Source organism: Dendrobates tinctorius, unplaced genomic scaffold (assembly GCF_039654945.1).
Source record: "Dendrobates tinctorius isolate UK_male_01 unplaced genomic scaffold, ASM3965494v1 ptg000127l, whole genome shotgun sequence".
NCBI classification, from domain to species: domain Eukaryota; kingdom Metazoa; phylum Chordata; class Amphibia; order Anura; family Dendrobatidae; genus Dendrobates; species Dendrobates tinctorius.
In genome coordinates this window covers 19893204-21009518 of record NW_027361795.1, presented here as the reverse complement: position 1 = coordinate 21009518, position 1116315 = coordinate 19893204, and the positions used below count along the sequence as shown (strand labels likewise).

The following is a 1116315-nucleotide window of genomic DNA, read 5'->3' as shown; positions in this document are numbered from 1 at the left end:
ACAGGACCTGAAGCATGTAACTGCCAAGGGGCGGAGCTGGCCAGATAAGACCTGAAGCACCTGACTGCTGGGGGCATGGCCTAAGCTCCAGAGAACTAGGAGCTGAAGGAAAACTTCTAGAAGGGTAATTACAGGACAAAGTTACCAAGGGGCATAGACATGGACGTAAACCAGATCAGGCCGAGGTCAAAGCACGAGATAGCACGACAGTACCAAAGGATTAGACAGAAAGGATAGTCAGGACGTAGCAAGAGATCAGTAAACCAGAACGGGCAAATACACAGTACCAACACAGTAGACAAACTCACAACGAAGAGACGGACCGGGTCAAAACCAAACAAGCAATAAGATATAAGGCACAAGGCAGAGGCACGCAAGGGGTCAACTAACTCAGCCGAGGGCAGGAGTATAACTGACAAGTGACCTAGGTCGATTGGCAACTAAATAGCCGCCCTCTGCCAGAGAGAGGCAGAAACAATTAACCCCTGTCTGATCAGGACGGGACAAAGACAAAACCCCGTCCTGGATCATGACAGTTATATGCAAACAGTCGTGTTTGTTTTTACAGCTAGTGCACACAGTCACATTATATTATGTGGGGCTATGTCAGGGTTTTTTGTACACCATGGTCCACTTTGAAAAATCAAAGCAACATCCTACTCTGGTCTGTTTTACAGACAGAAATTGGTCAAATGTTGTTTTTTTATGGACACTAAATTGTGAATAAGGTTTTAACCAAAGATTGCTGCAGCCAGAGACAGGGCTCATTCAGACGTCCGTGTATCTCTGTCCGATCCCAGACAACAATCCATGGACTGGCCACAGGTCTCCCATCACAAGTATGACTCCTACATAAATTTTTATGACGCTGTCACGCTCAGACAGGGAGACCCCTTCCAGTCCATGCATTGCGGTCTGTAATCGGACCAAGATACACAATGTCTGCATGAGCCCAAAGGCTGAAGACCTCTGTCAAATCTGACTTCCAACCTGCATGTCACAATCCCTTATAGATGTAGTAGTTATTTTAAACCTTGGGAACAATGATTTTTTTAACTGCTTTATCACTGCCTTTCCAGAGTCATAAATTTAGTTTGTTTTCAATTTCATTATTTTGGCCTACATATAATGTATTAAAGAAATATATTTGGGGGTATATGAGGGAAAAAACAACAATCTCACAGTTATTTTGTTTTTACAGCTTTCATCATGTGACAAAAATGACATGTTAACTTTATACTGCGTGTCAGTACAATTACTGATTATTAGTATGGTATAGATATTATTTTTGCACAGTTAAAAAAAAATAATTTTGGGTAACCATATTTTAAGATCCATAACTTTTTTGATGTAGTGGTGTGAGGGCTGAAGCCATGTTTTCTTTGGTATCATTCGGAGATACATTATTATACAGGTATTTAGCTTGATTATTCGGCTAAAGTGCGATTAGTCAGCAGCTGTCAGTCACCGATGAAAGGGGCAGGAGAAGGGAAGTGTCTGTTAGGACTTGTAGCTATTAATTAGCTGATATTAACCAGAGAACAATTTGATTTTGTATAGTTTGGACAAAAAGTGCAAGTGAACCGATCCCCATATTATGCAGGTCAGCATAAGATAAACACTCAACATATAAACTATGTACAGGGTGGGCCATTTATATGAGTATACCAAAATAAAATGGGAATGGTTGGTGATATCAACTTCCTGTTTGTGGCACATTAGTATATGGGAGGGGGGAAAGTTTTCATGATGGGTGGTGACCATGGCGGCCATTTTGAAGTTGGCCATTTTGGATCCAACTTTATTTTTTTCCATGGGAAGAGGGTCATGTGACACAAACTTATTGAGACTTTCACAAGAAAAACAATTGTGTGCTTGGTTTTAACATAACTTTATTCTTTCATGAGTTATTTATAAGTTTCTGACCACTTATAAAATGTGTTCAAAGTGCTGCCCATTGTGTTGGATTCAAAGGATACGATAGCTAGCACTCAACTTAAAGATTAGAATGACAGTGCTAGTGAAGGGAGCCAGTGGTCCCATAAACAATAGTTCAAAAAATCACTACACACGTACGAGTTGGAAATTATGCTTCAAGTGAGCATTAATAGTGATTGCTGAAGCGACAGGCAAAATGATGTTTCGGCCAGTTAATAGCCTTGATCACATAGTCGCCCATTTAATCAAGCATCTTAAGTCAAAGATAGTTATTTTTCCTGTGGTGTAGTATTTCATACAATATGATATGGTGTATCCCCACTGGTAAAGACTGGACCTGTGTCAAGGTGAGGTACCCAGAGTAATGGGTTCTATATTGGACAGGGATCTTTTCACAGGTGCTGACAAAAGAAGGTTCCACACAGTAGGTTCTGGTGTGGAGCTATCGCTATCCATTGGTGGCAGAGTGGTAGAAGCTGACACTCCATGCTTAGACACAGAAGTTTCAGCTTCTACCAATGGATAGCGACAGCTCCACACCAGAACCTACTGTGTGGAACCTTCTTTTGTCCGCACCTGTGAAAAGATCCCTGTCCAATATAGAACCCATTACTCTGGGTACCTCACCTTGACACAGGTCCAGTCTTTACCAGTGGGGATACATCATATTATATTGTATGAAATACTACACCACAGGGACAATAACTATCTTTGACCTAAGATGCTCTTTAAATGGGCGACTATGTGATCAAGGCTATTAACTAGCCGAAACGTCATTTTGCCTGTTGCTTCAGCAATCACTATTAATCCTCACTTGAAGCATAATTTCCAACTCGTACGTGTCCATTGTATTGGATTGTCAATGCAACCCTCTTCTCCCACTATTGACATACTGATAGCAACACCGCAGGAGAAATGCTAGCACAGACTTCCAGTATCCGATGTTTCAGATAACGCACATCTCGTGTCTTCACAGCATAGACAATTGCCTTCAGATGACCCCAAAAATAAAAGTCTAAGGGGGTCAGATCGGGAGACCTTGGTGGCCATTCAACTGGCCCACGGCGACCAATCCACTTTCCAGGAAACTTTTCATGTAGGAATGCTCGGACCTGACACCCATAATTGATGGTATGGTGTGGTATATGGGGTACAAAGATAGTGGGGACGTTCTTCATCAATGGAAACCTCAATACCACTGGATATCTGAAATTGCTACATGATGATGTGTTGCCCTCTTTATGCACTGAAGATGGCACGTTCCCTGAGTTTTTCCAGCAAGATGGTGCACCACTACATTATGGGTGTCAGGTCCGAGCATTCCTACAAGGAATCTGACCCCCTTAGAATAGTATTTCTACTGCGGTGTTGCTATCAGTGTGTCAAAGGTGGGAGAAGAGGGTTGCATTGACAATCCAACACAATGGGCAGCACTTTCAACACATTTTATAAGTGGTCATAAACTTGTAAATAACTAATGAAAGAATAGTTACATTAAAACCAAGCAAACCATTGTCTTTCTTGTGAAATTCTCAATAAGTTTGATGTGTCACATGACCCTTTCCCATTGGAAAAAATAAAGTTGGATCCAAAATGGCTGACTTCAAAATGGCCACCATGTTCACCACCCATCTTGAAAAGTTTCCCTCTCCCATATACTAATGTGCTACAAACAGGAAGTTGATATCACCAACCATTCCCATTTTATTTAGGTGTATCCATATAAATGGCCCACCCTGTATATATGTAACTTCCATATAAAAACAAAACTGTATTTTATATGAGACTGTAAGGGCACATGCAGGCAACCTTTTTAATCGGAAGCATGCTATCCGTGGTTTTGATGGATAGCTAGCCCTTTTTTTTCACAGACTGACATATTGAAGAAAGTGGGAAAACTTTTTTGTCTTTCCACTTCCTAGAAAATCGGATTCCACTCTTACCACACTCTCAACAAACTCTGATCAGAGTGAGATTAGCATAATCGGACCAATTTTCCTAGCCATATAGTTATTGATAAGGCCCCGTTCACAGATCAGTATTTGTATTGATGGATTCACATCGCAATCTTTTCTTCTCAACACTCCATTGGGGGTTTCCATTGAAATCCTTAAAACTAATTCAGTTGTGCTCCCAACAGAGCGACTAGCTTTGCTACTAGAGGTACATGGATTCTAACATATGAAACTTCACATGCAGATCTCCTTTCCATCGATGTCCATCTTTTTGCCATAGTAGTGTAGGGTACCATGCCATAATATCTGACACAACCCAAAATCAGGAGTGGAAACAAAAGAGAGAAAAACCATATTGGAAAGATTCATACTTCCTCTGTGTTTTGGAGCCACTCCTGGTTATAGAAAAAATAGAGTAACTGGATGAGTTGGAATCAAGTTTTTGTCACTCCTGGTTATGACTTAGAAATACTGTTGAAACACTGACCAAAAACTAATGTGAATAACTTGCCTTCCCCTTCCTAAAGCCAGGGCTATGGAGTTAGGAAACCAAGGTCCCGACAACTCATGTTTTCAACACTCTGACTCTAGCTATGGCTATTTCATAATGAGCCAATGCTTATTAACAAAATTAGTAAAATGATAACATCAATGGATTTTTGATAAATAAGGGTCATAGATTGAATGAACATAAAATACATTTATAGTACTAACATTTCAAAACTTGTACAAAATGTTATTCTCTCTGAATTTGTTTCACCATTCTATAATGGGTGGTACATTTCCTTCATTTATCCTGATTATCTTGTATCAACCTTTATATAATTGGTTTTCATTGTATTTTTCAATAAAGAATTTTCAAAAAAACTAGTAGAAAAGTCGATGATACTTAATAAACTAAATAATATCCAGAGTTTTTGTTTATTTGTTTTTTAAAGTGGAGTTTCTACATTTCTGCTGACTTCATTTAAAAGTAGAAGAACCTTTCGGCACCCCATGTAATTGAAGGTGAAAGACGTGTTTTATTGTTGACACACTTAGCATGGAAAACCAAACCCAATGTTTCGGCCTTTATCAAGGTTATCTAAACAAAACATAAATGCTATATTTATATCAAATGTAACAAAATGGTATCAGCTAGATACATAGCGTTGTGGTCATGGAGGACAGCATAGTGAAAAAAAATCAAAATTAAATACATTTAATTTTGATGTTTTTTATGTAACCTTGATAAAGGCTGTTTTCCATGCCAAGTGTGTCTACAATAAAACTTGTCTTTCACCTTCAATTACAAGGTGTGCCGAATGGTTCTCCTACTAGATTTAACTTCTCTTCCGGACGGCACCTTTTATGGGATTGTGGTTCCCCTTCTCTCTTATATTTTATTTAAAAGTCGCTCTAACTCCATGACTAACTCCTCAGTGAGCTTACGATAACACGAAAGTAGCTTCTTGACCACTCTGACCCACGGCTTGGCCGTGAGAAGTGACTAGCGTCACAATAACATGAAGTGACCTACAAAACGAATGGCAAATGGCAGCTGGGGTGAAGTGAACGGCAGGAACAGTTCGTAACAGGCTCCTAGAGGCAGGGCTCAAGTCATGTATGTGACGAGCGTCAGCTTACGGTCGTTTTCCTTTTGAATGAGTGGACCCTCTGGGCCGTGGCACCCACCCACCTAGGGTGAGCTGACCTAGTGAGAATCCACCCCCTATACAGGGAGTGTCAGGGGCAAGACCAAGGGGGTGAGCCACCACAGAAGCTAGACCAGACGGCCGGGTCAGGGAAACAAGACAAGGCGAGACAAGACGTTAGTTCAAGGAAACTTCATTAAGGAACACTTCTGGGTACAACAGGTACAAAACATGAACACACAAAGTACATAAAGCAAGATGCGTGCAAGGGCATGCCGAGGTCCAAGGCATGAGGAACACTTCAGGGTATAACAGGTGCAAAACATAAACACACAGTACATAGAGCAAGGTGCGTGCAAGAGCACGCCGAGGTCCAAAGCATGGTACGGTGCAGATGGTAGACAGGCACGAGGACATCGGACTCCGGACAGCAGGCAACGATCAACCGGGACATCAGGTTCTGTAACTCTGAAAGTGATCGGCAGGTTCTGGACATCCGGAAAGCAAACCAGGGTTACATGCAAGGAGACAAGACATAGTTAGAAACAGGATGCGTGTCAACGAACACGCCCGGGTCAGGTTCACAGGACGGAGGCCTGCGCATGCCAAGGGGCATGCCAAGGACAGGTACGGTACAGGGACGGTGGCCTGCGCGTGCAGAGGACACGCCAGGGACCAAGACACGTCAGGGACAGAGTACAGAGCGGAGGCCTGCACGTGTAGAGAGACAATCAGGGACAGGGTACAGAGCGGAGGTCTGCACGTGTAGAGACATGACAGGGTACAGAGCGGTGGCCTGCACGTGTAGAGTCACGTCAGGGACAGGGTAGAGCGGAGGCCTGCACGTTGTAACAACCCTGCTGGCATCACTGCATGGCCTCCCATCCCCCGCACACCAACTTACTTTCTGCTTCAAGCCACGCTGTGAATTCTGTCTGTTGCCAGTCCTGTGCCTCTGCTCTTCATGTTTCCTGACTGTGTGTATAGGGGGGCGGCGCCTGAACTCTCTGGTTCTTATGCAGTCAGGGTGCACCTGTGTAATATGTCCCTGACCAATCACCTAGAGCCCTTGACTATTTAGTTTCGCCACACCCACTGACCTTTGCCTGTGCAATGTCTAAACTCAGTTAGCTCCTTGCTGCTGGGCCAGCCAGGCCCTGTCCTATGTCTTGCCTTCTCTGAAGGCTCTTACTGCGTATTCCTGTGTCTTGGTACCTTGCCTAACATTTCTCTGTCCGCCTGCCAGGAGGCAGAGTATCCTGGCCCTTGAGTCTTGTTCCCAGTGCCTTGTCTGTTCTCTGTCCGCCTGCCAGAAGGCAGAATATCCTGGTCCTTGTGTCTTTGTCCCTGTGTCTGTCTGAACTCAGTCTTACCTCTGTCTGTCTGTCTCCTTGTCTGTGGTTCCTTCTCTGCTGTGTCTTTCCTTGTGTCCTCCTTATCAGAGGCTCTGCTCCCTGGCCGCTCTGTCTGCACGGCTCCCTGGCCGCTCTGTCTGCACGGCTCCCTGGCCGCTCTGTCTGCACGGCTCCCTGGCCGCTCTGTCTGCACGGCTCCCTGGCCGCTCTGTCTGCACGGCTCCATGGCCGCTCTGCACGGCTCCCTGGCCGCTGTCTGCACGGCTCCCTAGTCGCTGTCTGCACGGCTCCCTAGTCGCTCTGTCTGCACGGCTCCCTAGCCGCTCTGTCTGCACGGCTCCCTAGCCTCTCTGTCTGCACGGCTCCCTAGCCGCTCTGTCTGCACGGCTCCCTAGCCGCTCTGTCTGCACGGCTCCCTGGCCGCTCTGCCCGCTCGGCTCTCTAGCCGCTCTGCCCGCTCGGCTCTCTAGCTGCTCTGCCCGCTTGGCTCCCTTGCCGCTCTGCCCGCTCGGCTCCCTTGCCGCTCTGCCCGCTAGGCTCCCTTGCCGCTCTGCCCGCTAGGCTACCTTGCCGCTCTGCCTGCTCGACTCCCTAGCCGCTCTGCCTGCCTGGCTCCCTTTGAGTCCAGCCTACTCCGCACTCCTGCGGCTCTGCCTACTCCGCACTCCTGCGGCTCCGCCTACCTGCACCTCCTGTGTGAACAGGTCCAAACCTGTTCCTTCATATTCCACTCCTTCCTGCCTATATCCATATCTGCACCTCATGTGTGAACAGGTCCAAACCTGTTCTCTCATATACCACTCCTGCTTGCCCAGTGTCTCCAAGCCGTGCCCGCTTGCCCAGTGTCTCCAAGCCATGCCCGCTTGCCCAGTGTCTCCAAGCCGTGCCCGCTTGCCCAGTGTCTCCAAGCCGTGCCCGCTTACCCAGTGTCTCCAAGCCGTGCCTGCCTGCCTGTGTACCAAGCCGTGCCTGCTTGCCCAGTGTCTCAGCCTGCCTGTTAGTCACACCTGTCCAGGTGACTTGTCCCCAAGTGGGATCAGCAGCCACAGCCAGACACCACCCTGGAGTGGCACCCGACAGCTACCTGCCGCACAAGCCTGACCTCACCATCAGAGGCTCCAGCGAAGACCGAGGTAGCTGTCGTAGTCACGCCCCTTCCAGGGTAGTCTGGTTTGTGGCACAGTGGGGCCACAACCCCCCGGCTCACGCCATTCAGCCAAGGCGCGAGCGTGACACACGTTTAGAGAGACACGTCAGGGACAGGGTACAGAACATAGCATAACAAGGAAGCATAGCGAGGACAAACAAAGCATGAAGGACAACACAAGACAAAGCATGAGACAAGAGACGGAATACGGGCAAGAAGCGTGTGCAGAGACGCACGACAGAGAAAAGTGCAAGGGCACAGAATAGAGGGAGCAACCCAGCAGACCAAGCAGCTATGCAGGGAAGCAACATAATACTCAGGCCCTGAGCATAGGAAGGGGCGGTCTGATATAGGGCATAGCACCTCCACTTCCGGGTCAGGACCAGGGAAGAACTTCCAGTTCAGGTCCTCCAGGATCACAGGCAGCAGTCACATGATTAGGATTCCAGACATGCAGGGATGATTGCAGAACCAGTGCTGAAACCTAGGCAGGTCACATGATCAGAGTTCCAGACAAGCAGAGATGATTGCAGAACCATCCTCTGCTGGAACATAGGAAGGACACATGATCAGGGGTTCTAGACATGATGAGACAATCACAGAAGGCAGAGCAGAAACGCAGGCATCCCGCAGCTCAACCGTCATGAGGTGAGTGTGCACACTGCTCTAGGGAACATGCAGGATAGCAGACATGAGATGCGCGTGCACACCGCTCCAGGGGTCATGAGGCAAAACAGACATGGCGGACATGACAGACATGGCGAGCAAGACAATGTAAAGCTAGGAAAAAAAACTTTCATCAATGAGAAGCAAAGGAGAGCCAGACTGCAGTTTGCCAAAGACCATAAGGATTGGACCATAGAGGACTGGAGTAAGGTAATCTGCTCTGATGAGTCTAATTTTCAGCTTCGCCCAACACCTGGTTGTCTAATGGTTAGACGGAGACCTGGAGAGGCGTACAAGCCACAGTTTCATGCACTCACTGTGAAATTTGGTGGAGGATCAGTGATGATCTGGGGATGCTTCAGCAAGGCTGGAATTGGGCAGGTTAATCTTTGTGAAGGACGTATGAATCAAGCCGCATACAAGGTTATCCTAGAAAAACAGCTGATTCCTTCTGCTCACGCAATGTTCCCCAACTCTGAGGACTGGTTTTTCCAGCAGGAGAATGCGCCATGCCACACAGCTAGATCAGTCAATGTGTCAATGAAGGACCACCACATCAAATCCCTGTCATGGCCAGCCCAATCTACAGACCTGAACACTATTGAAAACCTCTGGAATGTAATCAAGAGGAAAATGGATAGTCTCAAGCCATCAAACAAAGAACTGCTGCTTAAATTTTTGTACCAGGAGTGGCATAAGGTCACCCTAAAGCAGTGTGAAAAACTGGTGGCAAGCATGCCAAGATGCATGAAAGCTGTGATTAAAAATCATGGTTATTCTACAAAATATCGATTTCGGAACTTTTCCTGAGCTAAGACATTACTGTAGTATTGTTGTTTCTAAATTATTAAGAACTTGTTTTTTCTTCGCATTATTTGAGGTCTGCAAGCACTGCATTTTTTGTTATTTTGACCATTTCTCGTTTTCTGAAAATAAATAAAAAAATTTAGTGCTTGGAAATTGAAAGACATGTTGTCAGTAGTTTATAGAATAAAATAAATTTACATTTTACTTAAAAATATAACTACTGTATAAAGAGAAAAATCAGACAAACTGCAGTGGTCTCTCAATTTTTGCCAGAGCTGTATGCTGCCTGTATATTTAATATCAAGTAAAGAAAATCAGACATTGCTTTTGAATTGTGGTTCAACAGAAAATTAAAAAGAAAAAAAAATGAAAAAGGCATGGTAAAAAATGATGGTCCCACTAGAAAAGATTGAAAATAATTTGACATATAAAACATAGGTGTGTCCTGTAAGTAGTATCACAGCTTACTACCATCTGGTAATCAGTCAGTCTGTCTATTTAACCCCTTCAGAACTGGGTGATTTTTCGGTTTTGCCCATTCGTTTTTTTTCTCTGCTTATTCCAAGAGCCATTACTTTTTTACTTTCCTATTGACTTAGCTATTTGAGGGCTTGCTTTTTTTGCTGGACAAGTTGTACTTATGAATGACACAATTCATTTTATCATGAGATGTACTGGAAAGTGAGAAAAAAATTCCAAGTGTGGCAAAATAGCAAAAAAAAAGTGCAATAAGGGTGCTTAGTCACCAGAAACGCATTGATATCGCATTTCATGAACTGTTCACGCTGATGTTTTTATCCTCTATCAAGCATGTTTTCTAGTGAATAAAGGACCGCTATTTTTCACAATTTCATTGAGCTGGATCCTTCTCATTTATTGATTGCATAAAAAAGAACCTAGACATGTTTGGTGTCTATGAACTCGTAATGATGTGCAAAATCATAATGGCAGGTCAGTTTTAGCATTTAGTGAACCTAGTAAAAAAAGCAAAACAAAAAACTGTGGGATTGCACTTTTTTGCAATTTCACTGCACTTCGATTTTTTTTCCTGTTTTTTTTAGTGCACGATATGGTAAAACCAATGGTGTTGTTCAAAAGTAGAACTCATCCCGCAAAAAACAAGCCCTCACATGGCTATATTAACGGAAAAATACAAATGTTATGGCTCTGAGAAGAAGGGGAGCAAAAAAAACCGAAAACGCAAAACCGAAAATACCTCCGGTCATGAAGGGGTTAATATTATACATGTATGTGCTACCTATCTTGAATTATAATTTGCTTTTAGTAGCCGTCTTGGTAGATTACACACTGACGATAATCAAGTCTAAATTTTCTATGACTTACTGCTAATGGCACATGTAGTCAGATTTATGGCACTTGCCACTTTATACTCTATTACAGCTCTGTAACCAGACCATATACATTACATATACATGTTATTTATTAAGATACTGATTGGTCATGCATTACAATGTTTGATCACTGATTGCACTTGTCAGTTTATAATCGGTTACATATATGGATGATTGATCATGAATTACAATGTTTGATTACAGATGGTTTAGATTGATTGCACTTGCCACCGGAGGAGGAGAAAACAAAAATACAAGCTAAGTCCAGAAAACCGGAGAGGTTGGTAGCTATCGGATTGCAGACCCCTGATCCTATACACCACAACTAACAGTAGCCGTGGGGGGTTTCTACGGTGCCCTAGACCCCTCGTCACAGCCGGAGAACTACATAAGCCTAAAGAAGGAAAGGGGAAATCTAAACTGCCCCAGAGCAGACCCCAAAGCAATAGACAGCCCCCAACATGTATTGTCGGTGAAAAACAGATGAAAACACAAACACAGACAGAAAGACAAGCTGAGCAAACGATGGGGCCCAACTAACTAGATAGGACAGGACAGAAAAGATGCTGGCTGCAATCCGCAAAAAACCCTACCAAAAATGTCCCAACCGTCTGATAGGGAAAAAGGCCGTGAAGTCGCTCGACTTCAAAATCACTATATCAGCACTCAGGTATATTCTGAAAACAGAGCAAAGAGATCAACTGATCAGACAAAAATGGAATTCAGCCAGTCCCAACCAGGACTGGCTGAACACAAACACTAAGTAAACTAGACAAAATCTCATGGAACAACAGCAGGGCAAAAACTTAGCTTTTAGTAGACAGGAACCAAGCTGGATGCAAGAGCTCAGAGCAGAAAGGATCACCAGCAGCCCTGCAGGGCGTCGGCTGCCTTATATCCACTCAGAAATTCCAGATGTCCAATCACACTCCGCCTGTTCAGATGACAGGTTCTTCCCATCCCAATCAATTTCACTACCTCTCTTCACCAGCAGAGGGAGTTCATCAGACACCAAAGGTGAAGGGGAGAATGAACTCACAACACTGGATGTTGTGCTTTCTTCAATGCCCGTATTTATTTTGCAATGTGACTGGGGTAGCGCGGGGAACGGAGATGCATGCCACTCCACAGAGGTGCCAAATTCATTTAATATTGTGCACCTTTTAATGAATTTGGCACCTCCAGTACGCTACCAAGATGTACTCAAGTGTGAACTTGTGTAGGGTACAATGAAATCTCAAAGACTATCAATGCGTTCTGGAGCTAAATGTTTTGCCCAGTATCAGAAAGTGCTACGGCTGCGGCCCAGCCAATGCTTCCACGTCGCCAGACCACGACGGCGTTGGGCATGCGTCCCGGATGGTAACAGAATGTGGACCCACTGGACCACAGAGGGAGACCTGGACCTACCCAGACTAGGGAAGGGCAGCGACCAGGATCTGTGGCAGCTGAGCATGTGGATAAGGTGGCAAAATGCAGGACTAGATGACACCGCACAACTTCAGGTATGAAGAAACATGAAGTTTACTTAAACAAAGACTCAGTACATAAGCAAAACATAGCAATGCCAGGCTCCCAATTCCGCACAACAAGGAAGGGTACTCGTCTCAGGTTAACAGACGGTGGCAGGAGGTCATCACGGATTGATGCAGTCCAGGGTCATCTGGCACAGGCATACTGGGAGGACCTCTCTCAGGCCTCAGGCATAGCACAGGCACAACAGGAGAACATCAGACACCGACCTCGGACAGACGTCATCACACAGGGTGGACCCTAGGGAATCAGCAGGACATCAGGACATAGGCAAGACATGAACAGCACGGGATCAGGAAACCCGGCGTGGCAACTCAGGTCATCGGCTGGTCAGATCCAGGCAGAGCCGCCACCGAGAAACAAAGCTGGAGACTCCCCAGGAACATGGAAGAGGAGTCCATCCAAGAACACAGGCGGGACTGAAGTTGGAACACAGGCTGGACCACCAGGACCACGGACCGGACATCTGGACACAGGCTGGTCAACCAGGACCACGGACTGGACATCTGGACACAGCCTGGACAACCAGGACCACAGACTGGACATATGGACATATCAGGACACAGGCAGGATGTCGGAGGACATCAGGACACAGCCAGGACATCAGGACACAGACAGGACAGATTCAGAAACACCTTTCATGGCAGCTCAGGTCATCGGCTGGGACATGGACGGCACAGGACCAGGAACATCAGCGTGGCAGCTCAGATCATCAACAGAGATACAGACGGCAGAGGACCAGGGACACTGGCTTAGCAGCTCAGGTCATCGACTGGTCAGATCCAGCCAGAGCCATCACCGAGGAACAAGGCTGGAGACTCCCCAGGAACACAGAGGAGTCCATCCAGGAACCCAGGCTGGACCGACTCTGGAACATAGGCTGGACCACCAGGACCACGGACCGGCCATCTGGACACAGGCTGGACATCAGGCACAGACAGGACAAAGGGACACAGGCAGGACATAGGGAAGCGGTCGTCAGGTTCTGGACATGAGACACGACCTTCAGGCACCAGTCAGCGATTGTCCAGCTCCAGGCACCAGACATTGGACACCATCTCCAGGCTGCGGTTGTCAGGTTCCGGACGTGGGACCTAGGAAGGAACTCTAGCGGGATCGTGCAAGCACCACCGGATTGGACCAGAGCCGGACGGAGCTAGCACCGTATAACAAGCTGAGCATAGCATAGTAGACGCTCAGCAAAAACACCGGACTCCAGCTTCAGAAGACGAACCCAGGTTTGTTCACAGGACACCAGTTACAGGAAACTCGCAGTCGCTGGGTACATGGTTCCAGACACAGAGGGACTTCAGGACCATAAAACAGCAGGAATCAGGACAAAGACTTTGGTACCAACACGTAGACAGGACAGATCCAGGAACAAAGGACATCAGTATTCCTAGAACTGATCGCAAGCAAAACAGGAGCTGAACACAAAACACACATGGCTAGATTCAGGAACTTAATGCGAAGCTCTGGCAATGCCCAACAGAAAAGAGGAACTTTATATAGGAGCTGCCCCTCAGCAATAAGCTGGGGACAGCAATTTAATTGCACACACTAACCCTAATCAAAGCAGGGAAGGTGTGGCTGCGCGCACCCTAAGCACAGACAGAACACCAGTACAGCTTCGCCAGCACAGGGACTATGGCTTAAGGCACATGGCAGCAGCTGAAAGCCTAGACACACGTGGAAAGTCATGCACCAGCTGCAGAGGACCTCGCAACCCGCAGATAGCTTCCACAGCGGCAGCCAGAGACTGCACATGCGGAGGGTCATGCAGCGGAGCAGGAACTCTGCAACACATGTACGGCTACGCAGCAGATCCGGGAACTGAGCAGCATCCAGACAGGTAACCGACAACAGTGCCCCAGCTAGTTAGGGGGAAGGAGCAAAGGGTTAAAGCAGAGACATGCAGAGTAACACCAGGGAAACAAAGTACAAACACACCGGCGTTACAGAAAGCTTGGTTCGAGACGCAGGTCATGGGTCCTCCAACAGTATAATAACCCAAAACACACAGCTAAACAGATCCAAGAATGGCAAAAGCACTGCACTATTCTGTATTGGCTTCTATGAACCCTGATCTAAATCCTGTTGAGCATCTCTGGAAGGAGCTGAAAACATGCAGTCTGGAGAAGGCGCTTTCACACCAGAGACAGCTGGACAGTTTGTCCATGAGGAATGAGACAAAATACTCATGGACCAAGGCAGAAGTGTCATTGACAGCTGCAGAAATTGTTTGCAGTGATTGCCTCAAAAGGCTGTGTAACAAATTAAGTTAAGGGAACCATCATTTTTGGACAGGCCATTTTTATTATTTTTTTTAACTTTTCTGTTGAACCACAATTGAAAAGCAATGTCTGAATTTAATTAAATGATATTCTAAAATCATTTTGTCAGTTTCATGTTATTTTAATGACCATTGTGGGTTTTTCTTACTTTAATAGAAGGGTGTCAACAATTTTTTCCAAGTCTGTATCCCTAACATTCTTCTGCATCTCGAACAGGGACAATGACTCTGTCACGCACCTGTATTGGGTATCCCGGGCTCCGCTTCCTTCCCCTGGGACTACTGTACTCTGTTGTGCTTAATGTCGGGTTTTTCAAGTTGCCCAGCATGGCTGGATGACATAATTTCCCTAGACATATTTAAAGTCTACTAGAATTAAAAATCTAGTGTCCTGTGTTTAGTGTGCTCCACCATTTGTAAACCCTCCTAGATACCTTGAACTCAGCAGGTTAACCCTCGCTTTGTCATCCTTCGCAAGTAGAGCTGAGGCCTCGACTAGGGTATGAATTTCCCAAGGGAAAGATTGCCCAGGGATAAGAAACTTGAGGAAGACCCCCAGGAGAAAGCACCTAACCATTACCCATGGTGGTCTCGCATTGTGGGGAGCCTGGCACTATGCTGGAGCAGCAAGCTGGGAGATGGTTGACTGCCAACTAAAAGTCATCTGCAGGAAGGAAGAATACTATGGAGTGCATGGTGTTTCCTCCCTGAAATGGTGTATAAAAGGTGGGGGGCATCCTCACCACATGGAAAAAATAGGAAAAATGAAAAAAAAAATTGGGCAGACCTGATACAAACTGTCTCTGCCTAAAATGTATATAATGCTAAAACTGAGTTGCCAAGTGTCTGAGGAGAAAGTATAACCCACCAGGCAAAGCCATAGCCAACATAGTTGTTTATTCACCTAATATTATACTTCCTGGTGGTAGGGCATATACCCCCGGTCTTGGGTCCCCTAATAATATTAATGAGAAAGAATGAATGGCACAGCTAGAACAATGCTACTTGGATTGCTACTTTAAAATGTGGCTTTTAATATCATTGTTTTTCCCACTAAATTTAATATGGAGGACCAGATGCTATTATAATGGTCCATGAGATCCGCTATACCCCAGCATCCCACTTATTTTATATAGAGGTTATTTTCTTCTGTAAAAAGACATTGGCATGCTGTATGACAAACTACTCATACGGTGATTTTCCACCCATGAATCACTGCTTCCTACAGCTGCATTTACTATTAAACATCCGTGTATTCAAAACAAAGTACGGTATATCGTTCTTATACCGGCCCAATAATACTTGTGTAATATAAAAAAGGCATTTTATATGTTAGATAATATTGGTTTAATTAACATTTTCAGAAATGACATTTACAAAGTAGCAGAGAAGTGCTTTAAAACAAAAAGATAAGGCTAGAAAAGATTCCTCCAACGGGATGATACTGGCAACACAATATTGTCTTAACACAAGCAGGATAGGTAACATGTCCTCTTAAATGAGCTACTAATGGATGGGACTGGATACATCCCCCTCTATCAGTGGACATATTTAATCTCAAACATCAATCTGTGGATCAGACTAATACAGGGGTGAGATGATTATTATAGAATATTATTTGGCACTTAATTTACAACAAGTTTGTGAAAATATCAAGAAAGTAACCAATCCCTTTAAGAAAACAGCAACTGAGCAGAGCCTCTTAACAAGGACTGGAGTTTGTAAATGTGAGCATTAGGCTGTTTTCACATGTCTTTGAAACAGGGAATGGGGTCAAATTGGAAGACTTAGACTAATCGGCAGACTACGGAGCGGTTGGCTCAGATCAGGAGCCCAACAATCAGGCTCAGTCTTCAATCTGAAGACGGTTTGTGTTTCTCGGACATGGGAAACCAGTCTTATATCCTGCATTCTAAAATGCCCATCATCATGAGTAGACTATTTGCTAAATATATATGATTTTGAAATTTTCTCCAATTACTTTTCTTCAATCCTGTAATCTGCATAAGATTTTGCATTCTGCTTTTTCCAATGCAAACATAATAGTATTGGTTAAAGGGAACCTGCCATCAGGTTTAGCATCCCCAAATTGTCTCCCCCGCCATAGATGTCGCTGAAGTACCACCCTTCCATAGGGCAGTGCAGTCAAGTCCTTTTGAGAACCTGACTATGGATCTTCGCAGGTGTCACCCCAGGGAATGGCCTTGCCTGCCCAAGTCACCAGAGGACAGCGATGGGGAGAGAAAGAGGGAGAGCGGCCAGAGAGCTGTGACTGCTGGGCCAAGCCCATTTCACTTGTGGCTCATTCACATAAACCTTGGAAAATCAATTACTGGGAAATGGAATAAAGGACTGAAAAGAAAATGTACACATTTAATCTGCATTATGGCTAATGAACAGATTACCACAGTTGGGGGTAGTAAAACCTGCTAACAGGTTCCCTCTAAAAAAGAACAATGAAAAGCCCGAAATCTGTAACTTTTCTTTAGGTTACATCAATCTACAACTTGATCAAACAGTAAAAAATTACAATGTGACTGTTCAAAACAATTCTTCAGTTTATGAAGTAGGATCTCCCACTGTGTAACTGCACAAAGTATTTTCGATTTCAGTTTTGCAAACCATAAACTCTTCCTGTGGAAAGAAAACAGTGTAGTATGAATGGTTAGTTCATCACACGGTAACAACTATTCAGAGCTCCTAATTTTACACTCTGCCTTCTGCACACAGAGCTGTACCGGTATATTCACACTCTGCAGATTTGCTGTTCAAAACAGCTCACCGCATGAGCCCACATCAAAGCGGGGGTGCTGCCATCGGACGTACTATTCCGTCCGATGGCAGTAAGAGGTGAACAAAGGGACAAGTCCGTCTTAAGGCCCCGTCACACTAAGCGATCTCGATAGCGAGATCGCTGCTGAGTCGCAACTTTTGCGACGTAACAGCGATCTCACCAGCGAGATCGCTGTGTGTGACAGCGATCAGCAAGCGGCCCCCCTGCCGGTATCGCTAATCGCTGGAAGAAACCTCTGGACATTTCTTTGGTCGCTGGTCTCCCGCTGGCCAGCACGCATCGCTGCGTGTGACAGGTGGGAGACCAGCGATCAGGTGTAAAAAATAAAAAAATAAAAAATATAGTTATTCTCACCTTCCGACGTCCCGTTCAGCCATCCTGCCTCTCTCCACGCTCCAGTCCCAGTGATCCTTTGCACGAATGACCGCAAGACTTTGTTATCCCTCGAGACCGTGACATCTCGCGGTCATTCTCGCAAAGGATCACTGGGACCGGAGCGTGGAGAGAGGCAGGATGGCTGAACGGAACGTCGGAAGGTGAGAATAACTATATTTTTTATTTTGATTCTATTTTTTACAGGGATGGCCAGCGATGCCGGGCGCTCGGCGTCGCTGTGCTGATCGCTGGTGAAGCTGTCTGTGTGACAGCTCACCAGCGATCACATAGCGACTTACTAGCGATCCTGACACCTTGATATCGGTGTCGGGATCGCTAGTAAGTCGCTTAGTGTGACGGGGCCTATAAATTCTGAGATCTAAACACAGCTCTTTTTTAGCCCTACTACCCATAGACAGCTCTTATAAAACCCTACTACCCAAGGAATGCTGTCTTATAGCCCTACAAGCCAGTAACAGCTCTCTTAGCTCTAACACCCAGGGACAGCGCTTTTAGCCTTTCTACCCAAGGTCAGCTTTTAGTCCTACTGCCAAAAAACAGCTTTCTAAGCCCTATTACCCAGGGACAGCGATCTTAGTCCTACTACCCACAGACAGCTTTCTTAGCCATACTACCCACGGACAGCTCTTTTACAGCCTCTGCCAGTCCCGACATTGCAGTCTGTACTCCTACCGTGTTGCATGAACGTCTGCATGATCCCTTAGAATTACAAGCGGTCCTATGAAGGCAACCATAATACTGAAGTGGCCCTGGATGAAAATGAGTCTGACACCCCTGCATAATTCAATTTTGACTTTTTAAAGAGCCTTTCCACATGACTTAGGAAATACAGCCAAAACAAGGACATCCTTTTGCAGGTACGAGTTTTGGGGTTTTCACTCCTCATCAGTGCAAATCCCTTGTATCTCCCTCTGTCAAGAGGTTATTTGCATATCTAACTTCCCGGGGAGAATTGCATGGCCTATAAGTTTCCCTATGGCAACTTGGTATTCTCTCCACAAGGAAAAACTTTACCTTTTAGGGTATGTGCACACAATATCTTTTCAAGTGTATTTCATCAGGAATCCGAATGCACTGCTAAACCACAGTAAAATACCAACATAATACACAACAACTTTGCTGTACACATGTTCAATCTTTTATTACCTCTATTCATAACTTCGGGGTTCTGAAACCGTGAACGTGAAGCAGGTAAAAGTAGTAACATGTTCATTCTTTGCTAAGAAGCCGCACATTCTTTACAGCTAAACAATAGGAAAAAGATGCTGGAAAAAATAATGGTAAATTCGATTCTTCTTCAAGAAGATCACTGTTTTTTTCGAAATCGACTTCACCATCAGAATTGGGGGCTTTGTTTGCACATACCCTTAGATCCCCTGTCAAACGCCTCTCCTCCAGCCAAACAATTATCCTTCTTTGTACAAATGAAGAAAAAAATACTCAGAAACAAGTGTTTGTAAATGGCACTTCTGGTTTATGTGAAGCCAAGTGGTAAAGCTCTTTAAAGGGACCATGTAGAGTTCTATGATTGTGGCCACCACTAGATAAACTCTTTTCCTATGTGAAGAGGCTATTTGCATAATTAATCACTGGAATTTATATCTAAGCCAAGTTTCTAAAGTTATCTTGGCGGTTCTAAAAAATATTTCGGAAATTGTTTCACTAGGACATTAACTGGTGAATATATTTTTATGTCAAGCAGCAGCTTTTACTTTGGCAGACTTGGCCCATCATTCCAAGGATGACCATTCCTCTGAATGCTTATAATCTTTCACATTTCACACTCGTATTTCCTGTTCTTTTTCAAGACAAGTTCCATATAATCAGAGGCAAAATTACAATGACTGGTTACACCTCTATGCACAGGTGATAACACCGTTATCACACACATTTTTGCATACGCTCATAAGATGCTTCAATACAAAAGATAGGATCGAGATCCAACCATTGTGGCTATGTACATGTGTTGTTTCCTGAAACAACAGGAAAATAGTCTAAAAAAGCCTCAGTAGCCAGTGTGAAAATTGCAAGATCTCTATTTTTTATTACTAATACACATTGTGATATGCAAAAAAAAAAACCGGCAAAAAATACATGTAACAAAAAAGATCTAAAAATAGGTAATTTTCTCAAAATAGTTCCCATTTAAAGGATACCGACGCCATAAAGATTTGTGCCCATTTGAATGACCGACATGAAATGCTACATTTCCCTTGCGGGGACTGATTTTTATGTCAACGGCTAGCTACATCAGGATTTTGATTCCAACAGCCAAGCAAAACCAGTCCTAAGGATGGTAGAGTGCTTCTGTAAATGTGAATGCTGGTCACTACTCACTACAGTGGTTTCAGCAATTGATGAAAGATATACATTCATTTCACCAGCATGAGACACAATCAAACCCAGGTCACAAATGGATTTTCCAATACAGACTGCGGCTAATGTTGATGGTGCGTACTTGAAGAGAGCACATTCTGTTGAAAGACAAAACAAGGAATAAAATGCTTTGATAACGTCGGATGCACACTATAAGGGCTCATTCACACAACCGTATTATCGGCCCAAGTGCGGTATGTGGAAAAAACGGACAACACTCGGACCAATAGTAATGAGGCAGTGCAGAGAAATGATTTAATCTCAGCACGCACTTCCACAAATCGGATGAGACTCTATGCAATAGGAAAGAAAATATGCCTCTAACGGACAAGCAATCTTATTTTATTCACATGGATGTGACACAGAGGGCATGTAGTAAAACGTCATGTCAGGATGGCGCGACCATCTCACTGACACCGGTATCTATGTGTTGCGACACACCTGAAATGCATAGATACCAATATCAGCAAGATGGTCGCGCCAACATAGGAAACGATGTTTTATACGCTTGTGTGAACCTATCCTCTACCACAAAATGCTGTTGATAGTCCTACAAAAAGGATACATACATAAGACAATTATGGGGGCCATACGTACCTATAGTGCAGAATGTCAAATACCCTACTGTACTGACACGCACAGATAATCGCGTTTCTTCAGAAATAATGACTCTATCCAACATGTGGTCAATAAAGTCATGAGGGATTATAATTGCTAAATCCCAATGCAGATGCCCGATGATGCAGAGTTCCCATTCCTACAGAAGACGGAGTAACCGACATGAGCAACACATAGTAAAAATGAAAAAATGCACCATGAAGAGACAGAAATGAAAATACATTTAGGATCACAGCTGAAACTTGCACTGATCTCTGATTTGGGGGTCACAAAATTCTGTGTGAATCGAGTGGTAGTGCATATTGCAACCACCAATCCATTCACTTCTATGGTACTGAGAAGTATAGCTATTCTGGCAGTCCCATAGAAGTTAATGGGGCAGTGGTTCAACATGTACACTGTAAGCACGTTGAACACCATGGGTCAAATACTTCTCAACTATCTTATGGACGACAAATAAATTTAGTGGGAGAACTCTCTTAACCTGTAAGATTAACAGTACTTTAAATCTTATTGTGCAGCAGCCTGTAATATCCCTTTAATTGTCTTGCAAACTTTAAAGTGGTCAAATTGGCCAGTTTTTTTTTTTTTTTATTCCTGCACTTCAGTATTTAGCTGTTTGTTTTTTGAATCGGCCATATGACATTGCCTATATAAGCAATGACCAGAGCTAGCTCCGATCGCTGCCATTTAACCATATAGATGCTGCTGTCAATCACTCACAACAGCATTTATATGGCTTTATTGTGCATATAGGTTCTCATTGTGTCCCACCTGAAATGCGATTGTGAGAAGCCGATGGGTTAGAATGGCAGCTGGGGATCGGCTGAAGGCCCCCCATGTCTGTCATATTAGTCCTCCTATGAAAGTCAGCCCCGGGGTGAACTTCATAGAATGTCAGTTGTACTATATACCATATAGTGTGGTATTGCAATATAAAATATGAGTGATCAAAAGATTGCAGGTTGTAAAAATATTAAATTAAAATCACCACACTTTCCCCATTCAAAAATAAAAACATTTAAAAAAAGTATGATAACAGCTGAAAAAAAAGGAGACTGAAAAAACTGAATTTTTTGTACACTGCACTAACCCAAATAAATAATTAAAATGTCACATGTATCTAAATCTTACTATTCTGTCACTTTTACCATACAGTGACTGCCACACACAAAACAAAAAACAATAGTGGAATTTTTTTCCATTTCACCCCACTTGGAATTTTATTCTAATTGTTCAGCACAATATATAGTAAAATAAATGGTTTCATCGAAAAAAAAAACAAAAAAAAAAAAACAAGCCCTCATATGGCTATGTTGATGGAAAAATAAAAAAGGTATAGCTTTTAAAAGAAAGGAAGGAAAAACAAAATAAAATCTGCAGGACAACCTTTATAATAATGCCTGTGGATTTAGATTGTGTAGGTGGTAGAGCTTCCCCATGAACAGCAGCAGGTGTCAGTAAATCTGCAAGCAGAGTGAAGAGGAGACTTTTGGAGGCTGATGTGGTGTCAAGAAGGGCAGCAAATAAGCCACTTCTCGCGAAGAAAAACATCAAGGACAGACTGACATTCTGCAGGAAGTACAGGGATTGGACTGCAGAGAACTGGGGTAAAGTTATTTTCTCTGATGAAGCTCACATCAGACTGTTTTGGAACATCTATAGTGAATGATTGTCCGGAGAAGAAAAGTGAGCCTTACGCTGGGGGCAGACTTGCGAATGTGATGCGAGAAGGTGCTGCCGCCGGCACTCGGGGCCGGAGTATGCGGCTGCACAGAAATACATGCAGCCACACACTCCGGTCCCGAGTGCCAGCGGCAGTGCCGGGTATGTATTGAAGCGAGAGACTCGCGTGAATTTCTTGCATCACACTCGCAAGTCTGACCCCTGCCTTACCATGACTCCTGCTAACAGTAAAACATCCTGAGGACATTCATGTGCTCAGTTGCTTGTTTTTCATCAAGGCAATGGACTTAATCACAATAATGCCTGAGAACACTGCCACGAATACAGAAAGGTAAAGTATCACAGAAAAAAGGCAGCCGTATTTACCAACACCAAGGCACCATACTAATGCACCAAAGGATGCAGCAGACCTAATAATAAAGGTGGAGGAAGCACAGATGCAAAATACTGATGAAATAACCACTCACACACCTACCATCCACAGAGGGGGTGGCTGCCTACTATTATATATGCTTATGGATAAGGCTTGTATAGGGCGTAAGTCACACACATATCTGTAAAGTACAGTGACTGGCTCACAGTCTATCAGTTACTCGCATATTATTAGATCAAGCTTAGCATTAAATAAAATTAGTAAAAAGTGTTATCCAATTATCCTCTAAGAGAAACTTCACCCAACCATAGAGGACCAATTTGGTGAAGAACATCTGACTAATGTGAGGAGTCAGCTTTAGCTGAGTCGACTTTTCTTTAGAGTGGACCCTCTGGGTCGTGGCACCCACCCACCGAGGGCGAGTTGACCTTGTGAGGAACCACCCCCTATACAAGAAGTGTCAGGGGCAAGACCAAGGGGATGAGCCACCACGACTGCTGGAAGCAGACGGCCGGCTCAAGGAAGACTCAATGTGAGTGTCTGACGACCAGGGAAGGGCAGGAAACAAGACAAGACGTTAAGTTCAAGGTATCTTCATTAAGGAAAACTTCAGGGTAACATCAGGTACAGGAGGTGAAAACACAGGGAAAACACAGCAAGGTGCGTGCGGGGGCACGCCAAGGTCCATGGCATGATACGTGCTAGATGGTATGCCTGGGTACAGGCAAAGGCACGATGACGTCGGACTCCGGACTCCAGGCAACGATCGACAGGATCAGGGCATCAGGCTGCGGACATCAGCTTCAGACATCAGGCCGCAGTCATCAGGCTTAGGATCTCTAGCAGCGATCGGCAGGTTCCGGGCATCCGGCAAGTAAACCAAGGTTCAGGCAAGGAGACACGACAAGGTTCAAGACATGATGTGTGTTAAGGAACACGCCAGGGTCCAAGGCAAAGTTCAAGGCAGGGTGCGTGTGTAGGGGACACGCCAGGGTTCAAAGCACAAGATAGGGTGCGTGTGTAGAGACACACCAGGGTTCAAGGTCCAAGGTCCTTGGCGCGCTAAGGAAGCCGCCAGGATTCAAGATTCAAGGTCCTGGCCGTGCTAGGGGGCACGCCAGGGTACAAGGTTAGCAGCGGGTCCCACACGTGCTAGAGAACACGTTGGGCTTTGAAGGTCAGGACAGGTGTCCTGCGCGTGCAGAGGGGCACGCCAAGGTCAGGGTTCAAGGCAAAGAGCAAAGCACAGAGCAAGGTACTAGCAAGACAAGGATACAAGACAGGTCATAGAACTCAGAACACGACAGAGAGACAAGGTTCAGGACAGAGCAAGGAAAGCGAAAGACTTGTGCAAGAGTAGCACGAAAACGCACAGTGCGAGAAACAGCGTGAGTGCAAGGGAGCACGGAAACCACAACTGGGACACCGGCAGGCAGTACCGGCTGGAGGCACAGGCAGGCGGGCACGACTAAAGGCGGCACGGCTGAGGCACAGACAGGCGGAAACCACAATAGCAATGGAAGGCGAGCACGGCTGAGGCACACAGGCGGGCACGACTAGGGGCGGCACGGCTGAGGCACAACAGGGGGGCACGGAGCGACCAGGCGCGTGCAAGAGGGCACGCAGCCACAAGGCAGGGCTAGGCAAAGGTACAGGACAGAGACGCGTGCGATACAGCACGGCAAAGCCTAGTACGAGAGGTGCAAGGGCGCACGAAAAACGGAGGCAAGACATAGCGTTCAAGACAAGGTCCTGTGCGTGCAGAGGGCACGCCAGGGTCAAGGGTTCAGGACAGAGAGAGGAACTAGCAGCGGAGCGTAGGCCGAAGCACAGAGCCGGGTCAAGGCAGAGCCTTGAGACTAGTCCGGTACAGAGACATAGAACTAGCAGCGGAGCGTAGGCCGAAGCCCAGAGCCGGGTCAAGGCGGAACCTTGAGACTAGTCATGGAGTGTGCTAGAGAGCACCATAGAACAGAGTCTAGCAGCGGAGCGTAGGCCGAAGCCCAGAGCCGGGTCAAGGCAGAGCCTTGAGACTAGACACGGAACACAAGACGAACAACAAGGCAAGACATAGCGAGACAGGCTAAGGCAGAGAACAGAGGAAGTACTACAAGGCAAAGCAAGGCAAGGTCTAACATGGCACGAGAGACAACACAAGACATGGCACGAGACAAGAGGCAGAGTACAAGCACAGGGCGTGTGCAGAGATGCACGACAGGGCAGAGTGCAGGGGCATAGAATACAGGGAGCGACCGAGCAGACCAAGCAGCCATGCAGGGAAGCAACACGATACTCAGGCCCCGACCATAGGAAGGGGCGGTCTGATATAGCACCATAGCACCTGGACTTCCGGGTCAGGACCAGGGAAGGACTTCCGGTTCAGCTCCTCCTGAGTCATAGAGAGCGTTGCTAGATCAGACTGGCTGGACCATAGAGAAGGTCACATGCTCAGGGGTTCCAGGAACACAGAGGACCGCAGAATCAGACAGCGCCGGAACACAGGAAAGGCCACGCAACCAGGGGCTCCAGGAACACAGAGGACCGCCAAATCAGAGCAGAGACGGATGGCCACCCAGCAACAGCGTGCAGCCATGATGTAAGGCGTGCATGCACACTGCTCCAGGCGTTTTGCGGCATAACAGTCATGAGGTGCGCCTGTACACACAGGCGAGACCCGCGGGGCGCCCTCAGGGACAATGAGGCATGACAGGCATGACAATGGGGATCATGCAGCGCAAGCAGCATGGCCGGCATGACAACTAAAAGATCTATAAACACTAAAACAGCAAACTTTATGAAAACCAAAGCTTGTGTCATTCTTAAAACTTTTGGCCATGAGTGTATTTACTGTGTATGTATTTGTACGTTCTTGTGGTATAACCTGACTGGCCACTACAGAGACCTGACCTAAACTCCATTGAGCACATTTGAGATGAAGTAGAATTGAGAGCCAGGTCCTCTCATCTAACATCAGTGACGGACCTGACAAATGATCTTCTTGATACATGAACAAAAAATCCCACACACTCCCAAATCTTGTAGAAAGCCTTTCAAAACAGTGGAAGCTGTAAAATTTGCAATGAGAGGCCAACTTCATATTAATGTCTATGTATTAATGGACACTGGAGCTAAAAATATGATGAACAAAAGAAAAATAAATCAAGGTCTGCCAGAGCCACAGGAATTGTTCCAATATCCCCAAAGTTCCCCACTTAAAGAGACATTCCCCACTGCCAATTGGACAGAGAAGCCAATTTGGAGTAGGAGTAATGTGCTGGTGACATGGTATCACAGAGCAGGTTGCAATTAGACAGAGGGGCAAGAGATAAGACTTATATCCCAAGAATGCATCTCAAAGGTGTCAACGTACCGCCCTGTCTCCGTGTAACCTCCTATATTGTGATAAACAATAAGGCATATAGCAAAGCTTGATACCTAAAATTGTCCGTCATCCACTTCCATCCGGACGTCCTCGAATCCCAAAATCCACCGCGCCACACCGGAAGTACACCGACCGCCATTTCGGAATGCCTAAGTGATGAGTACTCCAATATGGCACCCGTTGGTGGTACCAGGCCCTTCCGCAGTACCACCAGCGGGACACCCCTGCCGGACCCCCCCGCCACCGGATAGCCGCCAGAACCTGCCGCCGGAGAAGCCAGATCTGCCACAGATCCAAAAATGGATCGTGACAGTTAGTTTTTCTTAAAGAAGCTCTCCTGAAAATAATCGAACCGTTGGAAGATGATAACTTTATTGTATTTTATGTATAATGATAATATATATTGACAATATACCATGTAATGCTGAAAATCTTTGTTCTACTGATGTCTTTTTGAAAAATGTTATTGTGTAATTTTCTTTATAAAAATGATTATTTAAAAAAGAAGCTGTCACGATATGTGACTGGCCCTGAGTGACCCGACACGACGATCGGTCGGTCACCAAAACAACTGGAAAAACAAGGGGACACTGGGTACACAATTACAATGGTGGGCCCTGCTATAGGGAATGGGGAAAGGGACACCTCCTGCACACTGCTGTGGCTGAGTCCTGGACTAACTTGAAGTCCCTATACAGGTTCTTTCAACCTGTCACCGAGCAGGATACCTTGTCCCTCACTTACCCTGCACCTATCCCTCACTAGGGAATTGGTAAGTGCGGATACTGGTCCCACCGCTGCACTAATAAAATACAAAGGGAAGATACAACAGACAGGGTTAAACAAAACAACACTTAGCTTTCTCTGCTGCAATGCACCGCGCAGCAGAGTAAGGCACCAGATCAGCATTCAGCAGAAGCACCACTGCTCTCAGCCAGCTCCTGTCTTGACCACGGTTGGTATCCAAAAGGAAGTGTATCACCAACACCAGCTGATGCCTCAGGTGACCTTATATAGGAAGGTGGGAGTGGTCACCACCAGCAAACTAATTAAACATGTAATATACCATACAATATAGCCTAAATAACTTACTATATATTGCAATCAACCAAAAACAGAGGGAAGTTTTAACAGTAGTAAAAAAGACATTTTATTAAAACATCTCTATCCCATAGTTTTGTCTTTAAGTGATCCTGTTGTTGGCAGTTACCTTTTTTGCATCTATACATCTCTGTTTAGGACTATTATGATCTTTATGAGTACTAATTTTATCAAATAAAATGTCTGTTTTAATAAAATGTCTTTTTTAGGCAACTTTCACACTTGCTTTTTTTGCGCTGCGTACCGTGCGCAGTGCAAACGCACATAAAAAACGCATCACGAGCTTGTGTGCGTTTTTTTGCGGGTTTTAAAAAAAAACGCATGCTTTTTTCGCATAAGTGCGCATTACCATGCGCACGTATGCGCACCCATTACACCCATAGACTATAATGGGTGTTTGGGTGAAAAAAAACGCATTGCGTGCGCATGCGTTTTTGGGGGGCAAGTCGGACGCACAAAAAATGCAACAGGATGCATTTTGTGCGCCCGATCGCACACTACAAAAAAACGCATGCGCATACAAACGCGTACAAACGCACCCATGTATGCGCACCCATGTAAAGTACAGGGAAAAAAACGCACGCGTTTTTTGCGCAAAAAAACGCAAGTGTGAAACCAGCCTTACTACTGTTAAAACTTCCCTGTTTTTGGTTAATTAAACAATTAAACATGTATTAACACCAGCGGCCACGGGGGGGGGAACGACACTGACATTAACCCCCCGATGGACTGAAAGGAAAAAAATGTATATCTGAGAAGCCCAAACTGACACAGATCCAAAAATGGATTGTGACAGTACCCCCCTTACAATGAGGGGCCTCAGGACCCTCAACACCGCACCTCAACAGAAAACCATCTACAGTGAGGACGCCTAGATCCACCAGAGTTTACCTCAGCAACCACCTGACTCTCAGGTTTATGGCAAATGTGGGCTGATGGAGGTGACAACGTATGCTCCGGAGGCACCACAAATCTCCAGAGCGCCGACCTGGGGAATGAGTTGAGTATGGGCATTACTGGGGGTAACTCCAGCTGGTAAGTCCCTGGGCTGTGAATGACCGACACCCGATACGGCCCAATCACCCGAGAACTCCAGACCCCAGCAGCACACTTCCACTGGATGTTTTTGGTGGACACCCATACATACTCGTTCACACACAGGTCCGGACCTGAACGTTTATTGCCATGCACATGTTTTCCACAAGATGGTGAACTCTTTAAGCAACTGACAACATAGGAGTCCCCCAGTGTCACAACACTCACACCCCCACAATTCAGAGGGAACCACCACCCTCATCTGACCCCTCCTCCTACGAGGACTCCGCCTCTCAGGGTTGGCTATTGGTGAGGGATGAGACTTGCCCCTACTCCCTAGCAGCACCTCTGCTGCCCCCACTGGAGAAGGGGATGGTTGTAGAATGATGACAGAGACAGTAGCCCCTGGGCAGCAGCCCTCACATGACTGATCCCAGCTGACTACTTCCCTAGACCGCCAATCTATGACCGGGGTTGTGTTTTTTCAACCAAGGGAGGTCGAAAACGATGGGTGATGGCATTCCCCCCAAGACATAGCATGACAGGGACTCATCCTGATGAGTCCCTATATGCAGATGTATATTATCCACGACTTGGGTCAACCTCTCCTGGCTCAGTGGGACAGAGTCAGTGGCCTGGACGATTAGGGGTTTTGCTAGCGTCCTACACCTCAGGTCATGGGTCTGGACAAAGTGAGCATCCACCAGATTGACTCCTGCTCCACTGTCCACAAGCACTGATATACCCTCAGTTACCCCGCCAATCACTTCTGCTGACAAGGTACACTTAGGGGGAAAAATGTAGGAAATAAACACTCCCTGGTCACTTCCCACCACATGACCAGGGGGACACGGCTTCTTAGGTGGTACAGATGTTTTGGCGCGAGCTGGGCAGACCTCGATAAAATGACCAGTCTGCCCACAGTATAAACATGCCCCCACACCACAACAAACCGCAGTCGACACCATTTGGGAACTTGCTCCTCCCACCTGCATGGGTTCATCCATCAGCACTGTTGTGTCCTCCTCCCTAGCAAGGACTACAGGGGGCACATTTGGTGCATGCCTCTCCCTGAGGCATCTATCCACCCGGATGGCAAGGAACATGGCGGCCTTCAATGACCTGGGGGCGGCGTAGTGCACCAGAGTATTCTGCAACTTTGAGGACAGACCCTGCACAAAATGACTCCTAAGGGCAGGATCATTCCACTGTGTGTCAGTGGCCCACCTCCTAAACTCTGAGCAGTACTCCTCATCAGGCCGGCCCCCCTGCTTGAGCTTACGGAGTTGGGTTTCCACCAGGGAGACGCCATAGGATCTCCATACACCAGCGCCAATGCCGCAAAAAACTCATCCACTGATCGTAGAGATGGTGAATCGACCGGCAGGGAGAAGTCCCAGGATTGGGGATCACCCTTAAGAAGGGACATAATGATTCCTACCCGTTGTTCCTCACTGCCAGATGAACGAGGAAGGAGTCTGAAGTATAATGCCCCCTTGACCCAGTTCAGGAAGTAGGCGACAGGAGGATACTGGCCAAGGTGAGCTACATGGTGCAGAGTGATTCCCATCCCATGCATGAGACCGTGACAAAGATGTGCAGTACTGTCAGTGACCGGCTACTTCATCCTAAATGTGAGAGGGAGCGCTATCGAAAGTCCTTCCTTCCTGCTGCAGTTAGGCTGTATAACCAGCACTGTCCAAAACGGAGAACGACCCAAACAGAGAACTGATAGATCCAAAGTTGTGTCAGTCCGGTTATTTTTTTTTTTTTTTTCTTCGTATATGTACCTACCGTCAATGTAATGCCTTTATGCATCTGTATCTGTACTTGTTCCTGCCTTGCTGCTGTAATGCTCTGAATTTCCCCATGGTAGGACGATTAAAGGATTATCTTATCTTATCTTATAACTTGCAGGCCTCCTGAAAAAACTAAAATTTATCTCTCCCTCCAGAAAACCTGTCAGGGAGAGATATCTTGGGTTCTGATTGAGCCTGCACCTGAACCAAGGCCCCAAATCCAACCAACTGCTGCAGCTGCTGCACCACACAGAATCCTAAGCTCTTCAGTGAGGGTCTGAAGCAGTTGGGCAAAGGCCTGCATTTGGGCCATGGCTCACCAGACAAAAATGGGACGGTGGGTGATGTCACGATATGTGACTGGCCCTGCGTGATGCGACACGACGATCGGTCGGTCACCAAAACAACTGGACAAACAAGGGGACACCATTACAACAGTGGGCCCTGCTATAGGGAACGGGGAAAGGGACACCTCCTGCACACTACTGCGGCTGAGTCACGGACTAACCTGACGTCCTTATACAGGTTCTTTCAACCTGTCACCGAGCAGGATACCTTGACCCTCACTTACCCTGCACCTATCCCTCACTAGGGAATTGGTAAGTGCAGACACTGGTCCAACCGCTGTACAAATAAAACACAAAGGGAAGATAGAACAGACAGGGTTAAACAAAACCAACACTTAGATTTCTCTGCTGCAGTGCACCGAGCAGCAGAGTAAGGCACCAGATCAGCATTCAGCAAAAGCACCACTGCTCTCATCCAGCTCCTGTCATGACCACGGTTGGTATCCAAAAGGAAGTGTATCACCAACACCAGCTGATGCCTCAGGTGACCTTATATAGGAAGGTGGGAGTGGTCACCACCAGCAGACTAACTAAACATGTAGTAACACTAGCGGGAACCGGGGGGGAACTGACATTAACACCCAATGGCCTGAAAGGAAAAAAGTTTATATCTGAGAAGCCGAAACTGACACAGATCCAAAAATGGATCGTGACAGAAGCCCTTCTACTCTGCACTCATTACCTGTAATTGCACCTGTTTGAACTTGTTACCTGTATTAAAGACACCTCATCACACTCCAACATCTCCCCCATGGCCAAGAACAAAGAGCTGTGTTGGCACAGTTATTAGAAAATTAAAGAAACACAAGATGACCGTAAATCTTCCTCGGTCTGGGGCTCCATGCAAGATCTTTCCTCGTGTGGTAAGGATGATTCTGAGAATGGTCAGGAATCAGCCCAGAACTACAAGGGAGGACCTGATCAAAGACCTGAAGAGAGCTGGGACCACAGTCTCAAATATTACCATTAGTAACACAATACGCCGTAATGGATTAAAATCCCGCATGGTATGCAAGGTCCCCCTGCTCCCACCAGCACATGTCCAGGCCCATTTGATGTTCACCAATGACCATGTGGATGATCCAGAGGAGGCAATGGAGAAGACCATGTGGTCCGATGAGAAAAAAGAACTTTTGGTATCAACTCCACTCACAGTGTTTGAAGGAAGAAGGATTAGTACAACTACATGAACACAGTCACAACCGTGAAGCATGATGGGAGAAACATCATACTTTGTGGGTGCTTTTCTGCAAAGGGGACAGGATGACTGCACTGTATTGAAGGGAGGATGGACGGGGTCATGTATTGCAAGATTGTGGCCAACAACCTCCTTCCCTCAGTAAGAGCACTGAAGATGGGTCGTGGTTGGGTCTTCCGGCATGACAATGACCTGAAACACAGCGAGGGAAAATAAGGAGTGGCATAGCCAGTCTCCAGACCTGAACCCAATAGAAAATCTTTGGAGGGAGCTGAAACTCAGCGACAGCCTCCACACCTGAAAGATCTGTATGGAGGAGTGGGCCAAAATCCCTGCTGCAGTGTGTGCAAACTTGTTCAAGAACCACAGGAAACGTCTGACCTCTGTAATTGCAAACAAAGGTTTCTGTATTAAATATTAAGTTCTGTTTTTCTATTGAATCAGATACTTATTTCATGCAATAAAATGCAAGTTAGGCTAGTTTCCCATTTGCGCTTTTGAGCGCAGCGACGGCCCGCGCACGGCCGCTGCTAAGCCCCACCCCCTGTCGCGCCTCCGCCGGTAGCTCCGCCTACCGGCGCATGAGGCTGCATGCGTCCCCTATCTTTATCACTGGGGGCGCAGGCCGTGCGCAGTATGCGTTTGGCGGCGCATGCGTCCTTTTCACGGTGTGCCGACCAGCGCCAAACGCAAGCTGCTGCAGTTTGGTTGCGCTCGGCGCACCGTGAAAAAGACGCATGTGCCGCCAAACGCATACTGCGCACGGCCTGCGCCCCCAGTGATAAAGATAGGGGACGCAGGACACATGCAGCGTCATGCGCCGGTAGGCGGAGCTCCGGCGGAGGCGCGGCAGGGGGCGGGGCTTAGCGGCGGCCGTGCGCGGACCGTCGCTGCGCTCAAAAGCGCAAATGGGAAACTAGCCTTAGTTATGTAAAATTCATACAATCTTATTTTCTGGATTTTTTTTAAGATTCTGTCTCTCACACTTGAAGTGTATGTAAAGACCTCTCCATTCTTTGGAACTTGCAAAATCGGCAGTGTACAAAATACTTATTTTCCCCACTGTATGTATTTGAAGGAAGTTCATCTTCTGAACGGGAACAAGCTTTTCCTTTCAAATAAAGGTTTTCTTGGGTTCAAAACAAAAAGACAGGTAATTGTGAGAAAAAAGGACTCAACAAGAATGCTCCAAAAATCACCAGTTGTCAAAAAAGTTGAAAAAGCGATCAGGAAACAACTAAGAAAATGCTAAAAGAAAAAATGCTTCAGGAAAAAAAAAGGCTGATGTTTTCTGTAGCATTTTCCTCTAGAAAAAATCTTTGGGCTCGCCTGCCTGAAAAACTTGTTGTGTGCATGTACCCAGAGATAAAAACTGCTTCCTCAGCTACGCCTTGCCAACTCCGAGCTGGCGCTTCATTGCTTCGAAAACTATATGAAAGGGAAGAAATCACAACATTTGTAGATGTCCTCACACTTCTAGCTTTTGTTATCTCGTTGTACAAATGTGACACAATCTTAATATAAAGACATAAAGCTTCAAAGGTTTCAAAATTATCTGAACGCCGGCCTCATTTCCCTTTAGTATGAACTTGTGTTAGGTCGGGAATGGCAAGTTATTTTAAGCTTTTTCGTAATGTTTTAAAAATGAGTTTTGATCCACTCCATATTTAAAAAAACTAAAATATTTTCAAAAACAGGTAGACATTTCTAAATTATCATAACAAAGCTGTTAAAATAAGAGTATACCGTAATCAGGTGAGTGCTGACGGTGTAGCCGGTGTAATGTTCCAATTTGGAAACAGACATTGGCCTCTCGGTCCTCATCTTTGATGCAATGAGAAGACATATGCAGCCTAGCAGCCTCAAGTGACTCCGACATAACGGAAGCAAGGACAAGTACCTTTGCACGTAGCTCATAGCAAGAGGGAAGACCCCCTCTTCACAAACCTCGAGTTTGCACACCTGGAAAATAAAGATATGGGAACAGAATTCACAATATGGATGTTTTCTATAGGGACAAAAGGGTAAGTTCACACACGACTGACTAGAGCACGCCGAAGATAAGATAATACTTTACCCAAGCACGCTCACTCATCACTAACGTGTATAGGTGCTATTATGTCACATGGGGGAACTATGGTCATTGAGAAGGGGATATCCAAGTAGTAGAAAACCCCTTTAAAGGATTTGTCACCAGATCAAATGTGGTCAGTTTTTTTACTTATTTTATTCCCGCTGCAACTGAAAGACCCAGAGGTATGGGCCTTTTTATTTAGCGCTAGTTTTTACTGTCATCAATGACGCTTAGTTTCATGGTGGGGACAGATGCTGCAGCAGTGACTGCAGGCTCTGCACCATGATGACATCCCGTTTGAGTAGCATGCATTGAGGATTCCCAAACTAAGCATCATCAAACAGGAATAGGTAAAAAAATAAAGTCGTTAGATCAGAGACAGAAGGGTAGGGACTTTTTAATTACACTCTATCAGAAAAATTGTCAGGATCCTGTCAGCGCCGGCGTGCAGCCTCCACTGAGCAGGTACTCACCCGCACTGTAAGGGGGCCCGGGGTCAGGTACAGCCGGAAAGTACAGGTACACAGGACCTGTGGACACTGAAGTTTAGCAAGCAGTCACAGGACCTACGGTCATGTGACTGCAAGGGGGCGGGCCTTAGCGTCCTGCTTTCAGAGATGGCAGGACACTATACAGAAATACTCAGTCAGGCAAAACGGAGGTCATACACAGAGATATCAGTAAAGCACCAGGGATAAGACAGAACGGAAATGTCATGGTCACGTGTGTCGGGACGCAGATGATACCGCAAGGCGAACCCATAACACACGTGACCCTGGATACACCGCCTCCAGTGGGGCGCATTTAAATAATAAAAACGTGCTGGTGGATACGCCGCCTCCACCTGGCGAATTTAGGTATTACACGTTATACATACAATATCTGGAAACACCGCCTCCAGTAAGGCGCATTTAAATAATAAAGGGGGAACCTGGGTAACTTTAACAATGGGGGGCCCTGCAATAGGGAAAAGGGAATTGGAGACCTCCTGAGCCAGTGTCCCTGCACTCCTAACGTTCCCTATGCCGGTTTCGCACCGGGCGCCGCACGCGTACCTCAACGCCCTAGCTCGCCCTGAACCTAAACCCTCACTAGGGAATAGGTCGGTGCGGAAACTAATCCCACCACTGCACTAATAACACACATGAGGAAAGAGACAATACAGGGGAAACACCACTTAGCTTTGCTCTGTTGCGTGCGCTCCTAGCAACAGAGCCCACCACCTGTGTGCATCTTCTCCTCCACCCTGATCCATCACATAACTGGATCCGTCACCATCGTGCAGCCTGGGAGCAGAGTCCATCACCACTTGCAGCAGTCCAGTACACAGAGTCACAAGATGAGTCCAGCCTCTGCCAAGAATCCAAGCATGCTCGAGTCCAGTTCTCAGCAACCAAGTCGAACATGCTGAGTGCAACTCTCTTCCTAGTCGCCACTCCTCTAAGCCATGCCCGCACTTCCCGCCGACACCATAAACTGCGACTCCAAGCCATGCCAGTCCTTCCTGCAGACACCATTAGCTGGCACTCATACTCTCTGGCTGACTGCGCAGGACTCCTATCCCGCTCCATCCTTCCACCAGGCTCTCCAACAACTCAGAAAGAAATATCACCAGCCGTGAGTGAACCCCCTAAGCACACCTTTATAGGGAGTCACACCTGATCCCTAATTAAGTGAACATTAACCTAAACCTATGGTGCGATACCGCTAACCACCACCGGGGACAGTCAAAACACCTTTAAACTCAACCAAAGTAAAAAAAGTTCACTTTGTGCTTTTAATACCGCCAGATCCAACACTGGATCATGACAGGATAGTCAGGGCCAAGCAGAAGTCAAAACCAAACAGACATAGAAGGTACCAAGTAGAATCCAAAGCAATATCCAGAGAACAGACCGAGTCGTACACAGAGAATCAAGCAACCAGAACACAGCACAAACACACTCAGGGGTCACCACACAATGCCAAGGGCGAAAGTATAACTGACGGGGATGGGAGCGTCCTGAGGCTATAAGAAGCCTCTCCCAGAACCAGGGAGAGGCCACAATCATAGCCCCAGGTGTGCAGGTAAGCCTGCACTGGGATCACAACCTTTAACCCCAGAAATGCCAGTCATCAGCACTGGTTCCAGACATTAACCCCACGTGTGCGAGTCAAACCCGCACTGAGATCATGACAGTTATTACTGGTGTATATTATTAAAATCAATAGATACATTTCGAATAAAAATCAGTATTAGTTTCGGACCCCCCTTTTAATAAAAAAGACCATTATCTCTAGATCAGTGTGAAAAATGTAAAACAAAATGTGGATTACACAGGGGAGCAGAAATAAAATACAATAAAAAAAATGTACACTTTAGACTTAATGACCTGTATTTAAAACTAGTCTGTCATGATCCAGGATGAGCTTTGTCTTTGGCCCGTCCTGGTCAGACAGGGGTTAATTGTTTCTGCCTCTCTCTAGCAGAGGGCGGCTATTTAATGCTCACTTGACCTAGGTCTGGTGTCAATTATACTCCTGCCCTCGGCTGAGTTAGTTGACCTCGTGCATACATGTGCCTTGTGCCTGACATCTTGCTTGGTTGTTTGGTTTTGATCCGGTTCTGTCCCTGTTACGAGTTCTGCCTGTCCCTCTTGTACTGCGCCACCTCTCTGAGTATGAACCTCTGCCTGTGACTTGACTATTCTCTGCTCGTCCCTCTGGTACCGCACAGCCCTCTCCGTGTACGAACCCTCGCTTGTCTGACCTGTTTTCCACTACTACAGTTTCCTTGCAGTAGGTAGATTATATCATCTGCAGCAGTAGTATGCTAAGCCCCGCTCACTGCAGTCACATGATCTAGGTCCTGGGACTCCTTACTATTTTCAGTGCCACAGGTCCTGTCTGCTTGAACCGTCACTACTGTATTGGACCCAGTGCTCTCTCATAGTGGGGTTAAGTCACCCTGCTCGGCGTGGCAGTTTGCCGACGCTGACAGGGTCCTGACATTTGAGTCCTGTGTGTGTGTGATGGATCTTATGCACGCTCTTTCTGAGCAGGTAAAGCACCCGACTCAGATGTCTCAGAGACTCCTGGGGGAACAACTCGCCCTGGCTCAGTCTCAGCAGTTGATCGCTGACACTGTGCAGGGGGTTTTATCATCGGGGGCTCGGGATGTTACATTAATTTCCCCTGAGTGTCCGGTTGAGTTACCAGATACCTTTTCTGAAGATAAAAGGGAATTCAAAGTGTTCAAGGAGGGCTGTAAGCTTTTTTTTTTCATTGAGACCACACTCTTCTGGGGATGAAAGTCAGAGAGTGGGGGTCATTATGCCTCTGATAAGGGGAGCTTCCCAGGCTTGGGCTTTCTTCCTTCCGACCACTGCCCCTGAGCGTATGACTGTGGATGCATTTTTTGAGGCCCTGGGGCATATTTATGATGAGCCTGATCGGATGCGTATGGCTGAGGACAGGGTGATGAGTGTGTGCCAGGGGAAGCACTCAGCCGAGTGGTTTTGCTCAGAGTTCAGACGCTGGGCTGCTGAGGTCTGCTGGAATGATGCCGCCCTCCGGTGTTTGTTCCGTAGAGGCCTGCCTGAACGTCTGAAGGATACCTTGGCTCTCCACCCTCCGCCTGATTCCCTGGAGGACGCTATGACACAAGCCGTCCGAATGGATCGCAGGCTACGGGCCAGGGGAGTGATGCAGATTGAAACCCCGTTATTTTCCCAAGGAAGGGGAGCCAGTCCTACATTGGAAACCATGGAGATGGGAACCATCGACGTCAAGGAGAAAGAAAAGAGACAACGGCGCTTGGGAAAATGCTGTTTTCACTGTGGTGATTCCGGACATTGGAAAAAGGATTGCCCCTCCTGTCCACTGACCAGCAAGCGACTGAGCCCGGGTGATTGTCGTGGAGGTCACCCAGGCTCTCAGGTACCTTTTTCTCCATTTTCAAAAATGTTATTGCAAGTGGAACTTTGTTGTGGGAGTGTCTCCACACCCACTTCTGCTTTCGTGGATTGCGGATCGTCGTTGAACTTTATTGACTCTGACTTGGTGTCCAGGTGTAAGTTAGGGACAGTTAGGCTGGAGACTTCTATCCACGTTGTTGCCATTGACAAAACACCACTGGCTAAGAATGATGTCATATTTCTTACAGATGAGTTTCTCCTTAAAGTGAGCTCCTTGCACCAGGAACATATTTCATGCTTTGTTATGGACAACCTGCCTGCGGGACTGGTGTTGGGGTTCCCCTGGTTACAATTCCATAATCCAGTGATTAATCTGGAATCTCGGGACATTGTTAAATGGGTCCCTATTGTTCTGAAAAATGTCTTGCTACTGTGTCTGTGTCGTCCGTGGGTCTGGAAGGTATTCCGGAGCACCTAAAAGACTATACGGACGTTTTCTCCGAAAAAGGGGCTGAGGTTTTACCACCACACCGCCCATTTGATTGTGCCACTGACCTGGTTCCAGGTGCTAAATTGCCCAAGGCCCGCTTGTATAACCTTTCGGGTCCCGAACGGGCTGCTATGAAGGAATACATTTCCGAGAGTCTCCATAAGGGACACATTCGTCTTTCTGTCTCTCCCATGGTGGCGGGGTTCTTTTTCGTAAAGAAAAAAGACGGTGGTTTACGCCCATGCCTCTATTTTCGAGAGTTAAATAAGATAACTGTGAGAAATACGTATCCCCTCCCATTTATTCCTGATTTGTACAACCAGTTGTCCGGAGCTAAGTGGTTTTCGAAATTAGATCTACGGGGAGCATATAACCTTATCCAAGTCCGGGAAGGAGATGAGTGGAAAACTGCTTTTCTCACTACTGAAGGATTGTTTGAAAATTTGGTCATGCCTTTCGGTCTGACTAATGCTCCAGCGGTCTTCCAAAATTTCATAAATCACGTGTTCTCTGATTTTATTGGACGTTTTATGGTGGTGTATTTGGATGACATACTGATCTACTCTCCTGATAAACAGGCTCACATTGGTCATATTCGAGCAGTCCTCCAAAGGCTTCGGGAGAACTGTCTCTTTGATAAACTAGAGAAATGTTTATTTTTTGTACAGGAACTGTCTTTTTCTGGGGTTCATTGTGTCTGCTGAGGGGTATCGCATGGATCCTAATAAGGTGCAGGCCATTATCGATTGGGTCCAACCTTGTGATTTAAAAGCTATGCAGCGTTTCCTAGGATTCACCAATTATCGCAAATTTATAAGGGGGTTCTCACATGTGGTTAAACCCCTCACAGACATGACTCAAAAGGGGGCCGATATCAAGAATTGGTCAGCCGCAGCGATAGCGGCGTTTCAGTGTTTAAAAAAATGTTTCATGTCTGCTCCGGTTCTTATTCAACCGGACCCGTCTGAACCATTTATTGTTGAGGTGGACGCCTCAGAGGTGGGGGTGGGGACGGTATTGTCCCAGGGACCTGCCACTTTGACTAATTTGAGACCTTCCACCTTTTTCTCAAAGAAATTCTCCCCTGCGGAGAGAAACTATGATGTTGGGAATCTAGAACTTCTGGCCGTGAAGTTGGTCTTTGAAGAATGGAGGCATTTTTTGGAGGGGGCTGACCATTCTATAGCCGTAATTACAGACCACAAGAACCTAGCTTACATTGTGTCAGCTAAAAAGGTTGACTCCTAGACAGGCTAGATGGTCACTTTTTTTTCCCGATTCCACTTCTCTATCACTTTTTGGCCAGGATCCAAAAATATCAGAGCTGATGCCTTATCACGCAGTCTAGATCTGGTTTCCCTCCCCCGAACCTCCATCCTCCAAACTTCAGCCCGGGGTGGTGGTGGCAGGTATTTCTAATAAGTTGGAACGGGAGATTCGGGAAGCCCAGCCTCTTGCACCTCCGGCTAAGCCAGTGGATAAACTTTTCGTACCAGCTCAGTTTCGTCTGAAGGTCCTCTGGGAGTTCCATGACTCAGTTCTGGGTGGACATCCAGGGATCTCGGCTACCCAGAAGGCCATTGCTAGAATATTCTGGAGGTCTTCTTTAGCCTCTGATGTTGGGAAATATGTGTCTGCGTGTGATATTTGTGCACGTGCGAAAACCCCCCCATAACCGGCCGGCCGGGGAATTGGTACCACTGCCAATTCCTGAGAGACCATGGACTCATTTGTCCATGGATTTCATCACCAACCTTCCCCCCTCCAAGGGTAATACCGTAGTTTGGGTTGTGGTGACCAGGTTTAGTAAGCAGGCACATTTTGTACCTTTGGCAGCTCTATCTAATGCGGAAACGTTGTCCAGATTGTTTGTTGAGCATGTGGTGTGGTTGCATGGGGTACCCTTGAATGTGGTGTCTGATAGAGGAGTACAATTTGTATCCAGATTTTGGAGGGCATTTTGTAAGAGGTTGGGTATTGGTCTGTCCTTTTCATCCGCTTACCATCCAGAGACTAATGGGCAGACCGAGCGGACCAATCAGTCTCTGGAGCAAATTCTGCGTTGCTTGACCTCAGCCCGACAGGATGATTGGTGTACTGCATTACCTTTGGCTGAGTTTGCGTTTAACAACCGCATTAACCAGTCTACGGGTACGTCTCGCTTTTTCTGCAACTATGGGTTTCATCCTCATTTCGGAGAGTTTTCCCGTTTGGACTCTGGGTGTCCTGAGGCGGATGAGACTAACCAGCGGTTGGGGGAGGTATGGCGGGAGGTCCAGAGTAACATTATGAAGGCCCAGGATAAATATAAGTTTTTTGCAGACAAAAAACAGTCCGCGTGGCCGGTGTTCCAGATTGGGGATAAGGTATGTTATCTACCAAGAATATAAGGCTCAAGGTCCCCTCTGCGAAGCTTGGACCTAAGTTTATTGGTCCCTATGAAATTATCGAAGTGGTTAACCCGGTGGCTTTTCGGTTGCGTCTCCCGCCATCTCTACGGATCCCCAATGTTTTCCATAGGGTCCTTTTGAAACCTGTGAGGTCCTGTGGGGAGGGATCATCGTCTTCCCCACCACCGGTTTTGGTAGACGGGCAGTCTGAGTATGAGGTGGAACGAATTGTTGACTCTAGGTTGACACAAAATCATTATATAGAAAAAGGAATATAACATAATATTTTAGTGAACATGTATTCCCATAAAATTTAATTTTAATCAATTGAATTAAAGAACACCTATGCCCGTGAGTAAATGATCAAAAAAGACAAAAAATTATTAAAAAGCCCCGTTAAAGGATACAATAAACTATCTGCACCCTTCCTTGCCGTGGAGGTTGGCACCCTAATAGATACGATTGTTTGGCGCCCCCACTCAACGTCGACTGACCCTGTCTCCCCTGTCTCACCCTATTCTCACAGGTGGGAAAACAATGCCAAATAGATAAGATATGAAGGAAGGGAAAAAAAAAGGAGTTAAAAACCTTAAATATACACAGAATGCAATGCGAGAGTAACCAGGGCAATAGGCCCACAATGTAATTATAATAAAGGTAACCCTAATTGGGGCTACTGATGCTAGCCCTCACAAAAAAGCAATAATAATTTGCCTATTCATACACAATGAGCCAAAACCACCATAAATTGCTATCAGCATGATTGGTAAAATAAACATGCAAAGAGGACATAATGTCCAAGCAATATATTAACAATATATGGCAGAAAAATAGATAATCGCCTCTATTAATAACAATGAAGAGACCACTGATGGTGCACTAGAATAGTCATAATATTAAATTGTTCCATAGTGGACAAATAGATGAAAAAATAAATAGGACACCACCTAGTGGTTTACTTATCATAAAAGTCGCCCCGACGCGTTTCCCCGGTGTAACGGTTCATCAGGAGGCCACAGACTTTAGTACCACTGATACTGGATATGCTCCATGATGCCCAAGATAACAGGATGTAAATAGGCATGGCGGCGGTCTCAGGAAATAAACTTAAATAGCCCCCGCTATCATGTATCAGCTAAGCCCATTGGGTGCACGGTCACAGAGGATACAAGTCATCCACTTTGCCCAGCCAATCGCTAAGTGTTATTCATTCTCTCATCCTATTGCGTTCCACCATTAGACCAGCGTGCGTGTCAAGCCAAATGCGCATGACCGGAAATTATGTACCCGGAAATAGTCAGGGCCTGTTGCCTCGCAACCAGAAAGAAACACCGGACAAGCACGGTGTTCAGGCTGTGACCGATTCTCACGCAGGCGCACAAACGCCAAGATGAATACATATGCCCAAAAGCGTCAACATATATAAACACAATGCCCAGGTTATACCGCACTATCGCGCATGCGCACAATAAACAAACACTTGGCGCATGTGTCAAACTCAAGTTGTACATAATAATAATGATAATATGCCCATAACTGAGCTAGATGACTAAATATATGACTAGATATGAACAACAACAGGAATATTTTATCTCTAGGTATAGTAACACTAGAAAAAGTGAATTTGTAATGATATGCTCAGAGGACAATAAATAGTAATATCAGATAATTTATTAATAATAAAACTCATAATAGAGTTAGTGCGAAATTATTACGCACTACTTACAAACAGACTAGCTACACATTATTTAAGGGAAAAAAATCAGGTTTTTAGTGGACAGAGAAAGCCATTTGGCTTGACACGCACGCTGGTCTAATGGTGGAACGCAATAGGATTAGGTAATGAATAACACTTAGCGATTGGCTGGGCAAAGTGGATGACTTGTATCCTCTGTGACCGTGCACCCAATGGGCTTAGCTGATACATGATAGCGGGGGCTATTTAAGTTTATTTCCTGAGACCGCCGCCATGCCTATTTACATCCTGTTATCTTGGGCATCATGGAGCATATCCAGTATCAGTGGTATTGTTAATATATTGCTTGGACATTATGTCCTCTTTGCATGTTTATTTTACCAATCATGCTGATAGCAATTTATGGTGGTTTTGGCTCATTGTGTATGAATAGGCAAATTATTATTGCTTTTTTGTGAGGGCTAGCATCAGTAGCCCCAATTAGGGTTACCTTTATAATAATTACATTGTGGGCCTATTGCCCTGGTTACTCTCGCATTGCATTCTGTGTATATTTAAGGTTTTTATCTCCTTCTTTTCCCTTCCTTCATATCTTATCTATTTGGCATTGTTTTCCCACCTGTGAGAATAGGGTGAGACAGGGGAGACAGGGTCAGTCGACGTTGAGTGGGGGCGCCAAACAATCGTATCTATTAGGGTGCCAACCTCCACGGCAAGGAAGGGTGCAGATAGTTTATTGTAGCCTTTAACAGGGCTTTTTTAATAATTTTTTGTCTTTTTTGATCATTTACTCACAGGCATAGGTGTTCTTTAATTCAATTGATTAAAATTAAATTTGACTCTAGGTTGGTCCGTCGTGCCCTTCAGTATCTTGTACATTGGAAAGGCTACGGTCCTGAAGACCGGTCGTGGGTTCCTGCTCGGTCGGTTCATGCGGATCGGTTGGTCCGGGCCTTTCACGCCAAGTATCCTTAGAGACCCGGGGGTCCAGTGGCCCCCCCATTGAGAGGAGGGTACTGTCATGATCCAGGATGGGCTTTGTCTTTGACCCATCCTGGTCAGACAGGGGCTAATTGTTTCTACCTCTCTGGCAGAGGGCGGCTATTAATGCTCACTTGACCTAGGTCCGGTGTCAGTTATACTCCTGCCCTCGGCTGAGTGAGTTGACCTCGTGCATACATGTGCCTTGTGCCTGACATCTTGCTTGCTTGTCTGGTTTTGATCCGGTTCTGTCCCTGTTACGAGTTCTGCCTTTCCCTCTTGTACTGCGCTACCTCTCCGTGTATGACCCTCTGCCTGTGACTTGACTATTCTCTGCTCGTCCATCTGGTACCGCACAGCCCTCTCCGTGTACGAACCCTCGCTTGTCTGACCTGCGTTTTCCTCTACTACAGTTTCCCTGCAGTAGGTACATTATATCATCTGCAGCAGTAGGATGCTAAGCCCCGCCTCCTGCAGTCACATGATCTAGGTCCTGGGACTCCTTGCTATTTTCAGTGCCGCAGGTCCTGTCTGCTTGAACCGTCACTACTGTATTGGACCCCGCGCTCTCCCATAGTGGGAGTAATTCACCCTGCTCGGCGTGGCAGTTTGCCGACGCTGACAGGGTCCTGACATTTGAGTCCTGACATAGTCCTTATTATGATAAGACTCATGGTAGCACTCAGCATTTTTCTCCGGACAAGCAATCTTCCAGATAACCCAAATAGTCACCAGAAAAAGTAACTTTAGCTCTGCAGTCCCATGCAGCCCAATCTTTGTACTTTCTGCTAAGTACTTTTCTCTGATGAAGTCTTCTTCAGACTTTTTGGGACAACTGTAAAAATGATTGTCTGGAGAAAAGGTAAGATCTACCATGGTCCTGTTTCTGGCCAACAGTAAAGCTTCCTGAGACCATTCATGTTAGTGTTTTGTTTTATCAATTGATGGGGCTCATTCACAATTTTGCTTATGAAAAAGAATGGCACCTAAACATCATCCAAGAGCCACTTCTCCTGACGATCTAGGAGCAACATGGCGATGAACAATGTTTTTTCCACCATGATGGAGTGCCTTGTCACAAGGCAAAAGCGCACGCTAAGTGGCTCAGTGAACAAAACATTGAAATTTTGGATGCATGGCCAGAAAACGACCCAGATCTCAATCCTATTGAGAACCTGTAGTCAATCCTCAAAAAGTGGGTGGACATAAACACAAACATTGTGATAAACTCCAAGCACTGATTATGCAACAATGGGTTGACATTAGTCAGAATTTGGTCCATAAACTGATATCCAACATGTCAGGGCGTAGGCCAGAAGTCTTGAACAATAAGGGTCAACACTATAGATATTGAGCCTTTACATACACTTGATGCATTTGTCAATACAAGTGTAAAAATGTATGAAATATTTATGAATGTACATCTGTAACCATACAAACATCTGACTAAAAGATCTGAAACACTGAGGCTATGTGCACACGTAATTTTAGGTGCTGTGGATTCGTCCGTCGGATTGTAGAAAATCCGCAGGTCAAAATACCTGCGGTTTACCTGCGGATTAGTCTGCGGTTTAGCCCTGCGGTTTCACACCTCTACAATGGAGAAGGTGTGAAACCGCTGCGGATTCCGCACAAAGAATTGACATGCTGCAGATCTGAACCCGCAGCAAATCCACGCGGAAAAATCTGCAGCATGTGCACAGCGTTTTTCATTTTACCATTGAAAACAATGGTACTGTACTACGCAGCTAATTCTTCTGCGGACCCGCAGAGCCTGAAACGCTGCGAATCCGCAGCAGAATCCACAACGTGTGTACATAGCCTCAAGCAGCAATCTCTCTGAAAACCAAAATTTGTGTCAGTCTCAAACCTTTTGGCCATGAAAGTCCTGTTCTAGTTCAGTTGCACGTTTTCACGCACTTATTATTTAGTATTGAGCATGAGAGCAACGTGCAGAAATACACACATTTACAAGCCTTGGAATGTTATCAATAAGGCTCCAAAGAGTCCATGGAGCAGATTTTTAAGACAACACCTGCCTGGCCGCATTTTACTCCTGCTACTGTGAGCTGCCTACGTGGCCTACACGTGCTAACATAACCTGTGGTGTCTCCGGAATTGTCTCCTATCGAGCACAACTGGGATGTCACTGCAACGGGAGCTGCCAACATCGGATCTTGATGACTTCCATGCCCAAGTGTATTCAGCGAGGCAGAACGTTCCTAGGTGAGTGTATTTCTTCACGTGATGTTCATACTCAAAACTGAATAAATCAAAATGTGAAAATGTTTACATGTTTTCACGATTTGCATATCAGGTACATGTTTGTCCATCCTATGATTTCAATAATTTCACAACTTTTCCTTTTTGGTGCTGCAATTTCAATGCTGAGAAGGGTACACCTAGTGTGTGTGAATGCCTGCAGCTGACATCTAATGCAGTATAGACGTGCTTTCACAGAACTGAAGACCCCTTCAGAGGTTTGCCACACACAATGTCCATTTTGCAAGAGTTCAAGCCTCCACCCCTCTTGGAGAAGTAACGACAAATCAGTGGAATTGGGCCTTGCACAAATCCTTCTGTTTATTCATATAATACCACACAGACTGGACGATGTTGAAATCTATGCTCGTGATAGAGCCAGGACTCCTTGTTCTTGTTGATGGTAATTATTGATGGACAAGTGTCTTCCTGTATTTCTCAGCATTGAGGACACCAAGAAATGGCAATGTTGAGGACTGTAGGCGAAGTGCTCGGCCAAGGAGATTTAACATAGTAACATACAGTAGTTATTAAGGTTGAAGGAAGACTTTAAGTCCATCTAGTTCAACCAATATCCTATCCTAACTTGCCCTAACATGCATTTAGTGCAGCAGATGAACGACACATCGTGCTATACATCAAATCCAGAAAATGTTCAACAGTGCCATCATCTCAGAATTGACAGCCACCAGTGGGACCCAGCTAAACACATCTACTGTTCAGAGAGATTAGTCCAGAAGGGGTCTTCATGGGAGAATTGAGGCTAAAAACCATACCTTCAATATGGAAACAAGGCCAAGTGACTCAACTATACAAAACAAGAACAGAGGCGACCAAGAAGTGCTCTGGATGGATGAGTCAAAATGTGAAATATTTGGATGCAACACAATTGTGCTGACTTCATTCCCTTCTCCTATGGACGTTATTGACAGGGGTTGTCCAGTCCTAAACTACAGGTCTGCAGTCTCTCTATGTGACTGCAAACTTGTGAATCCTCATACTCCCGGTCACAATCTGACTACGGCGATTGCGGCCTCGTTCAATGCACCTGCAGTGAGCAAGACTTGTGCCCATGTAGTTGAAATGTGGCATATGCATATCACATACCTGCGGTCAAATGACCGTGCATTATCACAGCGGGCAGTGCGCAGGTGGTGAGGATTCACAAGTCTGCAGTCACAGGACTGGACAACCCCGTTTAAGATTTTGATATCATTATCTTCAATGACCATAGGTTAGAGGATAATTTTAATTTTTGAGGATAACCCTTTAAAGGGAAACTGTCATGTCCCAAAACACTATTAACCTGTAAATGGAGGGTGGGAGAAAAGTGGAGGAAACCCACACACACATACTGTTAGTCTGCAGGTTAACAGCTTCCAACATAGTCCAGCCCCATTACTGAATACGGAGCAATCAGCGGACCCCCAGTGATCATCAAGTTACCCTCTTTCCTGATAACCCTTTAAATCCGGGACAGCCGCTTTCTAGTAAATCCATACCTACCAAATCTCCTGTTCATCAGACGAACAGTAAAAGTGGAGGGCACTAATGATATGGACCGCCCTGCCGGTGACAGCGCCTCTGTTCTAGGCTTTCTACAGCGGTCGGGCTGATATCCCACCCTGTGCTAACAGCCACACTGCACCCCCTTATCTACATGCACCTTGCCCTGTGTAGTGGGCACATGGGCTGATGACAAGGAGACACAAGGACCTGTAGAGCCAAGCACCGGTGAGGAGGCCTGATACTTCTGTGGCCCCTCAGCCTGCAGCTCTCCTCCTAGGAGCTATGGCACTCTCCGGCACATGGGCTCTTTACCTGCAGCATCCAGTGTGCGAGCTCACTGCGCATCACCAGCGTGATGTCGGGCTGCGAGCAGGCATTCTCCAGAATCTCTGCTCTTTGTATTCTTTCATGAGCCAGGAGGTTCATCAATATCCTGGGGTCCCTGAGCAGCTGCACATCGGGGGCGCCGCGGATCACAGGCATAGCGCCCATCGCAGCCAATCGCGCTAATGGCGGTGCGCGGGTTATCACCTCCGCATGTAAACAGTGGGCGTGTCCTGCCTGCGCGCCCGTACGCGGTGGGCGTGTCCTAGCGTCATTGGTGGAGAAGTAGTGACCGGGAACGTGTGGCGCTCTGCTCTCATCTCCGCGGAAGCAGCGTGAGCGTGGAGGTCGTGTGAAACTCACGACCGTGCCCACCGGGAACGTTAGACAGTATATCAAGGACCCCTCCGTGAGCTCCCAGCCCACCCTTGGCTATGGGGCAGCATTTGGGTTCTTGCACTTCTATTATTTGCTGGAAAGGTTCAGGAACCCAATGTAGAACTGGGCAATATGTAACAGCCGCCTCCATGCCATTACTTTACTGGTGACTCGTGGTACTGAGGGGTGGGTCCACGTTTACTGTGGAGCATGGACGGTCTCAGATAATGGCATGGTTTTTTCATTTTCTTTAGACTTAAAGGGGTTGTCCAGGACTTCTGATAGGTCATTGATATGAGATCGGTGGGGGTCTGACATCAAGGCCACCCACCGATCAGCCGAAAACTGACTATAAGCCATGCACGGGGCAGAACAGAACTATGTTGTTTGCTGCTCATTATTTTCCACCCCACACTTGCAGTTGGCAGCTATTTGACGGGGTGCTGGATGTCGGCCCCCCGCTCTGCGGAGGGTTGCGTATTTCCTGAAGCTCCACCCACTTCTGCACTTCTTCCATTTAGGTCCACCTACTTCTGGATTTGTCCTGCATATCTATCTTTATCATTGGGTACACAAGACATGCGGATGCGTTGTTTTGATGCGCCCGCTGACCGCACGGGAACGCAACAAGTTGTGTTTTGCGCAGACGGCGGGCTCGTCAAAACGACGCATCCGCATCCATCCGCATGTCCTGCGTACCCAATGTTAAAGATAGGTACGCAGGATGCATGTAGAAGTGGACGGGCCTAAATGGAAGAAGTGTGGAAGTGGGCGGAGCTTCAGGGAGGAAGTACGCAGCCCTCAGCAGAGCCTTGGTACACTAATGTGAACCTAGCCTTATATGGATTACTGATACTACAGGCCATCAGTTGTAAAGTCCCAGTGTCATGATCTCAGTGCGGGTTTGACTCGCACATGTGGGGTTAATGTCTGGAACCAGTGCTGATGACTGGCATTTCTGGGGTTAAAGGTTGTGATCCCAGTGCAGGCTTTCCTGCACACCTGGGGCTATGATTGTGGCCTCTCCCTGGTTCTGGGGGAGGCTTCTTATAGCCTCAGGACGTTCCCATCCCTGTCAGTTATACTTTCGCCCTTGGCATTGTGTGGTGACCCCTGAGTGTGTTTGTGCTGTGTTCTGGTTGCTTGATTCTCTGTGTATGACTCGGTCTGTTCTCTGGATATTGCTTTGGATTCTGCTTAGTACCTTCTATGTCTGTTTGGTTTTGACTTCTGCCTGGCCCTCATTATCCGTTCTGTCTCATCCCTGGTACTTTACTGATATCTCTGTGTATGACCTCCGTTTTGCCTGCTGACTCTGAGTATTTCTCTATAGTGTCCTGCCATCTCTGAAAGCAGGACACTAAGCCCCGCCCCCTTGCAGTCACACGACCATAGGTCCTGTGACTGCTTGCTAAACTTCAGCGTCCACAGGTCCTGTGTATCTGTACCTTCCGGCTGTACTTGACCCCGGGCCCCCCTACAGTGCGGGTGAGCTGCACGCCGGCGCTGACAGGATCCTGACACCCAGACAATCCATTCACAATTGACTCATGTATTATCTACAGTCACGATAAATCCCACAATTTTGGTTTGTGGTTTAGTCTGGCGGTAACAATGTTTTATTTTCTTCTGTATTTTTTTCTATAAACCATGTACCCTCCATTAGATATTTAAAGGGTTTATCCGGGACTATGGTTTTTCTCATGAAGCTAAGAACAAGTAGTTGCTAACTACCTGCCTGCCTGCTTTCCCTGGGCTCACTGACCGCTCCTGCCGGCGATTCACCTGCTCCACGTCAGCAAAGCAACTGGTGATTGGATGCTGATTGACAGCCATGGATCCCACTCTGAGCCAGCAGATATCAGAGCCGGGAAGAGCAGGTAGGTAGTTAGCAACTAACGGCCTGTAAGTCCTAAGACCCATAAAAAAGAAATAAAATGGTCCAGAATAACCCCTTTAAGGAGTTTTCCATTATATATTATCATACAGTATAAAGAATGTCGCTTTACCATCATGTCGACAGCGTTGCAGTTCATCAATCAGGTTAAACAACTTTTAGTTGAGCATTCCTTTTGCATTGAGATAGCAACTGAGCTCACTGATTAGCTGCTGTACTGTGAAGGTGACATCAGCGCTGCAGCCAATACCAGACACAGAGCAGCAGTAGATAGTCAAAAGTTAGAACCTTGGAAGGTTAATAAAGTACGGTTGATTTGTCTGTTTGTTTTTCTTATAGCAAACTACACTCAGGGATGAAATTTAATTGAAAAGGAATAGCCCTTTAAAGGGGTGGCCCGAAACTAGCATTGATTTTAACCCCTTTCTGCCATTGGACGTACTATCCCGTCCATGTGCCCTGGGACTTAATGCCCATGGACGGGATAGTACGTCATAGCAATGCTATTGATCAAGCTGAGAAAACCTTATTGGCATTGAACCAAGGTCAGGATGCGGCAGAGTTATATTGTCAAAAATTCCAAAAGTGGGCGGTCCTTACTAAATGGAATGATGACGCCCTAGCAGCTCTCTTTCGGAAAGGTTTGGCAGAAGCCGTAAAAGATGTTATGGTGGGATTTCCGGTCCCCTCTGGTCTTAATGACTCTATGTCATCGACGTTTATGTGAATGTAAAACTACGCGAGAGGTGGTACTGCCTTTTGAACAAACTTCTGAGCCCATGCAATGTGATAGGGTTTTGTCTAGGGCGCAACATCAAGAGTTCAGAAGGCGTAATAAGTTATGCTTTTGTGGGGACTCCTCATGCTATTTCTGTTTGCCCTTAGCGGGAAAAAGTTTTGCCCCTCATTTGCTATGGGCAGTGTGCAGCCTAAGTTCCTTTTGGCGGTTTCCTTGATCTGCTCCTTGTCTTCATTTTCTTCTAAAGCTTTTGTTCAGGAGCAGCTCTGAATCTGATGGATTTTGACTTTGCTAAACGTTGTGGGTTTCCCATGATACCCCTGTGGACCCCAATTCCTTTGAGGAGTATTGATGCTACCCCCTTGGTGGAGAACAAACCCCATTTTTGGACTCAGGTGATAATGCGGGTCACCCCGAACCACCAAGAGAATTGTAAATTTTTGGTGTTGCATAATTTACATGACATTATTGTACTGGGTTTTCCTTGGTTGCAAACCCATAATCCTGTTTTGGATTGGAAATCTGTGTCTGTGGTGAGTTAGGTTTGTCAATGTGTTCTTGGTGACACTCCTCTTTTCTCCATCTCTCCCCAGTCTCATGATGTTCCTGATTATTTGGCTGATTTTTCTAATGTATTTAGTGAAAGTAAGTCCGCGTCTTTGCCTCCTCATAGGAGTTATGATTGCGCAATTGACTTAGTGCCCCGTTGTAAATTTCCCAAGGGTCGGCTTTTCAACTTATCTGTACCTGAACATGATGCTATACGATCTTATATCAAGGAGTTTTGGAGAAGGGTCATATCAGACCATCCTCTTCACCTTTAGGTGCTGGGGGGTTTTTGTGGCCAAGAATGATGGTTCATTAAGGCCATGTATTGTTTATCGTTCTCTTAATAAAATCACTGTTAAATATCAGTATCCGTTACCCCTGATTTCTGATTTATTTTCCAGAGTTAAAGGTGCTAGTTGGTTTACCAAGCTTGACCTTAAGGGGCCGTATAATCCTATTCGCATCAAGCATGGTGATGAATGAAAGACCGGCGTTTAATACTCCTGAGGCACATTTTGAGTACCTAGTGATGCCTTTTGGGCTCACTAATGCCCCTTCCATCTTCCAATCTTTCATGAACGATATTTACCGGGACTTTGTGGATAAGTTTTTGATCATTTATTTGGACGATATTTTGATTTTTTTCCAGTGATTGGGATTCTCATGTGGAACATGTACGGACTGTGTTCCGGATTTTTGAGAGAAAACGCTCTGTATGTTAAGGGATCGAAGTGTCTCTTTGGCGTACAAAATATTTTGTTTTTGGGATTCATTTTGTCCCTGTCTGCTATTGAAATGGACTCGGCCAAGGTCCAGGCCATTTATGATTGGGTTCAGCCCACTTCCTTGAAGGCCCCCCAGAAGTTTTTGGGTATTGCTAATTTCTACCGTAAATTCATAAGTATTTTTTCTGGTATTGTAAAACCACTGACGTATTTGACCAAAAAGGGCGCTGATGTGGTGAATTGGTCTCCAGAGGCAGTTTCGGTGTTCCAGGAGCTTAAGCAGGGATTCACTGCTGCTCCGGTCTTACGGCAACCTGATGTTTCACTCCCATTTCAGGTGGAGATAGATGCTTCTGAGATTGGTGCAGGAGCCGTTTTGTCTCAAAGTGATCCGGTAACCTCTAAAATGAATCCTTGTGCCTTCTTTTCTCGAAAATTTTCCCCATCTGAACGTAACTATGATGTGAGGAATCGGGAATTGTTGTCCATGAAGTGGGCTTTTGAAGAGTGGAGACATTGGCTGGAGGGAGCCAGACATCAAGTTGTGGTCCTTACCGACCACAAGAACCTGATCTATCTCGAATCAGCCAAGCGATTGAAACCTAGAAAGGCTAGGTGGGCATTGTTTTTCGAGCGTTTTAATTTTGTGGTCTCCTTTCTTCCGGGCACTAAGAATGTTAAGGCGAACACCCTCTCTAGGAATTTCTTTGCTGATTCTCTTGATGTGACCAAACCTACTACCATTCTAAATGAGGGTGTGGTTCTTTCCGCCATTTCACCCGATTTGAGACTTGCCCTGGAGAAATTTCAGGAGGACAAACCTGAACGATGCCCTATGGGGAAATTGTATGTCCCTGACCAGTGGAGGAGAAGAGTAATGTCTGCAATTCACTGCTCCGCGTTAGCTGGTCATCCTGGTATTTTTGGTACCAGAGACTTGGTGAGTCGGTCTTTTTGGTGGCCTGCTTTATCTCGTGATGTCAGGAATTTTGGGCAGTCCTGTGGGACTTGTTCTTGGTCCAAACCCTGTTCCTGTTCTAGTGGTTTGTTAATGCCCCTGCCGGTGCCCAGGAGGCCATGGACCCATATTTCAATGGATTTTATTTCTGATCTCCCTGTTTCTCACAGAATGACGGTTATCTGGGTGATCTGTGATAGATTTTCTAAGATGGTCCATCTTGTACCACTCCCAAAGTTGCCATCTTCTTCTGAGTTGGTGCCCTTGTTTTTACAACAGGTGGTTCGTTTGCATGGTATTCCTGAGAACATTGTGTCGGACAGAGGAGTTCAGTTTGTTTCCAGATTTTGGAGAGCTTTTTGTTCTAAACTGGAAATTCAGTTGTGTTTTTCCTCTGCATTTCATCCTCAGACCAATGGGCAAACTGAGAGAACAAACCAGACTTTGGAAACCTATTTGAGATGTTTTATATCTGCTGATCAAAATGACTGGGTCTCATTTTTGCCCTTGGCCAAATTTGCTCTAAATAATAGGGCTAGTTCTGCCACTTTGAGGTCTCCTTTTTTCTGCAACTTTCGGTTTCATCCTCGTTTTTCTTCAGGGCAGGTGGAGGCTTCGGCCTGCCCAGATGTTGATGCTGTGGTAGAGAGAATGCAGCAGATTTGGGATCAAGTAGTGGATAAGTTGTCTCATTCTCAGGAGAAGGCCCAACGGTTTGCCAACCAGCATAGGACAACTGGTTCCCGGTTTAAAGTGGGTGACATGGTTTAGTTGTCGTCAAAAAATATTCCTATGAAAGTTGCGTCTCCAAAATTCAAGCCAAGGTTCATTGGACTTTATAAGATTTTGGAAGTCCTTAATCCCTTTTCTTATCATTTGTCTCTTCCAGGAACGTTTAAGATTCACAACGTTTTTCATAAATCTTTGTTGAAAAGGTTTGTGGAGCCTGTGGTTCCCAAGGCTGTGCCCCCTGATCCTGTATTGGTTAAGGGTAGTCTGGAGTATGAGGTAGAGAAGATATTGGATTCTCGTATGGCTAGACGGAGACTCCAGTACTTGGTCAAGTGGAAAGGTTATGGCCAAGAGGATAATTCTTGGGTCTCTGCTTCTGACATTCATGCCGAGAGATTGGTTCGTGCTTTTCACCAGGCCCATCCTGATCAACCTGGTGGCGTGGATGAAGGTTCGGTGACTCCTCCTCAAGGAGGGGGTACTGTTGTGAACTCTCTTGATCTGACTTCTGAGTCGGGGCTCCCTCTGGTGGTTGATGCGGGTAGTGGAGCTGGTCGTGTTGACAGAAGTCTATCACCTGAAGACGATGATTGGAAGTCAGCGGTTACAGACTGGGAGGATTTAAGTGAGCAAGCTTCCTTCAGTTGCTGCTGGTGATTTGGTTTCTCTTCCTGTGCATTGTGAAGTCTGCTTTTTCCCCTCCTTGGTCTTGCATCATTCAGATAAGTTACTTGTTTGCTGGAATATTTTGCATTTGATATAGTTTTTGCCTTTCTCTGCTTTGCTGTGTGGGTTCAGCATTATTCCCTGCTGGGATTTGTGCTGGACCCCGCTTATATGTCACAGCTTATGTCATTCTGTTCAGTATTGCTAATTCCCTGTTATATTTGTATCTTTTGCTTCGCTTCCAGTTCACATCAGAATGCTGATCTAGTGGGGGAGAGGTTGTGTGGCCTCAGTGTTTTTGTATATCAGACGTGTTGGATTTTTTTATTGATTGCAGACAGTATCTTTTCTGTCCTGTCCTATCTAGACAGTTTGGGCCCCATTATTTGCTCACTCTATTTTCTGTCTGCATTTGTGCCTCATCTTGTCTCACGGACAATATATGTTTGGGGGCTATCTATTCCTTTGGGGTTCTACTCCGGGGCAGTTTACCTTTCCCCTTTCTTGCTTTAAGCATAGTTAACTCTTTGGCAGTGCCGAGGCATCTAAGGCATCATAGGCACATCCCACAGCTAATGCTAGTTGTGTTGTTAGGTTTAGGGGTCTGCAATCCGCTAAGTTGCCAACCTTTCTGTTTTCCTGGTTGCTTAGCTGATTCCCCGGTAATCCTTCTCGGTGACCGAATCATAACAAGAGTGATGGGGAGGGGATTTGGATGCTTCGCCCCCAGCAGTTCGCCCCCAGCAGTTCGCCCCGGGTACATTTCGCCCCCGCACATTTCGTCCCCAGCATTTGGCCCCCGGAGGTTTCGCCCCCGCACATTTCACCCCCGCACATTTCACCCCCAGCAGTCCCCAGGAGTTCGCCCCCGGATGTTTCGCCCCCAGCAGTTCGCCCCCGGATTTTTCGCCCCCGGCAGTTTGCCCCTGGATGTTTCGCCCCCAGCAGTTCGCCCCCGGATGTTTCACCCATAGGCCGGTGAGTCTGACTTCTATACTAGGAAAGATCTTTGAACAAATTATTAAACAACATGTATGTCAGTACCTAGATAAGAACGAAGTGATTAAACAGAGTCAGCATGGGTTTGTAACTAATAAGTCATGTCAGACTAACTTAATTTCCTTCTATGACGGAATCACTGATTGGGTGGATCAAGGAAATGCTGTAGATATAGTATATCTTGACTTCAACAAAGCATTTGACAAAGTATCTCATACAATCCTTATTGAAAAAATGACTAAGTATGGAATGGACAAGGCAACTGTTAGGTGGATTCATAACTGGCTTAGTGATCGGACCCAAAGAGTGGTCGTAAATGGCTGCACATCCAGTTGGAAGAATGTCTTCAAACAGAGGCTGGACAGACATCTGACTGGGATGATTTAACGAATGCTGCTTTGAGCAGGGGGTTGGACCAGATGGCCCAGGAGGTCCCTTCCAACTCTACGATTCTATGATTCTATGTTCTCACCCCCAGCAGTTCGCCCCCGGATTTTTTGCCCCCAGCAGTCCGCCCCCGGCAGTTTGCCCCCGGATGTTTCGCCCCTAGCAATTCGCTCCCGGATGTTTCGCCCCCGGCAGTTCGCCCCCCGGATGTTTCGCCCCCAGCAGTTCACCCCCAGATGTTTCGCCCCCAGCAGTTCACCCCCAGATGTTTCACCCCCAGCAGTTCGCCCCCGGATTTTTCGCCCCCGCAGTTTACCCCCAGATGTTTTACCCCCGGATTTTTCGCCCCCGGGTGTTTTGCCCCCGGCAGTCTGCCCCCAGATGTTTCACCCCCAGCAGTTCGCCCCCGGATGTTTCGCCCCCAGCAGTTCACCCCCGGATTTTTCACTCCCGGATGTTTCGCCCCCAGCAGTTCGCCCCCGGATGTTTCGCCCCCAGCAGTTCGCCCCTGGCAGTTTGCCCCCGGATGTTTCACCCCCAGCAGTTCGCCCCCGGATGTTTCGCCCCCAGCAGTTCACCCCCGGATTTTTCACTCCCGGATGTTTCGCCCCCAGCAGTTCGCCCCCGGATGTTTCGCCCCCAGCAGTTCGCCCCTGGCAGTTTGCCCCCGGATGTTTCACCCCCAGCAGTTCGCCCCTGGATGTTTCGCCCCCAGCAGTTCGCCCCTGGCAGTTTGCCCCCGGATGTTTCACCCCCAGCAGTTTACCCCCAGCAGTTCACCCCCGGATGTTTCACGACTGGATTTTTCACCCCCAGCAGTTTGCCCCCAGATGTTTCACCTGCAGCATTTTGTCCCTGGAAGTGTCACCATCTGATGTTTTTCCCCTAGCATTTTGACCCCAGATGTTTCACCCTCCGCTTTTGGGGTCAACATACAGGGAACAAAACATCTAAGGCTGAACATACCTGGGGGTAAAATATACAGGACCCCAATTGCTGGGGATTCTTGTGGCTGCCTTTTCAGTAGCTCTATTGGCTGGCCTTAAAGGAGTATTATCACCCTAGAACACAAAAAAACTGACATACTTAGGCCGGTTTCACACTAGCGCATTTTCAACGCGCGCACGGCCGGGGGTAGCTCCGCCCCCGATCCGGCTCTCTGCCCGGCGTGCCCGCCCCTTCCTTGTAGCGCCGCCTCCTAGCGAACAGCGGCGCCTGCGATCGGCGCACCCTATCTTTAGCATAGGGTGCGCCGATCGTGCGCAGGCCGTGCGCTAGTTGCGCTTTGACCTGCGCTGCGCACTTTTGACGGTGCGCCGTGCGCGCCAAAATCCGAAAAGTTTGATTTTGGCGCGCACGGCGCACCGTCAAAAGTGCGCAGCGCAGGTCAAAGCGCAACTAGCGCACGGCCTGCGCACGATCGGCGCACCCTATGCTAAAGATAGGGTGCGCCGATCGCAGGCGCCGCTGTCCGCTAGGAGGCGGCGCTACAAGGAAGGGGCGGGCACGCCGGGCAGAGAGCCGGATCGGGGGCGGAGCTACCCCCGGCCGTGCGCGCGTTGAAAATGCGCTAGTGTGAAACCGGCCTTACCTGTCACAGCTGCAGCTCTTGGGTCCCGGAGTGCAGTCTAGCGGTTCCCCATGACGTCTTCTGCTTCTGGCTGTCTTTTCATCTTGCCTGGATCACTGATCCATGAAGCATGAATAATGCCGCGGCAATGAGGCCGAATGTCTCCTGGCCGCTCACTGACATGACGTCACTCCTGCCCCATTCATCAGTCAATCCAGGGGGCAAGATGCCTCTGCTGTCACCAAAACACTGCTGCACATGCTCAGTGCCGTGATGAGATCAAGCAGAAGAAGAGGACCCTGGGAAGAAGGAGAGGACTTGTGGTGGCCTCCGGATCCAGCATAGCGATCGCTAGCCTACACAGTCAGGAGAACATCAGGCAAAGATGAGCAGAAGTACCAGGAGGGGAAGATTGGCAGCATGCTTACCACAACATGATTGCTGAAAGCATGCCGCCTTATTTTGCTGTTCGGCATGAGAATACCCCTTTAATGCAGGCTATGTATGGAAGCAGGGGGTGTCATGATCTCAGTGCGGGTTTGACTCGCACACGTGGGGTTAATGTTTGGAACCAGTGCTGATGACTGGCATTTCTGGGGTTAAAGGTTGTGATCCTGATGCAGGCTTACCTGCACACCTGGGGCTATGATTGTGGCCTCTCCCTGGTTCTGGGGAGGCTTCTTATAGCCTCAGGACGCTCCCATCCCTGTCAGTTATACTTTCGCCCTTGGCATTGTGTGGTGACCCCTGAGTGTGTTAGTGCTGTGTTCTGGTTACTTGATTCTCTGTGTATGACTCGGTCTGTTCTCTGGATATTGCTTTGGATTCTGCCTGGTACCTCCTATGTCTGTTTGGTTTTGATCTCTGCTTGGCCCTGATTATCCGCTCTGTCTCATCCCTGGTACTGTACTGTGATCCTGTGTATGACCTTTGGCTTTGTCTGACCTCCCGTCTGTTTGTCCCTCCTGTACTCCGTTTGCCCGTACTGTTGTGACCTCCGTTTTGCCTGACTCTGAGTTGTACTGTCATATCTGAAAGCAGGACGCTAAGCCCCGCCCCCTTGCAGTCACATGACCATAGGTCCCGTGCAAGCTTGTTCATTTTCAGTGTCCGCAGGTCCCGTGCCTCTTTACTTTCCAGCGCTGACTGGACCCTGACACTAATAGTTGAAGCACGCCTGGTCACCTCTGCTGCCCTGCTCCCCAGGTAACTCTTAGCACTGCTTCTGTACTCAAGACACGCGCACTGGCTCTATGAGCAAGTGTAGTGCGGTGTCTCTGACAGGGGGACTGTTGACAGACTACAGGGTTAATCCCACCAACTATCTCTGCAGAACTGAGATATTAGCTTTGCTGAACTAAAGTGGTGGTTAACCAGCTTCTACAGAACCTCTTTATCAGGTCTTCAGAAGGGGGGTTTTGGGATTAGCTGTCACAGAACACTCTGCCAGTACACCAAAGAATGGAGCAGCAGATAAAAGTGGTATTCTCACTTCAGGATCCCTTTTTCTATTGATGCCCATTCCTCAGATTAGGCCAAGAATAGGGTCCAGTTGTATTCTGCATTGAACCAGCTGTTTATCAGCAGCTTTCAGCACCAACGACAAGGACAAGTGACTGAAAGCTGCAGCCATAGCTCTCCATGATTTCAATGAGATCCAGGGAAGATGTGACAGCGCTTGGTAAAGAGCTGATCCACCGTGACATGCCTTATACAGGGGCATGCACTGCTCTGTGCAGAGAAATGCATGTTCTGGACGGGACTCGATTGTGTGCATCTGGTCTGTCAGTAACAAACGGCCCTTTAGGGACAACCATTAAATTGGTGTGGCCCTTGGTGAATATGAGTTTGACACCCCTGATCTAAGACAAGTGACCATCATTTTACTGATGTTGTTACACTTAATGGCTTCTTTTTGTCATCCATTACATATCATACTATACCTAGTGATGAGCAAACCCGATCTGGAAAGTTCAGGTTTCGTATCGAACATTGCCTACTCGGGTTCAACCACACCGACCCAAAACAGGCAATGTTTGGAGTTTGCTCATCAGAAAATAATCGCTTCTCTCCCCTTTGCCGAGGTCCCTACCTGTGTGGAGAGTCTTCTTAACCAAGGGAATTCCTAGCTAGGAATAATGAAAGGGATTCCCTCGGGAACGATGACATATTCACACAATGTGGAAGTGCATGGAAGAGGACCCTCCGCGTCTGTCAGTACCTCATAGAACCATAGGGAAAAGGATGATAACAAGGCAATTATTTGTGTGTATAAAAATATAATTTTTATTGAAACAAATTCATTAAAACCATACTGCCAAAACTGGGGAAGTAGGAGAGTACAGAAACACTCATTGCTCACAGTCACTCATTAAACGCGCAAATCCAGGAAGAGACAGCTACCACAAAAATGGATAGACACAGGGACTGCCAGCAATATATTGCAGCTACAAGGGGCAGAACTGAAAAAGCCCTAATAATAAACTACTACAAATATTAATATAGTCATAATTATATCGCAAGCTGTATAGGCCACATCACAGATTATGATCTAGATGTCAACCATAAAACAATGCCGCTTGCCTGGCAATAACCCTCATACCTATAATTACAATAATACTCCGCAAATATAATCAGATAACCGTGGTCACTTCTAGTCCGCGCGACTGGAAGTAACGCTCACCACCCGGATGTGACGTGTCACATCCGGGTGTTGAGCATCATTTCCGGTCGCACGGTATACCACGCTGCGGCTGGGAGATATAAATAATGGAGACACATGGTTGGTAGCAGGCTCTTTGAGAAAGGAGCCGAAACGTGCGTCGGGGCAGACGCGCTAGTCCAGGAGGTAGCGGCATCCTGTATAAAAGATACCCAATGGTAATTTTACCTGATTATATTAAAAAACACACTTCCTTTGAAAAAGCAAATGCGAAACGCGCGATGGGGTACCGCCACTACTTAAGGTAATGTAGCAACACTTTTTCTTTTATATATCTTCCTTATACCTTAGGTTTCAAATCTCTAATACGTACTCTGGTCATTTCTGCCACATGGATTAACTTTTCTCTACCTGGAGTTGCATATTTTTTCTTGGACACTTAGGCTAGTTTCACACTAGCGTTACTGGGCGCAGCGCAGGGCCGTGCCTCCTCCGGTCAGCTCCTCCTCCGATCACATGACGCTGCATGCGATCAGCATACCCTATACTTATCGTTGGGTACGCTGGTACACTTTTGCCCGCGCATCCGCCCTTTTTGTGCTGCACCGCGTGCGCCAAACGCACTGTTACATTTTTGTGCGCTCGGTGCAGCGCAAAAAGGGCAGATGCGCGACAGAGAATTTTGGGATGAATTCACAATAAATTTTCCTAATCAGAAGCATCCATTGTTCATATCTCACATTTAGTTTCAGATTTTCTGATTTTATAACAAAAACATTAAATTGAAGCAAAATCTGGTGTGAAGGAGCTAAACAATAGTTTTTTCTATGACATGTATTGTCCCAGTGGAAAATGATATATTCCAGTTTAAAAATGCTTCCAAGCTTCAAAAATGTCACATTTTCAAAGTCATGAAAGGAATAACGGCAGCAGAAACTAGCAAAATGCAGAATTCCATGATAATAAAAGGTTTACATCAGGAAAAATGAGTAAACATGTAAGAAGCATTTGTGAAAAAAGCATACTAACTCAACGGTTCATTAGGTCGGGGTCATATGCAGCGTAAATGTCTAAATCCCATCCACATGCTCATGAAAAAATGCACAGTTAAAAAAAGTGACATGCAGTGCAGTAGTGGCGTACCTACCATGTAGGCAGGGGACACCACTGCTCCCAGGCCGCCAGGGGCCTGCTGCCAAGGGGTGTAATGCGCCCATGAACAGCGGGCCCCCTGGATCTATCATGCTCTAGTAGGTGCCTGTCTCCTCCTGGAGCATGGCAAGGATAAACTAATACCCCCTGCTGCTGCGCTGCTTTCCTCACTCTGCTTCGATGCAGATCCTGAGATGTGAGCGATCACATGATTGCATACATCATTCCAGGTCCTGTATCCAAGCAGCGTGTGGCAGCAGGTAATATTAATTAACCCCCTGCCATGCTCCGGTAAGTGACCGGCACCTACCGGGGCATGGTGTACCCTCTTCCCAGCACTAATTCAGCATTGGAACTTCATTTCAGGCCGTTGGCAGGGAGCATGGCTAAAGGGGCAGGGCAGAGGTTAGGAGACATGTTAATGAATCCTTAAGGTCCATTCACATGCACTAAGTAGTTGCAGCAGACAATCTGCAGCTAATTTATAGCAGAAAATTCTACACTAAAATTGACATCTAGTGATACGATTTTGATGCAACAACTTTGTCCTATGGCTGTGATTGACAATGGCTGGATACCTGCAAATCATGGTTGGTGGACAAGGTTACCACTCTGCTTATGAACATGGCAGACCACTGTATCTCAAAGGCAGGACTTCTACTTTGAAGCTGAGCAGAGAATCAGACTGCAACTAAACAAGTGAGGCATAGTTGGAATCAGTAGGCCTCACCCTACATTACACTATCCTCAAAGTTTCCCTTTAAGGTAAAATAATCACATAGTATTCTATATCAGCACTTTGTAATAGATATATTATAATTGATCACATTTGTGCAACATAAACTTTGCAATCTAATATTTAAAGCTCAAAGTGTGTATGTATATGTGTGTGTGTATGTCCGGGATAGGCATCCGCACCGTCACAGCTACAGCCACAAAATTTGGCACAGTCACACGTCTTGACCCCGAGAGCGTCCTAAGCTATGTTGTGAGGCGAAATTTTAACCCCGCGCCCTCCAATTCACCAAACAATTTTGTGTGTGCGTCAAGCCCCGCCCCTCATGATGTCATAATGCCCCTATTTGCATTATGGGGAAACAGTGTGTGCGTATCAAGCCCCGCCCTCATTATGATGTCACAATGGTTGCTATGGGATGGAGAATATATATGATGGGTATATGGGCACTCGACTATGGGATGGAGGACATGTATGATGGGAATATGGACACGGGCCTATGGGATGGAGGATGTGTGATGGGTATATGGGCACGGGCCTATGGGATGGAGGATATGTATGATGGGTATATGGGCACGGGCCTATGGGATGGAGGATATGTATGATGGGTATATGGACATGGGACTATGAGATGAAGGATGTGTGATGGGTATATGGGCACTCGACTATGAGATGGCGAATATGTATGATGGGTATATGGGCACGGGACTATGGGATGGAGGATATGTATGATGGGTATATGGGCACGGGACTATGGGATGGAGGATTATTATAATTTGCTTTAACTAACCACAGTTAGTTACTATGCCCGGGCAGCGCCGGGCTCTTCAGCTAGTAATTCTATATAATGGAAATGTTAAATCCTTACCAGAGTCATGCAGAAGGAACTGCTGCTGGATACCATCAATACTGATCCCCTGGAACTCCTGGGGAATAACAAGTTGATCAAGGGTTTGGGGCAACCTTGGAACATTGCCAAGTTGCCTTGATAATCGTATTGTTCTCTTCAGTGATGCTTTCTTTGGGAGAAGTGCTACAACATTAGAATGGGCTCCTGAAATGACTTCTGTGAGAATCTGTTGTGGTGTCTGATGTGTTGTCCTTGCCCTGGTGACCGCCTCATTGACAAGTCGGATTGCTTTAGGTCTTGCTGCTTGTGCTGCGTGGTTGTGGGGATTGGTTACTTTCACCACTTCACCAGATGCTTCTTTGGTCCAAACACGTCCCTTGCAAGTCAACCGTTTTTCACACACCCAGATGGAATGGACATCGTCAGCCGTTCGTTTGGAAAATACATAAATGTGATTCTCGTAGACCAACTTCTTCTTCCCACGTTTGGATAGAACTGAATTCATACTTGTAGAAAGTGAATTGCTGTGGAAGCTGACTGATTTTTTGTGCTAGTACACCTCTCTCTTTGTAGAGATTTTAGACACTGCTATATTCTGATGTAAAGATGGAATAAAAGCTAGTCTAATGTAACTTGCAGGACACCTGACATGAAAATTGTTACATCTGCAACAAAACTTGCAAAAAAGCAGCTCAGTGCTGGGTCAGGTAAAAGATCACAAAATGTTTTGAGTTTAGAGTGATTTACATTCTCCACCTAAATCAGGTCTTATTCACACTGCATTTTTTTAATGTTTATTTTTTTCGTGGTATATTTTTGTAACACAAAAACGTTTTAGAAACGTTTTGGAAAATGTCTTGTTAAAATTGCGGGCAACATGCAATCAGTTGTGAGGTTTACAGATGGAAACAGTTGATTTAAAATGTCACAAAAGTGCAGCACTCTGTACAGTACTTTTGTGACATGTGAATTGATGACGGATGGGAATTCATGAACCACAAGGACAAACTGGCGAAACATCTAAACACAAGATTCTGGGGGCAAAACAGGGTACACACATCTGGGAGCAAACTACCGGGGGTGAACTGCTGGGGGCGAAACATCCGGGGGCGAAAAATCCAGGGGCGAAACATCCAGGGGGCGAACTGCTGGGGGCGAAACATCCGGGGGCGAACTGCTGGGGGCGAAAAATCCAGGGGCAAAACATCTGGGGGTGAACTACTGGGGGCAAAATATCCGGGGGGCGAACTGCTGGGGGCGAAACATCCGGGGGCGAACTGCTGGGGGCGAAAAATCTGGGGGCGAAACATCCGGGGGCGAACTGCTGGGGGCGAAATGTGCAGGGGCGAAATGTACCTGGGGGCAAATTGCTGGGGGCGAACTGCTGGGGGCAAAACTTCCTAAAACTGATGGGGAGAGGGCTAAGGATGGGAGTGATGGGGAGAGGGCCATTGATGGGGAGAGAGACAATGATGGGAGTGATGAGGAGAGGGTAATGATGGGGAGGAGGAAATGATGGAGGTGGTGGATTGGGCAATTTCTGCAAGAAGGGGATCATGATGGGGCATATTTCTGCATGAAGGAGATCATGATGGGGCATATTTCTGCATGAAGGGGATCATGATGGGGTATATTTCTGCATGAAGGGGATCATGATGGGGTATATTTCTGCATGAAGGGGATCATGATGGGGTATATTTCTGCATGAAGGGGATCATGATGGGGCATATTTCTGCATGAAGGGGATCATGATGGGTCATTTATGCATGAAGGGGATCATGATGGGGCATTTCTACATGAAGGGGATCAAGATGGGGCATATTTCTACATGAAGGGGATCACGATGGAGCATATTTCTGCATGAAGGGGATCATGATGGGGCATATTTCTGCATGAAGGGGATCACGATGGTGCATATTTCTGCAAGAAGGGGATCATGATGGGGCATATTTCTGCATGAAGGGGATCATGAGAGGGCATTTCTACATGAAGGGGATCATGATGGGGCATATTTCTACATGATGGGGATCATGATGGGGCATTTGGCATGTGTTGGCACTTTGTCATAAATAATTGGGTTTTAGGTTGCATTTTGGGCACTCGGTCTCAGAAAGGTTCGCCCTCACTGATATATATGGATCACCCCCAGGGCTGTGGGTTTTACTCAGAACCGGGCCGGTGTCTTAAAGGGGATGTGTCGAGTGGCAATGACCCGGTCCATGTGTCACACCGCCTTGTGGGATGCAGGCCTATTATCTCGGAGGGTGGATCAGTCACGGTGACTCCGTTGGCTCTAACAATCCCTAGGTTAGGTGGCAATTATAAAAGGGGGAGTTTACGGATATATGAGACTGAGGGTTATGTTGATGCCTGCAAGGTATGAGGCCGCGGAGGAAAGAAGCATACACAGGGGGTCCTGTGCAAACTTGAAACATGAATTTTACTGAAGGCTTGAAACAATTCATATGTTTTTCCATAAAACAGTCATGGATAACAGATACAATTTTCCTTAAGTATTGTGTTAGTCAAAGCCTTTTCTCGGTCCCGGCCTTGGGAGGATGGCAGTAACTTTTCATAAAGCTCACTGTGCTGTGTGAAGGGGGAGGATTAGCTGACCTTAATCGGATCGGAGTATCCGCATAATCTGCAGCTCTGCAGCTCCTTCACTTGTCTCAGCACTTTGTTGCTGTAAACGCAGGGAACTCCAAGAAAAAAGGTGCTTTGTATTACCCACTTGTCCTAGAAGAGGAGCCTCATTTTCCCACCTCCTCTCACCACCAAAACCGCACGTAACAATGTTTTCAGTCTCCCACACCTCCTCCAACTGCCACTTATTTTCCAATCAGAAAAACAAATTGTAATGCCAAACTAAGGCAGAAGAGGGCAGCATAGTACTACAAGTTGTAATACTAAAACAAGGCAGGAGAGGGCAGCATAGTAAGTAATTTACCTCCTCCCAAGGCAAAACAGAAAACCGTTGACACAAATGCAATCATATATTAGTAATGGTTTTTCATATATTAGTAATGGTTTTTCTGGTCACTACATATACCCCCCTGGTTTAAACAGAGCCGTCCCCAGCATTTGCCACCATATATATTTTATAAAATAATACAGGTCAAAGTCTAGTTTGAACCAAAGTGCTTTTATAGTAATTCCCAAACAGCGGGGTGTGACACCAGCGTCTACACCTCCCCAGTACGGGGTGTAGACTGGTAACTGACCAACATGTAAGTTGCAGTGGGGCGCTAAGTGAGGGCAGAACCCAATGTCTATAGCTAATCTATGGGGTCCATACAATACTTCCCCCCCATAGGTCGCATCGGAACTCCAAGATAGAATTCCGTCAAAGGTAAATTGGCAGACCAGTAAATATATCGGTGGAACCCGGAATGACTGCAAAATATGTACTGAGGTAGATGTTGAGGTACCAGAAATACAGTACTATTCTCCCTGCCCCCTGTACAAACCTGGGGCACTAAATAATCATGAAAGTATTGTAGCATCCGATAAACATGCATTTTAGTGCAACAATAAACTTTATAACCGAAACCTTGGTTTCACTGTAACAGGAAAACTTATCAAGCTACTAGAGTCCTTCTAGAGGTAGAATATCTTCTTCTTGTAGCAAATCTTCCTGCTCATAGACGAAAGTAACAGTCTTAACCCCTTAAGCCCCAAGGGTGGTTTGCACGTTAATGACCAGGCCAATTTTTACAATTCTGACCACTGTCCCTTTATGAGATAACTCTGAAACGCTTCCATGGATCCCGGTGATTCTGACATTGTTTTCTCGTGACATATTTACTAGTGGTAAAATTTCATACAAATAATTTGCGTTTATTTGTGAAAAAAACGGAAATTTGGCAAAAATTTTGAAAATTTCGCAATTTTCCAACTTTGAATTTTTATGCCCTTAAATCACAGAGATACAGCACACAAAAAACTGAATAAATAACATTTCCCACATGTTTACTTTACATCAGCACAATTTTGAAACCAAAATTTTTTTTTGTTAGGAAGTTATAAGGGTTAAAAGTTGACCAGCGATTTCTCATTTTTGCAACACCATTTTATTTTTACGGACCACATCACATTTGAAGCCACTTTGAGGGGTCTATATGATAGAAGATACCCAAAAGTGACACCATTCTAAAAACTGCACCCCTTAAGGTGCTCAAAACCACATTCAAGAAGTTTATTAACCCTTTAGGTGCGTCACAGGAATTTTTTTGAATATTTAAAAAAAAAATGAACATTTAACTTTTTTTCACTAAAAAAATACTTCAGGTTCAATTTTTTTTAATTTACCAAGGGTAACAGGAGAAATTGGACGGCAAAAGTTATTGTGCAATTTGTCCTGAGTACGCCGATACCTGATATGTGGGGGGGAACCACTGTTTTGGCGCATGGCAGACCTCAGCAGGGAAAAAGCGCCATTTGACTTTTTTAATGCAAAATTGGCTGGAATTCAGATCGGACGCCATGTCGTGTTTGGAGAGACCCTGATGTACCTAAACAGTGGAAACCCCCCCAAGTGACCCCATTTTGGAAACTAGACCCCCCAAGGAACTTATCTAGATATGTGGTGAGAACTTTGAACCCACAAGGGCTTCACAGAAGTTTATAACGTACAGTGGTACAATTAAAAAATCATATTTTTTCCACAAAAATGATCTTTTCACCCTCAATTCTTATTTTTCCAAGGGTAACAGGACCCTAAAAGATATTGTGCAATTTGTCCTGAGTGCGCTGATACCCCACATGTGGGGGTAAACCACTATTTGGGCGCATGGCAGAGCTCGGAAGGGAAGCAGCGCCATTTGACGTTTTTGGCTGGAATTGAGATCGGACACCATGTCGCGTTTGGAAAGCCCCTGATGTACCAAAACAGTAGAAACCCCCCATAAATGACACCATTTTGGAAACTAGACCCCCCAAGGAACTTATCTAGATGTGTGGTGAGCACTTTAAAACCCCCCAGTGCTTCACAGACGTTTATAACGCCCGTGCGTGAAAATAAAAATATCGTATTTTTTCAACAAACATGATCTTTTAGTCACCAATTTTTTCATTTTCCCAAGGGTACAAGGAGAAATTGGACCCCAAAAGTTGTCCAATTTGTCCTGAGTATGCTGATACCTCATATGTGGGAGAAAACTACTGTATGGACACACGTCGGGGCTCGGAAGGGAAGTAGTGACTTTTGGAATGCAGACTTTGATGGAATGGTCTGCGGGTGTCATGTTGCTTTTGGAGAGCCCCTGATGTACCTAAACAGTGGAAACCCCCCACAAGTGACCCCATTTTGGAAACTAGACCCCCTAAGGAACTTATCTAGATGTGTGGTGAGCACTTTGAACCCCCCAGTGCTTCACAGAAGTTTATAACGACCGGGCGTGAAAATAAAAATATCGTATTTTTTCAACAAACATCATCTTTTAGTACCCATTTTTTTATTTTCCCAAGGGTAACAGGATAAATTGGACCCCAAAAGTTGTTGTCCAATTTGTCCTGAGTACGCTGACACCCCATATGTGGGAGAAAACTACTGTATGGGCACACGTCGGGGCTCGGAAGGGAAGTATTGACGTTTTGGAATGCAGACTTTGATGGAATGGTCTGCGGGTGTCATGTTGCCTTTGGAGAGCCCCTAATGTACCTAAACAGTGGAAACCCCACACAAATGACCCCATTTTGGAAACTAGACCCCCTAAGGAACTTATCTAGATGTGTGGTGAGAACTTTGAACCCCCAAGGGCTTCACAGAAGTATATAATGCCCAGGCATGAAAATAAAAAAATCGTATTTTTTCCACAAACATGATCAATTAGTCTCCAGTTTTTTTATTTTCCCAAGGGTAACAGGAGAAATTGGACCCCAAAAGTTGTTGTCCAATTTGTACTGAGTACGCTGATACCTCATATGTGGGAGAAAACTACTGTATGGGCACATGTCGGGGCTCGGAAGGGAAGAAGTGACGTTTTGGAATGCAGACTTTGATGGATTGGTCTGCGGGTGTCATGTGCGTTTGGAGAGCCCCTGATGTACCTAAACTATTGAAACTCCCCACAACTGACCCCATTTTGGAAACTAGAACCCCCACGGAACTTATCTAGATGTGTGGTGAGCACTTTGAACCCCCCCAAGTGCTTCACAGAAGTTTATAACGCCTGGGCGTGAAAATAAAAAAATCATTTTTTTCCACAAAAATGATATTTTTGCCCCCAATTTTTTATTTTCCAAAGGGTAACAGGAGAAATTAGACCCCAAAAGTTGTTTTGCAATTTGTCCTGAGTATGCTGATACCCTATATGTGGGGGTAAAACACTGTTTGGGCGCATGGCAGAGCTTGGAAGGGAAGGAGCACCATTTGACTTTTTCAACGCAGAATTGGCTGGAATTGAGATCAGACACCATGTTGCATTTGGAGAGCACCTGATGTGCCCAAACAGTGGAAACCCCCCAATTATAACTCCAACCCTAACCCCAACACACCCCTAACCCTAATCTGAGCCCTAACCCTAGCCCTAACCCTAGCCCTAACCCTAATGGGAAAATGGAAATACTTTTTTTTAATTTTATTATTTTTCCCTAACTAAGGGGGTGATAACGGGGGGTTTGATTTACTATTTATGGCGGTTTTTATGTTTGGGGCTGTCGCACGCTAAAAGACGCTTTTTATTGTAAAAATAGTTTTTGCATCACCACATATTGAGAGCTATAATTTTTCCGTATTTTGACCCACCAAGTCATGTGAGGTCTTATTCTTTGCGGGACGAGTTGACGTTTTTATCGGTACCATTTTTGGGCACGTGACTTTTTTGATCGCTTTTTATTCCGATTTTTGGGACGCAGAATGAACAAAAACCAGCGTTTCATGAATTTCTTTTGGGGGGGTGCGTTTACACCGTTCCGCGTGCGGTAAAATTGATAAAGCGGTTTTATTCTTCGCGTCGGTACGGTTACAGCGATACCTCATTTAGGCCGTTTATGTTTTGTCGGTTTTTTGCAATGAAAACAATTTTATATAAAAAATAATTATTTTTGCATCGCTTTATTCTGCGAGCTATAACTTTTTTATTTTTTTGCGGATGATGCTGTATGGCGGCTCGTTTTTTGCAGGACAAGATGACGTTTTCAGCGGTACCATGTATATTTATATGCGTCTTTTTGATCACGTGTTATTGCACTTTTTGTTCGGTGGTATGATAATAAATCATTATTTTTTGCTTCGTTTTTTATTTTTATTTTTTAAGGGGTTGGCTAAAGGGGTTAACTAATGGGACAGTTTTATAGGGCGGGTCGCTACGGATGCGGCGATACCAAATATGTGTACTTTTATTGTTTTTTTTTTTTATTTTCAAAAAATGAATTTATTGGGGAATATTTATTTTTTTTTACTAATTTATTTAGCGATTTTTTTAAAATTATTTTTACACTTTTTTTTTTTTTACTTTATTACATAGTCCCAGGTGGGACATCACTGTCTTGTGACAGATCGCTGATCTGTCACATCACAGATCACTGTGACAGATCAGCAATCTGTCACAGGCATAGACGCAGACTTCCTCATGCCTGCGCTTTGCAGGCAGTGAGGAAGTCAGCTCCCTACAGGCCCCCGAAGGCCCCCGTCGCCATCTTGGATCCGGGGGCCTGTAGGGAAAGAGCCCCCGGCAGCAGCGCTGCACATTGCGCTGCCGTGGGGGGCTCAGGGAAGCACGGAGGGAGCCCCCTCCCTGCCGATGCTTCCCTTTAACTCCCGGTACACCGCAATCGTGTTTGATCGCGGTGTACAAGGGGTTAACGTGTCGGGGGTGGTCCGTGACCGCCCCTGACACATTGTGCCGGGTGTCAGCTGTGATAATCAGCTGACACCCGGCCGCGATCAGCGGCGCTCACCACGTGGCTGCACCGTTTTGTTTTGTTTTTTTTAAGCATAAAGTAGTCCCGGTGTTTCAAAAAGAAAGGTCATAAAATGTGTTAGAACCAACAAAAATTAACCAAAAATTCTCTAACAGACTGAGGAAAAGTCACAGTAATTTCTCTGTGCTTATGTAGTATTTCCTAGAAGTAAAAAAGTGGGAAAAAAAGCGTGCAGTTCATTCTACAAGTTTTAGTCCAATATCTAGCTGGTAACTGACCTTTGTTGATCCTTTGAGAGCGTCAAACCAGAGTGAATTCCTCCATAGGGTCAGGATATATCTCTTCAAGGTCAGTTCTGATTTTATTTGTTCTTGCAAGGGGCAACTCTTGATTAGGAGTCGTCTGTCTTTGTCCACAGGTAGGCATCACAGGACCAAAACACCAAGATAAGGGGTCATTGATATCGAATTCTGGAAAAGATGAACTGTGGGATCTTTTGGACTCCGGAAAAGGTTCGCACTCAAATAATTCGTCCTCAGGTGTTGAATCAGGATAGAGGTATGCTGACTTACAGAGTTTTAGTCGATTCCTGTGAACAACCTTGGGTTGTTGAGTATCTCGCTGGATACAATAAATGTCATTCCCCAGGTATGGGATATCTTGGATGATGTAAGGTTGTCTCTCCCATTGTGTATCAAGCTTTCCTGTACGATGATTGTTTCTCAACCAGATCTTATCACCTACATGTAAAGGTGTAGCTTTCGCTTGTTTATGAAAATCATGTTGCTGTCTTTTGCGAGCTTCTTCCATACGGGTATCCACAATTTCTTGGGCTTCCACTAGGCGTCTTTGATGATCGCTCACCCAATCAGTAGCAGGCAGAGGAGTAATTTCAGCGGAGACAGTCACTCCTAGAGCAAGGTCAGCGGGTAGTTTACCTTGGCATCCAAACATCAGATAATATGGGGTGTAACCCGTAGAACATTGCGGGGTATTATTATACACATAGATGAGCTCTGGGAGTAGTGTTGGCCAGTCAACCTTTCTGTGAGCTGGAATAGCTCTTAGCAAGTTCAGGATGGTTTGATTCATCTCGCAAAGCCCATTGCACTGAGGGTGGTATGCCGTAGTCCTGAACTTCTGACAATTGTAGTACTTGCACAATTCTTGGAAGAGTTGTGATTCAAAGGCGGGACCTCGATCGGTCAAAATCTTTTCTGGGCATCCATAAGGTAGCCAGAAGGCTTTCCAGAGGATAGCAGCGGTAGTCTGGGCAGTTAAATCCTTCACAGGGACGGCCACTACAAATTTGGTGAAGTGATCGATGATGGTTAAGACATAGCTATGGCCTGTCCTACCGGGTTCTACCTTCAGATGATCAATGGCTACTATTTCTAATGGACGTCGACTCACAATTGGATGCAGTGGTGCTTTCTGATCAGCTTTCACTGCTTTCCTAGTCACACACGTGTGACATTCTTGGCACCATTTTTCAATGTCTCCCCCTCATGCGAATCCAATAAAATCGTCTACGGACTGTGGCTTCTGTCTTTTGCACTCCAAAGTGACCAGACTGAACATGATAGGCGGCGAGAACCATGTCTACATCGCTCCTTGGGATCACAATTTGATGGAGACGACTACCTGTGATGGGATCCACGCTACTGCGATACAGAAACCCTTTCTTCACAAAGAACCTGTCACGATCTGGTTCAGGTTGGAGCCAGTGTTATTGTAACCACTAGAGGGAGCAAGGCAGGAAGCGTAGTCAGGTGAAGCCGAAAGTCAGTACACTGGATAAGCAATACTTTAGCAATGGAGCAGGCAGATAGCGAAGTCAGAGGAAAAGCCAGAAGTCGGTACACGGGATCAGCGATACTTAGCAGATGGAGCAGGCGGATAACGAAGTCAGAGGTAAAGCCAGAAGTCGGTACACGGGATCAGCGATACTTAGCAGATGAGCAGCAGCAGCAGCAGCAGCAGAAGGAGCTTGACTACAGGCTGGAAGCACAATAATCACGCAATGAGGAAGTGTACTGGCTGAGGTTATATAGGGTCGGCAATTAGCAATCAATGGGCCAATTAGGAGAGCACAGGGTGGAACTGATCAAGAATCACTGGTATCTGGTTTTGCATGGGATCTTCCAAGCAGCCGCATAGCTCAGATGGCTGAGCTGCTGGCCAGCAGACAAGAGGTTCCCGGTTCGATTCCTGACAGTACTCCCCTCCTTCCAGGATGGCCTCTGGACATCTCAGGGGCTGGTTTATCTGGATACCTCTGATGGAAGATTCTTGTTAACCTAGAAGCATGAACATTTTCCCATGAGTTTTCTTCCGGTCCGTAACCCTTCCATTGCACAAGATACTGCAGGTTACCTCTGATTCTCCTAGAGTCCAGAATCTTCTCCACAATAAATTCTTCCTTGCCATGGACCCTTTCAGGTGGAGGAGGAGGCGGAGTTCTTCCTGGAAATGGATTTTCACAGAATGGTTTGAGCAGAGATACATGAAACACTGGGTGAATCTTAAGACTGCTGGGAAGTTCCAACCGGAAAGCAACTTTGTTAATTTGTGCAGCAATTTGGAAGGGTCCTATGAATTTTTGTCCCAATTTAGAAGATGGCACGTGTGTTTTTAGGTTTTTAGTGGACAACCAAACCTTGTCACCCACGTGCAGATTAGGAGGTTCTCTACGGTGTTTATTTGCTGCTTTTTTATAGTCTTCTTGGGCCTTTTGCAATATCTCAATTAATTTCTCCTTGGATTCCTTTAATCTGTTGAGTCGGTCAGCAACCGCAGGGGTAGAAGTTTCAAAAGGAAGATTAGGAATACATACTGGATGCAAGCCATAGTTAGCATAAAAAGGACTTTGGGCTGTAGAGCTGTGTTTAGCGTAGTTATAGGCAAATTCCGCTGTTGGTAAATAGTCCACCCAATCATCTTGAAGATAAGAAATGAAGCAGCGGAGGTATTTCTCGAGAGTCTGGTTCGTCCTCTCCGTCTGGCCATTTGATTGCGGATGGAAAGACGTAGAAAGATTCACAGTGACTCCCAGGGCAGTACAGAAGCTTTTCCAGAATTTCAATGTGAACTGCACCCCTCTGTCGGAGACTACATTATCAGGAGTCCCATGCAGCTTAAAAACCTCTTTGATCATTAACTCAGCAGTTTGTTCCGCAGTTGGAATTCTTTTAGTTGGGATGAAATGGGCCATCTTTGTGAGTCGGTCTACCACAACGAGAATCACAGTCATCTTTTTAGATGGAGGTAGATCCACGATGAAATCCATTGAGATTGATCCCCAAGGTCTGGATGGAACTGGAAGAGGTTGTAGAAGTCCTAAAGGAGAGGAACGTGGTGTCTTATTACGTGCACATGTTACACAGGAGGACACATATTTTTTCACATCCCTTCTACAATTAGGCCACCAAAAGGAACAAAGTAGTAGTTCTTGGGTTTTCATGACTCCGGGGTGTCCTGCAAGTTTAGAATCATGGACTAATTTGAGGACTTCGAGTCTCACCGATTCTGGGATATAAACCCTGTGGTTCAGCATCCAAAATCCCTTCTTGAAAAAAAGATTGACATCTTTAGGAGGATGGTTAAGAAAAGGGTCGTTGTGGTAGCCATTTTTAATCTGAGCAAAAAAAACTTTAGAGTCCAATATTCCCAAAAAATTTTTGGGGCCCAGAATAGTACTGTCAGTATTAGAACTGTCCTGAGGTTCAGAACAAATCCTGGACAGGGCGTCAGCTTTGCCATTTCTCGAACCAGGCCGATAGGAAATTACAAAATTAAATCTTGAGAAAAACAAGGCCCACCGTGCCTGTCTCGCAGACAGTCTTCTTGCTGTGCGTAAAAACTCTAGATTTTTGTGGTCAGTGAGGACGGTCACCAGATGATTGGCACCTTCTAGGAGATGTCTCCACTCGGAGAAGGCGACTTTTATGGCTAAAAGTTCTTTATTTCCAATGTCGTAGTTCTTTTCCGCCGGTGACATAGTATGAGAAAGAAATGCGCAAGGATGAAGCTGCATCTCATCTCCAACCCGCTGAGACAGAATGGCTCCCACTGCAGAATCCGAGGCATCCACTTCAACAACCAATGGTAGTTCCGGATTTGGATGGACTAGTAGTGGTGCAGAAGTAAAAAGATTTTTTAATTTGTCAAAAGCCTCCTGTGCCTCTGTAGACCAAAAACAAACTTGGGTTTTCTTGGTTAGCAAGGTGATTGGCAGAATAATTTTTGAAAAGTTTTTAATGAATCTTCTGTAGAAGTTGGCGAAGCCAATGAAGCGCTGAACGTCTTTCAAATTCATTGGGGGTGGCCAATCCACCACTGCATTGATCTTACCAGGATCCATGCTCAGACCTTCTGGGGAGATGACATATCCTAAAAATTGGATCGTGGGTTGTTCGAATTCACATTTCTCAAGTTTTATGTAGAGATGATTCTCCTGTAGATGTTCCAAGACTAACTGGACTTGCCTGCGATGCTCCTCCAAGGTATCTGAAAATATAAGAATGTCATCGAGATAAACAACAACAAATTGATCCAAAAAATCTCGAAACGCATCATTAATGAAGTGCTGAAAGGTGGCTGGGGCATTGCTAAGGCCAAAAGGCATCACTAGGTACTCAAAATGTCCGTATCTTGTTCTGAAGGCGGTCTTCCACTCATCTCCAGGGCGAATCCGTATGAGGTTGTAGGCCCCTCTCAGGTCCAGTTTAGTAAAAATTTTAGCAGAGCGGAGTCTTTCTAATAACTCTGGAATTAACGGAAGTGGGTAGCGATTTTTTACGGTAATTTTATTAATTTCCCTGTAATCGATACATGGCCGCAGAGTTGAGTCTTTCTTTTCAACAAAGAATAAGGGTGCCCCAGCTGGAGATGTAGAAGGTCGGATGAAGCCTTTCTCTAAGTTTTCATCCAGATACTCTCTCAGTACCTTCAGTTCTGGTTCAGAGAGATTGTAAATTCGCCCGAATGGAATAGTTGTTCCAGGAAGCAGCTCGATGGGGCAGTCATACGGACGATGAGGAGGCAATTGATCAGCTTTTTTCTTGCTGCAGATATCAGAAAATTGTTGGTATTGTGGTGGTAGTTTATCTTCCTTCGTATGAGAAATCTCAGATACTTGGATTTGTTTAGGAACAGGTGGATCACTATGGCAATTGTTCTTACAGTATTCTGAAGGGAAGGTAATGGTCCTTGAAGCCCAGTTGATAGAGGGGTTATGAGTTGAGAACCAGGGAACTCCTAGGATAACGGGAAATTTTGGAGAGGAAATCAGATGGAAACTGACAGTTTCGTGATGATCAGGTTCCATACAAATCTCAAGTTCAATCGTCTCATGAGTAACAGGTCCAGAAGATAAGGGTGATCCGTCCACCGTTTCCATTTCGATTGGTATGGATTTAGTTCTGCTTGAAATATTATTATCCAATGTGAATTTTAAGTCCATAAAATTCCCTCCTGCTCCAGAATCTAACAAGGCCGAACATCGTACTGTTTGGTTGCCCATTATGACCTGAATGGGAATGACAAAATGAGATGATGATGCACACATCTTGTTTTTCTCCTGCGTTACTGATTAAATCTTCTGCATACTAGGATATGGCTGTTGGGAGAGGTCTGTATCACTTGCAATCATGTCGCTTATGAAGGCTATAGTCCTCTTATTAGGACAATTGATGGCGAAATGACCTGAGCCCCCACAATAGAGACATAAATTTTCAGCCCGTCGCCTCTGCTTTTCTTGTGCTGAGAGCGGTTTTCGAATAACATCGATTTGCATCGGTTCAGACACACTTTGCTTCTTTTGTTCATGATTAGACGAAGAGAAAGAAAAGGCAGGGTTATTTTCCAGTACTCGAAGTCTCTCCTTTCTCCGCTCGGTGAGCCTCTGGTCTGTTCGAACACATAGGTGAATAAAGTCTTCCAACTGATCAGGGGTTTCGCCCCTGGCAAGCTCATCCTTTACTGACTCTGATAATCCTCGTCGAAACTGACTTCTCTGGGCCGCTGAGTTCCATGTGGTGTCGGCCACCCAGCGACGGAACTCTGATGTATATTCAGCGACCGAGCGTCGTCCTTGGCGTAAATTATGCAATTTGGTTTCTGCTGTGGCACAACGGTTTGGATCATCAAAAACTTGATTCATAGCTGTGATGAAGGAATCTAAGTTATTAAGGATGTCATAGTTCTTTTCCACATATGGTGAGGCCCATGCAAGAGCTTCATCAGTCAGGAGATTAATCAGAAAAAATACTTTCTTCCTATCGCTGGTAAATGGAGCAGGTTGCATTTGGAAGTATATCCGGCATTGGTTGAGGAATCCTCGGTACTGCTGACGATCCCCACTGAATTTTGCAGGCAGCGGCATTCGTGCGTTTGATTCTGGGCTTGAATTGCGCATGTCAAGAAGTTGCCTTTGTAATTCAATTATTTCCTTTTGTTGGCCTGATACTACTGTTTGTAGTTTAGAATATTTTTCTTGGTAAGTGGTACAAAAACTTTGAAGTTCAGAAACTTGTTTTGTCAGGGTGGCTACAACGGACTCCATTTTGGCGCGTGATTATTCTGTCACGATCTGGTTCAGGTTGGAGCCAGTGTTATTGTAACCACTAGAGGGAGCAAGGCAGGAAGCGTAGTCAGGTGAAGCCGAAAGTCAGTACACTGGATAAGCAATACTTTAGCAATGGAGCAGGCAGATAGCGAAGTCAGAGGAAAAGCCAGAAGTCGGTACACGGGATCAGCGATACTTAGCAGATGGAGCAGGCGGATAACGAAGTCAGAGGTAAAGCCAGAAGTCGGTACACGGGATCAGCGATACTTAGCAGATGAGCAGCAGCAGAAGGCGCTTGACTACAGGCTGGAAGCACAATAATCACGCAATGAGGAAGTGTACTGGCTGAGGTTATATAGGGTGGGCAATTAGCAATCAATGGGCCAATTAGGAGAGCACAGGGTGGAACTGATCAAGAACAAGAATCACTGGTATCTGGTTTTGCATGGGATCTTCCAAGCAGCCGCATAGCTCAGATGGCTGAGCTGCTGGCCAGCAGACAAGAGGTTCCCGGTTCGATTCCTGACAGAACCGCTTTCGCTGTCTCCACAGACGAATCAATTCAGGGTCAGCATCGCCTCTGCGAATTCTCCCGGAAGGTTTCCCAGTGATTAGGAATTCTGAAATTTCTGCAATAACTCTACTTTCAGTCTGTACTTGTATCCATCTAGTTTCTTCTAGCGGAGGGTCTGAACTAACTCCCTGGGATTGGGAGGTGGAAGTCTCCTGCCAAATGGCACTGGGCACATTTTGTTGAGCAAAGCGGGCATAAAAGTTCGGCATCTCCACTTCCTCCCAGTGATCTTCATCTGGCACGGGATCTGAAGAGGTTGGTAATCGGGACAAGGCATTGGCATTTTCATTGGACTTCCCAGCACGATACTTGATGATAAAATCATAGTTAGCTAGTCTTGAGGCCCATCTCTGCTCTAAAGCTCCCAATCTAGCTGTGCTCAAATGAGCAAGAGGATAGTTGTCAGTGTAGGCGATAAATTGAGAGGCAGCTAGATAGTCCCTGAATCGCTCCATAATGGCCCACACAAGAGTAAGAAACTCTAGTTTAAAAGAGCTGTAATTTTGATCATTCCGTTCCGCTCCTTTAAGAGATCTGCTAGCAAAAGCGATTACTCGCTCTTTTCCATCTTGCATCTGGCTTAGGACTGCTCCTAGCCCCTTTGGACTTGTGTCGGTGTAAAGACGGAAAGGCTTGCTTTAATCCGGGTAAGCTGGAATAGGTGGAGTGGTAAGCTTTTTCTTGAGATGCTGGAAGGCAAGTTCCTGCTCTTCTGTCCAATGACTGATAATAGATCTTTTTCCTTCCTTTTTTGGGTGACCAAGTAAAAGTTCTTGCAATGATGCAGCGATTTGAGCATAGTTAGGTATAAAGCGTCTATAGTAGCCCGTAAATCCTAAGAAACTCTGGACTTCCTTCAAGGTAGTAGGTGTGGGCCAATCCGTGACCACAGCGGTCTTGTCCGGATCAGGTCTCACTCCTTCAGCACTCACAATATGTCCTAGATAGCGTACTTGGGTCTGCACTAAGTGACACTTTGAAGGTTTGACTTTGAGGCCGTGTTTGATGAGAATCTGGAGAACTACTGCCAGGTGCTGTAAGTGATCCTCATAAGATTTTGAGTAGACTATGACATCGTCTAGATAAAGCAAAACAGTCTCAAAGTTTTTGTGGCCCAAACAACATTCCATTAGCCTTTGAAAAGTTCCTGGGGCATTGCAGAGTCCGAAAGGCATGTCATTGAATTCAAAGAGGGCCATTGGGGAGGTAAACGCCGTTTCCTCACGATCTTCCTTCGAGATAGGCACTTGCCAGTACCCACTTGTTAAATCTAAGGTGGATAAATATGCAGCAGACCCCAGAGCTGTTAGTGACTCTTCGATGTGTGGTAATGGATATGCGTCTTTTTGGGTAATGCTGTTTATCTTGTGGTAGTCCAAGCAGAATCAGATACTGCCGTCTTTTTTCTTTACCAAAACTAAAGGTGCAGCCCATGGACTATGAATTTCGCGAATTACTCCAGCAGCTTTCATTTCTTGCATCATTTTTTGACAGGCTGATACATGGCCGGTGGTACCGCTCTTTAATGGGAGGATGAGAACCAGTGGGGATGGTATGCTTTATCTCCAGCGCTTCACCATAATCCATAGGATGTTTTTGAAAAACTTGATTGAAGTCTCGAGCAAGCCTCAGTACTTCTTCGATTTGTTTAGATGGGGTGGTTACCTCTCCTACATGTATGTCAGACCACCACGGGGCTTCTGGAGCTACACTCTCCCCCTCTACTACTTGAGTCGCCTGTTGGGCTTTGTTTTGAGTTGGACTCACTACATCCTGGTAGGAAATGATGGATAATTTATCTACAGGATACTACCTTCTCAGTTCCACTGCAGTGTCACCTAGGTTTAGCAGACGAATTGGTACTTTTCCTGCAGATACCGTAACAAGACTCCTTGCAGTCATAAGCATAGTATGCTCTGGCATGGGTAGGGCGTCTACTAGGGCATGATAGTCTTGTCCTTGGATCCCTGGTTGAGTACGACACCACAGCATAGTTTCGGTGTTGGGTTGCAAAATGACAGGACGTACATCACGTATGCGGGCACGACAGATCTCACCTTTAGCATTACTGAACTGCTGCTGGGCTGACAACACTTTGATAGTTCTCTGCAAAGCTCTTTGCTGTTCTTGTGAAGCAGTGGGTACTGATTTGCGAAGAGCCTCTAGAATTTTGCCATAACAGTTGCACAGGACGTTCATGCCTAGAATTACAGAGGTGTCTGGCATTTCTGGGACATTTACAACCAGAACTCCCTGTTGTGGAAGTTGGGTTTCTCCTGCACAAATGGTGGTTTCCAAATACCCTGTTATAGGTACAGACTGTCCATTAGTAGCTATGACATCTAACCAACGATCTAGAGGTTGCATAAGTAGGTTAGGGTCCCACTGTCTTTCAAAGGTATCTTTGGTTATTGTGGTGACCTGGGAACCAGTGTCTAACAGTGCGGTAAATGGAACTCCATTAATGCGAATGGTCACTAAGGGTGTTTTCACATTAGCGTTTCAGGGCGCAGCGACGGCCTGCGCACGGCCGCCGCTGAGCCCCGCCCCCTGCTGAGCCTCCTCCGGTAGCTCCGCCTACAGGCGCATGATGCTGCATGCGTCCTGCGTCCCCTATCTTTATTACTGGGGATGCAGGCTGTGCACAGTATGCGTTTGGTGGCGCATGCGTCCTTTTGACGGTGCGCCGAGTTCAACCAAATTGCAACAGGTTGCGTTTGTCGCTGGTCGACGCACCGTCAAAAGGACGCATGCACCGCCAAACGCATACTGCGCACGGCCTGCGTCCCCAGTGATAAAGTTAGGGGACGCAGGACGCATGCAGCGTCATGCGCCCGTAGGCGGAGCTACCGGAGGAGGCTCAGCAGGGGCGGGGCTTAGCGGCGACCATGCGCAGGCCGTCGCTTCGCCCTGAAACGCTAATGTGAAACCACCCTTAGTGACTCATTAACGTCTTGTTTTTTTCCGAAAAAATGCATTTTTAACTGTGCTGCAGAGCGGACCTCAAATATGCTTTCTAACCGCTCCAAGATTTGTTCTACAGTCCTTTTCTGTACTTTGGGCCATCACTTGATTTCTCTTAAAGCTGCACCTTGGAGTTGGCCACTCAGGATTTCCACTTTTTGGTCATTGGTCATGGGGTACAGGCGAAACAATGCAGTCATTTTTTCTCTAAAGTTCGTAATGTGTTGGTTTCCCCATTATAATGTGGCATCCAAGGAGCTCCCAAATAATATGGCATGGCATAAATGCAGTGGAGGCTTTATCAGAAGTGCTGTTGCAAAGATGCTCATTTTCACTTTCGTCTGCCATTTTGAGTGTAGCTTTTAGAGTAGTGAGCTCTGTTAACAATCTTAGTAAACAGTTAGACTGCATACAGGCATAGAAGGTAAATCCTGTTTGTGACGCCATTTTAATTGTCACAGCGCCTTGTGGGACGCAGGCCTAGTATCTCGGATGGTGGTTATGTCACAGTGACTCCGTTGGCTCTAACAATCCCTAGGTTAGGTGGCAATTATAAAAGGGGGAGTTTACGGATATATGAGACTGAGGGTTATGTTGATGCCTTCAAGGTATGAGGCCGCGGAGAAAAGAAGCATACACCGGAGGTCCCGTGCAAACGTGAAAGATGAATTTTACTGAAGGCTTGAAACAATTCATATGTTTTTCCATAAAACAGTCATGGATAACAGATACAATTTTCCTTAAGCATTGTGTTAGTCAAAGCCTTTTCTCGGTCACGGCCTTGGGAGGATGGCAGTAACTTTTCATATCACTCACTTTGCTGCGTGAAGGGGAAGGATTAGCTGACCTTAATCGGATCGGAGTATCCGGATAATCTGCAGCTCTGCAGCTCCTTTGCTTGTCTCAGCACTTTGTTGCTGTAAACGTGGGGCATGCCAAGAAAAAAGGTGCTTTGTATTACCCACTTGTCCTAGAAGAGGAGCCTCATTTTCCTACCTCCTCTCACCACCAAAACCGCACGTAACAACTTTTTTAGTCTCCCACACCACTTCCAACAGCCACTTATTTTCCAATCAGAAAAACAAGTTGTAATGCCAAACTAAGGCAGAAGAGGGCAGCATAGTACTACAAGTTGTAATACAAACTCATAAACTTGGGGATGAGCTCTGCTCTAGCTCCAATCCCCAGCTCTTCCTCCACACGTTCTGTCCTTTCCTTTCTATCCTTCTGAAGAACTGATCTTTCTCTTCCTTTCCTTGCCAACAGCTCCAGCTCACAGGAGGCTGCTGCATATACGTCCTCACTCCATCCCTCTCTGGGGAATGCTCCAAACTTCCTGTCAGCTTTCCCCTCTTTAGTGCAACCTAAGCTCCACCAACCTCCCAGCACCCTTCATGAACCAAGCAGGGGTCATAGAGGGTGCCCTGCTGCTCTAAGGTTTCCGTGCTGGGTGCAGATGCTGGATTCTGGTCAGGTGTCTCCATCTTACCTGGATAGTGAGGCACTACACCTCAGGAGGAGGTGCAGCACCTCTGTGGTGGCTGAACCCTCAGGGGCTCTATATATATTGTAAGGTAGCGCTTGTCATTCAAGTAGGGGATACTCACTAGGCAGCCGATAAATCACATCCGGCACAGGTTTCTTAACATAACTCAATCCATTCGGTTTATTATGCAGCATAAACCAAAGCAACAGTAACAGAAAGTTCATATAAACAGCATAGCGTCCATGATGGAGCTTCACTCTGTTTATCCTGTGGTCACACAGGTTGTGCAATGTCCAGCACTCAGGCTCTCTGGCCTCACAGTTATATCCCGTGTGTCCGGATTACCTCATAGCTGCTTTTCAGTGCAGACGTTCATTCCCTCCAGGGAACTCTCACACACACGTCTCCACGTGTACAGGAAGGCAGCCAGGTCAGCCCAGATGAGACCTTCCATACGGACCAACCGGTCCAAGCATTCACTCATGTGACCTACCCTGGCCACCTTATATGGTCCGTAGCCACACCCACCGGATCACATGGCTATGACCTCATCACAGGTCCTTCAATCATTCACATACATATACTTTATTATGGCATTCTAAACACCCGCCCCTAGGTGGGTTTGTAGTTGATTGATCCCACCCGTCTCACCAATCACCTGAAGGATTCTACCTAACACATTGGCATGAAAGATCAGCTCTGCTGATCAGCACATCAAGCCTTCATCCCAAGGCCACCCACCTTGGGATACATAACGATCCTTTAGCACCCTGCTCCTGTTACCACTCTGGACATGGCTATCCGTCCGTCCTGGGACACCCACACAGCGCCCCCTAGTGGACACAGTGGTCACTGCACCACTATATATATATATATATATATATATATATATTAAACCATATCAATATTTAGTAAAATAATTAATTGGAGTGTTGAAACCATTAAAAATAACTCGTACTATACAAACATCGAGCCCACAACTTAGTAATGGAGAGGTGTCTATTAGATGCCTATCCATTGCTAATCCTATAGCTATGTGGTAAATAAAGACACAACCAGAATAAAGTCCTTTAATTGAAAAAATGACACAGACTCCTTTAATATTCTTAATTAAACCATGCTTACAACCTCGCCTAATTCTAACGAAGCCCTCGATCTCCTGTAATAAAAATAAAATTAAAAAACAACATTATACCATACCTGTCTGGGGGCTAAATAGTTTTCAACCTGGACAGTGCCAAGATGTGACCGTCCCGGCTAAAAACCACTGGTGAATGAGCTGCTGAGAGCGCAGCCGCAGTGACGGCATGAGCCTTCTACAAATCCTATCCACTGTCGGCTTTTGAACGCAGGAGATTCCACATGGGTTCATTGAACCATGCGTAATCACCGCGTCCTATACATCGCGTCTCCACAAAATAAATTGACATGCTGTGGTCTGGAAAGATGCGCTGCATGTCCGTGTCCGTGAGTGATCCGCTGGCGTCTCAGCACGCATAGTGGACATGGGATTTCTTGAAATCCCATCCACTATGCTGTAACATCTGGCTGCTGTGAGTTGGACGCTGCGGATGTACGCAGCATCCAACCTGCAATGTTACTGACTGTGGGAACCTACCCTAAGATGCTGTGTTTTTTGCTCATGGAAAATATGCTATGTCTAAAACTAATCTTGAGAACTTAACCTAAGGCCAAGTTCATATATTCAGTATTTGCCCAGTTTTTTACTTCAGTATTTGCTTACTGATGTGAAATGCTGACCAAATACTGAACATGTGAACGTGGCCTAAAGGATAGAAACTGCTTGTAGGTTGACTCTCGACAATAAGACCAATTTAGAAATGTCATTCCTTCCCACTACAGAAAAATTTCATTTTTTTTTGTTTTATTAGCCCTGCTTCCCAAGAGGCGTAATCTTGGCTGGACTAGTCAGTCTTGTGTAAACTTACCCTTTTGTCCCCATAGAAAACGTTCATATTGTGAATTCTGTTCTCATATCCTTTGTTTTCCAGGTGTGCGAACTCAAGGTTTGTGAAGAGGGGGTCTTCCCTCTTTCTATGGAGCTACGTACAATGGTACTTGTCCTTGCTTCCGGTATGTTGAAGTAACTTGAGGCTGCTAGGCTGCATATGTCTTTTCATTGCGTCAAAGATGAGGAACGAGAGGCCATTGTCTGTTTCCAAATTGGAACATTACACCGGCTATACTGTCAGCACTCACCTGATCACGGTATACTTTTATTCTAACAGGATTATTATGATAATTTGGAAATGTCTACCTGTTTTTGTTTATTTTTAAATATGTGAAAAGTGGATCAAAACTGACTTTTTAAACATTGTGAAGAAGCAACACCTAAAATATCTTGCCATTCCCAATGTGACTGACCACAAATTCATATAAAAGGGAAATTAAGCCAGCGTTCAGATAACTTTATGTGTTTATATTAAGACTACAAAATAACAATTTCACTAACAATAGAGATGTCTCCTCTGTGGTTCATTCCAAATTAAGATATGACCTGTGCCGAACTGGCAGTTGCCAGATAGCCTGGTACCTGCACTGTGCCTCTCTGTCACTTGATGTCTCTTGGTATCTTCTGCTGCGCAGGGATCAATGCTGCACCCTTTCTTCCACTTGTGCCACGTGACCTCCTTTTCATCACATTCATGTTATGCAGGTGAAGGATGAAAGAGGAGATGTCGCCTCAGCTAGTAAGCATGATAATTATCTACGGCCAGCCAGTCATGCAGGACAGGCTGAGGTATGTAGCTTCCACACACTGAAGAGCATCAGCACGTTAGTGCAGCAACCCTCCCCCGGTCCAGCTGGTGAGAAGGACTTTTTCCCGGTTTGCGGGAGGACTTGTTAGGTGAAATACTTGTCCTCTGTCTGTCCAGCAGCTCCTGTCTCTGATCTGCTGCTCTCATCTTGCTACACATGATATTCAGCGTATTAGCCGTGGCACGTGATGTCGCTACTATGTTCCCCCAGACAAGGGCATGCCGATGTCAGCTGCCAGCCTCTGATTTGCCAGCGGCGTATATTGCAGTGTAGAGAGCCAGTGGGTTCACTGCATCAAAATACATTTCAGTTGGGTGTGTACCGTTGTGGCAGGACCCCTCCAAATATGGGCTCTGGTGCAGCTGCATCGGCGATATGTCCTCCCCTACCATTACTGATCCTTGTGGTACCACACTGTTAACTTTCTGTTTCCTGAGCCAGATGTTAACCCAGTTACATATATTTTCCTCTGGTCCCATTGTTCTCATTTTATGTACCAAGCCTTTATGTGGCACAGTGTCAAACTCCTTTGAAAAATCCAAATATTATTATTATTTATAAAGCACCATTGGTTCCATGGTGCTGTACATAAGGGGTTACATACAAATTACAGATATAACTTACAGTAAACAAACTAACAATCACAGACTGATATAGTGGGGAGAGAGGACCCTGCCCTTTCGGGCTTACATGCTACAGGATGGTGGGGAAGGAGACAGTAGGTTGGGGGTTGCAGCAGCTCCAGTGATGGTGAGGCGGTAGGTCCAGTAGTGGTGAGGTAGCGGCGGGATCATTGCAGGCTGAAAGCTTTCCTGAAGAGATGGGTTTTCAGGTTCCGTCTGAAGGATCCGAGTGTGGTTGATAGCCGGATGTGTTGGGGCAGGGAATTCCAGAGGATGGGGGCTATTCGGGAGAAGTCTTGGAGGCGGTTGGGTGAGGAGTGAATAAGTGTGGAGGAGAGAAGGAGGTCTTGGGAGGACCGGAGATTACGTGAGGGAAGGTATCGGGAGATTAGTTCAGAGATGTATGGAGGAGACAGGTTGTAGATGGCCTTGTAGGTCAGTATTAGTAATTTGAATTGGATACGCTGAGCGAATGGGTGCCAGTGAAGAGATTTACAGAGGGGAGAAGCGGAGGAGTAGCGAGGAGAGAGATGAATTAGTCAGGCGGCAGAGTTGAGGATGGACTGGAGAGGTGCAAGGGTATTAGCAGGGAGGCCACAGAAAAGGATGTTGCAATAGTCGAGGCAAAAAAGAGAGAAAGAAATAGGCCATAAGCAGGGGATCACCCTAAATAGGACATAGCATATGTAATACAAATTTTATTAAACACAGCAAACAGAAAAAATTCTTAAAAGCATTAAAAATGGTCACAAATGTGACACATACACAGATAATGCAATGCTCATAATAGAGCAACCCACCTTTTTGTCAAACATATGTTCTATTTAGGTCTAGGTTGGATCCCCTTAATTATCTTTTTGGTGGTGCCCCCATTTCTTTGCTTCGCAATAGTCGAGGCGGAAGATGATGAGGGCATGCACAAGTACTTTAGTAGATTGAGGGTTGAGGAAGGGACGGATTCTGGAAATATTTTTGAGCTGGAGGCGACAGGAGGTGGAGAGAGCTTGGATGTGTGGTTTGAAGGACAGGGCAGAGTCAAGGGTTACTCTGAGGCAGCGGACCTCCGTTATGGAGGAAAGCGTGATGTCGTCAGTTGTTATAGAAAGGTGGGGTAAGGAAGATCAGTGAGATGGGGGAAAGATGATTAGTTCACATTTTTCCACATTGAGTTTGAGGAAGCGAGAGGAGAAGAAGGAGGATATGGCTGATAGACACTCCGGGATTGTGGCGAGCAGAGAGGTGACGTCTGGGCCAGAAATGTAGATCTGAGTATCATCCGCATAAAGGTGACAAATAGACAACATCCACTGTGTTTCCCTGGTCCAGTCTAGAAATTACGTCCTCATAGAATCTGATGAGATTAGTTTGCAGGAGAGATCCCTCATAAACCTATGTTGATGTTGGGTGATGAGATAATTCTTATTGAGATACTCCAGGATAGCATCTCTTAGAAAACCCTCAAAGATGTTACCCATAGTACAGGTTAAACTTATTGGCCTATAAATTCCATGCTTAGATGTTGTCCCCTTCTTGAATATTGGTATCACATTTGCTATATGCCTGTAGTGCTTGTGGGTCAATGTAACCCTGGTGGATGTGGACCCACGAGCTGGGCTTACGTTGGAGGGGTGTGACTAGGTGTCTACTGAGTCTCCACTAGAGCCTCTGGTGGTGAGGATAGGCTCGGCTCCTGTTAGAAATCAGGTACCACTCCAGGGAATTCCCCAGGACTGCAGCAGCAGATCAGAGGCTCAGATGTGCGGTACCAGGTACAGGAGTACCAGGTACAGGAGGGCGAAAACAAGAATGAGGTCAGACGGTCTGAGGTCAGAGCAGGCAGGACAGGTTCAGGATACGTAGCCAAGGTCAGGAGTGGAGAGATCAGACAGCACGGGGATATGAGCCAGGTCAACAACGGGGGAAACTAAACTCACATAAATAAAGCCAGCTTGCATGGGATAGGCCAAGGAACCTAATCTCTGCAGGACATAGCAGGGTTAAATTCCTGCAGAGACTGTCCACACCCTCCTAAAGCCAAGTGGAAACAGACTCATATACAACAGTGCTGCAAGAGGCAAAACTCAGGAAGCTGACAAAAAGAGAAGCTGCCTGGTGACAGCGGTAAGTAGGGCGGCACTAAGGAGGCATGGAAGTTACCGCCATGACAGTGGCAGTCCTGTCATTCAAACCATATTATAATAGCATCTTTGAATAATTTAAATAGCTGTCTGTCTATCACGATACTTAAAGAAACATTCCCGTCAGTTTTATCCTGTTAATATATTGCAGTCATCCTAGAATGTAGCACAGTGTACTTACAGTTGCTCATCTTGCCTTTCTACCCAGTTAATTCTTGTCTTTTTTTTCTGATCTATGTAGAACAGGACGTTTCTTGTGTCTGCGTGAATCACTTCCCTCTTCACCTCCTGACCCAGCTGTTCATTCCATCCCCCCCTTCCGCCATACACTTTTGCAGTGACACTTTACTTGTGCAGAGAAAATTGACCTCCTGTTTATACAAAGAGCTTAGAAGGATTTTTTTATTGTTAGGTTTGGGGTTAAGGTTGGGGTTAGGGTTGTGTTGGGGTTAGGGTTGTGATGGGTCAGAGTTGTGGTTAGGGTTATGGTTAGGGTTGGGATTAGGGTAAGGGGTGTGTTGAGGTTAGGGCTGTTAGGGTTGGGGCGTTTCCACTGTTTAGGTACATCAGGGGGTCTCCAAACACGACATGGCGCCCGCCGTTGATTCCAGACAATTTTGGGTTCAAAAAGTCAAACGGTGCTCCCTTCATTCTGAGCCTTGCCATGTGCCCAAACAGTGGTTTTCCCCCACATATGGGGTATTGTCGTACTCTGGAGAAATTGCACAACAAATTTTGTGGCCATTTTCTCCTGATACCCTTGTGAAAATAAAAAAGTTTGGTTCTGAAGTAAATTTTCTGTGAAAAAAGTAAAATGTTAATTTTTTTCTTTCCACACTGCTTTAGTTCTCGTGAAACACCTGAAAGGTTAATAAACTTCTTGAATGTGGTTTTGCGCTCTTTGAGCGGTGCTGTTTTTAGAATAGTGTCACTTTTGGGTATTTTCTGTTATATTGACCCCGAAAATTCACTTCAAATGTGAGGTGGTCCCTAAAAGAAATGGTTTTGTAAATTTTGTTGGAAAAATGAGAACTCACTGGTCAAATTTTAACCCTTATAACGTCCTAACAAAAAAAAATGTTTCCAAAATTGTGCTGATGTACAGTAGACATGTGGGAAATGTTGTTTATTAACTATTTTGTGTGACACCACTCTCTGATTTAAGGGTATAAAAATTAAAAGTTTGAAAATTGCAAAATTTTCGCCAAATTTCCATTTTTTTCATATATAAATGCAAGTTATATCAAGCATGAAGTACAATATGTCATGAAAAAACAATGTCAGAATCAGTGGGATCCATTGAAGCGTTCCAGAGTTATTACTTCATAAATGGACAGTGGTCAAAATTGTAAAAATTGAATTAGTCATTAAGTACAAAATTGGCTCTGTCACTAAGGGGTTAATACATGTCCTTTCTTTTTAAAAAGGTCGCATCTCTAACCTAAGTAGTGCATCACACCCCAATATTAAATCGAATTCACAACCAAGCCCCAAGTGTTTTACAGCCTCAACACCGGGCAATGCGCTTGGTTACATCTCCTCTTGATTGGGGCGTGCAGCCATTTTTTGCACCCAGGCATCACTGCACACAGTATCCTGATGATTGTCTGAGAAAGAAAGCATCTGGTGGTGGGAGTTAGGACTTAGCTATGCTATGGCAGAGCGCCCCCTACGGTCTTTATCATGGTAAACAATGCATGTGTTTTCCTATTTTGGACTTAAGTGGGATGAACCAAATAAAGTCTGGAAGTTCTTACATGGTCTTCTGGAACTGGAGAAACTTTATTAAAACGTCTGTGACAATATAAGTTGGCTGTCACGGGGCCAGTGTCATTGTTTTCTATAGTTTGCAACTAAATCCATGTCCTGAGGATGCAGATACAGGTAAAATTTGAACTCGTTAGCAATTCCATGTGTTGGCGCCGTTCTGATCCGGAGACAATGGTGCCTCAACTGCCACAATCTGTAAGAACTATATAATCCCCAGCTCCCCATAATACATAAAATCTATACGTCGCTCCCCTACACAGAGGATATAAAGAGATACCAGTCCTCCAGGAGCAGATGGGGTCAGAGTTCTCCTCTCCATGCAGGGGTGAGGTTTAGGGTATATGCACATGTTGCGGATTCGTCTGCGGATCCGCAGCAGTTTTCCAAGTGATGTACAGTACCATGTTATCCTATGGAAAACAAAAAACACTGTGCACATGCTGCGGAAAATTCAGAGCGGAAACGCAGTGGTTTATTTTCCACAGCATGTCAATTCTTTGTGCGGATTCTGCAGCATTTTTACACCTATTCCATTATAGGAATCCGCAGGTGTAAAAACGCAGGTGAAATCCGCACTAAATCCACTAGAAATCGGCAGTAAAACGCAGGCATTTTGACCTGCGGATTCTGCAGATTCCGCGTGGAAAAATCCGCAGACAAATCCGCAACGTGTGCATATACCCTTAGGCTTCCAGTGGAGGCTACTACATGTCCCTGAGCTCTGTAACTTCAGGATGATTGCAGTGTTAGACAAGGGACAGTAATTATTTTAATTAAAAATGCACATTTCAAAGAGATGTCAACATTTTTTTTCCTCTACTTGATTTGTTAAAAAAATAAAATGCATTTTCATTTCAGATGTTTGAGGTAGCTGGGTAATCATTCTCTGATCATGATTACCGTATATACGCGAGTTTAAGCCAAGATTTCCAGCCCATTTTTTAAGGCTGAAAGTGCCCCTCTCAGCTTATACCTGAGTCATATACCAACGGGTCGGCGGGGGAGGGGGAGCGTGGGTGTCAGATCATACTTACCCTTTCCTGGCATGGTCTCTGCAGCCCCCCTGCTTCTCCCATGGTCTCCGGCGCCTGTGTTCAGCGGTCACGTGGTACCACTCATTAAAGTTATGAATATGTGCATATTCATGACTTTAATGAGCGGTACCACGTGACCACTGAAGGAAGGAAGATCTGCAGTGCCGGAGACCATGGGAGAAGCAGGGGCTGTAGAGACGCGCCAGGAGGGGGTGAGTATGAAGAGAGGACGGGGGGAGCAATGCTATGTTCACCTGTCCCCGTTCCACCGCCCCGTGGCACTCTCTCCTCCGCGTCCTCTGGCTGTGATTTTCAGGTCAGAGGGCGCAATGGGGCCTATTCTAAGGAGCATCTTATGGGGCCATAACCTTTATGGAGCAGCAAATGGGGCATAATCTATGGAGCATCTTATGAGGCCATAACCTGGAGCATCTAATGGGGCCATATTCTTTATGGAGCAGCATATGGTGCATATTCTATGGAGCATCTTATGGGGCCATAACCTTTACGGAGCATCTTATGGGGCCATAACCTTTATGGAGCAGCATATGGGGCCTATTCTATGGAGCATCTTATGGGGCCATAACCTTTATGGAGCAGCATATGGGGCATATTATTCTATTGAGCATCTTATGGGGCCATAACCTTTATGGAGCAGCATATGGGACATATTATTCTATGGAGCATCTTATGGGGCCATAACCTTTATGGAGCAGCATATGGGGCATATTCTATGGAGCATCTTATGGGGCCATTATTAACCTTTGTGCAGCATTGTATGGGGCGTATTTTGTATGGAGCATCTTATGGGGCCATCATGAACTGTATGGAGCATTATATGGGGCTACTGATTCAAAGTGGATATTCAAAAACATTTAATCTGATGTCTCAATTAATTTTACTTTTATTGATATCTATTTTTATTTTTGAAATTTACCAGTAGCTGCTTCATTTTCCACCCTAGGCTTATACTCGAGTCAATAAGTTTTTCCAGTTTTTTGTGGCAAAATTAGGGGGGGTCGGCTTATACTCGAGTATATACAGTACATCATTTTTGCCATGGATTAAAATAGGCAGAGGAACATAAAGTATGCAAAATATCACAGATGATGATTAGTCCTTCTTGAGCATTAAATGAAATCTATCACCAGGTTTTTGCTACTCCATCTGAGATCAGCGTGATGTAGGGGCAGAGACCCTGATTCCAGTGATGTGTCACTTACTGGGATGCTTGCTGCAATTTTGATAAAATCCCTCTTTCATCTGCACCAGATCTAGCAGTTCTCTGAATGCTGAGCTCTGTATAAACCCTCCCACACCACTGATTGGCCTGCTTTCTGTGTACATATAGTTGTGGCCAAAAGTATTGACACCCCTGCAATTTTGTCAGATAATACTCAGTTTCTTCCTGAAAATGATTGTAATCACAAATTCTTTGGTATTATTATCTTCATTTAATTTGTCTTAAATGAAAAAACACAAAAGAGAATGAAGCAAAAAGCAAAACATTGATCATTTCACACAAAACTCCAAAAATGGGCCAGACAAAAGTATTGGCACCCTCAGCCTAATAATTGGTTGCACAACCTTTAGCCAAAATAACTGCGACCAACCGCTTCCGGTAACCATCAATGAGTTTCTTACAATGCTCAGCTGGAATTTTAGACCATTCTTCTTTGGCAAACTGCTCCAGGTCCCTGATATTAGAAGGGTGCCTTCTCCAAACTGCCGTTTTTAGATCTCTCCACAGGTGTTCTATGGGATTCAGGTCTGGACTCATTGCTGGCCACCTTAGAAGTCTCCAGTGCTTTCTCTCAAACCATTTTCTAGTGCTTTTTGAAGTGTATTTTGGGTCATTGTCCTGCTGGAAGACCCATGACATCTGAGGGAGACCCAGCTTTCTCACACTGGGCCCTACATTATGCTGCAAAATTTGTTGGTAGTCTTCAGACTTCATAAGCCATGCACACGGTCAAGCAGTCCAGTGCCAGAGGCAGCAAAGCAACCCAAAAACATCAGGGAACCTCTGCCATGTTTGACTGTAGGGACCGTGTTTTTTTTCTTTGAATGCCTCTTTTTTTCTCCTGTAAACTCTATGTTGATGCCTTTGCCCTAAAAGCTCTACTTCTGTCTCATCTGACCAGAGAACATTCTTCCAAAACGTTTTAGGCTTTTTCAGGTAAGTTTTGGCAAACTCCAGCCTGGCTTTTTTATGTCTCGGGGTAAGAAGTGGGGTCTTCCTGGGTCTCCCACCATACTGTCCCTTTTCATTCAGACGCCGACGGATAGTACGGGTTGACACTGTTGTACCCTCGGACTGCAGGGCAGCTTGAACTTGTTTGGATGTTAGTCGAGGTTCTTTATCCAACATCCGCACAATCTTGCGTTGAAATCTTTTGTCAATTTTTCTTTTCCGTCCACATCTAGGGAGGTTAGCCACAGTGCCATGGGCTTTAAACTTCTTGATGACACTGGGCACGGTAGACACAGGAACATTCAGATCTTTGGAGATGGACTTGTAGCCTTGAGATTGCTCATACTTCATCACAATTTGGTTTCTCAAGTCCTCAGACAGTTCTTTGGTCTTCTTTCTTTTCTCCATGCTCAATGAGGTACACACAAGGACACAGGACAGAGGTTGAGTCAACTTTAATCCATGTCAACTGGCTGCAAGTGTGATTTAGTTATTGCCAACACCTGTTAGGTGCCACAGGTAAGTTACAGGTGCTGTTAATTACACAAATTAGAGAAGCATCACATGATTTTTCAAACAGTGCCAATACTTTTGTCCACCCTCTTTTATGTTTGGTGTGGAATTATATCCAATTTGGCTTTAGGACAATTCTTTTTGTGTTTTTTCATTTAAGACAAATTAAATGAAGATAATAATACCAAAGAATTTGTGTTTGCAATAATTTTCAGGAAGAAACTGAGTATTATCTGACAAAATTGCAGGGGTGTCAATACTTTTGACCACAACTGTATGCAGAAAGCAGCCAATCAATGGTGGGGGCGGGGTTATACAGAGCTCTTGAATATAGAGGACTACATGACAGCAGATTTACTAGTTCTGTAGTGATAATCTGCTTATAAACAGTAATTTTATAAGAACTACAGAAAGCAGCCCAGTGACAAAACACTGTAATCAGAGTCTCTATCTATAAACAAAGCGAATCTCGAATTTGGTGTAAAAAAACATCATTTGCTGCCAGAGCAAATCAGTGATACTGTTCAGTTGTCCTTTAGCACCAGCACAGAACGGATTTATTATACAGCGCTTATTCATATCCATGGATTGTCGGTTACTGCAGGGGATAACAGCTGTCCAGAGGCGAGAGCAAGACATTGTTCTTTTTAACCTCACTGACCACAAGGGTCACGGACAAAGGACACCCCTATATTCCCTAGTATTCTTCAAGAGATTATATCAAAATATTGTATTGCTTTTGTTTGTTTTTTTTAGCTAGAGAACCCCCACAATTCAGACCACAAATTCTCTCCCATTGGCAACTTGTCTGTAATCACCCCCATCTCATAACCACCCACATTATCCTTTAAGGCCATGTCTTAACTTCACCTAAGGCCGGGGTCACACTAGAGAGAAATACGGACGAGTGAGAGGCGTAAAAACCACGCATTGCACACGGACCAATGATTCTCTATGGGGTAGCTCCCATCAGCCGTATATTTCTCGCGCGTATTTTACAGTCCGAGCCAATCGCAGCATGCTGCGATTGCCAGCGCATTCTGGCTGAAATACGCCAATGCAAGTCTATGGGTGCAGAAAAAAAAACGCATTACACACGGACCAGATGTGTGACTTGCGAGAAATACGCACCTGGTGTCCTTTAACAAAAGCCGGCAATTAAGTGCGCGATAAAGTAAAATCACACTGACAGGTTTAATAAAGAAACAAAAGAATAGCTATATACATATATATATATATATGTAATTGAGACACGTATATATATATAAATATATATTTATATTTCATAGAGTTCTACATAGTAGAATAGCCGCTAATTCAATTGCCGGCTTCTGTAAAATCAATTCCAAACCCGACATGAAACGACCCATGGTTTACATACAGTAAACTATTTCATTTCATATATTTTTTATATGTCGCTGACTGATAATTAAATTAGGGTTTGGGACGTCTTGATGTTGAATTAATGGGTTAATTCATTTGAAAAAAATGTGTGGGCTCCCGCGGCAAAATCGCAACCAGAGAGGTAAAGCAGGTGAGTGAGGGCAGATTTTAATAGCCTTGAGAGAGACCATTGTTTTTGGCACCTCCTGGCTACAAAAATCTGCCCCCAGACACCCCATAAAAGGCGCATCTATAGGATGCGCCTTTTCTGGCACTTATCCTCTCTATTCCCATTGCCCTGTAGCGGTAGCTAATGGGTTAATATGAATAGGCTAATGTCACCTTGCAATTGGAAGGTGACATTAAGCCAGTTAATAATGGATCGGTGTCAATAAGACACCGATCCATTATTAACCCTAAACTATTAAAGGGTTATGCCCGGAGATGAACTAATGAGCGTGGAAAAGTTTCTGAATTTTTTTCCACTCTTATTAGTTCACCTCAGGTCAGCCAGTGACATCAGTGAGGCGGCGCGGAGTCCCTGGCTGACCTGTTATCAATGAGTCACCGTAGGAGGCAAAAACAGAAATGCTAGCTAAGTCCAGAAAACCAGAGAAGTTGGCAGCTATCAGATTGCAGACCCCTGAACCTATCAACACAACTAGCAGTAGCCGTGGGGGGTTCCTACTATGCCCTAGACCCCTCGATCACAGCCGGAGGACTATATAGCCTAAAGACAGAAAGGGAAATCTAAACTGCCCCAGAGCAGACCCCAAAGCAAAAGGCAGCCCCTAACATATAATGACGGTGAAGCAAGAAGAAAGAACACTAACACAGACAGAAAGATAGACTGAGCAAAGATGGGGCTCAAGCTAACTAGATAGGAAAGGACAGGAAGGCTGCTGTCTGCAATCCGTGAAAAACCCTATAAAAATAAGAGCCAACAGACTGACAGTGAAAAAGGCCCTGAAGACGCTAGGCTTCAAAAAGACTATGTCAGTACTCAGGAATATTCTGAAGACAGAGCAACCGGCAAAAGGAGATTCAGCTCACCCCAGCAGGGAATGGCAGAATCCAGAAAAGCAAGGCAAAAAAAAACAAAACACAAATGCGAAAAGGCAAAGCAGAAAACTTAGCTTTAGAGGAGCAGGAATCAGACTGGTTTCCTAGAAGTCCACAGAGAAATCACCCGCAGGGCAGAAGGGCGTCGGCAGCCTTATATCCAGTCCGTGACTCCACTCAGCCAGTCATCATCATTAGGCTCAGGTCTGATAATCAGGCTCATTACCTTCCTTTACCAGAATAGGGAGTTCACCAGACCTCAGTGATGAAGGGGAAAATGAACTCACAACAGTACCTCCCCCTTGAGGAGGGGTCACCGAACCCTCAACCACGCCACCAGGGCGATCAGGGTGAGCCCGATGAAAGGCACTCACCAATCTTTTGGCATGAATATCAGAGGCAGAGGCCCAGGAATTATCCTCCTGACCATAACCCTTCCACTTAACCAAATACTGGAGTCTCCGTCTAGCCAGACGGGAATCCAGTATTTTCTCTACCTCATATTCCATGTTACCTTCAACCAATATAGGGTCCGGAGGTGCCACCCCAGGAACAACTGGTTCAACAAACCTCTTCAACAAGGACTTATGGAACACATTATGGATTTTAAATGTGACAGGAAGAGCCAAACGAAAAGAGACCGGATTAATAATCTCCAAAATCTTGTAAGGTCCAATAAATCTAGGCTTAAACTTAGGAGAAGCCACCTTCATAGCAATATTTTTTGATGATAACCACACCATATCACCAATCTTAAACTGGGGACCAATGGTCCTATGTCGATTGGAAAACCGCTGGGCCTTTTCCTGGGAGAGAGATAACTTATCCACCACTTGGTCCCAGATCTGGTGCATTCTCTCCACCACAGTGTCAACACCTTGGCAGGCAGAAGGCTCCACCTGCCCTGAAGAAAATCGAGGATGAAACCCAAAGTTACAAAAAAAAGGTGACATCAAAGTGGCAGAACTAGCTCTATTATTTAAAGCAAATTCGGCCAAGGGCAAAAATGAAACCCAATCATCCTGATCAGCGGAAATAAAACATCTCAAATACGACTCCAAAGTCTGGTTTGTTCTCTCTGTCTGCCCATTGGTCTGAGGGTGAAAAGCAGAGGAGAAGAACAACTGAATTCCCAGCTTGGAACAGAAAGTCCTCCAAAATCTAGGCACAAACTGAACTCCTCTGTCAGATACAATGTTCTCAGGAATCCCGTGCAAGCGAACCACCTGTTGCAAAAACAGGGGCACCAACTCAGAGGAAGACGGCAACTTAGGGAGTGGTACAAGATGAACCATCTTAGAGAACCTATCACAAATCACCCAAATAACAGTCATTCTTTCAGAGACCGGCATATCAGAGATGAAATCCATTGAAATATGGGTCCATGGCCTCCTGGGTACGGCAAAGGCATCAACAACCCACTAGAGCGAGAACAAGATTTAGACCGGGAGCAAGTCCCACAGGACTGCACAAAATTCCTGACATCATGAGACAAGGTGGGCCACCAAAAAGAGCGACTCACCAGATCTCTAGTACCAAAAATACCTGGATGACCAGCCAATGCAGAGCAATGAACTTCAGACATCACTCTCTTCTTCCACTGGTCAGGAACATACAACTTTCCACTGGGACAATGCTCAGGTTTGTCCTCCTGGAACTCTTGCAGAGCAAGTTTCAAATCGGGCGAGATGGCAGAAAGAACTACCCCTTCGCCTAAGATGGTAGCAGGCTTGGTCACCACAGGAGAATCAGCAAAGAAGCTCCTAGAGAGGGCGTCTGCCTTGACATTCTTAGTTCCAGGAAGAAAAGAGACCACAAAATCAAAAAGTGTAAAAAACAAGGCCCACCTAGCCTGTCTAGGGTTCAAGCGTTTAGCCGACTCTAGGTAAATCAAATTCTTGTGGTCAGTGAGGACCACAACTTGATCTTTAGCTCCCTCCAACCAATGTCTCCACTCCTCAAATGCCCATTTCATGGCCAGCAGTTCCCGATTCCCCACATCATAGTTACGTTCAGATGGAGAGAACTTTCGGGAAAAGAAAGCACAGGGATTCATTTTAGATGTTACAGGATCCTTTTGGGACAAAACAGCTCCTGCACCAATCTCAGAAGCATCCACCTCTACCTGGAACGGGAGTGAGACATCAGGTTGCCGCAAAACCGGGGCGGAGGTAAATCTTCGCTTCAGCTCCTGAAAGGAAGCAACAGCCTCTGGAGACCAAATCAACACATCAGCACCCTTCCTAGTCAGATCAGTCAATGGTTTGGCAATACTAGAAAATTTTGCTATAAATTTCCGATAAAAATTAGCAAAACCCAAAAACTTCTGGAGGGCCTTCAAAGAAGTGGGCTGAACCCAATCATAAATGGCCTATACCTTGGCCGGGTCCATTTCAATAGTTGACGGAGACAAAATAAATCCCAAAAAAGAAATCCTCTGTACTTCAAAAAGGCATTTCGATCCTTTGACATACAGGGAATTCTCCCTCAAGATCCGGAACACAGTCCGAATATGTTCCACATGAGAATCCCCATCCTTGGAGAAGATCGAAATATCATCCAGATAGATAATCTAAAATTTATCGACAAAGTCTCGGAAAATATCGTTCCTGAAGCACTGGAAGACAGAAGGGGCATTAGTGAGCCCAAAAGGCATCACCAGGTACTCAAAATGTCCCTCCGGAGTATTAAACGCCGTCTTCCATTCATCCCCATGCTTAATGCGGATAAGATTATATGCCCCCTGAGGTCAAGCTTCGTAAACCAGCAAGCACCTCTAACTCTAGAGAATAGATCCGAAATCAGGGGTAACGGATACTGATATTTAACAGTAATTTTGTTGAGGGCATGATAATCAATACAAGGCCTTAAAGAACCATCTTTTTTGGCCACAAAAAAAAAAACGGCACCTAAGGGTGAAGAGGATGGTCTAATATGACCCTTCTCCAACGCCTCCTTAATATAGGATCGCATAGCCTCGTGCTCGGGTACAGATAAATTGAAGAGCCGACCCTTGGGAAATTTACACCCCGGGCTCAGTTCAATTGCACAGTCATAACTCCTATGAGGAGGCAAAGATGCAGACTCATTATCACTAAATACATCATAAAAGTCCGCCAAATAGTCAGGAACATCATGCGACTGAGGAGAGGTGGAAAAAACCGGAGCCTCACTAAAGGCACACCGACAACCCCAACTCACCACAGACACAGAATTCCAATCCAAAACTGGATTATGAATTTGCAACCAGGGAAACCCCAGAACAACGGCATCATGCAGACCATGCAACACCAAAAATCTGCAATTTTCTTGATGGTCTGGGGCAACCCGCATGTCCACCTGGGTCCAAAACTGAGGTTTATTTTTCGCCAAAGGAGTAGCATCAATCCCCCTCAAAGGGATAGGCGTCTGCAGAGGTGTCATCGGAAATCCACAACGTTTAGCAAAATCCAAGTCCATTAGGTTTAGCGCTGCTCCCGAATCCACAAAAGTCTTGGCGGAAAATGTGAACAGGGAGCAGATCAGAGTAATTGCCAGAAGAAACTTAGGTTGAACACCACCAACAGAAAACGTGTGTGCAAAGCGTTTCTCTCGTTTAGGACAAACAGAAATAATATGCGAGGCATCTCCACAGAAAAAACACAGCTTATTACGCCTTCTGAACTCCTGACGTTGCGCCCTTAGCAAAACTCTATCACATTGCATAGGTTCAGACGTCTGTTCAACCGGTGGCAACACCTCTCGTGCAATCCTGCGTTCACGTAAACGCCGATCAACCTGAATGGCTAATGACATAGAATCGTCCAGACCAGAGGGAACAGGAAATCCCACCATAGTATCCTTTACGGTGTCTGACAAACCCTTCCGAAAGAGAGCAGCCAAGGCATCATCATTCCAGGCAGTAAGGACCACCCACTTTCGGAACCCTTGACAGTACAACTCTGCAGAATCTCGACCCTGGTTCAATGCCAACAGGGTCTTTTCAGCCTGATCAATAGCATTAGGTTCGTCATACAACAACCCCAAGGCTTGAAAGAATGCGTTCACATTAGTCAGAATAGGATCATCTGGTTTCAAAGAAAACGCCCAATCCTGGGGATCGCCACGCAGCAAAGAGATGACAATTTTAACCTGCTGCGCAGAGCTCCCTGACGAGTTAGGCTTCAAGGCAAAAAATAATTTACAATTATTTTTGAAACTCAAAAAATTAGATCGATCCCCAAAAAATACATCAGGTGTAGGGATCTTTGGTTCAACAGCATGCGAATGAGCAAGGTAGGCGGAAATTCCCCGCACTCCCGCAGCGAGCTGCTCCACACGATCAGACAATTGCTTTATCTCCATTGAGAGAAAAAAAAAAATTCCCCCTACGGCCTCAGAGATATAGAGGAAAGAATATACACACTCTTTTTTTTTATTAACACAGTTCTTTCCTGCTATTGAGTACCCTAGGATCTGCGGTATGGCGGGTGTTATGAATGAGTCACCGTAGGAGGCAAAAACAGAAATGCTAGCTAAGTCCATAAAACCAGAGAAGTTGGCAGCTATCGGATTGCAGACCCCTGAACCTATCAACACAACTAGCAGTAGCCGTGGGGGGTTCCTACGATGCCCTAGACCCCTCGATCACAGCCGGAGGACTATATAGCCTAAAGACAGAAAGGGAAATCTAAACTGCCCCAGAGCAGACCCCAAAGCAAAAGGCAGCCCCTAACATATAATGACGGTGAAGCAAGAAGAAAGAACACTAACACAGACAGAAAGATAGACTGAGCAAAGACGGGGCCCAAGCTAACTAGATAGGAAAGGACAGGAAGGCTGCTGTCTGCAATCTGTGAAAAACCCTATGAAAGTAAGAGCCAACAGACTGACAGTGAAAAAGGCCCTGAAGACGCTAGACTTCAAAAAGACTATGTCAGTACTCAGGAATATTCTGAAGACGGAGCAACCGGCAAAAGGAGATTCAGCTCACCCCAGCAGGGAATGGCAGAATCCAAAAAAGCAAGGCAAAAAAAAACAAAACACAAATGCGAAAAGGCAAAGCAGAAAACTTAGCTTTAGAGGAGCAGGATTCAGACTGGTCTCCTAGAAGTCCACAGAGAAATCACCCGCAGGGCAGAAGGGCGTCGGAGGCCTTATATCCAGTCCGTGACTCCACTCAGCCAGTCATCATCATTAGGCTCAGGTGCCTGATAATCAGGCTTATTACCTTCCTTTACCAGAATAGGGAGTTCACCAGACCTCAGTGACGAAGGGGAAAATGAACTCACAACACTGACCTGAGGTGAACTAATGAGTATGGGAAAAATGCAGAAACTTTCCCACGCTCATTAGTTCATCTCGAGGCAGCCAGGGAGGCTGCGCAGAGATGAAATAATTCATTCTGGCGGTGGTTTACATCAGGCTGGTCGCATTAGCACCGGTTCCTGTCATAAGGTTGTTATTCATGTTGGGGACACTCGCTTGGCAGCCGATTAACCAGGTCCGCCACGGGGTTTTTCAACATAAACAGTCCATGCGGTTTATTGATCAGCATAAACCATATACTGCAACAGGCTTATATCCAACAAACAGAATGTTCATGATAGAGCTCCGCTCTCTCAGACCTGTGGTCACACAGGCTGTGCAATGTCCAATAACCAGGCTCTATAGCCTCACAGTTATTTCCCCCTGTCCGGGGTTACCTCTTAGTTGCTTCTCACTCTGGGCATCCATTCCCTCCTGGGAACTGTCACACACACGCAGGCCATTATACACAGGCCTCCCCGGGTCAGCGGCCTTCGACGTCCTCTTCAGGAAGGCAGCACCTTTTCCAACACTTCGGCCTCTCGGGACCTTTCCACATGGACCAATCAGATCCAGGCACTCTCTCATGTGACCTACCCTGGTCACCTTATATGGTCCGTAGCCACGCCCACTGGTGAGATACGGATCACATGGCTATGACCTCATTACAGGTCCTATTTCAGACACCCAGCCATACACATATATACAGGCTTACTATGGGTGTTTAGACACAAGCCCCTGGGTGGGTTTGTAGGTGACTGGTTCCACCCATCTCACTAGCCACCTGGAAGCTCTCCCTAATACAGAGTAACAAACCCTCAGCAGAATATCTGCTGATTAATAGCGGTTCCAGCTTCCATCACAAGGCCACCCACCTTGTGATACATAACGGTCATTTACCATCCTTTCTCCATTACAATAATGGACATGCCTGTATGCATGTCCTGAGATGCCCACACAGCGCCCCCTAGCTGTCACAGCGGTCACTGCACCATATAGTGTAAACCACTTAACGCTTTCAGATGGATTGCAGCGGGGGACCTGACTGAGCAGCGGAGAGGTAAGGATATAGTTGTTTTTTTGCTTTTTTTGTTACAGGTCGATGGCTTTTATTTGGATTAGCAGAGGAATAAATTTTGTCAAAAACAAGGTGTCTTTATTTCATTAAAATCTGTGGTTTTTTTACCCTTTAATAGTCTAGGGTTAATAATGGATCTGTGTCTTATTGACACTTCTCCATTATTAATCCGGCTTAATGTCACCTTCCAATTGCAAGGTGACATTAACCTATTCATATTAACCCATTAGCCACCACTACAGGGCAATGGGAATAGAGAGGATAAGAACCAGAAGAGGCACATCTTATAGATGCGTCTTTTCTGGGGTGTCTGGGGGCAGATTTTTGTAGCCGGGGGGGGGCAAAAACAATGGTCTCTCTCAAGGCTATTAAAATCTTCCCTCACTTACCTGCTTTACCTCTCTGGTTGCGATTTTGCCGCGGGAGCCCACGCATTTTTTTTCCAATGAATTAACCCATTAATTTAACACATAGACGTCCCAAATTGTACACACAAACCCTAATTTAATTATTAGTCAGGGACATATAAAAAATACATGAAATGAAATGGTTTACTGTATGTAAACCATGTGTCATTTCATGTCGGGTTTTAGAATGATTTTACAGAAGCCGGCAACTGATTTTGCGGCTATTCTACTATGTAGAACGCTATGAAATATAAATATATATATACTGTATATATATATATATATATATATGTGTGTGTGTTTCAATGACATGTATATATATGTATATATTATATATATATAATATATATACAGTATATGTATTCTATGTGTATATATCTATTCTTTCGTTTGGGATTTAACCTGTCATTGGGCTCCTTTATATGTCCATTTTGCAAGCCTGCGAGAAAATCTCAGCATACGGATGCCATACGGATTACATACGGATGCTTACATGCGCAAAATACGCGGCCACACCTTGACAACGGATGACATATGGATCACTATTTAGGGGACATTTCTCCGTATTACGCATGTAAAATACGGACCGTATTTCTTGTCGGTTAGTGTGACCCCAGCCTAAATGAGCGTGTCACACTCACATGCCGCAGCTGGTTGTAAGTGACGTGCGGACAGGGAGGCGACTATTATAGAAGTGATCATATGCTGCAGTCTGTCCTGGGGAGGGTAAGGAAAGGACAGATTTTTTTTTTTAAAAAGGCAAATCGGGGGACAGGGGTTTCTGACCTCTCAAACTATCAGGTCAGTGAGGATTTAGGGTACAGTTAGTTACACGGCGATTTTTTTACATCAGTATTTGTTACCAGAAGCCAGGAGAGGATCCAAAACACAGAACAAGTGACAGTGATCCAGTTATTATTTCTCTTTGTTCCCCTCTAGTTTTTATCTGACAAATACTGATGTAAATGACTGCCCCAAATACTCACTGTGTGAATGAGGCGAGGAAGTTGCTGGTAATCCTGTAAATATACTGTCAGTCCTTACTCCAAGAGTGAGTGAACACTCACAGGTGATGCGGCAGGCAGTTGTCCAGCCTATGACTCTATGATGTGTGATGGTGATGGACCTTCGACTCCCAAACAGAATGAATCAGACAGAAGCACAAAATAAATTCACGGATTTAGTGTCAAACATTCTCAACTTTATTTACATAAACATAACACCGAAAATGGAACAACCCCCGACTCACGAAAAGTCACCCCCAGCACTCAGGAGTGGAAAAGTCCCTGTGGATGAAACCTCTAGGGAACCATGGCTGTAGGATCGCCCTTCCCTTGGGCTTAGCGAGTTAGTGTCGATATAACAGATGGAACTGAAGAATTTTGCAATATGTACATTTTACTAGATTTACAGAGAATGACATAACAAATATAGGCTATGACAGGGGTGAGCTGGGCCGGGTGGCAGGAATGCATATGCCTCCCCAGGCCAGTGCCTAAGCAGCTGCTCAGGGCCCTGGAGGACCGGAAGTGATTTTAATACATAAGTGCGCGGTCGCCTCCTCCAGCCAGCCGGCCCGACATGCAGGCTGCAGCAGTATTTGATGAGCAGGCCGGGGAAGGGGGCATGCAGTATTGAATAGTTCCAATATCAGGGGCAGAGGATACATATTCTTAACGGTGATAGCATTAAGACTCCTGTAATCGATGCAGGGACGTAGTTCTCCATTCTTATTCTGGACGAAGAAGAATCCCGCCCCCGCTGGTGACACTAACTTCCTAATGAATCCCCTTGCCAGATTCTCCCTGATATACTTAGACATGGCCTCTGTCTCTGGGAGAGATAGGGGATAGACTATCTCTCCCAGAGATAGAGACTATGCATTGCGCGAAACACCGCTGATGACGTCGCCCTCTCTCAAGAGTGACATCATCTCCGGTCTAAGGCGCAATGCATTACTGGGACCATGAGGCCAGGCGCGTGGAGTGGAGATCGCGGGCCGTCGGAAGGTGAGTATATCCTTTTTTTATTTTAATTCTTTTTTTTACAGAGCTCTGCGCCCGACTGCACCTGCCACTGACCAATCAGCGCCGCGGGATTTTGGTGACAGACAGACACAATAAGACGATTATATATATAGATATGAAGTGTGAATAGCATAATGGCTTTTGAAATTTAGTCAAAGCACAATATATAGGCTTTACCAAGTTATTAGCCAGAGGTAAGTGTTTAAACTAGGCAGTTAGATTAGGGACCCATTCGATCATGAGATTACCTTGACATTGGTGAATGGGCTCACATTTTTTGGTCAAATTTTGTGCTAAGCATCTCATGTGTTTTTCCTGAATTTCAAAAGCCATTATGCTATTCACACTTCATATATTTCATATTGACATGTCTTAATGCAATTGAGTGCAACCATTTTTCTCATTCTGAAACATGTCGCACGGACCCCATCCTGCATCGGACCCGAGCACAGCACGATGAGGAGGACGACACCGAGGATTCCGGAACCACAGCGGCAGGAGGGAGGTCACCTCTCGGGCGGCCTGGTAAGTATGATTCAATGTTACGTTCGTTCTTTTCGCTTGACACTTTGCAGGGAAGGAGGCAGAGACAGGGACCCCTGGCAGTAATGCACAACACTAGTATATCCCCCACTGATTCACCCAGCAGAGAGTTGATAGCCCTATTTACAAGTCTGTAGGATAGGGTTGAACGCTTGGAGGGGTCTGGGCCAAGTCACTTAGCAGCCTGGACTACTCCCAACACTCTTCACAGGGGGTCCACAAGTGGGAGTGAAGGGTGTCGCACCTGAAACAATACAGTAATAGTGGGGGAGGAGGAGAATGGTCATTTAGATGACAGGGCACGGGGGAGGTATAAATTTCTTTCTCCGGCCCCCTTGGCGCCCACCTTAAAAATGAGGTTAAAGAAAAAATTTGGAAAGATGAGTACATCGATATCTTTTCATTGCTACCAATGGATAAGACGGGTTTTGAGAGACTTGGAAGAGGGGGTGGGAAAAAAAGATGACGAAGTAGAGCGACGAGTTCAGGCAGTACCACAAACGTTCACAAACTGGTGGCAAGCCATTGCGATATTGGCCAGTGTTATAGGGGAGAAGGCACCTCAAAACTGTTTGCAATTGTTCTGTTATATGGACTTAATTGAGGAAGCTTTTAGAGCATATGGGGGGCAAGGGTGGTTGCGATACGATGAGCAGTTTTGACAACGTAAGGCTATTCGCCCGACCATTAGATGGGATCAAAAGGATATTGGGCTCTGTCGAAAGTTTATGGCCCCAATACAGACACATTAACCCCTTTCAAGGTTGGGCCGGTACTGCCGGCCAAACAGGAAACAGTTCTGGAAATCTGTCGCGAGGGAGCTGACAGAAATTGGGGTTGTGTTGGCCATTTAACAATAGCCAATGCAGGTTCGGTCCCAACAACTGCAAATTTAGACACCTATGCCCATTGTGCAGCAGTGCCACACACGGGGCCAACAGAGGTTTCAGAAGGAATATGGGCAAATCAGGTGGCAACGGATATGGTCAAGGGGCAAACATCAATCAAACTGCGCACGATGCTCTCTTATCTAAATAGATAGCCTGATAGAATCAAGGCTAAATTACTAATCCATGGCTTCAGAGACGGCTTCATAATTCCCTCCCCTGCATTCCATATACAAAGGAGGCTAAAAAAATCTACGTTCAGCATATCAGCACTCCGAGGTGGTGAAAGAAAAATTAAGTAAAGAGGTGCTGCTAGGCCGAATGGCAGGTCCATTTAATTCACCGCCCATTCCATATTTGGTGGTCTCCCCGCTGGGTATTGTGCCAAAAAAGGAACCAAACAAGTATCGCATGATCCACCACCTTTCTTACCCACGGCACGGGGCAAATCTGTGAACGACGGCATTGATCCTGACTTATGCTCCATTGTATATGCATCCTTTGATGTGGCGTTGAAATGGGTGAGGAAATGTGGAAGAGGGGCATTAATGGCAAAAACTGACGAGGAGTCAGCCTTTCGGCCGATGCATCCGTCTAGTCAGCGACTGCTCGGCTGCTATAGGGAGGGGGAGTACTTTGTTGACAGATGCTTGCCCATGGGATGTTCCTTGTCTTGCGCAGTGTTTGAGACTTTTAGCACCTTTTTGGAGTGGGTTGTGAAAGGCGTATCCGGCTGGGATTCATTGATCCATTATTTGGATGATTTCTGGTATATAGGCCCACCCAAGACGCAAGTGTGTGAAACCATTTTGAGAAGCCTGGAGGAGGTAGCAAAGGAATTCGGGGTCCCATTAGCTCCTGAAAAAACAGTTTGTGCATCGACTTGTATTTCTTTCCTTTCTGGGTATTGTGATAGATACAGTGAAATGGGAATGTCGGCTACAAGAGGAAAAAGTGTCAGCGCTTAGGGCTGAAATAAGTAAGGCACTGAAGGTTAAAAAATTGAGGTTAACCCCTTCATGACAAAGCGTATTTTGATCTTAATGACCAGGCCATTTCTTGCAATTCTGACCAGTGTCCCTTTATGAGGTAATAACTCTGGAACGCTTCAACGGATCTTAGCGATTCTGAGAATGTTTTTTCGTGACATATTGGGCTTCATGATAGTGGTAAATATAGGTCGATAATTTTTGCGTTTATTTGTGAAAAAATCCAAAATTTGGTGAAAATTTTGAAAATTTCACAATTTTCAAATTTAAAATTTTTATTCTGTTAAACCAGAGAGTTATGTGACTCAAAATAGTTACTAAATAAAATTTTCCACATGTCTACTTTGCATCAGCACAATTTTGGAAACAAATTTTTTTTTGTTAGGAAGTTATAAGGGTTAAAAGTTGACCAGTGATTTCTCATTTTTACAACAGAATTTACAAAACCATTTTTTTAGGGACCACCTCACATTTGAAGTCATTTTGACGGGATTATATGGCAGAAAATACCCAAAAGTGACACCATTCTAAAAACTGCACGCCTCAAGCTACTCAAAACTACATTCAAGAAGATTATTAACCCTTCAGGTGCTTCACAGGAACTAAAGCAATGTGGAAGAAGAAATGGACATTTTAATTTTTCCAACAAAAATTTTCTTTAGCATCAATTTTTTCATTTTCACGTGGGCAACAGGATAAAATGGATCCTAAAATTTGTTGGGCAATTTCTTCTGAGTACACCGATACCTCATATGTGGTCATAAACCACTGTTTGGGCGCACAGCAGGGCTCAGAAGGGAAGGAGTGCCATTTGACTTTTTGAATGGAAAATATGCTGGAATATTTAGTGGTTGCCATGTTGCGTTTGGAGAGACCTTGTGTGCCTAAACATTGGAACTCCCCCACAAAAGACCCCATTTTGGAAACTAGACCCTCCAAGGAACTTATATAGATGCATAGTGAGCACTTTGAACCCTCAGGTGCGTCACAAATTGATCCGTAAAAAAAAAGTACTTTTTTTCACAAAAATTTTCTTTTAGCCTCAATTTTTTCATTTTCCCATGGGCAACAGGATAAAATAGATCCTAAAATTTGTTAGGCAATTTCTCCTGAGTACACCGATACCTCATATGTGGTCATAAACCACTGTTTGGGCACACGGCAGGGCGCGCCATTTGACTTTTTGAATGGAAAATTAGCTCCAATCGTTAGCGGACACTATGTCGCGTTTGGAGAGCCCCTGTGAGCCTAAACAGTGAAACCCCCCCCACAAGTGACACCATTTTGGAAACTAGACCCCCAAAAGAGCTTATCTTTATGTGTGGTGAGCACTTTGAACCCCCAAGTGCTTCACAGAAGTTTATAACGCAGAGCAGTCAATATAAAAAATCTATAGGATCCTCCTGTTGCAGCCACTCCTGTGGATTAATCTGTGGGTCAGCAACCCAGAAGCTTACCTTGCATGACCCTTCAATCCACACAAGTGCCATTTCCTTGCTGGACCATATATACACCTCAAGGTAGGCAGGCGTTTTCTCTCATTTATCCGTATGCCACACTCCTATGACCCTTTTTTTTAGTTATTACTTTTCTGATTATATTTTGATTAGGTATACCTGGCTTATGCAGCAGCAAATTCAGCGCGGTGCTCTCTTTTTGTTTTTGAAAATAAAAAATCATTTTTTTTACTCAAAAATGATTTTTTTTAGCCCGCTATTTTTTATTTTCACATGGCTAACAGGAGAAATTGGACCACAAAAGCTGTTGTCCAGTTTGTCCTGTGTACGCTGGTACCCCATATGTGAGGGGAACCACTGTTTGGGCGCACAGCAGGGCTCAGAAGGGAAGGAGCACCATTTGACTTTTTGAAAGGAAAATTAGCTCCGATCGTTAGCGGACAACATGTCGTGTTTGGAGAGCCCCTGTGTGCCTAAACTTTGGAGCGCCCCCACAAATGACCCCATTTTGGAAACTAGACCCCCTAAGGAACTTATCTAGATGCATAGTGAGCACTTTGAACCCCCAAGTGCTTCACAGAAGTTTATAACGCAGAGCCGTGAAAATAAAAAAATCATTTTTTTTCCTCAAAAAAATTATTTTTAGCCCACAATTTTTTTTTCCCAGGGGTAACAGGAGAAATTGTACCCCAAAAGTTGTTGTATAGTTTGTCCTGAGTACGCTGGTACCCCATATGTGGGGGAGAACCACTGTTCGGGCACACATCGGAGCTCAGAAGGGAAGTAGTGACGTTTTGAAATGCTGACTTGATGGAATGGTCTGCAGGCGTCATGTTACGTTTGCAGATCCCCTGATGTGACTAAACTGTGGAAACCCCCCACAAGTGACCCCATTTTGGAAACTATACCCCCCCAAGGAACTTATCTAGATGAGTGGTGAACACTTTGAACCCCCAAGTGCTTCACAGAAGTTTATAACGCAGAGCCATGAAAATAAAAAATAATTTTTTTTTCCTCAAAAAATGATTTTTTAGCCCGCAATTTTTTATTTTCACAAGGGTAACAGGAGAAATTGAACCCCAAAAGTTGTTGTCCAGTTTATCCTGAGTACGCGGGTACCCCATGTTTGGGCACACGTCAGGGCTCGGAATGGAAGTAGTGACGTTTTGAAATGCAGACTTTGATGGAATGGTCTGCGGTCGTCATTACGTTTGAAGAGCCCCTGATGTGCCTAAACAGTAGAAACCCCCACAAGTGACCCTATTTTGGAAACTAGACCTTCCAAGGAACTTATCTAGATGCTGGTGAGCACTTTGAACCCCCAAGTGCTTCACAGAAGTTTATAATGCAGTGACGTGAAAATAAAAAAAATCATTTTTTTCCACAAAAATAATTTTTTAGCTCCCAATTTTTTATTTTCCCAAGGGTAATAGGAGAAATTAGACCACCAAAGTTGTTGTGCAATTTTTCCTGAGTACGCCGATACCCCATATGTTGGGGTAAACCACTGTTTGGGCACACGTCGGGGCTTGGAAGGGAGGGAGCACCGTTTGACTTTTTGAAGGCAAAATTGGCTAGAATCAATGGTGGCACCATGTCGCGTTTGGAGACCCCCTGATGTGCCTAAACAGTGGAAACCCCTCAATTCTAACTCCAACCCTAACCCCAACACACCCCTATCCACAACCCCAACACATGCCTAACCCTAATCCCAACACTAACCATAACCCTAACCCCAACACACCCCTAACCCTAATCCCAACCCTAACCATAACCCTAACCACCCTAACCACAAGGCTAACCCTAATCCCAACCCTATCCCCAACACAAACCTAACCCTAATCTTAACCCTAATTCCAACCCTAACCCTAATTCCAACCCTAATTCTAACCCTAATTCCACCCTAACTCTAATTCCAACCCTAATTCTAACCCTAATTCCACCCTAACTCTAATTCCAACCCAACCCTAATTCCAACCCTAACCCTAATTCTAACCCTTTTTCTAACCCTAACCCTAATTTTATCCCTGATCCTAATGGAAAAATAAAAATATTTTCTTTATTTTATTATTTGTGCCTACCTATGGGGGTGATTTACTATTTTTTTTATTTTGATCACTGTGATAGGATCTATTACTGTGATCAAAATGAATGAATGGAATCTGGCAGATTCAACGGGCGCACTGCGTTTGCGTCCGCCATTTTGGAAGATGGTGGCACCCATGATCCGAGATGGCGGGACACCGGGAGCGACAACAACACCGGAAGGTGGGAGGGGGGTGATCGGAAGCTGGGGGGAGCGGAGGGAAGGCGGGGGGGCGGGGGGAGCAGATCATGACTGCAGCGGCAGATCGCCGGTGTCATTCGGTGGCAGGGGTGGCGGATCGGTGTTTTCAGCCATGCCCCATGCTACTGCAGCATCGGCCATGGCTGGATTGTAATATTTCATCAAATTTCATTGATGAAATATTACTATCGCTCTGATTGGCTATTTCACCCCTGGGGTGAAGCACAAAGCCCCCTGTACCTGCGGGTCGGGTGACCTTTCATTGACCCCGGTCACCCGACCCGCAGGGGGGCTTTCAAGTCATGACACAGCATATGCTTCATTGGTCGGATTGGCACTGACTTTCATGACGCATACGCTGTGTCACTGGTTGGGAAGGGGCTAAGGGAGGTTCAGTCCTTGTTAGGCAGCTTAAAACTTTTGTTAAGAAAGTTAGCTGGAGCCACGGCTGGGGTTCGGTCGCCAAATCATTACATCCGGTTATCAGCCGAAAACAGAGCAGATCTATTAGTCTGGGGCCAATGTTTGGAGAATTCTAATGGTCGTTCCTTGTTGATGGATGACTTATGTTGCAATGCAGATATTGATCTATACACGGACACGGCTGGCAGCTCAGGTTTTGGGGCATATTTTTGGGGACAATGGTGTGCGGCTAAATGGCCTGAGAATTGGGTCTGCGAGGGGTTGGTAAAGAACATAGCGCTATTGGAAATTTTCCCTATCTTCATAGCTGTGTCATTGTGGAAGGAAGGGGTACAGAACAGAAAGGTTTGTTTCAAATGTGATAACATGGGAGTGGTGATGGCCATAAATAATATTACCGCTTCTTCCCCTCCAGTCATCAGAGTGTTGCGCCAGTTGGTGTTGGAATGTCTATCCATCAATGCTTGTGTTACCGCGTCGCATGTACTGGGCGAATATAACTCAATAGCTGATGCACTTTCTCGTTTTCAGTGGGAACGGTTCCGGGCACTGGCCCCGGAGGCGGAAGAAGAGGGGTTACCCTGCCCACTTGAACTCTGGAATGTGGTCTCAAGGTTACTGAACCTCTAATCAGGTCCTCTTTAGCAGGTAGCACCTGGACAGCATATCAATGGGCCTGGCTGCTTTGGGAACAATGGTTAGGGAGAGAGAAGGCCACTTAACGGAGGAGGAGCAGGTAGGGGTATTACTAATGGGAATCAGGCAAGCAGCGGATAGTAAATGGTCATCAGCAAAAATAAGTCAGTTAATTAGTGGGTTAGCCTTTGGTTTTAAAATGAGGAACAGAACCGATGTGATGAAGAATTTTTTAGTTAAACAGGCGCTTAAGGGGTTTAGAAAAAGGAAACGTCAAAGGGACAACCGAAGACCAGTGTCATTCGAATTATTAGAAAAGTTAGGGCTGCAGCTACAGGTAGTCTGCAGGTTGGGTTTTGAGATAGGGCTGTTTAGGTTAGCATTTTCATTGGCCTTTTTTGGGGCCATGAGAATTGGAGAATTGGTAGTGCTGGGAAAAACCAGGGTAGGGGGCATTCTAGCCAGCGATATCATAGTTACACAAAAAGGGTTCGAATTTTGGATCAGAAAGTCAAAGACTGATCAAATGGCAAAGAGAAAGAGGGTAATTTGGGAAAGGTGCAGGGTTCTATTATGTGCCCGTGGCGAGGTTTTGGAATTTTTGCGGCCTCCAGGCCCAGGCAAGCGGGACCTCTGTAATGTCATGAAGACGGATCCTTCTTGTCAAAATATCAGTTTATCAAGGTGTTTCGTAAGTGCTTGGAGGAAGCGGATATGGAGCCTCGCAATTATGGAGGTCATTCGTTTCGAATTGGGGCCGCTACTGAGGCGGCGGTAGGAGGTTTAAGTACAGAGATCATAATGAAAATTGGCCAGTGGCAGTCCCAATGGTACCAGTCCTACATACAACCTCTCGAATATGAGATGTCCAGGGCTTCAGTTAACTGAAACAGAGCATTAACTTTCGTTTGTTTTCTTACAGAGCGAGTTCCACTACTAGTTTGGATTCTGGGCCATTCTTTCATTCACTGGGGAGCGCTACAAGCAGACAGACTGACTGACGGGAGACAGATGGGTTTCAAAAAGAATACAGCTTTAATTAAGTGGCTAGGGTTTAAGGGTTTAACTTGGGGCCGGGCAATCCACGAGTTTCAGGGAGCGGTTCTTCGTCACGGAACTCCCGATATATTGGTTTTGCATGTAGGAGGTAATAACCTGGGAGTCCGCCCGGGGAAGCGATTGGTTTGCGACATTAAGAGAGACTTGAAGCAGCTGTGGGTGGGGTTCCTGACGTTAAAAATAGTGTGGTCAGACATAGTACCCAGAAAATTTTGGCGGGGGGCCAGGTCAGTACAAAAGATCAACAAAGCACGCATTAAAGTTAACAAGGAAGTATCCAAATTTGTTGAACTGCACGGGGGAGTGGCGGTGCGCCATGCAGTTTTTGATCATATGGAAAAGGGGTTTTGGTTGGCGGATGGAATACACCTGAATGCGGTGGGAACAGATTTATGGACTTTAAGACTAAAAAGGGGATACAAGAGGCCACCGCAATGCCGTTTGGTGGGGTCTCGAGCACTTGAGGGGGTCAAGGTGCTCTCAGTGTGGAGCTGGTGGGTCCTCGAAGTTGGCTAAATTATGGTTTTGGGGATTCCTGAAATACATGGATCTCCTTCATTGGACGGTGTTGTGGTGGTGGTCTGGTGAGATGATACGCGGTGGTGGAACGTCGGATTCACATTAATGGGAAATTGGGTGATACCCGGTGATGGAATGACGGGATCACATTGTCAAGAGAGAAACCTTTCCCTTGGTTTAATGGTGCTTCTGGGTCTCGCGGCTAGAAGTAAGGATGAGAGGGAATGGGCAATGCCCTGGAATAAAAAACTACCAGACCTTTTTAGCTTCAAGGACCTTACCAAGTGTCTGAAGTATCAAAATATCAATAAATTGGCTGCTGTGGCCGTTTTACACCCAAGAATGGTTGTGCTTGTCTTTGTTTGGGGGGGACAGGGAATTATCCACGAGGAATCGACCTTACCAGACATGGGTGTGTGTTTTCCTGGGTGGATGGGTGTGTGTGTATATGTGTATTTTCCTGGGTCTGTGTGTATTTTCCTGGGAGGATGTGTGGTTTCCTGTGTGTGTGGGGGGGGTTGTTTTCCTGTGTGTGTGGGTATGTGTTTTTCCTGGGTGTGTGTGGGTATGTGTTTTTCCTGGGTGTGTGTGTGTTTTTCCTGGGGGGAGGGTGTTTGTTTTTCCTTTGTGTATGTGTATATATATTTTCCTGGGTGTGTGTATGTGTATTTTCCTGGTGTGTGTGTTTATGTATTTTCCTGGGAGGATGTGTGTGTTTTCCTGTGTGTGTGTGTGTGTGTGTGTGGGTGTTTTCCTGTGTGTATGTGGGTGGGTGTTTTCCTGGTTGTGTGTTTTCTTGGGTGGGTGTGTGTATGCATATTTTTCTGGGTGTGTATGTATGTATTTTCCTGGGAGGATGTGTTTTCTTGTGTGCGGGGGTGGGTGTGTGTTTTCCTGTGTGTGTGTGTGTTTTTCCTGGGTGTGTGTGTTTTTCCTGGGTGTGGGTTTTTCCTAGGTGTGTTTGTGTGTGGGTTTCCTGGGTGTGTGTGTGTTTTTCCTAGGGGAGTGTTTGTGTGTTTTTTTCCTGGGTGTGTGTCTATGTGTGGTTTCCTGGGTGTGTGTGTGTGTGTATTCCTATGTGTATATGTGTGTTTTCTCAAGTGTGTGAACGTGCATCTGTGCGTGTTTTTCCTGTCTTTGAGCGTGCATGTGGACAGCCCGTAATTTCACTTTCAAATATCAAATTTGTAATGTGTATATGTATCAGTCCCAGAGTACCCCATATGGCGGATAGTCGTCGGCCCCGGTGTATCCCGCGTGGCAAATAGTGGTCGGCCCTATGGAACCCGCGAGGTGGATAGTTGTCGGCCCTATGGAACCCACGCGGTGGATAGTTGTCGGCCCGATGGAAACCGTGCGGTGGTAGTTGTCGACCCTGGCGTATCCCTTATGACATAATTAAAAAGTGTCCCTGTCAGAAGGATTGTGCGCAGTAACCTACACCTGGTGTCAGGTCGGCGCCGTTATACTGATTACAATGATACCTGGGGTGATGAAATCCATCTTGTGTGTGTGGTTGTGTGTGCATCGGGGTCCAGCCTCTGCACAGGAGGAATCTCAAGCCTTAACTGCTGTGGTCTCCCATTCATTCCCAGCCGCAGAGGAGCCTGCTCAGCAAAGACGTCATTCCCGATGTCTTGCTCAAGCTAGTGCTGTCTGGTTGATTGCTGCTACCATCCCTGGTTCAGTTATAGCAGCTTGCATTAGCCAGCGACCAGCTTCTGGGACTAAGTCCCTATTTTGCTCCGCTGAGCATGCCCGTCAACCTCCCATTGGAGCTCAGGGGTCACATGCTCAGGTCCCGTGCCTGTTCCGATTGGACCATTAGGAAGGTCCCGGAAGGATGCTGCTATAAAAGGTTTGCATGGCCACTCGGCGATGCGCTAGTATAGATGGTAGTTTGTAGTTGTGTGAGTGATGATGGATGCATGTTTCTGGTGACTGACTTATTATGACTCCCCTCCCTTGGATACGCAATGTGATAGGGCTATTAGAGTCAGAGTCAGCGCCTAGTAGTGACATTGCCTCAGCAGCATGCTTAGTGCCGGATTGTGCCATCCAGCACAAGGCACTACTGTGCAGCATCTACTGCAGCGCCTGTCCGAGCGGCGCCGTGCGCACTTCTGTGCTATTAGAGTGCGCTTTCCAGTCCTAAGTCTAGGCTGGTTAGTGGCGTCCGCCAGTGCGGCACTGTATGCACTTAGTGCGGTTTCTCTGTAGTTTGTCCTACCTGGCACCGCCGCTGCGGCGCCGAGTGCTGGTCAGTCTAGAAGGACTCCGACTCTGTGTCTTGGGGTGGAGTCCTGTGGCTGTACACTAGCGCTCACTTTGCCGAGTTCTGTGAGTTTAACAGGCTCCGGCATGTATATTACGCGGTAGTGCGACTCTATGAAGCAACAGAGTTCGCCCCTGTACACACCGGGTGATGTTAACCCGCGTGTGTTCATTATTAGACCGCCATATAGCGTCCGCCATTACCGAGCAGCAGTTACCATCTCTGCACAGAGAACCCCGCCAGCCCCTAACAGTGTGTGTTTTTTCTGGGGGGGGTGTGTGTGTTTTCCTATGTGTGTATGTGTGTTTTCTCAAGTGTGTGAGCATGCATGTGTGCGTGTTTTTGTGTTTTTCCTGTCTTTGAGCGTGCATGTGTGCGAGCGTGTGGACAGCCCATAATTTCACTTTCAAATATCAAATTTGTAATGGGTATATGTATCCGTCCCAGAGTACCCCGTATGGCGGATAGTCGTCGGCCTCGGTGTATCCCGCATGGCGAATAGTGGTCGGCCCAGGCGTATCCTGCGTGGCGAATAGTGGTCGGCCCGATGGAACCCACGCGGCAGATAGTTGTAGGCCCCGGCGTATCCCTTTTGACATAAACGTCATAATTAAAGCGCCCCTGTCAGAAGGATTGTGCGCAGTAACCTACACAGTGTCAGGTCTGCGCCGTTACACTGATTACAATGATACCTGGGGTGATTAAATCCATCTTGTGTGGGTGGGTGTTTTCCTGGGTGTGTGTTTTTTTCCTGGGTGTGTGTGTTTTTCCTGTGTGTGTTTTTCCTGGGTGTGTGTGTGTTTTTCCTGGGTGTCCATGTGTTTTTCTTGTGTGTGTGTTTTTCCTGGGTGTGTGTTTTACCTGGGTGTGCTTTTCCTGTGTGTGTGCTTTTCCTGTGTGTGTGTTTTTCCTGGGTGTATGTGTGTGTTTTTCCTGTGTGTGTTTTTCCTGGGTGTGTGTTTTCCTGGGTGAATGGGTGTGTGTGTTTGTGTATTTTCCTGAGTCTGTATGTATGTATTTTCCTGGAAGGATGTGTGTTTTCCTGTGTATGTGGGGGGGTGTTTTCGTGTGTGTGTGTTTTTCCTGGGGGGGTGTATTTTCCTGGGTGTGTTTATGTATTTTCCTGGGAGGATGTGTGTGTTTTCCTGTGTGTGTGTGTTGGTGGGTGGGTGTCTTCCTGTTTGTATGTGGGTGGGTGGGTGTTTTCCTGGGTGTGTGTTTTCCTGGGTGGGTGTGAGTGTATGTGCATTTTTCTGGGTGTGTGTGTATGCATTTTCCTGGGAGGATGTGTGTTTTCTTTTGTGTGTGTGGGGGGCGGTGTTTTCCTGTGTGTATGTGTGTGTGTGTGTGTGTTTTTCCTGGGGGGGGTGTGTGTATGTGTATTTTCCTGGATGTGTGTATGTATTTTCCGGGGAGGATGTGTGTGTTTTCCTGTGTATGTGCATTGGTGGGTGGGTGTTTTCCTGTGTGTATGTGGGTGGGTGAGTGTTTTCCTGGGTGTGTGTTTTCCTGGGTGGGTGTATGTATGCATTTTCCTGGGAGGATGTGTTTTCTTGTGTGTGGGTGTGTATTTTCCTGTGTGTGTGGGTGTGTGTTTTCCTGGGTGTGTGTGTGTGAGTGTAACATAGTAACATAGTTATTAAGGTTGAAGGAAGACTTTAAGTCCATCTAGTTCAACCTGAGGCGCTCGCGGCCGTGCCCGGCCGCGCCCCCGCTCCAGCGGCGCCGGCTGTTGCCGCCCCCCGCCGGCGCTCCCGCCACAGCGGGATCTCTTACCCAGGCCTTCGTCCTCCGACGTCCCTGCGCCCCCTCCTTAGGTCGTGGGCGCGCGCCAGCGCTCTCTCTTCTGTCAGTGGTGGGCGGCGCTGAGGGCGGTGCGTACCGCCCACTTCCGGGTCTTATGATATTTCAGGCGTTCTCTCCGTAGAGAGGACGCCTGAGGATAGTGTGTTGCCTTACACTCTGTTCTGGCCCCCTCTGTCGTGTTAGGGATCTAGTTTAGGTCCTCTTTCCGTCCCCCTGCTGGTCTGTTCTGTCTCGCCTCCTACTTGTCTCTCCTCTCCCCGCTCCCTAGGTCTCGTAAGCAACCGTCCTTGTTCTTCCATCTGTTTCCTCCTAGTGTGCACTCCCTCTGCTCCTGTGCCTCCTCCTGTGTCCCCACTAGTTGCGGCTGCCTGCCGCCTCCTCATCCTATAACCCTGCTCTGTCCAGTAATCTTGGTTGCGCTGTCGCTCCGTGTCCCCGAGCCGTCCCTCCTGGTACCGGCTGTCGCGGTTCTGTCCTCTGCGGTTTTGCCCCTAACGATCCCTGTATAGGGGTCGGTCATCACCTGGCGCGCTCGACCCAGGGGCTCCAGATCCGCGACCCAGAGGGTCCACTATCGGACATTGTCCTTCCCTGTCCGTTACAGTATCCTCAGGCCATGGACCCCGCCGGTGCCGCGGCCGCCACGCAGAAGGAACTGCTGTTCCTGCGCGAAAATCAGACCCGGATAATGTCGTTCATGAAGTCCATGGACACCCGGTTGTCTGCTCTGCAAACCTCAGACCCAGGACACGCCCCCCTCCTAGTCAGCCTTCAGCAGGAGCTCACGCTGCAGCGCAATGCCCAGTCCCACATTTTGGGTTATATGGCGTCCGTTGACGACCGACTGCTTGCCTTGCAGTCTGCCGCGGCCGCCGCTACCCCACCCAGGGACGCAGCCTCGTCTCCGCCCCCCCGACTGGGAAAGCCACCCCGGTATGGCGGAGATCCTAAACTTTGTCGGGAATTTTTGAATCAGTGCAGACTGCACTTTGAGCTCTTGCCCCAACAATACCCCACTGATCGCACCAAGGTGGCCTTCATTGTTTCCCATCTTGAGGGAGAAGCCCTGGCCTGGGTGAATCCCCTATGGGAGAGGGACGATCCTGTCGTGTCTAGTATCCAAAACTTTCTGGAGACGTTTCGCAAAGTTTTTGATGAGCCCGGACGCTTAGCGTCTACTACAGAGGCCCTCTTTAACCTCCGCCAGGGGGTCTCTTACGGTGGGACAGTACGCCATCCGCTTTCGGACTTTGTCGTCGGAACTTGGATGGAATAATGAGGCACTTGTGGGGGCCTTCTGGAGAGGTCTCTCAAGTAAGATTAAGGATGAACTTGCCGGTCGGGATACCCCAAACACCCTGGAGGATCTCATATCTCTGGCCACGCGCATAGACCTGCGGTTCCTGGAACGCGCTCGAGAATCGGTTAGGGAGCGCAGACCCTTCAGGCTGTATCAAGCGCCCATTCCGCGCCCCTCAGCTCCCCCTACTGGTACCGGTCCCGAGCCTATGCAGGTAGATCGGATTAGGTTGACTGAGCAGCGTCGCAGGGAGAGGATGACGAACGGGCTCTGCCTGTACTGCGGTGGAGCCAATCACTTTGTGCGCACCTGTCCGGAGAGACCGGGAAACGCCTCCACCTAGGTCAGGTAAGAGGGGTCTCCCTAGGTGATCATAATTCCTCTCTGCCCCTTACCCTTTCAGCTTTAATTGTTTCAGGTCAGGAGCGCAGATCTGTGGAGGCGTATGTGGACTCGGGTGCGGCGGGTAATTTTATCCGGCAAGATGAGGTGGATAAACTCCGGATTCCGGTGGTCATCTTAAAAGATCCGCGTGCTATCACCTCTGTTGATGGAAAACCTCTTCCCGAGCTCGTCACCATGGTTACGGCCGAAGTAGACCTACAAATTGGAGCGCTTCATGTTGAAAGCATTGCCTTCTATGTCCTGCCTAATTTGTCCCACGCTGTCCTTTTAGGATTACCCTGGCTCCGGCTGCACGAGCCAGTCATCGACTGGCGCTCAGGGGAGATCCTACACTGGGGTCATTCCTGCCATGCACGGTGTTTGCAGTCTATCCTGCATCCTCGTCTCCTGCCTATGCCAGCCAATCTTCCTGGCCTTCCCGCACCGTACTACGCGTACGCCGACATATTTAGTAAAAAGGAAGCCGATTCCCTGCCCCCGCATCGGGCCTATGACTGCCCCATCAACCTGATTCCCGGAGCCACGCCGCCCAGAGGGAGAACGTACCCCTTATCCCCAGCTGAGACCACAGCCATGACTGAGTACATACAGGAGAACTTGGCCAAGGGGTTTATTCGGAAATCCGCGTCCCCAGCAGGCACAGGCTTTTTCTTCGTTCGGAAGAAGGACGGATCCCTCAGACCATGTATCGACTACCGGGGCCTGAACAATATCACGGTTAAGAATCGATACCCGCTCCCGCTGATTCTGGAATTGTTCGACCGACTGAGAGGGGCTCGGATCTTCACGAAGCTGGATCTACGGGGAGCCTACAATTTGATCCGGATACACGCAGGGGATGAGTGGAAGACGGCCTTCAATACCCGTGACGGCCATTATGAGTATTTGGTCATGCCGTTTGGTCTCTGCAATCCTCCAGCCGTGTTTCAGGAGTTCGTTAATGAAGTGTTTTGGGATCTCCTGTATTCGTGCGTAGTAGTGTACCTAGATGATATTCTTATCTTTTCGCCTGATCTATCCTCTCATCGGAGAAGCGTTCGCATGGTCCTGCACCGACTCCGGGAGAATCACCTCTACGCCAAAATTGAAAAGTGTCTCTTCGAACAGACCTCGCTACCCTTCTTGGGGTATATCATCACAGACTCCGGTCCTCCGGTCTAAAAATGGATCCCGAGAAACTCTCCGCAGTACTCAAGTGGCCCCGTCCTGTCGGTATAAAGGCCATCCAGCGTTTCCTTGGATTCGCGAATTATTACCGACAGTTCGTGCCGCATTTTTCCACGGTGACCAAACCCCTCACGGCTCTGACCCGTAAAGGAACTAAGCCAAACAGCTGGTCTCCCGAGGCTGAAGACGCCTTTCTGGCGCTAAAACGCTCCTTTGCCTCAGCGCCAGTCTTACATCGGCCGGTGGTCGGTAGACCTTTTGTTCTGGAAGTGGACGCCTCTTCCACCGGAGCTGGGGCGGTTCTCTCTCAGCAAGCCTCCTCAGGTCAACTGGTGCCCTGCGGGTTCTTTTCCAGATCCTTCTCACCTGCAGAGTGCAACTACTCCATTGGAGACCGGGAATTGCTGGCCATTAAGATGGCTCTAGAAGAATGGCGGTACTTGCTCGAGGGGGCGGTGCATCCCTTTACTATCTTCACGGACCACAAAAACTTGGCCTATCTGCAGTCCGCGCAGAGGCTCAACTCCAGACAGGCCAGATGGGCCTTGTATTTTTCTCGGTTTGATTTCAAGCTGCACTTCCGGCCCGGCGATAAGAACGTCAAGGCGGATGCACTCTCCAGGTCCTTACAGTCGCTTGAGGAGGACGAGGGTCCATCATATATTATCGAGCCTACCAAGATGATCACGGTGGCCCCGGTGAACTTTTCTGCTCCTCCACCAGGCAAGACCTTCGTGCCTCGGAATAAGCGTCTGGAGGTGTTACGCTGGGGGCACTCCTCCAAGGTTGCTGGGCACGTCGGGACCAAGAAGACCCTCTCGCTCCTCGCCCGTTATTACTGGTGGGCCACCCTCCGCCAAGACGTGGTGGATTACGTTGCTTCTTGCACAACCTGTGCTCGGAACAAGGTCCCAAGGACCCTTCCCTCCGGCCTTCTCCATCCGTTGCCTGTTCCGGAGGCTCCATGGCAGCAAATTGCTATGGATTTCGTGAATGACTTGCCTCGCTCAGCCGGTTGCACCGCCATCTTAGTCGTAGCTGACCGCTTCTCCAAGATGGCTCATTTTGTCCCCCTGGCCGGATTGCCGTCAGCTCCGAAATTGGCCGAGATCTTCATCCACCAGATCTTCAGGTTACATGGTCTCCCCCTACGGATTGTGTCTGATCATGGGGTTCAGTTTACGTCTCGCTTCTGGAGGGCTCTCTGCCGACTTATGGGTACATCCACCGATTTTTCCTCGGCTTATCATCCACAGACTAACGGGCAAGTGGAACGGATAAATCAGGGCCTGACAACCTATCTTCGTCACTTTTCCAACGCTCATCAGGACAACTGGGTCTCACTTCTACCTTGGGAAGAATTCGCCCATAACAACCACCCCAGTGAGTCGACCACCAAATCTCTGTTCTTTGTGGTTTCTGGTCGCAATCCGGGGGTTCCACTGCCCTTTACCACATCATCAGGAGTCCCGGCAGCAGATGCTCTCGCCATAGAATTTTCAAAGATTTGGAGGGAGACCAGAGAGTCCCTCGTGAATGCCAGTGCTCGAATCAAGAAACATGCGGACAAAAGACGAAGGGACCTTCCTCCGTACCATCCTGGCGACAAGGTCTGGCTCTCGACCAAGCACATCCGCTTGAGAGTTCCTTCCTATAAGTTGAGTCCTCGTTACATCGGTCCCTTCGAGGTGCTAAAACGCATCAGTGAGGTGGCTTATAAACTGAAGTTGCCGGCTTCACTCCGGGTCCCCAACGCCTTTCATATCTCGCTCCTGAAACCTGTAGTTCTGAATCGGTTCCAACCAGCTTCCATTGCCCCTCCTTTGCCTGTTGGCTCGGATGACATCTTTGAAATAAGGGACATTTTAGCCATGAAAAAGGTCAGGGGGAGATCCCTCTTTCTTATTGATTGGAAGGGGTTTGGTCCTGAGGAGAGGTCCTGGGAGCCTCGAGAAAACATCAACGCCCCCCTTATTTTGGAAAGATTTCTGGCCAATCTCAGAAAGGGAGGATGTAAAGGGGGGGTACTGTGGCGCTCGCGGCCGTTTCCGGCCGTGCCCCCTGTCCAGCGGCGCCGGCTGTTGCCGCCCCCCGCCGGCGCTCCCGCCACAGCGAGATCTCTTACCCAGGCCTTCGTCCTCCGATGTCCCTGCTCCCCCTCCTTAGGTCGCGGGCGCGCGCCAGCGGTCTCTCTTCTGTCAGCGGTGGGCGGCGCTGAGGGCGGTGCGTACCGCCCACTTCCGGGTCTTATATTTCAGGCGTTCTCTCCGTAGAGAGGACGCCTGAGGATAGTGTGTTGCCTTACACTCTGTTCTGGCCCCCTCTGTCGTGTTAGGGATCTAGTTTAGGTCCTCTTTCCGTCCCCCTGCTGGTCTGTTCTGTCTCGCCTCCTCCTTGTCTCTCCTCTCCCCGCTCCCTAGGTCTCGTAAGCAACCGTCCTTGTTCTTCCATCTGTTTCCTCCTAGTGTGCACTCCCTCTGCTCCTGTGCCTCCTCCTGTGTCCCCACTAGTTGCGGCTGCCTGCCGCCTCCTCATCCTATAACCCTGCTCTGTCCAGTAATCTTGGTTGCGCTGTCGCTCCGTGTCCCCGAGCCGTCCCTCCTGGTACCGGCTGTCGCGGTTCTGTCCTCTGCGGTTTTGCCCCTAACGATCCCTGTATAGGGGTCGGTCATCACCTGGCGCACTCGACCCAGGGGCTCCAGATCCGCAACCCAGAGGGTCCACTCTCGGACATTGTCCTTCCCTGTCCGTTACACAACCCATATCCTATCCTAACTTGCCCTTTATTATTAATCTTTATTTTTATATAGCACTAACATATTCCGCAGCGCTTTACAGTTTGAACACACATTATCATCACTGTCCCCGATGGGGCTCACAATCTGCCCTAACATGTTGATCCAGAGGAAGGCAAAAAAAAACCCATGTGGCAAACAGTACACTTCACATTGGGGAAAAAAATTCCCTCCCGACTCCACATACCGCAATCAGACTAGCTCCCTGGATCAACGCAATATTAAGGAAACTAGTGTATATACCCTATAATATTATACTTTTCAAGAAAGGCATCCAGTCCCTTCTTAAATTTTAGTAAAGAATCACTCATTACAACATCATATGGCAGAGAGTTCCATAGTCTCACTGCTCTTACAGTAAAGAATCCGCGTCTGTGATTATGCTTAAACCTTCTTTCCTCCAGCTGTAGAGGATGCCCCCTTGTCCCCGTCACAGGTCTAAGAGTAAAAAGATCATTAGAAAGGACTTTGTATTGCCCCCGCATATATTTACACATTGTAATAAGATCACCCCTAAGCCTTCGATTTTCCAAACTAAATAACCCCAAGTGTAATAACCTGTCTTGGTATTGCAGACCCCCAGTTCCCTAATAACCTTGGTCGCTCTTCTCTGCACTCGCTCCAGTTCAGCTATGTCTTTCTTATACACCGGAGACCAGAACCGTACGCAACATTCTAAGTGTGGTCGCACTAGTGACTTATATAGAGGTAAAATTATGTTCTCATGAGCATCTATGCCTCTTTTAATGCATCCCATTATTTTATTTGCCTTTGCAGCAGCTGCCTGACACTAGCCACTAAATGTGAGTTTGTCGTCCACCCATACACCCAAGTCTTTTTCAGTGACAAGTGTTGCCCAGTGTTCTACAATTAACCACATAATTATACATCTTGTTTGTTCTACCCAAGTGCATGACCTTACATTTATCCCCATTGAAGCTCATTTGCAATTTATCAGCCCAAGCTTCTAGTTTACATAAATCCTCCTGTAATATAAAATTGTCCTCCTCTGTATTGATTACCCTACAGAGTTTAGCGTCATCTGCAAATATTGAAATTGTAGTCTCTATGCCCCTACAAGGTCATTAATAAATATGTTAAAAAGAAGCGGGCACAATACTGACCCCTGTGGTACCCCACTGCTAACCGTGACCCAATCCGAGTGTGCTCCATTAATAACCACCCTTTGTTTCCTATCCATGTGCCAGCTCTTAGCCCACTTACACATATTTTCCCCTACCCCATTGTTCTCATTTTATGTATCAACGTTTTGAGTGGCACCATATCAAAAGCTTTTGAAAAGTCCATGTACCCCACGTCCACTGCATTCCCTTGGTCCAGTCCGGAACTTACCTCTTCATAAAAGCTTATCAGATTAGTCTGACAGGAACGGTCCCTTGTAAACCCATGTTGATATTGGGTCATGAGGTTATTCTTCTTCAGATACTCCAGTATAGTATCTCTTAGAAAACCCTCCAGGATTTTACCCACAGTTGAGGTTAAACTTACTGGCCTATAATTTCCAAGTTCAGTTTTTGTCCCCTTTTTGAATATTGGCACCACATTTGCCATACGCCAGTCCTGTGGTACAGACCCTGTTAGTATGGAATCTTTAAAGATTAAAAATAATGGTCTATCTATGACTGTACTTAATTCCTGCAGTACTCGGGGGTGTATCCCATCCGGGCCCGGGGATTTGTCAATTTTAGTGTTTTTTAGACGCCGCCGTTCTTCCTGCTGGGTTAAGCAGGTGACATTTAATGGAGAATTTTTATCACTGATCATGTTATCCGTCATGGGATTTTCTTGTGTAAATACTGTTGAAAAAAAGTCATTTAGCATATTGGCTTTTTCCTCATCCTCATCCACCATTTCACCCAGACTATTTTTAAGGGGGCCAACACTATCATTTTTTAGTTTCTTACTATTTATGTAGTTAAAGAATATTTTGGGATTATTTTTACTTTCTCTGGCAATGAGTCTCTCTGTCTCAATCTTTGCTGTCTTGATTTGCTTTTTATAGAATTTATTTAATTTTCTGCATTTATTTAATGGCTCATCATCACTACCTACTTGCTTTAATTCTCTAAATGCTTTATTTTTGTCACTTATTGCGCCCCTTACAGCTCTATTTAACCATAGTGCTTTCCTCCTATTTCTAACATGTTTATTCCCATACGGTATATATTGTGCACAGGTTGTATTCAGGATGCTAATAAACGTCTCCCATTTTCTTTGTGTATTTTTATGTCTCAGGATATCGTCCCAGTTAATTGCACCAAGATCATCTCTCATCCATTGGAAATTTGCCTTCCTGAAGTTTAGTGTCCTTGTAACCCCTCTACTACACATGTTATTAAAGGATACATGAAAACTTATTATTTTGTGATCACTATTATCCAAGTGACCCTCAACCCTTATTTTTGATATGCGGTTGTCATGATCCACGCTGGATCACGACTGATAAAAAGCACAGGTAACCTTTTTTTTTCTTAAGCTGTGCTTAAGTTTGGTTTTTGCCCCCGGTGGCCATTGGGATTATTGCACTGTGGTGTCTTTTGTTCTGAGTTTGCCCCCGGTGGTGGTGAGCGTCATTGCACTCTGGTTTCTTTAGTTAGTGCACATGATTATAATGCAGGTGTGATTGCTCTGGCTCTGCTATAAAAGAGTCACAGGTGTTGCAATCAGTGTTGGTGATAGTGTTTATTTCAACCATCCTTGGTGGAGGAAGGAGCTGGAGAGCGTTCCTTGCAGCACTGTCTTAGCCCTGGTGTGGAAGGAGTCAGAGGGGATTTCCTTGTCGCTCTGACAGAGCTTGGTGGCAGCTATTCAGTAGGAGAGCTGCATTCTGGTGGTGGACTCTGTTGCCAGGAGCAAGTGCAACAGAATAAAGCGAAGTGGTGTTTCCCTGTTTGTGTTTTTCCTTAGTGTGTATTAGTACAGCGGTGGGGCCAGTGCCTACACCACCCAGCTCCCTAGCAAGGGATAGGTGTAGGGTGTGCTAGGGCGACAGGTTCCTGATCGGCGCCCGGTGCGGAACCGGCATAGGGAACGTTAGAAGCGTTAGGGACACTGACTCAGAGGAGTGCAGGAGGTCTCCACGTCCCCTTTCCCTATCGCAGGGCCCACCGTTGTAACTGTTTCCCCTTTCCCCATGTCTTGTTGTTGTAGTACCGGCCGCTGGCTGTGTCACACAGGACAGTATCACATGCCTCGTCTTGTAGTTTCAGTTACCAGCCTGCGGGCCGCGTCACACAGGACGGGTCATTGTGACAGTGGTCTGGCCTGTTGGTTAACCCCTTCCCGACCAATGATGCCACATAGGCATCATGAAAACCTGTGCCATTATGACCAGTGACGCCTATGTGGCGTCATGACTTCAAAGCCTCCCTGTGGGTCGGGTGACCAGGGTCACTGAAAGGTCACCCGACCCGCAGATACAGGGGGCTTTGTACTTCACCACAGGGGGCGTGGCTTCGCCCCCACGTTGCTACGATCGCTCTGATTGGCTGTTAAAAGTGAAACAGCCAATCAGAGCGATAGTAATATTTCATCAATGAAAATTGATGAAATATTACAATCCAGCTATGGCCGATGCTGCAGTAGCATCGGACATGGCTGGAGAAAGTCACCCGACCCCCCACACACCGGCTGGTGGGAGCGATCGGCCCCCGCTATGTGCCGCCGCTGTCATCATCTGCTCCCTGCCTTCCCTCCGCTCCATCCCGCAGTCCAATGACCCCCCCAACCACCCCCCCCCGGTGCTCACCAAGTGCCGCTGTCGCTCCCGGTGTCCCGTGGTCCCAGATCATGGGCGCCGCCATCTTGGAAAATGGCGGGCGCATGCGCAGTGCGCCCGCCCGAATCTGTCAGCTGCAGATTCGATTCATTCATTTTGATCACTCTCACAGTGATCAAAATGAAATAAAAAGTAAATAAACCCCCCGTTTATCACCCCCATAGGTAGGCACATATAATAAAATAAAGAAAATATTTTTATTTTTCCATTAGGGTTAGGGCTAGGGTTAGGGTTGGAATTAGGGTTAGGGTTGGAATTAGGGCTAGGGTTGGAATGAGGGCTAGGGTGCAATTAGGGTTAGGGTTGTAATTAGGGTTAGGGTGGAAATAGAGTTAGGGTTGGAGTTAGGGTTAGGGTAGAATTAGGGTTAGGGTTAGAATTAGGGTTAGGGTTGGAATTAGGGTTAAGATTAGGGTTAGGCTTGTGATAAGGGGTGTGTTGGGGTTAGAATTGAGGGGTTTCCACTGTTTAGGCACATCAGGGGGTCTCCAAACGCGACATGGTGCCACCATTGATTCCAGCCAATTTTGCGTTCAAAAAGTCAAACGGTGCTCCCTCCCTTCCAAGCCCCAACGTGTGCCCAAACAGTGGTTTACCCCAACATAGTATCAGCGTACTCAGGACAAATTGCACAACAACTTTGGGGGTCTAATTTATCCTGTTACCCTTGGGAAAATAAAAAATTGGGGGCTAAAAAATTATTTTTTTATTTTCACGTCTCTGCGTTATAAACTTCTGTGAAGCACTTGGGGGTTCAAAGTACTCACCAGACATCTAGATAATTTCCTTGGAAGGTCTAGTTTCCAAAATGGGGTCACTTGTGGGGGTTTCTACTGTTTAGACACAGCAGGGGCTCTGCAAACGTAACGGCGACCGCAGACCATTCCATCAAAGTCTGCATTTCAAATGTCACTACTTCCATTCCGAGCCCTGACGTGTGCCCAAACAGTGGTCCTCCCTCACATATGGGATATCAGCGTACTCACGACAAATTGGACAACAACTTTTGGGGTCCAATTTCTCCTCTGACCCTTGTGAAAATAAAAAATTGCGAGCTAAAAAATCATTTATTGAAGAAAAAAAAATGATTTTTTATTTTCACGGCTTTGTGTTATAAACTTCTGTGAGGCACTTGGGAGTTCAAGGTGCTCACCACACATCTAGATAAGTTCCTTGGGGGTCTAGTTTCCAAAATTGGGTCACTTGGGGGTTTCCACAGTTTAGTCACATCAGGGGCTCTGCAAAGGCAACATGACGCCTGCAGACCATTCCATCAAGTCGGCATTTCAAAACCTCACTACTTCCCTTCCAAGCCCCGACGTGTGCCCAAACAGTGGTCCTCCCCCACATATGGGGTACCAGCGTACTCAGGACAAACTGGACAACAACTTTTGGGGTCTAATTTATCCTGTTACCCTTGTGGAAAAAAAGTTGCGGGCTAAAAATCATTTTTTGGAGGAAAAAAATGATTTTTTATTTTCACGGCTCTGCGTTATAAACTTCTGTGAAGCACTTGGGGGTTCAAAGTGTTCACCACTCATCTAGATAAGTTCCTTGGGGGGTCTAGTTTCCAAAATAGGGTCACTTGTGGGGGATTTCCACAGTTTAGGTACATCAAGGGCTCTGCAAATGTAACATGAAACCCCAAAGACCATTCCATCAGTCAGCATTTCAAAGTGTCACTACTTCCCTTCCGAGCCCCGAGGAGTGCCCAAACAGTGGTCCCCACTTACATATGGGGTACCAGTGTACTCAGGACAATCTGGACAACAACTTTAGGGGTCCAATTTATCCTGTTACCCTTGTGAAAATAAAAAATTGCGGACTAAAAAATAATTTGAGGAAAAAAAAATATTTTTTATTTTCACGGCTCTGCTTTATAAACGTCTGTGAAGCACCTGGGGGTTCAAAGTGCTCACTATGCATCTAGATAAGTTCCTTAGGGTGTCTAGTTTCCAAAATGGGGTCATTTGGTTGGGAGATCAAAAGTGTAGGCACACAGGGGCTCTCCAAACACGACATGGTGTCCGCTAACGATTGGAGCTAATTTTCCTTTCAAAAAGTCAAATGGCGCTCCTTCCCTTCTGAGCCCTGCCGTGCACCCAAACAATGGTTCCTCCCCACATATGGGGTACCAGCGTACTCAGGGCAAACTGGGCAACTTTTGTGGTCCAATTTCTCATGTTTGCCATGTGAAAATAAAAAATAGCGTGCTAAAAAATCATTTTTGAGGAAAAAAAAATGATTTTTTTACTTTCACTGCTCTGCATTATAAACTTTTGTGAAGCACTTGGAGGTTCAAAGTGCTCACTACTAGTGTTGAGCGATACCATCCGATATGGAAAAATATCGGATCGGATTGGCCGATACCCAAAAAGTATCGGGTATCGCCGATTCCGATACCGGAAGTCCCATTCAAGTCAATGGGACAGAAATATCGGAATTAAAAAAAACCCTTTCTTTCCTTGTAGGTTAATTCTACATGAAGAAAAACAACTAAGAATAATGTAGAATGTATTGGGGGAGGGGGAGGAGACAATAAAGGCATAGAGGCTTAGCCCAATCAAATGGAATAACAGGAATTAATTTTTTTTTTTAAGACGTTCGGAGTTACAAAGATATTGACTATGTTAACCTTTTTTATATTTTGTCAGATATGTATGTTTCACTACTTCCATGCTCTTCACCTTCTTTTTTACTTCTCCCACACTTTCTCCTTCATGATCCTCAGCAGCAGCAGCATCTTTTTCATCAACTTCTTCTTCACCTTATTCATCTTCTCCTTCTTAATCTTCTTCCTATTATTCTTTTTTTTTACATTATTCATATTCTTTTTATTCAACTACTGTATTATTCTTCTTCATATTCTACTTCTTCATCTTCTTCCTATTCTTCTTCTTCATCATATTCTTATTTGTGACAGGCATTCCTATATTTGTTATATATCAAAGTTTCAAGATTACACCTTCCGTTCTGCCTGTCACAAAAGATTTACAACAGGATTTGTCCGCGTTCAGTTTGGCCTGCAGCAGCAGGCATTTTCAAGGGGCACCACGAGGAGAAACGAACTCACCCCCATACACTGCTTAGTCTTCTTCTGCTTATACTTTAGATAATATCTTTTGCTCTGATTTTTAGTCTTATGCTTAATGTTGTTCTGCTTTTTGTTCTGCAGCTTCTTGGTCTTCTGCTTCTTGGAACTCGGATACCGAGAAGGAGGCACCTCAGCCAAAAGCAATGCCGAGAACCATCTGACAGTGCTGGAACCCGGATGGGTAGCAGAAGCTGCAAAAGCAAATGGAACTAGCGAGGACCAGCTGACGGTGCTGGAACCCAGAGGGGCAGCAGAAGGAACAAGAGCCAATGGCACTACCGAGGACCAGCTGACGGTGCTGGAACACGGTTACTAAGCAGGAGGTACCTGTGCTAGAAAGCACTACCAAGTACCAGCAGACGTTGCTGGAACTCGGATACCGAGAAGGATGCACCTCAGCCAAAGGCACTGCCGAGAACCAGCTGACGGTACTGGAGCCCGGATGGGTAGCAGAAGGTACCCATGAAAAACAAAGTTGCAAGGCCGCGAGCCGGACACAGTTACCGAAACCCACAGTCCTTACAGGGGGTGCTTGTCCTATTGTCACTACAGAACCAGCCTTTATTACCAGAACCCGCAGCCCACATAGGAAGCACCTAAACTGCAGGCACCATAGACTCGGCTAACCCGACCGCAGCACGACAGGACAACGAGTTGGTGGCAAAGTGACGCTGACTCTACCCGGAAACAGCAGGCGTGCTGAAACCAGGCTGGGCAGGAGGGAGTACCCGTGCCAAAGTGGGAATGTGGACAGAGCAGGAGACATTGCCGGACACACATCAGGGGATCAACTGATGTGACTGAACCCCAGTAACACAGGAATAAGTGTTGATTGTGCAGACCGCACTTTTGAGCAGCAACTGGCAGTGTTGGAGGCCAGGGTAAATACTAGAGACAGTGGAGCCAGAGGCCTAATTGGAGCACGGTTAAAAATCAGTAGTAGTGTGAATGTGGAGGCAGCAGGAGACATTGCCGTCCACACAGCAGGGGAGAAGCTGGCATTACTGAACCCCACTAACACTGGAGTATGTGTTTTTCTCTGTGCAGTCGGCACTTCCGAGCAACAACTGGCTGTGTTGAAGCCCAGGATCAAGCATGGAGCAGGCTGAGGCCTACTTGGAGCAAGTTGAAAATCGGATGTAGTTTGAATGTGGAGGCAGCTGGAGACTTTGCCGTCCACACAGCAGGGGAGCAGCTGGCGTTATTGAACCCCACTAACACTGGAACATGTGTTTTTCTCTGTGCAGACGGCACTTCCGAGCAACAACTGGCTGTGTTGAAGCCCAGGATCAAGCATGGAGCAGGCTGAGGCCTACTTGGAGCAAGCTGAAAATCGGATGTAGTTTGAATGTGGAGGCAGCAGGAGACTTTGCCGTCCACACACCAGGGGAGCAGCTGGCATTACTGAACCCCACTAACACAGGAGCTAGTGTTTTTTTCTGTGCGGACGGCACTTCTGAGCAACAACTGGCTGTGTTGAAGCCCAGGATCAAGCATGGAGCAGGCTGAGGCCTACTTGGAGCAAGTTGAAAATCGGATGTAGTTTGAATGTGGAGGCAGCAGGAGACTTTGCCGTCCACACAGCAGGGGAGAAGCTGGCGTTACTGAACCCCACTAACACAGGAGCTAGTGTTTTTTCTGTGCGGACGGCACTTCTGAGCAACAACTGGCTGTGTTGAAGCCCAGGATCAAGCATGGAGCAGGCTGAGGCCTACTCGGAGCAAGTTGAAAATCGGATGTAGTTTGAATGTGGAGGCAGCAGGAGACTTTGCCGTCCACACAGCAGGGGAGCAGCTGGCGTTACTGAACCCCACTAACACATGAGCTTGTGTTTTTTTCTGTGCGGATGGCACTTCTGAGCAACAACTGGCTGTGTTGAAGCCCAGGATCAAGCATGGAGCAGGCTGAGGCCTACTTGGAGCAAGTTGAAAATCAGATGTAGTTTAAATGTGGAGGCAGCAGGAGACTTTGCCGTCCACACACCAGGGGAGCAGCTGGCGTTACTGAACCCCACTAACACTGGAGCATGTGTTTTTCTCTTTGCAGATGGCACTTCCGAGCAACAACTGTCTGTGTTGAAGCCCAGGATCAAGCATGGAGCAGGCTGAGGCCTACTTGGAGCAAGTTGAAAATTGGATGTAGTTTGAATGTGGAGGCAGCAGGAGACTTTGCCGTCCAGACAGCAGGGGAGCAGCTGGCGTTACTGAACCCCACTAACACTGGAGCATGTGCTTTTCTCTGTGCAGATGGCACTTCTGAGCAACAACTGGCTGTGTTGAATCCCAGGATCAAGCATGGAGCAAGCTGAGGCCTACTTGGAGCAAGTTGAAAATCGGATGTAGTTTGAATGTGGAGGCAGCAGGAGACTTTGCCGTCCACACAGCAGGGGAGCAGCTGGCATTACTGAACCCCACTAACACTGGAACATGTGTTTTTTTCTGTGCGGACGGCACTTCTGAGCAACAACTGGCGATGTTGGAGCCCAGGATCAAGCATGGAGCAGGCTGAGGCCTACTTGGAGCAAGTGTAAAATCTGAGGTAGTTTGAATGTGGAGGCAGCAGGAGACATTGCCGTCCACACAGCAGGGGAGCAGCTGGCGTTACTGAACCCCACTAACACTGGAGCATATGTTTTTCTCTGTGCAGACGGCACTTCCGAGCAACAACTGGCGATGTTGGAGCCCAGGGTCAATCAGGGTGTAAGCTGAGGCCTAATTTCATAGTTTAATATCTGTTGTAGACTACTACTGATTTTAAACGTGCTCCAATTAGGCCTCTGGCTCCACTCTTGTCTCCAGTATTTCCCCTGGCCTCCAACACCACCAGTTGCTGCTCAGAAGTGCCGTCTGCACAATCAACACTTCTTCCTGTGTTACTGGAGTTCAGTAACGTCAGCTGATCCCCTGATGTGTGTCCGGCAATTTCTCCTGCTCTGTCCACATTCCCACTACACTGTACAAGTGTTGATTGTGCAGACGGCACTTCTGAGCAGCAACTGGCGGTGTTGGAGGCCAGGAGAAATACTAGAGACAGAGTGGAGCCAGAGGCCTAATTGGAGCAAGTTTGAAATCAGAAGTAGTGTGAATGTGGAGGCAGCAGTAGACATTGCCGGACACACAGCAGGGGAGCAGCTAGCGTTACTTAACCCCACTAACACTGGAGCATGTGTTTTTCTCTGTGCAGACGGCACTTCTGAGCAACAACTGGCGGTGTTGGAGCCCAGGGATTACAATTCAGGTGGTAGAAACATGAACACAACAGGATACTATTGCCAACCATTTATTCTGGAAGAGGACTGGCAAATTCTGGCGAGATCCAGGCCTTGTTCATTTTCAGAAAAGTAAGCCGGTCAACGTTATCGGAGGATAGTCACGTGCGACGGTCTGTTAGTACACCACCTGCGGCACTATAGACGCGTTCCGATAATACACTAGCAGCAGGGCAAGCCAGCACCTCCAATGCATACTGGCTAAGCTCTGGCCATGTATCCAGCTTAGAGACCCAAAACTTGAAGGGGGAAGAGCCATCTGGGAGAAAACTGACAGGGCAAGACATGTAGTTTGTCACCATCTGACGGAAATGTTGCCTCCTGCTGACTGGAAATGTCTGTGATGGTGTAGACATTTGTGGCGGGCACACAAAACTTTGCCACATTTGGGCCATACTGGTCTTGCCTTGTGCTGAGGCGCTGCCTCTGTTCCCTCTTTGTGCAGAGCTTCCTCCACTGCCTCGACGCACTGAGCTGCTTTGTAAAGCACTAGCAGCACTGCTCTCGGGTGGAGTGGAGAATATGATGGAATGCACCAGTGTCTCTTGGTACTCCCGCATTTTACGCTCCCGGTTCAACGGTGTTATGAGGCTTTGTAAGTTGTCCCGGTAGTGAGGATCTAGGAGGGCGTACACCCAATAATCAGCCGTGTTGAGAATGTGGGCGATGCGGCGGTCGTTTCTCAGGCACTGCAGCATGAAATCAACCATGTGCTGCAGACTCCCAACTGCCAAAGAAACGCTGTCCCCTGCTTGAGGCGTCATATCTGCCTGTTCTGCATCACCCCACCCTCACTGTACATACTGACTAGAGCTTTGTGTACCTCCCTCCTCTGGAGAGATGTCTTTGTCCTCCATTGACTCCTCCTCATCCTCCTCACAAAGTGTCCCATGCCTAGGCCTTTGTGAGGAACCACGTAGCGCAGACTGTCAAGAAGCAGATGGCATTTGTGACTCCTCATCCTCCACCTCTTCCAAAACCTCCTCCCTTAGTGCTTGCAGTGTTTTTTGAAGCAGACAGATAAGGGGGACAGTCATGCTGACTAGTGCAACATCTGCACTCGCCATCCGCGTGGAATCATCGAAGGCACGCAAAACGAGGCAGATGTCCTTCATAGAGGCCCACTCAGTGGTGCTGAAGTGTGACCGGCGCACAGTGCGACTTGTTTGCGCCTGATGCAGCTGGTACTCCATTACTGCTGCCTGCTGCTCACACAACCACTCCAACATATGTAACGTTGAATTCCACCTGGTGGGTAGGTCACATATGATGCGATGTTTCGGAAGGCGTTATCGGTGCTGCAGAGCTGCAATGCGCGATCTTGCCATGCTGGAACGCCGCAAGTGAGCGCACTCTATACGGACCTTGTGCAGCAGTGCATCAAGATCCGGATAGTCCCTCAGAAAGCTCTGCATGACCAAGTTGAGCACACGTGCCAGGCATGGGATGTGAGTGAGGTTGCCTAGGCCCAGAGCTGCCACCAGAATTCGGCCATTGTCACACACTACCAAGCCTGGCTGGAGATTCGCTGGCACAAACCACACGTCGCTCTCCTGCTTGATGGCATTCCAGAGCTCCTGCGCTGTGTGGTTTCGATTCCCCAAAGAAATTAATTTCAGTACGGCCTGTTGACGTTTGGCCAAGGCTGTGCTCATATCGGTCGTAACAGGCTCCTGCAGCGCTGATTCTGAGGAACTGGAGTATGCGGAGGAATCAATGTGTACAGACTGGATTCCTGCAATCCTTGGAGTTGGCAGAACACGTACAGCGCCACTCTCAAGATCTGTACCCGGCTCCACAACATTGACCCAATGGGCAGTGAGGGAAAGGTATCGTCCCTGTCCATGGTTACTGGTCCACGCATCGGTGGTCAGGTGGACCTTGCTACTGACGGCGTTTAGTAGCGCATGTTTAATTTTTCCCTCCACATGCTTTTGCAGGGCAGGGACGGCTTGCCTGCTGAAATAAAAGCAGCTGGGCACGGTGTATTGTGGGACTGCCAATGCCATGAAGTTCCGGAAGGTGTCTGTCTCCACCAGCCTGAATGAGAGCATTTCAAGGGCCAGTAGTTTGGCAATGCCAGCATTCAGAGCCTGTGCTCGGGGATGGTTTGCCGAGTATGTCCGCCTTTTCCCCCATGCCTGTGCTACCGATGGCTGTAAAGTGGCCTGGGAGTGGGAGGATGAACGGGAAGGTGGTGCTGTGGGTAGAATGTCACTGGGTCTCTGGACAACAGTGCCAGAGGCTCTTCCATGGCGATCCTGTGAGGAAGCCAAACCAGCTGTGTGTGAGCTGGATGAAGAGGCTACAACACAAGCTGAACAGGTGGTAGGTGGTGCTGTAGGTTGGCCTATGTCTTCAGGGTGTCTTTGTAACTCCACCACGTGCTTGGTCCGCACATGTTTCCACATATTTGTGGTATTGAGGTTGCTGACACTTTTCCCTCTTTTGACTTTCTGGTGACACAGCTTTCATTTGACAAAGCAAATGTCATCTGCAACTGTGTCATAAAAGGACCACGCACTGTAAGTCTTGGGAGCGCCCGTTTTGGCTTTAGGAAGAGGAATGCTCCTAACGGGTGCCGAAGTGGAGGCTACAGGCAACCAAGTCTGCCCCCTCCCTCTCCCTCCTGTTTTGGCCGTTCGGGGAATCTCTTCCTCAGAGCTGCTCCCACCACCTTCCTGTTCCTCACGCCATGATGGGTCAAGGACCTCATCATCTACACTCCCCTCTTCAAATACCTGCTTCTCCTGGGTAGTCTCAGCAGCACCGTACGCACCAGAAAGTGGCACCTGAGTCTCATCATCTGATGCGTACTGAGGTGTGCTAACCATAGGCACTGGCCCACCCGCCTCTTCAGATTCAGAGGGACAAAGCAGTTGCGCATCACTACATACTCCCTCTTCTTTACATTCTTGAATGCTGCTTGGCTGGCCCCCTCTTTCCAAGCCAACAGATTCAGAGAACAGAAGTAGAGACTGAGATGGCTCCTGTACAGGGCTCTCTGACTGCCTGGGCAATAGGGCAGGTGGTGAAGAGACAGATGGTTGCTCTTCAGTGCTCTGGCCCTGAGAGGATGTGGAAGTCATTGAAGTCGATGCGTTAGCTGCCATCCATCCGACAACGGCTTCAATTTGTTCCTCCCGCAGCAGTGGGGTACGGCGAGGTCCTACAAAGCTGCACATAAAGGACTGTTGCCTGGTAAAACTGGGGGATGCTGACTCACTGGTGCCCGCAGCAGGCACAGAATCCCCACGTCCTCTCCCTGCTGAATCCCCACGTCCTCTCCCTGCTGCAACTCCATGCCCACGACCACGTGCCTTACTCCCTGCCTTCTTCATCTTGGTAGACTGATAAAGATAAGCAGAAAAGTACAAAAGGGGGGCTTAGTGTGCTTATTCCTGAACAGCTGCTAACAGGTATAAGAAACACTAATTTTATAAAGTGTGTGGACTACACTTTAATATGAGCTAATGTGGCCTACACAACTGTCAAGTGGAGTGTTTGGTGAACTTTATTTTGTTTTGTTTTTTTCAAAACAACAAAAAAGATGTGACCAAAGATGTGAAAGCGATAGTATCACAAACTTTTTGGAGCTATTACAATGCAGGAAGGTAACCTACAATGCAATAGATGAGGCTCCAAAAAATAGAGTAATACTAATCTGGCTGCAGCCACAGGGCACAAGCCAGAAAAAAAGCTCCTCTATCTACTCCTATATAGTGTTTGCAACCAACCAATGTATATTGATACGGATGGATGCACACTAATAGGAGAATGAATGAAAAATTTGCAGCAATGAAAGAAAAATATGTATGAGGCAGTGACGCATGCTGAGCGGCCTACAACCAGAGGTGGCTGCAGGACACACTACACAGACCTTGCAGACAGCTGTGAACAGCGCTGCAAGGCAAAAGAAAGCTACACTGATTGATAATGTAGCCTTAGTAAAGCACAATATTATTTTGAAAATCGCTATCTCTAACTGTCCCTCAGAGTCTTGAACAGCAGCCTGTCCCTAACTGAATTCACAGCAGAGTGAACCCGAAATGGCGGCGGCGGCGGCTTTTATAGTGCATTATGACATAATTTCAGCAGCCAATCACAGCCATGCCATTAGTTAACATGCCTACATGCCTAACAGGATGTGCCCACACTTCTGAGAATTGTCATTTGCTGAATCAAATCAAACTGGCTCATAGCATTAGCATTATAGGAACTTCCGATTCCGGTATTCGATATGCAAAAAGTATCGGAACTCAGTATCGGAATTCCGATACCGCGAATAACTGCCGATTCCCGGTATTTGCTGTATCGGAATGCTCAACACTACTCACTACACATCTAGATAAGTTCCTTAAGGGGTCTAGTTTCCAAAATGGTGTCACTTGTGGGGGGGTTTCACTGTTTAGGCACACAGGAGCTCTCCAAACGCGACATGGTGTCCGATAACGATTGGAGCTAATTTTCCATTTAAAAAGTCAAATGGCTCTCCTTCCCTTCCGGACCCTGCCGTACGTCCAAACAGTGGTTTATGACCACATATGAGGTATCGGTGTACTCAGGAGAAATTGCCCCACAAATTTTAGGATTCATTATATCCTGTTGCCCATGTGAAAATAAAAAAACTGAGGCTAAAAGAAAATTTTTGTGAAAAAAAAAGTGTTTTTTTTTACAGATCAATTTGTGAAGCACCTGGGAGTTCAAATAACTCACTATGCATCTAGATAAGTTCCTTGGGGGGGTCTAGTTTCCAAAATTGGGTCACTTGTGGGGGAGCTCCAATGTTTAGGCACACAGGGACTCTCCAAACGCGACATGGCAACCGCTAAATATTCCAGCATATTTTACATTCAAAAAGTCAAATGGTGCCCCTTCCCTTCCGAGCCCTGCCGTGCGCACAAACAGTGGTTTATGACCACATATGAGGTATCGGTGTACTCAGGAGAAATTGCCCAACAAATTTTAGGATCCATTTTATCCTGTTGCCCATGTAAAAATGAAAAAATTGATGATAAAAGAACATTTTTGTTGGAAAAATTGAAATGTCCATTTTTTCCTTCCACATTGCTTAAGTTCCTGTGAAGCACCTGAAGGGTTAATAATCTTCTTGAATGTAGTTTTGAGCACCTTGAGGGGTGCAGTTTTTAGAATGGTGTCATTTTTGGGTATTTTCTGCCATATAGACCCCTCAAAGTGACTTCAAATGTGATGTGGTCCCTAAAAAAAATGGTTTTGTAAATTTTGTTGTAAAAATGAGAAATCGCTGGTCAAATTTTAACCCTTATAACTTCCTAACAAAAAAAATTTTGTTTCCAAAATTGTGCTGTTGTAAAGTGGACATGTGGGAAATGTTATTTAGTAACTATTTTGTGTCACATAATTCTCTGGTTTAACAGAATAAAAATTCAAAATTTGAAAATTTGGAAATTTTCAAAATTTTCGCCAAATTTCTGATTTTTTCACAAATAAAAGCAAAAATTATCGACCTAAATTTACCACTAACATGAAACCCAATATGTCATGAAAAAACAATCTCAGAATCGCTAGGATGCGCTGAAGCGTTAAAGATACCTCATAAAGGGACACTGGTCAGAATTGCAAAAAATGGCCTGGTCATTAAGGTCAAAATAGGCTTGGTCATGAAGGGGTTAATATTAGGTCTAGCAGTGCCCCCCCTCTGAACCAGTTGTGAAAGGTAATTGTCTCTCATAGCTGTCAATAACCCATTACCTTTGCTGGAACTGCAGGTTTCGGTTCCCCAATGTATACAGGACGATTTTCCCTCCTCACTGGTTTCACTTTCCATAGAACACTGTTCAGTGTGTGTCTGGGGGAGGAGCAGCTGCTCTCTGCAGTGAGGCTGCTAGAGGGGGAGGATTTGTTACTGTGTGATGAGGGCTTCTTCATGTGGACGGGGAGGGCCTGTATCTATGGAGGGTGGGGTTGTTGCTATAGAGGGCATGTTTGGAGTAGAGTAGGAGGTTACGACTAGTTCTCATTTCAATGCCATAACACACCCCCCCTGGACGTTCTGTTCAGAATATCTAGAAAACTGTGCAAACTAGTGACAGAAAGTAAATTACTTATTGTCATAATTCTGCAGCCCAGATATGTACTGAGATTATGTGAAAAACCCGGACAACCCCTTTAACTGTTCTAACCCCACCCCCCCATGCCACCCCCAATTTCATTATTTGTGCCCAGGTCTCTATCTGCACTGTCTTCCCCTCCTAAAGGAACACCCTCCCCCCCAGTCCCTAGTTTAAACACTCCTCCAACCTTCTAGCCATTTTCTCCCCCAGCACAGCTGCACCCTCCCCATTGAGGTGCAGCCAAGCCCTAGCGTAGAACCTGTAGCCAACTGAGAAGTCGGTTCAGTTCTCCAGTAACCCAAACCCCTCCTTCCTACACCAATTCCTGAGCCACTTATTAACCTCCCTAATCTCCCGTTGCCTCTCTGGCGTGGCACGTGGTACAGGAAGTATTTCCGAAAATACCACCTTGGAGGACCTTGCTTTAAGCTTGCAGCCTAATTCCCTGAAATCATTTTTAAGGACCTTCCACTTCCCCTAACTTTGTCATTTGTGCCAATGTGCACCATGACTGCTGGATCCTCACCAGCCCCTCCCAGTAATCTGTCAACCCGATCACCGATGTGTCGGACTTGAGCGCCAGGTAGGCAGCACACCGTTCGACGATCCCAGTCTTTGTGACAGATAGCCCTATCTGTTCCCCTAATAATTGAGTCCCCCACTTCCAGCACCTGTCTGGCCTGCCCTACTCTCCTATTTCCCCCCTTACTGGAGCAGACACTCCTCCGGCTTTCAGAGGACATGCCTTGCTGCAGCAGCGCTACTCCTGCACTGACACTCCCCTCATCTGCCAACTTAGCAAACTTATTGGGGTGTGCCAGATCAGGACTAGCCTCCCTGGCGCTCTTCCCTCTACCCCGCCTTCTGTCACCCAGCTAGCTGCCTCATTGTCCTGCAGCTCCAACCTAGCATCCCCCCCCTCATCTATCCCATTGAGCGTCTGCTCAGTGAGCAGAAGACTGCTTTCCATATTGTCTATGGATCTCAGTGTTGCCAGCTGCACATTTACATCCAGTATCTGGGCTTCCACATGCACAACGTGCTCACATCTCACACAGCAGTATGCACCCTCGACCGGCTGTTCAAGGATTTCATACATGCGGCAAGACGTACACTGGATGGCATTGGCAATAGTGGAGCACATCCTAATGGGGATTGCACCAAACAGAAAAGATAAGTAAAAATAAATAAAAAGTATTAATAAAATATAACAGCAATTCAGTAATTTCTCCCTTGGAAACTCTCTGAATCCAAAGCCACTGAATCACAAGTCACACACTTACCACAGTTCGCACTTACACTCCGGTCACACTCAGCTCGTTCACAATCGCGCAGGCAAAAGATTTAAAAGAGATTTTTTTCTTTCCCTTTTACCAGCAAACCACCCTGCTGCTCAATGCACTTCCTGCTCAGTGTGTACTTTTCATGGGTGTGTGTGTGTGTGTTTTTCCTGGGTGTGGGTGTGCTTTTCCTGGGTGTGTGTGTCTTCTTCTTGGGTGTGTGTGTGTGTGTTTTTCCTGGGTGTGTGGTTTTTTTTCTGGGTGTGTTTTATTCCTGTGTGTGTGTGTGTGTTTTTCCTGTGTGTGTGTGTGTTTAGCTGGTGGGTGTGTCTATGTGTGTTTTCCTATGTGTGCATGTGTGTTTTCTCAAGTGTGTGAGTGTGCACGTGTGCGTGTTTTTCCTGTCTTTGAGCGTGCATGTGTGCGAGCGTGTGGACAGCCCATAATTTCACTTTCAAATATCAAATTTGTAATGTGTATATGTATCAGTCCCAGAGTACCCCATATGGCGGATAGTTGTCGGCTCTGGTGTATCCCGCGTGGTGAATAGTGGTCGGCCCTGGCGTATCCTGCATGGTGAATAGTGGTTGGCCCGATGGAACCCACGTGGTGGACAGTTGTCGACCCCGGTGTATCCCTTTTGACATAAACGGCATAATTAAAGTGCCCGTCAGAAGGATTCTGCACAGTAACCTACAGTGTCAGGTTGGTGCCGTTATATGTCAGTGGTGGCCTCAGCGCTGCAGCCTGATCGCATATGTACTGTGTATATAATTAATTTGTTAAAAGTTTTCCTGAAATTCATTAAAAAAATTGCTCGCAGTGCTGTGGTTATTCGGCGGATGTGTGACTGCAAGTTTGTGATTTGCATGCATGCAGTCACATGCCGACTAGACTTGCATGGCCTAATGCAACTGTATTGAGCAAGGTCAGAAACAGTCTAGTCGGAATGTGGCTGGGAATATATATATATATACATATTGCATGCTTGCGGCCACAAGACCACCTGTTCCCGGCGCCGGTATCAGAGAATCCACACAGCGCACACAATATGAGGATTCACACATAGTGACTGTAGACATGTACCTTAAGATCCGACAACCCGCTACTCACAGGCCACTGCTGTGTGCTTGCCCCCAGGCTAAAATTTGCCAGTCAGCCCCTGGGCTATAAATCTGATAAACTGGATGTGGCAGAGATCTGGCTGCTATACCCAACGTGGCTGATCCTGCTCCAAGTCCAAAAAGAAGTTGGACACTTGGTTAAAAGGATTGTTCGTTATGGATGACCCCAAATAGGACAAATACCCCCTCCCCCATCCTCCTCCTCATCCCATTTTATCACTCATTAATCTCATAGATCCGTCCATGAACTCCCAAAGGAGAGCAGAGGGTAACAGAAGGGGATCCTGTGCTGGGGACCCCCCTCTGTTACCTGCCCATGCCTTGGGGTGTCTAAGCAGACAAGCCCTTTCCATGCTAGAACCTCCAAATTACCCCAAGGTGGGCACATTACGTGGGGTGGTCAAGCTCAACATCCTCAGGCGCATCAGTAATGGCGCTGATCGTGGCAGGACACCCTTCTTTCATGGAATCTACTATATGACCCTTGTTTATGACTAAAAAACAGTTGTCATGGTTACAACAGGAGCTATTACTGACGTAGGATCTAAGTATTAACCCTTTCATCATTGGTAATTCACTTTCAATATTGAGGCAAATAAGTGCACTTGTTACCAGCAGGCGCCGATCATCATGGCTTCCCTAAAGCCCCCGTTACACACAGCAAGATCGCTAGCAATATCGCTGTAACGTTACTGGTTTTGTGATGCAGCAGCGATATTGCTAGCGATATCGCTATGTCTGATACTTACCTCCGACCGGCTCCCCCGCTGATTATCGCTGATCGCGCGAGAACGTCCTTGACCATTTCTCGTCGTCAGCTTCCTGTGGCGCCGACGAGCGACACGTGGGCGGGAGGACGTCAGGATTGCCGCGTCTGACAGGTAAGTAGCAACCCCCAACCGCTGCTATGTCGCTGGTGAGATCTGCCTGTGTGGCAGCTCCATATTGTTGTCGGGATCGCTGGTGCATCGCTTAGGGTACATGCACACGCTGCGGATTCCGCTGCGTTTCTGCAGCGGTTTTGGCCGCTGCGGACCCGCAGCAGCTTTAGCTGCGGTGTACAGTACCATTCTAATGAATGGGAAATAAAAACCGCTGTGCCGACGCTGCGGAAAAATCAGCGCGGATTTGCTGCGGTTTTGAATCCGCAGAAAGAATTGCATGTCAATTCTTTCTGCGGAAACCGCTGCGGGTTCCTATCTCCACCATTGTGGAGATGGTGAATCCACAGGACCAAACCGCAGGCAAAACCGCAGATAATCCGCAGGTCTTTGGACCTGCGGATTATCTGCGGTTTTTGCAAAATCCGTGCGGATTAATCCGCAGCGGAATCCGCAGCATGTGCACGTACCCTTAGTGTAACGGTACCCTTAGGCACCATAAGAAGTACAGATTAGAGTTGAGCGACTTTGGTCGGATCGGGTTTCGTGAAACCCGAATGAAACAAAATAAGTTTCAGATGAAACTCGTCCGACTAGAGCAAAAAAAGTCGGAGTTTCGTCCGACTTTTATTTCCCATTGACTTGCATTGGGGTCGGGTTTCGGACGAAACTCCGACTTTGTTTTGCTCTAGTCGGACGAGTTTCATCTGAAACTTATTTTGTTTCATTCGGGTTTCACGAAACCCGATCCGACCAAAGTCGCTCAACTCTAGTACAGATTACAGATAAACATACAAGTGATTCAGGAGGGTGTTGCACTTTTTAGATGCAGAGATTGGACTTATAATTAGCACTTTACAAGCAAAAATTAAGAGGAAATTACTTGTAAAATAATATTATAGGGAATTGTATTTCAATCATTTTCCTAAGGCCGGAGTCACACTACCATAGAATACGGACGAGTGCTAGGCGATAAAAAATCGCCTAGCACTCGTCCCAATGTTAATCTATGGGGCAGCTCACATCATCCGTTTTTTTTCTTGCCTGTTTTATATGTGCGAGAGAAATCCCAGCATGCTGCGATTGTTCGTGTATCTCGGCCGAGACGCGCCAATGCAAGTCTATGGGTGCGAGAAAAACCCGGATTACACACGGCAGCTTGCAAGAAATATGCGCAGATGTCCTTTCGAAAAGCCGGTAATTCAGTGCGCTATATACTTTAAAATCAAACTGACAGGTTAAAATAGAATAGATAGCATACATATATACACATACTATAGGTATATATACTAGAAATAGGCCTGATGCTGTTGCATCGGGAGTGCGGTGAAATGAACATCTGTTTATCCTTAGTGGCGGGGGATTCAAATCCCGCGCGGCACCGCTCATTGGCTCAGCCGCCGGCTACACACATTAAGAATAAAGACATTTAATGAATTAAACACACATTTTTGTCATCTTTATTAAACTCCCAATCCAATCGAAGCCCTTGTTCTCCTGTAAAAAATCCATAAAGTCATGTCCCACGCTGCAAACCATCTCAAGGGGTTAAATAATTTACAACCGGGAGCAGTGCTAATGCGACCGGCCCGGCTGTAAACCACGGAGCAATGAATGAAAAGCTGCCTGCGCAGCCTCCCCGCCTGTCCGGACATGAACTCATTAGCGTGGGAAACTTTCTGAACATTTTCCCACGCTGTCAGTTCACTTCAAGTCAGGAGGGGAGTCTGCGCAGCCTATGTGACATCAGTGGTAGAGGGTATTCCAGGCATCTTCTGAGCCTTCTCATTGACTTCTATTATAAAGTATAGAGCATATTCAGCGCAGAAAATGCCAGAACGTTCCGCTCACTTCATTTCAACACTTGGTGTTTTTGGAAAATTGAAGCAATTAAAAAAACACAAAAAGCCTGAACAGCGAGTCGTTTTTATATAGAAGTTCATATGCTCATTTCTGTTTAGTTAGTGCTTTTTCACTGGGGGGGGGGTTTTGAAGCATAATCTGTTTGAAAAAGAAGTGTGCGCAAACCTTCAGGCTAAGTGCACACGTACCGGAACTCTCGCGGAAATTACTGCGAGAATTCCGGAATTCCATTCCGCGGGAAAATCGCATTTTAAATTCCCGCGATTTTCCCGTGGAAAAACTAGCATTTTGCAAGCGTATTTAGCTTGCAGAATGCTAGCGTTTTCCAAGCGATCTGTAGCATCGCTTGGAGAACTGATTGACAGGTTGGTCACACTCGTCAAACATAGTGTTTGACGAGTGTGACCAACTTTTTACTACTAAGGCCGCCTATGCAGCATCAGTAGTAAAAGATAGAATGTAAAAAAAAAAATAAAAAATGGTTTTATTCTTACCTTCCGACGTCCCGCGCAGCCGTTCCCAGTAATCCTTTGCGAAAATGCCCGCGATACGTCCGTTCTCGCGGGATCGCGAAGGATTACTGGGAACGGGAGCATGGAGAGAGGCGGGAAGGCTGCGCGGGACGCCGGAAGGTGAGAATAACATTATTTTTTATTTTACTTCTATTTTTTACAGGGATATGGTCCCCAGAGCCCGGAGGACAGTCTCCTCTCCTCCGGACCGTGGGTACCATCCGCAATTGTTCTGCTTACTTTCCGCATGGTGTGCACAGCCACATGCGGAAAGTAAGCGGAACAATGCATTCCTATGGGTGCGGGATCGCCGCGATTCCACAAAATAATGAGCATGCTGCGTTTTTTACAGTGAAGCGGATTCAGTGAACCCATAGGAATGCATGGGATGCTTATTTTTCGCGGCAAAATCGCGCGGTTAAAACCGCCGCCGAAACGCAAAAAAAAGCCACGTGTGAACTCAGCCTCAGTGTTCTATCAGCACTGTCCTTTCTATAGCTATATAGGTGTCAGGACCCCAGGAGTGCAGCGCAGTGTGTCCGGGCACTGCACGGCTCTGCTCACCCCGCTGGCTGGACAGCTCTCAGCCACTGACTGACGAGCTCGAAAGACTACATTTCCCATCAGCCCTTACGTCGTGTTACGTGAATCCAAGATGGCGGAGAGCTCGGTGGCTGTGGCCAGTTCTGGGAGCTCCGGCACGGTAACGTTACACCTGTGAGAGATGGGCGTTGTGCAGTGGGCGCCGCAGTTACCTACTAACAGGTGGCAGCTGCGGATGTATCAGTGACGGCCCTAACCCTCGGGATTCCGAGCTGTTTACATAGAGCACAGTGCACGGAAGTCTCCGATAGGCCGACTCTAGTCACGTGTGTCACGTCGGGGATGAGACGCTGGGCTATAGGGGGATAACAGTGTTAGGACTGAGGATGCCAGTATGTGCCCTAATGGCGGGTTATGTGTCTGGGGTGAATGTGCGGCAGCGGAGGGGGCGAAGTCTCAATGTGGTCAGTTCTCTTGTACCCCTGTAACCTTCCACTCCTGACAGAAATGCAGAGGTCAGGACAACCACACATCCACCCAGCGCTCCATTCACTTCTATGGGACTGACGGAGCACTGTACAGGTCAGGACACCCACACTTCCACCCAGCGCTCCATTCACTTCTATGGGACTGACGGAGCACTGTACAGGTCAGGACACCCACACTTCCACCCAGCGCTCCATTCACTTCTATGGGACTGACGGAGCACTGTACAGGTCAGGACACCCACACTTCCAGCCAGCGCTCCATTCACTTCTATGGGACTGACGGAGCACTGTACAGGTCAGGACACCCACACTTCCACCCAGCGCTCCATTCACTTCTATGGGACTGACGGAGCACTGTACAGGTCAGGACACCCACACTTCCACCCAGCGCTCCATTCACTTCTATGGGACTGACGGAGCACTGTACAGGTCAGGACACCCACACTTCCACCCAGCGCTCCATTCACTTCTATGGGACTGACGGAGCACTGTACAGGTCAGGACACCCACACTTCCACCCAGCGCTCCATTCACTTCTATGGGACTGACGGAGCGCTGTACAGGTCAGGACACCCACACTTCCACCCAGCGCTCCATTCACTTCTATGGGACTGACGGAGCACTGTACAGGTCAGGACACCCACACTTCCACCCAGCGCTCCATTCACTTCTATGGGACTGACGGAGCGCTGTACAGGTCAGGACACCCACACTTCCACCCAGCGCTCCATTCACTTCTATGGGACTGACGGAGCACTGTACAGGTCAGGACACCCACACTTCCACCCAGCGCGCCATTCACTTCTATGGGACTGACGGAGCGCTGTACAGGTCAGGACACCCACACTTCCAGCCAGCGCTCCATTCACTTCTATGGGACTGACACAACACTGTATTGGTCAGGAACCCACACTTCCAGCCAGCGCGCCATTCACTTCTATGGGACTGACGGAGCGCTGTACAGGTCAGGACACCCACACTTCCAGCCAGCGCTCCATTCACTTCTATGGGACTGACACAACACTGTATTGGTCAGGAACCCACACTTCCAGCCAGCGCGCCATTCACTTCTATGGGACTGACGGAGCGCTGTACAGGTCAGGACGCCCACACGTCCAGCCAGCGCTCCATTCACTTCTATGGGACTGACGTAGCGCTGTACAGGTCAGGACGCCCACACGTCCACCCAGCGCTCCATTCACTTCTATGGGACTGACGGAGCGCTGTACAGGTCAGGACACCCACACTTCCAGCCAGCGCTCCATTCACTTCTATGGGACTGACACAACACTGTATTGGTCAGGAACCCACACTTCCAGCCAGCGCGCCATTCACTTCTATGGGACTGACGGAGCGCTGTACAGGTTAGGACGCCCGCACGTCCAGCCAGCGCTCCATTCACTTCTATGGGACTGACGGAGCGCTGTACAGGTCAGGACGCCCACACGTCCAGCCAGCGCTCCATTCACTTCTATGGGACTGACGTAGCGCTGTACAGGTCAGGACGCCCACACGTCCACCCAGCGCTCCATTCACTTCTATGGGACTGACGGAGCGCTGTACAGGTCAGGACACCCACACTTCCAGCCAGCGCTCCATTCACTTCTATGGGACTGACACAACACTGTATTGGTCAGGAACCCACACTTCCAGCCAGCGCGCCATTCACTTCTATGGGACTGACGGAGCGCTGTACAGGTCAGGACACCCACACTTCCAGCCAGCGCTCCATTCACTTCTATGGGACTGACACAACACTGTATTGGTCAGGAACCCACACTTCCAGCCAGCGCGCCATTCACTTCTATGGGACTGACGGAGCGCTGTACAGGTCAGGACACCCACACTAACAGCCAGCGCGCCATTCACTTCTATGGGACTGACGGAGCGCTGTACAGGTCAGGACGCCTGCACGTCCAGCCAGCGCTCCATTCACTTCTATGGGACTGACGGAGCGCTGTACAGGTTAGGACGCCCGCACGTCCAGCCAGCGCTCCATTCACTTCTATGGGACTGACGGAGCGCTGTACAGGTCAGGACGCCCACACGTCCAGCCAGCGCTCCATTCACTTCTATGGGACTGACGGAGCGCTGTACAGGTCAGGACGCCCACACGTCCACCCAGCGCTCCATTCACTTCTATGGGACTGACAGAGCGCTGTACAGGTCAGGACAACCACACATCCACCCAGCGCTCCATTCACTTCTATGGGACTGACACAACACTGTATTGGTCAGGACACCCACACTTCCACCCAGCGCGCCATTTACTTCTATGGGACTGACAGCGCTGTACGGGTCAGGATGCCCACACGTCCAGCCAGCGCTCCATTCACTTCAATGGGACTGTCAGAACGCTGCATTGGTCAGGATGCCCACACGTCCAGCCAAGCGCTCCATTCACTTCTATGGGGCCGACACAGCGCTGTATTGGTCAGGATGCCCACACGTCAAGCCAGCCAGCACTCCATTCACTTCTATGTGATTGACGGAGCGCTGTACAGGTCAGGACGCCCACACGTCCAGCCAAGCGCTCCTTTCACTTCTATGGGACCGACACAACGCTGTATTGGTCAGGATGCCCACACTTGCAGCCAAACGCTCCACACACTTCTATGGGACTGATGGAGCGCTGTACAGGTTAAGATGTCTACACGTCCAGCCAGCAATCCATTCACTTCTATGTGATTGACGGAGCGCTGTACAGGTCAGGACGCCAGCACTCCATTCACTTCTATGGGACTGATGCAGCGCTGCACAGGTCAGGACACCCACACGTCCAGCCAGCGGTCTGTTCACTTCTATGTGACTGACGGAGCGCTGTACAGGTCAGGACATTCACACGTCTAGTCAGTGCTCCATTCACTTCTATGGGACTGATGGAGCGCTGTACAGGTCAGGACACCCACACTTCCAGCCAGTGCTCCATTCACTTCTTTGAGACTGATGTAGTGCTCTACAGGTCAGGGAACCCACACATCCAGCCAGCACTCCATTCACTTCTATGGGACTGGCGGAGCGCTGTCCAGGTCAAGACGTCCAGACAGCACTCCATTGACTTCTATGTGACTGACGCAGCGCTGTACAGGTCCGGGCGCCCACACGTCCAGCCAGTGCTCCATTCACTTCTATGGGACTGATGGAGCGCTGTACAGGTTCGGACGCCCACACATCCAGCCAGTGCTCCATTCACTGCTATAGGACTGATGGAGCGCTGTACAGGTCAGGACGCCAGCACTCCATTCACTTCTATGGGACTGATGCAGCGCTGTACAGGTCAGGACACCCACACTTCCAGCCAGCGGTCTGTTCACTTCTATGGGACTGATGGAGCGCTGTACAGGTCAGGGAACCCACACATCCAGCCAGCGCTCCATTCACTTCTATGGGACTGATGGAGCGATGTACAGGTCAGGACGACCACACATCCAGCCAGCGCTCCATTCACTTCTTTGAGACTGACGGAGCGCTCTACAGGTCAGGGCACCCTCACATCCAGTCAGCACTTCATTCACTTCTATGGTACTGACGGAGCGCTGTATAGGTCAGGACACCCACACGTCCAGCCAGCGCTCTATTCACTTCTTTGAGACTGACGGAGCGCTGTAGAGGTCAGGACGCTCACGCCCAGCCTGTGCTCCATTCACTTCTTTGAGACTGATGTAGTGCTTAACAGGTCAGGGCACCCACACATCCAGCTAGCGCTCCATTCACTTCTATGGCACTGACAGAGCGCTGTATATATCTGGACGCCCACACATCCAGTCAGCACTCCATTCTCTTCTATGGTACTGACGGAGAGGTGTATAGGTCAGGATGCCCACACATCCAACTAGCAGTCCATTCACTTCTATGGGACTGATGGAGCGCTGTACAGGTCAGGACACCCACACGTCCAGCCAGCGCGCCATTCACTTCTTTGAGACTGACGGAGCGCTGTATAGGTCAGGATGCCCACACGTCCAGCCAGTGCTCTATTCACTTCTATGTGACTGACGGAGCGCTGTACAGGTCAGGACATTCACACGTCTAGTCAGTGCTCCATTCACTTCTATGGGACTGATGGAGCGCTGTATAGGTCAGGATGCCCACACGTCCAGCCAGTGCTCTATTCAATTCTATGGGACTGATGGAGCGCTGTATTGATCATGGAAGTGAATGGAGCACTGGCTGGGCGTGACCTCTGTTCTCACAGCTGTGGGGACCATGAAGGAATTAATTAGCATTTTCCCTTTCTTTTCTCCTAAGCGCTCTGGTCGCGGCTCCTCCACCCCTGCGGATAACTACGTACTGGCGCGTCGGCGGACCCTCCAGGTGGTGGTCAGCTCTCTGCTCACAGAAGCAGGGTTTGATAGTGCAGAGAAAGCGGCAGTGGAAACGCTGACTGAGATGCTGCAGAGCTGTAAGTGCTGATGCTGTGTGTCACCGGGCCCTGGTCGCCCGGATGTACGGAGAGAGACTGTGTTTTCAGAAAACTTTACAATTTTACTTCCATTAGTTATTACAAAACGCTCCGAACCATTACTGTGGCGTCAGAGGCTCCCTCACCTGTACAAGCGCCCGAGAATCCTGAACACCTGATCTGTTGGAGGCCGTGACTCTGGAGCTTGGGAATCGCTGACCTAAGTATTCTGATGTGTTTTATCCTCAGACCTTACAGAAGTCGGTCGCAGTGCCAAATCCTATTGTGAGCATACGGCGCGTACACAGCCCACTCTGCCGGACATTGTGGTCACCCTGATAGAAATGGGTGAGTCCCTGCGCTGTCAAGTTCCAAGTTTGATCTTGGTGCTATGGAAGTGATAGTAATTCTATTGATTGTTTACAGGGTTTAATGTGGACACACTGCCCGCATACGCCAAGCGCTCTCAGAGGATGGTGATCACTGCCCGTAAGTCTTCCATGTGATTGGTTATCTGGCTGGATTTCCGCCTTTTCCCGGGTTTGTAGCTGACCATGCACATAGGGTCAATACGTGGCGATAAGAACGGATGCACGTTTTTTGCGTCCTGTTCTTATGTTTTTCCTGATGCCATTTTGGGGTAGGTGCAATGTTTTCATCGCCTCTTATTGCAATGCTGCTTCAGCCAAAAAAGAGAAAAGGTACCCTCTTTAATATATTTTATCTTTTCTCATTACTTTGTTTACCAAACCACAGTCGCGCCAAATTTTTATATTTTGATTGGACTCTTACGAACGCAGCAATACAAAATATGCTGTATTTTTTTTTGCTCTATTTTTAATGTGGCAAAAGACGGGTGATTTCAACTTACATTTTTTTTTGTCATATTTAAAACTTTTTTTTTTAAATACTGTATTTTCATTTGGCCCATTAGGGGACTTGAACCTGTGATCAATCCATCTCTTGTACTATACACAGCAGTGCTACAGGCTCTTTCACAGGAGTACCTTAATGACAGGCACAAGGGTCTTCAGCAGACCGCCCGCTGTCATGGCAATCCACTTGTGCCTTACGGTTACGTCACTGGCGCAGTGATAGGCGCATAGAATGCCAGATCAGTGTCAGAGCTTGACAGCAGAATTTACCAGGTTAACACTCGCTCCACCCGTGGCTGTTAGAGGCAGATGATGGCTGAATATTTCAGCCCCCATCAAAGTCAGTCATCATATGTCGGGAAGGATTTAAATCAGTTCTTACCATTACTTATCTTTTTGTTTCCACGTATTGTGCTTATGAATGCAACGTTTTTACAATTGCTTTATTGTTGGAGAAATTATGAGGTTGATCCACGGTAAACTATATGCACAATACTTCCAAGCCTTCTAATAACAAAATGTGCATCTATTCCTGATGAAGACTCTGCTGTAGTTTCGAAACGCTTTTGTTTTAGCACATGTAATATTTCTGAGCAGGGGGGCACCATTTTTAAGAAGTGATTGTAAGGGACTCTTGTGATTGTCGTTTGCTTTATTTTTCTTTCTTTTAGCCCCTGTGACAAATAATCCTGTTGTCCCAAAAGCATTGATTGCTGGGCAGAACAAGCCGCATCCCGCACATATTCCAAGTCATCTACCAGAATTTCCAGATCCTCACACTTACATTAAGACTCCGGTAAGAAGAGTAGGAAAATAAAATTTCCTATTGTGTGCAAGTGCTGTTCTGAACTGAGACAGTACCCGTGTGCCGTGTGTGGAGGAGGAGAGCCTGACGTCAAACTGTCGGACTTTCCTAGCCTTATTAAAACTGAGTGACGTGCCAGGAGAAGGTCATTTACAGTGCACTTGGTTTTTATGATTCTCTTCACACTAATTTAGCTACTTCTTTTGTTTTAAGACTTGTCGTGAGCCAGTTGCAGATTACCAAGTCTTAAGGGAAAAAGCAGCATCCCAACGGAGAGACGTGGAGAGAGCCCTTACTCGATTTATGGCCAAGACCGGCGAGACGCAGAGCCTTTTTAAAGATGATACGAGCACTTTTCCATGTGAGATAATATTTTAGTATTAACTTTTTGTTCAATCCATACTTTCAGTACAACCTTATGGGCATATGCGCAGACAGTGGATACAGTTGATTTTCTATTTATTTTTTTCCAGTTGGAAAATCTATTGTATATTATTCTACCGGCTAAATGGTCACCCCCCCGAGTAGAAAATTTGCAGCAAAAATTTACCGTTGCTGCACATTTCAAATCAACATCATGTCAAACTATGCTACAGAATTTGCTTTGTAAAAGGTAAATCCGAAGCAGTTCCATAAGAAACCTACATTGGATAAGGCCTGTCTGGATTTATCCTATAGGATCTACATAAACAGTCAAATAACAGCACTCCCCAATTCTCTAGAGATCACTGGGTCCGAACGGGGTCTAATATGGATCCCCTGTCCATTGGATAAGGGATAAATATTGACATATGGAACACCAATTCTAAGTACTTCCTGTGCTGTTTGCTTCCTGCTGTACCTAGTGATTGCTGCTCGTCCCATGTCCATTCCATATTTGAATGCTCTCCTCCCATCGGAGCTGGAATTACAGCAGATTGAGGAAACGGACTCCTCTGAGCAGGACGATCAGACTGATAATGAGAACCTCTCCATGCACCTTCACGCGGTATGTGGTTTGTACGTTGTTATTTTTTTATACCAACAGCTATTAATAATTGAGATTGGAACAAATTATGGTTTTCACAGAGATGCCAGTGGTCAACTGTGTCGAAGGCAGAGGACAGGTTTAGAAGGTGGAGTAGAGAGAATTGTCTGTTGGCTTAAGTTTGGTCAGGGCAGTCTCAGTGGAATGGCGGGGACGGAAGCCAGATTTTAGGTTGCTGAAGAGTGCGTTAAATGCAAAGTGAGAGGAAAGTTCATCACGGATGTGCTGCTCAAGAAGTTTAGAAGGAAATGGGAGCAATGGTATGGGGCAATAGCTGGACTTAGCTGTCAGGTCAAGGGATGGCTTTTAGAGGATAGGCGTGATTGTGGCATGTTTGAAAGCAGAGGGGAAGGTACCAGAAGTTAGTGATAGGTTGAAGGGAGGGATAAGTGTAGTGGTGAGGTTGGAGAGGAGATGGGATGGGGTCAAGTGCACAAGTAGTCAGGTGTAATTTGGAGAGGAGATAAGTAAGCTCTCCTTCAGTGATTTTGGAGAGGGAAGCTCTCTTACCAAATGATTCTAATTGTACTTCAGTAACCATATAAACATCCGACTAAAAGATCTGAGAACACTGACGCAGGAAACTGAAACCAAAATTTGCCAGTCTCCTCTTGGCCCCATTTCACTTCTTTTTTTTTTTTTTTTTTTTTTTCAGCGTTTTCTTTTATCACATTTCAGACAGCTCTCATTTGATTTTCAATTCATACTGTATAACTTTATTTACTCTATTACCATAAAATCTGTATTAACCCTTAAACAGGTGCTGCAACTTGAATCTCATGGTTAAAGCTCAAATCTTGGTGCATCATTTAGGATTTAGCAGATGAATCTTGCACATATAAGCAACGGTTGGGCCTAATAAGGCTCAAATGTTTGTTACTATTTGGATTATTGAGTTCTTGTATGTGAAGATAACAGTATTTGCATGTAGGCATATACATAAGCTTTATCTACGATCTTTGCTTTGCTTGGGTTAGGCTTTTAGCCGCAAACCTGAATTTGCATGCACATGTTAATTAAAGTTATTAGCCATTTTATTTTTATTGGAACAAATTTGTTGGGTACATGATATTGTGGTACTTACCGTTTTGGGGGAAAATGGGGGTGCATGTTATAGTCGGAATATACTTACAAATACTGTGGCAGCAGGAGTTGGGCGATTCTGCGGTGGTCCCAGTCCGACGCTGCCGGGCGATGATCACACTCCTTTCCCAGGCAGGTTCGGCGGTGGTGTGGGGGGCTCCGCCAGCATTTTGTGAAAGCCCGGAGGCCCTCCACATCTATTGCTGCGATGGCCAGATGGGAAAATGGCCGCCGGGGGCGGCGCATGCTCTGATTGAGATCTCAGTAATGAGATCTCGTCCCGAGATCTTGGGAAGAGATTTCGTTGTCGAGATCTCAATCTGAGCATGCGTCAGCCATTTTCCCGGAGGCCACCGCATCGCAGCAATGGATATGCGAGCCTCCGGGCTTTCTCAAGATGCCGGCGGAGCCTCGAGCACCACCGCCTGGGATGGGATTTCCCAAAGGCCACCGCTCCAACCTGGGATGGGAGTCATATTGCCAGACCACCGAACATCTGTGACCCCACTCCACCAGCGCTTCTGATCCCCCCCAAGTAAGCTGAATTCAGACTGTAAGACGGACTGAAAATTTGGGGTGCATCTTATGGTCTGGTGCGTCTTATAGTTCAAAAAGTTCACATGCTACAGAAACTGCCCTCACTAAAGTCTACTAACACCTAAATCTAATGGTCACTGCTCTCTGCTGATTCTCGTGGATCTCTGTGCTGCGTTTAACACTGTGGATCACCAGCTCCTCCTCACTATGCTCACCTCTTATCAGCCTCAAAGACACTGCTCACTCCTGGTTCTCCTCCTACCTCTCTGACCTTTTAGTATATCTTTTGCTGGCTCTTCTTCCCTTCATAATCTGGTCTCTCCTGTCACCTCCCTCCATGCATGCAGTAGTACTTTGTATCTGTGCTTATACAGATACTGACTGGTGACCGACTCATGCATCGTTATTTGAAAACCCCTATTATATTGATGGCTGCATGCCCAGAGATGCAGCAGTAATACAGGACACCACCAGCTGTTACTTGCTCATAGGAATGGTGATGAAATGATTAGTGGGGTGATAAGTCTGTGCTAAACAACGCTAGTCGTAGACTAGTGGCCCACTAATTAGTATATCACAGTTATAAAATTGGTTTTACGCATATGCAGTTATCAATAAGCCCCTAAAAGAGCTTGTTAGCGACGATATAAAGGGATCAATTTATACATGGTGTAGGTTTGGACGGCCTGGGGAAGCTATCAGGTTCCCATTAACGCTTTTGAGTCAAAATTGCATGAAGATGGCCATGACAGTTCAAACTTGGGTGGTGTTTTTCCTCTTTGAAAAAAGTAGTTTTCTTCCCGTTTTCCAATCATTTTGTTAAATCAATCTCCATTAAAGTGAATAATTGAACAGCGTAAAAGATTTATAGAAATCTATGATTATTATTTATTTATTTTTAATCAGATCCTTTTTATTAAGAGAAAATATACAGAACAATTTAACAAGCCAGCCAATTAACAATAACGTGTTTATAATTACATGATAGGCCATCACAGTATTGGTATTCATTAAATTTAAACACTACCCTATTAACATCTTTATCTCTTAATTATTAATCATTCTAAACATATAAACCGATAACTCTCCCAACACCCGACCAGATAACATGCCAAAACAAACTACTGTATGTACATATTTCAATATACCTCATATATCCTGAATTGACTGACATTCAAGAGTCAGCTCTGAACTTTATGACCATTACCCCGGAATACTGTAACCTTCTAACCTGGAATCATTAACTGCCATAATCTATGTCTCATCACTGCACCAGGATGATAGTTAGTGTACACACCATCTGGGGAGTGAGGTACTGGTGGAACGGGCTGCTGTTGATGTGAAGCCTCAGATCTGACAACCCCACTGATCAGCTGAGATATTTGTTATATAAAATGTTTTCTTCTCTGACGGCATCCAGATGTGAACACTTTAAACTTAGTTGATGAGCGTAGCGCCATGCAAAGTGTAGCCCAGAGCCTAGTACTGCAGCACAGCTCCTGTTCTTTTGGATAGAGGCTGTACTGCAATAGTCATCAACCGCTGCTACATTTTAAATGGAGTTGTGTTCAACAACACTGATCAAAGGCCCCGATTCATCAACGCTTTGATGCCAAAATTTGTGAAAAAGCTTTGGAAAGCAGCAAAAATTTCTCTACTCCAACAAAATGAGCAAAGCTGTGACCGGACGGGGGTGCAGTGGGGACTGGATGCCATAGCTAGTCTACTCCATGATGAGCTGTTGGAGTGGGATTTCTGGCATGGCGTATGGAGACGCACACCACTTATCTGGCTCCCCAGATTCATGAAAAGGCATGCACCTCTTCATAAATCGGGAGCTTCTGACACCAGCATGCCCTCTCAAAACCAGCGTGAACAATCGTTCCCAAAGTGTTTACATCTGGCCACCTTCGGAGCAAAGATCAGCTGATCCTTGGACACCTCGGGTGTCAATTCCCCACTGATCTGCTATTAATGACCTGTGCTATAGATAGTTCATCAAATATCTATGCCTGGACAACCCCATTTATGTTATGCTTTATGGGGAATGCCATAAGTTTGAAAATGTCAATATTCTATATGAACACAATCTGCAGCCTAATAACAATTTGCTGTAATTGCTCTGGATCTACATTTCTCCAGATCAAGTGTGGACACCTGTGTAACATAAGAACAAGAGACGGGTGTGGAGGATTTTCGGTCAGTGACTCCATTACTAACTGTAGTGATATTTTTATTTCACCTGGTAGGATGATTTGGGTGCGGAAAAAGAAAACTCCTCGGTTTTGCAGCAGAATTCAATGAAGGGCAGCGAAGAGACGCTGATAGATAATCCTTACCTGCGACCTGTGAAAAAGCCTAAATTGAGACGTAAAAAGTAAAAGCATCACACGCGAGAAAAGAAGATTTCTGTGGATACATGGAAAGTTTAAACAGAAAAGTTTCACGGAGTGTGTGGTGCCGCTCTCACTACCCACCACATGCAGTTGGGATTTCTCATTTATTTGAATGTTTAAGCAATGGCTGAACTGTATTGGTTTGAGGAATGAGATGCTGAAAGCAAGATGGCAAGAATATTTTTGGTAAAAAGTGGGACGGGTCCCCTACCACTGTGGATAAGGAAATGTGCTTCATTGGAGATGAGCAGTGTGATGTTTTATTTCTTTATTTTTTATATCAATATATAAGTGTGCCAAGTTTCAGGCATAATATTCATTGTATTGAATTTCATAATAAAACAAACAAGAAAAATGTTGTCCCAAATCTTTTGTACACAAGACTGCCCAGGAAGGAATAAGAGACTTAACCTCTTAAAGGGAACTTGTCATAGCCCTAAAAAATATGAAATACTAAAAAATATAGGGTTAATAGCATTCCAATGTTGTCCTTCCACATTTAGTGAAAACAAGACTACCAGGAAAAAATGCACAATATTCTCCCTAGAAATCTACAGCTTGCGGTCATAAAGGCATGTCCAAAGCAGGTACTGTCGCCTCTCTCAGCACCCCTCGCTTTTATATTAACGGCCTGTCCATAAGATAGGTCATCAATATCTAATCTGTTGAGGCCACACTTTTGCCAATCGCCTGTTTCCAGTGACAGTTGTGGCCACATTTCACCAGTTGCAGAGCAGAATTGCACAGCTTCGTCAACTGCATATTGGCCAGGTACTACACATCTGCCCCCTTTTAATTTGAATAGGGGGGCACATGTGTCGTACCCGACTATGGCCACCATATAATTCATGAAGCTGTGCTGTGAAACTCCGCAACTGATTATGACATTCTGACAGGCTTTTAACAAGCGCTTCTGGCAATCGAAAGGAAATACTCACACCGGTGACCCACGTCAGGTGATCGTGGGTCACTGGTGTGTTGGCACGACAACCGGAGGTCTCCTGGAGACCTCTATGATTGTCAGTGCCGGATTGCTGTGAGCACCACCCAGTGTTCGGCGCTCATAGCAATTGAGCAATTCTACTACACAGAGGCGATTTGACCATCGTCTCTATGTAGCCAAGCTGATCGGGCTATGGCAGCTTCTAGTCTCCCATGGAGACTATTGAAGCATGTCAAAAGTAAAAAGAAAATGTTTTTAAAAAATATAAAATGAAAAAAATATAAAAGTTCAAATCACCCCCCCTTTCACCCCATTAAAAAAAAACCAATAAAAATAAAATCAAACATACACATATTTGGTATTGCCGTGTTCAGAATGGCCCAATCTATCAATAAAAAAAAGGATTAACCTGATTGCTAAAAGGCATAGCGAGAAAAAAAGTCAAAACACCAGAATTATGTTTTTTTGGTCACTGCGACATTGCATTAAAATGCAATAATGGGCGATCAAAATATCATCTGCACTGAAATGATATCATTAAAAACGTCAGCTTGGCACGCAAAAAATAAACCCCCACCCAAGCCGAGATCATCAAAAATGGAGACGCCACACAATTGGAAATGGCACAATTTTTTTTTTTTTTCTAAACAAACTTGAGAATTTTTTTCCACCACTTAGATAAAAAAGAACCTAAACATGTTTGGTGTCTATGAACTCGTAATGCAAAACAGAAGCCGCGGAGACACCATCACGTGTTTCTCAACGCAAGCAATGACCAGCCAGGTCTTTGTCTGGGAAGGAACAACCACGGGAAGGGCAGTCTCCAATGAAGGAAACCACCTATGCATATTTCCCATAAGGGATGGGGGCAGTGCTCTAGAATCACTGCGTTAAGAAACACGTGATGGTGTCTCCGCAGTGTCGGATGTTGATCTCCATGAGTTCATTCATCCTCCTCTTCATAGTCTTTTTACTAGGCATTGCTCCTACCAGCCAGTTTCCTACTCCACACTGATGAGGGGCAATACCCCGAAACAGCTGTATGTGGATGGATACCATGTTTTGGCATAGGTGGTTTCCTTCATTGGAGACTGCCCTTCCCGTGGTTGTTCCTTCCCGGACAAAGACCTGGCTGGTCATTGCTTGCGTTGAGAAACACGTGATGGTGTCTCCGCGGCTTCTGTTTTGCATATTTCCCATAAGGGATGGGGGCAGTGCTCTAGAATCACTGCGTTGAGAAACACGTGATGGTGTCTCCGCAGTGTCGGATGTTGATCTCCATGAGTTCATTCATCCTCCTCTTCATAGTCTTTTTACTAGGCATTGCTCCTACCAGCCAGTTTCCTACTCCACACTGATGAGGGGCAATACCCCGAAACAGCTGTATGTGGATGGATACCATGTTTTGGCATAGGTGGTTTCCTTCATTGGAGACTGCCCTTCCCGTGGTTGTTCCTTCCCGGACAAAGACCTGGCTGGTCATTGCTTGCGTTGAGAAACACGTGATGGTGTCTCCGCGGCTTCTGTTTTGCATGTTTTGCATATTTCCCATAAGGGATGGGGGCAGTGCTCTAGAATCACTGCGTTGAGAAACACGTGATGGTGTCTCCGCAGTGTCGGATGTTGATCTCCATGAGTTCATTCATCCTCCTCTTCATATGAACTTGTAATGACCTGGAGAATCATAATGGCAGGTCAGTTTTAGCATTTATTGAACCTAGTAAAAAAGCCTAACAAAAAAACACTGTGGGTTTGCACTTTTTTGCAATTTCACTGCACTTGGAATCTTTTTCCCGTTTTCCAGTACATGACATGATAAAACCAATGGTGTCGTTCAAAAGTACAGTCATGGCCAAAAGTTTTGAGAATGACACAAATATTATATTTTCTCATGATCTGCTGCCCTCTGGTTTTTATGTGTGTTTGTCAGATGTTTTTATCACATACAGAAATATAATTGCAATCATATTATGAGTAGCAAAAGGTTATATTGACAGTTAGAATGAGTTAATGCAGCAAGTCAATATTTGCAGTGTTGACCCTTCTTCTTCAGGACCTCAGCAATTCTCCCTGGCATGCTCTCAATCAACTTCTGGATCAAATTCTGACTGATAGCAGTCCATTCTTGCAAAATCAATGCTTTTATTTTGTCTGAATTTGAAGGTTTTTGTTTGTTCACCCGTCTCTTGATGATTGACCACAAGTTCTCAATGGGATTAAGATCTGGGGAGTTTCCAGGCCATGGTCCCAAAATCTCTATGTTTTGTTCCCTGAGCAATTTGCTTTATGGCAAGGTGCTCCATCATGTTGAAAAAGGCATTGTTGATCGCCAAACTGCTCTTGGACGGTTGGGAGAAGTTGCTCTTGGAGGACATTCTGGTACCATTCTTTATTCATGGCTGTGTTTTTAGGCAAGACTGAAAGAGAGCCCATTCCCTTGGCTGAGAAGCAACCCCACACATGAATGGTTTCAGGATGCTTGACAGTTGGCATGAGACAAGACTGGTGGTAGCGCTCACCTGGTCTTCTCCGAATAAGCCGTTTTCCAGATGTCCCAAACAATCGAAAAGGGGATTCATCAGAGAAAATGGCTTTACCCCAGTCCTCAGCAGTCCACTCCCTGTACCTCTTGCAGAATATCAGTCTGTCCATTAAGTTTTTTCTGGAGAGAAGTGGCTTCTTTGCTGCCCTCCTTGAGACCAGGCCTTGCTCCAAGAGTCTCCGCCTCACAGTGCGTGCAGATGCACTCACACCTGCCTGCTGCCATTCCTGAGCAAGCTCTGCACTGCTGGTAGGCCGATCCGCAGCTGAAACACTTTTAAGAGACGGTCCTGGCGCTTGCTGGTCTTTCTTGGTCGCCCTGGAGCCTTTTTTGCAACAAGGGAACCTCTCTCCTTGAAGTTCTTGATGATGCGATAGATTGTTGACTGAGGTGCAATCTTTCTAGCTGCGATACTCTTCCCTGTTAGGCCATTTTTGTGCAGTGCAATGATGACTGCACGTGTTTCTTTAGAGATAACCATGGTTAACAAAAGAGAAACAATGATGCCAAGCACCAGCCTCCTTTTAAAGTGTCCAGTGGTGTCATTCTTAATTATGACAGATTGATCTCCAGCCCTGTCCTCATCAACACCCACACCTGTGTTAATGGAGCAATCACTGAAACTATGTTAGCTGGTCCTTTTAAGGCAGGGCTGCAATGATGTTGAAATGTGTTTTTGGGGGATAAAGTTAATTTTCTAGGCAAATATTGACTTTGCAAGTAATTGCTGTTAAGCTGATCACTCTTTATAACATTCTGGAGTATATGCAAATTGCCATTAGAAAAAATGAAGCAGTAGACTTTGTAAAAATTAATATTTGTGTCATTCTCAAAACTTTTGGCCATGACTGTACAACTGTTCTCTCAAAAACAAGCCCTCAAACGGCCATATTGACAGAAAAGTAAAAAAGTTATGGCTCTGGGAAGGAGGGGAGCGAAAAACGTAAAACCGAAAAATGCTCAGGAGGTTAAATAAAAAATAGTGCCGTGCAGAGCCCAAATCACGAAGAATATGTAATTGTACAGATATTTCTGAGCCTAACTGTATAAGTAAGCTGAAATCATAGTATGCAAAGGTTAAATAAGGTGCAAGTAATAATAATAGGTTGAGAGGGCACAAGTGCTAATAGTCCCTACAAGCATCCTCTCCTGCTGAGATGGAGCCCACCCCACCGTGCTTTTCAGCATCTCCCTTCACCACCCCACACTCTTTATCTACAATTGTTCACATTGTTTCTTGCTGCAATCTTTATTTCTACTATGCTGATAAATTTACTTGCAGGTATATCAATGTATTTCTTGTTATATAATTTGAGTCTCTTTTCTATGACACTTTGCATAGTATGGCCCATGTTTTTACCTACCCTTTAACATAATAAAGATTACTTTGTTTTTATTTAATATTGTGTTATCATTCACAGACACGAGCGGTTCCATTGGTTCTTATTTGTTTCATGTTTTTTTGTCACTTTTTTGTTCTTGCGTTTTAGTCTGTCCATACCGATAGTATATACGGTACCTTATTGGAGATTGCATCCATTACATGGTATAGTGGGGTAAAAAGTATTTAGTCAGCCACCAATTGTGCAAGTTCTCCCACTTAAAAAGATGAGAGAAATACTTATTTTCCACCATAATTTGCAAAATAAATCTTGTACAAATCAGACAAGGTGATTTTCTGGATTTGTTTTCTCATTTTGACTCTCAGAGTTGTGGTCTACATATGATGTCAATTGCAGGCCTCTCTCATCTTTTTAAGTGGGAGAACTTGCACAATTGGGGGCTGACTAAATACTTTTTCCCCCACTGTATATAATATATTTGAATCATCAAGGTGTATTTTCTCCTGTTTGTTTTTGTCTTTCATTCTATATAAAATCATTTGCTTTTTATTCTTTTCTTGCAGATCGTTTTAAAAATGTAGCAAATGTTAAGTAAAGAAGCATGGCATGGCACAGCGGTTCATTTAATTTGTATTGGACATCATAGATGATCAAATCTGCAAACACTTGAATATCGTAAATGACGTGGATTTTACAGGGAAATTTAATGCAAATTGAAAAATTCCTTATTCTGCTTTGGGGTCTCCACAGACCCCAAAGTATAATAATTGAAAGATACATACAAAAAAAGTAATAATTAAAGAAGAAATTAATACTCTCTTTGCAGCCGGGCCCACCTTTCCCGCTGACCCTGCAGGCTGCCGTAAGGTCCTCAACGCTTCTTTTCCCATTCACCCGTCGCTCATATCCTCTCTAGCCGCTTACCTCCAGGATATGGACTCCACATGAGACTAGACTTCTGATGGCATTGAGCTGACTAGGCCATGGGTGACGGATGTCATAAAGTCCCAACATGCACAACGATGTGACGGCACGCATTAATGTCGACAGCATAGAGTGAATCGGTCAAAGAGGGTGCACACAATGAGGAAAGGGCAAAAGAAGAGGTGTGGAGAATCTGGCAATAAGCTGAAGGGGCAGATGCGAGAGGTAATTGGTGAGTAGTATTATTTTATTTTTTTTTTTAACAAACTGCCTGGTCCTTTACAGGTCAATAAAATGGAAGCCGCAGCTGGTCACCATTTTGCTAAATTCCGGCTGAAAAGCAAAAAATACATATTCTGGAGAATATGAATTTTCTGTAAAGTTCAAAGAGAATTCAACTTAAAGTGATAAACTCACTTATCTTTAAGTGGAGATTGTAGTGGACAATTGTTTTTGTCATGACATAGCCATCACATTTTTACAGAATCTACATACCTGCTATGTTTTCGTACATGGTATTGGACAATTCACCGCGACCATGTTTTCTCCTGTAAGCAATAATCAGAAGATTAATTATGTTTTATTTATTTAAAATACATTAACCCCTTAACGAAAGCTGACGCAATAGTACGTAATACCGCTGATGTAACACTCCGGCGGTGAACCCACCTCGCGATCCGCCCGCACCTATTAACTAGTTAAATCCCACTGTCAAACGCTGACAGCAGGCTTTAACTAGAGCTTCTGGACACACGGCCGGAAATTAGCGCATCGCCGACCCCCGTTACGTGATCGGGGGTCAGCGATACGTCGCCATAACAATCTGAGGTCTCACAGAGACCTCTATGGTTGTTGATGAGTCACTGCTATGAGCGCCACCCGGTGGTCGGCGCTCATAGCGATGCTGTAGTTCTGCTAAATATAGGCGATCTGCTCATCGCCTATATGTAGCAGAGTTGATCGAGTTGTGGATGCTTCTAGCCTCATATGGAGGCTATTGAAGCATGCCAAAATTTTTAAAAAATGTTTTAAAAAAATATGAAAAAAGTAAAAGTTTAAATCACCCCCCCTTTCGCCTCATTCAAAATAAAACAATTAAAAAAAAAAAATCACACATACGCATATTAGGAATCGCCGTGTTCAGAATCGCCCAATCAATAAAAAAAAAGGATTAAGCTGATCGCTAAATGGCGTAGCAGGAAAAAAAAAACGAAGATTACTTTTTTTGGTCACCATGACATTGCATTAAAATGCAACAACGGGCGATCAAAAGATCGTATCTGCACATAAATGGTATCCTTAAAAACGGCAGCTCGGCATGCAAAAAAATAAGCTTCACCCAACCTGAGATCACGAAAAATGGAGACGCTACGAATATCGGAACATGGCGCAAATTTTTTTTTTTTTTTTTTTTTTTAGGAAAGTTTGGAATTTTTTTCATCACTTAAATAAAAAAGAACATAGTCATGTTTGATGTCTATAAACTCGTAATGACCTGGAGAATCAGAATGGCAGGAGAATCAGAATGGCAGGTCAATTTTAGCATTTAGTGAACATAGCAAAAAAGCCAAAGAAGTGTGGGATTGCACTTTTTTTGCAAGTTCACCGCACTTGAAAATGGGAAAAAAATTATGAGTTCACGACACGGTAACACCAACTCGTCCCGCAAAAAATAAGCCCTCACATGGCCATATTGAAGGAAAAATAACAAGTTATGGCTCTGAGAAGAAGGGGAGCAAAAACATAAAACTGAAAAAAGCTCCGGGGTTAAGGGGTTAACTACAGTACATTTACGAGGGGCGTTCATTACAGATTTCCCGTGACCCAATTCTATTTATCACAGAATTCTGAAACTACACGTGTAATGATATAAGTTTCTATAGGTTACGTGCCAATTTGCAACTCAGAGCTGATATCGGTCTTGATTTTCCAGGTGCTGAAGTGGTGTGAGGTTTGATAATGGACCCAGTGGAATACAGAGCAATCATCAATTTCCTTTACTTGAAAGGCCCCACACCAAAGGAGACGTTCGATGAGATGAAAGAGGTTTATGGTGATGAATCCCCATCATATGATGTAGTCAAGAATTGGCATCATTTCAAATGTGGTCGGACTTTGGTGCAAACAGCTAAAAAATTCCAGGCTTTCCCCACTCTGCTATTGATGAACACACCATCCAGCAAGTGGAGGTCACCATTTTGGAAAATTGCCATGTAACCATTTGCCACCTACCCAAAAATGTCAAGATTAGTGTGCGGTCCGTGGAAAAAATCATCCAAGACCATCTTCATATGCATAAGGTGTCCGCTCGCTGGGTTCCCCGGCTGCTCACACCTTTCGAGATGCAGGAACGAGTCAAATGCTCTCAGGCTCTATTGATAATGTCCCATGGAAAAAAAGGAGGACTTTTTCAACAGACTGATCACACAGGATGAAAGCTGGGTCCATCACTATGATCCTGAGACTATAGTCCAGTCGATGCAATGGAAGCATCATGACTCACCACCTCCAAAGAAGGCATGTGCCCAACCCTCTGCATGCAAGGTCATGCTCACAGTATTTTGGGACCAGCACGGAGTAGTACTGACGGATTTCCTAGCAAAGGGTACCGTAATCACTGGGTGTCCGCCTTCTTCAAGACAATGCAACAGTTCACCCACAGGAAGTGGGTCAGGGGAAATCTTTAATGATTGCCCCTCTTATCTATAAGAAAAACATGGATTTTTGTGATAACTCACCGTAAAATCCTTTTCTCCGAGACGCTCATTGGGGGACACAGGACAGTGGGTGTATGCTACTGCCGCCAGGAGGCTGACACTAAGTGGATGAAAAAAGGTTAGCTCCTCCGTAGTATACACCCTCGCCTCTATTGCAGGCGGAACCAGTTCGGTGCAAAAGCAGTAGGAGATCTACAAGACAAAATCAGCCTTAATGCTGATAACAACATGTCTAGAAAACCCACCTGGTATCATAAATACCTATTAATAAACAAAACAAGAGCCAATTGGCTAGCAGGGTGGGTGCTGTGTCCCCCCAATGAGCGTTTCGGAGAAAAGGATTTTACGGTGAGTTATCACAAAAATCCATGTTTCTCCTTCGCCTCATTGGGGGACACAGGACAGTGGGACGTCCTAAAGCAAAAGCAGTCCCTGGGTGGGAAGTCGACTCACCGGTCCAAGCTACATGCACCTACTGTCAAAAAAAGTGCACCACCGCTGCTTGGAGAACCCTTTTACCCAGGATTGCATCTGCTGAAGCATGGGTCTGGACATTTGTAATGTTTGGAGAATGTGTGCCGGCTGGATCAGGTTGCCGCCCTGCATACCTGCTCCGCCGATGCCTGGTGCCGAAGAGCCCAAAAGGCGCCCACTGCTCGAGCTGAGTGCGCTCTGATCTCTGCTGGCACAACTGCGCCTCCGATACGGTAGGATTCCTGAATCGTCAGCCGAATCCACCTGGCTATGGTCACGCTTGAGGCAGCAAGTCCCTTCCTGCGACCCTCAGGGAGCCCGAACAGTGTGTCTGGCGAAAAGATGCCGTCTGTGACCCGTACCTCCTGGGAGCTCTCCCCAGGTCCAACGTATGAACAGCCTTTTCCACCCGGTGTACCGGTGCCGGAAAAAGGAAGGGTAAGGCAATATCCTCGTTAAAGCGAAATGAGGAAACGACCTTCTGCAGAAAAGGGGGAGCTGGCCTGAGAACCACCTTATCCTTGTGAGGTATCAGGAACGGAGCTCGGCAAGATTGAGCTGCCAGCTCCGGGACCCACCTGATTGGTGTTATTGCCACGAGGAACACCACCTTCCAGGGAAGGTATATCGAAGCGACCACTTGTAGTGGCTTGAATGTACAGTAGCTTCCTGCGGAACGCTTAGGACCAGGTTAAGGTCCCAGGGGTCCTGAGGGGTCCTATAGGGGGATACCAAGTGTGAGACCCCCTGGCTGAAGGTCTATACCTGCAGATTGGTAGCGATTCTGTGCTGGAACAGGACGGATAAGGCAGATATCAGTCTCCTGAGGGAACTTGTAGCTAAACCCGAGACCCAGCCAGACTGGAAAAAACGCCAATATGTTGGGAATAGGGAATCTCAGTGGAGACCGACCGTGGTCCTGACACCATGAAAACACAATCTTCCAGGTGTGATGGAAAATACGTGCTGAGGCGGGCTTTTGGGCGCTAACCATTGTAGCAACCACATTGCGTCTGAACCCAGCCTAGGTCAGAATCCAAGATTCAATGGCTAAGCCGTCAAACACAGGGCCCCTGAGTTCGGGTGGAAGATCGGGCCCTGGGAAAGTAGGTCTGGGCGCTCTGGCAGTCGCCAGGGAATGTCGGCGAGTAGCTGCAGCAGGTTTGCACACTACGCCGCCAAGCCAATCTGGGGCCAGTAGCATCACTTGAACCCCTTCTGCTTTGATCCTCTTGATGATCCTTGGGTGTAGCGGCAGCGGGGGAAATAGGTATGGGAGGCAAATACTGGTTCCATGGCAGAACCAACGAATCACCGGTGATTGCCTGCGGGTCCCGGGAACGAAGCGACAACGTGGCCACCTTGGCGCCTACCTCGGAGGCCATCAGGTCCACGGTCGGCGTTCCCCAACATCAGCAAATTTGCCAGAAAACTTCAGGGTGTAGTGACCATCCCCTGGATGCAAGACCCTGCAGACTGAGGAAGTCTGTCGCCCTTTCTTTACGCCCGGAATAAGGACTGCCGAGATCACCGAGTGGTACCTCTCGGCGCAGTGAGGGATGTGCCTCACCTCATGCATGGCTGCCCTGCTGCGGGTGCCCCCTGGAGATTTATGTCAGCCACGGCTGTGGCGTCCGATTGAATCCGGACGGGGCGGCCTGCTGGAAGATGCTGAAAACGTTGCAGAGCCAGGCGGATTGCTCGAATCTCTAACAAGTTGATCAGGAGGCGTGCCCCCTGCGGCGACCACCGTCCCTGGGTCGCGCGATAGCGAAAAAACTGCTCCCCAGCCGAGGAGAGCGGCGTCGGTTGTGACCATCAACCAATGGTCCAGGGGAAAGGGTTTCCCCTGAAGATGGGAGGAACTGACTGTCTACCACCCGAGTGCCTGTCTGACCTGCATGGACAACCGGCACTGGTGGTCGAGTGTAAACCGGTTCTTGTCCCGCGATGCCAAGAGGGCATGCTGCAGGGGGCGAAGATGGAGTTGGGCACATGGAATTGCTTTCATTGCTGCCACCCTCTGCAAAAAACGAATGGTATGAGGGGCTGGCTGGCGAAGTGCCTGGACTCCCTGCCAAAGGGCCAAGGCCTTGTCTCGAGTGAGAATTACCAACCCTCGGGAGATGTCGAAAATCATCCATAAAAAGGAAATCCTCTGAGCTGGAACCGGGGATGATTTCTTCAGGTTTACCAACCACCTTAAGCGGGCAAGAGTATCTAGCGTGATGCTGATACTCTCCTCGTATGCTCGACATGAAGGGCCCTTCATCAAGAGGTCGTCTAAATAAGGCAAGACAACTATGCCCCGGGGAGTGCAGGATGGGCATGACGACCGCTATGACCCTTGTGAACACTTCGGAGGCGGTAGCTACCCCGAAGGGGAGAGCTGCGAACTGAAAGTATAGGCTGTTGATAGCGAAGCGTAGAACCTTCTGATGTGTAGAGAAAAAGGGGATGTACAGGTACGCGTCTTAGATGTCAATAGAAGCCAAATATTCTCCCTGTTTTACAGTAGCTATGACCGAGCGGAGAGACTCCATCCGGAAATGTCCGATCCTGACAAATCTGTTCAGAAGCTTTAGGTCCAGAATGGGCAGAACCGTCCCTTTCAGGGACCGTGAACAGGTCGGAATAGAAACCCTGACCTCTTTCGCCTTCCAGCACGGGATGACAACGCCGTTTTTCCTGAGCAATTCGATGGCCCTGAACAAGGCATGTGCCCGGGATTCCACTTTGGGAGGACGAGAAAGAAAAAACTTAGCCTCGGGGTACAAGATAGGCTTTGTCAAACAGCCCCCAGGACATCAGCTCCCTTACCCATGTGTCGTGCATGATGAAGAGCCAGACATGGCGAAACCAGAACCGGCGACCGCCTACTCTGCTGGTGTAGCCCGGCACCTGCCTCAAGCCATTTGGCTGAAGTTCTTTGGGACCTAGGTCCCCTTGATCTGAGCTTGTTGGGATCGCATTCTCCCCAATGGGGTGGCTCTATATGATCCCAATCCTGGTTGGGGCACCCTGCAACGGCGGAGTTGGTTGCTGAAGCCCACCCGGGTTGCGAAAGGACCGAAATCGTGTCTGAAGCAGGTGACGACAAAGCTGTTTAACCCTTTATTGAGGGAGAAAACTGCTCCTGCCCCCTGTGGAGTCAGAGTTAAAGTGGTTCAACCTTTCACGAAATAGGCGAATGCAGCCACGCTCAGCCTAGAATGGCCGGTGGCACCCAGATAGGCGGCAGCTCTAATAAGGTAAAGTAGTTAAGGACTTCTTGGAGGTTGAATCTGCATGCCAAGTTCTCAACCACAGACCCTTAATAGAAATTGCATTTGCGGCAGCGAGTGCTGCGCAGCTAGCCGTATCCAAAGACGCATTAATCAAGTAGTCTGCGGCCAACGCAATCTGATTAGCAATGTCTGCTACCTCCGCAGGCAGGTCCATACACTGCAAAGCTCTGTTTAATGATTCGGTCCCAGAGCCAATGGCCTTAGCTACCAAAGTTGCAGCGAACGAGGTAGAGTGCTGAACCCGACACCTCAAATACTGAGCTAGCCAGGCTCTCTATGAAACAGTTGGTGGGATCCTTAATAGAGGAACCGTTATGTATGGACAACAGGGCTTTAGAGGCCAAGCAAGACATGGGTGGATCTACCGCCGGGGATTCCACCCACCCTTTACGGAGATCAAGGGCAAACGTCGACCGCTTTCTGGCCTAAGAAACGCCTGTCCGGCCGTTCTCTAGCTGTACTATGTCGCCAACTCTGGGTGAGCGGCAAGTACTCTGAGGCCGCTTGACCCACCTAAATGGCACCCTGTGCCCTGAGGTCAGGGTGGATTCATTGTCAATCCCTAGGGTCTGGTTGAGAGCCTCGATAAGGCTGTCCACTGTTTCCTGGTAACCCGGAGTAACTATGTCAAGAGGCTCGTCTGAGTCGTAATCCAAGTTCTTGCTCGTTATCGACTACTGGCGAGGGCGCGCGAGAGGCAGAGCATACGGATGCCGAGGCACCGGACGGACCAGGAGACGCTGTGTGGGTTCGATTCCCCCACGTCTGCCTAGTGAGAGAGTGGCCCCTGCAGGCTGGAGGCTCCTGTGAGGTGGAGGACCCCTCCAAGACAGGCGAGCCACTATCCCTGCCCCTATATGGGGCTTGAAGGGACTCGATTGCTCTCGTAATGCCATGGACTGCGACAGAGACAGAGCCCATTCTGGGCGGTCGCAGGGGAGGGCTCCTGGGCATGTTCGGACCTGCAGGCTTCACAGATTTGCCTACTTTGTGCATGTGGAAGGCAGACCGACAGGAGGTGCACGCAACATACAGAACGTGTGTGTCTTCAGGACATGGTGGCCCTGCCAGGTGATATGCCTGCGGGGTTCTACTGCTTAGCCTCTGACAAAAAACAGAGGGTGACCTTCCTCCCTCGGGGGTAGCACTTACCCCAGTCCTGTATCTCCAGTCCTGTATCCCCTTAGGTGTCCAGCCTGCCGAACCGCTGCACTCTTTTTCAGAAAAGTGCGCCTCGGCGTGTGGGCGGTCTTGCAGGAAGAGACGCCGCCGGTGACGTCCTATGAGCTGAGCCTGCTGCTCGCGGCCTAGCGCCGGCTGAAGCCGGGGACTACATTTTTCGGCACCCGCCCAAGGCTCCGGGGGCGGGTCCGCCGTAAGTACACACGTCATGGGGGCGGGACTTCCGCCTGCGGCCTAGTATCGGCAGAAGCTCGGGACTAAATTTACGGCGCCCGCCTGAACATGGGGACGGGTCCGCCAAAAAAAAAAAGAGGCCTGTCAGGACATGCGCTGCTGAGCGCCAGTGGAATGTCGACCCTGGGGGTTTCAGGAGCCCTCCCAGTCCACCTCCTTCCGCGCCTCACCCCTGGTTCTCCAGCTGATCCTCAGGTTACGGGGGGAAAAGGGGGCTGCATTCAAATCAAGGACGGTGCAGGCACCCTAGCACCATCTTTCCCTCCAAGGGACGAGGAGAGGGACCGACTGCCTCCTTCCACTACCACAGTCCTTGCATTGGTGGTGCAGTGGGAGGCCGCATGGACTGTACGTGTGCCTCTGTACAGCCTAGGGTTTCAATACCTTAGGGTGGTCAGGGCGAGTCCAGTATCCCACGTCGCGGGAAAGGATACGTGGAGGCGACACTCACACGTGCTCACCCGTTGTTGGTTTGGGGAGATCGGACCCCTTCAATAGGGTCCGTCACTCCTGTTTCATCTTCATGGAAGGCAGAAAAGAGAAAAAAAAGAAAGTCTGGGAAAAAAAACAGACGTGATCATGTCCCACGTTGCGGGAGAAGATACGTGGAGGCGACACTCGCACGCCCGTTGTTGGTTTGGGGAGATCGGACCCTTTCAATAGGGTCCGTCCGTCTCCCCTGTCTCATCTTCATGGGAAAAAACAGAAAAAAATGAAAAGAGTCTGGAAAAAGACCAGACATGTGTGCCTCCTAGGACACTAAGCATGAACTGGTTCCACCTCCAATCGAGGCGAGGGTGTATACTGCGGAGGAGCTAACCTTTTTTTCATCCACTTAGTGTCAGACTCCTGGTGGCAATAGCATATACCCACTGTCCTGTGTCCCCCAATGAGGCGAAGGAGAAAACCCTATGGACCTATATTGTAGTTAGCCATTTGCTATTTACAGTGGGGAAAGTAAGAATGTGATACACTACCAATTTTGCAAGTTTTCCCACCTACAAAGAATGTAGAGGTCTGTAATTTTTATCATAGGTATACTTCAACTGTGAGAGAAAGAATATAAAAATAAAAAAACAGAAAATCACATCATATAATTTTTAAATAATTAAATTGCATTTTATTGCATGAAGTAAGTATCTGATTACCTACCAACCAACAAGAATTCTGGCTCTCAGAGACCTGCTAATTTTCTTTAAGAAGACCTCCTACTCTGCACTAATAGCCTGTATTAATTGCACCGGTTTGAACTTGTTACCAGTATAAAAAAAACACCTATCCATACACTCAATCACACTCCATCCTCATCAAGGGCAAGACCAAATAGCTGTCTAAGGACAAAACTGCAGAGCTGCACAAGGCTGGGATGGCCTACAGGACCATAGGCAAACCGCTTGGTGAGAAGGCAACAACTATTGGCACAATTATTAGTAAATGGAAGAAACACAAGATGACTGGCAATCTTCCTCAGTCTGGGGCTCCATGCAACATCTCGCCTCGTTGGGTAAGGATGTTTGTGAGAAAGGTCAGGAATCAGCCCAGAACTTTCCAGGAGGACCTGGTCAATGACCAGAAGAGAGCTGGGATCACAGTCTCAAACAATACTGTTGGTAACACAACGCTGTCATGGATTCAAATCCTGCAGGGCATGCAAGGTCACCCTGCTCACAGCAGTACATGCCCAGGCCTGTTTGATGTTCGCCAGTGACCATGTTGATGATTTATATGTGGCATGGGAGAAGGTCATGTGGTCAGATGAGACCTAAATAGAACTTTTTGGTAACAACTACACCATGTTTGTAGGAAGAAGTAGGTTGAGTACAACCCAAAAAAACACCATCCCAACCATGAAGTATGGTGGGAGAAACATCATACTTTGAGGGTGCAGGACAGTATGACTGCATCGTCTTGAAGGGAGGACGAGTGAGGTCATATATGACGAGATTTTGACCAACAACCTCTTTCACTCAGTAAAGAGCACTGAAGAGGAGTCATGGTTGAGTCTTCCAACATGACAATGACCTTAAACACCCAGCCAGGGCAACTAAGGAGTGGCTCCGTACGAAGCATTTCAAGGTCCTGGAGTGGCCTAGCCAGTCTGCAGACATTAAATCAATAGAAATTCTTTGGAGGGAGCTGAAACTCAATGTTGCCCAACAACAGCCTCGAAATCTGAATGATCTGGAGATCTGTATGGAGAGTGGGACAAAATCCCTTCTGCAGTGTGTGCAAAATTGGTGAAGAACTACAGGAAAGATCTTACCTCTGTAATTGCAAACAAAGGTTTGTGTACCAAATATTACATTTTGTTTTTCTATCGTATTTATTTCATGCAATAAAATGCAAATTAATTATGTAAAATCATACAATGTGCTTTCTGGATTTTATTTAAGATTCTGTCTCACACCATTCAAGTGTACCTACGATAAAAATTACAGACCTCTCCATTCTTTGTAGGTGGGAAGACTTGCAAAAGATTGGCAGTGTATCAAATACTTATTTTCTCCAGTGTTTATGCATACATCATAGTGTGGTTAATTACACTTTACCAAAACGTAAAATCTGTTTCTGCATTGACTGACTGCATTAAAACAATAAAATACTAGTTTAACGTTAATACTGGAAAAAAAATAAAATTAAACATTATAGAAAACGTACTGTGCTTTTGTATGGCTACTGGCCCTTCGACTTGGTGGTTACTAAGTTTTCCGAACCATACAATGATTCTGTTCTCTCTTCAGGATTGTCCATTGAATCCTTACTTTCAGGGATATTTTCATCTATGAAATTTGGAACGTTATGACAAGTTTCTTCGTCAGACTCTGTTTCTGAGAACCGGAGTCTTTTGGTCCTTTGTGAAGAGCCAGGTTTTACTGGTTGTTGGTTTTTTTTATTCAATTCTGCAAACAATAAAGCCAAGCTGTATTATTTCCATACGAATATAGGGACTAAAACAGTGACTCCAATAGCAAGCTACACTGACGAGGGAGTAAGGAGGGAACACAAGCAGTAGAAATGAGAAGGACAATGTCAGAGGCACATTTAGGAGGAATTGTAGTGAGGGGCCATTCTTCACAAGTCTTATCACGAACATCTCATGCATTCAGTTGGATTTGGGATGCAACTTACACATCATGGTGAAAGTGTATGAAAATATGCAGCATGATCCATCAGATATTGGATAGTGTGCTAATTTAAGAATTACTTCTAGGAATGATTTCTTCTTTTATCCTAAGTCATAGTTACCAGTAAGGTAACCAAGTATGATTTTAAAAGTGTTTTTTCCACGCAGATTAACCAAACACCTGCAGGTAAATAGTGTTTCTGGATGTGACAGGTTCACTATTAATGTATTTATTACTACACAGTACCGTGATATTTTCTAAAGAAAACAATGAATCCAAAATACACTTATCATGAGCTTGAACTTACTTTGTAAAGTAGAAGATTTTGATAAATTGGTCCCATTATCCCTTCCAGCTTTCAGGTTGGTACAGTCTTCACGTCTAGTAAAACAACAAATATGGTAAAAAAAACATAGGACAATGTTGCTTCATTTCTTTATTTTTTATAATTAGTTTGAACAACCGTGACTTATATTAGAGGTCTCCCTGCACATAACGGACTACAGATGGAGGTGATGGTGTCATCAGCTACTACCTCATTTCCCTGAAAATAAGCCCTACCACGAAAATAAGTCCTAGCAGGAATTTTCAGCCTTTTTGGAATAGGCTTGAAATATAAGCCCTTGTCCAAAAATAAGCCCTAATTGTGTTTCAATAAGAAAGTGTCCAGGCAGATAAGTTAAAGAATACAGCAGGACAATTAATTAATGAAAGCAGACACCCCAAAAAATATTGCACTCACCAGTCCCTAAACAATTATGGCTGGCAAGTGCAGACAGTGGATGGGCTCTCGCACAGAGATCTGTCAGGTCACTCGACATTCCACCTGCACTGCACTGCAGCTCTCAAACAGATGTCCCAATATCACTCTGCTCTCACTAAATCCGCACAAGTGATACTGCTTTCGATCAGCAGGGGGAGCCAACTGCTGTGGAACACAGGGAGACCTGACTGGGACACATGATTGTATGTGAGAGTCCAATCACTTCCCAACTCTATTGTTTAGGGTCTGGTATGTGTAATTCTTTTTTTTGGGGGGGGTCTGCTTTCTTTTGGGGGTAAACAGTAAATAGAGAATAAAAATGGAAATGAAAATATAATTACTGCATATACCGGTATTTAACCAGTAGAAGGCACCACATACAACAGAGAAAAAGCAAGAGAGTAGGAATAAATGCCCACCTCAAAATTCATAGGGAGGTTAATAAACAGCGGGAGCAGAAGAAGTTCAGTTTTGGAAAGTTTGAGTTGATGTTGATGTTGGAGACTGCGGACAGAAGTTTATAGCTGTGTGTCATCAGCATAAAGCTAGTACTGAAAGCCAAATCTGCTGATGGTCCATCCAATTGGGGCCATGTAGAGAGAGAAGAGAAGGGGGCCAAGGACTGAGCCCTGTGGGACCCCAACAGTGAGAGGAAGAGGAGATGAAGTGGTGCCAGTGAACAAAACACTGAAGGAGCGGTCAGAAAGATAGGAAGAGAACCAGAAGAGAGCAGTGTACTTAATGCCTAGTGACTGGAGACTAGAGAGTAGGAGATGGTGGTCAACAGTGTCGAAAGCTGCAGAAAGGTCGAGGAGAATGAGCAGAAAGTGGTCACAGTTACATTTCGCTATCAGAAGGTCATTGGTCACTTTGATGAGTGCAGTTTCTGTCGAATGTAGGGGCGGAAGCTGGATTGTGAAGGGTCTATGAGGTAGTGAGTGGAGAGGAAACGGGTAAGGCGGGAGTGTTCCTGGGGCTCCAAGAGTTTAGAGATGAAGGGGAGATTAGAGATTGGTCTGAAGTTTGTGCAGGATGGGTCGAGAGCGGGTTTCTTTAATAATAGAGTAATGATAGAGAGTGTTTGAAGGAGGAGGGGAAAATGGCCGAGGAGAGGGAGAGATTAAAGATTGTAGTTAGGTGAGTTGTGACGACTGGAGAGAGAGACTGGAGGAGCTATGAGGGAATGGGGTCAGTAGGGCACATAGTCGGACAAGAAGAAGAAAGGAGCCTGGAGACTTCTCCTTTTGTGATGGGATCAAATGTGGAGAGTGAGCCAGGAGAAATGCAAGGAGGGATGGGAGTCGCAGCACCTGGTGACTGGGAGCGGATTTCCTGACGGATATTATCTATTTTGTCTATAAAGTGGGAGGCCAGGTCATCAGCACAAATGTCTGTTATAGGGGCTTGTGCTTTCGACCTGAGGAGGGAGTAAAAGGTGTCAAAAAGTTTCTTGGGGTTGCTGGATAGAGAAGAGATCAGGGTGATAAAGTACATCAGTTTGGGGAGGTGAAGGGCAGAGTTATAGGTTCTTAACATAAATTTGAAGTGCTTGAAGTCTTCTGGTGTGCGAGTTTTCCTCCATTAGCGTACAGCACGTCTAGAGCATCGCTGGAGAAATCGAGTTTGCGATGTGAGCCAGGGCAGTTTTACTCTGTGCTTGGAGGTTCTGAGGGTGAGAGGAGCTACTTGGTCAAGGGTTCTTCTGAGAGTGTCATTGTGGTGGTGTTCAGCCAGATCAGGACAGGAAAAAGAGGAGATCGGGGACAGTGATGAGTGTAGGGAGTCTGAAAGTGTATCAGAATTAATGGTTTGTAGATTTCTGAATGTGTGGTAGGTAGGAGTGTGCTGGGCTGGGCAAAGATTTCTGAGCATAAAGGAGAGAATGTTGTGGTCATCGAGGGGAAGCGGTGAGTTATCAAGGTAGGAGATTGAACAGAGCCAGGCAAAGATCAGGTTAAGGGTGTTACCGTCTTTGTGTGCTTGAGAGGCCGAGAGAAGTGGTTACTGATAGAAGCTGGGATGCAGATGTGGTAGTCTCTTAGGATAAGGGTTAGGAGTTCTGAGGACATGAAGTGCAGCAGCCAGGCAGAGAAATGGTCAAGGAAGTGGGTAGGTGAGCCTGAGGGCCGGTATATGACCGCTACTCTGAGGGAGAGGGGACAGAAGAGCCTGATGGTGTGCACCTCAAAAGAAGGAAATAAGAGTGATGGAACTGGGGGGATGACCTGGAAAGTTCATTGTGGGGACAGGAGTATGCCGACTCCACCACCAAGTCTATTTGTGAGTCTCAGGGAATGGGAGAATTGTAAGCCACCATGGGAAATGGCAGCAGGGGAGACAGTGTCAGAATCCTGAATCCAGGTTTCAGTGAGGTCAAACTGATTAAGAGAGCTGTTCAGAAAGTAATTGTGCCAGAAAGGAAGTTTGTTACATACAGACTGTGGATTCCAGAGGGCACAATTAAAAGAAGGAGAAGAGGGAGTAAAAGTAATATTAATAAGGTTAGTAAGGTTTCGATGTGAGGTAGGTTAGGGGTTGATGGGGTTTGTTGACCAGGATTGGGGGAGATGTACCCGAAATCAGTAGAAGTAGGAAGATAAAGAGCAAGTAGTTATTGGAATTGTCAGAAGTATTTTTGTGTGATGTGTTTGGGCAAGATGGGCTGAGGTTTTTCAGGAAGGTGAGAAGTGCCTGGGAGCTGTACATGGGAGAGGGAAGTATAGAGGGGCTGATGTGAATGAGTCGAGATGGAGGGGGGGTGAATGTGGATGGCATGGCAACACAGGAGGATAGAAATAAAGCACATGGCTAAAAGGGAGAGCAAAGTGTGGGCTACCTGTTCCCTGCCCTGACTAACTGCTATGGATACCGGCCCGGTACCGAGTATCCCCACTGCCCTGGCGGGCGATCCATATATATCTCACTTATATAGCTCACATAGTTGTTGTCCAAGCCACCATACACAGGTAAAGGGGAAGAATGGTGACGAGATCAAGGGGAATGTGCATGACTATTAGTCTCTACTACTAGCATTTTTTTTAATTCATTGTTTAATTTTTTATTTTGCACAATATTTTTGTACAGTAGAAACTTACAGGGTACACATGCACATACCCCTTGTCAATAATAATACATTACAGCACCTTTATTTGTAATATTATATAGTATTTCACTCATTGGTACTTCTCAAATTTCATCTATCACATTATCCTAATGCCAAGGCATTTTACTTATTTACAATAACTTTTTTAATTAAGTTTTCACAAGACATCATATACTTACCGACACTTTGACACACGTTTGGTAATAATCCCCCACATGTACCAAAATATCTCTCCTTCTCCTTCTTCCCCTTATGGGTTTAATGCATTTGCCATTCCAGTTTCACCATATGGTGGTGCACATGCGTGAGCGGTCAGCGCATAGAGAATTCTTAGGCTATGTGCCCACGTTGCAGAAATGCTGCGGAATTGTCAGCAGTAGAGTTGAGCGAAACGGGTCAAAAAATTTCAAAAGTCGCCGACTTTTGGCAAAGTCGGGTTTCATGAAACGAAACCCGACCCTAGGATGAGGTCGGCCACGAGGTCGGCGACTTACGCGCCAAAGTCGCGTTTCAAAAGTTTGTTTTGCGCTCTTTTTCAGCCAATCAGGATCCACGGACACTGTGGGCAACGTGATGACATAGGCACGGGTCACCACCATCTTTCAGAAGGGCATGCAAGTGATTGGCTTGCTTTGGTGGGCGTCACAGGGGGTATAAAAGGGCGTGCACGCCGACCGCCATGTTACTCATGCTGATCTCAGAATAGAGAGAGCTGCTGCTGATGATGATTTTGTAGGGAGAGCGTTAGTCAGGGAAGAAGACACCAAAAACTGCTTCTGCTGCTAGCGATTTTGCCTGTACAACACACCAGTCACTGTGTGTGCAGTGCAAGGGGAGGCTATATAGTGGTGTATCAGTGGTGTTGGTTGTTGGGCTGCCTTCTAAGGCTTCCTGGCATTCCTGCATTGCTGTTTACCCACTGCTCCGCAAACTGCTTTTTTAAAAGCAATCCCAATTTTTTTTTTTGTCCTGCTGAGAAGAAAAAAAACCTGCTTCTGCTGCTAGCGATTTTGCCTGTACAACACACCAGTCACTGTGCAGTGCAAGGGGAGGCTATATAGTGGTGTATCAGTGGTGTTGGTTGTTGGGCTGCCTTCTAAGGCTTCCTGACATTCCTGCATTGCTGTTTACCCACTGCTCCGCAAACTGCTTTTTTAAAAGCAATCCCAATTTTTTTTTTTGTCCTGCTGAGAAGAAGAAAAAAAAACTGCTTCTGCTGCTAGTGATTTTGTCTGTACAACACACTAGTCACTGTGCAGTGCAAGGGGAGGCTATATAGTGGTGTATCAGTGGTGTTGGTTGTTGGGCTGCCTTCTAAGGCTTCCTGACATTCCTGCATTGCTGTTTACCCACTGCTCCGCAAACTGCTTTTTTAAAAGCAATCCCAATTTTTTTTTTTTGTCCTGCTGAGAAGAAGAAAAAACAACTGCTTCTGCTGCTAGCGATTTTGCCTGTACAACACACCAGTCACTGTGCAGTGCAAGGGGAGGCTATATAGTGGTGTATCAGTGGTGTTGGTTGTTAGGCTGCCTTCTAAGGCTTCCTGACATTCCTGCATTGCTGTTTACCCACTGCTCCGCAAACTGCTTTTTTAAAAGCAATCCCAATTTTTTTTTTTTGTCCTGCTGAGGTACTGAGCGTGCATTTTTTCACACCATACAGCGGTGTACGCTCCTCACACAGTACCGTGTAACGGCTGTTATCACAGCCACAGTGAAGCTATCAGTGTGTCACTCTGTGAGAATAAGTCGAGGACATGTTCCGTTCTTACAGACCTGCACTCTAGGGAGATTCCTATTCTGCCCAATTCTACATACACCTTGTAGTTTGTGATACACTAGCCAATTTCTGCCTGTGACATAGCGCTCAGATATTCAGTGGGCCTCACACAATCTATAAGTGTCCAGTGTCCACAAGTGTGTGCAGAAATTAAAAATCTCCCTTATCCTCTAGTGACTTTGGTCACAGCTCTGCCATCGAGCCTGTGACAGAGCGCTCAGATATTCAGTGGGCCTCACACAATCCATAAGTGTCCAAGTGTCCACAAGTGTGTGCAGAAATTAAAAATCTCCCTTATCCTCTAGTGACTTTGGTCACAGCTCTGCCATCGAGCCTGTGACAGAGCGCTCAGATATTCAGTGGGCCTCACACAATCCATAAGTGTCCAGTGTCCACAAGTGTGTGCAGAAATTAAAAATCTCCCTTATCCTCTAGTGACTTTGGTCACAGCTCTGCCATCGAGCCTGTGACAAAGCGCTCAGATATTCAGTGGGCCTCACACAATCCATAAGTGTCCAGTGTCCACAAGTGTGTGCAGAAATTAAAAATCTCCCTTATCCTCTAGTGACTTTGGTCACAGCTCTGCCATCGAGCCTGTGACAGAGCGCTCAGATATTCAGTGGGCCTCACACAATCCATAAGTGTCCAGTGTCCACAAGTGTGTGCAGAAATTAAAAATCTCCCTTATCCTCTAGTCACTTTGGTCACAGCTCTGCCATCGAGCCTGTGACAGAGCGCTCAGATATTCAGTGGGCCTCACACAATCCATAAGTGTCCAGTGTCCACAAGTGTGTGCAGAAATTAAAAATCTCCCTTATCCTCTAGTGACTTTGGTCACAGCTCTGCCATCGAGCCTGTGACAGAGCGCTCATATATTCAGTGGGCCTCACACAATATATAAGTGTCCAGTGTCCACAAGTGTGTGCAGAAATTAAAAATCTCCCTTATCCTCTAGTGACTTTGGTCACAGCTCTGCCATCGAGCCTGTGACAGAGCGCGCAGATATTCAGTGGGCCTCACACAATCCAAAAGTGTCCAGTGTCCACAAGTGTCTGCAGAAATTCAAAATCTCCTCTGTCCTATAGACACCTTGTACCTTGTTTTACATTACTATATAGTTTGTTGGATTTTGTCTACATTTCTACCAAAAATGAGGAAGTCTGGTGGAAGAGGCCGTGGAATTGGGCGGGGGTTGGCAGCTGGTAATGATGGTGTTGGTGGTGGATCTGATGGTAGTGGCAAGAGCAAAATAGGACCGAATGCAGGAGGTGTTGAGCCTGCGTCATCGTCTGGCTACATAAGGCCTCGAACGCTTAGTTTTCTAGGCGTTGGCAAACCGCTTTTAAAGCCAGAGCATCAGGAAAAAGTTTTGTCTTACATTGCTGACTCAGCCTCCAGCTCTATCGCCTCCTCTTCTTCAGTTGTAAAAAGTAAAAGCACTGAGTCGTCATTGGAGGCTCATGTTCATGAACCACACCTTTCCTTGTGTCCTTCACCCCAACCAAGATTGAAGGATGACGCAGGCCATACTACTGATTACTCCATGGAGCTGTTTTCACATACCATGCCTGGATTATCAAGTGAAATGGTGAATTACCCAGGCCAAGATGAATCTGACATGGAGTGCACTGATGCACAGCCGCTGATGGATGATTCTGCTGGTACATTCACTCAGAGCACTACATTGTCCTCGCAGTGTACAGAGCCAGATTCTTACCCTGATGAGACTCAGGTGCCCCTTCCCGCACACTATACCACCAAACACGGTGACACAGAGGAAGGTGCACATGACATAGAAGAGGAGGTGATGGATGACCCAGTTGTTGACCCAGATTGGCATCCATTGGGGGAAGAGGGTGCTGCTTCCAATAGCTCAGATGAGGGGCATCCACAGCAGACATCGACATCGCAACAGCTGTTATCTGGCAGGCCCGGAGCACTCCAAAGACAGGTTCCAAACATCAAAAGAGTTGCTGGACAGCTTGTCCAGAGGGTCAAAAGATCACAGCGTGCTAGGCCACAAAATGTCTGCCAAAGTAGGAAGAGTGCAGTGTGGCACTTTTTTGAACAAAATCCTCATGATCAGGCCAAGGTTATCTGTAAGAAGTGCGCAAAGACCTTTAGCCAAGGGAAAAATCTGAAAAATTTGAATACCAGTTGCATGCTTAGACATTTAACCAGCATGCACTTGCAAGCGTGGACACAACACCAAACCTCAAGTGCCACATGTGCAACTTATCACAACGAAGGTAGTCAGCAACACTACATTGTTTCCCCCACTGTAAGCCCACCGGTTAGCACAGCAGAAAATGTTGAGGTGTCGTTGCAAGGCCACAGCAGTCAGGGAATCCCACTGTTATATCAACGAAAGACTGATTCTAGGCCATCAGAAAGAACACCAACTCCATCACCATCATCAACCCTCTCTCAGTCCGCCCTGTCCACCGCTACTTCCACCATATGCAGCTCTCAAGTCCAGCTCACCCTCCCAGACACTATGAGTAGGTCAAGAAAGTACTCAGTCTCTTATCCGCGTACACTGGGTTTGAACGCCCACATTGCCAAACTAATCTCGTTTGAGATGATGCCCTTTCGGTTGGTGGAAAGCACAGCTTTCCGCGAACTCATGGCCTATGCAGTACCACGCTATGACCTACCCAGTCACCACTTCTTCTCTCACAAAGCCATCCCAGCCCTCCACCATCATGTGAAAGACCGCATTGTCCATGCACTCAAGCAGTCAGTGAGCGGAAAGGTGCACCTCACAAATGATGCATGGTCCAGTCGGCATGGCCAGGGCCGTTACGTGTCCATCACTGCGCACTGGGTTAATGTGGTGGATGCAGGGTCCACAGGGGACAGCGGTGGTGGGACAGTGCTGCCTAGCCCACGGTATAGGAAACAGTTGGCTGTAGGCGTTCGACCCTCCTCCTCCTCCTCCTCCAGAAGCGAAAGCTCGTCCACAGAGCGCAGTCGTACGAGCACTCCATCTGCAGCTGCCACTGTTGCACACGATGTGTCCCCCTATCGAGCAGCTAGTGGAAAGCGTCAGCAGGCTGTGTTGCAGATGATGTGTTTGGGCGACAGACACACCGCCGAGGTGCTGGCCGAGTACTTTCAGCGACAAACTGAGTCATGGCTGGGCAGTGTACATCTTGAGGCAGGCAAGGTAGTTAGTGATAACGGCCGTAATTTTGTGGCAGCCATAGCCCTTTCAAAACTCAGCCACATACCTTGTATGGCTCACACCTTGAACCTGGTGGTGCAGTGCTTCCTCAAAAATTATCCGGAGTTAACAGCCCTGCTCCAGAAGGTGCGAAGACTGTGCGTGCACATCCGCCGGTCGCCTGTACACTCCGTTCGTATGCTGAAGCTGCAGCGATTGCTCCACCTTCCCAACCACCACCTCATTATCGACATTGCAACAAGGTGGAACTCCACCCTGCACATGGTGGAGCGGCTGTGCGAGCAGAGGCAGGCCATAATGCATTTGTGGGAGGATACACGGCCAGGCACTTTGAGAGCAGACATGGAGTTGACAGGTGTGCAGTGGTCGAAGCTGAAAGACCTCTGTAAAGTCCTTCAGTGTTTTGAGGAATGCACACGGCTGGTAAGCGCAGACGACGCCATCCTAAGCATGAGCATCCCACTTATGCGTCTGCTCATGCAAACTTTGACGCACCTTAAGGAGCAGGCGTCTGCAGCCAATGTTGATGAGGAGGAAGAGGAGGAGGGAATCCTTGATGACATTCAGCCATTGTCTGCTCAGGGACCTCTCCTGGACGAGGTGGAGGAAGAAGAGGAGGAGGAGGATGATGGGGATGATTACTTAGGGGAGGAGGATGCATCTCGTGGGGCAAGTGAAAATGTTGGCGTGGCAAGGTCTGGTACAGGGTTTGTGCGTGACTGGAGGGATGTGGATTTGCCAGAAAGTGCTCCTCCAACCAGCACTCGCAGTGCATCATTGACACCGGGAACACTGGCCCACATGTCAGATTATGCCTTGCAGATCCTAAAAAGGGACCCCCGCATTGCCAAAATGATGAACGATGATGACTACTGGTTGGCCAGCATCCTGGATCCACGCTATAAAGGCAAATTACAAAACATCATGCCACAGGAGAACCTTGACCTAATATTGGCTAATAAACAAGCAACTCTGGTAAATCGGTTGCTTGAGGCATTCCCAGCACACAGCAGCGGTGATGGTTCTCACACGAGCCGTACGGGCCGGGGGCAGCTTGGCAGAGGTGTTCGTGGTGCACACAGCAGAAGTGGCGTTGGAGACAGGGGTTTCATGACAATGTTGTGGACTGATTTTTCAAATACCGCTCACACAACTGGTAATACTGCATCGATGGAAAGTGACAGGAGACAGCAGTTGTCAACTACGGTTACAAACTACTTTTCCTCCCATATCGATGTTCTCCCACACAGGTCATTCCTCTTTGACTATTGGGCCGGTAAACTGGACACCTGGCCTGAATTGGCCCAATATGCCTTACAGGAGCTCGCTTGCCCAGCTGCAAGTGTGCTATCGGAAAGAGTCTTCAGTGCAGCTGGATCAATCCTGACAGAAAAATGGACCCGTCTGTCAACCCAAAATGTGGATGATCTAACCTTCATTAAAATGAACCATGCATGGGTTTCCAAGGATTTTGTCCCACCTTCCCCTGATGACACATAGGGTGACAGAAAAATGGCTTGCTTTGGTCCACCTCTTCCTGGGACTTCACCTATTTCGCCTTTTGCATCAGCTGAATGTCCAACATCAACATATGCCACTTTCTAAAACTCCCTAACTGTGCTGCCTCCCCCCCCATGGCCGGGGTCACCACCTAGCGCACGACACCGTGCGAGTGCCGTTGCCCTGGACAGGTGGGTAGGCCGACTCTTGGGCGCGGGCACTGGCACAGGGTCCCTCATAGTGCAATCAAGTGTCTCTGACGGTGGTGGTGCACACCCGCCGTCAGACACACCGCTGTACTATGAGGGGCCCAGTGCCAGTACCGACGCCCACGAGTGGGCCCTCCTTGATTGGGCAGGGCCCCAGCATTTGCAATCTTTACCTCTCCCTGCTCCTCCGCTGTGTAATCTGGGCCGTCAAATCCATACTGTGCCTGACACCGTCTGAGCCTGCCTCCTGATGTATAGACATATATTTTGAATGTGTACGCTATCCATACATGTTATCCGGGGATACGGTACCCTTTCTCACCTTTGTGCAATCACCTGCAAGCCATACTGGGCCTAACACCGTCTGAGCCTGCCTCCTGATGTATAGACATATATTTTGAATGTGTACGCTATCCATACATGTTATCCGGGGATACGGTACCCTTTCTCACCTTTGTGCAATCACCTGCAAGCCATACTGGGCCTAACACCGTCTGAGCCTGCCTCCTGATGTATAGACATATATTTTGAATGTGTACGCTATCCATACATGTTATCCGGGGATACGGTACCCTTTCTCACCTTTGTGCAATCACCTGCAAGCCATACTGGGCCTAACACCGTCTGAGCCTGCCTCCTGATGTATAGACATATTTTTTGAATGTGTACGCTATCCTTACTTGTTATCCGGGGATACGGTACCCTTTCTCACCTTTGTGCAATCACCTGCAAGCCATACTGGGCCTAACACCGTCTGAGCCTGCCTCCTGATGTATAGACATATATTTTGAATGTGTACGCTATCCATACATGTTATCCGGGGATACGCTACCCTTTCTCACCTTTGTGCAATCACGTGTAATCCATACTGGGCCTGAGAACGGCTGGCGAGCTGTTAAGCAAGCTACAGCACCTGTGGTTTGCACACGTAAGTTTTTCTTTTTTTCAGGAATGACGGTTAGGCCTAATTCCGGAACTGCGGTTGACCTGCACTTACTGGGAAATCAGCGTTCGCGGGTAATAATTGTAATCACAGATCCCCATCACTAACGTTGTTCAGCGGGTTATCTTCACCTGTAAGCGACAAACGCTGGCCTTTTCAGTGTAGCGCACATGCAGCCACGGACATGTAAGGGCATGACACACCAGTTATTGGCCAATCTCATGTGCCAGAGCCTCACGTGTCCCTCTAGTAAGCCGGACTCGGACCGCGGGGCATGACGGAGTCTCGTTCGTTAACGGAATTAAGCTTGCAATATGTGCATCTTTTCTGTAGCTTGCATGGTTGAGGTTTCCCAGGTGGAGTCGAATTAAACCGTAGGCTCCACTCCTGGTGGTGCCCTTCTGGACATTCCTTTAAGGCTCAGCTTAGCAACCATACTGCCCACGTAAAACAAACACTTTGCCTTCATGAACGCTGTTTGGAGGGTCATGACTCGTGGGAATAACGCCGCCCAATCAGTTAACCTGCTAGAGAGATCCTTCGTTGCTCCCAAGCATGACATCACACTCCCTAGGAGGAAGGTAATGCCACTGTGGCGACCGTACTCCTGGGGGCGACACAAGTGCACTGATGCCCAGCCACTGCTCGATGAATCTGCTGGTACATTGACCCAGACCACTACATTCCCCTCGCACGCTACCCGGCCTGAATCTGACCCTGATGAAACTCAGGTTACCCTTCCCATATACAGTTCCATCTTACACGGTGACAAAGAGGAAGCTGCAGATGAAAGTGCAGGTTCGGCCCACCCGCCATCAGACACACCACCGTACTATCAGGGGCCCTGTGCCAGTGCCGTCGCCAACGAGTGGGCCCCCCCTGCTTGCTCAGGATCACAGCACTTGCATGGTTGAAATACTGTGCAGTGAGATGGAAGATGGGGACGACGAGGAGTCCAGACTAGTACAGGGATTCCCTAGCAAGGAGACTTATTTGATTGTTTTCAATGTTGGGACAGCAATTTTTGGGGAGCACTATACTCTGGAGAATGATAGATGGGGCCCACCATACACTGGAACATTCCAAAGGTGGACATCAGACACTGGAGCAGCATTTACAGGGCCCATTATACACTAGAGCATTAGAAATGGGGCCCATTATGTTTGGAGCATTATTTGGGCCCATAACACAGTGGAGCTTCATCCATGGGGACCAACATATACTGTAGCATTATGTGGAGCTCATCATATACTGTTTCAAACATTATATGGGACCAATGATTCTGTATGGAGAAATAGATGGGCCTCGTCATGAGATGTAAAAAGTGAAGTATTTTTCATTGTACTATACCGCTATTTCTCTGCCGTATCGGAGCATGATGAGTTGTGGTATGTGTTAAAGGGGCGCTCTTTCGCCCAGGGCACATGAAAACCTGGAGCCAGCCCTCTCCCCCCACAACTTTAGCCAAATAACCCCCATTTTTCAGTGCGTAACTTGTATTATGAAGTTAATTAAGGTTGACAAGCTTAAGTAAGAAGAATTGATGCTTTTGGCATTCAAATGGGCACTGTAGGTGTGTTTCCTGTCCTCCTCTCACTGCCGACTTTTATTCCCCATTTGCTTACATTCGGTTTCGTGTTTCGGGACGACCCCGACTTTTCCCTATAATCGGACGATCTTGCTCAACCCGACTTTAGGAAAAGTCGGGTTTCACGAAACGAAACTCGACCCTAAAAAACCAAAAGTCGCTCAACTCTAGTCAGCAGCATTTCTGCAACACCCCGACGCGGGTAAAACGCATGCGGAATTCGCATGCATTTTCCAGCAAAGCACAAGCATTTTGCAAGCGTTTTTAGCTTGCAGAATGCTAGCGCTTTTCCAAGCGATGCTTCAAATCGAAGTGATTAACAGGTTGGTCACACTTGTTAAGCATAGTGCTTGACAAGTGAGACCATTTTTTTTACTATTGATGCTGCCTATGCAACATCAATAGGAAAAGATAGAATGTTAAAAATAATTTTAAAAAATATGGATATACTCACCTCCTCCTCACCGGCGCTGCCGGCAAGTTCCGTTCCCAGGTGTGCTTTGCAAAAATTACCTTTGTGACGTCACGGTCGCGTGACCGCTACGTCATCAGAGGTCATTCTCACAAAGCATGCCTGGGAACGGAACTTGCCGGCAGCGCCGCTGAGGACTCCGGGGGCCAACAGAGGGTAAGTATATCCCTATTTTTTATTTGAATTCTATTTTTTACAGGAATATGGTACCCAGGGCATGGAGGAGAGTCTCCTCACCTCCAGACCCTGGGTACCATTCGCACATGAAGCGCTCACTTTACGCATGGTGGGCATAGCCACATGCGTAAAGTGAGCGTTTCAATGCAATCCTATGGAGGTGGAATCGCCGCGATTCTGCAAAATTAATGCACACGATGCAGCTTTTTCTCCTATGCGATTCCACAGCGGAAAAATCAGCAGCATTGGCACAGCAACTGCGGAATCCCATAGGATTGCATGGGATGCGTTTTGTTAGCTTTTTGAAGCGTTTCCGCCACAGCAAAAACGTGGCGGAAACGCTTAAAAAATGCAACGTGGGCACACAGCCTAATAGAGTAACCTTGATACAGTGGTAATAGGCCGGGGTCACACTTGCGAGTGCAATGCGAGAAACTTGCACCTCAATACCCAGCACTGCCGCAGGCACTCTGGACCGGAGTGTGTGGCTGCATGTCTTGCTATGCAGCTGAACGCTCCGGTCCGAACCGCCGGCGGCAGTAGCGGATATTGAGGCGAGAGACTCGCGCGAGTTTCTCGCATTGCACTCGCAAGTGTGACTCCGGCCATATGTTGCTGCCCTCATCGAAAAAAAGTCTCTGACATTGAATTGTTACTAGACTTTAATTGCAGTTTTCTATATAAGCATAAGGACAAGTACTTTATATATTTTTGTTATAGGGCGCCATCTGGTGGCTAACTATAAATTTAACATTGACTGATATAAAATGACTGTTTTCTTATTTAGGTATAAAGATCTATTGCCATGCATTTATAATCATATAACATTGCTGCTATTCATACTTATATTATGTGAGTTCTTCTTGCCTCTTCTATTCCAGTACCTATTCCTGAATTTTAATTTATAAACAACAATTTTTAACATGTACTGTATAAATAAAATATATTATGTTTTAATCATTTTGGTCACTTCTACTTTTTGCTTACGGATACCTATTCGTGATATCTATGGCAAATATTTTGTGAGTATATATACACTCACTTTATGAGGCCATAACTCTGGAATGCTTTAATGGATCCCACTAATTCTGAGATTATTTTTTGTGACATAATGTACCGTACTTCATGATAGTGGTAACATTTATTTGATATGGCTTACATATATAAAAAAAATCACAAATTTGGTGAAAATGTAGAAAATTTTTCAATTTTCTAAATGTAATTTTTATGCCCTTAAATGAAAGTCATGTCACACAAAATAGTTAATAAATAACATTTCCCACATGTCTACTTTACATCAGCACAATTTTGGAAACATATTTTTTTTGTTAATTTTCTTAGGAAGTTATAAGGGTTAAAAGTTGACCAGCACTTTCTCATTTTTATGACAAAATTTACAAAACCATTCTTTTTAAAGGCCCACATCACATTTGAAGTGACTTTGAGGGGTCTATATGACAGAAAATACCCAAAAGTGACACCATTCTAAAAACTGCACCCCTCAAGGTGCTCAAAACCACATTCTAGAAGTTTTGAATGTTGAGCTGTGAAAATAAAAAAAGTAATTTTTCCCACAAAATGTTTTTTAGTCACAAGAGTAACAGGAGAAAATGGACCCTAACATTTCTTACGGAATATCTCCTGAGTTCACCGATACTTCTCATAAGTGGTCGAAAACTACAGGCACAGTGAAAGCTCAGAAGGGAAGTAGCACCATATTACAGTGCAGATTTTGCTGCACTTTTTTGAGGGTGCCATGTCACATTAGCACAGCCACTGAGGTGCCAAATCAGGATACCACCCCAATAAGTGACACCATTTTACAAACTACACCTCTCAATGAATTTATCTAGGGGTGCAGTGATCATATTAACACCACAGGTGTGTCACAGAATTGTATACCATTGGGCAGTGAAGATTGCACCTAATTTGTCCCGCAATTTCTGCTGAATGTAGAAATACCTTACATACTGTATGGCTGTACAGTACTGTTTAGCCACTCTCGGGAGAAACTGAGCGCTATTTGCCTCCTAGAGGGTAGATTTTCCTAGACTAGTTTGTGGATTCCATATAAAGAGCCCCTAAGTGCTAGAAAAGCAGAATTCCCCCTCAAGTGACCCCATTTTGGAAATTATTCCCCTTTGGGTATTTATCTACAGGTGTAGTGATGAGTTTGACTCCATTGGTGTTTTTCAGAAGCAAGCAGCAGTGGATGTTGATGAATGAAAATTGAAAACTGCCATTGTAGTGACCAATATGCTTAAGTGACCAGTATGTTGTAGTGACCAGTACATTGTACTTAGCTCATGCTTCTGGAGACACCAATCCATAAATTAGGCGGGCTCTCAACACTGCAGAAGTGCCAAACATATGGGCGCTAAATGTAGACGCACTGGGGCTCAGAAGGGATGGGGCATTTCGATTTGGGAGCGCAGAATTTGCTGAATTTCTTTTGGGGGGGTGAGGAGCTATAGCGCTTTTTCAGAGCCTTTGTACTACCAGTAACGAGGAAGCCCTCTATATTTCTGTTAACAGATGACGAACCTGAGTGGGGACTTGCTCTTTTTGTGGATTGAGTTAATAAGTAATAATATTTATTTTTATATAGCACTAACATATTCCGCAGCGCTTTACACTTTGCACACATTATAATCACTGTCCCCGAAGGGGCTCACAATCTAAATTGAATCTTTTATTGGGATCATTTTACATAGCAATTAGGATCACATTTATCTTGCTCTACCCTGAACACTTACTTTCGGGTTTCCATCTAAATGTCCGAGTGACATGACAGATGAAACCCCAGAGGGATCCATTCACTGTAATGAGGTATCAGAGTTACTCTGGACTCCTTCTGGCCTCTGCTGTCAGGATTCGCACCCAGCAGCTCTTGTGCACCAGGTGGCCGCTCTCCCCTTTGAGCTATTCAGCTCACTGGACAGTTCCATGCTAACCCAGATACTTGAACCTGTGTTGTTTCTGATTATCTCCACCCTGAGTTCCTGATTGGCTCCACCCTGATTGAACACCCTACCTGGCATTGCACTCCCTTCCTTGGGAGATTATTGAGCTACCTGTCATGGATGTGTCAGAGGCTGCAGACTGTTGCACTGCATCTGTCTGCAGAAGGTCTCAGTAGTTTGCTTTGCAGATGAGTGGCCACCTCCCCTGGTGCTAATGGCCACACCTGGACCTGAGTGTTCATATACTTCCTGCTTGCTGCTTGCAAGCACGGGTGATATTTTCTATTTGCATTTCCCTGTTGAGGCTTGGAGCAGTAGCAGTCGGCTATCGTCCTTTTTGGAGTTTGGAGGACGTGGGTGTTTCTCTGAGTCTTCTCAACCTAAGTGTTCCCTTTTTTTTGTATGTCTATCCCAGTTGTCTTTAGCGGCAATGAGGATTGACTAGCGCACATCCTGTCCTCATCGCCAGGGTCAGGCAGGGATTAGGTATCCTGCTCGGCGATAGGTGCGGAACCTACACTATATAGGGACAATAGGAACAGGGCCAGGCAGACCAGGTAGATGCCTGTGGCCCCCAGATACAAAGGGGGCCCCTGCATCTGCAGCCCATTTATGAAGTGCCCAGAGGGTGTACAGCAAGTGAATAATGCTGTGCATTGCTCTGAAGTCTTGGAGTGTCTCTCGCAAAGCCCCTTAAGCCCCCCTGTCTCTTTCTCCCTGCAGTCAGGTTAAAAGTTGAGAGTGAGGGGGAGGGGCCGATTACAGCACAGTGACAGCCAGGAAGATGCCTGCAGCTCTGTGTGTCTCCTCCTGAGTCCTGATCATGGCTGCTCCTAGCACTGTCCTGAGAATGGATATGCCTAAGTGAAGCCACAGAACCTGGTAAGAGCAGCAATAACAGGTCAGAGTGCAGTGATTTACTCACTGTGGTCCGGAGCTCTGTGCTGATCGCTGCAGGATCAGGATTCACAGCCACATACAGCAGCAATCGGCATCAGCTCTGACCACAGTCACTAATCACTGCTTGTAATCTGACAGGGCGACCTCCTGTCACTACTGTCTGGATGACACAAGACAGGGATATTGTCTGCTGAATCAGGGGATTTATGATATAGAAATAAATGACTTCCCATGTGAAATAATAAGGGTAAACCATACATATATATAGTATTAGTACAGGTGTGCATTTGAATCAGCGTTTTTGGTGCATTTTTTTTTTTTGCTGCCAAAGCCTGCTCTCTTGGCAGTAAAACCACTGCTTTCAAAACACCTATTTTTTAGGGTATGTGCAGATGATCCGGAAATGGCAGCACTTTGGACGCAGCGGACATGTTCTCCGTCCACAGTGTTGCCATCTTACGCAGGTGATTCCACATGTGTTCATCCCATCCACTATGCTGTAACATCTGGCGGCTGCGGGTTGGATGCTGCGGATGTACGCAGCATCCAGTTTACTGATTGCAGACACATACCCTTGGAGCTTTTGCTGTTTTTTTTTTGTATAGTATTCATTTTGTCTACAATACATGTTTAATAAAGTTCGTTTTATTCACCAAAAACACAGCGAAAAACAACGTTACGACATTTGCAGCTTTTCTTAAACTTTTTCATTGCTTTCTACGGGTGAAAAAAATTGCTGAAAGAAGTGATGCTGCGGATTTAAAAAACGCTGCAGTTGTGAAATTCAGTCAGAAGAAAATAAAAGGGTGTGCAGGAGATCTCTGAAAATCTCAGTCTTTGCTTGTGCTGTAAAATGCTGTAAACTTCTTATTTGCAGAAGAAAAAGCTGCAGAAATTCTGCCTATGAACGTGGCCAAAAGCTGCTTTTTAAAGCGCCAGCAAAACATGAGATTTCCTAAATCATGCGCTTGTTTTTTTTCTGACTGAATTTCTGAACTGTAGCGGTTTTTAAATCTGTAGCGTGTCACTTCTTTCAGTGTGTTTTCACCTGTAGAAAGCAATGAAAGAATAAAAGAAAGCTGCAGATATTGCAACGGCAATTTTCTCTGCAATTTTTTAAGTGGTTTTGGTGAATTAAACTATTAAGTCTCGTTCACACGTTCAGTATTTGGTCAGTATTTCACATCAGGATTTGTAATGCAGAAACAGCAGTGGAACAATCAGAGGAAAAGTATAGTAGAAACACGTCACCACTTATGGATTTCTCACCCTCCTGGTTTTGACTTGCACATACTGATGTGAAATACTGACCGAATACTCAACGTGTGAACGTGGCCTTAAACATACTGTAGACAAAGCAAACATCCGCACTTTAAAAAAAGCTGAAAAAAGTGTAAAGAACACCAGATAACAAGCTGAAAAACAGGTGTTTTGAACGCAACATTTTTACTGCCAATAGAACAGGTTTTGGCTACTGAAAAAAATGAGTGTGAACATAGCCATAGCGTTTCAGAGTAAGACTATCTGTGGTGTTACATAGGACTGCAGGTGATATCTACTACATTATCTGTTCTCAGAGAGTTATTACTGCTCTCTCTGGTGTTACGTAGGATGAGGTCACAGTCATGGAACTGGTCACGTGAGCCGGGGAGGGCTTCTGTTCTGGAGTGTGCTGTGCATAGAGGGAATTGTATGGCGATCGGTACACAGTCCCTTCTGAAATGACAGGTGGGCGTGGCGGCTGATTTGCATTGCGGGAAAACTACAATCCCGCAGGTGGGAGTGTCAAAATGTTATGTCCTGAAGGGTCTCCACACTCCAGTCGTTCTGGGTTTGGAATGGTTGGTGAAGCATAATACAACCGTGGATTGGCAATCCAGAGAGATTTTAAAGTGGGGTGATTACTGTCATGGTAACTGCCTAAACGTTTCCTCTTCTGCTGTATCTACAGGGTCCTTATTGGAATTTTTGTCTGACTTGGATGACCCTGTCCCAATTTTGCAGAAGGGGGTAGGCATCTCGGCCTTGTACACTAACCTGGAGGATAAGGTGTTGAAGCCTCAGGGGGATGCCTCTGCCATTCGGAGAAGTTATTTGTGCCGTCTAAATTGCGCTGCAAAGTAATTAGAAAGTTTCATAACTCTGTACTTGGTAGCCACCCAGGTGGTAAGGCAAACGTGGACCTCCTTTCTCGTCGTATGTGGAACCCCTTGGGCCCTCACTCCTACCGCCTACCCAATTATGGTTGATGGAAACCTAGAGTTTCAAATTTCGAGGAATGTAGATTCTCACTTTCCTACAATACTTGGTGCATTGGTGGAGTTATGGTCCAGAGGAAAGGATGTGGGTTTCTGCATCAGAGGTGAACGCCCCCACAGATGTGTCAGAGGCTGCAGATCATTGCACTGCATCTAATAGCCACACCTGGACCTGAGTGTTGATATACTTGCAAGCACGGGTGATATTTTCTATTTCCATTTCCCTGTTGAGGCTTGGAGCAATAGCAGTCGAATATCGTCCTTTTTGGAGTTTGGAGGATGTGGGTGTTTCTCTCTGAGTCTTCTCAAGCTAAGTGTCATGATCAGGGCCGGACTGGGACTAAAATTCAGCCCTGGCATTTGAAGTTACACAGGCCCACTAGTCACATGGTGACTATATAATATCTTTGTACACGTGTAGTTTACAAGAAGTGAGAGGAGATTAACACGACTATATAACATGTAGTCATAGCTGTGCCCAGTATTTCAGCTCAGTCCTATTTATTGCTTTTAGGTACAGTACTCCTCCCAAATCTCTGTCCCCTTTTGTATGCATGATTACAGAATTCCTGGCAGAACTGCTCTCTATTGGGCAACCAGACCCCCTGGTCATAGCCGCCCCTATCATACCTCCCAACTTTTGAAGAAGGGAAAGATGGACAAAGACTGCGGCGCGCACTGCAAATTTTGGCCACGCCCAGCCACACCCATTTCACAACTAGTCACACCCATGTGCACACCTAATCGCACCCATTTAGCACTGCTGATCACACTGACTGGTACTGAGGGCACAGTGCCTGGCATTATGGGCACACTGACTGGCACTAAGGAAGAGCGAAAACAGAGAGAGAGAGAAAAAAGAAAACAGAGAGAGCGAGAAAGAAAGGGGAAAGAAAGAAAGAACAGTGAGAGACAAAGAAAGAACAGAGAGAGACAGAGAAAGAACAGAGAGAAAGAAAGGGGAAAGAAAGAAAGAAAGAACAGAGAGAGACAGAGAAAGAACAGAGAGAGAAAGAAAGAAGTAAAGAAAAGAAAGAAAGAACAGAGAGAAAGAGAGGAAAGAAAAAGAAAGAAAGAGGGGAAGAAAGAACAGAGAGAAAGAAAGAACAGAGAGAGAAAGAAAAAGAGAGAAAGAAATAAAGAAAGATTCTACAAAGATACTATAGCAGCCCGGCTCCCATTGTAGTGCCCACCTGAGCCTCCCGGTGCAGGACCTATCATGATCCGCTCACATGGCCGGCATCCCCGATTCCAAGGCGATCCTGCTGTCTGCGCTGTCGGAGGAGGACACGGTGATGGATCTGAAGCATTCCTAGTTCCGTCACAATCTCCTCAAGAAATTATCTCATTTCCGGTCAGCTTCCAGCACATCACTTCAGGTGGAACGTCATGTGTGTTTTAAAATGCTCTTCGGGGCTCCGCCGTGTACTCCTGTGTCCGTGGGAAAAGCACGCTTTGTATGCTTTGTACACACTTGGCTCCGCTCCGTACATCCCGTACACATATGGCTCCACTCCATACACACACGGCTCCACTCTGTCCACCTCGTACACACCGCTTCTCTCAGTACACCTCATACACACACGGCTCCTCTCCGTACACCTCGTACACGCGCGGCTCCTCTCCGTACACCTCGCACACACGCGGCTCCACTCTGTACACCTCGTACACGCGCGGCTCCTCTCCGTACACCTCGTACACACGCGGCTCCTCTCCGTACACCTCGTACACACACGGCTCCTCTCCGTACACCTCGTACACACGCGGCTCTGCTCCATACACCTCGTACACACGCGGCTCCTCTCCGTACACCTCATACACACACTGCTCCTCTCCGTACACCCCGTACACACATGGCTCCGCTCCGTACACCTCGTACACACACGGCTCCTCTCCGTACACCTCGTAAACGCGCTGCTCCTCTCCGTACACCTCGTACACACGGTTCCTCTCCGTACACCTCGTACACGCGCGGCTCCTCTCCGTACACCTCGTACACACGCGGCTCCTCTCCGTACACCTCATACACACGGCTCCTCTCCGTACACTTCGTACACACATGGCTCCGCTCCGTACACCTCGTACACACACGGCTCCTCTCCGTACACCTCGTAAACGCGCTGCTCCTCTCCGTACACCTCGTACACACGCGGCTCCTCTCCGTACACCTCGTACACACGGCTCCTCTCCGTACACTTCGTACACACACGGCTCCGCTCCGTACACCTCGTACACACGCGGCTCCGCTCCGTACACCTCGTACACACGCGGCTCCTCTCCGTACACCTCGTACACGCGCGGCTCCTCTCCGTACACCTCGTACACACGCGGCTCCTCTCCGTACACCTCGTACACACGCGACTCCGCTCCGTACACATCGTACACACGCGGCTCCGCTCCGTACACATCGTACACACACGGCTCCGCTCCGTACACCTCGTACACACACGGCTCCGCTCCGTACACCTCGTACACACGGCTCCGCTCCGTACACCTCGTACACACGGCTCTGCTCCGTACACCTCATACACACACGGCTCTGCTCAGTACACCTCGTACACACGCGGCTCCGCTCCGTACACCTCGTACACACGCGGCTCTGCTCCGTACACCTCGTACACCCACGGCTCCGCTCCGTACACCTCGTACACACGGCTCCGCTCCGTACACCTCATACACACGTGGCTCCGCTCCGTACACCTCGTACACCCACGGCTCCGCTCCGTACACCTCGTACACACGGCTCCGCTCCGTACACCTCGTACACACATGGCTCCGCTCCGTACACCTCATACACACACAGCTCTGCTACATCCACACTGTAAATCCTGATACATCCACACTGTAAATCCTGACCCCACACATACTTACCTCAACCAGCACCATGACAACAGCAAAGCAGAGTCTTGCAGACGGTAGAGGCAAGGCTGAGCGCACAGGACCTGTGATGAGGTCACAGGAGGGGCGGAGTCAGGGGTGACATGATCGGGGGTCTGGACAAAGGCTCCTGATCATGTGACCCTCTGACTCCTCCCCTCCTGTGACCTCATCACAGGTCCTGCGAACAGAGCGAGCAGGCAAGCGAGTGCGACGCTGTGAGTGGCTGTGAGTGGCTGTGGGGGGAGGGGGTCTCATGCTAAGGCGAGGATGGGGTGCAAGGGGGGGCGTGGCGGCTTATCTCCCTGCAGTGCGGGAGGAACTTGAAAACTATCACCGCTGTGCCCGCAGAGGGCCGGCGGCAGGAGCAACAGTGGCCGCAGCAGCTGGCAAGCGGCCAGATGATTGGGCGCTGCCGCCCGCGGCCCACGTGACAGCGGCCCAGCGGGAAAATGCCCGGTTGGTTATATTGCCAATCCGGGCCTGGTCATGATCCCAGTGCAGGTTTTTGAGCTGCACGTCAGGGGTTAATGTCTGGAGCTCAGTGCAGGTTTTGACCTGCACACCTGGGGTTAATGATTGTGGCCTCTTTTTGGTTCTGGTAGAGCTTCTTAAACCCCTGGGAAGCTCCAATCCCTGCCAGTTATACTTTTGCCTTTGGCCGAGTGTGCTGACCTCTATGTGCCTGTTCGTTGTTATAGCTTGTTTATATGGTTCTGACCCGGTTCTGTTTCCCGTTGTGAGTTTACCTGTTGATTCTGTACTGCGCTACCCTCTCTGTGTATGACTCATTGCCTGTGATAGAATCATAGAATCATAGAATCATAGAGTTGGAAGGGACCTCCTGGGCCATCTGGTCCAACCCCCTGCTCAAAGCAGGATTCGCTAAATCATCCCAGTCAGATGTCTGTCCAGCCTCTGTTTGAAGACTTCCATTGAAGGAGAACTCACCACTTCTCGTGGCAGCCTGTTCCACTCATTGATCACTCTAACTGTCAAAAAGTTTTTTCTAATATCTAATCTGTGTCTCTTCCCATTCAGTTTCATCCCATTGCTTCTAGTCTTTCCTTGTGCAAATGAGAATAAAGTTGATCCTTCTACAATGTGACAGCCCATTAGATATTTGTAGACAGCTATTAAGTCTCCTCTCAGTCTTCTCTTTTGCAAACTAAACATTCCCAAATCCTGCAACCTTTCCTCATAAGACAGGGTTTGCAGACCGGTCACCATTCTGGTCGCTCTTTTCTGAACTTGCTCCAGTTTGCTGATGTCTTTTTTAAAATGTGGTGCCCAAAACTGGACACAATATTCCAGATGAGGTCTGACCAAAGAGGAGTAGAGGGAAATAATGACTTCACGTGATCTAGACTGTATGCTTCTGTTAATACATCCTAGAATTGCATTTGCCTTTTTTGCTGCTGCATCACACTGTTGACTCATATTCAGTCTGTGATCTATTAGTATACCCAAGTCTTTTTCACATGTGCTGTCACTTAGCCCTATTCCTCCCATTCTATATATGCTTTTTTCATTTTTATTGCCCAGATGTAGTACTTTGCATTTCTCCCTGTTAAAAACCATTCTGTTAGTTGCTGCCCACTTCTCCAGATCTGATCTGATCTGACTACTCTCTGCTCGCCCCTCTTGTACCTTGCAGCTATCTCTGTGTATGACTCATTGGCTACGTCCTGACTATCCTCCCTGTCTATGCCCCTTGGTAACTTTGTCTCGCAGTTACCCTGCTAGGAGTTCTCTTGCAGCTCCTAGCTCTCTGGAGTTTAGGCCACGCCCCTAGCAGTCACATGCTTCAGGTCCTGCTGTTCTGAAGTATGCATCTACTCGGCTGCTGCCCGCTCCACAGGTGTCTTTGAGCACAGTTCGCTTTACTCAGGACATGCGCACTGGCTCAGTGAGCAAGTTCAGTGCGGTGTTCCTAACATTATAACTGGCCTACAATTTTTTTTTCTCTCCTCACTTCTGCAGCATGGACCCAATGTGTGCTTTATCTGAGCAGGTGAAATGCTTGACTCAGTCACTGTAGAAGCTTAGTTTGGAACACCAAGCTCTGGCCCAGTCCCAACGGCCGGTTGAGGACTCAGTTCAGGGGGTACTTTCCGCAGGCTTCCAGCAGGTGGGGAATAGAGATGTCATTTTACTCCCACCCGAATCCCGGTTAAATTGCCAGATACATATTCTGGTAACAAACATGAATTCAGAGCATTTAAGGAGGGCTGTAAGCTCTTTTTCTCTTTGAGACCCCGCTCCTCTGGGGATGAGAAGCAGAGGGTGGGGGTGGTTATGTCCCTGCTTAGGGGGTCCCTACAAGCCTGGGCATTTTCACTTTCCTCTTCTGCCCCTGAGAGAATGTCTGTGGATGCATTTTTTTGAAGCCTTAGGGCTTATTTATGATGAGCCTGATAGAGTGCGTTTAGCTGAGGACAAGGTGATGAGCGTCTGTCAGGGGGAGCACTCGGCCGAGTGATTCTGTACTGAATTCAGACGTTGGGCAGCTGAGATTTCTTGGAGTGATGCCGCCCTTTGGGGGCTGTTCCGTAGAGGCCTGTGTGAACGTCTGGAGGATGCCTTGGCACCCCATCCTCCGCCTGACTCCCTGGAGGATGCCATGACCCAAGCGGTTCGCATGGATCGCAGACTACAGGCTAGAGGCGTTATGCAACTGGAAACACCATTATTCTTCAGTGGAGATGAGACCCGGACTCTTCCTGTGGCTATGGAGGTGAGCGCTGTCACCTGTGAGGAAAAGGAAAGAAGACGCCGCTGGGAGAAGCAGTTGTGCTTCTATTGTGGGGAATCTGGACACTGGAAGAAGGACTGCCCCTCCTGTCTGTCATCCTCCAAGATGGCGGGAAACGACTAGGTCTGGGTAGTAGTCGAGGAGGCTACCCAGACCTTCAGGTACAATTTTCCTCACGTGCAAAAATGGTGCTGCAGGTGGAACTGGAACTTGGTAATGGTCCGGTTCAGACTACTGCTTTTGTTGACAGTGGTTCTGCTGTGAACCTGATTGATACCAAAATTATGACTCGTAATAAGATAGGGACAGTCAGGCTTCAGGATCTTGTTAATCTTGTGGCAATTGACTCATCCCCTCTTACCCAGGACGGTATCTGTTGCAGGTCTGAACTTTTTTCTCTAAAAGTGGGTTCCACTCATGTGGAAAAACTAAGTTGTCTTGTGCTAGATAACTTGCCTGCAGGACTGGTACTGGGGATGCCTTGGTTTCAATTCCATAATCTTACCATTGATTGGGTTACAGGGAAGATCACTCAATGGGGATGCAAGGATAAATATGGTAACCTGGGACATCTTTTTAACGCTGTTAAATCCGTATCTGTGCCGTCTGTCGGTCTGGAAGGTATTACGGAGTACCTGAAGGATTTCGAAGACGTTTTTTCCGAAAGTGAGGCTGAGGCGCTGCCACCACATAGACCCTACGATTGTGCCATTGATTTAGTATCCGGAGCCAAGTTACCTAAGGCTCAATTGTTCAATTTGTCTGGGCCTGAGCTCCAAGCCATGAAGGAGTACATAGCTGAGAGTCTCCGCAAAGGGCATATCAGGCCTTCTGTGTCACCTGTGGCAGCAGGATTCTTATTTGTGAAGAATAAAGATGGTGGTTTGCGGCCGTGCCTCGACTTACGGGAACTGAACAAGATAACGGTTAGGAACACTTACCCGCTTCCCCTCATCCCAGACTTATGTAACCAGTTAGCTGGGGCCCAATGGTTCTCCAAGTTAGATCTCCGGGGGTCCTACAATCTGATAAGGGTTCGGGAAGGGGACGAGTGGAAAACTGCGTTCCTCACATCAGAAGGACTCTTTGAAAACCTGGTAATGCCGTTTGGGTTAACTAATGCACCCGCTATTTTCCAGAATTTCATCAATGTTGTGTTTTCTGACCTGATAGGCCGTTTTGTTATTATTTATTTGGATGACATTTTGGTGTATTCCCCGGACAGCCAATCTCACTTGCAACATCTACAGACAGTTCACCAGAGACTCAGGGAGAACCAATTGTTCGCTAAATTGGAAAAATGTTCGTTTTTTGTACAGGAACTGTCTTTTTTGGGGTTGATTGTGTCCTGTGAGGGGTTTCGTAAGGATCCTAAGAAGGTGCTGGCGATCGCTGACTGGGTTCAGCCTCGAGATCTCAAGGGGCTCCAGCGCTTCTTAGGATTTGCGAACTATTATCGAAGATTCATTAAAGGTTTCTCACAAGTGGTTGAACCACTCACGGATCTTACCAAGAAGGGCGCTGATGTAAAAAATTGGTATGTACTCGCTAAGGAGTCCTCAGCTATTAAGAAATGTTTCATGTCTGCCCCGGTGTTGGTACAACCAGACCCTTCCAGACCGTTCATTGTGGAGGTGGATGCTTCTGAAGTGGGGGTGGGGGCTGTGCTGTCCCAGGGTCCGGCCACCCTTACCAATCTCAAACCCTGTGCCTTCTTCTCCAAGAAGTTCTCTTCAGCCGAGAAAAACTATGATGTAGACAATAGATAACTTCTTGCGGTCAAGCTGGCGTTTGAGAAATGGAGGCACTTTTTGGAAGGGGTGGCTCACCCTATCACGGTTGTGACGGATCACAAAAATTTGGCATACCTTGAATCTGCTAAGAGGCTTACTCCTAGACAAGCCCGTTGGTCACTTTTTTTCCACGATTTCAGTTCTCCATTACTTTTTGACCGGGGTCCAAAAATGTTAAAGTGGATACCCTGTCCAGAAGTTTTGAACAAGTGTCTCCCCCTGAGCCGCCGTCCTCCATTCTTCCCCCAGGGGTGGTAGTGGCGGGGGTCTCAGCTGAGTTGGAACAAGAAATTCTTAGGGCTCCGGCCCTAGCTCCAGCAACCAGGCCAGGGGATAAACTGTTTGTTCCAGATTCATTGCGGCCTAGACATCTGCAGGAGTTTCATGAGTCTAGGCTGAGTGCTCATTCAGGTATCACAGCCACTAGAGAGGCAGTAGCCAGGGGTTTTTTGTGGCCTTCACTAAGGTCCGATGTCAAGAAATTTGTTTCTGCTTGTGGCGTGTGTGACTAAGCAGCTACCTTGGTGTTCACTAGAGCCTCTGATGGTGAGGTTAGACTTATGCGGCGGGTAGCTACGAAGTACTACTCCAGGGTGGGGTCTGGCTGTAGCAGCTGATCCCACTGGGGGACAGAACACTAATGACAGGTGCGGGCAAGTACAGATGGGCACGACTGGAATTCTGGCAGGCACGGCTGGCACTCTGACAGGCACAGCTGGCACTCTGGCAGGCTAGCACGGGTATGATGATAGAACAGGTAGGAAACAATGAAGATTGGAGGGACCGGAACCATAGGACACGGGATGGGAGCAGAGAAGAACCGCAAGGTACGGAAAGGGAGCAGAGCAGAACCGTAAGGAGCAGAGCCACAGGGTGCAGAGCGAAAAGCAGAGCAGAGCCGCAGGGTGTGGAGCGAAGAGCAGAGCTGCAGGGTACAGAGGGAATAGCAGAGAAGAGCTGCAGGGTGTGGAGCAAAAAGCACAACTGGAACTCTGGCAGGCATGACTGGCACTCTGGCAGGCAATTGGGCACGGATGGCACTCTGGCAGGCATGGCTGGCACTCTGGCAGGCAGGCACGGGTAGGATGAGAGAACAGGTAGGAACCAGTTCAGACTGGAGGTAACAGAACCGTAGGATGCGGGACGGGAGCAGAGCAGAACCGCAATGTTGTGAATTCTCTTACTTCTGAGTCGGGGCTCCCTCTGGTGGTTACTGTGGGTAGTGGGGCTGGCCAGATTGACAGAGGTCTGCCACCTGATGATGATTGGAGATCTGGGGTTGCTGATTGGGAGTATTTAAGTGAGCAGGCTTCCCTCAATTGTTGCTGGTGATTAGTTCTTCCTGTGCAACTTGAGGTCTGCTGTCTCCTGCCTGATCCTGCATTTTTCAGCTAAGTTGTTCATTTGCTAATCCTTTGCTTCTGATCTGGTTTTGCTTCTTTCTGCTTTGCTTTGCGGGTTCAGCGTGCTCCCTGCTGGGGATGTGCTGGACCCTGCTCCATATGTTACAGCTTGTGTCAGTTTGTTCAGTCCCCTGTTATATTACTCTCTTTTGCTTTGCTGCCAGTTAACACCAGAATGCTGATATAGTGGAGGGGAGAGGTCGTGAGACCTCAGTGTGTTTTGTACATCAGACGTGTTGGATTTTTTTAGGGTTTTTGCGTGATTGCAGACAGTGTCTTTCCTTTCCTGTCCTATCTAGACAGTTTGGGCCCCATCGTTTGCTCAGTCTATTTTCTGCCTGTGTTTGTCCCTCGTCTGGTCTCACCGACAATATATGTTTGGGGGCTATTTCTTTGGGGTTCTACTACAGGGCAGTTTAGATTTCACCTTTCTTGCTTTAGGCCTAGTTAGTTCTCCGGCTGTGTCGAGGCGTCTAGGGCATCGTAGGTATGCTCCACGGCTACTGTTAGTTGTGTTGTTAGGATTAGGGGTCTGCAATTCGCTAAGTGACCAACCTTTCTGGTTTCCTGGTGGCCTAGCCTATTCCTGCCATCCTCCTCGGTGACCTGTTCATAATACCGCAAGGTGCGAAACAGGAGCAGAGCAGAACCACAAGGTACGAAACAGGAGCAGAGCAGAACAGAACCGTAAGGTGCAAAGCGAAGAGCAGAGCCACATGGTGCAGAGCGAAAAACAGAGAAGAGCCGCAGGGTGCGGAACGAAAAGCAGAGCAGAGCCGCAGGGTGTGGAGTGAAGAGCAGAGGTGCAGGGTGTGGAGAGCAGAGCTCCAGGGTGCGGAGCAAAGAGTGGAGCAGAAGGAGTAGACATAAGGCCACACAAAACTGACTAGAGAAGGAAACAGAAAAAAAACACGATCAAGTACAAGAAACGGACTTGTTACAGACAAGGACGGACATGGGAACAAGCTCAAGACACAGGATTCAGGCCTGATTATGCAGCCCTCAGGGAAGAAGTATACAAGACACAATGAGCACAGAAACGGGTCTGGGTATGCTGCCCCCAGAGAGGCGGAAACAGGACAGGACCTGTCATCTCAGCAGCAAGGTACAGACTGACAGGGGAGCGTGGCTATGTAGCCGAGGAAGGAGGATGCACGCTGTGAGAGCTCCTGATCATCCTGCTTATATCCTGTACCTGACGCCTTGCTACCGTAACATACCCGGTGGCATTCGGGACCTCTGGATACCGGGACCCCCGCGGGAGGACGCAGGACGGCTCTGGTGAGCTGGCGGCCGGAAAGGCCGGGACGGGCAGCGGGGCCTGCACGAGGCGACAGCCATCTTAGACGCGCTCTCTATCAGTGAAAGCGGCAGCGTCCAGCTCCCATTGCTGCAGCATTACCGGGCGGTGACCTACATCCTGAGGAATCGAGGGGATACGCGGTGAGTGCCCTGGAAAAATTGGGCCCCGTGTTACCCCCTCCTATTGATAGACTCATGGAGCGTCCGACCAGGGCCGGCGGGGTACTCGGTACCGGGCCCGTTGATCTCAATGGGAGTTGTCACGGAAGCTGTGACCCGGTCCGTGGCCCTGGGGCTCCATGGCAAAAAGGGGTGAATAGAGTTTATGAATAGTTTGTGACGCCACCTGTGGTGTTCGGCAAGTGAGATATTAGGCCGACGCTGCATGCAGATCCTCTGGGACTGGTGGTGTGTTGCAGCCAAGATGGTGAAGCTCCCCACAGGTGGAGCTGTAGTCCCAGGGCAGTGTAGATGTAGGGATAGCTGAGAGGCGCAGGCAGTGTAGAAGCTGGCACCCAGATGCAGCAGCACCAGGGGTGTTGGTGCAGGAATGAATGGAGGACACCAAGGCTTGCAGTTCCAAAGCTTTACTCACAGTCTGTAGTACACACAGGTGCCTGCCTCCGTGCTGTGTCCTCCGGGTCAGGGGCCCAGTCGACCTCCAGGCAAGATAGAACGCTCCCTTCCAACACTCCGCCAACATGTGCCTTTCTGAACGTCTCCTCTATAGCGCCTTTAAGTGTGAAGATCTCCTAGTACTGAGTTGCACTGGAGTTCCTCCTGACAGATGTTCCCAAGAACTCTACTTGTACGGCAGACAGCTGTAGCCTGCTTCGGGGACTCCTTACTCCTGAGGCCCGGCTCACTATCAATGTTGCTGTTGTGCCCCCAAGTCTTAGATGGGAGTAGTGCATTTACAGCCCACTACTCCACCGGTGTCTGCTGCAGAACCATTAGTGACCATACAACCTCGGGGACCGGGCCCCGGCCTTGCGCTTAGAACTTCTAGGCAGGGTTCTTCCTCTAACCCACGTCCTCTGTTCCCTTTTACTCCTACGTTCCGTACTATTCTTTCCTTCTTATGGAAGATCAGGTTTCAGTTCAATGTCTTTCTCCTTCTTTTCTTTCCCGTGCCAGCTGGCTCAGATCACTGAGGCAGCTGCAGCACTCATTCCTCCATCCCTCTTCCAGGGATCTCCTTTCATCACTCCTCTCTGAGTGACTCTCTGACTGACTGACCTTGAACTAACTGAAATTCTAAACCTTCCCTCTCTATTATGTATTCTAAACTCCTCCCACCTCCCAGCACGTTTAGTGTTCCAAGCAGGGAGCCACCAAAGGTGCTCTGCTACACTCCAAGCAGGGAGCCGCAATGTGGCTTTGCTGAACTACTGTGTTGTGTGGGATGCGAGTGTTGGAGCGTGGTCTGGAGTTCCCACCTTACCTGGATGGTGGGGCACCACACCTCAGGAGGAGGTGTAGTACCTCTGTGGCAACTGAACCCTCAGGGGCGCCACACTCACTCTACCCATTGGCGCCATTACTGTGGGGACTTCTGCTCCCCCCATCGCTGCTGTCTCTGCAGGTCCTGCAGATCTCCCCCCCCCGGCCACAAGAAGTCTCGTTGGTATAACACCAGGCATCGCGCCACTAATCTATGTGACCCCCTCTGCGTGGGAGCTGCTCCCGGGCCATAATCATTAAACTTTATCCCATCTCTGCTGTGTTTAAAATTGGAGGGGAAGAACCCCCAGAGTATACACAGAGTTATCCTGTTGTGCCGCACTGCCATTGATCATGAATCGATCTAAAGGATTAGCAGCAGCAGAAAAAATAAAAGTTTGCCAGACCCAACCCCTCTGAAAGTGCACGGTCTCTCAGAAATAACCCTTCACAAGCTCAGCGTAAAAATCGTCCCTCTGGGGGTGAGGAGGAGAATGAGCAGGAAGAACTGACGCTTAAACAGGCGTCTGAACAGCTGATGCAGGCCATCTCCCTAACTAGGACATCCCTGTCTGGGAAAAAAAGAGGACGTTTACACTGAGGTGGGGAGACTTCGACAAGATATGCAAGCCATGAGAGGACGCATTACGGAAGTGGAGACAAGAGTATCCCAGGTAGAGGACACCATCACACCTATGGAGGCCAAGTTATCAAACATGGCAAGCTCTATGAACGCCTGGAAACAGAAGGCGGACGATCTGGAGAACAGAATGCATCGGAATAATATCCGTGTCATTGGTCTGCCGGAACGCTCAGAAGGTCAGCATCCTGAGCAATTTCTGGAGGGCTGTCTCAAGGCCTCTTTGGGGGATGAATTCTCCTCAGTATTTGCCGTTGAAAGGGCTCATAGGGTTCCTACAAAACCCTTTCCTCCGGGAGCCCCACCTAGACCTTTCCTGGCAAGTCTCCTCAGCTGTAAAGACAGAGATACCATTCTAAATCTCGCACTGCAAAAAAGCCCCATCAAGTGCTATGATCTCGATTTTCCCAGATTTTTCCATGGAACTTCAGAAACAGCGGGCACAATTCGTCAAAATTAAGAAGCAGCTCAGGGAGAGGAAGATTAAGTATTCAATGATCTATCCGGCCCGGCTCCGGGTTGTCCACGGCGGTTCCTCTGTGTTTTTTATGGATCCAGCGGAGACGACTGAGTGGTTGCGGTCCCATAAGGGATCCCTTGCAAAGGAATCCTAATGTACTAACTGTTAACCTGAATCCTTCAACTAAAGGCCTAATTGGGGCTTTCTCGGCAGGTATCCAGTTTACCAACAATACCGGACACAGAGTTCAGTGATGGTATCCCCTTGTTTGCTTTTTGATAGAGCGTGGGACTTTGCTCCTATATTGTTAGGTTCTTATTCTGTTTTCTTTTTTTCAATAGTTTTAGTCTTAATTGTTATTTAGGTAGAAGTCGCAGTCCTGTTATCTATGTGATGTCTTTAAATTTTGCTCGAACACCAATATGCACCATATCCAGATAAGCAAATATTGGGTCTGAAATAATATGCATGACCTGGAATGTGAGGGGTATTAAAACCCCCCGGAAGAAAATTAAGGTGTTCTCACAGATTAGGCAATATCGCCCCCACATTGTGGTCTTAGTTGAGACACACCTGACCAGAGACACAGCTCGGTGTGTGCAAAAACCGTGGGCACAATGGTTTATTCATGCATTGCATACCATCTATTCAAGGGGGGTTTCACTACTGATACATAAGGACGTTAGGTGGGAGGCCAGGAGGCCCGGAGGGATCCCGAGGGGCGTTTCATATTTGTGCATGCACTAATTAACTCTAGGAAATATGTTATGTTGTGTATTTATAACCCCCCAGCGAATGTCAATTCTCCAGAAGGCGATGAGTTTTGCCCTGAACTATCCAGATGCAGACGTCATCTGCAAGGGAGATTTCAATCTGGTCATGAATAATCGTCTTGACAGACTGAGACTGGGTGATGGGATACAGGAAGAGACCCCCCCGCCGGCTACATCCCAACTGTCACAATTCATGAAAGGTAGTGGATGGCTGGATCTATGGAGAACACGACACCCCGAGACGAGGGAGTATACTTGCCATTCATCCACTAAGCGCTCCTTGTCGAGCATAGATTATATATTCGGACCCAACGGTCTAGCAATGTGGGTGGATAATATAGAACATGGCAGTAGGGGGATTTCAGATCATAGTCCTGTCATTCTTAAACTTAAATACGGACCGTTAAATAATAGGATAGTATGGAAATTGAACCCTTTCTGGTTGAAGTTGGTGGAATCGCCCAATAGAACGATTGATCAGTTGCATTGCTTCAACTCGTCCCACCCTGAACCCCGGAATATTAATTTATTTTGGGATGCCCTTAAGGCATATTTGAGGGGTTGCTTATCCTCTACGATTTCTTACATCAAACGGGTGACATCAAGGGAGGATGATGAGATGGAGCAACGTTTGAAAGATTCGAAGGCCGCTTACATATCTGATCAGACTATTGGCAATAGGGTGGAGTGGTTGACTGCTCAAAGGTTATATACTCAACACACAGACACTAAATCCAAGCGTAAATTATTTTTTGCCCGTCAATCCTATTTCGAGTTGGGGAATCAGGCAAGTAAATTCTTGGCCTATTTGGTGCGTCAACATAATACTACTAATACAATATTACAGATTTGCAGCTTAGATGGTACTTTGGTATCTTCAACTGAAGAAATACTGAGCTGTTTTCATGATTATTATAGATCATTGTACAACTCTAAAAATGACGTTGATAGCCAGGGGTGTCTAGACTACCTGTCAGATATAACATTTCCCAAATTAAGACCTTCCCAACGAGCCTTTATGGACGCTGAATTCACTTTGGAGGAGATAGAGAACGCCATAATGGACATGGCCTCTGGGAAGGCCCATGGATCAGATGGGTTTCCCATCGAATTATACAGGAAATACCGGGAGATATTAGCGCCACTTTTGCTGATGGTGTTTCGGGGGATCCATGCCCGAGTACTTCTATGTGGCTAATATAATAGTGCTTAAAAAGGAGGGGAAGGACCCTTTAGACTATGGATCTTATCGCCCCATATCATTAGTAAATGTGGACTATAAAATTTTACGAAAATCTTAGCCACCAGGTTGACCTCAATTATTCTGGAACTTATACACCCTGACCAAACCGGTTTTATGAGCACTTCCATTAATATTAGACGCGTCCAGTCGGTGGTCCAATATAGCTCTCTGATACCAGACAATAAATGGGCATTGGCATCGCTGGATGCGGCCAAGTCTTTTGACTCTTTTGAGTGGCCTTTCTTCTGTGCATGTTTACAGAAATATGAATTTGATGACAGGTTTCTAAAATGGGTTAATATATTATATTTGAAACCCAAAGCCCGTGTCATTGTGAATAGTTCCATATCTGAGTCCCTTTCACTAAATAGGGGAACCCGTCAGGGGTGTCCCCTTTCCCCGGCCCTTTTTGCTCTTACGATCGAGGCATTGGCGATTCACATAAGATCTTCCCCTAATATTGAGGGTATAGAAATAACGGATCGGGTAGACACCATAGGCTTATATGCTGACGATATGGTAATATTTATGGATAGAGAGGAGGAAACACTGACACGAGTGATTGCCACTATAAATAAATTCAGTAAATATTCCGGCTTGTATATAAATTGGGAGAAATCTGCCCTGATGCCTCTCTCCCATGCTCTGATGCCATGACTTGAGACTCTCTCCTCATTGCCTATTGTACCCAGTTTTAAATATCTGGGTGTCCATATATCTCAAAGCAGCACGCTTGATTTGCGGCTTAACATACACCCATTGCTAGAGATGGTTAAAGTTAAATTCACAATTTGGAGCAAACTTCTGCTGTCTGTAGCCAGACGCATTAACTAAATCAAAATTATATTACCCCCTAAGCTCAGCTATTCTCTTCAACACAGTGCTGTGGTGGTGCCCAGGTCCTTCTTTGCGAATTTGAACTCCCAAATTCCATCCTTTATATGGGGGAAAACTAGGCCCAAACTCAAGCTGTCCACCCTGCAAATACCTAAAAGGGGGGGGGCAACGTTACCAGACTTTTTTCTATATTATCTGGCAGGACAGGCCAGAGCTATAAATAAGTGGATGCCCGGTAATTATCTCCCTAACTCTGAAAATCACCTGCTCCATGCCGCACGTGCTAATTGCCCACTGGGCTTTCTGGAATTGGGAAAAATAAATGTCCCCCGTTTGCTGGCCCTACTTCGTCTGGCGTGATCAGTGTGGAGACAGATGAAGAGGGTGTTTGGATTTGGGGACATTGTAGCTGAAATGCCCTTGTGGAATAATAGTTATCTTCCGATACTACTTGAACACCCATCCGCCGAATTCTGGACTCAACACAATGTCTCCTGGATAGGTGATTTGCATGACCCTGTTGTTTTCTGAAAAATTACAGGTTAAATGCAATGTCTGTTATGAACGGGTCACTGAGGAGGATAGCAGGACCAGGCTAAGCCACCAGAAAACCAGAGAGGTTGGTAACTAAGCAGATTGCAGACCCCTGATCCTATCCACACAACTAGCAGTAGCCGTGGAGCGTACCTACGATGTCCTAGACACCACGTCACAGCCGGAGAACTAACTCAGCCTAAAGCAAGAAAGGTAAAATCTAAACTGCCCCGGAGCAGACCCCAAAGGAATAGACAGCCCCCAAACATATATTGTCGGTGAGACAAGATGAAAACACAAACGCAGGCAGGAAAATAGACTGAGCAAATGATGGGGCCCAAACTAACTAGACAGGACAGGAAAGGAAAGACACTGTCTGCAATCACGCAAAAACTCTGAAAAATCCAACACGTCTGATGCACAAAAAATACTGAAGTCACACGACTTCGCCCCCACTATATCAGCACTCTGGTATATACTGAAAGCAAAGCAAAAAGAGACCAATATAACAGGGGACAGAACAAACTGACACAAGCAGTAACATATGGGCGGTGATCCAGCACAGCTCCAGCAGGAGCAAGTTGACCCGCACAAAGCAGTGACAGACAAAACCAGATCAAATGCAAAAAGATTACCAAATGAACCACTTAGCTGAACCATGCAGGAACAGAGCAGGAGACATCAGACATCAGACCTCAGAAGGCACAGGAAGAAAGTCACCAGCAGGGATTGAAGGAAGTCAGCTGTCTTAAATACACCAGTCAGAAACCCCAGATCTCCAATCGTCATCATCATTATCAGGTGGCAAGCCTCTGTCAATCTGACCAGCTCCACTACCTTCAGTAACCACCAGAGGGAGCCCAGAAAGAGAATTCACAACAAATGTCCCGAGAACCCAATTCTTCCGCTATTTGCAATTAAGGTCGGCTTTTCAGTCACACATGAGATGTGTGGGTGTAAACAATGCTATTTCGTCACCCTTGATAGTAATCCTTAAATCGCAGGGTCCCCAGGGTCTCATCTCCTCTCTGTATACATACATGCTGTCAGTAGGGGCAGAATCCGCCATAAACTCTGTTAAAGGGAAATGGGAAAGGCTCATCCCCGATATACAGGGAGAGGAGTGGGAAGAAATTCTAGAGTCTCCGATCGGGGTGTCTCCGTCTATTAATAACAGAATGATACAGCAATATATCATAAACCAATCATATCTGACTCCGACTCAAGATAGGCCGATTCCAATCATCAGAATGTTTAAGATGTCATTCATTAGATTCAGACTTTATTCACATGATCTGGCAGTGTCCTATTATGGCACAATATTGGAAGGAGGTGACTTCATTATTAACTTCCATGGTACAAGCTCCTGTTCCCCTTGAGCCACTGGTTTGTTTGCTTGGGGAATGGGATGAGGAGACATGGGATCTTTTTGCGGGAGACGCTATTTATGGCACGAAAGGTACTGGCACTGCAGTGGATGGGGGGCTCATGTCCCTCCCTTAGGATCTGGATTGATTTGGTGAATTCGATTATCCCATATGAGCGTACACCGTATCGAAACAGAGGATGCCCGGATAAATTTGGGAAGATCTGGGAGAGGTGGAATTCCTCTCATCTTACTCTGTAGAGTGGGGATGTCACATAATAAATAGTTGATTGTGTGGAATCAGGCTGCGAAATAGTAGTTTTGTAGTTATAGTTGTGGTTTAGAAAGTTAAATAGGTTTTATTACTTGAGCAATAATATAAAGTAGAGTTGAGCGACTTTGGTCGGATCGGGTTTATTCAGGGTGCAGTTGGGCCCATCTGGTCTTGTAAACTGCGGCATCTGTACATATGGCATGCATTTTGATAGCGCTGGGCCAGCCAGCCTGAGCTAATAGAAGGGTGTCACTACTAGGCTGGCCTGGATGCTGTGCATGGCCTTAGTGTTAACAGCGCCGCATACAAGTGTTTTGCTGTGCATTAACATACCAGGCAACCGCCCCCTCCATATATTGGTAGGTTGTGAGCGGTTGTTTTATATCGGTATTCATGCACCTGTGTTGCCATCTTAACTATATGGGTCCACTGCACCCTGATAGTGCATTTGTCTGGAGGCCTATACGAGTAAACCTCTTTGCTCTTTTTGCTGTTTCATCGGATCGGGTTTCATGAAGCAAAATTTGTTTCAGATGAATCTGGTCCGACTAGTGCAAAAAAAGTCGGAGTTTCGTCCGAAACCCGACCCCAATGCAAGTCAATGGGGACTAAAAGTCGGCATTGAGTGGATGAATGTCATCCGCTCAATGCTGAGATTTATTTCCCATTGACTTGCATTGGGGTCGGGTTTCGGACGAAACTCCGACTTTTTTGCCCTAGTCGGACCAGTTTCATCTGAAACAAATTTTGTTTCATGAAACCCGATCCGACCAAAGTCGCTCAACTCTAATATAAAGGCTTTTATAATTTAATTGACATTACGATTTATCCCGTATGTAAACCGGTATGCACATTTTGCTTTGCATCTAATACTATGTGAAATATATATAATCTATACAGTACCTATCACCATATGCAAGTATGTATGCTGTATATTCTGTTTGTGGTTTAATAAACAAATTTAAAAAAAGGTACAGACTGACAGTCTTTTGCCCTGGCAGCTCCCTATGGGTGGAGATGCCTTAAGTACAGGATGCCTCTTGGCAATAGGCTGGGGCCAAATTAGGGGCGTGCACACTGTCTTTATAAAACTCAGGAAGTGCCGGCGCCACTCCCCTAAGCCTTCAGCCAGGAAGTATGCAGCAAGCAAGGACAGGAGGCCCACAGCATGGAGCAGGCAGGGGACAGAACTCACAGCATGGCCTGGAGTGGTAAGTAAGATGGTGAAAGTGCCTGCTGGGAGATGGAAAACTCACGAGACAATTGAACTTGAAAACTGTATTGAATTGAATCATCATAAAACTGTTAGTTTTCTTCTTATTTCATCTCCAACATTACCAGTTATTCCAGGAAGGAATTTCCTCATTTTCATTCCATAACCTGTGCATCAACTGGGCATCGAAGACCATTACCTTTCCCTCTGAGTACTGTAAGAACAATTGCCATGCTAATCTATCTGTTTACCAACAAATTTAAGTATCTGAGATTTGTCACCAGAATTATGATAGACCTCAGTACCAGCAGTTCAGTAAGGTCTGCAGTAAGAAGAAAGCCGATCAACTGCCTCCTCATCGTCCTTTCGACTGTCCCATTGAATTGCTTCCTGAAGCATCCATTCTGTTTGGGAGAATTTATAATTTTTCTGAGGCAGAATTAAAAGTACTAAAAGAATATCTAGACGAAAATTTAGATTAAGGCTTCATTCAACCTTCTTCTTCGTCATCTGGAGCACCCTTGTTTTTTGTAGAAAAGAAGGACTCAACCCTGTGGCCATGTATTGATGAGAAATTAATAAGATTACCATTAAAAATCGCTACCCACTCCCCTTAATTCCTGAGTTGCTGAAGAGACTGCGTTCTGCCAGAACTTTTACTAAACCCAACCTACGAGGGGCTTATAATCTCATACGAATCCGGAGATGAGTAGAAAACTGCCTTTAGAACTAGATACGGACATTTTGAATATCTGGTTATGACTTTAAGCATTAGCAACACCCCTGCCACCTTTCAGCACTTCATTAATGATGTTTTTCGAGATTCATTGGACCAATTTGTTGTTTATCTCGTTGACATTCTTATATTTTCAGATTCCTTGGAGGAGCATCGCAGACATGTCCAGTTAGTCCTGGAACATCTACTGGAAAACCATCTCTATATCAAATTAAAAAATGTGAATACGAACAAACCAGAACGCAGTTTCTGGGATATATGATCTCCCTGGAAGGTCTGAGCATGGATTCCAGTAAAATCAGAGCCGTAATTCACTGGCCTACCCCAAGAAATTTAAAAGATGTTTAGCCCTTTATAGGATTTGCAAATTTCTACAGACGATTCATTAAAAACTATTCAAAATTCATTTTACCAATTACTTCTCTCACAAAGAAAACCAAAATGTTTTTCTGGTCTCCAGAGGCAAAAGTGGCTTTCGACAAACTAAAGACAATTTTTACTTCTGCAACATTACTAGTCCATCCATATCCTGAACTGCCGTTTGTTGTTGAAGTAGATGCCTCAGACTCTGCCTAGGGAGCTATGTTGTCATCCATGTGCATTCCTTTTTCACATAATGTCATCTACAGAAAAGAACTGTGACATTGGAAATAAAAAACTTTAAAAAAATTAAAGTCGTCTTTACTGAATTGAGACATATTTTGGAAGGGGCCAATCATCTAGTGACTGTTCTTACTGACCACAAAAATTTGGAATGTATCTGTACAGCTAAGAGGTTGTCTGCAAGACAAGCACGCTGGGCCTTATTTTTCTCCAGGTTTAATTTTATAATTTCTTATCAGCCTGGTTCAAGAAATGGCAAGGCTGATGCTATGTTCAGGATATTTACTGAACCTGGACGTTAGGAAAGGTCTAACACTGACTGTAACATTCTATGTCCCAAAAATTATTGGGGAATACTGGACTCCAAAGAATTTTTAACGAAAATTAAAGATGGATGCCAAACTGTCTTTTTTCTTAATCATGCATCTAAAGACATTGATATTTCTTTTAAGGAGGGGTTTTGGATGCACAACTACCAAATATGTATCCCCAAATCTGCTCCACTTGAACTCCTCAAACTTGTCCATAATTTTAAACTTGTAGGACACACTGGAGTCACGAAAACGCAAGAACTACTGTTTCGTTCTTTTTGGTGGCCTAATTGTAGGAAGAATGTGAGAAAATATGTTTCCTACTGTTTACCATGTGCACAGAACAAGACTCTACGGTCTTCTCCTCTAGAACTCATCCAATCTCTTCCAGTTCCATCCAAGCCTTTTGAGATCAATCTCAAAGGATTTTATCGTGGACCTACCTCCATCTAAAGAAATTACTGTTATCCTTGTGGTGGATTGGCTCACAAAGATGGCCCATTTTATTCCACTTAAATGGATTCCTACTGCTGAACAAACCACTAAGTAATAGTCAAAGAAACATCTAGGCTTCCTTTCAATTCCTGAGTGTCACTATATATATACAGTATATATATATCGACCCAACGGGGGGGGTCGGTCAGCGGACGGTACGACACACACACACAACGGGATAAAAATAGGGGGGAGGAAGGCCCTACTGATAGGGAAATGGGGGATGGTCACCACTTGAGCTCAAACCTGAGCCTGTCCCTGCACTCCCCTAATGCCCTAAGTGGGTCTTTCCCCCCACCGCAGTCAGGAACCTTGTCCCTCGCTGTCACCTAGCACTGCCCTGGCTAGTGCAATGGCCGGCAAGGGCGCTAGCCTCACCACTGCAGATGGAACAACACAGGGTACAGTAACAAACAAAGCAGACAAGGAAAAAACACCAAACTTAGCTTCCAGACTCTGCTGCCAAGCTCTACACCGCAGATGACACCAAAAAAGGACTCAAAACTCCAGAAGTAGCTGACACTAGAGAGCTGCAACTGCATGGATGGTCTCCATAGAATAAATCTATCACCAACAGTCAGCTGATGCATCAGGTGACCATTTAAAAAATGGTGGGAGTGGTCACCACCCACATCAGTTGACCTAACAACTCTGCATGCAACAGATTGCCAGTGAGGGACACTGATATCAACTCCAGCTGGTCCTGAAAGGAAAAAGCTACATTTAAAACATAGCAGAACCAGAGCGCTGCCATGAATCCAAAAATGGATCGTGACACCGACAATGTAATTTCTGATAGAGGTGTTTAGTTTACATGAATATTTTGGAAAAGCTTCTGTACAGCTTTAGGAGTTACTGTGAATTTTATCTACTGCCTTCCACAATCAATCCAAAGCGCCATTGACCTTTTGGATTGCTACATCTAATAGGTGGTGCTACAGTTTGTCAGGAACTAGGGGTGTTTGGTTGCCCCCCCGGTTAGTTTCAGCAGGGATTTATGTATATCCCGCTTTCCAATTTCCGGTTTGGACTTTGCAGCTCTCCGGCCCCCTCTTACCCTCAGGTCACTGAGGGAACTCCACCTAGGATAAGTAGTCGCCGGACGGGCCACCTCACCGTGTATGGGCTAATGGGAAGGCTGCAGTGAGGGAGATGACTAATCCCAATCCTAGGCGGGATGTACACTTATCAAACTCTGTCCGTCACTGCTAGGGTCTTCCCCAAAAGCCCAGAACACCCTTCGCTGTCTCCAGCTCCTGGTCCTAGAATATGGGGCAGGAGCCACCCCAATCAGTAGCGAATTTAGCCTCAGAGGACGTGAAAATACGTTATAGAGCAAGGAGAACCAAAGCTAGGAATTTTAAAGATATTACTCCAAAAGGTAGACAGTGTTTACAACAGGTATAAAAGATATTTACAAAATGAGACAATTGAAATATGTACAAGCGATTACAAAATAACAGGGATTAAAAGGAGAAAAAAACACTTATAGTTGCTTTAGTCATTTCATACCAGACCATGCAGTGCGGGGGAGGGGCGACACATCACAGTGCATCACAGAGCCTCTCTGTATCAGGCTTCCAGGGCAAAGACACCTGCAAAATCAGCTCCCACTATCTTATACGCCCCTGGTCATGACATCACTGAGGGGGCTGAGTTATGGAAACCCTCTTTTCAGAAATGCCTATTAAACTGATAAGCATCATATCGTAGGGAGGGAACTTCGCACAGCGACGAACAAAGTATCATCTTACTCAGCATGACATTGGCGTTCATTTAAGTCCAAGCATGAAGTGCCTGTATGAACCGGTTAAAGGGAATCTGTCACCCCCTCCAGGCGATTTTAAGTAAAAGAGCCACCTTGTGCTGCACTAATGCTGCATTCTGTCAAGGTGGCTCTTTTATTTAGGGTACCTTCCACCGCAGAAATAATCTTTTTTAAAATTGGTCAGACATACCTGATATTTGACAGGGGGGCAGGTCTTTCCTCATCTGACCGAGACGCCTCACATCCATCACTCATGTCTTCCTGCGTTGTTTGCGCCGCCTCTTCATTTTTCTTTTCAAATCCTGGCGCCTGCGCTGTAGTATGTATTTTGGGGCCTGGACAGCGTGGAGTCCTTCCTTCCTGCCCTCATTGGCGCTGGCAGCAACTTCTGCTCCCAGGGATGCATTACGTGAATGACCTCTGATGACGTAGCGGTCTCGCCAATGAGGGCGGGAAGGACTCTGGGGGCCGACAGAGGGTAAGTATATCCCTATTTTTTATTTGAATTCTATTTTTTACAGGAATATGGTACCCAGGGCCTGGAGGAGAGTCTCCTCTCCTCCAGACCCTGGGTACCATCCACACATAAAGCGCTCACTTTACGCATGGTGGGCATAGCCACATGCATAAAGTGAGCGTTTCAATGAAATCCTATAGCGGCAGAATCGCCGTGACTCCGCAAAAATAATGGACATGCTGCGGATTTTACCGCTATGTGATTCCGCAGCTGTAAAATCCGCAGCATGGGCACAGCAACTGTGGAATCCCATAGGATTGTATGGGAATGCATTTTGTAAGCGTTTCCGCCGCGGCGGAAACGCTTAAAAAACGCAACGTAGGCATACAGCCTAAAAGTGACAATTTGCATGTTGCTCAACAAAGTAATCCAGAAAAATGTAAACGAAAAAGAAAGGAATTACAAACAGTTTGATAGAACTTGATAGAAAGTGTTATTTAAGTGTATGACTCATGTAATGACTTAATCTACCACAAGAAAAAAACAGGGGCATTTCAAAAGCATCAAGAGTGAATATACTAGTTTAACCGGCTATACTAATCTGTCATAATTCACGTATCATTGCTAAGCACCGTTCTAAAAATTAACTTCTTATTGTCCAGTCTGAAACACTATCAACAACATAATTTGCCTAGTTTCACAAAAATAATCTTTTTGTGCTATTAGAAACATGCATTTGTTTCATGTACTAGAAATAAAGGTATGGAACTGTACACCATACATTGCTTTTTACTGACTTGTCAAATGGATGTGTTTGATGGATCCTTTGATTTATTTTTGAAAGTGAAATGTAGGTTTCTTTTTGCCTGTCATAACTTATAATGTCTGTTATGTAGATCTCTTTGAAGAAAAAAAACAAAAAACCGCTTCCAGATGTACACTTACCAAATAGGAAACAATATTGGCATGTGCCTTCCCAATAGAGACTTTGGAGTACCTTACAATATATTATCTGTATACTTGATTTATCCAATATATGGGCATAAATAGATCAGTCTTCACATTAAAGCTTACATACTATACCTTTGAGCAATAGTGTATAGCAATAGTAAAAACTTTTAAAATTCAAACATTTTGGGTATTTTCATTTGTTTTTCGCATGAGAAGTCAATGGAAAAAAGCTAAAAAACAAATCAAAATACCACATGCCAAGTACCCAAAAATCCACAAAAATGGTTTCAATAATAAAATACACAAAATAATGCACTGTTTGATGTACATTTAATATTTGCTTAATTACTTACAGGTAAAATCTGGCTGCCATGTCTTGCAGCAAAAAGAGTCAAAGATGTCCCCCAAAAAAAACAGCAAAAAAGGAACATTTTTTGAAGAAACTGCTGATGGTAAAGTGTTTCATCAATAGTTGTAAACCAAAATCCAAAGTGCAACCCAAAGAGAGAAAAAATATAAGGCTACATTCACACATCCATGTTAACTTTACATTCGTGAGAAATAGACCGTTTTCATCCATGTGGCATCCGTTTTTTGTCACCCATTTTTAAAAACTGTAGGAAGTGAGTTGTCTGAACTGTTCTTTTCCTCCACTGACACACATTTTTCTAGTGATTTTTGCTCTTCAATGTAAAACATAGAGAGGGGGCGGCTTTCACTCATAAGAATAAGAATGCTTTTACAGCGCTTTTTCAGCCGGACTCCACCTGAAAAATAAGTGGCGTGCATACAGCCTTTCCAACCTTTTTTGCCTAATTATGGTGGATATTTTAATGAATTTATTATTACATTTTATGGGCCAGATGTTAACGTTTATATTACTGAGAGGGGTTGTGTAAGGTAGGGATCCCACAAGAGTATCACATCCGATGTGAGAGCATGGGATGTGATATGCTAATGACATTCGGATTGCATTTGTCCGATTTAATCACAAGGGTGAGCGAGCCCTAATACTGAATAAGCTTTTACTAACGAGCCCAGGGAGGTGAAAAAAATAAAAAAAAGTTGAGACTCACTGCTTTGCCATACTCAGCACTACATCCCCCCCTGGTCTACTGGGATCAATATCTGTGAGGGTATCATGTGAACACTGCAACCAAAATTATTTAAATCAAAAATTTGGCAAAGAACAATTCAATTTACCAATATTTTGATATTTAACAAACTGTGCAAAATTTAGTTTGTAAAATAAAACTTATTTTATATCTCAGTTCTTAATCATATACCTACAGTGGGTACGGAAAGTATTCAGACCCCTTTTTAAATTTTTCACTCTTTGTTTCATTGCAGCGATTTGGTAAATTTAAAAAAGTTATTTTTTTCTCATTATTGAACACTCTGCACCCCATCTTGACTGAAAAAAAAATCACAAATGTAGAAGTTTTCCCGAAAAAATGACGCCACATAGGCGTCATGAACAGCTGTGCCAATCTGACCAGTGACGCCTATGTGGCGTCATGAATTAATTGCCCTGCGGGTCGGGTGACCGGGGTCACTGAAAGGTCACCCGACCCGTGCACACACAGAGGGCTTTGTACTTCACCACAGGGGGGTGGCTTCGCCCCCATGTGGCTACGATCACTCTGATTGGCTGTTAAAAGTGAAACAGCCACTCAGAGCGATAGTAATATTTCATCAATGAAATTTGATGAAATATTACAATCCAGCCATGGCCAATGCTGCAGTAGCATCAGGCATGGGTGGAGACACCGATCCGACCCCCCCCACCGGCTAACGGGGGCGATCTGCCCCCCGCCACTGAATGACAGTGGCGATCTGCCACCGCTGTCATCATCTGCTTCCCCCGCCTTCCCTCCGCTCCCCCCAGCTTCCGATCACCTGTCCCAGATCATGGGCACCGCCATCTTGGCAAATGGCGGGCGCATGTGCAGTGCGCCCGCTCGAATCTGCCGGCTGCAGATTCCATTCATTCATTTTAATCATTGTGATAAATGCTCACAGCGATCAAAATAAAATAAAAAGTAAATAAACCCCCCTACCCCATAGGTAGGCAAAAATAATAAAATAAAGAAAATATTTTTATTTTTCCATTAGGGTTGGGTTAGGGTTAGAATTAGGGTTAAGGTTGGAAATAGGGTTAGGGTTGTAATTAGGGTTAGGGTGGAATTAGGATTAGGGTTGGAATTAGGGTTAGGGCTGGAATTAGGGTTAAGATTAGAGTTAGGGGTTTGTTAGGGTTAAGGTTGGGATTAGGGTTAGGCTTGTGGTTAGGGTTATGGTTAGGGTTGGGATTAGGGTTAGGGGTGTGTTGGGGTAAAGGGTTATGGTTAGGGTTGGGATTAGGGTTAGTGATGTGTTGGGGTTAGGGGTGTGTTGGGGTTAGGGTTGGAGTTAGAATTGAGGGGCTTCCACTGTTTAGGCACATCAGGGGGTCACCAAATGCGACATGGTGCCACCATTGATTCCAGCCAACTTTGCGTTCAAAAAGTCAAACGGTGCTCCCTCCCTTCCAAGCCCCGACGTGTGCCCAAACAGTGGTTTACCCAAACATATGGGGTATCAGTGTACTCAGGAAAAATTACACAACACTTTGGGGGTCTAATTTCTACTGTTACCCTTGGGAAAATAAAAAATTGAAGGCTAAAAAATTATTTTTGTGGAAAAAATGATTTTTTATTTTCACGTCTCTGCGTTATAAACTGCTGTGAAGCACTTGGGGGGTTCAAAGTGCTCACCAGACATCTAGATAAGTTTGTTGGAAGGTCTAGTTTCCAATGGGGTCAATGGGGTCACTTGTGAGGGGTTTCTACTGTTTAGGCACATCAGGGGCTCTGCAAACGTAACGACGACCGCAGACCATTCCATCAAAGTCTGCATTTCAAAACGTCACTACTTCCATTCGGAGCCCTGACGTGTGCCCAAACAAGGGTTACCCCCCACATATGGGGTACCAGCGTACACAGGACAAACTGGACAACAAATTTTGGGGTCCAATTTCTCCTGTTATCCTTGTGAAAATAAAAATTACGAGCTAAAAAATAATTTTTTGAGGAAAAAAATGATTTTTTATTTTCACAGCTTTGCGTTATAAAGTTCTATGAAGCACTTGGGGGTTCAAAGTGCTCACCACACATCTAGGTAAGTTCCTTGGGGGTCTAGTTTCCAAAATTTGGTCACTTGTGGGGGGTTTCCACAGTTTAGTCACATCAGGGGCTCTGCAAACGTAACATGATGCCCGCAGACCATTCCATCAAGTTGGCATTTCAAAACGTCACTACTTCCCTTCCAAGCCCCGACGTGCGCCCAAACAATGGTCCCCTCACATATGGGGTACCAGTGTACTCAGAACAAACTGGACAACAACTTTTCGGGTACAATTTCTCCTGATACCCTTGTGAAAAAAAAATTGCGGGCTAAAAATCATTTTTTTGAGGAAAAAAAGGATTTTTTACTTTCATGGCTCTGCGTTATAAACTTCTGTGACGCACTTGGGGGTTCAAGGTGCTCACCACACATCTAGATAAGTTCCTTGGGGGGGTCTAGTTTCTAAAATGGGGTCACTTGTGGGGGATTTCCAAAGTTTAGGTACATCAGGGGCTCTGCAAATGTAACATGACGGCCACAGACCATTCCATCAAGTCGGCATTTCAAAACGTCACTACTTCCCTTCCAAGCCCCGACGTGTGCCCAAACAGTGGTCCCCCGCCACATAGGAGGCACCAGCATACTCAGGACAAATTGGACAACAACTTTTGGGGTCCAATTTATCCTGTTACCCTTGTGAAAATAAAAATTTGCGGACTAAAAAATAATTTTTTGAGGAAAAAAAATATTTTTTATTTTCACGGCTCTGTGTTATAAACTTCTGTGAAGCACCTGGGGGTTTAAAGTGCTCACTATGCATCTAGATGAGTTCCTTAGGAGGTCTAGTTTCCAAAATGGGGTCATTTGTGGGGGAGTTCCAAAGTTTAGGCACACAGGGGCTCTCCAAACACGACATGGTGTGTCCGCTAATGATTGGAGCTAATTTTCATTTCAAAAAGTCAAATGGCGCTCCTTCCTTTCTGAGCACTGCCTTGCACCCAAACAGTGGTTCCCCCCACATATGGGGTACCAGGGTATTCAGGACAAACTGGACAACAACTTTTGTGGTCCTATTTCTCCTGTTAGCCATGTGAAAATAAAAAATAGCGTGCTAAAAAATCATTTTTGAGGAAAAAAAAATATTTTTTATTTTCACTGCTCTGCGTTATAAACTTTTGTGAAGCACTTGGGGGTTCAAAGTGCTCACTACACATCTAGATAATTTCCTTAAGGGGTCTAGTTTCCAAAATGGTGTCACTTGTGGGGGGTTTTCTCTGTTTAGGCACACAGGGGCTCTCCAAACGTGACATGGTGTCTGATAACGATTGGAGCTAATTTTCCATTCAAAAAGTCAAATGGCACTCCTTCCCTTCCAAACCCTGCCGTGCGCCCAAACAGTGGTTTATGGTGCTGGATAAACCCGGTCGGAAGGAGCACAAAGAGAGGGGGCAATAGATTTAAATTTAAAATCTTCTTTTATTATTGTAGTCCACAATGAGTTTCGACAGAATCATCTGTCTTCGTCAGGTGTTGCCCATGTGAAAATGAAAAAACTGAGGCAAAAAGAAAGTTTTTGTGAAAAAAAAAGTTATTTTTGTTTTTACGGATCAATTTGTGAAGCACCTGGGGGTTCAAAGTGATCACTATGCATCTAGATAAGTTCCTTGGGGGGTCTAGTTTCCAAAATGGAGTCACTTGTGGGGGAACTCCAATGTTTAAGCACACAGGGGCTCTCCAAACATGGCAACCGCTAAATATTCCAGCATATTTTCCATTCAAAAAGTCAAATGATGCTCCTTCCCTTCTAAGCCCTGCCCTGCACAAAAACAGTGGTTTATGACCACATATGAGATATTGATGTACTCAGGAGAAATTGCCCAACAAATTTTAGGATCCATTTTATCCTGTTGCCCATGTGAAAATGAAAAAATTGATGCTAAAAGAACATTTTTTGGGGAAAAATTAAAATGTCCATTTTTTCCTTCCACGTTGCTTTAGTTCCTGTGAAGCACCTGAAGGGTTAATAATCTTCTTGAATGTAGTTTTGAGTAGCTTGAGGGGTGCAGTTTTTAGAATGGTGTAACTTTTAGGTATTTTCTGCCATATAGACCCCTCAAAGTGACTTCAAATGTGAGGTGGTCCCTAAAAAAAATGTTTTGTAAATTTTGTTGTAAAAATGAGAAATCGCTGGTCAACTTTTAACCCTTATAACTTCCTAACAAAAAAAATGTGGGAAATGTTATTTAGTAACTCTTTTGTGTCACATAACTCTCTGGTTTAACAGAATAAAAATTCAAAATGTGAAAATTGCAAAATTTTCAAAATTGTCGACAAATTTCTGATTTTTTTCACAAATAAACGCAAAAATTATCGACCTAAATTTACCACTAACAAGAAGCCCAATATGTTATGAAACAAAAACAATCTCAGAATCGCTAGGATCCGTTGAAGCGTTCCAGAGTTATTACCTCATAAAGGGACACTGGTCAGAATTGCAAAAAATGGCCTGGTCATGAAGGGGTTAAAAAAGAAAAACTGAAATGTCACATGGCCATAAGCAGGGTCGGACTGGCCCACCGGAGAATCGGAGGATTCTCCGGTTGGCCTAGGCACTGACACTTGCTGGAATACTGGCCACTGCTCCAGGGGCCCCCAGCAAGTGGCCATGGGGCCCCTGAGTCAAGGGGGCCCACCCTTTGCCAGCAGAGCAGCAGTGGGTGACAGGAAGCCACGCCTGTCCCCGCTGCTAAAGAGAAATGAACATTCACGTTTCCCCACGCCCCCATCGACGTGGAAAGGAGTGAATACGATTTCTCTTTAATAGCGGGCAGGATTAGCCGCAGGCTGCAGCTAGCACTGCCCGCATGTAAAGCCCCACCACCGCATCACACACACACGCACGCAGACACACACAGCACACTCACCTCTCCGCAAATTCCCTGCAGCACATGCCGGCTTCCTGCCCGGCGCTTACTGTCTGAGACAGCCCAGCTGGATGACTTAATCATCCAGCGCGCTGTTTCAGACAGAGAGCTGCCGGCGTGGAAGAGGCTGCCAGGATGTGCTGCGGGGAATTTGCTGAGAGGTGAGTGGTGCAGTGTGTCTGTGAGAAAAGCAATGAAGGCGGTGGGCAGGAGGCAATGATTGAGGTGGTGGAATGGGCAATGATGGGGGTGGTGGGGGAGAATGATAGGGGTGGTGGGGAGGAAGGCAATGATGGAGGTGGTGATGAGAACAATGATGGATGGGGTGGAGGGGGAGAACAATGATGGAGGTGGAGAGGGGCTGCATTATACCCTATGAGGGGGGCTGCATTATACTTTATGAGGGGGCTACATTACTGTATATTCTGTAGGGGGACTGCATTTTTCTCTCAGGGGACTACATTATATTCTGAGGGTTACAGTATACTCTATGAGGGGGCTACATTATTCTCTCACGGGACTACATGATATTCTGGGGGGGCTACATCATACTATATGAGGGGGCCACAGTATACTCCATGGTGGGGCTGCATTATACTATATGAGGGGGTCTGCATTATATTCTATAGTGGGGATTACATTATACCTTTTGAGGGGGTTGCATTATATTTTGTGGGGTGCTGCATTATATTCTATGAGGTGGGCTGCATTACATTCTATGAGAGGGGAGGCTACATTATTTGAGGGAGGCTACAATGTATTCTATGAGGGGGCTACATTATATTCTATGAGGGAGGCTACATTATATTCTATGACGGGGCTACATTATATTCTATGAGGGGGCTAAATTATATTCTATGATGGGGCTACCCTAACCCCTGCTACATAATTAAGATTTAAGACCTGTACTACCTTATATTACACCCTGATATTAGCGTGTTTTACCACACAATTGGTGGTCTTGTATTTTTTTTCTATGTAGCTACATAGTGGGCCCCAAGAATGATTTTCTATGGTGGGCCCAAGGTGCTCCAGTCCGACACTGGTCATAAGTATTCAGACCATTTTCTCGGAATTGAAAAGAAACATTCTTTTGAGCTAGTACAGCCATGAGTCTTCTTGGGAATGATACAAGTTTTTCACACCTGGATTTGGGGATCCAATGCCATTTTTCCATGCAGATCCTCTCCAGTCAAGTCAGGTTGGATGGTGAACTTTAGTGGACAGCCATTTTCAGGTCTCTGAAGCGAGTAATCGCGAAACGGCCATAGTCCGGCACCTCCCTCCCCTAGCATTCCTCTAACGTCCTGCATGTCCACACATTTGATGGAAATTATGTGAAATAAAGACGCACAGTTTTTCAGCTATATCGGTGAGTGCTGCATATTTCTTCTTTTTTTCGCTTCACTCTGCCATAAAGGATTGACTGGTGGAGGGCTGCAGTGATAGTTAACTTTGTGGAACTTTCTTCCATCTCCCTACTGCATCTGTGGAGCTCAGCCACAGTGATCTTGGGGTTCTTCTTTACCTGTCTCACCAAGGCTCTTCTCCCACGATTGCCCAGTTTCACTGGACGATCAGGTCTAGAAGACTTCTGGTGGTCCCAAACTTCATCCATTTAAGGATAATGGAGGCCACTGTGCTGTTAGGAACCTTGAGTACTGCAGAAATTCTTTTGTAACCTTGGCCAGATCTGTGTCTTGTCACAATTCTGTCTCTGAGCTCCTTGGCCAGTTCCTTTGACCTCATGATTCTCATTTGGTCTGACATGCACTGTGAGCTGTGAGGTCTTATATAGACTGGTGTGTGCCTTTACAAATCAAGTCCTATCAGTTTAATTAAATACAGCTGGACTCCAATGAAGGAGTAAACCATCTCAAGGATGATCACAAGGAAATGGACAGCATGTGTCTTAAATATGAGTGTCTGAGCAAAGGGTCTGAATACTTATGACCATGTGATATTTCTGATTTTCTTTTTTAATAAATATGCAAAAATGTCTACACTTCTGTTTTTTTTCAGTCAAGATGGGGTGCAGAGTGGACATTAATAAGAAAAAATGAAGTTTTTTGAATTTACCAAATGGCTGCAATGAAGCAATGAGTGAAAAATTTAAAGGGGTCTGAACACTTTCCGTACCCACTGTATATACGTCATCAGCAATTGAATTCCTGAACTGTAGAACTAACCTGTGAAATAACCTTTGATTTGGCAATAGTATTGCTACTTGCAAAAGAATGTCTAGACAGGAAAGTCAAATAGTCATTGGGTAGTGAAATGACACTGGCGATGGGACCAGACTGCTAGTTTTCACCTTTGTCCTTAGTCTTTCGATTCAAAGCTGTGCTCTCAATATGTGTTAATGAATTAATCTTACTTGCACAGTATATGAGTCTGCAATTAATTGTTATGGAGATTATTTTAGGTATTTCACACACTTCTCTACTGTATGCCTAGCAGAGTCATACAATCCCAAAATATCTGATCATGCATATGGCTGTATCAAGATTACGTACATGCTATAGACTCATATGCATCTCTGATTTTCTATAGACAGTTTCAAGGGTGAGTAATACAGATCCATAGGATAGCAACTCTGTGCCACCTAGGTGCAATTGGCACACTGTAAGGATTCCCCTGTATTTCCAGCTCGACCACACATTATGTGACAGTTTCATGCACAGTTTCTACTCCATTTCTCTCAAAAGAACTTTGAGATGTTGAAAAGCTGCTACTCGATACATAACTGCCAGTATGCAAAATGCCTACTTTTGTGGGGTAACAGCGGCTCAAGCTGGCAATATAGCCAGCGTGATAGAGGCTCTGAAGAAATTTGTGCTCAATCCAGAAAACCGTTTTAAAAACATGGGTTTTTTTAAGCGTTTTTCAAGCAGTGCTGAGAAGATGATGGGAAAACAAATCTTCTTTGTTTCACACATCCGTTTGTCACCATCAGTCAAAATCCGCCGTTTTGCAAAAAAAACGGATCCGCCATTTTTGTTGGCAGATCCGTTTTTTCCCCCATTGACTTGCATTATCGGCGGATTTTGACTGATGGTCGTCCGTTGCATCCGTATTTCCACGGATCCGCCAAAAATTTGGCGTCCGCTAACATCACTGGACGGACAATGCAACGTTTTTTGTATGGCCGGATCCGTACTTTTTCCAGTTGCTGGAGATTTAACCCTAAATTCTGATCTGCCTACGCCTCCTGGAGTCTCTCTCTCTCTCTCCTTACCGCGAGATGCCGATCCTCCCCGGATCCCGCGAGATGCCGATCCTCCCCGGATCCCGCGAGATGCCGGATTTTTTTTTTCAGCGCGGTTCCTTTAAAATTCACATATCGGCGGATCCCAGCGCACCAACGGTCCGGTGGCTCACGTTGGTGTATCGTCGCCCGCGGATCCGTTCTCTGCCTTTTTGGCGGCTACCAACTCACAAGGAAAACGTAAGTGTGAAACAGGCCTATGTAGTTCAATTAGTAATGCACTAGAGACTTAAACAGCTTCCCAACATGGCAATTTCACAGGAATACCGCATGATAGGCAAGGCAGTCTTCAGTAGACCTCTGGCTGTCACAGCAACCCATTAGTGCCCCGTCATCATGTTGTTGGAGCACTGATGGGTGATTAGAACTGCGTGCCCCCCGGGACGTGAATTATAAATGTTGCTGTCACAGCAGCTTATAACAGGTTAACAGCCATACGTGGAGTTCACTCCATGTGCAGCTGTTAGGGCTTGCTCACCTCACATGAGTGTATACATTGGACGAGTACTAACAAATGTTTTATAGCAGTAGGACCTATGTTATTCTATGTGGCATAGCATAAAAGAATCGCAACATGCTGCGATTGACAGAGCAGATCGGATGGCACGTACCTATTCAATTTTTTGGATACTTGGAAAACATTGGAATGCACTTGTATCTTCATATGAGTGCAATTCGATTTCCACAGACTCACACAATGGAGATGGAGAAATCTTGTTTTCAATTTTCTCCTCGCCTATGCTACCATTCTCTCATCTGACAGAATCAGATCACACTAATTGACACTCTCATCAAACTTGATCAGAGTGTCATTAACATAATCGATCCGATTCTCTCACATGGGAGAATCTACGCTTGTGTGACCCTGGCTCCAGAAGCAGATGATGGCTGAATAATACGGCCTGCATCTGCAGGAAAAGATGCGGACTCAGGAACTGAAAGTGAGGGAACCAGCATACGACATTAATACCTCTTAAGTCCTATGTTTGAACACCATGCATTGAGAACTCTCATGAGCTGAGCCCACATCATACCAAGCAGATGACGGCCATGTTAGATATTCAGAATCTGCAAGTCACCTCCACAACTGGAGTTTCCTTCGACTGCTGTAGTTTAACAGTCTAAATGCCGCTGTCAATCTGCCATGGCCTGTGAGGGCACGGCCCTCATTGGTCCCACGCAACGTGATCACAGGAAACTGATGGACTGCTATGGCAGCCGGAGTCCTGCTGAAGATCCCCCTAACTTTTACCTCTTGCAAAGCCCAATCACAGGCTAAGCTTCATAAGAGAAATGCAGTTTTGCTATATACTGCAATACTATAGTATGCAGGTGAAGAGTTATGTAAAAAAAATAATCTGGATGCAGCACAGGTCGGACACCATAATGTCCCTTTTCAACTAGCTGTGGGTTTCAACTAGCTGTGGGACTGCTGTCCCCTGTGATTAACTGTAGCCTTCAGGTGACTTGAGCAGCACGTCATAAATGGTTAATTTTAATTTCCCCTTCAACCAAGGAGAGTATTGGCAGGAATTCACCTTTTGGATAATTACTTTTTCTTCTGCCTGACATTGACAAATCATATGGAGGAGGTGCTATGCAGGGGAAAAAAAGAACATGCCCCCAAATAATGTCATATCAAACTTCCTCTAGATGAGATATACTGACACACAGCCCTGCTCTCCTCACTGATCTCACATCCACCACCTATTGTGATTACAAGTGGGGGGAAAGATGTAGAATTACAACCAATGCTTGTAGCGCTCCTCTCACAGCAGTCTTATGGAGTAGCTGGAGTAGAGTAAAGCTGGCAGCGCCATGAGAGGTGAGCTGTAAGAGGTGTTTGTAATGACCCACAACTCTGCTCCCGTCCCAAACTTGCATTCACAGTAGATCCCGTTAGTGAGATCAGGGAATAGAGCTGTCACGGTCCTGTTAGGGTCGGGGCCAGCTAGTGGTCAAAGCCAAACAGACATAGACGGTACCAAGCAGACTCCAACAAGCAGTATCCAGAGAACAGACCGAGTCATACACAAAGTATCAGGCAAACAAGAACACAGCACAAACACACTCAGGGGTCAACACAACTCTGCCAAGGGCAAAAGTATAACTGACGGGGATAGGAGCATCCTGAGGCTATAAGAAGCTTTCCCAGAACCAGGGAGAGGCCACAATAATAAGCCCCAGGTGTGCAGGTAAGCCTGCACTGGGATCATAACATTTAACCCCAGAAGTGCCAGTCATCAGCACTGGTTCCAGACATTAACCCCACATGTGCAAGTCAAACCCGCACTGAGATCATGACAGTACCCCCCTCTCAACGGGGCGCCTCTGGACCCACTTGCCTGGGTACTTAGCATGGAAAGCCCGCACCAGGCGATTCGCATGCATCAACTGGGTCGGCACCCAGGACCTGTCTTCCGGTCCATACCCCTTCCAATGAACAAGGTACTGTACCGACCACTGTAAAAACCTGGAATCTACGATATGACCAATCTCGTACTCCACCTGCCACTCGACCAAAACAGGAGGAGCAGCGGACTCGGAGTCTCCCAGGACTGCTTCAAAAGGTTTCAGTAGAGATTTATGGAAGATGTTAGGGATTTTGAAAGAAGGTGGAAGGCACACCCTGTATGCCACTGGATTGATTTTTTCCACAGTCTTGTATGGGCCAATGAATTTGGGCCCCAACTTGGCTGAAGGAACCTTTAACTTAATGTTTCGCGTGGAGAGCTAAACCTTCTCTCCAACCTGAAACGTGGGACCTGGTGTTCGTTTCCTGTCCGCGAAAAACTTATACCTGCCATGAGACCTAGATATATTCCGCTGGACTTCCATCCACGTATTCTTTAATCGCTGAACAGAGCACTCAGCCCCGGGACACCCCGAGTCCAGACGAGAAAACTCACCAAAATGAGGACTGAACCCATAATTGATCAAGAAAGGAGTCATACCCGTGGATTGATTCACCCAACTGTTGAAGGCAAATTCAGCCAACGGCAGTGCATCGCACCAGTCATTCTGTCTAGCAGAAGTTAGACACCTGAGGATCTGTTCCAGGGACTGATTAGTGCGTTCCGTCTGACCATTGCTCTCAGGATGGTATGCAGACGAAAAGGACTTAGACAACCCTAATTTTTTGCAGAAAGCCCACCAAAACTTAGCCACAAACTGCACACCACGATCAGACACCACATTCAGGGGTACCCCATGCAACCGGATCACATGCTGCACAAACAATTTGGATAAAGTCTCAGCTGACGGTAGTGCGGACAGGGGTACAAAATGAGCCTGCTTAGAAAATCTGTCCACCACTACCCATACCACCGTATTACCCTTAGATGGAGGGAAATTGGTAACAAAATCCATGGACAAGTGAGTCCATGGTCTTTCGGGCACTGCCAAGGGCATCAGCTCCCCTGCCGGCCGGCTATGAGAGCTTTTAGAACGAGCGCAGACCCCACAACCAGAAATGAATTTTTTTATGTCCGAACCAAGTGTAGGCCACCAAAAGATCCTAGCCACCGCCAGATGCGTGGCTGATATACCAGGGTGAGCACTCAGCTTGGATTCATGGAACTCCTGCAACAGTTTAAGGCGAAGTTGCTCTGAGACAAACAACTTACCCCCCGGCTTGGCCGCCGGAGCCAGCGACTGGGCCCCCTGAATCTCCCGTTCCAATTCAGATGAGACCCCTGCTAACACAACCCCAGGGTGAAGAATGGAGGACAGTGCCTCAGGGTGAGACACCGGCTGAAAACTGCGAGATAAGGCGTCAGCCTTGACATTCTTAGACCCTGGCCGAAATGTAATAGTAAACTGAAAATGGGAAAAAAAAGTGACCAACGGGCCTGTCTGGGCGTTAGTCTTTTAGCAGATTCAATGTATGACAAACTTTTGTGATCAGTGATCACAGTAACCGGGTGACTGGCCCCCTCTAACAAGTGCCTCCATTCTTCAAACTCCAATTTGACCGCAAGAAGCTCTCTATTGCCTACGTCGTAATTTCTTTCCGCAGCAGAGAACTTATTGGAAAAGAAAGCATATGGCCTGAGGTTGGTTAGAGTGGCAGGCCTTTGGGACAACACCGACCCTACCAACACCTCGGAGGCATCCACTTCCACGACGAATGGTTTGGACGGATCTGGCTGTACTAACACAGGAGCAGACATAAAGCATGTTTTCAGAGTCGCAAATGCCTCTTTTGCGAGTGAGGACCAATTTCTTACATCCGCACCTTTACATGTAAGATCTGTGAGTGGTTTAACCACCTGTGAAAACCCCCGAATAAATTTGCGGTAATAATTGGCGAACCCCAAGAAGCGCTGAAGACCCTTAAGGTCTCGGGGTTGCACCCAATCCGCAATGGCCTGCACCTTCTTGGGGTCCATGCAAAAACCCTCACAGGACACAATTAATCCCAAAAAAGACAATTCTTGAACAAAAAACACACATTTCTCCAATTTGGCATACAGATGATTTTCCCTCAGTCTTTGGAGAACGGTTCGTACATGATTCAGATGAGACAGACTGTCGGGAGAGTATATCAGAATATTGTCTAAGTAAATGACAACAAAACGACCAATGAGATCCGAGAATACCACGTTGATGAAATTCTGAAATACGGCTGGGGCATTGGTAAGACCAAACGGCATGACTAAATTTTCAAACAGTCGAGGGGTCGTGAGGAACGCGGTTTTCCATTCATCCCCCTCCCGGACCCTTATCAAATTATATGCCTCCCGAAGATCCAGTTTGGAGAACCATTTTGCCCCCGAAAGTTGGTTACACAAATCGGGAATCAACGGAAGGGGGTACGTGTTCCGTACAGTAATCTTATTAAGCTCACGAAAATCGAAGCAGGGACGTAAATCGCTATCTTTTTCCTTAACAAGAAAAAAACCCTGCCGCCACAGGTGAGACTGAGGGACGTATGTGTCCTTTGTGAAGACTCTCACCAATGTAATCTTTCATGGCCAAGCGCTCAGGGCCAGATAAATTAAACAGACGGGCTTTAGGCAATTTAGACCCCTGGGACTAACTCGATCGCGCAGTCAAAGGGTCAATGTGGCGGCAACGTCTCGGCCTCGCTTTCAGAGAATACATCTTCGAATTCTTTCAGGTACTCCGGAATACCTTCCAGCTCGACAGATGCCACAGACACAGATTTAACCGGTTCGACCAGTAGTGCAGATTTATCACATAACATTGAATCATTAAACCCCCATTGAACAATCTCTCCTGTTTTCCAGTTAATAACTGGGTTATGGCTTTGTAACCAGGGCATGCCCAACACCTATCCTGCTGGTAGATTGTCCAGAACCAAACAACTTAAGTTTTCCACATGGGTAGCGCCCACTCTGAGCGAAAACAAGTCAGATATGAAGAGAATTCCCTCTTTAGTGAGGGGGGAGGAGTCAATGGCCACCACCTTGATCGGAACCTTGAGTCTAACTGTCCCTATCTTACAGCGTGTGACCAATTGGGAGTCAATAAGATTGATGGATGATCCGCAGTCCACGAAGGCTGTAGAGGGAAAAAAACAACCGTCCACTAACAGTTCCACATGAAGCAACACCTTAGAAAACAAGGAAAAAGGTACCTGGGGGTCTGAGTAGTTTCCCCGCTGACTACCCAGACCTAGTCGTTTCCCGCGAATCGGGTCGAGGATGGACAATCAGGACACTCCCTTTTCCAATGTCCCGTTTTACCGCAGTAGAAGCATAACTGCTTTTCTCTCCGACGTTGTCTCTCCTTTTCCTTCAGGGAGAGAGCCCCTATGTCCATGGGCACAGAAACAGTCTCTTTTCCACTAGATAACAATGGAGTTTCCACCTGCATCACCCCCCTGGCCCGCAACCTGCGGTCCATCTGGTCGGCCTGGGTCATGGCGTCCTCGAGTGAGTTAGGTGGGGGATGTAGTGCCAAGGCATCCTGTAGCCGGTCGGACAAGCCTCTGCGAAAGAGTCCTCGGAGTGCGTCGTCATCCAAGAGACCTCTGCGGCCCAGCGGCGGAATTCTGTACAAAACCACTCAGCCGAGTATTTCCCCTGACAGACACTCATCACCATGTCCTCTGCCAATCGCACTCTGTCCGGCTCATCATATATGTGCCCGAGGGCCTCAAAAAATGCATTCACAGACACTCTCTCAGGGGCAGTGGGAGGAAGGGAGAAAGCCCAAGCTTGCGGGGACCCTCTTAATAAAGACCCCTACCTTATGACTTTCGTCCCCAGAGGAACGTGGCCTCAAACTAAAGAAGAGTTTGCACCCCTCCATGAAGACCTGAACTCCTTTTTATTCCCAGAAAAGAAGTCAGGCAGTTTAACAGGTAGTTCTGGAGACAACAAAACAACATCACTCGCCCCAGCCCCCAGAGACCCAGCAGCTAAAGCCCCCCCGCACTGTCTCAGAAACCTGCTGCTGAGAATGAGCAAGAGCTTGCTGCTCCAGAGATAAACCCTGAAACATCTGACTCAGATTTTTCATCTGTTCAGCCAGAGATTGTATGGGATCCATAGTTCTCAGCAGAGAAAACCCCCCCAAAAAAACGGTCAGTTATAATGTCACGGTCCTGTTAGGGTCGGCATGCTGCCACCGCTGAGCAAGGACTCACCCACACTGCAGAGGGGCCTGGGGTCAGACACGGCCAGACAGTTCAGGCAAACAGGACCTGGAGGAGCTGAAGTCAGTGACTAGTGAAGGACCTACGGTCATGTGACTGCAAGGGGGCGGGGCTTAGCGTGCTGCTGCCAGAGATGGCAGGACACTAATAGAGGAATACTCAAAGTCAGACAAACCGGGTCATACACAGAGATAGCAATAAAGTACCAGGGATGAGACAGAACGGAGAGTCGGGGCCAAGCAGTGGTCAAAGCCAAACAGACATAGAAGGTACCAAGCAGAATCCAACAAGCAGTATCCAGAGAACAGACCAAGTCGTACACAAAGTATCAGGCAAACAAGAACACAGTACAAACACACTCAGGGGTCAACACAACTCTGCCAAGGGCGAAAGTATAACTGACGGGGATAGGAGCGTCCTGAGGCTATAAGAAGCTTTCCCAGAACCTGGGAGAGGCCACAATAATAAGCCCCAGGTGTGCAGGTAAGCCTGCACTGGGATCATAACATTTAACCCCAGAAGTGCCAGTCAGCAGCACTGGTTCCAGACATTAACCCCACATGTGCAAGTCAATGACTTCTCTTGTTTATGATTGTTCACTGTCATGGAGGGGAAAAAGTAAATGTCCCCAGAGAAAAATCTCTGCTAACATCTCCTTGGTTAATTAAATGGGTTTTTCTACAAAAAAATAATTTTAATCAATAGATCTTTGAATAGTAATTTCTTCAATTGGATGTGTTTAACCCCTTTCTGACATTGGGCGTAATAGTACGCCCATGTCGGACTCCCCCTGTTTGGTGCGTGCTCCGATGTTGAGCCCACACCTTTTTGGGCACATGACTTCTGATCTATATAGCTGACATGTGCTCGCAACAGCCGCGGGTGGAATCACAATCCACCTGTGGCTGTTAACTAGTTAAATGCTGCTGCCATTCTCTGACAGTGGTCAGTTTTAGCATTTTTGCACAATTTTTTGCAATTTCACCACATTTGAATTTTTTTTCCTGTTTTCCAGTACACAGTAAGTTAAAACCAATGGTGTCGTACAACTTGTCCCACAAAAAAAACAAGCCCTCACATGGCCATATTGACCAAAAAATACAAAAAATATGGCTCTGGGAAGAAGGGGAGCAAAAAAAAGAAATTCAAAAACTGAAATACCCCTGGTTGTTAAGGGGTTACAAAAAATAATCCTGTGATGAGATAATCTTAAAACAGAAAAAGTGACTTATTTAAAACTAAAGTCCCACACTTTTAACAGCCGCTTAACAGTTGCTCCCACCAACTGGCTATAATCCATACAAAACAGAAAACTGTCCAAGTTGTTTTTCCTCAAAATTTAGCCAAAATTATTTCATCCAGTATGTATATACAAGTAATAGAAATAACTGTACAGTAGATTCACCACTGTGAACAAATTATCCAGACTGCAGTTCGGGCTTGAGCAAGCTTCTGACTTGCAGACAGATCCTGGGGGTGGGTGATACCATAGCAGGAGAGCAGAGATACTGACTAAAGGCTCTTACTCAAATGCGAGAAACTCGGACGAGTCTTGGACGTCAATACCCGGCACTGATGCCGACACTCGGATCGGAGCGTTTAGCTGCACAGAAATACATCCGAGATCCGGTGGCAGTGCCGGGTATTGACGTGCGCGACTTGTCAGAGTTTCTTGCATGTGAATATGAGCCCCATGGGTTATAGAAGAACACCTGTGGGGACGTCTTGGGAGACCTCTCCCTTTCTCTTTTGTATGGACTGAGATAATCTTATAAATGTGCCCCTGCTGTGTGCTGGCTGTGTCTAAAGGCCCCTTTACATTTTGCGATGCACCAGCAATCCCAACAACGATGCGACCCGGTCAGGATTGCTGATGCATCGCTAAATGGTCGCTAGTGGGCTGCCAAACAGGCAGATCTCACAGCGATGCAGCAGCGATCTAGCGGTCGTTACTTACCTCTCAGACGCGGCGATCCTGACGTCCTCCCGTCCGCGTCCACACATCGCTCGTCAGCACCAGCAGGAAGCGCCCGACGAGAAATGGAGCTGCGCGATCAGCGATGGACAGCGGGGGAGCCGGTCGGAGGTATCACACATAGCGATATCGCTAGTGATATCACTGCTGCGTCACCAAATCGGTGATGATTTAGCAATATTGTTAGCGATATCGCTATGTGTAAAACCCCCTTTACCGTGCAGGGACATGGTCTGATCATACCACAGCTCCTGGGCAGGGGAGGAAGCAAAAAGCACACAGACAGGACAACAGGGGATCACAGCTAATTCTTTCTTTGAGGTAATACATTGCTTGAAAACAGGCAGACAAATGTTTTATCTAACAAAAAGAATCAGCGGTGATCCTATGCTGTCCTGTCCAAGATCTAATAATTAAAATATGCTTTGTTGGTGGGAAATCCTCTTTAAAATCTAAACTTTATAAGTTACTTTCTCACCAACAGACAAAATCTAAGATAAATTAAAGACAACATGAGCAAATACCCTGAAGTATATAAATAAACAGTAATAGTGCATGTAACTAACACAGTACTTAGTTAGCAAAATTTTGATAAAAAAAATAAATAAATAAAAGCCAACTCACTGTCAGGCTATGTGCCCACGTATGCAGAAATTTCCTGAGCAAAACCTGATTCCTTCCCAGGAAATCCGCATTTTTATTTTTCACGTTTTTGTCACGTTTTTTTCCAGAGCATCCACATTCTCATTGAATATAGTTGGAAATGCGTTTTTTTTCCTCAAAATTAATGAACATGCTGCGTTTTTTTCCACGATGCTTTTTTTTGCAGAAAAAAACGCATCATGTGCACAAAAATTCCAGAATGCATTATAAGAATGGGATGCTTAATGTATGTGTTTTTTATGCATTTTTGCATGGAAAAAACGCTTAAAAAACGCAAAAAAAAAACGCTTACGTGGGCACACAGCCTCAAGGTGAACCTCTCTCACCAACAGAGATGAAAAATTACAAAAAGTGTTTTATTTTCAGCGCTCAGTCAATAGTCAATGAAGTGTCCAGTATAATATGCTAAGACTGGTGAAAGGTCTTTAACCACACAGCTAATTTTCATTTTTGCTCTTTTATTTTTCACTCACCTTCTTCCAAGAGCCATAATGTTTTTATTTTTTCCATGGACACAAGACAGGGATTTTTTGTTGTAGTAAGAGTTGTAGTTTTGAATGATTCCATTAGTTTTAAAGGGAATCTGTCATCAGGTATTTGCCACCCTGAGAGCAAAATAATACAGGGGCAGAGACGCTGAACTGATTTGATTGATTTGTCACTTATTGGACTGCTTGCTGTCATTTTGATAAAATCAGTTTCATCTGCTGCAGATCTAGTTCTTTGAATGCTGAGCTCTGTATAACTCCACACACACAGATTGGCAGATTTCTGTGTACACTGTGCATAGGCAGAAAGCTGCCAGTCAGTGGTGGGGGTGGGGTTATATGGAGCTCATAAAAATGCTTGACTACCTGGTAGAAAAGACCCCAAAGCATTTGCTTAACTTGTACACATCTTATTTTTTATTGCATGTTCCCTGGAATTATAAAACAGTGCATATATAACAGAAGTGAATCACAGAGTAGTTTATATCCACTGTAAATGTAGTGAAGTGATGCAACAAGGACCATTTCACACTGTGTTCTTCCCTGCGTTCAATGATCCTGTTGAGGCTCAAAACCAAACCCCACGCAGTCTCCTATGTCTGGGTGTGCCCCTCAAGTAGGCGTATATGCCCGAAAATGATGCAGGATTGAGCACACGGTGACTGTCACCACCAATAGAGTATGTTTGCATGGTCAGGAAACGCTGCGGATTGAACGCTGCGTACAGCCGCAGCATCTAGATGTTACGGCATAGTGGAGAGGATTTCATGAAATCCCATCTCCACAATGCGTACAAAGACGCAGGTGGCAGACCTACGTCACCGGACATGCGGCGTGTCTTTATAGACCGCAGCATGTCTATTTATCTTGTGGAGACGCTCAGTCTCCGCAAGATAAATAACACAGTCTATGTACAGGATGCGGTGATTATGCATGTGTTCAACGAACACATGCGGAATCACCGCACGTACAAAAGGGGGGCAGCGCTTTGGGTGGAGCTGCATCCAAAGCGCTGCCAATAGGCCACATGGAAACATACCCTTACAATCAATGGCCCTATCGGTGTATACGCCCAATGCCCGATTTGTAGGGGGCTCGGATTTTAGCCCCAGTGGGATCACAGAACGTGGGGAAGTATGCAAAAGCTGAAGAAAAGAGCATGCTAGACAAAGGAGTCACCAGTAGAAATGGGCGGGTTAGGCCGAAGTGTTAAAAAGGGGGTCCAAACATCCAGTGTTTGCCACGCTGTGTCACTGGTGTCGCCTGATGGGACTTCTGTTCTCATCAGCCAGCGACGGCAGCAGCTAATAACAGTGAGAGCGGGAGCAGCTGATGGGAGTATTCATCAGCCGGGGCCTGTGCTCTAAATAAGAGTTCCCCAACTCCAGTCCTCAAGGCCCACCAACAGATCATGTTTTCAGGATTTCCTTAGTATTGCTCAGGTGATAATTGGTTCACCTGTGCAATACAAAGGAAATCCTGAAAACATGATCTGTTGGTGGGCCTTGAGGACTGGAGTTGGGGAACCCTGCTCTAAATAAATAAAAAAAAACAGCATGGGTTCCCTGTATTTTTTATAACCAGCCAGGCAAAACTAACAGCTGCAGGCTGCAACCATCAGCTGTCAGCGTTAGCAAGGTTGGTTATCAAGAATAGAGGGGACCCCGTTTTTAAAAAAAAATGGCATGGGGTAACCCCCATTTTTGACAACCAGACTTGCTAAAGCAGACAGCTGGGGGCTAGTATTCTCAGGCTGGGAATTGGCCATGTATATTGCCACCCCCAGCCTAAAAATAGCAGCCCCAGATGTCAGTTTTTTTCTGGCTGGTTATCAAAAATACAGGGGAACGCATGCCGTTTTTTATTATTTTATAATTAGAGTGCAGGCGTTGGCTGATGGGACCTGTAGTGCCATCAGCTGACACCAGTGACCGGAGGTAAACTTTATACCTTCGATCACCGCTGCGGGATCATGCTGTCATTTCACAAAGTTGGAACCGCGGATGTCTGAATGGCGGTAATGATTTTACCACCGATCAGAAGCAGCGTTTGCCACGCTCTCATGTAATAGGGACTTCCGGACACCAAACAGTAATGCAGATTTCCTGGTGAAGTCCGTGTTCGGTGTCCATGCCCGAACAGTAGGTGTTCAGTATGGACACCAAACTTTACTGTTCGGGTTAACCCATCCCTAATCACCAGAAAGATTATTTACATAAGTTCTTTATTAACACAAGCTACAACAAATGTTTAAAAACGATTAAAAAGTCTGCAAAATCACCCAAAATAGGGCGACAACCCGTCATACAAAATGCAAATAATATTCTAAATTGCACAACATATATGTCAGATCCAGGCAGTAAATGACAAATCTTATTTACAAATATTCTGAAAAAAATAAAAAATATATATATATACTGTATAAATTGTAAATAATATGATGCAATACCACTTGTGACTCAATGTATTTTTTTTCTATGTGAAAGGTGTATAGCATTGATGTGCTGTGACATACATTTCATCAGCTTTCTGTGCTGCTATCACGTGGAGTATTGCTGTGTTTCAGCCACGGCAGTACATGGTATTATTTACAATTTATACATATATACAGTATATTCAGAATATTTGCAAATAAGATCTGCTATTGACATCCTGGATCTGACATATACCGTATGTTGCACAGGTTAGAGCAGGGTTCCCCAACTCCAGTCCTTAAGGCCCACCAACAGGTCATGTTTTCAGGATTTTCTTTGTATTTCACAGGTGAAGCAATTATGGACTGGAGTTGGGGAACCCTGGGTTACAGTATTACTGGCATGCTGTATGACAGGGTTTGTCACCCTATTTTGGCTGATATTGTTTGCAGTCTTGTGTTTTTAAAGAACTTATGTAAATACTCTTCTTTGTGGTGATCCGCCCTTTCTATAGCACGCTCTATTCTTCATACATTGTCCTTTTCATGCTGTAGGTGATCCCGGAGTTATTTTCCATGGTGACCTCCGTTTCCTTTTACATGGAACGTGGGGAAGAACGCAGTGTAAAAGCGCCCCAGTGAGTACGGCACCTGATGGGCTTTGTGGCTAAAGCACCCCAGTAGATATGGCACCCGGCAGGCTCTGTGGCTAAAGCGCCCCAGTGAGTACGGCACCCGGCAGGCTCTGTGGATGCCCTGTCCATTTTCACCTCCTATAGTTTCTATGTTGGTGAGCAGTGGCATCGGGCCAGCACAGGGTGGTCACTGACCCATATTGGCTAAACCTAGCACATGTCGCCTTACAACCCAGCAGTAACTGTGGGCTGCGAGGTTTGTTACCGCTTCCCCCCTCCCCCACTCTGACAGTCCCACCCTAAGGGTGTGTGCACACGCTGCGGATCCGCAGCAGTTTTTGCTGAGGTGTACAGTACCATTAAAATTTATGAGAAACAAAAACTGCTGTGCACATGCTGTGGTTACTAATCTGCAGCATGTCAATTCTTTGTGCGGATTCCGCAGCGGTTTGTCACCTACTCCATAATCAGGTGTCAAACCGCAGGCTAATCCGCAGCAGAATCCGCAACGTGTGCACTCACCCTAACCGCTGCGGTTTCACCTGCGGGTTTTTCCACGTGGATCCGCAGGTAAAGTGACCTGCGGTTTTCCTGCGGATTAGCCTGCGGTTTCACACCTCTACTATGTTAAAGGTGTGAAAGCGCTGCGGAATTCGCCCAATTGACATGCTGTGGTTTGTAAACCGCGCAGAAAAAAACGCAGAGTGGGCACAGCGGATTTGAAATGCCATAGCCTAACATGGTACTGTACCATGTCTGCAGAACTGCTGCGTTTCCGCAGGGCCAAAAACGCTGCGAGAATCCGCAACGTGTGCACATAGCCTGACAGTTTTAGGCCAGGTCCAGACCCTCCAGGTGGAATGCTGGACCCTGCCGCAGGGTGACCACACACGTACAGGCAGGCTCTTGTGGTGACTGTATAGCCTGCTGAGCTGTGACGTCGGGTCGGGAGGTGCAGTCACGTGACTTGCTCCCAGCGCAGGAAATGTGACCCCACAGACACGACCTCCAGTGACCTGTCTGCCAGCCAGGCAAGCAGCGGCAGAGTGCAGCGCCGCTCCATGCACCCACTCACACCTCACTGCTGCACCTCCCTCACTGACAGACACTCGCTCCTGCACTCGGACCATGCTCCAAGGCACCGCCCCCTCAGCTTCCTATTGGTCGCCATCATGCGAGCCGCGGCTGGGAGCGCGCCGGCTCTGGGGGCGGGGCTGTGAGGTGAACGCTCTGAGGTAACCCGGATCACACCACTCCACAGGCGGAGGGGCAGGCTCGGAGTGAATGGGATGACCCTGCGCTCACACGCTGCAGTTGGCCTCCTGCGTTTTCATTCATTGGTTGCTGTGTTGCGGCAGGAGACGCGGATCTGACTGCAGGTGAGATTGTGGCGTCTGTGCTGTGCGCTCTGGCTGGAAGGGGAGTGCTGTGTGAACAGTGACATACACTGCATGTCCTCCCACACACTGACATGCGGGCACACGGTGACAGCGTCTCCATATTCGGCAGGTGGAGCTGAACATCACTGATGCTGCCTAGTAAACAGGAACTCCATCCATGCCTGCTGTTGGGGGTGATGACAGCGATCTGTCAGATGTCAGCACTGGGCCCCCCATAAGTACTGAGGGTGCTCTCTCTAGCCCCTACAGTCAGGGCTCTCCCAGCTGATGGGAATCCTCTGCAGTCTCCCTGATCCCTACACGGAAACCTGCAGAGACGTTGTTCAGATTCTGCGCATCATGGGAGAATGACTGACCGCAGAGACCGAGCGTTTCCACATCTGAAGAACCCGTCAGGCAACTGGTCCGGGCTGTGGCCGAGTAATTATTGGTCCTCGTTCACATGTCTCTCGTAAATCACACACATACATGTTCTATTAGATAAGAAGTTACCCCCAATGTCTGATTCTTTAGGCCCGATCTCTGTGGTCAGATGTGACTAGGGGCTCCCAGTACTGGATCTCTGTGGTCAGATGTGACTAGGGGCTCCCAGTGCTGAATCTCTGTGGTCAGATGTGACTAGGGGCTCGCAGTACTGGATCTCTGTGGTCAGATGTGACTAGGGGCTCCCAGTGCTGGATCTCTGTGGTCAGATGTGACTGGGGGCTCCCAGTGCTGGATCTCTGTGGTCAGATGTGACTAGGGGCTTCCAGTGCTGGATCTCTGTGGTCAGATGTGACTAGGGGCTCCCAGTGCTGGATCTCTGTGGTCAGATGTGACTAGAGGCTCCCAGTGCTGGATCTCTGTGGTCAGATGTGACTAGAGGCTCCCAGTGCTGGATCTCTGTGGTCAGATGTGACTAGGGGCTCCCAGTGCTGGATCTCTGCGGTCAGATGTGACTGGGGTCTCGCAGTGCTGGGAGGGATCTCTGTGGTCAGATGTGACTAGAGGCTTCCAGTGCTGGATCTCTGTGGTCAGATGTGACTAGAGGCTTCCAGTGCTGGATCTCTGTGGTCAGATGTGACTAGGGGCTCCCAGTGCTGGATCTCTGTGGTCAGATGTGACTGGGTGCTCGCAGTACTGGATCTCTGTGGTCAGATGTGACTAGGGGCTTCCAGTGCTGGATCTCTGTGGTCAGATGTGACTAGAGGCTCCCAGTGCTGGATCTCTGCGGTCAGATGTGACTGGGGTCTCGCAGTGCTGGGAGGGATCTCTGTGGTCAGATGTGACTAGAGGCTTCCAGTGCTGGATCTCTGTGGTCAGATGTGACTAAAGGCTTCCAGTGCTGGATCTCTGTGGTCAGATGTGACTAGGGGCTCCCAGTGCTGGATCTCTGTGGTCAGATGTGACTAGGGGCTCCCAGTGCTGGATCTCTGTGGTCAGATGTGACTGGGTGCTCGCAGTACTGGATCTCTGTGGTCAGATGTGACTAGGGGCTCCCAGTGCTGGATCTCTGTGGTCAGATGTGACTGGGGGCTCGCAGTACTGGATCTCTGTGGTCAGATGTGACTAGGGTCTCGCAGTGCTGGATCTCTGTGGTCAGATGTGACTAGGGGCTCCCAGTGCTGGATCTCTGTGGTCAGATGTGACTAGGGGCTCCCAGTGCTGGATCTCTGTGGTCAGATGTGACTGGGGGCTCCCAGTGCTGGATCTCTGTGGTCAGATGTGACTAGGGCTCGCAGTACTGGATCTCTGTGGTCAGATGTGACTAGGGGCTCCCAGTGCTGGATCTCTGTGGTCAGATGTGACTAGAGGCTCCCAGTGCTGGATCTCTGTGGTCAGATGTGACTAGAGGCTCCCAGTGCTGGATCTCTGTTGTCAGATGTGACTAGGGGCGCCCAGTGCTGGATCTCTGTGGTCAGATGTGACTGGGGGCTCCCAGTGCTGGATCTCTGTGGCCAGATGTGACTAGGGGCTCTCAGTACTGGATCTCTGTGGTCAGATGTGACTAGGGGCTCCCAGTGCTGGATCTCTGTGGTCAGATGTGACTAGAGGCTCCCAGTGCTGGATATCTGTGGTCAGATGTGACTAGAGGCTCCCAGTGCTGGATCTCTGTTGTCAGATGTGACTAGGGGCTCCCAGTGCTGGATCTCTGTTGTCAGATGTGACTAGGGTCTCGTAGTACTGGATCTCTGGTCAGATGTGACTAGGGGCTCGCAGTGCTGGATCTCTGTGGTCAGATGTGACTGGGCGCTCGCAGTACTGGATATGTATGGTCAGATGTGACTGGGTGCTCGCAGTGCTGGATCTCTGTGGTCAGATGTGACTGGGTGCTCGCAGTACTGGATCTCTGTGGTCAGATGTGACTAGGGGCTTCCAGTGCTGGATCTCTGTGGTCAGATGTGACTAGAGGCTCCCAGTGCTGGATCTCTGCGGTCAGATGTGACTGGGGTCTCGCAGTGCTGGGAGGGATCTCTGTGGTCAGATGTGACTAGAGGCTTCCAGTGCTGGATCTCTGTGGTCAGATGTGACTAGAGGCTTCCAGTGCTGGATCTCTGTGGTCAGATGTGACTAGGGGCTCCCAGTGCTGGATCTCTGTGGTCAGATGTGACTAGGGGCTCCCAGTGCTGGATCTCTGTGGTCAGATGTGACTGGGTGCTCGCAGTACTGGATCTCTGTGGTCAGATGTGACTAGGGGCTCCCAGTGCTGGATCTCTGTGGTCAGATGTGACTGGGGGCTCGCAGTACTGGATCTCTGTGGTCAGATGTGACTAGGGTCTCGCAGTGCTGGATCTCTGTGGTCAGATGTGACTAGGGGCTCCCAGTGCTGGATCTCTGTGGTCAGATGTGACTAGGGGCTCCCAGTGCTGGATCTCTGTGGTCAGATGTGACTGGGGGCTCCCAGTGCTGGATCTCTGTGGTCAGATGTGACTAGGGCTCGCAGTACTGGATCTCTGTGGTCAGATGTGACTAGGGGCTCCCAGTGCTGGATCTCTGTGGTCAGATGTGACTAGAGGCTCCCAGTGCTGGATCTCTGTGGTCAGATGTGACTAGAGGCTCCCAGTGCTGGATCTCTGTTGTCAGATGTGACTAGGGGCTCCCAGTGCTGGATCTCTGTGGTCAGATGTGACTGGGGGCTCCCAGTGCTGGATCTCTGTGGCCAGATGTGACTAGGGGCTCTCAGTACTGGATCTCTGTGGTCAGATGTGACTAGGGGCTCCCAGTGCTGGATCTCTGTGGTCAGATGTGACTAGAGGCTCCCAGTGCTGGATCTCTGTGGTCAGATGTGACTAGAGGCTCCCAGTGCTGGATCTCTGTTGTCAGATGTGACTAGGGGCTCCCAGTGCTGGATCTCTGTTGTCAGATGTGACTAGGGTCTCGTAGTACTGGATCTCTGGTCAGATGTGACTAGGGGCTCGCAGTGCTGGATCTCTGTGGTCAGATGTGACTGGGCGCTCGCAGTACTGGATATGTATGGTCAGATGTGACTGGGTGCTCGCAGTGCTGGAGCTCTGTGGTCAGATGTGACTGGGTGCTCGCAGTGCTGGAGCACTGTGGTCAGATATGACTGGGGGCTCGCAGTACTGGATCTCTGTGGTCAGATGTGACTAGGGGCTTGCAGTACTGGATCTCTGTGGTCAGATGTGACTAGGGTCTCGCAGTGCTGGATCTCTGTGGTCAGATGTGACTAGGGTCTCGCAGTGCTGGATCTCTGTGGTCAGATGTGACTAGGGTCTCGCAGTGCTGGATCTCTGTGGTCAGATGTGACTAAGGGCTCCCAGTGCTGGATCTCTGTGGTCAGATGTGACTAGGGGCTCCCAGTGCTGGATCTCTGTGGTCAGATGTGACTGGGGGCTCCCAGTGCTGGATCTCTGTGGTCAGATGTGACTAGGGGCTCGCAGTACTGGATCTCTGTGGTCAGATGTGACTAGGGGCTCGCAGTACTGGATCTCTGTGGTCAGATGTGACTAGGGGCTCCCAGTGCTGGATCTCTGTGGTCAGATGTGACTAGAGGCTCCCAGTGCTGGATCTCTGTGGTCAGATGTGACTAGAGGCTCCCAGTGCTGGATCTCTGTTGTCAGATGTGACTAGGGGCTTGCAGTGCTGGATCTCTGTGGTCAGATGTGACTGGGGGCTCCCAGTACTGGATCTCCGTGGTCAGATGTGACTAGGGGCTCCCAGTGCTGAATCTCTGTGGTCAGATGTGACTAGGGGCTCCCAGTGCTGGATCTCTGTCGTCAGATGTGACTGGGGGCTCCCAGTGCTGGATCTCTGTGGTCAGATGTGACTAGGGGCTCGCAGTACTGGATCTCTGTGGTCAGATGTGACTAGGGGCTCCCAGTGCTGGATCTCTGTGGTCAGATGTGACTAGAGGCTCCCAGTGCTGGATCTCTGTGGTCAGATGTGACTAGAGGCTCCCAGTGCTGGATCTCTGTGGTCAGATGTGACTAGGGGCTTCCAGTGCTGGATCTCTGTGGTCAGATGTGACTAGAGGCTCCCAGTGCTGGATCTCTGTGGTCAGATGTGACTAGGGGCTTCCAGTGCTGGATCTCTGTGGTCAGATGTGACTAGAGGCTCCCAGTGCTGGATCTCTGTGGTCAGATGTGACTAGAGGCTCCCAGTGCTGGATCTCTGTGGTCAGATGTGACTAGGGGCTCCCAGTGCTGGATCTCTGCGGTCAGATGTGACTGGGGTCTCGCAGTGCTGGGAGGGATCTCTGTGGTCAGATGTGACTAGAGGCTTCCAGTGCTGGATCTCTGTGGTCAGATGTGACTAGAGGCTTCCAGTGCTGGATCTCTGTGGTCAGATGTGACTAGGGGCTCCCAGTGCTGGATCTCTGTGGTCAGATGTGACTGGGTGCTCGCAGTACTGGATCTCTGTGGTCAGATGTGACTAGGGGCTCCCAGTGCTGGATCTCTGTGGTCAGATGTGACTGGGGGCTTGCAGTACTGGATCTCTGTGGTCAGATGTGACTAGGGTCTTGCAGTGCTGGATCTCTGTGGTCAGATGTGACTAGGGGCTCCCATTGCTGGATCTCTGTGGTCAGATGTGACTAGGGGCTCCCAGTGCTGGATCTCTGTGGTCAGATGTGACTGGGGGCTCGCAGTACTGGATCTCTGTGGTAAGATGTGACTGGGGGCTCGCAGTGCTGGATCTCTGTGGTCAGATGTGACTGGGGGCTCGCAGTACTGGATCTCTGGGGTCAGATGTGACTGGGGGCTCGCAGTGCTGGGATCTCTGTGGTCAGATGTGACTGGGGGCTCACAGTGCTGGATCTCTGTGGTCAGATGTGGCTAGGGTCTCGCAGTACTGGATATCTATGGTCAGATGTGACTGGGCGCTCGCAGTACTGGATATCTATGGTCAGATGTGACTGGGGGCTTCCAGTGCTGGATCTCTGTGGTCAGATGTGACTAGAGGCTCCCAGTGCTGGATCTCTGTGGTCAGATGTGACTAGAGGCTCCCAGTGCTGGATCTCTGTGGTCAGATGTGACTAGGGGCTCCCAGTGCTGGATCTCTGCGGTCAGATGTGACTGGGGGCTTCCAGTGCTGGATCTCTGTGGTCAGATGTGACTAGAGGCTCCCAGTGCTGGATCTCTGTGGTCAGATGTGACTAGGGGCTCCCAGTGCTGGATCTCTGTGGTCAGATGTGACTGGGGGCTCGCAGTACTGGATCTCTGTGGTCAGATGTGACTAGAGGCTTCCAGTGCTGGATCTCTGTGGTCAGATGTGACTAGGGGCTTCCAGTGCTGGATCTCTGTGGTCAGATGTGACTAGAGGCTCCCAGTGCTGGATCTCTGTGGTCAGATGTGACTAGGGGCTTCCAGTGCTGGATCTCTGTGGTCAGATGTGACTAGAGGCTCCCAGTGCTGGATCTCTGTGGTCAGATGTGACTAGAGGCTCCCAGTGCTGGATCTCTGTGGTCAGATGTGACTAGGGGCTCCCAGTGCTGGATCTCTGCGGTCAGATGTGACTGTGGTCTCGCAGTGCTGGGAGGGATCTCTGTGGTCAGATGTGACTAGAGGCTTCCAGTGCTGGATCTCTGTGGTCAGATGTGACTAGAGGCTTCCAGTGCTGGATCTCTGTGGTCAGATGTGACTAGGGGCTCCCAGTGCTGGATCTCTGTGGTCAGATGTGACTGGGTGCTCGCAGTACTGGATCTCTGTGGTCAGATGTGACTAGGGGCTCCCAGTGCTGGATCTCTGTGGTCAGATGTGACTGGGGGCTTGCAGTACTGGATCTCTGTGGTCAGATGTGACTAGGGTCTTGCAGTGCTGGATCTCTGTGGTCAGATGTGACTAGGGGCTCCCAGTGCTGGATCTCTGTGGTCAGATGTGACTAGGGGCTCCCAGTGCTGGATCTCTGTGGTCAGATGTGACTAGGGGCTCCCAGTGCTGGATCTCTGTGGTCAGATGTGACTGGGAGCTCGCAGTACTGGATCTCTGTGGTAAGATGTGACTGGGGGCTCGCAGTGCTGGATCTCTGTGGTCAGATGTGACTGGGGGCTCCCAGTACTGGATCTCTGTGGTCAGATGTGACTGGGGGCTCGCAGTACTGGATCTCTGTGGTAAGATGTGACTGGGGGCTCGCAGTGCTGGATCTCTGTGGTCAGATGTGACTGGGGGCTCGCAGTACTGGATCTCTGGGGTCAGATGTGACTGGGGGCTCACAGTGCTGGGATCTCTGTGGTCAGATGTGACTGGGGGCTCACAGTGCTGGATCTCTGTGGTCAGATGTGGCTAGGGTCTCGCAGTACTGGATATCTATGGTCAGATGTGACTGGGCGCTCGCAGTACTGGATATCTATGGTCAGATGTGACTGGGGGCTTCCAGTGCTGGATCTCTGTGGTCAGATGTGACTAGAGGCTCCCAGTGCTGGATCTCTGTGGTCAGATGTGACTAGAGGCTCCCAGTGCTGGATCTCTGTGGTCAGATGTGACTAGGGGCTCCCAGTGCTGGATCTCTGCGGTCAGATGTGACTGGGGGCTTCCAGTGCTGGATCTCTGTGGTCAGATGTGACTAGAGGCTCCCAGTGCTGGATCTCTGTGGTCAGATGTGACTAGGGGCTCCCAGTGCTGGATCTCTGTGGTCAGATGTGACTGGGGGCTCGCAGTACTGGATCTCTGTGGTCAGATGTGACTAGGGTCTCGCAGTGCTGGATCTCTGTGGTCAGATGTGACTGGGGTCTCGCAGTGCTGGGAGGGATCTCTGTGGTCAGATGTGACTAGAGGCTTCCAGTGCTGGATCTCTGTGGTCAGATGTGACTAGAGGCTTCCAGTGCTGGATCTCTGTGGTCAGATGTGACTAGGGGCTCCCAGTGCTGGATCTCTGTGGTCAGATGTGACTGGGTGCTCGCAGTACTGGATCTCTGTGGTCAGATGTGACTAGGGGCTCCCAGTGCTGGATCTCTGTGGTCAGATGTGACTGGGGGCTCGCAGTACTGGATCTCTGTGGTCAGATGTGACTAGGGTCTCGCAGTGCTGGATCTCTGTGGTCAGATGTGACTAGGGGCTCCCAGTGCTGGATCTCTGTGGTCAGATGTGACTAGGGGCTCGCAGTACTGGATCTCTGTGGTCAGATGTGACTAGGGGCTCCCAGTGCTGGATCTCTGTGGTCAGATGTGACTAGAGGCTCCCAGTGCTCGATCTCTGTGGTCAGATGTGACTAGAGGCTCCCAGTGCTGGATCTCTGTGGTCAGATGTGACTAGGGGCTTCCAGTGCTGGATCTCTGTGGTCAGATGTGACTAGAGGCTCCCAGTGCTGGATCTCTGTGGTCAGATGTGACTAGGGGCTTCCAGTGCTGGATCTCTGTGGTCAGATGTGACTAGAGGCTCCCAGTGCTGGATCTCTGTGGTCAGATGTGACTAGAGGCTCCCAGTGCTGGATCTCTGTGGTCAGATGTGACTAGGGGCTCCCAGTGCTGGATCTCTGCGGTCAGATGTGACTGGGGTCTCGCAGTGCTGGGAGGGATCTCTGTGGTCAGATGTGACTAGAGGCTTCCAGTGCTGGATCTCTGTGGTCAGATGTGACTAGAGGCTTCCAGTGCTGGATCTCTGTGGTCAGATGTGACTAGGGGCTCCCAGTGCTGGATCTCTGTGGTCAGATGTGACTGGGTGCTCGCAGTACTGGATCTCTGTGGTCAGATGTGACTAGGGGCTCCCAGTGCTGGATCTCTGTGGTCAGATGTGACTGGGGGCTTGCAGTACTGGATCTCTGTGGTCAGATGTGACTAGGGTCTTGCAGTGCTGGATCTCTGTGGTCAGATGTGACTAGGGGCTCCCATTGCTGGATCTCTGTGGTCAGATGTGACTAGGGGCTCCCAGTGCTGGATCTCTGTGGTCAGATGTGACTGGGGGCTCGCAGTACTGGATCTCTGTGGTAAGATGTGACTGGGGGCTCGCAGTGCTGGATCTCTGTGGTCAGATGTGACTGGGGGCTCGCAGTACTGGATCTCTGGGGTCAGATGTGACTGGGGGCTCGCAGTGCTGGGATCTCTGTGGTCAGATGTGACTGGTGGCTCACAGTGCTGGATCTCTGTGGTCAGATGTGGCTAGGGTCTCGCAGTACTGGATATCTATGGTCAGATGTGACTGGGCGCTCGCAGTACTGGATATCTATGGTCAGATGTGACTGGGGGCTTCCAGTGCTGGATCTCTGTGGTCAGATGTGACTAGAGGCTCCCAGTGCTGGATCTCTGTGGTCAGATGTGACTAGAGGCTCCCAGTGCTGGATCTCTGTGGTCAGATGTGACTAGGGGCTCCCAGTGCTGGATCTCTGCGGTCAGATGTGACTGGGGGCTTCCAGTGCTGGATCTCTGTGGTCAGATGTGACTAGAGGCTCCCAGTGCTGGATCTCTGTGGTCAGATGTGACTAGGGGCTCCCAGTGCTGGATCTCTGTGGTCAGATGTGACTGGGGGCTCGCAGTACTGGATCTCTGTGGTCAGATGTGACTAGAGGCTCCCAGTGCTGGATCTCTGTGGTCAGATGTGACTAGGGGCTTCCAGTGCTGGATCTCTGTGGTCAGATGTGACTAGAGGCTCTCAGTGCTGGATCTCTGTGGTCAGATGTGACTAGGGGCTTCCAGTGCTGGATCTCTGTGGTCAGATGTGACTAGAGGCTCCCAGTGCTGGATCTCTGTGGTCAGATGTGACTAGAGGCTCCCAGTGCTGGATCTCTGTGGTCAGATGTGACTAGGGGCTCCCAGTGCTGGATCTCTGCGGTCAGATGTGACTGGGGTCTCGCAGTGCTGGGAGGGATCTCTGTGGTCAGATGTGACTAGAGGCTTCCAGTGCTGGATCTCTGTGGTCAGATGTGACTAGGGGCTCCCAGTGCTGGATCTCTGTGGTCAGATGTGACTGGGTGCTCGCAGTACTGGATCTCTGTGGTCAGATGTGACTAGGGGCTCCCAGTGCTGGATCTCTGTGGTCAGATGTGACTGGGGGCTTGCAGTACTGGATCTCTGTGGTCAGATGTGACTAGGGTCTTGCAGTGCTGGATCTCTGTGGTCAGATGTGACTAGGGGCTCCCAGTGCTGGATCTCTGTGGTCAGATGTGACTAGGGGCTCCCAGTGCTGGATCTCTGTGGTCAGATGTGACTGGGGGCTCGCAGTACTGGATCTCTGTGGTAAGATGTGACTGGGGGCTCGCAGTGCTGGATCTCTGTGGTCAGATGTGACTGGGGGCTCGCAGTACTGGATCTCTGGGGTCAGCTGTGACTGGGGGCTCACAGTGCTGGGATCTCTGTGGTCAGATGTGACTGGGGGCTCACAGTGCTGGATCTCTGTGGTCAGATGTGGCTAGGGTCTCGCAGTACTGGATATCTATGGTCAGATGTGACTGGGCGCTCGCAGTACTGGATATCTATGGTCAGATGTGACTGGGGGCTTCCAGTGCTGGATCTCTGTGGTCAGATGTGACTAGAGGCTCCCAGTGCTGGATCTCTGTGGTCAGATGTGACTAGAGGCTCCCAGTGCTGGATCTCTGTGGTCAGATGTGACTAGGGGCTCCCAGTGCTGGATCTCTGCGGTCAGATGTGACTGGGGGCTTCCAGTGCTGGATCTCTGTGGTCAGATGTGACTAGAGGCTCCCAGTGCTGGATCTCTGTGGTCAGATGTGACTAGGGGCTCCCAGTTCTGGATCTCTGTGGTCAGATGTGACTGGGGGCTAGCAGTACTGGATCTCTGTGGTCAGATGTGACTAGGGTCTCGCAGTGCTGGATCTCTGTGGTCAGATGTGACTGGGGTCTCGCAGTGCTGGGAGGGATCTCTGTGGTCAGATGTGACTAGAGGCTTCCAGTGCTGGATCTCTGTGGTCAGATGTGACTAGAGGCTTCCAGTGCTGGATCTCTGTGGTCAGATGTGACTAGGGGCTCCCAGTGCTGGATCTCTGTGGTCAGATGTGACTGGGTGCTCGCAGTACTGGATCTCTGTGGTCAGATGTGACTAGGGGCTCCCAGTGCTGGATCTCTGTGGTCAGATGTGACTGGGGGCTCGCAGTACTGGATCTCTGTGGTCAGATGTGACTAGGGTCTCGCAGTGCTGGATCTCTGTGGTCAGATGTGACTAGGGGCTCCCAGTGCTGGATCTCTGTGGTCAGATGTGACTAGGGGCTCGCAGTACTGGATCTCTGTGGTCAGATGTGACTGGGGGCTCGCAGTGCTGGAGCACTGTGGTCAGATATGACTGGGGGCTCGCAGTACTGGATCTCTGTGGTCAGATGTGACTAGGGGCTTGCAGTACTGGATCTCTGTGGTCAGATGTGACTAGGGGCTCGCAGTACTGGATCTCTGTGGTCAGATGTGACTAGGGGCTCGCAGTACTGGATCTCTGTGGTCAGATGTGACTAGGGGCTCGCAGTACTGGATCTCTGTGGTCAGATGTGACTAGGGGCTCGCAGTGCTGGATCTCTGTGGTCAGATGTGACTAGGGGCTCGCAGTACTGGATCTCTGTGGTCAGATGTGACTGGAGGCTCGCAGTACTGGATCTCTGTGGTCAGATGTGACTGGGCGCTCGCAGTACTGGATCTCTGTGGTCAGATGTGACTAGGGGCTCGCAGTGCTGGATCTCTGTGGTCAGATATGACTGGGCGCTCGCAGTACTGGATATCTGTGGTCAGGTATGACTGGGCGCTCGCAGTACTGGATCTCTGTGGTCAGATGTGACTAGGGTCTCGTAGTACTGGATCTCTGTGGTCAGATGTGACTAGGGGCTCGCAGTGCTGGATCTCTGTGGTCAGATGTGACTAGGGGCTCGCCGTGCTGGATCTCTGTGGTCAGATGTGACTAGGGGCTCGCAGTGCTGGATCTCTGCGGTCAGATGTGACTAGGGCTCGCAATGCTGGATCTCTGGGGTGAGATGTGACTGGAGGCTCGCAGTACTGGATTTCTGTGGTCAGATGTGACTGGGCGCTCGCAGTACTGAATCTCTGTTGTCAGATGTGACTAGGGTCTCGCAGTACTGAATCTCTGGTCAGATGTGACTAGGGGCTCGCAGTGCTGGATCTCTGTGGTCAGATATGACTGGGCGCTTGCAGTACTGGATATCTGTGGTCAGATATGACTGGTCGCTCGCAGTACTGGATCTCTGTGGTCAGATGTGACTAGGGTCTCGTAGTACTGGATCTCTGGTCAGATGTGACTAGGGGCTCGCAGTGCTGGATCTCTGTGGTCAGATGTGACTGGGCGTTCGCAGTACTGGATATGTATGGTCAGATGTGACTGGGTGCTCGCAGTGCTGGAGCTCTGTGGTCAGATGTGACTGGGTGCTCGCAGTGCTGGAGCACTGTGGTCAGATATGACTGGGGGCTCGCAGTACTGGATCTCTGTGGTCAGATGTGACTAGGGGCTTGCTGTACTGGATCTCTGTGGTCAGATGTGACTAGGGTCTCGCAGTGCTGGATCTCTGTGGTCAGATGTGACTAGGGTCTCGCAGTGCTGGATCTCTGTGGTCAGATGTGACTAGGGGCTCCCAGTGCTGGATCTCTGTGGTCAGATGTGACTAGGGGCTCCCAGTGCTGGATCTCTGTGGTCAGATGTGACTGGGGGCTCCCAGTGCTGGATCTCTGTGGTCAGATGTGACTAGGGGCTCGCAGTACTGGATCTCTGTGGTCAGATGTGACTAGGGGCTCCCAGTGCTGGATCTCTGTGGTCAGATGTGACTAGAGGCTCCCAGTGCTGGATCTCTGTTGTCAGATGTGACTAGGGGCTTGCAGTGCTGGATCTCTGTGGTCAGATGTTACTGGGGGCTCCCAGTACTGGATCTCTGTGGTCAGATCTGACTAGGGGCTCCCAGTGCTGGATCTCTGTGGTCAGATGTGACTATGGGCTCCCAGTGCTGGATCTCTGTCGTCAGATGTGACTGGGGGCTCCCAGTGCTGGATCTCTGTGGTCAGATGTGACTAGGGGCTCCCAGTGCTGGATCTCTGTGGTCAGATGTGACTAGAGGCTCCCAGTGCTGGATCTCTGTGGTCAGATGTGACTAGAGGCTCCCAGTGCTGGATCTCTGTGGTCAGATGTGACTAGGGGCTTCCAGTGCTGGAACTCTGTGGTCAGATGTGACTAGAGGCTCCCAGTGCTGGATCTCTGTGGTCAGATGTGACTAGAGGCTCCCAGTGCTGGATCTCTGTGGTCAGATGTGACTAGGGGCTTCCAGTGCTGGATCTCTGTGGTCAGATGTGACTAGAGGCTCCCAGTCCTGGATCTCTGTGGTCAGATGTGACTAGAGGCTTCCAGTGCTGGATCTCTGTGGTCAGATGTGACTAGAGGCTTCCAGTGCTGGATCTCTGTGGTCAGATGTGACTAGGGGCTCCCAGTGCTGGATCTCTGTGGTCAGATGTGACTGGGTGCTCGCAGTACTGGATCTCTGTGGTCAGATGTGACTAGGGGCTCCCAGTGCTGGATCTCTGTGGTCAGATGTGACTGGGGGCTTGCAGTACTGGATCTCTGTGGTCAGATGTGACTAGGGTCTCGCAGTGCTGGATCTCTGTGGTCAGATGTGACTAGGGGCTCCCAGTGCTGGATCTCTGTGGTCAGATGTGACTAGGGGCTCCCAGTGCTGGATCTCTGTGGTCAGATGTGACTGGGGGCTCGCAGTACTGGATCTCTGTGGTAAGATGTGACTGGGGGCTCGCAGTGCTGGATCTCTGTGGTCAGATGTGACTGGGGGCTCGCAGTACTGGATCTCTGGGGTCAGATGTGACTGGGGGCTCGCAGTGCTGGATCTCTGTGGTCAGATGTGACTGGGGGCTCACAGTGCTGGATCTCTGTGGTCAGATGTGGCTAGGGTCTCGCAGTACTGGATATCTATGGTCAGATGTGACTGGGCGCTCGCAGTACTGGATATCTATGGTCAGATGTGACTGGGGACTTCCAGTGCTGGATCTCTGTGGTCAGATGTGACTAGAGGCTCCCAGTGCTGGATCTCTGTGGTCAGATGTGACTAGAGGCTCCCAGTGCTGGATCTCTGTGGTCATATGTGACTAGGGGCTCCCAGTGCTGGATCTCTTCTGTCAGATGTGACTGGGGGCTTCCAGTGCTGGATCTCTGTGGTCAGATGTGACTAGAGGCTCCCAGTGCTGGATCTCTGTGGTCAGATGTGACTAGGGGCTCCCAGTGCTGGATCTCTGTGGTAAGATGTGACTGGGGGCTCGCAGTGCTGGATCTCTGTGGTCAGATGTGACTGGGGGCTCGCAGTACTGGATCTCTGGGGTCAGATGTGACTGGGGGCTCGCAGTGCTGGATCTCTGTGGTCAGATGTGACTGGGGGCTCACAGTGCTGGATCTCTGTGGTCAGATGTGGCTAGGGTCTCGCAGTACTGGATATCTATGGTCAGATGTGACTGGGCGCTCGCAGTACTGGATATCTATGGTCAGATGTGACTGGGGGCTTCCAGTGCTGGATCTCTGTGGTCAGATGTGACTAGAGGCTCCCAGTGCTGGATCTCTGTGGTCAGATGTGACTAGAGGCTCCCAGTGCTGGATCTCTGTGGTCATATGTGACTAGGGGCTCCCAGTGCTGGATCTCTTCTGTCACATGTGACTGGGGGCTTCCAGTGCTGGATCTCTGTGGTCAGATGTGACTAGAGGCTCCCAGTGCTGGATCTCTGTGGTCAGATGTGACTAGGGGCTCCCAGTGCTGGATCTCTGTGGTCAGATGTGACTGGGGGCTCGCAGTACTGGATCTCTGTGGTCAGATGTGACTAGGGTCTCGCAGTGCTGGATCTCTGTGGTCAGATGTGACTAGGGGCTCCCAGTGCTGGATCTCTGTGGTCAGATGTGACTGGGGTCTCGCAGTGCTGGGAGGGATCTCTGTGGTCAGATGTGACTAGAGGCTTCCAGTGCTGGATCTCTGTGGTCAGATGTGACTAGAGGCTTCTAGTGCTGGATCTCTGTGGTCAGATGTGACTAGGGGCTCCCAGTGCTGGATCTCTGTGGTCAGATGTGACTGGGTGCGCGCAGTACTGGATCTCTGTGGTCAGATGTGACTAGGGGCTCCCAGTGCTGGATCTCTGTGGTCAGATGTGACTGGGGGCTCGCAGTACTGGATCTCTGTGGTCAGATGTGACTAGGGTCTCGCAGTGCTGGATCTCTGTGGTCAGATGTGACTAGGGGCTCCCAGTGCTGGATCTCTGTGGTCAGATGTGACTAGGGGCTCGCAGTACTGGATCTCTGTGGTCAGATGTGACTGGGGGCTCGCAGTGCTGGAGCACTGTGGTCAGGTATGACTGGGGGCTCGCAGTACTGGATCTCTGTGGTCAGATGTGACTAGGGGCTTGCAGTACTGGATCTCTGTGGTAAGATGTGACTGGGGGCTCGCAGTGCTGGATCTCTGTGGTCAGATGTGACTAGGGGCTCGCAGTACTGGATATCTATGGTCAGATGTGACTGGGTGCTCGCAGTGCTGCATCTCTGTGGTCAGATATGACTGGGGCTCGCAGTACTGGATCTCTGTGGTCAGATGTGACTAGGGGCTCTCAGTACTGGATCTCTGTGGTCAGATGTGACTAGGGGCTCGCAGTACTGGATCTCTGTGGTCAGATGTGACTAGGGGCTCGCAGTACTGGATCTCTGTGGTCAGATGTGACTAGGGGCTCGCAGTGCTGGATCTCTGTGGTCAGATGTGACTAGGGGCTCGCAGTACTGGATCTCTGTGGTCAGATGTGACTGGAGGCTCGCAGTACTGGATCTCTGTGGTCAGATGTGACTGGGCGCTCGCAGTACTGGATCTCTGTGGTCAGATGTGACTAGGGGCTCGCAGTGCTGGATCTCTGTGGTCAGATATGACTGGGCGCTCGCAGTACTGGATATCTGTGGTCAGGTATGACTGGGCGCTCGCAGTACTGGATCTCTGTGGTCAGATGTGACTAGGGTCTCGTAGTACTGGATCTCTGTGGTCAGATGTGACTAGGGTCTCGTAGTACTGGATCTCTGGTCAGATGTGACTAGGGGCTCGCAGTGCTGGATCTCTGTGGTCAGATGTGACTGGGCGCTCGCAGTACTGGATATGTATGGTCAGATGTGACTGGGTGCTCGCAGTGCTGGAGCTCTGTGGTCAGATGTGACTGGGTGCTCGCAGTGCTGGAGCTCTGTGGTCAGATGTGACTGGGTGCTCGCAGTGCTGGAGCACTGTGGTCAGATATGACTGGGGGCTCGCAGTACTGGATCTCTGTGGTCAGATGTGACTAGGGGCTTGCAGTACTGGATCTCTGTGGTCAGATGTGACTAGGGGCTCACAGTGCTGGATCTCTGTGGTCAGATGTGACTAGGGGCTCGCAGTGCTGGATCTCTGTGGTCAGATGTGACTGGAGGGTTGTCGTACTGGATCTTTATTAGTGCCAGCTCAGTGGTTGCAGGTGGTCCTGAGATACTCATGTTATTTTGACAAGCAGATACTGGGAAGTGACAGCATTCCCTGGTTTCCTTATGAATGAGTGTAGTGATTTGGCATTGAATAGCAGCAGGCACATGCACGTAATACAGCAGCAGTGACATCCTATTGCCTGTCAGTGATATCACTATTTTTTCAGTGCTAAATGATGTACAATGCAAAATAATATTGTGGTACCGTGTTAGCCAGAAAAATAGATGTAAATACTTATGTCCCCCCTCCAAAAAATTGAGAAAAGTATTCAAGCAGTGATACCTTTATTGGCTAACAAGAGAAATTATATTTGCAAGCTTTCAGAGCTTTTTTTTTGGGGGGACATAAGTATTTAGTGCTATATGAAGCTGAATTTGAGTGTGGAAATCTATAGTGTAATACACTTAATGTTAGATATTTGACATTGACCTGGGCTCCATGTCACTTCTTTCTCTGGCGTTTCTCACGTACCGTATGCAGATTTGCTGCGGATATATTGTAGAAAATCAGAATCCTCCTCTCCCCTATGTGACCCTTCTTAGTGAACCTGTTATTTTGAGACATGTGATGTTCGAACGTCTACTTTATTTTTTGTTAGTAGTTGTCCATCATAAATCAATGCCGATTTTGTTTTCTGAAACTCAGGATCCCATCTTCCAACAATAGAGGCTGTTCATGTTTCATCACAGACCACATAATAGACAAGCGTGCCATCAGTGGTCAGTTTCTCTCTTAATCCATCGTTGACTTTAAAGAATGGAGAATTTACAGCTTTTTCCTGACTGAAGCCACCGGGATGTTGTTACTATTTTGTTATAAGTTGTAGGTTTAAAATTGAAAATGACAATTTTAAATATTTGTTTTGATCGTATTCCCTTATTACAACTACAAGGCGGCTTCCGCTGACGAACCCCCGGTCTTTCTACTTACCGTATAGCATGAGAGACCCTGCCGGCAGAGCCACCGATGATGATGACCGCTGGCTGCCCTGCCGTCTATTAGGCTGTGTGCACTTGGCTTTAAACACTTGGAAATTGATATCTATTCATTTCCTTTTTGCTGATCATATGTGTAGTTTTTTTTCTTTTACCTGAAGAGGGTTTTGAAAAACATAAGGTGGTAAAATGTGCACGTCGTGTCTCTAAAGCAGATCCTGATGGAATCTGCTCCAGTTTAGGCACTGTCAGATATGCTCATGTTCACACTGCATCTAGTTCAGGCTTTCTTTTAACGCTTCTACTGCTAAAAACCGAAAAAGTGCTCACACAATGTTAAAAGGAATCAACCTGTTTATTTCTATGGAAAAATGACTTCAGGCTTTTTAACGTTTTTTTTAATGCTTAAAGAGAATCTTGTCAGCAGGTATTTGCTATGTAATCCGAGAGCAGCATGAGTTCAATGATGTATTTCTTATTAGACTGCACCAATCTAATAGTTTTGATAGAATACCTGTTTTCTCTGCTGTACATGTAGCAGTTCTCTGAATGCTGAGCCCTGTATAACCCCACCTACACCACTGATTGGCAGCTTCCTGTGTACATTATAAACTGCCAGTCAGCAGTGGGGGTGGGGTTACACAAATTAGCGGGTCTGTTTGGCATGTGAGACCAAGTGCTGAGGTGATAATCTCCTGCTGATAAAACATTGTTTGAAATTACAGCATACAGCCTAGTAAGTGACACATCACTGGAATCGGGCCCCCTGCCACTCTATTGTGGGCAGATTTTCCCCATAGACTTGCATTAAATGCGGATAATCTGGAGGTATAAACAGTGGAAAAACATAGAAAACACATGTAATTTGCACATGACTTTATCAATAAAGTTTTGTCAAAGCCAAATAGTAGGTAATATAAGAAACAAAGCAGCTTTGTTTTTTATAACATGACATACTAACGAGACAAATAACACAGAGTCAAAAACACAAGTAACCTAATTTGCTTAATAGAGTAGACCCCGGAGTCGGGAGGAAATGAACCCGCCGGCATGGGCTCTGTCACTGCTTAGTGTATAGAGAGAAGCAGCTGTAACTGCGCCCCCTGCCCTGACTGACAGCAGCTCAGTATTAGGGCCGGTCAGTGCTATCCCCATGACTGAGACCCGAATGCTTCGGAAGGTTAAGAACGCAATTAATCTTCAGATTAACCCCATATCTGCTGGTTAACAGCGTTTTACCACATGACAGGTTCCCTTTAAGTCTGCTACATCTATATAAGACAAAAAGGAATTCTATTCTATGAAAACTACAGCAAACAGCCCAGTAAGGGACACATCCTAGGAATCAGACTTTCTTGCTCTATGTAATGCTGTTCTCAGATTACATAGCAAACACCTGCTGACAGGTTAATGTTCACTTAAAGAGATCCTGACACCTTTTTTGGCTGCTGTAAGATGGGGCCACCGCCTTTCAGGGCTCATCTACAGCATTCTATAATGCTGTAGATAAGCCCCGATCCGACCTGCAAGTGAAGAAAAATAACTTTTATTATACTCACCTGCAGGGTGGTCCGTTCCGATGGGTGTCACAGGTCCGGGTCCGGCCCCTCCTATCTTATTGTGATGCCGCCCTCCTGTTGCTTCATCGCTCCCCGGCATTGCACTCCTGCGCAGGCGTACTTATCTGCACTGTTGAGGGCAGCGCAAAGTACTGCAGTGCGCAGGCGCTGGGCCTCTCTGACCTTTCCCAGCGCACTGCAGCACTTTGGTCTGCCGTCAACATTGCCGAGAAGTACGCCAGCGCAGAAGTGCGATGCCGGGGAGCCATGAAGGAAGCAGGAGGACGGCACCCATGAAGGAAGATGGGAGGCGTCAGACCCAGACCTGCGACACCCACCGGACCGAACCGCTTCCCCCAGGTGAATATAATAAAACTTATTTTTTCTTATCTTGCAGGTCGAATGCTGTAGATAAGCCCTGAAAGGCACTGGCCGCATCTTATAGCGGCCAAAACAGGCGACAGGTTCGCTTTAAGGAGTCTTCCAAGCTCCTTCAATAGTAATTCTGCCAGCAAGAAACATATATGCGATTGGTTCAGTGGCGGATTAAGTGGACTATGGGCCCGGGGCTGTTCATAAAACCTGGGCCCCTGTACCCCCCTTCCCACCTGAGCGCTGCGGTCCCCGTGCGGGAATTGACAGCCGTACGGACCGCAGCACTTGGTTTGCTGCGGGTCCATACGGAAAACCCACCACCATTCCACCACGTGTGGACATGGCCTAAAAAGACGTTGCACATAAGCTGTAGGCCTACGGCCAATACGCACAAAATCGCCCAACGTGATCCTGGCCATAGGGGATCTACTTTAATGTCCCCACTTTAATTTGAAGTCCTCTTACTTCATCCATTGCAGTCCCCTATCACCCACTTACTTCATCTGCAGTGCCGCTTCATCATTTGCAGCCCCTTATCCCCCCTTCCATTTCATCATGTGCAGTCCCCTTCCCCCCCAACTTCATGTGCAGCCCCACTCCCCCATCATCATGTGCAGTTAATTTTACCCCCACATCATGTGCAGTCCCCCTTACCCCCACTTCATGTGCAGTGCCCCTTACCCCCAATTCATCATGTGCAGTCCCCCTTACCCCCAATTCATCATGTGCAGTCCCACTTACCCCTTAATTCATCATGTGCAGTCCCACTTACCCCTTAATTCATCATGTGCAGTCCCCTTATCCCCCACTTCATCATGTTCAGCCCCACTCACCCCCCCTTCATCATATGCAGCCCCACTCACCCCCCTTCATCATGTGCAGCCCCACTCACCGCCCTTCATCCTGTGAAGCCCCCACTCATCCCCCCTTCATCCTGTGAAGCCCCCACTCATCCCCCCTTCATCCTGTGAAGCTCCCACTCATCCCCCCTTCATCCAGTACAACCCCAGTCACCCCCCTTCATCCTGTACAACCCCAGTCACCCCCCCTCATCCTGTGTAGCCCCACTCACCCCCCTTCATCCTGTGAAGCCCCCACTCATCCCCCCTTCATCCTGTACAACCCCAGTCACCCCCCTTCATCATATACAGCCCCCAGTCACCCCCTCCGTCATCATATACAGGCCCCAGTCACCCCCCCCTTCATTGTGTACAGCCCCCACTCACCCCCTCCCCCACTTAATTCATTTTATAAATAAAAAAAAATAAAAAAAGTTCCCCATACTTACCTCACAGCCGGCTCGCTTCCCAGCAGCGCCTCTGCTTTCAGCATCCTCCGGGACATGTCGGCGCGTGAACGATGACGTCATCGCGCACGCCCGACATCTGACCCGGAAGTACAGCCGGAGGGAGCCGGAGCTGAGCAGCCGTCAAGGTGACGGCCGTGCACAGCTCCCGGCCCCGGCCTCATAGAATGTGACGTGGGCGGCTGTCTGCTGCCGGCAGCGTCACAGCACAGGGCATGGCCGGCACTGTACAGGTGCTGGGGGAGCGGCCCGGGGGGCATTTGCCTCTCTGACACCCGGCCCAGCCCGCCCCTGGGCCCCCAAAAAACCTTGGGCCCGGGGCGACCGCCCCATCCGCCCCTATTAAGATCCGCCATTGGATTGGTTTCTGGGTGTGTATCATTATATCAGGTATAGGTCTGTACAGTAACTCCTCCCAAGTCAATTGCTTAAAGGGAACTTGTCAACAGGTTTGGCTGATACATACACCAGGTTTATTATACTCACGGTCCGATGGGTGTCGCTGTCCCGGGTCCGGCGCCTCGTGTCTTCTTGCGATGCCACCCACCTGCTTGCTTCATGGGTCCCCGGAATCGTGCTCTTGCGCAGGCGTACTTATCTGACCTGTTGAGGGCAGAGTAAAGTACTGCAGTGTGCAGGCGCCGGGAAGGGTCAGAGAGGTGTGCTTTGCTGTGCCCACAACAGGGAAGAGAAGTATGCCTGCGCAGAAGCGTGATGCCGGGGAGCCATGAAGGAAGCAGGTGGGTGGCATCGCAAGAAGATGGAAGGCGCTGGACCAGGATCTGCGACATGCATCGGACCAGACTGCCCCCTGGGTGAGTATAATAAAACTCGGATCGGAGACTTATCTACTTCATTATAGAATGCTGTAGATAAACCCTGAAAGGCCGTAACTCGTATTGGCCAAACCTGGTGACAGGTTCCCTTTAAAGTTGTGTTATGTCACCAATCCCTTTTTAAGTGAAAACTGAACATCAACCACTGCATGGGGAATAGTCTTTCTGCCCCTCTGTAAGTTCTGTCTCCTAGAAGGCAGTCCTCTGTGGTGTTTATATGCACTAATGGGGCTTATGAGGCATACACTGGCTCAAATGTTTTCTTCGGCCTTCTGCATTTTCCCCGCTTGCTGCGTACCCCAACTGTCTTATTTCTTCGTTCTGTGTGACTCTCTGCCCTGCTTATGTGCTGTGTGTGAACCCAGACCATTCCCCTGTCGCAGCTGTATTTCTATGCTGGGTTTCCTGCTGTATTTCTGTTCTGCTCTCATGAAGTATTGAGAGATCTAACCTCGTAGACTGTGAGCCCTCGCCGGCAGGGTCCTCACTCCTCCTGTACCAGTCGTGACTTGTTTGTTTTTATTATGTGTATACCCCTCCTCACATGTAAAGCACCATGGATTAAATGGCACTATAAGAATAAATAATAATAACTACTGTATATGTTTTTCCCAGACTGTATATTTCAAGATCTTCTTTCATTTCCTTCATCTCATTCTCTATTTCATATTATTCCTGCAGAATTATTTCAGAACCTGTTGACTGATCCAGCTACTCTGCTGTAAGTAATATCATTTTTTTTGTAAAATTTACACTAAGCTCATAAAGGATATTCACTGTAACTGTAATCTGTTGCCTGGAAGTATAACCTACAGTATGTGCACCTCTTGCACTATGTCAGATGGTACAGTGGTTCTCCAGGCATTTTTTTCCCTATTCCTTCAGAAGTGTGTGTATTAAAATACTTTCTCTGATTTCTCGTATCGCTCTGGTCCTCTTCTGGCTGCTGTTCAGATGTGACGCACCCTCGGTGTTCACTGTGTGCAGCGACAGCGGTTTGTGAGCCTGCTAGTCTGACCTGAAGTTATGTGGTCCAGAAGAGGACCAAACCCGATGCTGAAAAAATGGTAAATCTGCCATCAGTAAGTATTTTAATACACTTTCACTACATAGTTAGAGCGGACTCGGAGAACATGCTGGGAGAGCTCCTTTAATTCATATTGACCCTCTTGATTTTTCTTTTTAATCCGTCCTGCAGAAAAATGGAGGAAGCTAAACCTAACTTGAAAATATTGGATCTGAATTGCCATTCCCGCTTCATTATTGGGTCTGTATCGGAGGACAACTCTGAAGATGAAATTAGTTCCATGGTTAAAATTGACCTTCTAGAAGACAAGGAGCGATCTTCTTCCCCAGCCTCTATATCCTCAGACACCATTTCTGACATGGGCTTATCTAGCTTTCAAGAAAACCTTGCGTTGCAAATGCGGTATGTGAACTTTCCAACACTTTCTTTGCTGCAGTTATGGGCACACTGGTAGCATAAGCTGTTCTTTAGCTTTGGAATAAAATCAGGCGGGTTATCTCATTGCCGTGGGCCTTGCTGATGGCTAACAGTGAGAATTCTCTTAGTAAAGTGTCATGTCAAATCATAGAGTGATGGTAAGTACTTGTGTGTCATAAAAGAGAAACGTATTCTAGGAGTGATGCCTTCATTGGATAACTAGAAAGATATTTATAAGTGCTTTGGGAATTGAGGACTCTTCATCCAGGCACTTTACCAATAAGTGTGCACCACATTTAATAATAATAATAATAATAATCTTTATTTATATAGCACCAACATATTCTGCAGCGCTTTACATTTCCAAAACACAAGTCATAAGTAACTACGTTAACAATGCAATAATTAAAGCAAAATTAGACGACCCTGCTCATGAGAGCTTACAATCTACAATGAGGTGGGGGAGATACAAAGCACAGGTGTGTATTTACAGTGATGTATTTACAATGATGGTCCAGCCATCTTGAGGGAGTGAGGGATGGATGGAGATAGTGAATGGGCTACACACGCACACTTGCACATAAAATGACTTTGACAAATGTGTTTTGAGGGAGCGCCTAAAACTATGCAAATTGTGGATAGTCCTGATTTCTTGGGGTAGAGCATTCCAGAGGATTGGCGCAGAACGGGAGAAGTCTTGGAGTGATGTTAAACCACGACATTGTAAACCTGATGATAAACAATAACATAAGCCAAGGACATAAAACTCAGGTTTTTGCTATAAATGGAAAGGCATGAAGGTATCAAGCGTAGAAGTTCAGATATTTGAGGTCAGTCAGCGGCACGTAAGTGTGAATTCTGTCCATGCAATGCCTGAAAGTCTTATCTGCTTCTATTCCCAGATTTATTTTCTGTCATTCTTAAAATTACTTTCTAGTATTAAAGGGAGTCTGTCACCCCTAAAACTGAAATTGAACTATTTAGATATTTGTATAAAAATTCATACTAGTACTGTAGGTTTTAGTGAAAAGTTTAATTACGGCCAAGCACCTGTATACACTGTGCCAGGTTGTTACTAGGCACCTCGGCATATGCATCGTGATCTCTCTCTTTGTATATAGATGACTGATGCATCTTTTGTTTATTCTCTTTACATATGATTTATTATTATTTATTGTTATAGCGCCATTTATTCCATGGCGCTTTACATGTGAGGAGGGGTATACATAAAAACAAGTACAATAATCTTAAACAATACAAGTCATAACTGGTACAGGAGGAGAGAGGACCCTGCCCGCGAGGGCTCACAATCTTCAAGGGATGGGTGATAATACAGTAGGCGAGGGTAGAGCTGGTCGTGCAGCGGTTTGGTCGATCGGTGGTTACTGCAGGTTATAGGCTTGTCGGAAGAGGTGGGTCTTCAGGCTCTTTTTGAAGGTTTTGATGGTAGGTGAGAGTCTGACATGTTGTGGTAGAGAGTTCCAGAGTAGGGGTGATGCGCGAGAGAAATCTTGTATGCGATTGTGGGAAGAGGAGATAAGAGGGGAGTAGAGAAGGAGATCTTGTGAGGATCGGAGGTTGCGTGCAGGAAAGTACCGGGAGACGAGGTCACAGATGTATGGAGGAGACAAGTTGTGGATGGCTTTGTATGTCATGGTTAGGGTTTTGTAATGGAGTCTCTGGGCAATTGGGAGCCAGTGAAGGGATTGACAGAGGGGAGAAGCTGGGGAATAGCGGGGGGACAGGTGGATTAGTCGGGCAGCAGAGTTTAGAATAGATTGGAGGGATGCGAGAGTGTTTGAGGGGTGGCCACAGAGCATGAGGTTGCAGTAGTCAAGGCGAGAGATGATGAGGGCATGGACTAGGGTTTTTGCAGATTCTTGGGTGAGGAATGAACGGATGCGTGAAATATTTTTGAGTTGAAGTCGGCAGGAAGTGGAAAGGGTTTGGATATGTGGTTTGAAGGAGAGATCAGCGTCAAGGATTACTCCGAGGCAGCGAGCTTGTGGGACTGGGGAGAGTGGGCAGTCATTTACTGTAATTGATAGGTTCGTAGGGGGGGTCACGTGAGATGGGGGAAAGATGATGAATTCTGTTTTGTCCATGTTGAGTTTCAGATATCTAGTGGAGAAGAAGGATGAAATAGTGGACAGACATTGAGGGATTCTGGTTAGTAGGGAGGTGATATCTGGTCCAGAGATGTAGATCTGTGTGTCATCAGCTTAAAGATGATACTGAAAGCCATGAGATTCTATGAGCTGTCCCAGGCCAAAGGTGTAAATAGAGAACAGCAGGGGCCCAAGGACTGAACCTTGTGGGACTCCGACAGATAGGGGGCGAGGTGAGGAGGTGGTGTGTGAGTGGGAGACGCTGAATGTCCGGTCTGTTAGGTATGATGAGATCCAGGAGAGGGCCAAGTCTGTGATGCCGAGGGATGAGAGGGTCTGTAATAATAGGGAATGGTCCACTGTGTCAAAGGCAGCCGACAGGTCCAGGAGGAGGAGGACAGAGTAGTGTCGCTTGCTCTTGGCAGTTAAGAGGTCATTGGTGACCTTAGTAAGGGCAGTTTCAGTGGAGTGGTGTGACCGGAAGCCAGATTGTAAGCGGTCGAAGAGGGAGCAAGAAGAGAGATGGGAGGACAGCTCAAGGTAGACGTGTTGTTCCAGTAGCTTGGAGGCGTATGGGAGAAGTGATTTCAGTCTTGTATTACTGCAGGAGATCGTAAATGAATATTCAGCACATTGTATTGTTACTAATATTATGGTTGCCTTATCTAGTGTGGATTTATTTATGTTTTTATATTTGACTTGTTTGTTTACTGGTGTTAATAAAACATTTTCTATTTATTAATTGGGTATGAATATCTTACCTGTATTGGGCTTTCTTCTCCTCTTTGGTATTGTCGTTTTCATACATGATGTAGCACCCTTATGATTTGTTATGCGTACTATTTAGGCTATACCTACCGTTGTTAAGGGGCTGTCATTGCAGGTGCGCTTTGACCTCACTCTCTTGTGTGTAGCAGCCGCTCACTACTCACAGGATCACACAGCAGCTGTCGGCCACAATGCACAGGAAAGGAAGGCGAGAGCGAACATACACTGATGGGTGCAGGTTCTCATCCCTCTCCTGTAAGCATCAGCAACCAATGCTTTGTATTTTGGCGTGTAGGGAATAGATGCTGTACACAGGAGAAAGATGAGAGCTCGTCACCACACACACTGACACTGTGTGCAAGCGCTCAGCCATCTTAGCGTCATTATATTCAGGGCTGGGATAGATCAGACAGCGCTCCAAAACCAGCGCTGCCAGTCTCCATAAGGGATGGGGTGGAAGATTGTATTCAGGGGGCTTCACCAAGCCATTGGCCACGCCAAGGTTGCACTGCAGTTCACTTATTTACTTGGTTACATAATAAAACCTTTTCTCTAAAACACATCTACTAAAATCTTCATTAACTGTGATTTTTTTAGAAGCTAAGTCCCCTATATGAAGGTCTAAATAGTTCAGGTTCAGTTTTGTCAGTGACAGACGTCCTTTAAGACTTCAGTCTCTCATACTGTTGCCTGTGTTTTACAGCTCCTTGTTTTTTATACTAATTTTCAGCTGCTTTTTACAGTACCAGCAAAGCCTATGACATTTCTGAAATCTCATACACACACATTGTTTTTTTTGTGTCATCAGGATTTTGTGCTTTGCTGCGTTTTTTGGACATGGATCATGTCGCTTCTTTCAGCATTTTTGCAGCGTTTTTCACCCATTGCCTTGAATGGGTGTTGAAAAAAGTCATGGACAAAGAGAGGAAAAAAACGCACAAAATCTGTACCAAATCCGCATCAAAAACACGCCTAAACCTGCCTTTTTGACGAAACTTCTGTCCTGCCAAGAAGATCAGGTTTTGCTGCAGGAAAAAAACGCAGCAAAAATGCCCTGTGTGAACTTACCCTACCTCGTGTACCTTTCCACAGTTTTTCACATAACACCCTCAAACTTATCTTTGTTTGTGGGAAAACCCCTTTAAGTTAAATCAACATTTTAATCCATAGACCTTTGAATAATAATAAGTTCCACAATTTGATGCGTTTAAAGAAAAAAAAAATGCCACTGTGCTGGGATAATCTTATAAATGTGCCCCTGCTGTGTAATGGCTGTGTCTGACCATACAGGGACATGGTCTGATCATACCACAGCTCCTGGGCAGGGGACAAAGTCAAAGAGAGAATACAGACAGGACAGCAGGGGATCACAAATTATTTTTTCCTTGAGGTAAAATGTTGCATAAAAACAGGCAGGGAAATTTTTTTTATCTCACAAAAAGAATCAGTTGCAATCCCATGCTATAATGTCTGTATACTTTCTTTTGCTTCGTTTCCTTACCAGGAGATGTGGTATGATCAGACCATAATCCTGCACGGTCATACACAACCATAACTGACTGTGCAGGAATATACTGTAGTTTGATCATGATCTGGCAAACATTAAGAGACCACTGCAAAATTTTCGGGTTTGTCCGATTTTTCTCTTTATAGTTATATTTTTGAGTAAAATGTAAATTGCTCTTTTATTCCATAAACTATTGACAACATGTCTCCGAATTTCCAAGCACTAAACTTTGTTTTTATTTTCAGAAAATGAGAAATGGTCAAAAGAACAAAAAATGCAGTGCTTGCAGACCTCAAATAATGCTAAGAAAACAAGTTCATAGTCATTTAGAAACAACAATACTAATGTTTTAACTCAGGAAGAGTTCAGAAATCAATATTTTCTGAAATAAGCTTGATTTTTAATCACAGCTTTCATGCGTCTTGGCATGCTTTCCACCAGTCTTTCACACTGCTTTTGGGTGACCTTATGCCACTCCTGGTACAAAAATGTAAGCAGTTCTTCTTTGTTTGATAGCTTGTAACTATCCAGCCTCCTCTTGATTACATTCCAGAGGTTTTCAGTGTGGTTCAGGTCTGGAGATTAGACTGGCCATAACAAGGATTTGATTTGGTAGTCCTTCATCCACACATTGATTGTCCTAGCTGTGTGGCATGGCACATTGTCCTTCTGGAAAAACCATTCCTCAGAGTTCGGGAACATTGCCTGAGCAGAAGGAATCAACCGGTTTTCCTGGATAACCTTGTATGCGGCTTGATTCATACGTCCTTTGCAAAGATAAACCTGCCCAATTCAAGCCTTGCTGAAGCATCCCCAGATCATCACCGATCCTCCACTAAATATCACAGTGGGTGCAAAACACTGTGGTTTGTACGCTTTTCCAGGTCTCCATATAATCATTAGACGACCAGGTGTTGGGCAAAGATGAAAATTTAGACTTATCAGAGACGATTACCTTACTCCAGTCCTCTATGGTCCAATCCTTATGGTCTTTGGCAAACATCAACCTGGCTCTCCTTTGCTTCTCATTGATGAAAGGCTTTTTTCTAGCTTTACATGCCTTGAGCCCTGCCTCTAGGAGTCTGTTATGAACTGTTCTTGCCGTGCACTTCACCCCAGCTGCCATTTGCCATTCCTTTTGTAGGTCACTTGATGTCATCCTGTAGTTGCTGAGTGACATTCGAATAAGATGACGGTCATCCCGGTGAGTGGAGAGTCGTTTTCGCTCTCTGCCGGTCTGTAGCTTTGTTGTCCCCAATGTCTTGTAATGGATTGCCGTCTTAGAAATTTTAAGGATAGAGGCAACATGACGCTCACTGTATCCCTCTGCTAGTAATGCCAGAATTGAGCCCTTATTTTCCTCACTCAAGACTTTTCTTTTCAACTCCTTTGGCATGGTTAAAAGTTATTTATTCATTCCTATTACTTTTGGGATATTAATAGCACTTGTTTTGCCATCCAACTTTTCCTATTGCAAGAGGATTGTGAACACTACAGCATGGTTTTTTTTTATACTTTCCTTTGTTAAATAAGATTTGGTTCAGGTGATCATCTAATCAGAAGCACATTAAGTAGAATGAGGTGTACTCTGGTTGGAATTCTACTGACACTGGAATGTAATGGCTGTCAGACATGTAGAGAAGCTGATTTTTATATACGGTATTTGTGCAGTGGTCTCTTAATTTTTGCCAGAGCTGTATATAGTAGGGTCACATTTATAATATTACCTCAGTACAGGAATATTTTTTTTTAACACGTCCAATTGTGAAACTTATTTTTATTCCAAGAACTCTTAATTAAAATGTGCTTAGATCATGGGAAAACCTCTTAAAATGTATTTTATGTGATCTACCAACACAAAGGAGCAAGTGTAAAGGAAATGATACATGGTTATCTATTTATTTTAAAAATATAAATATGAAAATTGTGATGTTCATTTGTATTTGGCCCCCTGTAGTCAGATACCCCTAAATAAAATCCCCTGTAATTGCATACCCCTAAATAAAATCCTGAGTGACCTATTGCTTCCAGAACTCCACACTGTTCTTGGAAGAATCAGAGTACTAGAATTGGTTTCTTGCGTCTGCAAGTTTTTAGGAGGTTTCCACCCCTCTCATGTTGGCCATGCACATATAAAGCCGTCTCACACAGCATGTCCACAACAGACATTGCTTCTCTGAACCCTGCTCATATAGGTACTGTTCACATGGTCAGGTTTTAAATACATCGGTTAGGGACTGCTCTGATGGGTATACCTTGGCGTTGGTAGAGCGGCTTAGCATACATTTTTTTGCAAAAAACGTATCAACTAAATACCCTGTTTTGCTATCATCTTTGTTTATGGTTGAAAAATTTTTTCTTTACAGCAGAGTATTTTTTCACGTTTGTTGTGTTGTGTTTCTCTGTGTTCCTGCCTCCCCAACATGTTTCATCATTGATGGCTTCTTCAAAGTAGCAGATTTCTTAGCCTATCCCTCGGCCTAAGCAGTAAAGCTTATAGCCCACTCTTACTCCTTGTATAGCTCGGCACGTCCGGCTCTTTAGTTGAAAAATTGGTCAGGTGATCTTCAGTCAGAAGTAGATTATGTGGCATTCCTTGTCAAGGAAAATTCCTTTTCAGGCCAGTCCTGGATAAGATGCTGGAAAAGGCAGCAGTCATCATGGAAGGATTCCCCCCTAGTTTCTTTCAGAGATGATTCTTTGATCCATCAGGAAAGAGACAGTTCTTGTACCCAAGTACCAGACAGCCAAGATGGAAAGTCCCAAGAGCAAAGCCTTTCCGGCTTCATGTTCGATTCCATTCCCGCTGACACCCCAAAAAGCTCTGGTTGGCAATAATGCCAGGCTCCAAGTAGGCTAAAAAGGTTTCTTCCTGCCTGGCAAGAAATCTCAGCTAGCAAATGGATTCTAAACACAATAGGTTAGGGATTAAAGTTAGAATTCAGCTCTCACCCTTTCAGAAAGGTTTCTAGTCATACGTATCCAGTCCTTCGTTATTTCCTTAATGCAAAAGGGGGGTCTTTTCAGCTGTCCCGGAATCACAAAAGGGGAAAGGATTCTACAGCCCTTTATTTTATATCTCTAGTGAATAAACCATACCTCTCCTTCCTGGCTATTTTGAACCTAAAGGACTTGAATCTATGTCTAAAATTCAAGCATTTCAAAATGGAAATGGTGGGAACGCCAGTGAAGCTCCTTTTCAAAAAGTGCTACATGGCAACCCTAGATCTCCTGGATTTCTAAGAGTAGCAGAAGGACTGGCATCATTTGCAGTTTCAAGTGCCACTGGTTTACCACGACAGAGGAGCCAGAAGACCGCCGCATCTGATTTCTCCTCCTGCATTGATTAGAAGCACTTCACCTTCATACAGGTTTTTTTTAATCAGGCAGGGACAACTGAAAACAGAGTCATGACATTGGCTCTGATCAAAACCGATTTTTGGGCCTGCGTTCCTATAGACTAATGCGTTATTTTGTCGCATTCCGTGCGCATGCGTTTTTTTGACACCTTTTGGCAGACCCAAAAATGCAACAGGTTGCGTCTGAAGCGCAAAGGCGCACACCTTGAAAAAACACATGCGCACGAGAACGCGTGCAAGCGCAAGACCATGCGCCCCCCCCCCCCTTGTTAAAGATAGCCACAAACACTGCGCAACAAAACACCAATGTGAAACCGGCCTAAGAGACAGAAATGCTTTATACAAAAAAACTAAGAGGTATTTTAGTATCCATAATGTCCGGAACTATAAAATGGTTGTCATTTATCCCATGCAGAAAAAAAAATTTAATCAATATTTAGTAACAATAAGTCATTGTAACATTGGAAACAATAATTTTAATTTGCATGTAATACCTGTTCACTTGCATGACTATTATGCAATACTGCAGTATTACCTTCTCATAATTTGGATATGGACTTGTATTATCAACACAGTTTTTTAGCAACAGTATTATTCCTGTTTATTTATTTGTGTAGGGTTGGAGTTGTCATTAGCTGGAGTAGTGTTTATACCTTCTATGGGGCAGTTTTGCAATTTTTTTAATGTACTATGTCACCACACCTGTGATACTATATGTGATTCAGGTGTATTTTGACACATTTTAGTCTGGGTTGGCACCTCAGGACTTTAGGGTTAGCAATAAATCAATGTAAAACAGTATTTATATCCAAAATGGTGCCCTCCACCGAACCGTGGGGATCCTTCAAAGAGAAATCCAGACCTCTCAATGCTAGTGTGAACTCCATCTGTTGTAAAGAGCAGAAAAGCAAATCTTCTAAAGAAAATGGATCAGTCCCATGACGGACCTGCATGGCATCAGAGGGACTTCTTTGACTAGAATGGGGACCTTTTGGTTTCCACATTGGCAACACCATGCTGTGATTTATTTTTTTTTTCTTTTTTGTATTAAGTAATTTTTTTTTAATTGAAGTTTTCAAATAAACCAAATACAGATAAAAAAGATCCCCTCGTCAACATAGACCCTATATTTCCATATGTGATAAATGCGTCATCGGAAATATAAAGGCGAAATAAACTATTAGGTATGTTAATAAATTGAACAAGACAATTCAGTCATATATTAACACAGAAATAACTCAATATAATGAGATCTGCTGGTCAACATACCAGACTACTAAAGGACATATATCAAATATCAGCAGTATCTTGCAAAAGTAAGACAAATTCCAATAAGAAAAATACTCTCATTCACTAATTACTAAATGATCTTAAATTTGCCACCAAAAGGCTCCATAAAACGCTATCTCGTACGAGCGTGTCTGGTGTGCCTAACCATGGAGCCCATAGCTTATCGTATTTCGTGCAGTGATTCTTCTTCTGGTGAGTTTACATTCACACAATCCTATTTTTGGTCCAATTGCTGTCCGTGAAAAAATCGGACAGCACTCGGACTATTGTTTATCAATGGGCTGATCAGATGACCTTTTTTCCCCCGAATGTCTTTGTGAAAGATATCGCAGCATGCTCTAATATTCTGTATATTTCAGATGAGGCTCTCCTTTTAAAGTCTTTGGGTGCAAAGAAAAATCGGATCAACTCAGTATCATTTGATTTTTATGGTTACATTCCAATTCTTTATACATAAGAGAGACAGAAGATTCGGCACTGCTCCTTAACCTCAAAGCAGTTCCATGACTGCTATTCAAGTTGAAAATCACACACCTGGACCGGCCGCCAAAATATCGTCTGAACGGGTGCTCAATCCAGAAAAGCAAACATGTAATCTGATTTTGTACAAAAGAGAAAAAAAACTGATGGCACTCACCGTTCTGTCGTGAAAATTCTCAGGACCCATTGAAGTGCAAGTGCGTGAAACAGCCGTTGTCCACTCTCTGTACGTTCCTCCCGTGCCAATGCCTTTTAATTAATAAAGAATTTTCACGACTGAACGGTGAGTGCCATCACTTTTTTTCTCTTTTGTACAAAATCAGATTCCAATTCTTTAACATAGGAAATGGTATTTGGTCTTGTTAATTTTAATAACTATCGATGTATAAAAATAGATACCATCCGGATCACATTATTTTTTTATCTGTTTGTATGAGCGTAGCCTGAAAATCACTTATCTTTCATTGGAACAGTGTAAAGTGTGGACCTGACCTTTGAACTCCGCTATACAAGTACACAACATACATGGAGTCAATAGCATCTACAATTTTGTGGACATGACTTTCTTTTTTAATACGGTTGTCTGAACACAACCTTAAATTGTATATGAAAACGAAAACTTTTTTGAGGCGGTCATATGCTTTAATTTTCCATTTTTTTAAGACCAGGGTGTGAAATGCTGGAATTAACTCTTTTACCTCCAATCATGTATTGTTAGTGTTTAATTTTTAAATGTTGTACTGTCTTCAGGCCTAGCATGTCTGGATTGCATCTAGTCAAGCAGGGACGTGAACGAAAAAAAATAGATTTGCAGAGAGATTTCACTGTGGCTTCACCAGCAGAATTTGTCACTCGTTTTGGAGGAAATAAAGTTATTGAAAAGGTATATTTCTCCTAAAAGTTGCTTTCTTATCGCTCATTTATCCTTATGCATCTATATGAACTACAATGACAGATCTGAATAACTTCTGTATTGTACCAACAGGTGCTTATCGCTAATAATGGTATAGCTGCTGTTAAATGCATGAGATCAATAAGACGATGGTCCTATGAGATGTTCCGAAATGAAAGAGCAATTCGATTTGTGGTTATGGTAACTCCAGAAGACCTGAAAGCAAATGCAGGTACATAGCAAATTTTAATTTTTAATCAGTTATTAATTTTCTGTGTTTATCTAATTGTTTGCAGTTGCTTTTTCCATTGTGCAGCCCAGCCGGTGGCATTCTTTCTACATTCAACTGTATTCACGTTTTACAGACGCGAATACTCTTGAACACTGGGGAACAGGGGCAGAGGAGTTCTTGACAGCTTCCTTCTCTGACATACAGAAGCATGTCACATAGTCAATGTCGTGCCGCAGAGGCAGCGGAGATTGTTGGCTAGTCAACCAGTAAATGCTCCATGGAGGAGCCGAAGATTAAATGTCATATTATTGCAGGCGGTGGTTGTTATTGTGAGTTTTGTGTTATGAAGATAGGGCAGTAGTGAGAGGTGGGAGTGACATTATGGCGTGGTGCCAGTGCGAGGGATCAGTATGAAGAGGTGAGGCGGTAGTATGAAGTTGTGGGGAGACAGAATGAAGCTGTGGGAGTAGTATGAAGTTTGCGGGAGCATGGGGGGTCAGTATAGAGTCTTTGGAGCATGGAAGGATAGTATGGAGTGGTGGGGGAAGCATGGAGTAGTGAGAACATGGGATGGCAGTATCGAAAGGTGGGAGCAAGGTGAGACACTGAAGATGGGACCTGCATAAGGGAGGATATTGTTGAGGCCATTGTTTTTTAAGGAGCATTCTATTGATACTTTTATTTTTAAGGGCACTTTTTGTCAGGAAGAAAAGTGGAGAACAGAGAAGGCTGGAACTATGGGCTCTGAAATCTCATCATGGCCTATTTACTACATGGAGATAAAAGGGATGGGAATGATTTAAATTAGAAAATATGTAATCTATAAGGTACCTGCTTGTCAAAAGATTATTAGTGATACAGCCCGCAAGTCATCACTACTGTGGATCCTATATGGTCCACAGTCTGATGATGGCTGGAAACGACAACTCCCAGTATTTCCTTAACATTGTTAGGGACATACTTGGAGTTGTAGGTTCATGTAATTCAATGACCTGACATTACATTTCAACTCTGTACTAAGCTTGTTGATGTATTCATGTACTGATAGTGGATCTGGTGATACGTTCCTTTACTGATGGTAGTTCTGGTGCTGTATTACTGTACTAGCTGATTTTGTGCTGACAGTGGTTCTGAGGCTGCATTCATGTACTGATGGTTGTTTTGGTGATGGATTCATATATTGACGGTGGTTCTAATCTTCTACACATGCTTTGAGACATTTAATTTGATTACTAGTTCACATGCTTACTACAATTGATACCTGTATTTGCAATTATCTTTATATATTCGGAGAAATTTCTCTGCTTTTATGTAGGTAAGTTTGGCATAGTATGGGTGTATGAGGTTATTGGTTTTTTTTTTTTCATGTTTTCTCATAATTTTAAGGGTTTGGTAATTTGACGTTTTCACAGAACCTAGGATCAAAACAAAATGAGCAAATACCTTTTTAGCAAGTAAATGAATATTAAATATTAAAACAACATTCAATGCTTATTTTAATATTTACTTACTGCAGGGTATTTGCTCATTTTCTTTTGATCCTAGATTCTGTCTGTTAAATGGCCGCAGTATCAGTGTGCACCCACATATTGCACTTTTACCAACATATGTTCCAGCCTATTTCTTTGGATTTATTTTGTGACATTTTGTATAAATAAAGGTATTTACGTATTAACTTACATATTATACATTTAAGTATTTCCCTTACCCGCATATATGCTTCAACTGTTGATTATTTCTATAAACTAAGAACCTGGTACAATTTTAAGAAAAAGGAATTTTCACACACCTCACTTTAAGACAATAATTGGACATAAGTTAAAACTTTTTTTTTGTATGTTTCAGAGTATATCAAAATGGCAGATCATTATGTACCTGTTCCTGGAGGTCCAAATAATAATAATTATGCAAACGTTGAGCTTATTCTTGATATTGCAAAAAGGATTCCAGTACAGGTAATATTTTTTGTATCTGCTTTAGAAGATCCTTTCCATTGCATGCATCATGTGCAATTTTCTGAAAACGCAAGAATGAAGGTAGAATTTTGCAAATGTATAAGATGTTTTACAATCTATATATATATTTTTTTCTATTTTTAGGCTGTATGGGCTGGATGGGGTCATGCCTCTGAAAATCCAAAACTACCTGAACTTCTTCACAAAAATGAAATTGCTTTTATGGGTAAGATTAAAATATGTTAAAGGGATACTGACAGCTTCCTCAGGTTCCCCAGACGGCCATAATGTATTTATTGATGCCTTTATACCCTTACTAACAAGCCCCTTGTATTGGCTTATTGAGTTCGGCATGTACCAAAAAAACAAGTTTAAAACTGTGGTTGCGATGTGCTAATTAGTGGATGACTACTTGTGCTGGCGTTGTTTTGCCTAGCCTAACCATCCCACTGTTTTATGTTGTCATGCTCCTGTTGACATAAGTGACTTGATTTGCGAGAGTGGCATCACCACTGCTTCCTTGTAAACCTCTGCCTCCTTAGTAACGTGTAGTAAAGCCATCTTCAGTGGTACACTGTACGTCCCCAGGGAGGCAGCAGGGATGTAGGACACAGGCGCGAGATTTCTAGGGCTAGTTGTGCCCTGCGTCACTGCTGCTCAACTCCCCTTTGCTCAACACTGCTGGCTCAACTCCGCATTGCTAGGGAGATAGAGATTTTCAAAATTCCAGCAGTTACATTGCACTTGCAAATTATGTCGCTCACACCCACAGGAGCGTGATAACATTAGTCTGAGGAAAAACACCCCCAGGACTAGTCACCCACTAATTAGCACATTGAAACCACACCCACTAATAAACAAATGAAAACCACAGTTCTAAAATTGATTTTGGGCAAATGTAGAAATCTATAAGCCACTAAAAGGGGCTTGTTAGGAACCGTATTCAGGGATCAATAAATACAGAGTGGTGGTTGGAGAGCTTGTGGGATCTATAAGATTTCCCATAGGATGAGAAAAAGCAAAGGCAGATTCTGGCAAATATTGGATTTAGTTCTCTAGCTGATGTATAGGAGGTCAGTTTGTGGATAAACCCTGAGGGATACAAAGAACATGCATATGCATGCTCATTCAAAAGAGATAAACAAGCTTACAGGAATATGAACCAGTAAAGAAATATTAATATATATATATATATATATATATATATATATATATATACACACGTGCATGTATGTGTGTGTGTATATATATATATATATATATATATATACACATACACACACGTGTATATGTGTGTGTGTGTATATATATATATATGTGTGTGTATGTTTAAAAAAGTACAAGTGTATTGTAACATGAGCTCCCTCTCAAATTAGGAAAATCCAAAAGAGTTTATCTGCATAAAACCAACATATTTGCTAAGAAGTACTGTTGTGGCCAAAAGTTAAGAGACAGGCGCATTTTTTTCACAAGGTTTGTTGCTTTAGTGTTTTTAGATCTTGTTTAGTGAAATATATATTTCGACCTTTCCAAAATAGTGTGTAAACAGCTTTGTTTCAAGCATGTGAAGCTCTTTCTAACTCATCTGTGGCAAGTAAAGTATGGACAATATGAAAATCACACCTGAAACCAGACAAAAAGGGGATGTGTGGACTCAATCTTTGCACTGTGTGTCTGTGCCATCCTAAGCATGGAGTAGAGAACTGTCTGAGGACTTGGGAATCAAAATTGATGAAAAATTTCAATAATCTCAAGGTTACAAGTCCATCTCCAGAGATCTTGATTTTCCTTTGACCACAGTGTGCAACATAATAAAGCAGTTTACAGCTCATGGCACAGTAGCTAATCTCCCTGGATGTGAACAGCAGAGAAAAATCTATGAGAGGTTGCAATGCAGGATTCTACGGATGGTGGTTAACCCCTTCCTGCCATCCGACGTACTATCCCGTCCACGGTACCCGGGCCCGTATGACCGGGGACGGGATAGTACGTCGGCGCGATCAGCGGCGCCCACGTGGTGAGCGCCGCTGATCGCGGCCGGGTGTCAGCTGATTATCACAGCTGACACCCGGCACAATGTGTCAGGGGCGGTCACGGACCGCCCCCGACACGTTAACCCCTTGCACACCGCGATCAAACACGATCGCGGTGCACCGGGGGTTAAAGGGAAGCATCGGCAGGGAGGGGGCTCCCTCCGTGCTTCCCTGAGCCCCCCACAGCAGCGCAATGTGCAGCGCTGCTGCGGGGGACTCCCTTCCTCCAGGCCCCCGAATCCAAGATGGCGACGGGGGCCTTCGGGGGCCTGCGGAAGCTGGCTTCCTCAGTGCCCGCAAAGCGCAGGCATGAGGAAGCCTTCTGCAGTGCCTGTGTCAGATCGCTGATCTGTCACAGTGATCTGTGATGTGACAGATCAGCGATCTGTCACAGGACAGTGATGTCCCACCTGGGACTATTTAATAAAGTAAAAAAAAAAAATAAAAAAAAGTGTAAAAATAATTAAAAAAAAATCGCCAAATAAATTAGAAAAAAAAAAAAAATATTCCTCCAATAAATCCATTTTTTGGAAATAATAAAAAAAAAAACAATAAAAGTACACATATTAGGTATCGCCGCGTCCGTAACGACCCGCCCTATAAAACTGTCCCATTAGTTAACCCCTTTAGCGAACCCCTTAAAAAATAAAAATAAAAAACGAAGCAAAAAATAATGATTTATTATCATACCGCCAAACAAAAAGTGTAATAACGCGCGATCAAAAAGACGCATATAAATAGCCATGGTACCGCTGAAAACGTCATCTTGTCCCGCAAAAAACGAGCCGCCACACAGCATCATCAGCGAAAAAATAAAGTTATAGCTCGCTGAATAAAGCGATGCAAAAATAATTATTTTTTATATAAAATAGTTTTCATTGCATAAAACCGACAAAAACATAAAAAACGACCTAAATGAGGTATCGCTGTAACCATACTGACCCGAAGAATAAAACCGCTTTATCAATTTTACCGCACGCGGAACGGTGTAAACGCACCCCCCCCAAAAGAAATTCATGAAACGCTGGTTTTTGTTCATTCTGCGTCCCAAAAATCGGAATAAAAAGCGATCAAAAAATTTCACATGCCCGATAATGGTACCAATAAAAACGTCAACTTGTCCCGCAAAAAATAAGACCTCACATGACTCGGTGGGTCAAAATTCGGAAAAATTATAGCTCTCAATATGTGGTGATGCAAAAACTATTTTTACAATAAAAAGCGTCTTTTAGCGTGCGACAGCCGCCAAACATAAAAACCGCCATAAATAGTAAATCAAACCCCCCGTTATCACCCCCTTAGTTAGGGAAAAATAATAAAATAAAAAAAATGTATTTATTTCCATTTTTCCATTAGAGTTAGGGCTAGGGTTAGGGCTAGGGGTGTGTTGGGGTAGGGTTAGGGTTAGGGCTAGGGTTAGGGCTAGGATTAGGGGTGTGTTGGGGTTCGGGTTGGAGTTAGAATTGGGGGTTTCCACTGTTTGGGCACATCAGGGGCTCTCCAAATGCAACATGGCGTCTGATCAGCCAATTCTGAGTTGAAAAAGTCAAATGGTGCTCCTTCCCTTCCAAGCTCTGCTATGCGCCCAAACAGTGTTTTACCCCCACATGTAGGGTATCAGCCTACTCAGGACAAATTGCAAAACAATTTTTGGGGTCCAATTTCTCCTGTTACCCTTAGGAAAATAAAAAATTGGGGGCAAAAATATCATTTTTGTGGAAAAAAATGATTTTTTTTATTTTCACGTCCGAGTGTTATAAACTTCTGTGAAGCACTTGGGGGTTCAAAGTGCTCACCACACATCTAGATAAGTTCCGTGGGGGGTCTAGTGTCCAAAATGGGGTCACTTGTGGGGAGTTTCAATAGTTTAGGTACATCAGGGGCTCTCCAAACGCACATGACACCCGCAGACCATTCCATCAAAGTCTGCATTCCAAAACGTCACTGCTTCCCTTCCGAGCCCCGACGTGTGTCCATACAGTAGTTTTCTCCCACATATGGGGTGTCAGCGTACTCAGGACAAATTGGACAACAACTTTTGGGGTCCAATTTCTCCTGTTACCCTTGGGAAAATGAAAAAATTGGGGACTAATTGATCATGTTTGTGGAAAAAATACGATTTTTTTATTTTCATGCCCTGGCATTATAAACTTCTGTGAAGCCCTTGGGGGTTCAAAGTGCTCACCTCACATCTAGATACGTTCCTTAGTGGGTCTAGTTTTCAAAATGGGGTCATTTGTGGGGGGTTTCCACTGTTTAGGTACATTAGGGGCTCTCCAAAGGCAACATGACACCCGCAGACCATTCCATCAAAGTCTGCATTCCAAAACGTCACTACTTCCCTTCCGAGCCCCGACGTGTGCCCATACAGTAGTTTTCTCCCACATATGGGGTATCCGCATACTCAGGACAAATTGGACAACAACTTTTGGGGTCCAATTTCTCCTGGTACCCTTGGGAAAATAAAAAAATGGTGACTAAAAGATCATGTTTGTGGAAAAAATACGAATTTTTTTATTTTCACGCCCGGGCGTTGTAAACTTTTGTGAAGCACTGGGGGGTTCAAAGTGCTCACCACACATCTAGATAAGTTCCTTGGGGGGTCTAGTATACAAAATGGTGTCAATTGTGGGGGGTTTCCACTGTTTAGGTACATTAGGGGCTCTCCAAAGGCAACATGACACCCGCAGACCATTCCATCAAAGTCTGCATTCCAAAACGTCACTACTTCCCTTCCGAGCCCCGACGTGTGCCCATACAGTAGTTTTCTCCCACATATGGGGTATCAGCATACTCAGGACAAATTGGACAACAACTTTTGGGGTCCAATTTCTCCTGGTACCCTTGGGAAAATAAAAAATGGTGATTAAAAGATCATGTTTGTGGAAAAAATACGAATTTTTTATTTTCACGCCCGGGTGTTATAAACTTCTGTGAAGCACTGGGGGGGTCAAAGTGCTCACCACACATCTAGATAAGTTCCTTAGGGGGTCTAGTTTCCAAAATGGTGTCATTTGTGGGGGGGTTCCACTGTTTTGGTACATCAGGAGTTTTCCAAACGCGACATGGTGTCCGATCTCAATTCCAGCCCAAAACGTCAAATGGCGCTGCTTCCCTTCCGAGCTCTGCCATGCGCCCAAATAGTGGTTTACCCCCACATGTGGGGTATCAGCGTACTCAGGACAAATTGCACAATAACTTTTAGGGTCCTGTTACCCTTGGAAAAATAAGAATTGAGGGTGAAAAGATCATTTCTGTGGAAAAAATATGATTTTTTAATTGTATGGCTTTATGTTATAAACTTCTGTGAAGCCCATGGGGGTTCAAAGTTCTCACCACACATCTAGATAAGTTCCTTAGGGGGTCTAGTTTCCAAAATGGTGTCATTTGTGGGGGGTTTCCACTGTTTTGGTACATCAGGGGTTTTCCAAACGCGACATGGTGTCCAATCTCAATTCCAGCCCAAAACGTCAAATGGCGCTGCTTCCCTTCCGAGCTCTGCCATGCGCCCAAATAGTGGTTTACCCCCACATGTGGGGTATCAGCGTACTCAGGACAAATTGCACAATAACTTTTAGGGTCCTGTTACCCTTGGAAAAATAAGAATTGAGGGTGAAAAGATCATTTTTGTGGAAAAAATATGATTTTTTAATTGTATGGCTTTATGTTATAAACTTCTGTAAAGCCCTTGTGGGTTCCAAGTTCTCACCACATATCTAGATAAGTTCCTTGGGGGGTCTAGTTTCCAAAATGGGGTCACTTGTAGGGGGTTTCCACTGTTTAGGTACATCAGGGACTCTCCAAACGTGACATGGCGTCCAATCTGAATTCCAGCCAATTTTGCATTGAAAAAGTCAAACGGCGCTCCTTCCATTCTGAGCTCTGCCATGCGCCGAAACAGTCGTTCCCCCCCACATATCAGGTATCTGCGTACTCAGGACAAATTGCACAATAACTTTTGCAGTTCAATTTCTCCTGTTACCCTTGGTAAAATAAAAAAAATTGAACCTGAAGTATTTTTTTTATGAAAAAAAGTTAGATGTTCATTTTTTTTTTAAATATTCAAAAAAATTCCTGTGATGCACCTAAAGGGTTAATAAACTTCTTGAATGTGGTTTTGAGCACCTTAAGGGGTGCAGTTTTTAGAATGGTGTCACTTTTGGGTATTTTCTATCATATAGACCCCTCAAAGTGGCTTCAAATGTGATGTGGTCCTAAAAATAAAATGGTGTTGTAAAAATGAGAAATCGCTGGTCAACTTTTAACCCTTATAACTTCCTAACAAAAAAAAATTTTGGTTCCAAAATTGTGCTGATGTAAAGTAAACATGTGGGAAATGTTAGTTATCAAGTTTTTTGTGTGCCGTATCTCTGTGATTTAAGGGCATAAAAATTCAAAGTTGGAAAATCGCGAAATTTTCAAAATTTTCGCCAAATTTCCGTTTTTCTCACAAATAAACGCAAGTTATTTGAATGAAATTTTACCACTAACATGAAGTACAATATGTCACGAGAAAACAATGTCAGAATCACCGGGATCCATGGAAGCGTTCCAGAGTTATGACCTCATAAAGGTACAGTGGTCAGAATTGTAAAAATTGGCCCGGTCATGAACGTGCAAACCACCCTTGGGGGTGAAGGGGTTAAAGGGAATCTGTCACCCTTTTTTTCGGCTTGCAGCTGCCGGCACTGGGCCTCTCTGTCCTTTCCCGGCGCCTGCATGCTGCAGTACTTTGCTCTGCCCTCAACAGGTCAGATCAGTACGCCTGCGCAGGAGCCGCAACACGAAGCAAGCAGGATGACTACATTGCATGAAGATGGGAGGCGCCGGTCCCGGACCTGCGACACCCATCAGACCGGACTGCCCCCGGGTGAGTATAATAAAACTTGTTTTTCATATCTTTCTGGTTAGATCAGGGGCTTATCTACAGCATTATAGAATGCTATAGATAAGCCCCGAAAGGCAGTGGCCGCATCTTATAGCGGCAAAACGAGGTGACAGGTTCCCTTCATCTGGATTAGTGTTAAGCCTGCTATGGGGTAGTCTTGCTTTTTTTTTTATGTATTTAAAAATGTACTATTGTTTTATATGTGTACGTACATGTGTGATACTACACTTCAGTTGCATTCAATTGCATCTCAGTTGTTTACTTTTTAAATTAAAAATAGTGGCATACCGAGCCAAAAATCATGAAAATGTGGTCATTGTACAAATATTTATGGACCCAAGTGTATGTGTGTATATATTAAACAGTGAGGGAATTTTATATTATTTTATAGGTCATCAGTTGGACCAGCTAATATTATGTATCACTAAGTGGTAGGATTGCTTTCTAATTGCTGATAGATTTCAGCTGGTGTCATGACTTTCCATGGCTTCTTGCACGTCTCTTTCTTCGTGTCATTTCCCTATGTCATTTCCCATTATTACATATAACTTACTTGATGGACATCTATGATTTGATTTCTTGCGCTGTCTGGAATAGGATTGGTTGTTACCGACATCTGATTAGAATTTCATGTCAATAGCACCTTTTAGAAATCTATCTACTTAGAAAATTGGTGACGTGTTCAATACTTATTTCACTCCCGATTTGTGTGCATGAGATAGAATGATATATTGCCTTGAAAAGTATTCATGCCCTGTGATCTCTTCCACATTTTTTTCACTTTACACCCACAAACTTAAATAAATTATTGGGATTTTATGAGATATACCAACACAAGGTTGAATGTATATGTAAAGTGTAAAGGAAATGATATATGGCTTTCTAAATATTTTAAAAATAATTTTGAAAATTGTGACATGCATTTGTATTCAGCTCCCCTGAGTCAACATTTTGTAGGAACACTTTTCACTGAAATTATTGCTACAAGTACACTGCTCAAATTAAAGGGAACACTGAGGCTATGTGCACACGCTGCAGATTCACCTGCGTTTTTTTCCGCGCGGAACCACAGGTAAAACCGCAGGTAAAGTGACCGGTTTGGTCTGCGGTTTTGCCCTGCGGTTTCACAGGGCGCCAGTGGCGAATTTGCCAATCCTAATGTTCTGTGGCAAATGCCAAGTATCCTGCATGGTGTTGGGCTGTGAGCACAACCCCCATCTGTGGACGTCATGGAGTCGGTTTCTAACACTTTGTGCAGACACATGCACATTTGTAGCCTGCTGGAGGTCATTTTGCAGGGCTCTAGCAGTGCTCCTCCTGTTCCTCCTTGCACAAAGGCTGAGGTAGCAGTCCTGCTGCTGGGTTGTTGCCCTCCTATGGCCCCCTCCACGTCTCCTGGTAGCGCCTCCAGCCTCTGTTTGGTTTGATTTCACAGAAGTTTGATTTACTTGGAGTTATATTCTGTTGTTTAAGTGTTCCCTTTATTTTTTTGAGCAGTGTATTTTAGGGGATGTCTCTACCAACTTTACACACCTGACATTTTTGCGCACTCTTCTTTGAAAACTAGATCTGGTTCAGTGAGACTGGATGGAGATTGTTAGTGAACAGCAATTTAAAAGTCTTGCAAGAGATTCTCAATGGGATATAGGTCTGGACTTTGACTGTGCCATCCAAACACATGAATATGCTTTCACCAAAATCATCCAATTGTAACTATGGCAGTATGTTTAGGTTTGTTAACATGCTGGAAAGTGAATCCATGTCCCATTCTCAAGTATTTTGCAGCCTCTAACAGGTTTCCCTCCAGGATTGCACTGTATTTAGCTGCATCCATCTTCCCATCAAATCTGACCAGCTTCCCTGTCCTTGCTTAGGAAAAGCATCCCCACAGCATGATGATGCCACTACCATGTTTGATTTTGGGGTATGGTGTTTTCAGGGTTATGTGCAGTGTTGGTTTTCTGCCACATATGGCATTTTGCATTTAGCCCCAAAAGTTCTACATTGGTCTCATCTGACCAGATTAAGCTTAAAACTAGCCTTTTTATGGCTTGCTTTCAAGTTTCAATAAGGTCCTTTTTTTATCCACTTTCCTATAAAGACCTGATTTGTGGAGTATATGACTAAGCGTTGTCTTGACCATACCCCTGTAAAAAAAAGAATAGAGTCACGCGAGACTACGTCATCACAGGACCTTGCCGCAATGCATTACTGGGAACGCTGTGGCCCGGGATGGCAGCGCGGGACGTCGGAAGGTAAATATACCCCGATTTTTTATTCTTTTTTTTTACAGGGGTATGGCACCCAGGGCCTGGAGGACAGTCTCCTCTCCTCCACACCGTGGGTACCAACCACACATGAGACGCTTAACTTCCCCCATGGTGGGCATAGCCACATGCGGGAAGTAAGCGATTCTCATGCATTCCTATGGGTGCGGAATCGCGGCAATTCTTTGCGATTCCGCACAAAAGAATGATCATGCTGCGATTTTTTCCGCGATGCGATTCCGCCGCGGAAAAAAGCGCAGCATTAGCACAGCATGTGTGGAATGCCATAGTAATGCATGGGGGGCGTTCTGTACACGATTTTTAAAGGTTTTCGCGCCGATAATCGCGGCAAAAACGCTTAAAAATCGCATCGTGGGCACACAGCCTTAATTACAATCGCCTAAAGATGTCAGATTAGTAAATATAGTGCACAGCGCAACAGAAGTAATGGAATTGTTCTGCCTGTTATTCCATATCATTTATTTGCCCTAGGCTATGTTCACATGTTGATTTTTTGCTGCCTTTTTTAACCCCTTCATGACCGGAGCTTTTTTCATTTTCGTTTTTCGCTCCCCTTCTTTCCAGAGCCATAACTTTTTTATTTTTGCGTGAATATGGCCATGTGAGGGCATATTTTTTGCGGGACGAGTTGTACTTTTGAACGACACCATTGGTTTTAGCATGTCGAACTCGAAAATGGGAAAAAAATTCCATGTGCGGTGAAATTGCAAACAAAAAGTGCAATCCCACACTGGTTTTTGTTTGGCTTTTTTGTTAGGTTCACTAAATGCTAAAACTCACCGGCCTTTATGATTCTCCAGGTCATTACGAGTTCATAGACACCAAACATGTCTAGATTCTCTTTTATCTACGTGGTGAAAAAAAAATCCAGAGTTTGCAAAAAAAAAAAAATGCGCCATTTTCCGAGACCCATAGCGTCTCCATTTTTCGTGATCTCGGGTTGGGTGAAGGCTTATTTTTTGTGTGCCAAGCTGGTGTTTTTAAAGATACCATTTTGGTGCAGATACTTTCTTTTGATGGCTCGTTATTGCATCTTAATACAATGTCGCGGCGACCAAAAAAAACCACGTAATTCTGACGTTTTGATTTTTTTTCTCGCTACACCGTTTAGCGATCAGGTTAATCTTTTTTATTGATAGGTTGGGCAATTCTGAACACAGCGATACCAAATATTTGTAGGTTTGTTTTTATTTTTAATTTTATTTTGATTGGGGCGAAAGGGGGGTGATTTGAACTTTTGTTTTTTTTAATTTTTAAACACTTTATTTTTTTTACTTTTGGCATGCTTCAATAGCCTCCATGGGAGGCTAGAAGCTACAGTAGCGCGATCGGCTCTGCTACATATAGGCAATGCTCAGATCACCTCTATGCAGCAGAATTACAGCATTGCTATGAGTGCCGACCACAGGGTGACGCTCATAGCAATCTGCCATCAACGACCACAGAGGTCTCGAGAAGACCGCAGCTTGTTATGGCAACTCACCGATGACCCCCGATCACGTGACGGGGGTCGTCGGTGCGCGTATTTCCGGTCGCGTGCCGGAAGCTCTAGTTATTAAATGCATGCTGTCAGCGTTTGACAGCGGCGTTTAACTAGGTAATAGGTGCGGGAGGATCGTGATTCCGCTCGTGCCTATTGCGGGCACATGTCGGCTGTTGAAAACAGCCAACATGTCGCAGCTTTGAGGTGGGCACCGCAGGAGAATGTAAAACTCATTTATTTTAGTGATTTTCCCAAGTTTAAAGCATAATGTCTTGGTCTCCTCACCTGAGAATGGCAGGTAGGATTAGAACCGTTTTAATTAAATTAGTGATATGTGTAAAGTAAACATTGGCCGACCAAGGTGTGAATGAACAATGCCTGACCAAAATATGAAAGTAAACAATGTCCTACAAACTCAATTCTCTGCCAATATGTTACATCAACTATTCCAAACCAGTACAACTCACCCCACTGTTAGATTTGCAGTTGTGTATTTTTTTTATGAACGCATATGAACTTTTTTCTTCAGAGTAGTCACTAATTTTTTGGACATAAATAATCTGATCAAATTGCCCTTTTTTCCCCAAAATGGTTTTATGGATTCACATATGTCTTGCTTTGGTGACCTAACACCTTACATTGTTCATACTTCTGTTGTGGAACCAAAGTTGAACTTTGGGATCCTGAAAAGCGCAGCAAAAAATGCCCCAAAACCTGCTTTTTGTAATCCGCTTCTCAAAAGTGGAACTTGTCAACATCGCCTTATGGAGTTTTTCACGAACTTGCAATGAGATCCTGAGTATATAGGAGAATCTATTAAACCCAGCAGCCACTGTTAACAGTATAGAGGGGAATTCCATCACATCTTTCAGGAAACTTATCACCTTTGCTCTGCAGCCTAGGGTGAAGGCACATGGATATGTTTATCATTCTGTAGATTAGTGCCATCTGGTAATTTGTTTTTTCCTATGGCAGTAAATATGGCTGATGAATGTGGCAATCTTATTTATGGTAATTCTAGAAATGCCTGCATTGAAGCAATATGGTTGGTAACAAGAATATTCCTAACACTACAGCCTTCAAAATAAATACGGCAGTAAGAACAAGAATGTGAAATCATCACTGTAATCGAGCCATTGCCATTTGACTTGGTAATAGGTTTTCCTATGTATCTTCACCTTGGTAATAGTATTCAGGGAGACTGAAGAAGGTGTAAAGCATTGAGAACTGGCTAGTTAGTTTGGTGAATGTTGCATTGTGACGGTTTACAATCTCATTACAGGTCCGCCAAGTCAAGCCATGTGGGCGTTAGGAGATAAAATTGCATCCTCAATTGTTGCCCAAACAGCTGGAATTCCAACTCTACCCTGGAGCGGCAATGGTGATTATGAATACCTTGTATACATATTTTATTGTGGTAACATTTTTAGGTCTACCCCTTTTGATGAATGCTAGTGGTGAAATGACTTGGAATGGGGCTGTGTACTTTTCACTTATTTATTTTTTTGTTAAATTATGGATAGTAGTAGACATTAACCCTTTCACTTATTAGCGCTTGGCATGAGCTCACAAGAATGGAGGGGACTCAGCTCATGGTAGATGTAGGTTGTATTAGGCCTGTTTCACACAACCGTTTGTCACCATCAGTCAAAATCCGCCAAAAACGGATCAGCTATTTTTCTTGGCGGATCTGGTTTTTCCCCCATTGACTTGCATTATCGGCGGATTTTGACTGATGGACGTCCGTTGCATCCGTATGTCTGCGGATCCGCCAAAATTTTGGCGTCCGCTGACATCACCGAACAGACCATGCAACGTTTTTTCTCTGTCCGGATCTGCATTTTGTGTTTATCAACAGATTTAACCCGCAATTCCTTCTGGCTGCTGGATCGCGCGATCTCCCCGCCTGCCTCCATCGCGCGATCTCCCCGCCTGCCTCCATCGCGCGATCTCCCCGCCTGCCTCCATCGCGCGATCTCCCCGCCTGCCTCCATCGCGCGATCTCCCCGCCTGCCTCCATCGCGCGATCTCCCCGCCTGCCTCCATCGCGCGATCTCCCCGCCTGCCTCCATCGCGCGATCTCCCCGCCTGCCTCCATCGCGCGATCTCCCCGCCTGCCTCCATCGCGCGATCTCCCCGCCTGCCTCCATCGCGCGATCTCCCCGCCTGCCTCCATCGCGCGATCTCCCCGCCTGCCTCCATCGCGCGATCTCCCCGCCTGCCTCCATCGCGCGATCTCCCCGCCTGCCTCCATCGCGCGATCTCCCCGCCTGCCTCCATCACCCGATCTCCCCGCCTGCCTCCATCGCCTCCGGTGCCACACGTTTAATCCGTACCCAGGCGGATCCGTTTTCCGCCATTTTTAGCGGATTTCAACGGCCAGAAAAAACGTAAGTGTGAAACAGGCCTTACATAGCCTGGATCGGTGCCTAACAGCTGCGGCCTTGGCTAAGCTGTGACCGCAGCTGCTTACCACTTGAGATAGCGGCATATAAATATATAAATGGACTGGTTGCAGATTTTCTCACTCACCGGCTCCCCACAACATGATCACTGTTGAGTTACCATGGCAGTCGGGGGGCCTCAGTTACCAAGACTGCCATCTTGGTTTTCCTGTGAAGCTCAGTCATAGGCTGTGCTCAGTAGAAGATCATGATTTTTCATATATGTTGCAATTCTGTGGTATTGTAGTTTTTAGTAGAAGCGCTTTAATGGACTATAAAAAATAATGTAAAAAATATAAAAGGCCCTTTTTCAGACGTTGAAAATAAAATATAAACAAATTTGGTATCGTAGTGTCTGTAAAAGTCAAATTTATCAAAGTATAAAATTAAACAGAGACACCAAAGAAAAAAGACGCTTTATGACGGGCAAACAAAATTTATTGAAATACTGTGGGTACGGAAAGTATTCAGAGCCCTTTACATTTTTCACTCTTTGTTTCATTGCAACCATTTGGTAAATTCAAAAAATTAATGTCCACTCTGCACCCCATCTTGACTGAAAAAAAAAACAGAAATGTAGAAATTTTTGCAAATTTATTAAAGAAAAACTGAAATATCACATGGTCATAAGTATTCAGACCTTTTGCTCAGACACTCATATTTAAGTCACATGCTGTCCATTTCCTTGTGATCCTCCTTGAGATGCTGCATTCAGTGGCTTACGCAGAAGTCCAGCGCAGCGTAGCAGGCAGAACAGGGGAATACTAAGTGGGAAGCGTGGTGGAAGGATCTGTGAGTTACATGTCTTAAAGGGAATCTTTTAGCAAATTTGTCCTATATAATCTGACAGCAGCGTGATGTAGGGGCCGAGAGCCTGATTCCAGAGATGTGTCACTTTCTGCTTGTTGCAGTTTTGATAGAACACCTGTTTTCTCTATTGTAGATGTAGCAGTGGTCAGAAAGCAGAACTCTGTATAATCACTCCCCACCACTTAGTGGCAGATTCCGGTGTACATTGTGCTTTAGCAGCAAGCTGCCAGTCAGTGGTGGCTGGGATACACAGATTAGCTGGACCGGCCAGCACATGAGACCTAGTCCTCTAGAATTAATCTTCTGCTGATAAAACAGTGCACAAAGCCTAATAACGGACACATCCCTGAAATCAGGTTGTCTTGTTCTATATTAAGCTATCAGATTAAACAGCAAAAATCTGCTGATAGATTCCCTGTACTCTTACCTTTCAATGCTTGTTATAATTTTTCTACTGTATATTTTTCTTCTAGGTTTAAAAGTAGACTGGCAGGAAAGTGATTTAAAGAAGCGACTTTTAAATGTACCCCAAGATATTTATGAGAAGGGTTATGTGAAAGATGTGGATGATGGATTGAAGGCGAGTTACCTATTTAATGCTGATTAAACTAAAAATTATAACATTGCATTCAATTGAATTTATTTGCTGTTTTATAGAACAGGTTTCTAATAAATAAGTCTCTTTCAAAGCCTGGATGAGATCTAGATTTTTAATTTTCTACTTTATAGATGTTGCTGAGATTGTCTTGGTGATCTGAACCTCATGGAACAATAATTCTTCAGACTGTAAAGAAGCTGTCCAATGCTTGGAAAACCCCTTCTCAATTTGTATGTTTCCTCCTTATAACATAATGACACTTTTACTCCTCTTCGGAGCTGGTGCCGTTCCAGTGGTGTCTGCACTAGCTCTCCTGAGGATCGCATAATTACGTCAAGCTATCCCTGCTACCAACTAGGGGCTACTTCACTCTCCTGCCTTTGGACAAATTGCATACATCTAGATGAAGTGAGAGAGCAGCAGGCGGAGAGAGTGATACGGATGCTGATTGGTGGCAGTGATTGCATCACATAATGTTAAGTGATCCTTGGGAGAACCATTGCTGACACCGCTGAAACGACACCATCTCCAAAGAGGAGTATAAGTGTTATTATTTTTAATAGGGAAACATACAGAATGAGAAGGGGTTTTCCGAGTAGTGGGCAACCCCTTTTTAATGTTATGTCTTCATCCAATCATATATTTTTTGTCATTGTATCCAAAATGCAAAGGTGAAACAATTCTGCAAAATCAATAAAATATACTTCTGCTTGTTTCTACAGCTCCTATGTAAACCTTTTGCTTAAGGAAGCACTCCCATCAAAATTTTTATCATCTTAATATATTGCAATCGCCATATTATATAGCACTGTGTACTTACAATTGCTCATTTTGCCTTTCTACCCAGCTAATTCTTCTCTTTTCCATTAGGTAAATGACCTCACAGGATTAAATACTGACGAGCTGAATCCTTCTAAGCTCTATGTGGAAACAGGAGTATGAGTCATAAGACACTGCAAAATTCCCTGGCAGGGGAGGAGGGAGCAGCCAAATCAGGAATTGAAGAGGGGAATGATAAATGCAGGGACAATAGACTTCTACATAGAGTAGAGAAAAGAAAATAATTAGCTGGGTAGAAAGGCAAAATGAGCAATTGTAAGAGTACAGTGCTGTATAATATGATGATTGCAATGCATTAATAGGATACAAAATGTTGATGAGTGCTTCTTTCATTCGTAGCGGACAGCATGCTAACCTTGTCTAGACCGATTCTGCAGTTTTACACTCTTTCTTTCTATGCTATATTTCTTCCTTCCATGCACCGTATAGGTACACTATATGGCCGCTTTTCTGAATTATTGAGTTTAGATGTTTTCGTTTTACCCGTTTGCAAACAGATGCCGGTGTTTAAGCACGCAGTCGTATGAGTCAATCTTAACCGCTCATTGTAAACTCAATGTCATGGAAAAGATGGTATTCTAGAAGTTATTTTTTGCTAGATTACCCTGTTCAACTAACTGTGCCATTATTGTGGATTGGAAGCTTCAAGGAATAACAACTCTGAACATCGTGAGCTCTTTTTCCATGTGAAGAGAAATGTTAGGGCTATTTCATACAATGACATTTTGGCCAATTTCAACTTGCCATGAACTACAAGAGTTAGGTACCGTCCCCATTGGGTTGCTGTGGGATGGCTTTTAGACTTTTTTGATCAAAATAGTATTGGCTAAGTACCCTATTTTATTTTCATAACTGTTACTATTCTATTGCTTATTACAAGGTATTTGCTTATTTAGTTTTTATCTCCATCTCAACTTTGTAGCAATAGTTTTGGTTAAGTTTCATGACTGTTCCAAAATGACTGTACCTTAAAGCACAAAGCAGAGCCCATCAGTTATGATCCAGACCTACTCATCCAATATGAGTGCTTGATCTCCCAATTTTTTTTATTGAATTGGCACACTCCAAAATCTTGAGGAAAGCTTTCCAAGAAGGGAGGATGCTGTTATGGCTGCAGAGAGGCCCAAGTAGAGTTTTAATTGCATGAGTTTTAGAATGGGAGGTCCAACTAGCTGAAATAGATGTGGTGGTCAAATCTCCTTGCAGTTTGCTATGTAGTGTACGCTTGTTATGTTAGCCAGAAGCGAGGAACACATGGAAATTAGTTAGGGTGCACTTACACTGACCGATTATCGGGAAAGAAGTGTTCTCCGCTCACTAATGGGCCAATATAAACAGGCTGTAAATCACCAGAACAAAACGCTCGTTTGTCTACTTAAATGTTTTTTTTTAGCACTTGACGTGTTTGATTTCTTTGACCTGAGGTCATAGACTGCAGTTATAGTCTCAAAAATATAGATTTTTTTTTTTTTTAACAAAAACCTATTAAAAGTTTGTTTAATTTTACATTTTTTATAAAGTTAAGGTAATAAAGGATTGTTATGAAAATGGACATAGACTGTAAGGCTGTTTAAACCCTTTAATGACCAGGTTTAAAAGGGCAATAATGACTGGCTAAACACTCACTCTACACAATACTTGGTCCTGGTTTCCTTTTATCCTCTAGGGAAACCCAACCTAAATCCTGTCCCTTTCTAATTTTGAGAGCAGTTACCACAACAGAAATGTCTGATGAAGGGTGCGGTATTTACCCGAAACATTACGATTTTGCTATACTAATGGTGGTGTAATCTATTGATATGAGATATTCTGCATTAATCCTAATTAGCATCTCCACGTGCCATGGTGTGCAGTTCGTTCCTTCCATTTACTACGGATGTACAGTCAGTCAGTGGTTGGCTCTAAAGAAATTGGCACCCGACACAAGTTCAGACTGTCCATTAAGGGTGTGCCACCTACCCTATTGATTATACTATGTGATACTGAGGTGCAGATACACCTGTTCAGCGGACTGTATCTTACATGATCGGATTAGATACATGACTCAGCAGGCTATATCGCACATGATCAGATTAGATACATGGCTTCGCAGACAATAACTTTGATCTGAGCAGAGCCGTCAAGTCATTGGGGCTGCAGTGTTCAGATCCACGTAATGACCTTTGAGAGCTCCCCAGATCTGTGGATCAGGGCTGCAGTAGTGACATGTCATTGAATGAAGACAACGTCACAACCTTGGTGCCCTGACCTGTGATCACAGGTTACTGTGATCTGAGTGCTGCAATGACATGACTTCTCCTCTCAGATCAGTCATTACAGATAATAGAGAAAAATGGGAAGATAGTGCTGGGCTAGTAAGTAAAAATGGTCTCAGGCTGCACCTACTGCAGTGAATTGGGTGTGCTCAGTTTGCTGATCCGGCCACAGTGTTATGCTCTGCAAATAAAAATGGCAGCCCCCAGCGGCTGCCATTTAAAAAGGTTACATAAAAAAATACTCCATTTAACTTTATGTTAAAAAGTTTATTAAAAAGTATATAAAGTACAAAAATTAGAAATGAATAACTGCTTTTATTGTCCCCTAACGTTATAAATCCTTGATCTTATAAATGATATAATGTAATTAATTTATGGCAGCATAACATTGATAAATTTTGGTTTAAAACTAAATTAAAAGTGCTCGGTTATTATAAATCTTGGCCTGACTCTCAACACAAGGCAAAAGATGAGGAACGCATTTCTTCATCATTGTCTGGGAACATAAATGCTTATTTGGCAAAGAAATGGATAAACAATTTGGGCAATTAAATGGAATTTATTGAATGTGTGTTCACTTGATATCTGTGTTTGCTTGATATAGTTTGCAGGTTCTACAGCAGATTAAACTATATTAATCTTCTAGAGTTCTAGGTATTTGGTGGATTTTTAACTTGCTGTCATCCAATTTTTTTTTTAATCTTATATGGTTTATATGGGACTCTGGAGTGATCTGTTTTAATGGAGCTACACTCTTCTATGTGTAACATCACTCCATTCATTGTCTAATGGACTGCTGGAAATAACCAAGTAAAGTGCTTGGCTGGCAGCTTCATAGGCAATGACTGGAGCCATTGTGCACATGTTCGATTGTGGCATTATTCAACCAGGGCACTGTAGAGACCTTTTCTTGGGATCGTGGGGGTCTGATCAGTGGGACCCCTAGTGATCAGCATGTTATAATCTATCAAGTGGATAGCTTGGTATTATTGCATCTTTCCTAATAATTTTGCACTAATTTAATTTTGTTAGGGGATTTGTCCACTTCTCGACCAACCCCTTCTCAATCACTATGTTGCCCCCTTAGTAAATAATGACAGCTTTACTCCAGTGCCGGCACTGTTCCAGTGGTGTCGGCACTAGCTCTTCTGGGGCTTGTGTGACATTGGCTGCAGGGATTGCATAACAATCGGTGGCTGCTTTAGTACCCCCTTCTTGGAGGAATCCTACATCTGGAGGAAGTGAGAAAGCAGCCGCAGCTCTCGCCTCCTCCGGTTGTCAGTTACATCCAAAGGAAGGGAGAGTGAAGCAGTGACCATGTCATGCGAGTCCCAGGAGAGCTAGTGCCGGCATCTAAAGTGAGAATAGCAATTATTTTATAAAGGGGAATATGGTGATTGAGTAGGGGTTGTCCGAGTAGTGAACAACCTCTTCAAATAATTGTCCGTACTCTCTCCTGTATCACAGTCTAATAAATAGAATGTGTTTTCAGAAGCATTCAAATGATTTCCATTCATTGTATGTGTATTCCATGCACTGTCTGTGTTGTAAAGTTCACAGCATACTCCAAGGTGGAAAATATTATTTGTGCACCTAAAATATCCCAACTATGTCATGAAGGTGTTACTCAACTACATCAATAAATATGACTTTTCGACTCTCTATGATCATTATCCAGGAAGTTAATAGCTCTGGGTGAACTCGTAAACGGAGCGTGGATAAGGAGAGTTTTTGCTGGGCTTCACAATGGTTTAGGTCTTGGTTTAGGAGTTCATCAGTTCATCCACAGCTTTTTTCTTATGCCGCGACTCATCGAATTGGATAAAGACCTGTGGAGGTCGAAACATCTTATTTATTGCTGGTATAGCCCCAGGCTCACTAACTCCTTCACCAGAGTGGTGTGATATTTTTGGTGTACAGATACATGTTCCACTTTTGCATCATAAATTGGAGTGTGCAGTGAACTTCTTGACACTGTTTTGGGTCCTTTCCTGCGCTACCGTCACCTCCACCAACTATTTCTTGAGTGCACTCTAATAATCTTTATACTATGTCTGTGTTGTAGGCAGCAGAAAAGGTGGGATATCCTGTTATGATTAAAGCATCTGAAGGAGGAGGTGGAAAAGGTATTCGGAAGGTGAACAATGCAGAAGACTTTCCCAACCTTTTTCGACAGGTTAGATTTCAGTTGTTGAAAAGTAACATATTGTTATGCATTATAGGAAGCTGTCATGGTGAAATGGTCTGTGATCTGGAGGCAGAATGTTACAGAGCAGGAGGAGCTGATCAGAATAATAGACATTTTTATGGAAGAGATTCAGTATAACTTGTGTTTTACTCATTGAAATCCCTGGTGTCTGCACTCAGGAGTCCAGTGGGCGGTTCTATCCAGTTTTGAGAGTCTTCCCTGTATGACTCTGCATGCAGATAGCTGTCAATCACTGAGTAGGACTACTTACTGGTCTCATGCACACAAACAAGAGGGATTTTAATTAATAAAATGCAAGTTATTTTGAATCTTCTCCTACAAACCTATATATAATACTGGTCAGCTTCTTCTCTATACCATGCTGTCCATAAAACTGACTGGTTGCCTTTAAATATGATTCAATATAATTCTACTTACTACCATTGTGCAAGTTTTGTAAAACCATGAACATGGAAGAGCGCAGCATGAGAAGCACCTGGGTTTATTGGGGAAATTTCGATGGAAGGTGGGGGGATTAGCCCCTCACCTAGAAGGGTTGTGCACCTGAGGAAGGTAGCGGTCCACTGCCGAAACGCGTAGTAGTTTAATGAAAGGTTTATTTACCACTAACCTATTGCAGTGTGCTCTATAGCCATAGCGTTCCTTAAATTGACCACATATATATTTTTTTCCAAAAATATTGTGCACGTTTTAACATTTTCCCTTTTAGACAGAACAGTAGCAGCTATAAAACAAATCTGATATGGTCTTTAGCAAACAAACCAATTACAACTTCCTTTGTAAATAGTTGATGTTGATGTTGCAAGTGAGTTGCAGTAATATTGATGTGAAAGGCCCCTGCTTAGGTTGGAAAGTTAGTTTTCGAGTTACACAAACATCAGATAGTGCCAAAGTGGTTTGAGTGTCTTTTGTTCTGGACTTTTGTTTTTGCAAAACAGTTATTGGCAAAGACCTTGAACATATTCATTGTGTTCTTTTGCATTTGTCTATCATATAGTCAGTAGAGTACATTGCACATAAGAGCTCTGGTGACGTGTACTAGAAAGCATGACTAATTCCAGCATTTATCTCTTGCTGTTTTAAGGTCCAAACAGAAGTACCTGGCTCTCCTATATTTGTCATGAGATTGGCCAAGCAATCCCGTCATCTGGAGGTACAGATTCTTGCAGATCAGTATGGAAATGCAATTTCTCTTTTTGGACGAGATTGTTCTGTTCAGCGGCGTCACCAGAAGATTATTGAAGAGGCTCCTGCTTCAATTGCAACAAGCACAGTGTTTGAAGAAATGGAGCAGGTAAGACAAATGTCCTTCCCGACATTGGCAGCATATATATGTCATGTCAATCATGCAACCTCAGTGACTAATCGCTCAGTGATCGCATGATTGTCCCTGCTGTTTCTCACAGCAGGGAATATAGTGCCTTCGTCCTGGGGGGTGACGACACCCCCGTAACTGCAACTATGATCATTGTGATTCAATCCTACACGAAGATTTCATCCATTATAAGTTTATGCTTAGAACATACAACACTGCCCTTCACCTCTCCAAACAAACCTATTATAACACCCTCATTACCTCACTGTCCAAGAACCCTAAACGTCTCTTTGACACTTTTCATTCCCTACTCAAGCCAATAGTGCAGGCCCCAACCACGGATCTTCAAGCCGACGATCTGGCCAATTACTTCAAAGAAAAAATTGACCATATCCGACAAGAAATTATCTCCCAATCACCTCATACCATGCATCTTCCTTCCTCCCCCAGTGCAGCTAGCTCACTCTCTGATTTTGAATCAGTCACAGAAGAATTAGTAAGCAGGCTCCTTGCATCTTCTCGCCCAACCACTTGCACCAGTGACCCAATTCCGTCGCATCTCCTCCAGTCCCTGTCCCCTGCTGTCACCGCCCACCTAACTAAAATATTTAACCTCTCTCTCTCTCTTCTGGTATCTTTCCCTCCTCATTTAAGCATGCCGTCATACATCCATTACTTAAAAAACCATCCCTCGACCAAAAACTGTGCCACTAACTATATACTTGTCTCTAATCTTCCCAGCATCTCTAAACTCCTGGAACGCCTGGTCCACTCCCGTCTTATCCACTATCTCTCTGATAACGCGCTTCTCGATCCTCTACAATCCGGTTTCCACTCTTTACACTTTACTGAAACTGCTCTCACTAAAGTCTCTAATGATCTACTAACAGCTAAATCTAATGATCACTACTCCATGCTAATTCTCCTGGATCTCTCCGCAGCATTCGACACTGTGGATCATCAGCTACTCCTCACTATACTCCGCTCCATCGGCCTCAAGGGCACCGTTCTCTCCTGGTTCTCCTCCTATCTCTCTGACCGCTCCTTCACTGTATCTTTTGCTGGCTCTTCTTCTTCTCATCTTCCACTTACTGTTGGGGTTCCTCAAGGATCGGTTCTAGGCCCCCTTCTATTCTCTTTGTATACTGCCCCTATTGGTCAAACAATCAGTAGATTTGGTTTCCAGTACATCTCTATGTTGATGACACACAATTATACGCTTCTCCTGACATCACGCCTGCCTTTTTAGAAAACACCATTGATTGTCTAAACGCTGTCTCTAACATCATGTCCTCTCTGTACTTGAAACTGAACCTGTCAAAGACTGAACTCCTTGTGTTTCCTCCCTCTGCTAATGTACATATGCCCGACATTGCCATTTCGGTGTGTGGTTCCACTATTACTCCCCAGCAACATGCCCTCTGTCTTGGGGTCATACTCGACTCCGAGCTTTCATTCACCCCCCACAACCGATCACTGGCTCGCTCTTGTTGTCTGCATCTCAAAAATATTTCCAGAATTCGATCTTTTCTTATTTTTGATTCTGCAAAAACTCTTACTGTTTCTCTTATTCATTCTCATCTCGATCATTGTAACTCTCTACTAATTGGTCTCCCTCTTACCAAACTCTCCCCCCTCCAATCTGTCTTAAATGCTGCAGCCAGGATCATATTCCTCCCCAGTCGTTACACCGATGCCTCTGCCTTGTGCCAGTCATTACACTGGTTACCCATCCACTTCAGAAGCCAGTACAAACTTATTACCCTCACCCAGAAAGCACTCCACGGCTCAGCACCACCCTATATCTCCTCCCTCATCTCAGTCTACCACCCTACCCGTGCCCTCCATTCTGCTGATGACCTGAGGTTAGCATCCTCAATAATCAGAACCTCCCACTCCCGATTCCAAGACATTACACGTGCTGCGCCAATTCTTTGGAATGCACTACCCAGGTCAATACGATTAGTCCCCAATCCTTACAATTTTAAGCGTGCCCTAAAAACGCATTCATTCAGACTGGCCTACCGCCTCAACACATTAACTTAGCTATCCCTGGGTGGCCCAGTCAAAGGTTTTACCATAACCAGGTTCCCCCGCATCACGTTACCACATGCTGTATGCATCTATTAGCCCTCTGCGTCTGTACTGTTACACACTTAACATTATGGCTGGTCTGAACAATGAAGGCAACTGTCACCACCCACTTTTCGTGCCTCCCTTTTTTTCCTCATAGATTGTAAGCTTGCGAGCAGGGCCCTCATTCCTCTTGGTATCTGTTATGACCTATGTGATTACTGTTATGCTGTAATGTCTATCGTCTGTACAAGTCCCCTCTAAAATAAAAAAGTGCTGCAGAATATGTCGGCGCTACAGAAATAAAATTATTATTATTATTATTATTATTATTATTAATATTAATCCTGAACAGTTAATCGCAGCGTTTCTCAGTGTTTCATGCTTGAAACACTGATGTCCATCCTAGGATCAGTGGTGTAAGAGCATCGATCGTAGGCTGGAGCCTAGCAACCACAACATCACCAGAGCCAGCTCTGATTGGTTCAATCGACGATGACATTGATCGCATCAGTCAGAGCGCACAGACATTCTGTGACCTGGCCGTGACCATCCTGTACTTCCTCATTCTAGCTTGCGGATTTGTAGTGGGCGGTCACTGTGTAACTATGTGTGTTGTGCTGGCCTTGTGGTTTCTCAGAAGCCTGTGCCACCACTGTGATTGCTCCTCCTGCTGAAGAAGAATGACGAGTTCCTGATCCCTCCATGTTCCTTGCCTGATCTTTTCTTATCTACCCTTATCTCCCTCTTTTACGTGCGATCTGCAGACGCCAAGCACTGATCAGTGACTCCGAGCACTGATCAACATCTGTGCTCGCTGTTTTCCAGGACTTTTTTGTCCCCTTCTATTTTTTCTCCTCTCACACTTTTCACCACCTCCGTGCATACATCTTGCAGCCGCTAAGCGTTTATCAGTGATGCAAAATGACTAATCTGTGCTCGTGCTCTTTTTTTCTCTCCACACTTTCTCCCATGTCTACATCATAGTTCCCCCTCTCTCTCACCCTTTCCTCCCCCTTCTATCACCACTCTTTTACTTTTACATCTCTCCGCACTATCTTTCTTTTCTCTCATTTCCCTCAACCCTCCCACCATTCTCCTTCTTTTTTTTTTCTGCTCTCTCATTTCCAGCTTACTTTCCATCTCTTTCCCCCCTTTCTCTCTTTCCCCCCTGACTCTCTTTCCCCCCTGACTCTCTTTCCCCCCTGACTCTCTCTTTCCCCCCTGACTCTCTCTTTCCCCCCTGACTCTCTCTTTCCCCCCTGACTCTCTCTTTCCCCCCTGACTCTCTCTTTCCCCCCTGACTCTCTCTTTCCCCCCTGACTCTCTTTCCCCCCTGACTCTCTCTTTCCCCCCTGACTCTCTCTTTCCCCCCTGACTCTCTCTTTCCCCCCTGACTCTCTCTTTCCCCCCTGACTCTCTCTTTCCCCCCTGACTCTCTCTTTCCCCCCTGACTCTCTCTTTCCCCCCTGACTCTCTCTTTCCCCCCTGACTCTCTCTTTCCCCCCTGACTCTCTCTTTCCCCCTTGACTCTTTCCCCCCTGACTCTTTCCCCCCTGACTCTTTCCCCCCTGACTCTTTCCCCCCTGACTCTTTCCCCCCTGACTCTTTCCCCCCTGTGCCTCTCTCTTTCCCCCCTGACTCTTTCCCACCTGACTCTTTCCCCCCTGTGCCTCTCTCTTTCCCCCCTGACTCTCTCTTTCCCTCCCCGCCTCTCATTATTTCCCTTTTTGCTCCTTTACCCCCGCTCGTTCTTTTGTTATATCTACAGTACTTCAAACATTCACATACATCACAGGAGGGGCTGGAGCTGCCAATGTCGGTGAGACTGGAGTGCTGACTGCGCCCACAAAGTTTGTCCTGACATTGGCCCGTGTACTCACGTAATCCTTTATTGCACGCGCCACAGCGGTCAGTAGTGAACGTTACGTGCTCATGCCCACAGTGTAAGAAGTAGTTAAAGGGCCTGAGCACTGTTATCCAAACCCTGAGTACTCTGCCAAGGGGCAGGAGAAAAGGACATAATTTACAGCCTGCGAGCAGGAGGTTATACACCCATGTATGGGAACAAAGACCATGTATATACGGCACATGCTAACAATTAGGAAACATGCATTCTTACTTTATAATGTTTTCTATCATTGAACACTTTGTTTTGTAAATGTAGCTTATACTTACAACTGTACTTAAACTGATTTTAAACACTGACCTTTGTATTTTAGGTGTGCTGTAGCTACAGTTTACAATGTAAAATTACCACCTGCCTTCCAATTGTACATGGTTTATATTTAACCATGTTATGTATTCCTTGCTTTCAAAGACATACAGACTGCACGGGATCTCGCGTCATTTGTATTGTTGCGGTAAATTGGAGCATTTAAACAAATGTGCAGGTTGAATAACTTGTCTATCCAACAGTGTATGTGCACAATTATTAGGCAGTTTGTGTTTTTGATTAATTTTATTATTGAACGCCTACAGTGCTGTCGATCAATCCATGAGGTTAATAACCCTGAATATTTAAGCAAGAACAAGTGAAGTTTCGTCTTAGGAAAATATTATTGGGCAACTATTAGTGCAGAGAATTATTATGCAACTAAATGAAAAACATAATTTCCCCATTTCAGTAGTTTATTTTCATCTGCTAAAGTGAGAATATGGTCAGTAGAACAAAATTCAAATGGCACATACCATAATCCTTATTTAAGGAATATGACTAGTTTAGTGTACCCCTTTAATATGCCATTGTTGAACAATAAAGCAGTGGAGTCCTCCAAACTATAGACACTGAAGCAAGAAGATCAAAAAGAGTAGCCATAAACCATCAATGAAAAGAAGATCATTTATTGAAGCATTGCACATTAAAACATTTTTTACTCATTACCATTGAATACAAAGATGAGTTTGCTAAGGAGAAATGATAGCTGGAGGACTGCACTGAGATCCTATACATCAAGCGGCACATAATTTGCAAAGCACCCAGTCTCTAAATGTAAATGCACTTTTGAGATAGGCCAAGTGGCCATAAACATAGATTGAGACCAGGAAAGGTTGGTTAAATAGAAAATTGCTTACCCATGGTTCTGGAGGATGCAGTGAGGCCCACCAGCACTGCCCCAAAGTGCGTTTCGCGTGTTGAGATAGCAAGCCATTCAAAACGTATAAAAATACATTTGATAGGGTTTAGGCCAGATGAGGAAGGATGCCTTTGCATTATTGTTTCATCTTTGAGGTTTTTATTGGCTAGCTAAGCTGTGAAATATTCAGATGCATGCAATGTCTTGCATAAAAATCATAGTTTTCTTGACAGATGTAGGCTTTTTCCTGTACCATTACATAAAGAGTCTTCTAAAAACATACAGTAGGATTGGGAGTTATTTTGAGTAAATCTTCAACCTGAAATAGTCCATCTATCTCATCATTACTAATACCAACCCTTAGCAGTACTCCACCTCTGTCTTGCTGGCATTAGAGTAAAAATGGAGGTCTGTGCGCAATACTGATCCAGCTACTAGACCATCCATCTTGTCCATCAAGAGTCATTCTCATTTTATTGGTCTAGAAAACCTTTGAAAGAAGTGATATTTCTAGGCCCAGTCTTGAAGATTCCCCTTCTTGCCTTAGTCAGTGGTGATCAGTAGAGTTGAGCGAATTTCTTTGGTTCCCCGCTTATTCGGCCTGTTTGTTGGGCTCTCCATGCATGTACTGTGACAGGGAACACAGCCGTGACACATGCAGCTTGGCAGCGATCAGCTGTTCATCTGGCACAATCCAGGAAGCCGGGTTCTGGCTGTAGCTTATTCGGAAAGCACTATAGCTTGCCAAATAAGCGGGGAACTGAAGATATTCGCTCAACTCTAGAGATCAGGTTTCAGCCGTTTTTACCTTGTACCTCTGGGCGCATCAGGGAGGTTACAGTTCTGGAATATGAGAGCTCTGTAGGGTAATGGGTTCCTAGGTCGCTTCACATTTGATTTCTCTCAAATTTTTAGCAATTTTTTTTTTTCCTCAACGCGTTTTTTGCGACTCTGTTGACTATTTACACATCACCTGAGTTGCTTCAAACCAAGAAGCATTCAAGTTTATACATCTTGGAGTTGGAAAATCTGCAGAAAAATATGATATGGTTAAAGTATACCACCAGGTCCTGGAACTGGGGGGTCTAGCAATTTATTAACTGTGGCCTTGTTTCCTATCATTACAGTGTGCAGTGAAACTTGCTAAGATGGTCGGGTATGTCAGCGCAGGTACAGTTGAGTATCTGTACAGTCAAGATGGCAGTTTTTACTTCCTTGAACTTAACCCTCGTCTGCAAGTGGAGCACCCCTGCACAGAGATGGTCGCAGATGTTAATCTTCCTGCTGCACAACTTCAGGTATTAAATGACTTCCATATGAATAATAGAGGTAGAATCCTGAATTAGGGAGGCCTCTCTGTACCTTAATATATCTAGCAAGGTCTTTAACAAGGATGGTCTGACTTTTTTTATTATTATTCACCCAGTACTGTCATTTCTTAACATGTACCCAGGACCCCAGCACTGCAAGGCTGCACTGATAACCACTGAGCCACCTTGCTTTTTGAAGAAAAAAAAATCAATTTTGGCATTGTTTTATGGGAATTTTTTTTACTGTACGAATGACCTCACAATTTGATTCTGCTCAGTCATTGCAATTACAGCAATACCAAACTTGTCAGTTTTTTTTGTTATTTTAGTGTAAAAAAAATCAGAAATTTAAAAAAAAAAAATGTTTTGAGTTGTCGCCACTCTCCAAGACCTCTAAGGTTTTTATTGACATCATTTTGGGATAGATGGGACGTTTTGATCACTTGTTGTTTGTGGAATTTCAGCAACCAGAAAAATGTATTTTTGGCATTCTTGAATTTTTGTTTTTTTCTGATCTGGCTCTTTGTTTTTATATTTTGATAGACTGGACTTTTCTGAACGTGGTGGTACCACTTATGCACTTTAAAAAAACTTTTTTTTTTTTTTTTTTTTTAACTTTTCACTGTTCTTGTTATTCTCCTTAGGGGACTTGAAGCTGCAAATCATCTGATTGCTTGTGCTATATACGGCGATGCCACAGCAATTACAGAGAACACCTTAGTTTTTACATGTTCCTATGGTGAAGTTAGCTTCAAGCTTTTCTAGGGGTACCATCATGTTTGTCCAGGCCAGTTTCATTATTTTTTTTTCTGGTAAACCTCAATTCCAAAGAAATGTCTGAATGTTATTAGTTGATATTATGTAAATTTAGATTCAAAATTACTTTTGTCACTTTCAAGTCTTCTCTGTGACCATGAGATTTTCTTACTTTAGAGGAATGCCAACAATTTTGTTCATGTATGTGTCTTAATAATAGTAGACACCATTACAAAGTTAAGTCATTTTCTTGCATTCATAAATTTCCGACAGATTGCTATGGGAATCCCTCTTCATAGAATAAAGGATATTCGTATGCTTTATGGAGTCACAGCTTGGGGAGACACACTAATTGACTTTGACAACTCTCTAAATGCTCCCTGCCCTAGAGGACATGTAATTGCTGCACGCATTACGAGTGAAAATCCAGATGAGGTAACACATGTTATGTCACCAGTGTTTTTTTTTTTCCTTGTGTGTTTGACTAATAGTTTTAAAATAATGCTGAATATAATTTATACCCACGCACTTATTTTTTTATCTAAAGACTTAGTCTACATATTTTGTTGCACAAATGTTTGTAAAAAAAAAAAAAAAAATACATTGATTTGGGAATTAACAATATCCTTTGTGAACATACAGTTGTGGCCAAAAGTATTGACACCCCTGCAATTCTGTCAGATAATACTCAGTTCCTTCCTGAAAATGATTGCAAACACAAATTCTTTGGTATTATCTTCATTTAATTTGTCTTCAATGAAAAAAACACAAAAAGAATTGTCCTACAGCCAAATTGGATATAATTCCACACCAAACATAAAAAAGAGGGTGGACAAAAGTATTGGCACTGGTCGAAAAATCATGTGATGCGTCTCTAATTTGTGTAATTAACAGCACCTGTAACTTACCTGTGGCACCTAACAGGTGTTGGCAATAACTAAATCACACTTGCAGCCAGTTGACATGGATTAAAGTTGACTCAACCTCTGTCCTGTGTCCTTGTGTGTACCACATTGAGCATGGAGAAAAGAAAGAAGACCAAAGAACTGTCTGAGGACATGAGAAACCAAATTGTGAGGAAGCATGAGCAATCTCAAGGCTACAAGTCCATCTCCAAAGACCTGAATGTTCCTGTGTCTTCCGTGCCCAGTGTCATCAAGAAGTTTAAAGCCCATGGCACTGTGGCTAACCTCCCTAGATGTGGACGGAAAAGAAAAATTGACAAGAGATTTCAACGCAAGATTGTGCGGATGTTGGATAAAGCACCTCGACTAACATCCAAACAAGTTCAACCTGCCCTGCAGTCCGAGGGTACAACAGTGTCAACCCGTACTATCCGTCGGCGTCTGAATGAAAAGGGACTGTATGTGTGGAGACCCAGGAAGACCCAACTTCTTACCCCGAGACATAAAAAAGCCAGGCTGGAGTTTGCCAAAACTTACCTGAAAAAGCCTAAAACGTTTTGGAAGAATGTTCTCTGATGAGACAAAAGTAGAGCTTTTTGGGCAAAGGCATCAACATAGAGTTTACAGGAGAAAAAAAGAGGCATTCAAAGAAAAAAACACGGTCCCTACAGTGAAACATGGAGGAGGTTCCCTGATGTTTTTGGGTTGCTTTGCTGCCTCTGGCACTGGACTGCTTGACCGTGTGCATGGCATTATGAAGTCTGAAGACTACCAACAAATTTTGCAGCATAATGTAGGGCCCAGTGTGAGACAGCTGGGTCTCCCTCAGAGGTCATGGGTCTTCCAGTAGGACAATGATCCAAAACACACTTCAAAAAGCACTAGAAAATGGTTTGAGAGAAAGCACTGGAGACTTCTAAGGTGGCCAGCAATGAGTCCAGACCTGAATCCCATAGAACACCTGTGGAGAGATCTAGAAATGGCAGTTTGGAGAAGGCACCCTTCTAATATCAGGGACCTGGAGCAGTTTGCCAAAGAAGAATGGTCTAAAATTCCAGCAGAGCATTGTAAGAAACTCATTGATCGTTACCGGAAGCGGTTGGTCGCAGTTATTTTGGCTAAAGGTTGTGCAACCAAGTATTAGGCTGAGGGTGCCAATACTTTTGTCTGGCCCATTTTTGGAGTTTTGTGTGAAATGATCAATGTTTTGCTTTTTGCTTCATTCTCTTTTGTGTTTTTTCTTTTAAGACAGATTAAATGAAGATAATAATACCAAAGAATTTGTGATTGCAATCATTTTCAGGAAGAAACTGAGTATTATCTGACAAAATTGCAGGGGTGTCAGTACTTTTGGCCACAACTGTAGCTCTAATGCTGGAATTAATGAAGTTGCTGCTTAAATCCTGTATGTACTCTGAGCCTTCAGTCATGTATTTTCCTTTTTTTTTTATGTCACAATTTTCATTGATAAGAATAAATGGTAATCATGTAATTTTCACACTGGTCCTGTTTTTTAAATTGTAATTTTTATTGAAATTTTTTAATTTTTACAGGAAAAGAAAAAAACCAATTTTAAATTTTTCACTATAATTTTATAGGTTGTCAACCAATATTATGCTAGAATAATACTTTTGGTTAAACTTTTTCAAGTATATAAAAGAGTAAAAGCTCGTGAACGAACAAACACACAGACTCCGACAGACAGAAAAAGGGAGGATATGATATAGAATGCTGTGACTAGATAGAATTGAGCGAATTTTTCAATGTTCACTTTGGATTAATATTGCCGGCGATTAACATAGCCTAACGCCATTGGTGTCAAGCGGAGTAGAAATGAGCGACTATGTTAGGAAACAATCGTCAAACATAAATTCTGCACAAATAGGGTCCCAATATGGCACGAATATGGCAAATTCGGATTTGGCGATCGTTTTTCAAACATATTCACTCATCTTTGGTTGTGACCCATTAATATCCATCTCTTACAGGTCATATATTTAACATGGCCCAAAAGAAATCCCAAAGAACCCAAATAAGGTTAAAGCTCTCTACAGTATTGTCATTAAGGGCTGCTCGGTACATTTGCCATGGCAATTTAGTGCCCAGAGTGAAGCGGTGTCACACTATTCCAAGTGGTTATATTGTGTTGATTAAATTTTTAACATATTATTAAAAAATCCTCATTTGTTTCTCTCAGGGATTTAAACCTAGCTCCGGGACTGTTCAAGAACTAAATTTCCGCAGCAACAAAAATGTTTGGGGCTACTTCAGTGTTGCTGCTGCAGGAGGTCTCCATGAATTTGCCGATTCTCAGTTTGGCCACTGTTTCTCCTGGGGAGAGAACCGAGAAGAAGCCATTTCGTGAGTGTCTTTTTGTAATTAATTACAGTGCTTATTTTTTTTCCCACTGTATCAATGAGTAAAGTAGGGGATGCGCCTACTATAAATCTACAGGTGTAGGCAGTTGTTGGAATTTTCCCTATGTTTAGCTTGTCTGTACACTTATTTTGATAGTTGTATTTCCTCCTCAGTAATCTGGTGGTTGCTCTAAAGGAATTGTCCATCCGAGGAGATTTTCGAACGACCGTAGAATATTTGATAAAACTTCTTGAGACTGAAAGTTTTCAGCACAATAGAATTGACACAGGTTGGTTGGACAGACTGATCTCCGAAAAAGTGCAGGTAAGAAAATCATGCCGTCCAAAAGTTCCTATATAGCACAGCTCAGAATATATATTTTGGGATTTCAGTTGCCACTGTGCTTTACTGAAAACAAACCTCAGACACAATCTGTGGTTGTACAACAGAATTGTCATTTGCATTCATTTGGGTAACATTTTGCATTAGTAGACTTGGGCAGAACACGGCATCCAGCATCACTCGCGGTTATGTTTCCTGTTTCCTAGGCTGAACGCCCTGACACCATGCTCGGAGTTGTATGTGGAGCCTTGCACGTGGCCGATGTGAGCCTTAGAAATAGTGTTTCCAACTTCCTACACTCTTTGGAAAGGTACACTTTAAAGGCCTTGGTTATATTATGTATATTGTAAATGATTTATTACATTGCAAAAGAAAAACATATGTTGGCTCCAGTTTTTAAAGGGATCACATCCGCTTTCCTGAAGCCCCATGAAATACTTCCGAAGGGTCTACAAATTGTACATTTGAAGTGGGTTCTTTATTCATTCCTGCTGAATATTTCTGTGTATATTTGGCGATACTATTTCTCTTTTCAAAGTGGTGTGTTCCGTGCTGACCGCCTCCAGCATAGGCATATACGGCTGAAAAAAAATGTGTGCAGAGCGCACTGTGACTCCGTCCACATCACTATAGTCAAATGACCTCAGCGGGACTGAGCATAGCCTTACTCCGATAGAATAAATGGGAGTTATGCTGTTTCTGCAACTCGGGAGTTATGATTGTAAGCTGATTGAAGGTGAAATGTGAATCTCTTACCTTTCCTTTAATTTCAGGGGTCAAGTCTTACCGGCACATACTCTGCTAAATACTGTAGATGTGGAATTAATCTACGAGGGGAAGAAATACGTGCTTAAGGTAATCTATGGCTATATTTTGCTGTAATTCCCCACTCCCATCCCCCCAAACTCCTCCTCCCCCACCCCAAAAAAGAAAAAGAAGAAAAAAAAACAAAACAGAAAAAGCGAAGAAAAATTAAGTGTTTCAGAAGTCTATTTCACAAATGTTATGATTTTGATTACAGCAGTTATGTCGTCTTTGTCATTTTGTATCAGCACTAAAAATGAGGGGAAGAAACAGCTTATTTTATATGGCTGATGCATTAGGAAAATTTGCTGGTTTTACTTTCCTCCAAATTCTGCTGGTCTTTTTAAGAGAAAGGAAAGTAGCGCCATCTATTGGACAAAACACTAATTGTTTCCAGTATTGAATATTTTATTTTATGTTATTGCTTTGTTTATTCATATTAATCCTTTTTACTAAATAAACGTGTAGCTCATTGCTTGGTTCTGGTGCTAATTTTTTTTTTTGTGATGTATCTAATGCCATGGGATTTTTTTGTACCATTATCCTGACTGATCAACTGATGAACTTTCAACACTGAGATCCCTTTGTTGTGTTGTAAGCTGTTTTTTGACCATGGCTTTTTCTGTAAAATGCAAGTAAGAAAACATCAGTAAAATCCTACAAGAACAGCTAAACTTCCTATAGTTTATAGGAATCACTCCAAATCACTGTAAATGATGGCAGCTGTTTACTGACTACTATGTAACACAAGTTTAAGTGTGACTGGCTAATCTTAAACACAACCACATCCCCAAATAATAACACTCTTATGTAACCACATTACTTTAGTTATTTTTATTTTTCCCCTCAAAGTGATTTTCGTTTGGTTCTCGATGGATTTGTACAGATTATGGGTGACATTAACCCCTTCACTACCAAGGGTGGTTTGCACGTTAACTACCGGGCCAATTTTTACAATTCTGACCACTGTACCTTTATGAGGTCATAACTCTGGAACGCTTTCATGGATCCTGGTGATTCTGACATTGTTTTCTCGTGACATATTGTACTTCATGTTAGTGGTAAAATTGCATTCAAATAACTTGCGTTTATTTGTGAAAAAAACGGAAATTTGGCGAAAATTTTGAAAATTTCGCAATTTTCCAACTTTGAATTTTTATGCCCTTAAATCACAGCGATACGGCACACAAAAAACTTAATACATAACATTTCCCACATGTTTACTTTACATCAGCACAATTTTGCAACCAAAATTTTTTTTTGCTAGGAAGTTATAAGGGTTAAAAATTGACCAGCGATTTCTCATTTTTGCAACACCATTTTATTTTTAGGGACCACTTCACATTTGAAGCCACTTTGAGGGGTCTATATGATAGAAAATACCCAAAAGTGACACCATTCTAAAAACTGCACCCCTCAAGGTGCTTAAAACCACATTCAAGAAGTTTATTAACCCTTTAGGTGCGTCACAGGAATTTTTTGAATATTAAAAAAAAAATGAACATTTAACTTTTTTTCACAAAAAAAATACTTCAGGTTCAATTTTCTTTATTTTACCAAGGGTAACAGGAGAAATTGGACTGCAAAAGTTATTGTGCAATTTGTCCTGACTACGCTGATACCTGATATGTGGGGGGGAACCACTGTTTCGGCGCATGGCAGAGCTCAGAATGGAAGGAGCGCCGTTTGACTTTTTCAATGCAAAATTGGCTGGAATTCAGATCGGACGCCATGTCACGTTTGGCGAGCCCCTGATGTACCTAAACAGTGGAAACCCCCCCAAGTGACCTCATTTTGGAAACTAGACCCCCCAAGGAACTTATCTAGATATGTGGTGAGAACTTTGAACCCACAAGGGCTTCACAGAAGTTTATAACGTACAGCGGTACAATTAAAAAATCATATTTTTTCCACAAAAATGATCTTTTCACCCACAATTTTTATTTTTCCAAGGGTAACAGGACCCTAAAAGTTATTGTGCAATTTGTCCTGAGTACGCTGATACCCCATATGTGGGTGTAAATGACTATTTGGGCGCATAACAGAGCTCGGAAGGGAAGCAGCGCCATTTGACGTTTTTGGCTAGAATTGAGATCGGACACCATGTCGCGATTGGAAAACCCCTGATGTACCAAAACAGTGGAAACCCCCCACAAATGACACCATTTTGGAATCTAGACCCCCCAAGGAACTTATCTAGATGTGTGGTGAGAACTTTGAACCCCCAAGGGCTTCACAGAAGTTTATAACGTACAGCAGTACAATTAAAAAATCATATTTTTTCCACAAAAATGATCTTTTCACCCTCAATTCTTATTTTTCCAAAAGTAACAGGACCCTAAAAGATATTGTGCAATTTATCCTGAGTACGCTGATACCCCACATGTGGGTGTAAACCACTATTTGGGCGTATGGCAGAGCTCGGAAGGGAAGCAGCGCCATTTGACGTTTTTGGCTGGAATTGAGATCGGACACCATGTCGCATTAGGAAAGCCCCTGATGTACCAAAACAGTAGAAACCCCCCACAAATGACACCATTTTGGAAACTAGACCCCCCAAGGAACTTATCTAGATGTGTGGTGAGCACTTTGAACCCCCCAGTGCTTCACTGAAGTTTATAACGTCCGGGCGTGAAAATAAAAAAATCGTATTTTTTCCACAAACATGATCTTTTAGTCCCCATTTTTTTATTTTCCCAAGGGTAACAGGAGAAATTGGACCCCAAAAGTTGTTGTCCAATTTGTCCTGAGTACGCTGATACCTCATATGTGGGAGAAAACTACTGTATGGGCACACGTCGGGGCTCGGAAGGGAAGTAGTGACGTTTTGGAATGCAGACTTTGATGGAATGGTCTGTGGGTGTCATGTTGCGTTTGGAGAGCCCCTGATGTACCTAAACAGTGGAAACCCCCCACAAGTGACCCCATTTTGGAAACTAGACCCCCTAATGAACTTATCTAGATGTGTGGTGAGCACTTTGAACCCCCCAGTGCTTCACAGAAGTTTATAACGACCGGGTGTGAAAATAAAAAAATCGTATTTTTTCCACAAACATGATCTTTTAGTCCCCATTTTTTTATTTTCCCAAGGGTAACAGGAGAAATTGGACCCCAAAAGTTGTTGTCCAATTTGTCCTGAGTACGCTGATACCTCATATGTGGGAGAAAACTACTGTATGGGCACACGTCGGGGCTCGGAAGGGAAGTAGTGACGTTTTGGAATGCAGACTTTGATGGATTGGTATGCGGGTGTCATGTGCGTTTGGAGAGCCCCTGATGTACCTAAACTATTGAAACTCCCCACAAGTGACCCCATTTTGGAAACTAGACCCCCCACGGAGCTTATCTAGATGTGTGGAGAGCACTTTGAACCCCCAAGTGCTTCACAGAAGTTTATAACGCCTGGGCGTGAAAATAAAAAAAACATTTTTTTCCGCAAAATTATATTTTTGCCCCCAATTTTTTATTTTCCTAAGGGTAACAGGAGAAATTGGACCCCAAAAGTTGTTTTGTAATTTGTCCTGAGTAGGCTGATACCCTACATGTGGGGGTAAAACACTGTTTGGGCACATGGCAGAGCTTGGAAGGGAAGGAGCACCATTTGACTTTTTCAACGCAGAATTGGCTGGAATTGAGATCAGACGCCATGTTGCCTTTGGAGAGCACCTGATGTGCCCAAACAGTGGAAACCCCCAATTATAACTCCAACCCTAACCTCAACACACCCCTAACCCTAATCTGAGCCCTAGCCCTAACCCTATCCCTAACCCTAACCCTAGCCCTAACCCTAGCCCTAACCCTAACCCTAGCCTTAACCCTAGCCCTAACCCTAGCCCTAACCCTAACCCTAGCCCTAACCCTACCCTAACCCTAACCCTAGCGGGAAAATGGAAATAAATACATTTTCTTTTAGTTTTATTATTTTTCTCTAACTAAGGGGGTGATAACGGGGGGTTTGATTTACGATTTATGGCGGTTTTTATGTTTGGCGGCTGTCGCACGCTAAAAGACGCTTTTTATTGTAAAAATAGTTTTTGCATCACCACATATTGTGAGCTATAATTTTTCCATATTTTGACCCACCGAGTCATGTGAGGTCTTATTTTTTGCGGGACGAGTTGTCGTTTTTATTGGTACCATTTTCGGGCACGTGACATTTTTTGATCGCTTTTTATTCCGATTTTTGGGATGCAGAATGAACAAAAACCAGCTTTTCATGAATTTCTTTTGGGGGGTGCGTTTACACCGTTCCGCGTGCGGTAAAATTGATAACGCGTTTTTATTCTTCGGGTCAGTACGGTTACAGCGATACCTCATTTAGGTCGTTTTTTTATGTTTTGTCGGTTTTTTGCAATGAAAACAATTTTATATAAAAAATAATTATTTTTGTATCGCTTTATTCTGCGAGCTATAACTTTTTTATTTTTTTGCGGATGATGCTGTATGGTGGCTCGTTTTTTGCGGGACAAGATGACGTTTTCAGCGGTACCATGGATATTTATATGCGTCTTTTTGATCGCGCGTTATTGCACTTTTTGTTCGGTGGTATGATAATAAATCATTATTTTTTGCTTCGTTTTTTATTTTTATTTTTTAAGGGGTTCGCTAAAGGGGTTAACTAATGGGACAGTTTTATAGGGCAGGTCATTACGGACGCGGCGATACCAAATATGTGTACTTTTATTGTTTTGTTTTTTTTTTATTTTCAAAAAATGGATTTATTGGGGAATATTTTTTTTTTTTAACTAATTTATTTAGCGATTTTTTTTTAAATTATTTTTAACACTTTTTTTTTTTTTTTTTTTACTTTATTACCTTGTCCCAGGTGGGACATCACTGTCCTGTGACAGATCGCTGATCTGTCACATCACAGATCACTGTGACAGATCAGCGATCTGTCACAGGCACTGCTGCAGACTTCCTCATGCCTGCGCTTTGCAGGCACTGAGGAAGCCAGCTTCCTCAGGCCCCCGAAGGCCCCCGTCGCCATCTTGGATTCGGGGGCCTGGAGGAAGGGAGTCCCCCGCAGCAGCGCTGCACATTGCGCTGCCGTGGGGGGCTCAGGGAAGCACGGAGGGAGCCCCCTCCCTGCCGATGCTTCCCTTTAACCCCCGGTACACCGCGATCGCGTTTGATCGCGGTGTGCAAGGGGTTAACGTGTCGGGGGCGGTCCGTGACCGCCCCTGACACATTGTGCCGGGTGTCAGCTATGATAATTAGCTGACACTCGGCCGCGATCAGCGGCGCTCACCACGTGGGCGCCGCTGATCGCGATGACGTAATATTCCGTCCATGGTAATTAGGTCCATGGTCACATGGACGGAATATTACGTCAATTGTAGGTAAGGGGTTAAAATTGGAAAAAGTTCTGAAATTATACTTCTTGGTCTCATTTTTTTATTTTTTTTTTTTAACTTTGTAAAATCCTGATATTTTAATATGGGTATTGTGAGGCAGTGACCGGTGTTACATATAGGGGTCGCTGTGTGTTCCCCCCATGATGCGCACGGAGGCGTATTGAGGCCATGAGAGTGCATTGCAGTCACAAGCGTAGTTGTGATGGGTGTGCAAGTTAATAGTAAGTGTGGGTCTTGGACATACTAGTTGTCCAAGGCAGATTTAGGGAAAACTTGCTTTGGGCTTTTGTGTTTTGAAAATAAAGATGGTATTAGTGCAGTCCATTTCATTCTTGGGCTGGGTTTTCCATGTGGTCCATAGCCATAGATTCCAGTTAAAAGCCTTGCAGTAAAGGGTTTGGGTGTGTCAGGGTCCGAGTCACTTTGGTGGTTGTAAGAGTGCAGTGCAGAAGGGTCTGCAGAGCTCCACCTTTGTGAGGCAACACAGGCAAGTGGAGCCAAACTGCCCAGGTAGCTGAAAGGCCTGGCACCCACAAAGTATACAGCGGTACAGTCATCCACGGCAACCGGTTACGTAGGTGGACTGGCGTGTTTATTGGCTGCAATCTGACGGACTGTCTTGTTTCCCGGCTGCGATCCGGAGGATATCCTTTTGTTTTCTACTTTGTGAGTACGCTGAGCATTAAAGAGAGTTTTGTTTTGAACTTTGCTGGATCACTGCCTCATTACTGCTCAGTGTGGATACCGCTGCAATACAGTATGTAAACTCTGTATATGATCTGTGGATTGACTATTTACCAACCCCTTTACAATCGTTCTGAATTCATAATGGCTGTGACCCATGGCGTTAAAATGTTTGGATTCATACCTTTATACTCTTTATTGACCATCGTTAATGTATGCATTATTCTTTTTGAAATTTCAGGTTACACGTCAGTCTCCAAATTCCTACGTTGTGATAATGAACAACTCCTATGTGGAAGTAGATGTACATAGATTGAGTGATGGTGGTCTACTCTTATCGTATGATGGCAGCAGCTATACTACATATATTAAAGAGGAAATTGACCGGTACTACATTTCTATTCTTTTTTGCTTATCCCTAAAAGTCTGCTCGTAGCAGGCCCTACCCTTTCAACCCTCACTGATCACTAAACTGACTTCCTGTTCTTCAACCACTACTCCATATCAAGCTCCTACTCATTGTGGTCATACAGTGAGAAAACATTTTGATGGAGTGGTGGTTGAACAGAGCTGAGTAAAATGCTTTATTGTCCTTTGCCCAATAGACCTTTAAGGTTGTATCAATACTCGACTGCATTGTGACCTACAGATATGTCATGGTGATTATGCTGGCAGAGGGAGCTGTGCTTGCACTCCAGAAGCTCGGCTTACCTGGCAGCCGAGCTCCTGCAGTAACATCCGGTGCCGCTGCCAGCACCCTCCCTGGCTGTTTAACCTTGCAGATGCCATAATCAATAGCAATTGTGGCTTAAAAGATTTTCAGAGAGAGTCCTCTCTCTCCCTTTCCCCATCAGTCCCCCTCATGCCCCCGATGGTTGTCCGGGTCTGCAAGGTACGATGTCCGTTAGGCCCTGCCTAACACTGCCTGTACAACTGACAGGTCTAATACCCTACAATATGCCAGACCAATGACCAGATAAATGAAAATTGAATTCCCATAATGGTACTAGGTTAAAAAGTTGAAAAATAGCGATTTTTGTGTACTCACCGTAAAATCCTTTTCTCCGAGCCACTTATTGGGGGACACAGGATCGTGGGTAGCCAAAACCGTGGCTGCCTCTGCAGATTCCCTGCATAAGGCCTTCTGAAATAAGCTGGTCCAGCTTTTCTCTGAATAAGCGGCCGCTGTGTTAAGGGAGAGAGGTTAAAGATTTTATGGATGCAGAGTCCGCTCAACAGTCTCTGAGCCGTAGCGCTTTTCTAATAGCTACTACGTTAGAGGCTGCAAGCACAGATCAATTACCCACATCTAGGGAGGCGTTTACCAAATAGTTGCCAGCTAAGGAAATCTGATTGGCCAGATCCGCTACCTTCGGGAGGAAGATCACTCTTCTGTATGGCCTTATACAGGGAATCTGCCCAGGAAGCCACGGCTTTGGCTACCCAAGGTCCTGTTGTCCCCCAATGTGGCGAAACAAAAAATATAGACCCGCGGTCGAAAATAAAAACCGTAAAAATCACTGAAAATTGTTTTGCTAATAGATTTTTTTTTTATGTAAAAACATAAGTAAACAATTGTTTGGTATCACTGCCTCTGGAATGACTTGTGCTATCACATGGTCACCTTATTTAACCTCTACAGTGGACAGTGTAAAAACAAATGTGTAGGAATGCTGCTGTTTAACATTCCACTGCTCAAAAACTGGAATAAAATGGGATAAAAAAATTAAGTGATGGCTTAAATTTTTTTTCTACTTCCTGTTTACGGTGCAACAGTAGCAAACCATAATCTGTATGCATGTGGAAAATGTTGCTAATAAAAATTGAATTTCAATTTTTTTAATTTCTTTTTTTTTTTTTTTTTTTTTTTATATATAGTCACTTCAAAAGCTGAGTGGTCCTTAAAATAAAAATAGGTTTTATAAATTTCTTTGACAAAATGAAAGATTGCTGCAAAACTAAAGGGAATCTGTCAGCAGGATTTTACTCCTCGAACTATTTATATGTCGATATGTTTCTTTGAATATTCTTTTGCCTGAACTCAGAAGCTATCAGTCAAGAATGAGGAGGCGGTGCTGGGTGGGGAACTGAGCTGGAGTGACAGAGGCTTCAGATCTACCATAGCCAGTAGCATATCAATTCAAACACTGAATTCTCCGTAGCAGAGAAATGGACTGGCCAAGTAAAGATATTACTGCACTTGTCTTTGTAAGAGCTACATGAGCATATAAATAGTTTGGCGGTTGAAATCTTGCTGACAGATTCACTTTAAAGTCTTTTAACATCCTAACAAAAAATAAATTCAGAATTGATGCTGATTTAACAACTACATATGGTAAATGTTGTTCATTAACTGTTTGTGGTATGACTATCCATTTCAATGGATAAAAATTCAAAATTAGCAAATTGCAAATTTTCAAAATTTGTATTCAATTTGAAATAATTTAATAAATAAATGCAAATAATATAGACCTAAATTTACCAATAACAAAGTGTAAAGTGTCACGCAGAACATCTCAGAATCACTGGAATGTGTTGACGCATTCCAGAGTTATTACCACATAAAGTGACAAAAGCTGGTCAAATTTTAAAAACTTGTTCTGGTCAGGAAGGTGAAAACAAGCTTGGGCAGGAAGGTGTTAAAACTGCTCCTCACTGTGGTTGTGCAGTGCACAGGTAGTGATCAGTGCGGTCCCAGCAGCAGTCAGACATTTCTAATTCCTCCTGTGGATAAGTGATAAATGTTCTTTGTCAGTCAACCCTTTTAACCCAGAAAGCAATGTAAACGTTGATTTTAACTAAGCCAAGAACCTTTAGTTTAGGTCTACACAGTGACACATTATAACATTGGATGTAAAGACTTATTCTGTGCCAGGAATACATTTTTTCAAATCCTAACTGTGTAATATGCAGACTGTTAGGATTCCGCTCTGTTTTAACAGTTCTAGTGGTGCCAACTAGGGTTGATCGAATGGGTTATCTGAATAGCTCTAGCACTTACCGAATAGCTGCATTGGGAACCCGGATACCTGGATCACTCCCGATAATCAGCTGTTCGGCGCTGAAGCTGCATGTGTCCCGGCTGTGTGACAGCAGTCACAACAAACAGACTCTGCATGCATGTGTTGTGACTGTCACACAGCCTTAACACATGCAGCTGCGGACCTGAACAGCTGACTATCGGGAGCGCTTCAGGTATCCTGGTTACGGAGACAATTATTTGGTAAGCGCTATAGCTATTCAAATAAGCGCTTATCCGAAGCTATTCGATCAACCCTAGTGCCAACTGCTTTTTCCTTCTGTTTCTCTCAGTCCTCCATCCCTGCAACATTCCTGACCATGTTCATGATCACTGTACGGACACTTTGGGAATAATGTCTTTATTGGAAAATTATGCAACATTTATCTACAGAGTATTGTGGATCTTTTTCAGTCCAAAATTATCTGTAAGCTTAAAGAGGTTGTCCACTACTTTTAACATTGATGACTTATCCTTGGGATAGGTCATCAATGTCTGATAGGTTGGCGTCCGACATCAACAAGCACCCCCCGCCAATCAACAGTTATCAGTGCCAGCACTTGCTGACTACTGTCATATTTTTTACTGCAGGGTATTTTTTGTACATTAGTCATTCTGTGTTTTCTTTTTGTGTTTTAGTTATCAGTGTCCGCAGCGGCCGCGGGCTGGAAGTACTCCCTTTTGGAGTCACTCCGTGTTATGATAGTAGTCGGGGCTTGGTACTACAGATCCGTGTCCTATTCAAATCAATAGGAGGCAGATATACAGTACCCTACGGCGACCACTACCATAAGACGGCTAGCTTCGAAGGCGAGTAGCTCCAGCTTGTGGCCACCAATAACAGCTGATCGTTGGGGTGCTGGGTGTCAGACTCCAACCTATCAGACATTAAGGATAGGTCATCAATGAAAAAGTAGAAGACAAAACCACTTTCAAAAATAGCAGGAAATGTGGCCGAGGAAATGGGGGCTACTTCAGCTAAATAGCAGTTTGTCATTAGTGATGGAGCTTGATGGCTTTTCCTTACTAGTTTATCTGCCGAGAAGGTTTGGGCTGCAATAAGCTCTGAGGTCTGTGTTTCTGTGTTAGGTGGTCTCAATGAGAAACATCCAGAACACTGTGTCCCCTAGTACACATCTTGTATGGTTTTCCTTTAGGTTTAATATTTTTTTTCTAGGTACCGTATCACTATCGGAAATAAAACATGTGTTTTTGAAAAGGAAAACGATCCTTCCATTCTTCGCTCTCCTTCTGCCGGCAAACTTATTCAGTATGTGGTGGAGGACGGAGGCCATGTCTTTGCAGGGCAGTGCTATGCTGAGATTGAGGTACTGCCCAATAATAATTATTGCTGTTTTTGAAGTACAAGATATTATAACTGCAATGGAATATTGTCTTCTTATAAATAGTTCTTGCTTTAAACCTTACCATTAGCAATCCAAGTAACCAGATTGAAACCTGCGGTAACTAAGGAATCACTTTCAAGTACTAGCAAGCGATTGCAATCTGTGTTCAAACACTTATGTGGGTACGCAGTAGGAAATTGCATAATGACATGTGAAATAGGAATTGATTTAATTTTAAGTTGTATACTATTTGACAAACTAATATTAGACAGTCCGTACACTGTTTCTTTCCTTTTGAATGGGTGGTAAAGTAATTCTATATCACCAGAGTGTAACTTCACAAATGTGCTGGTGAAAACTGACACAGATCACTTCAGAATGATTAAAATGGGGCATATAGCATTATACGTTAGGGGAAACTATCTGGACATGTTAACTCATTAAATAGTGCGGACACCTGTGTTTTTGTTTTTATTTGAAGGTTAAAGAAGTTGTCCTGTCTAGTCTAGCCTATCTAGTGTCTTGGGTCACTATGTGTCTGCAGACTTTTGGATCCTCCCTGCGCACGTACTGTGCATTGGGAGGATTCTTGGATTTTCTGCAACGGTCAGGTACGCGATATCCATACTCCTGGGCGGAACCCCTCTAGTGGGTGTGGCCTCACTCCATACAAGTATATAGAGCGAGGTCGCGGCCATCTAGTGGGCATGGCCAGTCAATACAAGTGTCTTGAGCAAGGTCATGCCCAATAGACTGGATCTGCCCAGGATTATGCATTTTGCATACCTGACCGCCCTTCCCAGGGCAGAGAATGGCAAATCCTCGCAGTGCACAGTGTGTTCTCTGGGAGGATTCACAAGTTTGCAGCCACACAGAGTGACCTAACACTTCTCATCTTACACTGGACAACCCCTTTAAAGGGAATGATGTCATAATTAACCTATTGTTTATAACAGGTTTTTGTGTTATATGTATTTTTGCAAGAAATTGTTGGCAGTATTTTTTTCTTTTATCACAATCTTAATTAAAAATGCATCTTATGCATTTTTCACACTTGCCGATGGGGTTCACATCTAACAACCTGTTTCAGGAACTTCATATACATGACCCCATCTTCTGTATTAGAACTTTTAATGAGCGTGTGCAAAGGTGATTGTGAAGCGAAAAGGAGCATGGTCAGCTGTGATATCCCCTATTGTGATTGGTATGCCCTGTATAGAGGAGTTACCTGACATTATACTCCTGGCTCTGCTGATAATGAGCGTGCTGAAAGCCAGTATGAAATTTGCAAGATTAATTATTGTTGTTTGTTTAGTAATAATAAAAAAGCATCAATGGCCATAAATGTTTAAAAAATTAATGTAACACCAAAAAACTGATTTAAACAATAGGTCCTTTTCTGGTGACTCATTTGCTTTAAATGTATGCATTTTTGTGTAACAAAACCCCCAACACAGTTTGATCTGTTCGATACCTATTAAAATGATCATCTATTCACTGTATAATGATAGTAAGATCCTTGTGGGTCGCACAGCTCTGCTAAGACTCCTGCTGCAGATTACACAATAATCAAGCCCCATGCGTCTCCTTCATGCCACGGTATTGCTAGTTCTGATGATCGACACTATTCTAACATTATATCACCTATCATCTGGATGCATAATACATTTAGAAGGCCAAAATACCCATTTACCAGGTTTGTATAGAAAGTTTTATAACTTACTAGTATTGTTTTATTTGCCCCAGTTCCCACAACCACTTGTATCTGCAGCCAGTATCGTAGCCTCTTAACTTTTTGCTTCTGCGCTTTTCCTGTGTTGGCACGTCAGTGCTGAGTGTATTAGGCTCATTTCAATAGCTAAGCCACCCCCCATGCTGACTGTACAAATAATCAGTCAGCAGTTCACAAAATGCTCCAGTGACGTGATGCCACAAATCCTGAAGCAAAGCAGCACAAATTTAGTTATTTTATTTAAAAATCTCCTTCATTATTATTAGAATTTTTAATTTTAAGTCAACTGGACCATTGGTTAAACCTGTAACCAGCTACATAGAAATGGTGTGGTCTCTGAGACCCTGTTTTGCTCCTTTTTGTGTGCCGTTTATATCCCATATTTATCATTTTATACAATCCCAAATCCCCATAAGTTGGGAGGCTTTGTAAAATGTCAAGAGAATAAGAATACAAATATTTGTAAATCTCTTATAGCCATAATATATTCTTGAAGAACTCCAATCAAAAGTTGAAAGTTAGACATTTTTCCATTTTATTTGAAAAACTAGATTATGGCCCGATGCTACCGCATCGGGAGGATGCGATAGCATCACACCTTTTGCCATGTTAACCCTCAACACACACACTCCTCTCACGTTTCACCATCTCCACTCACTCTTTCACTCCACATACGACCCCTTCTCTCACTCCGTCTCTCATACTCACGCCGTCATCGCCGCTGCTCCACGATCCCCAACATTTTCTTCCGCCGGCGCCATCCTGGATCCAGACGTTGTCCACGCCGGTGACATGTTCTTGCGGCGACGCCATCTTGAGTATCGTGAAATCCCGCGATAGTCAAGATGGCGTCGCCGCAAGAACATGTTGCCGGCGTGGAGGACGTCGGGATCCAAAATGGCGTCGGCGAAATCTCGCGAGTTTTCGCCGACGCCATTTTGGATCCCGACGTCGTCCTCGCCGGCGACATATTGTTGCGGCGACGCCATCTTGAATATCGCGAGATTTCGCCGATCCAAAATAGTGTCGCCGCAGGAACATGTCGCTGGCGTGGATGCCGTCGGGATCCAAAATGGCGTCGGCGAAATCTCGCGAGATTTCGCCGACGCCATTTTGGATCCCAACGTCCTCCACGCCGGCGACATATTCTTGCGGCGACGCCATCTTGACTATCGCGGGATTTCGCCGATCCAAAATGGCGTCGCCGCAAGAACATGTCGCTGGCGTGGAGGACGTCTGGATCCAGGATGGCGCCGGCGGAAGAAGATGTCGGGGATCGTGGATCAGCAGCGATGACGGCGTGAGTATGAGAGACGGAGTGAGAGAAAGGGTCGTATGTGGAGTGAAAGAGTGAGTGGAGATGGTGAAAGGTGAGAGGAGTGTGTGTGTTGAGGGTTAACATGGAAAGAGGTGTGCGGTGATGTCACCGGTTACAACTGGACGGAAGTTGTTACAACCGGAAGCTGCTTAGGGCAATTATTTGAAAAATTAGTTAGTTTAGAAATTGATGGTAGCAACACATCTCAAAGTTGGGGCACGGTTAGCAAAAAGGTTAAGTGGTACTAATAAACAACTGGAGGGTCAATTTTCAAATGTGTATAAAAACAAAAAAAAAAATGTGAAAGAGGCAAAGTCTCTCAGGAAGAAAGAAGGTCAGAGATCCACTAATCTGTGTATATTGTGGAACAATTCCAGAAAATTGTTCCAGAGCGTAATATTGCAAAAAATGTGCATGTCCTACCATCTACAGTACATAATATCAAAAGATTCAGAGACATTGGAGAAATCCATGTGCACAAGGGAAAGGGACAAGGTCAATATTAGATGCTAGTGATCTACAGACCCTAAGGTGTCAATGCATTAAAAATGGGCATGCAAGTTAAAATGTCATCATGCAAAGAAGAAGCCATATATCAACACAATACAGAAACACTGCAACTTCTCTGGGCCAAGGCTCATTTAAAATGGGCTGAGGCGAAATGGAAAACTGCTCTGTGGTCAGATGAATCAAAATGTGAAATTCTTCATGGAAATCACTGTGATCTCAAGAGGAGAGGAACCATCCAGCTTGTTAGTGCACAGTTCCAAAACCTTATTCTCCTATGGCATGGGCAGCTTACACATCTTGAAAGGCACTAACAATGCTGAGCATTATACAGAGATCTTAGAGCAACCTATCCTCCAATCCAGACAGAGCCTATTTCTGGGAATCTCTTGCATTTTTCTGCCAGTCAAAGCTAAACCACATACTGTATCCACCACAACAGCATGGCTTCTCAGAGGAAGAGTTTGGGTGATGACCTGGCCGCCTGCCTGCAGTCCAGACCCTTTACCAATAGAAAACATTTGGCGCATTAAAGTCCAGCAAAGAAGACTCAGGACAGTTGAGCTACGAGAATCCTACATCCGATAAGAATGTAACAACATTCCTGTGCGAAAACTCCAGCAATCGGTCTCTTCACTTCCCAGATGTTAACAGACTGTTGTAAATAGCTAAGGGGATGCTACACAATGGTAGACATGTCTCTGTCCCAACTTTTTGAGATATGTTGCTGCCATCAATTTCTAAATTAAATGGAAAAATATCACTTTCTCCTTGTGTTAAATGTCCTATATTCTGTTGTCAATATAACATGGCTATAAGAGATTTCAAAATCATTGCACTCTTGTTTTCTTTCTTTTTTTTACTCAGCTTCCCAAGTGTTTTGAGTTGGGGTCATACTATGACAAAGCCATGTTTTGCAGGCCAGTTTTCAAGTATACTGTAAAGCCACAAATTTGCACTTATTGATGAGAAAGGTTATATTTTCACTAAATACCATGATTAGTATACTTTTTAATACAAAGGGCCAAATTAATCTCGATGAGTGGATGTGCTGGAGTCAGAGGCTCCTGATTCATGAAGAGGTGCACACTTCTTTATGAATCAGCAGTGTGTGATGAGTTGTGTGCGCCTCTGTGCGTGCCCCATAAATTTTACTTCAGTCAGGTGCTGGAGTGAGATTTCTAGAGTACAGAACGCCATAACTTGTCAAAAATTAGTCAAGCTGTGGTGTTACATCCCCGCTGCACCCCATCTCCACCCATTTCTATGGAGCTGCGAGACACTGGCAAGAAAACTGCAAAAGTTCCCAAATTTGGGCACAACTCTGAGTTTGCAACTTTCAAAGCTTTTACATCAGACTTCTGGCAAGAAAGCTTTAATGAATCGTGCCCAAAATATCTTCCATAACTGGCACTCAACTGCTTTTGCATTTCCCAGTCTACCGGCATTGTAATACATGTATTTCACATAACATAGTAACTGGAATCTTACATTCTATAACAGGTCATGAAGATGGTGATGACCCTGACAGCCATGGAGTCAGGATGCATACATTATGTGAAGCGACCTGGGGCTGTTCTTGAGCCTGGCTGTGTAATTGCTAAACTTCAGCTAGATGACCCCAGCAGAGTTCAGCAGGTAGGACATTATATAAGTAAAGCTTCATGGTGACTGGGTACTGCTTAGAAGTTTATTTTGTTAAAAGTAACTTCAGAACTTTAGGTAACCATCTTAAAGTGTAAGTCACCATCTACTGTATCAGCTTGAAGGTGTCACAGGGCTCACAGATCCTAATTGGCATGTGGTCACAGTCGTTGTGTTATGCAAGCTGGGTAGCAATGGGAGATATTGCTTCTACCGGAAGTTAAAGAAAACCTGTCATGTAAAGAAAAAACGCTATTAACCTCATACTGTGCGGCACTTGCACGGAGAGCCCCGCTGCCGGGAGGAAATGTACTTTATTCCCTCTGACATCTTTGACCTTTCAGTCACAAGGGTGTTGCCAGTTTGTCATCGCTCACTGTTCCCTTGGCACTGACTAACAGCAGTTCATCATTAGATCCAGCCGTCAGTAGATGTTGGGGACGCAGCGACAGTCACCGATCTCTATACACAGGGCGGTGACTGAAACCGTGTTGACACCACCATTATGACTGAAAGAGCGAAGCTGCTGGTGAAATAAAGTTAAGTTCCATCTGACAGTGGGGCTCTCAGTGTGAACGTTATTCACCTGATTGTTAAATGTCATAGCTGCAGGTTAATAGCGTTTTATTTTACATGTCCAATTGCCACTAATGACCGATAACAGGAGTTCTGCTTGATGATGGAAACAATGAAAATGAGAGAACACATCACTGTTTCCTTGATAATAAGCATTTATATCAGGGGTTGGCAACCTATGGCTCTCGAGCCAAATGTGGCTTAATTGATGGTTGCATCTGGCTCTCAGACAAATTTTTAACAAAAATATAATAAAGGAAACCGCTGATTTCTGAAACGCTGTGCATGATAGCACAGCAAACACCACTTCTGATCGGCGGATAAATCATCCCCGTCGGTCAGAGAGCCGCCGTTCTCAAACTGTCAAAAGACAGCATGAGCTTCAGCTGTGAACAGAGGTATAAAGTTTACCTCCGGTCACTGGTGACAGCTGATGGGACAACTGCTCCCATCATCCGACACCTGCTGCCGCTAATAACAGTGAGAGCAGGAGCGGCGGATGGGAGTATTCATCAGCCGCTCCTGTGCTGTAAATAAATAATTAAAAATCCATCCATCCCTCATCTCCACATCTATCCGTCCAGCTATTTCTCAATCCATCCATCTCTGTCATGGAGTAACTCAACCCAACGGATGGTCGGTCAGCTAACGGCACAACACACATATAACGGGGATGGGTTAGGTAAGAGGAAGGCCCTACCAATAGGTAATGTCACCACCCGAGCTCCAACCTGAGCCTGTCCCTGCACTCACCTAACACCCTATGCGGATCCTTACCCTGCCGCCATCAGGATACCTTGTCCTTCACTGTCACCTAATCTGCTCTGGCTAGTGCACTGGCGGGCGTAGGGTACTAGCCTAGCCACTACAGATAATAACACACAAGGGATAATGACAAACAAGTAAAGGCCCCGTCACATATAGAGACGCACCAGTGATCCCGACAACGATATGACCTTGATCGCTGGTGAGCTGCCAAACAGGCAGATCTCAGCAGCGATCAGGACAGAGACGATGCGGGTAACAAGTGCGCATGTCGCTTAGTTACCCGCTGTGTAAGTTAGATACCAGCGCTCTGGTGCAGGGAGCTGGTAACCAAGGTAAACAGCGGGTTTCTAAGCCCCGCGCTATAGCCATAGCTGCAGGGGAGAAATGTTAGACATGTTACTATTTCTTTTTCACCTCTTTCTAGGCTGAACTCCACACAGGAGCTTTGCCAGTAATACACAGCACTGCTTTGCAAGGAGAGAAGCTTCATCGGGTCTTTCACTGTGTTCTTGATAACTTGGTAAATGTCATGAATGGATACTGCCTTCCAGAACCTTACTTCAGTAACAAGGTAACTAGCCGAAAATACAATTGAATGGCACTAGTTCTGAAGTCAAACCATACCATGGCATGCTGTGCATAATGAGATACATTTTTCCTGGGGATAAAGACAATCTGTCAGTTTTTGCTATGGAATCTGGTAGCAGCATAATTTAGAAAAGCTTGAATCCAGGAATGTATAACTTATTAGACTGCTTGCAGTTTTGATAGAATCCCTGTTGTGTCTGTTGTAGATATAGTAATGATCAGAATGTATAACTCTGCCCACACTCCTTACTGGCTACTTCTTGTGTGCACTGTGGATTGTCAGTAAGCTTCCAATCAGTGGTGATGATGGGGTTACACAGATTTGAAGGACTATCTAACACATGAGACCTAGTCAGGCAGTGATGATCTCCTGCCCTGCAAAAGGGGTGCTACCAGGTACTAACCATGCAGGGTGCCAAAACTTTTGCATCTGTCCATTTTCCTTTGTGTAATGTTTAAAATGTAAAAGATGATTGAATGTATGAATGTGTATGTGTGTGTATGTATATATACTGTGAAGGGTTGACTTGCTCTGCTGCTTTACAAAGGTAGACATAGGAACAGTCCTAGTAGAAATTCACCTGCTGATTTATTTTAGACAGCATAAACCTTCGCAGGGTTTAGGAAAAACAAACAAAGCCTTTCTAGCAAAAAGGTAAAACAAAAATAGTCTCTCAGAGTCCTTGTCCCTGGAGGCTTCACCATAGGTAACGCACACAGCGTCCTTAGCTGCTATGGGAGCCACGTGGGAGTTCAACCTCTCTCCCAACACACACCCAGACTGAACCACAGGTCCAGGTATATCCTCACATGTACTAGTCATGTGATCATGACATCACTGCAGGTCCTCATACACCTGCAGGTCCTGCAAGGAAAAGGGGTACGGTAAGCACCTCACATAAAACCGGCCCATTAAACTCTGTACCAGCCTCTCAGCACCTAGTGTGCTGAAAACACAAAAACATTCTGGTTTTACATCTCTGACCGCTGCATGCGCAGTGACACGTACCTCCCTTCCTCCACAAAGCCAGTGACTCTGTCACAATACATGTACACAGTTGAAACCAGAAGTGTGCATACACTATATAAAAAGACCCATATGCATGGTTTTCTCAATATCTGACATGAAATCAGAATAAACCTTTCCCGTTTCAGGTCAATTAGTATTACCATCATTATTAATATTTGAAACCACTATGCTAGACCAGCACCCACACAAAACACCTGGTTAAAAGGGGGGTGCACAGATGTATATAAGAGCCAGCGTGCAAAACATAGAAGATCAAAAAAGGGAAAAGCAAAGCTCATCCAAAAGTATCAAAGTACAAATTTTATTGAATATACAACCACAATATACAAAGACATATGATAAAAGAACAGAACGGCTGCTTAAGGTAAAACCTTTTTGGGCACTTATACTTTACCCTGCTTACTTGTCTTGCCTAGTTATTTTCGTGGAGTTCTACCCCATTGGACTTTCCACTGTAATCTTAGTACTGGCTTATATAAATAACATTATACTCCTACCTCTTGTGTAGGTCTCTTTTTCAGCACAATGCACTTAAAATTTTTATGGCGGACTTTTCTTATAATCATAGATTTGCCTCAATCGGTTTACCGTGGCTCTCCCTTGTTGTCTGTACCATTGTCATCCCTGTTCTTTTCTCATAAGTCTTTGTATATTGTGGTTGTATCTTCAATAAAATTTGTACTTTGATACTTTTGCATGAGCTGTGCTTTTCCTTTTTTTGATTTTCATTATTAATATTTTACAAATGCAAGAATAATGAGAGAATGTTTTAAGGCATTTTTATTTCTTACTGCAAAGTCAAAAGTTTACATACGCTAAGATTACTATGCCTTTAAACAATTCTGGACTTAATTAGAGATACCCCTGTGGATGTATTTTAACCCCTTTCTGCCATATGACATCCTATCCCGTCCATGTGCCCTGGGACTTAATTCCATGGGACGGGATAGTACGTCATAGCGATCAGCGGCGCCCACGTAGTGAGCGCCGCTGATCGCGACCGGATGTCAGCTGATTATCACAGCTGACACCCGGCACTATGTGTCAGGGGTGGTCACGGACCACCCCCGACACGTTTGTAAAACCCCTTTATGGCTGCCACTGTACCCTGGGTGTTATGGGGGGGTCTCACCTCTTCTGTACGCAGTGCCTCCACCCGAATTTTGATTGGAGCTCTGTCTCTGGGCTGCAGAAGGACAGTTATCTTCTGCCAGGGGCTGATTCGGGAAATCCTTGCCACAGCTCGGTACACACTCAGGAAACAGGAGTAAAACAGTTTAACAGATTTATTGCTATGCAGCAGAATTAAAATGGATTTAAAGGAATAAACATACAATGCGATTAACTGTGCTCTATAAAAGTCTTATACACATCACAGACTAATTAAACCCCAACCCTGCAAATTTAACGTGCCAGATTCCCCTTCTTTTGCATTTACTCAGTCCAACCGTTGGGGCCCAGTTGCCGCGGATGTTGGCGCGCAAAGGAAGGTTGGCGCGCAAGGTAGAAACCGTAGGTGCACTTAAATGTATGTTGCTGTCAATGGTCTCGGTTGCAGTGTACTCATTGTAAGTTGCGCTGATAGAATCATAAGTCTCAGAAGAACACTCACTGTGTCTCCAACAATCGGAGGATTCTTTAGACTCCAGCTGAGGGCTGCAGGATTTAGACCTTTATCCGATGGAAGTGCCGGCAGGACTCTCTGGATCTTTGCTCTCTCCAGCAACATGGGTACTCCGCGGGGTCCCCCACACTCTGCAACTTAGGGGAATCAAGATCCACACCGCTCGGTTTCTCATAACCAGCAGCAGCCACGTTTTCTCTCCTCTCCCTTTTTACTTTCACTTCTCCTCAGAGTCCTGCCCCAAGTCCCTCCTCCTCCCTTCTTCTATCATCTCACTAGAACATGGATCCCTGGGAGTTGTAGTCTTCTGCCACTCAGGAGAAAAACAATTAGTGTCTGTAGGTCCCTGTTTAACAGCCACTGCAAAACTCTCCTTAGAGTCTGTAAGCTCCAGCATGCTGGTGGATGCTCTTGACAGCTCCCTGTGCAGGTGTTATACGTTAACCCCTGGCACACTGCGTCCAAACGCGATCGCAGTGTACCGGGGGTTTAGGGAAGCGGTCCCATTAGTTAACCCCAATAGCAAGCCCCTTAAAAAATAAAAATAAAAAACAAACCATAAAATAAAGCTTTATCATCGTACCACCGAACAAAAAGTGCAATAATGCGCGATCAAAAAGACGGATATAAATGACCATGGTACCGCTGAAAATGTAATCTTGTCCCGCAAAAAACGAGCCACCATACAGCATCATCAGCGAAAAAATAAAAAAGTTATAGCTCGCAGAATAAAGCGATGCAAAAATAATAATTTTTTATATAAAATTATTTTCATTGCATAAAAGCGCCCAAACATAAAAAAGACATAAATGAGGTATCGATGAAACCGTACTGACCTGAAGAATAAAACCGCCTTATCAATTTTACCGCACGCGGAACGGTGTAAACGCACCGCCAAAAAGAAATTCTTGAAATGCTAGTTTTTGTTCATTCTGCGTCCCAAAAATCGGAATAAAAAGCGATCAAAAAATGTCACGTGCCCGAAAATGGTACCAATAAAAACGTCAACTCGTCCCGCAAAAAATAAGACCTCACATGACATGGTGGGTCAAAATATGGAAAAATTATAGCTTTCAAAATGTGGTGATGGCAAAAACTATTTTTACAATAAAAAGCGTCTTTTAGCGTGTGACAGCTGCCAAACATCAAACCCCCCTTTATCACCCCATTAGTTAGGGAAAAATAATAAAATTAAAAAAATGTATTTATTTCCATTTTCCCATTAGGTTTAGGGTTAGGGCTAGGGCTGAGATTAGGGTTAGGGGTGTGTTGGGGTTAGGGTTGGAGTTAGAATTGGGGGTTTCCACTGTTTGGGCACATCAGGTGCTCTCCAAATGCAACATGGCGTCTGATCTCAATTCCAGCAAATTCTGCGTTGAAAAAGTCAAATGGTGCTCCTTCCCTTCCAAGCTCTGCCATGTGCCCAAACAGTATTTTACCCCCACATATGGGGTATCAGCCTACTCAGGACAAATTGCAAAACAACTTTTGGGGTCCAATTTCTCCTGTTACCCTTAGGAAAATAAAAAATTGGGGGCAAAAATATCATTTTTGTGGGAAAAAATTATTTTTTTATTTTCACGCCCGGTCGTTATAAACTTCTGTGAAGCCCTTGGGGGCTCAAAGTGCTCACCACACATCTAGATAAGTTCCGTGGGGGGGTCTAGTTTCCAAAATGGGGTACTTGTGGTGGGTTTCCACTGTTTAGGTACATCAGGGGCTCTCCAAAAGCAGCATTACACCCGCAGACCATTCCATCAAAGTCTGCATTCCAAAACGTCACTACTTCCTTTCCGAGCCCCGATGTGTCCCCATACAGGAGTTTTCTCCCACATATGAGGTATCAGCGTACTCAGGACAAATTGGACAACAACTTTTGGGGTCCAATTTCTCCTGTTACCCTTGGGAAAATAAAAAAATTGGGGACTAAAAGATCATGTTTGTGGACAAAATATGATTTTTTTAGTTTCACGCCCAGGCGTTATAAACTTCTGTGAAGCACTGGGGGGGTTCAAAGTGCTCTCCACACATCTAGATAAGCTCATTAGGGGGTCTAGTTTCCAAAATGGGGTCACTTGTGGGGGGTTTCCACTGTTTAGGTACATCAGAGCTCTCCAAAAGCAGCATTACACCCGCAGACCATTCCATCAAAGTCTGCATTCCAAAACGTCACTACTTCCCTTCCAAGCCCCGACGTGTGCCCATACAGTAGTTTTCTCCTACATATGGGGTATCAGCGTACTCAGGACAAATTGGACAGCAACTTTTGGGGTGCAATTTCTCCTGTTACCATTGGGAAAATAAAAAAATTGGGGACTAAAAGATCATGTTTGTGGAAAAAAATATGATTTTTGTTATTTTCACGCCTGGGCGTTATAAACGTCTGTGAAGCCCTTGGGGGTTCAAAGTGCTCACCACACATCTAGATAAGTTCCTTGGGGGGGTCTAGTTTCCAAAATGGTGTCTTTTTTTGGGGGTTTCCACTGTTTTGGTACATCAGGGACTTTCCAAACGCGACATGGTGTCCGATCTCAATTCCAGCCAAAAAAGTCAAATGGCGCTGCTTCCCTTCCGAGCTCTGCCATGCGCCCAAATAGTCGTTTATACCTACATATGGGGTATCAGCGTACTCAGGACAAATTGCACAATAACTTTTAGGGTCCTGTTACCCTTGGGAAAACAAAAATTGGGGGTGAAAAGATTGTTTTTGTGGAAAAAATATGGTTTTTTAATTGTACGGCTGTACGTTATAAACTTCTGTGAAGCCCTTGTGGGTTCAAAGTTCTCACCACATATCTAGATAAGTTCCTTGGGGGGTCTAGGTTCCAAAATGGGGTCACTTGTAGGGGGTTTCCACTGTTTAGGTAAGTCAGGGGCTCTCCAAACGTGACATGGCGTCAGATCTGAATTCCAGCCAATTTTGCATTGGAAAAAGTCAAACAGCGCTCCTTCCCTTCTGAGCTCTGCCATGTGCCGAAACAGTGGTTCCCCCCCACATATCAGGTATCAGCGTACTCAGGAGAAATTGTAAAATAACTTTTGCAGTCAAATTTCTCCTGTTACCCTTGGTAAAATAAAAAAAATTGAACCTGAAGTAATTTTTCTGTGAAAAAAAGGTAAATGTTCATTTTTTTTTAAACATTCAAAAAATTCCTGTGAAGCACCTGAAGGATTACTAAACTTCTTGACTATGGTTTTGAGCACCTTGAGGGGTGCAGTTTTTAGAATGGTGTCGCTTTTGGGTATTTTCTATCATATAGACCCCTCAAAGTGACTTCAAATGTGATGTGGTCCGTAAAAATAAAATGGTGTTGCAAAAATGAGAAATCGCTGGTCAACTTTTAACCCTTATAACTTCCTAACTAAAAAAAATTTTGGTTCCAAAATTGTGTTGATGTAAAGTAAACATGTGAAATGTTATTTATTAAGTTTTTTGTGTGCCGTATCTCTGTGATTTAAGAGCATAAAAATTCAAAGTTGGAAAATTGCGAAATTTTCGCCAAATTTCCGTTTTTTTTTTTCACAAATAAACGCAAGTTATTTGAAAATTTTACCACTAACATGAAGTACAATATGTCACGAGAAAACAATGTCAGAATCAGTGGGATCCATGGAAGCGTTTCAGAGTTATTACCTCATAAAGGGACAGTGGTCAGAATTGTAAAAATTGGCCCGGTCATGAGCGTGCAAACCACCCTTGGGGGTTAAGGGGTTAATGCACACCTGAAACATACTGCTTCTTTGTTTAGCTTCATGGGAATGTCTAAAGAAATCAGCCAAGATATCAGGAAGAGAATTGTGGACTTGCACAAGTCTGGCTCCTACTTGGGCACAATTTCAAGGTACCTGAAGGTGCTTTGTTCATCTGTACTAACAATTATACGCAAGTACAAACAAGATGGGAATGTCCAGCCATCATACTGCTCAGGAAGGAGACGGGTTCTGCGTCCCTGAGATGGACGTGCTTTAGTCCGTCATGTGCATATCAACACTAGGACAAAAGCAAAAGACCTTGTGAAGATGATGGCGGAAGCTGGTAATATTGTGTCAATATTTATAGTGAATCGAGTACAGTATCAACATGGGCTGAAAGGCCACTCTGCCAGGAAGAAGCCATTACTCCAAAAGAAACATAAAAAAGCCAGATTAATGTTTGCAAATGCACACAGGAACACAGACCTTAATTTTTGGAAACGTCCTGTGGTTTGATGAAACTAAAATTTAATTTTTTGGCAAAATGACCATCTTTGCATTTGGAGGAAAAATGGAGAAGCCTGGAAACCTAAGAACACCATCTGTGAAACACGGGGGTGGCAGCATCATGTTGTGGGGGTGTTTTGCTGCAGGAGGGACTGGTGCACTTCATAAAATACATGGCATCATGACAAAAGAAGATTATGTGGCAATACTGAAGCAACATCTGAAGACATCAGCCAGAAAGTTAAAGATTGGGCGGAAATGGGTCTTCCAAATGGACAATGACTCAAAGCACACTGCCAAAATGGTAACAAAGTGGCTTAACGTTAGCAGTCAATATTTTGCAGTGGCTATCACAAAGCCCTGATCTCAATCCTATTGAAAATTTATGGGCAAAGCTGAAAAAGGCAGGTGGGAGCAAGGCGACCTACAAACATGGTCAGTTACACCAGTTTTGTCAGGAGGAATTGGCCCAAATTCCACCAACTATTGTGAGAAGCTTGTGGAAGGATATCCCAAATGTTTGACCCAAGTCATTCAGTTTAAGGGCAATGGTACCAGATACTAAAGAAATGTATGTAAACTTTTGACTTTGCAGCAAGTAATAAAAATGCACATATGTATGTTTTTCTCAATAACTGACATGAAATTAGAATAAACCTATCCTATTTTAGGTCAGTTTCTTAAAATACAAAGAATGTGCCATCTTTATTTAACTTTAGGCCTTCTAAAGATCATTTCATCTTCAAATTAACTGTTCACAATAACAGTAATTTTGACCAAATTGTACATGCCACTGTAACTCAAGACTCATATTGTATGTCTGTCTTCTTGTAAAAAGGTCTGCAGTCAACTTTTTTCAATACAAACTTTACTCAGAGCTATGTAAAAATGGTGGCTGCATGTGGAAAGGTGGTGTGAGTTAGGCCTTAGTGTTACTGATGAGCAATGGCCACAAGAAAACACGCAAAGTCACTTCCAAGTTGTGTCCAGCTCACTGAATAAATGAATATATGAGAATGAATAAATGAGAATAACTAATATAATGAGTGGGTCCATGGTATGAATGGACAACACATTGATGCCATCCTGGTTCTGTTCATTTCAAGCACGGACAGGTGAATTCAGCCTTACAATGGCCATAGTGTTATAGCCATCAGAATGCTGATATTACATAAATCGGGAAAATCTCTTCCTAAATCTTCTTGAAAATGCCTTATCCACGTAACCATGACAGGATATGGTGCTGGTATTTGTACTCCAGTATCATTCAGGAATAGTATATTTTACACTGCCATTTGAATTTCAACCTCATTCAGTTACACATTTTCTTTTTGGCAGATAAAAGACTGGGTTGAAAGACTAATGAAAACCCTCAGGGATCCATCACTTCCTCTGCTTGAACTTCAGGACATCATGACAAGTGTATCAGGGCGTATTCCACCAAATGTGGAAAAGGCAATAAAAAAGGAGATGGCACAATATGCCAGTAATATCACCTCTGTTCTGTGCCAGTTTCCAAGCCAACAGGTAATGTTTCAGTGTAGAAGATTGTGCATTTTTTTCAGTACTAAAATGTTTGGATATCACACTACACTTTTACACTATACCAGATGAAGAAAAAAAGGTTACACAGTGTCGCTCTGCACAGTAATAGATAGAAAAAATAGGATGCACCTCCATAAATAAATACTAATGATAGGGTGCTGCACCTTGTTGGAATGCATATGCTACAAAACAAGGAGAAAAAAGACCAAACAAAAAATGGCGTGCACACCTGATACAGTACAATATATACAAAATAAAAAGTTCATGGGTCTTCCCACATATCCCTGCTGCATGTGGACTGATTGCCCACTTGGCCTTGATGATGGCTCCTTTTCCTTTCAGCTACTCGGGTAGCTACTATTAGGTTTACTTCCTTCTTCATGAACTTTCAATCTTTTTCAGAGCTATTGGTGTGTTCAGATTTGCTCGTGCTTTCACTTAAACACTGGCATTTTTTGTCTCGGGTTCTATATCCATATCATGCAATTCTTGAATTATTATTAGGCTTTCTATTAAGTGACCTTACAGGTTTAGCCTTATAGGATTGTGTATTATGATTAGTCATCAGCATTTTTTGGAGGTGGATGTTAATGATTTTTGCTGTATTATCATAATTACTTAATGTTTATGGAGCACTGTACAAATATTGTCCCATGTAGATGTTATTGTTGTCAGCAGTGTGTTTGGATCATCATGCCGTATCCTGGTTTTAGATGTTTTTAACATTTGTTGTTTGTCCTGGGTTTCCAATAAAAGACTTTGTATATATTGTACTGTATCAGGTGTGCACGCCATTTTTTGTTTGGTCTTTTTTCTCCTTGTTTTGTAGCTCTGCACAGTAATAGAACAGCCCCCCATTTAAAACCGTGTTGTCAAAAAATAAAATAAATACATCATTGCAGTAATAATATCCCTTAATTAGCCACTATGGTAATAATAGCCGCCATCCTGGCCCCTGTGTGTCTCATTCCTGGCTCCAGCTATATGTTCTCCCATCCTGCCCCCATGTGATGTCCCATCCTGCCCCTTATGATCTCCCCATCCTGCCCCATCTGTCCCATGACCCTGCCCCATTTGCCCCATGTTTATGGCCCATGATCCTGCCTCATCTCCCCCATGATTCTGCCCTATGATCCTGCACATCTGTCTCCATCCTGCCCCATGATCCTGCACATCTGTCTCCATCCTGCCCCATGATCATGCACCATCTTTCTCCATCCTGCCCTATCTATCTCCATTCTACCCCATGTTCCTGCCCCATCTGCCTCCATCCTGCCCCATCTGCCTCCATCCTGCCCCATCTATCTCCATCCTGCCCCATCTGTCTCCATCCTTCCCCATGTGCCTCCATCCTGCCTCATGTCACATGGTGCAGGATGGGGACAGTTGGGGCAAGATGGAGACAAATGGGCCATCTGTCTCCATCCATTCGTCAAAACATATTGCGGCTTGCCACTTTCAATAAAAATAAAAAATTTTCTTCTTACCTGGCCGCTATCCAGCGGTGATGTTCCCTCCAGGTATTTATAACCGCAGACTAGCCGGCGAATGACAGTGACGTCTTACACCGTCGATGTACGTTCTGACGTCAACTGTCAGCCTCCGATTGGCTGGCGGCTATTAACTATTGCCGTGCGGGTCCGCACGGCAATAGAGATTAACTGAACCTACGTCTCGGACACACTGGGGCCCAGTGAGCAGAAGAGACAGGGCCCAATGCGGGCCCCCTCTCCTCAGCCGGCCCATATGCCAGTCAAGGCAGTAATGCCCTGATGGCGGCCCTGATTGTATGCTTCCAACTTTGAGAAAACTATTTTACAGAAAGCTCTTTTCTGTTCCACAATAAACAGTGTCAAAGTGCACAAAGCACCGACCATTAAGGCATTGAAAGGCAAGTTTGGAGTGGAACCACTTGAGTAGCCCACACAGAGTCTTGACTTCAAGCCATCAACCATATGGGATGAACTAAAATGAAGAATTCATTCCAGACCAACATCAGTATCAAATGTCTTCTAGATTAAAACTTTGCCAGAAGAGTCAATGCTGTTTTAGCTGCAAAGGGCAGACTAATTCCATATTTATGTCTATGGATTTAGAATGGGATATCATAAAAACACCTGTAGGTGTAATGTGCAGGTGTCCCAATACTTTTGTCCAAAGAGTGAATTTTTGCTTTATGAAGATGCCTCGTAAAGAAATATCTTTATTGTATGCTCTGTTAAGAGGACGTTGTCAGTTACATTTGTCTTAGATAAGCAGTACCGCAGGCAAATGAAGTGTAAAAGCTTCTGTTACGGATCGCAGAGGGGAAGGGGGTGTCGACTTTGCTCACCTCGAGGGAGGGGAGAGAAGGACCCAGCAGGGATCGGCTCTCTGGCGTCACCACTTTCCCCAGGTTAGTTAGGGAACTGCACCAAGGGCAAATAGTCGTCGGAAAGGCTTCCTTTATAGATACGAGTTATTGAGGCGCTCCCAGTGAGGGGGAATATATATCACCAGTCCAGGCTGGGGATATATATATAAACCGCTTGGTCATCACTGTCAGAGTTCCTCACTAAAACAAACATGCTGCCACCAGTTCCTTGTTCGAAATAAGCCCCGTCCGACAGCAGGCTTATATCAGGTCAGAAACCAACCTGGGTAGCGTATAATAACCAATGGAGCGTGCGGACGTTGGGATACGTGTATCGAGATAAAAGAGCAGCCTAAGATTAATTTTATATTTAATCACCGAAAGGCGCACTAGAAATATACAGGTATATATTTACAGAACAATATACGGGTATTCAGTCAAGAGTGTAGTACAAGGGTAGTGTATAGATAGGTTGCAATTACCGTGTTATGTAGCATGTGACCACAGGAAGGAGCTGATGGATTACAGATCCAAATCTTAGTTAGGGGCTTTCCTGGCCGCGTCAGCTAACGGACCCTCCTGCCAGTAGAAAATTAAGCTCAGAATGAGGAGCTGGCTTTTATCTCCTAGGCTGCTCCCTCCCACACTCTGTGCCCACCCTTGGGCTTGTGCAGCCTCTCTCCCATATCTGAGAGTTTGATTTTCTGTCCAGAAAACCGTGGAGGCTCATAACTTTCCGCCCGAAGCTCTGAATGGAATGGCAGTGATGCCACTGGATTCTGCTGGATTTTATCTGCGCAGGGAGACCAAATATGCTCTACCGTATGTAATCCCTGGTAGCTATGCTTCATAACTCCATAACGCAGGGGTCTACAGGTGGCTGCCGGGCACGGATGTGTGGGCGAAGGAATGCCAGTTCCGAGAATGTGCTCGGCTAGGCTCAGAGATATTGCATTCTCTTATTATAGGTCATTTTCCAGATTCAATACCTCAGAGCCTTGCTGTGACTTGTGGTGCTTGAGTTAAGGGCCTTTCACACATAGCGAGATCGCTAGCGATCTCGCTAAAGCGACACCGATTTTGGGATGCAACAGCGATATCGCTAGCGATCTCGCTGTGTGTGACACGTACCTGTGACCGGCCCCCCGCTGGATATCACTGATCGCGCTCCAATGTCCTGTGCCATTTTTTCGTCGTTGGCATCCCACTAGCGCCGACTAGCGACGCATGGACGTAGGCGGAAGTCGTCATCATCGCTGCGGTGTGAAAGGTAACAGCGACCACCGACGGATCGCTTATCGCTGCTGCATCGCTGGTGAGATCTGCCTGTTTGGCAGCTCACTAGCGACCATTTAGCGATGCACCAGCGATCCTGACCAGGTCGTATCGTTGTCAAAATCGCTGGTGCATCGCTAACTGTAACGGGACCCTTAGACAAAGGAATCCAGTGTGGCTGTGCCTGCAGGAGAGTTCACACTCCTGTGCTAATTGCTAGTCACAGAGTTTCAAAGGGCTTGTTCCTGGAGTTGAATTAAATAAAATCAATGATCCTGTGGAATCCCAAGGGTGGGGGCACATTTCAGGAGTGGAAGGACATCTACGTTGTCCCTCACAGCTTCCTAGGATATCTGTTTCATTGCTCCCTTGCTTTGAATTTAACCTTTTCGTCACATGCAAATTAGCCCCTAAGTGCACTGGTGGGTGTGTCAGTGCCCGGGGGGGCGTGCCATTGCACTTGCATTCCTCAGCTCCTCTTCGCTTCTCTCTGGTTCGCTTCGCTTCCAAAAATGCTGTTTTAGCTGTAGTTTTTTTTTCTTTGCAAATTTTCGCTACTCACTAGAGCGGGTGGAATCTACAGCAGAAATACCAAGTAAATTGACATACTACAGTTTGTTTTTTTCATACAAACCTGCTGCAAATCTACAAAGACAAATAAGCAATGTATGTATGGGACTTTGGAAATCTTATCCAATTTGCTGGCACTGGGAAATCCTTCAGGTTTTGAGACAAAGAAAGGGTGCCACAAACTTACACAGACCCTTACTGATATTCTTCTCTCTTCCTATTGTACATGTAAGCTTATGGATTCTTTATTTTTTTTTTTTACCTTTCTTTGTTTTTTTCTTTCTCACCATATTTTTAGTTCCACAGTAGAAGATCTGTTTTAACATTTTATCATTGGTGCTGGAACCCAGTCCTCCTGGACCTTCTCTCCAGTTTTTCAGAATCTCTAGTTGATGTAACAATATTTTTTATATTGCTTTTTTTTTTTGTTCTTTGTTTAATGAGAGCCATATGTAACTTCATATGTAATATTTTTTTTATACAGATTGCAAATATATTGGACAGTCACGCAGCTACACTGAATCGTAAATCTGAACGTGAGGTTTTCTTTATGAACACACAGAGCATCGTGCAACTGGTGCAAAGGTGAGACAAGATGCAGAGCAGTTTTCCTTGACCATAGATTTGGTTCTACCTTTGCATCTTTAATTTTGTAAATTCATCTGAAAGCGGAAAGAGAAAATATGTGTCATATGAAACATTATACCGTTTTGTCACTACATCTCTTATAGAGATCTAATGCAGATTATAATAAAAATGCCACCGTTCAGTCTTAAGGTAATATTCATGTAATTTTGCATCAAGGTTTAACATTTTCAAAAAAAATACTTAAAGGGAATCTGTCACCAGATTTTTGCTACCTCATCTGAGAACAGCAAGATATAGGGAAACAGACTCCGATTCCAACAATGGATCACTTAGATAACTGGATGCTGCAGTTGTGACACAATCAGAATTCTTAGATGTTGAATACAGCAGAGCTCAGAAAGCTAACCCCACCCACACCACAGCCTTCTATGTACATTGTATATTGACAGTGAGCAGCTTATCACAGGCGGCGTGGTCGGACTTTTTGGCACAAGGCAGCTAGTGTGGGCAATGATAATGTCCTAGTGATAAAGCCTGCATTGTAAGTAAACACCAGCACAAAGCCTAATAAGTTACGTGCTGCTGAATTCAAAGTTTCAACCCCTACATCATGCTGTCCTCAGACTACATAGCAAAAGACTGGTGAGATATTCTTTTTAAAGGGGTTCTCCTCTTTTAGAAGACTGTGCCCTCCCAGGGCCCGGCGCCAGTTCTCTGCTGCTGCCCTGATGTCTTTTGTTTGATTACAGCAGTCACATGACATTGACATTACTGCAACCTGTGAGTGAGCACAGTGGCTCTGCCTGTGTATATGACACAAGCCACTGAGCTCAGTGATTTGGCCATAGCACGGTCGACAAGGTCCCCGCTGCAGTCAATAAGTGACTGTGGCAGACGTGTAGAGTCCGTTCTGGATCCGGGGAGGAAATCCAATATTCAGTTTGTTTTTATAGAAGTATTGCACCATATGGCATAAGATTTTACTAAGGCGGAGCTCTACTTTAAATGGTTAATTATGTTTTTCAACTAACTTCATCTGTTTAGACATGAACACTGGCTCTGATGCATACAGAGCGATTATTCATTTAGATTGTTCTGTGCACATAGGCTGTCATGTTTGCACAGGAGTAGAAATGGTGCAGATCGGTTCGGTGGGTCCCCGTAGATAATCTGTTGCCGCTGGATTGTATCCCTGCAAACCGTGTCTTGCCTGTAGGCATCCCTGGCTCTTCTGTTCATTTAGCTGGCATTGCTAAAAATTGCAGCATGTCGCACATGTCATCATTACAGCTTGATGCACATGTGACTCTGCGCTTGGCTGGATAATCAGAAGAACAGCCACGGGTGCTGAAAAGTAGGAGGTGTTTTGTAGGCCTCCCTTTCATAGATTACTTACACGACCACTGGACCGGGTCCGGACAATCCATTTGTACCATATCTACACAGGACGATTTAGTGTCAAGAATGATGATTTTCATGTTAGCTTAAAAATCATTTTGCCTAATGAACTAGCATGCTGCACTGTCTTACTGTCCTCTTCCGAACACATACTCCATAAACCACAATATTATTAGGCTGGTACAGGTATGGAATTGTATATATATAAAAAAATCCTGCCCGGAGCATATAGTGTGTATATATAACAACTATTATAACAATATAAATTGTCCCTTGAATGGGCTACCAACTCAGGAAACAGTCATGTTATATTATATGTAGATAAGTCATCATACCCGCTATTATGAAACAGAGACCACATTACCTAAGTACCCCAAAGCACGTTTCATGTCCCCCTCTTCAGGGGAGGAACTGGAGGAGTGCTAGCAGCCGTTTAAATAGTGCCAATATTTGAGTAATTTACCTGTTTAGCTGGACACACATCTGCCATTAGTCACTGCATCTCTTTACGTGGCTGGTGTCTCGGAAGTCACACTGCGTTTGTCCGCTCAGCTCGACCTCTGATTGGACGGGGGTGGGGAGGCATGTTATCTGGTGGCAGGCATCTATATGAACATGGTCTCACAATTCAACTGGCTTAATGAATATGGATAGCAAATGCTGAACAATAATATATATAGTCATTTCCGAATGTGTTGGCATCCTTGAAATTGTTCCAGAAAATGAAGTATTTCTCCCAGAAAGTTATTGCAATTATATGTTTTGTTATACACGTGTTTATTTCCTTTGTTAGTATTGGAACAACACAAGAAAAAAAAAAAAACAGGAAAAAAAAGCAAATTGGACATAATTTTACACAAAACCCTTAATATGAACCTGACAACATTGTTTGCATCTTTCCAAAACTGGGGTTAACAGCTTTGTCTAAGCATGTGGTGCTTGTTCAAACTTGCCTGTGGCAAGTAACAGGTGTAGGCAATATAAAAATCACACCTGTAAACCAGATAAAAGGGTGTGACCAAGTCACTGGTAGAGTGCTGGCGTAGAGATACGTGTCACTACGCTTAATGGCGTCAGTGATGTAAAACCCAGAGTCATTTCCCTCCAGCACATTAAAAGTGGTGAGGATTTAGTTAAGTTGCATAATGGGCTGGTTTTTATGTGGACATCCATAGAGTGGGTGGATGTCCACCTTATCTTCCCCTTTAGAGCCTGCATGGAGGTGTGCTGACAGGACCTGTGTCATGTCACAGTCATGTGTTCAGTCACATGGTCTGGGGCTTAAATGGCTTGGCTCAAGAGGCAGTCTTTGGTGTCAGCAAGACTGGATTCTCTAGTGGTTTGTGTCCTGAGGAGGAAAGACTGAACCTGTGTTGCTCCAGAGCGGGCTGCTGCCCTCAAATGTATGGACTCTGTTACAGCATTTTTTTTTTTCTATGTTGTTTTCTTGTTTTTGCCGGAAGGGCTGTGTTTACTTTCCCCTTCTTGTTGGTTTATGCTGCAATATAATAAACCAACTGAAGATTTAAAGAGAGAGTGTTCCAATTTTCTACCTCTGTGTACCACCAAGTAAGTTGAACTACCACAAGGGAAAGAAGTTGACTCAATCTCTGTGTGTCTGTGTGTGCCACATTTAGCATGGAGAACAGAAAGAGAAGAGGAGAACTGTTTGAGGACTTGAGAACTAAAATTGTTGAATATCTACAATCTCAAAGTTACAAGTCCATCTCCAGAGATTTTGATGTTCCTTTGTCCACGGTGTGGTGCACAACATAATCCCCAAGAAATTTACAACCCATGGCAGTGTAGCTAATCTCCCTGAGGTCCAAAATAAATTCAAGCTGTCCTGCAGGCTCAGGGTACATCAGAGTCAGTGCGAACTATCCGTTGACATTTGAATGAAATGCTATGGCAGGAGACCCAGGAGACCTAGAGACATACAAAATGCAAACTGCAGTCTAGCTTTTTTATGTTAGTAATATAAAATCCTTCTGGGAAAGGGTATTGTGAACATATGAGACCAAGATAGAGATTTTTGGTAAAGCACATCATTCTTTCTACTGTTTACCGAAAATAGAATGAGGCCTACAAAGAAAAGAACACAGTACCTACAGTCAAATATGGTAGAGGTTCAAAGATGTCTGGGACTGGGAGACTTGACTGTGTGCAAAGCATTATGAAATCTGAAGATAATCGAAGGATTTATTCGGACTCCCATGACAGCACCACGAGAGAGGGGATCCGCCCTATAGGAACAGGAAACCTACAGATACAAAAGGGCGGCACCTCTCCCACGCATCAGTTGGTTTCCTGTTCCTGAGAGGACGGGATCCTACAGAAGATTTGGATCCCAGGCCGGCCAGCCGACTCCGGTAGCGAGGGGGTCTCCTACCTCGGCCTGGTTCGGATTTCCTGGAGGACGCCACGGTGGCCCAGGATGGGTGTCACGGCGGTGGCGTGGACAGCAGGGAGCGGCGTCCGGAGGATGTCCGTCTCCAGGAATTTAGCCGCCGCCGGTAAGTATACCCCCCCCGGGGATTCCCGGCTCCGGCGGCGCACAGGTGGCAGCGTTGTGCAGGGGGCTGCGACCGGGCGCTGCTCCGGAGCTCCCGGGCGTCCCGCGGGGCTTCCGGCGTTTCCGGGGTAGCGGTGACGTCAGGGGGCGGGCGGAGGAGGCTCTTCCGGGTCAGCGCGCCACTGCGCATGCGCGGCGATTCCAAGATGGCGGCGCCCATCGGAAACACCGATGGCGTGAGTTCGGGCGCCAGCTGGGGTAGGGAGCTCCGTTAAGGGGGGGAGGGGCGCGGCATGGATACTGCTGACCGGAGGAGGGGGTATTTAGGCGGGACCCGGGCAGGGTTCCTTGCCTTGGCCACACTACTACATGCAGCAGTGTGCAGCAGCAGCAGTGGTAATGGAAAGCGATCGAGAGCAGCGGCAGCAGCAGCAGCGGCAGAAGCAAGGGCAGCAGCGGCAAACATCACTGCCGCCCCTGGATGACCTTCGGCAGGTCAAACAGAAAAAGAAAGGATCCCGTGACAGTAATGCGGGACGAAGTGACCAGTCCACTCGTAAGAGCTCCTCCAGGCAGACAGGAGCATCGGCTGAAAGAAATCCCCCTCGTTCTCCGGTACTTGATTGTGGCACTGGTAAGTGATCTTCGTGAAAGTTCACTCAGTGACGGGACCCCCCTTCTGTGTTTTTTCTTTTTCTAGGGAAAAAAAGCGACAAATAAAAATAAGCATAGGGAATGCGCACTCTGTGCATGCCCATTACCGGACGCGTGCCTCAAAAGATTGTGCCCTCCCTGTATTCAGCAGACGGTGGCAGAAGAGTCGCCTGCAGTAGCGGCGAGTTTGAGAGACATTGTCAGGGTAGAAATGAGGGAAACCCTAAAGTCCTTGTCTCAGCCGCAAAGTCTAAGGGGCGAGGTCCCGGCGGAGTCTGATTCCTCGACAGAGTGGAGAAAAAGCAGAGACTCCCAGGCTTCATCTCCCTCGTCCTCCTCAGGAGAAGAGGACTCGGGGCGATTTTGTCTGCCTCTTGACCGGGTAGACAAGCTGGTCAAAGCAGTCAGAGGGACAATGGAGGTAGAGGAGCCTAAGCCCCATTTATCCATGCAGGATGTCATGTTCGGTGGGCTGGAACAGAGAAAGCGGAGAGTCTTTCCGTTAAACCAAAAGATACAGGATCTGATCCACAGAGAGTGGAAAAGACCGGACAAAAGAGGGTCGCTACCACCAGCCCTCAAAAGGAGATACCCCTTCGACGATCCGGCAGTAAGTTCTTGGGACAGAGCCCCCAAGTTAGACGCGGCCATTGCGAAGGCATCAAAAAAATCCTCGCTCCCCTTTGAGGACATGGGATCCCTTAAAGATCCCTTAGACAGGAAAGCTGATACTTTCCTGAAAAACACCTGGGAGATGGCGGCCGGGTCCCTAAGACCAGCAGTGGCTTCAACGTGCACGGCCAGGTCCATGATGGTCTGGTTGGACCAGTTGGAGTCACAACTAAAACAGGGTACATCAAGACAGACAATTCTTGGGGCCCTACCGACCATCCAAGAGGGAGCAGCCTTCCTAGCAGATGCCTCAGCGGATGCGGTGAGAATGGCCGCCAGAGCAGCAGGTCTCTCTAACGCAGCTCGCAGAGCCCTGTGGCTAAAGTGCTGGCAGGGAGACATCCAGTCCAGAGCAAAGCTCTGTGCGATTCCATGTGAGGGCGAATACTTGTTTGGAACTGTCTTAGACGAGCTGCTTGAAAAGGCGGGGGATGACAAGAAAAGGTTCCCAAACCTTTAATCAACGTCCTACCGTCGCCCATTTGGTAGAAGGAGATTTGGCCAGGGGAGAAGGCGCAACTCTTCGCCTGTTAGAGATCGACCCAGATGGGAAGACAGAAGGAGACGAGGTACGGGCTATATGTTTACACGCTCGTCGAGAGATCAAAAGAAACCAAATCAATGACTAGCGGTTCCCGTAGGGGGTAGACTGTCATCCTTCTTCCTGGCATGGTCACAGATTACGAATAGTGACTGGGCGCGCAAGGTAATATCCACCGGGCTTAGGTTGGAATTCTCCCAGATCCCGCGGGACACCTTTAAACTGACCCCCTTAAGATCTTCTCATCTCGAACAAGCGGCTTTAGAAGCGGAAGTCTTGAGCCTATGTCAGAAAAATGTTCTGGTAGAGGTCCCAGAGGCTGAAAGAGGAAGAGGGTTTTACTCTCCCCTGTTTCTAATCCAGAAACCTGATAACACATTCGGAACGATTATAAACCTTCGTTCCCTTAACGAATTTTTGATTAATCATAAATTCAAAATGGAGTCCATTAATACAACAATAAAAATATTGTTTAAAGGTTGTTTTATGGCAGTCATAGATTTGAAAGACGCGTACTATCATGTACCTATCCATACAGACTTCCAGCAGTTCCTGAGGGTGGCAGTTTCAGTAGAGGGCACAGTACGTCATTTTCAGTATAGAGCCCTTCCCTTTGGTCTCTCAGCAGCACCCAGGGTTTTTACAAAGTTAGTGGCCGAGGTTATGGCTCACTTACGGGAGGTGGACGTCTTAATCATTCCATATTTAGACGATTTCTTGATTGTAGGAAAATCAGTGGGTCATTGTAAATCCCAGATAGAAAAAGCTAAATCCAGGTTAGAAAACCTGGGATGGATTTTAAACTACGAGAAATCCCGACTCCAGCCCTTAAAAATACAGAAATTTTTAGGGTTGATACTAAATTCAGACACTCAGCGGTGCCTGCTACCACTAGATAAAATACAAAAGATACAGGAGCAGGTTCTTCGGGCAATGGATAATCCATCTATGACCCTCAGACAGGCCATGTCCCTGTTAGGTTCTCTAACTTCATGCATCCCAGCAGTAAGGTGGGCACAGTTCCATACCAGAACCCTTCAAAACGACGTCTTGATTAATAGCAGGGCCCTTGGAGGCTCCTTACAGGGTCGGATGTGTCTAAGCCCCTCTACTGTTGCATCACTGAGATGGTGGCTTGAGAGCGAGAACCTAGCGTCAGGGGTGCCCTGGATAACACAGATAACCCGTATTATAACCACAGACGCAAGTTCCTTCGGGTGGGGAGCCCATATGGGGGACATAGTGGTACAGGGCCAGTGGGATTCTAATTCTGAAATCTCATCCAACCAGAGAGATCTATTGGCGATAGAGCGGGCAGTCAAGAAACTCATTATCTACCTGCAGGGCCATCATGTGAGGATACACTCGGACAACCAGGTAGCGGTAGCATATGTCAACCACCAAGGTGGAACCCGCTCCAGCGCTCTGATGCAGATAACAACGGCTCCTCCAGATAGCAGAGAGAAATTGTCTATCTTTGACCGCGCTCCACATCAGCGGAAAGGACAATGTAAGAGCAGACTTTTTAAGCCGCAAGGCTCTGAGGCTGGTTTCACATTTGCGTTTTTTAGCGCTGGAAAAAAACGCATACCTGCGCATGCGTTTTTTCCCCTATATTTAACATGGGTGCACATACCTGCGCGCTGGTAAGCGCATGTATGCGATTTTCATGCGCTGCGTTTTTTTGGGGTGTGCGTTGGTATTTTCCAGACGCAGCATGTTGCATTTTTTGGCCCTGCAAAAAAGCGCATGCGCACATATGCGCACGTTTTGCGCTAAAAATGGCCATTATAGCCTATGGATGCGCATATGTGCGCACTGGCATGCTCATGTATGCGTTTTTTTGCATATGCGGTTTTTTTTTTTAACCATGGAATTTAGGGGTTTGGGTTAGAGTTAGGGTTAGTTAAGGGGGTTTAGGGTTAGGGTCAGGGTTAGGGTTGGGGTTTGGGTCAGGGTTAAGTATGGTTTGGTTAAGGGTTAGGGTCAGGGTTAGGGTCAGGATTAGGGTTAAGTATGGTTTGGTTAAGGGTTAGGGTCAGGGTTAGGGTTAGGGTTAGGGTCAGGGTTAGGGTTAGGGTCAGGGTTAGGGTTAAGTATGGTTTTGTTAAGGGTTAGGGTCAGGGTTAGGGTCAGGATTAGGGTTAAGTATGGTTTGGTTAAGGGTTAGGGTCAGGGTTAGGGTTAGGGTCAGGGTTAGGGTTAAGTATGGTTTTGTTAAGGGTTAGAGTCAGGGTTAGGGTCAGGATTAGGGTTAAGTATGGTTTTGTTAAGGGTTAGGGTTAGGGTTAGTTAGGGTTTAGGGTTTGGGTTAGGGTTAAGTATGATTTGGTTAAGGGTTAGGGTCAGGGTTAGGGTCAGGGTTAGGGTTAGGGTCAGGGTTAGGGTTAGTAAAGTCATGGTTTGGGTAGTGTGAGGGGCCACCTAAAAATGTTGGAAAAAAACGCAAACGCGGTAAAAACGCACTAAAAACGCATACAAACGCATAAAAACGCTGCGTTTTTTTCATGCATGCTCATAAAAATGCTTGAAAAAAACGCAGCAGTTGTATGCTTTTGTATGCGTTTTTTCAATGCGTTTTTTTGCGGGAAAAACGCGCTGCAAAAAAAAGCAAGTGTGAAACTAGCCTGAGACAAGGAGAATGGGCTTTGAACAAAAATATTTACCGCCAGATTGTCCGCAGATGGGGCCAGCCAGAGGTAGACCTCTTTGCCACCAGAAAAAACAGAAAAGAAAGATTGTTCTGCTCTCTGAACCCCAGGGAAAATCCCCTGGCGGTGGATGCCCTACTGATAAGATGGGATTTTTCTCTGGCATACGCCTTTCCACCATTGAATCTTCTTCCTCTGGTAGTCAGGAAGATCAGAGAGGATCAGGCAAGAGTCATACTGATTGCCCCCTTTTGGCCCAGGAGGACCTGGTTCGCATGGTTGAGGACCATGTCGGTAGGCGATCCCTGGGTACTGCCGAACCTTCCGGATCTCCTCCACCAGGGGCCAGTCAGCCACCCACAAGTAGCGGGACTTCATTTGACGGCGTGGTATTTGAAAGGTCACTATTAAAAAATAGAGGGTTCTCCAAGAACTTAATTGACACCCTCCTAAGAAGCAGAAAATTAACCACCACTAATATCTATGCTAGGACCTGGAAACGCTTCCTGTCCACCTTTCGCTTTGACATCAGAGATGGAATTCCCACGAAACATATTCTGGAATTTCTCCAGAAAGGTTTCGAATTGGGTCTCTCCACAAGCACGCTAAAAGTACAAGTTTCAGCCTTAGGGGCCCTGTTTGCAGCTGATATTGCAAAAGATTATTGGGTAGCAAGGTTCATCAGAGCAGCGGCCAGATCGAGACCTATACACAAAGATAGATGCGTACCGTGGGACTTAAACTTAGTCCTTACAGCCATGACAGAAAGTCCGTTTGAACCTTTAGATTCCGCCTCACTAAAGATTATATCCCTTAAAACAGCATTCCTGGTAGCAATAACATCCGCACGTAGGGTGAGCGACATACAGGCACTCTCCAGATTGCCTCCTTACACAGAGTTCTTACAGGATAGAGTGATCCTAAGGCCAGATCCAGCATACCTTCCCAAGGTAGCAACACAATTCCACAGGACACAGGAGATAGTTCTGCCTTCCTTCCTCCCTAACCCAACCAACCCTAAAGAGCAGAAACTCCAGACGTTAGATATTAGAAGATGCTTACTGACATATCTAGCAGCCTCGGATCCTTGGAAGAAGGAGAACGCATTATTCCTATCCTTCCAAGGTTCCAGGAAAGGATACAGAGTATCAAAACGCACATTAGCAAGGTGGATTAGGGAGGCTATCTCTCTTGCCTACACAGCAGGTGGCGGTCCGGCTCCACAGAATCTGAGGGCACATTCCACTCGGGCCATGGCGTCATCCTGGGCGGAGAGATCTGGAGTATCAATTGATCAAATATGTAAGGCGGCCACCTGGTCATCTCCTTCCACCTTTTTTAACCACTATCGGTTAGACATGGGTGCCTCCTCAGACCTCACCTTCGGGCTAAGGGTGCTGCAGGCTGTAGTCCCTCCCTAAGGTAGTTTACATCTCTGTAATTCTCTCGTGGTGCTGTCATGGGAGTCCGAATAAAGTATTAAGTTACGTACCGGTAACGGTATTTTTCGGAAGCCCATGACAGCACCCTTAGTTCCCTCCCTTGTTCACGTATAGGGGTGCACTCCTTTAGAATGTTCATAGAATCACCATATGTGGGAGAGGGTATGATATAATTCGGTTAAATAGGGTAGATAGGTTGTATATATCATATGTTGTGTACTAACCATGGTAGCCTCTCAAGCTCTGTAATCCAACTGATGCGTGGGAGAGGTGCCGCCCTTTTGTATCTGTAGGTTTCCTGTTCCTATAGGGCGGATCCCCTCTCTCGTGGTGCTGTCATGGGCTTCCGAAAAATACCGTTACCGGTACGTAACTTAGTACTTTTTGGGTCACAATGTACCGTAATGCCATGTCAGAAAGTTGGGTTTGTCTCCTAGGTCATGGGTCTTTCAGCAGGACAATGACCCCAAAATACTTGAAGAAGCACCCAGAAATGGAGGGAAACAAAGCGCTGGAAAGTTCTGAAGTGGCCAGCAATGAGTTCAGAAGTACATTCCATTAAACACATGTGGAGAGATCTTAGAATTGCTGTTAGGAGAAGGAGCCTTCAAATATGAGACCTGGAGCAGTTTGCGAAAGAATAGTCCAAAATTACACTTGCGAGGTGTAGGAAGCTTGTTATTGGTAATAGGAAGCAAATGATGGTTTTTATTTATTCCAAAGGTTGTACAAGCAAATATTAAGTTGCCAACAATTTTGTCTAGCCATTTTTTGGTGTTTTATGTGAAATTATGTCCAAATTGACTTTTTTTTTTCTCATTTTTTTTATGGGATTCAATACACACAAAGGAAATAACGTGTATAATACAAGTTGTGTAATTTTCAGGGAGAAATGCTTCATTTTCTGGAACAATTTCGAGGGTGCCAACATTTACAGCCATAACTGAGTAGATAATATATAACACATACAAGAAATATGTCGCCATCTTGTGGGGAAATGTTATTACAACTCCTGAAAAAAAATCAATAAACAGAGATAACAGAGATTATAATATTATTATTTATTATTATATTATACAAACAGTACATATGGTAATAGATTGCAAGTATATAGATATCAGTGGCCAAATAAATGGCCATTTAAAAAAAATAAATAAATAAATAAATATAATAATTATAAAGTGAGTGGTATAGAAAAATAAAAAAATACAAAATATAACACTACATGTGCAGAATATATTTTGCAGAGATCGTCCCATTGTTTGTAATTAAATTTACTCTGCTATAAATAACAAACAAAGTCTAGAAACAACTAGTTTACAAGGCATCAGTTAAACATTGCAACTATTTCTGGATTCTCAATCTTCTAAGGTGAATTGCCAGGAGTCATCTCCTTAACATAAGAATTTGTCCTGTGCTGATTTCATGCATTGCATATATGCCAATCTATGTATTTGGTTTAAATACATTCTTGTTCTCACTAATTCACCAGATTTTATTGTTAACATTGAGTTTTAAAAGGTAACACTATTAAAAAATGGTGATTAAATGCCTTGACAGGTGAATTTAGCTCCACACATTATCCATAGCTTGTCAAGATAGCTGAACCTGATGGATATCCTGAAGAATGTAAAGTCCCAACCTAAGTTTCCAGTAATGATTACCTTCTCGAGAAGTGTTGCATTTTCCTTTAGTTTTGGGTAGCTTTCAAAATTAGCTGCCGGAGTGCATGATGAATAATAATTTTTCTGGACAGTATATGACTTGTAGTCTGCGTTCATACCAGTTTTCCATTATGTAGGCTTTAGCTCTAAATTTCAGTTGACACTGAACTAGTGCGGGGAAACTAGGTGCTAAAGTGTCTCCCAGACATGAGGGGTTATACGTTCCTTTCTCCCTGTGGCACACGTTCAGAAGCAGCTGTATGGATGACAGTATAAAGTAGTACTATGCAATTTTTTTATGCAGTGCAGACCTTTATCTTTAAGGCATAAGTGTTTTTTCCTCTATGAAACACAATGTAGAAGAAGATGAATTTTAGATTTTTGTTTTCATGTGCTGCTGCAACATTCTTCATAGAACCAGTAATAAACATTTTCAGACATCACTGTTCTTTAACTTGACTATGATGACTTCACCCGGTTCCCTAAATGATCTATATATATTTGTCAGATACCGAAGCGGCATTCGTGGTCACATGAAAGCTGTCGTCATGGATTTGCTTCGTCAGTATTTGAAAGTTGAAACCCAGTTCCAGCATGGTATGTTCTGCACAATTACCTTTTTTCCCTCATTGAGTAAGAAAATAAAACTCTGTTCTTCTTATTTCACATATTTTTTTGTTATTAAAATCTTGACAAATGTCTCATTTTATCTTCATAGCAGTGCTTCTGAAAACTGTAAAGCCTCCCCCCAAAACACAGTAGATGGCTGTATGCCGAACAGTCCCTCCCCCGACTCTCGGCTCAGCCGTGCACTCCTGTGCTTTCTGTGAGAAAGCCTCTGCCTCACTTACATCATTGTGTCTTATTTACTAGAGAACGCAAGGATCGGTGGTCCAAAATCGGACATATCGAATCCTTCCCTCCTCAGGTCATCATCTGTTGTAGGAGAGCCCCATACACATTAGACTGTCAGCCAAATCCGCCAATACCGATGGATTCCGACATTCGCTCTGCCGGCACCAGTATAGTCTATGGCTCCGTAGGCGCATACATCCGAATCCCGTTTTTCAGACTTAAAGGGAATCTGTCACCCCTTTTTTGAGATATCATATAATGATATCATTCAATTGTGTGTCACATAAGGATTCTCTTAGTACTTTTGCTTCCTCCTGACCCCGCACCTTTCATGCATAAATACCTTTTTTATATCGGTTCAGATGTATGTAAACTGCCGCTGTCCGGTCCGCTGGGCGGGGCTTATTCACCTGCTCCCCCCTCCCTGTCTTGCTCTACACATTTCTTCTTCTGATGGGCCACCAACAATAGAATAAGTTTAAGAACTCTTCCACTGAGAGATCGTTAATTAAAAATGGTATTTTGCTCATTTGCTGCCATCTTCTGGTGAAGTCTGGTAGTTGAGGAGAACTACTGTACAGACCACAGTCCTGGCCAATTTTAGTTAGATGTTTCTATGGTTACTGATCTACAGTTGTAAGCATTTTAACATGTTGTTAAACTTTTATTAATAAAGGTATCAAGTTTATGCAAAGGCTCAATATTTACAGTGTTAACCTTTTAATTTTTAAGACTTGTGTAATTTGCCCTGTCCTTGACTACAGGTTCTCTATAGGATTGAGATCTGGGGAGTTTCCTGGCCATGGACTCAAAATTTCAATGTATTGTTCACCACACCACTTAGTTATCACTTTTGTATTGTGACCTAGTCCTCTGTCAATCTGGAAAATCACAATGTTCCTGGATCGTTGGGAGAAGTTGCTCTTGGATCATGTTTAGATGCCATTCTTTATTCATGGTAGTGTGCTTGAGTAAAGTTGTGAATGAACCCCCTACCTTGGAGGAAAAGCATCCCCCATACATCAATGGTTTGATGATGTTACCGTTGACCTGACACAGGACTCATGGTCGCTCACCTCTTCTTCTCCCAACAATCATTCGATGGATATAAGGCTGGAAAATTCCCTGGATCTCTACCCCATTAAGAACCTGTGGTCAATCCTCAAAAAGTGAATAAGCAAACAAAACCACAGAGATTGTATTAACCCCTTAATGACCGCTGATGTGCATTAAAACGGTGGCCACTAAGAGGTCTCATTCCTTTATCACCGTTTTTGTTTTTAAAGTGTGCCCGCTATTAAAAAAAATTCTCTTTCCTCTGATATGATATACATGTCAGAGGAGAGAGAAATGAAGTTCCCAAGATCCCTCAGTACTTCTGCCATCTCCTGGGCTCTCCTGCTTTATCTGCATTCTCTTTCTGAAAAAAAAATGGCTGGTGCATGTGCAATGCACCCACTGAGCTCTACCGGCCCGCAACACCAGGGAATTTTCCTATTGGTTCCTGACTTGATCACTCTGATAGACTCTATCACAGTGATCAAAAGCCAATTAATTATTAAATTATCCCCCCCCCCATTCCCTCGTGTCATCCCCTTAGTTGGTTAAAAAAAAAAATTATTTCAATCTTTGCAGTTAGGGTTATGAGTGGTCTCAGGATAGACAATGGGTTTGGGTTTTTTCAAAAGTTTTAAAAAAACAAACAAACAACTGATGACTATATGACGAATAGTGTTAAGCGCAGGTGCTCACTACTCTGCTTTGCATTGGGTGTTTAGGTATGCACCAAGTATCGAGTCACTTGCTCTAGTCCACACCCCGCATATTTTAGACAATCAAAATAAGATGCAGGGATATCCTGCCAATCCCCACATGTATTCTGGCTGTTTAACCCCTTAACCCCCATGGGTGGTTTGCACGTTCATGACCGGGCCAATTTTTACAATTCTGACCACTGTCCCTTTATGAGGTAATAACTCTGGAACGCTTCCATGGATCCCGGTGATTCTGACATTGTTTTCTCGTGACATATTGTACTTCATGTTAGTGGTAAAATTTAATTCATATCACTTGCATTTATTTGTGAGAAAAAAGGAAATTTGGTGAAAATTTCGCAATTTTCCAACTTTGAATTTTTATGCCCTTAAATCACAGAGATACGGCACACAAAAAACTTAATAAGTAACATTTCCCACATGTTTACTTTACATCAGCACAATTTTGGAACCCCAATTTTTTTTTCTTAGGAAGTTATAAGGGTTAAAAGTTGACCAGCGATTTCTCATTTTTGCAACACCACTTTATTTTTACGGACCACATCACATTTGAAGCCACTTTGAGGGGTCTATATGATAGAAAATACCCAAAAGTGACACCATTCTAAAAACTGCACCCCTTAAGGTGCTCAAAACCACATTCAAGAAGTTTATTAACCCTTCAAGTGCTTCACAGGAATTTTTTGAATATTTAAAAAAAAAAAAAATGAACATTTAACTTTTTTTCACAAATAAAATACTTCAGGTTCAATTTTTTTTATTTTACCAAGGGTAACAGGAGAAATTGGACTGCAAAAGTTATTGTGCAATTTGTCCTGAGTACGCTGATACCTGATATGTGGGGGGGAATCACTGTTTCGGCGCATGGCAGAGCTCAGAAGGGAAGGAGCGCCGTTTGACTTTTTCAATGCAAAATTGGCTGGAATTCAGATCGGACGCCATGTCACGTTTGGAGAGTTCCTGATTTACCTAAACAGTGGAAACCCCCCACAAGTGACCCCATTTTGGAAACTAGACCCCCCAAGGAACTTATCTAGATATGTGGTGAGAACTTTGAACCAACAAGGGCTTCACAGAAGTTTATAACGTACAGCGGTACAATTAAAAATTCATATTTTTTCCAAAAAAATGATCTTTTCACCCCCAATTTTTATTTTCCCAAGGGTAACAGGACCCTAAAAGTTATTGAGCAATTTGTCCTGAGTACGCTGATACTCCATATGTGGGCGTAAATGACTATTTGGGCACATGGCAGAGCTCAGAAGGGAAGCAGCGCCATTTGACTTTTTTGGCTGGAATTGAGATCGGACACCATGTCGCGATTGGAAAACCCCTGATGTACCAAAACAGTGGAAACCCCCCACAAATGACACCATTTTGGAAACTAGACCCCCCAAGGAACTTATCTAGATGTGTGGTGAGCACTTTAAACCCCCCAGTGCTTCACAGAAGTTTATAACGACCGGGCGTGAAAATAAAAAAATCGTATTTTTTCCACAAACATGATCTTTTAGTCACCAATTTTTTTATTTTCCCAAGGGTACCAGGAGAAATTGGACCCCAAAAGTTGTTGTCCAATTTGTCCTGAGTACGCTGATACCCCATATGTGGGAGAAAACTACTGTATGGGCACACGTCGGTGCTCGGAAGGGAAGTAGTGACGTTTTGGAATGCAGACTTTGATGGAATGGTCTGCGGGTGTCATGTTGCCTTTGGAGAGCCCCTGATGTACCTAAACAGTGGAAACCCCCCATAAGTGACCCCATTTTGGAAACTAGACCCCCTAAGGAACTTATCTAGATGTGTGGTGAGCACTTTGAACCCCACAAGGGCATCACAGAAGTTTATAATGCCCGGGCATGAAAATAAAAAAATCGTATTTTTTCCACAAACATGATCATTTAGTCCCCAATTTTTTTTATTTTCCCAAGGGTAACAGGAGAAATAGGACCCCAAAAGTTGTCGAATTTGTCCTGAGTACGCTGATACCTCATATGTGGGCGAAAACTACTGTATGGGCACACGTTGGGGCTCGGAAGGGAAGTAGTGACGTTTTGGAATGCAGACTTTGATGGAATGGTCTGCGGGTGTCATGTGCGTTTGGAGAGCCCCTAATGGTACCTAAACCATTGAAACTCCCCACAAGTGACCCCATTTTGGAAACTAGACCCCCCCACGGAACTTATCTAGATGTTTAGTGAGCACTTTCAACCCCCAAGTGCTTCACAGAAGTTTGTAACGCCCGGGCGTGAAAATAGAAGAAAACATTTTTTTCCACAAAAATGATATTTTTGCCCCCAATTTTTTATTTTCCTAAGGGTAACAGGAAAAATTGGACCCCAAAAGTTGTTTTGCAATTTGTCCTAAGTACGCTGATACCCTATATGTGGGGGTAAAACACTGTTTGTGCGCATGGCAGAGCTTGGAAGGGAAGAGCACCATTTGACTTTTTCAACGCAGAATTGGCTGGAATTGAGATCAGACGCCATGTTGCATTTGGAGAGCACCTGATGTGCCCAAACAGTGGAAACCCCCAATTCTAACTCCAACCCTAACCCCAACACACCCCTAACCCTAATCTCAGCCCTAACTCTAGCCCTAACCCTAATGGGAAAATGTAAATAAATACATTTTTTTTTATTTTATTATTTTTCCCTAACTAAGGGGGTGATAACGGGGGGTTTGATTTACTATTTATGGCGGTTTTTATGTTTGGCAGCTGTCACACGCTAAAAGACACTTTTTATTGTAAAAATAGTTTTTGCATCACCACATATTGAGAGCTATAATTTTTCCATATTTTGACCCACTGAGTCATGTGAGGTCTTATTTTTTGCGGGATGAGTTGACGTTTTTATTGATACCATTTTCGGGCACGTGACATCTTTTGATCGCTTTTTATTCTGATTTTTGGGACGCAGAATGAACAAAAACCAGCGTTTCATGAATTTCTTTTGGGGGGTGCGTTTACACCGCTCCGCGTGGGGTAAAATTGATAAAGCGGTTTTATTCTTCGGGTCAGTACGGATACAGCGATACCTCATTTAGGTCGTTTTTTTATTTTTTGAAGTATTTGAGGGGTGCGGTATTTAAAATGGTATCACTTTTGAGAAGCTTCCAATATATGGGCCCCTAAAAGTCCATTGAAATCTGAATAGGTCCCTAAAGAAACAGGTTTTGTACATTTTTTGAAAAAATGAGACATTGCTGCTAAACTTTTAACCCCTCTAACAAAATTAAAATAAAATGATGTTTGAAAAATGCAGATGTAAAGTTGACTATGGGAAATGTTATATATTGATTATTTTCTACATGACTAACTAGTTTAATCATATAAAAACTAGTTGAAGAGCCCGGCGCTGCCCGGGCATAGTAACTAACTACGGTTAGTTATAACAAATTATAATGATTATTTCTATATTTATATAAAGCTGAGTGTAGAGCCCCGCCCACTCCACATAGCCACATTCACTATAATATCACACATCATCCTGTCAGCCAGAGCTACCGGACTACTACCCCTAATATCCCACATCATCCCGTCAACCAGAGCCACCGGACTACTACCCCTAATATCCCACATCATCCCGTCAGCCAGAGCTACCGGACTACTACCCCTAATATCCCACATCATCCCGTCAGCCAGAGCTACCGGACTACTACCCCTAATATCCCACATCATCCCGTCAGCCAGAGCTACCGGACTACTACCCCTAATATCCCACATCATCCCGTCAGCCAGAGCTACCGGACTACTACCCCTAATATCCCACATCATCCCGTCAGCCAGAGCTACCGGACTACTACCCCTAATATCCCACATCATCCCGTCAGCCAGAGCTACCGGACTACTACCCCTAATATCCCACATCATCCCGTCAGCCAGAGCCACCGGACTACTACCCCTAATATCCCACATCATCCCGTCAGCCAGAGCTACCGGACTACTACCCCTAATATCCCACATCATCCCGTCAGCCAGAGCTACCGGACTACTACCCCTAATATCCCACATCATCCCGTCAGCCAGAGCTACCGGACTACTACCCCTAATATCCCACATCATCCCGTCAGCCAGAGCTACCGGACTACTACCCCTAATATCCCACCAGCCAGAGCCACCAAACTACTAATATTTCACAGCATCCCATCAAAGCCACCGGACTACTACCTCTAATATTGGAATAGCGGCTTCTGCAGTACAGTTCCTCTTCCAAAGTATAGGGACAGTGCTGCTACCGCATATAACAGTACTGCTACGCAAAGGTATAGGAATAGTTGCTGCTGCTAGGTACTGCAGAACAGCTCCTATTTAAAAGTATAGGAATTGCAGCCGCTGCTGGATACTGCAGAACAACTCTTATTCTCGAGTATAGGAGCTGTTTTGTAGTACCTGGCATCGGCTGCCATACTACTCAAGGAGCTACGTTCTGCAGCGCTGTTCCGTGGAGCATATATTGGTGGGGGTGTTGGATATTGAACCCCCACTGATCTCATACTGATGGCTTATCCTGTCGACAGGTTATCAGTATGATGCGACCAGACAGCCTGTTTAATGTCTTTTTCGTTGTTTGCTTGTTTTTTATAGTCTGCTTTATTTTTCTGTGAACTTGTTTAACGCCTCTCCGATATGTTATGTGCTGTACATGTATTATGATCACACTTTGAGTGTGGGCTATAGGACGGACTCTAGAAACTGAGCCTACCCCATGTAAGCAGATGCTATCTGTTATACAGGAAGCATTTACACCCTTTAAATGCCACCATCAGTCTCTCCCAGCAGCATTTTAAAGCGTACAGTCCCAGGTACTCAGCTGCCTGCTGTCATTGAAAGTAAAGGCAATGAAAAAGCTGATTTGGTATCGCTGTGTCAGTAAAAGTCTAAAGTTATCAATTAAAGTAAAAATATAAAATTGCCAGAATTTCCGTTTTTTTGGTCGCTGCAGCATCTACAAAAAATGCAATAAAAAGCCATGAAAACCTCAAAAGTGCCCCAAAATGTTATCAATAAAAAAAATATATCTCATGACTCATGGCTCTTCACAGCTCCTTTGCCCCAAAATATCAATAAAATAAATTAATGAATATATAATTTAAGAGAATGCAAATATAAGCAAATTTATTATCATTTATTAAATTTTTACAAGATGTTTTTTCTTTTTGACTGCTAAAATATAAGAAATAAAAATACAATTTTAGCATGACTGTAATTGTCCTGACCTGAAGAGATATGTTGCTGGGCTGTTTTTACTACACAATGAATGATGTAAAAATAAAGTGCAAATAAACAGTAGCAAAATTGCAAATAAAGAAAGTGTGGATTTTATGCCTTAAAAACCAAGCCTAAAATGGAGTAAAGTACACTTGTAATACACAGAACCCAGCAGATAGTCAGGCAATGTATAATTGAACATTTTTGCATTTAGGGGCACCGCATGGTCCATGTTCATTTGTTGCAGTGCTTGTGATTTTGGAATTCGGGGCACTGCTGTATAAACTAGATCGTAGTGACCCGTCGAGAGAGATTCACAGAGAAACTCCTACCCGAACTCTCTGCATGTGAATCATACGAATGGTTTTGTGTGTGCTGGCCCATTAATACTACAGAGATTTTGCAGGTAGAAAATGCGTTTTTGGGTGCTGGCTTTCACAGGAACACTCTGAGCCATGGTCTGGCTATCTATCAGCAGTATTAATGTGTGATATCTGATGCTCTGATTTTCATCTTCCAGGTCATTATGACAAATGTGTCTTTAGTCTCCGCGAAGAGAATAAGAGTGACCTGACATTGGTGCTGAATTATATCTTCTCCCATGCGCAAGTCACCAAGAAGAATCTGCTAATTACTATGCTGATTGTAAGTCACCTATTATAGTAATTAACAAGTAACTGTAGAATACAGGAAGAAAAACGGTGTACAGAAAAGTTGTTGTTTTTTGTAACTCGTGATGTTTTCATTTAATTGAAAGCTGCACTGAATCTTACATGGGACTGCTGTGCCCATCGTGTATTAAAGAAGCACTCATCCCATCAAATTTTTATCCTCTCAATATATTGCAGTCATTATATTATATAGCACTGTGTACTTACACTTGCTCATTTTGCCCTTCCACCCTGTGATTGCTCTAGATGTTTGCACCCTTAGACCAGTTGCCATGTTGACAGAGGAGCTGTATGTGTAGCGTGCATGCCCACATCAGTATGAAATGTCCAAGTGCTGTGATTTTTTTTTTTCTCTTAAATCTGATGGCACTCTTACCCATAGAATGTCAAAAGCATGCACACATTTGTGAATATGTCCTCTGTCCTATTGAGCAAGAAGAGGAAGTCAGAGATCAGCTGCAGCCCAGACTTCCTCTTCATGTACGATTTGTCCGAAGGCAGGGACAGTGACGCCACCGTCACAACAGCAGCACGGGAGGCCCGGGACCGTGACTGCCAACACCGTGGGAACAGAGCCAACACCGTGGGAACAGTGCCAGCACGGGAAGGCAGAATAAGCTTTATTATTTTATTGGGGCCAAAGATTTTGATCAAGAAGGGCTTGTCCTAGTAGTGGATAACCTTCAAAGAGTAACAGTCTCATATCTCAGTAATGGGAAAGTCTGTCATCACTAAATATAGGTTTTACCTCGAATTGTGAATTTTGATAATGACTGATTACGGTAATTCTGGGAGAGAAACAAATTTCTCTGATAAGATATATTACAAAGTAGCTTATTTTCGTACAGTGACTTGCGAATGTATTCACTCCCTTGGCTTTTTACCTATTTTGTTACATTAAAACCTGTGTTTGAATATTTGTGTAATCTGATTTGTGTGTGATGCATCAGCACTAAATAGTCTAAGTTGGTGAAGTGATGTGAGAAAAATATAGACATAAATTAAATTTATGGGATCAAATAATTAAAAATTGTCATGTGCATATGTATTCACCCCTTTTGCTATGAAGCCCCTAAAAATTTCTTGTGCAAGTAATTACCTTTATAAGTCACATGCAAGGAAGTCCGCCTGTGTACACTCTAAGTGTCACATGGTCTGCTGTGTATACACCTTTTCTGAAAGGGCGCAGAGGCTGCCACACCATTAACCCCTTAGTGACTGAGACAATTTTCACCTTCATGAGCAAGCCACATTTTTTAAATCTGACCAGTGTCATTTTATGTGGTAATAACTCTGGAACGCTTCAACGTTTTTCCTTGACATCAGGTTAGTGGTACATTTTTGTCAATTACCGTATATACTCGCGTATAAGCCGAGATGTTCAGTCCATATTTTTGGGCTGAAAATCCCCCTCTCAGCTTATACGTGAGTCATATACCGGGGGTGGGAGGGGGAGCGGGGGTGTCAGAGACCATACTCACTCTTCCTGGCATGTCTCTGCAACCCCTGCTTCTCCCTCGGTCGTCTTCTTCCTGTGTTCAGCGGTCACGTGGTATCGCTCATTAAACTTATGAATATGCGCATATTCATGAGTTTAATGTGCAGTACCACGTGACCGCTGAACACAGGAAGAAGACGACCGAGGGAGAGGCAAGGGCTGCAGACAAGACCATGTGCCAGGAGGGGGTGAGTATAACAGGGGAAGAGCAATATTCACCTGTCCCCGTTCCATCGCAGGGCACCGCTGTGTCTCCGGGTCCTCCTGCTGTGACGTTCAGCAGAGGGTGCGATGACGTAATCAGTGCGCGCCCTCTGCTGAACGTCACTGCAGAGACCTGGGAAACAGAGCGGTGGACGGCGATGTGACCGGTAAATATCGCCAGTGGCGGGGGCTCAGGACACCGGTACCTGGCCCCCAGCGACGGAGAGGTGAGTATGTCATTTTTTTTTTTTTTTAATTGCAGCGGCAGCAGCAAATAAGGGGTATTTATGGAGCATCTTATGGGGCAGCATTAACCCTTGTGCAGCAGCATATAGGGGGTATTTATGGAGCATCTTATGGGGCAGCATTAACCAGGTCCGGATTGATAATCTGCCCATCCGGGCAGATGCCCTCTGGGCCTGCAGCTCTGAGGCACAAAATGGGCCGCAGGACCTTTAAATCTTCTGCACAGGCCATGATGCGCTCACGCTCTCTCGGTGCACGTGCTGACCAGGGCCGCGGCGGCCCTCATCGGCTGCCCTCGTTAGTGCGGCCAAGCAGAAGAGCGCACGCATCAGGGCCTGTGCAGAAAAGCCCACCACTGTGTTTTTGCCGCGCTGGGTTCAGCCATTCACAAAGGGGGCGTGGCGTGCAGGAGAAGACTGGCCAATGAGCATCAGATTAAGAGAAGGGTTGATTGGCCAGTGCTCCTGCTCCTGTCCTCCAGCACTGCGTGCCTCTGAGGGACAGAGCCTGCGACGTGCGACCAAGCTACAAGGTCCAACCATATCTACCTGTTTGTGCTCCCAGGGAGAGATAGACAAGCAGCTCAATTCTCCAGGTCAGATCTCCTGCTCTGGTCCACAGCCCCGGCAGAGAAGGAGAAAGCAGGGGGAGGTGCTGGGAAAGTTCTGCTGTGAGCAGGAGGAGATGCACATGTATATCAGCCTCTCCTGCAGCACAGAGGAGTGTGTGTGTTGTGTGAAGTATCTGTAGTGCGTGTGTGAGGTGTGTAGTGTGTGTATGTAACTTGTGTGTGAAGTGTCTGTAGTGTGTGTGTAACTTGTGTGTGAGGTGTCTAGTGTGTGTGTGAAGTGTCTGTAGTGTGTGTGTAACTTGTGTGTGAGGTGTCTAGTGTGTGTGTGAAGTGTCTGTAGTGTGTGTGTAACTTGTGTGTGAGGTGTCTAGTGTGTGTGTAACGTGTGCATGAGGTGTCTGTAGTGTATGACGTGTGTGTGTGAGGTGTCTGTAGTGTGTGTGTGTGTAACTTGTGTGTGAGGTGTCTGTAGTGTGTGTGTGTAACTTGTGTGTGAGGTGTCTGTAGTGTGTGTGTGTGTGAGGTGTCTGTAGTGTGTGTGTGTAACTTGTGTGTGAGGTGTCTAGTGTGTGTGTAACGTGTGCATGAGGTGTCTGTAGTGTATGACGTGTGTGTGTGTGAGGTGTCTGTAGTGTGTGTGTGTAACTTGTGTGTGAGGTGTCTGTAGTGTGTGTGTGTAACTTGTGTGTGAGGTGTCTGTAGTGTGTGTGTGTGTGTGTAACTTGTGTGTGAGGTGTCTGTAGTGTGTGACGTGTGTGTAACTTGAGTGTGTGTGTGTAACTTGTGTGTGAGGTGCCTTTAGTGTGTGTTTGTAACTTGTGTGTGAGGTGCCTTTAGTGTGTGTTTGTAACTTGTGTGTGAGGTGCCTTTAGTGTGTGTTTGTAACTTGTGTGTGAGGTGTCTGTAGTGTGTGTGTAACTTGTGTGTGAGGTGTCTGTAGTGTGTGTGAGGTGACTTGTGTGTGAGGTGTCTGTAGTGTGTGACGTGTGTGTGAGGTGTCTGTAGTGTGTGTGTGTGAGGTGTCTGTAGTGTGTGTATGTAACGTGTGTGTGAGGTGTCTGTAGTGTGTGTGTGTAACTTGTGTGTGAGGTGTCTGTAGTGTGTGTGTGTAACTTGTGTGTGAGGTGTCTGTTGTGTGTGTGTGGTGTCTGTAGTGTGTGTGTGTGTGTGTGTGTGTGTAACTTGTGTGTGAGGTGTCTGTAGTGTGTGTATGTGAGGTGTTTGTAGTGTGTGTGTATGACCTGTGTGTGAGGTATCTGTAGTGTGTGTTACTTGTGTGTGAGGTGTCTGTAGTGTGTGACGTGTGTGTGTGTGTGTAACTTGTGTGTGAGGTGTCTGTAGTGTGTGTGTAACTTATGTGTGAGGTGTCTGTAGTGTGTGTGTAACTTGTGTGTGAGGTGTCTGTAGTGTGTGTGTAACTTGTGTATGATGTGTCTGTAGTGTGTGTGTGTGAGGTGTTTGTAGTGTGTGTGTGTGACTTGTGTGTGAGGTATCTGTAGTGTGTGTGTTACTTGTGTGTGAGGTGTCTGTAGTGTGTGTTACTTGTGTGTGAGGTGTCTGTAGTGTGTGTGTTGTGTATGAGGTTTCTGTAGTGTGTGTGTTACGTGTGTGAGGTGTCTGTAGTGTGTGTGTTACTTGTGTGTGAGGTATCTGTAGTGTGTGTGTTACTTGTGTGTGAGGTGTCTGTAGTGTGTGTGTGTAACTTGTGTGTGAGGTGTCTGTAGTGTGTGGCGTGTGTGTAACTTGAGTGTGTGTGTAACTTGTGTGTGTTTGTAACTTGTGTGTGAGGTGTCTGTAGTGTGTGTGTGTGTAACTTGTGTGTGAGGTGTCTGTAGTGTGTGTGAGGTGTCTGTAGTGTGTGTGTGTGTGTGTGTGTGTGTGTGTAACGTGTGCATGAGGTGTCTGTAGTGTATGACGTGTGTGTGAGGTGTCTGTAGTGTGTGTGTAACTTATGTGTGAGGTGTCTGTAGTGTGTGTGTAACTTGTGTGTGAGGTGTCTGTAGTGTGTGTGTAACTTGTGTATGATGTGTCTGTAGTGTGTGTGTGTGAGGTGTTTGTAGTGTGTGTGTGTGACTTGTGTGTGAGGTATCTGTAGTGTGTGTGTTACTTGTGTGTGAGGTGTCTGTAGTGTGTGTTACTTGTGTGTGAGGTGTCTGTAGTGTGTGTGTTGTGTATGAGGTTTCTGTAGTGTGTGTGTTACGTGTGTGAGGTGTCTGTAGTGTGTGTGTTACTTGTGTGTGAGGTATCTGTAGTGTGTTACTTGTGTGTGAGGTGTCTGTAGTGTGTGTGTGTAACTTGTGTGTGAGGTGTCTGTAGTGTGTGGCGTGTGTGTAACTTGAGTGTGTGTGTAACTTGTGTGTGAGGTGCCTTTAGTGTGTGTTTGTAACTTGTGTGTGAGGTGTCTGTAGTGTGTGTGTGTAACTTGTGTGTGAGGTGTCTGTAGTGTGTGTGAGGTGTCTGTAGTGTGTGTGTGTGTGTGTGTGTAACGTGTGCATGAGGTGTCTGTAGTGTATGACGTGTGTGTGAGGTGTCTGTAGTGTGTGTGTGTAACTTGTGTGTGTGTGTGTGTGTGTGTAACTTGTGTGTGAGGTGTCTGTAGTGTGTGTGTAACTTGTGTGTGAGGTGTCTGTAGTGTGTGACGTGTGTGTAACTTGAGTGTGTGTGTAACTTGTGTGTGAGGTAACTTGAGTGTGTGTGTGTAACTTGTGTGTGAGGTGCCTTTAGTGTGTGTTTGTAACTTGTGTGTGAGGTGTCTGTAGTGTGTGTGAGGTGTCTGTAGTGTGTGTGTGTGTGTGTGACTTGTGTGTGAGGTGTCTGTAGTGTGTGACGTGTGTGTGAGGTGTCTGTAGTGTGTGTGTGTGTGAGGTGTCTGTAGTGTGTGTGTGTAACTTGTGTGTGAGGTGTCTGTAGTGTGTGTGTGTAACTTGTGTGTGAGGTGTCTGTAGTGTGTGTGTGTAACTTGTGTGTGAGGTGTCTGTAGTGTGTGTGTGTGTGTGTAACTTGTGTGTGAGGTGTCTGTAGTGTGTGTATGTGAGGTGTTTGTAGTGTGTGTGTGTGACTTGTGTGTGAGGTATCTGTAGTGTGTGTTACTTGTGTGTGAGGTGTCTAGTGTGTGACGTGTGTGTGTGTGTGTGTAACTTGTGTGTGAGGTGTCTGTAGTGTGTGTGTGTAACTTGTGTGTGAGGTGTCTGTAGTGTGTGTGTGTAACTTGTGTATGATGTGTCTGTAGTGTGTGTGTGTGAGGTGTTTGTAGTGTGTGTGTGTGACTTGTGTGTGAGGTATCTGTAGTGTGTGTGTTACTTGTGTGTGAGGTGTCTGTAGTGTGTGTTACTTGTGTGTGAGGTGTCTGTAGTGTGTGTGTTACTTGTGTATGAGGTTTCTGTAGTGTGTGTGTTACGTGTGAGAGGTGTCTGTATTGTGTGTGTTACTTGTGTGTGAGGTATCTGTAGTGTGTGTGTTACTTGTGTGTGAGGTATTTGTAGTGAGTGTGTGTGTACACAGGTCCAGCATGCATAAGAGGTGTAATGCATCTAGAGCCTGTCACTCAAGCACATATCCTCATCAAGCCCTGAATGAACAATGGTCTTGATGAATCAAGGCTATATTAGCTGTTGTCTTGCCTTAAAGGGGTTGACCACTATTCAGACAACCCCTTCTCGTCTGTATGTTTTATTGAGTACAATATTATCACCTATAGTCACCTCCGGTGCGGGGGTCTTCCAGTGGTGTCGGCACTGGCTCTCCCTAGGATCGTGTGAGATTATTATGTCATATGATCCCTGTGGCCAATCAGCGCTGGCTTTATTCTCTTCTCCTATGGACATAATTGACATCCGATGGAAGTGAAAGGGCAGCTACGGCTCTCGCTTCCTCTGGATGTCTGATTTGTCCGCAAGAGAGGAGAGCAAAGCCAGCACTGATTGTCCGCAGGGATTACGTGACATAACAATGTCTCGTGATACCAGGGGGATCCAGTGCCGATACCGCAGGAATGGTACCAGCTCCGAAGGTGACTACAAATGATATAATTATACTGGGGGAAAGAGAGATTCAGAAGGAGTTGTCTCAGTAGTGGACAAAACTTTTAAAGGGAATTTGTCATGTTAAAAAATGCTAATCTGTAGATATGGGTGTAACCTGCAGGTTAATAGCATTCTAAACATGCCCTGCTGCCAGAAGAAATTTAACATTATTACATTGTATTTCAGTCATAGAGACGCACCTTAAGTCACCGCTCAGTACATAGTGAGTACATACTCTGAGGCTCTATTGACATTTCTTACCCACACCAAACCATCCAAAACCACCATGCAGCACTCAAAACGTTCATACAAATCATCCCACCACCTGCTTTTTCTGTTTTTTCTCCTTTTAATAGTTGCAGGTGACATCTCCCCCAACCCTGGGCCTCCCTCCACCAGCATACGTTACTCTCCTCCATCTGCATATAGAAACCCTGCTAATCTTATTAACATTCAGTGCATGCCTTCTCCTCTCACTTTCCAATGTGCTCTCTGGAATGCACGGTCTGTGTGTAACAAACTGACTTACATTCACGATCTTTTTCTCTCTAATTCCCTTAACCTTCTGGCTATTACAGAAACCTGAATCCAGCATTCAGACACCACCGCTGCTGCCGCTCTCTCGTTTGGTGGGCTAAAATTTTCACATACCCCCAGACCTGAGAACAGACAGGGTGGAGGTGTTGGTTTGCTCCTTTCATCACAATGTGCTTTCCAGGTCATCCCCCCGGTTCCCTCACTTACATTTCCTTCCTTTGAAGTCCACGCCGTCAGACTCTTTAAGCCCATCTCCTTACGAGTGGCGGTCGTTTATCGCCCTCCAGGCTCCTCCCGCCAGTTTCTAGACCACTTCACCACCTGGCTTACTCACTTTCTATCCTGTGACATCCCCACCCTCATCATGGGAGACTTTAACATCCCCATCAATGATCCGCTCTCCCAGTCTGCCTCTCATCTTCTTTCTGTAACTTCTTCATTCGGCCTCTCACAGTTTACTAATTCTCCTACACATGAGGACGGGAATACTCTGGACCTGGTTTTCTCCCGTCCCGGCTCGCTGCACGACTTTACTAATTCACCCCTCCCGCTCTCGGACCACAACCTTCTTTCCTTCTCTGTCAAGAATTGTCTCCTCACCCGGAACACCCCCACTTACCACACTTATCGGAATACACGTACCATTAATACCCAACAGCTTAGGGACAATCTCCACACATCTTTAGCCCCCATCTCCACCCTCTCCTGTCCAGACATAGCATTGTCACACTTCAATAATACACTGAAGAATGCCCTAGATGAAGCAGCACCTTCTATACGCAGAAAGACCCGACACAGACAACGGCAGCCCTGGCACACAACGCAAACACGCTTTCTTCAGCGCTGCTCGAGGTGTGCAGAGCGGCAGTGGAGAAAATCTCTCTTAACAGAAGACTTCATCCACTATAAGTTCATGCTCAAAACCTATAACTCTGCCCTTCATCTGGCCAAACAATCCTACTTCACCACCCTCATCACCTCACTATCCAACAACCCAAGACGACTTTTTGAAACCTTAAACTCCCTCCTGAAACCTAAAGTACAGGCCCTCATCACCAACCTCAGCGGTGAGGATCTGGCCACTTATTTCCTAGAAAAAATCAACCACATCCATCAGGATATCTCAGCCCTATCTCCTCAGTGCCTGGATCCCCTTCCCTGCCGCACCTCAAGCTCACTAGACATCTTTGAGCCTGTTTCAGAAGAAGAAGTTTCCAAGCTCCTCGCTTCTGCTCGGCCTACAACCTGCAACAGTGACCCTATTCCTTCACAGCTCCTGCAGTCTCTCTCACCAGTGGTCACCACTCACCTGACTAAAATATTTAACCTCTCTCTTTCTTCAGGTATATTTCCCTCCTCATTTAAACATGCCATCATAACCAACCCCTTTACTTAAAAAGCCATCCCTGGACCAGAACTGCACTGCTAACTACAGACCTGTCTCTAACCTTCCCTTCATCTCTAAACTCCTGGAACGCCTGGTCCACTCCCGTCTAATCCGCTATCTCTCGGATAACTCTCTTCTCGACCCCTTACAATCTGGTTTCCGCTCTTTACACTCTACTGAAACTGCCCTCACTAAAGTCTCTAATGATTTAATAACAGCTAAATCGAAAGGTCATTGCTCCTTGCTGATTCTCCTGGATCTCTCTGCCGCATTTGACACGGTGGATCACCAGCTCCTCCTCACTATGCTCCGCTCTATAGGCCTCAAGGACACAGCCCTCTCCTGGTTCTCCTCCTACCTCTCTGACCGCTCCTTCACTGTATCTTTTTCCGGCTCCTCTTCCTCTTCTCGTCCCCTTACTATCGGGGTCCCGCAGGGCTCAGTCCTAGGCCCCCTCCTCTTCTCTTTATACACTGCCCCTATTGGACAAACAATCAGCAGATTTGGGTTCCAGTATCATCTCTATGCTGATGACACCCAATTATACACTTCTTCCCCTGACATCACCCCTACCCTAATTCAAAATACCAAGGATTGTCTGTCTGCTGTCTCTAGCATCATGTCCTCCCTCTATCTGAAACTAAATCTCTCTAAAACTGAACTTCTTGTGTTTCTCCCCTCTACTAACCTCACTCTACCTAACATCGAAATAACCCTGGAGGGTTCAACCATAACTCCCAAGCAGCATGCCCGCTGTCTTGGGGTCATATTCGACACTGAACTTTCCTTTACTCCGTACATCCGATCACTCAGTCGCTCTTGTCACCTGCATCTTAAAAACATCTCCAGAATCCGACCTTTTCTCACCTTTGAAACTGCTAAGACTCTTACTGTCGCTCTTATTCATTCTCGCCTGGACTACTGCAACTCTCTTCTGATCGGTCTCCCTCTTACCAAACTTTCTCCTCTCCAATCCATCTTGAATGCGGCAGCCAGGGTCATATTTCTGTCCAGCCGCTTCACCGATGCCTCCATCTTGTGCCAGTCATTACACTGGCTACCTATTCGCTACAGGGTCCAGTATAAACTCATCTCTCTCACCCACAAAACTCTCCACTGTTCTGCACCGCCTTATATCTCCTCTCTCATCTCTGTCTATCGCCCTACACGTGCCCTCCGTTCTACAAATGACCTAAGACTAACATCCCCCGTAATCCGAACCTCGCACCTCCGCCTCCAAGACTTCTCTCGTGCTGCTCCAGCTCTCTGGAATGCACTTCCCCAGGCGATCAGACTGATACCTAGCCCTGACCTATTCAAGCGCGCTTTGAAAACCCATCTCTTCAAACAAGCCTACCACATCAACTACCCAGCAAGCTAACTTTGCCCTGTTCCCTCCTTCCAAATATTATTCTGAATCTGCACCCTACTATTCATCTGTCTCCACACCCTTCATGCACATGATAACTGCACTTGATACTTGTCTATTGCACTTAAACACACGGGCTGATGACCGGATCATGCAGCTTTATATGAAAATCCCTATTATAATTGCCAGACCTGAATTAACAAGCATTTTTCACCTACTGTGTCCCCCCATTTCCTTGTAGATTGTAAGCTTGCGAGCAGGGACCTCACTCCTAATGTCACGGTTTGAATTGTCTTAACTTGTATTGAATTTATTGTCTGTACATGTCCCCGCTTAATTGTAAAGTGCTGCGGAATATGTTGGCGCTATATAAGTAAAAATTATTATTATTATTATAGTGAGCGGCAGCTAAAACCATGCTCCGGCACTGACTGACCGCCGGCACTGACTGACCGCCGGCTCTGTACATAGTGAGCAACCGCTGTAACCATGCTCCGACACTGACATCCGGCTCTGTACATAGTGAGCAACAGCTGTAACCGTTCTCCAACACTGACTGACAGCCGGCTCTGTACATAGTGAGCAGCAGCTATAACCATGCTCCGACACTGACTGACAGCCGCCTCTGTACTGTTGCACTGCTGAGCCGGGTATCAGTCAGTGCCGGGGGCTATGTACTGAGTGGTGCCTGAAGCCACACTGGCCGCTTCTCTGTGACTGAAAGCTTGAGGCCTCTGGGAATAATAAAGTTCAAATAACCCCATATTTGTAGGGTTAATAGCATTTGGGATGTGACAGGTTCACTATAAAGTGGTTGTGCCCCAGTGTGTTGAATAAAATACAAGCGTACTTACTTCAGGACCAGCACAGATATCATGACCTTGTTTATGGCACAATAGCAGCCTGTTATCATCAAACCATAATACGAAGGCTGCAGATCATCAATGTCCTCTGATCGTCTGCAGCGTTTATGTCACGTAAACAATGTCATGAGAATGCTGGGGGACACAGCGCTCAGAATGGAGGAGTGTCACCTGTCCAAGTGGTGAGAAGGCTTTTTTGTTTTATTGCGTACATTAGGAGCATCCAGAGGGGGTTGTCTTCTAGTGAACAATCTAATGTGGAAACAATGCATTTTGTGTGATCAGTGCTGTATTTTTTAGCATATTCTACAGTGTGATAATAGTCTGCAGGCCGTCTGTATTGAACTGATGTCTATTCCCCCTATGGCCACTGAAGATTACATATGTAAAGCGGTTGTTTAACACATTTGATTGGTGGTGTAAAGAAAAAGTTGTCACAACCTGTCAGTGTTCTACGAATTCATTCTACGACATTTGTATGTGGGCTGGTTAATTTTTCTTTGTGCCAGGGCTGATTTTTGGTTGCAGTCCGGCCCTGGCATTAACCCTTGTGCAGCAGCATATTATGGGGGGTATTTATGGAGCATCTTATGGGGCAGCATTAACCCTTGTGCAGCAGCATATTGGGGGTATTTATGGAGCATCTTACGGGGCAGCATTAACCCTTGTGCAGCAGCATATGGGGGGTATTTATGGAGCATCTTATGGGGCAGCATTAACCCTTGTGCAGCAGCATATGGGGGATATTTATAGAGCATCTTATGGGGTTATGGGGCAGCATTAACCCTTGTGCAACAGCATATATGGGGGTATTTATGGATCATCTTCTTGGGCCAGCATTAACCCTTGTGCAGCAGCATATGGGGGTTTTTTATCTATGGAGCTTCTTCTTGGACCACCATTAACCCTCGGCTTATACATGAGTCAATAAGTTTTCCAAGTTTTTTTGTGGCAAAATTAGGGGATTTTATCCGGGGGTGTAGTGAGGATTTTTAATCCAATTGTGCTACACATAATTTGATAATGTTAGGTCATCATGTTTAATATGTCGTCATTAGTGTTGAGCACATGTGCTCGCTACTTGAGTTTTCATCAGGGTGCTCCAGTATGCACCAAGTATTGCGGGTGCAGTTAGCGACCCAGATGCAAACTCGAGTAGCGAGCACTTTCACTCAACACTAGTCGTGATATCGTCATTATTTTGTTTTTTGACTTTCGAAAAAAACACTAACCCTAGCCCCTACCTCAACCCTAACAGTAAAGAATGAAAAAAATAAAAATTATAAAATAAAAAAAAGTAATAATACTAAAGGAATGACACAAGGGTTATGACTTACTAATTATTGACTTTTTATCACTGTGATAGGGTCTATCACAGTGATCAAAATGAACCAATAGAAAAATCCCTGCTGTTGCCAGGTGTCAGCTGGCAGATCTTGGCAGGCGCACTGCACATGACTAGGCGGATGTTCCGGGGGTGGCTTGGAGACCTCATTTCTCTCTCCCCTGACATGTATATCATGTCAAAAGAGAGATAAATGTTTTCAATAGCAGGCACACTTTTTTTTTTTTTATGTGATCGCCGTTATTATCATATGATTTGGTGACCAAAAAACCCAGCCCTGATCATGTTCTCCAGGGCCTCAGCTACCCCTGGAGATATTCCGATGCTGGGGGGGGGCACTACAACCTTATTGCTGCTTTAAAAACGGCACCACTAACCAAACAACACCATGAAGACCAAGGAGATCTCTAGACTTGTGAGTGTTTGGAGAGACCTAGTCAAAGCCCAGACCTTAAAGGGAACCTGTCACCCCCCCCCCCAGGCGTTTTTAAGTAAAAGAGCCATCTTGTGCAACACTAATGCTGCATTCCGTCAATGTGGCTCTTTTACTTAGCATCCCTTTCACCGCAGAAATAATTGTTTTTAAAATTGGTCCAAAATACCTGAATTTTGGCAAGGGGGCAGGTCTTTCCCCCTCTGACAGACACCTCGCATCCATCAGTCATTTCTTTCTTCAGTATTTGGCGCCGCCTCCTCAGCTTCTTTTGAAATCGTGGCACCTGCGCTGTACTATATCTTCTTGGGCATGGGCAGTTAGCGCTGCCCGTGCTCTCACATCACATCCCAGCCTTCCTATCACGCGGCCAGAGATCCCGCCCCGCAGTCGCTTATGATTTATTCACACTGCGGGGCTGGGAATCTTGGGCATGCGCAGTAGTTCTCTGTCTCTCTCATGCCCAAGATTCCCAGCCCCGCAGTGTGAATAAATCAAAAGCGACTGCGGGGCGGGATCTCTGGTCGCGCGATAGGAAGGCTGGGATGTGATTTGAGAGCACGGGCAGCACTAACTGCGCATGCCCAAGAATATATAGTACAGCGCAGGCACCACGATTTCAAAAGAAGCTGAGGAGGCGCCGCAAAATACTGAAGAAAAAAATAACTGATGGAAGCGAGGCATCTGTCAGAGGGGGAAAGACCTGCCCCCCTGTCAAAATTCAAGTATTTTTGTCCAATTTTAAAAACAATTATTTCTGCGGTGGAAGGGATGCTAAGTAAAAGAGCCATATTGACAGAATGCAGCAATTAGTGCTGCACAAGGTGGCTCTTTTACTTAAAAACGCCTGGGGGGGGGGTGACAGGTTCCATTTAATCCAATTGAGAATCTGTGGTCAGACTTGCAGATTGTTGTTCGCCAGAGGAAATCATCTAACTTGAAGGAGCTGGAGCAGTTTTGCCTTGAGGAATGGACAAAAGTCCCAGTGGCAAGATATGAAAATCTCAGAGACTTATCAAAGTGACTTGCAGCTGTAATTGCCACAAAAATATGGTCTACAAAGTACTGACTTTAGGCGGGTGAATAGTTATGCACACTGAAGTTTTCAGTAATTTATCCGATTTGTTGTTTGCTTCACAAGAAAAAAAAATGTTTAAAGTTGTAGGCATGTTCTTTACATGTACTGATGCAAACCCTTAAAAAAGCTGTGAAATTCCAGGTTGGGAGGTAGCAAAACGCAAAAAACACAAAAACAGTACCCTGCTAAAAGTTAAAAAATGGATACTCACCCGCGACAGGGCATTCTTGTGCCAGCTGCAGACAATTAGAAGCTTCTCGTCGGTTGCATCCTTTACCACTAGAGTTGAGCGACTTTGGTCGGATCGGGTTTTGTGAAACCCGAATGAAATTAAATTTGAGTCGGATGAAACTGTTCCGACTAGGGCAAAAAAAAAACGGAGTTTCGTCCGAAACCCAACCCCAAAACAAGTCAATGGGGAATAAAAGTCGGCATTGAGTGGATGAATGTCATCCGCTCAATGCCGACTTTTATTTCCCATTGACTTGCATTAGGGTCGGGTTTCGACGTCTTTTTTTTTTTTGCCCTAGTCGGACCAGTTTCATCCGACTCAAATTTTGTTTCATTCGGGTTTCACGAAACCCGATCCGACCAAAGTCGCTCAACTCTATTTACTACTTGTTCACAGCGGATATCCATCCAGAGTATTGATGAGCTGCAGCTGATGAGCGGCTGCGCATTGTCTGCAGCCGGCACATGACACGTTGCATGTCCTTTTGAAGCAACAATGCTGATATTGCTAGAACATCGCTGGTCTACCTATTGTTTTATTTCAATACAGGTACTGAATTTATTGAGCTGTAGTTTTTCAGTAGTGGACCACCTTTTTAAGTCTGTTTTAAAATAGCAACATTTCCAACTTACTAAAACACTTCAGTTAATAAAGGCTCTCCAGTCTCCAGATATCTCTCCTGTACTACGTCCAAGCAGTACAGACGAGCTTGTCTGTCGAGATTCAAATTTGCCAGATCCGCAATATTTTACCAGGAAATTCGACTCACTTAAAAAATTTTCTCTGCAAATTGAATGTCTCTTAATAGTCGATGAAATTTGGAGAAACCTCAAAGCATAATAAATGTAAAATGGAGAGAGAGTAAGAGAAAAACAACCAATACTCCACTCAGCTCTCACGTCCATTGCTTACTGTTTCCCATGCAGTCTTCAGTGGCTCTTCTTCCTTCCTCCAGGCAGTGAACACCAGAGCATTCACACTAGGCTAGGATGTCCGACCACGACTAGGCACAGGATATCACATGCGCAAAGATATCCCATCCTAGAGTTCATGTTGTAAGGTTGCGGTGAAACTAGGAAGTGACCACGACCTTATGACAAACCCTAGGCCAGTTTAAGGTTTCAGTGGTAGATACTAGTATGTATGGGCTCCTGTTAGGTATGATGTGATTTGAGCACATGTAAACACATGTATGTCAATACCTGGATAAGAATGAAGTGATTAAACAGAGTCAGCATGGGTTTCTAACTAATAAGTCATGTCAGACTAACTTAATTTCCTTCTATGACGGTATCACTGATTGGGTGGATCAAGGAAATGCTGTAGATATAGTATATCTTGACTTCAGCAAAGCATTTGACAAAGTCTCTCATACAATCCTTATTGAAAAAATGACTAAGTATGGAATGGACAAGGCAACTGTTAGGTGGATTCATAACTGGCTTAGTGATCGGACCCAAAGAGTGGTCGTAAATGGCTGCACATCCAGTTGGAAGAATGTCTCAAGTGGGGTACCACAGGGCTCTGTCCTGGGCCCTGTATTGTTCAACATCTTTATCAACGATTTAGATGAAGGAATTGAGGGTAAACTGATTAAATTTGCTGATGACACAAAGCTAGGAGGGATAGCTAATACTAGAGAAGAGAGAGAGAGGATTCAAAAAGATTTAAATAAACTGGAGAAGTGGGCAGCAACTAACAGAATGGTTTTTAACAGGGAGAAATGCAAAGTACTACATCTGGGCAATAAAAATGAAAAAAGCATATATAGAATGGGAGGAATAGGGCTAAGTGACAGCACATGTGAAAAAGACTTGGGTATACTAATAGATCACAGACTGAATATGAGTCAACAGTGTGATGCAGCAGCAAAAAAGGCAAATGCAATTCTAGGATGTATTAACAGAAGCATACAGTCTAGATCACGTGAAGTCATTATTTCCCTCTACTCCTCTTTGGTCAGACCTCATCTGGAATATTGTGTCCAGTTTTGGGCACCACATTTTAAAAAAGACATCAACAAACTGGAGCAAGTTCAGAAAAGAGCGACCAGAATGGTGACCGGTCTGCAAACCCTGTCTTATGAGGAAAGGTTGCAGGATTTGGGAATGTTTAGTTTGCAAAAGAGAAGACTGAGAGGAGACTTAATAGCTGTCTACAAATATCTAAAAGGCTGTCACATTGTAGAAGGATCAACTTTATTCTCATTTGCACAAGGAAAGACTAGAAGCAATGGGATGAAACTGAATGGGAAGAGACACAGATTAGATATTAGAAAAAACTTTTTGACAGTTAGAGTGATCAATGAGTGGAACAGGCTGCCACGAGAAGTGGTGAGTTCTCCTTCAATGGAAGTCTTCAAACAGAGGCTGGACAGACATCTGACTGGGATGATTTAGCGAATCCTGCTTTGAGCAGGGGGTTGGACCAGATGGCCCAGGAGGTCCCTTCCAACTCTACGATTCTATGATTCTATGATTCTAGGTCACTTGCAGGGTCTTAATTGCATCAATGAGAAACTGAAGGTCATGCTTCACAAGTTGTAAGAGATGATGAGAGGGCATGGGATTTTGGGGGTGTTTAGTGAGGGGATTGTCTGTGGTGAGATTTGTAGGGTGTATACTAAGGAGATATCTTTGGGGTGTATAATGGGGACTGGTGTTTGTGAAGGGATTTGTGGGGTTTATAATGAGGAGATTATACACCAGATCTGATATATGGGAAAAAAAGAGTTGGGTGGTTGATTACTCCTTCATACCCATCTTAAATGGGCAATCACTGTAGAAAGTTATGTCCAATCCAGCAGACTGTAAGGGTATGTGCACATGCTGCGGATTCCGCTGCATTTCCGCAGCGTTTTTGGCCACTGCGGACCCGCAGCAGTTTTAGCTGCGGTGTACAGTACCATTCAAATGAATGGTAAAAAAAAAACGCTGTGTAGACGTTGCGGAAAAATCCACGCAGATTTGCTGCGGTTTTGAAACCGCAGAAAGAAGTGACATGTCAATTCTTTCTGCGGAATCCGCAGCGGGTTCCTATCTCCACCATTGTGGAGATGGTGAATCCGCCGGACCAAACCGCAGGCAAAACCGCAGATAATCCGCAGGTCTTTTGACCTGCGGTTTATCTGAGGTTTTTGCAAAATCCGTGCGGATTAATCCGCAGCGTCTGCACACACCCTTAGGCCCAATGGAGGGAGTATCAAACGCAATATCTACCTAGCCTAAGGTCTAATAGCAGTAGGTCGATAACACAGTCCTTTGCTGTCAGTTCCTGGAGAGAGGGAGAATGTCAACTTTGAGGTTTCACATATGTAGAGAATGGCAGCAGAATGTGTGTGGTTCTCGGAATGGAAATTGAGCTGTACTATAACACCAGAATGTGTGGGCTTTAGGGAAGACCTTCCAGGAGGTCCTACAATAAGGACCTACTAGGAACCCATAAATTCTAGACACTTCACTAGTGTACTGCCTATAATGTATGGGCTCCAGGAAGGATATTTCCATGAGTTCATAAAATATGGACATATTAGGAGCCCATATATTCTAGACTCTTCACTACTGTACTGCCTAGAATGTATAGGCTCCATGGAGGACCTTACATGAGCTCATACAATAATGACCTATTACAACCCCATACATTCCAGTCACCAATGGCGTAATTAGAGTCTGATGGGCAATGGTGCAGAATTTGGACCTGTGCCCCCCTACCTGCATATTGGTCAGATGTATGGGCCCTTGTAATGTTTTAGATCCTATAAAGACATGCGTGTTCATCCCCTGTCCTCGCTATTTCTTGTAATAATCTCCCTAAGAGGTCATACTCGCATGCGAGAAACTCAGACAAGTCTCGCACGTCAATACCGTGCACTGCCGCCGGCACTCGGTTCAGAGCGTTCAGTTGCATAAAAATACATGCAGCTGAGCGCTCCAATCCGAGTGCCGGCGAAAGTGCCGGGTATTGACGTGCGAGACTCGTCCGAGTTTCTTGCATGTGAGTATGAGCCCTAATTCTGAGCCCCTTCCAGTAATAATATCCCCCATCCTGGGCTCCATGCCATTACATTTTCCCTCATCCTGTGCCCCTTCCTGGTATAATGCCCGCCATGTTGGTATAATGCCCCCCATTCTGGTATGATGCCACCCATGCTGGTATAATGCCCCCCAATTCTTGGTCCCTTCCGTTCTTTTGCAGCACATTCTAGAAAGAAAAAAAATTATTCTACTAACCTTCCCCTGTTCCCATGCTATGCGGCATCCTTTTCTGTAGCTAGCAGCTGATGTTGGCTTGCTGACACAGGCAGCGCATGACTTACGGCCATGTGCCTCTTATTGACTGTAATGTAATGCAGTGAGCTGGGGGTCCTCTGCTCCGCAATACATTTCACCTGAATGTTTATCCGTAGGAGCACATCCCGGTGATATTGGGGTCGGCAGTCCCCCCTCCCGCACTGTCCTAGTTGCAGTTTCGCCTTCTGCAAGCATCATTGTTACCCCCCTGCTACTCACTTCACTATTGTACTGGCTAGAATGTATCGGCTGCATAGAAGTCCTAATAGGTTATTTAATAGCGGTTGGTATTTCCAATTGGGATAAGTAGGAAGTTGGAACTAGTTTATCGGAATCCTGTGTAAGTTAAAACTTATATACTTTATTAAGGAGAATTAAAATATAATTTTAAGGTGCACGTGCAAAAGACAGACAACAATTAGAGTAAGTACTGCACACTACTAGGCAGTGTAGGCCTTAAACATATATAGAACATAGACACTGCAAATCCATGTTTGGATACCTGTACTCATGGCCAAGACTACCTATAATAATAAATTCTTAAACAGAGTTCCGACAGGAGAAAAAAATTAAGTGTGGCAGTCCAACAGGGACATCGGCAAAAAACCACTACTGCATAGCATATTTTTAGAATAAACAATAGTTATAATAAGCTTTTTGCAGTTGATAGTACAGTTAGTGCCTATAAGAGCATTTTTTATCTTATTATTTATATATACTTAATAAAGTATATTAGTTTTAACTTACACAGAATTCCGATACACTAGTTCCTAAGTCCTAATAGGAGCCCATACATTCTAGGCTTAACTGCATTCAGCACATGATGGTGGAAAGTGAAGTCTGGAAGACCATACGGGGAGAGCGTGTAGTGAAGCTGAGTGGGAAAGTTAGTACTATTGTTATTTTATTATTATTTTATTTATTTATTTTTTACTTTTAGCAGGCCCTCTTAGGTTTAGCAAAATTGCGACTTGCTTGCAATCTTGCTGAATTCATAATGGGCAAATTACAAAATATCCGTATTCTGGAGCTTAGCATTTTTGAAAAATTCAAGTAGAATTAAATTCCACACTAATAAATTTGTACATCTGTATTCGGCAGCTCTAATTCCAGCTCAGGTTTGGCCCAGTAGTGTTTTCTGTGTGAGCGCGTGACGATTTCTGTCTGTGAAGGGACTGTCCGTTACGTCAATCAGTAAGCCAGCCCCCTTCACTGTCATGGCCCATGCATTCACATTTGTTAATGAGTCACATGTCCCAAACCCTTCACCACATAGTAATTATTGATTTAGGTAAATGAATTGGCCGTTATGGAATAAGTTTTCGATTTGGTATTGGGGAGTTACAATAAATATATCAATATATTATGTCTCGTATCGTCCTACCATTGAATACCAGGCCGGACTTCTGAGAATACAATCATCTTGCTTATGATGAAGGCTGTGATCTTGGGCTTGAATCTCATATGTTTTAATTTGTGTGCGGGGCGAGTGCTCGGTTAGCTAGTGTGATTCTAAGTAACGCTTGCCTTAAGAATCTCATTATTCGAACACAGAGCTGTATTTCCTCTGAGAATTCTGGAGTAGCTTTGAGCTGGGCCTGTTCATTTCTCAAGCAATCATAGCTGCGTGATGGAGAGAGAAAATGGCAGCTGTTCCTAGCTCAGGCCTTCAATTTTCTTCAGTGTCCAGCCATTCAAGTGTGTAATTACACAGGGATGACGGCAAAACGTCAGGCCTTGTAAGGGAACTGCTTGCAGGCTTGTGCTTGCAGACTGTGAGAATGAGGACAAGAAAAATTCAATTAATGTGCCTGTATTTTGTGTGCTTCGTATATAATTATTAATGTATGCTGTACACCACTATAGAAAGGTCTAGCATGTATTGTAATTTAATCCTTTCCACCCTCATACACTTCTGATGCCAAATGCGAATACATTCTTCTGGATGGAATGGGCTGAAATTAAACAAGGCGTTTTGTATGGCCTTCTTTTAGCAGTTTTGACATTTAGGACTATTGGTGCAGACTGTAGGGAAATATTATAAAAATTCATGAAGCTTTGTTGCTCAGAGTATCACTATTAATAAGAGTTATTAGAACAGCTAATATTAGTGAAAAACTTATTAGCCGATCATTTTTTTTTTTTTGTAACAACCAATCAGTATTTCTCTTCACACCCCAATCTGGATCTTTTACATGGATATATTGGTCTTTTTTGCTGTCTGCAAAGTTTCCATACTTTCCAATAGCAAGTTTTTACGTGTCACCTTCAATGTAAAGTATCAAAAGGAGAAAAAAGACCCAAGACAATGAGGTATGTGATCAATACATATCAATTTTATTAGAAGATAAAAACATGTTTTTATTGAGTGTTTTTGTCTTCTAATAAAATTGATATGTATTGATCACATACCTCGTTGTCTTGGGTGTGTGGTCTATATACTTGGGTCTTTTTTCTCCTTTTGATCATTTGTCTCTGCCTATGCATTGTGCAGCACCCCTTACTTATTTTCTAATTTATATATTTTTTTTACCCCTTGGTGGTGCTCCCTACCCCTTCTTCTTCACACTTCAATGTAAAGTAATTCAAAATTTGGCCATTCACATTCTGAGTCACTTATGGGTTGGTCTACTACGCTGACGACCTCTTCTCAATTAGTATAATTCGCCATATAAAATAAAAACGTCTTATACTCCCCTCCAGTGCAGTTCTTGCATTTTCTGTGCATGTTCTCCCAGAGCTTGCATGACATTTTCCACAGGGCTCATGTGACATAACAATCAGCAGCCACTAATGAGCTGCCATACTCTCAACTCCTTTAGACATAACTGAGATCCAGAGGAAGTCTGAGAGCAGTAGCAGTTCTCACTTATTCAAGGTGTCAGTTTTTGTCTGAAGGAAGTGAGAGTGAAGTGGTTGTTGATTGGCTGCTGGACTCACTTGGCATAACAATGTCATGCAAGCCCTGGGAGACCAGATGCCGAAGAGGCGGTGACAACATCAGAAGGGAATGTAAGCTAATGTTATTGAGAAACTTATCATCCTATCAATAGTTATTTGTAACGACCAATCAATGTGGTCAAGATAGTGGACAACCCATTAAATTCTATCTAGCTGCCTTTCACCTTGGCTGCACAGACTTACAAAAGAAGATACATGTGGCCTTAGCTCTTGAATTGAGCCTTAGCCTTTACTAGTGTTAAAGGACATTCCCCAGGACCACATGACAAACCATTAAAGAAGCACTACTGTTAACTTTTTTTTTATTCCGGTATTCCTTAAACCTGTGTAATTGTTAGTGTAGTGTAAATGTCAATGTGTTAAAAAAAAAAAAAATCACCTACCACGGTCTTCTGCTTCCCCTTGTGAGTCACATGACTGCTCTTCAGATTCTCCTGATCATACTGCACTCTGTGTGAGAACGAGACATCATATGCTTACATTGTAAAAGAATAGTGATGACCAAGGGTGAAAAAAGAGGGGTGGGTTTCCACTGGTGACTCGCTGCGCTGTGGCCAGTAGGAGCAAGAGGCGTGCTCACACACGTCACTCTTCAGCTGGCAGAGGAACTTTCTTGTTCTTACCATGCAGCACACTAAGGAAGGTCTAATGTAGACCGAAACGTTTGTGAACCTAATTTTTGGATGACAATCACAGGTGAGGGTGAGTTTAATTTATGCACTGAGCAGAGAGACATGTCCACGCCCCTGAGGAAGAGGCGACAGAAGCCCTGATGTGTCGGGATGGGTGGGAGCTATGCTACATGTACATATAAATAGTTTGGGTGTGAAATCTAGCTGACAGATTCCTTTTGATGGAGTTTTCTAAGCACATAGCTTATTAAAGCATTGTAAAGTGTATTAGAAGTGCCTGAGCTGTCACATGTGGTGATCTGTCCTCTAGCTTATTACTTTCTGTTACAGTCTGTTTAAAGAACATAGACAGGGCCGGCGTTAGGGGCAGGCAGACCAGGCAGCTGCCTAGGGCCCCCGCTCCCCCAGGGGCCCCCAGCTAGCGGCACATCACACAGCTGCTATAGGGCCCCTTGAAGCAGGGGGCCCGCTTTCCCCCAGTGCAGACTCCCCCCGCCACCGCATTGAACTATACCGGCGACTGCCAGTACAGTTCAAAGCAATAATGGAGGAGAGAGCGTCAGCCAACGCTCCCTCTCCCATCATTCCCCGCTCTGCCACTGACACAGCGGGTGCGCGATGACATCATCGCACTCTCACTGTGTGCCGGCAGAGCAGGAGACAGGAGCAGCCAGCAGCGCGGGCACAAGGAGAAGGTGAGAATAGTTTTTTGTTTTTTTTTAATATATCAGTGTGAGTACTGGACTGTGGGGCCATTCTGGGGGGGAGCGGCTATATGCTATGCTGGGCTATACTCTGTGCTGGGCTATATACTATGGTGGCATTGGTGGGCTTTATACCATGCTGGGCTGTATACTGTGCTGGGTTATATACTATTGTGGCATTGGTGGGCTATATACCATGCTGGGCTATAAACTATGGTGGGCTGCATACTATGCTGGGCTATATACCATGCTGGGCTGTATACTGTGCTGGGCTGTATACCATGCTGGACTGTATACTATGGTGGGCTATATACCATGCTGGGCTGTATACTATGGTGGGCTATATACTATGCTGGGCTATATACAATGCTGGGCTGTATACTGTGCTGGGCTATATACCATGCTGGGCTGTATACTGTGCTGGGCTATATACTATACTGGGCTGTATACTGTGCTGGGCTGTATACTGTGCTGGGCTATATACTATGCTGGGCTGTATACTATGCTGGGCTATATACTATGCTGGGCTGTATACTATGCTGGGCTGTATACTATGCTGGGCTGTATACTATGCTGGGCTATATACTGTGCTGGGCTATATACTGTGCTGGGCTCTATACTATGCTGGGCTATATACTATGCTGGGCTGTATACTATGCTGGGCTCTATACTATGCTGGGCTCTATACTGTGCTGGGCTCTATACTGTGCTGGGCTATATACTATGCTGGGCTGTATACTGTGCTGGGCTGTATACTATGCTGGGCTGTATACTATGCTGGGCTGTATACTATGCTGGGCTGTATACTGTGCTGGGCTATATACCATGATGGGCTATATACCATGTGGTGCTGGGCTACATACCATGCTGGGCTATATACCATGGTGGGCTGTGCTATATACCATGTGGTACTGTGCTATATACCATGGTGGGCTGTTCTATATACCATGGTGGTGGTGTGCTTTATACTATGCAGCTGAGTTATATACCAAGGGGGTACATTTTACATTATAATCTATGGGGGAGGCTGTGTTATATAATATGGGGGCTTACATTATATTCTATGGGGAGGTGGGCAGTATTTTATTCTATTTGGGGCTACATTATATTCTATGGGGGCTGTATTATATTTATTATATTCTATGGGCGGTGATTGCATCATACTCTATGAGGGGGCTACATTATACTATATGAGGAGGCTACATTGTATTATATGGGGGGGCAGCATTATCTGTGGGGGCTAGATTATATTGTATGGGGGCTTTATTATATTCTATGGGGGCTGCATTATACTATATGAGAAGGGCTACATTATACTATATAAGGGGCTGCATTATACTCTATGAGGGGGTTGCCATATATTCTATGGAGGGGCTGCATTATATTCTGTGGGGGGTTACATTATATTCTGTGGAATAGCTGCAATATACTCTGAGGGGTAGCTGCATTATGCTCTAAGGGGTGGCTGCATTATACTATAAGAGGGGGGCTGCATTATATTCTATGGGGATTACATTATATTGTATGGCGGGGCTGCATTATAATCTGTGGGGTGGCTGCATTATGCTCTATGTGGGCTGCATTATACTGTATTGAGGACTATGGGGAATACATTATATGATGAACTATGGTGTGCATTATACTATGGGAAGTGAATTGTACTACATGGATGACTATGGCGGTGCATTATACTATATGGAGCACTATGAGGAGTGTATTATACTATATGGTGGACTGAGCAGTGTATTTTAATATATGGAGGACTATGGGGAGTCTATTATACTATATTGAGGACTATGGGGAGTGTATTATACTATATGGAGGACTGAGGAGTGTATTATACTATATGGAGGACTATGGAGTACATTATATTATATGGAGGACTATAGGGAGTGTACAATAAAATATGGAGGACTATGGGGAGGGAATTATGCAATATGGAGAACTGAGGAGTTTATTATACTATATGGAGGACTATGGGGCACATTATATTATATGGAGGACTATGGGGTGTAAACTGTAGATGTGCTGCTGATAACATGATACTGTATGGTGATTTGTTAGTGATCCATTAGTGATTGTTCTGTCCCCATCATTCTTTCTCAGACGGTGGAAAGAGGCCGGGAAACAAGTGTTGAACGACTTCAATATTGTCGATCACACTCATTTAGCGGCCTGAACTCAGCGCATATAAATACAACCGAAATGCTTCTGTGTGATGTGCAATATGTTAGCTTTTGGGGCCCCATTTTAATCTTTGCCTAGGGCCCCACTTTGCCTAAAACCGGCCCTGAACATAGAGCAGAGATTTCCTGTCTGTGCTATGAAAGGTTCAACCCGAAACGCTGCTGAAAACTCAGCATATATCATGTGGTGAATGGCCTCTTATCCTCTGCAAGCTGTGAGTGACTGAAGATATGCACAGGGAGGGAGATCAGGTGGAGGACACAGAGCAAGTAATCTTCTCAAATAGTGACTTTGGCCAAAAGGGGGGTGCGGCTGGTTGTTCCAGAGTGCTGGATTACATGATAAGAAATGACTCTGATATATGATTCATTGCCCCCTGTAGTACCCTGAGGCAGCCAGTGACACCACATGTAACATTACTGATGGCAGGAGAGTGTCAGGGTAGTGCACAGTAGGTGAAGTGTGAGGAAGGCTGGGAAGTGTGTGCAGCGATTTATCTATCTGTAGACTGCATGGAAGTCTCAGGATGGCGGAGTGGATGAGCACTGAAAGTGGGCCTGAATGAGCTATTGGAAGATACCGCTCTGCCTCTTGGGAAATGTACTCTAGAATCACAGAAAGAAGGCTGGCAGGAAGTTTGGGGCATACACACTAACAAGCTACAAGGATGGCTGCAGGGGGATGACCGAAAAATAACCTCAAATTAAGGGTTTGTGGACTCATTAAAGCAACAGCCAGATCATAATTTTTTGGGGGTGACCGGAAAAGGAAGCCCTTAAATTATAAATGACTAAAGTGAATATAATGCATTAAGTAAAGTCTTTTTTAGATAAATGTATTAGACTCCTTCCACACAGTGTTTTTGCTCCTGTTTGTTGGTCCCATTGCAGAACAGGATTCGAGAGTGTGCGCCGACACTGCAATAGGCTACAGTATTGCTGGCAGTGTCAGCTTGTGCTCTGACATTATTTTTGGGCGTATGCGCCTACTGGAGGCAGACTGCGTAGTAGACTGCGTCTGGGCCTCCACGTCTGGTAGGCGTGTACGCCTGAAAATGATGCACATCAGAGCACATGTTGTCACTGTTGGCACATACACCCAAATCTCAACGGAACCAACTAACGGGGGCAAAAATGCTGTGTGAAGGGAGCCTAAGGGTAGGTGCACACGTTCATTAAACTCTGTGGGTTGGGCTCTGTGTACTTGCGCAGCGTCCAGATGTTAAAGCATAGTGGATGGGATTTCAAGAAATCCCATGTCCACTATGCTCTAACATCTGGACGCCCACAGATTACTTGCGGAGACGGACATGTGGCGCGTCTTTCCAGACAGCAGCATATCTTTATCTTGCGGAAACGCGAGTCTCCAAAAGATAAATTTCACCTATCCAATATCTTGGTCGCGGTGAATCCGCACAGTTCAATGAACACATGCGGATTCACCTGTGTTCAATAGACGGCAGTGCTTTGTACCCAGCTGTGTCCAAAGCGCTGCCATTTACTGACCGTGTGCACATACCCTTATAGATGACTTTTTAGTTCTATATTATGCATGCAACATCTCAAAACTAGAGCTCTAAGATCATAACTCCAGCTTCTTATGAACTGTTGGCGGTGTAGTAAAAATATCACCCTTATGTCCGATCCAAAAGCTGCAAAATACAGAATTTTTTTTTTAGGTATATATTTTTGTGTGTATGTGGAGCTAGTTAATGATTGTTTTTGGCCACTGTAAGTTTTCACTGAATGAAATTTGTTTAATCTGTTAGAAATGTATTAGACTTTTCTCTCTAATGATAGCCTAGTAATATGACCGTCGCTTATAGTGGGTATCATTAGAGGAGTGGACAGCATACTAAAGCTTATTGATGATGCCAATGTGAGGATGAGGTAGGAGGAGGCTGAATGGAATGGTGCTGCACTTCAACTAGCTATATTTCAGGCTAAATCATGGTTATAAATCTTGGTTATTAAACCAGATCAAGATTGCAGCTTTATGTGCGGTGCGACCTAGCCTGAGATGTTCATTAAGAGCTCTTTCACACGAGCGTATAACACGTCCGAGTGCTATGCGATAAAACATGGCATAACATTCAGCCTAATGTTCTACAATGGGGCAGCTCAGATCTGCTATTTTCTCATTCCGATTTGGTATGAGAAAACAAAAGCAGCATGCTGCTATTGCATCCCAGAATCTGATCGCACTCACCCACACAAGTCTATGGGTTCGTGTGAAACGTCGGACTGCACTCAGATGTCTTTGAAGTGCAGTCTGATTACTGCCGGCAATGGAGGAGATGGAGAAATTACTTTCTCTGTCTCCTCTGCACCTGCACTGCGATTCTCTCATGTGAGAGATTCGGAGCACAGTGCACTGACAGAGTTTGAGCAGAGTGTCATTTGCTTAATTGGCGCTGATTCTGAAGAACAAGAAAACATACGCTCGTGTGACTCCAGCTTTATACCCTGGGTGGTATTGTGAGTGCAGGCGTATGCAGCTCTCAATTCAACCTGCTCTATCTCATGCCGGATCACTACTACAGTCTCAATCCTGGTATTGTTTTAAAGCCATGATATTTAGCCTTCCCTTTATTGTTTCATCTTTGCACAGCACTCCAACTGACTGCGTATCTTCATTCATGTGAAAGGCGCTACTGCAGTCTCATGTTATTTTGTTTCTGCACAGAGTCACACATGGCTCCCCTGCTGGAAAGCTCTTCAGATCGGACTCCTGATGCATGCCACGGTCAGTGGAGAGGTAGCTGGAATTCCCATTCTTTTGTATGAGAATTCTGACCACCTCTCTTTACTGCCAGCAGTGCACAGTGAGGACCTGCTCTCCACTTAGATGCGGGTTCCATTGGTAGGACCCTCATGCAAACCAATGGGCAGAACGCTGCACCAAGTGTACACTGAGCAGGCTAAGTAGCATGTTTGATTACGCAGAAGTTTCGGCAAGGCTATGTGCTTAGTTTGTACTGTCCGTGTAGGTTGACAGACTCTCTTTAAGCCCATGTGCACACATTCAGTATTTGGTGAGTTTTTTACCCCAGTATTTGTAGGCCAAAACAAGGAGTGAAACGGTCAGAGGAAAAGCATAATAGAAATATTTGCACCACTTCTGCATTTATCACCCACTCCTGGTTTTTGGCTTACAAATACTGGGGTAAAAAACTCCCCAAATACTGAATGTGTGCATTTGGCCTAAAAGAAACATTTTCGCTATATTATTATTCCTGTTCTGAGTTGCCATAGATTGAAGTTGAATTGTCAGCACTCCGATGGGTCCTATGTAGGAAGGATAGGTGTAATGCAGGCAGCACATCCGCAAGAACAGACTCGATGTTCTTTACAAGAAAATGGAATCTTGTATTTTATCGCTTTATCCTCCAATTACGTAATTAACCTTTGTTGTGACCACTGCTCTTATTGTTTTGAATTGTTTTTAATCGTTTCTACTAGCATTTGTATATTTCTATGAATTTATAAATATATAATAGTATCTTTTGCACATACTCATTTCCTGAGTGTATACATTTGTTTGGAATTATTCTTTGTTTATTTAATGTCCAAATATCCCTTGACTAAAATTTTATTGGACAGAAGCCAAATACGGTCTACATGGCTTTTTATAACATAATGTCTATGACAAAGATTAACAATAAGGTCATCCAACAATATACGGTAATCCATCTGGTAACATACACTCAGATCTGATAACATTATGGCTATTAATATTTAATTCCACCTAAAATGGAAAAAAAATCTTATTGTAAATGTCTTTATATTTAGGATCAGTTATGTGGACGGGACCCTACATTAACAGATGAATTGCTGAATATCTTAACAGAGCTCACTCAACTGAGCAAAACAACCAATGCAAAAGTAGCTTTGCGGGCCCGTCAGGTATGCCTCTGATTTTCAAATATGAGCAACCAGACCTATTTCACGGACATTCTAGGTGCAATATTCAATTTTTCCATTTAAATTCCAGGTCCTTATTGCTTCGCATTTGCCTTCTTATGAACTTCGTCATAATCAAGTGGAATCCATTTTCTTGTCCGCCATTGATATGTATGGGCATCAGTTTTGCATTGAAAATCTGCAGGTAATTTCTGACATAGCCTTGATGACAATTCATGTTGTACTTAAAGGGGTATTCTAATGTTATTAAAGTGCTTTAGTTAAATAGCATGAAAATAAGCAAGTTTTCAATTGACTTGCTTTTTCTATCTGCCTTGTGTCACGGTCCTGTCAGCACCGGCGTGCAGCCACTGCTGAGCAGGGACTCACCCACACTGCAGGGGGGCCTTGGGTCAGATATGGCCGGCAAGCTCAGGCAAACAGGACCTGGAGACGCTGAAGTTAGCAAGCAGTGAAGGTCCTACGGTCATCTGACTGCAAGGGGCGGGGCTTAGCGTCCTGCTGCCAGAGATAGGCAGGACACAACTACAGGAATGCTCAGGTCAGACAAACGGGGGTCATACACAGAGATAGCAGTACATTACCAGGGATGAGAAAGAACGGATAGTCGGGGCCAGGCAGCGATCAAAGCCAAACAGACATAGAAGGTACCAAGCAGTATCCAGAGAACAGACCGAGTCGATACCAAACAAGAACACAGCACAAACACACTCAGGGGTCAACACACTCTGCCAAGGGCGAAAGTATAACTGACAGGGATTGGAGCTTCCTGAGGCTATAAAAAGCTTATCCAGAACCAAGGAGAGGCCACAATAATAAGCCCCAGGTGTGCAGGTAAGAGCCTGCACTGAGATCATAACATTTAACCCCAGAAGTGCAGGTCCACCAGCCCATACCCCTTAGTAATAATAATAATAATCTTTATTTTTATATAGCGCTAACACATTCCGCAGCACTTTACAGTTTGCACACATTGTCATCACTGTCCCTGATGGGGCGCACAATCTAAATTCCCTATCAGTATGTCTTTGGAAGGAAACCCACGCAAACACGAGGAGAACATACAAACTCCTTGCAGATGTTGTCCTTGGTGGAATTCGAACCCAGGACCCCAGCGCTGCAAGGCTGCAGTGCTAACCACTGAGCCACCGTGCTCCCCTTCCAATGAACAAGGTACTGTACTGACCGCCGTACCAACCTGGAGTCTACGATATGATCAATCTCATCTTCCACATGTCCCTCAACCAAAACCGGAGGAGCAGCGGACTCGGACTCTCCCCGGACTGCTTCAAAAGGTTTCAGTAGAGATCTATGGCAGACGTTAGGGATCTTGAAAGAGGGTGGAAAGCACAGCCTGTATGCCATTGGATTGATTTTTTCCACAATCTTGTACGGGCCAATGAATTTGGGGCCCAACTTGGCTGAAGGAATCTTCAACTTAATGTTTCGCATGGAGAGCCAAACTTTCTCTCCAACCTGAAACGTGGGACCAGGTGTTCGTTTCCTGTCCGCGAAAAACTTACACCTGCCTTGAGACCTAGATATATTCCGCTGGACTTCCGCCCACGTATTTTTTAATCGCTGAACAGAGCCCTCAGCCCCGGGACACCCCGAATCCAGACGAGAAAACTCACCGAAATGAGGACTGAATGTCTAGCAGAAGTCAGACATCTGAGGATCTGTTCCGGAGACTGATTAGTGTGTTCCGTCTGACCATTGCTCTCAGGATGGTATGCAGACGAAAAGGACAGAGACATCCCTAATTTCCCTTACGTCCCTCCGGACAGCACCATGGAGGACGTCCTTCCTTGCCCTATAGTGGGACAGGATCAGAGAGAGGTTAAAAGGCCCCTCCCACCTCGACCCTCCAGTCTTTTTCCTGTCCCAGCAGGGGACGATTGTATGAGAGGTTGCTCTTAGAGTGAAGATAGCCTGTGGACGTTTATGGCTTTCCATTCCCCTGGCAGGCGGTCCGTGGCTGATTCCTCTTTGGGAGAGGTCCCTCAGCCGTCATTCGCTGTACCAGACGGGATTGGGGGTCTCAGCCCTCTCTTCCCCCCTGTCAAGCGGACCGTGGCTGACACCTCTTGGAGAAGTTCCTCAGCCAGCAGCCAGCCTGCATGATGGGCTCAGGGGGATCGTGCGGCGCATCCAATCCTTCCCCCTGTCAAGGGGCCCAGAGCTGATACTCCCCGGTGGGGAGTCCCTCTGCCCCAAAGACCAGTCGAGCGGACGTGCTTCTGGGTTGAGCCGCTCCTCCCGGTGGGAGGCTCTCGGCTCGGACGCCGGCCGTCAAAGCATCGCTACTTCCGGAAAAAACGCGGTAGAGAAGGCCGTCGCGCCTCCGGTAACGTCAGCATAAGGTCAGCGTGCGTTCCACGGCAGAACGCGGAAGTGCAGAACGAGACAGGCAACAGCCTAGTTTCTTGGATCTCGTGGGGCACAGGAGAGGAAATCACTGGCAGGAATACAACATTCCTGACCGAACGCCACTTCCCTCCATGGTAGGCTCTCGGCGTTACCAGCTCCCCCTGTCTTTCTAGCAGGTGTGGAGCCAGCACAGGTGAGTGCACGCTGGAATGTTGTGTTCAGGGCCTGGCCTCTGGGTTGATACTAACCTCATGCCTTGGTGCCAAAGCTGGGCCTAGAGCCTCGTGTGCTGAGATGTGTCTTCACATATAAGCAGCTAGGCCATGGACCTCTAGGCTATAGTAAGGCCATTTGTCCAAGCTACATCTCATAATGGGACCTCAGTTAGTTGCAGCCCATGTCTGCACAGAGCCTTATGGCTGGACACATGGTGGAATGCAGCACATGGTCTCCAGGGAGACTGCTCTCCACCTGCGGCTCATTAATTAGCTCCTTCAGGTGGAGCCGGTCTGACAATTGAGTTATACTATTCAGAGCGGAGGTTTATCCGGATCTCTGATTGCTCTCTTGGAGGTAACTGGGGGCCTGGTCTCTCGTTTGGCACCTTCAAGCAGGGCCGTAGTCTGTGAATCATATTACATCATAGGGGTATCGTTTTATCTCTGTGCATCGTATCGCTGCTGGGCACGATATGGCCGCTGGGCACGAGATATTGCCACTGTGCGCGAGATATTGCCGCTGGGCACGAGATATTGCCGCTGTGCACGATATTGACGCTGGGCACGAGATATTGCCGCTGTGCACGATATTGACGCTGGGCACGAGATATTGCCGCTATGCACGATATATGGCCGCTGGGCACGAGATATGGCCGCTGGGCACGAGATATGGCCGCTGGGCACGAGATATGGCCGCCGTGCGCCATACGGCCGCCTTGCACCATACTGCATCATTGTGCTTCATATGGCATCATTGTGCTTCATGTTGCATCATTGTGCTTCATAGTACCTCTGTGCATCATATGGCTTCATAGTACCTTGGTACATCATACTTCATCATATGGCTTCATAGTGCCTTTGTACAGCATATGGCTTCATAGTTCCCTTGTGCATCAGACTGCATGCATCATGGGGCTGCATAGTACCTCTGTTCATCATACCGCTTCAGGGGGCTTCATGGTGCCTCTGTTCATCATATGGCATCATGGGGCTTCATAGGGCCTCTATGCAGCGTGTTGCACTATGTGGCTTCATAGTGCCTTTGTGCATCGTATTGCATCATAGCGCTTTATAGTGTCTGTGCATCATACAGCATCATATAGCTTCATAGTCCCTTGGTGCATCATAAGCCTTCATAGTGGCTCTATGCATCATATTGCTTCATAGCTCCCCATAGTGTCTTGGCACATCATATTGCGTCATAACGCTTCTGTACAGCATAAGGCTTATGTGCGTCATATGGCGTCATAAGGCTTGGGTACCCCTGCGCCTCGGGGTCATTTGTGGGTCTTAATACCTCTGTGCTTCATAGTACCTCGGGTGCTGTGGCTTTGAGCCTCTGGCTGTGGGCCTCTGGCTTAGACCTTCTGACTTGTGCCTTTTTGTGCGCCGCACCTTGTATGGTCGGCCTACCACTTCACATTTTGTCTCAGGCCCCAACTCTGGTCTTCGTGTTTCGGGACCCAGACCCAGTTTCTATTGCTTCATTCTTGGCAACTGGACTTAGCCAGACGAATAGTTATGCTTGAATTGGCCTAGTAACTTAGCATTTCTTCTATTTGGAACAGAACTCTCAAATGAGTTACTGTCTTGGGTGCTAAAGGCAGGGCCCCTTCATAGTTAGCTTTTAATGGGGGACATACGTCTCTGGGGTTCATCCTTTAAGTGGACATATTTTGGGTGCAGATAATCCTATAAGGTGGAAGAAAACAATTCTTCCCGACTCCACATAGAGCAGTCGGACTAGTTTCCTTGATAGACACCCGGTAGGCAGATTCTTGTCCCATAAATCCGTTGTATTATGTTTACCAAGGGTGGCATCACTACTTTTTGTACCTGGTGGCGGTTCAGCAGCTCTCCGTCAGGTGGCAGAGGTTCCCATACTCGCTGCTCTTACAGGAGTCAGGGCTCCTAAGGTAAAGAACCTGTATCCAGGACTCTCGCAGTTGAGAACCCATAGTCCCTCTGCCTCGCAGTAGTCAATCCCCTCTGCGATGGGAGGAAACCTACCTCCCTCTAGTTATAGAGTTTGGTTCCTCCCACCATAGCAGTCAGGGGTATAAATATCTCTAAGAAGATTGCCTTTTAGGATATAACATATAAATAAGTTGACACATTTACAGTGTCTGGGCTAATGACTTGTATAGAAGCACACACACACTTACTCTCCTCAGTTCCAAAGTCCAGACTCCCCGTGTCTAACATCAGTAAAACAGGGGTGAGGATCCACATTTCCCTTTCAATGCTTCTAATGAAAAGCCAATGTTGGTAGTGGCAGGAGAGGTTACCTGCCAGATGGAGTATTTCCTTAGTCTTAAATAATATCCAACCCTTTCTTGCGGTTTAGACATGTAAATGATTCAGAATACACATGAACTCCTGGATGAGTAGGGTACATACGTCTCAATGCTCCGCTATTTTCCATGTACTGTTATTGCTCTGATCTTCCAGCGGTGCAGGGTCTCTGGCCTGCAGGTCTCCTTGTAGTATGGTAAGCTGGTCTCTAGCCAAGGTTTAAGCCGAGCCCAGGAGGACCGACGAAGGAACTATCCTGTGTGATAGGCACATACAGCGAATTACTGCTCTGTACAGTCCTCTTTGTGTTGTGGCTGTGGTTATCACCATACCTTTTGCTGGGCAATAAGGTTTTAAACCTATTTCTGTGACTGCGGTGTTCATAAGTATCTATCACAATAACTGTAATTCACTGCGGTTCATTAGTGGTATTGGGGTGCAACAGGTTGTTCCACTGCAGATCTTGTTTGCCACATTCATGCTGAAATTGGCCATTATAGACATATATCAGACACTCACTACGGTGATTATCTTTGTAGATCCCTTTCGATATCTATATTCTCATCTTATAGATAATTTCTATATCTAGCCTGGTTCTTACCTAGAACTTTGATCCTGGGGCTTCTGTACCCACCCTGAGACCTTTGCTTTGGTATTCTCCATGGTGCTGTCCGGAGGGACGTAAGGGAAAAAGGGAATTAGACCTACCGGTAATTCTGTTTCCTGTAGTCCCTAAGGACAGCACCCTTAGTTCCCTCCCTTATGTTTGTCTTTAGGCCTGCATGGGATAGATCGGCAGATTGTTCATCCATCAGGTCATCGTGGCTCGAGATTGGGATGGAGCTGCTAAAGGGTCTTACATACTCGTTTGTAAGGGCGCGTTTAGACCATTTCCATCCATCCTCGGTGGTACTTTGAAAAAACACTGGAGGGTGGAGGTGGGAGGGGCCTTGTAACCTCTCTCTGATCCTGTCCCACTATAGGGCAAGGAAGGACGTCCTCCATGGTGCTGTCCTGAGGGACTACAGGAAACAGAATTACCGGTAGGTCTAATTCCCTTTTTTTGCAGAAAGCACACTAAAACTTAGCCACAAACTGCACACCACGATCAGACACCACATTCAGGGGTACCCCATGCAACCGGACCACATGCTACACAAACAATCTGGATAAAGTCTCAGCTGAAGGTAGTGTGGACAGGGGTACAAAATGAGCCTGCTTTGAAAATCTGTCCACCACTACCCATACCACCGTATTACCCCTGGATGAAGGAAGATTGGTAACAGAATCCATGGACAGGTGGGTCCATGGTCTTTCGGGAACTGCCAAGGGCATGAGCTCCCCCGCCAGCCGGCTATGAGAGCTTTTAGAACGAGCGCAGACCCCACAACCAGAAATTAGTTTTTTTATGTCAGAACCAAGGGTAGGCCTCCAAAAGATCCTTTGCCACCGCCAGACGCGTGGCTGATATACCAGGGTGAGCACTCAGCTTGGATTCATGGAACTCGTGCAACAGTTTAAGGCGAAGTTGCTCTGGGACAAACAACTTGCCCCCTGGCTTGGCCGCAGGAGCCAGCGACTGGGCCCCCTCAATCTCCCGTTCCAATTCAGACGAGATCCCTGCTAACACAACCCCAGGGTGAAGAATGGAGGACGGTGGATCAGGGGAAGACACAGGATGAAAACTGCGAGATAAGGCGTCAGCCTTGACATTCTTTGACCCTGGACGAAATGTAATAGTAAACTGAAAACGGGAAAAAAAAAAAAGCGACCAACGGGCCTGTCTGGGCGTTAGTCTTTTAGCAGACTCATTGTATGACAAATTTTTGTGATCGGTGATCACAGTAACCGGGTGACTGGCCCCCTCCAAAAAGTGCCTCCATTCTTCAAAAGCCAATTTGACCGCAAGAAGCTCTCTATTGCCTACATCGTAATTTCTTTCAGCAGCAGAGAACTTCCTGGAAAAGAAAGCACATGGCCTGAGGTTGGTTAGAGTGGCAGGCCCTTGGGACAACACTGCCCCCACCCCCACCTCAGAGGCATCCACTTCCACAACAAATGGTTTGGACGGATCTGGCTGTACTAACACAGGAGCAGACATAAAGCATTTTTTCAGAGTCGCAAAGGCCTCTTTTGCAAGCGAGGACCAATTTCTCACATCCGCACCTTTGCATGTTAAATCTGTGAGTGGTTTGACCACCTGCGAAAACCCCGAATAAATTTGCGGTAATAATTGGCAAACCCCAAGAAGCGCTGAAGACCCTTAAGATCTCGGGGTTGCACCCAATCCGCAATGGCCTGCACCTTCTTGGGGTCCTTGCGAAAACCCTCACAGGACACAATCCCAAAAAAAGACAATTCCTGAACAAAAAACACACATTTCTCCAATTTGGCAAACAGATGATTTTCCCTCAGTCTTTGGAGAACGGTTCGTACTTGTTTCAGATGAGAATGACTGTCGGAGGAGTATATCAAAATATCATCTAAGTAGATAACAAAACCACCAATGAGATCTGAGAATACTACGTTGATGAAATTCTGAAATATGGCGGGGGCATTGGTAAGACCAAACGGCATGACTAAATTTTCAAACAGTCCCTCGGTCGTGAGGAACGCCGTTTTCCATTCATCCCCCTACCGGACCCTTATCAAATTATATGCCCCCCGAAGATCCAGTTTAGAGAACCATTTTGCCCCTGATAGTTGGTTACACAAATCGGGAATCAACGGAAGGGGGTACGTATGCCGTACAGTAATCTTATTAAGCTCACGAAAATCGAGACAGGGACATAAACCGCCATCTTTTTTCTTTACAAAAAAAAACCTGCCGCCACAGGTGAGACTGAGGGACGTATGTGTCCCTTGCGAAGACTCCGCAATGTAATCCTTCATAGCTAAGCGCTCAGGGCCAGATAAATTAAACAGACGGGTTTTAGGCAATTTAGCCCCCGGGACTAGCTCGATAGCGCAGTCAAATGTCTATGTGGCGGCATCATCTCGGCCTCGCTTTCAGAGAATACATCTTCAAAGTCTTTCAGGTACTCCGGAATACCTTCCAGCTCGACAGATGGCACAGATTTAACAGTTTCAACCAGCAGTGCAGATTTATCACATAACTTAGAATCATTAAACCCCATTGAACAATCTCCCCCGTTTTCCAGTTAATAACTGGGCTATGGCGTTGTAACCAGGGCATGCCCAACACCAACCCTGCTGGTAGATTGTCCAGAACCAAAGAACTTAAGTTTTCCACATGAGTAGCGCCCACTCTGAGCGAAAACAAATCAGACATAAAGAGAATTCCCTCTTTAGTGAGGGGGGAGGAGTCAATGGCCACCACCTTGATCGGAACCTTGAGCCTAGCTGTCCCTATCTTGCAGCGTGTGACCAATTGGGAGTCAATAAGATTGATGGATGATCTGCAGTCCACGAAGGCTGTAGAGGAAAAAGAATAACCGTCCACTAACAGTTCCACATGAAGCAAAACCTTAGAAAACGAGGAAAAGGGTACCTGAGGGTCTGAGTAATCTCCCCGCTGACTACCCAGACCTAGTCATTTCCCGCCGACCGGGTAGAGGATGGGCAATCAGGACACTCCCTTTTCCAATGTCCCGTTTTACCGCAGTAGAAGCATAACTGCTTTTCCCTCCGGCGTTTTCTCTCCTTATCCTTCAGGGAGAGAGCGCCTACGTCCATGAGCTCAAAGACAGTCTCTTTTCCACTGGAGAACAATGGAGTCTCCACCTGCATCACCCCCCTGGCCCGCAACCTGCGGTCCATTCGGACGGCCTGGGTCATGGCGTCTTCGAGAGAGTTAGGTGGGGGATGTAACGCCAAGGCATCCTGCAGCCCGTCGGACCAGCCTCTGCGAAAGAGTCCTCATAGCGCGGCGTCGTCCCAAGAGACCTCTGTGGCCCAGCGGTGGAATTCAGTACAAAACCACTCAGCTGAGTGTTTCCCCTGACAGACGCTCATCACCATCTCCTCTGCCAATCGTACTCCGTCTGGCTCATCATATGTGTGCCCGAGGGCCTCAAAAAATGCATTCACCGACACTCTCTCAGGGGCAATGGGAGGAAGGGAAAAAGCCCAAGCTTGTGGGGACCCTCTTAATAAGGACATAATGACCCCTACCTTCTGGCTTTCGTCCCCAGAGGAACGTGGTCTCAAACTAAAAAAAAAAGTTTGCAACCCTCCATGAAGATCCTGAACTCCTTTTTGTTCCCAGAAAAGAAGTCAGGCAGTTTAACAGGTGGTTCTGGGGACACCAGAACAACATCACTCACCCCAGCCCTCATAGACCCAGCAGATAAAGCCCCCCTGCACTGTCTCAAAAACCTGCTGCTGAGAACAAGCAAGAGCTTGCTGCTCCAGAGATAAACCCTGAAACATCTGACTCAGATTTTTCATCTGTTCAGCCAGAGACTGTATGGGATCCATAATTCTCTGCACAAAAAAAACCCAAAAAACTTAATGGTCAGTTATAATGTCACGGTCCTGTCAGCGCTGGCGTGCAGCCACCGCTGAGCAGGGACTCACCCACACTGCAGGGGGGCTCGGGGTCAGATACGGCCGGGAAGCTCAGGCAAACAGGACCTGGAGACGCTGAAGTTAGCAAGCAGTGAAGGACCTACGATCTTGACTGCAAGGGGCGGGGCTTAGCGTCCTGCTGCCAGAGATCGGCAGGACACAACTACAGGAATGCTCAGGTCAGACAAACGGGGGTCATACACAGATAGCAGTACAGTACCAGGGATGGGACAGAACAGATAGTCGGCGCCAGGCAGCGGTCAAAGCCAAGCAGACATAGAAGGTACCAAGCAGAATCCAACAAGCAGTATCCAGAGAACAGACCGAGTCGAAACCAAAGTGTTAGGTAAACAAGAACACAGCACAAACACACTCAGGGGTCAACACACTCTGCCAAGGGCGAAAGTATAACTGACGGGGATTGGAGCGTCCTGAGGCTTTAAAAAGCTTTCCCAGAACCAAGGAGAGGCCACAATAATAAGCCCCAGGTGTGCAGGTAAGAGCCTGCACTGAGATCATAACATTTAACCCCAGAAGTGCAGGTCCACCAGCACTGGTTCCAGACATTAACTCCAAGCGTGCGGGTCCAACCCGCACTGGGATCATGATACCTTCATTCTCTTGGTCTGAGAGCTTTTATCTTTATAGTGTACAGCTCATTTACAAGGTGCTCGACACCAGAGCCTTAGGCGAGTGTGCTTAGTAGTTACATTCCAGTAAACCATAATATCCAACAATGTCCCAAAGTAAAATAAGCTATGGCACTTCACATAATACGTATACCAACAAATTCGGACTTGCATAAAATAGCTGAAAGAAGAGAACCATATATAATAAAAAAAAGGGAAAAAAAGCTAATCTTGTCCAGAAGGATAATCACATCAAGGAAAGAAATTAGTCCATGGATATCAGTATTAACAGCACGGGTTAAGTATAGAAAAATACACAGGGTTAATTAACCATATATCCCTTATGCTGTGTAGTATGTCAAACTAAAACAACCAGGGGATTGTGCAGGTAAGCACAAAAGTGTAAATACTATGCAGAGCATAGATTGGTCATTGATTCAATATACCAGTAAATAATTTATATTGTATAGTGCACATTACCTAGGCACGATAAACTACTAGAACAGATGATCCGGACTGATTAGCCATCTCCCCTCACCCCGACGTACGTTTCGCCCGTTGCCTCTTTCGGTGCTTACTTGCACGATATCCTGGTTGTTTTAGTTTGACATACTACACAGACTGTAGTTTATAGTTTATTACATATCTATTATGATTATATTATTATGTATAAATACGACTTTATTTGACTTTTGACATTTTAATGTTTCATTAATCTGAAACGACCCAGTTCAAGCATGAAACTCCTTTTCAGTCACAAATTTCTGTTACAAAATCTGCCGCATGTAAATGTACCCTGAAAAATACACCCTGCTGGTTGGGAAATTTGTGTCAGAGTTGGAGGGGCAATTCGGCTGTTATGCATTAATTTGTTTTGTATTCTTGTTTCAGCTACAAGAAAGTACTTTCAATTGTATGATTATAAATGTCTGTAAGTAATGTTTTTTCTCTTTTGTGTATCAGAGCACTGACTTCTGGGTTGTTTTTGTTTTTTTAAGAAACTGATTCTGTCAGAAACATCCATCTTCGATGTCCTTCCAAACTTCTTTTACCACAGCAACCAGGTGGTCAGAATGGCTGCATTAGAGGTAAATGTTTTTTTTCACGTCCTTGCCTATAGGATTCAAGATTTAGTGTATTTAACCCAATGGAAAGTTGTACTATCTTGTCAAAGGAATTTTGTGAGAAAGGGAGTGAGGTAAGTGGCAATGCTGTGTCTCTATTGTAGCTTTGGTGATGTACCGTAGTAAAGGCTCCTTTACGCGAACCAACCAGCAGCATTAAACGAATGCCGATCAGTAAATATTTGCAGATCAGCAGCCATTTAATAACCTGCTTACACAGGCAGACCACAATGAACTATGCTCACTTAGTGATGTGTAATCGCTTAAATGAAAGCTCATAGGCTGTCATTATTCTCAATGCGCTACCAAGAACAATGATCTTTTGTACAGCACAAAAGATCATTTCACCCGACTAACGAGCATTTTGCTTATTTATCGTGTGTTTGGCAGCCAGTTTACTCTGCAAGATATTTGTTGTGAAGATCTGAGTGGGTTGTAATAATCACCTAGGCAGGTTAATGAGGCAACTATTTTTTCATTCCTTCCATGGTTTTACAACAACTCTGGATAAATGGAGAAATAAAAAAGTCCACAAGATCGCCTCCCTGGGATCGGTAGTTCCACTGCCCCCGTACTAGGCAGTACTCACTGTCTCACAACTTTTGGTTGGCCCACAGATTTCGTATCTCCCACCAGCATTGTCTGTAGTCACGGTCCTCGCTCCTCCAGACAACAGATGACATGACCGTAGCACATGTATACAGCAACAACAGTCCTTCAGATAGATCCTTAAATACAGACATTATGTCCCCCATAGCACTTGTGTCCAGCCAGGCCAGCAACCGATCTCCAAACTCCAAAGGCCATCCATATGCGGTCACCAGGACCTCAGCAATAGATCAATGCCACTTTACAACCTCACCAACTCCCTAACTAAACTTGTGGCTTATTATTCTCCCTCCATGGGATCAACTCCCTGAATTGGCAGAAGTGTTCACACCCTCCTCCTCAAAGCTAACTGCTTTGGTGGAGGTATTATCCTCATGTGGAACCCATCACCTGGGACTGCGTGTGAGACCGCCAGCAACACAATGGGGACTAGTGGATAGGAGAACAATGGCTTGAGGCCCCTGAGACAGTAATTAGAGTAATGGTAGATTGCTTTCCTTGAGTACTAATCTTGGGTCTGGACTTATGTATGCATAAGATTCAGCCTGCATGTCTTCCTCTGCTTACTGTCACTGAATGGAAATGTTAATTATTGAGTCTGAACTGTCGAGCAAGCAAATCTCTACTAAAGCACAGCAAGCAAATCTCTAATAGAACAGCACAATAAGATTGACGTATCAAGTGCTCGGTGCTGAAAAAACTCTGCATCCCTTAGAGCCGTGGATTCCACTCTACATTCATTGATCCAGTAGTCTTTAGAACAAGGTCAGCTCCTCACAATTGTGAAAAAGCATTCTCGGGAATACTCCTTCACAATTATTTTGCAGTCAGGATGGACTTTTTCTGTAGTTGTCACTTCTGCCATGTAAACTAAAACTTGTGGAATACAATAGGATTTAGCGCTCCGGGGGATTTAACAGGGGATTTTTTTTTTCTTGGACAGTACATATCATAGTTTTAAAATATAAATCATATTCTTTGTGGCAAGAAAAGCCGAGGACACTTGTTTTCACTGTGCATGTCATTTGCTAACATGTGCGCAATAGATGAAGTATTTTTCACCTGTCAGAAAGTCTGCAAAAAACTTTTATATTTTTTTTTCTGCTGCCCTGTCTGCAGATTTATGGATGGTTGTCAGCAGGGTTTGGTAGGGTCACTAAATATAGAGTAAGGTACTGAGCGTTGCACCCAGCCATCAGTAGCATAGTCCCCAGCCCATCAGCGATAGAAGGCTGTGTGCCAGTACCATAGATATTACCTGAAAAATATATCTTTATACAATGTTAGCCAGTGGAAGAAAATATTCAAAACTGAGAGTCCTCAGTGCTGCCCTTTATAATGGTAGCCTTTGTTACCTTGTACTGCTGGAGAGCATTGTCTCTGACACTGTTGGATCTAAAGGTACTGTCACACTTAGCGATGTACCAGCGATCCCGACCAGCGATATGACGCGGTCAGGATCGCTGGTACATCGCTACGTGGTCGCTAGTGAGCTGCCACACAGGCAGATCTCACCAGCGACATTGCAGGGGTCGGGGGTCGTTACTTACCTGTCAGACGAGGCGATCCTGACGTCCTCCCGCCCCCGTCCACGCGTCGCTCGTCGTCACAGCAGGAAGCGCAGCAGGAAGCTGACGACGAGAAGCGGTCCAGGACTTTCTCGCGCGACCAGCGATGAGCAGCGGGGGAGCGGTCGGAGGGAAGTATCAGACATAGCGATATCGCTAGCAATATCACTATAACGTCACAAAAACCAGTGATATCGCTTAGTGTGACAGGCCCTTAAGCTAATAGGAGTTAGGCTGCAATGAATGGTTTGGAGAAAGACAGGCAGGGTAAGCGAGTAGCTCCGGCTTCGGGGTTTGGGTAGAAACTCTTCCTAGTTCTTCCATCTTCGTCCTCTGATTGCACAGCACGTGGCAGCTGTTTTAGTGCACACGTAGTTCAAATAACGGGAAAAAATTGCACTCTGGACTGTTTGTAGATTTACAGATGGTTTGCAACCCAGATGTAGGACAATTCCATGATATGCTCAGTAGATCACCAGTGCGCTATTTCTTAGCTCTGTACTCTGAGTATGGATCTTCAGTGTTCTGCACATTCATTGTAGCTGAATAAAGCCTACAGTATAGAGAGAAAATGGCAGCGATCGTTATTACCATAATTAACAGGATACTTTTCTTTTGGTCCCTATTCCCTTTACTAGATTACCAATATCTTGTGCAGAAATTATAGTGACCAGGTGTTATTAGTGGGTACTTTCAGTGATCCACTTAAAAACCTTTTAGGATATGCATCTGTGTGTAAATTAAAGTTTGTACTTTACATTTAAAATATAAAAAAAATATAAGACTCTGTGTTTCATCAGCTTTATTTACTCGTAAGGCCCTTTTACATTTAGCGATGCACCAGCGATCCGACCAGCGATCCCACCCGGTCAGGATCGCTGGTGCATCGCTAAATGATCGCTAGTGAGCTTTCATACAGAAAGATCTCACAGCGATGCAGCAGCGACGCAGCGCACGATACTTACCATTCACACACAGCGATCCTGACGTCCTCCCGCCCGCCTCCAAGCGTCGCTCGTCGTCACAGCAGGAAGTCTCAGCAGGAAGCTGACGACGAGAAATGGAGCCGGACATTCTCGCGCGATCAGCGATGGACAGCGGGGGAGCCGGTCGCTGGTAAGTATGACACATAGCGATATCGCTAGCAATATCGCTATAACGTCACAAAATCAGTGACGTTTTAGCGATATTGCTAGTGATATCGCTTAGTGTAAAACCCCCTTTAGGCTAAACACTGTTTAATCCTAGTGAGAGGGGCTTGCATTACCGTACCCTTTACTTGCTTCTGGATGATGTCCGCTGCAGTAGCAGAAGTATGGATAGCTCAATAGATAATTGGTGGAAAGACTTAAATACTAAAACTGAGCTGGACTTTCAACACACTTTGCGTAAATCAAGAGTACGGACATTTATAAGACACTTTGTCATGTATGTTATCATAGAAATCGGCGTTTTTCCCTTCACCCATGACAGCACACCTCAGAGAGGGATCCGCCGCGCCAGGACAGGAACCTACTGAGATATAAGGGGCGGCACCTCTCCCCCGCTTCAGTTTGGGTTCCTGTCCTGGAAGGAACCCCACGGTCGGCGGTGCCTGTCATGGGCAAAAGGAAAAAAAAAAAGAAGGAAAAAAAAAAAGAAGAGCCCAGCCCCGTCCCGGCGCAGGAAGAACAGGTATCTTACCTGTACCGCCGGCCGTCGGGTGTTGGAAGCACAGTCCCCGAGCCCTCCGGGGTTCCGGGTTCGTGTTTGCGCAGGTGGGATCCTCGGTGGCTCCGGGGAGCCCCCACCGCGCCGCCCTCCCCTCGCGCACGCCGCATCTCGATCCCCGTGGCAGGGGAGAGACGCTGGCTTCTTCCGGCCGCTGAAGTCAGCGGCGTTAGGGATTCTGGGTGCGCCGGCTGACGTCAGCAAAAGGCGACGGTGTAATGGCGCTGGGTGTGACGCCGGCCGGCTTTCGGAAGCGGTCGGTCGGTCGCGGGGGCGGGAGGGGGAGATGCTCACCAGGACGGAGGCGCGTCATTTAAAAGGGGAAGCAGCGGCAGGCCGAGCGGTGCTAGATGGAGTCATATCAGGAGCGTTCAGTGTCCCTGCCTCTCTCACAGCCCTCTGGCAGAAAACATGGAAGCCGTTGAAACAGCAGTCGCCCCAGCTGCAGGCCGGGGGACTCCTCAAGGTCCAAAGAGCACAGGTCACGTGCTCCGACGCAGCCTCCGAGTCCGGTACCCTTGATCTCGGGTGGTGAGTGATCTTCGTGAATGCTAGCATTTTTTTAATAGGGTTTCTCTGTCTATGCTTGACCCCGTAGGAAAGGCCCAAAAAAGCAGGAAGCAAGAAAAATAATAGGGACTGCGACATATGTAAAGCGGCCCTAGCAAGAGACTGGCAGAAAGATCTCTGTGCCGGTTGTATTCAGCGAACTATGGCGGAGGAAGCGCCTAGTTTCGCGGCTAATCTCATATCTGCCCTTAGGTCGGAAATGGAGGGTTCAATTAAGACCCTATTGAAAAAAGGAGGAAAGGTAGAAAGGATCCCCCTAGTTCTCCCTCGAATTCCTCTTCAGCCTCGTCCCAATCGGAACAGGCGTCCTCATCAGACTCCTCAGACAGTGACACAGGGGGTAAGCCATGTTTTCCGGTGGAAGACACAGATGCCCTCCTAAAAGCCATTAGGACAACAATGGGCCTACAGGAAGAGAAAACGACAAAAACCCTAGAAGACGTTATGTTTGGGGGCTCCAAGAGATGAAAAAGCGTACCTTTCCGGTGAATGAAAGGATTCAGGCACTCATAGAGAGAGAGTGGAGGAAGCCTGAAAAGACAGGGGCTCTTCTCTCCACCTCTAAAAGGCGATACCCTTTTGAACACAAGGACGCGGAAATATGGGACAAAGTCCCAAAAATAGACGCGGCAGTATCCAGGTCTTCAAAAGAATCGGCTTCCCCTAGAAGATTCAGGGGTTCTTAGAGACCCACTAGATAAGAAGGCAGATTCATATCTGAGGCATGCATGGGAAGTGACAGCAGGAGGACTAAAGCCGGCGATAGCGGGCACCTGCACAGCACGCTCCCTCATGATCTGGCTGCAGCAGTTGGAAGAAAAATTAGCATCAAGAGTCCCAAAAGAGAAAATATTGGCAGATATGTATCTCTTGCATGGGGCAGCAGCTTTTTTAGCGGACAAATCGGCGGATTCTGTGAGGTTAACAGCCAAAGCAGCAAATTTATCAAATGCTGCTAGACGAGCACTTTGGCTTAACCCCTTCACCCCCAAGGGTGGTTTGCACGTTCATGACCGGGCCAATTTTTACAATTCTGACCACTGTACCTTTATGAGGTCATAACTCTGGAACGCTTCCATGGATCCCGGTGATTCTGACATTGTTTTCTCGTGACATATTGTACTTCATGTTAGTGGTAAAATTTCATTCAAATAACTTGCGTTTATTTGTGAGAAAAACGGAAATTTGGCGAAAATTTTGAAAATTTCGCAATTTTCCAACTTTGAATTTTTTTGCCCTTAAATCACAGAGATACGGCACACAAAAAACTTGATAACTAACATTCCCCACATGTTTACTTTACATCAGCACAATTTTGGAACCAAAATTTTTTTTTGTTAGGAAGTTATAAGGGTTAAAAGTTGACCAGCGATTTCTCATTTTTACAACACCATTTTATTTTTAGGACCACATCACATTTGAAGCCACTTTGAGGGGTCTATATGATAGAAAATACCCAAAAGTGACACCATTCTAAAAACTGCACCCCTTAAGGTGCTCAAAACCACATTCAAGAAGTTTATTAACCCTTTAGGTGCGTCACAGGAATTTTTTTGAATATTTAAAAAAAAATGAACATCTAACTTTTTTTCATAAAAAAAATACTTCAGGTTCAATTTTTTTTATTTTACCAAGGGTAACAGGAGAAATTGAACTGCAAAAGTTATTGTGAAATTTGTCCTGAGTACGCAGATACCTGATATGTGGGGGGGAACGACTGTTTCGGCGCATGGCAGAGCTCAGAATGGAAGGAGCGCCGTTTGACTTTTTCAATGCAAAATTGGCTGGAATTCAGATTGGACGCCATGTCACGTTTGGAGAGTCCCTGATGTACCTAAACAGTGGAAACCCCCTACAAGTGACCCCATTTTGGAAACTAGACCCCCCAAGGAACTTATCTAGATATGTGGTGAGAACTTTGAACCCACAAGGGCTTTACAGAAGTTTATAACGTACAGCGGTACAATTAAAAAATCATATTTTTTCCACAAAAATGATCTTTTCACCCCAATTTTTATTTTCCCAAGGGTAACAGGACCCTAAAAGTTATTGTGCAATTTGTCCTGAGTACGCTGATACCCCACATGTGGGGGTAAACCACTATTTCGGCGCATGGCAGAGCTCGGAAGGGAAGCAGCGCCATTTGACGTTTTTGGCTGGAATTGAGATCGGACACCATGTCGTGTTTGGAAAACCCCTGATGTACCAAAACAGTGGAAACCCCCCACAAATGACACCATTTTGGAAACTAGACCCCCTAAGGAACTTATCTAGATGTGTGGTGAGAACTTTGAACCCCCATGGGCTTCACAGAAGTTTATAACATAAAGTCATACAATTAAAAAATCATATTTTTTCCACAAAAATGATCTTTTCACCCTCAATTCTTATTTTTCCAAGGGTAACAGGACCCTAAAAGTTATTGTGCAATTTGTCCTGAGTACGCTGATACCCCACATGTGGGGGTAAACCACTATTTCGGCGCATGTCAGAGCTCGGAAGGGAAGCAGCGCCATTTGACGTTTTTGGCTGGAATTGAGATCGGACACCATGTCGCGTTTGGAAAACTCCTGATGTACCAAAACAGTGGAACCCCCCCACAAATGACACCATTTTGGAAACTAGACCCCCTAAGGAACTTATCTAGATGTGTGGTGAGCACTTTGACCCCCCCAGTGCTTCACAGAAGTTTACAACGCCCGGGCGTGAAAATAAAAAATTCGTATTTTTTCCACAAACATGATCTTTTAGTCACCATTTTTTTATTTTCCCAAGGGTACCAGGAGAAATTGGACCCCAAAAGTTGTTGTCCAATTTGTCCTGAGTATGCTGATACCCCATATGTGGGAGAAAACTACTGTATGGGCACACGTCGGGGCTCGGAAGGGAAGTAGTGACGTTTTGGAATGCAGACTTTGATGGAATGGTCTGCGGGTGTCATGTTGCCTTTGGAGAGCCCCTAATGTACCTAAACAGTGGAAACCCCCCACAAATGACACCATTTTGTAAACTAGACCCCCCAAGGAACTTATCTAGATGTGTGGTGAGCACTTTGAACCCCCAAGGGCTTCACAGAAGTTTATAATGCCAGGGCATGAAAATAAAAAAATCGTATTTTTTCCACAAGCATGATCAATTAGTCCCCAATTTTTTTATTTTCCCAAGGGTAACAGGAGAACTTGAACCCCAAAAGTTGTTGTCCAATTTGTCCTGAGTACGCTGACACCCCATATGTGGGATAAAACTACTGTATGGACACACGTCAGGGCTCGGAAGGGAAGTAGTGACGTTTTGGAATGCAGACTTTGATGGAATGGTCTGCCGGAGTCATGTTGCCTTTGGAGAGCCCCTAATGTACCTAAACAGTGGAAACCCCCACAAGTGACCCCATTTTGGAAACGAGACCCCCTAAGGAACTTATCTAGATGTGTGGTGAGCACTTTGAACCCCCTAGGGCTTCACAGAAGTTTATAATGCCCGGGCATGAAAATAAAAAAATCGTATTTTTTTCCACAAACATGATCAATTAGTCCCCAATTTTTTCATTTTCCCAAGGGTAACAGGAGAAATTGGACCCACAAAAGTTGTTGTCCAATTTGTCCTGAGTACGCTGACACCCCATATGTGGGAGAAAACTACTGTATGGACACACGTCGGGGCTCGGAAGGGAAGCAGTGACGTTTTGGAATGCAGACTTTGATGGAATGGTCTGCGGGTGTCATGTGCGTTTGGAGAGCCCCTGATGTACCTAAACTATTGAAACTCCCCACAAGTGACCCCATTTTGGACACTAGACCCCCCACGGAACTTATCTAGATGTGTGGTGAGCACTTTGAACCCCCAAGTGCTTCACAGAAGTTTATAACACTCGGACATGAAAATAAAAAAATCATTTTTTTCCACAAAAATGATATTTTTGCCCCCAATTTTTTATTTTCCTAAGGGTAACAGGAGAAATTGGACCCCAAAAATTGTTTTGCAATTTGTCCTGAGTAGGCTGATACCCTACATGTGGGGGTAAAACACTGTTTGGGCGCATAGCAGAGCTTGGAAGGGAAGGAGCACCATTTGACTTTTTCAACTCAGAATTGGCTGGAATTGAGATCAGACGCCATGTTGCATTTGGAGAGCCCCTGATGTGCCCAAACAGTGGAAACCCCCAATTCTAATTCCAACCCGAACCCCAACACACCCCTAACCCTAACCCTAGCCCTAACCCTAGCCCTAACCCTAGCCCTAACCCTAACCCTAGCCCTAGCCCTAACCCTACCCCAACACACCCCTAGCCCTAACCCTAACCCTAATGGAAAAATGGAAATAAATACATTTTTTTTATTTTATTATTTTTCCCTAACTAAGGGGGTGATAACGGGGGGTTTGATTTACTATTTATGGCGGTTTTTATGTTTGGCGGCTGTCGCACGCTAAAAGACGCTTTTTATTGTAAAAATAGTTTTTGCATCACCACATATTGAGAGCTATAATTTTTCCATATTTTGACCCACCGAGTCATGTGAGGTCTTATTTTTTGCGGGACGAGTTGACGTTTTTATTGGTACCATTTTCGGGCACGTGGAATTTTTTGATCGCTTTTTATTCCGATTTTTGGGACGCAGAATGAACAAAAACCAGCGTTTCATGAATTTCTTTTGGGGGGGGTGCGTTTACACTGTTCCGCATGCGGTAAAATTGATAAAGCGGTTTTATTCTTCGGGTCAGTACGGTTACAGCGATACCTCATTTAGGTCGTTTTTTTATGTTTTTGTCGGTTTTATGCAATGAAAACTATTTTATATAAAAAATAATTATTTTTGCATCGCTTTATTCAGCGAGCTATAACTTTTTTATTTTTTCGCTGATGATGCTGTGTGGTGGCTCGTTTTTTGCGGGACAAGATGACGTTTTCAGCGGTACCATGGATATTTATATGCGTCTTTTTGATCGTGCGTTATTACACTTTTTGTTTGGCGGTATGATAATAAATCATTATTTTTTGCTTCGTTTTTTATTTTTATTTTTTAAGGGGTTCGCTAAAGGGGCTAACTAATGGGACAGTTTTATAGGGCGGGTCGTTACGGACGCGGCGATACCTAATATGTGTACTTTTATTGTTTTTTTTTATTATTATTTCCAAAAAATGGATTTATTGGGGGAATATTTTTTTTTTTTTTCTAATATATTTGGCGATTTTTTTTAAAATTATTTTTACACTTTTTTTATTTTTTTTTTTACTTTATTAAATAGTCCCAGGTGGGACATCACTGTCCTGTGACAGATCGCTGATCTGTCACATCACAGATCACTGTGACAGATCAGCAATCTGTCACAGGCATTGAAGAAGACTTCCTCATGCCTGCGCTTTGCAGGCACTGAGGAAGCCAGCTTCCTCAGGCCCCCGAAGGCCCCCGTCGCCATCTTGGATTCGGGGGCCTGGAGGAAAGGAGCCCCCCGCAGCAGCGCTGCACATTGCGCTGCCGTGGGGGGCTCAGGTAAGCACGGAGGGAGCCCCCTCCCTGCCGATGCTTCCCTTTAACCCCCGGTACACCGCGATCGTGTTTGATCGCGGTGTGCAAGGGGTTAACGTGTCGGGGCGGTCCGTGACCGCCCCTGACACATTGTGCCGGGTGTCAGCTGTGATAATCAGCTGACACCCGGCCGCGATCAGCGGCGCTCACCACGTGGGCGCCGCTGATCGCGGTAGACGTACTATCCCGTCCACGGTCATACGGGCCCGGGTACCGTGGACGGGATAGTACGTCGGATGTCAGGAAGGGGTTAAAGGCTGTCCGGGTGACCTGCAATCTAAGGCTAAACTGTGCTCTCTCCCCTGTGATGGGAAATTCTTATTCGGAAAGAACTTGGACGACATCCTGGAAAAAGCAAGCAATAGGAAAAAAGGCTTCCCCAGGTTCCCAATAGAGCAGAGGAGACAGCCCTTTCGGAGGGGCGGAAGGTTCGGTAGGGGGCGTCCTCCGGCCGATAGAAGAAGATGGGAGTCCAAAAGGAAAAAAGAGTCAGGCTTTATGTTTGGTGGAGGTACCTCCACCTCAAAAAAGTCACCACAGTGACGCCAGTATTCCAGTAGGGGGGAGATTGGCACTCTTTTCCCAGGCCTGGGAAGAGATCTCCTCCAATACCTGGATCCTAGGCATCTTAAAAGAAGGCCTGAAAAATCCCCTTTATTCACCAACCCGAAACCCGTGTTCATAGTTACCCCTATCAGAAGAGCGGCCGAAGAACAATTGGCCTTGGAAGCAGAGATCCTGAACTTAATAGACAAACAGGTCCTTTACGAAGTCCCAGACACACAGAAGGGAAGGGGGTTCTATTCACCACTTTTTTTGTTCAGGAAACCGGACCAATCGTTCAGGACAATTATAAACCTCAGAGGAATCAATCGGTGGATAAGAAATCAGACCTTCAAGATGGAGTCAGTGACTACGGCCATAAAGCTACTACATCAAGACTGCTTTATGGCTGTAGTCGATCTGAAGGACGCATATTATCATATCCCTATCCATCCAGATTACCAAAAATACTTGAGGGTAGCACTTTATATCCAAGGCATACTGAAGCACTTCCAGTTCACAGCTCTTCCGTTTGGTATATCCATAGCCCCGAGAGTGTTCACTAAGGTCATAGCGTAGGTAACAGCTTTCCTTTGGATTCAAGATACAGTCATAATACCCTATCTGAACGATTTCCTCATAGTGGGCAACTCCGAGGACCAATGTACTGCGCAGTTAAGTCAGGAGTCCGACATCTTACAAGAATTAGGGTGGATAATAAATTTCAAAAAATCTAAACTACAACCCCTAAAGCAACAGACCTTCCTGGGATTTATCCTGGACTCAGAACGACAGCTGTTTCTGCTTCCGAAGGCCAAAAAAGAGAAGGTGTGGAACATGGCTTAGTCAGCCCGAGACCAACCTCAGATGACGTTGAGGAAAGCAATGTCTCTTCTAGGCACCCTGACGTCCTGTATTCCGGCTGTCAGATGGGCTCAATTTCACACCCGTCAACTCCAGTGGGAGATATTAGCAGCACAAAGAGCGCTAGGAGGGAGTTTAGAAGGAGGTCTAGAGCTTTCATTACAGACCAGAGACACTCTCAACTGGTGGCTGGACAATACAAATTTGGCCGCAGGAATACCTTGGGACAGACAGGCGACAGATGTGATTCTAACGGACGCAAGCTCCCTGGGGTGGGGGGGCGCACCTAAGGGGTCACGTAGGGCAGGGGTCCTGGACACCTCAAGAAAGGAGGGTATCCTCCAATCTCAGAGAATTGTGGGCTGTGAACAAAGCCCTAACCCACTTCTTTCCCCTACTCAGGGGTCGCGAGGTCCGTATCATGTCAGAAAACAAAGTGACGGTGGCATACATCAACCACCAAGGGGGAACAAGATCATACTCCCTCATGAAAGCAGCAGACAACATCCTGAGCAAGGTAGAGCAACACTTACACTCTTTAACAGCCTTACACATAAAAGGGGCAGAAAACATAGAGGCCGATTTTCTAAGCCGCAATACTCTGAGGCAGGGAGAATGGGTCCTAAATCGGTCCATTTTTCAAAAAATAACGCAGCTCTGGGGGGAACCAGTGATAGACCTCTTTGCCAACAAGCACAACAGGCAAACACAAAGGTTTTGCTCCCTAAACCCAAGGGAAGATCCATGGGCAGTGGACTCTCTGCACATTGATTGGGAATTCAAGCTGGCCTATGCGTTTCCCCCAGTCGCTATGATCCCAACAGTGGTCAAGAAGATCAGGACCGATCGAGCCAGAGTGATTCTGATAGCCCCATTCTGGCCAAAAAGGCCCTGGTTTGCTCTACTACGGAGAATGTCCGTCTCCGATCCATGGATTCTGCCAGAGATTCCGGACCTTCTAGCCCAGGGCCCGATACTCCACGCACAGGTCAAGGGATTCCATCTGACGGCGTGGAATTTGAAAGGTTGCTTTTAAGGGGTAAAGGGTTCTCCCCGGGGTTGGTGGCCACCCTGCTTAAAAGTAGGAAACCAGTGACAACTAACATCTACGGCAGAACATGGAATAAATTCCTACAGTTCCTAGGTAAGCCGTTAGAACAAGAACCCCCGATTAGTGCCATCTTGGAGTTTTTACAAGCAGGTTTGCAGCTAGGATTAGCGATAAATACACTTAAGGTTCAGGTATCTGCACTAGGGGCACTCTATAACTGCAACTTGGCAGCAAATAGATGGATAGCCAGATTCATCAAATCATGTCATAGGGCTAAACCTATTCCAATACCCAGGATAGCTCCTTGGGATTTAAACCTAGTACTAGAGGCCCTTACAAAAGAACCATATGAACCATTACATCAGCTCCCTGTAAAATTTCTGACCCTAAAAACAATCATTTTAGTGGCTTTTACTTCAGCCCGTAGAATAAGCGACCTGCAGGCTCTCAGTAAATCCACCCTATACACAAGTTTTTCAAGACAGGGTGGTGCTAAGGACAGACCCCACTTATCTGCCTAAGGTAGCGTCAGATTTGCATCGAGGTCAAGAGATTATTCTCCCATCCTTCTGTGATAATCCAAAGAATCCAGGGGAAGAAAAGTTCCATAGTTTGGACGTTAAGAGGGCCCTGCTAGAATACATATCTATCACTAGCCAGTGGAGGAGGTCCCAGTCCCTATTCGTAGCCTTTCAGGGTGCCAGGAAAGGCTATGGGGTTTCAAAAGGGCCTATTGCTAGATGGATTAGGGAGGCCATTAGTGTAGCCTACTCGGCTAGTGGTATCCCGATTCCTGACGGCATCAAGGCTCATTCCACCAGAGCCGTGGCAACCTCCTGGGCTGAAAAGGCAGAGGTATCGATTGAACAGATTTGTAAGGCCGCTACCTGGGCCTCACCTTCAACCTTCTTTAAGCACTGTAGATTAAATCTATCCTCCTCTGCTGACTTAACCTTTGGTAGAAGGGTGCTGCAAGCGGTGGTCCCTCCCTAAGGTGTTTCAAAGTCTCCAAAAATCTCTCAGGTGGTGCTGTCATGGGTGAAGGGAAAACCACCATGGTTACTTACCGGTAGCCGTTTTTTCCGGAACCCATGACAGCACCCGTATATTCCCCCCCCCTTTTCACCGTATTGGTGTGCACAATTAATTGGGTGCTTTTGAGTGATGTGGTGTCGGATTAAACATGTAACTAACCGGGAAGTCCTCTCAATGATCTGTAACCCAACTGAAGCGGGGGAGAGGTGCCGCCCCTTATATCTCAGTAGGTTCCTGTCCTGGCGGGGCGGATCCCTCTCTCAGGTGTGCTGTCATGGGTTCTGGAAAAACCGGCTACCGGTAAGTAACCATGGTGATATTTCCTCCTTATGTGACATTTCTTCCCCTGTCTCCTGGACTTCCCATCCACTACGAAAAATCAGCTCAAGTCCCCCTTGCTCGTGGGAGACTGCAGAAGTCATGTGACACAGCTATTTACTCTTTATTGAGAGGGAAGGCGGAGGAGGAGTGAGCCACAAACCATAGAAGGAGACTGAAAAAGATGTTACAGAGCTCTATATCAAGTGCTTTACCTCACAGTAGAGGTTGATTCAGATCAACCTAGCTGAGCTCTGCTGTATAATGTCCTGCATGTTTCTTCAGGTTGTATTTATGAGCTAAAAAGTGAATGAAGAACAGGCATTAGCCTCATTGCTGTGCTCAGAGATCACCACAGCTCTTTCCATCCCACCAGCTACCAGCGGATTGCAAGTTACCGATAGCACATGGAGAGGGGAAAACCTGTAAGAATGCAGAACTTAATGGCCAGGAATGATATTATTCCTCATGTACACACACAGGACACCTTATTATGTATAGTTACTTGTAAGGACAGTTCCCCTTCAGGAAAAATGGTGTACATGAGGCAAATTTGCATGATGAACACTACAGAACTTCAAAAATGGCAATGATGCATTTTAACCCCTTACAACCTTAGTCACATCCATACGTCCAGGTTGCCTGGTACTTAACGACCTTAGACGTATGGATACGTTTAGCAGATTTTGCGTGCACAAAGGCTGTGCGTGCACGATCGCTCCCGGCACTTTAACCACCACACAGACAGAGCGAAGTAAGAACCTCTGCCCTTGGATCGGAGACCCCGAGATGTCATTGTGGGGTCCCAATCATTGGCATAGGAAACCGATGTGAAGTTAGTTTGATTATGCGCAGTACATGATCTAACTAACTTGTTTCTGCAGGGCTGACAGGCTGTAAGGTATAGCAAGTCTTCTGCATTGCTATACCTTATAACTGCAATCAGAGTGCAGAAAGTGAAAGTCCCATAGTGGGAATAAGTAAAAAAGTAAAAAAAAAAAAAGTTGTAAAAATATTTTGGAAAGAAAAAAATCACAAAATAATGAAAAATATATTATACCCATAAATAAATATTATTATGAAAAAATAAATAAACGTACACATATTTGGTATTGTCGCGTCCGGAACAACCCAGCCTATAAAACTGTCCCAGTAGTTAACCCTTTTAGTGAACATAGTAAAAAAAAAAAAGAGGCAAAAAATGATGATTTATCATCATACCGCCGAACAAAAAATGGAATAAAACGCGATCAAAAAGACAAATGTAAATAAAAATGGTATCACTAAAATCATCTTGTCCCACAAAAAAAGCTGTCATTCAGCTCCATCAGCCAAAAAAAATTAAAAAGTTATAGCTCTCAGAATAAAGCAATGCAAAAATAATTATTTTTTCAATAAGTTTTTATTGTGTAAAAGTGCCAAAGCATAAAAAATGCATAAATGGAATATCACTTTAATTGTACTGACCCAAAGAATAAAGCTGCCTTATCAATTTTACCATATGCGGAACTTCATCAAAAAAATAAATTAAATAATTCCTGAATTGTTGGCTTTTATTTATTCTACTTTTCAAAAATTGGAATAGAAAGCAATCACAAAATATCATGAGCCTGAAAATGGTACCAATAAACACATAAACTCTTCTTGCAAAAAATAAGCTCTCGAACGTGACTGTTTTGGACAAAATATGGAAAAATTATAGCTCTAAAATTATGGCGATATAAATCTGGTATCGCTGTAATCGCACTGACCCGAAGAATAAAGTAGTTTACTCACTTATACCGCATGAAGAACGGTGTAAAAAATAAATAAAACCAATTCTTCCCCTGCTGTTGATATTTTCATTCTGCCTCCCAGACATTGCAGTAAGTCTCTGCGCGTATTCATCATGTGTTCTGCGCTGATCGCTTGCATCTGGGTTTCCATGTAAATCTCTGAAATACATGATTCAGTTGGAACCCCTGGCTGAACATTCCCTATAATGAGGCAGATGGAGGAACTGTGGATGCTGTCTGACCTGTGATCCAGTGTTGGCAGTCTTTTTATTAGGAGTAGAGATGAGTGAATTTGATTGTGTTCCTGCTTATTTGGGAACCCAGCTTCCTGGATCACTCTGGCTGGTCAGCTGTTTGGCTCTGCAGCTGCATGTGTCGCGGCTTTGTGACAGTCACGACTAGTGTTGAGCATTCCGATACCGCAAGTATCGGGTATCGGCCGATACTTGCTGTATCGGAATTCCGATATCGACTTCCGATATTTTTTCAATATCGGAATTCGGCATCGGAATCGGAAGTTCAAAGTTGATTGACAGACTGACGTCATCATGATGTGCGGTGTGTGCGCATCATGATGCGCCGTCATTTCGGGCCTTCCGGGGGTCTCTGCCGGCCTGCCGGGGGGCTGTGCCGGCCTGCCGGGGGGCTGTGTGGACTGCCCGGGGTCTGTACCGGCCTGCCGGGGGGCTGTGCCGGCCTGCCGGTGGTCTGTGCACCCTGTGGGGGTCTGTACCGGCCTGCCGGGGGGCTGTGCCGGCCTGCCGGTGGTCTGTGCACCCTGTGGGGGTCTGTACCGGCCTGCCGGGGGGCTGTGCCGGCCTGCCGGTGGTCTGTGCACCCTGTGGGGGTCTGTACCGGCCTGCCGGGGGGCTGTGCCGGCCTGCCGGGGGGCTGTGCTGATGTCCGGGGGTCTGTGCAAGCATCGTCCGATGGGACTACAAGTCCCATCGGGCGATGCCTGCTACCATGACAGTGATTGACACATTAGCCAATGATGGGACAGTAGTAGTCCCATCATCCGGCTAATGTGTTAAATGTTAAAAAAAAAAAAAAAAACTACATACATACTACATGCATGCTACATACATACTACATGCTACATACATACTACATATATACTACATACATACTACATACATGCTACATACATGCTACATACATACTACATACATACTACATACATACTACATGCTACATACATACATGCATGCTACATACATACTACATGCTACATACATACTACATGCATGCTACATACATACTACATGCTACATACATACTACATGCTACATACATACTACATATATACTACATACATACTACATATATACTACATACATACTACATACATGCTACATACATACTGCATGCTACATACATACTACATACATACTACATGCATGCTACATACATACTACATGCATGCTACATACATACTACATGCATGCTACATGCATGCTACATACATACTACATGCTACATACATACTACATGCTACATACATACCACATACATACTACATACATACTACATACTACATATATACTACATGCATGCTACATACATACTACATGCTACATACATACCACATACATACTACATACATACTACATGCATGCTACATACATACTACATGCCACATACATACCACATACATACTACATACATACTACATGCTACATACATACTACATATATACTACATGCATGCTACATACATACTACATGCATGCTACATACATACTACATGCCACATACATACCACATACATACTACATACATACTACATACATGCTACATGCTACATACATACTACATATATACTACATGCATGCTACATACATACTACATGCTACATACATACCACATACATACTACATACATGCTACATACATACTACATATATACTACATGCATGCTACATACATACTACATATATACTACATGCATGCTACATACATACTACATGCTACATGCATGCTACATACATACTACATACATACTACATGCTACATACATACCACATATATACTACATACATACAATACATTCATACAATACATACATAGACATACAGTACATATAACATAGAGTAACATACTTACCAATACTTGTCACATTGTTCCCCGAAGCCATTGTCTTTTCCGGAATAAATATTAACATAACAAACCACAAAAATACTCACCCACGATCCGAAGCAGTCCACGAGTGTGTCCCATGACGATCTTGGGTAGAGAACGGCAGCATCAGATGATGCTGCCGTTCTCTACGGGCTGCAGGAATCCAATGACGGAAGGTAGGTATCCTTCCGCACTGTATTCCTCCGCCACTTAAAAAAAAAAAAGTCCCTAGTCTCACTTTATGACATTGCTGCGTGGGAAATTCCCACACAGCAATGGCATAAAGTGAGACTAGGGACAGTGCGGAATCCTTCCGCACTGTATTCCTCCGCCACTTAAAAAAAAAAAAAGTCCCTAGTCTCACTTTATGACATTGCTGCGTGGGAAATTCCCACACAGCAATGGCATAAAGTGAGACTAGGGACTTTTTTTTTTTTAAGTGGCGGAGGAATACAGTGCGGAAGGATACCTACCTTCCGTCATTGGATTCCTGCAGCCCGTAGAGAACGGCAGCAACAGCTGATGCTGCAGTTCTCTACCCAAGATCGTCGTGGGACACACTCGTGGACTGCTTCGGATCGTGGGTGAGTATTTTTGTGGTTTGTTATGTTAATATTTATTCCGGAAAAGACAATGGCTTCGGGGAACAATGTGACAAGTATTGGTAAGTATGTTACTCTGTTATATGTACTGTATGTCTATGTATGTATTGTATGAATGTATTGTATGTATGTAGTATATATGTGGTATGTATGTAGCATGTAGTATGTATGTAGTATGTATGTAGCATGCATGTAGCATGCAGTATGTATGTAGTATGTATGTGGTATGTATGTAGCATGTAGTATGTATGTAGCATGCATGTAGCATGTAGTATATATGTAGTATGTATGTGGTATGTATGTAGCATGTAGTATGTATGTAGCATGCATGTAGTATGTATGTAGCATGCATGTAGTATATATGTAGTATGTATGTAGCATGTAGTATGTAGCATGCATGTAGTATATATGTAGTATGTATGTAGCATGTAGTATGTATGTAGCATGTAGTATGTATGTAGCATGCATGTAGTATATATGTAGTATGTATGTAGCATGTAGTATGTATGTAGCATGCATGTAGTATATATGTAGTATGTATGTAGCATGCATGTAGTATGTATGTAGCATGCATGTAGTATGTATATGGTATGTATGTAGCATGCATGTAGTGTATATGTGTTATGTATGTGGTATGTATGTAGCATGCATGTAGCATGCATGTAGTATGTATGTAGCATGCATGTAGTATATATGTAGTATGTATGTAGCATGTAGTATGTATGTAGCATGCATGTAGTATATATGTAGTATGTAGCATGTAGTATGTATGTAGCATGCATGTAGTATATATGTAGTATGTAGCATGTAGTATGTATGTAGCATGCATGTAGTATATATGTGTTATGTATGTAGCATGTAGCATGCATGTAGCATGCATGTAGTATGTATGTAGTATATATGTAGTATGTATGTAGCATGTAGTATGTATGTAGCATGCATGTAGTATATATCTAGTATGTAGCATGTAGTATGTATGTAGCATGCATGTAGTATATATGTAGTATGTAGCATGTATGTATGTAGCATGCATGTAGTATATATGTGTTATGTATGTAGCATGTAGCATGCATGTAGCATGCATGTAGTATGTATGTAGTATATATGTGGTATGTATGTAGCATGCAGTATGTATGTAGCATGCATGTAGTATATATGTAGTATGTATGTTGCATGTAGTATTTATGTAGTATGAATGTAGCATGTATGTAGTATGAATGTAGCATGTATGTAGTATGCATGTTGTATGTATGTAGCATGTAATTTTTTTTTTTTTTTTACATTTAACACATTAGCCGGATGATGGGACTACTACTGTCCCATCATTGGCTAATGTGTCAATCACTGTCATGGTAGCAGGCATCGCCCGATGGGACTTGTAGTCCCATCGGACGATGCCTGCACAGACCCCCGGAGCCTGCACAGACCACCGGCAGGCCGGCACAGCCCCCCGGCAGGCCGGCACAGCCCCCCGGCAGGCCGGCACAGCCCCCCGGAGCCTGCACAGACCACCGGCAGGCCGGCACAGACCACCGGAGCCTGCACAGACCCCCTGGCAGGCCGGCACAGCCCCCCGAAAGGCCCGTACAGACCCCAGAGAGGCTGTACAAGGGCAGGAAAGGGTTTTTCTTATTCCGATACCGGAAGTCCCATAGACTTGAATGGGACTTCCGGTATCGGAATCGGCGATACCGATACTTTTTTTAAAGATCGGCCGATACCATCCGATACGATACTTTGAAGTATCGGACGGTATCGCTCAACTCTAGTCACGACACATGCATGGTGAGCCCAACAAACAGGTTCACCATGTATTTGTTGTGACTGTCACACAGCTGCGACACATGCAGCTGTGGTTCTGAACAGCTGATCAGCCAGCGCAATCCAGGAAGCTGGATCCCTGAGGAGTCTAGTTTCCAAAATGGTATCACTTGTTGCCAGCTTTCACCGTTTATTCACATCAGGGGCTCTCCAAACTCAACATGACATCCGCTAATTATCCAGCAAATTTTACATTCAAAAAATCAAATGGCGCTCCTTCTCTTCTGAGCCCTGCCATGAGCCCAAACAGTGGAGAAATTGCACAGCAAATTTTTACGTCTATTTTTCCCCGTTACCCTTGCGAAATGAAAGATAAATTGGGTCTAAAGTAAAATTTTTGTGACAAAAAGTTAAATGTTCATTTTTTTCATTCCACATTCCAAAAATTCTTTTAAAGCACCTGAAGGGTTAATAAACTTCTTGAATGTGGTTTTGAGCACCTTGAGGGGTGCAGTTTTTAGAATGGTGTCACTTTTCGATATTTTCTGTCATATAGGCCCCTTAAAGTCACTTCAAATGTGAGGTGTCCCTAAAAAATGGTTTTGTAAATTTTGTTGGAAAAATAAGTAATTGCTAGTCAAATTTTAACTTCCTAACAAAAAAAAAAAAAGTTTAAAGAATTGTCGTGATGTAAAGTAGACATGTGGGAAATGTTATGTATTAACTATTTTGTGTGTCATATCTCTGTGATTTAAGAGCATAAAAAATAAAAGTTTTAAAATTGCAAAATTTTCATCAAATTTTCAATTTATTTTTTTCACAAACGCAAATCATAACGAAGAAATGTTACCACTATCATGAAATAAAATATGACACAAAAAACAATGGCCGAATCGCCAAGTTCCGTTGGAGCGTTCCAGAGTTATTTCCTCATAAAGTGACAGTGGTCAGAATTGTAAAAATTGGCCCGGTCAGTAACATGTAAACAGCCTTGGGGGTTAAATAGGTTAACTGACATAAAATCAATTTTTAACAACAAAGGATTTTTAAAAAAATTTCTGTATTTGCGTCTTCCAGTTACTGGTATGATTGCATGTGAAAATGTAAATTGTAACAATAGTGGAAAATAAGTCATAACTTGTTTTCATCTGACAACTCCTTTATCAGCTATCCACAGGATAGACGATGATTTGTTGCTCAGGGGGTTCTGACCACCACACCCGCATTGATTGGCAGAATGGGACACTTTTATCCCCACTAGAATGGAGTGGCTGTGCGCATGCTCCACCGCAGCGCCATTCAATTCCTACTAGGCAGTTGATTGCTGCTTTTTCCACTTTTAGGCTTTAAAAAATCATAAATAGAAACCTGTCTCATATTATCGTCACATACAGGATTACATTGAACGGTAATATACAGAAAATCAGTGGTCTCCCAATCTTTCTGACCTTGAGAGCCACATTCAGCTTTGAGAGAAGGTCGCGACCCACATTTAGGTCTAAGAGAGAGTTGCGGGCCACATCCAGCTCTCGACCCCATCACAGTGGCGACACACAAAGCCCTATTATGGGTATAATGACAGCCAAAGCTTTTCCACAGAAACCACACAAAGGCAGTACACCAAGATCCAGAGGTTCCCTCAATACCTCCATTCAGTATTCTCTTATCAATCACTTTCACCACACTGTCGCAGCCTGCTTCAAGCACCTCTTCTGACACTTGGTATCATCCTGTCTCCAGCTTACCATACTTAAATTATCTCCAAATCTCCAAGGCCAGACTATGCACATTCAGATCTGCTCTTCTGTGCAGGGTTACTCATAATATTCGCCATATGAAGACCTGCTCTTCATTGTTGTTTTCTGGAAGTGGTGCTAATGCACCAAGCTGGTAGGCAGCCGCTAACCACACATCATGGGCCAGCGAACCTCTTGAGCCACAGGTTGGGGAGCCCTGCAGTAGACCTACATGCCCGTATAGACGGCTTAGGAGAATTGATCTTAATAATAGATGACCTTTAAAAATTCTAATTTTCACAGAGCTTTGTGTACACTTTAGGGGCTTGTAGATGTAGTGTGCCAATTGATGCAGTATGTGCTTTATTTGTATTCGCTGTGTAGCTAATAACCAGATAGCAGAAACGCATCTGTAAATTCGCTGTAAAACGTCATTACGTTGTGCCAACTGATCCCTGGTCTCAGTCATGACCTATTGCTGTGGACCTTCAACCTTTTGTCATTTTGTTTTATTTCATCGTACTTTTGTCTTTCAGGTGTATGTTCGGCGAGCATACATTGCCTACGAACTGAATAGTGTGCAGCATCGGCAGCTAAAGGACAACACGTGTGTAGTTGAATTTCAGTTTATGCTACCGACATCCCATCCAAACAGGTTAGTGCTTCCCCATTTAATAAAACTCTAAAAATATTAGCATCACTTCACGCCTGTGATGGTGGTATGGTATAGTAGTTATCCTAAATTGTTGTCAAATTTCGAAATATTATTGTCACTTTTAAGTTGAGGTGCCCATACTTTTGCACCGGTCAAATTTTGTTTAAATGCAGATTGCACATTTTCTGTTAGTACAATAAACCTCATTTGAATCCAGAAATATAACTGAGTCCATCAGTTATTAGATATATGAAACTGAAATAGCTGTTGCAAAAACCAAAATTGTTATAAAGAAAAAAGGTTAACATTTATAGGGGTGCCCAAACTTTAACATATGACTGTATATTTTCATAGACTGGATGTTTATTAACACAGCGATAGCACATATGTGAAGTTTTTATTTTATTTTGAATTGGGCAAAAGGGGGGTGATTTGAATGTTTATAGTTTGTTTTATATTTTTAAAACTTTTTTTCTACGCTTTACTTGCTTCAATAGTCTCCTTAGAAGATTTGAAGGTGCGATCTTTTGTTCGCTTGTGCTGCACAAAGCAGAGCTTCAGCCCTGCTATGTGTATCAGAAATCATCGTCACCTACCACCTCCATCCTCCTACCACCACCTGCTGGCGCTCACAGGAGATTTGCATTGACAAGCACGGGAGTCTCCTGATGAACCCCGGCTCTCATGACAACCCAACGGTGCCCCACGATCACTTGATAGATGCACTGTTGGGTGTGTCTTGTGACGTGCTTCCACCAGGCACCAGTTAAATGCTGTTCTAAGTGATTGACCGCGGCATTAAACATGACACGTGCGCCGGAGCCCGCATCAAATACAGGGACACGACTCATGATGTACCTATACGTTGTAGGTTGGGAAGGGGTTAAATACATGTTGGTGATACATATTCTTTCTAATTGGATTACTTTACAGTTTGAAAAAAGAAAAAGTAATGCTCCTGGGTGAAAAATCCACTTTATTGTAATATTTCAAAATGAAATCCAAAAAAATACATGGCGGAATGAAAGAGAAAAACTGTGTGCTTCAAACACTATCTGACATTCTTTATCAAAGCTCAGTGGGAAAATGTTCCCAGCAACCCTAAATATCCCGGTGAAAGAATCAAAAATGGATACTAGGAGCATGGGATGGAATGAATCATCATAGTAAAAACACAGATGTGAAGAATTAAAACACAAATCCAACAGGAAAATAGAATAAATATACAGTATGATGAAATTCAGACTTTTCAGTAGTGATACATGATTTGATCTGGACCAAGATTAAAAATCCAAAAGGCTTCTCTTGTTAATAGGCGTCTCCTTATGTCACCTCCGTGTGCTGGTCTATTAACCTTTACATTGCCAATAATTGCTTGAAAGGAAGAAAGCTTTCGCTGCTGATTAAAAATGAAATGTTTAGCAGAAGAGGAGATATGACAGAGTACTGCAGCCAATAGAACGTTTCTGTCATGAGTACAAATAACCGCATATACTACATATTCAGAATTACAATTAATATATTATTTGATGCTGTAAAATGTTCGAATTCTTAGAATTCGGAAACTGGGTGCACTGCAAAGCATACATTGTTATTTTTTAGTGTTAAGTTTTAAGTTACAAAAGGTGTTTTAAATACATTTAACATAAAAATACAATTTTAGGAGGCTGTGTTATCACCATAAATGGGTAAACTGTTAAAAACATTCAACTTTTCAATCTGTTATCAAGAGGGATTTTACATTTTACTGCTCATGGCCTATGTTACCAGCCGCCACTGTAGTCTCAGAGGCATCATTAGGCATTAAAACATTATTTCAGCAGCTACTATGCACATATACTGTATATATTTGAGAATTTGTATTGAATTCTGTTCTATCTTGGTACAATTACAATGTGAACTTGCTATACTGTACACCCGTCTTATGGGCACTAGATGGCAGTGTTTCACTGCGGTTAAATATTGAGAAGCGGTCATTTTCCTTGCGGTCAGAAAGAGAAGGGTTTGTTGGAAATGTCCACCTCGATTTCATGCAGAACAGTCTTCATGAACTCATCACAGTGACCTTCCGATTGTGTTTCATTGACCTAGCACCGTTAAATGTTATTTTGTTTTAGTATAATTTGTGTAGCATACCCGCCATACAATGCTCATACCCAGTATTGTATTGCCTGAATCAAGTACTGTGCTGAAATTAGATTTAATATTACTCATCCAACATTAGGAGGAGGTAGGCCTTGAATATTTTAAGAAAAGGTTTGAAGATGCAGATCACTCTAGTGCTTGAAATGATATAGCACCTTGGGAAATATATGGCTGCTTCTGGTCTTAGCGGAGGGTCCTTTGTTTTAGCAGAAGTTATATGGCGCTGTGTATATTTATTTTTATGATTTTCATCCGTTTTTGACCCTCTATGTGGCACCAAAGCCCATAGACTATAATAGGTCTGTACTATCCGTGACGACAGACGGAACACACATGTGAAGTGCCAAACACGAGAATGAGACCTAACCAGTAAATATTCCGTTCGTTTAATATATTAATAAAACGATCTTATGCTGTGTTCAGCTGGACGTATGAATGGTATATTGTAATGGATCTGTCATAAAGCATATTGATTGTTATATAAGAGAGGAACAGGACATTGCCTTCAGATATCGGACCAGCCTTTTCTCTTTTATTCAATTCTCCATCGCTTCTTTTTGCCTGAAATAGTCTCTTCCCTAAGAATGTTCTCTACTTATTTGTCGCCAGGCTTATTCTACTAGTGGAGTTTTCTTGGCTGAGCAGCAGTCCATTAATTTTAGTGTAGCGTTTTTTAGGATGGGGTAAGCCTGCAATGAATAAATGAGCTGCAGACACAAGGAAAGTAATCAGAATTGGAATAGGACACACAGCTGGGTCCATCTGCTCTCCATACTCTCTGCACTCTTTAAAAAAAAAATGCAATCTTATTTTAATGCAATTTCTTCATAATGATCTTCTTTTTTCCTGTTCCCAGCACCATTTAACCAAGTTTTTTTTTTTTTCTTTAGGGCAGTCAGCAATGGGTATTGATTTGCAGGGGGTACAAATGAATTTTGCATAGTTTGCTTCATACCAGATAAATTAGTCATTCCAACTTGAAATGTTGAGATCATGAGACGAATAAGGAACCAACTGATGAAATAATTAATATCAGTGTCCTCCTTTTATAAAATGTATAATTTTTATCGTGTCTCTTAGTATGAGCAGAAGTCTTGCTTGGATGTAAATTCAAAAGATGTGTCAAGCTCTAAATAATGTTTATCACAGGATTCGCATAAAAAACAGCTCCTGTAATAATCGGTCAAAGATATTCCTAACATACACGTATAGAAGCCAGCAAACGTCTCGTTTGTAATACAATATCTTCATAGGTGTATAGAGGCCCATTTCCAACAACCATCACTCCAGTGTTCTTATGGTACTTTGTGTTTGCTCACTGTGTAAGAAGGCTAATGGATGGTTAGAATACCCTTGAAAACCCTTGTGCAAGTACGTTAGCACAGCTGAAAACAGTTTGGCTGATTAGCGAAGCTATAAACATGACCTTCCTTTGAGCTAGTTGAGAATCTGGAGCATTATATTTGTTGGTTCCATTAAACTCTCAAAATGAAGCTATAAACATGACCTTCCTTTGAGATAGTTGAGAATCTGGAGCATTATATTTGTTGGTTCCATTAAACTCTCAAAATGGCCAGAAAAAAAGAACTTTCATGTGAAACTCGACAGTCTATTCTTGTTCTTAGAAATGAAGGCTATTCCATGTGAGAAATTGACAAGAAACTGAAGATTTCCTACAACGGTGGGTACTACTCCCTTCAGAGGAGAGCACAAACAGGCTCTAACCAGAGTAGAAAGAGAAGTGGGAGGCCCTGCTGCACAACTGAGCATCAAGACAAGTACAATAGAGTCTGTAGTTTGAGAAATCGATGCCTCACAGGTCCTCAACTGGCAGCTTCATTAAATAGTACAGTGTCAACGTCTACAGTGATGATGTGACTCCGGGATGCTGGCCTTCAGGGCAGAGGGGCAAAGAAAAAGCCATATCTGAGACTGGCTAATAAAAGGAAAAGATTAATATGGGCAAAAGAACACAGACATTGGAAGATTGGTAAAAAGTGTTATGGACAGACGAATCCAAGTTTGAGGTGTTTGGATCACATAGAAGAACATTTGTGAGATGCAGAACAACTGAAAAGATGCTGGAAGAGTGCCTGATGCCATCTGTTAAGCATGGTGGAGGTAATGTGATGGTCTGGAGTTGCTTTGGTGCTGGTAAAGTGGGAGATTTGTACAAGGAAAAAGGGATTTTGAATAAAGAAGGCTATCAATCCATTTTGCAATGCCGTGCTATACCCAGTGGACAGCGCTTGATTGGAGCCAATTTCATCCTATAGCAGGACAATGACCCAAAGCACACCTCCAAATTATGCAAGAACTATTTAGGGAATAAGCAGGCAGCTGGTATTCTATCTGTAATGGAGTGGCCAGCGCAGTCGCCAGATCTCAACCCCATTGAGCTCTTGTGGGAGCAGCTTGATCGTATAGTACGCAAAAAGTGCCCATCAATCTAAACCAACTTGTGGGAGGGGCTTCTGGAAGCATGGGGTGAAATTTCTCTAGATTACCTCAGCAAATTAACTGCTAGAATGCCAAAGGTCTGCAATGGTGTAATTGCTGCACAGTGAGCATTCTTTGACGAAAGCAAAGTTTGAAGGAGAAAATGATTTCAAATATGAATCTTTTTTTAGAACCTTGTCAATGTCTGGACTAGATTTTAAATTCATTTGCCAACTCATTTGATTAATAAAAGTATGAGTTTTCATGGAAAACACAAGATTATATATATACACAGAGAGAGAGAGGGCTACATATATACAGTGTATGTAGTCCTATAGGTCTGTACAAAAAACATCTAATTTCCTCCACCATTATTGTGTGTGTGTGTATATAGATATGTACATGCGCACACACACACATATATACTGTTAATTTATAATGGTGATTGAAATGAGAAGTATGTATATATAAATGTGTGTATGGCTATATACACACAAACTCTTCTGGTGAAATTCTGTGTATTCATCTGTATTCCACTCCACACATTCTTCACTGCTTTTTGAAGAGAATAAGCATAGTTCAAACACATACACCTTTTTTTTCATAGGACTCGTCTTTAGGACCCATAAATTTGCTCCCTGCTGTGGTTTCAACAGGCATGAATAAGAGGAAGTGTAAATGCTTGGCATCCATTGTTCAGCTGTCCCTTCTCGGCGTAGTCTAGATTTATTTTTCACATATTGCTGATGATTGCTGAAATGTGTGTCTTTGTAAGCACAAAGGTCAGTCAATGTACTGGAAAAGTAGTGTATTTTTATCAGAACACTCCTTTTCTCCAGGTATTTGCCCATTTCTATAGATCGTGAGTTTGTTCAAGCTTCTTCCAATTGCATCTTGTGTTTTTCAATCTCTCCATTATTAGTTGTATTGTTACTTTATTATATCTTATATATTGATGCTCTAAAACTAATTTGATGATATAGTTAGTGGATCAACTAGTACAGTTAATATCTTAACTAATCAATCTAAAAATCCTGGAACATGCTTTTAAGTAAAAAAAAATAAAATAAAAAATAATAGCAACCCAAAAACACTACGTATCAGCCAACATGACCTATAGTAGATTTAGTTTCCTCCTTTCTTATGGGGCTTTATGTTCAATGCACAGGCAACAAAGTGCGGTTGCCTTTAGTGGGGAGACTTGTTTGCAGCAGGCCAGTCTAGGTTCGCAGACACTGAACATGTAAACATATAAGACCCGCTGACCACACGAGAGCAAACTACTTGACCAAACATAAGGCATCCTTTTGTGGATGGAACATAAGTGCAAATTTTGGGAGGTCACTCCATTTCATACCTCTGCAGACAAGTCTCGTCAAGATGCTCCATTTCTTTGGTCGCCAAATACTAATGGTTATAAAGTTATAAAAAAAAAATCAATAGAAATCTCTTTTAATATGATTACAACCAGATTTTTGGACACATACGAAAAATATTGAATTGACCTAAATAATCAAAAGTGAAGGAGGAGAGGTGCTCTAGGTGTGGGAAGTGAAGTGTTAGACGATATTAGATAAACCCCAAGTCTAGTCCAATAAAAAAAAACCAGGAATTTTAAGTGAGATTTATTTACTTATTTGTTAATTTACTTATTTTACTTCTATAAAGCCATAAATTTCCACAGCACAGACATCATCAAGTTACGGTACTACTGTAAGGCTGTAATCCGATGATCCCCAATAACACACAATATTGAAAAAGTCTCCACTATGTTGAGGCACATTAGAGGTTAATATGTGCCCTCTTGGTATATGGATAGTTAGAGCTCCACCAATACACTGTGTATGAAATAACCTCTCCCATCAGTCTATTTCCTTTTTCACATTTTTTTTTTATAAAAAAATACTAAAAAATAGAAATAATATTCATATTATGCACAAAGGAGTAATTTGACATTTTTACTTTTCTAATCATTTTGTTTACTTCACTCTAAGTTCCTGTAAGACTGAGGACTGAGGCATTTATCTCAAGTAAAATATTAGCTCTATAACAAAGTTTTTATTTTTTTTCTTATATAATCCAACATTGGATTTTAATCCTTTCTCAGTCCACAGTTCAGGCATTGACATGACCTCCCTGCCTCTCAGAAGTGCAGTAACTTTTTGTGATGGGTGAAATATGGTGGTCCAAAATGGTTCTGACTAGTGATGAGCGAACGTGCTCGGATAAGGTGTTATCCGAGCATGATCTAGTGATAACAGAGTGTCTTCGGCGTGCTCAATTAATATGTTTGAGTCCCCGCACCTGCATGTCTCGCGGCTGTTCGACAGTCACAACACATACATGGATTGCCTATAAACCAGGCAATCCCTGCATGTGCTGCAGCTGTCTATGAGACATGCAGGTGCGTGGACTCAGACATATTATTCGAGCACGCCGAAGACACTCTGTTATTGATCATGCTCGGTTAACACCTTATCCGAGCACGTTCGCTCATCACTAGTGCTGGCTCTTTGATGAGGTGTAGCATTTTGAAAATTCCCAATGAAATCTAAATACTGTTATCGTGTTATGTCTTTATTGGTTGTGAGTCTTCCATTGGCTTTTCTGTAATTTGTATATATATTGCTGGTTTTCTGCAATGTCGTAGACCTTTACTTATGCATAAAGCAGAGTCTACATCATTAACTTCCCAGCGAGTGAATGTGTTACTGGTGTACCTCTCCCCCGATCTTCTCTACACCCCATTAGTTGCTGCTTTTTGTGCAAAAAAAATGGTTTAACATAATACACAGTGAAGAGTAATCATCGTCTCATAGCTTCCGTTTTGCATATCTGTGTATTTTCCTCATCTTTGCTGGTTCATAGATTATTAGACATGTGTGAAGATGTAGGCAAAGATACCATTTTCCAAGTATTTACTTTAGAGTTACATGTAAAGACCAAATTGCACATTTGCATATCCTCACACAACATTTCTCATTGTGTAACGTCCTTTGATATTTGCTTTTAAAAGTTACCGATAAACATTATCGTTTATGTATGTAATGTGGTTTAAAGGCGTAGTCCGCTATAGGCCAACCCCAGCTAAATCAATTTGAGAGCGAAATAAAATAACTTCCAACGGTGCCATTCTAGCGATGTCAGTGCGCGTTTTCAGTAGTGATGTGAGATTATGTCACTTGCCAGCTGCAGCCAACGAGTGGCTTCTTGTCAGCCACAGCTCATAATTATTCCATCAGAATGGACATCCGCAGTGATGGAAGGCTGCTGCTGACAAGGGTCCACTCATTGGCTGTTGCTGGCACATGACACATCAATATTGCGTCGTAGCCAGATTCACTGGACTGTGGCCACTGCGGGAGGTGAGTATACACTGTTTTTATTTTAATTTAGTCCTGAATCGATTTGGCTGTGGTTCTCCAGTTTGGGGACAACCCCTGAAATTTATGTTTTGAAATTCTAATATGATTTTAGTAATTGTTTTTAAATATTTTTTTAAAAGAAATAATCTTCTGTGTTTGCTTACTTTGACTCCTGAAGAACAATCCAACGTAGATTTAAAAAAGCAAAAAATAGGGCTGGGTAGAATTTAAAAATTATATTAGAAATATGTTTGCTGATTTGTCAGATTCAACCATGCATATATTGCACTGGCTATTATTCCGTGGCCTTAAAGGTTATGTTCACTCTCGGCGGTTTTGTGGTAGAAATATCCATATGTTTGGTATTGTTTCGCAGCATGCACATTTGCTTTTGAAAAACCTATTCAAACGAATGGGATGGTTGTAGACATTTTTGAAACTACTTGGCAGCTTATGAACTTAGACGTTAATCAGTGTTACGGGAAAATTGACATTCCGAACTCTTGCATGTGCTTCACTACAAGTTACTTGGTTTCTGCTTTGTTGGGTTTTGTTTTTCTATTACTAAATGTTTCTTCTTGTTTGATTCCAGAGGGAACATCCCTACTCTGAACAGGTATGATATTTGCATTATTTACTCAAACCGATAATCTATATCATGAGGTTCATTATGTAACATGCTGATTTACTCTACTTTAGAGCAGAAATAGAATAGTACGAGTCTAAGGGTATATACTTACATGCCGCAGTTTTGTAGATTTTTTGCAGAACTCTTTGTAACTAAAACTTTTCAATGTATCTGAATATGGTCGTTTTGTCGACCAGCACACGGTTTTCTGCAATTTATAAATTTCTGCAACTAATCTGTGTGTGAATATACTCTGAGTATGATTAAGTGAGAAATAAGTCACAAGCTACGTATTACAACTGCACAACTCCGCTTCATTGAGATGTTAACAGCAGAATACATTGTATAACCATTATATGGCTCAATGTCGGAGCCATACATTTAGTGCCAGAAACTGGATATTTATGTCTTTAGAAAGTATAGTAATTCTAGAAGCCAGAAACCAACATTAGTGATAAGCCAGGGAAATTAATTTATGCATAGAAAGCTGAAATCATTGGAAGAGATATGGAGCATGGGCTATGGTCAAATGGTCTAAGAGCGACAGCTCTGGGCTGCAGGTATCAGACACTAGCTATTTGAACTCAGCCAGCTATGTTTGACTCTGAAATGCTTCCGGGTTTTAGAGAAAACATAGTTCAATAGCTGTCGAGGGGACTGAGCTGTGCTGTTGAATGGTCGGACAGGCAGGTCCCCACCAGATTTTTCCCATCCACTGCAATGGATTGACAGGTTTCTGCCTATATGCGCATGTAGTCAAACACCTATCACTCCAGGTCAGCGGGCAGGGATAAGTCACTGTGGACCCACCTGTCCAACCAGTCTACAGCACGTCTCTTTTCGCTCAATGGCTATTGAACTATGTTTTTCTCTGAAATCCGAAAACGTTTCAGGATCATACATGCCTGGATGAGATCATACAGTCAGTACCTGATACATGCTGCCCATGGCTTGGTAGCATGTATCAGCTGTCAGGTTATCTTTAATTGATTTTATTTTCTTATTTTATCCATCAGAATGTCGTTTTCTTCCAATCTCAACCATTATGGGATGGTGCATGTTGCTAGCGTCAGTGATGTTCTACTTGATACTTCATTCACTCCTCCATGTCAGAGGATGGGTGGCATGGTTGCATTTCGGACTTTTGATGATTTTGTCAGGTATGTTTTGTTTTTGTGAACTTTTGTGTATAAAAATAATTGAAAGTCTATGGTTAATAGCACTTTGGCCCTAACTCATCAAGGCTGACACATCCTGCTCAATAAATTAGTTGCATCTTATCAGAAATGTGCACTGTGCCAGAAATGTTAATCCAGTCAGAGGCCGGAGTAAAGGGCCTGTCACTCTAAGCGATATCGCTAGCAATATCGCTATAACTTGTGACGTTCTAGCGATATTGCTAGCGATATCGCTGTGTGTGATACTTACCTACAACCCGCTCCCCCGCTGGTTATCGCTGATCGCGCGAGAACGTCCTGGACTGTTTCTTGTCGTCAGCTTCCTGCGGCGCTTCCTGCTGTGACGATGAGCTATGCGTGGAGCCGGGCGGGAGGATGCAGGATCGCCTGGTGTGACAGGTAAGTAGCGACCCCCGTCCCCAGCGATGTCGCTAGTGAGATCTGCCTGTGTGGCAGCTCACTAGCGACAACTTAGCGGTGTACCAGCGATCCTGACCGCGTCATATCGCTGGTCGGGATCGATGGTGCATCGCTAAGTGTGACAGTACCTTTACTCTTCCTTCGTAAGAAACTATACCACTTTTTATAAATTTGGTAGGCGAGCGTAGCCACGACCCATCTCCTCAGCAGCTCTGCCCATTTTTGGCGGGGCTGCTTGAAACTGGCAGGAAAACACCAAAAGATGCAAAATTTGTGTAGCTCTGCCTTCTGCAAACATTTTGCAACTTTTCTAAGTGTTTTATGACAATTTTCTGGCAAAAAAAAAATTGATTTATCAGTGTGTTTTAAGTATTAAAGGGAACTTGTCACCAGGTTATTACCATATAACCTACGGCCACCACCTTTCAGCCCCATGTGACAGCATTCTATATTGCTGAATATATGACTCCAATTCGCCCTGGAAGGCAAAAGAACACCTTTTATTACATTCGCCTATAGGGCGGTCCATTCTGATGGGCTTTGCTGGTCTTGATTCAGCACCTCTGTTCTTGATTCAGCACTTCACTTCTTGGGATGCTGTCCTCCTTCTCTGCTTAGTGTTGATGACGCATCCTATGACATCACTTATTCCACATGAAGCAGAGAAGGTGGACGGAATTGCAAGAAGAGATATATAGTATGAAAAATATAATTTGTGTGTTTCCATGTTCTTTGAGATTTTTTTTTATAGTGGCAAGATGTAATTTTCTGGTACATATAACATTTTGACCACTCTTTATTACACCGTGTGAAAGGCAAAATGGAATTAAAGTGCATTTAAGAATTTTTTTTAAAACTCTGTTCACTATTTATTTTAATTGACACGTTAACTTCATTGCAACACAAACTATAGTTTTCACTGGTGTGATTTGTGGATACACATAACTTTTTGAATGCTTAAGATAAAAATGTAGACTGTAAAACAAGGGAGAACAAAGTTTTCTGGTTCAAAGGCCACATTGTCATATTGAACTACTTATAAGCTAAGCAATAAAAATTAAAGGGGGATTACTGTTTGAGAAGTTTATGGCTCATCAAAAGGATATGCCATAAATGTCTAAGGGATGCAGGTTCCATTACGATTACTGCCACCTACCTGGAAAATGGGGGTTCCTTTTTCCCCCAAACAGTACTGTAGAGACGAAGAGACCATGTAAATATCTAACTAGCTTGAAGACTATGGAAGGAATTAGTAGCTATTTGCATTTTACAATCACCTTAAAATAGAATAGTTAGAGCTGCATGTATATGCAGCCTCTACTTTAAAGGGAACCTGTTACCAGTTTTGACAGATATGAGATACAGCCACAACCATTCAGGCTTGATATACAGCATTCTATAATGCTGTATATCTGCCCCAAGCCTGACCTGAAAGACAAGAAAAACAGCTTTTATTATATTCAACTGGGGGAGGATGGTCCAGTCTGAGGGGTGTCGCTGGTCTTGGTCTGGCGCCTTTTTCTTGTGATGCTGTCCTCCTCCTTGCTTTGTGTGGATGACCCGTCCCTACGTCATCCACACAGTGTCCCCTGGCATTGCGCTCCTGTGAAGGTGTACTTCTCTGCCCTGACCCAGGGCAGAGTAAAGTACTACAGTGTGCATGCATCGGGGCTCTTTGACCTTTCCTGTCGCCTGAGTGCTGCAGTACTTTGCTCTGCCCTAGTCAGGGCATAGAAGTACACCTGCGCAGGAGCACGATGTTAGGGAGACTGTGTGGATGACTTCTTGCCTTGTGTGGACTTGTCATCCACACAAGGAAAGAAGAAGGACAGCATCGCAAGAAGAAGGGAAGCACTGGGCCAAGACCATCGACATCCCTCAGACCGGACTGCCCCCCAGGTGAGTATAATAAAATCCGTTTTTCTTGTCTTTCAGTTCGGGTTGGGGGCAGATATACAGCATTATAGAATGCTGTATATCAGCCCTGAAAATTGGTGGCCGTATCTTATAACGGTCAATCCTGGTGACAAGTTCGCTTTAAAGCTACATTGATACATACACATTCACACCAACACTGTGTTCTGTCCAATTTTTTAGCTTGATAGTTGGTGAAAATATATTTTTAAAAATGTAATTATGGAAAGAAATCTAAAAAGAAAATACAGAAATAAAAACAGGGTGTATCATATATTTAAATAATGTCACTCCATGCCTGAGTCAGGTTCATGTATACTCAGGCCTATCCTGTTTGAGGTGCATTATGTGTCCTCACCCTGAAACTCGTTTTTTGTTTATTATGTACAATTTTTTTCATGTATATATTTTGGAAAATTTCCTGGAACATGAAATTTCTTAATATTGTGCCCCTGAGATGGCATTTTTAACTGGAAGGCTGGTGGGGTGGCACTAATACTCCCCACATGGAACCGGGTGGGTCAAGTAATTTTCTTTATTTAGAGCTCAGCCCATACTTTTATTATAGCTTTCCCCACTATTTACCATATGAACTTTCATATAGGGAGTCAAAGAATAAAAAGTTGTACATGCTATAATATACAGCAATCCAGGAACAAAAGGTATTTTCATTCACCAAATAAATATATTCTGCAGATCCGGTCATCTACATCACTGTTTACATCATGTCTTATTCCTTTTGATTGCTCCCCACTTATAGATCATATGGAAAGGTGCATCATATTCCACTGTTAGTCATGCACAACTGTCCATATACAGATAGTGGCATCACTGTGACTGCCTGGAGAAGATGGGTTCACAGCAGTTTACAGATTGTGTGATTTCTGTAACCATCTACTGGCTCCAACTCTGTTCTTTAAAGGAGGTTAGCAGGAAGGTTACATGTGAACAGATTCTAACAGCTCATAATGATAAATGTCCAGTTATGTCAATTAAGGTTTTGCAAAGATATATAGACAGGCCATTAATGGATGCCATACAATGTTATAACATATTCTATAATTTCTTTTAGGCTTTTTTTCTGCAGTATATACTGTTAGGTCCAGAAATATTTTGACATTGATACAGGTTTTGGCATCATATTCAAGATACAGTCATATAATCAATAGGGGCTTTAATTCAAAAGTATTCACATCCTAATTGGAGCAAGGGTTTAGGAATTACAGCTCTTTAATATGTAGCTGCCTCTTTTTAAAGGGACCAAAAGTAATTGTACAGTTATCTCAAAAGCTCTTTAATGAGCTTCATGGGCTATTCACTTATTAAACCATCATCAATTTAACATTTAACAGGTAAAAGGTCTGGAGCTGTTCCAGGTGTGGCATTTTCTTTTTGAAACTGTTGCTGTGAACCCACAATCTGTAATCCAAAGGCGCTCGCAATATAAGAGTAACAGATAGTGATAGTCATTAGGCTGAAAAAAAAAAGAAGAAATCCATTAGAGATGGCAGAAATGTTAAGAGTGGCCAAATCAACTGTTTTGGTACATTCGGAAAAAAACAGCAACTCACTTTTGAGCTTGGAGACTCAAAAAGACATGGATGTCCACAGAAGACAACAGTGGTGGAAGATCACAGAATCCTTTCCATGTTGATGAAAAACCCTTTTGTTACATCCACCCAAGTGAAGAACGCTCTCCAAAAAGTAGGAGTTTCAGTATCTAAGTCTACCATAGATAGAAGAATTCATGGGAGCAAATACAGAGGATTCACACCAAAGTGCAAACTATTAATCAACCTTAAAAATAGAGGCCATATTAGGCTTTACAAAAAAAAACATCCATAGAAGCCAGCCCAGTTCTGGAAAAGCATTCTTTGGACGTATAAAACTAAATTCAACCTGCATCAGAAGAAGAAGAAAGTATGGAAAAGGCTTGGAACGGTTCATGATCGAAAGCACACCACATCCTCTGTAAGACTTTGTGGAGGCAGTGTGACGGCATGAGCATGCATGAATTTCCAATCGCATGGGGTCACTAGTGTTTATTGATGATGTGAATAAAGACCAAAGGAGCCGGATGAATTCTGAAGTGTACAGGGCTATATTTTCTGCTCACAATCAACCAAATGCAGCAAGGTCAATTGGACGTTGCTTCACAGTACAGATGGACAGTGACCCAAAACATACTGCGATAGTAACCCAAGAGTTGTTTAAGACAAAGAAGTGGAATGTTCTGCAGTGGATGAGTCAATCACGAAATCTCAACCCCATCGAGCAGCATGTCACATTATTAAGACAAAACTTAAGGCAGAAAGACCAACAAATAAGCAACAACAGAAGTCAGGTGCAGTAAAGGTCTGGCAAAGTATCACAAATGAGGTAACCCGGTGTTTGGTGGCATCCCTGGCTTCCAGAAATCAGGCAGTCATTGCCCGCAAACGATTCTCTACAAATTATTAAAAATTAACATTTTATTTCTGGATAAGTTAATTTGCCTAACAACTTTTGAGCCCCTGAAATGAGGATTGGTAGAAAAATGGTTGCGATTCCTAAATGTTTCACAGAATATTTTTGTTCAAACCTGAAAGTCTACACTTGAGTTGCATCTTAGTTCATTTTAAATCAAAATTAGTAGCGTGCAGAGCCCAAATCACGAAGAGTCGGTCAAGGTCCAGATATTGCTGAACTGTAAATGTGCACTGGCCAGATGGAGACGAAGAGGACACTTTTTGTTCACCTGATGAACACAGGAGCAATAGAGGAAAACACAAAAAGCCACAGTATTGTAATACAGCTCAGTAATCTCTCTCTGTAGAACAGTAGTGAGAACAATCCTCAGAAAGCATGGAGGCTAATTACTACTTCAATGATGTAAATAGAGCTGGCAAACCATCTTTTAGTTGGGCGCGTACGTTATTGTGCCCAGAAGTCTTTGTGCTTGTTGCTTTACAATGCAGGCTCACTGACCAGAAGAAACACAATGGGATGTAGTAGGCTTTGAATATATCTTAGATATTGAAACTCTCTAGTATATTTTAAAAATGAAGTGAGTGAAGCTAAATGGATGCTGCTAATGTTTCTTCTGTTTCTGCATCACTCGCCACACACATTTCGGTTGTGGAAGCTGGAGTCTGTTTTGGGAGTGGGGAATATTGGAATCTGCTTGCACAGTAAGGAATGAAATGTCAGGAAGAATTAGGCATAACTGTCGACTATGGCCCAGCAGGGACTATCTTCTCTTGAATCAATGAGTGTGGCATCTGTCTTTCCATGTGTGCAGATGCACGACCCCTGGGAAGAGAGGTGATTACACAGCTCTCATTGCTCACGTCATAAGCTTTTCTGTTATTTGCCTAATAAAGGCTGATTAGATTAATGCAAGCTTTCTGCATATCAGCCTCTAAAGCTTTACAATTTTAACTTTCTTAAACATTTCAAATGAAGTTGAGCAGGCTTTACAAAGTACGGCGAGGGATTGGGGGAATTGAAAGCACTTTGCAAGGATAGTGTACAGAATTCACACAAAATGCAGCTGATTTGAATGGGTTATCAGGTTTTGGAAAACAAATGTCCCCCTGCTGTAGTTTAAACTCTTGGTGACCACCAAATCACTATTCAAAGTCACTAAAAAACTTTAATGGGTCCCTAAAAAAATAAGTTTTGTACATTTCCTTGGAAACAAAAGTAAAAAAACATACATTTTTAAAGCTTCTAAAATGATAAATAAAAAACATTTTACAATTGGTGCTGATGTAAAGTAGACATGAGGAAAATGCTATTTATTGATGTTTTTGTGTGTTCTGACCGTCTGGATTAAGGGATAAACTTTCAAAGTAGAAAAATTCTTGCTCTGCCTGACTTCATCGCTGCTGACGTCATTGATTGGCTGCAGCAATAATAGACCGCAGGTGAAGGATCAGAGACTGGGGCCACGGTGAGAGGATGAGTAAAGCAAAGATTTGTGTAGTTAAAACAAACCACAAATAGGTGATAGGGGTTTTTCCAAAATTAGAAAACCCCTTTAATGATTCTTTTCAGAGTATAAAAGATAATTTATTTATTTATTTTTTCAGAATGTTTGATGATGTCATGAGTTGCTTTTCTGATTCTCCTCCCCAAAGTCCAATATTCCCTGAGGCAGGTCATCCCTCATTATATGATGAAGATGATAATAAGGTATGTACGTGGAAACACATTATCGTTTTAAATTGTTGGCAATGGACCCAAGTAATTATTTTGTCTAACTTTTTATTGTACAGTTATAGGGGCTAAAAGTCATAGATTAGCAATTACTCTAATTTACATATCAGGTATGCGATGGAAGGTGTGAACCACAACTAGGAAAAAGATTACTTACATTTAAAACTTACCTTTTACAAGCTATAAATTTCTACATTGATACAAACTATTGAAATGGAAAGCAGTTAACAACCAATCAGTGATAAGTATCCAGTTACACAGACTGACCAATAATGATAAGTTATTTCTATAGTGCCAACATATTCCACAGCACTTCAAAATTCGAAGGGGACATGTACAGACAATAGAGACATTCAACAGTTACAGGAGGAGTGAGGGCCCTGCTCGCAAACTTACAATCTATAGGGAAAAAGGGGGAAACACAAAGGAAGAAGTAAAGAATAAGAATAATAAACACAGGTCACCATTCTTGCTATAATGGATGGGAGTACAAGGATTGTCTGTGAAAGACATATTAATGATATGAAACCTGTAAATTTGCTCTCCCCTACATGTGAATGCCGATGAATCACATTTGAATCCTGAAATATGACTTCTGTTTGTGCAGTGGTGATGAAGTCCGGCCTCAAAGGGGGTAACCTGCATGGCCAAATGCGGCACTTAATGATCCCACGTTACTTGCTAATCAAGCATGCATGACACGGAGCATTGTTTTTCATAAAAAGCATGGTTTTCTTAGATTTAGACTTTTTCCTGTCCCACTGCTTAAAAAAACTGTCTTCTAAAATCTTGCAGTAGGTTTGGGAGTTGATTTTGAGTCCATCTCAAACCCGAAAAGTTCAAACTAGTTCATCTTTAATAATACCAGCCCATAGCAGTATCCCACCTCTACCTTGATCGAAGTGGAGATCTGTGCCTATTACTGATCCAACCACGGAACCATCCATCTGTTCAATCAAGAGTCACTCTAATCTTATCAATCCATAAAACCTTTGAAGAATCTGTCTTCACACATTTCCTGGCCCCATCTTGACATTTCTCTGTCTTGTTCAGTGGTGATCAGGTTTAAGCCTACCTTACCTCTGCCATGTCTCTGAGCACTGTGTATTTCTGGGTTCTCCAGGGATGTTGCAGTGACAGAGAAATGTGACAGTACTGGAGGATAATGGATTCCTAGTCGCTTTACATTTTATTCTTCTCAAATCTTTGGCGGTTATTGTGCATCTCTTTTTCTCAACATGGTTTTTCTGAACCTGTTGGCTGTTTGCAGCCAAACGTTTGGTTCTGTGATCACCCTCAATTTCTTTGCAATTTGAAGCGTGCTTCATCCATCTATAAGACTTGAAAGGTTATGTACCCACATTGCAGAAATGCTGCGGAAATTTCCACAACATTTCCACACTCCCACCGCGGGTAAAGCGTAAGCGAATTCGCATGCATTTTTCCCGCGGAAAACAACCATTATAGGCTTGGATTTTTTCCAGTTTTTTTTTTAGTAGTGTTTTCAAAATGCTAGCTTTGCTTTCAGTGTGTAGAGAAGACGTGATCCCATTATTTTGCACCAGTCTTTTTCATTTCTTTATCCCATTGCTTCCAAAGCCAATTTTCTTTTCTTTGAAGAGTTGATGGATTTGTTTATACCAATTGAGGTATAAAGAACGTTGACTGTTTTGTTTTTTTCTGAAAAAAAAACCCTGCAAATCTAGCATTTTGATTTTTTATCTGTTTCTGGATGTGTCTGTATGGGTTAATTTATTTTATATTTTGATTGACCAGACTTTTACATGCCTTCATGAGCAAGGGGAAGTATTTAATTGTTTTTCAGCACAACATAACCAGGCCCATGGAGCACATATGAGATGTCATTGGTCAGCAATTGTAAAGGGAGCTTCAAGCAGTGTATCCTGGTGATTTGCCCAAGTGCATTAATAATGGCAGAACATTCCTCAGACAACCATTTACACCTTCACCCCCCCAGCCTGTTTTCAACTTCATGACCAGGCCAAATTTTACAATTCTGAACCTGTGTCATTTTATGTGGTAATAACTCTGGAACACTTCAATGGATCCCACTGATTCTGACATTGTTGTTGTGATGATACATTGTGCTTTATGATAGTGGTAAAATTTGTTTGATACAAATGGTGTTTGTGAAAAAATAGGAAATTTGGCAAAAATGTTAAAAATTTTGCTTCACAGGAACTGAAGCAATGTAATGTGTAAGGAAAAAATGAACATTTAACTCCACAAAAATTTTACTTTAGACCCATTTTTTTTTTATTTTCACAAGGGTAACAGGAGAAAATGGACTCCAAAAATTATTGTGCAATTTCTCCTCAGTATAATGATACCCCACATGTGGGAGAAAACTACTGTTTGGGCTCACGGCAAGGCTCAGAAGGGAAGGAGCACCTCTTGACTTTTTGAATGCAAAATTTGCTGGCACCAATGGCGGACGTCATGTCGCGTTTGGAGAGCCCAGGTTGTGCCTAAACAGTGTAAACCCTGTACAAGTACACATTTTATAAACTAGACCCTCGAGGAATGTATCTAGATGTGTGGTGTGCACCTTGAACCCCCAGGTGCTTCACAGAAGTTCACAGTGACTTGCAAACGTATTCACCCTCCTTGGTATGTTTCGTATTTTTCTACCTCACAAACTGGAATTTCACTGTTTTTTTTGAGTGTTTGCATCTGTTCATGTAATGAACATGCCTACAATTGTGAACTTTTTTTATTGTGACGCAAACAACAAATAGAATAAAATACCTGAAAACTTCAGTGTTCATAACTATTACCCCCCTAAAGTCAGCACTTTATAGAGCCTCTTGTGGAAATTACAACTGCAAATCACTTTGGATAAGTCCCTATAAGTTTCCCACTGTGATATTTGCACATTTCTTAAGGCAAAGCTGCTCCAGCTCCTTCAAGTTAGATGGATTCCTTTGGTGAACAATAATCTTCAAGTCTGACCACAGATTCTCATTTGGATTAAGATCTGGACGTTGACTAGGCCACACCAAAACATTTTCATTTTTCCACTTAAACCACTTCAGTGTTGATTTATCAGTATGCTTTGGTTCATTGTCTTGTTGAAAGGTTAACTTCCCAGTCTTAAATCACTGACATACTGAAACAGGATTTGCTGCATTTCGCACCATCCATCTTCCACTCGACTCAGACCATTTCACCTGTCTCTGCTGCTGAAAAACATCTCCACTCCATGATGCTGCCACTACCATAGTTTCTCATTGCGGAGATTGACATGCTAAGCATGCTGAGATGAGGAGACTTAAAGCCGCAATGATCCTCTGGGAAATATGAAAATTGTCTCTTCAGAGAGGAAGAGGACTAGAACTCTAGTGCCACCTATTGGAAGTAGCAATCCTAAAAGTCAATGTCGACCCTTTAACGAGCCTTGCTATATGACTTAGGATAAAAGCCAAACCAGAATCTCAGTTTGCAGACACTGTGTTTCAGGGTACTGCCCCTCGTCAGTGCAAAAGTGTGAGATCTGGTTTGGCTGTGTGAGAGGCGTTTGACCGAAATCCAAGAAGTATCGTTTCTCATTGCGGAGATTGACATGCTAAGCTTGCCGAGATGAGGAGACTTAAAGCCGCAATGCTCCTCTGGGAAATATGAAAATTGTCTTTTCAGAGAGGAAGAGGACTAGAACTCTAGTGCCACCTATTGGAAGTAGCAATCCTAAAAGTCAATGTCGACCCTTTAACGAGCCTTGTTACATGACTTAGGATAAAAGCCAAACCAGAATCTCAATTTGCAGACACTTGCATATTTCCCAGAGGAGCATTGCTCGTTAAAGAGTCGACATTGACTTTTGGATTGCTACTTCCAATAAGTGATTAGGCTACTTTATTCTTCGGGTCGGTGCGATTACAGCGATGCCAGATTTACCGAATATACTCTAGTATAAGCTGAGATTTTCATCCCATTTTTTAGGCTGAAAGTGACATTCTTGGCTTATGCTCGAGTCATTGTCCCAGGGGGGAGCACAGGAGCCGGAGGCGGTCAGATCATACTCATCCCCACCTGGCGCGGTCTCTGCACTTCCCTGTTTTTCCAGATGGTCTCCGGCGCCGCAGCTCTTCCTGTGTTCAGTGGTCACGTGGTACCGCTCATTAAAGTAATGAATATGCACACCACTCCACTCCCATAGGCGTGGAGCGCATATTCATTGCTTTAATGAGTGGTACCACATGACCGCTGAACACTGGAAGGAGCTACTGGAGACCATCGGAGAAGCAAGAATTGCAGAGACCGCACCAGGAGAGGGTGAGTATGACGGGGAGAAAGGGGGGAACAATGCGATATTCACCTGTCCCCGTTCCACCGCCACGTGCTGCTGTCTTATGTGTTCTCTGGCTGTGACGTTCAGGTCAGAGGGCGCGATGGCGTGTTTAGTGCGTGCCCTCTGCCTTAATAGTCACTGCAGAGATCCGGAAGACAGAGCGGCGGGTGGCAGTGGAACGGGGACAGGTGAATATCGCAGGTGCCGGGGCCCTGAGCCAGCAGTGACACCCGCACCTGGCCCCCATAGCGCGTAGGTGTCCCCACCTGCTTAGGACACTGGCACCTGGCCCCCAGCGACGAGAGGTGAGTGTCATTTTTTTTATCGCAGCTGCAACAGCATATGGGGCATATATATCTATGGGGCATTTTATGGGGGCCATCAACCTTTATGCAGCATTATATGGGGAATCTTATGGGGCCATCAACCTTTATGGAGCAGCATATGGGGCATATTATTCTATGAAGCATCTTATGGGGCCATCAACCTTTATGGAGCAGCATATGTGGCATATTATTCTATGGAGCATCTTATGGGGCCATCAACCTTTATGGAGCAGTATATGGGGCATATTATTCTATGGAGCATCTTATGGGGCCATCATTAACCTGTTATGCAGCATTATATGGATCATCTTATGGGGCCATCAACCTTTATGGAGCAGTATATGGGGCATCTTATTCTATGGAGCATCTTATGGGGCCATCATTAACCTGTTATGCAGCATTATATGGAGCATCTTATGGGGCCATTATTAACCTTTGTGCAGCATTATATGGAACGTATTTTGTATGGAGCATCTTATGGGGCTCCTGATTCAATATGGATATTCAAAAACAACCTACTGATGTCTTAATTAATTTTACTTTTATTGGTATCTATTTTTATTTTTGAAATTTAACAGCTGCTGCATTTTCCACCCAAGGCTTATACTTGAGTCAATAAGTTTTCCCAGTTTTTTGTGGCAAAATTAGGGGCCTCAGCTTATACTCAGGTTGGCTTATACTCTAGTATATACAGAATTTTTTATGTTTGGCTTCTATCACACACTAAAAGACACTTTTTGTTTTGTAAAAACAAGTTTTTCCATTGCCATATTTTGAGAGCTATATTTTTTTACGTTTCTGCCGGCAGAGTCGTGTGAGTGCTTGTTTTTTTGCTAGAAGTGTCGGCATTTTTATTGATTCTATTTTTGGACGCATGATATTTTTGACTGCTTTCTATTACGATTGTCGGTAAAAAGAAACAAAAAACAACAATTCAGGATTTTTCCTTTTTTTAATGGTTGTCCGGGTGTAGTAACATTTTTAAGGCAGCTTTATTCTTCGGGTCAGTACGATTACAGCAATACTACATTTCTATAATTTTTTATGTTTTGGCGCTCTTACACAATAAAAACTTATAGGAAAAAATAATTATTTTTGCATCTCTGTATTCTGAGAGCTAAGTTTGCCCACTGACAAAGACATGAACACTCTATAATTTTAAGGGTAGGTTAATTTTAACATTGAGAGATAGAATAACAAAAATAAATTCCAGAAAATCACATTGTATAAATTATATATTTATTTGCATTTTGCAGTGAGAATTAAGTATTTGATCCCTCTGGTAAACGAGACTTAATATTTGGTGTCAAAAAGCTTGTTGGCAAGCACAGCAGTCAGACTTTTTTGTAGTTGATGATGAGGTCTGTGCACAATTTTGGTCCACTCCTCTTTGCAGATCATTTCTAAATCCTAAAGATTTTGAGGCTGTCGCTTGGCAACTCGGAGCTTCAACTCCCTCCATAAGTTTTATAGGTTGTGTCATTCCTGACGCGGCAATACCAAAGATTTGTTCTTTTTTTTGTCTTTTTTTCCCCATAAAAATATTTATATATATATATATATTGTGACAGGGTAACTGGTGAAGTGATAGAGGGGAGATACGTGTCACTGCGCCTGATGGTGACAGTGATGTAAAACCAATTAGTTTCTTCTAGCACAGTACATGTTGAGAGGATGAAATGAGAGTTAGGTTATGCGCTGGATTTAGAGGACCTCCATAGAACGGGTGGCAGGAGGGCCACCTTATTTCCACATGCAGAGTCCCTTGTTTTAAAATATATATATATATATATATATATATATATATATATATATATATATATATATATATATATATTTTACACTTTTTAATTTTTACTTCTCTACTTAGTCCCACTAACAGCACCGGACCAAAAGACCTCGAATTTATGGTCCAATTTAAAAAGAACCCAATAAATAATCCCATAAGGGCTCCATACTAGGCAAAGTGAAATGTGCAATGATAAGTTAAATATATATTAAAGCCAACATATACAGATAATAGCATGTGAATGCAAAAAGTGCCAAGTGCCAAAGGTGCAATGGAAGCAGGGGGGAGCAATTGAGGGTATATAACTTTAAGGCCCGCCGATCACAGAGCAGCACAACCCCACTAAATTGCTTTGCTTTATGACGGTCAGTGCTGCACTGACACAAGTTAGTTAGATCATGCACTGCTTATGATATAACTAACTTGCTAGCCCTGGTGACCCAGATGGCGTTATCAAACATTGGGTCACCATGCCAGCGATCAGCTCTCACAATGACATTGTGGGGGTGCCGATCGGGCAGCAGAAGGATCCTCCCTCTTCTTGCCTTCTAAATTCTGCGATTGACATTGATTTCCTTATTTAGATTGTTAATCTGCTGGGAGTGAAGCGGGCAGTGGTGCGGACAACGCTTTTGGCAGTGAGTGCTGTCAGCCATCATGTCAGCTGAACATCTGACAGTGATTGCGTGCACACATTTCCGGTGCACACAAAATCACCTAGATGTTTCCATATGTCCAAGGTCAGGAAGTACTTCCCAACTTGGATGTATGGATACGCCTAAGGTTGAGAAGGGGTTAATACCATCATTGATGGTAGCCAATACATGTAAGCGTGTGTACTACTGCGCATGCCGTTCATACTAGATACGGAATAAATTTAAATATTTTGAAAATTTTTGGTTCCGTTTTCCATCATTTCCATATCACCAACAGGTCTATCCATCCTGTGATTTCCATAATTCCATGACTTTTTCTTCTTGGTTCTGCAATTTCAATGTTGAAGAGTGTTTTTCTTTCTATTTTTATAATATATATATTAGAATTTTTCCTAGCATATTAACAATTTCAATCCGGTTTCAGTGACACACTTTTCTTTACTCAAGTCTATCTAGAACCATGTGTCACCTAAGAAGTATTTAGTGTCACAAAATGTTAAGTGATTTGTAGCAGCTCTGGGTCTGTTGGAATTTAAAGTTTTTTTTTTTATTCCTTTGTTGCCGCAAGATTTAGTTGATGGCAGCTTCTTTTAGGCTGGTCAGCTGATGTTGTTTTGTAACCACTCCCATATCCCTTTAAATAGCCATATGACCCATCAGCTGGTCGTCTGTTATAGAGTTACTTCTATGCAGACCAGCTAGGGGTGTGGAGTCCCTACTTTGTCTCTAGCGTCTTTACCGACGGCCAGTGCATTAGCTAGGGTTAGTAGATGTGATAGTCCATTTTAGTGATTGGTAAGCATCTAAGCACCTGGACCCCCACTGATCTATGATGTTTCAAAAGTTTATTAAAAGTGCAGTTACTCTTTAGGACGTTACTTACATGCTGGTGGCCATAAATCGTCAGACAACGCTTGCATAAATGCCCTTTTTCAAAAATAAGCTTTTGATTTGTGTAATATACCGTAAGCCTCAAGAGATGATTGTATACTGAAAATTAGTGTTCATGTGCTTTTATTTGTGCTCTGTACCTCTAGATTATTGTACCTGTATTCTTTCTACTTTTCCAGAGTTTTGAAATTTTATTCTTAACTTTTATTCTTATTTTTTGTGTCTAATTATCTTTTACAGAGCAACCGAGATGAACCTATCCACATCCTGAACATTGCTATCAAAACTGACTGCGATATAGATGATAATAGTTTGGCTGCCATGTTTCGAAACTTTACGCAAAATAAAGTAAGAACTTTATATTAGTTTGATGCTCTAATGATGCATAACAAAATTAGTATGTTAGATGCATTGTTTTACTGTTCTTTATCGCATTTATTGCATCATGCAGCTACTAGTGATTGCAGGTGGAAAAGACTAGATTGCTGCTCACTTTTTTACCAGTTGATTTTAAAATCCTTGAAACTACTTCTCTTTCCCCGCTGGGAGAGAAAAAAATATCAGTATTTCTTTTCTTAAAAACAAATAGAAGCGGAAAAGATAGTTTTGATTTTCATCTGTATCAAGCCTCAGGCAGTAGGAGGGAAAAAAACATTTAAACATCTACTAGAATAATCCCAATTGTCCAAATAATATCTCAGCCGCAGCATGTTTATAGAAATTAGGATCATATACTTGTAAATGACTTGCAGAGGAGATGGAAGCAGTCAGCGTTAATGGAGTTTCTCCAGGTGCTGCTGCCTAATCGCCTGCTTATAACTGTAGACTGACTGAGAAGCCCACATTATCACAATGTAATCAGAATCCTGTTGCTATGCTGTCATTATATGCCACTTGTGGAATTTTAAAAGCAATAACAATTTTGATGTTAAAACTCCAAGTATTAGAGTTATTTTCTCTACCGGACAGTAATATTATGGCAAATGCTTGCTATCTGAATGTATTTTTTTCCTCTAATTGCAATTCTCCTTCTCTGAATGCTGAGTGGATTGAGCTGTTAGCTCTTGTGATTCTCACTACTCTGAAATACAATAAATGGAAAGATGATAATTACTTGTAGTTAGCACATCTCTCATGGGTGTGTTTATAGGCTGACCCTTAAGGTAGCACTGTCCATTATGGTTGTTAACTTGTGATGAGCGCAAGATCTCGTTACTAGAGTTTGACTAAGGTGCTCGGGTATGCACCAAGTATTGTGGGTGCTCAAGTGACACGTTCGAGTCCCCATGCCCACATGTTTCGCGACTGTTAAACAGCCACAAAGCTTGTGGGAATTCTCCATGTTTGTCAGGCAATCCCTGCATGTTTTGTGCCTAACAGCCTCGAAACGTGCGGCCGCTGGGACTTGAACATGTCACTCGAGCACTCGCCATTCTTGGTGCATACCCAAGTAACCTAACCAAACTCTAGTAATGAGCACTTGCGCTCATCACTAGTTAGCAACCATAATGGACAGTGTATTTGGCAGGAGTCCTTCAGCTGCGACGCTCATGAATGAATCTTTAGTTATACAATCACCTTTAAATTTTTAAATTACCTTGGCTATTAGCCAAATGGAGTGCAATACCGCCCTACAATGTAGACCAGGATATGAACTAAGACCCAAAACTTAAATGTCCAAAAGCTACAGGTAAAAACTCAAGGTAAGCAACGTATCTCAAAGGCTAAGAAATTTCAGTGAAGAAACCATTACCATTAATTTAATTCTTAGAGCAAATCTAGTGCATTTGGAAATGCCTTGCCTATAGATCAAAAAGTACATTTACAGCTTTAGGCCGGAGTCACGCTACCGTAGAATATGGACGAGTGCTATGCGAGAAAACATCGCATAGCGCTCGGCTCAGTGTTAATCTATGGGGCAGCTCATATCACTGTATTTTTTCTCTGGCGTATTCTACGTGCGTGTAAAATTGCAGCATGCTGCAATTTTACGCGTATATCGGCCGAGTCTCGCCAATGCTAGCCAAAGGTACAAGAAAAAATCGGACACCATACGGACCATGCAAGTGCCAACATACCACCAACACTGTGTGCCAACCTTGTGAATACTTACAGAAAACATTTGACTTCTGTCATTGCCAACAAAGGATATATAACAAAATATTGAGAGAAACTTTTGTTAATGATGACCAAATACTTATTTTCCACCATAATTTGCAAAATAAATCTTGCCAAATCAGACAAGGTGATTTTCTGGATTTGTTTTCTCCTTTTTGACTCTCATTGTTGTGGTCTACCTATGATGTCAATTACAGGCCTCTCTCATCTTTGTAAGTGGGAAAACTTGTACAATTGGTGGCTGACTAAATACTTTTTTCCCCACTGTATATGTATATATATATATTGTATAGATAGATAGATAGATAGATTAAAAGCCAGCAAATCATCTACCGCGTACAGTATAATCACAGAGTGACAGGTTAGAATAGACAGAATAGATATATACACATATACAATAGATGTAATATATATATATATATGTGTGTCAGTGACACACGCATATATAGAAAAATATTCAGAATTGAGAGTCATCAGTGGTTGATACCTTTTAATTGTTAACTGAAAAGATGGTAACACATTGCAAGCTTTCGAGACTACTCAGGTCTCTTCTTCAGGCTAGACTAATACAAAATCTGAAGAGTCACATATTTATGCACAATACAACACAGAAAAATAGCCAACAAAGGCTATGCACACAGCTTTGGGCTGATATTAATAGCCTTGGAAGGGGCCATGGATACTGCCCCCCTCCTGGCTAAAAATATCAGCTCTCAACTGCTCCAAAAAAGGCGCATCTCTAAGCCTCGCTCTTCCCACTTGCCCTGTAGCGGTGGCAAGTGGGGTAATAGTTGGGGGGGTTGATGTCACTTTTGTATTGTCAGGTGACATCAGGCCCAGAGGTTAGTAATGTAGAGGCGTCCATTAGATTCCCCCATTACTATCCCCATAGTCACATTGTAAGAAAACAGACACCCAGAAAAAAGTCCTTTAATTGAAATAAAGACACAGACTCCTTTAATAATATCAACTAAACCATACTTACAACCTCACCTAATTCCCTCGAAGCCTTCGATCTCCTGTAATAAAACTAAAATAAAAAAAAGCAATATACCATACCTGTTGGTCGTTCTGTTCCACGCTGTAATCCATATCTGGGGGAGAATTAGTTTTCAACCTGGACGGTGCCAAGATGCGACCGGCCTAGCTGAGAACCACTGGTGAATGAGATTGTCACGTCCCCTACCGGCGCCGTCACCTACCCACGCTGGCCCGGGCGCACCTCTCGCCGCGCTCCCACTCCACGGCGCGCCCCCGCTCCCGATATTCGGCCTCCTAGACGTCGGTCCTGCGCTCATGCGCCCGACGTTTCACCCGGCGCTCAGACTGATGGGACCTCTGATGCGCTGGCTCCGCCCCCAACATGCTGGCGCCCACCGGCCATATCTTCCCGGCGTCTTCCCAGGTAAGACGCCTGTTAACCCTGCGGTGTCGCTGTCCGTTCGGCCAGCGTTCGCCCACTCTTCAGGCCCTATATTCCCTTTGTGTGTGCCCTGTCGGTCCTGTGTTTAGCAGCCACTGTGTCCTTCTCTTGTACTCCTCCTGTGCCCCTGTTTCCCTGGCTCCTGTGTCTCGCTTCCCCTGCTCCTATCCCCGCTAGGTTCTCTGGGCTTCCCTAGCCTATGTGTGCTTTGCTTTGCTTCCCTGAGCTCTGTGTCCTTTTGTTACCTTATACCTCCCTCTCTTGCAGCCTCCGTACCCCGTCAGAACCGGCTACTCCCTGCCTCTGGATCTGCAGCCACTGTTAGCTCCTCCGTTGTAGCCCTCGGATTCTCTACTTCCGATTCCCTAGTTCCTACCCAGTCGTCCCTTTGGCTCCGTCTGTCACGGTTTCATCCCTTGTGGGCCTGCCCCTAACACTCCCTGTATAGGGGGTGGCTCCACCTGGCCAGCTCGCCCGCAGGGGCTCTGGAGCCGTGACCCAGAGGGTCCACTCCGGGTTGTACCTCTCTCCTCTCCTTAGCACAACCGTAACAGATTAACAGGCCATGGACCCCGCTGGAATCTCGGCTACGCAAAAAGAGTTAGTTTTCTTACGGGAAGACCAAACGCGTATTATGTCCTTCATGAAGTCTATGGACGCACGCCTTTCCGCCCTCCAATCGTCGGACCCTAGTAATGCGGCCTAGCTGGCCAGCTTACAACAGGAGCTGGCGCAGCAGCGCGATACTCAGACCCACATTATCAGCTACATGGCTTCGGTCGATAGTCGGTTACTTTCGCTGCAAGCAGCGGCGGCTGCTCCCCCCCAGTCACTAGCACCTACCCCCAACCGCGTTTGGCCAAACCGCCCCGGTATAACGGGGACGCAAAACTATGCCGGGGCTTCCTGAACCAATGCCGTCTCCATTTCGAATTACTACCCCAGCAATACCCCACGGACCGGTCCAAGGTGGCCTTCATAATCTCCCATCTGGAGGGGGACGTCTTGGCATGGGTGAATCCCCTCTGGGAACGGGACGACCCCCTGGTTACTCATTTGTCATTTTTTTTGGATACTTTTCGGCGGGTATTCGACGAGCCAGGCCGTCTTGCCTCTACTACTGAGTCTTTATTCAGTCTGTGCCAGGGTTCTCAAACTGTGGGTCAATACGCCATACATTTTCGAACGCTCTCGTCCGATCTAGGCTGGAATAATGAGGCACTGGTGGGAGCCTTTTGGCGAGGTCTGTCTGGTCGAATAAAGGACGAACTCGTGGGCCGCGATACTCCCACTGCCCTCGAGGATCTAATTTCCCTGGCCACTCGAATCGATCTTCGGTTCCAGGAGCGGGCCCGTGAGAGAAAACTTGCGCGCCCAGTGCCACCCGCTCGCAGACCGCCCAGTCCTCGACCCAGAGCTCTAACTTCTGTTTCTATACCCGAACCGATGCAAGTAGAACGCTTGAAGCTCTCCGACCAGCGACGTAATGAGAGAAGCACCCACGGTCTCTGTTTCTATTGCGGCACTGGGTCTCATTTGCTCCGAACCTGTCCGGAAAACTTCTCCGCCTAGGTCAGGTAAGAGAGGCCTCCCTAGGTGTACATGAGTCCTCTCAACCCCTTTCCTTGTCTGTCCTCTTGCATGTTGGTGAAAAGCGGGTTTCTTTGGCGGCCTATGTGGACTCTGGCGCTGCCGGTAATTTTATTAGGTACGATGTAGTCACCAAATTTTCGGTCCCTGTGAGGACTCTAGACAATCCCCAAGTACTTGCTTCAGTGGATGGTAACCCTTTGCAAGAGACCGTTACCCTAATTACTCATGAGATCGAGCTGCAGATTGGGGCCCTGCACAAAGAGAGAATTACGTTCTACGTTTTAGCTAATATCTCGCATCCCATCCTCCTCGGTCTTCCCTGGTTGCGGCTTCATGAGCCCACTTTAGATTGGCATAGCGGTAATGTTTTGCGCTGGGGGGTCCTGTCAGGTTCGGTGTCTGCTGCCGGTGCGACCTGTAGGTGCCCTCCATCCTTCCCCTGCCCTCTCCGGATTGCCGCCGGCGTATAGTGCCTACTCGGATGTCTTTGACAAGTGAGAAGCTGAGATGCTACCGCCACACCGACCCTATGACTGCTCCATTGAGCTCATTCCAGATACCACTCCTCCTCGCGGGAGGGTTTGCCCTCTCTCCCTAGCTGAGACGCAAGCCATGTCCGAGTACATCCAAGACAACCTGGCCAGAGGTTTTATTCGGAAGTCGTCTTCACCTGCGGGAGCGGGGTTCTTTTTTGTGAAAAAGAAGGATGGGTCCCTTCAGCCGTGTATTGATTATCGAGGTCTCAACCGCATCACGGTGAAGAATAAGTACCCACTTCCGCTCATCTCTGAGCTCTTTGATCGCCTAAGGGGAGCACGAGTGTTCACCAAGCTTGACCTACGTGGAGCTTACAACCTTGTTCGCATACGGTCCGGGGATGAGTGGAAGACCGTGTTCAACACACGAGACGGTCATTATGAGTATTTAGTCATGCCATTCGGACTCTGCAATGCTCCTGCAGTGTTCCAAGAACTCGTCAATGACATCTTTCGTGATCTCCTCTATGTCTGTGTGGTGGTCTACTTAGATGACATCTTGATCTTCTCCCCCGACTTGTCTACCCACCGTCGCGACGTCCGTCAAGTCCTCCACCGCCTCAGAGAGAATCACCTTTTCGCGAAGTTGGAGAAATGCCTCTTTGAGCAGACTTCGCTACCATTCCTTGGTTACATCGTTTTGAGCGCTGGCTTAGAGATGGATCCTGAAAAGGTCTCACTCGTCCTCAAGTGGCCGCGCCCCCTGGATGTGAAAGCCATCCAGTGCTTTTTGGGCTTCGCCAACTATTACCGGCAATTTATTCCCCATTTTTCCTCGTTGGCCAAGCCCATTTCATCTCTCGTACGCAAAGGGATCAAACCCAACACTTGGTCTGCTGACGCTAAAATAGCCTTTGAGGCTCTGAAACAAGAATTCACCAAAGCTCCAGTACTACACCGCCCTGATGCCAATAGGCCCTTCATCCTGGAAGTTGATGCTTCGTCCGTGGGTGCAGGAGCAGTCCTTCTACAAAAATCCGCCTCTGGACGCATGGTCACCTGCGAGTTCTTCTCAAAAGCTTTCTCCGCCCCAGAGCGAAACTACTCTATTGGAGACCGGGAACTTTTAGCCATCAAGTTGGCCCTCGAGGAGTGGCGCCATCTACTTGAAGGGGCTATCCATCCTATAATCATATTCACCGATCACAAGAATCTGGCCTACGTTCAGTCCGCCCAAAGGCTCAATCCACGTCAAGCTAGATGGTCGCTTTTTTTGGGCGCTTTGATTTTGAACTCCACTTTCGACCAGGAGATAAGAATGTCAAGGCTGACGCCCTCTCTCATTCTTTCTTGTCGGTGGACAATGACGAGGGTCCTACGCACATCATTGATCCGGCCAAAATCCTTACCGTGGCCCCGCTAAGCGTACTGACCCCACCTCCGGGTAAAACCTTCGTTCAAAGTGGAGACAGGTCAAAAGTCTTGCGTTGGGGACATTCCTCTAAATTTTCCGGACATGCTGGAGTCAAGAAGACTCTCTCTCTCTCGTCTCCCGCCACTATTGGTGGGCGTCCCTCCGCCAAGATGTCGTGGACTTCATCGCTTCTTGTCCTTCGTGTGCCAGGAACAAAGTCCCTCGACATCGTCCTCCAGGGCTTCTACATCCGTTGCCCGTGCCCACGACCCCGTGGACCCACATCGCTATGGACTTTGTCACCGATCTACCGCCATCCTCCAGATGTACCGTTATCTTAGTGATCGTAGATCGATTTTCCAAGATGGCTCACTTTGTTCCATTGTCCAATCTGCCTTCTGCCCCTGAACTGGCGAATATTTTCTTGCTCCATGTCTTCCGACTCCATGGCTTCCCTCAGCACATCGTCTCGGACCGAGGCGTTCAGTTTACCTCCCGATTTTGGCGAGCTCTCTGCGGACTGATGAAGATAACCCTGGATTTTTCTTCAGCTTATCATCCACAGTCAAACGGACAAGTGCAACGAATCAACCAAGTCCTAACTTCCTACCTCCAGCATTTTTCCAATGCCCACCAGGATGACTGGGTCTCCCTCCTTCCGTGGGCCGAATTCGCATACAATAACCATCCAGGTGAAGCTTCTTCCAAATCTCCCTTTTTTATAGTTTTTGGGCAACATCCCGGCATCCCCCTTCCCGTTTTCCCCACCTCGGGTGTACCGACGGCGGACTCCGTGTCTGTGGACTTCTCTCAGACTTGGAGCGACACCAAAGAGGCTCTTGATAGAGCCAGTCTCAGAATGAAGCGTTATGCCGACAAAAAACGTTTGGACGCTCCTCCGTATATCCCAGGGGAAAGAGTCTGGCTATCGTCGCGGTACATCCGGCTAAAGATCCCCTCCTATAAATTAGGCCCACGTTACATTGGTCCCTTTGAAGTCTTAAAACGCATCAATGATGTGGCCTACAAGTTGAAATTACCCGCCTCGCTAAGAATTCCCAGTGTTTTCCATGTATCACTCCTCAACCCTGCGGTCTTTAACCGCTTCCACGTGGCCCCTTCTCGAGATCCCTAACCTTGCAGTTCAGATAATACCTTTGAGATCAAAGATATACTCGCCAGGAAAACGGTCAGGGGAAAAACTTTATTTTTGGTTGACTGGAGGGGTTTCGGACCTGAGGAGAGGTCCTGGGAGCCACGAGAAAATATTGATGCCCCTCTTATCATGAAACGATTTCTCAACAGCATTAGAAAGGGGGGGGGTAGAGGAGGGGGTACTGTCACGTCCCCTACCGGCGCCGTCACCTACCCACGCAGGCCCGGGCGCACCTCTCGCCGCGCCCCCGCTCCCGATATCCGACCACCTAGACGTCGGTCCTGCGCGCATGCGCCTGGCGTTTCACCCGGCGCTCAGACTGATGGGACCTCTGACGCGCTGGCTCCGCCCCCAACATGGCGGCGCCCACCGGCCATATCTTCCCGGCGTCTTCCCAGGTAAGACGCCTGTTAACCCTGCGGTGTCGCTGTCCGTTCGGCCAGCGTTCGCCCACTCTTCAGGCCCTATATTCCCTTTGTGTGTGCCCTGTCGGTCCTGTGTTTAGCAGCCACTGTGTCCTTCTCTTGTACTCCTCCTGTGCCCCTGTTTCCCTGGCTCCTGTGTCTCGCTTCCCCTGCTCCTATCCCCGCTAGGTTCTCTGGGCTTCCCTAGCCTATGTGTGCTTTGCTTTGCTTCCCTGAGCTCTGTGTCCTTTTGTTACCTTATACCTCCCTCTCTTGCAGCCTCCGTACCCCGTCAGAACCGGCTACTCCTTGCCTCTGGATCTGCAGCCACTGTTAGCTCCTCCGTTGTAGCCCTCGGATTCTCTACTTCCGATTCCCTAGTTCCTACCCAGTCGTCCCTTTGGCTCCGTCTGTCACGGTTTCATCCCTTGTGGGCCTGCCCCTAACACTCCCTGTATAGGGGGTGGCTCCACCTGGCCAGCTCGTCCGCAGGGGCTCTGGAGCCGTGACCCAGAGGGTCCACTCCGGGTTGTACCTCTCTCCTCTCCTTAGCACAACCGTAACAGAGATGCTGCGAGCGCAACCTCAGTGATGTCACTGAGGCTGCGCTCCCAGGCGGCCTGAACTGCGATGACTTCTGGACTGTGGGAAAATGCCAGTGATGAGGTCACCTCAGTTGAAGCTCAGTGTTTTCACAGCAGATCACCGTGAAGAACTATGTGCTCACCAATAATTATAGTTTAATACGGTTATCACTAATTAGATAACAACTGTCAACACCATTTGTAAAATTTGTGGTAGGATTAACACATGGCAAAAAGACGCTCTAGAATTATTATGGAATGGGGAATACAAGTATTTATTAAATAGACATTTCGGAAGACAAGACAGGACTAGATTAACACTGGGTCCACTTCTGCGTGTGGGAATTCCATTTGTCTGTTCTATTCTGCAGAGAAACTGTATCAATGCCCAAAACAGATCAGTCTCATAACTGATGGAAATAGAAGCAGAAGGGCCCTATTGTTAATTCTGGGCACTGTTCCATCAGTTTGACCTTTTTTTTTTTCCCTTTATTCTAAAAACGCACACATAACTAAACCTTGACGGATTGTAAAGTTGCTAATGGCACCCGTCTACTTCTGTTTGCATCAGTTACACAACTGATCTGTTTTGCACATGAATTTAATTGTTCTATTTCTAGAATAGAACAGACTAACTGAATTCTTAAACCCAGTTATGAAGAAATGCTAATATTGACTTTGGTGTCTTGAAGGTTTAAACATACTTAGTATACGGTAATTATGGCAACCTAAAGTATACCCACTATCAGCAGAGAATGACTGTAAATACCAAGCACAGACGCTTGGTGCACCCTTGGAGCAGGCCGGTAGTTCAGATCACATTTCCACTAATTTTACATCTGTCACCAATCGTATGTTCCTTGATTGGCAACTCTGGTTTTACAGGAGCCACAGAAGGCGGAGATGGATACAAAACAAGTAAATGTGATGGCACATGAACACCACGGCCAACCCAAGGGTGCACCAAGCGCCTCTGCTTGGATTTATCATGATTAGACACCTTTTGGACCCAAAATAGATGGGTTCCTAAAAGGTCAAAGGCCATGTTTAAGTTATACAGTGGATCCAAAACTTCTCTCTATACTTTTGTTTATCCAAACCTGCATAATTTACTTTTTTTTTTTTTTTTTTTTTTTTTTTTAATCTTAAAAACAAAAACATGTTGCTTTTTTTTGTTTGTATAGAAAGCTGTGCTAATGGATCATGGAATTCGTCGGCTGACATTTTTGGTAGCACAAAAGGTGATGTATTGTTTTTCTATCCATGTGTATTGTAAGATGTGTACTCTCATTCTGCGTGCAGACAAAAATACACATTTTATGCAGTTTTTGTTACGTATAACAATGGTTTTCCCAGAAAAGACATTTATTGCCTATATACAGGGATGGGTGATAAATGTGTGATCAGCAGGACTCGACATCACAAAAGCCAGATGAAGACATTTTTTTTAAGATGATCCTCAGAAAACGTACAATTTATAATCTAAAACAACTTTGCACGGACTACAAATTTTTTGCACCTTTCTCTCTTATCATGTGTTTTTAGACTTTCTGCACACATTTATTTCCAAATGTCTTAAACACTTGTAAAAAAAAAATGATTACATTTGGAAACTGCTGGTTTTGGGGAGGACATTTTTCAAATTCTGTAGAGAATCCTATGAGGAAAAAATCTACTATTTACTATCAATCACGGGGTCTGCTGCTCTTTGAAAATAACACCATTGTTTTGAACTAGATATCAAAACAAAACTTCTTAAATGTAGTCCATTTATATTTTAATATAGATTTTAAAGTAGAAAATTGCTTCAGAAATGTTTAGCCCCCAAAACATCGTGAGAAACACCACTAACACATAGGAACCAGTCTTAAGGCAAATCAGTTTCTGCTTCCTGTAGGACCAACTATACCATATTGTGTTTTTTATATTGCAATTATTTTCTTATGTTAATGTTATATTTGGCAACTGTGTTTAAATTATTATTATTGGTAGTTGTAATTATACTAAACTTCTCTTCATTTGTTTTCCTGCAGGATTTCAGAAAGCAGATTAACTGTGAGGTTGACCAAAGGTTTCATGTGAGTCTGCACAAGTAAAATGTCCTGCTGATATTTTCTTTTGAAACTTTTGAGATACCTAGTTATGAATCTTATAATACCTATAGTTTATTAGCAGTTGTACCCGTTTTTTGTTTGGTTGTTTTTTTTGTTTTGGTGTTCAGTTCAGATTTTCATCCTGCTCATTCTCGGAGCGAGAATAGGGAACTGAAGTCAAATCGGCAAGCTTGCAAAAATTGGCTCAAGAACAATTGTGTATAAAAGGGTTATCAGACGTAGAAACTTTTTTATGTATAGAAATGACTGCCAATGCTGTGAAAATGGTCATGTGCTGTTTTACTGTCGTCGGTGGGAGCCATTATGCTAGTACTACACATGTGAGCGGAGATTAGTAGAGCTGTAGGGCCAGCACTAGGTTACTGGGGAAAAGAATAGGTGATTAGTAATTATTTTGTTGTTGAATAACCCCTCTAGATTCTGCCAGCTTTTGAAACAATGTAAAATTTTGGTTCAAGTACGATTGCCCTGTCAGATGAGCACAACTTTTATTGTAATTGGTTCCTTTTACTTGTAATCACAAAGACGTTTGTCCATCAAAAGTGCATTTTTTAGAAAGAATTGCATCATAGCCTCAGCCCGTTATGCACTGTGAGATACCTCTCCTAATACCGTTTTTAAGTAGCACAGTTTGTGCTGTTTTATACCTGCTGAATGAGAGAATGGGAGGAGTGTTGATTGTTAAAGAAGTATTCCAGGCTCCAAATACATCTCTGCAATCACTCGTTTGATTGTGGATTGTGAAATTCTGGCATTGTGCACTTTGCTGACTGTCAGGATTCTGTTGGTTTGCCAGCTTGAGCAGTTACTGCCCACTGCTAGGATTCAGCATTATGTTGTCCTATAATGTGACTGCAGAAAAAGTAGCCTGGAAAACCTCTTTATTACAGTACATCATTTTGTCTGAGAGGATGAATTGTAGCTGCATCAGCAACTGTTTAGGTAAAAGGACTAAAAATTTTCAATTTTTCCCACATAGAAGATTTTTAATCTATATATATTGTATGTATTTATCTCTTATGTTGGTATGTAGGCAGACATTGAGTTATTTTACAAATTATTTTTTGTTATGATTTATTACTTTTGTTTTTGGGCATCTTTTTTCAAGGATGTGTGTACTTTATCATTTCTTTCTTTTTTGCCAAAGGCCTGTTTAAATGTCAAGGAATGCTACTGGTATTGGCAAGATGCACTGTTAATATAATATGTACTGTATATGGCAGGCTCTAAGAAACATGAAAATCATGCATGTTGCATTGTATCATGCCCAATCCAGTGTTCTGCTGAAAGATAAGCCACTACCAGAAGAGATTGGCATGGAATTTGTATTTTCCTTCACCCATGACAGAGAGAGATGAATCCACCCTATCACTGGACAGGAGGCCAAAAGCAAATAAAAAGGCAACTCCGACTTTCTCCCTCTGTAGTTACCTGTCTTTCAGACAGAGGAGCGTTGAGTACAGTGCTTAGGGTGCTCTATAGCAATTTCTAGCAAGAATCACCGTGAGTACATTGGTCTAGTTGGGCATTGAAATGTTATCATTAGCAATGGAAAAGCTAGATTTCTTGTCCACAATACCAACTGCCTCAAATCTGATATTTGGTCAACAGCTTCATGGTGTCTGTGGAGACTGTGGCCTAATGGTTGGTGCCGGGTCTGGTGTAAGCTGTGCACGACCTGCATCCTGGTGTTTAGCTGTGACCTTGTGTTTGCTGTATGGCCTGCTGCTTTGTGTTAGCTATATGGCCTATGGCCTGGTTACTAGCTGTCGCTTTGAGTCAGCTGCGCAGCCTTCAGCTGTGTGTTTTGGTCTGCTTTCTCTGCCTAATTGCTTGGCTTGATGTGGCCTTTGGCTGGGTATGACCTTCAGTGATATGTACTAACTTTGGACTGTGTGGCTTTGCCTGTTTAGCCAGCTGACTCTTGGCTTGATAGGTCTGGTGTTTTCATTAGGGGCTCACTGTGTTTTTCTTTTACCTGTTCCTTGCTTGCGGCTCAGTGCCACTGAGCTTTGGGAAGGACGACTTCCAGATGATACTGGGGATCTGTTGTAAGTAAGTAGGGGCCAAAATGTGGTCTTTCAGGAGGCTGCTGAGTCCAACAGATTCCCAGTCTATCACTCCTACTTGAGATGTGCATGTTGCACTAAATCAATTCATAAAATGTACTGGTAACATTTATGTTGCTAAATATCAATGTCCCAGTTTATTTTCCTGGTTGGACTTTTAAGATGGATACGGTTGTGCTAACAGGAATAAAACCACTGTAAATCCAGTTAATGCTACTAGTCTGGAGTCAGAAAGTTGACTAGTTAACATTTAGGTTGGTAAACATATGTGTCCTAGTTTATCCTCTTGGATATCATTGTATGATTAACCTGCTTGTGCTCAGGTAAATTAAACCATAGTATGTCCAGTTAATCTTCCAAGTCTAGAGTCAGAAAACGGACTGCTCGGCATTTGGTTGATAAAGGTCTAGGTCCCAGTTTATCCTGCTGGTTGGAGTTGCAAAATGGTCATGTTTGTGCTCAGATGAATATAACCATAGTAAGTCCAGTTAATCCTCCAAGTCTGGAGTCATAAAATGGGTTGGTCAGCATTTAAGTTGATAAACACCTATGTCTCTAGTTGTTGGTGGAAGAGGGGCACATTGAAGTTAAGTCTCAGAGGTCTTGTAAACAGTCACTGTTCCTGGTTTGAAGTCATAAAACTGGAAAATTTGGCTAAGTTTTGTGGCACTATTAAAAGTCCAGTAAATGCTCTTTTTGGAGTAATAGGAGCAGCAACTCTACAATATGCCTATAAAGGGAAGAGTCACTGGACGTATTTCCTTACCGGTCAGACTCATCTAGCAAATGATGAACGTCTTTGCTAGTCAAGATGAATTCCTAGGGATTGAGGTAAGACTGTTAGGGATATTACACAAAACTGGGATGAACATCAATAAATGAAAATATTTGAAGGTGTAGAGTATTAAGTCCCTCTCAGCTTCGATCAATGCCATATGAGGTCTCTATCTCTACCTGATTCACTTCTTCATGCAAAAGAATAGACTAAGAGGTAATGTTTAAAAAAAGGGAAGGAATATGTGCTAAATCAGGATACAGATCCAGCTCACCAGTCGTGACACTCCAACATCGGAGCACGAGACCGCTGTGTCCAGGTGCTCAATCCAAAGTAATGAAGATGAATGTCCAGCTCCACGATATAGTGAAATATAATTCTTTATTCACTTAGTCCATACAAGTGAGGTTAAAAGCCAGCATAAATTACAAGGCTTGCGATCTACGCGTTTCAAGTGACTGGGCACTCTTAGTCATGATACCATGATTATCATGATTAAGAGTGCCCAGTCACTTGAAACGCGTAGATCGCAAGCCTTGTAATTTATGCTGGCTTTTAACCTCACTTGTATGGACTAAGTGAATAAAGAATTATATTTCACTATATCAAGGAATATGTGCCCCTCAAGTCCTATTTGTATTTTTATAGGGATTATGGTTAGTTCTTGGTTTGACGGTCTCTCTCTTGGCCCGGAGACTAATCTGTTTCACATTAAGCCTTTTCAGCTAACAATCTTCATGGTTGGACTACATTGTAGGCATCCATTGACGTTGGAGAATTGATGTCATTATAGAAAAGAGGATAAACTCTTATGTCTGAGTGTTTGGTCGTGGTTCTTCTTTACATTGAATATCTTAGACCATTTCCTTCCTGTTCTAGTTGTGTCAGATCATTGTGCGGTAATCAGAAGTTCTCCAAGATGGAATTCTTTGACTGTAGTAGATTGTTTGGCTTAGGCACTATTTAACTTTCATAAGGGACTTACTGAGTGGTGCCCTAATGGACATACCAAAAAGAGAAACCTATAATATGGATTAATCTCCCTTAGGCTAGTTTCACACTAGCGTTTAAACGACGCGCGCACGGCGCCGCTAAGCCACGCCCCCTGCCGGCTCCCTGCCCGCCCCTTCCTGTTATCGCCTCCTCCGAGCGCAGAGGGCTGCATGCGTTATGCGCACCCTATCTTTAGCATAGGGTGCGCAGGCCGTGCGCAACTATGAATATAGCGTGCCCTGTGCATTTTTGGAGGTGCGCCGAACGCAGCATGTTGCATTTTGGCGCGCACGGCGCACATTCAAAAATGCGCAGCGCACGCTATATTCATAGTTGCGCACGGCCTGCGCACCCTATGCTAAAGATAGGGTGCGCATAACGCATGCAGCCCTCTGCGCTCGGAGGAGGCGATAACAGGAAGGGGCGGGCAGGGAGCCGGCAGGGGGCGTGGCTTAGCGGCGCCGTGCGCGCGTCGTTTAAACGCTAGTGTGAAACTAGCCTTAGCTACCTTTGGTAATACTAATCTTTTGGTTTATGAAACCAGGATATTCTTTGTATCTTTTTTCTGGTGTAAGATCTTACAATGAGTGCTCCCTCCCTATCAGAAGATTTTTATTATAGTCTCTCAGGTGTTGTCATGAGTCAGGGGAAAAATGATAATCACTTACCAGTATTTAGATTTTCCAGAAACGCATGACCGCACCCCTATTTATTCTCTCCGTCTGGCTTGTTGTGGTTGAGGTTTTGGTCGTTTTCTTCTCACGTGAAGAATGAGCTTGATTGTATGTATAAATCATAACAATCAGGATGGTAATAAATTTGGGTGACTCCTACTTGACTACTTGTAAACCACTGAAGGAGGAGGGAGTTGGCTTTTTATGTGTTCTTTGCTTCCTGTTCAGTGATAGGGGCAGATCACAATTTCTCAGCTGCTGTCATGGGTTCTGGGAAAATCAAATTACGATTATGTAATTATTATTAGTTTGAGCAAGTATACTCCTTGCTCTGGTTTTTCCGAGCATCCTCGGGTGATCTCCGAGTATTTTGGCGTGCTCGGAGATTTAGTGTTTGTCGACACAGCTGCATGATTTGCAGCTGCTAGACAGCCTTGAATACATGTGTGGAATTCCTAACAAACAGGCAACCCCCACATGTATTCAGGCTGTCCAGCAGCCGTAAATCATGCAGCTGTGTCGACAAACACTAAATCTCCGAGCACGCCAAAATACTTGGAGATCACTCGAGCAACGAGTATACTGGCTCATCACTAGTAATTATCACTTTTCTCCCAAAGTAAAAAACATACATCTGTGTTTATATAGATTATATATTAGCAAGGCATGCAGGTTTGTTATGTAAAAACAAAACCCTAGAAATCTTCATAATTTTAGTAAATTTATTTAGTTTTCTTTAGAATAAATTGATAAAACATATCTGACTAAAAGTATTGTATGGCCCTAATGAGTAAATCGGATAAGGAGAGCTTTTCAGTCTACTGGATGGATATTCTTCTCCTCGAGGCTACAATGAGTCATTACAGCTGCATCACGTTATCACTTTAATGAAGTTATTTTCTAGAAATTGCACTGCTAGTAAGGGCAGATATCACAATCAAAAACATCTCATTGCTTTTCAACATGAAAAAAACAACAACTTCGCTTCCCATGAATGCAAATTATGCCCCTGCTGCGATCAAATAAGCCAACCATCGTCAAGATAATCAAAATAATTTGCCTAAATTAGCCAATCAAGACATCCTGCATATTAGAGAATGTGAAAACATGCAACACAAATCATCATAGCTGATTATTATACTAATAATCATGGTAAAAACCTAATGAGATGAGAAAATGGAAGTTAGCTGGAGCAAAGCTTTTCCACCTAAACATGCTGGGAAATAATTATATTGACTGTAATTAACACACTAAAGAAAATATTGGTCCTTTGAAAAGTTACAAGGAACTCTTACAGGAAGGTTTGGGGGTTAGAATATATATTAAACATACATGCTGTCCTAAAGTTATAGTCAGTGTAATGCTAAATACTAGAAATATACCATTTTACATTTGTAAAGTTCAAATTGAGGGCCTCATATGAAACTTGTAATTTTTTTGTTTGATTTTTTTTCTTTCTTAAATGCTACACAACCTCACTTTTAAACATTGACAAATTTGGGCATGTTATGAACTTTTAGCCTGGAATTTTTGGATAAGAAAACATTAGCAAAGAGTAAGGCTATGTGCGCACGTTGCGTATTTGGTGCGTTTTCGCTGCGTCCTTTTTGCTTAAACCTCAGAGTAAATGTTGTTCTTTCATTGAACTTTTACTCAAAATATGGAACTTTTGAAAAATGAAAACACACAATAAGAAACAAACCAAAACAAAGCCATTTGGTGTGTTATACTGTAAAATTGGGTCCAATCAACGAGAGTCACTCCTTCTGCAAGAAATACGGTAAGTTCTTCTTGATGCAAGGAAGACTGAGATCTTCCTAAAACATTGTTTTTTAAAAAATTGCTACTTATTTACTGCAATTTTGCACAACTACTTTAACAGTAAATGAACATCAAAGCCAGCATATGCAAATAAATCCTGAGTACAATTCATAATCTATAACTGTATTATATGAATGCATTTCTTGTAAGGGCAATGTCCTAGATGTTTGTTTAAAAAGGAACTTGTCATGTTGAAAATTGTATCTGATCTGCTTGCAGAGATGTCAAACTGTGCCTGATGACGGTTGCACATAGAAAAAATTTTAAGTTGGCGAGCCACATTCCTGGAAGAAAGAGAGAACTTTTTCAGTGATACCATTTTTTTCTATATGACTCATTGATCACTCTTCATTCCATTTTTTGTGTGTCAGTATAATAAAACTACATTTTCGGCATTTCGGCATGTTTTTTAAAAATTTTTTATTTAAAAGGTGTTCATTGTATGGATTACGGTACAGTTCTGTATCTTAGGATAGGAAACATGCTTTTTTTCTGCTTTTGTTTTTACTTTAAAATAGCATTTTTTTGGTACAATGCCGAGAATGCTTGAGAGCAAAACAATAATATTGAACCCTTGTTTTGCTCTCAAGCATTCTTGGCATTGTACCATCATTGGCTAACAAGCGCCCTCCAGTACCATAAACTACATTTAGTATGTAACTGATGAAGGTTAATTCGACCGAAACTTTTTGATTTGGTACTACAATAAATATGCTTCACAGCACTAAGTTGAGTGCCAGGTTTTCACTTGCTACTCATATGGTTGTATGACACGTGCCTGGTGCCCAGTCAGCGCTGGTATCACTGTCCCCACCTTTGGACGAATTAAACATGAACATGAAGAGGAAGTCAGGGCTGCAGCTAATCTCTGACTTACTTTTCATGTTCAATTTGTACGTTGACGGGGACAGTGGCGCCAGAGTTGACTTGACGCTGGGCACCGCGTGTTATGCAATCGCACAAAAGCCCCAGGACCGTGAGTGCCTAATCTGCTGGAACAGCGCAAGCATGGAAAGGGAGCTTAAGCATTTTTATTTTATTGAAGCCAAACATTTAGATCAAGAAGGGGTTGTCCTAGTAGTGGACAACCCCTTTAACTTAATCATGACTGAAACAGAAAATTTCTCTTTCCCCCATGACGGCACCACGGAGAGAGAGGGATCCGCCCTCAGGGACAGGAAACCTACAGATGAAAGAGGCGGTACCTCTCTCCCACATCAGTTGGTTTCCTGTCCCTGACGGGGAACCTACAGCACGTACCTGCAGTCGACGCGGGATGCCGGGGACCGAACCAGTCCGGTAATAGGCAGCGGGGCTCCCTGCCTCAGCTGGTTCGAGGCCTCACGTAGGCTTCCCCCGTAGCACCACCTCCGGGGTCGGCGGGCCTTGAGGGTGAGTAGGGAGAGGCAGTGAAGATCCGAGGACGAAGCCTGCCGGTCCCGAAAAAAAAAAAAAAAAAAAGGGGGGTTTGCGGCCTCATTTAGGTGAGTGGCGGCGGTCACTCAAGGAGAGCCCCCCGCCGAGCGCCAGACCCAGAGCGGCCTGCGGAGGATGGCGGCGGCCACCGGGACCACAAAAGGTACAGGGGTCGGGGCGGGAGCGGGGGGTGGCGGCGGCCACCGGGGGCCGTGTGGTATAAGCCCGCAGGGCTTGCAGCGATGGGGGTGGCGGCGGTCACCAGGGGCTGTGGCAGAGAACTGAGGGCGCAGGACGCCGGTTCCGGGTGCGCGCGCACAGTAGCTTCCTTGGGAAAAAAAAAAAAAAAGGAGGCGCAATGCACTGCTGGGAAATGTCGCAGTGCGCATGCGCCGGCGGTCACTTCCGGTGGGGCCTCAGACAGCGGGGAGGAGGCGCCAAATTTAAAAAAAATTTTTTTATTTAAAGCCCGACTAAAAGAGGAGAAGGCGATCACCATGAGCGTAAAGCCTCAGAAAGAGAAGGAGACACGGCGGCGGTCCCCGAAGCAGGGGCGGCGGCAGTCACAAGAACAGCGCCAGCGCGACTCCTCCCAGCAGTGGTCATACAGGATCACGGCGCAGCCAAAGCTCCACCATGGCGGCACAGCCCGAAGTGGATTCAGCGGTGGAAATAATCCCTACGCCCGAGACGGTATCTCTCGTTTCACAAGGGGGTGAGTGATCTCCGTGAGCGCCCGCTTGATAATATGCGATTATTAATTTTTTCTTTTCAGGGGCGCAAGTGCACAGCAAAATCCAAGCACATGGTATGTGCTATATGCACCGAGGAGCTGCCTCCTACATGGCAGAAAAAGCTCTGTGCGGCGTGCATAGAGCAGACGATACAGGAGGAATCCCAGAGGTTTGCTTCAGACCTCAAAACACTGATAAGGACCCAGGTAGAGGACGCCCTCAAGGGCGTTAGAACCACCAAGAAAAAACATAGATCTCCAGTCCAGTGTTAGTGAGTCAGGGAGTGAATCATCTAACTCGAGTTATTCATCATCCTCCCAGTCATCATCAACATCCTCAGAAAGGGGACGCAGCTGCTTCCCTATTGAGGAGACAGACGCACTGGTAAAAGCCATAAGGACAACTATGGGGCTGGTAGATGAACGCCCTAAAAAAACGGCGGAAGAGTTAATGTTCAGTGGACTAGAACAAAAAAAAACGGAGAGTTTTCCTGGTGAATGAGAAAATCCACTCTCTAATCAAACGAGAATGGAAAAAGCCAGACAAGAAAGCCCTCCTAACACCCAAGAGGAAATACCCTTTTGATGATCCGGCCTGCTCCCTATGGAGTAAAGCACCTAAACTGGATGTGGCGGTTGCAAAGGCTTCTAAGAAATTTGCCCTGCCCTTCGAAGATATGGGTACCCTGAAGGACCCAATGGATAAAAAGGCAGAAAACTTTTTGAAAAACGCTTGGGAAGCGGCAGGAGGGGGACTAAAGCCAGCCATAGCAGCCACATGCACGGCATGTGCCTTAATGGTTTGGTTAGACCACTTAGATTCCCAAATAAAAGAAAAAGTCCCAAGGGAAACAATACAAAGGTCAGTTTCCGTAATAAAGTCAGCAGCAGCTTTCCTGGTAGATGCGTCAGTAGACTCAACTAGTTTGGCGGCCAGAGCAGCCTCCTTCTCAAATGCCGCGAGACGCGCCTTATGGCTAAAATGCTGGCCGGGGGATCTGCAGACTAAAACCAAATTGTGCGCAATCCCATGTGAAGGAGAGTTCTTATTTGGCCCAGCGTTAGACGACATCTTGGAGAAGGCAGGGGACAAGAAAAAATCCTTTCCCGGATTCCCTAATCAGGCATACAAACGGCCTCTTCGGAACAGGAGATTTATGCGGCGAAGACCCCCAAAAGGGAGCAGAGAAGGTTGGGAGGATAAGAGAAAGAAGAACAAAGGCTTTATGTTTAACAAGCCCCCCGATAACAAAAAGCCACAATGAGGGTGCACCCCGGGTCGGGGGAAGATTGTCCTACTTCTTCCAGGCCTGGGAAAAAATATCCGCGAGCCCATGGATTCTGAGCATAATAAAAGAAGGACTGAGACTAAAATTTAATACCCTCCCCAATCATTTTTTTGTGATAACGCCCCAAAGAACATCACACGAGCAGCTGGCTCTGCAACAAGAGGTCGCGAAACTAAGGGAAAAGGGGGTACTACAAGAAGTCCCCTACCAGGACAGGGGCAAAGGCTTCTACTCCCCCTCTCTTTCTCCGCAGAAAGCCAGACGGATCGTACAGGGCCATAATAAATCTAAAGAGACTGAACAAGTTCCTTGAAATTCAGCGTTTCAAGATGGAAACAATAAAATCTTGTGTAAAATTGCTTCCCCCATCATGCTTCATGGCTGTATTAGACGTAAGAGGCGCATACTACCATGTACCTATTCACAGAGACCACAGGAAATACCTCAGGGTGGCGGTGACAATCCAGGGGGAGATAAAACATTATCAGTTCAGAGCTCTCTCCTTTGGGCTAGCTATTGCCCCAAGAGTATTTACAAAAATAATGTCGTAAGTAATGGCCCACATAAGAGAGCAAAACATCCTGATAGTCCCATACCTGGACGATCTCTTAGTAGTAGGCGTCACCTTTCACCACTGCAAACAACAGTTGGACATGGTCATGGGATCTCTAGTGAATCTAGGATGGATGCTGAATTTGCCCAAATCCAGACTCGTACCAAGTCAGGTACAGGAATACTTGGGAATAATACTGGACCCAACCGAACAAAAATGTTATCTTCCACAGGCGAAGATTCAAAAGATGACGCAGATGGTGTCACAAATGATAGCTTCCCCAGTAACTACCCTGAGAAAGGCAATGTCTCTATTGCGGTCAATGACAGCCTGCATTCCAGCAGTACAGTGGGCACAAAGCCACACGCGAGTCTTACAGTGGGAAATATTAGATGCAGACGTTTCCCTACACGGAAATTTAGACAGGCGGTTAAACATCTCACCAAACACAATACACTCTTTAGCATGGTGGACAGACCCAGCCAATGTAACCAAGGGGGTCCCTTGGGCATTACCAACGACAAAAATCTTATCCACAGATGCAAGCCCCTGGGGGTGGGGTGCACATCTAGACAGCCAGGTAGCGCAAGGGCCCTGGGCTCAAAAAAGAGAGTCAGTTTCCTCAAACATGAAGGAGCTGCTGGCAGTGAAACTAGCTCTCGTTCATTTTCTAGACTCACTTCGCTCCCAACACACAAGGGTCTTCTCAGACAACCGGGTAGTGGTAGCATATCTAAACCACCAGGGGGGCACCAGGTCTCGAGCACTGATGGAAGTAACAAAATCCATCTTTCACCTAGCAGAGCACAATCAGACATCTAACTGGGATGATTTAGCGAATCCTGCTTTGAGCAGGGGGTTGGACCAGATGGCCCAGGAGGTCCCTTCCAACTCTACGATTCTATGATTCTATCTGGAATCCCTGACAGCCCTCCACATAAATGGGTCAGAAAACCGAACAGCAGACTTCTTGAGCAGAACACGGCTAAAGCAGGGGGAGTGGGAACTAAGCAGTCAGTCTTCAACCAGATTGTGAACCTCTGGGGTCGACCAGAGATAGACTTATTTGCAAACAGTCAGAACCGGAAAGTGGAAGCCTTCTGCTCAATAGATCCCCGGGGGGGCCCAGTAGCTCTATATGCCTTCACGGTTCCCTGGGATTATCATCTGGCTTATGCTTTCCCTCCAATATCTCTCATCCCCTTAGTACTGAGGAAAATACGGGGGGACAAAGCGACGGTAGTAGTAATAGCACCGTTCTGGCCCCGGAGAATATGGTTCCCCTGGCTGAGGAAAATGTCTGTCACAGACCCTTTGGTTCTACCAGAAACCCCGGACCTTCTATCCCAGGGACCAGTGTATCACCCCCATATAAAAAATCTACACATGACAGCTTGGCTTTTGAGAGGGAACTCCTGAGCAATAGGGGCTTCTCGTCAAACTTGATAACCACGTTACTACAAAGTAGAAAGCCAGTAACCACTATGGCATATGGGAAGGTATGGAAAAAATTCCTATCAATTTCAGATTCTGACCCAATGGGAGAGATCCCAATAGGGGAAATTCTGGAATTCCTACAGAAAGGGTTGGAAAAGGGACTAGCCACAAGCACCCTGAAAGTACAGGTGGAGGCCTTAGGGGATTTGTATAATCATGACTTAGCCGGAAATCGGTGGGTTAAGAGATTCATGAGGGCCGCAAGTAGATCTAGGCCGATCCCCCTACGCAACACCCCCCCTTGGGATCTAAACCTGGTATTGAAAGCACTAACCAAATCTCCCTTCGAACCCTTGGCGGAGGATCCCTTAAAAATATTGTCCCTTAAGACCTGCCTCCTCGTAACCTTAACTTCTGCCCGCCGCATTAGTCACATACAAGCCTTGTCTGCCCACTCACCCTTCATGCAAGTTCTGGATGATAGGGTAATTCTTAGAACCAACCCAGCATATCTCCCCAAGGTGTCTTCACAGTTTCATAGGACCCAAGAAATCTCCCTACCCTCCTTCTGTCCCAATCCCAAAAACAAAACAGAAGAGGTATGGCACACTTTAGATGTAAAAAGATGCCTGGTCCAGTATATAACAACCACGAGGGAGTTTAGGAAGGATAGGGCTCTGTTTGTCTGTTTTCAGGGTCCTCGGAAGGGTCAAAAAGCATCGAAGGCCACGCTGGCGAGGTGGATAAGAGAAGCCATCACCCTATCCTACTCCTCCTGCGGGGCAGCCATCCCAGAGGACATAAGGGCCCATTCAACCAGGGCAGTGGCATCATCCTGGGCGGAGGAGACCAGATATGTAGAGCTGCCACTTGGTCTTCCCCCTCTACATTTTTCAAACATTACCGTCTAGACTTGACCTCCTCTTCAGATCTCACCTTTGGGAAAAGGGTTCTGGAGGCAGTGGTCCCTCCCTAGATGTACAATCTTTGTAATTCTCTCCGTGGTGCCGTCATGGGGGAAAGAAAATCGTAGTTACTTACCGATAACGGTATTTCTCTGATCCCATGACGGCACCCGTACATCCCCTCCCTTTCACACACACAGGTGTGCACATTAGAGTGAGTTAGTTAGCTTTGATACTTAGCCACACGGTGCCTCTTTTAAGCTTAAGTTGAATAATTTGATTAATTGTGGATTTTTATAACCATTTGAGTTTCAGCTGAAAATTCTGTGTAATGCTCTGTAAACCAACTGATGTGGGAGAGAGGTACCGCCTTTTTCATCTGTAGGTTTCCTGTCACTGAGGGCGGATCCCTCTCTCTCCGTGGTGCCGTCATGGGATCAGAGAAATACCGTTATCGGTAAGTAACTACAATTTTTTTCTACTACAGTACTTCAGGATCCAATACTTCAGGATCAATGGTGAAAAGACTGTCAACCCAAGGAAACCAAACCCTGTGGAATGTAAAAAGACATACTATTATTATGGAACATAACTCCCATATGACACAATAGTATTAACCAATGCTTTCCGTTTACCAACAGTTGGGGGTCAGACAGTTCACCATCAAAGGGCAATTGCCTTCCCGTCTCTAATCTAAAGATTTGAGCATGACAATGCCATTGTTCCTCATCCAGCAGCCTAAACAGTGCTATCTTAGGCTCTCTATGTAAAATAACAGGGTCAGTTAGGATAATGACCCAAAACATACAGCTAAAAACACCAAAGAATGGCTAAGAGGAAAACATTGGACTATTCTGAAGTGGCCCTTCTATGAGCCCTGACCTAAATCCTATTGAGCATCTTTGGAAAGAGCTGAAACATTCCGTCTGGAAAAGGCAACCTTCAAACACGAGACAACTGGAGCAGTTTGCTCTTGAGGAATGGGCCAAAATACCTGTCGAGAGGTGCAGAAGTCTAATTGACAGTTACCGAAATAATTTGCAGTGATTGCCTCAAAATGTTTTGCAACAAAATATTAAGTTAAGGGTATCATGTCCAAAACTATTTCATGAGTTTTATTTTTTAAACAATTCTGTGGAAGCTTTGTTGAAAACAATATCTGACTTTCGTTTGTTCATTTTCATAGATTTTTGATTTATTATTACTTTTGTTAGATTCAAGTTATTTCTGTGACCATTGTGAGTATTTCTGTCATTAAACGAGGGGTGCCAACAATTTTGACCACGTGTGTAGATCATGCTCCACTGGCATTGGATAGGAGTTAATCTTAACTGGCAACAGGTGCGTGTACAGGACAGGAAGCTGCCCCTTGGGGCCTTTGAGTCCTCTTATTGGTATTCTTCAGTCTTAAGTAATATGGGCATTGGCTGGTGAGAATTGTGTATTCACTGCATTTTTCAATTAGAAATATCTAAACAAATGCAAATCCGAGGAAACCATTACCACCACTCTGATAGTATGGAAGTAGTCTGTAACGAATGGAAGCGGAGGCAGAGATGGTGACGTTCACATTCATTTTTTATTTTTAAAGTGGAACCTCGGGACCGCGGTCCGGGGGGCTCCGAAGGGGGCGTAACTAGTGACCCCTGGGTACCCGTAGTAAAGTCCCTCAGACAGGACCAGAATGGAATACCCGGAGGACACAGGTGCTACCTCCAGTTAGACCCCGGAAACGTGGCAGCTGTCCCAGCAGGATGAAAAGGGATAACAGAAATAATAGCAGAGTCTGTAATGAGGCGAGTCCTGGATCCGGGTAGTTGGTAGATGGCTGGCTCCAGTAACCTTGTCACAGTCCTCGGACTCGGATGGCTGTAGGTGGAACGGGATTGCGTTGGCACAGATGATTGTCGAGATAGCCAGGGTTATCAGGATACTGATATTCTGTGGAGACAGATGGCATGAGAGAAGGCACAGAGACTGCAAACGCAGCGCAGACAGATTAGCAACAGAACCGGATATAGCAATGATTGATACTCGTTGCTCCGGAGCTCTCCCTATGGAGGAGAGGCCAGAAATAGCAGCCAGTGCATTACCCAGTTTGAAAAATGCACGCTGTCCCTTTAAGAAGCCAGAGGAGCGCGTGCCATGATAGCTTTAGCTGAAGACCTGCCGACGGGATGCCAGGAGGTGGGGGAAGGGGAGAGAACTGAACGCTGAGAAGCGGCATGGGACACACAGGGAGCCGGCTGCTGAACAGGGACAGGGTGCGATGCACGAGTTGAGTGCCCTGAATGGGGGGCAGCGGCAGAAAGGGACGCAGAGCCAGGACAGGGACCGGGTGTAACATAGCCACTGGAAGCGTGTGTAACTGGAACCACGTCATAGTTTTTGTAACTGCGCCACCAAATAGTTTAAGCAAAAGTCTGAACAGTGTCATTCTAACACAATTTTAGCACATTTGTATTAAAGTTTGTATACGCCTAATATTAGTAGTGGTGGACTTCCTGGGCATAAAACCCTTTTGGTCTGGCTGGAAAATAGAAAGGATTATACGGTTAAATATGAAGTCAAGTTGCAAAGATGTTAGTCGGTATTTTGTAGTCTGCATTTCCCAAGGATATTGGTCTGTAAAAGGCACAGTCTAGCAGGTTTTTTCAGGCAGCAACATCACAATAATGGATATTTCATACAGGGAGGAAGAAAACTGGTCCACACAAAACCATGCTCCAATGTGAAGAGCAAAATTGGGATAGAATTTTTTGGTAGCGTTGATAGATTTCGATTGGGAGCCAGCAGGTGACTAAATTGATTACTTAATGCAAAGTAAGCTTTTTTTTAGAGGAAAAAGGGTATCACGGGTTTACTGCAATAGAGAGGAGCCAGAAGACTGCAGCTGCTCATTTCTCCTAATCTTGCACTGATTAGAAGCACTTTACCTTCATATTAAATGGTGTAAAAAACATTTTTAGCAGTGCAGGGGTAAATATGCTCAGTTGAGAGCTCCTGGAAGCTTTCCTACATTAAGGCTCAGCTGTTCACTGTTGGCCACTCCCATCTCCTATATAATCTGGATCCTGGCTAGCTCTCATTGTCAGACATAGCTTTTGCTGCGTGATTGTTATTGGAGAAGGTGTTTGATGGATTTATTTGTGACTGTTGCTAGGTTTTGAATGTGTGATAATTCCCTTTATTCTCCTACTTTGGTTTAACCCCATCCTTCACTCCCCAGTGCATTCCACTGTTGTCTGTGTTAGTATATCACAAGACCAAAGAAAGCAAATATTTTATTTGCAAAAGAATTGTGAAGGTTATAAGGTTATCAGCAAAGCTTTACTTATCAGTCTGGATACTGTAGCAAAAGCGATACAAAAGTTTAACAAAGGTGGTTCTGCAACAATCTCACCATAGAGGTGAACACCTAAACATAAGTGTCTTCTGATGAGAAGGGTTGAGGAAAATTGACTTGTAAGTTTACCTGTTATCTAAAGAAATAGAAATCCAAACTGGTGTAAGTGTTTCCTATGGCACAATACGGCGTACATAGCAGAGGAATGGCATGCATAGGTGCTATCTACGATGTAAACTTACTCTGAAGCGCATGCACAAAAAGCCCCACCTGCAATTTGCTATTAACTTGTAGATATGGGGGGTTAATCTGCATATTAACATTGTTCTCAACCTGCCTGCTGGTTCAGTCTCTGCTGTGCGTATAGAGAGTGACAGCTGTAACCGCATCCCTGGCATTGACTTACAGCAGCTCAGAATTAGGGTCGGCTGTCAGTCAGTATCGGGGGTGTGGTTACAGCCACCACTCTCTATACACAGAGCTGTGGACTGAACTCACGCTGGTGCCGCCCCCATGACTAAAACTCGAATTCTACAAGGAGAGAGAGTCAATTTCCTCCGGTCAGCGGGGGTTCCAGCACTGGAGAGGTTCAGAACACTATTAACCTGCAGATGAACGCCATCTCCACCTTGGGTTTTTCCATTTTAGGCCTCTTTCACACATCAGGTTTTCGCCGTCAGGCGCGATCTGGCGCTTTTGACAAAAACCGGATCCGGCGAAATGCAATGCCGGATCCGGTTTCCCCCCCATTGACTTGCATTAGAGCCGGATCGAGCCGGATGGCCATGCGTTTCATCCGGTTTTCGCCGGATCCGGCAATGTGTCGCGATTCGGCGTCTGGAAAAAACGGCTACTGTAACGTTTTTTGTCTCCAGCGAAATGAAAAGCCTGAATGAAAGCCTATGAGCGCCGCAATGCGCCTGATCCGGCGACAGCCGGATCCGGTGGCCGGATCCGGTTTTTTTGGTCTGAGCATGCTCAGTAGCTCTGCCCACAAGACATATATAAAAGCAAGACAGTGGGACCCTCAGCCACACCCAACATGCCACCCAAGACAGCAACCAGGTGCAGGAGAAGGCAGGAGACATCTGCAGCAGCACCATCAGCACCACCCCAATTGAAACAGCATGCTGAACAACGGGAGGGGAGTCCAGCAGCAGATGAGAGACGGTAATTATCAAATCCCCCATTCCTCCAAACTAGGGCCATGGAATATCAAGATATTCATTGGCCCTTTGTTTATCTTTATTCAACAGCCGCCCAATAGATGCAGCAGCAGCAGCAATGGCAGCAGCAGGAACACCACCCACAGCCATGGAGTCTGGCCAGCAGGAAGACAGCACATCTTCTTCTGGGAGCCCTCCCTCGCATCGTCAGCGTTTGACGGTAAGTTTTTATTTCCAAAATCCATCATCTCTGTAATATATGTCTATTCATTGCCTTTTATTTCAAAACAGGAATCACAAGATGAAGAGGAGCTCCCAGAAGAAGAAGGAAGGGGTGGACAGACACCTGGAGTGGGCTCACAATTGGTAAGATTTTGGCATCAAACGCAGAAACACAACATCACACTACACACAACACATAGAAAACAATGTTCTGCAGACCACACACAGCAAACAAATGCCTACATCCAAAGACATAACATTTTTTGTTTTCTTCTCTAGTCTTCCCAATCTGGTGCTCGGCTAAGAGGTCCTCGCAGTGCCTTCCAGGGTCGTCGGCGACAGCAACGCGGCGGTCACCAGCGTGTAAGTATAAATATTTTTGCTTTGTTTTTTTGCACTTTTTATTTCATTTCTTTTGTGGAGGCTAATTATGTTATTTTTGTCTTTTTCTATAACAGCCTTCACAGCGTGCTCCCGACTGACGGTGAGGATGGAGGAATCGATGTGGACCACCTCATCGATCTCGTCAGAGAAAGGGAGCCGCTCTGGAATATGGCTGACCGCCGCCACGCTGACCTGATCGTTACCCGACGACTCTGGGAGGAAATCTGTTCGCTCCTTGTGGGCCGCTGGGAGGACCTCGATGCTCGGGCCCAGATTAAAGAGCGTAAGTATATACAGTACCGGTTGCTTGATGTAAACCAGTGTTTCCCGAACTCCAGTCCTCGTGGTCCCCACGGATCATGTGTTCAGGATTTCTATTTACTATGGAAATCCTGAAAACATGACCCCTGGGGACCATGAGGACTGGAGTTTGGGAAACACTGATGTTGTATACTAACCACTTTGTCCTTTCTCGTTTCAGGGGAGAGAATTGTGAATCGGTGGCGGTCTGTGAGGGATCGTTTCAAGAAGGAGTTCAATAAAGAGATGCGGGCCCCGAGTGGATCTGGAGGACGCAGGAGCAAGTACAAGTACGCACAAGCCCTGTCGTTCCTCCGGGAAACAATGGTCACTAGAAGGTAAATATTACACACCACATGTGAAAAAAAATGTTAGATGTAACTTTTTTTTTTCAGCCAGGGCCATACCATGTCACTATTTTAATTGTTTTTTTTTCTCTTTCCACAGCACGGTGAGCAGCACTCGGGAGCCTGCACGATTGGACCCTTCTGAGGCGATCCCTGAGGAGACCGGCACCGAGGGACACTTCGACCGCCCCGGTACATCTGCACCTTCCCTGCCTTCCCACACATTCGACCCATCTGTCCCATCCACCAGCACAGGAGCATCGTGGCCGCCTACATTACATGAAGCTGCTGGTGAGGAGATCGCTTTCCCTTTACCCCACCCTTCTGCCCCTGCCGCCTCTAGTACACCTGCGGGTACTGGGCGGCAGCGGCAGAGGGGTCAGGAAAAGAGTTATGCGCAAGAGTTATTGCATCTGAATGCATCTTTCCAGAACTGTCAAAGTCTTGTCAGAGCAAATCTCCGCAGGCTTTCAGCAGATCAACTCCAGCATTCTGGAGGTGAAGACACTTCTGCAAACCATGCATTCAGAAGCAAGATCTTCGCCAAACCACACCTTTTTCAGGTCTGTTGTGGAGCGCATGGAAACCTTATCTCCTACCCAGCAGATGCATGTAATGCATTCATGCCACGGTGCTCTCCAGCAAGTTACCTCCCAACCTCCTCCTCCCACCACAGTAGTTCCTCCACCTGCACCCCCTCCAGCCACTTTCCATCCTCCCCCTCCTATTACATCTGCACCCCCTCCAGCCACTTTCCATCCTCCCCCTCCTATTACATACCATCCACCTCCCCAGTACCAGCAACCTCCCCAGTACCAGCAACCTCCCCAGTACCAGCAACCTCCCCAGTACCAGACATCTCCCCACTTCCAGCAACCTGCCCCGTACCAAACTCCTTCCCCGTACCAAACTCCTTCCCCATACAACTTGCCATCAACATCATCTGCTCCTACAGTCCCTGCCCAACCCTCCACTCCACTGCCCACCACCTCTTCTGCCTCCCACATGTCCACCCATTCTGTAGCTTTTTCCACACCATCACCTCTAACTGTTCCTTCCCCACCACGATCCCAGTCCTCTCTCCACACTCCCATTGTCGAAGTGTCCCGCAGCCCCTCCAGCAGTATTTCCACCCTACACTACACAGATTTATGATGTGTTTTGTAATAAAAATGCCCAGTTGGTTTCAAACCTTTATTAAAAAAGTTTTTTTAACTTTAAAAACAGTTTACAAAAAAAAAATATTTTAAATAAAAGTTAAATTATTGTTTACACTGGTTGTCTGTCATTTCTTTCTGCGGCGAAATATGTTTTTAAAAAAGGTTAAATACAGGGTATTTAAAAGGTAAAAAGGTATTCAAAACCAGGTATATAACTGGGTAAATTTTAGCTTTTTGCCACAGTTGTGTTCCTGGGTGTGTTTGAAGCAAAGTATTTCACCTAAAAAGTTGTGTTTATTGTTGGTGATTTCCTAGCAATGTACACAACTTTTGTTAAAAGGTGAAATACTTTGCATAAAACACAACCAGGTACACACCTGTGGCCTAAAGCTAAAAATAGAGACCATGACAAGATAGCCAACTTTGGTTGGCAAAGGTATATACTGTTGGTACAGAAGGTACACAAGTTTGGTTAAGGGCACAAATCTTTCGCACTCTGTCATCCTGCCAGTGTACTCTGCCTTGAGGTGACATAAAGTATAGTGCAAAATTGTCCCTCATTACTGAAACCGTCACAGAACTTCTAGTGGTAATGTCATGGTAATCTTGCAAGGTGGTTTCTTCAGAGGTGTCCTCAATGGAAATGGGTTCCTTGCAGATAACAAAATTGTGGAGTACCACGCAAGCTTTGATCACCTCGTCCACAGTTTCTGTCTTGAGGTTGATCGCAGTCAATAGGACCCGCCATTTGGCTGTCAGAATACCAAAGGTACATTCAACCATTCTTCTTGCTCTTGTGAGGCGGTAATTAAAAATGCGTTTTGTTCTTGTCAATCCTCTGCTAGAGTAAGGGTTTCAAAAGGTGTTCTGACAGCTGGAAGGCTTCATCCCCTACACAGACAAATGGCATAGGTGGACCAGATGTTTGCGGCAGCGGTCTAGGTGGTGGGAACTGGAAGGTGTTTCCATACAGTTTACGCCCCATGGCAGACAGTTTGAAAACTTGAGAGTCATTGGAGCGGCCATAGGCCCCAATATCAACAGCAATAAATTTGTATTCCGCGTCAGCGATGGCCATGAGGACAATTGAAAAATATTTCTTGTAATTGAAATATTCCGATCCCGATCCGGCTGGCTTTACAATGCGGATATGTTTCCCGTCCACAGCGCCCAAGCAGTTGGGAAACTGACATATCTGTTGAAACTTTTCTGAAATTTCAATCCACCTCTCTGTTGTGGGCTCTGGTAAAAACTCTTCAGCTAAGGAGTCCCACAGTGCACGGCATGTGTACTTCACTATTCCAGATATGGTGGAAATCCCGAGTCTGTACTGGAAATGCAGTGACGAAAGGGATTCTCCAGTTGCAAGAAATCTGTGGGGAATTAAAAAAACAATCAATTAGTTTTAAATCACGGCATTACATACCAAAACTCAGCTATAACACTTGGAGATACAAACTACCACCAACAAGATTGCAGTGAAAGTGTGCTCTGATGCGAGCATATCCAATAAATGTGGCTTACCTTAAAGTCACCATCAGACGCTCTGCGGGTGAAACAGAGAAGCGGCAATAGGTGTCCGCTTTTCTTATGAGGTGTGCAATGCGCTCCACCAAGTAATCAAAATTCTCCATTTTCATCCGAACATATCCAAAAAAATTTATCCGGGTTTCGTCGAAGGTCCATGCAGAGTGTAGAATAGACCCCACGCGTCATTCTCTTGGCTGTGATGGGGTGGATCCACAAACGTCGTCTACGATGCCTGATGCGCTGCTGTCTCGCTCTCTCCTTCTCCAGAACAATCACCCTCAAACGATTCGCCTCCGCTGTAAAATCCGCCAAATTCTTCAAAATATTTCCAATGACCACATCCATCTTCGCCAGTAACTTGCTCTTCTCTCCAACCTGCACTTTCTCCTCTACAACCTGTCAAAGAAGCGCTATAGGAACACGCTATATATAGTTTTCCAGTAGCCAATCCCGTTCGGAAGGCCACAAGGGGTGTTTTTAAAAACCGGATCCGGCGTAATCCGTCGAAAAACGGATAGAAAAACGGATGAACCGGATGAGACGGATCCGGTTTTGTCTGTCAAGAACAAGACGGATCCGGCAGAAAACCGGATCCATCACATCCGGTTTTACAAAACATTTGCCGGATCCGGCGTTCCGGCACGACGCCGGATCGCGCCTGACGCCGAAAACCTGATGTGTGAAAGTAGCCTTAGAGTTTTTGTTTTTCGCTCCCCTTCTTCCCAGAGCCATAACTTTATTTTTCTATCAATACGGCCATGTGAGGGCTTTTTTTTGTGGGACAAGTTGTACTTTTGAACGACACCATTGGTTTTACCATATAGTGTACTGGAAAAATGGAAAAAAAAAATCAAAGTGCGGTGAAATCGCAAAAAAAGCGAGATGCCACAATTGTTTTTATTTTTATTTTTTTAACCATACTCACTAAATGCTGAAACTGACCTGCAATTATGATTCTCCAGGTCATTGAGTTCGTAGATACCAAACATGTATAGGTTCGTTTTTATTTAAGTAGTGAAAAAGAATTCCAAACTTGGTAAAAAAAAAAAAAAAACCCCCGCCTTTTTCCAAGACTTGTAGTGTTTCCATTTTCATGATCTGGGGCTGAGTTAGGGCTTATTTTTTGCATGCTAAGCTGACGTTTTTTATTGATACTATTTTGAGGTGGATGCAATGTTTTTATTTTCTGATATTGCATTTTATTACAATGTTGTGGTGACAAAAAAAATGTTATTCTGGTGTTTTGTTTTTTGTTCTCATTACTCCAATTACAGATCAGTTATTTTTTATATTGATTTATTGGGCGATTCTGAACGCAGATATACCAAATATGTGTAGTTTTATTGTTTTATTTGAATGGGGCAAAAGGGAGGTGATTTGAGCTTTTATTTTTTTTTAATTTTTAAATTTCTTTTCTTCACTTTTTACAGGCTTTAATAGTCTCCATGGGAGATTGGAAGCTGCTATCATCCAGTCTGTGTTACACATAGCCGGGCATCAGCCCTGCTTTGTGTAGCTAAAATACTACAGGGCGGCACTCCGGTAATTGACAACCACAGGGGTCTCCTGCAGATCCTGGTTTGTTATACCATCTCATCAGTGACCCGCGGTCATGTGACACGGGTGCCAACGGAGCTATAGATGTGCTTCCGGCGCGATCATGTTAAATGCCGTTATCTGAGATTGTCAGCATTTAACATGCTAACAGCCGTGAGTGGATCGCGATTCCACCCGCAGCTGTTAGGGGCACATGTCAGCTGAAGAAATCGGCTGACGTGTTCCAGACAAGTTGCAGGCTCAGCGCTGGAGCCCGCATCAAACAGGGGGAGGAGGTAACCATTGACGTACCTATACGTCATAGATCATAAATGGGTTACGTAGTAACCTAGTTAGCAAGGCCGAAAAAAGACATTTGTCCATCCTGTGCAGCCTATATTCCATCAGAATAAATTCCCAGATCTACTTCCTTTTAAAAAAAAAACCTAATAACTGTAAGATAGAATATTGTTACGCTCCAGGAAGACTTCCAGGCCTCTCTTGAACCCCTCAAAAGAGTTCTCCATCACCACCTCCTCAGTCAAGGAATTCCAGATTCTCACTGCCCTAACAATAAAGTTAAGAGCTTTTTTTCACGTGACCGGTTAGCTTTAACCTTATTTTCATGTTATGTCTTAAATAATATTCTTTGAAAATAAGTCTCGGCAAAATTTTTGGAAATTGTTCTTGTGCTCAGTTAAATATTGATTAAAATCTGACTTTTCAAATGGGGTGTACTCATTTATGCTGAGCACTATATATAGACTCTGGACAGATTACCAGTTATTATTACCAGAATTTCACGGCCATCTTCTTTTGTGCTGCTGTTCTTTTTACAAAGGAGATAGAGGATCTGAGACCTCCTTTAAGGTACAAGGGTATTGCAAAATAGTAGAATAAATTATAAGTTATACTGAACCTTTTCTAGCATGTCTGCATAGCATTCTGCTCAGCCTCTCCTCCATACCATGCTTTTCCACAGATCGTGCTGCATGTATAACATGACAGATTCCCTTTAAGTAGTACGATGCTTATAAATTATAGTGACCTTCATTTGTTATAGTTTATACATTAATATTTTGCTGTTTTCTTTTATGTGCAGTGTATTATTTTTCTATTATTAATAATTCTTAACCTCATGTTTTGTTTTTTTACAATCCTTAGAGGGAATTCCCTAAATTCTTTACTTTCCGGGCAAGGAACAAGGTATGTCTTCCGTCAAAGTTGATTTTTTTTTTTTTTATGTTTTAATTACAGAATTTTAGAATGAATAAAAGTATTAGACGTTATCCAGATGTGAAGACAATAATCTGATCATGAAGCAAACAGGAGCCATAAGCATAATTAAAACCTAAAGGAATCCTGATAAGTGAAACATGCTGCCAAAATCGAGGTCAGCATGTATCAGCCACTGGCTGTACCATCACAACCATGTATGCCTACGCGTGTAGGCAGAGACCTGTCAATCATGGTTAGTGAGCAGGGAGAAGCTGTCAGGGTCCCTCTTGTATGACTACTTCACATTGTGGCTCGGTCCCCGGCAGTTACTAAAAGTATGTTTTTCTCTGAAACACCGCAGCTTCAGAGACAAACATACATGGCTGAGATCTTACAGCCAGTGGCTGATACATGCTGTCCATGGTTTGGGTAGCATTTTTCACCTGTCGGGTTCCCTTTAAAATATACCTGAGAAAGAAGTAATGTTAGATGTTGACAGGACACAAAATTCATGATTTCGTATTACAGTGCATGATTTTTAAAGTAGAAAATAATTATTTTCTTTTTAAATGATTCTGTCAAAATTTGTGCTTTTAAAGTTTGAAGAAGACCGAATCTACAGACATTTGGAGCCTGCCCTTGCCTTCCAGTTGGAACTGAACCGTATGAGAAACTTTGACTTAACAGCCATTCCATGTGCGAACCATAAAATGCATCTTTATTTGGGGGCCGCTAAGGTAGAAGAAGGAACCGAAGTGACAGATTATAGGTTTTTTGTCCGCGCGATCATCAGACACTCAGATCTAGTTACCAAGGTGGGTATGGCTGTATTTTTCATTTTTATGAACACTGAATACAGTTAGGTTCAGAAATATTTGGGCAGCGACACAGGTTTTGGTAGTTTTGCCATTTACCTAAACATATTCAAGATACAGTTATATAATCAATATGGGCTTAAAGTGCAGGCTCTCGGCTTTAATTTGCAGGTATTTACATCGTAGTAGAAGTAAAGATTTAGGAATTACAGTTCTTTAATATGTAGTTTCCTCTCTTAAAGGTACCAAAAGTAATTGGTCAATTATCGCAAAAGCTCTTTAATGGGCTGCATGGGCTATTCCACCAATAACCCTTTATCAATTAAGTAAGTAAAAGGTCTGCAGCTGATTCCAGGTGTGGCATTTGCATTTGGAAACTGTTGCTATGAACCCCACAACATGAGATCAAAGGAGCTCTCAATATAAGAGAAAAAGACCATCACTAGGATGAAAAAGAACAACAAAATTCATCAGAGAGATTACATAAATTTTAGGAGTAGCCAAATCAACAGTTTGGTAAAATCTGAAAAAAAGAGCTCAACGGTGTGCTTGGGAGCTCAAAAATGCATGGATGTCCAGAGAAGACAACAGTGATGGATGTTCTTAGGATCCTTTCCACGGTAAAGAAAAACCCCTTCACAACAGCCACCCAAGTGAAGAATACTCTCCAGGAAGTAGGTGTTTCAATCTACTATAAAGAGAAGACTTCATGAGAGCAAATACAGAGGGTTCACCACAAGGTGCAAACCATCAGTCAGGCTTAAAAATAGAAAGGCCAGATTAGATTTTGCAAAAAAAAACAAACATCTAAAGGAGCCAGGCCAATTCTGGAAAAGCATTTTTTAAATAGATGAGCGAAGATCAGTCTTTACTAGAATGATGGGAAAAAGAAAGTAAGGAGAATGCATGAAAGGGATCATGATCCGAAGCAGACCGCATTATCTGTAAAACATGGAGGCAGTGTGACAGCATAGGCATGCATGGCATCAAATGGCACTGGGTCGCTAGTGTTTATTGATGATATGACAAAAGCAGCTGAATGAAGTCTGAAGTGCACAGGCTATAACTAAGTGCACCAAGGTTGATTGGGCTGCAGCTCAGAGTAGAGATGGGCAATGACCCACACTTCAGAGTGCAGATGGACAGTGACCCAGAACATACTACGAGAGCAACCCAGGGTTTTTTTTTTTAGGCAAAGATGTGCAATATTCTACAATGGCTGAGTCAATCATCAGATCTCCACCCCATTGAGCATGCATTTCACATGCTACAGCAAAACGTAAGGCAACAAATGAAGTCAGTTGTAGTACCTGAAAGACCTGGCAAAGCATCACAAAGGAGGAAACCAAGCGTTTGATGTTTTGGTACTATTCCAGATGATATGTTATTTAGCCACATTGATGAGCTTCCTGTTTCTTCTTTTTTGTTAAAAATGAACATTTTATTTATGGTGAAGTTAATTTGTCCAATTACTTTTGAGCCCCTGAAATGAGGAGGCTTTGTAGAAAAATGAATGTGCACAACCTCAAATTGTGAGAGACGAGGTAAGATGATAAATTGCAAGAGTTTGAAAGATTAAAAATAACCTTTATTTATATAGTGCAATTAAAATATAGAGATGAACATATTATAAAAAATTAAGCTTCCGGAACAAGAAGGAGCACGAGAGCATGAAGATAAATGGTAAGTACCAACAATCTGATGCACAAGTAATACTCAAAAAAGGCTCAAAGGAAACAAAAATCTTGCTTTGTAATGATAGAAAATGATATGGGAATAAATCAACACCTATTCTTACATGAAATGTAAAGTGCATAGTGCAATAAATAAATATTCATTAAGAATTAGTTAAATTCCCAAGAAAAAAATGACTGGATCCATATGTAAAAGTGATTGGTGCATGGTCCAAATTTGGCCAATAGTAACTCATGATAAACAGTTTGGCCAAGATAAATGCAAGTTACTATGAATCATGGAGCAAAGAAAGAAACCAAAGTGTGAGAGTATACCTGTAAAGTGCTTCAGCCCAGAGTCTCCAGCTGTACGTGCTCCCACCCCACGTACAGATGGAGAAATTGCAACCATTTTTTGTAGAAAAATGGTTGCAATTTCTAAATGTTTCACGTTATTTTTCTGTTGAATCCTTTTAATTAAACCTGAAAGTCTACAGTTGAATTGCATCTCAGTTGCTTCCTTTTAAATCCAAAAGAGTGGCATTCAGAGCCCAAATCACAAAGATCGGTCACTGTCCAAATATTTCAAGTCCTATCTCTATATACATTTAATGCAAAAGAATGCAGGACAAAATCCAACATTAAAAAGTCAGTCTGTGCGCCAAATATGCCACTGACACCAAGAAATACAAAAGTAGTGCTACAGTTTAAGTTGTAGAGGCAACTATAATACACCCATGTAATTAGCCCGTGCTCATTTGTAGCTGCATTTCATCTTAAATAAGTGTTTACAGTGTTACTCTTCCCCCAGACTAAGCATTCTTGCAAAACGTGTGGGTACAATGTGTCCCTTGTGTATTTTCTTTTCCACAGAATTCTTCATACCTGTAATATACTCTGTTTTTATGGTTGCTTCTATGACTTAGACTATAGTATTCCTTTTGTACTTTTGGGTATGGGTGGCGTGTTTGGTATACAGATTTATGATCCACTCCACTTAACTAAAAATACTATCTATTTCTGTTTGCTGATTTCTTCTTGACATATTTTGTGTGGACCTTTACACATTTACTATATTTATGCCAAGTACATGGAAGGTTTACCAGGTACCGTATTTTGTGGATTATGAGATGCACCAGACCACAAGACGCACCCAAAATTTCGAGGATGAAAATGGGGGAACGTTTTTTTTTTTTTAATAAAATGATGGTGCATCTTATAGTTCGATTTTACGGTGGCTTTCTGGGGGAAGTTGGCTGCAGTGGAGTGGGGTCACAGGAGGCAGGATCGCTGCTGCAGGAAGCTGGCAGCACCAGGAGAAAGGTGATTCTGGGGGCCCCGAGCTGGTAGGTGTCCCGAGGCTGCGGGTTGTCAGAAAATGTTGGCGCTGAGTGGAATCCCTACACTTCCCATTGATTTCCCTGTGGTGGGCATCGGGTAAATGGCCGCTGGAGGCCATATAATATTTGTTGTACCCTGCACATTTTTTTCCCTTCTTTTTCTTGTCTTCCAGGCATCTTTTTGAATGCCTAATGATAGGTTATCAATGCAAATTAGTGGACAACCTCTTTAGTTTACGGGTGCATGTCTCCAGAATCGGGAGGTGGGCACAATGTACCGGCACTACGATGGCAGGTATGCAATTTTCACTCCAACCCATCCATTGTTACTTGTTTCTGGAAAACACCAGTGGAGTCAAAATTGTTAGTACACCTGTAGATCAATTCCCAGCAGGGTGTAATTTCAAAAATGGGGTCACTTGAGGGGGGATTCTGCTCTTCTGGCATCTGGGAGCTCTGTATATGGAGCCTGCAAACTGTTCTGCAAAAAGTTGTTCTCAAAGAGACAAATAGTGCTCCTTCCCTCCTGAATTTTGACATGTGGCTAAGCAGTACTGTACAGCCACATATGGGGTGTAGCCACATTCAGCAGAAATTGAGTGACAAGTTTTGGTGCCATTTTTACCCATTTTCCATTGTGAAAATGTAAAATCTGGTAAAATCTGTGGCTAAAACTAAATTTTTGATGTAAAATCTGAAGAAATTGCACAGTAAACTTTGGTCCATGTTTTATAATTATCCCTTATAAAACGTTAAGATTTGGGGCTAAAATATTATTTTAGTGGTAACAATGTAATTATTCCTTCTTCACCACTCAGTGGTATAACATTCTGTGAGTCACTTGTGATGTCAACATGCTCACTGCACCCTAGATATACTGAGGGGTGTAGTTTGTAAAGTGGGGTCAATTAAGGGGGTTTATGCTATTCTAGCACTACAGAGGCTCTGCTTATGTGGCATGGCACCTGTAAACCATTCCAGCAAAATCTTTACTGTAATATGGCGCGCCTTCCCTTTTGAGATTTGCACTGTGCCCCCAAAGTAGTTTTTGAAAATTTCAAATTTTACTGTTCATTTTCTCCTGTTAAACCCTTTTAAAAATTAAAAACTTTGGGCCAAAGTAACATCTTAGTGGAAAAAAATGGTCACTTGCTCAGCCCAGTGTTATAAAATTCTGTGAGTCGGGTATGGGTTAAAAATGCTCACTACACCACTAGATGGGGTGTAGCACGGTGGCTCAGTGGTTAGCACTGCAGCCTTGCAGTGCTGGAGTCCTGGGTTCGAATCCCACCAAGGACAATATCTGCAAGGAGTTTGTATGTTCTCCCCGTGTTTCCTCCGGGTACTCAGGTTTCCTCCCACTTTCCAAAGACATACTGATAGGGAATTTAGATTGTGAGCCTCATCGGGGACAGTGATGATAATGTGTGCAAACTGTAAAGCGCTGCGGATATGTTAGCGCTATATAAAAAAAAAAATAAAGATAATTATTATTAGATAAATTCCTCGAGAGGTATAGTTTCCAGAATTGGATCCTTTGTTGAGGTTTCTGCTGTTTTGCCAGGGTCTAATAGCGCTCCTTCCCTACCAAGCCCAAACAGTTTTTTCCACCACATATGGGGTATCCATCTACTCAGTGGAAAGTGCAAAACAAATTGTGTGGTCCAATTACTTCTTCTCTTGTGAAAATGATAAATTTGGGGCTTAAACAACATTTTTGTGTTTTTAAAAAAATTATTTTCATTTTTACATCACAATGTTATAAAGTTCTGTGAAGTGTAGTTTCTAAAATGGAGTCATTTATGTGGACTTTCTCCTGTTTTGGCATATTGGGTGCTCTTCAAATGCAGCATGACGTCCACAATCTATTCCAGCCAAAATTGTGCTCCAGAATTGAAATAGCGCTCTTTCCCTTCCGAGCAGTGCCATGTGACCAAACAGTAGTTTTCCAACATCAATGGGTTATTGGTGTACTCAGGAGAAATTGCATACCAAAATTTGGGGTTATTTTTTCCCTGACACCCTTGTGAAATTGAAAATCTTGGGGCTAAAAGCAACATTTTTGTGTGAAAAAATAAAATTTAAATTTTTTAGACCATATTGCTTTATTTCCTATGAAGCACCTACAGGGTTAATAAAATTCATGAATGTGGTTTTGAGCACTTTGAAGGTTGCAGTTTTTAAAATTATGTCGCTTTTGGGTATTTTCTGTCATAAAGTAGGCCTCTCAAAGTCACTTCAAATGTGAGGTGGTCCCTAAAAAAAAAAAAATTGCCAGAAGTTAGCATTGCTTTTTTTCTAGGGTCAATACTTTATTGCAAATCCATGTGCACAAATGACATAAAGTGCGGTTTTCTGTACATCTTACACATTTCATAATCATTCCAAAATGCGTAAGATGTATTGAAGAATGCACGATTTGTCATTTGTGCACATGGATTTCCAATAAAGTATTGATCCTAGGAAAACGGAGTGCCGACTTCTGTTGCTGATATATTTCTTTGCCTGCTCAGGCTGTTGTGCACCCAAGATGCAAGTGATGCGGGTGTGGTGGGCTGTCATTTTCTGTGTTTGGATCTTTAAAAAAAAATTGTTGGAAAATGAAAAATTGCTGATAAACCTTTAGCCCTTCTAACGTCAAATAACAAAATATATATATTATACAGCTCTGGCAAAAATTAAGAGACTACTACAAAATTTTCATTTTGTCTGATTCTTCTCTTTATAGGTATATTTTTGAGTAAAATGTAAATTGCTCTTTTATTCTATAAACTACTGACAACATGTCTTTGAATCTCCAAGCACTAAATTTAGATTTATTTTTTTTTCAGAAAATGAGAAATGGTTAGAATAACAAAAAAATGCACTGCTTGCAGACCTCAATGCTAAGAAAACAAGTTCATAATCATTTAGAAGCAACAATACTAATGTTTTGACCCAGGAAGAGATCAGAAATCAATATTTTGTGGAATAAACATGATTTTTAATCACACCTTACATGCATCTTGGCATACTTTCCATCAGTCTTCCACACTGCTTTTGGGTGACCTTATGCCACTCCTGGTACAAAATTGTAAGCAGTTCTTTGTTTGATGGCTTGTGACTATCCATGTACCTCTTGATTACATTCCAGAGGTTTTCAATGGGGTTCAGGTCTGGAGATTGGGCTGGCCATGACAGGGATTTGATAGAATCATAGAATCATAGAATCGTAGAGTTGGAAGGGACCTCCTGGGCCATCTGGTCCAACCCCCTGCTCAAAGCAGGATTCGCTAAATCATCCCAGTCAGATGTCTGTCCAGCCTCTGTTTGAAGACTTCCATTGAAGGAGAACTCACCACTTCTCGTGGCAGCCTGTTCCACTCATTGATCACTCTAACTGTCAAAAAGTTTTTTCTAATATCTAATCTGTGTCTCCTCCCATTCAGTTTCATCCCAGTTCTTCTAGTCTTTCCTTGTGCAAATGAGAAAAAAGTTGATCCTTCTACAATGTGACAGCCCTTTAGATATTTGTAGACAGCTATTAAGTCTCCTCTCAGTCTTCTCTTTTGCAAACTAAACATTCCCAAATCCTGCAACCTTTCCTCATAAGACAGGGTTTGCAGACCGGTCACCATTCTGGTCGCTCTTTTCTGAACTTGCTCCAGTTTGTTGATGTCTTTTTTAAAATGTGGTGCCCAAAACTGGACACAATATTCCAGATGAGGTTTGACCAAAGAGGAGTAGAGGGAAATAATGACTTCACGTGATCTAGACTGTATGCTTCTGTTAATACATCCTAGAATTGCATTTCCCTTTTTTGCTGCTGCATCACACTGTTGACTCATATTCAGTCTGATGTGGTGGTCCTTCATCCACACATTGATTGTCCTAGCTGTGTGGCATGGTGGCGCATTGTCCTTATGGAAAAACCAGTCCTCAGAGTTGGGGAACATTGCCTGAGCAGAATGAATCAACTGTTTTTCCAAGATAACCTTGTATTCGGCTTGATTAACCTGATTAACCTGCCCAAAGATTAACCTGCCCAATTCCAGCCTTGCTGAAGCATCCCCAGATTGTCACCAATCCTCCACCAAATTTCACAGTGGGTGCAAGACTCTGTGGCTTGTAGGCCTCTCCAGGTCTCAGTCTAACCATTAGACGACCAGGTGTTGGGCAAAGCTGAAAATTACACGCATCAGAGAAGATTACCGCACTCCAGTCGTTTATGGTCCAATCCTTATGGTCTTTTGCAAACTTCAACCTGGCTCTACTTTGCCTCTCATTGATGAAAGGCTTTTTCTAGCTTTACATGACTTGAGCCCTGCCTCTAGAAGCCTGTTATGAACTGTTCTTGCCATGCACTTCACCCCAGCTGCCATTTGCTATTCCTTTTGTAGGTCACTTGATGTCATCCTGCGGTTGCTGAGTGACATTCAAATAAGTTGACGGTCATCCTTGTCAGTGGAGAGTCGTTTTTGCCCTCTGCCGGTCTGTAGCTTTGTTGTCCCCAATGTCTGCTGCTTGACCTTGTTGTAATGGACTGTCGTCTTAGAAATTTTAAGGACGCTCATTGTATCCCTCTGCTAGTAAAGCCAGAATTGAGCCCTTCTTTTCCTCACTCAAGACTTTTCTTTTCAACTCCTTTGGCATGGTTAAAAGTTATTTTTTTCATTCCTATTACGGTACTTTTGCAATATTACTAGCACTTGTTTTGCCATCCAGCTTGTCCTATTGCAAGAGGATTGTGAACAACACAGCAGGGTTTTTTTTTTTATACTTTCCTTTGTTAAATAAGATTTGGTTCAGGTGATCACCTAATCAGAAGCACATTAAGTAGATTGAGGTGTACTCTGGTTGGAATTCAACTGACACTTGGAATGGCCGTCAGACATGTAGAGAATCTGATTTTTCTTAAACTGTGCAGTGGTCTTAGTTTTTGCCAGAGCTGTGTGTGTATGTGTGTGTGTGTGTGTGTGTGTGTGTGTGTATAATATAATTTTTTTTTTCAGGAATGATGCTGTAAAGTAGACATGTGGCAAAAGATATTTCCTAATTATGTTTGGTAGTATGACCATCTGTTTTAAGGGCATAAAAGTTCACATTTAGAAAATTGCAAATTTTCCAAAATTGTTATCAAATTTCCATTTTTTTCATACATATACACAAATCCTAACGACCTAAATTAATGATTGTCGTGAAGCACAAGGTGTGACAAAAGAACAATCCCCGAACCAGTGGGATCCGTTGAATTGTTCGAGTTATTGCTACATAGTGTGACAATGTTTAGAACTGAAAATATTTGACCTGGTCAGGAAGGTGAAAGCAGGCTTGGCAGGTGAAGGGGTAATATTTACATTTGCCCTGCATTCTTTTGCATTATGTTAATCTACGTCAGTGTTGCTTATTGACTTATGGATTGCAGTTTTTGTGAACAACACTATATAGTCATGGTTATAAGGCACTGAAGGGGACAGACTTCTTAGTGTGAGTTACACATTGTATTAGTTCACCATTCATATATAGAACTAAATTCACATTTCTGGCTTCCGATAATAAGACAGCATGTATAGTTGGAACTAAACTCTGAGGTCATACCATAAAGTTTGCAAGGGTAGGCAAACAGACCGTAGCTTAACATCAGTTTAAAATCAGTAATGCAATTTCTCTTTTTTCATAGATTTTAACTGTGATTTTTTTTTTTTTTTACATTAAATTACGCAATTAACTAAATGTATAGCAATGTAATGATTGCCTTAGCAATCTGTAACCAAGTTAAAAGACAATTTGTTCATCATCGACTTTTGGAACGTTAAACCTCTATTTGCTAATGTGTTCTCTTTAAGCTCACATAAACATATAAAATGTCACTCTAAAGGCCCTGTCGCACATAGCGATCTCGCTATCGAGATCGCTGCTGAGTCACAAGTTTTGTGACACAACAGCGATCTCACCAGCGAGATCGCTGTGTGTGACAGCGATCAGCGACCGGCCCACCTGCCGGTATCGCTGATCGCTCTGGGAAAACTCTGGACTTTTCTTTGGTCGCTGGTCTCCCGCTGGCCAGTATGCATCGCTGCGTATGACAGGCAGAAGACCAGCGATCTGCTGGTAACTAACGTACACATCGGGTATCCAAGGGACGTGCGTCCCTTAGATACCCGATGTGTACGTTAGTTACCAGCGCGCTGATGCAGGAACGCACGTCCCTTAGAAACCCGATGTGTACGTTAGTTACCAGCTCCCTGCATCAGTGCGCTGGTAACTAACGAACACAGCGACGCCGCTCGCTCGGCGTCGCTGTGCTGATTGCTGGTGAAGCTGTCTGTTTGACAGCTCACCAGCGATTATGTAGCGATTCACCAGTAATCCTGACACGTTGATATCGTTGTCGGGATCGATAGTGAGTCGCTATGTGTGACGGGGCCCTAAAGATAAGTTCCCATGTTGAGTTGTTGACCCTGCCTAATCTTGTAGCACCCAAAAACGAAACCTAGGATTTATAGAAATCTCATGCGCACGGTGCTTCTTTTTTTTTAAATTAGCATAAACTGACTTGCGATGCATGGTTAAAATCTGCAACAGGTCCATTCATCTTTCAGTAAATATACGTTATAATTGCGAATTTTCTAGATAGACGAATGAAATGAGAAAAATTTGCAGGTAAAAAAAACGCATCATTGCTTTTAGTGGGTATCTGCAAAGTAGTTTTATCAACGCTATGTAACAAGAAGTGTCCAAAGCAGTTTTATCTAAAGATGACAAAAACCACAGCTGAAAAAATGCAATAATTCTGCATGTATAAAAACACAAGTAGCCTAATTTAACTAATTGATAAGGACATGCTGCAGAACGTCTGCATCATCAAAAACACACCAAATACTCATTTTGGGAAATTAGCCTAAATGACCATGACACAACGTAAAAATGACATTATGCAACCAACCTAAAAATCCATGCGAAAATCTGCAATGAAGTCTACACGTGTTCCTCATACACATTTCATTATTGAATTTGCTTCAAATTTGGAAATCTGCAAATTACATTCAGTTTGTAGTTTTTTTGATACACTGTGAATGAATAACTTTTTTTAAAACCTATTCACTAACATTTTATTGTACTTTGCTGTGGAATTTTAGTGTGGATTCTGCATCCAAAATTCCACAACTGGAATGCATAATGTGAATCAACTTTAATAGCGGCTCGTTGGTTCAGACGGCCATACTACAAGGTCCAAAATGCAGTACTCTATAGATGTTGGACACTGTTGTCGTCTGGGAGCATGTAGCACTAGTCAGTAACTGGAGCCCTATTATCAAAAAACTCATATCTTCCTAAGATGCTCCACTTTTGTTTTTACTAATAGGAAGCTTCATTTGAGTACCTTCAAAATGAAGGTGAGCGGCTTCTTCTGGAAGCCATGGATGAATTGGAAGTGGCATTTAATAACACCAATGTCCGCACAGACTGCAATCACATCTTCTTAAACTTTGTACCTACTGTAATCATGGACCCTTCAAAGGTATGTTTCCTTATTTATGTTATTTTTTTTTATCTTTACATGCTGTATATAATAAAAGAACATTCTATTTCTATATATTAAAGAAAAGAATGTCTCTCCAGGTAATACATATGTTTATGCTTTTGTTTTTGAAACATGTTTTTATTGCATACCCTCCCTTTCCTCCATATCAGAAATGTATATGCTTTTTGTTATGCCCAACGGTGGCGCACCTGGATTTGTGGACCTACTGTGCCACAGGGCCGGGTCTGCCCACGAATGGGCGTAGTTAAGCAGCTACAAGGTGTTCACTGGAGCTCGTGATGGTGGAGACACACTGGGCTGCGGGTAGTCGCCAGGTACCACTCCTGTGCAGACCTGATCCTGCAGCTGCTGACCCCAGAAGTCAGGTTCACTGACACTGATTAGTTCTTTGTTCAGAAATGCCTGTCTAGGATACTGCGTCAGAGACTGGCCACAAACAGACGGATGGACAATGTTCAGGCTGGCCGCACTAAAATCAGGAGACTGACAGGACAAAATGTGACAGGACAAAAAAATGTGCTGAAAATTTCGGCTTATACACGAGTATATACAGTAATTAAAAAGTCCTCTTAGTCCCTCACTACGCTATCTAACTGCTTTTAGATTTTTTTTTGTTTGTTTTTTTACCTACTTCCTGTTTGATGACGCTTCATTTGGGAACCCCCAATTCATGCTGGGATAACAAGACGTCATCAGGGGGCAGAGGCTACGGTCACCCTGAAACAAAGTGTCATCAGTGATGTCCATTTCAGGGGCTGGACTAGTCCCTGCTCTTCTGTGCATGCATTGGTTGTCAATTCCAGCATATGCTCATTAGGATCTTGTCACAGTGACAGTGCGCTATGGCCTCAAAGATTCTGGTATGCTGATGTGATCAACATCCTGGCAGACATTCTGTGAGCTTTCCTGGACCGTCCACATCTTCTTTCCCAGGGTAAGTCTTCCATCAGATTTTACAATCTTTCAGTCTCACGGCATGGCTGATGAAGCCACAATTCTAATAGCATCAGGACTGTGGGATCCAATTATTCAGACTATGATTAAGGCACCAACATTTTCCTTGTTGCGTATCTACCATTGCACTTGAAAGGCCTATTCTTGTTGGTGTGAATCCAGCGTCTTTGCGCCAACCTTCTTGTTGGTGCTTTTCTTCTTTCTGCAATCTGGTCTGGAGTCGGGACTAGTGCTTAGCTCCCTTCAAGGGTCAGGTTTCCCCCTTGGCAATACTATTTCAGAGAGATCCGGCTTCTAAGCCACAAGAAAGAAATTTTATGGCGAGTACCAAAAATCTTAATTGTTTTGGCCATATAACAGACAGATCATATAATGGATATTATTTTTGTCTATTTATGTTGTAAAATGTACACCTACATTTTATTGGATAGGTATGTTCATATATACTGTATAAAAGCATATACTAGTGTATTACCTGGAGAACGTTTCCTTTTTTTTTTTTTTTTATTTGGTTGCAGGGCATGTTTAAATGTACATTATAATAAAGCATGTGGGGTCTGTAATGACTGTCCTGACAAAGTGCTGGAAATGTGATCCCCGTTTTCCCGAAATATGTTGTGGATATGCATTAAATATTTTAGAAGGAAATACCCTTTGAACGCTGTTATTAAACTACAATTGTCGTCACTGGTTCAACACAAGTACAACATGAAGGTTTTGCCCATTATCTGGACTACCTCTATTTAAATGAAGTGGTCCTCCTTGTAGAATAAAAATAGCAAAGAATCACCCACCGCACCAGCGCCATCCCATTGATGTCAGCACCAGGACTCAGCATTATACCACTGTTATCTAAAAGGTACTGTTCTCATTGTAGAGCGTGACATGCTTGGCATGTCGGTGTAAGGAGGCTTATATGCCATGCAATGCTCTTCTGGGAAATTAAATATGTAAATTACCTCTTCAGGAAGAGGAGACTTGAACTCTAGCGCCACCTATTGCTCGTTTCCAATATCAAAACACGTCTGCAAATTAAGATTCTGATTTGGCTTTTATCATAAGTCATATGGCAAGGCTCATTTAAAGGGTCGACATTGACTTTTAGGATTGCTACTTCGATTAGGTGGCGCTAGAGTTCAAGTGCTCTTCCTCTCTGAAAAGGCAATTTGCATATATCATGTGAGCCCTGCAGCCAATCAGTGGCTGCTATTTCTCTGCTGTGCTTTTACATCCAAGGGAAGTGAAAGCGCAGCAGCCTAATAGGAGACATCACTGGAACGGCACCAATGCAAGTGGTGAGTATATGGTTTGTCTGTTTTTTATTTTACAAGGGGGATTTCTTCCCTTAAAACGGGTTACATAGGTAGTGGACAACCCCTTTAACCTTTTTATCATCAGGGCTTGTAAAGGTAACCTCTTTTTAACAAATATTTTTCTGATAGATTGAGGAATCTGTTCGGAGCATGGTCATGCGCTATGGAAGTCGGCTGTGGAAACTGCGCGTCCTACAAGCGGAGTTAAAAATAAACATTCGTTTAACACCAACTGGAAAACAGATTCCAATTCGCTTATTTTTGACTAATGAATCTGGGTATTACTTGGACATTAGCTTGTACAAAGAAGTGACGGACTCCAGAACTGCACAGGTAGGTAACGGGTGGGCGCAGACGGTGCCTGTTGGTAGTACTGTTTTTTTTTTCTGTTCCACAATAGGCTAAGAATTGGACACAATCTCAAAAATCCTAGTTTTTTTGTCCCAGATTTCCATGAAAAGATAAAGGAGGTTTTAAACTCAGTTGATATTTTGGTGGTACTGGTCGACAGTCTAATGTGTTTATACCCATAAATTCACTGTGAGGACCTCAGAAGATGAAAGACTAATCGCTATAAACTCTTCATTAGACAAGTTCACTGACGGATTTTCAGTCCACTCAATCTGCAGCCAGCAATAGACATTGTTGAGGTTGTAGAAGGCAAACAGTACATTACATTAGCGTATCGGGGCTCTGCGGAGGGCTGCGTGCTGCCTCCCTGAAGCTCAGCCCACTTCCACTCTTCTTCTGTTTAGGTCCGCCTACTTCTGCATGCTTCCTGCATAACTATCTTTAGCATTGGGTATGCAGGACATGCAGATGTATGCGGATGCGTTGTATTAACGTGCCCGCCGACCGCACGGGAACGCAACAAGTTGCGTTTTGCGCAGACGGCGGGCGCTTCAAAGCTACGCGTCTGCATACATCCGCATGTCCTGCAGTTTGAGGATCTAGAACAAATGCACCCTTTCATTTCTCTAGGAAAGTTCATGTGAGGTCTAGCTTACCAAGCACCAAAACTGGTTAGAAAATTGTTTTCTTGTTTATTGATTCTAAATCTAACTTTATTGCCATTCACTGATGCTTTCATATTTTCATTTATCAAATCTGCTGTTAATTGTGTTGTTTTTTTTAAACTAGATTATGTTCCAAGCATATGGAGATAAGCAAGGACCACTACACGGGATGCTCATTAACACACCTTATGTAACAAAAGATCTCCTGCAATCAAAAAGGTTTCAGGCACAGTCCTTAGGAACAACCTATGTGTATGACATCCCTGAGATGTTTCGCCAGGTAAGGCTTGTATTCATACTGTGTTACGGTAGCAGCACAGATCTTATGAAAATTGATCAAATGCAGCATAAAGAAGGAGCAAAAGTATTCAGAAAAGTTGCCCAGCAGCAGCGGCAACTCTTTCCTCTCCCTTTCTGGCGTACTTTATGTTATACCTTTTGCAGGCAGCCTATGTGTTCTTATAATTGCATTATGCACTAACTTTTAGCTTGCTTGTCTTTTGCACTATGCCTATGACTTTATATGTACAATTTTTTAGGGACTGAGGATTTTCCATATCGTTATGTACCACTATTTTTGTAGGCAATTTGCATATATTTAATTGATACACTTTGTTTGTACTTTGCATTATGCCTTTTTAAGTAGTGTATATATTATTGCCACTTCATGATTGGAGCTTCTGCGGGCTTTCTATGAAAGGAACTTTTTTGAATATAATTTCTTGTTATTTGCATATCTATTTGGGATTTTTATCTCCTGGGAGCATTCTTTATACTTTAGAGCTCCATAGATTGATTATTGGATTTGCATTTGTATACATATTCTCTTCATGAATTGTGCTGTACCAGGTCTATAGGCCTTATCTTTTGCATCAATTGCTCCTACATATATTGCATTGTATTCCAATGCCTTTTAATTGATTTATAATAAAAATTTTGTTGATTTTATGGCATATAGTTTCCATTTTTCTTTGTATGATTTATCATTCTATTGAAATGCCATTCTTATTAGGTAACATATAGTATTGTGATGCCATTCCTAATGTACATGAACCAGTCTGTAGAAAAGAAAGCATACATGTATCATAAATTTATATGATTATCACTTATCTCCTAAAAATAACAAAACACCAAAATATAAGCCTTTGTACATTAGTTATTCAAAATCCAAATTTGTACAATAAGGGTTCTTTTACACTTGCCATGGTTTTGTGAGTCGTTTTTGCGGCCCCAATAGATTTCTATGGTGCCGCAAAAACGGCCCGCAAAAATTCATTGAAGCACCGTGCGCTGTATGGCCGTGAGGGCCGTATATACGGCCGTGAAAAAATATCGAGCTTGCTCGTTATTTTTCACGGCTTACGGACACGGCCGCAATTGTTTTTGCTGCACCATTGAAATCTATTGTAGCTTGTTTTTGCGGTACACCGTATTTACGGAACGCTGTATTTTTCTTTATCGCTTCATTGATGGACAAAGATGTGTATGCTGCTGCTGCTAGGAGGCTGACACTATGCAAAACACAAGAAAATTAGTTCCTCTCCAGCAGTATACACCCACCGACAGGCACCAAGTACCTCAGTTTGTGCTTAGTGTCTGTAGGAGGCGGACCGGGATCTCCCCAGATCCGCATTTAACGATTTTCCTTTTTTCTTTTAGGGTTTGTTGTGTGTATTAATGTTTTCTCATTTATTTTTCAGATTTCAGCATTGGGAAACAGGTTGTAAGTGTAGTGAAACCTCCACCAGGGGGAGCTGGTGAGGGAAGAGAGGTTACACACTAAGAGCAGCAACCCTGAGCAACAGCACAGGTGCCACAGGTAACGAGAGAGAATAGTCAGACGAACCAGGTCAGAAACTAGCAGGAGCAGACGTACCAGAAGGAGCAGCAATACACGTAGTCAAAATACCAAGCCGAGAGTCAGAAAGCCAGAACATGAGCACGGGGTCCAAAACGTGAGACAAAATACGTGGTCGGGGTACAAGCCGGGGAGTCAGATGCCAGAGAGGGAACGTAACAGCAGAGACGAATACCAAGAGACGGGGTCAGAAAACAGTCCGGGTCATACACGTGAATATCAGTCAAAGGCAGGAGGAACACCAAGGTAAAAGGGTCAGAGGCTCTAAACTGGAAGCTTGAGCTATCACTAACACTGGTCAGCAGGCTGTGAGAGACTGAAATTGCCCAGCCTAGCTCCAGAACGAGGCTGAGGAGATTAACTCCCGCATGACCAGTCCAGAGTGAAGACAGCAGAAAATAAACTCCGGACTGGACCATGACAGTACCCCCCTCTCAATGGGGGGGCCACTGGACCCCCAGGCTTCCCTGGATGACGAGCGTGAAAGGCCCGGACCAACCGATCCGCATGGACCGAACGCGCCGGCACCCATGACCGATCCTCAGGACCGTATCCTTTCCAATGGACCAAGTACTGAAGTGAACGACGGAGCATACGAGAATCCACCACCTGTTCCACCTCGTACTCTGTCTGACCATCTACCATAACAGGCGGCGGGTGCGAGGGAGACTCGTCAGAGGAAGGCACCGACGGCTTCAGAAGCGCTTTATGGAACACATTAGGAATCCGTAATGACGGAGGCAAACGCAGGCGAAAGGCCACAGGATTAATCACCTCTAAAATCTCATACGGACCAATAAACTTGGGACCCAACTTAGCAGAGGGAATTCTCAGCCTTATGTTTTTGGTGGATAACCATACCTTATCCCCCACCTGATAAGTCGGCCCCACCGAGCGTCGTTTATCCGCAAAAAATTTATATTTGCCCTGAGCCTCCCCAATGTTTCTCTGAACCTCCCTCCAAACCTCCTCCAACCGCAAAAAGGCCGAATCAGCCCCTGGACACTCCGAATCTAGTCTGGAGAATTCACCAAAATGAGGGTGAAACCCATAGTTGCAGAAGAAAGGAGAAGTACCAGTAGACTGACTGACACGATTATTGAAGGCGAATTCCGCTATAGGTATCACAGAGCACCAATCATCCTGTCTGGATGTGACAAGACACCGCAGGATCTGCTCCAAAGACTGATTGTTCCTTTCAGTCTGACCATTGGTCTCGGGATGGTAGGCCGATGAAAAGGTCAGACTGATGCCCAGCCTTTTACAAAAAGCTCTCCAGAATTTTGCCATGAATTGCACCCCTCTATCAGACACCACACTGACAGGCACACCATGCAACCGAATCACATGCTCAATGAATAGCTTAGATAGAGTCTCAGCATTAGGAAGGCCCATTAAGGGTACAAAATGTGCTTGTTTACTGAACCTATCCACAACTACCCAGATCACTGTTTTGCCATTAGAGGGTGGGAGATCGGTGATAAAATCCAAGGACAGGTGAGTCCACGGTCTATCCGGAATTGGCAGTGGCACCAATTCCCCGGCCGGCCGGTTGTGGGAGGCTTTAGCGTGGGCACAAGTTTCAGAGGAGGACACAAAACCAGTGACGTCAGAAGTCAAAGAGGGCCACCAGAACAGCCTAGTGATGGCTTTACAAGTGGACGAGATTCCTGGATGCCCACTCAGAGCTGAGTCGTGGAACTCCCGAAGCACCCTTAACCGATACTGGACAGGCACAAAGAGCTTATTTTCAGGTATGGACGGAGGAGCAAGAGATTGGGCCTCATGAATCTCCTGCTCCAATCTCAGGGACACCACAGCCACCACCACCCCGCTCTGAAGAATGGAGTTAGGAGGCTCCGGAGGCGATACCGGATCTAGGCTGCGAGACAAGGCATCCGCCTTCACATTCTTGGCACCTGGTCTGAAAGTGATGGAAAACTGAAATCGGGGGGCAAAAAAGTGACCACCTTTCCTGTCTCGGAGTCAGACGATTGGGGGATTCGATGTAAGACAGGTTCTTGTGATCTGTAACTACAGTGATACGATGGACAGCCCCCTCCAAAAAATGCCTCCTTTCTTCAAAAGCCAATTTAATGGCCAACAACTCTCGGTTACCCACATCATAATTCCTTTCAGCAGAGGAAAATTTTTTAGAAAAGAAGGCACAGGGTCTTAAGTTAGTTAATGTGGTGGGCCCCTGGGACAACACAGTCCTCACTCCCACCTCAGAGGCATCCACTTCTATGATGAATGGTTTAGACAAGTCAGGTTGCACAAGTACCGGAGCAGTCATGAAACGTTCTGTTAACAAAGAAAACGCCGCCACAGCTGGAGCTGACCAGTTTTTGAGATCCGCCCCCTTTTGGGTGAGATCAGTGAGGGGTTTGACCACTTGAGAGAACCCCTTGATGAATTTTCTGTAATAATTGGCGAAACGCAGAAATCGCTGAAGACCCTTGAGATCTCTGGGTTGCACCCAATCCACAATGGCCTGTACCCTCCTAGGGTCCATACGAAACCCCTCAGCAGACAGGATGACCCCTTGAAAGGACAATTCTTGAGTAAAAAATGAACATTTCTCCAATTTGGCAAAGTGTGAGTTCGCCCTCAGCCTATGGAGAACCGCATGAAGATGACCCATATGACTTTGTCTATCAGAAGAATATTTGAGTATATCGTTAAAGCGTCCAATAAAATCAGAAAAAACATGGTTAATGAAATTCTGGAATACCGCTGGTGCGGTAGTCAAACCGAAGGGCATAACCAAATTTTCAAACAGACCCTCAGATGTGAGAAACGCAGTTTTCCATTCATCCCCCTCCCGCATACAGATGAGATTGTATGCTCCCCTGAGGTCCAACTTAGAGAACCACCTGGCCCCCGTCAATTGATTGTACAAATCAGGTATCAGTGGGAGAGGGTAAGCGTTTCTTATGGTTATTTTATTCAGTTCTCGAAAATCGAGTCATGGGCGTAAACCACCATCCTTTTTTTTTTCACAAAAAAGAACCCCGCTGCCACGGGAGAGACAGATCAATCAATCAATCAATCAAATTTATTATCGCCAAGTACATATTACATATATACAAGGAATTCTTTGTGGCAAAGAGGCAACATAATATATAACAACAGATACAACAAGTAACATCTAACAAGACAGATACAGTATATAGTCTACACATGACGATTTAATTGTTGAACAGAGAGTGGATAGAAGCTGTTCATATGGCGGTTGGTACTGCATTTGGGGACTCTGAAGCGACGTCCTGAAGGGAGTAGTTGGAATGAGGAGTGTCCCGGGTGAGAGGGATCGGATGAAATTTTCAATGCGTGGGATCGAATACTCTTATCATAAAGATCCTGGATTTTAGGCAGGGGGGAGCCTATAATTCTCTCTGCTGTTCTGAAAGTCCTTTGTAAGCGGAGTTTGTCATGCGCAGTGGCTCCCCCATACCAGACTATCAGAGAGGAACAAATCACAGATGGCCGTATATGCCCTTTACGGAGGCTCTCAGAGATATACTCCTTCATAGCAGCCCGCTCAGGGCCGGAGAGATTGTACAGCCGGGCTTTGGGCAATTTGGCACCGGGAACAAGATCCACGGCACAATCGAATTGGCGGTGTGGTGGTAGAACCTCAGCCTCCTTTTCGGAGAACACATCCTCAAAATCCTTTAGGTACTCCGGAATACCCTCCAGACTGACGAATGACATAGACACAGTAGCAAGACAATTTTCAGAACAACCAGGTCCCCATTTTACAATATCCCAGGACCCCCAGTCAATAACCGGGTTATGCCGTTGCAACCAGGGAAACCCTAACACCAGGCCAGCAGGGAGGTTATCCAAAACAAAGCATGACATGTGCTCCTGGTGTAGGGCCCCCACCCTGAGGGTGAATTCTTTCGAAATGAAATGGAGACCATCCTTAGTGAGAAGTGTAGAGTCAATAGCCACAATTTTTAAGGGAGTCCCCAACCTAACTGTTCCTAATCTACAGAGAGCCACCAGCTTAGAGTCAATCAGGTTCAGGGATGAACCACAGTCTACAAAAGCCGAAGTATGGAAAAAGCCTTTCTCAACACCAAGTTCCACCTTTAGCAGTATCTTTGAAAAAAAAGAAAAAGGTACCTGAGAGTCTGGGTGACCTCCACGATTATCACCCAGACTCAGCCGCTTGTTAGTCGGAGGACAGGAGGGGCAGTCTTTTTTCCAATGTCCGGGATCTCCGCAGTAAAAACACAATTTTCCATCACGTCGCCGTTTCCTCTCTTTCTCCTGGGGGTTGGTGGCTCCCACCTCCATAGGTTCAGATGGAAGCAAAACATCAGGGTTAGCAGGGAAAAACGGAAACCCTCGCTGAGTAACACCTCTCTCCCGCAGTCTCCGATCCATACGGATAGCCTGCGTCATAGCCTCCTCCAATGAGCTGGGAGGTGGATGGAGAGCCAAAGCGTCCTTCAAGCAATCCGACAGTCCCTTCCTGAACAGACATCTCAGTGCGGAGTCGTCCCAGGACACCTCAGTGGACCATCGACGGAATTCGGAGCTGTACCATTCGGCTGAGTGCTTCCCTTACCCCAGACCCAAAATAGGGTCCTCTGCCACCCTAACACAGTCCGGTTCGTCATAGATAAGTCCTAGGGCCTCAAAGAACCTATCTACCGACATCCGTTCAGGGTCAGTAGGGGCAAAGAAAAAGCCCAGGATTGGGGACCCTCCCTAAGTAAGGAGATAACAATCCCCACCCGCTGAGTCTCATCCCCAGACGATCGGGGTCTAGAGAAAACCATAATTTACAACTCTCCTTGAATATGTGAAATTTATCTTTTTCGCCAGAAAATGTGTCAGGAAGTTTAACTGAGGGTTCTGGAGAGTGCAAAATAAGATCTACAGAGTCACCTGGTGGACAAACAATATGAGACGTGTTTTCCTGCATAGTCTTAATAGTCTCAGTCAGTTCTTTCTGTAAGTGGGTATGAGACATGACAAGGGACTGATGATTCACAGAAAAGTCCTGCGCCATCTGCGTCAAACTGGACACTTGATCTGCCAAGTTATGTAGCAGATCCATGACCAAAGAAAAAAAAAGTGCAAAATCCCGTTTAAATGTATGGGTTAGTGATAATGTAGTGAAACCTCCACCAGGGGGAGCTGGTGAGGGAAGAGAGGTTACACACTAAGAGCAGCAACCCTGAGCAACAGCACAGGTGCCACAGGTAACGAGAGAGAATAGTCAGACGAACAGAGTCAGAAACTAGCAGGAGCAGACGTACCAGAAGGAGCAGCAATACACGTAGTCAAAATACCAAACCGAGAGTCAGAACATGAGCACGGGGTCCAAAACGTGAGACGAAATACGTGGTCGGGGTACAAGCCGGGGAGTTAGATGCCAGAGAGGGAACGTAACAGCAGAGACGAATACCAAGAGACGGGGTCAGAAATCAGTCCGGGTCATACACGTGAATATCAGTCAAAGGCAGGAGGAACACCAAGGTACAAGGGTCAGAGGCTCTAAACTGGAAGCTTGAGCTATCACTAACACTGGTCAGCAGGCTGTGAGAGACTGAAATTGCCCAGCCTAGCTCCAGAACGAGGCTGAGGAGATTAACTCCCGCATGACCAGTCCGGAGTGAAGACAGCAGAAAATAAACTCCGGACTGGACCATGACAGTAAGTTCATCCTGCTTTCCCATCTCAAGCGGCTGAGCTAGCAATGTGGTGTTACCCACATCGCAACTCTCAGTTCCGCAGGCAGGACCTTTTCCCCTATCACCCTCGGGTGCTATGGGCGGACGACAGGTGGCCGGTCCTCGCCGATTTCCCTCCTCACCCCTCTCCCAGGACAGGGCTGAGAGGAAGACGGCGGTCGCCAGCGGTGACTTTTCCTTCCTGGCAAGAAGTTGGTGCTGTCTTCTGCACCATGCGGACATGGTGCGGGTACAGAGGATCTTCCTTCCCAGCGGCCTGCTCTCTATAGTGGGCCCCTGCGGTGATCCTCTTCAGGGACGTCAGGTAAGCGGTCTGAATGTCCCCTCCAGCCCCGCATTAAAAAAAAAAAAGTGACCAAGCTAACTCCTCCAGCCCTGCAGCCTTCTCACAGGCACCTCTGTAGCCAGACATCTGCCCCTGTTTTGAAATTCCGCCCTCCATTCCTTCACATGGAAGGCATCGGGGTTGGCGCTTCTGCTAGCCTCTGCACTGTCCCTGTTTGAAATTCCTGCCTCTTTTTTATGCAGGCGAGCGCTCCTCTTCCAATCGCTCACCTCTGGGGGGGTTCAGCAGCGATTTCGCAGGCAGTGTGTTACCCGGTATCCTCCATCACCCCTGCGGCTTTGCGGTCCCCGAGTGCGCTGTCAGCCATAGGGTCTCAGGTGGTAACCGAGTCTTTTTTACTTTCGCTTTCACTTTGAAAGCTTCCTTCTTCCTGAGCGCGCGCTCTTTTCGCGTCTTTATTATCCTATCACGGGGCTTCTTCCTCCTCGGCGCTGTCAGTCTCCCCTCTCAGCCGCGCCCCCCCCCCCCCCGCTGCTGTCTTCCAATCACGCGGCTCGGCCGCTAAGCCCCGCCTACCGCTATCATGATTCTGACTTCCTGGACATTGCTCTCTCTCTCTTCATCTGCTCTCTGCATGGGGGACACAGCGGCGCCCGGCAGCGCATCTGAACCTCGGTAGGCTCTGCTGCTATTGTTCTGAGGCTCCAATTAGCTCCCCTCAGCAGTTCCCTCTCACATACGTGCGGACATACTGCCATACTTTTTCACATATGCCCAACCCTGCAGGGGCTCTCTGTGCTAGACCCACACCTATTCACTACGCCTGCGCCCGGTGTAAAAAGAAGTGGGCGTCAAGTCAGTCGTCTCCCTTCTGCCCATCCTGCAGCCCTTCCATTATGTCTGCCCCTCATGAGCACTCCGAAACCCGAAATGAAAGCACTCCACCTCCCCCCAGAGTGGGCTGTTGCAATGTCTCAGTCGGTCTCTGACCTGACTAATGTTTCTCAGTCTCTGGTCCAGGTCTTAGAACGGATACCTCAGCTATCTACAGCCACCTGTGCGCCGACCGCCTCTCACGGTGAGTCGCCCGCAACTGACCGCGACCTTCAGACGGACAGACCGGGTAGAGGGTCTAGGAAGTGGGCTCTTTCAGGCTCTTCTTCCAGCTCACAAGGTCCTTCCGCTTCTCCCAGGCTACGTTCTTCATCTCCTTCATCGGTAGACGACCTTAGGTCACAACGTGTCTAAAACTCGGGACATGGTTGATAGCCGTATAGCAGCTATGTTTCAAACACTCAAAATAAAGGACGATAAGGCACCTCTTCAGAAATGCTCCATTTCCTTTAAGCGAGTAAAACCTCCCCCTCGAACCTTTCCTAATCACAAGGAGTTTGACACTTCGTTTGTCAGACACTGGGAACACCCTGAGAAACGTTTTTCAGGCCGCAAGTACTTAGATGTGCTATATCCCTTTGATGCGGACCTCCTCACAAAATGGTCCAAGGCTCCCGAAGTGGATCCACCAGTTTCCTGTCTCTCTTCTAAAACGGTTCTATCCCTTCCGGACGGCTCATCGCTTAAAGATCCAACGGACAGACAAATAGAATCGCTGGCTAAGTCCATTTTTGAAGCATCCGGCGCCTCCCTCTGTCCTATTTTCGCTTCCGCCTGGGTGGAAAATGTCATTTCAGCTTGGGCAAAAATTCTTCGCAAGGGCATCTTAGCGGCCGCTCCGCAGGAAGAGCTAGCAGATCTAGCAGACCAAATTAATCATGCGGGTAAATATCTTTTGGCCTCATCCTTGGATGTGACTGGGTGCGTAGCAAGAGCTAACAGTAATATAGTAGCCATATGCCGTAACATTTGGTTGAAATCATGGAATGCGGACACCACTTCTAAGAAGTTTCTCACTAACCTGGCATTTCACGGTTCTAGGCTCTTTGGCGCCAAGCTAGATCAGATAATCTCAGATGCCACTGGGGGCAAAAGTACCTCTCCCACAATCTCGGCCTAGATGATTTTTCAACAGAAAAGCTTCTCGGCCATTTAGGTCCTTTCGCCCCTTCTCTTCCACAGAAGGATATTCCCAGCAAGACCGATCCTCCGCTTCCAGGGAGCGGAGAAAACCATCGTATAGACCCGCTCTCCACTGGAAATCAAGAGGCCAAGCTTCCAGATCTTCAGGTTCCCGGTCCGGTAGATTTTCCTCCAAGTGACGGGTCACCCCCACCTGGAGATTCTTCCAGGGTGGGAGGAAGACTTTCCTCTTTCATGGACGCTTGGCTGTCTGTTGTCGACGACACTTGGGTCAGGGAAATTGTCATATCCGGATACAAAATCGAATTTTCTCCCCCCCCCCAAACAGGCGCTTCTTCCAGTCGCGACCCCCAAGACAGCAGTCCCAGATCCCAGGGTTCCTTCAGGCCGTCTCCTCCCTGCTTTCCGCCATTCCCATTCCTTCAAACGAACGGTTTTCAGGGTTCTACTCGAATCTCTTCGTAGTCCCGAAAAAAAAGACGCCTCCCTTCGTCCAATCTTGGACCTCAAGTTGCTCAACCGCTACGTGAGGATCCTCCACTTCAAAATCGAGTCTCTGCGCTCGGTGATAGCCTAGATGGAACCCAGAGAGTTCCTCTGCGCTGTGGAAATACAGGATGCCTATCTTCACATCCCTGTGTGTCGGCAACATCAGAGATATCTCCGCTTTGTGATTCAAGAGAACCACTATCAGTTCACGGCTCTTCCCTTCGGCCTAGCCTCCGCTCCCCGTGTCTTTACGAAGGTGATCTCAACAGTCATGGCTATCCTTCGCTCCAGGGGGATTGTCATCATCCCTTATCTGGACGATCTCTTGATCAAGGGTTCATCCCGCCAATACTGTCTGCAAAGTCTTCAGATAACCCTGGATACTCTCGGCCGCCTCGGATGGATAGTCAACAAAGAGAAGTCCATTCTGCTCCCTACTCAGTGTCTGACATTTCTGGGCATAGAATTCGACATGAATCTAGCCCGAGTGTTTCTACCGAGGGACAAATTTACAGCCCTTTGCAAGGGAATCCGACCCCTAAAACGCTCAAGGCCCTTTGGTCCTGCATGAGAGTCCTGGGGAAGATGATAGCTTCCATGGAAGCAGTGCCTTTCGTGCAATTTCATACTCGCCCTCTCCAACTGTTCCTCCTTTCAGTCTGGGACAAGACCTTGGTTTCTCTGGACCGTCCCATACTCCTTCCTCTGAGTAAGGCAGTCTCTGACTTGGTGGACATTACCGGCGTCAGTTCTCCAGGGAAGGTCTTTTCTTCCGCCTTAGTGGCAAGTCATCACCACCGACGCCAGTCTCCTAGGATGGGGGTGGTTTTCCATCTGAAAACGGCCCAAGGGCGCTGGAACGCCCAGGAGACTCTTCTACCCATCAACCTTCTGGAAATCAGAGCGATCTTTCTTGCTCTCCTCCGCTGGCAGCCTCTCCTTGTAGGCCAACCAGTCCGCATTCAGTCGGACAACGCCACGGCCGTGGCGTACATAAACCACCAGGGCGGTACTCACAGCAAGTAGGTAATGTCAGAAGTGGCAAAGATACTGCGTTGGGCAGAGCGTCACATTCCGGGGATCTCCGCCGTTCACATTCCAGGGGTGGAAAATTGGGCAGCCGACTTCCTAAGTCGCCAGGGCCTAGCATCAGACGAATGGTCCCTTCACCCCGCAGTCTTCAATCAGTTGCGGCGCCCTGGTAATTCTGTGGTCCCAGTTCCAACTGCCTTACCTGTTTCCTCCCCTTCCAAGAGTAGTCAAGAAAATAAAATCAGAAGGCATCCCAATAATTCTGGTGGCTCTGGACTGGCCAAGACGTCCTTGGTACGCGGAGCTGGTGAATATGCTTGCCGACGTTCCCTGGAGGCTTCCGGACCGTCCAGATCTTCTCTCTCAAGGCCCCCTTTACCACCAGAATTCTCAGTCTCTGAGTTCAATGGCATGGCCGTTGAGGCCGCGATTCTAAGGGAATCAGGTTTTTCCAACCGGGTCATTCAAACCATGATCAGAGCTAGGAAGCCAGCATCCTCTCGCATTTACCATAGGTACTGGAAGGCTTTTTTCCGTTGGTGTGATGGTAACGATGTTTTCTCTAGTCACCTTCCACGACAGCCACCTTGGAGGTTGTCTCCCCGCCCTAATAGGGGACAGGAACACAAAGAGATTAAATAACCCTCCCCTTTCTGCTACCTCAGTGTTTTTCCTGTCCCCTATCGGGGCATGAAGAGGTCACAAGGGGCTGCCGTGGCCAGCGAGCGGAGCCCCTATATACTTACAAAGCTGGGCAGCCGAGGTCGGGGGGTTCGCCTCTCCTCCTCCAGGTGCTGCTCCCGTCTCCACCGCGGTGTGACTCGGGACATGGCCGCCCCTCCCGCGCCCTCCGGGGTAAAGCGGGGCGGTACGGTGCCTGCCGGGGTCCTGCACAGTTCCCTGGCTTCCTCCTTCCTCCCAGCTCCACATTGGAGCCAGGGCGTGCGCGTCAGAGGGGGCGGGCAGTCGACCGGAAGTGGCAGTGACGCGCACTTCCGGTTTGTGGCCTCCGGCGCCCTAGGAAGGGAAAACGCGCGCCGGCTCCCGGGGAGACCCGGGAAACGATCACAATGGCGGTGGGGGTCGAGCATATCCTCCCCAGGGAGGAGGGAGGAGCACCAGGAATGAACGCCCCAATCACCCTTAAAAGGGTGCAGCAGCTCCAGGTAAGCGCAGAGTGTGTGTGCAGAATGGACGGTGAGAAGCTCTCAACTGCAGCATCTGCGGAGCCCAGCGTTCCCCCTCCTAAAGTGAGTAGCGGGGCCGGTCCCTTGCCTGTCAGACGAACCAGTGGCACAGGTCTGAGTAAGCTTTCTCTTCTCTTGCAGCTAGACAAAGCCTCTGCCCCTAAAAACCCCCGCAAGTGTGGTATATGTGGTGCCAGGTTTCCTTCTGATTACAGAAAGAAGTTATGCCAGCCGTGTACGCAAAATATACTGCGTACTGAGCAACCCTCCCTGTTTGACAGCATAAAGACTCTCATTAGACAAGGAGGTTCAGACCTCCATAGCAGCCCAAACCCCGGCCCAGGGCCCTGCCCCAAAAAAGAGGAAGAGGGCACCTATAGAAGCCGACTCAGACTCAGGAGAGGTCCATTCCTCCGGGTCGGAGGAGATTTGGGAAGATGAGGGCTCCATGTCCGCCTCCAGTCATGATACAAAAAAATACTATTTCTCCTCGGAGGATATGGAGGAGTTAGTTTCCATGATAAGAAATACCATGGGATTGGAGGAAGAGGAGGTTAGGCTCTCAGTCCAGGATGAGATGTTTGGAGGGTTGAAACCCAGAGGTTGAAAGGGTTTCCTGGTTCATGAGGTTATACAGGATTTAATAGCTCAGGAGTGGTCCTCCCCCGAGAAAGCACTTACGGTGCCCTCTGAGCTAAAAAATCGGTTCCCCCTAGAAGGAGAGAGTTCCATTTGGGAGATCCCTAAGATAGATGTCCAAGTGTCTAAAGTCACTAAAAAGACATCCTTGCCCTTTGAGGATGCCTCCCAATTGAAGGATCCGATGGATCGCAAAATAGAGAGCCATCTTAAAAAGTCCTGGGAAGCCTCTACGAACCTGCTCAAAGCAAATATTGCATCCACCTGTGTAGCCAGATCATTGTTTTTCTGGCTACGTACGTTGGAAGACCACCTTTCCAAGGGAGGAAATCTTAGACTCCCTGTCAATCCTCCAAAAGGCAACAGGCTATTTAGCTGACGCTTCGGGAGAAACGGTACGGGTGGCAGCAAGGTCCCTAGTCCTCTCAAACTCGGCCAGGAGAGTCTTGTGGCTGAAGTCATGGGGAGGTGACATCACTTCCAAAACGAAACTTTGTACCATCTCCTTCCAGGGACACCACGTGTTCGGGCCGGTCCTCGATGACATCCTTGAGAAGGCTTCTGACAAGAATAGGTCACTGCCGGAACAGAAACCCACAAAAAGGCGGTTTTTTCGTCCCTCAAGGGAACAGACTTCTCAAAGGGCGTTCAGAGGGAAGGGCAAAATGGGTCGATGGAGCTACCCGAAAGGGGGTAAAGGAAGAAACATCCTTGTGCCCCAACAGCAGCAGCCCCCGGAAAAGCAGTGACTCCCGGGTAGGGGGTCGACTCGCACAGTTTTTTGCCCAATGGCAGGCCACGACCTCAAACCAGTGGGTCCTGCACACTATACAATTTGGGCTAAAACTGGAGTTCGAGTACCCCCCCGCATGCCCTAAGGATTACCCCAGCGCATTCCCCAAGTCTGCAAAAAGTTCTGTGGCTTCAGTTAGAAGAACTGCTACGGGAGCAAGTGGTCTCGTATGTACCTCCTCAGGAGGAGGGCAGGGGACATTATTCTCGCCTGCTCCTGATAAAGAAACAGTCAGGAAAGCACAGGCTCATTATAAATCTAAAACCCCTGAACCACTTCATCAGATACCGTCGATTCAAGATGGAGTCAGTAAGATCAGCGATTCCTCTTATCGGACGAGGCTGGCAGATGGCGACAATAGACCTAAGGGATGCGTATTACCACGTACCCATTCATCCGGACCACCTGAAGTTTCTGAAGTTTGCGGTCACCCACGACCGAGGAACCAGCCACCTTCATTTCAACGCCCTGTCGTTTGGGGTATCCCCAGCACCAAGGGTGTTCACGAAAATCATGAAAGAGTCAGTCATCTTCATTCGGCTTCAGGGGATATGCATTGTACCGTACCCTGACGATATGCTTATCGTCGCCCCATCAATAAACCGGCTGAACCAGGACGTATCAAGGACCCTACAGATTCTCGAAACTCTAGGGTGGATACCAAATCTCCAGAAGTCAGCCCTCTGTCCTTACCCGAGGAAAAGATTCCTGGGGATACTCTTGGATTCAGAGAACAGGACGTCCTTTCTTCCCGAAGATCGTCGAAAAGACCTTCGGCAGAAAATAATCCGGTTCAGAGACCAAAGGGCGCCGACGCTGAGGGATGCCATGTCCATCCTGGGCTCTCTGACAGTGTGCATTCAGGCGGTGTCCTGGGCACAAGCTCACACTCGAGTCCTCCAGTCGTATGTCCTGACAAATATGACAAAATATCCAAACAACCTGTCAAAAAGGGTTCTACTTCCAGGACATGTAAAATCGGCCCTCTGGTGGTGGCTGAGCTACCGAAACCTGAGGCGAGGAGTAAGCTGGGATCAGCTTCCTCTAAAGATACTATGCACCGATGCCAGCCTGAGGGGCTGGGGAGCCGTGGTCGAAGATTCATACTTCCATGGACAATGGCCCCAGAACATAAAGGCTGGATCTTCAAACCTAAGGGAGCTGACTGCAGTGGAAAAGGCACTGAAGGCCGCAGCAGCCCTTGTCAAGAACCATCATGTCCGGATATACTCCGACAATGTGACCACGGTGGCATATCTCAGGCATCAAGAGGGCACAAGGTACGCCAGCCTAAAGAAAGTAGCAGCAAGGATCTTCCTCTGGGCAGAGAAGCACCTGTTATGCATTTCCGCGGTACACCTGAAGGGGTCGGAAAACATCCAGGCAGACTTCCTGAGCAGGAAGGACGTCCAGCCAGGAGAATGGTGTCTTCTGAACCAAGAGGTGTTCCAGGCTCTAGCCTCAAGATGGGGGGATCCAGAAGTCGACCTGTTCGCAAATGCACAAAATACAAAGGCTGCGACCTATTTCTCCCTCAGTCCCACGTACGGGGCCAGGGGGACGGATGCATTTGCCCATCCATGGGTCTTCAGACTGGCCTACGCCTTTCCACCAATCCCGATGCTGGCAAAGACCCTACAAAAGATCAGGGAAGACGGAGTCAAGACGATCCTGGTGGCTCCGATGTGGCCAGGACGAAGCTGGTACAGTGCTCTGTTGGACATGGCCCAGGAAGGTCCCTTGCTATTACCCCAGAAGACCGACCTCCTCTTTCAAGGTCCGTTGCTACACCCGGACCCAGCCAAGCTATCCCTAGCAGCCTGGTTATTGAGGCCAACATTCTGAAGGCCAAAGGGTTATCGGATGAGGTAATCCGGACCCTTCAAAAGAGTAGAAAGCCGATAACGAATGCAATCTACGGGAAAATATGGAAAAGATTTTCCTCCTGGTGCCTCCCGAATGTCCCTGACCCCTCCCATCCAAATATTGCCCAAATACTAGACTTCCTAGAGAAAGGGTTAGATCTAGGGCTTACTCCGAGTACATTAAAGGTACAGTTATCTGCCCAAAGTACCTTTTTTGACCAAGACCTAGCCAAACACCGCTGGGTCAAGCGGTTCATGATAGCAGCAGACAGGATTCGCCCTTCGCTCCCTAGCCGGGTTCCCCCCTGGGATCTTAATTTAGTGCTTAATAGCCTAAAGGTACTGTCACACTTAGCGATGTACCAGCGATCCCGACCAGCGATATGACGCTGTCAGGATCGCTGGTACATCGCTAAGTGGTCGCTAGTGAGCTGCCACATAGGCAGATCTCACTAGCGACATCGCTGGGGACGGGGATCGCTACTTACCTGTCACACCAGGCGATCCTGCGTCCTCCCGCCCGGCTCCACGCGTCGCTCGTCCTCACAGCAGGAAGCGCCGCAGGAAGTGACCGACGAGAAACAGTCCTGAACGTTCTCGCGCGATCAGCGATAACCAGCGGAGGAGCCGGACGCTGGTAAGTATCAGACACAGAGATATCGCTAGCAATATCGCTATAACGTCACTAGTTATAGCGATATTGCTAGCGATATCTCTTAGTGTGACTGGCCCTTAACACAGGCCCCGTTTGAGCCCCTGTCAGATGTTCCATTAAAAATGCTCACACTGAAAAGTGTTTCTCGTGGCGATCACATCAGCTAGACGGGTGGGGGAGCTACAGGCCCTTTCAGTACAGGAACCTTATCTCCTACTCAATTCAGACAGTATAGTACTACGCCTAGACCCCTCCTTTATGCCCAAGGTGGTGTCAGACTTTCATAGAAGCCAGGAGATCGTGTTGCCCTCATTCTGCCCAAATCCTTCTAACCCGAAGGAAGCGAGATTGCATACCCTGGATGTTCGCAGGGTAGTTCTCCGTTACCTCGAAGCAACCAAGGATTGGAGAATTGATCAGAACCTGTTCCTTCAGTATTCAGGAAGAAATAAAGGGAAGAAGGCGGCAAAGAACACGATAGCGGGCTGAATCAAGCAGTCCATCTCTCTGGCATATTTTGCAAGACATATCTCTCCTCCGGAGTCGTTAAAGGCCCACTCCACTCGGTCAGTCGCTACGTCCTGGGCAGCAAGGGGAAATACGTCTTCGGAGCAGATATGCAGAGCTGCCACCTGGTCCTCTGTGCACACCTTTACTAGACACTATAGACTGGATTTCAATAGGGATCTGACGTTCGGCAGACGCGTCTTGCAAGCTGTAGTCCCTCCCTAAAAAAATTAACGTTGGCATGACTCCAAGGTGGCTGTTGTGGAAGGTGACTAGAGAAAATAGAATTAGACTTACCAGTAATTCGGTTTCTAGGAACCTTCCACGACAGCACTAATTTCCCTCCCTATATGATATGTTTGCCTGATGATTCCTGCTCTACTGGTGGTAACTATTCATGCTAGTATGTTTAGAAAAACACTGAGGTAGCAGGAAGGGGAGGGTTATTTAACCTCTTTGTGTTCCTGTCCCCTATTAGGGCGGGGAGACAACCTCCAAGGTGGCTGTTGTGGAAGGTTCCTAGAAACCAAATTACCGGTAAGTCTAATTCTATTTTTCCATTATCGTTCTCCATTCCATCCATACTTGGTTTCCTCCAGTCCAGTTTAGATGCGGGCCTGTCCCTCAGTACCCTCAAAGGACAGGTATCTGCTCTGGCAATTCTCTTCCAAAAGGATCTGGCCTCCTTACCGCAGGTGAAGACTTTTCTTCAAGGGGTCGCCCATGTGGCTCCTCCTGATCTTTCTCCTATAGATCCGTGGGATCTCAATCTTGTTCTTGGCGCTCTCCAAAAGGCGCCGTTCGAACCTATCCAGGACATTCCTCTGTCCCTTCTCTCGTGGAAGGTGGCTTTCCTAATCGCCATTACATCCATCAGGAGAGTTTCTGAGCTGACTGCCTTATCCTGTCGTTCCCCGTACCTAATCCTCCACCAGGACAAGGTCGTCCTCAGGCCAGTTCCGTCCTTCCTTCCTAAAGTGGTATCCCCGTTTCACATTAACGAGGGTATCGTCCTTCCCTTGTTTTGTCCTGCGCCTGCTCACCCTCTGGAGAAGTCGCTCCACAAGCTGGATGTAGTGAGAGCCTTGCGTATCTACCTTGCCAGGACTGCTTCTTTTCGCCAATCCGATTCCCTGCTTGTCATCTCTGAAGGTCGCCGGAAAGGGCTTCCAGCATCCAAATCCACGATCGCTCGCTGGATTCGTTCTACCATTCTGGAAGCCTACCGACTTCAGGAAAAACGTCCCCCTCCAGGAGTGAGAGCCCACTCCACCCAGGCTGTAGGGGCTTCTTGGGCTGTACGACACCAAGCTTCGGCCTTGCAACTTTGAAGGGCCGCGACCTGGTCATCTTTGCACACCTTTGCGAGGTTCTACAGGGTTCATACCCAGGCCTCGTCTGATGCAGCTTTTGGTCGGAAGGTTCTGCAGGCGGCGGTAGCTCATCGACCGACCTAAGCCCTTCCTCCTTTCGTTCCTTTATTACTGTTCCCACCCTTGGGACTGCTTTGGAACGTCCCATGGTAATTTGTGTCCCCCAATGAAGCGATAAAGAGGGATTTTGGGTTCTTACTGTAAAATCTCTTTCTTGGAGCCTTCATTGGGGGACACAGCACCCTCCCTGTTTAAGTTGTACCGTGCTGGGTCTACGAGTCCCTTGTTGGGTTGGTACATATGTTGAGTGTTTTTGGTTGCTTCTCCTACTGCTTTCTCACCAACTGAGGTACTTGGTGCCTGTCGGTGGGTGTATACTGCTGGGGAGGAGCTAATTTTCTTGTGTTTTGCATAGTGTCATCCTCCTAGCAGCAGCAGCATACACCCATGGTAATCTCTGTCCCCCAATGAAGGCTCCAAGAAAAAGATTTTACGGTAAGAACCCCAAATCCCTATTTTCCCACCATTTTGTTAAAACCGGGAAAAACGGCAATCTGAGAAGTTTTTTTGCGGCCTGTTTTTGCGGGAGACCGCATAAATCACGGCAATATGGCCCGCAAAAAAGGCCCGCAAAAACGAACCGCACAAAACACGGGAAGTGTAATAGAAGCCTAAAACATCCTTGTGCATCTCATCACGGAGCTCCTTTGAAGCCTAGCCTGTGTCTGGGCTTCAGAGGAGACCATGATTTTTACTATGTGCAGCAATGTTGTGATATTTCTGTGAATAGTAGAAGCGATCAGAAGATCACAGGTTCAAGTTCCCTATGGGGACTAATAAAAGTGAAAGTGAAAACTAAAGAAAAAAATAACAAAGGTTCAAATCACCCCAATTAAAAATAAAGATAATTAAAAAACACACATGGTATCACCAGTGTCCAACAATGTCAGATCTATCAAAATATAAAAATAATTAACCTGATTGGTAAAACACCATAAACAGAAAAAAATGAAAACAGTAAAATTTCAGTTTTTTAGTTCACAGTGAAACAGGAAAAAATGCTGTAAGAGATCAAAATGTCATATCTTTCCCAAAATGGTATCAGTGTAAGGCTGTGTTCACACACAGCGTTTTTTTAGCGGTTTTTACCACGGTTTTCACTATAAAACCGCTAAAAATAAGCTGCACAGTCATTTCTATGCATTTTGCACTTTTTGTGCACATTGATGCGTTTTTTACCGTGAAAAAAACGCATTGCGTTAAAAACCGCAGCATACACATTAATTTTGCGTATTTTACCGCAGTTTAGGCTTCTCCCATGCTTTTAGAAACCGCTGCGGAAAAAAACGCATCAAAAACGCATCAAAACCGTGCAAAAAACGTGATAAAGGCGATCGCCAGTATGTAGCAGAGCTGATCGGATTATGGCAGCTTCTAGTCTCCTATGAAGACTATTGAAGCATGCAAAAAGTTAAAAAAAAAAAAAAAAAGTTTTGAAAAAATCTGAAGACTCAAATCCACCCCCTTTTTGCCTCATTCAAATTAAACAAAAAAAATTCAAATAAGCCCTCGCCCAAACCGAGATCACTGAAAATGGAAACGCTATGGGTATTGGAAAGTGGCTCTTTTTTTTTTTTTTTTTTTAAACAAACTTTGGATTTTTTTTTTCACCACTTAAATAAAATATAACGTAGACATGTTTGGTGTCTATGAACCTTGTAATGACTTGGAGAACCATAATTTATGGTTAGTTTTAGCATTTACTGAATGTGGTGGGAAAAAACCCCAAAAAACAAGTGTGAGATTGCAATTTCACCGCACTTGGAATTTTTTTTTCCCGTTTTCGAGTATGCAACATGGTAAAACTAATGGTGTCATTCAAAAGTACAGCTCATCCCGCAAAAACAAGCCCTCACATGGCCATATTGACGGAAAAATACAAAAGTTATGGCTCTGGGAAGAAGAGGAGCAAAAAATGAAAATGCAAAACCAAAAATACCTCTGGTTGTTAAGTGGTTAATGTGACCAACCTTTGTCTTCAAAACAGGATTAATAACTTCTTAGGTAAACTTTCACAAAGTTTTTGAAGACTCAGTAGGGAATTTGTTCCAAACTTGTAGAACTAACCACAGATCTTCTGTTAATGTGAGCTTGGACAAATGCTTGTCTCTTATTGGATTATGCTGAGAGCAGGACTTTTTAGAGGCCATATCACCACTACTAGGACTAATTGTTATTTAATATGCTGAAGGTAGTTCTTAATGACATTGGCTGTATGTCTGGTGTCCTGCTGCAGAATAATTTAGAGCCAATCAGATGCCTCTCTGATGGTATTGCATGATGGAAAAGTATCTACCTGCATTTCTCAACATTGAGGACACCATTTGCCCTGACTGAATCTCAAACTGCATCTGTTATTATGCAGCCCCAAACTTGCAAGTAACCTCCACCATGTTTCACTGTGGTCTACAGACAATTATTAACGTACCACTGTCCAGTCTTTCAACAAACAAGCAGCCTTCTATTACAGACAAATATTTCATATTTTGGTTCATCAGTGCAGGGCATCTGAAGTTGTTTTTTCTGCATCCTAGTATTTTTGGTTTTGTACGTAGCGGAGTCACTTGTGTCGAAGGTATATATTTTTTTTTTTCCACAATTCTTCCATGAACACCAATTCTGGACAGACTTCTCTGAACAGTAGATGGATGTAGCTGGGTCCCTCAGATTGTTGCATGGTCTATAATAATAATAATGAATTTTATTTCTATAGCGCCGGCATATTCCGCAGCACTTTACATTTCAGAGGGGACTTGTACAGACAATAGACATTACAACATAGAATCATAGAATCGTAGAGTTGGAAGGGACCTCCTGGCAGGGCTGTGGAGTCTGAGTCGTGGAGTCGGAGTCGGAGTCGGTGCTCATTTTGGTGGAGTCGGAGTCGGAGTTGGAGTCGGTATAAAATGGACCGACTCCGACTCCTAAAATATATAATAAATTGGGTACAGTAATTCAATGCAGAATGTGCTGAATATTTTTTCATAGGAGTTTGGGAAAGTTATGAAATGTCCTATAAATGGCTGTTCTATTCCTGATCTAAGGCTACATTCACACACAGCGTTTTTCCTGTGTTTTTTGAGGATACTTTTTTCAGCTGCAAAAGCTGATCATCTTTTTAAAAAACCGCATCACCTGAAAGGTTTTTGAGCTCATAGATAATGTTTTCAATAGCAAAAGCAGATTAGAAATCTGCTCTATCTATCCATTTATCCATATCTGTCTATCCATATCGTATCTGTACCAAAAAGAATGAAAACCGGGTAGTACACCAATATATATTCTGTTCTATCTAAATATCTTGATTATGGGATCATAAAAATGATTAAATGTCTGAGGTTCACATTGTACTACAATAAATTTTTCACTTAAATATAAGCAATATGTGTGGGAGTCGGAGTCGTGGAGTCGGAGTTGGAGTCGGAGTCGGTGTAAGGGAAATTGAGGAGTCGGAGTCGGAGTCGCAGGTTTGGCTTACCGACTCCACAGCCCTGCCTCCTGGGCCATCTGGTCCAACCCCCTGCTCAAAGCAGGATTCGCTAAATCATCCCAGTCAGATATCTGTCCAGCCTCTGTTTGAAGACTTCCATTGAAGGAGAACTCACCACTTCTCGTGGCAGCCTGTTCCACTCATTGATCACTCTAACTGTCAAAAAGTTTTTTCTGATATCTAATGTGTCTCCTCCCATTCAGTTTCATCCCATTGCTTCTAGTCTTTCCTTGTGCAAATGAGACTAAAGAAGATCCTTCTAAAATGTGACAGCCGTTGAGATATCTGTAGACAGCTATTAAGTCTACCCTCAGTCTTCTCTTCTGCAAGCTAAACATTCCCAAATCCTGCAACCTTTCTTCATAAGACAGGGTTTGCAGACCGGTCACCATTCTGGTGGCTCTTTTCTGAACTTGCTCCAGTTTGTTGATGTCTTTTTTAAAATGTGGTGCCCAAAACTGGACACAATATTCCAGATGAGGTCTGACCAAAGAGGAGTAGAGGGAAATAATGACTTCACGTGATCTAGACTGTATGCTTCTGTTAATACATCCTAGAATTGCATTTGCCTTTTTTGCTGCTGCATCACACTGTTGACTCATATTCAGTCTGTGATCTATTAGTATACCCAAGTCTTTTTCACATGTGCTGTCACTTAGCCCTATTCCTCCCATTCTGTATATGCTTTTTTCATTTTTATTGCCCAGATGTAGTACTTTGCATTTCTCCCTGTTGAAAACCATTCCGTTAGTTGCTGCCCACTTCTCCAGTTTATTTATAAGTGGGGTTTATATTTATAACTAGATGTGTATTTCCTGAAGGAAGTACAGATAGTGGTTTGAAATAGTGCCTGGGCTGCCCCTTTAAGAGAGACTTGGCTGCTGCCCCTGCAAGACTTTCAACTCAGGATCCGTTTTAAATGTGGGTGCCTCTCAGGGGCCACTTTGGCCTCCGGGTCTGATTTGGTGGGTGGGGCCCCTCAGGGTCCGATTTGGTGGGTGGGGCCCCTCAGGGTCCGATTTTGTGGGTGGGGCCCCTCAGGGTCTGATTTTGAGGGTGTGGCCTCTCAGGGTCCGATTTTGTGCGTGTGGCCCCTCAGGGTCCGATTTTGTGGGTGGGTCCCCTCAGGGTCCGATTTTATGGGTGGGGCCCCTCAGGGTACGATTTTGTGGGTGGGGCCCCTCAGGGTCTGATTTTGTGGGTGTGGCCTCTCAGGGTCCGATTTTGTGGGTGTGGCCCATCAGGGTCCGATTTTGTGGGTGGGGCCCCTCAGGGTCCGATTTTATGGGTGGGGACCCTCAGGGTCCGATTTTGTGGGTGGGGCCCCTCGGTACGATTTTGTGGGTGGGGCCCCTCAGGGTCTGATTTTGTGGGTGGGGCCCCTCAGGGTACGATTTTGTGGGTGTGGCCTCTCAGGGTCCGATTTTGTGGGTGTGGCCCCTCAGGGTCCGATTTTGTGGGTGGGTCCCATCAGGGTCCGATTTTATGGGTGGGGCCCCTCAGGGTCTGATTTTGTGGGTGGGGCCCCTCAGGGTCCGATTTTGTGGCCGGGACCCCTCAGGGTCCGATTTTGTGGCCGGGGCCCCTCAGGGTCCGATTTTGTGGCCGGGGCCCCTCAGGGTCCGATTTTGCGGTTGGGGCCCCTCAGGGTCTGATTTTGTGGCCGGGTCTACTCAGGGTCCGATTTTGAGGGCGGGGCCCCTTAGGGTCCGATTTTGTGGTTGGGGCCCTCAGGGTCCGATTTTGTGGGTGGGGCCCCTCAGAGTCCGATTTGGTTGGCGGGGCCCCTCAGGGTCCGATTTGGTGGGCTGGGCCTCTCAGAGTCCGATTTTGAGGGCGGGGCCCCTCAGGGTCCGATTTTGTGGGTGGGGCCCCTGAGGGTCCGACTTGGTGGGCGGGGCCCCTCTGGGTTCGATTTTGTGGCCGGGGTCTCTCAGGGTCCGATTTTGTGGCCGGGGCCCCTTAGGGTCTGATTTTGTGGTTGGGGGCCCTCATGATCCGATTTTGTGGCTGGGGCCCCTCAGGGCCCGTTTTTGTTGGTTGGGCCCCTCAGGATCCGATTTTGAGGGTGGGGCCCCTCATGGTCCGATTTTGTGGCCGGGGCCCCACAGGGTCCGATTTTGTTGTTGGGGCCCCTCAGGGTCCGATTTTGTGGCCAGCACCCCTCAGGGTCCGATTTCGTGGACGGGGCCCCTCAGGGTCCGATTTCGTGGCCGGGGCCCCTCAGGGTCCGATTTTGTGGCCGGGACCCCTCAGGGTCCGATTTTGTGGGTGGGGCCCCTCACGGTCCGATTTTGTGGCTGGGGCCCCTCAGGGTCTGATTTTGTTGGTTGGGCCCCTCAGGATCCGATTTTGAGGGTGGGGCCCCTCATGATCCGATTTTGTGGCCGGGGACCCACAGGGTCCGATTTTGTGGTTGGGGCCCTTCAGGGTCTGATTTTGTGGCCGGGCTACTCAGGGTCCGATTTTGAGGGCGGGGCCCCTCAGGGTCCGATTTTGTGGGCGGGGCCCCTGAGGGTCCGATTTGGTGGGCGGGCCCCCAGGGTCCAATTTTGTGGGTGGGGCCCCTCTGGGTTCGATTTGGTGGGCGGGGCCCTTCAGGGTCCGATTTGGTGGGTGGGGCCACTCTGAGTCTGATTTGGTGGGCGGGGGCCCTCAGTGTCCGATTTGGTGGGCTGTGCCACTCTGAGTCCGTTTTTGGTGGGCGGGGCCACTCTGGGTCCGATTTGGAGGCCAGGGTGGCTCAGCCTCCGATTTTAAGGCCGGGGTGGCTCAGCCTCCGATTTGGAGCCTGGGGTCACTCAGCTTTCGATTTGGCGCGTCGGCCCTTTAAGACTCATTTCGGTGCGGCGGCCCTTTAAGAATCACTTTGGCGCTTCGGCCCTTTAAGAGCCAGTTTGGCTCACTGGGCTTCTAAATACACTTTGGCGCACATTCTCTCTCAGGGGCATGTGTCATGTGATGAAGCTAGATTTGCATTTGTGCTGTGGGTTTCGCTTTAAGAGCTGATATTATGTGGCAGAAGCTCTGTTCTGGAGATGTCATGTGACGTTCGTAGGCGTTGGCATAGTAACTGGTTCTGCCTGCGCATATCAATGAGCTCAACTGCCATTTCAATCGCCTCAGGGCACGTTTTGCCATTTCCCCATTCAAATGCATTGGAGACAGTGCATTCCAATGACGGGAAAAAAAATTTTCTAACGCAAATTGCGCAAAAACTACAAATCTGATCGACACGAAAAATACTTAGCACACCTCTCATGAACGCTGGCTTCGAAACGACACCTCAACGGAGTCTGTGCGTGTAGCGGTTCGGGCCGCATTAATTGCGGAAATCAACTTAATAATAATAATAAGAAGAAGAACTAGATGTGTATTTCCTGAAGGAACTACAGATAGTGGTTTGAAATGCTGCCCAGGCTGCCCCTTTAAGAGAGACATGCCTGCTGCACCTGCAAGACTTTCAACTTAGGATCCGTTTTAACTGTGGGTGCCTCTCAGGGGCCACTTTGGCCTCAGGGTCCGATTTTGTGGGTGGGGCCCTCAGGGCCCGATTTTGTGGGTGGGGCACCTCAGGGTCTGATTTGGTGGTTGTGGCCCCTCAGGGTCCAATCTTGTGGCCGGGGCCCCTCAGGGTCCGATTTTGTGGGTGGGGCCCCTCAGGGTCCGATTTTGTGGCCGGGGCCCCTCAGGGTTCGATTTGGTGGGCGGGGCCCCTCAGGGTCCGATTTGGTGTGTGGGGCCCCTCAGGGTCCGATTTGGTGAGCGGGGCCCCTCAGGGTCCGATTTGGTGAGCGGGGGCCCCTCAGGGTTCGATTTGGTGAGCGGGGCCCCTCAGGGTCTGATTTTGTGGCCGGGCCCACTCAGGGTCTGATTTTGTGGGTGGGGCCCCTTAGGGTCTGATTTTGTGGGTGGAGTCCCCTGGGTCCATTTTGGTGGGCGGGGCCCTTCAGGGTCCCATTTGGTGGGCGGGGCACCTCCGCTTCCGATTTGGTGGGCGGGGCCCTTCAGGGTCCGATTTGGTGGGCGGGGTCAATCTGGGTCCGATTTGGTGGGCGGGGCTCCTCAGGGTCCGATTTGGTGGGCGGGGTCAATCTGGGTTCGATTTGGTGGGCGGGGCTCCTCAGGTTCTGATTTGGTGGGCGGGGCCCCTCAGGGTCCGATTTGATGGGCGGGGCCCCTCTGGGTCCGTTTTGGTGGGCGGGGCCACTCTGTGTCCGATTTGATGGGCGGGGCCCTTCAGGGTCCGATTTGGTGGGCGGGGTCACTCTGGGTCCGATTTGGTGGGCGGTGCTTCTCAGGGCCTGATTTGGTGGGCGGGGCTCCTCAGGGTCCGATTTGGTGGAAGGGGGACTTCAGGGTCCGATATGGTGGGCGGGGCCACTCGGAGTCTGATTTGGTGGGCGGGGCCCCTCAGGATCCGATTTGGTGGGCTGTGCTACTCTGGGTCTGATTTTTTGAGCGGGGCCACACTGGGTCCGATTTGGAGGCCAGGGTGGCTCAGCCTCCGATTTGGAGGCCAGGGTGGCTCAGCCTCCGATTTGGAGGCTGGGGTGGCTCAGCCTCCGATTTGGAGGCCGGGGTGGCTCAGCCTCCGATTTGGAGGCCGGGGTCACTCAGCTTTCGATTTGGCGCGCTGGCCCTGTAAGACTCATTTCGGTGCGCTGGCCCTTTAAGAATCACTGTGGCACGTCGGCCCTTTAAGAGCCAGGGTGGCTCACTGGGCTTCTAAATCCACTTTGTCGCACATTCTATCTCAGGGGCATGTGTCATTTGATGAAGCTAGATTTGCATTTGTGCTGTGGGTTTCACTTTAAGAGCTGATATTATGTGGCAGAAGCTCTGTCCTTGGGGCGTCATGTTATGTTCGTAGGCATTGGCATAGTAACTGGTTCTGCCTGCGCATATCAATGAGCTTAACTGCTATTTCAATCGCCTCAGGGCACGTTTTGCCATTTCCCATTGAAAAGCATTGGAGACAGTGCATTCCAATGACAGGAAAAAAAAATTTCAAACGCAAATTGCGCAAAAACTACAAATCCGATCGACACGAAAAATACTTAGCACACCTCTCGTGGACGCTGGCTTCGAAACGACACCTCAACGGCGTCTGTGCGTGTAGCGGTTCGGGCTGTATTAATTGCGGAAATCAACTTAATAATAATAATAAGAAGAAGAAGAATAAGTTAGCAGCGTTCGGATTACAATATAGTGTTTTTTTTACTCTTCGCCACGACAGCACCCACTGGAGGTATCGGATCCGCCCATTTGGAACAGGAAACCCTACAGGAAAGATAAAAGGGGCGGTCCGCCTTTCCTCCTCAGTTTTGGTTTCCTGTTCCAAATGGAGCAGGATCCTGCAGGATCTTACCTGGGCCATGCATCCGCCTGTGCGGTCTCTTCGGGAACGGCAGGGGCTGCGGTCCGGAGGCAGCGTCGGGGGAGACTCCGTTTGACGGCTCCCCCCTCGTCTGGTGGCACAGTGGTAATGGCCGGGTCCGGGGAGGGCCGCCCGGTCTTACCAGGGAGCGCGCCGGTCTGGCATCCGGGAGATTTCCCCCCCCCCATTCCCATCGGTGGGGGTATAGCGTGGATGGTGAGGCCATGTGCGCGCGAGCCGCGTGTGTTAATAGCGGTGGCGCGGGAGCAGGCAGGCGCCCGACGCTCCCATACCCCGGAAGTAATGGTTGAACTTCCGGGGTAAGATGGCGATGACGCGGCGCATGCGCCCTGTGACAGGGCGACTTCCGGGGCAACGATACAGATAAAACAGCGCTGCAGCGCTGCAACATTGGAACATGTCGTCCCCCGCAGAGTCGCAAACCCCAGCAGGGGATTCAGCTGGGGGCAACTCCACCAGGGACCGCAGCGCCAGGACGGAGACTGCCCGCAGGAGCGAGGCAGCAGAAACCCGATCCAAACCGTCTCAGCCATCTGAACCGGTATTAAGCTTCACTGGGTGAGTGTGCAAAGCATATGCTCTACCTATTAAGCTAACCTCCTCTCCTCCCCCCCCCCTCCCCCCTCTCTTTACCTTTGACCTCCCGTTTCAGTCAAAGAAAAAAGGAAAAACAAAACATAAAGAATGTGCATTATGTTCAGAGCCTCTCCCTGACTCCTACCCCAAAAAACTCTGCAAACAATGCATGAAAGAGACCAGGCAGGGGCCGACGATATCTTCTCAGGATATCCGAGCCATAATTAGGGAGGAAATACAAGCCATCAACCGCGCCAGCACTCCCGCAGAGTCCAGGCATAGAAAACAGGTTATTGTCAGTTCAGAGTCAGAGGAAGAACAGGGGTTAAACTCAGGCTCCGCATCCACGTCCTCATCATCATCCTCGGAGGCGGAAGGACGCGCATGTTTTCCTCTGGACAGCGTAGATAACCTGGTAAAAGCGGTTAGGAATACTATGGGGTGTGAAGAGGAAAGGGGAGCCCAGACCGCGCAGGACATTATGTTTGCGGGATTGGCAGAAAAAAAGAGGAGATCATTTCCAGTAATACCGGCAATTAAAGATCTCATCAAAAGGGAATGGGAAAAACACGACCAGAGGGGTTTTCTCCCATCCGCTTCAAAACGGAAGTACCCGTTCACTGATGAAGATCTATTAAAATGGTCTAAAATACCAAAGGTGGACGCTGTCATATCCTCCACTTCCAAACAAACCTCGATCCCGGTCGAGGACGCAGGATTGTTAGCAGACCCATTGGACCGAAAGGCTGAATCCTCGCTCAAAAGGTCCTGGGAGTCCACCACCGGGGTATTCAAACCCGCAATAGCCAGCACATGTACTGCTAGGTCAATGCTGGTATGGCTAGATCAATTAGACCAGCAGATTGAGCAAAGAGTGTCAAGGGAGAAACTGCGTGCAGCCATCCCGTTGATAAGAGGGGCAGCTGCCTTTATGGCAGACGCTTCAGCGGACACCCTAAGACTTGCAGCAAGGTCGGCAGCCCTGGTGAATAACGCCAGACGCGCGCTTTGGATAAAAAGCTGGAAAGGGGATGCACAATCAAAATCCAAAATTAGTGCAACCCCATGCGAGGGTGAGTTCCTCTTCGGAAAAGCCTTAGACGAAATTCTCGCCAAGGCAAAAGAAAGGAAAAAGGCCTTCAGTGATTCTCCCATTCCGTTTTATAGGAAAACCTTTAAAAGACGGCCATTCGGGAGAAGAAGACAATCGGACAGAACGAGATGGGCCACGAAAGACGAAAAGCAGAAGGGTACCATCTTCAGAGGGCCAACATATAGGAGAGAAAAAAATTAAAAGTTTAGACCCACCGGTTGGGGGCAGATTAAAATTTTTTTTTACCAAATGGGAACAAATTACATTAAACCCATGGATTTTGAATATAATCAAGGAAGGAATAAAGATTGAATTCCTTCGAATCCCCTATGAGTTCTTTGTTATAACTCGCCTTAATTCCTCACTTCAGCAAAAGGCTCTCGAAGACGAGATTCGAGTCCTGCTAGCTAAAAAAGTTTTAGTTGACGTCCCTGAGGAACAACAGGGTAGAGGCTTTTACTCTCCCCTGTTTTTGGTGTCTAAACCAGACGGTACATTTAGAACCATTATTAATTTAAAGAAGCTAAATTCATTTATAAAAAATTATAAGTTCAAAATGGAATCGATTAGATCCACTATAAAGCTTCTTTTCCCAAATTGCGTAATGGCAGGGATTGATTTAAAAGATGCTTATTATCATCTCCCTATACACAACAGATTCCAGAAATACCTAAGAGTCGCAGTGGAAGTCGAGGGCAGGATTCGTCATTTCCAATACGCGGCCATGCCCTTCGGGCTTTCCACGGCACCAAGAATATTTACCAAGGTGATGGCAGAAGTGATGGCCTACCTTCGCCAAAAGGACACACTAATTGTACCATATCTAGACGACTTCCTAGTAATTGGGAATTCAGTCAAACAATGTACTGAACGCGTGACTGACGCAGTCTCCTCTTTTCAGAGCCTTGGCTGGATCATCAATATCCAAAAGTCCAGACTCGATCCGCAATCTCTCCAGACATTTCTAGGATTTCAACTAGATTCCTTGACCCAGAGATGTCTACTACCCCAGGTAAAAATCATCCTCACAAAACAAAAAATACAAGCAGCTATAGATAAACCACGTGTATCCTTAAGAGGAGCAATGTCACTATTAGGATCACTAAATTCTTGCACCCCGGCAGTCCGGTGGGCCCAGTACCATGTCCGTACACTACAACACCAGATCCTCCAGGAGGATAAGCGACATAGTGGTCGTTTACAGAGCAAAATAACCCTGTCACAAGAAGTCTTGACTTCCCTAGAGTGGTGGTTAGACGATGACCATTTATGTTCAGGAGTCCCATGGGTTATAGTTCCATCCTGTATTGTAACCACCGATGCCAGTCCCCAGGGCTGGGGAGCCCACATGGAGAATGGGTTTTATCAGGGAAGGTGGAGTAAAGAGGAATGTGATTACTCATCTAATTTAAAAGAACTGACTGCAGTGTTCTATGCTCTATACAACTTCCTTCCGCAGCTCCAACAGAAGCATGTAAGGATCCTGTCGGACAATACCACCACAGTGGCATATATAAACAGACAAGGAGGAACTCGATCAGAGACTCTGATGTCTTCAGCGGCAAAAATTTTAAACTTAGCAGAAAACTATTTTTTGTCCCTCTCGGCCCTTCATATAAGAGGCGAGAGCAATCAAAAGGCAGACTTCCTAAGCCGTCACACTCTACGACAAGGAGAGTGGTGCCTCAATCGGAAGGTCTTCAGGGACATAGTAGCCGCATGGGGACAACCCGAGGTGGATCTTTTTGCCACAAGGGAGAACAGGCAGATAAAAACCTTTGCTTCCCTATCTCCGTCAGATCACCCAAACATACTGGACGCCTTTCTAGTTCCATGGAATTTCAACCTAGCGTATGCGTTCCCTCCATTGATCCTCCTACCTCAAGTAATTCGGAAGATCAGAGACGACAAAGCAAGAATAATCTTAATAGCACCGTTCTGGCCAAAAAGACCGTGGTTTTCGTGGCTGCAGATTATGTCGATAACAGATCCTTGGGTCCTTCCGACTGCCAATCTACTCTCCCAAGGCCCCTTTTTCCACCCTCAAGTGCTCAGCTTGCACTTGACGGCGTGGAATTTGAGAGGCAGTTATTGAGGACAAGAGGATTCTCGGAGTCCTTAATTGCTACACTAATACAAAGTAGAAAACAGTCCACGACCCAGATTTACATTAGAATATGGAAAAAATTTCTTCAATTCCATACAGTACCTCATACAACAGAAGTTCCGATAATCCCAATCTTGGAATTTCTGCAGAAGGGGAAAGACTTAGGCTTAGCAGTAAATACGCTGAAAGTACAAATATCGGCATTAGGAGCACTATATGGCCATAATATAGCAGGCAACAAATGGATAACTCGTTTTATTACAGCATGTGAACGAATAACTCCAATCCACATACCCTCCGTCCCTACATGGGATCTAAATCTGGTCTTAGACGCCCTAACGGTAGACCCCTTTGAGCCGATCGACACAATACCCTTCAAATACTTAGCACTTAAAATGGCCCTCTTAGTATCACTAACCTCAGCTAGAAGAGTGGGTGATATTCAGGCCTTGTCAATAGATCCACCTTTTTTTCAAGAATACCAAGACAGATTGGTATTAAAACCAGACCCTGCCTACCTGCCAAAAGTGGCAACAAAATACCATAGATCTCAGGAGATACTCCTCCCAACCTTCTATAAAAATCCCTCTACTCCGGAAGAGCAGAGGTTCCATACTCTGGACGTCAAAAGAACTGTCCTAAAATGTATTGAGAGGTCCAACAGTTGGAGGCAGAGTAGGGCCCTATTTGTTTCATTTCAGGGCTGTAAGAAGGGGTATGGAGTCACGAAGAGCACCATTTCCCGGTGGATCAGAGAGGCCATTCGTTTAGCCTACTCCGCAAAAAACGAATATCCTCCAGGGAACATCAGGGCGCATTCCACCAGGGCAATGGCAACCTCTTGGGCGGAAAAGGGAGATGTTCCGATTGAAACTATATGTAAGGCGGCAGTTTGGTCATCCCCTTCTACCTTCTATAACCACTACAGACTTGATCTTTCATCAACCTCTGACTTAAGCTTTGGCAGGACTATCCTTGGCACGGTGGTCCCACCCAGGTGATGGTCTCTGGAATCTCTCCAGTGGGTGCTGTCGTGGCGAAGAGTAAAAAGCCGGATTACTTACAGGTAATGCTCTTTTAATGAGTCCACGACAGCACCCGTTCACTTCCCCCCCTAAAGATATCAATAGTTAAAGTATTACCAAATAATGGATAAGAAAGATGTTAAAATAAGAGAACATTGCCTAATCCTTGGCGGTCCTTCTGGTACTCTGAAACGTAAAACTGAGGAGGAAAGGCGGACCGCCCCTTTTATCTTTCCTGTAGGGTTTCCTGTTCCAAATGGGCGGATCCGATACCTCCAGTGGGTGCTGTCGTGGACTCATTAAAAGAGCATTACCGGTAAGTAATCCGGCTTTTCAAACCACTATAATAAGAAGAACTAGATGTGTATTTCCTGAAGGAACTACAGATAGTGGTTTGAAATGCTGCCCAGGCTGCCCCTTTAAGAGAGACTTGCCTGCTGCACCTGCAAGACTTTCAACTCAGGATCCGTTTTAACTGTGGGTGCCTCTCAGGGGCCACTTTGGCCTCAGGGTCCGATTTTGTGGGTGGGGCCCTCAGGGCCCGATTTTGTGGGTGGGGCACCTCAGGGTCCGATTTGGTGGGTGGGGCCCCTCAGGGTCCGATTTGGAGGCCGGGTCCCCTCAGGGGCTGATTTGGTGGGTGGGGCCCCTAAGGGTCCGATTTTGTGGCCGGGGCCCCTCAGGGTCTGATTTGGTGGTTGTGGCCCCTCAGGGTCCAATCTTGTGGCCGGGGCCCCTCAGGGTCCGATTTTGTGGGTGGGGCCCCTCAGGGTCCGATTTTGTGGCCGGGGCCCCTCAGGGTCCGATTTGGTGGGTGGGGCCCCTCAGGGTCCGATTTGGTGAGCGGGGCCCCTCAGGGTCCGATTTGGTGAGCGGGGCCCCTTAGGGTCCGATTTGGTGAGCGGGGCCCCTCAGGGTCTGATTTGGTGGGCGGGATCTATCAGAGTCCGATTTGGTGAGCGGGGCCCCTCAGGGTCTGATTTGGTGGGCGGGATCTATCAGAGTCCGATTTGGTGGGCGGGGCCCCTCAGGGTCCAATTTGGTGGGCGGGGACCCTCGGGGTCCGATTTGGTGGGCGAGATCCCTCGGGATCCAATTTGGTGGGAGGGGCCCCTCGGGGTCCGATTTGGTGGGAGGGGCCCCTCGGGGTCCGATTTGGTGGGTGGGGCCCCTCAGGGTCCGATTTGGTGAGCGGGGCCACTCTAGGTCTGATTTGGTAGGCGGGCCACTCTGGGTCCGATTTTGTGGTTGGGGCCTTTCAGAATCCGATTTAGTGGGCGGGGCCCCTCAGGGTCCGATTTTGTGGCTGGGGCCCCTCAGGGTCCGATTTTGTGGCTGGGGCCCCTCAGGGTCCGATTTTGTGTCCAGGGCCCCTCAGGGTCCGATTTTGTGGCCGGTGCCTCTCAGGGTCCGATTTTGTGGTTGGGGCCCCTCAGGGTCCGATTTTGCGGCCGGAGCCTCTCAGGGTCCGATTTTGTGGTTGGGGCCCCTCAGGATCTGATTTTGTGGCCGGGGTCCCTCAGGGTCCGATTTTGTGGCCGGGGCCCCTGAGGGTCCAATTTTGTGGGTGGGGCCCCTCAGGGTCCAATTTTGTGGGTGGGGCCCCTCAGGATCCGATTTTGTGGTTGGGGCCCCTCAGGGTTCAATTTTGTAGGTGGGGTCCCTCAGGGTCCGATTTTGTGGCCGGGGCCCCTCAGGGTCCGATTTTGTGGCCGGGGCCCCTCAGGGTCCGATTTTGTGGCCGGGTCCCGTTAGGGTCCGATTTTGTGGTTGGTGCCCCTTAGGGTCCAATTTTGTGGGTAGGGCCCCTCAGGGACCGATTTTGTGAGTGGGGCCACTCAGGGTCCGATGTTGTGGCCGGATCCCCTCAGGGTCCGATTTTGTGGGTGGGGCCCCTCAGGGTCCAATTTTGTGGCCGGGGCCCCTCAGGGTCCAATTTTGTGGCCGGGGCCCCTCAGGGTCCAATTTTGTGGGTGGGGCCCCTCAGGGTCCAATTTTGTGGGTGGGGTCCCTCAGGGTACAATTTGGTGGGCGGGGCCACTCTGGGTCTGATTTGGTGGGCGGGGACACTCTGGGTCCGATTTGGTGGGCGGGGCCACTCTGGGTCCGATTTGGTGAGCTGGGCCCCTCAGGGTCTGATTTGGTGGGCGGGATCTATCAGAGTCCGATTTGGTGGGCGGGGCCCCTCGGGGTCCGATTTGGTGGGCGGGGCCCCTCGGGGTCCGATTTGGTGGGCGGGGCCCCTCGGGGTCCGATTTGGTGGGCGGGGCCCCTCGGGGTCCGATTTGGTGAGCGGGGCCACTCTAGGTCTGATTTGGTGGGCGGGCCACTCTGGGTCCGATTTGGTGGGCGGGGCCCCTCAGAGTTCAATTTGGTCAGCGGGGACCCTCAGGGTCCGATTTTGTGGGTGGGGCCCCTCAGGGTCCGATTTTGTGGTTGGGGCCTTTCAGAATCCGATTTAGTGGGTGGGGCCCCTCAGGGTCCGATTTGGTGGGTGGGGCCCCTCAGGGTCCGATTTGGTGGGCGGGGCCCCTCAGGGTCCAATTTGGTGGACGGGGCCCCTCAGGGTCCCATTTGGTGGGCGGGGCCCCTCAGGGTCCCATTTGGTGGGCGGGGCCACTCTGGGTCTGATTTGGTGGGCGGGGCCACTTTGGGTCCGATTTGGTGGGCGGGGCCCTTCAGGGTCCAATTTGGTGGGCGGGGACACTGAGTCTGATTTTGTGGGTTGGGCCCCTCAGGGTCCGATTTTGTGGGTGGGGTCCCTCATGGCCTGATTTTGTGGGTGGGGCCCGTCAGGTTCTGATTTTGTGGTTGGGGCCCCTCAGGTTCTGATTTTGTGGGTGGGGCCCCTCAGGGTCCGATTTTGTGACTGGGGCCCCTCAGGGTCTGATTTTGTGGTTGGGGCCCCTCAGGGTCCGATTTTGTGGCCGGGGTGTCTCAGGGTCCGATTTTGTGGCCGGGTCCCCTCAGGGTCTGGATTTTGTGGCCGGGTCCCCTCAGGGTCTGGATTTTGTGGCCGGGGTCTCTCAGGGTCCGATTTTGTGGGTGGGGCCCCTCAGCGACCGATTTTGAGGGTGGGGCCCCTCAGGGTCTAATTTGGTGGGCGAGGCCCCTCAGGGTCCAATTTTGTGGGTGGGGTCCCTCATGGTCTGATTTTGTGGTTGGGGCCCCTCAGGTTCTGATTTTGTGGCTGGGTTCCCTCAGGGTCTGATTTTGTGGGTGGGGCCCCTCAGGGTCCGATTTTGTGACTGGGGCCCCTCAGGGTCTGATTTTGTGGTTGGGGCCCCTCAGGGTCCGATTTTGTGGCCGGGGTCTCAGGGTCCGATTTTGTGGCCGGGTCCCCTCAGGGTCTGGATTTGTGGGTGGGGCCCCTCAGGGTCCGATTTTGTGGGTGGGGCCCCTCAGGGTCTGATTTTGTGGGTGGGGCCCCTCAGGGTCCGATTTCGTGACCTGGGCCCCTTAGGGTCCGATTTTGTGACGGGGCCCTCTGGGTTCGATTTTGTGGCCGAGGTCTCTCAGGGTCCGATTTTGTGGGTGGGGCCCCTCAGGGTCTTATTTTGCGGCTGGGGCCCCTCAGGGTCTGGTTTTGTGGGTGGGGCCCCTCAGGGTCTGGTTTTGTGGGTGGGGCCCCTCAGGGTCTGGTTTTGTGGGTGGGGCCCCTCAGGGTCTTATTTTGTGGGTGGGGTCCCTCAGGGTCTGATTTTGTGACCGGGGCACCTCAGGGTCTGATTTTGTGGTTGGGGCCCCTGAGGGTCCTATTTTGTGACTGGGGCCCCTCTAGGTTCGATTTTGTGGCCGGGGTCTCTCAGGGTCCGATTTTGTGGGTGGGGTCCCTCATGGCCTGATTTTGTGGGTGGGGCCCGTCAGGTTCTGATTTTGTGGTTGGGGCCCCTCAGGTTCTGATTTTGTGGGTGGGGCCCCTCAGGGTCCGATTTTGTGACTGGGGCCCCTCAGGGTCTGATTTTGTGGTTGGGGCCCCTCAGGGTCCGATTTTGTGGCCGGGGTGTCTCAGGGTCCGATTTTGTGGCCGGGTCCCCTCAGGGTCTGGATTTTGTGGCCGGGTCCCCTCAGGGTCTGGATTTTGTGGCCGGGGTCTCTCAGGGTCCGATTTTGTGGGTGGGGCCCCTCAGCGACCGATTTTGAGGGTGGGGCCCCTCAGGGTCTAATTTGGTGGGCGAGGCCCCTCAGGGTCCAATTTTGTGGGTGGGGTCCCTCATGGTCTGATTTTGTGGTTGGGCCCCTCAGGTTCTGATTTTGTGGTTGGGGCCCCTCAGGTTCTGATTTTGTGGCTGGGTTCCCTCAGGGTCTGATTTTGTGGGTGGGGCCCCTCAGGGTCCGATTTTGTGACTGGGGCCCCTCAGGGTCTGATTTTGTGGTTGGGGCCCCTCAGGGTCCGATTTTGTGGCCGGGGTCTCAGGGTCCGATTTTGTGGCCGGGTCCCCTCAGGGTCTTATTTTGCGGCTGGGGCCCCTCAGGGTCTGGTTTTGTGGGTGGGGCCCCTCAGGGTCTGGTTTTGTGGGTGGGGCCCCTCAGGGTCTTATTTTGTGGGTGGGGTCCCTCAGGGTCTGATTTTGTGACCGGGGCACCTCAGGGTCTGATTTTGTGGTTGGGGCCCCTGAGGGTCCTATTTTGTGACTGGGGCCCCTCTAGGTTCGATTTTGTGGCCGGGGTCTCTCAGGGTCCGATTTTGTGGGTGGTGCCCCTTAGGGTCTGATTTTGTGGGTGGAGTCCCCTGGGTCCATTTTGGTGAGCGGTGCCCCTCATGGTCCGATTTAGTGGGCGGTGCCCCTCATGGTCCGATTTGGTGGGCGGGGCCCCTCATGGTCCGATTTGGTGGGCGGGGCCCCTCAGGGTCCGATTTGGTGGGTGGGGCCCCTCTGGGTCTGATTTGGTGGGCGGGGCACCTCCGGGTCCGATTTGGTGGGCGGGGCCCTTCAGGGTCCGATTTGGTGGGCGGGGTCAATCTGGGTCCGATTTGGTGGGCGGGGTCAATCTGGGTCCGATTTGGTGGGCGGGGCTCCTCAGGTTCCGATTTGGTGTGCGGGGCCCCTCAGGGGCCAATTTGATGGGTGGGGCCCCTCTGGGTCCGATTTGGTGGGCGGGGCCACTCTGTGTCCGATTTGATGGGCGGGGCCCTTCAGGGTCCGATTTGGTGGGCGGGGTCACTCTGGGTCCGATTTGGTGGGCGGGGCTTCTCAGGGCCTGATTTGGTGGGCGGGGCTCCTCAGGGTCCGATTTGGTGGACGGGGCCCTTCAGGGTCCGATTTGGTGGGCGGGGCCACTCGGAGACTGATTTGGTGGGCGGGGCCCCTCAGGATCCGATTTGGTGGGATGTGCTACTCTGGGTCTGATTTTTTGAGCGGGGCCACACTGGGTCCGATTTGGAGGCCAGGGTGGCTCAGCCTCCGATTTGGAGGCCGGGGTGGTTCAGCCTCCGATTTGGAGGCTGGGGTGGCTCATCCTCCGATTTGGAGGCCGGGGTGGCTCAGCCTCCGATTTGGAGGCCGGGGTCACTCAGCTTTCAATTTGGCGCGCCGGCCCTTTAAGACTCATTTCGGTGCGCTGGCTCTTTAAGAATCACTGTGGCACGTCGGCCCTTTAAGAGCCAGGGTGCTCACTGGGCTTCTAAATCCACTTTGTCGCACATTCTATCTCAGGGGCATGTGTCATTTGATGAAGCTAGATTTGCATTTGTGCTGTGGGTTTCACTTTAAGAGCTGATATTATGTGGCAGAAGCTCTGTCCTTGGGGATGTCATGTTATGTTCGTAGGCGTTGGCATAGTAACTGGTTCTGCCTGCGCATATCAATGAGCTTAACTGCTATTTCAATCGCCTCAGGGCACGTTTTGCCATTTCCCATTGAAAAGCATTGGAGACAGTGCATTCCAATGACTGGAAAAAAAAATTTCAAACGCAAATTGCGCAAAAACTACAAATCCGATCGACACGAAAATTACTTAGCACACCTCTCGTGGACGCTGGCTTCGAAACGACACCTCAACGGCGTCTGTGCGTGTAGCGGTTCGGGCTGTATTAATTGCGGAAATCAACTTAATAATAATAAGAAGAACTAGATGTGTATTTCCTGAAGGAAGTACAGATAGTGGTTTGAAATGGAGCCCGGGCTGCCCCTTTAAGAGAGACTTGCCTGCTGCCCCTGCAACCCAGGATCCGTTTTAACTGTGGGTGCCTCTCAGGGGCCACTTTGGCCTCAGGTTCTTATTTGTGGGTGGGGCCCCTCAGGGCCTGATTTTGTGGGAGGGGCCCCTCAGGGTCCGATTTTGTGGCCGGGGCCCCTCAGGGTCCAATTTGGTGGCCGGGGCCCCTCAGGGTCCGATTTGGTGGCCGGGGCCCCACAGGGCCTGATTTGGTGGGTGGGGACCCTCAGGGTCAGATTTTGTGGCTGGGGCCCCTCAGGGTCCGATTTGGTGATTGGGGCCCCTCAGGGTCCGATTTTGTGGCCGTGGCCCCTCAGGGTCCGATTTTTGTGGCCGGAACCCCTCAGGTCCAATTTTGTGGGTGGGGCCCCTCAGGGTCCGATTTTGTGGCCGGGGCCCCTCAGGGTCCGATTTTGTGGGTGGGGCCCCTCACGGTCCGATTTGATGGGTGGGCCCTCTCAGGGTCTGATGTGGTGGGTGGGGACCCTCAGGGTCCGATTTGGTGGCCGTGGGCCCTCGGTCCGATTTTGGGGTCGAGACGCCTCAGGGTCTGATTTGGTGGCTGGGGCCCCTCAGGGTCCGATTTTGTGGATTGGGCCCCTCAGGGTCTAATTTGGTGGCCGGGGCCCCTCAGGGTCTAATTTGGTGGCCGGGGCCCCTCAGGGTCCAATTTGGTGGGTGGGGCCACCTGGGTCTGATTTGGTGGGCGGGGCCACTCTGGGTCCGATTTGGTGGGCGGGGACACTCTTGATCCGATTTAGTGGGCGTTGCCCCTCAGGGTCTGATTTGGTGGGCGGTGCCCCTCAGGGTCTGGTATGGTGGGCGGGGCCCCTCGGTCTGATTTGGTGGGCGGGATCCCTCAGGGTCCAATTTGGTGGGCGGGGCCCCTCAGGGGTCGATTTGGTGGGCGGGGCCCCTCAGGGTCTGATTTAGTGGGCGAGGCCCCTCAGGGTCTGATTTGGTGGAACGGGGCCCCTCAGGGTCTGATATGGTGGGCGGGGCCCCTCAGGGTCCGATTTGGTGGGAGGGGCCCCTCAGGGTCCGATTTGGTGGGCGGGGCCCCTCAGGGTCCGATTTGGTGAGCGGGGCCCCTCAGAGTTCAATTTGGTGAGCAGGGCCCCTCAGAGTCCGTTTTGGTGGGCGGGGCCCCTCAGGGTCCGATTTGGTGGGCAGGGGCGCACTTTGGCGCACATTCTCTCTCAGGGACATGCGTCATTTGATGAAGGTAGATTTGCATTCGTGCTGTGGGTTTCACTTTAAGAGCTGATATTATGTGGCAGAAGCTCTGTCCTGGGGCGTCATGTGACGTTCGTAGGCGTTGGCATAGTAACTGGGTGTGCCTGCGCATATCAATGAGCTTTACTGCCATTTCAATCGCTTCAGGGCACGTTTTAAGTTTCCCATTGAAAAGTATTGAGACAGTGCATTCCAATGACGGGAAAAAAAATTTTCAAACGCAAATTGCACAGAAACTACAAATCCGATCGACACGAAAAATACTTAGCACATCTCTCGTGGACGCTGGCTTCGAAACGACACCTCAACGGAGTCTGTGCGTGTAGCGGTTCGGGCCGCATTAATTGCGGAAATCAACTGAATAACTTGTGATTGGCACATTATAATTGTAATACTAGATGTGTATTTCCTGAAGGAAGTACAGATAGTGGTTTGAAATGGTGCCCGGGCTGCCCCTTTAAGAGAGACTTGCCTGCCGCCCCTGCAAGACTTTCAACTCAGGATACGATTTAACTGTGGGTGCCTCTCAGGGGCCACTTTGGCCTCAGGGTCTGATTTTGTGGGTGGGGCCCCTCATTGCCTGATTTTGTGGGTGGGGCCCCTCAGGGTCCGATTTTGTTGGTGGGGCCCCTCAGGGTCCGATTTTGTGGCCGGGGCCACTCGGTCCGATTTGGTGGCCGGGGCCCCTCAGGGTCCGATTTGGTGGCCGAGGCCCCTCAGGGTCTGATTTGGTGGGTGGGGCCCCTCAAGGTCCGATTTTGTGGCTGGGGCCCCTCAGGGTCCGATTTTGTGGCTGGGGCCACTCAGGGTCCGATTTTGTGGTTGGGGCCCCTCAGGGTCCGATTTTGTGGCCGCGGCCCCTCAGGGTCTGATTTTGTGGCCGCGGCCCCTCAGGGTCCGATTTTGTGGCAGGGGCCCCTCTGGGTCCGATTTTGTGGGTGGGGCCCCTCTGGGTCCAATTTGGTGGGCGGGACCACTCTGGGTCCAATTTGGTGGGCGGGGCCTCTCGGTCCGATTTTGTGGTTGGATCCCCTCAGGGTCCGATTTTGTGGTTGGGGCCCCTCAGGGTCCGATTTTGTGGCCGGGGCCTATCAGGGTCCAATTTTGTGACTGGGGCCCATCAGGGTCCGATTTTGTGGCCGCGGCCCCTCGGTCTGATTTTGTGGCAGGGGCCCCTCTGGGTCTGATTTTGTGGGCGGTGCCCCACTGGGTCCAATTTGGTGGGCGGGACCACTCTGGGTCCAATTTGGTGGGCGGGGCCTCTCAGGGTCCGATTTGGTGGGCGGGGCCCCACAGGGTCCGATTTGGTGGGCGGGGCCCCTCAGGGTCCGATTTGGTGGGAAGGGCCTCTCTGGGTCTGATTTGGTGGGTGGGGCCACTCTGGGTAAGATTTGGAGGCTGGGGTCGCTCAGCCTCCAATTTGGAGGCCGGGGTCGTTGAGCTTCCGATTTGGAGGCCGAGGTCAAAGAGCCTCCGATTTGGAGGCCGGGGTCGATGAACTTCCGATTTGGAGGCCGGGGTCGATGAGCCTCCGATTTGGAGGCCGGGGTGGCTCAGCCTCCGATTTGGAGGCCGGGGTGGCTCAGCCTCCGATTTGGAGGCCGGGGTGGCTCAGCCTCCGATTTGGAGGCCGGGGTGGCTCAGCCTCCGATTTGGAGGCCCGGGTGGCTCAGCCTCCGATTTTGAGGCCGGGGTGGCTCAGCCTCCGATTTTGAGGTCGGGGTAGCTCAGCCTCCGATTTGGAGGCGGGGGTCGATCAGCCTCCGATTTGGAGGCCGGGGTGGCTCAGCCTCCGATTTGGAGGCCGGGGTCGATCAACCTCCGATTTGGAGGCCGGGGTGGCTCAGCGTCCGATTTGGAGGCCGGGGTGGCTCAGCCTCCGATTTGGAGGCCGGGGTGGCTCAGCCTCCGATTTGGAGGCCGGGGTGGCTCAGCCTCCGATTTGGAGGCCGGGGTGGCTCAGCCTCCGATTTGGTGTGTCGGCCCTTTAAGACTCATTTAGGTGCGCTGGCCCTTTAACAATCACTTTGGCGCGTTGGCCCTTTAAGAGCTAGTTTGGCTCACTGGGCTTCTTTTAAATCCACTTTCACATTCTCTCTCGGGGGCATGTGTCATGTGTTGAAGCTAGATTTGCATTTGTGCTGTGAGTTTCGCTTTAAGAGCTGATATTATGTGGCAGAGGCTCTGTGCTGGGGTTCAAGTGAAGTTCGTAGGCGTTGGCATAGTAACTGGGTCTGCCTGCGCATATCAATGAGCTCAACTGTCATTTCAATCGCCTCAGGGCACGTTTTGCCATTTCCTATTGAAAAGCATTGGAGACAGTGCATTCCAATGACGGGAAAAAAAATTTTCAAACGCAAATTGCGAAAAAACTACAAATCCGATCGACACGAAAAATACTTAGCACACCTCTCATGGACGCTGGCTTCGAAACGACACCTCAACGGAGTCTGTGCGTGTAGCGGTTCGGGCCGCATTAATTGCGGAAATCAACTTAATAATAATAAAGAAGAAGAACTAGATGTGTATTTCCTGAAGGAAGTACAGATAGTGGTTTGAAATGGTGCCCGGGCTGCCCCTTTAAGAGAGACTTGCCTGCTGCCCCTGCAAGACTTTCAACTCAGGATCCGTTTTAACTGTATGTGTCTCTCAGGGGCCACTTTGGCCTCAGGGTCTGATTTTGTGGCTGGATCCCCTCAGGGTCCGATTTTGTGGGTGGTGCCCCTCAGGGTCCGATTTTGTGGCCGAGGCCCCTCAGGGTCCAATTTTGTGGGTGGGGCCCTTCAGGGCCCGATTTTGTGGCCGGGGCTCCTCAGGGTCCGATTTTGTGGTTGGGGCCCCTCAGGTTCCGATTTTGTGGGTGGGGCCACTCTGGGTCTGATTTGGTAGGCGGGGCCCCTTAGGGTCTGATTTTCTGGCCGGGGCCCCTCAGGGTCTGATTTTGTGGGTGAGGCCCCTCAGGGTCCGATTTTGTGGTTGGGACCCCTCAGGGTCCAATTTGGTGGGCGGGGCCTCTCAGGGTCCGATTTTGTGGTTGGGTCCCCTCAGGGTCCGATTTTGTGGTTGGGGCCCCTCAGGATCCGATTTTGTGGCCGGGGCCCATCAGGGTCCAATTTTGTGACTGGGGCCCATCAGGGTCCGATTTTGTGGCCGCGGCCCCTCAGGGTCTGATTTTGTGGCAGGGGCCCCTCAGGGTCTGACTTTGTGGCAGGGGCCCCTCTGGGTCTGATTTTGTGGGCGGAGCCCCTCTGGGTCCAATTTGGTGGGCGGGACCACTCTGGGTCCAATTTGATGGGCGGGACCACTCTGGGTCCAATTTGGTGGGCGGGGCCTCTCAGGGTCCGATTTGGTAGGCGGGGCAACTCTGGGTAAGATTTGGAGGCTGGGGTCGCTCAGCCTCCAATTTGGAGGCCGGGGTCGTTGAGCTTCCGATTTGGAGGCCGAGGTCAAAGAGCCTCTGATTTGGAAGCCGGGGTCGATGAACTTCCGATTTGGAGGCCGGGGTCGATAAGCCTCCGATTTGGAGGCCGGGGTCGATAAGCCTCCGATTTGGAGGCCGGGGTGGCTCAGCCTCCGATTTGGAGGCCGGGGTGGCTCAGCCTCCGATTTGGAGGCCGGGGTGGATCAGCCTCCGATTTGGAGGCCGGGGTGGATCAGCCTCCGATTTGGAGGCCGGGGTGGATCAGCCACCGATTTGGAGGCCGGGGTCGATCAGCCTCCGATTTGGAGGCCGGGGTCGATCAGCCTCCGATTTGGAGGCCGGGGTCGATCAGCCTCCGATTTGGAGGCCGGGGTCGATCAGCCTCCGATTTGGAGGCCGGGGTCGATCAGCCTCCGATTTGGAGGCCGGGGTCGATCAGCCTCCGATTTGGAGGCCGGGGTCGATCAGCCTCCGATTTGGAGGCCGGGGTCGATCAGCCTCCGATTTGGAGGCCGGGGTCGATCAGCCTCCGATTTGGAGGCCGGGGTCGATCAGCCTCCGATTTGGAGGCCGGGGTCGATCAGCCTCCGATTTGGAGGCCGGGGTCGATCAGCCTCCGATTTGGAGGCCGGGGTGGATCAGCCTCCGATTTGGAGGCCGGGGTGGATCAGCCTCCGATTTGGAGGCCGGGGTGGCTCAGCCTCCGATTTGGAGGCCGGGGTGGCTCAGCCTCCGATTTGGAGGCCGGGGTGGCTCAGCCTCCGATTTGGAGGCCGGGGTGGCTCAGCCTCCGATTTGGAGGCCGGGGTGGCTCAGCCTCCGATTTGGAGGCCTGGGTCGATCAGCCTCCGATTTGGAGGCCGGGGTGGATCAGCCTCCGATTTGGAGGCCGGGGTCGATAAGCCTCCGATTTGGAGGCCGGGGTGGATCAGCCTCCGATTTGGAGGCCGGGGTGGATCAGCCTCCGATTTGGAGGCCGGGGTGGATCAGCCTCCGATTTGGAGGCCGGGGTGGATCAGCCTCCGATTTGGAGGCCGGGGTGGATCAGCCTCCGATTTGGAGGCCGGGGTGGATCAGCCTCCGATTTGGAGGCCGGGGTGGTTCAGCCTCCGATTTGGAGGCCGGGGTGGATCAGCCTCCGATTTGGAGGCCGGGGTGGATCAGCCTCCGATTTGGAGGCCGGGGTGGATCAGCCTCCGATTTGGAGGCCGGGGTGGATCAGCCTCCGATTTGGAGGCCGGGGTGGATCAGCCTCCGATTTGGAGGCCGGGGTGGATCAGCCTCCGATTTGGAGGCCGGGGTGGATCAGCCTCCGATTTGGAGGCCGGGGTCGATCAGCCTCCGATTTGGAGGCCGGGGTCGATCAGCCTCCGATTTGGAGGCCGGGGTCGATCAGCCTCCGATTTGGAGGCCGGGGTCGATCAGCCTCCGATTTGGAGGCCGGGGTCGATCAGCCTCCGATTTGGAGGCCGGGGTCGATCAGCCTCCGATTTGGAGGCCGGGGTCGATCAGCCTCCGATTTGGAGGCCGGGGTCGATCAGCCTCCGATTTGGAGGCCGGGGTCGATCAGCCTCCGATTTGGAGGCCGGGGTCGATCAGCCTCCGATTTGGAGGCCGGGGTCGATCAGCCTCGGATTTGGAGGCCGGGGTGGCTCAGCCTCGGATTTGGAGGCCGGGGTGGCTCAGCCTCGGATTTGGAGGCCGGGGTGGCTCAGCCTCGGATTTGGAGGCCGGGGTGGCTCAGCCTCGGATTTGGAGGCCGGGGTGGCTCAGCCTCGGATTTGGAGGCCGGGGTGGCTCAGCCTCGGATTTGGAGGCCGGGGTGGCTCAGCCTCGGATTTGGAGGCCGGGGTGGCTCAGCCTCCGATATGGAGGCCGGGGTGGCTCAGCCTCCGATATGGAGGCCGGGGTGGCTCAGCCTCCGATTTGGTGTGTCGGCCCTTTAAGACTCATTTGGGTGCGCTGGCCCTTTAACAATCACTTTGGCGCGTTGGCCCTTTAAGAGCTAGTTTGGCTCACTGGGCTTCTTTTAAATCCACTTTGGCGCACACATTCTCTCTCAGGGGCATGTGTCATGTGATAAAGCTAGATTTGCATTTGTTCTGTGAGTTTCGCTTTAAGAGCTGATATTATGTGGCAGAGGCTCTGTGCTGGGGTTCAAGTGAAGTGCGTAGGCGTTGGCATAGTAACTGGGTCTGCCTGCGCATATCAATGAGCTCAACTGTCATTTCAATCGCCTCAGGGCACGTTTTGCCATTTCCTATTGAAATGCATTGGAGACAGTGCATTCCAATGGCGGGAAAAAAAATTTTCAAACGCAAATTGCGCAAAAACTACAAATCCGATCGACACGAAAAAAACTTAGCACACCTCTCATGGACGCTGGCTTCGAAACGACACCTCAACGGAGTCTGTGCGTGAAGCGGTTCGGGCCGCATTAATTGCGGAAATCAACTTAATAATAATAAGAAGAATAAGTTAGCAGCGTTCGGATTACAATATAGTGGTTTTTTCAAACCACTATAACTAGATGTGTATTTCCTGAAGGAAGTACAGATAGTGGTTTGAAATGGTGCCCGGGCTGCCCCTTTAAGAGAGACTTGCCTGCTGCCCCTGCAAGACTTTCAACTAAGGATCTGTTATTACAGTGGGTGCCACTCAGGGTCCGATTTTGAGGGCGGGGCCCCTGAGGGTACAATTTGGTGGGCGGGGCCCCTCACGGTCCAATTTTGTGGGTGGGGCCCCTCTGGGTTCGATTTTGTGGCCTTGGTCTCTCAGGGTCCGGTTTTGTAGCCGGGGCCCCTCAGGGTCCGATTTTGTGGTTGGGGCCCCTCAGGGTCTGATTTTGTGGTTGGGGCCCCTCAGGGTCCGGTTTTGTGGTTTGGGGCCCTCAGGGTCCGATTTTGTGGCCGGGACCCCTCAGGGTCCGATTTTGTGGGTGGGGCCCCTCAGGGTCCGATTTTGTGGCTGGGGCCCCTCAGGGTCCTATTTTGTTGGTTAGGCCCCTCAGGATCCGATTTTGAGGGTGGGGCCCCTCATGGTCCGATTTTGTGGCCGGGGCCCCACAGGGTCCGATTTTGAGGGCGGGGCCCCTCAGGGTCTGATTTTGTGGGCGGGGCCCCTGAGGGTCCGATTTGGTGGTCCAATTTTGTGGGTGGGGCCCCTCTGAGTTCGATTTTGTGGCCGGGGTCTCTCAGGGTCCGATTTTGTGGCCGGGGCCCCTCAAGGTCCGGTTTTGTGGTTGGGGGCCCTCAGGGTCCGATTTTCTGTCCGGGGCCCCTCAGGGTCTGATTTCGTGGTTGGGGCCCTTCAGGGTCCGATTTTGTGGCCAGCGCCCCTCAGTGTCCGATTTCGTGGCCGGGGCCCCTCAGGGTCCGATTTCGTGGCTGGGGCCCCTCATGATCCGATTTTGTGGCTGGGGCCCCTCAGGGTCCGATTTTGTGGATGGGCCGCTCAGGGTCCGATTTTGTGGCCAGGGCCCTTCAGGTTCCGATTTTGTGGCCGGGGCCCCTCAGGGTCCGATTTTGTGTCTGGGGCCCCTCAGGGTCCGATTTTGTGGATGGGCCGCTCAGGGTCCGATTTTGTGGCCAGGGCCCTTCAGGTTCCGATTTTGTGGCCGGGGCCCCTCAGGGTCAGATTTTGTGGCCGGGTCTACTCAGGGTCCGATTTTGTGGGTGGGGCCCCTTAGGGTCTGATTTTGTGGGTGGAGCCCCCTGGGTCCATTTTGGTGGGTGGGGCCACTCTGGGTCTGATTTGGTGGGCGGGGCCCCTCAGGGTCTGATTTGGTGGGCGGGGCCCCTCGGGGTCTGATTTGTTGGGTGGGTCTCCTCAGGGTCAGATTTGGTGGGCGTGGCCTCTCTCGGTCCGATTTAGTGGGCGGGGCCCCTCAGGGTCCGATTTGGTGGGCGGGGCCCCTCAGGGTCCGATTTGGTGGGCGGGGCCCCTCTGCTTCCGATTTGGTGGGCGGGGCCCTTCATGGTCCGATTTGGTGGGCGGGGTCACTCTGGGTCCGATTTGGTGGACGGAGCTCCTCAGGGTCCGATTTGGTGGGCAGGGCCCCTCTGGGTCCGATTTGGTGGGCGGGGCCCTTCAGGGTCCGATTTGGTGGGTGGGGCCACTCTGAGTCTGATTTGGTGGGCGGGGGCCCTCAGTGTCCGATTTGGTGGGCTGTGCCACTCTGGGCCCGTTTTTGGTGGGCGGGGCCACTCTGGGTCCGATTTGGAGGCCAGGGTGGCTCAGCCTCCAATTTTAAGGCCGGGGTGGCTCAGCCTCCGATTTGGAGCCTGGGGTCACTCAGCTTTCGATTTGGCGCTTCGGCCCTTTAAGACTCATTTCGGTGCGGTGGCCCTTTTAGAATCACTTTGGCGCTTCGGCCCTTTAAGAGCCAGTTTGGCTCACTGGGCTTCTAAATCCACTTTGGCGCACATTCTCTCTCAGAGCATGCGTCATGTGATGAAGTTAGATTTGCATTTATGTTGTTGGTTTCGCTTTAAGAGCTGAAATTATCTGCCAAAAACGCTGTCCTGGAGAGGTCACGTAAAGTTTGTAGGCGTTGGCATAGTAACTGGGTGAGTCTGCGCATATCAATGAGCTTAACTGCCACCTCACGGCTGTCCCATGTTTTCCCTATGGCAACATTTTCCCATTGAAATGCATTGAGGAAAATGTTTTTTCAAACGCAAATTGCGCAAAAACTCCAAATCCGATCGACATGAAAAATACTTAGCACACCACTCGTGGACGCTGACTTCGAAATGAGGCCTCAACGGAGTCTGTGCGTGTAGCGGTTCGAGCTGCATTAATTGCGGAAATCAACTGAATAGTAATAATAATACTAGATGTGTATTTCCTGAAGGAAGTACAGATAGTGGTTTGAAATGGTGCCTGGGCTGCCCCTTTAAGAGAGACTTGCCTGCTGCCCCTGCAAGACTTTCAACTCAGGATCCGTTTTAACTGTGGGTGCCTCTCAGGGGCCACTTTGACCTCAGGGTCCGATTTTGTGGGTGGGGCCCCTCAGGGTCCGATTTTGTGGCCAGGGCCCCTCAGGGTCCGATTTGGTGGGTGGGGCCCCTCAGGGTCCGATTTGGTGGCCGGGGCGCCTGAGGGTCTGATTTGGTGGGTGGTGCCCCTCAGTGTCCGATTTTGTGGCCGGGGCCCCTCAGGGTCCGATTTGGTGGTTGGGGCCCCTCAGGGTCCGATTTTGTGGCCGGGGCCCCTCAGGGTCCGATTTTGTGGGTGGGGCCCGCTCAGGGTCTGATTTTGTGGCCGAGGCCCCTCAGGGTTCGATTTGGTGGGTGGGGCCCCTCAGGGTCCGATTTAATGGGTGGTGCCCCTCAGGGTCCGATTTAATGGGTGGTGCCCCTCAGGGTCCGATTTTGTGGGTGGGGCCCCTCAGGGTCCGATTTGGAGGGTGGGGCTCCTCAGGGTTCAAATTTGTGGTTGGGGCCCCTCAGGGTCTGATTTTGAGGGCAGGGCCCCTCAGGGTCCGATTTGGTGGGTGGGACCCATCAGGGTCCGATTTGGTGGTTGGGGCCCTTCAGAATCCAATTTGGTTGTCGGGGCCCTTCAGGGTCCGATTTGGTTGTCGGGGACACTCAGGGTCCGATTTGATGGGCGGGGACACTCAGGGTCCGATTTGATGGGCGGGGCCACTCAGGATCCGATTTGGTGGGTGGGGCCCGTCAGGGTTCGATTTGGTGGGCGGGGCCCCTCGGTACGATTTGGTGAGCGGGGCCCCTCAGAGTTCAATTTCGTGAGCGGGGCCCCTCAGAGTTCAATTTCGTGAGCGGGGCCCCTCTGGGTCCGATTTTGTGGTTGGGGCCCCTCAGGGTCCGATTTTGTGGGTGGAGCCCCTCAGTGTCCGATTTTGTGTCCGGGACCCCTCAGGGTCCGATTTTGTGGCCGGGGCCCCTCTGGGTTCGATTTGGTGAGCGGGGCCCCTCAGGGTCCAATTTGGTGAGCGGGGCCCCTCAGGGTCCAATTTGGTGAGCGGGGCCCCTCAGGGTCCGATTTGATGGGCGGGGTCCCTCAGGGTCCGATTTGGTGGGCGGGGTCCCTCAGGGTCCGATTTGGTGAGCGGGGTCCTCAGAGTTCAATTTGGTGAGCGGGGCCCCTCAGGGTCCGATTTGGTGGGCGGGATCTCTGAGTCCGATTTGGTGGGTGGGGCCCCACAGGGTCCGATTTTGTGGCTGGGGCCCTCTCAGGGTCCGATTTTGTGGGTGGGGGCCCTCAGGATCCGATTTGGTGGGTGGGGCCCCTCAGGGTTCGATTTGGTGGCCGGGGCCACTCTGGGTTCGATTTTGTGGGTGGGGCCCCTCAGGGTCCGATATTGTGGTTCGGGCCTTTCAGAATCCGATTTGGTGGGCGGGGCCACTCAGGGTCCGATTTGGTGGGCGGGGCCGCTCAGGGTTCGATTTGGTGGGAGGGCGCGCACTTTGGCGCACATTCTCTCTCAGGGGCATGCGTCATATGATGAAGCTAGATTTGCGTTTGTGCTGTGGGTTTCGCTTTAAGAGCTGATATTATGTTGCAGAAGCTCTGTCCTGGGGGCGTCATGTGACGTTCGTAGGCGTTGGCATAGTAACTGGGTGTGCCTGCGCATATCAATGAGCTTTACTGCCATTTCAATTGCCTCAGGGCCCGTTTTAAGTTTCCCATTCAAATGCATTGAGACAGTGCATTCCAATGACAGGAAAAAAAATTTTCAAACGCAAATTGCGCAAAAACAAAACCGATCGACACGAAAAATACTTAGCACACCTCTTGTGGACGCTGGCTTTGAAATGACACCTCATCGGAGTCTGTGCGTGTAGCGGTTCGGGCCGCATTAATTGCGGAAATCAACTGAAAAATAAGAAGAATAAGTTAGCAGCGTTCGGATTACAACATTAATACTAGATGTGTATTTCCTGAAGGAAGTACAGATAGTGGTTTGAAATGGTGCCTGGGCTGCCCCTTTAAGAGAGACTTGGCTGCTGCCCCTGCAAGACTTTCAACTCAGGATCCATTTTAAATGTGGGTGCCTCTCAGGGGCCACTTTGGCCTCATGGTCTGATTTGGTGGGTGGGGCCCCTCAGGATCCGATTTGGTGGCCTGGGCTCCTCAGGATTTGAATTAGTGGCCGGGATTCCTCAGGGTCCAATTTTGTGGGTGGGGCCCCTCAGGGTCTGATTTTGTGGGTGTGGCCCCTCAGGGCCTGATTTTGTGGCCAGGACACCTCAGGGTCCGATTTTGTGGCCGGGGACCCTCAGGGTCCGATTTTGTGGCCGGGGCCCTCATGGTCCGATTTTGTGGCGATTTTGTTGGTTGGGCCCCTCAGGCTCCGATTTGGTTGGCAGGGCCCCTCAGGGTCCGATTTGGTGGGCGGGGCCCCTCAGGGTCTGATTTTGATGGCGGGGCCCCTCAGGGTCCGATTTTGTGGGCGGGGACCCTCAGGGTCTGATTTGGTGGGCGGGGCCCCTCAGGGTCCAATTTTGTGGGTGGGGCCCCTCTGGGTTCGATTTTGTGGCCGGGGTCTCTCAGGGTCCGATTTTGTGGCCGGGGCCCCTCAGGGTCCGATTTTGTGGTTGGGGCCCCTCAGGGTCCAGTTTTGTGGTTGGGGTCCCTCAGAGTCCGGTTTTGTGGTTGGGCGCCCTCAGGGTCCGATTTTGTGGCCGGGGCCCCTCAGGGTCTGATTTTGTGGTTGGGGCCCCTCAGGGTCCGATTTTGTGGCCGGCGCCCCTCAGGGTCTGATTTCGTGGCTGGGTCCCTCAGGGTCCGATTTTGTGGCCGGGGCCCCTCAGAGTCCGATTTTGTGGTTGGACCGCTCAGGGTCCAATTTTGTGGCCGGGGCCCCTCAGGTTCCGATTTTGTGGCCAGGGCCCCTCAGGGTCCGATTTTGTGGCCTGGGCCCCTCAGGGTCCGATTTTGTGGTTGGGGCCCCTCAGGGTCTGATTTTGTGGCCGGGTCTACTCAGGGTCCGATTTTGAGGGCGGGGCCCCTTAGGGTCCTATTTTGTTGTTGGGGGCCCTCAGGGTCCGATTTTGTGGGTGGGGCCCCTCAGAGTCCGATTTGGTTGGCGGGGCCCCTTAGGGTCCGATTTGGTTGGCGGGGCCCCTTAGGGTCCGATTTTGTGGGCGGGGCCCCTGAGGGTCCGATTTGGTGGGCGAGGCCCCTCTGGGTCCGATTTTGAGGGCGGGGCCCCTTAGGGTCCTATTTTGTGGTTGGGGGCCCTCAGGGTCTGATTTGGTGGGCGGGGCCTCTCAGGGTCCGATTTTGAGGGCGGGGCCCCTCAGGGTCCGATTTTGAGGGCGGGGCCCCTGAGGGTCCGATTTTGTGGCCGGGGCCCCTCAGGGTCCGATTTTGGGGTTGGGGCCCCTCAGGGTCCGATTTTGTGGTTGGGGGCGCTCAGGGTCTGATTTTGTGGGTGGGGCCCCTCAGGGTCCAATTTTGTGGGTGGGGCCCCTCAGGGTCCGATTTTGTGGGTGGGGCCCCTCAGGGTCCGATTTTGTGGGCGGGGCCCCTGAGGGTACGATTTGGTGGGCGAGCCCCCTCTGGGTTCGATTTTGTGGCCGGGGTCTCAAGGTCTGATTTTGTGGCCGGGGCCCCTTAGGGTCCGATTTTGTGGTTGGGGGCCCTCAGGGTCTGATTTTGTGGGTGGGGACCCTCAGAGTCCGATATGGTTGGCAAGGCCCCTCAGGGTCCGATTTGGTGGGCGGGGCCTCTCAGGGTCCGATTTTGAGGGCGGGGCCCCTCAGGGTCCGATTTTGTGGTTCGGGCCCCTCAGGGTCCGATTTTGTGGTTGGGGCCCCTCAGGGTCCGGTTTTGTGGTTGGGGCCCCTCAGGGTCCGATTTTGTGGCCGGCGCCCCTCAGGGTCCGATTTCGTGGCTGGGGCCCCTCAGGGTCCGATTTTGTGGCTGGGGACCCTCAGGGTCCGATTTTGTGGCCGGGGCCCCTCAGGGTCCGATTTTGTGTCAGGGGCCCCTCAGGGTCCGATTTTGTGGTTGGGTCCCCTCAGGGTCCGATTTTGTGGTTGGGGCCCCTCAGGGTCCGATTTTGTGGCCGCGGCCCCTCAGGGTCTGATTTTGTGGCAGGGGCCCCACTGGGTCCAATTTGGTAGGCGGGACCTCTCAGGGTCCGATTTTGTGGTTGGGTCCCCTCAGGGTCCGATTTTGTGGTTGGGGCCCCTCAGGGTCCGATTTTGTGTCCGGGGCCTATCAGGGTCCAATTTTGTGGCCGCGTCCCCTCAGGGTCTGATTTTGTGGGCGGAGCCCCTCTGGGTCCAATTTAGTGGGCGGGACCACTCTGGGTCCAATTTGGTGGGCGGAACCACTCTGGGTCCAATTTGGTGAGCGGGGCCTCGGTCCGATTTGGTGGGTGGGGCCACTCTGGGTAAGATTTGGAGGCTGGGGTCGCTCAGCCTCCAATTTGGAGGCCGGGGTCGTTGAGCTTCCGATTTGGAGGCCGAGGTCAAAGAGCCTCCGATTTGGAGGCCGAGGTCAAAGAGCCTCCAATTTGGAGGCCGGGGTCGATGAGCTTCCGATTTGGAGGCCGGGTGGCTCAGCCTCCGATTTGGAGGCCGGGTTGGCTCAGCCTCCGATTTGGAGGCCGGGTTGGCTCAGCCTCCGATTTGGAGGCCGGGTTGGCTCAGCCTCCGATTTGGAGGCCGGGTTGGCTCAGCCTCCGATTTGGAGGCCGGGTTGGCTCAGCCTCCGATTTGGAGGCCGGGTTGGCTCAGCCTCCGATTTGGAGGCCGGGGTGGCTCAGCCTCCGATTTGGAGGCCGAGGTGGCTCAGCCTCCGATTTGGAGGCCGGGGTGGCTCAGCCTCCGATTTGGAGGCCGGGGTGGCTCAGCCTCCGATTTGGAGGCCGGGGTGGCTCAGCCTCCGATTTGGAGGCCGGGTTGGCTCAGCCTCCGATTTGGAGGCCGGGGTGGCTCAGCGTCCGATTTGGAGGCCGGGGTGGCTCAGTCTCCGATTTGGTGTGTCGGCCCTTTAAAACTCATTTGGGTGCGCTGGCCCTTTAACAATCACTTTGGCGCGTTGGCCCTTTAAGAGCTAGTTTGGCTCACTGGGCTTCTTTTAAATCCACTTTGGCGCACACATTCTCTCTCAGGGGCATGTGTCATGTGATGAAGCTAGATTTGCATTTGTGCTGTGGGTTTCGCTTTAAGAGCTGATATTATGTGGCAGAGGCTCTGTGCTGGGGTTCAGGTGAAGTTCGTAGGCGTTGGCATAGTAACTGGGTGTGCCTGCGCATATCAATGAGCTCAACTGCCATTTCAATCGCCTCAGGGCATGTTTTGCCATTTCCTATTGAAAAGCATTGGAGACAGTGCATTCCAATGACGGGAAAAAAATTTTTCAAACGCAAATTGCGCAAAAACTACAAATCCGATCGACACGAAAAATACTTAGCACACCTCTCATGGACGCTGGCTTCAAACGACACCTCAACGGAGTCTGTGCGTGTAGCGGTTCGGGCCGCATTAATTGCGGAAATCAACTTAATAATAATAAGAAGAATAATTTAGCAGCGTTCGGATTACAATATAGTGGTTTTTTCAAACCACTATAACTAGATGTGTATTTCCTGAAGGAAGTACAGATAGTGGTTTGAAATGGTGCCCGGTCTGCCCCTTGAAGAGAGACTTGCCTGCTGCCCCTGCAAGACTTTCAACTCAGGATACGATTTAACTGTGGGTGCCTCTCAGGGGCCACTTTGGCCTCATGGTCTGATTTTGTGGGTGGGGCCCCTCAGGGCCTGATTTTGTGGGTGGGGCCCCTCAGGGTCCGATTTGGTGGGCGGGGCCCCTCAGGGTCCGATTTGGTGGGCGGGGGCCCTCAGGGTCTGATTTGGTGGGCGGGGGCCCTCAGGGTCCGATTTGGTGGGCGGGGCCCCTCAGGGTCCGATTTGGTGGGCGGGGGCCCTCAGGGTCCGATTTGGTGGGTGGGTCCCCTCAGGGTCCGATTTGGTGGGCGGGGCCCCTCAGGGTCCGATTTGGTGGGCGGGGCCACTCTGGGTCCGATTTGGTGGGCGGGGCCACTCTGGGTCTGATTTGGTGGGCGGGGCCACTCTGGGTCCGATCTGGTGGGCGGGGCACTTCAGAGTCCAATTTGGAGGGCGGGGACACTGAGTCTGATTTTGTGGGTTGGGCCCCTCAGGGTCCGATTTTGTGGCCGGGGCCCCTCAGGGTCTGATTTTGTGTCCGGGGCCCCTCAGGGTCCGATTTTGTGGCCGGTGCCTCTCAGGGTCCAATTTTGTGGTTGGGGCCCCTCAGGGTCCGATTTTGTGGCCGGGGCCCCTCAGGGTCCGATTTTGTGGTTGGGGCCCCTCAGGATCCGATTTTGTGGCCGGAGCCCCTCAGGGTCCGAATTTGTGGGTGGGGACCCTCAGGGTCCAGTTTTTTGGCCGGGGCCCCTCAGGGTCCAATTTTGTGGGCGGGGCCACTCAGGGACCAATTGGTGGGCGGGGCCACTCAGGGTCCGATTTGAGTGGGGCCCCTTAGAGTTCAATTTGGTCAGCGGGGCCCCTCAGGGTCCGATTTTGTGGGTGGGGCCCCTCAGGGTCCGATTTTGTGGTTGGGTCCTTTCAGAATCCGATTTAGTAGGCGGGGCCCCTCAGGTTCTGAATTGGTGGGCGGAGCCCCTCAGGGTCCGATTTGGTGGGCGGGCCCTTCAGGGTCTGATTTGGTGGGCGGGGCCCTTCAGGGTCTGATTTGGTGGGCGGGGCCCCTCAGGGTCCGATTTGGTGGGCGGGGCCCCTCAGGGTCCGATTTGGTGGGCGGGGCCACTCTGGGTCTGATTTGGTGGGCGGGGCCCCTTATGGTTCGATTTTGTGGTTGGGGCCCCTCAGGGTTCGATTTTGTGGTTGGGGCCCCTCAGGATCCAATTTTGTGACCGGGGCCCTCAGGGTCTGATTTTGTGGGTGGGGCCCCTCAGAGTCCGATATTGTGGTTGGGGCCCCTCAGGATCCGATTTTGTGGGTGGGGCCCCTCAGGGTTCAATTTTGTATTTGGGGCCCCTCAGGGTCCGATTTTGTGGCCGGGGCCCCTCAGGGTCCGATTTTGTGGGTGGAGCCCCTCAGGGTCCGATGTTGTGGCCGGGGCCCCTCAGGGTCTGATTTTGTGGCCGGATCCCCTCAGGGTCCGATTTTGTGGCCGGGGCCCGTGAGGGTCCGATTTTGTGGCCGGGGCCCCTCAGGGTCCAATTTTGTGGTTGGGGCCCCTCAGGGTCCGATTTTGTGGGTGGGGCCCCTCAGGGTCCGATGTTGTGGCCGGGGCCCCTCGGTCTGATTTTGTGGCCGGATCCCCTCAGGGTCCGATTTTGTGGCTGGGGCCCCTCAGGGTCCGATTTTGTGGCCGGGGCCCCTCAGGGTCCGATTTTGTGGGTGGGGCCCCTCAGGGTCCAATTTGGTGGGTGGGGCCACTCTGGGTCTGATTTGGTGGGCGGGGCCAATCTGGGTCCAATTTGGATGCCAGGGTGGCTCAGCCTCCTTTTTGTAGGCCAGGGTCTATCAGCCTCCGATTTGGAGCCTTGGGTCACTCAGCTTTCGATTTGGCGCACCGGCCCTTTAAGACTCATTTTGGTGCGCCGGCTCTTTAAGAATCACTTTGGCACGTCGGCCCTTTAAGAGCCAGGGTGGCTCACTGGGCTTCTAAATCCACTTTGGCGCACACATTCTCTCTCAGGGGCATACGTCATGTGATGAAGCTAGATTTGCATTTGTGCTGTGGGTTTTGCTTTAAGAGCTGATATTATATGGCAGAAGCTCTGTCTTGGAGAGGTCATGTGACGTTCGTAGGCGTTGGCATAGTAACTGGGTCTGCCTGCGCATATCAATGAGCTTAACTGCCATTTCAATCGCCTCAGGGCATGTTTTGTCTATAGCAAAATTTCCCCATTCAAATGCATTGGAGACAGTGCATTCCAATGACGGGAAAAAAATTTTTCGAACGCAAATTGCGCAAAAACTACAAATCCGATCAACACGAAAAATACTTAGCACACCTCTCATGGACGCTGGCTTCGAAACGACACCTCAACGGAGTCTGTGCGTGTAGCGGTTCGGGCCGCATTAATTGCGGAAATCAACTGAATAATAAGAAGAATAAGTTAGCAGCGTTCAGATTACAATATAGTGGTTTTTTCAAACCACTATAACTAGATGTGTATTTCCTGAAGGAAGTACAGATAGTGGTTTGAAATGGTGCCCGGGCTGCCCCTTTAAGAGAGACTTGCCTGCTGCCCCTGCAAGACTTTCAACTCAGGATACGATTTAACTGTGGGTGCCTCTCAGGGGCCACTTTGGCCTCAGGGTCTGATTTTGTGGGTGGGGCCCCTCAGGGCCTGATTTTGTGGGTGGGGCCCCTCAGGGTCCGATTTTGTGGGTGGGGCCCCTCAGGGTCCGATTTTGTGGCCGGGGCCACTCAGGGTCCGATTTGGTGGCCGGGGCCCCTCAGGGTCCGATTTGGTGGCCGGGGCCCCTCAGGGTCTGATTTGGTGGGTGGGGCCCCTCAAGGTCCGATTTTGTGGCTGGGGCCCCTCAGGGTCCGATTTTGCGGCCGGGGCCACTCAGGATCCGATTTTTGTGGCCGAAACCCCTCAGGGTCCAATTTTGTGGGTGGGGCCCCTCAGGGTCCGATTTTGTGGCCGGGGCCCGTCAGGGTCCGATTTTGTGGGTGGGGCCCCTCTGGGTCCAATTTGGTGGGCGGGACCACTCTGGGTCCAATTTGGTGGGCGGGGCCTCTCGGGGTCCGATTTTGTGGTTGGGTCCCCTCAGGGTCCGATTTTGTGGTTGGGGCCCCTCAGGGTCCGATTTTGTGGCCGGGGCCTATCAGGGTCCAATTTTGTGACTGGGGCCCATCAGGGTCCGATTTTGTGGCCGTGGCCCCTCAGGGTCTGATTTTGTGGCAGGGGCCCCTCTGGGTCTGATTTTGTGGGCGGAGCCCCACTGGGTCCAATTTGGTGGGCGGGACCACTCTGGGTCCAATTTGGTGGGCGGGACCACTCTGGGTCCAATTTGGTGGGCGGGGCCTCTCAGGGTCCGATTTGGTGGGCGGGGCCCCACAGGGTCCGATTTGGTGGGCGGGGCCCCTCGGTCCGATTTGGTGGGCAGGGCCTCTCTGGGTCTGATTTGGTGGGTGGGGCCACTCTGGGTAAGATTTGGAGGCTGGGGTCGCTCAGCCTCCAATTTGGAGGCCGGGGTCGTTGAGCTTCCGATTTGGAGGCTGAGGTCAAAGAGCCTCCGATTTGGAGGCCGGGGTCGATGAGCTTCCGATTTGGAGGCCGGGGTCGATGAGCCTCCGATTTGGAGGCCGGGGTGGACCAGCCTCCGATTTGGAGGCCGGGGTGGCTCAGCCTCCGATTTGGAGGCCGGGGTGGATCAGCCTCCGATTTGGAGGCCGGGATGGCTCAGCCTCCGATTTGGAGGCCGGGGTCGCTCAGCCTCCGATTTGGAGGTCGGGGTGGCTCAGCCTCCGATTTGGAGGCCGGGGTGGCTCAGCCTCCGATTTGGAGGCCGGGGTGGCTCAGCCTCCGATTTGGAGGCCGGGGTGGCTCAGCCTCCGATTTGGAGGCCGGGGTGGCTCAGCCTCCGATTTGGAGGCCGGGGTCGCATTTGGAGGCCGGGGTGGATCAGCCTCCGATTTGGAGGCCGGGGTGGCTCAGCCTCCGATTTGGAGGCCGGGGTGGCTCAGCCTCCGATTTGGAGGCCGGGGTCGCTCAGCCTCCGATTTGGAGGCCGGGGTCGCTCAGCCTCCGATTTGGAGGCCGGGGTGGCTCAGCCTCCGATTTGGAGGCCGGGGTGGCTCAGCCTCCGATTTGGAGGCCGGGGTGGCTCAGCCTCCGATTTGGAGGCCGGGGTGGCTCAGCCTCCGATTTGGAGGCCGGGGTGGCTCAGCCTCCGATTTGGAGGCCGGGGTGGCTCAGCCTCCGATTTGGAGGCCGGGGTGGCTCAGCCTCCGATTTGGAGGCAGGGGTGGCTCAGCCTCCGATTTGGAGGCAGGGGTGGCTCAGCCTCCGATTTGGAGGCCGGGGTGGCTCAGCCTCCGATTTGGAGGCCGGAGTGGCTCAGCCTCCGATTTGGAGGCCGGGGTGGCTCAGCCTCCGATTTGGAGGCCGGGGTGGCTCAGCCTCCGATTTGGAGGCCGGGGTGGCTCAGCCTCCGATTTGGAGGCCGGGGTGGCTCAGCCTCCGATTTGGAGGCCGGGGTGGCTCAGCCTCCGATTTGGAGGCCGGGGTGGCTCAGCCTCCGATTTGGAGGCCGGGGTGGCTCAGCCTCCGATTTGGAGGCCGGGGTGGCTCAGCCTCCGATTTGGAGGCCGGGGTGGCTCAGCCTCCGATTTGGAGGCCGGGGTGGCTCAGCCTCCGATTTCGAGGCCGGGGTGGCTCAGCCTCCGATTTCGAGGCCGGGGTGGCTCAGTCTCCGATTTGGTGTGTCGGCCCTTTAAGACTCATTTGGGTGCGCTGGCCCTTTAACAATCACTTTGGCGCGTTGGCCCTTTAAGAGCTAGTTTGGCTCACTGGGCTTCTAAATCCACTTTGGCGCACACTTTCTCTCTCAGGGGCATGTGTCATGTGATGAAGCTAGATTTGCATTTGTGCTGTGGGTTTCACTTTAAGAGCTGATATTATGTGGCAGAATCTCTGTTCTGGAGATGTCATGTGACGTTCGTAGGCGTTGGCATAGTAACTGGGTCTGCCTGCGCATATCAATGAGCTCAACTGTCATTTCAATCGCCTCAGGGCACGTTTTGCCATTTCCTATTGAAAAGCATTGGAGACAGTGCATTCCAATGACGGGAAAAAAAAATTTCAAACGCAAATTGCGCAAAAACTACAAATCCGATCGACACGAAAAATACTTAGCACACCTCTCATGGACGCTGGCTTCGAAACGACACCTCAACGCAGTCTGTGCGTGTAGCGGTTCGGGCCGCATTAATTGCGGAAATCAACTTAATAATAATAAGAAGAAGAATAAGTTAGCAGCGTTCGGATTACAATATAGTGGTTTTTTCAAACCACTATAAATAGATGTGTATTTCCTGAAGGAAGTACAGATAGTGGTTTGAAATGCTGCCCAGGCTGCCCCTTTAAGAGAGATTTGCCTGCTGCACCCGCAAGACTTTCAACTCAGGATCCGTTTTAACTGTGGGTGCCTCTCAGGGGCAACTTTGGCCTCAGGGTCCGATTTTGTGGGTGGGGCCCTCAGGGCCCGATTTTGTGGGTGGGGCACCTCAGGGTCCGATTTGGTGGGTGGGGCCCCTCAGGGTCCGATTTGGTGACCGGGTCCCCTCAGGGGCTGATTTGGTGGGTGGGGCCCCTAAATGTCCGATTTTGTGGCCGGGGCCCCTCAGGGTCTGATTTGGTGGTTGGGGCCCCTCAGGGTCCAATCTTGTGGCCGGGTCCCCTCAGGGTCCAATTTGATGGGCGGGGCCCCTCTGGGTCCAATTTGGTGGGCAGGGCCCCTCAGGGTCTGATTTGGTGGGCGGGGCCCCTCAGGGTCCAATTTTCTGGCCGAGGCCTCTCAGGGTCCGATTTTGTTGGGGCCCCTCAGGGTCTGATTTTGTGGCAGGGGCCCCTCAGGGTCCGATTTTGTGGGTGGGGCCCCTTGGGGTCCGATTTGGTGGGCGGGACCACTCTGGGTCCGATTTGGTGGGCGGGACCACTCTGGGTCCAATTTGGTGGGCGGGACCTCTCAGGGTCCGATTTGATGGGCGGGGCTACTCTGGGTCCGATTTGGTGAGCGGAGCCCCTATGGGTCCGATTTCTTGAGCGGGTCCACGCTGGGTCCGATTTGGAGGCCGGGTCGATCAGCCTCCAATTTGGAGGCCGGGGTGGCTAAGCCTCCGATTTGGAGCCTGGGGTCACTCAGTTTTCGATTTGGCGCGCTGGCCCTTTAAGAATCACTTTGGCGTGTCGGCCGTTTTAGAGACAGGGTGGCTCACTGGGCTTCTAAATCCACTTTGGCGCACATTCTCTCTCAGGGGCATGCATCATGTGATGAGGCTAGATTTGCATTTGTGCTGTGGGTTTCGCTTTAAGAGCTGATATTATGTGCCAAAAGCTCTGTCCTCGGGGCGTCATGTGACGTTCGTAGGCGTTGGCATAGTAAATGGGTGTGCCTGCGCATATCAATGAGCTTTACTGCCATTTGAATTGCCTCAGGGCATGTTTTAAGTTGCCAATTGAAAAGCATTGAGACACGCATTCCAATGACGGGGAAAAAAATTTTCAAACGCAAATTGAGCAAAAACTACAAATCCGATCGACACGAAAAATATTTAGCACACCTCTCGTGGACGCTGGCTTCGAAACAGCACCTCAACGGAGTCTGTGCGTGTAGCGGTTCGGGCCGCATTAATTGCGGAAATCAACTGAATAAAAAGAAAAAGTTAGCAGCGTTCGGATTACAACATTAATACTAGATGTGTATTTCCTGAAGGAAGTACAGATAGTGGTTTGAAATGGTGCCCGGGCTGCCCCTTTAAGAGAGACTTGCCTGCTGCCCCTGCAAGACTTTCAACTCAGGATCCGTTTTAACTGTGAGTGCCTCTCAGAGGCCACTTTGGCCTCAGGGTCTGATTTGGTGGGTGGGGCCCCTCAGGATCCGATTCCTTGGCCTGGGCTCCTCAGGGCTTGAATTGTTGGCGGGGATCTCTCAGGCTCCGATTTTGTGGGTGTGGCCCCTCAGGGTCCGATTTTGTGGGTGGGGCCCCTCAGGTTCCGATTTTGTGAGTGGGGCTCCTCAGGGTCCGATTTTGTGGCCGGGGCCCCTCAGGGTCTGATTTTGTGGCCGGATCCCCTCAGGGTCCGATTTTCTGGCCGTGGCCCCTCAGGGTCCGATTATGTGGGTCGGGCCCCTCAGGGTCCGATTTTGTGGCCAGGGCCCCTCAGGGTCCGATTTTGTGGCCGGGGCCCCTCAGGGTCCGATTTTGTGGTTGGGGCCCCTCAGGGTCAGATTTGGTGGGTTGGGCCCCTTAGGGTCTGATTTTGTGGGCGGAGACCCTCTGAGTCCGATTTGGTCGGCGGGGCCACTCTGGGTCCGATTTGGTTGGCGGGACCACTCTGGGTCCGATTTAGTGGGCGGGGCCCCACAGGGTCCGATTTGGTGGGCGGGGCCCCTCAGGGTCTGGTTTGGTGGGCAGGGCCTCTCTGGGTCCGATTTGGTGGGCGGGGCCACTCGGTAAGATTTGGAGGCCGGGGTCGATGAGCTTCCGATTTGGAGGCCGAGGTCAAAGAGCCTCCGATTTGGAGTCCGGGGTGGCTCAGCCTCCGATTTGGAGGCCGGGGTGGCTCACCCTCCGATTTGGAGGCCGGGGTGGCTCAGCCACCGATTTGGAGGCCGGGGTGGCTCAGCCTCCGATTTGGAGGCCGGGGTGGCTCAGCCTCCGATTTGGAGGCCGGGGTCGATCAGCCTCCGATTTGGAGGCCGGGGTCGATCAGCTTCCGATTTGGAGGCCGGGGTCGATCAGCCTCCGATTTGGAGGCCGGGGTGGCTCAGCCTCCCATTTGGAGGCCGGGGTGGCTCAGCCTCCCATTTGGAGGCCGGGGTGGCTCAGCCTCCCATTTGGAGGCCGGGGTCGATCAGCCTCCCATTTGGAGGCCGGGGTCGATCAGCCTCCCATTTGGAGGCCGGGGTCGATCAGCCTCCCATTTGGAGGCCGGGGTCGATCAGCCTCCCATTTGGAGGCCGGGGTCGATCAGCCTCCCATTTGGAGGCCGGGGTCGATCAGCCTCCCATTTGGAGGCCGGGGTCGATCAGCCTCCCATTTGCAGGCCGGGGTCGATCAGCCTCCCATTTGCAGGCCGGGGTGGATCAGCCTCCCATTTGGAGGCCGGGGTGGATCAGCCTCCCATTTGGAGGCCGGGGTGGATCAGCCTCCCATTTGGAGGCCGGGGTGGATCAGCCTCCCATTTGGAGGCCGGGGTGGATCAGCCTCCCATTTGGAGGCCGGGGTGGATCAGCCTCCCATTTGGAGGCCGGGGTCGATCAGCCTCCCATTTGGAGGCCGGGGTCGATCAGCCTCCCATTTGGAGGCCGGGGTCGATCAGCCTCCCATTTGGAGGCCGGGGTCGATCAGCCTCCCATTTGGAGGCCGGGGTCGATCAGCCTCCCATTTGGAGGCCGGGGTCGATCAGCCTCCCATTTGGAGGCCGGGGTCGATCAGCCTCCCATTTGGAGGCCGGGGTCGATCAGCCTCCCATTTGGAGGCCGGGGTCGATCAGCCTCCCATTTGGAGGCCGGGGTCGATCAGCCTCCCATTTGGAGGCCGGGGTCGATCAGCCTCCCATTTGGAGGCCGGGGTCGATCAGCCTCCCATTTGGAGGCCGGGGTCGATCAGCCTCCCATTTGGAGGCCGGGGTCGATCAGCCTCCCATTTGGAGGCCGGGGTCGATCAGCCTCCGATTTGGAGGCCGGGGTCGATCAGCCTCCGATTTGGAGGCCGGGGTCGATCAGCCTCCGATTTGGAGGCCGGGGTGGCTCAGCCTCCGATTTGGAGGCCGGGGTGGCTCAGCCTCCGATTTGGAGGCCGGGGTGGCTCAGCCTCCGATTTGGAGGCCGGGGTGGCTCAGCCTCCGATTTGGAGGCCGGGGTCGATCAGCCTCCGATTTGGAGGCCGGGGTCGATCAGCCTCCGATTTGGAGGCCGGGGTCGATCAGCCTCCGATTTGGAGGCCGGGGTCGATCAGCCTCCGATTTGGAGGCCGGGGTCGATCAGCCTCCGATTTGGAGGCCGGGGTCGATCAGCCTCCGATTTGGAGGCCGGGGTCGATCAGCCTCCGATTTGGAGGCCGGGGTCGATCAGCCTCCGATTTGGAGGCCGGGGTCGATCAGCCTCCGATTTGGAGGCCGGGGTCGATCAGCCTCCGATTTGGAGGCCGGGGTCGATCAGCCTCCGATTTGGAGGCCGGGGTCGATCAGCCTCCGATTTGGAGGCCGGGGTCGATCAGCCTCCGATTTGGAGGCCGGGGTCGATCAGCCTCCGATTTGGAGGCCGGGGTCGATCAGCCTCCGATTTGGAGGCCGGGGTCGATCAGCCTCCGATTTGGAGGCCGGGGTCGATCAGCCTCCGATTTGGAGGCCGGGGTCGATCAGCCTCCGATTTGGAGGCCGGGGTCGATCAGCCTCCGATTTGGAGGCCGGGGTCGATCAGCCTCCGATTTGGAGGCCGGGGTCGATCAGCCTCCGATTTGGAGGCCGGGGTCGATCAGCCTCCGATTTGGAGGCCGGGGTCGATCAGCCTCCGATTTGGAGGCCGGGGTCGATCAGCCTCCGATTTGGAGGCCGGGGTCGATCAGCCTCCGATTTGGAGGCCGGGGTCGATCAGCCTCCGATTTGGAGGCCGGGGTCGATCAGCCTCCGATTTGGAGGCCGGGGTCGATCAGCCTCCGATTTGGAGGCCGGGGTCGATCAGCCTCCGATTTGGAGGCCGGGGTGGCTCAGCCTCCGATTTGGAGGCCGGGGTGGCTCACCCTCCGATTTGGAGGCCGGGGTGGCTCACCCTCCGATTTGGAGGCCGGGGTGGCTCACCCTCCGATTTGGAGGCCGGGGTCAATCAGCCTCCGATTTGAAGGCCGGGGTCAATCACCCTCCGATTTGGAGGCCGGGGTGGCTCAGCCTCCGATTTGGAGGCCGGGGTCAATCAGCCTCCGATTTGGAGGCCGGGGTCAATCAGCCTCCGATTTGGAGGCCGGGGTCAATCACCCTCCGATTTGGAGGCCGGGGTCAATCACCCTCCGATTTGGAGGCCGGGGTCAATCACCCTCCGATTTGGAGGCCGGGGTCAATCACCCTCCGATTTGGAGGCCGGGGTCAATCACCCTCCGATCTGGAGGCCGGGGTGGCTCAGCCTCCGATTTGGAGTCCGGGGTGGCTCAACCTCCGATTTGGAGGCCGGGGTGGCTCAGCCTCCGATTTGGAGGCCGGGGGGTTGATCAGCCTCCCATTTGGAGCCTGTGGTCACTAAGCTTTCGATTTGGCGTGTTGGCCCTTTAAGACTCATTTCGGTGCGCCGGCCCTTTAACAGTCACTTTTGCACTTCGGCCCTTTAAGAGCCAGTTTGGCTCACTGGGCTTCTAAATACACTTTGGCGCACATTCTCTCTCAGGGGCATGTGTCATGTGATGAAGCTAGATTTGCATTTGTGCTGTGGGTTTCGCTTTAAGAGCTGATATTATGTGGCAGAAGCTCTGTTTTGGAGATGTCATGTGACGTTCGTAGGCGTTGGCATAGTAACTGGTTCTGCCTGCGCATATCAATGAGCTCAACTGCCATTTCAATCGCCTCAGAGCACGTTTTGCCATTTCCCATTCAAATGCATTGGAGACAGTGCATTCCAATGACGGGAAAAAAAATTTTCAAACGCAAATTGCGCAAAAACTACAAATCTGATCGACACGAAAAATACTTAGCACACCTCTCATGGGCGCTGGCTTCGAAACGACACCTCAACGGAGTCTGTGCGTGTAGCGGTTCGGGCTGTATTAATTGCAGAAATCAACTTAATAATAAGAAGAAGAAGAATAAGTTAGCAGCGTTCGGATTACAATATAGTGGTTTTTTCAAACCACTATAACTAGATGTGTATTTCCTGAAGGAAGTACAGATAGTGGTTTGAAATGGTGCCCAGGCTGCCCCTTTAAGAGAGACTTGCCTGATGCCCCTGCAAGACTTTCAACTCAGGATCCGTTTTAACTGTGGGTGCCTCTCAGGGGCCACTTTGGCCCCAGGGTCCGATTTTGTGGGTGGGTCCCCTCAAGGCCCGATTTGTGGGTGGGGTGGGGCCCCTCAGGGTCCGATTTTGTGGCCGGGGCCCCTCAAGGTCCGATTTGGTGGGTGGGGCCCCTCAGGGTCTGATTTGGTGGGCGGGGCCCCTCGGTCCGATTTGGTGGGTGGGGCCCCTCAGGGTCCGATTTTGTGGCCGGGGCCCCTCAGGGTCCGATTTGGTGGGTGGGGCCCCTCAGGGTCCGATTTTGTGGGTGGGGCCCCTCAGGGTCCGATTTTGTGGCCGGGGCCCCTCAGGGTCCGATTTTGTGGCCAGGGCCCCTCAGGATCCGATTTGGTGGGTGGGGCCTCTTAGGATCCGATGTGGTGGGCGGGGCCCCTCAGGGTCCGATTTTGTGGCCGGGGCCCCTCAGGGTCCAATTTTGTGGTCGGGGCCCCTCAGGGTCCGATTTTGTGGCCGGAACCACTCAGGGTCCGATTTGGTGAGTGGGGCCCCTCAGGGTCCGATTTGGTGGGTGGAGCTCCTCAGGGTCCAATTTGGTGGGCGGGGCCACTCTTAGTCCGATTTAGTGGGTGGGGCCCCTCAGGGTCCGATTTTGTGACTGGGGCCCCTCTGGGTTCAATTTTGTGGCCGGGGTCTCTCAGGGTCCGATTTTGTGGCCGGGGCCCCTCAGGGTCCAATTTTGTGGTTGGGGCCCCTCAGGGTCCGATTTTGTGGTTGGGGCCCCTCAGGGTCCGGTTTTGTGGTTGGGGGCCCTCAGGGTCCTGTTTTGTGGCCGGGGCCCTTGAGGGTCTGATTTTGTGGTTGGGGCCCCTCAGGGTCTGATTTTGTGGCCGGCGCCCCTCTGGGTTCAATTTTGTGGCCGGGGTCTCTCAGGGTCCAATTTTGTGGTTGGAGCCCCTCAGGGTCCGATTTTGTGGCCGGGGCCCCTCAGGGTCCGGTTTGGTGGGCGGGGCCCCTCAGGGTCCGATTTTGTGGTCGGGGCCCCTCAGTCTGATTTTGTGGGCAAGGCCCCTCAGGGTCCGATTTCGTGGGCGGGGCCCCTCAGGGTCGGATTTCTTGGGTGGGGCCCCTCATGGTTCGATTTTGTGGCCGGGGCCCCTCAGGGTCCGATTTTGTGGGTGGAGCCCCTCAGGGTCCGATTTTATGGGTTGGGGCTCAGGGTCCGATTTTGTGACTGGGGTCCCTCTGGGTTCGATTTTGTGGCCGGGGTCTCTCAGGTCCGATTTTGTGGTCGGGGCCCCTCAGGGTCCGAGTTAGTGTTTGGGGCCCCTCAGGGTCCGATTTTGTGGCCGGGGCCCCTCAGGGTCTGATTTAGTGGTTGGGTCCCCTCAGGGTCCGATTTGGTGAGCGGGGCCCCTCAGGGTCCGATTTGGTGGGCGGGGCCCCTCAGGGTCTGATTTGGTGAGCACAGCCCCTCAGAGGTCGATTTGGTGGGCGGGGCCCCTCAGGGTCCAATTTGCTGGGCGGGGCCCCTCAGAACCCGATTTATTGAGCGGGGCCCCTCAGAGTTCAATTTGGTGAGCGGGGCCCCTCAGGGTCCGATTTGGTGGGTGGGGCCCCTCAGGGTCTCATTTTGTGGCTGGGGCCCCTCAGGGTCTCATTTTGTGGGTGGGGACCCTCAGGGTCCGATTTTGTGTCCGGGGCCCCTCAGGGTCCGATTTTGTGGTTGAGGCCCTTCAGAATCCGATTTGGTGGGCGGGGCCCCTCAGCGTCCGATTTGGTGAGCGGGGCCCCTCAGGGTCCAATTTGCTGGGCGGGGCCCCTCAGAACCCGATTTATTGAGCGGGGCCCCTCAGAGTTCAATTTGGTGAGCGGGGCCCCTCAGGGTCCGATTTGGTGGGTGGGGCCCCTCAGGGTCTCATTTTGTGGCTGGGGCCCCTCAGGGTCTCATTTTGTGGGTGGGGACCCTCAGGGTCCGATTTTGTGTCCGGGGCCCCTCAGGGTCCGATTTTGTGGTTGAGGCCCTTCAGAATCCGATTTGGTGGGCGGGGCCCCTCAGCGTCCGATTTGGTGAGCGGGGCCCCTCTGAGTTCGATTTTGTGAGCATGGCCCCTCAGGGTCCGATTTGGTGGGCTGGGCCCCTCAGGGTCCGATTTGGTGGGCGGGGCCCCTCATGGTTTGATTTGGTGGGCGGGGGCCACTCTGGGTCTGATTTGGTGAGCGGGGCCCCTCAGCGTCCGATTTGGTGAGCGGGGCCCCTCTGAGTTCGATTTTGTGAGCACGGCCCCTCAGGGTCCGATTTGGTGGGCTGGGCCCCTCAGGGTCCGATTTGGTGGGCGGGGCCCCTCATGGTTTGACTTGGTTGGCGGGGGCCACTCTGGGTCTGATTTGGTGAGCTGGGCCCCTCAGGGTCCGATTTTGTGGTTGGGGTCCCTCAGGGTCTGATTTTGTGGGTCGGGACCCTCAGGGTCCGATTTTGTGTCCAGGGCCCCTCAGGGTTCGATTTTGTTGTTGGGGCCCCCTCAGAATCCGATTTGGTGGGCGGGGCCCCTCAGGGTCCGATTTGGTGGGCGGGGCCCCTCAGGGTCCGATTTGGTGAGCGGAGTCCCTCAGAGTTCGATTTGGTGAGCGGGGCCTCTCAGGGTCCAATTTGGTGGGTGGATCCCCTCAGGGTCCGATTTGGTGGGCGGGGCCCCTCAGGGTCCGATTTTGCGGGTGGGGGCCCTCAGGGTCCGATTTTGTGGCTGGGGCTCCTCATGGTCCGATTTTGTGGCCGGGACCCCTCAGGGTCTGATTTTGTGGCCGGGTCTACTCGGGTCTGATTTTGAGGGCGGGGCCCCTTAGGGTCCTATTTTGTGGTTGGGGGCCCTCAGGGTCCGATTTTGTGGGTGGGGCCCCTCAGAGTCCGATTTGGTTGGCAGGGCCCCTCAGGGTCCTATTTGGTGGGCAGGGCCTCTCAGGGTCCGATTTTGTGGGCGGGGCCCCTCAGGGTCCGATTTTGTGGGCGGGGCCCCTCAGGGTCCGATTTGGTGGGCGGGGCCCCTCTGGGTTCGATTTTGTGGCCGGGGTCTCTCAGGGTCCGATTTTGTGGTTGGGGGCCCTCAGGGTCCGATTTTGTTGGTGGGGCCCCTCAGAGTCCGATTTTGTGGGTGGTGCCCCTCAGAGTCCGATTTGGTTGGCGGGGCCCCTCAGGGTCCAATTTGGTGAGCGGGGCCTCTCAGGGTCCGATTTTGAGGGCGTGGCCCCTCAGGGTCTGATTTTGTGGGCGGGGCCCCTCAGGGTCCAATTTTGTGGGTGGGGCCCCTCTGAGTTCGATTTTGTGGCCGGGGTCTCTCAGGGTCCGATTTTGTGGCCGGGGCCCCTCAGGGTCCGATTTTGTGGTTGGGGCCCCTCAGGGTCCGGTTTTGTGGTTGGGGCCCCTCAGGGTCCGGTTTTGTGGTTGGGGCCCCTCAGGGTCCGATTTTGTGGCCGGCGCCCCTCAGCGTCCGATTTTGTGGCTGGGGCCCCTCAGGGTCCGATTTTGTGGCTGGGGCCCCTCAGGGTCCGATTTTGTGGCCGGGGCCCCTCAGGGTCCGATTTTGTGGTTGGGCCGCTCAGGGTCCGATTTTGTGGCCGGGGCCCCTCAGGGTCCGATTTTGTGGGTGGGGCCCTCAGGGTCCGATTTTGTTGGTTGGGCCCCTCAGGATCCGATTTTGAGTGTGGGGCCCCTCAGGGTCCGATTTTGTGGCCGGGGCCCCTCAGGGTCCGATTTTGTAGTTGGGGCCCCTCAGGGTCTGATTTTATGTCCGGGGCCCCTCAGGGTCCGATTTTGTAGTTGGGGCCCCTCAGGGTGCGATTTTGTGGGTGGGGCCCCTCAGGGTCCGATTTTGTGGCCGGGGCCCCTCAGGGTCCGATTTTGTGGGTGGGGCCCCTCAGGGTCCAATTTGGTGGGTGGGGCCACTCTGGGTCTGATTTGGTGGGCGGTCCACTCTGGGTCTGATTTGATGGGTGGGGCCACTCTGGGTCCAATTTGGATGCCAGGGTTGCTCAGCCTCCTTTTTGTAGGCCAGGGTCTATCAGCCTCCGATTTGGAGCCTTGGGTCACTCAGCTTTCGATTTGGCGTGCCGGCCCTTTAAGACTCATTTTGGTGCGCCGGCTCTTTAAGAATCACTTTGGCGCATCGGCCCTTTAAGAGCCAGGGTGGCTCACTGGGCTTCTAAATCCACTTTGGCGCACATTCTCTCTCAAGGGCATACGTCATGTGATGAAGCTAGATTTGCATTTGTGCTGTGGGTTTTGCTCTAAGAGCTGATATTATGTGGCAGAAGCTCTGTCTTGGAGAGGTCATGTGACGTTCGTAGGCGTTGGCATAGTAACTGGGTCTGCCTGCGCATATCAATGAGCTCAACTGCCATTTCAATCGCCTCAGGGCATGTTTTGTCTATAGCAAAATTTCCCCATTCAAATGCATTGAGACAGTGCATTCCAATGACGGGAAAAAAATTTTTCAAACGCAAATTGCGCAAAAACTACAAATCCGATCGACACGAAAAATACTTAGCATACCTCTCATGGACGCTGGCTTCGAAACGACACCTCAACGGAGTCTGTGCGTGTAGCGGTTCGGGCAGCATTAATTGCGGAAATCAACTGGAAAATAATAAGAAGAAGAATAAGTTAGCAGCGTTCGGATTACAATATAGTGGTTTTTTCAAACCACTATAACAATAATCACATAGATCATAACAGATACAAAGAGGAATGAGGACCCTGCTCACAAGCTTACAGTCTATGAGGAAAGAGGTAGACACGAAAGGTGGGTGGTAACAGTTGCAAGCTATTGTTACTGCTGAACATCTGATTACAAAGGGAAGTAATCATGATGCATCTTTCATCAGCTGCATTGTTATTTTAAATCGACCACTGCGTCTAAGTTTCACAAGTTTGCCAAGTTTGTGGCAAGATGGTTTCCATCTACCATTGGGGAGTCATCTGATTTGACTCCAAGTTTGTTCTGAATGAGGACAATGACCCCCAACATACAGCCATTGTCTTTAAGATCTATCATGGAAGTGAAGATAAAACATCAAATTTGTCTGTAAATACATGAGAAGACAGAAGTATTTGTGTGAGCCTACATCCACAAGAGATCTGTGGTTAGTTTTTCAAGATGTTTGGAACAACCGCCCTGCCAAGTTGCTTCTAAAACTGTGTGCAAGTGTATCTAAGAGCATTGATGCTTTGATGCAGTTTTAAAAGCAAAGTGTGGTTGTACAAAATGTTACCATATATACTTGAGTATAAGCTGACTTGAGTATAAGCCAAGGCACCTAATTTTACCACAAAAAGCTGGGAAAACTTATTGAGTTGAGTATAAGCCTGGTATGCATTGTCCCTTCATCCCCATCCTGGTCTGCATGGCCCCCTAATCCCCATCCTGGTCTGCATGGCCCCCTCATCCCCATCCTGGTCTGCATGGCTCCCTCATCCCTATACTGGTCTGCATGGCTCCTCATCCCTAGCCTGGTCTGCATGGCTTCCTCATCCCTATCCTGGTCTGCATGGCTCCTCATCCCTAGCCTGGTCTGCATGGCTCCCTCATCCCTATACTGGTCTGCATGGCTCCTCATCCCTATACTGGTATGCATGGCTTCCTCATCCCTATCCTGGTCTGCATGGCTCCTCATCCCCATCCTGGTCTGCATGGCCCCCTAATCCCCATCCTGGTCTGCATGGCCCCCTCATCCCCATCCTGGTCTGCATGGCTCCCTCATCCCTATACTGGTCTGCATGGCTCCTCATCCCTATACTGGTATGCATGGCTTCCTCATCCCTAGCCTGGTCTGCATGGCTCCTCATCCCTATCCTGGTCTGCATGGCTCCTCATCCCTATCCTGGTCTGCATGGCTCCTCATCCCTATCCTTGTATGCATGGCTCCTCATCCCTATCCTTGTATGCATGGCCCCCTTCAGAAACACATATATAAAAAAAAATAAACCACCATACTTACCATCTCTGCATTTCCTCGCAGCGTCTTGTCACGGTGCCAGTAGCTGCAGCTGTGGAGTGATCATGTGTGCCCGCTACTTAACGGAATGAATGTTCATTTACTTAAGTAGCGGGCACACGTGATCACCCGGCCGATGCAGGAAGCCGGCGGCTGCGACTACTGTGCCCGCTATTACAGAGAAATTAATATTCACTTCCAGCGCAGTGAATACTCATTTCTCTTTAGCAGTGGGCACAGGCTTTAGCGGCAGTAGCTGGCTCCTGCCTTCTGTGATCCGCTGCTCCGCTGATGCCGCTCCCTCTCCGTCTTCTGGGACCCTCACTCAAGCATGAGCCGAGGGGGGCTTTTTCAGGACAAAAAATGTGCTGAAAAACTCTACTTATACTTGAGTATATGCGGTAATTTGATTTGCATGTCTCTTTAGTTCATTCACTTTGCATTCTGTTGATAAAAATAAACTATAAACACTTCTAGTACTTAAAGCATTCTTCTTTTCTTGCAGTATTCTTTCCACACCTACCTAATACGCGTGCACAGCACTGTAATATATAGATGGATACATACATAAATAGAATGAATATCTCAAAAATTGTATTTGCTTATTTACCAATAGGCTTTAATCAAGTTGTGGGAGTCAATGGATGCAACTGTCGATATTCCAAAGAGTCCTCTGCCGTCCGATGTTCTTATTTATACTGAGCTGGTACTGGATGACCAGGGCCAGTTGGTACACATGAATCGGCTTCCTGGAGGTAATGAGGTAATCATATTTTTAGTTCTTTCAACATATCTCTAATCTATCTATAAATGGTGCTATAATGTATCCTGACAAACAGGTTATCAGTTGGATAAAAAAATAAAATACAAACTCTGAAATTATTGAAAAAAATTCAAGAGCCTATTTATAATAAAGAAAAGGTTTATTAAGAAACATCAACATAATAGGAATCTTACTAAACTACTGAAGGATAATTAATCTGTATACATACAGTTCCTACACCCTGCAGGTTACCTGTGTCAAAATAATGCCCATAAAACTTACCTTACAAGAGAATTGCTAGCCTGAGAGAATACTGTGTATCATTCTCTTTTGTCGGATATGAAATACCTATGTTATTTTGTGCGACTGGCAACTAAAAGACAGACAGATTGCTAAAATTTGCCATATTGGATTGTTTGCTGCTACCATATGTTTGGATGGTCGATGGAGCTCCTCTCGGAGACTGGGGGGCAGAAGAGACAGGGGAAACATCACTACTCCCTCTCACCTCCCCTTGGAGACCCTGATCCCACCCTATGTTATGATCGTTTTCATTATTGTGTCTTAACTATTAGATGGGTTAACATTTTGCGAAGAAAATTGAGATCTGGTTGTTCAAAGACTAACAGTAATCTGTACTCCAGCAGTTGTAATAGACGGATACAGGTAGTTTAATAGTTTTTTAAGCTTGAAGGCAGACTTAAAGGGAAGGTGACATCCCAAAAAAAATTTTTCAGCATTTGAAAAAATGTAAAGAAATAATGTTTACATTTTCTTAAAAAATATTATCATTTGTTTTTAATTTTGTAAAATATGAAAAATAATTTTAAAAAGTTTGGCATTTCCACTTGTTAATACTAGGGGGAGCAGCTACTGAAGTTTGGCACAAAAACCGAGTGCAACTAGCTCACATTACTGCACTGGAGTAAATATGGGCGGAGTCTGCTGACATGGATGTGGTGTCACTCCTCTCCTCCCCTTCTGGGTGTTTGCTAAGAGAAAAGAGGATGACATTTAGGAACACAGTGAGCAGCCATTTTGATGGGGCCTGCAAAGTTACTGACGGTCTTTGCATGTAAAGTATGCATCAGAACAGGTCATCAATCAGCCAAAATGTTTCCTGGATTTCTGTGGAGCAGACAAGCAGACGGTCCATCCATGTGTATAAAACACAGCACTCTATGTACAATCCCTGGCACTGAACAGGGTGCCCCCCATAGACCAGCACGCTGCTCTCCTGAAATACTCTGTGCTGCTGTCACCCTGCTCCTTCCACCATATATCAGGCCCCTGTCGCCTCGCTTTCACACATCGCCAGGACAGGATCTGAGGAGAGGAATGGGGTCTTCGGTCACTGAGGATGGCAGGCAGCAAGGATTCTGGGAGCAGGGTGACAGCAGCACAGAGTATTTCAGGAGAGCAGTGTGCTGGTCTATGGGGGGCACAGAGGGAGATATATGGTGGAGGAGCAGGGTGACAGCAGCACAGAGTATTTCAGGAGAGCAGTATCACACGGGATAGGATTAGATACACGGCTCAGCAGTCAGTATCACACAGGATAGGATTAGATACACAGCTCAGCAGTCAGTAGAACACAGAAGATTAGACACATGGCTCAGCAGTCAGTATCACACAGGATAGGATTAGATACACGGCTCAGCAGACAGTATCACACAGGATAGGATTAGATACACGGCTCATCTGACAGTATCACACAGGAGAGGATTAGATACATGGCTCAGCAGGCGGTATCACACAGGGTAGGATTAGATACACAGCTCAGCAGACAGTATCACACAGGATAGGATAAGATACACAGCTCAGCAGACAGTATCACACAGGATAGGATTAGCTACATAGCTCAGCAGTCAGTATGACACAGGATAGGGTTAGATACACGGCTCAGCAGACAGTATCACACAGGAGAGGATTAGATACACGGCTCAGCAGTCAGTATCACACAGGATAGGATTAGATACACGGCTCAGCAGACAGTATCACACAGGATAGGATTAGATACATGGCTCAGCAGACAGTATCACAGGATAGGATTAGCTACATAGCTCAGCAGTCAGTATCACACAGGATAGGGTTAGATACACGGCTCAGCAGACAGTATCACACAGGATAGGATTAGATACATGGCTCAGCAGTCAGTATCACACAGGAGAGGGTTAGATACACGGCTCAGCAGACAGTATCACAGGAGAGGATTAGATACACGGCTCAGCAGACAGTATCACACAGGATAGGATTAGATACACGGCTCAGCACACAGTATCACACAGGAGAGGATTTGATACACTGCTCAGCACACAGTATCACACAGGAGAGGATTTGATACACGGCTCAGCAGGCAGTATCACACAGGATAGGATTAGATACAGGGTTCAGCACACAGTATCACACAGGAGAGGATTAGATACACGGCTCAGCAGGCAGTATCACACAGGATAGGATTAGATACACGGTTCAGCAGTCAGTATCACACAGGAGAGGATTAGATACACGGCTCAGCAGTCAGTATCACACAGGATAGGATTAGATACACAGCTCAGCACACAGTATCACACAGGAGAGGAATAGATACATGGCTCAGCAGTCAGTATCACACAGGAGAGGATTAGATGTCCAGCAGATTGCCAAGTGTTTTGAAACAGCAGGGAGCAGCTCCTCCTATGTTTTGCAAGAGCAGGGGCTGCAGCTGGTCGGGTGTTTTGGAAAGAGCAGCTCGGCCTCCAGCAGCTCGTCCTGGTTCCTCTCCTGCAGCTGGTATGTGCAGAGTGAACATCCAAGCCATTATGCTGGAACAGTACAGCATCCATGGCTTGCAATAGAGTGTAAATGGAGCTAAAAGGAAAGCACTGGGCTCTAATAAGATGGCGCCTGTCCACACCTACAGCTGTGAATTGAGCTGCACACAGAGGCGTGGCCAGTTCACTCCTGATGCAGCTGCAATGAAAGAGATAGGGGTCGGCAGCTGACTATTATCTCTTATGCCCAGGGACTGCCGTAAATGAGCATGGAAAGTGTCGTTCAGCAGCCAGAGAGGTAAGATGGCAGCCCCCAGTGGCTGCATTACTACAGAAAAAAAAAAATCCATACACACCACTGAGTCAAGCTTAGGGGACAATATCTTTTTATACTATTTTCTTTTTTACATTAAATTATGAAAAAACACGGCACCTTCCCTTTAAGCGATATTCCTATCTCCAAGATCCTATCCCAATGTGTAGTAAGTGTAATGATTAATCGCATTAGCAAATACCTCAAGTAAGAAATGAATAGTTCTTCTGATTCACCGTGTCACTTACCCCATGTGCAGGCATTGCAGTAGCTTAGGTGGTTGTAACCCTGGATACTTAAGCTACTGCAATGCCTGCACATGGGTTCATAAGACCTATACTACATTTCTAATTGGAGTTATTTGATATTATTATTACACCTACTACACTTTGGGATAGGATCTTGGAGATGGATATACCCTTTTAAGTCCACAAGCTCAGCCTATAGCATAACATGTCAAACAAAGCATTATGAAACAAAAATCAGCTGAATAAAGTAGAATTTTGTAACCACCAATAAAGAAAAGGAGAGATGATGTCATGAAGAACTGTCAGATTGAAGATGAAATGCAAGACGACCCAGGAGTCTCACAGAACTGGAGGAATTTACCAAGGAAGAATGGATGAAAATCCCCCAAACAAGAAATGAAAGACTGTCTGGCTACAAAAAGCGTTTACAAGCTGTGATACTTTCAAAAGCGGGTGCTATTATGTTATAATCATGCAGGGTGCCCAGAGTTTTGCATCGACCCATTGTCTTTATTATAATTTGTAAAATGTAAGAAATCACAATATATTTTTTGGCTAAAATACAAAGGAAATGTGTCAACTTTAACTTTAGGCCTGTTGACAACAACAGTAATTTTAACCTGGGGTGCCCAAACTTTTACATGCCGCTGTATAAGTGTAGATCTATGTACATTTCCAATTAAAGTTAACATATATGTAAGAAATTTACGGTACTTACTTTTTCCACAGATTGGGATGGTGGCATGGAAAATGACATTGAAAAGCCCAGAGTATCCAGATGGCAGAGACATTATTGTAATAGGGAATGACATTACATACAGGATCGGGTCGTTTGGGCCTCAGGAAGATTTGTTGTACCTCCGAGCCTCCGAGCTCTCCAGATCACAAGGGATTCCACGTATATATGTTGCAGCCAACAGTGGTGCAAGAATAGGATTGGCGGAAGAGATACGACATATGTTCCATGTTGCATGGGAAGACGCTACAGACCCTTATAAAGTGAGTGTGTGTCATGGCATGGCAACATTCTCTGCCTCCTCATTCCTTCTGTAGCTTTGGAGTTGAGATTGTTTGTAATTCATTGTTTGTCTAAATTTCTAGTAGCTTGGACACTTAAGGGGTTGTCCGATACTTTTATATTGATGGCTATATTACCAGATTGGTGAGGGTGTGACACTCCACCGAACTGGCATTGATGACCTATCCTAAGGCTAGGTGCAGATGACCGTGTATTCTTCCATCCGAGAGATTATGCTATTCATCCTCTGCTCAGAGTTTGATCCCATTCTCTCAGATGAGGAGAAGATGGAGGAAAAAAATATCTCCATCTTCTCCATTCTGTCAGTCCGTGGAAATCGTACCGCTCTCAGCCATCCAAGTGCAGTCCGATGACTTCCATAGACTCACTGATTTGCAAGGCCGAGTGCAATCCACATATCAGATCAAACTAGGGCATGCAGCAAATGTTTCCGGTGCGGACTGATGAAAAAATCTGACACGTGCACGGCCCCATAGAGTGACACAGGTAAGTGTGCAGTACAATGATATGTCAAATCTAACTCCGACCGATAATACGGTGGTGTGACCGAGCACTCAGGATAGGACATCAATATTAAACGGACAACATCTTTAATATGAAAAGTGAAAGATACCAACTGTCTTTATTCTGAGGGAGGGAAGGAGGTTTTTTTTATTGTAGGCTTGTGTCCCAGTGCTTAAAAGATTTATCCTATCTCTTTCATGGGTGTCTGAGATGTAAATATTCCCTTAAAGGGAACCTGTCAGCAGGATTGTGCTCAGTAACCTACAGACGCTGTCACGTGGACTGCACCATATTTTTCGAGCACAACAAAGACACTCAGCACGTTTGCTCATCACACCCGATCACAATCACAATGCTCTGGAACACTCAGATTTTTAAACCTGTTAGAAAATAATCATTGTGCAGTTAGCAGTCAGTCATTTTAAGGTCATTGGATCAATTTTTAGCGCTGTACTGACCTACAAAAAGTAGAACTATAAATATGAGCTTAAAGGGAACCTGTCCGCAGGATTGTGCACAGTAACCTATAGACAGTGTCAGGTCGGCGCCGTTATACTAATTAAAATGGTACCTGGGTGATGAAATCCGTCTTGTGGTTGTTGTTTAATCTTTATTTTCAGTTTTCTTATTCAAAATTTAATTGTTTTATAATACACAGCAAAACAAACATATCAACAGGTTCAAACGAACACACCATATGTCATAGTAACTACTGAAAGAGAGAATTGTTTAGTTACATGAAAACAAGCAACTCCATACGGTATCAACAGTAGTTAGCAAAAGAAAATTGACAACCTGTTAAACTAAATAACAAGAAGGATAAAAGAGAAGATTTGTTTATAAGAGACTACGAGGACAAATCACTAAGGCAGACGGAGTATGAACTATGATACTGGCATATCAAATATCGTAAAAGGATAAAGTAGTAATTACTGTATATACTTGCTTATACTTACCCCCCCGGCGCGTCTCTGCAGCCCCCCTGCTTCTCCCACGGTCTCAGGCTCCTCCCTTCAGCGATCACTTGGTACCACTCATTAAAGTCATGAATATGCGCATATACTTTAATGAGCGGTACCACGTGGCCGCTGATGGAAGGATTAGCTGCCGGAGACTGTGGGAGAAGCGGGGCTACAGAGACCGCACCAGGAGGGGGTGAGTATATGCAATATTCACCTGTCCCCGGTCCACCGCTGCGCGCCGCTCTGTCCTCTGCGTCCTCTGACTGTGACGTTCAGGTCAGAGGGCGTGATGACGTAGTCAGTGCAGAGGACCTGGAAGACAGAGCGGTGCGCAGCGGTTGCTGGGGACAGGTGAATATCTCAGGTGCCGGGGCCCTGACCCAGCGGTGACACCGGCACCTGTCCCCCATAGCGCGCCAGTGTCCCCGGCACCTGTCCCCCATAGCGCTAGTGTCCCCACCTGCTCAGGACACCGGCACCTTGGCCCCCAGCGACAAGAGGTGAGTGTCTTTTTTTTTTTTTATTGGCAGCAGCAGCATATGGGGCATAATCTATGGAGCATCTTATGGAGCATCTTATGGGTGCATAATCTATGGAGCATCATATGGGGCCTATTCTATGGAGCATCTTATGGGGCAGCATATGGGGGCATAATCTATGTCACATCTTATGGGGCAGCATATAGAGCATAGTCTATGAAGCATCATATGGTGCATAATCTATGGAACATCTTATGGGGCCATAACCTTTATGGAGCAGCATATGGTGGGGCATATTATTCTATGGAGCATCTTATGGGGCCATTATTAACCTTTGTGCAGCATATAATCTATGGAGCAGCATATGGGGTATAATCTATGGAGCATCATATGAGGCATAATTATGGAGAAACATATGGGATATAACCTATGGAGCATCATATCAGGCATAATCTATGGAGCATTTTATGGGGACATAATCTATGGAGTATCTTATGGGGCAACATATGGGGGCATAATCTGTGGAGCATCTTATGGGGCAGTATATGGGGGCATAATCTATAGAGCACCTTATGGGGCAGAATATAGGGCATAATCTATGGAGCATCATATGGTGCATAATCTATGGAACATCTTATGGGGCCATAGCATTAATGGAGCAGCATATGGTAGGGCATATTATTCTATGGAGCATCTTATGGGGCCATTAATTTTTGTGCAGCATTATATGGGGTTTATTTTGTATGGAGCATCTTATGGGGCCCATCATGAACTGTATGAAGCATTATATGGGGCTCCTGATTCAATATGGATATTCAAAAACATTTAACCTACTGATGTCTCATTTAATTTTACTTTTATTGGTATCTATTTTTTATTTTTGAAATTTACCACTAGCTGCTGCATTTTTCACCCTAGGCTTATACGCGAGTCAATAAGTTTTCCCAATTTTCTGTGGCAAAATTAGGATGATCGGCTTATTCACGAGTATGAATATGAACGTGATGAGTAGGAATATGAATGTGATGTAGCAGCAAAAAAGGCAAATGCAATTCTAGGATGTATAAACAGAAACATACAATCTAGATCACGTGAAGTCATTATTGCCCTCTACTCCTCTTTGGTCAGACCTCATCTGGAATATTGTGTCCAGTTTTGGACGCCACATTTTAAAAAAGACATCAACACACTGGAGCAAGTTCAGAAAAGAGCGACCAGAATGGTGACCAGTCTGCAAACCCTGTCTTATGAGGAAAGGTTGCAGGATTTGGGAATGTTTAGCTTGCAGAAGAGAAGACTGAGGGTAGACTTAATAGCTGTCTACAGATATCTCAACGGCTGTCACATTTTAGAAGGATCTTCTTTAGTCTCATTTGCACAAGGAAAGACTAGAAGCAATGGGATGAAACTGAATGGGAGGAGATACAGTTAAGATATTAGAAAAAACTTTTTGACAGGGTGATCAATGAGTGGAACAGGCTGCCACGAGAGGTGGCGAGTTCTACTTCAATAGAAGTCTTCAAACAGAGGCTGGACAGACATTTGTCTGGGATGATTTACCGAATCCTGCTTTGAGCAGGGGGTTGGACCAGATGGCCCAGGAGGTCCCTTCCAACTCTACGATTCTATGATTCTATGAGTATATACGGTATCTTAGCATATTTTGGTACATTGGTGAGGATAAGAAGGATTTCCAATGAAGCCACTTTGTTAGCTGTTAGTTTATGAGCTATCAGTGATTCCATCTGGTGAACTTTAGCTTCCTTTCCAAACCATTCCTCTAGCGAAGGTAGGTCCAAGGACTTCCAGTGTCGTGGAATTACCACCTTAGCGCAGCTTGAAGAAGGTGTCTCAATAACGATTTCTTAAAAGCATTCTTAGGCATGGGAAACATAAATAGTAGAATTGCTTTCGGGCTTTTAGGGATTGACACCCCTGTCATTAATCGCTTTAAGAACATCTTCCCAGAAGGCCACCAAGGGCCGGGCAGCCCACCATATATGTGACATTCGAACCCACATGGGCCCCACATCGCCAGCACAAGTTCACTACTCCTGGGAACCATTTTATATAAGACTGAAGGAACGCGATACCATCTAGATACTATTTTATAACTAGTTTCTTGAGCTTTAGTGGCTATATTAGATTTATGAGGGAGATTGAAACATTTATACCGTTGTTCTCTTGTAAAGGATTGATGGAGCTCCCTTTCCCATGCCTTACAAAAAGGGGGAAGCATATCCGGATCACTATCTAATAGAAGCTTATAGATATCGGAGATTGCATGCACAGGATTAGTGGGAGCCATACATAGGGATTCAAGTGAAGAAAGGGATGCACTAATTCTAAATGATTGGCTCAGCGGGGACCTCCCTGCCGCAGGCAGGATCTCGCCAGGGACCCTCCTACCGGTTACCTGGTGGTTTGAAGACGCGTCCCCAGGCTCTGATGCAGAAACTGCACCCTGTGTGCGAGGACCTCCTGACTCCCTCTGTTCCAGGGGGATTGGTGGAGACGGTGCCTAGTCCGGTCTCTGTGCCCTGGTGAGGAAAGGCTCAATATCACCCTGGGGGGATGCAGAATGGGTGAATGTTCAGGTCCTTGTCTTTTTAATACCTGATTTGTCCATGCTGAGGTACTGGAACCAATTGCTAGGTGGATGGTGGTTAGGAGCAGCAGATAGCACATCTTCACTCAACCATATCCCCCCTCCTATTTTCAGTTTTCAGTTAAAGGAATCTGTCACCTCATTTTTCGCATATAAGCTGTGGCCACCGCCATTAGGGGCTTATCTACAACATTCTGTAATGCTGTAGGTAAGCCCCCGATGTAACCTGAAAGATAAGAAAAACAAGTTACAATTCCGACCATTGTCACTTTATGAGGTAATAACTCTGAAACTCTTCAACGGATCCCACTGATTCTGTAACAGGATTTTTGTGACATATTGTACTTCATGATACAATGCTACGATTTGTTTGATACAACTTGCAGATATTTGTGAAAAAATTGGAAATTTGGCGAAATTTTGCAATTTTGACAATTTTAATTTTTATGCCCTTAGGCCAGAGTTAAGTTACACAAAACACTTAATAAGTAACATTTCCCACATGTCTCCTTTACATCGGCACAATTTTTTTTAAACCAAATTGTTTTTTGTTAAGAAGTTAGAAGGGTTAAAAGTTGATTACTGTTTTTTACAACAAAATTTACAAAAACATTTTTTTTCACACCTGAGACCTTGCACCACTAATGAGTCACACGACACGGGGAAGAAAATGGCTAATAGTGCCCAAAAGGACTATTTCCCATAGGGGTGTACTCACTTTTGTAGGCAGCGGTTTAGACGTTAATGGCGGTGTGTTATTTACAGGGCGCACCATATTTACACTGTTTTACAAGCGGTACACTGACTACTTTACATTGTAGCAAAGTGTCATACCTTCAGTTTTGTTCCATGCAAAGATAAAATAAAAGAATTACAAAAAATGTGAGGGGTGTATTCACTTTTGTAGGATACTGTATATGGTAAATCTGACCTGGAAATATGATTTTCCAGGTCAGTATTATAACGCAGATGCCAAACATGTATAGTTTGTTTGTTTTTTATTTCAGTGGTGAAAACAAAATAGTAAACTTGTAAAAATAAATAAAATTTGCTCATGTCTCCATTTTTTGAGACCTATAACATTTTCAGTGCTTTGAAACTGTGAGAGGGCATTTTTCTTTTTGCACCATTTTAGGGTAGATGCAATGTTTTGATTTCCTTTTATTGCATTTTATTGCAATGTTGCAGCGAACAAAAAAAAATGGAATTCTAGCGTTTCTATTTTTTTTTCCATTATATATGCTGTTTACTATCAGATCGATTTATCAAAATATAAAATAAGTTAGACACTTATGAACACAGCGATAATATCAAGTTTGTATAACTTTTTTGTCAATGTTTTATTTTTACTGGGGGTGATCTGAATTTTTGTGGAATTTTTTTCCATTTTTTATTTATTTTTACTATTTACTGTATTTAATAGTCCCCTAAGGGGTCTTGAAGCTGCCATTGTCTGATTGCTTATGCTATACATATCAATACATCAGCAATTCTCTGTATAGCGAAAATGATGAACTCTGGTTTCCACAGGATGGTCGTTATGACAAGCAGAAGACTCTTATAGCCAACCATTGGAACCCCTCGAAAACATGTTGGGCGCATAGAAGGACGCGCCCCACTGCAGGCTTGTGTTAAATGCCCCTGTCAGAGATTGACAGGGGCATTTAATAGGTCAGTAGCCTGGAATGGGGCAGAGTTCTGACAGCGGGTATTTGAGGAACATGATAGCTGATTAAATCAGTCATCATATGCTGGGAAAGATGCAGGTTCGGCGTGCAAGCCCTCATCATAGTCAGGGACATAACATGTTGTGAAGGGGTTAAAGAGAACCAGTCATCTGATTTATGCGCCTCAAAAAACAGGCATGGGGGCAGAGTCTGGCTGTACAATTGCAGTCATGTATGTTGTATTCCGAAACACTGCAGTATTTCAGAGTAAAACAACTTTGAGGGTGTGTGCAGACGCTGCGGAATCCGCTGCAGATTAGTCCGCACGGATTTTGCAAAAACCGCAGATAAACCGCAGGTCAAAAGACCTGCGGATTATCTGCGGTTTTGCCTGCAGTTTGGTCCTGCGGATTCACCATCTCCACAATGGTGGAGATAGGAACCCGCTGCGGATTCCGCAGAAAGAATTGACATGTCACTTCTTTCTGCGGTTTCAAAACCGCAGCAAATCCGCGCGGATTTTTCCGCAACGTCTACACAGCGGTTTTTTTTTACCATTCATTTGAATGGTACTGTACACCGCAGCTAAAACTGCTGCGGGTCCGCAGCGGCCAAAAACGCTGCGGAAATGCAGCGGAATCCGCAGCGTGTGCACATACCCTGATTCCTTTGATTAATGTCAATCAGTAGTCATGACCATATTCTATTCTTTTACATTATCTTCTGATGATAACTGATATATCTTATTTCTAAAACTTACTTTTCTTTCAGGGATATAAATATTTATATTTAACACCTCAAGACTACAAGAAAGTCAGCGCCCTGAATTCTGTTCATTGTGAGCACGTGGAAGATGAAGGAGAATCAAGGTAACTACATTTATTTGTATCTATAATGTGACCTACAGGTTTCTGAACTTTACAAACAACTGATACATGTATCTCAAGATAAGTTTGCATCATGGTCCAGTAAACCTAAAGGCTATGGGCATATTTAAAAAAAAAAAATTGGTCTATATACCTTCTATTGCTATTAGATACATTTTTCGCAAACGATCAGAGCCTCTGTTGTGTGAATGTGGCCTGAAGGTTGTGGATTAGCATGGAATATTAATTGGTAAAAGCTGAATATTTCTGATGTGCTATTTTTGGGAGGCTAGCTGTCTTGTACTGGTGCAGAGTATTGCAAAATGTTTTTGTTATGTGCACAGCTGGTCATACATGGAGGATTAAACTCTAGTGATGATTGAATCTTTTGAAATTCGATATCGACAACTTTGACAAATTTTTCAAAAAATTTTGATTTGACTCAAGTCAGAATACTGCAATGCCTCTAATTGCCTGCAAAAGACATGATTAATACTCCTAGGACTGTATTTTCAAGTTCCATAATGCAAACAAAGCCTTAAGGTACTGTGACACTAAGCGATATCGCTAGCAATATCGCTATAACTTGTGACGTTATAGCGATATTGCTAGCGATATCGCTGTGTCTGATACTTACCTACAGCCCGCTCCCCCGCTGGTCATCGCTGATCGCGCGAGAACGTCCTGGACTGTTTCTCATCGTCAGCTTCCTGCGGCGCTTCCTGTGGAGAGATGAGCGTGGAGCCGGGCAGGAGGACGCAGGATCGCCTAGTGTGACAGGTAAGTAGCGACCCCCGACCCCTGCGATGTCGCTGGTGAGATCTGCCTGTGTGGCAGCTCACTAGCGACCACTTAGCGATGCACCAGCGATCCTGACCGCGTCATATCACTGGTACATCGCTAAGTGTGACAGTACCTTTGGAAATGTCCATGTGAACAATATCTGACTAGGGGGAAACAGATGGTAAACACTGGTAACTAACTAGTGACACACTGCAAACAGAAATGTCTGGGGCTTTGTCACGAGGGTTAGAGCAAAATTTATCTGTTTGGAATGTATCTATCAAATACTTTGTGCTTTGCTAAATGAAAAAGTCACCGATTTTCACAAGCCATTGATCTAAGACAGGGGTGGGGAATCTTTTTTTCTGCCCAGGGCCATCTGGATATTTATACCATCCTTCAGGGCCGTACAAACTCCACCCACAAAGTACATCCTGACTCTGGCACTGGTGTCAGGACGTAATCTTTCATTGCATGCCCTTCAGTGTTCAGTAGGGAACACTGTGTGTGTGTGTGTGTGTGTGTGTGTGTGCTCACAGAGCAAGAAGAAATTAAAGGGAACCTGTCACCTCGTTTTTCAGCTATAAGCTGCGGCCACTGCCTTTGGGGGTTTATCTACAGCATTCTAGAGTGCTGTAGATAAACCCCCGATGTAACCTGAAAGATAAGAAAAACAAGTTTTATTATACTCACCCGGGGGGGCAGTCCGGTGCTGTCCGGTCCGATGGGTGTCGCAGGTCTGGGTCCGGCGCCTCCCATCTTCATGCAATGTCGTCTTCTTCCTTGCTTCGTGTCGTGGCTGCTGTGCAGGCGTACTGATCTGCCCAGTTGAGGGCAGAGCCAAGTACTGCAGTGCTTAGGCGCTGGGCTTCTCTGACCTTTCCGGGAGCCTGCACACTGCAGTACTTTGCTCTGCCCTCAACTGGGCAGATCAGTACGCCTGAGCAGGAGCCATGACACGAAGCAAGAAAGATAGCGACATTTCAGCATGAAGATGGGAGGCGCCGGACCCGGACCTGCGATGCCCATCGGACCGGACAGCGCTGGCCCGGCCCCGGGTGAGTATAATAAAACTTGTTTTTCTTATCTTTCAGGTTAGATCAGGGGCTTATCTACAGCATTTCTAGAATACTGTAAATGAGCCCCAAAAGGCAGTGGCCGCAGCTTATAGCTGAAATACGAGGTGACAGTTTCCCTTGAATGAGCTGATGGCAGTCAAAATACAGGTGCTTGCCCAAGCAGTACGATCCCTGAGAATCTGCCCAGGGACCGGATAAAAGGTAATCGAGGGCCGTAAATGGCCCAGGGGCCTGGAGTTCCCCACCCCTGATGTAAGGGGTAACATTTTTGTTCGTGAAGAGTGATATGCCTTACCTAGCATGCCAGTGTGAGGAGGCTTATAAGCCCTGCAATGCGCCTCTGAGAAATTAAATATGCATATTGCCTCTTAAGAGCGGAAGAGTCCTTGAAGTGTAATGCTACCTATTGGAAGTGGCAAGCCTAAAGGTTACTATGGACCCTTTAATGAGCATATAATAAAGCGTAAGGAAGACAACTTGAGACTTGCATTGATTGCTGGCAGACTTGATCTTCCCAAATAAGTGGTGATGTAGTTTCATGTGCTGGCACAGAGCCCTAGTTCACAGTCTATTGGAGTCAGGATGTCCTACGGCTTATTTTCCTCCTGCAAACTTGCAAAGATTCCTTTTTCAGTAACGTGCAAAAGAACTAGCACATGTGAGATGCCCGCAGAAGCAACTAGCCACCACTGCAACCAGATATTTCAGGCATTGTTGAACATGTTCCAACAACAGCACGTGCAACACCACATGCCCCAGAACCAACCGCAGAGCAAGCAGATTTTGCCCCACAGAATCTTAAGCAGCGTATCGCTTCCACTGTGTATCTCCGAGAACGTTTTATTTTCTTTTAATCTCTTCTCCCGATTACAAAAAAAACAGTAACCTGGAATATTACGTTGATTGGTAGGAACACATCTGGAAAGGAAGATGTGTGATCAGCCAGCAGTATTATTGTTGCAGTTACGGTTGATAAATTGGACTTTTCTTGTGTATATAATTTTTTTATTTCTTCCTAACCTTCTAGATAGGTACACACCAAGAACGAAAGGTGCGGCAACAGTACTCAGTATTTTTGAGGAGAGTACGGTTGTTTTTTGTCAAGACAATCCACTGTAGCACTATAAAACTAGGCATTTTTTCTGCTGTTTTGTCACCTAAGGGTCTTTACAAATGCAGCATTGCATCCCCAATCTGTTCCACCCAAACTTTCACACCAAAAGTCAAATAGTGCTTCTTCACTTCCAAGCTGCTACCGTGTCCCCAGACATTAGTTTCCAAGCACAAATAGGTTGTTGGTTTCTTTTGTGCTCTAAAAATCAAATAGTGACCATTCGCTCCCAAATGCTATCGCGTATCTAAACACTAGTTTCTAAAAACATATGGGATATCAATGTACTCAAGAAAAACTGCACAACAAATGTTGTTGGGGTCTCTATTATTCTTTTACCATTGTAAAAATGAAAAATTTGGGGCTAATACAAAATTTTAGCAAAAAAAAAAAAATCATTTTTTTTACCTTCCAGTTTGCAATAGTTCCTGTAAAACTATAAAGCTGTAGCAATAATAATAAAAACCCCTGAAGGGTTAACAAATGTTCTTAATGTGGTTTTGAATATTTTGAGGGGTTCAGTTTTTAAAAAGGGGTCTTGTTTGAGGGACATTTGTCAGAAAACCTGGAAAGTCAATTGAAAAGGTAAATGGTCCCTAGAAAAAAAAAAAAACAGGTTTTGTAAATTTGAAAAAATTGCTGCTGAGCTTGTAACCCTTCAAACATCCTAACAAAAAGTTGTGAAATAAAAAATGCTGATTTAATGCCTTACTGACATCGGACGTACTATTACGCCGATGGCCGTATCCCCCGCTTTGAAGTGGGCTCTGGCGGTGAGCCCACCTCAAAGCCGGGACATGTCAGCTGTTTTGAACACCTGACATCTGCCTGCTATAGCCGCGTGCTTCTTCCTTCTAAGCCCTGACGTGTGGCCCAGCAGTATTTTCTGACAATGTATAGGGCATCACCTCATTTGGGAGAAATTGAGCAATAAATTGTGGGGTCCAGTGTCACTTATTAACTCTTGTGTAACTAACACATTTGCAGCTAATAAAAAAATTAAAATTTTACCAATAAAATGTTATATTTCCACGTCCCAATGTTCTAAAATGGGGCACTGCCACTTTCGGTAAGAATTGCATAGCAAATTGTCCTGTCCATTTTCTCCTATTGTGAATTAAAACTTTGAGACTAAACCAGGGGTGCACAACTCCTGTCCTCAAGGGCCATCAACAGAGCATGTTTTCAGGATTTCCTTAGTATTGCACAGGTGATGATTCCAACACCTTGTGCAATGCTAAGGAAATCCTGAAAACATGCTCTGTTGGTGACCCTTGAGGACAGGAGTTGTGTAGCCTTGAAATAAAGTAAAATTTTAGCAAAAACTCCTCTCCATTTTTCGCTTTCAGGGCTCAATCTGACACAATTCTATGATGTAGTTTGTGGGTTAAAATCACTTGCCACAACCCTAGATCAATTCCTTATAGGGTTTTTTCCCAGATGGGGTCATTTGTGGGTGTTTCCGCTTTTTTGACACCTCAGGTGCCCTGAAAATGCAACACTGTGTTCAATTTGCATTTCAAAAATTAAATAGAGCTCTTTAGGTTCTGAGTTTTGCCATGTAGCCAAACATCAGTTTTTGACCACATATGGGGTATCATTGTGTTCAGGAGAAAATGCATAACATATTATGAGTTCCGTTTTCTCCTATTATCCTTTGTATAAATTATATATTTGTTGCTAAAACAATATCTTAGTTGAAAAATGTAATTTTTTATTTTCCAATCTTAATGTTATAAAGTTTTGTGAATCGCTTGTAGCTTAAAAATGCTCAGTATACCACTAGATGGAATTCCTTGAATAGTCTAATTTCCAAAATGGGGTTACTTATGGGGGATTTCTGCTGTTTTGACATGCCAGAGGCTCTGCAAATGCAGCATGACATTTACTATCAAGTTTCCGCTGCAAAAAATTAAATAGCGATCTTCCTTTCCAAGCCCTGCCTTATGCCAAAACAGCAGTTTTTGACTACACATGGAAAGTATCGCGTTCAGGAGAAATTACGCACCCAATTATGGGTTTGTTTTCGCCTATAACCCATTGTAAAAATTATGAATTTGGGGCCCAAAAACATTTTAGTGGAATAAAACATCATTTTCATTTTCACATCCATATTTTAAAATGTTCTGTGAAGCACTTAGGAGTCATGTTCAACACAACAAAACTCAACACACCCCTAAATGGTTCTAGTTTCCAAAATGGGGATTCTGCTGTTTTGGTGCCTTGGGGGATTTGCAAATGAGACATTGTGTCTGCAATCTATAATGGACAAATTTACATTCCAAATACCAAATGTCGCTTCATCCCTTCCGACTCGTGCTGCGCTCCCAAACAAAATTTTGATTACATGTTGAGTATTGTCACCTTCAGAAGAAAGTGGGTAACGAACTGTGGGGTCCACTTTTTTGTTTTACCTCTTGCAAAAGGGAAAAATTGGGGGCTAAAGCAACATTTTTGTGAAAAAAATGAAAATTTTCAATGTGATGACAATGTTATCAAAATCTGTGTAGTACTTGGGAGTTCAAAATGCTCACCATACCCCTGAATAAAGTCCTTGAGGGGGATGTAGGTTCCAAAATAGGGTAGGTTGAGGCGGATTTCTGCTATTTAGACACCTTAGGGGCCATGCAAATGCGACATGTGCCTTAATCTGTTTCAGCCAAATTTGTGTTCAAAAATTCAAATGGTGTTCCTTCCCTTCCAAGCCCTGCCATTTGTCAAAGCAGAGGTTTCTGACCATATATGGGGTATCAATGTGCTCAGAAGAAACTAGGTAACAAATGCAGTCTGTTTTGTTGTGCTGTCCTGCGTAAATGTAAAAATGTTGGGGCTAAAGCAACATTTCAGAAGAAAAATTGCAATTCATTTTTCATTCCACTTTGCATTAATTCCTGTGTAGCACCTGAAGGGTTAAAAAAATGCTGGCGGCAGTTTTGAAGTATTTAAGGGGTTCTGAATTTAAAATGCTATTCTTTGTGGAGAGTTTTCAATATAAGGGGCCCTCAAAATCCATTTAAATCTGAATAAGTCCATAAAGAAACAGGTTTTGTAAATTTCTTAATAAAATGAAATTTTGCTTCTAAACTTTTAACCCCTCCAACATGCTGACAAAATAAAGTTGAAAATGATGCAGATGTAAAGTAGACCCATGGGAAGTATTTTGTATTAACTATTTTGTACAGCATGACTAACTGGTTTAAGGATATAAAAATTAAGTTTGAAAATTGCGAATTTTTCAAAATTGTTTTAAAAATTCCGATATTTTCACAGATAAACGCAAAAAATGTCAACTTAAATTTACCACTAACATGAAGTACAATGTTTGTCAATCAAGCAATCTTAGAATCACTGGGATACGTTGAAGTGTTCCAAACTTATTACCACTTAAAGTGACACTGTTCAGATTGCAAAAAATTGGCCTAGTCATTAAGGTCAAAATTGGGTGGTTCACTAAGGGAGTAGTAAGGTTGCGTTTACACTGAAGAGCTCAAAAGATATACAATTAAGTCTTAGGAGAGACCTGTAAGTGTTATTCACCTGTTTTCATGGCATTAAAGGCTTTGCAGTATTGAAAATCGAATCTCTGGGGAAAATTCAGCAAAGTTAGTCCATCTGAATTTCATACTATTTGATAATCTCTAGTGGTTTAGTTAGTGTCCCTGATTTTCTGTAAGGACCCATATGATACCCTGTTTCCCCGAAAATAAGACACCGTCTTACAGTATATTAATTTTTGCGCTGAAAGTTGCACCATGTCTTATTTTCGGGGGGGGGGGGGGGGTGTCTTATTTTCATGAGAAACATTCCAGCGCGCTCTACCCTTACATAAGGAACGTTCTGTAGCGTAAAACCAGTAGTCAGACATATAGACCGTTCAGCAGAAAAGCAGAGAACAAATCAAAGTAACACACTACGGTACGGTACTGTAATTTCCTGACTCAAACACAGAGCCACAAAACATAAGGGCTCTAAAATGGCTCCCACACACTTTCTGGACACTGTACCGCTACCGTAACAATCACCCACAGCAGTTCCTTTACCGTAGCAGCCCCATCATCATTTTGCAGCCCCAAATATTCCCATCATCCCATTGCAGCCCTCATCATCCCTTTACAGTCCCCAATACAGCAGCCTCATCATTCCATTACAGCCCCCATCATTCTACAGTACAGTATTGCAGCCTCACATCATCCCACTGCAGCCTCCCATTATCACAGTATCCCACTGCAGCCTCCCATGATTGTACCGTACACACACAGACACCCCCATACACCTACACACACACACACCCTTACACAGACACACCCATACACCTACACACACACACACACACACCCTTACACAGACACACCCATACACACACACACACACTTTCACTTTCTTACTGGTTTCCTCCGCGATGCTGCTTTCAGTGCTTTGGTGGTGCAGGAGCCCTGGGCCAATCAGAGCGCAGGAACAATCAGAGGCTATGGATGACGTGGAAAAAAGCCCTGTGTGCTTTTTTCCACTAGTCAGCTAACACCTTCATCATCACTATTTTAGTGATAGGGTGGCTGTTTTCATCAGTGGAGGGCACCTGTTCGAATTGCAAATTGTTCAAATTTGCGGGGACCTGCGAATTTCATGAAAATTTACTCAGTCTATTCACAGTTGATCAGTTCAATCATTTCTATTAAATACAGTAGGTTAAACATTTCTTAGAGATTTAGCTTCTTTCATGAACTTTGATGCATGTTAAAAGTATGGTCAGTTCTTTTTAAAAAATATATTTTTTTTTACTGAATATTTTCAAAAGTACAGTACAATTAAACCCCAAACATTACCCACCTTACCTCCCCATCCCTCCTTAATGTCCATATACTACTGTTGAGAGACGAATACATTCAATAGATACAGTACCTATATAACCATTGGCGATTACATAAAACCAACATACAATCGTATCAATATCGGCACTTATAATAACATACCCTTGTGAAGAGAGTCACAGATTAATCACCCATGCTGCTCATAGTTTCACAGCATTCGTAAGCCTATTCTAGACCATGTTAAAGTCGGGGGCAGAATTGGTCTGGGTGCCCATATATCTTCAAATTTCTGATACCGCCCCCTTTTTTTGGTATACATATTTCTCAAAACGTATAGTGTTGTTTAACCCCTTAACGACCGCCAATACTCCTTTTAACCGCGGCAGTTAAGAGTACATAAGCCTCAGCGCCGCTTTTTAACGGCACTGATAAATAAATGTGTCACGCCCCCCAGAGTCGGAATTTCTCCGGGTCTCGGCTACCGAGGTATCTGAGACCCCAGTGAACATGATTTGGGTCAGTTTTTACCGACCCCAATGTTGCAATCGCCATTATTAATGGTAAGTCAGAGAAGAGAGAAATGGAGTCCCCTGATTTCCCCCCCCCCCAGTACCTCTGGTGTCCCTGCATCCCTCTATGAAGTCCCCCGGGCCACCGGCATCTTCCGGGAGAAAATGGTGGCCGCATGCGCAGGGTGCCCACCGAGATCTGCCAGCAAGCACCAATAAGAAATTTTTCTAGTGGTTCATTTTGTTCACTGTGATAGACCTTATCACAGTGATCAAAATTACAAATATAGTAAATCAAACCTCCCTTTATTACCCACTTAGTTATATAAAAATAATAAAATTATTTATTTCCATTTTTTCTTTAAGCTATAGTGAGTTGGACTATAGTGGGTTGGGTTAAAGTTAGCATTGGGTTAAAGTTAGGGTGGGGCTAGAGTTGGGGTTGTGGTAGAGTTGGGGTTGTGGTAGAGTTGGGGTTGTGGTAGAGTTGGGGTTGGGGCTAGAGTTGGGGTTGGGGCTAGAGTTGGGGTTGGGGCTAGAGTTGGGGTTGGGGCTAGAGTTGGGGTTGGGGCTAGAGTTGGGGTTGGGGCTAGAGTTGGGGTTGGGGCTAGAGTTGGGGTTGGGGCTAGAGTTGGGGTTGGGGCTAGAGTTGGGGTTGGGGCTAGAGTTGGGGTTGTGGCTAGTGTTAGGGTTTGGGCTAAAGTGAGGGCTGGGTTGGGGTTAGAGTTAGGGTTGTGTTTCTGGTTCGGATTACGGTTAGGGTTGGGATTAGGGTTAGGGGTGTGTTGGGATTGTGGTTATGGTTGGTGTTATGGGTGTGTTGGGGTTTGGGTTGGAGTTAGAATTGGGGGGTCCCACTGTTTAGGTACATCAGGGGTCTCAAAACGCGACATGGCCCCACCATTGATTCCTGCCAATTTTGCATTCAAAAATTCAAATGGTGCTCCCTCCCTTCTGAGTATGAAGCTGTACTCTCTGGGCCTGATGGAATATACGTGCGATAGACAGTCGATGACTCTCAATCACAGGGATTTCAGCTGTGTACCCAAGAACACAAGTCAAAATTTCCGGAGATATCTGCCAATCGTACACAGAGTCTATAAGCTCTCTCAAGTCCCTCTAGTACCTCCGAAGATGTGGGCAGTTCCACATTAGATGTATTACATCTGCTTCCGTCATATTAAATTTCCAGCATCGTGAGTCCGGTTTCACCCCCAATTTATATAGAAGAGGTGTGCTATATACCCTATGAACTTAAAATAAATAATAGTCTATGTGACTCAATAGTCATTTCTTGAGGACTGTTTATTTTGTATTCGTTAGGCCTCCACAGGTATTATTTTATTAGAATATTTTTTTCTGTCTAGTTTCTGGGGTCTAACATTATTACGCTATTCAATAGAAATGTATTACTCTGTTTAGTAAAGCATTGTATCTGCAATTGCATTATTTTTCTCAAAGCACAGTAAATGCATACTTGTTAATATACAGACCAAGCCCAACAGAAACATTATTTCTTGTACCTTTGTGTCTTCTTTCATCTCCATTTGTTCCTCTGTGAGCATCCACCCTCACAGCTGAATGGGTGGTCCTATACTTACACTCCTAAAATGACATTTCCAGCAGCACCCTGCTTCTGTATGACAGTGGAATATCATCCGCCATACGCATCTCAGCACTACTTGCGTCAGCTCTGCAGTGCTCAGTGATGCAGCGCAGCAGAGTGGACTGCAGGGCTATTGATCTCTGCAGGAATCCAGCTAACAGCTCAGTTATGTAAAAACACATATGCAGCTTTGTTGAAGATGAAATCTGGCTGTTAGAGTTGTGTAAAGGACCAAACAGTGCACAGAAGAATAGTGTGAACTCTTAACATAGAATTCACTGTGTTGGTGGTGGAGGCATAGCCGTGCTACGCTGGAAGCCAGCTGGGAGACTGCAGTCACTGTGCATGCTTAGCGAATTCTAGTGCTTCTACAGCAGGACAGATCCAATGGCGTGTAGAAGGGGCATCCTTAGGGGGGTGCTATGTGTAAAATGGGGCAGATTTAACTTGTTATATTGGCACAAATAAATAATTACATATGTACATTATTATGAGGCCACATTATCATTTTAGGAACATTCTTTTAACTTCTTTGAAAAAAAAAAAAAATTTGTCCGTATGTACAGTTTTTACTTTATTTTCCTCTCACTACACCCAAAGTGTCTTGGCAAACGTGAGAGCAAGGGAAACAAGTCAGTGTGCTTGGTTTATATCCTTTACCTTATCACAACCTGGGCATGATGACAGGTAAAGCTGTATTCAATTCAGATTTTGTCCAAATGCCAACAACTTTTCTTTTTAGGATATTTTAATGAGTGTTAGTCTAATTCTTAGAATATGTATTTATCTTATAACTGATTAACATAAGTTACCTCTCACTTTGGGGTTATAATTTTTGTTATTTTCTCATTAGGTACAAAATAACAGATATAATTGGCAAAGAGGAGGGTCTTGGAGTGGAGAACCTCCGAGGATCAGGCATGATTGCTGGAGAAACATCACTGGCTTATGAAGAAGTCATCACCATTAATCTGGTAATCATAAGCATAAATTAATTATTTGGCTTGAATTTTTTGTTTCTTTACTATATTTGTTGGACTAGAAGACTGTTTTGACCAAAAAAAAAAGTCCCTTTAGCATGTCACCTGAGTACAGTTACTACTGAATATTACTGGTATATACAGTGTAACAAGACGAGGAGAAAAGTGCTTGGTATATACATTTCCTCTAGGTCCCTTTCTTAACCCCTTAGTGACGGAGCCAATTTGCAGCTTAATGACGCGGCTGTCACGCTCGCGCCTTGGCTGAATGGCGCGAGTCGGGGGGTTTGTGGCCCCACTGTGCCACAAATCAGACTACCCTGGAAGGGGCGTGACTACAACAGCTACCTCGGTCTTCACTGGAGCCTCTGATGGTGAGGTCAGGCTTGTGCGGCAGATAGCTGTCGGGTGCCACTCCAGGGTGGTGTCTGACTGTGGCTGCTTGTCCCACTCGGGGACAAGTCACTTTGACAGAGGCTATAGACAGGCAGGCAGGTAGACACGACAGGCACGGCTGAGACACTGGGCAAGCAGGCGTGGCTAGGAGACACAGGGCAGGCGGGCACGCCTTGGAGACACAGGGCAGGCGGGCACGGCTTGGAGACACAGGGCAGACGGGCACGGCTTGGAGACACAGGACAGGGGGGCACGGCTTGGAGACACAGGACAGGGGGGCACGGCTTGGAGACACAGGACAGGCGGGCACGGTTTGAGACACAGGACAGGCGGACACTGCTTGAGACACAGGACAGACTGGCGTGGTATGAGAAGGGGCAGGTAGGGGCCTGTTCACACAGCAGGTGTAGGCAGGAGGGAGTGGTGTATGTTGGAACAGGATTTGGACCTGTTCACACAGGAGGTGCAGGTATGGATATAGGCAGGAGTGTGGAGTAGGCGGAGCCGCAGGAGTGCGGAGTAGGCTGGGCGGCTAGGGAGCCGTGCAGACAGAGCGGCTAGGGAGCCGAGCAGGCAGAGCTGCAAGGGTGCATATGCACAGACAGAGCTGCAAGGGTGCAGATGCACAGACAGAGCTGCAAGGGTGCAGATGCACAGACAGAGCTGCAAGGGTGCAGATGCACAGACAGAGCTGCAAGGGTGCAGATGCACAGACAGAGGACACAAGGAAAGACACAGCAGGGAAGGAAGCCACGGACAAGGAGAAAGAGAGACTAAGGTAGGACAGAGTACAGACAAGGTACTGGAACCAAGACTCAAGGGCCAGGATATTCAGCCTCCTGGCAGGCAGACAAGGTACAAGGCAAGACGTATTCCTCCAGAGAAGGAGGAAATACAGAGGACAGGGCCTGGCTTCCTCAGCAGCAAGATACTAATTGAGATTAGACATTGCACAGGCAATGTTTCAGTGGGTGTGGCGGAGCTAAATAGTCAAGGGCTCTAGGTGATTGGTCAGGGACAGATTAGACAGGTGCACCCTGACTGCATAAGAACCAGAGAGTTCTGGCGCCGCCCCCCTATACACACATAGCCAGGAAACATACAGGAGAGCAGAGGCAAAGAGCACAGGACTGGCAACAGACAGAATTCACAGCATGACCCGGAGCAGTGAGTAAGTTGATGTGCGGGGGATGGGAGGCCATGCAGTGACGCCAGCAGGGTTGTTACAGTGGCCAATTTTTACAATTCTGACCAGTGTCACTTTATGAGGTTATAACTCTGGAACGATTCAACGGATCCCGCTGATTCTGAGGGGTTTTTGTGACCTATTGTACTTCATGTTAGTGGTAAGGTTTCTTCGATATGACTTGTGTTTATTTATGAAAAGAACGGAAATTTGACAAAAACTTGGAAAATTTAGCAATTTTCAAATCTTTTAATTTTTGTGCCCTTAAATCAGATATATGTCACACAAAATACTTAACAATATTTCCCACATGTCTGCTTTACATCAGCACAAGTTTGGAAACAATATTTTTTTTGTTAGAAAGTTAGAGTCAAATAGTGTGTTGAAGGGAACTAATGATACAGTGACACCTAATGGTGAAAAGTAAGATTGTGTAAGCTCATGCGTGTATCTACTAGACTTTCATTTCCACAGTCTACTCTGTATTTGAATATCCAGTTTGTTAAAAGGAAAAAATATATTGCCCTGGCGGGATGACCTTCTGACATTGCATATCTCAAATAAAATGTAGACGTTTGCTGCAAGCACCAAAGATGACCAATTGCATCTTTCTCACAATTACTGTATATTGATATGGATATGTTCTCTGTATCTATATTGCTATCACAGAAAAGACGGGTTCCAGTATAATTTTCAATGCCTTTATATGTTTCCGGGGGGTCTACAACCTACGTTTACCAATTGGATATTTTGCACAACTTCAGGTGTTTTGAATGCAATGGCTAATTCATAACAGATGCATTCTGGCTTTGCCTGGCAGCTGTGATGCTGTTGGGCTCTTGAGCCATTACACCTTTGGATAGTCTAATGTGCTGGCGGTGTGCACTATGCAGTGCTGCACTTATTAGGGTAATGACCCCCTTAAAGAGGTTACAATGACGTGGCAGTGGTTTATATGCTTTATTAATAATGTTAGCTACCATGTTGATTTTTGTACGGTTTGCTTAGTTCCAGTAGATCAATGTATACTATTTGGATGTTTCTTTCCATTGGTTTTCCATTGGTTTTCTTTAAATTGTATAATCATTATGTAGATGAGCAGGAAGCTCAGAGATATACAGTGAGTACGGAAAGTATTCAGACACCTTTAAATTTTTCATTGTTTCATTGCGGCCATTTGGTAAATTCAAAAAATATATTTTTTTTTTCTCATTAATGTACACTCCGCACCCCAACTGAAATGTAGACATTTTTGCACATTTTTTAAATAAAAACTGAAATATCACATGGTCATAAGTATTCAGACCCTTTGCTCAGTATTGAGTAGAAGCACTCTTTTGAGATAGTACAGCCATGAGTCTTCTCGGGAATGATGCAACAAGTTTTTCACACCTGGATTTGGGTATCCTCTGCCATTCTTCCTTGCAGATCCTCTCCAGTTCAATCAGGTTGGATGGTGAACGTTGGTGGACAGCCATTTTCAGGTCTCTCCAGAGATGCTCAATTGGGTTTAGGTGAAAACCTCTTCCAGAGTGCTTTGGACCTCAGACTTGACCGAAGGTTCACCTTCCAGCAAGACAATGACCCTAAGCACACAGCTGAAATAACAAAGGAGTGGCTTCAGAACAACTCTCTGGCTGGGCCAGTCAAGAATGGTCACAGAGTTGTTCTGAAGCCACTCCTTTGTTATTTTAGCTGTGTGCTTAGGGTCATTGTCTTGCTAGAAGGTGAACCTTTGGCCAAGTCTGAGGTCCAAAGCACTCTGGAAGAGGTTTTCATCCAGGATATCTCTGTACTTGGCCGTATTCATGTTTCCTTCAATTGCAACCAGTCGTCCTGTCCCTGCAGCTGAAAAACACCCCCATAACATGATGCTGCCACCACCATGTTTCACTGATGGGATTGTATTAGGCAGGTGAGGAGCAGTGCCTGGTTTTCTCCACACATACCACTTAGAATTATCACTAAAAAGTTCGATATTCGTCTCCTCAAACCAGAGAATCTTATTTCTTATAGTCTGGGAGCCCTTCATGTTTTTTTTTTTTTAGCAAACTCTATGCGGGCTTTCATATGTCTTGCGCTGAGAGGCTTCCATCGGGCCACTCTGCCATAAAGGCCTGACTGGTGGAGGGCTGCAGTGATAGTTGACTTTGTGGAACTTTCTCCCATCTCCCTACTGCATCTGTAGAGCTCAGCCACAGTGATCTTGGGGTTCTTCTTTACCTCTATCACCAAGGCTCTTCTCCCATGATTGCTCAGTTTGGCTGGACGGCCAGGTCTAGGAAGACTTCTGATGGTCCCAAACTTCTTCCATTTAAGGATTATGGAGGCCACTGTGCTCTTAGGAACCTTGAGTACAGCAGAAATTATTTTGTAACCTTGGCCAGATGTGTGCCTTGCCACAATTCTGTCTCTGAGCTCCTTGGCCAGTTTCTTTGACCTCATGATTCTCATTTGGTCTGACATGCACTGTGAGGTCTAATATAGACAGGTGTGTGCCTTTACAAATCAAGTCCTACCAGTTTAATTAAACACAGCTGGACTCCAATGAAGGAGTAGAACCATCTCAAGGAGGGTCACAAGGAAATGGACAGCATGTGACTTATATATGAGTGTCTGAGCAACAGGTCTGAATACTTATGACCGTGTGATATTTCAGTTTTTCTTTTTTAATAAATTTGCGAAAATTTAGACATTTCTGTTTTTCAGTGAAGATGGGGTGCAGAGTGTACATTAATGAGAAAAAAAAAATAACTTTTTGAATTTACCAAATGGCTGAAATGCAACAAAGAGTGAAAAATGTAAAGGGGTCTGAATACTTTCCATACCCACTGTATATGTTTGACTTTATCGAGTGTCTGTGAGACCCATCAGCCCTTGACCTAAAATGTGTTTAGATCATTACCTTAAAGAGCTATTCCCATCTTGTACGTGTATGGCGTATCTCCAAGACATTCCATGAATGTATAGTAGATGCAGGTCGCACCACTGGGACCCACATCTATCTCAAAAATGAGGCCAATTGCTGTCAGTGAAGAGGTAGTCAGAGCTCTGATACAGATGAATGGGAATTCCGACCACCTCTCCACTCAAGGCATGTGTCAGGGCCTGGTTCTCAGCACTCATACATATCCAATTGGTGGGATCCGCATTTATTATACACTCATAACATATTCTGTGGATATGCAATAAATATACCAGAAGGTAAAAATAGGTCTGCAGAATACTTCAACATTCACATCTTTAATGCACCCTGATAACTGTGACCACCACAGTAGGTCCATAGCAGACAGCTGCAGCTGATTCTCTCCTATGTTGTCCTGTTCCCTTCGAACAGGCAATTTCTATCAGCTGCCATGATAGAGTAATGCGTTCTGAGACAGTGTGATGGTACCACAACATGCACAGGACAGATAAAACTGTGAGGCCAATAGCACAGTTTTATTTCATGAGCCTGTTTGCTTCCTACCTTCGCTCCTCTAAAACCTCACAAAAAAGAACCATAGTGACATGAAATACGGAGATATTTCAGCTTAGTTATATGTTATTTTTTGTATCTTTTTTCATGAAGATTTTACTTTTTGTTTCATTCCAGGTGACATGCAGAGCAATTGGCATCGGAGCATATTTGGTGAGATTGGGTCAAAGAACAATTCAGGTTGAAAACTCGCATATTATTTTGACTGGTGCTGGAGCACTAAACAAAGTAAGTAATATCCCTGTAAAATTAAGAATTATTCTTTACAATTGCCAATTAATATAACTATCGCTTTATCCTAGATTTAGTCAAACCTTTCATGTTAAATTTCTGTACCCATTTATTAAAATTTAATCAGAGGTCTGACGTGTGTTGAAAGGATGAAGAAGACCCACAAATAGCTTATCATGAAGATGGAATCGATGCATTAGTAAGGAGGAAACTTACCCCTTCGATCCCAATCTTAACCTCCCACCCTGTCAAATCAGATATCACACTTTGCACTGATGAGGGGCAATACCATGAAACACTGTGTCTGCGAATTGAGATTCTGATTTGGCTTTTATCGTCAGTCATATTATAAGGCTCGTTAAAGCGAAACTGTCAGCAGTATTTTGCTAAGTATTCTACAGACACTGTCAGGCATTGATAAGTGGATTAAAACGATACTTGGGGTGAAGAAATCCATCTCCTGGTTCTTGTTTAATCAGTGTTAGACATTTTCAGTTAATGATATGCGCATGGTTTGGAGTTGGACTGTAGGCAGTCTCATCTTCCTGCTCTAAGCCAGAGAAACCAAGGAAAGACCTAGCCACATGCCGCCCCGAAGCAAAAACATGTTCCTCATCATAGAGACAGACTGGTTGTGCCTGTGAGCAGGTGTTTCCTTGGTTTCTCTGGTTTAGATAAGGATAAGACTCTTCCTATAGTCCTACCCCAGAGCAGTACATCTCAGTAGCTGAAAACTGCTAACACTGATTACATAAGAACCAGGAGATGGATTTCTTCACCCCAGGTACCATTTTAATCAGTTTAACACTGCCAGCCTGACAATGCCTGTAGTTTACTTTGCAAAAACCTGCAGACAGTTTCGCTTTACAGAGTCAATATTGACTTTTAGAATTGCAACTTCCAATAGGTGACGCTAAAGTTTTAGTACTCTTGTTCTCTGAAGAGACAGTTTTCATTTTTAATTTCCCAGAGGAGCATGCAAGTCGTTTAAGTGTCTTCATACTGGCGTGGCAGACAATCATGTCAGTCTCCAAAAAGAGAGAACGTACCCCTTAGATCTTCAGCTGCAAAACTCGTGCAGGAAATCTCCATATATATGTATCGCTTTTAGCGTAATAAAGCCAAATTTTTCTCCAAGTCGACTTGCTGTACTGTAAATTATGCACATAGTCAAACACGCAATATTTTATAGAATGGCTCCATATTTTTGCACTGTTTGATCTATAGTGATCTATAGTAAACAGCAATAGCACAGAAATAGGACTTAAAAATCCTCCAAAAAATCAAAAACACAGCAAAAAAGGCAGAGATGCTTACATACCCAGGCCTCCAAACAAATACGCTATCAGGATGCAGTGGACCCATATAGTTAACATGGCGGCAACACAGGTGCAAGAATTCTTGTACCTGTGTTGCTGCCATCTTAACTGTATAAGTCCACTGCATCCTGCATTTATTTGGAGGCCTGGGTGTTGTGTTTTTGATCTATAGTGACTAAACTTCCACTTCTAGCCTGACTTCTCGTACAGTACGTACAAAAGTAAACCTGTTATAAAAGAGATTGTAAAAAAAAAAAACTCTATTACAGTATAAGTCGATAAAATTTAATTTAATTTTTTTTGCCACCATAAGCCTTCATTGGTCTGTTTAGAAATGTCAGCCAAGGAATCCATTGTAAGTGACCATTTATATGTGATGGGCAGCATCCCAGTATGTGATCAGTAGACCCAACTATGGTGCAACTCTAAAAATGGAGGTTTGGAACAGTTGCTAAAGATGTGGAGTCTTGCCAGTTATTTGTGAAAAATTTAATGTGTTTATCAAGAAAAGGTAAATAATCTTCTTTAAGAGTGAACCATTTATTAGTAATTGGTTTCAGAAGATAATCCAGAAAAAATGAGACGATGTGAACACTAGCAGTTGGTATGGTGTGAGAATGTGTCGCAAATTAAACATGGAAAATAAAATCTATCAAGCTGTATAACTTTAATGTAAAACTGAAAGAAGTGCAATCACTCGCAGAAAGTTTATGACCTGCACTATCTAAACAGAAAAGCAAAAAGCAACCATCCGTTTATCCACAGTCCTGCCGAAGCTTTAAATGGTGGTTTCTCACCGTAAAAGGGTTTTTGTTGTGGTTAAAATATCTAAAAAGTTATCATTACCCATGTTGTTTTATGCCTAAATTCCATAAGCTATGATTTTTTTTTTCACCTTATTTTCCCTTTCAACTACAAACACAGTGGGTACTACTACTCCAGACATGGCACAATAGTCTGCCCTACTATTCCAGACACAGCACAGTAGTCTGCCCTACTATGCCAGACACCGCACAATAGTCTGCCCTACTATTCCAGACACCGCAGAGTAGTCTGCCCTACTATGCCAGACACCGCACAAAATTCTGTCCTACTACGCTCGACATCGCACAATAGTCTGCCATACTATGACAGACACCGCACAGTAGTCTTCCCTACTACTCCAGACACAGCACATTAGTCTGCCCTACTATGCCAGACACAGCACAATAGTCTGCCCTACTATGCCAGACACCGCACAATAGTCTGCCCCACTATGCCAGACACCACACAATAGTCTGCCTCACTATGCCAGACACCTCACAATAGTCTGCCCTACTATTCCAGACACAGCACAGTAGTCTGCCCTACTATGCCAGACACCGCACAATAGTCTACCCTACTATGCCAGACACCGCACAATAGTCTGCCCTACTATTACAGACACCGCAGAGTAGTCTGCCCTACTATGCCAGACACCGCACAAAATTCTGTCCTACTACGCTCGACATCGCACAATAGTCTGCCATACTATGACAGACACCGCACAGTAGTCTGCCCTACTATGCCAGACGCCGCACAATAGTCTGCCCTACTATGCCAGACACCGCACAATAGTCTGCCCCACTATGCCAGACACCACACAATAGTCTGCCTCACTATGCCAGACACCGCACAATAGTCTGCCCCACTATGCCAGACACCGCACAATAGTCTGCCCCACTATGCCAGACACCACACAATAGTCTGCCCTGCTATGGCAGACACCACACAATAGTCTACCCTACTATGCCAGACACCACACAATAGTCTGCCCTACTATTCCAGACCCCACACAATAGTCTGCCCCACTATGCCAGACACCACACAATAGTCTGCCCTACTATGCCAGACACCACACAATAGTCTGCCTCACTATGCCAGACACCACACAATAGTCTGCCTCACTATGCCAGACACCGCACAATAGTCTGCCTCACTATGCCAGACACCGCACAATAGTCTACCCTACTATGCCAGACAAAGCACAGTAGTCTGCCCTACTATGCCAGACAAAGCACAGTAGTCTGCCCTACTATGCCAGACAAAGCACAGTAGTCTGCCCTACTGTGCCAGACACCGCACAATAGTCTGCCCTACTGTGCCAGACACCGCACAATAGTCTCCCCTACTATGCCAGACACCGCACAATAGTCTGCCCTACTATGCCACACACCGCACAATAGTCTGCCCTACTATGCCAGACACCACACAGTAGTCTGCCCCACTATGACAGACACCGCACAATAGTCTGCCCTACTATGCCACACACCGCACAATAGTCTGCCCTACTATGCCAGACACCGCACAATAGTCTGTCCTACTATGCCAGACAAAGCACAGTAGTCTGCCCTACTATGCCAGACACCGCACAATAGTCTGCCCTACTATGCTAGATACTGCACAATAGTCTGCCCTACTATGCCAGACACAGCACAGTAGTCTTCCCTGCTATGCCAGACACCGCACAATAGTCTGCCCCACTATGCCAGACACCGCACAATAGTCTGACCTACTATGCCAGACACCGCACAATAGTCTGACCTACTATGCCAGACACCACACAATAGTCTTCCCCACTATGCCAGACACCGCACAATAGTCTGCCCTACTACTCCAGACACCGCACAATAGTCTGCCCTACTACTCCAGACACGGCACAATTGTCTGCCCTACTATTCCAGACACAGCACAATAGTCTGCCCTACTATTCCAGACTCCACACAATAGTCTACCCCACTATGCCAGACACCACACAATAGTCTGCCCTACTATTCCAGACTCCACACAATAGTCTACCCCACTATGCCAGACACCACACAATAGTCTGCCCTACTATTCCAGACCCCACACAATAGTCTGCCCCACTATGCCAGACACCACAAAATAGTCTGCCCTACTATGCCAGACACCACACAATAATCTGCCCCACTGTGCCAGACACCACACAATAGTCTGCCCTACTACTCCAGACACAGCACAATAGTCTGCCATCCTATGCTAGACCCCACACAATAGTCTGCCCTACTATGCCAGACACAGGACAATAGTCTGCTCTACTATGCCAGACACCACACAATAGTCTGCCCTACTATGCCAGACACCGCACAATAGTCTGCCCTACTACGCCAGACATCGCACAATAGTCTGCCGTACTATGCCAGACAAAGCACAATAGTCTGCCCTACTACTCCAGACACAGCACATTAGTCTGCCCTACTATGCCAGACACGGGACAATAGTCTGCCCTACTATGCCAGACACCACACAATAGTCTGCCCTACGACTCAAGACACCGCACAATAGTCTGCCCTACTACTCCAGACACCGCACAATAGTCTGCCCTACTACTCCAGACACCGCACAATAGTCTGCCCTACTACGCCAGACATCGCACAATAGTCTGCCGTACTATGCCAGACAAAGCACAATAGTCTGCCCTACTACTCCAGACACAGCACATTAGTCTGCCCTACTATGCCAGACACGGGACAATAGTCTGCCCTACTATGCCAGACACCGCACAATAGTCTGCCCTACTATGCTAGATAATGCACAATAGTCTGCCCTACTACTCCAAACACCGCACAATAGTCTGTCCTACTATGCCAGACACAGCACAGTAGTCTTCCCTGCTATGCCAGACACCGCACAATAGTCTGCCGTACTATACCAGACACCACACAATAGTCTGCCCCACTACGCCAGACACCGCACAATAGTCTGCCCTACTACTCCAGACACCGCACAATAGTCTGCCCTACTACTCCAGACACCGCACAATAGTCTGCCCTACTACTCCAGACACTGCACAATAGTCTGCCCTACTACTCCAGACACCGCACAATAGTCTGCCCTACTACTCCAGACACCGCACAATAGTCTGCCCTACTACTCCAGACACTGCACAATAGTCTGCCCTACTACTCCAGACACCGCACAATAGTCTGCCCTACTACTCCAGACACAGCACATTAGTCTGCCCTACTATGCCAGACACGGGACAATAGTCTGCCCTACTATGCCAGACACCACACAATAGTCTGCCCTACTACTCCAGACACCGCACAATAGTCTGCCCTACTACTCCAGACACTGCACAATAGTCTGCCCTACTATTCCAGACACAGCACAATAGTCTGCCCTACTATGCCAGATACCGCACAATAGTCTGCCCCACTATGCCAGACACCGCACATTAGTCTGCCCTACTGTGCCAGCCAACGCACAATAGTCTGCCCTACTATGCCAGACACCACACAATAGTGTGCCCCACTATGCCAGACACGACACAATAGTCTGCCCTACTACTCCAGACCCCACACAATAGTCTGCCCCACTATGCCAGACACCACAAAATAGTCTGCCCTACTATGCCAGACACCACACAATAGTCTGCCCCACTTTGCTAGACACCACACAATAGTCTGCCCTACTATGCCAGACACAGGACAATAGTCTGCCCTACTATGCCAGACACAGGACAATAGTCTGCTCTACTATGCCAGACACCACACAATAGTCTGCCCTACTATGCCAGACATCGCATAACAGTCTGCCCTACTATGCCACACACCGCACAATAGTCTGCCCTACTATGCCAGACACCGCACAATAGTCTGCCCTACTATTCCAGACACAGCACAATAGTCTTCCCTACTATGCCAGACACAGCACAATAGTCTTCCCTACTATGCCAGACACCGCACAATAGTCTGCCCTACTATGCCAGACACCACACAATAGTCTGCCCCACTATGCCAGACACAGCACATTAGTCTGCCCTACTACTCCAAACACCGCACAATAGTCTATCCTACTATGCCAGACACCGCACAATAGTCTTCCCTACTATGCCAGACACCGCACAATAGTCTGCCCTACTATTCCAGACACAGCACAATAGTCTTCCCTACTATGCTAGATACTGCACAATAGTCTGCCCTACTACTCCAAACACCACACAATAGTCTATCCTACTATGCCAGACACAGCACAATAGTCTTCCCTGCTATGCCAGACACCGCACAATAGTCTGCCCTACTACTCCAGACACAGCACATTAGTCTGCCCTACTATGCCAGACACAGCACAATAGTCTGCCCTACTACTCCAGACACCGCACAATAGTCTGCCCTACTGCTCCAGACACCGCACAATAGTCTACCCTACTATGCCAGACAAAGCACAGTAGTCTGCCCTACTATGCCAGACAAAGCACAGTAGTCTGCCCTACTATGCCAGACAAAGCACAGTAGTCTGCCCTACTGTGCCAGACACCGCACAATAGTCTGCCCTACTGTGCCAGACACCGCACAATAGTCTGCCCCACTATGCCAGACACCACACAATAGTCTGCCCTACTACTCCAGACCCCACACAATAGTCTGCCCTACTATGCCAGACACCACACAATAGTCTGCCCCACTATGCCAGACACCACACAATAGTCTGCGTCACTATGCCAGACACCACACAATAGTCTGCCCTACTACTCCAGACACCACACAATTGTCTGCATCACTATGCCAGACACAGCACATTAGTCTGCCCTACTATGCCAGACACGGGACAATAGTCTGCCCTACTACTCCAGACACCGCACAATAGTCTGCCCTACTGCTCCAGACACCGCACAATAGTCTACCCTACTATGCCAGACAAAGCACAGTAGTCTGCCCTACTATGCCAGACACCGCACAATAGTCTGCCCTACTGTGCCAGACACCGCACAATAGTCTGCCCCACTATGCCAGACACCACACAATAGTCTGCCCTACTACTCCAGACCCCACACAATAGTCTGCCCTACTATGCCAGACACCACACAATAGTCTGCCCCACTATGCCAGACACCACACAATAGTCTGCGTCACTATGCCAGACACCACACAATAGTCTGCCCTACTACTCCAGACACCACACAATTGTCTGCATCACTATGCCAGACACAGCACATTAGTCTGCCCTACTATGCCAGACACGGGACAATAGTCTGCCCTACTACTCCAGACACCGCACAATAGTCTGCCCTACTACTCCAGACACCGCACAATAGTCTGCCCTACTACTCCAGACACCGCACAATAGTCTGCCCTACTACTCCAGACACCGCACAATAGTCTGCCCTACTACTCCAGACACCGCACAATAGTCTGCCCTACTACTCCAGACACCGCACAATAGTCTGCCCTACTACTCCAGACACCGCACAATAGTCTGCCCTACTACTCCAGACGCCGCACAATAGTCTGCCCTACTATGCCAGACACAGCACAATAGTCTACCCTACTATGCCAGACAAAGCACAGTAGTCTGCCCTACTATTCCAGACACAGCACAATAGTCTGCCCTACTATTCCAGACAAAGCACAGTAGTCTGCCCTACTGTGCCAGACACCGCACAATAGTCTGCCCGACTGTGCCAGACACCACACAATAGTCTGCCCTACTATTCCAGACCCCACACAATAGTCTGCCCCACTATGCCAGACCCCACACAATAGTCTGCCCCACTATGCCAGACACCACACAATAGTCTGCCCTACTATTCCAGACCCCACACAATAGTCTGCCCCACTATGCTAGATACTGCACAATAATCTGCCCTACTACTCCAAACACCGCACAATAGTCTATCCTACTATGCCAGACACCACACAATAGTCTGCCCCACTATGCCAGACACCACACAATAGTCTGCCCTACTATGCTAGACACCACACAATAGTCTGCCCCACTATGCCAGACACCACACAATAGTCTGCCCCACTATGCCAGACACCACACAATAGTCTGCCCTACTACTCCAGACACAGCACAATAGTCTATCGTACTATGCCAGACACAGCACAATAGTCTTCCCTACTATGCCAGACACAGCACAATAGTCTTCCCTACTATGCCAGACACAGCACAATAGTCTTCCCTACTATGCCAGACACCGCACAATAGTCTTCCCTACTATGCCAGACACCGCACAATAGTCTGCCCCACTATGCCAGACACAGCACATTAGTCTGCCCTACTACTCCAAACACCGCACAATAGTCTATCCTACTATGCCAGACACAGCACAATAGTCTTCCCTACTATGCCAGACACAGCACAATAGTCTTCCCTACTATGCCAGACACCGCACAATAGTCTTCCCTACTATGCCAGACACCGCACAATAGTCTGCCCTACTATTCCAGACACAGCACAATAGTCTGCCCTACTATGCTAGATACTGCACAATAGTCTGCCCTACTACTCCAAACACCGCACAATAGTCTATCCTACTATGCCAGACACAGCACAATAGTCTTCCCTGCTATGCCAGACACCGCACAATAGTCTGGCCTACTACTCCAGACACAGCACATTAGTCTGCCCTACTATGCCAGACACGGGACAATAGTCTGCCCTACTACTCCAGACACAGCACAATAGTCTGCCCTACTACTCCAGACACCGCACAATAGTCTGCCCTACTACTCCAGACACCGCACAATAGTCTGCCCTACTACTCCAAACGCTGCACAATAGTCTGCCCTACTATGCCAGACACAGCACAATAGTCTACCCTACTATGCCAGACAAAGCACAGTAGTCTGCCCTACTATTCCAGACACAGCACAATAGTCTGCCCTACTATGCCAGACAAAGAACAGTAGTCTGCCCTACTATGCCAGACAAAGCACAGTAGTCTGCCCCACTATACCAGACACCACACAATAGTCTGCCCTACTACTCCAGACACAGCACAATAGTCTGCTATACTATGCTAGAAACCACACAATAGTCTGCCTCACTATGCCAGACACTGGACAATAGTCTGCTCTACTACTCCAGACACCGCACAATAGTCTGCCTACTACTCCAGACACCGCACAATAGTCTGCCCTACTACTCCAGACACCGCACAATAGTCTGCCCTACTACTCCAGACGCTGCACAATAGTCTGCCCTACTATGCCAGACAAAGCACTGTAGTCTACCCTACTATGCCAGACAAAGCACTGTAGTCTACCCTACTATGCCAGACAAAGCACAGTAGTCTGCCCTACTATTCCAGACACCGCACAATAGTCTGCCCTACTATGCCAGACAAAGCACAGTAGTCTGCCCGACTGTGCCAGACACCGCACAATAGTCTGCCCTACTATGCCAGACACCACACAATAGTCTGCCCCACTATGCCAGATACCACACAAGAGTCTGCCCTACTATTCCAGACCCCACACAATAGTCTGCCCTACTTTTCCAGACCCTACACAATAGTCTGCCCCACTATGCCAGACACCACACAATAGTCTGCCCCACTATGCCTGACACCACACAATAGTCTGCCCCACTATGCCAGACACCACACAATAGTCTGCCCTACTACTCCAGACACAGCACAATAGTCTGCTATACTATGCCATACACCACACAATAGTCTGCCCTACTACTCCAGACACCGCACAATAGTCTGCCCTACTACTCCAGACACCGCACAATAGTCTGCCCTACTACTCCAGACACCGCACAATAGTCTGCCCTACTACTCCAGACACCGCACAATAGTCTGCCCTACTACTCCAGACACCGCACAATAGTCTGCCCTACTATGCCAGACACAGCACAATAGTCTACCCTACTACTCCAGACACAGCACAATAGTCTGCCCTACTACTCCAGACACCGCACAATAGTCTGCCCTACTACTCCAGACACCGCACAATAGTCTGCCATACTACTCCAGACACCGCACAATAGTCTGCCCTACTATGCCAGACACAGCACAATAGTCTACCCTACTATGCCAGACAAAGCACAGTAGTCTTCCCTACTATTCCAGACACCACACAATAGTCTGCCCTACTATGCCAGACACCGCACAATAGTCTGCCCTACTATGCCAGACACAGCACAATAGTCTACCCTACTATGCCAGACAGAGGACAATAGTCTGCCCTACTACTCCAGACACAGCACAATAGTCTGCTATACTATGCCATACACCACACAATAGTCTGCCCTACTACTCCAGACACCGCACAATAGTCTGCCCTACTACTCCAGACACCGCACAATAGTCTGCCCTACTACTCCAGACACCGCACAATAGTCTGCCCTACTACTCCAGACACCGCACAATAGTCTGCCCTACTACTCCAGACACCGCACAATAGTCTGCCCTACTGCTCCAGACACCGCACAATAGTCTGCCCTACTACTCCAGACACCGCACAATAGTCTGCCCTACTACTCCAGACACCGCACAATAGTCTGCCCTACTATGCCAGACACAGCACAATAGTCTGCCCTACTATGCCAGACACAGCACAATAGTCTACCCTACTATTCCAGACACAGCACAATAGTCTGCCCTACTGCTCCAGACACCGCACAATAGTCTGCCCTACTATGCCAGACACAGCACAATAGTCTGCCCTACTACTCCAGACACCGCACAATAGTCTGCCCTACTGCTCCAGACACCGCACAATAGTCTACCCTACTATGCCAGACAAAGCACAGTAGTCTGCCCTACTATGCCAGACAAAGCACAGTAGTCTGCCCTACTATGCCAGACAAAGCACAGTAGTCTGCCCTACTGTGCCAGACACCGCACAATAGTCTGCCCTACTGTGCCAGACACCGCACAATAGTCTGCCCCACTATGCCAGACACCACACAATAGTCTGCCCTACTACTCCAGACCCCACACAATAGTCTGCCCTACTATGCCAGACACCACACAATAGTCTGCCCCACTATGCCAGACACCACACAATAGTCTGCGTCACTATGCCAGACACCACACAATAGTCTGCCCTACTACTCCAGACACCACACAATTGTCTGCATCACTATGCCAGACACAGCACATTAGTCTGCCCTACTATGCCAGACACGGGACAATAGTCTGCCCTACTACTCCAGACACCGCACAATAGTCTGCCCTACTGCTCCAGACACCGCACAATAGTCTACCCTACTATGCCAGACAAAGCACAGTAGTCTGCCCTACTATGCCAGACACCGCACAATAGTCTGCCCTACTGTGCCAGACACCGCACAATAGTCTGCCCCACTATGCCAGACACCACACAATAGTCTGCCCTACTACTCCAGACCCCACACAATAGTCTGCCCTACTATGCCAGACACCACACAATAGTCTGCCCCACTATGCCAAACACCACACAATAGTCTGCGTCACTATGCCAGACACCACACAATAGTCTGCCCTACTACTCCAGACACCACACAATTGTCTGCATCACTATGCCAGACACAGCACATTAGTCTGCCCTACTATGCCAGACACGGGACAATAGTCTGCCCTACTACTCCAGACACCGCACAATAGTCTGCCCTACTACTCCAGACACCGCACAATAGTCTGCCCTACTACTCCAGACACCGCACAATAGTCTGCCCTACTACTCCAGACACCGCACAATAGTCTGCCCTACTACTCCAGACACCGCACAATAGTCTGCCCTACTACTCCAGACACCGCACAATAGTCTGCCCTACTACTCCAGACGCCGCACAATAGTCTGCCCTACTATGCCAGACACAGCACAATAGTCTGCCCTACTATTCCAGACACAGCACAATAGTCTGCCCTACTACTCCAGACACCGCACAATAGTCTGCCCTACTACTCCAGACACCGCACAATAGTCTGCCCTACTACTCCAGACACCGCACAATAGTCTGCCCTACTACTCCAGACACCGCACAATAGTCTGCCCTACTACTCCAGACACCGCACAATAGTCTGCCCTACTACTCCAGACGCCGCACAATAGTCTGCCCTACTATGCCAGACAAAGCACAGTAGTCTGCCCTACTATTCCAGACACAGCACAATAGTCTGCCCTACTATTCCAGACAAAGCACAGTAGTCTGCCCTACTGTGCCAGACACCGCACAATAGTCTGCCCGACTATTCCAGACCCCACACAATAGTCTGCCCCACTATGCCAGACACCACACAATAGTCTGCCCTACTATTCCAGACCCCACACAATAGTCTGCCCCACTATGCTAGATACTGCACAATAATCTGCCCTACTACTCCAAACACCGCACAATAGTCTATCCTACTATGCCAGACACCACACAATAGTCTGCCCCACTATGCCAGACACCACACAATAGTCTGCCCTACTATGCTAGACACCACACAATAGTCTGCCCCACTATGCCAGACACCACACAATAGTCTGCCCCACTATGCCAGACACCACACAATAGTCTGCCCTACTACTCCAGACACAGCACAATAGTCTGCCCTACTACTCCAGACACAGCACAATAGTCTATCGTACTATGCCAGACACAGCACAATAGTCTTCCCTACTATGCCAGACACAGCACAATAGTCTTCCCTACTATGCCAGACACAGCACAATAGTCTTCCCTACTATGCCAGACACCGCACAATAGTCTTCCCTACTATGCCAGACACAGCACAATAGTCTGCCCCACTATGCCAGACACAGCACATTAGTCTGCCCTACTACTCCAAACACCGCACAATAGTCTATCCTACTATGCCAGACACAGCACAATAGTCTTCCCTACTATGCCAGACACAGCACAATAGTCTTCCCTACTATGCCAGACACAGCACAATAGTCTTCCCTACTATGCCAGACACCGCACAATAGTCTTCCCTACTATGCCAGACACCGCACAATAGTCTGCCCTACTATTCCAGACACAGCACAATAGTCTGCCCTACTATGCTAGATACTGCACAATAGTCTGCCCTACTACTCCAAACACCGCACAATAGTCTATCCTACTATGCCAGACACAGCACAATAGTCTTCCCTGCTATGCCAGACACCGCACAATAGTCTGGCCTACTACTCCAGACACAGCACATTAGTCTGCCCTACTATGCCAGACACGGGACAATAGTCTGCCCTACTACTCCAGACACAGCACAATAGTCTGCCCTACTACTCCAGACACCGCACAATAGTCTGCCCTACTACTCCAGACACCGCACAATAGTCTGCCCTACTACTCCAAACGCTGCACAATAGTCTGCCCTACTATGCCAGACACAGCACAATAGTCTACCCTACTATGCCAGACAAAGCACAGTAGTCTGCCCTACTATTCCAGACACAGCACAATAGTCTGCCCTACTATGCCAGACAAAGAACAGTAGTCTGCCCTACTATGCCAGACAAAGCACAGTAGTCTGCCCCACTATACCAGACACCACACAATAGTCTGCCCTACTACTCCAGACACAGCACAATAGTCTGCTATACTATGCTAGAAACCACACAATAGTCTGCCTCACTATGCCAGACACTGGACAATAGTCTGCTCTACTACTCCAGACACCGCACAATAGTCTGCCTATTACTCCAGACACCGCACAATAGTCTGCCCTACTACTCCAGACACCGCACAATAGTCTGCCCTACTACTCCAGACGCTGCACAATAGTCTGCCCTACTATGCCAGACAAAGCACTGTAGTCTACCCTACTATGCCAGACAAAGCACTGTAGTCTACCCTACTATGCCAGACAAAGCACAGTAGTCTGCCCTACTATTCCAGACACCGCACAATAGTCTGCCCTACTATGCCAGACAAAGCACAGTAGTCTGCCCGACTGTGCCAGACACCGCACAATAGTCTGCCCTACTATGCCAGACACCACACAATAGTCTGCCCCACTATGCCAGATACCACACAAGAGTCTGCCCTACTATTCCAGACCCCACACAATAGTCTGCCCTACTTTTCCAGACCCTACACAATAGTCTGCCCCACTATGCCAGACACCACACAATAGTCTGCCCCACTATGCCTGACACCACACAATAGTCTGCCCCACTATGCCAGACACCACACAATAGTCTGCCCTACTACTCCAGACACAGCACAATAGTCTGCTATACTATGCCATACACCACACAATAGTCTGCCCTACTACTCCAGACACCGCACAATAGTCTGCCCTACTACTCCAGACACCGCACAATAGTCTGCCCTACTACTCCAGACACCGCACAATAGTCTGCCCTACTACTCCAGACACCGCACAATAGTCTGCCCTACTACTCCAGACACCGCACAATAGTCTGCCCTACTATGCCAGACACAGCACAATAGTCTACCCTACTACTCCAGACACAGCACAATAGTCTGCCCTACTACTCCAGACACCGCACAATAGTCTGCCCTACTACTCCAGACACCGCACAATAGTCTGCCATACTACTCCAGACACCGCACAATAGTCTGCCCTACTATGCCAGACACAGCACAATAGTCTACCCTACTATGCCAGACAAAGCACAGTAGTCTTCCCTACTATTCCAGACACCACACAATAGTCTGCCCTACTATGCCAGACACCGCACAATAGTCTGCCCTACTATGCCAGACACAGCACAATAGTCTACCCTACTATGCCAGACAGAGGACAATAGTCTGCCCTACTACTCCAGACACAGCACAATAGTCTGCTATACTATGCCATACACCACACAATAGTCTGCCCTACTACTCCAGACACCGCACAATAGTCTGCCCTACTACTCCAGACACCGCACAATAGTCTGCCCTACTACTCCAGACACCGCACAATAGTCTGCCCTACTACTCCAGACACCGCACAATAGTCTGCCCTACTACTCCAGACACCGCACAATAGTCTGCCCTACTGCTCCAGACACCGCACAATAGTCTGCCCTACTACTCCAGACACCGCACAATAGTCTGCCCTACTACTCCAGACACCGCACAATAGTCTGCCCTACTATGCCAGACACAGCACAATAGTCTGCCCTACTATGCCAGACACAGCACAATAGTCTACCCTACTATTCCAGACACAGCACAATAGTCTGCCCTACTATGCCAGACAAAGCACAATAGTCTGCCCCACTATGCCAGACACCACACAATAGTCTGCCCTACTACTCCAGACACCACACAATAGTCTGCCCCACTATGCCAGACACCACACAATAGTCTGCCCCACTATGCCAGACACCACACAATAGTCTGCCCCACTATGCCAGACACCACACAATAGTCTGCCCCACTATGCCAGACACCACACAATAGTCTGCCCCACTATGCCAGACACCACACAATAGTCTGCCCTACTACTCCAGACACAGCACAATAGTCTGCTATACTATGCTAGACACCACACAATAGTCTGCCCCACTATGCCAGACACCACACATTAGTCTGCCCTACTATGCCAGACACCACACAATAGTCTGCCCCACTATACCAGACACCACACAATAGTCTGCCCTACTACTCCAGACACCACACAATAGTCTGCCCTACTAAGCCAGACACCACACAATAGTCTGCCCCACTATGCCAGACACCACACAATAGTCTGCCCCACTATGCCAGACACCACACAATAGTCTGCCCTACTACTCCAGACACCGCACAATAGTTTGCCTACTACTCCAGACACCGCACAATAGTCTGCTATACTATGCTAGACACCACACAATAGTCTGCCCCACTATACCAGACACCACACAATAGTCTGCCCTACTACTCCAGACACCACACAATAGTCTGCCCTACTAAGCCAGACACCACACAATAGTCTGCCCTACTATGCCAGACACCACACAATAGTCTGCCCCACTATACCAGACACCACACAATAGTCTGCCCTACTACTCCAGACACCGCACAATAGTTTGCCTACTACTCCAGACACCGCACAATAGTCTGCCCTACTACTCCAGACACTGCACAATAGTCTGCTATACTATGCTAGAAACCACACAATTGTCTGCCTCACTATGCCAGACACAGCATATTAGTCTGCCCTACTATGCCAGACACGGGACAATAGTCTGCTCTACTACTCCAGACACCGCACAATAGTCTGCCTACTACTCCAGACACCACACAATAGTCTGCCCTACTACTCCAGACGCTGCACAATAGTCTGCCCTACTACTCCAGACGCTGCACAATAGTCTGCCCTACTATGCCAGACACAGCACAATAGTCTGCCCTACTATGCCAGACAAAGAACAGTAGTCTGCCCTACTATGCCAGACAAAGCACATTAGTCTGCCCTACTATTCCAGACACAGCACAATAGTCTGCCCTACTATGCCAGACAAAGCACAATAGTCTGCCCTACTATGCCAGACAAAGCACAGTAGTCTGCCCGACTGTGCCAGACACCGCACAATAGTCTGCCCTACTATGCCAGACAAAGCACAGTAGTCTGCCCCACTATGCCAGACACCACACAATAGTCTGCCCCACTATGCCAGATACCACACAATAGTCTGCCCTACTATTCCAGACCCCACACAATAGTCTGCCCCACTATGCCAGACACCACACAATAGTCTGCCCCACTATGCCAGACACCACACAATAGTCTGCCCCACTATGCCAGACACCACACAATAGTCTGCCCTACTACTCCAGACACAGCACAATAGTCTGCTTTACTATGCTAGACACCACACAATTGTCTGCCTCACTATGCCAGACACAGGACAATAGTCTGCCCTACTACTCCAGACACAGCACAATAGTCTGCTATACTATGCCAGACACCACACAATAGTCTGCCCCACTACGCCAGACACCGCACAATAGTCTGCCCTACTGTGCCAGACACCGCACAATAGTCTGCCCCACTATGCCAGACACCACACAATAGTCTGCCCTACTACTCCAGACCCCACACAATAGTCTGCTCCACTATGCCAGACACCACACAATAGTCTGCCCTACTATGCCAGACACCACACAATAGTCTGCCCCACTATACCAGACACCACACAATAGTCTGCCCTACTACTCCAGACACAGCACAATAGTCTGCCCTACTATGCCAGACAAAGAACAGTTGTCTGCCCTACTATGCCAGACAAAGCACATTAGTCTGCCCTACTATTCCAGACACAGCACAATAGTCTGCCCTACTATGCCAGACAAAGCACAATAGTCTGCCCTACTATGCCAGACAAAGCACAGTAGTCTGCCCGACTGTGCCAGACACCGCACAATAGTCTGCCCTACTATGCCAGACAAAGCACAGTAGTCTGCCCCACTATGCCAGACACCACACAATAGTCTGCCCCACTATGCCAGATACCACACAATAGTCTGCCCTACTATTCCAGACCCCACACAATAGTCTGCCCCACTATGCCAGACACCACACAATAGTCTGCCCCACTATGCCAGACACCACACAATAGTCTGCCCCACTATGCCAGACACCACACAATAGTCTGCCCTACTACTCCAGACACAGCACAATAGTCTGCTTTACTATGCTAGACACCACACAATTGTCTGCCTCACTATGCCAGACACAGGACAATAGTCTGCCCTACTACTCCAGACACAGCACAATAGTCTGCTATACTATGCCAGACACCACACAATAGTCTGCCCCACTACGCCAGACACCGCACAATAGTCTGCCCTACTGTGCCAGACACCGCACAATAGTCTGCCCCACTATGCCAGACACCACACAATAGTCTGCCCCACTATGCCAGACACCACACAATAGTCTGCCCCACTATGCCAGACACCACACAATAGTCTGCCCCACTATGCCAGACACCACACAATAGTCTGCCCCACTACGCCAGACACCGCACAATAGTCTGCCCTACTACTCCAGACACCGCACAATAGTCTGCCCGACTGTGCCAGACACCGCACAATAGTCTACCCTACTATTCCAGACCCCACACAATAGTCTGCCCCACTATGCCAGACACCACACAATAGTCTGCCCTACTATTCCAGACCCCACACAATAGTCTGCCCCACTATGCCAGACACCACACAATAGTCTGCCCCACTATGCCAGACACCACACAATAGTCTGCCCTACTATGCCAGACACCACACAATAGTCTGCCCCACTATGCTAGATACTGCACAATAATCTGCCCTACTACTCCAAACACCGCACAATAGTCTATCCTACTATGCCAGACACAGCACAGTAGTCTTCCCTGCTATGCCAGACACCGCACAATAGTCTGCCCTACTATGCCAGACAAAGCACAATAGTCTTCCCTACTATGCCAGACACGGGACAATAGTCTGCCCTACTATGCCAGACACCACACAATAGTCTGCCCTACTACTCCAGACACCGCACAATAGTCTGCCCTACTACTCCAGACACGGGACAATAGTCTTCCCTACTATGCCAGACACGGGACAATAGTCTGCCCTACTATGCCAGACACCACACAATAGTCTGCCCTACTACTCCAGACACCGCACAATAGTCTGCCCTACTACTCCAGACACCGCACAATAGTCTGCCCTACTACTCCAGACACCGCACAATAGTCTGCCCTACTACTCCAGACACTGCACAATAGTCTACCCTACTATGCCAGACAAAGCACAGTAGTCTGCCCTACTATGCCAGACAAAGCACCGTAGTCTGCCCTACTGTGCCAGACACCGCACAATAGTCTGCCCTACTACTCCAGACCCCACACAATAGTCTGCCCCACTATGCCAGACACCACACAATAGTCTGCCCTACTATGCCAGACACCACACAATAGTCTGCCCTACTACTCCAGACACCGCACAATAGTCTGCCCTACTACTCCAGACACCGCACAATAGTCTGCCTTACTATGCCAGACACCGCACAATAGTCTGCCCTACTACTCCAGACCCCACACAATAGTCTGCCCCACTATGCCAGACACCACACAATAGTCTGCCCTACTACTCCAGACACCGCACAATAGTCTGCCCTACTACTCCAGACACCGCACAATAGTCTGCCCTACTATGCCAGACACCGCACAATAGTCTGCCCTACTATGCCAGATAAAGCACAGTAGTCTGCCCTACTATGCCAGACAAAGCACAGTAGTCTGCCCTACTGTGCCAGACACCGCACAATAGTCTGCTCTACTACTCCAGACCCCACACAATAGTCTGCCCCACTATGCCAGACACCACACAATAGTCTGCCCTACTACTCCAGACCCCACACAATAGTCTGCCCCACTATGCCAGACACCACACAATAGTCTGCCCTACTATGCCAGACACCACACAATAGTCTGCCCCACTATGCCAGACACCACACAGTAGTCTGCCCTACTGTGCCAGACACCGCACAATAGTCTGCCCCACTATGCCAGACACCACACAATAGTCTGCCCTACTACTCCAGACCCCACACAATAGTCTGCTCCACTATGCCAGACACCACACAATAGTCTGCCCTACTATGCCAGACACCACACAATAGTCTGCCCCACTATACCAGACACCACACAATAGTCTGCCCTACTACTCCAGACACAGCACAATAGTCTGCTATACTATGCTAGAAACCACACAATTGTCTGCCTCACTATGCCAGACACAGCATATTAGTCTGCCCCACTATGCCAGACACGGGACAATAGTCTGCTCTACTACTCCAGACACCGCACAATAGTCTGCCTACTACTCCAGACACCACACAATAGTCTACCCTACTATGCCAGACAAAGCACAGTAGTCTGCCCTACTATTCCAGACACAGCACAATAGTCTGCCCTACTATGCCAGACAAAGAACAGTAGTCTGCCCTACTATGCCAGACAAAGCACAGTAGTCTGCCCTACTATTCCAGACACAGCACAATAGTCGGCCCTACTATGCCAGACAAAGCACAGTAGTCTGCCCTACTATGCCAGACACGGGACAATAGTCTGCTCTACTACTCCAGACACCGCACAATACTCTGCCCTACTACTCCAGACGCTGCACAATAGTCTGCACTACTATGCCAGACACAGCACAATAGTCTACCCTACTATGCCAGACAAAGCACAGTAGTCTGCCCTACTATTCCAGACACAGCACAATAGTCTGCCCTACTATGCCAGACAAAGAACAGTAGTCTGCCCTACTATGCCAGACAAAGCACAGTAGTCTGCCCTACTATTCCAGACACAGCACAATAGTCTGCCCTACTATGCCAGACAAAGAACAGTAGTCTGCCCCACTATGCCAGACAAAGCACAGTAGTCTGCCCTACTATGCCAGACACCGCACAATAGTCTGCCCTACTATGCCAGACAAAGCACAGTAGTCTGCTCGACTGTGCCAGACACCGCACAATAGTCTGCCCCACTATGCCAGACACCACACAATAGTCTGCCCTACTATGCCAGACACCACACAATAGTCTGCCCTACTATGCCAGACACCACACAATAGTCTGCCCTACTACTCCAGACCCCACACAATAGTCTGCCCCACTATGCCAGACACCACACAATAGTCTGCCCTACTATGCCAGACACCACACAATAGTCTGCCCTACTATGCCAGACACCACACAATAGTCTGCCCCACTATGCCAGACACCACACAATAGTCTGCCCTACTACTCCAGACACAGCACAATAGTCTATCCTACTATGCTAGACACCACACAATTGTCTGCCTCACTATGCCAGACACAGGACAATAGTCCGCCCTACTATGCCAGACACCACACAATAGTCTGCCCTACTATGCCAGACACAGGACAATAGTCTGCCCTACTATGCCAGACACCACACAATAGTCTGCCTCACTATGCCAGACACCGCACAATAGTCTGCCCTACTATGCCAGACACCACACAATAGTCTGCCCCACTATGCCAGACACCACACAATAGTCTGCCCCACTATGCCAGACACCACACAATAGTCTGCCCTACTATGCCAGACACCACACAATAGTCTGCCTCACTTTGCCAGACACCACACAATAGTCTGCCCCACTATGTCAGACACCACACAATAGTCTGCCCTACTATGCCAGACACAGCACAATAGTCTGCCCTACTATGCCAGACACAGCACAATAGTCTGCCCTACTATGCCAGACAAAGCACAGTAGTCTGCCCTACTATGCCAGACACCGCACAATAGTCTGCCCTACTATGCTAGATAATGCACAATAGTCTGCCCTACTACTCCAAACACCGCACAATAGTCTGCCCTACTATGCCAGACACCGCACAATAGTCTGCCGTACTATGCCAGACACCGCACAATAGTCTGCCCTACTACTCCAGACACAGCACATTAGTCTGCCCTACTATGCCAGACACGGGACAATAGTCTGCCCTACTATGCCAGACACCACACAATAGTCTGCCCCACTATGCCAGACACCACACAATTGTCTGCCTCACTATGCCAGACACAGGACAATAGTCTGCCCTACTACTCCAGACACCGCACAATAGTCTGCCCTACTATGCCAGACACCACACAATAGTCTGCCCCACTATGCCAGACCCCACACAATAGTCTGCCTTACTATGCCAGACACCACACAATAGTCTGCCCTACTATGCCAGACACAGCACAATAGTCTACCCTACTATGCCAGACAAAGCACAGTAGTCTGCCCTACTTTTCCAGACACCACACAATAGTCTGTCCTACTATGCCAGACACCACACAATAGTATGCCTCACTTTGCCAGACACCACACAATAGTCTGCCCTACTATGCCAGACACAGGACAATAGTCTGCCCTACTATGCCAGACACCGCACAATAGTCTGCCCTTCTATGCCAGACACAGGACAATAGTCTACCCTACTATGCCAGACACCACACAATAGTCTGCCTCACTATGCCAGACACCGCACAATAGTTTCCCCTGCTATGCCAGACACCGCACAATAGTCTGCCCTACTATGCCAGATACCGCACAATAGTCTGCCCCACTATGCCAGACACCGCACAATAGTCTGCCCTACTATGCTAGATACTGCACAATAGTCTGCCCTACTACTCCAGACACAGCACATTAGTCTGCCCTACTATGCCAGACACGGGACAATAGTCTGCCCTACTATGCCAGACACCGCACAATAGTCTGCCCTTCTATGCCAGACACAGGACAATAGTCTACCCTACTATGCCAGACACCACACAATAGTCTGCCTCACTATGCCAGACACCGCACAATAGTTTCCCCTGCTATGCCAGACACCGCACAATAGTCTGCCCTACTATGCCAGATACCGCACAATAGTCTGCCCTACTACTCCAGACACCGCACAATAGTCTGTCCTACTATGCCAGACACAGCACATTAGTCTGCCCTACTACTCCAGACACAGCACATTAGTCTGCCCTACTATGCCAGACACGGGACAATAGTCTGCCCCACTATGCCAGACACCACACAATTGTCTGCCTCACTAAGCCAGACACAGGACAATAGTCTGCCCTACTACTCCAGACACAGCACAATAGTCTGCCCTACTATGCCAGACAAAGCACAGTAGTCTGCCCTACTATTCCAGACACCACACAATAGTCTGCCCTACTATGCCAGACACCACACAATAGTCTGCCCTACTACTCCAGACACAGCACAATAGTCTGCCATCCTATGCTAGACACCACACAATAGTCTGCCTCACTATGCCAGACACCACACAATAGTCTGCCTCACTATGCCAGACACCGCACAATAGTCTGCCCTACTATGCCAGACACAGCACAATAGTCTGCCCTACTATGCCAGACACAGCACAATAGTCTGCCCTACTATGCCAGACAAAGCACAGTAGTCTGCCCTACTACTCCAGACACCGCACAATAGTCTGCCCTACTGTGCCAGACACCGCACAATAGTCTGCCCTACTATGCCAGACACCACACAATAGTCTCCCCCACTATGCCAGACACCACACAATAGTCTGCCCTACTATTCCAGACCCCACACAATAGTGTGCCCCACTATGCCAGACACCACACAATAGTCTGCCCTACTATGCCAGACACCACACAATAGTCTGCCCCACTATGCCAGACCCCACACAATAGTCTGCCTTACTATGCCAGACACCACACAATAGTCTGCCCTACTATGCCAGACACAGGACAATAGTCTGCCCTTCTATTCCAGACACCACACAATAGTTTTCCTCACTATGCCAGACACCGCACAATAGTCTGCCCTACTACTCCAGACACCGCACAATAGTCTGCCCTACTATGCCAGACACAGCACAATAGTCTACCCTACTATGCCAGACAAAGCACAGTAGTCTGCCCTGCTATTCCAGACACAGCAAAATAATCTGCCCTACTATGCCAGACAAAGCACAGTAGTCTACCCTACTATGCCAGACACCACACAATAGTCTGCCCTACTATGCCAGAACCACACAATAGTCTGCCCCACTATGCCAGACACCACACAATAGTCTGCCCTACTATGCCAGACACCACACAATAGTCTGACTCACTATGCCAGACACCACACAATAGTCTGCCCTACTATGCTAGACACCGCACAATAGTCTGCCCTACTATGCCAGACACCGCACAATAGTCTGCCCCACTATGCCAGACACCGCACAATAGTCTGCCTCACTATGCCAGACACCACACAATTGTCTGCCCTACTATGCCAGGCACCACACAATAGTCTGCCCTACTATGCCAGACACCACAAAATAGTCTGCCCTACTATGCCAGACACCACACAATACTCTGCCCTACTATGCCAGACACCACACAATACTCTGCCCTACTATGCCAGACACCACACAATACTCTGCCCTACTATGCCAGTCACCACAAAATAGTCTGCCCTACTATGCCAGACACCGCACAATAGTCTGCCTCACTATGCCAGACACCACACAATAGTCTGCCCTACTATGCCAGACACCACACAATAGTCTGCCCTACTATGCCAGACACCACACAATACTCTGCCCTACTATGCCAGACACCACACAATACTCTGCCCTACTATGCCAGTCACCACAAAATAGTCTGCCCTACTATGCCAGACACCGCACAATAGTCTGCCTCACTATGCCAGACACCACACAATAGTCTGCCCTACTATGCCAGACACCGCACAATAGTCTGCCCTACTATGCCACACACCGCACAATAGTCTGTCCTACTATGCCAGACAAAGCACAGTAGTCTGCCCTACTATTCCAGACACAGCACAATAGTCTGCCCTACTACTCCAGACACTGCACAATAGTCTACCCTACTATGCCAGACAAAGCACAATAGTCTGCCCTACTATTCCAGACACAGCACAATAGTCTACCCTACTATGCCAGACAAAGCACAATAGTCTGCCCTACTATTCCAGACAAAGCACAGTAGTCTGCCCTACTATGCCAGACAAAGCACAGTAGTCTGCCCTACTATTCCAGACACAGCACAGTAGTCTGCCCTACTATGCCAGACAAAGCACAGTAGTCTGCCCTACTATTCCAGACACAGCACAATAGTCTGCCCTACTATGCCAGACAAAGCACAGTAGTCTGCCCTACTGTGCCAGACACCGCACAATAGTCTGCCCTACTACTCCAGACCCCACACAATAGTCTGCCCCACTATGCCAGACACCACACAATAGTCTGCCCTACTATGCCAGACACCACACAATAGTCTGCCCCACTATGCCAGACACCACACAATAGTCTGCCCTACTATGCCAGACACCACACAGTAGTCTGCCCCACTATGCCAGACACCACACAATCGTCTGCCCTACTACTCCAGACACAGCACAATAGTCTGCTATACTATGCTAGACACCACACAATAGTCTGCCCCACTATGCCAGACACAGCACATTAGTCTGCCCTACTTCTCCAGACACCGCACAATAGTCTGCCCTACTATGCCAGACAAAGCACAGTAGTCTGCCCTACTATGCCAGACACAGCACAATAGTCTGCCCTACTATTCCAGACACAGCACAATAGTCTGCCCTACTATTCCAGACACAGCACAATAGTCTGCCCTACTACACCAGACACCGCACAATAGTCTGCCCTACTACACCAGACACCACACAATAGTCTCCCCCACTATGCCAGACACCACACAATAGTCTGCCCTACTATTCCAGACACCACACAATAGTCTGCCCCACTATGCCAGACACCACACAATAGTCTGCCCTACTATGCCAGACACCACACAATAGTCTGCCCCACTATGCCAGACCCCACACAATAGTCTGCCTTACTATGCCAGACACCACACAATAGTCTGCCCTACTATGCCAGACACAGGACAATAGTCTGCCCTACTATTCCAGACACCACACAATAGTTTTCCTCACTATGCCAGACACCACACAATAGTCTGCCCTACTACTCCAGACACCGCATAATAGTCTGCCCTACTATGCCAGACACAGCACAATAGTCTACCCTACTATGCCAGACAAAGCACAGTAGTCTGCCCTGCTATTCCAGACACAGCAAAATAGTCTGCCCTACTATGCCAGACAAAGCACAGTAGTCTGCCCTACTATGCCAGACACCACACAATAGTCTGCCCTACTATGCCAGAACCACACAATAGTCTGCCCCAGTATGCCAGACACCACACAATAGTCTGCCCTACTATGCCAGACACCACACAATAGTCTGACTCACTATGCCAGACACCACACAATAGTCTGCCCTACTATGCCAGACACCGCACAATAGTCTGCCCTACTATGCCAGACACCGCACAATAGTCTGCCCCACTATGCCAGACACCGCACAATAGTCTGCCTCACTATGCCAGACACCACACAATTGTCTGCCCTACTATGCCAGGCACCACACAATAGTCTGCCCTACTATGCCAGACACCACACAATACTCTGCCCTACTATGCCAGACACCACACAATACTCTGCCCTACTATGCCAGTCACCACAAAATAGTCTGCCCTACTATGCCAGACACCGCACAATAGTCTGCCTCACTATGCCAGACACCACACAATAGTCTGCCCTACTATGCCCGACACCGCACAATAGTCTGCCCTACTATGCCACACACCGCACAATAGTCTGCCCTACTATGCCAGACACCGCACAATAGTCTGTCCTACTATGCCAGACAAAGCACAGTAGTCTGCCCTACTATTCCAGACACAGCACAATAGTCTGCCCTACTATGCTAGATACTGCACAATAGTCTGCCCTACTATGCCAGACACCGCACAATAGTCTGCCCTACTATGCCAGACACCGCACAATAGTCTGTCCTACTATGCCAGACAAAGCACAGTAGTCTGCCCTACTACTCCAGACACCGCACAATAGTCTGCCCTACTACTCCAGACACCGCACAATAGTCTGCCCTACTACTCCAGACACCGCACAATAGTCTGCCCTACTACTCCACACACCGCACAATAGTCTGCCCTACTATGCCAGACACCGCACAGTAGTCTTCCTGCTATGCCAGACAACGCACAGTAGTCTTCCTTCTATGCCAGACAACGCACAATAGTCTGTACTACTACGCCAGACAACGCACAACAGTCTACCCTACTACTCCAGACACGGCACAATAGTCTGCCCCACTATGTCAGACACCACACAATAGTCTGCCCTACTATGCCAGACACAGCACAATAGTCTGCCCTACTATGCTAGACACAGCACAATAGTCTGTCCTGCTACGCCAGACCTCACACAACAGTCTGCCTTACTACTCCAGACACGGCACAATAGTCTGTCCTACTATGTCAGACACCGCACAATAGTCTGCCCTAGTACTCCAAACACCGCACAATAGTCTGTCTTACTATGCCAGACACAGCACAGTAGTCTTCCTGCTATGCCAGACACCGACAGTAGTCTGTCCTACTACGCCAGACATCGCACAACAGTCTGCCCTACTACTCCAGACACGGCACAATAGTCTGCCCTACTGTGCCAGACACCACACAATAGTCTGCCCTACTATGCCAGACACCACACAATAGTCTCCCCTACTATTCCAGATACCGTACAATAATCTGCCCCACTATGCCAGACACCACACAATATGTGATAAGTATAGCGTGGCACTACCGCAGGGCGCACAAGTAGGTTACCCTGACCGAAATGAATAACAAATAGTAACTTGGCACTCAACTTGAATGATCCTTTTTGAAAGAAAATTATATTATGTGAAGTCTCAGAGACTGAGACTGCACATAATAAAATTTTCTTTCAAAAAGGATCATTCAAGTAGAGTGCCAAGTTACTATTTGTTAGACACCGCACAATAGTCTGTCCTACTATGCCAGACACAGCACAGTAGTCTGCCCTACTATGCCCGACACCGCACAATAGTCTGCCCTACTATGGCAGACACCGCACAATAGTCTGTCCTACTATGCCAGACACAGCACAATAGTCTGCCCTACTATGCCAGACACCGCACAATAGTCTGCCCTACTGTGGCAGACACCACACAATAGTCTGACCTACTATGCTAGACACCGCACAATAGTCTGCCATACTACTCCAGACACGGCACAATAGTCTGTCCTACTATGCCAGACACCGCACAATAGTCTGTCCTACTATGCCCGACACCGCACAATAGTCTGCCCTACTATGCCAGACACAGCACAGTAGTCTGCCCTACTATTCCAGACACAGCACTACAATAGTCTGCCGTACTATGCCAGATACCACACAATAGTCTGCCCTACTATGCCAGACACAGCAAAGTAGTCTTCCCTGCTATACCAGAAACAACACAGTAGTCTGCCCTACTATGCCAGACACCGCACAATAGTCTGCCCTACTGTGCCATACACTGCACAATAGTCTGCCATACTATGTCAGACACCGCACAATAGTCTGCCCTACTATGCCAGACACCGCACAATAGTCTGCCCTACTATGCTAGATACTGCACAATAGTCTGCCCTAGTACTCCAAACACCGCACAATAGTCTGTTCTTCTATGCCAGACACAGCACAATAGTCTGCCCTACTATGCCAGACAAAGCACAATAGTCTGCCCTACTACTCCAGACACCGCACAATAGTCTGCCCTACTATGCCAGACACCACACAATAGTCTGCCCTACTATGCCAGACACCACACAATAGTCTGCCCTACTATGCCAGACACCGCACAATAGTCTGCCCTACTATGCTAGATACTGCACAATAGTCTGCCCTAGTACTCCAAACACCGCACAATAGTCTGTTCTTCTATGCCAGACACCGCACAATAGTCTGCCCTACTATGCCAGACAAAGCACAATAGTCTGCCCTACTACTCCAGACACCGCACAATAGTCTGCCCTACTATGCCAGACACCACACAATAGTCTGCCCTACTATGCCAGACACCACACAATAGTCTGCCCTACTATGCCAGACACCGCACAATAGTCTGCCCTACTATGCTAGATACTGCACAATAGTCTGCCCTAGTACTCCAAACACCGCACAATAGTCTGTTCTCCTATGCCAGACACAGCACAGTAGTCTTCCCTACTATGCCAGACACCGCACAATAGTCTGCCCTACTATGCCAGACAAAGCACAATAGTCTGCCCTACTACTCCAGACACCGCACAATAGTCTGCCCTACTATGCCAGACACCACACAATAGTCTGCCCTACTATGCCAGACACCACACAATAGTCTGCCCTACTACTCCAGACACTGCACAATAGTCTGCCCTACTACTCCAGACACCGCACAATAGTCTGCCCTACTATGCCAGACACCGCACAATAGTCTGCCCTACTATGCTAGATACTGCACAATAGTCTGCCCTAGTACTCCAAACACCGCACAATAGTCTGTTCTTCTATGCCAGACACAGCACAGTAGTCTTCCCTACTATGCCAGACACCGCACAGTAGTCTGCCCTACTATGCCAGACAAAGCACAATAGTCTGCCCTACTACTCCAGACACCGCACAATAGTCTGCCCTACTATGCCAGACACCACACAATAGTCTGCCCTACTATGCCAGACACCACACAATAGTCTGCCCTACTACTCCAGACACTGCACAATAGTCTGCCCTACTACTCCAGACACTGCACAATAGTCTGCCCTACTATGCCAGACACAGCACAATAGTCTGCCCTACTACTCCAGACAGCGCACAATAGTCTGCCCTACTATGCCAGACAAAGCACAGTAGTCTGCCCTACTATGCCAGACAAAGCACAGTAGTCTGCCCTACTATTCCAGACACGGGACAATAGTCTGCCCTAATATGCCAGACACCGCACAATAGTCTGCCCTACTATGCCAGACACCGCACAATAGTCTGCCCTACTATGCTAGATACTGCACAATAGTCTGCCCTAGTACTCCAAACACCGCACAATAGTCTGTTCTTCTATGCCAGACACAGGACAGTAGTCTTCCCTGCTATGCCAGACACCGCACAATAGTCTGCCCTACTATGCCAGACACCGCACAATAGTCTGCCCTACTATGCCAGACAAAGCACAATAGTCTGCCCTACTACTCCAGACACCGCACAATAGTCTGCCCTACTATGCCAGACACCACACAATAGTCTGCCCTACTACTCCAGACACTGTACAATAGTCTGCCCTACTACTCCAGACACTGCACAATAGTCTGCCCTACTATGCCAGACACAGCACAATAGTCTGCCCTACTACTCCAGACAGCGCACAATAGTCTGCCCTACTATGCCAGACAAAGCACAATAGTCTGCCCTACTACTCCAGACACCGCACAATAGTCTGCCCTACTATGCCAGACACCACACAATAGTCTGCCCTACTACTCCAGACACTGTACAATAGTCTGCCCTACTACTCCAGACACTGCACAATAGTCTGCCCTACTATGCCAGACACAGCACAATAGTCTGCCCTACTACTCCAGACACCGCACAATAGTCTGCCCTACTATGCCAGACAAAGCACAGTAGTCTGCCCTACTATTCCAGACACGGGACAATAGTCTGCCCTAATATGCCAGACACCGCACAATAGTTTGTCCTACTATGCCAGACATCGCACAACAGTCTGCCCTACTGCTCCAGACACGGCATAATAGCCTGCCCTACTATGCCCGACACCACACAATAGTCTGCCCTACTATGTCAGACACCACACAATAGTCTGCCCCACTATGCCAGACACCACACAATAGTCTGCCCTACTATTCCAGACACCACACAATAGTCTGCCCTACTATGCCAGGCACCGCACAATAGTCTGCCCTACTATGCCAGACACGGGACAATAGTCTGCCCTACTATTCCAGACACCACACAATAGTCTGCCTCACTATGCCAGACACCGCACAATAGTCTGCCCCACTATGCCAGACACCAGACAATAGTCTGCCCTACTATGCCAGACACCACACAATAGTCTGCCCCACTATGCCAGACATCACACAATAGTCTGCCCTGCTATGCCAGACACCACACAATAGTCTGCCCTACTATGCCAGACACAGGACAATAGTCTGCCCTACTATGCCAGACATCACACAATAGTCTGCCCTGCTATGCCAGACACCACACAATAGTCTGCCCCACTATGCCAGACACGGCACAATAGTCTGCCCTACTATTCCAGACACCACACAATAGTCTGCCCTACTATGCCAGGCACCGCACAATAGTCTGCCCTACTATGCCAGACACGGGACAATAGTCTGCCCTACTATTCCAGACACCACACAATAGTCTGCCTCACTATGCCAGACACCGCACAATAGTCTGCCCCACTATGCCAGACACCACACAATAGTCTGCCCCACTATGCCAGACATCACACAATAGTCTGCCCTGCTATGCCAGACACCACACAATAGTCTGCCCTACTATGCCAGACACAGGACAATAGTCTGCCCTACTATGCCAGACACCACACAATAGTCTGCCCTACTATGCCAGACACAGGACAATAGTCTGCCCTACTATGCCAGACACCGCACAATAGTCTGCCCTACTATGCCAGACACAGGACAATAGTCTGCCCTACTATGCCAGACACCACACAATAGTCTACCCTACTATGCCAGACACCACACAATAGTCTGCCTCACTATGCCAGACACCGCACAATAGTCTCCCCTACTATGCCAGACACCGCACAATAGTCTGCCCTACTACGCCAGACATCGCATAACAGTCTGCCCTACTATGCCACACACCGCACAGTAGTCTGCCCTACTATGCCAGACACCGCACAATAGTCTGTCCTACTATGCCAGACAAAGCACAGTAGTCTGCCCTACTATGCCAGACACCGCACAATAGTCTGCCCTACTATGCTAGATACTGCACAATAGTCTGCCCTACTACTCCAAACACCGCACAATAGTCTGTCCTACTATGCCAGACACAGCACAGTAGTCTGCCGTACTATGCCAGACAAAGCACAGTAGTCTGCCCTACTATGCCAGACACCACACAATAGTCTGCCCTACTACTCCAGACACAGCACATTAGTCTGCCCTACTATGCCAGACACGGGACAATAGTCTGCCCTACTATGCCAGACACCACACAATAGTCTGCCCCACTATGCCAGACACCACACAATTGTCTGCCTCACTATGCCAGACACAGGACAATAGTCTGCCCTACTACTCCAGACACCGCACAATAGTCTGCCCTACTACTCCAGACACTGCACAATAGTCTGCCCTACTATGCCAGACAAAGCACAGTAGTCTGCCCTACTATTCCAGACACAGCAAAATAGTCTGCCCTACTACGCCAGACACCGCACAATAGTCTGCCCTACTACTCCAGACACCGCACAATAGTCTGCCCTACTATGCGAGACACAGCACAATAGTCTACCCTACTATGCCAGACAAAGCACAGTAGTCTGCCCTACTATTCCAGACACAGCACAATAGTCTACCCTACTATGCCAGACACCACACAATAGTCTGCCCTACTACTCCAGACACAGCACAATAGTCTGCCATCCTATGCTAGACACCACACAATAGTCTGCCCTACTATGCCAGACACCACACAATAGTCTGCCTCACTATGCCAGACACCACACAATAGTCTGCCTCACTATGCCAGACACCACACAATAGTCTGCCCTACTATGCCAGGCACAACACAATAGTCTGCCCTACTATGCCAGACACCGCACAATAGTCTGCCCTACTATGCCAGACACCGCACAATAGTCTGCCCCACTATGCCAGACACCACACAATAGTCTACCCTACTATGCCAGGCACAACACAATAGTCTGCCCTACTATGCCAGACACCACTCAATAGTCTGTCCTACTATGCCAGACAAAGCACAGTAGTCTGCCCTACTATGCCAGACACCGCACAATAGTCTGCCCTACTATGCTAGATACTGCACAATAGTCTGCCCTACTACTCCAAACACCGCACAATAGTCTGTCCTACTATGCCAGACACAGCACAGTAGTCTGCCCTACTACTCCAGACACCGCACAATAGTCTGCCCTACTATGCCAGACACCGCACAATAGTCTGCCCCACTATGCCAGACACCACACAATAGTCTACCCTACTATGCCAGGCACAACACAATAGTCTGCCCTACTATGCCAGACACCACACAATAGTCTGCCCTACTATGCCAGACACCACACAATAGTCTGCCCTACTATGCCAGACACCACAAAATAGTCTGCCCTACTATGCCAGACACTGCACAATAGTCTGCCTCACTATGCCAGACACCGCACAGTAGTCTTCCCTGTTATGCCAGACACCGCACAATAGTCTGCCGTACTATGCCAGACACCGCACAATAGTCTGCCGTACTATGCCAGACACCGCACAATAGTCTGCCCTACTATGCCAGACAAAGCACAATAGTCTGCCCTACTACTCCAGACACCGCACAATAGTCTGCCCTACTACTCCAGACACCGCACAATAGTCTGCCCTACTACTCCAGACACTGCACAATAGTCTGCCCTACTACTCCAGACACCACATAATAGTCTGCCCTACTACTCCAGACCCCACACAATAGTCTGCCCCACTATGCCAGACACCACACAATAGTCTGCCATACTATGACAGACACCACACATTAGTCTGCCCCACTATGCCAGACACCACACAATAGTCTGCCCTACTATGCCAGACACCACACAATAGTCTGCCCTACTATGCCAGACACCACACAATAGTCTGCCTCACTATGCCAGACACCACACAATAGTCTGCCTCACTATGCCAGACACCACACAATAGTCTGCCCTACTATGCCAGGCACAACACAATAGTCTGCCCTACTATGCCAGACACCGCACAATAGTCTGCCCTACTATGCCAGACACCGCACAATAGTCTGCCCCACTATGCCAGACACCACACAATAGTCTGCCCCACTATGCCAGACACCACACAATAGTCTGCCCTACTACTCCAGATATAGCACAATAGTCTGCCATCCTATGCTAGACACCACACAATAGTCTGCCCTACTATGCCAGACACCACACAATAGTCTGCCTCACTATGCCAGACACCACACAATAGTCTGCCTCACTATGCCAGACACCACACAATAGTCTGCCCTACTATGCCAGGCACAACACAATAGTCTGCCCTACTATGCCAGACACCGCACAATATTCTGCCCTACTATGCCAGACACCGCACAATAGTCTGCCCCACTATGCCAGGCACAACACAATAGTCTGCCCTACTATGCCAGACACCACACAATAGTCAGCCCTACTATGCCAGACACCACACAATAGTCTGCCCTACTATGCCAGACACCACAAAATAGTCTGCCCTACTATGCCAGACACTGCACAATAGTCTGCCTCACTATGCCAGACACCACACAATAGTCTGCCCTACTATGCCAGACACCGCACAATAGTCTGCCCTACTACGCCAGACATCGCACAACAGTCTGCCCTACTATGCCACACACCGCACAATAGTCTGCCCTACTATGCCAGACACCGCACAATAGTCTGTCCTACTATGCCAGACAAAGCACAATAGTCTGCCCTACTATTCCAGACACAGCACAATAGTCTGCCCTACTACTCCAAACACCGCACAATAGTCTATCCTACTATGCCAGACACAGCACAGTAGTCTTCCCTGTTATGCCAGACACCGCACAATAGTCTGCCCTACTATGCCAGACACCGCACAATAGTCTGCCCTACTATGCCAGACAAAGCACAATAGTCTGCCCTACTACTCCAGACACCGCACAATAGTCTGCCCTACTACTCCAGACACCGCACAATAGTCTGCCCTACTACTCCAGACACTGCACAATAGTCTGCCCTACTACTCCAGACACCACATAATAGTCTGCCCTACTACTCCAGACCCCACACAATAGTCTACCCCACTATGCCAGACACCACACAATAGTCTGCCCTACTATGACAGACACCACACATTAGTCTGCCCCACTATGCCAGACACCACACAATAGTCTGCCCTACTATGCCAGACACCACACAATAGTCTGGCCCACTATGCCAGACACCACACAATAGTCTGCCCTACTACTCCAGACCCCACACAATAGTCTGCCCCACTACTCCAGACCCCACACAATAGTCTGCCCCACTATGCCAGACCCCACACAATAGTCTGCCCTACTATGCCAGACCCCACACAATAGTCTGCCCTACTATGCCAGACACCGCACAATAGTCTGCCCTACTACTCCAGACACAGCACATTAGTCTGCCCTACTACTCCAGACACCGCACAATAGTCTGCCCTACTGTGCCAGACTCCGCACAATAGTCTGCCCTACTATGCCATACACCACACAATAGTCTGCCCTACTATGCCAGACACCACACAATAGTTTTCCTCACTATGCCAGACACCACACAATAGTCTTCCCTACTATGCCAGACACCGCACAATAGTCTGCCCTACTATGCCAGACAAAGCACAATAGTCTGCCCTACTACTCCAGACACTGCACTATAGTCTGCCCTACTACTCCAGACACTGCACAATAGTCTGCCCTACTATGCCAGACACAGCACAATAGTCTGCCCTACTACTCCAGACACCGCACAATAGTCTGCCCTACTATGGCAGACAAAGCACAGTAGTCTGCCCTACTATGCCAGACAAAGCACAATAGTCTGCCCTACTATGCCAGACAAAGCACAATAGTCTGCCCTACTACTCCAGACACCACACAATAGTCTGACCTACTACTCCAGACACTGCACAATAGTCTGCCCTACTATGCCAGACACTGCACAATAGTCTGCCCTACTATGCCAGACACAGCACAATAGTCTGCCATACTATGCCAGACACCACACAATAGTCTGCCCTACTATGCCAGACAAAGCACAGTAGTCTGCCCTACTATGCCAGACAAAGCACAGTAGTCTGCCCTACTATTCCAGACACCGCACAATAGTCTGCCCTACTATGCCAGACACGGGACAATAGTCTGCCCTAATATGCCAGACACCGCACAATAGTCTGCCCTACTGCTCCAGACACGGCACAATAGTCTGCCCTACTATGCCAGACACCACACAATAGTCTGCCCTACTATTCCAGACACCACACAATAGTCTGCCCTACTATTCCAGACACCACACAATAGTCTGCCCTACTATGCCAGGCACCGCACAATAGTCTGCCCTACTATGCCAGACACGGCACAATAGTCTGCCCTACTATTCCAGACACCACACAATAGTCTGCCCTACTATGCCAGGCACCGCACAATAGTCTGCCCTACTATGCCAGACACCACACAATAGTCTGCCCCACTATGCCAGACACGGGACAATATTCTGCCCTAATATGCCAGACACCGCTCAATAGTCTGCCCTACTACTCCAGACACCGCTCAATAGTCTGCCCTACTACTCCAGACACCGCACAATAGTCTGCCCTACTACTCCAGACACCGCACAATAGTCTGCCCTACTACTCCACACACCGCACAATAGTCTTCCTGCTATGCCAGACAACACACAATAGTCTGTCTCACTATGCCAGACACCGCACAATAGTCTGCCCTACTATGCCAGACACCACACAATAGTCTGCCCTACTATGCCAGACACCACACAATAGTCTGCCCTACTATGCTAGACACAGCACAGTAGTCTGCCCTACTATGCCAGACACCGTACAGTAGTTTGCCCTACTACTCCAGACACCGCACAATAGTCTGTCCTACTATGTCAGACACAGCACAGTAGTCTTCCTGCTATGCCAGTCACCGACAGTAGTCTGTCCTGCTACGCCAGACATCGCACAACTGTCTGCCCTACTACTCCAGACACGGCACAATAGTCTGCCCTACTGTGCCAGTCACCACACAATAGTCTGCCCTACTGTGCCAGTCACCACACAATAGTCTGCCCTACTATGCCAGACACCACACAATAGTCTCCCCTACTATTCCAGATACCGTACAATAATCTGCCCTACTATGCCAGACACCACACAATAGTCTCCCCTACTATTCCAGATACCGTACAATAATCTGCCCTACTATGCCAGACACCACACAATATGTGATAAGTATAGCGTGGCACTACCGCAGGGTGCACAAGTAGGTTACCCAGACCGAAATGAATAACAAATAGTAACTTGGCACTCAACTTGAATGATCCTTTTTGAAAGAAAATTTTATTATGTGCAGTCTCAGAGACTGAGACTGCACATAATAAAATTTTCTTTCAAAAAGGATCATTTAAGTAGAGTGCCAAGTTACTATTTGTTAGACACCACACATTAGTCTGCCCTACTATGGCAGACACCGCACAATAGCCTGTCCTACTATGCCAGACACCGCACAATAGTCTGCCCTACTATTCCAGACACCGCACAATAGTCTGTCCTACTATGCCCGACACCGCACAATAGTCTGCCCTACTATGCCAGACAAAGCACAATAGTCTGCCCTACTATGCCAGACACGGGACAATAGTCTGCCCTACTATGCCAGACACCACACAATAGTCTGCCCCACTATGCCAGACCCCACACAGTAGTCTGCCCTACTTTTCCAGACACAGCACAGTAGTCTGCCCTACTATGCCAGACACCGCACAATTGTCTGCCATACTATGCTAGACACAGCACAGTAGTCTTCCCTGCTATGCCAGACAAAGCACAGTAGTCTGCCCTACTATGCCTGAAACAGCACAGTAGTCTGCCCTACTATGCCAGGCACCTCACAATAGTCTGCTCTACTGTGCCATACACTGCACAATAGTCTGCCATACTATGCCAGGCACCGCACAATAGTCTGCCCTACTATGCCAGACACGGTACAATAGCCTGCCCTACTATGCCAGACACCACACTATAGTCTGCCCTACTATTCCAGACACAGCACAGTAGTCTGCCCTACTATTGCAGACACAGCATAGTAGTCTGCCCTACTATGCCAGACACCGCACAATATTCTGTCCTACTACGCTCGACATAGCACAGTAGTCTACCCTACTATGCAAGACACCGCACAATAGTCTGCCCTACTATTCCAGACACCGCACAATAGTCTTCCCTACTATTCCAGACACCGCACAATAGTCTGCCCTACTATGCCAGATACCGCACAATAGTGTGCCCTAGGGTGACCGGATCTCATATGGGGGGGAAAAAATGTCAGAATCTTGTTCGTCTGGACCCCACAAAACGATTCCCCTTTCCAGATATTGAGAGAGCCAAAATTTGAGCTCGATCAAACGACGTTAACCCGTGCCGCTCGTCGCTCAAAGTTTGAAAAAATCCAAATTGAGGTATTTTAAGACTTAGGTATTTTGCATAGTCTGTTAGACTATAAAGAATGTGACAACAACATTGCAGAAATAGCCCTGACCAAATTTTCGAACCATTTGTGGTATTTGAATGCAGAGTTGGTGGGATTATCGTTTTTTGATCCCACCATTACAGACAATGAAAAGTTGTTAATGGCTAATAAATTGCTCAGTAGCACACATGAACCATCAGAGCACGCTAACCTACATGAGTTGATAATTTTACATAGTTATCTAATCTATTCTAGAGCTTTTGTTAAAGTAGTTTTTGAAACGTCAGAATATAATGCTCGGCATTTGCTTACAACTTGCAGGACATATTGCTTTTGTTCTTCATCTTTTGTCAGAAGGTCGTTAAAGTCGGTTACTTCCTACCTCTTTTAATTTTTCTTTCCTAACTTTTGCATTTACAACCCTAGCGTGCTCTGATGGTTCATCTGTGCTACTGAGCAATTTATTAGCCATTAACAACTTTTCATTGTCTGTAATGGTGGGATCAAAAAACGATAATCCCACCAACTCTGGGAGCAGGGATAGCTATGGTGCCCCTGGCGTTAGGGACAGGGAAGGTGCCCCTGGCCCTAGGTATTCCGACAACAGAACTGTGACATTAGCCATCAATATAATAGAGTATTCACATCACGCTGAACTGGTCACCAGCCAGTATGTGTACAAGTACAGACACAGAGGGCAATTAAGTGCCTGTGCAAACAGATGCTAAAAGGGACCAGATTTGGAAGAATATTTTGTAAGGGCAAAATGGGAAAACCGTAGTGAGGTCAGGTGATAAGCCAGTTTAAAGAAATGCATTTTTTGGGCAAGCATAACACTGTGGGTATTGGGAGTTAATTGAATTGTCCAGGGTAGTGCATTCCAGAGAATTATCGTAGCACATAAAATATCATATAGTTTTGAAATATGAATATATGGAATTAAATGACATCCATTTCCTTGTAAGTATAAAAGTATTTTTTGCACTTTTAATGCACCACTTAAATTAGTCATTTTTATTTATCTTTTTTATTTTTATAATGTTGCTATGTAGCTCATAGCATTCTATAAATTTAAAAGAAGTGACATTATAGTAATTTTCTTATTGAATTGAGTTAAAAATTAGGAATTCTACTTCAACAGTAATAAGAACCAAAATCGCTGACAAAGTTCGATTATGTTTTCTTGGCATTTCCATTGCCAGTTCTTTTTCTTAGGTTAAAACTGATGCGATTAGATGTTATTTCAGCATAGAGAAATACGGTATATTTAAAAAAAACTCTCCATACAAAGCATTTTGGTTTTCTGTTTTTTCTTCGAGTCAATAGGGTACATTTTTACTATAAAAAAAACGCGAAAGAAACATTTCTAAAATATTTTGTCGTTTTTTTTTTTTAAAAAAACCGCTCCAACAAAAATTATTATAAAAAGTGGAATGAAAAAAGTTAAGTATTTGCTTTGATTTTTTTTTAACCGTCATTTAAAATGCTGAAGAAAGGGTTCTTTCAGTTTTCTTAAAAAATAAAAAAAGCAGTGGCAATCACCTAATTAATTTATCTTCTTTTATTCCCAACTCCATCTTACAGACATGCAGGGAGGAAGATAGCTTGAACGCTGAGACAACGTAGATGGTTTGTTAGATGATGTTGTGAATAAAAAAAGATAAATACATTTGGTGAGTGCCACTACTTTTTTGCTTTCGTCTTGAAGATCTTTAGCTGAATGATTAGATGGGTTGTCCGCTTTCAGACTTCTTTCCCTTATATTTCCCTCTTTGACCTTGTAATACACTTACATTTGTGTCTCTTCTCGTTTTTCTGGAGTACTATCATATGACCTGAACTCTTTTGTTGTGATCTAGCAGGGCAAACTATTGTGCGGTGTCTGGCATAGTAGGGCAGACTATTGTGTGGTGTCTGGCATAGTAGGGTAGACTATTGTGTGGTGTCTGACATAGTAGGGTAGACTATTGTGCGGTGTCTGGCATAGTAGGGCAGACTATTTTGTGGGGTCTGGCATAGTAGGGCAGACTATTGTGTGGGGTCTGGCATAGTAGGGCAGACTACTGTGTGGGGTCTGGCATAGTAGGGCAGACTACTTTGCTTTGTCTGGCATAGTAGGGCAGACTATTGTGTGGGGTCTGGCATAGTAGGGCAGACTATTGTGTGGGGTCTGGCATAGTAGGGCAGACTATTGTGCGGTGTCTGGCATAGTAGGGCAGACTATTGTGCGGTGTCTGGCGCAGCAGGGAAGACTACTGTGCTGTGTCTAGCATAGTATGGCAGACTATTGTGTGATGTCAAGCGTAGTAGGACAGAATATTGTGCGGTGTCTGACATAGTAGGGCACACTGGGGTGACCGCAAAAAATCGATGTCGGAATTTTGTCCGTCTGGACCCCACAAAACAATTCCCCTTTCCAGATATTGAGAGAGCCAAAATTTGAGCTCGATCAAACGACGTTAACCCGTGCCGCTCGACGCTCAAAGTTTGAAAAAATCCAAATTGAGGTATTTTAAGATTTAGGTATTTTGCATAGTCTGTTAGACTATAAAGAATGTGACAACAACATTGCAGAAATAGCCCTGACCAAATTTTCGAACCATTTGTGGTATTTGAATGCAGAGTTGGTGGGATTATCGTTTTTTGATCCCACAATTACAGAAAATGAAAAGTTGTTAATGGCTAATAAATTGCTCAGTAGCACAGATGAACCATCAGAGCACGCTAACCTACATGAGTTGATGATTTTACATAGTTATCTAATCTATTCTAGAGCTTTTGTTAAAGTAGTTTTTGAAACGTCAGAATATAATGCTCGGCATTTGCTTACAACTTGCAGGACATATTGCTTTTGTTCTTCATCTTTTGTCAGAAGGTCGTTAAAGTCGGTTACTTCCTACCTCTTTTAATTTTTCTTTCCTAACTTTTGGATTTACAACCCTAGCGTGCTCTGATGGTTCATCTGTGCTACTGAGCAATTTATTAGCCATTAACAACTTTTCATTGTCTGTAATGGTGGGATCAAAAAACGATAATCCCACCAACTCTGCATTCAAATACCACAAATGGTTCGAAAATTTGGTCAGGGCTATTTCTGCAATGTTGTTGTCACATTCTTTATAGTCTAACAGACTATGCAAAATACCTAAATCTTAAAATACCTCAATTTGGATTTTTTCAAACTTTGAGCGTCGAGCGGCACGGGTTAACGTCGTTTGATCGAGCTCAAATTTTGGCTCTCTCAATATCTGGAAAGGAGAATTGTTTTGTGGGGTCCAGACAGACAAAATTCCGACATCGATTTTTTGCGGTCATGTGCCCTACTATGTCAGACACCGCACAATATTCTGTCCTACTACGCTTGACATCGCACAATAGTCTGCCATACTATGCTAGTCACAGCACAGTAGTCTTCCCTGCTGCGCCAGACACCGCACAATAGTCTGCCCTACTATGCCAGACACCGCACAATAGTCTGCTCTACTATGCCAGACCCCACACAATAGTCTGCCCTACTATGCCAGACAAAGCACAGTAGTCTGCCCTACTATGCCAGACCCCACACAGTAGTCTGCCCTACTATGCCAGACCCCACACAATAGTCTGCCCTACTATGCCAGACACAGCACAGTAGTGTGCCCTACTATGCCAGACACCGCACAATAGTCTACCCTACTATGCCAGACACCACACAATAGTCTGCCCTACGATGCCAGACACCGCACAATAGTTTGCCCTGCTAGATCACAACAAAAGAGTTCAGGTCATATGATAGTACTCCAGAAAAACGAGAAGAGACACAAATGTAAGTGTATTACAAGGTCAAAGAGGGAAATATAAGGGAAAGAAGTCTGAAAGCGGACAACCCATCTAATCATTCAGCTAAAGATCTTCAAGACGAAAGCAAAAAAGTAGTGGCACTCACCAAATGTATTTATCTTTTTTTTATTCTCAACATCATCTAACAAACCATCTACGTTGTCTCAGCGTTCAAGCTATCTTCCTCCCTGCATGTCTGTAAGATGGAGTTGGAAATAAAAGAAGATAAATTAATTAGGTGATTGCCACTGCTTTTTTCATTTTTTAAGAAAACTGAAAGAACCCTTTTTTCAGCATTTTAAATGACGGTTAAAAAAAAATCAAAGCAAATACTTAACTTTTTTCATTCCACTTTTTATAATAATTTTTGTTGGAGCTGTTTTTTAAAAAAAAAATAAATCATAAAATATTTTAGAAATGTTTCTTTCGCGTTTTTTTTATAGTAAAAATGTACCCTATTGACTCGAAGAAAAAGCAGAAAACCAAAATGCTTTGTATGGAGAGTTTTTTTAAATATACCGTATTTCCCTATGCTGAAATAACATCTAATCGCATCAGTTTTAACCTAAGAAAAAGAACTGGCAATGGAAATGCCAAGAAAACATAATCGAACTTTGTCAGCGATTTTGGTTCTTATTACTGTTGAAGTAGAATTCCTAATTTTTAACTTAATTCAATAAGAAAATTACTATAATGTCACTTCTTTTAAATTTATAGAATGCTATGAGCTACATAGCAACATTATAAAAATAAAAAAGATAAATAAAAATGACTAATTTAAGTGGTGCATTAAAAGTGCAAAAAATACTTTTATACTTATAAGGAAATGGATGTCATTTAATTCCATATATTCATATTTCAAAACTATATGATATTTTATGTGCTACGATAATTCTCTGGAATGCACTACCCTGGACAATTCAATTAACTCCCAATACCCACAGTATTAAGCTTGCCCAAAAAATGCATTTCTTTAAACTGGCTTATCACCTGACCTCACTACGGTTTTCCCATTTTGCCCTTACAAAATATTCTTCCAAATCTGGTCCCTTTTAGCATCTGTTTGCACAGGCACTTAATTGCCCTCTGTGTCTGTACTTGTACACATACTGGCTGGTGACCAGTTCAGCGTGATGTGAATACTCTATTATATTGATGGCTAATGTCACAGTTCTGTTGTCGGAATACCTAGGGCCAGGGGCACCTTCCCTGTCCCTAACGCCAGGGGCACCATAGCTATCCCTGCTCCCCAGTTTAGTTCTGGTAAAGACGCCAAGGCCCTATTTTCCCTTCACCCATGACAGCACCACATGAGAGAGGGATCCGCCCCGCCAGGACAGGAACCTACTGAGACATAAGGGGCGGCACCTCTCCCCCGCTTCAGTTGGGTTCCTGTCCTGGAAGGAATCCCACTGTGGCGGTGCCTGTCATGGGCGAAGAGAAAGAAGACCCAGGCCCGTCCCGGCGCGGGAAGAACAGGTAGCTTACCTGTAGCGCCGGCCGTCGGGTCCTGGAAGCGCAGTCCCCGGGGTCCCTGGGGCTCCGGGTTCGTGCGGGCGTGGATGGGATCCCGGTGGCTCCGGGAAGCCCCCACCGCGCCGCCCTCCCCTCGCGCACGCCGCATCTCGATCCCCGTGGCAGGGGAGAGACGCTGGCGTCTTCCGGCCGCTGACGTCAGCGGCGCTTGGAATGCTGGGTGCGCCGGCTGACGTCAGCAGAAGGCGACGGTGTAATGGCGCCGGGTGCGACGCCGGCCGGCTTTCTGAAGCGCTGGGCCGGCGGTCGCAGGGGGGAGGGGAGGAAGACGCTCACCAGGCGGAGGCATGCAAATTAAAAGGGGAAGACAGCGGTAGATCGGCGGTGCAAGATGGAGTCCGAGCAGGAACGTTCAGCGTCCCTGCCTCCCTCACAGCCCTCTGGCAGAAAGCATGGAAGCCATTCAAGCAGCAGTCGCCCCAGCCGCAGGTCGGGGCACTCCTCAAGGTCCAAAGAGCGCGGGTCAGGTGCTCCGACGCAGCCTCCAAATCCGGTACCCTTGATTACGGGTGGTGAGTGATCTTCGTGAATGTCAGCAGTATATTAATAGGGGGTTTTTCTATTGTATGCTTCACCCTGTAGGAAAGGCCCAGAAAAGCAGGAAGCAAGAAGAACAATAGGGATTGTGCTATATGTAAATCTCCCCTAGCAAGAGACTGGCAAAAAGATCTCTGTGCTTCGTGCATTCAGCGAACTATGGCGGAGGAAGCGCCTAGTTTCGCAGCCAATCTAATATCTGCCCTCAGGTCAGAAATGGAAGGCTCAATTAAGTCCTTATTGAAAAAAGGGAAAAAAAGCAGGAAGGATTTCCCTAGTTCCCCCTCAGATTCCGCATCAGTATCATCTCAGGCGGAAAAATCATCCTCCTCAGACTCCTCAGATAGTGACACAGGGGGTAAGCCATGTTTCCCTGTAGAAGATACAGATGCCCTCCTAAAGGCCATTAGAACCACAATGGGCCTACATCAAGAAAGGGCGGCCAAAACCCTAGAGGACGTCATGTTTGGGGGGCTTCAGGAGAGGAAAAAACGAACCTTTCCAGTAAACGCGAAAATCCAGGCGCTTATTGAGAAGGAGTGGAAAAAGCCTGAAAAATCGGGGGCCCTTCCATCCGCTTCTAAGAGGCGATACCCCTTTGAATACAAGGATACGGAAATATGGGACAAAGTCCCAAAAATAGATGCAGCGGTGTCCAGGTCTTCCAAAAGGTCGGCCCTGCCCTTGGAAGACGCAGGGGTTCTTAGAGACCCGCTAGACAAAAAAGCGGACTCATATTTGAGGCACGCATGGGAAGCAACAGCAGGAGGTCTTAAGCCGGCGATAGCGGGCACCTGCACGGCACGCTCCCTCATGATCTGGCTGCAGCAGTTAGAAGAGAAGCTGGCGTCAAGGGTCCCAAGAGAGAAGATCTTATCAGACATGTATCTCTTGCACGGGGCAGCGGCTTTTCTGGCAGATACCTCGGCGGACTCTATGCGATTAACAGCCAGAGCAGCGTCACTATCAAATGCTGCTAGACGCGCGTTATGGCTTAAAGGCTGTCCGGGTGACCTTCAGTCCAAGGCCAAATTGTGCTCTCTCCCCTGCGATGGCCGATTCCTGTTCGGCAAAAACTTGGACGATATTCTGGAGAAAGCAGGCGATAAGAAAAAAGGCTTCCCCAGATTCCCTATGGATCAGAGGAGACAGCCCTTTCGGAGGGGAAGATTCAATAGAGGACGTCCTCCCGCTGACAGGAGAAGATGGGAGGATAAAAAGAAGAAAGAATCAGGGTTTATGTTTGGTGGAGGCACCTCCACCTCCAAAAAGTCACCACAGTGACGCCAGTATTCCAGTAGGAGCGAGATTGGCACTCTTTTTCCCAGGCCTGGGAAAAGATCTCCTCCAACACCTGGATTCTGAGCATCCTAAAAGAAGGCCTGAAAATCCCCTTTATTCGTCAGCCAAAATCCGTGGTCGTCATCACACCTATCAGGAAGATGACCGAAGAACAACTGGCCTTAGAAACAGAAATCCTGAGCCTGATAGACAAGCGGGTACTTTCCGAGGTGCCACGCTTACAGGAAGGAAAGGGGTTTTATTCGCCCCTTTTCCTAATAAAAAAACCGGATCAGTCATTCAGGACAATCATAAATCTCAGACGCCTCAATCTATGGATAAAGAACCCGACCTTCAAGATGGAATCAGTAACTACGGCAGTGAAGCTGCTACATCAGGATTGCTTCATGGCCGTAGTCGATTTAAAGGATGCGTATTACCACATCCCTATCCATCCAGATTACCAGAAATACCTGAGGGTAGCGCTTTATATTCAGGGCACACTAAGGCACTTTCAGTTCAGGGCTCTTCCGTTTGGCATATCCATAGCCCCGAGGGTCTTCACCAAGGTCATAGCGGAAGTGACAGCCTTTCTCCGGATTCACGATACGGTCATAATACCATACCTGGACGATTTTCTTATAGTGGGCAGTTCAGAGGACCACTGTACAGCACAGCTGACTCAGGTGATCAACACCTTGCAAGAGTTAGGGTGGATAGTCAATTTCAAAAAATCAAAATTACAACCCCTAAAGAAACAGACCTTCCTAGGATTTATACTGGACTCAGAAAGGCAAGAGTGTCTGCTCCCAGAGTCCAAGATAGAGAAGGTGCAAAATCTGGCCTTGGCGGGCCGAAACCAACCATGTATGACATTAAGAAAAGCAATGTCCCTGCTAGGTACCCTAACATCCTGTATTCCGGCGGTCAGGTGGGCTCAGTTTCACACCCGGCAACTCCAGAGGGAGATACTAAGAGCACAAAGATCGCTAAGAGGGCGTTTGGAAGGAAAGCTGGAGCTTTCCTTAAAAACCAGAGACTCTCTCAACTGGTGGTTGAACGAGACAAATCTGACCTTAGGAATACCATGGGACAGACAGGCGACAGATATAATTTTAACAGATGCAAGCTCCTCGGGGTGGGGGGCACACCTAAGGGGCCTCATAGGTCAGGGTTCCTGGACACCTCAAGAAAGGAAGGCATCCTCCAACCTGAGAGAACTGTGGGCAGTGGGCAAGGCCCTAAACCACTTCATTCCGCTACTCCAGGGTCAAGATGTACGCATCATGTCAGACAACAAGGTAGCAGTGGCATACATCAACCACCAAGGAGGGACAAGATCACACTCCTTAATGGAAGCAGCAACAAACATTCTGAGCAGGGCAGAGGATCACCTACACTACGTGACAGCCCTACACATAAAAGGGGCAGAAAACATAGAGGCAGATTTCCTGAGTCGCAATACCCTGAGGCAAGGAGAATGGGCACTAAACCGATCCATTTTTCAAAAGTTAATTCAGCTTTGGGGGGAACCGGTGATAGACCTCTTTGCAAACAAGCACAACAGGCAAACAGAAAGGTTCTGCTCTCTAAACCCAAGGGAAAACCCATGGGCAGTGGACTCATTGCACATCCAGTGGAACTTCAGACTGGCTTACGCGTTCCCCCCAGTAGCTCTGATCCCGACTGTGGTAAGAAAAATCAGAAACGATCAAGCCAGGGTGATTCTAATAGCTCCATTTTGGCCAAAAAGGCCCTGGTTCGCTCTGCTACGGAAGATGTCCCTCTCCGATCCTTGGGTTCTGCCAGAAATCCCGGACCTACTAGTTCAGGGTCCAATATTACACGCTCAGGTCAAAGGATTCCATCTGACGGCGTGGAATTTGAAAGGTCGCTTTTAATAGATAGGGGGTTCTCCCCTGGGCTGGTGGCCACTCTGCAAAAAAGCAGGAAACCGGTGACTACTAACATCTACGGCAGAACATGGGATAAGTTCCTACAGTTCTTGGGTAAGCCGTTAGGGAAAGAACCTCCGATTAGTGACATCCTAGAGTTCTTACAATCTGGGTTGCAGATGGGGTTAGCAGTAAACACACTTAAGGTTCAGGTGTCGGCACTAGGGGCGCTCTACAATTGCAAACTGGCATCAGATAGGTGGATAGCCAGATTTATTAAATCCTGCCATAGAGCTAGACCTATTCCAATACCTAGAATAGCCCCCTGGGATTTAAACCTGGTGTTAGAAGCCCTTACAAAAGAACCGTATGAGCCATTACATCAGCTACCCCTAAAGTTTTTGACCCTAAAAACGATCCTGTTAGTAGCCCTCACATCAGCCCGCAGGATAAGCGACTTACAGGCTCTCTCAGTAAATCCTCCTTATACGCAAGTCTTTCAGGATAGGGTAGTGTTAAGAACAGACCCCAGTTATCTGCCCAAGGTAGTGTCAGATTTCCATCGGGGTCAGGAAATTGTTCTTCCATCCTTTTGCGAAAATCCAAAAAATCTGGGGGAGGAAAAATTCCATAGTCTGGATGTTAAAAGAGCTCTTGTAGAATATATATCTGCCACTAGCCAGTGGAGGAGGTCACAGTCCCTATTCGTAGCTTTTCAGGGTGCCAGGAAAGGCTATGGGGTTTCAAAAGGGACTATTGCTAGATGGATCAGGGAAGCCATTAGTGTAGCCTATTCAGCTAGTGGTATCCCGATTCCTGACGGCATCAAGGCTCATTCCACCAGAGCCGTGGCGACCTCCTGGGCTGAAAAGGCAGAGGTATCAATCGAACAAATTTGTAAGGCCGCTACCTGGGCCTCACCTTCAACCTTCTTTAAGCACTATAGATTAAATCTATCCTCCTCTGCTGACTTAACCTTTGGTAGAAGGGTGCTGCAAGCGGTGGTCCCTCCCTAAGGTGTTTCGAAGTCTCCAAAAATCTCTCATGTGGTGCTGTCATGGGTGAAGGGAAAACCACCATGGTTACTTACCGGTAGCCGGTTTTTCCGGAACCCATGACAGCACCCGTACATTCCCCCCCTTTTTCACTGTATGGTGTGCACAATTAGTAGGGTGTTTTGAGTGTTGTGGTGTTGGATAAACATGTAACTAACCGGGAAGTCCTCTCAATGCTCTGTAACCCAACTGAAGCGGGGGAGAGGTGCCGCCCCTTATGTCTCAGTAGGTTCCTGTCCTGGCGGGGCGGATCCCTCTCTCATGTGGTGCTGTCATGGGTTCCGGAAAAACCGGCTACCGGTAAGTAACCATGGTGGTATCTGTCCCCCTATGTCCAAGGACGTGGGGAGTAATAGTGTATGTATATGCACAAAACTATACTAACAAGGGATGATGTACAGAGATAAGTGAAATACCAAACATACAAATATACACTCACAGACAACAGAGAGGAACACCAGGGAGATGAGGGAGGTAAACAAAATAGGAGCTGATGAGGAATTTCACACAGCAGAAACACAAAGCATCAATCACAGATGAACACTCCAAACACCTCTACCAACAACTGACACCTCCATGCCAGGCAGTACAAGACTAACACTGGCATTCCAGATTGCTAGAGGCTAATATCTATGTACGGAAAGTATTCAGACACCTTTAAATTTTTCACTCTTTGTTTCATTGCAGCCATTTGGTAAATTCAAAAAAGTTATTTTTTTTTCCTCATTAATGTACACTCTGCACCACATCTTGACTGAAAAAAAACAGAAATGTAGAAATTTTTGCAAATTTATTAATAAAAAAAATCTGAACTATCACATGGAAAACATGAGTTGTGTGTTGCTGCTGCAGGTCGCAGTATGCAGACAGTTCGAGCTATGCGAAATTTAAGCTGGCCTTGATGTAGTTCCTTGTGTCTCTGGTGAAATCTGACCATTTGAAAAAAGCCTCTGAGCTGATCAAAAAGGCGGCACAGCAAGGAGCGCAAATCGTGGCTGTGCCCGAGTGCTTCAGTTCTCTTTACGGTACCACATTCTTTCCTGAGTATGCGGAGAAGATTCCTGGCCGGTCCACACAGATGCTGTCAGACATCGCTAAGGAGTGCGGGATCTATATTATTGGAGGTTCATCTCCAGAAGAGGATTGTGGGAAGTTGTGCAACACTTGCACAGTTTTCAGCCCAGATTGTAACTTGCTGATCAAGCACAGAAAGGTCCACTTTTTTGACATTGACATACCTAGGAAAATATGTTTTCAAGAGTCAGAAACACGAGATCCTGGAGACAGTCTTTCTGTATTTGATATACCATTTTGCAAAATTGGAGTTGTGATCTGCTATGACATGCGATTATCAGAACTAGCCCAAATATATACCAAGAAAGGGTGTCAGCTGTTGGTGTACCCGGGGGCATTTAATATAACTGGTCCGGTACATTGGGAATTACTACAAAGAGCTCGGGCTTTTGATAATCAAGTCTTTGTAGCCACAGCGTTGCTGGCTGGAGATGATAAACCTTCATATGTAGCTTATGGACACAGCACGGTGGTCAGCCCATGGGGAGAGGTCATTGTAAAGACTGGAGCAGAGGAGGCTGTCATTTCTGCAGATATCGATTTGCAGCGCCTGTCAAATATCGCAACATCTACATGATCACTACGGCATGGAGGAGAAGTGAACAGTTTATCCACCATGATAGAAGTTCACATCATTATATTAAGAGTCACAGGGAAGATCTAATAAATTGCTTCTGATGAAAAAGACAATTTTTTTTAAATGAAGGGCACCTTCACATAATTGCGTTTTTCTTCTATGGTACGGTCTTACATTTCTTGTGGATGAGGTAAAATATGAGGGTAATCAGGATCTGTGCCGGTTGTTGGGGGCACGCATCCAGATATCCAGTGGAAATCTACATATGGCTGTGTTTCCATATGAGGCACGTGTATGGCAGAGCTTTGGGGGCTAAAGTACCTTAGGGAAGGAACTAGATCAATATATGGTAAGTGATCTAGACATTAACTTATTGAAATCTGGTGCACAAATGATTTTCTCCGGATCTTCCTGCAAGGAGATCTCCAGCTCATGTAGCTCTAAAGAAGAATCTGGCATTGTGTAATCATTGCAGTCTCTACATCTGCCTGTTACAACATCTTATGGAAATCAAGCACAGCATTATTTTTAATAAATCATATAAACCTTTGAAAAAGAAAAAAAAAAGAGAAAACACAGTAGTTTGACAATAAATGGCTTCAACCAATCACTAACCATGAGTTTTGGTGTTATCATTCATATACTCTGAAAAAAGGACAAGAAAGCAAACATTCTGCTGGGGTATGTAAATTTTTGAGCAGAACTGTATATATGTGGCCAATACTGAACAGCTGAGATCATCCAAGCAGGAAAGCTTCAGAGACTCTAAGCTGAACAGTTTAACCCCTGCACTGCTAACAGAAACCGGCACCATTTATTATGAAGTGCTTCTAATCAGTTCAGGAGTGTGTGAAATCAGACGCTGCGGTCTTCTGGACCCTTCTCTGTCACGGTAAACCTATTTTAGCTGGACCATACATGACAAGAACTTTTTACTATTTACCTTTCGTGTCTCCCCTATTTCCTCATAGATAGTAAGCTTGTGTGCAGGGCCCTCACTCCTTTTGGTGTTTGTTGAATTATGTGTTATTCTGTAATGTCTTTATTATCAGTAAAAAAATCCCTTCTATAATGTAAAGTGCTGCAAAACATTTTGGTGTTATTGAAATAAAAATTATCATTAATATTAATGTACAGTTGTGGCCAAAAGTATTGACACCCCTGCAATTCTGTCAGATAATACTCAGTTTCTTCCTGAAAATGATTGCAAACTCAAATTCTTTGGTATTATCTTCATTTAATTTGTCTTAAATGAAAATACACAAAAGAGAATGAAGCAAGAAGCAAAACATTGATCATTTCACACAAAACTCCAAAAATGGGCCAGACAAAAGTATTGGCACCCTCAGCCTAATACTTGGTTGCACAACCTTTAGCCAAAATAACTGCGACCAACCGCTTCCGGTAACCATCAATGAGTTTCTTACAATGCTCTGCTGGAATTTTAGACCATTCTTCTTTGGCAAAACTGCTCCAGGTCCCTGATATTAGAAGGGTGCCTTCTCCAAACTGCCATTTTTAGATCTCTCCACATGTGTTCTATGGGATTCAGGTCTGGACTCATTGCTGGCCACCTTAGAAGTCTCCAGTGCTTTCTCTCAAACCATTTTCTAGTGCTTTTTGAAGTGTGTTTTGGGTCATTGTCCTGCTGGAAGACCCGTGACCTCTGAGGGAGACCCAGCTTTCTCACACTGGGCCCTACATTATGATGCAAAATTTGTTGGTAGTCTTCAGACTTCATAATCCAATGCACACGGTCAAGCAGTCCAGTGCCAGAGGCAGCAAAGCAACCCCAAAACATCAGGGAACCTCCGCCATGTTTGACTGTAGGGACCGTGTTCTTTTCTTTGAATGCCTCTTTTTTTCTCCTGTAAACTCTATGTTGATGCCTTTGCCCAAAAAGCTCTACTTTTGTCTGATCTGACCAGAGAACATTCTTCCAAAACATTTTAGGCTTTTTCAGGTAAGTTTTGGCAAACTCCAGCCTGGCTTTTTTATGTCTCGAGGTAAGAAGTGGGGTCTTCCTGGGTGTCCTACCATACAGTCCCTTTTCATTCAGATGCCGACGGATAGTACGGGTTGACACTGTTGTACCCTCAGACTGCAGGGCAGCTTGAACTTGTTTGGCTGTTAGTCGAGGTTCTTTATCCAACATCCGCACAATCTTGCGTTGAAATCTCTTGTCAATTTTTCTTTTCCGTCCACATCTAGGGAGGTTAGCCACAGTGCCATGGGCTTTAAACTTCTTGATGACACTGCACACGGTAGACACAGGAACATTCAGGTCTTTGGAGATGGACTTGTAGCCTTGAGATTGCTCATGCTTCCTCACAATTTGGTTTCTCAAGTCCTCAGACAGTTCTTTGGTCTTCTTTCTTTTCTCCATGCTCAATGTGGTACACACAAGGACACAGAACAGAGGTTGAGTCAACTTTAATCCATGTCAACTGGCTGCAAGTGTGATTTAGTTATTGCCAACACCTGTTAGGTGCCACAGGTAAGTTACAGGTGCTGTTAATTACACAAATTAGAGAAGCATCACATGATTTTTTGAACAGTGCCAATACTTTTGTCCACCCTCTTTTTTATGTTTGGTGTGGAATTATATCCAATTTGGCTTTAGGACAGTTCTTTTTGTGTTTTTTCATTTAAGACAAATTAAATGAAGATAATAATACCAAAGAATTTGTGTTTGCAATCATTTTCAGGAAGAAACTGAGTATTATCTGGCAGAATTGCAGGGGTGGCCACAACTGTATATACTTGTCTATATAGATAAACCACTCAATTAGGTGATAAATATGACATCTTTAATATTAAAAATATAATGAAATCAAACTTTAATAATGAAATTAGTGTTTGTCCACTGCTAAGACAACTCCTTTTCAATCTGAATGTTTTCCCTTATGAAAATCAGAAAGGTTGTACTCCGTGATTGAATCCCGTGGAGCCGCTGTTCCAGTGGTGGTACTCGTATTCTCTGGGCTCACTTGCTGTTATTATGACACGTGAGCCCTGCTCCCCACCAGCGGTAGCTTCAGTGTCCCCGCCTTCAGATGTATTCGTAATCAAGAGAAAGGGAGCGGCCAGCCGCAGTTCTCACTTTCTCTTGATTCCTGATACGTCCAAAGGTGGGGACACTGAAGCTACCGCTGGTTGGGCACGTATCATAACAATAGCCTGTGAACCCTGGAAACGTGATTACCACCACTGGAACAGCGCAGACACGGGACGCTAGTATAACCTATTTTTTCATGAGTGCAAATATTTACTGTAGATCAAGATGGGGTTGCCTAGTAGTGGACAACCCATATAATCATCACCTTGTCAATTCATATCCAAAAGATCATGGGTTATAGTAGCATATTGTAAAGTTTGTACATTGATATTCGGTGTATTCCCAAGACATCCATAGTGGTCTGGATATACATTCAGACAAATTATATCTAATACTAGATTATGGCCCTATGCTATCGCATCGGGAGGATGCGATAGCATCACACCTCTTGCCATGTTAACCCTCAACACACACACTCCTCTCACCTTTCACCATCTCCACTCACTCTTTCACTCCACATACGACCCCTTCTCTCACTCCATCTCTCATACTCACGCCGTCATCGCCGCTGCTCCACGATCCCCGACATCTTCTTCCGCCGGCGCCATCCTGGATCCAGATGTTGTCCATGCCGGCGACATGTTCTTGCGGCGACGCCATCTTGAGTATCATGAAATCCCGCGATACTCAAGATGGCGTCGCCGGAAGAACATGTCGCCGGCGTGGACGACATTGGGATCCAAAATGGCGTCGGCGAAATCTCGCGAGTTTTCGCAGACGCTATTTTGGATCCCGACGTTGTCCTCACCGGCGACATGTTCTTGCGGCGACGCCATCTTGACTATCGCGGGATTTCGCCGATCCAAAATGGCGTCGCCACAAGAACATGTCGCCGGCGTGGAGGACGTCTGGATCCAGGATGGCGCCGGCGGAAGAAGATGTCGGGAATCGTGGATCAGCGGCGATGACGGCGTGAGTATGAGAGACGGAGTGAGAGAAAGGGTCGTATGTGGAGTGAAAGAGTGAGTGGAGATGGTGAAAGGTGAGAGGAGTGTGTGTGTTGAGGGTTAACATGGAAAGAGGTGTGCGGTGACATCACCGGCTACAACTGGACGGAAGTTGTTACAACCGGAAGCTGCTTAGGGCATTTATTATTATAGATATAAAGCTCAATGTGGGTGTGTATGTCCGGGATTGCCATCTACACCGTCGCAGCTACAGCCACAAAATTTGGCACAGTCAAACGTCTGGACCCCGAGAGCGTCATAGGCTATGTTGTGAGGCAAAATTTTAACCCCGCGCGTTCCAATTCACCAAACAAATTTTGCCCCTATCTACATAATGGGGAAAAAGTGAAAGGAAAAGTGTTGGAGGCAAATTGACAGCTGCCAGATGTGAACAAGGGGGACTTAAAGAATGAGAGCGATGGTACCAAAGAGTATATACCGTACAGTTGCTAAGGTGGGGCCCTGACATGGGATACTCACCACACACGGGGATATGAACACACTACCACGTGCTTCAACACATATACCACCCTCAGCACACATTTCACCACACTTACACCAACCTCGCCACATAAAAGTCGAAACACAAAAGTTTCCGCTCAAAACTCACCATGCTGTCCCAGAGCTGTTTAAAAGATGAAAAATGAGCTGTGATTGGTTGCTATCAGCAACAGTTTTCTTTGTAGACTGTTGTGGTAACTGAGGCCTATTATTCTTATCATTTCTATGGTGTTATCATCCTTCTGTAAAGCTGGAAATAACACAATTTATTACCGTGCCTACACAGACCACCCTCTGACTCAGACTGCAGGGGGAGCCCAGTATCACACAGGATAGGATTAGATACACGGCTCAGCAGTCAGTGTCACACAGGATAGGATTAGATACACAGCTCAGCAGTCAGTATCACCCAGGAGAGGATTAGACACATGGCTCAGCAGGCAGTATCACACAGGATAGGATTAGATACACGGGGAAAAAAAAAAGGAAAGAGAGGCGCAATGAGTATACCTGTATTAAAATTGGCTTCCCTAACTGAATAAACAGGGTGCTCACCTTAGGGGGTTGTGCCACCCTTGCACAACCCCGGTGTAAACGTTAGTGGTGGGTGGGAAACGTATCCTCTCACCTCAGGAGGGCACTGCATGTGACTGTCAGCAAACTCAGCTCTCCTGTTCGGTCTGTCTCTCGCTGGCTTCCGGACGTAATCCTGTAGCCGGCCCCAGCCATAGGTACGATACCAAGGATCCTGGAGTTTTTAAGTATCGCCCAGCAACCGCAAGTCCTCTCAAAAACAACTGCCCTCCAAGCTGCTCCTGCCGCTAGTCCTCAAAAGAGGAATTTTGTTAATGTGCTGCAAAAAAAAAGCGGTCTTTAGGAGCACTAAAGGAGAGGCAGAGACCAATAAAAAGGTAAAAATTCAGCTTTTAATCTTCCTCCAATACCCACAATGCGTTTCCACGGTGACAGCCGTCTGGCATTTCACCTGAGGAAGATGGCTGTGACCGTGGAAACGCGTTGTGGGTATTGGAGGAAGATTAAAAGCTGAGTTTTTAACTTTTTATTGGTCTCTGCCTCTCCTTCAGCGCTCCTGTAGACCGCTTTTTTTTTTTTTGCAGCAGGATTAGATACACAGCTCAGCGGTCAGTATCACACAGGATAGGATTAGATACGCAGCTCAGCACACAGTATCACACAGGATAGGATTAGATACACGGCTCAGCAGACAGTATCACACAGAATAGGATTAGCTACACGGCGCAGCAGTCAGTATCACACAGGATAGGATTAGATGCACAGCTCAGCAGTCAGTATCACACAGGATAGGATTAGATGCACGGTTTTTATGTGCAATATAATCATTAGAATTTGTTATAACTAACCACAGTTGGTTACTAGGCCCAGGCAATGCCGGGCTCTTCAACTAGTTAATAATAAAAGTGCATAAAGAATGTTCTCTCTCCAACCTTTAAACTTTTCTTTAAATGCACTAGAACACTTTTTCTTCTAGTTTGGGAGAGAATGGTTGGCGCTTTTTTTATTGATTTATTTTGTCTGTATATAGCTATGTGGAGACCATCATTGATCTATTATTTAATTATGACCATAAATGGCACTTTGTAATGTAAATGATATCTGACACAAATAGGGAATTATTGGTTATTTCATTGGGAAGTTGGATTTGATTTGGGATTATTGTGATCACGAATATAAAAACTACAGCATGTTACTATAGACCAGTACCTTTGCATATGAATTGACAATGTGATGATTATCTCCATTTGTAAAGTTTTATTTAATTGTACTTATTTAATATTTAATAAAGATGTCATTTTGATAAACTATTTGAGTGTAGTCATATTGTAGGCTTATGTATGTGATTTTATTTTGACCATTCTTGAACATACTATTTGGTTTATTCTTGTCCCATTAAGGGGGGTTTACAACAATTTGTAGGTTTATACTGATTTGTATGTAGTTATGTTGATTTCAGTAATATTGTATTGTAGAATTCAAACCGGAAATTGTGGCAGCTGTGTATTCTTTTCAAGATAGGGAGGAAATAATGGTGCAAAATGTATCAATAATTAGCAGTACTATGATGATTAAAGTGTTTCAATTATTGATTTTAATTTACAATATTTGAAATAAATATTCATCTTTATAAGATTTTTTTCAGATACATGTCAATAGGAAATCAGATGATTATTCTCAGTATTACAGTGGGGCAGGTTTTATTATTATTTTACCAGAGTGAGTGAAAAGTCTGGTGAGATTGTTTAATCTGTGAGCAACCTACTGTAAAGGCCCCTTTACATTTAGCGATGCACCAGCGATCCTGACCACGATACAACCCGGTCAGGATCGCTGGTGCATCGCTAAATGGTCGCTAGTGAGCTGCCACACAGGCAGATCTCAAAGCGACATAGCGACGCAGCAGCGGTCCTTACTTACCTTTCAGAAGCGGCGATCCTGACGTCCTCCCGCCCGTGTCCACGCGTCTCTCGGCGGCGCCACAGGAAGCCCAGCAGGAAGCACCCGACGAGAAATGGAGCTGCCCGATCTCGCGTGATCAGCGACAGACAGCGGGGGAGCCGGTCGGAGGTAAGTATCACACACAGCGATATCGCTAGCAATATCGCTGCTGCGTCACAAAATCGGTGGCGCTTTAGCGATATTGCTAGCGATATCGCTATGTGTAAAACCTCCTTAAGCGAGGAGGAGCTGATTCTGTAGCATCTAAATGGTATATGTTAGATCATAATCTCTCCAGACTCCCTCATAAACATGTGTGCTGCTCTGAGGGAGATGTAAGGTGCTGGCAGAGAATTGTCTGGCTTTATCTCACTTAGGCTAGGTTCACATTAGCATTTGAGTCCGCAGTGTGGTCCTGCGGACTTCCTTCCTTAAGCTCCGCCTACTTCCGCATGTGTCCTGCATAACTATCTTTAACATTAAAAAAGAAGAAATGCCAGCTTACCCGGTTGGTTCAAAAGATAAGCTGCTATACTGTATAGGCTCTCAGCAACGGATAAATGACAGGAGCTCTTGTCAACAATAAATGCGAAAAGGAGATGAATCCAGCGAGCCAAGTTTGAAGTACATTGGTTTTGACGTACCCACCGAACGCAAGACAATGCAACATGTTGCGTGAACTCAGAGGGCACTTCAAAATGACGCACGCGGATGAATCCGCATGCAACGCCTGTCCCTGCGTACACAATGTTAAAGATGGGTACGCAGGATGCATGTTGAAGTAGGCAAAGCTTAAGGAAAGAAGTCTGCAGCACCACGCTGCGGACTCAAACGCTAATGTGAACCCGGCCTAAGGTCAGCAAAGGAAGGTATTTGAGTTCAACGTACCCAATCCTTCTTTCTTCCAACAGCAGTTTTCAATAGTGCCTTGAGACAAGAGAAAGTCATAGGTCTAGTCTAGAGATGAGCGAATTTGTTCGGATTCGGTTCCGAATACAATCGGAATCGAATATTGTTTTTGCAATATTCATCGAACACCACAGCTGAATATCATTAGAGTCAATGGGAATAGAAATTATCGAATATGTTGGTAACCGATAATAAGACACACATTCGGCACGAATATTGTTCGAATATGGCTCGAATATGTCAAAATCAGATTCAGGGCTAAAATCCAAACAAATTCGTTCATCTCCAGTCTTAATCTGATTACAAATCTACAGTTGTGGCCAAAAGTATTGACACCCCTGCAATTCTGTCAGATAATACTCAGTTTCTTCCTGAAAATGATTGCAAACACAAATTCTTTGGTATTATTATCTTCATTTAATTTGTCTTAAATGAAAAAACACAAAAAGAATTGTCCTAAAGCCAAATTGGATATAATTCCACACCAAACATAAAAAAGAGGGTGGACAAAAGTATTGGCACTGTTCGAAAAATCATGTGATGCTTCTCTAATTTGTGTAATTAACAGCACCTGTAACTTACCTGTGGCACCTAACAGGTGTTGGCAATAACTAAATCACACTTGCAGCCAGTTGACATGGATTAAAGTTGACTCAACCTCTGTCCTGTGTCCTTGTGTGTACCACATTGAGCATGGAGAAAAGAAAGAAGACCAAAGAACTGTCTGAGGACTTGAGAAACCAAATTGTGAGGAAGCATGAGCAATCTCAAGGCTACAAGTCCATCTCCAAAGACCTGAATGTTCCTGTGTCTACCTTGCTCAGTGTCATCAAAAAGTTTAAAGCCCATGGCACTGTGGCTAACCTCCCTAGATGTGGACGGAAAAGAAAAATTGCCAAGAGATTTCAACGCAAGATTGTGCGGATGTTGGATAAAGAACCTCGACTAACATCCAAACAAGTTCAAGCTGCCCTGCAGTCCGAGGGTACAACAGTGTCAACCCGTACTATCCGTCGGCATCTGAATGAAAATGGATTGTATGGTAGGAGACCCAGGAAGACCCCACTTCTTACCCCGAGACATAAAAAAGCCAGGCTGGAGTTTGCCAAAACTTACCTGAAAAAGCCTAAAACGTTTTGGAAGAATGTTCTGTGGTCAGATGAGACAAAAGTAGAGCTTTTTGGGCAAAGGCATCAACATAGCGTTTACAGGAGAAAAAAAGAGGCATTCAAAGAAAAGAACACGGTCCCTACAGTCAAACATGGCGGAGGTTCCCTGATGTTCTGGGGTTGCTTTGCTGCCTCTGGCACTGGACTGCTTGACCGTGTGCATGGCATTATGAAGTCTGAAGACTACCAACAAATTTTGCAGCATAATGTAGGGCCCAGTGTGAGAAAGCTGGGTCTCCCTCAGAGGTCATGGGTCTTTCCAGCAGGACAATGACCCAAAACACACTTCAAAAAGCACTAGAAAATGGTTTGAGAGAAAGCACTGGAGACTTCTAAGGTGGCCAGCAATGAGTCCAGACCTGAATCCCTTAGAACACCTGTGGAGAGAACTAAAAATGGCAGTTTGGAGAAGGCACCCTTCTAATATCAGGGACCTGGAGCAGTTTTGCCAAAGAAGAATGGTCTAAAATTCCAGCTGAGCATTGTAAGAAACTCATTGATGGTTACCGGAAGCGGTTGGTCGCAGTTATTTTGGCTAAAGGTTGTGCAACCAAGTATTAGGCTGAGGGTGCCAATACTTTTGTCTGGCCCATTTTTGGAGTTTTGTGTGAAATGATCAATGTTTTGCTTTTTGCTTCATTCTCTTTTGTGTTTTTCCATTTAAGACAAATTAAATGAAGATAATACCAAAGAATTTGTGTTTGCGATCATTTTCAGGAAGAAACTGAGTATTATCTGACAAAATTGCAGGGGTGTCAATACTTTTGGCCACAACTGTAGGTGCTCTGGATGTGACAGAGCACTTCTCAAGTCTCAGCCTTTCAAGCTTGTTTCCCAGCACCCGCCTTTTAACTTGATTGATAGCTTTCTGTAAAGGGGGTTTTACACTAAGCGATATCGCTAGCAATATCGCTAAAACGTCACTGGTTTTGTGACGTTATAGCGATATTGCTAGCGATATCGCTATGTGTGATACTTACCAGCGACCGGCTCCCCCGCTGTCCATCGCTGATCGCGCGAGAATGTCCGGCTCCATTTCTCGTCGGGCGCTTCCTGCTGAGACTTCCTGCTGTGACGACGAGCGACGCTGGACGCGGGCGGGAGGACGCCAGGATCGCTGTGTGTGAATGGTAAGTATCGTGCGCTGCGTCGCTGCTGCATCGCTGTGAGATCTTTCTGTATGAAAGCTCACTAGCGATCATTTAGCGATGCACCAGCGATCCTGACCGGGTCGGATCGCTGATTGGATCGCTGGTGCATCGCTAAATGTAAAAGGGCCTTTAGTGTGACCTCAGGCACCAGGCAAGGAAATCAAACTGTGAACAGATGCCTGAAGTGCTTTGTTACTCCTTGAAAACTTACCACCTCGTTTGCATATGAATTAAAATGCTTATTTCTTGGGAGTACAACCACTGATATAGATGGAAAGGTGTCAGTGGATTGGGCTTTCAATGACTTGCCTACCTATATATTCAGTTTTTTTTGGAGGGGGGGGGTTGATCTTACTGACGGCTTTAAAAGGAATCAAATCCAAAACCAAAATTATCTCTTGAGGCTATAACATATTGGTGATATAATCAATCTTTAGGTTCGAAAGCTCTTTACATTGCATTCAACTTTGTAAGGCTCAACAACCTTTAACCGAAAACCCAATTTGTATTTTTTCCCATACTTGCGAAAACAATGACTTGCATGCGTGTGCATTACAAAAGAATAAGGTCATCTGAAGACTAATGCAATTCTGCTGATTTTAATCTTTGACTCATAAAATCAAATGACCCATTTGCACGTTCTCCTCATGTCTGTATCATCAGAATATTCTTGTGATTTCTTGGATCCTAGCATAATGATACACTGAAATACACCCGATAAATGTCTTCTTTTGTTGTCCCAATATTGTTTCATTTTTAATTTTGTATTTTATTCGCTCTGTGATATAAGGTAGCATTCAGTTCATTATTATATATTTTTTTACAAACCCAATAAAATGTGGACTTCAATACGACAGATCTTTTGCACCTCCTTTCATTCTTTTTTTTTCTTTCCCGATGAACCTGCTGATCCCCTTGAAAATTGAAATAATGATAATGCCTGACTCGTAGCCGCATCAACTGTATCAGCACATAAAGAGCCAGGAGGCATAAAATGCAAATGATAAAGTGAAAGCATATGGATTGTGCATGATCGCCTGACGTCCAATGAATTTTAAAAGGTGCTGTCTAGCATGGAAAGGGAGGAGGAGATGGAGAGGGAATGAAGGGGGCTGAAATAAACATATTATCCCTGCGCCTTTTTTTTCTTTCATTCCTGACAATATTTTTTTTCCACCTCACTGAGCACTGGCTCGATTCCTCTCTCTTCTCCCTTCCTTTCTCTTGGTACACCTCACACACATCTCAGGTCATGTCACTGCAGCTCCAGTGGAAATAATAAGATATAAACCACAAGGTTGTTATTTGCATAGAAATAGCATGGGGGCCTCAGGCTGCAAAAGAGAAGGACACAGAGATGGTTTGTCTAATGAAAACTTTTGCTGATGCAGATATTTTTTTTTTTTAAACCTTGAAGTGCACCTTAAACCTAATCTGCATTCTCCTACAGGAAGTTTTACAATGAGCGGAACTTTGACCATTGTAGTATTAAAAACAATTGCAAAAATACATGCTTCGCTTCATTTTGTAATATGTAAATATATTCAGACATTCGCCACGCCTAAGGCGCTTTTCACACCTGCATTTTTCATTTCTGTTTTGCTGTTTTCTTCAAGGAACACAAATTTAGAGTTCATGTGGAAAATGGGTCCATTACAGGGGGAGGACACGTCAGTGGTGCAATCTGTGCAGCCGCAGAGGGGCCCAAGATATAAGGACCCTTTCCACCTTCAACCCTGCAAGATGTGGTCTTTCACAGACACATACAGGGGCCCTATTCCATTTGTGTCTGCCCCTGGTCCTTTAAATAACTAATGCAAATTGAAGAGATCCATCTGGTTTCCGTCATGTGGCCATTTTTATAATGAAATAAAAAGTGCTGCGTGCTATGCTTTTTTTGTTTCAATCTGAAAACAGACACATAGCCTAAACCACAGTTTTTTGACCCCCTTCACCACCTTGGGATTTTCCGTTTTTATGATTTCTAATTTTTTTTGCCCCCCTTCTTCCCAGAGCCATAACTTTTATTTTTCCGGCAATATGGCTGCTTCAGGACTTGTTTTTTTGCAGGAGGAGTTGTACTTTTGAACGACACAGTTGATTTTACCATATAGTGTACTGGAAAGCAGGAAAATTCCAAGTGGTTAAATTGCAAAAAAAAAAGTGCAATTCGACAGTTTTTTTTGTGGTTGTTTTGATACGGTGCCACACAAAAGGTTGATACATAAAATGAGAACAATGGGGATAGGGGAAAATATGTGTGGGTGGGTTAAGAGCTAGCTCAGGGATAGGAAACAAAGGGTGGTTATTAATGGTGCACACTCGGACTGGGTCACGGTTAGCAGTGGGGTACCATAGGGGTCAGTTTTGGGCCCGCTTCTTTTTAACATATTTATTAATGACCTTGTAGGGGGCATAGAGAGTAGAATTTCAATATTTGCAGATGACACTAAACTCTGCACGGTAATCAATACAGAGGAGGACAATTTTATATTACAGGAGGATTTATGTAAACTAGAAGCTTGGGCTGATAAATGGCAAATGAGCTTTAATGGGGATAAATGTAAGGTCATGCACTTGGGTAGAACGAACAAGATGTATAATTATGTGCTTAATTGTAAAACACTGGGCAAAACTGTCTCTGAAAAAGACCTGGGTGTATGGGTGGACGACAAACTCACATTTAGCAGCCAGTGTCAGGCAGCTGCTGCAAAGGCAAATAAAATAATGGGATGCATTAAAAGAGGCATAGATGCTCATGAGGAGAACACAATTTTACCTCTATATAAGTCACTAGTACGACCACACATAGAATACTGTGTATAGTTCTGGTCTCCGGTGTATAAGAAAGACATAGCTGAACTGGAGCGGGTGCAGAGAAGAGCGTCTTAGGTTATTAGGGAGCTAGGGGGTCTGCAATACCATGACAGGTTATTACACTTGGGGTTATTTAGTTTGGAAAATCAAAGGCTTAGGGGTGGTCTTATTACAATGTATAAATATAAGCGGGGACAGTACAAAGACCTTTCTAATGATCTTTTTACTCTTAGACCTGTGAAGGGGACAAGGGGGCATCCTCTACGTAAGAGCTGTGAGACTATGGAACTCCCTGCCATATGATGTTGTAATGAATGATTCCCTAATAAAATTTAAGAAGGGCCTGGATGCCTCTCTTGAAAAGTATAATATTACAGGGTATATACACTAGTTTCCTTAATATTGCGTTGATCCAGGGACCTAGTCTGATTGCCGTATGTGGAGTCGGGAAGGAATTTTTTTCCCCAATGTGAAGCTTACTGTTTGCCACATGGGTTTTTTTTGCCTTCCTCTGGATCAACATTTTAGGATAGGATATGGGTTGAACTAGATGGACTTAAAGTCTTCCTTCAACCTTAATAACTATGTTACTATGTTTTGTTTTTTTTTTACCATGATCACTAAATGCTAAAACTGGACTAGAGTACAAGTTGGTATGCATGCGAAATAGGAGCATTTTCACACTGACCATCAAACAGACAAAACCAAAGACACAAATAAAATTAACAAATACCCTACTGTAAATAAATAAGTAAAATCAATAGTGCATATAAATAACATTGGGTACTTAGTAAACACAGTTTTTGATTAAAAAAAAAAAACCTAAAAGCCATCCAACCAACATCAAGGTGTACCCAAGTTTGGGATGGCCATAACCTCTAATATTAAAACTTTACCATGCGTCATAGGGATGTCCAGTGTAAATAAAGACTGAGCAGGACCGGGTCTCAAACATTGGCACACAGTTAGCGGGGAGCTTTTCAAATGTGATATCCAGCTCAAAGGAAGTATGGCAACATGTTTACCTGCACAAAACGCAGAAACCTAAAACAGAACTGAAAAAAATGAACAGGAGTACAAGTTGGTAAACATGCAAAATAGGAGCATGTTCACACTGGCCATCAAACAGACAAAATCCAAGACAGAAGCAAAATGCTAAAACTAACCTTCCTCTACGATTCCCCAGGTCATTACTAGTTTGCAGATACCAAACATGTATAGGTTCTTTTTTATTTAAAGGGAACCTGTCAGAAGGATTGTGCACAGTAACCTACACAAGAGAAAAAAAAATGTTCAGCTCACCATTTGTTTGCCAAGATGATTTCCCAGCACGGACCACGTTTCTGTCAAACTGCTACTGAATGATTCAAAAAGAGGAAGGTCCAGCTAAGGAAGGTAAAATCCAAAAAGTTTATTTCGATTTCATAAAACTTGAAAAACAGTATACAAAACCCGACCGGTAAAACCGGAGGGAATGTTGCAATGGGGAGACTGGACGCGTTTCGAACAACAAGTGTTCTTAGACTCAGAAGAACTCTATGAACACTTGTTAGAAATGCGTCCAGTCTCCCCATTGAAACCTTACCTCCGGTTTTACCGGTCGGGTTTTGTATACTGTTTTTCAAGTTTTATGAAATCGAAATAAACTTTTTGGATTTTACGTTCCTGAGCTGGACCTTCCGCTTTTTGAATCATACTGTAACCTACACACAGTGTCAGGTTGGCGTAGTTATACTGATTAAAATGATACCTTGGTTGATGAAATCCGTCTTGTGGTTGTGTTTTCATTTTTACTTTCAGTTTTGAGTTAATGATATGCTCGTGCTCCAAGACGGGACTGTGGGGGTCTTCATGTGGTGCTCTGATTAGGTATTCATACTGATGGCTTCTGACAGGTCACTGAGTGACCTACCCCCTAGTTTACATTATATATATATATATATATATATATATATTATATTGGGAGAAAAAACCCTTCTGTAGGCAGGCGGTGGCACCTGCGTTGCAGCATGATCGCATATGTAATGAACTATATACACATTTGTTTGATGTAATTCCTAAAAAAAATATATAAAATCACTTTGAAAATGGCGCTGGCTGGAACAACGCAGACGCTCGTGGTGCCATCTTGCTAGAGCAAAAAATAATCCTCCAAGATGGCACCTTCTGCGCAGTAGCATCTATCAGCGATCGCAAAATTGCAAATAGCAGCTACTGGGCAGGCGCCATCTTGGAGGAGGCAATTGTTTTTTCTTCTCTAGCAAGATGATCTGATCAGCTGACGTGCCCGGAACAGCCATGGGTGGAATCACAATTCACCCGCGGCTGTTAATGTTAAATGCCACTGTCAAACGCTGACTATGGCATTTAACATGCACGCTCAGGAAGCGCGTTATTATCTCCTCCCATCCGCGCCTGTGTCACATGACTGCGGGTCGTCGATGGGTTGGCATGACAACCCAGGGTCAGCAGGAGACCCCTGTGGTTGTCATTGCTGGATTACTATGAGTGCCGCCTGGTAGTCAGCGCTCATAGCAAGTGAGCATATCTGCTACACAGAGCAGGGCTGCAACCCTGCTCTATGTAATCTCCCATGGAGACTATTGTATCAAGTAAAAAATTTAAAAAATGTTTTTAAAAAAATAAAATATAAATGTTCGAATCAGTTAGCACTACAGCTTTGCAGTTCTGGAGTCCTGGGTTCAAATCCCACCAAGGACAACATCTGCAAGGAGTTTTTATGCTCTCCCCGTGTTTGCGTGGGTTTCCTCCCACATTCCAAAGACATAATGGTAGGGAATTTAGATTGTGAGCTCCATCAGGGACAGCGATGATAATGTGTGCAAACTGTAAAACGCTACAGAATATGTTAGCGCTGTATAAAAATAAAGATTATTAAATCACGTCCCCTTTTGCGCCATTCAAAATAAAGCCATAAAAAAATCAAATATGGTATCTCCGCGTTCAGAATTGCCAGAGATATCTCTATATATAAAACTGAATGTGTGTGTGTGTGTATCACCAACCAGTCACAAAGCATCTTTCATTTCAACAGAGCTGTTGAAGCTGAGCTATGATTGGTTGCTATGAGCAACAGTTTTCCTTGCAACCAATCATTAAGCATCTCTCATTTCACCAGAGCCTGGTTAAAAGAAGCTGAACTGTGATTTGTTGCTATGAGCAAGTTTTCCCACTTGACAACACCTCAGCAGACACATGGTGGGAGAAATCTAGCATATCTGGAAACATAAGCTCCCAGCCATTGTCTGCCCCCCAAAAAGGAGCTCAGAGCACGACAGAAATGAATCCCCCCTCCTGTGTCCATATACACATCACACATCCTCCATCATATAGGCACATCTTCCCTCTTAAAGGGATCATTGGTATGGAAGTCAGAGCAAATCCATCCAGCGCTTTGGTTTTGACCCCAGGCCACTCTTAAAGGGATCTCCGGTATGGAAGTTAGGACCGTTCCACTCGGCTCTGTGGTTCTGACCCCAGTTTCTCTTAAAAGGATCATTGGTATGGAATTTAGGGCAAATCCACTCTACGCTTTGGTACTGATCCCAGGCCTTTCTTAAAGGGATCTCCGGTATGGAAGTCGGGGCAATTGCCTTCAAATGCTCTGGTACTGACCCCAGGCCTCTCTTAAAGGGATCTCCGGTATGGAAGTTATGGTAAATCCCCCAGCGCTCTGATTCTCACCCCAGGCTTCTATTAAAGGGATCATTGGTATGGAAGTCAGGGCAAATCCACTCAGCACTCTGGTTCTGACACCATGCCTCTCTTAAAGGGATAACCGGTATGGAAGTTAGGACCGTTCCACTAAGCACTCTGGTTCTGACGCTAGGCCTCTGTTAAACGGATCCCGGGTATAGAAGTTAGGGCAATTCTACTTAGCGTTCTGTTTCTGACCCCAGGCTCTCTTAAATGGATCCCCGGTATGGAAGTCAGGCAATTGCCTTCAAATGCTCTGGTTCTGACCCCAGGCTCTCTTAAAGGGATCTCCTGTATGGAAGTTAGGGCAAATCCCTCAGCGCTCTGATTCTGACCCCAGGGTTCTATTAAAGGGATCATTGGTATGCAAGTCAGGCCAGGGCAAATCCACTCAACGCTCTGGTTCTGATCCCAGACTCTCTTTACGGGATCCCCAGTATGGAAGTTAGGGCAAATCCACTCAGCGCTCTGGTACTGACCCTAGGCCTCTCTTAAAGGGATCTCCGTTATGGAAGTTATGGTAAATCCCTCAGCACTCTGATTCTCACCCCAGGCTTCTATTAAAGGGATCATTGGTATGGAAGTCAGGGCAAATCCACTCAGTGCTCTGGTTCTGACACCATGCTTCTCTTAAAGGGATCCCCGGTATGGAAGTTAGAACCGTTCCACTAAGCACTCTGGTTCTGACGCCAGGCCTCTGTTAAAGGGATCCTCGGTATGGAAGTTAGGGCATTTCCACTCAGCGTTCTGGTTCTGATCCCAGGCTCTCTTAAAGGGATCCCCGGTATGGAAGTCAGGCAATTGCCTTCAAATGCTTTGGTTCTGACCCCAGGCTCTCTTAAAGGGATCTCCTGTATTGAAGTTAGGGCAAATCCCTCAGCGCTCTGATTCTGACCCCAGGGTTCTATTAAAGGGATCATTGGTATGCAAGTCAGGTCAGGGCAAATCCACTCAATGCTCTGGTTCTGATCCCAGGCTCTCTTAAAGGGATCCCCAGTATGGAATTTAGGGCAAATCCACTCAGCGCTCTGGTTTTGACCCCAGGCCTCTCTTAAAGGGATCTCCGGTATGGAAGTTATGGTAAATCCCTCAGCGCTCTGATTCTCACCCCAGGCTTCTATTAAAGGGATCATTGGTATGGAAGTCAGGGCAAATCCACTCAGTGCTCTGGTTCTGATCCCAGACTCTCTTTACGGGATCCCCAGTATGGAAGTTAGGGCAAATCCACTCAGCGCTCTGGTACTGACCCTAGGCCTCTCTTAAAGGGATCTCCGTTATGGAAGTTATGGTAAATCCCTCAGCACTCTGATTCTCACCCCAGGCTTCTATTAAAGGGATCATTGGTATGGAAGTCAGGGCAAATCCACTCAGTGCTCTGGTTCTGACACCATGCTTCTCTTAAAGGGATCCCCGGTATGGAAGTTAGAACCGTTCCACTAAGCGCTCTGGTTCTGACGCCAGGCCTCTGTTATAGGGATCCTCGGTATGGAAGTTAGGGCATTTCCACTCAGCGTTCTGGTTCTGATCCCAGGCTCTCTTAAAGGGATCCCCGGTATGGAAGTCAGGCAATTGCCTTCAAATGCTTTGGTTCTGACCCCAGGCTCTCTTAAAGGGATCTCCTGTATTGAAGTTAGGGCAAATCCCTCAGCGCTCTGATTCTGACCCCAGGGTTCTATTAAAGGGATCATTGGTATGCAAGTCAGGTCAGGGCAAATCCACTCAATGCTCTGGTTCTGATCCCAGGCTCTCTTAAAGGGATCCCCAGTATGGAATTTAGGGCAAATCCACTCAGCGCTCTGGTTTTGACCCCAGGCCTCTCTTAAAGGGATCTCCGGTATGGAAGTTATGGTAAATCCCTCAGCGCTCTGATTCTCACCCCAGGCTTCTATTAAAGGGATCATTGGTATGGAAGTCAGGGCAAATCCACTCAGTGCTCTGGTTCTGACACCAGGCCTCTCTTAAAGGGATCCCCGGTATGGAAGTTAGGACCGTTCCACTTAGCGCTCTGGTTCTGACCCCAGGCTGATGGGATGATGTGGGATATTAGTGGTAGTTGTCCGGTGGCTCTGGCTGACGGGATGATGTGGGATATTAGGGGTAGTTGTCCAGTGGCTCTGGCTGACGGGATGATGTGGGATATTAGGGGTAGTAGTCCGATGGCTCTGGCTGACGGGATAATGTGGGATATTAGGGGTAGTAGTCAGATGGCTCTGGCTGACGGGATAATGTGGGATATTAGGAGTAGTAGTCCGGTGGCTCTGACTGATGGGACGATGTGGGATATTAGAGGTTGTTGTCCGGTAGCTCTGGTTCACGAGATGATGTGGGATATTATAGTGAATGTGGCTATGCGAAGTGAGCAGGGCTCTACACTCTGCTTTATTTATATATATATAAAGCAGAGTGTAGAGCCCTGCTCACTCCGCATAGCCACATTCAACTCGCTCATGAGCAACGGGAGACAATCAGGAGGCACATTCCTTTAAAAGTTCATGGGGTTAATTGCTCCATAACCCATAAACCAGCACATAACATAAGGAATAGCCTTTAGCTCAGGCGAAGGTAAGTATGTGTCCATTGTTTCAGGCTCAGTCCTGGAGCCTCAGCAAGCACAGGAGGCTTATCCCTCCTCACATACAGCCAATATACAGTACATAGGCCTCCCCGGGTCAGCAGCCTCAGCACGTGGTCTTCAGGAAGGTAGCACTCCTTCCTCCACTTAGGCCTGCTGCGACCTTCCACATGGCCCAATCAGATCCATGCGCTCTCTCTCATGTGACCTACTCTGGTTACCTTATATGGTTCGTATCCACGCCCACTGGGTCACATGGCTATGACCTCATCACAGGTCCTACAAGCATTCATACACTCTATTAAGGCGTTCTAGACACCGCTCCTAGGTGAGTTTGTAGGTAGCTCTCGCTGACACAGTCTAACAACAGCTCAGCAGTGCCTCTGCTGATCAACACACATATTCAAGCTTCCATCCCAAGGTCACCTACCTTGGGACACATAACGGTCATTCAGCATCCTATACCCATTACCACAATGGATATGCCTGTAGGCCCGTCCTGGGACACCCACACAGCCCCCCCTAGTGGACATAGTGGTCACCACCACATACCTCCCCCCTCTTTTCAAACTTGTTGGGTTGAACACATGACATCACCCAGGGATCTTGAGACCGGGCACCCATGTCACCTTGCCCTACAAGTCGAGAGGACTGTCTCCATCTGTTTCGACAGTCATACTGCATCATATTTACGTTAGGCTTCCCCCGCCCCCAGCGGTCAGTATCTCGGCCTTGGGCTTTGGCCTTCCCGTCAAAGTCCGTCAGCGTGACCAGACACTCTTTAGTCTCCTGACCTTTCTCTCACTGGCCGGCTCTCCCGGTTCATACGATCATGAGTCCCACGTCCAGTTGGGCTAACTGGCTGGTCTGAGTCTGACCCTCTGTCGCTACGTCCACCACCGGGTCTCGTGCCTATGCTACTAAGATTAGAACTGCCACTTGCGGACTCTCGACGTTCTTGCCTTTGACAACCTGTCCTTTCATTATTTGGAGGATCCCTTCAGGTCCTTACACCTTGGGTTGGAGGTGGATGCCACCTGAAATTCTGTATCTGCTTATTCATCTGCAGTCGATCCTGTCTTAGCTGTTCTATCTCCTTCAGGTACGCTACCCGATATTCCAGGAGCATGTGAAGCTTCCCAATGCTTTCCATCGAGCCAACCACAATGACTGGAACCATGTCATCTTCAACAGCAACTTGGATTTCCCCAGCAGGTGGGATCCTCACTCTCTTCACACAGGATCGATTTACCATCTCCTGCATCACCTTTCCAAGACTGCCAACGACTTTCCCTACCAGATTTCTGGGTAACGGAATTTTGTCTTCCACAAAGCCCAGCACACTTTGAGCTTCCCTCGCAAGCTCCAGACGTCGAGCGGCTTTCCTATTACGCACCACGAGCATCTGTTTCGTGCGGAGACATTGTAGGTGCATCTCCTTCAGGACAACCACCCTTCTCTCTGTGTCTTCCGTTTCTGCCAGTATCACCAACTGGTCTGTCTCTAGTGCCCAGTTCACACTATAGGCCTATACTGCCCTTTTAAAGGTCTCATGCACACCCTCGCTGGCACATGCTTCTCGCAGGTCTTAGGGTACCTCCATCACGCTCTTGAAGGTCGTAAACTTGCTCTCATCCTGGACAGACGGCTCTGGGTTCCACACGGACACTTCCCTCAAGATATCTGCCACGACCGGGTGACTATCTTGTGCAGCTCTTGGCTCACCATCTTCCTGAGATTTACAGTCTTCAGGACCCTTTTCCAAGATGGGCTTTGGCAGTTCTGTCTTGTTATCACTCGGGCCCGGCCGCTGTAAGTCTTCGCCCATCAACAACTTCTCCCGCAGAAGACCTCCTACAGTTTCTTTGAGCACTCTCACATCTTCTCTGAGGGTCTCATTCCCACTTGCCACGTTGTCAGGTGACCTCTGAGCTCCAAGACCTCTTTCTCCAGCTCATCCACTCTGCGCTCGGCCGTTTGTCTCAGTGCCTTGACTGCCAAGAGCTTGGACTCTAGGTGGTGCAGCCGCTCCAACTGCGTGGAGTTGGCAACTTCCATGCTTGCCGCCTTTAAACATCCTTTCGCCAGCTGTTGACAGATCTTTTCGCGCTCTCGCTCCGAGTTTCGTATGTGTGCTTCTACCTGGTGAAAACTGTCATTACACTGGGTTCGTGCTTCTAACTGACAAACACTGTCTTCAGCCCTAGTGGTTGCTACTGGCAATAACATATTACAGTCACGCCCGGTACCTGTGTCACACCCCACCATATGGGAAACGCTCATGTTGCTCTCTGTTCGGGTGTCAGGTCCACTCTTTTTAATTACCATACCACTATCAGTCCCCCTGTGGTACACGTCAGGTGACATCATGTCCGTAAGTTGGGCCGACGCACTGTTCTCTCTGGTCATGCTTAACTTAGGACTGTCAACTTTAGGGGGCGGACTTTCCACACCATTACCTCCCATACACATTATTTCAACAGATACTTCTCCTTTTGTCCACCAGTCCCACAGGGCTTCTAAGTCCCGCCCTATTACCATAGTACACTGTAAGTCCGGGACTACTGTCACTACATGGCACGTGGAACTCTGTCGTGTTAATGTAGAGGTATGCTGTCAAAAGTTCTTTATCGTCCCCACCAAAGCCATTCACTCTCGTCACCGTCCCAGGCGACACAGAACGCCCAGGAGTGGTTCTTAGCACAGACACCCGACTCCCCGGGTCTAACAATCCCATCACCCGTTCTCCATCCAGCCAGAAGGGGCACTGTAGTGTCGGTTCACTGACCAAGCTACCCACAGTACAGCACGAACTTCGCTGCTCCCGGCTCCAGTCCAATGGCGCCTTCGCCGCTGCCTCTATTTTTGCCACCATGCCAATTTGGCTTCCCGCCCCCTTTTGGGACTCCACCCCCTTTTGGGTCACTACCCCGATTTGGGCCACCGCCCCCTTTCGGGATCTCCCCATGTCCCCTCTTCAGGGATTCTTATGCCACAGTTCACACAGTATAGTTTGACTTTTTGGGCTGGTACTGGTCCTTTAAGCACAACACCACACCAGTTCCTTCCGGCACTGGCACAGCTCCTGCTGTCACAAATCACCGGCACCTCCGGCTGCCATTCACAAGCAGCTACTGGTGTCACTGCAGCTCCTGCTGCCCCGTCTCCGTGGACCCCCTGATCCACCGCAATCTTCATAACCCCGCTGAGTTACCGCTAGCTACTGAGCCACAGCAAGCTACCTTGAAAAACAACACCTTCAGCTCTTATAAAGAGAGAAAGAAAAAAAAAACACATGCACAGTCTCTCACTGACCCTGGTCAGTGCAACACTGATTCCTGTCCGTTACCTGCTGATGTCGGCCACACAGGTTCTCGGGTACCTCTCATCCACAGAGGCACCCTATAGCGACTTCTCAAATAGTCTTTCCCTGACCCTGGTCAGCATACCACAGACTCCTGTCTGTTACCTGTTGATGACGGCCACACAGGTTCCTGGACACCTCTTCTCCACAGAGGTATCCCACAAATATCAATACAGTCACTTTCTCTGACCTCGGTCAGTATTACTCACGATTTTCCAGACCGTCTGCTCTCCTGGATCAGAGCCGCCAGTATGGCAACATGTGCTTCTTGGAACCGCTGCCTACAGTCTGTCACCAATTGTAGGGATTCAACTCGCTCAGGAGCAATGGGAGACAATCAGGAGGCACGTTCCTTAAAAAGTTCATAGGGTTTATTGCTCCATAACCCATAAACCAGCACATAACATAAGGAATAGCCTTTAGCTCAGGCGAAAGTAAGTATGTGTCCATTGTTTCAGGCTCCGTCCTGGAGCCTCAGCAAACACAGGAGGCTTATCCCTCCTCACATACAGCCAATATACATAGGCCTCCCCGGGTCAGCAGCCTCAGCACGTGGTCTTCAGGAAGGTAGCACACCTTCCTCCACTTAGGCCTGCCGGGACCTTCCACATGGCCCAATCAGATCCATGCGCTCTCATGTGAAATACTCTGGTTACCTTATATGGTCCGTAGCCACGCCCACCGGGTCACATGGCTATGACCTCATCACAGGTCCTACAAGCATTCATACTCTATTAAGGCGTTCTAGACACCGCCCCTAGGTGCAGGGCTGTGGAGTCGGAGTCGGAGCTCATTTTGGTGGAGTCGGTGTCGGTATAAAATGGTCCGACTCCTAAAATATATAATAAATTGGGTACAGTAGTTCAATGCAGAACGTGCTGAATATTTTTTCATAGGAATTTGGGAAAGTTATGAAATGTCCTATAAATGGCTGTTCTATTCCTGATCTAAGGCTACATTCACACACAGCGTTTTTGCTGCGTTTTTTGAGGTTACGTTTTTCCGCAGCAAAAGCAGATCATCTTTTTAAAAAACCGCATCACCTGGAAGGTTTTTGAGCTCATAGATAATGTTTTCAATAGCAAAAGCAGATTAGAAATCTGCTCTATCTATCCATTTATCCATATCTGTCTATCCATATCTTATCTGTACCAAAAAGAATGAAAGCCGGGTAGCACACAGACTAACACTCCTTGTTTTTTTAGCACCAGTCAGGTACACCTCATAGCTGCCCAAAAGGACGCCCAGGACAGTCATTGCTCGTCTTCAGTAACACATCAACATCAATTAATAGTTGGAATAAATAGACTGCATTCACCACATCTTAAGGTGCAGGCTTTATTTTCAAGTGTATGGGTGTGCAGTATAAGGTTCTGCAGCAGCTGAGGTGTGCAGTATGAGATTCTGCGGAACAGTATGAGGTTCTGCCCCCCCCCTAGTTTTGATCCTGGCTAAAACCATTTCTTAAAGATATGGCGAACCCTCAGGTAACCCTAAACGAAAGTCAATGGACACAGGTGGCTGAATTGACAGAATTGCTTAATCACCTATTTACCGTGACTAAAAAATTACAAGCTGAGGATTTAACTCCTGGCATTTTCATAAGGGAGTGGAAGAACTTTTGCCTGTCCCAAAGAGGAGATTTAATCGCAGATGACATTTCTGCTTCAATGAAACGGAGCGAGACACAGCTATTGGAAAATAAAATTTTTCTGGCAGCTGTTTATGTGGACCCAAGTCATCGTATATTGCTTGATGATCAACAGCTTTCTAAAGGAAAAGAAGCTCTGACTGAGGTAGCAGTTAGGATGAGTGGCCTACAGGAGGACTGCCAGGCGCACGAGGACTTGGGTCCTGACAGTGCTACTGCTGACATATCTTCATCCTCATCAGATGAGGAGTTTGACTTTGACAAGTATTTGGATGATATGGAGCAGGCAAAGCAATGCTGCAAGGAAAAAGATTTCACTCCGTCTCCTATAGCAAGCAGATTGACCATATTTCAGCAAAATGTTTCACTTGCTCTCAAAGAAAAAGAAAAATTCAACCGTTCATCAAAACTGACTGTGCTTTATACTTGGAAATTGTTAGAGATGTTGCCCATGTGGTCACAGCTGTCTCCAACCCAAGTTAGTGTAGAGAGGTTGTTCTCTGGCCTTAAAATTATTAGGTCAGATTTGAAGTCATCTATGAAGGAGGATCTGATGAAGGCAATTCTATTTCTTAGAACAAATTCATAAACTGCACAAATGTTATTTAGTACGTTTTTGTTGAAAACTGTTTTTTGCCACTTACATAGTTTATTACATAGTGTTATATATATATATACTGTGTGTGTGTATATATATGTGTAATCGATATTACATAGTGTATTACATATTTACAATTTATTAGTTTTTTGTGTTCTAAAGTTGTATTCCAATAAATATATATTATGTTCTACCTAAATGTCTTGAATATTGTATCATAAAAATGATTAAATGTCTGATGTTCACATTGTACTACAATAAATTTTTCACTTAAATATAAGCAATATATGGTCGAGTCGGTGGAAGGGAAATTGAGGAGTCGCAGGTTTGGCTTACCGACTCCACAGCCCTGCCTAGGTGGATTTGTAGGTAGCTCTCGCTGACGCAGTGTAACAACAGCTCAGCAGTGCCTCTGCTGATCAACACACATATTCAAGCTTCCATCCTGAAAATGATTGCAAACATAAATTCATTCCATGCTCAATGTGGTACACACAAGGACACAGGACATAAGTTGAGTCAACTTTAATCCATGTCAACTGGCTGCAAGTGTAATTTAGTTATTGCCAACACCTGTTAGGTGCCACAGGTAAGTTACAGGTGCTGTTAATTACACAAATTAGAGAAGCATCACATGATTTTTCGAACAGTGCCAATACTTTTGTCCACCCTCTTTTTTATGTTTGGTGTGGAATTATATCCAATTTGGCTTTAGGACAATTCTTTTTGTGTTTTTCATTTAAGACAAATTACATGAAGATAATAATACCAAAGAATTTGTGTTTTCAATCATTTTCAGGAAGAAACTGAGTATTATCTGACAAAATTGCAGGGGTGTCAATACTTTTGGGCACAACTGTATATAGATAGAGGGATAGATATAATCATTATAATTTGTTATAACTAACCTTAGTTAGTTACTATGCCCAAGCAGCGTCGGGCTCTTCAGCTAGTCAATATATAAAACAATTAATCCAATTGATAAGCGGCGTAGCGAGAAAAAAGATCGAAATTCGAAACGCCTGAGTTACGTTTTTTGGTTGCTGCAACATTGCAGTAAAATGCAATAATGGGCGATCAATAGATTGTATCTGCACCACAGCGGTATCAGTAAAAACCTCAGATCATCGCGGAAAAAATAAGCCCTCGCCCAGACCAAGATCCTGAAAAATGAAGATGCTACGGGCCTTGGAAAATGACTTTTTTTTTTTTTTTTTTTTTTTTTTACAAACATTGGAATTTTTTTCACCACTTAGATAAAAAAAGAACCTAGACATGTTTTTTGCAATTTCACCGCACTTGGAATTTTTTTTCCGTTTTCTGTTACATGACATGGCAAAACCAATAGTGTCATTCAAAGTACAACTCGTCCCGCAAAATGCAAGCCTTCACATGGCCATTTTAACCAAAAAATTAAAAAGCTATTGCTCTGGGAAGAAGGGGAGCAAAAAATTAAATTCAAAACCAAAAAAACCCTCTGTTTGTAAGAAGGAAAAAAAAACGTCATTTTCCGAGGCCTGTAGGTTCTCCATTTTGTTGTATCTTGGGCTTGGTGAGGGTTTATTTTTTGCGCCCTGAGTTGATGTTTTTATTGATACCATTTCAAGGAAGATACAGTGTTTTGATTGACTGTTGTATTTTATTGCAGTGTTGCAGCAACCAAAAAAATGTAATTCAGGCATTTTGATTTTTTTCTCTTCATTACGCCGTTTACCAATCAAAGTAATTTACTTTATATTCTGATAGATCGGGTATTTTTATTTTTTTGAATGGGGCAAAAGGGGGGTGATTTGAACATGTATATTATATTTTTTTAAACCTTTTTTTCTACTTTTTACTTTCTTCAATAGTCTCCTTAGGAGACTTTAAGCTGCGATCATCCGATCGCTTGTGCTACACATAGCAGTAATCATCATCCCCTATGAACGCCGACTACGGGCCTGCGTTCATAGGAGATTTACAATGACAAGCACGGGGGTCTTCTACAGACCCCCAGCTGTCATGCCAACCCATCATCGCCCCGCGATCATGTGACGGGCACCGATGGCCTGGATTTGTGAGACGCTTTATGTAAGCGAAGGTTAAATGCGTTAGTTAGAGATTGACCGCGGCAGTTAACTTGTTAACAGAAGCAGGTGGAGCACGATTCTACCTTCAGCCGTTAAGGGCATAAGACGGCTGTCATGTGCCTGAAAAAATGTAGTGAACTACAGAAAGAATCATGACCTAGCAAGAGAGCAGTGATATTGTACAGTAGGTGTGTTCCTATAATACTTGGCTGTTGATGGAGGTCCGTATTTAGCTTACTGGAGTGGAAAAATAATTGTAATATCTACTATATGACATGAGAACTTTCAAGTAATCATCTATTTGAAACTTATCCAGTAAGCAAAAAATGAATCCTTTTTAAATGCTAGAATGGGAGAAAAACGGATGGCAATTTAAAGGATCTGTTTTCCATAGATTTCAATGTTAACAAAATGGATTCATTTGAAATCTGTTTTCTTCAGGCGGACCAAAAAAGTTGTCTGCACAATATGTCCGGATGTAATTCGGACTGCATAAGAATTATGTGTAATATTGAGAAATGACAGAGAGAAAAAGTATTGAACACATGCAGAAAGAGAAGTGCAAAAAGCCTTGGAACGTCATGACACCAGCTGAAATCTATTCGTAATTAGAATGCAATCTTGCCACTTAGTGAAAAATATCAGCTGGTTCAACTAATGGCCTATAAAAAGGTGTCTCATTACCAATGAGCCACACAAGAAACATCCCATGATAGGTAAAACCAGTTAGCTGTCTCAAGATCTTTGCAACCTTATTGTTGCAAAACATGCTCATGGCATTAGTTACAGAATAATTTCTAAACTACTAACGATTCAAGTGAGCACTGTTAGGGCGCAATCCGGAAGTGGAAAGAACATAATTTCACCATAAACCTTATCAGAAGAGTTGTCTAAAGGCCAAAAACCACCTTATGAATGTTACAGAAAGACTTGGAATCAGCAGGCACAATTGTTTAAAAGAAAACAATAAGTAATGCTCTCCACCTCCATGCACACTCACCACACAAGACTCCTATTGCTGAGCAAAAAGCATGTTCAATCACGTTGTAACAATGCTACTAACTTGGGAGCGATCTGACTTATCACAGGAACCGTTTCTATTTAAAGTCCGGCTGGTTTATTTCAATCCTCATAAACCACATCATATGAAACTTAAATACAGCCTTTGTCCGGAACAAAGGAAAAGATAAAGCAAGTCCATGGAATAGTGCTGGTTAGCCCGAGTGCAGCTTCATAGTCCTTTAGCACAGGCACTAGGTGCTGGAGATCTGCACACCTCCATGCACACAGCCCTGTGTGAGATAAATAGGTTTCAGTTTAAAAAGTTAACCCACACCCAGGGGTGGAGATATGGTGAGCAGCCATCTCTCCCAACTCTTCAGCTGCTTGCAATCAAATTGTCATGGCTGACTAACCCCTTTTAGTCTATATGTGCTAAACATTAGTCCAGGTTTATCTCCTATCCACTAGGTGTCCTACAGCCACCTTATAGCTTTTAAAGTTTCCTCAACAACATTTAGACATTTCTGTGAAATTCTAGCAAAATATAGTCCTGTAAAACCTAACTCTTTGGATGTCATAATACACAGCATATTTGGAGGCGTAAAGGCACAGCATATCACCCCAAAAACACTATTCCAATAGTGAAGTTTGGAGGTAGAAACATCATGGAATTAGTGTAAAGCGCTGTGGAAATAATAGCGCTATATACCGTATATACTCATGTATAAGCCGACCCATATATAAGCCGACCCCCCTGGGAAAACTTATTGACTCGTGTATAAGCCTAGGGTGGAAAATGCAGCAGCTACTGGTAAATTTCAAAAATAAAAATAGATACCAGTAAAAGTAAAATTAATTGAGACATCAGTAGGTTAAATGTTTTTGAATATCCATATTGAATCAGGAGCACCATATAATGCCCCATACAGTTCATGATGGGCCCCATAAGATGCTCCATACAAAATACACCCATATAATGCTGCACAAACGTTAATAATGGCACCATAAGATGCTCCATTATGCCCCATAAGATGTTCCATAGAATATGCCCCCCATAAGATGCTCCATAGATTATGCCCCCATAAAATGCTCCATAGACTATGCCGCCTTAAGATGCTCCATAGTTTATGCCCCCATAAAATGCTCAATAGAATATGCCCCCATAAGATGCTCCATAGATTATGCCCCCATAAGATGCTCCATAGAATATGCCCCCATAAGATGCTCCATAGATTATGCCCCCATAAGATGCTCCATAGAATATGCCCCCATAAGATGCTCCATAGATTATGCCCCCATAAAATGCTCCATAGAATAAGCCCACATAAGATGCTCCATAGGATATGCCCCCATAAGATAATCCATAGATTATGCCCCCATAAGATGCTCCATAGAATATACCCCCATAAGATGCTCCATAGATTATGCCCCCATAAGATGCTCCATAGATTATGCCCCCATAAGATGCTCCATAGAATATGCCCCCATAAGATGCTCCATAGATTATGCCCCCATAAGATGCTCCATAGATTATGCCCCCATAAGATGCTCCATAGATTATGCCCCCATAAGATGCTCCATAGAATAATCCCCATATGATGCTGCTGCAAAAAAAAGAAAAAAATGATGTGACATACTCACCTCTCCGTCGCTGGGGGCCCAATGCCGGTGTTGCTGCTGGCTCAGAACCCCGGTGCTGGGGATATTCACCTGTCCCCATTCCCATGCTGCTTGCCGCTTTCTGCCACATGGTCTGTCAGTGACGTTCAGGCAGAGGGCGCGGCGTGCACTAACAACGTCACCACCCCCTCTGACCTGAACATCACTGACACAGGACGCAGCAGGCAGCGGCGAGCAGTGTGGGAACAGGGACAGGTGAATATCGCATATACTTACCCCCCGGCGCAGTCTCTGCAGCCCCGTTCTCCCATGGTCTCCGGCGCCTGCCTTCAGCAGTTACGTGATACCGCTCATTAAAGACATGAATATGCATGTCTTTCATGAGTGGTACCATGTGACCGCTGAAGTCAGGCCCCTGAGACCCTGTGACATGCAGGGGGGCTGCAGAGACGCGCAGGAGGTCAGTATGATCTGACACCCCCACTCCCCCTCTGACCCCCTGACGTATATGACTCGCGTATAAGCTGAGAGAGGGACTTTCAGCCCCAAAAAATGGGCTGAAAATCTCGGCTTATATGCAAGTATATACGGTAAATGAGTAAAATAAATAAATGAGGCTGTTTTTCAGCATATGGCACTGGCAAATTTGGTATAATTGAAGGAAAGAGGGATGGATGAGTGGAAAAATGTGTTTAAACATTGTTGAATTAAATCTGCCATCTACCAGGATGATGAAGCTGAAATGAGGGTAAGCATTTCAGTAAGACCGTGATCCCAAACCAACAACCAAGGACTCTGAAATGGTTAGATCGATATGAGTGAGAAAATGTAAGCATCAAGATTGGGTACTTGTGTTAGTACCCACAAGAGAGAGCAAGTTCCTTACCCAGTGCCAGGGGCCCTATAGTGTGGTGGAAATAGTGGGAGAGGTTAAATATAAAGTACACCAACCAGGGAATAGGAAGGTCCTTTCTATATATTATGGCAGCCTACCAAAACTCTGAAAGGTAGGGTCCTGCTCAAAACATGAGCCTCAAGTTCGTGTCAATTTAAAGCCCTGTAGGCTCTGTGTGTGGGCAAATGGTTCCCAGCTTTTGGCAGAGGGGGAGGGGTATGTAGCAATGCCAGGTAGGCTAGGCTTAAATCCTAGCTCTGCAGGCTTTGATTAGTACACCTGACTAGTTCTGCTTATAAAGAGGCTAGGTGTTCATCGAAGTCAATCTGCTGGGGAGGCTGTGCAGACTGGATGTGTCTTAACGTTGAAGAGCGAAACAAGCCAGAATCTCTTTGAGAAGGGTCTGCACAGACTGTGTGCACCAAACTGCAAGTATCAGTGGTTGGTATGGACAATAGCAGTTTTCTTTGACGGAACTGGGGCTACCTCAGCTGTGTCTAAAATAGTCAGGGTCTATCCTGTTTGTTAGTGCCTGGACAAGACTAAAGATTTATGTTTATAATTGTGTTGTTTTGGTGTTGTGCAGCATGTGGAAAGCAATAAAAGAGCACATTTGGACCAAAACTACAATGTCTATATGAACCTTACCTGTTTTGATGGCAAAGGGTGGTTAGACCCCAAATACTGATTTGATTTAGATTTGTCTTTTGTTCATTCACTTTACATTTTGCTTATTGATAAAAAAAAAAAAAATCAACAAATCAACATTTACATTTCTTTTCAACCTTTTCATGGCATCCGCTGTACATGTATGGTACAAGTTGGAAGCGGATGTATGAAGCGGGTTCATGGGGTGAGCTCACCCCATACTCTGCAGGTAATGGCTGTGTTACAGCCTGGACCTGCCCTTAACATTCGCAGGTAGCATGATGCTTCTCCCACAATTGTTGAATACCAACAAGCAATTAGCAGAGGAAATTGCAGAACCACGAGCCAGAACATTTGAAAAATCCTGGAGAACAGGAGAAGTCCCTGAAGATTGGGGAGGGCAAATGTTGTCCCGATCTTCAAAAAAGGAAAGAAGATGGAGCCAGGAAATTACATGTCAGTGAACCCTACTTCCATTCTAGGAAAGATCTTTGAACAAATTATTAAACATCATGTATGTAAGTATTTGGATAAGAATACAGTAATTAACCAAAGCCAGCATCTAATCTAATTTCCTTCTATGATGGAATCACTGACTGGTGGATCAGGGAAATGTGTTATATATAGTATATCTCGACTTCAGCAAAGCATTTCAGAAAGCATCTCAAGTATGACCAAGTATGGGATTGACAAGGCTACGGTTAGGTGGATTCATAACTGACTCAGTGATCGTACTCAGAGTGGTAATGAATGGTTGCACATGCAATTGGAAGTGTGTTTCAAGTGGAGTACCACAAGACTCTGTCCTGGCCCCAGTGTTGTTCATCATTTTTAGAAATGATCTAGATAAGGGACTGAAGGTAAACTAATCAAATTTGCAGACAATGCAAAGCTAGTAGGGATAGTGAACACTAGAGAAGACAGCGAAAGGATTCAGATGACCTAGAGAAGCTTGTACAATGTGCAGTGACTAATAGAATGGTATCTGTCAGGGAGAAATGCAAAATTATGCATCTGGGCAAGAAAAAGGAAAAATACATGTACAGAATTGGAGTAATAAAACTAAGTAGCAGCACGTGTGAAACATACTTGGGTATACTAATAGATCACATACTGCACTTGAGTCAACAGTGTGATGCTGCAGCAAAAAAGGTAAACAACATTCTAGGATGTATTAAGAGAAGCATAGAGTCCAGATTAAGTTAAGTAATTATCCCCCTCTAGTCCTCCTTTGTCAGACCTCATCTGGAATACTGTGTCCAGTTATGGGCACCACATTTTAAAATAGACATTGAAAAACTGGAGCAAGTTCAAAGAAGGTCTACCAGGATGTGAACGGACTGCAAAGTATGTCCTAAGAGGAATGGTTATAGGATGTGGGAATGTCTAGCCCGCAAAAAAAGAAGGCTAAGAAGAGACTTAATAGCTGTCTACAAATATCTAAAGGGATGTCACAGTGTAGAGGGATCATCCTTATTCTCATTTGGATATGGAAACAGGAGAAGCAATGGAGTGAAATTGAAAGGCAGAAGATACAGATTAGATATTAGAAATAGCATTTTGACAGTGAGGGTGATCAACTGGAAGAACGGATGAAAATCCCTCAAAGAAGAATTGAAAGACTCTTGTCTGGCTACAAAGAGTTTGCAAGCTGTGATACTTTCAAAAGGGCTGCTACTTGGTTCTAACCATGCAGGCTGCCCAAACTTTTGCATCAGCCCATTTTCCTTTTTGTAATTTTTAAAATGTAAAATATGAAAAAAAAAATTATTTTGCCTAAAATACAAAAGGAAATGTGTCATCTTTAACTTTATCCCTTTTAGAGATCAATTCCTTTTCAACTTGCTTAACACAATACCAGTAATTTTGACCAGGGGTGTTCAAACATGCCACTGTGCATTCCCTTTAATCCACACAATATACTGAATATAGTAAACACTGTAAATAGTTTAGTTTTTGCCAGCGTAGTTTTATTTTTATTATTTTCTAGTGTGAAGAATACACTGATGGACTTACGAGTATTGTGATAGCATCTATAACAATGGTCTAGTCCTATCTACTTTTGATGTACATGCGCTCTTTAGAGAGATGAAAGTAGAGAGGGCTGACATGAGTCAATGTGATGTAAATGTATGGTAACGCCATTTTATCTACTCTGACGAAATTACTGACAGTTCACTAGCACATTCTTTCAATGTTTCATAGGGATTTCATTTGCGGAATTTCTCACAATGTGCTGCCACTCCACTTGGATATGTGCAGAGCACTAAGAATAGAAGGCATGGATTTATCTTGATCTCTGCAAAAAGATTTAGAGTAAAAAAAAAATACTGACAGTATATTAAACTGTGTCCATTGTCTGTCAGCCATGTTCAGTGTGAACTGTCAGGCTTGGAATGAGATAAGCAGCATCACGTTTGTAAGAAAGAAGTTTTGCATTCTTATTCAGCATTATACTTGTAAGAAATTCTGCATTTTTTAGACTTCTAGCCGTATGAATTTGTAATGTTTATTGTCAAAACAATTACATTCTATATTAAAAATTTTCGCTTTGCAGTTTTATAGAAATCCTTTTATTTAGCAGAAATTCTGTTTAATCCGCTGCATTCATAATATGAGGGCTCCCAGCCTCGTTGTAGTGACAGACAGGTTCTGTATGTATCCTCAAACACATTTAGCCTGTCAATCACTGCCCTGGGAGGTAGGGAGCACTCATATCATGAAAACACTAAACTTTTAATTATCTGTCTCGTATATTCTACCATTGCTCTTAATAGGTAAATGGCACAACTTCCCTGGCATTTTTGCCCAGTGCGTAAGGATATGTTCACACGTTGTTTTTTTGCTGCGATTTTTCACTGCAGCAAAAACCTCATCTCTTGGCAGTAAAAAAAAAAATCTGCAGCCGAAAAGCATGTTTTGCTGTTTTTTTACTTCAGGATTTCAACTTTTAGCTTTGCTTCCACCTTGCAAACAAACAATAAAAGGTGTTAGGCCACCAATGCAAGACACAAATTTAATCAAGTTATTTAGGGGAAAAAGTTTGTATGAAAAAATAGTGACTATTCTGAACAAAACAGCTGGATTTATGTATGAAACCCAGACGTGAACAATGATTGTATGAGCTCATAAAATAAACCACAGTATTGCAAACATAAAAACAGCAGGTGAAAGTTGAATTGGTCAGGCATGGTTTACTGAACATTATTGGTAGGGCATTTTTACTTAACACGTTTTTAGGGTATTGAATTGGTAGGCCATTTTTTACTTAACACATTGGTAGGTCACTGAATTGGTAGGGAATTGTTTACTTAATACATTGGTAGGTTATTGAATTTGTAGGGCATTGTTCATTTAATACATTGGTAGGTCATTGCATTTGTAGAGCATTGTTTACTTAATACATTGGTATGTAATTGAATTGGTAAGGCATTGTTTACTTAATACATTGGTAGGTCATTGAATTGGTAGGGCATTATTTACTTATTACATTGGTAAGTCATTAATTGGTAGGGCATTGTTTACTTAATACATTGGTAGGGCATTGTTTACTTAATACATTGGTAGGTCATTGAATTGGTAGGGCATTGTTTACTTATTACATAGGTAAGTCATTGAATTGGTAGGGCATTGTTTACTTAATACATTGGTAGGTCATTGAATTGGTATGGCATTGTTTAACACATCAGCAATTTTATTATCACTAATTTAATTAAACTATTTTTAGTCTGGAAAAACAAAAGGCTATCTTTAAAAAAATAAATGCAAATTACATTGCAATAGGAAAATACTATCCGACTTGCTTATGTGATGATAACAAGACATTGTGGTTTATACTTGGGTAAATCTTTAGAAAAAATGGGTTTCACATCGTGCTTTACCTGCGTTCTTTTTCACACAAAAGAAATGCTGCAAAAACTGATGTCATTTTTGCACTTATTCATTGCTTTCTATGGTAAAAAAAAAACACTTCAAAACGCTGAAAGAATTCTAAATGCTACAGTCATTTTCCAATTCAGTCTGAAAAAAACAAGCGTGTGCATGAGATTTATGAAATCTCATAGATTTTGCTGGTACTATAAAATAAACTTTTCATAAAAATGCAGCAAAAAACGCAATATGTGAACATATCCCTACTCCCCCTTGGTAAAGAAAATGCAAATTAGCTCTAAATAAAAAAGCCCATGTCTCTGTAACCACATGGCAGATTTCATAGTTTTAAGGTTGAAGTTGCATCGATTTCAACCTATACGTTAACATGTTGACTCAGAGGAAAGCAAAAACCCCCATGAGGCAAATGCTAATTACTCCATATTGAGGGGAAAATAATTTCTCCACTTCACATACAGCAATCAGATTAGTTTCCTGGATCAACTTCCCATCGCAGAATTTTGTACCCATGATATTATTTATATCAAGAAAGACATCAAGGCTCTCCTTGAACTTTTGCAGTGAATCATAGATTGTTAGCTTGCAGGGAGGGCCCTCACTCCTTTTTGCATGTTACATGTTATTCTGTCATATTTTTATTGTCTGTACATGTCTTCTCTAAATTGTAAAGCGGTATATATAGGCTCTATAGAAATAAAAATGATTATTACTAGAACACCATTTAAAATAAAAAAGGCAATGCTCATCAGAAATATTAGAAGAACAAAAACTGGCCACTTTTTAGATGGCAACTACGACTATATGGAAACTTTGGCAGCAAAACCTTCTGCATCGCCAAGTTGCTAGGTGTTGCTGCATCACAGTGCAGTGCAAGAGAATGGGGTTGCAATGCAACCTCATTAAAGTTAAACTGTCAGCAGGATTGTGCTGCGTAACCTACAGACAGTGTCAGGCTGGTGCTGTTACACTAATTAAAATAACTTGGTTGATTAAATCTGTCTTGTGGTTGTTTAATCTGTATTTGTAGTTTTCAGTGCATGAGATTCTCGAGCTCCTGGGCGCCCTGTGGGGTGGGTTTTTATGTGGTGCTCTGCTTACATATTCATCTTTATGGGCTTATGACAGGACACTGATCCTTCAGTGACCTGCCTCCTATTTTACTTAATGCATATAATATTGTGGGGTTAGAAAAAAAAATTACATTCAGCAAAATGGTGCTGACAGCGGCGCCCGCACAGTAGAATGTAAAAAAAACCCCAAAACATTTAGCTTCAGCTTCCGATAGATGCTACTGCGCATATGTCGGCACCTTTTTGCTGGATAAAAAAAATGTGGCTGCAGCAAAATGGTGTGGGATCCCCCGAAATTTTAATAACCAGCAGTGGGAAAGCTGGCAGTTGGGGGCTGATGTTTATAGCCTGGGAAGTTGGTAATATACATGGAGCTTCACGGGCTAATAACATAATCTCACATGAGATGGACGCATGCACTGCCAAACGCATACCTGCGCACGGCCTGCGTCCCCAGTGCTAAAGATAGGGGACGCATGCAGCGTCATGCGCCCGTAGGCGGAGCTACTGGCGGAGGCACAGCAGGGGGTGGGGCTTAGCGGCGGCCGTGCGCAGGCCGCCGCTGCGGCCTTAAACGCAAATGTGAAACTAGCCTTACATCAAGTCCCAGGGGTTGGTAATGAAGAGGCGTCTATAAGTCGCCCCCATTACAAATCCCATAATCACATTATAAATAAAAAAAACACCCAGAATAAAGTACTTTAATTGAAATAAAGACACTGACACCCTTATTTGAAATAAAAATAAAAACCAAAGTGATACTTCCCTTTATGCCTAATCTATTGAAGCCCATGTCCCCTGTAAATGAAAAAAAAATAAACCACCATAATGCTCACCTGTCCAAAAAGATGATAATCCAATTGTCCCGTGATGAGTGTAGCTCTGCTACATCTAGATGCCAAGCTGAACGTTGGCATTATGCAAGTATTCAGCCTGCCATCCATCATCATAGCGCAGCATCAGTGTGTCGCCTTGACGTGAATAAGGTGAGCGGAGTTCTTGGCCAATGAACTCCGTTCACCTCGCTGACATCACTGCTAGGGCGTGAGAAAGTTCTGTGAAGTAAACGGAGTATATACTATATTTTTGCTAGATTATTGTGTTATTTTATCTATATATCTAAATATTAATGGCTTCATCTGTCTATCTTGCTGTATTCGTACAGTATTATTTATTTTGGGAAAAGTTAAGGCAAAAAAAGCAATTTTCCTTTTTTTATTTTACATTGCATACAATCTGTTATACAGATTATTGCTTTTGTGGGGATTCAAATATGTTTAGTGTTTGGTGTCTTAAATCTTGACACTTGATAAAAAGATGTTTATACTTTTTTTAATATTCTTCTATGATTTTGTTTATTTGCTTTTATTACAAAATTGTTTTATATTCCATATGTTTTTTTTCTGTATTACTATAGTAAACTACACTGCTCAAAAAAATAAAGGGAACACAAACAGAATATAACTCCAATTAAATCAAACTTCTGTGAAATCAAACTGTCTACTTAGGAAGCAACACTGATTGGCAATCAATTTCACATGCTGTTGTGCAAATAGAATAGACAACAGATGGAAATTAATGGCAATTATCAAGACACACTCAATAAAGGAGTGGTTCTGCATGTGGTGACCACAGACCACATCTCAGTACCAATGCTTTCTGGGTGATGTTTTGGTCTCTTTTGAATGTTGGTTGTGCTTTCACACTCGTGGTATCATGAGATGGACTCTACAACCCACACAAGTGGCTCAGGTAGTGCAGCTCATCAACGATGGCGTATCAATGCGGGCTGTGGCAAGAAGGTTTGCTGTGTCTGTCAGCATAGTGTCCAGAGACTGGAGGCACTACCAGGAGACAGGCCAGTACACCAGGAGACATGGAGGGGGCCATAGGAGGGCAACAACCCAGCAGCAGGACCGCTACCTCTGCCTTTGTGCAAGGAGGAACAGGAGCAATGCCAGAGACCTGCAAAATGACTTCCAGCAGGCCACAAATGTGCATGTGTGTGCACAAACGGTTAGAAACCAATTCCATGAGAATGGTCTGAGGGCCCGACGTCCACAGATGGGGGATGTGCTCACAGCCCAGCACTGTGCAGGATGCTTGGCATTTGCCACAGAACACCAGGATTGGCAAATTCGCCACTGGCTCCCTGTGCTGTTCACAGATGAACGCAGGTTCACACTGAGCACATGTGACAGACGTGACAGAGTCTGGAGACGCCGTGGAGAGCTATCTGCTGCCTGCAACATCCTTCAGCATGACAGATATGGCAGTGGGTCAGTAATGGTGTGGGGTGGCATTTCTTTGGAGGGCCATACAGGCCTCTATGTGCTCGCCAGAGGTAGCCTGACTGCCATTAGGTACCGAGATGAGATCCTCTGACCCCCCTTGTGAGACCATATGCTGGGGCGGTTGGCCCTGGGTTCCTCCTAATGCAAGACATTGCCAGACCTCATGTGGCTGGAGTGTTTCAGCAGTTCCTGCAAGATGAAGGTATTGAAGCTATGGACTCACCCGCCCATTCCCCAGACCTGAATCCAATTGAGCACATCTGGGACATCATGTCTCGCTCCATCCACCAATGTCACGTTGCACCACAGACTGTCCAGGAGTTGGCGGATGCTTTAGTCCATGTCTGGGAGGAGATCCCTCAGGAGACCATCCGCCACCTCATCAGGAGCATGCTCAGGCGTTGTACAGTAGGGAGGTCATACAGGCACGTGGAGGCCACACACAATTACTGAGCCTCATTTTGACTTGTTTTCGTAACGTGCTGCCGCAGTGCAGTATACCGCAACCTCCACCAGGGGGTGCTTGGGAGGGAAGAGAGGTTGCAGACACAGCAGAGTAACAGAGCACCAGCACACATGTCACAGGTAACGAAAGAGTGGTCAGACTAGCCGAAGTCAACAACTGTCAGGAGCAGAAGTACCAAGGGAGAAAGAAAGTGCGTCGTCCAGGACGAGCGAGAAGTCAGGACCTACCAGGAACGTCGTATCAGAAACGTAAGACGTAAGCCGTTGTCAGGGTACAAGCCAGAAGGTCAAAAGCCAGTTGGAAAGAGTGGTATCAGAAACAGAAAAACCAGAAGCAGAGTCCAGAGATCAAGCCTAGTCATACACATGTCCAGGTAATCGGGGACAGAAGGAACACTAAAGGAATACAGGTCAGAGGCACTAGCTTGGAAGCTTGCAGTATAGCTGACACTGGCCCGCAGGCTGCAGAGGACTGAAATAGCCCAGCCAGCTCCAGAATGTGGCAGAGGCGATTCACTCCCGCATGACCAGCCAAACGAGAATACGGCAGAAAACAAACTCTGGACTGAATCATGACAGTTTTAAGGACATTACATTCCACTTTAATTTTGTGTGTGACTCCAAATCCAGGCCTCCATTGGTTAATAAATTTGATTTCCATTGATGATTTTTGTGTGATTTTGTTGTCAGCACATTCAACTTTGTACAGAACAAAGTATTCAATAACAATATTTCATTCATTCAGATCTAGGATGTGTTATTTGAGTGTTCCCTTTATTTTTTGAGCAGTGTATAAGGTCATTTAGCCATATATCAGTACCTTAGTGTCAGGATTCTGGTGTCATTTTGCAGATTGACCCATAGTGGCTGCTGTTATTCACTTTGCTAAATTCTACTGCAATTCCAATCCTTTCCACTAGAGGCTGTTATTGTGTTCAGCAATCGCCCGTTAGTAAGATGGCCAATGTTGAACTCGTGAATGCCGTCTTGTTTCCGGTTTAGAGGGTTGTTAAATATCTGTTTGAGTTGCCCATACATCTATTTACTTAGGTAAGATGCCTTTTCATATATTGCCTTGTACTATCTAGCAATTTGGGTTGCAATATATGTTTGACTCTTTCCGGTGGCTGACTATTGGAGTATGCCTCTTTACATGCCATTGGTTCACATACACTTTAGACCCCTTAATAGTGTGGGACATGTGGTCACTATTCAATTAGAGGCGCTCCCCCTGCAATGGATTATATTTATATGGCATATCTTTCCCTTTTATCTAAATATGTATTCTAACATTTAATGACTACAGGTTTATATACTGTTGGGTATCACTACTGTACTACTGCATATCCTTATTTGCACTTTCTATATGTCCTGTTACTGTTGGTCAATTTTGCTAATACAGTTTGTATGTACTTTTAAAACATACACTCCTTTTCTCATTTTTTTCCTATGCTAATTTTGGAGTGGTTTTTCATTTGTGGTTAAATGTACCTCTGGTACTTTGCTCAAAATTTACTATGAGACTGGGCTCTTGCTTAACAATCATTGTTTCCTGTTTAGGCCTACTTGAATATTCACTCATTTCTTGAGTATTGTGTCTAACCTTCTGTCTAGTTCAAGTCATCAAGGCTCCTGAGAATTGTCTTACCTAGACTGTTCCCACTGCTTTCTCAATTGTTTCTTACGATCTCCATTGTTACAACCAAGAACTCCAACTACACTTGCCATTCCTGCTCCTGTGTCTACGGCCATTGGATTCCAGCAGTGTTCCACCAGTATCGTAACACTTAGCCAGGTAGATGTTAGGGCACAATAGTAGTATGCATTAATAAAAGGCTGCAATGGGCAATGTCGCCAGAAAACTTTAGGATCCTTCAACAAATCAAAAAAAATGTTAACCCACAATTGATAGAGACATTGCATTGAACAGTGCAAAACTTGTGATTTATCTACACTGTCTTTTACAGTTGGGTTGGGGTGAAATTCAGAGTTCTTAGACATTGCACAGATTTTTGTTTTCTACTCTTTACATAATTTACACCATGTTTATTTCAGGATTTATCCTTTCTATTTTAGGTAAAAAAGGGAACGCATAAAAAATAAGATTGTGTAAATTTGGTCTAAGGCCAATTGCAAATGACCGTAAGAGTTCTGTTGTGATCTCAGTTACTTCCTGTAGAACTGTACAGGGTTCGGGTATTGCAGCTGTAATACAAACTCTAAAATGTGACTTCTTTATGACTGCTTGAAATTGGCCTAGGCATGATTTATATTAGAAGACTTTTGTGAAGAGCAAAAATATATACGGCTGGCTTTATAAAACAATGGCAGGGCCACCCAACCACCCACATTATTTTATTCATGCTTCTTCAAGCGAGACATCCATCGATCAGCCATAATATTTTAAAACCATTTTCAGATGATGTTGACTTGTTTCAAGCTCTTAAAGTTTCTGTGTTGGAAGCAGGAAAAAAGGCAAGTATAGAATTCTGGGTACCTTTCACAAGTGCCAAATTGTGATCGCTACAGACGATTGTGTCTCTAAAAAGGCAGGTCTTATGGGATGTTTTTGGTATGGAATAGTTAATACCTACTAACAGTGACCCTAAAAATGACAACCTATGGACAATGGGGTCTTGGGTACCCAAGGCTCATTGGTGAGCAATGTTAGCTTATCTGATCTGATCCAAAGGGAGAGCTACTGTTAACTTTGGTAAAGTTGCAAAACAGACAATGCGTAACAGATTGCTGTTTATGGGCCTATGTAGCCACAGACTGGACAGAGTCCCCCTGTTGACCTCTGTTTACAATCAAAAGCCTCAGAACTACAATATCTAACAATGGAAAGCATTCTAAGTCTAATGTATCACATATTTACATAATGTTGTCAAGCCTGGCATGTGGGCATCTCTTAGGCCTGTTTCACACATCAGTTTTTTCCCTCAGTTAAAATATGCTAAAATGGTGGACAACGGATCCGTTCCTGTACTGGCCACAACGTTTGGCACCGGACAGTTGTTTTAACGGATCCGTCTAACGAAGAATTTTAAAGGAACCGCTGCCTGGGGAGGAGAGAGATTTTTTTCAGCCGCCAGAACAGGATTTAGGGTTAAATTTGCAGCCGAGGCAAATCCTCCAGGCATGCGCAATGTAAAATGCGGATCCGGCCGCCCGAAAAAACGTTGCGTGGTCCGTCCAGACATGTCGGCGGACGCCAAAATTTTGGCGGATCCACAACAAAAGGATCCAATGGATGGCCATTCGTCAAGATCCGCCGGTAATGCAACTCAATGGGGAAAAAAACGGATCCGCCAATCAAAATGGCGGATCCGTTTTTTTGCAAAACGGCGGATCTTGACTGATTTGAAAAAAGTGATGTGTGAAACAGGCCTTACCTGGGAACAAAATGGTACTAGAATGCACCATGAGAAGAACGCAATAGAACAAATGAATGCTCTGGTCTGTGTCCTGCCAGTAAAACTTGGGTACTGGTATCCATGTGGGTGTTAGTTTGACACGTATCACTTGTTTCAGCCGTATAATGTACTATGCTACACTACAAAAATTGTTTCTAAATGGTTACACAAAATTTTAATGTGTGGATTTGGCCACATCTGAGGGATGTTTTGGAACATCAAGTCCAATCCATGGAGGTACCACCTCCATAGGCTTTCATTGTAAAAGAGACTTCCGGCTCATACACAGAGCATAGGATGAGCCAGCTAGTCAGAATTAGGCTACTTTCACACTTCAGGTTTTCGGCGTCAGGCGCGATCCGGCGTCGTGCCGGAACGCCGGATCCGGCAAATGTTTAGTAAAACCGGATGTGACGGATCCGGTTTTCTGCCGGATCCGTCTTTTTCTTGACAGACAAAACCGGATCCGTCTCATCCGGTTCATCCGTTTTTCTATCCGTTTTTCGACGGATTACGCTGGATCCGGTTTTTAAAATTGACCCTTGTGGCCTTCGAACTGGATTGGCTACTGGAAAACTATATATAGCATGTTCCTACAGCCCTTCTTTGACAGGTTGTAGAGGAGAAAGTACAGGTTGGAGAGAAGAGCAAGTTATTGGCGAAGATGGATGTTGTCATTGGAAATATTTTGAAGAATTTGGCGGATTTTATAGCGGAGGCGAATCGTTTGAGGGTGATTGTTCTGGAGGAGAGAGCGAAACAGCAGCGCATCAGGCATCGTAGACGACGTTTGTGGATCCACCCCATCACAGCCAAGAGAATGACGCATGGGGTCTATTCTACACTCTGCATGGACCTTCGACGAAACCCGGATAAATTTTTTGGATATGTTAGGATGAAAATGGAGAATTTTGATTACTTGGTGGAGCGCATTGCACACCTCATAAGAAAAGCGGACACCTATTGCCGCTTCTCTGTTTCACCCACAGAGCGTCTGATGGTGACTTTAAGGTAAGCCACATTTATTGGATGTGATCGCATCAGAGCACACTTTCACTGCAATCTTGTTGGTGGTAGTTTGTATCTCCAAGTGTTATAGCTCAGTTTTGGTATGTAATGCTGTGATTTAAAACTAATTTATTGTTTTTTAATTCCCCACAGATTTCTTGCAACTGGAGAATCCCTTTCGTCACTGCATTTCCAGTACAGACTCGGGATTTCCACCATATCTGGAATAGTGAAGTACACATGCCGTGCACTGTGGGACTCCTTAGCTGAAGAGTTTTTACCAGAGCCCACAACAGAGAGGTGGATTGAAATTGCTGACAAGTTTCAACAGATATGTCAGTTTCCCAACTGCTTGGGCGCTGTGGACGGGAAACATATCCGCATTGTAAAGCCAGCTGGATCGGGATCGGAATATTTCAATTACAAGAAATATTTTTCAATTGCCCTCATGGCCATCGCTGACGCGGAATACAAATTTATTGCGGTTGATATTGGGGCCTATGGCCGCTCCAATGACTCTCAAGTTTTCAAACTGTCTGCCATGGGGCGTAAACTGTATGGAAACACCTTCCAGTTCCCACCACCTAGACCGCTGCCGCAAACATCTGGTCCACCTATGCCATTTGTCTGTGTAGGGGATGAAGCCTTCCAGCTGTCAGAACACCTTTTGAAACCGTACTCTAGCAGAGGATTGACAAGACCAAAACGCATTTTTAATTACCGCCTCACAAGAGCAAGAAGAATGGTTGAATGTACCTTTTGGTATTCTGACAGCCAAATGGCGGGTCCTATTGACTGCGATCAACCTCAAGACAGAAACTGTGGACGAGGTGATCAAAGCGTGCGTGGTACTCCACAATTTTGTTATCTGCAAGGAACCCATTTCCATTGAGGACACCTCTGAAGAAACCACCTTGCAAGATTACCATGACATTACCACTAGAAGTTCTGTGACGGTTTCAGTAATGAGGGACAATTTTGCACTATACTTTGTCACCTCAAGGCAGAGTACACTGGCAGGATGACAGAGTGTGAAAGATTTGTGCCCAACCAAACTTGTGTACCTTCTGTACCAACAGTATATACCTTTGCCAACCAAAGTTGGCTATCTTGTCATGGTCTCTATTTTTAGCTTTAGGCCACAGGTGTGTACCTGGTTGTGTTTTATGCAAAGTATTTCACCTTTTAACAAAAGTTGTGTACATTGTTAGGAAATCACCAACAATAAACACAACTTTTTAGGTGAAATACTTTGCTTCAAACACAACCAGGAACACAACTGTGGCAAAAAGCTAAAATTTACCCAGTTATATACCTAGTTTTGAATACCATTTCACCTTTTAAATACCCTGTATTTAACCTTTTTCGCCGCAGAAAGAAATGACAGACAACCAGTGTAAAATAATTTAACTTTTATTGAAAAATGTTTTTTTTAGTAAACTTTTTTAAAATTTTAATAAACTTGTTTAATAAAGCTTTGAAACTATAAAACTGAAACCATAAAACTGGTCATTTTTATTTAAATACACACATTATAAATCTGTGTAGTGTGTGGTGGAAATACTGCTGTAGGGGCTGCGGGACACTTCGACACTGGGAGTGTGGAGAGAGGACTGGGATCGTGGTGGGGAAGGAACAGTTAGAGGTGAAGGTGTGGAAAAAACTACAGAATGGGTGGACATGTGGGAAGCAGAAGAGGTGGTGGGTGGTGGAGTGGAGGGTTGGGCAGGGACTGTAGGAGCAGATGATGTTGATGGCAAGTTGTATGGGGAAGGAGTTTGGTACGGGGCAGGTTGCTGGAAGTGGGGAGATGTCTGGTACGGGGCAGGTTGCTGGAAGTGGGGAGATGTCTGGTACGGGGCAGGTTGCTGGAAGTGGGGAGATGTCTGGTACGGTGCAGGTTGCTGGAAGTGGGGAGATGTCTGGTACTGGGGAGGTTGCTGGTACTGGGGAGGTTGCTGGTACTGGGGAGTTTGCAGGTACTGGGGAGGTTGCTGTTACTGGGGAGGTTGCTGGTACTGGGGAGGTTGCTGGTACTGGGGAGGTTGCTGGTACTGGGGAGGTTGCTGGTACTGGGGAGGTTGCTGGTGCTGTGGAGGTTGATGGTGCTGGGGAGGTGGATGGTGCTGGGGAGGTGGATGGTGCTGGGGAGGTGGATGGTATGTAATAGGAGGGGGAGGATGGAAAGTGGCTGGTGGGGGTGTAGATGTAATAGGAGGGGGAGGATGGAAAGTGGCTGGAGGGGGTGCAGGTGGAGGAACTACTGTGGTGGGAGGAGGAGGTTGGGAGGTAACTTGCTGGAGATCAGCGTGGCATGAATGCATTACATGCATCTGCTGGGCAGGAGAGAGCGTTTCCATGCGCTCCACAACAGACCTGAAAAAGGTGTGGTTTGGCGAAGATCTTGCTTCTGAATGCATGGTTTGCAGAAGTGTCTTCACCTCCAGAATGCTGGAGTTGATCTGCTGATAGCCTGCGGAGATTTGCTCTGACAAGACTTTTAGACAGTTCTGGAAAGATGCATTCAGATGCAAGAACTCTGGCGCATAAGTCTTTTCCTGACCCCTCTGCCGCTGCCGCCCAGTACCCGCAGGTGTACTAGAGGTGGCAGGGGCAGAAGGGTGGGGTAAAGGGAAAGCGATCTCCTCACCAGCAGCTTCATGTAATGTAGGCGGCCACGATGCTCCTGTGCTGGTGGATGGGACAGATGGGTCGAATGTGTGGGAAGGCTGGGAAGGTGCAGATGTACCGGGGCGGTCGAAGTCTCCCTCGGTGCCGGTCTCCTCAGGGATCGCCTCAGAAGGGTCCAATCGTGCAGGCTCCCGAGTGCTGCTCACCGTGCTGTGGAATAAAGAGAAAAAAGAACAATTAAAATAGTGACATGGTATGGCCCTGGCTGAAAAAAAAAAGTTACATCTAAACATTTTTTTGTCACATGTGGTGTGTAATATTTACCTTCTGGTGAGCATTGTCTCCCGGAGGAACGACAGGGCTCGTGCGTACTTGTACTTGCTCCTGCGTCCTCCAGATCCACTCGGGGCCCGCATCTCTTTATTGAACTCCTTCTTGAAACGATCCCTCACAGACCGCCACCGCTTCACAATTCTCTCCCCTGAAACGAGAAAGGACAAAGTGGTTAGTATACAACATCAGTGTTTCCCAAACTCCAGTCCTCATGGTCCCCAGGGGTCATGTTTTCAGGATTTCCAAAGTAAATAGAAATCCTGAACACATGATCCGTGGGGACCACGAGGACTGGAGTTCGGGAAACACAGGTTTAAATCAAGCAACCGGTACTGTATATACTTACGCTCTTTAATCTGGGCCCGAGCTTCGAGGTCCTCCCAGCGGTCCACAAGGAGCGAACAGATTTCCTCCCAGAGTCGTCGGGTAACGATCAGGTCAGCGTGGCGTCGGTCAGCCATATTCCAGAGCGGCTCCCTTTCTCTGACGAGATCGATGAGGCGGTCGACATCAATCCCTCCATCCTCACCGTCAGAGTCGGGAGCACGCTGTGAAGGCTGTTAAAGAAAAAGACAAAAATAACATAATTAGCCTCCACAAAAGAAATGAAATAAAAAGTGCAAAAAAAACAAAGCAAAAATATTTATACTTACACGCTGGTGACCGCCGCGTTGCTGTCGCCGACGACCCTGGGAGGCACTGCGAGGACCTCTTGGCCGAGCACCAGATTGGGAAGACTAGAGAAGAAAACAAAAAATGTTATGTCTTTGGATGTAGGCATTTGTTTGCTGTGTGTGGTCTGCAGAACATTGTTTTCTATGTGTTGTGTGATGTTGTGTTTCTGCGTTTGATGCAAAAAACTTACCAATTGTGAGCCCACTCCAAGTGTCTGTCCACCCCTTCCTTCTTCTTCTGGGAGCTCCTCTTCATCTTGTGATTCCTGTTTTGAAATAAAAGGCAATGAATACACATATATTACAGAGATGATGGATTTTGGAAATAAAAACTTACGGTCAAACACTGACGATGCGAGGGAGGGCTCCCAGAAGATGTGCTGTCTTCCTCATGGCCAGACTCCATGGCTGTGGGTGGTGTTTCTGCTGCTGCCATTGCTGCTGCTGCTGCATCTATTGGGCGGCTGTTGAATAAAGAGAAACAAAGGGCTGAATGAATATCTTGATATTCCATAGCCCTAGTTTGGAGGAATGGGGGATTTGATAATTACCATCTCTCATCTGCTGCTGGACTCCCCTCCCGTTGTTCAGCATGCTGCTCCATTTGGGGTGGTGCTGATGGTGCTGCTGCTGCAGATGTCTGCTGCCTTCTCCTGCTCCTGGTTCTTGGCTTGGGTGGCATGTTGGGTGTGGCTGAGGGTCCCATTGTCTTGCTTTTATATATGTCCTGTGGGCAGAGCTACTGAGCATGCTCAGACCAAAAAAACCGGATCCGGCCGCCGGATACGGCTGTCGCCGGATCCGGCGCATTGCGGCGCTCATAGGCTTTCATTGTATGAAAAAGCCGGACACGCCGGATCCGGCGTGTCCGGCTTTTTCGACGGATACAAAAAACGTTAGTCACCGTTTTTTCCAGACGCCGGATCGCGTCACAATGCCGGATCCGGCGAAAATCGGATGAAACGCATGGCCATCCGGCTCTAATGCAAGTCAATGGGGGGGAAACCGGATCTGGCATTGCATTTCGACGGATCCGGTTTTAGTCAAAAGCGCCGGATCGCGCCTGAAGCAGAAAACCTGATGTGTGAAAGAGGCCTTAGGCTACTGTCAACTGATAAGAGGAGCAGAACGGTGCTAGATCCTGCAGAGAGCCTCTTCGGGTGAGTATAGTAATACACTCACACTTCCACTGCATGCATATTTAATTTAGAAAAAATATAGATGAGTGCTTCTTTAAGGAAACTAGTGATACAGATTGTGTGTGTGTGTGTGTATATATATATATATAGAGAGAGAGATAGATAGATTTATATATAATATATATAGTCATTATACAGAACAAAACAATCCCTATAATCACAAAATATTCAGTGAGGATCCAAACTCTGTACTACACTACATAGTGCCACTACTATGAGTTACAGTTGTGTGAAAAATGTTTGCCGCCTTCCTGATTTCCTATTATTTTGCATGTTTGTCACACCTAAATATTTCAGGTAACCAAACACATTTAAATATTAGGCAAAGATAGCATAAGTAAGCACAAAATGCATTTTTTTAATGAAGGACTTAATCATTAAGGGAAAAAGAAATCCAAACCTACAGGGTGTAAAAAAGTGGTTGCCCCCCCACCACCCTTAAAAACATTAATTAACTGTAGTTTATCGCATCTTTGGAAAGCGGAGTTCAAATTCCCTAGCCACACGCAGGCCTCATTAGTGCCACGCCTGTTCTCAATCAAGAAATCACTTAAATAGGACATGCCTGACAAAGTGAAGTAGACCAAGAGATCCTCAAAAGCTAGACATCATGCCCTGATCCAAAGACATTTTGGAACAAATGAGAAACAAAGTAATTGAGTTCTATCAGTCTGGAAAAGGTTATAAAGCCATTTCTCAAGCTTTGGGACTCCAGCAAGCCACAATTAGAGCCATTATCCACAAATGGTGAAAATATGAAGCAGTGGTGAACCTTCCCAGGAGTGGCCAGCTGACCAAAATTACCCCACGAGTGCTGTGATGACCCATCCAAGAGATCACAAAAGACCCCCTCAACAACATCCAAGGAACTACAGGCCTCACTTGCCTCAGTTATGGTCAGTGTTCATGATGCTACCATAAGAAAGAGACTGGGCAAAAAAGGCCTGCATGGCAGAGTTCCAATCCGAAAACCACTGCTGAGCAATAAGAACATAAAGGCTCGTCTCTGTTTTGGCAGAAAATATCTTGATGATCCCCAAGACTTTTGGGATGATATGCTGTGGACTGACGAGACAAAAGTTGAACTTTTCGGAAGATGTATGTCCCATTACATCTGGTGTAAAAGTAACACAACATTTTAGAAAAGGAACATCATACTAACAGTAAAATATGGTGGTGATAGTGTGATAGTCTGGGGCTGTTTTGCTGCTTCAGGACCTGGAAGATTTTCTGTGGTAAATGGAACCATGAATTCTGCTGCGTACCAAAAAATCCTGAAGGAGAATGTCCGTCCATCTGTTCTTGACCTCAAGTTGAAGCACACTTTGGTTATGCAGCAGGACAATGATCCAAAACACACCAGCAAGTCCACCTCTGAATGGCTTAAGAAAAAAACAAAGTAAGACTTTACAGTGGCCCAGTCAAACTCCTGACCTTAATCCAACTTTGATGCTGTGGCATGACCTTAAAAAGGCGGTTAATGCTCGGAATCCCTCCAATGTGGCTGAATTGCAACAATTCTGCAAAGATGAGTGGGCCAAAATAACTCCAGAACGTTGTAAAAGACTAATTGCCAGTTATCGCAAACGATTGATTGCATTTGTTGCTGCTAAAGGTTGCCCGACCAGTTATTAGGTTTACAGGGCAAACACTTATTCACACAGGGCCCTGCAGGTATGGATTTTTTTTTCCCTTATTAATAAAGACCTTCATTTAAAAGCTGCTTTTTTTTTTACTAGTGTTATCTTTGTCTAATATTTACCTTTGTTTGGTGATCTGAAACCGTTAAATGTGACAAACACGCAAAAGAATAGGAAATCAGGAAGAGGCAAACACTTTTTCACACAACTGTACATATAAATCTCATAGCTAAGACAGGTAAGCTATAAGGTACAATTATAATAGAATGAATAGTAAAGAACCATGTTGCCTTGCTTGAGTTCTTCCGACATTCGGAGTGTAAAAATTGTACGATTTCAGAATTTTTTTATGTATATACCGTTGAAACCAGAAGTTTACATACACTATATAAAAAAGCACACATGCATGTTTTTCTCAATATCTGACATGAAATCAGAATAAACCTTTCCTGTTTTAGGTCAATTAGGATCATCATAATTATTAATATATGCCAAATGCCAGATTAATGAGAGAGACAGAATGTTTTAAGGCATTTTTATTACTTACTGCAAAGCCATCAGTTAACATCCATTTCATTGGTATCTGGTATGATTGCCTTTAACCCCTTCCTGACATCAGACGTACTATCCCGTCCATGGGACCCGGGCCCCTATGCCCATGGACGGGATAGTACGTCTAGCGCGATCAGCGGCGCCCACGTGGTGAGCGCCGCTGATCGCGGCCGGGTGTCAGCTGATTATCACAGCTGACACCCGGCACTATGTGTCAGGGGCGGTCACGGACCGCCCCCAACACGTTAACCCCTTGCACACCGCGATCAAACATGATCGCGGTGTACCGGGAGTTAAAGGGAAGCATCGGCAGGGAGGGGGCTCCCTCCGTGCTTCCCTGAGCCCCCCACGGCAGCGCAATGTGCAGCGCTGCTGCGGGGGACTCCTTTCCTCCAGGCCCCCGGATCCAAGATGGCGACGGGGGCCTTCGGGGGCCTGGAGGAAGCTGGCTTCCTCCGTGCCTGCAAAGCGCAGGCATGAGGAAGCCTTCTGCAGTGCCTGTGACAGATTGCTGATCTGTCACAGTGATCTGTGATGTGACAGATCAGCGATCTGTCACAGGACAGTGATGTCCCACCTGAGACTATGTAATAAAGTAAAAAAAAATAAAAAAAAAGTGTAAAAATAATTTTAAAAAAATCGCCAAATATATTAGTAAAAAAAAAAAAAAATATTCCCCAATAAATTCATTTTTTGAAAATAAAAAAAACCCAAAACAATAAAAGTACACATATTAGGTATCGCCGCGTCCGTAACGACCCGCCCTATAAAACTGTCCCATTAGTTAACCCCTTTAGTGAACCCCTTAAAAAATAAAAATAAAAAACGAAGCAAAAAATAATGATTTATTATCATACCGCCAAACAAAAAGTGTAATAACGCGCGATCAAAAAGACGCATATAAATATCCATGGTACTGCTGAAAACGTCATCTTGTCCCGCAAAAAACGAGCTGCCACACAGCATCATCAGCGAAAAAATAAAAAAGTTATAGCTCGCAGAATAAAGCGATGCAAAAATAATTATTTTTTATATAAAATAGTTTTCATTGCATAAAACCGACAAAACATAAAAAAAGACCTAAATGAGGTATCGCTGTAACCGTACCGACCCGAGGAATAAAACCGCTTTATCAAATTTACCGCACGCGGAACGGTGTAAACGCACTCCCCCAAAAGAAATTCATGAAACGCTGGTTTTTGTTCATTCTGCGTCCCAAAAATCGGAATAAAAAGCGATCAAAAAATGTCACATGCCCGAAAATGGTACCAATAAAAACGTCAACTCGTCCCGCAAAAAATAAGACCTCACATGACTCGGTGGGTCAAAATACGGAAAAATTATAGCTCTCAATATGTGGTGATGCAAAAACTATTTTTACAATAAAAAGCGTCTTTTAGCGTGCGACAGCTGCCAAAAATAAAAACCGCCATAAATAGTAAATCAAACCCCCCCGTTATCACCCCCTTAGTTAGGGAAAAATAATAAAATTAAAAAAATGTATTTATTTCCATTTTTCCATTAGGGCTAGGGTTAGGGCTAGGGTTAGGGCTAGGGCTAGGGTTAGTGCTTGGGTTAGGGCTGAGATTAGGGTTAGGGGTGTGTTGGGGTTCGGGTTGGAGTTAGAATTGGGGGTTTCCACTGTTTGGGCACATCAGGGGCTCTCCAAATGCAACATTGCCTCTGATTTCAATTCCAGCCAATTCTGAGTTGAAAAAGTCATATGGTGCTCCTTCCCTTCCAAGCTCTGCCATGCGCCCAAACAGTGTTTTACCCCCACATGTAGGGTATCAGCCTACTCAGGACAATTTGCAAAACAATTTTTGGGGTCCAATTTCTCCTGTTACCCTTAGGAAAATAAAAAATTGGGGGCAAAAATATCATTTTTGTGGAAAAAAATGATTTTTTTATTTTCACGTCCGAGCGTTATAAACTTCTGTGAAGCACTTGGGGGTTCAAAGTGCTCACCACACATCTAGATAAGTTCCGTGGGGGGTCTAGTGTCCAAAATGGGGTCACTTGTTGGGAGTTTCAATAGTTTAGGTACATCAGGGGCTCTCCAAACGCACATGACATCCGCAGACCATTCCATCAAAGTCTGCATTCCAAAATGGCACTGCTTCCCTTCCGAGCCCCGACATGTGTCCATACAGTAGTTTTCTCCCACATATGGGGTGTCAGCGTACTCAGGACAAATTGGACAACAACTTTTGCGGTCCAATTTCTCCTGTTACCCTTGGGAAAATAAAAAAAATGGTGACTAAAAGATCATGTTTGTGGAAAAAATACGAATTTTTTATTTTCACGCCCGGGCGTTATAAACTTCTGTGAAGCACTGGGGGGTTCAAAGTGCTCACCACACATCTAGATAAGTTCCTTGGGCTGTCTAGTTTCGAAAATGGTGTCATTTGTGGGGGGTTTCCACTGTTTAGGTACATCAGGGGTTTTCCAATCGCGACATGGTGTCCGATCTCAATTCCAGCCAAAAACGTCAAATGGCGCTGCTTCCCTTCCGAGCTCTGCCATGCGCCCAAATAGTGGTTTACCCCCACATGTGGGGTATCAGCGTACTCAGGACAAATTGCACAATAACTTTTAGGGTGCTGTTACCCTTGGAAAAATAAGAATTGAGGGTGAAAAGATCATTTTTGTGGAAAAAATATGATTTTTTAATTGTACGGCTTTATGTTATAAACTTCTGTGAAGCCCTTGGGGGTTCAAAGTTCTCACCACACATCTAGATAAGTTCCTTAGGGGGTCTAGTTTCCAAAATGGTGTCATTTGTGGGGGGTTTCCACTGTTTAGGTACATTAGGGGTTTTCCAATCGCGACATGGTGTCTGATCTCAATTCCAGCCAAAAACGTCAAATGGCGCTGCTTCCCTTCCGAGCTCTGCCATGCGCCCAAATAGTGGTTTACCCCCACATGTGGGGTATCAGCGTACTCAGGACAAATTGCACAATAACTTTTAGGGTGCTGTTACCCTTGGAAAAATAAGAATTGAGGGTGAAAAGATCATTTTTGTGGAAAAAATATGATTTTTTAATTGTACGGCTTTATGTTATAAACTTCTGTGAAGCCCTTGGGGGTTCAAAGTTCTCACCACACATCTAGATAAGTTCCTTAGGGGTCTAGTTTCCAAAATGGTGTCATTTGTGGGGGGTTTCCACTGTTTTGGTACATCAGGGGTTTTCCAATCGCGACATGATATCCGATCTCAATTCCAGCCAAAAACGTCAAATGGCGCTGCTTCCCTTCCGAGCTCTGCCATGCGCCCAAATAGTGGTTTACCCCCACATGTGGAGTATCAGCATACTCAGGACAAATTGCACAATAACTTTTAGGGTCCTGTTACCCTTGGGAAAATAAAAATTGGGGTAAAAAGATCATTTTTGTGGAAAAAATATTATTTTTTAATTGTACCGCTGTACGTTATAAACTTCTGTAAAGCCCTTGTGGGTTCAAAGTTCTCACCACATATCTAGATAAGTTCCTTGGGGGGTCTAGGTTCCAAAATGGGGTCACTTATAGGGGGTTTCCACTGTTTAGGTACATCAGGGACTCTCCAAACGTGACATGGCGTCCGATCTGAATTCCAGCCAATTTTGCATTGAAAAAGTCAAACGGCGCTCCTTCCATTCTGAGCTCTGCCATGCGCCGAAACAGTCGTTCCCCCCCACAAATCAGGTATCAGCGTACTCAGGACAAATTGCACAATAACTTTTGCAGTCCAATTTCTCCTGTTACCCTTGGTAAAATAAAAAAAATTGAACCTGAAGTATTTTTTTGTGAAAAAAAGTTAGATGTTCATTTTTTTTTAAATATTCAAAAAAATTCCTGTGACGCACCTAAAGGGTTAATAAACTTCTTGAATGTGGTTTTGAGTACCTTAAGGGGTGCAGTTTTTAGAATGGTGTCACTTTTGGGTATTTTCTATCATATAGACCCCTCAAAGTGGCTTCAAATGTGATGTGGTCCTAAAAATAAAATGGTGTTGTAAAAATGAGAAATCGCTGGTCAAATTTTAACCCTTATAACTTCCTAACAAAAAAAAAATTTTGGTTCCAAAATTGTGCTCATGTAAAGTAAACATGTGGGAAATGTTAGTTATCAAGTTTTTTGTGTGCCGTATCTCTGTGATTTAAGGGCATAAAAATTCAAAGTTGGAAAATTGCGAAATTTTCAAAATTTTTGCCAAATTTCTGTTTTTTTCACAAATAAACGCAAGTTATTTGAATGAAATTTTACCACTAACATGAAGTACAATATGTCACGAGAAAACAATGTCAGAATCACCGGGATCCATAGAAACGTTCCAGAGTTATGACCTCATAAAGGTACAGTGGTCAGAATTGTAAAAATTGGCCCGGTCATGAACGTGCAAACCACCCTTGGGGGTGAAGGGGTTAAACAGAATTGCCTGGGTCAAAAGGTTTGGGATATTCTTCCACAAGCTTCTCACAATATTTGGTCGGAATTTGGGACCATTCCTCCTGACAAAACTGGTGTAACTTATCCAGATTTGCAGGTCTCCTTTCTCGCACCTGCCTTTTCAATAGGATAGAGTTCACGGCTTTGTGATGGCCACTCCAAAACATTGACTTTGTTATGCTTAACCCCTTAACGACCAGGGGTATTTTTGGTTTTGCATTTTCATTTTTCCCTCCCCTTCTTCCCAGAGCCATAACTTTTTTATTTTTCCGTCAATATGGCCATGTGAGGGCTTGTTTTTTTGCTTGACGAGTTGTACTTTTGAACAACACCATTGATTTTACTATGTCGTGTACTACAAAACGGGAAAAAAATTCCAAGTGCGGTGAAATTGGAAAAAAACAGTGCAATCCCACATTTGTTTTTTGTTTGGCATTTTTGCTAGGTTCACTAGATGCTAAAACTGACCTGCCATTATGATTCTCCAGGGCATTATGAGTTCATAGACACCAAACATGTCTAAGTTATTTTTTATCTAAGTGGTGAAAAAAAATTCCAAAGTTTGTTAAAAAAAAAAAAAATTGCGAGACCCGTAGCATAGTGATCTGGGGTTGGGTGAGGGCTTATTTTTTACGCACCGAGCTGACGTTTTTAATTATACCACTTTTGTGCAGATACGTTCTTTTGATCGCCGTTATTGCATTTTAATGCAATGTCACAGTGACCAAAAAAAAAATAATTCTGGCATTTTGATTTTTTTTTTCCTGCGCCATTTAGCGATTGGCAATTTGGTTAATCCTTTTTTTTATTGATCAGGCGATTCCGAATGCGGCAATACCTAATATGTATGTTATTTTTTTTTTTAATTGTTTTATTTTGAATGGGGCGAAAGGGGGGTGATTTAAACGTTTAGGTTTTTTATTTTTTTCATATTTTTTAAGACTTTTTTTTTATTTTGGCATTTTTCAATAGCCTTGATGGGAGGCTAGAAGCATCCCATACTTGATTGGCTCTGCTACATATAGACGATGAGCATATCGTCTATATGTAGCTGAGTTACTGCATTGGTATGAGCGCCGACCACCGGGTCGCGCTCATAGCAATGTGGCATCAACAACCATAGAGGTCTCCAGGAGATCTCTGGTTGTTATGCCAACGCATCGCTGACCCCGATCACGTGACGGTGGTCGGCGATGCGCGTATTTCCGACCCGGCGGCCGGAAGCATCGGTTAAGTGCCACTGTCAGCGTTTGACAGCGGTGTTTAACTAGTTAATAGGCGCAGGTGGATCGCGATTCCACCTGCTCCTTTTGCGGGCACATGTCAGCTGTTCAAAATAGCTGACATGTCCCGGATTTGATGCGGGCTCACCGCCGGAGCCCTTATGAAAGCGGGAGAGACATCCAATAACAGGCAATAAAAGGTCATTGGACGTTAAGGGGTTAAGCCAATTTGCTACCAATTTGGCAGTATACTTCGGGTCATTGTCCATTTGGAAGACCCCTTTCCGCCCAAGCTTTAACTTCCTGGCTGATGTCTTCAGATGTTGCTTCAGTATTGCCACATAATCTTCTTTTCTCATAATGCCATCTATTTTGTGAAGTGCACCAGTCCCTCCTGCAGCAAAGCAGCCCTACAACATGATGCTGCCACCCCTGTCTTTCACAGTTGCGATGGTATTCTTAGGCTTCCATGCGTCTCCCTTTTTTCTCCAAACATAACGATGGTCATTATGCCCAAAAAGTTCAATTTTAGTTTCATCAGACCACAGGACATGTCTGTGTGCATTTGCAAATATTAATCTGGCTTTTTTTATGTTTCTTTTGGATAATGACTTCTTCCTGGCAGAGTGGCTTTTCGGCCACTCAGAAGCTTCCAAACACATGACATCATCATATGGGCAGTACAGAATGGTTTAAAAGCATAGTAATCTTAGTGTAGATAAACTTTTGACTTTGTAGTAAGTAATAAAAATGCTTTAAAACATTCTCTCTCATTATACTGGCATTTGGCAAATATTAATAATTATGGTAATCCTAATTGACCTAAAACGGGAAAGGTTTATTCTGATTTAATGTCAGATATTGAGGAAAAACATGCATATGTGTCTTTTTATATAGTGTATATAAACTTCTGGTTTCAACTGTATATATTAATATGGAAAGTAAAAAAAATCTAAAATGTTTAAAGGGAACCTGTCACCCCCCCCCCAGGCGTTTTTAAGTAAAAGAGCCACCTTCAGCAGCACTAAGGCTGCACTCTGTAAAGGTGGCTCTTCTGTTTCTGACCCCTAGTAACGCAGAAATATTGACTTTTATAAATAGGTCCTCATACCTGTAATGCGTCCCATAGGTATGGTGTGTCCCCCTGTATCAGCTGTCTGCCAGCCGTCCATCATACCCCTGTTGTGTCTGGGCGCCACCTCCCATCCGTCCATCATGCCCCTGTGCGCTACCTTCTCCTCCTGGTTTGTATGCTGGCGCCTGCGCTGTGACAAGAGTTCTCGGGCATGCGCAGTGCCCGCTGACCGAGAACCAACATCAGGCCATTGCGCCTGCATGTTGCGGAGGCCCCAGATCCCGCCCCGCAGTGTGTTATAATGTCTTCACTTCCGGAAGAAGCAAGCGGGCGAAATGCGTGTCAGGGTGCAGGGGCTTACAGCCACCACGGTCGCACTTTTTACTCCTCTCAGTCCAGTAGGTAAACTTGCGGATATACTATTTACTGATTCTAGTGTGATTGGGTAACTTTACCTTAAATTATTTGCTGGATGTCACGATGTGGGAATTGTATTGAGACTTTCTTGGGGACCATTCAAATAGGAGTACATGAGTTATATGAGAAATGCCTTAGGCAATAATTCATTTGAATTTTAACTATTTTTGTATACTGCCTTTTTTGCTCCCCATTTGAGATTTCTTTCTCCACTTGGAAATTATATACACAGCAATAAATTAAAAGTTTACAGAGGTTAATTTAACCTTTTATATGGTTGTTTTTTTCCCCTTTGGGGTATGTTGACAATGATTATGTATAAGTAGCATTTTTTATGGATTTTTTTATTACGTTTCAAAATAAAATAAATTATTTTAAATAGTACAAAAAACAATGCAAAATCCCAAGGTGGTTAAGGGGTCAATTTTCATCTTAAATCCCGATCTACAGTGCCTTGCGAAAGTATTCGGCCCCCTGGAACTTTTCAACCTTTCCCACATATCAGGCTTCAAACATAAAGATACCAAATGTAAATGTTTGGTGAAGAATCAACAACAAGTGGGACACAATTGTGAAGTTGAACAAAATTTATTGGTTACTTTAAATTTTTGTGCTAACTGTCTACAGAATATGTTGGCTCTATAGAAATAAATGATTTAGTCTTTTGTATTGGTAAAAGTACCAGCATGCTGTGTTATCCCACATCGTGGCCATTATGCTGCTGTGTGACAAATATCATAAAATAAGTGGTAGTCTGCTGCCTATAGGTGCTGTTGATACTTGCGTAGAATAACATTGAGACTATTCCTGATGTAGAACTAAAAGGGTATTACACAATAAGTAAATTTTGTGTTGGATTTTTGCAAACCAAAATCTGCATTTTTTTTTTCTTAGGCAGGGTTAAGACAGTTGAAAAATCGGCCAATCAGTATTTTATTAGCTTAAGTTAGATTCCCATGATGAATATTTGGTGATTTTATTGGGATATTACAGATTTCTGCTCTTATTAGCTAATTAGGTTATTTGTGGGGGATTTTTTGTTAATTGCGTTTTTACTGCATTTTTTAAGATGCGTTTTATTGTGTTTTTTATTCTTCAGTTTTTGTCTCTTTTTGATACATCATATTTTAAATGAAGTTGATTTCTTTTTGATATTTCCTGATAACATGGCTTTGATAAAACTTTTATTCCTACAGTCATGTTCAGGTTACATGAGTTTTTAGCGCATTTCCACAGCATTAACGCACTGAAAACGTGTATTTTTACCTGCGGATTTACAACATCTACTGTGATTTTATGTGGAAGATCAGCACACAAAAACTCCGCTTACCCACAAGAGAAATTGATGCACCGCATGTCAGCTTACACTGCTTACAAAAAGCACACTGAGCATGAGATTTCTATAAATCTCATCCACTTTTCTTTGCACAGGATCAAATACTCGACACAAACCCATCATGGGCAGCAGTGTAGTTCACACCCTCACAGTTGGCTTATGTTCTAGTTTAAACATTTTAGTATGCAGTACATCAGGATAAAATAAAATAGTTGATTGTACAAGTACTTCTACAACTTATACCAATATATGCTATACTACTCAACATTGTAATTGGAAAACCAACATTTAGAAGACATGGAATTCTGTAAATCATTGGATGGATAGACATGTTGATATGAAACTGATGAAAAAAATGGAAACAAAATTTTTAAAGCACCTCAATTTATTCAGAGATGAGTATGAGTACCACTTGCAGAAATACATGCACTTACATACCTTGGCATGCTATCTGTTAGGTTATTAATGGTTGTCTGAGGAATGTCCTGCCACACTGAGTACACTTGGAAAAATAATCAAGATCCGCTGCTAGCAGCTTCTTTTGCAATTGCCAACCAATGACCTCCCAGATGTGTTCGGTGGGAGACAAGTCCAGAGACACTGCAGGCAATGGCAACACATTTAGGCCACAGAGGCTGCTCAGAGTAACACCAGCTAGATGCGATCATGGGACATTTTTGTTGTGGGTTAACATGATATTTTTGCTCTCCCCGAGATATCTCAGTGCATTTCTATTCTATAGAACAAAAAAGTAGATTATGTTTACAGGTAAATAGGTTAAAACCACTTTAAAGTGTAAAATGTGTTGTTTGTATTCAGTTAATGAGCCAACTCATCCTTCCAGAGATCTTTATGTATGGCAAGGTAGAAACACTTACATATGTATTGATTTAATGTAGCCGTGTGGACAACTTCTGTGTGTACTGGAAAAATCCTTATAGTAGAAAAAAAAATGTAATGTCCTTTCTACATTTTCTATGGGCATAGAGCAGCCTTCAGAGATGCCATCTTCTGTCCATCATTTTAGAATGTGATACTGTTGTTTTGTTTCTTTTTCTTTGTGTATGGAAAATAAATGGGAGTAGCGGGAAGGTCGGAAGTGGTAGGTAATGCCCTCTCTAGCTGTTGAAAAAAATCCTGGAGTCATAAAAATAACAAACGACGTGTATTTGCTAGAGTGTCAAAGTTATGAGTTTATTTTGTAATGATGTGCTCCTGCTTTCATGAGGTAAACTGGCCGTGTCGGAGGTGTTATTAGTAATATGGACTCAGTGAAGCAGAAAGCAGAGTGACCGAGAGATCAGTGTATCAGTCAGCAAGAGGGCAAATGGGAAGAGACAGCAGGAGAATGAGAAAAGAGTAGTGTTGTTTGCACACAGATGAACCCTTTGCCTACCGGGCTGGGATGACTGCAGACCATTGTGTTCAGCCGCGTTCTTTTTCTAGAGCCTTATTGTTTTATGGCATGTACACCATGAAATCTTTAATTTGGTTTTATTTTTCAGGCATTAGTTTGAATTGTATTTAGTATATATCATGAAAGGGGGTGGGTGGGTATACGATATGTAGAAATGGAAACATTCTGCCAAAATACTTGAGACCTCATCCACACTATACTATTGAATTGCGAATAAAGACCTCTTTTAATCACTAAAATGTTCTTATGCTGTTCAGAAATATATTACCCTTCTTATTCTACCCAGTAAAATTTGAGTAAATCATTCAATGCAAATTAACGTTTCTAGTCAAGCTAAATTGCTGGATGTTGAAATTATGTTACGCAGAATAACAAGAAATATTATTGCTGATGCACCCTGGATAATTGAAAATGCCAAGGAGTACAATGAAGAAATCATTGGCTATAACAAAGCCTTCAGATAAATTGTCGAGTTATATGGTAAAACATGCAATGGGTAGACTAAAGTAACCTATGTACAGATCAGGACAGTTAGGAGTCTAGTTGTGAATGCCGCTGTATGCGGGCACCATACTTTAATGTGGGCAATTAGGGTACGTTAAAGGAATACAAATATTGTTGGATATTATGATCAGTGGTCAAAAATTGTAACATCCCTTTGATGGCGTAAGAGAAAGGTCTTCTACTTTCATGGTTTCTTTGTGAGACTTGGTAGCTTTAGGCAACTTTTTTAATTTTGCTCAATCAAAGGGGTTTTCCCAAAATTGCACGTTATCTACCATCTGTCCAACCACTGGAAGCCTTGGCTATTTTGAGACCGGTGCTGTGGAGCCCATCTTGAATTGAGCAGAGGTGCGCATACTCAGCCTCCTCTTCATTCATTTTGTTTGGGACTGCCAAAAATAAAGTGGAGTATAGCACTTGGCTATTTCTAGTTGTCTCATTGACAAAGAATAGAGCACAGATCCAGCATGTGTAGTAACCCTTCTTCAATCAAAATGAAGCTCTAACACCGCTAAGCCCGGTGAGCGTCTAGCAATTTTATCTACTTCCCCACCTCTACGCCATCCACGTGGGGTCCGTTATTCTCCGAGGATTACCGGACATTTGTCTGTACATAGAGCCTGTTACCGGCCGGAACAGAGCTCTGGGACTTATCCGCTCACTTCTAACAGCCATGATTCTCCTCTAGCTAAGTACATGCCATCGGCATCCACCTACTGACACTTAAGTCTCATTGCTCAAAAGACCACCTTTAGTGGTTAACTATTCGGGCCAATCTAACTGCACTCCTCTGTAGAGGTACCTGACATATTGGGGTTAGATAAACTTAGACCACTTTTAAAGCCATTTTCTTATAAGCACTTTATTGCATATGGTTTATCCATTAGTTTTTATATTTAAGCTTCACATTTGTATTATACAAACATTTTCAGTGGTGGAATGTAGGTATTTCTATAATTTATTCAAAAAATGCATTTCATAATTTTTTTTGCAGGTGCTGGGTCGGGAGGTCTACACATCAAACAACCAGCTTGGTGGCATCCATATTATGCACAACAATGGTGTCACTCACAGCACAGTATATGATGACTTTGATGGCGTGTACACAATTCTGCAGTGGCTTTCCTATATGCCTAAGGTAAATTTCATATGAAGATTACAATGTACAGATTCAGACCAAACATGTATTGCTTACAACAATAATTAGTATGGTGTATAACTAATTTTGGCTGGTGGGTAGAATATTAAAAGATGAAATATTCCCTACAAAATCTAGAAATAAGATGGCCAAAAAGTAATAAAGAGTTAAGTGCACTGTTAATTTGACTATAGCTACACTGCAATGTGGAAAATCACGCATAAAGGGTTTTTGAGACACTTTGACATTACACTTTCAGGAGCTGATTTGCTATCCAATTCAAAATCTATTGGCACTAATATGGAGTTAAGGCCCCGTTACACATAATGATGTCCCAGCTATCCCACCAACGATCCGACGTGGATGGGATTCCTGGGACATCGTTAGGCTGATCACTGGTGAGCTGTCACATAGACTGCCCCTCCAGCGATCAGGACCAGCGAGCAAGCTGGTTTCCAAGGTAAACAGCGGGTATTCAAGAGCCGCGTGGCTCTTAGATACCCGCTGTTTACATTGGAAACCAGCGTCTAGCGTCGCTGATCACTGGTCTCTCGCTGCCATACGCAGCGATGCGTGCTGGCCAACGGGAGACCAACGATCACAAAACGGCCCAGGACGATGGAGCGCGATCAGCGATACCCGGCAGGGGGGTTGGTCGCTGATCTCCCTCACACACAGCGAGATCACTGTGGCGTCACAAAATCAGCTATCTCGCTGGCGATATCGCTGTGTGTGACGGGGCCTTTACTCTGCCTTTGCAGTTGAAACAGCTTCCACTCTTCTGGGGAGGCTTTCTACAAGATTTTGGAATGTATAATTGGGAATTTTTTTCCAATGAATTTAGAAGAGCATTTTTGAGGTCAGACACTATCTTGGACAAAAGAGCCTCTTGTGCAGTTTCTGTTACACTTCATCCCAAACATATTCATTGGAGTTATGGTCAGGGCTTTACGTGGTCTTGTCAAGTTTTTCTACATCAGACTTGCCCATCCATGACTTTATGGACCTTCCTTTGTGCACCAGGTCACATTCATACTGGGACAGAAAAGGGCATTCCCCAAACTATTCCCACACTTTAAAAACATACAATTGTCTAACATGTCATGGTATGATGAAGCATTAGGATTTCCCTTCAGTAGAACAAATGGGCATAAATCAACCCCTGATACACAACCCCTTTGCATTATCCCTCTCCACCCACATAAGTATACAGTTGGCACAATGAATTTAGGCAAGGTAACATTTTCCAGGCATTGTCCAAACCCAAACTTATCCATTAGACTGCCAGACAGAGAGGTGTGATTCGTGACATGTATCCACTGCTCTAAAGACCAGTGGTGACGTGATTTACACCACTCTATCCAACGCTACGTATTGTGCTTGGCATTATAAGGCTTGTATAGATTTACTCAGCCATGGAGCCCATGCCCTGCAAGTTCTGGTGCACAGTTTTTGTGGTGATGTTAATGCCAGATGATGTTCAAAACTTTGCAGCAATTGAATTAGCAAGAGCATTGGTGACTATTATGTGCCTCAGTACGTGGCAAACTCGTTCTTTAATTTTACATCTGCCACTTCATAGTCGAATTGCAGTGGTTGTTAAATGCTTCCACTTTTCAAAAATGCAGCTCACACTTGATCGTAGAATATTTAAAAGGGAAGAAATTATCTAAACTGACTCATTGCAACTGTGGCATCCTATTACGGTAGGTTAAATTTTCATGATGAGTTTTTGGTGAGTTTTTGATGCTGCGTATTTTTCTTTTATTTTTGTTGTCCGACACAAAGTGGATGGGACTTATAGAAATCTCATGGCCATTGATTGTATTTTTATATGGTGCATAAACTGACTTACGGTGCATTTTTGAAATCTGCCACATTTCAGTTTTTTTGGCAAGTACACTCAGCTTTATATGCAGATTTTCTACATGGAATTGCATTAGTTGTGGAAAATCCGGGGGTTAAAACACGTAATTAACACATGACTGTATCAAAAAAGTTTTTTTCAAATTCCAACTTCAATGAAATATCAAAAACAAAGCTGTTTTATTTAAACCATGATATATCAAAAAGAGACAAAAACAGCAGTATCAATAACACAATAAAAACTTATGTATAAAAAGTACACAAAAACACAATGAAAAAACTGCAGGTAACCTAATGTACCTAATAGGTACAGAAATGCTGCTAATATGCATAATTTCAGTGAGCTCTTTAGAACGACGCATTCTTTCGCAGATGTTTGTAAAAGTGGACTGCATGGCTAGATGTTGTATTTTATACACTTGCAACAATGGAAATGAATGAAAAACCTTAATTTCCAGTCCTTTTGCTCATACAAAATGCATACTATGTATGTGTATACAGTACGTGTGTGTAACATACCTGCATGTTTGTAGATTGTGAGCCCTCGCAGGCAGGATCCTCTCTCCTTATGTACCAGTTGTGACTTGTATTGTTATTACTGTACTTGTTTTATACCCCTCCTCACATGTAAAGCGCCATGGAATGAATGGTGCTATAATAATAAATAATAATAATAATGTTTATCTCTGCAAAAGTTTTAGGCAGGTGTGGAAAAATTCTGTTATCAATTAACAATGAAAAGTGAATGAGCAAAAGCGAAATCTAAATCAACTTCATATTTGGTGTGACTACCCTTTACCTTCAAAGCCGCATCAAAGCATTGATTCCTTCTAAGGAAACTTGCACCAAATTAGGTATTTTGTAGGATTATTGTCAGGTCTATGAGATACCAATTATTACCAAACGGGTAATAATGACCATCATGATCATATGTAGGTTGAATTGGTCATTGAATGATACACAAACAGCTGAGGAACAGCCAAACTAAACTACAAAGATGAGACAGTTTGTCACAGATCACACACCATGGCATGACTGAGCACAGCAACAAGATATAAGATCATTATACTGCATCAGCAAGGTCTCCCCCCAGGCAAAGATTTCAAAGCAGACGGAGGATTCAGTTTGTGCTGTTTTAAGCTTTTTTGAGGAAACAACAAGAAATAGGTAAAGTTGGAGACTTTAGACGCAGTGGTCAACCAAAGAAACTTAGTGCAGCACATGAGAGACACATCATAATTCAAAATTGTAAGATATCCAGTAGTGCTATTTGCCCAAAATTTGCAGCAACCAGTGGGGCCCGGCTACATCCATCTCCTGACAGCTAATTATTTATTAACCCCTTCCCGACAAAGGATGTATCCATACATCATGGTCGGCTGGTACTTACTGACCTATGATGTATGGCTATGTCATGGCGTTTTTGTGTGCACAGAGGCTAGGCACGTCTGATCGTAGCTGGGTGTCAGCTGATTCTGACAGTTGACAACCGGCACTCAGTGCAGGAGCGATTACTCACCGCTACCAGCAATTTAACCCACTACATACTGCAATCGATATCTATTGCAGTATTTAGCCGGCAATAAGAGAGAGGGAGCCCCCTCTGGTCTCCGATCTATGACCCCGCAACATCATCGAGGGAACGATTGTTGCCATGGTGACCCGATGTTTTCATGACATCAAGGTCACCAGCACTAACAAACCTGCTACAACTTGCTTAGAGCATTTTGTAGCAAGTTTGTCTGTCAGTGCAGCGCTGACTGTTTGTAAAGCATAGCAAAGCTCCTGCATCCCTATGCTTTACAAGTGATAAGACTGAAAAAAGTGAAAAATCTTATAGAGGGACAAATGAAAAAAAAGTGTAAGAAAAAAAAAAAAATATATAGTGCCTACAAGTAGTATTCAACCCCCTGCAGATTTAGCAGGTTTGATAAGATGCAAATAGGTTAGAGCCTTCAAACTTCACACAAGAGCCGGATTTATTAACAGATGCATAAATCTTACAAACCAAAAAGTTATGTTGCTCAGTTAAATTTTAATAAATTTTAAACATAAAAGTGTGGGTCAATTATTATTCAACCCCTAGGTTTAATATTTTGTGGAATAACCCTTGTTTGCAATTACAGCTAATAATCGTCTTTTATAAGACCTTATCAGGCCGGCACAGGTCTCTGGAGTTATCTTGGCCCACTCCTCCATGCAGATCTTCTCCAAGTTATCTAGGTTCTTTGGGTGTCTCATGTGGACTTTAATCTTGAGCTCCTTCCACAAGTTTTCAATTGGGTTAAGGTCAGGAGACTGACTAGGCCACTCCAACACCTTGATTTTTTCCCTCTTGAACTAGGCCTTGGTTTTCTTGGCTGTGTGCTTTGGGTCGTTGTCTTGTTGGAAGATGAAATGATGACCCATCTTAAGATCCTTGATGGAGGAGCGGAGGTTCTTGGCCAAAATCTCCAGGTAGGCCGTGCTATCCATCTTCCCATGGATGCGGACCAGATGGCCAGGCCCCTTGGCTGAGAAACAGCCCCACAGCATGATGCTGCCACCACCATGCTTGACTGTAGGGATGGTATTCTTGGGGTCGTATGCAGTGCCATCCAGTCTCCAAACGTCACGTGTGTGGTTGGCATCAAAGATCTCGATCTTGGTCTCATCAGACCAGAGAACCTTGAACCAGTCTGTCTCAGAGTCCTCCAAGTGATCATGAGCAAACTGTAGACGAGCCTTGACATGACGCTTTGAAAGTAAAGGTACTTTACGGGCTCGTCTGGAACGGAGACCATTGCGGTGGAGTACGTTACTTATGGTATTGACTGAAACCAATGTCCCCACTGCCATGAGATCTTCCCGGAGCTCCTTCCTTGTTGTCCTTGGGTTAGCCTTGACTCTTCGGACAAGCCTGGCCTTGGCACGGGAGGAAACTTTCAAAGGCTGTCCAGGCCGTGGAAGGCTAACAGTAGTTCCATAAGCCTTCCACTTCCGGATGATGCTCCCAACAGTGGAGACAGGTAGGCCCAACTCCTTGGAAAGGGTTTTGTACCCCTTGCCAGCCTTGTGACCCTCCACGATCTTGTCTCTGATGGCCTTGGAATGCTCCTTTGTCTTTCCCATGTTGACCATGTATGAGTGCTGTTCACAAGTTTGGGGAGGGTCTTAAATAGTCAAAAAAGGCTGGAAAAAGAGATAATTAATCCAAACATGTGAAGCTCATTGTTCTTTGTGCCTGAAATACTTCTTAATACTTTAGGGGAACCAAACAGAATTCTGGTGGTTTGAGGGGTTGAATAATAAATGACCCTCTGAATAAACTTTTCACAATTTAAAAAAAAATTAAACAAAGAAATAACATTCTTTTTTGCTGCAGTGCATTTCACACTTCCAGGCTGATCTACAGTCCAAATGTCACAATGCCAAGTTAATTCCGAATGTGTAAACCTGCTAAATCTGCAGGGGGTTGAATACTACTTGTAGGCACTTGTATATATATATATATATATATATATATACTCCCTGACAGAAGTTATGTCGCTAATCCATGTTACGTAAATGAAAGCTTATAACCTGACGTTAAATTCATCCATTGGTTGCATAAATTATTTTTTTGAAAGCTGAAACCCTCCGACATGTGGTTTAGGTTAAGAAAATAAATTGGCATCAATACAGAAATATTGATCATTTAATGGACACAGAATGGTCAGATTTTGGCAAGACAAAAGTTTTGTCGGCCACAGAAAGTAATGTGATATTAAAACAAATAAATAACCTAAAATACAAATATATGTAACATTGGAGAATGAAGTTGTGGTGCTATTAGAGTCATATTTAATATTTTGTGTGACTTCCATGAACTTGAAGGACTGCATCCATGCGGTTCAACAATGATTCATACAATTTATTAATGAAGTCATCACAAATAGCAAAGAATGCAGTCTTACATGCCTCCTAGAGTTCATCTAGATTCTTTTGTTTTGTCTTCCAAGCTTCCTCATTTTCATCCTACCCCAAACATGCTCAATGATGTTCATGTCTGGTGACTGGGCTCGCCAGTCCTTGAGCACCTTGATCTTTTTTGTAAGGACTGTATATCAGGACTCCTAAGACAGGAACAGTCTTCTCTCCTGGACAATATGAGATCTATGATACAAGAGGAGGTACAGTCCACAGTCACGGTACTGGCACAATCCCCACGCCCTAAGAGGCCCAGATGGGAGCTGGAACAGAGTTCAGAGGAAGGAGAGGTGTCAGACTATTCTGATCCTGACTCCGGCGAAGGTTCCTCGGCAGCTCGTCTGGAAGAAAGGAAGAAGTACCTTTTTTCCGCGGAAGATACAGACATGCTCCTACAGGCAGTCAGAGATACAATGAAGGTAGAAGATTCTACAGAACCACGAACAACCCAGGATGAGATGTTCGGAGGCCTGAGAGCACGCAGAAATACAGTATTCCCTGTTAATAAACATGTAACAGCAATGATATTGGAAGAATGGGAAGAATCGGGGAAGAAACTGATAGTCCCAAAAGACTTCAGGTACCGTCTTTTTTTTGATCCAGAAGAGAAAAAAGTGTGGGAGACAGTTCTGAAGATCGACATACCAGTAGCCAGAGTGTCAAAGAAAACAGCTATCCCCTTCGAGGATTCGTCCGGCCTGAAAGATCCGATGGATAAGAGATCAGCAGACCTCCTCAAGAAAGCCTGGGAAGCTTGAGCAGCAGTTATGAAAACTAACATAGCAGCCACCTCGGTAGCCAGGTCAATGACCTTATGGGTGGGGGAGCTAGAAGATCAGATTATAGACAAAACCTCCAGAGAGGAGATCCTAAAATCACTACCTCTCCTAAGAATGGCGACTGACTTCATGGCGGACGCCTCGGCGGAATCAGTCCGTTTGCCGCAAGAAATAATGCCTTATCTAATGCAGCAAGGCGAGCGCTGTGGCTGAGATCTTGGACGGGAGACACTCAGTCGAAAAACAAACTGTGCTAGACGAGCTACTTGAGAAAGCTTCCGACAAAAAAAGGCTTTCCGGAGGAAAAGCCTAAACGAACGCCTTTTTTTGGGAGGACCTGCTCCCATCCCAGTTAGGACTATAGGGGAAAGGGAAAGTCCGGTAGGTGGAGCTACCCGTAGGTAGGAAGAGGGAGAAGTTCTCCTCAGGAGCAGAAAGCAAGACCTACCAGAGAATGACGCCAGGAAGATAGGAGGGAGACTCCGTTACTTCCAAAACATTTGGAAGGATATTACCCGGAACCCGTGGGTTCGGAATACCGTCGCAGAAGGTTACAAAATCGAGTTCACCGAGCGACCACCCAGGAGATACTGCATAACTCAGACCCAGTCTCAGGTGACCCACCAAAGACTGTTAAAGGATGTACAGGACCTTATAGAGATAGGGGCCATAACCCGAGTTCCCCATGCTCAGAGATTTCAGGGTCACTACTCAACATTCTCCATAAAAAAACCAGGAGGAGAATACCGGACCTTAATAAATCTAAAGCCGCTAAATCAGTGGATGACCTACAAAAGATTCAAGATGGAATTTCTGAAAGCAGTCATACCATTAATAAAAAAGGACTCGGTCATGTGCACCCTAGATTTAAAAAGTGCCTATTATCATGTGCCCATCCACAGAGCTCACCAGAAATTCCTCAGGTTCGCGATAAAAGATCACGGGAGAATACCACATTACCAGTTCCGTTGCTTGCCATTCGGACTCGCCTTGGTGCCCCGGATCTTTACAAAACTCATAGCCGAGATCATGGCCCATCTAAGGGGAAGAAATACCCTCATCATACCTTACTTGGATGACCTGCTGCTAGTGGCACTCTCCCCAACAGATGGAGCAGGACCTTACATCCACCATATCGGTCCTACAGAACCTAGGATGGGTAATAAATTGAAAGAAGTCAAGCCTAAGATCAGAAAGAGAAAAAATGTTTCTCGGAGTCATACTAAACTCGGGAAAAGAATGTTCTTTCTTTGCCCTGCACAAACAGCAGGCAATCACACAGGAGGTCCAGTGGGTCCAGAGACGCAAGTACATCTCCATAAGGAAAGCCATGAGAGTCAAGGGTCTCATGACTTCAGGCATCTCCAGTGTCCAATGGAGCCAGTTCCACTCAATAATCCTACAAAGAGACGGCAGAGAAACATCACTAGACAAAAACATGAGACTCTCCGAGGAAGGAAAGCAGTCCCTTTCCTGGTGGACAAACACAAAACCTCGGAAAAGGAAGACCCTGGAGACTGTTGCCAGGTACAAACATCACTACCGATGCCAGTCTCAGAGGCTGGGGGGCTCACATGGAAGGTCGATACCTCCAGGGGACATGGGGCCCATCAGTACGCAACCGGTCCTCGAATTACAGAGAGCTCAGAGCAGTCTGGGAGGCACTAAAAACATGCCAAGAAGAACTGAATGGTCAGAATGTCAGGATCTTCTCGGACAACTCAACGACAGTTGCCTTCCTTCAACATCAGGGAGGCCCCAGATACCATCACCTTAAGGACCTAGCACACGAAATCTTAAGCTGGGCAGAACGGACAATAACCTCCGTTACGGCAGTCCACCTGAAAGGATCCAGAAATCAGGTAGCGGACTTCCTGAGCAGAGAGAAGATCCAATCTTCAGAGTGGTCACTAAGCGAGGTCTTCACACAGCTATCCCAACGCTGGGGGGCACCAGAGATCGACTTATTCGTCACAAGGAAGAATGCAAAAACAAAGAAATTATTTTCGCTCAACCCGGCAGAAAACCCAACAGGAGTAGACGCGTTGGCTCAGGATTGGAACATGGAGCTCGCTTACGCCTTCCCGCCACTCCCTCTTATACAAGGGTCTTAAGAAAGATCCAGAAAAGCAGAGCATTAGTAATATTGATTGTTCCTTACTGGCCCAAAAGAAGCTGGTTCTCACTAAAATGGATGGCACGGGAAGATCCGATACTATTACCAGCGAGACGGGACCTGTTAACTCAGGGACCCTTTATTCATCAGAGACCAGAAATGCTACAACTATCGGCCTGGATCCTGAGGCAGAGATCCTAAAATCAAAAGGACTCTCTGACTCCGTAATATCTACTATGCAAAATAGTAGAAAGCCGGTAGATTCCCCCTAGCCAATCATCCCTGGGTAGTAAGGTTCATAAAAGCCATTCAGCGGATGAGACCCACAATCCGTAGCTCGATACCACCTTGAGATCTCAGCTTGGTCCTAAATGAGCTGCGCAAAGACCCATATGAACCACTAGAGCAGGCCCTCTTAAAATCAGTGATGTTTAAAACCCTATTTCTTGTAGCAATAACTACTGCTAGACGCATAGGGGTGATTCAGGCCCTGTCTATAGAGCATCCATATTTGAAAATCCAGGAAGACTTTATCGTCTTAAAATTAAATCCAGCCTTTCTTCCCAAGGTGGTTACAGACTTCCACCGGAGTCAAGAAATAGTACTACCGGCTTTCTGCCAGAATTACAACAACGAGAACGAACGCTCTCTCCACCTCTTGGACGCTAAGAGCTGTCATCCAGTACTTTGATTTTACAAAAGACTGGAGAGTAGACTCTTAACCTCTTCATCCAGATGGCATGCAAAAACAAAGGGAAGAAGGCATCAAAAGCTACTCTAGCTAGATGGTTGAAATCAACTATCAGTGCAGTATATGTGTCGGCGGGAGAGACTCCGCCAGAAAACCTTAGAGCCCATTCTCTAAGAGCAGTTTCTGCCTCATGGGCAGAGAGTGCGGGAGCATCTATGGACCAGATATGCAAGGCCGCAACCTGGTCTAAATTTAATACCTTAAGTCCTCAGACAGCCTTTGGGAGGAAAGTCCTCCAGGCTGTAATCCCACCCTAGTTGGAGTAATTTGGTAATTCTCCAGGTGGTGCTGTCAGGAGGGACGTCCTGGAAAGTAGGAATTAGTCCTACCGGTAATGGTATTTCCAGGAGTCCATCATGACAGCACCCCTTTTATATCCTACCTTGAATTTCCTATCTGATATGTGATGTAACATGTGTGGTAGGAAGTTCAATAAAATTGCGTTGCATCCATCCTGGTGTGGTACTTAGAAAATCACTGAAGGGTGTTGGTGGGGAGGGGCTATTTAACCCTTCTGTGTTCCTGTCCCTATCAAGGATAAGAAGGACAACCTCCTGGTGGTGCTGTCATGATGGACTCCTGGAAATACCATTACCGGTAGGACTAATTCCTACTTTTTATGAACAAAAAAAATAATAAAGTAAACATATTTGATATTATTGCTGCGTCCGGAACCACCAGATCTCTAAAACTGTCCCAATATTTAACCCCTTTAGTAAACAAAAAAAAGAAAAAAATGAGGCTTTTTTTTGTCATACCGCCAAACAAAAAGTGGAATAAAATGTGATCAAAAAGATGAATGTAAGTTAAAATGGTATAGCTGAAAACGTCATCTAGTGCTGAAAAAAAACAAGCTATCATACAGCTCCATCAGCGGAAAAATAAAAAAGTTATAGCTCTCAGAATTAAGCGATGCAAAAATAATTATTTTTTCTATAAAATAGTTTTTATTGTGTAAAAGAGCACCAAAACATAAAAAGTATAAATCTGGTATCGCTGTAATAGCACCGACCCGAAGAACAAAGTCGCCTAATCACTTATACCGCACAGGAAACAGCATAAAATAATAAATAAAATCAATGCTTCACCTGCTGTTGATTTGTTCACTTTGCCTCCCAAAGATCGCAGTAAGGCTTGGCGCACATATATCTCTGAAATACGTGATTCAGATGGAACTCATTGTGGAAAATTCCCTATAATGAGGCTGATGGAGTCACTGTAGATGCCGCCTTACCACTTATGATCCAACGCTGTCTTTTTAGGAGTGCATAAAAACGCGGTCCACTACAGGTTTGTGCACTTCTGAAAAAAAGGACATTGCTGAACAGAGGTAACTCTGCTGCCGCATTATAGTTAATGGATGGTTCATGGATTTCTTCTGCATCACGTTACTCGGAAATTTAGATGGAAACTCCAAAGTAAGTGCTCAGCGTAGAGCACAGCATAAATGTGATCCCAAACGTTATGTAAAATGTTCCCAATAAAAACTTCAACTCAATCCACAAAAAAATTCCCCACTCAGGGCCATCATCTGTCAATGAAAATATAGTAGGCTTTCCACATTACTTATAGCTTAACGGCTCTTGAAAGAAATTCAGCAAATACTGCGCTCCCAAATCTAAATGCTCCTCTCTTTTCTGCACCCAAACCACATTTTGCTATTTCTGTACTGTTAAGAGCCTGCCTAATTTACAGAGTGCGTGTCTCCAGAAGCATAAGCTGAGCACAATGTACTGGTCACTTCAACTGAATTTTGCAATTTTCACACAGCAACATCCACTGCTGCTTTTTTCTGAAAAACACCCATGGAGTAAAAATCATCACTGAACCTGGAGATAAATTCCCAAAGGGGTATAATTTCCAAAACGTGGTCTCTTGAGGGGGGATTCTGCTCTTCTAGCACTTAGGCCGGAGTCACACTAGCGATAAAATCGGACGAATGCAATGCGATGAAAAAATCGCATTGCATTCGTCCCAATGTTATTCTATGTTGCTGCTCCCATCATGCGTTTTTTTATCGCATCCGTTCCTCGGACCGAGACAATCGCAGCATGCTGCGATTGTCACCGATTTTCAGATCGGATTCGACAATGCAAGTCTATGGATGCGATTAAAAAACGCATTGAAAACGCACCACACCTGTGACTTGCGATTAAATCGCAAGACTTCTCCTGGTCAACAGGAAAGAGCATCAGGAATTGGCATTGGATGTCAATTTGATGCTTAGATGTGAATAAAATCGGTTCATCGCCGGAAAATGGGATGACAGACGGATCCTTGGACAAGAATTCTTTGTGCGATTTCGTACCGTTAAAATGGGACCGATTTTTTATTCGTTGTGTGTGACTCCAGCCTTAGGGTCTCTGTACATTGAGTCCACAAACTATTGTAGGAAAATCTGTGCTCCAGGAGCCAAATGGCACTCTGTCTATCCCAAATCTCACCAAATGACTAAGCCACATATGGAGTATTTTAACATTCAGCAAAAATTGTGGGACACATTTTGGTGCCATTTTTGCCCATTTGCCAGTGTGATAATGTAAAATCTGGCACTAAAACTAAATTTTGGTGGTAAAAATGTATTTCTTTTTGTCTTCATTTCCCTTTGGTATAAAATTCTGTGACCCACCTGTGGTGTCAATATGATCACTGCACACCTAGATTAATTCATTGAGAAGTGTTTTTAAAATTGTGTCTCTTATGGGGAGTTCTGCTGTTCTCCCACCTCAGGGTCTCTGCCAATGTGACATAGCACCTTCAAACCTGGCCAGCAAAATCTTGACTCCAGTATGGTGCTTCTTCCCTTCTGAGCTTTGCACTGTGCCTCAAAAGTAGTTTTCAATCACATATGGGGTAACTTTGTACTCAGGAGAAATTGCACAACAAATTTTGGAGATCATTTTCTCCTGTCATCTTGTGAAAATAAAAAAAATTGGGACTTATAGATACATTTTTGTGGAAAAAAAGGATTTTTTTTTTTCTTATTTTCTCTGCTCAATGTTATAAACTTCTGAAATCACCTGGGGGTTCAAGGTGCTCAAAACACATCTAGATTAGTTCCCTGAGGGGTCTAGTTCCCAAAATGATGTCACTTGTGGTGGGTTTCTACTGTTTAGGTACATCAGGGGCTCTCCAAACGTGAAATGGTGTCCATTAATTATTCCAGCAAATTTTGCATTCAAAAAGTGAAATGTCGCTCCTTCACTTCCGAGCTCTGCTGTGCACCCGAACAGTAGTTTTCGCTCACATATTGTGTTTCGCCATTTTCAGGAGAAATGACACAGTAAATTTTAGGATCCATTTTTTCCTGTTACCCTTGTGAAAATAAAATAAAAATTGAGTCTAAAGTAAATTTTTTTGTGAAAAAAAGTTAAATGTTACTGTATTTTTTTTCCTTCCACATTCTAAAAATTCCTATGAAGCACCTAAAGGGTTAAAAAACGTCTTGAATGTGGTTTTGAGCATCTTAAAGGGTGCAGTTTTTAGAATGGTGTCACGTTTGGGTATTTTCTGTCATATTGACCCCTCAAAGTCACTTCAAATGTCATGTGGTGCCAAAAAAAAAAATGGTTTTGTAGATTTTGTTGAAAAAATTAGAAATCGCTGGTCCACTTAACCCTTATAATTTAAAAAAAAAAATTATATTTCAAAAATTGTGCTGATGTAAATTAGACATGTGGGAAATGTTATTTATTAACTATTTTGTGTGATATATCTCTCTGATTTAAGAGTATAAAAATTACAAAATTTCCGTTTTTTCCACAAATAAATGCAAGTCTTGTCGAAGAAATTTTACCACTATCGTGAAGTACAGTATGTCATGAAAAACAATATCAGAATCAGTGGGATCCGTTGAAGCATTCCAGAGTTATCACCACATAAAGTGATACTGGTCAGAATTGTAAAATTTGGCCTGATCACAGAGGTGTATCTAGGTTTTTTGGCACCTGGGGCAAGAATTCAGTCTGGCCCCCCAAGCGCGTATGCGATGTGCACACTTAGTCACGTGCTGACGAGCTGCTCTTCATAATTCAATGTTCAGTGAAAACCTGAGAGAAGCAGGAAGAGAAACTCATTGTCACATAACAGTGTAAGTATGAAAATCGTATATGAGTGAAGCGGCCATGTGATGACTGCTGGACCCAGCAAGCAGAACTGAATCCTGACAGTGAGGATATTACACGCTGTTAGGAATGGCTGCAGGGCTTCATTTTATAATGAAAGGGTGTGTCCAGGTTTGAAATGAAAATCTGCAGTCACTATAGGTGATCACATGTATGCAAATCACGAGCACCAGAGAATCCTGGCAGTGTGCACTGTGAGAATTCAGATGTCTGCAGTCACATAGAATGACTGCAGACTCATCACGAACTTGGACAACCCCTTTAATGCTCCTAACATAATTAAAAATATGAAAATTAGTATCACAAAAAAAATTTACATTCAGGAACCTTATAGATAACACTATCCCTGAAGTCGTTCTCTTTCTTTTCTTCATCTTGTCCAGACTCCATGAGTCTTCTCATCCACAGCCGCCTCTTCAGACTGTCATCTTCTCCGGACTTGTGCAGCACATCCCCACATGACACCCTTTAAGATAGCAGTGTCATTATAAAGCTCCCGAATAAAAATATCTGCAGTACACTGAGCCTCTGAATAAATAATTGCCCCTCGCTATATTTCCTGCACAAATTATCACCCCACGCTATCCCTCTCATGGTGCATGCTCTCCACACTGCTCCCTCCTTTCCATACTGGGCCCTCTCTTCACACTGTTCTCTCACACTGAGTCCCCCCTATAGGGCCCAGTCTCTAAACTGTGCCCCCCTCATCACATCCACCCCTTCATATACTGTCACCTCCTGGCTGTGCCCTTACACTGTTGCCCCATGCTACACCCCCACACTACTCAGTCTCTAGTCTGTGCCCATTCACACTTTTTCCCCCACACTGTCTCCTCACATGTTCCCCCTCCCTCATCATTCATTTACCCTCTCACTTTCCATACTGCCTCCTCACACATTTCTAAGACTCCCCATGCTTTGTCTACACCTATCCCATCACCCCCATTCTGTGTCCTCTTACATTTTCCCTTCAGTCCTCATACTGTCCCCACCCATACTATCACTTGCCATACTGTGTGTCTACCCTTCCCCCATTCATGCCCCCCATTTCATACTTTCCTCTTCATAATTTGTTTTCAAATTTCTCCCGCTCCCCATATTGTCTGCACCTGTCACTTCCTTGTTCCCCAAATTTGCGTCCTCAAATCATACCCCGTTGCACGAAATCTCACCCAGCCCAGTTACACTAAAAATCCAATCAAGCTAAATATCCCCACACAGTAAGTAACCCACCCACACACAGTGAATGCTGCCCCACGCACAGTAAACACCCCCCCCCACACACAGTAAATACCACACACACACACACACACACACACACAATACACCAACTAACATGGCGCACTTGCTATCCATCTGCGCCTCTGCAGCGCCGGTGAGTGATGTCAGTGGCGTGATCACATGACATGATCACACCGCTGGTGTTGCTCTGTTAGATGCAAGTACTATTGAATAATGGGAGCTAGCATGCTGCAGTTTCTCTGTGTCGTCTGTCAGCTTGACAGCTAGCTCAGAAAACTGCCGACTCCCAGGTAGACACTTCGAAGCGCCGCATTAGACAGCTCAACTTCGGCCATCTGCCAGCTGTGGCTGAGGCGCATGCCCCGGCTGCCCACCCTAGATACGCCTCTGCTTGGTCATGAAGGTGAAAACAGGCTTGGAGGCTGAAGGGGTTAAGCAATACCATCAGGGAGGCATCTGATTGCTTCAAAATGTATTCTGCGTAGGACAGTGACTCGCAAACATACAGCCAATGTCTTTTGAGATCTATCTTCACTGTAAAGAACAAGTTGTCCTGAAAGTGACAGTGACGAAAGTGATGATATGGCCCCCACAGGGACCTGATATGAACATCATCTAGTTGGACACAGATGATATATATATATATATATATATATATATATATATATATATATACACACACAGACCATGTGTTTCACTTCTGTGTATGCATATCTGCTATAAAAATAGGTAAATATGTATTTTAAATACATGTGTATCAGTGGATTTCTATTTTATTATTATCAGTGAAGCCTGTTTTATGTGGGTGATCATGTGCTTATTGGAAACAATATACTCTGGCTGTACAGGTGTGAGTGTGTATATACACTTGTGTCGCTGCACAGTAAAATAAGTTGGACTAGTTCCGAATCACACCTTTTTTTATTGAATTTTTACTGTTTCCACACGAGCCCCACTGCTAATTCTATTCATCAACAGTAGTTTTATGTATTTCTGAAATCAATACCTATTGATATACGTGTATTTATAATATTTGTCAAGTACATCCCACTCTCTACCCAGCTGAATGGTAAAGCTGAAATATAAGTCACATGGATTTCATCCTTGGGCTAACTGAATAAGACTAAACTTGGCCTCCCCAAAACATGATGTGTACTCTAATATTCAAAAAGTAGTTCAACAATAGTATTTATCCAGCTATATCATCCATTATATTGCGCTGCTGGTTTTGCATTTTTTGTTTTTTTTATTATTATTATATCCTGTATTTATTTTACCACATTTTGAATAATTTTGCTGACATTTTCATTGAATATGTCATTCCTGAATTTCTGGTTTTGTCTTATTTACTAGTGTGTTTCCAGTCCTGTCCCCATAATTACCTCAAAGGATCCGGTTGAACGTCCAATCGATTTTGTTCCCACCAAAGCACCTTATGATCCTAGATGGATGCTGGCTGGACGACCTCACCCAAGTATGTACATGCCATGTCTAAAATGTGAAATTTGTATATGTTCAATATCTTAAAAATCAGACTGATAAGAGCATCCAGAGAGCTCAGTGGGGAAATATGGCCACCACTACACTGAAAACGGGGAGTACGAATTCCTTGCATTTTTTACCACTTAGTTTCAAGGGTACACAACAATCTGACTTGTACAGTATGAACACATGGGGTAGATACACTGCAGATTTCTCAGGTGGAAATAGATTTGATTTGGATTTACTGAGGTTTTGTGACAAAATTTACTATATAATATCAGTAACTGAAAATCTATATTTGTGAATGAACCCCAAGGAACATATCATTTGTAAAGACACATCTACAAGAAAGCATCAAGAAATAATGGAAATGGCCATAAAACATAGAGATGGAACCCCAAGTGAGACCATTTCCAAAGTGTTGTACATCTCTACGTAGTTTGTAAGTTTATGTAGCCGCAGGGCTCATCATGGGATTCCAATATGCAGATGTAATTTATAGTAGCTCACTACATTGTACTTTTCCTGTATTTCTTTTTTAAATCAAGTACATTTTTATTAATTTTATAACAGTGACACAGACACAAAAAAACATTCTCCACCATAAGTGTTTATCCCCATCCTCCATACCCTGAACACCCCCCACCCCTAACATTTGTTGTTCAGAATACCATATCATAGATATACGACCATACAAAATAGAATAAATCAGGCCGGTCAAGACCAGCCAAGTGAAAAGGCACACAGCCGATTGGCTTGTGTAAACACAATGTATAGTGATTTCATAGCAACTGATACACATCTAACAAGATCCTATCGAGGCTGATCACTGGTTACCCCCAAGCCAGGGACCCCATAATTTATCAAAATAGTTACTTCTATGCTTTTTAAGGTATACCCCTTTTACTGTATTCCTTAATTGTTGTGCAGGCTACTTTGTGGACTATTACTTCTGTAAAAAAACAATTGTAACAATAAACAGCAGCTTTATTTCGCCATTACACGTAGAGCTTCATTTGTACTTTTATGAGCTGTTTAATTTTCTTATGGTTCTGACTGCATCTGAGAACCACGGAAGCTCCCAAACTTGCATCTATTTGAGGCAGAAAATTGCTTCCCAACCTTCCCTCTGCTGTTTGGTAAAAGCTAATAACACCCTAGTTCTGAGATGTGCAGACGTCCTTAAACTCCGGGACGAGAAGGTGAATGAGACTGAAGAAACGTTAAATAGGTTTGTGCTTAGCTCCGTTTGCTCTATTTGGATAATATTTTTACATTCCCTCTGCGACTATTCATCCTCCTGTCTGAAATGCTAGCTCCAGCCAGGCTCCAAATCGGGTGGCTTTCAGATTTTAATTTAGTGGAGGCGTTAGGAAAAGCAGATGATTCCAGGTGATAAGTTAAAGTAGATATCTGGTAGGTGAAAAGTTAAAGCCATTTATTAGAGAAGATAGGGCCATGAGATTCTTCAATGTGACGCGAGACGCTGGGCTGGAATCTAAACCAGCAGCTCAGGCTCATGATTGGAAGATAGGTCTGAATGGATGCTCACACTGTACATTGGGGCCAAGAAGCCTGCAATGTAGAACATAGTAATTACAAGGCTTTTTTCTCCATGACAAAACACTCTTGCCTGCCACTTTAAGTCAGGAAAGGTTACAGCACTTGGAGACATTGTTTTAATTGGTTTTGGGCTTATGATTTCAGAGGTTGGGGTTCAAATGAATCTGTTTTCTGCGCTGACTGTTTGCCGTGCTTTAGCTTGTTTAAGGTGTCCGACGCAAGGAACAAGATGGAAACTATCAAACATTAATCACTAAGGTGCACTTTCCATACTGCGATCATGCTGACTCAGGCATCTATGGGACACATGGCAGATTGCTTAGAGTTTGTCACAAGTCTTATTCCAACTTGGAAGAACAAAAAGATTTTGTTAATTGTAGTATCATTTTCCAGCTTAATGAACTATAGTGCAAATGAATATGAAAGGTTAATATTAGTAATTATTTCATTTAGCTTGAAAGAAAAATTCTAAATGTCTCTAAGGGAATGTTTGTAGTTTTCTTATAAAATATCCATAAATATCCAATAAGCTTCTATTAAATTATGTATCATTATAAAGTAATTATATCAAATATTTACTGAACTGTGAGGGAGCCACCTTTTATTATGTCATCCTAACGTTATGGTGCATGAAATGCCAGTGGTAGATATGGTACTCACTTGTACCGTTCCATCATGGTGATTGAGTGGGCACTGCCACTGTGCCATGCAGTCTCTCATCAGTGCAAGCTTTGGTACTCCCCATCTACTATTGTTGTTTTTAGCTTCATCATTGATCATTTATGATTCTTTTTTTTGTTTGTCTTCAGTTTTCTAACTGTTATCACATATTTTAATGGGGGCCTAAAAGAAGATTCATGCTGCCCAATCCAAGTGAAGTATGAATGAATCACGAGCTGCATTTTATTACAGCCACGTGTGTTTTACTGTAAAACACTGTGACATTTCAGATAAAACATATTTTGAAATTCTGGCTGGGATTGCGCACTTCAGACTTCTCCACACCTGCTCTCCATGACTCCTATGTGAGTTTAGGGAAAGACCAGTCAGTCAGTCTAAGAGAGTGGGATAGGGAGAACCTGCCGGAGAACTGCCTCTTACTAGTCCTCCGAGACACGTAGTCCCCAGCTAGGCATTTCAAAGTATATTTCTTTTAATTGTAGCAGCAATTCAGAGCAAAATATAAAGTGATCATCAATTTACTGACATATTCTCTTTAAAGAGAACCTGTCAGCAGCATTTTACTAAGTAAAGTACAGACAGGCCATATTGGCACTGTCCTACTGATCTACGATTTGTAGATTGTTTTTAATCCTTGTTTGATGTGTCCTTGTATTCACCTCTTTGTGCATCAGAACTGTGAATAGGGTCTTCAGCTTTGTTCCATCCCCTCTGCTCTATCTGGGTGTCTCTTCTTCTTTATTTAAAATTTTGTGCCAACACCATCCTAGCCACGGGTGGTGCTTGCGCAGATTGAGCTCTTGGAAGTCTTCAGGAAAATGGCGCCAGCAGCTGCACATGTGCAGATTTCTCAGTGCAACTGGTGCCATTTTGCTGAAGCACGCCACTAGTCCTAGCCGCTGGCGGTGCTTGCGCAGTTTTATCGAATGAGGGGCGTAAGTAAAATGCCTGAGGTATCATTTCTATCAGTATGACAGTGCCAATATGGCCCTGTGTGTAGTTAGTAAAATGCTGCTGATATGTTCTCGTTAAAGACACAAATTCTTTCTCTGAATTGCCCACTTTTCTACTCTTCATCTGTAATGCAAATGATGGCTATCTGCTTGGGGTACATATTTATTCAGGAAAACCGATTGTGAAAGTTGTTTATCTCAATCCAAAACTAAGGATCGGGAATGTTGGAATCCAACATGCTTGATCCCATCTTCCACCCACATCTGCCATGAAGGGAGGAGTCAAGAAGCCCCATATATATAAGCTTGAGAGTCAAACTCACAGAAAGTGGCAGGTTTCCTGGACAGTTATTTTATGTGGATGCCTAGTTTTATAGTATTATAACTTTTATTGCATGTATAGATCTCTTCTTGGCCTTTCATCCTTCCTTCCTATACTAAATACTAATCTGCCTTGTGCATTCTGCCTTTTACGTACTGTAATAATTCTAATGTGTTCCAAGGAATGTAAAAATCTATTTATGTAATGTTTTCTTTAATAGTGTCTTCTGAAAGTTTACCTACTATAAAAGAATTGAAAATTATACCTTGCTCTATATTACGCTCTTTACAGAGTTATCTATTGACGTCACATACATAGCAGTAGAGCCCATATCACAAAGAAGCAACTGACAACCAACATACATAGCAGGACAGAAATGGCACATGTGAACACAGTCCAAAACAACCTAGGGACTCGAACTTAATAACTATGTTTCAATGTTGTGTTGCGAATTGTGTAATTGAGTATTTTGCCAGTTGCATTATCATGATGTTGTAAATCAAATGTATTTACCTACTAGTGCTTCTTTTAGGCTGGGTTCACACGTACCGGAATCCCGCAGAAGTTACCGCGAGAATTCCGGAATTCCATTTCGCGGGAAAATCGCATTTTAAATTCCCGCGGAAAAAACTAGCGATTTGTAAGCGTAATTAGCTTGCAGAATGCTAGCGTTTTCCAAGCGATCTGTAGTATCGCTTGGAGAACTGATTGACAGGTTGGTCACACTCGTCAAACATAATGTTTGACGAGTGTGACCAACTTTTCACTATTGAGGCTGCCTGTGCATCAGTAGTAAAAAGATCTAATGTTAAAAATAATTAAAAAAATAAAAAATCGGGTTATATTCACCTTCCGATGTCCCTCGCAGTGTCCCCAGGCCTCCGTGATGCTCCAGCAGGTCCCGTTCCCAGTGATGCATTGCGGCAATGACCTTTGATGACATCGCGGTCTCACGAGATCGCTACAGTATCGCGAGACGCGACGTCAGCAAAGGTCATCGCAATGCATCACTGGGAACGGGAGCTGCCACGTGTATCGCTGAAGCCTGGGGACGCTGCGCGGGACGCCGGAAGGTGAATATAATCCGATTTTTAAATTTTAATTCTATTTTTTACAGGGATATGGTACCCAGAGCCCGGACGACAGTCTCCTCTCCTCCGGACCGTGGGTACCATCCGCAAATGTTCTGCTTACTTTTCGTATGGTGGGCACAGCCACATGCGGAAACTAAGCAGAACAATGTATTCCTATGTGGGCGGAATAAAAATAATGAGCATGCAGCGTATTTTTCCGCGATGCGATTCCGCCGCTGGAAAATCCGCAGCATTAGCACAGCATTGCGGAATCCCATAGGATTGCATGGGATGCTGTTTTTTCATGGTAAAAACCGCCGCAAAAACGCGAAAAAAAAACACGGCATGTGAACGCAGCCTTAGAAAAAAGAATAATACTGATTTAATAAATTCAGAAAAATGTCATACGATGAAACAAAAACATGATTTTCTTGTTTCTGTAGGTCAGAAAGGACAGTGGTTAAATGGATTCTTTGACCAAGCATCTTTTATGGAAATAATGCAGCCATGGGCACAAACCGTAGTGGTTGGAAGAGCCAGGTAAGATGAAGTGGCTTATAATTGTACAATAAATTACAGCTTTTATTTTACAAACCTTTTTTTTTTTTTAAATTATCTTCAGTCCTAACTTTTCTCTATATACACCCATGCTAATCTTTGGTGTGTTCTCATACATTGCAACCAACCTGTTTTTTGTTTTTTTTTTGGGGGGGGGGTGTAGTTTGGTGGTATGCGCCCTAGAGTATGTATTTTCACCCCTTAGGTTAAGGACATAAATGTGTTGCCAATAGGGATGCAAATACTTGGGAGGCTTGCATTTTCATAATTTAATTGATCATGTGTCCCATGACACAAATCTGTGGTTATTTGTGGTCCTTCTCCAGTAACCCAACCATTTTTCTCTACGGGTTAGGCCACCTCTGGAGAAATGTACAGCTAGTTGTCTTCACCTGACAGTAACTGTTGATAACTAGGGGCAGGAAAAGCCGCATCATTTAAGAAGCCATTTGGGCAGATTTATGACAACTGTCGAAAATTAAAACGGTCTTTGTTACCCATAGCATCCAATCACAGCACGGCTCGGCTTTTCTTTTACCAGAGCAGTTTAGGAAACTAGAAGTCACCACTAAAATATTGCTGTTGGAAGCAAAAAAATATTCTCATATAGGTTTCTTGCATATAAAAGGAAAAAGTGCCAAGTTCCAAGCAAAAACCCTTGTGCCTAGTAGATTCTCAGAACCCAGAAGGTACGGATATGTTAACTGGAAGGATATGTGCACACAACATCTTTCTGATGCCAGCACGACAGCCAAGTTTTCCCAGGTGGTGCAGCTTTAGAAGAACACTGGCGGATAGCTTCCTGAAGTGGCTAAGTCGACGGTTTTGCCTCTACTGCCAGCGTTTTTGACGTTGCAGTATGGAGTACGGTCGGCTTCCCAGTGGAAGGTGCTGATTAAGGAACATGTCATTTCTTTTAAACAGTTTTTTGGTTTACAAAACCCTGAAGAAGTTAAAAGAAGTGACAAAAGGCTGAACATGTGCACAGCAATGTCTTTTTGACATTGCTGTGCATTGTATTCATTTTATGAAAAAGACGCTGTGTGCTGTTCTGTTTTTGCAGCATTTTTTTCTTCTGTCGACAAAGCCATTTTAGGAAGCTATCCAACAGTTTTTTTTGTTCGTTATCTTTCTAACCCCTTACTGACCACCAATACGTCTTTTTACTGACCTGAGATATAAGAGAATTGCCTTCCCATACAAGTGACCATCCAGCAGCTGTCGGCTGTACACGATAGCTGACAACTTGCTGCATTAGCCACGATCCGTGTGCACCAGCCATATCTGTTTAACCCCTTAGATGCTGCTGTCAATAGTGGCTGCATCATATAAATGGTTAACAAGAGTGTGGGGGCTTCCTCTTTATCCCCATCAGCACCCTGAGATCATGATTGTGTGGTCCTGATGCTTGCCATGACAATTCACAACCAAATAGTGGCCTTAGAGTCTGACGGCTGTTGTAACCTGTTCAGACGTTAGCGGCATTTAGGTGGTAAAAATACACATTTTCATTTGTGTCAGGCCACTTTTCAATAATTCTTGAAAATCACCTGAAGGGTTAATAAACTACCTGACTTTAGTTTTCAATATGTCAGGGGGTGCTGTTTTTAAAATGGTATAATTTTGGGGGGTTTCCTAATATATAGGACCCCAAAGGCACTTCAAACATGGATAGGTCCTTAAAAAAATAAATTTTGTAAATTTCCTAGAAAAAATGAAAAATTACTGCTACATTTTTAAACCTCCTAAAATACTAACAAAATAAAAGAACATTTTACAAATGGTGCTGATATAAAGCAGACATGTGGGAAATATTATTTATTCATGTTTTGATATGGTATCTGAATAAAAGGGATAATCATTCAAAGTTTGAAAATTGCTAATTTTTTAACATTTTTCTCAAATTTCTGATATTTTTTTAAAAATAAACACAAAACATATCAGCTTAAATTTACCATTATGATAAAGTATAATGTGTCACAAAAAAAGCAGTCTCAAAATCACTGGGATTTGTTGAAGCGTTCCAGAGTTATTACCACATAAAGTGACGGTCAGATTTCAAAAATTTGGCTCCGTCACTAAGGGGTTTTAAATTGAGTGCCAGCAAGGAACTGCTGTGTTCAATAAGTGCATTTTTGCTGCATTTTTACTTGTGTGTTTGCATAGGTGAAAAACGTGTAGCAAGGCTCAAAATACGTGTGGGAAAAAAAACTGTGTATACATAAGATTTTACAAATCTCATTGATTATTATGCTTGTAGAGTAAAATGCTGTGTATTTTATACACCATATACACTTTGTGAAAAACACAGCAAAAAAGGACATGTCTGAATATACCCTAAGGCCTCATTGAGATGTCCGTGTTTGTTCATGTACGCAATATAACAGTGCTAGTGACATCAGTATTTTGGATACAAGCTTTATAAATGTTTGGTCAGTATGTCCATTTTTGCCATCAAGATTCTCCTACCCTAGCAATGCTACTCACAGACTGCACAGTGCACACCCATAGACTTGTATTCTTTTCATTAGTGATGCAGGTAAAAAATTGACAAGTCTCTATGATTTTTGCATGAATACGCAGTCCACAAACAAACGATGCATGAACAGCCCCATAGATGTGTTCGTAATCTGTCCATGAAAATCATAAATGGAACACGTGCGTTAAACATTGACGTCCCACCGAGTCCCTTACACTGAGGGCTTCCAGTCTTTTAATTGTCTCAGGGGAATTAGCAGTTGCTGAGTTCTTAAAAGAATATCTGAATATGTGTTGTTCTGTGATATATAAAGCGTGTTATGCTCAGGGTTCAGGATAAACCCTAAAAACGGAAAAAAAAAAACTGCAATTTTCTGTCTAGCGTTGATTGGCCGCTCTTGTGGAGATACACCGCAGTGAATCATAAATGCACTTTCTGTGGTGCATGCTGTTAAAACAAATCAACTACTGAGTGAGAAAGGAAAATGTGTCTTCTGTTCACAGTTTTCTCAGTATTACACAAGTTTACCTTACAAAAATAAATACCGATAAAAGGAATGAAAAACATAACCCAAGAACAGCAATGAGCAACATAAGGAAAAATTAGGACTATGTGAAAAAAACAGAGAGAGTTGCATTACCTTGATTTTTATTTAGCGATGGAGTGGTAGTATCGTAGCTAGTTTTCCTAATCTTTCTGGACCCTAGCAATCCCCCTGACATTGGCTAAATGTCTGAATATAGAATAGTTATGTCGGGGATTGTGTCCATCTTTGAGAATTCTGGGACTGTTGGGTATGGCGCGTTCCCGGCCTGGTTTCCACCCGCCCCTGACATTGGCTAAATATCTGAATATACAGTTGTGGCCAAAAGTATTGACACCCCTGCAATTCTGCCAGATAATACTCAGTTTCTTCCTGAAAATCTTTGCAAACACAAATTCTTTGGTATTATTATCTTCGTTTAATTTATCTTAAATGAAAAAACACAAAAAGAATTGTCCTAAAGCCAAATTGGATATAATTCCACACCAAACATAAAAAAGAGGGCGGACAAAAGTATTGGCACTGTTCGAAAAATCATGTGATGCTTCTCTAATTTGTGTAATTAACAGCACCTGTAACTTACCTGTGGCACCTAATAGGTGTTGGCAATAACTAAATCACACTTGCAGCCAGTTGACATGGATTAAAGTTGACTCAACCTCTGTCCTGTGTCCTTGTGTGTACCACATTGAGCATAGAGAAAAGAAAGAAGACCAAAGAACGGTCTGAGGACTTGAGAAACCAAATTGTGAGGAAGCATGAGCAATCTCAAGGCTACAAGTCCATCTCCAAAGACCTGAATGTTCCTGTGTCTACCGTGCGCAGTGTCATCAAGAAGTTTAAAGCCCATGGCACTGTGGCTAATCTCCCTAGATGTGGACGGAAAAGAAAAATTGACAAGAGATTTCAACGCAAGATTGTGCGGATGTTGGATAAAGAACCTCGACTAACATCCAAACAAGTTCAAGCTGCCCTGCAGTCCGAGGGTACAACAGTGTCAACCCGTACTATCCGTCGGCGTCTGAATGAAAAGGGACCGTATGGTAGGAGACCCAGGAAGACCCCACTTCTTACCTCGAGACATTAAAAAAGCCAGGCTGGAGTTTGCCAAAACTTACCTGAAAAAGCCTAAAACGTTTTGGAAGAATGTTCTCTGGTCAGATGAGACAAAAGTAGAGCTTTTTGGGCAAAGGCATAAACATAGAGTTTACAGGAGAAAAAGAGAGGCATTCAAAGAAAAGAACACGGTCCCTACAGTCAAGCATGGCGGAGGTTCCCTGATATTTTGGGGTTGCTTTGCTGCCTCTGGCACTGGACTGCTTGACCGTGTGCATGGCATTATGAAGTCTGAAGACTACCAACAAATTTTGCAGCATAATGTAGGGCCCAGTGTGAGAAAGCTGGGTCTCCCTCAGAGGTCATGGGTCTTCCAGCAGGACAATGACCCAAAACACACACTTCAAAAAGCACTAGAAAATGGTTTGAGAGAAAGCACTGGAGACTTCTAAGATGGCCAGCAATGAGTCCAGACCTGAATCCCATAGAACACCTGTGGAGAGATCTAAAAATGGCAGTTTGGAGAAGGCACCCTTCTAATATCAGGGACCTGGAGCAGTTTGCCAAAGAAGAATGGTCTAAAATTCCAGCAGAGCATTGTAAGAAACTTATTGATGGTTACCGGAAGCGGTTGGTCGCAGTTATTTTGGCTAAAGGTTGTGCAACCAAGTATTAGGCTGAGGGTGCCAATACTTTTGTCTGGCCCATTTTTGGAGTTTTGTGTGAAATGATTAATGTTTTGCTTTTTGCTTCATTCTCTTTCGTGTTTTTTAATTTAAGACAAATTAAATGAAGATAATAATACCAAAGAATTTGTGTTTGCAATCATTTTCAGGAAGAAACTGAGTATTACCTGACAGAATTGCAGGGGTGTCAATACTTTTGGCCACAACTGTACAATAGCACTGTGGGGGGGCTGTGCAGAGATCTGGGTCACTGTGCAGTCTGCTCCATCTTTGAGAACTCTGGGACTGTCCTGACAATGTGCTGCTAAGAGCAATATTTTAAGCCTAATATAAATCATTGAACCCTATGAATGAGCTTTTTTCTCATTTGTCAATTGCCGGGTTATTGTCCACCTGTTTAGATAGACCGATAACACTGGTCAACAGCATTTTTGGTGCCAAAGATATTTCATCGAATTTAGGGTATTTTTGGGGTGCTGATTCTGAATATGTCATCAGTTTTGCCAGATTGGCTCAAGTTTTTGAGATTTTTGGTATCTTATTTATAGCACTTGTTGGTAAATGCGACGCATCATCTCATTAATTTCTTTGGATTAGTACTTGAACTGAGCAGTTCTCAATATAGTTTTGTGTTAATTAGTGTTCTAAAAGTTTGTTCATAGCTTGATTTTTGCACTAACTTTATGTTGTTGTCTGTTTTCCAGTGAAAAGCATGAACTCATCAAGAAGAAGTTGTCTTAACGATCCAGACTCATTCTGTTACATTTGTGGTGAATACACACTGCCAAAACATAGAAGAAACATAACAGACTTCGTAAAAAAAGTGTATTTTGCCTATTTTGGGGTTATGCTTGGGGACCAAGACAAGTTTTGGGCACCACACATAGTGTGCAAAGCATGTATCGAATTATTACGAAAATGGAGCAAAGGACAAAGAAAAAGCTTCAAATTTGGTGTTCCAATGGTGTGGAGAGAGCCAAAAAATCATCATGATGACTGTTATTTATGGTAAACACAGGTACAGGCACATCTTCACAATGAGGGACAGGCCTTCTTGCAGATTCCATGTTACTCCCATTTTCGTTTCTTATGCTTATTGAATCCTTGCACTTGCACTGCACAGAAATAACAGTCATCATGATGATTTTTTGGCTCTCTCCACACCATTGGAACACCAAATTTGAAGCTTTTTCTTTGTCCTTTGCTCCATTTTCGTAATAATTCGATACATGCTTTGCACACTATGTGTGGTGCCCAAAACTTGTCTTGGTCCCCAAGCATAACCCCAAAATAGGCAAAATACACTTTTTTTACGAAGTCTGTTATGTTTCTTCTATGTTTTGGCAGTGTATATTCACCACAAATGTAACAGAATGAGTCTGGATCGTTAAGACAACTTCTTCATGATGAGTTCATGCTTTTCACTGGAAAACAGACAACAACATAAAGTTAGTGCAAAAATCAAGCTATGAACAAACTTTTAGAACACTAATTAACACAAAACTATATTGAGAACTGCTCAGTTCAAGTACTAATCCAAAGAAATTAATGAGATGATGCGTCGCATTTACCAACAAGTGCTATAAATAAGATACCAAAAATCTCAAAAACTTGAGCCAATCTGGCAAAACTGATGACATATTCAGAATCAGCACCCCAAAAATACCCCAAATTCATTAAAATATTTTGGACACCAGAAAAAAAATTTTTTTTCGTTGACCTGTGAATCAAGAATGACTCATTTCCGATTACTAGGCCATCTAAGTGGGCCTTAAGCCTAGAATGTGAGGAACTACGGCAAGTGTTCTCCATGTAATGGTATGGTGTTCTGTGTCCCCAGTGTGATAGTGACTAATCTATTTTAGAATAGTTTCCCCAAACTTCCAAGGGTTCCTTCATGGTAAAAAAGGTTGGTAATCATGGACAAGGCTACTAGTTCTGCTGAACTTCTGCACACATGCCTTGTCAACTTGCTGAGCATGCTGATTCATTATACTTCTCTTCCTATGATTTGACAGGATTTCACAATATTTTATCCTTATAACCTGGAGATGTCATTGTTACACTAATTTCATTTTATGCATCATACAAAATTAGTAAAAGTTATTTGTTTCATTCCCCAGATTAGGTTAAAAAGAATTAGGAGTGCCAAATGAGAGGCGCGCATTCCTGTGTGCGCCTCGCTACAAATCCTACTCCAGTCCCTGTTGGAGATAACATTTGTGGCATAGGGAATGCTGTCATGAATTTGAGAGCGGTGGTCCCCACGCCTTGTCTACACCCACTTGGTTGGAGCAGGCCAAAAATGACATGAGAACGCCAAAAGTCACTAAATTTTAGTGCAGCCATCAGTTGGGCCAAAATTATGCGACTTTTCACAGCTTTCTATGTTAGAATACTGGTGTAAAAGCTTTGATGAATTGGGCCCTTTATATGTAAGCTGTTCCTGTAAGTATATTTTCAAATTAGATAGTTGGCTTGGATAGAAAAAAATGTTTTCCATAATAAAAAAAAATTAGTTTAATATAACAATTTCCTTTATATTTGTAAAAATTATTTTTTAAAACAAGTTTTAGGGTATGTGCATACAGTATCTTTTAGACCTTTGTTTTTCCAAGAAATGTCTTCATGTCGTCTTTTATGTCGTTTTTACGACTTTTTGATCACTTTTTATTTTTCTATGTGTCATGTGAAAAATTATAAACCTGCAAGGAATAAAACGCACAATAGGGTCTTATCTGGATAGACTGTGTAGAGGAGAATACGCACTATTGTGCTTGCCTGATAAGGTTGTGTGCACACAACCACTGAAAGAGGCTTAAGGCCCAGTCACCCATAGCGACGCACCAGCGATCCCGACAACGATATGAACTTCCCAGGATTGCTGGTGTGTCGCTACATGATCGCTGGTGAGCTGCCAAACAGGCAGATATCAGCAGCGATCAGGACAGAGACGATGTGGGTAACAAGCACGCACGTCGCTTAGTTACCCGCTGTGTACCTTAGTTACCAGCGCGCTGGTGCAGGGAGCTAGTAACCAAGGTAAACAGCGGGTTTCTAAGTGCCGCGCGCTGCTTAGAAACCTGCTGTTTACCTTGTTTACCAGCTCCCTGCATCAGCGCGCTGGTAACTAAGGTACACAGCGGGTAACTAAGTGACGCGCGCCCTTAGTTACCCGCGTTTACATTGGAAACCAGCGTCAGCTCGCTAATCGCTGGTCTTCCGCTTGCCACGCGCAGCGATGCGTGCTGGCCAGCGGGAGACCAACGATCAAAAATATGTCCAGTCCATTCGAGTACGATCAGCGATACCCGGCGGGGGCGCTGATACCTGTCACACACAGCGATTTCGCTGGTGAGATCGCTGTTGCGTCACAAAACTTGTGAATCAGCAGCGATCTCACTAGCGATCTCGCTGTGTGTGACGGAGCTTAAACGAGATCGCTGCTGAGTCACAAGTTTTGTGACGCAACAGCGATCTCACCAGCGATCTCGCTGTGTGTGACCCGTATCAGCGCCCGCCTCCGCCAGGTATCGCTGACCGTGCTCTAATGTCCTGGACATTTTTTTGATCGTTGGTCTCCCGCTGGCCAGCACGCATCGCTGCGTGTGGCAGCGGGACATCATCAATCAGCGAGCTCTCAGCGCTGTAAGCAGATGCTGGGAGCTGGTATCCAAGGTTAACAGCGGGTAATTAAGCGCGCGAGTCGCTTAATTACCTGCTGTGTACCTTGGATACCAGCTCGGTTGTTGCCCTCCTATGGCCCCCTCCGCGTCTCCTGGTGTTCTGGCCTGTCTCCTGGTAGCGCCTCCAGCCTCTGTACACTTCGCTGACAGACACAGCAAACCTTCTTGCCACAGCTCGTATTGATGTGCCATCCTGGATGAGCTGCACTACCTGAGCCACTTGTGTGGGTTGTAGAGTCCGCCTCATGCTACCACAAGTGTGAAAGCACAACCAACATTCAAAAGTGACCAAAGCATCAGCCAGAAAGCATTGGTACTGAGATATGGTCTGTGGTCCCCACCTGCAGAACCATTCCTTTATTGAGTGTCTTGATAATTGCCAATAATTTCCATCTGTTGTCTATTCCATTTGCACACAGCATGTGAAATTGATTGTCAATCAGCGTTGCTTCCTAAGTGGACAGTTTGATTTCACAGAAGTGTGATTTACTTGGAGTTATATTCTGTTGTTTAAGTGTTCCCTTTATTTGTTTGAGCAGTGAATGTGTGTGTATATATGTGTAATATATATATATATATATATATATATACGCAGACACACATACATAAAAAGGGAAACATTGGCGGAAGAAAGGTATCCTCTCCTGAGACCTAGAAACCATAACAATTGTCAGTAGTGCAGTGGATACAATTAGGTGGACGTATAATCAGATATGTTTGTACAAGCCCAATCAGATAAAGTATAATGAACTGACGTGTAATTTGGAAAGTGCTGAAAAATTGGTATAAAATAAAATCATAATTGGTTGTGTGCACATCAGTACTTACACATCTCTATAATAACTTAGCAAGATTGTGACTCCCAAGAAAAAAATGGAGAGAAATGACAAACAATGTGTCAGAAAGTACTAAACATCAGGGAAAAGGGAGAAATAAATGCCCACAATGTGTCAGCCTCTTCTGGTGGTCACCCCATAGGAGGCAAACACATTGTAGGTATTTATTCTTCCCTTTTGCTATGATCTCCCATCGGCACCATGAGATCGCAGTTGTGTGGTAATGGTGGTTTACATGGCACTCCAAGGGAAAGTAGAAGCTTAGTGTCTGCCCGCTATACTAACCCGTACCGATGTTAGCAACATTTTAGTAGTAAAAAGATAATTTTTCATTCCTGTAATTCTGCTTTGCACTAATTCCTGTGTAGCACCTCAAGGATTACCGTAATAAACAACTTGACAGCAATGTTGTATATTTTTGGGGGTGATTTTTTTAAATGGTATCACTTCTGGGTGTTTTCCAATATATAGATTCCCCCAAAGTCTCCAACACTGAAGGGTCCCTGCAAAAATACATTTTATAAATTTGTTTGGAAAAAATGAAAAATTGCTGCTAAATTTATAAACCTTCAAAACATCCTAACAAAATAAAAGAACATTTGCCAAATGTGTAATAGACTCAAGGTAAATGTCATTTATTAATTATTTTGTGTTATATGTAAAAATATTCAAAGTCTGAAAATTGCTTTTTTTTTACATTGTCAAATTTCTGATAATGTTTATAAAGAAAAGCAAAACATATCAACCTAAGCAATATAATAAAGTACAATGTGTCATGAAAAAAAAAAAAAAACTAAAAATCACTGGGATGTGTTGAAACATTTCCAAGTTATAGTCACATAAACTGACACATGTCAGATTTGAAAAATGGGTTTTAGTCACTTGGTCACAAACCCATTAAAGACCAAAAAAGAGACTAGAGATGCGTTAAAAACATATAAATAAACTCACTAAAACAATAAGTAGCTTTATCAAATTGGTACAGAATGCTGCAGAAAAACTACAGCTTAAAAAACACACTAAACACTCAACTACAGTGTTGTTTTTTTGTTGTTTTTTTTTTTTTTTAGGTGGTCAAAATGATACATTTTCTAGTAGAATCCATCTTAGGAAACGCCTTTTCTTATTGAAGTTTTTGTAGGAATTATTTTTGTGAAGCGATTTTTATTACTGTTTTTGTAGCCTTTTGTTTGGGCAGTCTTTAGTTTGCAGCATTTTTCTTAACAGGAGATGTTTTAATGAAGTGACGTGCACTTGCTTTTCCTGAAGCAGGAAAAAAAAAATGCTCAAAAGACGGAACATACGACCAGCAAAGTGGCTCTACAATAGAAAGAGCCTTTGGATGTGTTTTTGACTCAATTTTTCAGTCGTTTTCGAAGCAGAACTGCTCAAGAAATCACTTACATACTGCATACCTTAAGCCATTCCTTTATGTTTTCATTATTTCTTATCCACTACTTGAGAATCCTCTTGTAGCTTTGGCTCATACAACTGCATAAAAAAATCAAGCAGAACACGGACTCTAGGCTAGAATCTCACAAACAGTTTGGGTAGCTATTTAAAGCAAATATTAGATAAGAGCCAAAAGAGGATACACTCGTGGCTTTTGCTCAAAAAAGTTCATTAAAAACTGCTTGTGTGATTCCAGCCTAATGTAAGTAGTCATTGAATGTGTTTGGCTTCATCACTAACGGTCCAGAAGAGAATGTTTGATAACGTTTCTTGTTTGTGGATGATGTCTGTTTTGTAAACTGGGATGGACTTTTTACAGACTTATTTGCATAGCTTTTTATATGGTGGTAAGAGCGCAGACAGACAGCCGTATTTCTCGTGCAAGGATCGCATTGCCATGCACGGACTGGCCCGACACCTCTCCTGACCCGAGTCTGACAGCTGCATAGAAATACCATCAATCTGTCACTCTCAGGTTAGGAGAGGTGTCGGCCAGTCCGTGCAGTGCAAAGCGATCCTCGCACAGGAAATACGGACATCTGTCTACGCCCTAAGGATGTGGATCAATATCTGGTCTTATACTTTAAGAATATGATAACGGCCCTAATAATTATTTTGTGTGGTATGACAGGTTTAAGGTTTAGAGGTTTAAGGGGATGTTTACAATGCATTTTCTTTCCCCCAGAGTATTTTGAGTGGGACTGCTCATAAAACGCCAGAAAGAATTGCCCTATTCATTTTTATGTAAAAACAACTTGCTGTTCATGTATTCAAGCTTTTGAGCACCTTTTAAATCTTGTAGGCTTTTAAATACGCCAAGCGTATAATAAGTTGTAGCATGTACAGTCTTCTGGCATTTTCCGCTAGGAAGGAGCTACAAACATACAGTGTGTCGGAATATACATACTGTCAACAGGAAGGCTAAAGAGATGCCCAAAAGGGACGTATTCTCAAACCTTTTGTAGGTACAACCAGACTACTTTCCAGTTTGTTTGTTCTTTTTCAGGGGAGGGGGGGCGTTACTCCTCCCCCTTTCACATAGGCCTTGTATTTTGCAGAACAAGTTGTACTTTTGAATGACGCCATTCCGTTTGGAAAGGTGGAACAAAATTACAACTGCTGGAGATTGCAAAAAAAACTGCAGTTCCTTGAATTGTTTTTAGAATTTTTTTATTTTACCATTTTAACTATATGGTAAAACTGACCTAGCAATATGATTTTCCAGGTCAGTATGATGATGCCGATACCAAACATGTATAGTTGTTTTTTGTTCATTTAAGTGGTGAAGCAAAAATCGGAAATTTGCAAAAATAAAAAAAAATGTGCTTGTCACCATATTCCAATACCCATAATGTCTTTAATTTTGATGACATGGGGCTGGGTGAGGGCTTATTTTTTGTACTCTGAGCTGACATTGTTATTGATACCATTTTGGGGTAGATATGATGTTTTGATTGCCTCTTCATTATGCCGTTTACTGATCAAATTAATTTATTTTATATTTAAATCAGAGTTTTACGATTGCATTGATACCAAATATTTGTATTTTTTTATTTTGTTTTTAATGTGTCAAATGGGTGGGATTTGTACACTTTAAAAAAAATTAAAAATACTTTTTGAATCACTTTTTACTGTATTTAATAGTCCCCTAACTTGCAGTTGTTTGCCTGTACTATACATTGCACTGCAATGCATAGTGAAAATCACAGTCTGCCTTTCACAGGTGAATCATCATGACAAGCAAAGAGGTCTTCAACAGACCTGCGCCAGCTGTCATTGCAATCCATCGGCGCCCCACAATCACATCACAGAGATTGACAGCGGCATTTAACATGTTAAACACCTGCGAATATTATATGCAGATGCTAGCTGAATAATAATTCATTAAGTCAGGGACCTAACATATGATGTTACTGTACATCTTGTGTCGGGAAGGGATTAAAAACGTGAGCGGTTCATTCATTGTTTACTAGATAAAGCTAAGCATAACAGAAAAGTCCCAATAAAAAGATGTCCTCAAAAAGGCTGAAAAATGTTAATGAAAAAACGCCAGCTAAAAAAATACTACAAGAAGTAACCAAAACGCAGTAATAAAAAAATGCTTAGGATTTCAAAACACCAGAGACAAGGAGCGAACATACCCTAACATATGAACTTCCTGGGTGGTTGCACTCTTTCTCCTTTCCGTTGCGTTGTGAATTGAATGGACATGTGGTAGACATAGTCTCATTTATTGTGCTCTATGCAGTGTCCGTTTTCTCCTATGATATGTCGACGTATGATTAGACGTGTCTGGTCCTTTGTGCAGTAACACAAACTATTCAGATAGTTTCTTCTATGCAAGAACTAAACTGCTGAAACTTTCTCTGTTCAAGTTTTGTTCAACAATTTTTCTTTTCCCCTTTGAACCACCTGGCACCAAGGTATAACTAATGTGTAAAAACTAGAATTGGTCTCTTTCAAAGCAGTGACATTTTGACAAGAAAAGGATGTAATAGACATAACTGTATTCTTCAGGGAATGCTTCCTGTAAGTGCCTCCAAAACTCATCTTTTTGTGTGTACTGTATGTTTGTAATATATGTGTTCTGGGCAGTAAATTGTCTTTTATTATACTCCAGCCTCTAGTCCGAGGATGTGCCATAAAACAAGATGTAGCATCTCCATGTGCAGAGACTGATAAAATTTATATGAAATATAATGGAAAGCAGAAGTTGTTTTGAGCTATTTGTCCCCATTTCATAAATAATAATCCTCTGATAAAGATATTTATTAGCTCCCAGCCTTATTACGTGCACCTTTAGCTTTGTATTTGGTGCAGTTGTGAGATGTAATGTTATTAACCAGGAGTCTTTCGAGGTCAGTAGATCATGTAAAGACTTCTCTACTACTACCCTACTCAGTTGATAAGTTTGGATAAAAATCTGCTTAATAAGCAAAATGATTACGGTATTTTTTTGTTTTCTATATAACAGTATTTTATTCTACAGCCCTGTAAGGGCTCGTTTAGGTGTCTGGTTTTTTTTTCAAGTACGAGTTAATTCACTCATTCATTTTACTCACTTATTATTTCTGTGTTTGTCACGGAGAGCATTCCTACCTATGATAGTCTATAGAGCTGTTGACATGTCACTGTTTGTTTTTTTATTTGCAGACCGAGTGGTCTGTACAAAATCACAGAGATATGTTTAATATTTATCTAAGTGTAGGACCAAATCGGCAAGGCAAGTCATGGGTCTGTGAAAAAAATCGGACGGTACTAAGATTTTTTTTCAGATGCTAGAAAAACTGATGAATCTAAGACCAAACTCATGTGACAATATGATAAACAAAACCATTGACACTGTTTTTCATGGACGTCTGAACCTAACAAAAAAAATTGGCATGTGCATATGTATTCACCCCTTTTGCTATGAAGCCCCTAAAATTTCTGGTGGAAGTACCATATTTTTCGGACTATAAGATGCACTTTTTCCCCAAAAAAAATTTGGAAAGAAAATTGGGGGTGCGTCTTATAGTCTGAATGCAGGCTTACAGGGGGGTTGTGGCAGTGGTGTAGCAGCGGTGTGGCAATGCTGAGGCTCGTTGTCAGCGGTGCAGAGTGCACTTGAGCAGGGTCTCTTCCACTGAATGCTGGCGGCAAAAATGTGGCGCCGCTGTGGCCCTGTGTCCCCAGCGAGCAGAGCCGTGTGCATCACCGGTTTCCCTGTGGCCATGTTCCTGAAGCTGAGGCAGTATTGCTCAGATTGAGATCTCTGCGTTCCTAGGCTTCATGAAATGGTCGCCGGAGGCCGCGCGTGCGCAGAATGAGATCTCGGCAGCCATTTTCCTGAAGCTGAGGGCCGCCAAGATCTCAATCTGCGCATGTGCGGCCTCAGGAAGATGGCCTCCAGGACACCAGTGATAAATCTGCTCTGTAAGCCGTGGACACCGGGCTGCAGCGTCTACATATTTATGCCGCCGGCATCCTAAGGAAGGGACCCTGCTCCATGGTCTGCCTCAACGCCGACACTGGACCCGCAGCATTGCCCCAATTCTGCCACCACCAGCATCCAGAGGAGGGGACCCTGCTCCCTGCTCTGCCTTATAGTCTGAATGTAGGCTTACCGGGGGTTGTGGCAGTGGTGTGGCTATGCTGAGGCTCAGTGTCGGCGGTGGGGGGTGCGGAGTGCAGTTGAGCAGGATCCTTTCCTCTGAATGCTGGCAGCAGAAATGTGGCACCGCCGCGGCCTAGTGTCTACAGTGAGCAGAGCCGAGTGCATCACCGGTTTCCCTGCGGCCATGTTCCTGAACCTGAGGCAGCGAGTGCGCAGATTGAGATCTCTGCAGCCCACGGCTTCATGAAAATGGCCGCTGGAGGCCGTGCGTGCGCAGATTCAGATCTCTGCGGCCATTTTCCTGAAGCCGAGGGCCGCCAAGATCTCAATCTGCGCATGTGCGGCCTCAGGAAGATGACCGCCGGGAAACCGGTGATGCACTCGGCTCTTCTGTTCGCCATGGACACCGGGCCGCAGCATCGCCACATTTATGCTGCCGGCATCCTGAGGAAGGGACCCTACTCCATGCTCTGCCTCACCACTGACACCGGACCCGCAGCATCGCACCCCGGAACTGCAGCTTTGCCCCTCTTCTGCAAGCGCTGGGTTCCTGAGGAAGGGGCCATGCCTCCTGTGCTCCTGTGACCCCGCTCAACCACCGCCGGTCCTCAGGTAAGATAACTTAAATTCGGACAATAAGACGGACCCCCATCTTATAAAAATCTATTTTCTACCCCAAAATGAGGTGCATCTTATGGCTGGTGCGTCTTATAGTCTGAAAAATACAGTAATTGCCTTCATAAGTCACTTGCTTGGTGAAAGGAAGTCTACCTGTGTGCAATCTAAGTGTCACATGGTCTGTCAGTATAGTCACAACTTTTCTGAAAGGCCACAAATGCTGCAACACCTTTAACCCCTTTCTGCCATGCTATAGAAGCGATCAGCCTCCACAAAATGAGTGTCCCATAGTGGGACAAAGTGTAAAAGTAAGAAATATTTATTTTTTTTTTTTTTTTAAATACGGTAATTGTAAAAATATTTTAAAAAATAATAAATTCAATATTTATTCCATCAATAAATAAATATTTGAATTAAAAAAATCTAAACAATTAAAGTGCAAAATTTAGTATCATCGCGTTCGTAACAACCCGACCAATAAAACTGTCCCACTAGTTAACCCCTTGAGTGAATACCATTAAAAAAGAAAACAGGCAAAAAAAACAATGCTTTTTATCATACTGCCGAACAAAAAGTGGAATAACACACGATGAAAAATACAGATGTAAATAAGCGTGGTACCGCTGAAAACGTCATCTTGTCCCGCAAAAAACAAGCCACCATATAGCATCATCACCGGAAAAATGAAAAAGTTATAGCTCTTAGAATAAAGGGATGCAAAAATAATAATTTTTTTATATACAATAGTTTTTATTGTATAAAAGCATCAAAACATAAAAAAATATAAATGAGGCATCGCTGTCATCGTACTAACCCGAAGAATAAAACTACTTTATCAATTTTACCACATGCGAAATAAATGCCCCCCCCAAAAGAAATTCATGAATTGCTGCTTTTTGTTCATTCTACCTCCCAAAAATTAAAATAAAGAGCAATCAAAAAATGTCATGTGCCCGAAAATGGTACCAATAAAAACGTTGACTCGTCCCGCAAAAAAACAAGACCTCACATGACTCTGTGGGCCAAAATATGGAAAAATTATAGCTCTCAAAATGTGGTGATGCAAAAACTATTTTTTGCAATAAAAAGCGTCTTTTAGTGTGTGATGGCTGACAAACATAAAAACCTGCTATAAATAGTAAATCAAACCCCCCTTAGTTAGGGAAAAATAATAAAATAAAAAAATGTATTTATTTCAATTTTCCCTTTAGGGTTGGGGCTAAAGTTAGGATTACGGTTACGATTGGAATTAGCATTAGGGTTGGGATTAGGGTTAGGGGTGTGTTAGGGTTACGTTTATGGTTAGGTTTATGGTTAGGGTTGGGATTAGGGTTAGGGGTGTGTTGGGGTTAGGGTTGGAGTTAGAATTGTGTGGTTTCCACTGTTTAGGCTCATCAGGGGCACTCCAAATGCAACATGGTGTCTGATCTCAATTCCAGCCAATTTTGCATTAAAAGTCAAACGGCGCGCCTTCCCTTCCGAACTCTGCCATGCTCCCAAGTAGTGGTTTACTCCCACATTTGGGGTATCCGCATACTCAGGACAAATTGCACAACAACTTTTGGGGTCCAATTTCTCCTGTTACCCTTGAGAAAATCAAAAATTTGTAGCGAAAAGATCATTTTTGTGAAAAAAATATGATTTTTTTTAAATTTTACGGCTCAACATTATAAACTTCTGTAAAGCACTTAGGGATTCAAAGTGCTCACCACACATCTAGATAAGTTCCTTAGGGGGTCTACTTTCTAAAATGGTGTCACTTGTGGAGGGTGTTCAAATGCGACATGGCGTCCTATCTCATTTACAGTCAATTTTGCATTGAAAAGTCAAACGGCGCTCTCTTCCTTCCGAGCTCTGCCATGCGCCCAAACAGTGGTTTACCTGCATATATGGAGTATCAGCGTACTCAGGACAAATTGTACAACAACTTTTGGGGTCTAATTTCTCCTGTTACCCTTGGTAATATAAAAGAAATTGGATCTGAAGTAATTTTTTTGTGAAAAAAAATGTCAAAAATTCCTGTGAAGCACCTGAAGGGTTAATAAACTTCTTGAAGGTGGTTTTGAGCACCTTGAGGGTTGCAGTTTTTAGAATGGCATCACTTTTGGGTATTTTCTATCATATTAGACCCCTCAAAGTTACTTCAAATGTGATGTGGTCCCTAAAAAAAAAAAAAAAATTGGTGTTGTAAAAATGAGAAATCGCTGGTCAATTTTTAACCCTTATAATTTCCTAACAAAAATTTTTTTTCGTTCCAAAATTGTGCTGATGTAAAGTAGACATGTGGGAAATGATACTTATTAAGTATTTTGTGTGACATATCTCTGTGATATGGGACAGTGGTCAGAATTGTAAAAATTGGCCTTGTCATTAACATGCAAACCACTTTCTTGGGGGTAAAGGGGTTAAGCAAGAGGCACCACTAACCAAAGAGCACCATGAAGATGAAGAAGATCTCCAAACAAGTTAGGAACAAAGTTGTTGAGAAGTACAAGTCAGAGTTTGGTTATAATAATAAAAATCCCAATCTCTGATGATCCCCAGAGCACCATCAAATCCATTGTCATCAAATGTAAAGAACTTGGTACACAAAAAATCTGCCAAGAGAAGACACCTAACAAAACTCGCAGCAAGGTAAGCAGAGCATTAATCAGAGAGGCAGCACAGAGAACAAAGGTAACCATGAAGAGCAGCAGAGTTCCCAAGCAGAGACTGGATTATCTGTCCATTCAACCACAATAATGTCAGAGACACCGCACTGCACTTGCTCATAGAGCCAGTGCGCGTGTCCTGAGTACAGAAGCAGTGCTAAGAGTTACCTGGGGAGCAGGGCAGCAGAGGTGACCAGGCGTGCTTCAGGCTAATAGTGTCAGGGTCCAGTCAGTGCTGGAAAGTAAAGATGCATAGGACCTGCGAACACTGAAACTGAATAGTCTGCACGGGACCTATGGTCATGTGACTGCAAGGGGGCGGGGCTTAGCGTCCTGTATTCAGATAGGACAGGACACCATACAACAACTTAGAGTCAAGCAAAACGGAGGTCACACACAGTACGGGCAAACGAGGCACAGGAGCGACAAACAGACGGGTAGTCAGACAGAGCCAAAGGTCATACACAAGAGGGCGACGTGGTACCAAGGGGACGAGCAGAGAGGAGTCGGGTCACAAGCAGAGAGTCATACACGAGAGGTAGCGCAGTACAAGAGGGTCAGGCAGAACTCGTAACAGGGACAGAACCAGATCACAACCGAACAAGCAAGCAAGATATCAGGCATAAGGCACACGTATACAAGAGGTCACTTAACTCAGCCGAGGGCAGGAGTATAACCGACACCGGACCCAGGTCCAGTGAGCACTAAATAGCCTCCTGCTGCCAGAGAGAGGCAGCACAATTAACCCATAGTCTAACCAGGATGGGTCAAAGCGAAATCCCATCCTGGATCATGACAAATAAGCCATACACTCCATAGAGGTGGCCTTTTTGGAAGAGTGGCTAGAAAAAAGCCTTCACTTTCACACAAAAATTGTAATGCTTGTTTTGAATTTGCCAAAAGACATGTGGGAGACTCCTCAAAAGTATGGAGGAAGGTACTGTCATCAGATGAGACCAAAATTGAACCTTTTGGCTACCAAGGTAAATGATATGTCTGGTGCAACACCAATACCGCTAATCACCAAAGAATACCATCCCCACAGTGAAACATGGTGGTGGCAGCATCATGCTTTGGGGAGGTTTTATGGCAGCAGGGACAGGGAAAACGGTCAGAGTCGAAGAGAAGATGTATAGTGCAAAATACAGGGATATTCCTGCACAAAACCTGTTTTGTCAGTGATTTGAGACTGGGACTGAGGTTCACCTTCCAACAAGACAATGGCCCAAAGCATACTGCTAAAGCAACACTCGAGTAGTTTAAGAGGAAACATGTAAATGTCTTGGAGTGGCCTAGTCAAATCCCAGACCTTTATCCAATTGACAATCTCTTGTCAGACTTGATGATTGCTTTTCACCAGAGGAAGCCATCTAAACTTGGAGCAGTTTTACCTTGAGAAATGGGCAAAAATCCCAGAGACAAGATATGGAAAGCTCATAGAGGCTTATCCAAGGTGACTTACAGCTGTAATTGCTGCAAAAGGAAGCTCTACAAAGTGCTGACTTTAGGGCGATGAATAGTTATGCATACTGAAGTTTTCAGTTACTTTGTCCTTTTTGTTGTTTGCTTCACAATATAAAGAAAACCAAATGCTCACAGTTCTTTGCATGGAGTGATGCAAACCCTCAAAAAAAAAAAAAAACATGAAATTCCAGGTTGGGAGGTTGCAAAACACACAAAATGCTGGGGGATTGGATGGAATACTTTTGCAAGACACATAAAAGGGACAAAGATATGTAAAAAAGATAAATCTTGCAAATTCTCTTCTTGCAATAATGTGTTGCGTAAATATTTGTGACTTTTATACATGGTGAAAAATGGAAAATATGGTGTAAAATCTAATTAATTGTCCCATAGTGTTTGCCCTCGCTTAGCTTAAAAGACTTTTCTCTGGATTTTACATAGCTGTAGAAATTTGCCTTCTCTTAGATGTAAATGCATTAGCAATGTTTCTCTCTGGTCTTGCATGCAGTTATGTACTCGATGCTATGCCCAGCTGCTATTTCACAAATTCCACATTAGACTTGAAACTGACACAGATCTGTGTTGGTGATGTAATATTGTGGGTGGAATCCTATAGCAATCCCGGTTAATTATTTTGTCAGGCAATTCATGTTTTGCATTCAAGCTGTGTATACACACATACATACCAGTACATACATACACGTGCACACACACGGGGAAAATAGAGCAAGCACTTGTGGCTTTTTCCCAGCAGAAATAAAGGTTCTGGCATGGTGAAATTAAGCATGTCCCATTCTCATTTCTCTTGTTATTTGCTGTTAAAGGAGAGTTTGCAGATCCCTATATGCATTTAATAGCTAGTTCTGCCCAAAATATTGTTTGGCCAGCATTACTGTTGAGACTTTGGAAAGACAATTGTTATTTTATTCATTTCACGATGTAAAAATCCTGTGATTTAAAGTGAAACTTTTACCAGGTTTTTTCCACCTTATCTGAAAACATTATAATGTAGAGACAAAGACCCTGATTCCAGCGATGTCACTCATTGTGCTACTGCTGTAGTTTGGATTAAACCCGTTTTATCAGCAGAACTTTATCACAAGAGGACTAGTAAACCTGCTGCCATGTAATCTTCTATATTGATTAACGTTGTACAACCATGCTGCCGCCACTGGTTCGGCAGCTACTGTATCAGCCTATGCACAGCATACATAAAAACCTGGCTGCTAATAGCTGGTGTGTGTGGGGTTATACAGAGCTCAGCATTCAGAAAACAGCTAGATCTGCAATAGATAAAATGGGATTTTATCAAAACTGCAGAAAGCGGCCCAGTGATACATCATTGGAAGCATGGTGTCTACATTATGGTGCTCTGAGACGCGTCAGGAAAATCTGGTGACCGAATCCCTTTGAGGATTTGCTCCAGAGCTGTTATCGGTTTGGAATGTGTCAGTTGTAATGTACCAGTATTTGCATTTCACAGTGACCTTTAATGTTTGCCTTCGGCTATGTTGCCACTACATCTGTTCCCTTAGCCTAAAGTGTACGTCTGGAGCTTTTCCTGACATATACTGTAACGATCCCTTAGTCCCCATTCACCAGGTGTGCGTCTAAGCTTTCTTAGGCTAGGCACAACCTGTGCCCACTGTCGGGAACATATACTCAGACAGCACTCGACCTTATAAAGAGGGTAACTATATAGGACATATATCATGTGGTATACTTTTTGTTTACGATGGGCTCCTATAGTGGATGAATAGAAATCAATCCTGACGGTGGTCACTGTTGGGCACGTACCTCCAGGGTGTATGCACCTGACAATGGGCACAGACACCACGAGTAACTAGCTTTATTTGAGTATATAAACATTTAGTTAAAAACTTTTCTAAATGTTAGCCTTAAGGCTGTGTAAAGTTTTGACACAGGATTTTTTTTTGCATGTGGCAGTGGTGAATTGGTGTAAGAAACAAATCCTTAGGCTGCAATCTTTATTTCACGACTAGTTTTACAATCCCATTGCTATGCAGTCTGTATCCTGCTCCTAGTTTCCTATTTTTCCCATATGTGTGTTCCGGTAATACATCCTAGATGTGAGGTCTGTGTGTCCAGGATGCCGCAGCTTTTGCTAGGTTTACTGTTAATATGGAAATCTACGCTATTTGCAGACAACCCATCTTCACATTTGATTTAAATGAAAAAGAGATTTATCTAGAATAAGAGTTACAATTATACACGAATAAACAAGATAAGGGATAATAAAAGTATACAGAAATGAACGTCTCTGTGCTTACAGAAATGTGCAATGCATATATATACACTGCTCAAAAAAATAAAGGGAACACTTATACAACAGAATATTACTCCAAGTAAATCAAACTTCTGTGAAATCAAACTGTCCATTTAGGAAGCAACACTGATTGACAATCAATTTCACATGCTGTGTGCAATTGGAATAGACAACAGATGGAAATTATTGTCAATTATCAAGACACCCTCAATAAAGGAGTGGTTCTGCAGGTGGGAACCACAGACCATATCTCAGTACCAATGCTTGCTGGCTGATGTTTTGGTCACTTTTGAATGTTGGTTGTGCTTTCACACTCGTGGTAGCATGAGACGGACTCTACAACCCACACAAGTGGCTCAGGTAGTGCAGCTCATCCAGGATGGCACATCATTGCGAGCTGTGGCAAGAAGGTTTGCTGTGTCTGTCAGCGAAGTGTACAGAGGCTGGAGGTAGTGCAGCTCATCCAGGATGGCACATCAATGTCACAAAGGTGAAGATTACCTTACTCCAGGCCTGTTATAAATGAGTCACCGGAGGAGGAAAAAACAAAAATACAAGCTAAGTCCAGAAAACCGGAGAGGTTGGTAGCTAGCGGATTGCAGACCCCTGATCCTATTCACAACAACTAACAGTAGCCGTGGTCCTAGACGCCTCGTCACAGCCGGAGAACTACATAAGCCTAAAGAAAGAAAGGGGAAATCTAAACTGCCCCAGAGCAGACCCCAAAGCAATAGACAGCCCCCAACATGTATTGACAGTGAAAACAGATGAAAACACAGACAGAAAGACAGGCAGAGCAAACGATGGGGCCCAACTAACTAGATCGGAAAGGACAGAAAAGATGCTGGCTGCAATCCGCAAAAACCCTACCAAACCGTCTGATAGGAAAAACAGCCCTGAAGTCACTAGACTTCAAAATCCCTATATCAGCACTCCAATATATTCTGAAGACAGAGCAAAAGAGAATTAACCGATCAGGGACAAAAATGGAAATTCAGCAAAGCCCCATCCAGGGCTGGCTGAACACAAAACTAAGCAAATCAGACAAAATCTCATGGAACAATAAAGAGCAAAAACTTAGCTTTAGAAGACAGGAACTGAACTGGAGGCCAGAGCTCAGAGCAGAGAAATCACCAGCAACCCTACAGGGCGTCGGCTGCCTTATATCCGCTCAGAGATTCCGGATGTCCAATCGCAATCCACCTGTTCAGGTGACAGGTTTCTCCCATCCAAATCAGTTTCACCACCTCCTTTCACCAGCAGAGGGAGTTCATTGGACATCAAAGGTGAACGAGAAAATGAGCTCATGACACAGGCCTCTATGGTCCAATCCTTATGGTTTTTGGCAAACTTCAGCCTGGCTCTCCTTTGCTTCTTATTGATGAAAGACTTTTGTCTACCTTTACATGACTTGAGCCCTGCCTCTAGGAGCCTGTTACAAACTGTTCTTGCCATGCACTTCACCCCAGCTGCCATTTGCCATTCCTTTTGTAGATCACTTGATATCATCCTGCGGTTGCTGAGAGACATTTGAATAAGATGACGGTCATCCCGGTCAGTGGAGAGTCGTTTTTGCCCTCTGCCGCTCTGTAGCTTTGTTGACCCCAATGTCTGCTGCTTGACCTTGTTGTAGTGGACTGCCATCTTAGAAATTTTAAGGATGGAGCAACATGACGCTCACTGTATCCCTCTGCTAGTAAAGCCAGAATTGAGCCCATATTTTGCTCACTCAAGACTTTTCTTTTCAACTCCTTTGGCATGGTTAAAAGTTATTTTTTCTTTCCTATTACTTTTGGGATATTACTAGCATTTGTTTTGCCATCCAGCTAGTCCTATTGCAAGAGGATTGTGAACACCACTGCAGGGTTTTTTATACTTCGTTAAATAAGATTTGGTTCAGCTGACCATCTAATCAGAAGCACATTAAGTAGAATGAGGTGTCCTCTGGTTGGAATTCAACTGACACTGGAATGGAATGGCTGTCAGACATGTAGAGAAGCTGATTTTTATAAAACTATGCAGTGGTCTCTTAATTTTTTTCTAGAGCTGTATATATAATATGTTTATATTGTGAGAATCATGGGGGAATAGTGGATGAAGAGAAGTATATCTCACCCAGATACCTTTCCTATGTGGCCTAGTCTGGTCAGTATCTCACCTGATGACTAATGAGCAGAGGGAGGTGGGTATAAAAGGATGCCAGGTGGTGTGTTAATTGCTCAGCCTGGGGAACACAGAGAGCATGTCTGTGTGAGCGACCCTTGTGAGTGAAAGCAGTGCTCATGGTAACCGTGGTTTGGCTGGACGGGAGAAGCCCTCCAGTTGGTAGTTAGATCGGACCCTGTTTAGTTAGTGCTGGACAGGAAAGGTTTTTGTTTTATCCTTTATTTTTCTGTATGTTTTGCTTTCACCTGAAATAAACCTGACCCAGTGTCAGTTATGTCCGGATCCCGGCTGTGCATCTGAGTTTCATGCTAAACCTATGTGGCCTTTGACCCCAGCAAAGGCGATCCCGGTGCGTTTTATCACAAATTGGTGGAGAATGCGGGCACCACGTTGAAAGCGTGAACATGGAGGACGTGGTGAAAGCGCTGGTACAGTCCACCGTCGTCCAGCAAGAAGCTAGTCGGGTGATGATGGCCCAGCTGAAGGAGTTGGTGGACATGACAGCTACAGATCGTTCGCTTCTCCAGCAGGTGACGTAGCGCCTGGCGACCTTACCTGAGGTTAACCCGGAAGCCGATTCGAGAGTGCTTCACATGAGTCGGTACTGGCAGAAGATGACGACAGAAGATGACGTTGAGGCATACCTGGCCACGTTTGAACGGACGGCGGTGTGAGATAAATGGCCGAAGGTCCGCTGGGCCGGCCTGATTGCCCCGTTTCTTTCCGGTGAGGTCCAAAAGGCTTATTATGACTTAGAACCTGAAGCCGCGCAGGACTTTGACAAACTGAAAGCCGAGATCTTGGCCCGGCTGGGAGTGACGACCGCTGTCCGTGCCCAAAGAGTGCATCAATGGACTTATCAGCCGGATAAACCACCGCGGTCACAGATGTTCGACCTGATCCACCTAACGAAGAAGTGGCTACAACCCGATGTGCTGACAGCACCCAAGATGATCCAGAGAGTCGTCCTGGACAAGTACCTGAGAGCTCTACCACCGGCCCTGAGGAAGTGGGTAAGCCATAGAAATCCTACAACGGCAGATCAACTGGTGGATATGGTTGAGCGTTACTCCATGGCCGAAGGACTCGGAGACGACGCTACCCCACCTCCGTCTTCATCATCTCCACGTGGAGCCGGTAAGACTGTTCCCGGGAGTAGGGGAGGAGGAAAAATCCCTAAGCCAGTGGGGGAGGAAAACAGGACTGCTCGCACGGTGAGGCCAAGAGTAACGAACTTTGGTCTAGCCAAGGGGCCTGTTAGGTGTTTTCGCTGCCAAGAGATGGGCCACATCGCTGCGAACTGTCCGGTCACTACTGAACCCATGCAGTGCAACGTCACAGACTGTAAAAAGCGCATGTCCATGGTGGCCCAGATAGCGAGTGTGAATGCCGATCAAAGTAAGGTGGAAAAACACCTGTGTGATGTATCGGTGGATGGGAAAAAGATGGTGGCATTGGTAGACTCAGGAAGTGTGGTGACTCTGGTAAAGGCCAGTCTGGTGGCAGCCCCGACTGGACCAGCAGACAGATTTTCTGTAACATGTGTGCATGGAGACACCTGTTCGTACCTCACCACGGTCATGTGCATCTCTACTTCCTATGGGTCTGTGCAACATAAAGTGGGACTCGTCCCCGCGTTGTTGCATGATGTTATCTTGGGCCGGGATTTCCCCCACTTCTGGCAACTGTGGAAGAATCAGTTGATGCCCCAGGGTAACAGTGTACGGGATTCCTCTCCCATGGCGTGGGTGGGTCCCAAACTCATGGAGGAGGTTCCCCAGGAAGACTCTAGTGACTAGTCTACTGGAAATGACCTTCAGTTTCCGTTTTCAGTCATGGCGGGGGACGCTGAGGAGACCAGGGAGGAGGAGGGGGCAGGCAGCCGTCCACCTCCCCATTTGCCAGATTTGGAAGTCCAAAAAGATGACTTCCAAAGCGAGCAAATCAGAGATCCTACCCTTTCTCAGGCTAGAGCAAATGTAAAAGTAATAAATGGGGTACCCATAGAACCTGGCACTAAGCTGGCATTTCCTTACATGGTCCTGGAGAATGATTTATTATATCAGATAGAGAAAAAGGGGGAAGACACGGTGCAATGATTAGTCGTGCCAAAACCCTACCGGCGGAAAGTGCTGGACCTGGCCCACGAACATGTGATGGGGGACACCTGAGAGTCCAGAAAACCACCAAAAGGATATTACACTGTTTTGTTTGGCCAGGCCTGCATCATGATGTGCGAGTATATTGTGAGTCTTGTCCTAACTGCCAAGCCTCTGCGCCTATACCCCGGTTCTGTAGCCCTTTGGTACCCCTACCTATTATTGAAGTCCCGTTTGAGAGAATTGGGATGGATTTAGTTGGGCCACTTCCGCGGTCTGCCCGTGGACACCAACATATCCTGGTCATCGTGGATTATGCCACTCGTTAGCCGGAGGCCATCCCTTTGCGTAACAACCAAGACGATTGCCAATAAACTGGTGCATGTGTTGAGTCGGGTCGGTGTTCCAAAACAGATACTTACCGACCAGGGGACTCCCTTTATATCAAGGGTAATGAGGGAGCTCTGCCGGTTGCTACAAATCGAACCGTTACGCACATCCGTCTATCACCTGCAGACAGACGGGCTGGTCGAACGGTTCAATAAAACTCTGAAGCAGATGCTGAGAAAGGCAATAGACAAGGATGGGAAAAACTTGGATTATGTACTTCCGTATTTGCTTTTTGCCATCAGGGAAGTGCCCCAGTCTTCCACTGGATTCTCGCCTTTTGAGTTATTGTACGCCCGACGTCCCCGCGGACAGTTAGACGTCGCAAAAGAAACCTGGGAGGGTCAGGTCACTCCGTTTAAAACGGTGATAGATCATGTAACACAAATGCAGGACCATATTGCGGCTGTTATGCCCATTGTCAAAGAGTGGATAATGCAGGCTCAGGGAGCCCATAAAAGAATCTGATAGGGGCGCCAAGATCCGTACATTTACGCCCGGAGATAGGGTGTTGATCCTGGTCCCCACGGCCGACAGTAAGTTCCTGGCAAAGTTGCAGGGCCCCTTTGAGATTAAGGAAAGAGTTGGTGAAGTAAACTACAAAGTGTATCAGGAAGGTAAAAGGAAACCTCAACAGATTTGTCATGTGAATCTGATAAAACCTTGGAAAGATCGGTCTGCCTTATCAGCGGATTTGGCCCGGCCCTTCTGCTTGCATACCGTACCGGAGGTACGGGTTGCTGAGACTCTCTCGGAGCAGCAAAAGACTGAGGTCAGGCAGTTTCTACTTCACAACCAAAACTTTTTCACGGAAAAACCCGGACAGACTACTATACGCTTATGAAACATGATATAACGGAACCTGGGGTCACTGTCCATGTGAAACCCTACCAAATCCCAGAAGCACACCGTGAAGCCGTCTCCCTAGAAGTCAAGGCAATATTAGAGTTGGGTCATTGAGGAGTCGCACAGCGCTTGGTCCAGCCCGTTTGTGTTAATTCCTAAATCGGATGCCTACCCTATGCCCCGGGTCGACAAATTAATAGATTGGTTAGGGAAAGCCCGGTATATTAGGACCCTAGATCTAACAAAGGGGTATTGGCATATCCCTCCGGCGGAGGCTGCCAGAGAGAAGACGACATTTGCTACACCAGAAGGTCTATTTCAGTATGTGTATAAGCCGTTTCGACTGCACGGAGCGCCAGCGACATTCCAGAGGCTGATGGATTGAGTCCTGAGGCCACATAGGCAGTACGCTTCTGCCTATTTGGATGACATTGTCATTTACAGCGTGGACTGGGAGATCACCTCCGGAAAGTGCAAGCTGTGATTGAGGACCTGGGGGAGGCAGGTCTAACCGCGAACCCCAAGAAATGTCACATCGTTCTAGAAGAAGCCCGGTATTTAGGTTACGTAATTGGGAGGGGTATGGTTAAACCCCAGGTCGATAAAATTCAAGTGGTTCAGAACTGACCGCAACCAGTTAACAAGAAGCAGGTGCTAGCCTTTCTGGGGATCGCCGGCTATTATCGCCGGTTCATCCCCAATTTTGCAGCCATTGCTACCCCCCTGACGGATCTTGCCAAAGGGAAAGATTCCATCATGGTTAAATGGAACTCAGTGACTGAAGAAGATTTCCATAGCCTAAAACGGGAACTTTGCTCGCAGCCCGTACTGGTGACTCCGGATTTCCGCAGCGAGTTTGTGGTACAAATTGATGCCTCCGAGACTGGTATCGGGGCCGTACTGTCACAAGAGAGGGACGGAGTGGAACACCCGGTCCTCTGTCTCAGCAGGAAGCTGAATAAACATGAGCAAAAGTATGCAGTAGTGGAAAAAGAGTGCCTAGCCATTAAGTGGGCTATAGAGTCCCTTAAATATCTGGTGAACAGAAAGTTCAGGCTGATCACTGACCATGCCCCTCTCAAGTGGATCCACTTGCACAAGGAACAGAATAGCCGAGTGACCCGGTGGTTCCTTGCCCTACAGGCCTAGACTTTTACGGTGCAGCACCACCCGGGGGTACAGATGGGGAATGCAGATGCCCTGTCCCGAGTGCACTGTTTGGCGGAGGTTCTTGCTCGACCGGAGTGGTCTGAGCAGGGGGGGGATATGTGAGAATCATGGGGGAATAGTGGATGAAGGCAGGTATATCTCGCCCACATACCTTTCCTATGTGGCCTAGTCTGGTCACTATCTCACCTGATGACTAATGAGCAGAGGGAGGCGGGTATAAAAGGATGCCTGGTGGTGTGTTAGTTGTTCAGCCTGGGGAACACAGAGAGCATGTCTGTGTGAGCGACCCTTGTGAGTGAAAGCAGTGCTCATGGTAACCGTGGTTTGGCTGGACGGGAGAAGCCCTCCAGTTGGTAGTTAGATTGGACCCTGTTTAGTTAGTGCCAGACAGGCAAGGTTTTTGTTTTATCCTTTATTTTTCTGTATGTTTTGCTTTCACCTGAAATAAACCTGACCAGTATCAGTTATGTCCGGATCCCGGCTGTGCATCTGAGATTCATGCTGAACCCACGTGGCCTTTGACCCCAGCAAAGGCGATCCCGGTGCGTTTTATCACAAATTGGTGGAGAATGCGGGCACCACGTTGAAAGCGTGAACATGGAGGACGTGGTGAAAGCGCTGGTACAGTCCACCGCCGTCCAGCAAGAAGCTAGTCGGGTGATGATGGCCCAGCTGAAGGAGTTGGTGGACATGACAGCTACAGATCGTTCGCTTCTCCAGCAGGTGGTGCAGCGCCTGGCGACCTTACCTGAGGTTAACCCGGAAGCCGATTCGAGAGTGATTCACTTGAGTCGGTACTGGCAGAAGATGACATTGAGGCATACCTGGCCACGTTTGAACGGACGGCGGTGTGAGAAAAATGGCCGAAGGTCCGCTGGGCCGGCCTGATTGCCCCGTTTCTTTCCGGTGAGGCCCAAAAGGCTTGTTATGACTTAGAACCTGAAGCCGCGCAGGACCTGACCCAGTGTCAGTTATGTCCGGATCCCGGCTGTGCATCTGAGTTTCATGCTAAACCCATGTGGCCTTTGACCCCAGCAAAGGCGATCCCGGAGCATTTTATCACAATATATATATATACCGGTATATATGTGTATGTTTGTGTATATATATGTGTGTGTTTGTGTGTGTGTGTATATATATATATATATATATATATATATATATATATATATATATATATATATATATATATATATATATATATTAGCTGAAGAGCCCGGTGTCGCCTGGACATAGTAACTAACTACGGTTAGTTACTCCGCATAGCCACATTCACTATAATATCCCACATCATCCCGTCAGCTAGAGCCACCGAACTGCTACCCGTAATATCCCACATCATCCCGTCAGCCACCGGACTACTACCCCTAATATGTCACATCATCCCGTCAGAGCCACCGGACTACTACCCCTAATATGCCACATCATCCCATCAGCCTGGGGTCAGAACCAGAGCGCTGAGTTGAACGGTACTTACTTCCATACCGGGGATCCCTTTAAGAGAGGCCTGGGGTCAGAACCAGAGCGCAGAGTGGATTTGCCCTCACTTCCATACCAGGGATCCCTTTAAGAGGGGCCTGAGGTCAGAACCAGAGCGCTGAGTGGATTTGCCCTGACTTCCATACCGTAGATTCCTTTAAGAGAGGCCTGGGGTCAGAACCACAGCGCTGAGGGATTTGCCCTAACTTCCATACCGGAGATCCCTTTAAGAGAGCCTGGGCTCAGAACCACAGCGATGAGTGGAATTGCCCTCACTTCCATAGCAATGATCCCTTTAATAGAAGTCTGGGGTCAGAATCAGAGCGCTGAGGGATTTTCCCTAATTTCCATACCCGAGATCCTTTTAAGAGGGAAGATGTGCCGATTGGATGGAGGATCTGTGATGGGTATATGAGCAGGGAGGGGGTGATTCATTTCTGTCATGTGCTCTCTGCTCCTTTCTGGGGGGCAGACAATGGCTGGGAGCTTATGTTCCTGGGGATGCTAGATTTCTTCCACCCGGTCAGTGTCTGCTGAGGTGTTGTGGCGTGGGAAAACTGTTGCTCATAGCAACCAATCACAGCTCAGCTTCTTTTAAACAGCTATGGTGAAACGAAAGATGCTTAGTGATTGGGTGGGGCTATGTGGAGTGGGCGTGGCTGATACACACATACATACATACATACACACACACACACACACACTCACTTTTATATATATATATAGATATATGTGTGTGTGTATGTATATATATATATGTAATATATATGTGTGTGTATATATATACGGTAGATATACACGTATATATTTATAATTTGTTTGTGTATTTATATGTATGTGTATATATGCTTAGGTCTTCCTATCGCTCAAACCATCCATTTCCATTAAATTCATTACTAACATTTAAATAGGAAAAAAAGTACAATAAAAATGTAAGTAACGCCAGACGAAGAACAAATAGACTATTACTCAGAGAGGGTGCATGAGGGAATTCTCTCACTTCGCAGCCTCTGCTTCTCATGAGTCACTGGTGTTTTACACTCTCTGCATACATCACTGTATGAGCATCATCTTTCCTAAATGTATGGTCCGTGCACAAGGAAATATGAAGGCACGTTTTATTTCTCTATCATTCCCTGCTTCGCATTCCCTTCTCAGCGGAGCAATCAAAGAAGCCTGCTTGCTTCATCTGAGAAGTAGAGATGGAAATAACTGTAAGAAGGAAATGTCTTTGTGTAAAGTGGAAAGGAATTCAAATGGGGTGCAGAAAACTAGAGCAGTGTTGATATGGTTCTGTCTCCTAAATGCTGTATATTGTGTATTTTTACTGACAACGATAGATAGATAAGATAGATTGGAAAATAGATATGTGATCAGATAAGACAGATCTTCCCCAGATCTAGCTCCTAAAATGACATGCCCTTCTGATCAGTGACTTTTCAATCTAATCTTGGTTTCTCTCCATAATGTAGACTGGGAGGCATACCTGTAGGGGTCGTTGCAGTAGAAACAAGGACCGTGGAATTGAGCACACCCGCTGATCCGGCTAATCTGGACTCCGAAGCAAAGGTTAGATCACAATATGTTGGTTTCTTACTCGCCCATGCCCAATATGTATGCCGTGTCCTGCAAATTACCTCCTTTTTGTGATAAGCTTTGAGCTGCGAAACATTTTTTTTTAAACTGTGACAACAACATGGCCAATAACCACATATCAAAATAGCAACAACTTGTGGTAAAACGCACACAATTTTACTGCAAGGAATTAGCTACACAGCGCACTACCACTACATATGAACCCAGCTCCGGAGTAAATTCACACCATGCAGAATACTTGCACACATCTTGGATAAAAAAGGGGAGAAGCCAGCGCTGCTTGTGGTCAGAACGCAATGCATAAAGTGCATATGCACTTATTGATTTCTAACTGTATTTCAAAATGAGACATTTAGCAAAAAATTGATCAATTATTTGAGCCACCCCGCCACGCCAAGGCATTCTCATATGGGGCAGTTCTACTCTACATTTTTTATATTCGCTGTGCCATTACGATCTCCTAAATGTATTAAAAGCAAGACCACATTAAATGCAAACTGTACCTGAAGCGTTTCTGAATCACTCCCATGGAGCCAGAAAAGGCAAGTGCAGATAAAGGTTGACCAGGTCCGGACATACATTTCAGGTCTCAGCACCACAGATGAAGGGTGATACAGGCCCAGACACAGGTGCACATAATACTGTATGGAGGACTATAAGGGGCCCATAATACTGTATGGAAGACTATATGGCGCTCATAATACTATATGGAGGACTATATAGGGCCCATAATACTGTATGGAGGACTACATGGGGCCCAGAATATAGTATGGAGGAATACTTGGGGCCCATAATACTTTATGAAGAGCTATGTTGAGGCCATTAATACTATATGGTAGACTATGTGGGTTCCAGTATACTGTTTGCAGGACTATATGGGGGCTGTCAAACTGTTCGCAGGGACCTTTATATTGTTTGTTGGTCTATGTGAAGGGGCCGGTATACGGTTTGCAGCTCTGTGGGGGGGGCATTATAATGTTTGAAGGTATATGTGGGCCTTTATATTGCTTGTAGGGGGCCATTACACTGTTTGCAGGACTATATGGAGGCTTTTATACTATTTACAGGGCTACGTGGGGGCCTTTATACTGTAAGCACGCAGTGACAATTCAGTGCCGACAGCTGTCTATGACAGCTAACAGGCATGGGATGAGGTTCAGGGACCCTTGCATTCGGTCCCCGCACCCAGAGCGCTGTGATTGAGTGAAGTTTCAGCATCTCCTGCCCGATCAGTGCAGGAGCTCAGCGCTACAGTGGCTGAGCATCCTGCACTGACAGCCAGGAGCGGCGTCCATTCCCACCTCTGGCTGTTAACCCCCTGACTGCTGCGCTCTAGTGTGATCGCAGTGTTCGGGGGGGAGGCAGAGGGTCAGGGGCTCCCTCTGCCTCAGATCAGTGTCCCTGCGCTGTAATCTCTGGGCCCGATCTGTGCCATGATGACCCGGGGGTTGTCATGACAACCTCCGGGTCATCCAGCTACGGAAAGCCGCTGAGACCATGCTCACAGCATAGTCTCAGCAGCTTTGTCCATAGGTGCAATGCATTGCAATGCTGAAACATTGCAATATATTATACCTGCAACAAAAGTGAAAATCCCATAAAGGGACTAGGTAAAAAAAAAACATTTAAAAAAAAAAATGTAAAAAAAATTAAAAAATAATTTTAAAAATCCCCTAAAAAATACATATTTTTATGTTAAAAAAAAAAATAAAATAAACAAAAAAATACACGTATCATCCATAAAAGTGTCACCCTAGTTAACCCCTTCAGTGAACGCCGTAAAACAAAAAAACAAAAAAGTTGCAATTATACTAAAAGTGCAATAACACACGATCAAAAAGATGGATATAAATAAACATGGTACTGCTGAAAACGTCATCTTGTCCCGCAAAAAAACAAGCCGCCATACAGCTCCATCAGCGGAAAAATAAAAAAGTTATATAGCTCGCAGAATAAAGTGATATTAAAATTATTATTTTTTTCTATAAAAGTTTTTATTGTGTAAAAAAACACCAAAACACAAAAAAAGACGATATAAATGAGGTATTGCTGTAATCATAGTTCCTGAATTGCAGGTTTTTGTTAATTCTGCCTCCACAAAAGTCAGAATAGAAAGCGTTATGTGCGCGAAAATGGTACCAATAAAAACGTCAGCTCGTCCTGCAAAAAACAAGCCTGCACGTGACTTTCGGCCGAAATATAGAAAAATCATAGCTCTCAAAATACGGCGATGCAAAAATGTCTTACAAAAAATGTTTCCAAAAAAAAGTCTTTTAGTGTGTGACAAAAGCTAAACATGAAAAAAGTATAAATCTGACATCGCTGTAATCGCACCAACCCGAGGAATAAAGTTGCCATATCACTAATACCGCACGAGGAACGGCGTAAAAAATGAAACCAATTCTTCACCTTTTGTGGATTTGTTCATTCTGCCTCCCAAAGATCGCAGTAAGGCGATCACAGTGGTTTACCCCTACATATGGGGTATCAGCATACTCAGGACAAATTGCACAACAACTTTGGGGGTCCAATTTCTCCTGTTACCCTTGTGAAAATAAAAATTTGGGGGCAAAAACATCATTTTTGTGGCAAAAAATATGATTTTTTTAATTTTCACGGCTCTGCGTTATAAACTTATGTGAAGCACTTTGAGGGTTCAAAGTGCTCACCACACATCTAGATAAGCTCCTTGGGGGGTCTAGTTTCCAAAATGGGGTCACTTGTGGCGGGTTTCTACTGTTTAGGCACATCAGGGGCTCTGCAAATGCAGCATGACGCCCGCAGACCATTCCATCAAAGTCTGCATTCCAAAACTGCGCTCCTTCTTTCTGAGCTCCGCCATGCGCCCAAACAGTGGTTCCACCCCACATATGGGGTGTCAGCATACTCAGGACAAATTGCACAACAACTTTTGGGGTCCTATTTCTCCTGTTACCCTTGTGAAAATAAAAATTTGAGGGCAAAAAGATCATTTTTGTGGAAAAAAAAGATGATTTATTTTATTTTCACGGCTCTACGTTATAAACTTCTGCGAAGCAGTTTGGGGGTTTAGGCACATCAGGGGCTCTGCAAATGCAACATGACGCCCGCAGACCATTCCATCAAAGACTGGAAAGCATGTATTTGGAAGTCGCCTTGCTACACTTGTAAGGAGAGCTTTAAACTAGAACAACATGGGAAGGGAAGCAAAAGACCAGAAAAAGCCATACACCTGACAAATGCTATTGAGAACTCTGCTATTAGAAGTGGAAAGGAAGAACAAAGACGAAAGAATCTAATTAATAAAAATATTGGAGAAAGAGAAACCAATCACAAACTAAAGTGTTTCTATACTAATGCACAAAGCATGGGCAACAAACAAGGAGAATTGGAACTACTAACACAGGAAAAGAAATATGATGTCATTGGAATCACTGAAACTTGGTGGGACGATACACATGATTGGAATACAAGACTAGAAGGATACAACTTATTTGCAAGAAACAGACTTGATAAACGAGGAGGGGGTGTCGCATTGTATGTTAGAAACGCGTATATCTGCACAGAGATTGAAGCTTCAGAGACTGGGAGTTCTGTGGAAACTGTTTGGGTAAGAATACAAGGACAGAACAATGGAAAGGACACCATTGTAGGCATTTACTACAGGCCGCCTGTGCAAGCTGAAGATATGGATGAACTCTTTATGCATCAAATGGCCAAGTTCTCCAAAAAATATGACATAGTTGTCATGGGAGATTTCAACTATCCAGACATTTGTTGGGAATCTCTCTCAGGCAAAACTAACAGGTCAAGGAAATTCTTATCCTCTCTTGCTGACAACTTTATCTTCCAAAAGGTAAGGGAGAAAACAAGGGGAACTGCTACCTTGGATCTAATCATTATAAACAGGGAGGAAATGGTTGAGGAGGTAAAAGTGGCTGGGACCCTAGGAGGTAGCGACCATGCTATTTTAGAATTTTGGATAACTAGAGGCGGAAGACCTGTGAAGACTCAGACGTCAAGGTTAGATTTCAGAAAGGCAGATTTTAAGGGATTCAGAAAGAGAATTGGAGGGATCCAATGGCTGGATATCCTTAAAGACAAAAATGTCCAGGAAGGATGGGAAATCTTGAAAAATGAAATTCTCAAAGCACAGTTGTTAACAATTCCGAAAAGAGGGAAGAATAGGAAGCATTTAAGGAAACCAGGATGGATGAACACAGAACTTAAGCACATGCTAAAAAGGAAGAAAAAAATGTTTATAAAATGGAAAGAGGGAGGCATATCTAAAGAAGAATATAATGCTGTCTGCAGAACCTGCAGGGCACAAATCAGATTAGCTAAAGCTGAAAATGAATTGAGGCTTGCAAGAGATGTCAAAAGCAATAATAAAGGATTTTGGGGATATGTCAAAAGTAAAAGAAAAGTCAAAGATGCTATAGGATTTTTACAGGATGAAAATGATGAAATGGTAAGACAGGATGTTGAGAAGGCTGAACTTTTAAATTCCTATTTTGCATCTGTTTTCTCTCAGAAAGGAAATGTAACATCAACTGTTCTTCACTGTCCTATTAAGGGAATAGAAGAATCCAGGATATCTATAAACAGAAAGATAGTGAGGAAACACTTAGCTAACCTAAATGAATTCAAGTCTCCAGGTCCAGATGAATTACACCCCAGAGTACTGAAGGAGATAGCAGAAGAAATTTTTGAACCCCTCTCCATAATCTTTGAAAATTCTTGGAGAACAGGAGAAGTGCCAGAAGACTGGAGAAGAGCAAATGTTGTTCCTATCTTCAAAAAGGGGAAGAAGGTGGACCCAGGCAACTATAGGCCGGTGAGTCTGACTTCTATACCAGGAAAGATCTTTGAACAAATTATTAAACAACATGTATGTCAATACCTGGATAAGAATGAAGTGATTAAACAGAGTCAGCATGGGTTTGTAACTAATAAGTCATGTCAGACTAACTTAATTTCCTTCTATGACGGTATCACTGATTGGGTGGATCAAGGAAATGCTGTAGATATAGTATATCTTGACTTCAGCAAAGCATTTGACAAAGTCTCTCATACAATCCTTATTGAAAAAATGACTAAGTATGGAATGGACAAGGCAACTGTTAGGTGGATTCATAACTGGCTTAGTGATCGGACCCAAAGAGTGGTCGTAAATGGCTGCACATCCAGTTGGAAGAATGTCTCAAGTGGGGTACCACAGGGCTCTGTCCTGGGCCCTGTATTGTTCAACATCTTTATCAACGATTTAGATGAAGGAATTGAGGGTAAACTGATTAAATTTGCTGATAACACAAAGCTAGGAGGGATAGCTAATACTAGAGAAGAGAGAGAGAGGATTCAAAAAGATTTAAATAAACTGGAGAAGTGGGCAGCAACTAACAGAATGGTTTTTAACAGGGAGAAATGCAAAGTACTACATCTGGGCAATAAAAATGAAAAAACCATATATAGAATGGGAGGAATAGGGCTAAGTGACAGCACATGTGAGAAAGACTTAGGTATACTAATAGATCACAGACTGAATATGAGTCAACAGTGTGATGCAGCAGCAAAAAAGGCAAATGCAATTCTAGGATGTATTAACAGAAGCATACAGTCTAGATCACGTGAAGTCATTATTTCCCTCTACTCCTCTTTGGTCAGACCTCATCTGGAATATTGTGTCCAGTTTTGGGCACCACATTTTAAAAAAGACATCAACAAACTGGAGCAAGTTCAGAAAAGAGCGACCAGAATGGTGACCGGTCTGCAAACCCTGTCTTATGAGGAAAGGTTGCAGGATTTGGGAATGTTTAGTTTGCAAAAGAGAAGACTGAGAGGAGACTTAATAGCTGTCTACAAATATCTAAAGGGCTGTCACATTGTAGAAGGATCAACTTTATTCTCATTTGCACAAGGAAAGACTAGAAGCAATGGGATGAAACTGAATGGGAGGAGACACAGATTAGATATTAGAAAAAACTTTTTGACAGTTAGAGTGATCAATGAGTGGAACAGGCTGCCACGAGAAGTGGTGAGTTCTCCTTCAATGGAAGTCTTCAAACAGAGGCTGGACAGACATCTGACTGGGATGATTTAGCGAATCCTGCTTTGAGCAGGGGGTTGGACCAGATGGCCCAGGAGGTCCCTTCCAACTCTACGATTCTATGATTCTATGATTCTAAGTCTGCATTCCAAAACGGCGCTCCTTCCCTTTTGAGCTCTGCCATGCCTGTTTAGGCACATCAGGAGTTCTCCAAATGTGACATGGCGTCCGATCTCAATCCCAGCCAATTTTGCGTTGAAAAAGTCAAACGGCGCTCCTTTCCTTCCGAGCTCTGCCATGCTCCCACACAGTGGTTTACCCCCACATATGGGGTATCAGCGTACTCAGGACAAATTGCAGAATAAATTTTGGCATTCTGTTACCCTTGGGAAAATAAAAATTGGGGAGGAAAAGATCATTTTTGTGGAAAAAAACATGATTTTTTAATTTTACGGCTCTACGTTATAACCTTCTGTGAAGCCTATGGGGGTTCAAAGTGCTCACTACACATTTAAATAACTTCCTTGGGGGGGTCTAGTTTCCAAAATGGGGTCACTTATGGGGGGTTTCCACTGTTTAGGTACATCAGGGGCTCTCCAAACGCGACATGGCATGCGCTCTCGATTCCAGCCAATTTGACATTCAAAATCTCAAATGATTCTCCTTCCCTTCTGAGCACTGCCGTGCGCCTAAAGATTGGTCTTCCTCCACACAAGGGGTATCGGTGTACTCAGGAGAAATTACACAACAAATATTGTGGCTCATTTTCTCCTGATACCCTTGACAAAATTTAAAAAAATTGTGTCCAAAGAAAAATTTTGGGGAAAAAAGTTAAATGTTCATTTTTTCCTTCCATATTGCTTCAATTCTTGTGAAGTACCTAAAGGATTAATAAACTTATTGAATGTGGTTTTGAACACCTTGAGGGGTGTAGTTTTTAAAATGGTGTCACTTTTGGGTATTTTCTGTTATATTGACCCCCAAACTCACTTCAAATGTGAGGTGGTCCCTAAAAAAAATGGTTTTGTAAATTTTATTGGAAAAATGAGAAATCGCTGGTCAACTTTTAACCCTTATAACTTCCTAACAAAAAAAATTTTGGTTCCAAAATTGTGCTAATGTAAAGTAGACATGTGGGAAATGTTATTTATTAACTATTTTGTGTGCCACATCTCTCCGATTTAAGGGCATAAAAATTAAAAGTTTGAAAATTGCAAAATTTTAACATTTTTTGCCATATTTCCGTTTTTTTCATTAAAAAAACACAAGTCATATCGAAGAAACTTTACCACTAACATGACGAACAATATGTCACGAAAAAACAACCTCAGAATCAGCGGGATCCGTTGAAGCATTCCAGAGTTATAAGCACATAAAGTGACAGTGGTCCAATTTCAAAATTAAGGCCTGGTCATTAACCTACAAAATGGCTTAGTCCTTAAGGGGTTAAATCGATAAGATATCACTATTGATATTTATGAACAATATAATTGTTTTTAAATTTTGTTTATTTAAATAAGCTAAATTATTAATTTTATAAAAATTCATTTTGACATTTAAGTTTTACGGATGTATTTATTAATTTATGGTATTTTTAATTGTTTCAGCAAATCAGCAGACTAAACTTTAGAATAAGTGAATGTTGTTATGCTGTACATTCAAAAATTGTATCAGAGTAGGACCCACTGTGCACTATGGGGCACAGTCAAGGTCATGTGAACATTTTATTAAAATTTCCAGACTGTAGATAATGTTACTTGGCCTTGTTCTATTGTAATTTTACGTAACTCTATTATAAGACTTCTGGGTCTGAGGATATATACTATTTGGAGGGCTATGTAGGAGCCATTATATTGTATGCAAGCAATGATATAATGTGAAGGTTTTTGTGTGGTCCATCATGAGGTGCAAGACAGGGCTATTTTTAGATAAAGTGGGGCCCTGGACAAATGTTTAAAGTGGAGCTCCAAATGTTCACATATTCAACATCACACAAACATTTCGGTTGTATTTACATGCGCAGAGTTCAGGCCGTTAAAAGAGCTTGATTGGCAATAATTAAGTCATTTGATGCTTGATCCCAAGTTTCTTTACACTGATTGAGGAAAAATGATGGGGACAGATAGTCCTTGATACAGTATAATGTAGGTCCCATATAGTGCATATAGTATAATGCACTCCCCATGGTCATTGATAGAGTATAATGCAGCCTCCCTCAGGGTATACTGCAGCCCCCATCATAGAGTCTACTGTAGCTCCTCCCTCAGAGTATACTGCAGCCACACGCACACACTCACGCTATAGTGCAGCCCCCCCACACACAGTATATTGCAACTCCCCTCCAACACAGTATAGTGCAGCTTCCCAACACACAGTATAGTGCAGCTTCCCCCACACACAGTATAGTGCAGTTCCCCAACACACAGTATAGTGCAGTTCCCCAACACACAGTATACTGCAGCTCCCCAACACAGTATAGTGCAGCTTCCCCCACACACAGTATAGTGCAGTTCCCCAACACACAGTATAGTGCAGCTCCGCAACACAGTATAGTGCAGGCAGCTCCCCACACACAGTATAGTGCAGCTCTTCCCCCACACAGAGTACAGTGCAACTCCTCAACACACAGTTTAGTGCTGCTCCCCCCACACACAGTATAGTGCAGCTCCCCCCAACACACAGTATAGTGCAGCTCCCCAACACACAGTATAGTGTAGCTTCCCCCCAACACAGTATAGTGCAGCTCCTGCACACACACACACACACACACACACACACACACTAATGCATACACACAGTATAATGCAGCCTCCGTACTCACACACACAATAATGCATACACACACACACTCAAACTATACTAACCCCTCCTCCTTGTGCCCCGTGCTGCTCCAGGCTCTGGTCCGGTCTCTCCACTGCTGGAACGGCATGGTGCATGATGTAGTGACATCATCACGTGCCTGCTGAGTCACAAGCAGAGGTGGAGTGATAGGAGAGGGAGCGATGGGGGCAGCGCCGGTAGACAACGTCTGCGCAGTGGACACCCTATAGCAGCTACTGCGCAGGCGCGGCGGGTGACATTTTCAATTAATTTTTCTCCTCTAGCTGAATAACCTGAAAAAAATGTATTATTGGCACACAAAACATGCAATTTTTCTGCAGAGCAGGTGTCACGGCTGGCACCTGCCTGCAGAAGCGATTTTTTTTTTTTTTGTTTTTTTAAGTATATACAGATATTCATTTTGCAAACTAGGGGGAAGGTCAGTGAGAGAGCAGTCACCTGTCAGCAGTCTGCATTATGAATTTATAATCAGAGCACCACATATACCAACCTCGCCTTAGGACACGAGAATCTCATTAACACAAAACTGAAAGTAAAGATTAAGGCGGTGTGTCCACAATGCGATTTTTAAGCGTTTTTGCCTCGATTTTCGGCGCAAAAACGTTTAAAAATCGTGTACAGAACGCCCCCGATGCATTCCTATGGCATTCCACACATGCTGTGCTAATGCTGCACTTTTTTCCGCTGCGGAATCGCATCGCGCAAAAAATCGCAGCATGCTCATTCTTTTGTGCGGAATCGCAAAGAATTGCCGCGATTCCGCACCCATAGGAATGCATGAGAATCGCTTACTTCCCGCATGTGGCTGGGTACCATACCCCTGTATAAAAAAGAAATAAAAAATTGGGGTATATTTACCTTCCGACGTCCCGCGCTGCCATCCCGGGCCACAGCGTTCCCAGTAATGCCTTGCGGCAAGGTCCTGTGATGACGTAGTCTCATGTGACTCTAGCGGTCTCGCGAGATCGCTATAGTAACGCGAAACCAACGTCATCACAGGTATCGCAAGGCATCACTGGGAACACTGTGGCCCGGGATGGCAGCGCGGGACGTCGGAAGGTAAATATACCCCGATTTTTTTATTTTTTTTTATCATTTTTAACATTTTATCTTTTACTATTGAAGCCGCATAGGCGGCCTCAATAGTAAAAAGCTGCTCACACTTGTCAAACACTATGTTTGACGAGTGTGACCAACCTGTCAATCACTTTCCAAGCTTGGAAAGTGCTTGAGAAAATCGCGGCAAAATCGCGAACAGAATCGCGGTAAAATCGCGTGGAAAAAAACGCGCGATTTCTGGGAAGGAGTCCAGTTTTCACAGTGCGTTTTAAAACGCTACGTGGGCACATAGCCTAAACAACAACCACAAGACGGATTTCGTCAACCAAAGTATCATTTTAATCCGTATAACGGCACTGACCTGACACAGTCTGTAGGTTACTGTGCACAATCCTGCTGACAGGTTCCCTTTAAGCATTCTGGATGCCATTGACTGTATGGGAATAGGAGAAAAAGTCGGTACTCCCCCCTCCTCTGTTCCAGGATTGCTTCTCCAACGATGCTCCAGTGATTGGTTATTATCTGCAGGAGTGAAGTTACATCAAAAGCGCTGTAGCCAATCACTAGACTTTGCGCTTTTAATGTGACATCACCACTGCAGTTGGAAAACAATCACTAGAGTAGTGTCTAAGTGACAGCACTGGATCCAGTGAGGGCGAGTATCAGCTGTTTTATTTTTAATAGGGTTGTTGATGCTGTGTAGAATAGTGACAGGCTAACACCCCTTTAACCCCTTCACCACCTTGCAATTTTCCATTTTTGCGTCTTCGTTTTTTTGCTCCGATTTTTCTCAGAGCCATAACTTTTTTATTTTTTTTTGTCCACATTGCCGTATGAGGGCTTGTTTTTTGCGGAACGAGTTCTACTTTTAAATGACACCATTGGTTTTACCATATTGTGTACTGGAAAATGGGGGAAAAAATCTGACCTACCATTATGATTCTCCAGGTTTGCAGGTTTCTCCAGGTTTGCAAGTTTGCAGATGCCAAACATGTGTAGGTTCTTTTTCATTTAAGTGTTGAAAATTTTTTTTAAATTCATAAGAAAAATAATAATTTGCTTATGTCACCATTTTCCAAAACCCGAAGCGTCTCCCTTTTTCGTTATCTGGGACTGTGTTTTGCGCCCTGAGCTGACGTTTTTATTGACACCATTTTGGTGTAGATACAATGTATTGATCACCCGTTATTGCAATGCTGCGGCGACCAAAAACAACATACGGTAATTCTGGGTTTTCGATTTTTTTCTCATTATGTCGTTTGCCCATCTGATTAATTTACTTTGTTTTAATAGATCTGACATTTCTGAATTCAGTGGTACCAAATATGTCTATTGTTTATTTTTGTAATTGTTTTATTTTGAATGGGGCAAAAAGGGGGGTGATTTTGAACTTGCTTTGTTTAACTTTTTTTTTTCTTTTTTAACTTTTTACTGGCTTCAATAGTCTTCTGAGAAGACTGGAAGCTGCGATGATCCGATCGCCTGTGCTTAAGCCCTGCTATGTGTAGCAGAAATCACGATCTCCTATGAAAGCCAACCACAGGCAGGCATTCTTAGAAAATTCATAATGAAAGGGACGGGGGTCTTTTTCAGATCCCCAGGTGTCATGACAACCTATCAGCACCCAACGATCTCGTGATAGGAGCGTGAATGGGCAGTACTTGTGATGCGCTTCTGGACGGGGCATGTAAAATGCTGCTGTCAGTGATTGACAGCGGCATTTAACTGTTAACAGCCGCCGGTTGACCTCAGATCTACCTGCGGCTGTTAGCGGCACATGACAGCTAATCAGATCAGCTGTCATGTGCAGGGAGAGATGTTGGCTCAGCACCTTTTCCTGCATCCAAGGCAGTGACACAACCTTGGACGTACCTGTACGCGTATGTCCAAGGCTGTAATGGGTTTGTTCCCGTCCAGTAAATGAATATCACCGACTGGCGGTAACATTTGCGTGGCTCTGAAGGGGGCATTCAGTCTACACTGGCAGAGCTACTGAGCTCACTAGTTAGCTGCCAAGCTGTTAGCGTGACATCTGCGCCATAGCCAGTGCCAAACAACAGGAGCCGCAGGGGAGATTCGTCAGTGCACCTGGGGAAGGAGAGTACAGTGTGGCTTGTTTCTTTTTAATAACCTGCAGCCAGGGACAGCCATGTAATGAAAGGGAACAGCGTCTTTAATGATGTGGTGGCCAGTGCAACCGATTTGCCCTGCTGATTTGCTTTAACTGCTCATATTAATAGGCAGCATGAAGTACAGTAACCACATTATATCCCTTCTGTCTATCCAGTAGCTTTAATTGTTGACTATTGTGAAATATTGATTTTTTTTTTTTTCAAATTGTGCACTGTCAAGTTGCAATTGGAAAATTGAGACTGTAACAGTATTTTGAAAATTAACCATCTTGTTATTTTATGTAGATAATACAACAAGCCGGACAGGTGTGGTTCCCTGATTCCGCCTTTAAGACTGCACAAGCAATCAAGGATTTCAACAGAGAAGGACTCCCACTTATGGTGTTTGCTAACTGGAGAGGGTTTTCTGGTGGAATGAAAGGTAATTTTTCTGAAGTACTACTAACAACTTTGTTAACATCCTTCAGTATGTGCATACCCCGTATGGGACAAAAATAATTTAATAATATATTAATCATTTGTATTACTAAAAATAATCAGTTTTATGCATAAAACTTAAACTATATATAACTATTTTTAAACTATGCACTTTTTCTCAAAATATAAGGGTATGTGCACACGTAGTTTTTAGGTGCTGCGAATTTTGTAAAATCCGCAGGTAAATTTCAGGTCAACAGACCTGCAGTTTACCTGCGGATTAGGCTGCGGTTTAGCCCTGCGGTTTATCACCTCTACAATGGAGGAGATGGTAAACCGCAGTGGAATCCGCAGAAAAGAACTGACATGTCATTTCTTTCTGCGGATTTGAAACCACAGCAAAACCGCGCTGAAAATTTTGCAGCATCTGCACAGCGGTTTCCATTTCCCATAGAGTAAAATGGTACTGTACAACGCAGCAGGTTCTGCTTGGGACCCGCAAGGCCAGAAACGCTGCGGATCCACAGCAAAATCCGCAGCGTGTGCACACACCCTTAACCTGTTATCACAGTAACCCGTTCCTAGCCTCTCTACAGTCACTACAGCTCCACTTCCTACGCATCTCGCCAGGTCATTGCCAGAAGTTGTGCTGGGAAGCGTGGTTATAGTGTACTGTATACAGCGTATGAGTAATGACAGAAGCCTTGTCCAGAGCTATCATAGTCTTGACATGCATAAATACTGTGCAAAATTCATTAAGTGGAAGGCTTATCCATAATAAAACAATTTTTAATAACCTAATCTTTAAAGGTAATCTGTCAGATTGGTTTTTGCGACCTCAGAGCAACATGATTTTAGCGAAAGAGACCCTGAATTTAACGATGTGTCAGTTTACTGGATGCAGCAGTTGAGGCATAATTAAAGTTTTTAGATTTAGCAATGCAAATGCAGCAGAGCTGAGAAAGCTAACCCCGCCCATACTAGGCTCTGTTTGTATATTGTCTATAGACAGTGAGGAGCAATCATAATCTCGTGATAAAAGCTTCACTGTAAGTAAACAACAACACACAGTTTGATAAATGACAGAGTTTAACCCCTACCCCGTGCTTTACTCAGATTACATAGCAAATACCTGCTGACAGATTCCCTTTAAGATAATTTCTCTCACAATGGCTTTTCTGGAGCATATCTCTCCCCTGACTTCCTGCTTGCTTTGTGGTGGTACGCAGCGGCTGGATTGAGAGCACGGCGAATGGCAATGTCTGCTGGCCCGAACTGTGCCCTCCCAACAATGCTATACGAGGCCTATGCAGTATTGGACAAGCACAATATTACCTGAAGCTGGCGAGTCTTATGCTAAGAGTGCGCTTCAGTGATTATGGCCAACTTCAGTGCAGCGCTTACAAGCTTGCGAACACAAGTGATCGTGATTTTATGGCTGGACTGCTCAATTCTATAGTGCTTACAAGCTCTATTGGAAATAGCTTGCAGTGCTGCTAATATTATTTTTATAAAATAAAGAAATAACTTAATACTAGAGTATGGAGAGGAATTTTAATACTGAGTAAACGGCATAGATTGTTCTTACGAGGACTTTGAAATTTTAAAGTAGGTTGTCCACTAATTTATCATTGCTGACCTATCCTTTGGATAGGTCATCAATGTCTGATTGGTCGGGGTCCAATACCCGGCATCCTTACCGATCAATTGTTTCTCTTTGTCATTGTTGGCGGTCACCAGCCAAGACTGCTCCGCCTTCTGATAGTGACCGCAACCATGTACTGCACATCCTCCAATAGGAGGCCGATATGCAGTACCCAACTGCCGCCACTATGAGAAGACTGAGTAAAGGGCCCGTTACACATAGCGATATCGCTAGCAATATCGCTGTAACTGTAACGTCACCGATTTTGTGACGCAGCAGCGATATTTCTTGCGATATCGCTACATCTGATACTTACCTCCAACCGGCTGATTATCGCTGATCGCGCGAGAACGTCCTGGACCATTTCTCGTCGTCAGCTTCCCGCTGGGCTTCCTGTGGCGCCGACGAGCGACGCGTGGACGCGGGCGGGAGGACGTCAGGATCGCCGCGTCTGACAGGTAAGTAGCGACCCCCGACCGCTGCTATGTCGCTGGTGAGATCTGCCTGTTTGGCAGCTCACTAGCGACCAGTTAGCGTTGCACCAGCGATCCATATCGTTGTAGGGATCCCTGGTGCATCGCTAAGTGTAACGGTACTCTGCAGCTGAGGGCTGGCTGACGCCGCATCTGATACCAAGAACAGCTGATCAGCAGGGGTGCCGGATGTCAGACCCCGGCCGATCAGACATTGATGACCTATCCTAAGCATAGGTCATCGATGATAAAGTAGTGGACAACCTCTTTAACCATCTAAAAGTATGGGAATAATGAAGGGAATGTAAATTTGGAAAAATCTACCCTGCGATGAAGCTGCTCAGGATATTAGGAAGCCTAAGACATTGGATTGCATTGTTTTATGTTTTTCCTGTTCTGTGATATTACCGTCAAACATTTTTCTTAGTGTGCCAGGAATCCTATGAAAACATTATTTTTTTATCCGATTTGAAGGAGAAAAGAAATTGTTAAAGATATTCTATTAGTTTTCGGGACATGGCTCTGTTGCTATTATCCTGTGTATAGAAGCATGTGTAAGTGTAGCTTGTCAGTCTTGGAAGCCCTTTGGGTGTTCTGGAGCATTTCTGGTTTCAGTGCTGGAAGGGTATTATGCAGGAAGGCAAAATAAACAATTACACCTCCTCTCACAGCACACAAACACACCACGAGAAGCCAATTGCACTGTGGGTAAAATTACTCCAAAATTGTGTGTAATGAGTAGGAAAAGATTAAAGAAAGCTCTGGCTATGCTGAAAATTGACATTAGTGAGGAGAGAAAAAAAAACCTCTTTACTGTGCGGCCTGGGAGGTCTAATTCAGGCAAGGAACAAAAAACATATCAAGATTGTGCTCCGAGTTTCTCCAATGAGTTGTCTATGGCCAGAAGGCTATTCCATATAATGTAAAATTAAATTATAAAATTCAAGTGAATATTTTTATGAAATAACCATTTGCAAGCAGTTTATTTAGATGAAGTGGCAATGACCCACAACAGTAAGACATCAAGCGTGAAATTTACTAGAAATTAGCAGTAGGGCCCCAGACTCTGCATGATTTGTCTGAAAGGATGTAAATTTATGTGAAATTAACCCCATTGCTACTGTTCAAAGACAGTAATAGTACTGCAGATCTCTTCATATTTAATTAAAGAAATATTCCACTTTAAAACAAAAATAAGAAAGTACAAAACTGAGTATTGTGTATTTTTTATATTTGTTATATAGTTTATTAAAGATTTCATCATTGCACATGTCAGTTGAGTCTCTCTAAAGTGTGAGAGTGCAGAATTCTACAGTTTGTGCTGTATGACTGGCTAGTAATATCATGCCATGCAAATGTCCCTTCATTAATCCCTTGTCTATCAGTGTATCGTAATTTCCCCCGACATACATGCATGCTCTCATACACAGGAGCCGGGCTATATCGGATGAGCAGCAACCTTAGCTGCTTGTCGCATACAAAACCACCATTTTTCCTATACCTATTACAATTTCCCTATGGGTCCTTTTATTTTCCCCATAATGTGTAGGGGAACAGATATAACATGGGTGCCATCTGTGCAGCTGCACAGGGGCCCGCGAGGTAGAGGGGCCCACTTCCACCTACAAAACAGGTGGAACTGTGCATTATGATGATCTATCTGAATGCAAAATGCCCATATACTGATCTTGCATCTTGCACAGGGGCCCTCTTTTTTTTTTCTTTGTCCGCGTCTGATGCGATTGGATATTTTTCCTGATAAATGTGCGCTGCATTATTGCTATACAGTTGGGATTATTCCACAAATTGAAAAAAAATGTATTATTGCACACCCACCATTATTTAAGTATTTTGAAGTAAAATAAAATAAATCTTTAGTATAATTTTCACCCCTTTTATTCTCTTTGCTCACTTCTCTGCAGTTTTGGTCTCTTCACTTCCTGTTGGTGGGAGCCAGCTTGTTCCAATTTCCAGATATCTAGCTATCTAGAAAAAGAAAACACAGCAGCACTCTATATCAGTCAAGATATATGCAAACACTGAAAACATTGAATCTTAACTGTGTTATTACTCAGTAAGATGTACTTACAAAACTGAAGGTTCTTAGCGCATAAATTGGCCAATTCATGTATGCCCATCAAAAACTGCAAGGTGACCTCCCTCTGATGGGTCCTTGTTCTACTGTACATACCTCTCTTGAGCTATCAGTCTACGCATTGGAGGTGTGACTGCCTCCAGCCTGACTCTGCACGCCTCGCATTGACCAGCAAGTGATTATCATCAGTTCTTCTTGCCCATTTGAATTGTAGGCTCATAGCCCAGGAGAGACATGTTCGTCCATTTAACTGTAGACTGATACCTCAAGAGAGGTATGTACAGTAGAATAGGACTCATCAGAGAGAGGTCACCTTGCCGTGGTTGATGGGCATACATAAATTGGCCAATTTATGTACTAATAACCTTCATTTTTGTAAGTACATCTTACTGAGTAATAACACAGTTTAAATTCAATGTTTTCAGTGTTTGCATGTATCTTGGCTTATATATAGTGCTGCTGTGTTTTCTTTTTCTATATTATGCAGCTATCACAGCTTGCACCTGTTCACACTTAGGAGGTGCTGCTCAGGTTTTTTCCTCTATATTCATGCAACCATCCATCCTCTTTTTTTCCATCCGTCCATCCATTTTCTTTTTTCCATCCATCCATCCATCCTTTTTACCCTCCATCTTATTTTTTTCCCATCCATCCATCCTTTTTCCCTCCATCCATCCATCCTTTTTTCCTCCATCCATCCTCTTTTTTTCCATCCATCCATCCTTTTTTCCTCCCGCCATCCATCCTCTTTTTTTCTCACCATCCATCCTCTTTTTTTTTCTCTCCATCCTTCCTTTCTTCCCTCCATCCATTCAATTTTTTCCATCCATCCATCCTCTTTTTTTCCATCCATCCTTTTTTCCATCCATCCTCTTTTTTTCCATCTATCCATCCTATTTTTTCTCTCCATCAATCCTCTTTTTTTCCCTCCCTCCATCCATCCATCCTTTTTGTCTCTCCATCCATCCATCCATCCTCTTTTTTTCCCTCGATCCTTCCATCCAACCCCTTTTTTCCATCCACCCTTTCATCCATCCTATTTTTCCATCCATCCTATTTTTCCCTTCATCCATATATCCATCCATTCATCCTCTTTTTTCCCTCCATCCAACCATCCACTTTTTTCCCTCCTTCCATTCATCCAACCATCCTTTCTCCGTCCATCCATCCTTTTTTCCCTCCCTCCATCCTATTTTTTCCCTCCATCCATCCACTTTTTTCCATCCATCCGTTTTCCAACCATCCTTTTTTCCTCCATCCTTTTTTTTCTCCCTCCTTTTTTTTTTTCTCCCTCCATCCTCTTTTTTTCTCTCCATCCATCCTTTTTTCCCTCCATCCATCCTTTTTTTCTCCATCCATCCAATTTTTTCCGTCCTTCCATCCTCTTTTTTTCCATCCTCTTTTTTTCCATCCATCCATCCTATTTTTTCCCTCCATCAATCCTTTTTCCTCCATCCATCCTTTTTTTCTCTCCATCCATCCTTCCTCGTTGTTTCCCTCGATCCATCCATCCTCTTTTTTTCATCCACCCAGCCATCCATCCTCTTTTTTTCCATCCATCCATCCATCCTATTTTTCCTTTCATCCATATATCCATCCTCTTTTTTTCTCTTCATCCATATATCCATCCATTCATCCTCTTTTTTCCCTCCATCCAACCATCCTTTTTTTCCTCCCTCCATTCATCCATCCAGCCTTTTTTTTTCCCTCCATCCTCTTTTTTTCCATCCATCCCCCATCCATCCTCTTTTTTTTCATCCATCCTCTTTTTTTCCCTTCATCCTACCATCATCCTCTTTTTTTTTCTTCCATCCATTATCTTTTTTCTGTCCCTTCTCCCTTCCTTCCCTCCCTCCATCTATCCATCCGCTTTTTTCCCCTCCATCCATCCTCTTTATATATCTTTCCCTTCCTTCCTCTCTCCCTCCATCCATCCATCCATTCTCTTTTTTCCCTCCATCCCACTCTTACTTGTTACTAAAGGTACTGTCACACTTAGCGATGCACCAGCGATCCCGACAACGATATGACCCGGTCAGGATCGCTGGTGCATCGCTAAGTGGTCGCTAGTGAGCTGCCAAACAGGCAGATCTCGCCAGCGACATAGCAGCGGTCGGTGGTCGCTACTTACCTGTCAGACGAGGCGATGAAGACGTCCTCCCGCCCGTGTCGCTTGTCGCCACAGCAGGAAGCTGACAACGAGAAACGGCCCAGGCCGTTCTCGCGTGATCAGCGATAACCAGCGGGGAGCCGGTCGGAGGTAAGTATCACACATAGCGATATCGCTGCTGCGTCACAAAACCAGTGACGTTACAGCGATATTGCTAGCGATATCGCTTAGTTTGACGGTCCCTTTACACCTCATCCTCATAGCTCAATTGCTCATATTACTACATATTAGATCAGTAGGCAACATGAAGGGGGAGATCAGAGCAAGGAAGCCAATGTTGGTCCTCCACTGAACACAGAAGACAGTGGATCATCATTCTTGCCACAGCAGATTCATCGTTACTACCGCAATCAAAAATGTAGTGTATATACAGAACCCCATGTTATTTTTAATAATGTAGCTAGCTTTTGGAAGCTAATGAAAATCCAATAGTATAGGCTACTGTTCTATTCTTGCCTGCTCTTTGTTCGCTGAGTATGGCATTATTGCTGAAGATCACTTAATAGAGATGTAGACAAATGATAAGTCAGTGAAAAGTGCAGTGACAGCCCAGTGGTTAGGCGAGTTTCATCAGCAGCAATCCCTCATGCAGCTTTATAATTTTTCTTCTTGATCAGCAACATGGGCTGGGAGGTCAGTACGCGAGGGCATTGCTACTTTCAATCTGTTGCAAAGATTGAGCAATGTCATAAGAACTTGGCTAACCTAACAAAACACATATGATAAAAGTTCCCAGACAAGTAATTTTTTTCTAATTAGAAATGGGCAATTTTCAACAAACACTGTGCTTTAGGCCGGGTTCACATTTCGTTACACATAAAGATAACTAATAGTAATATATGATGCCACGCAATAACAAATTCCACTGTACCTAAGTTCTCAGTAGGCTGAAGAGAATAAGCTGTATATTTACGCTGGAGATTAACATTTGTTCTCAACACACGCCTCCAAATTTTGCAAATTAATGCATAAAAAATTCTGAAAAGTCTGTCTGGAGTTTAAGGCTGTGTGCCCACGTTGCGGTTTTTAAGCTTTTCCGCAGCGCTTTTAGACGCGTGTGTCTGCCGCAGAAACGCTTAAGAAAAGCATCCCATGTAATCATAATTGAGTCTGCGCATGTTGTGCTAATGGTGCGTTTTTTTCCACTGTGGAAACACTTAGCGGAAAAAAACCCAGCATGTTCATTAATTTTGCGGAAACGCGTGCATACATACAATTTTATTGTAAAAACGCATAGGAAAACGCGTGCGAAAACGCTTAACGAAAGCGTCAAAAACGCTTACAAAAGTGCTTCATAAAACGCATGCGTTTTCCCGGGAAGAGGGTGTGCGTTTCCACTCAGGAATATTCTGCATCAAAAAAGCAACGTGGGCTTCGCTGTGCTGATCGCTGGTGAAGCTGTCTGTTTGACAGCTCACCAGCGATCACATAGCGATTCACCAGCGATCCAGACACATTGATATCATTGTCAGGATTGCTGGTGAGTCCAGCCTAAGAGATAAGATTAGGAGAACAGGTGATTATGCAGGAATGATAAAACCAGCTTGGTCAAAAACTGACAGGGAGGAGGTGGGATGGGAGCAGCTGAAAAAAATCAATGGAGCAGCCAAGCAGAATAATGACAGTAGATAGAAAAAGAAAGTCAGTTGCAAACTTGCTTATTTTCATGCTGTCTACCTAAAATGATTTAATAACTTTAAAATGCCCCTTTAACATTTTTCAAATGGTATACCTTATATTTATGGCTAGCATGCTTCAAATACTATTGTAAAATAAGCTGTGGAATCTAATGACTCAGACAGCAATATAATGTCAAGAGTCCCTGACCGCGTCATTTACAGCACACAGGCAGGGGAGCGTGTCATTTTTATGCATCCATTGGTGCCCTTTTGACACAATTACAGGGCGCTGATGAGTTGCTATGACAGTCGGGGCTCTGAGGAAAACCTCCATACCTGTCTTGACTGTATTCCTGTGAATGCCAGCTTCTGGCTGGTGTTCATGGGAGACAGTGACTTCTGCTATATAAAGTAGTACAGTGAAAAGTTAAAAAAGAAGGTTTAAAAATATACAAGTTCAAATTAACCCTCTTTTTGCCCCATTAAAGGGGTTGTCCACTACTTTAAATTAACCCCCCAATGTATCCCCCCGGGGCCCCTAATGAATTTTGTTAATACCTTATGTTGCCTATAATGCCTGCGAGCGGCGCTATCCGTGGCCGTCAGCGACGGCGGAAGCAAGAGCCAGCTGCAGCCGGGGGTCACATGCTGCCTGTGAGCGGCCAACGATAGCGCAGCTCACAGGCAGTATAGCAGTATAGACAAAATGAGGTATTTATAAAATTCATTAGGGGCCCCGGGGGGGATACATTGGGGGGCTAATTTAAAGTAATGGACAACCTTTTTAAATACAAAGAAATAAAAAAAATTCACAGGTGGTATCGTTACATTTATAAAAGTCTGATCTATCATAATATAACGTTAACTAGATGGGCATTTCCTGAAGGAAATACATGGTGCTTGAACAGCGCTGCCAGCTTTAGCACATTTAGCACCTCGGTAGCCACTTGGTAGCCACTTTGGCACATTCGGCACCTTGGTAGCCACTTTGACCACTTGGTAGCCACTTTGGCACTTTCAGCACCTCTATAGCCACTTTGGTCACTTGGTAGCCACTTTGGCTCATTCGGCACCTCAGTACCCACTTCGGCCACTTGGTAGCCACTTTACCACATTTGGCACCTCGGGAGCCACTTTGGCCACTTAGTAGTCACTTTGGCACATTCGGCACCTCGGTGGCCACTTGGTAGCCACTTTGGCACATTCGGCACCTCGGGAGCCACTTTGGCCACTTAGTAGTCACTTTGGCACATTCGGCACCTCGATAGCCACTTTGGCCACTTGGTAGCCACTTTGGCACATTCGGCACCTCTGTAGCCACTTTGGCCACTTGGTAGCCACTTTGGCACATTCTGCACCTCGGTAGCCACTTTGGCCACTTGGTAGCCACTTTGGTACATACGGCACCTCGGTAGCCACTTTGTCCACTTAGTAGCCACTTTGGCACATTCTGCACCTCGGTAGCCACTTTGGCCACTTGGTAGCCACTTTGGCACATTCGGCACCACGGTAGCCACTTTGGCCACTTGGTAGCCACTTTAGCACATTTGGCAACACGGTAGCCACTTTGGCACATTCTGCACCTCGGTAGCCACTTTGGTCACTTGGTAGCCACTTTGGCACATTCGGCACCTCGGTAGCCACTTTGACCACTTAGTAGCCACTTTGGCACATTCATCACCTCTGAAGCCACTTGGTAGCCACTTTGACACATTCGGCACCTCTGTAGCCACTTTGGCCACTTGGTAGCCACTTTGGCACATTCGGCACCTCTGTAGCCACTTTGGCCACTTGGTAGCCACTTTGCCCACTTAGTAGCCACTTTGGCACATTCGGCACCTCAGTAGCCACTTAGGCCACTTGGTAGCCACTTTGGCACATTCGGCACCTCTGTAGCCACTTTGGCCACTTGGTAGCCACTTTGGCTGATTCGGCACCTCGGTAGCCACTTTGGCCACTTGGTAGCCACTTTAGCACATTCGGCACCTCGGCAGCCACTTTGGCAACTTGGTAGCCACTTTGGCACATTCGGCACCTCTGTAGCCACTTGGTAGCCACTTTGGCTAATTCGGCACCACGGTAGCCACTTTGGCCTCTTGGTAGCCACTTTGGCACATTCAGCACCTCTGTAGCCACTTGGTAGCCACTTTGGCACATTCGGCACCTTGGTAGCCACTTTGGCCACTTCGTAGCCACTTTGGCACATTCGCACCTTGGTAGCCACTTTGGCCACTTGGTAGCCACTTTGGCACATTTGGCACCTCGGTAGCCACTTTGGTACATTCGGCACCTCGGTAGCCACTTTGCCCACTTGGTAGCCACTTTGGCACATTCGGCACCTCGGTAGCCACTTTGGCACATTCGGCACCTCGGTAGCCACTTTGGCCACTTGGTAGCCACTTTAGCACATTTGGCACCACGGTAGCTACTTTGGCCACTTGGTAGCCACTTTGGCACATTCGGCACCTTGGTAGCCACTTTGGCCACTTGGTAGCCACTTTGGCACATTCGGCACCTCTGTAGCCACTTGGTAGCCACTTTGGCACATTCGGCACCTCTGTAGCCACTTGGTAGCCACTTTGGCTAATTCGGCACCACGGTAGCCACTTTGGCCTCTTGGTAGCCACTTTGGCACATTCGGCACCTTGGTAGCCACTTTGGCCACTTCGTAGCCACTTTGGCACATTCGGCACCTCTGTAGCCACTTGGTAGCCACTTTGGCTAATTCGGCACCACGGTAGCCACTTTGGCCTCTTGGTAGCCACTTTGGCACATTCAGCACCTCTGTAGCCACTTTGGCCACTTGGTAGCCACTTTGGCACATTCGGCACCTCGGTAGCCACTTTGGCCACTTGGTAGCCACTTTGGTACATTCGGCACCTCGGTAGCCACTTTGCCCACTTGGTAGCCACTTTGGCACATTCGGCACCTCGGTAGCCACTTTGGCACATTCGGCACCTCGGTAGCCACTTTGGCCACTTGGTAGCCACTTTAGCACATTTGGCACCACGGTAGCTACTTTGGCCACTTGGTAGCCACTTTGGCACATTCGGCACCTTGGTAGCCACTTTGGCCACTTGGTAGCCACTTTGGAACATTCGGCACCTCTGTAGCCACTTGGTAGCCACTTTGGCACATCCGGCACCTCTGTAGCCACTTTGGCTAATTCGGCACCACAGTAGCCACTTTGGCCTCTTGGTAGCCACTTTGGCACATTCGGCACCTTGGTAGCCACTTTGGCCACTTCGTAGCCACTTTGGCACATTCGGCACCTCTGTAGCCACTTGGTAGCCACTTTGGCTAATTCGGCACCACGGTAGCCATTTTGGCCTCTTGGTAGCCACTTTGGCACATTCAGCACCTCTGTAGCCACTTGGTAGTCACTTTGGCACATTCAGCACCTCTGTAGCCACTTTGGCCACTTCGTAGCCACTTTGGCACATTCGGCACCTCGGTAGCCACTTTGGCCACTTGGTAGCCACTTTGGTACATTCGGCACCTCGGTAGCCACTTTGCCCACTTGGTAGCCACTTTGGCACATTCGGCACCACGGTAGCTACTTTGGCCACTTAGTAGCCACTTTGGCACATTCGGCACCTTGGTAGCCACTTTGGCCACTTGGTAGCAACTTTGGCACATTCGGCACCTCTGTAGCCACTTGGTAGCCACTTTGGCACATTCGACACCTCTGTAGCCACTTGGTAGCCACTTTGGCTAATTCGGCACCACGGTAGCCACTTTGGCCTCTTGGTAGCCACTTTGGCACATTCGGCACCTTGGTAGCCACTTTGGCCACTTCGTAGCCACTTTGGCACATTCGGCACCTCTGTAGCCACTTGGTAGCCACTTTGGCTAATTCGGCACCACGGTAGCCACTTTGGCCTCTTGGTAGCCACTTTGGCACATTCAGCACCTCTGTAGCCACTTTGGCCACTTGGTAGCCACTTTGGCACATTCGGCACCTTGGTAGCCACTTTGGCCACTTCGTAGCCACTTTGGCACATTTGGTACCTTGGTAGCCACTTTGGCCACTTGGTAGCCACTTTGGCACATTCGGCACCTCGGTAGCCACTTTGGCCACTTGGTAGCCACTATGGTACATTCGGCACCTCGGTAGCCACTTTGCCCACTTGGTAGCCACTTTAGCACATTTGGCACCACGGTAGCTACTTTGGCCACTTGGTAGCCACTTTGGCACATTCGGCACCTTGGTAGCCACTTTGGCCACTTGGTAGCCACTTTGGCACATTCGGCACCTTGGTAGCCACTTTGCCCACTTGGTAGCCACTTTGGCACATTCGGCACCACGGTAGCCACTTTGGCCACTTGGTAGCCACTTTAGCACATTTGGCAACACGGTAGCCACTTTGGCACATTCTGCACCTCGGTAGCCACTTTGGCCACTTGGTAGCCACTTTGGCACATTCGGCACCTCTGTAGCCACTTTGGCCACTTGGTAGCCACTTTGCCCACTTAGTAGCCACTTTGGCACATTCGGCACCTCAGTAGCCACTTAGGCCACTTGGTAGCCACTTTGGCACATTCGGCACCTCTGTAGCCACTTTGGCCACTTGGTAGCCACTTTGGCTGATTCGGCACCTCGGTAGCCACTTTGGCCACTTGGTAGCCACTTTAGCACATTCGGCACCTCGGCAGCCACTTTGGCAACTTGGTAGCCACTTTGGCACATTCGGCACCTCTGTAGCCACTTGGTAGCCACTTTGGCTAATTCGGCATCACGGTAGCCACTTTGGCCTCTTGGTAGCCACTTTGGCACATTCAGCACCTCTGTAGCCACTTGGTAGCCACTTTGGCACATTCGGCACCTTGGTAGCCACTTTGGCCACTTCGTAGCCACTTTGGCACATTCGCACCTTGGTAGCCACTTTGGCCACTTGGTAGCCACTTTGGCACATTCGGCACCTCGGTAGCCACTTTGGCCACTTGGTAGCCACTTTGGTACATTCGGCACCTCGGTAGCCACTTTGCCCACTTGGTAGCCACTTTGGCACATTCGGCACCTCGGTAGCCACTTTGCCACATTCGGCGCCACTTTAGCCACTTAGTAGCCACTTTGGCACATTCGGCACCTCAGTAGCCACTTAGGCCACTTGGTAGCCACTTTGGCACATTCGGCACCTCTGTAGCCACTTTGGCCACTTGGTAGCCACTTTGGCTGATTCGGCACCTCGGTAGCCACTTTGGCCACTTGGTAGCCACTTTAGCACATTCGGCACCTCGGCAGCCACTTTGGCAACTTGGTAGCCACTTTGGCACATTCGGCACCTCTGTAGCCACTTGGTAGCCACTTTGGCTAATTCGGCACCACGGTAGCCACTTTGGCCTCTTGGTAGCCACTTTGGCACATTCAGCACCTCTATAGCCACTTGGTAGCCACTTTGGCACATTCGGCACCTTGGTAGCCACTTTGGCCACTTCGTAGCCACTTTGGCACATTCGCACCTTGGTAGCCACTTTGGCCACTTGGTAGCCACTTTGGCACATTCGGCACCTCGGTAGCCACTTTGGCCACTTGGTAGCCACTTTGGTACATTCGGCACCTCGGTAGCCACTTTGCCCACTTGGTAGCCACTTTGGTACATTCGGCACCTCGGTAGCCACTTTGCCACATTCGGCACCTCGGTAGCCACTTTGGCCACTTGGTAGCCACTTTAGCACATTTGGCACCACGGTAGCTACTTTGGCCACTTGGTAGCCACTTTGGCACATTCTGCACCTTGGTAGCCACTTTGGCCACTTGGTAGCCACTTTGGCACATTCGGCACCTCTGTAGCCACTTGGTAGCCACTTTGGCACATTCGGCACCTCTGTAGCCACTTGGTAGCCACTTTGGCTAATTCGTTACCACGGTAGCCACTTTGGCCTCTTGGTAGCCACTTTGGCACATTCGGCACCTTGGTAGCCACTTTGGCCACTTGGTAGCCACTTTGGCACATTCGGCACCTCTGTAGCTACTTGGTAGCCACTTTGGCTAATTCGGCACAACAGTAGCCATTTTGGCCTCTTGGTAGCCACTTTGGCACATTCAGCACCTCTGTAGCCACTTTGGCCACTTGGTAGCCACTTTGGCACATTCAGCACCTCTGTAGCCACTTTGGCCACTTCGTAGCCACTTTGGCACATTCGGCACCTCGGTAGCCACTTTGGCCACTTGGTAGCCACTTTGGTACATTCGGCACCTCGGTAGCCACTTTGCCCACTTGGTAGCCACTTTGGCACATTCGGCACCTCGGTAGCCACTTTGGCATATTCGGCACCTCGGTAGCCACTTTGGCCACTTGGTAGCCACTTTAGCATATTTGGCACCACGGTAGCTACTTTGGCCACTTGGTAGCCACTTTGGCACATTCGGCACCTCTGTAGCCACTTGGTAGCCACTTTGGCACATTCGACACCTCTGTAGCCACTTGGTAGCCACTTTGGCTAATTCGGCACCACGGTAGCCACTTTGGCCTCTTGGTAGCCACTTTGGCACATTCGGCACCTTGGTAGCCACTTTGGCCACTTCGTAGCCACTTTGGCACATTCGGCACCTCTGTAGCCACTTGGTAGCCACTTTGGCTAATTCGGCACCACGGTAGCCACTTTGGCCTCTTGGTAGCCACTTTGGCACATTCGGCACCTTGGTAGCCACTTTGGCCACTTCGTAGCCACTTTGGCACATTTGGCACCTTGGTAGCCACTTTGGCCACTTGGTAGCCACTTTGGCACATTCGGCACCTCGGTAGCCACTTTGGCCACTTGGTAGCCACTATGGTACATTCGGCACCTCGGTAGCCACTTTGGCCACTTGGTAGCCACTTTAGCACATTTGGCACCACGGTAGCTACTTTGGCCACTTGGTAGCCACTTTGGCACATTCGGCACCTTGGTAGCCACTTTGGCCACTTGGTAGCCACTTTGGCACATTCGGCACCTTGGTAGCCACTTTGGCCACTTGGTAGCCACTTTGGCACATTCGGCACCTCAGTAGCCACTTCGGCCACTAAAATATAAGAAATCGGATTACAATATGTTGCTTGAACCTAGAGATTCAAGCACCATATTTAACCTGATTGATAAGTGACTTCATGAGAAATATAAATCTAAACAGTAGTACATTTTTTTGGATGCCACAGCACTGCAAAAAAAATGCAGTAAGCGGCAATAAAAACATTGTATCTACCCCAAAATGCCCCAGCCATCAAAAATTGAGAACGTTATGGGTCTCCGAAAATCCTGGGCAAAAAAACACATGGATTTATGATGAGAATTTCTCTTGAAAATGTGTCAGACATTTTCATCTCTGAGCATGAAAAAAATACTCCAAAAAGACATTTTCAATTCATCATCTGTAAATACATTAATATGCCTCAACAGTATTTGTCATAGAGACGACTCCTTCAATACGACTGAGAAAAAGGAGGAAGATGGAGTCCAGAACTAATTTAAGTAAAATATAAGTTTTTATTACTGCAAAAAGACACATATAGAGAACACGACAAATTTAATGGATTGGTGGATAAGGCATCATATAAATAAATAACCCAGAACAATAAGAAAGAACAGGCCAGCACCTGAATAGTCACAGAATCCAAATGGATGGACTACTGAGTCGTAGGTAGGTCAAAAAGTACAATAGTACATGAGGGCTAAAGCAAAGATCTGAAGATGACATAATGTTTCCTCGTTTTTAGTATACTGTATATTTTTTTTATTGCTCTTTGCCCAATATATATGTTACATCAGTAAATTCTTGCTGCGATAGCAAGGGGCAGGCTGTCATGGACACGAAAGAACCCCAATGTGGTGTGTATGCAAAGTTGCCTGCATGGGTTCGATTATGTCTCAGACAGCCCCCCAAAAGCCACCACAGAGAGATCAAGTCGTATAACCCATAAACTATTAGGGTGTGTGCAGACGCTGCGGAATCCGCTGCGGATTAATCCGCACGGATTTTGACTGCGGTTTGGTCCTGCGGATTCACCATTAATGGTGGAGATAGGAACCCACTGCGGATTCCGCAGAAAGAATTGACATGTCAATTCTTTCTGCGGTTTCAAAACCGCAGCAAATCCGCGCGGATTTTTCCGCAACGTCTACACAGCGGGTTTTTTTTACCATTCATTTGAATGGTACTGTACACCGCAGCTAAAACTGCTGCGGGTCCGCAGCGGCCAAAACCGCTGCAGAAACGCAGCGGAATCCGCAGCGTGTGCACATACCCTTATAAGGCAAAGAATGCATCCAAAAGAGAATACTATTGTTCATAGCGAGGTATGCACAGAGATAGAACTATGCTAAATAGCCCTAGAAAGGTGTAAAAACATACCCATCATAGCTTGGTATAATACATTTGCTGGTCTGGGACCCCAACTCGCGTTTCGCGGTTACAATACTGTAATGCTGTAGATATGCCCCCGATGAAACCTGAAAGATGAGAAAAAAGAGTTAGATTAAACTCACCCCGGCATTTGGTCCGGTCCGATGGGTGTCGCTGTCCCGTCTGGCACCTCCCATCTTCATACGATGACGTCCTCCTCCTTGCTTCTCCCTCGGCTCCTGCACACGTATACTTTATCGGCCCTGTTGAGAGCAGAGTACTGCAGTGCGCAGGCGCCGGACCTCTCTGACCTTTCCCGGCGCCTGCGCACTGCAATACTTTACTCTGCCCTCAATAGGACAGATAAAGTACGCGTGCGCAGGAGCCGAGGGAGAAGCAAGGTGGAGGACATCATCGTATGAAGATAGGAGGCGCCGGACCGGACCGCGACATCCACTGCACCCGCCCCCTGGTGAGTATAATCTAACGGATTTTTCTTATTTTTCAGGTTTCATTGGGGGCTTATCTACAGTTACAGAATGCTGTAGATATGCTGTAGATAAACCCCTGATGGCGGTGGCCCCAGCTTATGGGGCAAAAATGGGGTGACGGATTCCCTTTAAATAAACTACATACATATTCTAGAGTACCCGATGCGTTAGAATTGGGCCACCATCTAGTACTATAATAATGGAGTAGCACTGTACATAAACCAAAACCAAATACAAATAAAGCAGGATACTAAAGCAATCATAAAACAAGGATCCTTAACATTTAACTTTTAGTGAAAACAAGTTAAGACCATGTTCAAATTTAATTAGGACATAAAGAGAAATATAGCATGTGCCTAGTAAACCCTACACTATACTGACAGTGGAGGTTGGCAGCCTAAGTTTCACTCCTCGATGGCTCACCCTGGAGTCCCTAGAACTCCCTACAATGGAGTGGGGGGGTCTTCATGTGGTGCTCTGATCAGGTATTCATCAGTTTGGCTTCTGGCTTTATGCATGGAAGTACTCCACTGCTAGGCTATTGAGAACTTGTGGGACCTTCTTAAATGGGAGATTTACAGTGAAGGAAAACAGTACACCTCTCTGAACAGTATTAACCAAATATTCAAAATGCACATTATCAATCTATAGGCTCAGGAACTTATGAATATAATGCCGTTCCCCTATGTGGAAGGTATGAGAAATGTGATACAGCAGAGAAATCCTGAACATTGTAAACAAAGAAGAAAAATGGAGTAGCCATAAACCGCCAGAATAGAATAAAAGGCAAAGTTTATTAAGTAATATACATAAAACAATCAGAGAACATTACTGAAAAAGGTCATACACCACTCTGAACAGTGTCTGGGGGCTGTGGTTGGTGCTGCCAAAAGGTTGATCATCAACAGATTAAGAAACTGACAGACTCCATGGATGGAAGGCTTATGGCTGGAAATTAAAAGAAGGGGGCTATATTGGTCGCTGATATATTTTTCTCAAATATCAGAATGTATTTTTGGACATTTTGAGTTGCTTGGTTATTATTCTCACTCTAACCAATGAAAAATAAAAAATGAAGATGGATAAATGTTATATCTTTCATTTGGTTGGATAATAAATCTGCACACTAATAGTTACCCAATAATCCTGCACACAGATATCCCCGTAAGAAAGACAAAACCTCACTTTTACATTCTTAAATATTCCGGTTTACTAAACTTTTAGATTGATTGACAGCACTGTAATTGTTCAATAATAAAGTTAATCATGCCTAATAGTTAGACACAGTGTAATGTAAAGACCACCCTATAAAGCAGCATTGTAAAGACCACCCTATAAAGCAGTATTGTAAAGACCACCCTATAAAGCAGCATTGTAAAGACCACCCTATAAAGCAGCATTGTAAAGACCCCCCTATAAAGCATTTTGACACTTATTTGGCTGTTTTTATTGATTCTACGGTACATTTATCTAACGGTTGTTTTGCAGGAAGTTCCTTCTGGCTAAAATGATGTTATATAGACAGAAATGATACCACCGGCTTTTTATCCACAGATATGTATGACCAAGTCCTGAAGTTTGGCGCCTACATTGTCGATGGCTTACGTGAATACCAGCAGCCTGTGCTCGTGTACATCCCACCTCAAGCTGAACTGAGAGGAGGGTCCTGGGTAGTGATTGACCCCACAATTAACCCAAGGCACATGGAAATGTATGCTGATAAAGACAGCAGGTGAGACGTCTTACTGAATCCCGTGTGCTGTTCATTTTGGCAGTAGTAGCTTCCCTGCTTTGTACCTCAGGCTGTGCTGCCAAGAATAGACGTTGCGGTGCTTGCTGCGGTTATATAGCCGTTCTGAATGATGACCGTATAATACTATTCTTATTTTAGTCCTTCATGAGCAACATTCGCTTCTGGCAACAAGGAACTTTCTTCTTTCTAAACAAGGCTATCATTCTGTACATTGTAGCCTTCCTTCTAGGGCAGAAGAATTTGTCATCTTAAGCAAACCATTCACCCTGAGAGTATTGTTCTGCCATACAAACATGGCAATGATGATATCCCACTCGGCCACATTGTATGAGATTTATGTTACCTAACATAAGTGTGTATGCGGTATACATTGGTGTATCTTCATGTAACATTGTTCTTTCCTGCAGAGGGGGGGTTTTGGAAGCCGAAGGTACCGTTGAAATAAAATTCAGGAGAAAGGATTTGGTAAAGACAATGAGGAGAGTGGATCCAGTTTACATTCACCTGGCCGAGAGATTAGGTGAGTGCTGATCATTTTAAAGTCCCAGTTAGTGACGACCGAGTGTGTTCGGATATGGTGTTATCCGAGCACGCTCAAGTGCTAACAGAGTGTCTTCGGCGTGCTCTAATGCTATGTTCGAGTCACCGCAGCTGCATGTCTCGCAGTTGTTCGACAGCAGGGATTGCAAGCATGTGTTTCAGCTGTCTAACAGCCCCGAGACATGCAGCCACGGTGACTCAAACATAGTATTAGAGCACACCGAAGACACTCGAGCGTGCACAGATAACACCATATCTGAGCACGCTCAGTCGTCACTACTCCCAGTCCATCGTTGTGATGTCACAAAGTTTATTCAGCCCACACCTAAAATGAACTAAGGGCAAGTCTTACTGAAGCAAAGTCAAGGCTCACATGTTTATTGTTTTTTTTAATAAACCCTATATTCACGGAGATCAATTCTCAATGCATACACTGTGCATATAGACCAAACTATCCTACTGCATGCATAGTTTCATATGTCATGCCCATTGCCTCCATTGTAATTCTGGTGTATGCTGCATGGTGTAGTGTGCATCAGAAGGATACATTCTATTAAAAGGCACTACAATTCAAGGGGTCTTCCCATCATGTACATTTATAGCATATCCATGGAAACTCGTGGGTCACAAAGTATCCCATTTTACATGTAACAGTAAACTGCTGTTCTGTTCTTTTGTTTAAAATGGTATTTCCATCTCTAATATCCTATTCCAATATGTAGTAGGTGTAATACTAATATTAGCAAATACCTCCAAATAGATATGTTGCATAGTTCTTCTGATTCTCTGTGTCGCTTACCCCATGTGCAGGACATTGCAGTAATTTAAGGCCCCGTTACACATAACGATGTCCCAGCGATCCCACCAACGATCCGACATGGATGGGATCGCTGGGACATCATTAGGCTGATCGCTGGTGAGCTGTCACAAAACAGCCCCTCCAGCGATCAGGACCGGCGACGCTGGACACTGGTTTCTAATGTAAACATAGGGTATCTGAGAGCCGCGCGGCTCCTGGATACCCGCTGTTTACATTAGAAACCAGCGCCCAGCGTCGCTGATCGCTGGCCTCTCGCTGCCACACGCAGCGATGCGTGCTGGCCAGCGGGAGACTAGCGATCGAAAAACGCCCCAGGCCGATCGAGGACGATCAGCAATACCCAGCAGGGGGGCCGGTCGCTGATTCCCGTCACACACAGCGATCTCGCTGGTGAGATCGTTGTGGCGTCACAAAATCAGCGATCTTGCTAGTGAGATCGCTGTGTGTGACGGGGCCTTTAAGTGTCCATGGTTACAACTACTATCAGCTAACTGTCACTATATGAGTGGTCATAACTATAGATACCTAAGCTACTGCAGTGCCCTCATGTGGGGTAAGCGACATAGCGAATCAGAAGAACTATACTACCTTTCTAATTGGAGATATTTGCTAATATTGTTATTATTACACCAACTACATATTGGGCTAGGATCTTGGAAATGGGAATACCCCTTTAACTTTATAGAGTTTGCCACCATGGTATTTAAAACCTACAGTTGTGGCCAAAAGTATTGACACCCCTGCAATTCTGTCAGATAATACTCAGTTTCTTCCTGAAAATGATTGCAAACACAAATTCTTTGGTATTATTATCTTCATTTAATTTGTCTTAAATGAAAAAACACAAAAAGAATTGTCCTAAAGCCAAATTGGATATAATTCCACACCAAATATAAAAAAGAGGGTGGACAAAAGTATTGGCACTGTTCGAAAAATCATGTGATGCTTCTCTAATTTGTGTAATTAACAGCACCTGTAGCTTACCTGTGGCACCTAACAGGTGTTGGCAATAACTAAATCACACTTGCAGCCAGCTGACATGGATTAAAGTTGACTCAACCTCTGTCCTGTGTCCTTGTGTGTACCACATTGAGCATGGAGAAAAGAAAGAAGACCAAAGAACTGTCTGAGGACTTGAGAAACCAAATTGTGAGGAAGCATGAGCAATCTCAAGGCTACAAGTCCATCTCCAAAGACCTGAATATTCCTGTGTCTACTGTGCGCAGTGTCATCAAGAAGTTTAAAGCCCATGGCACTGTGGCTAACCTCCCTAGATGTGGGCGGAAAAGAAAAATGGACAAGAGATTTCATCGCGAGATTGTGCGAATGTTGGATAAAGAAGCTCGACTAACATCCAAACAAGTTCAAGCTGCCCTGCAGTCCGAGGGTATGAAAAGGGACTGAATGAAAAGGGACTGTATGGTAGGAGACCCAGGAAGACCCCACTTCTTACCCCGAGACATAAAAAAGCCAGGCTGGAGTTTGCCAAAACTTACCTGAAAAAGCCTAAAACGTTTTGGAAGAATGTTCTCTGGTCAGATGAGACAAAAGTAGAGCTTTTTGGGCAAAGGCATAAACATAGAGTTTACAGGAGAAAAAAAGAGGCATTCAAAGAAAAGAACACGGTCCCTACAGTCAAACATGGCGGAGGTTCCCTGATGTTTTGGGGTTGCTTTGCTGCCTCTGGCACTGGACTGCTTGAGCGTGTGCATGGCATTATGAAGTCAGAAGACTTCCAACAAATATTGCAGCATAATGTAGGGCCCATGTGAGAAAGCTGGGTCTCCCTCAGAGGTCATGGGTTTTCCAGCAGGACAATGACCCAAAACACACTTCAAAAAGCACTAGAAAATGGTTTGAGAGAAAGCACTGGAGACTTCTAAGGTGGCCAGCAATGAGTCCAGACCTGAATCCCATAGAACACCTGTGGAGATCTAAAAATGGCAATTTGGAGAAGGCACCCTTCAAATATCAGGGACCTGGAGCAGTTTGCCAAAGAAGAATGGTCTAAAATTCCAGCAGAGCATTGTAAGAAACTCATTGATGGTTACCGGAAGCGGTTGGTCGCAGTTATTTTGGCTAAAGGTTGTGCAGCCAAGTATTAGGCTGAGGGTGCCAATACTTTTGTCTGGCCCATTTTTGGAGTTTTGTGTGAAATGATCAATGTTTTACTTTTTGCTTCATTCTCTTTTGTGTTTTTTTAATTTAAGACAAATTAAATGAAGATAATAATACCAAAGAATTTGAGTTTGCAATCATTTTCAGGAAGAAACTGAGTATTATCTGACAAAATTGCAGGGGTGTCAATACTTTTGGCCACAACTGTATAGAGTGGCTGATTACCTTCTTCTTTTACATGGCGTCCCCAAATCATTTAGAGGCTGTGAGGAAACGAGGGAGTAGCAGGCTGCGCACTCATTCACAGAATTTTTAAGAGCCTTCAAGAGGGGCTGAGATGACAAAAAAAATACACTACAGAAATAATAATTGTTGCCACTTGTTTAGCAATGAAAGCCCAATAACACTGCTAAATGTAAAAGTTCTGATTCTCTGAGAGGAGATGTATATGCAGACGGCTGGAAATGCGGGTGTATGGGTAATGAATGTATACTTCGGAGTATTAGACATACCATATGGCTAGATGTATTGACATTTCCTGATCTCTGCTTCTTGTCTTGATATTTGCTGTTCCTGCTTTTTCCACATGCCTTTTTCTTCCTTCCCATTTTCTCTTCTCGGGCCCTCCCGTACATTGCTCTTGAGGCTCCCTGTCTGACTCTGCATCTTCATTATTAAATGACATTAGAATATTAGAAGCGTTTTCATGACGGCATATGTTTATGAATGACTAGAGAGCAATAAGCGAGCCTCGTGCCATAGATAAACATCTTCTGTAAGCGATCCAAAATTGCTTACCAACTCATTTGTTTTCCCGTATTGTTCGGCTACTTATTCAGTACAGTTGAATGGAGGAAAGATTGTAGAATACAGGGTAATGCATTTTTTCAGATTTTTCTTTCTGGCCAATTTAAAATTTGTCAAAGTTGGTCTTCTTCTGGATCACTGCCCCTTGATATTTCACGCACTCCATTTGCCACAAACAAGCCGTGGGGTCACGGTTCACGCTGACTTCAGCAGAAATGGGGAGAGCTCCATTTATCATATGCTGCCTGCTGAATTTCTATCATTAACCAGGGGTTCACTGCCTTCTTTAACCCCTCAGACTCTATTACCCTCGGAGATTATCTTTATGAAAGTCAGTGGGAGATTTTGTGTGTTTCATATACCTTTTCATGTCTGAATTTACTTGATTTATCCCAATTTTATTTTTGCAGTCGATCTTGGAGCATGGAATTTACAGCTCTTCTAATGCTAATTTATCATAAAAAGGAAACGAAGGATAGCAAACCCTTAGAGCGGGTTTACATATGCCTTTTTATGTCTATAGCGGCTGTGTGTGGGGTTATATATTGCACCACAAGACCACAAGTCATTGTTACATCTGTGCATCCCCAAGTTCCATTTTTACATTTTGTAAATACTGTAAGCTGGGTTTAAAATCCCGACCTTCACATCTCCTGCTACTTCTGGGCCACTTTGGGTACACCTTGTTGTGGTGGGACAGCTTTATGCTTTTTGTTTGTAAATCAAAAACCGTGTTTACTAAGTAGCGTATGTTAATTATTTAATGCACTTGCTTTTCCTTATTTATTTTCATTAGGGTATATGCACACATCGTCTTTTCTTTGGTTTTGGTTGTTTTCATGGCCAGTGTGAACATGCTCTTACATCGTGCGTGTTATTCAAGTTATACTCCGGCTCAGTTTTCTGTTTTGCTTGGATGCCAGCAGATCCCTGGCCCCATGTCAGTCTTTTTTGTTTTTAGATGCTGCAGAGAGGACATGTTGTCCCAATCCCTCTCTCTTTGACTGTGTGATTACTCAGGGAGCAACAGGAATAACACAGGAGCTTAAACTGGCCACTTTTGACCTGGTGACAGGGCATCATTAAAATTGATTTTCTCATCTTTACAGATGGATATTGTTGGGCATTTAAATTTACAGCCGTAATTGGGATATTAACGCTTTTGTTTAAAGCTCGTTGCCTAGGAGACTGACCACCACTATTGTTTAGCTAGTAAGCGCTGCTTTGAAGTTGTCCGGGAGTAGGAGGTAACAGCGCGCTTCGGTTATCCTGGCCAGCTTCAGGACGACGCTTACAAGCTCAATAGAAAGTGGGTTGTAAGCACTGCTCATGTCCTGCTGACTAGCAGCGGTGGTCGGTCTCAAAGACAACAAGCCATAAGCAAAAGAAATGTTAATATCTGAAGAATGGCTGAAAATGTTAATAATCATAATTGCTTGTATTTACAAGCAGTATCCAACAATTCCAATTTTTGAAGATTGGAAAAAGCCTTTAAGATAAGATAAACTTTGGCTCCATGTTTGTGGAAATGTGACATAATGGACTATTTTATTTAAAGGTAAACAATACCTGAATTTATAAGTCAGCTTGGTTGATCCACTTGTTCTGCTGTCTGTTAATGTACATGAAATAGAAAGAATAATCGACTCAAATGGGAAACAAGTAGGGTCGTCATTCTGTAAGCCATTTACACAAGCTATAGATATGTCTAGTATTGTATCTTGGAAAAAGCGGTACAATATTTCTATGATATCATCTGCAATACCTGAGGCATTTTCGCTAATCTTCCACTGCAGCTCCTTTCTATGATCTGTGGCTCAGGACTTAGAAACCTGCTGGTAGTTTACTGCCATCGTGTCTGGCATCATTCTGCTGCATCAGCTACAACAATAGCTGCCATTCCTAATATCAAATTCAGTGCATGTTGCAAGTGCATGGTGCATAAAAACTGTTTTGGATGGGGGCATGTTTTTATGTAGAGCGCCTCCTTATGTCTTAAATAGAGGTCATCTCTCGAGGCATTTGCCCGACCAGAGGAGTTTATAGCACTGAACTCTGGCACCTGCAATCTTCTTTTTATTACCTGCTTTAAAATAAATGTGGTCATCCAAGTATGTTCACATATATTTGCCTTGGTAGTGAAGCCCAATCCATGGCATAACTGGAACACCATCATCATCTTAAAAATGATACTATATTCACAAAGGGGCCATGTGAAATCTTTAGCTGCCCCAGCTTTAAAGATTATACTTCAACACTCAATGGAATCTTGTGTGTATTAATTTATGCAAAACTAGATCACATCCTATGGCGCTTTGGAAAACTAATGTTGAGATCAGAGGTTCAGCTACTACAGTTCCTATAATATCAAAACACACCTTATATTGTCTAAAAAGCTATAAACAATGTGTCCAAGCTAAAATTATAGGGAGATAAATAAAATCTGCTCTTATTAGGCCATTTGTTGGGGTCCACAGATTTAATTGTATATTTTTATATACATTCTACACCATAATGATTAATGTGACACCCTCCCCACAAAACTGATTGTTCATATTTAGTTACTAAATTCTGTCCTGGTAAATGTTATAACTTGTCCTAAGTCAGGGGTCCCCAATCTGTAGCTTGAGAGCCACATGAGGCTCGCAGGTCCATGATGTCTGACTCATGGCTGCCTGCCAACTAGGTCTAGTGAATAGGTGTCCAGAAGGTGACTGTTATGAGTTCCCCTGCTCAGAGGCCTACTTCTACATGAGCATATACTGGTGTGGGGTGGAATAAATATGTTTAGCTGGAGATAGGATGATTCTCTTAGAGGGATGTTGAAGCTACAGTAGATGTGATAGTTTGATGGGCACGCTTCATGCGAGACTCTTGAATGGGGCTTAAGTGGGACCCCAGGATGCAAGTATGCTGCCTATAACAGAGGGTGGTGCCTTCTGTGGGGAAGCTTTGGCTGTCATCATCCCGGTAATCGGGGCTCTTAGTGCCTCTATGGTGGGAGTAGGTGGGCTGGATGTGGCTCACGACCATATCTCAGAAGTAAATGTGGCTCTCAAAGTGAGAAAGGTTGGGCACTGCTGTCCTAGGTCATACGTTTGTTTTTTTGTTACCGAATTATATTTTACTGATATAAATGATTCTGGCTGGTGGAAGATGATTGCATCTAATTTATGCATGTCAATTAGATATTTGTACACAGCAAGCTCCTAAGATCCCCTAAGAGCTACTTCAGAATAGAGTACTTTCTGTAAGTGAGTTGTATGTGTGACCACTACTAACTTTGGTTCAAGTGCACAAAAGAAGGCTCGGCCTGAGCTGCCAGGAAATCGGTGAATCCTCCGGTGGTCCCCTAGGTCGAGAGTTGGCCCACCTCCTCACATAAGCTGCGCAGTGACCAGGCGGTACAATATGCCTCTGCTTAGGCAGGCAGCACTGTGCTAGCAGAGGAGGATCCACTCACCAGTCTCGATGTCCAGCACAGGAGGCATCTTCAGCTATAGATCTGTCCGCTTTCCCAGCTGTGCTTACCCCCACCTGGGAATCAGGTCTGTGAGTCTTTCAGTTCCTGCAGCCCCTTCTTCACACCCTGCAGCTACAACAACAGAGCACCCACAGTTCAGAAGTCTGCCCTGGCAGTATAGAGTGGGAGGCTGCACAACAAAGAAACGAGGAAGAAAGCTCAGAAGGCTCCGTCCTGTAGTGTGCACATCCCTCTGCTTCCTGGGCATCTTCCACATTTTTCAGTCTTTGTCTGCAGAGAAGGCTGGTCTGTGTGTGCAGATATTGCAGAATGTGTGTACATGTATTCTGTGTGTATTTTTGTATCCTGTGAAGTGTGAATGTATTTATGTGTGGACGTCTGTAATGTGCTTGTAATTGCTGTATGCATTTGTGGAATACTCAGAAGGCTGTAATGTAACCTGGGAACATATAGGCAAATATCAGGGTTTCTGAAGTACTGCTGTTTTTCATGTATTTCCCCTCTGTGTCCTATAGACTCTCATCTACCTGTTTAAAGGGTTTGTCCAAAATGATTAACCCCTTCCCAATATGTGATGTAACAGTACATCACATGTCCCATACTCGTGTATGCAGCGTGCTCAGGAACTGAGCCAAATCGATAACTGAGATATGTCAGCTGTGATACATGGCCAGCATCTTCCTGTGATAGCCACAGCTGGCGCTTGCTCCAATTGCTCCTCTTTAACTCCTTTCCACCATATGAAATAATATTGCATCAAATGTCGGGTCCACTTCTTTGATGCAGGCTCAGGATCTGAGCTTGTATTATTGCTGGTAGACACTGACTATGTTATTCATCCAGCATCTGCCTCTAACAGCAGTGAGTGGAGCTGATCCTCATATGCTGCTGTTAATTTCTTAACCCCTTCCCGACATAAAACAAACAGTATGCCAAGTTCCAAGTTGCAGGCTTGCAAGCCGAGCCAGCATCTCATCTGGCAGATGATGTTATTCAGCTATCATCTGCTTCTAACAGCCGTGGGCGAAGCATTTAATGTGTGACGGGCAGGGGGCATGTCTTTCCCTGCTCTCATCAGCACCTGTGATGTGATTGCGGAACGCCAAAGGGTTGCCATGACAGCTGGGGATCCGCTGAAGACCCTTGTGCTTGTCATGATGGTTTTCCTGTAAAAGTCAGCCTGTAGCTGGTGTTCATAGGACACCGTGATTTTCCCTATACATAGCAGTACTGTATTGCTGTGTATAGTAGAAGCGACCAGACAATCAAATGAAAGTACAGTATAAAGTGAAAAACAATGTTTTGAGAAATATGAAAAAAGCATAAAAATCACCTCACTTTTTCCCCATTACAAATAAAGAAATAAAAAAATACACATATTTGGTATTGTTGCGTCCGTAAAAGTCTGTCCTATTAAAATATAAAATAAATTAATTCAGTCCGTAATAAGGAAAAAATTCAAACCTCCAGAATTACTGTTTTTCGCCCAACACAACACTACAATAAAATATTGGCTGATCAAAACATTGTATCTACCTCAAAATGGTATCAATAAAAGATGACATCTCAGTGCGCAAAAAATAATCCACTCCCAGTTCCTTATCTCAAAAATTGAAAATGTTACAGGTCGCAGAATGTGGCGAAACAAACAAATTTTTTTTTTTTTTTTTACAAATTTCATTTTTTTTCTGCTACATAAATTTTTCGGATTATAAGACACACTTTTTCCCCCCCAAGTTTGGGGGGAATAATGGTGGTGCGTCTTATAATGCGGATATACCTTTCCTGCCACGGTGGAGCAGGGTCCCAGAGGCTCTGCTGGAGGAGGCAAGAATGGAGTGTTGCTGCAGGTGTGACACCCCAGAGTCCGGTTGTCACAGTGACATTGCCTCCCTCTAAGAGGTGAAGTCATGCTTGGAGGCAGAAAGGGGACCCCCCATGACAGGTAACATAGATTAAATCACAGTTCCTGCTGCAGGTCAGAAAAGGGAGTTGCCTTATAAATTCTGGCCAGCAGATGGGGTTGGTGAGTCAGCTAGAGGTGAGCTGAGGGGGTTGTCATGGAAACGAGAGCAGCTGTGAGGAAAATGACAAGACAGTTAAAACTTGAGGTAAAAAGATCTTTCAGGAAGATCCAGTCAGTTCAAGAGCGGGAGCTGATCTGTGAGGAGTTCAAGACAGGGAGCTGATCTGTGAGGAGTTCACGACAGGGAGCTGATCTGTGAAGAGGGAAAGGACATGAGCAGAGACGGAGAGGCTCTGGGGAAGCTAAAAAAACTGCATATAGCAGACCCCAGAGCGAAACGCTAATAGAGGGAAAAGGGACGTCAGAGTCCTTGGTGGTCAGGAGCTGTATGTCTTGATCGCCGAATCTGAAAGTACAGGGGATTGTAAATTCCTGTGCAACATTGCACACCTGAGGGCACGGCAGCAGATAAGGAGCCCGGGGCTGACTGTGAAAAGGACGGTACCTGTGGAATAGGCTCATGCTGACAGCCGTACAGGTTAGCGAAATCAGCACGCAATTGAGGGTCGCAGCTTAGTTATAAACAGCAGAGACCCACACACAAAGCGCAGAAGGAAGGTCCTAAACCCCCACCTGGCAAGGTGGATCCCCTGAATGCCTCCAGGCGAGCCGGACTCATTCCATAACCTGCATGTGGTACTTCATATTGCAACCAATTGCCAGTAAAAGGTAAAGAAACTGCACCTCTCTTTGCCCTGGGACTATTGCTCTACCTGTGGAGAGCTATTTTCACCTCAGCTGCGCCACATCAACAGTCTCAGGGGAACAACACCGCAGCGCTGGTCACCTCTGACCAGAATACCACAGGTGGCATCACGTATTTAATCATCTATAAACTTTATCTTCATTTTTACCACATCCAGCAACATCACAAACAACTTTTCCTCATCCCCTATTTTATTTTATTTAATGCACGGACCGGGTCGCCGCCGCCATGACACCTTCCCCCATTGAAGTTGACAGGCCCACTACCGAGTACCCCACGGTCCTGCACACACCGCACGCGCGCCCGGGCGCTCCAACGGCTGAGATGAGGGGGGTGTTCTGATGTGCGCCGCTGCGGTTGTTTGGTGGTGCGGGGGCTCTACTGACATTTCGTGAAGGCCCATATTCCCCATACTTACATGGTTTACTATGCGGTGGACTCAGGGAAAATGTCTGCCGGGGGAGGCGCATGCGCAGATGGAGAGCATGGCACCAAGATCTCGGGAGATGAGATCTCAGCGAAAATGGCTGCCGGGGGAGGCGCATGCGCAGATGGAGATCTCGGCACCAAGATCACGGGAGATGAGATCGCAGCACTGAGATCTCATCTCCCAAGATTTTGGTGGCGAGATCTCCATCTGCGCATGTGCATTCCCCGGCAGCCAATTTCCTGGAGTCCACCACACAGGAAACCATGTAAGTGCAGGGGCTCTGGGCTTTCATCAAATGTCGACAGAGCCCCTGCACCACCGAACACCTGCAGCGGCGCACACATCGGAACTCCCCCCTTTTCCCAGCCTGTGGCCTGCAGCAACGCTCCAATCTTGCGTCCTCCAGCAGCAACCCTGGGACCCTGCTCCACCGCAGCCTGCACCACCCGCAGAGTCGTACATCCGAGCACCTCTTTCTCCCAGTCTGGGGTCCACAGCATAGCCCCACTCCTGCCTCCACCAGCAGCGACCTGGGACCCCGCTTCACCACAGCCACCACCCCCTGTTAGCAATAAGACACTTGGATTATAAGAAGCACCACCATTTTATTAAAAAAAAGGTTGTTTTTTTTCCCTATTTTTCTCCTTTAATATTTGGGGTGCATCCTATAATCCGGTGCGTCTTATAATCTGCAAAGTATGGTATACATGTTTGGTATCTGCGTAATCATATTGAAATGGAGAATCATGTTGCGGGTCAGTTTTACCTTGTAGTGAACATTGTAAATAACTTAACCCCCCCCCCCCCCCCCCCCCAAAAAAAAAAAAAAAGTAAAAATAAGTGTAATTGCAATTTTTTTTTTGCAACTTCGACTCACTTAGATTTTCTTCCCACTTTACAGTGCATCACATGATAAAATTTTTGGTGTCATTCAAAAGTACAAGCCCTCATACCACTATATTGACGGAAAAGTAAAGTTATGGCTCTTGGAAGAAGGAGAGGATAAAACTAAAATAGAAAATCGCCAAGTCTAAAGGGGTTACGAACTTATGACACATAGAGACATCGGACTAAAAGATCTAAAAACACTGAAACAGCAAACTTTGTGAAAACCAAAATTTTTGCCATGACATACACTTCCTAGCAATCAACTGGCACCATCTAATTTGTTGCAGGGCATTAATGGGCTATCAGAAGGAGCTCCCTTCACTCCATAAACCACTTGGGTATCACGGTTGGTATTGACAATGGCTTTTAGGAGGTTAAATGACTCAGGAAGTAGGTTGGAAATGAATGACGCTGATCGCAAGAATGTGTGGAATACATAACTGATCTTGTAAGAAAAGTATTACGGTATATTAAAGCTGAACGTGTCTTTCGTTGTTTCATGACTAAAGTATAGCTCTGTTTTGAAAACTGGACTGTGTCGCCTCCTGACGCTTTTCTTTATGGATATTTTTGATCACTTCAGGAACTCCAGAGCTTAGTCCTGCTGACTGCAAAGAGTTGGAAAACAAGCTTAAGGAAAGAGAAGAATTTCTGATCCCCATTTACCACCAAGTGGCCGTGCAGTTTGCAGATCTGCACGATACGCCAGGTAGAATGCAAGAAAAGGGAGTTATAACTGTAAGTAAAACTTTAATAATTTTTTCTTGTAACTCTTAATATTTTTTTCTCATACAATTTTTGTTGCTTTTTGCTGGTTTATTTATCACAGGACGTTCTCGAATGGAAAACGTCGAGAACATTTTTTTACTGGCGGTTTCGGCGATTGCTTTTGGAAGATGTAGCAAAAAAGAGGATTCATGCTGCAAATCCAGAGTTAACAGATGGGCAGATTCAAGCAATGTTAAGACGATGGTTTGTTGAAGTAGAAGGTACTGTGAAGGTAAGCTGGAAATCAGCGTATATTTTTATATTTAGGTTCCCTCTTAAGCACCAACCACATCAAATTTAATAATTAACTCTTTTGCCAAGCAATTACATTTTAATAGTAACAAACTTACTAAAGGTTTGGTTTCAGACATTGGTTCTGTCATTTCAGACAGGCATACTGTATTTTGCGGACTATTAGACGCATGGCAAATTTTTGGGTGGAAAATAAGTAAAAAAATTTTAAGTAAAATGGTGGGGCATTTTATAGTCCGTTTTTAATGGTAGCTTATCTGAGGGGGCAGTGGAGCGGGGTCACAGAAGGCAGGATTGCTGCTTCAGAAGGCCAGTGGCAGGAGTGGGGAGATGCTGTGGTTGCCGGGCGCTCATTAGATGTCTGCAGTGGTGAGTGGATTCCCCTTTCCATTTCAGTTCTCTGTGGTGGGCTTCGAGAAAATGGCCACCGTAGGCAGTGCATGCGTAGATCGAGATCTCGAGAAATGAAACTTTCGGATTATAAGATGCAACCCCATTTTACTCCCAAATTTGGAGGGAAAAAAGTGCATCTTATAATCCAAAATATACAGTACTTTACTCTGAAGTAGAGGCGTAGCTAGGGGTTCAGCTCAGAGGGGTGGGGCAAAACAACTGAGTTGGCCCTTAACCAGTAATCCAGATTAAACTATGGTGGCACACCCTAATTGTGGTTATAGGGGAATCTCAGGAGATGACCATGCTGTTACTGAAAAGAAATGTACACAAAGACCTACACTAATGTTACTGCCATAACATTTAGTGGTAGTGTCACGATGACCCGTCCTGTGTGACGCGACCAGCAGGCCGGAAACTAAAACAAGAAGACGCGGCACGTGATACTGTCCTGTGTGACACGGCCCGCAGGCCGGTAACTAAAACAACAAGACACGGGGAAAGGGGAAACAGTTACAACGGTAGGCCCTGCGATAGAGAAAGGGCACGTGGAGACCTCCTGCACTCCCCTGAGTCAGTGTCCCTAACGCTCCTAACGTTCCCTATGCTGGTTCCGCATCGGGCGCCGATCAGGAACCTGTCGCCCTAGCACACCCTACACATATCCCTTGCTATGGAGCTGGGTGGTGCAGGCACTGGCCCCACCGCTGTACTAATACACACTAAGGAAAAACACAAACAGGGAAACACCACTTAGCTTTACTCTGCTGCACTTGCTCCTGGCAACAGAGTCCACCACCAGAATGCAGCTCTTCTCCTGAATCGCTGCCACCAAGCTCTGTCAGAGCTACAAGGAAATCCCCTATGACTCCTTCCACACCAGGGCTAAGACAGTGCTGCAAGGAACGCTCTCCAGCTCCTTCCTCCACCAAGGATGGTTGAAATGAACACTACCACCAACACTGATTGCAACACCTGTGACTCTTTTATAGGTAAGAGCCAGCAATCACACCTGCATTATAATCATGTGCACTTAACTAAAGAAGCAAGAGTGCAATGACGCTCACCACCACCGGGGGGAAAACTTAGAACAAAAGGCACCAGAGTGCAATAATCCTAATGGCCACCAAGGGCAAAAGCCACACTTAAGCACAGCTTAAGAAAAAAAAGGTTACCTGTGCTTTTTATCAGTCCTGATCCAGCATGGATCATGACAGTACCCTCCCCTTAATGAGGGGCCTCTGGACCCTCAAGACCGCTCCTCATCAGGGAACCACCTACAGCGGGGACGCCCAGACCCAGAGTTCACCCCAGCAACTACCTGCACGTCAGGTTGATGACAAACGAGCCCGCAGGTATTGGCAACGTTTCTGGAGGCACCACACATCTCCGAAGCGCTGACCTGGGGAAAGGGTTGTGTATGTGTATGTTTGGTATGAGCTGGTAACACTCCACAACACACTTCCACTGGATGTTTTTTGGTGGCCACCCATACACGCTCGTTCACACACAGGTCCGGACCTGAACGTTTATTTGCCACTCGTTCGTTTGTCACCATTTGGAGAACTCTTTCTGGGGTTGACAACAGAGGCGTCCCTGTCATGAACTCATTTTCTGCTCCACCAGTTGAGAGTTCCCCTTCCGTTCTCCCTCTGGTGGTGACAGGAGGTAGTGCGGTTGGTTTAAGTGGTAGTGATCTGCCACCTGATGAGGAAGATAACGATTGGATCTCTGGAGTGTCAGACTGGATATAAGACAGCCGACGCCCTATCCGGGTGCTGGTGATTCAGTCTGCTTCTCAGGTCCTGGACTTCAGCTCTCTTCCAGTCATCTCAAGTTAAGTTTGTTTTTTTTGCTATTGTTCACACTTGCGCTTGTTGGTCAATTCAGTTTTTTGTGTAATCAGCCTGCCCCTGCTGGGGCTATGCTGAAATTCCACTCCTATTGATCAATATTTGCCAATCTGCTTTTTGTCCCTTATTAGATTTGCCTCTTTTTTCTCTTTTTTGCTCTTTCTCAGAATATTTCAGAGTGCTGATATAGGTTTATAAGTCTAGTGACTTCTCGGTTAACTTTGCTATCAGAAGTGTTGGACAATATTTTTGTAGGTTTTTTTTTTTGGCAGATTGCAGACAGTGTCTTTCCTTTTCTGTCCTTTTTAGTTAGCCGGGACCCATAGTTTGCTCAGCCTATTTTCCTGCCTTTGTTTGTATTTTCATCTTGTTTCACCGTCAATACATGTGGGGGGCTGTCTTTGCTTTGGGGTCTGCTCTGGGGCAGTTAGTTTTCCTCTTTTCCTGCTTTAGGCTTATGTAGTTCTCTGGTTGTGACGAGGCATCTAGGACCAACGTAGGAACGCTCCACGACTGTTGCTAGTTGTGCGGTTAAGATCAGGGATCTGCAATCTGCATAGTTGCCAACTTCTCTGGTTTTCTGAGACTTAGCTTGCTGTCTTTTTTTCCTCCTCGGTTTCCCATTCATAACACGTCCCCCTATGTCACCACGCTCACACCCCCACACTTTACCAAGGGGTTTACCACCCTCCAACCCCTTCCACCACGAGGTCTGCGCCTCCCAGGGTTGGCCAATGGCGAGGGTTGAGACTTGCCCCTACTCTCCTGCAGCACCTCTGCTGCTCTCACCGGAGAGGAAGGGGTCCGTTGTAGAGAGGCGGCAGAGACAGTAGTTCCTAGGCAGCAGCCCTTACACAAGTGCCCCCAGCTGACCACTTCCCTCGCCCGCCAATTTATTACCGGGTTGTGTCTTTTCAGCCAAGGGAGGCCTAAAACAATAGGTACTGGCATTCCCTCCAAGACGTAGCATGACAAGGACTCGTCATGATGTCCTATACGCAGGTGGATTTTCTCTACGACTTGGGTCAGGCTCCCCTGGCTCAGTGGAACAGAGTTTATGGCCTGGAAGCTTATAGCCTGGGCTAGCGTCCTACACCTCAGACCATGAGTTTGGACAAAGCGAGCATCCATCAGACTGACTCCTGCTCCGCTGTCCACAAGCACCGGTATCACCTCCAGTACCCCGCCAGCCAAGACCACTGCTGACATGGTACCTTGGGAGGGCAAAATGGAGGAAATGTATACTCCCTGGTCGCCTCCCTCCAAGCGACCAGGGGAATTCGGCTTCTCAGATGGTACAGATAATTTGGCGCGCAAAGGGCAAGCCTTCAGGACATGACCAGTCTGCCCACAGTACAAACATGCCGACACCACTCCCCGAACCGTAGGCAGCTCCGAATACAAACTAGCTCCTCCTACTTGCATGAGTTTGTCTGAAGACTTGGCATGAACTGGACAGGCTCTCATAAAATGGCCTGGCTTCCCACAGGATAAGCATACCCCCCACCACGACGAGCTGCAGTCACCCCCTTTTTTGTATCAACAACACCGGGCTGTCTGGGTTCCTCCGTCCGCACTGGTGAGTCCTCCTCCCTAGCGAGGACATCAGGGGGCACTTTTTGTATATGTCTTTCTCTAAGGCGTCTATCCACCCGGATGGCAAGGGACATGGTGGCCTCCAGCAACCTGGGGGCGGTGTACTGCACCAGAGTATCCTGCAACTTTGGAGACAACCCTGTACAAATTGACTCCTAAGTGCAGGATCATTCCACTGAGTGTTAGAGGCCCACCTCCTAAACTCTGAGCAGTACTCCTCAGCAACCCGGGCTCCCTGTTTACACCTATGGAGTCAGGATTCCGCCAGGGCAACGCCATCAGGATCCCCATACACAAGCGCCAAAGCCACAAAAAACTCATCCACGGACACCAATGATGGAGAATCATCCGGTAGGGAGAAGGCCCAGGATTGCGGATTCCCTTTAAGAAGGGACATAATGATTCCCACCCGTTGCACTTCACTCCCTGAGGAACGAGGGCGCAGCCTGAAATATAATTTGCAGGCTTGTTGAAACACCAAGAATTGATCTCTCCCTCCAGAAAATCTGTCAGGGAGGGATATCTTGGGTTCTGGCTGAGCCTATTCCTGAACCAAGCCCCCAGAGCCCACCAACAGCCGGAGCTGCTGCACCAACCCTCCGCACAGCCCCCTATTCTCATTAGTAAGGATCTGCAGCATATGGGATAAGGGCTGAACTGGGTCCATGGCTCAGCAGAGCAAAAAAAAAATTATTGGTTGGTGATAATATCACGATGACCTGTCCTGTGTGACGTGACCAGCAGGCCGGTAACTAAAAGAGCAAGACGCGGCAAGTGATACTGTCCTGTGTGACACGGCCCGCAGGCCGGTAACTAAAACAACAAGACACGGGGAAACAGTCACAACGGTGGGCCCTGCGATAGGGAAAGGGGACATGGAGACCTCCTGCACTCCCCTGAGTCAATGTCCCTAACGCTCTTAACATTCCTTATGCCGGTTCCGCACCAGGCGCCGATCAGGAACCTGTCGCCCTAGCACACCCAACACCTATCCCTTGCTAGGGAGCTGGGTGGTGCAGGCACTGGCCCCACCGCTGTACTAATACACACTAAGGAAAAACACAAACGGGGAAACACCACTTAGCTTTACTCTGTTGCACTTGCTCCTGGCAACAGAGTCCACCACCAGAATGCAGCTCTTCTCCTGAATCGCTGCCACCAAGCTCTGTCAGAGCTACAAGGAAATCCCCTATGACTCCTTCCACACCAGGGCTAAGACAGTGCTGCAAGGAATGCTCTCCAGCTCCTTCCTCCACCAAGGATGGTTGAAATGAACACTATCACCAACACTGATTGCAATACCTGTGACTCTTTTATAGGTAAGAGCCAGAAATCACACCTGCATTATAATCATGTGCACTTAACTAATGAAACAAGAGTACAATGACGCTCACCACCACCGGGGGGGGGGGCAAACTTAGAGCAAAAGACACCACAGTGCAATAATCCTAATGGCCACAGATTGCAAATACCACACTTAAGCACAGCTTAAGAAAAAAAAAAAGGTTACCTGTGCTTTTTATCAGTCCTGATCCAGCATGGATCATGACAGGTACTGTAGATACCAGTCCTGCAGAACATATAAGAGATTACAGTACAGTTATAGATGGCGAATTACAGCTGAGGTTCTGATGGAGTTGCTTACTTTTCCGATCTTTTCCATCTGGTTCAGACCGACATGATCATTTGTTCTAGCCATGACTTGTGTGCAGTTATTACAAAAAAGACAAATTTAACTTCTCACATTTCATGCACTGTCCCAATTTATTTCCAACCTGCCCAACCTCCTCTGCTGTTGCACGTGTCCCTTTTACTACACCTGCCTGCTGTTTGACACAATAACAGCACTCCTTTTAGTGCCCCAGATAATAATTCCCACCACTGTGTCTCTTAGACGGTAAAAAGCCTCCTCTGTGCCCTCTAGATCGTAAAATTGCCACCCTACAAAAGATTGATGCCCTGTGCAAGTGATTTAGAAAACAGTGTCGCTGTACTGAGTGCCCCCTATAACAATAAGGCTTACATGCTCACTTAAAGGGAATCTGTCACCCCATTTTTTGAGTATCAGCTGCCGGCACTGCCATCAGGGGCTTATCTACAGCATTCTGTAATGCTGTAGATAAGCCCCCGATGTAACCTGAAAGATAAGAAAAATGAGTTATATTATACTCACCCAGGGGCGGTCCGGGTCTGGTTTTGGTCTGATGGGTGTCGCGGTCCGGTCCGGCACCTCCCATCTTCTAACGGTGTCGTCCACTTCTTTGCTGCCTGTCGTGGCTCTTGCGCAGGCGCACTGCTCTGCCCAGTTGAGGGCAGAGCAGAGTCCTGCAGTGCGCAGGCGCCGGGAGAGGTCGGGCATCTGCACACTGCAGTTTTCTGCTCTGCCCTCAATAATGTCTCCCGAGTCCTCCAGTGTACAGCTCCTCTATACACAGTATGATGTCCCCACAGCTCCCCTATATATACATAGTATGATGTCTCCACTGCTCTCTCAAAATACAGTATTATGACCCCACTGTAGCCGTTGCGTTGTATAATGTCCCCCACAGTAGAATTCACACTGTGTAATGATCTCCACACTGTATAATGGTCTCCACAGTAGTTCTCACACTTTGATGGCCCCCACAGTAGCCCTCAAACTCTATAATTGCACCTACATTTGCTCCCAAACTAATTAATGCCCCCTCCCATGGCAGGCCGCAAAATGTATAATAGCCCTCGCTTTAGCTCACACAATATATTGTGGCCCCCGTGATAGGACCCAACCTGTATAATGGCCCCCACAATGTATAATGGTCCGGCATTAACTCCCACGCAATTAAAGGGCACCCACACTTTATGAGGAGCTCTATACTTTGATGCCCACACAGTGACACCATAAGTTTTGTGAATAAATAAAACATATACTCCTCTAATCCAGGGTCTTGATGAGAGCCTTGCTGACCAATACACTGATATTATATCGCCAAGGCACGCACAGGACTTCATCGTATCAGGGCTCGGACATCCTGTACGTGCGCCTTTGCAAGTGCATCAACCTCTACTCTGTAGACCGCAGGCTTAAATCAACCTGCGATCTACTAAAGGGAGGGTGGTACTGCAGGGAGATAATATTCCCTGCTCTACCGCAGAGTTTAGTCATATTGGTGTGCTGAGCATGCTAATAAAGACAAGGGTAGCAGTGACACTGGGTGGGCCCCTCTGAGCACAGGGCCTGGGCTAATCGCCCCCTCTGTCCCCCCCCAGTAGCTTAGATACTGCTCTGAGATGCTGCTGCATTTCTTGTCTAGCTAGGCTGATAACCGGCTCTCCCTATACATATTTGTACAGAGAGACCTGTCAATCATGGGGAGTAGGACATATAGAAGCCGATGGAGACCGGCCTCTTGAACATGAGTGACATGGTTCCTGTTTGGCTTTTAAATGTATATTAACTATGAAAAGCCACAGCGTTTCAGAGTAAAACATGCCTGCCTGAAATCCTACGTAGTAAGATTCTGGATTCTGATTTATGAAGCCTGTAGTTCAAGCAGCATGAATTAGCTCTCATGCTCCCTTTTAATTTAGCACAAAAAATGTGTTTTTAGTACATTTGTGTACCAAGGCATGGGTTATAAGCAAGTTCAAAAGCGATAAAGAAGTTCTCTAAATAATGGAAAATTTAAAAAAATAATTAAACCAAATCTGTGCAAAATACATATAGAATCCCATGTGGACTATTGAACATTAGGAAATCAAGCTCCACCTCAGTCATCGGCCACCTATAAATAAAATGCACGATTTGTAAAGGACTGGCTCAAGACTGTACAGAAAATCCTGTTGATTGACAAACTGTATGGAAAAGTTATGATTCTAGGAGTTTTCATTGATTATACAGGATTGGTTCTGAGGAAGAAAATGTTATAAAATGGAAACATTACTTATCCCATGTTTTCCCTAACACACTGACGATTCCCACCAGACGCAATGAGATTTGGTCCATACAAGCTGATTTGTGGTCGTTTTAATGGCCTGTGTAGAAAGGCTGACTGTTTCAATGCACACAGACACAACCATTTTCCCTGTTTGTCTTGTGATTGCCGACCTGCCTAATTGGGCCCAATTATCTTCATACAATGATGAGTAATATGCCCCTTTGTTTAGTAAATGAAATTATTGGAGATTGATTTCTAGGCGTATTTTAGGAATAACAAGTAGGAGGCAACTTCTGCTAAATCAACGAGGGAACAAAATATATGTATTCACAATCTTTAAAACCTATCCAACAGTGCCAGATTTTTTAGAAACCTATCTTCGAAAATCCTAATCGAAGCCGTAAGATTTAGCAGGGAGATTTGTATAGAGCATGATAATTAAATCTAGTGGTTATATGTCAAACCCTTGACCAGTAGCTAGCCAAAATCCGAAAATTTCAAATTACATGTAGGAGTTTGCCTGTTCACTTCCATTTCCTGGTTCATATCCGGCATAGCAGAAATTTAAGGGCCTTGGAGTTTGATGTGCACTCTCTGCCACCTCAAAAAAAGTTATAGCCGTCTCCTGTATTCTGCCAGCAATGGAGAATTTGTGTGTTAGCGTATGTAGCAAGTCCCTTTGTTTAGCAGAGAAAGAAACCCCTTTATGCCTCTCCCAGTTGAGTGGAGTAGAAAGCAGTAGGTCGCTAGATGTACCGTAATCAAAATCATGTAGAGGTTAATTAAAACTTATTGAGGACATATGATTTATCCCAATGGCATTTAAAAGGAGCTTTACTACTTGAATATTGTAAATTTTAAGAAAACGATGTCAAGAAGTATCAGAGCTAAGTGACCTTCCAGCTCCTGAGATGTTGAACCTTTGATATAGATGCAAAGATCTGTGTGGCTATCCAGTTTACACTCATGCTTTGCAGTGAAGTTGGGCTTGCACTTCTCTGATATATGCCTGGTGGGTATGCGAGTATGTCACACATGCCATGAGGGGATGCTGTCACCATGTCAGAATGGAGCTGTCTGTAAGACCGTAGTTCGATGTGAGCAGAAAAAGTACTTGATCGTCACTGTGAATGCAATAACCAAGGGAAGCTTGAGACAGAGGGTCATGCACCCTCGGGCCAGTTGCCTGCTACTTTAGCTACCTGTGGCTGGCATGGTACAAGTGGATATGTTGGCCCTGTTATTAAGAGAACTTGGCACTCATATTCAGAGACATAATTTTTATCTACTGTAAGCAATCTATTTCTTACACGGAATAAAAATTACATCTCTGCTTATGAGTGCCAAGTTCTTTTAATAATATTTTATGGGATAGGATCCTACTTGTGCACCAGTCACAGGAGTGCCATGCTTCATTTATTTGATGTGTAGGCCTTGTCACATCATAGTGCTCCTGGCACTACTTCTACCTGCTGGAGATGACCTTCCAGCTTGTGGGCTGCATGGGAGACAAAACCACATAGGAGTATGTTGTAACTGGCTGCCCCAATACTCGTATGTAAAAGCACCCCATATTGTGTATTTGTAAGATGTGTATTGTGGCGTCTGTATACGTGTGTAAAGGAAACAAAAACATTCTGATGTTTGAGGCGCATTTACTAAATCTGCAAGGGCTTGTTCATATTTGCATTGGGGAATTTAATTTGTCTTCTCCGTTTTAGAAACAGACAAGTAGAATTAATGTGCAAAACTGATACAAACAGAAAAATGACCCCATAAAATACAGAGGAAAGAAATCACAGAAAGATGTTTCGCGCAATAAAAGTGCATTCATTTCATGGAAAAAAAAAAAAAAGTACACGTTTGGTATTGCCCGCATTGGAAAAGTATAAAACTATTTATCTTCTTCAGGGAACACCATAAAGAAAAAATAAAAAATAGGAAAACCCCTTCTTTCCTTCTTTATTCGTCATACCATTGCAAAAAAAAGTGAAAAAAACACGTAATCAAAAAGTCTTGTATAAAGAAAGATGGTATTACTGAAAATGACCAGTTATCCTCATGCACAGAGCTGTAGTTATTGTTAGTGCTGCCCTAAGCCCAATATTCTGGAAGAGTTGGTGGTTAGGGTATTGATTAAAAGGGGTAATTCTGGATGTTCTTTTAACAAGATTAGGGAATGATATAAAATCGTTACTTGTTAAATATCCTCATTTTCAAGCACCACTACAGCAGTCCTAGCTGGTCATTGTTAAAGAATTGCTCATTTTGGTTTCTACTCAACTAATTCTTCTCTTTTCCATTAGTTTTATGGCATCACATGACTAAAAACTGAATATCTGAATTTTCTAAGCTCCATGTAGAAACACAAGGTCAATTTTCCCTGTATGAGTCATGAGTCACTGCAAAAGTCCCTGGCAGGGGGAAGAGGGAGCAGCTGGGTCAGGAGTTGAAGAGTAGAATGATAAATGCAGTAACAAGAGGCTTCCTGTTTCTACATAGAGAAAAGAGAAGGTTTTGCTGGGTAGATCGGCAAAATGAGAAATATATAATATGATGATTGCAATACTTTAAGACGATAAAAACTTTGATGGGAGTGCGCCTGTAGTGCAGTGATCATTTATTGTGGACTTTATCCAAAAGATTCATAGAAACCTGGTCCAGCAGCCACATCAAAGCCCTGTCATCCTCCTCTTACCTGTATTCACAGCGCCTCTTTTGACTAGTAGTCAGGGCTAAGTGTCATTTGCACGTTGTGCTACAAGGATGATGCTGCAGGACCTACTAATTAAAAAAGGCACCTGGGATGCCATCAGGTAGAACTAGACATGCAAATCATATCAACTATTTTGTCTTATATGAATGACTCTTTTAAGGGCATAAAGAAAATTTTTGTCAAATTGCAAATATTTTCCCCAAAGCTCACCACAAATCTTGACCAAAATTTGCCACTAACATAAAGTACAAAAGTACAGTGTGTCACAGAAAAAGCAATATCAGAATCACTGGAATATGAAGACGTATTCCACAGTTATTTCCACATAAAAGTCAGACTTGAAAAATGTGGCCTGGCCATGAAGGTGAAAACTGGTTTGAGTGGGAAGCGGTTGAATATACAGTAGTTTTGGACTAAGACCATATTCACGTGTTCAGTATTTGGTCAGTATTTTACATCAGTATTCGTAAGCCTAAATCAGGAGTAGAAAACTCAAAGGAAAAGTATAATAGAAACACGTCACCATGTCTTCATTTTAACACCCACTCCTGGTTTTGGCTTACAAATACTGATCAAGAGCACAATGAAACTTGTTTCTTTAGCACATCAGACATAAGGGTGATTACTGACACATCTCTGGACAGACAGTGTGGCTGAGTGGCAGTACAGCAAAGGTGACAGTGCTGCAAGAGGAGGAGAGTTGATAGAAGGGTTTGCATTTTAACACCGCTAAACTCAGCTGCACTGCCTAACCTCCCACACTGTCTCATGCAGGACGTTGGACGAGGAGATTACATCTCACACACTGAGAAATCTTCTCTACACTATTGTGGTGACGTTTTCTTCTTTCTCCTGTGTGTTGCTGCCTGCTTATGATTGGCCAGCATCATAAAAGGGATCAAGTACATGCCCCAGTGAAAACTACCTGATAAAATGCACTTGGACTTAACAAAATTAACTTATTAGGAGTCAAACACTTTAATTGATAATATATAAAAAAAAGTTTATTCCACTCTACAGTCATTATTACCTTGTGTATTCAGTTCAACATGAAACATTTGGTATACTGTCCTCTTTATGTATAGTTGTGCTACATGTGAATATGATGATCTATGACTGCAGAGCGCTACATTTGAATATCTTTATGTATTTTTTCAAATGTATGGTTCAATGTATTCTATGAGTTTGGCCAAGGCCGCCATCAATAATTTGATGCCTGACCAAAGTCTCCACTTCCTTTTCACATGTGGCACCCACATCTGTAAAGATGCAAAAATTAATCCCTACCCCAAACCAAATTCTTAAATAAAATCAACCACCTGACCATACCTCAGAATTTATTCAGACCCCTAACCAGATCTCTAAATTAATTTAGACCCCTAATCAGGCAACCAAATTATATCAGACGAATTCAAGGTGATGAAACGCACGTCGAGACTCTCATGTGTCCTGCTTGCACGCCCGCATTTTGATCTCAATATATCCCAATGTAATTCTATATAGCTATGTGATTTATATCCAGTGTCTTCTACTTTGGAGCATATTCATAACCTATTTTCACAGTGGCTTTACAGTGGCTTTTCATATATATAGCTCCTTATCTTATTTGTAGGCTATTACACCAGATTATATTCATTTTTTCGGCACTATATATGTGAACTTTAGGCGATTATTAGATTCAGTAATTTTACTAGTTACATCATATTGCGGATGGTGCCCAGGGACACGTGTTTCTCTTGCCAGTTCACATCTCCCTTTTTTACTGGCTTCTTTTAGCTGCTATCTTCTTGTTCACCTTATGCCATGTCTTTTTGTCTATTATATATTTAATAGATTTGTACTGATTTGCTTCAAACGACTATTTTTCTATGGATTTTGTTGTCTTTAGTCATTTTTCTAGGTGATTATTTTCAATATCTATTTCAAAATCCTAATTGTTTGGTCTTCTAACCAAATTATATTAAGCTTGAGACCAGACTTCTGCATGCAGTATATTTACTGCTTATTGTCTCTACTTCCAGCACTGCTGAAATAGCATCAATACATTGAGTCCGCCCACACAGGAGATATTTCGGCAGCGCCAGGAGCATGAAGGAATATGGAGCAAGAAGCTTTGAGAATTTCCATGTTTTCTATTAGATTTGATTTACAAAACCTGCAGATTTCTGAGAGAGCTTCAGCCCTCCTATCAAGTATGTAAGGCGGAGGGTCTCTGTGGGGGTGTGGTGGCAGGCCTTTTTTTGGCAAAGGCTCTCTCTGGGAGACAGATAACATGGGAAGTGGCAAGGAATATGACTAAAAATAGTTGCACTAAAGCAACTCCTGGGCACGATAGAAAACAGGAGGCGGCAGCTTCAGGAGCGCTACCTGGCCTCCCTTTCACACTGTCCCTTCTTCTGCCCACAGTATAACAGTTGTGTTACTCATAAAAAAGACTTCTGCTGGCTTCTGATCTAGATGGAGAATTAACAATTAAGTGCTCCCACCACCACAGATTCTGTTGATGCTTCAGTCTCATCCTCTGCACTTTCCCACACGTGGCCCTACACTTACCACAACTGTGGAGGAAAAGGGTGTGAATAGAAAAGGGGGTAGGGTGGCTTGCTAAAGAGTAGTAGAAGGCTTTCCGACAGGCCCTATACTTTTACCCTGGTGGAAAGAATAGGCATCCGGCCCTCTGATAGGGTTGGTTTCTTTTACCAAAGATGAATCATATCAGACCAATTGTAGTAGCCATAATGATGCATGTGGTTCTATGCTTTAGTGATGCCGAGATTGTAATGTAGACATCTCCTTATTCTAGATTTATACTAACATTGTATAATATACTGTTAGGATACCGTTGCTCTCCATGCTCGTCAGAAAACCACTCCATATGCAGTTTGTATAAAAATGATCTCATGCTGGCCGCTTTCTCTTTTGCTCTTGGTGGTCAACAAGCATGTGATCCTACGTATACCAACCATATACAGTATGGTGTGTTTTAAAAGTTTAACAAAAAAAAAATTGATTTTGTCAATAATGCATGCTGTTTGATGAATGAGGCCGAACTATAATGATAACTTTTTTCTATTTTGTTCCTGTATGTATGAAGTAATCTCAGTTCTGTTCACGCAATTTTGGTTCTTTTTTGTATCTATGTAGTAATCTTGGTTATTTTACGGTTTCTATATATTGTAGTTGGCTTGGGTGTATTTCCGTATCTATATTGGATATAAAATGTCCATGTCACGCTCGGACATGGGTAAGTCCGGCGGACAACACATATAAATATGACGAGATGGAAAAAGGAGAGCGAGGGATGGGACACCTCCTAACACCAACCTGTGCCTGTCCCTAAGCTTCCTTAATGCCCTATGCTGGTTCTTTCCCCCCTTCACCACCGTCACATGCCTAGTTCCTGACTGTCACCTCTTTGAACCCTGGCTAGTGCACTGGTGAGCAAGGACTCTAGCTTCGCCACTGCAGATGGTAGCACACAGGGGATGAGACGAACAGGGAACAGACATAAAGAAAACTACTCTGCTTAGGCTGTGCTGCTAATCTGCACAGCAGCAGAGTAAATGGCATCAGGATCACAGAACTCCCACAGCAGTAACACCACCATCAAGCAGAGCTCCACACACTTTGCTGGTCTGCATAGAACAAAACTCTATAATGGAGGATCAGCTGATTGGTCATGTGACTATTTAAAGTGAGGTGGGAGCTGTTACAAACCAACATCAGCTGACCAGCCCAAAAGACAACTTCCAGCAAGAGACTGACATTAACTCTTGCTGTACCAAAACGAACAGGCCCATAACTGCCACAATTCCTTTAATGATTCATGACAATCTTCACATCCCTGTTAAAATGCCATATATTTGACATGTATAAAACCATACCAAGAAGAATTTCAAAACTTTTTCCATTTTAAATGATACCCATAAACTGTACAATTCCATTGAGAAGCAAACTTAAATTATTTAAGAAGGAAAATGAAAACAAAGCTAAAATAATATGATTCGATAAGTGTGAACATGCTCTTAAAATTGGGGATGTGATTGTGTTCCGAATTAGCCAATCACAGAAATTGTCATTTGTACGCAGTTGCCATCATTTACTGTGATTCTGATTAACACCGTATAACGTTTACTTGTTTTAGTAGGATTTTCGTGACGTTTTCTTAGTTGCACTTACAGCAGAAGCCATGGCCAGTTAACTGCTTACAACACAGCAAAAGGATTTTATTGTTGAAAGTTATCAGTCAGGAGGGGGCTACAAACAATTTCCAAGGCAATAAATATAACTCAGAACACAGTGAAGACAGTCACCAAGAAGTGGCTTAAATTTGACACAATAATGACATTATGTAGAACTGGACATCTCTCAAAACTTGATGAAAAGACATGATGAAAATTGGTCTGGGAGGCTGCTAAGAGGCCAACAGCGATATTAAAGTAGCTGCAGGAACATCTTTCAAGTACTGGTTGTGTACTGCATGTGACAATTTTCTCCCATATTCTTCATATGTGTGGCCTTTTCATAGGATGGAAAAACAAAAGCTTTTTCTTACAAAGAAAAACATCCACACCCAGCTATGTTTTGCCAAAACTTACATCAGGTCTGCCAAAAACATGTGGGAAAATTTTTGCCATAATTAAAAAAAAAAAAATGTTTGATGCAAAGCCAACATGTGCATCACCAAAAGACTACCTTACCCACACATGGTGACATTAGCATTATCCTTTAGGGATGTTTTTGGCAGCTGGAAATGGGGCTATAGTCACGGTGCAGGGAATTATGCGCAGTTCCAAATATCGGTCAATTTTGCAACAAATCCTTCAGGGCTTTACCTTTACTAAAAATCTGAAGATTAAGGTTATGTGCAGATGATCCGGAAATGCTGCGGGTTGGATGCTGCATACTTCTGCAGTGTCCAACCCGCAGCGTCCAGATGTTACAGCATAGTGGATGGGATTTCAATCCCATGCCCACTGCTCACTTGCGGAAAGGGACATGCAGCGCGTCTTTCCAGACTGCAGCATCTTCGCAAGAGAAATTTCACCTGTACAATGTATTGGACACGATGAATCCGCATGGATCATTGACCACATGCAGATTCACCTGCGTTCAATAGACAGCAGCGCATTGGGCGCAGCTAACATACTCTGCATCCAAAGATCTGCCAATTCCTGATCATTTGCACATACCCTAAAAGGAATTTTACTTTTCAGCAATACAGTTACACTAAGTTTACCTTCAAATCAACAAAAAATGGCTTATTCAGAAGATGATCAGCGTATTGAATGGCCTAGCCAGAGCCCAGACCAGCATCCTATAGAAAATCTGTGTATTGTCATGAAGAGGGCTGTGCACAGGAGATGACCTCGCAATCTGATAGATGTGGAGCTCTTCTGCTCTGCAAGGAATATTGGGCAAAAATTGCAATTTCTTGATTTGCCATTCTGATGGACCACCTACCCAAAAAGACTGAATGTTGTCATAAATTCAAAGGGTACTTCAACAAAGTATTACCGTAGTTTATTATTTATGCAACCACATTATTTTAGTTCTTTATTTTTCTTTTTCCATCCGAAAATATTTGTTTATTTTTCAGTTGAATTCTATAAATTATGAGCGACTTTAAAGTTGTAAAAAGTTCTGAAACAATTCTAATTGGTATGATTTTTTTTACATGACATAATACTGGCATTTGAACAGGGATGGCAGGCTTTTTATATTCTTTGTATGTAGTAAGCGTGGTTCTATTCCCATATCTGTGTAGTAAGTTTGTTTCTGTTCCTGTATTTATGTAGTAAGCTCAGTTCTGTTTCCATATTTATGTAGTAAACTTGTTTTTTTGTGTATCCATGTAGTAAACTTGATCATATTAAACGAATTTAAAAAAAAAAACTTGATCATATTACCATATCTATGTAGTAAGCTTGGTTATGTTCCCATATCTATGCAGTAAACATGTTCTCACATCTATGTAGTATGCTTGGTTCCATATTTATGTATTAAGCTTGTTTCAAGTTCCATATCTGTGTAGTAAGATTGTTTCTGTTCTCATATCTACAGGTCCAGAAATAGTTGTATAGTGACCGAATGTTCATGATTTGGGCTCTGGCATGCCACTATTTCAATATTTTTTATTTAAAATCAAACAGTTAAGATGCAATTGAAGTGTAGACTTTTAATTAAAGGGGTTGAACAAAAATATCCTGTGAGACGTTTAGGAATTTAAATCTTTTTTTGTACAAATCGTCCTCATTTCAAGAGCTCAAAATTAATTGGACAAATTAACTTAAAGGGAACCTGTCACCTCATTTTTCGCATATAACCTGCGGCCACAGCCATCAGGGGCTTATCTACAGCATTCTGTAATGCTGTAGATAAGCCCCCGATGTAACCTGAAAGATAAGAAAAACGAGTTAGATTATACTCACCCAGGGGTCCGGTCCAGTCCGATGGCTGTCGCGGTCTGGTTCAACGCCTCCCATCTTCTAGTGATGACGTCATCCTCCTTGCTTCTGCCGCGGCTCCTGCGCAGGCATACTATATCTGCCCTATTGAGGGCAGAGCTGAGTACTGCAGTGCGCAGGCGCCGGAAAAGGTCAGAGAGGTCCAGCGCCTGCGCACTGCAGTACTTCGCTCTGCCCTCAACAGGGCAGATAAAGTACGCCTGCGCTTGAGCCGTGGCAGAAGGAGCAGGATGTCATCGCTAGAAGATTGTAGGCGCCGGACCAAACCGCAACACCCATTGGACCAGACCCCCGGGTGAGTATAATCTAACTCATTTTTCTTATCTTTCAGGTTACATCAGGGGCTTATCTACAACATTACAGACTGCTGTAGATAAGCCCCTGATGGCGGTGGCCGCATCTTATATGCGAAAAATGAGGTGACAGATTCCCTTTAATTTATGAATAAAATGTTCATTTTTAATCCTTTGTGATGCTTTGTCAGGTCTTTAATGTAGTCGAATTCAGTTGTTGCTTGTTTATTGGTCTTTCTGCCTTATGTTTTTTATTAAGCATGTGAAATGCATGCTCGATGGGGTTGCAATCTAGTGATTGATTGGGCAATAGCAGAATATTCCACTTCTTTGCTTTAAAAAACTCCTGGGTTGCTTTCACAGTAGGTTTTGGGTCATTATCCATCTGTAATGTGACATGCCATACAATCAACCTTGCTAGATTTGGTTGAATCTGAGCAGAAAGTATAGTCTTGTACACTTCAGAATTCACCCGGCTGCTTCTGTCTTCAGTCACATCATCAATAAACACTAGTGACCCCGTGCCACTGGAAGACTTGTGTGCCCATGCCATCACACTGCCTCCACCATGTTTTACAGAGGATGTGGTGTACTTTGTAACATGAGTCGTTGCAAACATTCTCCATACTTTCTTCTTCCCATTATTCTGGCACAGGTTGATCTTAGTTTCATCTGTCCGAAGAATGCTTTTCCAGAACAGGGCTGGCTGCTTTAGATTTTTATTGGTCAACTCTAATCTGGCCGTTCTATTTTTAAGGCTGATTAATGGTTTGCACCTTGTGGTGCAACCTCTATATTTGCTTTTATGAAGTCTTCTGTTTATGGTAGACTTAGATACTGAAACACCTATTTTCTGGAGTGAATTCTTCACTTGAGTTGATTTTGTGAAGGCTTTTTTAATCTGTCTAATTACTTTTGGTCACTTTGAAATTAGGAAGCTACATATTAAAGAGCTGTGCTTTCTAAAGAATTATTCCAATTAGGATATGAACACCATTAAATTAAAGCTTAGAGTCTGCACTTTAAGCCCATAATGATTTTTTTTTAACTGTATCTTGAGTATGTTTTGGTAAAGGGCTAAAATGCCAAAATGTGTGTCACTGTCCAAATATTTCTGGACCTAACTGTATGTTATAAGTTTGGTTCTTTTCCCACATCTATGTAGTAACTTAGTTCTTTTCCAGTGTCTATGTAGTAAACTTGGTTCTGTTCCCATACCTATGCAATAAACCTAGTTCTGTTTGCTTGGTTCTATTTCCGTATCTATGTAGTAAGCCTGGTTCTGTTCCAGTATCTATGCAGTAAGGTTGTTTCTGTTCCCATATGTACAAAGTAAGCTTAGGTGTGTTCCCATATATTTGTAATATACTTGACACTGTTTCTGTGTCTATATTGTTAACGTTTGTATATACAGTCATATGTTAAAGTTTGGGCACCCCTATTAATGTTAACCTTTTTTCATTATAACAATTTTGGTTTTTGCAACAGCTATTTCAGTTTCATATATCTAATAACTGATGGACTCAGTTATATTTCTGGATTCAGATGAGGTTTATTGTACTAACAGAAAATGTGCAATCTGCATTTAAACAAAATTTGACCGGTGCCAAAGTATGGGCACCCTTATCATTTTCTTGATTTGAACACTCCTAACTACTTTTTCTTGATTTGAACACTCCTAACTACTTTTTACTGACTTCCTGAAGCACTAATTTGGTTTTGTAACCTCATTGAGCTTTGAACTTCATAGCCAGGTGTATCAAATCATGAGAAAAGGTATTTAAGGTGGCCACTTGCAAGTAGTTCTCCTATTTGATTCTCCTATGAAGAGTGGCATCATGGGCTCCTCAAAACAACACTCAAATGATCTGAAAACAAAGATTATTCAACATAGCTTTTCAGGGGAAGGATACAAAACGTTGTCTCAGAGATTTAACCTGTCAGTTTCCACTGTGAGGAACATAGTAAGGAAATGGAAGAACACAGGTACAGTTCTTGTTAAGCCCAGAAGTGGCAGGCCAAGAAAAATATCAGAAAGGCAGAGAAGAATAATGGTGAGAACAGTCAAGGACAATCCACAGACCACCTCCAAAGACCTGCAGCATCATCTTGCTGCAGATGGTGTCACTGTGCATCGGTCAACAATACAGCGCACTTTGCACAAGGAGAAGCTGTATGGGAGAGTGATGCAAAAGAAGCCGTTTCTGCAAGCACGCCACAAACAGAGTCGCCTGAGGTATGCAAAAGCACATTTGGACAAGCCTGTTACATTTTGGAAGAAGGTCCTGTGGACTGATGAAGCAAAGATTGAGTTGTTTGGTCATACAAAAAGGCGTTATGCATGGAGGCTAAAAAACACAGCATTCCAAGAAAAACACTTGCTACCCACAGTAAAAATTTCGTGGAGGTTCCATCATGCTTTGGGGATGTGTGGCCAATGCCGGCACCGGGAATCTTGTTAAAGTTGAGGGTCGCATGGATTCAACTCAGTATCAGCAGATTCTTGACAATAATGTGGAAGAATCAGTGACGAAGTTGAAGTTACGCAGGGGATGAATATTTCAGCAAGACAATGATCCAAACACCGCTCCAAATCTACTCAGGCATTCATGCAGAGGAACAATTACAATGTTCTGGAATCGCCATCCCAGTCCCCAGACCTGAATATCATTGAACATCTGTGGGATGATTTGAAGCAGGCTGTCCATGCTCGGCGACCATCAAACTTAACTGAACTGGAATTGTTTTGTAAACAGGAATGGTCACAAATACCTTCATCCAGGATCCAGGAACTCATTAATAGCTACAGGAAGCGACTAGAGGCTGTTATTTTTGCAAAAGGAGGATCTACTAAATATTAATGTCACTTTTATGTTGAGGTGCCCATACTTTTGCACCGGTCAAATTTTGTTTAAATGCAGATTGCACATTTTCTGTTAGTACAATAAACCTCATTTGAATCCAGAAATGTAACTGAGTCCATCAGTTATTAGATATATAGAACTAAAATAGCTGTTGCAAAAACCAAAATTGTTATAAAGAAAAAAGGTTAACATTAATAGGGGTGCCCAAACTTTAGCATATGACTGTATGTAGTAAGTGTTACATCTTTGGTGCAGAAGTATCTATATAGAGTCTGCTGTATTGAGTCTTCTCCATGGTGAATTTGGTATAGTGGACTACTAGATTTGTATTTTGGTTGCTGATTTTCTGCATCTGAGACACACAACTAATAACTAATATCACTGAAATGCTACTGCGCAGCCTAAAACTAACGCAAAATATAACATTACATAGCAATATTTCTTATATTTCTTGCCGACTCTAAAAGAATGTGCTGTCAAGAGCTCAATAATGTATGTAGGATTGCATGCGTTTGCAGTCCAATTATAAACACCACAACCATATTTTTTTTTTCAAACCATGTTACCTCTGCTGCTTTTATGCAATAACTAGATGTTAAAGACTGGCCCCCGTCAACTTATGGGCCAGGGATATGTGATTGCCCCTCTGAAACTTGCCAACCCGCCCCTGCCGATAACAACCTGTTCTGTTTCATTCTTCTTGTTCTTCTGGAGAAGCGGGTACAGATTACTGCCGTTCGGTGGTTGTATGCCTTTAGCTGAAGACAGATCCATGCCAGTTTTTCTTTTTCAAAATGCAGCAAGCTCTGGTTATGGTGTTTACTTTTCTGGTGCTTTTAATTATCTCTTAGGTAAGAAAAATAATGCAGTTCCCCAACTATTTTATATATAGAAGTTTTTTTTTGTTCACCATTGTAGAGTCAGTTGATATATTTTAGAACATTTCACGGGATGCACAATAGTGCTTTCTCTCCTGAATGTTTGTGTCCCGTTATTGTTCATCCTTGGCAGACCCCATCAACATCTCACAATGACCATTTTCGAGCTAGCTGCTAGGCATTTTCAACAATTTAAGATAGATGTGGCTGAAAAGGTTGCGGTGGGGGAGCATGGCTGCCGGGGGATTGCTTCAGCATTTCCAGGCAATGCTTGCATGTGTTTTGGAGCTTGGGCCTTGTTAGCTAATACATTACACCAATCAAGGCAAGTTATCTTAAGCTACAATTAATCTGCTCCCTGGCATATGTTGATAGGAAAGCATCATGCTGTTTCTTAATTAAAAGCAAACGGATTAAAAATGATTAATAACAGTATTAAATATTCACCCAAACTAAAAGCTTTGGGATTCCTGGTTAAATCTTGCTTTGTGCGGGATTTACAGCAAGTGTAATTTCTATCCAGATATTTTGCTTTTTATTTATTTATTTTTTCTTTTTTTTTGCTGTCTGCGCATTCTAACTGCTTTTATATAAGATAGAATTTAAATCATGATATTATGGCATTAGTGTGTAGCCTGTCCCTAGACTGATAAAGAAATATGTGCTGGGGTTTTTTTTGTTTTTGTTTTTTTTTTAATGCCATATTTATCCTATTTTTCACTACTATAATAAAAGTAATAAACCGATTACTAAAATTATAATAATACTAGTTTAAAATGGTATTTTGTAAGTAATGTTTTTAATTGCTACCATAATTGTGTATGATGTGTTATTACTAATATGCCCGTGATGATTTAGTGCAGCTGAAATTAAGACATGTGATTAGTGTTTTACATCCTATTTAGAAAACATAATTTAACAGTAGTATTACTAGATTCAATTCATTAGCACCATCAACATGAAATGTTAGTTTTCCACTCTCTTATGGGTTGTATCAAAAGTCAGAAAGGCAGACCCCTTCTGCTGCCAGTGACTAGCAGGTTTCTCCCTATTCACATGCCGGGAGAGAGATCTGTCAGTCAAGGGGAGCAAGCCGGGAGAAAGCACCAAGGTCCAGCCTTTCTGACTAGCCCCCATACGTGGCAGAAATCATGTAGACAGTGTGTGATACATGCCGCCCATGGTTCAGGCAGCATGCATCAGGTTCCCTGTAAAGAACAGTCCCCTTTTTGGCAGATCTATTGTACACATAGTCCATATTTCAGGATAGCTGATATGTAACTCAGATTTTAAAGAAAACATTCATATACTTGGGTTGCTTTCTGTACTACTATGGTTTCATAGAATTACATTATCTGTTTGTACAATTCTAATGGTTATCATATCACGGTTTTCATCTGTGAAGTCCCCATGGTCCCACCATTAGCACTGTTGGCCTTACTCAAACAGTGGAGAATTAATGTTTTCTTGACAAGGTCCTTCAACTTTCTAATACAACTTGTTCCTCATGACTTTTAGCAAGGTGTCCTGTCTATGAATGTAAACTGTGGAGAATTGGCATATTTCCAGGGGTTTCTCCTTCTGGGGCATTTGAAAATGCCATAAATGTATGAAAGATTTCAGTCCCACTACTGGCAACCGACTCTAACATGAGAACATGGTCCTGTCATGTGCCACTAAACTTGGAGAGGTAGGCGCATGTGTATCTCTCTATTAACATGTGGGAGAATTTCAGAAATTGCTGTACATACCTGCATAGACATTTTGAAATTCCCATAAAAGTGAAAAGAGCGAGAGACCCATGGCCCCTTCTCCATTCCCGTGGGGACCCATTCTTGACATTCTGTCGATATGCCATAAATAGCCCACGTTGAAATAACCCGCTAATGGAGTTGGCATATGTATCCTGCACATTCAGCAGTGGGACTTCACCATTTATCACACCTGAGAGATTACCATATATTAGGTGGGAATTGATATCTGTCTTTTATAGTCTGGTTGGCCACTATCTTCTCTATCTGCATTCAGTAAATGGCTCTCCTGCATGTTGGAATATAGCAATATCTTGGGCATGCTTATTTATATTAAGGATTACATATTCAAATATATTAACATAGTGAACAGAATATTTCCTACTGAAATTCTGTGTTAAGTAAAGCACATTTTCTTCTTTTACAGCAGTCTTGTATCCTGTTTTATATCACATAGTATAATGTATGCAAAGCTCCCCAGGCTGCACTTTTCTGCATTACAATAGGTTTATGATGTAGTTAATCATAGCGGCTCACTATGGGATTTTACTGTATGAATGGTAAAGCATCACTTTCAAATCTTGGCACAAACATTTTCTTAGTTGAGGTGGATTTGCTAGCTGTTATAAACAGAGGATTCCTCTGGTATTAATAAAATGAATATACTCTGGCTAAGGACAGTGCTGCAATGTTTTTACGGTACATTCATTTTTTGTATGGATGATTTTTTTGCATTTCTAAATTAGATCGACATTTTAAAAAAGTGCATAAAACATATTTAACATGTGTGTTTCACCTAGAATAAAAGTATTTTATGAATTTTGTCTATTATGAATGTAAAAATTAAATTGATACTAGGTCTATTAAATCTAAGGAGCCACAGTAGCTAGAGATCTGTTACTTGACCCCTTGATCTTCGTTCACAATGCATCATACATGTTACAGGCGAAAACCCGGACTTTTAACTGCACCTGTGCACCACCACTTAAATGGGTTGTCTGCCATTGGGGACAATTATTATTAACGATATTTCATAAAATACAGAACTGTTTGCTTTCTACAAGCCCTTTTTTCCCCTGTACATTCTACTTGTGGTTATAAATCAGTTGAGAGTGGCCCAGAAGGATACAGATAAGAGTTACCTGACTCACGTGAGACCTATAGAAAACAAACTTAGACAAATTTTTTTTTTAATCAGATTTTAGAAATGACAGGCATGTACAACTTACAACATGTAGTCAAACATTCCCTTCCCCCATAACACCCCCCTCCCTTTGTCCGATGGCATATGGTCTGGTACATAGCGAATAAACCCAGTTCCATCACACAACCATATCATAGGAGAAATGACGATTAGCAACCGACAGGAGACCACCTCCAGGGCCCACCCATTAATCTAGGAGATTTGAGGCAGCCAGGCCGGGAACCTTCAACCATCCCTCCCAAATTTTCCCAAAAATATGCGGCACACCCCTCCTGAGGTACACAAATTTTTCCCTATATAATATTTGGTTCAACCTATTAATGTATTCTTTTCTTGAGGGGATTTTGGCAGAAATCTAGTGATAAGCTATCAGCTTTCGGGCCACAAATAGCATTCTGGCCACAGCAATTTTAAGGTATTGATCCCCTCCTACCTCATCAACATAACCCAAAACACAAATCGTGGGGTCCCTGGGAATATCCTGTCCCGTGACTAAGTGTATAAGGCTAAGGACCACGATCCAGAATATTTGCAGGCAAGAGCATGTCCACATCATATGTAAAATGTCCGCATTATCCATCGTGCACCTGGGGCACCTCGAATCCAACCGCAACCCTCTACTGAACAACTATTCGGGAGACCTGTATGTCCTATAGAGGATATATAGCTGAGACAGGCGGCCAGGCTCACTAAGAGATAATCTGGGAATCATCTGTAGAATCGAGTCCCACTGTTCCGCTGATATCGTACCCAGCTATTGTTCCCACTTTGTCAGTGCACCAATAGGATGCCTTGACAGGACCTGTCCAAGTAAGCCACCATACACCATCGAAATCAGTCCCCTGGTGGACCCCTGCATACCAAGCCTATGGACAATGACGTCGTGGTGTACGGTTAGGTCAACTTTTTTGCTCTGCACCATATATGCGTGACGCAGCTGCAAATATTGATAAAACGTAGAGCTTTGGAGGGGAAATTCCCGTCCCAATTGCTCAAAAGTTTTAAAGACCCCTCCCTCCACCAGCTGCGACACCCACCATATGCCAATCCGCCTCCAGTGAGCAAAGCCTCTGAGCGTTTTCATGCATGGCAAATGCTGATTGTCCCATATGGGGGAGTACTTTGTAAGACCGCGTATTCCTCTCAGCTGCCTCAGCTTATCCCATACCCTAACCATTAGAAGCACCGTAGGGAACCTGAGTGCAAGGGATCGAAATCTACCCGTCTCCAGACTCGACACCAGTGATCCCCGCCCCACTAGGAATTGAAGGATCTTCTGACCTCCCTCCAGATCCACCAACTCGCCCTCCATTCCTCCTGCTACATGCTGGCATTGGGAAGACAGAAAATAAAGCCATGGGTTGGGCAACGCAAGTCCCCCCTCTTCTTTAGGTTTTTGCAAGTGTTCAAGTTTAATTCTCGCGCCTTGTTTTAGCCAGATGAGCTCTCTAAAAATCATATTAATTTTATGAAACCTGTTCTGGGGAAGCCAGACAGGGGAGTTATGGAGGACATATAATAGTTGCGGCATAACTACCATCTTCAACAGATTCACTCTTCCCACAACAGAGAGGTAACTTAGACAAATTTTTAATGAAACCCAATTACAAAATTAATCTCAACAGCTGCAGAATGCAGCAGTCAAGATCAGTTTGCCAAAGACTGCTTTGCTTTGCATAGGTAGGGATCAAGATGACAGCTCACTTCAAGAATTTGACCTTTGTCATCTAGGATGTTGCCTAGCAAGCTCATGTTGTTTGAGGTGCTCTTTATAGGCATCATCGAGTGGACATTCACTGGCAGCTAGAAGAAGTACTTGCAGGTGCCGACAATTTGTCTGCGAGGTGGCATGGTGGTGGGAGCCACACTTTGAGCCCTATTGACATGGTGCTTGGGACAAATGCACCTGCGCCCTGTGTTACGTCATTGTTCTTGGCCTTACCCTCTGTAGTGAAAGTCGGTGGCCAGATTAAAAATATCATTCAAATTTTCCCTTTTTTTGCCTCATGAACCCAATTTAACATTGAAATAGACACAGATGGTGTCAGGTATATTGCTAAACTGTAGATTGCTCTGGCCATAGAAAGGACTGTACGGAATAGAACCACTTCTAAGAAAACTGTCTACCAAGCTGTTTCTCATCAACAACTAGGAGGTGCCTGCCTGGTGAGGCCAGAAATATCGTTTTAAGACGCACTTTGTTAGACAAATAATACAAAAATGTTTCTAGACTACAACAAATATGGCAAATAAGGTCTAAAAAAAGAAAATGGAAAAGCGTACATCGACACACCATTGCAAACCTGGAAATTCCTGTTCAGGCTACACCTTGGCTCAGGATGAGTAGTAAATTCAAGAAAGCATCCAAAGTGCGTGCAGTATACAGAATTAAAACATGACTATTTATTTAATTCTTCATAAAAAAAGAGATCCAGTGGGCATCACATGAGATAACAAAAGAATGCAGACATATTTTCAGTGCTGCTCGTGCTCTTAGTCATAGAATGTATTATAACGCAATGACGTTATGTATGGATAATCACAGTGGTGATTTAATTTAAATTTTCACCTTCTGAGATCGTAAAATCGTATTGATAAAACCATTAGGCATCCTTGAATCCACATATAAAATTGGTACTTAATAGTATATAGAACATGAATAAAGTTTTAAAATATAAAGCAATGAATATTAGGCAACCGTTTTCTCTGGGAGAAACCATGGCCAGAGAAGCTATCTTGTCAATTAAAAGGCATTCTCAAATAAAATATATCCTGGATCAGTGACCTGTGTCCAACACTCTAGTGCACCTAACCATAGTGAGCGATATTGTTCTTTAAAAAAATGCATATAAAACCCTTTTAAAATGTATCTTTTATTTCCCTTTGACAAAAAGCTGTTAATCCCCATAGTTACTTGATAAAATATGTGTCTTCATTCAAAACTAGAGGAAGCTCCATACAGATATTTGTAGGTCTTATAGAAGCCATTAACAAAGAACCATCTCTTGTGTATTTCTATCATATCCAAGTATCAATAGCTTCTAATTATCCAACATGAAGAATAAATTAATGGTCAAAACATCAACTGTGTAATGAATCTGAAAACATGATGCATTTTACATATATGGCTTAATTGCCATTTTTAATATAAGGTATGGATTCACTTAAAAGGCCTTATGATAATTTAAAGAGGACCTGTCACTTGCTCAACAATGTATTAAATACTTTGTTAAAATCCCTGAGATATTCACATTAATTGCTTTTGAAAATTTCTGAAGAAACACTCGGTTGAATTGCAAGCAGGGTTTCTCTGGGGGGCATGTACTTTCATCCCTCCATTCCAGACACTAGCAATCAAATTGCAAGATCCCATAGAAGACTTTGAAGAAATGCCCAATTGATCTGCAAGCAGAGATTTCACATACTGTGCTCCAAAAGCAATATCTCAGCAATGGAGTGACACAGCAAAAAGAAATAAAAATCATTATAAGGAGAGCTGAGGGATTTTTAATTATTTCCATTATTGTATTATTTTTTTATAATGTACTTGCTGAAGAGCCTGGCATTGTTAGTTATAACAAATTATAATGATTATATTGCACATAAAACATTTCACATCATATATTCAACACTACAGATTTGCAACACAAATTAAATGATTTCCCCCCTCACTCCTCTCTTTTTTTTCCCCCTCACACCTGTCATTTTGACCTCACACCTGTCATTTTCCCCTCACTCCTCTCATTTTCCACTCACACCTCTCATTTTCCCCTCACTCCTCTCATTTTCCCCTCACTCCTCTCATTTTCCCCCTCACTCTCATTTTCCCCTCACTCCTCTCATTTTCCCCTCACTCCTCTCATTTTCCCCTCACTCCTCTCATTTTCCCCTCACACCTCTCATTTTCCCCTCACACCTCTCATTTTCACCTCACACCTCTCATTTTCCCCTCACTCCTCTCATTTTCCCCTCACCCCTCTCATTTTCCCCTCACGCCTCTCATTTTCCCCTCACTCCTCTCATTTTCCCCTCACACCTCTCATTTTCACCTCACACCTCTCATTTTCCCCTCACTCCTCTCATTTTCCCCTCACTCCTCTCATTTTCCCCTCACTCCTCTCATTTTCCCGCTCACTCCTCTCATTTTCCCCCTCACTCCTCTCATTTTCCCCCTCACTCCTCTCATTTTCCCCCTCACTACTCTCATTTTCCCCCTCACTACTCTCATTTTCCCCCTCACTCCTCTCATTTTCCCCCTCACTCCTCTCATTTTCCCCCTCACTCCTCTCATTTTCCCCCTCACTCCTCTCCTTTTCACCTCACACCTCCCATTTTCCCCCTCACTCCTCTCATTTTCCCCCTCACTCGTCTCATTTTCCCCCTCACTCCTCTCATTTTCCCCTCACTCCTCTCATTTTCCCCTCCTCTCATTTTCCCCCTCCTCTCATTTTCCACTCACACCTCTCATTTTCACCTCACACCTCTCATTTTCCCTCTCACTCCTCTCATTTTCCCCCTCACTCTCATTTTCCCCTCACTCCTCTCATTTTCCCCTCACTCCTCTCATTTTCCCCTCACTCCTCTCATTTTCCCCCTCACTCCTCTCATTTTCCCCCTCACTCCTCTCATTTTCCCCCTCACTCCTCTCATTTTCCCACTCACACCTCTCATTTTCCCCCTCACTCCTCTCATTTTCCCCCTCACTCCTCTCATTTTCCCCCTCACTCCTCTCATTTTCCCCCTCACTCCTCTCATTTTCCCCCTCACTCCTCTCATTTTCCCCCTCACTCCTCTCATTTTCCCCCTCACTCCTCTCATTTTCCCCCTCACTCCTCTCATTTTCCCACTCACTCCTCTCATTTTCCCACTCACACCTCTCATTTTCCCACTCACTCCTCTCATTTTCCCACTCACTCCTCTCATTTTCCCACTCACTCCTCTCATTTTCCCCTCACTCCTCTCATTTTCCCCCTCACTCCTCTCATTTTCCCCCTCACTCCTCTCATTTTCCCACTCACTCCTCTCATTTTCCCACTCACTCCTCTCATTTTCCCACTCACTCCTCTCATTTTCCCACTCACTCCTCTCATTTTCCCCCTCACGCCTCTCATTTTCCCCCTCACGCCTCTCATTTTCCCCCTCACGCCTCTCATTTTCCCCCTCCTCTCATTTTCCCCCTCACTCCTCTCATTTTCCCCCTCACTCCTCTCATTTTCCCCCTCACTCCTCTCATTTTCCCCCTCACTCCTCTCATTTTCCCCCTCACATCTCTCATTATCCCCCTCACACCTCTCATTTTCCCCCTCACTCCTCTCATTTTCCCACTCACACCTCTCATTTTCCACCTCACTCCTCTCATTTTCCTCCTCACTCCTGTCATTTTCCCTTCACTCCTCTCATTTTCCCTTCACTCCTCTCATTTTCCCTTCACTCCTCTCATTTTCCCCTCACTCCTCTCATTTTCCCCTCACTCCTCTCATTTTCCCCTCACTCCTCTCATTTTTCCCTCACTGGTGCACAGCAACATCCTTCTATGAGCACAGCGGTGTAATCCATGAGGCTCTTCTCTTTCCCTTGATGCCATGCCTCACAGGAGCAACTCCATTCTAGATACGATGGAGCTGGATGTGGCCTGTGTCTGCCGCGTACTGATACTCTTAGGCTATGTGCCCACGTAGCGTTTTTCATGCAGAATATTCCTGAGCAGAAATGCACACCCTCTTCCCAGGAAAATGCATGCGTTTTATGAAGCGCTTTTGTAAACGTTTTTGATGCTTTTGTTAAGTGTTTTTGCATGCGTTTTCCTATGCGTTTTTGCAGTACAATTGAATGTATGCGGAAACGCGTGCGTTTCCGCAAAATTAATGAACATGCTGTGGTTTTTCTGCTAAGCGTTTCCGCAGCGGAAAAAAACGCACCATTAGGACAACATGTGCGGATTCCATTATGATTACATTGAATGCTTCTCTTAAGCGTTTCCGCAGCAGAAGCGCTTGTCTAAAAGCGATGCGGAAACGCTTAAAAAACGCAACGTGGGCACACAGCCTGAATGCGGCGGCCCTGATTGTAGCTCACAGCGGCTGGGACATCGCAGCTGGTGAGTTTTGCAGGGTGGTTTTCAAAGTCAATGTTTCTCCTCGCCCACTGGGTCTTTACATTCCTGGGGCATAGTTTTCTTATGCCCGGGCAATGCCGGGCTCTTCAGCTAGTGATCTCACATTAAGGAAATTCCAGAAGAGACCGTGGTTTGTTCTCATGAAGAGGTATGATCATCTTGAAATGCGTTGACAAATAAAACTATCTATACTACATCTGGTCTTTTATTGTATATTGGATCATCTGCAGCGTGGGTTTGCATCCACTCTCATCTCCAAGTTTGTACCTGTCATGCCAGGGCAGGGAGAATGTTCGGTGTGCGAAGCAACAGGAGTAGGTGATGAACCTGGTAAAGGAAAGCCCTGACGATATGGAGAGAGGAGAAGATGGTGACCCCCTCAACACTCCCCATATGCAGAAACCTGCGCTCCCTATCGCCCTAGACCAGTGATGGCAAACCTTTTAGAGACCAAGTGCCGAAACGATAATCCAAAACCCACTTATTTATCAGAAAGTGCCAATACGGCAATTTAACATCACAGAAGACTTACAAAATACTCCCGCTTAGGCCAGGGTCACACTTGCAAGAAACGCGCACGAGTTTCGCAGCTCAATACCCGGCCCGAATGCCGGCGGCAGTGCCGGCTATTGAAACACGAAACTCGTGAGAGTTTCTCACAAGTGTGACCCAGCCTTAAGGGCCTTTTACACATAGTGATATCGCTAAACGTCACGATTTTGTGACGCAGCAGTGATATCACTAGCGATATCGCTACATGTGACGCTCACCTCCTACCGGTCCCCCCGCCGGTTATCGGTGATCGCGCAAGAACATCCTGGGCCATTTTCTCGTCGTCGGCTTCCTGCTGGCGCCGACAAGCGAGTCATGGACGCGGGAGGAAGAAGTCATCATCGCCGCTTCTGACAGATAAGTATCGATCAACCGCTGCTGCATCGCTCGTGAGATCTGCCTGTTTGGCAGCTCACTATCGACCATTTAGCGATGCACCAGTGATCCTGACTGGGTCGTATCATGGTCAGGATCGCTGGTGTATCGCTAAATGTAACGAGGCCTTTATACACACACACACTGCCCCTCTGCACAATATATATACACACACTGCCCCTTTGCAAAATATGTATGCACAAACAGAGACACACGCCCTCCCTCTGAATAAAGCAGCCCCCCAGCCACTGCCTCTCTCAAAACTGTGTCCTCTTTCATAATTAATACATTTAATGTCCGGCTTCTGCTGGAGCTCTTATCACTACCCACACGCACTGTCTTTGCTCCTCTTCAGCTCCGACAGCAGTGTGATGAGACCGGTAGCATGAGTCATCACACTGCTGCACGTTGAACCTGGGGCTGACTGCAGCTCCTCTGCGGTCCTGGCACAGCACTGTTTAAATATATTAAATAGTTATGAGCAAGCACTAAAATGCTCAGGTCGAGCAAATTGGAAAACTTGGGTGTTCGACCCGAGCAACAATCCCAATGTAAGTCTGGGAAAACCGAATATTTTTATCGTGACGCGCCCCCCCCTTTTAGGGTCTAAAAGCGTCTGAAAATTATGGAAACAGTGCTCAAATGCCATGGGAACATCATCGGGAATGCCCCTTGAAGCATTTCTGACTCCCTGGTCACAGCTGTGAACAATGTTGTCAGAGTGTGAGGCTGGGAGGACTCCAAGGGTGAACCCACAGGACCACGACGATGAACCTACCCCCAGGCCAGCGGGCCAGGTGTACCACCAACTATACAGGGAGTGTTTGGGGCAGGCCTGGAGGAGACTATCGCTGCGGAAGCTGATACCTTGGGGACAACTGGAGGAGTAGACAGACACCGGGATAGAATGCAGACAGGACCGTCCGGAGAGCACAGGAAGGACAGCTGTAGGACTAAATGGAGAGGAGGACTGAGGCACACACGAGAGTAGGCAGGAACGGACTGGACCGGCGGGCTCTGGAAGACAATACAAAGGCGGTGAGAGTTCAGCAGGAGAAGCATGGCGGTATGCTAAAGCAAGGCAGGGTGCTAGGCAGGATTAGGTGGACCCGAGAGTCAGTCATGGAATACAATAGACGATCAGGCAGCGATAGGAGGAGAGGCTGCCTTTTATAGGGACAGGAGTTCCGGGTCAGATCAGGGTCATGGAGGCGGAGAGAAGGACCGGCTAGCCTGTGCTGAGACCTGAGGTGCGAGTTGCGCATGCGCCCCGGGCAGAGCAGTCAGGCTGACCGCGGTTCAGGAGGCTGGAGAGCCAGCGGGCACGTGCCTGCTGCAGGGGCGCGCTGGAACGGCGGGCGCGCTCAGAAGTCACGGGCAACGTGGAGCCAGAGAAGGAGGAAGCGGCATGAGCCGAGAGCGCGGTGGAGGCGGCGGGCGTGGGACCAGCGGGAGTGGTAAGTGTGACAGTACCCCCCCTCTTACGCCCCCTCCTCTTAAGGCCGGAAAGGAACTTAGCTAAAATTTGAGGGGCTTGAATGTTCTCCCAGGGCTCCCAAGATCTTTCCTCTGGGCCAAAACCCTTCCAGTCAATTAAGAAAAGGGTTTTACCTCTAGACCTTTTCATGGCAAGAATTTCCTTAACCTCAAAAACGTCCTGTGCGGAAACGGGCGCAGGGGCACGGCCAGCAGAAGCGTGGAACTGGTTGAGTACGACTGGTTTCAAGAGGGACACATGGAACGAGTTAGGAATCCATAGCAAAGCGGGGAGTTTTAACTTGTAGTCAACATCATTGACACGAGCTAAAATCTCAAAAGGACCGATGTACCGGGGACCCAGTTTATAAGAGGGAATTTTGAGACTGACAAATTTTGAGGATAGCCAAACTTTATCCCCAGGATGATACAATGGAGAGTCCAGGTGTCTTTTATCGGAATGTCTCTTGAATCTGTCACGTGCTCGTTCAAGTGCGGTTTTGGTCTCCTGCCAGACCCTGGAGAACTCCTTGGTCAGAAGATAGACCGCCGGCACACCCGAGGCCGGGAGTACCGGCAGAGGTACACCAGGATGTTGCCCGTAGACAATAAAGAAGGGTGATTTGGTGGAGGATTCGCTGGTATGATTGTTGTAAGCGAATTCAGCCCAAGGGAGCAAGCTGGACCAATCGTTCTGGTGGGTGTTGGAAAAATGTCGGAGATACGTCACAAGAGTTTGGTTCGTACGCTCCATTTGACCATTAGATTGAGGATGGTAAGCGGAGGAAAAGTCCAGCGTTCCTTCCATCATCTTGCATAGGGCCCTCCAGAATCACGAGGTAAACTGAACCCCTCTGTCTGAGACAATGTGCTTGGGGAAGCCATGGATCCGGAAGATATGAGATATGAAAATTCTCGCCAGCTTGGGAGCGGAAGGTAATCCAGGTAGAGGGGTGAAATGGGCCATCTTGGAGAAGCGGTCCATGACCACAAAAATGACGGTGTGGCCCGAGGACTGAGGCAGTTCCGTAATAAAGTCCATCGCAATATGTTGCCACGGGGCCGAGGGAACTGGAAGTGGATGCAAGAGACCGGAGGGTCGCTGCCGAGGAACCTTGTTCTTGGCACAAGATGGGCAAGAGGCGATGAAACTTCGGACATCTTGAGGCAGGGAGACGAGAGAGAGCATTTTCTTGAGACCGACGTGGCCTGCTAACTTGGTGGCATGACCCAATGTAGAACTCGCCTCCTGTCGTTGTCTTGAACAAAAGTCTTACTGGGAGGTAAGGAAGTCAGGTTAATAGGAGCGACTATGATAAGCTTGCTAGGCTCCACTATGTGTGAAGGCTCCTCCTCGTTATCGGAGACCAGAAAGGATTGGGATAAGGCATCCGCTTTGAGGTTCTTATCACCAGGACGGAAATGGAGCTCAAAATCGAACCGGGTAAAGAATAGCGCCCATCTGGCCTGCCGGGGGTTAAGCCTTTGTGCAGACTGAATATATGCTAGATTCTTGTGGTCGGTGAGGATCTGGAGTGGGTGTACGGCTCCTTCCAGAAGATATCGCCACTCCTCCAAGGCTAGCTTAATGGCGAGCAGCTCTCTGTCTCCGATGATATAGTTTCTCTCTGAAGGGGAGAACGTCTTGGAGAAAAAGCCGCAAGTGACCAACTGTCTGGAAGGAGATCTCTGAGAGTGAAGCGCACCAGCTCCAATGGCAGAGGCATCCACCTCGAGGGTGAATGGCTTGTTAGCCTCTGGACGGTGTAGCATGGGGGCTGTGGCAAAGGCTTGCCTCTAGGTTCGGAAGGCGTTCTCGGCCTCGGTAGAAGGACAGCTGTAGGACTAAATGGAGAGGAGAACCGGGGCACAGGAGCAGACAGGATCAGACAGGAGAGGCACACACAAGAGTAGGCAGGAACGGACTGAACCGGCGGGCTCTGGAAGACAATACAAAGGAGGTGAGAGTTCAGCAGGAGAAGCAAGGCGGTATGCTAAAGCAAGGCAGAGGGTAGTAGACAGGATTAGGTGGACCCGAGAGTCAGTCATGGAATACAATAGATGATCAGGAGGAGAGGCTGCCTTTTATAGGGACAGGAGTTCCGGGTCAGATCAGCAGGGTCATTGAGTCGGAGAGAAGGACTGGCTAGCCTGTGCTGAGACCTGGGGTGCGAGTTGCGCATGCGCCCCGGGCAGAGCAGTCAGGCTGACCGCGGGGCAGGAGGCTGGAGTGCCGGCGGGAGCGCGCCTGCTGCAGGGGCACGCTGGAGATCACAGGCAACGTGGAGCCAGAGAAGGAGGAAGCGGCAGGAGCCGAGAGCGCGGTGGAGGTGGCGGGCGTGGGACCAGCGGGAGCGGTAAGTGTGACACAGAGTCTTATGCCATTTTTACAGGTGCACCAAAAAACATACAAAAACAAAACCAAAATTGATTTTCCTGGGAAATATGTTAAGGAACAGCTTTTCCAGGGTAATGACTGTTATATAAGGCAAAATAATTAACCCAAAACAAATATGTTCCTCCACCACTTGAGCTATGTTCACACGTAGCGTTTTTGATGCGTTTTTCATCTTTAGCATTGCTTTCAACCAAAACAAATGCATTCACTGGGAAATGTCATTTTAACAGTTTACAACTTTCTTTTGCCATGTGCTGTGTGACACATCATCAGACACATCCTGTTTCATTTATGAAGGATGGACTCTGAAAGTCACAGAGTCTATTTTTAGAGGGCCAGCAGTCGCCTCTCCCTATTCTTAGAGAGCCATCAGCCAGCTATGCTTTATTGTTCCCATTATTAAACATTGGGTCTCTTGTACTGTTATTGCGTATGCAGTGAGTGACAGGGCTGCCCAAAATTTGGACGCACCCCAACAACCCATTGAACAGACGTCATGTATGACCTCATGCAACCATAGTTCCCAGTATTCATTTGGTACTCCCATACTGTTTGCTTATGCATTGAATGCCCTGTACCAAAGTTACATGCACCACAATAAGCCTTTGAAGCCATGTACTGGATGGCCACATGAAAACCCACTTCACATTATTCATTTGGTACTCCCATATTTTTGCTTATACATTGAATGCAAGGCCTGCTCTGCACCAACGCTACATGCACCACAATAAGCATTTGAAGCCACGTACTGGATGGCCACATGCAACTATAGTTCCCAGTATTCATTTGGTACTCCCATACTGTTTGCTTATCCATTGAATTCAAGGCCTGCCGTGCACCAAAGTTACACGCACCCCAATAAGTCTTTGAACACACGTACTGGATGGCCACATGCAACCAAAGTTCCCATTATTATGATTTTGTTTTTACAGTCACCTAAAGTTTGCCCATGGAGTGAATACAAGGCCTGCCCAAAATTTGCACACACTCCAATCCCCAAGGAAGAAATGATGCGTGTCTGAAGCTCGGCCTAAAGAGACTAATTTTAAAAAAAAAAGCATTTTTCTTTTTTGTTTTTGTTTAGCGCTGATGATCAACAGCAGGTAGTTGATATTTGAGGGAGTCTGGCATCTCAGACATTGGACAATTTATCCTGTTTCCAGCATTGTAGTACAGTTCACCTTCGTTGTGGGACAGTTGCATTATTGCATTATGAATTTCCATTTTCCCCTTGCTCTAGTATTGTGATACTGCACGAATATGGTTCTACTATGCTGTCAAGGTAGGCTAAATAAATGTTGAATAACTTGTTTACATTTCTTCAATAATCGTTTTCAACTGAAAAGATAATCTTTGTTGTTTTGTAGTTTTAATATCTGGATTCCTACAAATGGATTTCAAGACCTTCATATTCCATTAAATGGGGGGGGGGATTACTAAGTGTCCACCGACTATTTTAGACAAATAATTTTTTTTAGGCCTAATTAATGTTTCACACTGTACAAATGTAATCCAAAATTGTTCAATCATAGGCAATACTTATTGCCCTGCGTCTGAAGCATTTTGTGATATCTGTGATCTGGAAAAAGAAATGCTGAAGGGAAAGAGATCACGGTAATAGTGATCTAAATACTGAGATGTGTACAGAGGAATGCTGGGAGGACACAGATTATGGTTTTCTATCTTTATCTGCATGTAAAATTTGTTATGTAATGCAGGTAAAAGGTTACTCTACTTTTGGCAGGGCGCAGTGCCATACCATGACTGTCTATTTGCTCTTCATGTCCAACTCTGATTTTTTTTAAATTGATATTTATTTGAACTCTTCATTGGGGGGACACATAAGACACCCCTTTGCAAACAATAACGTGGCTGTTGCATCACAGAATACGTTCACCCTGGTGTTCTAGTTGTGTGGTGTCTGAAAAGACGTGGAGGATGTCCTCTTTTTCCCAATTTAAAAGAGTGGGTCTCCTATATTTGGAATGCCCATACACTAAGTGTATGGGCTGACAAACATTTCCCCATTGGGGGTACACATCAAATTTTTTTTTTTAACATTTTTTAAGGGCATCATAAACACCATTGCAAAAAACTAGAGTGGCTGTAACATCACGGAACACATTCAACCTTGTGTTCTAGTGGTGGTGGATGATGAGGAGAAGGAGTAGGATAACACCAAATAACCAAAATCAGGAAGTGTATACCCATGTATGGGTGTGGAGAGGTGCAATACACTTCCCAAAATAAAGACTATATTGGAGGTTATGTTTCGCTGTTATCATACGGTGGTGTAGAGAAGTCTGGCCCAATCCAGCCCTTGTTCATTTTTATAAGAGTCAGCCTGTCTGCATTTTCAGTTGACAGGCGAATGTGCTAATCAGTTATAATTCCACCAGTGGCACTAAAAACCCGCTCTGACAAAATGCTAGCGGCAGGGCAGGACCTCCAAGGTGTAGAGAGCCAGTTCATGCCACATGTCCAGCTTGGATATCCAATAATTAAAAAGCACAGAGGAATCTTGGAGGACATTGGTACGGTCAGCAAGGTACTCCTTCACCATCTTCCAAAACATTCCACTCCTTGTGACAGTACCCTGCGCCTCTGGGCCAGGGTGATGGGAGGGTCTGAGAAAACTCCCAAACTTTGTCAGTGTTCCCCTGCCTCTGCTGGATTGGAGTTGTCTCTCTTGCCTGTACTCCTTGGTTGTCCAACGAACTGTGACGTCTGCCGCCAGCGTTTTCAGATTGGAATTTTTTTGAATTAGTCCGCAACAAGGGCTCTCTGTTACTGCACTATATTAGTAAACCTGTCTGGCTCTGGAAGAAGAGATTGAAAGCTCTCCTTGTAGCATGGATCTAGAAGTGTCATCAACCAGTAATGAGTGTCACCGAAAATTTTCATAATGCGAGGGTCACGGGAAAGGAAGAGCAACATATAGTCAGCCATGCGTGCAAGACTGCTAACAGACTTCCATGTAGTCACCAACAGGACGACTGACCATGCTGTCCTCAGGCCATCCTCACTGAACAGATGGCATGAAAGTTGTGCTTGTATTACTGTCTATAGCGCATGAAAGTAGCTCCTGTTCCTCCTCCTCCTCCTGCTTTTCCTCATTGTCAACCAATCCACATTGGGATGACATGAGGCTGGGCTGTGTGTAATCACCCTGTATAGTTCCTTGCTCCATCTCATCGTGCTTCGCCTGCAATGCATCCTCTTTCATTGTGAGCAGAGCTTTTCAGAATGCAGAGAAGTGGGGTGGTGATGCTAATTATGGCGTCATCGCCGCTCACCATCTTGGTGGAGTACTCAAAGTTTTGTAGGATGTTACATATGTCTGACATCCATGTCCACTCCTGAGGTCTTGTGTGGAGTCTGACCTAACATATCATAGTAACATAGTTTTGAAGGCTGAAGGAAGACCTTATGTCCATCTAGTTCAGCCTATTTTTAGTGCAGCTGTTCTGCATTGTTGATCCTGGGGAAAGCAAAAAACCCACAGAGTAGAAGCCAATTTTCTCCATAGGGAAAAAAATTCCTTCCCCTAAGCTGGGTCAACATCTACCTATAATATTCTGTTATTCGTAACCTTCTATACTGTTACTCACAAGAAAAGCATCCATTCCTTTCTTAAATTCATTCAGTGAGTTGGCCATCACCACTTCCTCAGGAAGAGAATTCCAGAGCCTCACTGCTCTTACCGTGAAGAACCCTCTTCTATGCTGGTGCAGAAATTTTCTTTCCTCCAAACGAAGAGAATGCCCCCTTGTTCTTGTCACAGTCCTTGGTACAAACAGTTAATTGGAGAGATCTCCGTATTGCCCTCTGATATACTTGTACATATATATTAAGTCTCCCCTAAGTCTTCTCTTTTCTAGAGTAAATAGACCTAATTTTGTTAACCTTTCTGTGTATTGTAGTGAACCAACTCCATTTATCATTTTAGTAGCACGCCTTTGAACCCTTTCAAGTTCAGTAATGTCTTTCTTGAGCACCGGCATCCAAAATTGCACACAATAACGAATAGCGACAGCCTTGTTGATGCTGGTCATCTGCCCACAAATCTTTTCCAACATATGCAGTATAGAGTTCCAACGCGTGGGAACATCACACACCAGTCGGTGAGCCGGTAGTTGCAAAAGCTGCTGAAGCACGGCAAGGGCGGCTGAAGCTGTAGCTGACTTTCTAAAATGGGCACACAGGCGGCCTACTTTGACAAGCAGATCCGGCAGCTCCAGGTAGGTTTTGAGAAATCGTTGAACAGCGAAGTTAAGTACATGGGCCAGGCATGATACGTGTGTGAGCTTGCCTCAGAGCCGCCACCAGGTTCCGACCCATTGTCACACACGACCATGCCTGGCTGTAGGTTCAGCTGTGTCAGCCTCAGATCTGACTGCTCTTTCAGAGCTGTCCACAACTCTTCAGCATTGTGCGGTTTGTCACCTAAGCATATTAGCTTCAGCACAGCCTATTGCCACTTGGCTGAGGTAGTGCTGCAGTGCTTCCAGCTTGTGACCGATGTGCTCATTTCATAGATGGATACTGAAGAGGAGGAGGAGGTGCAGGAGCTGTAGACTGTGGAGGCAACCCCGCAATCCTCGGCGTCGGGAGGATGTGTTCCATCCCAAAGTCCGATTGGGTCCCAGCTTCCACTATGTTAACCCAATGTGCCGTCAGTGAGATGTACGTCCCTGTCCACAAGCACTTGTACATGTCTCTGTGGTTAGGTGGACTTTCCCAGTAACAGCCTTCTTGAGAGCACAGGTAATGTGGAACACATGCTTGTGTAATGCCTGGACGATACACCAGGAGAAATAGTGGCGGCTGGGGCCGAATACCTTGAGACGGCCGCTGCCATCAGTTTGCGAAAAGCTTCAGTTTCCACGAGCCTAAAAGGCAACATTTCGAGCGCAAGTATTAGCGTATAAAATACGCAAATACATTTGAACATTGGAAGGGAGTGGAGTGTGTGCAGTGGCAGTCCTGTCATGCGTGCCCACAGAGAGGACTCTGTGTACCCCTTGTGGCACGCGTGCCATAGGTTCGCCATCACTGCCCTAGACGGTTCCTTGCCCTTGTGCGCCATCATGTGCTTAAGCCCTGTCTGACCGTGCACATCGCCCTGGCTAGTTTGCTGGACAGTAAGGATCCTGTTTCACATAGCGACGCACCAGCGATCCCGACAACGATACGACCTATTAGGGATCGCTGGTGCGTCGCTAGTAAGCTGCCAAACAGGCAGATCTCTTCAACGACGCACCAGCGATCCCGACAACGATACGACCTGGTATGGATCGCTGGTGCATCGTCACACAGCAGCTATTCTGAACGATTCACGCCTGCGTGCCTGAGTTCTGCGTCGCCAACAAGGTCGCTCGTCGGCATCAAACACAGCGATGCATGCTGGCCAGCGGGACGCCGACAATGAAAAAATGGCCCAGGACATACGAGCATGATCAGCGATATCCAGCGGGGGGCCGGTCACTGCTATGTGTCACATGTAGCGAGATCTCTGTTGCGTCACAAAATCGGTGACGCATCAGCAATCTTACTATGTGAGACAGGGCCTTAAGACACTAGGCTTAAATCTTCGGTAAAGACAACACCAGGAATGAGGCAGATGGGGGAAAACACACAAACAAATGGAAATCCACACACTTGAAAGAAGCACAACACTTTCTCCAAGAACACCTTCTACAGAGCAGTCAAGAACAGAATAGTAATTCTATAGCAAATAATGAATGGGGAATAGTTCCAACAAGCAGCAGCTGACTCAAGTGCCATAGAAAAACTCAGCAGTTACCACATGGAACTATTAACCCCTTCTATATCACAAGAAACCATAAACCTGTTTAACTCATGAATGGCATTGTAGATTTCAAAGAGGACCTATGCTCAGCTAATCGCTGAGATCTTCTAATCCCAGACGCACTGCATGACCCAACAGAGTGCGGCACATTCATGACAGTACCCTATCTTTTTGGTGGATCTGTAGCAGCTGTTTTCATGCAAGTTTACAAACGGGTTGTGACTGTCACAATCCCCCCAGGTGAGCAAATCCCTCTTTACTCGTTTCAAGACCCAATTGCCCTTATTGCCATTCCCGTTTTATCTATACACGAGACTGGACACTGACACAGCAAGATATCTGACCATTCTTGAACTCATTTCATAAACTTTGATTTTTGCCATAGTACCTTAAACTGTGGACATCAGCCTTCTCTTTTCCATAAAAAACTCTGTTTGTGCTTTTGCACATATTATGGAGTTATGGTGGTGCTGGTATTCATTAAGAAGGAATAATCTACTTTTTCTTTTCTATATCTCAACAATAATACCAGGCTGATGCTATTAAGCATTGCTGGATATACTATTCCATGTCCGTCATCTTTTACACAGCATAAATGTGCTAAAAATTGTTCTTTTATTGAGTGATACTATACTCTAAACTCATTGACATCACGATTTTCTTTTACAAATACCAGATACTTCTGCTTTTAAAGACCGAGCTTTGTGTTTAATTACCCAAACAAAATTGCATAAATATGAATGAGCACTAATGGTAGTAACTCGGCTTGGTGGTAGGCAAAACAAACTGATTTCTAAATGATTTGTACAGAAAATGAGGAGTGAGAGTGGCCATTAGGTTTTAAACACTCTTAAATGATAATGTGGTCATCCATCCGTCAAGATGGAAAGTTGGAAACTGAAGGATAACTGCATGAAATGCCTTGCCTGTAGATGTAAATGATCTTAATGTTTTAACTAGGTATTGCGGGCATTGTTATACGGAGTCCTACTGCGATTTATGTATAAATGTATATAATTTGAGGATTTTGGTATGCAAAATGATCAACCTCTATTTCTGAAGGCCTACTTACATGGCCGAAAGAGTGCCAGTCGTGGATATAACTATTCAACCAGCATTAATTCAAATGCCTGTGTTTGGGAACAAGCGTTTTCACATTTGTCTGGTCAATTATCAGCTCATGTAAAAGGGAATTTACGAGGGACATCTTGTTTTGTTTTTTTTTGTCTTTTCTGTTTTATTCTTTTGTTTGTTTTCCACTGTAACCTACAGTCCTATTGTTGCAGTCAAATACAAGCCACCCTCTTAAAAAAAAAAAAAAAAAAGCAAAAAAAATAGGTTCATTGGGGTTTACTGGCACTAACTTAAGGCTATGTACGCACGTTGCAGAAATTTCCGCAACATTTCCGCACTCCCGCCGTGGGTAAAACGCATGCAAATTTGCATACATTTTTCCCGCGGAAAACAAGCGTTTTGCACTTGAGGAATGCTTGCGATTAGCGTCGCTTGGAAATGTGATAGGATGTTAAAATAATTTTAAAAAATTAAAAAATATTGTTAATCTCACCTTCCGACAGCCCCAGATCTGCTCTGCGGTGCTCCCGGCATCTTCCGGTCCCAGTAATGCTTTGCGCGAAGGACCTGAGATGACGTCACGCTCGCGAGAGCGCGACGTCATCAGCGGTCATTCACGCAAAGCATTACTGGGACCGGAAGATGCCGGGAGCGTGGTGAGAGGCGGGAAGGACTCCGGGGGCCACCGGAGGGTGAGTATATCACTATTTTTTATTTTTATTCTATTTTTACAGGACTATGGTACCCAGGGCCTGGAGGACAGTCTCCTCTCCTCCAGGCCCTGGGTACCACCCGCACATGATCTGCTTACTTTGCGCATGGTGGGCATAGCCACATGCGGAAAGTAAGCGGATCAATGCATTCCTATGGGTGCGGAATTGCCGCGTTTCCGCAAAAAGAATGGGCATGGTGTGGATTTTTCCGCTATGCGATTCTGCAGCAGAAAAATTTGCAGCATTAGCACAGCATTGCGGAATCCCATAGGAATGCATGGGATGCGTTTTCGCAGCGATTCCGCAGCAGGATAAAGCGAAAAAAAATGCAACGTGTGCACACAGCCTAAAAGTGAACTTAGTAACTCATTGTGAGATAACGTCTATAAAACCTGAAACTTGGTTCACAATATTGTCTACCTATCACAACACAGCAGAACTATACGAGCTAGAAGAGATTTCATAGCTCATACTGGCTTTACATTTTGTTAAACAAAGTATACCACATAGAATAATAATACACCTTATTCCAAATTATTATGCAAGTGCTGTTTTTCCTTTTATTTTCCTAAATGGCTCATGCAAATAAGTCAGTATAATGTTCAAATCAACCATCAGAGTGTATATCAAATTTTATTGGACAGACCTCCCAATGATGTACATACTTGATGTGTCAGCACACTGCAACAAACAAATACATGAGCTCTGCTATGGATGTAAATGATAAAAACATAATGTGCTTAGTTAACTGTTTTGTTTTTTTTTTATTTTTATCAAAGAGCGCAAAAAACATCCAACCACATCAAGGTGTCCCTTTTATGGATGGTTCCAAACCACCATGTGACCTAAAAGGAAACCAGGCGTAGCGCGCAATTAAAACCTTGTATGAGAAAGATGGGTGGATAAGGGTGCTGAGGGGGCCTCCCCCCGATATGTATTCATTAGTTGTATTGTGTATGTATATGTTAGTATATTAGCCACGTAGTGTATTTCTGCACCTGTACATTAAAGTTAATGCTAAAGGTGTGTGGCCCTAGGTTTTCCTTTTTTTTCTTTTTTTAGTAAACCTCCCAATGATAACAGGATTTTTTTTTTTCAAAACTAACGAAAACTTGAAATGCACTGTTCCAAATTATTATGAACAACAGAGTTTCCAAACATTTTATAGGTTATAAAGAACTGAAACATGACTCTATTTTTGATATCACAATTCTTGCATCTATTGGACTTGAGTTTTTGGATAGTTTCTGCTTGAATAATTTTGCAGGATGTCAGAATAGCCTCACAGAGCTGCTGGTTTGATGTTACCTGTCTCCCACTCTCATAGATCTTTGCTTGAGGATACTCCAAATGGGGTTGAGGTCAGGGGAGGATGGTGGACACACCATGAGTTTCCTTTTATGCACATAGCATCCAATGACTTAGAGATGTTCTTTGCAGCATGAGATGGCGCATTGTCATGCATCAAGCTGATTTTACTACCGATGGCATGGTTTTTCTTTTTGTACCATGGAAGAAAGTGGGAAAGTGGTCAATCAGAAATTGTATATACTTTGCCGAGGTCATTTTCACATCTTTAGGGACCTTAAAGGGGGCTACCAGTTCTTTTCCAATGATTCCTGCCTCAAACATAACTCCGCAAACTCCCTGCTGACATCACAGCCTTGTTGTGACTTGGTGGCATCCATCAATCATCCACTACTCCATCTATCTGGACCATCCATTGTTGCACGGCACTAATCAGTAAAGACTGTCTAAAAATTAGTCTTCATGTATGTCTGAGCCCACTGCAACTATTTCTGCTTGTAAGGATTGTTTAAGGGCAGCCAAATAAAAGCTTTATGCACAGCTTCAATCCTCTAGAGGATCCTACACCTTGAGATTCACGGGACTCCAAGGGCACCAGCAGCTTCAAGTACCTGTTTACTGCTTTTATTTTATCAGTTGCTCTCTTAATCCAATGAAATTCTCTGGCAGAAGCCTTTCCTCATTATGCCTTTATCTGCACAAACCTGTATGTGCTCTGTATCAGCCATGAATTTCTTCACTGTACAATGATCACACTTAAGTTTTCAAGAAATATCTAATGTTATCATACCTTGTCCAAGGCATTGCACTGTTTGAGGCTTTTTGGCAGCAGAGAGTACCTTTTTCTTTCCCTTATTTCTTGAAACCTGTGTCCTGCTTAATAATGTGTTTCTTTGCTCTTCAATTAGTTTTTCACAGATGATTGAGACTGATTTCAGTGATCCAAAGACTCCTGAGACACAATACCATCTGTGAGTTTATTTTAAAGACAAAAAAATTACATCTTTATGACACTTAAAGGGATCCTGTCACCAGGTTTTGCCGATATAAGATACGGCCATCGCCTTATATATTCTATAATGCTGCAGATAAGCCCTGATCCGACTTGCAGGAGAAGAAAAATAACTTTTATTATACTCACCTGGGGGGTGGTTTGGTCCAATGTGTGTCGCAGGTCCAGGTCCGGCGCCTCCCATCTTCTTGCGATGCTGCCCTCCTGCTTGATTCCCAATCTCCCCCGCATCGTGCTTCTGCGCAGGCGTACTTCTCTGCCATGTTGAGGGCAGAGCAAATTCCTGCAGTGCTCAGGCGCTGGGCCTCTCTGACCTTTCCTGGCACCTGCAGTACTTTGGTCTGCCCTAAAGAAGCAGAGAAATTCACCTGCACAGGAGTGCGATGCCGGGGAGACATGAAGCAAGCAGGAGGGGGCATCGCAAGAAGGTGGGAGGCACCCGACCTGGTCCTATGACACCCATCGGACCACACCGCTCCCCGGGTGAGTATAAAAAACTTATTTTTCTTGTCTTTCAGGTCAGATTGGGGGCTTATCTACAGCATTATATGATGCTGTAGATAAGCCCTGAAAGGCGGTGGCCACATCTTATAGCAGCTAAAACTGCTTGCAGGTTCGCTTTAAATACAATTTGCATAATAATTTGGAACGCAGAGTAATATAAGAAACTCGATTATTAAGCCCAGTATTCCAGATTTAAGAGTAAGTCACCAGTCTAGGTCTCAGACTAGTGGATTTTCTAAATAACACTTAACAAGAGATCCCATGTGTCCCTAATGTCCAAAAAAGGACTCAACTTTCTCACAAAAGTCGGGTCCAAACTTTCACGCTGTAGCACCCCATAACTCTTTGCAGCCATCCTCACTGTGATAGAGGGAGCTCTCTCAAGTTCTCGCTCATTGCTCTCTTAGTTTTGCTGCGTGTTCTTACTAAGCTGCCGTTGAATGGTGACCTCATTAGAACGGTCAGCGTATGTTTCCACGGTCAGTAAACACTGCGCATTGGACGCTGCGTACAGGCGCAGGGTCCAATACGCAGCGGCCAGATGTTACAGCATAGTGGATGGGATTTTATGAAATCCCATCTCCACTATGCGTGCTTAGACGCCTCCGGATTCCCTGCGTAACTGGAAATGCGGCGCGTCTTTCTAGACCGCAGCATGTCTATTTATCTTACAGAGACGCTCAGTCTCCGCAAGATAAATATCACCGTCCTATCTATAGGACGCGGTAATTCCGCATGGTTCAATGAACACATGCGCAATCACTGTGTGGACAAAAGCCGGCAGAGCTTTGGATTGAGCTGCATCCAAAGCGCTGCCAATACTGACCGTGGAAACATACCCTTACCTTTTAGTAACAGCTAGGTAAAGTACGCGGCAGCGCTGGGATACGGTAATGAGCAAGATCTCTGACCATTTTGTGGCTGCCTACTCTCTTCTTAGAAAGGACAGCTGGTGGTAGGTATTCTTTAAAAATATAATGTAATAATTTGCAAAGAAGGAAAATACCAGACACTAATAAAAATATGTTTGCATTTCCAGGCTTATCTATGGGATAATAATAAGGATGTGGTGGAATGGCTTGAAAAACAATTGACTGAAGACGAAGGGACCCGTACTGTTGTTGATGAAAATATCAAATACATTTCTAGAGATTACATCCTCAAACAAATTCGCAGGTATTGACTTATTTTTTATTACAAATAATTACACATCTTCAGGGACAATTTATTTATTTTTTACTTAAATGCATGTATTTTGAGCGAAACCTGTAAATGGATGACTTTAAACACTTAAGCACAATTTGACTAATTAATGTTGTTTGCTGATGCTCATTGTTACTGCAGAACAAAATTCACACTGAAAGATAATCGTGAACGAGCGTTCTTAATAATGCTTTTTTCACCCAGTGAGTGCTTCTAATCATCCAATGAATGTGCAAAACGGTTGTTTATTGGATGAAAATATATTTTGCAAAAGATCATTGTTATCAGTGTGCATCACCCTGTGCTAACAGGACTCGCAGTGCAGAGAACAATGGCAGCCTACATGCACTGAGCCGTCTGTTACAGATGGCTCAGTGTGCAATGGTTAGTACGCTTGAAGGTAAAGGTTTACCGGTCACCGGTTGGCTCAGTGTGCATTCTTTAGTACTCTTTAGGGTAAAAGTTTACCGGTCACCGATTGTTTTTATGCCACTTGTCGGTCTTTGTCAATGGACCCTAAGAATCTGCAAGAGTTAGTTCTGACAGGCAGTTTGTAACTTATTTCCTCTCCTTTCATCTGATTTATGACCACAAATCACTTTAAGGGAGAGCTGAACTGACCCTGTGATCATAAGCTGGGAAGAGCTCAGTAAAAGACAGATAAGTCACAAACTGTCAGAATGGTCTGAACTCACGCAGCAGCAGCCAACAATAGGCTACATGAAGGAAACTGCCAAATTTGTAATTAAACCCAATTGCAAGTACTGTATTATGTTAGCACAACATATGTATATTTAAAAGAAACTGGTCATGTCCCCAAGCACTATTAGCCTGCAGATATAGGGTTAATCTGTAGGTTTACAGCGTTCTAAAGCTGCCGAGCCACTGTACTAAAAGTATGGCTACCTGGAGGAAACTAATCCGGGGGCCTCCGAAGCTGCAGTGACTGCTCAGTACACAGTGAGAGGTGGCTGTAAGGACACCCTGGCTCATTGATTGACAGCCGTCTCTGAGCTGATACACTGCAGAGATGTCTGTTAATATACCGGTACGTGCTTACAGCCACCTCTCCCTAGGAACTGAGCAGCTGCTTCAGGCATGACTCCTTGACCGAAAGCCGGTGGCGACCAGGAGGAATAAAGTTTTCTTTCTCCTTGTAGCCAGACTTTCTGCCGGGCACCTTCATAACACAGTAAACTTGCAGGCTAATAGCATTTGGGAACATAAGTTACCTTTAAAAAACCAAAGGCCCGAAGTTGTCCATATTTTTTAAATAAAGCAAGGGTTCTATCAATCGAGCATACGTTGCCATCGCCGTAGAGTTTTTTTTTCTAACTTTCAGTAAAATGGTCCAGCATTGGTGGGGTGTTTATTTTATTATTGTCCTTCCTTTTAACCCCTTTACCCCCAAGGGTGGTTTGCATGTTAATGACCGGGCCAATTTTTACAATTCTGTCCACTGTCGCTTTATGAGGTAATAACTCTGGAACGCTTCCATGGATCCTGGTGATTCTGACATTGTTTTCTTGTGACATATTGTACTTCATGATAGTGGGTTTTTTTTATATGACCTGCGTTTATTTGTGAAAAAAACAGAAATTTGGCGAAAATTTTGAAAATTTCACCATTTTACAACTTGAATTTTCATGCCTTTAAATCACAGAGCTAGGTCGCACAAAATACTTAATAATCAACATTTCCCACATTTCTACTTTAAATCAGCACAATTTTAAAACCAAATTTTTTTGTTAGGAAGTTATAAGGGTTAAAATTTGACCAGCGATTTCTCATTTTTACAACACCATTTTTTTTTTTAGAGACCACATCACATTTGAAGTCACTTTGAGGGGTCTATATGATAGAAAATTCCCAAAAGTGAATACTAAGGCTAGTTTCACACTAGCATATGGAGGAGCTGCGGACGGCTGTGGGCTTCCTCCGTGAAGCTCCGCCCCGGCCGCACCTCCTCCAGTCAGCTCCACCTCTGTTGGCATGCGGCCTGCGTCCCCTATCTTTAGCATTAGGTACGCAGGCCGTGCCGATGAATGCAGATGCCTCCGCATGCGTCTTTTTGATGGTGTGGCGACCTGCGCCAAACGCAACATGAAACTAGCATAAACACTGCACTCCTCAAGGTTTATTAACCCTTCAGGTGCTTCACAGGAATTTTCGGAATGTGTTTTTCACAAAAAATTTACTTTCCAGTTTGTTTTATTTTACCAAGGGTAACACGAGCTATTGGTCCCCAAAAGTTGTTGTACAATTTGACCTGAGTACACTGATACCCCATCTATGCAGGTAAACCACTGTTTGGGCGCATGGCAAAGCTCAGAAGGGAAGGAGCGCCATTTGACTTTTCAGTGCAAAATTGGCTGGAATTCAGATTAGACGCCATGTCGCGTTTGAAGAGCCCCTGATGTGCCTAAACAGTGGAAACCTCTCACAAGTGACACCATTTTGGAAAGTAGACCCCCCCAAGGAATTTTTCTAGATATGTGGTTAGAACTTTGAACCCACAAGAGCTTCACAGAAGTTTATAACGTACAGCGGTACAATTAATAAATCATATTAAGGAACTTATCTAGATGTATGGTGAGCACTTTCAAGTGCTTTACAGAAGTTTATAATGTAGAGCCGTAAATTTAAAAAAATATTTTTTGACAAAAATGATATTTTTGCCCCCAATTTTTTATTTTCCCAAGGGTAATAGGAGAACTTGGACCCCAAAAGTTGTTGTGCAATTTGTCCTGAGTACGCTGATACCCCATATGTAGGGGTAAACAACTGTTTGGGCGCATGGCAGAGCTCGGAAAGGAAGGAGCACCTTTTGACTTTTTCAACGCAGAATTGGCTGGAATTGAGATCAGATGCCATGTCGCGTTTGGAGAGCACCTGATGTACCCAAACAGTGGAAACCCCCCAATTATAACTCCAACCCTAATCCCAACCCTAACCAAAAACCTAACACACCCCTAATCCCAACCCTAATCTCAACCCTAACCCTTATGGGAAAATGGAAATAAATAATTTTTTTTATTTTATTATTTTTTCCTAACTAAGGGGGCGATAAAGGGGGGTTGGATTTACTATTTATAGTGTTTTTTATAGCGTGTTTTTATGTTTGGCAGCTGTCACACACTAAAAGACACTTTTTATTGCAAAAAATAGTTTTTGCATCACCACATTTTGAGAGCTATAATTTTTCCATATTTTGGCCCACAGAGTCATGTGAGGTCTTGTTTTTTGCTGGACGAGTTGACATTTCTATTGGTACCATATTCGGGCACATGACATTTTTTGATCGCTTTTTATTTTGATTTTCGGGAGGAAGAATGAACAAAAACCAGCAATTCATGAATTTCTTTTGGGGGGGGCATTTATACTGTTCCGTGTGTGGTAAAATTGATAAAACAGTTTTATTATTCGGGTCAGTGCGTTTACAGAGATACCTCATTTATATCTTTTTTTATGTTTTGGCGCTTTTATATATTAAAATCTATTTTTTATAAAAAGTAATTATTTTTGCATCGCTTTATTCTGAGAGCTATAACTTTTTTATTTTTCCAGTGATGACGCTATATGGTGGCTTGTTTTTTTGCAGGACAAGATGACGTTTTCAGCGGTACCACGTTTATTTAAATCCGTTGCTTTGGTCGCGTGTTATTCCACTTTTTGTTCGGCGATATGATGATAAAGCATTGTATTTTTGGCTTTTTTCTCTTTAGCCCATTAACCCCCAAGGGTGGTTTGCACGTTCATGACCGCGCCAATTTTTACAATTCTGACCACTGTCCCTTTATGAGGTAATAACTCTGAAACGCTTCCATGGATCTTGGTGATTCTGACATTTGTTTTCTCGTGACATATTGTACTTCATGTTAGTAGTAAAATTTCATTCAAATAACTTGCGTTTATTTGTGAAAAAAGCGGAAATTTGGTGAAATTTTTGAAAATTTTGCAATTTTCCAACTTTGAATTTTTATGCCCTTAAATCACAGAGATACGGCACACCATAAACTTAATAAGTAATATTTCCCACATGTTTACATCAGCACAATTTTGAAACAAAATTTTTTTTTGTTAGGAAGTTATAAGGGTTAAAAGTTGACCAGCGATTTCTCATTTTTGCAACACTATTTTATTTTTACAGACCACATCCCATTTGAAGCCACTTTGAGGGGTCTATATGATAGAAAATACCCAAAAGTGACACCATTCTAAAAACTGCACCCCTTAAGGTGCTCAAAACCACATTCAAGAAGTTTATTAACCCTTCAGGTGCTTCACAGGAATTTTTTGAATATTTAAAAAAAAAATGAACATTTAACTTTTTTTCACAAAAAAAATACTTCAGGTTCAATTTTTTTTATTTTACCAAGGGTAACAGGAGAAATTGGACTACAAAAGTTATTGTGCAATTTGTCCTGAGTACGCTGATACCTGATATGTGGGGGGGAACCACTGTTTCGGTGCATGGCAGAGCTCAGAAGGGAAGGAGCGCCGTTTGACTTTTTCAATGCAAAATTGGCTGGAATTCAGATCGGACGCTATGTCACGTTTGGCGAGCCCCTGATGTACCTAAACAGTGGAAACCCCCACAAGTGACCCCATTTTGGAAACTAGACCCCCCCAAGGAATTTTTCTAGATATGTGGTTAGAACTTTGAACCCACAAGAGCTTCACAGAAGTTTATAACGTACAGCGGTACAATTAATAAATCATATTTTTTCCACAAAAATTATCTTTTCACCCCAAATTGTTATTTTCCCAAGGGTAACAGGACCCTAAAAGTTATTGTGCCATTTGTCCTGAGTACGCTGATACCCCATATGTGGGTGTAAACGACTGTTTGGGCGCATGGCAAAGCTCAGAAGGGAAGCAGCGCCATTTGACTTTTTTGGCTGGAATTGAGATCGGACACCATGTCGCGTTTGGAAAGCCCTGATGTACTAAAACAGTGGAAACCCCCCACAAATGACACCATTTTGGAAACTAGACCCCCCAAGGAACTTATCTAGATGTGTGGTGAGAACTTTAAACCCCCAAGGGCTTCACAGAAGTTTATAACGTACAGCTGTACAACTAAAAAAAATCATATTTTTTCCACAAAAATGATCTTTTAACCCTCAATTCTTATTTTTCCAAGGGTAACAGGACCCTAAAAGTTATTGTGCAATTTGTCCTGAGTACGCTGATACCCCATATGTGGGTGTAGACAACTATTTGGGCGCATGGCAGAGCTCAGAAGGGAAGCAACGCCATTTGACGTTTTTGGCTGGAATTGAGATCGGACACCATGTCGTGTTTGGAAAGCCCCTGATGTACCAAAACAGTGGAAACCCCCCACAAATGACACCATTTTGGAAACTAGACCCCCCAAGGAACTTATCTAGATGGGTGGTGAGCACTTTGAACCCCCCCAGTGCTTTACAGAAGTTTATAATGCCTGGGCGTGAAAATAAAAAAATTGTATTTTTTCCACAAACATGATCTTTTAGTCCCCAATTTTTTTATTTTCCCAAGGGTACCAGGAGAAATTGGACTCCAAAAGTTGTTGTACAATTTGTCCTGAGTACGCTGATACCTCATATGTGGGAGAAAACTACTGTACGGGCACACGTCGGGGCTCGGAAGGGAAGTAGTGACGTTTTGGAAAGCAGACTTTGATGGAATGGTCTGCGGGTGTCATGTGCGTTTGGAGAGCCTAAACTATTGAAACTCCCCACAAGTGACCCCATTTTGGAAACTAGACCCCCTACGGAACTTATCTAGATGTGTGGTGAGCACTTTGAACCCCCAAGTGCTTCACAGAAGTTTATAACGCCCGGGCGTGAAAAAAAACCCAAGTGCTTCACAGAAGTTTATAACGCCCGGGCGTGAAAATAAAAAAAATCATAGTTTTTTCCACAAAAATGATATTTTTGCCCCCAATTTTTTATTTTCCTAAGGGTAACAGGAGAAATTGGACCCCAAAAGTTGTTTTGCAATTTGTCCTGAGTAGGCGGATACCCCATATGTGGGGGTAAAACACTGTTTGGGCGCATGGCAGAGCTTGGAAGGGAAGGAGCACCATTTGACTTTTTCAACGCAGAATTGGCTGGAATTGAGATCAGACGCCATGTTGCGTTTGGAGAGCACCTGATGTGCCCAAACAGTGGAAACCCCCCCAATTCTAACTCCAACCCTAACCCCAACACACCCCTAACCCTAATTTCAGCCCTAACTCTAGCCCTAGCCCTAACCCTAATGGTAAAATGGAAATTAATTTTTTTAATTTTATTATTTTTGCCTAAGGGGGTGATAACGGGGGGGTTGATTTACTATTTATGGCGGTTTTTATGTTTGGCAGCTGTCACACGCTAAAAGACGCTTTTTATTGTAAAAATAGTTTTTGCATCACCACATATTGAGAGCTATAATTCTTCCGTATTTTGATCCATCGAGTCATGTGAGGTCTTAATTTTTGTGGGACGAGTTGACGTTTTTATTTGTACCATTTTCGGGCACGTGACATTTTTTGATCGCTTTTTATTCCGATTTTTGGGGCGCAGAATGAACAAAAACCAGCGTTTCATGAATTTCTTTTGAGGGGTGCGTTTACACCGTTCCGCGTGCGGTAAAATTGATAAAGCAGTTTTATTCTTCGGGTCAGTACGGTTACAGCGATACCTCATTTATGTCTTTTTTATGTTTTGGCGCTTTTATGCAATGAAAACAATTTTATATAAAAAATAATTATTTTTGCATCGCTTTATTCTGCGAGCTATAACTTTTTTATTTTTTCGCTGATGACGCTGTATAGTGGCTCCTTTTGTGCGGGACAAGATGACGTTTTCAGCGGTACCATGGATATTTACAGTATATGCATCTTTTTGATCGCGCGTTACTGCACTTTTTGTTCGGCGGTATGATAATAAATCATTATTTTTTGCTTCGTTTTTATTTTTTAAGGGGTTCGCTAAAGGAGTTAACTAATGGGACAGTTTTTTAGGGCGGGTCGTTACAGACGCGGCGATACCAAATATGTGTACTTTTATTATTTTTGCACATTTTTTTTTTTTTTTAGCTTTATTACATTGTCCCAGGGGGGACATCACTGTCATGTGACAGATCGCTGATCTGTCATATCACAGATCGCTGTGACAGATCAGCGATCTGTCACAGGCATAGAAGCAGACTTCCTCGTGCCTGCGCTTTGCAGGCTCTGAGGAAGCCAGCTCCCTGCAGGCCCCTGAAGGTCCCCGTCGCCATCTTGGATCCGGGGACCTGCAGGGAAGGAGCCCCCCGCAGCAGCGCTGCACATTGCGCTGCTGTGGGGGGCTCAGGGAAGCACGGAGGGAGCCCCCTCCCTGCCGATACTTCCCTTTAACCCTCGGTACACCGCGATCGTGTTTGATCGTGGGGTGCAAGGGGTTAACGTGTCGGGAGCGGTCCATGACCGCCCCTGACACACAGTGCCGGGTGTCAGCTGTGATAATCAGCTGACACCCGGCCGCGATCAGCGGCGCTCACTCTGTGAGCGCCACTGATCGCTGTGACGTACTATCCTGTCCCTGGGAATTAAGTCCCAGGGCACATGGACGGGATAGTACGTCACATGGCAGAAAGGGGTTAATGGTTTTCACTAAAGGGGTTAACTAGTGGGATAGTTTTATAAGTCGGGTCGTTACGGATGCAAGGATACCAAATATGTGTATTTCTATTGTTTCGATATTTTTTTAGTTCAAATATTTATTGCTGAAATAAATATTGTAATTTTTTATTATTTTTTAAAATATTTTTACAATTATTTAATTTTTTTTTTAGTTTAATTCTTACTTTTACACTTTGTCCCACTATGGGACACTCATTTTGTGCAGGATGATCGCTTCTATAGCATGCAGATCTGCATGCTATAGAAGCTGTCATCGCTGCAGCTTCGATACATTGACCTGAGATACTTCCTGGTCATCACTGAACATGACAGGAAGTCTCTCAGGCCTGGAGACCTGGATGTCGTCATGACGACATCAGGTCTCCATGGCAGCGATCGGGACCACGCAGCATAATGCACGGGGTCTCTGATCCAAAGGCAGAGGGCCTGCTCCGGAATGCTGTGATGATGTTGGATCGCAGTGTTCTTGAGGTTAAAGTGCCAGGAGCGGTCGGTGACCACTCCTGGCACTTAGTGCTGGGTGTCAGAATCAGCTGACACCTGGCCGCAATCTGTCGCGCTCCCCTGTGAGCACAGCTGATCACGTGTGACGTACTATTCCGTCCATGGTCATGGTGGCCCAAGTCACATGGACGGAATAGTACGTCTAAGGTCAGAAAGGGGTTAATAAATGTGCTTGGAATATTCAAATATTCTTATCTTTTGCTTTTTAATATAGATGGAGCATATTCTACATTTTTTAATGAACCAAAACACTTTTTTTTTACGTCAACCAGTATTAGGAAGTAAAAGGAGAAAGGGAGTGGATGGATGAGGGGACCAATGATGGGTGAGGAGGACGCAATCTCTGATATTGATTGTTTGAGTAGTGCTGCAAACCTTGTTATCCCAGGGATTATTGGAGACCTAATCTGGATTATCATTTTCATCTATGCCTAATATCATCATATTAGTTTTCCTTATTTTTATCTGAGTAGTTGTATGGTCTGCAGCAATTCTCCTACTGAAGCCATCTCTGGGCACAGGGCACTATTTGATAAAATGTCAGTATAGAAGAAGTAATTATCCTGAAATAAAGTATGACTATAGGTATGAGTTGTGTGTTAAGCCTTCATTCATCCTGTGCTGAATTTTTGCTTTGTAGAATTCCTTTTTTTTTTGTCTCGTACAATAATTGTGCTCATTTATAATCTGTTACTATCTTTACAGCTTGGTGCAAGAAAACCCAGAAGTTGCCATGGATTCAATTGTTCATATGACACAACACATTTCACCCACACAGAGAGCTGAAATTGTGCGAATTCTGTCAACCATGGATTCCCCGACATCTACATAGAGCTCTGTTTGGAGTTCAACCTCAACATACACAACTGTTCTGTTTTGGAACGAAGAAATATTCTAGAACGATGAATAGCCTTTTAAAATTCCATTTAAAAAATTCAGTTTTTTATTTATGCATCTCTAGTAGATATGTAGCTTGAAAATGAGGCAACATGCATATATCTGCCATCCCAGTGTGGACTCCATTTTTTAAAGGGGCTTTGTCTACTGGAGAGATCCAAAGGTGCAAGTGTCCTAGGTAAAGAGCATAATTGACTCATTGTTTGGGATCCTTGGCACAATGGCTTAAGGCCCCTTTACATTTAGCGATGCACCAGCGATCCCGACCACGATACGACCCGGTCAGGATCGCTGGTGCATCGCTACATGATCGCTGGTGAGCTGCCAAACAGGCAGATCTCACCAGCGATGCAGCAGCGGTCGCACTTACCTTTCAGACGCGGCGAGGGTGTCCGTCTTCCGCCTGCGTCCATGGCTCGCTCGTCGGCGCCAGCAGGAAGCCAACGACGAGAAATGGACCAGGCCGATCTCACGCGATCAGCGATAGCCAGCGGGGGAGCCTGTCGGAGGTGAGTATCACATGTAGCGATATCGCTGCTGCGTCACAAAATCGATGACGCTTTAGCGATATTGCTAGCGATGTCGCTATGTCTAAAGCCCCCTTTAGTTTGCACCAAAATCTTTTGTCAGGGACACTTAGAGGTTAGCCTGTAAGCTTTGAATGCTTGTGGAGGAATTGGAAAAAAGACAAAATTTGTGTGTTTGCTTCATTATGGGTCCTAAATATATTAAAATAGAAAGGATAAGGATTGCATTACCACTTAGACTTTTCCTTGTCATTCTAGTACAAGTTATACCATAGAGATATGCATCTTTAATCAGTGTTTCACTTTAAAGGGGGTTTTACATTAAGCGATATCGCTAGCAATATCGCTAAAACGTCACTGATTTTGTGACGTTATAGCGATATTGCTAGCGATACCGCTATGTGTGATACTTACCTCCGACCGGCTCCCCCGCTGTCCATCGCTGATCGGGCGAGAATGTCCGGCTCCATTTCTCGTTGGGCGCTTCCTGCTGAGACTTCCTGCTGTGACGTCCAGCGACGCTGGACGCGGGCGGGAGGACGTCTGGATCGCTGTGTGTGAATGGTAAGTATCGTGCGCTGCGTTGCTGCTGCATCGCTGTGAGATCTTCCTGTGTGGCAGCTCATTAGCGATCATTTAGCGATGCACCAGCGATCCTGACCGGGTCGGATCGCTGGTGCATCGCTAAATGTAAAAGGGCCTTAAGACCTAATTCTAAAAGCTCACTTGGCCAATGTACACTATTGTATGATATTGTATATGGGAGTGTGCATCTCATTTTTTTGACACAGTCATTAACCCATCTTCCGACTACCATTAGCAAACACGACTTGATGTGACACATGTGCATAGTTTGTGTTGGTTGTCTATGCGCAGTGTGTAGTGGAAGTTACAGTAGTGTATGCCACGGCCATTGCTGAAAATGGTATAGTCGCCTTCAGCTTTATAGTTGCACTAAGCTCCTCTGTATATGTAAAGGAATTGTCATGGAGGCTACGTCCCTGTATAATACTCACGTCAGCTGGACAGACAGGAGTCCGCATTGGCTTGGTGGTGGCGGCTCACTTTTCGTTTCACCCAGAATCAAGCAAAAATACACATGTTAAAAAAATAGAAGGAGCACCCAAATATTAGCAAAAATAGTAGCCAGTTAGTCCTTTTACATATATAATGGACTTTTTATTGGGAAATTTTATAAAAATAAGTTACATTTTAGTGATGAGGCATACATAACTATGTGTAACTATTTATAGATATGTATATAGACAGATAGTAGTATGTGTGTGTATATATCATATATATAGTGAGAAAGAAAGACCTCTATATAACTATTTACATATAGATATACAGCTCTGGCAAAAATTAAGAGACCACTTCCAAATGTTCAGTTTGTCTGATTTTGATTTTTCTCTTATAGGTATATTTTTTAGTAAAATGTAAATTGTTCTTTAAGTCTACAAACTTCTGACAACATGTCTCCGAATTTCCAAGCAATAAATTTTGTTTTGTTTTTTTCTGAAAAGGAGAAATGGTCAAAATTTAAAAAATCTCAGTGCTTTCAGACCTCAAATAATGCAAAGAAAACAAGTTCATAATCATTTAGAAACAACAACACTAATGTTTTAACTCAGGAAGAGTTCAGAAATCAATATTTTGTGGAATAACCATGATTTTTAATCACAGCTTTCATGCGTCTTGGCATGCTTGCCACCAGTCTTTCACACTGCTTTGGGGCAAAAATATAAGCAGTTCTTCTTTGTTTGATGGCTGGTGACTATCTATCATCCTCTTGATTACATCCCAGAGGTTTTCTATGGGGTTCTGGTCTGGAGAATGGGCTGCCCAAGACAGGGATTTGATGTGGTGGTCTCTTAATTTGTGCCAGAGCTGTATAGATAAGCTGGTATCTGGATTCACACCTCTGGGCATATTGTTTAATTATTTTTTTTTTTATTATAGTGCCATTTATTCCATGGCGCTTTACTTGTTTGTTACCAGACACCAGCCAAAAGGGGCTAGTTGGAGCCCGTAGTGTCAGCCTGAGACAACAAGCATATTTCCTAATCATCAGTTATAAAGTCAGATATATGCTTCCTCCTCCCCAGAATCTCATGTCCCAGCATCTCATTACTAGAAATAACAGTTGTGTAATACTCATTGACCTTTGTAAAATAACACTTCTACACATCACATTATACAAATGCGTAGTGAGAAATGTGTCAGTGCCTGTCGGAGCCATGTCAGCACTAAATTAAAGGACACTTCAAATGTTTAAAATGTATCAAATCCATCTCTCCATGGAGTATTAAACACAATTTATTTTCATTTGCTCAGGTGACTGCATCTCTTGTCGGTGGTTTCTGTGTCTCGCTGCCACTCATAAGTATCGGTAGCCCCAGCAACAATGAAATAAAACTGTATTTAATAGTGTGGAGAGGGAAGCGGCCTCACACCCAGCACATTTATGTCTGAAAATATATATCACAGATAGGTTAGAAGACGTTTTTAAAGGGAAGCATGACAATTCCCTCCATAAATCGGCAGAGATGATACAAAGTAAGGAAGGAATGACGTGGAATGAACACGTTACACTTATCACTTGGCTGCTGAATCCTCAACATAGACTTGGCAAAGCAGAAATAGTGTTAATGATCTACTGAGTGTAGACTGTGCTGTTACAATTTAATCCTGGCTGCAGAGAACGGTTATTAGAATACGCAAAGCACTAAGTAATGGCTGGCGCATATTCGCTGTTCTGAGCGGTACACAGACAATAGGATTTAGAATCTGGTTATGACTGTTATGTTTTCTGTATTTTGAAGAGGCTTTTTAGTTTTTGTTTTAGCAGTGTTTCAGTGCCTCAGTGTTTGTAGAGATTTATTTATTATGTTTGCTGACTTTTATATTTGTTTTTGTTTGGGATGCCATAATTGATGCTTTGCTCCCCTCCATCTTTATACCTTAATAAGCCGTGTTCTTTCCATTGTTTACCTTCTTCGCAGTATTTCTTTGTTCTCCATTTATGACGCTTTAATATTGATGCATGTTCCTTTTCCCAATCTTTTCCCGTTTGTTGGTAGTGAGCGCGTTTTAAGCCCTGTTACAGTACAATGTTGTGCGTTGCCAGTGTTGGGGGCTTGAATTATTCACAGTTTACAGGTTTGTACTTCCTAAAATCTGTTATAATCTTCAGTGGGATCACCGCTAACTAAAATTCACCTATTTTGTTGGATTCAGACAAGACACAAACCCTTGTTGCAGAATAAACATTCCTAGTGGTGTGATTTTTTTTTTAATGTGTGTTTATTTAGTTTTTGATATCTTATGTTACCAATAATCTTTATCCTGTATTATATAAATGAAAGATATTTGCCTGGATCCTCCGGTCTGATCTGATCAATGATGGCCTGCTGCATGTTCTGCTCTGGGTTATGATGTGACTTGATGCACTGATATCCAGTTTTCTGTGACATGTGTCCAGTTTCTACAACAATGTGAAGTTGCAGCTTGATCATAAACGATTTATTTTACTTTCTTATACTATGCTAGCCTTATTGTTGGCCCACACAACAAGCCAATGCTGTAAATAACTGTGACAGGCCCTCCAGTCGCTTACGTTTAGGCTGATGGGTAGTGGATCTCCAACTCGAGAAGTAATCTGCTGCTAAATAGAATTCACTAAACACTAAGTGTTCTAAGTCAAGAGCACTAGAAGTAAAGCGCATTCCAAGCGTGTGGTGCGATATTGATTTTATGCTCCCAAGAAGACGGTATGAGCATTTAACAGAGCCACTCCTAATAACAGTTATTGGGCATACATAAAATTGCCTGCAGATGGCCATCCCTATAATTCATGGCGGTAATGGTACAGATTAAGCTTCTTGTTTAGTTTGTATTGACTTTTTATCTTATCAAAGCTTGTTTGGACAGTTCACCAGGTGTATGGTATAATAAAGTAATGGCATATTTGTATTGATCTAATGTTTGATATATCCTGATGTGTCAATAATTGCATTGATGAGTCTTAATGTAACACTCGGAATTTTGCTGGCACCACTGTAAATGTGCAGGATAGCAGTAAATACCTGTGCCGTCCCTTTGGGGGAAGTTTCTGTTGATGGTTAATCCTTTTTTGTAAATTAGTGTAGGTCATTTTTTCTGAAGGTGGTTAGACATTACAGGAACATGACATCAGCAGATATGGGTGTATTTAAATAGATGTAATGGGAAAAGTTGACTAGCAATATGGTTTTAAGTACAAGCAAAGCAACACTTATCCCCAACATGTCTTTTAGATCATATGTTGTATTCCAAGCAAATCTTTTATCTTAATAGAAGTGGAGCATTTTGTGAAAGACACAAATATTGAGTGTTCTTCAAACAAGAAAAATCCTATATCTATCTATATCTATCTATCTATCTATGTGTGTATGTATATATATATATCTCTTCAATATTCAACCAACCAAGTATCCAGTCTAATCTGTAGAGTTAATTATCATTATGGTCTCGTTCACATGAGGCTTTCAAAGAGCTGGAGAACTTTTGTACCATAAAGGAAAACATATGCAAGTTTCAGCAATTGTGTGTATATTCATAAGACTATTGATGGAACTGTTTATATGGTCACACTGCATAAAGCACATTTTTTTATTTTGGTTTTTTTCCCGATCCAATACAAAAAATTCAGCATCCTCTCAAACAAAGGATGCCCTAAAATGACCCAATTAAGTCACTTTCTCTGAAAACTTTGAGAATAAAAAAATATTTTCTGATTTGCGCACGCTTGACATTTGCCCGCTGAGCTTTAATTTTGGATAACATTTTTAAACCATTTCACAGCTTAAACATAAAATGTTGAATAACCTTTTTTTTTAACTCAACTACCCTAAGTTAGACTCCATTTTCACAAGCATATGTCATTGTAGCCTCAAATATAAAGTCTCAATATGTTTTTTATATCTGTAGAATGGTGTTTTTATTTTCTGTATATATTGTTTTCACACACAAGTCAATAAATTAACAGTTACTTTATATTTTATGTATGGTATTTTTAATTGGGAAGTTAACTTAGAAATGAATGAGTATAATTCCATTTTGTGTCTGTATTTATATATATATATATATATATATATATATATATATATATATATATATATATTTTCCTCTCCATTTTAATACAAAACTAAATACAGATTTCTAAAGCCTTCGTTATGTTGGTGTACAAAGAATCATCGTGTGAGTGCAGGGAACAGTAAAGCCAGTTACAGATTATAGGGGATTGCTTATTTTCCACGGTGGGAAGTGAGCGACGCTAATCATGTTGCCACAGTCGCCAGTGACACGCGCTCCCAGTGTGCAAGTGAGCAGTGCCAAAGAATCCCACCTCCCCCATTTTGTTTTTTATGGGTAATGTATGATCAGACAATTACTTTTTTTTTTTTTATAAAGTTTTAAGTACATTATATATTTTAACATTTTTCTGATGGGATATGATACATTTTAAAAAATATATTCTCTATATTCCAAAAAAATAAAAAAAGGAAATCTTGCACGTTTCTTACTGGCCACTAATCCTCATTTTAAACTCTTTCTATTCTTTACAGAAAACTTTTCAGAAGTTTCATGATCATTACAGACAGGATTACAGTAAAAGAGAATATGTCTGCATACAGAACATAACGCATAGTCCACCATTTTCAATATATACTTCAGTACCACTGCGTATGGTCTAAGTTAGTTTATTGCTACTAATGTCCACATGGATTTCCTGAAAAAAGAGCCAGTGTGAGTCTAAAACTGGGCCTAGTGACCAGAATGAAAAGTACAAGATTTCCGAGTATTTTTTTTTTAATATTGTCTGTGATATGAAAAATAATGAACAAACATTTTAAATACGTTTAACATAAAAACTGATTTAAACAATGGTAAATTTTCTGATGACACATTACCTTTAATAGTTCATGAGTGTCTGCGGATTGCAGATAAGTTTCAGAATTTAGATATAATTTAACTATACACTAATTGTTGTGCAAGTTTTTAATCTGACATTTCAATAATCAGAAAGCAAAGAATTAAGATGTAAATGTTAGTGATTACACCTTATTTCTGGAAATACTGGAAATCTGTACAATATTGTACTTACTGCAAATACCTCAACAGACAATAAAAACAGAAAACATTTTACCAACAATGTTGTAGTATTCTTTATAAAAAAAAATTGCAAGAATAATGCCATTTATTTGTCCTGTATGAATGTTTAAATGTATTTTGATCATCTAACTCTGATAAAAACAAACACAGAGCAAAGGTGTAAAGCATTCTACATAGGTCTCATATTATGTGCTGATTATTTTAACAAATATCATTATGGGGGTTAAGGAACCTGCCACTTCCAAAAACACTATTATACTACAGAAATCCAAATATTCCAGCACATCATAATGAGTAAGACTCTGTCGAGTTGAAACGCGTAAATGCCTGTCTTCACCATGGTTTTTTAACCTGTATCCTGCTTTTGGATTTTTATGAAGATTTCTCAATAAAATTTCTATTTTTATGTAAGAAGATGTGCTGGAATATTTGGATATTTGGATCTTTGCATTTGTCAGCTTGTGACATTTCTTAGCACCTTCATCAAAGAACTGCCTCCAACGTGACAAGTAAAAAAGTGAGCTGAATATAATTGTTATTATACTACAGGTATAGTGGTTTTCTGCAGGTATATAGCGTATAATCATGTCTGGCAGGCTTCCTGTAAGCACAGCTCGAGCAAGATAAAGAGGTTTAATGCTCCCTGCAGCCTCTCGCTTCCAGTCAGCAGGGCAGTTGCAGGACGCAGTTACAGTCACTGTTAACTATTCTGTACTTTAAGGCCCTGTGCACACGGTGCAGATTCTGTGCAGTTCTGCAGCAGATTTGGCCCTGCAGAACTGCACGTGATGTATAGTACCATTTAAGGCTATGTAAAACAAAAACGCTGTGCACATGCTGCAGATTTTTCCGCGCAGATTTGGTGCGGAATAAAAGAAGCAGCATGTGGCCATGTGCACACGATGCATTTTTCCTGCGGATCCGCAGCGGATTTTACCGCGCAGAAACGCTGCGGATCCGCAAAGTGATTTACAGTACAATGTAAATCAATTTTTAAAAAAAACCGCTGTGCAGACGCTGCGTTTTTTTCCGCGCGGTTTTTGTGCGGTACAAAAAATGCAGCATGTCACTTCTTTTGTGCGGTTTTCCACCTGCTCCATTCTCCAAATCCGCAGGGGGAAACCGCACAAAAAACATACAAAAGCCGCAAGAAAACTGCACGAAAACAGGAAGAAATCTGCAGGAGGAAAATCCACGTGTGCACTTAGCCTGTCGCTTCTTTTGTGCGGTTATGCTGCAGTTTTCCACCTGCTCCATTATAGAAATCTGCAGGGGAAATCTGCACTAAAACTGCACTGAAATTGCAGGTAAAACGCAGGTCATTTTACCTGCAGATTTAGCAAAATCTGCGTGGAAAATTCCACAGCAGAATCCGCACCTAGTGCACTTAGCCTTACAGCCTGTTCTGTACAGATATGCTGCAGAGCAGGCTGTAAGTCAATGTAATGGGTAGTGATATCCACCACGCTCACTGTGTAATTGTAAGGAAGTGGACAAGAGAGAAGAATAGAGCTGAAATTGATGCCTAGCTGAGTAATTGCAAGCAAGCACCACCATCTCCTGGTCAAAGTGAAAGCATTATAGTAGTGGGAAAGTAAGTTTCCAGAGGAGGAGATTAAAGGCGAGACTAGGTTGGGTGACAGCTGTGTCACGGTTACTTATTATAAAAGGCCTGGCTATCGTGGCTGTTAGGTGTGTATACAGCCACCATCGCTACAGAAGGGTTAGAGAGCGGTCAGATGCTGGAGAAGATCCAGATCCCGCTCCGCAGTGTGTTATGATGTATTCACATTGCGGGGCTGGGGCCTCAGCAACACGCAGGTGCAATAGCCTGATGTCGGTTCTCGGGCAGCGCGCACTGCAGGCATTCAAAACAGGAGGAGGTGGCGGCGCCCAGGGGCATGGTGGACAGCGCCCAGGCACAAGACAAGTGGCATGATGGACAGATGGTAGGCGGCTGATACAGGGGGACTCACCATACCTATTGGACACATTACAGGTATGAGGACCTATTTATAAAAGTCGAAATTTCAACATTACTAGAGGTCAGAAACAGAAGAGCCAGGGCGCAGCCTTAGTGCTGCTGAAGGTGGCTCTTTTACTTAAAAATGCCCTGGGGGGGTGACAGGTTCCCTTTAAACTTAGTTTTTTTCAACAACCAGATATAGCTACAGATAAAGAGTTAAGATACTCAGTCAAGGTGGAGCAGGGTGCCTTGGTGTATATTGAAGACAAATTTATTGGTTTTAAATAATGAAACTAATAATCTGTATGCAATAAGCTCCAAATACCCAAGTCCCGAGGGACTTTTCCCTCATAATTTTAGTGAGACACCCATAGTGACTTGGTTAAATAGTAACTACACTTATTTCCATAAATCAATAGTAACCATAAAGAGGAGATACTTTGTAATATATCTTATCAAAAGATATATACAGTGCCTACAACTAGTATTCAACCCCCTGCAGATTTAGCAGGTTTGATAAGATGCAAATAAGTTAGAGCCTTCAAACTTCACACAAGAGCAGGATTTATTAACAGATGCATAAATCTTACAAGCCAAAAAGTTATGTTGCTCAGTTAAATTTTAATAAATTTTAAACATAAAAGTGTGGGTCAATTATTATTCAACCCCTAGGTTTAATATTTTGTGGAATAACCCTTGTTTGCAATTACAGCTAATAATCGTCTTTTATAAGACCTGATCAGGCCGGCACAGGTCTCTGGAGTTATCTTGGCCCACTCCTCCATGCAGATCTTCTCCAAGTTATCTAGGTTCTTTGGGTGTCTCATGTGGACTTTAATCTTGAGCTCCTTCCACAAGTTTTCAATTGGGATAAGGTCAGGAGACTGACTAGGCCACTCCAACACCTTGATTTTTTGCCTCTTGAACCAGGCCTTGGCTTTCTTGGCTGTGTGCTTTGGGTCGTTGTCTTGTTGGAAGATGAAATGACGACCCATCTTAAGATCCTTGATGGAGGAGCGGAGGTTCTTGGCCAAAATCTCCAGGTAGGCCGTGCTATCCATCTTCCCATGGATGCGGACCAGATGGCCAGGCCCCTTGGCTGAGAAACAGCCCCACAGCATGATGCTGCCACCACCATGCTTGACTGTAGGGATGGTATTCTTGGGGTCGTATGCAGTGCCATCCAGTCTCCAAACGTCACGTGTGGTTGGCACCAAAGATCTCGATCTTGGTCTCATCAGACCAGAGAACCTTGAACCAGTCTGTCTCAGAGTCCTCCAAGTGATCATAAGCAAACTGTAGACGAGCCTTGACATGACGCTTTGAAAGTAAAGGTACCTTACGGGCTTGTCTGGAACGGAGACCATTGCGGTGGAGTACGTTACTTATGGTATTGACTGAAACCAATGTCCCCACTGCCATGAGATCTTCCCGGAGCTCCTTCCTTGTTGTCCTTGGGTTAGCCTTGACTCTTCGGACAAGCCTGGCCTCGGCACGGGAGGAAACTTTCAAAGGCTGTCCAGGCCATGGAAGGCTAATAGTAGTTCCATAAGCTTTCCACTTCCGGATGATGCTCCCAACAGTGGAGACAGGTAGACCCAACTCCTTGGAAAGGGTTTTGTACCCCTTGCCAGCCTTGTGACCCTCCACGATCTTGTCTCTGATGGCCTTGGAATGCTCCTTTGTCTTTCCCATGTTGACCATGTATGAGTGCTGTTCACAAGTTTGGGGAGGGTCTTAAATAGTCAGAAAAGGCTGGAAAAAGAGATAATTAATCCAAACATGTGAAGCTCATTGTTCTTTGTGCCTGAAATACTTCTTAATACTTTAGGGGAACCAAACAGAATTCTGGTGGTTTGAGGGGTTGAATAATAAATGACCCTCTGAATAAACTTTTCACAATTTAAAAAAACATTAAACAAAGAAATAACATTCTTTTTTGCTGCAGTGCATTTCACACTTCCAGGCTGATCTACAGTCCAAATGTCACAATGCCAAGTTAATTCCGAATGTGTAAACCTGCTAAATCTGCAGGGGGATGAATACTACTTGTAGGCACTGTACCTCCTTCACTTCTCAGTCTTTTGTGTGCTTCCTACACTGATCATTTAAGTTCTGCGCACACGTTGAGCATTTGGATACAGAAATTTCTACATAATTTCTGCATCTCTTGGCAGGAAAAATGCAGCCTACAATACACGCATTTGTGCCGCGTTTTTGGTGCATTTTCTAAGCTTTTTTTTGCATGCGCTTTTCAAGTGTTTTTAGGCAAAGTTATTAGATATAGATATATATAAAATTGCATCCTAGCATATGGAGCTTATTGACAAGCTTTGTATGAAGCTAATAAATGAACCAGCAAAGCTAAAGCAGACAGCTCTGATCTTATATATAATATATATTAGCGTGAGAAGGTCCCTGGTTATTGGGCCCTTCCCAGCCTAAAAATACCAGCCCACAGCCATCCCAAAAGTGGCTCATCACATGAGATACTCCAATTCTGACGCTTCTCCTTTACCCTTCCCGATCCCCTGGTTCATTGACAATCAAGGTAATGATGGTTGATTTCACCTGTGAAGTGTCTAAAAACACAGCTGACATGAAGCCATGGTGTTAGTATTGGACATATATCTGTCAGACACCCCCATTACTAATGAAGGAATAAAAGGAAAAACACACAAATACTTTATTTGAAATTAACACTTCTCGTCACTTTTTTTCTGGGAGGAAAACTTAATTTCCTGGAACAATTTTAAGGCTGCCAACACTTTTAGCCATGACTATATCTCCAGCAGATATATAATTATATCTGTGTCCAGTACTGTCAATTATTAAAGAGGGCAGTGGGGTCATACAAAATAAGTGGGAATAACCGTGCCCTAAGCCTCTTGGCCATACCAAGGGTGCCCAGCATCCTAATTAGCATATTTGATTAAACTTCTATTTCTGCAGAACAAATAAAATGAATAAAACTCTAAAAGTGCATTTTTTTATTTATTTTTTTAACCCCTTTACCCCCGAAGGTGGTTTTCATGTTAATGACCAGGCCAATTTTTACAATTCTGACCACAGTCATTTTATGTAGTTATAACTCAGGAACGCTTCAATGGATCTCGGTGATTCTGAGAATGTTTTCTTGTGACATATTGTACTTCATGATAGTGGTAAAATTTCTTCAATATGACATGCATTTATTTGTGGAGAAAAAATGCAAATTTGGCAAAAATTTTGGAATTTTCAAACTTTGAATATTTATGCCCTTAAATCACAGAGATATGTCACACAAAATAGTTAATAAATAACATTTCCCACATGTTTACTTTACATCAGCACAATTTTGGAACCAAAATGTTTTTTCTTGTTAGTAAGTTATAAGGGTTAAAAGTTGACCAGCGATTTTTTATTTTTCTAACAAAATTTACAAAACCATTATTTTTAGGGACAACCTCACATTTGGTCACTTTGAGGGGTCCATATGAGAGAACATACCCAAAAGTGACACCATTTTAAAAACTGCACCCTTCAAGGTGTTCAAAACCACATTCAGGTGATTCACAGGAATTTTTGGAATGTGGAAAAAATGAACATTTAACTTTTTTCACAAAAAATTTACTTCAGATCCAAATGTTTTTATTTTGATAAGGTGTTGTGTAATTTCTCTCGAGCATGCCGATACCCCACAGAAGGGAGAAAACCACTGTTTGGGCTCACAACAGAGCTCGGAAGGGAAGGAGTACCATTTGATTTTATGAATGCAAAATTTGCTGGAACAATTGGAGGACGCCATGTTGCATTTGGAGAGCCTCTGATGCACCTAAACAGTGAAAATCCCCCACAAGTGACCTTATTTTGGAAACTATACCCCTTAAGGAATGTGTTTAGATGAGAGGTGAGCATATTGAACCCTCAGATGCTTCACAGAAGTCTACAACAATCAGCCATGAAAACAATAAAATCACATTTTCCCCACAAAAATATTATTTTAGCCCCAAATTTTGCATTTTCATAAGGGTAACATTAGAAATTGCACGTACAATTTGTAGTGCAATTTCTCCTGAGAACACTGATACTGCATATGAGGGCGAAAACTACTGTTTGGGCGCATGGCAGGGCTCGGAGGTGAAGGAGCATTGGCTTTTTGAATGTAAAATTTCCTGGAATCATTAGCGGACGTCATGTACCATTTGGAGAGCCTCTGATGTGCCTAATCAGTGGAAACCCCCCACAAGTGACTCCATTTTGGAAACTAGACCCTGCAAGGAATGTACTTAGATGTGTGGTGAGCACCTTAAAACCGCAGGTTCTTCACAGAAGTTTGTATCGTTGAGCCGTGAAAATAAAAAAAAAAAATCACATTTTCCCTACAAAAAGGTTATTTTGGCCCCAAATTTTGCATTTTCATAAGGGTAACCAGAGAAATTGCACAATCCAATTTGTTGTGCAATTTCTCCTGGGTAAGTCGATGCCCTATATGTGGGGGAATATTACTTTTGAGGCACAGTGCAAACCTTAGAAATGAAGAGGCAACATATTGGAGTTCATATTTTGCTTGAATGGTTTGAGGGTGCCATGTCACATTAGCAGAGCCCGTGAGGTGCCAGAACAACAGAAGCCTCCTATATGTGAACTCATTTTACAAACTACACTCCCCAATGAATTAATCTAGAGGTGCAGTGATTATATTGACACCATATGTGCCTCACAGAATTTTAAACCATTGAGCGGTGACGAAAGAATAAATTAATTTTTAGCACTAAAATGTTGTTTTAGCTCCAAGTTTTTAATTTTTCTAAGGGCTAATCAGAAATTTTTTTGCACAAAACTAAGGTCCATTTTGTCCTGAGTGCACCAGTACCCTACATGTAAATCGGGAAATATTTTTCAGGCACAGTGCAAAGCTCAGAAGGCAAGGTGCGCCAGATTTTAATGCTATGGTTTGCATGTGCCATGACCCACTGGGAGAGCCCATGAGGTGCCAGAACAGCAGAATCCCCCGTAAGTGACTCTATTTTACAAACTACACCTCTCAATGAATTCATCTATGGGTGCAGTGATCATATTGACAGCATGGATGTGTCACAGAAATTTTATACCATTGGACAGTGAAGAAACAAATAACTACATTTTTACTACCACAATTTTGTTTTAGCCCCAGATTTTACATTTTCGCACAAGATGTTGGTAAAAATGGTACCAAAATTTGTCCCACAATTTCTACTGAAAGTGGCAATACCCCATATGTGGCTGTACAGTACTGCTTTGGCTAGTTTCACAGTAGCGTTTTTTGCGCTGCGTTTTTGCGCAGTGCAAACGCATACAAAAAACACCATGCGTTTTGTATGCGTTTGCTGCTTTTTGAGCATGTGTTTTAACCATTTTTTAGCCATTTTTACTCTTAAAATGCATGCGTTTTTAAATGCAGATGTGCGCATATCCATGCGCACATCTGCGTTCCCATAGACTGTAATGTGGTTTTTTGCGCGATTCCGTGCGCATGCGCTTTTTTGAGACAGGTCGGACGGACCAAAAATGCAACAGGTAGCGTCCGGCGCACCTGGGCGCACACTACAAAAAACGCATGCGCGCGTAAAACGCGTACGAACGCGTGCAAACGCTAGACCATGCGCCCCCATGTTAAAGATAGGGGAAAAGGACGCATGCGCATGTATGCGCAAAAAAACGCTAGTGTGAAACCAGCCTTAGCCATACGGAGAGACTCAGGAGGGACAGAGCGCTATTTGCCTCCTGGAGCACAGATTTTCCTAGAATAATTTGTGGATTCCATATATAGAGCCCCTAATTGCTAGAAGAGCAAAATTCCCCATAAAGTGACCCCATTTTGGAAATTATACCCTTTTATCTACAGGTGTAGTGACGATTTTGACTCCATGGGTATTTTCCAAAAACAAGCAGCAGTGGATGTTGCCAAGTGAAAATTGCAAACTGCTGTTAGGGTGGTTTCACATTAGCGTTTAAGGCCGCAGCGTCGGCCTGCACACGGCCGCCGCTAAGCCCTGCCACGCCTCCGCCGGTAGCTCCGCCTATGGGCGCATGACGCTGCATGCGTCCTGTGTCCCCTATCTTTAGCACTGGGGATGCAGGCCATGCGCAGGTATGCGTTTGACGGCGCATGTGTCCTTTTGACGGGTGCGCCAACCAGCGCCAAACACAACCTGTTGCAATTTGGTGCGCTCGGCGCACCGTCAAAAGGACGCATGCGCCGCAAAACGCATACATGCGCACGGCCTCTGTCCCCAGTGCTAAAGATAGGGGACGCAGGATGCATGCAGCATCATGCGCCCGTAGGTGGAGCTACCAGAGGAGGTGCGGCAGGGGGCGGGGCTTAGCAGCGGCCGTGCGCAGGCCAACGCTGCTGCCTTAAACGCTAATGTGAAACCACCCTTATAGTGACCAGTACGATGCAGTCACCAGTACGTTATGCCCAGCTCGTTCTTCTGGAGACATGCACCCATAAGTTAGGCGGGCTCCCATCTCTTCAGAAATGCCAAACGTGGACACAATATGTGGTTTAGGTAAACTGTGGGGTTCAGAAGGGATGGGTGCATTTGGATTTGGGAGCAGAGAATTTGCTGAATTACTTTTGGCGGGTGAAAAGCCATTTTGCTTTTCCAGAGCCTTTGGTACTACCTGTAACATGGAAGCACCCTATTTCTGTTAACAGATGTCAGACGGCATCCACACTGCCTCCATCTGCCTCATTATAGGGAATCTTCCATTGAGGGTCCCATCTGAATCAAGTATTTCTGAGATTTATACGGAAAACCCGATGTAAGCACTCAGCTCAGAGCGCATGAAGATTGTGCGCTTAAGTTACTTTCAGACTTGCGTTATGAGGCGCAGGGCCGCCGCTAAGCTCCGCCACCAGCCGCGCCTCCTCTGGTCAGCTCCTCCTATGGGCGCATGATGCTGCGTGCGACCAGTGTACCCTATATTTAGCATTGGGTGCGCTGGTCTGCTTTTGCCGGCGCATGCGCCCTTTTGGCGCTGCGCAGACGTGCGCCAAATGCAATGTGTTGCATTTTTGTGTGCTCGGCGCAGTGCCAAAAGGGCGCATGCGCTGGCAAAAGCAGACCTGCGCACGGCCAGCATACCCAATGCTAAATATAGGGTACGCTGGTCGCATGCAATGTCATGCGCCCATAGGAGGAGCGGACCAGAGGAGGCACGGCTGGGGGCGGAGCTTAGCGGCGGCCCTGCGCTGCGCCTCATAACACAAGTCTGAAAGTAGCCTAAGCCTTACTGCGATCTGCAATTTATATCAGGTCTTTATGTTTGGCTGCTATCACACTCTAAAAGAGTGTGCAAAAATTAGTAATTTTTCCATGCTTTGGCTAAAAGTCATGTGAGGGCTTGTTTTTCAGCAATTCAGTATCTTTTTTTTTTTTTGGGGGGGGTCATGTCATTCCACGTGTGGTAAAATGGATAAGGCAATTTTATTCTTCAGGTCAGTACGATAACAGCGATACAACATTTATGTAATTTTTTTTATGTTTTGGCACTTTTACACAATAAAAACTATTTTATAGAAAAAATAATTGTTTTTGCATTGCTTTATTCTGAGAGCTATAACTTTTTTAATTTTTCCGCTGACGGAACTGTATGCCAGTTTTTTTTTTTTGTGGGTCAAGATGACGGTTTCAGCGGTACCATTTTTATTTCTATCCGTATTTTTGATCGCGTTTTATTCCAGTTTTTGTTCAGCAGTATGGTGATAAAGCATTGTTTTTTGCCTTTTTTTTATGTATTTTTTATGCTGTTCACTAAAGGGGTTAACTAGTGGGACAGTTTTATAGGTCGGGTCGTTCCAGACACAATGATACCAAATATTTGTACTTTTATTGTTTTGATTTGTTTTTTTCATGCAATTTTTTTTTTTCTTTTACGTTGTCCCTTTATGGGATTATCATTTTTTGCAGCTTGATCGCTGATATCTATGCTAAGAAAACTGTCAGCTCTGCACTGACAGAGAAAGTTGCTGATCATGCTCTGCGCATGATCTTGCAACTTTACTAGCTCTGGTGACCCGGATGTCGTCAGGATCTTGGCCCTGCATGATGCCCTGGGGTCTCCGATCCAAGGACAGAGGGGCTGTCATCCCACTGCCTGCTCCTGGAATGCTGCGATTGCATTCGATCGCAGCGTTTAATGGGTTGAAGTGCAGGAAACTGTATGGGACCGCTCCTGGCACTTAGTGCCGGGTGTCAGCTGTCAGAATCAGCTGACACCCAAAGGCAAACAGGTGCCATCCAGTGTGTGGGCGCATGATCACGTGAATGTAACATCCATCCCGCATCAATAAGGCCCAGGGTGCGTGGACCTATTATTACTTCCAATGTCGGAAAGGAATTAACCCCTTCACACTATATCCTGTTTTCACCTTTCTGACAAGGCCAAATTTTTCAATTCAGACCAGTGTCACTTCATGTTGTAATAACTCTAAAATGTTCAACATATCCCAGTGATTTTGAATTGTATTTTTGTGGAACATTGTACTTCATGATAGTAGTAAATTTACTTCAATATGATTAGCACTTTTTATAAAAAAATATTGAACACTTGCCAAAAATTTTGAAACGTGCAATTTTTGAACTTTCAATTTTTCATGCCCTCAAAGTAAATTCATACTGCACAAAGTAATAAATAACATTTACTTTATCTCAGCATCATTTTAAAACACTTTTTTTGTTAGAAAATTAGAAGTGATTAAAAAAATGCAGTAATTTTTATTTTCACCCCAAAATTTATAAATCTTTTTTTTTTTAAGGAACCACTTTCACGTTTAACCCTTTACTGACCGCTGATGGGATAGCATGTCAGCGGCCAGTATCCCCCGCTTTGAGGTGGGCTCCGGCGGTAAGCCCACCTCAAAGCCGCGACATGTCAGCTGTTTTAAACAGCTGACATGTGTGTGCAATAGGCGTGAGCGGAATCGCGATCCGCCCGTGCCTATTAACTAGTTTAATCCCATTGTCAAACACTGACAGTGGACATTTAACTAGAGCTTCCGGCGTGTGGTCGGAAATGAGCGCATCGCCGACCCCCGTCACATGATCGGGGGTCAGCGACACATTGCCATAACCTGAGGTCTCCTCAAGACCTCTATGGTTGTTGATGGCGGATTGCTATGAGCGCCACCCTGTGATCAGCGCTCATAGCATTGCTGTAATTCTACATAGAGGTGATCTATGCATCACCTCTATGTAGCAGAGGCGATCGTGCTATGGCAGCTTATAGCCTCCTATGGAGGCTATTGAAGCCTGCGAAAAGTTAAAAAAAAGAAAAGTGCTTAAAAATATTTTTTAAAAAAACATAAAAGTTTAAATTACCCCCCGTTCGCCCCAATGAAAATAAAACAATAAAAAAAACCCTACACATATTTGGTATTGCCGCGTTCAGAATCGCCCGATCTATCAAAAAAGGATTAACCTAATCGCTAAACGGTGTAGCGAGAAAAAAATCAAAACGCCAGAATTACGCTTTTTTGGTCACCGCGACATTGCATTAAAATGCAATAACGAGCGATCAAAAGAATGTAGCTGCACAAAAGTGGTATCATTAAAAACATCAGCTTGACACACAAAAAATAAGCCCTCAACTGACCCGAGATCACGAAAAATGGAAAATGGCGCAATTTTCTTTTTTTTTTTTTTTTTTTTTTTAACAAACTTTGGAATTTTTGTTCTCCACTTAGATAAAAAATAACCTAGACATGTTTGGTGTCTATGAACTCGTAATAAGAAAATAAACCGTAGCACTACTGTGAAGGTGCTCAAGTAGGTTCCCAAGCAAGTAAGATAGGAGTAAGAAACTTGGCACTCAACTTATGATAAGGAAATCCAGATTTTTTATTTAGGCAGTCACAAAAACAGAGGACGTTGTGGTCCCAGTTGGACCTTCATCAGCCCGACTGCTGCAGTCGGGCTGATGAAGGTCCAACTGGGACCAAAACGTCCTCTGTTTTTGTGACTATAAACTTGTAATTACCTGGAGAATCATAATGGCAGGTCAGTTTTAGCAGTTAGTGAACCTAGCAAAAAAGACAAACAAAAAACAAGTGTGGGATTGCACTTTTTTTTGCAATTTCACCGCACTTGGAATGTTTTTCGAGTACACTACATGGTAAAACCAGTGGTTTCGTTCAAAAGTACAACTCATCCCACAAAAAGCAAGCCCTCACATGGCCATATTGACAGAAAAAAATAAAAAAAGATATGGCTCTGGAAAGAAGGGGAGCGGAACACGAAAAATCAAAAAAGCTCCAGTCATTAATGGGTTAATGTGACTCTGAGTTTCCTTAATATCAGAAATCCTCCAAATAAGATCCCTGAAAGTATTCAGGAAGTTTATATTTTCAGGTCCTTTGCAGGAATAATAGCAAAGTGAAAGAAAACAATGAAAATCACACCAAATTTTTCATTTTCACAAGTGTAATGGTAAAAAATGGACCACCTAATTTGTTTGTTCAATTTCTCCTGAGTACGCGGACACCCTATATGTGGGGGAATCTAAAGTATAGTTTGGGCACATGGTAGCACTATTTGACTTTTTCAGTGCAGATTTGGCCAGAATAGATTTCGGACGCCAAGTCGCATTTGAAGAGCCCCAAACATGCTAAAACAGAAGAAAACAACCGTAAGTAACCCCATTTTGGAAACTATTCTCCTGAAGATATTAACCTAGGGGTTTTATGTGCCTCTTGAACCCACAGGTGCTTTACAGTATTGTAAAATATTGGGCTGTGAAAAGGAAAAGTTAATTTTTTTCACTCCTATTTTACCCTTAATAGTACATAGGTAAATAAAGTGAAGTACAAAAGATAAAGATTAAAAAATGATTTTATTAAACACTAGCTGAAGTGCCCGGCGTTGCCCGGGCATAGTACCTAACTGTGGGTCCCGCTGTCTTTCTTAACATCCCCGCTCTCCACCCGCTGTCCAGTTCTATCCCTCCGCAGCCCCGCTCTGCATCCATGTCCCGGTGTCCCTCCACAGCCCCGGTCTCTTCGTCCACAGCCCTGCTCTCCTGCTCTCTCCCTCCACAGCCCCGTTCTCTTCCTTCACAGCCCTGCTCTCCCCATCCACAGCCCTGTTCTCTTCCTTCACAGCCCTGCTCTCCCGCTCTCTCCGTCCACAGCCCCGTTCTCTTCCTTCACAGACCTGCTCTCCCATTCTCTCTACATCAGGGGTATCAAAGTCGGCAGAGTAAATGGGCCGCACACAAAAAAAAATTTGAGCTGGGGGGCCGCATTCCTTTCAAACTTAATACACCCCGTACACGTGCGGCTCCGCTCCATACACCTCGTACACACAGGGCTCCACTCCGTACACCTCGTACACACAGGGCTCCACTCCGTACACCTCATACACACAGGGCTCTGCTCCGTACACCTCGTACACACAAGGCTCTGCTGCATACACCTCGAACACACAGGGCTCTGCTCCATACAACTCGAACACACAGGGCTCTGCTCCATACACTCTGTAAACCCCTCCTAACCCCACGCATAAACTTACCTTCATCCAGTAACATGACAACCAGCGGTTGTCCTGCACACACTGAGGCCCCTGATCATGTGACTCCTGACTCCTCCCCATCCTGTGACCTCATCACAGGTCCTGTGCAGTGTGTGCACACAGAACAGCCAATGCCATCACCGCTCCTGAATGAGTGCCTTCTCCCTGCCTCAGGGAGTGAGATGTGATGTACTGCGGGCCGCAGATGCCTGCCTCAGGGACCACATGCGGGCTGTGTGTTTGAGACCCCTGATCTACAGCCCCACTGTCTTCCTTCATCCACAGCCCCGCTCTCCATGCACCACACGCGGTGACGTCGGGACCAGGAGAGAGGTGCGCAGATTGTTCATTCGGCCGGAGTGGGCGGCGCTGCAGCGCATGTGATTGGGCAGCCTGCAGGGGCATGGCCTAGTGTGGATGGCTGGAGTGGGCGGAGCTTGCCGGAGTGAGTGGAGCTAGAGCAGAGCTGCAGCGCGTGTGATTGGGCGGCCTGCGGGGGCATGTCCTAGCACTGTAGTAGGCCGCAGTAGGAGCTGGAGACTAAATTTAGGCAGGGAAGCTGCAGGGGAGAGGGGGGATAGTGCAGTTGGCGACGGGGAGCGCCAACTGAGGCAGGACAGGGCTGAGATGGTTCGGCGCTATTCGGCCCCTGTCCTAAAGACTGTCTTCCTCGCAGCCCCGCTCCATGCACTGTCCTGCTGTATCCGTCCTCAGCCCTGCTCTCCAACCACATCCCATTCTGCTGCTTCGTGGTTGGTTGGTGTCCCACTCTGCTGCTTCATGATTGGTTGGTGATACACACACAAACACACATTCAGATTTATATTTAGAGCTGATTAAAAATGAGAAAAGGTGCTAGGACAATAAAAAGAGGGAACTAATCCCACCATGTGCAACAAAATCAACAGCAGTGTAGCAGCTGAAATACCTCCTATACTCGATTCAATAAAAGAGCCATCTGTAAATAGCACAACCAATAAAGTGCTATGGGGTTAAATATCCCCAAAATCTGGCTCCGGTACAGTTCAAAGCAATGATGGAGGAGAGCGCGTCGGCTGATGCTCCCTCTCCCATCATTCCCCGCTCTACCTCTGACACAGCGGGTGCGCGATGATGTCATCGCGCACTCACTGTTTAGCAGGCAGAGCAGGAGCCGGGAGCAGCGCAGGCACGAGGAGAAGGTGAGGAGATTGTTTTTTCATTTTTTTTTGTGCAACAGTACAGCCAGGACTATGGGGCCATTCTTGGGGGGAGGGGTGCTGTATACCATGGGGGGTGCTGTGCTGTATACCATGGGGGTGCTGTGCCGTATACCATGGGGGGCTGTATACCATGCAGTGCTGTATACCATGTGGTGCTGTATACCATGGGGGGTGCTATGCTGTATACCATGCAGTGCTGAATACCATGTGGTGCTGTATACCATGGGGGGTGCTGTACTGTATACCATACGGTGCTGTGTACCATGGGGGGTACTGTGCTGTATACCATGGTGGGGTTGCTGTGCTGTATACCATGGGGGCTGTATACCATGCGGTGCTGTGCTGTATACCATGTGATGCTATGCTATATACCATGTGATGCTGTGCTATATACCATGTGGTGCTGTGCTATATACCATGGGGGGTACATTATATTCTATGGGGGAGGCTGTTATATAATATGGGGGCAACATTATATTCTATGGTGTAGCAAGTCAGACACCTGCCCTCCGCTACTTTCATTCTCTATGTGGGGGTGGAGTTATGGGAGTGGTGGGGCTGTGGACAGTTTGAGGGATAGAGCCTGGGCTGGTCTCAAGGGGGCCTCGAAAATGTTGCCAGCATGGGGCTCCGAAATTCCTAGTGGGATCCCGGGGTGGGGGGGACCATTTTAGAAAGTTCACACCGGGGCCCATAACTTTGTAGTTACGCCACTGCTGGCAGTGCTGCGGTGTCACACAAAGGGTGTCCCTCTGCCCCGACACGCATTTTGCTTCGCTTTTTCGGGAGCAGAGGGACACTCTTTGTGTGACACCTTATCACAGCTTTATAGGTATAGTAATTGGGAGTTTTCTAGGTTTATTTTTTAACTAGGTTGTTAAGTCCTGTTAGGCTTGTGTTGCTGACCTTTCCATCCAGATTTTGGGGATATTTAACCCCATAGCACTTTGTTATTGGTTGTGCTATTTAGAGACGTCTCTTATTGAATATGAGTATACAGTAGAAGGTATTTCAGCTGCTAAACTGCTGTTGGTTTTGTTGCACATGGTGGGATTAGTTCCCTCTTTTTCTTGTCCTAGAACCTTTTCTAATTTTAATCATGTTTAATAAAATCATGTCTTAATCTTTATCTTTTGTACTTCACCTTATTTACCTATGTACTATTAAGGGTAAATAGGGGTGTTTGAGTATTTTAGTGAAGTACTATCTAGTAATTTTTTGTGAATTATTTTCATTATAATAACCTGCAAACAGTATAATTGCCCCTCAACGTAGTCCTGCAAACAGTATAATTGCCCCTCAACGTAGTCCTGCAAACGGTATAATGGCCCCCAACGTAGTCCTGCAAACAGTGTAATGGCCCCCAACATAGTCCTGCAAACAGTGTAATGGCCCCCTACATAGACCTTCAAATAGTATAATGCCCCTAATCCACAACACAGACTTGCAAACAGTATAACGGCCCCTTCACATAGACCTGCAAAGAGAATAACTGACTCCATATAGTCTTGCTAACAGTATAATGATCTTCACATAGTTCTTAATATAGTATAATGATGCTCACATAGCCTTCCAGATATATTAATGGCCCCCACCTAGCCATATAGCCCTCCAAATAGTATAATGGGCTCCACATATTCCTCCATACAGAATGTATAATTAGCCCACATAGTCCTCCATACAGTATTATGGGCCCTACATAGTCCTCCATACGGTATTATGGCCACAGATAGTCCTCCATACAGTATTATGGGTCCCACTTTAAAAATAAATACTCACTTCTCCCAGTTCCCCTATTTCTCCATTCTCTGCAGCACGTCTTCTGATGCTCTGCACTGTTCAGCACAGAGGGTGTGATGTTGGTAGGGGAAACTGCGATGCCAGCACCGGGCCCCCTGACTCACAGGCACCATAGTGGCCGCCTGGTCTGCCACCACTAGCGGTACACCTCTGCACATGAACATATACAGATGTTTCTCATAAAATTAGAATATCATCAAAAAGTTAAATTATTTCAATTCTTCAGTACAAAAAGTGAATCTCATATTATATAGAGTCAATACAAACAGAGTGATCTATTTGAAGTGTTTATTTCTGTTGATGATTATGGCTTACAGCCAATGAAAACCCAAAAGTCATTATCTCAGTAAATTAGAATACTTTATAACACCAGCTTGAAAAATGATTTTAAAATCCAAAATGTTGGCCTGCTGAAATGTATGTTCAGTAGAGATGAGCGAATTTGCCTTTTTAGGGTCGAGTCGGGTTTCATGAAACCCGACTTTCTCAAAAGTCGAGTCGAACGAAATCGCCCGACTATAGGGAAAAGTCGAAGGTCTAACTGAAACACGAAACCCAATGCAAGTCAAAGGGGAAGCAAAGTCGGTAGGGAGTAGAGGACAGTAAACACACCTACTGTGACGAGGTCAGCTTACGCTGAGTCGATTTCTTTAGAGTGGACCCTCTGGGTCGTGGCACCCACCTAGGGGAGTGTCAGGGGCAAGACCAAGGGGGTGAGCCACCACGACTGCTGGAACCAGACGGCTGGCTCAAGTAGACACTAGGTACGAGTGTCTGACGACAAAGGATGTGCAGGAAACAAGACAAGACAATACATGAATTCAAGGTATCTTCATTAAGGCAAATTCAGGATAACATTAAGTGCAAAACGTGATAACAAGCAAATACAGCAAGGTGCGTGCATGGCACGCCAAGGTCCATGGCATGGTACGTGCCAGAAGATAAGCCCGGTTACCGGTAAGGACACGATGGCATCGGACTCTGGACAGCTGGCAAGGATCAGGGCATCAGGCTGCGGACACCAGCTCCGGACATCAGGCCGCAGTCTTCATGCTTACGATCTCTGGCAGTGATAGCAGGTTCCGGGAATCCAGCAGGCAAACCAGGGTACAGGCAAGGAGGCATGACAGATCTCCAGACATGGTGCGTGTTAGGGAACACGCCGAGGTCCAAGGCAAGATTCCAGGCAGGGTGCGTGCTAGGGGTACACCAGGGTCCAGGGCAAGGTGCGTGTGTAGGGGACATGCCAGGTTCAACGTGCAGAGTACGGTGCGTGTGTAGGGGACACGCCAGGGTTCGAAGTTCAACATACGAGGCAGGGTGCATGTGTAGAGACACACCAGGGTTCAAGTCCAAGGCAAGGTCCTGCGCGTGCCGAGGGACACGTTAAGGTTCAAGGCAGGGACCTGCGCGTGCAGAGGGGCCCGCCAGGGTCAAGGTTTAAGGCAGAGTCCTGCGCATGCAGAGGGGCACGCCAGGGTCAAGGTTCAAGGCAGAGTCCTGCGCGTGCAGAGGGGCACGCCAGGTTCAGGGTTCAAGGCAGAGTCCTGCGCTTGCAGAGGGGCACGCCATGGTGTAGGCTAGGACCTGTGCATGCTAGAGGGCACGACAGGGTACATGGCAAGACCTGCGCAGGGAGGTATGCCAAGGAGCAGGCGAGGGCCTGCGCGTGCTAATAAAGGAGCATGCAAACACAGTGCAGAGACAGCGTGGGTGCTAGGAAGCACAGAGAGCACGGCTGGGGCACTGGCTAGCTGGTCGGGCTGCAGCACAGACAGGCGGGCAAGACTCCAGCGAACCCGGCTGGGGGATAACAGGCAACACAGCTGTCACTGACCGACGAGCACGGCTGAGGCACAAGCAGGCGGGCACGGCTAGGGCAGGCACGGCTGAGGCACAGACAGGAGGCTAGGAAGGCCAGGCGCTTGCAAAGGGCACACAAAGAAACAGGCAAAGCAAGGCAAGAAACAAGGTAAAACAAGGTACAGGGCAAGGAGCAGAACATAGGCAGAAACAGTCAGGTCCGAGCGAGAACAGAGCTAGCAGCGGAGCGTAGGCCGAAGCCCAGAGCCGGGTCAAGGGGGACCTTGAGACTAGCCCCGGAATGTGCCAGAGAGCACAAAAGCTAAGAGAGGAGGAATGGTGCGTGTGCCAGGAGGCACAACAGAGCACCATAAGTAAAAGGAAGAACAAGCAAAGACAGAGAACATAGGAAGGACCACAAGGCAAAGCATAGCAAAGGCAAGACATGGCAAAGTAGGCAAGGCAGAGAACCCATGAAGGACTACAAGTCCAAGCATGACAAAGACAAAACATGGCACAAAGGATAAACACAAGACAAGGCATGGGACAAGAGGCAGAGTACAAGCACAGAGAGTGTGCAGAGACGCACTACAGGACAGAGTGCAGGGGCACAGAATACAGAGAGAGACCGAGCAGACCAAGCAGCCATGCAGGGAAGCAACATGATACTCAGGCCCCGACCATAGGAAGGGGTGGTCTGATATAGGGCATTAGCACCTGCACTTCCGGGTCAGGACCAGGAGAGAACTTCCGGTTCAGCTCCTCCAGGATCATAGAGAGCATTGCTAGATCAGACTGGGCTGGACCATAGAGAAGGTCACATGATCAGGGGTTCCACAAACACTGAGAGGTTAGCTGGGTCAGGCAGTGCTGGAACATAGGAAAGGTCACATGATCAGGGGCTCCAGGAATACAGAGAGGATTGCAGAATCAGAGCAGAGACGGATGGCTACCTAGCAACGGCGTGCAGCCATGAGGTGAGGCGCGCATGCACACTGCTCCAGGCATCTTGCAGCACAACAGTCATGAGGTGCGTGTGCACACTGCTTCCAGGGATCTTGCAGCATGAGCGTCACGGTCCATTTTTGGAGCCGTGGCAGAATGTGGATTCTTATAGAAACCTTTCTCCTTTTTCCCCCAGTGGCCACTGGGGTTTACTACAACTGTAGTTGTTTTGATGCTGGTCTTGCCCCTGGTGGCCGCTGGGGTTACTACACGTTTGAATTAACCAACAGGTGATGACTACTCCCCCCTCCTTCCTATTAAAGGTCGTCATGTGCAGTAAATCACTGTTGGTAACATTGTTCATTTGTTATCCAACCGTGGTGAAGACTGGACCTACCTGGTGGTGAGGGGGTTCAGCTTATCTGGAGCAGTGGAGTTGCTGCTAGATGCTGATCGGATCCTTACTCTGTTGCTTGGAGCATTTGCAGCAGAGCAAAGCTAAGTTTTGGGTTTTAGTTGCTTTAACCCCGTGGTGTCTATTTTATTTTCCTTTGTGAGTTATTGGGTGCAGTTCACTTTATTCCCTGTCTCACCTCCTGGGGAGAGGGGGGGGTGGTTTAGCTCAGGGCTAAACAGGAGATAGGGACAGGTTGGGGACTTGGGACTCACTACCTTGAAGTGTATCACCAAGTTAAGGAGAGTCAGGGCACCCCCTTAGCCTGAGGGGCAGTTTAGGGGCCCAGGTTCCACGTCTCCTGCTTTGTCCCAACTGCCCCGTGACATTATTACCAACCCACCCATTTTTTCCTGGTGAGCCATGGCCCTAATGCATACCTGTCTCCAATTGCTGCAGACCCTCACTGAGGAGCGTGGGGTGCTGTGTGGTGTGGTGGAGCAGCAGATGCAGCAGTGGGAGGGGTACGGGGCCTCAGCTCAGAGGCAGGCTCAACCAGAGCCCAAGTTATCTCTCCCAGACAGGTTTTCTGGAGGGAGAGAGAATTTTTTGTTTTTTCAGGAGGCCTGCAAGCTACACTTCAGGCTCCACACTCGTTCATTAGGGAGTGAGGTACAGCGGGTGGGATTCATTATAGCCCTCCTTGAAGGTGATCTCCTATCCTGGGCCTTCTCCCTGCCGGCCGATTCACCATCTCTATGGTCGGTGGACGAGTTTTTTGCGGCTTTGGCGAATATGCCCCCTGGGGTCCTTGCTGAGGAGGACTCACAGGTGCAGGTGGATGAGCCCATGCAGGTGGGAGGAGTTGGTTCCCCAGCGGTTTTGCCTGCGGATCGTCGTGATGTGGGGGCATGTTTAAGCTGTGGGCAGACTGGTCGTTTTCAGGGTCTGCCCAGCGCACGCCAAATCTTCTGTACCATCTAAGAAGCCGCACCCCCCTGGTCATATGGAGGGAGGCGACCAGGGAGTGTATATTTCCTCCATTTTGCCCTCTCAGTGTACTATGTCAGCAGAGGTGGTGGCTGGCGGGGTACCTGAGGGCATACCGGTGTTTGTGGACAGTGGAGCGGGAGTCAATCTGGTGGACGCTCATTTAGTCCAGACACATGGCCTGAAGTGTAGGACGCTGGCTAAACCTCTAAGCGTCCAGGCCATTGACTCTGTCCCACTGAGCCAGGGGAGGTTGACCCAAGTCATAGAAAATATACATCTGCGCATAGGGACTCAGCATGAAGAGTCCCTGTCATGCTACGTCTTGGGGGGAATGCCATCACCTATCGTTTTAGGCCTGCCTTGGTTAGAAAAACACAACCCGGTCATAGATTGGCGGTCTAGGGAAGTAGTCAGCTGGGATCAGTCGTGTGAGGGCTGCTGCCCAGGGGCTACTGTCTCTGCCGTCTTTCTACAACCATCCCCTTCTTCTCCATTGGGGGCAGCAGAGGTGCTGCCAGGGAGTAGTGGCAAGTCTCTACCCTCACCACATGCTAACCCTGGGTGTTGGAGTCCTCGTAGGAGGAGGGGTCGGAGGAGAGTGGTGACTCCTTCTGAGCATTGTGGGGGTGAGAGTATGATGACACAGTGGGATGCCTCTGTTGTCAGTCCTTTGAAGAGTTCACCATTTTGTGGCAAACGCATGAATGGTAATAAACGTTCAGGTCCGGACCTGTGTGTGAACGAGTATGTATGGGTGGCCACCAAAAACATCCAGTGGAAGTGTGTTACTGGGGTCTGGAGTTCTCGGGTGATCGGGCCGTATTGGGTGTTGGCCATCCTCGGCCCGGAGACTTACCAGCTGGAGTTACCCCCAATTATGCCCATACACAACTCGTTCCCCAGGTCGGCGCTCTGGAGATTTGAGATGCCTCTGGAGCATGCATTGCCATTTCCATCTGCCCACGTTTGCCATAAACCAGCGAGTCAGGTGGTCGCTGAGGTGAACTCTGGTGGACCTAGGCGTCCACACCGTAGGTGTTTTTCGGGTGAGGTGCAGTGTTGAGGGTCCAGAGGCCCCTCATTGAAGGAGGGCTACTGTCACGGTCCATTTTTGGAGCCGTGGCAGAATGTGGATTCTTATAGAAACCTTTTTCCCCCGGTGGCCACTGGGGTTTACTACAACTGTAGTTGTTTTGGTGATGGTTTTGCCCCCGATGGCGGCTGGGGTTACTACACGTTTGAATTAACCAACAGGTGATGACTACTCCCCCCTCCTTCCTATAAAAGGTCATCATGTGCAGTAAATCACTGTTGGTAATATTGTTCATTTGTTATCCAACCGTGGTGAAGACTGGACCTACTTGGTGGAGAGGGGGTTCAGATATCTGGAGCAGTGGAGTTGCTGCTGGATGCTGATCGGATCCTTACTGTTGCTTGGAGCATTTGCAGCAGAGCAAAGCTAAGTTTTGGGTTTTAGTTGCTTTAACCCCGTTGTGTCTGTTTTATTTTCCTTTGTGTGAGTTATTGGGTGCAGTTCACTTTATTCCCTGTCTCACCTTCTGGGGAGGGGGTTGGTGGTTTCGCTCAGGGCTAAACAGGAGATAGGGACATGTCGGGGACTTGGGCCTCACTACCTTCAAGTGTACACCCAAGTTTAGGAGAGTCAGGGCACCCCCTTAGCCTGAGAGGCAGTTCAGGGGCCTAGGTTCCACGTCTCCTGCTTTGTCCCAACTGCCCCGTGACAATGAGACATAACGGGCATAAGAATTCAGTGGACGTGCACACTGCTCCGGGGGTCATGCTGCACAACAGACATGGCGGGCATGACACCTACATGCCGGACCTCTTTTTTAAAGTGCGCGAAAACTCCTCTCTCTGGACGCTGCACATGTCATCTCGTTGCCCACAGTGTACGTCCTTGCTCGGTGGCTGAAAAAAGTCACGTGCAAGCATTCTGGGAAATCCGACTTTGGCGCTCGTTTTGCCGACCGCATGGCCAACTTCACACTGTGGTCAGGTTTCGGTCGGCGAAACCCGACTTTACCATAAGTCGGCGACTTATGAATCGGGCAGACCTGTTTCGCTCAACTCTAATGTTCAGTAAATGCACTCAATACTTGGTTGGGGCTCCTTTTCCATCAATTACTGCATCATGCGGAGTGACATGGAGGCAATCAGCCTGTGGCACTGCTGAGGTATTATGGAAGCCCAGGTTGCTTTGATAGCAGCCATCAGCTCGTCTGCATTGTTGGGTCTGGTGTCTCTCATCTTCCTCTTGACAACACCGGTTAAGGTAAGACGAGTTTGCTGGCCAATCAAGCACAGTGATACTCTTGTTTTTAAACCAGGTATTGGTACTTTTGGCAGTGTAGACAGGTGCCAAGTCCTGCTGGAGAAGGAAACTTAATTCTCCAAAAAACTTGTCTGCAGAGGAAAGCATGAAGTGTTCTAAAATTTCCTGGTAGACGGCAGCGCTGACTTTTGTCTTGATAGAACACAGTGGACTTACACCAGCAGATGACATGGCTCTCCAAACCATCACTGATTGTGGAAATGGAGCGCCCCAGCCAGGGCGGTGGGGTACTCGGTACCGGGTCGCTTCCTTAAAGTGACAGTATCACAGCAGAGGTGACCCGGTCTGTGGCCCTGGGCGTCCAATAAAAGGGGAATATTTACAGGGACTGATGGTGTGATGCAGCAAAGTTGAAGTAGCTCTCCACAGGCAGAGCTGAGTCCCAGGGCCGATAAAAGATGTTGAGAGATGGTGATGATGTAGTGTGGAGCAAGGGATGTAGCAATGCTGAGTAGGTGACGCAGGAAGAAGGCAGAGACACAGCTGAATGCAGTTCCAAAGCTTTACTCACAGTTCTAGTGTGCACAGATGCCCGCTTGGTACTAAGTCCTCCGGGTGAGGAATCCAGCCAACTGCCCGATAGATAGAGAATACCTTTTCCAGAACTCCCTGTCAGTATGTGCCTTCCCTGGCCATCTCCACAGCGCTGCTTCCCACTTCCCTTCCAGCACCTCAGTCAGTGTCCCAGGCCCGCTGCCACGGATCCTGTCGGATAACGGACCCAAAAACTTTCCTTGATCCTATCTGGCTGCCTTTCCAGAGAAGATAACTGTGGTAGTTTGCTGTGGCCCCTAAAGTTGCCACAGCTGTTGACTTGCTAGCTGAGTCCTGATGTCCACCCCACTAGGCTAGCGACCGAGACCCTTCTGCGACCTGGATTTTCCCCCACCTGACGTCTGTCAGCATGGAACGAGCCCCACTGGGAGCACACTCTCCACCTGTGCCTCAGGGATATCCCTTTCCCATTCAGGGAGCTTCCTTCAGTCCATACCAGCAGCTCCTCAGACCAGGGGTCTACTGCACAATCATATCTATTCCCACCTTCCCCTACGGGAAGGCTTGTCTATGTGTGTCTTTCCCCCTTCTTCCCCTACGAGAAGACTCCTCTAACTTCCTTTCTATTCTCCCGCTCTAACCCTCAAACTCCACCCACCTTCTAACACACTTTACTGTCAGCAGTTAGGAGCACCTGCTGTCCTAGTGTATGGTGGATGCAGTGATGTCAGAGCCAGGCCAGGTGTCTCGATCTTACCTGAAAGGTGGGATGCTACACCTCTGGGTGAGGTGCAGCACCTCTGTGGCGACTGGACCCTCAGGAGCGCCACAGAAACTTCACACTAGACCTCAAGCAGCTTGGATTGTGTGCCTCGCCACTCTTCTTTAAGACTTTGGGACCTTGATTTCCAAATGAAATGGAAAATTTACTTTCATCTGTAAACAACACTTTGGACCACTGAGCAACAGTCCAGTCCTTTTTCTCCTTGGCCCAAGTAAGACGCTTCTGGGTTGTAAATTGGTCATGAGTGGCTTGACACAAGGAATGCGACACTTGTAGCCCATGTCCTGGATACGTCTGTGTGTTGTGGCTCTTGTAGCAATGACTCCAGCAGCAGCCCACTCCTTGTTAATCTCCCCCAAATGTTTGAAAGGCCTTTTCTTAACAATCCATTCAAGTCTATGGTTATCCCGGTTGCTTGTGCTCGCTGGTGCGTCGCTAAATAGTTACTAGTGAGCTAACAGACAGATATACTCACCGACGCAGCAGCGATCCAGCGATCCATACAACGACCTCGGCTGTTGTTGGTATCTTGTCACACAGCGGCTATTCAGACGACTCCCGCCTGTGTCCATTTGTGTTCTGCGTCAAACACTGCGATGCGCGCTGGCCAGCGGGACACCGACGATGAAAAAATGGCCTAGGCCATTCGAGCACGATCAGCGAGATCGCAGCAGGGGCCCGGTCGCCGCTGCGTGTCACATGTAGCCAGATTGCTAGCGAGATCGCTGTTGCGCCTTAAGGGACCATTTTAAATGCTTAGGAAGCCTTTGCAGGTGTTTTTTGTTAATTATTCGAATTTACTGAGATAATGACTTTTGGGTTTTCATTGGCTGTAAGCCATAATCATCAACATTAACAGAAATAAACACATAAAATAGTTCACTCTGTTTGTAATGACTCTATATAATGAGTTTCACTTTTTATTATTTTTTTATAACTCTCTTTATTAAATTTTCAGTATCAATCACAATACAAAACAAATTGATATAGCTTTCTCTAGCACTAATGATAAATAAAATACAAAATAACTATAAGCATATTAGACACATAGCTTATATGTTCATGACAAAATTGCAAGAGTAAAAAAATATGTGAACTTGAACCACATCTATAAATGTTTCAGACTGTAGGATCCGTGCGTGACTCATCCGGCAGACTCTAATGACCGCCAACAGACGTTCTGTCGATCTGTAACTTGTAAAACAGTCCAGGGGTACAGCAATCCTTATTTGAGACACGTCCAAGGGACATGCATTAACAAAACATTTACCCTCTTTTCCTTAATGGTCTCCATATGCTAGATCTCAACAATTTAACACTAAAGAAACTAATATTGAGATTATCCCAAATACCCCTAACCCCCCCTCCCTTCCCACCCCTCTCTGCGTGAACCTGTTCTATAGATAAATTATGGAATTGGTGTATATCCACTTATTTGCTGTAGTAAGTACCATTGAGTATTCTCAAATTGAGAGCGCAACTTATTTTTAATCCCCATAGGGAGAGATGGAATGAATAAAGACCTTGTTTTCAAAAATTTCCCGGACATTTTTTCTTTACTGGTCAATGTATCCAGCCAATCCATTTTGAAAAGGAACATAACCTTAGTGTGAATGAGAGACTGTGGTGGCACCAGCGGGCTCAACGAATGATGCATTATGCTTTTCCTGGTGACCGAGGCCCAAATCGTCAGAGTAGCCTTAATATGTTTGGGAAACCCACCCTGAGCTTCCCCCAGTATACTAAAGACAGACCATTGTGGTGTGAGTGGGAACGAGACCCCACACATCTCCTGCAGTTTCTCATGTATTATTCTCCAGAGTTCCTGTATTTTTGTACAGCGACAAAGATGGTGATAGATGTCTGTGTTTCGTGCTTTGCATTTAGAACATGAATAAAGTGTTGAGGGAGACATCTTAGACTGGATGTATGGGGTGATGTATGCCCTATGTAGGATCAGAAGAGCCATATCCGTATAACTACTGTATAAGATTTTCCTTTGTGCTATCGTGGCCTCCAGTGAGTCACCCGCCTCCAAACCCGGTATATCTTTTGACCATCTTGTAGGTCCGAGTTTCACTTTTTGTATTGAAGAACTGAAATAAATAATAATATTTTCATTTTGTGAGAAGCACCTGTATAAATCAATATACATATGACAATAATATATATGTAATATGTACTATTGGAACCCTCAAGGAAGAAGCACATATATATCCAATTTATACCAATATGACAAAATGCACTGAATGATCACTGAATAGACCATAACCGTTAAATATAAAGTCATGTAATAATACTTTCACAGTATATTAAACTAACACCCATATATCTGGACTTGTACTGAATAAATAATGAGAGATAGACCTGATTTAATAATAATATCAATAATGAAAAAGTGTCAATATAAAGAGAACAAGAAAGTGCTAATGGCAGTGTATATCAACAAAAATATAACAGACAAATGATGCAAAAAATGAAGAAATGTAGATATAAAGACTCACACAATATGATGACTGTCAGAGCGATCACAGTTGAGAATAGTCCCACACCTGACCTTAAGCAGTGACGCCAATTTCAAAACAAATAAATGTAAAAAAAAAATAAACATATTCTGCATCAAAGAGTTCATAAAAGTCCATTTTGTCAAAATATATATTGAGTAAACCTATAAAGTCGAGAAAAAATCAAAGTGATCAATCCCAAAAATATAGTATAAAAAGCAATTGGAGCGTCATATGTACCTGAGAATGGCACCAATAAAAACTACAGTTCACCATTAGTGCTGAGCAAATGTGTTCGGATTAGATGTTGCCCGAGTATGTTTGGGATGCTCAAATAATATGATTGAGTCCCTGCGACTGCATGATTCGCGGTTGTTAGACAGCTGCGAATCAAAAGAACTTAGAGGCTCTTTTGCATAACATAGGGTGAGACCTGTTGGGAGTGGGACAAGGAGAAGCCTTTGACTACCTGAGCAGCTTTTCAAAGCAGGGGTCAACATATAGCAGGGACAGCTGCACTGGGGCCCGGAGATGGAGGGGCGTTCTTGCAGGAATGCTAATAATGAGGACAATCTGGCCTGTTACTCTGATCCGGATACTCCAGGGGGCCCATGGACAGATTGCCCTCATCATATATATTGTCCTGGGCAGGGAGCGATCCTACAGCTCCGCTGCCTACAAAAGCAAATGGCAGTGGAGCTGCAGGATCCCATCCTCAGGATCTCAGCTTTCTGCCTGGCGCTTTCTCAGTGACACAGGCGAGCGCAGCTTGATGACGTCAGCATGCAGTGGGCGCTTGTGTCATTTAGAAAGTTGCTGGTGAAGAAGAAAGAATTGATTCTGTGGGGGGGGATGAACGGAGGAGTGTTTTTTTTTTCAACACACTGGGGAGAAGACAATGATGGGAGTGGGGGAGAGGACAATGAATGGGCTGTGGATTTGGGATGGGATTAAAGGGGACTTATATTGGGCTTATGAGTTGGGGAAATGGGACCTTAGATATGGATGTAAAATGAATTGGGTGGTGGAGGAGGGTGCCAAGTCCCTAATATCATTCTCTCCCATCCCACAATTGATTATGACACTATCAGATGCTTAAAATTTATTGGGGACTAGGAGAAGAGGGGGTAAGGTGCATAGGACACTTTGTACTGAATTGAAAGTTGGGAGAAGACGCTGTCAGGGACTTGTAATGAATTGGGAGGTGGAGGAGGATGCTCAGTACCTGATAGCATCTTCTCCCACCCCACAAATTCATTATGATGCTATCAAGGACATATAATGAATGTGGGGGACACAGGACAGGGACTAAAGGGGGCTTTACACATAGCGATATCGCTAGCAATATCGCTAAAGCGTCACCGATTTTGTGACGCAGCAGCGATATTGCTAGCGATATCGCTACATGTGATACTTACCTCCGACCGGCTCCCCCCGCTGGTTATCGCTGCTCACACGAGATCGGCCTACTCCATTTCTCGTCGTTGGCTTCCTGCTGGCGCTGTCAAGCGAGCCATGGACGCAGGCGGAAGAAGACATCATCGCTGCGTCTGAAAGGTAAGAGCGACCGCCGAGCATCGCTGCTTCGCTAGTGAGATCTGCATGTTTGGCAGCTCACTAGCGACCATTTAGCGATGCACCAGCGATCCTCACCGGGTCGTATCGTGGTCGAGATCGCTAAATGTAAAGGGACCATAAGACTGTGCACATGTTCAGGATTTGAAGCAAAAAATACTGCTGCATATCCTAATGGGTTGGCTGGAAGACCACTGGGTAAAATACATATTTTGCTATGTTTTTAATATGCTTTTTTTGTGTATTTCCACCACTCATTAGGAGTGAAATATGTTGCAAGAATTGACGTTATGCAGATGTAAGGCCGGTTTCACATTAGCGCTTTTTAAGCGCACGCACGGCCGGGGGTAGCTCCGCCCCCGAGCCGGCTCTCTGCCCGGCGTGCCCGCCCCTTGCTTGTAGCGCCGCCTACTAGCGGACAGCGGCGCCTGCGATCGGCGCACCCTATCTTTAGCATAGGGTGCGCAGATCGTGCGCAGGCTGTGCGCTAGTTGCGCTTTGACCTGCGCTGCGCACTTTTGACGGTGCGCCGTGCGCGCCAAAATCCGAAAAGTTTGATTTTGGCGCGCACGGCGCACCGTCAAAAGTGCGCAGCGCAGGTCAAAGCGCAACTAGCGCACGGCCTGCGCACGATCTGCGCACCCTATGCTAAAGATAGGGTGCGCCGATCGCAGGCGCCGCTGTCCGCTAGTAGGCGGCGCTACAAGCAAGGGGCGGGCACGCCGGGCAGAGAGCCTGCTCGGGGGCGGAGCTACCCCCGGCCGTGCGTGCGCTTAAAAAGCGCTAATGTGAAACCGGCCTTAATCTGCTACAAATTTGCAAGGAAAAAATAAGCAATGTGTGCATGAGACTTTAGGGATCTCATTCAATTTGCTTGTACTATAAAACGCTGCATATTTTCCACAACAAAAACACAGCGTGGGCACATACCCTTAAAGTTAATTTGGGGGAGGCGTAGAGAATGAATAATTTAAATTTATTGGGTGGCAGAAATTATAGTTAATGGATGTCACAGAGCTGCTTATCACTTTATATTTTAATTAGTGGGTGGCTAATAACATTAATGGTGGATACATATCTTTATTCAGCAGCACAGTGCTGGGGAGACATGTAAATGTACAGTATATGTGACCTTATTATTTTTAGATCTGCGATGATCATCGTGGCAAGAGGAGTCGTGGCTGGTAGATGTCGACATGAAGGTCTGACCAGATGGAGAAGAAACAACATAAAACAACTCTAATCAGGGGTGTGCCTGGATGCTGGGCTGAGAGGACGTGAGTCTGAGGAGCTCCTGCCAGGCTTGACTCTAAAGCAGCTATAAAACACTTGTACCTGCTTTTTTCCCACTCTGTTTTGATGGGTCCTATGAGGGTGAAGACTCCTGCACAAACGGGAATGTTGTCTGCCGCACCCGCGACGGCTCTTGATGTTTTCCTCCTGCGGGAGTAGACAAGTGCCGGAGTTCGGGCATCATCTTGCCAGGAAGAGGAGGAGAATGCAAAGCATGGGGGGGATGCTGTGCTGAGAGGATCAGGAGGCGATCTCCAGAGCTCTCCCGGCAAGTATGTACCTGAAGGGGGTGGGGAGGACGGTAACAAAAGCTTCATATCTCAGCAGCAGCAGGTTCGAGATGAGCAGATGAAACTGATCTCTCCTGGGCAACATGCTCTTCAAGATGGCGGCCCACCACAGGGTGATGAGGATGGGTGCCTCTCCCCTCCCCTTCTGCAGTATCGCGTAGCTGGGTCCTCTATGGCCCCTAAGGCTAAGAAGACACCTCTGGGAAAGAGCAGAACAGAAAGGGATAGAGGCGATGTGGTTTCCTTGAAAGCTCCCCCCAACATTTCTCATACTGCTAATGCAGGCATCTGAAGAGATTACACAGTGGAGTCCTCTGAAGAGAAAGAGGGTCAAATGGGTGCTCCTCCTTTATCATCCTGGAGAAGACTTGTTTCACAATTTCCTTCCAAGAGATGAGATTTTAAATACCTAATTGCAGAGGTCAAAGAAACTTGTAGGTCTGAGATTGCTTGTGTGAGACAGGACTTACAGCTTTTATCAGGGCACATAGACTCTTTGAAGGGAGATTACGACACCACCAGACAAATAAGTTTATCAGGGATTCAGTTCAGCTATTGGGCCCTATGCAGTTTACAAGGGAGATTTGGCTTGCGTGTATGAAGAAGTTTAATCTGGCCTCTCGTAATTCGAGAATGATATCATTCATTTATGAGCCACTGATACCAAATAGCATGGATCCTGCAATGGTTTATCAGTGGATTTCGGCGGGTTTGTTCAGATTTGCAGACTTGGTGGATGGAGACACGTTGGAGAGTCTTTCGTTTGATGATATCAAATCTATATTTCCTATATCTAATACGGAGTTCTTTCAGTATATGCAGATTAAACATCTTGCTTTGTCGTTATATGGAGTATCAAGGGTGTCTTTACCGTCTGATTTTGAGAGGATTTGCAAAAAGGGCCCATCAACCAGGGGATTAATCTTGGATATACATAGGATTATAAATTATCCCCATGGAGGGTCGGCAATGGAAACATTCGTACATGAGTAGATGGGAGTCTGTTTAGGGGAAGGGGCTGTCACCTCAAACCTGGCAACACATTTGGGAAAAGGCGGCCAAGTCTTCCATCTGTACTCTTTATAAGGAGAAACAGTATAAAATTTTGATGTTATGGTATCACACTCCGGAGCTTCTCCACAGATTTAACCCTCAGCTTTCAAACCTCTGTTGGCGTTGTTGCTTGGAGGTGGCCTCTCAATACCACATCTTTTGTTCAGAGATCATTAATTTTTGGGAAGAAGTGAGAGCCTTAATTTGCAAGGTTCTTTTTGTGGAGGTTGAATTAGATCCAGCTATCAATCTCCTAAACGTCACTTCTTGGGGGAATGGGGAAGAATTCAGCTAAACTGTTATTACATATCCTTACCACAGCGAGGTGTTTGATAGCTCTTAACTGGAAGCAGACCTTTTCCTCCTCCCATCAACATTTGCTGAACAGAATTGCTGACATCTGTAGGACGGAATATATGACGGCCTTGTTGGGAGCGGGAGTGGACAGATTGATACATTTGGGCCCCTTGGGATTATTATTGGGCTCAGATTAGAGGTTAGGTATTTCTTCTTTTATTATTTCTTTAAGTCCTGTGCCTCTTCCCCTTCCTACATCCCTTCCTGTCTAAGTGTTGACCTTTTTTTGTCTAGTTTAGTTATGAGCTAGTAAAATAATGGATGGGCTTAGCTCATAGTAGAGTTGAACATTCCTTTGTAAGGATTTAATTCAGAATTTGATATTGAGTATATCACCTAACCCCTTACTACCAGAAGACAGAATAGTACGTCAGCTGGCAGTATCCCCCGCTTTGAGATGGGCTCCGGCGGTGAGCCCACCTCAAAGCCGCGACATGTCTGCTGTTTTTAACAGCTGACATCTGCTCGCAATACACACGTGCAGAATCGCGACCCGCCCACTCCAATTAACTAGTTAAATGCCACTGTCAAACGCAGACAGCGGCATTTAACAAGCACTTCCGGCCGGAAAAACGCGCATCGCTGACCCCCATCATGTAATCGGGGGTCAGCGATGCGCTGCCATCACAACCAGAGGTCTTCTGGAGACCTCTATGGTTGTTGATGATGGATTGCTATAAGCGCCACCCTGTGGTCGGCGCTCATAGCAATGTTGTAATTCAGCTACATAGAGGTGATCTGTGCATTACCTCTATGTAGCAGAGCCGATCGAGTAATGGATGCTTCTAGCCTCCCATGGAGGCTGTTGAAGCATGCCAAAAGTAAAAAAAAAATGTGTTTAAAAATATAAAAACAAACATAAAAGTTCAAATCACCCCCTTTCGCCCCAATCAAAATAAAACAATAACCAAAAAAATCAAACCTACACATATTTGGTATCGCCGCATTCAGAATTACCCCATCTATCAATAAAAAAAGGATTAACCTGATCGCTAAACGGCATAGTGAGAAAAAAAATCAAAACGTCAGAATTACGTTTTTTTGGTCGTCGCGACATTGCACTAAAATGCAATAACGGGCGATCAAAACAACATATCAGCACAAAAGTGGTATCATTAAAAATGTCAGCTCGGCGCGCAAAAAATAAGCCCTCACCCAACCTGAGATCATGAAAAATGGAGACGCTACAGGTCTCAGAATATGGTGCAATTTTTTTATTTTTTTTTTTTTAGCAAACTTTGGAATTTTTGTTTCACCACTTAGATAAAAAAGAACCTAGTCATGTTTGGTGTCTATGAACTCATAATGACCTGGAGAATCATAATTGTAGGTCAGTTTTAGCATTTAGTGAACCTAGCAAAAAAGCCAAACAAAAAACAAGTGTGGGACTGCACTTCTTTTTTGCAATTTCACCACACTTGGAATTTTTTCCCATTTACTGTTACACGACATGGTAAAACCAATTGCATCACTGAAAAGTACAACTCGTCCTGCAAAAAATAAGCCCTCACATGGCAAATTGACGGAAAAATAAAAAAGTTATGGCTCTGGAAAGAAGGGGAGCGAAAAACAAACGCAAAACCGAAAAATGCTCTGGTCATTAAGGGGTTAATATTCTGGCTTCTTCACCTCTAGGGGGAGTGATCCCTTATATTATATTTCATTTTACTGTATTTTGTATTTGAAGCTCTCTCAAATATCTGAGACATGAGATCCATGAGGGTCAGAGAATGCCCTCTTCTGATCATATTTTGAGAATCAGAATAGGACATGCTCAATGCATCTGTAAAAGCAGGCAGCGAACCACCACTGCACACGGATAGAGGAATGTAGCCTTATTATGTATAGTGCAGTCCCTTAGTATATAATGTAGTCTTATTATGTATAGCATAGTACCTTAGTATATAATGTACACACTTATTATGTATAGCAGTTTATTAGTATACAGTGTACTCACTCATTATGTATAGCACAGTCCCTTAGTATATAATGTACTCTTATGTAGAGTACAGTCACTTAGTATACTGTGTATTCACTTATTATGTATAGCACAGTCTCTTAGCATGCAGTGTACTCACTTATGTATAGCACAGTCCCTTAGTATACAATGTACTCACTTTTTTGTAAAACATCCTTAGTTACATAGTTTCCTCTTTTATTATGCATAACACTATCCCTTATTACATACCACCCTCTCTAGTTATATATGGTGGCGTAGCTTATTATATAGTTTCCTCTGCTGTTATGTTCAACATTGTCCCATAAATAGTGTATTCTTGCTATTTTTGTTAATCACAGCGCCCTCTTTTATGACATAATTGTCTCTTGTTAGATATAAAGTGACTACTGGTAGAGCAGTCGGTGACTAGGAGACCAGGCCATCAGCCGCCTCCATTAGAAAATAAGCTTTCCCATGCTCCATCAGCAGTTGTTGTATTATATATCTAACAAGATAGGATGGTATGTAATAAAAAACAGTGCTCTATATAATCCGATATGTAAGGCATGGTGCTGTACATAACAAGAGTGGGCACTGTGTAATAAGGGACGGCAATGTACATAATAAAGGTGGCTATGTAATATATATATGTGTGTGTCGCTATATATGTATCTGTAGCTTTGTTACCATAAAACAAGAGGGCCTAAGCTTTCAGTGTCTGCCCCTGTGTCAAAGTATGTTGTCTGAAACGCTGCGTTACGCATACCTGGTTGCATTAACTCTGATGATGGGTTCCCTTTCTTTTCAGAATAGTCATTCTTTATTCATTATTGCTCTCTCTGTGGACCCCCATCTCCATCTCTACAGAAATGACATCTAGCTCTCTAGTTCCCCGAGTCTTCAGTATTTCTCTTTATATTAGGACTAATTATTATCATTCTCACATTGGTTTTTCGTTTACTGCCTTTTTTCACATAAGTTCTGTTGGATACTGATGTTTTTTATGGGTGAAAACATCAGTGTCCAACAGAATAGGGGTATTTTTGGCTTTGCATTTTCATTTTTTGCTCCCCTTCTTCCCAGAGCCATAACTTTTTTATTATTTGGTCAAAATGGCCATGTGAAAACTTGTTTTTGGCGGGACAGGTTGTACTTTGGAACAACACCATTTGTTTTACCATGTCATGTAAGAGAAAACAGGACAAAAATTCCAAATGTGGTGAAATTGCAAAAAAAGTGCAATCCCACACTTGTTTTTTGCTTGGCTTTTTTACTAGGTTCACTAAATGCTAAAACTGACCTGCCATTATGATTCTCCAGGTCATTACAAGTTCATAGACACCAAACATGTCTAGGTTTTTTTTTTATCTAAGTGGTGAAAGAAAAAAACCCAAAGTTTGTAAAAAAAGAAAAAAAAAAAAGTTGCCATTTTCCGAGACGAGTAGCATCTCCATTTTTAGAGATCTGGGGGAGGGGGAGGGATTATTTTTTGCATGCTGATCTGACAGTTTAATTGATACCATTTTGGTGCAGATATGATCTTTTGATTGCCCATTATTGCAATGTTTCTGCAACCAAAAAAACGTACGGTAATTCTGGCATTTCCATTTATTTCTTGCTACGCCATTTACCAATTGGATTGATTTTTTTTATATATATTGATAGATCGGGTGATTATGAATGCGGTAATGCCACATATGTGTATATTTAATTTTTTTGTTTTATTTTGAATGGGGCGAAGGAGGGGTGATTTGAACTTTTATTTTTCTCTAGTCACCTTCCACGACAGCATTAAACAGGTTAAAAGGCCCTCCCACTTGCCAGTGTCTTTCCTGTTCCCCATGGGGCAAGGAGAAGTCTCTGTGTGTTGTGGTGGCCGGTGACCGCAGTACCTCCTTCTTCTCTTCTCAGGCTGCGCCTGTAATGCCGAGCAGTGGTAGTTTCCTTGGGCCTCCTCCTCGCTGCTCCCATAGTTCCCGTTAGCGGTGGCCTCGGGACTTCTCCTGGCCTTCCCACGCCTCCGCAAGGGCAAAGCAAGCCAGCATTAGCAGCCAGGGGCCTCCCGGAACTCCCCGGTCTTGTCCTCCTCCACGCCCATTGTTCGGCGTCCTGGAAGTGACGACATTGGAACGCGCGTCACTTCCGGGACTTGCGTTCCACCCTGGAATGCACCTGCAATTCCATTTATTGCTGGAGGCCGAGCAACGCGTGGTGCTCGCGGCACCAGCCGGCCTGCACATGGACACAGGAGGGGGAGGGGAACTAAATCACCCTGAGGGCAGGGGTTGAACGCCATATAAGCCTGCCTGAAGTCGCCACAGAGGTTAGACTATCCCTACCAGTATGGAAGGCACTTCATGCCCTGCACCTGCAGAGCCCAGCACTGCCCCTGCTAAGTGTATGCAGGGAGAGGGTCCTTGGGAGGGATAGACCTAGGGGACTGCTTCTGATACCTCTCTCACTCTCGTTTTAGGGAGACAAGTCTACCCCCAGAATTACTATCAAAAAGAAATGCGCTATCTGTAACGTAAAGCTACCCTCACTATAAGAGGGTAAGATAAGAAGCTCTGCCAGATATGTACTGATAAAATAGTTAGGGCAGAGCAACCCTCCCTTCTGGAAGAGATCCGCTCCCTGGTTAAAAAGGAGGTTCAGTCCTCCTTGGCGGCTTTTACTCCCCCATCCCCACCATCCCCTTCTCCAGGGAAGAAGAGGAGAATACAGGTTGAGGACTCCGAGTCTGAAACGGACCTGCCCTATACGTCATCCTCTGGTAGATGGGAGGAGCCAGTGTCACTTAAGGCTGCAGAAACCAGGAGATACCTTTTCTCCTTCGATCACAAAGAAGAGCTGGTGTCTGCCATACGCAGGACGATGGGGTTGGAGGAGGAGTCAGAACCTCAAATCCATTCAGGATCAAATGTTTGGCGGGCTAAAAAAGGGGAAACGCATAGGGTTCCTGATACATGCCAATATCCTCGATGTGATTACGTAAGAGTAGGAACTGCCAGAGAAACGCCTCAGCACCCCCTCAGAGTTAAAAAACAGATTCCCCCTGGAGGGTGATCCTAATAAATGGGACATACCCAAAGTAGATGTACAGGTGGCGAGGGTTGCAAAAAGAACCACACTCCCCTTTGAAGACTCTCAATTAAAAGATCCTATGGACAAAAAAATAGAGAGCCTCCTAAAGAAATTTTGGGAAACATCTACTTCTGCATTAAAGGCTAACATAGCCTCCACCTGCGTGGCCAGAGCTCTTTCCCGCTGGCTAGAGGAGTTAGAAACTCATATTTCCCAGGGCACCTCCAGGGGGAACTGCTGGATTCCCTGCCTATACTTCATAGAGCCACGGGGTTTTTAGCGGATGCTTCTATGGAGTCCATCAGAGTTGCTGCCAGATCACTCGTACAATCCAATTCCGCTACAAGAGATCTCTGGCTCAAAATGTGGATCGGAGATATCACCTCCAAAGCCAAGCTATGCTCAATACTTTTTAAGGGTGAATATGTTTTTGGGCCTGCTCTAGTCAAGATTCTAGAAAAAGCCACGGACAAGAAAAAAGCCCTCCCGGAACAAAAACCTCCCAAAAAGCGTTTTTTTTTCGTGCCTCACCGCCTCAAACCTCCCAACCAAGGGGGAATGGGAAAACGGGGAGGTGGAGCTATGCCAAGGGTAGGGGGAAAAATATTTTCGTCCCCCAGCAGCAGCAGGCTCAACAGGAGAAACAATGACTCCGATCCGGTGGGGGGAGACTCTCAAAATATGTTCATCGGTGGCAGGCCATCACCAATTGTCACTGGGTCCTCAATATTATCAAAGAGGGTCTATTGATAGAGTTCATCTCCTCCCCTCCACAGGGTCTGAAAGTCACTTCCCTTCCAGCTCCAAGAGACCAAACAACGCTGCTAGGTCTCAGAGACCTGGTAAAATCAAATGCAATCTCCACTGTTCCAGAATCATAGTGGGGCTTAGGCCACTACTCCCGGTTGTTCCTGGTAAACAAACCCTCAGGGGAGGCTTGTATCATTATAAAACTAAATGGACTGAATTGACATGTAAAATACCGCAAGTTCAAGATGGAATCAGCCATTCCTCTGATTGGGCCTCACTTCTTTATGTCGACCATCGACTTGAAGGATGCCTACTTCCATGTCCCAAGACACAGAAAATACCTCAGGTTTGCGGTTCAGGGGAACCAGCAGGTGGAGCATTATCAGTTCAACGACCTTCCCTTTGGCATCTTCTCAGTGCCAAGCCTTCTCCAAGGTAATGGTGGAGGCGGGGTCCTTTATCAGAAGTCAAGGCGTCTGTATAGTGCCTTACCTGGACGACTTACTGATAGTAGCCTCCACCGAGGCGACCCTAGAATCTCATGTATCAAAGACTCTCGATATACTAAGGTCTCTGGGGTGGATCCCGAATCTGAAAACGTCTCAGCTGCAGCCCTCCAAAACTAGGAAATTCCTGGGAGTACTTCTGAACTCTGCAAATCAAATGTGTTTTCTTCCAGACGACCACCGTCTGACCTTAATAGCAAAGGTCACGAGGTTCAGGGACCTGAGGTCTCCTACACTTCGGGAGGGCATGTCGATGTTAGGCTCTATGACAGCCTGTATCCAATCGGTAGCATGGGCAGAGGCCCACTCCAGAGTCCTTCAAGCTCATATTTTAGGAAACTGGAACGGTCGTCCCAGTACCCTGATCAGAAGAATACATATGCCCGGTCGTGTAAAAGCCTCCCTGGCATGGTGGTTAAATTCTAAAAACCTCCACAGAGGTGTGATCTGGACTCAGGACCCACTGACTACAGTTACGTCAGATGCCAAGCAAGAGGGGCTGGGGAGCCATGATAAATCATATCCCCTTCCAGGGACTCTGGGACCAAAGAACGAGAAAAAATCATCCAACTTCAGAGAGTTGAAAGCTGTAGAAGAGGCCCTTCACAGCACATCCAAATATATTCGGACAACATGACTACAGTTGCTCATATCAAGCATCAGGGCAGTACAAGGTTCAACAACCTAAGAAGTATTTTCACTCGAATATTCTGCTGGGCCGAAAAGCAGACAGCAGTCCATTTGAAAGGCTCTTCCAACATTCAGGTGGACTATCTAAGTCGCCGGGACATCCAGCTGGGGGGAATGGAGCCTGAACAGATGGAGCTTCGAAATACTGGTAGACAGGTGGGACCTACCTGAAATAGATCTCTTTGCATCTCGCCAAAACGCACAGGTTGAAGCCGACTTCTCCCTAAACCCCATGGACAATTCAAGGGGAGTAGATGCCTTAGCCCAGAATTGGGATTTTCACTTGGTCTATGCGTTCCCACCAATCCCGATTCTGGCGAAAGTACTACGGAAAATCCGAGAGAACCGGACCCTAACTATCTTGGTAGCCCCATTATGGCCAAAAAGAAGTTGGTTCAACCTGATCATCGAGCTGCAGGTAGAAGGCCCGGTTCAGTTACCAGTGGAATATGACCTCCTCTCACAGGAGCCCATTCATTACTTGGATCCTCAAAAGTGGAATCTAGCTGCATGGTTACTGAAGCCCAAGTGCTGAGAGCCAAAGGCTTGTGGGACCGATTAATTGCTACTCTACAGAGGTCCAGAGAGCCAGTATCCAATGCTATCTACAATAAGGTCTGGAAGAAATTTTCAACCTTCTGTCTCCCTAACCTACCAGATCCGCTTCACCCAAATATTTCTCAAATCCTGGATTTTCTACAGAAGGGCCTAGAGATCGGTCTTAGGCCCAGTACCCTAAAGGTCCAGGTCTCTGCTCTCAGCTCAGACTTTGACCAGGATCTAGCTGGTCATAGCTAGATCAAAAGATTCATGACATCGGCTCTCAGAATGAACCCTAAGGCTATGTGCACACGGTGCGGATCCTCCCGCGGATTTTATTAAATCCGCAGGTCAAATGACCTGCATTTTTCCTGCGGATTTCTTCCTTTTTTGCGGTTTTACAGCGGTTTTCCACTGCGGTTTTCCACCTGCGGATTTGTAGAATGGAGCAGGTGGAAAACTGCAGCAAAACCGCACAAAAGAAGTCACATGCTGCTTTTTTTTTCCGCACAAAAACCGCGCGGAAAAAACCGCAGCATGTGCACAGCAGGTTTTTTTTACATAGGCTTTAATGGTACTGTACATCACCTGCAGTTCTGCGGCAAATCCACTGCAGATCCGCAGCAGAATCCGCACCATGTGCACAGACCCTTAGAGACAATTAGTAGTTCCCTCATGGGATCTTAACTTAGTGCTCCAGGGGCTCACAGGTCCACCGTTTGAACCCTTGTCTTCCTGTTCTCCTCAAATCCTTGCATACAAGACGGCTTTCTTGGTGTCTATAACCACAACCAGAAGGGTAGGAGAATTGCAAGCCCTATCAATAAGAGAGCCTTATTTATTAATTAGAGATGACTCAATAGTCCTTCGTCTTGACCCTTCCTTTCTTGCAAAGGTAGTCTCAGATTTCCACCATTCCCAAGAAATCGTCCTACCATCTTTTTGCCAAAATCCAGCAAACCCGAAGGAGGAAAGATTCCACACTCTCGATGTATGACGCATTGTCCTACATTACTTAGAGCTTACCAGCTCTTGGAGAGTTGATCAGAATCTATTTATTTGTCCATCAGTTTGGTCAAAATAAGGGAAAAAGGTGGCAAAGAGCACTATCACTAATTGGATCAAGAGAGCTAGAGCGGAAGCATATCTCACCCCCAGTTAGGGTCAAGGCCCACTCAACGAGGTCCACATCAGTCTCCTGGGCAGAAACAGCAGGTGCATCTGTGGAGCAGATCTGCAGGGCTGCAACATGGCCTTCACTACATGCTTTCTCCAAACATTTTAGATTGGACGTATCGTCCAATAAAGATCTAGTCTTTGGCCGGAAAGTACTCCAGGCCATTGTCCCACCCTAGCGCTGAATTAGTTGGTATTCCTCCATATGCTGTCATGGAAGGTGACTAGAGAAAATAGAATTAGTCTTACCGGTAATTCGGTTTCAAGGAACCTTCCACGGCAGCGCTAATTCCCTCCCTATATTACTGGATAAAAAATCTGGGATTCAGAAGGTAAACCGGTGCTATAGTTTTCAGTTATAAGTCACTGGCAAGTGGGAGGTGGGAGGGCCTTTTAACCTCTGTGTTTCCTGTCCCCATCAGGGCAAAGAGGCAACCTCTGTATGCTGTCGTGGAAGGTTCCTAGAAACCGAATTACTGGTAAGACTAATTCTATTTTTTTAACAAAAATTTTTTTCTTACTCTTTATTTGCTTCAATTGTCTCCATGGAAGACTTGAAGCTGAAATTGTCCAATTGCCTCTGTTACATAGAGCAGGACTACAGTCCTGCTCTATGCAGTAGATATACTCACTTGCTATGAGCGCCGACCACCAGGCTGCGCTCATAGTGATCCAGCAATGACAACCACAGAGGTCTTCTGCTGACCCCGGGTTGTCATGCCAACCCATTGGCGACCCGTGGTCATTTGACACGGGCGTCGATGGGAGGAGGTAATAACGCGCTTCCTGCGCATTCATGTTTAATGCCGCTGTCAGTTTGACAGCGGCATTTAACATGTTAACAGCCATGGGTGAATCGCAATTCCACCCGTGGCTGTTCCAGGCACATGTCAGCTGAACAGATCAGCTGTCATGTGCCAGAAAAGGTGCGGGCTCATCGCCGGAGCCCGCACCAAACGGGGAGGCATCCAATGACGGACTATGTCTGTCATAGGACGTTAAGGGGTTAAACAGACAATTGGGTAGTTTTTGACCAGTGCATTAATATATCTAATAATATGGGGAAAAAAACACCTTTTTGATCCAAAAGCCATGATTCTGAACTGATTAATTTCATAGTATAGCCTCTAAAACAGCCCTATTCCCTTCACATAACAAAAAATTGAATGGCAAAATTTGAATGCCTTTTGTCACCATTAGATGTAACACACACATATATCGTTTAAAAGGAATCTGTCACCAGGTTTTTGCGACCCCGTCTGAATGCAGCATAATGTAGGGGCAGAGACCCTGATTTCAGTGTAGCAAACAGCACATTAAGTGATATTTTTTTATTCCATCACTGTTTTCCTTGCTGCATATCTACGAGTTATCTGAATGCTGTGCCCTGTATATTCCTGCTCCCACAGCTTATTGGCAGCTTTCTGGGTACACTGTGCAGAGGCAGTAACTGCAGTGTGGGTGGTGTTGTACATGGCTCATGAATATGAAGGACTATGGCAGCAGGTTTCCTAGTCCTCTAGAGAGAATCTTCTGCTCATGAAACAATGATTCTATCAAAACTACAATGAGCAGCCCAGTAAGTGACAAGTTGCTGGAATCGGGGTCTTTATTCGCACCTTATGCTGTATGGAATTAGGTGGCAAAAATCTGATGACACATTCCCTTTAAGGCAATGTTTAAACCCTTCATGACCAGAGCTTTTTTCTTTTCTGTGTTTTCGTTTTTTGCTCCCTTTCTTCCCAAAGCCATAACTTTTTTATTTTTCAATCAATATGGACGTGTGAGGACTTGTTTTTTTGTGGGATGGGGGTTGTACTTGTGAATGATAACATTGGTTTTAACATATCGTATACTGAAAAAATAGGAAAAAAAAATCCAAGTGCGGTGAAATTGCAAAAAAAAAGTGCATTCCAACCCTTTTTTTAATTTTTTTTTCTCCATGTTCACTAAATGCTAAAACTGACCTGCTATTATAATTCTCCAGGTCATTACAAGTTCATAGACACCAAACATGTCTAGGTTCTTTTTTATCTAAGTGGTGAAAACAAATTCCAAACTTTGTTAAAAAAATAAATAAATAAATTGCGCCGTTTTCCAATACCTATAGCGTCTCCATTTTTCATGATGTCGGGTTGGGTGAAGGCTTATTTTTTGCATGCCGAGCTGATGGTTTTAATTATACCATTTTGGTCCACATACGATCTTTTGATCACCCGTTATTGTATTTTAATATGTCACGGTGACCAAAAAAAGTAATTGTGGCGTTTTGACTTTTGTTCTCGCTACGCCGGTTAACAATCAGGTCAATCTTTTTTTCATATTGATAGATCGGGTGATTCTGAACTCGGCAATAACAAATATGTCTATGTTTGATTTTTTTTTTTTTGAATGGGGCGAAAGGGAGATGATTTAAACTTTTATATTTTTTTTGTTTTTATATTTTTAAAACTTTTTTTTTTTTTTTTTTTACTTTTGGCATGCTTCAATAGTATTCACGGGAGACTAGAAGCTGCCATAACCCGATCGCCTCTCCTACATACAGGTGATGATCAGATCACCTATACAGTATGTAGCAGAATTACTCACTTGCTATGAGGGCTGACCACCGGGTTGCGCTCATAGCAATCTGGCAATGACAACCATAGAGGTCTGCTGGATACCTCTGATTGTCATTCCAACCTATCGGAGACCCGTGATCACGTGACGGGGGTCACTGATGGATGGATTTCCGGCCCGATGGCCGGAGGCATGAGTTAAATGCTGCTGTCAGAGTTTGACAGCGGCATTTATCGGGTTAAATAGCCATGGGTGTATCACAATTCCACCCGCGGATGTTCCAGACACATGTTAGCTGTTCAAAACAGCTACGTGCCGGGAAAGATGTGGGATCAGAGCTGGAGACCACATCAAAGGGAGGGAGTCAGACATCGGCGTACATTGAGGCCCAACGTCGGAAAGGTGTTAATTCAACCCATTGCGATGTTTGATTTTCTTTTGTATATCTGTATGTTGAAAAAAAAACCAATTATACTATTTTCTGTCTTCACACTAGCTTTCTGATGTCGTATTCTGTGATGTCACTTGCCAGAATCATTACAGGCAGGACAACAATAAAATGGTTTTACCTACAGTTGGTGTGGAAAGTATTGAGACCCCTTTAAATTTTTAACTCTTTGTTTCATTGCAACCATTTGGTAAAATCAAAAAAGTTTATTTTGTCTAATTAATGTACACTCTGCACACCAACTGAAAGAAAAAAATGAAATGTAGAATTTTTTGCTAATTTTTTAAAGAAAAACTGAAATATCATATGGTCATAAGTAGAGTTGAGCGACTTTGGTCGGATGGGGTTTCGTGAAACCCGAATGAAACAAAATAAGTTTCAGATGAAACTCGTCCGACTAGAGCAAAACAAAGTCAGAGTTTCGTCCGAAACCCGACCCCAATGCAAGCCAATGGGAAATAAAAGTCGGACGAAACTCCGACTTTTTTTGCTCTAGTCGGACGAGTTTCATCTGAAACTTATTTTGTTTCATTCGGGTTTCACGAAACCCGATCCGACCAAAGTCGCTCAACTCTAGTCATAAGTATTCAGACCCTTTGCCCTGTATTGAGTAGAAGCATCCTTTTACGCTAGTAAGCCATGAGTCTTCTTGGGAATGATGCAACAAGTTTTTCATACCTGGATTTGGGGATCCTATGCCATTCTTCCTTGCAGATCCTCTCCAGTTCTGTCAGGTTGGATGGAGAACGTTGGTGGACAGCCATTTTCAAGTTTTTTTCAGAGATGCTCAATTGGGTTTAGGTCAGGCCTCTGGCTGGACCAGTTAAGAATGGTCACAGAGTTGTTCTGAAGCCACTCCTTTGTTATTTTAGCTGTGTGCTTAGGATCATTGTCTTGTTAGAAGGTGAACCTTCGGCCAAGTCTGAGGTCCAGAGCACTCTGGACTTCTGGAAGAGGTTTTAATTCAGGATATCTCTGTACTTGGCCGCATTCATGTTTCCTTCAATTGCAACCAGTCGTCCTGTCCCTGCAGCTGAAAATCACACCCATAGCATGATGCTGCCACCACCATGATTCACTGTTGGGATTGTATTGGGCAGGTGATTAGCAGTGCCTCGTTTTCTCCATGCAAACCGCTTAGAATTCTCACCAAAAAATTCTATCTTCGTCTCATCAAACCAGAGAATCTTATTTCTCATAGTCTGGGAGTCCTTCATGTGTTTTTTAGCAAACTCTGTGCAGGCTTTCATATGTCAGGCACTGGAGGAGAGGCTTCTGTCGGGTCACTCTACCATCAAGGCCCGACTGGTTGAGGGCTGCAGTGATAGTTGACTTTTTGTAGACAGAGAAATATAGAGGGCACCACTGTGTGGGATCACCTGTTACATGCTAAAAAGCTATTGCACTATATACAAAGAAAGAGGCATGTACATTTCAGGGATTACCAAAAAATTAAGTACAATAAACCTTTATTAAAGCACCAGTTTTGGGTCTATGATTTGGCTATGCAATTGAAGTACATTTAGATAACAGGTTATTGTACATGTTTTTTCATTCTTGCTATTCATACATCTGTACAACGCATATGTTATGTGGGGTCTGTGCAGGGGTTTTCTATCCTTATGGGTTATGGCTTTAACATTGTCACACTTTTTGCGGTTTTAATTGCTTTTAATGTTTGCATGTTTGCATTGTGTGTATTTTGGTGCTTTAATAAAGGTTTATTGTACTTAATTTTTTGGTGATCCCTGAAATGTACATGCCTCTTTCTTTGTATATAGTGCGATAGTTGACTTTTGGTAACTTTCTCCCATCTCCCTACTGCATCTGTGGAGCTCAGCCACAGAGATCTTGTGGTTCTTCTTTACCTCTCTCACCAAGGCTCTTCTCCCAAGATTGCTCAGTTTGGCTGGACGGCCAGGTCTAGGAAGACTTCTGGAGGTCCCAAACTTCTTCCATTTAAGGATTGTGAGGGCACGGTGCTCTTAGGAACCGTGGATACTGCAGAAAATCTTTTGTAACCTTGGCCAGATCTGTGCCTTGCCACATTTCTGTTTCTGAGCTCCTTGGCCAGTTCCTTTGACCTCATGATTCTCATTTGGTCTGACATGCACTGTGAGCTGTGAGGTCTTATATAGACAGGTGTGTGCCTACAAATCAAGCCCTATCAGTTTAATTAAACACAGCTGGACTCCAATGAAGGAGTAGAACCATCTCAAGGAGGATCACAAGGAAATGGACAGCAAGTGACTTAAATAGGAGTGTCTAAGCAAAGGGTCTGAATACTTATAACCATGTGATATTTCAGTTTTTCTTTTTTAATACATTTGCAAAAATTTCTACATTTCTGTTTTTTTTCAGTCAAGATGGGGTGCAGAGTGTACATTAATGAGAAAAAAATGAACTTTCTTTTAATGCAATGAAACAAAGAGTGAAAAATTTAAAGGGGTCTGAATATTTTCCGTACCTACTGTATTTATAGATAACACAGGACCCTCTAATTGCTGTAAAGAACAGATCAGGCAAAATGACCACCCCTATAATGGGGGACAGATAAATGTACATAAGTATCATGAAATGTACAAACAGAATGGAAAAGAAAAGTATGTCATTATCTGGTTTTAATTAAGTAAAATAATATGATACATTAAGTTAATTTGGGATGCAAGTAAAGGATATAAAAAACAAAAATATTCTATAAATGTCTTTCCAAAATCATCCTAGCAATGTGCATTGTTTTTTAGCTTTCTGCTGCTTAATGCTTCAAATGAAAAAGATCAAAGTAGCTTCTTTTAATTCAAACCTTTTGTTAAATTACAGTCAAAAAGGGACTGAAGATCAAAAAAAGGCAACAAACTGAAGCTTTGTAGCAGTTTGTGTTTTGCTGCACTCTCCCAATTTGAGCCACAAAATAGGTCAGCTGCATAACAGATCAATCTCCAAACAAATATTTAAAAACAAATTGAATTGCACACCCAATACCCATCACAATTAGACCAGGCACAATAACTAAATTAGCAATTCAGCAAAATAATTGGAAATGTGATTCCGCTTGTTCTACCACTATCCCTCGAGGCTTTATCCCATCTATAGGAGGAGGGGATTGAGGGAGAAACTCGGCTTCGCTAATTCTGCAACTAATTAGACACATACTTGTAAATGAAGTTGTTTGTTGGAAAGTTGAAAATTTTCTAATACGGAAGTGGAGAAGTAATTTCATTTTGCCACTGTGGTTATTATTTGTTACGAAAACTAGTTTTTATATGATTTCATGCTGTTCATATCTCTCTACCAGTCGTCACAACAAACATTAGATCCACATCTAGCTGTCTACTCCAGTTCTAAATAGCATAGACAACAAAGTGTTAGAAAATGAGATATATAGATGTATACCTCAGAATTATCAGCATAGAAATGAGCTACGGTAAATAGTCTCCAATAAGCCACCTATGTAAGGAGCAATATTTCAGGGGTGAAAAATGACGTAAACGTTAATGGTGTTATTTTCACACTGTGTCTTTTCCAGTTTTAAAACCTGAAAAATAAAAACCCTCAAGATTCAACTGAACCGTGTAGTAGTGATGGGTGAACCCGTGGATGTTCGGGTCAGACAGGTTCGGCCAAACATCTAAAAAAAATTTTGATTTGGGTACCAGAACTGTAACCAAATCTGGACCCCATTCAGATGAATGGGGGGACAGAACATGCGTTGTTTGCCATGCTGTCATCTGCAAGACAGTGCGGCAAACACCGGCTCTGATCTGCGGCAAGATCATTACAGCCAGTCCGAGAGCTGCGGTTCTCACGCTGTCAGATGACATCATGTGAGCCAGTAGCTGAGACCAGTGGTAAAAAGGTTATCGACAGTCACAGGCGTTGGATGATGAGAGAGTACTTATAGTAAGAGCTGCTTTCAGCAGCTGCCACCTGGGATCAGCGCGAACTGTACTGCTTCTTCTAAGGCGCCGGTACATGTAACAAGGACACATGGATGGCAAACGGATACACGGATGTCACATATGTACATACGGATGACACACGGACATGGACTATGGATCTCACCAGTACTGGTTTTTCCTGTACAGGAATCACCAGGACTTGTGGAGCATTATACTGTCTGGTTTCTGAGCTATTGATATCACTCATGTAATGTAAGAAGTGAAATTGTTGGCATTGTATTATACCTATATTTCTCTGCCGTATCTATGCATCATGAAGTATGGTATATGCTAATGGGGCCCACTGATACTCTTTTGCTCAGGGCCCACCAAAACCTGGAGCCGACCCTGGTTATACCCAAGGTCTTCTTTGCTACATGGCTGCTGTATTTGACCCCTCTAGCAGCTTCCCTGACATGTACACTTTAAATAATCCGTGAAGGATTTCCAGTCAATTATTATTTTATGGGTAAGGGTATGTGCACAGGATCAGGAATGGCTCAGTATTTGCTCAGGATTTGACGCAGGTGAAATTTGCATCAAATCTGCATCTGAGGTCACCAAGGGTATGTTTCCACGGTCTGGAAGCGCTGCGTGTTTGACGCTGCATACAGCTGCAGCATCAAACACGCAGCGTCTAGATGTTACAGCATAGTGGAGGGGATTTCATGAAATCCCGTCTCCACTATGCGTTAAAAGACATAGGCGGCAGACCCGCGTAAACGGATATACAGCGCATCTTGCCAGGACGCAGCATGTCTATTTACAATGTGGAGACGCTCCGTCCCCGCAGCGTATATTTACCATAGACTATCATTAGATGTGGTAAAACCGCATCTAATGATTAGTCACATGTGTAATAACTGCGTAAACTCAGCTTACTACGCATGTCTACTAATTTAAATAAAGTTCTTACCTGCCCCGCCGCCGGAAGTCCAAGTGCACTGCAGTTCTCACGATAACTTAGCTTATCGCGAGAACTGCCGTGCACGTCACTGGAGGTTATCGCCGGTCACTAGGCTAGTTCTCACGGTCAGCTGACGGTGAGAACTACAGTGTAGATGATCGCCAGAGATCTCCGGTGGTCATCTTCAAGCTCTGCTATATCCGGATGTCATGCATCTAGATGTAGCAGAGCTGGACTTCGTAAGGTGCACCCCATCTCTACAATGGACTACTTGCTAGAGATGGGGTGCACCTTACGAAGACTGGAAAAAATGTATTTGGAAGTCGCCTTGCTACACTCATCAGGAGAGCTTTAAACTAGAACAATGTGAAAAGGGAAGCAAAAGACCAGAAAAAGCCATACACCTGGCAAATGCTATTGAGGATTCTGCTATTAGAAGTGGGAGGAAAGAACAAAGACAAAAGAATCTAAATAATAAAAATATTGGAGAAAGAGAAACCAATCACAAACTAAAATGTTTCTATACTAATGCACAAAGCATGGGCAACAAACAAGGAGAATTGGAACTACTAACGCAGGAAAATAAATATGATGTCATTGGAATCACTGAAACTTGGTGGGACAATACACATGATTGGAATACAAGGCTAGAAGGATATAACTTATTTGCTAGAAAGAGGCTTGATAAACGAGGAGGAGGTGTCGCATTGTATGTTAGAAACGCGTATATCTGCACAGAGATTGAAGCTTCAGAGACTGGGAGTTCTGTGGAAACTGGGTAAGAATACAAGGACAGAACAATGGAAAGGACACCTTTGTAGGCATTTACCACAGGCCGCCTGTGCAAGCTGAAGATATGGATGAACTCTTTATTCATCAAATGCCCAAGTTCGCCAAAAAATATGACATAGTTGACATGGGAGATTTCAACTATCCAGACATTTGTTGGAAATCTCTCTCAGGCAATACTAACAGGTCAAGGAAATTCTGATCCTCTCTTGCTGACAACTTTATCTTCCAAAAGGTAGGGGAGAAAACAAGGGGAACTGCTACCTTGGATCTAATCCTTATAAACAGGGAGGAAATGGTTGAGGAGGTAACTGTCCTATTAAGAGAATAGAAGAATCCAGGATATCTATAAACAGATAGTGAGGAAACACTTAGCTAACCTAAATGAATTCAAGTCTCCAGGTCCAGATGAATTACACCCCAGAGTGCTGAAGGAGATAGCAGAAGAAATTTTTGAACCCCTCTCCATAATCTTTGAAAATTCTTGGAGAACAGGAGAGGTCCCAGAAGACTGGAGAAGAGCAAATGTTGTTCCTATCTTCAAAAAGGGGAAGAAGGTGGACCCAAGCAACTATAGGCCTGTGAGTCTGACTTCTATACCAGGAAAGATCTTTGAACAAATTATTAAACAACATGTATGTAAGTACCTAGATAAGAATAAAGTGATTAAACAGAGTCAGCATGGGTTTGTAACTAATAAGTCATGTCAGACTAACTTAATTTCCTTCTATGACAGAATCACTGATTGGGTGGATCAGGGAAATACTGTAGATATAGTATATCTTGACTTCAGCAAAGCATTTGTCAAAGTATCTCACACAATTCTTATTGAAAAAATGACTAAGTTTGGAATGAACAAGGCAACTGTTAGGTGTATTCATAACTGGCTTAGTGATCGGACCCAAAGAGTGGTCGTAAATGGCTGCACATCCAGTTGGAAGAATGTCTCAAGTTGGGTACCACAGGACGCTGTCCTGGGCCCTGTATTGTTCAACATCTTTATCAACGATTTAGATGAAGGAATTGAGGGTAAACTGATTAAATTTGCTGATGACACAAAGCTAGGAGGGATAGCTAATACTAGAGAAGAGAGAGGATTCAAAAAGATATAAATAAACTGGAGCAGTGGGCAGCAACTAACAGAATGGTTTTTAACAGGGAAAAATGCAAAGTATTACATCTGGGCAATAAAAATGAAAAAAGCATATACAGAATGGGAGGAATAGGGCTAAGCAACAGTATATGTGAAAAAGACTTGGGTATACTAATAGATCACAGACTGAATATGAGTTAACAGTGTGATGCAGCAGCAAAAAGGCAAATGCAATTCTAGGATGTACTAACAGAAGCATACAGTCTAGATCACGTGAAGTCATTATTGCCTTTTACTCCTCTTTGGTCAGACCTCATCTGGAATACTGTGTCCAGTTTTGGGCGCCACATTTTAAAAAAGACATCAACAAAGTGGAGCAAGTTCAGAAAAGAGCGACCAGAATAGTGACCGGTCTGCAAACCCTGTCTTATGAGGAAAGGTTGCAGGATTTGGGAATGTTTAGCTTGCAAAAGAGAAGACTGAGAAGAGACTTAATAGCTGCCTACAAATATCTCAAGGGCTGTCACATTGTAGAAGGATCATCTTTATTCTCATTTGCACAAGGAAAGACTAGAAGCAATGGGATGAAACTGAATGGGAAGAGACACAGATTAGATATTAGAAAAAACTTTTTGACGGTTAGAGTGATCAATGAGTGGAACAGACTGCCACGAGAGGTGGTGAGTTCTCCTTCAATAGAAGTCTTCAAACAGAGGCTGGACAGACATCTGTCTGAAATGATTTAGCGAATCCTGCTTTGAGCAGGGTTTGGACCAGATGGCCCAGGAGGTCCCTTCCAACTCTACGATTCTATGATCTCATGAACTGAAAACTTCTAACACTGATTACACAAGAACTACAAGATGGATTTCTTCACCCCAGGTATCATTTTAATCAGTTTAACACTGCCAACCTGACACTGCCTGTAGTTTACTTAGCAAAATCCTGCTGACAGGTTCGCTTTAAGGATCCAGGAAGCCAATCCCCTTTAAATTAGCGGAACACAAGGATTGCTGTCTTTAAAAACAAATGATGTTACATATATCATTTTATTTTTTTTACGAAATTGAAAAAGGCAAATCTTAAAGAAATCAGCAATTGAAAACTAATAGAGTGTCTGGGAAGAAAAGTCCTCAAAGTACAGTGGCATGTTAAAGTTTGGGCAACCCTGGTCAAAATTACTGTTATTGTGGACAAGTTGAAGATGAAATGATCTCTAAAAGGCCTAAAGTATTTTAAGCAAAATATGTACAGTTTTGGCCAAAAGTATTGACACCCCTGCAATTCTGTCAGATAATACTCAGTTTCTTCCTGAAAATGATTGCAAACACAAATTCTTTGGTATTATTATCTTCGTTTAATTTGTCTTAAATGAAAAAACACAAAAGAGAATGAAGCAAAAAGCAAAACATTGATCATTTCACACAAAACTCCAAAAATGGGCCAGACAAAAGTATTGGCACCCTCAGCCTAATACTTGTTTGCACAACCTTTAGCCAAAATAACTGCGACCAACCGCTTCCATCAATGAGTTTCTTACAATGCTCTGCTGGAATTTTAGGTTTAATCTCTTTTTATTAAAGTAATAAAACATTACAACATATCACAAATACAAACATACATACACATAGACTAAAGTAGTCACAAGACTTCTCAAAATAATGCGCATCTTGCTTCACGCAAATATGGTGTCATCACAGAATCATATTTACTGGTTAGTACTGTATAGGTTCATTGCTCAGCTCTTCTGTTCTTTCCTAGCATTTCGCAGTTTTCACCACTTGCTGCTTCATTTCGATATTTATTTCGTTAAGGCCTCTTTCACACATCAGTTTTTTGCCTTCAGGCGCGATCCGGCTTTTTTTTTGTAAAACCGGATCCGGCAAAATGCAATGTCGGATCCGGTTTTTCCCCATTGACTTGCATTAGCGCCGGATCGTGCAGGATGGCATTGCGTTTCATCCGTTTTTTGCCGGATCCGGCAACTTGTCTCATTCCGGCGTCTGGAAAAAACGGCTACTGTAACGTTTTTTGTCTCCGGCGAAAAAGCCGGAAGCGCCGGATCCGGCGCTTCCAGCTTTTTGCTACAATGAAAGTCTATGGGCGCCGGAATGCGCCGGATCCAGAAAAAGACGGATCCAGCCACCGGATCCGGTTTTTTTAAGTCTGCGCATGCTCAGATCCAATTGGCCAGCCGCCAGGAACAGAGACGGATCCAGCAAAAAACCGGATCCGTTTCTACAGTTCTCCAAAATTTATGCCGGATCCGTTTTTTCTAAAAAAAGCCGGATCCTGCCTGACGGCAAAAAACTGATGTGTGAAAGTAGCCTAAGCGGAAATCTATTTCCAATTGCTATAATTATCTATAGTATCCGCCCAATTTATCATCCTTTATCCCCGAAAGCAATTATGATTGCTTATGTTATTACATCAGAATTAAAGGGAGAGTAAGAAGAAAAGAAGAAAAGGAAAGAAAAAATGGGAAAGGAAAGGAAGGACAATGCATCCGCTGCCCTCTGAAACCAGCCCAGGAGTGCCGAAGAGAAACCCCACTACCGGGAAAGTCCTTCCCTTTTCTCCATGAGAGCCCTGAAACTCCCAGAGTCCCTGAATAAAATCCAGGGTTGCCATGTCCGTAAATACCTCGAGTTATCACCCAAAGCCTGTGCAAACAATTCCTCCATATGGTGGATATGTGAGAATTCTGTTAGCCATTCAATCATGGACAGGATTTTCGGTGTACGCCAATGTCTAGGTATAACCATGCGGGCTGCCGTTAGGCAAAATCTCAGGATGCTATTTTTTTGTTTTGCAATTGGTCCCGGTAACATGGACAGGATGGCCATCTGTGGAGTGGGGTTTATATCATCTCCTGATATTTTATTACAAGTCGAGAATACTTCTCCCCAGAGACTCTTTATCCCTGGACACTGCCACCAAATATGAATCAAGTTTCCTCTTGCGTTCCCACAGCGCCAACACCCATCCGCCACTGAGGGGAATATGGCATGCAACCTCACAGGGTATTGGTACCATCTAGTAAGAATTTTGAAATTCTTCTCTTGGACATGGCTAGCCGGAGACATCCCATGAGCGCAGCGGTATGCCGATGTGTTTTCCCTCTCAGTAAATGTGCACCCCATTTCCGCCTCCCATGCTCTAATATATCCCGGGATTTGTTATGATTGAGTCACCGTAGGAGGCAAAAATAGAAATGCTAGCTAAGTCCAGAAAACCAGAGAAGTTGGCAGCTATCGGATTGCAGACCCCTGAACCTATCAACACAACTAGCAGTAGCCGTGGGGGGCTCCTACGATGCCCTAGGCCCCTCGATCACAGCCGGAGGACTACATAGCCTAAAGACAGAAAGGGAAATCTAAACTGCCCCAGAGCAGACCCCAAAGTAAAAGGCAGCCCCCCACATATAATGACGGTGAAGCAAGAAGAAACAACAAAACACAGACAGAAAGATAGACTGAGCAAAGATGGGGCCCACGCTAGCTTAGATAGGAAAGGACAGGAAGACTGCTGTCTGCAATCCGTGAAAACCCCTATGAAAATAAGAGCCAACAAACTGACAGTAAAAAAGGCCCTGAAGACGCTAGGCTTCAAAAAGCTATGTCAGTACTCAGGTATATTCTGAAGACAGAGCAACAGGCAAAAGGAGATTCAGCTCACCCCAGCAGGGAATGGCAGAATCCAGAAAAGCAAGGAAAACAAAACACTAATGCAAAAAGGCAAAGCAGAAATCTTAGCTTTAGATGAGAAGGAATCAGACTGGTTTCCTAGAAGTCCACAGAGAAATCACCCGCAGGCCAGAAGGGCGTCGGCAGCCTTATATCCAGTCATTAACTCCACTCAGCCTGTCATCATCATCAGCCCCAGGTGTTTGACAATCAGGCTCACTACCTTTCTTCACCAGAAGAGGGAGTTCCTCGGGCCTCAGTAGTGAAGGGGAAAATGAACTCACAACAGTACCTCCCCCTTGAGGAGGGGTCACCGAACCCTCAACCACGCCACCAGGGCGATCAGGGTGAGCCCGATGAAAGGCACGCACCAATCTTTTGGCATAAATATCAGAGGCAGAGACCCAGGAATTATCCTCCTGACCATAACCCTTCCACTTAACCAAATACTGGAGTCTCCGTCTAGCCAGACGGGAATCCAGTACTTTCTCTACCTCATATTCCATGTTACCTTCAACCAATACAGGGTCTGGAGGTGCAACCCCCGGAACAACAGGTTCAACAAACCTCTTCAACAAAGATTTATGGAACACATTATGGATTTTAAATGTGACAGGAAGAGCCAAACGAAGAGAGACCGGATTAATAATCTCCAAAATCTTGTAAGGTCCAATAAATCTAGGCTTAAACTTAGAAGAAGCCACCTTCATAGCAATATTTTTTGATGATAACCACACCATATCACCAACCTTAAATTGGGGACCAATGGTCCTATGTCGGTTGGAAAACCGCTGGGCCTTTTCCTGGGAGAGAGAGAACTTATCCACCACTTGGTCCCAGATCTGGTGCATTCTCTCCACCACAGTGTCAACCCCTGGGCAGGCGGAGGGCTCCACCTGCCCTGAAGAAAATCGAGGATGAAACCCAAAGTTACAAAAAAAAGGAGACATCAAAGTGGCAGAACTAGCTCTATTATTTAAAGCAAATTCGGCCAAGGGCAAAAATGAAACCCAATCATCCTGATCAGCAGAAATAAAACATCTCAAATATGACTCCAAGGTCTGGTTTGTTCTCTCTGTCTGCCCATTGGTCTGAGGGTGAAAAGCAGAGGAGAAGGACAACTGAATTCCCAGCTTGGAACAGAAAGTTCTCCAAAATCTAGACACAAACTGGACTCCTCTGTCAGATACAATGTTCTCAGGAATCCCGTGCAAGCGAACCACCTGTTTTAAAAACAGGGGCACCAATTCAGAGGAAGACGGCAACTTAGGGAGTGGTACAAGATGAACCATCTTAGAGAACCTATCACAAATCACCCAAATAACAGTCATCCTTTGAGAGACTGGCATATCAGAGATGAAATCCATTGAAATATGGGTCCATGGCCTCTTGGGGACAGGCAAAGGCATCAACAACCCACTAGAGCGAGAACACGATTTAGACCAGGAGCACATCCCACAGGACTGCACAAAATTCCTGACATCACGAGACAAGGAGGGCCACCAAAAAGACCGACTCACCAGATCTCTAGTACCAAAAATACCTGGATGACCAGCCAAAGCAGAGCAATGAACTTCAGACATCACTCTCTTCTTCCACTGGTCAGGAACATACAACTTTCCACTGGGACAACGCTCAGGTTTGTCCTCCTGGAACTCTTCCAGAGCACGTCTCAAATCGGGTGAGATGGCAGAAAGAACTACCCCTTCGCCTAAGATGGTAGCAGGCTTGGTCACCACAGGAGAATCAGCAAAGAATCTCCTAGAGAGGGTGTCAGCCTTGACATTCTTAGTTCCAGGAAGAAAAGAAACGACAAAATCAAAACGTGTAAAAAACAAGGCCCACCTAGCCTGTCTAGGGTTCAAGCGCTTAGCCGACTCCAGGTAAATCAAATTCTTGTGGTCAGTGAGGACCACGACTTGATGCTTAGCTCCCTCCAACCAATGTCTCCACTCCTCAAATGCCCATTTCATGGCTAACAGTTCCCGATTCCCCACATCATAGTTACGTTCAGATGGAGAGAACTTTCGGGAAAAGAAAGCACAGGGATTCATTTTAGATGTTACAGGATCCTTTTGGGACAAAACAGCTCCTGCACCAATCTCAGAAGCATCCACCTCTACCTGGAACGGAAGTGAGACATCAGGTTGCCGCAAAACCGGGGCAGAGGTGAATCTTCGCTTCAGCTCCTGAAAGGAAGAAACAGCCTCCGGAGACCAATTTAACACATCAGCACCCTTCTTAGTCAAATCAGTCAATGGCTTGGCAATACTAGAAAATTTTGCTATAAATTTCCGATAAAAATTAGCAAAACCCAAAAACTTCTGGAGGGCCTTCAAAGAAGGCTGAACCCAATCGTAAATGGCCTGTACCTTGGCCGGGTCCATTTCAATAGTTGACGGGGACAAAATAAATCCCAAAAAAGAAATCCTCTGTACTCCAAAAAGGCATTTAGATCCTTTGACATACAGGGAATTATCCCTCAAGATCCGGAACACAGTCCGAATATGTTCCACATGAGAATCCCAATCCTTGGAGAAGATCAAAATATCATCCAGATAGATAATCAAAAATTTATCGACAAAATCTCGGAAAATATCGTTCATGAAGCACTGGAAGACAGAAGGGGCATTAGTGAGCCCAAAAGGCATCACCAGGTATTCAAAATGTCCCTCCGGAGTATTAAACGCCGTCTTTCATTCATCCCCATGCTTAATGCGAATAAGATTATACACCCCCCTGAGGTCAAGCTTGGTAAACCAGCAAGCACCTTTAACTCTGGAGAAAAGATCAGAAATCAGGGGTAACGGATACTGATATTTAACAGTAATTTTGTTGAGAGCACGATAATCAATACAAGGTCTTAATGATCCATCCTTTTTGGCTACAAAAAAAAAACCGGCACCTAAGGGTGACGAGGATGGTCTAATATGACCCTTCTCCAACGCCTCCTTAATATAGGATCGCATAGCCTCGTGCTCGGGTACAGATAAATTGAAGAGCCGACCCTTGGGAAATTTACACCCTGGGCTCAGTTCAATAGCAGTCATAACTCCTATGAGGAGGCAGAGACGCAGACTCATTCTCACTAAATACATCATAAAAGTCCGCCAAATAATCAGGAACATCATGCGACTGAGGAGAGGTGGAAAGCACCGGAGCCTCACTAAAGGCACACCGACAACCCCAACTCACCACAGACACAGATTTCCAATCCAAAACTGGATTATGAATTTGTAACCAGGGAAACCCCAGAAAAATAGTATCATGCAGATTATGTAACACCAAAAACCTGCAATTTTCTTGATGGTCTGGGGCGACCCGCATTACCACCTGGGTCCAAAACTGAGGTTTATTTTTAGCCAAAGGAGTAGCATCAATCCCCCTCAAAGGGATAGGCGTCTGCAGAGGTGTCATCGGAAATCCACAACGTTTAGCAAAATCCAAGTCCATTAGGTTTAGAGCTGCTCCCAAATCCACAAAAGCCTTGGCGGAAAATGTGGACAGGGAGCAGATCAGAGTAATAGCCAGAAGAAACTTAGGTTGAACACCACCAACAGAAAACGTGTGTGCAAAGCGTTTCTCGCGTTTAGGACAGACAGTAATAATATGCGAGGCATCTCCACAGAAAAAACACAACTTATTACGCCTTCTGAACTCCTGACGCTGCTCTCTGGAAAAAAACTATCACATTGCATAGGTTCAGACATCTGTTCAACAGGTGGCAACACCTCTCGTGCAGCTCTGCGTTCGCGTAAACGCCGATCAACCTGAATGGCTAAAGACATAGAATCGTCAAGACCAGAGGGAACAGGAAATCCCACCATAGTATCTTTTACGGCTTCTGACAACCCCTTCCGAAAGAGAGCAGCCAAGGCATTATCATTCCAGGTAGTGAGTACTGCCCACTTTCGGAATTTTTGACAGTACAATTCTGCAGAATCACGACCCTGGTTCAATGCCAGCAGGGTCTTTTCAGCCTGATCAATGGCATTAGGTTCGTCATACAACAACCCCAAGGCCTGAAAAAATGCGTTCACATTAGTCAGAATAGGATCATCTGGTTTCAAAGAAAACGCCCAATCCTGGGGATCGCCACGCAGCAAAGAGATGACAATTTTAACCTGCTGCGCGGAGCTCCCTGACGAGTTAGGCTTCAAGGCAAAAAATAATTTACAATTATTTTTGAAATTCAAAAATTTAGACCGATCCCCAAAAAATACATCAGGTGTAGGAATCTTTGGTTCAGCAGCATGTGAATGAGCAAGGTAGGCGGAAATTCCCCGCACTTCCGCAGCGAGCTGCTCCACACGATCAGACAATTGCTTTATCTCCATTGAGAGAAAAAAAAATTCCCCCTATGGCCTCTGAGATATAGAGGAAAAAATACACACCTTTTTTTTTTTTTTTTTTTTTTTTACAATTCTTTCCTGCTATTGAGTACCCTAGAATCTGCGGTATGGCGGGTGATTCTGTTATGATTGAGTCACCGTAGGAGGCAAAAATAGAAATGCTAGCTAAGTCCAGAAAACCAGAGAAGTTGGCAGCTATCGGATTGCAGACCCCTGAACCTATCAACACAACTATCAGTAGCCGTGGGGGGTTCCTACGATGCCCTAGGCCCCTCGATCACAGCCGGAGGACTACATAGCCTAAAGACAGAAAGGGAAATCTAAACTGCCCCAGAGCAGACCCCAAAGTAAAAGGCAGCCCCCCACATATAATGACGGTGAAGCAAGAAGAAAGAACAAAACACAGACAGAAAGATAGACTGAGCAAAGATGGGGCCCACGCTAGCTTAGATAGGAAAGGACAGGAAGGCTGCTGTCTGCAATCCGTGAAAACCCCTATGAAAATAAGAGCCAACAAACTGACAGTAAAAAAGGCCCTGAAGACGCTAGGCTTCAAAAAGCTATGTCAGTACTCAGGAATATTTTGAAGACAGAGCAACAGGCAAAAGGAGATTCAGCTCACCCCAGCAGGGAATGGCAGAATCCAGAAAAGCAAGGAAAACAAAACACTAATGCAAAAAGGCAAAGCAGAAATCTTAGCTTTAGATGAGAAGGAATCAGACTGGTTTCCTAGAAGTCCACAGAGAAATCATCCGCAGGCCAGAAGGGCGTCGGCAGCCTTATATCCAGTCATTAACTCCACTCAGCCAGTCATCATCATCAGCCCCAGGTGTTTGACAATTAGGCTCACTACCTTTCTTCACCAGAAGAGGGAGTTCCTCGGGCCTCAGTAGTGAAGGGGAAAATGAACTCACAACAGGGATTACTGTTGGAGTATCATCGTTTAGTAATTTGTGCACAAGAGAAATTTGGTGCAATGGGGGTGTCTGTTGGGCGAACATCTTCTCAAACTGTGTCAGAGAAGGTGGTGATCTCTCTCCACCAGAAATTCTTCTGACAAATTATTTTAATTGTTCATACTCCAACCAAGATAGTGTATGTGTGGGGTAATCGTCTTGTAACTCGTTGAGGGAGGAAAGTCCCCTCTGCGAGATTATTTGATATATTCTTTGATCGGATTCCACCCTCCATCCCAAAAACCTCTCACATTGAATGCCCGGTGGAAAATCAGGATTAGCGAATATAGGAGACAATGGAACCGTTGCGCTCATTAATTTTTTCTTATATTTTAGCTTGTCCCAACTCTTAAGAATCTCGCCAGCCATCATATCTCGACAACCCCCCCTATTTTCTCCTTATCTCTGGTCACTATCCACGGTAGATTTCGTAATGGAACTAGGTATCCCTCCTGTTCCAGTCCAACCCATTGTTTGGTCTCCCGTCTGTTATGCCAATCAAAAAGATGGATCAATTGTGAGGCCTGATGGTATATCTTTAAATCTGGAAGTCCCGACCTTGTGATTTAGGTCTCATCAATGTTCTGTAACTCAGCCTATATCTGTTCTGACGCCATATAAAATGTATTAGAGCTGATTTAATAGTTTTAAAGAAACTTCAAGGTGGCGTGATCGGTACTGTCTGGAACACATAAAGGAACCGGGGAAGCACATCCATCTTGAATGTATTTATACGGCCAAACCACAAAATCATTTTCTGATCATACTTTTTTAGATCCTTTATAGTTTTATTCAGTAGGGTTTCATAATTTAGTGTGTATAATTTGTTTAGGTCCGAGGGGACCTGTATGCCCAAATATTTAATGGCGCCCGTCTGCCATTTGAATGGGAAATTTTCTTTTGCGCTCTCCACATCCCCCCATGGTAAAGTGATATTAAGTTTTGGTGTAGTTTATCTTAAAATTGCTGACCTCTCCATACTTTTTGAATTCGGACATTAGTGCAGGTATGGTAATGTGAGGTTGGGAGATGTATAAAAGAAGATCATCTGCATACAATGATGTTTTATAATGCTTCTGACCTATCTTGATACCCCATATGCTAGGGTTATTCCTCACCGCTACCGCTAAATGCTCCATTGCCACCGTGTACAAGGGCGAGAGAGGACACCTCTGTCTCGTTCCATTATGAATCTGAAAGGGGTCCGAGAGCAATCCATTAATTTTAATTGTAGCTGACAGGTTCGTGTACAGGGCCGCAATTTTGTATAAAAACCTGTCCCCCAGCCCTATCTGTCAGAGGGCTGATTGAAGGAAGCTCCACCTCACTCGGTCAAGCGCCTTTTCTGCGTCCACCGATATCAGTCCCAGGTGCTTCCGGTTGGTCCTGGCATGAGCGATCAAAGATATAGTCTTCAACACTCCATCACGAGCCTCTCTTCCCTGAACGAAACCCACCTGGTCTGAATGTATGATATAAGGTAATAGGGGTGCAAGTCTGTTGGCCAGTATCTTCGCGAATAGCTTTACATCTATATTTATTAAAGAGATCGGTCTATAGTTAGAGACCACTGTTGGATCTTTTCCCGGTTTTGGCAATACTGTGATATAGGCCGCCAGAGATTGATGCGTAAACCCTGATGATTCAGAAATGGAGTTATGAGTCCTTGTCATTGTGGTGTTAACTGTTCTCTGAATAGTTTATAAAAGTGGGGGGAAAACCCATCTGGGCCAGGGCTCTTCCCGTTCGGTGTATTCCTTATGGCCTCATCCACCTCCTGTGTCGATATATCTGCTTCTAGCTCATGTTATCTCTGTGGAAAGTCTAGGAAGTGGCGTGTCTGCTATATATTTATCTATTTTAGTCTGTATGTCCCCTGCGTGATTAGTCGACTGCGCCCCTTCCAAGCTATATAGCCTCTGATAGTATTCTCGTATTGTTTCCAGAATCTCCCCTGGGTCGTGAGTCTCCGTTCCCGTACGTTTCTGTATTTTTGGAATATAAGTCGTCTGAGTCCTAGGGTGTAATAATGGTGCTAGGGGGCGGTTGCATTTATTGGCCTTATGGTAAAGGAGACTTGAAATTATTTCTGAATTTCAATGATTGTTCGTTTAATACATTTCTAAGGGTCTCCCTATGTTTAATTAATTCCCCTAGTATTACCGGTGACATAGTATTTTTATGTTTTTGCTCCAATACATATATAGTATCCAGCAATTGTTTTGTTTTTTCCGATCTCTTTTTTAAGACAGGATCCATGTTTTACCAGGATACCACGAAGCACGCACTTAAGGGTCTCCCATTTCACCGGGGTCGGCGTGTCGTCGTTTGTGTGATCTGACCAAAACTGATCTATTGTCTTTTTTATCTCTGTCGTGCAATTCAAGTCTTTCAGCAAATTGTCATTCAATCTCCAAGTCCAGGGATGGTCTACGATGTCCGGTGGGGAGACATCTAGGAACACCGGGGCGTGATCCGACCACAAGAAGCTACCGATAGACGGTCAGGGGCGCCAGGACAGGGCATGATGGCTGACAAGAAAAAAGTCAATTCGGCTATAGGAATCATGAGAACTGGAGTAGTACGTATAGTCTCTACCTCCAGGGTTTTGCGCTCTCCAAATGTCCACCAGCTGCATCCCATGGATAGATTGTTTCAGAAGGGACAGTTGTCTAGTGATTCCTCTCACATTTCGTGTTGTGGTATCTATTCGTGGGTCAAGAGTGAGATTGAAGTCCCCCCCTATTACCATCAACCCCTCAGCAAATTCCGCTTCCCCCTTCAGAAAGCCCCGACCAGCCCTGCCCTGATGTTCGTTTGGGGCATACCACCCCGCAATAGTGTAAAGTTTTGTATGAATCCTAAGTTATAATAGTAAGTACCTGCCCTCTGGATCCGCATATGTGTCCTCGACCGTGTGCTGGAGGGACTTGTGGATCGCCACAGATACCCCCCTCGATCGGCTTCCGGGGCAGGCGCTATGGAACCACGTCGTAAAGTATCGGTCCCTGATAGTAGGGATATGTTTTTTTTTAAAATGAGTCTCCTGAAGTATAAGTATTCGTACCTTAAGCTTGTGCATTCCATATAGGATTTGTGTCCTTTTCTGAGGCGTGTTAAGTCCCCTAGCGTTCAGGGATCCCATAGTGATCTTTGGATGCATTGTTGCCTGAGTCATACCTCCTCCCTCCTGTCTGAGAGGGCCGCGGATGCTAAAGTAGATCTAAGTTATCAAAGAGATATAGATAGTGGATAGAAAAGGTAGATAATTAGACACGTATTCAGTTAATTGCGATATCAGGGTCAATATCTGTCAGTACGTAGCACGTCTTTGAAGCCCGAAGTGGTGTGTTCTATGTAGGGAACCTTCTTATATCCTAAGATATATGATGGAAGAATATGTTAACTGCCAATACCGTTCAACAGGTTATGGCTCCTCCGTAGGGTCGTAAGCTATGCGCGATACGGAGTGAGACTCCCCCCTCCGACACAACCATCAGTTGTCTCCCCTCAACTGAGGGGGACAAATGTAAACTTTAACTGTGAATTAACCGAAACCCTTCATATAACGAGGTAGAGCCAGAATATGGTTTGCGATCCTTGTTCTAGTGCCACTCACATCTCTAAATTCCCTATCAGGCCCCGAATGAAAGCTACACCAGGCTTAAACAATAACACAGGAGTGCCGGATGTCACAGACGGGTCAATGATTTGTTACAAAATACCATCTACATACTGTAATAATATGTTGCAGAAATCAACTATCTTCCAATACAGTCATGAACTTGTCTTTGGTTTAGACTACCACAGCCGGGCAGAACGATGGCGCGATATTTAGTACCCCTAGTAGAGGAGAAAGAGGGAAAAAAAAAGGGAGGGGGGATTTTTAGAGAGGGGAGGAGAAGGAAGAAGGTGAAGTGGGGGAGAAAGGAGGGGGGAAAGGGAGACGAGAATAGGGGGAGAAAGGAGAGGGGGAAGGGGAAGAGGGAGGGAAAAAAGGGAGGGAGGGGAAGGGGGCATCGTTTTCTTTATTCCCGTTGACTTCCTGTGGAAAGTGTCTGTTTTCGTTTTCCTATATTCCGTCTATCTTGAAGACCTTGCGGAGTCAATAACAGTTGTTGCTTTGATAAATATTCCGTTCCACGATACTATTCATATGTTAGTAAACTGGAGTTTAGACACCCCTCTGCGCTCCTGTCCCCCATAAGAGTGAAACCAGATATATCCCGCAATCCCCCTCCCCCACCCAAACAGGCAGTCATGGAACACTTTCTGTCATGGTCCTGACTTCATGGTTCTCTCCCATCTTCGTTGCCTCTGGGATCACGCCCTTCTCTGTCCAGTCTTCATGGTTCTCTCCCTTCTTCATTGCCTCTGGGATCACGCCCTTCCCTGTCCAGTCTTCTGCCTGCTCTCCTCTGCCTTTGAGGGAGAGGTTGCCTGGGACGGTCTGCTCCTCTATACTGCAACGGCAGAGAAGGCCAATCTGTGATTTCCACCCCTGGGATGTTAAGCGCCGCCGAAAAAGCAGGGATGCCATTCGGGTGACTCAGCAGGTGAACCCTGCCCTGTTTTTGGACACGTAGACGGAACGGAAACCCCCAAGTGTATGATATATCATTCTGGAGTAGAACGTCCAGCAATGGGCGGAGAGCTCTCCTCCTCTGCAGAGTCCACCGAGATAGATCAGGCAAAAGCTGGATCCTGGTATCCTTGTATTTTATAGTGTTCTCTATTCTTGCCTTGGACATCACTTCGTCCTTTATTTGGTATCTATGCACCCGGCATATCACATCACGTGGAGGAGCCTGGTTATGAGGTCTTTGGCCTAACGCCCTATGAGCCCGGTCTGGTTCAAGAGGTGACTCCTGTGGTCGCTGCAGAACAGAGTTAAATACTTGCTGTAGTGCGCTGCTTATGTCTTTGGGTGCCACTGTTTCTGGTAACCCCCGAACCCTAATATTGTTCCGCCTTCTCCTATTTTCGGCATCATCAAGCATATCTGCCAGCAATTAAATGTGATAGGATTGATCTGCAAGTGTCTCATCCTGAGCATCCAATCTGGCTGTCAGTGCCGCGATAGCTTGGTCATGTACATTAACCTTTTCATTGCACTGTTGTATCTCATCCATCAAGGTTGATAATTCTGCCTTATACGACGTCTCTAGGCGGGTCACATATTGTTCCATGTCCTGTCTGGTGGGCATATCACGTAGTCTAGCATTCAACAGACCCAGATCGAGTCCTGGGGTCAATTGTGTGTTATATCCATAGCCCTGTGAATCATATGCAGGATAGCAGTGAGAGGGCATCACCTGTGGGGCCTGGGTTAGTGTGGGGCAACCCTCCTGAAATGGCTGGCCGCCCCCCACAGTTACTATAACAGGGGCTGTGATGTGCTGTGAGGATTCAGAGAAGCTTCTGGGGTGGGAGGACACGGGGCTCTGAGATGAGCCTTCATTGTAATCCATTTCACAATCTTCCTCTTCTGTCCTATGCTCTTCCCTATCTTCCTGTATCTCCTCTGTCACTGCCAGCGCTGACCCCAGCTCTCCTCCCCCAGCTCCATCTTGGCATGCTGCTGGTAGTGATTGATGTCCTCCCTCACACGCCCCAGTGCCAAAAGCAGCATCTCCGCTGTGTCTCACCTCCTGTGTCACTGATCTGTCGGCCCTGCTTCCCGCCCCTGCTTCTGCTGTGTCAGCATCTGCTTCCTCCTCATCCCCCGCCGCCATGTTTCTCAGGCCTTCTCCTCTGTGTGGGCCGACCAGGAATTTTGTTATCTGTTGAGTGGCGGGCTCTGCCACCACCAAGGGGGTTCCCCCGTTTCCCTTCTTCCTGGCACCCATGGTGGTGCTGTTGGGGTCCGGAATCGTGCGCTGATATGATTTTTAGTCGGTTTTATGGAGGGAGCTCCTCTGCCTGCTTCCTCACTCCACCACTGCCATGCCATGCCCCCCTCTGCTGGAATTTTAGACTATTCTTCTTTGGCAAACAGCTCCAGGTCCCTGATATTTGAAGGGTGCCTTCTCCAAACTGCCATTTTTAGATCTCTCCACAGGTGTTCTATGGGATTCAGGTCTGGACTCATTGCTGGCCACCTTAGAAGTCTCCAGTGCTTTCTCTCAAACCATTTTCTAGTGCTTTTTGAAGTGTGTTTTGGGTCATTGTCCTGCTGGAAGACCCATGACCTCTGAGGGAGACCCAGCTTTCTCACACTGGGCCCTACATTATGCTGCAAAATTTGTTGGTAGTCTTCTGACTTCATAATACCATGCACAAGGTCAAGCAGTCCAGTGCCAGAGGCAGCAAAGCAACCCCAAACCATCAGGGAACCTCCGCCATGTTTGACTGTAGGGACCGTGTTCTTTTCTTTGAATGCCTCTTTTTTTCTCCTGTAAACTCTATGTTGATGCCTTTGCCCAAAAAGCTCTACTTTTGTCTCATCTGACCAGAGAACATTCTTCCAAAACGTTTTAGGCTTTTTCAGGTAAGTTTTGGCAAACTCCAGCCTGGCTTTTTTGTCCTGGGTCTCCTACCATACAGTCCCTTTTCATTCAGACGCCGACGGATAGTACGGGTTGACACTGTTGTAACCTCGGACTGCAGGGCAGCTTGAACTTGTTTGGATGTTAGTCGAGGTTCTTTATCCAACATCTGCACAATCTTGTGTTGAAATCTCTTGTCAATTTTTCTTCTCCGTCCACATCTAGGGAGGTTAGCCACAGTGCCATGGGCTTTAAACTTCTTGATGACACTGCGCACGGTAGACACAGGAACATTCAGGTCTTTGGAGATGGACTTGTAGCCTTGAGATTGCTCATGCTTCCTCACAATTTGGTTTCTCAAGTCCTCAGACAGTTCTTTGGTCTTCTTTCTTTTCTCCATGCTCAATGTGGTACACACAAGGACACAGGACAGAGGTTGAGTCAACTTTAATCCATGTCAACTGGCTGCAAGTGTGATTTAGGTTAGGTGCCACAGGTAAGTTACAGGTGCTGTTAATTACACAATTTAGAGAAGCATCACATGATTTTTCGAACAGTGCCAATACTTTTGTCCACCCTCTTTTTTATGTTTGGTGTGGAATTATATCCAATTTGGCTTTAGGACAATTCTTTTTGTGTTTTTTCATTTAAGACAAATTAAATGAAGATAATAATACCAAAGAATTTGTGTTTGCAATCATTTTCAGGAAGAAACGGAGTATTATCTGACAGAATTGCAGGGGTGTCAATACTTTTGGCCACAACTGTATATATTGTAACTTTATGCCTTAATTAGCCTGCTAGGGTTATGGCTTGTTCATTATCATCGTTAGGAAAGGCCAGGTGATGCAAATTTCCGAGTTTTATAAAAACTCAGCCTCATCTAACCTTGTGCCAAAAAATTGCAGCCATGGGTTCTCCTTAGCAGCTGCCTACTGCTCTGAAAATTAAAATGGTGGAGGCCCACAAAGCAGGAGAAGGCTATAAGAAGATAGCAAAGCATTTACAAGTTGCCCTTTCCTCAGTTTGAAATGTAAATAAGAAATGGCAGTTAACAGGAACAGTGGAAGTTAAGATGAGGTTTGGAAGACCAAGCAAAATTTCAGTGAGATCTGCTCGCAGGATTGCTAGAGGGGCAAATTAGAATCTCCACTTGACCGAAAAAGACCTTCAGAAAGATTTAGCAGGCTCTGGTGTTGTGGTACATTGTTCTACTGTTCAGAGACACCTGCACAAATATAGCCTTCATGCAAGAGTCCTCAGAAGAAAACCTCTCCCTTATCCTCATCATAAAATTCAGAGTCAGAAGTATGTAAGAAAAATATCTAAATAAGCCTGATGCATTTTGGAAACAAGTCCTGTGGAACTATGAGGTTAAAATAAAAGTGTTTAGCCACAATGATCAAGAGTATGTGTGGAGAAAAAAGGGCACAGAATTTCAGGAAAAGAACATCTCGCCAACCATTAACATGGGGATGGATCAATTATGCTTCAGGGCTGTGTTGCAGCCAATGGCACGGGGAACATTTCACGGGTAGAGGGAAGAATGGATTAAATGAAATTTTAACAAATTCTTGAAGCAAACATAACACCATCTGTAAAAAGCTGAAGTTGCAAAGAGATTGGCTTCCACAAATAAATAATAATCCTAAACACACGTCAAAATCCAAAATAGACTATCTCAAAAGGCCCAAGCTGAAGGTTTTACAATGGCCCTCACAGTCTCCTTATGTGAACATCATTGATATTTGGTGGCTACACCTCAAAATAGCAGTGCATGCAAGACAACTCAGGAATCTCACAAAACTGGAAACATTTTCCAAGGAAGAATGAATGAAAATCCCTCAAACAAGAACTGAAAAACTCTTGTCTGGCTACAAAAAGCGTTTACAAGTTGTGATATTTTCAAAAGTGAGTGCTACCAGGTAACTATGCAGGGTGTCTAAATTTTTGCATCAGCCCATTTCCCTTTTTGTAATTTTTAAAATGTAAAAGATGAGTATATACAGTGTGTGTATGTATGTATGTATATATATATATATATATATATATATATATATATATACACACACACAGACAGACTGCCGTATAACAGACAACGATCGCATCGCAGTGCAGTGCTAGGTCTGGATGACGGCTCTCCTGACTTCTGCATAGAAATACATGCTGAGCCGCCGGCCAGTCCGAGTTGTGTGATGCAATCGTCCGTGTTATTCGGTCATCTTACTGTGCCTTTACAAATAAAAAAGGATAGCTTTAGAGAAGAGATAACAAGGTGTATGGAGACCCCCATGAATGTGAGTGAGGGATCTGACCTGCTGTAAAAAGGTGCAGTATTTGTATTCTTCCTCATGTTCGCAGAGTTTCTATGCATGCCAACGTCAAGGAATACCAAGAATATTGCACAGCTATAATAATTAAACAATGCATAAGTAAACTATAAACAATTACGGTATTAGTTTTCAAGGACAGATGGCCCCAAAATACATCAAGACACCCGCTAAGTACAGGTTATCTACAGAACATTATCTTCTAGAACAGAAGGGTGTCTGCAGGCCTAGCTGGTTTCTTTACCTGAAATTAACAATGTGGCTAGTAATATAACATATTGACAAATGATAATAGCTGTATTGATTATTTTCGTTATCACACGGAGTATACTGACATGAGTAACGTGAGTATCACCATACAGGGAAGTACAGAAAAGATTCAAGCGGGTTTTTTTTTTGTTACAAATTCCTAGCTTGTTTTTATTACACTATGAAAAAATATAATTGGATAAAATGCGACTAAGCAAATGAGATTTGTTGTATTGAAAGTTGAGGAAAAATGGGATTTACTCACCTTGTGTGACAGGAGGCACAGATGGCTTCCTAAAAATATGAATTCTTTACATTTGTGGTAAAGAGAGAACTATCTTGTGCTTGCATTGTTTCACTTGGGAAATCATTATTTAGGTTGTGTTTAACCTCTTAATACTAACTACTGTTAAAATAAGAAGTTTAACTAGTGATGGAGGAATTAAATTATGCTAAGGGAGATCAAAGCATTGAGTGCTCCAACCACGTACCAAAGAAGTAATCAGTCTGCGCCATAACTTGCAGAACAAGTGAAAGGACTAGTAATGGGAATGTAGCAGAGCAAATGACGTGAAAGTGTTCAAGCAGAAACCTGAGACCCTCCGCTCCCCAATGTCGGGGTAACCCTATAAATGCCTCTTTCGATTTCTCTCCTGCAGATTTTCATTTTTAGAAATAAAGTAGAATTTCCTACAAAGTCAGGGACGGATAGATTCCTCCCAAGCATATACAGTGGGGCAAAAAAGTATTTAGTCAGTCAGCAATAGTGCAAGTTCCACCACTTAAAAAGATGAGAGGCGTCTGTAATTTACATCATAGGTAGACCTCAACTATGGGAGACAAACTGAGAAAAAAAAATCCAGAAAATCACATTGTCTGTTTTTTTTTCATTTTATTTGCATATTATGGTGGAAAATAAGTATTTGGTCAGAAACAAGCAATCAAGATTTCTGGCTCTCACAGACCTGTAACTTCTTCTTTAAGAGTCTCCTCTTTCCTCCACTCATTACCTGTAGTAATGGCACCTGTTTAAACTTGTTATCAGTATAAAAAGACACCTGTGCACACCCTCAAACAGTCTGACTCCAAACTCCACTATGGTGAAGACCAAAGAGCTGTCAAAGGACACCAGAAACAAAATTGTAGCCCTGCACCAGGCTGGGAAGACTGAATCTGCAATAGCCAACCAGCTTGGAGTGAAGAAATCAACTGTGGGAGCAATAATTAGAAAATGGAAGCCATACAAGACCACTGATAATCTCCCTCGATCTGGTGCTCCACGCAAAATCCCACCCCGTGGGGTCAGAATGATCACAAGAACGGTGAGCAAAAATCCCAGAACCATGCGGGGGGACCTAGTGAATGAACTGCAGAGAGCTGGGACCAATGTAACAAGGCCTACCATAAGTAACACACTACGCCACCATGGACTCAGATCCTGCAGTGCCAGACGTGTCCCACTGCTTAAGCCTGTACATGTCCGGGCCCATCTGAAGTTTGCTAGAGAGCATTTGGATGATCCAGAGGAGTTTTGGGAGAATGTCCTATGGTCTGATGAAACCAAACTGGAACTGTTTGGTAGAAACACAACTTGTCGTGTTTGGAGGAAAAAGAATACTGAGTTGCATCCATCAAACACCATACCTACTGTAAAGCATGGTGGTGGAAACATCATGCTTTGGGGCTGTTTCTCTGCAAAGGGGCCAGGACGACTGATCCGGGTACATGAAAGAATGAATGGGGCCATGTATCGTGAGATTTTGAGTGCAAACCTCCTTCCATCAGCAAGGGCATTGATGATGAAACGTGGCTGGGTCTTTCAACATGACAATGATCCAAAGCACACTGCCAGGGCAACAAAGTAGTGGCTTCATAAGAAGCATTTCAAGGTCCTGGAGTGGCCTAGCCAGTCTCCAGATCTCAACCCTATAGAAAACCTTTGGAGGGAGTTGAAAGTCCGTGTTGCCAAGCGAAAAGCCAAAAACATCACTGCTCTAGAGGAGATCTGCATGGAGGAATGGGCCAACATACCAACAACAGTGTGTGGCAACCTTGTGAAGACTTACAGAAAACGTTTGACCTCTGTCATTGCCAACAAAGGATATATCACAAAGTATTGAGATTAAATTTTGTTTCTGACCAAATACTTATTTTCCACCATAATATGCAAATAAAATGAAAAAAAAAACAGACAATGTGATTTTCTGGATTTTTTTTTCTCAGTTTGTCTCCCATAGTTGAGGTCTACCTATGATGTAAATTACAGATGCCTCTCATCTTTTTAAGTGGTGGAACTTGCACTATTGCTGACTGACTAAATACTTTTTTGCCCCACTGTACCAATAGGCCTTAGATCTAGTGAAATGTATTCATTCTGATACGTTGCGTTCTCGTCGTATGTACAATGAGCTTTCAGTCCTGCTCCTTTGTGTCCTCCAGAGAATGACAGGAATAAGTAGACAGTAACAGCTTCAGGAATCCTGGACGCAGGCAAGTGACCCGTCCTTCCATTCTCTCTTTGAACACTGTGACATTTCATGTTGTTTTAAAGTCATGAGAAGAACCGTTTGTCAAACATGGTGTGTTTCATGCTTTGTGCAAATATCAATAGCTGTTGACGCTCAAGGTTGAATATTGACTTTTCTTCATACAAATATGTGTCTCTTGCCTGTTCCTCTGGTTCAGCTAAACAGCAATTTCTGAATGCCCCATGTCGGAGTATTGATTTTTGTTGTTGTGCTCTGTGAGTGGCCAGACGCAGCCATGCAGAAAGTTACTAAATGTCACAGTCCCTGGATTTCTGTGTCTATATCAAAATAATGATAGGACTCATTTTTATTTATCAGGACAGCAATTCCCAGATTGCTCGTATTCACTTATGCAAGAGACAAAAACTGTTCAGGATCGGAACAAAAAAGGAAAGTAATATGAAAATAAGTAATGTGTACGACGCTCCATTCATTAGTCCGACACATCGCTTGTGTGCAGATGACATCTATAGGCCGTAGTAATTACACTCAGTCGCTGGGTCAGAGGGGTCGTCCAGTCCTGTGGAATCGAAGCCTAATCTTTGCATCACTTTTTCACACACTAGCACAATCTGTTACTGCTCATGATCAGCGTGTAATGCACATAGTGACGGGGCATCGTAGCAAAGACAGGATGCTGAACTATTTCATATCGTCCAATATAGTGTGTAGTGGGGATTCATCAACTCCTAATAGGGTTTCCATGGCCAAACTTGGAGCAAACCACTACGCTTAACATGTCCCTGGGATATTTTTGGTCTTAACCCTTTTACCTATATTAGCTGGCAAAGCTGTCCTGCCATTGGTCCGGCTGGACCTTATCTGCCTAATAAATGACCTAATAAAACAAACCAAAATGGTTGGGAAGTGATTGCGCTGTGAAACATATATGTCATTGCTACCTCCATTGTTATAATTAACACCTGCTGAGGCTCAATGGCAGTGCTGATGGATAGTGGAGGCAGGCGGTGCAACAACAAGGACAGGTGAGTATTTTACAAGGAGTCCTACCACTGATAGAGTTAAATGGGTTGTTCTCTCTTCTTCAGGAACCATTTAAAAGAAAAACAAAATGGATACTCACCTCCCAAGGCAGGGCTGTTCCTGTGATGTAGGCATTGTTATTTGTGGCGGGTGGGGTCACATTGACAGCTAATCAGCATCTACTGGTCAGCTGCAGCTTTTCCTGTTTTGTCATGATGGAAGCCCTTACATTTCTGATCCACAAAAGTTCTTGCCTGTTGGATTACATAAGAATAAATAAATCTTATGCTCCATTAGCAGCAGTAGTAGTATGGTGTACATAAAACTCCGTGTACCACAGTGCAGTGTCCATGGGCCACTGATTTCAGCCCTTTCGCTGTCTCGGTCCTCGGGTTGGAATACAACAGCCAGAGGGACGGAAGTGGCCCACTAGCTGCACTTTACGCAAGTTTGATTTACGCTAATATATTTACTTTAATTACATGCGTTTTGGGCTAAAAATTATTTTTACATTAGTTTTATACAAAATTGTGGACAGTCAGTCTCTACAGCCTCAAAGCAGGACCATATTTACAGCTACCATACCAACCCTATGCTCCACTATTAACAAAATGTTTACACTCACCAATTATTGTCACAATTCACTTATTTTAAGTAATTCTAATGAATTGGTCAGTGATAACAATTTCTTTGCTGTTTTTGTTATGTAGTTAAAATGAATATTAGTGTGATGCTTTATAAATCTAAGTGCCATTAAGAGACATTTACACTTGCCATTAGTGCACAGCCAATTCTTGCCATCAATGGCGAATAATGTGTTCTCCAAGATTCATTTGCTTTACTGGGAAACCAAGAGCACATTGTGATGTACCAGAGTCTGTAAATATGGAGTCACCCTAGCTCCAAATAATCAGAATGCTGACTGGATAATATCTTCATACAGTGACTACACATCGCCATACCCTGCTTAGATAACGCCTCCATACTGTTGCTGAATAACATAACCCTACAGGAATGCACCAGTTACCACATGCAGAATGGTATTACCATCATTCTGAAACTAAATTCAGTGATACCGTACAGAAGATTTGAAGAGATCACAACACTCCTAATGGATAAATTGCCAACAACGTGATATTCCTTGATACCCAGAGCACAGGGAGAACGGTCATCGGGCACCGGACACTTATGTACAGAAGATCCGTTCCCCTCTGCAACTAGTTGACAGAAGGGACCTTTTATCTTTTAAAACATATATCTTTAAAACATTCCCCATATCCAATTGCATACACTTAAAGGGGATTAAAAATACAACTGAAAGGATATTTCTTTAAAGTAATTAAAAATGTATCAAATGCCTTCATATTCCTACTATTTGGAGAATTAAATTAAGGCACCTCCTTACGAAATGGAACAAATTAAAGGGAATCTGTCAGTAGGATCAACCCTTCTAAGCCGTCTGTATGGGCATGTAGGTCATAGGAAGCTGAATAAAATGATACTTTGATGTACGAGATCCGATGTCTTAGGGTATGTTCCCACGGTCAATAAATGCTGCGTGTTGGACGCTGCGTACATCCGCAGCAGCCACATGTTACAACATAGTGGATGGGATTTCAAGAGATCCCATGCTCACTGTGCGTGCACAGACACCTCTGGCTCACCGACGGATATGCAGCGCGTCTTTGCAGACTGCTTGTCAATTTATGTAGTGGAGACGCTCAGTCTCCACTGCGTAAGTTACCCATATGCTTTCATTAGATGCGGTAAAAATGCATTTTCTTCCTAGTCACATGTGTATTAAGAGCGGGAACGCAGTTTACTACGCACTTGTACTAATTTAAATAATGGTGTTTTCGTTTTAGCTGGAAGTATGCGTACGCTGCAGTATTTGCAAGCAGCTGACCGTGAGAACTGCAGTGTACGTGACTGCCGGGAACAGGGGTTATCGCCGGTCACTAGCATCAGCTTCAAGTTCTCACGATCAGCTGATTGCGAGAACTGCAGTGCACATAACTGACGGGATTATCTCCAGTCATCAGCTTCAAGCTCAGCTGTGTTCTGGATGTCATGCTGAATGGTGGCACAATGCCACCATTCAGCAAAAGGCATCCAGATGTAGTAAAGCTGGACTCATCGTGGGACAGTATGTATATCTTCTTGGCGAAAATGTAAGGATATTGTTGCTTTTTTATTTGAATTCTCTTCCAGGACACAAGGGCGTTGGTGGAATAGGCGATGCAGTAAGTATTGTTTAATTAAAATGTACTAAAGGAGTCTGTGTCATTATTTCAATTAAAGGACTATATTCTGGCTGTATCTTTATTTACTATGTAACTATACGATTAGTAATGGACAGGTGTCTTAGAGACGCCTCTCCATTGCTAAGCCATGGGCTTGATGTCACCTGACAATACAAAGGTGACATCAACCCCACAAATATGAACTCCACTTGCCACCACTACAGGGCAAGTGGGAAGAGCCTGGTAAAGTACCACAATTAGCGCATCTTTGGATGTGCCAATTGTGGGGCGGCTGCGGGCTGCTGACATTTTTAGGCTGTGAGGTCCAAAATCCATGGGCCTCACCAGCCTGAAATACCAGGCCCAGTAGTCTGCTTTACTTTTGCTGGTTAACAAATATAGGGGGACCCTATGCTATTTTTTTTAATTATTTATTAAAAGAGGGGACCTTTCTCTGTGCTTTCCTTCACTTCCTTTGTCATGTACTTCCAGCTGTGTCACAAGATTCACCATTATTTAAATTATTACATGAGTAGTCAGCTGCATTCCCGCAGTGCATGTGATGAGGAAGATAATGCGGTTTTACCGCATCTAATGAAAGTCTATGGGTAATTTACGTAGCGGAGACTGAGCGTCTCCGCTACATAAATTGACATGCTGCAGTCTGGAAAGATGCACCGCATGTCCGTCTCTGCGGGTGATCCGTGGACATCGGGCACGCATAGTGGGCATGGGATTCCTTGAAATCCCATCCACTATGCTGTAACAGCTGGACGCTGTGTATGAACGAAGCGTCCAACCTGCAGCATTTACTGACCGTGTGCACATACCCCAATATATCTGCTAACAGGAAATCACTTATTTTCCTTCCTAGAAGTCAACTTTCAATTAGCTTTATTTCAAGTGACAAAAAAAAACGCATGCAATGAAAATTCGCATCGAAAACGCAGGTGACCTGCCAGTGACCTCAGATGCAGACTTTGATGCAGATTTCACCTGCGTCAAATCCTGAGCAAATACTGAACCATTCCTGATCGTGTGCACATACCCTTATGTGTAAATGAGCTGATCCAGGCTATGGGCTGGACAACTACCTGCATGAGTCTCCACCTCCAGAGCGTATTATAGATAAAAGGGGGCATTAGATTACCAGTGTGATGTGTAATTTCAGCTCTCCTACATTATGTTATTATAAGGCCACTTTCCCACCTTCATTTTTTGATCAGTATTTTACCTTAGTATCTGTAAGCCAAAACCAGAAGTGGTGATGTGTTTCTATTATACCTTTCCCAACTGTTACATACCTGGTTTAGCCTTACAAATACCGATGTAAAATACTGACCAAATACTGAAGTTGGGAACGTGGCCTAACTGACATCAACAGATTCCTCTCAGCTTCGTTCGTACAAGCAGACAGGGTTGCAATATTTTTACAATACAGCAGATCTGAGAGCTGCAGCTGCTAGCATGGTTGTTATGAGACAACATTCAGTTCTACTGTTCTGTTCCGTGTTAGTTACATGTCTCATACTGGTAACTCACCCCTTCATTTAACTCATAAGCTCTGGAGGCAGAGTCTAATGCAGATCAGTGTCCGGACCATACTCCTAAACAGCTCATTTACACATAAGAAAAATGTGGATTACTCTGAAAAAAGACATTGGATCACAGATATCAAGATATGATTTTATTCAGCTTCCAATGACCTACATGCCCCATATAGACGGCTTAGAAAGATTGATCCTGCTGACCGATTCCCTTTAAGGTATCTATTTGAGACACCTCCTGTTAAAATTCTGTATAGTGCATGTTAACGATCACGCTGAACAGCCCTCTCCTGCCTCCTATTATAAGGACAATTATACAATTAACCGATTAACGGAAGAGGCCACATCCTGTTTCCACTACTAGGCCGATTATTGGGGAACTAACAGTGAGCGTATGGTACATACACCTCCAATTCCAACGCATGTAACATATGTATATAACCCTGGTAACCAGCTCCTCAATAACAAAAGTAACTACTTGCTTAGACAACCAATCATTTATACAGGCTGATTGGACATCCATAAAAGTAGCGTATGGTTTCAGGAGTGTGGTTTAGAGAACAAATGGAACAGAACTATTAAATTTTATATTTAATCCAGAAAGATAGACATTGTTAATAAAAAATATACAAAATATTTTACAAAGGGAGACAAAACAATACAGTGCATACAATTACATAAAAGGATAAGCAAAAAAATAACCTGACATCAATGCAATGGCCTCAGATTTATGGAGGAAAGCACTCCTAGTGAAAACGTCCATAAACCTGAATCAAGCCTACAAGGTGAAGTATCTTTCGGCATTGAACACATATCATAATTTGGCTTGTCTTTTTATCAGCACCTACGTTACACCCACACATCTCTCCTTAATGACTGATAACAGGGCTGGTCATGGGATGTAGCTTCAGTTTTAGAAAATTCTGAGATTCCAAACAATCACAAAATCTTCACTCCTGAAGATCACAGGCATTCGATATACACTGGGTACGGAAAGTATTCAGACCCCTTTAAATTTTTCACTCTTTGTTTCATTGCAACCATTTGGTAAATTCAAAAAAGTTCATTTTTTTCTCATTAATGTACACTCTGCACCCCATCTTGAGTGAAAAAAAACCAAATAGAAATTTTTGCAAATTTATTAATAAAGAAAAAACTGAAATATCACATGGTCATAAGTATTCAGACCCTTTGCTCACACACATGTTTAGGTCACATGCTGTCCATTTCCTTGTGATCCTCCTTGAGATGGTTCTACTCCTTCATTGGAGTCCAGCTGTGTTTAATTAAACTGATAAGACTTGATTTGTAAAGGCACACACCTGTCTATATAAGACCTCACAGCTCACAGTGCATGTCAGACCAAATGAGAATCATGAGGTTAAAGAAACTGGCCAAGGAGCTCAGAGACAGAATTGTGGCAAGGCACAGATCTGGACAAGGTTACAAAAGAATTTCGGCAGTACTCAAGGTTCTCAAGAGCGCAGTGGCCTCCGTAATCCTTAAATGGAAGAAGTTTGGGACCACCAGAAGTCTTCCTAGACCTGGCCATCCAGCCAAACTGAGCAATCATGGGAGAAAAGCCTTGATGAGAGAGCTAGAGAAGAACCCCAAGATCACTGTGGCTGAGCTCTACATATGCAGTAGGGAGATGGGAGAAAGTTCCACAAAGTCAACTATGACTGCAGCCCTCCACCAGTCGGGCCTTTGTGGCGGAGTGGCCCAACGGAAGCCTCTTCTCAGTGCCAGACATATGAAAACCAGCATAGTGTGCTAAAAAAAACACATGAATGACGCCCAGACTATGAGAAATAAGATTCTCTGGTCTGATGAGATGAAGATTGAACTTTTTGGTGATAATTCTAAGCAGTATGTGTGGAGAAAACCAGGTTCTGCTCATCACCTGCCCAATACAATCCCAACAGTGAAACATGGTGGTGACAACATCATGCTATGGGGGTGTCTTTCAGCTGCAGGGACAGGACGACTGATTGTAATTGAAGGAAATATGAATGTGGTCAAGTACAGAGATCTCCTGGATGAAAACCTCTTCCAGAGTGCCTTGGACCTCAGATTTGGCCGAAGGTTCACCTTCCAACAATACAATGACCCTATGCACACAGCTAAAATAAAAAGGAGTGGCTTCGGAACAACTCTATGATCATTCTTGACTGGCCCAGCAAGAGATCCGACCTAAACCCAATTGACCAATTTCAGGTCTCAATTGTGAAGTATCCACAATCAATGATGGTTGCGGGAGCTATGTCATCTACTGGTGTAGGTCCACTGTGTTTTTTTTCTTTTATCAAGACCAAAGTCAGCGCTGCTGCCTACCAGGAAATTTTTAGAGTACTTCATGCTTCCCTCTGCCGATAAGCTTATTGAAGATGGAAATTTCATTCTCCAGCAGGAATTGGCACCTGTCCATACTGCCAAAAGTACCAATTCCTGGTTTAAAGACAACTGGCTTGATTGGCCAGCAAATTCGCCTGACCTTAACCCCATAGAAAATCTATGGTGTATTGTCAAGTAGAAGATCAGAGACACCAGACCCAACAATGCGATGAGCTGACGGCTGCTATCAAAGCAACCTGGGCTTCCATAACACCTCAGCAGTGCCACAGGCTGATCGCCTTGATGCTGTAATTGATGCAAAAGGTGCCCCGACCAAGTATTGAGTGCATTTACTGAACATACATTTCATTAGGCCAACATTTCAGATTTGAAAATAATTTTTCAAGCGGTGCTATAAACTATTCTAATTTACTGAGATAATTACTTTTGGGTTTTCATTGGCTGTAAGCCATAATCATCAACAGAAATAAACACTTCAAATAGATCACTGTTTGTAATGACTCTATATAATATATGAGATCCACTTTTTATATTGAAGAACTGAACTAAATTAATTTTTTGATGATAATCTAATTTTGTGAGATGCACCTGTAGCTGAGAAGTACAGTGGGGCAAAAAAGTATTTAGTCAGTCAGCAATAGTGCAAGTTCCACCACTTAAAAAGATGAGAGGCGTCTGTAATTTACATCATAGGTAGACCTCAACTATGGGAGACAAACTGAGAAAAAAAAATCCAGAAAATCACATTGTCTGTTTTTTTTCATTTTATTTGCATATTATGGTGGAAAATAAGTATTTGGTCAGAAACAAAATTTCATCTCAATACTTTGTGATATATCCTTTGTTGGCAATGACAGAGGTCAAACGTTTTCTGTAAGTCTTCACAAGGTTGCCACACACTGTTGTTGGTATGTTGGCCCATTCCTCCATGCAGATCTCCTCTAGAGCAGTGATGTTTTTGGCTTTTCGCTTGGCAACACGGACTTTCAACTCCCTCCAAAGGTTTTCTATAGGGTTGAGATCTGGAGACTGGCTAGGCCACTCCAGGACCTTGAAATGCTTCTTACGAAGCCACTCCTTCGTTGCCCTGGCGGTGTGCTTTGGATCATTGTCATGTTGAAAGACCCAGCCACGTTTCATCATCAATGCCCTTGCTGATGGAAGGAGGTTTGCACTCAAAATCTCACGATACATGGCCCCATTCATTCTTTCATGTACCCGGATCAGTCGTCCTGGCCCCTTTGCAGAGAAACAGCCCCAAAGCATGATGTTTCCACCACCATGCTTTACAGTAGGTATGGTGTTTGATGGATGCAACTCAGTATTCTTTTTCCTCCAAACACGACAAGTTGTGTTTCTACCAAACAGTTCCAGTTTGGTTTCATCAGACCATAGGACATTCTCCCAAAACTCCTCTGGATCATCCAAATGCTCTCTAGCAAACTTCAGACGGGCCCGGACATGTACAGGCTTAAGCAGTGGGACACGTCTGGCACTGCAGGATCTGAGTCCATGGTGGCGTAGTGTGTTACTTATGGTAGGCCTTGTTACATTGGTCCCAGCTCTCTGCAGTTCATTCACTAGGTCCCCCCGCGTGGTTCTGGGATTTTTGCTCACCGTTCTTGTGATCATTCTGACCCCACGGGGTGGGATTTTGCGTGGAGCACCAGATCGAGGGAGATTATCAGTGGTCTTGTATGTCTTCCATTTTCTAATTATTGCTCCCACAGTTCATTTCTTCACTCCAAGCTGGTTGGCTATTGCAGATTCAGTCTTCCCAGCCTGGTGCAGGGCTACAATTTTGTTTCTGGTGTCCTTTGACAGCTCTTTGGTCTTCACCATAGTGGAGTTTGGAGTCAGACTGTTTGAGGGTGTGCACAGGTGTCTTTTTATACTGATAACAAGTTTAAACAGGTGCCATTACTACAGGTAATGAGTGGAGGAAAGAGGAGACTCTTAAAGAAGAAGTTACAGGTCTGTGAGAGCCAGAAATCTTGATTGCTTGTTTCTGACCAAATACTTATTTTCCACCATAATATGCAAATAAAAGGAAAAAAAACAACAGACAATGTGATTTTCTGGATTTTTTTTTCTCAGTTTGTCTCCCATAGTTGAGGTCTACCTATGATGTAAATTACAGACGCCTCTCATCTTTTTAAGTGGTGGAACTTGCACTATTGCGGACTGACTAAATACTTTTTTGCCCCACTGTATGTATGTGCCATAGAAGATCTTACTGCAATTCTACACAGTAGAATTGGGTTGTTTAATTCAATTTGGTCTAGATGGGAGAACTATCGGCTTGTGTTAGCTATAGTTGGGTCTGGATGACTCATTTACCTATGTGATTCTTGAGCACATATTTACTCACTACATAGCATTTGGTCCTATCCTGTCCCCTAATTGTGTCTCTAGCCCTATATGAAATTTTTCAAAGGTACTGTTGTCTGACTTCATACTGACATAGGCGTTTGAGATATTTGTTCTTGTCACATATTTCTTCCTTCTGGATGGCGACAAGATATTTGATTAGAAAGCAGAGTTATGACAATGCAATTCTCTTTTTCTGACAATCTTTGTGGTTTGCCAGGGACAGTGAAAAAAGAAGTGAAATTTAGCGCAATGAGACTCAAGAAATGTGGTTTTCTTGATCATTTGCTGTTGTTTATTTAATGTTGAACTGGATAGCTATGATATTACATAGGAAAAAATATGTTATTACCTGGTAATATAATAAAACTTTCAATAAAAACAAATATATCTATAGACTGACTGCAGAAAACCCCCCCAGCTAGTTAGAATCATAGAATGGTAGAGTTGGAAGGGACCTCCTGGATCATCTGGTACAACCCCCTGCTCAAAGCAGGATTCACTAAATCATCCCAGACAGATGTCTGCCCACCCTGTTTGAAGACTTCCATGGAAGGAGAACTCACCACCTCTTGTGGCAGCCTGTTCCACTCATTGATCATCCTCACTTTCAAAAAGTTTTTTCTAATATCTAATCTGTGTCTCCTCCCATTCAGTTTTAACCCATTGCTTCTAGTCTTTCCTTGTGCAAATGAGAATAAAGATGATCCTTCTACAATGTGACAGCCCTTGAGATATTTGTAGACAGTTATTAAGTCTCCTCTCAGTCTTCTCTTCTGCAAACTAAACATTCCCAAATCCTGTAACCGTTCCTTACAGGACATGGTTTGCAGACCGGTCACCTTTCTGGTCGCTCTTCTCTGAACCTACTTCAGTATGTTGATATCTTTAAAATGTGGTGCCCAAAACTGGACACAGTATTTCAGATGAGGTCTGACCAAAGAGGAGTAGAGGGGGATAATGACTTCACGTGATCTAGACTGTGTGCTTCTGTTAATACATCCCAGAATTGTATTTGCCTTTTTTTTTTGCTGCTGCTGCATCACACTGTTGACTCATGTTAGTTTATGATCTATTAGCATACCCAAGTCTTTTTCACATGTGCTGTTGCTTAGCCCCATTCCTCCCATTCTGTATATGCTTTTTTCATTTTTATTGCCCGGATGTAGTACTTTGCATTTTTTTTTGCAGAACGTCCCAAAAGCACCACTTATGGGGTCTCAGAAGCAATATAACTGTAGATGTCTCTTTTGGGGTTAATTTGGCGCTTCAATCTTGAACGTAACCCCAGGGGCTACTCTAGGGGGGCAAGTACTGTATGTTCAACTCACTGGGGGGCTCTTACACATTGGGGGATCAGAATATTTGCGCAGGACAGGCTGGCTGCCCCATCCTGCTGGTTATCAGACAGTAAGTCAGTACCACATGTACAGAGAAAGTCCATCAGTTTGGGACAAGGTAATCCAGGACATGATCCATCCATACAAAATAGGCACGGGAGAGCTCAGTGGACAGCCTATGCTCACAGATTGATCGATTACTGACCGTTCTGTGCACATTGGAAGGACAGTCGGACGGTCTAAACAGGCTATTATACGATCAGCAATTGCTTAATGCCATGGGTCACTTAGTGTAAACTCACCCTTCCGACACATTTACACTGGCTGATGGTGGCCAAAAAAGCCAATCCGTGATCATTTAACCCTGCTGTTATGTTCGGTCAAAAACGACCGATTTTGAACTTTAATATTTTTTAAAATATTCAAGATGCGGTTCTGAAACTTGTGGTTGATTGACTTTTCCTCATTTGAGGGGTTCTTACTATGGGTACTTTTTTTTTGTTGTTTACTTTTTGCTCTACAATTTTTTATACACTTGTACTGTTCGGTCAAAAATGACCGATAGCCTTTTATAGTGATCTCCAGCCATTTTATGAGTAAAATAAAGGAGCTATAATCTCATTTTGGACTATATATTACATCTACTACTATTTATCAATTTATTTAGGTCCTTTTGGTCCATGCAGATTTACACATACATACATTTTCTCATTACAATACTGCTGATGGATTACCTTCCAGTATAGTTATGTGCCAAATATTTTTACCCTGCTGTTCATGTAAAATAGTTCAATTCAGTTCTCAACATTTCATATTGTAAATGAACATATTCTCTTTTTTCACTTGTGTTCCCTGATCTAATTTCTATGAAATGCTGACCTGAAAGAGTACTAACAAATTCTGTCTGAAAAGGGTGTTTGCTTTAAGGTACTGTCACACTTAGCGATGCACCAGCGATCCCGACCAGCGATATGACGCGGTCAGGATCGCTGGTGCATCGCTAAGTGGTCGCTAGTGAGCTGCCAAACAGGCAGATCTCACCAGAGACATAGCAGGGGTCGGGGGTCATTACTTACCTGTCAGACAAGGCGATGAAGACGTCCTCCCGTCCGCTTTCACGCGTCGCTCGTCGGCGCCAAAGGAAGCCCAGCAGGAAACTGACGGCGAGAAACGGTCCAGGACGTTCTCGCGCAATCAGCGATAACCAGCGGGGGAGCCGGTCGGAGGTAAGTATCAGACATAGCGATATCGCTAGCAATATCGCTGCTACGTCACAAAAACCAGTGACGTTCTAGCGATATTGCTAGCTATATCGCTTAGTGTGACAGGCCCTTTACTCTGAGCGCTTATCCTAAAGGGTGGGGGGTGTTTTATTTTATCTTATCAGTAGACAATTGCTATAGTAGTCTATCCAGTTTCATTTTCAGTCCAGCTGGAGAGAGGACATATACAGACAAGAGAGTTCTGAAGGATCTTCGTTCAATATGCATAAATATTCCAATAAAGCCATGTTAAATGTTTTGACACAAAAAAAATAAAAAGTTTTTCTTTCCATTTTTCATTTGTTTATAAACAACCAGGATCACATACAATATCATACTGCAAAAATTATTGAATTAAAACACTTAAATTAGCTAAAAATCAAGACTTTATTAGGTCCGGTCAAAAATGACCGTAACATAACAAGTGTATAGTGGTAACGAACAGAATAGTAGGGTTAAAGGAAAGCTTTCATGTCCCCAAACACTATGAACATGCAGATATGGAGTTAATAAGTCTAACCTCTATTGTTGGTAAAATATTTGAAGAGTTTCTGAGGGATGTTATTCTGGATTATCTCAATGAGAATAACTTTAACCCCTTCACCCCCAAGGGTGGTTTGCACGTTCATGACCGGGCCAATTTTTACAATTCTGACCACTGTACCTTTATAAGGTCATAACTCTGGAACGCTTCCATGGATCCCGGTGATTCTGACATTGTTTTCTCATGACATATTGTACTTCAAGTTAGTGGTAAAATTTCTTTCAAATAACTTGCGTTTATTTGTGAGAAAAACGGAAATTTGGCGAAAATTTTGAAAATTTCGCAATTTTCCAACTTTGAATTTTTATGCCCTTAAATCACAGAGATATGGCACACAAAAAACTTGATAACTAACATTTCCCACATGTTTACTTTACATCAGCACAATTTTGGAACCAAAATTTTTTTTTGTTAGGAAGTTATAAGGGTTAAAATTTGACCAGCGATTTCTCATTTTTACAACACCATTTTATTTTTAGGACCACATCACATTTGAAGCCACTTTGCGGGGTCTATACGATAGAAAATACCCAAAAGTGACACCATTCTAAAAACTGCATCCCTTAAGGTGCTCAAAACCACATTCAAGAAGTTTATTAACCCTTTAGGTGCGTCACAGAAATTTTTTTGAATATTTCAAAAAAAAAATGAACATCTAACTTTTTTTCACAAAAAAAATACTTCAGGTTCAATTTTTTTTTATTTTACCAAGGGTAACAGGAGAAATTGGACTGCAAAAGTTATTGTGCAATTTGTCCTGAGTATGCTGATACCTGATATGTGGGGGGGAACGACTGTTTCGGCGCATGGCAGAGCTCAGAATGGAAGGAGCGCCGTTTGACTTTTTCAATGCAAAATTGGCTGGAATTCAGATCGGACGCCATGTCACGTTTGGAGAGTCCCTGATGTACCTAAACAGTGGAAACCCCCTACAAGTGACCCCATTTTGGAACCTAGACCCCCCAAGGAACTTATCTAGATATGTGGTGAGAACTTTGAACCCACAAGGGCTTTACAGAAGTTTATAACGTACAGCGGTACAATTAAAAAAATCATATTTTTTCCACAAAAATGATCTTTTCACCCCAATTTTTATTTTCCCAAGGGTAACAGGACCCTAAAAGTTATTGTGCAATTTGTCCTGAGTACGCTGATACCCCAAACGTGGGGGTAAACCACTATTTGGGCGCATGGCAGAGCTCGGAAGGGAAGCAGCGCCATTTGACGTTTTTGGCTGGAATTGAGATCGGACACCATGTCGCGATTGGAAAACCCCTGATGTACCTAAACAGTGGAAACCCCCCACAAATGACACCATTTTGTAAACTAGATCCCCCAAGGAACTTATTTAGATGGGTGGTGAGCACTTTGAACCCCCTAGTGCTTCACATAAGTTTATAATGCCAGGGCATGAAAATAAATAGTATTTTTTCCACAAACATGATCAATTAGTCCCCAATTTTTTTATTTTCCCAAGTGTAATAGGAGAAATTGAACCCCAAAAGTTGTTGTCCAATTTGTCCTGAGTACGCTGACGCCCCATATGTGGGAGAAAACTACTGTATGCACACACGTCGGGGCTCGGAAGGGAAGTAGTGACATTTTGGAATGCAGACTTTGATGGAATGTTCTACGGGTGTCATGTTGCCTTTGGAGAGCCCCTAATGTACCTAAACAGTGGAAACCCCCCACAAATGACCCCATTTTGGAAACGAGACCTCCTAAGGAACTTATCTAGATGTGTGGTGAGCACTTTGAACCCCCAAGGGCTTCACAGAAGTTTATAATGCCCGGGCATGAAAATATAAAAATCGTATTTTTTCCACAAACATGATCAATTAGTCTCCAATTTTTTCATTTTCCCAAGGGTAACAGGAGAAATTGGACCCCAAAAGTTGTTGTCCAATTTGTCATGAGTACGCTGACACCCCATATGTGGGAGAAAACTACTGTATGGACACACGTCGGGGCTTGGAAGGGAAGCAGTGACGTTTTGGAATGCAGACTTTGATGGAATGGTCTGCGGGTGTCATGTGCGTTTGGAGAGCCCCTGATGTACCTAAACTATTGAAACTCCCCACAAGTGACCCCATTTTGGAAACTAGACGCCCCACGGAACTTATCTAGATGTGTGGTGAGCACTTTGAACACCCAAGTGCTTCACAGAAGTTTATAACGCTCGGACGTGAAAATAAAAAAATCTTTTTTTTCCACAAAAATGATATTTTTGCCCCCAATTTTTTATTTTCCTAAGGGTAACAGGAGAAATTGGACCCCAAAAATTGTTTTGCAATTTGTCCTGAGTAGGCTGATACCCTACATGTGGGGGTAAAACACTGGGCGCATGGCAGAGCTTGGAAGGGAAGGAGCACCATTTGACTTTTTCAACTCAGAATTGGCTGGAATTGAGATCAGACGCCATGTTGCATTTGGAGAGCCCCTGATGTGCCCAAACAGTGGAAACCCCCAATTCTAACTCCAACCCGAACCCCAACACACCCCTAACCCTAATCTCAGCCCTAACCCTACCCTAACGGAAAAATGGAAATACATACATTTTTTTAATTGTATTATTTTTCCCTAACTAAGGGGGTGATAACGGGGGGTTTGATTTACTATTTATGGCGGTTTTTATGTTTGGCAGCTGTCGCACGCTAAAAGACGCTTTTTATTGTAAAAATAGTTTTTGCATCACCACATAATGAGAGCTATAACTTTTCCGTATTTCGACCCACCGAGTCATGTGAGGTCTTATTTTTTGCGGGACGAGTTGACGTTTTTATTGGTACCATTTTCGGGCAGGTGACATTTTTTGATCGCTTTTTATTCCAATTTTTGGGACGCAGAATGAATAAAAACCAGCTTTTCATGAATTTCTTTTGGGGGGTGCGTTTACACCGTTCCGCGTGCGGTAAAATTGATAAAGCAGTTTTATTCTTCGGGTCAGTACGGTTACAGCGATACCTCATTTAGGTCGTTTTTTTATGTTTTGTCGGTTTTATGCAATGAAAACTATTTTATATAAAAATAATTATTTTTGCATTGCTTTATTCTGCGAGCTATAACTTTATTTTTTTGCGGATGATGCTGTGTGGTGGCTCGTTTTTTGCGGGACAAGATGACGTTTTCAGCGGTACCATGGATATTTATATGCGTCTTTTTGATCGCGCGTTATTACACTTTTTGTTTGGCGGAATGATAATAAATCATTATTTTTTGCTTCGTTTTTTATTTTTATTTTTTAAGGGGTTTGCTAAAGGGGTTAACTAAAGGGAAAGTTTTATAGGGCGGGTCGTTAAGGACGCGGCGATACCTAATATGTGTACTTTTATTGTTTTTTTTTTTATTTCCAAAAAATGGATTTATTTGGGGGAATATTTTTTTTTTTCTAATTTGGCGATTTTTTAAAAATTATTTTAACACTTTTTTTTTTTTTTTTTTAACTTTATTAAATAGTCCCAGGTGGGACATCACTGTCCTATGACAGATCGCTGATCTGTCACATCACAGATCACTGTGACAGATCAGCGATCTGTCTCAGGAGGTGCAGAAGGCTTCCTCATGCCTGCGCTTTGCAGGCACTGAGGAAGCCAGCTTCCTGCAGGCCCCCGAAGGCCCCCGTCGCCATCTTGGATTTGGGGGCCAGCAGGAAAGGAGCCCCCCTCAGCAGCGCTGCACATTGCCCTGCCGTGGGGGGCTCAGGGAAGCACGGAGGGAGTCCCCTCCCTGCCGATGCTTCCCTTTAACCCCCGGTACACCGCGATCATGTTTGATCGCGGTGTGCAAGGGGTTAACGTGTCGGGGGCAGTCCGTGACCACCCCTGACACATTGTGCCGGGTGTCAGCTGTGATAATCAGCTGACACCCGGCCGCGATCAGCTGCGCTCACCACGTGGGCGCCTCTGATCGCGATAGACGTACTATCCCATCCATGGGCATAGGGGCCTGGGTCCCATGGACGGGATAGTACGTCGGATGTCAGGAAGGGGTTAACCCCATATCAGCATGGGTTTATGAGGAATCGCTCCTGTCAAACGAATCTAATCAGCTTTTATTAAGAGGTAAGCTAGAGACTGGACCAAGGTGAATCATTGGATGCGGTATATCTTGATTTTTCCAAAGCGTTTGATACCGTGTCACACAAGAGGTTGCTACACAAAATGAGAATGCTGGGTCTGGGGGAAAATGTGTGTAAATGGGTAAGTAACTGGCTTAGTGATAGAAAGCAGAGGGTGGTTATAAATGGTATATTCTCTAACAGGGTCGCTTTGACCAGTGGGGTACCACAGGGGTCGGTGTTGGGACCTATTCTCTTCAACATAATTATTAATGATCTGGTAGATTTATACAGTAAAATATCGATATTTGCAGATGATACAAAACTATGTAAAGCAGTCAGTACAAGAGAAGATAGTATTCTGCTACAGATGAATCTAGATAGGTTGGAAACTTGGGCCGAAAGGAGGGCAACAAAATAAAGGGGATGGGGGAACTACAATACCCAGAGAGCTTAGCAAAATTAGGATTATTTCTAGAAAAAAGATGACTGAGGGGCGATTTAATAACTAAGTATATAAGGGGACAATACAAATATCTCTCAGATGATCTGTTTATACCAAGGAAGGTGACGGTCACAAGGGGGCATTCTCTGCGTCTGGAGGAGAGAAGGTTTTTCCACCAACATAGAAGAGGATTCTTTACTGTTAGGGCAGTGGGAATCTGGAATTCCTTGCCTGAGAAGGTGGTGATAGCTAACTCAGTTGAGGGGTTCAAGAGAGGCTTGGATGTCTTCCTGGAGCTTAACAATATTGTATCTTACAGTTATTAGGTTCTTTAGAAGGAGGTAGATCTGGGGATTTATTCTGACGGAATATAGGCTGAACTGGATGGACAAATATCTTTTTTCAGCCTTGGTAACTATGTTACCCTTTCTGCTCATTGACCAGTCTAAACCTACATAAGTGTAGCACTCTGATAAGGACACAGAAAGGAGTAAAGAGACCAAGTAGGAAGGGGGTTCAGGGAGTGAAAGTGGCTTCAGATGATTCTCCAGCATTGCTTCCTCCTAGGCTGTGATTGGAGAAGCAGCAAACCAAATGCGGACAATCAGATTAAAGATGTTGCCCGTAGTGTTGAGCGCAAGTGCTCGTTACTGGAGTTTGTCTAGGGTGCTCGAGTGACATGAGTCCTCGTGGCTGTTAGCCACAAAACATGCAGGGATTGGCCGTGTTTGTCAGGCAATCGCGTCGTTTTTTGTTTAACATCTGTGAAACATGCGACCATGGGCACTCTAACATGTCGCCTGAGCACCGTAGGCAAATTCGAGTAACGAGCACTTACATTCATCTCTAGTTGTCCTGTCTAAATTGACATGTCACTCTGTGTGACTGCAGACTTATGAATCCCCCCAGCTCAGGCACTGTGAGGATTCGCCAGTTACTGAGTCGGGACTGGCAGATGCGGATGCGTTATACATACTCCCAGCCAGAGTCTGTCTAGTGTATAGAGCAAGACCATAACGCACACGTATCCACCAGTCTCAGCTCAGAAACCAGCAAATCCTCTCAGCACATGCACTGGGGAGATTCATAAGTAGAGTTGAGCGAATACCTTCAGTTCCCCGCTTATTCGGCAAGTTATAGCGCGGCAAGCAACTCGGTGGATAAACAGCTGATCGGCGCCGCAGCTGCATGTGTCGCGGCTGTGTCACTGTCACAGCACATGCATGGAGAGCCCAACACACAGGCTATACATGCATGTGCTGTGACAGTGACACAGCCGCGACACATGCAGCTGCGGGGTGATCAGCTGTTCAGCTGGCGTGATACAGGAAGCCGGGTTCCCGATGTAGCTTACTCGGCAAGCGCTATAAAGCCCCCGTCACACAGAGCGATCTCGCTAGCGATATTGCTGCCGAGTCACTAGTTTTGTGATGCAACAGCGATCTCGCCAGCGAGATCGCTGCGTGTGACAGCTATCAGCGACCAGCCCCCCTGCTGGGTATCGCTGATCGCTGTTGAAATGTCTGGACATTTTTGGGGTCGCTGGTCTCCCGCTGGTCAGCACGCATCGCTGCGTGTGACAGGCGGGAGACCAGCAACCAGGAGCTGGTAACTAAGGTACACATCGGGTTTCTAAGGGGGCGTGCTGTGCCTAGAAACCCAATGTGTATCTTAGTTACCAGCGCGCTGATGCAGGGAGCTGGTAACCAAGGTACACATTGGGTTTCTAAGTGCTGCGCGCCCCTTAGAAACCTGATGTGTACCTTAGTTACCAGCACGCTGGTAACTAAGATACACATCGGGTTTCTAGGCACAGCACGCCCCCTTAGAAACCCGATGTGTACCTTAGTTACCAGCTCCCTGCATCGGCGTCGCTGGTGCTGATCGCTGGTGAAGCTGTCTGTTTTGACAGCTCATCAGCAATCATGTAGCGACTCACCAACAATCCTGACAAGTTGATATCGTTGTCGGGATCGTTGGTGAGTTGCTATGTGTGACGGGGCCCTAACTCTTAGACTGGTCATGAACAGGATTAAATCATCCACAATTAACCCCAAGCAGTCTTCACAGGATCCTACCTTAATCTCTAGATACTCTGCAGTCTGCCAGGGAACCACTGGCTGTCAGGTTCTATCAAGTAATAGGGGAGACAGAGGGCACATCTGCCTAGTACCTCTCACCAAGGGAATAAACAAAGACATAAAATCATTAATCAGGACCCTGGCCGTCAGCAATTGGCAATCGGTGCTGCAAGCTTCTGAAGTCTGATCCACGCGACCGAATCAAATACCTTAGCGGCATCCAGAGATGCCAAGGCCCAATCTTCCTGTCCTTTCCAACCCAACTGTGAAGTTTAAGCTTTATTGTGGTCATAAATCAGTCCAGATTGTAGTTCATTTCTCTTTTCCTAAACAATATCTGCTATAAGACAAGTTTATGGGCAGATTTGACAGTTAAACGCATTCTGCTATGTGATGTGATACATAAAGGCTGTAAGAAGCCAAAAAGTTCTAAAATAATTAGAAGAAAATATGCATAAATTCTTTTGACGCTGTATATATGCTTTAAAGAGTAAATACGTTTCTAATATATTTTTTTTCACATTTGGTAGCACTTTTAGTGCCTGCATATTGATGTAAGTCTGAGTCCCGAGACCCCCACTGATTTCTGGATCTACACTCTTTGGGGTCTAGTGAGAAAACAAGTGCTATATACATTAAGTTAGTACCCCGCTCTGTGTCTGTGCACCGCTTGGGGGTCTATTGCCTCATCAGTGGAGAACCTGAACACCCACTGATCTGCAGGCAATTAAAGTGTCTGGCAAATTTGAAAACACTTTACAAAGTTTAGTTTTTAGTTACTCTTTCAGCCTTGGCCATTCAAGCTAGGTTTTTTCCCAAATATAAGTGCATAAACTGAAAACCACAGTACCTCATTTTACTGGAATTCATAGATGTTAGTTGATGTTCTGTAGTGCTGCTCTTTTAAGACCTTTAAGACGCGCGATCAGCGATGGACAGCGGGGGAGCCGGTCGGAGGTAAGTATCACACATAGCGATATCGCTATAACGTCACAAAATCAGTGACGTTTTAGCGATATTGCTAGTGATATCGCTTAGTGTAAAACCCCCTTAAGGCTACGGTTGAATCTGTTCCATCTGCGGTTAAACAATAGGATTGTCTCAGCAAGATAATTTTTTTTATCCCTTTAGGACTGGGCACTCTTTAGTTTGAATTTCCATGATAAAAAATTATCGTATATATTGGACAAACGAAAAGGTCTATGACTAAGAGAATAAGTGAATACTTGCAGAGTCTAAAAAATAAGCTCCAGGACCATTCTCTATCTAAGCACTATGCAGAGAAACATGGAGGCTTTATTTATAGCAAATACGGGAAATGAAAAAGTTAATAGAAACTGGTGAGGAGAGGACTACATTAATCAGAGGTCTTGTATTGAAAGTCATTGGATATTTGAATTGTACACTCTTAAACCAAAAGGTCAGAATAGCAAGGTAGAGCTAGTCGCATTTCAGTGAATAAATAGGATGTATATACAATCTTAAAAAATTTCCAACTGGTCATTAGTATAAAGCTATATATAAGGAACACACTTACCGCTATGGACCATGCCTGATTAAGGAAAATGAAAAACAGAAAAAAGACATGCTACATGAACAGGGATCAGCATTAAGGTAAAATAATATTTTTTATTGGAACAAACAGCCAGAACATTAATAATTAAAAACACTTAAAAGTAAAAAATTGACAAAAAATGACACAGGGCCTCAATAAGGCTATACCCCGTCAAATAAGCAACCATGTAACTAAACCAAAAAGAATGAACAAAGACAAGAACAAACAAAAAGAGAATATTTGCATGTGTGGTCTACTTCAATGACTACCTGAACGGTCATCAGAAATGTACACAGAATAGGTAACAATTTGAACACTGCCCACCAAAAGAGGGAAATTGGTATAAGTCCTAAAGTGAGAGATAGAACTATTACAAATTGATAAAAGTGTTCAGTACAAAAAGGCTCACACTGAAACCAATATACTAAAAATATTAAACAAGTGCCAAGTGCAAACACTCTAAAGTAATTAGCCAATATTATAAATGGCAATAGAGAAATGAGAATTCATATGTCAGACAATCCAACAAGTAAAGAGATACTATAAACCTCATTTCGATAACATGCATGTAAAAAAAATGGCATTCATTAACCAATCACACTTGTAAGACAGATTATCTGCAATCCAACAAAGTGTCAAAGAATCCTTGTTTGTCTCACCGTGACGTAGAGTGATGCCAGCACAGAGCCATAACAACCTGTAAAACAGAAATAAATGTACAAACACCTGCACTGTATCATGATTCACAAGGGAAAAGTAGGGCGTAAGTGCCCAGATGCCCAATGATTAAGGAAACCAATTTGTGAAATGCATTGGAAATAACCTGGTTCATCCAAGGATCCGTACCAGTACAGACCGCATGACATCACAAGATCTCAATTTCTCTGCTCAGGGCTCCCACATCATCTGAATCTCTCTAGGAATAGAACTTCGTGTATGCCACCAGCCAGGGAACCGTTCAAGCGTAGTCACCAAACGAACATTCTTTCCTTGGAACTGCCGGATTGGAACTCAGAATATGAGGTACTCCACCGATTACATTTTAAAGACTTGTCGCTGCTATTGGGCGATTATATAGTATATTTTTTAATTCAAATGTACAACATTCTTTTTTTTGACTTTGGGATATGCTAGTGTTTTATATGAAACTTTGTAGATTATTCAGTGTGACCTACGGTATGAATTAATCAAGGAGATAAGTTGTAAGGGTCAATCAACCAGGAGGTCATTAAAACACATTGTTTTAGTGAAGCGCATATAGATAGTACTTTTATGTAGTTTAGATAAAAATACAGGGGGAATTCTTCTTTAAATTTTATTAAAAAATTTTTTTTTACTTTCTGTTATGTACCGTTTCCTAGTCCTCTTTGAGGTATTGACTGTGCGATCTCTCGATCCATTATACAATACACTTCAATACTGCTGGCTTGCCTTCACAGGAATAATACCCATGGCAGACACAAAGGCCTTCGAAGGTTGTCATCACATCCTCATTTCCAGCATGTTAGAGACCTTTTAAATGCCAAGCTTGACCGTGGTTTTTTAGAGGTTAACCTGAAGCATCCACTAATCTACTTGGAACCAGAGTAATACAAATGGCACATGTTGTGTATAGCGAGGGCACAGCTACTGACCACAATCCATCTAGTAAAAGCGCAGACAGCAGGCTTCACTAAGGGTTAAATTGCCACCAGTGCTGCGATAAGATGAATGCTAATACATGGTAATTAGTTATGACTTGGGGAAGCTCAATGGTCATTCATGTGCTGCATGGGTGGGTCAAGTCAACTTAAGCCACACTCTGTTCTCGCTCAAGGAGGGGTCGGGAAGGATCCTGAACAGCATCACCAGGTCTATGATGTCCTTTTGGACTAGCAGGTCTTTATGTGATTCCCGTTACTATATATTTAATGGAAATGTTTTTCAATTTTTTTGTGTGAAAAAGATGGACGAGAACGTGTAGAAAGAAAAAATAGCAATTGTGACAATGTGAGCCTAATCTCTGGATTTAAAAGTTTTGCAACTAAAAAATTTAAATGTAACACTAATTTATATAACAATAAGTTATTTCAAAACGTACTATCAAATGTAAAGCAATTTTCCAGGACTTGAGTACATTTTCAGTAAGCCGTGCAGCTTGCTGAATGGTAACAGTGTGTAGCATACACATCATTAGGATTTGGCTCCACTTGCCACTTCCAGCGGTCGTCATACTAGTGAGCATAGGTAGACTAGAGTTTCAGCAGTTTCTCTCAATGCTATGAGCTGCAGTTTGCTGAAAATGTACTCCGGCTGGACAGCTTTAATATTGATGAACTTTCCTTATATTTGGGTATGCAGTCAGGTGTATAGACCTTGTAGAAGCACTCAACGCTACTACACCAGGTCCAAGGCTACACTGCAGCCCCCTCACTCACCTAATCATTGAGGGTGCTGGGACTAAAGCCCCCGTCACACATAGCGATCTCGCTAGCGAGATCGCTGCTGAGTCACAATTTTTATGACGCAACAGCGATCACAATTTTTATGACGCAACAGCGATCTCACCAGCGAGATCGCTGTATGTGACACTGACCAGCGACCGGACCCCCTGCCGGTTATTGCTTATCGTCCTGGAATCGCCAGGACGTTTTTTTGTTTTTTTTTTATCGCTGGTCTCCCGCTGGCCAGCACGCATCGCTGCGTGTGACAGGCGGGAGACCAGCGATCAGCGCGCTGGTAACTAGGGTAAACGCAGGGTTTCTAAGCAGTGCGCGTCACTTAGAAACCTGATGTGTACCTTAGTTACCAGCGCGCTGATGCAGGGAGCTGGTAACCAAGGTACACATCGGGTTTCTAAGTGACGCGCGCTGCTTAGAAACCCGATGTGTATCTTAGTTACCAGCTCCCTGCATCAGCGCGCTGGTAACTAACATACACAGCTGACAGCTCACCAGCGATCATGTAGCGACACACCAGCGATACTGACACGTTGATATCGTTGTCGGGATCGCTGGTGAGTCGCTATGTGTGACGGGGCCCTAAGACCATCCCTTACACTCACACACAGTGTTCTGATATTGATGGCCAATTAGACTCGATAATCAATAAAGTTCTGGACAAACCTCTTAAGCACATAGATGGAATTAGCCTTTATGTTCTTACATTGTAGATACAGCTGTAGACCACAAGCAGGATCACAAATTATTACACATAATTGTAGAGAAGTCATGAAACACAATGACACCAAGGAATTTACTTTACAGTTTTATAGCTTATTTTACAAGAATAATTAGGTCAGTAGAAAGTAAACGAAAATAAAATCACGGTGGCACGGCTCTTCCAGTTGTAGAAGTTCATTGGGTCCCGAATAAATAATTTCGATAAACATCCTGTAAGGTCTTATTTTCTAATCCATTTCCAAAGGCTTTATCTGTCCAAATAATGACTGGTACAGTTCAGTCCTGCAAACAAAAAACAAAATAAAACCCAGAATGAAAAAAAATTCACTTGTGTTTTCTACAGTGTAGTTAATTTAGCATGATGCAGAGGGTTATATTGGTCAGACGTTGCTAAACAGGTACAGATTGCAGGTTTTTTTTTTAAACACTTCTACAGTCGCTCTGTGTTAACGCAGATTACCAAATGGTGATGGTGTTCTGTGCACACTGTCATGATGCCCCTGGATTCCCAGTGCGAATAGCTGGTCACAGCCCCTTTGATGCTCATCCGTTAGAACAATTGCATACTTAGTCACATGCTGACTAGTTTCCCAATAAAACAAGGAGAGAAGTAGATGACTATCTAGTTGGCATGTGTCTGCCCCCTCGTGTTTGGAATACAGGGGAATTGTGACCGTGTGTTGGCTCACGACAGTCTGCAATGCACAATCTACCGTCACTATGTGGGGAGAGACCAGAAAATTTGTTTCACTATTTCACCTCTGTTCATTTCCATCATAGAAACATGCACACAATGCATATAGAGTGGCTCGGCATATTGGTATAGTTAGCGCCTTTTGATTATCCTATAATAAAAAACATCAAGCATCAGAGGATTTCTGCAGCCTTGTCGCTTTGTGATCCTTTCCTCCCAATGATCCCGTTGCATATATACGCTGACCATTGCACTTAAGTGTGTGAAAAGCCATATTTATCATATTTTTTTCCCCAATATTTGTATGCCTTACTCAAGCCCTGCCTGTAGACACCGTGAAGTTATCGGATTCTGCAGTCTTTGTAGATTTTATTGTATTTTTAGACTCCACGACCATTTCACCACTAACGCTCAATATTGATTAAACAGTCATAAGAGAAAACAATTAGAGGTCAAAGAATGTGTCATTTTGTAGCCATTAGAATCCCTCCTTCTGGTCTGAACATCTTGCTTTCTAGCACTGCAATGCCAAGTGTAATTCCTAGGTTGTAAGCAGCACTTACTGTCCCCAGTAGGGTTCACATGTCAGCAGCTGCCGCCGAAATGCTGAAGCAGTCCTTCCACGGAGCATCATTTCACACACAGGTAGGCAAGGCTGACAAACGTGCAGTATTTCTTCTATCGAGCACGCTGAAAGGCTGACTACACTCACACCGAGAGCAATCCCAAGGGTCAGTGTGTACACCATGAACGCAGAACGCTCACACGGAGGTAGCCCCTAATATCACAGTAAGCTATGGATGGCCACCCATATCTGTACAGAAGTGCTCAGTGATAGAAAGTCAGCATTTATCCAATGTACACCAGTACCGTAGAGCTGAAAACAAAGCCATCAAGATGGAATTGTCATCAGATGTTCAGCAATTCAAGGATTTTACAAAAAATAACATTACCCATTTATGAACTGTAGCTTTTTTTTTTTTTACAGTCTTTCCATTGGCGTAACAATTGGATAGACTATTAAAATATAAGCATTGTTTTCATTCCTGGACACAAACTTTGTAGTCAGAGACGGAAGTCCGCAACCCAAGGACATATCTAAACACTGAGTTGTTTTTCCTTGAGATGCTTTGCCAGATCTTTAATGAAGTTGTCCAATACTTGGACAACCCCGTCTTGTTCCACACACTTGGCCTTCACCTTATACTCACCTCCCATGCTATTCCAGTGGGGTCGGCACTCGTGTTCCCGGGCTCTCATGCCGTTATGATACATGAGCCTGGTGCCCAATCAGTGCTGGCGTCACTGTCGCTGCCTTTATACAGTTACGTAATTAAAGTGAGAGCTGCGGCTGCTGCTCACTTTGTGTTGATTACGTAACCGTATGAATGCAGAGACAGTGACGCCAGCACTGATTGGGCACCAGGCTCATGTATCATAACGGCATGAGAGCCCGGGAACACGAGTGCCGACGCTAATGGAACAGGAGAGTTTAGACTTTTTTATTTTATCTGCACCAAACATTTAGATCAAGAAGGAGTTGTCTAAGTAGTGCACAACACCTTTACCTGCTGCTCTCATCAGCTGATGATTGCTCATGGGTATTTTGCCCCCGGTTTTGTCTTCAGTAAGTGAAACGCTCAATCAGGTTATGGTCAGGTGACCCGTGAAGCCATTGAAAAATATTTAATGACTTTGCCATAAGGTGGCCGTCCCCACAAATAAGGTACATGTTAATCAATAGATATCTGAATAAGTAGTAGTTTCACAGTTGCAGGTTTTGTTTTTTAAAATGTTCCCGTGCTGACAATCTTATAAATGTGCCCCTGCTGTGTAATGGCCGTGTCTGACCGTACAGAGACATGGGCTGATCATACCACAGCTCCTGCCTGGGCAGAGGAGGAAGCAGAAGAGAGAATACAGACAGGACTGTGTGGGATCGGAGCTTATGCTTCTGTGAGGAAACACGTTTATAAACAGGCCCTCTGAAAAGGGATATTTGCTCTGGCAGCGCCTGGTTGTAAGAAATGTACAGACGGCACAGTCCACTCCTCAAGTGTATGATTGAGCCCTAGGCACCCATGACCCTGTCGTAAGTTCACTGCGCATCCTTCCTTGCACTTCACTTCTTGGGACCAGCACTAGTTCTATTTTAACCCAATGCTGGCCAGAACACTAAGCGGAAAACCCCTTTAAGAGTCAGGCCCCTTGTCCATTAAGTTGCAGAAAGTTTCTAAAAACAGAAATATGGTACAGGTCTTGGAAGTTTTTATTGGTGAAAATTCGGCCAGAATTCTGGATCATTTACCTTAATAAATCTCTCCAGCCATATTCAAAATGAATCCTAAATTGTAATTCATGCCTGCACTGACCTGTCACAGGCCAGGCCTCTCTCTTTCTCCCAGCATTATTAATCATTTGGATGCTGAATGGATACAAATACCACTAGTTATAGATGAGAAACTCAAGTTTTACTCCTTTGGAAATATTGGTTTGCTAGGATTACACAAATGTGCATTATCTTCCATGACATTTATGTTCAACTTTTCTCCACACCCAAAAAGATACAAAAGAAGAAAATGTCTTATCTGCAACTATAGGACTATGACTATGAGGACTAAAGTCAAGACAAACCTCAATTACATATGATTTAATGATCTGTAATAAACAGTTATGTTTTAATTGTACCTCTTGCTGCTGGGAGCTGCCGTGTGTGTATACAGTCAATGCATGCCAGGTAGGCCGGTTTCACATTTGCGTTAAGGAGGGTGGCAGATGGCAGCCTGCTTCCTCCTTTCTTCCTCCCTGAAGCCCTGCCTACTTCTGTATGCGTCCTGCAGGGACATGCGTTGTATGCGGGAATTTGACGCGTGCGGCAATCTGGCATAGGTATGGTCGAGAAGCAGCATGCAAGCCTTATATCCCCAAGCACAAAGCCAAGTGTTGAATATAGAGCATAAAGCATGACACAGCTGGACTCAGAGGAGGTACTTGGAGTAAATGAATATAAAATCCAGTGAAAGGTCCTCTTTAAGATGCCAAGGCAGCATGCCGAAAAGGTAGTTGGAGGAAGTCAAGTTTGTCAGGGGTCTTTTGTATACGAAGAGCAGGCAGGACAGGGCTGGCAGCAGATAGCCGTACAATGAGCCTGTAGTTGCTCCTGGAAATAGGAACGGATGCACACCAAAATAAACCAGAACCACAAGGATATTTTAATCTCATAACAAGCACTATGGAAGGACCCCTACATAAGCAGGAAAATTATGGCAGATTTTAAAGGTAAGAACACTGTCTTTATATTGTTAGAAGCTGGTGTAGGCACACCATGCCCAGGCAGTGGCAGGAAGCAGGATTGCACACATCTTTGTGTGCACGCTGGTGAATCGTCACAACGCCTTCTAGTCATGAAGAGGTTAAAGCCAAATCCATGAGGGCAATGAGCTATAATGAAAACATTCAAACCTCTTCTGCATTTTGGTTGGGCATATCATCAACGATGATGAGTGTTCTGTCAGGAGAAGGAGACTCCCATCATCTGAGGTTTGTTGTACTTGCTAGCTGTTAGAGAAAATCCTGATAAAGAGCGGACAGACTGGTGAAGATCTGGAGACCCCGTATCTCGGTCAAAAATGACTGGTGGCGCATCCTGTTTAAATACTTGCAATAAAGGGTTGGATACCCATCTATTTGGCCAGCACTAGGATGGTTGCAGTCTTTTCGCAACAATGAGGGCCTCTTCTGGATTTTGTGGGCACTCGTGGTCTTGATATACAAACACAGATTCCAAATACTGCCCAAACTACAGCTATGTGACAGTGGCCTCCTGATTACTGTGTTCCTCTCTTACCTCATGCAAAACTTTTAAAAACAATAAGTGACTACTGACATAGGTCCCACAGCACAATTTGTGGGGTTTTCTTTATTTTTTACAGCAAACCATCTCAAATTTAAGAAAAAAAAAGGGGGGGGGGGTGAAAAAGCTTGATCACGCTGGTTTAAATGCAGACAAGAGGATCAGACTGAAGGGTGCCATGTCTCAGGCTGGTGCAGCACAGTAATAAAGAACTAGGGGAAGACAGAAGAGACTGCACATCCAGGGTAAATAAAACAAATTACTGACTTATTTACCATGTATGTGCCATCTCTTCCGTCTTTCCCTGGATCATCTCATAATTAATCCATACTGTCACACAATTGCACTGTTTCTTGCAATACTAAAAGTCACTAGTAAACTTAAGTAACAATCTCTGGGCTTTTCCAGTAACAGAATCCAGAATTTTAGCTTTAGCTTCATAGTCACAAGGTGGCACTGCAACATTCATTTCCAACAGGGTTCGAAAACTATATGTTTGCAACTTAAGGCTATAAATTACACAGTAAGCCAGCCATCATCATCACCATCATCCAAGCGCTTGGAAAAGATTCAGAAAGGTCTGCTTCAATTCCCTCTCTTTTGGTCAGGTCAGGATTGGGTACTTTAAGCTTGTGCAAATGCTTTTAGCCCTGCGGCTTTAAATTACAAAAGATGACATGTGACCTGTGCCTTGCCTCTCATGAGATCAGCTGGAAGATTTATAAATATTTAAGGAGGTCAGAATTGGCCTAAACAACAGGACACACTGGAAGAGTGATGGCAGGTAACAGAAGCTGAAATACTAGGCAAACCCTAAATATTCATTGGAACAGAAATCTAAAAAGCTTTGCCTCGTTATTACGCGAGACGTTTCACTAAACAGGAAACAGTCTTCTAAATCCAGTTTATAAGGGAAAAATATTTGCAGTGACTAGACCGCCAGCTCCAATATTGTGAACACCTACTACACAAGAAGATATGTTCAAGACTTTCATAAAAAGGAAATCTTGTTTTAATGTGAAATGTCTACTAAAAAAAAACTACCATATTTAAATGTGCATTAGGAACCTATTAAAGAACTAAACCATGACAGCAGTGCTCTTTTGAAGCCAATGTCAATTATCAGATGAATGAATCGATTTGTAGGACCCTGGTCGGGTGGTCAGGTTAGTATTCTGTAGCTGCCAGCAGGAGCCCTGTAAACCGCCTCTGACCTGCTGTCTTCTCAGCTCCTCCTTTCATTAGTTGGTATGGCGCATCAATTGTTGCAGCCTGACGCACACACAATGGCACACCAGACCAGCTAGTCTAAAGAGGAGCGGTGGATGCCGGCAGGGAGGACGTCGTTTGAAGAGATCCCGCCCAGCAGCTACAGATTGTTGGCCTGGTGGCTGGATTAGGGTCTTGCAAACTGACTCACTCATCTCTACCAGTTAGTAAACCTTTCCACCTATATAAATTAACAGACAAAATAAAGCCTATAGAATTTAGTGGTGAATATGGCCGGTATATATGGTTAGTGATGTTGGACATCAAACAGCACAGAACAAAATCCTCAATATTGTAACTTTTAGATTGTGGACCATTTGCTATGTAAAGGGGTTCTTCCATGAACATGTAAAACAAAGTACAGTCAGTGACAAACCATACAATCTAAAGTTAAAGGGGTTGTCCGCTACCAAGACAACCTCTTCTTGATCAAAATGTTTAGCCCCCATAAAATAATAAAGCCTATACTCACCTCCCATGCTGGCATCGTTCCCGTGGTGTTGACAATCGCTCCCGTGCGGTTGTTGGGACACGTAACGCCGGCACCCAGTTTTCACTCCGTCACTGTCCCCGCATTCGGACAAATAGAACATGAAAAGAAAGTCTGGGCTACAGCTGATCACGGACTTCATCTTCCTGCTCAATTCAACAAAAGCCAGGGACAGTGACGCCAGCGTTATGTGCCACAACAGCAGCATGAGAGCCCCAGGAGTCCAAATGCTGACTCTGTGTTAATAGCGCCAGCACAGAAGAGTATAAACTTTATTATTTTATGGGGCAAGTGAGGGGTATGAGAAGGTGTCCTAGTAGTTAACAACTACTTTTTGTTCCAAAAAACTTTCCAAAACAAATGTTTGCATTGTTTTGAGAGTACTCACCCTTCTGCTCTTTTCTAGTCCGGTAGGTAGACAGCAGAGAAGCACCACTTTGATCAATCCTGATGTTTCTTAAATGAGTACTTTGTGGTTTAGCAGCTGATGTGCTGCAACGGGCAGGTGCTAGCGAAGGGCATCCGTTTTCTTTTCATCTGTTTTTTTTTCACTCTAGCAGGTAGACTCAACTTTTTTTTATCCAATGACTCTTATTTATCAGTTAAAAACTAATGAAATGAAGATGGAAATCTGCAGTACGAAATGAAGATGGAAATCTGCAGTACAAGGTATGTCTTCCAAGTTTAATCTGTTTTATAGTCATCTCTATAGTCTTTATTGACCAAGTCGGATCTGCAAACGTATATGAACAGTACATGCTCTGAGTCTCATGGATCTGTTTTTAAAACTGATGTGTGCTTGGCTCAATGAAACCATGGGACAGAGTGCTGTCCGAGAAAGAAAAAAAGAAAAGGACAGCGCTAGGACTTGTTAGATGGGTGTTTAAATGTTGCCTAAGAGAGAGGCAGGCTTCCATTTCAGGGCAGGATGGCTGTTGGACAATAGCAGAAGCAATGCTTGCTGGGAAGTGAAAGAAAGATCCTACATCTATAATACTGGCAGAATGCTGATGAAAAGAAACCAAACACTCAAAAAGAATGGATGGCAAGTTGCAGAGCATAAGAAATTGGGACAGTTGCACAATAGGCTATGTGCAAAGTGTATGTAATTTTCTACGTGTTTTGTTCGGAAGGATAAGTGACTAGGTAGTCTACGTAATTAGCATACATGCTAGGTGTCCGAGTGACAGCTCTTTGGATCTGCTCTCTGTACAGGTGAACAGATGAGGTTCTAGAACATTGATATTTAGTTTTCAAACCATACAACCCAGGTTTAGTGTAAGGCCATATTTACATGTCCAGCAGTTATTTCAATTTATGGATCCAATTTCGGACTAATGATTCACTTGAATGGGGACAGAAATGTCCTAAAATGCCTTTTGTTTGACTGGAATCTGTTTTTTAGCTGGAACAAAAAATTAATTTGCACAACGTTTTTTGCTGGGCCAAAAAAACAAACAAATAGCAACTGTATCATTTGAAATCTACCGGAAACGGATCATAACAAATAGTCAACTATTAAGGATCTATTTTTTAAAGGGAATCTGAAAAGCGCTGAAACAATACGTGAACGCAGGAAGAAGAAATGCGTAGAGCAAGACGGGGGAGGGGGAGAGCAGGCGAATAAGCCCCGCCCAGCAGACCGGACAGCGGCAGTTTACATACATCTGAACCAATATAAAAAAAGGTATTTATGCATGAAAGGAGCGGGGTCAGGGGGAAGCAAAAGTACTAAAAGAATCCTTATGTGACACACAATTGAATGATATCACTATATAATATCTCAAAAAAGGGGTGACAGATTCCCTTTAAGCACTGTGCATACCCAAAACAGTAGTAAAAACAGATTGTTAACCAAACAAACAAAAACAGATGCAAAATGTACTGTAAACTAAAGCGTGCATTTGTTCTCGACTTTTTTGTAACAGATTCAGTTTTCTTTTTTGATTATTGGATTTGTTACAAACTGATGACAAATAGACATGGGAACAAGCCTAATTTTGATTACAGCCTTTACCAATCAAGAACAAAAATGTATATTACTTTTTTGCGGCTGAAAGTGCTTGTAATGTGGTTGACATTACAATAGGATACGATGACTGATCCAACTATTGTTCTTACGATATGAGAGTGAACAATATTGAGCAGCTCGAATAACGGATGATGTTCAAATGACTTTATGGTTATTGTCTTTATGGGAACTAATGCTGTTATGTTCAACTGTAAATTAAAGAGAAATATCATTCATTTTAAAATCAAAACTGATTATTTAAAACGTAGCTCTTTAAGGCAGGGGTGGGTAATTCATTTTCCGAAGGGGCCACATGAGAAACTGGGACTGTTGTTGGGGGCTGAATGAACACGCTGAAACTAAAGGGGCCTTTACACATAGCGATATCGCTAGCGCGTCACCGATTTTGTGACGCAGCAGCGATATCGCTATGTGTGATACTTACCTCCGACTGGCTCCCCCGCTGTCCGTCGCTGATCGCGCGAGATCATGCAGCTCCATTTCTTGTCGGCTGCTTCCTGCTGGCGCCAACGACCGACGCGTGGACGCGGGCGGGAGGACGTCAGGATTGCCACGTCTGAAAGGTAAGTAATGACCGCTGCTGCGTCGCTACATCGCTGTGAGATCTGCCAGTGTGGCAGCTCACTAGCGATCATTTAGCGATGCACCAGCGATCCTGACCGGGTCGTATCGTTGTCGGAATCGCTGGTGCATCGCTAAATGTAAAGGGGCCTTTAGGTCTGGTTTCACAGATTAGATGGCGGTACTGAAAAGAACATGTTCAAACAGTTACTGATCACAGTGTGCCACTCAGGCAGTGTGGCCATATATCCTCTACCGAAATTGCTCATTTGGAAAGGAGCCGCTATGTCATCATGGCTAGCACCAGCAGCAGGTGTTCACAATGAGGAGCACCCGGAGTCGGTGAAATGTAGCATGTGCACCTGACGCGCGCCTCTACACTATTCAGGCGCACACTGTGCCACAGAACTCTGCAGCATTTACCATAAATCCTTTTGGTGTCACTGATCGCGATCTGGAGAGAGACCGCAAAACCGGATGTGGCGCACAGAATGCAGTTTGCTCAGTTCTGCTTTAGATAATCAGTTATCAGAAAGCGAGTCTGCACATTTGGTCACATTATATTAGTGTCTGCTTTTCATTTTTATTGTGTGTCTTCTGCTTTACATGTCAGGTTCTTCCTGCTTGGGTGATTCTAAAAAAAAAAAACCTTCTATTCTATCCCCTTAAAGACCATGCTTTTCAACCTTTGGTCACCAATGTGCCAATAAGGGCTTATTCACAAGTCAGTTTTTCTCATATGTGTCCTTTCAATGGGCAGAACATGTACATATTAAGTTCAATTAGTATATTCATATGTGCGAATGGCACTCGGTTGCTGTCCATACCCAATGCACAACACTTAAAATTTGGGGATTTTTTTTTTTTGCTGATGTGGCTGTATGAGAGCTTATTTTTGGCAGAGACATTTTTAATTGGAGAAGATGTGACTAATAATCTTGGCGTTGTTTTTCATGCTCTTTACTCTAATAGATAAAAGTTGTGGTAGTTGTATAGTTTATGATATTAAGGATTTAACTATACCAATTACAAGTTTGGTGTCTATTTTTATGACAAAACATTTTAATACTGTGATTTAAAAAAAAAACATTTTACACTGAAACACTTATTTTTTTTCTTCAAATATTCAGTTTATTAGTCCCACCAGTTTATTTGATACACTGCCGATTTGCAACTTCTCCCACCTACAAAGAATGGAGAGGTCTGTAATTTTTATGGTAGGTATATTTCAACTTTGAGAGACAGAATCTAAAAATAAAATCCAGAGAATCATATTGTATGATTTCTAAATAATTAAATTGCATTTTTGTTGCATCTAATAGGCATTTGATTACCTACCAACCAGCAAGAATTCTGGCTCTCACTGACCTTTTAGTTTTTCTTAAAGAAGCCTTCCTACTCTGCACTCATTACCTGTGTTAATGGCACCTGTTTGAACTTGTTATCTGTAAAGAAGACAAATGTCCACACAATCAATCACACTCCAACCTCTTCACCATGGCCAAGACCAAAGAGCTGTCTAAAGACACCGTGGACATAGTTGCAGACCTGCACAAGGCTGGGATAGCCCACAGGATAATAGGCAAGCAGCTTGGTGAGAAGGCAACAACTGTTAGCACAATTATTAGAAAATGGAAGAAACACATGACGACTGTCAATCTTCCTCAGTCTGGGGCTCCATGCAAGATCTCAGCTCGTGGGGAAAGGATGATTCTGACAAAGGTTAGTAATCAAACCCAGGAGGACCTGGCCAATGACAGGAAGACAGCTGGGACCACAGTCTCAAACATTACCGTTAGTAACACACTATGTCGTCAAGGATTACAATCCTGCAGGGCACGCAAGGTCTAACTGCTCACAAACACATGTCCAGGCCCGTTTGAAGTTCTCCTATGACCATCTGGATGATCCAGAGGAGACATGAGAAAAGGTCATGTGGTCAGATGAGACCAAAATAGAGCTTTTTGGTATCAACTCCACTCATCGTGTTTGGAAGAAGGACAACCCCAAGAACACCATTCAAACCATGATGCATGGTGAAGGAAAATGCTTTGGGGGTGCTTTTCTACAAAAGGAACAGCACGACTGCACACAGGGAGGATGGTTGGGGTCAAGTATTGTGAGATTTTGGCCAACAACCTCCTTCCCTTAGTAAGAGCATTGAAAATGGGTTGTGGCTGGGTCTTCCAGCATGACAATGACCCAAAACACACAGTGAGTGCAACTAAAGAGTATCACAGCCAGTCTCCAGACCTGAACCCAATAGAAAATCTTTGGAGGGAGCTGAAACTCAATGTTCCCAGCAATAGCCCGGAAACCTGAAAGAACTGGAGATCTGTATGGAGGAGTGGGCTAAAATCCCTGCTGCAGCGTGTGCAAACTTGGTCAAGAACTACAGGAAACACTGTACCAAAATGCTAATTGTGTAAGTATTATACAATGTAATTTTCTGGATTCTTTTTTAAAGATTCTGGCATTCGCAGTTGAAGTATACCTACGATTAAAATTACTGACCTCTCCACTCTTTGTAGTTTGGAAAACTTGCAAAATAGGCAGTTAATCAGATACTTATTTTCCTGTGTGTACATTTATATACAAATAATATATATACACTATATGCAATCTGACCAGTGTCACATCATGTGATAACTCTGGGATGCTTCAACATATTCCAGCAATTCAGACTGACTTTTCGTGGAGTTTACTTGTGAACAAATGGGAATTCAGGAGAAACCAGTATTTTACAAAAATTAGTTTTGGAATCGCCATATTATGAGATCTGTAGCTTTTTTATTTTTTCATTCATTTTTTTTTTTTTACATGTGACTGATTGCTTTTTAATACATTTTTGGTGTGTCAGTATGATGAAAAGCAACTTTTTTTTTTTATGGTGTTCACCTTATAGAATAAGATGACTGTTTTGGTTTAGGTTTGGTCGTTCCAGAAGCAGCTATGCCAATTATGTGCATTTTTTTCATTTATTTTTGTTTTATGCATTTTTTTGCTGGCTAAATGGGTTTTCTGGATTTTTGAGACACTTATTTTTTTTTACATAATTTGTTTCACTTTTTTTTTTTTTTTTTTTAAATACACCTTTCTCTGTCCCACTGTGGGACATGAACATTTTTTTACTTTGATCGCTGGTCTCACTGCAGTGTACGAGTACTGCAAGGCATTTGAGACCTGTGGTTCATTAACTCAGCCTGTTAGACCCAGCTTATAGCTCGGTCTAAAGGGCCACGGGGGTGCCGATGGTGCTGAAGGGGATCTTTTAACCACTTAGATGCCATTGTCATGATTGACAGTGGCATTTTAAGGGTTACTTATCCCCTATTTGTTCCAAAACCATTCTAGGGTGATGCCGCAGGGTGTCAGCTGTCATGAGTGGCATTTTCGCCCGCTGAAAGACGCTATTCACTTAATACTCAGAGTCGTGAAAAAGAGGTGCTGTGGATTAGGGGCCCTTAACAGACATGGTCGTCAAGGGGATAAAACAAAGCACCAACAATGTAGTGCAGTGTATATTTGTCAAAATTCTAACAACAAGCTTAAAGGGCCCCATGCACAATAGATAGCTGTTGGCCGAATGATGGTTTAATTAGGACGGTAGCTACCTTTTACAGCTCCACCAAGTAGGAGTGCGCCACGAAGTCGGTCATCTGTGGCGGTGGATTTTCTTGCCGAGAACACAAGGATCAGCAGACTGAAAACGGACAGGCTGGATCCTTATTTATAACAGATGCTGTTGGGAGGCCCCCTTGCACATTAGACTGTGATGTATCACTTACTTGGTGTAGCTCTGAGAAAATCACTGGTTTCTCTGCTGCAGATCTAGCAAATCTCTGAATACTGAACCTTGTATTACCCCATCTATAGCAATGATTGGCAGCTTTCTCTGTACACAATAAATTGGCAGAAAGCTGCTAATCAGTGGAGGGGGCGAGGTTACATAAAGCACGAGGACTACATGACACGAGAAAAAACAGTCCTCTTGTGATAATCTCAGGCTAATAAAACACTGATTTTGTTGAAAAATCACATAGCCTGGTAAGTGATACATTGCTGGAATCAGTATCTATCCCTACGTCATGCTGGTCTTTTGTTAAAACAAAAACATACAGTTTGCCTTTAAATAGCTCCAAACAAGTATATTTAATTAGGATTATAATCATGCACAAATGCCTTTACATTTTATGAAATATAGATTTCCAGCTAGTTTAGTGTCATCAACACTTCCAGGTCAATTTCTATTAAATGTGCATAACCTTGAAGAGAGAATTTAGATATTTTTTTGTTTCCTTTACTAGAACAAGTCTCAGTCTTATTTTGTGCCCTCCGTAATTCCAGCAGAAGAAACCTCTCCAGCCCGAGTGTTGCATGCCATCTTTAATGATGATATATGGCTGTCCTTTTCAATAGCTCAACTGAGAGGAGGTGTAGGGGGTCAAACATGTGACAGTGTTAGGATGGGTATCAACAATCGAATTATAAACCGTGTCAATCTGAGTTAATGCAAAGCTATAATCCTCTTTAACAAGAGATCAAATCAGTGCCATGAGTTATGTTCAGTCTGTAATCAGATAAGAAACAGAGCAAGCCTCTAATAAAAGAGTAATGAGAGGCCTTAATGATGCTGTTACAAGGTAGCCCAAGTTAAAATATTGCTCTTGTTCCAACCGATTAAATCATTGTTGCATATTTGCAATCTTGTCTTACCTGTCAGACTAACCTGTGACTTCAGAAGATAACACTGCTTGACGCTTCCACAAATTTAACCTGTTAATTCCACAAAGTGGAACGCCGACAAAAAATACTTGCCGATTTACAGAATTAGCAGATCAGATATTTTACTTTCCAGAAGTATACTGGAAATGAGGACATCACCGAATACTTCCCAAAACACAACCACCATTGTATTGTTCGCTTGGACAAATTTGGAGATATTTTTTTTTACTCAAGTCAAAAGTATTAACGGTTGCATATTGCTTCCACCTTGGCTTTAATGGAAATACGGTAATTTAAAGAAGCAAAAAATTAAATATATAATATTATATATGGCACAACCCTAAACAATTAAATGCTTTGTTTTCTATAAACTAATACTTGCACTAAATGTTAGTACTTGGTGGTAGTCCTGAAACTAATCAAGATTAAATCAATTTTTTGCATCTTTAATTTATTTCTGTTAAAGCCAAGGCGGATGCAATATGCAACCATTAATACTTTTGACTTGAGTAAAAAAAAAAAAAAATCCAAATATGTATATAGAATTAATATAAAATCTACATACAAAGAAATGTTTTAGTGTAAAGGGAAAATTCCAGATATAAATGGAAATTAATATCTGTTTATGTAATGTAAAATGCCCCCCGGCCAATGTTATCATGTAGCATAAAGTTGTAAACACGGATTAGTAATCCTCTATGAGCACTACAATAAAGCAAGTGGCAAAATTACACATAAGCAGCGCTGGCTGTAAATGACTAATACTGGACTAAAGTGCTGTATTTCATAAAAACTTCCTGTTCCCTTAAGTATTGATCTTGGTCCAAAAATACAACTTGGGCTAAATCCAGATACATTCCAACAAAGGAGCTGGAGAGAAATGAACTCGGATAATGCTGACAGCGGCAATAAGCATGTGTACCGGACTCTGGAAATTGGAATCATTTAGGGATGTGGAGGCTTGATGGACGGAGCGGGGGACATACTGCAGTATAATAGAGTTATGTCTTGACAAGGAGAAAGAAAAAGCACTCACACAACTGATCTAAAGCTTTTCTTCCCCTGACATAGATGCTACATAATTTTTAGTGACCACCATCATCCTTGGTGAGAATAGCCCTCATATATTTAGCCACATATGTGGTCTGCTCTCATACTGCAATGCGGATGGTTTGGCAACTGATGGTCGCCACCTCATGGTCCCGCTCTCCCCTCCCAGCACTTACCCTTGAACTGCTGCAATGGTTTTTGGCACGCGCCTCAGCACTCATATCTATATTTTCTATACTGGGACCTATGGATTCCTGTCTATTCTTGGATGTCTTTACTGCGTGTATTCCGTTTCTTCCTATTCATGGCTTTTGATAAGCTGGGAGACAAGCTGTACTTATAAAGGTTACCATATAACAGGACATACATAACTTCTGACCATTCCATTAGTCTGGCTCTCAAGTGCACTTGGGCAGCTTCTATACGGACCAGCTGCCCAGTTTGTGTCTTTAATCTTGGCTTTTGTATTAGTGTTAAGTAAAAATTATATGGATTTTGTTATTTCTTGGTGGTGCACAAATTTCTTTTTGTCAACAGCCCCTGGCAGTGACTGGGCAGTTTCCTCTATCGGACCAAAAGGGAGGAATCTGTCAATCACAAACAATGGGTGGTGGGATGGTCTACTGACCAACGCATCACATGAGTATATTGGACGCCTACAGTCAGTCACCAGCATAAAGTACAGGAAACACTATTTATTACATACACACTGTGCATCCAGAGCCATTGCATGGTGCTCTCAGATTGGGAAGCTGCCCCTACCATTTTCCCTTTTATGACACTTTCGGAATTTATTAGTATAGCATATATGTATTGCGGGATGGTCATGCTGGCTTTTATTTTAACCACATGCATGTTTAAACAAGAAGAAAACTTTTACATGTAGGCTCAGTTAATTGTATTTTTTTTAAAAAATAATAATATTCCTTCCTATCCCCAAGTCCAGATTGTGTCTTCAGCCCCAGTCGTCTATTGTTTGGCTGCAGGGACATCACATTGACACTGCTGCCGCCAATGACTGAGGTCAGCGGTCGGTGTATAGGCCGCCTCCAAGCCAGTGCTGGACCAAGAGTGGGTAAGTAAAGCAGGCTTTGCATTTGTTTTATTAACAAACTGAACCGCCAGGAAAACTTTGTCTGAAAGGGAACAACCCCTTTAAAGTTACTTTAGATTGATCAATGATAAGTTTGAAACTGTGACCAGTGTATGATAAAGGCTTAGTGCACAGCCATAATGGGCCTACCAATAGGTTCTGATGATGCCACCATATCCAGAGATGGCGTAGTTTCAGATAAACAAAATAAGGAATAGTTTTGGGCTGCTCCGAGTGATCATGATTAAGTGACAGCGCAACATCTAAACCTGCTGTGGTCACGTCAGCAAGCAGCCTACAGCTCGTACATTAATGCCATTCATTGCATAGTTCTTACAGTTTGGTATATACAGAAAAATAAAGCTCATGCAAGGAACACATGATAGTATAAGAAGATTATTGGCATAAAAATAGTATAAAAATAAATAATAGTGATAACCTAAAATGCCTAAAGCGGACGATTCATACACCTGGTAAAGCAGTGTAGGTCCACACAAAAAGAATTGCAGGTACCAGTACCGAACGACTGCCCTGGACTCCTATTTCCCCATTTGCTCTTGGTACTGAATACCTAACAAGTGCGGAGATACTTACAGGACCTCACTCCCCCCCTAATTGTACATGTAATATACAAATATATCAGAAGACCATTTCTTCCTTAATGCCTATGTACACCCTTATGTTCTTATAATAAGGACAGGAGTGTACAATCTGTTTGCCCAGCGAGTGTACTCTTGCGCTCTTATCTTTTTAATTTCCATCTCCAATAGCTCTGTGCGAGCTGTCACGTTAGTGTCACCCTGACGGTATAATGATTGTCGCTTCCGGGTGAGTGAGAAGGCTGCATGCAGCTATAAAGCACAGGGATCATTAGCACCGGCGCTGCTCTCCATACTGCCGTGGAACGGTGGCTCTCAGTTATGCTGACACCGCCGGATGAAGCATTGGCCCATTTATGGTAAACAACAAAAATCATCCAAAAGAATGAGCTGCTCTAACGAAGCAACAGATAAAACATTGCCAATGAGCTGTACGGTGGGAGAGCAGATGAGATCTATAAAGCACAGGCAGCTGAAAAGCAGAAGTCCGGATGGCATGCTCTACTGTACCCCCACATACAAATAGGTCAGAGAAACCTGGCATTGCGTGTGCTCACATATGTCCTGAGCGAGTTCCTCTTCATTATCTATAATTTATTTTTTACTTATTACAATATAAATGTACTAATAATGAAAACAATGAAACTTAAATACAATTTACAATTGGCACATTGGTTATTTAAAGGGCATTTGTCAGTAGGATTACCCTCCTAAGCTGTCTATATGGGCATGTAGCTCATAAAAAGAAGAATAAAATGATATTTGCCATCCGATGTCTTATTCCACAGAAATCCACGTTTTTCTTATATGTAAACAAGATGTTCCAGGCTATGGGGAGAACACTGATCTTTCTGAGAATCTGGCACCAGAGATTATTTTATATAAAAAGGGAGAGTTAACCATATGAGACATGTAATGACCAACTGTCTGCTCTCCTGATCTACATGTCTCACACTGGTAAGGCCCCCTTTCATATAAAATAAGCTCTGGAGGCAGATTCTCATGCAGATCAGTGGCCAGTCCATAGAGCTTAACAGCTCAGCTACATATTAAGAAAAAAGATTTCCTTTAAATAGTATGATAATTCGGAACTTGCCTGTCTCAGAAGGATATAGACAAATGGAACAAATATAGTTACCAAAAACAGGTAGTCCAGCCTGCAGAGGAGGGTAGCAAAGTAACCCAGTAATATACAAGTATTCAGTTACAAGCGTAGCAATTCAAGACCAAACCTTTCTAAAGGCCCCGTCACACATAGCGACTCACCAGCGTTCCCGACAACGATATCAACTTGTCAGGATCGCTGGTGTGTCGCAACATGATCGCTGGTGAGCTGTCAAACAGACAGCTTCACCAGCGATCAGCACCAGCGACGCCGAGTGCGCGGCGTCGCTGTGTACTTTAGTTACCAGCACGCTGATGAAGGGAGCTGGTAACTAAGGTACACATCAGGTTTCTAAGGGGCGTGCGTCACTTAAAAACCCGATGTGTACCTTGGTTACCAGCTCCCTGCATCAGCGCGCTGGTAACTAAGGTACACATCGGGTTTCTAAGCACCACCCTCCGGCGGGCGGCGGTCGCTAGTCAGTGTCACACACAGCAATCTCGCTGGTGAGATCGCTGTTGCGTCACAAAACTTCCTATGTGTGACGGGGGCTTTAGGGCACTCACAGAAATGAACATTGACGAAGTGAACAAAGGGGAATTCTTCCCTTTTGTAATCTGCTTTGTCTCATATAAGGGGCTAAAAGGCAGAGATTTAATAACAAAAACATTTGTTCAACTGAAAAATGCAATATAATTACAGCCAAGGGAAACCTGTCACCAGGTATCTGCAATGTATGAGAGCAGTATGATGTAAGGACAAAGATCCTGATTCTAGTGATGTATAACTTACTGGTCTGATTGCTCTCATTTTGGTAACACATTGTTTTATCTGCTGCAGATCTGGCAGATCTCTGAATGCTGAGATCTGTGTAACGCTACCCACACCACTGATTAGCATCTTTCTGCCTGTGCGCAGTGTACACCAAAAGTTGCCAATCAGGTGGTGGAGTTACACAGAACAGGACGACAACATTGCATAAGACAACCAATTCTGCCTAGTGATAATCTCTTGCTGATAAAACAATTATTTTATTGAAACTGCAACAAGCAGCCTAGTAAATTACATCACTGGAATCAGGGTCGCTGTCTCTACACCATGCTGCACTTACAATAAATAGCAAAAACCCACTGACAGATTTCCTTTAATTTCTGCAGAAAATACTATATGGAAAAAAACAGCAATGGCCAAGAATTGTGGTTATAAAATGGTATATACAGCAGCAACAAAAATCAGGTAGGTCACATAACAGGAATTTATGGTCTGCATGCCAAGAAAACATCCCCTCACCATGATCCCATCACCACTTGCATAAATGACACGAAGGACAGATTCCCAGATTCATTTGATTTTCGACAAGCGCCCTATAATCTGCAGCAGTAACACAAGCTACACACCAGGCTATGTTCTTGTGACATGTGGAAACGGAACGGTTCTATTACACCAACATGGACCAGAAACCGCTATCCTGCATTTGAGATGAACTCAATACTGAATAAAAATCACTTTTTATGAAGAATTCATTCCGTCACATTTCTATATGGTCTTAGGTTACAAGGAAACATATAGAGACGCTGCGGGTTTGCTCAGTACTATTCATTATAAGACTATCATCTGGGCAAGAAGGCCAAGGCTGGTGTACAGTGTGCTGCTATGACAGTTATGACAAATGCTGGACTGATAAGGAAAAACAGGACACCAGAATGAAGAACAAGTCAATGTCACGCTGTCATGGAGCCATTTGATAAACATTATTAGTCTATTACTCACCTGGCCTCATCATTCATTGTGCTGTGGCCAATAGGAGCCATGAAGCTCACCAACTTGCTATGAACGTGGTACCTGCAGAAAGCAACACAAGCAGCAGCGTGAAAGTCAGAAATAAAGGGATTATGTGCAGGACATACGCTTACATTCTATTTATCAGCTGCCTAGAAAACATTTAGATTGTGAGCCCCATCGGGGACAGTGATGATAATGTGTGCAAACTGTAAAGCGCTGCGGAATATGTTAGCGCTATATAAAAATAAAGATGATTATTTATTTATTAAAACAACACTTAAGCAAATTTAATATGTAAGATCTTTGGGTGCTCAGCCAGAAACCACTGTACAAATGGTTTAGGCACGTGTATTTTTTTTTTAATCTGTTTTTAGCTTTTGACAATAATAAACCGAACTTCTCTGAAGAGTTCTGGCCTCAGCTAGACCTGAAGCTTTCTTTTGTCTTTTATGTCTGACTAGATTATGGCCCAATGCTATCGCATTGGGAGGATAGTGACACACCTCTTGCCATGTTAACCCTCAAACCCACACACACCTCCTCAACACACACTCCTCTCACCTTTTACCATCTCCACTCACGTCCCCCCCTCTTTCACTCCACATACGACCCTTTCTTTCACTCCGTCTCTCATACTCACGCCGTCATCGCCGATGCTCCACTATCCCCGACATCTTCTTCCGCCGGCGCCATCCTGGATCCAGACGTTGTCCACGCCGGCGACATGTTCTTGCGGCGACGCCATCTTGAGTATCGTGAAATCCCGCGACGCCATCTTGAGTATCGCGGGATTTCACAATACTCAAGATGGCGTCGCCGCAAGAACATGTCGCCGGCGTGGACAACGTCTGGATCCAGGATGGCGCCGGCGGAAGAAGATGTCGGGGATCGTGGAGCAGCGGCGATGACGGCGTGAGTATGAGAGACGGAGTGAAAGAAAGGGTCGTATGTCGAGTGAAAGAGGGGGGGAAGTTAGTGGAGATGGTAAAAGGTGAGAGGAGTGTGTTAAGGAGTGGTGCGTTGAGGGTTAACATGGCAAGAGGTGTGCGGTGACGTCACCAGTTACAACTGGACGGAAGTTGTTACAACCGGAAGCTGCTTAGCACATTTATTATTATAGATGTTACGGAACTCTCCAGTGCTTTCCATAATGACACACCTAAAACCACAAGCAATAGAACTGGGGCCTGGTCACATAGCAAACATACAACCAAGAAAATTGGTCAGAGACCAAGTAGACAACAACAAATAAGCTTTAATGGAACATATAGAAGAAATGGAAAAACTGAGGCAGAAAAACGGGGAGGCTGAAGGTGGGAACACCTGGACATCTACATGTACATCCCCCACAGTTCCACAACACATGTGAAGCATGCAGTGACAGCAATAATAGTAATAAGTATAAATGCCACATTGGGAATGATCAAATATAGAAATAAGAAGATGATCTATGCCTAAAAGAAGTATAAAAGGCATGGATATATAGCTGTGGAGACAGCCAAGGGCCCACCGCTCCCGACAAATGCTGGGGGCTTTTACATAATGTACAGAAATCTTGTGTACTTATGCAATTTCTTCTCTTTCAAACAGGTTTTTTTTTTTATAATGGTTGCCTTGTTCACTCACCAACACCCCTTTGATTGCTTATTGCGAGTTTCCATGAACATTTTCAATTCTTGGAATCCACTCCAGACCCTTCAAGGGAATCTGTGAGTAAGATCAACCCCCAAACTGAATATATGGGCATACAAGTCATTGAAGTCTATATCCATCGACACCGTACATCTTCTACAAATTGCTGCATTCCTGAGTAAATGGCACTTTAAATCATATACAAATGAAATGCTAGAGTGCACTGGGCGTGACAGAGCACTTACTGAGCCTCTGCCTCCCAAGGCTGATTCCCCACCCAGCAGACTGATTTTCTTGCCAATGCCCGATGTCACACATTCAGTGAGCTACAACCTTAGGAACAGATGTTAGCTAAGTGCTCTGTCATGCACAGAGCACTTAATGCCTCATTTGTGTATGAGTAAAAGCTCTAACTCTTAGAACTGTAACAACAGATTAAAGATATTAAAGGCATTGATTGATTTACATCTCAAGAAACTTCCCACCCCCAAAGTCTTTTATGGCCTTTTGGTGGGTTCAATGTGAAATAATTGTAACAACAATAAGTAAAAAAAACAACAACTGCCAAATTGCTAATAGCAATGTCCCCATAAGAAAAAAACCCGTGTCTGATACACGAAAATAAATGTTACAGAAAAGGATAGCAAATTTTACAATTTACCGTATTTTTGTGGTCATAAAAAAAAAACCCTTGTAAAACGGACACATATTTCCTTTATTTTCCCAATTATATCGGCAAAAACAAAATGAAAGCAACAAAGAATTAAATCCCATGCATCATGAAAAAAGGGAAGAAAAATTATTTCAATATCCAAAAATCACCGCATGTACTAAGAAAAACAGAAAACGCACCTGGCCAGCAACAGAGGTAAATGGCCTTGTTTTGAACAGGTTAAAAATTGTACCACTGGCATGTCAAAAAATGCAGATTTTAGAAATGTCATTCATTTTGCTGTTATTGTAAAACTGTTAATTCTACAAGAAAAATACATGCAACAACCCCCCAAAAAAAATGCTAGGTGTGAACAAACCTTTAAAAAGGTACAAAAATGTAATAAATGTAGTTTTTAATGAATGAATAAAAATCGCCAGCTGTGTATGGGAAGGGGGATCTATGTGCTGATCGGACCATGGATGATGGAGGTTTCCTAACATGCATGTAGAGTCCTCCCTCCTTCTGTACCCGTGTGACTGGTTGCTCAGGCTTATTGTTCTTGCTTTGTATTTTATGTATGTAAACTCACATGAACAGCACCCTGGAATTAATGGTGCCTCAAAATAACCAACATGTATCCAAGATGGATTTGGATGCTTAGCACACAGAACACTGATAATTGGCATTGTATTGGTATAGTCCAGCAATGCATTAACAACCTGGAACACAATGCAGGAGCCAAGTCTTTGCTGCTCAACGAGAACATTATTTGCATCCCCACATAGCACTGGACCTTGTTACTTCCCGTCCAGTAAATTCTCTGGATCAAAACCACTTTTGCTCACATTTATGAATGCACCATACAGTAGGTGACTCTTTGTGATCGTAAAATACAATTATTTATAAATAAAAAGATTTCCGGAATCACAGTATTTAGGAGTCTAAAGGGAACCTGTCAGATAATTCTGCCAGGCGCTAGGATCCTGTCAACCTATAGCACTGAAAAGTTAGTCCGGCCTAAAAAACAAAAAACCCCAAACGATAGCTCTGATCAAATGTTAAAACGATGATCTCTTTAGAATGACGAGTTGTTGTATATTACAGTACTTCGATATTATAGGGCACTGACGCTAAATCTGGCTGATCGTTTTCAAGAATTAATTTTGTTTGGGTAAGAAAATGAAGGTACCTCCCAACTGAAAAAGCTTCTATCAAGAAGCACCTATTTGTACAATTTTTTCAAGGCAAAAATAAACCTTTGGCCAGATGACAGTTAGTCATGGTTTGTAGTTTTGGGCATTTTTCAGAAAAAGACTGCAAGCGAAAGGAATTGCATTTTTTCCCCTCAGACTTCTCAAAAAGAATTTATGTTAATAAGACCTTAAATTTCTTATAAATGATTCCTAGTTAACTCAAAAATCAGGAGATGACAGTTTTTCACCAAATATGCTAGACCATTCTTTTAAACCTTTAAGTCCTCCCACCGCAGGAACAAGAAATAGCTGGCGGCTGACCAACTGTTTGTCAGACTGCCATCTCTTCAGACTCCCCCGGCTCTGTGCTCCTGTGTTCTCTAGAAAGCTGTGAAGAACAGGAAAGATCAGCAAACCGAAATCAGACATGCTAGGCAAGGATCGGCAGACCGAAATCAGACATGCTAGGGAAGGATCGGCAGACCGAAATCAGACATGCTAGGGAAGGATCGGCAGACCGAAATCAGACATGCTAGGGAAGGATCGGCAGACCGAAATCAGACATGCTAGGGAAGGATCGGCAGACCGAAATCAGACATGCTAGGGAAGGATCGGCAGACCGAAATCAGACATGCTAGGGAAGGATCGGCAGACCGAAATCAGACATGCTAGGGAAGGATCTGCAGACCGAAATCAGACATGCTAGGAAAGATCGGCAGACCGAAATCAGACATGCTAGGGAAGGATCGGCAGATCGAAATCAGACATGCTAGGGAAGGATCGGCAGACCGAAATCAGACATGCTAGGGAAGGATCGGCAGACCGAAATCAGACATGCTAGGGAAGGATCGGCAGACCGAAATCAGACATGCTAGGGAAGGATCGGCAGACCGAAATCAGACATGCTAGGGAAGGATCTGCAGACCGAAATCAGACATGCTAGGAAAGATCGGCAGACCGAAATCAGACATGCTAGGAAAGATCGGCAGACCGAAATCAGACATGCTAGGAAAGATCGGCAGACCGAAATCAGACATGCTAGGGAAGGATCGGCAGATCGAAATCAGACATGCTAGGGAAAGATCGGCAGACCGAAATCAGACATGCTAGGGAAGGATCAGCTGATCGAAATCAGACATGCTAGGGAAATATCGGCAGACCGAAATCAGACATGCTAGGGAAGGATCTGCAGACCGAAATCAGACATGCTAGGAAAGATCGGCAGACCGAAATCAGACATGCTAGGGAAGGATCGGCAGACCAAAATCAGACATGCTAGGGAAGGATCGGCAGACCGAAATCAGACATGCTAGGGAAGGATCGGCAGACCGAAATCAGACATGCTAGGGAAAGATTGGCAGACCGAAAGCAGACATGCTAGGGAAGGATTGGCAGACCGAAATCAGACATGCTAGATGCTTTTCTTCCCCAACTATGAAGAAGGGCCAGAGACCCCATACTCAGACTGTCAGACAATCCCTTCGAAATTGGTGGATCGGGCCAATGATGCTCTAGCGTGTAAGGTTTGCTTGTTTTTCTGTGATAAAACCTCCTTTTTCTGTTTATTTAGAAACACCGCTGACTGTAGGTTTTCTAATTTTGCACAGAATTAAACACTATAATGCAATTTCATGTATATAGGCCACATAATTAGATCTGGGAATCCATTACATTCTCGCTCTAAATCCTTTATTTGCATCTTTCTGGCTATAAAGTACAACATGCTTAAACTTTTCACAGAGGAAGGATGTTTCGCTCAAATTGTAATTGAACATTTTGTTCATCTCTGTGCTCCTGATGATCTGTTCAACTGTTATCTGGAGCTGGGTAATAAGATTGCCATGGTAGGGCCTTGATCTCCCGGTGAACGAGTGCAGTCCGTGTCGCACAGGCTGAAATGGTCTGCATTATTTCAAAGGCTTGGGAGTGTGACTCAGTTGTGTGATGTTGTCAGCGGCTTTTGACTGAATCATGAATACATCCAATTATGTGTGATGGTGACAGAAAAGAATATTGATAGCCAATAATTACAGGCTTCTCAGGCCAACAAAGCAGCTCTTTCCTCTTTTAATAAATTATCCGAGAACATCAATCTTAAAAATTACTATGCCACAACTGACCCAGACTGACTTGCATGACTTTCTATCTGATGTGTTTGCAACCAAGGATGATCCTGGACATATTCAAGCTTTTTATTATGGCGTATATAAGAAATAGCCTAAAAAATATGTTCTATGGGCATGAAATGGCAACGGTTTAGTAGAAAATACGCTCCTGGTCTCAGTCTCTGATTTACGGCTGGATTATGTGAAGCCACCATGCATCAACTCTGTGTTAAAGTTGCATACAGAAACATGCCGTGGCATCACTGTGGTACTGCGGAGAGTTCAAGAGGAGTGCGGCAATGTCGGAAAAAATTTATTAGTGATGGTAGCTGCCAACATAACAGTAAAAATCACCCTTATGCAGACTAAACCCTAAGGAGGAGGCTCGGATAGAAAGGCTCAGCTTGGATGAGCTGTGGAGACTTTGACATTGCCTGTCATCATTTTTATCAGAAAGACACATCTCCATGATTAGTGCCACTTGAAAGCTGTCTGGACACTGTACCAGACGTGTTCAAATATTTTACTGCCACAATGTCTCGTTAATTACCACTTCTATTTTCCTAATAATGCATTGCACTGATAAGACATATAATAATAGACTTCGGATTACTATTCTGGAATTCAGAGGACAGGGACAGGAGAGCATGTAGTACACTTCATGTAGACTGTAAGGGTCTTACTTGCCTTTCCCCAATTTTGCATTATTTATCTAACACAGACACAAGAAATCACCGACGTCCGCTGGTTAACGGATCAGAACTTCTGGCAGACAATGTCACCTAGCTGTTTTTTTTTTCGATTTTGCAGCAAATACACTAATTACAAAACACTATGGGGGAGATTCGGCAAAGCTTTTTCGCCAGATTTCTAGCAAAAAAAAAAAGAAGAAAAGCTTTGAAAAGTCCTTTTTTGGCACAATCACGAGTTTGTGCAGAAAAATATGACTTTAGGCATGTTCACTCCTCGATTCCAACAAAGTGGGTGGAGCTAGGGCGATACGACCCTTACTTGTCAAATTCATGATGAGCAGCTATGCACAGGCTGGAGTAAAATATGTGGCGAGGTGCACATATCGGCACATGCCACGACACGCCTTACATAATTCCTTAAGAGGTATTAGTCTATTAATAAATCAGGAATGTCTGCTCCAAAATGCCCTCTTATCAAGACCAGCAAGAGAATTGCCAGTCTTCATGAATTGTTCCCAATGGCTAAAGAGGATCAGTCACTAGAACAACCTTGCTCATGTAATGTCACCCCAATGTTGAGTTTATTAAAGAGGTTTTACATTTTCAGCAAAGCACCCCCAGACACTTAAAGGCATGTAATATACAGCCAGATGGCACGCATCTCCGACTCCAGGGCAAGCTCTCCGCTGCTGCGCCGGTCTCGGTGTTTTGGCTGCCGTGGCGAAGTCACATCTACAACAATAGTCCTAGTTGCAGCAGTTCTCCCTGTATTTGCGTGGGTTTCCTAAGGGTTCTCCAGTTTTCTCCCACACTCCAAAGGCATACTGATTGGGAATGTAGATTGTGAACGCCATAGGGGACATTGATGATAATGTGTGCAAACTGTAAAGCGCCGCGGAATAGGTTAACGCTATATAAAAATAAAGTTTAGTATTAAAAAAAATAAAAGATTATTAAATGACTGAGCTCTGTGGCCTGCCGATGTAGACAGCTCGGGCTACGGAGCTTATCGATTAGCTGCATCTGTGACTTCCACTCTCCATGCAAAATACAAGCCTTCAATCTATCCCATCAAGAGAAAATGAAAAATGTTATGGGCCTTGGAAAATGAAGACACAAAACAAAACATTTCTTTTACAATACTCGGAGTTTCTTTTTCCATCACTTACAAAGAGAAAAGTTTAGCATCAACATAATCACACCTGGACAATCAAGATTCCAAGTCATTTTTACCATATACTAATGCTGTAAAAACAAAACTCAAAAAAACAATGGTGAATTGCATGTTTTTTTCCACCATTTCATCCCAGTTAGAATTTCATTTTAAATTTTTCAGTACAAAACTACAGCTTGTCCGGCTGAAAACAAGCCCTCATTATGTCTAATGTCGACGGAAAAAGAAATACGTCACAGTGCTTGAAGGAGGGGGGAAAAAAAGTGCAAAAAAATCCCCTGGTCTTTAAAGGGTTAATGAGTAGGGGAGTTTTCAGGCAGCCATCTTTATGTGCTTTATTAGAACAGAACCAGCCAGAAGTGTCAGTATCCTCTCCTTGACCAATGCAAATTTGTGATTCATTACAGACTATCACGTTCAATAAATTTTACACACGGTTGACTGGGAACTACTGAATATTTCATCACATTCCATGATAGAAAATGTATCATGAAGGAGTTTTACAATCATTTTCATTGTTTTAACTGACGCTGTTGTTTTTATTACCCAAGTCCGACTCCTAATTTGCATCTTTACACTTATGCTTGATATTTGTTTTAAAAAATGCCAATTACAAGATAGTTCTACATTTTTTCTTCCACCTGGGAAAATATTAACTGTTAAATAAAAAAATAATTTGCTGAAATTTTATCCATGGCGTTTATTATTTGGTCTGGATTAATGGCGTCCTCAATACTTGCCATACCGGCAGATACTTATATATATTTAGTGTAAAGAAGAACAATTCGTCCGGAAAGAGATGATATGGGCCCTATAGAGCCCAGATCTCAACATCATCCACTTTGTATGAGACTACATAAAGAGACAAAAGGATTTAAGCAATCCTACATCCACAGAAGAATCAGTGCTCAATTCTCCAAGATGTTTGGAACAATCTCCCTGCCAAGTCCCTGTAAAATCTTTGTGAAAGTACACACAGAAGAAATTATGCCGTTTTGAGGAAGAGGAGTAGTCACGGAAACACCAAGGTTACTTACCGGTAGCCGGTTTTTCCGGAGCCCATGACGGCACACATGAGAGAGGGGATCCGCCCAGTCAGGACAGGAACCCTACTGAAGATAAAAGGGCGGTACCTCTCCCTCGCTTCAGTTGGTTTACAGAGCATGAGAGGCTCCCCGTGTTAGTACACATGGTAAAACTATCACCACATTATATCTAACTAAAAAAACACCCAAACTATAGTGCACACCAAAGGAGTGAAAAAGGGGGGGTATATACAGGTGCCGTCATGGGCTCCGGCAAAACCGGCTACCGGTAAGTAACCTTGGTGTTTTCCCATCTCCCATGACGGCACACATGAGAGACTTTTGTAGAATAAGACACCTTAGGGAGGGACCACCGCTTGCAGCACCCTTCTACCAAAGGTTAGGTCAGTAGAGGAACACAGATCAAGTCGGTAGTGCTTAAAAAAGGTGGAAAGTGAGGACAAAGTAGCGGCTTTACAAATTTGTTCAATTGATACGTCAGCCTTCTCTGCCCAGGAGGTAGCCACGGCTCTGGTGGAGTGAGCCTTGATGCCTTCTGGAACCGGAGCGCCACTTGCGGAGTAGGATAACATAATGGCCTCCCTGATCCATCTGGCAATGGTACTCTTAGCTACCCCGTGCCCTTTTCTACTACCCTGAAAGGCTACAAAAAGGGACTGGTCTTTCCTCCACTGACTAGTTACTGACATATATTGTACTATGGCTCTTCTTAGATCTAATGTATGGAACTTTTGCTCCCCAGGGTTTCTAGGTTTGTTACAGAACGATGGCAAGGAGATCTCCTGAGTCCTATGAAACTTTTGGACTACCTTGGGGAGATAGGCAGGGTCCGGTCATCCAAGATCTGTGTATATGGAGGACATATAGACAGAGCTTGTAGGTCGCTGACTCTTCGGGCTGATGTTAAGGCTACCAGTAAGACGGTTTTAAGTGTAAGTAGCTTTGGTGACAGTTCTAGTAGTGGTTCAAAGGGGTCTTTGGTTAAGGCCTCTAAGACTAGGTTGAGGTCCCAGGGTGGTATCTTTGGGATAATGACCGGCCTTGACCTGCTACAGGACTTTATGAATCGGGACACCCACCTATTGGCTGCTAAGTTGCAGTTATATAGGGCCCCCAAAGCTGAGTCTTGAACTTTTTGTGTGTTAGTGGCTAACCCCAGTTGTAGCCCCGACTGTAACTCTAGGATAGGTCCCACTGGCACTACATCCCCCAAGGGTTCCCCCAGGAAGTCTAGGAACTTTTTCCACGTTCTACCGTAGATTTGGGATGTTACAGGTTTCCTACTTTTCAACAGGGTGGAGACTAACCCTGGAGAGAATCCCTGGCGACTCAGTAGCGCCCTCTCAAATTCCAGGCTGCTAGATGGAAGCCCTTCACCTGAGAGTGGACCACTGGTCCCTGGGAGAGCAGGTCTGGAATCTCCGGTAGTATCCATGGATCTGTCACTGACATGAGCCTCAGAAGGGAGAACCAAGGCCTTCTCAGCCAAAACAGAGCTATAAGAATTATTCTCGCTCGATCCTCCCTGATTTTCCTGACCACCACTGGGATCATTGTTATCGGGGGAAATGCATAGGCCAGGATGAACTTCCAGGGTATTTGTAGGGCATCTACTGTGAAGGGGTTTTCCCTTGGGTTTAGTGAGCAGAACTTCCTGACCTTCCGGTTGTGTGCGGAAGCGAACAGGTCTATTTCTGGTTTGCCCCAGGCCTGAACTATTTGTTGGAAGACTTGGGGGTTTAGGGACCATTCCCCTTGTCTCAGATGCCTGCGACTCAGGAAGTCTGCCTGTATATTTTCTGCCCCCTTTATGTGCAGTGCTGTGATGGATAACAGATGTTGTTCTGCTAGCTGGAAGAGTAAATCTGATATTTGCATGAGGCCCCGAGATCTCGTTCCCCCCTGGTGATTGATGTAGGCTACTACTGCCTGATTGTCCGTCATGACCCGGGTGTGGAGGCCCCGAAGTAAGGGAAGGAAATGTTTCACGGCTTTCTCCACTGCCCATAGTTCTTTTACATTTGAACCGTGATCCCTTTCTAGCGAGGACCAGGTCCCCTGTATTGAGTGGGATCTCAGGTGTGCTCCCCATCCTGTGGCACTCGCGTCTGTTGTAATGATGTCCTCGACTGGTTTTTGCCACGGGACACCGGCTGTTAGATTCTTTTCTACAGTCCACCAGAGCAGGGAATCTCTTACAGCCACTGAGAGACATAGTTTGCCTTCTAAATGCCCTTTTAATTGTTTCTGTGCTGACAGAATTTCCCACTGTAGTTGCCTTAAGTGGTACTGCGCCCATGCTACTGCGGGTATGCATGATGTCAGTGAGCCTAAAAGGGACATTGCGTTCCTCAGTGTCATATTTGGCCTTTGTATTGCTGTGCGAGCTAGGCCTCTTATTTTGGTCACTTTGCTCTCTGGTAGGAGGCAGCGTTGTTGCTCGGAGTCCAATATCAACCCTAGGAAGGATTGCTCTTTTACTGGGGTTATCCTTGACTTGGGGATGTTTACTATCCATCCTAGTCCTACTAGAATTGCTATCACTTCCTTCACTTGATGTGTGCAGTGGGACTCCGACCTCCCTATTACCAGAAAGTCGTCTAGGTATGGGACGATCATTATGTCCCTGGAACGCAGAAAAGACATTACTTCGGCCATCACTTTGGTGAATACTCTGGGGGCTGTAGACAGGCCAAATGAAAGGGCTGCGTACTGGTAGTGTTTCACCTGCCCCTGGACATAGAGCGCTACTCTCAAATATTTTTGATACTCCCGATGAATTGGGATGTGATAGTAGGCATCTTTTAGGTCTAACACTGCCATGAGGCAATGCTGGAACAGGATCTTTGTGGCCGTGTTGATTGACTGCATTTTGAAGGAGCAATTGTCTACCCACTGATTGAGTCTCCTCAGGTTGACAATGGTTCTCCAAGAGCCGTCTGGTTTTTGTATTAAGAAGAGGGGGGAGTAGAACCCCCTTCCTTCTTCTTGCACTGGGACTTCCTGTAGGACTTGTTTTTTCACTAGTCCCAAGACTTCCATCTCCAGGGCCAGCTGTTGCTCTTGGGCTTTCCTTCTGGGTGTCATTATGAAGGTATGCCTGGGCGGACGGATGAATTTTATTTTTAAGCCGTCCTTGATTATATTTAGGACCCATGTACTGGGGGAGATATTTGCCCAGGCGGAAAGGAAGAGAGAAAGCCTTCCCCCTACCTCCGGCCCAATGTCATTGGGGAGATTTTTTGGAGGAAGTGGAGGGCCCTTTAAACATATAGCCTGATCCTCTTCTTTCTTTAAAGTCCCAGCTTTTTCTATCTCCCGGGGGACGACCCCTGTTAAATCTCCTCCTCCGAAAGGGCTGCCTTTTAGGTTCTCCCGGAAATCGGGGAAAGCTTTTCTTCCTATCCCCCGCATGTTCCAAAATCTCTTCTAGTTTTTTCCCGAAGAGGAATTGGCCATCGCATGGAATGGAACATAACCTATGCTTTGATGGTAAATCTCCGGGACACCCTTTAAGCCACAGGGCTCGTCTTGCCGCGTCTGACAGGCTTGCTGCTCTAGCTGTCAATCTTGCGGAGTCTGCAGAGGAATCTGCTAGGAAAGCCGCTGCTCCGTGCACCAGTGTCAAATTAGACAGAATTTCGTCCCTAGAAACTCTATCCTTGATCTGGTCCTCTATTTGTTGTAGCCAGACCATGAGGGCACGAGCGGTACAGGTACCAGCTATCGCTGGTTTCAATCCACCTGCTGAAGCTTCCCAGATATGCTTTAGGAAACCGTCTGCTTTTTTGTCAAGCGGGTCTTTCAACACGCCAGAGTCCTCTAATGGTAGGGATACCTTTTTTGAGGATCTGGCTACGGCCCCATCAATTTTTGGGACTTTTTCCCAGGCTTCTGAATCCTTCTGCTCAAAAGGGTACCTCCCTCTTTGATGTGGAAGGTAAGCCCCCTGACCTCTCCGTTTTTTTCCATTCCCTGTCAATTAGTGCTTTTATTTTATATCATTTACAGGGAAGGTACGTTTTTGTTTTTCCTCCAGTCCTCCAAACATTACATCCTCTAATGATTTGGGAGTTTTTTCCTCTTTAAGGCCCATTGTAGCCCTAATTGCTCTGACCAGTTTTTCCACATCCTCTGTTGGGAAACATGGACGGCCGCCTATATCGCTGTCCGAGGAGGATTCTGAGGACTGAGTAGAGGAAGAGGAGGTGGAGGGGGACAAGGATTTTTTCCCGCTCCTTCTGCCTTGGCGAGGCCTCTGAATCGGAGCTTCTTCTACGATTTCTTTTATCTTTCTTTTTAAGGGCTGCCCTTAGGGAACCTTTCACCTCCTGTTGAATTAACTGTTTAAGGCTAGTCACCAAATCAGGGGTCTCCTCCTGTATAGTTTTATTTATACAGTCAGCGCAGAGGTCTTTCTGCCACTGATCTGCCAGCGGGTGTTTACATAGGGCGCATTCTCTATTTTTGGTTTTGCTGCTGGCCTTCCTCGACCCCTAGTGATCAAACAGAGAAAATGGAACCCCGTTACCATAAGGGTGACATTCACGTAGATCACTCACCACCGCTGTCAATCAGGGGTACCGATCTCGGAGGCTCCTCAGATGCACTCGTGACATTTCTCCTGGATGTCTCAGAGTCATGCCGATTGCGTTTATGACTGCCGCTCCCACCACTCGAGCGACTGCTCCTGGTATGTTGGCGGCTCGGCCTGGCATCTGGCGAGAGGTCTTGCTGCGCTGCTGTCGCTGCTCGTCTTGCCCCACTTCCATCATGAAGCCTTGGGAATGAGTGCGTCTTCTGTGGTCATCCCCCTTTTGTAAGGGGGATCCACTGCACTCTCCGCCTCCTCCGGTTTCCCCACAGCCCCTCCCCCCCGCCATGCCGCCGGGATCTCCTTTCTTGGGTTGCCGGCACCGCCTCCCAACGTCACGCAGGCACGCTCCCTCCCAGCGTGCCTGCGTGCCTCCCGGAAGTGCCTCCTGCGTGCCTCCTGCGTCCCTCCCAGCATGCCTCCCGGAAGTGGCCGTTCCCTGACGCTGGCTGCTCCTGGATGCGGCAGAGGGGGAGAGGGCGGCGCGGCAACCACGGCAGAGCCCCAGGACCCCAGGCCGTGCTGCTTCTGCGCCCGCTCAGACGCTGAGCCCCCAGGGGACCCGCGGACGGCGTTTCCCTCCCCCGATGCACAGGACCCTGCCTGTTCTTCCACGCCGGCACGAGAGAGGGGCAGGTACGTGTTCCTTCAGTACACGGGTCCCTGTCAGTACAGGAAACCCAACTGAAGCGAGGGAGAGGTACCGCCCTTTTATCTTCAGTAGGGTTCCTGTCCTGACTGGGTGGATTCCCTCTCTCATGTGTGCCGTCATGGGAGACGGGAAAAACATGGATTTGATTTACATTTATCTTTTGATCACTCACTTTGCATTTTGTTAATTGATAAAAAATCAGCTAGTAACATTTCTATTTTTGAAAGCATTATTACCTTTGCAGCATTTTTTCCAATGTTCTGCCTAAAACTTTTGCACAATACAGTATACATTACTTTTTCAGTAATTATTATATTTTCACATGCTTAATATAGCAAGTTGGTGGAGTCCTTTATTTATTCACTAGCTGAAGAGCCCGGCGCTGCCCGGGCATAGTAACTAACTGTGGTTAGTTATAGCAAATTATAATTATCCTCCATCCCATAATCCCGTGCCCATATACCCATCATACATAGCCACGATCCTATAGGCCCGTGCCCATATACCCATCATACATATCCTCCATCCCATAGTCGAATGCCCATATACCCATCACACATCCTCCATCCCATGCCCATATACCCATCACACATCCTCCATCCCATAGTCCCATGCCCATATACCCATCATACATATTCGCCATCCCATAGTCGAGTGCCCATATACCCATCACACATCCTCCATCCCATAGTCCCATGCCCACATACCCATCTCACATCCTCCATCCCATAGTCCCGTGCCCACATACCCATCATACATATCCGCCATCCCATAGTCCCGTGCCCATATACCCGTCATACATATCTTCCATCTCATAGTCCAGTGCCCACATACCCATCACACATCCTCCATCCCATAGTCCCGTGCCCATATACCCATCATACATATCCTCCATCCCATAGTCCAGTGCCCATATACCCATCACACATCCTCCATCCCATAGTCAACCATTATGACATCATAATGAGGGGCGGGGCTTGATACACACTTTTTCACCATTATGCAGATAGGGGCAAAATTGTCTCGTGAATTGGAACGCGCAGGGTTAAAATTTCGCCTCACAACATAGCCTAGGATACTTTCTGGGTCCAGACATGTGACTGTGCCAAATTTTGTGGCTGTAGCTGCGACGGTGCGGATGCCAATCCAGGACATACTTGAGCTTTATATACAGTATTAGATGAAAGAAAATGCAGAAACTCTAACCCTAAATTTTCACCAGGGTTTTTGTCTTTGTTTACTATCTCCAATGGCAATGTCATGGCTACAACGCACATCACTGCTGTTGCCAATCACTGAACTCAGTGGATGTGTCGATGTACAGTAGAAGCAAAAGTGGCAAGCTAGGCGGTGTTTGTAAAGCCCCCATCTCACATAGCAAGATCGCTGTTGCGTCACCGATTTTGTAACGCAACAGCACTCTTGCTACAAGTGACACATAGCGGCGATCGGGCCCCTGCTGCGATGTCGCTGATTGTGCTCGAATGTCCTGAGCCATTTTTTGATCGCTGGTGTCCCGCTTGGCCAGCATGCATCGCTGTTTGACAGGGACAACGACGAACGACCTCAATACTACAGGTCTAAGAGACAAGGTCCCAACAACCGTTGTATCGTTCCGTATCGTTGCTGCGTCGCTGTTGAGATCTGACTGTTTGACATCTCACCAGCGACCTCGTAGTGATGCACCAGCGATCCTTACAAGGTCGCATCGTTGTCGGATCGCTGGTGTGTCACCAAGTGTGACGGTACCCTTAGGCAATCCCTGCATGTGTTGTGGCTGTAGAACAGCCATGGGGACTTAAACATATTTTTCGAGCAAGCTGAAGACACTCTGTTAGCACCCAAGCATGCTCGGATAACACATTGTCCCAGCACGTTTGCTCATCACTAGTAGTAACCTCTAATTTTATGTTAACCCAGTGCATGCCAATGGTGGACAGAAGCTTATAAGCAGAAAACCTCTTTAACCCTATAATCATCCATGAAATGTGGATTTCTGGGTTTGTTCATTTATGACAATGGTAAAGATCAGTTCCTATTTATCCCATTGTTTTTAGATAGAAAATATGCAGACTTGTCCCTATCAGATTGACCGCACAGTCATGTTTTAAGTGTGTTGACAGAGCAATGTAATTAAACACCATAAAAACGTAAATGCAATTTCTCAAATTGCACTCATTTTCAGTATGTATTTATATAGAATATAATATTATATATACTTATATAGCATTTTCATTACCTGTAATACTCATGGCTTGCAAAAACCTTGTCAGAGCAATCAGGTTATGCTTACCTCAATTTTCTCCCTTTGCTTGCTTTGGTGTCTACTTTCTTCTTGATCTTGCTCCTCAACTTCTGAATGGCAAGCCATTGCCTAGAAGATCAAGGCAAAAAGTGTGAAGAAAGCTAGCGTTTAGAACTAGGAGTCCAATTTTCCATCTAGTGGAACTCACAAATTTCATTACCAAATCCGCCTTCGTCTCCAACCCCACACAGACTATATTTTAATTGTAGCACAACTGTTCAATCTCTCTGTGCCCAGTTTCCATTAACAATACTGCAATTAATGTCACTGTTCATGGATAGTGTGTCAGAATTTTTTTTTAACACACGTAAACTGTAAGGCTGTGTTGGATGGAAGCCTTACCTACAATTTGGCAACTTGAAGAACCCAAAATGACGGATATTGGGAATCTGACCATTTTCTACATTCCAAGTGTACAGTAATCTGCAGTCCTCTTCTTGCAAGAAATGAACAATTGTAAAATTGCATCGAATGCTAGCTTTCACCAATAATTTACTTTCGTCTAGGGAGTTTAGCTGCAGAGTTGACGCTAGGGAGTTAAATAATAATTATGGAGATGATCAATGGTTAATCAATAAAGGGTATAGCTACCTGCCCTGACAAAGAGCAAGAGGTTTCAAAAGCTACTCAGATGTGTGAACCAAACACTATTAGAAATACATATTTTAACTGTAGTAGTGGAGTAGATTAAAATGGAAAAACGGGTATTGAAAATTGATTTTTCCACAATTCCAGCAATTTTAGTTTTGTTAAAAACTTCACACATCTACCAACAACAGACAGGAAAATCAAAGGCATGCTGTCAACGTGGACCCTAGGAATGCATTGGGAATACATGTGATTTTGTAAGATATTCTCTGAAAATTAGATTTGCACATCTTTGTATGAAATCTAAAAAACAAATGTGCAATTTATTATATTATTATGGATACAAATGGATACTAACTTAATGGATCCCAGTTTTCTTTTTTTCCTTTTTTCTCCATCAGCATTATCTATATTTTTAACAGTTAAAGTAACCAGCATTGGCCAACCTCAACTATCATTCCTTTATTTAAAAAAAAAAAAAAACCCTGACTTTATAATCTATCACAGTGTAATTCATCAGAATCGATTCTGGATGACTGCCCCCATCAGATTCTGCTTGTTCGCACCCTGTATGTACAGCCTGAACTGGCTCCGCAGATGCTGAATATAGCTACTCGCCCTCTCCAGTGATCACTATCTTTAGGAATGAGGAATTCTTTGCTACTGGTGAAGAAATGTAAAATCTTCATTTTGGTAATGAAATATATTGTAAAAAAGCTTGAGCTGTACATGAAAAAAAAAAATAATGTCAGCTAGCCCTAAAAACCCTCAAGTTGGCGGCAGTGATCAGTGATTGTGGTCATCACACCCACTGCCCCTTCAGTGACATCGTACTCCGCCGGGTGTACTGAGCAAGATGTCAGTCAAGGATCAGTGGGAGAAACTGCAGCTCTCTCACTCCTCACAGCCGCCCGCGCCGCCCCTCTTGACTGGGACAGAGCCGTTCAATTTCTCCCCGCAGCCAATCCGCACATCTGACAGCTGAAGACCTTATAAATGGGATTTACCTGCAGATTAGCACTGTGGCTGCAGGCAGATGACAGATTTCCTAATGCTATATTAATATTATTGCAATTTTCCATATTGCTAATATGTATCAGAAAATTGTGATCGGCAGGGGGTTCAATATCTGAGACCACTTTCAACTGGAAGGACGAAAGTAAAGATATCCCTAAAGAATTCTTCCAGCAGAGCACCGCTCCAGGTCAGCTACAGTACGGCAACACAGATCATTGGGGTGGAGAGAAAAAAGGTGCTGCCGAGCTTAATAATGGAAGGTCCCCAGTCCCCAAAAACTATATCCCATCACCTTAGTTGAAAAACCTGTTTAAATAAAATCCATAATGAAAATTTATATAAAAACTTTCTATCAAATGTTTCATCTAGGATCCAAATTTTAGGGAACGCAAAATAGATGTAAATGTAGATTTACTTTAAAAAACAAAGACTGTGTGCCAGAACACAGAGACTGGGTAACTAGCTTGTTTGTCTGGGATTGCATCCAACCAAGGACAAAATGTATATGGATTCATTAATAAACAAATGCAATCGCACACGGAAAAAAAGATCCAAAAATTCAAGATTTCTTTCTGTGAAACTAGCCCCAGTGAGTGTGCCGAAGAATATCTGGGGCATATTGGCGCTATATGCACCACAAAGCGAGAGAACCAAAGAACTAAGCACCACCTGCAGCTGGAGGCAAGCAGAGACGGCGTGGGTCATACTACCGCAGAGGACCAGCAGCACAGTGGTAGTGCTCTTCAGGTAATCACATGCTGTAATATAGTGTGACGTGACATCCTTTTATATTTCACTCCAACCCTCATAAGATATTTTATCTAAGAGATTAACTCACAACCCAAACGACAACCTAGTCAGTATCATTTTCTACCAGCCTTAGAATTTCAGTAAATTAGGCAGCAAATGTTCATGTTTCAATAGAACACTCATCCTACACTTTATTGAAATATATGGTTTCGATTAATGAGGACTTTGTGTCTTCATATATCAGCAATACACAACAGCAGGGCGGATAAGGGGCAATGCAGTTATTGCACATTTAGAACGGGGGCTGAATGAAATTTCTCTTGAAAAATAATGGCTATGATATCATCGGCAAATTTTTACTGGCCATGATTAATGCCAGGAAGAATGGTTTTATCCAGTCTTTATGGCTCATATAATTGTGCTTGACCTTTGAGCCGGCCTAGTTTCTCCTGTTAAATAGACAGCTCAGATGGTAACATATAACAGATTGTTAATTTCTTAGTCTTACCTGCCCATGGCCACTTGGTCATTGGGATCCAGGGAGGTTGTCTTTCGCTCTATCAATTCCCGCAGTAACTGAAAGGATGGAAATACTGAATCATGAATCACAAATAAAACCACTCTAGACTAATTAGCTCTAAGGGTTCTATAAACTCCAAGAACACGTCTAAAAACACAGTCCCTTCAAAGTCTTGAAACGCTGACACAGTCCCCAAAAAGGCTTGCATTTTTGTAATGGACTCTGACATCATCACTATAGTTTTATTCTAAAAAATACTAAGAAATCACATCATATGGTTCTGATTTTAGTACACACCACAAGATGACTATTTGCTTAGTCCTAAAATTACAATAACTTTTCTGTTAACAAATAAAATAGAATCAGAATATTACAAAAGAGGTTTTTTCTACGTCATCGTTTTTTTTTTTTTGAATCAGATCTTTTTTATTAAACATTCAGGAATCAATACAGAAAGAATATGACATCTTATATAGCTGAGAGCAAATATTATTTAAAGGGTAAAACTCTTCCTGTGTAAGAATAAATAAAAAGAAGAAATCTCAAAACACAGATATTTGCATAAAATTGAGCCTATAAACAACATGGCTCCACAAATAAACAAAAATCAAAATTATACATCAGTGCCTCATTTCAGCGGGAAAACCATCCCCGCCAGCCGCGCCACTCCGCATCATATTTCGCCCCCCCCCGCCCCCCACGGATATCAGGTCCAATCCACCCCAGCTCCCTCCCACCGCGCCACTCAAAATCTACTTCGCCACAAAGGGCACTAGACTTTATTTTCACCCCCCAAGCATCCCCTCATCGCAAGCACAACAGCAACTGGTCCAACATCGCATCCCGTACCAGTGCGCCCGAGGGGAGACCCGGTGACTCCATCCATGGCTGCCAAATTTTGTAAAACTTTCTTAATGCATTTCTTTTTAAATAAGCCCCCCTTTCCAATCTGATGACATTATTTAGTTTATTTTTAAGCTCTGACAATGTTGGTGGCATAGGATCCAACCAATGATATGCAAGTATCTTTCTTGCCTGATACAGGATGCGTGCTATTCCCAGGGCCACTGCAGAGTCCGGGTCAACCCCCTCCTCCCACAAATTCAACAAACATAGACGAGGTGACGGTCGTATTGTGATATGGTATACTTGGGCTATGAGTCCCAGGGTCTGCCTCCAGAAATCCCCAATGTGCCCGCACTCCCACATAACATGCATCAAGTGGGCATCATCCTGCCCACACCTAACACATTGTGTATTGGGCCTAAGTCCCATTTTAAATAATAAGCTGGGTGTTTTATATACCCTGTGAATGAGATATATTTGCGAAAACCGCTGGCACTCAGAAACCGCCATTTTAGGGACCTGTTCTAGAATATCGGACCACTGGTCCTCCGTCAGGGGGCCAACGTCCCGTTCCCACTTATTCTTAGCAGCAGTCAGTGGATATGTCTCCAGATGGGCAGGTAATAATCTTTTATATAATTCAGAGATAAGTCCCCTAGAAGACTCAGATGTAAGTAGCATATGTAGTGTTTGATTATGTGTCACTATCACCGGATTTGTCCTTCTCTGTTTTTCCAATGCATGTCTTAGCTGTAAGTACTGATAAAAGAAGACGTGCGGGAGGTGAAATTCTGTTCTCAATTGTTCAAAACTCTTAAGAGTATTATTTTGCAAAATTTGTGACACCAGATAAATCCCTTTATCTTCCCATCTTCCGAACCCCACCAGCTTTTTGATCTCTTGCAAATCCGGATTTCGCCACAATGGCCACAATTCCGTAGGCCCATTTATCTTCAAAAGAGACTTACCCCTATCCCACACCTTGAAAATCATAGCCAACGTGGGGTATCGTGCCCCATTTATCTGCCGTCTTCCCACCTCCAACCGGCACCCTGGATATTTCCATACCGATCCTTCCCTCACAATATCACCACCATTGTCACACGCCCCGTCTCTACCCCAACCCTTAAGATGTTGCATCTGGGAGGCTATAAAGTATATGAATGGGTTTGGCACCGCCAATCCTCCCTCCTCCTTCCCTCGCTGCAGTATCTCCAAGCGAATCCTAGCCTGTTTTTTCTTCCAAATTAATTCCCGGAATAATGTATTTATTTTTGCAAAAAAGTCCCTACAGATCCACACCGGAGAATTATGTATCAAATATAATAATTGTGGCATCATTACCATTTTGATTAAGTTAGATCTACCAATATTCGACAACGGCAGGCGACACCAAGTATGTACTTTTGCTCTAAATCGCTGCAACAGGGGCTCCAGATTCAGAGCCCGAAAATCCTTCGGGGCAGGACTAACAATTATACCCAGATACCTAAACCTCCGAACTACAGGGACCGGTATCTGCAAATCTGAGAAATCCGCCGGGAGAGGGTCTATCGGCATTAAAGCTGATTTGGACCAATTAATCCGAAGACCAGACCTCAGCCCAAATTCTCGAATGACCTCCATTGCCGGCAAAATCGAGGAATGTACCTTATCTAAATATAGAAGTAAATCATCCGCGTACAATGATATCCTCAACTCCACAGTTCCACATCTGAATCCCATTATTTCTCTGGACTTCCGAATTGCAACTGCCAATGGCTCCACCGCAGTAGCAAATAGCAAGGGCGAGAGCGGGCACCCCTGTCTAGTACCTCTCCCAAGAGGAAAAGACTCAGAGACCCTGCCATTAGCCCCAACCTTCGCCACCGGCGAGCCATACAACAGCCTCACCCAATTTATAAATCTGTGTCCAAAGCCCATTTTCCGAAGTACCGCCCACAAAAAACCCCACTCCAAACTATCGAACGCCTTAGCGGCGTCTAAGGACAAAATTGCTCTTCCCCCCAACTCCCCAGAACTATGTTGAATCCCCAAGTATAGTTTCCTAAGGTTCATAGATGTGGCTCTGCCTGGGATAAATCCCGTCTGATCCTTCTGTATAACAGATGAGATAACTCGGGACATCCTATTGGCGAGTACCTTGGCCAATAATTTAACATCTGTTGATAATAGGGAAATCGGGCGATATGAATCCGGAACCTCTGGATCCTTTCCGGGCTTTAATATTAAAACTATCAAAGCTTCCCTCATAGATGGCGGGAGGACCCTCTGCCTTTCAGCCTCTTCAAATACCTTAAGTAGCTTAGGTAGCAGTAAGGGTGCATAGGTTTTGTAAAACTCGCCAGGCAGGCCATCCATTCCTGGAGCCTTTTCATTTTGCATCTGACCAAGCGCCTCCTCCAACTCCTCCAACAGGATGTCCCGATCCAATGAATCCCTATCGCTATCAGCCAATGCAGGGAGAGAGAGAGCATCCAGGTACTGCTCAATCTCAGTCTCCGTGAGACTGCAATCTGATGTGTATAGTCGCATATAATACCTCCTTATCTCACTCACTATGTCCGCACTGTCTGTCACAGGACCACCCGAGTCCGTTTTTAGCCTATTGATATATGAAGATCCGTCCTGTGCTCTAATGACCGTGGCCAATAAATGTCCTACTCCCTCCCCCTCTATAAAATATTTTTGTTTGAGGAAATAACGTTTATTTGCTGCCGCCGACATGAGGTTTTCCCTGAGCGACCCCTGTGCCTTCTCCAAAGCTTTTTTAGTTTCCTCTGTCGGGTTGAGTATCACCGCAGCCTCCGCAACAGACACCTCCTGGATCAGACTCTGGGTGTAGCGTCTATTTTGGCTTTTCCGTGTGCATATTTCTCTAATATATAAGCCCCTGACATAGGCTTTCATGGAATCCCAGACTATGTGTGATGATGCAGAGTACTCATTAAGTTGAAAATATTCTAGAATGGCATCATGCAAAGATCCCCCTATAAGCTGGATCCAGAAGGGATTAAGCTTCCAGATAGGTCTAGATAGGGTGAGGGGGTGTCCCCATGAAAGTGTGACATGTAGCGGCGAGTGATCAGATACACTTCTAGGCAGGTAGGCCACCCCTCGTACATATGGGGTCATGAGTGTATTCCCAATGGCCAGGTCTATCCGTGACATAGCGTGGTGGGAGCTAGAGTAGCAGGAAAACTGTCTGGCTGTGGGGTTTTGGACACGCCAAAGATCTACCATACCCAGCTCCACTAACGTTCTAGCAAATGAGGTTGAGGCTGCATCCTCTGATATGTTTCCCGAATGCAACTTATCCAAATAGGGATGCAAATATGTATTAAAATCTCCTATTAGAAGAGTCGGCGCAGGGGGAAAGGAACCCAAAATAGACAAGATTCTTTTTACTGGTTCGACTGAATAGGGCGGGGGGATGTATATGGCAACCAAAATAAATTGTATACCGTATAACGTGCAAAGCAAACATACAAATCTGCCCCCAGGGTCAACCACTGATTTAGTACATGAGAAGGGGATGGACCTGTGCACCAGCACACTGACACCCCGCGCATGGGGCGAGTACGTGGAATGATATTCATGTGAAACCCATCCCTTTCTTAGCCAATGAATATTATCTTTCACCATGTGGGTCTCAGACATACACAGGATAGCCGGGAGAAATTTCTGCATATTAGTAAATATAGCACATCTCTTATTTGCATCCCCGAGCCCCCTAACATTCCACTCTACAATATTAAGTGATATCGCCATAAGAGCAGACTAAAAAATGAGAAATCGGAACATACTCCACTCCCGAGGGAGAGAGGCAATCTCCACCATCCCTCAGTACAATGAATTGGGCGACACGGCTGACGCACATCACATCCCACAGAACAATTAGGGAATACAACAACAAACGAAAAAAACAAAGGAGGGAGAGGGAGCACTGCACACCAGTGCACAGCGCCCCTACCCCCAAACACAAGTGTAACTTGCACATTTCTCTCAAATAGAGAGAATCAGGGCTAGAAAACTCGCCCAGAGTCCATGCAGGGAGAAGGGTCCACAGCTTGTCACTGTAACGAGTGTCCACAGCAATCCGGTCAGCTCCCGCCCTGAATCCGAAATGGAATGAACAGTAGTAATTATACCAGCATAGCGTCCTAGACAAAAAGGAGTAACAACACCTGGTGGCGAAAAAAGGGAGAACTTCAAGTATTCTTCCTCCTCATGGACCTCTCATTAATATCCAGCCAGGACAGCGCCATTCCCGCCGTATCAAAAAAGTGCGTTTCTCCATTCACATCAATCCGCAGTCTAGCAGGGTACATCATGGAATATGTCACCTGTAAGTCACGTAGGCGTTTTTTAATCTCAATAAATTGCGCCCTTTTACGCTGCACCTCCAGGGAAAAATCAGGGAAAATGGAGACTTTCCTCCCATTAATAGCAAGTTCCTTAATGTCTCTGGATCTGCGCAGGATAGCATCTCTATCTTTAAAGTGTAGGAGCTTAAGCAAGATGGGACGCGGGGGTGCTCCCGGCGGGGGGGCACGCGTAGGGACCCTGTGTGCTCTCTCAATAGTAAAGAATGGGGACAAAACATCTTTACCAAAGGTGTCCATTAGCCATTTTTCAAAAAAGCCAAGTGAGTCAGTCCCCTCCGTCCTCTCCGGAACCCCCACCAGTCGCAGATTACTTCTACGGGAGCGGTTCTCTAAATCATCCACCTTGTTCAGCAGTATTGTAATATTTTGCGTGGCTTTTCCCAGCTCCCGTGTTATTGGTGGCAATTTATCCTCCGTCGCACCAACACGCTCCTCCAGTTCCCCCACCCTGGCAGTCACCCCTCGCAGCTCTTGTTTAATACAGGCCATGTCCTTGGTGACAATCTCCATTTGATTACTTAGAGTGGCCAGTGTGGTATTGCAGGAGTTAATTGCTGCGAGGATTTCTCCCAGTGTGGGCTCAGCAGTCACAGACTCCGGCTGCTCCCCATCCCCCACTCCTTCCTCCTCCAGCACAGGCCCCTGTGTCTGCACATGTTGGGCTGAAGGGGGGCCCAGTTTACTCACTGTTCCCTCCCTGGAGAGATGATCCTCCAGCTCCACGCTGCATCCAGCGTCTGCCTCAGTCTGTGCACTGGGCGATCGAGCAGCAGCAGGAGGCACCCTTGCATATCGTTCCAGCCTGCCAGCAGCTCCCATCGCTCCACTACCAGCCGACTTGTTGTTTGCTGGTGCCATCCTGGATGTAGCAGAGGCGCGCCCCGGCGTCTCCTTATCTTTTTTACTGCTGCGGTTCGACATGGCCCAAGGATCCTCCGCTGTCTAAACGCCCAGGGAGATATTGCAGCCCTCCAGGTCAGTGGGACTCGTCAGCAGTGCCGGTAATCAGGATTTATTGTCGGATCCGGGCAGGAGCTCTCTCACTCCACGTCCTCCCTACATGAGGTCCAGGCCACGCCCCCCACGTCATCGTTTTTAAATGGAATGGATATGCCTAAAAACTATTGTCATAACGACTGTTTCTCATCTTGTTATATGAAATAACTTAATATGTAGGCTAGAAATTTAGAACATTTACATCTTAGCATTTTTGGAGCCTGTTAAAGTGCACAAATCTATATATCTTCCTAATTGTAGCCATGGTGACCAGAATAAATCATTGCTAGCCTAACCTTAAAATATATCAAGTGTGTGCAGGGCTCCCGCAAGCACTATTTCTTTTCCGTAGTTTATACAGACAGAGCAAGTTGTCTGTATCGTTGACTGTGCGGCATTGCAGCTCAGTCCCAGTTGCCTGAAGGGGGTGTCACATCAAGACAGCAACACCAAACAATCGGGGGTATGATTTTGCTTTTCAGGACCACCCCTCTGAGCCAGAATCATAAGACGATCTCAAAGAGCAGCTTTTGCTCTGGAACACTAAAGCAGCTCCTGCCAAAAAATGTCTAGCTAGCCATGGCTTTCCCCTGCAAAGTCAGCTGTTTGCTCATGGTGTCAGGTGCTGGTCAATGTTCTGCATTATGCTGAATCAAGTCGCTTTTTTCCTTACACCTGACTATTACGAATCTCTGAAGTCACTGAAAAATTATAAACTACAGCATATACAGTGGCATGTAAAAGTTTGGCCATCCATGCTCAAAATTACTATTATTGTGAACAGTTAAGCAAGTTGAAGATGAAATGATCTTCTGCAAATATCACAGCTTGTAAACGCTTTTTGTAGCCAAGAGTCTTTCAATTCTTCGATAAGATTTTCATTTATTCTTCCTTGGAAAATTCTTCCAGTTCTATGAGATTCCTCGGTCATCTTCCATTCACTGCTATTTTGATGTCTAGCCACAGATTTTCAATGATGTTCAGATCAGGGGACTGTGATGGATGATGGCCATTGTAAAACCTTCAGCTTGCGCCTATTGAGGTAGTCTATTGTGGATTATGACATGTGTTTAGGATCATTATCCATTTGTAAAAGCCATCCTCTTTAACTTTAGCTTTTTTTACAGATGGTGTTATGGTTACATCAAGAATTTGTTGAAATTTCTTTGAATCCATTCTTTCTTCTACATGTGAAATGTTCCTCGTGTCATTGGCTGCAACACAACCCCGAAGCATGCCTGATCCACCTCCATGCTTAATGGTTGGGGAGATGTTCTTTTCCTGAAATTCTGTGTGCCATTTTCTCCACACATACCTTTGATCATTGTGGGCAAAGCGTTCTATTTTAACCTCATCAGTCCACAGGCCTTGTTTGCAAAATGCTTGAGGATTGTTTACATGTTCTTTTATGTACTTCTGACACTGAATTTTATGGTGAGGACGTAGGAGAAATTTTCTTCTGATGACTCTTCCATGGAGACCATATTTGTGCAGGTATCTCTGAACAGTAGAACAATATACCACTCCAGAGTCTGCTAAATCTTTCTGAAGGTCTTTTGCAGACAAGCAGGGGTTCTCATTTGCCTCTCTAGCGATCCTACAAGACGCTCTCTTGGAAATTTTGCTTGGTATTCCAGACCTTATTTTGACCTTTACTGTTCCTGTTAGCTGACATTACATTTCAAACTGAGTAAACACTTTGCCATCTTCTTATAGCATTCTCCAGCTTTGTGAGCCTCCCACAAGTTTTATTTTCAGAGTGCTAGGCAGTTGCTTAGAAGAACTCATGGCTGCTGTTTTCTTGCACAAAAAACTTCTCTATCCAGGTGGCTAGGTTTTTATAAAAAAATGGAAATTTGCATCACCTGGCCTTCCTAACAATGAAAGTTAACAAGCCATAACCCTAACAGGCTAATTAAGGTCAGTAACTTAGGTCAAAGTTACCCACATTTTTGCAGTGGCCCATTTTCCCTTTTGTAAATTTTAAAATGTAAAAGATGCAAATATTTCCCCCCCCAAAATACAAAGGATATGTGTCATCTTTAACTTGCTTAACTGTTCACAATAATAGTAATTTTGACCAGGGATGCCCAAACTTGCATGCTATTATAACTTTTTTGGTGCTACTCACTAAGGAAACCAAATATCTGCAGAGCGATAGTGTGAGGGAGTCTGTTTACACATGTATAAAGACCAAAAAAAAAAAACAAAAACAGATACAAGAGCAATTTGTAGAAAGGTGAATATATTCAAATTTTATTTAAAAATATACAGAAAATGACAAGTAAAAATACAGGATATAAAATTCCTATACAGTAATAATAAAAAAGGATGGCGACACCTAGGTGCCACATCCAATATGGTTGGTATACAGATTAATAAATATGCCAAAGATATACATCTTTCCTGTATCAAAATTATATAATGATAAAAGTGCACAAAGGAATCAATCAAAAAACTTTTCATTATTAAAGAATAAAAATTTACAAAAGTGGCAAGTGCAACAACGTGGTCAGATCAAATCTACGAGTAGGTAAAGAGAACCTTTTATAATGCAGGAAAGGATTACTCAAATAAATTTAGTGCAACTGAGAAATCCTACATCAATAATGAAAAGATATAAGATACTGATAAATATAAAAACCATGTGGTCGACTAGGCATACATAATAAAGGGACCAATCTTTAGGACGTGGGAAGAAGGACCCCAACGAGCGTTTCACAACTGTGCTTCTTCGGGGGGCAGGTTTATATACCGGTAGTAATTGAAGCCCATGTACGTGTTATGAGCGGCGCTTCTGCGTACATTGTTATGTATGCCTAGTCGACCACATGGTTTTTATGTTTATACTAGATGGTGGCCCGAATCTAATGCATCGGGTATTCTAGAATATGTATGTAGTTTATTTATGAAGATTTAATAATAATGCACCCCCAATCCTGACATGCATGGTCCTCTCACCCCCCAATCCTGATATGCATGGTACCCCTCACCCCCCTATCCTGGTATGCATGGTCCCCTCACCCCCCTATCCTGGTATGCATGGTCCCCTCACCCCCCCAATCCTGATATGTATGGTCCCCCTCACCCTCCAATCCTGGAATGCATGGTCCTCTCACCCCTCTTTCCTGGTAAGCATGGTCCCCTCACCCCCCTTTCCTGGTATGCATGGTCCCGTCACCCCCCTTTCCTGGTATGCATGGTCCCGTCACCCCCTTTCCTGGTATGCATGGTCCCGTCACCCCCCTTTGCTGGCATGTATGGTCACCCTCACCTCCCTTTCCTGGTATGCATGGTCCCCTCACCCCCCTTTGCTGGCATGTATGGTCACCCTCACCTCCCTTTCCTGGTATGCATGGTCCCCTCACCCCCCAATCCTGATATGTATGGACCCCCTCACCCTCCAATCCTGGAATGCATGGTCCCCTCACCCTCCTTTCCTGGTAAGCATGGTCCCCTCACCCCCCTTTCCTGGTATGCATGGTCCCCTCACCTCCCTTTCCTGGAATGCATGGTCCCACTCACCCCTTTCCTGGAATGCATGGTCCCGTCACCCCCCTTTCCTGGTATGCATGGTCCCGTCACCCCACTTTGCTGGCATGTATGGTCACCCTCACCTCCCTTTCCTGGTATGCATGGTTCCCTCACCCCCCAGTTCTGATATGTATGGACCCCCTCACCCTCCAATCCTGGTATGCATGGTCCCGTCACCCCCCCTTTCCTGGTATGCATGGTCCCCTTCACCCCCCTTTCCTGGTATGCATGGTCCCCTCACCTTCCTTTGCTGGCATGAATGGTCACCCTCACCTCCCTTTCCTGGTATGCATGGTCCCCTCACCCCCCAATCCTGATATGTATGGACCCTCTCACCCTCCAATCCTGGTATGCATGGTCCCATCACCACCCGCTTTCCTGGTATGCATGGTCCCCTTCACCCCCCTTTCCTGGTATGCATGGTCCCCCTCACCCCCCTTTCCTGGTATGCATGGTCCCCTCACCTACCTTTGCTGGCATGAATGGTCACCCTCACCTCCCTTTCCTGGTATGCATGGTCCCCTCACCCCCCAATCCTGATATGTATGGACCCCCTCACCCTCCAATCCTGGTATGCATGCTCCCATCACCCCCCCCTTTCCTGGTATGCATGGTCCCCCTCACCCCCCTTTCCTGGTATGCATTGTCCCCTCACCTCCCTTTCCTGGAATGCATGGTCCCCCTCACCCCCCTTTCCTGGTATGCATGGTCCCCCCTACCCCCCTTTTCTGGTATGCATGGTCCCCCTCACCCCCCCTTTTCTGGTATGTATGGTCCCCTCACCCCCCCTTTTCTGGTATGTATGGTCCCCTTCACCCCCCTTTTCTGGTATGTATGGTCCCCTTCACCCCCCTTTCCTGGTATGCATTGTCCCCTCACCTCCCGTTCCTGGAATGCATGGTCCCCCTCACCCCCCTTTCCTGGTATGCATGGTCCCCCTCACCCCCCCTTTGCTGGTATGTATGGTCCCCTCACGCCCCCTTTTCTGGTATGCATGGTCCCCTTCACCCCTTTCCTGGTATGCATTGTCCCCTCACCTCCCGTTCCTGGAATGCATGGTCCCCCTCACCCCCCTTTCCTGGTATGCATGGTCCCCCTCACCCCCCCTTTGCTGGTATGTATGGTCCCCTCACGCCCCCTTTTCTGGTATGCATGGTCCCCCTCACCCCCCTTTTCTGGTATGTATGGTCCACTTCACCCCCATTTCCTGGTATGCATGGTCCCCTTCACCCCCCTTTCCTGGTATGCATGGTCTCCCTCACCCCCCAATCCTGTAATGCATGGTCCCCCTCACCCCCCTTTCCTGGTATGCATGGCCCTCTCACCCCCCTTTCCTGGTATGCATGGTCCCGTCACCCCCCTTTCCTGATATGCATGGTCCCCCTCACACCTAGGAAACTGCACACATGCAAAAAAAAAAAAAACATTTATACTCACCCATCTTTCCTGTTGTCCAGCGCTGTCCCATTCTGCCGGAGGCTGGGGGAGCCGGGAGGAGTGTGGCACTGGCGCCGGAGTAGGCGCAAGCCCATAATGCGCTGTCCGGCGCTATTTTCCTGAAGACTCACGAGCACTCCTACCCCGGCATCTTCTGGTCCCAGTAAGGCTTAGCACGAAGGACCGAAGCGGTCTTTGGCACAAAGCATTACTGGGACCGCGATGCCGGGCGCGTGGTTAGAGAAGGGAAGTCCGGGGGCCGTCGGAAGGTGAGTATCTCACTATTTTTTATTTTAATTCTATTTTTTACAGATTAATGGTACCCAGGGTTTGGACGAGTCACCTCTCCTCCGGTCCCTGGCCACCATCCGCACATTGAGCGCTGCGCCTGACGCTGACCAATCAGCGACAGGCGCAGCTTACCGTTACAAACAGCTGCGCCTGTCGCTGATTGGTCGCGGCCGCGACGCTGGATTTCGGTTACAGACAGACAGAATAAGACGATCTGATAGTAGATTTACCTACTCGTAGGTCTGATCTGACCACGTTGTTGCTTGTCACTTTGTATATTTTGATAAAGTCTTTTATAATGAAAAGGTTTTTTGATTGATTACACCGTGCACTTTTATTATATAATTTTGAGCACTTCTCTTTTTAGATTAATGTCCTTTTTACCTTGTTTTTTGCATATTTATTAATCTGTATACCAACCATATTGGACGTGTCACCTAGGTGTTGCCATCCCTTTTTATTAAAGGAATTTTTTATGCTGTATTTTTACTTGTCATTTTCTGTACATTACTAAAAAGGGAATATAATTATCTTTCTACTACTTGCTCTTGTATCCATTTTTTATTTGTTATTTATAATTTATGGATGAGCTTTGTTTTATTAGCCTTCTTTTGGAATTACATGTATACGAGTAAAGACTTCTCCAAAACAGATAACAGTGAAAGCTGGATATACACTTGTAAAATCTACTGACTGACAACTATTCCCCCCCGACTTCCCTCCTGATGTGGCAGAACAAGAACTTGGTTTTAAAGGAGAAACCAGAGTAAGTCGCTGCCAGACACATCTGTTAAAATTGTCCTTATTGTTGTGGGTGCCTTTAGACTAAGGCGTACCATACACAGAGTGCTGCCAGCCGAACCATGCTTCTGCCGATCGTTCGTCCAATAATCATCTCAGCCGACAATCCCATAAGCTGAATCGTTGGCTTGGCCGAGTGCGCCTGTGCTCCCTATTAGGAAGTCATCGACTGACAAGTCGGCCGGCAGCTTATCTCAGGGAGAACAATGATACGTAAATTGACATCTACCCTTCCCATCAGTAGTCTCGCGCTCCCATACGCAGACTGTCTTTGTTACTGGCTGTTTAAGCCATCAGTCTAAGGGCTCATCCTCACTTGCGAGAGACTCGCACGATTCTCGTGCGAGTCTCTCGCATGAAAGCCTGGCACTGCCACCGTCACTGGGACCAGAGCGTGGGCTGCATAGAAATACATGTAGCCGCATGCTCCGGTCCAACTGCCGGCGGCAGTGCCAGGTTTTCATGCGAGAAACTCACACGAGAATCGTGCGAGTCTCTCGCAAGTGAGGATGAGCACTAATATGTATGGGGGGGCCTTATGTCAGTCCAGTGTTTGATTGAGAGCAGCAATGGTCTTGAATGCTGGCCCACAATTAGCAGTTGTTGCTTGTCCATTCCTAGAGCTAATCAAAAGCACAAACATGTGGCTGCAAATTCTGATAGTGTCCTTTAAAAGGATTGTCCACTTCAACAACATTTTTTTAAAGCTTAAAATGCATTTAAAAAACAGGAAAAAACATTTCAGATCTCTGCCAACCATTGTTTTTGCTACTTCATCCCCTGATGGTCTCTGCTTCACATTGCTGCCATGACATCCTGCCACAGGGATAACTGACCTATGCAGTTAATCACGGGCAACGGTGGGGCGCCACTCAGGCCACTCATCAGCAGTTTCAGGCGTTTCATCTTACACTACAATGGTAGGAACTGGCAAGCAAGGACAACTTGTTTTTTTGTCTAAATGTACAAAACCGTTGAATGTACCAGTGTGTAGGCCACTGCCATGAAAAAAGGCTTTTATGTATTTTTTTTAAGCAGTCAACAAGTAGTATACCGGTAGTTCTGTCACTCCAATACGTGACAACAGCATAGGATAAAATGTATATTAACATGCAAGCTCATACTGGTATATACACAGCTGTTTAGGAGATTACATATTACAAAAGATCTAGAAGTGAGAAGTCGGCGTAGGACATACTGTAATTGAAAAATGGAATAATAGAAAAAGGACAGGTCCGTCACTTTATATTGTTTAATGTGTGTACCAATTTATAGTAAGTACACTTGCTCAAAAAATAATGGGAACACTTAAACAGAATATAACTCCAAGTAAATCAAACTTCTGTGAAATCAAACTGTTCACTTATGAAGCAACACTGATTGAAAATCAATTTCACATGCTGTTGTGCAAATGGAGTAGACAACAGATGGAAATTTTTGGCAGTTATCAAGACACCCTCAATAAAAGGAGTGGTTCTGCAGGTGGGGACCACAGACCACATCTCAGTACCAATGCTTTCTGGCTGATGCTTTGGTCACTTTTGAATGTTGGTTGTGGTTTCACACTTGTGGTAGCATGAGACGGACTCTACAGCCCACACAAGTGGCTCAGGTAGTGCAGCTCATCCAGGATGGCACATCAATGCAAGCTGTGGCAAGAAGGTTTGCTGTGTCTGTCAGCGTAGACCTCAGCCTTTGTGCAAGGAGGAACAGGAGGAGCACTGCCAGAGCCCTGCAAAATGACCTCCAGCAGGCCACAAATGTGCATGTGTCTGCATAAACGGTTAGAAACCGACCCCATGAGGATGGTCTGAGTGCCCGACATCCACAGATAGGGGTTGTGCTAACAGCCCAACACCGTGCAGGACGCTTGGCATTTGCCACAGAACACCAGGATTGGCAAATTAGCCACTGGCGCCCTGTGCTCTTCACAGATGAAAGCAGGTTCACACTGAGCACATGTGACAGACGTGACAGTCTGGAGATGCCGTGGAGAGCGATCTGCTGCCTGCAACATCCTTCAGCATGACAGATATGGCAGTGGGTCAGTAATGGTGTGGGGTGGCATTTCTTTGGAGGGCCGCACAGCCCTCCATTTGCTCGCCAGAGGTAGCCTGACTGCCATTAGGTACCGAGATGAGATCCTCAGACCCCTTTGTGAGACCATATGCTGGTGCGGTTGGCCCTGGCTTCCTCCTAATGCAAGACAATGCCAGACCTCATGTGGATGGAGTGTGTCAGCAGTGTGCCTGTGGAGTGTGCCTGCAAGATGAAGCTATGGACTGGCCCGCCCGTTCCCCAGACCTGAATCCGATTGAACACATCTGGGACATCATGTCTCACTCCATCCACTAACGTCACGTTGCACCACAGACTGTCCAGGAGTTGGCGGATGCTTTAGTCCAGGTCTGGGAGGAGATCCCTCATGACAACATCTGCCGACTCATCAGGAACATGCCCAGGTGTCGTAGGGAGGTCAAACAGGCACATGGAGGAGACACACACTACTGATCATCATTTCCTTGTCTTGAGGCATTTCCACTGAAGTTGGATCAGCCTGTAATTTGATTTTCCACTTTGATTTTAAGTATCCTTCCAAATCCAGACCTCTATGGGATACTCATTTTGATTTATATTGATCATTTTTATGTTTTCTTGTTCTGAACCCATGCCACTATGTAGTGAATAAAGATTTGCATCTGTGATATTTCATTCAGTAATATCTACGATGTGGTATCTTAGTGTTCCCTTTATTTTTTTGAGCAGTGTATTTACATCAAATATATGTTCATAAAATCTGCCTTATTTTCATCAACACAAAACTGGCTGCAAAATGACTGTGGTGATATGAACCTGGGGGCTAGCCTTCCTAGCTTATTGTCATTAGGAAAGTTCAAGGGAATGTGTCAGCAGGTTCTTGCTATGTAATCTGAGAGCATCATAATATAGGAGTAGAAATCAGGATTCCAGTGATGTCACTTACTGGGCTGTGTTTTGCTGTTTCAATACAATCTGTGCTTTATCAGTAGGAGATCACTCCAGTAACCAGGCCCCCAACACTGATTAGGAGCGCTGTCACTACACGCTGTACATGGAAAGCTGTAGTGTGGTGTGTTCCGATAAATCTGCAGCAAAGAAAACTGTGATTCTATCATAACTGCTGCACATAGAAAACTAACTGATACACCAATAGAATCAGGGTCTCTGTCCCTACATCATGCTGCTGTTAGATTACATAGCAAAATCTGCTGACATATTCCCTCTGGTGACAGACTTTATATTCGCTTGCATAGACCCAGACCTCAAACACAAACCATGTCTACTATAAAGCAGAACAGACTGCATGCAGAATGGCACATATATGAACAGGGAATGTTTTAATAAGAATTTTAATAATATTTTATCCGTGAATTAAACACACATTGCTGGAGCACAGGTCTATAAAGGCATTCAGCCATGTGGCCCCAGTAGCCATTTTACCTGACCTTTTTACATTGATATGACAAGGATCTCATATTTCTGTGCATTCAGTGTAGTAGACATTAGTAGAACATGCACAGCAAGTGATCACCGTTTTTCATCTGCAGGTAACAGTAAAATTATAAAATCCGTTTCTGCCCGGCAGACTTGTCTAAGTGAGCAATCTGACAATGAAATGCGAGTCATGTATATGCAAAGAAAGCATCTACGAGAGGCTTATCTGGGATTTTAGCACAACCTGTATTGAAGGGTAAACTCCCACCCTCCTTCTCACCTAAGACGCTCCATTCATCATCCTGTTTTATGCTCGGAATTTATTAGTCAAAACAGAAATATCTCTCGTCAAAACTCAATATATTCTTTTGAGAGTGATATATGATGTCTCCCTATGTCTAATAATTAACTAGGAAGTGTGAGTAAATCATGCTGAGCATTAAGCTCTGATGTGTGAACGGAAAACAGACTTTTTTAACTCCTACATCGCCTGTGCCAGCCGCACATTTATGCACACATTCCAGCTGACCTCGCCACGCTAAGGCTATGTGCACACGTAGCAGAAAATTTCTGCTGAAAAACCTGACTCCCTTCCCAGAAACTGCGCGCTTTTTTTCTATGCGTTTTCTGCGCAAAAAATGCGCGGTTTTCATGCTTTTTTTTTCCCGCGCGTTTTCAATACACATAGAAATAGCCAGAAACGCAGAAAAATCCGCAAAATTAATGAGCATGCTGCGGTTTTTACCGCAAAGCGTTTTTTCCCGGTAAAAAAAGCATCAGTATGCACAAAAAGTGCAAAATGCATAGAAATGAATGGGAAGCTTATTTTTAGTAGTTTTATAGCGGTTTTATTGGCAAATCCGCTAAAAATACAGCTAAGAAAAAGCAGTGTGTGCACTCAGCCTAAAGCCTGACATCAGAATAACATTCAAGTAAACGGTGATCCTGTTCTCCCAAGAATAAAATGAAAAACACTTACATGAACGATATTTAATAATATGTATAAAAAACAAACAAATGAAAAACAAAGCACCGAGAGTAAATAATAGGTTTGTGTACAAACACCTCAAAACCAGTGCTGGCCACCTAACAGATCTGGGGAAACAAAGCTTTGCGAGTACAGTATGCAAATGGGCCCTTGTCACAAGCCTTCCATCCTGACAAAGGACGCACAATCATGGAGGAGGTGACAGAAAACATAAAGCAATTTTCTTTATCCTTATTGTTGAATTGGCTTCAACTTGAATGTCTGCCTAATCCCACTCAGCGGCTGAAATTAACCCGGTCAGCTGAACAGGTGCTATACCATGGCTGTCAGGCCCGGCGCCCTACAATTACTGCACACATCTAAGTGCTAATCTGTACAGATCATCTTTCCCAAGGAATACTCTTGTGGGGGGACAGGAACAGAAGGAGGAGCTGGTCAAAAGGGAAAGTCAAGGTGCTGTGTGTGTAGAATGGTGGCTGGGGTGGCTGCTAAAGGAAGGGGGCTGGGAGACAAGAAAACAAAATGAATGTGCAGCTGCCTTACGGCTCAGCAGATGTCCGCCTGTGATGAACGAGGCTGGAATATGCTGCTGCCAAGGAGCGGTAAGTGATTAAAGCCTCCACAGCTCCCAGCACCATACTTCGGATCTGCAGGGTTCCCCAGCCTTGCACCCATTCCTCGCTGTGCTGCCAGATGTTGACAACTGCTCCTGTGCTCACTCACTCAATACGGATGGCAGCAGTTGGCACGGAAGTTTTGCAATCTGGAACATTTGTGGAGACGCTGTGTGCTGACAAGTGTCGCCCATTATTCACCTTTACAGAACGCCAGAGCGACTTTAATTCTCTGCCAATCGCCTCCTGGGAGCCGGCCAAGATAAAGTTGCGGCTGGCAGCCTCATTTGTTTTACTCAGGTGTTTCTGTTGCCTTACTGACCTCTATTAGTTTAAGTTTTAATTTAGATTAACCCCGCCACCCCAATTAACCAGTCACTGAGGAAAGAGATAAGATGTGACTACTCATAACTCTGAATTTAGAAATTATCATCGGAGTTAAAATTATGAAGCCCCATAAGAGACTGGTCACCGAGGGCCATCTGTCTGTGAACTCATCCCTTCCAGGTGAACAAAGAATTCTCTATTTAGAAGATTGGAGATCTACCCCAGTCCTACCAACTGGGGAACGGATTCCAGTCTGTGCACCAGAATAATATTACATGCCTCGCAAAGTTCTTTTTTTTGCTCAACTGAATTATTCATTTCAGTGCAAAACATCCACCATGTCTGTGAACGCTCCGCACAGCAATGCATGACGGTCTACAAGTGCACATCCACATACAGTCACAACCAGCATAAATGGTATTGGCACACCTGCAATCTTGTTTCCGAAGCTGGTCGGGATGTGAACCCCTAACGGCGTTCATGTGGGCATCTTAATGCGAAAATCAACCAATAAGGGAATTTAGCTCAGGTTATAAAGTTATATGCATTTTTAAAACTTTGTGGTAATGCTTTTTTTTTCTTCAATTTGCCATACTAGTATCTTTTTTTGATAAATGTGAAATATGTTAATTTTCACACTGGGCCTAATTCTAAAGGCCCTTTTACATTTAGCGATGCACCAGCGATCCGACCAGGTCAGGATCGCTGGTGCATCGCTAAATGATCGCTAGTGAGCTTTCACACAGAAAGATCTCACAACGATGCAGCAGCGACGCAGCGCGCGATACTCACCTTTCACACACAGCGATCCTGCGTCCTCCCGCCCGCGTCCAGCGTCGCTCATCTCACACAGCAGGAAGCCGACGACGAGAAATGGAGCCGGACATTCTCGCGCGATCAGCGATGGACAGCGGGGGAGCCGGTCGGAGGTAAGTATCACACATAGCGATATCGCTAGCAATATCGCTATAACATCACAAAACCGGTGACGTTTTAGCGATATTGCTAGCGATATCGCTTAGTGTAAAACTCCCTTAAGCGGCAACTTGCCTTTCCCCCTACAGAAGACTTTTCAGCAGTCTCATTATCAATACAGACAGGATACACAGTAATAAACACAAGAGCCACTGTCAACCATTAATAGAACTCACCCCCCTGTACAAAGACTTTTGCTCAGATAGGAGCATATCAAGATATTACTTCTTTACAAACATATAATTTTGGATATGGTGGTAAAAATTGTTGGTACCCCCCATTTAATGACAGAAAAACCCTCAATGGTGACAGAAATAACTTGAATCTGATAAAAGTAATAATAAATCAAAAATCTATGAAAATGGACAAATGAAAGTCAGACATTGCTTTTCAACCATGATTCCACAAAATTTAAAAAAAAAAAAAAAAAAACAACTCATGAAATATGCCTGGACAGAAAATGATGGTACCCCTGAAAATAATGTGACAAAACGGACATATTAAATCACGGTGTGCCCACTGAGGGTCTGTGCACACGGTGCGGATTCTGCTGCGGAGCCACAGCGGATTTGGCCATGCGGATCCGCTGCGGTGTACAGTACCATTATAATCAATGAAAAAGGAAAAACGCTGTGCACATGCTGCGGATTTTTCCGCGCGGATAAGCTGCGGATTAAAATCTGCAGCATGTCAATTCTTTGTGCAGATTCCGCAGCGGTTTGGCACCTGCTGCATTATAGAAATCCGCAGGTGTCAAAACGCAGGGGAAATCCGCACAAAATCTGCAGAAAATCCGCAGTTAAATCCGCAGATAAAACACAGGTCATTTTACCTGCGGATTTATCCAAAATCCATGCAGAAAAATCCGCAGGACAATCCGCACCGTGTGCACATACCCTAAGGGTACTTTCACACATCAGTTTTTTGCCATCAGTCACAATCCATTGGCTAGCGGATCCGGTGAAAAAATGGATCTGTTGCATCATTTTTTCCATCCGTTTTTCGATGGATCCGTTTTTTTCAAAGGCAGCAATTCAGTGCGCTGTACAGTAAAATCACAATGACATGTTAATCAAAATATATATATATATATATATATATATATATATATATATACACACACATACACACACACACACACGCGCGCCATTGAGAAAGATTATATATATAAATATATATAGTTCATAGCGTTCTACACAGCATGAAAGCCGATAAATCAATTGCCGGCAAGGCGCATCTATAAGATGTGCCTTTTCTGGCACTTAGCCTCTCTATTCCTATTGCCTTTAGGGGTGGCTCATAGGTTAATAATGGGTTAACGTCACCTTAAGATTGAAAGGAGACATTAAGCCGGGTTAATAATGGAGAGGTGTCAAAAAGACACCTATCCGTTATTAACCCTAGAATAGTAAAGGGTTAAAAAAAACACAGATTACTCAAAAATTCTTTTAATGAAATAAATACACAAAGTTTTTGACCAAATTTATTATTCTACCAATCCAAAAGAAGCCCTTGTTCTGTAAAAAAAAAAAAAATAAAAAAAATAAAAAAACCAACAATATCCATACCTCTGCCGCTCAGTCAGGTCCCCCGCTGCAATCCATCAAGAGGAGTTAACTAGTTTACAACAGGGACCAATGAAATCATGTCTGTGCAGGCGCCTCGGCTGTTCCGGAGATGAACTGATTAGCATGGGAATGTTTCTGAACTTTTTCTCACGGTGTCAGTTCACCTCAGGTCAGCTGGGAACTCCGCGAAGCCTCATCGACTACCGCTGACGTCACTGAGGCTGCGCAGAGTTCCCGGCTGACCTGAGGTGATCTGACAGCGTGGGAAAAAGTTTAGAAACTTTCCCACGCTATCGAGTTCACTTCAGGTCAGCCAGGGACTCTGCGCAGCCTCACTGACGTCAGCGGTAGTCAATGAGGCTGCGCGGAGGCCCTGACTGACCTGAGGTAAACTCAGGAGGTGTGAAAAAGTTCAGAAACTTTCCCACACTAATGAGTTCAGACTCCGGTCAGCCGGGGCGCCTGCACAGACATGATTTCATTCATTCTGCAGTGGTTTACAGCGGGGCCGGTCACATTAGCACCGGTCCCTGTTGTAAACTAGTTAACCCCTTGTGATGGATTGCAGCGGAGGACCTGTCTGAACGACGGAGACGTATGGATATTGTTGGTTGTTTTTTTGTTTTTTTTTACAGAACAAGGGCTTTTTTTGGATTGGCAGAATAATAAATTTGGTCACAAACTGTGCGTATTTTATTTCCTGGCGGGGGGGGGGAACAATGGTCCCTCTCTAGGCTATTAATATCTGCCCTCACTCACTGGCTTTCCCTTTCTAGCAGAGAAAATTGCGCGGGAACCCATTTTTTCCACGATTATAGCTTTAAATTTAACCCCTAGAGTTCCAAATTTTTCCTAACACAAACTACTAAATGGATTAAATACTGACATATAGAAATCGTTTTGATATGACATGGTTTACTTTATGTAAACCATGTGTCATATCATGTCAGGTTTGGGAATGATTTTACTGAAGCATGCAATTGATTTTGCGGCTATTATGCTATGTAGAACTCCATGTACTATAAATTATATATATATATATATATATATATATATATATATATATATATATATATATATATATATATATATATATATACACACACACACACACACACACACACACACAGTGTCTACAAGTAGTATTCAACCCCCTGCAGATTTACACATTCGGAATTAACTTGGCATTGTGACATTTGGACTGTAGATCAGCCTGGAAGTGTGAAATGCACTGTAGCAAAAAAGAATGTTATTTCTTTTATTATTTTTTTTTTAAATTGTGAAAAGTTTATTCAGAGGGTCATTTATTATTCAACCCCTCAAACCACAAGAATTCTGTTTGGTTCCCCTAAAGTATTAAGAAGTATTTCAGGCACAAAGAACAATGAGCTTCACATGTTTGGATTAATTATCTCTTTTTCCAGCCTTTTCTGACTAATTAAGACCCTCCCCAAACTTGTGAACAGCACTCATACTTGGTCAACATGGGAAAGACAAAGGAGCATTCCAAGGCCATCAGAGACAAGATCGTGGAGGGTCACAAGGCTGGCAAGGGGTACAAAACCCTTTCCAAGGAGTTGGGCCTACCTGTCTCCACTGTTGGGAGCATCATCCGGAAGTGGAAGGCTTATGGAACTACTGTTAGCCTTCCACGGCCTGGACAGCCTTTGAAAGTTTCCACCCGTGCCGAGGCCAGGCTTGTCCGAAGAGTCAAGGCTAACCCAAGGACAACAAGGAAGGAGCTCCGGGAAGATCTCATGGCAGTGGGGACATTGGTTTCAGTCAATACCATAAGTAACGTACTCCACCGCAATGGTCTCCGTTCCAGACGAGCCCGTAAGGTACCTTTACTTTCAAAGCGTCCTGTCAAGGCTCGTCTACAGTTTGCTCATGATCACTTGGAGGACTCTGAGACAGACTGGTTCAAGGTTCTCTGGTCTGATGAGATCGAGATCTTTGGTGCCAACCACACACGTGACGTTTGGAGACTGGATGGCACTGCATACGACCCCAAGAATACCATCCCTACAGTCAAGCATGGTGGTGGCAGCATCATGCTGTGGGGCTGTTTCTCAGCCAAGGGGCCTGGCCATCTTGTCCGCATCCATGGGAAGATGGATAGCACGGCCTACCTGGAGATTTTGGCCAAGAACCTCCGCACCTCCATCGTGGATCTTAAGATGGGTCGTCATTTCATCTTCCAACAAGACAACGACCCAAAGCACACAAGAAAACCAAGGCCTGGTTCCAGAGGGAAAAAATCAAGGTGTTGCAGTGGCCTAGTCAGTCTCCTGACCTTAACCCAATTGAAAACTTGTGGAAGGAGCTCAAGATTAAAGTCCACACGAGACACCCAAAGAACTTAGATAACTTGGAGAATATCTGCATGGAGGAGTGGGCCAAGATAACTCCAGAGACCAGTGCCGGCCTGATCAGGTCTTATAAAAGACGATTATTAGCTGTAATTGCAAACAAGGGTTATTCCACAAAATATTAAACCTAGGGGTTGAATAATAATTGACCCACACTTTTATGTTGAAAATTTATTAAAATTTAACTGAGCAACATAACTTGTTGGTTTGTAAGATTTATGCATCTGTTAATAAATCCTGCTTTTGTTTGAAGTTTGCAGACGCTAACTTATTTGCATCTTATCAAACCTGCTAAATCTGCAGGGGGTTGAATACTACTTGTAGACACTGTATATGTATGAACAACGACAGAGCAAAGTCCAGCAATAACGTGAGCAATCCAGGATGCTGTTAAAAAAAAAATTTTCTCTTTTTTTTTTATTCATAAATCCATTAAAATACTATATATATATATATATATATATATATATATATATATATATATATATATATATATATATATATATATATATATATATATATATATATATATATATATATATATATATATATATATACATACATACACACACACTCTCCTCCCTAATCAGGTGTGGGTTACCTATCAAAGATAATGCGAGGTATACCTATCCCCTACATGGATGAACTTTCCTACTGTGAGTCCCAATTGCTATAAGCAGTAAGTATGGCATTATATTCACTTATAATCATTATTTATATTTAATTTGATATATTTAGAATCGGAGCGCCTATATATCTTCTTTTTAATTAATGGCACTAATTTATATTTATATTTGGTATAAAAGTGCCCTTATGCGCTTTAAGTTTTTCCCTAATCTAAAATGGCGCTGACATGGACAGTATGTCATTGCGCATGAGCGGTAATAAGCTGTTTTCATCATGTTGGACTTCAGGTCCTGCGCATTGTGGAGTATGGGCCGCCGACATACGGCGCGATAATAATGATTTCTATGGGGTGAGTCATGTTTATTTGCATGTTAATACAGCTGCCGCTGATCAATAATTATTGTGTAGCAATGAATTTTAAGCTAAGAAAAACATCTGTTTGGTAGTAAATGCACTTTTGCACATTGCACTGTATATGCACTTTTTAACTGTTATCCATGAATTGCAAGTTTTTTATATGCATCATCTAATTGTTGTAAAATACCTGTATAATTGGTGAGCTTTAAAAGCATTCACTGCACTATTGTACTGCTTGAAAAAGGTCCACAACCTTTAAGACTGAAACGTCGCTGTATGGGCAAATAGCCAGATGGGCTAATAAATCGCACTTTAACTGGAATCTTCTTTTGGTGTGCTGCTTTCATCTTGAGGACTATTGTGAGGTTTGGTATATGCCTGGAAGGCCTGCACCCGCATTGTTAACATTTTTTGTGCTGCGTATATATATCTAATATATAAAGCTCAAAGTGTGTATGTATGTATGTATGTATGTATGTCCGGGATAGGCATCCACACCGTCTCAGCTACAGCCACAAAATTTGGCACAGTCACACGTCTGGACCCCGAGAGCGTCCTAAGCTATGTTGTGAGGCAAAATTTTAACCCTGCGCGTTCCAATTCACCAAACAATTTTGCCCCGTCTACATAATGGGGAAAAAGTGTGTGCGCGTCAAGCCCCGCAGGGTGTGCGCGTCAAGCCTCGCCCCTCATTATGATGTCACAATGGTTGCCATGGCGACGCTGATGTCATCAAGCCCCACCGCTCGTTAAGATGTCATAATGGTTGACTATGGGATGGAGGATGTGTGATGGGTATATGGGCACTGGACTGTGGGATGGAGGATATGAATGACGGGTATATGGGCACGGGCCTATGGGATGGTGAATATGTATGATGAGCATATGGGCATGGGACTATGGGATGGAGGATGTGTGATGGGTATATGGGCACTCGGCTATGGGATGAAGGATATGAATGATGGGTATATGGGCACGGGCCTATGGGATTGTGGATATGTATGACGGGTATATGGGACTATGGGATGGAGGATGTGTGATGGGTATATGGGCACTGGACTATGGGATGGCAGATATGTATTACGGGTATATGGGCACGGGACTATGGGATGGCGGATATGTATGATGGGTATATGGGCACGGGACAATGAGATGAAGGATGTGTGATGGGTATATGGGCACTCGACTATGGGATGGTGAATATGTATGATGGGTATATGGGCATGGGACTATGGGATGGTGAATATGTATGATGGGTATATGGGCATGGGACTATGGGATGGAGAATATGTATGATGGGTATATGGGCATGGGACTATGGGATGGAGGATATGTATGATGGGTATATGGGCACGGGACTATGGGATGGGGGATAATTATAATTTGTTATAACCAACCAGTTAGTTAATATGCCCGGGCAGCACCGGGCTCTTCAGCATATGCATATTATATATATACACACGCACACATACATACATATACACACACATACATACAGTACAGACCAAAAGTTTGGACACACCTTCTCATTCAAAGAGTTCTCTTTATTTTCATGACTATGAAAATTGTAGATTCACACTGAAGGCATCAAAACTATGAATTAACACATGTGGAATTATATAATTAACAAAAAAGTGTGAAACAACTGAAAATATGTCTTATATTCTAGGTTCTTCAAGGTAGCCACCTTTTGCTTTAATTTCTGCTTTGCACACTCTTGGCATTCTCTTGATGAGCTTCAAGAGGTAGTCACCAAAAATGGTCTTCCAACAGTCTTGAAGGAGTTCCCAGAGATGCTTCGCAAAGCAGTAATCAAAGCAAAAGGTGGCTACTTTGAAGAACCTAGAATATAAGACACATTTTCAGTTGTTTCACAGTTTTTTTGTTAATTATACAATTCCACAAGTGTTAATTCACAGTTTTGATGCCTTCAGAGTAAATCTACAATTTTCATAGTCATGAAAATAAAGAAAACTCTTTGAATGAGGTGTGTCCAAACTTTTGGTCTGTTTTATATATATATATATATATATACACACACACACACATACATATATACACATACATACATACACACACACACACACACACACACACACACACACACTGTATATACTCGTGTATAAGCTGACCCGTGTATAAGCCGACCCCCCCTAATTTTGCCACAAAAAACTGGGAAAACTTATTGACTCGAGTATAAGACTAGGGTGGGAAATGCAGCAGCTACTGGTAAATTTAAAAAATAAAAATAGATACTAATAAACTGGTGGCCCCACAGGATGCTCCATATTAAAATATGCCCCATATAATGCTGCACAAACGTTAATGGTGGCCCCATAAGATGCTCCATATTAATATATACCCCATATAATGCTGCAGAAAGGTTAATAATAGCCCGATAAGATTCTCCATATTAAAATACAGTCATATGTAAAAGTTTGGGCACCCCTATTAATGTTAACCTTTTTTCTTTATAACAATTTTGGTTTTTGCAACAGCTATTTCAGTTTTATACATCTAATAACTGATGGACTCAGTTATATTTCTGGATTCAAATGAGGTTTATTGTACTAACAGAAAATGTGCAATCTGCATTTAAACAAAATTTGACCGGTGCAAAAGTATGGGCACCCTTATCATTTTCTTGATTTGAACACTCCTAACTACTTTTTACTGACTTCCTGAAGCACTAAATTGGTTTTGTAACCTCATTGAGCTTTGAACTTCATAGCCAGGTGTATCAAATCATGAGAAAAGGTATTTAAAGTGGCCACTTGCAAGTAGTTCTCCTATTTGATTCTCCTATGAAGAGTGGCATCATGGGCTCCTCAAAACAACACTCAAATGATCTGAAAACAAAGATTATTCAACATAGCTTTTCAGGGGAAGGATAAAAAAGTTGTCTCAGAGATTTAACCTGTCAGTTTCCACTGTGAGGAACATAGTAAGGAAATGGAAGAACACAGGTACAGTTCTTGTTAAGCCCAGAAGTGGCAGGCCAAGAAAAATATCAGAAAGGCAGAGAAGAAGAATGGTGAGAACAGTCAAGGACAATCCACAGACCACCTCCAAAGACCGGCAGCATCATTTTGCTGCAGATGGTGTCACTGTGCATCGGTCAACAATACAGCGCATGCATAACGCCTTTTTGTATGACCAAACAACTCAATCTTTGTTTCATCAGTCCACAGGACCTTCTTCCAAAATGTAACTGGCTTGTCCAAATGTGCTTTTGCAGACCTCAGGCGACTCTGTTTGTGGCGTGCTTGCAGAAACGGCTTCTTTCGCATCACTCTCCCATACAGTTTCTCCTTGTGCAAAGTGCGCTGTATTGTTGACCGATGCACAGTGACACCATCTGCAGCAAGATGATGCTGCAGGTCTTTGGAGGTGGTCTGTGGATTGTCCTTGACTGTTCTCACCATTCTTCTTCTCTGCCTTTCTGATATTTTTCTTGGCCTGCCACTTCTGGGCTTAACAAGAACTGTACCTGTGTTCTTCCATTTCCTTACTATGTTCCTCACAGTGGAAACTGACAGGTTAAATCTCTGAGACAACTTTTTGTATCCTTCCCCTGAAAAGCTATGTTGAATAATCTTTGTTTTCAGATCATTTGAGAGTTGTTTTGAGGAGCCCATGATGCCACTCTTCATAGGAGAATCAAATAGGAGAACTACTTGCAAGTGGCCACTTTAAATACCTTTTCTCATGATTTGATACACCTGGCTATGAAGTTCAAAGCTCAATGAGGTTACAAAACCAATTTAGTGCTTCAGGAAGTCAGTAAAAAGTAGTTAGGAGTGTTCAAATCAAGAAAATGATAAGGGTGCCCATACTTTTGCACCGGTCAAATTTTGTTTAAATGCTGATTGCACATTTTCTGTTAGTACAATAAACCTCATTTGAATCCAGAAATATAACTGAGTCCATCAGTTATTAGACATATGAAACTGAAATACCTGTTGCAAAAACCAAAATTGTTATAAAGAAAAAAGGTTAACATTAATAGGGGTGCCCAAACTTTTACATATGACTGTACGCCCCATATAATGCTGCACAAAGGATAATGGTGGCCCATAACATGCTCCATATTAATATATATGCCCCATATAATAATGCCGCACAAAGGTTATTGGTGGCCCATAACATGGTCCATATTAATATATATGCCCCATATAATAATGCTGCACAAAGGCTATTGGTGGCCCATAACATGCTCCATGTTAATATATATATGCCCCATACAATAATGCTGCACAAAGGCTATTGGTGGCCCATAACATGCTCCATGTTAATATATATGCCCCATATAATGCTGCCGCTGCGATTAAAAGAAAAATGACATACTCACCTCTCATCAGCTGCCCGCTGCTCCTCAGCGTCGCCGACTCTCTGCAGGACCCGGGACACTGAGAGATGAATATGGCATGGCTGGCTCACCTTACCCCAGCTCTACTCAACCTCCCAGCATCTGCATATCCGGCTCTGCTACATCTCAGTCCCAGCTGTCTGCATCTCCCTTCCTGTGTTCTTCCTGTGCGGTCACATGGTACCGCTCATTAAAGTCATGAATATGCGGCTCCACCCCTATAGGAAGAACACAGGAAGGGAGATGCAGACAGCCGGGACCAAGATAACTACATGTATACATGTAGAATATATATATATATATATATATATATATATATATGTATATATATATATATATTTACACACTAGCTGAAGAGTGTGTAAATATCTGAGTGTATAGCCCCTCCCACTCCGCATAGCCACATTCACTATAATATCCTACATCATCCCATCAGCCAGTGCTACCGGACTACTACCCCTAATATCCCACATCATCCCGTTAAAGCCGCCGGACTACTACCCCTAATATCCCTCATCATCCCGTTAAAGCCGCCGGACTACTACCCCTAATATCCCTCATCATCCCGTCAGCCAGAGCCACAGGACAACTACCACTAATATCCCACATCATCCCGTCACATCCGCCAGACTACTACCCCTAATACAGGGGTGGGGAACCTCCGGCCCGCGGGCCGCATGCGGCCCGCAGTGGCTTTTCATGCGGCCCGCGGGTAGGTCCCTGGAGTCCTCAATGCTACAATTACAAAATGCTGCCTGCCCGTCACATGATGATGATAATGACGTCGTCTGGGTGGGCGGGGTTAGCGTCTGGGTGGGCGGGACTAGCGCCCAATGCTCTCCCGTCCACATGTCCCGGAAGAGGAGATGCTGCCAGAGAGTCAGCGATCTCTGAGTGCTCGCAGCGATGTGCCTCCCTGGGGATCTGTGCCCTCCAGCTATGTGCCCCCCGTGATCTCTGTGCCCCCAGCTATACTTCCACATGTGATCTGTGCCCCCCACCTATATATACCCCGTGATCTGTGCCCTCCAGCTATGTTTCCACGTGATCTGTGCCCCCCACCTATATATACCCCATGATCTGTGCCCCCCAGCTATGTTTCCACATGTGATCTGTGCCCCCCACCTATATGTACCCCGTGATCTGTGCCCTCCAGCTATGTTTGCACATGTGATATGTGCCCCCCACCTATATATACCCCCTGGGGATCTGTGCCCTCCAGCTATGTGCCCCCCGTGATCTCTGTGCCACCAGCTATACTTCCACATGTGATCTGTGCCCCCCACCTATATATACACCCCGTGATCTGTGCCCTCAAGCTATGTTTCCACGTGATCTGTGCCCCCCACCTATATATACCCCATGATCTGTGCCCCCCAGCTATGTTTCCACATGTGATCTGTGCCCCCCACCTATATATACCCCGTGATCTGTGCCCTCCAGCTATGTTTCCACATGTGATCTGTGCCCCCCACCTATATATACCCCTGTGATCTGTGCCCTCCATCTATGTTCCCCCCCCAGCTGTTTCCCCATGTGATATCTATGCCCCCTGTGACCTGTGCCCTCCAGCTATATGCCCACCGTGATCTCTGTGCCCCAGCTATGTTTCCACATGTGATCTGTGCCCCCACCTATATATACCCCATGATCTGTGCCCTCCAGCTACTGTATGTTTCCACATGTGATCTGTGCCCCCCACCTATATATACCCCGTGATCTGTGCCCTCCAGCTATGTTTCCACATGTGATCTGTGCCCCCCACCTATATATACCCCATGATCTGTGCCCCCAGCTATGTTTCCACATGTGATCTTTGCCCCCCACCTATATATACCCCATGATCTGTGCCACCAGCTATGTTTCCACATGTGATCTGTGCCCCCCACCTATATATACCCCGTGATCTGTGCCCTCCAGCTATGTTTCCACATGTGATCTGTGCCCCCCACCTATATATACCCCCTGTAATCTGTATCCTCCAGCTATGTTTCCACATGTGATCTGTACCCCCACCTATATATACCCCCTGTGATCTGTGCCCTCCATCTATGTGCCCCCCCAGCTGTTTCCCCATGTGATATCTATACCCCCTGTGATCTGTGCCCTCCAGCTATGTGCCCCCCGTAATCTTTGTGCCCCCAGCTATGTGCACCCCTGTGATATCTGTGGCTCCCAGCTTTGTGCCCCATGTTATCTATGTGCCCACCTGCTATGCACTCCCTGTGATGTTTGTGCTCCCATGTGCCCCCTGTGATCTGTCAGCCAAAGCTATGTGCACCCCTGTGATCTTCGTGTCACCCCTCAGTGATCTGTCCCCCCCGGTGATCTATGAGCCTCCCCGACGATACCTGTCCCCCCCGATGCTATATATCCCCCCACAGCTGCTGCATTTACCCCGAAAGTGTTGTATATCTCCGCCCCCCCCCGAGTACTGTATATCCTACCACTTGTGATATATATAGCACCCAGTGATGGAGAAGCAGCTCCAGCCGTCACATTAAGGGTAAGTTACCGTAATTAATTGTTTAACTAAATATACTGAGGTAATTTTCAGGGTATGTACCACGTATGCAGAAAATTTCTGCATGAAAACCGGACTCCTTCCCAGAAAACGCTCGGTTTTTTTTCCGCGCATCCCCTAAACATTTTTGCTGGTAAAAAAAACGCGAAAAAAATGCTTACGTGGGTACACAGCCTCAAGGTGATCATTTTTGTGCGGCCCTCAAATGATGGTAGAAATTTCCAAATGGCCCCCGGATGGAAAAAGGTTCCCCACCCCTGCCCTAATATCACACATCCTCCCGTCAGCCAGAGCCACCGGACTACTACTCCTAATATCCCACATCATCCTGTCAGCCTGGGGTCAGTACCAGAGCATTTGAAGGCAATTGCCCTGACTTCCATACCGAGGATCCCTTTAAGAGAGGCATGGGGTCAGAACCAAAGCACAGGATGGATTTGCCCTGCCTTCCATACAGGAGATCTCTTTAAGGCCTGGGTTCAGTACCAAAGCACAGAGTGGATTTGCCCTAACTTGCATACCATTGATCCACAGGAGGGGGATTCATTTCTGTCATGTGCTCTGTGCTCCTTTCTGGGGGGCAGACAATGGCTGGGAGCTTACAGTATGTTCCTGGAGGATGCTAGATTTCTCCCACCATGAAGTGTTGTCAAGTTGGAAAACTTGCTCAAAGCAACCATCACAGCTCAGCTACTTTTAACCAGCTCTGGTGAAATGAGAGATGCTTAGTGAATGGTTGCAAGAAAAACTGTTGATTCTAGCAACCAATCACAGCTGAGCTTCTTTTGAACAGCTCTGGTGAAATGAAAGATGCTTCGTGATTGGTTGGTGATGCACACATACATTCATTTTTATATAGAGAGAGTCTATGTGTATACATCTATTCTTTCTTTTGTGTTTTAACCTGTCAGGAGCATGTTGACTTAAAAAAACGGACCCGTCGCCGGCATCCGTCATTTCACGGATCCTGCGCCCATAGGCTTTCACTCTAGCAAACGACGGACCGCGACGGTTCAGTCGCTATCCGATTTTTCAACGGACACAAAAAATGTTGTTTAGTGCGTTGTGTCCGGCCGGATCCGTTTGTTTTTTTTAAAAAAAAAAACAACGGATTGTGACCGATAGCAAAAAAACGATGTGTGAAAGGGGCCTAATTAGCATCATAGGTGTTTACAATCTTGGAATCAGTGAGTGGGCCTGTATAGAGGGCTACAGATACTCACTGTGCTGTTTGGTGACATGGTGCGTATCACACTTAACATGGACCAGAGGAAGCGAAGGAAAGAGTTGTCTCAGGAGATTAGAAAGAAAATTATAGACAAACATGTTAAAGGTAAAAGTTATAAGACCATCTCCAAGCAGCTTGATGTTCCTGTGACTACAGTTGCACATATAATTCAGAAATTTAAGCTCCATGGGACTGTAGCCAACCTCCATGGACATGGTCGCAGGAGGAAAATTGATGACAAATCAAAGAGATTGATAATACGAATGGTAACAAAAGAGCCCAGAAACACTTCTAAACAGATTAAATGCTACAGATTACATGCTATCAACGCATAGCGTTGAAGGGCTGCGTTAACGCTATAGCATAACACGATATGCGTTATGCTATACCGCTAGCGCTGATGAATCATCAGCGCTAGCTGTGACGGAGCCTCAGATGCTGCAGGCCGCGTCCGAGGCTCTGTCAGTGCTTAACATTGAGACGCAGTTTACAGCTTTGACCTCTGGGGGAAGCAGTCCGCTATCACAAATAGGCGGGTCTAAAAATCCTAAATCACTTATAGGTTACTTAGATTAATTCTCACCTGGTGATAGAAATCATCATCATCAAAAATCTCTTCATCAAACTCTTTCAGTTGAGAATTTGACTTCCCTTCTGCCTGGACTTCCTGCATAAGAAAAGCATCTGACTTCAACTGAATAAGAATACAATTATACCAAAACATTACTAAAATAATTTTCGTCTAAGTCATTTTCTGAGGATAGGTTCACTTTAGAGGGGTTGTCTGGGCCATGTATTAAACTAGGAATGAAGTTTAAAATGCCGAGTTTAACCAGTGTGTAACACGCTCACTGTCAAGATTCTACTTTGCGTCACACCAATTTGCACTTGTCACATGACCGCTCAAATGTGATCACAAGCTGACCGCTTTGTCTTTTGCCTCTTTTAATGGTCTGAATTGAGAGAAGCGGAAAAGAAAGTAGTCACGTGATGCTCACCGGGAGTGTGAAACAGAGGCATCTTAACAGTGAGTACACTACACAATGCTAAGCATACTAGACTGCCTCCCTAGATTTATGCACGGCCTGGATAATCCCTATAAAATAAACATTTGAGACTTGGCTCACACTCTGAAAAGGCCATTTTTTACAGAATATTTTTTTCTTTTTGGGATGCTAAACGTACTGCAGCCAGTTGTTAATTCAAATTCTATATCAAGACATAAAAGCCTACAAAGAACATACAAAACTTTAAAAATGCATTTGCAAAATGTTACCGAATAAAAATAGCTTAGAATTCATGGCGCTCACAGAGATTTAAACATAGTGAACATGGTTTTACGAATAAGCAAATATGACATTGGTACCATTGTTTCATCAGGTACACGCTCCTGTTCCGTTGCGGAATCCTGGCGATTTTTTCCTAAAATCCTGTATAGGGAGCGTTTTGTCTGGGTGCGCCTCAGTAATCTCTCCTTGTCCATCATAATCTGCTCCACTTGCATGAGTATGGAACGCTCAGATCCAGTAAAGCCCTTAAAAAAACAGATACAAATTAGACGTTGGCATTGTGTATAGGATGGAGCGGCTCTGATGGAAACCCATGTTTACCTTGTTTATTTTGCCACTGAGCTTCGTCTTGTCATGCCATTTCTGTAATGTGTTATTTCGGTATGCTTGAAAGTCTGCAAAGCGTTTTGCCATGAATTCTGGGTAATCTTTAACTTCCAACTTTCGCTTGGGAGGGCGGGCATTTTTTTCCATTTCCAAATCTTCCTTTCCCATCTCATCATCGTCATCACTTGGGATTTCTTCATCACTGAAGTGGATAAATTATAGGGATACATCACATTATGCTTTTTCATTTGAACGTTTAGAATCATGGAGCTACGATAGAAACTTGTCAAATTCTGAAATTGGCTCATGTTTTAGAGATTGGTAAATTACTTGCTTATTCAAAAAACTAGGGAAACATTTGGGAGGTGGGCTGCAGTTGGCTAGCTATGGGGTAGTGTGCTCCAGGCTGTAGCTCACAGTGGCAATCTCCCTAGGTGGGCAGGTAGGCCCTTTTGGACAGCCTTTAGAATCCTGCACACACAGAAAATGAAACGCATACATAGCTGAACAAAACTGCATTTAATATCTACAAATTGCACAAAAAATGCATCTCTCCCCATTACAGCAGCCAGTCACCAGTGAAGGGATGTCAGCCTTTATTTTAAAGGGCACAGTCTTTTGCTAGTATAAAAATGTAGAAAAAAAAAACAAGCAGAACTTGGCAAAATAATCAATATTGGCAGCACGATAGGTATAAAATAAATTCAGGTTGTAGAGAAATTTACTCTCCAGGGAGCTGTTGGTGGCAGCAATGATGCTCTTTATGAATATATGTAAATCTCTGCATTAACCCCTTGATTTTGCAGCAAAATTTCACTTTTGCATTTTTCATTTTTTTCTTTCCTCCTTCCAAGAGTCATAGCTTTTTCATACCCGGATGAGGACTTTTTTTTTTTTTCTTCTTTTAATATGGGATGAGTTTTAGTTTTGAATGACACCATTCACTTTACTCTACAATGTGCTGTAAAACCGGAAAGAAATTTGTGGGATAAAATGGTGAAAAAATAATGCAATCCTGCACAGATTTGGGGGTTTTATTTTTATGGTGTTCATTGTATGGTAAAAATACCCAGGTCAATATGATTATGGTGATACCAAACTTTTTTTTTTAATTATTTTAGTGGTGAAAAAAAATTTCTGAAATATGTTAAAAACAATTTTTTTTTCTGTTTGTGTCACCATTTTCATTTTTCCATTGATTGAGCTGTGCGAGGACTTGTGTCACATTTTTATTAGGGGACTTGAACCAGCCAGCATCTGATCGATAGTCCTATATTTTGTAATACAGCCGTGTTACAATGTAGACAAAAAAATCACATTCTCCTATGAGCCCCAGCCTCTTTTGTCATGTTTTCACATAATGGATACAATATTTTGTCACAAAATGTCTAAAATTCAGAAAATGAACACTTCACACAATGAGAAAGCTTTCTATACCTATCTGCTTTGCATGACTTTCCATTTATGAGGTTGCGAGATTCTGGAAACTGGAAAAGAAGTTCATCCTGCAACTGGACCAGAGATCTCATTAATTCCTTCAGAGCTTTGTAGCCTAAAAACAATAAAAACACCAAAATATGTAAAAACACAAATACTAGCTGAAACTTCTAAAAAAGATGTGTGTCACAAACAGGGCTGTGGAGTCGGAGTCGTGGAGTCGGAGTTAGTTTTGGTTGGAGTCGGAGTCAGTAGAAATGTACCGACTCCAGCTTTAAAAAAAATGTATTAATAATTCATAATTTAACTTTCATATGAATTTTATAAATGTTACTCAAATATATATGTTCTATCAAACTATGAACAACAGTGATAAGCAGTTCTGCTGGAGATAAGAGACATTTCTTACTTCTTGTGTGTCACTGTTCTCCATTGCCCTTATCTAATCTTATACTTGGTTAACCTCATGCTGCCCCAAACCCCCTACTTACAATGTATGAAACTGAAAGTGAAAATGTGTTGCAAATTCTTAGTAGTAAAGCTCATCCTCTAGACTAGATCATACTAGGTGTGCGTCTTCCAAGCATCTCACAGCTGCCTGCTACTCAGAAGAGGAAGACTGTAAGAAGTATTATCCTTTCAACAAACTTTGCATCAGTTAACTGTGAGTACATGAGGAATAATAACAGTATTACTGACCACTATATCAGTTGTACGACCTGGCAATAATTTTGTACAATTGTTTTTAGGAAAAACAATTGTCATTTGGATTGTGAATGCAGAATTAAAAACCTGAGAATGTCAAAGAAGCATCACATTAAATCAGCTGTATTTGAACATTTCACCATCACTCAAGATAGAAAACATTATGTCTGTCAGTGTATGACAAATGATCCAGACGAAAACAAATGCTGTGAAGCCAAGATGAGTGCATATTCAGGCAAAGATAAAAATGCTCCTACCAGAGCTTCTAATTTAACGAGACATTTACAGCGCTTTCATCCAGAAGTACTGAAAGCAGTGGATGAGAAAGACTGCATCCAAACCAATGAACCAGTGCCCAGCTCTTCCAGACAAACAAAGGAGCAGAGAACTTTGCAGCCATCAGTTGCAAGATATTTTGTCAGTGACAAAGTTACTGTGACAATGACAGTAGATACATTTAAAAAACAGATCATAGAGCTTGTTGTAAAGGATAGTGTGCCTATTTCATTATTTTCACGACCAGCTTTTATGTGTCTGAATGGGGAAATGGCCCACAAACTTGGTGTTTCTCTGGAGAGAGAGAGTATTAGAAAATTAGTAATCGAAGAAGCTTTTAAACAAAAGGAAGAACTTAAAAAAACTCTCAAGGGACGCTTTCTGTTTCTTAAAATGGATGCCTGCACACGTCACAGAGTGAACTATTTTGCCATCAATGTCCGATTTGTTTGTGACAAAAATGAAATAGTTACCAAGACATTGGCAGTAAAAGACACCAAAGCTCATCACACCAGTGAGTTTCTCCAGGTCTTGGTGGAAAAGGTTCTGCAAGATTATGAACTTAAAAAAGAGCAAGTTCTTTCTGTCGTAACTGACAATGCTTCAAATATGATAAGTACTATTAAGCTAATGAATGAGAGTAATGATGGTGACCAGCAGCTAGAAGAACATTCTGGGTCCACAGACACAGAAATGTTTGAAATAGAGGAACACAGTATTGTAACTGAGGAGCAAACTGAAGTTGCTTCAGATAAACAGCAACATGATAGTTTAGATGATCTTGTTGAAACTGTGTCAATATGTTCTTTCATTCATCACATGCGCTGTGTTGTGCATACGCTACAGCTGGCTATAAGAGACAGTCTGCAAGAAGGACATGCTGCTGCATTGATTGGCAAGGTGAGAAAATTGGCTACTGTTGCCAGAACCCCTAAAGTTGACTCAGTTTTGAAGAGACGTGCTGGAAAAGGGGCAATTATTGATCAAGCCACACGATGGGGCAGTACTTACTTAATGATTCAGCGCTTGGTTGAACTGAAAACCTTTCTTGTAGACATGGCTAACCCTCAACTGATGCTAAATGAAAGTCAGTGGAATCAGGTGACTGAGCTGGAAAAATTGCTAGAGCACCCATTTACAGTGACTAAAAAATTACAAGCAGAGGACTTAACTCCAGGTATTTTCTTAAAGGAGTGGAAGAACCTGATGTTTCGCCTGTCCCAAAGAGGAGGGTTAATTGCAAGTGGCATTGCTACATCAATGAAACGGAGAGAGGAGCTACTATTACAAAATAACATTCTTTTGGCAGCTAAAAGTTTATAAAAGTTATTTGCTATATTCTAATTGTATTCTAATAAATGTAGTTTTTGCTCTAAGTGGTCTGATTACTTATATGATGGTGAGAAACTGAATAAGCACGATGTTTAATATTTTACAACAGTAAATTTGTTGTTATGAATTGGCCATTTATGAAGGAGTCGGAGTCGGAGCCGGAGTAAATCCAGGAGTCGGAGTCGCAACTGTGGCTTACCGACTCCACAGCCCTGGTCACAAAACAGAGCAAAACAAATGAAAGGCTGCCTTCATATTATATAGGAACACAAGAGAAAACATTACCAAACTTCTCATCCACTCCTTGACCTCAGTTAAAGGGAACCTGTCAGGCCCCCTGTTCCCTTCAACCCAGCAACATTCACATGACTAAATTCCCTGCCTAATCAGCCATGTATAACGTTATTCAGTTACACCCATGTTCAAAAAAAAGGATTTGTAAGTTCCATTTTTCTTATGTTATTTAGACCTTTGACTAGTCGATGGGGCATTAGTTTCCCCCTGTCTAGTCAGCTCTTTGCATGTTATCACGCCCCTATGGTTATCATGACATGCTCATGATAGCTCCCTGCAAATCTCGCGTCTGTTCGATTGGCAGCATCATTGAGCTTCTGGAGCTGGGTGTACATTTCCTAGCTTCAGAGGCACACTGCACATGACCGGAAGCGAAGACGACGTCTCATGTTGTAAGCACTGGGGGCTGCTATTTGATTGACACTTGGCCAAAACTAGAGAATATGCTGAGAAACCACATAAGGCCGCCGTCGCCTGCATAGTAGCAGCGATCGCCGTTAGCTGCTACTGCGCAGGCGGCGCAATCTTGCAAAAAAAAAAAAACCACAAACTTTCCTCCTACAAGATGGTGCCACCAGCACCTGCGCAGTAGCAGCTACCGGATTGCGAATGGCTGCTACTTTGCAGGAGTGGCCGACGCCATTTTCAGACTGATTTTTTTTATGAATACATACACCGTTTTATTTCCAGTTCAGGAAAATAACTAATTGTAACGAAAATGCACAGAGGCAATTGTTCCGCGTCTAGTAAGGCTGAGTTCACACGTGGCGTTTTTTTCGCGTTTCCGCGGCGGTTTTAACCGCGCGATTTTGCTGCGAAAACGCGAAAAATAAGCATTCCTATGGGATTCCGCAATGCTGTGCTAATGCTGCGGTTTTTACCGCGGCGGAATCGCTTTGCGGTAAAAAACGCAGCATGCTCATTAATTTGCGGAATCGCGGCGATCCCGCACCCATAGGAATGCATTGTTCCGCTTATTTCCCGCATGTGGCTGTGCACACCATGCGGAAAGTAAGCAGAACAATTGCGGATGGTACCCATGGTCCGGAGGAGAGGAGACTGTCCTCCGGGCTTTGGGTACCATATCCCTGTAAAAAATAGAATTTAAAAATAAAAAAGTGTTATTCTCACCCTCCGACGTCCCGCGCATCCGTTCCCAGTAATCCTTTGCGAAAATGCTCGCGATGACGTCCCTTCTCGCGGGATCGCGAAGTCTCGCGGTCATTCGCGCGACGTCATCGAGAATTACCGCGAGACGTCGCGATCCCGCGAGAACTGACGTCATCGCGGGCATTTTCGCAAAGGATTACTGGGAACGGATGCGCGGGACGTCGGAGGGTGAGAATAACACTATTTTTTTTTTTTTTTTTTTACATTCTATCTTTTACTACTGATGCCGCATAGGCAGCCTCAGTAGTAAAAAGTTGGTCACACTCGTCAAACACTATGTTTGACGAGTGTGACCAACCTGTCAATCAGTTCTCCAAGCGATGCTACAGATCGCTTGGAAAACGCTAGCATTTTGCAAGCTAAATACGCTTGCAAAATGCTAGTTTTTCCGCGGGAAAATCGCGGGAATTTAAAATGCGATTTTCCCGCGGACTGGAATTCCGGAATTCTCGCGGTAATTTCCGCAAGAGTTCCGGTACGTGTGCACTTAGCCTAATGGAGAGTAAACATGTGCCATATGAGTAGAATGATTGTGGTTTTATTGGCTCTCAAACAAGTTGTCCACTACTTGGACAACTTCTCATACCCCTCACTTGGCCTCACTGTCCCCCCTCCTGTCGAATTGAGCAGGAAGAGGATGTCCAAGATCAGCTGCAGTCTGGATATCCTCTTCATGCTCAGTTTGTCCCAAGGCAGGGACAGTGACGCAAGTGCTGATAGAGTGCTGGTGTCTCAATAACACCGGCTCCCCGAGACAAAGTGCCGTCATCGCTGGAACGGCCCCGGAGGAGAGTATAGGCTTTTTTTTATGGGGTCCAAACATTTGGATCAAGATCGGGTTGCCCTAGTAGTGGACAACCCCTTTAAGTGGTTGAAAACACAAGCTTTAGGTTTCCTGCGCAAGATAATGCGTTTCAAAACCATGAATTTTCAACCTATTCAGGTATGTAATAGAAGTACAATGCCCACGGCTAATGGAGTTTTCAAGTATTAGGATACCCTACTCCCTTGGCTGCCAGCAGGATCTGTTATTGTCTGCAGCGGTGAAGTCACATTGACAGCACTGCAGTCAATAGCGGAGCTCAGAGGCTCTGCCAGAGTTGACGGAACGAGATGTGGATCTCACAGATTGGCAGAAAATATGTCGAGACGCCAGCACTGCAGAAAAACTATGCTGAAAGCAACTCCAGAGAACTTGCATTGGACCTGGGGAGGGCAAGTTTCTTTTAAAACCACTGCAGTACAGGATTTTTTTTCGAAACTGGAAAACCCTTTTAAAACAAGACCTTTTCCTAGCTGCCTACGAAGTATAACACTCTGCTTCTGATCTCAGTATTAAAAAATAATAAATCACCTCATTGCTACTTAGACTATTGATACACATGTTTAAAACGGTCTGTCTGCTACACCTAAAATTATTATCAACAACAACAGTGGTGTCATGATGATGAATGGTAGCAAAAGGACCACTTCACTTTCTGATAAGCCAACTATGCCAACGATTTTTTTTTTTACATCCAACACAAAACTTTCTATTAAAGGGATATTCTCAAGTTATTACATTGCTTTAGTTAACTAGAAATAAAATAAGTTTGCAATGAGAGCTTTTATCTTTCATAATGTACAGCTGGTTTCCACAGAACTGTGCCTCAGGTGCCTGTCTGGTCCCTGGCTGAGAGTGTGCAGAAGCTCCATTTCAGGATAGGCGTTAACTCCCATTATACAATTTAGTTCTCTACCGCCTATTGATTTCTATACTGCAATAAGGAGTTCATCTCCTTAACCCTCCGTCGACTCCAGATAAGCTGTTCTTACCAGTCCTGGACAATCAATCCCCCCAAGACCCAGCATTATGGCACTCACTTTACTGAGCCTTGAGGTTGTTTAAATGCATTGTTATCTCTATATGCTAATAGAGTGATAGCAGTGTACACTGGAGAACAGATAGTAATGACTGAATGTGTTACAGCAGAACTTGCACTGAGCTTTACAGTTAGGCTGGCGTCACACTAAACGTATGGAAAATCAGTCCGATTCTCCCTGACGAAAGTCGCACAAGTGTTCTCTGTAAGTTTATCCATGTGTAATGCGTTTATAATGTGATTTTCTCCCACCCATGTGTCCGTATGGCTTTACATTTCTCACTGATTTTCACCATTGAATTAAAAAGTTTAATGGGGTGAAATGAAGAAAATGTGTGCGTATTTGTCGCAAGCTACACGGATGGTCTGTGTGACGTCCGGGTTTTTATCGCAACCATAGGCTTGCACTGGCGAGTTTCGGACGATATACGCGTACAATAGCAGCATGCTGCGATTTTACACGCACATCGAATACGCCTGAGGAAAAAATCCGGTGATGTGAGCTGACCCATAGATTAACACTGGTCTGAGTGTTATGCGATGTTTTCTCGCATAGCACTCGCCCGCATTCTACGGTCTTAAGGGCATGTCACACTAAGAGATATCGCTAGCAATATCGCTATAACTAGTGACGTTATAGCGATATTGCTAGCGATATCGCTGTGTCTGATACTTACCTACGACCGGCTCCCCCGCTGGTTATCGCTGATCGCACGAGAACGTTCAGGACTGTTTCTCGTCGTCAGCTTCCTGCGGCGACGACGAGCGACGCGTGGAGCCGGGCGGGAGGACGCAGGATTGCTTCGTCTGACAGGTAAGTAGCGACCCCCTTCCCCAGCGATGTCGCTAGTGAGATCTGCCCGAGTGGCAGCTCACTAGCGACCACCTAGCGATGCACCAGCGATCCTGACCGCGTCATATCGCTGGTCGGGATCGCTGGTACATCGCTAAGTGTGACAGTACCTTTACACTAATACTACAGCTATTATCAGAACTGTCACTCACAGGGGAATGCCCACCCACCAGAAATGAGGAAGTGAGAAGACTACAGAGTTGTGAGCCGCTCAAGGGACAACTTGATAATAACCCTTTAAAGACCAGACATTCCAGATTGTCACCATGGTGCTGAGCGCACGTCCACTCAGAGCATAGTGAAAATCAGCAGGTGCCAAATGGCAGCAGCAGTAATATGACAATGTCAGGTGACCACCAGAAGAAACATTTGAGGAGTTGCACCATTCTGGGAGGTAAATATATGTTTTAACCCCTTAATGACAAGAGTGTTTTTCGCTCCCCTTCTTTCCAGACTCATAACTTTTTTATTTTTCCGGTAATATGGCCATTTGAGGGCTTATTTTTTGTGGGACGAGTTGTACTTTTGAACGATACCATTGGTTTTACCATGTCGTGTAAGAGAAAACGGGAAAAAAAATCCAAGTGCGGTGAAATTGCAAAAAATGTACAATCCCACACTTGTTTTTTTGTTTGGCTTTTTTGCTAGGTTCACTAAATACTAAAACTGACCTGTCATTATGATTCTTCAGGTCATTACGAGTTCATTGACACCAAACATGTCTAGGTTCTTTTTTTTTTTATCTAAGTGGAGAAAAAAATTCCAAAGTTTGTTTTAAAAAAAAAAATTGCGCAATTTTCCTAGACCAATCCTGAGGTTTTGATTTTTTCCTCGCTACGCTGTTTAGCGATCAGGTTAATCGTTTTTTTTTTATTTATAGAACAGGCGATTCTGAACGCGGCGATATCAAATATGTGTAGGTTTGATTTTATTTTTATTGTTTCATTTTGAATGAGGCGAAAGGGGGGTAATTTAAACTATTATACTTTATTTAAATCTTTTTCATATTTTAAAAACATTTTTTTTTTTTTTTTTTTTAGCATGCTTCAATATGGGAAACTAGAACCTGCCATAGCTTGATCGGCTCTGCTACACAGAGGCGATACTCAGATCGCCTCTATGTAGTAGAATGCCAGCATTGCTATGAGCGCCGACATGTCCCGGCTTTGATGCAGGCTCACCGCTGGAGCCCATCTCTAAGCGCGGGAAACTGCCAGCTGACATACTATTGCGTGAGCTGGCAGTAAGGGGTTAATATTGCCACTTTGCAGTTAAGACGGTGTTGTCAAGTAATGGACAAACGTTTTAGGCTTCATTCAAACATCCAGGAGGCACAAACATGTTCGGTGTCTTTTCATGACCTATTAGAATATATGGCTTGTTCACATGCCCGCGTTATTGTCATGTCTGTTTTTGATCCAAGTCATGGATTACAATTGCCCATACAAGCCTACAGACGGCTCTGTGAACATTAAAACTAACACAATGATCAAAACTCGGATCCAAAACACTGATGAACAACGGTCTGTTTTTATATACAAGAAAATTCTTGGGAAAGGTTCTCACTTTTTGAACTGAAATGTCTCTGCCGCTATGGGCTATTAAATCACAATTTTTTCAATAAATCTAATTGGTGTGCTGCCTCCATTCTTTAATTCTATGTTCAAGAAAAATCACAGAAATCTGAATGAGGCTGGAGATCATGCAGCTGGGCACAGCTGACGGTCACTCACCAGGCTATGCTCATAGACCCTCTAAGGCTATGTTCACATGTTGCAGTTTTTTCTCTGCAGGCAAAACCTGCTCTCTTGGCAGTAAAGAAGTTGCTTATAAAAAGCAGGTTTTGCTGAGTTTTAATCAGGTACATTTGTCTCTTGTGCGTGCTTATAAAGTTTAGTGCCCCCTAAAAAACACATGATGACGTGTCCTGAGCTTTCTGCACCAAAAGCTGATACCTGCATTTTTGCACTTACTTACTGTTTTCTATGGGTGAGAAACGCTGAAAGAAGTGACCTGCTTCAGTTTTCAAAAGCAAAGCAGTTTTCCAATACAGTCAGGAAAAAAAACAATGTGTGCATGAGATTTCTGAAACATCGCCTTTTGGAGGTACTGTACAATGCAATTTAAAAACGCAGCAAAAACGCAACATGTGAACACAGCCTTAGGCAGGAAGAAGCGCTTGGGAATCGAGACGATCCTTTAATATTTATGCCTCTATATTCTGAGGTGGTGAAGGGCTAGCAAAAGCAGAATCTCAGCCATTTCTAGGTTTCTGTATACAGTGCCTGCATACGTGAGCAGAGTTGGATCCGTTTGGGATGGGACTGAATTTTAGAAGTAGGTCACTGCAATGAAGGGTCCCGGCATCTTTTCACGGATATATTTTTATCCAGCACAAAAGGCCTGTCTCGCTGCGCTTCCGATGTCTATTCTTATCTCAAGAACAATAATCATTTACCTCCACAAAGACTACCAATTGCACTGGTCATCCCCGGCAATTAATCCCCCAAGAAACAGCTGATTAAATCTTTGCCGGCAAATCCGGAGCTTTGCTTTTGTTGGCTCTCTTCTTGTCAACATCCATTAAAATATGCCTTTAATTCTCCCACAATCTTAAAAAACACAGATTCCACCGTCTTCAACTTTAATCAACTCTAGGGCCGGCATTTTTCATTTCATAATAATGTGCTGCTTGGAATTCAAGAGGCAGGGCTGACATCAATCATTCGGGAAGAATTTTTCCACTGCAATAAATATGCAAATGAGGAAAGCCAGTCAGTCGTATTTCAGATCCGACTTTGCTAGTTTTTTTTTTTTTTTTTAAAGAAAAGACACAAATTTATTAATTGCCAGTGGCCAGAGGAATCCTATTACTATGGGCATTGATTACAAAGCTGGGAGAGTGATTATTGTGCAAGTTGCGGCCAATCCAGGCATAAGAAAAAAATTATTAAAGCACGACGGAGATTATAAACTCTGAATAACAATAAGCTTTTAACATTTAGGCCTTTATATTCCTTAAAATACATAAAATGGTAGGAGAGCATGGGACATGGAAGCTTAAATGAATAGAAATGAAGCAAATATATATAAATGTTCCACAAATGAGAGCGGGTGCATGTCATTTAGCCACGCATTCATCTCATCTGGCTGCACTGTGCATGATCACTGACCTACAAGACAACAAGGTCCACGCTCCCTGCAGAAACAGTGGGAAAGTTTTATGCAGGAAAGGGCTATTGTGACAAATGTTCATTTATTTTTATCATTTGGATCAGCATGGAAAGTTATGACACTTTGCAAATCCCGTTTTTAGGAGATATGGCTTCATTCCTGTAAACAAAGTTTGCACGTAGGTGGTTTACAAACTCTATGTCCCCCCCCCTGCCCCCCAAAGTATATTTGTCTGACTACAGCTGCATGGTAGCAGGACCTACTAATTTGGAGTACAGAGGCAGGCAGTGATAGGGTCAGCACTTGTGTCATTTGATTGTTATGCTTATCAGAACAATCTCTTGCAGCAGGCTTATCTCCAAAGTTCAAGGGGTATTCTAAAATTCCTAAATTGCTTGAACTAATTAGAAAAAGTAAATTGCAAACTTATTTTCATATAGCCGGCATTTTCTTGCAGTAACATCTTTTATCGCTCATAGTGTAAAGCTGGTTTCCATAGAGCTTGGCCTGCAGACCCTGAAAGAGGATGTGCAGCAGTTACATTCCACGAGATAAGTTAACTCGTAACATACCGGAAGGTAAGAATAACAATATTTTTAATTTTTTAACATCCTATCTTTTACTACTGATGCTGCATAGGCAACCTGTCAATCAGTTCTCCAAGCGATGCTACAGATCGCTTTGAAAGCGCTAGTATTCTGCAAGCTAATTACGCTTGCAAAACGCTAGTTTTTCCGCGGGAAAATCGCGGGAATTTAAAATGCGATCTTCCCGTGGAATGGAATCCGGAATTCTCGCGGTAACTTCCGCGAGAGCTCCGCTACATGTGCACATAGCCTAAGACTGCATAGCTCTGAGCTGCTCACAAGACAACTCAAGAGTACCCCTTTAAGTTGCATTTACATAATAATTGTGAACACGTGTTGTTAAAAGCGCTCATGACTGGTGCCAATCAACCAATGAATGAGCAAAATGCTTTTTCATGTGATGAAACTTATGTGCAGCACAAAAGATTATCACTCTCGGTGGTAAAACGGACTCGCACTGCTGAGACCTCTGACAGCCTATGTACACTGGGCGATCTACTATAGATTGCTCAGTGCGCATCGATTACCTTCGTCTGCCTGTGTAAACAATCACTTAAACAATGGACCTTTAATGAGACACAGGGCCAAGCTGTTAAACATCGCACCCGGTTTTGTCACAGAACAGACTTTTTTTCCATGAATTTTCTTCAGCTCGGAGAATTGACTTAAAACGAGGAGGCCAATTTCTTTTACTTTCTCTAAAATGTGGCCGACTTGTTTTGCTGCTTCTTCCTCTTATTTTCTTTTAGCAGCACATCTGAATTGGTTGTATGTGGCTTTCTAGTTAATTGCAGTTTATACCTTGCATACTGTCTTTCTTATGAAGAAGATTGCTGTCAGAATTTCGGGATGTTGACATGATGGATTATAGTTTAGCTGCCCTTCGCTGCATGCACGACTGAAGTTCTATGAACACGAGCAGAAACTGTGATAACTCTCATTCAAATGTTATTTTTGATACATATATGGTTCTCTTAATTCTATGTAATAAAACGTACGTAAGGTTTGGTTCATGGAGCAGCTGAATGTTGTCAGACTATGTAAATTGAGAAGCTTGATTATTTTTATCATGCTCCTTACATAGTGCCAACATAATCTACAGCAAGGAAAATATCAACTCCAAGCAAATGTGCGTTATTAGACCTTCTGAATTCATTACATTTACCATTCGAGCCTACTCGAGAGTTCAGAAAAATGCTTGGCAGAAACTCCTGCAGCTCCAGGGTAAGAAAGTCTAGATGATGTTGATTTGAAGTTAGTGATCACTTTTGCTTTTCATTTGTGATGCTACACATAATAAATATTAAAAGAGGTTGTCCGGTCTAGAATGACAAGTCTGCAGTCAGTATGTGTGACTGCAGACTTGTGAATCCTCCCAGGGCAGGCACCGTGCGCCCCACTAGACAGGTCTGGGCCGGGAGTACGCATAATCGCAAACTTGACCGCCGATTCCAGCAGAGACACTGGTGACTCCTCATACAGGACAGTAAGATGTCATTCTAGACCAGACAAACCCTTTAATTTAACTTTTTTTGCAGAATTACAATTTGTGATATTTTTTGTGTGTACAGATAAGAAACATAAAAATGGACATGCTATAAACTGATACAGAAAAAAAAGGGCACAGAAAAAAAATGCTAAGATGGACAGCAATGACAAGGAAGCTTAAGAGCTGCGAGGATATGATCAGAAACCTAGACCTACTGTAGATGAGGGCCAATGCTATATAAATGAGCATAAAAAACTGGGGCTCATTTATAAAGGCATTCTCCAACACACAGAGAGAGTATAAGTCAGTTACAAGCCAACTCCTGGTTCTACATGCCAGTTTTTAGAAATGGCTACACATTCATCTATGTATATTCACGGCCATATTACTTGTACATAGACCAGATCAGATAACATCTGGTTATTACAATGCAGCTAAAAGAAGACCACGCCATTTATGGAACAAAATTCAGCATTTGAGTCACCACACCTTATTGAAGCTACATCAGGTGCAGACACATCATTGGTGCAACTGCACAAGGGCCCAAGAGGTAAGGGGGCCCATTTCAACCTCGAAAACAGATAGATGAGCCATTGAACTTCAAGAAGACCATTTACTGTTTTTGCACAAGGGCCCTCTTCTGTGTGTCTGCCAGTGAGTAGGATGCATCCAGAAACCTTAAGGCTGTGCACCAAAATTTGTTTTTAACGCTCCGTACTTTTATTGCGTCAACAACACAGTGTCTTACAGCTTCAGTCGATGTGATTTATAGACATCTTATGCACACTCTGCTTTTTTTTTTTTACTCTGTATAAACTGACCTCTGGTGCGTTTTTCAAATCTACAACATGTCAATTTGTCCTGCAGTATGCTGAGTGTTATGTGAGGATTTTCCCATAGTCTAGCAATATATGCTGAAACCACCATGGTTACTTACCGGTAGCCGGTTTCTCCGGAACCCATGACAGCACACCTGAGAGAAGGATCCGCCCAGCCAGGACAGGAACCTACTGAGATATAAGGGGCGGCACCTCTCCCCCGCTTCAGTTGGGTTACAGAGCATTGAGGACTTCCCGGTTAGTACATGTTAATCCAACACCACATCACACAAAAGCACCCTACTAAACGTACACACCCATACGGTGAAAAAGGGTGGGGTGGGGGGGGGAGAATATACGGGTGCTGTCATGGGTTCCGGAATAACCGGCTACCGTTAAGTAACCATGGTGGTTTTCCCTTCACCCATGACAGCACACCTGAGAGGTTTTTGGAGACTTCGAAACACCTTAGGGAGGGACCACCGCTTGCAGCACCCTTCTACCAAAGGTTAAGTCAGCGGAGGAGGATAGATTTAATCTATAGTGCTTAAAGAAGGTTGAAGGGGAGGCCCAGGTAGCGGCCTTACAAATCTGTTCAATCGATACCTCTGCCTTTTCAGCCCAGGAGGTCGCCATGGCTCTGGTGGAATGAGCCTCAACGCCGTCAGGAATCGGAACACCACTAGCTGAGTAGGAAACACTAATGGCTTCCCTAATCCATCTAGCAATAGTCCCTTTTTGAAACCCCATGGCCTTTCCTGACACCCTGAAAAGCTACGAATAGGGACTGGGACCTCCTCCACTGGCTAGTGACAGATATGTATTCTAGCAGGGCTCTATTGACGTCCAAACTATGGAATTTTTCCTCTCCTGAATTTTTTGGATTGTCGCAGAAGGATGGGAGGATAATCTCCTGACCCCGATGGAAATCTGATGCTACCTTAGGCAGATAAGCGGGGTCTGTTCTTAGTACCACCCTGTCCTGAAAAACTTGTGTATAGGGTGGATCCACTGAACTGCACTTGATACTTGTCTATTGCACTTAAACACACGGGCTGATGACCGGATCATGCAGCTTTATATGAAAATCCCTATTATAATTGCCAGACCTGAATTAACAAGCATTTCTCACCTACTGTGTCCCCCCATTTCCTTGTAGATTGTAAGCTTGCGAGCAGGGACCTCACTCCTAATGTCATTGTTTGAATTGTCTTAACTTGTATTGAATTTATTGTCTGTACATGTCCCCGCTTAATTGTAAAGTGCTGCGGAATATGTTGGCGCTATATAAATAAAAATTATTATTATTATTATTATTCTAAGGGCCGATGTAAGGGCCACTAAAATGATCGTTTTTAGGGTCAGAAATTTTATGGGGAGCTGATGTAACGGCTCATATGGTTCCTTTGTAAGGGCCTTTAGTGATATGTTTAAATCCCAGGGGGCTATTCTGGGTATTGGAACAGGTCTAGCCCTATGACAGGATTTGATGAATCTGGCTATCCATCTATTTGCTGCCAAGTTGCAGTTATAGAGCGCCCCTAGTGCAGACACCTGAACTTTAAGCGTATTTACGGCTAACCCCAGTTGCAACCCCGATTGTAAAAACTCCAAGATGGCACTAATCGAGGGTTCTTGTTCTAACGGCTTACCTAGGAACTGTATGAATTTATTCCATGTTCTGCCATAGATATTAGTCATCACCGGTTTCCTACTCTTAAGCAGGGTGGCCACCAACCCGGGAGAGAAACCTCTATCCCTTAAAAGCGACCTTTCAAATTCCATGCCGTCAGATGGAATCCTTTGACTTGAGCGTGGAATATTGGGCCTTGAGCTAGCAGGTCCGGGATTTCTGGCAGAACCCATGGATCGGAGAGGGACATTCTCCGCAGTAGAGCAAACCAGGGCCTTTTTGGTCAAAATGGGGCTATTCGAATCACCCTGGCTTGATCGCTCCTGATCTTCTTGACAACTGTTGGGATGAGAGCCACTGGGGGGAACGCATAGGCTAGCCTGAAGTTCCACTGAATGTGCAATGTGTCCACTGCCCATGGATTTTCCCTCGGGTTTAGTGAGCAAAACCTGTTTGCCTGTTGTGCTTGTCGGCAAAGAGGTCTATCACTGGTTTTCCCCAAAGCTGCGTCATTTTTTGAAAAACAGACCAATTTAGAGCCCATTCTCCTTGCCTCAGAGTATTGCGGCTCAGAAAATGTTTTCTGCCTTTTTTATGTGTAAGGCTGTTAAGGAGTGTAGGTGTTGCTCTGCTCTGCCAAGGATGTCGTCTGCTGCTTTCATTAGGGAGTGTGATCTTGTCCCCCCTTGGTGGTTGATGTACGTCACCGTTACTTTGTTGTCCGACATGATGCGGACATTGGGACCCCTGAGTAGGGGAATAAAGTGGCTTAGGGCTTTGTTCACTGCATTTATTCAGACTGGCCTATCGCCTCAACACATTAACCTAATCTATCCCTGTGTGGCACAGCCAAAAGTTTTACCATAACCAGATTTCCTGCATCATGTTCCCACATGCTTTATGCATCCATTAGCCCTCTGTGTCTGTACTGTCACACACTTTATGGCTGGTCCATACAATCAGGGCAACTGTTACCACCCACCTTTCGTGTCTACCTCTTTCCTCATAGACTGTAAGCTTGCGAGCAGGGCCCTCATTCCTCTTGGTATTTGTTATAATCTACTGTATGTGATTATTGTTATGCTGTAATGTCTATTGTCTGTACAAATCCCCTCTGAAATGTAAAGTGCTGCGGAATATGTCGGCGCTATAAAAATAAAATTTATTATTATTATTACTGCCCACAGTTCTCTCAGGTTACAGGATGCCCCCATTTCTTGAGGCGTCCAGGAACCCTGGCCTACATGACCCCTTAGGTGTGCCCCCCACCCCGAGGAGCTTGCATCTGTTAGAATCACGTCTGTCGTCTGTTTGTCCCAAGGTATTCCTGAGGCCAAGTTTGTACTGTCCAGCCACCAGTTGAGAGAGTCTCTGGTCTCTAAGGAAAGCTCCAGCTTTCCTTCTAAACGCCCTCTTAGCGATCTTTGTGCCGATAGTATCTCCCACTGGAGTTGACGGGTGTGAAATTGAGCCCACCTGACCGCCGGAATACAGGACATCAGGGTACCTAGCAGAGAATTGCCTTCCTCAACATCATCTGAGGTTGGTTTCGGGCAGCCAAAGCCATGTTCTGCACCTCCTCTATTTTGGTATCCGGAAGCAGACACGCCTGCTGCTCTGAGTCCAGGATAAATCCCAGGAAGGTCTTTTGTTTTAGGGGTTGTAGTTTTGACTTTTAGAAATGTATTATCCACCCTAATTCTTGTAAGGTGTCGGTCACCCAGCTCAACTGTGCCGTACAGTGGTCCTCGGAGCTGCCCACTATGATGAAATCGTCCAGGTAGGGTATTATGACCGTATCGTGAATCCGGAGGAAGGCCGTTACCTCCGCTATGACCTTGGTGAAAACCCTCGGGGCTATAGATATGCCAAACGGAAGAGCTCTGAATTGGAAATGCCTCAGTACGCCTTGGATATAAAGCGCTACCCTCAAGTACTTCTGGTAATCTGGACGGATAGGGATGTGATAATATGCATCCTTCAGATCGACTACGGTCATAAAACAATCTTGATGTAGCAGCTTTATGGCCGTAGTCACCGACTCCATCTTGAAGGTCTGATTCCTTATCCACCGATTGAGCCCTCTGAGGTTTATAATTGTCCTGAACGATTGGTCCGGTTAAAAGGGGTGAATAGAATCCCTTTGCCTTCTGTGTGTCTGGGACTTCGTAAAGGACCTGCTTGTCTATCAGGTTCAGGATCTCCGCTTCCAAGGCCAACTGTTCTTCGGTCGCCTTTCTGATAGGGGTAACGACAAACACGGCTTTTGGCTGGTGAACAAAGGGGATTCTCAGGCCTTATCTTAAGACGCCTAGGATCCAGGTATTGGAGATCTTTTCTCAGGCCTGGGAAAAGAGTGCCAATCTCCCCCCCCTACTGGAATACTGGCGTCATTGTGGTGATTTTTTGGAGGTGGAGGTACCCCCACCAAACATAAATCCAGACTCTTTTTTCCTTTTATCCTCCCATCTTCTTCTGTCGGCCGGAGGACGCCCCCTATTGAATCTTCCACCCCTCCGAAAGAGCTGTCTTCTCTGCTCTGTTGGAAACCTGGGGAAGCCTTTTTTCCTATTGCTTGCCTTTTCCAGGATATCGTCTAAGTTCTTCCCGAATAAGAACCGACCATCACAGGGGAGGGAGCAAAGTTTCGCTTTAGACTGCAAGTCACCTGGACAGCCTTTAAGCCATAGGGCACATCTGGCAGCATTTGATAATCCTGCCGCCCTAGCCGTCAACCTCATAGAATCCGCCGAGGTATCTGCCAAAAAAGCTGCTGCTCCATGCAAGAGATACATATCTGCCAACATCTTCTCTCTTGTGACCTTTGATGCTAGCTTCTCTTCTAACTGCTGCAGCCAGATCATCAGGGAGCGTGCCGTGCAGGATCCTGCTATCGCCAGCTTAAATCCTCCCGCTGTCTCTTCCCATACATGCCTCAAATATGAATCCGCTTTCTTGTCTAGCGGGTCCCTAAGAACCCCTGAATCTTCCAGGAGCAAGGCCGATTACTTAGAAGACCTGGATACCGCTGCATCTATTTTTGGGACCTTGTCCCATATTTCCGCATCCTTGTGCTCAAAGGGGTATAGTCTCTTAGAGGTGGAGGGAAGAGCCCCTGATTTTTCGGGTTTCCACCACTCTCTCTCAATAAGCGCTTGGATCTTTTCGTTTTTTTCTCTCTTGGAGCCCGCCAAACATTACGTCCTCTAGGATTTTAGCTGCTTTCTCTTCCTGTAGGCCCATCATTGTTCTAATGGCCTTTAGGAGAGCATCTGTGTCTTCTACCGGGAAACATGGCTTACCCCCTTTGTCACTGTCTGAGGCGTCTGAGGAGGACACCTGTTCTGTTTGAGACGAGGCCGAAGAGGAATTTGAGGGAGAACTAGGGATTCTTTCTACCTTTCCTCCCTCTTTTCAATAGGGTCTTAATTGAACCCTCCATTTCCGACCTAATGGCCGATATCAGATTAGCTGCGAAACTAGGCGCTTCCTCCGCCATGGTCCGCTGAATGCAATTGGCGCATAGGTCTTTCTGCCAGTCTCTTGCTAGGGCCGTTTTACATATAGCACAGTCCCCATTATTCTTCTTACTTCCCGCTTTTTTGGGCCTTTCCTACGGGGTCAAACATACAACAGAGAAACCCTATTAACAAATACTAGCATTCACGAACATCACTCACCACCCGTAATCAAGGGTACCGGACTAGGAGGCTGCGTCGGAGCATGTGACCTGTGCTCTCTGGACCTTGAGGAATCTCCCGACCTGCGGCTGCTGCTCGAGCGGCTTCCATGTTTGAGGCCGGAGGGCTATGAGGGAGGCAGAGACAAGGACCTCTCCTGCTCTGACTCCATTCTTGCACCGCCTGCCCTGCCGCTGCTCCTCGTTTAAATGTGGCCTCCGTCCAGTTGGGTGTCTCCTCCCCTCCCCCCTGCGACCGCCGGCCGACCGCTTCAGAAAGCCGTCCGGCGTCGCACCCGGCGCCATGACACCGTCGCCTTTTGCTGACGTCAGCCGGCGCACCCACAATCCTCTGCGCCGCTGACATCAGCGGCCGGAAGACGCCAGCGTCTCTCCCCTGTCAGACGCCTCGGGGATCGAGATGCAGGCGCGTGCGAGGGGAGGGCGGCGCGGTGGGGGCTTCCAGGAGCCACCGGGATCCCACCTGCGCCCCCACACGAACCCGGAGCCCCAGAGGACCCCGGGGACTGTGCCTCCAGCACCCGACGGCCGGCGCTACAGGTAAGGCACCTGTTCTTCCCGCGCCGGGACGGGCCTGGGTCCCTTTTTTTTTTTTTTTCTTCGCCCATGACAGGCACCGCCGACAGTGGGATTCCTTCCAGGACAGGAACCCAACTGAAGCGGGGGAGAGGTGCCGCCCCTTTTATCTCAGTAGGTTCCTGTCCTGGCGGGGCAGATCCCTCTCTCAGGTGTGCTGTCATGGGTGAAGGGAAAAATTCACATGCGTTTTTGGAAAAACATCTAAAATGCATGTAATTCACAAAAGATTGTCAGTGAAGTTTTGTCAAGTTCAAATACCAGGAAGTATTAAAAATAATGCAAGCTTTATTCAAAACACGACATAAAAAGTCAAGAAATGAAGCATCAAAAAAGCAATAAAAATGAAAGTTAAAAAAAAAGCACTCAAAAACACAATAAAAAACACAAGTAACTTAATTGTTGCAGATGCAAATTGTCTCTTCAGAGAGGAAGAGGACTATAACTTTATTGCCACCTATTGGAAGTAAAAATCCTAAAGGTCAATGTCGATCCTTTAACAAGCCTTGTTAAATGACTTAGGATAAAAGCCAACACCAGAATCTCAATTTGCAGACACTGTGTTTCGGGGTACTGTGCCTCGTCAGTGCACAGTGTGAGTTCTGGTTTGGCTGTGTGAGAGGCGTCTGATCGATATCCAAGAAGCATCATTTCTCCTTGAGAATGACATGCTAAGCATGCCGAGATGAGGAGACTTAAAGCCACAATGCTCCTCTGGGAAATATGCAAATTGTCTCTTCAGAGAGACAATTGGTGCAGAAACGCCTCAACATCAAAAACAACAAATAATCATGGTGGGAAAGTAGCATAAAAGGGACTGACTGGTCTGGATGAAGGATTTTGGAGAGGAGCAGATGACAGGAAATCGGCTGCTAGGACTTCTGTGATCAGATGATATGGTCAGATGGGGGCTCCACCACCATGTGAGGATCTGCATCGGCTAGGGTATGTGCACACGCTGCGGATTCTGCTGCGGATTTGGCCTCTGCGGATCCGCAGCAGTTCTGCAGACAGTGTACAGTACAACGTAAGTTTATGGGATTTACAATCCGCAGTGCACATGTTGCGGTTTTTTCACTGCGGAAAAGCTGCGGCTTTGAATCCGCAGAAAGAATTGACATTTCAATTCTTTCTGCGGATTCCGCTGCGGTTTGCCACCTATTCCATTGTCCAGGTATCAAACCGCAGGGGAAAACCGCAGGTCAATCTGCAGATAAAACCGCAGGTCATTTTACCTGCGGTGTTACCTGCGGATCCGCAGAGAAAAATCCACAGGTGAATCCGCAGCGTGTGCGCATGACCTTAAGCGCAAAAGCACCTTAATTCCTCTGAGAAGTCCAGCTTATTAACACATGAATACCTGATGCAAACTGACTCAATCATTTAGATAGTTTTGCACAAAGGTCTAATGGCAATTTAGAGGTCTCCGGAGCTTTATATTTCTGCATTACATAGGAAGTGATGTATTGTGACTTTATTTAGAAATAATTGATTGTTGGCACCAAGTAAACTGCTTGACAAGGAAGTGTTTGGGGCTGAAATGTTGCATATGCCGAGATGTTAATATACATAAACAGTGGATTTTCATTATGGAGACCGATGGACCTCTCTCTTTAAACCTCATGTAGTCTGACTTAACAAGGCTATAAAAGATATTAACATATAATTGTATACAGTAGCGGTTTTCTGGCCTAGGTAAGATCTAGGCCATAAGAACCAGAATGCACACACAGCGAGCGAGAAAGAACACTTGGGCCAGAATTCACAGGAGGAATGGGCGACACCGTGGCTTACTGAGGTCCGGGACTCAGACGGAACCAAGGGGCTTGTATGTTCTCCCTGTGTTTAAGTGGGATTCCTTCAGGTACTCCAGTTTCCTGCCACACTCCAAGCAAATGGTTTAGTCCCCAAAGGAGACTGTGATGGTAATGTCTGTAAAGTGCTGTGGAATTCATGGATCTATATTAGTGAAATATAAAAGAATGCAGAGAGAAAAGCAGGTGGAAAAAAAGCTGTTGTGAGAGGGTAAAAAAATGAAAGGGGGTTATCCCAAGAACTGGAAAAATTGGATACGATCAATTATAAAAAGATATTAAGTGAGAATTTATTTAGCGCTCGTTTGTATTATATGTGGAGAACTAAACCACGATTGATTGTATGTAGTATACATTTTACCTACCACGTATTTACGGCATACTATGGATGACAACACTACTTGCGGCTACAATGCGTCAGAATTGTTCTATTGTTGATTTTTAAAGATTTAGGCTGTGTGCCCACGCAAGCTTTTTTTCGCGTTCTTTAAGCGTTTTTCCATGCAAAAAATGTATAAAAAACGCATACATTAAAGGGGTTGTCCGGGCTTTTCACATAATCTCAGTGCATATCTGGGCTGCAGAATGCTGACAATAAGTACTGTAATTTACCTTCTGTGGCCAGTTTGCAAGGTTTGCTAGACATCATCTCTTGCTTGTAAGAAAAACATCCAGGGGGGGTGTGTTCTGGCATTGAAATGAGAACTGGTCGTTTCCTCCTACTCTACTAAAAACATGCCCTCTATAGCAACAACCCCAAACTCCATAGCAACAGGCCCTCCCCGACCACATGAACAAGTCTATCCCTCCTCACACAGTAACAAATCCTCCCCCTCTAGCAGCCTCAGTGCAGAGAGCTGCTCCTCCTCCAGACACACGCTGAACAGTGATCTATGGAAAGTGAAACTATTGAGGAGGAAACGACCAGTTCTCATTTCAATGCCAGAACACCCCCCCCTGGACGTTTTTCATAGAAGCAAGAGATCATATCTTGGAAACGCCGCAAACTGGCCACAGGAGGTAAATTACTTATTTTCAACATTCTGCAGCCCAGATATGCACTGAGATTATGTGAAAAGCCTGGACAACCCCTTTAAGCATCCCATTCTTATAATACATTCTGCAATTTTTGTACACATGATAAGTTTTTTCTGCAAAAAAAAAAAAATGCATCGAGGAAAAAAATTCAGCATGTTCATTAACTTTGCGGAAAAAACGCATTTCCAACTATATTCAATGAGAATGTGGATGCTCTGGAAAAAAACGCGCAAAAACCATGCAAAAAAATGCGACAAAAACACGAAAAATAAAAATGCGGATTTCCTGGGAAGGAATCAGGTTTTGCTCAGGAAATTTCTGCATACGTGGGCACATAGCCTTACAATATATGCAATAAACTCTTATTCAGTAAATGTAGATAAAGGCCAGCATACACTTGTGGCCAAAAGTATTGACACCCCTGCAATTTTGTCAGATAATACTCAGTTTCTTCCTGAAAATGATTGCAAACACAAATTCTTTGGTATTATTATCTTCATTTAATTTGTCTTAAATGAAAAAACACAAAAAGAATTGTCCTAAAGCCAAAATGGATATAATTCCACACCAAACATAAAAAAGAGGATGGACAAAAGTATTGGCACTGTTCGAAAAATCATGTGATGCTTCTCTAATTTGTGTAATTAACAGCACCTGTAACTTACCTGTGGCACCTAACAGGTGTTGGCAATAACTAAATCAAACTTGCAGCCAGTTGACATGGATTAAAGTTGACTCAACCTCTGTCCTGTGTCCTTGTGTGTACCACATTGAGCATGGAGAAAAGAAAGAAGACCAAAGAACTGTCTGAGGACTTGAGAAACCAAATTGTGAGGAAGCATGAGCAATCTCAAGGCTACAAGTCCATCTCCAAAGACCTGAATGTTCCTGTGTCTACCGTGCACAGTGTCATCAAGAAGTTTAAAGCCCATGGCACTGTGGCTAACCTCCCTAGATGTGGACGGAAAAGAAAAATTGACAAGAGATTTCAACGCAAGATTGTGCGGATGTTGGATAAAGAACCTCGACCAACATCCAAACAAGTTCAAGCTGCCCTGCAGTCCGAGGGTACAACAGTGTCAACCCGTACTATCCGTCGGCGTCTGAATGAAAAGGGACTGTATGGTAGGAGACCCAGGAAGACCCCACTTCTTACCCAGAGACATAAAAAAAAGCCAGGCTGGAGTTTGCCAAAACTTACCTGAAAAAGCCTAAAACGTTTTGGAAGAATGTTCTCTGGTCAGATGAGACAAAAGTAGAGCTTTTTGGGCAAAGGCATCAACACAGAGTTTACAGGAGAAAAAAAAGAGGCATTCAAAGAAAAAAAACACGGTCCCTACAGTCAAACATGGCAGAGGTTCCCTGATGTTTTGGGGTTGCTTTGCTGCCTCTGGCACTGAACTGCTTGACCGTGTGCATGGCATTATGAAGTCTGAAGACTACCAAAAAATTTTGCAGCATAATGTAGGGCCCAGTGTGAGAAAGCTGGGTGTCCCTCAGAGGTCATGGGTCTTCCAGCAGGACAATGACCCAAAACACACTTCAAAAAGCACTAGAAAATGGTTTGAGAGAAAGCACTGGAGACTTCTAAGGTGGCCTGCAATGAGTCCAGACCTGAATCCCATAGAACACCTGTGGAGAGATCTAAAAATGGCAGTTTGGAGAAGACACCCTTCTAATATCAGGGACCTGGAGCAGTTTGCCGGAGAAGAATGGTCTAAAATTCCAGCAGAGCATTGTAGAAAACTCATTGATGGTTACCGTAAGCGGTTGGTCGCAGTTATTTTGGCTAAAGGTTGTGCAACCAAGTATTAGGCTGAGGGTGCCAATACTTTTGTCTGGCCCATTTTTGGAGTTTTGTGTGAAATGATCAATGTTTTGCTTTTTGCTTTATTCTCTTGTGTGTTTTTTCATTTAAGACAAATTAAATGAAGATAATAATACCAAAGAATTTGTGTTTGCAATCATTTTCAGGAAGAAACTGAGTATTATCTGACAAAATTGCAGGGGTGTCAATACTTTTGGCCACAACTGTACATAGTGGATAAGTCTAGTTTGATGCTGGAGGAGAGCTGGCATTTTCTTGAGACTAACATTTTAAAAGGAACAGGACTTACTAATTGGATTTCCTAATGAAAAGGTGGAGCACAGGCCCTCCAATACATTTATGAACCTATTCACTAGACAGGTCCCTGTTCTTCCTAAGTGCGGTCACAGGTGGAATATCGTGGCATGGCTATGGGTGGATGCCATCTATCCTGAGCCTAATGCAGGTGTCCCTTTTCTACGTACGAGTTTCACCAGTGTTCTTCGTTAACAAAACACATACCCATTAAAGTTCATGTTGCTGTTCACAAATCCAGGTTTCTTTTTCGTGACCAAGAGGTCCACAACAAACAAGGAAGCTGTGTCTATTTTTGATGGTAATCGCAGATTACACTCGTCCATTAAAGTGTGCGAGTAAAAAAAAACAAAAACTGAGAGCGGCACTGGAATGCCACCCTAGTGCGGTCTGTGCTTTGTTTCACAGGAAAAGCTTGAGAAACTTGTGTGAGTTTTTTTGTATAGAATAAAAACTGATAAAACATCTACTCATCTCTGGGAATGAGGTGGTTTTTGTTCTTTTTCCATTTCCAGGTGTGAAAACCCCCTTGAATATCATGAACACAAAAAATGACAAAATTAAAAAAGGTCATTATAAAAGATGGAATCGCCAATCCAAAAAAAAAGTCCATTAAATACATCTACAATGTCTACATGAGGAGGCTTCTCATTCTTCCTATGAGCTCATCCTAGGAGCCAGATGTAAGTCTATTCTAAATATCCACATCTGTACATTAGGGATTTGATTTTTGCATCTATAAAGCCTCTAATTTTACATGGAACCAGTCTCTCAAAATCTGCATGTTTATAGATGCAAGAGGAAAGACATTTCATAAAAAAGAATAAAATCTCAATAATCAGTGCGGAATGGTGGAGTTAAAGGTTCCAACAACGCTGCACTGTCCTTTTCATAGAGATTTTTCCTATATAAATTATTGCCGTACAGTTTTCCTGCCGAGAGTCTAATTAATTCTTGTTCCATACACAAAGGGAAATGCTGGGTGACAAATGGGTGCAAGGCTTGAAAGCTGCCAGGTCTGCAAAACATTTTCTACTTCAATTTAGAAGCAATTTTGCAGTAAATCATCAAGCTAAACTTGGGATCTCAGATTTCATAGGACAGTAAAACCTTGTAAAGTCACGAATGGCAAAAATAAATTAATAGGATGTCCCTCTAACATAACGTGGTTTTTTTACACTGCAGATTATACGTTACGTTTGATAAAATAAGACATTACAGTGTACTAAAACTTCATTACAAGGCATTTATTATAAAAAAAGGTCCTCTGTTTATTACCAACATGGCTGGTAGATGACTAGTCCCATGCTTAAATGAGGAGGACTACAATTGATGGGGTGATGTTTGTATTCACCCTGTATAAAGTATTAAACGTACCAGGCATTAGAAGTCTCCCAAATACAAAGCTCTCAGACTGTGAAATGTTTCCTGGTCACTGGTAGGGCTGAAGTTTTTCTTGTAAATTCATATCCTGAATGACATATTGATTAAACACTGCCAATAAAGCTTTACTATAAGGCCTGTTTCACACTTCCGTTTTTGACCATCAGTCAAAATCCGCCAGTTTTTTTTTAAAAAACAGAACCGCGATTTTTTTTGGGGGATCCGTTTTTTTCCCCATTGAGTTGCATTACTGGCGGATCTTGAGGGATGGCCAACTGTTGGATCCATTTTTTTGTGGATCCGCCGACATGCCTGGACGGACCTTGCAACGTTTTTTTTTTGCTACAGGAGCCGCATTTTAAAGTGCGCATGTCCGGAGGAAGGAATTCAGCCGGAATTTTAACCCTGAAATCCTTTCTGGCGGACGGTAATCTCTCTCTCCTTCCCGGACTGTGGTTCCTTTAAAATTCTGCATTCAACGGATCCGTCAAAAAAAAAACGGTCCGGTGGCATCCGTTTGCATCAGTTACAAATGGATCCGCTTTCACGGATGTGTGAAAGAGGCCTAATCTGAGAACCGTGGCCAATTCTAAGCAGTGTATCTCCTGGGATACCATCTACAGACAGATTACTAGATTAGAAAGTGGCCTACCGATTACATGAGGTTTTTGCAGATTTTTCTGCACCAAAAACCAGACCGTTGCCAGGAAAACCACTGCATAAAATAATACACACATTATTGCCTACGTATTTTACTTAATCTGAATGGGTGAAAAACACTGCAAAATCTCTGAAAAGAACGGATATGCTGCAAAGTTCAAAACATGCTCTCAGTTTTTAAAGTTGTAGGTAGACAAATCCATTGAGATCAACCTACACCCCAACTCGCTGATCCAGAGGAAGGCAAAAACCCCATGGGGCAGATGCTAACTGCACCGTATTAGGGGAAAATTTCCTTCCCAAATCCACATCCAGCAATCCAACTAGTTCCCTGGATGAATATCCATCCGATCACAGAATCTTGTGCCCGGTACGTGTAGTATTTTAATTTTCAAGAAAGGCAGCAAGGCTCTGCTTGAACTGTGTTAGTGAATCTGCAGGAAAAAACAAACAGCATTGTGCACGAGATTTCAGAAATCTCATTCATTTTGCTGGTGATGTGAGGTGTTTTTTACCCTTAGAATCATAGAATCATAGAATCGTAGAGTTGGAAGGGACCTCCTGGGCCATCTGGTCCAACCCCCTGCTCAAAGCAGGATTCGCTAAATCATCCCAGTCAGATGTCTGTCCAGCCTCTGTTTGAAGACTTCCATTGAAGGAGAACTCACCACTTCTCGTGGCAGCCTGTTCCACTCATTGATCACTCTAACTGTCAAAAAGTTTTTTCTAATATCTAATCTGTGTCTCCTCCCATTCAGTTTCATCCCATTGCTTCTAGTCTTTCCTTGTGCAAATGAGAATAAAGTTGATCTTTCTACAATGTGACAGCCCTTTAGATATTTGTAGACAGCTATTAAGTCTCCTCTCAGTCTTCTCTTTTGCAAACTAAACATTCCCAAATCCTGCAACCTTTCCTCATAAGACAGGGTTTGCAGACCAGTCACCATTCTGGTCGCTCTTCTCTGAACTTGCTCCAGTTTGTTGATGTCTTTTTTAAAATGTGGTGCCCAAAACTGGACACAATATTCCAGATGAGGTCTGACCAAAGAGGAGTAGAGGGAAATAATGACTTCACGTGATCTAGACTGTATGCTTCTGTTAATACATCCTAGAATTGCATTTGCCTTTTTTGCTGCTGCATCACACTGTTGACTCATATTCAGTCTGTGATCTATTAGTATACCCAAGTCTTTTTCACATGTGCTGTCACTTAGCCCTATTCCTCCCATTCTATATATGCTTTTTTCATTTTTATTGCCCAGATGTAGTACTTTGCATTTCTCCCTGTTAAAAACCATTCTGTTAGTTGCTGCCCACTTCTCCAGTTTATTTAAATCTTTTTGAATCCTCTCTCTCTCTTCTCTAGTATTAGCTATCCCTCCTAGCTTTGTGTCATCAGCAAATTTAATCAGTTTACCCTCAATTCCTTCATCTAAATCGTTGATAAAGATGTTGAACAATACAGGGCCCAGGACAGAGCCCTGTGGTACCCCACTTGAGACATTCTTCCAACTGGATGTGCAGCCATTTACGACCACTCTTTGGGTCCGATCACTAAGCCAGTTATGAATCCACCTAACAGTTGCCTTGTCCATTCCATACTTAGTCATTTTTTCAATAAGGATTGTATGAGAGACTTTATCAAATGCTTTGCTGAAGTCAAGATATACTATATCTACAGCATTTCCTTGATCCACCCAATCAGTGATACCGTCATAGAAGGAAATTAAGTTAGTCTGACATGACTTAGTTACAAACCCATGCTGACTCTGTTTAATCACTTCATTCTTATCCAGGTATTGACATACATGTTGTTTAATAATTTGTTCAAAGATCTTTCCTGGTATAGAAGTCAGACTCACCGGCCTATAGTTGCCTGGGTCCACCTTCTTCCCCTTTTTGAAGATAGGAACAACATTTGCTCTTCTCCAGTCTTCTGGCACATCTCCTGTTCTCCAAGAATTTTCAAAGATTATGGAGAGGGGTTCAAAAATTTCTTCTGCTATCTCCTTCAGTACTCTAGGGTGTAATTCATCTGGACCTGGAGACTTGAATTCATTTAGGTTAGCTAAGTGTTTCCTCACTATCTTTCTGTTTATAGATATCCTGGATTCTTCTATTCCCTTAATAGGACAGTGAAGAACAGTTGATGTTACATTTCCTTTCTGAGAGAAAACAGATGCAAAATAGGAATTTAAAAGTTCAGCCTTCTCAACATCCTGTCTTACCATTTCATCATTTTCATCCTGTAAAAATCCTATAGCATCTTTGACTTTTCTTTTACTTTTGACATATCCCCAAAATCCTTTATTATTGCTTTTGACATCTCTTGCAAGCCTCAATTCATTTTCAGCTTTAGCTAATCTGATTTGTGCCCTGCAGGTTCTGCAGACAGCATTATATTCTTCTTTAGATATGCCTCCCTCTTTCCATTTTATAAACATTTTTTTCTTCCTTTTTAGCATGTGCTTAAGTTCTGTGTTCATCCATCCTGGTTTCCTTAAATGCTTCCTTTCCATTGTTCTGTCCTTGTATTCTTACCCAAACAGTTTCCACAGAACTCCCAGTCTCTGAAGCTTCAATCTCTGTGCAGATATACGCGTTTCTAACATACAATACGACACCCCCTCCTCGTTTATCAAGTCTGTTTCTTGCAAATAAGTTGTATCCTTCTAGTCTTGTATTCCAATCATGTGTATTGTCCCACCAAGTTTCAGTGATTCCAATGACATCATATTTCTTTTCCTGTGTTAGTAGTTACAATTCTCCTTGTTTGTTGCCCATGCTTTGTGCATTAGTATAGAAACATTTTAGTTTGTGATTGGTTTCTCTTTCTCCAATATTTTTATTAAATAGATTCTTTCGTCTTTGTTCTTCCTTTCCACTTCTAACAGCAGAGTTCTCAATAGCATTTGTCAGGTGTATGGCTTTTTCTGGTCTTTTGCTTCCCTTCCCACGTTGTTCTAGTTTAAAGCTCTCCTTACAAGTGTAGCAAGGCGACTTCCAAATACATGCTTTCCAGTCTTCGTAAGGTGCACCCCATCTCTAGCAAGTAGTCCATCGTATTTTGTGGACCCTTGAAAAAGTCCACAAAAAAAGGAGGCAAAAATTAAGCATATGAAAAAGCCTTAAAATCTATTTGTTTTACATATCACTAGCTGTATTAAAAATACTTAGAAATATTGAAACATTCACATGGCCACTGCAGCTTATTGTTTCAGGAAACAACACGAGTACATAGCCGCAATGGTCAGTTTCCAACCCTAGATTCTGTACTGAAGGGTCTATTGAACCTGTGCAAAAATCACTGCGAAGGGAGGGGGCATAGGGTCAGCTGTGACATTCCACAGTGTGATTGGTGGATCCTGTGTTATCAACCGTGTATAGAGGAGTTACCTGTAACCCTGCCTCTGCTGAGAGGTAACCTTGCTGTAAACTCCTCCTGAAAGTGTTCAAAGTATGAGTCTAAAAGAAGATCTAGTGGCCAATGTGAAAATAGCAAGATTAACATTTTTATTTTTAATAAATATGGTGATTTAAAAAAAAAAAATAAATAAATAAATAAAAAAGCACATGTAGACATGTAATAAAAACCTGATTTAAACAACAGGCAATTTTCTGATGCTCATTTCTGTTCACACAGAACACTGCAGCCGGTAAAGTCTAATAGGAATCAATGGTGTCTGACAGCTGGATTTCACAATGTCTATGAGAAAACCGCTCCTTATCCACAAATGAGCACATGGACTTGTGCAGTATACACAGGGCTTTACATAAACCATGTACTTCTATAGAGAATGAAATGCTAACTATTGTTTCTATTAAATACCTACGGCCACAGCGTATTTGTTACCCATAAATTAAAGTGCACCACTCGCAACATATCCTATTAAAGGCATTAATGGCTTGTGTTGGAAGTAAAGGTCACCTTATTAAGAGTTATTTGGGATTTGTTAATCATTTTGAGTAAGGCAACCAACTGCAAGGCACAGCAGCTCATAGAAATAGTTCATCAGTATACATTACACAAGCACCCCACACTGTACAAAAAATAAAAAGAGAACCATCCATTTAAATTATTTCAGCAGTCTTACAGGAGAAACTGTCACCAATTTTCTAGCTTATAAAAATATTTTTCAAATGGCTTAGATTGGTATAATAGAAGTCATTCTCACCCTCGCTTATCTCCCACTCCACACTAATCTCTTCATCCCAGGCCCATCTCAATCGCTAGCCAACGCCGATCACTGATGTGCCCAGCGATTGGATGACTTGGTCATATCCAACGTGTTGAGATGGGACCAGAAAGCATAGACCATTGGTAGCCCTGTAAGAGTCAGAATAGGAGCCACGGAGGGATCGGTGAGGGTGGAGAGCGATTCATTTATTTTATATTAGTATGAGCACATTTAATACTTTGTCTGTTGGATAAGAAAATCGCTAATGACTACCCAAAAGTCAAGGTCTTCAAGAACCAGCTTAAAGTGAATGTAGCATCATAAATTGATTTAGTTTAACCCCTTAATGACCGGCGCTTTTTTCAGTTTCACGCTTTCGTTTTTTGCTCCCCTCTTTCCCACAGCCATAACTTTTTTATTTTTCCGTCAACATGGCCATGTGAGGGCTTATTTTTTGCGTAACGAGTTGTACTTTTGAACGACATCATTGGTTTTACCATGTCGTGTACTCAAAAACGGGAAAAACTCCAAGTGTGGTAAAATTGCAAAAAAAAGTGCAATCCCACACTTGTTTTTTGTTTGGCTTTTTTGCTAGGTTCACTAAATGCTAAAACTGACCTGTCATTATAATTCTCCAGGTCATTACGAGTTCATAGACACCAAACATGACAAGGTTCTTTTTTATCTAAGTGGTGAAAAAAATTCCAAAGTTTGCTAAAAAAAAAATTTGAGCCATTTTCCGATACCCGTAGCGTCTCCATTTTTTTGTGCTCTGTGGTCGGGTGAGGGCTTATTTTTTACGAACCAAGCTGATGTTTTTAAAGATACCATTTATGTGCAGATACGATCTTTTGATCGCCCGTTATTGCATTTTAATGCAATGTCGTGGCGACAAAAATACCGTAATTCTGGCATTTAACTTTTTCCCGCTACGCCGTTTAGCGATCGGGTTAATCCTTTTTTTTATTTGATAGATCGGGCGATTCTGAACACGGCGATACCTGATATGCGTATGTGTGAATTTTTTCTTTTTCTTATCTTGAATGGGGCGAAAGGGTGGTGATTTAAACTTTTATTTTTTTTTATTTTTTTCATATTTTTTAAAACTTTTTTTTTTTTTTTAATTTTGGCATGCTTCAATAGCCTCCATGGGAGCCTAGAAGCATCCACAACTTGATCAGCTCTGCTCCATATAGGCGATGAGCAGATTGCCTATATGTAGCCGAATTACAGCATTGCTATGAGCGCCGACCACCGGGTGGCGCTCATAGAAATGACTCATCAACAACCATAGAGGTGACGGGGGTCAGCGATACGCGTATTTCAGGCCCGGTGGCTGGAAGCACTGGTTAAATCCCGCTGTCAGGGCTTGACAGCGGGATTTAACTAGTTAATAGGTGCAGGTGGATCGCGATTCCACCTGCGCCTATTTCGGGCACATGTCAGCTGTTGAAAACAGCTGACTTGCCCCAGCTTTTGTGCGGACTCACCGCCGGAGTCCTCATCAAAGCGAGGGTACTGCCATAGGACGTACTATTGCGTCCAATGGCAGTAAGGGGTTAAACCTGGTTTATATGTTAAGATTTTTTTTAAAAACATTTTTAAATATTTTCTTCATCATCAAAATTTACAAAAATTTCCAAAACTTTGCTGTTTTCAAACGGTCAATCATCCTTACTATTAGACTCATACCTCCAGTTTTATACAGAAGACTTTTCAGCAGTCTCATTATCATCACAGGATGACAATGAACAGTACTGACTGTATAAAAATAAAAATCGTATTCACCATTCCCTGTAGGCAATGGTCACAGCTCACCTCCTTCCCTTCCCTTTAAAATAACCCTTGCCCTCATTAGCACACAAGCATACAAAACTTCTATTGAAGCTTATGTCCATGTGGCTGTTGAAAAGCATGGGAAATAATAGTCTGATATTGGTCTCTATAAACAGTGAAAAGTACTTCTGATTTACTTTGCAATAGCATATTTATGTGATTATTAAATATTTTTGTTATTTCCATGTGAACAAAGAACCGCGAGCTGTAACTTTGTAAATGTCTTTCATGCCAAGGACATAGACAGCACAATGACAACATGGATTTTAGTATTATCAGAATTACAGGTATCCAGACAGATATATACATGTGAGGATATATGAATTAGGTGTGATACACAGCCTTGCTGGTAAGTACAGGTCAGATGCGGAACATTAGCTTAGCGCCAGGCATTGAGGAGCGGTAGCTGCAGCCAGTGTTACTCCACCTGCATATGAAGTCATGCTACCACTGACTTGTAATAATTAGTGGATACACATTTCCATTACTCATCACAGCATGGACACAGCGGGCAATTTCTCTCTCATATCTCCATCGCAAATTGGGGTTAATCTGCAGTGTCCTATCATAGTTACTTTCCTAATGTATAATTAGGGCTCACCAGTGCAGTAGTGATGCTGTGTCGGCCTCACAATCTAGATCTCGCCTTTTTAGGAACAATTAGAGTACATAGGAGGACATCATCTGTGTCCTAATGAAATGACATTTTGACTCCATATGACAGATTACAGACTGTAACGAAATCAGGACTTTGGCTTAGTAAATTCCTCAGCAATTTCGTTACCACAAGGGTATAAAATACAACTGGGTATCACCATTTGCAGGTGCTCCGAGGTTTATTCCACCATGTTTGGGCAAGCTCCTGGCTAGTTTTATCATTGTCAGAGGCAGACGACACCTGCAATAACTGTACAATTAGATAAGGCTCATGTCCAATGTAAACACGCTAAGATGACATTCTAGAAATTGCTCCTTTGTTGGTTGCATCTTTTACACTGGACATAAAGTCACCACTTGTCGGAAGCACATCTGTCAGTAGGATCACCCTTATATGCCCTCTATATAGGCATGTAGGTCATAGGAAGCGGAAGAAAATTATACTTTGATGCCTGCGATCCGCTGTCTTATTCCAGAGAGATCCATATTTTTCCTATATGTAAATGAGCTGTTCAGGGCTATGGGCCGGACCACAGCCTGCATAAGACTCCGCCTCCAAAGGTACCGCAGTGTCAGAGCACACACAATGTCAGAGTGTGTACAGGTGCAATCACATCCCTCTGGCACACAGGATCACAAAGCAGCGGGCGGCCGATTCTGACAGACAGAAGCGAGAATGCACACACACTGTCACTGCATGTGCACACGCTCGGCGCGCTCTCTCATCTCCTTCTCCATTGTGCAGCAGCTACTCAATGCAAACAGGATCATAGAGCAGTGAGTGACCAATGCAGACAGATGTGAGTGCGCACACACTGACCTTGTGTGCAATCTCATCTTCCTCTCCTGCCAGCATTGGCCTTGCACTGCTTTATGATCTGGTGTGTAGCGAGTAGCCGCTACACATAGCACGGCGAGAGAACGCACTGACAATGTGTGCGCACTCAGACCTGCAGTGTCAGTGCGTGCAGGTCTGGGAACTTAGATCAGACAGCACTGCAAGCGGAGAGTTGTCAATCACCATAAGAGGTGGTGTGCAAGATGGTAATTAAGGGGGCGGAATGGTGACAAGGGTGCACTGAAGCTCCCCATTTACACTAATTACGTAAAGTTCACTGAAATGACAACGCTTATTCAATTTGGATGTGATATGATGGTAGAATAGCCATTTTTAGCTCTATTGTCACAACAATCATAGCCACAGACAAAACTATCCCCATTGACAATTTCTAGAATTTGACTAGACGTCAGAGAAAACATGCACTTACTATTGGTTAGGGGGGCTGAAAACTCGCCTCCTCCTTCCTTCTTGAACAACGCAAACGTGTCTTGTTGAGGAAGCTGATTTGCGGAAACCAGAACTTTCTGCAATTTTATTCGTCCTTCGAGAAGCTGATCCCAAATGGCTGATAAAAAAACAAATGGAATTATTAAACTTTTAATTATATAATGCCAAACACTAACAAAATCCAGTTTGTGACTCAAAAGTATCATATTATCAAAAAACTAACTTTTGTGCTAGAAAGAATAGTCTGTTCTCCTGAAAGATGCATCTAGGCAGACATTCTAACTCTGAAGATGCAATTCAGATGCTCAGGAAACGCTGAGAACATTCTCTGCTCTTTGATCGTAATACACTTTAATATACTGTTTCCATGACATCTATAACTGCACCGTCCATTTTATTTATCCAGTTACAAAAGTACATAAAGATCAACCAGGATAAGGTTACGTGAAGCTAGAGCAAAAGAAAATTCTCACTTGTTTTACCATTTTGCTTCTCCTTACCCAGAAAGTCAGGTACTAGGCTTTTTTTTTTTACATTGAGGTCTCGTTCACACGCAATGTTTTTGATGCGTTTGAGTACAGATTACATGTGCTTTGTCCACAGTACATGTTTAATAAAGTTAGTTTCATTCAACAAAACCCCTGCAAAAAATTTCGCCAAAAATGTTTATGTTTTCTGCATCACTTTTTCATTCTCTCATTGCCTCTATGGGGAAAAAAAAAATCACTGCAAAAACGCTCAAAGAATAGACAGGTTGCAGATTTAAAAAAAAAAACAAAAAAACAAAACACTGCAGTTTTCAGTGTGTGCATGAGATTCGAGAAATCTCATTGATTAGGCTGTGTATTTTATGCACCAAATCCGCAGTGTAAAAAATCCTGTGTGCACATACACGGAAAGATCAGTGAAAAAACTGATTTACATTGGTGCCTAATGGAAGGGAAAAAGTTGGCCTGCTAAAGGTATTAAAAAGATTCGTTGGTGCGATTTAAGATAGGATTCTGTGTTTCGGGGAGTATGGCCGTTTTCATCAGTTCATATTACAGCCAAATATGGATTTTCTGCGATTTGACGGAGAGCTGTATCCTCTCACAATGCGTAATCTTATCTTAAAGGGAATAGGTCAGCACCATTTTACATATGGAAGCAGTGATAAGGCGGTGTAGGTGCTCATCATCAATACAATTTAGACTTATATTGTAGAGATCTCATGTGCCAGGTATTAGAAATCTAGCACAGACGACATGAAAATCAGGATGGAAGTGCAATGGCGGTGCGTGAATGTTCTTGTACTGAGACGGCCCACCGTGGACTTCCAATCCACACTTTCTCATGACAGGCATATTGGATCTCTACAATAAAGACCATTTTTATTGAAGAACAAGAGCCAATATATTCGTCCAATGGCTTTCATATGTAAAAAAAAATATGCCAACAGGATCACTTTAGCCCCATAACACCATATATGACAGATATATTGGTTTGTGTGTGTGGAGCTGGCTCAGGAGCTGAGCCTGCTCCACACATGGCAGATGCTGGCTAAACTAAAATAGCCAGCATCTGTCTTTAACAGATGTTGCCAAAGCAGAGATCTACCTGTTGCTGACATTTAAATGGAACACGTGCTGGCATTCGCATGCACCAGCTCCCCAGGAAGTGGCCGCAAGGAGCCATGGTTCTATTTTGATAAGTCTATGAAACTCCGCCACACATTAAGCTTGGAAGGAGCTCAATATTGTCACCGTATAAGTGATACACATACACATATATAAATACTCCTCCTTCACACCCGCCCTTTCCTTCCTTCTCTGTGTGTATATATGCCTGGCAGTCTTTGCTAAAGAAGGCTGTGATTGTTAGTTTGAAACAAGTCATCCATTTTTCCTAAAAAAAATCCACCGAAGAATCTTTCCAAAGAGATTGCATGAAAATAAAAGGGGTATTACTCCCGATGCTCTTGGCTTGGCCTGTACGCCTTACAGTACAGGGTAGATACAGGCCGGAGCAGACCATATTCCTTAGATACATTGCTAACAGAGGCCATATCATCCATATAGATGGCACCACTACAGCTCGTCTGAGCGGCTCATTGGCGCTTTTAGGATAGGACATAAAGGCCTGCAGACTAGGAAAATTCCAGTAATACTGACATTAGGATCAAAACTGGACATGTTGGAAGGGAGGGGACATGTGCACAGCCCATAGCATAACATTGGTAACGAGTGCCGTCTGTGATCACCACATAACACTCGTGCAATATAATCATTGGTGTTCACGAACCCTTGGAAAGGGACACCTGAAATCGACTCACACCAATTCCATCGGTCACAATGGTGGTCTGTGGCTGCTGGAATGACATGTGACGTGCCAAAACAAAGACCTCACAACAATATGCTGTTTATTCAAAAGAAGAGTGGCGGATGCCATCAGGTAAAAGGAGATGTTCTCTCTCCCATTTCAGCGTTTGCACGAAATATTGATTATGCATATGGCACGTTATTTACCTTTAATCTGTTTATTTGCCCTGCATGTACAGTATATGCCTCGGCTGCATTTCCAACATTTTTTGTGTGTCACATGTTAATAGACGTTTCATTTTATATAGTTAATAAAAGATTATATATATTTTGGCTTTATTATTTATAAGCCATCAATACTATATTCCATGTGTTAGTTTGATAACTTATATTTATGCACAGTTCAACTATTTGTAGTTATCATAGCTTATTATTTTGTACTCTGCTGACTAAAGAATTACTAAAAAAGTATTGGCATCTATGGGCATGATATGATAGTGGTTAAAGGGGTTATTCAGGACTGTGAATTTTGCTGACGTTGGGGATAAGAACTTTCCTGCACGTAGTTGCTAACTACTTGCCTGTTCTGCCTTGAGACAATCTGTTCCGGCTCAGAGAAATCACGGTCCGTTCCGGGCAGCATTACGTAGATAGAACAGCTCCTTCTCCCGATCTGCTGTGTAGGTGGCATCACTGCTGAAGTCATGCTGATTGTCGGCTAGCTCCCCACTCTCTAAAGGAAAGGAACCAGCTGTCCATCAGCATGACATCGGTAGGGCCGCCTTGTTGACAGAGCAGACCGGAAGAACAAGAGCTGCTCTGTTGATATGAGGGCAAAGTTTAGGATAATCCTTTTATCTTGTAGTCTGGTATATGCATATTTTGTCAGTGCAAGAACAAAGTTTACTCTTTGCCCACTGAAGGCAAAGTGTCTTCAGCAGTGTATAAAACAAGGGGCAGACACGTCATTTTTTGAAACCTGTGCAGCTATGAAGGGACATAAGCGGTAACAGGGTCCACTAATACCTTTAGAACAGGTGGAATTGTGCATTCTGATGAGATATTGGATGTTAAAGAGCCCATATACTGTTCTTGCACAAGGACCCTGTTCTGTCTATGTCTGCTCCTGATAAAATTCTACGTTTTAATTACTTCGGGACTTATGATGATATTCATCCTCAAAAGGGGAAAGGAATTGGTGGTGGTGGGTTCATGTGATCTCCTACAGCTTCAAAAGACAGTCACATCTGGGCACTAGCCAAAATTAGAATTCACATAATTAAAGAGAGTGCGTCTGAGCCATGGGGCGGTGCATTATGTATAGTGAGCCAGCAGGATTACTTGTCAAACCTGCCGGGATGTGTTGGCTGCAGAAAATTAATGATTTAATTCTTTAAAACAATTACCTCCCAAAGACACCTTCAAACGAACTAATAAAAAGGATTACCTTTTGAGTAACTCACATTTTCATCCATTATCTTGATCCTTACCAAAACCTTTAACTTACACAATATTATGTAGTAGAATTTCAGACAGCTTAGCCCAAGCAATGTTCATCACGTACAGCAGATACTTTAGAAGGAAAGTAAATCAGCTACATTTCAACAATACAAATTAAGGAGACACTTCATTGTACTTGAAGGAAAAGGCAACACAAACTTGTGGAGACAGATGGCAAAAAGCCCAGTTTCTGGACATCAGCCATTTTATACAAGGTCGGGGAGACTTGAGGCTGTAACAACCTAAAAAACTGCAAATCTTAATAACCTTCAATACTTACATGTTCATTCTAAAGCAGAAAAAGCTGTTCACGATGGATTTTTATCTTTCGCAAAGTAACCCATGCACTTTACCAAAGATTAAGGATATGCTCCCACAACATCTTTGTTATGTTAGGGAAGCCACCAAATTTTTTTTTAAGTAAAGCCACTTAAAGAAAAATCCACATCACGGGTTTCCGAACCCTGAAGCTGTTAAAAACAGTAAAAAAAAAAAAAAAGACTGAACATGCGCCAAGCAATATTGTTTTTACATTGCTGTGCAGTATGATCATTTTTAGATTTAGATTTTAGATATTTAGATTCCACCTGAAATAGCAGTTGTGTGCACATACCCTTATTGTGGATTTGCCTTTGTTTGAAATTATCTGTCACCTCTTTACATTTATTTATACTTGTCAATCAATAACAAGTGTTCCTGTGAACACTTTTCCATATTACTGGCCAGTCAAAACACTTGTTCATCAGGTGAGATTACTTTACCGCAGCCAAAAAAACAAAATCACTCTCACCAGTATAAATCCTGTGCCTCTGCACAAAACGATCATGCGAAAAACTGTTCTGTGAGCTTGGAAGCATGGCCTGTCTTTCAAAAGGGGCCATTCAAAGTTCGCTTATTGGCTTGTATGTAGCCAACTAGCAGTCGCTTAAGGGCACCGGTCTAAGTGCAGCCCCCATTTCATTCACTTAGGTATACACTATATTCATAAGTGCTCAGCACATCACAACCCCATGGCTGAAGGTCACGGTCTTTATGAAAGGTGGAGAGCAGTTATCTATTGGCTCTAGTGAAATCAGTCACGTGGCTAAACGGAGTTCTCCTAAAGCACCAACTGTGCCACCTTTTCAGAAGAACTGTTGTACCGGCATTCTGCTTTCAGATCCAGAAGCTGAAATGCGCCCACAGTGGGAACCGGTAACGGAGACACATTCTGATAACTAACACCAAAGTAATTTAAAAAAAAAAAAAATTATGTCATCTCTAACTGGTTTAGACTTGTTTCAAAGAACTTCTTTTCAAATAATGTGTTCATTTCCGAAATAATATTCATTTCAACATCACAGATTACAGCAAATAGGAAATTCACCTAAATAAGGCACAAAACGGATTCAAACAAATCGAAAAAATAAATTATGGAAATGTAAGGGTACGAGCACACGCTGCGGAATGCTCTGCGGATTTGGCAGCGCGGATTTTGTAAAATCCGCAGGTTAAAAGACCTGCAGTTTTACCTGCGGATTGGCCTGCGGTTTTTCATCTCCACAATGGAGCAGATGGCAAACTGCAGCGAAATCCACAGAAAGAATTGACATGTCAATTCTTTCTGCGGTTTTGAAACCGCAGCAAATCTGCGCGGAAAATTCCACAGCATCTGCACTGCGTTTTTTTTCCATAGGTTAGAATGCTACTGTACACCAAATCCGCAGCAGAATCCGCAGCGTGTGCACACACCCTAAAGCCTGCCCTACTACTGAAAATGTTGTTAATTTATCTTCAACTTAATGTTGTCAAATATCACGGGTATTCGACTGACATGTTCCACTCTTAGCCCCCCCACGTTTCATGGCTGTTAGACAGCCCCAAAAAAACATGCAGGGATTACCTGATCTACACGGGCAATTACCACGTTTTCTGTCTAACAGCTGAGAAACATGCGGGGCAGGGCATGGAACATGTCAGTCAATCACCCGCAATACTTGGTGCACACCCGAGTACCCGATGCCAACTCGAGTAATGAGCACTCGCGCTCAACACTAGCACAGAACCTTTAGCAGTAAAGACACATATTGCACAATTGCTAATATTGTGTCACAGTAAACAATTCATGACACAAACAATTTGGCACTTAGAGGTATAAATAATCCTTTTCTGATATCACATGTCTAGGGCCTGCTTAGGGACAGTCTTCATTTAGCCGGAGGCGCCATTGTTGTATCTTTTAGAATGACAGCATCTGCAGTCAGGGGTACGGATAAATATTAGGGTGACTGTAGTACCCATCTATATTTTGGTACCCTACGACTACAAGATAACTATTATTGAGCTTTGAGCAAAAAATTCTTGTTATAATAAGGCATTCTGAAGTTAATAATGTTGCAATTAATCACGATTAACCCTTTCACACAGTGGCCAATCTCCACATTTTCATTTGTTTTTTCCTCCCATTCTTACAAGAGCCATAACTTTTTTATTTTTTCATCAACATCGCCATATGAGGGCTTGTTGTTTTGCGGGACAAATGATACTTTTGAATGACACCATTCATTTTATCATGAGATACAATGGAAAGCAGGAAAAAAAATTCCAAGTGCCGTGAAATTGCAAAAAAAGTTGCAGTTCCACATTTGTTCTTTGGGGTAATTTATCATGTTCACTTTATGTTAAAACTGACCTGGAAATATGATTCTCCAGGCAAGTACAACTACACAAATACCAAACATGTATAGTTTGTTTTTTATTTCAGTGGTAAAAAAAAAAAAAAAAAAAAAGAGTAGCTTATCTTCAGATTTCTCCATCTGCGCATTAGCCGCCTCCGGTGGCCATTTTCCCAAAGCTTACAGCAGAGATATCATTGGATCCACCCCATTCTTAATTGTTGGGGAGATTTTTAGATATTCTTTTGCATACTTCTGATGCTGAATTTTATGGTGAGGATGCAGAAGAAGTTTTCTTCTGATGACTCTTCCATGAAGACAAATATTTGTGCAGGTGTCTCTGAACAGTAGAACAATGTACCACAACTCCAGATTCTGCGAAATCTCTCTGAAGGTCTTTTGCAGTAAAGCAGGGGTTCTGATTTGCCTCTGTCTCGTTTCAAACTGTGGAAAAGGTAACTTGAAAACACTTTGCTATCTTCTTATAGCCTTCTCCTGCTTTGTGGGCCTCCACCATATTCATTTTCAGAGTGCTAGGCAGCTGCTTAGAAGAACCCATGGCTGCTGTTATTGGCACAAGGTTAGAGGAGGCTGGGTTTTATAAAGCTGGGAAATGTGCATCACTTGGCCTTCCCTAACTATCATGGTGAACAAGCCATAACCCTAACAGGCTGATTAAGGTTACACATAATATATGTAATCCTATATATATTTTTTGACTCAAATACAAAGGAAAATGTGTAATCTTTAACTTTAGGCCTTTTACAGATCGTTTCATCTTCAACTTGTTTAACCGTTCACAAGAACAGTCATTTTAACTAGGGGTGCCAGAACTTTTATATGCCACTGTACCTGCAATCATCCGATCATTTGTACTATATACACAGCAGTGCTACAGCACTACGTATAGCAAAAAAATTACTGTCTACTATGAATAACAGCTACAGGCTGGACTTCACAAGAGTGCCATACTGACAGTTTTCAAGTTGTCATGGCAGAGAGGAAAAAGAAAGAGGAGGAGAGGGATGGGGGAAGACGCAGCTAGAGTTGTCACAGCACCGGCATACTACACAGGAGGAGGCGCCGCCCAGACACAGGACAGAGGCATGATGGACGGCTGGCAGACGGCTGATACAGGGGACACACCATACCTATGGGACGCATTACAGGTATGAGGACCTATTTATAAAAGTCAATATTTCTGCGTTACTAGGGGTCAGAAACAGAAGAGCTACCTTCACAGAATGCAGCCTTAGTGCTGCTGAAGGTGGCTCTTTTACTTAAAAACGCCCTGGGGGGTGACAGGTTCCCTTTAACCCCGCCTATTTGTTACAGGTACTAATAAAGATATGAGGCGCTGTTCAGACTACGCATTAACTATCTACTGGTCAGCTAAGGCAACACCCAGGAAACTACTAAGGTTTCAAGGGTTAATACACACTATGGATCTGTCATAATAATGTACACATTTTTTTATTCATTTGTGCCAATGTAACGCATTTTTAAGTTTGCCCTGCTTGGCACATATTACCCCCCCCCCCCCAAAGGTTGCCCCTTCCAGACTGTTTAAAACTTCCAACTGACCTTGGAATCGGTAGGCCATCGTTCCACTGCTCTTGCGATCATGTGCAGTGCAATCTCTCAGCTGGCTTCCTGACAGCACAGCCCGACTCTGCCTCCACCCCTGACACAGAACGTATTCTACCATTATATTACACTTTGCTCCTATACAGTACTATACCTGGCAGATTTTATCTTCTGCCATCCTCATTAGCATAACTGGCAGTCTTTATATCACTGTTCTGCTGGTTTCTATCAGAGCACAATTCACCTGTACGTCTCCACAATGGAGTTTGAAAATACAGTGTTGAGCTGTTTTAGTTGCTTGCAGCAGGCAAGCTCAGTGACGTGAAATTGCAAATGCTGCTCTGTTGATGCAAGTGGCAGAAGATAATTATCTTCCATTTGCATCAATAGAGCTGCATTTGCATTGTAACATTACTGAGCTATCAAGAGCAGGCAAGAAACACAGCTCAGTTTGTGTATTAACTCTGCACTGCACGGCTTTACACATGTTTTATAGAGATGTGCAGTTGACTTCAGCTATAAATCAGCTAACAATGATTTAAACCACAAAAGCCTCTATACTGATGTAGAGGTGGAGAAAACAACTGGCCTGACAGCGTTCTGTACAGGAGCAGAGAAAGTACAGAAGCATGAAATTTAAATTAAGATTATCCAGACTCTACAAGGGCCAATTGGGATCACACAGGAAAGGTGAGTGTGTGGGGGGTGCTTTTGGACATCTGAAGCACTGTGTACAAGCAAGTACTGCTGGGAAATGTAGTTTTAGCAGATAAGATTATGATTACCAATTGGAATAACCCTTTAAATAAGGTTCATACTGACCTACACCAACATCTTTAATAACCCAGATGGGAATAGCCCTTTTAATGATCAAGCCAATTTGCTGTATAAATACATAACTTTTTCTTCCAATAAAAAGGATGCTTCTAAACCTGGCACTTACAGAAATCAGAGCCTGCCCCTGTGCACACTGCAGTGGCTTTCAGGTCCATCCATACATGAGCACCGCCAGATACTACCACACGCACATACTACAGTACCTGCTTGAATCAGTGTTGATAGGACAGTAATAAGGCTGCCAGTTAGCAAATGATCTGTACAGATACATAGGCAATTAGTGTCAGCAGTCCGACTGTCAAAGAAGTGAACAAACGGTATTGATCACTTATTTCATTCAAGATTAAAAACTGAAGGTTTTAGGAGAGCAACACTGAAGGCTTTTCCTCTGCCCTAAAGTGAATGCTCTAGAGTGGATTTGAGCGACTTTGGTCGGATCGGGTTTCGTGAAACCCGACAAACAAAATTTGAGTCGGATGAAACTGGTCTGACTAGGGCAGAAAAAAAAGTCGCCGTCCGAAACCCGACCCCAAAGCAAGTCAATGGGGAATAAAAGTCGGCATTGAGCGGATGACATTCATCCACTCAATGCCGACTTTTATTCCCCATTGCCTTGCTTTGGTCGGGTTTCGGACGAAACGCCGACTTTTTTTGCCCTAGTCGGACCAGTTTCATCCGACTCAAATTTTGTTTCAGTCGGGTTTCACGAAACCCGATCCGACCAAAGTCGCTCAACTCTACTCTAGAGCAGTGGTTCCCAAACTCCAGTCCTCACGGACCCCAACAGGACATGTTTTCAGGATTTCCATAGTGTTACACATGTGAGAGAATTCTTGATGCCTTGATGATACTTCCATCACCTATGAAATACTAAGGAAATCCTGAAAACATGACATGTTGGGGGCCGTGAGGACTGGAGTTTGGGAAACGCTGCTCTAGATTCTGTCTAGATGGATTAAAACTATAAATCACTCCCTCAAAAATGTACAACATAAATGAATTGAAGAAATATTATAAAATAATGGCTCACCTAATTGGTTCTTAATTCCTTGTCCTTTAGCAACATCTGCTGACACCTTCTCTTTAGAGAATGTCTGTACGGCATCATCTGGAAAATCTGACCCGTCCATGTCATTCTGGCCTTCATCAGAATCCTGCCTTGTGCTGTAAATACCGCCATCATCATCATCCTCCACGTCATCATCATCATCCTCCTCTTCATCTGTGACGTCACCTTTATCACTTCGTAATATGTTTTCAGTAAGATCATCATACTCCACCTCATGTGATAAATCTTCATCTAAATCAATATAAAAACATTTGATATTTAATTTTTGTCTTATTAATAGAAATCCACAATTTAAATGGGACACAAAAGAAAGACACAAGGAATAGAAACACACTTAAGGCTGTCGTGGCTTCTGTGAGCTACTGTATAGCTTTAATGTTGCTGGGTGTGCTGCAGTAATCGCTCATAGTATTGCCACTCATTACTGAGGGGGTAAACTGTACGGGGTTACTTTAGCCAAGCAGCAACTTGTTCCAGCACCACAATACCCAGTTTACAGATTCCCAGCGAGTGTGGGCCACATGTCTGTGGCTCCATCAGGGCTTCAATTTAATGCCCTGAAAAAGATCGTTTGGGCGGAATCCTCAATGGTACCATTCACTTTAATGAGGCAGACCAAGCCACATTGTGCACACTCTGACTCCATTTTGTCAGTGACCATCTTTTTAAAGCAGGCACAAGAGTGACTGACCATCGTGCCCCACACGCAATGTGAACCTGGACTTACCTGAATGAGCGTCAGGTCTGAATGACCTTGTGATATAGCAATCATTTTCATTGTTGTCCAAGCTCAGGAGGAGAAGGAATACCTCCAAATGAATAAAGATATTGCGTTTTTGTCAAGGTAATTTTGACTAGAAAAGCATGGTGGAGAATGTATTGCCAGGATTTCTGGGGTAGGAATGATAGGTAATCCCTACTTTTAGGAGGCTCACAATCCAGTTATTTTACTGTATGCACATCAAAAAGATGGAGGAACTTTCAGAAACTTTAATCTAACTGCTGATACCTATAAAAACTCCATGCAGATGTTTCCCTGATAGGATAAGGACCCAGATGAGCACATGAAATATGAAGAGCAGAAAGAGAAATTGTACATGGCTGGTTATACTACTGCTGCAAGCCACACATATGAAGAGTGTATATTACCCCTTCTGCTACACTGAATCTGTATTCTGCTGGGAACTTTATCAAAGGGTTTATAACAAAGCAAGGATCAACATTACAGTGGATATATACACTGAATAGATATTGGAAGTCATTGATGGAAGCAGGTTTACTGCAAACAACACATTCTGTATAAGAAATTCAATGTACACAATAACAGGGTGTATTACTTCAGATTAGCCCATTATCAAAATTGTAGTGATGTAGACGGTTTACGATGGACATGCTAAGGATGATATAACACCTCTATATACATCACATAACACAGGGTCCACCACTGGTGCTCATCACAGCTCATCTCCTCCTGTCACTCCCTTGGCACAGATCAGAGCATGCCGAGAAACCTCTCCTAGAGAAAAGTCAGTCAGATCATGCTTAGTCAGGGCTTGTTTTTTGTGGGACGAATTGTAGTTTTTGTATGACAACGTTCATTGTGACATATATAGTACTGAAAAATGGCAACAAAATTCCAAGTGGAGTGAAATCATGAAAACAAATACCACAAATTTTTGTTGTTTTTTCATTTATTTATTTATTTTTTTTGGGGGGGTAAGCATTAATTATGCTATAAAAAAAGACTTGGCAACATGATTCTAAGGGGCAGTAAAATTATGGAAATACCAAAATTAAGGTTTTTCTTTTTTTAATGATTAAAGGGAACTTGTCATCTCAGAGCATACCATTTACCTGCAGATAAAACCCAAGATAGAGAAAAAATAAACCCTGCTGCAAGTAAAGGGCCTTTTACACATAGCGATATCGCTAAAGCATCACCGATTTTGTGACGCAGCAGTGATATCACTAGCGATATCTCTACATGTGACACTGACCTCCGACCGGCCCCCCCCTGCTGGATACCGGTGATCGCGCGAGAACGTCCTGGGCCGTTTTCTCGTTGTCGGCTTCCTGCTGGCGCCGACAAGCGAGCCATGGACGCGGGCGGAAGTAGTCATCATCGCCGCGTCTGACAGGTGAGTATCGACCGCCGCTGCATCGCTGGTGAGATCTGCCTGTTTGGCAGCTCACTAGCGACCATTTAGAAATGCACCAACGATCCTGACCGGGTCGTATTGTTTTCGGGATCGCTGGTGCATCGCTAAATGTAACAGGACCTTAAAAGCAATAGTGCATATAAACAACTTTGGGTCCTTAGTAAACACTGTTTTTGATTCAAAAAGAAAAAAAAGCATAAAAGCCATCCAACCAACATCAAGGTGTACCAAATTCAGGATGGTCCTAACTTCTAGTATTAAAATCTTACCATGTGTCAGTGACATCCTGTGTGTATAAAGACAGTACAAGGAACAGATCCTGAACTGGACACACAGCAAATAGGAAGCTATGTAAATGTAATGTTACCTGCAGATATAGGGTTAATCTCTAAGTAAATAGCGTAAACAATGCTGCCAAGCCCACTTACCGTGCTATTGGAAGAAAATAAACTTATTTCCTCCTGTAAGCCGCCAGCTTTTAGTCAGGGGGTAAGCAGGCCACAAGTTCATTGCTCACACCTAGTGCTCACAGTGTAGTGAGTGGAGCTGTAAGCATATCCTGACTGACTGACAGCACGCTCTGCAGAGATGCACCTCCCAGGAACAAGTACGGTAAGTTCATTTTCTTTAAGTAGAAGCTTTCAGTAAAGGGAGTGTGGGTGTGTGTATTATACAAGTATATAAACTGTGTAAAACGGTGTTGTAATTTTTTTAGGACTTCCAAAACCTTTTTTTTTGTCCAGCAGTGCCATCAGCACAGAGCTGGCAGCAACCAGCAAGCCCCGCTACAACCATCAGCTGTTTGTAGAAGTCTGGCCAGAAGTGGACATCATGGAAAAAACAACAACATACCTTGACCTGGAAACAAAGCCAAGAGACTCAACTACGCACAACACAGGAATTGGGGAGCAGAAAATTGGCAGCCGTTGTTCAGGATTGAGGAGTCAAAATGTGAAATATTTGGCTGTAGCAGAAGGCCATTTATTTGCCAAAGGGCTGAAGAATGATACAATAATGAGGGTCAACAGACAACAGTGAAGCATGGTGGGAGTCCTTTGGAAATTTGGGGCTGCATTTCAGCAAATAGAGTTGGGGATTTGCACAGGCTTCTGGGTTCGGTGTCCTGAATGCGGAGATTTACCGACAGATATTTATCCATCATGGTACACCATTAGACAGGTGTTGGATAGGCTCCAAATATATTTTGTAGCAGCAAAACAACAACAAACATACAGCCAAGGTCACTAAAGTACCACTCCAATATGTTTTTTTTTATTTTATTTCTGCACTGTCCAATAGCTCAAGTGTTTGCTGAACGGTCCGGAAGTCGCAACTCAATGTAAGTCTATGAGAGAGATAACAAGGCACTTATAGACAAAGATTGAGAGCTTGAAGTTGCAGTGGCAAGATGGTGGCGTGGGACCATAGCAGCATAGAATAGAGCTGAAGACGAACGCTGGTAAGTAACTTAGATTAGTATTATAATGACTCCAGCGCTGAAATTAAGAAAAAAAAAACCGCTGGAGTGCTGCTTCAAGAATTCTCTTCAGTGTAAGGCCTCTTTCACACTTCCGTTTTTGACCATCAGTCAAAATCCGCCAGGTTTTGAAAAAAAAGGATCTGCCATTTTTTTTGGCGGATCCGTTTTTTTCCCCATTGAGTTGCATTACTGGCGGATCTTGACGGATGGCCATCCGTTGGATCTGCCAAACTTTTTGCGTCCGCCGGCATGCCTGGACGGACCTTGCAACTTTTTTTTGTTGTTGGATCCGCATTTTCCAGTGCGCATGCCCGGAGAAAGGAAGTCAGGGAGAAAATTAACCCTGAAATCCTTTCTGGCGGACGATAAAAAATTCTCTCTCTCTCTCTCTCAGCCAGCGGTTCCTTTAAAATTCTTCATTCTGAGGATCCGTCAAAAAACGGATCCTGTGCCATCCGTTCACATCAGTTAGGAACGGATCCACTTTTCCGCCTTTTTGGCGGATTTTAACTGACACAAAAAAATGAAGTGTGAAAGAGGCCTAAGAGTTCATACAGGTCAATTTTTATGATGCAAGAGAAAAACTCACTGAGTTTCACCAATGATTTTTATCAGAGTGTCGTCATCAGATTTTCATCAGTTTTTTTCACTGATGAGAAAATAAAACTTTCTCTAGCAACCTTCCACGACAGCATAGGAGGTTGTCTCCACGCCCTAATGGGGGACAGGGAGTACGAGAGGTTAAAAGGTCCCACCCACCTCCCTCTCACCAGTGTCTTTCCTGTCCCCCATGGGGCATGGAGAGGTTCGGTATGCTGTGTGGCCGGCTGCTGCAGTGTACCTGGGATCCTAAGCCGGGCAGTGGTGGTCGGTGGCGCTGCCTCCCCTCCTCCAGACTGCTCCCGTCTTCTTAGAATTCGGGACCGTTCCTGGCCCACACGCGCTCTCCCAGGGGGAGTAAAGTGGGCCAGTGATCCCCGACCGGAGGCCTCCCGCAGCTCTCCGGTCTCTCCTCCTCCTGCGCGGTGACCCGGAAGTGACGTCACGCGCGGCCGCTGCCGGGGTATGTCTGACGACTTCCTATCATGGCGGCCCCCATTCAGCTGCCGGCGCGTGGAGCCCGCCAGCACCAGCTGTGCCTGCTCCAGGACCCAGGGAGGAGGAGGAGGAGGAGGAGGGGGGGAATGAGAAACTGCGCTGAGGGCGGGGTTAACCCCTTATTAACCCGCCGGAAGACGCCGACAGGTAAGACTAAATCCCCTGTCAGCATGGATGGTTCTTCCTGCCCTGCGTCTGCAGAGCCCAGCGCTGCCCCAGCCACAGTGAGTGTTACCTGGGGTGGGTCCTAGTGGTGCGGTCCTGGGATAGAGGTCCTCAAAATGCTTCTCCCCCTTTTTTTTAGGGAGAAAAGTCTGCCCACAAAAGCACCAATACCACCAGCAAGTCAGCCAAATGTGCCATATGCAGTTCAAAACTTCCCTCAAATTGGGTGAAAAAACTGTGTCAGGCTTGCACGGACAGGGTGGTCAGGGCTGAGCACCCGTCACTAATTGACGAAATCCGCAGCCTGGTTACTCATCAGGTCCAGACCTCTTTGGCTGCCCTGTCTCCCCCACCACCACCCCCTCCTCCTCCAATTGTAGGCTCCCCCATTCCCCAAAAAAACGGAATACACAAATAGAGGACTCGGAATCCGAATCAGAGAGGTCATATAATTCAAGCTCCGAGAGTTGGGAACAACCGGGAACTTCTAAATCAGCCGGAACTAGGAGATGCTACTAGATATTCTCCGTAGATATTCTATGGAATATGTGGAGGAGCTGGTCAGTGCTGTGCGGGCCACCATGGGCCTAGAGGACGAACCAGTTACTCAGTCAGCACAGGACCGCATGTTCGGAGGATTTGAGGGACCCAGACAAACAGGTTTCCCAGTTCATAAGAGCATAGTAGACATGATCTCTCAGGAATGGGAGTACCCAGGGAAGCGCTACTCAGCCCCGTCAGAGCTCAGGCATAGATTCCCCCTGGAATGAGAGGAGTTTAATTGGGACATCCCGAAGGTTGATGTCCAGGTGGCGAGAGTGGTGAAAAAAACGGTCCTTCCATTTGATGACGTGTCCCAGCTTAGAGACCCGATGGACTGTAAGGCAGAAAGCCTCCTAAGAAAAGCCTGGGAAACTTCTGCCTTCTCCCTAAAATCAGGAATAGCGTCCACATGTGTCTCTAGGTCTCTCTTCCAATGGATAGAGGAACTAGAGAGTCATATTTCCAGGGGAACCTCAAGAGGTGACCTCCTTAACTCCCTTCCCATACTACAGAGAGCTATAGGCTTCTTGGCCGATGCATCAATGAACCGGCCGCACCTCTGCCAGAGCCATGGTCCAGTCCAATTCTGCAAGACGGGCCCTTTGGCTTAAAACGTGGAGCGGCGATGTGACTTCTAAGGTTAAACTCTGCTCCTTACCCTTCAAGGGTGAACATGTCTTTGGCCTGGCCTTAGATGAAATTCTTGACAAGGCCACAGATAAGAAGAAGGTGCTTCCTGAGCAGAGGACCACAAAAAAGCGGCTTTTTCGAGCCCCCCAGAATCAGCCATCCCAGCCGAGAGGCAAGGGAAAGACGGGAAGATGGAGTTATGCTAAGGGGAGAGGCAGTAACATCCTGGTCCTCCAGCAGCAGCAACAGCCACAAGAAAAGCAATGACTCGACCCCGGTGGGGGGGGGAAGGCTTTCGAGGTTTATTCACTCTTGGCAGATGATTTCCAAGAGCCCCTGGGTCCTCAGCGTGATCAGGGAGGGCCTGCTGCTAGAAATCGAATCCTTCCCTCCCTGGGGGGGGAAGGCTTTCGAGGTTTATTCACTCTTGGCAGATGATTTCCAAGAGCCCCTGGGTCCTCAGCGTGATCAGGGAGGGCCTGCTGCTAGAAATCGAATCCTTCCCTCCACGGGGTATAAGAGTTACCTCCCTACCACCTCGGGAGTCCCCAGGACTAAAAACTGGCATCCAGCTCCTGCTCCAATCAATCGCCATCTCTCCGGTCCCTGTGGAGGAACGGGGAAGAGGGCATTATTCCAGACTGTTCCTAGTGAGAAAACCCACAGGAGAGGCAAGAATAATAATAAATCTGGAGGGCCTCAACCGACACATCGTATATCACAGATTCAAGATGGAGTCGGTGAAGACCGCCAATCCTCTGATAGGGCCGTCTCACTTCATGGCAACCATAGACTTAGAGGATGCCTATTTTCACATCCCCATACATCCTTCTCACAGGAAGTATCTGAGGTTTGCGATCCGCCAGGGTACAGAAGTCAGGCACTGCCCCTCGAATATTTTCCAAGGTTATGGCAGAAGCTGTGTCCCACATCAGAGGGCAGGGCATATGCATTGTGCCCTACCTGGACGACCTGCTGATAATAGGAGCCTCCTACCAGATCCTGGAAAGACAGGTGACTCAAACCCTGAGTATTCTTCAATCATTGGGGTGGATCCCAAATATAAAAAAAAGTCACAGATCCAGCCCTCCCAGGAGATAAGATTCTTAGGAGTCCTCCTAGATTCAAGACAACAAATGACCTTCCTCCCAGAGGAACATCAGAGGTCCATAATATCAAGGATCTCAGCTTTCAGGGAACAAAGGTCCCCAACCCTCAGGTCAGCCATGTCTATACTAGGGTCAATGACCTCCTGCATCCAGTCAGTGCCTTGGGCACAGGCCCACTCCAGAATACTCAAGTCCCACATCTTGGGGAGCTGGAACGGGGATCATACCTGACTGAACAAAAGACTCCAGACCCCAGGAAAGGTGAAAGCTTCACTAGCATGGTGGATGGACCGCAAGAATCTGTGCAAGGGAATCAACTGGTCCCAGATTCCCCTGGTCACGGTAACATCAGATGCCAGCAAAAAAGGCTGGGGAGCTGTGGTGTCCCGACATCCATTCCAGGGGTTGTGGAGCCAGAAAATGAGTGCAAAATCCTCAAACTTCAGGGAGCTGAAGGCCGTGGAGGAAGCTCTTCTGGCAGCAAGACACCTAGTCCAGGGCCATCATATCAGTCTATTCGGACAATGTAGCAACAGTGGCCCATCTCAGACACCAGGGCGGCACGAGATCCAGCAGCCTAGAGGGCCTTTCTGGTCGAATATTTTGCTGGGCCAAAAGACACCTCCATTCTCTAACGGCAGTCCACCTAAAGGGTACCTCCAATCTTCAAGCAGATTTCTTGAGCAGAAAATGCATCCAGCCTGGAGAGTGGAGCCTAAACCAAAGAGTCTTTCAGAGGCTGGTCAACAGGTGGGGTCTTCCAGAGGTGGATCTACTGGTCTCAAGAGAAAATGCCCGAGTGAGAAACTACTTCTCCCTGAACCCCAGAGACAGATCACTGGGGGTAGATGCCTTCGCCCACAGGTGGAGATTTCGTCTGGCGTATGCATTCCCGCCAGTTCCAATCCTTGCAGCAACCCTGAGGAAAATCCGGGAGGATCGGACCCAAACCATTCTAGTAGCCCCGCTATGGCCAAAGAGGAGATGGTACTCTCTAATTATGGAGCTACAGGTAGCGGGCCATTCCACCTACCCCTGGAAGACGACCTTCTCTTGCAGGGCCCTCTACATCACCCAAACCTCCGGGGAATGAAGTTAGCGGCCTGGTTACTGAGACCCAGATCCTGAGGGCCAGGGGGCTATCAGAAGCAGTAATAAAAACCCTCCAGAAATCTCGGAAACTGGTCACCATTGCTATTTATAACAAAATATGGAAAAAATTTTCCTCATGGTGTCTGCCAGATTTGCCTGACCCAGAAAACCCTAACATTTCCCGTATCCTGGATTTCCTACAGAGGGGGCTTGAGCTAGGTCTAAAACCCAGCACGCTTAAAGTTCAGATATCAGCATTAAGTTCCATGTTCGACTGTGACTTGGCCAACCACAGGTGGATAAAAAGATTCATCACATCAGCCACTAGACTACATCCAAAAAGGCTAGTCACCATTTCACCTTGGGACTTGAATGTGGTACTTACGGGACTCACTCAATCATCCTTTGAGCCCCTGACATCCTGTACTTCTCAGCTGCTCTCCTGTAAAGTGGCCTTCCTTATAGCGATAACCTCGGCAAGGAGAATAGGAGAGCTCCAAGCTCTCTCAATCAGGGATCCCTACCTAACCATTAGGGACGATTCCATAGTTCTTTACCTTGATCCATCGTTCCTACCAAAGGTTGTGTCTGATTTCCATAGATCGCAGAAAATCATTCTACCCTCGTTTTGTCAAAACCCAGCGAAACCTAAGGAAAAGGTGTTTCATACGCTGAACGTGAGGCGCATAATTCTCTACTACTTAGAGAGTGTACCAAACCCTATAGAATTGATCACAACCTATTTATCCATACTTCTGGTCCAAACAAGGGAAAGAAGGTAGCAAAAAACACCATTGCCAATTGGATTAAGAAAGCTATCTCCGAAGCATACCTGGTGCAGAACATCGCTCCCCCTACGGGGATCAAGGCGCATTCAACACGATCTACCTCTACGTCATGGGCTGAGAGGGCAGGCGCATCTTCTGAGCAGATTTGTAAGGCAGCAACCTGGTCCTCCTTACATACTTTCACTAAACACTACAGGTTGGACCTTGTGTCCAACAGGGATCTAGTCTTTGGCCGAAAAGTTCTTCAGGCCGTTGTCCCCCCCTAGTGCAGTATAGGTTGTTATGCCTCCTATGCTGTCGTGGAAGGTTGCTAGAGAAAATAGAATTAGACTTACCGGTAATTCGGTTTCTAGAAACCTTCCACGACACCACTATTTCCCTCCCTGCATTCTTGGACAAAATTCTGAGAATCTTAAGGTAACCGGTGCTATGGTAATCAGTTATAAGTCACTGGTGAGAGGGAGGTGGGTGGGACCTTTTAACCTCTCGTACTTCCTGTCCCCCATTAGGGCGTGGAGACAACCTCCTATGCTGTCGTGGAAGGTTTCTAGAAACCGAATTACCGGTAAGTCTAATTCTATTTTCTTTACAGTCTCCTACCTATCAGTCAGAGAAACACAACACATGGATGGTATCTGAACACTCTCAGATTCTTTCACTGACCCACAGACTTTCATTGTCGATTTTAAACCGACACTTTGATCAATATCAAACGTGTCTCTGTGATTCTGCACAGAACACTGAGGAAAAAAATCTGACATGTCACCAGCACCATAGGGTATCACAAATACGAATTCTATCCGTGCCAAAAAAGGATAGCACTCGTAGATGAAGAGTTAACGAGTAGATGAGCCTTGAAGAAGAACAAGGAGTCCTGGGGATATGACCACCACAGAGTCCTGGATACATCATCATGTGTGGGTGTATTCTCAGACAGACATCTGTGGTTAGTTCTCCAATATGTTTGGAACAACCTGCCAGCCAAGATCCTTCATAAATGTGTACAAGCCTACACAGAAGAATTCAAGCTTACATGCAGTTTGGAAGGCATAGGTTGGTCACACCGAATATTGATTGCCTGTACATTTCTATTTTTTTTCATTCACTTTGCATTCGGTTAATTGATAAAAAAACTATTGACACGTCAATTTTTGAAAGCATTCTTTTTTTTTTTTTTAAACCAAATAAAGTTTAAAGGGAACCTGTCACCTTGTTTTAGCTATTAGGCTATGTGCACACGTACCGGAACTCTCGCGGAAATTACCGCGAGAATTCCGGAATTCCATTCCGCGGGAAAATCGCATTTTAAATTCCCTCGATTTTCCCGCGGAAAAACTAGCGTTTTGCAAGCGTAATTAGCTTGCAGAATGCTAGCGTTTTCCAAGCAATCTGTAGCATCGCTTGGAGAACTGATTGACAGGTTGTCACACTCATCAAACATAGTGTTTGACCAGTGTGACCAACTTTTTACTACTGAGGCCGCCTATGCAGCATCAGTAGTAAAAGATAGAATGTAAAAAAAAAATAAAAAAATGGTGTTATTCTTACCTTCCGACGTCCCGCGCATCCGTTATCAGTAATCCTTTGCGAAAATGCCCGCGATGGCGTCCGTTCTCGCGGGATCGTGACGTCTCGCGGTAATTCGCGATGACGTCGCGCGAATGACCGCGAGACTTCGCGATCCCGCGAGAACGGACGTCATCGCGGGCATTTTCGCAAAGGATTACTGGGAACGGGAGCATGGAGAGAGGCGGGAATACTGCGCGGGACGCCGGAAGGTAAGAATAACAATATTTTTTATTTTAAATTCTATTTTTTACAGGGATATGGTACCCAGAGCCCGGAGGACAGTCTCCTCTCCTCCGGAACATGGGTACCATCCGCAATTGTTCTGCTTACTTTCCGCATGGTGTGCACAGCCACATGCGGGAAGTAAGCGGAACAATGCATTCCTATGGGTGTGGGATCGCCGCGATTCCGCAAAATAATGAGCATGCTGCGGTTTTTACCGTGAAGCGATTCCGCCGCGGTAAAAACCGCAGCATTAGCACAGCATTGCGGAATCCCATAGGAATGCATGGGATGCTTATATTTCGCGGCAAAATCGCGCGGTTAAAATCGCCGCGGAAACGTGAAAAAAACGCCACGTGTGAACTCAGCCTAAAACTGGTCCCAGTGTGCTGTTAGTGAAGCATTGTGCATCACTAACTTGTTCTTATCACAGAAAAGCTCCAAGTATTAGGTTTAAAAAACACTATCATTAGAGGATCCCCTCACATACCGTTCTTTCAGTCATAGCGGTGGTGACTATCTTTTCAGTCACGGATCATTGAATGTAGTTTTGAAATTAGGCACGGCAGCAGCATTGCATTTGATTGGGGTGACTGGCAACCACTTATTAAATCCCGCGCATGCCCATCCAATCTCCGGGCATGCCCCGGAGCTGCTCTGTGTCAGTGGCTACATGATGTGTGAGCGCGCACACTATCCACCACTGTGTCGCTCTCCACTCTGCGGTCCAGCGAGGAGTGGATGGGCAGTGCACACGGGGGGGGATTTGATACATCGTTGCTGTGACTTCAAAACAGTCACGCCAATCAAATGCAATACTATAGGCGTGCATACTTTCAAAAGTCATTAATTTATAAACCTAATACTTGGAGCGTTTCTGTGGCAAAAACATATTTGTGATGCACATTGCTTCACAAACAGCACACTGGCTCCAGTTTAATAGCAAAAATCGAGGCGACAGGTTCCCTTGGAGGGGATACAAATACATGACCCCATTGGGGACATTGATGATAATGTGTGCAAACTGTAAAGCGCTGCGGAATATGTTAGCGCTATATAAAAATAAAGATTATTATTATAACAAACACAGCAAATTATAAATCTGTGATGCCAAATAAATGATTATTAGGAACACGTGTGTAAATCTAAAAGTAGGAAACAGAGCGCATAGTAGGGTGATACCCTATGGAGGGAGAGTAGGAGAGGACTGGTTACGCTCACCTGATGGAGCTGGGATAGGCAGAACTCCTATGTAGGCATGAAGAAAAATCGCTGCTGTGCCCTGTGGCCGGGGAACCAATCCTCCAGGAGATATTGGATCCAGTTGGATGAACACGTAGGTGGGCTGCGCTGCTGGTGTGAAGCAATTCTTTTGAAATGATGATGAGGAAAAGTCTTTTTATTCACAACACGTTTCAACGCCGTACCGGTGTATTTTTCAAGTGAAAAAAAGCTAATTTGTTTTTTTCACTTGAAAAAGTCGCCGGTATGGCGTTACAATGCGTTGTGAATAAAAAGCCTTTTCCTCATCATCATTTCAAAAGAATTGCTTTCCTCCAGCAGCGCAGCCCACCTACGTGTTCATCCAACCGGATCCAAGAACAAATGTGAGCAAATTCAATACATAGTAGCCAGTATAAAGGTAAGGTAGAACAGATACAGCGATCGTGAATAGAATATCACAAAACATCTCAGTGGGTCCTGCCCACAAACGGATAATTGTGCCAAATAAACTAAGGTAAACCATAGTCAATGCTACCCGTCTATTACTGTTTGGTGAGACTGGTCTTCAAAACTGCTCTGTATCCAAAATGGGGTCACCTGTGGGGGGTTTTACACTGTTTAGGCACATCAGAGGCTCTTCAAGAGCTAATGATTCCAGCAAATTGTGCATTCCAAAAGTCAATGGTGCTCCTTTTCGAGCCCTGCCGCGCTCTCAGACAGTTATTTTCTACCACATATGGGATATCAGCATACTCAGGAGAAATTGCACAACAAATTTTCAGGCCCATACTTCTTGCTACGCTTCTAAAATTGCAAAATTTGAGGCTAAAGTTACATTTTTGTGGGAAAAAGTAAAACGTTCATTATTTCCTTGCACATTGCTTTAGTTTCTGTGAAGCAATTGAAAGGTTACAGTAATATACAGTATATACTCGTATATAAGCCGACCCCCCTAATTTTGCCACAAAAAACTGGGAAAACTTAATGACTTGCGTATAAGCCTAGGATTAATGGTGGTCCAAGAAGATGCTCCATACATAAAACGCCCACATATGCTGCTGCACAAGGGTTAATACTGGCCCAAGAAGATGCTCTGTAAATACCCCCCATATGCTGCTGCACAAGGGTTAATGCTGCCCCATAAGATGCTCCATAAATACCCCCCATATGCTGCTGCACAAGGGTTAATGCTGCCCCATAAGATGCTCCATAAACAACCCCATAATATGCTGCTGCACAAGGGTTAATGCTGCCCCATAAGATGCTCCATAAATACCCCCCATAATATGCTGCTGCACAAGGGTTAATGCTGCCCTGTAAGATGCTCCATAAATACTCCCCATAATATGCTGCTGCACACTCCCCATAATATGCTGCTGCACAAGGGTTAATGTTGCCCCGTAAGATGCTCCATAAACACCCCCCTTTATATGCTGCTGTACAAGGGTTAATGCTGCCCCATAAGATGCTCCATAAATACCCCCATATGCTGCTGCACAAGGGTTAATGCTGCCCCATAAGATGCTCCATAAACACCCCATAATATGCTGCTGCACAAGGGTTAATGCTGCCCCATAAGATGCTCCATAAATACCCCCCATAATATGCTGCTGCACAAGGGTTAATGCTGCCCCGTAAGATGCTCCATAAATACCCCCATAATATGCTGCTGCACAAGGGTTAATGCTGCCCTGTAAGATGCTCCATAAATACCCCCCATAATATGCTGCTGCACACCCCCCATAATATGCTGCTGCACAAGGGTTAATGCTGCCCCATAAGATGCTCCATAAACACCCCATAATATGCTGCTGCACAAGGGTTAATGCTGCCCCATAAGATGCTCCATAAATACCCCCCATGATATGCTGCTGCACAAGGGTTAATGCTGCCCCATAAGATGCTCCATAAACACCCCATAATAATGCTGCTGCACAAGGGTTAATGCTGCCCCGTAAGCTGCTCCATAAATACCCCCCATATGCGGCTGCACAAGGGTTAATGCTTCCCCATAAGATGCTCCATAAATACCCCCAATATGCTGCCCTGTAACCTGAATATCACAGCAGGAGGACCCGGATACACAGTGGTGCATGGCGATGGAACGGGGACGGGTGAATATTACTCTGCCCCTGTCATACTCACCCCCTCCTGGCGCACGGTCTTCTCTGCAGCCCCTGCTTCTCCATCGATCGTCTGCGTCCTGCATTCAGTGGTCACATGGTACCGCTCATTAAACTCAAATATGCGCATATTCATGAGTTTAATGAGCGGTACCACGTGACCGCTGAATGCAGGAAGCAGACAACTGAGGGAGAAGCAGGGGCTGCAGAGACGTGCCAGGAGGGGGTGACCAGGAGGGTGTGAATATGGTCTCTGACACCCCCGCTCCCCCTCCCACCCCCGGTATATGACTCGCGTATAAGCCGAGAGGGAAACTTTCAGCCCTAAAAAATGGCCTGAAAATCTCGGCTTAGGCCTGTTTCACACTTCCGTTTTTGTGTCCGCCAAACGGATCCGTTTCCGTTTTTTTGACGGAAACTGATGCAAACGGATCCGTTTTTTTAAAAACGGATCCGTTTTTTTGACGGATCCGCGGTAACCACTAATGGAAGTCTATGGGACAAAAAAAACGGATCCTGCAAAAAATGGCGGATCCGTTTTTTTACGGAAACCAACGGATTTTGACGGATTTGAAAAAACGGAAGTGTGAAACAGGCCTTATACACTAGTACATACGGTACTTCTTGAATGTTGTTTTGAGCACCTTGAGGGGTGCAGTTTTTTGAATAGTGTCACTTTTGTTTTTCTTCTGTCATATAGACTCCTCAAAGTGACCTGGTCCCTAAAAAAATGGTTTTGTAAATTTTGCTGGAAAAAAGAGTAATTGCTTGTCAACTTTTAGGCTAAGTGTCCGTAGCATTTCCGCAACTCCCTGCCACGGGTAAAACACATGCGGAATTTGCATGCATTTTCTTGCAAACCACAAGCATTTTGCAAGCGTTTTTAGCATGCAGAATGCTTGCGCTTTGCTTTTCCAAGTGACTTGAAGCATCACTTGGAAAAGTGATTGACAGGTTGGTCACCCTTGTCAAGCATAGTGCTTGACAAGTGTGACAAACTATTTACTATTGATGCTGCCTATGCAGCATCAATAGTAAAAGCTAGAATGTTAAAAATAAAAAAAAATAAAAAATAGAGATATACTCCCCATCTGTCGGCACCCAGAGTCGTCACGGCCCTCATTGGCACTGGCGGCAACTTCCATTCAAAGGGATGCATTGCGCGAATGGCCTCTGATGACGTACGGTCTCGCGAGACCGCTACATCATTAGAATTCATTCGTGCAATGCATCCCTGGGAACGGAAGTTGCCGCCAGTGCCAATGAGGGCCGTGACGACTCCGGGTGCCGACAGAGGGAGAGTATATCTCTATTTTTTATTTTAATTCTATTTTTTACAGGAATATAGTACCCAGGGCATGGAGGAGAGTCTCCTCTCCTCCAGACCCTGGGTACCATCTGCACATAAAGTGCTCACTTTACGCATGGTGGGCATAGCCACATGCGGAAAGTGAGCGTTTCAATGCAATCCTATGGCGGCGGTATCTCCACGATTCCGCAGAAATAATGGACATGCTGCAGATTTTACCGCTATGCGATTCCGCAGCGGAAAAATCCGCAGCATTGGCACGGCAACTGCGGAATCCCATAGGATTGCATGGGAATGTGCTTTTTAAGCGTTTCCGCAGCGGCAAAAACGCATAAAAAACGCAACGTGGGCACACAGCCTTAACCCTTCTAACTTTCTAAAAAAAAAAATATGTATCAAAAATTGTGCTGATGTAAAGTAGACATGTGGGAGACTTTATTAACTATTTTGTGTGACATCACTCTTAGGTTTAAGGGCATAAAAAGTAAAACTTTGAAAATTGCTAATAAATTTTCAAAATTTGTGCCAAATTTTCTATATTTTCACATATAAACCCAAGTCATATCAAACAAGATTTACCACTATCACAAAGTACAATATGTCACGAAAAAAACAGTCTGAGAATCGCCAAGATCCACTGAAGCGTTCCAGAGTTATTACCTCATAAAGGGACACTGGTCAGAATTGAAAAAACTGGCCCGGTCAGGCAGGTGGCTCTGGCATGAAAAGGCTAAAATTTATTTTGCCTTTTGGAAACCTACACAATTGATAGTTTTAGAGTTCTATGCAAACACATGCCACAGGAGTAGAGTACCAGAATGTTGATATTTTTAACCTCTTCACCACCAAGCCTGTTTTCACCTTCCTGATGAGGCAAACGTTTACAAATCTGACTTGCGTGACTTTTTGTGGTAATAACTGGAACGGTTCAACTTTTTTTCATGGCATATTATACTTCATGATAGTGATAAATTTAGGCTGAATGTTTTACATTTGTGAAAATATTGGAATTTTGGTGACAATTTTGCAATTTTCAAAGTTTTTATGCCCTTAAACCAGAGAGGTGGGTCACACAAAATAGTTAAGTAACATTTGCCACATGTTTCCTTTACATGTGCATCATTTTTTTTGGTAAGGAGGTTAGAGGAGTTAAAAAATTATCAACAATTTCTAATTTTTACAAAGGGTAAGATTTCTCCTTGTGGAGAGTGACATACCAGCTCTGGCATGACAAGGTAAGAAGGCTTATTCGCCGTGCAATTCTCCTCTGGGAAATTTAATATGTAAATTGCCTCTTCGGACAGGAAGAGGACTTGAACTCTATAGCTCCACATGTAGGATTGCTGCATCCTACAAGTCACTATTGACTGGTTAACAAGTCTTGAAGGGCTGGTGGCGCTATAGAGTTAAAGTCCTCTTCCTCGCTAAAGATGTAATTTGCATATAATTTTTGACCAATAAACTTACAAAAACAATTTTTTTAGGGACATCATCAAATTTGAAGTGACTTTGAGGAGCCTATATCACAGAAAAAACTCAAAAGTGACACTATTTTAAAAACTACATTCCTCAAAGTGTTCAAAACCACATCCAAGAAGTTTATTAATCCTTTAGTTGCTTTACAGGAACGAAAGCAATGTAAATGAAAAAAAATGAAAATTTAACTTTTCTAACAAAAATATTGTTTTGGACCCAATTTTGTTATTTTCACAAGGATAACAGGAGAAAATGGACCACAAAATTTATTGTGCAATTTCTCCCAAGAACACCGCTACCCCTTATGTGGTGGAAAATTACTGTTCGAGTGCATGGCAGGGCTCGGAAGGAAGAAGCACCATTTGACCTTTGGAACACAAAATTGTCTGGACTCGATAGCGGACACAACGTCACATTTGGAGACTCCTAAAGTGCCTAAACAGTAGAAAGGCTCCTCACAAGTGACCCCATTTTGGGAACTACACCCCTCAAGGAATTTATTAGATGTGTGGTGAGCACCTTGACCTCCAGGTACTTCACAGAATTTTATAATGTTGAGCAGAGCAATGAAAGTAGAAAAATCAAATTTTTCCCACAAAAATGTTGCTTTGGACCCATTTTTTTTTTCATTTTTACAAGGATAGCATGAGAAAATGGACCTCAAAATTTATTGTGCAATTTCTCCCAAGTACAACAATACCCCATATGTGGGCACATTGCCGAACTCCAAATGGAAGGGAGTTACATTTTGGAGTGCAGACTCTGATGGAATTGTTAGCGGGTGCAATGACGGATTAGCAGAGTCCCCGACGTGCCAAAATACTATAAACCAGTGTTCCCCAACTCCGGTCCTCAAAAGCCACCAACAGGTCATGTTTTCAGGATTTCCTTAGCTATAAACCCTGCACAACTGACCCTATATTGGAATTGATCTAGCGTTTTCCTGGTATGTGAATTTTATAATGTGGTGACATACAGTGGGTACGGAAAGTATTTAAAGCCCTTTAAAATATTTCACTCTTTGTTTCATTGCATCTATTTGGTAAATTCAAAAAAAGTTCATTTTTTCTCATTAATGTACACTCTGCACCCCATCTTAACTGAAAAAAACAGAAATGTAGAAATTTTTGCAAACTTAATAAAAAAGAAAAACTGAAATATCACATGGTATTCAGACCCTTTGCTCAGTATTGAGTAGAGGCACCCTTTTGAGCTAGTACAGTCATGAGTCTTCTTGGGAATGATGCAACAAGTTTTTCACACCTGGCTTTGGGGATCCTCTCTAGTTCCATCAGGTTGGATGGTGAACGTTGGTTGACAGCCATTTTCAGGTCTCTCCAGATATGCTCAATTGAGTTTAGGTCAGGGGGGCTCTGGCTGGGCCAGTCAAGAATGGTCACAGAGTTGTTCTGAAGCCACTTCTTTGTTATTTTAGCTGTGTGCTTAGGGTCATAGTGAACCTTCAGCCAAGTCTGAGGTCCAGAGCACTCTGGAAGAGGTTTTCATCCAAGATATCACTGCACTTGGCCGCATTCATGTTTCCTTCAATTGCAACCAGTCATCCTGTCACTGCAGCTGAAAAACATCCTCATAGCATGATGCTGCCACCACCATGTTTCACTGTTGGGATTGTATTGGGCAAGTGATGAGCAGTGCCTAGTTTTCTCCACACATACCGCTTAGAATTATCACCAAAAAGTTCTATCTTCGTCTCATCAGACCAGAGAGTCTTATTTCTCATAGTCTGGAAGTCCTTTGTGTGTTTTTTTGTTTTTAGCAAACTCTATGCGGGCTTTCACATGTCTGGCATTGAGGAGGCTTCCGACGGGCCACTCTGCCATAAAGTTTACTTTGTGGAACTTTCTCCCTTCTCCTGACTGCATCTGTGGAGCTCAGCTACAGTGATCTTGGGGTTCTTCTTTACCTCTCTCACCAAGGCTCTTCTCCCACAAATGATCAGTTTGGCTGGACGGCCAGGTCTGGGAAGATTTCTGGTGGTCCCAAACTTCTTCCATTTAAGGATTATGGAGGCCATGGTGCTCTTGGGAACCTTGAGTACTGCAGAAATTCTTTTGTAACCTTGGCTAGATCTGAGCCTTGCCACAATTTGTCTCTGAGCTCATTGGCCAGTTCCTTTGACCTCCTAATTCTCATTTGGTCTGACATGCACTGTGAGGTCTTATATAGAAAGGTGTGTGCCTTTACAAATCAAGTCTTATCAGTTTAATTAAACACAGCTGGACTCTAATGAAGGAGTAGAAGCATCTCAAAGAGGATCACAAGAAAATGAACAGCATGTGACTTAAATGCGTGACTGAGCAAATCGTCTGAATACTTATGACCATGTGATATTTCAGTTTTTCTTTAATAAATCTGCAAAAATGTCTACATTTCTGCTTTTTTTGCAGTCAAGATGGGGTGCAGAGTGTACATTAATTAGAAAAAAATATGCACTTTTAATTCACCAAATGGCTGCAATGAAACAAAGAGTAAAAAATTTAAAGGGGTCTGAATAATTTCCATATGCACTGTATTTTGAGGAATTATTGAGCGCCCACAACGATCTGATGCTAATTTAGATTATATGAGTAAGTAGAAAAAAAAGTGTAGTATATGTACTACATGAATTTTTCACTAAAATTCTGAAACTAAAATTGCTAAACGGACATCTGTAAAAAAAAAAAATTACTAGGAACCATGTGTACTTAGCGATGACTATCCAGGGAGAGCACCTTATCGGCGCACACACAGGTCACTGGAGCTAAAATTGTCAGCGCCAGTGCAGCAGATCCCTGAATGCAGTGCCCAAACAAGTGACGTATATATTTCTGAGGGAATGCAGGGCGCAAGTGCAGAGTTCATTAGGCCATAACTGATGTGCAGGGGAGGGGGGTAGTAAATGAAAACAGGAGGCAGGTACGTCTTCCAGGCACCGACACACCACGGGATCCTGGAAGAACTCATTATCTCAAAGACAGAGTATAACATTTCTTCACAAGACCATTAATATGAGGTATACCAGTAGGACTAGTTTAACATTTCTATTACCTGTATGCCCATATTAATAGGTCATATACGTCCCAGGGGTGAAAGATTCCCTTTAATGCAAGACTAAACCTACCTGAGATCTTAGGCTGTGTGCACACGCTGCGGATTATGCTGCGGATCCGCAGCAGTTTTTGCTGCGGTGTACAGTACCATTATTCCCTAAGGGAAATGGAAACCGCAGTGCAGACGCTGCGGAATTTTCCGCGCGGATTATCTGCGGTTTCTAAACCGCAGAAAGAATTGACATGTCAATTCTTTCTGCAGATTCAGCAGCGGTTTCCTATCTCCTCCATTGTGGAGATGGTGAAACCACAGGGCAAAACCGCAGGCTAATCCACAGATAAACCGCAAAATCCGCACGGATGAATCCGCAGACCAATCCGCAGCGTGTGCACGTACCCTTACCCCCACCCAATTATCAGCTATCTCCAGCTTGACCCAAAGCCTAGCCAACCCTAACCCCAACCCAGTAGAATCTTAGGCTAACCCTAGCCGATTTCAAGACTAATCCAAACCCCCAGCCCAAAAAATACCTTGCTACCAAGAGGTACATTCCAGTAACAGTTACTAGCAGATAGGCAGACATGGACGAAATGACTATGGATCGACATTTCAACTTGTCATAAAAACTAAAGAACCATGAAACACGTAGTTTTTAATCTAGTTCTAAAAATATTTTTTTTAGAAAAGGTAGAACAATAGTGCAATGTGCTCAGGGAGGATGCCTAAACACAAACTTTGCAGGTGTGTAGAAACTTTAGATACTTAAAGGAAACAGAAGTTTAAGAAAAAAAAATAGATAACTTCTTATTTCATCTTATCCTTTCCTTTGACCCTATCCGACACTGCCAAATATATAAAAATAATTATATCCGGTGTCCCTCAGGAGCTACGTATCACCATCGATCCTTGTGTATTGTATTTTTCAGATTACAAGATGCATTTTTTACCCCAAATTTGGGAAAATGAGAGTGCCTTATAATCTTAATGTAGATTAATGGGAAAAGAGAAGGGGAGGGGGTATTGGAGCAGAATTGCTGCTACAAAAAACTGGCGGGGATAGTGGAGGCAGGAGTGAGGCGATACTGAGGACCCCGAGCTGGGACGAAGGGGAATGTTCAGCGGTGCAAGGCTGCGGTGGGCTCAGGGCTTTCAGAAAATGTTTGGAGTCCCAGCACTTTCCATCTTTTCCACTTCAGGAAAATAGTCACAGGTGGCGATCTTGATCTGAAAATGCACCACCTCCTGCAGCCATTTTCCTAAAGTCCACGGCAGTGAAAAGGATGGGAAATGCGTGGACTCCTGATATTTTGTAAAAGCCCCCATCCCACCTAAGCTTTGTACTGCCGTATATACTCGCGTATAAGCCTAGATTTTCAGCCCATTTTTTTCTATATTATCCCCATGCTGAGTTCATAGCTACACTGCTCATTACTTTTGTGCCATGAGAAAAAATAATTGGAATCTCCGTGTTCATGTCACTGAATAGAATAAGATATCACAGAAGCTAGTATCCGCCTACTAGTTCAGCGGTAACTGCAAATTAAAGATAGAGCCTGCAGAGTTGAAAACTGGTTAAAAAAAAAAAAAAAGAAAAGGTAGGATACAGGTCTCATAATGCCCAGAAATAGCGTTATTCCCTGTACACACACAAAGCTTATTCTGAAAAGTTACTGGAAGAGATTTGTAGGTGAAAGGTAGGGATAGATAATCAATGGCTGGCAGAGATGTCAATCAATTACAGTTAAAAATTTAATAGCCTTTTCTATATACAGTAATTTTGAAGAACTAACCATTAATACCATGAGAATTGGTTGAACTAGATGTAAAAATGTAAAACATGATTAATTAATGATAAAATAAGATAACTGGCTACAACAAAACACTAACCAACTAAACCCACCAGAATTTTCAGAGAAAGAGTCCTCGCCAAGCTCTGCTTTTAAATCTTTCCGGGATGTAGCTTTCCCCAAGTACTTTTTATCTGTATCAGAAAGGAAAGTAACTGTGTTTTTCTTTAAGTTTCGAAGTATAACACCATCATCTTCATCAATTCCACCTTCATCAAATTTGTCGATAACCTTAGCAGCAGTAACTGGGAAAAAAAAAAAAGGAACATGAAGACTCGGAAGTGATACATATATAAAATAGTCAAGTATTGTATAAAATCCAAGCGCAATGTATGTCAGTGGATTTATTAGGATCAGTGTGAATCCTGTGGTGGAGGCGCAAGACGGGTAAAAAATGAACCCAATTCATCTATTACTACATTTGGCACATCTTACTCCAGCGCTCCCTTTATTAAGTCACAGAAAACACCAATCTTAATGAATCAGTGCCATTGTACTTTATGGTAGTATGGTAGTGGTAATAATTGGTCAATATGTTCTGTGTTTATGAAAACATCTGAAATTTCAGAAAAAAATTGCAAACATTTCAAACTTTGATTTTTTTTTTTATACCCTTGAACCAGATCGTAATACCACACACAAAAAAAGTTAAGAAATAACATTTTCCACATGTCTACTTTAAGTTAGCATTATTTTTCAAATGTCCTTTTATTTTTCTCAGATGTTTGAGGGCTTAAATTTTAGCAGCAATTAAAAAAAAAATGTCAAGGACATTTTTTATGGACTTATTCAGTTTCAAAGTGCCATTGGCAAAGCAAGGGCCGACTTATTGGGAATCCCCAAATGTGATACTATTTTAAAGATTGCACCCCTAAAAATTCAAACCTTCTGCCAGGAATCAGGAAGTTGACAGTAATTAACACAAAGGGGAATAAAAATATTTTTTATTTCTAATGCACCAGCATATTCCCCCCTCTTTACATTACAGAGGGGACATGTACAGACAGTAAAGACATTACAGAGTAACACAGAACTCAGATACCAAAAGGAGTGAGGGCCCTGCTAGCAAACTTACGATCTATGAGAACACGAAAAGTAAATATTAAACAGTGCTGGTAATACATGGTCCAGTTATCAATTATAATAAACAGGATTTCCACATTGCGCTACATGAACCGGTCACCAGCCAGTATGTGTACAAGTACAGACGCACAGGGCTATAAAGAGCCTGTGCAAACAGAGGCTACGAGGGACCAGATTTGGAAGAATTTTTTGGAAAGGCAAAGTGGGATGTGAGGCGACAAGCCAGTTTAAAGATGTGCATTTTAACACTGTGGGTATTGGGAATAAACCAAATTGTCCAGGGTAGTACATTACAGAGAATTAACGCAGCACACGAAAAGTCTTGTAGACAAGAGTGGGCGGTTCAGATTATTGAGGATCTTAGTTTTAGGGGGTGGGGTGGTAGGAGATATAAGGTACTGTTGAAATATGGAGCGATTTGTGTGTGACAGTGATAAGTTTATATTGGATTCTGTTGTGGATGGGCAATAGGTGCAATGACTGGCACAGCGTGGAGGCATCAGTGTAGCAGTTGGACAGTAATATAATCCTGGCTGCTTCATTAAGCATGGATGAGAGAGAAAAGAATTTAGAGGAATGAAAAAATATTTTTTTCCATTAAATTATTGTTGTAGCATCACGTTTTTCCATTTTCACAAGGGGTTATAAAACTAAATGCACCTAATTGTTACACAATTTCTCTTAAAACACGGCTGTACCTGATAACTACCAGAAACTACTGTCTGGTCACACGGCAGGCCTCGAAAGGGAAGAAGTGTCATTTAATTTTTGGCACACAATTTTTACAATCTCTACGAAATGTGTCAATGCGCTATATGAAGTCATACGGTATCGTTCGAACACAAGGTACACAGATTTTGATGGGATAGATTGTGGATGGCATTTGCTATGCCCCTTAAGTGCTGGAACAGGAAAATTTCTTCACAAGTGATCCTATTTTGGAAATTATAGACCTCAAAGATTTCATCTGGGGATCTAGTGAGCATTATGATAAAACAGATGCCTCACAGAATTTTCTGAACAATGGATCATAGAGGTAAAAAAAATATTTTTTGTACTAAAATGTTATGTTATAAAAAAAGATTCCAGGGAAATATACATCCTTTTCTTTGTTAAAACTTCACATTTATTCTGTGTGTACATAAGGCAGGCCGTGGGTATGAACAGGACCAACATGTTTCGGCTGTCACGCTTTAATCATGGTCTATCAATATTGTGACCAGGCTGGGGCATTACTACAAGATGGGAGCAGGATGGGGCACATTACTTCAAGAGGCTTGCCAGAATTACTATATGGTGCAAAACAACATTACTGTATGTGGCCAATTGGGGGAAACAAAATTGTAAAAAAACATGCATAAAACAAATGTTTTACATATTTGTAAACTAAAGTAAACAAAAAAGACGCATGATTGTTATTGCCACATCAATAACGAACAAAGCTATAAAACTGTAGCATAACTCATGCAAAAATGTTTAAAAAAAATGATCAACAGTTGTATAGGAAAAAATGAAATCAATAAAAATGTCACTTTGTCCTGCAGGGAATGCAGTCCCCCCCAAATTCAAATTTTTTCTATGCGCAGGCCATTTTACCCAGTTGAGTTTCAGACCCCTGCTATAAAGTATGGAATGGATGTTAGAGTGAAAACTGTAAAGATGCCAGCTTAGTGCCCAATACATCACGCCAGCTTGTGCTTCTGGAAATAGGCTCAATATAATTTATTCAGCAGGTTCTCCCCTCGCTACAGCAATGCCAAACATGTGGATGCTGACTGCAGTTTGGACATTGTGAGGGATAAAACATTTTTAACTGCTTTTAAGGCCAGGTCCTAAGTTTTATGTTGAGCTTTTATGTCTGGGTGTCAAAGTAAATCCCCAGAAAACTTGATTTAGATGTATTTTGGGGATTTTATTGCAGATGGATTCACTTTGGACTCTTTCTGGTCTCTGATGTAGTGGTTCCTGTCTTTAGGCATGAACCTAACGGTGGTCAACCACACTTCTGTGCTCACCTACAAAGACAGGACAGGGGCCAGACAGAGTTCAAAGTGTCTCCATCTGCCACTTTATACTGAGTGGTTCTGTTAGGGGTTACATTTAAATTACCATACATTTTTCATGGATTTAGATAGAAACCCTGAGGTAAGTGCTCAGAATAGAGTACAGGATAAGTGTGAACAGAGCTTTATTCCAATTTTTGGGAGGCAGAATTAATAAACTGCAGTTCAAGAATTTTTTTCATTTTTTTTCACAACATCCACCACATGGTTGGGATTTGTGGTAAATGTGATAAGACTGCTTTATTATTCAGGTCGGTATTAGAGATACCAGATTTAGAGGAGTTTTTTTTAGGCTTTGCCATTTTTGCACACAAACTTTTATAGTTGTTTTTCTTTGTCATACTGAAAGCAATAGTAGTTTTTATGCCTATTTTATTTGCAATAATTTTTGCTAGCTTTATATTCAGAATTTTTGGGCGAAAAATAAACACCAGCAATTCAGTAATTTTTTTTTTAATATGTTTATGCCATTCACTGTGTGTCAAAGTGATCAGACAACTTAAAAAAAACACACACAAAAAAAACAACATACTCAGACAGCGGCCGTTCCAGAAACGTGTCTGCTGTCTGAGTAACAGAACTCTGAAGGAGAAACAGAACTCTGAGGGAACTGTTAAGGTTACAGTCCATCACAGTCCACAGAACAGTATCATGGGAGCACTAGTAGACAGCGCTGGATGGTTAAGTATAATTATCCTTTATTTTACATGGGGCATATTAGAGTTTAAGAAGAAGCTGCCCAATAGTGGACAAACCCTGTAGGCTATGTGCACACGTATGCAGAAAATTTCTGCATAAAAACAGGACTCCTTCCCAGAAAACACACTTTTGCCGCAATTTGTTCTGCGCGTCCCCAGACACACAGAACATAGCCAGAAATGCGGAATTTTCCGCGAAATTAATGAGCATGCTGCGTTTTTTACAGCAAAGCGGTTTTTTCATGGAAAAAAACGCATCAATATGCACAAAAAGTGCAAACTGCATTAAAATGAATGGGAAGCTTCTTTTAAGTGGATTTGTTGGTAAATCCACACAAAAAAAAAACGCTGTGTGTGAACACAGCCTTAAACTTAATTTTGCTAATGATTTAGAATCTATTCAATTTACCACTGGGCTAAACGTCTGAGGTGCATATTGTACAGTTGTTCAGATTTCTTCCAGGTCATAAAACAACACAGTGTCTAAAATATTTTTTTGTAACAGAAGTCAATGAGCTAGTTTGGAATTTGCTGGAAAAAAATAAAGCAACACTTGCTCTTTGCAGCCTGCTATGTGCACATTTACAATCCAGACTATAGTCAGTGGACGTGATCATGTCCACACACGCTGAGTATTCATAAGAATGACAACAAATGACAGGGTTTCTGGAATATTGCCTTTTGTCTTCAGAGGTTGCAAATCTCAGCCACATGTACATATCTGTCAGGGTCCACTGTCTAACACGGTGATGCACGATATTTAGGTCATCGTGCTGTCTCCCCAACAAATCACACTGTCTGGAAAACTCAGACCTCCATTTTACAAAAAAAATCAAATGACAGAATAAAAAAAATATGCCCCTTTCTTCTGTAACACAAATGTTTGATAACCTCTACATTAATGGCACTCACCAAGTCTCACGCCGACAGCTCACATTGTGTGTCAGTACTTTGCATTGACTGATAGAGGCAGAAAAGAAATGTAAATATTTCTACATTTGTTCTTTTTAATATTCTGCTTTTCCGTTAGAACCACAACAGCCCCGAGTCATCGTTACTGTGCCTCCAGTTTTCAATGGTAACTTGCTCCTCATCCTAAACACGTTTTGTGCCAACGTCAGACTTCTTTAAGGCGCAGTTCACATGACCGGGATCCAGCAGTTTTGTTTGTTTTAACATTGAAGTCTGTTGTAAACAGATCTGTCAATCAGCCATTCGTTTTCTTCCATTTGGATGTTTTTTGCTTGCCGGATCAGTTTCCAATTAATTATTTGATAGCTCACCTGCACAGTAGTCATCTGAATGAAAGTGATCCAGTAAGCAAACAATGGATCAGTTCCAAATGGAAGAAAAACGAACGGTTACTTAACGAATCAGTTTTCCATAGGCTTCAATGTTAAAAAAAAAAATGGATCCAGGTGCAATCAAGTTTTTTTTTGCTGGACAAAAAAGGTGTCGTATCGGCACAACTTTCTTGTCCAGCTAAGATAACGGATTGCTGCTGGAACGGTATCAAACGAATGATTGCTGGACATGTACACTTCCTACGTCTTTTCACTTTTACTTGACTAAATTTGCTTATCCACATGAAATCGACAGATTCTCCAAATGTGACTTCTACTAAATGTTGCATTATTTCGGAGCATCTCACACCAGTCCCTACCCAGAGTACTTTCTAGACACGTATGACTTAAAAGGATTTGCAAATTTCTATACTAAAGTCGCAAAACACTGTTAGACAGAATTATAAAGCATTTTTGATGTGGTGCCAAATTCATGAACTACATGCGCCATTTTTAAGAGTTTCGTGCAAAAAATAAATAAATAAATCAGCGGAAACAACAACAAAAAATAAATAATGAAAAAGGGATTTCAATAACTCACAAATGATTTTGGAGTCAATATCTTCATGCATAAAAAATACAAAGAAAAATCTGCTTGTTGTACTAGGGATCTAAACCTTTATTTTTAACATTAAGACAAACAGCCAAACCAGATCTCACACTTTGCACTGATGAGGGGCAGAACCCCGAAACACAGTGTCTGCAATTTGAGATTCTGGTTTGACTTTTATCCCAAGTCATATTGCAAGGCACGATAAAGGGTCGACAGTGACTTTTAGGATTGCTACTTCCTATTAGTAGCACTAGAGTTCTAGTCCTCTTCCTGTCTGAAGAGACAATTTGCATATACAAAGACAGCATATTAAAGGCACAAAATCAAATTGTTCAGCTGTCTCTTCCATACACAGGAGTGCTAGTTCGGCCAAGCACTCATTGCCGACTGACAAGTTGGTTGGCAGATTATCTCCAGGAGAACAATGCAATGGGCAGTCTGACACTGGACATATGCGATCATCATCTCCCCCCCGACCATCGGTCGGCTGGCATCCCCATACATATTACACTGTCAGCTGAACCCATCAATATCAGTGGCTTCGGCTGACAGTCTAATGTGTATGGAGGCCTTAAAAGTAGTGATGAGCGAGTATACTCTTTGCTCGGGTGTCGTCCGAGTATTTTGGCGTGCTCGGAGATTAAGTTTTCATGTCTCAGCTGTATGATTTGCGCCTGCTAGACAGCTTGAATACATGTGTGGAATGCCTGTTTGTTAGGGAATTCCCACATGTATTCAGCCTGTCTACAAGACGCAAATCATGCAGATAAGACTACGAAAACTAAATCTCCGAGCACGCCAAAATACTCTGGACACCCGAGCAACGAGTACACTCGCTCATCACTACTTAAAAGTCAATGTCCGGCAGCATCCAAGAACTTCCAGCTAATGCCGGTAACAGCGGCGTCTGTTGTGAATTCCCTGGCTCAGACTTCTGAGCCAAAGCTCCCCCTGCTCCCTCCGGTGGTTACTGGAGGTAGTGGAGCTGACCAGATTGACAGAGGTCTGCTACCTGATGATGACGATTGGAGGTCTGGGGTTACGGATTGGAGTATTTAAGTCTGCAGACTTCCTTCAATCCCTGCTGGTGATTGCTTTCCTGTGCATTCTGAGGTCTGATGTCTCCTGCCCTGATCCTGCATTGTTCAGCTAAGTGCTCATTTGCTAATCCTTTGCATCTGATCTGTTTTTGTCTCTCTCTGCTTGTTGTGTGGGTTCAGCTTGCTCCTCTGGGGGCTGTGCTGTTCCACCGCTCCATATGTTACAGCCTGTGTCAGTTTGTTCAGTCCCCTGTTATATTGGTCTCTTAGGCTTTGCTTCTAGTTCATACCAGAGTGCTGATATAGTGGGGGCGAAGTCGTGTGACTTGAGTATTTTTTTTGTACATCAGACGTGTTGGATTTTTCAGGGTTTTTGCGTGATTGCAGACAGTGTCTTTCCTTTCCTAACCTATCTAGTCAGTTTGGGCCAGGGCTGTGGAGTCGGTAAGCCAAACCAGCGAATCCGACTCCTCAATTTCCCTTACACCGACTCAGATTCCACGACTCCCACATGTATTGCTTATATTTAAGTGAAAAATTTATTGTAGTACAATGTGAACATCAGACATTTAATCAATTTTATGATACAATAATCAAGATATTTAGATAGAACATAATATATTTATTGGAATACAACTTTAGAACACAAAAACTGTAATAAATTGTAAATATGTAATACACTATGTAATATCGATTACATATACTGCATATATATATATATATATATATATATATATATATATATATATATACATATACACACACACACACACTATGTAATAAACTATGCAAGTGACAAAAAACAGTTATCAACAAAAACCATACTAAATAACATTTGTGCAGTCTATGAATTTGTTCTAAGAAATATAAATTGCCTCCATGAGATCCTCCTTCATAGATGACCTCAAATCTGACCTAATAATTTTAAGGCAAGAGAACAACCTCTCTACACTAACTTGGGTTGGAGACAGTCGTGACCACATGGGCAACATCTCTAACAATTTCCGGGTATAAAGGAATTGCCTCATGCCCAGTCAGTTTTGATGAACGGTTGAATTTTTCTATTTCTTTGAGAGCAAGTGAAACATTTTGCTGAAATATGGTCAATCTGCTTGCTATAGGAGACGGAGTGAAATCTTTTTCCTTGCGGCAACGCTTTGCCTGCTCCATGTCATCCAAATACTTGTCAAAGTCAAACTCCTCATCTGATGAGGATGAAGATATGCCAGCAGTAGCACTGTCAGGACCCAAGTCCTCTTGTGCCTGGCAGTCGTGCTGTAGGCCACTCATCCTAACTGCTACCTCAGTCAGAGCTTCTTTTCCTTTAAGAAGCCGTTGATCATCAAGCAGTATACGATGACTTGGGTCCACAAAAACAGCTGCCAGAAAAATGTTATTTTCCAATAGCTGTGTCTCTCTCCGTTTCATTGAAGCGGAAATGCCATCTGCGATGAAACCTCCTCTTTGGGACAGGCAAAATAGCAAGTTCTTCCACTCACTTATGAAAATGCCAGCAGTTAAATCCTCAGCTTGTAGTTTTTTAGTCACCGGTAAATGGGTGATTGAGCAATACCTTCAATTCAGCCACCTGTGTCCATTGACCTTCATTTAGGGTTACCTGAGGGTTCGCCATATCTATAAGAAACGGTTTTAGTTCAAGCAATCGCTCAATCATTAAATAAGTGCTGCCCCACCGAGTGGCTTGATCGACAATTGCCCCATTCCCAGCACGTCTCAAGATGGAATCAATTTTAGGGGTTCTGGCAGCAATAACCAATTTCCTCACTTTTCCAATCAGATTTCCAGCATGTCCTTCTTGCAGACCATCTCTTATTGCCAGCTGCAGCATGTGCACAACACAGCGCATGTGATGAATAGGAAAGTGCAAAGAAGCAGCTTGAACAAGATCATCTATTTCTACAGTATACTTTTGCTGTTCTTCTGTTTGTTCCTCAGTTACATGAACAGCACTGTGGCCTTCCATCTCAAACATACTGAATCCTAAATTTTCTTCTAGCTGTTGTTCATTATTCTCATTCATCAGTGTAATTGTACTTATGTTTGAAGCATTGTCCGTTACAATAGCAAGAACCTGTTCTTTTTTTTGAGTTCGTAATCTTGCAGAACTTTTTCCACTAAGGCCTGGAGAAACTGGCTGTTGTGATGAGCTTTAGTATCTTTTACTGCCAGTGTCTTGGTAACAATTTCTTGGTTGTCACAAACATATCGAACTTTTATGGCAAAATAGTTCACTCTGTGACGTGTGGAGGCATCCATTTTAAGAAACATGAACCGTCTTTTGAGAGCCTTTTTAAGATCTTCCTTTTGTTTAAGGGCTTCTTCAATCACTAATTTTCTAATACTTTCTCTTTCCAGAGAAACACCAATGGATGGATTGATAGAGCAGATTTCTAATCTGCTTTTGCTATTGAAAACATCTATGAGCTCAAAAACCTTTCAGGTGATGCGTTTTTTTAAAAAGCTGATCTGCTTTTGCAGCTGAAAACCGTATCCTCAAAAAACGCAGCAAAAACGCTGTGTGTGCGCATGTAGCCTTAGATCAGGAATAGAAGTCATTTATAGAACATTTCATAACTTTCCCAAATTCCTATGAAAAAATATTCAGCACATTCTGCATTGAACTACTGTACCCAATTTATTATATATTTTAGGAGTCGGTCCATTTTATACCGACTCCACCAAAATGAGCACCGACTCCGACTCCACAGCCCTGGTTTGGGCCCCATCATTTGCTCAGTCTATTTTTCTGCCTGCGTTTGTGTTTCATCTTGTCTCACCGACAATATATGTTTAGGGGCTATCTATTCCTTTTGGGGTCTGCTCCGGGGCAGTTTAGATTTCTCCTTTCTTTTCTTGCTTTAAGCTTAGTTAGCTTTCCGGCTGTGCCGAGGCATCTAGGGCATCGTAGGTACGCTCCACGGCTACTGCTAGTTGTGTGGATAGAATCAGGGGTCTGCAATCCGCTTAGTTACCAACCTCTCTGGTTTTCTGGTGGCTTAGCCTGTTCCTGTCATCCTCCTCAGTGACCCATTCATAACAGGCGTCACTCTCCCATTAATCAAATATTGATGGCCTATCTCAAGGAAAGCAATGGCCAACTTCTTTAATGGCCAAATCTGACCCGCAATACGGATTAGAGTAACACATGATTTGAGTTTCAGGGATCAGACACATATATGTACGGAGTGATGAACTTCTATTGATCTCAGAAAAAAACGGACAGCACACATGGGAATGAGTGTATGAAGAGAGCCGTAGCAGAAGGAGATTTGCCAAGTTGATCAGGCTTTCTGCGCCTCTTACTAAATCTGGTACATCTTACACCAGCAGGACGTTTGTTGATGGCTATTGCCTAAATCTCCAGCCTTGAAGAAATTTCTACCTTTTTGAGAAACAATATACTTGGAAACCTCCGATTGAATATTGTTATTTTGCTCAAAGAACATTGTTGCATTTTGTAGCATTAATCCATAACAATAGTCAGGATGGAGGGTCGCTGGAAGGGGATGTGTCACAGATCGCTAGCGATATCATTAAAGCGATTTAGCCCTTTAGGCTATGTGCACACGCTGCGGATTGGTCTGCGGAACTGAAGGTAAAATGACCTGCAGATTGGCCTGCGGTTTATCATCTCTACAATGGAGGAGATGGTAAACCGCAGCAGAATCCGCAGAAAAGAATGACGTCATTTCTTTCTGCGGATTCAAAACCGCAGCTTTTCCGCAGTTAAAAATCCGCAGCATGTGCACAGCAGAATGTAAATCCCATAGATTTACATGCTACTGTACGGTGGCTCAGTGGTTAGCGCTGCAGCCTTGCAGCGCTGGGGTCCTGGGTTCGAATCCCACCAATCCCTGCAAGGAGTTTGTATGTTCTCCCCGTGTTTGCGTGGGTTTCCTCCGGGTACTCCGGTTTCCTCCCACACTCCAAAGACATACTGATAGGGAATTCAGATTGTGAGCCCCATCGGGGACAGTGATGAAATGTGTGCAAACTGTAAAGCGCTGCGGAATATGTTAGCTCTATAAAAAAATATAGATTATTATTATTATTACTGTACACTGTCTGCAGAACTGTTGCAGATCCGCAGCAGCCGGAACCGCAGCAAAAACCGCAGCATGTGCATATAGCCTTAGAACGAGGTCTGCCAGACTTTCATCAGGTATGATTGACAGCAGGATTCTCACCACAAAGAATTCTTCTCCAGAAGAGTAAACTGGAAGCGTGACCAGAGCCCTATGTGGGAAGAGCCATGGACACGTGGCTACATACAGAGCACTGTCTCACAGGACAGTTGGCTTATGGCAATGTATGCGGAAACTATGGACCACCGGTACCACAATATGGAGAACACAGCATTCCTGATGTAAGAGCAGCATATATAGGGTCCTACCCAAATCCAATATTGTGAAAAATTGCACACCCAGAAACCGTTTAATTGTGGATGGTCGACCTCTAAGAGAAATGAGCCAGCTCTACCGTCCCACGCTATATTACTTTGTGTTTTCCACACAGACAAACACTCCGGAAACCTGAAGAAGTTCTCATTATGAGACCGAAGTGTCACATTCTGCTTGAATTGCTCTACAATAAACCAAACACAGAACTGGCATGTCTTCTCAGAGTGCCCCGATCTTTCATATACAGCATCATAAAATCTAGGGTATGACCGGGGCAGTTATAACATGCCAGGTGGGCACCGCTACGTCACATGAAGGGAAAAAACCCCCACATCAGGTGAGAAGCCAATATAGGGCTGTGCTGCCTGCACAACAGGTATGTGCCCTTGCTGCTCCTATGCATGCGACACCCGATGGCATGCCAGAGGCAGCTGTGGGGGTCAGAACAACCCCACTGTGGGGTTTAGAGGACACATAGGAGTCAGCTGATCTCACAACTCCTGAGCAGCTCGGTCCACAGCACGCACACATCCCCACCATACAGCACACATGGGTCCATCACTCCACACGCATCTCCCACCACCATACAGCAAGCACGCATGGGTCCCCCCACCCACCACAGGACACACGGGTCCATCACCACACATGCATCCTCCCCCCACCACCCTACGGCACGCACGGGTCGTCGTTCTCCCCAGCACACATGAACGTGAGAGGTCCCCCCACCACCATAACGCATGCACACGAGTCCTCCACTGCCACCACCACACAGACGCGTGGGTCACCAATACCCTTATGGCAGGCACTCGTGGGTCCCCCCCACAGGACACACGGGTCCATCACCACCATACCGCACGCACGGGTCGTCGTTCTCCCCAGCACACATGAACGTGAGAGGTCCCCCCACCACCATAACGCATGCACACGAGTCCTCCACTGCCACCACCACACAGACGCGTGGGTCACCAATACCCTTATGGCAGGCACTCGTGGGTCCCCCCCACAGGACACACGGGTCCATCACCACCATACCGCACGCACGGGTCGTCGTCCTCCCCACCACCAAAACACAGAAGCATGAATGCGAGAGGTCCCCCCACCACCACAGGGCATGCACACGAGCCCCCCACTACCACCACCATACAGCACGCATACGTGGGTCACCACCACCATACGGCATGCACGTAAGACCATCACACACAGGTCTCCCTCACCGCACGCCTGCGTGGGTCCCCACACATGAAACACCACACACATGTGGGTCCGCATCACAGCACACACGTGGGTCCCACCACACAGCCTTATCGTTCTTCTTTATAAAAAAAAAACAAAACACTGAGTTACAGCACAGATCTACATGGACCAGGCGCCGCTTCCCGTACCTTCATCGGGGTCATCCTCGGGATCCCAAAACCGGGGCTGTGGATTTAGTAAACTCTCTAGCTCCAGAGCCAAGGGCGCCGCCATCTTCCTGTAGCACGCTCTCCAGATGCCACGCCCCCTGTGCGCTGACGTCACGTTCAGCTGACGTCACGTGTCCGCGGTGAGGCGCGAGGATGCCGTCTCCCGGCCATTGCTACGTGCGGCTTGCGGGATCTCAGGCGCGCTACTGATCTCCCAGTGTTCGCTCCGAGCAGCCGGTCACCGGCCCGTGTACAGAGCACAGTGCCGGCACCGAGCGCAGGTCTGCTGCCCGGAGATACAGGACCCTCGGGGTCGGCACTGTGCTCGTGTATGACACGTCTGGCAGCGGCTTTATTTCCTAATAAGAAAAAACTAGTGAAAGGCGTTATACGGTTCGGTTAATGCCCCCACTGACTTCTATGAGAAGGCTAATCGTAGCATGGAAGCCCCCGGGGTCGCCCCATGCTCGGTGCTCCCGGGCCGTCGGCGTGCTGACTGGGATCTGTCATGTATTCTGGCTGCAAACGTCCGTCTGAACAAGGCCTTCTAGTCAGGCAGGCGTAGCTAGGGTTTGGGTTCAGGGGGTCGAAACTTCTGAGTGGGCCCCTAACCAGAGAACCTGAGGGTGTGTGCACACGCTGCGGATCTTCCGCTCGGATTTGTCAAAAACCGCAGGTAAATCCGAGGATCAAAAGATGCGCGGTTTATCTGCGGTTTGACACCTGCCATGGAGCAGGTGCCAAACCGCAGCGGAAGCCGCACAAAGAATTGACATGCTGCGGTTTTTATTTTCCATTGATTTTAATGGTACTGTACTGCGGATCCGCAGGACCAAAACCGCTGCGGATCCTCAGCAGAATCCGCAGCGTTTGCACACAGCCTAAGCAGATGACCGCGCTGTTGCTAAAAATAGTTTATAAAAAGACCAATATTGATATTATGTCCTCGCTGTGTGCTGGTAAGACTGCAGCGCAGCTCCTGACATCGGAGCAGAGTCGCCGCCAAAATCAGTGTCGGGGCAAGGAGGAGAGGTGAGTATAGTGGGTTTTTTTTTTTAATTTATATGGTGAGTCCCGGTTGCATGATTATGATACCCTGTATGAGGGGGGGTAGTATGATACCCTATGCGGGGGGCTGCATTATATTCTGAAGGGGCTACATTATATTCTTTGGGGGGGCTGTATTATACCATATGGAGGGGGCTACATTATAGAGAAAGAGGAGAAAGAAAGATTAGCGAGAGAAAGAAAGAACAGTGAAAAAAAGAACAGAGAGAGAGAAAGGAAGAGGGGAAAGAAACAAGAGAGAAAGAAAACGGAGAGAAAGAAAGATTCTATAAAGATACTATAGCAGCCCGGCTCCCACTGTAGTGCCCACCTGAGCCTCCAGGTGCAGGACATATCATGATCCGCTCACATGGCTGACATCCCCGAGTCAAAGGCGATCCCGCTGTCCGCACTGGAGGAGGAGGACACGGTGATGGATCTGAAGCATTCCCTGAAGTGCCTCCATGGTTCCGTCACAATCTTCTCCTGAAATTACCTCCTTTCTGGTCAGCTTCTAGCACGTAACTTCCGGTGGAACATCACGTGTGAATTTTAAAAGTGCTCCGCTGTGTACTCCTCTGTCCGCGGGAAAAGTAAGTTCCCCGGCCGGGGCATTGGGGCAGACTCTCCCAAATAGGGACTGTCCCGCTGGATCTGGGATGGTTGGGAGGTATGAATGCTCCCCACTATAAACCTTGTATACGCATGGCTCCGCACACCTCATACACACACGGTTCCGCTTTCTATGCCTCGTACACACACGGCTCCGCTCCGTACAAATAGCACACACACGGCTTAACTCAGTACACATGTGGCTCTGCTCCGTACACCTTGTACATACACAGCCACACTCTACATCTTGTACACACATGGCTCCACTCCATAAACTTTGTACACATATGGCTTTGCTCCATACACATCGTACACACGCGGTTCCTCTCTATACACCTCATACACACACGGCTCCGCTCCGCACACACACAGCTCCGCACACACACAGCTCCGCACACTTCATACACACGGCTCCGATTCGTACACTCGGCTCTGCTCCGTACACCTCGTACACACACGGCTCTGCTCCGTACACTTCATACACACACCGACCCGCTCCGTACACCTCATACACACACCGACTCTACGTACACCTTGTACACACACGGTTCCACTCCGTACACCTTGCTCATACACGGCTCCACTCCATACACCTCGCTCGTACACACACGGCTCCGCTCCGTACACACACGTCTCCGCTCCATACACCTCGTACACACGCTGATTGGCTCCGTACACTTCGTACACACACGGCTCTGCTCTGTACACCTCGCTCGTACACACACGGCTCCACTCCATACATCTCGTACACACACGGTCCCCCCCCCCGTACACCTCGCTCGTACGCACACGGCTCCGCTCCGTACACCTCGCTTGTACACACACACGGCTCCGCTCCGTACACCTCGTACACATGCGGCTCCGCTCCGTACGTTTCGCACACTCGTGGCTCCGCTCTGTACACCTCGTACACACACGGCTCTGCTACATGCACCCTGTAAACCAATCCTGACCCCAGAGGTCTGCATGGTCGAGGTGTACGGAGCAGAACCTCGTGCGTACGAGGTGTGCGGAGCCGCGTGTGTACGAGGTGTACGGAGCGGAGCCGCAGGTGTACGGAGCGGAGCCGCGTGTGTACGAGGTGTACGGAGCAGAGCCCTGTGTGTACGAGGGGTGCGGAGCAGAGCCCTGTGTGTACGAGGTGTGAGGAGCGGAGCGGCGTGTGTACGAGGTGTGAGGAGCGGAGCGGCGTGTGTACGACGAGATGTACGGAGCAGAGCCCTGTGTGTACGAGGTGTACGGAGCAGAGCCCTGTGTGTACAATGTGTGCGGAGCGGAGCCCTGTGTGTACGAGGTGTACGGCGCGGAGCCCTGTGTGTACGAGGTGAGGAGAGCGGCGTGTGTACGAGGTGTGAGGAGCGGAGCGGCGTGTGTACGAGGTGTACGGAGCAGAGCCCTGTGTGTACGAGGTGTACGGAGCAGAGCCCTGTGTGTACGAGGTGTACGGAGCAGAGCCCTGTGTGTACGAGGTGTACGGAGCAGAGCCCTGTGTGTACGAGGTGTACGGAGCAGAGCCCTGTGTGTACGAGGTGTACGGAGCAGAGCCCTGTGTGTACAATGTGTGCGGAGCAGAGCCCTGTGTGTACGAGGTGTACGGAGCTGAGCCCTGTGTGTACGAGGTGTACGGAGCAGAGCCCTGTGTGTACAATGTGTGCGGAGCGGAGCCCTGTGTGTACGAGGTGTACAGAGCTGAGCCCTGTGTGTACGAGGTGAGGTGAGCGGCGTGTGTACGAGGTGTGAGGAGCGGAGCGGCGTGTGTACGAGGTGTACAGGCAGAGCCCTGTGTGTACGGAGAAGAGCCCTGTGTGTACGAGGTGTACGGAGCAGAGCCCTGTGTGTACTAGGTGTGCGGAGCAGAGCCCCGTGTGTACGAGGTGTACGGAGCTGAGCTCTGTGTGTACGAGGTGTACTGAGCAGAGCTCTGTGTGTACGAGGTGTACTGAGCAGAGCCCTGTGTGTACGAGGTGTACGGAGCAGAGCCCTGTGTGTACAATGTGTGCGGAGCGGAGCCCTGTGTACGAGGTGTACAGAGCAGAGCCCTGTGTGTACGAGGTGTACGGAGCAGAGCCCTGTGTGTACAATGTGTGCGGAGCGGAGCCCTGTGTACGAGGTGTACAGAGCAGAGCCCTGTGTGTACGAGATGTACGGAGCAGAGCCCTGTATGTACAATGTGTGTGGAGCGGAGCCCTGTGTGTACGAGGTGAGGTGAGCGGCGTGTGCACGAGGTGTGCGGAGCGGAGCCACATGTGTACGAGGTGTATGGAGCGGAGATGTGCGTGTATTTTGGCATAGTGGGTGGGGCCCCATTTGAAAGTTCGCACCGGGGCCCATAACTTTGTAGTTACTCCACTGATTATATCTATATATATAAAGCTGAGTGTACAGCCCCGCCCACTCCGCATAACCACATTCACTATAATATCCCTCATCATCCCGTCAGCAAGAGCTACCGGACTACTACCCGTAATATCCCACATCATTCCGACAGAGCCACCGGACTACTACCCCTAATATCCCACATCATCCCATCAGCCAGAGCCTCCGGACTACTACCCCTAATAGCCCACATCATCCCATCAGCCAGAGCCACCGGACTACTACCCCTAATATCCCACATCATCCCGCCAGCCTGGGGTCAAAACCAGATCACTGAGTGGAATGGTCCTAACTTCCATACTTGGGATCCCTTTAAGAGAGGCCTGGCGTCAGAACCAGAGAGCTGAGTGGATTTGCCCTGACTTCCATACCAATGATCTCTTTAATAGAAGCCTAGGGTGAGAATCAGAGCACTGAGGTATTTACCCTAACTTCCATACCGGAGATTCCTTTAAGAGAGGCCTGGGGTCAGTACCAAAGTGCAGAGTGGATTTGCCCTCACTTCCATACCGGGGATCCCTTTAAGAGGGGCCTGGGGTCAGAACCAGAGCATTGAGTGGATTTGCCCTGACTTGCATACCGATGATACCTTTAATAGAAGCCTGGGGTCAGAATCAGAGTGCTGAGGGATTTGCCCTAACTTCCATACCGAAGATCCCTTTAAGAGAGGCCTGAGGTCAGTACCAAAGTGCAGAGTGAATTTGCCCTCACTTCCGTACCGGTGATCCCTTTAAGAGGAGCCTGGGGTCAGAACCAGAGTGCTTAGTGGAATTGCCCTAACCTCCATACCAATGATCCCTTTAAGAGGGGCCTGGGGTCAGAACCAGAGTGCTTAGTGGAATTGCCCTAACCTCCATACCAATGATCCCTTTAAGAGAGGCCTGGGGTCGGAACCAGAATTCTGAGTGAAATTGCCCTAACTTCCATACCGGAGATCCCTTTAAAAGAGGCATGGGGCCAGAACCAAAGCACTGGATGGTTTTGCCCTGACTTCCATACCAATGATCCCTTTAATAGAAGCCTGGGGTCAGAATCAGAGCGCTGAGGGATTTGCCCTCACTTCCATACCGGGGATCCCTTTAAGAGGGGCGTGGGGTCAGAACCAGAGCATTGAGTGGATTTGCCCTGACTTCCATAACAATGATCCCTTTAATAGAAGCCTGGGGTCAGAATCAGAGTGCTGAGGGATTTGCCCTAACTTCCATACCGAAGATCCCTTTAAGAGAGGCCTGAGGTCAGTACCAAAGTGCAGAGTGAATTTGCCCTCACTTCCGTACCGGGGATCCCTTTAAGAGAGCCTGGGGTCAGTACCGGAGCATTTGAAGGCAATTACCCTGACTTACATACCGGGGATCCCTTTAAGAGAGCCTGGGGTAAGAACAAGAACACTGAGTGGAACTGCCCTAACTTCCATACCGGGGATCCCTTTAAGAGAGGCCTGAGGTCAGTACCAAAGCGCAGAGTGAATTTTCCCTCACTTTCGTACCGGGGATCCCTTTAAGGCTACTTTCACACATCAGGTTTTTGGCGTCGGGCGCGATCCGGCGTCGTGCCGGAACGCCGGATCCGGCAAATGTTTAGTAAAACCGGATGTGACGGATCCGGTTTTCTGCCGGATCCGTCTTTTTCTTGACAGACAAAACCGGATCCGTCTCATCCGGTTCATCCGTTTTTCGACGGA

The 1116315-nt window shown here is 45.0% G+C and overlaps 4 protein-coding genes and 1 pseudogene across 7 annotated transcripts; 3 read left to right on the top strand and 2 right to left on the bottom strand.

The window, feature by feature from the left end:
• Positions 1-16031: 16031 nt before the first annotated feature.
• LOC141047458 (G1/S-specific cyclin-D3-like) lies at positions 16032-47600 on the bottom strand. Of its 2 annotated transcripts, XM_073542569.1 has the most exons (5): positions 47396-47600; positions 33532-33747; positions 20844-21003; positions 20208-20344; positions 16032-17314 (listed from the first exon to the last, which is right to left on the bottom strand). In XM_073542569.1, exons 1-5 carry the CDS (start codon positions 47573-47575, stop codon positions 17240-17242), a joined length of 768 nt encoding a protein of 255 aa, XP_073398670.1. In that variant the 5' UTR covers positions 47576-47600; the 3' UTR covers positions 16032-17239. The 2 variants fall into 2 exon arrangements, with proteins under 2 accessions (XP_073398670.1, XP_073398669.1); XM_073542568.1 differs by lacking the exon at positions 16032-17314 and having other exon boundaries at positions 19889-20344.
• A 97570-nt stretch (positions 47601-145170) lies between these two features.
• Positions 145171-157136, top strand: TAF8 (TATA-box binding protein associated factor 8). Of its 2 annotated transcripts, none has more exons than XM_073542567.1 (8): positions 145171-145328; positions 149905-150058; positions 150308-150406; positions 150485-150547; positions 151605-151729; positions 151952-152099; positions 152584-152726; positions 156635-157136. In XM_073542567.1, exons 1-8 carry the CDS (start codon positions 145281-145283, stop codon positions 156764-156766), a joined length of 912 nt encoding a protein of 303 aa, XP_073398668.1. In that variant the 5' UTR covers positions 145171-145280; the 3' UTR covers positions 156767-157136. The 2 variants fall into 2 exon arrangements, with proteins under 2 accessions (XP_073398668.1, XP_073398667.1); XM_073542566.1 differs by lacking the exon at positions 145171-145328 and adding an exon at positions 145416-145632.
• Positions 157137-240783: 83647 nt separating this feature from the next.
• On the top strand, positions 240784-865523 carry ACACA (acetyl-CoA carboxylase alpha). Of its 2 annotated transcripts, XM_073542564.1 has the most exons (56): positions 240784-241103; positions 262654-262693; positions 263171-263401; positions 273679-273811; positions 273914-274052; positions 275898-276007; positions 276152-276233; positions 287982-288080; positions 290427-290533; positions 295712-295822; positions 296940-297149; positions 303448-303618; positions 304660-304821; positions 307489-307652; positions 307823-307973; positions 308198-308301; positions 308765-308846; positions 315078-315223; positions 319033-319183; positions 324262-324396; positions 326171-326317; positions 334527-334715; positions 339416-339516; positions 351565-351653; positions 359419-359543; positions 387919-388032; positions 388121-388234; positions 399091-399180; positions 421539-421657; positions 430199-430222; positions 431251-431394; positions 437820-437922; positions 446158-446265; positions 456270-456326; positions 457119-457163; positions 481020-481061; positions 481673-481888; positions 492247-492402; positions 494823-495026; positions 495834-495989; positions 566969-567115; positions 571159-571428; positions 578460-578557; positions 589304-589424; positions 594608-594718; positions 706196-706339; positions 722519-722639; positions 727683-727779; positions 759272-759368; positions 771738-771873; positions 790240-790417; positions 790846-790958; positions 802841-802995; positions 803087-803257; positions 849585-849721; positions 858612-865523. In XM_073542564.1, the coding sequence occupies exons 3-56, from the start codon at positions 263175-263177 to the stop codon at positions 858736-858738; spliced, it is 7050 nt and encodes a 2349-aa protein (XP_073398665.1). In that variant the 5' UTR covers positions 240784-241103; positions 262654-262693; positions 263171-263174; the 3' UTR covers positions 858739-865523. The 2 variants fall into 2 exon arrangements, with proteins under 2 accessions (XP_073398665.1, XP_073398666.1); XM_073542565.1 differs by lacking the exons at positions 481020-481061; positions 481673-481888; positions 492247-492402; ... (16 more) ...; positions 849585-849721; positions 858612-865523 and adding an exon at positions 463751-464165.
• Positions 643217-645629, top strand: LOC141047464 (omega-amidase NIT2-A-like; annotated as a pseudogene).
• Positions 865524-959722: 94199 nt separating the features above from the next.
• AATF (apoptosis antagonizing transcription factor) lies at positions 959723-1110792 on the bottom strand. The gene is made up of 12 exons (XM_073542562.1): positions 1110579-1110792; positions 1098049-1098240; positions 1076072-1076341; positions 1066147-1066284; positions 1032722-1032836; positions 1031279-1031486; positions 1031035-1031202; positions 1030252-1030335; positions 997941-998008; positions 995066-995146; positions 979018-979089; positions 959723-960058 (listed from the first exon to the last, which is right to left on the bottom strand). Exons 1-12 carry the CDS (start codon positions 1110661-1110663, stop codon positions 960004-960006), a joined length of 1536 nt encoding a protein of 511 aa, XP_073398663.1. The 5' UTR covers positions 1110664-1110792; the 3' UTR covers positions 959723-960003.
• Between the last annotated feature and the right edge of the window lie 5523 nt (positions 1110793-1116315).

Bases quoted from the DNA above. Each gene is read 5' to 3' on its own strand.
- LOC141047458 (XM_073542568.1), bottom strand. From the start codon at position 47,575: ATGGGCGCTATGCCTGTGATCCGCGGCGCCCCCGATGTGCAGCTGCTC. The intron at 33,748-47,395 runs GTAAAGAGCCCA...TTTATTTTCCAG, and splicing joins TCGCACACTGGATGCTGCAG to GTGTGCAAACTCGAGGTTTG. The intron at 20,345-20,843 runs GTACGTATGGCC...GTCTTTCAACAG, and splicing joins TTTGACATTCTGCACTATAG to AATGTGCTCTCTTCAAGTAC.
- TAF8 (XM_073542566.1), top strand. From the start codon at position 145,555: ATGCCAGTATGTGCCCTAATGGCGGGTTATGTGTCTGGGGTGAATGTG. The intron at 150,548-151,604 runs GTAAGTCTTCCA...TCTTTCTTTTAG, and splicing joins GAGGATGGTGATCACTGCCC to CCCCTGTGACAAATAATCCT. The intron at 152,727-156,634 runs GTATGTGGTTTG...TTCACCTGGTAG, and splicing joins TCTCCATGCACCTTCACGCG to GATGATTTGGGTGCGGAAAA.
- ACACA (XM_073542564.1), top strand. From the start codon at position 263,175: ATGGAGGAAGCTAAACCTAACTTGAAAATATTGGATCTGAATTGCCAT. The intron at 273,812-273,913 runs GTATATTTCTCC...TTGTACCAACAG, and splicing joins GAAATAAAGTTATTGAAAAG to GTGCTTATCGCTAATAATGG. The intron at 388,033-388,120 runs GTATGCCTCTGA...TTTAAATTCCAG, and splicing joins TAGCTTTGCGGGCCCGTCAG to GTCCTTATTGCTTCGCATTT.
- AATF (XM_073542562.1), bottom strand. From the start codon at position 1,110,663: ATGGCGGCGCCCTTGGCTCTGGAGCTAGAGAGTTTACTAAATCCACAG. The intron at 1,066,285-1,076,071 runs GTGAGCCATTAT...TTTTTTTATCAG, and splicing joins AGGAATTAAGAACCAATTAG to CCATTTGGGATCAGCTTCTC. The intron at 998,009-1,030,251 runs GTGAGAATTAAT...CCATCCTTTCAG, and splicing joins ATGATGATTTCTATCACCAG to TTACTGCGGGAATTGATAGA.